Source organism: Notamacropus eugenii, chromosome 2, assembly GCF_028372415.1.
Source record: "Notamacropus eugenii isolate mMacEug1 chromosome 2, mMacEug1.pri_v2, whole genome shotgun sequence".
Lineage (NCBI taxonomy): Eukaryota > Metazoa > Chordata > Mammalia > Diprotodontia > Macropodidae > Notamacropus > Notamacropus eugenii.
The window spans coordinates 244,241,102-245,318,010 of NC_092873.1; the positions used below are offsets into that span (position 1 = coordinate 244,241,102).

General features: G+C 36.2%; 4 protein-coding genes, 1 long non-coding RNA gene and 6 pseudogenes across 13 annotated transcripts; 5 read left to right on the forward strand and 6 right to left on the reverse strand.

The window, feature by feature from the left end:
* Positions 1 to 23,587: 23,587 nt before the first annotated feature.
* SYNE1 (spectrin repeat containing nuclear envelope protein 1) lies at positions 23,588 to 560,700 on the reverse strand. 8 transcript variants are annotated; one of them, XM_072643728.1, is made up of 145 exons: positions 560,296 to 560,700; positions 549,514 to 549,785; positions 457,083 to 457,144; positions 438,103 to 438,198; positions 430,758 to 430,841; positions 423,356 to 423,448; positions 422,143 to 422,321; positions 417,111 to 417,307; positions 414,419 to 414,528; positions 406,041 to 406,148; positions 403,635 to 403,772; positions 398,544 to 398,708; positions 386,690 to 386,802; positions 385,957 to 386,125; positions 377,613 to 377,709; positions 371,674 to 371,876; positions 366,553 to 366,717; positions 365,166 to 365,318; positions 361,711 to 361,854; positions 358,892 to 359,065; positions 355,413 to 355,571; positions 354,908 to 355,072; positions 352,824 to 352,958; positions 351,813 to 351,971; positions 351,397 to 351,605; positions 350,045 to 350,153; positions 348,773 to 348,937; positions 347,781 to 347,948; positions 343,770 to 343,940; positions 343,100 to 343,240; positions 333,258 to 333,418; positions 330,272 to 330,422; positions 326,647 to 326,874; positions 326,064 to 326,162; positions 325,192 to 325,379; positions 323,958 to 324,081; positions 320,436 to 320,602; positions 319,493 to 319,646; positions 314,357 to 314,985; positions 312,992 to 313,171; positions 310,951 to 311,101; positions 310,345 to 310,503; positions 309,474 to 309,656; positions 307,972 to 308,073; positions 305,658 to 305,861; positions 303,155 to 303,362; positions 302,103 to 302,215; positions 301,306 to 301,511; positions 299,911 to 300,066; positions 297,161 to 297,452; positions 296,138 to 296,310; positions 294,575 to 294,884; positions 289,449 to 289,613; positions 284,670 to 285,026; positions 278,722 to 278,858; positions 277,826 to 278,003; positions 276,566 to 276,748; positions 273,459 to 273,602; positions 272,949 to 273,104; positions 270,333 to 270,497; positions 267,471 to 267,643; positions 266,104 to 266,257; positions 264,461 to 264,604; positions 261,833 to 261,997; positions 254,878 to 255,195; positions 253,978 to 254,133; positions 253,679 to 253,849; positions 252,042 to 252,368; positions 250,253 to 250,405; positions 249,509 to 249,676; positions 247,575 to 247,751; positions 243,369 to 243,515; positions 239,064 to 239,189; positions 237,311 to 237,487; positions 233,921 to 234,186; positions 229,064 to 231,224; positions 225,102 to 225,439; positions 224,722 to 224,866; positions 223,814 to 224,032; positions 222,757 to 223,019; positions 220,336 to 220,501; positions 218,440 to 218,595; positions 215,105 to 215,257; positions 213,821 to 214,003; positions 210,992 to 211,129; positions 209,740 to 209,925; positions 209,450 to 209,572; positions 208,262 to 208,444; positions 205,560 to 205,703; positions 192,964 to 193,158; positions 191,720 to 191,860; positions 183,044 to 183,211; positions 182,698 to 182,859; positions 175,868 to 176,062; positions 174,765 to 174,938; positions 172,001 to 172,192; positions 167,533 to 167,667; positions 166,220 to 166,326; positions 157,816 to 157,972; positions 155,605 to 155,736; positions 155,083 to 155,238; positions 154,330 to 154,539; positions 146,820 to 146,921; positions 144,779 to 144,898; positions 142,871 to 143,071; positions 140,207 to 140,380; positions 135,298 to 135,429; positions 134,369 to 134,565; positions 132,434 to 132,566; positions 131,841 to 132,023; positions 130,972 to 131,121; positions 129,981 to 130,157; positions 129,375 to 129,530; positions 125,041 to 125,193; positions 124,057 to 124,227; positions 121,116 to 121,249; positions 120,422 to 120,626; positions 119,139 to 119,321; positions 117,675 to 117,821; positions 114,228 to 114,382; positions 113,635 to 113,782; positions 111,803 to 111,897; positions 105,893 to 106,127; positions 104,859 to 105,053; positions 101,126 to 101,251; positions 96,438 to 96,593; positions 85,092 to 85,250; positions 84,060 to 84,226; positions 69,857 to 70,019; positions 59,930 to 60,117; positions 58,893 to 59,043; positions 57,206 to 57,388; positions 56,619 to 56,756; positions 55,000 to 55,191; positions 54,134 to 54,467; positions 53,573 to 53,641; positions 51,581 to 51,723; positions 48,857 to 48,983; positions 47,478 to 47,689; positions 41,982 to 42,182; positions 38,231 to 38,359; positions 36,909 to 37,121; positions 35,860 to 35,952; positions 34,156 to 34,214; positions 23,588 to 24,694 (listed from the first exon to the last, which is right to left on the reverse strand). In XM_072643728.1, the coding sequence occupies exons 2-145, from the start codon at positions 549,581 to 549,583 to the stop codon at positions 24,454 to 24,456; spliced, it is 26,418 nt and encodes an 8,805-aa protein (XP_072499829.1). In that variant the 5' UTR covers positions 549,584 to 549,785; positions 560,296 to 560,700; the 3' UTR covers positions 23,588 to 24,453. The 8 variants fall into 8 exon arrangements, with proteins under 8 accessions (XP_072499829.1, XP_072499822.1, XP_072499825.1 ...); XM_072643721.1 differs by lacking the exons at positions 320,436 to 320,602; positions 323,958 to 324,081; positions 325,192 to 325,379; ... (32 more) ...; positions 549,514 to 549,785; positions 560,296 to 560,700 and having other exon boundaries at positions 183,044 to 183,175; positions 319,493 to 319,618; XM_072643724.1 differs by lacking the exons at positions 272,949 to 273,104; positions 320,436 to 320,602; positions 323,958 to 324,081; ... (33 more) ...; positions 549,514 to 549,785; positions 560,296 to 560,700 and having other exon boundaries at positions 319,493 to 319,618.
* On the reverse strand, positions 135,455 to 140,200 carry LOC140527066 (ubiquitin-conjugating enzyme E2 D3 pseudogene; annotated as a pseudogene).
* Positions 231,170 to 237,316, forward strand: LOC140527067 (uncharacterized). Its single transcript, XR_011974661.1, has 3 exons — positions 231,170 to 231,254; positions 232,551 to 232,725; positions 235,069 to 237,316. It is a non-coding gene; the product is annotated as an uncharacterized lncRNA (long non-coding RNA).
* Positions 560,701 to 612,548: 51,848 nt separating the features above from the next.
* MYCT1 (MYC target 1) lies at positions 612,549 to 696,052 on the forward strand. The gene is made up of 2 exons (XM_072643731.1): positions 612,549 to 612,742; positions 693,570 to 696,052. The coding sequence occupies exons 1-2, from the start codon at positions 612,682 to 612,684 to the stop codon at positions 694,079 to 694,081; spliced, it is 573 nt and encodes a 190-aa protein (XP_072499832.1). The 5' UTR covers positions 612,549 to 612,681; the 3' UTR covers positions 694,082 to 696,052.
* Positions 640,182 to 641,545, forward strand: LOC140530425 (F-actin-capping protein subunit alpha-1-like; annotated as a pseudogene).
* On the reverse strand, positions 651,233 to 657,064 carry LOC140527070 (VIP peptides-like). Its single transcript, XM_072643732.1, has 5 exons — positions 656,954 to 657,064; positions 653,009 to 653,101; positions 652,688 to 652,813; positions 652,310 to 652,377; positions 651,233 to 651,388 (listed from the first exon to the last, which is right to left on the reverse strand). Exons 1-4 carry the CDS (start codon positions 657,055 to 657,057, stop codon positions 652,347 to 652,349), a joined length of 354 nt encoding a protein of 117 aa, XP_072499833.1. The 5' UTR covers positions 657,058 to 657,064; the 3' UTR covers positions 651,233 to 651,388; positions 652,310 to 652,346.
* LOC140527069 (F-actin-capping protein subunit alpha-1-like) lies at positions 665,283 to 665,909 on the forward strand (annotated as a pseudogene).
* A 47,747-nt stretch (positions 696,053 to 743,799) lies between the features above and the next one.
* VIP (vasoactive intestinal peptide) lies at positions 743,800 to 752,086 on the forward strand. Of its 2 annotated transcripts, none has more exons than XM_072638477.1 (6): positions 743,800 to 744,048; positions 745,196 to 745,309; positions 748,509 to 748,652; positions 750,364 to 750,483; positions 750,784 to 750,857; positions 751,779 to 752,050. In XM_072638477.1, exons 1-5 carry the CDS (start codon positions 744,041 to 744,043, stop codon positions 750,812 to 750,814), a joined length of 417 nt encoding a protein of 138 aa, XP_072494578.1. In that variant the 5' UTR covers positions 743,800 to 744,040; the 3' UTR covers positions 750,815 to 750,857; positions 751,779 to 752,050. The 2 variants fall into 2 exon arrangements, with proteins under 2 accessions (XP_072494578.1, XP_072494579.1); XM_072638478.1 differs by having other exon boundaries at positions 743,848 to 744,048; positions 748,512 to 748,652; positions 751,779 to 752,086.
* A 24,996-nt stretch (positions 752,087 to 777,082) lies between these two features.
* LOC140523853 (NADPH oxidase activator 1-like) lies at positions 777,083 to 778,431 on the reverse strand (annotated as a pseudogene).
* A 154,420-nt stretch (positions 778,432 to 932,851) lies between these two features.
* On the reverse strand, positions 932,852 to 934,655 carry LOC140527071 (holocytochrome c-type synthase pseudogene; annotated as a pseudogene).
* A 67,718-nt stretch (positions 934,656 to 1,002,373) lies between these two features.
* On the reverse strand, positions 1,002,374 to 1,003,629 carry LOC140522950 (galactokinase-like; annotated as a pseudogene).
* Positions 1,003,630 to 1,076,909: the final 73,280 nt, after the last annotated feature.

Below are 1,076,909 nucleotides of genomic sequence, written 5' to 3' on the forward strand. Positions count from 1 at the left end.
TAGACTTAGTAAGCTTCAGGTTGCCTTTTTGTGACTTCTCTTCAGAACTCCCTGTCATAGTCATAGTCATTTCATTGACTTAATTTAAATTTGTTGTTTTAATTCTTATATTCTCTCAGATAATATTATTATTATTGTTAAAAATAGCTAACTTCACATAACACTTTAACGTTTGCAAAATGCTTTATGCATATTGTTTTATTTGAGCCTCCTATCAACCATATAGAGTAAGTGCTATTATATCCCCATTTTACAGATGAGGAAACTGAGACTGAGAGAAGTGAATTGACTTGCCCAGGGTTACATAGTTGATAACTATCTGAGGCTAGATTCAGCCTCAAGTCTTCTATTGTGCCTCCCCTGCACCCAACAACCCAGTCTCTCAGAGATAATCCTGGGTTGTCTGTCACTCTCCAGGGACAGACTTACACCCATCCACATGGAACTGGCTTTGCTGCTGCATAGAGCTTTGAATCTCTTTCAGTTTTGATGAGAATCTTCCAAAAAAGTAGCTTTTCAGTTTAACCAGGATGTGTAGCATGAACATCATCACTGTTGTTGTGTATTTGCTTCTGGTTCTCAGGAAATCATATATACCACTTTCTGATGAAAGCTCAGAAATCTGACATATCTGACAATGAGTATTTAATTGAGAACTGATGGAATTTCCAAATTTGTAGCCCCTTTTCACCATTATGGCTCGTGTGGAGTAACCTTACAAAGTTAACATCTCATTGTTTTAACATAGACAAAGTAGTATGCACATCTTAGGTAATTTGAACTCAGAACTATTACTATTTGCATTTTGCTTGTCCCTCTGGTAGATAGGACAGCAATCCAATGAATGCCTTATGTACTTGGGGGAACTATGTGAAGATCAGGGCTAAAACTAAAAACTCAAACCTTTTTAGTATTGTAGCAATGGGGAAGGGGGAAAGAGAGATGCTAACAGAGATCCAGGACCTATGTAATGTTACTTTCCCTATATAGGATCCAGTTTCCTAAGGTATAACATGAGAAGGTTGAATTTCTCCAAGATCCTCTTTAGCACTAGACCAGTCAGTGTTATATGGGGCTGTATTAAGTCATAGTTTCTAGGAATATAGATGATAAGCATGACTTTTACCACTCATCTCTTTCTTTAACTCTTCCAGGAATTCCTGTTGGTCTTGTGTCAAATTAGCATTTTTTCTTTGAGGCTCTGCTTGTAGCAAAATAATGTTTCCACATTATTGTCTTCTTTTAAGTTTATGTCTTCGTCTTCCAAGCCACTATAGTAACTTTTTATGGTCAAGCCCTTTCTGTTGTTGTTTCTGTCCTGGCCAGACCACATATAGAGTGTTGGGGGCAATGCAGGGCACCACATGTTAGCAAAAACACTAATACATTGCTTAAAATTAAAAAATGATAAATAATGACACCCAAGATGGTGAAGGCCCTTGAGTTCATGTCATATGAGGATTGATTTTTAAAACTGCAGATGTTCTTCTGAAGAAAAGGAGACTGGGAGGTGGGTGAGATGGGAGAATGATAGTTGTCTTCAGGTGATGAGAGGGCTGGATCTAGAATCAGAGTTGGGCTTCAAACCTGACTCTGACACGATGTGTGAATTTGAGTAAGTTGCTTCTTCTATCTCAGAATCAGTTTCCTTGTCTGTAAAATGAAGGACCTTACAAGACCAGAGGTATTAAACACATGCTCTGTGGGCTACCACATGTGACCAGTAATGTTCCCCAGTGTGATCCAAACCAGATTAAAATGTAATTGTAAAATATTTGCAAAAATAAAAAAATAAAAATACAATAAAGCATAGATATGTGGTTTTCGAAGTCCATATGGTGCATACAGGGATACTTATGTATGGATTACTGACTCCTATTTCTATTTGAATTTGATACTCCACTAGTTGATCATTAAAGTCCCTTTTCACCTCTAATCCTTTGATCTTAAAATAATCCTAAATAATTTAAGAGTTGTGAAGCATAAGAAGGATATGTGGCTACTCTTAAAAGCTAAGCTACACTTGTTAGGAAATAGTGCCAGTAACAGAAGGGAGTTAAGAAAGGGACATAAGCTTGTAGGTCAGAGTTGATGGTACTATGTTAAATTTCAAATATAACAACAGAAAAAAAGCAACACAAAACAAAATAAAAACCCAGGCCACAAGTAATGGAAATTCAGAGTTTCATGTGCAAGCTGTTCCTTGTATGAGGAAATGTTCATGTTTGTTTATGCTTGTCAAATTCATAATAATAAAAAGAAATTTATTTTTAAAAAGGAAAATAGTGCCAGTAACACCAAGCTAGGGTAGACTACTTAGACTTTCTTTATTGTATGGGCAATACTTCAGTACTTCAAGTATCAGAGAATATAGGCTACACATATCAGAGGATATTTATAGCTATCTATCTGTCTATATCTATCTATCTATCTATCTATCTATCTATCTATCTATCTATCTATCTATCATCTATCTATCTATCTATCATCTATCTATCTATCATCTATCTATATCTATCTATCTATCTATCTATCTATCATCTATCTCTATCTATCTATCTATCTATCTATCTATCTATCTATCTATCTATCTATCTATCTATCTATCTATCTATCTATTTATCTATCTATCCATCTATCCTTCTGTAGAAAGACAGAGACAGAAAATTGGTATGGACTTTGGAAGCCATGAGGGCCAAACTCACATTTTACACCTAATTCTTCATTCTCCTCCTGCCTTCTTCCTGACTTTTCCAAGCCTTCAAACCATGCCCCCTATCGTTGGCTCATCCTTCATTGTCTGAGACTCCCTCATCTTAGAACAGCCTACCACCTCTATAACCCATTCATCATGGAATATCCCTCAGCAAGGCATCCCTTGCCTTCTGCCATTGGTGAGTATCTTCTGAAGCCTCTGTTTTGTGATGGGACAGAAGTTGCTCTGTCTTAATTCCCCTTCTTGTCCTATGCCAGGGGCCATGACTTCGTCTTTACATCAAAACAATGTCATCCCTTCTCCTTACCCTCTACTCCCTACCAGATACCTTCATTTCTGACCTCCTGCTTCTCAACTGCCTTTTGCATATTTTCTTCCCCATTAGAATACAAACTCCTTAAATTTAGGGACACTCTCTTAGCATAGTATCTGGTACATAATGCTTATTTTCTTCTTTTTTTTACCTAATAAGGAAACTGAGACCCAGGGATAAAAAGTATATGCTAAAGGTCCAATAGGCATTATGGAACAGAACTACTGCTTGAACAACTTGGAACCCAGCATTCCTTCCACATCACCACACTACCTCCTCCATGGTTTCAGGATTCTGGGTACTTTTTCCAACAACCTCTCTGCAATGGTCTTTCAGGGTTATTATGGCCTTCCCAGTTGGGGAGCAAGCAGGCCTACCTGATGATAAGCCTCTTTGGATAGGACTAGGTTCATACTCAGATGGTAAACACATAGACTATCACAAGGCCCTTATCTGAAGACTTTACTTCTTGTTAGGACCTGCTAAAGAGTTTGCTGCTTCACAGGCATAATCTTTAAAAAGTCAGGGCTACTTCCAAGTCACAATGAGACCTGAGAAGACAACTTTAGTAGAGAAACTGGAACGGCATTCTGACAAATGCTCCCTGTTTGTCATGAGGTTGTCAAGAATGCATTTAGGGGTCAGTCAAACCCCTCACTGCTGGAAAAAAAAAAAAGTCAAAGTACTAACCAAATGACAGTACTGTCAATGTGCAGGTTGGTAATATTTTAATCAAGTGTCTAGTACAGCACAAAGAATTAACTTGACTGTCCAAATGAGTATTATATTCTTCCAGCTGCCATGGAAAGCTTCACTACTGCCCCTTGATCCAAATATTTTGGGAACCCTGCTCCAGAATCAGTCTTTGGAACCTGCAGCATATTTTTCTGAATAATCTCAATGATGGCAAACTTCTTTTCTTTTGAGGGTGGATTTGACTTTTAGAAACACTCCATGGTCATTTAGAAGGAAATACAGTGGGTGATCAATATAGGTAATATCATATGGGATAGAAATGAGATGTAATGACAAAGTCATGGAGTTCAATTTTTATATCATTTGAAAATTGCCTCTGGAAGGTGGTTCTTAAAAAGTTCCAGTTCCAAACTTGTTGGAAGCAAAGGCAGCCCTGTTTGAATACGCACTTGACCTGCCATGATGATTACGCTGAAAGACAGCATGTATTTGGATTTGCAAATTCAGGTAAATTTGTTTCTCCTTCCCCAAATCAATTTTATTGCCTTTTAGTCCCACTGCATTTACACAATTGGCGCTTTTCAATCAGTCTGTGCTACAGGAAATGGCCTGCTCCCACCAATTAATTAGCTTTTGAAACAAAGATGGATCTAGAAGATGTGATCTAGTCTAACCCACTGCTTTGCCAGTTATCCCAGATAGAAGAAAAAGTTCTCCACTCTCAACCTCATTGCCCTGTTTGCTCTTGAGTGAATCAACAGATTTGGGGCAGAGATGTGGAGAGCAAAGTGATGAAAAGAAAGAAGAGTCAATTAATGAGTATTTATTAAGCCCAGATCAGTGCAGGACCAGACAAGTTCTGAGAGAGAAGGAGAAAAAGGAATCCATGGAAAGAGGTCAACAGGAGCACGTCATAACATTGCTAAACTGAATGGTACAAAAATTTTTGCATCTGTATTCTAGATGTTCCTAGTTTAGAAAAAAATTATACTTAGGGTTGAGGGCCACAGCAACTCTTGATTTCCTAAGTTACATCTTAGGACTTTCTCTAGTTCTCAGTCTTCTTCCCTTCCCTGTCAAGTCCCTGTCAATATTATGGAGATGAACTGAGGGAAGATTTCTGTATGTGCGTTGGCAGAGAAAGTGGCTCTATTTCTAGGCACTGATGTTCAGGGTTTTGAACTCATTAACAACTGTGCTGGGACCAGAGTTTGTTGACACATTAGGCATGCGTCCTTCCCTCAGCTCATCTCTATCTAATCCTCTCCCAGCCCTACCATGTACCTAACAACATAAAGCAAAGCCTTTGAGAAAAAACAGAACTACAGTCATGGTGTTCATTATCTGGAATCCATAGGAGTGAGATCATAAGATTTAAAGCTGGCAAAGACCCTAGAGATCATCTAATCCAGAGTGCACAAATATCTCCTTTTCCCCTCCACCCAAGAGTCTTTGGACATACTCTAGGGGATCTGTGAACTTGGATGGGGTGGAAAATTACATTTTATTTCAATATAATTGGTTTAGTAGGACCATGACAGAAAAAAATATTACCAACTTCCTCGTCTAATCTAATACATTCATTTTACAGAAGAGGAATGTGAGGCCCACATTACTTTAGTGACTTTTTCTGAGGTAGTAGGATTGATACTCAAACTCCAAGGCTCTATCTCTCTGCTCCTGTTTTGAAAACCACTGTAGATCAAAATGACCAGTTAGGATATAAAGGGAACCAGTCTTGGAGCTTATGAGCACTTATGTTCTTTTTCAGTATTTCAAAGATCCAGGATTCCATTATCATGCGTTCTCTCCACTGAAGGTAGCCCACACTATCTCTACAACCTGAAAGACAGGCTTTAAGTTTGGTAGCCAAAAAATTCTAAAGTTTCTCCTCCTGCCAATCTTGAGATAAGCAGCCTCAAACTTAGCTAGGATTAGAACCCAAATTAACTACAAAAGACATATCAAAGAAGATGCTCTCTATATCCATATTGCCGTGGATTGGTTGGCATAGGGTCCAGAGGGAGGAGTTCCTGTTTCTGTCTCCAACAGCAGCACTTTCAAGATCTCCTAGCCTACTATAGCGAATAAATGCATACCTAGTGCTAAAGCCTGTGTGTTTGGGACCAACAGAAGTATGTATAGAATGATATTACACACACACACACACACACACACACACACACACACACACACACACCATTTGTGTTTAATGATATCCATCTCTAGGGTGGGGAGGAGGAGAGAGAAGGAAGGAAAGAAAAGTAAAAAATTTGCATAATAACTTTATTATATATGTAAAAGAAACAGTAAGTTGTACATAATGGATTTGTAGTTTCATGTACAATCATCTTTTTTGTTATACTAAATTGCTTGCTTTATTCCATAAATTTAAAAGAAAATAAATTAATAAATTTTTAAAATAAAAAAACAAATTTAGCTCATAATATAATGGGGCACTCACTGGAACTTTCTTCATAGATTTGGAACCGGAAGGGACTTTAGAGATTATTGAGTTTGATCCCCTCATTTTACAATGCAGTTTTGCTGCTAAATATTTAACAACCTGCTCTCTGAGATGAGCAGGGAGTATGCTGGTAAATAATTAACAACTGGCTCTCAGAAAGAAAAATGTGTGCAAGACATATTTTAAAGTTCTGTTTTCACTATTAATATTTTCTCCATTACTTTCTTAAGTCTAGATAATCAACAAAACAATGCTGATTTCTAGCAGCTGCCTTTCTGAGTTATAGAAGATCTCATTGAATATTTAACAGTTATGAACTAACTGGTTTCAGCATACTCTCACAATTGAAGCCTGATGAGGCAATTTCCCAGTCACACAGCCAGTAAGTATTTGAAGTGAGATTTGAACCCAGATTTTTCTAATATGAGGTGTATTGCTCTATCTTCTACACTAGAGGTGTCAAACATATGCAGGCCAACAGTCACAAGTGCTGCTGGAACCAGATGAAAATGTAATTGGGAAATATTGAACATAGTCAATAAAAATACAATAGGAGATAGATAATGTTAATATGTAGCTTTATAAGTCAATATGCTGCCTGCAGGCATCTTTATGTATAATTGAGAGGCTCCCATTTCTGTCTGAGTTTTATACCATGGCACTACACCATGCTACTATGTTTTTAAATATACACTTGAAAACACATATGCCTATACATGTATGTACATATACATATATGAAAATTTAAATTCATATGACATATAGTCTCTCTCTCTATATGTATATGTTGTTTTTGGTCAGTTGTTTCCATTATGTCCAACTCTTTATGACTCCATTTAGGGTTTCTCTTGGCAGCTATATTTGAGTGGTTTGCATTTCCTTCACTAGCTCATTTTACAGATGAGGAAACTGAGGCAAATAGGGTTAAGTGGCTTGCCCAGGGTCAGATGGCTAGTAAGTGTCTGAGATCAGATTTGAACTCAGTCTTCCTGAGTCCAGGCCTGGTACTTTATATACAGAGGGAGAGAGAGAGAGAGAGAGAGAGAGAGAGAGAGAGAGAGAGAGAGAGAGAGAGAGAGAGAGAGAGAGAGAGAGATGATAAGGCTAGACAACCTTGGATAAATAACCTGGCCAGATTGTTAGGGGTAATTTCCAAGGGGAATCAGTTCCCTTCAAGGAAGGATTTCTGCTTACAGCCCTCACCCTTATCTATGGAACAGATGGCTGCAAAGACTCTTGAGTTGGTCAGGGCTGGTTGTATACTTTCCTGATACTCACTTAGGGGATGGAGCTCACTGTCATCAGATGCCTTTTCATTAGGAAATCAGTCATTGTGGGAAAGGCTTATAAACCAGTAAACATGTTCATGACTGCCTGAAGCCATGGCCTTCATTCCTGGATTGATAGAATCCTAGTTGAAAGCTTTAAAAATCTAAAGAAATACATCCCAGAAACACCACCAAATGCAGTATAGAGATAAATGGGAGAAAGGAAAAGGAATAAGCTTTAAAAAATGGAGGGAAAAATGTACATTGTCCATGATTTTGCTTCAGTCACTCTGCCTGAAATGGGAATCCCTCCCCAAGCTGTGTGCTGCGGCTCCGGCCCACACTTGAGGATCTGAGTCCTGGTGAAATTAATTCTCGCCATCCCTCTTCACCACATGGGCCCCAGTACTTGGATGGCCTGGTTCATCCACAGCAGCCTCTGGGGCTCATGCAGTAAAAGTGAGGCCTTTTCTCTCAAATGAAGTAAGAGGGCCGCCTTCAGTCTTCTCTGAGAGCAGGCTTTGCCCCTTGAACATAAATTGTACTCCTATTGACACTGTTTTCAAGCTTATAATTTAAAACAGGTAGCTTCTCTTCTTGCAAACAGACAAATCAATCATAAGAAAATGTAGGGCTTGGAGAACTTGCCCTGGTCTGGTTGTCATAGGGTGGGTGTAGGGGAAGGAGTTCCTGTTTCTGTATCCTTCTGTAGCAACACTTTCAAGGTCTCCTAGGCCACTACACTAAATAACTGCATACCTAAATGCTCAAGCCTGTGTGTTTGGGAGGTAAAGGGGTATTAAGGTGTGGAGAAGATGCTGCTCTGCATTGGTAGAGAGATTCTGATGTTCCTCATAGCAGCGAAATCACAGAGTAGGTCCCTATCCCTAATTTCATTGTCATGCTTTCCTCCTTTCTTAGCTTCTCTAATACTAAACTGCCTTAGTGGTACAATGGGACACATTTCTTAGGAGCCACTGGCACCATGGAATACAAAGGATTGGGGAGAGGGCTATACCAGAGCAGAGGCAATTTTCAGCTTAGTCACCTGTAACACCAGGATGTCTATTCTGGGAAGTGAGGAAGGCTCTTTGCTAAGAGAGGATCCAACTATTTCAAATCTAGTCATACTGACAGTCAATACTGATGAACAATGGGAGTTATAATCCTGAAAATAAGCAGCCTTTAGTCTTTGGGGTTTTATATATATGTATATATATATTTCTCATTCATTTTTCTTTCAGAGCTTCCCCCCCCCCTCAACCCAACCACAAATCGATTTAGAAATATCATAGAAATGCCTAAAGCAGGGGTGGGGGAGCCTGAGGATGCAGCAGAAGCATAGCAGAGCATGTTAAAGAGCTGACTAAAATGAATTTTAACAAAAGACAAACTGGGAAGAATGCTAGTAAGTCTGAACATTTGTTCTCAAGTATTTCCTGAGGCCTCCACATCCCCCTTCCCTTCCCCTCTCCTTTTTTCCTATTCTCCTAGGGCCCTGAGTCATCTCCCCATAGGACAATGGTAACTATAATTAAAAAGCAACATTGGCCTTACAGCCCTATTGCCCTCTAAGGCAGTGAGTGGGAGGGAGAAGAGAGAGACCAAGACACAGAGACAGACATAAGTAGAGATAAAAATGGACAGAGTAAAAGATAGAGATAGAGACAGATAGAGGTATAGGTTAGAGACAGAAAAATACAAGAGGCAAGAGGACAAAGAAAGAGATAAGACAGAGAGAAAAAAGGAGAGTATGAGACAAGAACAGGAGAGAAGAGAGAAAAAGAGGGGAAGAGAAGGGATGGGGAGAGGACGGAAGACAAGAGGCACCTTAGCTCTCCTAAGCACCTAAACTCTTAATGTAGTTCTCTCCCCTTTTCCCTTCCCTGCCAAGTCCATGGGGGGAAAAGAAGGAATGACTAATAAAAGATAGTGAGATCTGCTGTTAGCTATAACTCAATTCTGCTAAGCATGAGGAATCTTATCTGAGAAGAGGAAGAAGCTGGTTAGGACTTGAAATCTTTTTTTTTCTCCCTTAACTGTGAAGGTCAGAGTGAAAACGGATCAGCTTTCCTAGCATTGTAACCTGTTATCCAATACAGAGGCAAGAAGACTGCAGAATTTGAGGGCCATAAATTCATGTCAGATGAAGGAAATGCTTTCATAGGCCGTGCCATGAAATCTTCAATTTACTGCCACAGGTAGTCACTCATAACGAGGTCACAGCAAGGCTGCTGAACATTAATATCAGCACTTAAAGATACTGTGGATGCCCAGGTCCTGCTGGACACATTCTTGAAGCTGTTCCGACTCTGACAAAGGGAAGCAGCCAATCCCACTGCCAAGATCAATTAGAGGTGCCAGATGCCCCGAAACACACAGCTACAATTACTGTTAGGGACAAAATTTATAACCTAGCCTCCCCACCTCTCTTGGATGCCCTTCCCTGGGAGGGACTGCTAACAGAAAAGAACTGACATTTCCTTTCTTACCCATAGACTTTTCAACAATAAATATTGCTCTCTGGGAGAGAGGGGTAAGCAGACAGACCTTAAGCTGTGGTGGGATTTCTGAGGATTATCATAGATCATCATAGAATTCTCTATTTAGATTTGGAATGGACATTAGAGGTCATCTGTTCCTGCCTCTCTTTTACAAATAAGGAAACTGAGGACTCAGGTCTCACAGTTCAAGCTGGATTACAAAACCTAAAAATGATCATTACCTTCACACAGGTAGACTTTGCAATACTTGTGTTTCTCCGTCTCAGGAAAACTCAACTATTCATCTAGGTTAGGATAGAAATGAGCATAAGTAATGATAAGACTCCAGGAGGGACCAGGAAAGGAGCCCTCAATTTGGAGTCAAAGGGCCTGGGTACGAATACTGGCTCCAGTGAGACCTTCCATAGGTTATTTAACCAGTCTGGGTCTCAGTTTCCTAACTTGTATAATGTGGGGAAGGTTGGGAGGGAAAGAAATTTGATGTGGTTTCTAAGGTTTCTTCAAGTTGTATATCTATGATCTTATGAGATCCTATGACTGTGACATCATCTTAATTTAGCTTCTCCCAGTTTATTTTTTTATTTTTTTGCTGCCCCCAAGAGGATGGAGAATTCTGCTGAAGAAGAAAGGGAAGCATTTATAAATGAGTTCGAGTCCTATGTTATGGGGCAAAAACATAGGACAAATTATCATAATATAAGTGAAGTCCTATGAAGGTATTCCATTCTAGACTGACATCCCTGGCTTTATTTCAGTTAACAAAGCCATCAAAAGTGAACATGGTCTCTCCAAAGTCATCTTGAGTTAGGCAGGCTCGAAGCCCTAGGGCTTATTCTCCAATCTAAGAAAGCAATTTATCCAGTTTTGGAGAGGCGTGGCAAGCTGAATCCCACCCGTCTGAACTGTGTCCTGGTCCACTCCTCCACGTCACAGATTTCTTCCCCTAAAAAGATTCTATTTGGCTCCGGCTCTTCTGGGAACTTTGTGAGACACAGAAGCAAGGACACTGTACCATTTGTTCCTGAGGAATCTTTGATGTGTCAGAAATGGAAGTGTTAAGAATCTCTTGGGGGAAGGTTGTGTGTGTGTGTGTGTGTGTGTGTGTGTGTGTGTGTATGTGTGTATGTGTGTGTGTTTGTATGTAAATATTGTCTTCTATGAGAGAAAGAAGCTCAGGGTCAGAGTACAAGCAGGAGAGAGGCCGTGCCAACAGGCAGTTAGAATACCATGCAACCTTATGTATGTGTCAGGAAAATCAGCCCTTCAGATGAGAAGTCTTATTTCTAAAGGGTCACCAGAGAGCCAGTTACATTAAATGTACATTCTCCTATTATAAAAGGAAGGGATGTTTTGCTCCTCCTGGAGTACAGAAGTATGAGGAGATAAAGGAGAGAGAAAAATGGGGCACAGCAGAATATACTCTTTCTTCCTAGTAAAATCCCAAATATCTGCCTGGGAATTTTCTGGCAACTTTTGTGGTGGAAAGAAACCTGAATTTGGAATTGAAGACCTGGCTTTGAGCTCTGGCTCTACCATTTACTAGTTGTGTCACCTTGAGAAAATCACTTAACTTGTGAGTTTCATCTGTTAAATTGATAATAATATTTGAACCATCTGTTTCTCAGGGTGGTTCTGGGGATCAAATGAGATGGTACATATGGTTAAAAACCTAGTAGACTTTAAAGCATAAATGTGAGCTATTGGCATCATCTTTTGTAACCTGTGAAACTGACTTTGGAATCTCATTGTCATAAGCCCACCCCATTCCTTGCAGCCATGGGGTGATATGGTTCTCCGAAAACACAGGCAGTTGTCCAGATTTATTCCTTTTGGGAGAATGACTGCCCTGAGAAGGTAGTTTAGTCATTCACAGAATATATGGGCCAGATGTATCTAGCCCATTTGAGGGAGGAAGAGAATCATACTTCCTAAACATTTGTAAATAGGTAAAATCAAATTTAAGATTACTGTCAAAAGCAGAGAAAGAAGTAGATGAAGAGGTTCAGTAGACAAGATTCATCTGAGGAAACTGATGTTTGAGGGATTTGAAGTGACTTTGCCAAAATAATCAGGGGCAGATCTAGCATGGAAATAATTTTCAGCTTTTTTTTAAGTGACAGCTGGTGGAACTAATTTTTCTTTCTTTTTTCTTTTTTCTTTCCCCACACCCAGTGCTTTCCTGAGGCACTTTCCAGCATCTCCCCAAATTCAAAACCTGAAACATTGGCCCTCACTCTGTATCTGAGCAAATTAACAAACTATCTGCGGCCTGGGGTAAAAGTACTGTGGCAATGTGTGAACAGAGTGAATAACTCAACCATGCTTTGCGCCACTGTAAACAGTTGTTCAGTTGTTTCGAAGACTTCATGACCCCATTTGGAGTTGTCTTGGCAAAGATACTCTAGTGGTTTGTCATTTTCTTCTCTAGTAGATCCAGTGGATCCATTTTGTCAGGCAATCAGTGACTTGCCCAGGATCACACAGAAATTTTCTGAGGCTGGATTTGAACTCAGGTCTTCCTAACTCCAGGCCAAGTGCTCTATCCACCAATCCACCCACTGTCTGTCTCTATACTACATAATATAGATAGTGAAGGCCCACCTTTGAGGTTTCTTGCTGCTTGGTCACTTGGCTCAGCTTGTTACTGTGGCCACCCAGTTACTTGAACTAGACTAGGACCAGAGCCTCCACAGAGATTCCCTATAGCCTTTCCCTTTTATAGTTCCTCCCTTTCAAGGGGAACAAAATGAAATCAGGAGGATAGCTAAGTTCTATGTCAGAGCAACCATTGCTTATTGGAAAGTATTTCCATCTATTATTGTCCTATCAGTAACAAATTCTCTCCTCTTCTACAAACCTTGTGATTTAGAATCAGAGGTATCTAGGCAAAATTGCTGTGTCTATCTAGTCTCTGCCTCTCTGATCCCTCATGCCAGTTCCCTTCAGACCTACCTCTCCTGAGTCCCAGTTCTACTTGGCTTGACTTCTCCATCACACCCTCTGGGGCCCACTCTATTGTTAACGCATTGGACTTAGATTTTATCTCTTCCTTACACACTCTTAACATCTCCTTACACTCATAGAAACTTGGGTCTCACTAGAAGGCACCCTCTCTAATAATGGGTGCACCTTTTCCAGCGCCCCCTCCACATTGGGCCAGGAAGAGTAGTCTTACCTCTTGCTCCTCATTGTCATTTCTCGACCTTTCCTCCTTTGAAACCCCTCGGCACTCTATCCTTTGAAGTTATGTATCACCCTAAAATAAGGCTTCTTAAAATTTTTGTATGACATGGACCCTTTAGCAGTCTGGTGAAATCAATGGAGTTCTTAGAATGTTTTTAAATGCATAAAATAATAGGATTGCCAAGGAAACCAATTGTATTAAAATATAGTTATCAAAACATTTAAAAACAAGATTATAGACTCCAGGTTATGCCTTGCCCTACCTGGATTCCGGTGACATCTATCTATATGTTCTTAAAGAATTTTCCTCTCCTCTCTCAAGGAATTTAACAGCAGAATCATATATTTCTCCATTCTGATGTCTGTTCTCAGAATTAGAGACTTTAATATGGAAAAGTCATATAGGACAGATAATAGATTTACAACTGGAAAGGACCTAAGAAGTCATCTATTCTATATTTCCCACATTTATATCATTAATTCAGGTCATTGTTATCTCCTAATTGAGCACCCTCTTATTATTTGTACCTTTACCTCATCTGTACCAAGCGATGTTCCTACTCTTGATTGTGCCATCACCCATAACTTTTAGACCTTCATAACCCAAAACTCTGAAAATTGTCTCAAACCATAATCTTTGTAACCTGCCTTTCCTCCCCCTGCTTCACTTCTCACAAATCTATTTCATATCTTCATCATGATTTCTGGGTAATCCACCCCTCCCTACTTTCCCAATTCTTCAACCCTGCTGTTGCCTTGAATTTTTCCCTTCACAGTCTTGATCCTATAGCGAACTTCAACTGCGCACACTCCTTTGCCCTTAAATCCCTTGAGGCCTTGTCCTATGGACACTTATCCTTTCCCCTGATTGATCAGTATATTTTCCATGATGTCTGTTCTCTCTCTCTCCACTGTCTTAGCAAAGAATTTTGATTTTTATTTTTCCAAGAAAATAGAAGGAATTTACTCTGAATTCTTGCTTCTCTCCAAGTTTATACTTCAAATCCCCTCAACATTATCCCCCATTTTCTCCATCTTTGTGCCACTGTATAAGGAAAAAATGACCCTTCTTTTTGGGAAAGCCAGTCTAAGCATTGTAGACTTCAGGATTTTGTCCCTTCAATAATTCTTCCTTAATGCTAATCTTCAGTCTCTGTATCACTGCTTCCTTCTCTGCACCCCACAAATATGCTGAAATCTTCTCTATCCTTAAAATATATTTTCCCTTGACATTTTTATCACCTCAAGCTATCCTCCTATCTCCTATTCTTCTTTCTTTCTTTTACCAGAATTCCTAGAAAAGTCATCTTTACTCCTTGTCTCTGAGTCTTTATCTGCCACTCATTCCTCAAGTCCTTGTGATTTGTTTTCTGATCCCACAACTTGACTAAACTTCTCTTTACAAGGACAAAAATTGATCATTTAATTGTGAAATAAAATAGTCTTTCCTCACACCTCATCCTTCTTACAGTGTTTGACACTATTGACTACTCATACCCACCTCCCAAGTGCTTTCTCCTTCCTGGGCTGTCAAAGAGCAACCAATCTTCCCTGAAGTCTCCCCCATCTGTCTGACATCCTTAATCCGCTTTCCAGTGTTGTCATCTATGTCTCCTCTCCTTTGCACAGGCATTTCTTTTTAGCCCTCTTCTTTTTTTATACTGCTTCACCTCACTTTGCTCGGTGATCTCACTAGTTTCCATTAATTCAGCTATCATCTCTGTGTAGATGCCTCCTGAATCTACATATTCCACCTTTATCTCTCTCCTGAACCTTGTTCTCCATCATTAACTGCCTGCTGAATATCTCTGCCTAAATGACTCAGAGGTATCTCCAACTGAATATGCTAAAAACAGAACTCATTGTCTTTCCTCCATCCATCACTTTTTTCATCTTCCCAATTTCAGGCAAAGGTAAGGACATCTTTCCAGGCACCCAGGTTCACAAACTCAGGGTTATCCCTCTACCCTTTGCTCCTCCTTAACCCCTCATCTCAAGTCAACTGTTAAATTCTGTCAATTCTACATACACAACATATCTGACATTGATTTCCTTCTTTCCACTTTATTGGTCACCACCTTGGTTCAATCCTTCATCATATCTTGATTATTTCAATGGCTGCTCTATTTCAACAACATGTTAGTTGGTTTATTTCCCTCCAGTCTCTCCCCTCCTCTAATATATTCTCCACATATCACTCCCTTGCCCCCAATTAGTTTCATATAAGTGAATTGTGCTAGCTAATTTCCACCCAAATTGATCAACTTGAGAACAGAAATCATCTCATTCTTTATATTTCTGTTGCCCATACCCAGTGCTATGTTGGGTGATTGAGCTATTGATTGATTGATCTGTGTCTACATCATATCTACACAAAAGAATGTGAGCACTTTGAGGGTATGACTTAATTTTTGTCTTTGTATCCCCACCAGCTAGACCATGCCTCAAAAAATAGTAGTAGTAGTAGTAAATGTCTAACATTTATGTAATACATAGTAAGCACTTTACATATCTTATTCGATCCTCACAACCCTGCAAGGTGCGTGCTACTATTATACTCATTTTACAGATGAGGAAACTGAGCAAACAGAAGTGAAGTGTCTTGCCCAGAATCATATAGCTAGTAAGTGCCTGGGGTCAGGTTTTAATTTTCATCTTCCTGACTCCAGGTCAAGTGCTTTATCCAATGCACTACTTAGCTGCCTAGCAGGCACATAATAAAAGCTTAGCGAGTATAACGAAATGATGGTATGGGAGAGTTTGGCATTCACACAGCAGAGAGCAGTTTCCTCATTTTGTGCTGACAAAGAAAATGGTCATATGTTTTCCCAGAGGGATATGGGAATGGGAAGAGAGGGAATGGATAGAGTTTGGCCAGTAGGGAAGTGTATTTCTCTCCTACAGATTCTCTTCATGTCATTGAGCACATTTAACTTTTTGGTACTCTGTGGGTTTTCAATAAAGTTCTCAGTGACCAAGTCCAAGACTTAAGAAATGGGCAGGGGGCGATAAAAACTTTGGGCAGAATCTTGATGCTCCTTCACCTGGAATGAGCTCTTAATGGTCTACAATTCAATCCCCAGCTTTTACCAACCCATCCAAAACAGATAAAATCAATACATCCTGCTTCTAGAATTTTTCTTCACTCACATTCCACTTAATGCTAAACAAGTTTTAGCAATGGTTTGCTGCAGAGCTGCCCTGAGTTACCTACTGCCGTTTAATCTCTTTAAGTTTCTAGTTTCAGAAGCCTGTGTACTTTTAGGCCTCTGCATCCTCCCTTTGCCCAGGCCAGTTTTCAGTGCTGACAGTGAAAAATTACTCCTCAAAAACATCTTATTATAACAACAAAACAGTTAAGAAAATTTGAATATGTTGATACATTTAATTTATTGGTGTACTTCATTGTATCCCTTCTTCATTTCCCCAAGTAGGCATTCTCCTCTTCTTTTTTTTCAGTCTGTATATGCTCCCCTAGGTTCAGTTCACCTTCTGGTGGCCTAAGAGCCTCCAATTATATTATCAGATGTCAAATCCTAGAACGCTCAAGCTGGCAAAAGTTCCTAAGTACAACCCTCTCAATTTTATACATAAGGAAGCCATGAGAGGTGAAATGTTTTGTTCCAAGGCACACAGATAATTAGTTAATGAGTCAGAGAAGAGTGTAGGTCCTGACTCTTATTCGTATTTGCATTTCATCACATTTTATGGGATGGTTTTCCTTATACTATTCTCTCTAATTCCTGGAGACTATCAGTGGGGACCAAAATACAACAAATATAACTCATTCCTAGGTGCCCTCAGGGCTCAGGTGCCCAGACTTTTTGTTTTTATTTTACTTTTGCCAGTGGCTTTAGAGCTATTCAAAGAAGACACCATGAGCGCTCAGGAAAAGACAAACTAATAAACCTTTGTCCAATCTTACTTATTAACCTATTTAACGTAAACTCTGAGAACTTTTCCATTTCTCCCCAGCTTTAACACTGAACCTTCCATTATAGATAAAGTTGCAGACAGAGAATGAAGAAGAGGTGGTCAGGTGGCAGCAGAGTCAAATTTTCTAAATTGTCCTCAACCCCTCCAGTCTGATTATTCAGAGGCTCTAGTCCTTGGTTCCTGAAGTCCCATTTTTGCACGGTAACTATCAGTAAGCCAAGTAACTCTACCTTGCTCTTATATATGCCAGTTTAAGTTTATTGTGGCTATTGTTTTCCAAGTTATCTAGTTAGCCTATTACTTAACGTTCATTTTCAGGTGGCAGACTATGAATCCATCTACCTGAAATTCTCCCTTCTCTACTCAGTAGCAGTTTTGTTTTCTGTGGTGACAAAGAGGTGGAAGGACTGGATGGTACCCACAAATTGGAGAATGACTGAACAAATTGTGGTATATGAATCTGATGGAATATTATTGTGCCCTAAGAGATGATGAAAGGGGTGATTTCAGAGAAACCCAGGAAGACTTGCATGAACTAGTGCTGGCTTTTCCATCTCAGCCTTTCTTCAAACGCTCTCTTTGCCACTTTTATCCTTCTTTTGTTTTTCACAGAAAGAAGGTAGACTGGAGGTTACTATTACCTCGATTTTTGAGAAATATGCCATAACAATGTCTTGCCTCCAGAGAGAAACTTTTTGCGCTAAAACATAAGCCTTTCCTGCAGACCTTTGGATCCTACCCATATATTTCTGATTATACAACCATTTTCCACTTTCTAATACCTTTTTTCTGGATTTGAAAATATTTTAGTACCACAAATCCCACATGGATTCTTTCTTCTGCATTGTTGGAAATTGCTGTTCCATTTCTAGCCATTTCATGAACCTTGTTTTATCTCCCCAAACTCCTGATTAGCAATGTCCTATTCAATGGATCTCACCTGTTTGATCCCTTGTTTTTTACCTTCATTCACTTGGGTTTCCACCTCTCATTCTCTGCAACAGTAATATATCCTTTCTTCATATTGACTATACTAGAAACGAGCTCATAATTAGTAGCCACCAGTGTTCCTTCATCAACTAAATGCTTTTTCAGTTCCCAGAAGCACTTTGATGAAAATGAAGTTATTCCTTTCTTTCCACACTGCTAGAATAACTAGAATAACTGCTGTTCACATGTGAGTGTTTAACTTACTTGAACTGCCTTCCCCTCAGTATATCCAAAGAGGTGAGCAGGTCTCTGAGTGTTTCCTTCCCATCTATGAGATCTTATCATACAAATCATAATCTTGCAGAAAATAGTCACTTTCAAGTTCCATTTCCTCATAACCACTATGTTTATGTTCCAGTGTTCTGTCACTCAATTTGATTTTAATTAGTGAAAAAGTAAATGAGACTTTGGACTAGGATGTTTTATATGACTCCACTGAGGCTATCCTCTCCAATATTTCTTAATCAATAACATATTTCTCTAACTCATGACTCATCAATGATGCAAGATGCCCCCACAAAGTAGCAGGCCAGTTCCTAGAAAAGAGACTGAGGAACACCCACTAGCTTATCACTGGCTTTAATTTTCCCATTATTTATGTTTTAATGTTGATTTTTTTTATTGTGACAATGGCAGTGTTCCAGCTTCAGAAAAGATTTGCACATCAGAGTCTTAGTACTGAGCTGCCAGGAAGTATGGTCAACTATTGTCCAGATGCATGGAACCTCCCTAATGACATTTTTGTGGGAGTTTCCCAGGGTTGGTTCCATGACAGCCTGGATAGAATTTCATCTACTATTAGTTCTGCAAGCCTGGGAGTCAAAAACTGAGTAGTCAGACTGAAAGAAAAAGTAATTTGTTAGTAATGCTAAGGAAGACTGTTCAGGCTGGCAGTTTCATAGGGTATATATTGGGTTTTAATAGCTTTTTAGGCTTGACTCAGGTACACGGCCAATTAGTGGCATTCTGAGGTATAAATGGAAAAGTGTGCGAATCTTAGGGTTGCAGAATTTGCTAAGATCAAACTTGTCACTGAGGGAAATGTCCTACTCTGTGGTCAGTCTTATCAGAATTCTCTATATTGATAGGAAATCACTAAGATTAAAATAGACTCATCCCTGTTCATTCTATTGTCACCAATAAGAAGGGTAGTAAAGGGCAAACCCTACAATACTGTTTCCTTGGTATCTTAGGTCATTTTTTCTGGAGATAACATGTTTATCCCAAACTCATAGTACTCAGGTTCATCTACTTCCTCCACACTACTATTCACACTCCCAACATCAACACCATCAGAATACTATTATCTCTCTTCCCCAGGAAGAAAAGGAAAGCACAGGGAACATGGGTACACCTTCTCTTTGACAAGAACAGCCCTGATTATCATTTCAATTTCTCAGGAAAGTTACATTTTTATTAACAGCTTAGATTTAGAGCCTAAAGGATTGAGTTTTAGGGGTTATCTGGTCCAATTCCTTATTTTTATAAATCAGGAAACTGAGGCCAGAGAGGCTATGTTTTGTGCAAGGACTCACAGGAAGTAAGTAGCAGAGTTGGGATTAAAAAGCAGGTTCTCATACTCCACATTCAATATTCTCCAGTACACAATACTGCCTCCCTGAAATGCTGTCATATGAATTCATAGTGACAGAGGGAATGAAGTTTCCTGATAAGTCATTCCTGAAATTCCTGGATAGGGTGACTAGGAAAGCTTTAAGGAGGAGGTGAAATTTAAGTTGGTCCTTGATGACCAGCTTAACTTCCTTACAACTATATTATTTGGCTTTTTAATTACCCCTCCTGGAAGATCTCATTCAGCTCTTCTCTCATTGCCTAACTGTTGGTGCTCCTCAAAGCTCCATCCTTGAACTGGTCTTTTTCTCTTCCCCACCCCTAAGAGAACTCATCTATTCTCACTAGAGAGGCGATGAGAAAGAACAGGGTAGAGGAACAGCATGAGAAACAGTGTGAAGGGAAAAAAGACCCAACATGCTTTGTGGAAAGTGCTATTAGTTTAGGATCCCATTTGGGGTAACCCAACCTTGACCACAGCACAGAATTTCTCCAAACTGCCTCCATTTCCTAGCCACCTGCTCTCTACTCACCCAGACACCTATTGAAATTGCTCTCTATAAGGTCACCAATGATTTCCCTCCCAAATTCAGAAGACTTTTCTCCTTTATTATTTGGTAACATTTGACATTATTCCTTATAAGCTTTATTTTGTTTTTCACTCAATCTCTCCTCCCTTTGCTTTATTACAACTATCTTGTTTTTTTTTTTAATTATCCCTTTTGAAGATCTTATTCATCTCTCTCTTTCCCCCATGCATTTCCCAACTCCTGGTATTCTTCGAAGATTTGAACATTTGAACCTCTTCTGATCTTTTTTTATGCCCTACTCCTAAGAGAACTTATCCATCCTCATTGCTTCATTATTAGCATCTTCATCTGCATAACTGTAAAACCTGTAGCTCCAGTCCAGGGTCTCATGTAAACTGTAATTGAATGTCTTAACTATCTCGTAGACATTTTTACTTGATTGTCTCAATTCAAAGTCTTAAATTCAAAGTCTTCCAGAACAGATCACTCAATAACCTTTCCCAACTGAGTTTCCTATTCTGACTTCCCTATTTCTGCCAACAGTTCTGTTTTTTCTCTACTCAGCCAGTCTCAATCTTGGAGTCTCTATCTCCCCAATCCAATAAATCACCAAGTTCGGTATCTCTTACTGGTCCCCCCCCCCCTTTTTTAAATCATATTGTCAACTCCCTAGTTCAGGCTATCACTTTGTGCCTGAATTACTGCAGTAATCTAAAAGAATTGATCTCCTTGTTTCTTAAACAGTTATTGACTATGTATCATGATCCATTTTTGGAAGACTGGTGAAGCCTATAGACCTCCACTTGATGTTTCTAAATGTGCAAAATTATGCAGGATTGTGAAGGAAAACAATTCTATTGAAATAATTATAAAAGTATTTGTTTTAAAAGTTCACAGACTCAGACTAAAGGTCCAATCTGCATGTCCTTCTTCTAACTTGTTAAATATTACTCAATTAGATTATTTTTCCTAAAAGTGTTTTCTTCCCCTGATGCTTCTAGAGTCTTCAATGGCTCTCCTTTACCTGTAAATTAAAATACAAATTCTTCAGCTTGGTATTCAGGGCCCTCCACAATCTGGTCTCAGTTTACCTTAACAGAAGAGTTTATTAGATCCTAGAGGTAATAGTGAGCCACTGGAGTTTACTGAATGATAGACAGGAAGCATGTAGGGATTTAGTTAGACCAATTCTTTGGGAAAAATCACTTTAACAGCTGAGTGAAGGATGGATGAGAATATGGAGAGATTCGAGGCAGGGAAATCATTTAGAAGATAATTATTAATAGTCTGTCCAGGCAAGTGGTGACAAGGCCTTGATCTAGATGGTTGCTGTGTGAGTGAAGAAATGTATGGAAGATGTTGTAGTTGTAAACCAGAATAATGAGTCTTATACTCTTTTTACTTTCCCCTACTCTTAATGTAATGAATGAACAACTGTTGACTATTTTCATCTTTTAAGAGTTGAAGCAGCCTAACTTATTCCCAAGGAATTATAGTGCAAAGAACCCTGAATTTGGAGAAAGCTGACCTGAATTTAGATCTGCTGCCATTTACTATCTATGTGAGTTTAGGCAAGTGACTTCACCTCACTGGGACTCAGTTTACTCATTTGTACTATGAAGGAATTGGATTAGATGATCTTTTTGGGAATCCTAAGCTCCTTTTCAGATTTTTACAAGTATTTTATTTTATAAAAAGTCTTTTCTGATTCACTCAGTTGTTAATCCCATAACATTAAAAACTACTTTGCATTTGTTTTATATTTTTTTCATATTTATTTATCTGTCCATGTTATCCCCTCTACAGAATGTAAGCTTCTTATAGGTAGGGACTATATCATTTTTGTCTTTTTGATCCCCAGTATTTTCAGTGTCTGACATATAGAAGGCATGTAATACATATTTGTTAAATTGACTTGACTCAGTTTTCCCAGCTAATATCTCCGTGACATAGTTAAATATTCAGCCAGTATCCAATTCTGAGTGAATAGGAAGCATCTCTTCTGGGAGGCATCTGGTCAAATCAAACCTCTTAGGTATTTTTATATTGGTTAGACAGTCAGCATCTCACTGAGATCAACAACAAAGATCAGAGGTATAGAAATCCCAAATGCAGGCAGGGAAGAGAGAGAGGGATAATTTTAAAGTATAAGACACTTTGGGAAAAGCTGGGGGATTTTGGAAAGACAGCGTAGAAGCTTGGGTATCTTAGGTTAGCAGAAAAGGATTCTGAAGGGAGATGGGAAGTCTTCAAAGGCAAATTATATTTTCTCTGCAGCAACTAACAATGCATATATCATATATTTAGTAGAGCTGTCTTTCACACTTGTAGCTGTGAGGTGACTAAAATTGCAAGGTGTCAGTACCAAGTTAGAATGTGGAAACACTTGGTCTAATCTCCTCAGGTCAGGTTAATCCAAGTTTTCCATTTGAGTCATGTTCCCTTACCCAAAATCCAACTCATCCCTTCTAGGGGAAATGAGAGGAGGGGGAGAGAAGGGAAGAGAAAATCAATATCTTTAAGGAGAAACAGTAAATACTTACATGCACCAGATGTCTGGAAAGAGTAGGTCAGCCTCCTATTCTCCTATGACAATCTTCCACTTGGCTCTTCCTGGTCCTTTCAGTTGCTAGTGGCTTCCCATCCAGTGTGCGTGCCTCCTATATATGTCTTATGTATGTGTATATGTGTACGTATGTCAAACACAAGCTTCTTGTAAGCAGAAGCTGTTTCATTGTTGTCTTTTCATGGAGCTTGGCCCATCACAGATATACGTTTCTATTAATACTATCAGTCAATGCTTATTGATGGATTCCATTCTTTTCCTTTCCCTCTTCTCAGTGCAGTATTTATAGATTTCCCTGTTTAAAGAGACTTCTAGGAAATATCTCCCTTGAATGCCAAAAGTCTCCTGTAGAACCTCATTCTGGAAAATATCAGAATCTAAATAAAGTCACATATTTTAACAACTGAAGCAGCTTGGAAACTATTGCTCCCCTTTGTATAAAGCAAATAATATGGCAAATATTCCCTTATCAGCCCCATTTGTGTTGTTGCACCCTATAAGAATCCCTGATGACAGGGACTTCTCCTTCTCCTCCTCCTCTTCTTCCTCAACCTTTTTCTTTTCTTCTTTCTCTCTTTTTTTTGTATTTGCATCCTCAAAACTTATCACAGTTCTCAGCATATAAGCCCTTAATAAATGATTTTTTTCTTCATTCATCCCATGCAACTAAAGCTAATTTCTAACCCATTATAATAAAGTGACAAATCATTTTTCTTTTAGAAAAGTAAGGTTACTTTTATGATGGCTACAATCTATATCCATATTTTTTAAAGCTTTTGCTGTTATATTTATCTTTGACTGTCATCATAATGTGATTTTTTGTGAGGAAAATAAATGAAACATCTGTAGATACGTATGGTTATATTTTAATTTCCCCTGCTTAATCTTGAAACTTAGATTTTTCAATATTATCATTAAAAAAGAACAGACAAATATTTTAGGGTATCTATAATAAATGCAAATAAATCAATACAAACAAAACGGCTTTAGCAAACTGTACATACATAAATATCTTCCTTTTTTTACTTAACATTCAATAATTTTTTCTCATAAAACCTTCCACGATCTTATTTATTACATCCAGTTTTCTTTAAATCTTTTTTCTAAAAAAGTGCTTTTCAGATTTACAGCCTGTGCATCCAAAGCAAAGGTTAGAACATCATGCCTGAAAAAGTAACCAAGGTAAAAAGTAAGCAGCTATTGAAGCTCTTTAAAATTGTATTGTACAAGATACTAAAATCTCTTAAGCACTGGTTGATTTATAGATCCCATGATACTGATAGGGTACTTTGGGATGACTGGCTAATAGAACTGGGCAGCGGCACATAGGAAAGTTACTCCAACAGTATAATAAAATCCTTGGCTATCCACAGAACCAGGCAAAGGCCAGAATTCAGGTGGTAAATGTCCCAGGCCACTGGCAGCTATTACTTAAGAGTCTTTTTAGTGCTAGGGTTCTGAGTTTGAAAATTGAGGTTTCTTCCAAAATACTGGCTCTGTTCAGATTCTCCCTCCTTATGACTTACCACCAATGTCATGATTTGCACACAAGATCTAGGAGATATAAGAAGCTGCCACCCTATGTGCTTTTCATTTGGCAAAATTCCTTTTTTCAGATGGGTTTCAATTTTTTTTTCAACTGTATATTTGCGCTTTTTTTGCCAGATTCTCCTGCTAACAGTACATGTATGGATGAGTACTAGTCTTCTAATTCATAGGGGAGGTGGGCCATTGGTATATCTGAGCATGGGGTGGAATGATCGGGCAAAATTATTGGAGAGGGCACAGCTGTAGTCCTCCTCAGACATTGGTACAAGGCAGGCAAGGCCAATTAAGAGCAAAAGGAGAAGCTGAAGAGGTAAAGCAGCTCTGAGAACTCTGAGGAGGAAGGCTTGGCAGGACTGAGCTGGCTGGGTCTCAGAAGGGGAGGAATCGGAGCCACCTCTTATGGACCTGAGGAAAGAATCAACACAGAGAATGAACAAAACACTTGTAAGGGACATTGCTTCTTGGTGTGGTTACTCTTCCTGGAATCTACCGGAATATGCCAAATATAATTCAGCTGAGCAATTACCCGTCACCGCTTTGCAAAGAGCCCATGCTATTCCCCCAATACAAACAAAAGAGTTGTTTGTAAACTGTACTGATGCAAAATAAACATTTAATCAATCAACTGAAGAATAACTAATTAGAGACTCAGATTCCACTAATTTTTTCTCTTAATTCAGCAAAACATTTTCCATTAACAAAGATAATTGCTTTATACAAATTTACCCGAAGAAATTAACTAGCTCTAGAATAATTAAAGCATGAATGCATGAGGCAATACATATTGAGTCTGAGAACACAAGGGATATCTTAGACAAGGTTACTCATATTTAGATACCATAGATAATCTCTGGTACACGAAAACCCATGAAACAAAAGCAAAAGTATATTCCCAGTAATTTGGAAAGACCTATGAAAGCCCAATTAGGCCTAGACAGTATACATCGTAATTTGATTTTGCACGGAATCAGCACCTTGCCCTGGCAAGCTTTCACTGTAGGAATATAGAATAATTGTTTTGTTCTTGCTTTTGACTATAATGATTAAGGATACTAAATGTAATGACTATAATTACTTGGAGTTTAGTTGGTAGGAAAGAAAAAGCTCACAGGTTTCAGGATCTCTTGGGACAGTTCTTTTATTGGCTATTGAATCTTGCAAAATGGGATTCTGGTTTGGATGCCCTAAGACACTGAGACTGAAAATTCCACCGCTCTGTTTTGTTGTCATTGATAATGATTTGGTTTTTTGGTGGGGCAGATAGAAAATTAGCGGTAACTACAAGTTCATTGAAGTACAACTCATGGAAAGGACAAAGGAAATTATGTGTCCTATGAAAGGTGCGTTGGATAAGTGAAAGATATTCCATTGGGATACCACATTACTGTTGTGTCATCCCTTCTCTCCCACAGAATGTTCATCTTGGGTGTAGATATTATTTCTAAAATATTTAAGGTAACATGTTGAAAAGGTAGAAACCCATGTGTGGAGAGCTATATTCATAATATATAACATGTAACTCATCCATTCTTTTGGTTTAAATGAAGTCGCTGTGGCTCAACTGTGTTCTGGCAAGTAGGTTATTGTGTGTTTATAAAGTGGCATAAAGGGGAGGACGGAGGGAGAAAGGTGGGGGGGAGAGAAAGAGAGAGAGACAGAAAGAGAGGGGAGAGAGAGAGAGAGAGAGAGAGAGAGAGAGAGAGAGAGAGAGAGAGAGAGAGAGAGAGAGAAATGGAATAACAGAACATTGGTATGGAGCATGTTTAAAAGCAGGCCAGACTTGTAGGCTAGTTGGTGGAGTGGAAAGTAGGTCTTGCCCAAAGTTCTAACACTGGTCTAACCAAAACAGCTGGGAAGATGCACAGCACTAGTATGGAAGCTCAGAGTGTCTACAAAGTGGGAATGGAGACCTGGGGAGTACGAGCTCTGTTTTATCTGCTAGATACCATTAAGCAAGTTATCTAGCCCTTGGATTCTTAATAAAGTAAGGAATTTTACAAGATTAAAAAATTCAACAGACATTTATGTTTCCTATGTAAAGGCACTGGGTAAACAAAGATTAAAAAAAAAAAAAAAAAGGTCTGTTCCCTAAAATGTCTAAGGTCCCTTCTAGCTCTAAGACTTTTACAATTCAATGAAACTACTCTTTTCTCATTGATTGGGCAAATTAAAGACACTTCATTTGAGTATCCCCCTCTAAATCCTATGTTGATATGAAGGAAACAAAAAGAATGTTTGCCATCTACCGGTCAAACCAAGAACTGCTCTGACATTAAATGTAGGTGAAGTAAATTCATGCATGCGCTGTGCAAAATGATATACTTCAAAACTTTAGAGAACTGTGATTCCATAAATATGGGTATTCTATCTATCGACATTGATTGAAACTTCTTCAAAAAGTAGCAACTGGGCTCTTCAAGTCACTAGCATCCAAAAAGGATCACCTTGTAGCCAATTTTTTGAGCCTCAGTATCTAGCTAGGCTGGTACACAAACTGCAGACATACTAAATACAGACCTAATAAAATGATTCATTCTGCGGAAATGTCACAGAAAGAGTATGATGACACATTAATGGACAGCAGGCAAGACTTCCTCTTTTAATTTCAGGTAATGAGTCATAGACTCAAAGAGTCTCCTAACTAGAGATCTCTTGGGCCAAATCCTTCATTTAACAGATTTAAAAAAAAAAAAAAAGATGAGCACAGAGGAAACAGGATCTGAGAGAAAAGCCTTTTTGTGAGGTTTCACAGGTAGTTGCTGGCAGATGCAGATTCAGGGCTCCTGACTCAGAGTCCAGTGTGGTTTCCAGTGCCCTCAGTTTATTTATACTTATTGGTTTGTGAAAGAACAGATATGAGCTTCTGGTTCATATTTGTGACAAGGTTATGGGATGAATTTAAGGAGTGTACCCATACCTGAAAACACTTGGAACCAACTGATTTCCCACTGATCACAGACCACTCCTATGTTTTGTTTCTCTCACTAGAAAGTAAGTTCCTTGAGGACAGGGCTTGTCTTTGCTTTTGTCTCCAGTACTTGGCACAAGTAACTAGAACATAGGAATCCCTCCCTCCCTCCCTCCCTCCCTCCCTTCCTTCCTTCCTTCCTTCCTTCCTTCCTTCCTTCCTTCCTTCCTTCCTTCCTTCCTTCCTTCCTTCCTTCCTTCCTTCCTTCCTTTCTTCCTTCCTTCCTTCCTTCCTTCCTTCCTTCCTTCGAAATGCTGTAATGGCCTGCTTCAGAGTATCCTTAAGTAGGTGGGCTCAAGTGACCATGGATATTGAAGGGACTTTCTTCAGTCTAGATCAATTTGACAACTTTTATCAGTCTTCACCTACATGATACTCCTTACTTAGAACCTGCTGATTATGGCCAAGTTAAGGGTCATTAATAATAATGCAATTATTAATGTTCAACTAGAATGAAAGATAATTTGTCATGATTCATTTATTGCAGAGGATTCTTAAGCCTTTCAGAGATGGATTAACTTATGAACATAACTGGTGGTAAATTTTCCTGGAAGATTTGAATTAAGGAGTAGAAGAAAGATGTACTTTCTTGGATGTTTAGGCCAAAGTTCAAAATCAAAACAAAGGTTGCACATTAAAGAACAGTATGCTCTTGAGCCAGAAGAAAAAGTTGCTTATTCGTGTGTTATGTAAAGTCATATATTGTAAAGAGCCCCCTGAAAGGACATGGCACATTTAACAGCATCAGAGCATTCCTTATTAAAACTCAATTAGACCAGGCTTTCTACTGTCTAAGAATGCCAACACACCAAGAGTTAATGGGCTAAGGTAGGGACAAAGGGAACACACAGTGCTTAATTACCTTCTGAGAAGTTGGCTTCCCTTGAAAACTGCAATCTACCTCCTTACAGAACTCCCTTCTTTTTGGGGGGTGGGGAGGAGGAGGGGAGGAACCACTAAGGTTCAGAAGTGACCAAAGTCACCTCTTGTTTATGGCAAATCCAGTTTTTGCCTTCAAAGTTCCAACAGGGTTAATGATCCTGGGGTGAAAAGTACTCTTTTAATATTTATCCTTGGCCTTAAATACACCTGGGTTTCAATAGAGGTTCGGGAGGATTTCCAAGAGAAAGAACAAAGGCAGCCTTTTGACTGGCCTCTGGCCTCTTTCTTCTTCCCTTGGCACTGCTACCTTAATGGACATGGTTACTGCTCTGGGTTTAGAATGTGTCTACACTGACAAAATGAAATGGAAGCTGGACCAAGAAATCTGATTGATGAAGACAAGCAAGATAGTTATACTAAAAAAAAAAATTCCTCTTGCTCTCAATAGTAGGGTTTTTTACCCCATTTATAATACTTGGAAATTGCTTCAATGTTCTATCTTACTTTGTCAGTGTAAGTATGGGTCCAATGAGAAAAACAAAACAGCATATAAAGGTGGGATAGAGGCAAAAACTGAAAAGGACTTGTTTTGAAAAAAAAGTTGCAATCAAGGAAATGAGAATACAATCTGTTCCAATATCATTCAAATCAAAAAGAGTTGTTATAAAATTTTTGAGTAATTTCATAACCTGTTAGTAAATATGGGAGATGGAGTAAATAAATAATTCATCATGAGAAAACAATGTGACAACTCTGTCTGGAGAAATACATGTGTGATTCTGTTATCTAGACAGGATTTTTAGGAAAAGGGGCATTATCCTTTACCTGTAATCGTTCCTGGGAATTAGGTTGATTCTAGGGGCAACCTCAAAGCTTGGATACATTCCAGTTCCAGACCCAATATTTTATCTTGGACTAGGGCCATCACAGGCCCACCATACACCAAGCTTCTCAATTGGTCCCATGCCACCTTGACCACTAAAATTCTTTATTACCAGGGATGACCAAGATCTTGATCTGGGGTGCCCAAGAAAAGAGGTGTCAAACATGCCCACAATACTCCCAAATATGGACTGAACCAGATTAAAATGTTAATAAAGAAAATATGTAAATATGGGTAGTTTTCAAAGTCAACACAAAACCTGTGGAGATCCTTGGATTTGACACTGGTGCTGTGGATAATACGGGTAAGGGACAGAGACTGGATTATAATTTCATTGGGATAAGGAACTTCCCTGTTGAATTCCTTCTATTAGAGAGGTTGGCACCTTCTCTGAAATTTAAAGTCTTAGACAATTGAGAAATTAAGGTTAGACTTCCCCAGGATCACACATCAAGTAGGTCTCAGAGACAGGACTTGAATTCAGGTCTTCCTAGCTCTGAAGCCAGGTTGCTAATCATTATACTATCCTTCCTCTTGAATTGTAGACAGCAACGATGATAGCTAGCACTTATAAAGCACTTTAAAGTCCACAAAGGGCTTTATACATATTATCCTATTTTATTTTTACACTAAACCTGAGAGATAGTTGCTATTCTTATGCCCATTTTACAGATGAGGAAAATGAGATTGAGAAAGGCTAAGTGAATCATCCAGGGTTACACAGCTAGCAAGTATCTTATGGTAAGATTTGAACTCAGGTCTTCCATACTCCATGCCCAGCACTCTATTCATTATACCACCCACCTTTGTAAAAAAGACAGTTATCATGGGAATTAACAGACTAGCCTCATAGCAAATAAGAGACTACTGAATTGTAGGAGCATTCCATGGAACTTTTGTCACCTGGGAGTGACTTTAACCACATAATGAACCTTGTAAAGGATTTAACATTTTAAAGGAGTAGTGTATTAATCTGCTATGGAGCACTGAAGAGCGCCAGTGAGATGGATTTGAGAGTCAGGGCTTTCTTTGGTTTGAATCTTGCCTTTTCTATTTAATAGCTATGTGAACCTGAACAAGTCATCTGACTTCTGTGGGCCTCAGTTTCCTAATCTATAAAATGGGGGCATTAGACTAGCTGACATGTGAAGTTAGTCTACATCTATGTTCCTATGATATTTTGGGAATTAAGTGAAGTGTTATTGCAAATAATAAATCTAGGGAAATGATCACGTGTTTAAATCATCAGTATTTAGGGTTAGAACTATGTAAAACGTGGTTCATGGTTCCAGCCCAATGGAAATATGCAGTGGAAATTTGATTAATGAAACCATATCTGGGAGAACTCATCATTTGTATTAATGAGGACCTTGTTATAGGGTAAAAAAGCGAATGAGAAATGGTTTGGAGCCTTAATATTTAACACTGTCATTAGGACTTGATACACAGAACTGCATTATGTAGAGGAAACTGATTTTTGAGTTTGACATCACTCCTGTAGACAACAGGGAAGGAATAAGGATTGGAGCAATCATTTTAACGTTGAATAAACTTCTTTGGAATTTTAATAAACAGGGCTTCCTGCATGGATCTGAGATGGAGATCAGCTTTTACTCAATGCCACTCTCCAACAAACAATTTTTATGGTGAGATTTCAATATGAGTCTCTGTCTATCTAAACACAGTGTTGCAGAATTCATATATAAACCATGTACAATCCACAGTCATCCTAACATAGCTTTTGGTTATACTATCTTTGTAGAATAGTGATATAGTCAGAGGATATAGGTCCCAAACCATGTTCTCTCACTTATTCCATCTGTACAAACTTGGGCAAACCACTTAATTTTTCTGGTTCCCAGTTTCCTAATAAATAAAACAAGGGGACTAAACTAGCTAACTTCTAAGGCCACAGGCCTTATATGATAACTAACCAGGCCTTCAGTCCTAGAATTTTGACAGATTGGATGAAAGATACTGATCCGCACATCATAATTTGAGTCTAATTTGTTAAACACAATGTTTTTTGTTTGTTTTTAGTTTTCGGAGGCTACTTCTCCCTAAATCACTTAGGCTAGGAGTGCAGTGTCCAGTGATATAGGCCCAATCCCCCTACTGAACATCACAGAAGTTTTGACTTGCTATTTATGACTCCTTTTTAAGTAACTAGGTGGCCCCACCTTATCAGGGGCTATGCATCTAATTGGCTTGAACGCTATTAAAGCTCAGAACTCCTGAGCTCAAGCAAGCCTTCATCTCTCTACTAGGAGGGATAGCAGGCATGTGCCATCAAGACAGATAACATTATGTGCTTTAAAACAACTATTCTTGGATACAATTTGTGACTATAGATATGAATGTACACAGTTTCTCAATGGTCTTGGAATCTGAAGTGAAAAGGGAAGGGGTGTGTGTATGTGTGTGTGTGTGTGTGTGTGTGTGTGTGTATGTGTGTGTGTGCGTGTGTGTGTGCATGTATATTTGTGTGTAGGGGACTCTCATAAATTAATTCAGCATAAAATTCACTATGAATCCTGGATTCGTTAAATTTTCTAGCTGTGCAGTAGACTCAACTGAATACCATGCTCATGGAGCAGACACAAAATGGCAAAACTAAACTGCATTACACAGAAGACAGAAATTGACAAAACAAGGAAATGATACTTCACTTCAAACAAAAAATTCTACCCCGATCTCTGCCCTGGCCCATACCACTCAAATGAAAGAAAAAAGTAAAAAAAAAAAAAAGAAAAGAAAAGAAAACCAAACAAACCTGGTTTAAAAATTTCCAGTCTAAACTTCTGGGGTCAACATTCCTAAATGTAGGGGGTTTTCTGTCTGCCCTAACTACTGCAACCTTTCAAGTTTGCTGATCCAGGGCAAGATCAAATACGAGGTACTCTGATGTGAAAATATTCCAGAACAATGCCACAGCGTGTACTGTAAGTTAATCCTTTCCCAGCAGGAGTTGCATTCACTGCCCACAGTGGGTGTACCCCAAACAGCGGCGCCAATGAGTTAAAAAACCCAATCCACTTCAACCGCAACCTGTCTGCCTAGTGTGTTTGATTAAATTTACCATTCAGGTGAAACTCATTTGTATTCCATGCCTGTCTGAGTAACAAATTGAGCATTGTGTTGTACTGCTAAGGAGATGTGTTAATAAACAGGGCTGGACAGAGCTGATCTGAAAGGTGCCGCGTGGATGCCCCTGCTAGAAGGGGGGCTGTTCCCCAAGCTGCAAAGCACTGGTAAGAGGCATGTTGAAGCACCTGCTCAGCCTTGCACATAGAGACACCTGAAATCCTGAGAAGAAATGTGGGGAGAGGGTCTAGGGGGAGGGGGAGGGGAACAGAATCAATTTATACCTATGCTCCAAGGCCAATAGACACGGCTGCCAGAATTTAGCTTCCAATTATCATCAGGGGGAAGATGGTTTTGTGCTGTGACCTTGAAACTTTTCACTTTTGTCTAAGCCACACTTGCTTTTCTGTCTCCCAAAGGGTAGCAGTGTTCTCCAAGCTAAAATCTTTGGGAGGACAGAGGGAGGGGTGTGTGTGTGTGTGTGTGTGTGTGTGTGTGTGTGTGTGTGTGTGTGTGTGTGTGTGTGTGTGTGTGTGTGTGTATGGGGAGAGGGGATGCTGTAAGGGGGAGCACAAGGAACCTACAAGACAATTGTCTGCCAATACAGTAACACTACTTCTATTGCAGAGGCTGAGGAATGCATCATGGGAATTGTGAACATAGCCTATGAAGAAAAATAGCTTGATTCTGAAGGTGCAGAGCTGCATTTTGCCAGTTGCATTTATTAATTGCCATTTTGCTAGGAAAATGTTTTCAAACCAAATACAGATAAGTATATATGTGTATATGTAAGTATGTATACACACACATACATGTTTCTCTTTGTCTACCTATGTATTGTCTAATAAAGAGGGACACATCAAAATATCTATTGTGTAATTGCAATACCTTGGTAGGAATAGGTGAGTGAGAACCCTTGTATACAATTGTTGCAACCGGCAAACTGAAAATATCAAATAATGATTATTTGCAGCTTTAAAATCCTTCTGTCTCTCCACTTAGGAATTCAGAGTTCTGCTATAGTCCAGACAAACTCCCAGGCTGCTGAACTGTTCTAACAGTGAAGTACCTAAGACTGGGATTTGGAATTGGCCGGGAGGACGTTGTTTTTCCTTTTCCTTTTCCTTTTCCTTCCTTCCTTCCCTCTTTTTAAAATTGTCTGGAGTTGGGAGAGGGGGAGACATGAACTGATCAGTGAAAGAGTGAAGGAACACAGACACATCACACCAAGGAAGAATGCGAAAGCACTGTTAGCTGCAGAAATGAAAGACTACTGGAGACAAAGTGGAAAGCAAAAAGCGGCAGCTGTAAGTCTGCTCTCTAGTGGTCACAGAGTAGTGGACATAGGTCTTGTTCCCCAAGTGAAGCAGATGCAAGCATTCTGCTGAGTGTCAAGGATAGTTAGTGACTTAATGTGTTGACTGCAGAGGAGCTGAAGGCAGTGCCAAAGAGATAAGGTGCTAAGAATTTTTTAGATTTCACCCAAATTCTGACTTTTCAATGTTTTAGAATCTTAAGAACCCAAAACCCACAAACTGAATAAAATGTTAAAAAAAAATCAAAAGCTGGGAGTGGGGAAGGGGGGGGGAGTGTTAGTATGCTTTATTCAGATTTGTGGGTTCTGAAAATGGTAAAAAATTGCATTGTTCGATCACCTGTCTTAAAATCTAGAACTAAGAGGATGATAAAAATTCTTTGCCACAAACCCCATGGTGTTAGGTCCTAGTCAGCTACATGGTCTCTATGCTACACATATAAAGGATCACCATCTGGCAAAGTCTATCAGAATGGTGCCTGGGTTAGGGAATGATTTTCTTTTGTGTGTGTCAGGACCAAGAGCTTTGTGTTGTAAAATTCAAAAGTGTTTCAGTATTCATAAAGGAACCCAAACTTTTGCCAACCTGCTTACTGAGGGCAAGGGTGTTTCTAAAATAAATAATTCCTTTACTCCTCTGAGGGCAGATTATAGGCAGGCTGGCCCCAATTAGGGCATTTTCCATCATCCTCTTGCAGTTCTAGAACAGTGTGGAAACCAGGAGAATAAGGTACCTGCTATGTGGACTGTTGACAGAGGGTCCAGGCTGTGAGAGACTACATTTGCCCCGTGGCTGTTTGCAATGAATAGGGGGTAAAGAAAGAAGAATGTTCAGTCCAGGCAAATAAAGACAAGCTACTGATGAAAATTAAACTAAAAGTGCAGCAAAGGAAAACACAAATCAAATGAAGTGATCAATACCCATGAACCAAGGAAACTGGCTTTTCTTCAACTGAACAAATGAAATGAATGTCCAATTGTTTAGCATTTATTAAAAGATCCATGAAATCTATTACTCTAACCACTTCCATAGTAATGGCACACTTTTATTTTATTTTAGTTTTTAATCATATATTTTGGTATAGGCTACAGATTATTCATTATTTAAGAATTAATTCACATTATTCAAGAAGTTCTGAGTATTCATCTATACTGTTTTTCAAGGTGAACAAAGAACCTTTAGAGTCTGGCCTGGAAAATGTGGATGTGGACATAAATGAACAGGGTTGTAAAGCACATAAACCAAATAGCCAGATGATAAAGATGAATATTATAGATTTCTGATTGCCATGTTTTTAACTAACTGCTTGTCCACTTAAATTTTATATAAATTCACTTTATCATCTCATTCAGTTATACTTTTCATTTAGGATGTTGAGATGTCCATTTTCCCTTTCTTGGCAGATTGCTAAAACAACAATATGAGTTTGCCTTGTAAAAAGCTGTTTAAAACACAAACAAGTTAAATACTCATTCTAGAGGCTGAAATGGAAATTACTGAAAAGCCAGTGTTCCTTCACATTCTGAAACTAGGATCTACAGGAAACTAGTGAATGTTGCAAAAATCAGTTTAAAAAAGATCATAACGTTCACCAGGACAGAACTTAGATGCTTATAAAAGTGCAAATGAAATCAATATTATTCTAAGAACTAAGGAGAATGGGATAATAATAAAAAACAAAGGAACTGTAAAGCAGAACCAAAAAAAAATCTCTTGTTACATACAAAGATCAAGGTGTAAAGGGTAGCAGGGACAGAATTGGCTTTTTGTTTGTTTTGATTTGATTCTCATTTGTTTCAGTGGTACCCATGAGTAAATCAGGGTCACACACTGATGCAGGTGGCCAGAGAACCACTGCTCAAGTCATCACAAGTCTTCCAGGACAGAAGCCAGGAGCAGTTTTGGCGAACGAACAGCTTACCTGGTCACTTAAGAATTGTACAAACTTATAAGGCAGATTGGTAAATGGTTTAATAACATCATTAAACTCACCAAATTAAGAGCCTTATTAAGACTTAAAAAAAAAGTTTTGATGAGTCTTTTTTAGGTGGCAGCCTGATCTTTTAGCTGAAAAAATGGTAAAGGGGTAAAGAGGAGACAGGCTGCCAGAAAAGGACAACTGAAGACCCTGTTAGAACTGGTCATTTGAGCAACAAAAATATCCTGCACACCAGCCACACTTTGAGCCCTGATTTTTTGTTTTAATTTAAAAATAAAGATACTGTCTTCCATTACTAATCTCATGCAGGGTAGAAATGCAGCAGGATTGAGGAGGCAATATTAAACTTTTGTAGGAAAACCTCTTGTGGGGGAATGGGGAGACACCGTTTGCTTTTCCCTCATGAAAATGCTGTGAACCCTGTTGTTGGCTGCAAATACTGTTACTTCCTAATGTTTCCTCCTTAGGGCTGAGAGAAGATAGCCAGTATCAATTTACCGTTTTCTGTCTGTTTGGGGTGCTTCTTCCTGACACAGGACTCACAGATCCTGAGGTGTCCAGTTCATCAGCAGAAGACCAAGAGGATAAATCCTATGTGTAAGATTGAATTTGATTAGATAAATCTCAGAACTCTCTGAAAATCACCAGCCAAAGGTTAAGAGTGTGGGAATCTCAGATTTTCAGTATATTTTAATAAACTACAGATTCTAATAGTGAGATCCTTAGGACTAGAATTTGGAATGGGCTCTGAAGAGTCTTTCTCTTGAATATTTTATAGATCAATTTATGATCTTAAATTTTTTTTCAACCCTCCTGGGGATTCGCTTAATGATCTTATGATTTCATGTTGTGAAACAATAAATGTGGTTTGTGAAAGATGACAAACTTACAGGCAGTGTCTGAGACACTGAGGGAATCTTGCTCATCTGGGCTTTGTGACAAAATCACCTAGTAGTCCATTTGTGGTGTCAAGGGTATTATGTTATTTCTGCCATGGCTATTACTTGGGATAGATTTATATGCCTCTAAATTATTTGGGATAGATTTATATGCTTATAATATATGCTTGTAAAAGAATAAGAGATCTTATACACTTATGACTGGAATTCACAAATGAATCTTTTGACACCACACCTTCCCTTCCTCCCTCCCTTCTTTTCCTTTGTCTCTGTCTTTTTCCACAAGAGATTAAGTTCTCAGTTCTAGAGAAGGGCAGGTACTTTGCATGCTACAGTTAATCAGTTCTTTCATAAAGAGAAAGAGAACTGGTTCAAAGACGAACTCTCTGCATTCCTGACAGAAATTATACTGTTAAAGTGATTGCTACTCATACGTTAAAAAATACAGTTGGGTTCTGTTATCTGTGAATGAAAAAAATATTTCTTTTGTACATAAAAAAATCACTAAGTCTGTTCCATTCTGATATTTTTTATATAGCTGGATTTGAAGGCACTCAGTTTAAATGGAGATTTTGTCTTCTAGATATAAACTGTACAGCAACTGAAGGAGAACTAAGATGTTTGCATATTAATGAATCAGAGACTTACCAGTTGACTGCTTGATATATCTAAGATCTTCTCGAGGTCCTTGATATGCCGACTAACCTCTTTCAAGAGAAGTTTAAGTCGATTTCCGATGACATGGACTTTTTCTTTGGCTTCCAAGCAGTCTTTTCCTTCAGCATTTACTAAGAGTTGGCAGGACATGTCTTGCAGTGATGCCACCTTTAGTTGAGACTCCAGCAACTCACGTCTGATTTGCTATTACATAGTAAAATATCATTTTTCCCCTATGAATTTTCAACCGATACAGAGTTTCCTAAAACTTGGAAAAATAGCCCTTTAATCTAGGACAGTTTTGTGCCCATACAATGGTATATCATATATCCAAATAGATGGGTCAGTATGATGGCATAGTAGTAAAAGCACTGCTTGCGATGGGAGCAAAGAGTATTAAGTGATAGTTTTACCCATCATAACTTGCTGTATTGTCTTGGGAGAATCACTACATTTATCTTGCTTTCTGGTTTTCTGAATGCAAGATGGGGATAATGATCCTACCTACCTCACAAGGCTGTTGTGAGGATCATATGTGTCAATGAATGTGAAAAGATTTAAAAATTATAAAGCATTATAAAGATGCATAGTATTTTTGCTATAAATTTATTTTTTAAAAAAAATTCAAGCTGTGAATATAAGAATTATTCAGGCCAAGTCTTTATTCCTGATGGATAGTCAAACATTCTTAAGAGGGTGTAGAATATTCATCATTTACCACTTAATGACTAATGTTGACTGAAGGAGTGAGGGTGTTCCCAGTGAAGTCTGGTAGGCATGTGTTCCATGCCTGGATCTGTCTAAATTCCAGAGGTGATCATTATCATCAATAAAGCAGGGGAAAATTCAGTGGTAAAACTATGTAGTTTCCAAGAATTGTATTAGCATTCAATTGATAGTTACTAAGTCCTCAGGTTAAATTAACAGGTTGTAAATGAGATATAACCTTTTCAGGTATGCAGAAAGTTGCTAGCACAAAAACATTTTCTCCTAATGGAACACAAGAATGCATTGCCATCAAAATTCGCTACTCTCACCACCCCCAACACTCCCTCCCCCAAATAAATAAGCAAGTAAGAGAAAGGGCAGTCATAGACATTTTACAAATTGAACCAAGAACTCTGAACCTCAATTCCAGTTGGTGGCATGCCCTATGGGTATACTTAGATGTAAAAAATAACTTGGCACTAAAAGGGTTTGAACTTAGAGACTAAAGCACAAAGGGTAGACTTCTTGGATTCTGTATTATCTTTCTTTCCAGTGAAATGAAGAAACCTTTCTAAATCTCCAGAAGCTAAAGTCAAACATCCTACCATAAGCATCTTGTGTTGGTCCTGAAGTACTTCTGAGTCGAGGTTTGGATTAATAGGAACTATTTCATTTTTTCTCCTGTCAATGTTCTCCAACCACAGAAGCAATCCATGGCTCATTTCATGGAAATCCTATAAAAAGAATGAGAGAATCTATAACATCTTGAACAATACTATTAGGACTCCTCTCAACCTACCCGCCTGCCCGCATACTCACATCTACACGCACAGATTTGGGTTACTTCTTTTTTCTTTCATTGATGCACCCAGCTAATACTTAATGGACTACCTTCTCCTAGCATTTTCATTTTAATGGCAGACATATAATGCTTTCCAGATAACAAGGTTATTATTATTGTTCCAACACACCAAGTGATTAGACAGTGTTCCTGTCTCCTAGTGTATGTAATTTATTTTGTGGTTCAGTCATTCAGTCATGTCCAACTCTTCATGACTCTATGGACCATAACTGTCCATGGGGTATTCTTGGCAAAGATACCTGAGTGGTTTGCCATTTCCTTCCCCAGCGGATTCTTTTGTTGGGAAATCAAAGGTTAAGTAATTTACTTGTGTAAAGTCACACAGCTAGGAGGTATCTGAGACTGGATTTGAATTCAGTTATTCCTGACTCCAGGCCCAGTACTCTATTCGTTGAGTCACTAGTTGCCTCCTGTAACTTACTACTTGTTTGTCATTTAGACACAGGGTGTAATGTTAATAGAATAGGAAGATCTTCCCTGCCCATTAATAGGCCTAACACATGGAGCCTGTGATCACTGGGAGGAGCTTGCCCAAGGGGAGAGAGAGAGAGACAGAGAGGGAGAGAGAGAAAGAAGAGAGAAGGAGAAAGAGAGAGAGAGAGAGAGACAGAGACAGAGACAGAGACAGAGACAGAGACAGAGAGAGAGCAGACAGAGCAGGGAGAGAGAAGGAAGCGGGCTCTGAGTGGGCAGTGGGAGGAATTTGCCTAGGGGAACTTGCTTTTGTGCGAAGGCCTGACAGAAAGAAAATTTAAGATGTCGGCACTCCCTGGATTAGTGATAGGTATCCCATTAAATCTCACCTCCTGGTATTCTAATGATGTCCCAAATAAATATTTTGGTTTTGCCTCTGAGGAAGAGAATTTATTATATTTTGCGAATTTACCCTGGAAATACACATGTATATTCATAGCAACTGGTATGGGTTTGCATTGGTGTTACACAGGGAAAATGGAATCAACATGTTTAATGGCTATAAGAAGAGTACAATACTCACATACCAAGAAAAGAAGAGATTCTTCTTGTCATTTATTCAAAGTTTATCTCACCTTTAAAACACCAATATCCTTTAGGCACACAAGTTCTGGTCTACCAGAGTAGTCCTGGACTCTTCCTTCACCCTTACTATACCCACATCTAATCATTATCAAGTTCAATTAATTCCACTCCACTATATCTCTTGCATCTGCTCCCTTTCTTGCCACACATATACACACATATGTGTGCTCATGGACACCCAAACATGGCCATCACCATAGTTCAGCTTAATTACTTATCATGAGAGGCAGACTGGCATAATTGACAAAGTGCTGGACACAGGAAGACCTGGCTTCGAATAATGTTCTCTAACACCCACTGGTCACATAATATAGAAAAGGGATAATAATAATTTAATAATAAATTATTAAATAATAATAATTTAAAGATTATTGTGAAGCTGGAGAGAATCTCAACAAAAAAACAAATAAAAAATCAATCGTGCAGAGAGGCAGAGGAATCTCTCCTCAAAATAATGTTGGAAGGCACTTTGTAGACTTAGAGCACCACATAAATTCCCTCTGTTGTCGCTGTCATTTTTTTAGTAGTCTCAGCCTAATAAGGCAGCTCCATCAACTATCATGCTTCAGCGTATTTCTGTAGCCTTAGAATGACTTCTTTATGTCATCTTTACCTGTCAAAATTTTTTTCTTCCTTCAGGACTTGACTTAGAAATCACCTCCTTTATGACACTTCCCCCTCCATCATTCTTTGATTTTTGAATATCCCTACCATGCTTTGTTTAGCTTTCTTCTTTTCCCCTTTAAAATTCTATTCTGTACTTAGACATAAATATATAGTATTGATTCTGTAAGGAACATGAGTATAGGGATAGTGTTGTTTTTCATTTTTGTTACCTACAGAGTCTAACCCAGTGCCTTGTCCACAGCATTGCTTAATAATAGCTTACTGAACTGAAATGTCATTCCACACTCCTTTCTCAAGGGCAGCTAGGTGGGTAGACTGGAGTATTGGGCCTGGAGTCAGGAAGACTTGAGTAGAAAACAAAGGCTTACTAGCATGGTGACCTGGGCTAGTCACTTAATCTCTTTTTGTCTCAGTTTCCTCAACTGTAAAATGGGGATATTAATAACACCTTCCTCTCAGAATTGTTAAAAGGATCAAACAAGATAATATTGATAAAATGCTTAGCATGGCATATAGTAGGTGCTATGTAAATTTTAACTATTATTATGACTTACAGTTGTGACACCTATTCATGTGCTATTGTTTTGCTGTATAAATAATTCATGTGTGTAGCTCTGTTGTACAAATTAATCTAGGCTTAGGGGATAAGGACATGGCTTGTCCTTCCCTTGAGTCCCCCACAGCACTCAGCACATAACCATGCATCCAAGGAATGCTTTACTAGTATTTGTTGAATTGAGGAAATTCATTTCTTTAGAATATTTGGAATAATGAAACCATTTTTAATCTTTCAACTATATTGGAAACAAGGAGCCAGAAGTAAAAATTTTGTGTCATGGAGGAGATAGTGCTTTCTTGAAGGCTGTACCAACTCGAACTAAGCTGGGTTGCTGGGTGGCACACTGGATAGAGTCCTGTACTTGGGTTGGGGAAGAACTCAGTTCAAATTCTGCCTCAGATAGTTACTATTATTAACCTCTTCCAGCCTCAGTTTTGTCATCTATAAAATAGAGATTATAATACCTGCTTCATAGGATTGTAAGGATGAATTGAGATGATATGTAAAGCACTGTGTGTAAAACTTAAAGTGCTTTGTAAATGTTACATACCACAGATACAAGTAATGATGATAAGCTGAAATGAGTCTTACTAAGCTTGAAAGGTTTGAAATACAGACCCATTCATAGCTTTTCACATGAGGAGTAGTTTAGCTAATGTGGAGATATATCACCCAGAGTTTGGCCATGTGATGATGAAACTTAAGGCAAAATTATCTACTAAGGCATGAAGAGACTGTGAAATATAACATGAAAAGAGTACCAATAGCGATGACTCCACAAATCTTTCTAAGCATTGAAACATCTAAGTGTTCCTTCTGTGCAGTTAAGGCTCTCAAATCTTATGGGATTTCATAAGCTCTCAAACCTGGTACTTCTGTGTGGTTTTGAAGAAAAGGGTTTGGTAATGGACCTTTGACTAAAAGACCAAAATGGGCTAAGATCTGGATGTTTGCAATCTCTGACTAGATTTATACCTTAAAATATTACACTAAAGGGAAGAATTATGTCACTGAAACAATCATATTCACATTAACGTTTTAGGGAGAAGTTGTCATCGTGTTAACTTAAAATCTGACACATGTATATCCAAATTAGTTGCAAAGTATTTTGTACAGATGGGGCCCACAAAATTATGAAGTTCATACAAAACTCTGCCTTTTAAGTAATGAGGGGGGAGGGAAGGAACTTTCTGCTAGATGCCCCCCCTCCCTGTTAACTTTGGAGGCTAGAATAAAGCTTGATACAAACCTGACATTGCATTAAGGCATCCTGAAGTAAGCTACGCCAGTCTTCTAGCAAACTGCACACTCGATCCCAGCGCATATTCATTTGGGCCAATCGCTCTTGGAGTTCTTTGCTCTCCTCACTATCAGACTGTGTGAATTCTGAGCTGCACAAATTTATGGAAAGGATGATAGCTTTGCGGTGATCAACTGCTTTCTGTAGCTCCTATAAAGATGAACCAAGATAAAAATCAAAGTGAACAGACTGAATAATGAAAGGTACACCCCAAGATTACTAGAACCTCTTCTTTTTTTAAAGTTATATCAGCTCCCATGGGTTCAGCTGTCACTCCTACAGAGATGATTTCCACATCTACATATCTAGTCCTTTTTTTCTTTCTCAACATCAAGTTCGACTTTACCAGCTACCTGGATGCCTCAAAGATATCTCAAAGTTAATGAGATATTAAACAGAAGTCGTTACCTTTCCCCCAAATCTACTGATTCCTCCTGTCCTCCCTATTTCTCTTGAGAACAATACCATTCTTCCAGTCACTCAGGTTTGGAACCTAGGACTAATCCTGGATTTCTTATTCTCTGCTCAGAGCAGTTACTAAGGTTTGTCATATCTACCTCCAAACCATCTATCTCATCCTTTTCTTTTTCATCACAAATTTGAACTCAAGTCTTCTTCACTCCTAGGCTCAGTGTTCTATCTGATGTGTCCTCTAGGTTTGTGAATTGGGGATAATATTTCTTATTTCCTACATCACAGCAAGGTTATGAGTCCAGTGCCACTCTAAAAAAGTATGTACATGGGACTTTCTCATCATCATTGCCATTATCATCGTCATCCTCAGGTTCTCCAAGATTCAATTTTGTCAGCACCTTTCATTTCTGGCTTCCTTATCAACAGGCTAAGAATGATGTCTATGTAATACTAAAGCAATTAGCCAGATTAGTAATTTTATCTGTCAATCAGTTTGATTTGTTGGAAAACAAAAAACAAACAACATGGAACAGATTATTTCTTTGGCTCTTTGAAAATAAGAAATGTAGTGTCTAAATTTTTCAGTTTTCTATTGTTGCGAGCATCATTCTACTTATAGAAAGACCACAGAGTTGACCCATAAAGAGATTATCAGGGGGAAAAATGGAAAAGGAATAGTACAGAGAGGCAAAGTACTCACACATCAAGCTTACCATTAGCTCTGACCTGATTTCTTTGAGGTCTAAGTCAACCTATTTATTTTCATGTCATTTCTATAGGATCTGGTTGCAATAGTAAGATTGGTTCCTATATGTTATAGATATGACAAAATAATTTACTTAGAAAAAAAGGTCATAGTAATTCAGACTTTTTAAAAAAAATTCATCTTTAGGAGATCACTAAGCTATAGGTAGGAAGTGCTTTAAGATCCTTGGTATGTTATTTCAACATCTAATGGAAACACCTTAGTCTTGAAGTTTGTTGGGGTAAGAAGAATCATTTGGCTATAGGAATCTATGCCCATCTATACGCTTATTAACTCACTATAAAACTCACAGAAGTTTCCAGATACATTTGCTCTTGTAGTCACCTACACCAAGGCGGTTAAACTCCTGACTGCCTCATGTAACCTGATCCTGATTAAATGTAATTGGGAAATATTTAACAAAATAAGTAAAAATGCAATTAAACAAATGATTTTAACATGTGATTTTCTGTTTGTAGGGATACTTACGTATGCTTTAGAGGCCCCTGTTTCTATATGGTTTTGACACTATTGAGCTGCACCTATCTTTTCTTCTCCTTGGTAGAAGGCCTTTTTCTCCTTAGCATTAGCCTTTGAAGACAGGTCGACACTTCTCCTAGGCAAGGCTGGTCCCTCAGACTTATGCCCTTGAGACAGTTCCCTTTGGAGCTTATCCCATAGATTTTCCCCTTTCTAAATATAATTTTCAGTTTTTCCTTATACGGTGTGCTCCTTCCCTGCTGCTTACAAATATGCCACTCTCCCCATTAACTCCCCTTAAAAAACCCTTCACTTGACCTTACCATCTTTTCAAACTATTGCTGTCATTCAGTCGTTTTCAATCATGGCTGATTGTTCATGATCTTATGTGGGGCTTTCTTGGCAAAGATATTAGAGTGGTTTGTCAACTCCTTTTCCAACTCATTTTGCAGATGAGGAAACTGAGGCAAACAAAGTTAAGTGATTTGTCCAGGGTCACACAGCTAGTAAGTGTCTTAGCCTAGATTTGAACTCAGGAAGAGAAATCTTTCTGACTCTAGCCCCAACTCTCTATTCACTGTGCCACCTAGTTACCCCCTTAAAACTATTATATCTGTTTGGCATCTCAGTAAAACTCCTACTAAAAATTATCTACATTTGTTGATTCTATATCTATATCTATACCTGTCACTCCCATCTTAACTCTTTTCCTTTCAGGTTCCAATACCATTTTTGACTTAATCTGTTCTTTCCAAGGGTACTAACCATTTCTTAAAACTAACTTTAATGACTTTTTCTCAATTTTCACCCTTCTTGACTTCTTGGCAGTTTATGACACTGTCAATCATTCCTTTCTTCTCTATGATCTTTCCTCCTTTGGTTTTCTTGGTATAGTCTCTGGATTCTTTTCCATCCTGTATTCCTTCTCAGTCATGTTTGCAGGATAATCATTCATTTCCTATCCAACAAATATGGATGTCTCCCAAGGTTCTGACCTAACCATTACCTATTATCCCTCTCTATGTATGCTCTCTTAGAGCAACCAGGTGGCTGTGGATAGGACGCTAGTCCTGGAGTTAGGACCTGAGTTCATATCTGGCCTCAGACACTTACTAGTTGTGTGACCCTGGGCAAGTCACAGAACCTTGTTTGCTTCAGTTTCCTCATCTGTAAAATGAGCTAGAGAAGAAATGGCAAACCACTCCAGCACCTTTGCCAAGAAAACCCCAAATGGGGACAGGAAGAGTCAGACAGGACTACAAAAGTACTGAACAGCAATGTATGCTCTCCAATGATCTCAACAAAGATGATCTTAACTATCATCACCTAAAAGATGAACCCCAAGCTCTACAGACACGGTGCTAATCACCTGCTAGACATCTCCACTGGGTATCTCAGTTATTCTCAGCCCAATTTGTCCAAAACAGAACTTACTATTTTTTCTTCCTCCCAGCATCCTTCTTTTAATGCAGGGTACTCCCAATTTTTAACTTTCACAGGTTTGCAAGCTCAGAATTATCCTCAACACTTCTCTTTTGCTTCCTGTCCCTCCCACCCCCAATCCATGCTCCAACTTCAAGAATTGTCCATTCTACCTTCACAGAGAATCCTTGTCATTTTCATATTTTCTTTTCTACTTAAAGGGGCCATCCCCTGACTTTTTAAAGAGGCCTATTCACTAAATGGGCATTACCTCACTTTAAGTGAGTACCTGAAAAGGCCTTAGCCTAAAAGGCCAAAGTCTCCCAGTGCATCCTAGGCCATCTCCAGTCATCCAGATGAATATCTGGTTACTGGATCCAGATGGCTCAGGAGGAGAAGTGAGGCTGGTGACCTGCACAGCCCTCCCTCACTCAAATCAAAGTCAACTTCAAATCATGTCATCATTTCTCTGATGTCATGGTCCTCTTCGAAAATGAAGGACGAACAGAACAACAAGTGGTATAGTTGAAAGAGTGTGGAGCTTGGAGTCAGGACTCCTTGGTCTGGATCCTTTCTCCACCATTTATGACCAGTGTGGTCTTAGGCAGATCATTTAACTGTTCTTGGCCTTCATTTCCTCTATAAAATTAGGCACTTATTTCCTCTCATTTAGACTACTGCAAAAGCTCCCTAATTGTTCTCTCTGCCTCTAGTCTTTTCCTCTCTTCAATCCATCATCTACATACACCTATATTATGAAATCACAGGTCGGAGCATGCCTTTCCCCTACTCAATAAACCACTTCAGTGGTTCCTTATTACCTCCAGGATGAAACATAAACTCAGCTATTTGCCATTTAAAGTCCTCCAAGGGCTGGCTCCTACCTGTTTTTACAGGCTGATTTCACACTCTTCTTCACATTACTGTTTCTGACCATTGTTGTTTTCAGCAGATATTGAAAAAACTATTATCAAGATGGTTGCTATTACATGGTCAGGACAAAGTCACCACATCAATCACCAAGTCTCAGTTTCTTGATTTTATTTGCAATTTTATTTCTTCCTGAGCAAATCATTAAGTCTATTTTGTTAAGTGATGATCTCAAGGCATGATGCATCTTATTAATTTCTGATAGCCAAGGAGATCACTAAATACAACCTCCTCATTTCATACAAGAGAAAATTGAGGTCAATAACTTACCTAATGTCACAAGATAAGAATATTATTATTATTATATAGAATTGTATGTTATAAAACTAATAAATAACAACACAGTGCTATAGGCTATACAATACTATGTAATGATAGATAATGATAATATTGCCCAAGGTCACAAAATAATAAGTGCATTATTATTACTCTTCTAACAAATATGTATATAGTGCTTACTATGTACCAAGCATTTTGCTAAGAGTTTTACAATTATTATCTCACAAGAACCCTGAGAAATAGGTTATTCCCATTTTACAGATGAGGAAATTGAGGCAAACAAGTTAAATGACTCATCCAGGATCACACAGCTACTAATTGTCTGAGGCCAAATTTGATCTCAGCTCTTCGTGACTAGGTTTAGCATATTATTCACTATGATTCCTAGCTGCCTTGGTAGTGAGTTTAAGAGACAGGATTCAAACTCAAAAGTTTTGAGGCTATAACTAGCATTCTTTCTACTATGACACAGTATAAGGAACAATGGACTTCATAGTTAGAAATCCTTAGTTTGAGGATCTGATCCTTTACCTACTGTGTGACCTGGGATTGAGTTCAATCATTACCATTTAGTAATTCTATGATGTCACTTTTCTGGGCCTTGGCTTCCTCACCTGCAAAACAATACAGCTGGACAAAATGTTCTTAAAGATTATTTCTGGCTTTAGTAGACATTTTTTTTCACCCTCACAGCCTGCGTTGTAACTATGATGATGAACAGTTCCTTGTAAATGGAAATTTTGTATTGCATAGATATCTAGTTGGCTGACTACAGACCATTTGAAAAAAGCTACCTTTAGACTTGTAGGAACTGATTCAAAATGAGGAAAGCAGGGCCAGGAAAGTCATCTTCCCAACACCTACAATAACACAAAGGCTAACAGCACTAAAAACAATTGTACTATGATGAATGATAATGAATATTCTCAGTCCTGGCCAGCTGCTAAGGGAACAGTCTTGCTTCCTTTCAAGTGGAGCAATGGACCATGTGTCAGGCACGTGTCCTTGCACACAGAGTCAGGAGTGGCTACTGTGTCTTCTGACTTCCCTCTAACACAATTTGTAGGCAGTGTCCCAAGGGAGTGTCCAATGGTGCAGTGATTAAAGGGAAAGATTAGGAATATGCATGGAAAAGGCAAGGCTGAAGGTTTTTGTATTTTTTTTTTTGAAGTTACCTTTAGTTTTTTGATTCGGAGCTCAATGGTCTGAATGTCGGTGCTGAGATCCAGACGCTGAAGTTGTTCTAGCTCCTCTTCAGTCTCCCCTAGCCAAGCCCAGATGTTGTTCAGGTCAGAGTTGAACTGTTGCCATTGCTGGAGGTGCTGCTTCATTCGAAGTTCCTTGCTCAGGGCTTGGGCCTGGATCAGCTCCCATCGATCAATCACACCTAAAGCAAGGCATTTTGGGGGCATGAGATTCATTAGCACACAGGTGTTTGGGGCAAACACACTAAGACCTGCTACATGCACCACTTGAAACTAAAAGAACAGCAAAATCAGTCATAGCACCATGATAAAGTGGTGGACCTGGGGTCAGGAAGACCTGGGTTTGAATTCCTCTTCAGATACATTAGTTGTGTGGTCCAGAGCAATTCATTTCACTTTTATGCTTCAGTTTCCTCATCAATGAAATAAGTGGGTTAGATTCTGTGACCTCCAAGTCACCTAGGTGGTACAGTAGATACAACACTAGATTTGGAGCCAAGGAGAATTGAGCTCAAATCAGGCCTCAAACTCTTACTAGCTGTGTGACCCTGGTCAAGTCACTTAAACTCTGCTGGCCTTAGTTTTCTCAATTATAAAATGGGAATAATAATAACTGGTTGTCGGGAGAATCAACTGAGATAATATCTGTAAAGTGCCTGCCATAGTACCTGGCATATAATAGGTACTTATTAAATCTTCCTCCCTCCCTCCCTCCCTCCCTCCCTCCCTCCTTCCTTCCTTCCTTCCTTCCTTCCTTCCTTCCTTCCTTCCTTCCTTCCTTCCTTCCTTCCTTCCTTCCTTCCTTCCTTCCTTCCTATCATTTCTATTTGAGTATGAAACTACTACATCTTGGATTTGCTGCTCTGCCTAGTTTAAGTTTTACAGAACAATATTCCCTCACCCCAGGTACCCCTTGATGTTTTCTCTCCTTTACTTTTCTACCTCTTTTTGTGTACTGTCTCCATTAGATTGTAAGCTCCTTGACAGTCTTTCTTTTTATTAACTGTATTTCATGTGCTTACTACTGTGTCTAGTACTTAGTAGGCATTTAATACGTCTATTGGCTTGGATCAGATTGGTTGGGACATAAACAATATATGAAAGTATAAGTTGAGAGATAACACATTTGGATGCCTAGAGCACGGGATGGATGGACACAGTGGTCTTTACCTCTCCCTCTCCTCCAGGCAATCATCACAGTGAGCACAGAAGCTCTGGGCACTGACTAGTGCAAAGTCAATCCAAGGGACAGGCTGGAACCCATGCTTGGAAAATGTTCATCCTCTCAGAGTTTGAAGGGCTATAGAGTATCCCATTTCCCTCTCACTTCTCAGGGTGGGGTTGCTTACCAGATGTTTGCGTTTCTGTGCTATTCAGGTTAATGAACCCAGATAATTTCTCCTCTTCTTCTTTCAGCTTGTGTCCCAATCTCCTCACTGAATCAATACTCCCACTGCACTCACCCAGAAGTTTCATCTATTTAAAAAAAGTACAGTCACAAAACACAGAAAACTTCATAGGTCTCATTCACAGAGAGTATTCTAGAAATAAGAGTAGAAGAAAAGATTGATAAAATAATGGTCACTAGGGAGTAGCTTTGTGCCAAAGTCCATGCATTCTTCTTTTACCTCCCTCAATGCTATGCACATAGTAAGTATTTCAATAAATAGTGACTGAATAAATAGGAATAGAGGATAGGGGCTGGACTCTACCAATGCAGGTTGGCACTTCTCTTCAAATAATAATTTAGGAAAGTTGCCTAAAGCAGAGATGTCAAATATACAGTCCTCAGTCTGCAACACTCTTGATGATGGTCCAAATGTAACTGGGAAATAGTTAACAAAATAAATAAAAATTCAATAAAATACAGCTAATATTAAATTTTAAAACTAGGTCAGCAGGCATTTCTTGAGGTTGAAACGACTTTCCCAGAATACCTGGAAGTTAAGTAACTTGCCCAAAGGTGCAACTGATATGTGGCAAGAGACAAGCCAAGCCAGGTCTTCCTGGCTTCAGAACTGCTTCTCTATCCACTGTGAGACATAGCCTCTATGAAGAAATATTTTCAAAAATAGGTTTTGACATTATTAGGCTGTCATTTGAATGACACACAGATGGCAAAATGTAGATGTATGTATGACCAAAAAACATATTTTCAAACATATTTCGGTCACCTCAAGTGGCATGATATGTCCTCAAAATTCCCTTTAAAATTATGGACTGAATATGTAGTCTAGTGAACTAAAACCTGAACTGAGATGTCCAAACTCAGCCTGGAACCTGGAACATATCATGTCATCTTAGCAGGTGACCTAATCTTCCAATTTCTTTAATTCTGAAGTGGGCAAGACAAAGCTCCCCCCAAATCTCCCAGGAGCATTTTATGTACTGACTGATTAAAGTGTTTGGACAGCATAAAAGTCACAGTGACATCAGGATTACATGCTATTTTCTGAGAACATTAAAACAACATACAATATATTTGAAGGTTTGTGTTTTACTCTCACAGAACACTTTTAATTCCATTTTTAATGATGCCAACATTACAGAAAGAAGCAAGTGGACAATTTCAGGGCTGAATTGACTACAAAGCATTATTTTTCAGTCTAAAAGAATGTTACAAAACTAACTTCTCCTCTTCAATGGACTTCATAAATATCCTTATTGATTATTTAGTAGGGTCTGGATATGACTTCATGGGTGTGAGAAGAGTTCCTAGGGTTTAAATTTTTCTGCTAGGGCAGGTCAGCAACTCATGTGTGTAACTCATAACTTCAGATTGTTGCTGGGGGATATCAGAGATTATGTGACCTGCCCAGGATCACACATTTAGGATCTATGAAAAGCAGAATTTGAATCCAAATCTTTGAGACTCAAAGGCATATTCTCTCTCATGCCTCTTCCAGCTTCTCAGTCCAAGGACAACCACAATAGATTATATTCTATTTGTAAAAGGATAGAGCAGCAACTTTATCCGCTAAAGTGGAACAAAATGAAACTCGTATACTACAATGACTTTTCTACTATTTTTCTATTAAGAAAGCTGTGAACTCCAATACACAGTAGCTGGACTCATTCCCATCCTTTTCTTTAACCAATCAGCTGAGAAGCATATGTTAAATGTCTATTATATGCGGGGTTTAAGAAGGAGAACCAATGTACACTGGAGTAACTGGAGTACAGCTGTGAACACTGGTAATTTGTTTCCTGCTCTATCTTTCTGAGGGGTCTTTTGGACGAATGCAGCAAAAAGTTCAGAGGCAGAGAAGACAGAGGTGCTTTTGTTCCCTAGTTAGTGACAGACAGGGAATAGCAAATTCTCTGAAAAAAAAAGTCTTCATTGCCACCTGGACACAGGGCTAAAGGATATTACTATAGAGTTACCCACAGTAGCAGAAACAATAAGTAATAGCAGAAATAGCAACTTATACTATTCTTTGCTAACTCATTTCATTGGTCCATCATGTTGCAATGTTAGACATATTAAAGATATTAAAACAAGCAGAATAAACATTTTATTAAGGGTAATTACATGAATTAGTATAGCCAGAATAGGAAACAGAAATTTCATGATTCATTGATAAACTTGGCTTAATAAATTGTCATTTGAATTGAGAAATGAACCAAGTAACAACTTGGTCCTGAAGCATCTTGTAACTTTCATTAAAATAAATCTCAAGAGATATTAAACAAGTTGGGATAGGATAATGATGGTGATGTATTTAGTAGGATTAAAAGTAAATGGCAGTTTGGTGATGAAATAGAGCACTGGCCCTAGAGTCAGGAGGACCCAAGTTCAAATCTGTCCTCAGATACTTGACACTTACTAGCTGTATGTCTGTGGGTAAGTCACTTAACACCAACTGCCTCACCCCCCAAAAAAGCAAAAGTAAAATAGAGGTATATAAAAGTTAAGCATATAAGGTTGCTTTTTTTGGTGACACTATGTTTCTGTGAGCAAGGGAGGCATGGCATTCAGAAAACTGTCAAAATTCTTAGACTTTAAACATGCTGTATTTCGTCACAGCAATTTTTTCAAGGGGTTATGTGCAGTGATAAGTCATGATACTCACATATCCTTTATAAGTAGCATCCAATTCAGGTCCTGTGGGTGTTTTGCTGCGGATTATATTTTCTGTTTGTTGCATCTGAAAACGGCTGGCATCTAGGGCTTTATCAAGTTGTCGGATATGTGATTCTAAGGCTCCTGGCTCACCTGGAGTGTGACCATAAGAAAAATGATCTTCAGCATCATTTTTTCCCAGTGCAAGTTTTACATCTATAGAAAAGTTTAAAGATTTATTCTCAGATAAAGAAGCATGGAAGTGGGATGTGAGGGAATTATAAAGCAAATTTAGTAGTGACATGCTCATGTGTTAGAATTTTTATTTTTTTTAAGAAAAATGGTTAATCTAGTGATTTTTTTCCCCCTAATAGCACTGAAGACCTTGATAGTTTTGCAATCTGTTCTGAAAACACTTGTGACTCTTCACCCTTTTCTGGTCTGATCCTCTGAGAAGCTGGATTCTCAATGTGTTTAGTAGAAGGCCTTATTAAACATACATGAAATACTGCAATGGAGTCCACATTTCCCCTTCCAAGCAAGGGAAAATTGTCTTAGAGAACAAAGGGAATTCATATCTTACATTATTTTGTTCTTACATATCATTCTGGGGAAACAGTGGAACTGCATTATTTCTTTGAGGAGAAAAAAAAACATTAAAGTTCTGATTAGGCTACCATAAAGTAGCCAAAAGTGGCTAGTGTTGAAAATCTGAAAGAAGACCAGGGGGGAGCAATGCTTTTACCAAGCATACAGGCATGCTATTACATGCTCTTGAGAATGCTGAATTGTTTGCCTCTACTATTTAAGTTACAACACTTTTTGCAAAGGAAAAGAAATGGAATAACTCTTTGCTACAGCCTGTGATCTAAACAGCAACCCTGCTCACCAATATACAAGTACTATAGAATCAACTGGAATTTTTTAACTGGAAAATGATTTTTTTTTAAATGTAGGGGACAAATCATTTAACATGGAATTAGTTATATGGAATTCTAGATTTAGATCTAGACAAGACTTTATAGATCATCTAAATCCCTTCATTTTACAGATGAGAAAATTAAGATCCAAATAACAGGTACAATAATTTGATCAAAGCCACACAAATCTTAAGATTAAGGGTCAGAGCTGACATCTAAAGCCCGTTCCTCTGACTCCAGATTCAACATTATTTTCACTATACCACTGTCTCCCCAAAATCAAGCTTTTTAAAAAAATTCAGTTATGTTACATAATTTGATCCTTGTATCTCTCATTATTAGTAAATTATGAAAACTGAAATTTAAACCCAAACCTGCACCCTCCTGAAAGTTACTGACTCTGAGTCAATTTCTAGTGGAAAGAAATTTCTCTCTCTCTCTCTCTCTCTCTCTCTCTCTCTCTCTCTCTCCCTCTCTCTCCCTCTCTCTCCCTCTCCTCACCATGAAAATTTAAGAAATACGTTTCTCTTTAAAAGAAAATCTAGGGCTCTAGATGTTTTAAAACAGATTATGAACCAGAATACTTTCACCTAATATAATTAATGAATTAAAATTTTTAAGCACCAAAAATAGGATCTTAGGAACCAACAAGGCTAACATTTCTGATTTTACAAATGAGAAAACTGAGATGTTGAGGTACTGTCTTACCCAAACTTACATCAGGAGTTAACCACATCTAGAAAGAGAACTCATGACTCCGCTAGGCCATTGCTTATCCCACTACACTCTGCAAGCTGCTGCCATTATAGCTGCAAAGGGCTAAAGACCATCTTTGTTTGTCCTTAGTAATAGTCGTTAGTATCTATCGAAGGTGCCATGTCTCATCTTGAAAACCTATTCTCTTGATAATGAGTAACTAGACAAGTACCTTCTAGCAGAGAGATAAGAGAGAAAAGTTCTGCATTAACATGCTTGTGCCATAAGCTGAGCAAGTTTGGGCAGATGTGCTAAGAGAAGGAGATTGTTACAGGTATGGGTGAGGAACTTGGTTCTCGCTATGCTTAGGCTGTTTTCATGCCTACCAGAGGTATTTCTGATTGCATTTTCTGTGAGTTTTACATAGGCCTCAGGGGTTTCTGGGATCACTATATCTGTAAAAAAAGCACAGTCTGAATTGATTTCTAAGCACTGGAAAGTTCATTCTCCTTATAGAGGAAATTGTTTTCCTGGGAGGGAGGGAAAATAAGCAAGTTACCAGTTCTAATTTACAGTACGTGTCCTTTGGAATACAAAGAAAGAATTTCAATTCCTGAATGCCCCCCTGTAGCGAAGAGCTGTAAATCAGAGCAACAGAGTTTCTTTTCAGAACAGTCAGACATGTGGGACTTCAATCATTAGCTATCAAAGGGAAAGAAGTGAGTCGTAGTAATCTCCCCTAAGAATGAATCTAACATCTGTAAAGGTTAACATATGACCATTCCCCTTTAGTAACTGCTAATCAAGGATTAATTGTGCCCTCATGTACAAACCCCACTGATTTTAGAGGAAAGAAAATGGCGCTAGGCCTCTAAATCCAAGATCATTTCTACATCTTTGCTGGGATTTAGTTTTCTTTCCACTTTCTTTAAAATAAGTGCTCTTACCTGCTAGACCCATAGCTCCCCGGAGGTAGAAATTTTTGTCCTCTTGACCTTCTTCATCCTCAGAAGTCAGGGTTCTTGAAACTGCTGATTCTAGGTCACGACTGAGGTCATAATCATGATCCCATTCTAGAGGGATGGAGTCCACACTTGCAGGAGTATCTCGTCCTGACCTCTCACTTCGGAGAGGCTGGGGGAGTGAAAGTGAGAGGTTGGAGAATGGATGTGGGGAAAGCATGCTGTCTGCAGACTTATCATGCCAGTGGATGTCAGAGAGATCTGCCGATTCATCGGGGTCCAGCTCTCTGTCAGATAAGTCATGCTCATCATCTGTCAGCTAAAAGTAAAAGCAACACCAGTCATGTTAATTTTGTTTTTAGACTATCCCTCTTTCCTATTTCTCTTCTGCTTAGCTTCCAATTTTCCCCTTTCCCCCCTCCCCATGTCATGTTCGTAGCTTAATCAGGAAATGAGAGTTGAGAATGAGCAATGAGAATGTTCAGCAGCAGTTGTTAGCTTAATATCTGAATTCATGTAGAACACAGGGATGTGACAAATGAACAGGCATAATAGCAAAATCCAAGCTCATCTCTAGGACTTACAGACACACACATACAACCCACCTTCCCCCTTACCACATACATATAGTTTCAGTAGCTTCTAGACCTTCACACATGGAAAGGTCAGTTTCAGAGAGAAAAAGATCCACCTAAATTTTGGTAACATGACTCTTCCATTGAGTTACATTTTTTCTAGTCAATCACTCTGCTTGGATCCTTTGGTAGGTTTCCATACCTCCCTCTGACAAGAGTTGAATCCTCTTAACAAAATTCAGAGCGGTATTAATAAGAGTTTAGAATGCTACATACAGGAAGGCGAATCAATTTCTTATGGTATCGCTCCACACGACCAAAGACCTCCTGACAGTAACGCCGGAGTTCGTCCAGTTCTTCTTCTATGACAGCTGCATCCAGTGGCTCACTCTTTTCAATCAGTTGTTCTCCTTGGGCAATTATCTGCTCAATTTTATGATGGTTCAGTGAAATTTCCTGCTGGAATGCCTAAATAGCATAAAAACTGCATGTAAACATCATTGCACAAATTCATGTGAAATCATTATGAACTATTTATGTATTTTAGTTCATTATGGAGAATTTGGCCATGGGTCTATTGTATTCACTCTGCACTGGCATAATTGGAGACTGCCAGAGACTTCCTAGAAGAGATAGTGAAAGCATAAATCCAGATTCAGGTGCTAGGAGTTGAAAGGACCAGCTTTCATTAAGAAGAACTCTCCTTTAAGTGAACGAGAAAAGACAAACAAATAATAACAAAATCCCTCTTAATTATGGTTACTCAATACATTTTTGTATAGTATGGGCATAGATTCAGAGACAGAAAGGAAGTTATTAGTCATCTACTCCAAGACCCTGATCTTGTAGTGAGGAAACTCAGGCCTAGAGATGTTATGTCACTTGCCCAAGTCACATGGGTGGCAAATGACAGAACTGCATCAGGTAAGCCAGCATCTTCTGATCCTGGCTAGACTGAGTGTTCTTTCCCTTGAACCATGCTGTCTATCAACATCTATCTGCTTTCTTACAGAATCAGAGAAAAATGGTCTTGGAAGCCAAGTAAGAATAATTTTCATCAACTCCTATGATGTAAAAAAATTGAGAGCAATGTAACTGAATTAAAGCATTTTAGAGAATTAATAAAACATAGTTAAAAAATAAAACTTTCCTACAAAATACCAAGAACAAGTAGGGGATAAATCAGTTGGATAATAACCAATGCCAGAAAACAAATCAGCAAACAAACTAAACCTTTTCAGAAGTTTTATGTTAATACAAAATGTTAGTGTGTAGTATGATAGTTATCCATGATTATAGGAGAATAGTATCATTGAGATAATACATAATCCATCATCTTTGTCATTACGTAGATTTCACTTATGCTCTCCTTGACCATTTGGCACTGAGGCACCTAAAAATCCTTGAGAAGTCTCCAGAACCCTTCTTGGTAAATCATGTAAGTATATATCAACTCTTCCTATCAAAAATTCTTCTCTTACTTTACTGAGACCTTCCTCTTCCAAATTTGGCTAATTTCTTCTTATTCTACCATAAGTGACACTGAAGAATTACAAGGTTTAGCTTTGAATAGAAGGATTATTTTACATTACAAATATTTGAAATGACCAGAAAAAAAATTAATTAGCACAAAAAAATTGTGACCTGAAATTCCAATGAAACAGTATGGAGAGGTTAAAAGAATTGTTCCATAAGTTGTACAGTGATTCAGTAGATTCCATTTAAAAAATATTAACTAGAAGATTGCTGTCAGTCCTGAAACCAAGTAAACAGTTACAAGCGTATTTTCTGCCTTCTTCATTCTGACCTACAAAAAAGGTACCAGAACTAAGCTTCCATGAATTCTCTTTTTATCCCTCTCCCATGGAAGATATGAGCTACACACAATTTCTTACCCTGAGTTGCTTTATTTTGGCTTGAACATCACATTCTGAAAAATGTTCAATGTTTGTGAGCTGCAGATCCATTTCTGTTAGCCAGACCAGAATGCTATCACGAGCTGTTTCAAACTCTTCACGTTGACCAATAAAATGCTGAGAGGAAAAAGAAAATAATGTTGATGTGTGGTAAATATCTATCTTCCTAATAGAAGTCTGCAGATCTGGGTTTCTTAACTGTTTTTTTTGTTTGTTTGTTTCATGGAATGTTTTGGCAGTCTGGTGAAACCTATGTACCCCATTTCAGGAATACTGTTTTAAAATTCATAAAACATGTAAGATTACAAAGGAAACTTAATTTATTGAAGTATAATTTATTGAAATATAATGATCAAAATATTAAAAAAAACTTCAAAGATTCAAGGTAAGAATCTTTACTCTAGACCAAAAAGTAGAAATTCCCCTTCCTTTTTCTTTCTTGTCCCTTAATCCATCTCAATTCCCTCTAATATGGTAAAATTAGAGATATATAACATAAACTCCTTTCTGATGGTTCAGTACTTGCCCACAGCATCTCTAAGTTAAGAACAAAGCATGAGAAACACCTTGAGTCTGCGCAAGATGGAGGTGACACGCTTTTGTAAATTGTCCCATCTTTGGTTGCCTTCATGGACCATCTGTTTCAAGCTACAAGCAGAGTCAGTACGATTCTCACGAGCCAAGCGCCTATACTGTTTGTTGATGAGTTCCAGTTGGGTAAGACTTTCATGGACTTGTCGCTGGAAAGCCTAACACCACAAAACAAGATAGGAATAGTATCAAAATGCTATCATGTGAAAAGTTCTCTGTAAAAGTCTGGAGGTTTTCTTCTTATTGTCACAAGTATGGAAGCAGGTTAAGTTTTACTATTTATCTAATAACAAAGTGCTGCAATGTACCTCTGTATAACTGGATCTCATAATAATTTCCGGGTTCACAGGAGATAGTACAAAACCTCTTAAAGAACTTGATATTATTTTCAATGTGATTGATTCTAAGAGGAATTAGGATTTGTAGGACAGCAAATTTTCTGTGATTTAGTGCAGGGCTTCTTAAACTTTTTCCACCAGCGATTCCTATCGGTGCTTCTTAAACTGTGGGTCATGACCATCATAATATTGCATTCACTCAAGGATTCCCTTAGGACTTATGCATCACATTCCTAATAAGTGTTTACATGTCTCCTTTTCATACATTCTCAAGACTTTCTATATATATCTGTTATGTCTTCTCTATTATATTCTATGCTCCTCAAAGGAAGTAATTGTATTCTTTATGCCTCTTTATAGTAACTCAATAAATGTACAGAGAAATGAAAGCAACAGGGCTTAGGTTTATTTTTTAGTATCTTGATCAGTCAGAGGCAAAAAAACATTAATTGCAACTTATTTGAGTAAGATAAACACTTTAAACTATTAGTTCAAGATCCAGGCTTTTTAATTTTATTAAATTAGCAATTATTCCTTTATATCTTTCCATTAATATCAAATGAAGGGAGGGGAGTCACATCAAATTGAAATAATGTTCAGCTGTGAAAATGGGAGACAGCTGAAGGGTTGGAAAATGAATGTTTCATTAGATAACAACTGAAGGAGTGGACAGAGGTTTGGGGACTGGCAGCAGACCTGGAACAAATTATTGAATGACTCAGTTCTTAATGAATTAAAATTATGCATTGCTTTTTCATCTTCACTTTTCACCCCAACTTTAATCAAACAAATGCCAAGCACAACTTCACTTTTATTATAATAAGTGGATGCTTGGCTCAAAATAAGGGGGGGGAAATCCTTGTTTTAGCCTCAAAAACCTTAAAAAAGTTTAAAGATATCAGCTACAATTAAACAAATACATGATTTTATTTGTGATACCTTTCTTTATGGCATTGAAAAGTTTCTTAGAAAAGAAAAATGACAAAGGGGTATTTTCAAATAGAACAGGGTGCCAGGCTTGTTTCTGTGTATTTATTCAGGCTTGCTGTTGCTTTTAAAATCTCTCTCTTAACCAAATATAAGAGGTACATCACAGTCCTGATGTTTGATGACTAGATCAACCAACATATTTACTGACTTTTATGATTTTTAATAAAAAAAAATGTGTTTGTCACACACATGAGACTGTAAAGTAGCATAGACAATAGCTGCTGAGTTGGATGACCTGCATTTAGTAAACAGTTTCTGCCCTGGAACAGACAGGCAACCAGTTGGCCGCTGTAACCGGATAAGTAGATATTGAATTTCAAGCTTTATAAGTCACCTCGAATTTCTTGAGCTCTTCCTTAGCAACTGTATACAGCACCCCAGAAGAGCTGGGGAAGGCAGCAGTCTTCTCAGAAAGCTTTAGCCAGTCTTCAAAGCGAGAATAGTCATCCAAAAACTTCTGCCACAATCGCCAGGTCTCTTCAATTCTGTGACCAAAAAAAAAGTACCCTAGTTTAACGGTTCAAGACTGTTTACACAAGATTGCTGCTTGGGAACAAGACAACAGCCACAGGATCTAGAGGGACCAAACAAGCAACTGCTATGCCAAACAATAACTGTGCCTTACCCCAAATTTGACCAGGGTGAAAATAGACAACTGCTCGAGCTAAAATAAAACAGCTGTGTTTTTCCCCCCATATCCTGAAGCCCTGGATTTGGATTTGTAGAACAGAATACTGTAAGCAAGAAACATGAGCTCCACTGAACCTGTATAAAGAAGTTTATAAATGCAACATCATGTTTACAGTCTATACTTATGCCAATATTCTAATGAAATAAAAATAAGGCTTGAGAATTGCAATCCAACACAAGATCAGACTCACCCTCATAAAATGGATGTTTTTACAACCAGGCAAATAATCAGTTTTCATCGGCAGAGCTAACTAGAGAGCATGTAAACTGGGGTTTAAAGTCATTCCACTCTTTACCCAATACCCTGATGTTTTTCAGTACTTTTAACTTCCAAGAGATGGGAGACAAATCATCTTCAACTTGTTGCATTTTTGTTGTTAATAACTGAAGTTTCCTTTTTTAACAAAGACCTTTTGGCACAGTCACATTTTTCCAAATGTAAATGATCTAGTTATGAAAGTCATAACTTGGCTTGTTAAGGTTATGTTTCCTCACGTATGCTCATATTACTACCAGCCCAGCTCTAGGCTATGGTAAAATTGAGGTATCAAGCATATTTTCTAGCTTTGTAAGCGTTAGGGAATAGTGACAGATTTTTACACCAAATAATGTAGGCAGGTAGATGGGTGGGTTGAGTAGCGGGTGTTCTCTTTTTTTAAACAGTTTAAACAGCCTGCTTACTTGAGTCTTCTTTCCATAGACATCGCACAGATATTTCTCCATCGTCGGTCTAGGTTCCGTGTTGCCTGCTGAATGGAGTCACATTCTGATTCAGTAGCACATGCATCACAGTCATGGAGAAGTACCTCACACAAATTCAGGACTGATGCAACACCAGTGCTGTGTTTCTCTATGTCTCTTTGAAGTTCCTAGAGGTGAATACATCATATTTCAGTCAAAAAATCAAAGGACATGGGTGCAAAAGTTGACAAAACTTGGTGCTTTTTTACATAATGAACATTCAGCAACTCTCTATAGATTTATTTGATGATTGATAGAGCACAAGTGTTTTCCTTTGGAAATTTTATGTGTCCTAGGACTAAGAACTAGAGGTTGAAATCAGACATTTTGAAAGCTATAGAGAAGCAAAAAACACTGAATTTGTAATACTTACTGGATTATTGAAGAAAAATACTTTTTACACTCGGAATGTGGTTGGTGATATTACAGACCCTAAAACATTTTTTCAGAATTCAATTAATAGCTCCGGGTAAGTTACAAGGTGAGGATAAATCAGGGACAGCCTTCTCTAAACTAATTAAACCTTTAAGGATAATATATACGTGTGCGTGTGTGTGTGTGTGTGTGTGTGTGTGTATTTTAGAGACCTGCATACAGTTGAGAGAAGAATTTCTGAGTATAGTCATTTCTATTATATATGTAAATACATACACATATGTATTTACAAAGGTAAGTGTGTATATCTGTATTCACATATGGGGCAGCTAAGTGGCACAATGGATATGTTGCTGGGCCTGGAGTCAGGGAGACTCATCGTTTTGAGTTCAAATCTGGCTTCAGACACTTACATTTTATTAAAAGTAACTTTAATAAGGCAAGTCACTTAACCCTGGGCAAGTCACTTAACCTTATTTGCCTCAGTTTTCTCATCTGTAAAATGAGATGGAGAGGGAAGCAAACTGCCCTAGTATTTCTGCCAAGAAAACCCCAAATAGGGTCATGGAGAGTTGGACTTGACTGAAATGACTCAACAACAGAAAGATTCAGATATATCACTTTTAAAGGCTTAAATAATTTTTTAGAGGTTGATAGAATAGATAGCCATCTACCCTGAAGCCAAATCCACCTATATGTATTATCTCCTGTAATTAGAGTATGACATGCTCTTTAAAGACAAGGATTTTGCTTTCTTATTTGTAGGCCCAGCACAGTGCTTAACAAATAGTCTATGCTTAATAAATGCTTTTTCATTCATTCACTGAAAGATAGCTAGATGATACACAAACAGTACTGCACAGAAAACATATATGTACTGATAAAAACACAATACAGTATGATAGACAGATAGACAGACAGATAGATAGATAGCAGTGGGTCTTAACCATTTTCAGTTGGGTAGAACCTATGGGCCTCTTCTCAGATTAGTGTTTTAAATGAATAAAATTAAACATATAGGGTTAGAAATAAAACCAGCTACAGTAGAATACAGCTATCAAAATATTTTAATAAAATGTTTGCTTGGTTAAGAGCTACAGTGCTAAATGTATAGTTGTGACTATATTAGACAAACTAACATGATTAAAAAGCAAATAATTACAATTTATAGTAAATTCAGTCAGAGCAAATATAATCTAAGTACTGTGGACCTCTGGACTAGTGATAAAAGAGTCAGAAGCTTGTATCTGTATTAAGCAATCAGATGTGCCCCCAAATCTGGCAATAACCAGACGCCAAATTTCCACATAAGAACTAGAAGAGGTCCCTCCCTCAGCCTGGTCACTCACCCAAATGCTGCCCTAAGAAAGAGAGAGAGAAAATGAAGAAAGAGAGGAAAGATGCTTCACTGTCCTGGCTGGCTTGTTGACAACATGTTGATTCCTTATTACAATGGCTCACCTATAGATGTTTTTCATAATTACTCTATTATGATCACATTTACAGTACATTTTATTTAGGGAAACCAGGATATTTTAAACATTCATATCTAGTTTCAACTCTGCTGTTCCGAACACCCCCATGGAGCCCAAGAAGAGGCAGCACGGATTAAGAACTAATGGATTAAAGACTAGGTTCTAAGTTAGAAAGATATAGATTCATATCTCTTTTCTGACACATACTGGCTGTGTGACCCTGATCAAGTCAATTAACCCCTTGAGAAACCTTCTAAAATTATAAGTTACAAAACTTCTATGAGCATATGTGGGTAGACAAAGTCTCTCCAGGAATTTTCTATTCTAATAAAAATTGAAATTTTGGTTTAAAAAATGTAGTATACAATCTAGATAGACTCACTACAGTTAGAAATCTTCATGTACACATGAAGGCACAATTTCTGAATCATCCCAGATTTTCTAAAATCACCTGCCTATGTCACAATAATGATCTTCACCAGGAAATAGTCTTGCAACCCCCTACTAGGACTAATGAAGATGTGTAAAGGAAACTGTATTTTTTAGTCAGTAATTTAAGTTTTAAAAATTTATATTATATATATATATGTACATATAGCATCAGACTGAATGCTGTCTTGTTTTGTTTTGTTTTTGCACATAATTTCCCTAGAATGTTCTTTCATGTGCTGAAACTTATTTGGATGAAATGAAAATACCATGAAATATCAAATGCCAGAAAAATACCATGATATACTAAATACTAAGACATATCTTTCAGGCATTTGTTTATATAATGATCTTCACAGAATCACCTAATCTGAGAGTTAGAAAGGACCTCAGTGGTTCTTTAGTCTAATCCTATATTGTGACACACCCAGCTGGTGGTATCCATCCTGTGCTTAAAGCCCTCTCAGGGGAGGGAATCTACGGCATCTTGAAATAATCTGTTCCCATTTTGGGCAGCCCTGATTATTTGGAGATTTTTTCCTGGCATTTAGCCTAAATTAGCTTCTTTGCATCTTCCCATCGCTTTTGGTTCTGCCTTTTGGAGCCAAACAAACAAAATCTAATCCCTACTTTACAAGTCAGCCTTAAGACAGTGATTATGTCCCTTGCCCTGAATCTTCCCCAAGCTAAACATGCCCTCTTCCTTCAACTAATTTCCATTTGGCCTGAACTTGTCATCTCTTTGGCCTTCTGGTGATACTTTGTAGTTTATCATTAAGCTTTACTAATCATAGAATTTGGAACCGAACCCAATACTACAGATGAGGACAATATTCTACTGAGGACAGAGGAGAGTGGGACTCTCATTTCCCTCCTCCTGGAAACTCAGGACCACATTAGTGTTTTTTTTATTTGCCATAGATCATCATTGACTCACACTGAGTTTGCAGCTAACTAAAATATCCAAATTATTTTCAGAACGGCTGCCTAACCATGACTCATCAATCTCATACTTGTGAAGTTGATTTTTTTTACTCAGTTAAACAACTTTACATCCATCTCTACTGAATTTAATCCTATTAGATTTCTTTTGGATTCTGAGTCTTTGATCTACTGTATTATCTATTCCACCTAATTTTGTGTCATTGACAAATTTGATGAGCATGATGTCTATGATTTATCCAAGGTCTTGATAAAAGTGTTCAATAGCATAGTGCCAAAAATGGATCTCTGCAGTACTCTACTAGAAACATCCTAACATGATGCATTGCATAATTAACAACTATTCTTTGGGTCTATCTATTCAAACAGTTTGGAGTCAATCTGATCGTATTATCTATATCTATTCATATTCTCTCCAAGAATAATATGAAATACTTTATCAAAAGCTTTGCCAGAGTCTAGGTTAACTATATCTACAGAATTCTCTTCATCTATGAATTTAGTAATCTTGTGGAAAAAGGAAATGAGGCTAATGAGGTTAATTCTACCTATTTTGATGAATCCCTGCTGGTTTTTTTAAATCACTGCTTCCCTTTTTTAGATGTCTGTTAACGATTTCTTAAGTGATCTATGGTAAAAATTTCCCCAAGAACAGAAGTCAAACCCATTTTTTTCATGATTTTTTCAAATATACCCTGCAGTGGCTCAGCAATCATATCTGCTAGTTCTTTCAGGACCTAAGGATATAGTTTTCTGGGTCAGGAGAAGTTAATTCATCAAGTGCAGTTAGGGAATCTTACTATCTGATTATATTCTGTAGACATCAACTCCCTGTTAGTCATTTTTGTTCTGTCACTTCTAATGTAACAACCATTTTCTTTAGCAGAGAAAATGAATAAAGACAAATGAGTACATTTCTAGTCATTGGTCTGTCTGCATAGGGTACGAAATCTAATCTTGACTCCCAGACCAAGAAAATTGTTAATGTATTCACTTGGCTAGAACATGAAGCTTTTTTCTTCACTTTTTTGGGGAGGAAGATGATTGTACTAGTTTGTTTTGCACTAAAATTAGGACTCAGAGAATCTGAGACAACATGAAAAATGGTTTGGATCCCTAAATTTTAGGCAGCTGATTCCAAACCAAAACATTTCCCTTCTTATTCATTCACATCATTATTATTGATTTTTCAACTATGTTCTCCCTATATACACTTTTTAACATGTTAATACATGATCATTATATGACAATAAATATGTCATTTTTAATATAGTTAAATCACACATTGAATATCTTAATCTTAATCACATATTGAAAGGAATTTAACAAAATCAAAAGGTTCAATGAGCATCTATTAATGAGACATGGAAGGTGTTAGGTGAGTCATGAATTTAGATAAGACATAATCCATGATTTTGAGGAACCTATGATTCATTGAATGATACGGCACAAACTATAAGATACAATTTTAAGTGATAGAAACACGCAAATAATAGTGACTCATTCATATAATGGTTTAAGCATTTTTCCAACACAACTCCATGATGTATGTATAGCAGAAAGATGACTAAACTTGGCATCCATCATAGGGGTCAGAAGATAATGGGTTTAAGTTAGACCTCTGATATTTATGATATTTGTATTTCCACAGATATATCATTTAATATTCCAGGTCTCAGCCTTCCCAACTGCAAAATGAAGATAGAAATACTTGTAATTACCTACTGCATAGTACTGTTTTTAAGAAAATGCTTTGGAAACCTTTAAGAGTGAAATAAGTAAGGGTTATTAATATTACAAATATTGACATATGAGGAAACTAACTGAGACTCAGCAAAGGCATTCATATCAATTCTCCTAAATATATTCTTTCCATCAATCAACGTTTTACTTAAGTTTCAATAATATGTATATAGAAAAAAATTGTGTATCATTTGTATGATAAATTTTCCCCATTATTGCTTAATGGGATAGTTGGAACATCAATGGTTTGGGTGAGGAAGGAAGTATGATTAACATAATTCTTCATCTATCACATGTAATTCTTCCTATAATTCTCCCATAGTTAACATGTTGATGAAAGTGACAGCTGTGGTTCTATCTGCAAAAATTTGAACTTGTTAAGTGATTTGATTACCTTCCAATATTTTAATATTCCAGGTAGAACCGTTGTGAACATGAAACTGATCTGATCACATAGCTATCCTACTGTAACATTCCGGTTCTATTTTAGTCTCCATCTTATGAATTCCTATTGCCTTTTCCAAAGGTTGAGAGGGAAACTAGTGAGCCTTGACTGGTCTTCATCAGCATCTAATGTTGAACTCAACCCAAATAATAATACTCCGAGTTTAAAAAAATCTAATATGTGACCATACTGAGCAGCCCCAGTTGATGGTCAGTTCACTTAACCTCAGGCCTCAGTTTCCTCACTAACATAGTCCTTTCTAGTTCTAAATCCTATGAAGCAGCTGGCATAGTATATACAGTAGCATAGTAAATATATTGTTGAACATGGAGTTAGGAAGATGAATCAGAATCCTGCCATGGATACTTACTAGTGGTATGATATGGGCAAGTCATTTAACCACTCTCAGTTTCAGTTTTTCTGTCTATAAAATGGGAATAATAATGACACCAATCTCAGAATTGCGAGGATTAAGTGAGAGAAGTGTAATGCTTGGCAGATGTTAAAACACTATATAACAATTAGCCATTGTTGTATATAGGAATAGTGTGTCTTAAGTTCCTGGAAAAACAAGGAAATTAAATTATTCTTTAGAATATTTGTATCTATAGATACAATAATAATGGAATCGGTCCTTCTATTGTCCTTTGGTGAGTTCCAGTCTCAGCCTCTTCAGACCAAGGTGAAGGTCACAACTTTGGTGAAGTCTTTTTGTTCTTTGACACTCTAAATATGCTAAAAATATTATAATATCTATAATATATAATATCAATAATCCTAAGGCTAATATAATGTGTCAGGAAACTTTTCTTTTATTGACACTAATAAGAGTAATTGATCACTATACAGTGCCATTGTAATTATATCAAACAAAGCAACAAAGTGATAAACAATTATTTCTAAAGCATAGACAGGGAAATTGTAACAGATGGTCTTCCAGACAGACATACTCTTCTTCATTAGTAAATATTTCTAAATGATTATTTTACTTTTGAAATACATTTAAAAGAATTCAGACACGTAAAAGAATATATCTTTACATTGGAAAACAGTCTTTGGGCAATGAATTTTCTAACATTCATCTTTTAGATAATTCTTTTTCTTTTGTGTTGATTGAGGAAAAAAGATCTAGACTTTGGATAAGCCCAATAAAATTTCCAAATATCACCAAAATTCCATATCAAATTAGGAAGAAAAAATTAGTATCAAATCAACAAATATCAAGTGCCTGTGATGGCACATGGCACAAAACTTTACATTCATAACCTATTTAAATTTGCTTAATTGGAAAAAAGTATCTTCAATAATAGTGGAATCAGAATAACTATGTAAGCACACTAATGCTATAATTAAAGAAATAAGAAAAATCTAATTAAAATTCTGAGCATGCTATACATTAACTAGTTTGCTGTAACATGGAGTTGTTTATTAAATTATTTCAAATATTTATGATCTGTCTTCAAGAAAGAATGACTAACTTTAGCATTTCTTTGACAAATAAATTAGCACTGTTGAAATAGTTTTAAAATATTCTTATAAAATGAATAATATTCATGGTTGCAACAGAGAAATTTTAGCATACACATATATATGTGCAATTAAGAATAAATTGTACCATCTCATTTACTAACAGGAAGTTTTGCTTTTTTTATATTACATGCTAAAGGATATCATTATTAAAGATGTTTTGTGACAACCTATTATTATTTAAAATTTCCTTTTATAGCCTTTTCAAAAAGCACTGACACTGAGGCAGCTATGGAATAGTGGAGGGAAAATAAGACTTGAAGCCAGGAAGACCTGAGTTTAAATCTAGTCTCTGACAATAAACCAATAACACCCAAAGGAGTCTCAGGCACTTTTGGACAGCTCTAATATGGAATTGGTTGGTTTTTTTAAAATTTACATTAAAAAAATACCCATAGCTCATGATGGTTCTTTTGGGATCTGGGGGAATGAGATGAAGTGTGTGTATGTACTGGGTATCAAATGGAAGAAGTCTAATGCCTCATTAATATGATAATCTTTCAAATACTTGAAAATAGCTGTTATGTCCCCCATTCTTCTTTACTTCTCTAGATTAAACATTCCCAGGTTGTCTGGAATTAGGAAGAATACACAGGATAGGGGCTCATGAAGGATATCACTAGAAAGATACCACCAACCCCTCAGAATTAGTCCTTTAGTTGTAAGATGAGGTATAACAAGATAAACTCTGGGGATTTGACCTGTTGATGGGTTAGGAGACTGAACCCAGAGCCTATGAGCCACACACACAGCCTTGTTTACAAACTGTTGGGAGAGAGACATTTCATCTCTTTGTGGCTTTGTATGTACCTTCAATTTGGCTCAGCAGTCAAATAAATGGCTTTTTTGTTATCATCTGGGAAGCCAACAGGAAACAGAATAATTGCATATACTCTAAAGTAATTTGGTAAAGCCACTCTCCATCACCTTTTGTGGAAGCAGAATGGCCAGGGCTTCATGTCATTGGGCAACCAGCAGATTATATTGTGTAAGCTCTAAGGACTAGGCTTTCACTGGCAAGTCTCACACTGCTCCCTTCCATTATATGACCCCATAACAAGGGTGCCTCAAATCCTGAATTTTCTGGTTAATTTCAAACAGTCAGACATTACAAAGAAAATTATAATAATTGTGATAAGGTATGAACCCTGTTTCAAAGTTATTAAATTTACTACACTGTGGTGGTATTTCAAGTCCTACGATAGCTGTACATCATTGCAAGATATATCCACAAGAATTTACCAAGGCAAGTCTGACTGAAGAGAGCATCACTAAGGGTTTGAAGACTCACATAGGATCTATAGGCAGCCAGTGCCCTTTTAAATAAAAAAGTGTGAAACCTTTTGATTCTGCGTGTCTCTGTGTGTGTACTTTTGCCAAAAAAAACTTCAAGGGAGGAAGGAAAGAAGAAAGGAAGAAAAAAGGAAGGGAGGGAGAAAGGAGGGAGGGAAAAAGGAAGGAAGGATGGAGTGTATTAGTTGACTTCCCTGCTTCTGAGTCTCTTTCTTCTCCAGTAAAGATTCCACTTGGTTGTGGAATTGATCATTTAAAAATACAACTCTGATCACATCATTGGGCTACTCAACAATCTTCAGTGGTTTCCTATTGCCACTAGAATGAAATATAAATATTTTTGACCGCAATATAAAGCCTTCCACAATCTGGTTCCTTCTTACCTTTCACGTCTCACTTCAAATATCTATTTTGTAACTATTTAAATCAAAATTCAATAAATAGAATTGAATAGTGTCTTCAGGCATTCTCTAATGCATGCAAACTGGTCAGCCAGTTGATTTCTAAATGTGATACTCTCTGGCTTTGATTAACTAATCCAGTGAGATGAATTCAGTGGAAATAGTACACTTGTTGTGAGTAGTCCTCCATTACAATATGAGCCCCTTGAGAGAGAAGCCTGCCATTTGTCTGACTGTGTCCCCAGCACTTAGCATAGACTCTTAGCAAATGTAATCTGACTGATTGACTTGAATGGTTCTATGGTAGATATGATATTTCTGGTAAAATTATGGAGCTTATCATCTGAAACCTATGTGTAAATATTAGCTATAAAGACAAGAAACAGAACGTCAAGATTTATTTCATATACATATATTTCATAAAATATGAAAGAAATTTCTACAAAATAATACTGAAAATCAGCTTTATCTTCTCTTAATCTTTGCATGATTCAACCTTATATTTCACTGCTAAATGCCCAATTTGCTATTAGTATATTAGTAGCATGTTATAAGATCATAGGGTCAGAGCTAGAGCTGGAAGAAATCTTGAAACCCATTGAATTAAACCCTCTTATTTTATGTGGAAAAACAAAACAACCTGTATTAAGTGATTTGCCCAAATTCATGTAGCTGGTAAGTATCTAAGGCAGAGTGTGAAGTAGGTCTTCCTTACTCCAAGTCCAGTGCTCTTTCCATTATACAACACTGCTTTCAAGAAGGGTACACTTTAAATATAATTCATGTAAAAATTCTTGCAATAATCAAATTCACTCAGGAACTATAAGTATGAAAACTTCAGAACATGATTGTTCTTAAAGTTTTCTCCAAACCTTGCAAAGAATAAAAGGCTTTTTTTAAGTTTTTAGAAGTGAGGAAGGGATGCAAACAAATAAAGAAAATACCCTTTTGCATAATTCATGGCAGATATGCCTCATCTTCCATTGGAGAAGAAATCCGTGGGCTGCCCTTTGTATCTCCCATGACAAAGGCAATGGAAACTAACCAAAGATGCTCTAAGTGCCTTCTGTCTTAGATTACCTTCTTTGCTCTGTAATGGCAGGAAGGCTGTTTGCCTCAGCATTCACTTTGCTGCCTTTTCTCTCTTAGCCTACCCCACTGCCAGGAGAGCATTTCAGAATAAAAAAAACAAAACAGAGTTCTTCTTTAGACTCTTAATTTTTTTTTAAAGTTTTACCTGCTGCTCATTAAGCTTCTTTTGTATCTCCTCAGAATCACAGGAGTTATAGACGATGGGCTTAGCTAGCTCCGACTCAATGTGTGCAAGCCAGGATCTGAGGGTGCTCATGTTCTTATCCAACTGCTGCACAGCCACCAGGGTCTCCTTGAGCTTTTTTACCCTAGTAGAAGAGAAACCACAGGATTGGACTTCATTAAAGAGCTCCATTTAGACATCACTTTCACATAACAAGAAGCAAAGTTGTTACTTTATATTAACTAAGGAATATCTGATCATTTGAAGTGTCTCTTGCATCAGCATTTGGCCCTCTCACCCACTCTATCTTCTCTCCAACATCCAAATTTCAAAGCAAAATCATGCCTAAATCCAAAGAGAACGTAATAACTGCATTATACCTTTGATACATGGCAGACCACATTTTGATACTCATACTTGAGTGTCACAAAACAGGATTACATATTCATATACTACTTCACATATTATAGTACAACTAATCTTAAACCAGAAATTTTAATTTAGTGGGATAGGTTTCGGCAAGCCAGCATTAAGATTGAAAAGCTCATTTTAGAGAACAAAATAAATATAATGTAATGCACCACTGTCAACCAATGCACCATTCTGTTTGAACATCTGTCAAGTATTTGACTAATGTACTTTTAAAATTCAAATATCACATAATATGTCATTCCATCTACTGCCATTAAATCACTTCGTACTGTTCTTAAAGATGAATCTGGGGTCAGAAGGTGTGTGTGTGTGTGTATGTGTGTGTGCACGCATGTGTGTGCATGTGCATGCATGTGTGTCTGCATGTGTGTGTACATGTGCATGTGCATGTGTATGTGTGGTATGTATGTAAAGCTTCTCAATACGAATAATATGGTTTCATTTATATAACATTATTTGATTTACAATATGCTAAAAAGTAACTAAGCCAAAACTTCAGCTCAGGTCTTCTGACTTATCATAGCTAACTCATTTGATATAATATCCCTAGGTAAGCTCTATAACTTTTCTTTAAATTTGCAAAAGTTGACTCCAAATCTGTTTATCTTGATCAAATCCAACATACACAGGCATTAAACACTTATGTGAAAATGAGAACGAGGGTCTTTGTTTTCACTCATTCCCTGAATATGATAAGAGACATATTATAAAAAAAATAAGCACAGCATCCATGTGGTGAATACTGTACCATATCATCAATGGAATAGTTTTTTAGAGGCTGATAACTGGAATTTTTATTACCAGGAGTCCACAGCCAGTCTTTCGTAAAGTCTAACTGGAAGTCAGAGTCTCGTTACCCTACCAATATTTCAAGGGTTACAGGTTTCTTCTTGATGTGTAGTACATCTCAGTTCTTACTTGAAATGGTAGCATGGTAGAGGAAGAATAGCATGGTGACAACTTCCAGCGATATTACATTCCAGACTTTTTGCTGCCAGATACATTGTAAGCAAAGCATGGGAAAGAGGTCATAGCAATACTGCATTTGTGAACCTGATTGCCAGAGAAAGTATCTTATTGTGCTTGGTCTGTAAACAGCCTCCATCTACCAGGTGAACCATAGGGCTTCAGAGTAAACACACACACACACACACACACACACACACACACACACACACACACACACACACACCTCATTGCCACCAAAAATTGGGAGCTCTGTTACAGTGCTGATTTGCCAAAAAAGAAAAGTAATCTTTTTAGACTTTCTCATTTTGTGGTAGTTCTCAATTTAACATATATTTTATATTTAAATTTATAATTTTAATAAAGATATTAAATTAAGGCAATATGTGTGGCATAGTGGAGTAAGAGCTGTGCTAAGGGATAGGATGACCTGAATTCTAGTTCAGTCTCTTGAAATATAATGATTATGTGACCCTAAACAAGTCACTTAAGCTCTTGGATTCTAAGTTACAGAACAGCTGCAGATCTGTATTGTTGGAGTTTTCCCACAAGGAGTTATCTCTAACAATGAAATCACAGATCCAGAAAAAAAGAATAATTAGAAAAAAGACATGTTGAAAAAGCTCAGATTATGGGCTAGTATTCTTTTTCCTGGAAAACATTACAGTGATTCTGTAAAAATCTGGATGTTTTGACATTTTAGATTTACTACAATTGCTCAACAAACATAGTATTAAAATTTTTATTATAATCCAAAATGATTCGAGGACTACATGAAAATATACTAATTTCATGATTTAATGCTTTCCTTTCAAGGCTCAGTTTTTGAGAACCTGTTTTACTGCTGTACTTTGTCAAAAAAAAAACCCCAGCTGATGACACTGATCCTGCTTCATGAGGCCATGTGTTTTGAATTGCTTTCCCACTAGAAGCTGGTAGTAGTCCATTCATACTTTTGCCTGGTCCTCCTGATAGCCTCAGACACACATTTTCAGGAGTGTTGGCCAAGGCTTAGGATATAGTATGTGACCAGGTTATTCTCATAGTGTAGGGTTCTCATGGAGCTTGTGGCACTTGCAGAATGCTATAATCAAGTTAACCAGATAGCAACAATCTTATCCTTAAGATATAATTTGAAATAACTAAGATGGAAAGTTTGTAAGCGCCAATGTAAACCGTTTCAGTGGGGTAATAATAAATACTACAGCTGCCAAACACATAACTGCTGGACAATTTTGATAATGAAGACATAGATTTTTTTCCCAATTCAAATACATTTCACAGAAACAACTTATTTAGTTATTATTCAAAATTTATCTAGATTGAAAAATATCATTGAAGCATAACTTAATTTTAATATGTATAGGAAGTGAAGAAAAAGTTTCCATTCAGATTTGTTTATATTCCTTTTCTTCATTCATTCAATACATATTTGCTGAACATTTACTTCAAATAAAGCAAAGGACACACAAAAAATGAATGTTTGTTATGCTTTTGGCTATCTGTAAGGATTGAGATTGACTTTGAAATTAAAAAATGCAATTTTAATTTTTCAAAGCACAATCAGTATCCACTGCATATTATATTTCCAGGAAGTGGAACTCATAGCTTTGCAGCATGAGGTGTCATGATTCATTCATGAAAGACTTCCCTAAACAGCTTTAAAAGCATAGGCTGTGCCCTGCCCCCAAGTGCTTGTCTTTTCATTACATTTTGAAAATCTTCCTATGTATTTGCTTCTCACAGTTTTATTTCACTCGGGTGTCAATCATTGATGAAATTCAGTTTCAGTGCCTGGTGGGCACAAAACTGCAAAACACAATGGTTGTAATTAAAAGAAAAAATAATTGGGTGCCATTCTGCATGGTAAAGAACACCAACTTCCAAATAAGAAGATATAATTTCAAATTTCAGCTCTACCACATATATGACTCCTTCCTACCTGTGTGATCTAAGGTAAGTCTCTCTCTTTGGGTATCAGTTTTTTCATTTGTAAAATGAGGGGGAAAAGGGGTGGCCCTAATGACCTCTAAATCTCTAATATTACAACCTCTGTTACCTGTATGGTTTTACAAAAACTCCAATTTGCCCTTATAATACAGTAAATATGCAAAAATCAAAAGTATAAAATCCTTAACCTGGTCTTTAAAGTCCTCCATCAACTGGTTCTCATTTACCTTTCCAGTACTTACTTAATATAAGTTCTGTTCACATATTTTCCATTTCAGTTAAAACTGGTCTGGGAAGTTAGGTGACAGGACTAGAATCAGGAAGAGTCATGTTCCTGAGTTCAAATCTGGTCTCATACATTTATTAGTTCTGTGACCCCTGCCATCTTGCTTAACCCTGTTTTCCTCAGCTATAAAAATGGGCTGGAGAAGGAAATGCAAAACCACTCTAGTATCTTTGACAAGAAAAGCCTAAGTGGGGTCATGAACAGTAGGACAAGACTGAAAAACAACTGAACAGCAACAAAACTAGTCTGGTGTGGGTTCCCCATATACGACATGCCATCTCTAGCTTCCATGCTGTTGTACAGATGCTCCTTTTCTGTCAAAGATACTCTGTCTTTACTCCTATGTCAGAAAATATCTAGCTTCCTTTAAAGTACAGTTCAGAAATCACTTTTTACATGAGTTCTTTCTTTAGCTTCCCCAACTACTGAAGAAATTATAAATTATATACAGTTGTAAAAATAATCTGTTTCTCTGAGGAACTGTATGGCTCAAATAGAATGTAATATCTTGAGGACAAGGAGTATACTATTGACTGTTGACTGCTCATCTCTGCGTGAAAGCTGTTGTCAGTGTAGTCACCATGCAAGCTGTCAGAGGCATCATGGTACTGAAATGCTTATTCACAGGGTCTTTTAGGGACAAACTCCTTTTTAAAACAAACATGAGTCTAGAGATTACAAGACTGGTGTACATACACATATATGCACATACATGTAGCATGTATATGCATACATGTTAAAAGGGTTCTTTCTTTTACACCCAATTTAAGCTTATGTTACTGTAGATGGCACAATACATTCAGCTTTAGGAGGAAATGTCTCATCAAATTTCCTCCAAGTTTACACTTCTTTAATTCCAGAACAGGTGTTATTTTCAATATAAAGATAGACCTCACATTTACTCTTCTACACTTTTATAAAGCAAATTCTTAAAAAATTCAAGTGTTTTCACCTGCAGATCAGGCTTAGAAGTTTGGAGGACATTCCTTGTGGTGGCATTCGGGATTACAATCAAAAGATACTTAGAGATGTCTTATAGCTCAGTAAATTTAGCAAGTCTGATAAATCCATAAGCCCCTTGTAGCTTGCTTATAGCTATCCTCTCATAGCCCCAAGTATAGCTTGGGGGCTTGACCTTCCTTAGGAAGGAACATACTATTATTAAGTCAATTCTCTGGTTTGTTAACATGTCCACATTTTAAAATGTGTACTTTAGCTATTAATGTTCATTGTTTTTTTAAATGCAAAATTTTGAACTTAAAATTTTATGATTTTGAAAGGGAAAATTATATATTTGTATATATGTATTTTTCCTTAGTGCATAAAGATAGAAAATTTAAATGCCATTATATTATATTTAATAATACAATTTAGAAATTTCTAATTTGAGATGGCATGTCAAAATAGAAAGTTTTTTTTTACAGAAACTCAAAACAAAAAGCTTGAAAAAATCATAAACATTTGTACAATGTTACATGATTATTTAATTTTTATATTACTTATTCATTCCAGATTAATCAAAAACATTTTAAAAACAACAGTTCATAGAGTTGGATATTAATGAGTTATAACTTGAACTTAAAAATATAAGATGCAACACAAACACCCATCTTCTCCACCCCCCCCAAGAAACAATTATTTTTCCTAACCCCTTCTCATAACCAGGAAGCATGACTAGATCTTCATTTTATAGTGGGAAAAATTTTCTTATCCTTGGGTAAAGCTGGATTTCACTTTCATCAAGACCTCATGCTTTAAATAGTTGTTAGGGTATTTTAATGAATCTTTGCTTCAAGTTCAAGCCTCTCTATAATAGCCATACCCCTTGTATGACACATACTGAGACAACTGAAATAACCAGTCATAATAACAACCATTAACATTTTCACTTAGTCTCATTTCTATTAGGGATAAACTTAAAAAATTTTTTTCCAGAATTACATCTATGTGGCAATATCCTCATACCAATTATTTTCTATTAAACCTTGGCACAAAACAATTATGGATCAATGCTAGTGTCTAGCTAGTGTCCTATAAACTACACACAGACCATGAAAACTATGCACAATGAAAGAAACTCAAGTAGATTCCTGCCTTGTGACATCGCAGTTACAATCTGGGAGATCTGAATCCACACTGCCGTCCTCTGCCATCCTCACGGTACACAAATCCTCAAACACCACCATGAAAACTTCCACTGTCAAAAGTAACACCATGCAGACCAAAAGCCTATAGAGAGTGCACGTGTATGACTTTTTTTTTCCTTTGCAAATGTACAGAAGAATCAAAATGTTCAGTGTAGACAAATGTTGGTAGCTTCTGTCTAATGACATGAGACTGAGCAGTGACAAGTGGTCATGTTTCTAAATAAAACTTACATTCATCAACATGTGCCAGGCTTGATCTCCTGGAATGTAGGCCATGAGTGTAAGAAAAAAAAAAAAAGGCTCAGTGTAATCTGCAAGCAGTGGGAGCCTTACAACCCAAAGGAAAGATAGATTTAAAAGGTAATGCTTACAGACCAGCATAGCATCTTGATTATAGAGAGAATTCACTTTTTGTATGTTTTTTTATAAATTAGGAAAAGCTCTTTGAAAAGGAAACCACTCAAATACACAGAGGGTAAGAAAAGAAAGAGTAGATACCAAGTAGTGTCTGCTTATTTTGTCTCTTGTTTACAACATCTCTGAAAAGAAATGGGGCTAGAAGCCAGCTCCAACAAGCTCTCCAGAGCTGAGGTGATCGTTAAATTTTCAGTGTGAGCATTTACACCTGGAAAATTGGCAAACCCTAAAAACTAGAGCTTAATTTACTGTTTAGTTGATTGTCTAGACTTAAAGAAATGGTGAGGAAAATGTTAATAATTCAGATTAAATTTTTAAAATTGTCTTGCATTTTTTTTCCCTGGAGTGCTAAACATTTACTAGCAAATCACTGGAGAAGCATGGGGGCCAAGTTACAAGAGGAATAAGCAGGAAGATAGTGGAGCAAAGAGAAAACAATGGAAAACACAAGGTATCTGCCTTAAGAAGAATGTAGGAATAGAAATAAAGACAGTTTTATTTTTGTGTGTGCCTTTAAAATGGCTGCTTAAACTGAGACAGATCAGTTGAAAGAATAAAATTTGGAAATGATTGGACTTGGAAGGGATTAAACAATTTAAAGCGTCAGGATTATAACTCCAGAGCTGGAAGAAATTTTGGAGGCCATCAGTGTCAACCCTGTTATTTTATTAATGAGGAAACTGAAGCCTAGAGAGGTTAGGTTATTCACACAGGTGGTCAGCATCCCCTCAAGAGTCACTCAATAAACATTTACAAAGTACCACTGTGTTGAATGATGGGAATACAGATACAAAAAAACCCAAAAAACAAAAAAATAAAAAGGATAGTCATTACCTTTAGGGAACTTATAAAGTAAGGAGGAGGAAAGGACAACAAAAGGAAGCTGAAAAACAGAGGAGGTGGGAAGGAAGGGATGTACCTTAGTAATGATCATGCAGCCTTGACTTGAGACTTCTAAAGCGAGACTAACAACCTCTCCTGATGTAAATGTGTTTAATCAATCAATCGGTCGATCAAACTATTTACTCAGTGACACTGTGTCTCCTACCACTGTGAGAAATCCTGAAACATAGGGTCATTGAGAAAAGTGAGAGCTAAATGAAAATGACATATATAAATTTTAGATTTCTTTGAAATAGAGTTTTTAGGAGGAAATGTGCTTAGTAAATATACAGAATTACTAAGATATCTCTCTTTATGCAATGAATACTTTTCTAAAAAGTTATGTGCAAACCAAACAATTTTTTCAACTCACTAGGAGAAATTATATAAAGCAATTCTATTGTGAATTATTTTTCATAGTATGGAAGAAGATTTCTAATTTCTTTACAGAAAACTAGAATTTCATATACTGGTTTTGTTTAAAGTGGATATCCAAGACAGATTGTTTTTAAAATTTGTTTTAATATATTTTACTACTTTCCTTTGCACTTTCCAATTTAAAAAATCCATTCATTCTTCTATTTATTTTATTGCCATTTTTCTGGATTAAAAATTTTCTGTTTTAAACTAATACTTGCTTCAAGTGAATTTTAAAATATAATCATTTCAAAAATCACAGGATCTTAGCATTAAAAGGGATTTCTAGAAGTCACTAACTCTAACATGCTTTTTTTCTTGAATTTTTGACAAATAGTCATGATTTGTTGTTTTTGTTCAGTTGTTTCAGTCATGTCAGACTCTTTGTGACCCCATTTGGGATTTTCTTGGCAAAGATGCTGGAGTGATTTACCATGTTCTTCCCCAGCTCATTTGATAGATGAGGAAACTGAGGCAAACAGGGTTAAGTGACTTGGCCAGGGTCACACATCTAGTAAGTGTCTGAGACTGGATTTGAATTCAGGAAGGCTTATCTTCTGACTCCAGACCAGTACTTTATCCACTGTACCACCTAACTGCTCATAAATAGTCATGATGCCTCCCCTTGAAGATTCACAAGAGATGCCACCTTGCTTGGCAGCCCACTCCACTTTGTCCTTTAGTCTTCTTTTTTCCTTTTGAGTTGAAATATAATTTTCTATAACATTTAACTACTCACTTTCTCTGTAAGGTAATTTCTTTAAAAGTTCTTCTCAACTAAAAATGGCCACTTATTTTAAAACTGAAGGGTTTTGTTTTATTTTTGTCATTATTGCTTTTCCTTATCTTCATCATTGGCAAAATGATGGTATTGGTATTTCTTCTCAATAGGTAAGGCATGGTAGAAAAAATAATGGTTTTAGCAACAGGGTACCTGAGTTGCAGTCCTGCTTTGGGATCACAGTGCAAAAGCTGGAAAGGACCCTTGAGGTCAATGAGTAGAACCCTCTTAATTTAGAGATGAGAAAATTGTAGAAGAAATGAGGTCTCTGACTCCAAATGTAATGGGTTTCCCTCCATATCACACTGCCATTTTGCTAACCATGTGACCATGGACAAACCATTTAATTTTTCTATGCCTCAGTATATATAAAAAGCACAGTACCAGTGCTACCTGCTTTAAACATTGCTGTAAGTTAAGTGCTCTGTAAATCTTACAGGCTACATAAATATGAAATTTTATTTTTTTACATATTTTAATTGTATTCTTATGAACTAAAATTGTAAGATTTTTAATCTATTCTATATCACTTGGTTTTAGAAATCTTGGTCTTACTTCTTACTTTCACATAGTCTTTTTTTGAATTTCAAGAATTAGAACTATATGTACAAAGCAGTCTAGGTATAGATGCTGAAAATAAAATAGTATGCTGACATTGTTAAAAGGATGAGATGAAGAGTCAGAGGATAATAGGTTCAGAACTGGAAGACATCTTAAAGGACATCTAATCCAACCAACTCATTTTCCAGATGAGGAAACTGAGACTCAAATACGATATTAGCTAGGACTTCAAAGGAAGCCAGGGAAGTCAGTAAGTGGACTTTAGGAGGGAGAAAATGCCTAAGAAAATGACCAGAATTGAGAGATTGGATTTTCTTGTTTGAGGAACCATAAAATGCCAGTGTTACTGGACTGAAGAGTACATGGCTGTGATTAAGGTACTGAGACTGAAAGGGGGAGGAGGGTAGGCTACGAAGGACTGAATGTTGAATAGAGCATTTTGTATTTGATCCTGGAGACAACAGGAAGCCATGGAGTTTCTCAAGTAGGTGTGTGTGTGTGTGTGTGTGTGTGTGTGTGTGTGTGTGTGTGTGTGTGTGTGTGTGTGTGTGTGTGTGTGTGTGTGTGACATGGCTGGATTTGCATATAAGGAAAATCCCTAGTTTCTGGATGGAAGATTTTTTGGAGAGGGGAAACATTTGGGAAGACATCATAATGATCAAGGAGTAAGATGATAGGGCCTGAACCAGAGTGGTGGCAGTGTCAGAGAATAGAAGGGGATTTGAGAGATGTTACCAAGATGAAATCGACAGACTTTGGCAACAGATCAGATGGGGAAGGAGTGGTGAGAAGTAGTGAGGAGTACGGTATGACTTCTAGGTTACAAGCTTGAGGAACTGGAAGGATGTGTTGTCCTCTATGATAACAGGGAGGGTAGAAGGGAAAGAGAGCGTTGGGGGCAAGATAATGACTTCAGTTTGGAACATATTGGGTTTAAGATGTCAAATATCATTCAGTTCGAGACATCTGAAAAGCATTTGGAGATTGGATAGTAGGAGAGAAGTTGGGACAGGATAGGTAGATGTGAGAATTGTTGATGAATAAATAACTGGGCAAGTCACTTAACCTCTTCCTCAGCTCACTCAACAATAAACTGAAGATAGTAAGAGCACCTACCTCCCAAGCTTATTGTGAGGATCAGATTAGATAATATTTTTGGAGCACTTAGCATAATTGTTGACATATAGTAGGCACTTTATAAATACTTGTTTCCCCTCCCCTCCAAGAGCAGCTCTTGTTCAAGGACTTAGCTCCACCTTGAATACTCAAGTCAGTAATAGCACAACACACAATGTTGCTATTCTAGACTCTTCTTTTGAAACTACTGAAATTCTGTTGATACTGCAGCTAGCTTGTTTGGTTAGCTACTTTTCCTTTTCTTCAATTAAAGATTTTTCACCTCAGGGTGCATTCAATATTGCTTATACTTCATGTTCATTGATTGATTCTGAAACCTAGTCAAAGCTTTGGGCCCTTCTTAGTTGATGAAGGTCTCTGGTTCTAGGCTTTATGGTTAACTGAGGTGGAAGCAGGTGGAATTTCACCTATTATAAAAACTATAAATTACTAGGGGGAAGGGACTTCCCCTCCACCCCCACCCCCACCCCAGTTTGTATCTGTATCCCCACGGGTTACTTAGCACAGTGCTTGACGTAGTAAATGATCTGTATTCATTCATTACAACTCATGTCTCCTGACTCAATCCAATGTTCTTTCTACTATCCATGCTAGGTCATAATTCTGGTTGCTAGGAGAAATCTTTCAAGTGAGTGGATAACAACAAATGTCCCTGAGTCATTAATGCTGGAACTATAGTCATCTGACGTGAACAGCGCTTTCAAAGCATTCATAACAGAAATTAGGCAAAAGATTACAATCTTATTTTACAAATTTAGTCCTTGGTCTGACAAGTTGTAGGAGAAAGGAGGAGTGGCAGCTAAAATCAACAAGGTCCAACAAGTTGGAAGAAATGGGTCATGCACAAGCCTTCATTATAAACAAGCAGACTGTATACAGCTGAAGATGCTACAGATACTGTGCAGCTGAAAACTATTACTGGATATTGCTACTCAGCCAATACACTGTCTAATGATGGACTGATAGACAAGGAAATGGAAAAACAAATTTACAAGGTCAACATGTCCTTTGGGAAGTTGTTTAGAAAAAAAAATGAATCCAATGAGGCATTAAAGCCTAAAACCAACTAACCATCTACAGACTGCTATTCAATTTGGCATCTGATAATTAAGAAAAGGGCAATGTTTTTGAATAAAAGTAATAGAAAAAAATATGAGCTTCTTAGCAGAGAAAATAACTCCCCAAAGCAAAAAACCCCTCTAAGTAAAAAAATAATCCTAAAACAAAATAATCTCTTAGCCTCCAAGTCCATAAAAAGTCCACATTAAAAAAAACACACATTACAGATTCTAAACCACTTTTTATATAACACACACACGCATGTAGATAGGTAGAAGTAGGTATTACATATACTATTAATTCTGTGTGGGTGGAGTAAGTTGACTGATTTCATTGGCATAGATAACTTCCTATGAAGCAAACACCTTTATCAATGCTGATCAGAAACTTCTGATAAAATCTTACAGAGCTGCTAGGGGCACTGGGAGATTAAATGAGTTACCCAGAGTTCAATGGCCATTAAGAATCACAGAGCGGACTGAAACTCAGGTTTTCCTGATTCCAAGGTGGGTTCTCTATTTAGCCATTCTCCCCTCCTCACCTCCATTTTACAGATGACTTGCAGAGAGGTAAAATGATTGGGTAAGATCACATAGCAAGGAAATGTTACAAACATGACTCAAATCCAAGTTTTCTGATTCCAGGGCTCATTCTACTAAAATGAGTGGTGGGTTTTATTTTTTTTTTTAAGTAGGGAACATATAAAAAAATCATAGCAAGTTTTAGAGTATATGGTGGATACTTTATAAACCTATTCGTATTTGGCAATTTATCTTTTATTTTAAAAGACTAGAGAAATATTTGAAATTTCTAAACCAAATACTCAAGAAAGTCTATATTACATATAAAAATTATTTTGAAGTGAATTCAGTAAACCTAATTTGGCTTGATATCAATACCTACAAGATATTTTAAGTTGATTGTCTAAATTGTTTAAGCTTTTCCACAGTGCATCTTCTTTCTCAAAATGTTTCAGCTAATGGTATTAAAGAATTTTAATGGTTCCAGTGGGTTATCATAAAAATCCTATCCAATCTTTCTTATCTAGATCTAGAAGAAACCCAACATTTCATAGCAAATGTGCACATATCTCAGCTCTTTCAACAGGAGAGAGTATTCTGGAGAATGTTTTCTGAATTTATCTTTCTGAAAGGCTCCTTTTCATTTGAATGCAAAAGAAATAAAGCTACAATAGCAGTAAATTTTAAATTCTTAATTGGGGTTACATATACCTAAAGTAAGCCGAGTAACAGAAATAACATTCACCATAATGAAACCAAATTGTGGCTACTTTTTGTCAAGGAGCTTTTAAGACGATCTTGAATTATAAAGGTGTTAAAACAAACAAACAAAAACCCTCACATGATGACATGCATTAACTGCATTTGCCTTCCTATTCAGTGAAACCAAGAAAACTCTAATCATCTCCTCACCTACCTCCAAAGTTGATCATCCTTTTATAAATGTACAACTCCTCTGTTAATAAGTCATTTTGAAGGTCATTGAACTCAATGACCTTATAAAAAGCTATGAAATGCTTTCCATGCTCTGTGATCAGGTCTTCACTTGAATATAGATTGTAGCATAACATTAATGAATAATGGAGCTCAGATCAGAAACAGCATTATGAGACAGTTTGGACAATGCTGGGAATTAGAAAAAGGAATTATTCCCATTCAAATTCCCTCCTCCCTTGTGAGTTTAATAATATTCAACTCATATCAATATCTGCCTAACACTTGCAATCCCTTATCACTAGCATTATTGCAATTACTATCATGATTCCTTGTTTATCTCCTTAAAATCATATATACCACATGCCTGCAGAAGGAGCTTTCTTGAAAGCTCCTTGAAAGCTCTTGAAAGAAAAAGCTTTCTTATTTTGGGGAGAGGAGAGAGAGGGGAGTGAAGGGTGGGCTTATCACTTTTAAGAACAAGAACACTGGGGATTAGACTCAGCAGGGGTGGTAAACCTGCAGCCCCTAGGCCACATGCATCAGAGTCTTAGCTCAGACACTTCTGGAGCAAGTCATTATAATGCCCTGAAGCTTCATTCTCACTCTGTATTGATGGTGTATATATTTGTGTGTTCATCCTTCGTTGCTGAAGAAGACCATGACATCAGAAAAATGATGACATGACTTGCACTTGACTTCATTTTGAGTGAGAGAAGGCTGGGCAGGTCACCAGCCTCACTTCTCCAGAGCTATCTGAATCCAGTGACCAGATATTCATCAGGATGAGTGGAGACGGCCCAGGATGAGGCAATTGGGGTTAAGTGACTTGCCCAAGGTCACACAGCTAGTGAGTGTCAAATGCCTGAGGTGAGATTTGAATTCAGGTCCTCCTGACACCTGCACTGGTGCTCTATCCACTGCACCACCTAGCTGCCCCAGGGTATATGTTTCCACATGTGCTTGTTATCTCCCCTCTTAGAACATTAACTTTTCATGAATAGGGACTGCTTCATTCCTTGGACTTGAATTCCCGGAACCTTATACATTTCCTGGCATATCGCAGATGTTTAACAAATACTTGCCAATGGATTTATCTGTAAAATGGGTATTAATATGCTTGTATTACCTACTTCACAGGGCAATGCTCTGTCAACGTTAAAGTGCCAGGTAAATGTGAAATATTGAAATTAATATTATCTCAATAATTACATTTATCTTTCTCCAAAATTAGGCAGAAGTATATAATTAACAGGGGCAACTGTTAATGAGACAACACTGTTCCAGGTTAACAGTAATAATGATAAGCTTGTACACATTGCAGTGGCATTTTATGACTTTGATCAACTTTCTTTGCAATGCAGAGAGTAGATAAAAAAAATTCTCTCTTGTCCATAGTTTCCTTATGTTCTAAAAGAGATTTTTAGATAAGTCTTCTGACCCAGAAGTAAACAAACAAATCACTCTTAGACACGTATTCTGAGAAGTCTGATCAACAACTTCCTCATTTAATGTAATCATCACCAGGCTTATTGAGATAAGCTAATTAAATTAATTTTTGAGAGAAAAATTTAGACTAAAAGCACTGAATAAGGAAGTAAAGAGAGGAATCTAAGTGTTGTATTCAGAGGAAACTTTTTCTTTCTGATTTGATGCACACAAACTTTAATGACGGCAATAAGAACATCCTTTTTACCTGGCTGCAATCAGGTCCAAGAGATGTTGCCACCTGTCATTGACCTTCCCCAGTTTGTACTCTATCTCGGATGCTTTGCTTTCATGGCTCGCTTTTGCAAGTCGTTCTCCCATTTGCTGTAGTTGGATTTTGTTCTCCTCAGCAACTGCAATTTCCTCCTGATAATCCTGAGTAAAAAATAACAGTCATGAAGGTCAGGAGGCTTATTTTTAATGCATTCCCCTATGCACTACTAGAAAAAAATGAGTTTTATAATGTTTACTTGGGAATAATTTTATTTACCAGTACTTCCACATGAATATCAATTAAAAAGTTCCTTTATTTATAAATACAATTATATACCTCTATGGGGCAGGGGGTTATAAAATGTTTAAAAAGCTGTTTTGTGTTGTGTTTTTATTCATTTGAATATGTTTAATATGTCATTTAATATAATGAACTAATTTGTGATAATTACTATAAAAAGATTCCCAATATAGGATAGAAAACACAAAGTCCTATTGTGCTTTATGACACTAGACACTGGTCCACTGCTGTACATTAGGGGAATCATTGTGCAAAAGTTTAAATGATGGTTATAACAGGCATTTGCCAAGTGTTTCATCCTTTGTTTCATTTACTACATAACTATTTATTAAATGGAAATGAGGGATAACACATGGACAGCCCATGTGTTTGCACTGGTATCCTAAAATAGAGGAAAGTTTCCAGTGTATTCAATAAAGACTCCATGGAAGATATGTAGAAATAAATGGGCAATAATCAAACAAGGTGAGGGGGGTATTTGGATGGCAATCTCTGTATAGTTGTTGGGGAAGTGCAAACAACATGGCTATAATGGGAAATTGAACCCTGGGGAAAAGAAATCCCAACAAGGATGTAGAATGACTCTAATATTTGAGAACCAACCTTCATGTTAGACAGTTCTTTTGCTAGAAAATTGTATGTAGATTAAGAATCCATGTAATTCCTTAGAAAGATATGTATAAATAAAATGAAACCTTAAAATGTCAAAAGCTAAAAACTCCATACCTTCTTAAGCTTCTCTATCATTTCTTCAATGAGGATATCTCCATTTTGAGAAACTTTGCTCTCCATTTGAGTTAACCATTCACAAAGCTCTTTGTTCTTCTCACTGAAGATAGCCCATTCATTCAATCTCTCATTTACCTGTTGCTGACGTAAAGATACCTGCCAGTGTTGGAGCAGGGAGAACAATGAAGAGGAAAATGAAGGGGGGAGAGACAGGGAACGAGAGAGGAGAGGAGACGGGAAGAGAGTAAGAGAGGGAGAAGAAAGTGGGAAGAGAGAAAAAGGAGAAAAGAGACAGAGAATTGTTTAGTAAAAATTGAAATTATGATAGATTCATAGCATACAGAATCTACTTGTGGTTTTGAACATGGGATAAAGTATGCTGTAAGGACTTTGAAGGAGTTCTATACTGAATTAAGGTCTAGGTTCTAGTATTGGCCAGAGCAACTAGGTGGTGCAGTGGATAGGGTACTGGGTCTGGAGTCAAATCTGGCCTCAAATACTTACTAGCTGTATAACCCTAGCCAAGTCACTTAAACTTGTTTGCCTAAGTTTTATCATCTGTAAAATGATCTGAAGAAGGAAATAGCAAAACATTGTAGTATTTCTGCCAAGAAAATCCCAAATTGGGTTGCAAAGAGTTAGACATGACTAAAAAAACCCCCAAACCAAAACAATCTGGTATTGGCTGCACCACCAACATCTTGCGTAATCTTGGTCAAATCATTTTACCTTTCTAGGTTTCAGTTTTCTCAACAATAAAATGAGGGGACAGGATTAGATGATCTTTAAGGTTTTTTCCAACTCAAAAAGTCAGGGACTATATGGTCCCCTTCTTTCCACAATACCAGTACAATAAATTTAAAGTTGTAATGGTTCTTAGAGGTTGACTAATATAGTCCCCTTATTTTAAATATGAGGTTAAGGAAGTTGCTCAAGATGACACAGAGGGGAAAGGAATGGTCTGAAATTTGAACCAAAATTTTCTGATTCCAAATACTGTTTTTCCATTTTTATCATGAGTGTCCTAAGGATATCAAAGGATAAGAATATCCAAGAGGCTCCAGTTAGGAGAAGGAAACAGGTACTGTACTTTGTTATGCAAAACTTGCTTAAATGAAGGCATGAGTAGAACAGATGGTTTCCTTCATGGCAATTTAAATGTTCACTAGATGACCCTGATTAAAAAATAAAAATTTCCTGACTTTTTCTGAGCCAATGACATAATTTCCACTTTTAAGACTCCGATACTTCTCCTATAGATTATTCTAATAATTTCTTAACTGGTGCTCTTGCTTTTAGACTATTAATGTTCCATTCATCCTTTATTTCACTGTCATTTTCTCAATGCACCACAATGACCAAGTCATTGTTCTACTAAAAAAATCTTTAGTGTTTCCCTGTTGTTAAGCTAATAAAGTTAAATACCTGATCCTGACAGACAAGGTCCCCCAAAACCTATTTCCAATATACCTTTGCAACCTTATCTCCTACTCATGTACTCTCTGTTCATGCCAAACTCTATTAGGCAACTAAGTGGTACAGTAGTAGATAGAGCACTATATATGTAATCAGGAAAACAGTTCAAATTCAGATTAAGACACTAACTTCTTGTGTGATCCTGGGCAAATTCACTTAACTTTCTGTTTGCCTCAGTTTCCACATCTGTAAAATAGGGATAATAATGGCAACTAATGATTGTTACCATTATGGTTGTTATGAGGATCAAATGAGATATTTGGAAGGGACTTTGTAAGCCTTAAAACACTGCATAAATTCTAGATATTATTATTACTACTTGCTGTCATTCTCACTCTTACTAGTCTCTTTCTATTCTCTCCTCTATGATTGTGCTCATTCCATCTTCTGAATATACTTCAAATATACTGTTTTCCCACACCCCTGATATTCCCCTAGTTTCTTCAAGAAACTACACTATGAAGTCTTTTCATCTTCATGCATATTCTCTCTTTCCACTCAAAGGCAAACATGATTTTTTCAGTACTCAATTCACTCATAACACATGACAACATTTTCTCCTTTTTACTTATCTCATGTTTCCTTCTATCATAGCTATATATGCCTTTCTGTTTCTCTCTTCCCATTCTCTAAGAATACAGTAAATTCCTTAAGAGCAAGATCTTTTGCTCTATATATCCTTTTAAATCCACCCCATAGCATATTCCTCAAATATAAACTTTCATTTATATATTCCTTTGTATTAAAAACTTCTCTTTTTCAAAGTCCTCTTTTAAAATGTAAATACTCTTCAAAGACATAAAAGATTAAGTCATTAATAGTGGATATATTATATCAGATGTCCATCATAAAGTATACAAAGAAGAGATCCTTGGGTGGTAAAATGACATAAAGTGGAGGTGGGAACAGTAAGACAAACTTTATTTACATTGAGACTTTACCTAGGAAAATTTCCATTGAAACCCAGAGCTGTTTGATGTTACCAGGGATGTAGAACCTCAATATTACAAATATTTCGAATATTCCATGATATGTTTACTTAGAAACAGAAAATATGGCTTCCTATTTAGCTGGGAAGGTCCTCTAGGTCAAGATATCTCCACTATCACTTGTCAGTGGTGCCAGAAATTCCCTCATCAAAGATTTATTCTCTTGGCTTAAGGGTGCTCTCTTCTTTTAGTGTCCTTTTAAAATGTAAATGCTTCTGGGAAGGGTGGATCATCGTCACTACTTAAGTGTGAATTATGTTTCTTAAATTTGTTTCATCTATGAAAGGGTAAAGCACAGGGAGGCATGAAAGAACTTGGTATCATGGTCAAAAGAGCACTAAAAAAAGGCAAAGGCACAGAAAAGGGACATAGAAGGGTGCTGAAGATGAACTCTGCCTATTTCATACTTTTCTCCCAGCCTATTTCATTAATAGCATTTCATTTCTTCCCAATTACATGTCAAGATAATTTTTAGCACTCATTTTTACAAGATTCTGAGCTCCAAATTATTCTCTCTCCTTCCCTCCCCTCCCTTCTTCCTAAAATCATCAGCTATTTAACATAGGTTATACGTATGTAGGCTATTTAACATAGGTTATAATGTGCTATCATGTAAAACATATTTCCATATTAGCCACAGCTGTCAAGAAAAAAACAGATCAAAAGAAAAAAATATGAAAAAGAATAAAATAAGTGAAAAAAGCCTGCTTTGATCTGCATTTAGTTTATCAATTCTTTATCTGAATTTGGATAGCATTTTCCTTTGAGTCCTTTATACTTGTCTTGGATCATTGTGCTGCTAAGAGGAGCAGAGTCATTCATAGATGATCATCACACAATGTTACTGATACTATGTACAATGTTTTCCTGGTTCTGCTCATTTCACTTTGTATAAGTTCATACAAGTTTTTCCAGGTTTTTCTGAAATATCTGTTCATCATTTCTTATTGCACAATAGTATTCCTTACATTCATATGCCACAGCTTGTTCAGTCATTCCCCAATTGATGGGCATTCCTTCAGTTTCCACTATTTTGCCACCACATAAAGGGCTGCTATAAATACTTTTGCATATGTAGGTCCATTTCCATTTTATGATCTCTTTGGGACACAGACCTAGTTGGGGTATGGCTAATATTCTTATAGATTAGACTTAGTTCTCTCTATATTTGAGAAATGAGGCTCTTATCATGGACATTTGTTGTAAAGATTGTTTTCCATCTGTCTGCTTTCATTCTAATCTTGGTTGCATTGGTTTTGTTCGTGCAAAAGCCTTTTAATTTGATAAAATCAAAATGATCTATTTTAAATTTTGTAATACTCTCTTTTGGTGACTCACTTACTGCTCCTTAAAGAATCTGGATGCTACACCAGTTAGTGAACATATGCTTAGTATTGATATTACTTCATTGTCTATGGTACCTTTTAGCAATGTGTAGTTTCCTTCCTTATCTCTTTTACTTAGGTCTGTTTTTGCTTTTGCTTTGAGATCAGAATATTGGCCCCTGCTTTTTTTTTTTAATTTAACTTCAGCTGAAGTTTCTAGATTCTGCTCCATCCCCTTATCTTTACTCTATGTGTGTCTCTCTGCTTCAAGTATGTTTCTTGTAAACCACACATGATAGGTTTCTGGTTTTTGATCCACTCTGCTATCTATTTCCATTTTATGGGAGAATTTATCTCGGTCACATTCCCAATTAAGATTAACTGTATTTCCCTCCATCCTATTATTCCTCCTATTTGTCCTCTTCTCCTTTCACCCTTTCCTTCTGTCAGTGTTTTGCTTCTGTCAACAGCTTCCCCTGGTCTGCCATCTCTTCTGCTAACTCCTCCCCTCCTTACTTAATCTCCTTTCCTTTTACTTTCCAGGCATGTAAGATAGATTTCTATATTCAACTGATTGTTTATATTATTCCCTTTTTAGCCAGTACTGATGTAAGGTTGAAGCAATGCCCATCTCTCACCCTGCCATTTTTCTCATCACTGTAATAGATTTTTCATGCCTCTTCATGTGAAATAATTTACCCCATCCTATCTCTCCCTTCCTTCTGCACCCAGTGTACATCTCCTTTTCATCCCTTAATTACTTATGTCATTCTCTCAAATTCAGCTTGTACTTGTGCATCCTATTCATGTATATGCCTCCTAGTTATGCTATTAGTGTTACAATTTTCAAGAATTACAAGTGTCATCCTCCGATATAGGAATGTGAACAGTTCAACTCCATTGAATTCCTTATGTTTTCTTTTCCCTTTTTATCTTTTTAAGCTTCTCTTCAGTCTTAATATTGCAGATCAATTTTTTTTTGTTCAATTCTAGTCTTCTTATGAAAGCTTGAACTCCTTCTATTTCATTGAATGACCATTTTTTCCCTTGAAACACCATGCTTAATTTCACCAGGTAGTTGATTCTTCGTTGTAGTTCTAGCTCCTTTGTCTTCCAGAATATCATGTTCCATGACGTCTAATCCTTTAATATTGCAACTGCTAAATCCTATGTAATCCTGATAGGGGCTCCTCAATATTTGAATTGTTTCTTTCTGGCCTCTTGAAATATTTTTGCCTTGACCTGACAGTTCTGTAATTTGGCTATAATGTTCCTTGGAGTTTTTATTTTGAGATCTCTTTCCTGAGGTGATTGGTGGATTCTTTCAATGCTCATTTTGTCCTCTGGATCCAGGATATCAGGGTAGTTTTCCTTGATAATTTCTTGAAAGATACTTTATAGGTCCTCCTTTTGATTATGGCTTTCAGATAGTCCAGTAATTCTGAGATTGTTTCTCCTAGATCTATTTTCCAAGTCAGATGTTTTTCCCATGAGGTATTTTACATTTTCTTCTGTTTTTTCATTCTTTTGAATTTGATGTACTCTTGATGTGTCATAGAGTCATTAGCTTCCACTTGCCCAATTCTAACTTTTATGGAGTTATTTTCTTCAGTTAGCTTCTGTACTTCCTTTTCCATTTAGACAATTGTTCTTTTTAAGGTGTTGTTTTCTTCAGTGGATTTTTGTATCTCCTTTGTCCATTTGGCCAGTTCTACTTGTTAGGCAGTTGTTTTCTTTTCCAAAGCTGTGGATGCTTTTTTCATAATTCTCACACATCACTCATTTCTTTCCCCAATTTTTCTTTCTATCTCTCTTCTATGATTTTTAAGCTTTTTTTTTTTTTTTTTTTTTAGCTCTTCCATGAGTTCATTCTGGGTCTGAGAACACTCTCTATTTTACTTTGGGATTTTGCTCCTGGGGGTTTTGACACCATCGTCCTCTTCTGAGTTTGTGTCTTGATCTTCCCTGTCAACAAACTTTCTATGGCCAGATTCTTTTTTTGTTCTTTTTCATTCTTTTTTTTTTTTTTTTTTTGCTTCTGCTCTGGGGTGGAAGGGACACTGTCTCCATCTCCTTTAGCCAAGGGCTACAGGCTTAGCTGTTGACCTGGTCCTGCACTGATGTTACCCTGATGCCCACAGGGGATCCTCGTGTCTGGTCCTGTCCTGAAGGGTTGGGGGTGGAGGGGTGGCTGGTACTTTTGGAGGCTGAAGGGGTTTCCCAGGTTACCTGGCCAAGTCATAGTCTTAGTGCTCGTGTCTGATGTATGCTGAGGTCAATGAGGTATTTATGTATTTACCTAGGGCTACACTGAAGCATGTGGTGGTCTGGCCTCTGGTGGCTGCCTCTTTCTACAGGGCTATGCTGAAGCTTCTGGAGGGACCCTGGAGCTGGCAGCTGCTTGTTAGCTTAGACTCTGGAGCTATGCTGAAGCACATGGCTCTTGGAGCTGGAGTCTGCCCATTCACTTGGCTATGCTGAGGCCCATGGGCTTATCCTGGCATTGGCCTTTGCCTGTTATACTGCACTGGGACTCAGAAGCTCCTGCTGATTTGTTGAGGTGGAACTTGCTTCTGGCTTGCTGAGATATCCTAGACTGTGTTCCCCCTTTACTTGAGTGTGACAGACCTTTCTTGCCAATCTTCCAAGTTTCCTGTGCTCAAAGATTGTTTCACTCTGTCTTTTTGCTGGTTCCACTCTTCCAGATTTTGATGCTATTTTATCATTGTTTGGAGGTGAATATGGAAGAGTTATTGCAAGTCACTGCTTACTCTGCCATCTTCCTATTTCACACTTTTGCTTGGAGTTATGCCAACTGGCTCTACAGCAGAGATTTTTAACCCTTTTGTGTGCCATGGACCCATTTGGCAGTCTGACGAATCCTATGGACTCCTCAGATACAGTTTTAAATGCTTAAAATAAAATACATAGTCACAAAAGAAACAAATTTATTTGGAAATACAGTCATCAAAAATATATATATATATACACACATATATATGTATATGTAACGTTATTGTTGTGTTCGTCCGTCGCTGCTGAAGAAGACCACGCCATTAGAGAAATGATGACATGACTTGCACTTGACTTTGTTTTGAGTGAGGGAGGGCTGTGCAGGTCATTAGCCTCACTTCTCCTCAAGAGCCATCTGAATCCAGAGACCTGATATTCCTCAGGATGACTTGAGATGACTGAGGATGCACTGAAAGACCTTGGCCCCTTTAGGCCAAGGTTTATGCAGGTACTCAAATACATGTGTGTATATATATGTGTGTGTGTGTGTGTGTGTGTGTGTGTGTGTGTGTGTGTGTGTGTGTGTGTGTGTGTGTATGAAAATGTTCACAGACCCCAGGTTAAAAACTCATCTCCTAACTTAACTCAGACATTTGACCATTAACAAGAGTATAGAGAAGGTTTTAGGGAACTCCAGCCTACTTCCACAGGATTGATAGCCTCATTCACTCATTCACTTTACAGTCTTTATTGTTCAAAGGCCACAACAGACAATTCAAAAGAAAAAAAAGAAACAATTCACATTACCTAAATTTCCTAAAAGATTGACTGTATAATTTTTCTTCTTAGTCCTGTTTGCAAGATTATTACATATTTTCCGCTGTTTCTCAAGGTTCTGTCCTGGGCCTATTATTCAGTGATCTCTGTCTCCATTTGTCATCTTATCACTTCTCATGTGTTCATTTATCAACCTTATGCTAATGACTGCCAAATCTTCTCTTGAGTTCTGGTCCCCGGTTACCAATTGCCCTGCTAGACAGCTTCTACAAGACATTCTACAGACATCTTAAACTTAACAAGTCCAAAAGAAAGTACATCTCCTTTCAAAGCCACTTGTCCTATCATCCCTATTTCTGCCAAGAACATTACCATCCCTCTAGTCATTTAGGATGGTAACTTCAAGGTTGTCCATAACTCTTTCCTCTATTTTCACACCCACAGCCAATCCTTTTCTGACTTGTCCATTTTTTTCCTTATGTAGTCTTGTGCATCTCTCTTTTCTCCACTTATACAGCTTTGATTTTATTCATATGTTTTTCACTTCTCACTCTGACTTTTGCCAAAAGTTCCTAATTAGTTTCCCTGGTTCCAGTCTCTATTTCTCATCTATTCTCTACACAATTATTAAATTATGGAAGACACAATTCTGACCATATCACACCCTCTACTCTAAAAATTTCAGCCACTCTCTTACCTTTTGGATAAAATAGTTCTCAACTGGTACTTAAAATTCTCTGATTTGGTTCTCATTTTCAAGATTTATTTCAAATTGTTATTATTCATATTATCAATTTTCCAGCCACACTGGATGAATAAATGTTCTCTAAAGTAGGCATTTGATTGATTGCTTCTGTCTTCACTTAGCCAGGGGCAGGGAACCTGCAGCCTCAAGACCACATGTGGCCCTCAAGGTACTTAAGTGTGGCCTTTTGATTAAATCCTAACTTCACAGAACAAATCCCCTCAGTAAAATCATTTGTTCTGTACATACAGACTCTTTTAATATCCATTACTTAGAATCTGCTTTTTAGGTTCAGCTCAAGTAGCACCTTCTTTGTAAAGTCTTTTCCAATCTTTTCAATTTTAGTGTGATTTCCTCCTTAAATTATCTTTACCTTTTCTTATCTGCAGGTTACATTCCCTAGAATGGATCCATACTGGATTATTTTTGTCTTGGCAGTTCCAATGCCTACTAATTATTGATTTAGAGCTTGAAGGGACTGTAGAGGTCATTTATTACAATAGCTTCATTTTACACAGGAAGAAAATGAAGGATAGACAAGTTAAAAGTCTTGTCCAAATTTCCAGAGATAGGAATTGGCAGACCTACTTTTTGAACCCAGGTCATTCCACTCAAAATTAAATAAGCTCTTAACAAATGCTCATTCAATTTGAATTGAATTCAACAACTTGAATGCCCAAAGAATACACAGAACTGTTTTTGTGGAAAACATGGAGAGATATGGGCTAGATAGTAATCTAATTATACAGATTCAACAGACTATCAAAAGATAGTCATTTATGATTCAAGGCCAACTTGACAAAAAATCTTCTGCAGAGTACTCCAAGGTTCTGGGCTTGGCCCAGTGCTGCTTAACATTTTTATCAATGACTTTATCAGTAAAGGCACAATTGACATGCTCATCAAATTTGCAAATGACATAAATCTAGGAGGGACAGATAGAATCAGGATACAAAAAAGACTGTGACCAGGTCAGGACTTTAGGCTGACTCAGAGAAGATCAAGTATAGAGTGAGAGCTGGTAGGGACCACAGAGGTCATCTAGTCCAATTGCCTTTTTACAGATGAGGTCACTGAGACCTAGAGTGGTGAAATGGCTTGTTCAAGATCATATAGCTAGCAAGTGTCAGAGCTGGCACTTGAACCCAGTTTCCCTGACTCTAGTGCCACTGACCTTCCCACTGTTTCATAAAGCTTCTAAGGCAGGGGATTTTTAACCTGGAGTCAATGAACTTGGTTTAAGTTTTTCTTTATGACTAATGTGGAGTATAATAGGTTTCATTCAAATATATTAAATTGATAAGCTTCACCAGACTGAAAAAGAGATCCAGAATACAAAAAAGAGATTCAGAACCACTGCTCTACATGCTGCAAGACTCATGCGGGGAGAGAGCAATCACACTGATGAAATTGTAGGTGCTTTAAACTAATGTCAGTGATATACTCTTTGTCAATTCATAGTCTATTTAAAGAAGTGCAACAATTGAACATCATTATATCATTCTTTGGAGGACACCTAGAGTTCAAAAGAATTGCATTTCAGTTGAATGCATGAGGACTTTGACACTTGCCTTTACATTTAATTTAGGATTTAAAAAGGCTATAGTACCAATACTTGATAAGAATAAGTTGCAGCCTACTGTTTGAACAGCACTGACACAGGAAACATCTCTTCCTCTGTTTAAAATATGAGTTATATAACAAACATTTCAGAAAAAAAATTCTCAAGCCAATACCGTAATGATCCTTCCATTCTTCCCTGTGACCTGCACAAAAAAACCTTCAAACTATATAAATGAATACAAAATAACAAGTCACAGGTGTATACAGCATGGACAAACTGCTTTTTCAGACTAAAAATAGATAACCTTATACATTTACATGGGAACAATATCTACTTACAGCAGCTTACTTCCTCATTATCATCTGTGGTTCCAATTACTTCTGAATTTCCATCAATAAGTTAGGTGGGCTATAAAAACGGCAACTGTTTTTGAACAGAGGTGTAATGCCATTTTCTAACTGTTTACATTTGATTTTTAAAGTGAAACACAGATACGAGCTCATTTCCTTTTGTGGTTTTAAACTTGATGGTTGTTCACCGGAAATGTCTAACTCAAGAACTTGTTAGAAAAACACTCTTGCTCAGTTAAAAGTTCAAAAAGTAGTTATGAAAAGAACTATATAAAAGAACCATTTTGTCTACCTTAGAGCTGGTGAAAAGATAAGAAGACAAAGGTTGATTTTTCATTTTACTCCATGGTTTGTAAAGATTTTATATATTTATACACGGTGAAAAATAAAATCATTTCTTGCCTAATAAATCCTAGTTTGTTCCCAGCAGGCAATAATGCTAGTAGGTAATTGACCAGATTCTTTTCTAGGGCATATCATGTGGTCACCCATCCCAACTCTAGAATTCTAAATCTGTTTCCATACAGATTGGTGTCTAGGTATCTATGTATGAAAAGTAGCTTTAACATATACTCTCTGTCTTATCTAATAATTAACAGTAACACTCCTACATCTATTTTACATAACTCCTTTTTAGGAGATATATTTATAAGAATGGCTCTATTAACCCTAGAATTGATCAGTAATATTGTGCTTTTTCAGAAGGAAGGATCAGAAGTATACAGAAGTTTAATAATTGCCTTTAGGTCAGAGTTTCTTATCATTAACATCATCATCATCATCAAGAACTACAACAATAGCAAACATTTGCTAAGCATTTGTTGAGTGACAATAACATTTGGGGTTATTTCACTAGACTCTAAAGAAATAAAGTGGAAAAAGAAGATTGTGACATTGTGGGGATCAAATGGGATAAACTCTGCAAACTTTAAGTACCATAAATAAACATTAATATTATGTTACTAGGTAGTAAGAAATGATGAAACTGAGGAATTAATAGAAACATGGGAAAAATTTTCATCAACTAATGTAGAGTAAAATAAGTAGAACCAAGATAACTATCCTCAAATTGACTAAAGCTAAGCAAGCCAAGTAAATAATCGCTAAAATGAAGTTGAACTCTGTTATTACTGAAAAGCCAATGGAAGTTCTATAGACTAAATACTGAAACATACACTTTCCCTCAAGGAAAAGAGGTGAGGAACAAGTAGGTGTGTACTAGAGTAGTAATCACTACATTGGATACAAACAAGGTAATCAATGGTTTAGCTTAACTGCTTTTCTTTTTTACAAAGGTTCAACCTGGCCAGGGGTGGGAAATGGAAGGAGAGATAAATAACTAGCATGTAAAAAGAGAAGACTTCAATAAAAAAATGTGCCTTACCTGGTGACAGAGTTCTTCCCACTGCCTTTGTAACAACTCTATGCGTTCATTGAGGATTGAGATGTCATCAGCATTGATGTATGCTGAGAGAGTATCCTTCAGGAGTGCCAGGTGTGCCAAGTCATCTGTCCAGCCTCCAACAGCATTTTCTAACTCCTGCATGAAAAGAAATCAGTTTGAATGTTTATGTTTTCCCATCAACATGAAAGTTTTCATAAAACTCTGAGTCACATAAATGGTCTTTTAACTTTGATCAAATTATTATATTTCCATGTAGTGAGAGTATATTTTTGATATATAGCTATTTAAACATGGGTTTCATTCCTCTATGTTGGGTACCTCACTACTCAAACTTGCTCTATTTCCACAATATTTTAAACCACAACACCTAAATTTTTGTCAACCTCATTATTAAACCTGGTTATCTGGGAGGTCAACAAATTCTACTGGGAAAATCCAAAGTTTCTACTTTGAATTCTTGTGATGACAACTCCTTCCATGTATCCCTCTTCTCTGTGTGATCTCATTTACTTCTAGCCTTTCTTTTCTACTTTGGAATAATCCTGATGCCTTTAAAAAGACCAACTCCTAGCTTCATCTTTCTATTTTTAATCTCTTTCATTTGAAATATTTATCTTATGAAACAGTCTCTTTTTTGTACTATGAAGATATAAAACATATACTTATAGGCATCTATAAGATGTAATGAATAGGCTTGGGATCAGGAAGTCATGAGTTAAATTCTGCCTCAGCCACTTACTGTGTTTCCCTGAGCAAGTCACTTAATCTCTGTCTGCCTCAACTTCCTCATCTGTAAAATGGTGTAATAAGAGCACTTGCCTTATTGGGTTACTGTGAAGATCAAATAAGATAATGTAAGCAAAGTACTTCACAAACCTTAAAATGCTCTATTAGTGCTAGTGGTTATTGTTATTATATGTGTAAATATACAAATAATTATATTTTGCAATTAAATTATATTCATGATTGATAACCTAATATTGTTGCATATCTATTTAAGTTACTGACAAAACTAATGTCATCGGTATTCTAAAGTAGATATTGACACTGTCCCAATAATGATGTTCCATTGCTCCATTTAAGGTTAATGATGGGTGAAGAGTTAAGATCTTCCCCACCCATTAATAAGTTTTTTGTTAATTTCTAATGAGGCACTGGGTCTAATATCTAGACTCCAAGGTGAAGTTTTGCTGGGCTTTTCTCTTGGAAGAAGGTTCCTGTACCAGATGAGACTTTGGGTAGTTGCTAAGGAGCCCTCTTGGCTTTGAAAACCTAGATGTTGGTGCTTCTCTCTCTAGCAATGATGTATGTATTGTCTATGGTCAGACAGTTGGAAGCCCTGTCTGTTGGTCTTTCTATTTGTAATTTCCTCTGAAGTTCAGGGTGCTGACTTTTTCTCCTGAACTAAGTGAATGATATACATGCTTGATTAAAGTGATTGTAACCCCTCAAAAGTTGCTTTCCTTTTAGAAAAGCAGATCTAAGAACCTGTACAGCAGGACCTCCTGTGTATGCCTGGATCTTGCTGTTACAATGCTTTGACAGGTTATCCCTTTTGCAGTTCACATAGTGTTTGCTCTCCAACAGTCTTCTGATGTTAGGATTCTAATTAATTGATCACATAAGCAATGTATTTTATATAGGTTTTTACATAGCTTTTTGGCTCTTTACAAAGAGGCCAGTACACTTAACAGAAAGCATAAAATCCAGGCAATGACATATTGGGCTAAAATTATAGATAATGTGGATATATTATATTATAACCAATATCAGTCCCTCACTTTGTTGTTAAGGCAGAGTATTGGAGGCGGCTGCCAAAGGAAGACAAGAGAAACAAGGACAGGAAAAAAGTTTCTTTCAACTGGATCTAAATAAGAAGATTATTATTTTTGTTTCTAAACTGTCATTAGTTCTCTGATGGAGAATCATGTTCCAGGGCAACAATAGGTGGATGAGGCACCAAATCCTCTAAGTTACCATATTACCATTAATAACTTTAGAGAGAACTAATTACGTTTTGAAAATGGAACTATTAAAAGACACCTCTCCTTTCTCTGTACTTCAAAGCCTAGAGACTTATAGAATCACCAAAGTGAAATATATTACATTATCTTGATTTTTTTCCCCCATCACTCTTGAGGAATTTCTTTTTTTTTAAATCAGCAGAATTCCATAGATGGTTATTGGTTATGCATTTAAATGAAATTATATAACTTCTTTAAGTAGCCTTGAACTGTCTTATACTAAGGATTAATATCTAATATGAAAAGGTTTTCAATTTTTTAAATGGTAAAGATGAACTTTATACTTTCTGAAGGAAGCAAAGGACTAGATTTTAGGTATATCAACTTGGCAGAAAGTTAGTTAAGATGATAAAGTATATTAACCATTATCTCTTTTGATATTGCTAAGAAATATTTTTGTCACCTCTGGAGCATTACTTTCATATCCAAAGCAACATCACAGATTGAATGTGAATTCTTCCTAGATAGAATAGTTTTATTGATTTTTCTAAATAATCAATGGGAGGAACTCAGGATAAATATATAGCCTACAGATTATCATGAACTTCAGTTTTCCTAAAAAGTTTACAAAAGTTTATTGTTCCATACTGTAGAAGTATGTTTGAATTCCAATTCCCTCTTCATATTTTTAATTATAATATCTTATCAGTATTTATATAAGATCTTAGAAATGTTTCTATATGTATTAAGAGAATAAATTTATATTTATGAAACAGTTTACATCATATGTTTTCATTAAAATATTTAAGTTCAAATATATGTGTGTGTGTGTGTGTGTGCGTGTGCATGTGTGTGTGTGTATTTCTTGAAAACCAGATATCTGTCCAAACTACTAGGTATCTTATACTTCAAATTTCAGTCTCTGCCCTGGAACAACAATGATATTTATAAAGATATTTAAGGTTTGCAATTATCTTTATAGGTTATCTCATTTGATCCTTAAAACATCTCAAGGGATAGGTGCCATTATTATCTCTATTTTGAAGATGAACAAACTGAAGATAAGAGGTTAGTGAACTGCCCGGAGTCACACAGCTGGGAAGCATCTGAAGCTACATTTGAACTTGAGTCTTCCTGATGACAGGGCCAATACTCTTTTTGCTGGGCCACCTGATTACCTGAATAATAATGACTGCAACTTTAAAAGACTATGGAACCCATTCATGTATATCTTGTGTCTATCTCTTGCTGTCTGGAACTAAGAAGTATGAGGCTGGGAAACTGGATTCCATTTGATTTCACAAAATTTACTGAACACCTGCTATATACAAGGCAGTAGGTTAGGGCTTGTTAGAACTGATTCATATAAACAACTTTCATAATCATAGCATTTTTTCCTAAAAAAAGTTTTCAAATTCTGTAGTTGTGTGACTTCCCTGCCTTGGTTGTCAGTTTACTCAACTGCCAAATAATAGAGTTAGATTAGGAGGTACTCCTGCATATACAATACGCAATACTCTGCATAGAGGCTAGCCATCTAACATCTGTATGCCTCAGTTTCCTCAACTATGAGATCAGGATAATAATAGGACCTACCTCACAGGATTGCTTTAAGGCTCAAGTGAGATGATACATGCAAAGCTCCTGGAACACAGTAGGCACTTAATAAATGAGTGTTTTCTTCCTTCCTACTAAAATGTATATCTGTTAATATAGTAATGGCTTCTTAATGATGTTAATTTCAGGAGCACTTTATTTAGGGAGTAGTCTGTATTAGTTTCTGATTTGTTTCCAAATACAATTTAAAGTGCTGATTCTAATCTGTTAATGGTTTTAGCCTTAGGAACTTAAAAATGCAATCTCCCTTCAAAAGCTCTTAATATATGTAATATACATGAGATCATCTATTAAGTTTCCACAAGTCAGCAAATAGGAATTAGGAGACAGGGTGTTTCTCAGACAGCAACTGTCTGCAGAATTTCTTAGTTTGGCAATCCCCTCATGTGTTAATGATTAAGCAGACTAGTAGATACATTTATGCTCATGTGCTAAGTTTAAGTTTACACCTGTATGAATGTTTAATATTTATTTTTTGTATTCTACAAGTGCAGGAGGGGCATAGTTTCATTAATAGTTATAAATCAGATACATATGATTCTCCCTAAAATAATCTACCTTTATGTAATGTAACTGTAACTTGTTTATGCCTGCAAATAGATGTAGGGATTTATTTTTATTATTAGAAGCAAGGTGCTCACTTTGACAACACCAATATTACCACTGGAATGATGTAAGAAAATTAGGAAGGCCTCTATGTAAGACTGATAGGCAATTTTGAGAAGAGTTCTGTATTTTTTCTCAATGTGGGGCAAAAGAGGGGGGTGTGTGGCAGAGAAGGCACAACTTTGGAAAAAATTACAAAGAAGAAGACAGTAATGAAAAGAACCCTTGAATGGGAATCAAGAAAAGTGGGCTGGAATTCAGGCTCTGGTACTTACTAGTTGTGGGACCCTAGGTAAGTTATTTAACTTCTCTGGGTCTCAGTTTTCTTATCTGTAAATAAACAAAGTAATGCTTGTACCACCTATCTTATGGTCTTGGGAAGGAAACACTTTATAAACTCTAAAGTAATCCATAAATATGAGATATTGATTATGCTTTTAATTTTATTATTACACTAGAGGTGGAAGTTCAAAAGGGTACCTTGCAACGCATTTGCTCAGCATGCAGCTCATCATGGTGATCTGGCAATGGCTGGGCAAGCTTCTTTTTGAAGGCTCTCAGTTTCTCCAGGGAATCAGCTATTCCTTTTTCACATTTTTCCCAATCCTAAACAGAAGGAAGAAGAAACTGCATGAGTCTTCCAGAGGGAACTTGGAGTTAAGAAGAATTAAAACAAAATTATCTAATAAATCTTTCAAACATTGGTTTGGAAAAAGTTTCTCTCTAAAGTTTGCCCTATATCTTAAAATGCAATATTAAGACTGCAAACAAGAGCACCGTGAAAGATATCTGTCAGCAGAACACAGGTGCAGTGGAGAACAGACACAGTTCTGTTCAGTTATCAGCTGAACCTGATAACACCATTTTCTTTACCAGTAGCATTGTCCACTTCCCATGTATGGGCTCTCTGGGGGCCTTCTTAAGAACTCTGCACTACATCTGAAATTTTCTTTCACTACTTCAAAATCCTGTACTTACCTCCCACACTCAATACATACTTGTTTCTTCCTACATTACAGAAAATCCCTCTTGTCTAAGTATCTTGAAGCCTGATTCCAAGTAATAAATGATAAATCAATGTAACATGCTCAGAGTTGGTAGGAAATGATAAGAATAATAATCCCTTTTCTGATAATGAATTCAGATGTATATATATATATATATATATATATATATATATATATATATATATACACACATATATGTTACATATTTTTTACAGAATTCTCAAATAAATTAACCTACTTTATGTAAGCTCAAATCTGCAAACAGTAAATAAGTTTTGCCTAGTATTAAAGCAGCGTATTAGCTTCTTATTCCAGTTAATCAGAACAGAGATTTAGAAAGGTGAACAAGTGGTTCAGTTTTTAAATCTACAGTGAACTGAATTATAATGAGTCCATTTTATGCACTGCGTATTCCCTGCACTAATTTTATTCACATTTACTTGGAGACAGTAACAATCAACAAGCTAAAAATGTTAGGTTTTTTTTTTTTACATCTGTGGTATAGAAGACAAAATTAAAATCTGGCTTCACAAATATCATCTTAGCCTAATAATAATAACAATAATCATAAATATAGACTGATACAAAATCAAATACATTATCAGAAGAGTTGAATAGGGATTCCATTTTCCAAAGATCCCTTATAGTATGAATTTGCAACCAAAATCTTTCCACCATACAATTCATAAATACATTCTTGCCATGGGCTGAAATCCTCCAGCTAATTGGATATGTCATATAAATCAACTAATGGTGGAGTGGTACAAAGAGAACAACTGGGATGAGTCCTGTCATCAAAATATTTAGGCTTGTTAATACCTCTTTGTAACCATCTGACCACAAACTAACTAGTATACCAAAGTAAAAACTGCTCTAGAAATTTCATAATAATGAAAGAAATGTGTGAAAGAAGAAAAATCCCATTTAAACACTGGATAATTAAGAACTATAACATATATAAGCACATGTATATGTATGTCTTACATATACAGATATTGACATACAGACACTCAACATTTTTCCTGATCTAAAATTGTATTTTTCTAAATATTAATAGAATAAATACATCCACATAATTTTAATTAAAATAATGTAAAATATCATCAAATAATGTAACTATATAAAGTATCCTATAAAATCAAGTAAAATATAAAATTGGAGTGCCCTCTTTCCAGTTTCTATCTGATTTATTCCAGAAGCACAAGATGCAATAAAATAAAATCATATTGATAAGCTGATGAGAATTTGAATGATGATAAATTCATGTCATTTTCATCTACAACTTTCTTTCTTTATTGCTGTATTCTAGGAAAGTAGATTTCACTAATGCATAATGTAGGTGATCTGTTAGCCAGTCAACAAATATTTATTAAACACTTCCTATGTACCAGGCACTGTGCTCAATGCTTGAGATTACAAAGGAAGGTAAAAACAATTACCTTCATGAAATCTGTACTTAATGTCCCATTCTTTCCTCTGCCCCTGCTACCACCCCTGTGTAGGTCTCATCACTCAAGTGGGCTGGTTAATCTCTTTGCCTTAAATCTCTCCTTACTTCAGTCCATCCTCCACTCATATGTCAAACTGATCTTCTGAAAGCACAAGCCTGACCATGTCACCCCACCATCCGATGAACTCCCTATTAATTATAGGATTAAATATAAATTCTTCTATGTGGCTTTCCAAACCCTACATAACCTGACTCATGTATGTTTTTCAGTTTTTTTATACCTTACTTCTGCCCATTTAACACTGGCCTCCTTGCTGTTTCTTGCCAGAGACCCTCCATTGGCCAAAGTCAGGAATTTCTTACCGGCTAGTCTTCCTGCCTAGAATGCCCTCACTCCTAACACCTCCTGACTTCCCTCATTTTCTTCAAATCTCACATAAAATTCTACTTCCTCTGGGAAACCTTTCCCAATCCTTTTTAACTCTAGGGCCTTCCACTGGAGATTACATCAAACTTATCATATGTGTGTATATGTGTATATATATATATTATATATTTGTGTTTATGTATTTACATATTAGATATATATGTATATCTTGTTTGCATATAGTTAATTTTCATGTTGTCTTCTCTATTATGAAGAAAGTTTCTCTTCTTTCAAGAAGAAACTTTTTTTTTTTTTGGTCTTCTTTTGTACTCCCAGTACTTAGCACAGTGCGTACCACAGAATTAGTGCTTAATAAATGTCTGCTGCCTTGACTTCACACTCACCTGGTCTTCAGTAAGCTCACATTCTAAAGAAGAGATAATATGCAAATACTTTATCTATCTATCTATCTATGTATCTATCTATCTATCTATGTATCGATCTATCTATGTATTGATCTATCTATCTATCTATCTACATATAAGATACACACACACACACACACACACACACACACACATATACAAACACACACAATAAGTGGAAGGTGATCTCAAAGGAGACTGAAACAAGGAGTCAATCTGGGAAGCCCTGCTACAGAAGGTAGAATTTGAGCAGAGCTCTAGAGAAAGCCAGGGAAGACAGTAGGTAGAGGTAAAGAAGGAGAGTATTTCAGATATGGGGAGTAAACAGTGTCAAAGACCTAAATCAATCTGTCAACAAGCATTCATTAAGTGTTTACCATGTGCTAAATAAGGTTACACAAAAAAGGGCAAAAATAATGCCTGCCTTCAAAGAGTGTACGTTCTACTGGGGAAGACAATATCTGTTTGTAATCTGTAACTATATGCATATGAATTAATCTGTAAACATTCACTAAGGGCCTACTATGTGCCAGGCACTGTGCTATGTGCATATAACATACCTACAGAGTAGATGGGAACTAGATGCTAGAAATACTATGTAATTGGCTTCAGATTTTTTTCCAAAGATTACTCATTTGACTCGTGACTTTATCAGCAAAGAGAATTCCCAGTGAGGAAACTCCTTCTATTGTTCATCAGTACCTCTAAAATGAATCTTAGAGAGCTGCCTGAGCTCAGAATATAAATGGCTTGCCCAGGGTCTCACACAGCCAGTATGGGCAGAGGCAAAATTTGAAACCTGTTCTTCATGTTTCCAAGACAAGGTCTCTGTCCACTAACACTATGCTTCTTTTCCAGTTGTCTTATTCAGATAGTAATGGGGAAAATGACACATTTACAAAGGCTCTCTAAAAATGAAGAGGTCAAGCTCTTTCCTCTTCTCTAGATGAGCAACTCAACTTACTTTCAAGAGGAAGCCAAGTTTTTTCTTCTGTTCTTCAAGAGAGATGCTGGCCGATTTCCATCTCTCCTGGATTTCCATGAGTTCAGCCTGTAGGGCTGCCTCGGCTCCACTGTCAGCAGAGAGCAACAACTGCTTCCCAGCCTCCACAGTCAGAATGTAACTCCCTTGCTGCCTAAGGAGAACTTTTTCTTTGACCTGAAAAGAAAAGACTTTCAATGTCTCACTTTTTTTCTTCTTTAAAGGGGCTCTAAATTCACAATAAGAAAGAAGATTCTTATTTCTTGTGTGTAGGACTTTGGATTTTAGTGGAATGGAAATCTGACCAACATGTATAAAATTACTTATATAAGATCCTTGAGGATAGGTACCATACCATACTTATCTTTCACAGGATCTTGTATAGGACATTGTGTGTAACAGGTATTCAATATATTTTTGTTGTTAATGGTAAATGGAAATGCCTTCCTAGTCATGTGAAAGCAAGAGAGTCAGTTTAGGAAGAAAGGAGAGATATGAAAAGCTATGACCACTTTTACCTCTTCTGTAATATTTAAATGAAAAATTTCATCTTTAAATGGAAAAAGTAGTCACCATGAGTTTTCCTGGTGATGTCATTCTGAATTGAGCAGAATCCTTTGGCACAAGAAAGTAGTCTATGAGAAAGGCTGCTATCTTATCTGATCATTATCATTGTTAGTCTAAGTTCTGTACAATCAAGGGACGATTTCAATTCAATTCAGTCATTATTTGGAAAGCAGATAATTTTCCTCACCCAAGTTTCATGCTTTGAGGACACATTAGACATATGCAAATGATGATACTGTGGAGGGAATAAGGGGACGCCTAAAGAATTGGACAACTTGAGTACTTGCAGAAATTTAAGAAATGTTCTATATTCTCATTACAAATATTGGACCATGAAGAACTAAAACTTTCCTATTTCCAAAGCAACTCTAGAATAAAAATTGGAAAAGTAAGGTGAAGGGAGAGGGAGAATAAGGAGAGTAAAAGAGGAAAAAACATTTTGTAATTACCTGTACTTCATCAAATAGTGTCCTAGCTTGCTGTAATGACATAGGGACACTTCCCAATCCACTCACTGGCTGATAGGACACTTCGACCAACCATTTACGAAGCTTCTCTGCCATCTCCCGGTAGCGTTGCCACTGTCGAATCTGACTATCAATGATCCCTCTTCTCTGCTGAGCTCTGCGAATGACTCCCTGCCATTGGTTACTAAGCAGTGTTAGCTTCAGGTTGAATTCATCCCTGTTGATAGAATAACCACACTGAAAAACCATGGCAAATACATATGTACATCTCTTGATCTCAGGCAGGTTAATTCTTAAGCCATTTCAAATGAATGAAATTATTATTTAAAAAAGCAGAGAATGGTACTCTGTAATATTATTTAATCATCTGTCTCAACACATCACAACTCAAATTCTCAGCCAACCCTACTATACCTAACTGAAATCTTCAGATCCATTTCATATTATCTCAGTGAAAATGAAAAAAAAAATCTTTGCATAAGAACCCCTAGTACTCTCAAAGACACTGTGGTTTTCCTTCAGTTTTCTCTTCTTTGGAGAGTAGAACCTTAATTCTTACGACCTTTCCTGACATGAATCACCCCATGACACTAAGTTTTCTAGAACACTCAATTTGTGGGGCCACGGTCTTACATTATAGTGAGTAAAAACAGTTTCTTTAAATGTCTAACTCTAATTATATACCCATACTTTTATTTCCTTCTGCTCCGATGTTGTTTTTTTTAAACTTTGCTGTGGCATTACTGTTATCTACCTTGAATATTTGGACATTGTTATTTTATAATTATATAAATTTAAATTGTATGTCATTTTGGAATTATTTTATAATTATCTTTTCCAAAAAACTATCCTGAAATTTCTGTCAGTGACCTTGATTTCTTTTGGATTCAGGGTATTTTCCCCATTTACCAAATTCTTTCTGATTTCTTCTTCTAAAGAAAGTATTTTCACAACCAGTTAGATTAATAAGACAACTTGAACAAGTGTGCTTTATTCTATGGTAGTAAGTTCTTGATAATAGTGTCTTTGGGGAGGGAGAGAAAGAAGTGAGAGGGAGAGAAAAAGAAGAGAGACACACACACATACTGACACATGGAGAGACATAGAGAGAGTGCACAAAATGCTAGATATAGAATGAAGTCAAGGAAAATAACCTTCTTATGTCCTCTTTTATTGACAATGATCAGCTGATCATTGTGAAAGGCATTTATACTTGATAACCTCTGGTGTATTTCCTAAATTAATATTTAATAATAATTATTCAATTAGCTAGGGACATTTTTTAAAGAAATGGAATAATACTGCCTATATACCAAATATGTGATGAAAAAAACTGCAGAATAACTTTCTCAAGTTAGGATTTTCTTGTAAGGCTTGAAGCAACAGTCAGATACTACTTCTTCTTAGATGTGTGACCTTGGGTAAGTCACTTAATGTCTCAGATTCAGTTGCCTCATTTGTAAAATGAGGACAATAATAAATGACATCTACTTCACAGGTATATTGTGAAGATCAAATGAAATAATATATTTAAGATCTTTGCAAGTTTTAACTATATAAATGTCCTAACTTCAATCAGGAGTAGCATTAATATGTGTCAAGGTCTTCAATTTTCCTCTTTATTCTAAAGTTCATAATCAGCTAATTACATTTCTATCAATTTTTTTATATCTGAACACATATTTTATGAACTTAATTTCCTTCCTATTTCTCCTCCAAAGTTTGTCCAAAATTACCCTCCATTTTTCTCTCTCCTTTTCATTTTAATTTTAAACATTAAAATGGCTTAATCACAACTAGTTAATGTGCAAGTAGACCTGGTAACATAACCTTACCAAAACTCATTTTCAGAATCTTCAAAAAAAAAAAAAATCCATCTAACTTCCCATTCTTCTTTACTTAAACCTAATTACTCCCTCAGGGAAGTTAGATGGCATAATTGATAGACTGGACCTGGAGTAAGGAAGACCTGAATTCAAATCTGTTCTCTGACACTACCCATGTGACCCTGGCAAAATCATTTAATCCTGTTTGCCCCAGTTTTCTCAGCTGTAAAAAATGAGCTAGAGAAAGAAATGGCAAACCACTCTAGTATCTTTGCCAAGAAAATAAATGAACAATAACAAATTTCTTCCTCAACTAACAACTTTCAAGATATCTTTAAAAAAACTCATTAAATGTTCTGTTTTGGTTAATTACTATTATCTCAACTCTGTTGTGTTAAATTGCTTTCCCCAAATATGAAAACACTGCATGAAAACTTGTGATTTTTTTGGCAAAATATTTCATTTAAAATGTTTAGTTATTTTCTACAGTTATACTAATTCCCACAATAGGAAATTATACATATGTATGTAAAAAACATCCATACATCTATACCACAACAGAAAGCAACTAACTATTGTCTCTAAAGTCCCTAAGGTGAATTTCATCTCTGTTTCATGATCTTATAAACTTATGTGTAATTATAATGACATTATAATAAATAATACTATTTGAAAAATAGAAGCAAGATTAAAACTGGACCAATTCATCTTTTTTTTATTTGGACAGATACAAGTTTACCTTTATGTTTTCTATTGAGAAATATAAATATAAACTTATTTATATTTGTAAATTTATAAATAAATAAATATAAACAAATTTACATAAATCAATAAAACAAGCATGATTTCAGGTCAATGTTCATACTAAGCAGAATAAAGTAAAGTATTTCAGAAACATCCTTTAAATAACATTGATAATGCCATTCACAAATCATTCTATCTGTTCATTAAATAAAGTTGCTTAATGATCAGTAATAATTTGCTAACCTACTTTTAAATGCGCAGCTAGGTAGTATAATGGATCGCATGCCAGTCCTGGAGTCAGGAAGACCTGAATTCAAATCCAGCCTCAGATATAGACATTATTCTTCTAAAAAGTATGAACGTTAACCTCTGAAATCACATTTGCTTTACTCATTTGTGTAATGTCTTCTTTGTTGCTGTGGACCCTTGGGCAAGTCACTTAAACCTGTTTGCTTCAGTTCCCTCATCTATAAAATGAGCTAGAGAAGGAAACAGCAAACTACTCCAGTATCTTTGCCAAGAAAACCTCAAATAGAGTCACAAAGTATTGGACAAAACTGAAAACGACTAAACAACAACAATAACAAATTTTTAAACATTCTGTACACATGACATAACAAAATTCCTTGTTTTATAATTTGGGCATTTCAATATTAATAAATGCCTTCCAAGTAGTTTGAATAAATAAGGCTTTACTGCAGTTTAATCCATTATTCAGCTTGTTAATTTGTTGTTGAATTGTTTTTCTAGTTGTATCTGACTCTTTGTGACCCCAATTGAGGTTTTTTTGGCAAAGGTACTGGAATGGCTTAACATTTCCTTCTCCAGCTCATCTGACAGATGAGAAAATTGAGGCAAGCAGAGTTAAGTGACTTACCTAGAGTCACACAGTTAGTAAGTGTCTGAGGTCAGATTTGAACTCAGGAAGATGAATCTTCCTGACTTCAGGTCCAATACCCTATCTATGCACCACTAGCTGTTCATAATTTATTAATTTCATATCCATTTACTAAATACCTATTACATTCAATGGATTGTATTAGTTGTTAGGAAGATGCCAAATTTAACCAAAATAATTATTGACTTCAAGAAGCCTACAGGCAAATAAGACACAAATACAGACTAAAATGAATAATTCAATTTAAGAAACACATCCATATTGTGTACAAAGCATTGTGCTGAATGCTGGAGGATACAAAACAAAAGCCAGTTCTTATTCTCAAAGAGCTTATATTCTACTGGATGGTTACATTCAGTCAATAGTTAAATAAAGAAAGGGCTTTTTTTTTTTTTTTTTGAGAAAGCATTATAAACTGCATGGGAGCAGTAGAAGTTTCTGAAGAGTGTGTAGTACATGAGCAAAAAGAAGCAAAAGACTCCAAGAGGAAGAAGATTCCAAGAAACAGACCATTAAAGGTCTGAGGAACAGCCTGTGCCAAGGTATAGAAGAGGGGAATAGAATGTTGTGTTTAGGAGACAGTGAGTACATCAGTGTGACTACGGCATAAAGTTTACATAGAAAAGCAACCTAAGAAGGTAGGTTTGAATCATATGGTGAAATGTTGTAAATGCCAGGCTAAGTTTTCATCCTAGAGACAAAAGGGAGTCATGGAAGGGTTTTTTGTTTCTTTTAGTGACACAGTGAGATTTTCTTTTGGAATATTATCTTGGAAGTTGTGTAAGGGATAGACTAGAAAAGGGAACAGACCAAAGACAGGGAGACTATTTAGGAGGCTATTGTGATAACAGTCCATGAAAGAAGCAATGAGCTTCCAATCCAGGAGAATGGTTATATGGGTAGAGAAAACGGTATAAATATATGCAAGAAAAGGAGGTATAACTGAAAAGACCTGACAATGATGAACTATAGGGAGGAAAGCAGGGAAGAATAAAGAATAATTTTGAGGTTAAGAATTTGTGAAAGGAAAGAAGGAATGAAGAAAGTGAAAGGAGAAAAGAAGGGAGAAAAAAGAAGGAAGAAAGGAAATAAGGTAAAGGATGGAGGAAAAAAGAAACAGAGGGAAGGGAGAGAAGAAAGTGAGGGAAAGTGAAAATATTTATTAAATGCCTACTATGTGTCAAGGATTGTGTTAAGTATTACAAATATTCTCTCAGTTGAACTTCACAACAACCCTAAGAGGTAAATGTTACTACTATGCTCATTTTGTAGCTGAGGAAACTGAGGCAGGCAGAGGTTAAGTGACTTGCCCAGGGTCACACAGCTAGTAAATGTCTAAGGCCAGATCTAAACTTAAGTCTTTGTGACTCCAGTCCCAGTGCTGTATCTGCTGTGAGGAAACTGGTGCCAACCACAGTAAACACATGAGTTGGAAGATAAAAAGCTATGTGTTAAAGATGAGTTCCTTGATAGTGAGACTGATTCTCTTTTGTCTTTTAATGACCAGTATCTAGGAAACCTTCTGGCACACAAGCACTTAATAAATGCTTTATGGACTGATGTGTGAAGCCATGGCTGAGAAGGTCATTAGATATCAGAGATATCAGGAAAGATTTTATGAAGGAGGTAGCATTTAAATTCAACTTTAAGTGACACATTACAAGAACATATAATTTTTTTTTTGTTTATTTACTAGGTCTACCCAGACTAGCAGTACAGCAAGCACTGGATGGATCCCAATGCTAATGGGTATAGAAGGTCTTGAAGAGAAGATTGTAGATTTGAAGCTGGAAGACAAGTGAGCTATGAAATTCTCATTGTATAGATTAGGAAATTGAGGTACAAAGAGTTTGAACAACCTCACCAATATCATATAGATAAATGACAGAAGCAGAACCAAATCGTTTTGAACCCTGGTCCTTCACTGTGCAGGACTACCTCTCTAGAAAGAAAATCGGTGGGTTAAGTGCAGGGAGAATAAGGTTAGGAATGGGATGGGAGATGGATCAGAAGTCAGGTTCAGGCACAGAGAGCAGCTAAGGCATGACATTAGGGAGATAAATGATGTATTCTGTGAGTAGATCTGGTGTGGGTAGATGATGGTAATATAAGATTAGGCTGGAATTGTAAAATAGCATGAGATTATAAAGGTGTTGAATTCATTCTGGATGAAGTAGGGAGCCACTGAATAATTCTGAGTAGGTGAATGACATTTTCTATGTATAAGAAAAATTATTCTGTTGAATGACATTTTCTATGTATAAGAAAAATTATTCTGTCAGTAGCATAAACTTCAGATTGATGAGGAAGAGAGGGAAGGCAGGAAGACTTAGCAAAAAGGTTTATCATCTTATGTATATTGGCTACTCACTACTGAAGAGTTAATTCATTGGCAACTTTCCTCACAAGTACTCAAAATCCTACCTGTCATCCACTTGACCTTGTTCTAGAAGGTGCTGCCCATCAATAATGATTGAATGCAAAATCTGTTGACGACTGAACATCTCTGCTTGAAACAACTGTCACAAAAATAAATATATGAAAATGAGAATAATGCAATAATATGCTTTAGAATCCTTCAACTTGATAATTAGTATCAGAAAAGCTCAATCTCACACTAATTTTCCAGACACTCCTTCCTTTTATTGCTATCTTCTAAGACAAGAACATTTTTTTCTTTCATTCGTATAGTAATTGATAAAATATACTGGAACATAAATGATAATATATAAATTTGGAAGTGCCAAATTTTTAGATGAAGAAAGTCATAAAAATTATTTCTGACTGAAAAAATTACAATCCTGAGGTTGGGTAAAAATGAAATCTATTTAAAATAAAATAACTACAGATACACATAATTGAAAAATGGAAGCTTTTGTTTGAACTAATGATTAATTATTATGTCTGAAAACAAAGCTCTTTCTTATAATATCAAGCAAAATTATAACATTTTCTCTAGTTTTTGTATCTAAGATCCATATAAAAGAATAGATTAGATTTTCAAATTATTCTACCAAAGAATAAGAGTTAATATGATTATAATAATAACTTATATGTATATGTATACATATATATCTTTAATAATAGTTTCTCTCTTGCTTTCATTCTGTAACAGTCTAGAACTAAGACAATTTTTTAGCCTCTTTTGTGCCTTAGTTTTTTCAACTGTAAAATAAAAGGGCTAACAATTATCTCTAATGCTACTTCTAGCTCTAATATTGTATTTTTTATTAGCTTTATTAAAGTATAGAAAGAAACACAATTCACAGATTGGTTATGGATAAGGGAAAGGGAAGAGAATAAGTATCATATGGCACCTTGTATATGCTAGGTCCTGTGCTAAGTGCTTTTTTACATTTGATCCTCATTTGATCCTCACAGCTCCCTGCAAAGGGAGATGCTATTATTGTCCTCATTTTATAGTTGAGGAAACCGAGGCAAACAGAGCTTAAGTGACTAGCCCAGGGTCACACAGCTAGTAAGTATCTGAGTTGGGATTTGAACTCATACACTCCATCTGCAGGTCTAGAGTTCTATTCACTATGCCACCAGCTACCTCAGGCATAGGAATTCTTACATATATGTGTGTGTACATACATATGTACACATGTATATGTGTGGGTATGTGTGTATGTATGTGTTATTATTAATTATCCTCCACTAAAGTTTTACCCCAAAGACTCATCTTAGTCTTTAGAAGGCTATACCCTTGTTGGGTCTAAGCTCTGGCATTTCTGCCCAAGAAGGATAAGTCCAAGTACAGATCTGGTGGCATGTTGTCTTCTGAAAGTTAGACTAGTTAAGTTTGGAGAGATTTATTGCCAGAAGGTTGGTGACTTGATAATAATAGACACTGATGTTGTTATTGTTGGTACGAGTAGGAGTAGGAGAAGGAGTGGTAGTAGCCGTAAGAGCAAATCATACTCTTACATAGGACTATAATTTATACCAGGCAGAATACACACATCACTGAAAGCATAAGGCTGGCTCTGAAATACTGCAATATAATATTATATAGTATATCATATGTGTACAGCCAGCTGAGGATGCAGTATCTAGTAGATATTTTATTAACTAAAATATAAAAATATAAAGCTTAAGGAAAGGGAATAGGATGCTAATGCAAGCATGAATATTAGATTTTTAAATACTGTTCTTCCTCAAATGAAACACTACTTCTATTATAATAGATTTATATAATCCATTTTAAACAGCGCAGAATTCATATTTTCCAAAACTTGAATACCATTACCTACCTCATGTGCCCTCTGTTGCTCTAAAAGACGTTGATAATTGCCTGAAATCTCTACAGCCAACTTCTGTTCTGTCTGAACCAGGAATTCCATCCATGTCTCACATTTTTCCAAGAACGTTTGATGTTGCAGAAGGAAAGACTGCAACTTACTGAAAGAATAAGAGGTAAGAAATTAAAAGAATTAAAAAGGTAATATCAGAAAATACCTCCAAATTTTTGAAATAGTCTATAAATTTTCCCCAGCATTACCAATACCATTACCAATGACTATCATCATATTTGCACTGCCACACAGATACATTTTATACAATAGTATCTGTAGTATAAATCATCAATTTGTCTACATTTAGGAAATAGATGAAAATGCACTAAAAGTTTCAATACACCATTTTAAAATAATTTTAATTTTTAAAGGAAAGCAATATTTAATACTTAATGCATGTAAAAATGAATGTGTTTTACTCAATTCCAATTTCCTGATTTTTTCCAAATTATGACAATGTTATGTAAAAGAAACAAATTTTATAAATCAACACAACTTCAAAAAGCCATAAAAGTAACTTTACTTGATTTCAAATTTCTGAGCTTTTGTACCTGAATCTTTCTGTGGTCTGAGAGGAGATCAAAGACCAATGTCTATTCAGATTCTGCATCCTTTTGATTTCCTTATCATTTAGTGGTAATCTATATCCCAATTCATTTAGACGATCCAAATCTGGAGCCATGCTGCTGAATTTTAACATCTGTCCCTGAAATAAAACAGCAAAGAATCTACTTCACACCATGGACAGTGAAGGTGAAGTACTACTAACAGCCTAAGTGTCCTGTTAGGTCTTTATTACCTAGATTTACGGATTCCCCTTATTCTTTATCTCTACAATTCTTTCATCAAATTTTAGACCACATAATAACAGCATTTCAGGAAAACAGAGGAAAAGACAAGACACTAAATATACTGACAGTGGTTTGCAAAAAAAATGACTTTCATAAGTATTAGTTAAGAATGAAAATGATACTAATGATTAAAAATGTTTTTGTATGTTCAGACAATTTATACATGGAAATCTTAACTTCATTATTCCACTGTATTATTGCTATGAAATGACACATATAAATGACACATCTTAATAACTGAAGCATTATTACTCCTTTCTTTCCCCAACAGCTAGAGGAAAGATGAAGCTTTTTTTCTTGGAATTTTGCTCTTTCTCAACATTGACCTTGACTGGGCTGATTGATGGTCAGAGATTTGTATGATGGAGAAATCTGATGTTAGAATTTTGTACTATCCCAACCTTATTTCTTCAATCACCTTTTCCACTAACCTTTTCCACATTTTTGTGTTGTCTTTCCCTGTATCCTTCAAAAGGAATTCCAAATATTAGAAAAGAAAGAACACTGCTGACTTCCCTTCCCTCTAAAATTAGAAAAGCTTAATTAACTGTATTATTTAATGCACATTAAAGAGACAGTTTGTTCTAGCACATAGGAGGGCCAGCCTTGGAGGAAGGGGAACCTGAATTCAAGTGTTGCCTATGACAGAAGGCTGTAAGACCATGGGAAGTAATTTAACCTCTCTGTGACTCAAAAATCTCTAACATTCTAAAAAAAGGAAAGAAGAAAGAAAGAAAAGAAGAAAAAGAAGGAACAAGGTAAAGAAACAAGAAAGAATGAAAGAATTTATAGACATAGATTTCTATCTTCTTTTTTCCTTTCCATCCTTCACAATGGAAAAATAGAACAAAGTATGTTATGTGCATCTTCCTACCCAAGTGCAGGCAGTTTGTATCCATCCTTCCATCATTAGGACATTTTAATCCATCAACCACCCAAATTATGCAGAGTAGAGGGGAAAAATTAAAATTTTTGATTTTTTTCTTTTTTATATCAATTTGTTTTTACAGTAATTTCTGGATCTACTTCCTCAACCACTGACCTTCCTAAGATCTACACAGTGAAGTTCCTCTTGAAACAAAATTTAGTTAAGACAAAGCAGCTAGCACAGTGAAGTCTGATAGTATATGCAATATTTTCCACTCACAGGCCCCCAGATCTTCAAGTGAAGGAAGGAGGTTCATAAAAAAAGCTCTTAAAAAACCAATTTTATTAGGAAATTTACATCTTACTCTATTATTTTACTGAATTTTTAAAATATTAAAATGATTCAAAATATTTATGTTTTTGTATTTATATTACATTCATTTATGAAATCATTTCTTCCTCCCACCCCAGTAAATCTTCTTTTGTCATACAGAATAAAAAGGAAATAGAGACAGTCTATTCAGCAAAACCAACCAACACACTGATTTCATCTGATAGTTTATGCAATATTCCATATTAATAATTTCCTATCTTTACAATGAAGAGAAGAAGGTATATCACTGTGAGTGAGCTTAGTCCTTGAAATTCCACAGAATAAAGAAGCTAACCCTTTCTTAGAGAGGCTGATTTTAGACTACTGTCTGCTCCATCAAGGTTGATACAAAGTAACGGAGGAAGCTTCTAGGAAGCTTTCTCTCCTTTCAGCACAACTTTCTCCTTGGTATTATCTTTTTTCATCTAGTGAAATGCCTCAGAGGGCAGCTAGGTGGTAGAGTGGATAGCGTGTTGGGCCCAGAGTCTGGAAGATTCATTTTCCTGAGTTCAAATCTGGACTCAGACACTTACTACCTAGGCAACCATGGGCAAGCCTTAAAATTAACCCTGTTTTCCTCAGTTTCCACATCTGTAAAATGACCTGGAGAAGGAAATGGAAAACCACTCCAGTATCTCTGCCAAGAAAACTCCAAATGGGGTCATGAAAAGTGGGATATGACTGAAAAAAAATGACTGAAGAATAACACAGGGCTGAATATCTCACATATAACCTTATTTCCCTCCTGGTTGTATTCAATTTGAACTTCTTTTGTTTCTCTAACAGCACTCATTTTTGTATTTTTTTGGCTTCTTCATCATGCGCTTGGGCCAGGTCCTCTCCTCTCGTTTTTAACTTTCTTTTTTATGTTGTCTTATCTCATTAGATTTTTAAGTCCCTTGTGGGAAGGGATTGTCTTTCTTTTTCTAGCACACTGTTTGAAATACAGTAGGTGCTTAATAAATGTTTATTGACTATTACTGACTTCAGATCCATGCTCTCCCCTCAACCCTACTGGTGGATTCAGCTAGCTGATACTGATGGGCTGGCTACGTTGTTCGAATGCAAAATGTAGGCTTGCCAAAAAGACTATTTTATGGAGAACTTGCATGTGGCCAGAAGAAGCAATACGAGGATACTTTCAAGGTCTCTCTTAAGAACTTTGGATTTGACTGTGCAACATGGGAGACACTGGCACAGGACCACTCAACATGCTGTGCCCACATCAGAAAAGGTGCTGTGTTCTTTGAACAAAGCAGAATTGAGACAGTACAAAATAAATGCAGGATGTGCAAATCTGGGATATCCACCGCAAATATTCACATGGACTATCTGTGTCCAACCTGTGGTAGAGCATTCTGAGCTCGTATTAGTCTGATCAGCCACAGTCTGACACACTGAAATTTCGCTTTATCATGGTGATGGCATTTTGGTCCTCTTCAAAGATGAAGGACAACAACCAACCAACCAACCACCTGAAGGATCAGAGAGTTACCAACTATAACCCATATGGTAAGATGTTGTTTGTGTAAGATTCACTATTTGTCCTACCACTGTATCCTAAGTCCTTTGGGTCTTATTATTTGCCCTATTTCTTCATTCTCCACTCACTCATTCACTGACATTTGACTTTTTTATATAATGTAAGGATCCCTAGGTCTTTCCATTCACCTCACTGAGGCACTCAATCCTCCTGTATCTGTCCAGCAGCTGAAATCTCGTTTTGTTCTCTCTTGTAATTAGAGTACCAGTTTCTTAAGAGCAGGGACTATCTTCTTTCCTATTTATATCCTAATGTTTAGCATATGCTAAGTACTGAATAAATGCTTTCTCATCCATGTATTCCTAATAATGCAATTTGCTGTCTTATGATATAAAAGAACAGGGATGACTTTTCTAATACTTACTTTCAGTTCTCCCATCCTGTCCTGAATTGTGGAGAGGTCAGAGGAATGATTGGGGTCCTGTCCTTTTAGTACTTCTTCAGCTTCTAAAATCCAGCCCTCCAAACCTTCTAAACTCTTGGAAAATGTTTCATAATCAAGAACTCCAGCCTTTTGCAAAAAAAAAAAAAAGATTTAGAATTTTAGCAAAAAGTATATTTAGATGTAGTTTATTAATTTGCTTAGGCAACTGCTTTATATTTGCTTTCACTTTCCTGTTTTACAAAAGCTTTTTCTAAAATTCCCAATACAGTGATTTTTCAAGTTGAGTATGCCTTCTCTTCCTGTTCTAAAATATATAATTACTTTTATATAGCATTAGCTTTATACAGTTTTCAAATGTCCATGTTTTTGTTTAGGATATTACCATCTTTCCAGTCACCCAGGTTCACAGCTTCCATGTCATCCTCAACATTTCACTCTCACTCTTCTCCCATATCCAATCAATTGTCAAATCTTGTCATTTCTATCTCTACATCTCTCACCTATCTCCTCTCCATTCACACTTGGAGTGTTTCCTTAGCCTCCTAATTGGTCTCCCTGATGCAGATCTCCCCTCTCATCAATCCTTCCCCCCAACTCTTATAGGCACCAAAGTGATTTTTCTAAAGTGAAAGTCAGACTCTGTCATCTCTCATCTCTACTAAACCAACACCAGTGGCTCTATATTATTAATAACCTCAAACATAAGCACCTGTGTTTAGCCTTTAAAGCTTTTCCCAGACTGGCCCCATGTTGCTTTCAGCCTTTTTACACATTATTTGCTTCCATACATGGTGCAGTCATAACGAATTATTTACAGTATTCCATCTTCTATTTTTGTCCCTTTGCACCAGCTCTTTCCTCAACATGGAATGAATGCTCTCCATCTGCACAGTCACCTCTTAAAATTTCTGACTTTCTTCAAGATTAAGTTCATGTGCCACTCCCTACATGATGAAACTTCTCCCTCTCTAACTCTTCCCTCACCCACCCAAACACTAGTGCCTTCTTCTCTAAGCCTACCTTACATTGACCTTCTATGAGCTTTGTTTATATCTATGTGTGTCTGCTGTTTGTCACCTGTTAGAATCTATGCTCCTTGAAGGCAGGGGCTATTTCATTATTGTCCTATATCTCCAGTGCCATATAGTATAAGTGCTTAATAAATGTCTGTTTTCTTGATTGACTGATATAGTAGGAAGGAATGTAAACTACAATTAACAAAGCAAGATTTCTATATATTTTAAAAACTGCTATTTTAAAAATTTGATCATCAATTATTATTTATTTGGGGGAGGGCTGAGGAGGATTTAGCATTGTCTAGATGATGAATCAGTTTGGTATTTGTAAAGATTTCCATATTTAAGCTCACAGACAAATAAAGGATTAGGTTCTGACATCCACGGAAAAGAAACCTGTCTGTCTGTCTCTCTGTCTGTCTTTTACCTGTAGTAGTTTCTGCTGTCTGCTAAGAGCCTGTTCCAGGGCAGACAAGTGTTGACTCAGAGACAGCTGGTCAGACTGAATGGCTGCTGCTGCAGAAGTGTCCACCTGTTGCTTCAGCTGCTCTCCCAGCTCTTGGAGCACAAACAATGAATCCTGAACAGTCTTCTGGCTTTGGAGAAGGTCCTAAAAGAGTGAGGAAAATGAAATCCTCTACCACAAAACAACTCTTTATGTGAATCTCTTCACCTTTCTATTATGATCATACAGACAGTGAGTTTACTTCTCTGTTGCAGGATAGGTTTGTATTTACTTGAACTTATTCAGCAAATCTAAATCTCACTAATATCCAGGTGTGCTACAATACAGTAGTGAATATTGTATATGTGAATATTACTCAGGAAATAGAATGTTTTCTCTTAATTTTCTTGGTTCTTAACCTGGAGCCTATGAATTTTAAAATGTGTGTGTGTATACATACATACACATACATATATACATATATATATAATATAATTGTAATTCATTGTAATTGATTTCCTTTGTAATACTGTATATTTTATTTTATGCATATAAAAATATATTTTATACATTTAAAAATGTAATGATTTGTATTTTATTTTATACATTTTTCTGCAAAGGGGTCCATTGCTTTCACCAGACAGACAACTGAGTGTACAACATAAAAAAAGGTTAAGAATGCTTGGATTAGGTTGCAGTCTGAGCTCCCCTCTACCTGTGGATTAAGGCCTCCACCATTAAATTTAACCTATCTATATCTATGTATTCAATGGGGAAAGGGGAAAACCAGACTTATTTACCTCATCAGTAGAGGGTTACATGTGGGATTAAAGGAAATAGCTTACATGAGCATTATAGAAATGAACTGAAACGATGCTCAGTTTTAAACATTAAACATCTTTCTTGAACTTTAAAAAGGCTTATAATGTCCTTTCTTAGCAAGGATAAACCACAAAGGAAGGAAAAATTGAAAGAATCTTTTTGGTCTTTTAATGAAAATCAGCCTAGGTTTTAAGGCAGTTAAGCACATGAAGGTATAAGCAATATGACACACTACTAAGGCAGTCATGTCTCATTCATACACTGTCATGCCTCAGGAAGGTGATACTTCTTTGGTACCTTTTCCTGACAAAGAAATAACTGTATTTTGTATTCTGAGGCATATTCAGACCTCATGGGTAATATTAGGTAAAACTTTGGAAGTTAAGCAAGCTTGGATTCTGATGAAAGAAAAAGTGGAGAAACACAACATTGGTGAAACATACATTGCAATCTTGAATCCAGGCTGCAACTTCATCATCAACAATATCCTTATTATTTGCTGACTTCAACAGCTCATTTGTTCGATCCTCCTGCTGTTGAATTGTTGAAGCACACTGTTTAGAATAATCTTTATATCTTTGCCACAGCTGAAATAAGGCCTTACTGGAGTGTAGCTGCTCAGCAACCTCTTCTAGCAAATTATTCCACCTGGAAATGATAGTAAACACACACAGAGGTGGGTTATTAACATGTAGGTTCCTTAATGGCAGGATCTGTTATATTCTTGTCTTTGTAGCCCTGGTGCCCAGCACATAATAGGCACTTAACGCCTGTTGAATGGCTCATTAATTATGATGCAAAATATGATTTTACACTATGCAAAGACAAATAGTATACAGCCATCTTTTATTTATTTAAAAAAATATAGTGTTTCAACAGTGACCTATGATTTTATTTTGAAGGAAGAGGATGAGGGCTGAAAATATTTTGAGTAGGTAACAGTTCCATTTATATAGAATGCATTTTCCTCTTACAAAATACATTATTTTTAACTTCAAAACAAAGAATGAATGACTATAAGGGGACAAAACCTTACTAAACTCAAGAACAAAAATCTAAAGGCTTTCAATTACATAGTTGGTAGCATTGAGAATGAAATATTTAAGAAGGCAACGCTAGAATTAGTCTATGCCATACCTCATATTTACTTCTTTCAAGGTATTGTTAAGTGTTTCAGTCACTGGTGGATGACACTCTTTTAACAGCTGGTTCGTTATAGAGCCAAATTTCTGCAAGCTGCTCTCCTGCTTTTCTAGCTCATCCTGTAGACTCTATTCACAAAAAGAGAACAAATGGCGTGATAGTATCTAAATTGTTAGTACAAAAGTTTACACTTTATTATGTATCTCAATGGAATAACAAGTTGTACATAACAGATTTGCAATTTCATGTGCAATCATCTTTTTTAAAAAAAATTCTACTATGTTATGGAAATGCTTGTTTTCTTTCATAAATTAAAAATAAAACAAAATAAATATTTTAAGTTAAAATAGTTGTTTGTTAGGTATTTTAGAAAGTACATAAACAGGAGAAATGCTCAAGTAAATTTTTGTTGGTTTTCTTTACTAAGTTTTCTTACCACTCCAAGATACGTGCACTAATGATTACAAGAAGGGGTTAGTAGGTAAATTAAAACAAAAACAAAAACAAAAACACAGCAAGCTAGTTAATCTGATTTGATAATGTAATGAAAGTTTTGGGTGGATATCTTCCCCCTTTCAGTTCTCATCTCTACTTTGGAGCTGTCTCCCTAGAATTAGTAGTGCACATTTATTTATTTAACACCTACTATTTACCAGGCAGTGTCCTAAAAGTTTGTAATACCAAGAAAGGCGGAAGGTATTCCTGGTTTTCAAGAAGCTTAGAGTCTAATAGGGGAGACAACATGCAAACAACTATGAAGAAAAAACATATATACAGGATAAATTGGAAATAATCAAGATAGGGCAAGCACGGGAGTAAGAAAAGACATCCTGTACAACAAGGAATTTTAGTAGAGGCAAAGGAAGCCAGGAAGTAGAGATGGAGATAGAGAAAATCAAATCTTTTTGTATGTTTGCAAGAGTGTGGGACTAGACATCAAGAGACCTATATACTATTTCTATTTGTCACTAATTAGCTGAGTGACTCTGAGCCTATTTCACTTGTAAAACAAATGGAATTGAAGTAGATGATTTCTAAGGTCCCTTCCTGATGTAAAATGATAAAATTCTATGGTTAAACCTATGGAGGAATACTCCAAATGCTATTCTGGGCAAGATTGCAAAGTAGAGCCCCTCAGAATAGCAATTCTGCTGTACTCTGTAGTAGTTACAGGAATCCAGAACATAATTCAGAGAACTGGAAAGTAAGAAGCCACATTTTTTCTGGGATCCTTTTTGACTAGGAAACAGTCTTCATCTATATTTTCCTATAAGACCCACCTATTGGGTGGGTCACAGTCTGTAGGACAAAAGGGAATGTGATGACAGAGCCAAGAACTCAGGGACTGTAAAATAATGTCTCCTGAGGCCTTAGGAGAATGGGGAAATGGGTGTGAGTTAGAGCGTGGATGATGGAATGGTATCCAAAAAAGCTACAGAATAGAGACTTTGGGCAATATCTAAGTGTTCATAAGTGAATCAATAGAGTTCAATATTGTTTTAAAACTATTGTTGACTTTATTATTATATTAATAATATATTTTAATAAATAAATAATAATAATATATTACATATATACATTACAACTCACAAAGAAGGCATTGAATCATGCAAAGAATAAGGAAATGACAATAAAACTGCCATTGATACATATGAGGATCAAGAGAATATTTTAATGCTTTGGATTATGAAATTATTTTAAGTCTCCCAAAGCTGTCATTGCTAATCACATCATCATGATATTCAGTTCATACTAACAAAGACTCACCTGGCATATTCCACTATGCGACATATTTGGGGAACTAAATGCTAGTCAGGAAAAGCAAATTCCTTTCAGAAGAATTAGACATTGGATCAGCAGTACTTGAACTTGTGCCAGGTTGCCAGAGTAGGTTAGAAGAGGGGAAGGGTACATTCTGTACACCTTTGCCCTTAAGCTCCCTTTCCCAACCCCTAATACACACAGTACCTATTCTTGCAAGGACAGATAGCAGCAGATGGAAGGGAATGTCCAAATTAGAATGCTGACAATCTTGGGGACCCTGAGGCAGCAATTGAGTGGAGGTAGTAAGCTTGGCAGGCTACCTTCGTCTATGGTAGGAATGTCATTTTAGATGCTATTACTGATAATGGATACAACAAAGAATGGAGCAAGAAGAAAAAGGGCACACATGGAAGAGGGCACTTAGCTGTACGTGGAAAGCAAAGAAAAATATTCTTTAAGAGCTAGTTAATGGCTTTTCTATTCATTTCTATTTGCTTTATTTTTTTTAATTCTTTAACTTATGGAGACTGGAGAGAAGAGAAGAAAAAGAGAAAAACTTGAGAGGAAGATGTCAACATGGAAAGTAGAACAGAGGAGCACAGCTTTAGAGCTAGAAGAGACTTTGGAGGTAAAAAAATAAAATGAAGGGATTCTGGGATCAGAAGGATTATAGATTTTGGCAGAGATATTAGAGGCCAACAAATCCTATTCCCTCATCTTATAGGTGAAGAAATTGAGGTTCAGAAAAGTTAAGGGCTTGCCCAGGGTCACACAGCTTGTAACCATCTGAGGCAGGATTTGAATTCAGCTTTTGAGGAATTAAAATCCAGCACCCTACGCACTGAGCCACCTGGTTGCAGGCATAAAAGAGACTTTTTGAAATACTACTGAGTCACAAACCTGTAAATATTTAGTAATTGATAATTACTTTAGAAAACTTAGAAAATAAAATATTTCAAATGCAGTGTCCCCTAGTTATGGAATACCTGATGAAAAAATGAAATCCACTGGAGGTTTGCTTCAGAAACAAAGCATATAAAAATGGTTTTAAAAATTTAAAAATGCTTAATGTAAAGAATGGGGATAATAAAGTGCCACACAAACTTCTCCATTCTCCTTTTTCCATAAGTTTAAAGTCATTGCAGTGAAATATTTAAGATTTGCCCCTTACCTGAAGGTTCTCTACTTGCACTTTCACGGCTTCCAGGGAAGCAGTCAGCAACCGGAAACGGGAAAGAGAGTACCTGGCTTCCATTAGGTAACTGTTCATTTCCTCATAAGCCACTTTGTACACATTCCATTGATCAAACACTGACTGTAGTAATATCTTTAGCTGTCCAACCTTTAGAAAGTGTGTGTGTGTGGAGAGAATAGTACATTGATAATTCCACAAAATAAATACAAAATAACCCTAATTGTATGCATCGACTCACATATCTAGAGCTATAAAAGACTATCTAATGAGAATCAGACAGCCTTCATAATAAAAATCAGGAAGAGGCAAAGCATAGAATTTAAGATGCTCTTTTGTAATCTCTTGGGAGGTTTAACTTTCATAAGCCACTGAGCTGATAAGAGAACTGTGAATATATTTACTATATGAAGATAGTGTCTTTTATAGCCCATTATACTGGTCAGCATTTGGAGTTGATTGGCAAGAGAACAAAAAGAATTATATAGATAAATGTGACTTATGCCAGTACAACCTTAACAGAGAAAGCAATTTCTGCAGCCCTATGAAATTTTTATAGCTGGTAAAATCAGGTGTACCCAAGGAACTTAGGGGAAGGTTTAAAAAAATGTTACCCTCCAAAATTAAGAGCTTATAAGTCAGGAATTCTGCAGAATTAACTCAACCTAAAATATGTTTTATTCAAGAAATTAATTTCTTGAATCTCTTCAAGGGACTAGAGTATTTTTTTTCAAATCTACTCAAGGGGACTAAAAGTAAAAATAGTCTGTGATCTAATAATTTTAATTTGCCCCTAGATCATGACAGAAGAGCAGTAGTATAAAGTTTCTAGGAAATGAGAATCTATCAGTGTCTTTCCACTGCTGTCAGGATAGCCACAATCCCAAGATCATCAGGTATCTAGAGAAGAAATATGTTCTAAAAGCTTGGTGTGACCTTTATCATTTTTTTATGCATTATTACCATATGGTCTAAGTTTGCCCAGTAATGGTTGAGTTCTTGCAGGTTGCTCATGATGACACCAGACACATCCTTCTTGTTCTTAATCAAAGAAAGTCCACTCTGTTCAATTTTTTCTATTTCTTTTTCTTTTGCTTTAATTAAATCTTCCAGTTCCTAAAAATATATTAAAAGACAATGAATTATTAAAATTTTAAATTAGGCATAATAAAATCTTAGGGAAGAGAGGAGTAAAAATGATTAATTATTGAGCCCTTTAAAAGGTTTTTACTAATCCCCAAAACTACTAGTTCCTCCTTCTTCAATTATTCAGCACTTATCCTGTATAGATTTTGGATCTAGCTGTATGTGTACATGTTGTATCCCCTACAGAGTGTAAGTTCCTTGAGGATAGAGACTGTTTTATTTCTGTCTTTGTATCCTCATGTCTGGATAGTTTCTAGTAAGTGGCTAGAAATTAATGAATAACTACTGAATGAAGTATGAATGAGTATAAGATAGTTTAAAGATTATATGGGTAGAGCTTGTTTGACTTGATTAAAGGAAAATTGTTACAGTCAAAATAAAGTAAACAGCAGCACAAAGTTCCAAGCATGATCAATTTATTAGTACAGTATGAATTTCCTAGTAAATAGGATCTGAGGTTCCTCAGCAAAGCTAAGACCCCAGATGAAGGGGCCAGCTCTTTTGTGTAGTTTTGGGGAGTACAGAACAAAGAACAGTACTTCGTTGGTGAGAAACAAGCTATGATTGATTACAAGTGCTCAACATCATGAATGGTGAAACAAATATGACTTATTACAGAGCTGTGGTGTGGAGGACAATGCTTGGAAATTGGGAATGAGGGGCTTGCACCAACTCCATCCTTCTTAACTGCGATTAAGAAATGTTCATTGTTTAGTCTACTTGCAAGGTTAGAGATGGTGGACCAGACTTCTTTGGAAAACAAAACAGACATCCTTGAAGGATAGTTTGGTATTGTAAAGATACTAGTTCGCTACATACTCCCTTGTATGTACTGGCATCCCTTAGGGATAACAGATTTCCTTGAGGCAAAAATAGAACAGTGATTAAGAGAATTGAATTTCTAACAACTCATTATAGGCCAACTGAATTTCTGAACTAAGTTCAGAGACAAAGAACCATGACTTAGACAGTTACAGGACAAAATCAACTAATTGTAAATAGTTCAATTAAAAGATGATACAGAATCAATCAGATCATTTCAAAACATAATGATAAATTAGATGTTGTTACAGGGGGAAAGTAGGAACCAAGTCTAGCAATGGGATAAGGCACAGATGGTGTACTTACTTGATATCTATCAGATCCCTATATCTTGTTAAACCTTAAAATGTTGCTGACCTTATCTTTAATATATAATGATATAGTAGTAATCCCATAGAGAATTTTCTTTTTTCTTTTTTTGGCCATAATTTGTATTCAATATAAAATTCCAACTGAAATAGGAATAACATGATAAATTTGTTGAATAATAGTACAATGGACTTTCATAGTTCTAAGAGAGTACTTGGTTATAATATATTGGGAGCCTTTATGTGGGATAAGCCTGGGGTTTGAACTCAGGTGTTGTTGTTCAGTCATTCAGTTGTGTTCAGCTCTTCTTGACCTGTGGACCATAGCACACCAATAATGTCCATGGAGTTTTCTTGGTAAAGACTCTGGAGTGGTTTGCCATTTCCTCTTCCAACAGATTAAGCAAAGAGAGGTTAAGTGACTTGCCCAAGGTAACATAGTTAGCAAGTGTCTGAGGTTGGATTTGAACTCAGGTCTTTCGGACTTGTAGGCTCTATCGATTCAGCCATCTCTTCCAAGTCCATTCATTATGCTGCTTAAAAACTAGACAGACATAAATATAACTGAAATGGGGCAAAAAAGACATTACAAAGGAATATTCTTTCAAAGTAAATTTTTTCAACTTTTTTAACGTACTAATTTTGAAGCTGTGATACCTGGGTTCAAATTCTGCCTCAGACACTTATTGCTGTGTGACTCTTGGACAAATCAAATTTTCTTGGCCTAAATTTCCTCATTTGTAAGACAGGAATAATTAGAATAGCATCTATCCTAAAGGGTTGTTGTGAAGATAAAATGAGATGACGTATACAATGTATTATACAAACCTTAAAGTGCTATTTGAAATTTATATGTTATTGTGAATCAAAGGAAAATACAGATGTATATTGTTTCAAAAAGTTCATGAAATAAAGAATGAACCAAAAATCATTCCAGTTTATATTCTTGTATAATCACTATAATTTTTTATCTGAAAATATACAAAATATTTCCCTCCCACACTTCTACTAACTATAAGACAACTGGAAATAATTATTCCATCACATCACTAACATTGGCATGAAATTCAGTTACTGAAAATTTAATAATATGCATCTAATGCTGTTAATGTTACTAAGTAAATATAACATATGATTTATGCTCACAAGTCACAGCTTAGAATCATATTGCTAAAATGCCCTGGACACAGTATAAATCATTAAAACTCATATAGTTAAATATGTTTGATTAATATAGCTAATTAATACAGCCACAAGTAGCTGACAGCTTAAATGAAATATACCATATTTTCATCTTCAACCAATTGATTAAAAAATGAATTCTGATTCTGAAAAATGAGAAAAGAGACATCTATGTGAATAGAGCTAGTATGTGAATAGTGAATGTGAATAACTCCACTCCAGTTTCTATGTTAGTTTAAATTAATGAAGTCTCTTCACCTTGCAGATGGGAAAAGTTGAAGAAATGATGCTACCAAAACCAGAGCTTGAAATTAAGACAACTATTTTCAGTTTATTTTACTAGATTATAATATTTGGGAAAATATATGTCTCAGAGGAAATAACAAATGTTACCAAGGCTTAGGATATTGTCAAATCAAACTTTCCAGTTATACCATGACGTGATGAGTGATATCTTAAATTAATTACGCAGACTACTTTCTGTCAGTTGTTCCAAAGAAACATGTCTGCTTTGAAATAACCCCATTTAAAATGTTCTACTGTTGATGCAGCCATTCAGTTTTGATGGAAATTTAGAAACATTATTACAAAACTATTATTTGGCAAGGCTTCTGTTATGTTTTACAGGACAGAAATAAAAGAGGAGATAAAAGAGAAAAACAAAAATAAGAACAATAAAGGTAAATGAAAGACTAAAAGAGAAGCAAAAATCAAAAAGAAGAAAAATTATAGAAGATACATAGTAATATATATTTTGAATTTTCTGATATTGATGGTTACGGCAATAATACAAGAAAAAAGTGTCATCTTATTGGGTCTGCAATACAAAAAATATACTTTTAAAACACGGATATTAACTGTGAATGTCACAAAGGACTTTGACTCTCCACATTCGAAATAGAATTTTGGGACATCAATTTACTTGTAAAGTTCTGATTCACAGTTCTATTTAAGAGACTCAGGTTATTGATCAGTGAGAAATGGGGGGGGGGGGGATGATCTCAGACTATTTCCTTTTGTTTCATTTATGTAGCCATGACTAATGCGTTCCCTAATTTTTCTCCATCTCCATTTTCAGACAATGACAATGTATTTTTAATTTTAAGTAAGCACCTTCATGAAATATATGAATATTGGCTTGTCTTTTTTTTTCTTTGTGGTTTTATGTGCTTCATTTTTAGTTTTGTGGAACCCTTACTTTTGCAACCACTGATTTCAGCAAAAAGTGCAAAACCATTCGCACAGATTTTAAATGTAGAAAGCAATGCACAGGTTCTTCCTAATTTTTGTCTTAGTTCATAACTAGAGTCAATTTAAGATATTTATTTAAATTGATAAATTTCAGCTTACTCCATTGTTTGTTTTTCTCTTGCTTAATCTATACGCTATTAAGAATAATGGAAGGGAAGTTCTTCATACATTCTGGAACACTGACCCTACATATTATCCTGAGAGAGTTGTTGTTTTTGAATTCTTACAGCTCAGTCTAATTTTATTGATTTTTCAAAGTATTATGAAAGTTTTCTCTTCTGAGATGCAATTATGCTTACTATTGTTTATTTGCATTGTACTTTATTGCTATAAAAGACCTAACTAGTATGAAGCTTTTTAAAATTGAGAATAGGATGGGAAGGAGATTGTATTTTTAATTCATTAAAGGGAAAGTATATAATGGTTAAAAAAAATGTTTATAATTGGGAAATCTGATGATAAAAAATAATATGATTAATTTTCAAGCTCTGAATAGAAGAGCATTCTCAACTATTCTTGTTATTGGTTTTCTCAAACAGATTTCATGAATTCGTAACGGAGAATAAGTGAATTAACTGCCTAGATTACCTGGCAGTCTTTCATTGCATTCTGAACTGAAGCTTGGTCTCCAATTTTATGCTGTTGTTTAAGTTTCTTTTCTTGGGTTTCAAACCAGAGTTTTAGACATTGCACATTATTTTCAAATTCTGTCCAAGATTCCAATAAACCTTCCAGCATCTGGATCTGCATCAAAGTAAAAAAAAGGATATGAACACATTTACTATAAGAAATTAGCAAATTTGTTTCAGAATTAAATTTTTTAAGGGTAATTAGTTATTTTATCAAAACCATGTCCCAATAATTTAACATATTCCCCGAGACAAGACTAATTATGTAAAGAGTGAAATAATGCTTACATTTTTGTAGCTATTGGCTACGTGAAATTCACCTATGTTGTAAGCCAAAATTCATTACGGTATATCAGTTGTTGTTTTTTAATTTAAAAAGTGAATGGTCCAATGGAAAAGAATAAATAGGTCTCAAGAGGACATGTAGAAGTTATATTTTTGCCATATATCCAGGGCTTATTGGAATAAATAGCCCACTCATTTAATGACCATCATTGGAAAAGGTTTGCACATTCGAGTGCTGTTTTCGAGGGAAGAAAAATAAGCAATGAGTCACTCTGCTTACCTTTTCAGTTACTAGACTTTGCAAGATTTGCCAGTGTCTATTCATTGCTCCAAGCTGCTCAGCAAAATCTGTCTTATCACTACGTTTACTTTCTACATCCTGACTGGTGATTTGTAGCACTGACTGATTCACAAAATCCACTGTCAACTGTTTACAATTTATGTCAATCTTAAAACCCTAAAAGAAGAAAACAGAACACATGATATGTAAGACACATCTAAATATATCTTCTCATTTTAATGAAAGTTGTTATATTCTAAACACTGCAAAGTGGTATTGTCACTACTATATTCTGGTGTAAAAATGGGGGAACATTTATATGACTCATGATTTTCGGGCAGATATTTGGTTGGTTTTTTTTTAATTTTTAAGTATAAGATAAGGGGTTAGAAAAAAACATACTTTGTTTTACCTCACAGATAGTGGCATTTCGATGTTTAGATAAAATATACTTTAGCATTGTTTTATTTTAAAATAATTATTAAAAAGCCATTCTTAAGAATTCATAGTGAATAATCTCTGTATAACTACCACAAGGGATGCTTCTTTTTTTTTGGCTGGGAAGTTATTTTCTGACTGTATTACTGTGGTATTGAAAGTTTGTTCATTGCTCAGAATATCTGAATATTAAATCAAAATGTAAACACATGTGCACACACATGTACATATACACAATATACATTCATGTTCACAAGCATAGTCCATACACATATAAGAGTACACTTACACATATGTGCATAGACAGAAGGATAATTATGTGTGCACAAGTTTACATTTGCATACACACATATATAAGTGCAACAAATTTACATATGCATGTGTATATGTCTCTCTCTGTGTATAATCATTAACCTGACAAGTCTGTAGCTCATTAATATGTGTACTTTGGTAATATTATTATGCATTGAGAACTTCTGCCAAAAAAAAATGTGACAATCTTAAAAATAAACCTGCCTTTATTTGATACTTGCTACTTGATTCTTTTAATTACCTTATATTTCTGTAGGTATTCATTTATTGCTTTGTGTCCTACAGCATTTTTAATCTTCTCCTCGTCCTCCTGGATAACACTTTCCATAAGAGAAATCCAGCTCATCACTTCAGTAATAGCATGGCGTGATGGTAATTTATCCATTTGTAGCTGTTCAAGTATGATTTAGAGCAAGATACAAGTTTTAAAATTCAACTCAATTCCTATTCACTTGTAACTCCACGCTACTTTTAATTTATATACTGAATGGCTCTCCAAAAAGTTCCTACATCTTAAGTCCAATAACAGCTTTCACTTCAAACATCCTTAAAATACTGAGCAATAAAATCTATATGCTCAATTGGCATCTAAAATTTAATTTCTTCACAAACATTCAGTTAATTCTAACACCAGCATGAAGTAAATAATTTTTCAATTTTCAATTTTTTTTTGGAAAAGCGAGGTATAAAAATACTACAGAAAATTCACTTGATGATAGATCTAACTAATTATCCCATTAAATTGTTTGATATTCTCTCTTAAGACAGTGCAAACAAAAGCAAAATACTCAGAAACAACAATGAAAAACCAAAAGGTGCAAGTCCCTTGAATTTTGCCATTTTGAAAGTAGTTCTTTGGAATTCAATCAGAGCCTAAAATGCCATTTCTATGACAAATTGTACTTAAGATACTACTAATTCATGGAGTCATTTTTTTTTCCCAAGCAAGAATAGGGATTAGTGGAAAAAGATAAGGTTTATTTGAAGGTAAGATTGAAAAGAAAGAATGATGTATTCATCTATGTTTTTAATCAATATTTTTTCCCCCATGAAGAAATATTTATTCAACTGTAGAAGACCAAAGCAACTCAAGAGTTTTTCATTACATACCTGATGCAGCTTTTCCTGTACTACCGGAATGTGTGCCAGCAGTTCTGTCCACTGGCTGTCAATCTGTGACAGCCCAGAACGAAGCGCTGCTGTGTCCACTTTCTTCAGTCGAAGGAGTTGATTGCCCGTGCTAAGAACTGAGGATTTCTGGGAGGACTTTGCTTCAACTTCTTTAGAAAATTCCTAAATGAAGAATTAAGTGAGAGAATACGTAAGTGGACTATAAGTGTGTTAGTTCCACAAGGGGAAGAGTTATGTTTAAGAAGGGCCTGCCATTAGATTTAATAATGGGTTTGTAGGTCTCCATATTACTTCAGTGTTGTACTAGGAATTACAGAGGCAATAAAAAAACATCACCATCCTTGTCTTACTGTAGAGGCTACATATTTTATGAGGATATTATTGTAGACCAAAATTAAAAAGGAAAAATTTGAAAATAGAAAGTTAAGTCTATTTATGCTGACTAATGATTACATGCATACTACAAGGTAAGTAACCATTGCTTGCTTTACTTGGTTTTACATGGTTGATAGAATCACACAGATGGAAGGACCACATATGACTAAATGGCTCAGCCTCTTAAAATGTCTTACCAGGAAAGAATTCAGGTGATCTCGAACCATTTCTAATTCTTGTGGAACTGTCACTGATTGCTGATTCCAAAATTCTAGCCTGTCCTTTGCTGACTGCAACCAATGAATGAGTTCAGCAGATTCATTCTGATATCTGTAAGAAAGTTAATGGCAGCAAAACATATAAATGTCCATTGAAGGGCAGCTAAGGAAAGGGTTTGGTGCAGAGTCAGAAGGACTATTTTTGAATTTAACTCCTCTATTCACTAGGTGGGTAATCAACAAGAAGTCATTTAAATTCTCTGAGGCTCTTTCCCTATCTATAAAATCGGGATAATACTGGCACTGACTCATAAGGATGCTATGAGGAAAGTACTTAGTAAATGTAAAATTATTATTACAAAATAATTATTAATAAACATACCAGTTAATAATTATATATAGCAATATTATAAAGAATAATTTTATATTTACTAAGTAAAAATAATCAAAAGCAACAATTATTTTCATTATTAATAAAACTGATTTTTGCTTTTATTTTGTACTATTTTTTTATTTATTATCTATGACCCTTAGTACTAAGTTTTTCTTTATAACCTATGTTAGCAGTTTTACTAGCAAATAATTAATGTGGACAGTTAATGAAAAAGCACAGGGATGAGAATAACAATATCTGTTATCTAGTCTTGGATCTGACTTCTGGTTTTGCTACTTGTGGTCAGCACAATCTTGGACAAGTTATTCTAACTTAGTTTCCATATATAAAGAATTAGAGGGTTACAATCCAATGACTTTGGACAAGTCACAAAACACGAAGGCTTGTTATATTTGAATTTCCTCACCTGTTTAAATGAAAAATAATACTATTTGTTTCTTGCTCCTTAACACAGAGATGCTATTTTACTGGCATAAAATGAGAAAATGCAGTTTGGAATACAACATGAGATTTTTTTACTTGTTGAGGGAGGGGAATGGATATGTGGTTTTACTGGTATAAGAAATTCTGAGTATGGAAACTTCCTTCACTAAGGTAAATCAGAAAGTAGAAGCAATATTTCGAAGATGCAAAGGCAAATTTAGACTTCATGGTATAAATTTTTTTCAAAATAATAATCTAAAATATAAGATAGTAAGCTTCCCCTTTAGTGGAAGACTTCAATCAATTGGGGTAGTGAGCTTCCTCTTCAGTGGAAGACTGAGAAACCAACCACTTGTTGGTTATGTTGCAGAGACTTGCTTATTGGGGGGGGAGGGGGGGTATCAATTGAACTGGTTGGCCTCTAACATGCTTTCAGTTCTGAAATTCTATGATTCACCTGTAGCTTAAGGCTAAAGTGAGTTGCCTGGGATACTGAAAGCTTAAGTGACTTTTCATGGTCACACAGCCAGTCTGTGTTAGACAAGACATAAAGTCAGGCTTTTCTAATTCTAATAGCATTCATCTATCTACCATGGGATTATAGATGCAAAATTAGAAAGGACCTCAGATGTCATCCAGTCCAATCCTCTCATTTTATATAGATCAGGAACTGAGGAGCATGAAGGCTAAGGGACTTACACAGAGTGATTTTATCTCAGCTCTTTTGAGTCAGCGTTATTTCCATTGCACCATGCTGCTTCTCACATGCTAAGCTGCCACTCACAACGTGGAATACAAAGAGAAAATGTTAATTTACACAGAACTGTTCTGTCTATCCCCTCATTTATTCCCTCTTCAAAGCTGTTCTCTTGGCCAAATCAACTACCATTTTTCAATCCATAAGATTTCCTGTGATTCTTTTTTTCAGTCTTTTGGAAAATACTCCTTTATTAAAGGAAATGGGCAGAAGGATTTTCTAACTAACACGTTTATCACTTATATAAAATGTGTAATAATGAGTGCCTTTGATTTTAGTTAATAGGAAAGTCATTAAGGTCAAAGACCTCTGATCTTATGGAACTTATGCATATTATTACCTTGTCCAGTGTTTCAATATTGTCTCCAATCTGTGCAGTTCTTTAGTAACCTTGTTGGTATTATTTAGCCAATGTTCTCCAAGGTGATTTAGCTGGCTTTCTAAATCTGAACAGCTAATGGAAATTAGCAGTCTTTTCCCATCATCCAGTACCTGGTATAACTTTGGTTGGTATTCAGATAAGCTTGTTTTCAGTCGCTAAAATGATAGAAAACATTGGGTCAGGAAATTTACAGTTTATTTTTTCTCTTCTTGAATCTTATGCCTTCTCCAGTGCCCCAAAGTACCCTTCATTGATATGAAATCTAGTTATATTCTGTGCTTTCCACCACATTGAAAACTTCAACTTTCCATTAATAGCTAAGATCTAATCTTCTTAGTTTTTAACAAACATTTATGTAATAAATACAGGCATTTTTCAAATTCAACCAATTGAAACTTATTTAGCTAATGATCAGGTTCCAGGATAAACTGGAGAAAATGTTTGTTGAAGAAAAAATTCAGGAAATAGATAGATATAATATGAAAAAAGAAAACTAAAGACCCTCTCCATTTTATTACATATATCTTGTGTGTGTGTGTGTGTGTGTGTGTTTGTGTGTAATAATGAATGCCTTTGATTTTAGTTAATAGTTAAGTCCTTAAGGTTGAGAACCATGCATATGTGTGTATATATGTATACATATACATGTATATATCTCTGTATGTGTGTATGCATAAATATATATGATTCATACATATATTCTCTAGAAGGTCAATATGATACTAATATGAAGTTTCAGTGCTTTTAGGAAAGTATATAATTCAATACAAATAAAAGTACATTATTAAAACTTATTTTAATTTTTTTTTATTCTATGACTATTAGAAATGTCCAGTGGATCTTTGGCTCACTATAAAATAAAAATCTTTTTCTCAATAATAACTAACCTGGTATAGCATTATCCGGTCATTTAATCTTTCTTCACTCTCTTCCACCAAGCCAACACTTGGGATACTACTTTCAACTGCTTCCAACTGTCTGGTGAGTTCTTGATAATCATCCTCCAGATGGGACCAGGTCTGCATAGATATTTAATATACAGGTATTTGTGAGATAGCAAGGTAAGTGCTGATGAGGACTTGTTTGTAAAAGATATTTCCTTTATATTTCGGATTTACATAATTTTCATGTAATTTTCATGTTAATTTTCATTCTATTAACTTCAGAAATTATCTTTATAACTAGCTGAAAAACAATTTTTGATTCATTTGTCACATTTTAGGTTGCTGTGGAGAAAGACAAAGCACTCAGAAGAAAGTGAGAGAATAAATTTTGGGTAAGATGATTTTTAGGCTTTATTGTACTGCTAAATAGCTGATAGTCCATTTTACAGACGTAACATATGAAATACTGAACAAAAGATCCTGAGTGAACATTAACCTCTTCACTGAGCCTACTGCATGCTTTCAAGTCTGGAAGCAGGCAAAGACAAACTAAGAACGAAGTCAGAAATTCAGGCCATAAATAAACATTTTGGCATCTTTGTTCTTTTTTTTTTTTTTGGTTTATGTAACTTCGTTGAAGAAAAATAAATCAATTACTACAGAGCTATTAGTGGATCACTCACCCAACAACTTCCATCATTTATTCAATGCTATATTTAACAGTGCATTGGAAGACAGATTAATTAATAGCTCCAAGCCTCCTAACAAAATTTAAATGAAAATTACAAAAAGTTCAAGACCTTATTTTGGAACACCAAGGATATTTGACTTCCAATTTCCATTCTCTGTAGAACAAGAACAGGTCATTCTTTTATTGACATGCATAAAATAATCACGTTTCTGTTCTGCTGATGTTATAAATTCAGTACCAATTCTCCAATCACATCAGTTATGACCATAAAGTATATCATGAAAATCTCAAATCTCTCACAATGGAAGGCTTAAACAAGATGGATGCTGCTACAGTAATGTTGCTTCCTTTGATATGCCAATTTTGCATCCATCTCCTTCCCCCTCAGATGGTATCTTCAGGAATGATTTTAGTCTCATAATCAAGTTAGAGTGAAGACATTGGTCACATAATACACATGCTTCATTTTTTAAAAAATCTTAGGCAACTGTTCTCTTGTAACTACTTTACAGTTTCTAAAAGCAGTTACTGTCCAAAAGCTGGAAAAACTTAAGTCTTCTCAGATGAGCATGTGCATGAATGGAGGAAGGTAAACAAAAAATAAAATTAAAAAAGATGAGGTCTGACAGGGGAGCATCTGGATAAGAAAATCAAAAAAGGAACAGTAATTTAGAGTTTATGCCAGCTATAATGCCAATTATTCTGACTTTAAGGTAGCATCACATGGCATACTTCTGAGTCCATTCTCGAGATATTCTGTTGTACTTGTCTCTGCCTGTTTTATAGATCCGTGCAATCTGTGCCATAAGGGATCATCTGGGTTTGGATCACATAGCAGTGAACAAATGGATAGAAGAACTTTGATCTTAGAATGTCGAGACAAATGCTGCCATTACTGCTAATGCTTGGATGATACATTCTTGTTGTAAATGCAACCTTTGGTGGTTTAAAGGGGTAGTCTGTAGGGAAATGAATTGTCAAAAAGAATACACCACCTTGATATGGGCTGTCATTAGGTACCATAACTGTGGCTTGCCAATGAAACAAATATCCCCAACTGGACCTGCAGAACACTGTGCTGGAGGGTCACAGGCCAAATCTCTAAGTTTTTTATTAATTCATTTCAGCGCCATGGTGCGTGCTTCTTTCACGTGACTCAGCACTCTCTGGGTGGGTATAAGGGTCCAGTCAAAATCTCTGCTTATCCTGGGTGGCAGGGAAGGGTGGGGGAAGGAATCTCTCTTCTCACCGGCTCTACCTGACACAGGCACCAGCACCAGTCTCTCCTTCCCCTAGTCATCCACACCCACTCCTACAGAGGGGCCGGGGCCTCCCTCAAGCTGCGGCCTTGGCCTCCTCCCTGCAATCGAACCTGGTGCCTCGCTGGCCTTCCATCTTTCTTCTTATTATAACTCATGAACACCTGGGATAGGAGAGTCTCTCAGAAGCCTAGCCACAGACACAAAGATCAAGTTCCTATTTCTATAAGAAAACACCCTAAATCAATCATCAGATAATACTATACACGGGCTCAAGTAGGCTGTAAAGATGATTCTTTAATGAATATATAATTTGGACACATAAGCCTGGTATGTGGGCTTTTTTTTTCTTTTTCTCTCTATATTATGAATGATTATTTGCCAAACATTTGGAGTGGCCTTTGCTGCCATGTGTAGGAATTAAAATGGAGAGAAAGTGAGGTTAAAATGATCAAGGGATCTCATTTTAAAATTTCTAGAATTCATACAAAGAGCTCCCATTCAGACTGTTGTAGTGAGTGGCCCCTAGTTAGACTTCTACAATTCCTAACACTGCTTCCCCTTAGTTCTGGTCCTATCTGTATGGCTGCTTTTCCTCAGTTTCATTAGATGGATCATTATTCATGTCTCATTCTCTAATTATTGGTTACAGTTTGTCCTAGACTTTCTTATCTTCTCTCTCTATGTCCTTTCCCCAATATCCATGGGTTTCAGTTGTGTCTGACTTGCCATGACCCCATTTGGGGTTTTCTTGGCAAAGAACTGGAGTCATTTCCTTCTCTAATTCATTTTAAAGATGAGGAAATTGAGGCAAACAGGGTTAAATGACTTACCCAAGGTCATTTAGCTAATAAATGTCTGAGACTGGATTTGGACTCAGGTCTTCCTGAGTCCAGACCCAGCACTCTACTCACTGTGCCACCTAGCTGCCCCTATCAGCTGTTATCATTATGTATAAATCCCTTTAGCTTCATGTCTATGATTTGAGAATTTAATCCAATGTCTCTTAGACACTTTGAGCTGGATATCATATAAACTTGTCCAAAACTCCACTCATTACCTTCCCCCCAAATCCACTGTTCTTTCTAACTTCTCTAATACTGTGAATTGTACAATTATTATTCTAGCCACAAAGAAAAACTTTGCAACTTTGGAGTTATCCTCAATCCCTCCTTCTCTCTCACTCTTTCTTCCCATATCCAATCACTTACAAAGTCTTTCCAATTCAGTCTTTCCAACATTTTTGACATATCTCTCTTTTTCTCATTCCCACAGTCTCCTCTCTCTCCTGATCTCCCCCACTTTGTCTCTTCATTACTCCTTTCCTGGATTAATAGCCTCTAATTGGTCTTCCTGCTTCAATTCTTTTCATTACTTCATCTATCCTCCACAATGATTTCAAAGTAATCTTCCCAAAGTACTAGTCTGACCATGTCAAATAAACAAAAACTTCCGGGGGCTCCCTATTGCCTCTATGATAAAATAAAACCTTGTTTGGCATTTAAAGCTCCTGATAATCTGGATCCAGCTGAATACTTTAGACTTATTTCACAGTAGTTCCCTTCATATGCTCTCAGAGGTCTAGTCAAATTGGCCCATTTGCTGTTCCTCATAGAAGCATTTCACCTTTCATCTTTTCCTTTCACACCTCTACTTAGAATTTCTAGCTTCCTTTAAACCTCAGCATGAGGGCCATGCCCTACATGAAGCCTTTTCTGATCCCCTCATAAGTTACTCAAAAGTTGCCTTCAACTTCCCTAAAATCACTTTGTGCAAATTTTTATTTAGTTCAGTATGTAAATGTTGTTACATGTGATTGAATGTAAGCTTCTTGAGGGCAGGAACTTTACATTTTTCATCTTTGTCTCTGTAACCACAACACTTAGCATGGTGCTTGGCACATGGGAGGGATTTCATAGATAGATGTTAGTTAATTATCTACAGTCATGCACATCTACTCTACTTCATACAGTATATGAATTGGTGTATTGTATTTGAAGAAATAAATTCTTAGAAGAGATGTCACTATTCAAGCTGAAAAGAAGTTTTAAGAAGAGTTCATGCTATTAACCTTACATTCTCATACAAACCCTTTTACTTTATACTCAAATGTGACTTCATTTTTATTGTGAAAGATCATCAATGTTTATCTACAAGGTGATTTGTAATAAAGCTCAACAACTTCTCAGTGTCAAGTCTTCATTTGTTTACTTAATTTAAGCTTCCTAGTGTCAACATTAAATCCCATTTCACCACAAATCATTGTAGATGGGAAACTTCCTCTTTGGAAGCACAAAAAAAATTGTGTATTGCAGTGTATATGTGTCAGTGTTTGTCTAGAGAAGACAGTGAGATGTAGCATAGCTTAAACATGCTATCTATACCATTCAAATGTACTAATGATGGTGTGGAAGAGTGTTGAAAACACCTCACACTTCTGGGATTCCAAAGAAAAAAGGATTTTTTTTTTTTTAAAGTAGGGGAACTACTTTGTGGAGCTGACCAAAGTCAAACATCCAGCAAAGACTGAGACCAGGATGCCAGTCACTGGTAGCAATGTTAGTGCTTCTGTCTCCCACCTCCATTTCTGGATTTGGTAGGCATTGTGCTAACAGTTCAGTTTGTATTCCATGTCAAGTTCTCAACAGGGTAATAGCATTCAAAAATCACATTCTGTACTTGTACAGTCCTGTGCTCAACAGGCTGCTGCTACCTTATTAATAAGATTAGGGCACTATGTAACACTTTCTTAAAACTCACATTTCTGAAGATTATGTAAATATGGAATTTGTGTAAAAATCCATTTGTGCTAGACCCCCAGGAATAATATAAACAACAAAGATTGATGAAACCATGGTGTTCCTCCTTATAGTATGAAATAGGCTTCATGGATGCCCAAATCTTGCCTTAATGAATACCCTTGCATTTGTTTACAACAGAAAAGTTAAAACCAAATTCTCACCTCAAGAATGTATTCCAGCTCTACTCCTCTCTTGTGAGCCTGCTTTAGTACAGTTGAAGCCTGAGCCATCAATTCCATGTGGACCTGGTTTTCCTTCGGGATGGCCAAACTGATTATCTTCCTGGAGAGTGTTTCAGTTAAGATCATATGGGATTCAAGGCCCTGAAAATACTCCTAGAATTTTTCAGGAAAAGAAAAAGAACTCACAAATCTATTCACATCTTACTTTTCCAATAAAATTGGCTTCCAAAGAGAGTGTTGACAGAATTGGGTTAACATAAAAGAATATTCAGTTGGAGCACTGTAACAATATTCCAAACTCACTGTCACCACCACAGTTCAAACCCCAAATCTGGATTACCTCCACAATCTTCTTATGCCCTCAAAAATCCTTCCACAATGCTGCCAGAATGATATTTTAGAACTGAGGTACTTTTTATGGAGTACTTCCTACAAGGAAACCTTCAATGGTTCACAGTCTTCCACAATATAAATCCAAATTCTTTAGCCTCATGGTAAAGTCCCTTCATCATCTAGGCTACCTTCTTCATCCATTCTGTTCCATTCCATTATTCCCTAATACAAATTGCTTGTTCCAAACAAACTAATTTATGCACTGTTTCCTGGATACCTGCACCAAGTACATGCTCATTCTATGTCTCTACTAATGGACTTCTTTCTTGGAATATTTCATCTCCACACGTTCTAAGTTATTTCCGTTTTGAAAGCTCTAACTTTCCCTTAAATACTAAGATATTTAATTGTTGTCTTTGCTGCCCTAGCATAGTATTAACTCATATTAAGTTTGCAGGCCACTAAAACATTTAGACAATCTATTGTTGGAATTCCTTCTGCAACATCCCTACAAAACCAAGTATCAAGGCTCTAGCTGAACACTTCTAGTTACAGGGAACTTATTGTTCTATGAGGCAGCCCACTTAACTGATGGATGGTCCTAAATGTGAGAAAGACTTTGAGTTAAAATGTCTCTTTGTACATTTTTATCCTTTTTAATTGGCACTTATCTTTCATTATAATGTCAAAGACTTGAGGAAAAAAAGTAGCTCTGTGAAAAGATGCTTTCATGGCAAAATGATAAGACTTCAGTAAATCATAATGATTTAGATGCAAGTATCCAAAAAAATGAGATCTGAAAAATTATACCTCCCTGACCCCACTCCCATCTGAATGCAGCAGATTATATAATACCATAAGCAATGGGAATACAGTTTGGCTAAATACGTTTCCCTTTTTTAAAAAAGTGACCCCCTATGTAGGGCATACTACCAACTTGGTTTTAGTCATATTTATTTTACTTTTAGGCTGTCATCCATTATAAACAACTTCTGAACACAATATCCCAAAGCTAAAGTAGCAATTTTGCAGACAAAGAAAAGTTCATTAAATACCCCATTGGTATTATCAATTCAGTAACTGCTAACTCTTCACTTGGCACACACAAAATCACATTAATTAGTCAAATTTTAGTCAAATGGACCAAATATAATTAGCACGAAACCAGCAGAGATCGTATCTGATTACATGCAGGTCAAGAACATTTCTCATGAAGTATCTGGAAATGAATGAAGAGGTTGTTCTATAGTTTGTTTAGTGACATAGTAATAGCTATGATCTTGGTTTCTCACCTCGACCCCAAGGAATGCTTTTCTAGAGAAGTCACATGGAATATTGGCTAGAGAAGCTGGAAAGGCTTAGATCCAACTGCTTCCTCATATACTTACTTATTATCTGCATGAACCTAGGTACTACTGTAAACTCCAGTTTCTTCCTCCATAACATGGCAATAGTAAGAATATTTTTATTGCCTCCCTCATACACAGTACATTTTTATATTAAATAGAAACAAAGAGAGATTTTTAAGGCACTAAGACAATATTTTGTTAACTGGGTCAAGTAAGTTCATGAGCAAAATCCATTGTAAACTTAAAATGCCTTATTATCTTGTCATCTTCTCACTTTTTTTGGCTGCTCTTACTCTTTGACTCTACATGATCATGTGGAATGGACACTTAGAGAAATAGGGATTTTATTTTCCCAGGAAGATGTCTGTAAGTTCAATGCAAGAAGAGGAAGAAACATCTTTATCTGTTAACAACACATCTGCAGCTGTAATGAAAGTGAGATTCAGATATCTCTGAGTCTAGGAAGGAGTTTACTCCTAGGACAAATAGGAAAGCTGTTGTCCTTGGGCTGGAGAAACCAAGAAGGAATATGTTTCTATAGCTAACTTGTGAGAAAAAAAGGATTAATTTGTGTTAGCAGACAGAGTAGACTCTGGAAGAAGAATATGAGACAAGAATAGATTCTCTCTAAAGAATTCTGTTCATTGATTATCCTCCATTATGAGAATAGAGATTGCCAGTAAGGTCTTCCTTTTTGATAAATTACTAAAAAGTTTTGCATTTCAACTTAGAACTTTCTCAAAATCCCATTTCAATTAATCTGCAACAAATCTTTGTTCTTTACTCTTTCAACGGGATTAATCTACCCTTAATGGTTGCTTTGAATAGTAAAATATAAGTAAAAAGAAAAATAAAGGAAGTAAGAACTCAAAAGATTGAGAGTACTATATTTTAATATACAATTGGCAGTGTGTAATAATGGATAGTTAGAAACACATTTCTGTGTTTATTTATTTTGTACCTTGTGCTTGTCAAGTAGCTGTTGAACTTCTTCTTTGGAAGATACAATCATTTTTTGATCTCCTGCCATTTTTTCTTGACCAGTTTCAAGCAGGTCAGCTAGGTCTTGCAGAGCTCGTTCATACTGACTCTTGAGGGCTAGATTCTGATTTAACCCACTGCGTCGGGAGGCAATGACCATCATTAGTTCATCATACATGTCCTAAGAGAATAAAAAAAGCAACAGATTTTACTTTGATATACAGGCAAAGAACAGGCTAAGATCTAAACAATATGGCCATATCATGCTTACTTATCCCCACGTATCCTATATTTCTAGAAGAGGCATTGTGTGGAGCAATTATTTGCCTTTAATGCATCAAAAAATACTTGGAAATCATGTCCAAAAAAGGAAAAATTTAATATTTCAACACTTCAATAAATCTGAGTATGGCCTGTGAAGAGGTCTGATAACAGCTCTACCAACAATGCCAAGTGACAGGTGATAGGGGAATGTAGATGTTGTTTGCATTATATGAATTTGGGAAAGCTATGGAAAGGAGCAAAAAGGTAGAAATTTGGCCTGTGAAGAATTATAGCAACAGGGAGGAAAGACAATTATTACTATTCTTCTGAGAAAGTATGTGTAGTTTCCTTAATATCTTACAGGTTCAATTATAACATCATTTTGTAGGGCTTCAAAGAAACTAATTTTTAATTAGTTAAATGAAAACAGAGATTTTTAAGGCACTAAGACAACATTTTGCTAACTGAGTGGAGTAAGTATCTCACTGAGATCTCATTTTAGTAGAGGATGATATACCAACCACAGAATTTCTGAAAGGATGTTTATGGAAGACCAAAAATGTCCACTATGATAAAATTTAATGCTCATGCTCAGTTACAAGTATGTCAGTTTGCTTTATTTCCTCAAGTTTAAAGACTCCAGAATAATGATCAAGGAAACTGTAGATTGGAGTTCACATAAGGAATTTTGAAATGTTAGGTGTAGAAATGAAGTCAATTAAATGGCCTTTCTTTTTGTTTAATAAGGATGTATTTATTTCCCTAAAAGGACTTGCAAATCTTAATTGAGTTTATATATCCTTTTAACACTGTTGTAGTAAGATATACAAAGATAACTCAGGGTTTTATTGGCAACCATTTGCAGACTTTTGTAATACAGAAACTGCTATGCCAGCTTTGTGTTTAATAAAGTATGGCATTTCATTAGCAATTTATGGCAGCCTCAAATTTTCACATCTGTGTCATGTTTTGGGTAACCCACCAAGAATACATGTCTAGAAAAGGGAGACTAGAATTTTCAGACCTCTTGGTATGATCCAGGGAACTCAGGTAAAAATTTTATAACTTCCATTCTGAATGCTGTATTGGTTTTGTGACTAATGCAAGGTTTTAGATACATTATAAGGATTTTGAAACTTATAAAGATGGCTATATCTGCAGCTGTCAAAACTATTAAGTGCATGGAATGAGTTTTCCTTTTTCTCTAAAACAATTTTTGGGGGTAGGAATTACAGATAGAGAGTTAGTTACATAAGTTTACCCTTAGTATTAGATTGGGTTCATAAGTGATACATTTTCCAGGGAACTGTATCATGTGATTTATATAACTATTTTCAAATAAAAGCATAGCTCTGAAAAATCATGGAGGAAAGAGAAATACTAAAGAGATGTTATTGAAAGAGGTTACAGAAAATTTGGTTGACCACTTAGTACCTAAGTAACAAAAATTTCATTACAAAAAAAATCAGGGGGGTAATAGAGAAACTGATTTCTATTCATATGAAATAGTAATAATTGCAGTGCTTTGTTAATTTGACAGACGTTAAGTATACGTTAGAGTGCTACGTGAAGAATGGGACAAAACAGAAAATGTGGATAAAATGCTCATTGACTGAACATTTACCTGGAGTTTAGAGAGTTCTTGCACAGAGGGCTGGTCAACCTGCAATTTGTCACCACGTTTCTTTAAATCAGTGATACTTGCATCTAATTCCTTCAGACCATCTTCAGCCTGCTGCATTGCCTGAATCAAATAAATGACATTTCTTTGTAACATTCATGTAATCTCCATGGACATTTAATTGTTCTTTCCACTCTAACCTTCACTCCTATTTTTAAATGGTGTTGTTTTAAAAAAAAAAAAACATGAAAACTATACACTATTATAAGAGAAGAAAACAGCATCCAATGTGTAGGTATTGGCCACCTCCACAGTGATGCAGAGGATTTAGAAGCTAGGGAATAGTATGCAAATAGGACAAATAATGTGATTAAGCTCTTGAAAATAGAGTATGGATGATAACAGATGAAGAGAAAGCTTGCCTATATTTCTTTTGAGAATACTTATTGCGTATGGTAAAAACTTTCTATATGATCAGAAAATACTTATGGAACAATTAGTTCTTTGGATTGGCAGTACACAAATGCCTTTGCCTTCAAGTAGGGTATATTTTCTAATACAAATTTAACTAGAATTTTCTCACCTGCATGAGTAGGGAAGACATTCTCTGCAATCAAATGCAGGAAAGTAAGTATTTATTAAATAACTAAAATATTTATTAACTATAGAAAGGTCACCAGACCTGGAGTCAGAAGACCTGAATTTGAACAATGACTTGGTTATTTATTACCTGCAATATCTACTTTTAATTATTTAAATTCGGGATTTTCAGTATAATCTATATGATCTATCAATTTGAGGGGTTTTTTTTTAGCTCTCTCACAGCCCTTCTACTTCTAAAATAATGTGATTCTGTTTTCTACTGTGAGTAGTTATGGAAACAATATAAAATGTGATCCCATGGCTTCATGGTACTGAAAATCTGTTTAAAGAAAATACACATGAAACACCTCAAAAGCACAAGGTCAACTAGGAAAAGTTTTGGTCAAGAGTCAGGAGATCTGAGTTTGAGTCAGCTTTACCACTAGCTCCTGTGTCATGAGACCAATCATATAATCTCTCTAGGTCTCATATCCTTAATCTATAAAATGAAAAGGCTAGGCTGTCAGGAATCTTTGGTCTCTACTGGCTCTACAAATCCTGATTCTAATTAGACAAATTACAAAAAGGCACATAATTAAGTGCTAACTAATTATAGGACATATGGGTTACAGGAGGTTAGCAAAGAAAATAATCAGTCATAGAGAAGGCTTTATGGCAAGGGTGGTACTCAAATCATGCTTTGAAAACTTTATAGGATTTAGATCAACAGGAAGAGGACATTCTAGGCAAGGGATTGAACATGAGCAAAAGCACAGAGGTTAGAATGAACATTTATTGTGCCTGAGATAATCATAAAATGGTTGGATTAAAGTAGAGTCTCTTTATCACTAATGATAATCAGGCACTACAGAGTGAAGATAGAATCTGTTCTTTTGCTTAAATAGATATTCCAGGGGTAGAAACAGCTATTCCTCTTAGATACTTTGGTACTAAAAAATATGCTCTAATCAGAATTTTTTTTATTTCTTATATTCCCCACATTTGATGGTGCCAACATAGATTTTACTGTCTTTTTTATACTTATGATTTATTTACTATTCATGAGGCAAAAAGGTTTAAACAATCTGACAAAGGATTGCACACAGGGTTACAGGCCTTTAAAAGAAGATGGTTTTGCCTGAATACAACCATTTTCTTCAATTCTAGGAAAAGAAGATAGCAGTGCCCATAATAGTCTTCAAAATATTATAAAACTCTAGTGTATTCCAATAACCTCATGGAAAATGGAAACTAATTCTTTGCCCTGGCTTAAATAAGGATTATTCATTCTTGGAAGTGAACATGCTGCATCTAGATTTAAAGCTAAAAAAAAGATCCATTTCCTCTCTTCTACAGACCATATGTTGATCTTCTGATGATTATTTGAGCTGACATGCTCCAGAAACTCTACTTTATTTTTTACATTTGCCCTCTATTTTCAGAAACAGGCAACTATAAATACCTCTATTTGTTCTGCTGCAGGCTTCTCCACCACACTGGCCAGTTGTTGCAGAATGATGTATTTGTTATCTGCTAGTGATGTCAAAAGCAGTTTGAGATCATTCTGAGGGGAAAAAAGTAAGAGTGAAAGGCAGGTCATCTTGGAAACCCATATAACCAACTACTCACAGATTAATGGTAGCAGCCATTCGACCTCTGGAGTAAAATGAGGCACATATACGTCTCAGGATCTCTGTACTATTATTTTTGGTTATATGGAATTTGACAAGCACTTGAAACTTTAATGCACACAAGCCCAAATAATGTATAACTTAAAGGTAAAACAGTTAGTTAAAGCTTTTCATTATGTCTGAATAAATATCATTTATTAGATTGTAAGAAAAATCCATTAGTTCGGTCCATTAAAAAATTTTTACTGAAGAATGGATTATAATACTGCTCCTCAAAAACACATGAAACTGGATTCCTAGAATAGTAGCACACTACTTAATAATTACATTTTATTTGTTGGTTTTACTAATATAGATAGGTATATACACAATATTTTTCATAAATTTAGGGGAAAGAAGTATTTAAGGTGACTGTAGGGATTTATGAAGGGACAATGACTTGGTTGAGTCTTGTATTTATTCCCCCAACCTAATTTTATTGCCCAAAACAGTGAATTTCATCCATGATGGTCTTGGTGTTCCCATAGAGAAATTGACCATTAGGACATTCATCCTAAAGTATCTTTTCAAAGGAAGAATTATGAATTAAAAAACTAAATCAGTTTTAACATCCTAAATTTTATTTGAAACACAAATATGTATATATATATATATATATTTATTTCTTAGTGAATAAAATAATACCATAATAGTAGTATTAGTAGAAATTAGTAGAATTAGTAGAAATCCATGTCATGTCTATCATAATCTCTCTCTGGTGAATGCAGAGAATATGGATAAATGTCACCCAATGCTATAGTCAAGTGAAGGTGAGCTTTAAACACAGGGAACAACAAATCAAACTTCCAAGGATCCACTATATTGGCCACTCTTACAAGTGAGAAAAAAGAACAGCTCATGGAGATGAAAGGAAGAGTAAAAACAAGAGTGCTGAATGTGAGGGGAAAACGAAGAGAGAGCATGATAAATTGCCCAGGGTACAGATAGGAATAACTATTTTAACTAGGCAAAAGATAGATTGTATCTACAAAGAGAATGACAGATACCTCCTAAATATATGAAAATTGTCAAGAATGAGTAAATCCATAGATTACAACAACGTTATTAGCCGAATCTTTGAATATGAACTATTTCATCTTTCCACATATTCATTTGAATATCTAAATAGATCCAAAATAAAATCAATCCTCTACTTTACAGAGGAAAGCATTAGTAGAAGATGATAAACAGTCATTATATTTGCTTGGGGAATGAAGTATGTAGGTATTTAGTAGTAGCAAATTTGCCTTCATAATTTTATTCAGTTTAGGCTAATTGGATTGCCTTGCCTGAATCTCCATGATGTCTAGAAGAATTATCCAACAAGTATACTGGATATCAGAGAAATCAGTTTTGTATTAAAGAGACTGGATCTGTGATTTTTTTTCTTTTTCTTTTTTTTGTAATATGGATTTCCTAGATGAAGAAACTCTTCCTACCGATGAGAAGTTAAGTGACTTGCTCAGAGTCACAGAGTCAGTTTGTGTCATAGATGGGACTTGAGCTCAGATTTTCCTAGTTCTGAAGTTAACTATTATTCTACTACTCTGTGGCTGCCTCTTCATTTTTTTTCCTATTAAATATATTTTCACCTTAATCATGTTGCATAGAAGAATTAAAATGAATGGGAGAAACCATAAAACAAAACAAAACATAATACAAAAGAAAATTGTCTGCTTCATTCTGCGATCCAATTCCACAATTCTTTCTCTGGATGTGGAAGGTGTTTTGCCTTGAGTCCACTGGTAATTTTTTAAGTCCTTGCATTGCTATGGAGGACTAAGTCTACCAGAAAAATTCCTTGCACGCTGTGGTTGTTGCTATGCACAAAATTCTCCTGGTTCTGCTCCTTTCCATCAGCATCAGTTCATATATGTCTTTCCAGGCCTCTCTGAAGTCTTCCCATTCATCATTTCTTATAGCACAATAGTATTCCATACACCACAATTTATTCAGCTATTCCCCAATTGATGGGTATCCCCTTGATTTCCAGTTTTTGGCCACCACAAAGAGGGCTCTACAAATATTTTTGTACATATGGGACCCTTTCCCATTTTTTATGATCTCTTTGGGATACATTCCTAGAAGCAATATTGCAGGGTCAAAGGGTATGCACATTTTTGTAGCCCTTTGGGCATAGTTCCAAATTGATCTCCAGAATGGTTGGATCAGCTCACAGCTCCATCAACAATGAACTGATGTTCCAACTCTGCCACAGTTCTCTATACATTTTAGAAATGAGGCCTTTATCACAGACACTGGTTACAAAAATTCTTTTCCAGTTTTCTGCTTCTCTCCTAATCTTGATTGTATTGCGTTTTTTGTGTAAAAACTTTTCTATTTAATGTAATCAAAATTATCCATTTTGCACTTCATAATGTTCTCTGTCTCTTGTTTGGTCAAAAATTTCTCCAATCTCCATAACTCTGACAAATATACTATTCCTTGCTCCTCTAATTTGTTTATAGTATCAATCATTATACTTAGATCATGTATCCATTTGGACTTTATTCTTGTGTATTGGGTCAGGCGTTCATTTATGCCCAGTTTCCTCCACACTGTAGTCCAGTTTTCCCAGCAATTTTTGTCAGATAGTGAGTTCTTATCCCAGAAGCTGGGGCCCTTCAGCTTATCAAACAGTAGACTGCTATATTCATTGACTACTGTGTCTTGAGTACCTAACCTATTCCACTGGTCTACCCCTCTGTTTCTAAGCCAGTATCAAGTGGTTTTGATGATTACTGCTTTATAATACAATTTGAGATCTGGTAGAACTAGTTGTGGCTGTCTCTTTAACATAAAAAAAAAATACATGAAGGAACTAATTCATATGATGATTAGGCCTTGATTGTTTTATCTCTTTAAGGTACTCCAAAAAAACATTTCAGTTGTATATGTCTTATTTTATTTCTTACGACATTTGTATAAGTTCCCACCTCCCCACCACCAGTCAATGGATATTTATGTAGTGGAGAGTGGGAAAGAAAGGATAAATAGCATATGAAAAAGATCATGAATATAATTTTATGCTGCATTGGGAAACAAATTTGAAGATAGTTTCAACTTTTAAAATTAATGTGCTAACTCATCTATTAATAAGCACTTGTAATTTTTGTTTTCATTTTCAAATAATTGAAACTATTGAATAGCATTACCAGGAAATTTACTTTGGGTGAATTAAAGGAGCAGATAATGTTAAAATATCAATTGATTATAATTAAGTATAACTCACAGGTAACTGTTTGAACATAGATAATGCATGTCTATATATTCAGTCCATCCATCATCTCTATTGCCTATCTGCATTTTCCAAGAATTAATTGTATTCATTATTGGTCTAGAAAAAGTAAGACTTATTGTGGCTATAAATACTTAGTGGGGAAATGAAAAATGAAGACATATCATTCCCATAGACATTGAGTTCTGCCAGCATAGCAGGTATTTGGTACTTAAAGAGAATAAAAATGCTTGTGGCTTGACCTTTAAATCATATTCATATTGTAACTATTTTCTCCAATTAAATGAGAATAAAGTATTTTGAAATGCCATAGTTTTTGTGCGTGAGTTGGCCACTGTGTAACTGATTACCTAAAATATGTTTCTAAATAGGAAATAATTTGGCAAAAAACCCCTCAAAAATAAAAAAAATACCAGCAACATTGAAAGCAAAAATCTCTTTTTAAAAATCAAAATGCATGTTATCCCTTTAGTCTCATAAAATATAATGAATAATAATTATTAGGGTTCTTTTATTACGAGATATATCAATTACCTAAAAAGAAAAAGGTACCACAGTGTAATGCTAATGAGATTTAAAGACCTTCCTCATTCATTAATGGCCCTGCTCATTAAAGGGAGTTTGATTAGGGGAGATTTGTAGGAAGGCCCACACCTTCTGTTAATGAGGCACTGGTTCTCAAGGGTTGTGATGCCTTCTGACTCTGAAAAATGTATATATATATACTCTGAGGTGAGGTTTTGTTTGGGGGCTTACTCACTGGAAGTGTTTGTTTCACCAGACAAGACTCTGGACAGACACTAAGGAGCTCCCCCTCTTCCCCCCAGCTTTGAAAACCCAGATGTTGGAGCTTCTCTCTCTCTCTGGTAACTACGTATGTATGTAATGGTCAGACAATTGGATCTGTCTATTGATATGTGATGTATGCATTGCTTACAGTCAGGGAGCTGGAACTCCTATCTGTTTAATATTTCTTTGTATTTTCTCTGAAGTTCAGGGTGCTGACTTTTTCCTCTGAACTAAGTGAATGACATAAGTGCTTAATTAAAGTGATTGTTGACCTCTCAAAGGTTGCCTTTCCTTTTAGAAAAGCAGATCAAAGAACCTCGGATAGCAGGCCCTCCTGTGTATGTCAGGATGCTTGCTTTCACACAGAAAAATATATGGTGTAGGAGTCCCAAAACGAGATTGACCTTTAGCATTTAACAAATACAGTGTTATTCAACCTCCTCCTTGACTAGCACACTAGACTCCAGTTACAGTCTATTGCACATAAGATGTTGTTATGAGACGTTAATCAATGTAACAATGATCAACTACATTTGGAGGCGATGAAACAAGTGACCCACCTCCAGAGAGAGAGGTGATAGGCTCAAGATGCAGAATAAAATATATATTTTTGGACATGGCCGATGTAGGAATTTATTTTATAATTGTTATACAGGTTATTTTTCTTTTTTTAATTTGGCAGAGTGGAGATGGGAAGAAGAAGGGCACTAGGTCTAGACTTGCAAAAAAAGAAGGGGGTCTTGAAGCATTTCAAAATAAATCATGAAAGAGAATAGAGAGAATCATCTGCAAGCAGGATATCCTTGTAAGTTATATATTGACTTTATTATATATGCGTTAAATGAAAAGTAAGATGTACATAATAGAGATCCACAAATTATAAATTGAGGGGATGCTCCTCCACCGGGTATATGACTGAACAAGTTGTGGTATATGAGTGTTATGAGAAAGAGATAGTGGCATGGTTTCGGAAAAACCTGTGAGCCTTTCATGAATTGATGCAAAGTGAAGTAAGCAGAACCAAGGGAACATTGTACACAGAAACAGCAATATTATATAATTATCTACTGTGAACGACTTAGCTATTCTGAGAAATAAAATGATTCAAGACAATTCCGAGGAACTTATGATGAAAAATGCTATCCACTTCCAGAGAAAGAAGTGATGGAGTATGAATGTAGATTAAAACATATGTTTTTTAAAAACTTTCTGTCTTTTTTTCCCGAGGGGTCCTATGTTTTATTTTGCAACGTGGCTAATATGGGAATATGTTTTGCATGACTTCACATGTTTTTATCTCTATCAAACTGCTTCCCTTCTCAAGGATGAGAGAAAGGAGTGGAAGAAGAGAGAGAATTTGGAACTCAAAATTTCAAAAATCTTTTAAAACTTTTTACATATAATTAAGAAAAAAACTTAAAAAATAGAGATTTGCCATTTCAATTACAAAATACTCCTTTCTGGTTCCATTACGTACAGAGTGTCCCAAAAGTCTTACTGTAGTTTTAACCTTATGGAATTTGTTAGGTTCCTAATTTTAAAAAATTAAATGAAGTAGACAGATTTCTGTGTCATATTGATCAAGCTTATTATTTTATATTCTTAATTTTATCCTCATATCCTATTTTAATTTATATATGTATATACATGATACAATTGCCAAACGATACTTTACACAGCTAAAACTTTATGAGAGCCGGAAAATCTACTTTCAAAATAATTATTTGCTTTCTATTCCTCAGAGCCTGTATTCTTAGCCACTCCTGACCTTAGGTCCCCACTACTGAGTTAACGACATCCCTTTGTTATACAGATTGGACACCTTTCTCTAATCCTCACCATCACCAGTCATTTATCACAGGGCTATCACTTAGCCTCCATCCTTGGTATTATATCATGAAAACTACATGTTTCAGAAATAACGGAGTCAACGAAAACATGCTCATATAGTACATTTTCTATATAGTCTAAGAGCCTTTTCTCTAGACATCTCATAACTGGACAGGGTCATTCTGTTGTACTAATTGAATTTATGGCAAGTTCATTCATCTTTAATCTTAGAATGCCCCAAGTACACTTCCCTTTTCAGAAAAAGATTCCTATACAGAGGTGCTCTGGGAGGCCTTATCACACATGCAAAAGTACAAAAGTACATTGTCATAATGCTACACAACAATTATGGAGGTTACATAAAGTACATTTTACTTTCACTAAAGATGAGGTTGTTAAGTATTTCCCAATATTTTCACAATCTTCACATTTTCAGCAGTATCTTAAATTTCATTAATTCTTTAAAATGCTCTAACTATATGAAGAATCAGACTATACATTTGCAAATAATTTCACTATTCGCTTTTCATATGTTCCAACCAAATTTCTCAGGGTAATATAACAATATAAAATATTGGTTTTTCTTAGACTTTAGGAAGCAAGGTACTTAAGTTTAAGTGAAGCCAATAACTATTTACTTATCTCTCTTTTTTATTATCCAGAAAATAACATGTTCCAAGTGTGTACTGACATTGATCACAATTATAATTCAAACTCTATCAAGCCTACTTCCAATAATACTATCTAAATTATATCTATTATAAAGTACTTCCATCTATATGAAAACATCCTCCTATGAAACACTTAAATATTGTAAGAAGGTGAATTTTATTTGTAAAAAGGTGGCTTAATTTTCACTGAAAACTAAAGCTCAAATTTTATCATCAGCCATTATAAAAGCCTCAATCCCTCCATTTACCCAGTTATGGAAAGTGTCCAAGAAAGTTTATTTGGTATACATTGGAAATCTCAACTCAAAGTAAAAAAAAAAATAACAAGCCTTAATTTCTGTACTTTTAAAAAATGCAATAAATTTTCAAATAGAGGTAAAGGGATTATGTGACTAGCTCCTTTAAAGGATATTTAGGTCTCTAAATTAAAATATTTTTCTGCATAATATAGTAATGCATTTTAAGTCTATGATAGTCAGCACTTATATGAGAAAATGACCTGAGTTCCAATACAATTTATTTAATGTTCTAAGTTCTCAAGCAATTCTAGCTATCGTGATTTTCCTGTATCAAGGACCATGGCATTTCAAATTTTCTAATTCTACAAGTTAATCACTTGGTTATATTTCTAAATTACTAATTATCAGTAATGATTTTGGCTTTGTATTACACATTAAGTAATATCTTTCAATTAAATAGCTTGTTTAGTGATGATGAAATAGGACCATGGAACGACAAATAACTTTGTAGAATAAAATTTAAGACTGACCCTACCTGGAAATTTAGTATTTGCTGCAGCCTTTCTTTCATCTGATGACATCGCTGATTTACGACAGAATCTAACAAGGATAGCCTCCCCAAAAGACAGCCCAAAGTATCTTCAATAACATCTCGGTTATCACCGTTTTCAGGAAATGCTTGGGAAAACAAGTTCTTGTTCTTATCCATTTCCTCAGACATCTCTTTAATATCTTTGGCAAGAGTCTGGATTCATAAAAAAGGAAATCATATTTAAGAAACTAGATATGTTAACATGTTCATTATCAACTTTTATCATCTCATTGAAAAGGCAACGAACTACTGTTGTTACTCAAACAACTAATTCAAGTTACTTTTATTTTTTTTCACTTGACTTCAACGACCTTAAGACATATTGGAGTTCACTAATTTTCTCAGTAAATTTTACCTACTGGCAATGCCTTCTGTTAAGTATTGAAAAATATAAAATACCATTTAGAAATTCAGTAATTTATTTTTGATTTTTATTCCTCATGTGGGTTTGTGATATACATTTCCATAGTCCTTCAATATTCTTTTCTCTTCTGCTAGAACAAGAATTCAATTCAGCATATAAAGGTTTCTACGAAGTTTATGTTCTTAATTAATTTTCTTCATCATCTACTTTTGAACAAATCCTTAATTTTCTGCTTTCTTTTTTAAAGCATCTTCTGCTTATATCTAAGATAAATTAAGTAGAATCTAATTTTTTAATGGCATGCAATTACGGAGGCATGTTATCAAACTTACTTCCTGGTTATAGAGACATGTTTCTGTTTCTTCTGGTAAAAGAGCAGTGGCAACAAATAAATGCTCTTCCACATCATCTAGCCAAGTGGAGGTAGCTGAAACTCCGTCGTATAATTTCTGTTCCAACTGAAAATGTTGCTTCCCTGTCCTTCCACTCTGGGAAAAGAAATTCAAAAGAAGAAAAGGTCAGTCTTCCAATACATTTAAGTGATACTGGACCTGAAAAAAAGAAAGGAATGTATTTTTGGTAAATAGTCCAATTAGATACAATTTTTTGCAAGAACTACAAAGTATTAAATACTATTTTTCTGAATTTTGTTTCTTGTATGTGAAGGGGTTGGGGGTTGTGATATTCACAAGAAGAGTCCAGAATGTAACTATACTGACCTGTTAATGTTCACTTTAGTGATCTTTATTGGCTGGCTGCTAAGCATTAGAGACAGTGGGTGAAATCCACATTTAAAAAAATAATATACATCTTTTTTTTAAATAGAATTTTCAAGTAAACCAAGACTACAATACCTGAGATGAAACTTCTTCAAAAGCCTGGTTCAAACCATCCAACAAAGATGTAACTGAGGATTTTGTTTGAGTCTGCCCTTCCCCTTTGTACAGTGGCACGCCAGTCAGCAATCTATTTGGCCTGCTATAAAGCTACATAGGAATAAGGACAGTTGTTTAGAAAAATTCTACAGCACTGTGTAAGAAACACATGGGACAAATATTAAGAAAAGGATCCTTATGTAATTTTTCAGGCAAAAATTAATTTCTAGAACACAGAATTTACAAACTTTAATATTTCATATTTATGGACGACAATGCTTTCATTGATTAAAAAAACTCAAACAGTAGCTTCCTAAATATAGGAAGTTCTTTATTGTTCTACCTTCAGTCTCTCCTCCCTCATATTCAACCTAACTCAAGTTTCACATCCACCATGAAACTCTTCCTTCACCACACTCACCAAAAATGGTCTCTCAAATTTCTCTCATTTGAATTCCCCTAGTATTTATTTAACATTAATCAAGTACTTAGTTTTATATTTCTTTTATATAAAAATACAAGAAAACAATAAATTTCCTTGATGTCACTTTCCACCTTCTCAATGCGTATGTCTTATGTCCTCATCTTGACTCTAAGTTCCTAAATGGTGGGATCATAGATTATGCTTCTATGAAATACCCCTCCACCCTACCAAAGGCTGGGTACTACATGTAAAGACACTCAATGATTGTTGAATAAAAAGATGAATAAATGAATATATACTGGTGTTGGGGTTGGAAGCTCAATTCCGTGTGGACAGTCTCGGGCGGGTAAAGGTGGGAACTTCTAAATCTTAGAGCTCTCACGAGACCCCCCCAGGAAATGGCTGGGAATCGAGGTGAACCGAGCTATCTCGTGTATTTCCGCCTCTTCCCGTGAGAAACGTGATGGGAGAGAGATCTCCCCACCCTCGAGATTGTCCTGGATCTGGGCACACTATTGTTATCTAACAGCACGGTATTTAGATGCAAACTATGCGACTGGAGAGTTAAGTAGGATCAGGGAAGCCTGAAAGCTCTCTTAGCACGTGAGGAGCCAAAGAGGACACAAGGCTCCGCTTTTCTTCTTCTCCTTCTCTCCCCTCCCCCTATCTCCCCGCTTGTACTTCTACTTCCAATCTCTTATTGTAAGATCTTTGCCTCCTTGGGAGATTCTTCTATCCCTCCTAAGGAAGAATCCCCTGCACTTGTAACCGAGACCCTGAAATAAAGCTCAACCCTTGTTCGACTCTGGAACGTCCTTTCTCTCATATGCGCACCCGGCGTGGCCAGCGGAAGACCTCGGGAGGTGAGGTAAGAAAGACTCGGGTAGCCCACAGGCCTCTAGGCCTGGCATACTGGGAAGGCAAGTTTTTTAAAAATTTATACAATTTATGTTACAAAACTGTGCTTTCTGTTATATCTAACAGTCATCAGCATAGCTGGCTAATTGCCCAATTGTACTTCTAGCATTCCCAAAGTATGTCTTCAAAAAGGAGTGGACAAAATTTTGGGGGACATTTTGATATGGCGGGCAAGTTGAGGAGGAAAGAGAAAAGAAAAAGAATTAGTTGAAGATGACTTTTCCAGAGGCCTTTACAGACCAGGCTTCCTTTGGTAATGAGTTCACAACCATTTTCAAAACATAATGTTGTTTCAAAATTTTATCACTCAAAAAGCAATAAAAATATATATTTAATTTGTGGATCCTCATCTGATAATCATTTTGCTAACTACATTTAATGACTAAGATGATGCAGAATTTGTGCTGTTTTTCATATTTATGCTCTGTACTCAACCAGAAGTAAAACAAACAATAAATAATTTGAAAAGCCAACAGTCAGAGGAATTTTCTTTTTTTAAAAATGGGATTCTTTGGGGAAATTATCATATAATAATATTCTTTAGTTTATGGATTAAAAACATTTTCACAATAGAGTATAATAAAAAAGACGATTATATATGAAACTGCAAATCTACTATGTATAATTTGCTATTCCTTTCAATTATACAACAATATTATGTCAATTTTTTTCTTCTCTCCCCAACAATATTTTTACAGTTAATAATAAATAACATAATATTCTTATAAAAACTCTGAGAGATATATGGTATGTTTCATTGTTTCTCTTGGACGGCTACAATGAAATTATAAATAGCTACATTATTGCATATTTCCAACAATCAATAACCAAAAAGCAAACAAAGATACCATCTGCTCTTGCTCCTGCTCCAGAGCATTCTGCAACAGTTTCTGCTTGGTACTAAATTCTTGATGAAGACTTTCCCATTTCATACGCATGTGACCTTCTGCCAAGTTTTTCTCCCCTTCAAATGCCAACTCTTGTGATATTTCGTCAGGCTTCTCACTATTAGAAGAGTAGATAATCTCATCTTACAATTTATGAAACAAAAGCAATGATCAAGGGTAAAGGTTACAAAGCACAAAAATTAAACTCTAAATTTATTATTGGGTTTTGGGCATTTCTGGTTGTTAATTTATATGCAATCAATCAATCAATAAACATTTATTAAGTGTCTAGTTAAGTAGCCAGGCCAGGCAACTTCCAAAAGAATACGTAAATACAAACATTTATAAAAGAATAGACATTCAGCAATATTTTAATTTGCATTACTATCACACAATTGGCAAATTACTTTTTTTATGTAAAACATTTCCATATTAGTCATTTTGTCCAAGACTCGAATAAAAAAAAAAAGAATGAGAGTGAAAAATAGAATCCTTTAGTCTATCTTCAGTCAATACAATTTCTGTGGAAGTAGATAACATGCGTCATCGTTAATTCTTTAGGATTGTCTCAGATCACTGAAGTAGCTCAGTCATTCACAGTTCTCATTGTGCAATATTGCTGTGACTGTGTACAATGTTCTCCTGGTTCTGTTCACTTCAATTTGCATCAGTTCATATAAGTTTTTCCAGGTTTTTCTGAAATCATCCTGCTTGTCATTTTTCAAAAATTTTATTTTAGACTCAAACACCAGAACACAAATACAAAATAGAGAAAAGAACAAAAAACTTATCATAGAACTTAAATATTGGAACTTAAATACAAATTTAAAAGAAGCATGTCAAGTACACAGCAGAACATGAGAGGATTCAAATTATGTAACAATAAATTTTGATTCCAAGAAAGCCTGTATGATAATTAATATTAGTTGTGCTGAAAATTGTCCATCTTTTCTTAGCTTTCTTGTGAGTTCTTTGTTCTCTGCTGTGCACTTTTTTACTTTGTTTTTACCCTCCTCCAACCCCCGGAAGGTTGCAATAAAGTCTGATATGCTTCTCTATAGCGATAAATATATACATACACATATACATATGTAGACATACATATATATATAGACATATACTTCCTCAAACATATTTTACTCCTGATCTTTGTTTTTTTATATTTGTGTATATCCCTTGTTTCCTATCCTTCCTGCTTCCTCTACTTTACTTCTACCTACTACCTTGCCCTATCACTTGCCTACCTCTCTCCAAGGATCCTTTCCTTATCCTCTCATTCCTATAAATCTAAACACTCTTCCATACCCTCTTTTACCTATTCCTTCATCCTCCCTTCTAAAGATCACAACCTTATCCTCTCCCCTCTCCTTATGCCCCTACCATTTTATTTCTTCTGAATTTAAAAGACTTTTATATTCTTCTAAATATTGTTCCCTCTTAAACCCATTCCTGATGAAAGTAGTTTATCAGAACCACCAGCCCTACTCCCCCATCTAATTTCATTGTATCAATTTTTCTTCATGCACCACATTTGTATAAAATAATTATTCCTTTTAGCTGTTCCTAAATGGTTTTACTTTAAAAATTGATATCCTACTCAGGTTTTCCCCAATACTCAGGTTTTCCCCAATATTACTTGTGAACTGCCCAACTATTAATAAGAATCTTAGAGATACATTTTACGTTGTGTGTGTGTACATATATATATATATATATATATATATATATATATATATATATATATATATATATATATATATATATATATATATCAAACAGTCTGTCATTATGAATCCCTTATAATCAAAAGAATTAAAATGAATGGAAGAAATCATAAAACAAACCAAAATGTAATACAAAAGAAAATGATCTGCTACATTCTGTGATTGAATTCCATAGTTCTTTCTCTGGATGTGGAAGGCATTTTGCCTTAAAAGACCACTGGGAATTTTTTAAGTCCTTACATTGCAATGAAGTTCTAAGTCTACCAGAAAAAATCCTCGCACACTATGGTTGTTGCTATGTACAAAGTTCTCCTGGTTCTGCTCCTTTCACTCAGCATCAGTTCATATAAGTCTTTCCAGACCTCTCTGAAGTCTTCCTGTTCACCAGTTCTTATAGCACAATAGTATTCCATTACATTCATATACCACAATTTATTCAGCCATTCCCCAATTGATGGGCATCCCCTTGATTTCCAGTTTTTGGCCACCAGAAAAAGTACTGCTATAAATATTTTTGTACATATAGGATCCTTTCCCATTTTTATGATCTCTTGGGGATATAGTCCTAGAAGTAATAGTGCTGGGTCAAAGGGTATGTATATTTTTGTAGCCCTTTGGGCATAGTTCCAAATTGCTCTCCAGAATGATTGGATCAACACAAGCTCCACCAACAATGAATTAGTGTTCCAACTGTCCCACATCATATTAAACTGTCTCCAACATCATATTAAATTTTTTTAAACTTGATGCTTTTAATACTTTATCCTTGAGCTGGGGGTTTCTGAATTTGACTATGATATTCCTGTGAGTTTTCCTCATAGGATCTCTTTTAAGTGAGGATCAATGGATTTTTTTTCTATTTCAACTTTGCCCCTTGTTCTAATGCTTCAGGATAATTTTCTTTAATTATTTCTTTTATTATTGTATCAAGATTCTTTTTTTGATCACAATATTCAGTTAATCGATTATTGTTATATTTTCTCTTCTTGATCTATTCTCCAAATCTGTTGTTTCTCTTATAAGACGTTTCACTTTTTCTTCTATTGTTTCATTATTCATATTTTGGTTAATTATTTCTTGATCTCTTATAATTTTGCTGGCTTCACTTTGTCCAATTCTAATTTTCAAGGTGCCATTTTCTTCCTTAAGTTTCTGGATTTCCTTTTCTAATTGGTTGACTTTCCTTTCATAACCTTATTGGTTTTCTTGGATTATTTTTTTTTTTTTGGTTTTCCTCCATCTCTGTCATTTGGTTTTTAAACTCTTTTAAAAGATCTTCTATAAACTCTTTTTGGGCAAGTGAGCATCTGACATTAATTTTGGGGGGTTTCTTTACTTCACTGTCCTCCTCTGAAGATGAACTGCAGTCAGCTCTATTCCCATAATAACTTTCTATGGTTGGATTCTTTCTCCTTTGCCTGTGCATTTTTGGTGTTAATAGCTTAATTTTTGTAATCACCTCTAGCCCTGGGGTATGGGAAATGGCGCCTCTAGCCCCAGATCTTCAGTTCTCCCCTAACAAAAGCCAAATCTCCAGTCTCCTGTAAGTGCCCACAGCCAGGGGCTTTCTTCCTCTTTGCTTCTGCACTCACCGGGTGTATGCAGGATCCTTCTTGCCCTCATCGCTCTTTGCACCACAGCTGGGTCTGGTGTTCCTAGTCCGCAGAGGTTCCCTTAATCTTCCTAGGCTAAAATGCCCAACTGCCCTCACTATCCCAGGGGTAAAAGTTCCTGGGCCTGGGGCAGCCTTTCAAACCAACTAACACCAGGGCTTACTGCTTGTGGTTAAAATGGAACCTAGCCTAGAGGTATTTAATCTTCACAGGGACCAAACCTAGTCCTCTCTCAGGATTTTTCTTCAGATCTTCTCAATCTGGCCCAGGAAGACCCAGGTTGTGCCCCTATTCTTATTTATCTCCACCCACACTTTGTTCACCCTAAAGTTCTATTTTATCTCTTTTGTGAGGAAAAATCTTGAGAACTTGGAATTTCCTGTATTATAAAATGGTGAATTTAGAAGTTGAATAAAAATGTTTGTCAACAAAACTCTTTCTTTTTTTCCCCTTTTTATGAATTATTTACTCTCTGGCTACTGGATATAATTAATAACTGTGCCATTTGTGAGTAAGGGAGGGCATGGGTGTGCCTATAAATGTGTCCAGAGGCTTATAGGTAGTGGGTGTATAATCAGGTACGTAAAAATTTAAAAATAAGGTATAAGCATAATAAATAAAAAAATGTCCTTGCAAGCTTCCCCTTAAGGTGAGTAGTGTCTGACTACTGAATTCTTTAAAGAAGCAATATTTTTAATATTTGAGAATGTAATTTAGAGTTGCTTGCCTTTCCTTTGGGCAATTTCCAAATCAAGAGGATATAAGAAAGGGAAAATAAAAAAAGTCTGTGGAAAATACAGTAAGAGGTGGCTAGAGGTATATACTTTTTTGCATGTATTTAAATGAAAGGGAGAGGGGGGAGAAAAAAGGAGAGGGAATTTTAACAATGACTTTCAGTGAGGTATAAATTGAAAGAATTACCAAGAAGACATTATCTGAAATGTATAAAATAAACCTTACTAGTAGTGATTAGGGAAGATACTTCGCACCATATTTCTTTTGCCTGTTAGCTACATTTGCAAATACTTAAGGGTTGCACCCATATCATAAACCAAGAAAAATGATAACCTAATAAATTATCCTTAATCATTTTTCACTATTTCTTTTAGCAGTGGGAAGGCTTTGATATATTTTTTTCTTCTATCTGTGGGCATTACAGCAATAATTTCTTCACTATATTTCCATCTCTATCCTATACTAGCTAAAACTCTTCCTTTTTTCATTTTTCTAGTGAACATTCTAGTTTATTTCTCTGATTACCTTCTATTGTGGGATTTACAGAGTTGTTTAATGTTTTAGTTTAATATCTAGGCAGATGAAGACAATGATAATGATAGTTAATATTATGTAGTGCTTTAAAGTTTATAAAGTAATTTCTTTACTACAGTGAAGTCATTTGAGACAGCTCTTTGGTAACATGTAAGAGAACCAGCTATAGAGAACAACTCAGTTCTTAAGAGGCTGCCACTTTCTGCCCTTTCCTCTTGGGCCTCTATCATTGAACAAGAGAGGACGGAATTGTTATTTCCTCCCTTCACCCTCCTATCCATTGACTACATGAGTATATCTTTTGGACGGAGGTCCTCAACCAGTTGGAGATTTCATACCCAGCAGGAAGCAAAAAAAGGGAGGCAAAAGATCATCTTGATGGAAAAACAAGGAAGAGAACCAGCTAGCTATTCAAGAGAGATTTAGACTTGACAGTTGGAAATTGAACTGCAGAGAGAAATGACAAGGGAGCTCAGCTTAGCAACTTGTCCAGGAAGGACACTCCATCTGGGGATGAGGTGGATGGAACAGTGTGTTGACACCATAAGAAGAGAAAGAACATAAAGGCCCTGAAGTGCTTGAGACATCCATTTTCTCAGTTCCCTATGTATGTTTTTCTATCAGATACTGTATGTATGTGCTCGCTATTCCCATTGAAGCTATGTGCATTTGTGAGAGTTCTACAGGTTTATGGTGGAATGCTTTGCAGCCACTGTTCTTACTATATCAATAAGCGTCTCTATTTGAGCTAATTATGTCTATTGACTGTTAAATATAGACACACTAGTGGCGGCTTGTGATCTATAGCTATAGGAATTCAGAATATGTTGAACTGGAGTTAGTAGTCACTTCCCCATATCCAATTTGCAAACTGTGCTTGCTAAAGATGAGAGTAGCCCTAGAGAGAGATATTCACTTTATAGCAAGCATAGATTTGACTTTTTGCAATTTTCACTCACTGGTCCTCATCCCATCCTCTGGGACTAAACGGATGAAGCCTAATCTCTGTTTCACATGATAGCCAATCAAGTACTTGACCAGAGCAATCATGTCTCCTCTTATTCTTTATACTAAACATTCCCAGTTCCTTCAACCAATCTTCATCTTACATGGACTTGAAAGTCTTTTACAATTCTTTTTGTTTTCTTCTGTTTGTTCTTAAATTCTGAACCTAATATCGCAGATGTGGGCTGACACAGACAGAGTACAGAGGGACCAGCACTTCCTTACTCTTGAAAGCTATACCTTTCTTAATGCCATCCTGAAGTCTACTTTTGTTTAACTTCCACTTCAGTAAGGAAGGCTAGACCTAGGACTGGGCAGTAGAATGTGTTAAAATTGCATTTTTATTTGCATGTTTTTCTTAGCATTTATTTTTCTACTGTTCTAGCTTTAGGTTCTATATGAATGATTTACGGTAAAACATAAATTAAGATGAAACAGGCATGAAATGTCTACCATCTGCACTAAAGGCAGCATATTGATAAAAGCAGAGATCTTTTAAAGTCTCAAAAGTACCCCACTATTCTGGTAACTTAATGAGACACATTCAACGCTGTCCGTGATCTTGATATTATCTCAAGGTCTGGTCTATTTTAATGAATACACTGAAATATACCTTGGTTTGATAATGGTTTAATACCTTGTGTTTACAATAAAACAATAATAAAGCTATCTGTGAAGAATTCTAAAAGTGAAAATTGGTCCTGTCATTGATAAGCACATCCTGAAATCAGAATTATGCTGACATCTTATTTGGTACAATATACAGACAGATGATGACTTAATCAGCAACTTACAATTGTAAATGTGGCCTTATTTTTTTCCCTAAATAATGTTTTTTGCCCACTTGCCTTCTTTCTAGCTATTTTTCTTCTCACTTCTTCTTTCTCACTCTTCTATCTTAGTGCGTAAGTGCCTCTATGTGACTTACACATTGTAGGTGTATAATAAATCTTTATGTGATGGAAATTTTCTCCTCTTTTATCATATCTCCTTCCATCTTCCTTCCATTTCTTTCTCTTATGCTTTCCTATTTCATCATCTCACTTATTTTCCAATTCAGCGACAGCTTAGGCAGCAGTGAGATATATTCCTGTTACTGATATGGCAGAGTTGAAATTGTTGTGCAGGTTAGGTATGCAAAGGTCTGTCTTATGAAAATGTTGAATAGGTAGCTGCCTCTTTGCTGTCACCAAAGCGGTGCCAAAACACCCCCAATTTGCCATTGTATATGGAAAATGTTTGACATAGAGATATTCAATGGAGAAACACATTGTTAATATACTGCTTGTCATTAACACCTTATTGCAAACTAGTTGTTTGAAGACTAGTTTCAGTCGTACAATAAGACATGGAAGAAGAAGTAAACTTTGATTTGAATAGTATACAGAGAGTGGAAAATAGATAAAAAAGGAAAAATTCAAAGAAGGAAGAATTATTAGAGAGGGTAGCCCCTTCTCTGACAGGAAAAAAAAATGTAGCAAGAACCATGGGAGGCACAAGAGAGAAAATTGTAAAAAGTTGGTCTCTGAAAAGGGAATAGAAAAGGCCAGAATTAACCTTTGCCTACTCCATAATTCTCAATCCCCACCCCCCCAAAATTTTTTAAATGCTTATTATGTATAAGGTATTTTGACTTACAGCCATCCCAGAGGCAATCAAGAATCGTAACAAATCCAAAGGTTGAAATAATCCAAAATATCAATCTCTCTAATCTGCTTATTTTTGCAGATGAAGACCAAGAGGCATAAAATGATTTCTCCAAAGTCATAAAGCCAGTTAGCAGCAGAGCCAGAACAAAAGCTTGTCTCCTTACCCTAAATCCGGTCTTTTTTTATTATACTATACCACAAAGGACAAATTATTTTATACTTCTGTTTTTTATATAGCTCAAATGAGATAATATATGTAAAGTTTCATAAAACTTAAAGCAGTATATAAATTTAATTTTATTAGTACTGATAAAAATTATTATTACTATTTGCTACCTATGTGACCCCAAGCAAGTTACCCTCTTTAAGCTTCAGTTTGCTCATACATGAAACAAGGGAATTGGACAAGACTGATGGAAATCTCTAAGGTCCATTCTATTTCTAAAATTAAAGCCCTTTAGGCATGATGTTTTAATGTTTATCCACAAAGTGTTTCTTGATATTACAAACAGAATATGTGTCTGGAAGGGTCAAAGGTGTAACTTAGAACTGGATTACTCATTTTGTCAAAAAAGAATTATTCCCTTCCTTCCCAGCTGCCTCACTTTTTGGGAGGATATAGTTATAATAGCCATTATAAATATGAGATAGGTTTAGGCTAACCCAAAAAGCTACCTATGCACTATGAATACATTTAATATTCCAAAGTGAAACTAAACAAAAATTAAATAACATTTAGAATATGATGGGAGAAAATAAAATTTTCTCCAAATAGTTGAAAAGAGGAAGAGGAAAGGAAGATAAATTGTCTTAAAACATATTGGGCAGCATGGTGTAGTGGATAAAAATCTGGTCTCAAAATTAGAAAGAGGAGTTTAAGTTCTAACATTGACAAATACTAAATGTATGACCCAAGACACGTCTCTTAACGTCTCAGTGCCCTAGGAAACTCCCTAAGACTTTAAATTGTAGAGGAGATGCTGACGTGCATTGATAGAGGGAGACTGCTCACTGGAACTTCCCTACACCTGTGAAATCAAAACTGTCCCTCCCTCTTTCCTCACCAAAAACAAAACAAAACACAAAACAAAAAACCCAAACATACCTAATGCCAGCACTTTCTCCAGCTGAATGTTGGGTTAGAATTTCTTCTCCACGACTTGCTACCGATCGAAGAAGGCTTTTCTGTTCTGCTAACTCTTGTTCTAGTTCCTAGTTAAGTAAGTAAAGGAAAAAAAAGTCAAAATAGTTGTAAGCTTAATAAAATCATCTACCATGTCCTATAGCACCCATAATCCTGTTTTTGCTTCTCAACTGTATACAGTATAAAGTAAGAAAACATACAGGGCAAACACTAAGTCCCTATGGTAATATTACTTAATATTAATATCATTCTTTGGCTTTGATAAAAGATGACTATGAAAACCTAATACAATTCTTTTAATACTATATAAAAAGTGCAGGGCTGGAGTGCCCCCAAGTGGCTTAAAAACTGACTTTATAAATCAATGTGAAAACATCCTGACATATGAATGGATTTTCTCACAGAATAAGATGTTCTGCCCTTTGAATTCTAATAACACAAAACTGCTTTAATTCTGGCCTTATTACTCTGGAATATAAAATTGTCTGAACTCTTGTTAAATTTTACTTTTATGCTGTTTTAGGAATTTACACATGGAGATATGTTTATATAACTTAGAGGATTTTTTTGAGAACTATTTACAAACAAAAATGTTGACTATTAGAAGTAATCACTATTTATTTATTAAAGTATGCTCTCCAAGGGCTTCTATCAAGCAATTTTTAAATCTAATTTAAGCTACAAGCATATACTTGAAAGCAATATTTATTGCATTTGTTTATAGAAGCAGCAAATAGAATGATAGCCTTGGAGTCAGGAAGACCTGGGTTCACATTCAGTTTCTGACACTTACCAACCCTGAACATGTCATTGAACACCTCCGTACAGCTTAGGCAACTCCCTAGGATTTATCTACCAAGTCATGGAAAGGGAAATTCCTCATGGCTCAGAAAATTATAGACCTAAATAACAGATTATTCCATAATCCCAAATTTTCACTAATTCACAGTGCCCTTCCTCCTGATTACTGTAGCTGTGGTCACTTAGTTTTATTGATATATTTTACTGAATATATTTTTTACTAAATATCCTTTTTGATCTGGAAAAGATAATTTATCAACCCACACAGACAATACCATTCATTCATTTGTACAAGAGAAGAAATAGACGTCAGTGTGGGGAAAGGTGACAATGGAGCCCGGGGGTTCTGGGGGAACAAAACTTTCTCTGAAAGTATCTGTACACTAAGAAACAATCTGGAAGAAAGACATTACACAAACATACTGTCTCTGAGGCCAGTGATTGCAAGCTAAAGTGATATTTCAATAGTTTACTTTTTGTTGTTGGAGGCTGCTCTGTTGCTGCTGGGTTCTTGTAGTTCGGGCTTGTGCCAGCCATTCCTGGACACTGGGGCTCTGGGCAGTTGTTAGGTCAGCTTCACATTCCTCCTTCTCTTGTGATGTAGCCTGCTTTTTATCAAGAGAAAACCAATGATCATAAATGAGACTCAAAACATTTCTGTGTAATTTCCATAAATGACCCCAGAGTGACTCCCTTTGCTTATACAAACACATTGAAAATAAGATACATGGGCAGCAGGGACAAGAGACAAGTGAATGGGTGGATGCGCTTGTAAATGCCTAGAACAACTTTCTTCTATTTAAGGTTTTCATCCTATTAACAAACCGGTATCTGTTCCTGTAGTGTGGACTGCTTTTTTCCACAATGAAAAAAGTGGACCTTGAACATAACAGAAGTTGAATTAAGAATCAGGTGACCTGGGTTCTCAGTTCCAGCTTTGCCACTAATTATATGGCTTCAAGCAAACAACTTCATGTCTTTGGCCTCAGTTTTTTCCAATGCAAAATGAAGAAGTTGGAGTAAATCAGAGGTATTTAGCCTTTTCTAGGTTATGGATTCCTTTGGTAGTCTGATAAAACCTATGGACCTTTTCTTAGAATGATATTTTTAAGTGATGCAAATGCTAAATTTTAGCTAGTGGTTAGGAAAAATTAAAATGTACTTTTTTCCCATACAAATTTGTGAAATCTATTCACAGATCCATTGGGTATCCATCAACCCATAGTAAGAACTTCCTGACTAAAAGGTCCCTAACGCACTTCTGGATTTAATCTTCTATAACTGTTATTTTTTCATTCACCTACTCTGCTCTTCAAATTGTATGCCTTAAGACCAAGTTTATATGATCTTATAGATCGTGAGCAACTCAATTCCTATAGCCACCAACCTCCCAGAAGAACTGCTCAATATGTGAAGCTGACCTAATTTCAGGGAGGGATATTTCATGTAAGTGAGGGGCATAGGAATTGAAGAACAGGGAATCTTCTTGAACCTCAAAACTGTCATCAAATATTCTCTCAAAAAGGAGCCATTCAGATTGATCCTACCTCCATCCAAAATTTTCAGTTATTCGGAGAATTCTCTAAACATTGATGAATCTCCCTTAATTATGTATATGCTGGCATAATGATTCTGACACGTCAACCTGACCCTACTTATGTCCAAATCTAAGCCTTACAATATGCCCTTTGGAATTCTTATTCCATAGAGAACAAACTCCTCTTCATCCAAGAACTCTTTCTCTCATAATTTTTCCATCTAATACCCTGACTCCCCTCTGATGACACTGTACCCCTCATTATCCCCTCCAGTACTAGCACTATCCTTCCTCTCACACTGATCCTGAAAGGGGAGTTAGAATATTCACTCTTTTTTGTACTCATTTTCACTCCCAGATTCTTCTTTTGTGTCTGTCATACAATTAATTTTAATTAATCTTTCCTCTTTTGAAGTCCATACAATTAAATTTTTCCATCTAATCAAAAGAATAATAGTTGTAGTGTATACTGATTCTGAGGTCATTCTTCCTCCTTCCTCAATGACTTCTGTATCTTCTCCTGAACTTTTACACTAATATTATGGGACATTAATATTCTTAGAGATGCTTTCTCAAATTCCATAACCTCTCATTTCCCCAATCTCTTTAAAACCTACGACCTATCCCTTCACTCTACCTCAGTCACACATAGGTACAGTTAAAACACTAAATATTATCATTATCCACAAGTGTTCTACTTCCCTAAATCAGAAACCCTGTAATTCCCCTCTCTGGCCATAATCTTCCTATCATTTACTTCTCCCTACGCCTCCTAATAAGTTCAGGACTATTTGCACCATGTTAATTAGTATGTGAAAGAACTCTTAAAAAGACTATATAAAATACAGATGAATGCTATTATTATTATTATTAATATTATGGTGCTTATAAGATATTTAGACTCTGAACTTTTTTCTTTGATGAATCAGAAAGGTAAAAGAACTAATACTCATTAAGGCAGGAGTTTATTTGACCTAATTATTAACCTTAAATGGGGTATATGTCAATGAGGTAGATTTCAAATTATATATGTACATATTTCATGTATATTTCATATATATTTCTAAGTGTTAATATTATCTCCACTTCCCATTGGATTATAAGATTCTCAAAGGCTTCCTTTGTAGTTCCTTATGAAATAACTCCCTGTGAACAGTAATAGCTTGGTATAGCAACTCATCTTGAATGTCCCATTTATGTGTCACATACTCATTTCATGCTTTTAAAAGTACAATTAAAATCCTTTCTCTTAGGTAATGAAGAAGGGTATATCCCAAATACATTCAGACCACTTTAACATGTACTGAGCCATCCTCCCGGATCAGTAACCAAAGAACTAAATCCTGAAGCACTAACATCAGGTACAAAGTCCTTAAAGAGTAACAAAAACAGTATGCTATCATCTATGTAAATGATTCTTTTTCAAGTTGTTGAATTTCTCCCTAGTTTTGATAACTATAGGACTAAGTGATTATTGGGATTACAAGGATCAGAAAGTTATGAATAATCTAGATTAAAAAAAAACCCAAAAAACTAAATCCCTCTGTTTTTGGATTGAGAGGACCTTGCATGAATCTCACAATCTCACATTTATGGTCACTTTGCATAAACTCTGATAAAGGTTCTAACTGTACTCTCCTGGATTTGTTTCCTTATCAATAAAATGGAGGACTTGGACTCAGTGCCCTGTAGATTTTCCCACAGCCATGTATTTCATAATGTTTGTTGAACTTCAGGGAAAGGGCTCTTAGTTGTCAGTTCCTTACAGATAGTTCTAATTTTATTTATCTTTAGAAAATGTTTTAACCAATTCAGGCTGATGTACTCTGGTCATTTTGTGGGCTACCTCTAAGTCATTAAGGAAACATCAACTGACAATTCATTTTAATACTAGCTCAAGTAAAATATACTTAGGAAGGTAAAGTATGTACCATATAAAACCCCTACAACACTTCTGTACATATATATAGACATATAGACATAGATGTGTGTGTATGTATGTATATAGAATATATATATTGATCTTATGAGATACTGGTGATTCCATTAAATATTGCTAGTGACTATAAGTTTAACATCATCCAAAGGTAACCTGGGATTATGGTATATAACAGAGATACAAACATGTACATGTGTTACAAAAGTATTTACACAAGTGTCATTTAAGTAGCTATATCTATTAGTATATATTTTATTAGAATTTAATATATATGCATATGTGTACATAGATACATACAATGTATTTGAAAATAAATGTAAATTTAGATTTTGCACTTTTAGATTTTTCTTTGCTATTTTTCTCCTCAAGTAGTTAGAGAGATCTCATTTAATCTAAATTGAGTTGTTCTTTGATATTATCAACCCATCATGTCTTATTAAAAATGCTTAAATTATATATTCTGTCATTGATCCCTTGATCAAGAATGGCTATCTGTGATATTACTGTAGATTCCTATTTTTAATTTGCAAACCAGTATTTTCCCCTTCTCTTATATGATCACAGTAGCTGGAATTAGATTGTGTGTTTAATTACTTATAGATTTGTTATAGATTAACTTTTATAGTCATTTCTACATTGTAGAATAAAATATATGCTCTAACATAATGTGATTTAAAAATTTTTAAATGCATTTTTTTTAAAATGGAAAAAAATTAAAGTATATTTATAAAATATTCACATTTCAGAAAAAATCCACATAACAAATTAGGCTTCCTATTTTTATGTAAGAATACATTCTTCCTTCCCTTGCTATTTTTGCAGTAAGCCGGACTAACGCATATACAAAAGCTGGTGGCAAAATATGACTCTTTTGGATATGGACTAGATTATAGTAAGTGGAAAAAGAGGCTGGGTAAAAACAGAATGTTATTGGTAAAGTGTATTTTGCCAACCCACAGCCAGTTTTTAACCAAAATAATTGAGGTATTTGCCATTTTTAGTAAATTATCTTTTGAATACTTTAGGTTGCTGGAGGGTTTAGGACCAAATATAGTCCTTAATATAGCTGGAGGGACATATTATACCATGATCAACATACAAAGTATAATAATTTGCCTTGTTTTGTAGTAATCAATTTTAAATTTATCATAGTAATTGCACAAGCTTGAAAAGATATTAGAGATTCATCTTGTCCAGTTTTTTCATTTTAGATTTGAGGAACCAAAACCCAAAGTGAGGAGAATTGCTCATGGGCATATAGCTATGAAATAGCAAAGGTGAGATTTGAACCTAAATTGACTGATTACAAATGCAGTGATTTTTCTGTGATAGAAACTGGTAAACATGATAGAAACCTACATTTTCAGACTCCTTCCTTTGCTTGTCCCTCTTTATATCAAAGAAGCAAAAGATACTCAAAAAGCATAGAAAATTCTTTTAAAGAAAAGTCCACAAAAACTCTTACTTGAATGTTGATCTGCTTATCATGTAGTACTCTCTGCAGTTCCAGGAGACTTCCTTTTAGGGTTCTTAGCTTGATTGCCAGCTGTTCTGCCTCATCCTTGGTGTGAGCCTTTCCTTCCATAAGCAAGTTTTCATTGTGAATGGAGAGCTCTGATAAGGCCACTACCTTTTGTTCTATTTCCACCAACATGTTCTGTAGTAGCAAGAATAATGAGGCAAATTCATACATGTTTTCAGCATCTAGGTAGTCTCCCAGCATGGAGACCCAATGCCTCTCTCAACTTCCATTTCTCTATTTACTTTCTTTCCAAAAGCTTAGGAAGAATGAAGTTCTCATTTAACTGCTCGGCATTTCTTAATTTTTCCTCTGTGGCTAACAAGTTTAGATATCACCTTATTGAAACCTCAAAAAAAGCCTGAACACACACACACACACACACACACACACACACACACACACACAGCATGGAAAGGATAATCTACATGAGTGGGGGTGTTGCTAGTAGTGCAGTACATTAGTTATTTGCTATCCTTTCTCAAAGTCTGAGTGTGACACCTGTGGCTAATGACAGTTGCCTACAACAGACGTAATTATAACTATTCTTTTCCTTTCCAGTCTATTCAAAGAGACAAAGAGATTCATATTGCAATAATTTTTATTAATAACCTTTTTTCTTATTGGTATCTAAATAGCACTAAGAAGCTCCAAATAATCCTCTCTAATCCGGAGACAAGTTCCTAGGATAAATCCTTTGCCTTGTTCATGTGACCAAGTTATCTTTCAATGAACAGATAGATCCCTGCTTCTTGAATAAGACACTGTGAAAATTATAGACTTTTACCTTGAATTGTTCAAAGATCTACTTTTAAAAGAAATGAGTTTAATTTCCCATGGAAATTTTACTGCTAAAACTTAGCTTTTTTGCCAAGAAAGTATGATAAAAAAAAAACTGAACTAACTCTTCCCCCCCAAATTCATACCACCAAAAACACACAAGGATAGAACTAAAGAATATTCATCTAAAGAAAAAACTGCATTTTTATAACGCATCAATTATAAGAAATATATTACTTTAAGGAGTTTGTTTCTTTTATCACAAAAATAGGAAAACAGACATTTTCCTACAGACTTTAAATAAAATTTATAATTAACCATTCAAAGTTGTACTCATTAAACTATTGAACTAAAACTAAAACAGGATTTTTTTTAGCAAATAATGTGTGGTCCCTGTGAAATGCAGTTTTTCTACTATCCTGGGTGAGATATGATTTTTAAAACATGCTTTTTAAATTGAATTAAGTATATTTTTGCTTCTTTGATTTTCATGCTGTAGAGTTGTGATCAGTCTTAAAATGACTCTTAATTATTATGTCTATTTTCAGAAATATTTCAATGAAATGTAGTTCCATATCTGAATGAGATTTTTTTTGTGTGTGCATTGATGGCACGATACATAAAACCAAAGGGGAAGTGAAGGACCAATGATGCAAAATGGTTTTGAAATGCTAGAAAGTTTAGGGAAATTAGATTAATTTTGTTATTTCAAGTGCTAGAAGAGAGTCCTAAAAATAGATGTCTCCTCAAAGAAGATGTGGAAAAGATAATACAGAGAATACAAAACACCCCCATGTAACCTTCTGTAATTATTCTGAAACATCATTGCCAAGATTAATAATAGCTTTAAGTTACAAAGTTAACTCTCTGGAAACATTTTTTAAAGCATGCAATATTAAAAATCATCTAATTTATTTAGGTTATCAGAAAGTATATAATAACCTCCTGGGTAAACTCACAATATCAAATATAATAAGATTGACAAAATGAATTAATAAATCTACTCTTTAAGAAAAAATACAAATTTCACCCAGTTCCTTAACTTATTTTCTCACCTATTTGTCAAGCATCAAATAGCAGAAATATTAGTTCATAAACCCTGCCTACAAACGCTCAGATTATACTAAAGTCAACTGGTCCTGCAAGTCACATGAAATATGATCCCTTTCAAAGACATCAAGTTGCTCAATGTACAGGAACTAATAAACATTTCCAAAATGCTTTATAAAGACCACTTCAAAACCCAGAGAAATATATTAGGGCATATATCATAGTAATAATATTTAGTGTAAACATGAGTAAACTTTAATTTTGACTTATAAAAATTTCAGGTACTTGTGTAAATGGTAATAAGTAAGCCCTCTGTCATAGAATATATTTGTACTTCCTCAGCCCAGTCCATCTGCCAGCCTGTGAATTTTCCAAATTCATATAGTATACACACACACACACACACACACACACACACACACATTTATGTAAGTAGCACATACATATATATGAGTATATATGTGTGTGCGTATGTGCGTATAAACACACATACATATGTACAAGTGGAAGAAAATTATAATTTTCTTAGACCTGTGAAAATTTTTTGTTCTTACTGTTCAGTTAGCCTGTTTAACTATCACTGTTTATTTCTTTCATTGTGCTTATATTTGTTTTCGGTCAAAAAATGATGAATGCTGTATCAAGAATAAATTACAATATGTCAAAAATCTGAGAAAAAAATATCTTTTCCCTCAGTCTCAAATTTAATTAACAGGAAATTTTTTTGAAAGATTGTTCAAAATATGACTGACTTTAAGTTTCTGGAATGTATTTTTTTTCTACCAGTTAATTTTAAGGTATATTTCTTAGATGCGGTACACACATGCATACATATATTTGTTAATTTTGAAGTCATATATATGTATTATTATTTTTTTACCTGACAGTCAACCAGCTGATCTTCCATATCCATTGGTTCTGTGGGTGAAACCAACGTACTGTCTAGAGTAGCTTTCGTACTCAATAACCAGTGGTCAAGTTCATCAGCCTCACAACAATATCTCTTCAGAGCTTGTTCTTGCCTTTGTTCTTCAAGCTGCTCATTTAACTTTTCCTAATGAATTAAGTGAAATGGTTTTTGGTGTTTTCAATACAACATTACATAGAGGATAAAGCTTTATGTCAGCCAAAATTGTCACTGAGAAATCTAACTTTATAATTAAAAGTAATTCTCTTTGCAGCAGAAACCATTTCAGGGATGCTTTAGCACATTGGTCTAGTATAATAAAATAAATACTGCAATATACAATGTATCTCACTATTTTATTCCATATTTCCTACTGTCCACATCTCTCTTGTATGAGAACTAGTCAAACCATAGCATATAGACTTGTAGAATAAAAATGCCATTCAATTTTGAAAGTCCAAGGGGTTGCCAGCGCAAAAAGGAGACAATCAATGAATCAACAATCATAACCAATAAAAGTCAAACAACATAAGGCTTATTTGATTAGAGACTTTGGTTAACCAAGATTAATTAGTAATCAAGTAGGGTATAAAAGAGCAAATGATAAAAAATTAAATATTAATATTTTTATGAATGAATGTATGAAATGGCTAAAAGTGATGTCCTCAGTCATATTTCTTTGATGACTCCTCATTCAGTTACTCTAATAGTTCCAGCGATCAAAACACAAATAGAACAGCCGTCATTTGTATTCATTCAATGTTTCTATTCTGAATATTTCTAACCACTATAAAACTTTATGCAATTAATTTCTACGTTAAGCAGGTATTAACAACTAAAACTCATATTGCATAAACTCAAAACAAGATGCTAAGAGGGGCAAAATGATTCAGTTAAGGAGAAACACTGATTCGTTGCTCAGAGTACAAGATTATGCTTGGAACTGATAACTGACATTTGATAATTGAGATGAAAGAAAAACTGTTGCTGGAATAAAAAAGAAATCCATATACATATAAATCAACAAATTTTGATATTCCATTCATAGAGTTGATGGCAATGCAGCATTTTGTTACCTCTAATAGCTGTCGTTTTCCTGAAGCTTTCATCTTGATTGTAGACATTCTCTCAGCTAAGACAATGAGGGTGGATTGCAAGGCCAGCTGTTCAGCGGCATCTGCTTCCAAAGACTCTGACACCAGCTCTTCTGCTAGAGATGTCTGCAGTTCACTGATTTCATCTTGAAGCATGAGGATCTCATCCATCAAGGCCTATGGTAAAAGTGTAAAATGGTCATCACTAATTCATCTTTACCAAGAAGTAATATCCCAAATGCTAACTCCACATCTCTGTCTTGAAAACAGATTCTTGACTATTCTTTATTACCACAGATTCAATATACCCTGAATTAAACTCATAATCTTCTGTCATGGATGCCTTCTCACGTGCCTGGTACAAAGTTAAGTTTATTGTGTTGACTTGACTAAACTCACTCACCACCCCCATTTTGATACATGGTACCCTTCATTCTCCTAGACACCCAAGCAATTAAAATAATTTTTAAATTTGGGCTTCTCGATCTGCATAACCAAATGGTCATCAATTAGTTCTTTGAAATGATCTTGCGTGTCCCTCCTTCCTTCTTTCTTATTTTCCTAATACTAGATTGCTACATTTGCCTTGTGACAGGTTATAATGACTTTGAAGTCTCTCCCTATTCTTTGTTGTTGCTGTTTAGTAGTTTCAATCATGTCTGACTCTTTGTGACCTCATTTAGGGTTTTCTTGGCAAATATCCTGGAGTGGTTTACCATTTTCTTCCTCAGCTCATTTTACAGATGAGGGAACTAAAGCAAGGAGGGGTTAACTCTTACCTTTTGTAATATCTAATTTCCTTCAAGTCAGAGAATATATCTCCTTTTTGGGGGGATGGGTAATTGAGCTTAAGTGATTTGCCCAGGGTCACACAGCTAGTAAGTGTCTGAGGCCAGATTTGAACTCAGAAAAATGAGATTTCCTGACTCCAGGCTCAGCACACCATCCACTGTGCCACCTAGCTGCCCTTCTCCCTGTTCTAATCTAACTAAATACTTGATACCAGAATACCTTTCTATTTTCCACCTGGCTGCACTTAAGTAAGAACCTTACCTATCCAATGGAAGTACACACTCCTTGAGAACAAGACCATATTTTCTAATGAAGGCTCCACAGTGCTAGAGTATAATACTGACCTTATATTAGGTTCTTTAATAGTTATTGACTCAAACTGAATTGTAAATGGTATAAGATCATAAATCTAGATTATTCAGCACTTGAATTACAGGACAAGCATTTACTTACTATGCTCTAGGCACTCTGATGAGCACAGTGGGGATAGGTTATGACAGGAGAGTACTAGGAGTGGGCATGATGTCCAATAAGCAAAGAGGAGAAGGGAGATTTCTGAATTAGACAATAAATTACTTCACTTGACTGATTCTCTAGCCATTTCCTCTATAATAGCCTCATCTGCCTCCTTATGTATCCTTTCCTCCTTCCTCTCTCTCTCCTGGAAACATGATGAAGTTAACTCTTTCATTGTTTCTTGATGGGATATGTCAATCTCCTTCTCTATGGTCCACCACTCAACATTTCTGTAACTTGCCAGTTCAAAATGTCCCTGCCTGGCCCCTATTCCCTTTTGTATGTTGCCTCCTCTGTTAGAATGTAAGTGTCTTTTGAGGGAAGAATCTGCCTTTTGTTTTTGTATTTGTAACCACAGCTCTGTGCTTGGGCCATTGTAAGGGCTTAATATTTCATTCATTCATTCATTCACTCACTCGCCCATTCATTCATTTAAATGCAAAAATGAAACTCTCTCTCTATATATATAATGGTAGTTTGAGGAGAGAAGGCACTAGCAGTTGGAGGAATCAATAAAGTTCTATGTAAAATGAGACATTCAGGGCACAGTGGAGAGAGTGCTGGCCTTATGGACAGGAGGACCCAAATTCAAATCTGGTCTCAGACACTTGACACTTTCTTCTAGGTGTGTGGCCATGGGCAAGTCACTTAAACCCAATTATCCACCCCCCCAAAATGAGGTATATTCTCTGACTTGAAGGAAATCAGATATTACAAAAGGTAAGAGTCAAGTCAATAAGCATTTATTAAGTGCCTACTATGTGCCAGGCATTACACTGTGCTGAGGATACAAAGAAAGGCAAAAAAACAATGAATTTAAGGAGCTCACAGTCTAATGGGGGAGACAAGATGGCAACCACTTTCACAAACAAGATAGATGCAGGATATATTAGACATAATCACAAGAAGAAAGGTAAGAGGGATCTGAGAAGGCTCCTTCTAGAAGGTGGGGTTTTAGCTGGAATTTGAATAATCCAAGGAATTCAGAAGGTGGAGATTGGTAGTGAGATTACTCTAGGTCTCAGGGAGGTGATTAGGTGTGCATGGCTGACAGTATGGGGACGACTAGTACAAGGCTGGGAGATGGGAGTGTCCTGAATGGCAAACAGCAAGTATGGCTAGACAATAGAATGCATGGGGGCGAGTGAAGTATAATGAGGCTGGAAAGGTAGGCATGCGACAGTTTATGAAGAGGGCAGTGAGATGAAGCAGTGGATAGTCTGGAAGACTTCTCTTCCTGAGTTCAAGTCTGGCCTCAAACTAGCTGTATGACCCAGGGCAAGTTACTTAACTCTGTTTATCTCAGTTTCCTCATCTGTCAAATGAGCTGGGGAAGAAAATGGCAAACTACTCCAATATCTTTGTCAAGAAAAACCAAATGGGGTCACAAAGAATGGACACAACTGAAAATGAACAACAAATAGTGATTAAATGCTAAAGAGAAGAGTTTATATTTGATTTTACAGATAGAATTGACTGTAGTTTACTGAGGAGGAGGGTGACATGGCTAGGTCCACACTTTAAGAAAACAGCTTCAGAGACTGTGCATAGGATGTACTGGAGAAAGGAGAGACCTGAGGCAGGGAAGAATAAATAATTAGGAGACTATTGTAATAGTACAGAAAAGAGGCGATAAAGACCTAAAACACAATGATGGATGTGTGAATGAAGAGAAGGTGCTGCATGTGAGAGTTGCTTTCAAGGCAGGAATGACAAGATTTGTTAACTAGATGGACATGTGGGATGAATGAGACTAAGGAGTTGAGACTGTGAGCATAAGTGCCCAGAAAGATAGTGGTGACCTTGTCAACAACAGGGAAATTTAATAACTGAGGTGGGTTTTGGGAAAAAGATAATGAATTCTGGTTGAGGCATGTTAGGATCAAGATGCCTCCTCTGTGATGACACCCAAAGGGAAGCAAGTGTCTAACCTTACATGTTTTGACCGGTTATGATTTTATCCTTTATTAACTGATCTAATGTGCAAATGACCATTATTCTAGTATTATTCCTGTTTGTGAAGCCAAAAGTGTTGTTGAAAAGAAGTGAAGGTTAATGACACCTGTGTTCATTCAACATTGATAGAATAAAGCTTTTAGGCCCTGTTCATAAACGTGATATAGCAAGTATAGATGAGTGAAATACTGACTCTATTTAATTTTTGCAAATGTGGAGGCCTTATCACCCTTATGCTAGTGTGGCCAGTCTTAACCTTAAAAGCTGAGGGTCAGCGAACACAGGTGGAAACAGTGCAATTTCATAGTTGTCAAGGTCATCATCCTTATGTGACAATGAATGATGCTGATGCTATTACAATATTTACAAAAGCCCTGAAGCCTAAAGGTTTGCAAAGTGCTTTATGAACATTATCCAATAACAATCCTGTGCTAGTATTATCGCCATTATATGGACCGGGAAACTGATGCTGAGAAAAATTAAGGATCACACAGATAGTAAGTATTTTAGAATTAGAACTCAGGCCTTCCTGACTGAAGTCCAACACCTTAAATACTGCACCATGTAAGCTGCCACTCACATTGCTACTATGTTCTGCCACTCAGTCAGCAGCAGGTGAGTGTGTAACATTGGAATTGACAGTTTTTTAAATTGATAATAAGATCATGAATCTGGAGGTAGAAGGAAACTCTGAGGCCACGGGGTCAATTCTCTCATTTTGCAGAGAGGGATAATGAATCATAGGGTCAAAGATAAAGCTGAAAAGTAATCTAGAGACCGTTGCAGCCAATCCCCTCGTTGTATAAGGCATTTTTTTCATTGCATGTTCATATCTCTTTTACTACTTGGCCTATTTTGCTTTTTAAGGTGTTTTTCTTTCTTCAGTATTTTTTGTGCCTCCTTTATCTAGCATTTTTCATGAATTTCTTGCATTGCTGTCATTTTTTTCTAGCGGAAAAATTGGAAAACATGGCAAACTTAATTGATAAATGTGCGTTCTGACTGCTCCACCAGCCCACTTTCCCCTGCCTCTCTCCTCCTTAGGCCTCCCTATTCCCTAAGACACAACACTATTTAAATTAGGACAGTTAATAACTTACAATGGACTCTAAGTGTTCGAGTGAAAGGAAGATTCAATCAACGTGGCCAACTTCATTGTTAATTTTTAAGAAACTTCCACAGCCACCCCTTCACGTACAAATCACTTGTGGGTTTGGACTAAGTCAAAGGGCCGTACTTAAGGATCTAAAGGGCCATATGCAACCTTGAGGACACAGGTTCCCCACTCCTGGACGAATGATCTTGGGTTCCTAAAGGCCAGGAAAGGTGAATAAAAATTCAGGCAGGCCCTTCTAAGGTGAAAAGCTTTCAAGTACAGGGAGATGTGACTGTGTGGATGCTATCTGAAGACCAATCTTGCAAAGGTCAGAGAAACTGGCTGGGCACCAGAGTGATGAAATTCTCTGGCTACAGAACTTTGCCTCTTACCTTAAGGACCAATATGAGTATGATAAAATTGAAGCCAGTATTTTCCAGTGCTCACTATGACCTGGTTTTATGCTAAACTGAAATGATTCTGTAATAGATCATAGATGATAGTCTTAGAGCTAGAAGGGACCTTGGAGGCTATCCAGTAGAACCTGCTCATATTATGGATGAGGAAACTGAGGCTGAGAGAAGTTAAATGACTTGTGCAGGGTCACAAAGCTAGTAAGTGACAGAGGCAAGATTTTAAATCAGGTCTTCTGAATTCCAAGTCCAATAAAATATTTATATGTATAACTATATGCGTTATTATCTGCATTACATAAACTACTTTGCTGCCTATGAATGACCAGAAAATAATATTTTCTTATATTTATAGCAGGTAATCAAGATGTGACATATTAATATGGATTTGTAAATGCTCAAATGAAAGACAAATTTAGAATTTTATTTCTAAATCTAAGATATATTCCCTGATCTCAATTATGTTATTGCATTATTCCTAATCTTTTCTATAATTTAACTTATTCTGGGAGATATCTCTTTACCTTATGCCTCCTGCTTAATTTGTTAGACAACTGTCTCTGGTTACAATGAATTTTTGAGAGCAGCACTCTCGCTACCACTATAAACATTCATGGGAAAACAATCTTCAGCTCTAGTTTCATGTTGCACTATATATGCTAATTCAATGATTCAATATGTATTTCTTAAACAGTGTCAGGCTTATACATGTACACGTATAAACACAAAGTAATTATAAGGTGATTCTGGCAGGAAGTCACTGGCAGCTGGGCCAGGTAAAGCCTCATATTGGAGGCAAAGCTTGAACTAAGATTTGAAGGAAGTTATGAATTCTAAAAGGTAGAGATGAGAAGGAAGTGCATGAAAAGCATGAGGGAGAGATAGCCTGGTAAAGGAACAGAGACAAAAGACAGAATTTTATGTATTTATGAGTGTAATGAGGGACTGACCAATTGGACCCAGATGCTCATTCTTCCCATCTAGGCCTCCATGTGGACATGAATGCAAGGCAGTTCTATTCCATCTCATGTAATTATTCTTCCCAGATCTCATGCAGATGAGTATCAAAGGCATAAGAACTTCATGAATTTCAAAAGCTCAGAAGAACCATTGGAGGTAAAGAAGCTGGAGTGCATGGCAGAGTGGGCCAATAACTGCCATGGCCAAGCTGAATGAGAAGTCAGCAAAGATCCAATAAGCAACCTGCTAGATCCAACCCAGCAGCAGACTGACTCTGGAACTGAGAAATCAATTCTTGAAAGCAAGAGAGTGATTTGCCCATTGGTTATGCCTTACTCAAAGTGTACTTTGTGGGAGGAAGTTATCTGTAGCAACCACTTTGTTTAAAACCAATTCTTCCCAGGGACTGAACTTTAAAGAGGAGAGTATATGACAATTCAAAGGGATGCATTTGTACTTCTGTCCTTGCTATATTTTCTCAGTAAACATCTGTTTTTAAAAGCTAATTGATATTAATTGGTTATTAATGATGTTAAGAAATTATCAAATGGTCAAATAACATTGTGGTTCTATTATTCAGGATACTAGAGGGAAAAATACCAGATCTGGGCTCAAAAGAACCAGCATTAGAAGACAATCCCATCCCCTCGGTGATATCCCTAGAACACTGAGGAGAGATATCGCTATCCTCACTCTGAAGACACAACCTACCAGTTCAAACAATGGTTGGTAAAGCCCAGGATTAATATTGCAACATGTTAAAATCTAAAAGAAATACCTGAGTAACAATTAGGGAAAAGCATACTCTGGTGATTAAATGAAAGATAAAAGTAAGGCTTTAAAAAAAGAGACCTAAATACCTACAATTATCATTTTTACTGGAGATCACACTTGTCCTTCCTCCCTATCCTTGTTCTTACTTCATAGCTTAAGAGGTTAGAAATATGCTATGGAATACTTTCTAAACGGCATGCTAAAAAACAAAACAAAACAGTCTGATCTCCTGAACCTGTTAGACAAACAATAACTATGCACCTACTCAATCATTTAGAAAACAAAAATTGTAGCTTTTTTTTTACCTGATGTTCAGCCATCTGGCTTTCTGGGCTCTTGCCAGGTTCTAGACTTTCATTCAGTTTCACCTCAATAGCTTCCATCTTTGTAGAAATAGACTGAAGAGAGTCTTGGTATTTCTGCTGGCGTTCCAGAGCTTCATAGAGAGTACGTTGCTTTTCACTGATCTAAGCAAGAAAAGGGATATTACCAAATATTTCCACAAACTCTTATCATCCTGATTACAACATTTATTTCTTCACTTTTTTTACCCTTTGCAATCCAATATTGTGTATCTGGTGTAGAAAGTATATACATTTGTTTCACAATATAATTGCCAAGTTGATACGTATCTATAATTCAATGACTTACCACATTCTTTAGGGTTTCCCACGAACGCTGTAAATCATCCAGTTTAGCACAGGTAGATGACTCTAGCCCTGGTTCATAGAACTCCTGGGTTGATGATGTGCTGGCTTGAATTCTGGCAGCATCATTCTGCAACTGTTCAGCAGATAAGGCTTGGTAATAAGCAATGTCCTACAATTGTGAAGCACAACATTGCATTCAAAAGAAAGATGGAGCACTTTGTCAACATGCCTTATATCCTAGCATGGGAGGGAATGGATTCTGAACATTTAAAATGACAGAATAAGTAATGAGTTACCATTCTTTCGTGGCACCATATATAATTATGCAATAACACCAGGTCTATATAACTCTGTAAAGACCATCTCCAAAGTATTGGTTTTTTAAAATAACATCCTATCTTGTAGCAGAAATCTTCATTTAGTATTTGGTAAAATAAAATCATGGAGAGTCCAAATGATTTCCTTGCTTTTATAGTGATTAATGGATTGTATGAAAAGTTAAAGAGTTGAACTAGATGCTATCTAAGGTCTCTTTCAGCTCTAAAGCATAAAATCCTTGAAGGTCATCATCTTTCTATCTGACTCATTCTCTATCTAACATGCCACCCTGTGTTATAGCATCTAGCACAATCCTTTGCTTATTATAGGTGATCAATAAATATTTGCTGAGTTGAATTAGAGCAACAGAGGACTGAACTAAAATTTTCTGTTTATTGTTTTGTTTTATTTTATTTACTAGATTATGACTAAAATCACTTCACAATTTGCTTCATTTAAGAAAATAGGTAGAGGGAACTCCTAGGTGAGAGAACTACCTCTCTTAATGCAGGTTGGTATCTTTTCTTCAACTTAGAGTTTTAAAGTTGCCAAAAACATTGGGGAGCTAAATGACTTTCTCAGGGTCCCAGGGCTTGCAGAGGCCAGGCATGAACTTGGGTCTTCCTAGCTTGAAAGAAGTACACTATCAATTCTACCATGATTCCTCTATTAAAGAAATATATTTGTGAAAAGGATTTCTCCCTTTTTTCACAGACTATAAAATCCAGGCAATTTTTTCTTTCAGATTTGGTCAATGATGGATCATTTCTATCCTAATTATCCTTGACTAAATTTGTATTTCCTAAGATAACTTTCAGGCAGCTAAGTGGTGCAGTGGACAGAGTGCTGGGTCTGGAGTCAGTTAGACCTGAGTTCAAATCCAGCCTCAGACACGTACTAGCTGTGTGACTCTGGGCAAGTCACTTAACCTCTGCTTCCCTCAGTTTCCTCAACTATAAAACGAGGACTCTGGAAAAGAAAATAGCAAACCACTCCAGTATCTTTACCAAGAAAATCCCATAAAAATGGGGTCACAAGGAGTTAGACATGAATGAATGGCTTAATAACAAAAAAGATAATTTCCCTCTGATATGTAAGTACACAGAATAAGCAACAGATTAGGTCACCAAGTTCACTGCTTACTCTGTGTACTTAGAAGTGGCAAAATTAATTGAAATGTTTTAACGTTTGATAAAAAAAAACCAAAATATGCTATGGCATGCAGGACCACATATGTGGCCTTTTGACTGCATCCAGTTTCCCAGAACAAATTATTTTATTAAGGGGATTTGAAGGAAGCTAGGAATTCTAAGAAGTAGAATGTGAAGTTTGGGTTCAGTCAAAGGACTACGCTTGAGGACCAGAGGACCACATGTGCTCACATGAGGCTGCAGGTTCCCCACCCCTGAAAAAAGCATGTTGTGCACACTCTCTTCTTTCAGTCTAGCCTTTGAAGTACCCATGGAAGCATCAAGCTTGATGAGATATAGGAAATAGGCTGGGGGGACTGGACTAGGAAAAATTGGAAGTAATCATGTAGATATGCTAAATCTTGTCAATTTTGTACTCGTTGTAGCTAGTCTTTTCACTGATTGATTCAACATATTGACTTGAATCCATCATCTTTTTTTAGATGACAAAAATCAAAACAAATCTAATTGCCCTGGTGTTCGTAGATTATTCCCTTATTTACTCAATAATGAAAATAATTAGCCAAAAAATATCTAGAAACAATATGACAGTATTACTTTTCTAAAATATCTATTTACTCTAGGGTTTTTCCTGGGTTTGTTCTAGGAAATAGTCTAGGATCTGATACAGCAAAAAAAAAAAAAAAAAATTATGTTGGATTTAGAGGCAGAGAGCCAGAGGTCAAATATCAACTTTGTTTCTGACTACCTTTGTGACCCCAATTGGGATTTAATTGTTCCAAAAGTAAAATGAAAAAGTTGGACGAGGTGGCTCCTAAAGTCTCTTCCAGCTCCAAATCTGAGCTTTATAAATTCTAATCTCTCAGTTAACACTGGTGACTCTTAAGAGTGACTTCTTCCCCCGATGTCCTTTCCAATCTTTGATTAGCACTCCTAACACACACTCATCCTGAAAAATGAATTCAGGGTGAAGGTTTCTTATCTGGAAGAGCTATATAATACATTAGCTCAGCTGGTTCAATTAGCAATGGGACCTCCCAGGTCAAGTAAGCTCTATATCTCTCACCTTTTCAAAGGAAGAGTTAATACCAGACAAAAAGAAAGTAGAAGAAAGCCCTTTAGTAAATCTAGTAGCATAATAATACATGATAAAGCTAAATGCACAGGAACTTTTTGAATGACTGGTGCCATTGGCCTCCTTCATTGATGCTAAAAATGAAAGTTAACTGGAAGTGGACAGATAACATAGGAATGTGATGACTGTTCATATTGACACAAAAATGTGTCATATAAAATGGAATTTGGGCAAATGCCACTACAAAAAATATGTGTTGGGAAACTCATTAAGGGTTACTTTATGTCTTTGCTCTATTGTAGAGGATAACCATTTGTTGTTCTGAAAGCTTGTATCTTTACTGAGAAAGACAATTCTATTAAAAATTATGTGAATCTTCCTTTGCTAGGAAATGCAGCTCATGTACAATTTACACAAGGAGTATTTACTCCAGAATGTTATCTCTGCCTTATAAATGATATGAATAAACTGATCTCAGTTTAATAAAGCATGTTTGTCACTGATAGTAGAATCAATACATGAACACAATTAGTGAATTTGCCAATAGTTACTTATGAATAAATTCTGCGCAACATGAATATAATGTCAGCAGCTCAAAGGAAATCTCAAAATAGAGAAAAATTTAAGTCTTTCTTTTGCCATATGTTGGAAATTCATAAATGTTCAAGCTGTTATATATGATACATTTTTTAAGTCTATGCTTATACTTTAGCCTGGGGTAGAAATATGTAGGATTAATTTTATTACATTTAAATATTGTTAACTAAGGCAATGCAGTCAATTACTTTAGATAAAATATTACATATAAAAAGACTCATAGATATCCTTACCAAAAACACATTAAGTAAACTGCTTTTTCTGACATTGTTTATGCTGGAGCTCTGATGTGTGATGGAGCACTTCTATGTGATGTATGAGGGAAGAACAAACTTAGTTTTCAATATATGTAGTGTTGTAGTTAGCAGTATCCTTATAACATCCATTTTCTCAAATATTTTTTCCCAAAGTCTTTGGTCTTGGGACTGAATGCAGCATTTTGCCATCAAAGTTCTATGCTAGAGATGTATACAACTTCAAATTTGTCAAAATTATTTTCTGATCCTACTTTAAAAAAAGAAGAAATTATTTGGCTGTACTTGGGGACAGAGTTCACAGACGGAGGTCAAAGAGTGCAAAGAGATCCTAAGTAGTTTCAATATGCTAGGTACTGAAGGTCCTTAAGATCTATTGCTAAGAAATATGCCATGACATCTGCATATTCTTGAATTAGGAGAACGGATAACTACAAAACCTGCTGAATTGTGAAGGGGAGAAAAGTTTCAGAAGTTCCAACCCTAGATACCCTTTTCTTAATCCTCTATTTTACTTTTTGGTTAAGATAGAACTCGAGTGTGTTTCAAAAGAAAGCCAGGTATTTGCTGCAATTTCTGCCTTTGTCAGGTCACTTCTGTCTGAGAATAAACCTAGTTGGCTAAATAGCGACAGTTACTTTGACTTGTGAGTGGGGATGGATTAGCTATTTAATTTAGGCTTACTTAGAGTAAATACAGCAATCCCCTTTCCTCTATAACAGCTGCAACTGTTAAGAAATTGCCATTTTTGACTTAGAATAATGAACTTCAGTTCTGAGTGATTTTTAAAGTATTTTCAGCCTGAATATTATGAGTAAAATGAATTCCTATGAAAATACTCTCTGCAGCCTCAACCTGAAATTCAACTGCGATCATGCAATTGATATTATGTAATATTTGTATACCCTTTTCCCATTAATTCATACTTCTCTACAAGGATACAGTTTGCTCACAGACATGGAAGATTTTGATTTGTTTGTTTTTAACATATGATTCCATAAACTGTAGTGACTATGTAACTTAATTTCTAAACTTTTTTTTCTGTATTTAGATGAAAATAATGCTTAAGTAAAATTATCTGTGGGTTGTTTATGTATATAGAATATTTCCTAGTTTTCAGAACAGAATTGCTTCTACAACATTTTTCCAAAGTCAACATTTGAGGAATACTAATTTTAGGATAAGAAAGTTCATTTTAGTTAATAAAAAGGTTTGAAAATAATTCCAAATGCATGAATACAGTATTTAGAAGAATGATTACTGGGTTTATATCTTGCCACTGAAATCTACTAGTTTTATAGGCACTGGCAAGTCACTTAGTCTATAAATCTCAGTCCCTGTAAAATAAGAATAATAACTATGACACCTATCTTACAAGGCTGTTATGAAGATTAAAGGGGATAATATGATGAAATAATTTGTCAAGTGCTTTATGTTATAGACACATCAGTTTAAGAGCTGAAATTTTCAAGTGCTTTGTATTGTAGGCATGTCAACTTAAGAGCTGAAATTTTTATGTCTCATTCCTAGCTTTGAAACAAAATCACAATCTCACTCATAATGTTGGTGATGTTACTGTCATGGTACAGAGGGACTTGGCTTGTGATTTTACTGCTGTAGGGAATTCCGAGAATGACTGCTTTCCTCTACCAAAGCAAGATATCATCTTCTCAACAGCTTACAATTTTAGAGCATTATCCATAGCACAAAAAAGCTAAGTGAAAAGTTAATCCTAGGGCTGGGGTGGGGAATCTGGAAGCTCAAGGTCACATGTGGCCCTCTAGGCTTTCAAGTGTGGCCCTTTGACTAAATCCAAACTTCACAGGACAAATCCCCTTAATAAAAGGATGTGTTCAGTAAAATTGGACTTAGTTAAAATGCTGCACCCAAGGATCTAGAAGGCTGCACGGGGTCTCAAGGCCTCAGGTTCTCCACCCCTGCCCTGGAGTTATATAGCCAGCAAATTTGAGCAATGACTTTGACTCAAGTCTTCCTGGCTCTGAGGCTGGCACTCTGTCTACCACTTTAGAGTGCCTTTCTTATAAACAAAGGCACATGTTTTTCTGTTTTTAAAAACACACACACAATCCATTACCATGTGCTGAGGAATGTGAGAAATACTCAAAAACTCTGCTACTCAAGGGCAAGAAGGGTAGAAACAGGAAGAGAGAAGTTAGTAGATCTCTTCTAATCGATAGTGCATGGTTTGCTTTGAACAGAATTTTATTTAAAATTTATATCATACTCAGTGAATAATATATTATACTATGCAATAGAAGGTTAATTCATTGATGAATAAATGAATTAGTGAATGAATGAACCTTTCTATCCCTTCTTCCTCCTGAAGGGTTTAAATTCAGGAGGTAGTCCAGGATACGATGTTTTACAACCTACCTAAAAAAATACTGAGGTCATTCTAGGTGTTGGGTTGTCTCTTAATGGAATGTGTGTGTGTCTGTGTGCCACACACACACACACACACACACACACACACACACACACACAGGTATGCTTTAGATGATGGGCTTACCAAGTATGCAAATAAGTGCTACGGGCAAACCCCTTCCTGCCCCAATATATCAACAAACATATCATTCTCCACTGGGGTTACAATATAGGTATCATCTTGGATGCTTCAATCTCACTCCACATATTTTATCACCTGTTATGTCCTGATATTTCTGCCTTTGTAATATCTCTCATATATGTCCCCTTATCTCCACTGATTTACCTAAAGAAGTTTTCACTCAAGGAGAGGTCTGATCATGTTACTCCTCTATTCAAAAACCCCAGTGGCTCTCTGTTTTATCCTGAACCAAATTTTTAAAATTTCTGTTTGGTTTTTAAAACTGGTCATACCCTGGTCCTTTCCTACCTTTCCAGGCTTTTTCTTCTTTACTCTCCTCCACATACTCTATGTTCCAGTGTCACTGGACTGGCAGTCATAGTGTCCCTTATACTGGAAAATCTAAATTCCAATTCTGGGAGTCTGGCTGTCCACCAATGCCTAGGTTTTTCTGTCTACTGGCTTCCCTGTCTTCCTTCAAGACTCAGCTCAAGTCCCACAATTTGCAAAAGGCCTTTCCCCTTTCATACCCCCACCTTTCACTGTGAATGAATGGCTTCCCTCTGAAATGACCTCCAATTTACTCTGTATATATCTATAGGTCTTGTCTATATGTAGATGTTTACATGTTGTCTTTGCCATTAGAAAGTGAACTCCCTGAGGGTAGGAACCATGGTTTGTCTTTTTCATATTCCTAATAATTAGCATAATTTTCACATATAGCAATAATTAGTTTTCAACTTACTGACAACTACCATCACTTACATATGTGTGTGTATGTGTGTGTATAGGCTGATGTTTAAAACAAAGCTTAAACCCATTTAATGTGGATATTTAATCCTTATTAAAATGAAAATAAAATGTAAATGTGCGAATAATACTTCATTATTATTAGTCATTTATACTCTAGAATGAAAAGTATGAAAATAGATTTTGAAAAATTAAAGAGAAAAAATGGCAGAGGAAGACTGGTGGGAAATTCTCTAGATAAGAGTGGGTAATGGGGGTAGGAGGTGGAGTAGAATGTTGATTGAGATCAAGAGAATTTTTTTCCTGTTTCACCTTTTTGTCCAGGGCTGCTTCATTCATCATCTCTAAAACAGTTTTCAATTTCAAACACATATTCTCAGTGATAAGGCACTGTTTATTACACTTTGTAGGTATTTGAATCTGTCCAAATATTCCGATGCATAGGAAAACATCTAGTTACTAGAGTACCTTTATTTTTGTATTTAATCTGGATACTTGATATTGTGCAGATTTAACTGAGAAGTCCCATTTTTTCCACCAGTACAATCCAAACTTTGACTGTACTAATTTTTAATTTACATACTTAAAACTGCATCAAAATAATACAGATGATCATCATTTTGGACTCTAGATAAATCCAATCTACTTCACTCCATATAACTCAAGAAGTATTTGAGAACAAAAATACTCTTTATTTCAAACAACACAGAGGATCTTCAAGCTGGAAGAAAGTTTGGAGATCATTTAGTTCTATCATGTTATTTTACAACTGGGAAGCCCTAGGTCCATGAAATCTTATGACAACTAGAACAGTGATAAAAATAAAAGAAAAACGAATACTAAGAGATTTAAATTGAAGCAGGCTGTGTGTCAAATACAATATTTTTAGAAAAAAGTATAAATTCTCCATCTTTCACTAAGGTCTTTCTACCAATATCTTATGATCATAGAGGTGGCCTTGGATTCTAAAAGGCTAAGTCAATGGAGTGTAAGCTCCTGTCAATTCTACCAGGGCACTGTAGTATACTAGATAAGAGAATTGGTACTGGAATTAGGAAGCCCTGGGTTCAAGTCCTATCTCTTGAACATACTAGTTTGGGAATATGTCCAAGTCACTTGATGTCTCAGCAACAATCTAAGACTAGAAGTTGCAGATCTATGGATGATCTGAGTTAATTTTCATTCCAGAAGAGGACCCTGCACCCATAAAAAAAATTCTAAATTGTTGTCAAGGTTCCAAATCCTGATCACATAGCATTAACAAGTGTTACAAAAAAAAGTCTTGTAGTAGAAAGAAAATTGGCCTGAGTAAGGAGATGATGATTTGATCAAGATCTCTAATGTGGACAAGCGAATCTTTTTTAGCCCAAACTTCCTCAACATATAAAGAAGACTTGACCTCTCTACCCCACAGGGATGTTGTGAGCAGAGTGATTTGTAAACCTTAAAAGCATTAGAGAATTATGGGTTATTATTCTTACTTTGGTTATACCGAGAATGTGTAAAATATCAAATTAATATAATTATAATTAATTATAATTTAAATTTATTATACTGTTTAAAATGCTTATGAGGAAAACAATGTCAGTCACGGTGGTAGTTAAATCAGAAACAAATAATAAGTGTATCGCACCACCTCATTTTCTGTTAGGATACAATATCCATTACAGATAGATCAATAGAAAATGAGGCCTTCATGTAGGATTTCATAGCTTTTCACAGTGCTTTCATATCCAGGATTGGGGTTTTTCTCCATTTCACTTTCAAAAAGAGAGTTAAGGTGATTTGTCAAGTTATGTAATGAGTTTCACAAGGCAGTCATGCTTTGCGTTAATAAATAATAGTGTGCCCATCAACAAAAAACATAATGATATTCAAATCAATCAATTCACAAGCATAAACAGCTTGCAAAATACCCAGGATGGGGTCCTGCCTCTGTCCAGAGTGAGTGCCAAGTAGGAGGTACCTGGTTAACAGAAGCATCTGTATTAGCCACAGGTGAAGGAGAGCGACAGGCAGGTGGAGAGGAAATCTCACTGTTGGTTCCCTCCTCCCCAGACTCCTCAGTGACAGGTGAAAGCAGCGTGTGACAGCGACCCGCAGTCATCTGTCACAGGAAATGCAAGCCCAAAGGACAGGAACATGTCAACAAAAAAGGCTAATTAGGTGCAAATCAAAACATGTAAAATTACAGTTAATGTTAGAATTCCTGAGATACAATTTTGGGGATCCATTTTGTATTAAGAATTTGGAAGATTCAGTTCTATGATTGATATGAGCACACAGCTTCTAGGTGAACCAACAAAGATGGTGTATATTACACTATTAAATTTTAGAGCTAATTAAATACTTTCTAATTTTTTAAACTATTGTTGTTTATCAAGGCTAAAGTTACTTTGTTCCATACAACTATAGAGGGTCTGTGAAACAGATTTCAGTTTTTCTGGATCATCTCATAATTCTAACAATAATATAGGAAACTGAAGGGTATCCAAAAACAATATATCACACAAAAATGTTAAAGCCAAATGTTAAATGATAACTATTGTATTTGTAAAAAAATGTCAAAAGTCACAATAGCTAATTAAATTACTCTCAGTAATTTTGTACTGGGGTGAGTGTGAGATATTGAATGTTGCAGAACAGAACTTAATGGAGTTTATTTCTTTTCATCTTCTATGTAGTAATTCTTCTTATGATAATAATTTCTTCTAATTCTTAACAAAATTCCTTATCACAACTAAAAAGCATATAGAAACTATCATTATGTATTACATCAGAGAGAATACAAGATAAACATGTTACCAGATTTCCTCCCCCAAATAAACCAGCCAACATGCAAAACATTGTTTTAAAATTTACATAAAAGTCAACATGCATATTAAGAGACAGACACTGAACATCCTAAGTGTTGCTTTTCAATATCATTAATTGAACAGACTCAAAAAAATCACACCGATCCCTTTCTCCACCATATAGCTTCATTGCAAGCCCACTAGTTGCTGTGTAAAAGCTCAGTCATAACACAAGTGTAGCCACAGAAAGTTAATGAAGAACTCTCAGTCCATTCTAATCTGCAACATCCAAGGTAGAGCGGTGAAGCCAGGCACAGAGAGGGGAAATGTAGGCATTGGCTCTACCCAAGCAAAGCAACAGAGAGATTGTAATATTGCTAACAGGAAAGGGCAATGACACCAGCTTGGTTCTTACCATTACCACTGAGGGATGTGTGGAATGTGTTGGGAGGAGCTCAGTGTCCAGGTCCTCCATTCCTTCTGAAAGAGCTTCTACTTCTGTCACAGTCAACAGCATGGTGGCATGCTTAGCTTTCATTGTTAACATCTTGCACTTAGAATTCAAAGAGGCAATCTGTTCCTGGTATCCCTTGATTTTCTGAGCCAGCTCCTGAGAAAACATTTTTTTTTTCCGTGGGTCAGAGCAGCATCAAAAGGAAACAGAAGTAATAGCATTCATCTTCCTTTAGGCAGGCAGGCTATCCTTCTCCAGAGCCAGCCAATAAAATCACAGCTCTGAGTCTCAGAAGCCAGACATCATCATCAGCAGTAGCTGAAAGGCAGGATGTGGACTGTGGAAGAGAACGATTCAGGCTGTATCTCACAGCACAGCTAAACCACAAAGCAAAGAGTGATGCAGTGAACCCGGAAAAACTGCTGTGAAAGCGACATTCGGTGGCAAAAAGGAATAGGATGACTGGTCACTGATCGCTCGCTGGGAGAGCTGCACAGAACCGACAGAAGCTTGAACTTGGGCTGTCCTTGAGAAACAGCAACTGTTTGTAAAAGCCCAAAGACGCTGAAATTTCTCAGATGGTTCGTGCCACGGAAAATAGGTCATGTGATGACTAAAACTATAAAAAAGCAACTCTCAGCTCTCACCATATTGAATACAACAGAGAAAAGAGCCATTCACTGTAGCAAGGTAAATTGTGTGACAAATATTGCCTGAAGGCAGACCTATTTTTACTTTTCTCACGTAAACTGAACCAATCATTTGGATTTCGTACAAACTCTCAAGTTACCAAAACAATGTATTTTTTTTTTAAATCCCATATATATTTCAGACAGCAGTCAGAACTCATCTTTTTTTACCACTCTTAACAGCTAGTCTTTGCAAATTCAGTTAGTTTCAAACTTTTGGGCATTTAAATTAATTTATTTTCAGTAGCTGCTCCCATTTTATTTTAAAGGGAGAATGGATTTAATATTAAAAGCACACTTAAAATGCCTTGTGGAAATCATACAGCATTTAGAAAACATATCTGAGTCAATTTCAAGACTATAATAAGCCCCAAATAAATGTATGACATTCTATTAGAAGATATATGTATATAAATGAAGTGAAAAACTATAACTACCAAGTAGATGCAATCAACAGTTGGAAAGGACCTTAGAAATTATCTAGTGTGTTCCCAGTTTTTTTTTTTTTGTTTGTTTGTTTTTTTTGCCACTTTATAGGTAGGACAACTGACCCAGAGAGAATGATATAGCATGCCTAAGATCACACAGATAGAAGACGCCAGGATACAAACCCAGATTTTAGAGTCCAGGACCATTTGTATTTTTCTACTACACCACACTGCCTCCTCCAAATTCTGGGGGAAAATATTTGGAAAACTAAGCAATACCAAATCAAATGGACCAATTCCACTCACCCTATACATTGAGTGGAAGGCCTGAACAGCCAAGTGGAGTACAGAATATGAACTGTCACCCTTTACCTTGGTTCCTTCGACTTAAGAACAAACAGAGCTTCCTGTTTTGTGAACTCAAAACTGAGACTGGCCAATCACATTAACATAAGAACGAATACAGCTTATGTTTTCATTTCTAGCCATGATGCTGATTGGAGTAGAGATACAGTCAGTCAAGCAGGCAGAGGAAGTTAGTTTACAACTGTACAGTTTTTCAAGAGACCGAGTCTATGGAGCAAAGACGGTTAGATATTTGGATTTCAGCGGCAGACTTTGGCTGAAGGAGTATTTTGGGGAGGGGAGTATTTTATAGCAATGTGGATGATCATAAATGTGAATGTAAGGTTAATTTCTTGTCTTATGTAGGATCATTCATTATATTAGTTTACTCTTGGGAGCCTCAGAGTTGGTATGAGGCAAAATTCTGATTCTGCCTCATATCCGACTTCATTCCAACTTTAATCCTTCTAGGAAGTAATTGCCTCTCTTCTTTTGATGACTTCTGCCTAGTGTTTGGCTGCTATCCCACCATGTATGCATAGACAAGACTTCTGTGACAGTTTACTATGATCCAAACCACTCCCTTTCATGAAAACATTACTCTCCTGTGCTCCATTCCTCAATATACAGAACCTGTCATTCAGTATGTCAACAGGCATTTATTAAACTACTATAACTATTGGTAAGGAATAAAGACCCATAGAAATACAACAACAGCAACACAAAATCCCAAATCCATTGCTGTTTCAGGAAGCTCAGAGACTAATGGAGGAAATACTATTAAAAAAAATCCAAACCTATGTACAGATAAGATATAATAAAGATAATCAACAGAGGGAAGGCACTAGCATTAATGGTGATCAGGAAAGGCTTCCTGTAGAAATTGGGATTTTATCAGGGACATGATAGATGCCAGGAGACAAAAACAGGGAGAGAGAGAATTCTTGGCATAGGGCACAGCCAGGAAAAAGAGCAGATTCCAGAAATTGTCTTGTGGGAGCAAAAGAAAGGAGGTTAGCGTCACTGGACTACAGAATATGGAAGGGTGAGTAAAGTATAAGCAGACAAAAAAGGTAGGAGAGACTTTGAATACCAAGGGATTTTCTATTTGATTCTGCAGATGTTAAGAAGCCACTGGTATTTACTGAACAGGAGGTGGATGACATGAGCAGACTAGCTTTAGGAATATAACTTTGACAGATGAGTGGAGGATGAACTGGAGGGGGAAGAAATTTGAGGCAGGGAGACCAATGAGCAGGCTATTACGAAAGTCCCCACATCAGGTGAGGAGGATCTGCATCAAAATGGGGGCAGTGTCAACTTAAAGAAGGGAACTTATACAAGAGATGTTACACAGGTAAAATTGACAGTCCTTGATAAATAATGAATTCAGTTTAGGACACACTGGAGTTATCCAGTTTGAGATATCCAAGGGTCAGCTGGAGATGGGAGTCTGGAAGTTCAAAGAGAGTTTAGGACTAGATAAATAGATTCAAGAATCATTAGCATACAAATGAAAATTAATGAAATAAGCTAATCCATGAAAATGGGTGCTAATGGGTTAACTAAGCGGTATACTTCCCAGGCAATACAGTTCTATTTCAGGTAGACTTTGGTGGAAATGATGGCTTAATCCAACAGAATAGAAATGATAGGGGTTTTTAGACATACTATCAGACTGGTTGGTTAACAAAAGAGTTTTGTGAATGGAAAAATAAAAATTTCCCTCTTATATCTTGCCACACAGGCATCAAGCAGTACACTTACAGGATTATTATGTTATATGTAGAAAAGGAAGGATGGAAAGGGGGAAAGCAGCTTAATGTTTGTTGAATGGTCAGAGAACATGGTTTATAGTCAAGACTCTGCTGCCCCCTATCTGTGTGATTAAGTCAAATTTTTCTAACAATTCTCAATGTAGTGTGTATATATGTGTGTATGTATGCATGCATGTATGTATAATATATACACATACATAAGATGATACATAAAATATAATGTAGATCTCTTTATATGTATTATAAATGTATGTGTATACACATATACACATGTATATGCAAAAACACAGAGAGACATACATATATACACACATATATGTGTGTATATATGTCACTTAATCACTTAATGTCTTCATCTATAAAATGAGGTGGTTTGACTTCATGGCTTCCAAAATTCCTTTGTAACTCTAAATCTATGATCCTATAATCCATGAGATAGTTTCTGAAGTCTCTTCTAATTGAAGTTCCATAATTGTAGAAGGGACCTGGAGTCACTGATCTCCAACAAGATTTCCTCCAACAATAACTTCTACTGTTATTCTCTGAGTGGGTCTAAGAGAAGAGGCCAGACTACATATGTGAAACTGCAGGTATCTCTCAATGAATCCAAAGTTTTCCCTGAAAACTAAACATATTTTATGAACAAACATGATTGTTGAGCAAAGCAAATTCCTACAGTGGCCATTTCCAAATATGTATGTCTTAGCCTGCGTTTTTGAGTCTAGGCTAGGCCTCTAAGTGTTTGACTTTAGCCAAATTTTTTAATCTCTTTCAGTTGGAGAGAAATCTGAAAACGAACAGATTATAGGACTATGCCATACTATCTTTAAGGCCTCTTCATGCTTTAAAATTCCATAATTTGAGATTCTAAAGAAAGCTTATTTAATATTTCCTACATAAGGTTGAAAATCTAACCACATCTAAATTCTGAGGCTTTTGAAATGAAGACAAGATGGCTTCTTTTCTAAAAATTTCAAAAAGAATAAGACAAAGGAAAAAGACATTGAGTAGCAGTTCCAGGTCATTTAAAGGCTAAAGGCAATTAGAGATTAGCCAGATAAGAAATCAAAAAGTGAGAAGATTCAGCGTTTGCAGACATTAAATTTGGTTTGCTTCAGGCACTATTCCGTTAACCTTGACACACAAACTCTACATGATTTTCTTGATTATCTTTTTTGTCTCCCTTGACTTGGAGTTCTACTCCATAACTCTCTCTTTAGCTATTTTTCCCTTCTGATATTCTCCATGTAACTTTTTCTATATGGGAATGTTTTAAATTTCTTTTAAAATGATAATAATAGTATTAAAAACAAACCATGCAGACTATCAACAACCATAGGAGTTGTTCATACTCTCTAATGAACAGAAAAAGGCAGATATCATCTCATTTCTCTGCCAGGTTCAACTAATACCATTAATTACCTTAATTAAAGCCAAGTACTGGGAAGACCTGCCCCCATCAAGAATACTATTTCTCCATTTCTATCATCCTTCTCCCATGTTCCAGTAGGGTCACCCAAAATCCATCCTGGATTCTTTAATGTTCACATGACTTGGTTATAAGGAGACTCATCAACTCTAAAAATGGAGGACTATCATCAGCCCTGAGATGTTCTCTTAAAGTCCTTTTGGATTTAGATTTACCCGAGAACATACACTGCAGACCCTTAGGAATTAAAGGTCTTTCCCTCTTTCCTGCACCAGAACTTTCTCTTATATAGTATGTCCTCCAAATAGGGTGTAAAATCACCGAAAACAGGGACTTTCTAGTTTTTCCTATTTTATTCCTCTCAGCACACTTTTTGGAGCATAGAAAGTGATTAACAAATACTTCCCCCCACCCCATGATTCATTCGTAATAAAAACACCTAGCAGAACCTACAGATAAAAGTATGAATTATTTAACCATTCATCTAAACAATTTTTATATGTCCCAATTTCAATTCAACAAATATATATGTTAAGTATCTAGAATATGCAAGATTTTGTGCTAAGTGGTGCAGGGGATACAGAAATGAAAATGAAATAACCTTTGACCTTAATGGGCTTTCATTCTATTGAGAAGATAAACGTATATAAGTAAATAGAACGTAATTTAAGGAGAAAGAAAGCACAAATAACTAGAAAATCAGGAAAGGCTTCCAGGAGGTAAGCCTTGAAAGAAGAAAAGAATTCTTAGAGATTCCTAAGAAGGGAATATGGATCAAGCACTACAGAGAGATGGAAAAATGAAATACAGAGTTCAAGGATTTGCTAGTTGGTCATATTATGTGACTAGGAGCAGAGGGATTTACATACCTTGGCCCCATGATTTTTTAAGGGAAGCAAAGTGTATAGTGGATAGAGTGCCAGGTCCAGAGTCAGGAAGACCTGAGTTCAAATTCTGCCTCAGATATCTACTAACTGTGTAACACTGGGCAAGTCACTTAACCCTGTATGCTTCAATTTCTTTATCTGTAAAATGAGCTATAAAAGGAAATGGTAAACCACTCCAGTATCTTTGCTGAAAAAACTCCAACTGGGGTCAAAAAGAGTTGGAAACAACTGAAACAAGTGAACGAAATAAAAGTTATTGATATAAATAGTAGAAATGGTGAAAGGAATAGCATTAATCTAACAGGGAATTTTTTATTTTATTCCTGTTCAAGTATTTGCAAACCATAAAGAGGCTAAGAAATTAGAAGGATCAGAAAATTCCAAAAATGCATTCTCATGAGCTCCTCTCCATTTTCCAATAAAATGCAAAGTAATTGCTTTCCTTAAAAAGCAACCAAATGCCATCTGCTATCCCATTTACAACCCTGGCACTAATTAGATCTCTTGCATACTCAGATAAGCAGGAATGATATTTATCTTTTCACAAATGTGGTTTGCTAACAACTTAGATACATATTTTTGGCAATACTTTTACAGTTTTATTAACTTGATGAGAGAACACACAGACTTGTCATTGGCTTTTCTAGCTAATTCTGCTGCCACTATTTCAAAAGACATAAATGACCTTCAAACTCTTCTACATGTATAAAAACAACACATCATGCAGTCACTTCTTCTGGATTTATCACAGACATGACCCACCTCAAATCATATCCAGAGTTATGGTGACCTGGGTAGAAGTTGACAGGTCATGAAGACAAATTAATTGCTATGAGTCAATAAGTACAAACAGCTAGAGATTTTAGTGACTTAAGAATGCTATGCTATGTCAGTCCAGATGAGAATGTTTAATAATGCCAGAGTGAAAGGAGGGAGGCTGGTAAGGAGAAGGGGAAAAAGTAATAAAAACTAATTGAACCTGGATTTCTGGTGACATGAATGATGGAGTTCCAAGAGATTACCAAAAAGATTCTGAAACAGTGATCCATTATATGATGAAATAAAAGGGATTAGTGAGGTACGAAGAATTAACAATAAAACATTTCCGTGTTCTTTTTAAGATCTGCAAGGAAACGGCAAAGTTTGGGGTAGTTACGATTCTTTCTCATAGATTTTAATACAATGATTAATCTTTGCATTCTCTCATTTAGCCCACTGATTCTTTGGAAAAGGAGCTGTGGCAGTATTACATAGCAGTATATAATATATATGTATATACATATACACACATAATTACATTCTCTCTCTCTCTCTCTCTCTCTCTCTCTCTCTCTCTCTCTCTCCCCCCTTCCCTCCCTCCCTCCCTCCCTCCCTCCTTGATTCTCTATACTCTTACTTCCAGCCTGGTCATTCAGCTGAAACTGCTCCCTTAAAGTACCAAATAATCTCTTAATTGCCTAATTTAATGGCCTCTGGGGCCATTTTATGAGGCAGCTAAATGGCATGGGAGATGGAGTGTTGGGTCTGGAGTCAGGAAGACTTGAGTTCAAATCCGACTTAAGACATTTTGTTGTGTGACATGGACAAGTCACTTAACCTTTACCTTCCATTTTATCAATTATAAAATGCAGAAAATAACAGCACTCACCCCACAGCATTATGAGGATCAAATGAGTTAATATTTGCAAATCACTTAGCACAATACCTGGGCACAGAGTAGGTGCTTAACTGATATTTTGGTTTCTCCTTCCCTTTTGCTCAATCCTCACCCTTCCTCTGATACAGTAGAACCCCCTCTTCTTGACCCTCTCTTACCTAGTTTTTCATGATACTGCTATCTCCTAATTTTCTTCCTACCTGTCTTCCTGCTCCTTATCAGGATACTTTGTTGAATCTTCATCCAGATCAGACCTGTTAATGGTAGATGTTCACAAAAAGTCTGACCTTGGTCTTCTTTTCTTCTTTATTATTTTGTTTGGTTATCACATCAACTTTCATGTTCTCACTTATCTTCTCTGTGCAAATGGTTTGGAGGACTATTCATCTAGTCCTAATCACTAATCAGGTCCAGTCTTGAACCTCCAATTGCTTCTTGAAGTTCTGTAGACATCTTAAACTCAACATGTTCAAAACTGAACTCATTCTATTTTCCCCCAACCTCCCCCTTTTCCTAACTTCTCTATTACTGTTGAGGGCACTACCATTCTCCCAGTCATGAAGTCATGTCACTCTTTCTCACCCTCATATCTAATCTTATGCCAAGTCCTGTTGACTCAACCATTACAACATTTCTCCCACTGGGAATATTGTAATAGTCTGTGGTTAGTCTTCCTGCTTCAAGTCTCTCTCCACTAAATCCACTCATTACTCAATGATCTTCCTAAAGCATAGATTTGATCATGTCACTCTCCCTTCTCTTCCATTCAATCAACTCCAGTCCTCTCCTATTACCTCCTGCATCAAATGTAAAATCCTCTGTCTTTTAAAGTCCTTCACAACCTGACCCACTCCTCCCTTTCCAGTCTTCTCACATCTTACTCCCCTCCACATACTCTATGATTCAGTGATACAGGCTGCTTTGCTATTTCCCACACAAGACACACAATCTCCTGACTCTACGCATTTTTATTGGCTATCCTCCATGCTTAGAATTCTCTCTCTTTTCATCTCTGCCTCCTCACTTCCCTGGCTTCCTTCTGGGCTCAAGTAAAATCTTGTCTTCTGCAGCAAGCCTTCCTTGGTTCCCTATAAGTATAGTGCCTTCCTTGTGAAATTACCTCCAATTTATCCTGTATATTTCTTGCTGTTGACCTGTTAACTCCACATTAGATTGTAACTCTTTGAGGGCAATGGCTATTTTTATGTTTTTCTTTGTTTTGTTTTTGCACCCCAGTAATTAGCACAATGTGTATGTATGTATGCATACACATACATACGATAGATGTATGTATATATATATATATATACGTATATATACACACACATCCATACATACATATCTATATATATGTCTTCAGTGCTTAATAACTGCTTGTTGACCATTGAGCAAGAGTTTTCTTCTTATCTTATTCTGCACACTTCAAAGCATATATCTCTCTCTTCCTTGAAGCTACTGATAGCTAACAGTATTTTAGCTTCAGCATGAACTCATTTTATAGGCTAGTAACAACATCCAGATGGCCCAGTGAATGAAGAGCCAGGTGTGGAGTCAGGAAGCCCTGAGTTCAAATTTGACCTCAGATACTTACAAGCTGTGTGATGCTGGGCAAATCACTTAACCCTGTCTGCCTTAGTTTCCTCATCTGTAAAATGAACTGGAGAAGGACATGGCAAACCATTTCAGTATCTTTGCCAAGAAATCCCCAAACTGGGCCATAAAGATTCAGACTTGACTGAAATGACTTAACAACAACAATAACAACACTAACATCTAAGAAATAAAAATATATTCATTATAATTCTCCCATTCACTCCTCTGAGTTCCCTCCTCCTCCATAACCGTTGACAACTCTTTAGTAGCCCATATGAGAGACCATGGCCTTGAGGAACTTCTGTTCTAGTGGTCTGCTGCTCTGTTTGATTTGGAACAATTAACATGATCAAATTAGCTCTGTCATTGTTATGCTAAGGGTCATGTCAATCTACTTCCCAAACTGTTTCCACTCACCATCTTATGACCTCTAGGACCAGAGTGCCCCACCTTGCTCCCTTTTATTTGTTTTTCCCTATTAGAATAGAAGTACTTTAAAATTTTGCTTTATCATTTGTATTCCCTAATACTTGGCACATAGTTCAATATTGGGGCAACTAGGTTGTGCAGAAGATAAAGCAGTAGGCTTGGAATCAGGAAGACTTGAGTTCAAATCCAGCCTCAGACATTTGCTAGCTGGGTGACCCTTGAGAAGATACTCAATACCTATTTGCCTCAATTCCTCATCTATAAAATGAGGACACACTGGAGAAGGATGTGGCAAACCAATCCAGTATCTTTACCAAGAAAGCCCTATAAACAAAATCCATGGGGTCAGGTAGAGTCAGATAAATGCTGAACAACAACAAAAATGCTCAATTAATGCTTCTCCTCCCATTTATTTACAGCTAAGGTAATTTAGCATGCTGATGACTGCTGTAATGATGATCACATAATGATTCTGACACAGGTATTATTATCAATAAAACTCACTGATAATGTTCTTGACTAAGAAATGTCAACTAGGAGTTACATGTAGGATACAATTTTATAAGGTGGTAGAGACTAATTATTTCTATATAATTATTAGTTAAAAGGATCAATTTAAAATATGATTTATTAAATTCACAATTTAAACCTCTTTAGTAATGATCACATTATTTGAATAATACTTTTATTTCTCATAACTTCGCTGAGCTGTACTTCTTTTATTATGTGCACTCCAACACTTCTGTAACTTAGAAGATACCTTGCAGCAAATCTTGTGACGAGTCTTTGGAATTTAGCTAATTGGTACTGAAAAATAATAGCCATCGTTTACATAGTGCAGAATATAATGGCAATTAGCATTATCAATATTTAGGTTCTTACTAGTTAATTTTATTAAAATCACTTTTTATTATAATGATTCAGATTTCTAAAAACTTTTTCTCTTTTTTTGTTCAATAGCAAAGAGAAAGCTACAGGGTCATAGTTCCATAGTTTTTTTTTTTTTTACTAGTTTCTACAAATTTAGTTCATTTCTTATATTTGAATAAAAATTCCCTTGATATAGAAAAATTGTAACTAAACTTCTTTGCCAACAGGGGTTTTATGTGTATTTTTAATACTCTAACAATCTGTGAACTAATTAGTGTGAAGATTCCCTTCACCATTATAAATCACTTCCACTACATTAATCAGCTCACTTTCATCTTTCTTGACATATATATGTCTTTGACATGTATTTTATATATCTCTTCTTTTGCAAAATTACTCATTAGTTAGGTGGAAGAGTCTTCCTCTCTCTAAATATCTTTCCATTATCTTTTTAGTTACCTATGATTTTTATTTTTCTGTGATCATATTCACTGTGTGTTTGTAGTATATATGTGTGTATGTATGTATGTATACGTATCTACATCTTTTGCCTAGGTTCTGCTAATTTCACTCTGCCTCAGTTCCAGTCTTCCATTCTTCTCTGAATTCTTTGTATGCATCGTGCCTTATAGTGAAGTAATATTCCATTACATTTATGCACCACAATTGCTTTAGTCATTCTCCAGTTGATGGGAGTCAATTTTGACTTCTAAAATTTTTTTATTTTGAATTATATTTCACACACATGCACACACACTTACATAGGAAATACATATATTTTTGCCAACTTCCTTGATACACACTTTCACATTAAAATTACCAAGTATCAAGTTCTATATTGATTTAGTTTGTAGTATCTTGTCAAGTTGTATAAAGACTTTTCCTACTTCATTCTCTGTAATAGATGGCATAAACTACAATTATTGTAACAGTATTGTGCTTGCTTACATACTTAAAATAAGTTATTTAAAGAGAGGTGACCAAATGTCCCCTGAAATGATGCTACCTCCTAGTTTTGGAGATACAATGAGACCAATGAAGTTACATCAATGACTTTTTTCAAGGACTCTTCTTTCCATCTAGCTTCAAATGTTTTATGTTTTCTGGTTTTATTTCAAACAAGGATTCACAATACACAAGTACCAACTTATTGATTGTTGGACAAAGATCATATATTAAGAATGCAATAAGTTTAATTAATGTTTGTGGATAGTCTCATAATGAAGTGTTTAGTGTCCTAAGTTCCCTTTCCTACCACAAACATTGCAAAAATGAAAAATCTGTTTAATACTGAAATTGTTTTTAGTTTTCATCTGTTTTATTAGTAGAGATGACCAAAAAAGTTATCACATAGTGGCCAGCACTCTTGGAATGAGCCTCATCATGCTAAGTTAGGTAGGTTGATCCTGGGTTTTAGACAGGCTTGAACTTGAAATCTCCCAAGCTTCATACCTTCTATCAGAGCTCAGGTTCCACTGGCATAAATTCAAGAATTTAGAGTCACCTCTCAATGCTACAATGAGACACTGGAATTTTATATAAAATAGGAAAGACTTTAAATCTAACACATACATATATGTAATGAATATGAAAGTATGGCTATATGTAACACACGTTCATTCTCTTAACTTTGAAGGTCTTTTTAATAAAATTGTTTGAAGACCTCTAGAAAAAAAAAACCATCTTAAAAGTGGATTAAATAGTATTAATAGCTCAAACAATATGATTCAGTCAAAACCATGATTCTACCAATCAAGACTATATTACAGATCAAGAGTCACAGAATCTGACCTTAGACACTTAGTAACTGGGTGACTCTACATAAGCACCTTAACCTCTGTTCATCTTGGTTTCCTCACTTGTAAAATGGGAATAATAATAGCCATCTATTTTCCAAGGTACGTGTGAGGATCAAATGAGATAATAATTTTAAAGCATTTAGCATAGTGCTTGGCATATAGTAAGCATTATATGTAGTTAGAAATAATAATAGAAAGTACCTCAGAAGGCTAGTTTAATTCATACATGAAAGAAATCCCCAATACAATATATCCGACAGGAGGTCACCTAGTCTCTGTTGAACACCTTAGGGAGGGAGAACCTATTACTTATCTACATACCCCATTTTACATTTAGACACCTGCAATTGTTAGGAAGCTTTTCCTTACATAAAACTTAAAACTGACAACTTTACAACTTCCAAAGCATTATATTTTTTGCATGCAAATATCACTATTCTGAAATACCACATAGGAGCTGAGTGGTGGTTTTTAAAATATTTTAAAATATATTTACTTATTCTAACTAGTTTCAAATCTCAGACATTGTAATCCATGTGTATCCTTCCTTCTACTATCAAATAACTCAGAAGAACAGTTAAACAATTTTAAGATAAAAGCTATATAGAAATAGATATAGATATATGGTATTTGAACTGCATTGCTGTTTTTACCTCATGACGAGAAATCTGGGCTTGCAGCTCCTGGATATTACTGGTGGCCACTGGCTTATCCTGGATCTCTCTATGAGCTCCTTCTATTAGTTGCTGTAGATGCTTCATTTCTTGTTCATACTGCTCATACTGTACTACTGCTTCCTGTAGAAAAAAAAGGCAGTCTCATTTTTCTTCCCCAATTACCATGTAAAATGAAGCAATGTACGATGAAACTGCATTAAATGCTAGAAAACAGGCACAAAGACAACATTGCTGCTCTAACATCACACAGAGGGTCAATTTAGATTTAATTTTCTTTCAAAAAATCATTAAAAACTACTGTGTGCAAAGTATTAAGGATACAATTACAAACAAAATTAAACAATCCTTACCCTCCAAAGAGTTCATATTTCACTAGAGGGAAAGACCATGTACACAAAGAAGTAAACGTAATATGTTTTGAAGAGTGAAAGAATATTAACCACTAGATTAACAACATTAATAATAACAACTTGAAAGAATATTAACAACTAAGTGTGAAGAAGGAGATTCAAGTGAAGTTTCATGGAGTTGGTAACTCTTGAGCTGAAGAAACAAAATAAAACAAAACAAAACTTTGTGTGTGTGTGTTTGTGTGGGTGAATGTGTATGACATGACCTACATTCAATGTTCCTTATTTAAGATTTTAGCTTGTTTGCAACATATTTTGTAAATGTGATGGGTAAAATTAAGGGAGCTCCCTGGCTCTGCTGGACTTCCCCAGTGACAGTGCTTTGGATCAGCACGGGATTTGTGCTGTGGGATGATACACTGCGGACTTGCATTGTAGGATGAAGAATTAATCTGTTTTAGTTCCCATTATGACAGCTGGGGGTGGGGGAGAGGGCTGCTTCAAAGAGGAATAGTAATTGAACAGGAAGAACTGCCAACTAAGGGGATTTTAAAGAGAGAGAAAACTTTGGCGACTGTGCTCTCTCATCTCATTCCTCGAGCATGCTGGGACTTTTATAGCTTTCTTGTAGACTTCCAAAGCAGGACAGGGGAGAGATGTCTCCATCCCCCAAGCATCTATGGAAGCTATTCTCTCACAGCAGACAGAGCTCATGCTTTCTAGGTGAACTTAAGGCAGGACCACAATTCTCTAGCAGCCTCTTCTAATTTTATGTTTCTTTTTCCCTGAGGACAGGTGATTAAATAATGCCAAATAATAAGATGGATATTTTCTACCATTGGTGGTAACTTTATGAATGAGTTTAGCTATTTAGGACCTCCTGAGTCCCAGGACCTGTGGCCCAGGAGGAGCTAACCTCTGAAACACTTCACATAAGAGAATACACACACTGACAAGATAATGAGCCCAAGCCATACCCTGACTTGACAGAAGACATGGACCCTATGGACCTTTAATAATCTGCTTGAACAATATAGATCGGAGGTGAAATTGAAATGCCTGTGCACCAGTTTCACAAAGCATCGCATGTTTTAATTTTTTTAAAATCAATATATAAGAATATAATAAAAGTGATAAGTTATTGTGTCTGATTTAAATATTTGTCAGTCTTTTAGGTCCTAAGCATTTCTTTTGTGGTAGAGGAAACAAATTACTGCTCCCTGCTTAATGTACTTTGTTTACTGAATATGTTTCTAAGAAGGATCATGAGTCAAAATCAAGCTTTGTTTTAGAAATTTTCTCTATAGTTGAACTCTGAGCTGCGGTCAAGCCTATAGTTATTTGTTCAAAATCATAAATTTTTTTTCTGAGAAGTACAAAGCAACATTTAATATATCTTTTCTTTATATTTCATTTTATTATTTATTTTGTCTTAATATTTTATTTTTTTCAATTACATGTAAAAACATTTTTGCATTAATTTTTTAAAAATTTTAAGTTCCAAAGCATAGGAGTGGGCATATGTGGACACATGCACACACACATATGAGTGTGTGTGCATGTGTGTATACAAACACATATATAATCTCTATCACATATATGTTTCCATATACACATACATACACACCTATTTAAGTACCATGTTCCCTCTCTCATTAGAATGTAAGTTTCTTGAAGACATGGACCATTTTTTCTTTTTCTTCAATCAATACCTAGCACACAATATGTGCTTAAGAAATGCTTGTAAATTGATTGCTTGACTGATTATGAAAACAATAATTAGAAAAAGAAAGAGGGTAGAAAAAGAGAGTAGAATGGAAAATATAACACAGTAAGCTTCTGTTTTTGATGTAACTTAACAGGACGTTATGTCTATTTTGCATAGATTTACATCTATTTTGCATAGAAACTAATATTAAGGCTTTTATAAGAAAGCTTACTAATATTTTTAAAAGTTAAAGAAGAAAATAGTATGTTGCACAGGAGTATATCTGTTTTAGTGTTACTTTAAGATATTTTGACCTCTCAAAAGACAATGCCATGCAAAATTAACTATTTAATGACCCTGTTTATCACAACTTTTCCATTTTTATGCTATTTACTCCAATACTTTCTCTAGTTTATTTTAATTGGTCCAAATGATGGAGGACTAACTCAAAACTTAATCTTTCTATTTTACATGACACAGTCTACCAAAGAGAATACTGTGGGTGAATTTTGGTTGCTGAGAATTCATGGATCTAAGAAACATATGTGAATCATTCTTTTATGCTCTGTATCATGCAATAGAATTTAATACAGAAGGCCCTGCATGCTTCTGACACTTGCCTGCATTATGTTGCACTGCTGGATGGCTGTGTGTTGTAAACGGCTGGCTTCCTCCTGGAGTCTGAGAGCCATGTGGCATATAGGCAGGTTAGTAACCACCTCTTCAGGGATTCTTAGAGCACTCTGACAAGTTTGCACAGCTTCCACCTTTGGCTTCAGTGATTCCATCTCAGACAGAAGATGCTGGAAATCAAAATCACATTTTATTGAGTTGTAAATAAGATTGAAAACATAAACAAGCTTAATTATGGTAAGAGGCAATTAACTAGTCAGACACAAAATGAAGGAAATCACACTATGGTCTCATTACTTGTTGCCCAGATAGATCATATTTTTAAAAAAAAGTAAATGGAATTTCACAGATACAGGAAAAAAATTAGCTTTCTGAGATGTTTAATCCATACCCATTTTCTATTTAACTTTAACCCCAGATAATTCAGTTATCCAGTTTGATTACTCTAATTTTTAACTTTAATCTAAACTGTTCAGTAATATCCAGGATGATCATCAAATAGCATTAATATGGATCACTAATCACATAAATCAATAAATCCCAAAGGGCAAAATGAATTCTTTCTATGGATTCTGTAAGGAACCACTATGATTTTTTTTCTACCACTGTTGATGTCTTATTTCTAGTTGTTTGTTTCTTTTACATATAAAAAATTGCCAGTCAGGCTAGTATATCTGGCTGTGGCAAGAAATTACTTGAAAGTCCTATTTTAGGGCTCCCAGATTCTAGGCATTTCCTTTAGATGAATTTTGACTTCAAAGATTTAATCTCCCGTTAGTGACTAAGACCTTTCCAGATTATCAACTCAAGTCCCAGGCCCTATATACAACAATCTATAGATCTAAAAACAAACCAACGATATAAAACAAAACAAAACTTCTTATATGTGTATCATGCTCCTGTCAGCAATTCAAATAGAAAAAGAAAACATTTAAAAAATCATTATAAAGTGAAAAATTCCTGAAGAAAATTCTATCTCACTTCCTAAAACAAACAAACAAACAAAAAAACTTCATGGAATCCTAAGATTTTATTATCAAGATAAAAAGTTTTTGAAATAATTTACATACAACTAGGACTATTATTCAAGTCAATCACCATTCTTTGAAAAGGTGATATTCCTGAAACAGTATCTATGTGTTCAGTCACATCTTTATTCTTTTTAATTTTTTTACCTGTCGATGAGAAAGTTGTTCTTTCAGACTTAGACGTCCTAACTCTGGAGAAGTAAGAGTTTTTTGAGCTTGTTCCAGAGCAACTTGTAGGATTTTTAGCTCAGCTTCAAATTTTTTCATGTCCTAGAAAACCAAAAGTGGAGCAACCATAGTATTAATACAAATTATGAGTGTTTCTAGGAATAAAGTTTCATAAAGGTTAGACAACCAAAAAAGAGACATCATGTCAGAGCTGAATAATGGATTGACTGTGGCATCGCTGCTACTGGAATGATGGCTCCTTAATTTACCTTAGCAGCATCTTGGAGTGTCTGCAAACGTGATCGGATAAGTTGCCGTAACCCCTCCGTCTCCCGTCCCAATTCTGACACTTGCTGAGACATGCCTTCTGTACAATAAATGCTGCTCAGATATTCTATCTTTTCTTTCATGGCCTCCAAATCAGTGTGGATTTCTCCAGACTCCTCTAACATGGTCTGAAATGAAAAAATATTGTCTGTGATATTAAATTCAAACTAACTGTGTCAGCTGAAAAAAAAATAGACACAGAAGTTACAGATGCATTAAACAGGGAGTCAAGTCCTTAAATTATTTTTTAATTAAGTGACTGAACTATGAACATTAAAATGGAAGCATGACCACTAGGAGCTAGAACTTTTCATTAAAATTAAATCATACTTAGTAGTTTTCTCCTCCCCCTCAATACCCTAATAATTACTGAATAAGACACAGGAATAAGGATAAAGAATGGACCTGTGATTTCAGAGGAAATTCCAGTTGAGCTACCAATGCATCTTGGAACTTGGAGTCTTAGGAATTTGCCTCAAGCACCAAGAGATTAAATGATTTGTCAAGCATAACAAAATCAATATATGTCAGGGGTAGAATCTGAACCCAAGTCTCAATGGTTTAGCATCTAGCTCTCTCTCTCCACTACACCTCAAAGCCTCTTCTATGCACAATGCCTCTTCTAAAAAACACAATATATGATGTATTGGATTTTCATCTACATAGTTAACAAACTCTTTCATGAGATCTCTATGGACAAAATGGGGAGCAATAAGCTAAATGATAACACAGTTGGGTGGATTTAAAATTGATTAAAATACAAGAACCAATAAATATTGATTAATGGTTCAATCCTTCTCAGGGAAAAGTTTTTAGCTGTATGTTATACAAGTCTGTCTTTGAACATATTCTTTTGAATATTCTTATCACTGACTTGAATAAAGAGAGATAGATTATGCTTGTCAAATTTGTAGATAACAGGAATATGGAGGGGATAGATTTTCTATTGGTTATCAAAATCATGATTCTCAAATAACTCCCAAACCATGACTGAAAATGGGACAAAATCAAATGAGCTAGAATTCATAGAGGAAAAATAAGTAAAAATAACCTTCTAGGTCCTCCCTACTCTCCTCTTTACTAATCAACTGAAAATAGTTTCCCAGCAAGTTTGTACAGTATTTTATACAATAAGGCAACTTTATGTCAATTTACATCCCCAGGTACTGTTTGAAAACTAATGCTTAGAGTTACCTGGTATGAAATGAATTGTTCTCTAAGCTGGCTAGCAGAAGTCCAAGCAATATTTCCATGTACCAGGACCTTAGCTTTCTCTACCCACTTCATGATGAATTCCAACATCTCATTATATTCTTCTAAATGTGCAGCTGCCTGAAAACAAAATCAACATGAAATAAGACTTTTTGGTTAAATTGTAAGAATTAAGCAAGCAAAGCTTTCTATACTGTCATTGTAAAGTTATTATAATTTCATATTTTAAAATGATCTCATAGACTATAATCTCTCTGAGTACATAGGTATGCCTTACATAAATTCAGTATCTACCTCAGTAATTAACTTTCCATAAAACAAATGCTTAATAAATGTTGTTAAATAAATTACTTTATGATTAAATGAAATAGAGTAGGAAATAATTAAGTTGATTTAAAAAATGAATTCTAGCAGAAAGAAAAATATACATGACTTTATTGATCTTTTGAATAATTTATTTTTGTTACATTAAAATTCCTCTGTGGTTAGGGCTACTATTTCCCTTCTTTACCATGCAATCTGATGTAACCCCCTTTGTTATTAAGGACTGTTAGGGTTTATAAACAAATCTAGACCAATTAACATATATTGAATTGATTTTCCTGATTGTTTACTTGTTGAAGAACTCAGAAACAAATGTACAAAGTCTCGTTTACTAAAAAGTTCTAATCACTAAGGGTGTAAATATGCCATGTTAATTTATTCAGTAAACATGAAATACCTGTTATATGTAAATCATTGTTCCATTAGAGAGAGAGAGAGATACATAATAAGTATACGACGTATCAAAATCTGTTTTTAGCCTATCATGGTTTTATATGCAAATTTTCTAATAACTTAAGCAGGATAATTTTAAATCATGATAATTAAAACTGGAACAACTAATCCTAATCTATATGAATCAAGATCCGATACCATTGTATGGGCATATCAGAGTTATTAAACAAGAGAAAAACATTCAGAAACAAAATAACTTCTCAAAACAGTCTCTGCCCTGGACCTCCTTCTCTTCTCTCTATTTATTATTTCACTTGGTGATATATATATCATCAGCTCCCAAGGGTTCAATTATCATCTCTATGCTGATGATTTCAGACTTAATTGCTCTGCTGATGTCCAGTCTAACATCTCCAGTTCCCTCTTAGATATCTCAGACTATGTCCTATAGACATCTTAAACTCAACATATTTAAAACATAATTCATTCTTTCCCTTTAAATCCTCTCCCTTTTCAAATTTGAACTTCCTTATTACTATCTCAGGCTCCAGTATCCTCCTAGTGCCCCAGGCTCACAATATAGGTGTTAAGGTTGAGTCCTCAGTCTTTCTCATGCCCCTTATCTCTTAGATTCTATCTAATCTGCCCCCTTCTCTCTTCTGATACTGCTACCCACCACCCGGGTACAGGCCTTATCTCTTTACACTCAGAATACCGGAAGAGCCAGCTGGTTATCTGCTAGGCATAAGTCTTTCCCCATTCCAGTCCCTCCTCCACTCAGCTGCCAAAATTATTCTTCTAAATCATAAGTCGGACCATGTCACCTTTATATTCAGTAAGCTCCAGTGCTTTCCTATCACTTCCAAGATCAGATATAAAATCCTTTGTTTGACATACAAAGTCCATGACAACCTAGCCTGCTGTCCCCACTGTTCCAGTCTTCTTACACCTTTCTCCCCACCACGTACTCTTCAATCCAATTATATTATTTTCCTTGCAGTTCCTCAAACAAAAACCAAACAAACACACAAAAAGATATCCATCGCCTGACTCCAGGTATTTTTCCTGGCTGATCTTCATTTATGGAATGGAATCCTTCCTCATCTGTCTCCTGACTCCCCCGGCTTAAAATCTTACCTCTTACAGGAAGCCTTTCTCAGCCCCTCTAATTCTAATACTTTCCCTCTAAAATGATAAATGTGAAGACACATACCTTTTAAATCATTTCTGTACATAGTCACAATCATATTGGTCATCTACGAGAATGAAGAATGAACAACCACCTTCTTTCTATTGATCATTTTCTATTGATTTTATCTATACCTTGTTTATGCATATCTTCTTGCGTGTTGTTCTCCTTCATTAGCTTCATTAGCGTCCCTTGAGGACAGGGACTGTCTTTTACCTTTCTTTGTACCCTTAGCACTTAGCACAGTGCCTGGCATATAACAGGCACTTAATCAATACTTATTGACTAATTGACATTTCATTGGTATAGAAGGATATTAAGAAGATAGTCCCGGCAAAACTTTCTGAAAAAAAAATAGTTTATGATCTAACAATAGGCTCCTTAGTGCATGAACTAATATTGACAGGGTCTTGGAAAATGAATGTGTAGGTCATTCTGTAGTATTACCTATGCTGCCCTTTCCATTAGCGTTGGTGTTCACCAAAGTGCAATGTCCCTTAGTAGCTGTGTGACGCTGAATAAGTCTTGTAAGCACTGTGCTGAGTCTCAGTTTCCTCATCTTTAAAATAAAGTGACTGGACTATTTGTAAAGTGCTTTGCAAACTTGAACGTGATATATAAATTCGACCTGTTACAATGTCTATGATCAGAAAACAAGAGATCTCCAGCATTCTCCAGCACAATAGAATTCATCAAATAGTTACTTTTATATTACCTGCCTCTCAGTGCATATGAAATGTAATTTGACCTAAAGTAATTTGATTCATATACAATTTTTCAAGAACTTTTCTGCAGCAAGTCTTATGTGAAATAATCACAATTTATACTATAATCTTTAAAAAGAAGAGAAAAACAGAAACCTTGAAGTTCCTAAGGGATATTGATTGGTAAATTTGAAAACCTACCTGATTGAGTTTAGAGAGCCTGTATTCAGCCTGCCTAATGGTCTGCTGGTGAAGCTCTGTTAGTTTCCCAATCCTCTTGGCCAGCTGCTTAGCAAGTTGGCTGTTCTGCTCAGTGAAATCTTGTACAGCTGCATCTAGTTCCATTAGCTTTATATTACAACCATCTAATTCCTCTCCAAGGGCCTAGAGTGAATGTCAAAGTCAGAAAACATTATACTTCTCCAAATCCACCCCTCCAAATTGTCCAGATTCAAAAAGACTGTGGCTTTAAAATTGCATTTTAATTATTTATATATTTTAGTATTAGTGCTGCTCTAATTTCTACTTCTCTGGCTGGAAAGGCAGAATGGATATGGGATCATCTAGATGTTTATTTCCTCTGAGCCTGAGTGAAGTAGCTAACATTTTCCTTTCCTTCTTTCTTTTTGCTCCACCCCAGATGAATCAGTGAGGAACTTAACTCCCCAAATCCTGACCTGCATTCTGTTCATCTTTAAAACCAAGAAGTTGAAATTTACTATTTGCTCATATTAGAAGTAAAATATGATGCCAATTTCATTAAGTGATGAAGCGACTGATTGTTAAGCATGCTGTTGTCATCCAAATCCATGCCACTAGAAGTAGGAAAGACCATAGCATTATAGATAGGACTTCACATGAGTAAGGAACCAAAGTCAAAATGGCTGCTGCCCAAAGCTAAGTTCCTACTCATTTACATCCTCAAAGGAATCTAGTGAGCTATAGAGAAATATTTTAGTACCATATATATTTATGGAATACAAGAAGAAGTATACATTATATTTTTTTCAAAAAACTAATTTCCTATGTGATTTTTAATTTTACATTATTTAATCTATCTATCAACTTTCAGAATTTCTACATCTTTACTCATTTGATTCTTCACAATAGTCACCTTGAATACTTATATTCATTTCCAAGACAAAGAAATAGAGGTGTGAAATTAAGCTACCTTATATGATACAGTCCACGCTGGAATTCATTGAAATTCTTAACTTGTACTAAGTATCCTGAGCTTTTATATAAAATAAGTTAATTTCACCTAAAGTTTTCTAAGTATAACTATTATAATCACAAATTATATTGGGCCAAAGGATAACACTTCCCAATAATTGAATGATTTCTATTTCTTTCCTATAGTATGCTAATGAGAGGGTGAGGCATTATGTTATCAATTCAAAAATGACCTTCCACTAATTTTGTTTTCACTCTTCCAGTCTCTGTTTTTAAAAGTACCAACTCTGGGAAATATCCTTCTTTACTTACCTTCTGGTCAATTTTAGCTTGAGCTAAATCATTTGTTTTTGCTTTCAGTTTGGTCAAAATAGTTGTGAGTTCTTTTGCTATCAACTGAATTTTTTGGCTGAACTCTTGATTCATGGCTTTGTTCCTCTCGGCTTCTTTTTCTTTTGCTTGGATCTAAAAAAGCAATGACAATAAAATCAATCACAATAATTATTACCACCAGCTAATAATTATTGAATACCTACAAGGATGGTATTCCCTAATTATAGCAGTTATTGAAACTCAGGACGAGTATGCTCAAGTCAAATCAATAACAGCCAGTCAAATCTGTTGTTTACAGCAACAGATTTAAAACTCCACTCATTTAATGACGGTTAATCAAGCCTAACACCTTGCTTTTCTTCTTATTTGTGGATATTTCTTTTATCATCTGAATAGAAAAAGAGAACATAAGTATAGTCATTATGTTATTAATACGCCATTGCCTAGCATAGTGCTTGGCACATAAGTGCTTAATAAATGCTTGACTGATTGTTCTCTAAATTTCTTAGCAATTTTCTAGTAAGAGATGTTTTTACTCTCATGTTAATGTTCAGTTAATGATTAAAAAAAAGAACTTTCTAATGAAGTAGAAAGCCTCCCACTAGCACAAACAAAAGTTCAACAGGCTCATAGCTATAAAGAATGAGAAAGAATGACAACAGTATTTATTTCTTACTGGTAGCAAAGCTTTGTTTTTACAGTGAATGACTAAACTTAAAGCTTAATTGTACTTTCAAGGACAGAGGAGTGTGAAATGGAAAAAGGTTTGATGATTACACCTATGCAGATGGTTCCCAATACTATCTCGCCATTCTAGTTCTCTCCCCTGAACTACAATCCTTATTTCCAGTGACCTGTAGTACATATTGACTCAAATGTTCTGGCAATGTCTCAAAGTCAGTGTGTCCAAAGCTGAATTATTCATCTCTGAATTCTTCATCTCTTTTTAATTCATCTCTCCTCCAAACCTCTTGGCATTTATAGGATTGCTCCAAAGCTTAGCATTATCTAAATTCTCCCTCTTGTCTTCTTTACCAGTTTCATAGAAAATTGATGGACAACCCTTCTGAGTTTTCCTCCACAAAAACAAACGACATCCCTGTGTCTTCCTAATTCAGGGCCTCATCAGCCTCGCATCTGGACTATTGTATAGATTCTTGGCTAGATTCCCTGCTCTGGTCTCTTCCTTTCCAATACACCACTGACATAATTGTCACATTATTTTGCCTAAGTCACAGGTCTGATTATGATCTTCTCTCATTCAAAAAATCCTTGAGTATCTCAACTGCCCTTAGTTGAATATATAAACTGAATAGCTGGGCATTTAAGTCCCTTCAAAAGTGCTTCCAAATTTCCATTCCTACCTAAATCCCCTTTCACACACTCCATATTGTTCCCCACTTTCTACCTGCAATTCTGCTTGGTTTGAATTCCATGGAATAAGATGCCCATTTGTCAGGTACTCCTTGGTGTCCTCTCCCCCACCCATTCCATCTATTTTCTATGTTGTCTTCCTTCCCTTACTTTGTAATGTCCTCGAGGTCAGAGACTTTTCTTATTTTTATCCCCAGTGATTAGCACAGTACCTGGCACATAGTAGGCACTTAATAAATTTTTATTGACCTGAACTGAAAATTTCAGGCTGTTAAGTTATTTTCTGAATTTGACACACGTTTGAAAACATTGCACTTGAAAGGGGAAATACCATTCTCTGTAACTCACTGCCAGGTGAAGTTCCTCCCTCTGCTTCAATCACTCAGCAATTTCTTTGAGTATCAGACCCAGTGGACAGGCCAGCCTGAGTCAGAAAACCCCAAGTTCAAAACCAGACTCAGACATTTACTAGCTGCGTGATCCTAGACAAATCACTTGATTCTGTTTGCCTCAGTTTCCTCCTCTATAAAATGAGCTGGAGAAGGAAGTGGAAAACTACTCTAATAGCTTTACCAAGAAAATCCCAAATTGGATGATGAAGAGTTGGAAATGACTGAAATGACAAAATAGCTATCCGAACATACTATTCAATCTAGATCCTTTTGAAAATTATCAACCCACAGCCAGTTCATTTTTGCTAACATCTCAAAGAGATCAACATCCTTCATACCATTTTCCTCTGTAGTACAACCTCTGCCATTATATTAGAGGACTTTGAGACACAAGGTTGATGACCTCTCAGACATTATGACTTCCCATTTCTTCAATGTCTTTATCTCCCATGATTCATTCCTTCACTCCCCCTCAGCCACATACAGCAACGGTCAGCTGTGCTGACTTTGTCCACCATAAATGTTATCTAATACCTGTAGGCCTTCACTGAACAAAGCAGTCCTTTTACTACTCTTTAGTTCAATCTATCAAATCTTCCAAGTCATCTCTTCTGTCATTAATCCTCTCACACCATTCCCTCCTCCTACCCTCACAGCAGAGGACCTATAATTTGCTTTGAAAAAGAGGGCATTAATTTGAGTGATTTTCCTTTTCCATCCTATTCTACACGTAAAAAACCCCTGATATCATCCCCCACTCTCTTTCTTTAATCTTTGATGAATAAGTGGGTCTTCTCCTAGGTAAGGATAACCACATTACTTATATCCTTATCCAATCTATTTTAGTCTCCTCCATGTATGTTTGTAATGATCAGACAATTAGATCTGTCTGTTGATCTGTGATGTATGTATTGCTTATGGTCAGACAGTTAGAAGCCCTGTCTATTGGTCTTTATTTCTCTGCTTGTATTTTCTCTGTTAGTATATGTAATTAAAGAAGACTAACCCCCACAAAAGTTGCTTTCCTCTTAGAAAAGCAGATCAAAGAACCTATGCCAGCAGGTCATCCTGGGCATGCTAGTTACAACTAGGAATAAATCTGATGATTAGTTGTTACCATTTTGATTCCTATAAGTTGTTCAATGCATCTGTGAAGGGAATACCTAATAATGGAGTTCTGCTCTATTAATATATAGTGTAACATATATGCATTAGGTCTCTTTCCATACTCAAAATATACAGTACCTGTCTGTACATTTTATAAAATTTGAATCAAAACTTGATAATTTTAAATTATCATAGAAGTTTATAGATTTTTTGTTTTTTGCTTTAATAGTAAACATCATAAATATGTGTTACTGGATATTATATTCTTGGTCAGGGACACATTTATCAAATAACACTAGCATCATGGAAAAAATACATTATCCTTTATAATAATCTGTCCTATGATAAAGTTTCTAGGAGCGTTTTTCAGAAAATAAGGAAACTTCCTATGTTACTAATTTTTAAAATATTTTTTTAAAAGAAGAGGTAGAGTGCCTTTACCTGATCACGTATGGTTCCTATGTCCATTGCTATCTCAGCTAACTGAAGAGAGAGCTCAGAAGGCAATATGGTATAGAGACCCACATACTTATTTTTCTGCTCCTCAGTAATTTTCTCAATGGCCTGGTGGCGAGTCGTGGCTTCAGTCAGAAGAGCCTACAAATGAAACCAAAATCAAATCATTTCTGACTCCTTAATGGCATAAAGAGGAAACTTTATAATGAATAAATAGAGAAGACTTGCATATTATACTTTAATTTGAAGATGAATACAAAAAATAGGGTAGAACTATGTAAAAACTCTAGCTTGTGCCCACATTTGTGGTAATACTGACAACAAGGGTATCTCAGTTCCTCCTGTATCTGGTAATGTGGTAGGTTTCATCAACCTACCAAGAGAGGACTACTAACTTTCCTTAGTAATGTTCTCATCACTAAAACCTATATACTTAGGAATTATGTCCTAAGTTCCTCCTATTATTGATAATGTACCACTGGACAGTTGATGCCTTCTGTGTTTTAACAGTGAGAAGATGGTAAAATAATCCTTCTTTCCCCACCTGGCTTGTACCACTATAGGAATAATCTTTAGAGTGTCATAGAGAGGTGAACATCCTATAGGGAATATTATATTGGCATAAGGAAAGTGATCCTTCATAAAGGATCCCTTGACAAGTGTCACAATCCCTTCCTTCCAAACTGGCTTCTTCCTACTGACTCTTCCATTAAGGATAAACACTGTCTCATTCTCATGGATAGAGATGAGAAGCCAGTGGAAGGCTGTGAAGAAAACTGACCAGAAATAGGAGACAGGGTTTCTATTTTAGCCCTTGACTACGTTTCCTGGTCTTCTCTCCTACCTGCCATTGAGGGGCAAGAGCCTGAAGGCTCTGCTCCTACTTCTTTCTCCTCTGCGCGCTCCAGAGGAATCATAGTTTAATCTCTCTTTCTTTTTTGGCTATGGATGAGATTAGAACTCTTTGAGCTCTACTCAAGACCTTTTCCCTTCCTATGCATGAAGAAATAGAGAGGCCTAACCTACAGATTGTGTTGTACACCACTTAGGATGGGTGTCAATTATAATCTATTTTACTTTATGTAGTTTATATGTTTAAGGTTATTGTTAAAAATTCTATTTTTATTATACAGAAATTATTATTGAATTTGTATGCTGTTATGTAGTGATGCCCTTTATGGTCCATGTTCAGTAGTTTAAATTTATACTAGATTGGCATATACATTTCTAAGATAAGAATTTCCCCATGTAACAGTCAATAGTCTGATAATATGTATTAATAGTTTCTTTTTATAAAAGAATACTGTAGTTATTTTCCAGGGTCATTTTGCAGATATGCTAAGATTGAGGCAAAAACATTGTAGGAATCCTGGCTCTCTGTGTCATAGAGGCCTCAATAGCTGATGGAAACTAGGAGTCTTCCCTTAATTACTTTCCCAGTTCTCATTGTCTGGGAAGCTAGGTGGTGCAGTGGATAGACAGCCAGGCATGGAGTCAGGAAGAGGCATCTTCATGAGTTCAAATCTGACCTCAGACACTAGCTTTGTGACCCTTGGCAGGTGACTTAACCTTGTTTGCCTCCGTTTCCCCATCTGTAACATGAGCTGAGAAGGAAATGGCCAACCACTCCAGTATCTTTGGCAAGAAAACTCCAAATGGGGTCACAGAGAGTCGAATACAATGAAAAATGACTGATCAAAATCTCAGTCTCTTTAACACTCTCTTTACTTTTAACATTCAACTCACTTAACCAAAACCACTACTAAACTCCCTGAGCCTTACAATTTCGTGAAAAGGTTCAACTCATCATTTCCACAAATGTATTGCATAGCAAAAGTTATGCCTGAATATTCATAAAGGGTATAAAACAATCTTTTGTACCTTCAATTCCTCAAGTTGAGCATCTGTTTCCATTGTAGGATTCACCAAATATTCTTTTGTTTCCTGAATCCAAGACTTTACTGAATGAATCTTGGTCTCTACTACTTCACGATCCTTCAGTTCTTGCTTTACCAACTTCCCATTGTTTTTCACTTTCTCTTGCATGCTACAGAAATATCGAAAGGAGAATCTTTAAGCGAATTTGAGGGAATATAAACAATTGGTATATTAAAACAGAGTCCAAAGAAGAAATCAAACCTCTGAAATATAGGATTCCCATACCCAGCAAATAAATATCTCCAAAAATAAACTAAAAGAGAAACAGTAGCAACAAATATTCAATTTTACAAATAAAGAGATGACATGGAATGAATTTTATTAAATAAGCATGAATTGTGTTTACCTGATAGTTTCCTGGTGCAGTTTAGTTTAGGGAATGTAAAAAAAAAAAAAAGGAAGGTATATGAGAGTCCAGGTTGGACTATGAAAAATTAAGAAGTGACCAAATCTCTGTGCCACTTATTTATAATCAATATTTTTAACTAAATTATTCTGTGGGATCCACTTCATTTTGCTTTTTAAGACATAAGCCATTAACATATGTCATTTTAATGAAGCATGTTTGCTTAGCTTTATAATAATTAAAATAGCTTCATAATAAGTAATAATTACATGGCATTGAAGATTTTCAAAAATCTTTACATATATTTTCTCAGTTGATCTTCACAACAAAGCAATTATTATCTCTATTTCATAGATGAGAAAACTAAGGCACAGAAGATAAAGTGATTTGCATAGGACTTTACCGCTAGTACATATCTGAGGCAGGATGCGAACTCAGATCTTTCTGACTCCAGGTTCAGCATTCTCTACGCTGCATCACCTAGCTTCTTATATTAGACATAATTACATATACTCCTAGTATCTATGACCAGTGGATAGCTCTATTTCAAATAATTACATTCAGCATTTTTAAAACAAAACATAAAATAAGATGGTGCTATACTTAGCTTCTTAGTTTTTAGTGAAATCAATATTTTTAAGCTATAGCTAATCCTATGACTTCAGCTGCCAAGTCTCTGTGAATGATTCCAGAAGAAAGTACATAAATCCTGGCTGCTCACACAAGTGCAAGGAAGAAATTGTATATCTAACTCTCCACTGGCCATATCCACCTGGAAGTCCTGACACCCCCTCAAACTCAACATGTACACAACATAATTCTTCATCTTCTTCCCTCTACCTATTCTGCTTCCTGGAGGCTTCCTATTTCTGGTAATGGTGCGACAGTTCCAAGTCACTCAGGCTTGAAATCTCAGCTATCTTTTATTCCTTTCTCTCCTTCTCTTTCTGACAAAATACGGTCAACTCTACTTCTGTAATTAATCTCATGTACATCCTTTCTTCTCCCTTCATGTTGATATTATTCTAATTTAATCCATCATTACTTTTCTTTATGGATTTTACGATAGTGTCTTCATATCTCTAGACTCTCCATTCCTAGGTTCTCTTTTATATTCCATCTTATTCAAAGCTTTCAAAGTCACTCTCTTAAAGTTCTTATAATTCCTTTCAACAAAAGAGCTTATTAAGCTCCTGCAATAGGCAGGGAAGTCAGGTTAGCTGAAGTAGCAAGACATCCCAAGGGGGAGTCAGAGGGTGACTTGCCTTAAGTGGGGCAAACCACTATTACCACCACATACCTCTCAGGATCTTCTGTCCCAAAGCTTCAGAATAGCAGTATCGCTCAAGACAAGCAAACCTACTTCCAGTTTGACCCCATAGACACCCTCAAGAAGAGCAAATCTTTTGTAGAAAGGGCTCGGACCAACCATTGGCTAACTGCCACCGAAAGACAAGTTAGCTTTATTGTCCTGGAAACAGCAATACCCCTGCACATATGATTCCTACCCAGCCCCCGAAGCCATTGTCTAGCAGGGCAATCCTTGTAAAGAAGCAACCTGACAGCTCCATCCCTCATCTTCTCAGCAGCAGTAAATGACAGAAAACCCTTGATATCATCAAGTGCTTCAACATCAGGATTAGATCTGCCTTTTTTTTTTTTGATCTGATATTCTTAATGGAAGTCACAATAAAGAAGGTGCACTAACCATCTGTTTTGCTACTGCATACTAAGAGTCATAAGGCCCTTGCATCTGCCTTGAAGCTGATTGATCCCACAATCCCTATTAGAAAGTTAGCTCCTTGAGATCAGAGGCTATCTTGCTTTTCTGTTTATACCTCTAGGGCTTTGCACATAGTAAGTTCTTCAAAAATGCCTTTTCATTCATTCAGTCATTCATGCAATGTGCAAGGTACTATGTTAGATGCCAGTGATACACAGATTTTAAAAACGCAATCCTATTTTATTTTCACAAGTTCTCATGTCATTCTTACATAACAGAACAACTGAGTGCTTACTTAAGACATCTGTCTTGCATGGCTGTGATTTCTTGAATGATAGGTAGCTCTTCTTCAGTAGATGCCTCCACCTCCCCCTCATGCAGCATGTTCAGAGCCTGCTGCTTCAGTACACCTAGAGCTGCTTGCTGCTGTTCCACCTCTAGAACGAATGTGTCATGATATTCAAGGAGTGCCAAGAGTTCTGTTTTTGAGGCTTTCTCTGCCGAACTTCCAGGTAAATTATCTTGTAACTGATCTATCATTTCAGTTGCTTTTTGAACCTGAAGATGCACATAAAAGTTTATAAATCACAAAAGAATCTACTGAAAATCAAAGATGAACAAACATTCAAATAAAGGCAATTCTACCCCATAGGCCTTGCCATTGGCAATGCCAATTGGCATTGACATTTTAGGGCCAACCTAAGAATGAGTATGTAACCTCTCAAAGGCTGGAGGATATAAACATCACACCATAACTGGAATGAGGGAAAAGCAACTCCTTGTCATCTCAGGTTCTATGCGCCAATCTCAGAATAGCCTGGAACCAGCAAAATTATTCTTGGAAATACTGTTAGCAGAAGGTGAACAGAGAGATTTAAAATTTTTAATCTAGAAGCATTGATTTATTTTAGGGATGGAGGAAATTTGACAAATGATTCAACTATTCAGACTGCAGTGGGCTATGTTTCGTGTTTCTTAGTTGATCTGTATATTTTAGGCTTTTTCTAGAAAGTGTTGGAGAAGACAGATGAACAAGAGCCTGCTGTTAACCCTAAACATTCTATATGAAAGCCTTGCAAAGACTTTGCTTAGTATTCTCTCAACTTGGCTAAAATAATGTATTTTAGCATCATATATTTGTTATTTTTGGCCAAGAAGTTAAAATAGTAAAAAATGATCCAATCAGCAAAAACTCTTTCCATTTACTAAGAGCCTTGGAGTCAGAAGACCAGGTTTAGAAATTTTACTTGCTATTTACTCTGAGGTAAACTATTTAGTCTTATTGAGTCCAAGGGTTTGGTCTAGATGATCTAAGTAAGCCTCACGATTCCTAATGTACTAAGCAAAATTACCTTGCTATTGAAGCTTTTCCACTCATCCACTGCATCTTCCAGAATCTTCTCCTGGTCCTGAGCTACAGCACGAATGCGTGTCCAGCGTTGCCAGACCGTAGTCATTGACCTGCTGATGGTTGCCTTGCTGGCGTCATTTCCATTTTTTTCTAACTGAGAAGCTTTTTCTTCTAGGGCTATGATCCTCTCATGGAAGGAGCTTACTAGAGATACTAGTGACTGAAATAATAAAGGAAACATGGGGAGTTTTTTTTTAAAATACATCAATGAATGTTACTAAATTTTAATTCTTAATGTTTTGAGTAGGATGGGTGCCAAAGAGTCTATAAGATGTTCCCTAGGTTTAGAAAAGATCTTGAGGTTACAGAGTCCCTCTTGATATTTTTAAAATGTATCTTAGCATAAGATAACATTTTTAAGTGAAGGAGAACAGGGTTACCTATGAAAAGTGACTTTTTTCCCCAACATTTGGGATATCTTACTGTGTCTATATTTTAACTAGTTGTATAAACATAAGTGAGCAGGACTGGGTATAGAGGTTTATTCAAATTTACACTTTATTGGAATTGTTGGAAAAGAGCTTAGCATTGTAGTTTTTGATTAATTGGATTGATTAGAATCATTTTATAATATCAGCAATCTTTGCTTAGCATCCACTGACTGCTAAGCTTTTCAAAGGCATGCTATGCCAACATGCCAAATCATAGAAGTGCCTCTATTTGTAAATCATGGAAAGGCATAATGATTGATGATGGTTATTTATCATTAATTGGAAAATGATTCAATGTATATTATTCACATTTATGTGGCTTGTATGAAAAATGAAACAAGGTTCAAAACGGACTTTTCCTTCAGCCTGTCTTAGAAAAGCCCACTGAAATGACATAACACAACACAGGAAACCTTACCTTGTGGTCCAGTAATTTTTCTTCTGCTCCACAGCTGGAAGAAGCTTTGGATACAGAAAACTCAGATAATTTCTTTTCAGCCTCATTCATCAGCTCAATAACCTCCTCCCTTGATTTCTGGTAATCCTGCCATTGAGTTGCACATCTTAGGGGGGGGAAATATATGACATTACTAAAGCATAGACAGAGAACAAATAACGTGGAATCACATATTACTATGTAGAGTTCTGGTTCTAATAATATCTGAAGATGACAAAAGAACCTAGAGTAAATGTAGGTACTAATGTATATAATTAGTGTATTCCTATTTCCACTCTGAAAAGCCCCTTCATTCAACTCTGAAAGATAAAAAAAACAAACAAAAAATCTCAAAGAGATACCTTTGCAATAAGTCTAATTGGACTTGGGATTCTTGTATGACTTTCTTGCCTTTTTCTTCCAAGGAAGTCACTTTCTGCAGCAATTCTTCCTTTCCAGTGGTTTTGATAAATGGTTCCAGTTTAGAAACCAAAACTTGAAGTTCTTCCAGATGACTATGGAACTCATTTTCAGTGCTGAAAAATTCCATGTGGCTTCTTAGGTTCTCCTCTGAGCCTTCCACGTCCAATCCACTGCCTGCCAGCTGTAATAATTCTTGAGCATCTTCAAGCCAGTCTTTGGCTGTCTGAAATACTTGATAATACTTCTGACACAATTTATATACCTCAGTCAATGTGGTCTATAAAAATAATAATTGTAGGATAAAGGCATAATTAGAATGGATAAGATTCTTATTATAGCATCACTGATATAATTAGGTGATTTAATAATGTGCAGTAAACTGTTTCTTCAGAATAATCAATACAATAATCAAAATATCAAAATAACCAAAACAAGAATCATCCAACAATTCAGAAGTCAGTCTTCCAACAACCCCAAGCAACCAAAACTACCTTGAACCTGAAAAGGATGGTTTTTTTTAAAGCTCTGATAGCACAGAAACAGTCCCTAAGAAAGTAGCAATGCCAAAAACAGCAGAGAAGAGCTGATGAGCTGAAGAAGGGAAAAATATACTCAACAATTTGAAGGCATTAGCTAGTTAGCTGACTTGAAGAAAAGTAGAGCTCTTAATACTTGGTAGTGCTACAAACATCAAGTTTCTATGCAAATGCTAAAAAGAGTGAGAGAATTTGCCAAAGAAATGTTTTAAAGACAGAAGATTTAAGAAATGAAACAAGAAAATGGAGATAAATTGAGGTTAGGAGGTGGGCTTGACTGATGCAACAGGAATTAAAAGCTGAATAATCATAGGATTTAGAGATTATTTAATCAAATTCCACCATTTCCTTGCTAGCCATTAGTCTGAAAGAGCATGGAGAAATTGTCCTGCAGTGACAAGTCAGTAAAGAGGAGAGTCCTGTACTAACGTAGCAGTATATACAAAGCAGTAATATACAGCTAAGTAAGTGTATGACAAAAGTAATTCTAGGAATACATAGATTCCAGTCTTTGTATAGTATACCTTGATCTCTTGTTCAGTAAGCCAATGCTCATCTAGGATGAAAATAAGGTTTACAATTTATTTTTAAAATGAAAAACAGGTTGAATTGAACTATTGGTACATTTCTGATTAAAAGGCTGTGTGATTCCAAGTAGGACCCAACATGAGGAGACTCGAGATTCTTAGTGACAAACCGTCAGTGAACAAGAAAACTGCAGAAAACTTTGAAGGCTTGCCAAAACTGATTGTAGCCAGTGCCTTGGAATTAAGTGCCCTGAATTTTAGGAAAAACCTTATTTATTTAAGCAGAAAAAGGACAAGTCAACTGTGCTTATATGTGCTAACGTAATGGGTGGCTCAATGGATAGACTGGATTCAAGACTGGAAGTCTTAAATTCAAATCCCTACTCAGAAGGACAGGATAAAAAAGAGGAAAAAGGATAAAGAGAAAAAAGTAATATAAAGGGAAATGCATAGTTAGTAATCATGAATATGAATGGGATAAATTCACCCATAAAATGGAAATAGATAGCCGAATGGATTAGAAATCAGCATCCAACAATATGGTGTTGACAAGAAACAGTCTTGAAACAGAAAGACACACAGAGAATTAAAATAAGGGGTTGGAGCAGAATCTATTATCCTTCTTCTGAAGTAAAAATGGCAGGGGCAACAATCAAGATCTCACACAAAGTAAAAGCAAAAATAGACCTAATTAAAAGAAGCAAGCAGGGAAACTACATTTTGCTTCATAGACAATGAAGTAATATCAATACCAAATATATATGCATTAAATATCATAGCATCCAAATTCTTAAAGGAAAATTTAAATGATTTACAGAAGGAAATAGTAAAATTATATTACTGGCATCCTCAACTCTCCCCTCTCAGAGACAAACAAATCTAACTATAAAAGATAAGGAAGAAATTAAGAAGATGAATAGAAATTGAGAAAAGTTAGATAATTCTGGAGACAACTGAATGGCAATGGAAAGGAGTACATCTTTTTTTAAGCTGTACACATCACCTTCGCAAAAATTGGCCATATTTTAGGGCATAAAACCTCACAAACAGAAAAGCAACAGTATTTAATACTTCAGACCATGTACGATGCAATAAAAATTGCATTTAATGAAGGACTATACGTGCATAGATTAAAAATTAGTTGGAAACTAAAAAAATCTAATCCTAAAGAAGAGTGGGTCAAAGAACAAATAATTTCATTAAGAAGAATGACAATGATGAGACAACATACCAAAACTGGTGGGCTGCAGACAAAAGAGTATTTAAGGGAAAATTTTGTATCTCTAAATGCTTACATAAACAAATGAGGGAAAGAACAGTCAATTTATTGGGCATTCAACTAAAAAATGTATAAAAACAGATTAAAGAATACTCAACTAAACACCCAAACAAAAATCCTGAAAATCAAAGGAGAGATGAATAAAATTGAAAGTAAAAAAAAAAATCACTGAACTAATAACTACAACAAGAAGCTGACTTTATGAAAAACTCAATAAATAAACCATTGGTTAACTTGATTTTTAAAAATTCCTCCTGAGACATTTACTGTGGAATTCTGGGCAAGTCAATTAACTTTTTTGCCTCAGTTTCCTCAACTGTAAAATAGGGATAATAATAGCACTTACTTCTCAGAGTTGTGAGTATCAAATAAGATCATGTTTGTAAAGCACTCAGCATAGTGCTTGGCATATGGTAAGCACCACATAAATGTTAGCTGCTATTTATTATTGTTTATTATTATTATTAATTATACAAGTTCTAGAAACTGGGTGACTTAATTTTCCTGAATTTTTAAAGTTGGTGCATATTTGCAGATTGGTTACAGAGTGCAAACGAATATATGGATGGGCAAAGAATTTTTGGTTTTGTTTTCTGAGCAGGTGTATCACCTGTTTGTATCTTCACTGATTGATCATTTCAGAACCTCAGGCTAATCTAAGAGTAACGATACACAAGTACAGCACCTACTCTGAGGAATCAGAATGTCAGGGATCATTTAACCTGGTCCTTGCCTGCCACTGTTGCTTCCCCAATTTAATCTATAAACCACGGTATTAGCCATAATAAGAAAAGCTCTTTTGGGAAGGAAATTTATGACTTACTAAATTTATAAGCATTGCACAGTACTTTTCATCTCATTATTGGTTTTAAAATATAACAATAATAAAAACAATCACTAGTACTTTATAGCACTTTAAGGTTTGCAAAATGCTTTACAATAACATCTCATTTTATTCTTACAACAACCCATTCAGGTATATGCTACTAGTATCCCCATTTTGTAGATGATGAAACTGAGGCTAAGTGACTGGCTCAAAATTCCATAACTAGGAAATGGCCAAGGCCACATTTGAACTGACTGAATTTGACTTCCTGACAACAGGCTGAGTGCTCTATCTACTGTACCATCTAGCAACTTAAGATTTTGGAGAAAGCCAGTTGTTTATCATTTGGTGATCTATATCATCATCTGATTGCCAATACTATCTACTTATGTAAGGATATAAGAAGTAAGGCCTCTCCTAAATATTCAATACAAATAGTTGAAATGATGAAGGAAATTCCTTCATACTCCCATCAATAAGATAAGCATCTTGTTAATATCTGAAGTCATATTTTGCCATAGAAGATTTAGATCTTATTAGGAAAGATTTGTTTTCACTATATAAAGTCATGACCATGGGGAAAAACAAATAAAACCATTTTATCTGGGTATTTTTTATGATCCATACAAAGTTTCTGAAAAGAAATATCTAACGAAAGTCTAATACATAAACAAACCTCTCAAGCTCTTACCTGCATTCAACAAATACAGTGTGTATAATGCAGTATACTGACCTGTCTGGTTCGTATAGCTTCCTGAACTTCATCATCTAGTTCAGAAAGTTCAGCAAGAGTGTTTTCTAAGTCAGCAGAAATCAGTTCCTTTGCTTTCAAGAACTTTTCCTTTTCTTTACCACTCAATGCATTCATTATTCTCAGGCTCGACTGAACCTCTTCTTGGTGAATCTGAACCTTTCGGATTTCCTCTTGGATATTCTGAAGTTTCGTATCTAAGCATATCGTTCCATTAAGTTCTGCTTTGACACGTCTTAGCCAGTCAAGTGAGCGGCAGATTTCAGTCTGGAAGTCTATGCTTTGAACCAGTCGACTTTCACACTCCATCACTGTCTCACTAATACCTGAAGTCAGTAATGTAAGCTCCTCTTGCCATGCCGTAACCTTCTGATTTGCTTTCTCATAAGCCATGGGGTCAAGATTTGGAGAAAGATCTTCAAGATGCTCAGTCACTCTCTTAAGAAGGGTTCCAGAATCTTGAAGGCTTCCAGCCAGTGAATGATATGTTTTTAGTTTTTCTTCTGCAGGAAGGGTTTCCTCATTTATTTTGGATTGCTCTTTTTTCACAGTTTCTAGCTGTTTCTCTAGCTGATGGCACATTTCTTCATGTTCCTGGTAAGCATTTGTCATGTCTTCTAATAAGTTAACCCTTTGTTCCATTTGTCTTTTCAGCTTGTGATAAAGAGTAACAAGTCTGAGCATCTCATCTGGCTGCCATGGCTGACCTGTACTACGAAAACCTTCTTTCTTTTGATTCAGCTCATCTACTGCATCCCCAAGACTTAAAATTTCTTCAAGAAGAACTCTGCAGGCTTCTTGAAGAGACAAGGCTTCTTGGGCTGACAAATTAGTGGGGACTTTGTTCATGTTTACAAACTGGTCTTCCAGTTCGCTTAGAGATTGGGCAGTCAATTCAATCAAGGAGGAATATTCTTTCCTAGCAAGAATAGCTTCTTGTACCTTGTAAAATTTATCTTTAGCCAGTGCCACAACAACATTAAATTGTTGGGGCAAAGAATTTAGCTTTTCATCGAGGTAGGAATGGTCCATCTCATTAAGTGATGGCAAGATTGCTTGTCCAGTTCTTTGGAGGGTCAGCAGAAGGTTTTCAAATTCGGGAGATTGCTCAAGAAGGCACTGGTATTTTGCCAGCTGGGCATAAAGCTCAGTGCTACCATTCATTAAGTTTATTTCAGGAAATGTAATGATATCTGCTTGCTTCAGCCAATGACACGTTTTATCAAAATCCTCCTTAAAGTGCTTCCTAGAAACCAAATTCTTCTCTAGTTCTTGTAACCTTTGGCTACACTTCTGTAAAACAGTGTCATAGATACCCTGAAGTTCTTGAAGCTTACTTAATACTTCATTCTTTTCTTGGTCTGTTGCTTCCTTCATTAAATCACGCCCTTGAGCCCACAGGCCAGTGACTTCATGCTGATAGGTTCTTAAGCTGGCTTGGGCACTCTTACAAGTCTTGACCTGCTTACTAACATCATCTGGCAATAGGCAAATGTGTTCATGGAACATAATCTTTCTCTCATGCTGCTGAATTTGGCTGCTAGCCTGAAACACTGCCATGAGAAACTGGGTCTTCTCAGATAATGCCTTATTTAAGTGTTTTCTTCTCTGACCCACTAAATCACTGAGGCAACTTACATGGCTTTGTGCATCAGAGAGTACCTTCTGGATTAGCTGTCTTTCATTGAGGCCTAAATCAACCATCACTCTGTCAGCATCCTTGATGAGTGATTTTAAGATCATCTGTTTGGACTCCAGTTCACTGCAAATGGCAAGATGATCCATGAGCAAATTTTGAGCTAGATCTGGGGGAGGGCTCTGCTTGAGTGCTTCAACTATGCCAGGCTGCTGCTCTTCAGCCCACTCTGTTAACTCCTGAAATCTGGACTGTACCAAATTTAGCTCCTCTAGAGTTGTGACTGACAATTGAATTTTCCTCTTAACAAGGTCTTCAAGCTGAAACCAGCGTTGTTCAAAGTGGCTTGTCTGTTCCTTGACTAATTCTTTGTCATCTAGATTCAAGTGATCTATCATTTTCTGTTTCTGGTCTTTCAGGTCTTCAATAATGTGTTTTTTTTCTTGCAATGCCAATGCTAACTTTTTCAAAGACTCAAGGTGCACAGTTGTACTCTCGGCATCTGATCTGTAAATAAATTGGTACATGTACAATCAGGTAAGTATATACATCTAATATCTAAGAACTTCTATATCCAATTCAAATAATTTTATATTATTATTTCTTCTGACTATATGTCTTTAATCCTTGAAAAGGTAATAGTATAACAATAACTTTCAACTAAACCATTGGATAGCCTTTTGACAACTGTACCAAAGTTTTCCATGATCTAGGTCAAATATACTTCTCTAGTCTTATTTCATATTTTTGACCTCTGTGCATTCTATGGTCAATTAAATTCAATTCAATAAATATGTGTTAAATATTTAATGTGTATAGAGCACTGTGGTAAGTACTGAGAATGTGTAAAAATTAGATATAAAACTCACAAACTAGGAAGGAGATAGGACAAAAGGACCGATAAAAAAATAGAAATTTCTGAAACCAAATGGATTTTAAGGTCTGAAGAAGAAAAAGTTACCAACCAAAGCAATTAGTGAAGATAAGTTAGAATTTGGACTGACCTTTTAAAAAGGATGGTGTAGAATTCAACAAATTAAGGGGTAAGGAAGAATGACCTTCCAAATATTAGGTATAACATAAGTAAAAGTACAGATATAAGAAAGTAAAGAGCAGGGTATGTTCAGGAAACTGTGAATAGTCCAAGAGTCATGAAGGGTGGTACTAAAATACGTTTGGAAAGGCAGAATGGTGCCCAAACTGGAAAGATGTTCAAAGTCAAGCAGAAGAGTTTGAACTTTGCCCAGTAGGCTATAGGATGCCATTACAATGTTTTGGGCAGAGAAGTGGCATTACTAGATTTCTGTATAAGGAACACTGGGCTGTATCAGATGAAAGGATGGAATGGAGAGATGATAGTGAAAGAGGGAAGAGAGAGCCTATTAGGAGGCTATCACAGTAGATGAGTGATAATTAAGGACTACACTGAAGTCATGTCAGTAGGAATAAAGAGTAGGTGGGCATATACAAGAAAAAGTGAAGAGATAGAATTCACTTGCTAAGCAATTAGAGATGAGAGGTAAAAGAAATGGAAGTCTCTCTCTACCATATATAGTCCAAATATGAATATATATTAATATTTTGTATATACATGTATACATGTGCATATTGTGTATGTGTGTGTATGTATATGTATGTATATACACACACACACAACCATAATGATAATATCAAGGTTGCAATTAAAGCATTTTGGGCAAATAGTAGGCTACTAACAGAAATAGTAAAAACACAAAAAGAAGCAGTCTTTTTGGAGAAACACATTAAGTTACTATCTGTGCAAGTTTGAGTAGGAGGTGTGGTTGGAACATTCAAGTGGAGATGTTCTTTCAGCAGCTGGAGATTCTGGTCTTGGAGGTTAGAAGAAAAGTTAAAACCTTGGAATCACCTGCATGGAAGTGACACCTGATGCTGTGAGAGAAAATGAGAGAATGAAGACAGGGCAGACACTGACAATGAAGAATTCCTTCCACCTCATGACAGAAAAGGGAGAGACTACAAGTAAAGAGTGAGTCACACGTTTTCAGACAGCCAAAGTGTTCTGTTGCTTTTTTTTTTTTTCACATGACTACATTTATTTGTTTTAAGGGAGGGCTTCTATTAGAGAAGAAAAGATAGGGAGTGAGTAGACAGTGATATACATGTAAAACATTTAAAGAATTTAGAGGCCATCTGGTACAACCCTTTAATTTTGCAGCTGAGGAAAATGAAACCTAAGGAAGCTAAATGATCAAAAAGTACTGACCAGAGGCAAGGTTTGAACCAGCATTCTCTAACTCCAGGGTCAGAGCTCCTTCCACTATAATATTGTCTCCCTTTCATGTGAAAACTTATGTACAAGTAAACAGGAAAACTGCAAGCCAGGCATTCTATTCTTCTAGAAAGAAAGGGGAACCTAGTGGTGATAAAATCACAGCAAAAAGCATCTTGTCCAGGTGATGCAACCAGAGGGAAACCCTAAGTTTCATGAAGGCAAAAACTATGTTTTATCTTCCTTTTTTTTTTTAACCATTGCTGCTGTAGCTGCTGTTTTTCCTTCATTCTCAAAGAGGACCATGACATTAGGGAAGTCTTGCCATTATATGCAAGTGAATTGGATTTAAGTGAGGGAGGTTTGTCTATACCATGTGGTCTTTTGCAAATAGTAGTAACAAAAAACAGGTGGAATGCAGGAATATTGTTATATTAGAATAGTCCATTTCTTAATTTAAATTTTAAAAATCATGCTGTATTCTGGTGGATGAAAACTGTAATTCTAGCTACCAGGGAAGTTGAGGCTGGCTTTTATTTTTAAACAGCAAAATTGTTTACTTTATAGTCAAAACAATACTAATTACATTGAAACTTGGAAATTAAATTATTTCAAGGAGTCATTCACTTATACAGTAGACTGAAGTAAGAAAGAGAAAGGAAAAGGAGGGGGAAAAAAGCTTGACCTGAGGAGTTCTGAATTACACTGGGTTATAATAATTGGGCTAATATGATGAATACCCAGGTTGCTTGAGGAAGGGGAGACAGACTAGATCAGAAACAGAGCACATCAAAACAGTAGGATTGGTCTATAATTAGCCCCTGCATTTCCCATTGTATAAAAACCCAATCATATAAAAAAGGAAGAGAATAAAAAGTTCTTAGCTAATATAAAAATTTGATTCTATTTTGTAACACATTTCAATCTTGTCCTGGAGAAGAGCCTCCTTTACCTGGCCAACTTGTCCCATTCTTTAGTAAACTTTTCTAAGAATACTTCAACCACATTCATACGGTCATGGTAATTTCTTGTCCTTTGCAGATCTTCTTCTCTTTGCAAAAGCAGATTGTTGGTCTGTAGGCAGAGATCTATCCACTGATTACTTAAATGATTTATTTCCTTGTGTTCAGGCGACTCTTGCCCTTGTGTTAACTTGTTCACCGTCTCAGTAACAGCTGTGATGGCTGCCTGTTTGGATTGCAACTTCTTAACAAATTCCTGAAGAATAAAGAAGCAAAATTAAATTCAAACACTTGCCCATTAAATAAATGAGTTACAGGTCCAGAAGGACTTAAAACATTACATTTATGTAAAGAATTGAATCAAAAATAATAATAGGAAATATAACATATAAAAGTCACCATTTATTAGACAAGACACTTTTGATATTTTTAAGAAAATTAATCAGATAGATCTTGTGGGGAGGACATTGTTTGACTTCAGCAATTAAGAGAGATGAGTAAAGTCTCCCTAGAAAAGGTAGGAATTTAGCTAGTACTTAAAGGAAGGCTGGGAAGTCAGTAGATAGCAATAAAGAGGGAAACCACTCCAGGTACGGTGGGACAGCCAGTGAAAATGCCCTAAGTAGGAAGAATGTCTTAGCAGAACAACAGTGTTTCTACAGCACAGCTTCCTTGGGTGTGGGGGATGAGGAGGGATTCTAAGGTGTCATAAGACTGGGAAGATGAGAGAAGGTAGCTTATGAAGGACTTTGAACTCCAAAGTGAGGCTTTTTGTATTTGACTCTGAAGTTGATGAGGGAACTAAAGTTTACTGAATAGGGGTGTGACATGGTAAGACTTGACATTTAGGAAAAGCATTTTCCTTGCTAAGTGGAGGATGGATTGGAGTCAGGAGAGACATAGAGCACCCAGACTCATAAACAGACTCTCAAAATAGTCCAGGTGTCAGGCAATGAGGGCCTGTACCAGAGTAGTGTAGTGTCAGAGGGGAGAAGGTGACTAGCCAAGATATTTTGTGAGGGTAAAATCGACAAACAACAGATTGGATTTGAGGAGTGAGAGACAGCAAGGACTAGAATATCTGGTCAAGCATTCAGTTCATTTCATCAGGTCTAACTGAATCCCTACCACTTTCTAGGCACACCATACCAGATGCTGATGATACAAAGACCAAGGGAGTGGTGGGGGAGGAGCTAAAGAGGAAGACCTGGTATAGCAGAACGTGGAGACAAAAAATCAACAAGTCAACTGAGTATTCTGTGGCAGCAAAGAAACAGTGAAGTCACTGTAAGGAAAGTGAGTATGAAAAGCAGGACTAATTATTGTAAACTTTAGATTTTGTAGCCCATTCAAGAACCTCAACTTGGATTTTTCTGGTATTGTCATTTGACACATTGTACCTAGGACCTCTGGAATACAGATATCTCTGATTAAACCCATGAAAGCCAAACAGATAGCATCACTAACTGATAAAAATCACAAGACATAAGATACTGTTTATCAAATATCACTACATCCCCATTTGTTTCAGGAAATGTGATTTCTGAGATGTATGTGATTGATTAATGCAAGGAATACAAATGATGGTTTTCCTTTTCATGGTATGTTGGTTTTTTTCCCATTAGATCACAATCTTTCTAATGTATAATGAAACTGAAATAGATGGCTAGATATAAATTAGAAACAAGAATTTTGTTGTAATTTAGTCATTTTTCAGTTGTGTTGGACTCTTTATGAACCTATTTGGGGTTATCTTGGCAAAGATTTTGGGTAGATAGAGATAGGGACCCATTATTTAATTGCTATAGAAGACTCACAAAGAAACCCCTTTCAACCAGCACAGGTTGGTACCTTTCTGCAATTCTTTGAATTTGGAGAATTTCTTAGAGCCCTGATAGGTTAAGTGACATGCCTAGGGCAGGGGTAAAGAACCTGTAGCCTCAAGGCTATATGTGGCCCTCTGGGTCCTCAAGTGCTGCCCTTTGACTGAATCCAAACTTTACAGCACAAATTTCCTTAATAAAAGGATTTGTTTTGTAAAACTGAAACTCAGTCAAAAGGCTGCATCCAGGGACCCAGAAATTCCTCACTTCAGGCTAAGGTAACAAAACCAAGATGTGGCAGGGGGGTCTTCCTGGCTAATAGGTTGGTTGTCTATCCCTTATACTATGCTACCTCTCTAGGACAATATCATAATGAATGTGGTGGGTGCACAGCAGGGCTAAATTCTGCAGAAATTTCAGAATATGAAGAAAAAACTTGATGTTACTACGTTTACTTATGAGCTGATCTCTGAGCAACACTCAAGTTACCATTCCTCTGCATTCTCAAGTCAACAGCCTTCTTTCTTAAATGCATGAATTTTAGTAGTAATAAGTGGCAGACAAGGAAAACAGTGAAGTCCTGTGTAGACTTGGCAGAAGGAGGACAGTATGTGTGAAAAACAGAACTATTTGGCCCTGCAAGCTACAGATTTTGCCCACCCTGTTCTCCAAGATCTCCAAGGCAGACTTGTTTTTACAAAGTACCGTTTGACAAACTGTTACTAGAAACTACACTACATCAGCCCACAAATTCCTCTACTTGAATTTTTCCCCTACGAAGCATTAGTGGAAGAAAACATCATAGATTGTTTATTAGTAACAATCACAAAAAGAATGTTTTATTGCTGTCCTTTATAGAAATTTTAGTGTATGCTTTTGACAAAATATTTTTTGATTCTCCATTATATCTTGGCAGTTCTAAATAATGGTCAGGGTTAATGTAAAGACACTTATTAGTTATAAAATCTTTGGGAAAATAACAGTTTGGGAAGGATATTTAGATCAATCACCTTCCAATTCATGTAAATTGCTTAGAATAATTTTATCTTACAGTTTAATCACAAAGCAGATTATTAAGATAAAAATAAAACTATATCAACTCTACATTTGAAAAAAGTAAGTAAAGAAATAGACTAAGGATGATAGTTGGGTAGTTCCCTGGCTATTCATTACAGGGCAAGAATTACATGTCAGTTTCTCATTTGTTGAACTTCAAAATGCAATAAATAATGTGTTCCCATTCGATTATACTTTCTTAATTAACCTAAGGATTGATTACCAACACTTTCAGAGAGATTCTGGGGTATAGGAGAATGGGACTTGGATCTGATGTCATAAGACTTGAGTTTGCATAATGGCTCCACTGGTCACTTAAACTCTCTGGGTCTCAGTTTCCTCATCTGTAAAACGAAGGCACTGGACTATGTAATCTCTACAGTCTCTTCCAGTCTAAATCCTATGATGAGTACTGGGAGTATGAACATGTTAAATGGATATTCTGCTTACTATGTTAGCAACTTTGATAATATCTTACAGAAAGGAAAAAAGATTTTTTACCTTGACTTGGGAAACCATGTTTTGTGCAATATTTAGCTCCAATTCAGCCTGCCTCCTCTTCATGTTCTGCAGCTGTTGATCTGCATCCTGGAAATAGATCCAAAGCTCTGTCTTCATCTGTTTAATCTCTTCCCAGCCCTGAGTTAAACTCTGTGAATTTGCTATCTTCTGTTCAATCTATAAGAAAAAAAGAACAATTACATAAAGATCTTCACATGTTGTGAAGTACCCTGTGAGATAGCCCCCCCACCCCGTCACACCACCCCGCCCCCCCGGATAAGAAGATCTGTGTAGATCTGAAGCTATACAAAGAACTTCATTAAAATTCTCTCCTTGGAAATATTCAATAAAAGCTGAATTTATATGGTGAAGATGTGGACAATTCCCTTAAACTTTGTAAAGTGACCACTGGAATTTGCTCAGATTGTCATATACATAGCACATTGATAGAAGGTATTGGATACTAGGAAGAAGATATCTTTTTCATCTTACTGCAATACTTTATCATGTCTTCTATATATCATCTTCTGTTATATATAGTCAATACAAGGGAAAGTAGGGGTGGGGGGCTGGAGTAATGTTTTCCAGATGCAAATAGGTCATCATTTTTTTGACCTGATTTAGAAGAAATTACAATTGTTTGTCAAGTAAAGCAGCAGGATGCCATTAAGAGTTGGGTCTCCAGAAGGCTTTCTTTAAGTGGCTCATTGTATTTTGTCAGTCCATTTTTTTTTTTTTAATATGCTCCTGAGAATCAGATGAGCTTTCACCATTGTGGATTGGATCAGAAGACATCTTGTAGATTATATAGATTTGCATATTTCTAATTCTGGTAATCTTCTCAGTATGTCTACTGAATTTATGGGACTCTGGAGTGAATTAGAGAGGTCTTTAAAATACTCTTTAGTTTGAGTGTTCTAGTCACAAAAATATTAATTTGAGGGTTAATAGTGAAATTTATGTGGTTGATGCTTTACATATATGTTTTATGGAAATGTAGCTGCTTTTCAAAACAACAACGTTTCATTTATTACATTCTTCCTGCCAAACATGGGTATGGTGTGAAATCTTTCAAAGATATTTGAAATAAGCATTCCTGGTGATAAAGACACAAGAGAAACAATGAGACAACAGAAAACTTAAAGCAGAGTTTTGTAAAAACTCTGCTTTTGATTCTATATGACACTTGAAAACAACGAAAGAAACATTACCTAAAACAATGGAACTAGTCAGCTAGCCAATTCTGTTAAAGTTTTTTTTAATGTGTATACACATATGTATATGTGTATATGTGTATATGTATACATATATACGTATATATAAAATGTATGTTATATATATGTTTATATATATACATATATATACGTATATATATATATGCACACACATAGGCAATATAAATCAAGTATTAGTAGCCATTTTATCCCTGAACACTAGCCAAAATGACTAAGTAGGAAAGGCAGAAATAGAAAATTGAAGGATGGTCAAATTAAAAAAAAAAACAGAACTAAAGATGATACAAATTCTGGGAAGTGGCTGATTGCTACTATTTTCCAGGTGTCCCTCACTGGAAGCAATGTGATGGGTTACCCATACCTGCCTAAACTTCTTACTCTAAAATCAAATATATCTTCATCATTAGGATAACTTTAAGTCAAAATAAGACACATGTAGAAAGGTAGTTTCTTTAAAATCCATGACTTGTATATTATTTTAAAAACTACTGTAAAAGCTGTTGTCAGTCATTCTGTACCATTTGCTTTGTCTGCTGGATGTCCTTCGCAGTTGTCTTCACTGAGGAGTTGGACAAATCACACATTGAACACAGAAGGTCTAAGTATGTTCTGGCTTGCTCCTGCAGAGCTCTGAAATGTTTCACCTGAAAAAAGCAAGCATCAGAGTGAAAGAAAGATTTGTCTATTTATTCCATCCCTGCCCATCCACCTCCTTCTCTTTCCTGCCTTCTCTGGTGCCCTCACCCTCCCTCTTTCCCCTCATAGTCTCTATTCCAAATGTAACTTATCTCCAGTTTGAATGATTTTAAATGCCAGTGGGAGTTCCTTGTATTTGATCCTGCAGGTAACAGAGAGCCTCTAAGTTGGAGAGCCTATGGCTTTGAGACCCCTTGTGTCCCTCTGGGTCCTCAAATGAAGCCCTTTGACAGAATGCAAACTTCACAGAGTTTATTCAAAGGGCCAGACTTGAGGACCTAAAGGGCCACATAGGGTCTTGAGGCTGAAGGTTCCCCACTCCTCCTCTATGGCTTACTGAGCAGTGATGTAATGTGGTCAAACTTGCTCTTTTGGAAAATCACTTGTGCAGTTTCACTTTTTTTCCTGGAATTTTCACCTGCTCTTACATCTCCTTTAGCTGTTGTCTTTCCTCCTTCTCATGGCTAAATTTCTTTAAAGCCTACTCCAATTGGTATCTCCATTTTTTTCTCCTCTCACTTGATTGTATCACCTCTGCAATCTGGCTTCTGACTTCATCATCCAACTGAAACTACTCTGTCAAAAGTCAGCAACGAGCTTTTAATCACCAAATCTAATGGTCTAGTCTTGATCCTCTTTATTCCCACTGTCCATCACTTTATTCTCCTCATCATTCTCTCCTCTTTAGGTTCTCATGACACTGTTTTCTCCTGGTTCTCCTTATCAGTCTCCTTTAATGGATCCTTTTCCAGCTCATTAAGGCTCTAACTGGTCCCTTTTCTCTTCTCCCTTTATACTAGCTCACTTGTTAATCTCATTATCTCTATGAAGATAATTTTCAGACCTATATATCTAGCTCTGACCTCTCTTCTCCCATCACCAACTATCAATTGGATGTATCAAACTATGTCCAAAGACAATCTCAACTCATACTATCCAAAAAATGACACTATATTTCCTCTCAAAATTTCCCCAATTCCAAAGAATCCTCTTACTGGTCAAGAGCACCATTATCCAACCAATCATCCAGGCTTGCAACCTCAGTGCCATCAATGACTTCTTACTCTTACTCAATCCACATGTCGAATCTGTTCCCAAGTCCTACAATTCTGATGCAAGCCTTTATCTTATCACAAGTGGGACAACAGTCTTCTAGTTGACCAGAAGTCTCAACTCCCATTCTGCCCTCTCCTTATCCATCCTCCCACCTAATGCTATTATGTACTCAGCTGACAAAGCAATCTTCCTAAAGCAGAGGTCTGTCCATAACATTTCCCTAACTCAATAATCTTCAGTGGTTCCCTATTACGCCTAGGATCAAATATTTAATTCTTTATTTGGCTTTTAAAACCCTTCACAACCAATGTCCTTCCTACCTTTTCAGACTGCGTAAACTTTGTCTCCATGTTTTTACAATCCAGTCTTTTTTGTTATTCTTCATACTTAACACTCCATTTTTTTTTTTGGATGCTGTGCCTTTTCATTGGCTATCTATATCTCCTTCCTTACCTTGGCCTCCAGGTTTCCTTCAAAACTTAGTTCTTTCCCCTCCCAGTCCATTCCTCTCCAACAATGCTAGTGCCTTTCCTCTAAAAGTACCTCCTGTTTAAGATGTATACTTTTGCATGTAGTTAATTGCATATTGTCTCCCATTAGAAGGTGAATTCCTTGAGGGTTGAGACCATGTTTTTGCTTTTCTCAGTACTTAGAACAGTGTCAGGAATATATAGTAAGTTCTTAATAAATGTTTCTTGACCTATTGAAGATAGATTGGAGTGGGAAAGACTTGAGGCAGGGACATCAATTAGGAGAATCTTTAAATAATCCAGTTAAGAGGTGATAAGGGCCTGAACTAGTGCTGTGATTGGATAAATAAAAGGGGATAGGTATACTTGGGTACACACACACACACACACACACACACACACACACACACACACAGAGAGAGAGAGAGAGAGAGAGAGAGAGAGAGAGAGAGAGAGAGAGAGAGAGAGAGAGGATATTATAGATAAAACAACAGCAAGATTTGTTAAATGATTAGAGATACAGAGTGAAGGAGTGAGTTATAATGAGAAGCTAAAGTTGACACTGAGGTTACAAACCTGGACGTTTAGAAGGATGGGGCTGCTATTAATAGCAATAGTGAAATTCAGAAGAGGAATGAGTTTAGGAGAAATACAATTAGTTCTGTTTTTTACATTTTGAATTTGAGATGCTTATGGAATATCTGATTCAAAATGTACAACGGGCAGTTCACGATGTAGGAGTGGAGATCAGGAGAGTGACAAAGACTGGACTCATAGATCTAGGATTCTTCTTCATAGCAAAGATAGTTGAATCCATGGGAGATAATGTGATTGCTCCTTTCGAGAACATACATAGAAAATAAGAAGACAATACTGGGTACAGCATTGTGGCTTGCTCATAGTTCAGTGGGCATGACACAGATGAGGGTCCAGTAAAGGAAATGAAGGAGAATATCATGAAGATATTTTCTTTCCTTTCATAATTACCTAGTCTGAATAATTATTATTTAGTGTCATCATTTCATGAATTTATAATAACTACATAATTCTCATCCATATCTAGGATATCATTTTATAATCAAATCTTCTAAAATGTGAAGTTTTGATTGGGTGAATTACAGGGAAAAACAATTTCTTTTAAAATCTGCTCACATACACAAAAGAAAATAAAGCAAAAAAAAAAATCTGCCTAAGTCATGAAGTGACAACTGTTTGAGTCTGGTGGTAAGGCCAAGGAATTCTTCTCAAATAGTTTTTCACCATATAAACTGCACAGGCAGAAGTTATCAGCTTCAATTATTGCCATTATTATTTTAAGGATATTTTTAAAATCCTGGGGGAGGATATGAGGGTAGAATTTGTTAAATTATTTTTACAGGGAAAAAACTTCAGCTGCATGCAAGAAGAATGAATGTCATTATGTCGTGAGTCAATTAGTATTTAATAAACACCTGCTGTAGGCCAGACTCTGCACTGAGGAGGCAAAGAAGCAAAAGACAAGCCCTGCTCTCAAGGAGATTACAGTCTAATAAGAGACACAGGCTAAAAACTGTTTTTAACTATGTTATAAACATATTGAAAAACTGTATGCAAACAAGATACGATTGGAGATAATTAACAGAAAGAAGGCACTAGCATTAAGAAAGCACCTCTTGCAGAAGGTGGGAAGAACCCAATTAAAAAAAAAAGCTAGAAATTGGAAAACAGATTGTTGTGCAAGGAAAAGTGAGGACGCCAGCGTCACTGAATATCAGAATATGTTAGGGAGGTGATGTAAGGTATAAAAAGACAGGAATGGCAAGAAGGGGCTAGATTACAGAGGGTTTTATAATCCAAACAGGATTTTATATTTGATTTTAGGGGTAATAGGGAGCCCCTGGAGTTGACTGAAGATGAGCATAACATGGTAAGACCTGTGCTTTAGGATGATTCAGTTCACAGCTAATTGTTGGACAGATTAGAGCAAGGAGAGATTTAAGGAAAGGAGATCAATTATGAGGCTACTGCAATAATCCATGCATGAGGTGATGAGGTCCTGCACCTGACTAGTAGTGTCGGAGGAGAGAAGCAAGAACTTATAAGAGAAATGGTGTGAAAGTAGAATCAGTAGAATTTGAAAAGTAATTGGATATAAAAAATGAGAGAGTGAGGAGTTAAGGATGATGTATAGGTTGCAAGACTGGATGACTGGGAGGATGGGGGCCCTTTCACCAGTAACAGGGAAGTTAGGGGTTTGAGGCAGGGGAAGGGCAAGGTAATGAATTTGGTTTTAGATTTTGAAAGTTTAAGATGTCTACAGGACTTCCAGTTTAATTTATCACATGGGAAGTTGGAGATACAAGACTGCGTCAGGACATAGTTAGACCTAGACAAATAAATATGAGAATCATCTGCAGAGACATGATAGTTGAATCCACAGGAGCTGTTGAGATTCCAGGGGAAATAATATAGAGAGAGAAAAGAAAAGGGCTCAGGATAGAGCCTTGTGGACATCCACAGTACATGGGTATCATCTTGATGAAGATGCAGCAAAAGAGATTGAGAAGAAGCCATCAGACAGGGGATTTCTCTTTTCAGATCACTTAAATAAGTATTGCTTACCTGCTTAACTGCCTCTGCTCTGCTCAAAGGTGGATGAGGGCTTGGCTTTAAATCTGGTTGAACTGTAGCAAGCCATGCCTGGCATTGCTGCAAGGTGTCTTGTCGGCTGACATATTTTTGAAGTTCGTGTTCCAAGCTCTGATAAACCTAAGATGAAATAAGAAAGAAAAAAAAATAAAGTGTAAGCAACTTGAGGGTACACACTGTCTTGATTTTATAAATATATCCTCCTGTGACAGGCATATTAGCAGGTGCTAATTATAGATTTACTGAGGTTTTGAGAGCTAAGATAATTAAAAAGTTTGTCAAAATTAAGCAGAACGGTTAAAATCGAATTGTCTTCACTTCTAACCTTATTAGGGTCTTTTCAAATTACACAAATTTATAAGTACATCTTTTGTTTTTCACAGTAGATCTTGCCTCTGTTAGTACAAAACTGTTTGCTGAAGAATCAATGAGAAGAAAGTATAGTCTACCTGCTTATGCAACTTTGTAGCACTTCATGCTATGGCAAGAAACAAATTACCCTAGAAAAAAACAAACTACACTAATTTCTTTCCACCTTTCTACTCCTACGTAGCAGCATGATACAGAAGTATAAGGGTAAACAAGCAAAATTAGAAATACAGAATTTGAGTTGGGAGGGACCTGAGTAGCTAGTTAGCATACCCTTTCAGATACTCATTCCTTCTCCAGCATTCCTGAGAGGTAGCTGCCAGTGTTTTGCTTTCTTGATGGGAAGGAGCTTACTATTTTACAACACAGCCCATTTCATTTCTCTACAGGTGATGATTACACAGGTCTTCCCCATACTGACATGAAATTAGCCTCCCTATAACATCCACTGATTGATCTCCATTCTATACTCCAAAACAACACTGCTTAGAGCTTCATTTTCCTCTTTCTTAACAATTCTTCAATTATTGGAGGACAGTAATGAAGATTCTTCTTTTTTCTCAAGCACCTTCCTTTTGTGACATGGTTTCCAGATCCCCTGCCATCATGGTTATACAGCACAGATATAGATCTCTCTGTTAATGTTCTTCCCAAAATATGATGCTGATGTTTACAAATGAACAGAATATTCCAGATATGATATGACGAGTACATGGTAGAATGAATTGGTTACCTCATTTGTTCTGGACAGTATACTTCCAATAAGGTAGCCTAAGACCATATCAGTCTTTTAACAACCATAGCACACTGTTGGCTCTAGTAGAACTGGTACACAACTAAAAATCTCAGGCCTTTTTTGCATGTAATGAGGTCAAATCATGTCTCCCTAGATCCTGTGTTTGATTATCTTAACCTGAAAAAAGGAATTTACAATTATCTCTACTAAATTTAATCTTGCTGGTTTCCACCTATCATTCTAACTGGTCAAAGATAATTTTAAATTTTGACCTTGTCATCAAATGTATTAGCTTTACCTCCTAGTTTTATAACATCCACCAATTTGATTACGTTTTCTGTGATTTTATCCAAGTTGCTGATAATCATATCCAAAAGAACAAGGCCATAGGACATTGTTATATGTCACTGAAGTCTTTTTCATAGGTTAATATCAATGCATTAATTTAAACTTTCAGAGGATAATTTCTCAGTTGGTTATACAGGAATTTATTTGATTGTACTATCATTCAGTCTACATGAGAGACTTGTTCAAATTCTTTGTTAAGGGTCCTTCAACAACTGATATAAACTTATTCTCAGGAAGATACAAGATGGATAGAAAGAGAAAGCAACTAGAGAATCCTTCTATTGCCCTATAATTACCAATCTGTTCTGTTGTCACTTCCCCACACCCTTATCTCACTCTCATAAAAAGCTTGCTCATTTTGCAGCTAGGAGACAGCCTTGATCAAGTGAAAATGACATTAATTTAGAGTCAGAAGACCTAAAGGCAAAATCTGACTTGCTACTTACTGCCTTTTGCCAGTTACTTAAACTGTCTTGGCCTCAGTTTCCTCATCTATAAAATAAAAGAATTAGACTAGATGACCTCTAGGGTGCCTTCCAGTCCTATTATCTATGCTCCTAAGGACAGTAGCAGAAAAATCCCACGATAAATACCAAATACTCTACTAAATGCCAAAAACTCCCTGATGTTTAAATATTGTCTGCATAATCCTAAATTAATTCCTTCCACCTAGAATTTCCATTGTCTTGCTCTTTTTCTTGTACTACCACTTTTCTGAAATCAAGATTCTACTCTCTTAACAACCTAGTGATTTGTTTTTAAAAGGAATTATGGCAAGTATTTTAGTGAACTTTTCCTGGAGCATAGTAAGCATCACATCCTTTTCCAGATTCTCAGATACCATACATTTGATTATCCATTTTAGAATTTTCTTGGTGGTTTACATGGTGCAGTTGATTGAGTGTTGAACCTAGAATCAGGAAGACTCCTCTTCCTGAGTTCGAGTCTGACCTAAGTTGTGTGACCCTGGGCAAGTCATTTCACCCTTTCTGACTCAGTTCTCTCATCTGTCAAATGAGCTGAAAAAAAATGGCACTCTTGTATCTTTGCCAGGAAAACCCCAAATGGGGTCACAGAGTCAGACAGGACTGAGAATGACTGAACAACAACCACTTTTAAGAATGTTAGTTTACAGAATTTATACTTTTGTCCTATATGAAAATCAGGGAAGCACTTATACACTTCAAGTCTTCTTATATTCTATATCTTAGGGATGAAATCACTTCTGCAAACCTTTTCAAGAACTTAAGATCTAAATTAGGGACCAATGACTTGAATTCATTTTAAAATGACTACATCCTTTAACTATCTCCTCACATCTTTAAAGTCTGAATTCCCTTTTTGTTATCCATATTCTGTCCTTTCCAGTTTGAAAAACATGCTTTGGATTGTAGAAGTCAAAATACACCAATAAATTAGTGAGTAATTACATTCTCTTTCTACTAATTCTACAATTTAAATTCTACAATCACCAGACCTATCTTTTCTTCACTCTCTTATTTTGAATAGGTAAAGTCCTTTTTGTCATCTAACACAGGGGACCTTCATATTATTCTTAAAAATATATACCACTCTTTTAACAAAGCTTCCTATGCTTTTGCCTTCAAAAGTTATCTTTTTTATTGTAATTATTCAGGCTTGTATACTGAGGATTTCATTAATCCTATAACTGACTATTAAAAAGGTAATGTGGCCTTAGATTTCACTGAAAGAATAATAATGCTGTTTCTCTCTCTTTTTTCAGAATTATTTTATCCTTCTTTAACTGTATACATTTTAGAGCATTTCACAAAAGTATCATGCTTCTTCCAATTTCCTACTGCTACTTTCTTCCAAAGTTCTTCTCATCACTTTTGAAAACCCACCATTCTTCCTTGATGGTCTTCCCCTAAAAAAGTGATATTAGGTGAAGGGGCCCTCCTTTTGAAGTTTTTCTTTCTTTCTTTCTTTCTTTTTTTTTTTAATGATTTCATTGCCTTAAGGAACTTGTAATGTGGGATTTCCTCTAGCTATACAGTTTGGTTCCCACCTTCACAATCTTATTATGTTTAAAGTTTTAAATGAATTTAGGTGAGTGAATCTGTTATATTTTTTTTAGGATGTTCAGACTTAAAATGCACTTATTTTCATTTTTATGTAAGTAAAAGTAATAAACTTACTTTTAAAATTTTGATTTAAAAGTCTAATCTATCTGACATTTTTTTGATATTTTCAAAGCATTCATTGAGTCAGTTTTAAAAGAAATAATATTAAGTATATCATCAATGTTAAATACAAACTTATACCTGATGTGTCTTAATTTTATGTAGTATGTAGTAAATATATATTATGTAGTATAATTTCTGCTATATATTTGAATTTCAAAAATGAATTATTTTTAAATGATGGAATGAGCTATTATTTCAATGCTGTAAGAAAAAAGAGCAACTAGGAGGCACAATGTGTGTGTGTGTGTGTGTGTGTGTGTGTGCTGCAAAACCAATCAACAGGAAAAGTAAGAGCAGTTAAACTACAAGTCAGAATTTCATTATCAAGGCAATTTAGTCATTAAGTCAATTTGTTAGCCCTGTCAACACCATCCTGTGTAGTCTGACTTCTTGCCTTCAGGCTGGATTCATACCAAAAGTGTCCCAAGGAGATACAAGTCTCTCCTATTTTAATGTCACTAGATTCCAGCCCTCTCTCAGTAATTCATAATATTTCTATAAAGTTACTCTGACAGTTACCCTTTGTGCAGTACTGCAGATAGCAGAGTAACTGTCCTTTGTGCCCTGTAAATGGGCCTGCACATTTTGTTTAAGCTTGGCTTGAAGCTGGTCTGCACAGTGACTGATCAGATGATCCCCTTTAGTTTTCAGATCATTCAAACGGTCTTCAAATGCTGCAATCTCTTCCATCATAGCCTAGGAAGAAAAGAAGATAAATAAGTGATTCTCTAAGAATTTCCAGATGCGTTTCTTCTCACTGATAAACGGCATCACATTTATACCCCACCCCACCCCCAACAATCTAGATTATTAAGTTTGACTTTAAAGTAGGTGTTTAACAAAGCAAATTCACTTTTTCGGACACTAATAGTTCGCTATAGGAAATAATGAGCTTCCCTTTGGGCTTAACTGACTTCCAGAGAGTCAAAAGATCTTATAAAACTCTGTCTAATGCATTCAATTACTGGTTCCTAATAAGGAAAATAAGAGATGTACATTTCCATATTATTGTCAACCAAAGCATTAATGCACTTGCAAGTTAATTTTGTTCTACTGAAAAGTTTTGGATCTCATAGTCAATATAATATTGAGTTTTTTGTCAATCTCGAATTCAGCAAACATTTTATTAAGGACTTAATATATACAATCCACTGGGAATACAAACATGATACAAAATTCATCCCTTTGGGCTCAAGAAGCTTACAGTCTAGTAGGGGGGATAAGTCAAATATATAGATAAGAATGACAGGAAGTAGAACAGGATAAAAGTCAAGGGCTAAAAGAAATTTTGGAGGGCAAAATTCAGCCAAAAGAATTAGAGACAAACTACAAGAGATGATATCTGAGTGGGGAATGACATGAAGAAGAAATGTCAACAGGTCAAAAGAGAAGGGAATTCCAGACACAAGGGAGAATCTTTGTAAAGGCACAGAGGTGAGAGGGGGCATGATGACCTAAAGGGAAAATTAATAGTTCCGTTTGTTAAAATAGTCTATGAAACAAATGGCAATATAATGAGGTTGGACAAAAAGTTAGGCTGGAATCAGATTTTTGCAGTCTCAATCATAATTGAGTTTTAAAAGTTTTATTTTAGCAGCATTTGAAATAAAAGTTGGAGAAGAAAGAGACTGAAGGCAGAGACACCAGTTAAGATACTAATAAAATAATTTAGTTAAGAAGTAAAGTGAGATCAACTAGTGAGTTTTACATGAGTGGAAAGGAAACTCAGGTAATGAAGGTAAAATGGACAGATTAGAATGGTGAAGGAAATGAGGGTGAGGGAAGAGTTAAAGATAACTGTAAGGTTTTGATCCTATGCAAATGAAAAACTGCTCATGATGACAGGTGAATTGGGCAATGGTGCCTTAGATATAAAGAGACCCATTTAGAATTAGATGCATTATGGAAAATCTTTTTTTTCTAGACCTGAAATTTCTTTGGAATGACATTTGGCAAGTTCTGATTTTATTTTAGCATAAGTGAATCTCTCTGGAGCTAACAGCAATGTAGAAGCCTGATGGGCATAAAGAGAATGATCAGAAGCTTGGCTTGGTTTCAAAATTCACGTGTTTGCCATGTGATTTTAAGTTAAACAGTAAGTGAAGGAAGGAAGGAAGGAAGGAAGGAAGGAAGGAAGGAAGGAAGGAAGGAAGGAAGAAAGAAAGAAAGAAAGAAAGAAAGAAAGAAAGAAAGAAAGAAAGAAAGAAGGAAAAAAGAGAGAGACAGAGAGAAGGAAAGAAAAAGAAAGAAAGAAGGAAAGAAAATAACAAAAACAAAACTCCAATGACCTCAGTTTTCTCATTTGTAAAATGAACAAATCAGAGCATCCGCTCTCTAAAGTGACCTGAACCTACAGACCTGTGTGTATTTTATTAAAAAGAAATCACAACAGAGATGTCTCTATAAAATCACTGAAGAAATGCTGATCCTCTCTGCCCACATGCCAGGCATACCTTGTGGCTGGCCAGCTGCTGAGTGATGGTTTCCAAGCTGCTGGTCTCCATGAGGTCTGGTGTGACCAGCCTGCCAGACATCTGGAGCAGCCACTTTTCCACTTCCTGCAGTTCATTGTTATACTCTTCATGTTCTTTCACTTTTACCTCCAGGCTCATTACATGCTCCTGTTGATTTGAAATGTCAAAACATTAGAGGGAAGTGTTAAGAGGGAAGTAATTGACATTATATCAAATTTGTAAATATGCCTTTCTTCTTGGATTGCATGACATATGCATGCATATATATGCATATATGTACCTAAAATGATATAAAATGGGCAGCTAGGTGGCACACTGGCATGGAATCAGGAAGACGAGTTCAAATCCAACCTCAGAAACTTTCTAGTTGGGTGACCTTTGACAAATCATTAACTCTTGTTTGCCACCGAAGAAGGAAACAGCAAATCCCTCCAGTATCTTTGCCAAAAAAACCCCTAATGAACAGAGGTCCACGGGGTCATGGAGAGTCAGACACAACTGAAACAACTAAACAACAACTATAAAATGATAGCCAAATCACTTGGTCATAGGAAAGTTGTATGTTTAATGCATTGCACTTTAGTTACCTGCATCCAAGGACATCAGGGAAGAAATAAAACTAGGTCTTCACAATTCTCAAAAATGTCCCCTGAAGAAAAGTAGGAGTTACTTTTCCTAGTAAATAGTATGGTTATGTCTGATAGTTTTCCTGTTCTCTCTTACCTTTCCAACATTGCAAAGGTCCTGGTAATCAGCTTGAAGTTTCTGAATTTTATCCTTTAAAGTAACATCTGGTACCAGTTCCAGAAGGGCTTCTCCTTTTTCATTTATAGATTTTACTGATGGCTCATGGGATAGCACCATCTGTTGGATTGACTTAATGTGCATAAAGAACAGAGAAGGCAAAGTGAATACACATCCACAGAAGCATGTGTACACACACATATATTTGGCATAGAGGGTACTTACATAATTTTCAAGAAAAGTCTTATTCTCTTGAAGGATGATGCTCTACAGGTCTATGAACTTTATATCTATATCTATCAACCTACTGCTATATTTCAAAGAAATTGGTTTTCTTTGTAATCCTATGGATTTTATTTTATGCCTTTTAAAACATTATTCAGACAAGGGGTCCATAGGTTTAATCAGACTCCTCCAAATGGTCCATGACACAAAATATTTAATAAACTCCTATTCCAACTGACGAATACTATTAATGCAATTAAAGAAAGAAAAAAGATTGCACTAAACTAGATAGTAAGCCTCACAAAGGAAAGGGTCTTATATTTCCTTCAGGGAATATCAGAGTGGTTGGCACAAGGTAGGTATTTAATACATATTTGTTAAACTAAAAACAGAACAGATACTATCATCACAGATTCTTGCTTCATTCTCTTCAGTTCTATGAAAGTTCCCTAACTCCTCCATTCGTGGGAGATAGTATCACATCCTATTTCAATGAAATTGAGGTTTTCCAGTAAGAGTTTTCTCATCTCTTCCTCACCATTCCTGAGACCTTGGCTGTATTGCCTATCCTTTCTTCTATTGGTCCCACCTAATCCTGCCATCTCTGGGACTTTCCTCCAGTCACTCCATCTCTGTACTAGCTCTTAGATATCTGTCTATATATATATATATATATATATATATATATATACACAATATAAAATTATGAAGCACCTGCCCTGTGCAGAGCCATCCACAAAGTCCCACTCTAATCCCTCATCATGGCACAGAGGGGGTCATGAGCTTTCAAGGGCTATGCCAGTACAAATTCAATAATATTGGAAAGGTTTTACATATGATCGAGACAACAAATTCTGTCTATTTTCTGAGAGGCAGCCTAACTATTGAGATGAGTTCATCTTCAAGAGACTATCCTCTAAGGCAGGAGTTCTTAATTTTCTATGTGTCATGGCCCCTGTTGGCAGTCTGATGATGCCTATGGACCCTTTCCTAGAATAATGTTTTTTAAATGTACAAAATTAAAATAATCAATTATATAGAAATGTGGTTATAAGAAAAAGAAACTCACAGACCCCAGGTTAATAGCCCTTGCCCAAAGGAATCTTAGAGATCATCTAAGCAATCTACTTCATTTTATAGAGGAGGAAACTAAAGCCTAGATGACTAAAGTGACATACCAGATTACACAGGAAATAACTGGCAGAACTGGAATTCAATCCCAGGTCCTTCGACTTGAAATACATCATTGTTTCCATTATACCATCCAATCTCATTCCATTATACTAAATCTCTTCTGAGGCTTCATCCTTCACTTCTTTCCAGTACTTCACACAGTTGACCACTCCATTTAGTTGTTTTTTCCTCTGGGGTTTCTGAATCATTACATACTATTACCATAACTATCTCATACTCATTTTCTAACCTTCCTATTCCTTCTCCCTCTCCATCCACACCTCCCAAAATACACATTGATCAAGAAACTCAAATGCAGATAGGCAGAATATATTTACTAAGGGTAAAGAAATAATACTGCATTCATTACCTTGAATTTAGACAATTGGGCTTTTTTCTCATATAATTCCATTTTGGGGTCTTCAGGACTGTGAAGTACTGCCTGGTATTCAGCTATCCACTGAGTCTGTACTTTATATTTATCCGTAAATTCTTTGGCTAAATGCAAACATTTCTCCAGGGTCCTGTGCTCCTTTCTGACAGTGCTGGTCAGCTCTTCCAATCGCTCCACGTGATCGTTGATCTCTTTCCTTAGCATTTCGGCTTCATTACCCTTCAGATACTGAACTGCTTTCTCGCCTTTCTCCCTGGCTGATTTCAGCAAGCTGTGACCTTTCTCCACATCATTCAACAAAGACTGCAAAAGATAGCAAGTGGAAGGACAAGTTGAGCCCTAAGAGAACAAATATTATTTCAATGAAAGTCTGTATAAAGCAGAGTCTTTCAAGCTTCAAGACTTATGCTTGGCCCACTGGTGCTGACCAGTGCCAGGCAAACACCATTTCACTTATTGTACCTAGATTTGACCTCTAATAATCTCTAAGAGCAAACCGCATACTGCTTCTTTTTCTGGACTTTAAGAGTAGAAGATCATGGAATAACAGCCTTAGAGCTGGAGGAATTTTAGTGGTCCTCTAGTCCAACTCTATCATATTATAGATGAGGAAACTGAAGCCCAAAGAGGTATGACTGCATCATGTTTTTCTTTTAAAAGCTCAGTATAATAAATAAACTAAAAACTTTTTTAAAAACCAGCCAGAAACTCAATATTTCTCCTACCTCTAACAATATCCCCAAAACATCATGCTAAGAACCTAGGCAGAAAACCTCAATCCATCCTGAAATTCACACAATGGAGAGCTCCACCTTTGAAGCCTCTTCCTCGGATTGTATGACTTCTCCCAAAACTTCCTTAACCCTCTGGACTTCCTCAATCTTGTGTGCCCCCTTTTACCTTTGATCTCCCACCTTTTTTTATATGTTTGCTTCCTTTATTTGCATGAGGGCAAGGATCTTCTTTCTTTCTGTTTGTGTATCCCCAGAGTTTAGCACAGTGCCTGGGTACATCATAAGCACTTGATAAATGCTAACTAACTGACTGACTGACATTATGCTATACATTCAAAGTACAAAGTTCTTGCCAATAAAACTTTGAATGTTTACCCAGTCCCTAGTCAAGAATTTCATGGAAACGGAAGATTGAACAAGTGTTATATAATCAGGCCCAGATTGGATGTTCCATTGCAAGAGCTAGAAAAGTGACAGACCAGTTTGCTAACTATTCCGCGGATTAGCATCATGGACCATGAGGATACAATATGAAAATACAGTAGAAAAAATCTGGAATTTTTTTTCTAAGGGTACAAAATAGGGATACAAATGAAATGCTCCAAATGACAAAATGAAAATAGAATGCAGTGAGCACCTACAATCCACAGAGCCTATTGGGGAAATATAAGAAAATAAAGTTGTGGTTCTTTCATTTCATATAGGTTTGTAATACAATGAGAGGAAAGGTAAGATAGACACAGGAAATGAATAAGACATGAAAAATTAGTGCTAATGGGGAAGAATTATTCATAAATCCTGAAGGACCTCAAACAAAACAAGAAATGGGGGTAGCTCAGTTAAGGAAGTTTTCTTGGTACAACAACATTTTTAGCCTACCTCTAAGGTCTTCATTTTCTTCTGCATCATGATTTTATCCACTTTGTTGGTTTCAGTAGCTATATTCTTAAAGTTCTTATGAATGGACCCATACCAGTCAGTGTAGGCACTGAAAGATAAATCTGATTCATCTAGACTCTGAATCTCTTCCTCCAGAAACTTGATTTGCTCCTTAAAAAAAAATAGTAAACAAGATGTGACTTTTGTTGGAAAGCAAATATCCTCAGCTAGAATTTTATGACAATTACCAAAAAAAAAAAAAAAAAAAAAAAAGATCACAGAGATGTTCTGTTACTCACGAGAACATGAAGAAGAAGGGCCTGGTATCGAGAGGTTAACTGTGTTGCTTGGTGTCCCATTCTGCTGCTAACTTGAGTCTCTTCTAGTATCTCCTGTGCTCGGGATCCAACTTCCTCAACCTCATCTTTGTACGTTGCAGTCTCTTCCTGCCATTTCTGAATATGTTTGAACAGGGAGAGAAAGATTGGGGTAATGTTAAGAACTCGAGAATGAAATGAATATGTCTTCTAAATAGGAAATACATTAAATGTTTGTTTTGTCAATCAATAAACATTTATTAAGCACCTGTTAGGTGCCAGCTACCGTGAATACAAAAAGAGAACTGTCCTTAAGGAATTTACAGTAAAATAAAAGATAATATGCAAACAAAGCAAGTCATATATAGAATAAATAGGAAATGACCAAGGAAATCACTAGAAATAAGAGGGCTTGGAAAAGATTTCATGTGAAAATTGAGATTTTAGTTGTGACTTAGGAAACTGTTATTCTAAGACATGATTCTGAAAATGAATTAAAATTCTCCTAAGACAATTTTATCAAAACAATGGAACACTGGCAAGGTGCTCTGCATTTACCTGTATTTTTATATTTCATGTTAGAAATAGGAATAATCCGTACCACATACACAATAACATTAATTCCCAAATATCACTAATGCTCCTATGTATTGATTCTTTGAAAATTTTCTCAATGGGATAGTGAGAGGGATAGATTAATAAAAATGCTTATTACTTGAACAAGAAAAAATAATTTTAAAATGCTTAGATATAAAGAAATAGGTTTTGCAAAATGTATGGCATTTTAAAAAGATTATTAAATATTTTATTGAAGCTAGACTAACATCATTCTGCCAGGTAGAGACAATTGACAGGAATTGATCTCAAATGACTTTTTACTACCTTCATTTGATGTAGCTGCATCTCCTTCGTTGCTCGGTTAGATTGGCGTCCAGTCCTGACATTAACTTTCTCTTCCAAAGTCTTCAGCCAGTTATCAACTTGCTGAAACTTTTGCTCCATCAGCCGCAGTTTGTTCACTATGGTATTAATTTGGCTTCGAGTCTCTGACAGCTTCTGTTGATATGTCTGCCAGTCTTGCCTTAAGGACTCTAAAACACGATCTTCAACCTGTGGTATGCCCCAGGGTATCACTTCCTCTCTGGTATGCAGTGCTGCATTCAGTAATGCCTGTCCCTCTGCACATTGTATCTGTAATTCCTGTAAGGGAATGTGAATGACTGATACAACTCATTCATTTTTTACATGAGCACAGGTAATCATGTCTCACACATGATAACTGCTTCAGGCTGATCTTCTCATTAGACATTCATTCAATTCACCATGGCAATGTAAAAGGATAGCTGATGAGATTAGTGCTGCCTCTTCATTCAGAAGAAAACTTCTTAAGCAAATAAATAATAAATGTAGATTTTTTTCCTTTTCAAGTACAATGTGATATTACTTTATTTGAAAGAAAATTCATAATGCAGAAAAATATATAAGATTATTTCATAGTAAATAAAATACATAGAGAAAAATGCAACATAACTTTATATTAAAGAAAAAAATACATACAGAATATAGTACTTTCTTTTCAAAAATGAAAATTCTATTCCATTTCTAAAATCAAAAATTCTAGGAAGCAGGCTTACACACAAACTATAAGTGAAGAAGGGTCTTCATTAAATTTCTTATTCTGTGTAAGGATCGTAAAGTTCATATTAGAGTCTTTTCTGCCTTCCTTCTCTCCCTCCTCCCTCTTCTCTTCCTCTGTTGATATGGGGAATCATACCTTTCCCTGTGAGTGCTCTGCCCAAAGGAAAACATTTTGATCACTGAAACCTCTCAGGGTATCTTGGGGTTTATGTGGTACATTTTTCCCCTTTCTTCCCTACTTCTTTATGCCATAATTTAAAAAACTGAGACAATTTACTCTTTTGTCCCATGTAATTTCATTTATGATTTCTTGAAATACAGCACTGGAAAACCAGGCTTTAAAGCCCACTGGAATTCAAATGGAGCTACTTGACCATACCTTAAATTCAAATCACTCTGGCTCTCACTGATTGGCCAATAATAGGTCCCAGCCCGAGCCTCACTTTGTCATTGTTTGTGTTTTAATGATTCAGAGTAAATGTAAATAGCAATTGTTTCTGTTCTGGACAGAAACCCAGAGGGTCTTGCCCCTTGCTTTAAATCATTGAACGGGTGTTGCCTCAGACAAACTGAGACCTAGGAAAGCCCTTAGCTTAAGATGGCCAAAGTCGTATATATATATATATATATATATATATATATATGTTCTATAAAGCTCCAGATCTATGATCCTATAAGCTTGCTGACAATGATTGACTTCAAAGTTTGTAAAGCATTTTACATACATTATTTGATTACACAGAAGACTCATACTGAAATATCATGAGTACATCTCTTGAGGAAAAAAAATTGAGAAGGTACTTGACAGTGAACACAAAATAACATCTCAAAATAATGAAATTGGTGATATTGTAATAGACAGGAAATGACTTTGTTGTTCAGTTGTTTTCAGTTGTGTCTGACTCTTTTATGAGGCCATTTGTGGTTTTCTTGGCAAAGATACTAGAGTGGTTTGCCATTTCCTTCTCCACTTTACAGATAAGGAAACTGAAGCAAACAGGGTTAAGTGACTTGCCCAGGATCACACAGCTAAAAAGTATCTCAGGTCAGATTTGAACACATGAAGATGAGACCTCTTGACTGCCCCAAATGACTCCTTACTGACGCTCACTCCTGCATCACTTACCTATGAATACATGTATGACCAATTTGCTACTGCAAAGATCAAATTACTACAAAGCAATAATAAAAATAAGAAAAAGATATATCATATAATTAATATAACCATATTTAAGTAAATTATTCATTAGACAAAATGGGAAATTGGAAGGACATTAGACATTAAATATAACAATTCTTTACAGAAGTTTAACCAATGAGATTAACCAATATAAATTAATTGCCATAATATGGAGATCAAAAGAGCCTAAAAACCACCTTTGTTAAGTAACACTTGATCTCCCTTCTAAAAAGAAAAGTATAGCAGATCAGAGCAGCAACAATTTATAATATAAACTTATTTATAAAATCGCATGGAGCAAGATTGTGGGGGATTACATAAGCTTCATAAAACATAAAGTGGAAATAGGGAGTGGAGAATACAGTTTAAAATTTGCCTTAAAGAACTGAGGATATTTTACCTGGAGGAAAGAAGACCAAAGGAAAGGGGCATTACTGCTGTGATCAAATATTTGAACGACTGTCATATATTTTAGACTTGTTTTGTTTGGGCCAACAGTACATAATGAGTAAGCAAAAAAAACAAATTTAAGTTTGATGTCAAGTAAAAAAAAAACTTTTCAACAATGAGAGCTACCCAAAAAAGTGGGCTACTTCAGGAGGTGGTGTATCCTGCCTTCATTGAAGGTTTTCAAGTAGAGACTGGATGGCCTCTTATCAGATATGTTATAATAAGGTATCCTTTTGGGAATATGCTCTAAAATTATATGATATAATTAAGCAAAATCATTCCAAGTTCAAAGATGAAACAGGACAATAGATGGAAACACTCTGGAAGAGTTATTATAAGAAACATTTTTCACTAACAGGGGAATGGATGTATTCAAGAGGAAATAGGAAATAAGCCCTGGAGAAAAGAAACATATTGAAGGCAGCTAGATTAGGCCAACTATTCAGAAGGAAGCATTAATGCTAGAAGCTACACAATTTTGAGAGTGTTAAGGTATTCTCAAGGGATCTTTAGGAGAAAAAGATACCAAAGGTATGAAAAAAGATTTTGTATCTTACATTCTAGCAAAAAGGTAAATGAAATAATATCCACAACTATAGACTGATATGCCAACTTTCCTCTTCATGTGACATGTAACAAGAGTATCAGAAGTACTGCAGCTTTTACACCTTGATTCATGTTAACCACTACACAACTAAGTGAAGTTTTTAATAGACTACAAGATTTCCCTGTTTTTCATTTGCTGACCATATTAAAGGAATGACTCAGTAGACAAGAATGCTGACATAAAGGTTCTTCTCCATCCATATATCTCCAATGCAATATATATTAAAATGTTAGAAGATTCTATAATAACATAACAGCAAAGATAAACTGTTTTGGCAAACTCTTCCTCATTAATATTAAGGAGCATAAAACATGGCAGCTAGGGTAGTGGATAAAGTACCAGGTCTGGAGTAAAGAATCTTCATGAGTTCAAATCTAGCCTTAGACACTTATTGGCTTTGTGACCCTGGGCAAGCCACTTAACTCTATTTCAAGTTTCTTCATCCATAAAATGATCTGGAGAAGGAAATGACAAACCACTCCAGGACAAATTCCAAATGGAATCATGAAGAGTTTGACATGATTGAAATGACTGAACGATAACAATCATAAAACCTTGAGATATGTGCTTGGACAAGGCATTCACCACTGTCAAAGAGGACCACCCAACCAAATTATAAGCTTTCTCCTCCCCCTCTCCCTCCCAAGCATAAATGATGAGTTATATAGATAGTAAGCACCTATAGTTTGTAGATAACATGCTAGATCCATAAAGTCCTGGCACACTGCAGAGCCTCCTAAATCAAATCTACCATCTCTTTAAGGTGTTTGGTTTAAATCCACATAGAAAATACAAAGTGGATGAAGAATGTTTAATATCCAAACTATGAAATATGGTTGGATGACAGTCTATAGATTTTGTGCATTGGTAGGATCACAGGATCAGAGACTTAGACCAGGAGTGATCTTAGAGGTCACTGAATCCAAACCTCTAATTTTACAAAGGAGGAAACTGAAGCAATGAAGTACCATCCTTCACAAATTACCTTGAATTTAATTACTTTGCATATATTTGTATTCTGTGAATATATATTTATGTTATATATTGCAGTGTTAATGGGATTTAAGATCTTCCCTGCCCATTAATAAGCCTCACTTGGAGCCCATTAAGGGAAGTTTGCCTAGGGGAGGCTGGCTTGTAGGAAGGGTAGCTTGTAGGAAGGGTGGCTTGTAGGAAGGGTGGCTTGTAGGAAGGCTTTCACACCTTTTGCTAATTTTTAATTAGGCATTGAGTCACAAGGGTTGTAAATGCCTTCTGGTTCTGAGAAGTATATATATATATACATATATATATATATACTCTGAGTTGGTATTCTGCTTTGGGGGCTCACTTATGAGAAGAACCTTGTGATTCCCTGGTTGAGACTGAGTAGCCATATGTTCAGACCTCCTCCCCACCCCGCACTGCTTAGATGTAAAGGCTCTCTCCCTGATGTTCAGGGTGTTGACTTTGTCCCTGAACTAGTGAATGTAATTAAAAAAAGACTGTTGACCCCTTAAAAGTCGTTTTCTTTAAGAAAAGCAGATCCAGGTGCTAGCAGGTCATCCTGAGTGTGCTAGGGTGTTTGCTGTTACATATATGTACTTATTTCTCACATTGGAATGTAAGCTTATTTTTGAATAGGGATTATTTCATTCTTATTACTGTATCCTGGGAATCTATCACAGTGCCTGAAACATAGTAGGTACTTACTTAAAAAATGATTGATTGCAAAATGACTTGCCCAAAGTTATACAATTAGTATCTGAGGCTGGATTTGAATCTTGGGTTTTCCAACATAGAGTTGAGTGTCCTCTTACCTACACCGTTATTTAGATATAAATGTAAAATCAGTTGAGCCCAGAAGTGGACAGAAAGAAGAGAAGGGGTCAGATGGGCCTCAGTAAATTGCAGAGTTATTTAATGACCCCAATATTCTCCATGAAACAAAGGTCTATCTTTTAAATATCAATGGTCTTTTGGAGATGTTAAAAGGCTAGGGGTCACTGACCATGACAATCTTTGGAGAACTGGTGTTAAGAATTCCTCTAAGAGTAATAGGCTGTAGCATCTAATAATATGGAGTTACACAGAAGAAGCATGTAAAGGATGTTAAAAAAAAAAATTATCAGAAGACGAGCTGGCCAGTCCATATTTTCCATTGGTAGGCTCACTGTCAAGAGAATGTTGACTGGACTCTTTGTGGTACAGTGATGCGAGACCACGGACAAGAGTCACATAGAGAGGGGAGTTATGGATAGGCTGCCATTTTTAGTAGTTAAGAGAATACTCACATCAATGGGTTATCTATGGACATTTTGAAGTAACAGAAATAAATAAATTTGTGTTGTTTTAAACATGTTGCACATTGTTCTCATTCTAAAATAACTCAGTATAACCTGGAAAGACCAGGTTGTGAACTTCAGCATTCATTATATATTCATTGTTGTCTCCATTTTGCATCTGTCTCATCATAATGCTGTCTAACTCAGCCTTGGATACTCAATACTTTCCCAAGTCCCTCAGCCTCCTCTCCCCTCTGATTGGAGGGCTAGTGAATGGAATACCTTTCAAAGCTTTCCTTTACAGAAGGCAGGATATGGACATCCCAGCTTACTCTTTTCCATTTTCCAGCTGTAGCTCACTTGGTTTGAACTCCATGGAACAAGATGCTCCCCTGCACCAGGTACTCCATGGTGTTCATACACATATATTCTATATCTGTAGCATACTTAACTTATCTTCTTTTACCATCACAACCACAGGATAAAAGACCATTGTCATTAATTGTTGGATAAATAAAATCAATTGAAATTTAAACCTAAATTCTTTGGTGATGTGAACTATATTATGAACATATTCAAATCTGATACTTAGGTTCCTACCGAATCTTTTCAAGTAATTTGGCCTGGAAACAAGAAACACCTGGAAACCAAAAGTTAATTATTGGATGAATTTCTAAGAACAGAAGCCTGGAACTCTCTCCTTTTCCTTGCCAAAAATGTCTAGAATTAAGACTAAAATGGGTTATTAAGAAAAGGAAAAGTCAGTTCTGTTAGAAAGGAATTCCTAAGTCTTAGGTAGGCATAGCATTAATACTTTAAAACTTTTTTTATCTTAGATCATTACACCATTTAATAAGACTGAAAATTTTAACTTTTATTTCACAACAATTTGGTATTTATTTGTATTTATTTACATGGAATTGTTCATGCTATATAAGTTCAGCATATGGACTGGTGGAGAGGGCTAATCTTGAACATACAATGATCTGAGTTCAAAGCCTGCCCCTGACATACACTGACTTCGTGGTCCTGGGCAGGTTACTTATACAATATGCAACGCTTCTAGGTACGTGGTAAAGACTGTAAGTTTCTGAGAAGATATCAATTGGTATGTAGGTTCCTCATCAGGAGCTTCCTTTGCAGAAAAATCACAAGTCAAACAAAAATTATGAGCAACTCTTGTTTGACAGATGAAGAAACTGAGATATAGAGAAGGTGAGTCACATGCTTAAGTTTCTAAAACATATTAACGATGAGCCTAAGAATAGATTCTAACCTTATGCTCTTTCTAGTAATTTATAATGCTTTCTTAGGCAACATTAAATAGTGGACAGTGTGCGGAGACTCGAAATCAGGGAAACCTGAGTCTATATCTTAAGTCTGACACTCTATTTTGTGACCATGAATGAGATGCTTAATCTTTTTTGCCTCAGTTTCCTCATATATAAAATTTGGATAATACTCCTTCATGGGGATTTTATGAGGTTTACATGAAATTATACATATATACATATATATTGTGCTTTGTAAGCTTTGCTGCACTACATAAATACAATTATTTTAATATTGTGAAATACAGATTTGTATTGCAATTATTATGTTTAGCGTTAAAAAGTAGATATATCACATGCCCACTACTTCTAATAATCACAAAACATCTTTGAAATGTCAATTGTCTTAAAATTAAATCGACTTTACCTGTAGGTCATGTAGTGTTGTCTCATGAGTCTTAGCATCACCTTCAAGAAGAGAAAAGTGATCTAATTTTTCTTGTTCTTGTTGCAACCAAACTTCAAAAGCCTTGAGATCTCTTTGATACTCTTGGTGAAGACGAACGAGCCTCTCACACTTGGCTACAGCTTCCTATTAGTAATAATAAACATCAGCTTTATGGTACATGTTTCAAAATGCAGCCTTAATTCCTGACTAAAAATGCATTGTCCTATTAACTGACCATCCATTTTAACACATGTGGAGCTGACTCTTCTTCACACTGCACCCCTAATCTCCTCTCCTGCTTACTGCTCGTTGCCCAGTTTGGAGATCAACTGTTTTCTGACCTCTACCTCTTAGAATTTCTGATTTCATTGAAGACTTAATTCAAGTATCATCCTATCCATGACACCCCAGCTGCTCCTAGTGCCTTTCTCCCTAAAGTTACATTTTATGTGTTATAAATATGAGGTGGCCTAGAAGTCTTAAAGCAAACTGCACTGAGACTTTTGGGCTACATTCTACCTTTTAAAATTAAAACTGCGCAAAGAATTTTTGGACACTAAGGATGTGTATATTTTCTCTACCAGTAGAGCAAGCTCATATCACATGGTAAGCTACAGAGCAAGGATCCTCTTTCTATCATATTATACAATCATATCAGAAAGTCCACAAATCATATAGATGCTTCTTTCAGTGCCTAGTTACCTTAAACAAAAAGTCTGCTGGCAAGGTAATAAGGCAAGATGGGATTAGTCTACATTTAATCATGGACAACATTGGCTCTTTATTTTTGGTCATGTCCAATTTTGAAGGTCATTTAGTGGGCTGAATTTATTTCATAAATTAATTTTTTTCTAATGAGTTAAATTGTAATTCAAATTCAGATTTATCTGAATTATCTGATCTCATAATGATACTCTAAATGAAAACTCTATTAATATTTCAGACCAAAGGTATGTTTCTTAATACAGAAAAAATTATGACTTGAAAGGATTCAAAGAAGTAAGAAATCTTAAACATTAGTTTCTATGGGCCACTGAAAGATCTGTTGCTCACAACAGCCCAGAGTCAATTCTTAATTATTCAAGATATAGATATCCTATATCAAAATTATCTTTTGCTCTTCCTTCTTCAATGGTCAAAGGCATCTAAATAATATACACACTACTAGACTTGGAGTCATGAAGATCTGAGTTCATAATCTGGTCTCACACACTTAGAGTTGTATGACCCTGGTCAAGTCATTTAACCCCTGTTATCCTTAGTTTCCTTGATTGTAAAATGGGAATAATAATACATCTATTTCTCAGGATTGTTGTGAGGATCAACCTAGGATATGAAGCATTTTGCAAACTTTAAAGGGATATGTCAATGAATGATAGGGATGATGATGTTAATAAATAATATGGGCCAGAAAGAACTGAGTCAATCCTGCTGTTAGTAGCTGGAGTTATTTTTTAAGTGGATTTTTTTGTTCAAGTTTAACTGACATTTCAGACTCAGTGGTCAATTTACTTTTTTTTCAGAGTAACACTGAAGCTTATTGCCACCTTGATCAAAATGCACAAACCCACTTAAGTAATTTACCCTAGCCAAAACAGGACTTTCACTAGTAAAATGCTTGTGTTGTTTGAAAGTCATCTTTAGAGAACGATAAATGTCCAAGGCTTCTAATATTTACTTTATTATTACTTTATTATTTATTTTATTGTAGAAAGCTCAATTTACAATAAAATGCAGGGTAGAATTCTTCAGAAAGGCTATTCCCTTCACTGACACAATTCACAATTCCTTGATGAACTTAAAAAAATGGCCTTTCCAAATTTCCTTGTCCTAAAAGTTCATCACCTTCCAGTCAACTTGGCAATGAACCTTTCTGAACTTGTGTGGTGACCCCCCCAGACAGTTGACCAATCCATCACTAAGACCTTATTCAAAGCCACTCCATTGCTGGGGAGGGACTGACAGGGCTTGCTCTCTGGTGGCTTTGTCTTACAGAATGTAGGGTCAATAAATGACCATGAGGAGGTATTCAATAGAGCAAGACTTTGGGGGAAGCACTAGAATAAATAATTCTACAATAATTACAACTTTGATAAAGCTTTATCATGAAGTTAAGACTTTCCTCCATGTCATGAATTCACCTGACTAGGTGTTTACAGCCATTTTTATTTACTGTATTAAAGTATTATCACAGTGTGGTTCAGTGAAAAGAGTGTTGGACTTGGAGTCTGAGGACCTAGGTTTGATTCTTAGCTCTATCACTTACTAATGTGTGTCTTTAGATAAGCCATTTAATCATTCTAGGCCTCAGTTTCCTCATCTAAAAAACATATTTTGTGTTGAACTAAATGACCTCCATGGACCTACCAAGCTCCAAATCATAATCCTAAAATTTAGGTATTTTTCCTTAATGTAATTGATAGAGTATTCAGATTATTTATCTATTTGTAATGAAAACATTTAATGTATTCACTGTGTACATAAAATTGGCTTCTCATAAATTTTCAAACTCTAGTAAAACAAAAAAATAAAAGACCTATTTGTAAAGGCGGTATTCTAACTTATTCTTCTTTCTACATGATTGCTGCGGATCCCTATGGACAGTACCTTGGTCCTGTTTTTGATTGATTTGTAGCGTTCTTGGAGATCCTGAAGTTCTAACTGTGTCACATAGTGCTCAGTCATTCCAGCACCCTTTACCTCAATTGTCTCTAACAAGCTGCTGTGACTCAGTACTTCTTCATTCAATAACTGGAAAACACATGCAAAACAAACAAACAAACAAACCACAAACCAATATGTAAGGAGGAATCCCATGCACTGACTCACATTAAAATTTCAATTAAAGTGTCTATTTCAAAAACATATTTAATGAGTCAGTTAACAAATATCTGTTAAACAGAGTAAGAAATATCAAAATACCTAGCAAAATACAAAAGATAACTCATTTGACATTTTCACGATGGATAGTCCCTATAAAACCATGGGAAAAAAATTCAGTATTTGGAAGAACAGTAAGAAATGTGGGCAAAGTATTGGATTTGAAATTTGTGGTGGTTACTACACGTAAGCCAGAAGTAGTGACAGATTCCTTCAGAAACAATTCTGGGCTTCTCAAGCACTTAAGTATATTTCATGGCAGTAAGAAACAATGGATATAAGGGATATGAGCAATGATATTCTGGTAAACACTTAACAACTGGATCTTTGGTGGGGCGGAGTATGCATAGCACACTTTAAAATTTAATTTGCATTTTCTTCATCACCTTTTAAAAGTCTAGACAATATAACAATGACTCAAGACTTGTTTTTTATAGTATTTGCTGATTTCCAAGGTATAAATGCTAACGCTAAAAATTTTTTTAAATTGGCTATTTTGGGTCTGTAGATGCTGGCTCTGATATACCATCAGATATGATACAGGGCAAATGATTTACTTTAAAATATGCATGTATATGTGTGTGCATGCATATCTACACACATACACATGTATACATGTGTGTATGCAAGAAAACCAAATGGTGCCTTTAAAAGAAAAGAATAATCTTTTAGCAGTATAGTCTTCTTTTTAGCTCCACTGCTAAATATACCAGATTTTTCATAGTGATTCAGAACTTTAAATCAAATCTAAAAGATCACTATAATCCTCAAAAATATAGTATCATTTCTAATGGCATTGTTTCATCATCAGAAAAAATTAATTCCCTGAGAATATTAAATCTGAATATCACAGTGGAAAAAATTGATGTGAAAATAATTTTACAATATTAATAAAGGATAACTATTATGAAGAAGGATAATACTACAAAAGAAAAGAGGGTAGAAGTTTTTCTTTAAAAAATCATAAAGAAGTAATAGAGAAATTCAAGAAAGAATAAAATCAAAATTTTAAAAGTAAATATAAAATGAATATTTCTTGGTAACCTATTTAGCTATTATGTGAAAGAGAAATTCTGCCCCTACAGGAGTATGAAAAGAAAACAACATGAGTTCTTATGGAGAATCATCAAAATTAAATGATTAGAGAAAAAAAGCATTTTTATTTTCTAAGTCTTCACTTGGTGGTTTTCACACATGGATTGTAAAAGAATGTAATTCTTATTAATAAAAACACAACAACCTAAAATCAAGTTTTCAAAACTCTAATGACATCCCCAGATGTCAACTTCCCCAAAATTTTGATATTTCTAACAGGAATTATAATGACTTTTCATAATGCTTTTAAGTATTAAATAAAATTAGGCACAAACCTTTGATTTTCCAAGGGCAGTTGTTTTATCTCGAAGTTCTGCCCACTGCCTCTCACATTCATTTATACTAGCTTCTACATTGTCCATCCAACTGGAAAATTGTCGAACATCATCTTGATAACTTGTCCATTTAGACAGAGCTCCTTCTAATTGGCTAAAATAAAATTTTAAATTATTTACATAAAAATATTAATAAATCCAAAGCAATATTGGAGTATGAGAAATAGAAGTAGGAAGGAAGGAAGGAAGGATGGAAGGAAGGAAGGAAGGAAGGAAGGAAGGAAGGAAGGAAGGAAGGAAGGAAGGAAAGAGGGAAGGAAGGAAAGAGGGAAGGAGGGAAGGAAGGAAGGAGGGAAGGAAGGAAGGAGGGAAGGAAGGAAGGAAGGAAGGAAGGAAGGAAGGAAGGAAGGAAGGAAGGAAGGAGGGAAGGAAGGAAGGAAGGAAGGAAGGAAGGAAAAAGGAAGGAAGGAAGGAAGGAAGGAAGGAAGGAAGGAAGGAAGGAAAGAGGGAAGGAAGGAAAGAAGAAAGGAGGGAAGGAAGGAAGGAGGGAAGGAAGGAAGGAAGGAAAAAAGGAAGGAAGGAAGGAAGGAAGGAAGGAGGGAAGGAGGGAAGGAAGGAAGGAGGGAAGGAAGGAAGGAAGGAAAAAAGGAAGGAAGGAAGGAAGGAGGGAAGGAGGGAAGGAAGGAAGGAGGGAAGGAAGGAAGGAGGGAAAAAGGAAGGAAGGAAGGAATGAAGGAAGGAAGGAGGGAAGGAAGGAAGGAAGGAAGGAAGGAAGGAAGGAAGGAAGGAAGGAAAAAGGAAGGAAGGAAGGAAGGAAGGAAGGAAAGAGGGAAGGAAGGAAAGAAGAAAGGAGGGAAGGAAGGAAAGAAGAAAGGAGGGAAGGAAGGAAGGAGGGAAGGAAGGAAGGAAGGAAGGAAGGAAAGAGGGAAGGAAGGAAAAAAGGAAGGAAGGAAGGAAGGAAGGAAGGAAGGAAAGAGGGAAGGAAGGAAAGAAGGAAGGAGGGAAGGAAGGAAGGAGGGAAGGAAGGAAGGAGGGAAGGAAGGAAGGAAGGAAGGAAGGAAGGAAGGAAAGAGGGAAGGAAGGAAGGAAGGAAGGAAGGAAGGAAGGAAGGAAAGAGGGAAGGAAGGAAGGAAAAAAGGAAGGAAGGAAGGAAGGAAGGAAGGAAGGAAGGAAAGAAGGAAGGAGGGAAGGAAGGAAAAAGGAAGGAAGGAAAAAAGGAAGGAAGGGAAGGAAGAAGGGGAGAGAAAAAGAGAAGGATAAAGAAGTAGGGAGGAAGGATGCACTGGTATAAAATATAGGTCATAAGATTATAATCCTAATGATTTTAGAACATAATTCTGATTTTTTTTAACCCTATCTCCTCTTACCTTTTACAACGGATGGCAGTAGACAAAAGAGAAGCCCACATGTCTTTAACAGTCTGTAACTGCTGCTGAATAGCAGGAACACCTTCCGGGGAGGTATTTTGTAGAACAGACTCTCCTCTGGTCAGTATCATTTTCATTTGGATCTCTTTTTCCTGCTTCACAGAAAGTAACGCCTAAAAAACAAAGGAACAATACTGTAGGGGAGAGGGAATAACCATTTATATAACACCTACTATGTGTCAAGCACTATACTAAGTCCTTTAAAATCGTATCTCATTTGATCCTCACAACCAGGAAACTGGGCCAGATAAAATATAAGTGCCTTGCCTAAAATTCCTCAGCTGATAAGTGACTGAGGCCCACTCTGAACTCGTCTTCCTGTTACCAGGCCCACCTGTCTATCCACTGCACTTGCCACTGTACCAACTAGTTCCCAGGAATATGTTACATGACCTATACTAATGATAATTGATAACTGATAACTTTCATCCCTCCATTCCCATCCTTCTCCCCAAAATAAAACCTCCAAAGAAATTCTAATTAGGTAACACACACAAACTAACTTACATAACTGATAAAAGGCTCAAAAGATTTCTAGTTTGGTCCATTAAAATTTCTATTGAAATAAATCATTTCTACCCTAAGAATAATTTTGTCTTCAGGGTTTAATTTAATTTGGAAAAGCAACTCATGGGAACCAAGATAGTGGAGTAGAGGTAGCAACCCAGTCAAGACTCTCCTAATACTCTCTCCATACAGTTTAAAAGTAATATGTCAAATAGAATTCTGGACTGGTACAACTAGCAAATGGTCTGTCAGGATCACAAAAGATTCAGCAACTTCCAGGCTAAAGGAGTGGAGGGCTTGGATTATATTATTTTAGAAGGCAAAGAAGCTAGGATTATAGCCAAAAAATAACCAACCAGCAAAACTGGATATAATCCTTTGAGAGAAAGAATAGACATTTAATGAAATAGTGAATTTTCAAGCATTCTTTATGAAAAGACCCACAGCTGAATAGAAAAATTTGACATTTAAGCATAAGACCAAGAAAGACACAAAAAGTTAAACATGATAGAGAAATCATAAGGAACTTAATAACGTTAGACATTTACGTTAGACGTTTCCATTCCTATAGAGGAAGATGATACATGTATCTCCTCATCATTATTGGAGCAATTAGAAGGAATCTACGTAGACAAAGGACACAGATTTAAGGTAATTATAGTGGGATGTTCTAAAAAAATGAAGGAGTGAGAAAGAGGGATGCACTGGGCAAAGGGGTAAGGGAGAAGAGAATGGAGAAAACTATCTCACAGAAAAGAAGCATGCAAGGAAAAGCTTTTATAGTGGGGGGGAGTACAGGGCAATGCCTGAACCTTACTCTTCTCAGAACTGGTTCAAAGGTAGAATACACATATATACACACACACACACACACACACATACACACATACACACAATAGACATACACACATGCGCACACACATACATACACATACATACATACATACATATACACACACACACACACACACACACACACACACACACACTTAGTAGGTGTCAGAATGAATAGAGTGCCAGGCCTGGAGTCAGGAAGGCATATTCCTCAGTTCAAATTCGGCCTCAGATACTTACTAGATGTGTGACCTTAGGCAAGTCACTTAACCCTGTTTGCCTCAGTTTCCTCATCTATTAAATGAACTAGAGAAGGAAATGGCAAACCACTCTATTATCATTGCTATGGGGTCACATAGGGTCAAACATGACCCAAAATGGGGGGTATAGAGCACTAATAATTATACAAATTTTAGACCATTCATGAATATTAACTGTTGATACTCGAAACATTATATTCTTGCTACAAATGAAATTTGAATAGAAAAGGAACTTGATTCTTCTTTATACCATATTTTATTTATTTCATTGAATATTTTTTAGTTACATCAAAAAATTAACATTCATCTTAAATTTCAAATTCCCAATACTTTTTGCACAATACCACTCGTAATTTAGAATTTATACCAAGACAGGGAAGAAATCTACAAGTCAGAAGAAAAAATATGCCAATAAAGCTTGTGAAAGAAACAATTAATGCAACACATACATACACACACATTAGTGGCAAACATGATAAATGTTTACCCTATAAAATGCTTTGTCAAAACATCTGTTTCAAAGGCATGTTTCTGTTTGTGAATGCTAGACCTTGAGCATCTGGCTGTCACTGCAAATGTTGGCAGTGGATGAAAAAATGCTTTGGGTCAAATATATGTAAATGTTTGTAAATTCCTATCCTGGGCCATAGACCCGGGGATCTCTGCAGATTCCCTACTTCAGATCTCGTTGTTTAAAGTCATTGGATAACATGACTTAGACCTAGAAGTAACTTTAGAGATAATATAGTCACAGATTCATGGACCCTCCTTATGTAGTCATAGGATCATGGACCAACTCAATCCCCTTATTTTATGCTTGAGGAAACTAAGGTCCAAGAAGGTCAAATGGTTTGCCTAAAGTCATACAAACAGTAAATTGTGGGGATTCAATGACATAATAATTGTGAAGTGTAAACAGGATTTAAACACAGGTCTTCTAATTCAGAAGCCACTGCTCTTTCCCCTTCAATATATTCCTTTTACAGATCAGAAGACCAAAGCCCCGAAAGGTTAAATAACTTGCCACAGTCACCTACTACGTGGTGATAAATAATAGAACTGGAATTTTAGTTTAATTTCAATTGAATCTAACCCTTGATTTCAAATAAGATCACATGTAAGCTATCTCAGAAAAAGAGACAAATATTTCTAGGGAAATAGATTCCTCAGACTCTGAAAGCAACAGAGAAAGAATGCCTACCTCCAGCTTTAACATTCTGCTATCCAGGACACTTTTGTCAGAAGTTGGTTGACAGTAGGATTCCAGCATATGAACTGCATCTGCCATCCAATCTTGTAGTTCTTTAATTCCAAGGGAGAACTGGTTGTGTTCAGCTACGATCCTGTCCAATCGTGAAACTTTCTCCTGAAATTCACGAAAGACTTTCAGCTTCCACTGAATTTAATTTAAATATTCAAAGTGCACAAAATAACAAACTGTCCGAAAATATTGAAAAGAAATGGTTTTGTGGGCTATACAACAGAAAGGTGATAATATTTACAGGCAGAAATTTATGGCCTTTGAGATGTTTTGGTTATCGTATGGCAATGTTATACATGAAGTTAAATATGAAGAACAATTTGGAAAATATGCAAATAAATTATTCTAGTACAATCTTGAGAATGATAACAACAAAACCCCTGCCTATTTTTAACACCCACCCCCCATTTTAGTCACTAGTCTTGGACAATGTAAAATTTGTTCATAATTAATAGGTGCTACTCTGTTACTATCTATTTTTGCATTTCTATTTCATTTTGGTCTTTTCCTCAAAGCCTAACAGATGTATCTTCATTTGCATATTATCATATTCATGCAAGTCAAAGTCCTCTAGCAATTCACTTATATGCAATGTAGTTATATTCACATATTAAGTAAATTAAGCATATATATGAAATTATACTTTATTGACCAGGGGAGAGATTTAGGTCTTTCATTTACTTGGTGCGGGGAACTTCTAAAGATAAAACCTCCTCTAATCAATGCAGATCTACTACAATTCTCCAACTTAGAGCCTTAGGGAATCATCTGGAACATTAAAGGTTAAAGGACTTCTATAAGGTGAAATTGAGACCATGTATCAAAGGTAGGAATTGAGTATTACATTTTTCAGTCAAGACTCTTCATCAAGACTGTCCTCTCTGCCTTGCTGCTTTTCACTTCATGTTATAAAAGTAATTAATAATTTCTTTGCTTAACATAATATAGCGTTTAATATGCATTTTCTAAATATCTTTATGCTGAAGTGAACTGTTTCAGTTTTACTTGGCATCATGATTTATAGACACATTATTAAAAAAAAAAAAGGAGGATCTTCTTTTGCAATGTTCTTGTTTCATTATAATTTGAGAAGGTTGGAAAACAACCTCCTTCCAGACGAATTCTACAGTTATTACCCTGAGGACTCTCATCTGCTTCCTACAGAGAAGACCGAGAAACAGATGAGGTCACATTAAATATGAATGTCTGACCTAAATGTGACCACACTGAACTGCTAAAGTTGTTCAATGACAATGTCGGTGAAGCTTAGGTAGGAGAGAAGGTTCATTCTCTTGTATTATACTACGGTTCCAGGTTACAATGGTTTAAATTATATTGGGCTTACAATTTATGAGCTAGGACTGTCTTACAAAGTCAATTCAGACTTGAGATTCTCAACCAAAGCGGTCAAAGTATTAAATTCAGTACTGATTAATTAGTTGGGCCTTTGTTCTGATGCTGAACTACAGTTATCAAATGGGTCATGTCAGTATAACTGTAAAGCAGTACATGAATTATTATTACTGTTGTTCTTGACCACTTAGCAACCCCCCTAAACCTCAATGTCATAGCGCAATGCTTAAAAAAAATATATAGCTTAAAAAAAGCATTTTAGTTTACGCAGGCAAAATTGGATTAGATTTTGGATTAGGAAATTGAGAAGTTTTTGAAGTGACCTAAATGCCTTACGGTAACTAAATCAATGTGCTACCAATATCATTGTAATTTTAAAGTATTATTTAAACGTGAGTTATTACTAGCTACTACATAGATTCAATTATTGTAAGGCATTTAAGATAAAAACCATTTTTAAAAAGTCTAATCTAATTTTATCTGCTTAAAACTAAAATGCTTTAAAGTATGTCTTCCTAAAGTGATCCATTTTTTAGACACACTGGGGCAGTGGAAGAGGAAATGAAATTTTCCCCGTATATTCATGAGTTGTGCTTTTAAAACCAAAGTTTTCTTTCACAGAATTTCTTTCACAGATATTCAGCTAGAATACTTTTTACAACCAAGTAGCAGAGGTGGCACAGTAAATAGCTTGCTTGACTTAGAATCAGAAAGACCTGAATTCAAATCTGGCCTCAAACACTTACTAGCTCTCTGGTTTTGGTTAAGTCACTTAACCTCTGCCTCTATTTCCTCATTGGTAAAATTGGGATAATAACTCCTCCCAGGATTGTTGTGAGGATCACATGAGATTATAATTATAAAGCGCATAGCACAGCGCCTGACACAGAGTAGGTATTACATACATGCTAGCTATAATTACTTCATGAAATCTCCCTTGTCCTTGGAGATGAGCCATGGGAAGGCATTGTAGCTGAAACAGCTGGCACACAAGGCGGGAAAATCACACTTAATGAGCCCTTTTCTCCACTCCCTGGGCAGCGTTGGGACACACAGTAGAGAGACACATGGTACAACACAGCAGCAGGACAGGAGACCACGTTCTGACCCTGATATACACATATACGTCTCTTTAGCTCATTAGACTTCTCATTTCAGTAACTGACATACCCCGCGAGAAGGTGCACACCCCGCATCCATTACCTTTGTTAAACTGCTCAGTGCTAGGTACTGAGAAGACAGCTGAGACACTCTGTGCGTAAAGTTTTTGCCGGCAGCTTGTTCTCCCCACAGCTGCTGAGCTTTCTCTTTGAGCCTGGTGAGCTGAGGCTCATGGCAGTTTATTTCCTCAAGGACAGACTGTAAAGCACAAGCAAGTTTACTATTAAGGGGTTGGGGGGGAAAGCATGCCACAGACAGAGCTTTGGCTGAAACAGCAGAAATCAACACTAGCAAGCAACAGGTGAGTCCTAGAGGCCGTATGATGTTTTTTCCCAAGTTTACCTTGAGTACAGTAGGAAAGGAAGAAAATAAATTTAAGAAATTCTCAGGGTCAAGTCAGAAGACATAAAACTTTTTTTTTTTCAGAACTGAAAAGAATAAATTAATCCTAAGAATGGCTAAACTGAAGCAATAGCTCTCCACTGGATCCAACATGCACTACGTATACCTTGTGGTACCCTAGAGACAGAATGGATCAGAGGGTCTTGTCACCTGAAGCTTCTGCTGTTCTCTCCTCTTTGCGGGCAGATCATGTAGTCGACTGCTGCTTTCCCGTACCATCTTCTCAGTTTTGTTCAGCCAGTTCTGGACTGGCTCTGCACTCACTTCAAAGTCCTTCATTTGGATCTTTAGGTTCTACAAAAGAGAGTAGATCATTAAAAAGACAGTCCTTCAGAACATTCGATGTTTACCTGAAGCTTCATGGACAAAGTCAAAATTCCTTCAGCTATTTTTCAAGGATTTTCAAAATCCAGCCCCAAGCCATCTTCCCACCTAGCCATCCTACTATCATACACCAGGAACGTTATGCCCAACATATGGTCCCTGAAGATACCCTGAGTTTGTTTACCCATAAGGATTCCCTCCAGATATTATATTCTTATATTATATTATTTTATATATTATATTCTTCCCTCTTACCATCTCCAGAATAACTTTCCAGGCCTACTACTAATCCTATCTTCTTGATGACCCTGTCTCTGACCATGTAAGCTTATAATTCTGGGTTCTTGAACTACACAATAATAGTAAGCTTTTTCTTACTACTTTACTCATAAAATTACAGAAAGTCAGTGGGATCATACAGTCCAACTCCCCCAGTATCCTGAAAAAAAATGAGGGTCAGAAAACTGAATTAATTTTCCCAGAGTCACATAGGAGGCTTCTGTTGGATCTGGGATTAGAAACCACATTGCTGCCTCCCTAGGCCTGTGGTCTTTCTGTTATAGAACACTGCCTCCCTTATCAAATACTATCTCGTGTTATTAGTTTTCTTTCTCTGTTAGCATTAGCTTTCTAAGGAAACTATAAAATCAAGGAGAGCTAGCCTCTGTTATATATAGTTAGTGCTTAGCGTTTCTTAAATCCCTCTTTACCCCCATGATATTTTACATATTGCAATATTTTACATATAGTAGTTGCTCAATAATCTTCATTGGGAATTGATTTCTAGAACAAATTGATACTCAATTTTAATAAGTATTTTATAATACTTAATTTTTATCTCACAAGAATATGGAGTAACAAATGAGATTAAAGGTACAAAAGTGTCTTTCAAAGGTAAAGGTTCTACCCATAGACAAGATATTATTGTTATTACTTCTTTAGGAGTGGAAGAAATCAGACAGCTCAGTCAGTCATTAAGCATCTATCTTCCGGTAATACACCAACCTAGATAGTAACAGGAAAGGGCAGACCACCATTGCAGGCAGGGGTGTGGCTCAGCTAGAGGGGAGAGCAGTGAATAGTAGCATTGTACCTCAGAAGTAAAACTGAGTTCTTAAGACTAAGACTACTCTAGTGCCAACACAATATCCATAGCACCTACAGTAGCCATGAATATGCTGGAACAATTCTGAATCGAGAAATACAAGAGACTCTCCTACATGAAAGACAAAACCAAAACATTTATTCAGACACCAGAAAGCCAAGTCTCAACATCAGAAAGTCAAATCTATCATACTAACAAAGAAAAATATACACAATCACAATGCAGAAGGCAACACCATCCCCAAGTCTTCCCTCTGTTAGGGTTCCCACAAACCAGCTCCCTTAAACAAATGACAAACAAACTCTCTCACTGACACTAGTCAGCTGCCTTTCCCAGCTCTGACTGAAGTAATAATTATAACAATTGCTTTAAACCATCACTGTTATCAATGAGTAAGCACATCCTCCACTGACACAGATTGTAACCTCTGTACAAAATATTAAATGATATTCATGAGTTGATGTGACCCCTCCCTCCCCCCCCAAAAAAAGTCATCATTAGGTGGCCAATGTCCGGGTCATGAGTTTCTATAATCAATCTTAGCTAGGCTGGTCCTTAAAGAATGGATATATGGTAGTATGACTATTACTATTAAAACAATAGCTCATAATTACAGTATATTTCACAAACTGTTTTCCTTACAACTACCCTGTGAGACAAATAGTCCAAGTATTACTACTCTCATTTTTCAGCTAAGGAAATTGAAATTCAGAGAACTCTAAGTGTCTTGCTCATGTTGATATATCTAGTAAGTGGGTGAGTATGAGCTTAGACTTAGGTCCTAACTTGGGAGTAGTGTTCTATCCCCAAAACACAATGCAGTTTCTCAGAGGAACAGAAGTGAGATAGGGCAGAATAGGTAATTCCTGGACTTACCCCAGAAAATGAGTACTAGGGCATAACATTTTTAGGCCAGAAGTAAATGTGACCTTTGTTCCAGGCTTTGTACTGACACTTAAATACCACAGTCTAGTAAATGCAGTACAGCTTTGGTGGAAGGACAGTTTCTATAAGAAAAGTTACACAATTAAAGCAATGGCCTTTTCTCTTTTTTTCCTATTCTTTTCTATTCTTTTTAATCTATAAAAATTTTTAGCATCATTTATCAATTTTGATATTGATCCAATTACATGAATCCAATAGGCATGAACTAAAACCACAACCTACTTTCCCCCTTCAAAGTTTCTCATAAAACGTACACAACGGAAGAATTTGGAGGAAAAAGTTATCTTACTTATATGTGATCCATTCTACTAAAACACTGGGCAACATGTTGCCTCAAGAATTTAAATCTCTCTCTGTCTGTGTCTGTCTCTGTCTCTGTCTCTGTCTCTCTCTCACACACACACACACACACACACACACGTCCCTCTCTGTCTCTGTATGTATACACACACACACACAAACACATTCATGTCTACTTTCCTCAGAACTACTGGTAGACAAATTTTCATATCTATTAATGAAAATCTAAATCTGACCCTCAGTGTTTTCTTGTTTTATCCTGGGCATTTCAAGATTCCTGAATCAAAGATCAATATTTCATAAGAAGTGTGTTTCAAATGGAGGAGTATACAGTGTAGTTTAAATTCTAATCTTATTGTTTCTATTGAGGTGGGATAAATCTCTAACATAAGCTATTCATGCAGCTATAACTCACTTTCTTGATAAGGCTTATACTTTCAGTCCTGGGATTTGTATGAGTTATTGGGTAGTTTTCAGTGACGGATAATGACTGAAAATTATGGACAGAACAATTTAGATCATTAGGCATTTGGTTTTACCAAACAAAAAAATCAAGAAAGTTTCCATCACATTGGTCCCATACCTCTAGGGCAGACTCCTTTTGACAGAGGTTGGAGTAAAAGCCTTTCCAGTCATCTTTTGCAGTGACAACTTTGTCGTGGACAGATTTAGCCTTGTCTTTTGCGATAAGAGTACTCAGAAGTTCTCCTTTGGATGTAACCATGTTTAGCTTGTGTTGTCCATTTTCACTTTCTGATAAAAATTCCTAGAAAGAAAATGGGTTAATCATTATGAAATGACATTTATAACAAAAATGTGGTTTTACTGTTTACCTTCCAGTCAAATCCAACCTAATTTGATAAACTATTATTAGTTCAAAAGTCTTATTTACATAAAGCACCTCCTTCACAGGATTGTTGTGAAGATCAAATGGGATAAAAGTTTGTAATAATGCTTAGCACAGTACCTAGTACATAGTAGGTGCTTAAAAAACCTAGGTAGTACAGTGGATAGAGTGCTGGGCTTGGAGTCAGGAAGACCTGAGTTCAAATCCAGCCTCAGACAATTACCAGATATGTGACTCTGGGCAAGTCATTTGACTTTTTTGCCTCAGCTTTCCAGTAAAATGGGATAATAATAACTCCTACCTCCTAAGGGTTTCTGAGGATCGAATGAAATAATCATTATAAAGAGCTTAGCACAGTGCCTGGCACAGAGTAGACGCTACAATGTTGATGATGATAATGATAGCGATGATGCACTTATTTCCTTTCCCTCCCTTATGTGGCAATACTCTGAGATTTGGTGTCCCTAAAAGAAGTTAGCATTTATAGAGCACTCTAAGGCTTGCGAAGTATTGCACATGAGGTGCTGTTATTATCTCCAATTTACAGATAAGGAAACGAAGATGCAGAGTAGGTAAGTGACTTGTCCAGGGTCACATAGCTTAGTGTCCAAGGCAGGATGTGAATCAGGTTTTCCCTACTCCAAGTCCAGGACTCTGTGCACTACATGTTGTCTTAGTAGGATCCCTACAAAGTGTTTGTTTAAAGTGAAAGATTCTACCTAAGTAAAGGGTTTGTGAAGCTACTACTTTAATGAAAGTCTGCACACAATGTTCTCTTTCTTCCCAACTCAGACAAAAACGTGTACATTTATACATGTAGACTAACTTCTCTTTAAATTCACTATTAGGCCTTTCAATCAGGACTTGTCTCTTTTCTATTTTAAAAAAACCTGGACTTATTTCTAAGATTCATGTCTTCCAGAAGCAGATAATATGTAATTTATAACAAATACTAGATATGGATTTATGTATTCAGCTGAGCTGATAGTAAGTTACCTGAATTTTCTGCAAACTTGTTGATACTTCAGTAATATTTTGAGGCACATCAAAACATTTGGCTGTGGTGATTTTTGCATTGACTAGCCACTGCTGGAAATCTCTGAAGGCTTTTTGGAATCGTTGCTGTAAAATCTGCTCTTTATTCTGACAATCCTTAGATACTTGCAAACAAAGACTAAACAAATGATTCCAGAGAGCAAAATGAAAAGTGAAAATTTTAAAAAAGGTTAAAATTATGGCCAGGAAATACACACTTTGAAAATTTATGACCACCCCAACCTCAAATTATTTGCCTTAAATTGAATCATCAAGAGACTATGTTAAAGTTAGAAAGAACCTTAAGAAAAAAAATCACAGAACCATGGAGATGGATCCATCAAAGATGGAAGAAAAGTTACAGATGATAGTTTCATTTTACCAATGAAGAGATTGAAACCCAGAGAAGTATGGTAACTTGTCCAAGATCATATATCTAGTCAATGGCAAAGTTGAATTAGACAAAACTGGCTCTCCTGAATTCCAGTCCAGAGTTCTTTGTACTACATAATCCTGCCTCCCTAAATAGTTTATATCCAGTTTATACTAAATTTATGGAAACAAAATGAACATTGAAATATATCTCTATTGATGATTTAGTGTAAAACATCATAAAAAACATAAAAATCAACCTTCCCTGCCTGTTCCTACTTTCTTTTTTGTTAGGACCTGTAGAAAATAAAGAAGTATAAAACCATTATCACTAGAAAATAAGAACAGAATAAAACCAGTAGACAATAATTAAAAGGAATTTCTGCACTATATTGACTATAATTGAAAGGGTAGTTCAGAGAAGGAGATATGGATATGAATAGTTGATCTGGCTTAGTCAAAAACATGCTTATAAATATGCTTACCTGTTGTACTCTTTAATTAAACCAGAAACTTTTCCACTGTAAGGACTAAGGTCTCTAGAAAATCTACAAAGATCATTTAACTGAGATTTGAGCTCATCAGTTAAGGGTTCTGCTTTCCCCAGTGCATCCAATATTTCCTATTAGGGAATAAAATAGTAACGGTCATTTTAATAGCATTATTTCTATCTTTAAAAAAATACCTAGCCCATTTTCAGTTCTCTCTGTGTATTAATGAAGGAGAAGGAGGAAGAAAACAATGGGAATATGGAAAATTAATGCTTAATCAAAATCAATAATCTAGCACTCTCTTTGGCTATTACCCATGCTGGTAAGCAGAAATAACAACATATTCTTTCTCTTATATGCTCTGGCTGTACTCTACTATGATTGCTATGAATATTAAAATAAGATTCGTTATAAAGAAGGACAAAAAGAGCCCAATACTCTAGGTGTGCTATGATCACAGAATAAAATTACATTACACTAGAAGGCTTGTTACACTAAAAAATAAGGGAACTATTTAAATTGAAAGAAAGAATAACTTTATTCTCTAGAATAAAAAAGAAAAAGGCAAACAACAAAAAATAACAAATGTAACAAAAAAATTTTAAAAAGCAATGACTTTACAACACATATAGTATACTTTTATATTCATGGTTAAGAATTTCCTATATGTAAGTTGAACTAAGATGATCTTAGATGATAGTTTTTTTAGTCTTTATACCAAAATGGCAGGACACATCTGTGATTTCACTAACATAGAGAATTTCTGGATGTGGAAACTCCGTCTCAATACGTCAGCATTTTCCATATAACTTATTGTCTTAGAGAAGGTGATGCAATTGCATTAAGAAGTTAAGTGACTTATCTAGGGTCATATTATCAGTCTGTATATATTAGAAGTTAAGACTTAGATGCAGAAGTCCTTGGCTCCAGGCCAGTTCTCTAGCTATTGCAAAATGTTTCCCTTAAGTATACCAATAAAAACATAAACCTCTGTTTCGAGAGCAATGAAACATAGTTTTAAAATTGTCATCTTATTTTTCTCCTATTCTCATTAGTAGATCAACTTAATGCAGTTATAACAGTATATATCCCTTACACATCATGACTTTCCCCATTGCAGTTTTGGTATATTGTGGGTTGGCATAAAAAATTAAATGGGGATTTTTGAGGGAGTTTTGCGGAAGTCTCCGACACCACACAAAGGACAGTGGACAACACAGATCCTATGACCAAATATTTAACCCAAATTTTAAAATAAGGTACTATAAACACCCCATAAAAGAAAAATAAAAAATTCAGCCTTTTCTGGTCCTAAGGCAGGGCCAAGGATTTTCCAGATTGTGGTGGGCACCACATTTCAAACCCCTGCAATGTGGAAGGGATAACTGTACAACATTTTGAAAATTTTATAAAGCAAAAGAGATCTTTTGATTATTATTAATTTGGCTAGGTATAAGTATTGTGTTATCATTTCTCTTGTAAACATGTCTATGGTTAGAGCCTAAGAACTCAGGAGAGGCAATTTTTAACAGGAAACTGATATTTGAGAAAGTTTATTTACTGAATAAATAGCTGTTTAGGTAAGCAGAAAATATCTAAGAAGCTTCTCACAAATACACAATTTATGAACCTTTTCCTTCATTCATGGTAGGTAGACTTACTGCTAGAATACATATTGTGTGTACAGAATATACATTTATTATGTACAGCCCCATCATTTTGATAATGAGGAAACTTAGGACTAGAGAAGTCATAGAATTTGGCTGAGGTCACACAGGTTGTAAGTAGCAGAACTGGGCTCAAACCTGGGTCCTGACTCCAAAACCAAAACTCTACTGCATTATGTGGAAAAAATGCAGCTTTTTGCTGGGGAATAAGACATCACTAATTTGGAAGAATTAAGAATAGGGAGAAACTAACAATATATTCTCAAGTACATGATAGAATACTTTAAAATGTGGTTTAATTATATTATTACTAAATGCTTGTTGATGGATTGATTGAAATATGTTTTACAGGGAAAAGAAGTAAATTAATTACATAATTTGAAAGTCATACATTATATGACATTGCTTTTTAAGCTTAAAGTCCTTTTATCTATAAGAATTATGGATGAAAGTAGATATTAAAGATATATGGAATATTTATTTCTTTATACTTAATCTTCCAAGGTCTAGTTTAATTTCAGAAAATAACTAATTTTAAACCTCATTCCTCTTATATAACTTGAGTAAAACCCTGACAATATGCATTGGAAGAAATACTCTAATTTTTTCAGGAAAAAAAATCAAAACATTTATTTCACATTCTCAAAACAGGACATGAGGAAATCACTCATGTCTGGAGAACAATTCAGAGCAGTAAATATCACAGGAATTTTATTTAAAGGGGAGATCATAAGCAAAATATTGATGTAAATTACAACTAAGATTATACAAACATCTGGGGTGCACTGTTACTTGTTGCCTGGTGATATCAATTGCAGGCAACATCATGGTTTCGTGATAAGAACACAGGACCTAGAGTAAGGTTATTTGGACTGAAATACTGACCCTGACTCTTCCTAACTGATACTTTGGGGCAATCGTTTAACTTCTCTCACCTAAAATTCACTTCCACTTCTTAGAATGCCTCAGTTTCTTCAAGAGGCAGATTAAATACTGCCTTATACATGAAGCTTTTCTAGATTTCCCTGCTCAACAGGTGTTATTTGCCCTCCCTTCCAAACTACTTTGCATTTATTCTACATATACAGATGTGTGTGTTCTGCTCCCACCTCAGCCTGCTACAGTGTTTGCCACAAAAGAGATACTTAAGATGTATTTGTTCATTATTGAGACTCAGTTTTCCTAATTTATAAAACAGGTGTAATAATATATGAACTATCTACTTTACACACCTGTGGAAAAGAGCTCTGTAAAACTTAAGGCTCCATATTAAGCTATTGACCAACTATAAAGCATTTTAATAAAGTTTTTCATTTTACAGACACTGGGCCAGATTAGTCCTAAAATGCGTCTTCATAGTAATGATTTACTTATGGCATTACCAAATTATATTCACTTTGTTAAAATACTAACAAGCATTCAGAAGTTTTGCAATGCAAATATTATCAATTGTTCTAATGTTTTTTAAAATGTAATGGCTGAGTTTTAGGAGAGTGTTATATATACACAAATACATACACATATGAAGATATTATACATACATATGTACACACATATAATCATATATGTGTGTGTGCATGTGTGTGTATGTATGTATGTATGTATGTATGTGTGTATGAAGATAGTTTTACTTTACCAACCATTGTATAAGAAGGGGGACAGGAGTATTAGCCTCTTTCTCCTAAAGAAAGGAAAAGCTAGCAAAATTCTGGGATTAGTATTATGGCTAGTCAAAATTCTTAGGTCATCTCTAAAGAAGTACATAAGAAATCCAGTCTTTCCAAGATTCATTAAAAAGTCACAGTAACTCAAAATTGGTATCTATTCTCCAATAAAAATCTTTCATCAATAACCCTGGGAGTAACACTGGGAGACACTATACAGTATTTTAAGTATTTGTGTTTATTTATAAATGGACATCAGCAGTTATTTAAATGTGCGTGTAAATTAAATAAAACTCAAAGAATATAAACATATTGTATCTATGCCAAGACTATAACACCAGTGAAAACATGGACACATTGATTCATCAAAGGAAAAAAAATGTTCACTTGGTAGCAGAGTTAAAGGCTGATAATCCATGCCAACATTCAAATGTTGACTCACTGAGAAGGAAATTTGGGATGACAAAAACGTAAATTATTTTCCTAAGCAGAAATGTAGTATATTGAGCTAAAGTGGAAACATGATAATTGTGTCTTTCAACTAATGAAGGACAGATGGCATATAAAATGAATGTAGGAATAAAACTTATACAAATGGAAAGTCATTTAGAAATTTTATTTGAACTATTATATTCATATTCACAATTATGTTTTAGTCTAGGACTTGAAAGTATCAATAAAAACTATTTTATTAAACCTTTAGCTCATTAAATACATACTACATATGGAATCAAAAACTATACCAATATAATTTGAACATATACCACAGGGAGAAAATGCTTGCTTATTTAATTTTTAAGTATGACTTTTCAACATAAGGATACTTAATGGTTCTTTGAAAATGTAATTAAAATGAACATTTATAACTTAGAACTTTATTTTCCCAAATTGTCTTTCTGTCTACCAACTTTCTTTAAAAAATAATTCAGACTCAGTTCTTTCAGTTTGAAATGTCTTTACATGAAAGCACAGAACAGATTAAAGACCAGTTCTCTCTGTATTCTTTTGTACTCTTAAAGGTCAGTCTTTGTTATTGTACTGTCCATGAAACACATCTACTCTATGTTACTTTTAGCAATAGTATCTGTATAAAAGCAATTGATTCTGGAAGAGTAATGGCAATTTAAGTATGAGTATGAATCCTTTTAAAATTTTTATTCCAAGGTTAGATAGAATTTTCTTATCTTCACAAGGAATGCTGATAGTAAATTGACTTAATAAACCTGATCAAATGTAACAGAAAGTAGATATTAAACAAAGTGATTTTTTCCATGTTAAGTGTATATTAACACTGACTATTTATGGTATTACAATTTCCTTAGTCCTTTTTCTTTGAACTGATTGATAACCCTTAAGGCCCTTAAAATCTAAAAAAGGGTCTGAAAGAAAGAAGAAATCTAAGAGCCACTTTAAAAAAAGGAAACCAGAAGGAGTTACTTAGGAAGTCTCATTTGGTAACCAGACACTAAAATGTTCTAGATGCATTAATCCTCAACCAGAGAAGGAAGAAGAGAAAGAGGAGATGTACTCTTAACAACACCAATAATCTCTATTTATAAAATTCTTTATGACTAACTAAATCTTTTCCACCAAAAATAAAACTAGAAATATGCCTTTCCTCTCTGATAATATCTGAAGTAGATCTAACAGAAATGGAAACACAGAAGTTTCCTTAGGCTTCCTTATAAGGATAGCTATGATTCATAAGTACACTAAACTGCACATTTCAATTTCACAGAGTCTACTTAGTAGTAAAACAAGATGGAGAAAGGAAAGGATGGGAAAAGTTGTTTTTTAAAAAAAATTCACTATCCTTTTTACTGCTTTCTGGCTTTCAACCCAAACAAAAGGTCAGTAAAGCAAAACAGGAGACAGACAGACAGACAGACAGACACACACACACACACACACACACACATGCTTATACATATACTCCCACAAACAGGCAGAGAAGAATGACAATGGAATAGTAGTTCTAATAACAGAATAATTCAGTTACAGCTATCAAAAACCACATATAGGGCACTTAACAGGGCAACCACTGTACGTTATCTCTAAAAGGATCCAATTGTCCATTCTGTGTTGTAAGTCAGTACTCTATTACTCTAAATTAAGTAGCCAGTAAAATGTGAGCACACACACACACACACACACACACACACACACACACACACACACACACCAAGAACTTATGACCATTAGTCTATTTATGCTTCTTCTAAGAGGCCATTTTTTTCATGTCTCTAAATGATCAAACATATTACAACCTCCTACAACAGGGGAAAAAGTAATTTGCTTTCATTGTCAATAAACTTTCCACATGACATCTGATGCCTCTAAGAATAAATTCTTTTAAAACAAAGTTTGTTTGATGAGAATATAAGAATGTCCCGAAAAGTCTTAGTGCCCTTTTGAGTTTCAACAGTTTAAAACTCAGAGTCTAAAATTTCAACACTGTAAATTGCACCAAGACTTTTGGGACACCCTCCATAAACCAATTTGGCTTGGTATCCAAACATTTTGTTCCCAAAAAGTCTGACATTTTAATTTCTCGGCTAGCAAATATTATTTGTACCCATTTGTAACATAACAACCAAATGGAGAAACCTACTTTTTCTTGGTGCCAGGAATCCACTATTTCTTGGTCTGTAGTCTTCCCTTCCAAGACAGCTATTTGCTTAGACCAGGTTTCCAGAAGGCTAGTGAAGTGCTCCAGGGCCTGCTCCAGCTGGGCCACTTGGGCTGTGAACTCTTGCTCCGAGAGGGCCATTTGGCTAACGAGATTCTCCAAGCAGTCCTGTGTTTGGAAGACACTGTCTTCCCACTGCTTCCACTCAGAGCGAAGGGCCTGCATCTCTGTGTCCATAAGTTCACACCCACTGGCAGCTGTGCTCTGTTTCACTGCAGGAGCCAGCAACTCCACTCTGTTTAGGCGGCTTGCACCAATCTGTCTGGAATCTATCAACTCCTGTAATGGAATATTGCCATGGTAACCAAGAAGGCTCTGAATCACTTTGGCTGAACGTTTCTAAATCGGTGCATGGAAGGACCCCCATCCGGCTAGGAACTTCTAGCAAGTGTATCATAGGGAACGGGAAGCATTTTATCCACCCACCCCTCACACACCCCCCCCCCTTAAATTATAGTAGGCGGAGACTGTCAACATTTGAGGGGAACTTTAACCTCAGGAAGCTTTGATATCCTGAAATAGACTAAGCAGGGACCCTGAAAACAGAGCACTGTTAAAGTATCCAAACATGTTTTGATTGTGATTAAAATACTTTCCTTGTGGCATTCTGTCTCTGTAAATAAAGCTTCACTTTTTTTCTAAGTTGAAGAACACATAAACAGCAGTGGCAGAACCAGTGTTACGCACATGGTCTGAGCTGCAGTCTCATCTCACTTCACAAGAGAGCAACTCATATCGTATTTCACGATATTACAGGAAAGCAAAGTCATACAGTGTCGCAGCAAACCATAAGCAAAAATTAGTCTATAGAGTGCAGGCAATAAAAGAAATAAGCACATTTTTAAAGCAAACTTTCCCATTCAAAATACCTCCTTTCTAAGTGAACTATTTTTTTTGAGAACCTCAAAGATAAAAAATCAATAGAAATATTTAACTACAAGTTTAATGTCATTCATTGGTTTGGGTTTATTACTGCTTTTTTATTTTATAAAACTATTGGCCATATAGAACTGCAGAATGTCATAGCTGAAGAATGTCATAGGGTTGAACTAGTCAATCCCTACCCCATTTAAAAAAAAAAAGAAAAGTGTGGCATAGAGAGGACTAGGTGATGATTGTGATCATGGACCTCATGGTCTTCTAAACTCTCAGCTTAGTAGCCCTCTATATTATGTTGACTTCCTATCATAGACTTACTTTAAATACTGCATCCTGCATCCTCTCATTTTTATTTGTGATTTCCTAATTCATACACCAGACAACACCACAGAGATGAAAAGGGACAGAATAACATATTTAAAAGGGGGTTGATCTATATATTCACATACTACTCTCAATTCCCACCAAGAAAACTAGAGGTTCAAATGTTATTTGAGGGGGTTATTAGATGGATGAAACAAACAAAAAAATTTGATCAAGAAGAAATAGATCATGTTTTTTTAAAAGTCTTGGTTAGTATTACTATAGGCTAAACTCTTTGAATTTTTGTTCTGAAAATGATTCTCAAGTAGACAATGGAGTAGAATCAATAGATTATTTGACTCAGAATCAGGAAGCCTTAGGTTCAAATCTTGCCTTAAATGTTTAGTAGTGGTATGACCCTGGTGTGTTCATCCTTCGTTGCCAAAGAAGACCATGTCATCAGAGAAATGATGACATGACTTGCATTTGACTTTGTTTTGAGTGAGGGAGGGCTGTGCAGGTCACCAGCCTCATTTCTCCTCTGGAGCGATCTGGATTCAGTGACTAAATATTCATTAGGATGATTGGAGATGACCCAGGATCAGGCAATTGGGGTTAGGTGACAGTGAGTGTCAAGTGTCTGAGGTGAGATTTGAACTCAGGTCCTTCTGACTCCTGCCCTGGTACTCTATCCACTGCACCACCTAGCTGCTCCAAAATGAGGATAATAACATAGCAGTAAATAGCAATAGGACTGTTGCAAGGATTAAATAAGATACTGTATCAAAAACATTTTGCACTCTTGCTCCTGACTTGGAGTTCTGGGTTCCTATAAACCAGGGCTGGGGAATGTGGAGTCTCAAGGCCACATGTGGCTTTGAGGCCATAGGTTCACTATCCCTTCACCCAGTTCAGATGAAAGTTCTCCATATGAATCAGACCCAAAATATTATCTTACTTGTCATCTCTTTCCTCCAAGTCTGAGAATGACAATCAAATCAATACTATAATTCCTAGAAAGCATATGTCTATCAATTTAACTATGAATTCACTCAACATCTCTTCAACTTCCCAGACCAAAACAAACTTCCTCGGTTACTACTCTCCTATATGTGTTATTCTCCCCATACCCCCTCCCCCCGCCTCATTAGACTGTAAGTTCTTTGAGGGATAGGACTGTTAGGCTTTTTAAAAAGTGTACAACCCAGTGCTTAGCACTGTGTCTGGCACATAGTGATGCTTAAGAAATTGGGGGGTTTTGCGGCGGTTTTTTTTGTCATTCATTCAAACCACTTCTGTATCCAAATGGAAAGAAAATTATTAATAAAATCAGGATTAAAGTGAAAGTTATAAACTAACTGAAAAAACAATTGCATGTCACCAAAACCAGGGATCTAAAGGTGGTACACATGGTAGAAATAAATTATATGCCACATACATCACCTCTACATAAAACTGACCAAGTCAAATGAACTGAATTAACTATGCCTTTTTATAATAATACACAATAAGAACCTATTATGCCATGGGTAACAGGACCCTAGATTTAGAGTTAGATGGAACCCTAGAGATCACTGAATCAAATTCTTTCATTTTACAGATGAGAGAAATGAGGCTTATAGCTTGTGAATTTCTGAGTCAGTACTTGAAACCTACGTTTTTTGACTCCAGAGTAAATGCTCCACCCATTATACCATACATACTAGGTTCTATCAGTACAAAAAGTCATGAACACACAGATTTCCCAGCCGGTTTCTAACATATATCAAGGCTTGACCTTTCCCTACAACACTTCTATTGAGAAGTAACCCTGTCCCTCCTTTCATTCAGCATGTAAGAAAAGAATTTTGCAAATAGACATGGAATGTTTATATAAATAAGTAGCATCACATTTTTTTGTTTCAGTTTTTTATGGTCAATTTTCATTCATAAGTAATTCTCACAGTTGGAGACCATAGGTTGTCAGCTTTCAAAATCTGCTTCCAACCAAATTTTCTGCAATGCTAGTTATGTTCTACATCAAAGCACTGCAATCCAGTTTTTGTATCTCCACCACAATTGCCTTTTCCTCTACTTCTAATCAAGTTGCACTTGAAAACTTGACTGGGATCATAAGAAATATAAACACTGAAAGCGATACTGCTCTCTCATTTCACTATAATTTATAGTTTTAAAATGATATATAGTTTACTAGCCTCCTAGTAAACTCCTCCTCTGAAATTGATTAATATTTCACCTTATAGTTTTCCCTACTTTACTGAAGAACTGTGAATCCTGTGCTTGGGTTAGATGATGGATTGGGGCTGAGGAGATGAAGGATTCTTGTCTTTTTTCCTTGAAGTCTTATCCCAACAAAGAACATCAGGTATGATTTGAACTACTTGGTTTAAATAATGTGTATTCATTTCTTTGCTTTACTCTTTTCCCAACTTGCAGCCCCAAATCTTTCTACGTGTTTTGTTGTTTTAAGTTGGTAGTTAAGATATTTAGGAATAATTTCAGGCAATCTTTTTCAAAAATAGTGAAAATTATATTTAACAGGTAAGATGTGAGCAGATTGTCTAAGTAATTTGTTAAAAGAGACAGTTTAAAGGAATGCATCCTTGGTTGCAACAGTTACAGTTTACCATTCAGGGAACTTTCAATGCTTCTATGTTCTCAGTTGCAAGGCATAGTCATTTACATCCCAAACCTGACCTTGCCTGATTTTCAATGAAACCACTTTACTGCCTTGCTTCCTTCATATCCTCACAATAAATCATGTGACAAAATAACTGATAAGTCCATCTTGGTCTAGCCTTTCTTATAAAAACCCACTACTTCAATTTTTAAGCGAAAAAGGAAAAGAATGATCTTTATCTACACCATATCTGTACCATTTTTTCAATAGGTTGAAAGATTTTGGAGTATCTCCAAGTCCTTCACAATGTGAGACCTATGGCAAATTCTGTCAAATGGTGTGTGTGTGTGTGTGTGTGTGTGTGTGTGTGTGTGTGTGTGTGTGTGTGTGTGTGTGTATGTGTGTGTGTGTATGCCAAAGGCAGAAGAAAACATTGATGCCCCTGTGAAGGATTATCATTTGTATGATATGTCACTGTTGGCTACTGTAGCAAAACCAGACATCTACAGTGACATTACCAGTTTACTGTTCACCTGCACTTATTAGATTACCTAACAAAGAGTTTCCTTTCACTGTGCTAGGAAACATTATCTGGATTTCTCAGCCAGCCCAAGAGGATTTCTTTTCCCAGCCTTTCACACCATAGTTTTCCAACAAGTACTGTTGCATACTGGAGCATAGGAACACTGTTGTATTTTGTTCACACCTGTAAGATCTTTTTAATGCCCCTTTTCTCTTGTATACTCATCAGTAATCTGACACTGGGGAAAGTATGCTTTAAATTGGATAAGTGCAATGTGATTTTGAAAAAAAAAAAAAAAGGAAATGTATCTTGTAAAACTTGCTTTAAAAAAAATATACCCTTCATCTCAAGTATGTGTTATTCAAAGAATACGGACCTTAATTCTGGATAATTTTTTCTGGGTGGCAGATGAATCTCCTGACACATCTGACCAGCGGTGAAGTTCTTCCTTTGCTGAATGGAGCCAATCTGTAAATTCATGAACTGCATCCATGTACATCAGATGGTCCTTTACAGTCTCTTCTACTTTCCTCATTTTCTCCTGGCAATGAAAAAGAAAGCAGCTCAGAATAATAGGTTATTGCTGGGATTGAAGAATTAGACAAATAGATTAGGCTTCATCTATATTTTCCAACATATCCCATTAAACTATCACTTTGATTTTCCAGGAAAATTTTTTGCAAGTATCTCAAATATCTCAAGATAAAGGATGCAAATGGAAAGATCTGAGGAAGAGACCATATCTTTATTTCTCTGTGTTCAGCTCCTACATACCAAGTACTGGATAACATTTTCTAACAAGCAATAACAAGACTGACAAAAAGATAAACTTAATAGAAGTTGGCTGATATATCATGAAGAGAAAAACCTATAGTTGAAAATATAGTGAAAATACCAATGCCCTTGGAATCAGGAAGCCATAAGTAAAAGTCTTAGCTCTAATACACACATACACACACACACATACAACCTATGTGAGTATGGGCAAGTCACTTAACTTGTCATGGCCTCAGGAACTCAATAAGAGTATAAGTTGCTGAGAAGCTGCCCATCTACATGAGGGGAAGGAGTTTCTATATCAGTTTTTTATACCAATTAAATCACAGGTATAGCTAGAATGTGGAGTGCACTTAGGTTGAAGTCAAACAGTAGATGACCTTAAATGCCAGGCTGAGGAATTTATATTTTATCACAAAGGCAAGAAGTACCTTGAAGATTTAGGGGGCACAAAAAGTGACACAGTCAGACCTTTTCTTACAAAGGTTATTTTGGCAACTCTACATAGGCCTACTTGGAAAGGATTATGATTAGAATCTGGGAAACCAATGTGGAGTATATTACAATAGGCCAGCTAAGACGAGACTGGGATCTGAAGTAGGGTAGTGGCTATGTACAATCCTTATTTTCCTTTGATTAAAAAACACTCTGCCAACTTCCTTTAATTTGTCTGACCAAGAGAAATGATGAGCCATCTTTCTATATATTTATTATTACATTTTCTGGTTTTGTTTATAACAAGCATGTACTTTTTTATATTATTCCATTTCCCAAAGGTATGCAAACTCATAGGTCATTGGAAGGGAAGGAGAGGAGGGAATAAGCTTTTCTATAGCATTTACTACATGCCAGGCACTGTGTTAAGCACATTGGATAAGGAGTTTATATTTAGAGTACCAATAGTTTATAAATGTTCTAAAAACTGCATGACTCCTAACTCCCTCTGCCTTCTTTTACACCAAACCACCACTGTCACAGCACAGGTCAGCACAGGTATAATCATTCCAGGCCTCTGTTCAAGAAACTTCAGGGGCCCCATATTGCTACTAGGATAAAATACAAGCTCTTCTTTTTTGTCATTTAAACTCTTAACAATCCAGTTCTAAACTATCCTTCTAGACTGATTTCAAATAATTCTCCCCATATATTTATGTCCCAGTCAAAATGGCTTACTCTCTCTCCCACAGATGACTTTCCAACTTCCACCTGTGTATCTTTGCATAGGTGTCTACCTAGTCATGCCTGAGATGCTCTCTTTTGTCAGATCTCTAAGGATCCTTCACTCACTTCCAGGATCATCAGTTTTAATACAAATTTCCTCATGAAGCCTGAACCCCCCCAGTTGCTACTATCCCTATAAAGTATGATGTTGCCTTTTCTTTGTGTGTATATGTCACCTACAGAGAAGCAGAGTGACACAGTGGATAAGGTGCCAGGCCTGTGCCAGGATTTCTCATCTTCATCAGTTCAAATCTGGCCTCAGACACCTACTAGCTGTGTGACTGAGAAAGTCACAACCCTGTTTGCCTTGGTTTCCTCATCTGTGAAATAAGCTGGAGAAGAAACTGGCAAATCACTCTAGTATCTTTGCCAAGGAAACCCTAAATGGGGTATTAAGAGTCAGACACGACTGAAATGACTGAAGAACAACAAAGGATGTACACATTTACATTGGAAGCACTTTCCAGTCTTCTTATATTTGTTACCGATATCATAGATGCAAGACACCCAAATGTATAGAGTGCTAATTAAATGCCCTAAGTAAACTTGTTTATTGAACCTATACAGCATTCTTTAAATGTTAGAGACTGGCTTGTGAGAGTTAACAGTTGAGTCATAAATGCACGGACAAATTTTATATCTCTGTTGTTGTAATTTGCTAAACTTGTATACCTCAGGCACTAGGTCTGTCATCCAAACTCACATGGAGCTACAGCTGCATAGATAGTCAATCAAAAATCATTTAATGACTATTCAGAAGGTGTGTCTCTCTGCTCTTAGAATCTACACACCAGAGTCACCTAAATCTCAGGGCCATGGGATGATCCCTTTCCTTTTATTCTATTTTTTACCCTCTTAACCAGTGATAATACCTTAAGACTGAGAGTATAGATCTGGAAATGCAGGGAACAGATCAAACCTTATGGCCACATGAATTAAAGAATTGGAAAACCTTATGGAAGGTAGAGAAGTGGGAAAACTGATGAGATCTCACAGCACACACTAGAGATGAGACTTTTACTCTACTTAAGGGAAGAGCTGTGACATTGCTCTGCAGTCATCCTACAAACTGGCCCTACACTTTATGCTGTGCCAGAGTCATGAATTGATTTAAGGCTTGGAGAACCCTATAAGACAGGTAAAAATATTTCTAGTCATAGGAAAGCACTGAGTAAACCAACCTCATGTTTTATGACCCAGTTGTTTGTGAATCCAAGTGGCCTTTAATAAATTTGGCACCTGATACGTCAGTTTTGACTATGGATTATTTTTGTTCTTTTGTTTCTCTCTTGCTTTGGTAAGATTCACATATATCTACCCATTTAGAATGCATTTGATACTACATGATGAGGAAGAGACAGAAGAAGACTATTACCTCTCCAAGCTCTGAAACCAAACTTCTGGGCTTAGAATAATTTCTTTCTTTTAAAAAAAAAAATAATTTGTCTTTGTCTAGGTATTTTCCTGCAGTAGAATACAAGTTTTTTGAGGACAGAGTCTTTATTCGTTTTATAGAAACTTGCTGAATTTACTTTTAATTGCTGTGGAACAAAAATTCAATTTCTTATTCCATCCTGAACCATTGGAGGTGAAGAAACGAAAAGAATAAACATTTATACAGCATCTACTCTGCACTGGAAACTTTTAGAGGATCACTAATTGTTTATAAATTTCTAAAAAACTTTGTGATTCCTAACACTTGCCTCCTTTTATACTAAACTGCCACTGTCACTGTTCAGGTGCTTATAGGCCAGTCTCCTCAACAAAAAGTTTTGGGGGCTCAGGGACATTTTATATTTTTCTCCATTTCTTGGGCTTCTACAAGCTTCTTGAGGGCAAGGACCGCTTTTGGCTTTCTTTGTTCTCTGGAACAGTTCTTGCTACATAGGATACATTTAATAAATCTTGTTGACTAACTGAATGTCCTGCAAAAAAAAAAAAAAAAGAAAGTAACAAAGAAGGAAAGAAAGGAAGGGGGGAAGGAAGAAAGGAAGGAAAAAAATTATTATTACTGGCGAAGAATCTCTGTACTTTCCTACACTAAAACAGTCTGTTGTTGGAACCATTCTTAATACTTTTTTAGAATTTTAGAACCTGGCAGAGCATGCCGTGTCTTGGAATAGATTTTGACAACTCAGGGTCACCTCCCCATCATAGTGTGGCATTGGAGTAAGACTTTTGTGGTGAATCCACTGATCAGTTATTAATATTCGTAAGAGCACTAATGAAAATATGTCATCCTAGAAAGATTCAAGAGACTTGGGTGGTATTATTATGTATTGTTATTAATATTAAAAAATGATGGTGATGATAACGATAATAAATTTATATAGCCTTTACAGTTTGCAAAGCACTTTACAAATATCTCATTTCATAGATGAAGCAGCCCTAGAAGGTAGATGCAATTATTATCCCCATTTTACAGATAAGAAACTGAGGCAGGCAGAAGTTTAATGATTTGCCTAGGGTCAGAGAACTGGTAAATATTTGAAGTTGGATTTAAACTCTGGTCTTCCTGACTTCAAGGCCAGCATTCCAATCATTGCGCCACCTAGCGCTTCTCGTAGTAACACAACTCAATTCCAGAAAATCACAGCTGGAAGGGACTACAGAAATTACCAAGGACAGCCTCCCTGCAAATGCCAGCTCCTACCTGAAGCTTTCCCCAATTTCCTCAGGTTAAAGTAGTCCCTCCTTGCTCAATTATGCCAAGATAAACTGACAAAGTACTTTTAAGCACTTGTTGACTTGTGCCAGGCACTGTGTCAAGAATATTTTATCTGTATCTCTCTTTCATCCCTATAATGCTTTTCCATGACTTATCTGTACATGTTGCATAACCTCAACTGGACTGTGAATTCTTGGGGGGTAAGAATGACATTACTTTTCATCTTTCTGTTCCTCATGTTGAGTATAGCGTCCTTCTTGTGGGTGTTTAGCAAATGTTTGTAGAGTTGATAGAATTAATATAGTATTTGCGGTTGTGCAGTTATTCCAGGCACATTTAACTTTTTGTGAATCTATCTGAGGTTTCCTTGGTAAAGGAAGAGGAGTGGCATTTCATTCTCCAACTCATTTTATAGGTGAGGAAACTGAGACAAACAGGGTTAAGTGACATGTTAAGGATCATACAGCTGGTAAGTATCTGACGATGGATTTGAACTCATGAAGATGAGTCTTCCTGACTTTACGTCCAATGCTTTTTCCACCTGGCTTCCCCCAACACAGTACAGAGTTGACTTAAAGAAATGGAGGAAGAGAAAAAAAGCAAGCAAAAACCATAGTCATTCCAAAATTTAGAAGTACAATACAATGAAGTACATAGATAAGAAATTAGTATCGGACAACCTTTTGCTCAAGGGAGGTACTAGTGGTTTTAAAACAGTTAATTTTTCCCAGCATTCAACCATGCAGGATTTTAGTTACAAAAGAGAAGGTGGCCAAAGCTGACAGTTATCTGGATGCCTTTAGTTAGTTTCTTTTTAAAAATAATATGTCATTTACCTTTGCAACAGTGCTGAGGTCATTAAACTGTGTTCTCAGTTCCTCCTGAGCAGCTTCATTAAGTGAATCATCCTCAGTTTTCTCATAAAGCTCTATGGATTTTTCAATTACATTGTGGAGGGCCCCAACATGATCATCTGCCTCTGAAACAATGGACTGAAAGTGATCCAGGAGGGAAAATTTCTCCTTCAGTCCCATCTGGGGCTGCAAGGGATGTTCCACTTTGTGATCCACTGATTCCATCCATTGCTCCAACTGGACCTTCCTCTCTATATAGTCATTCCACAGAGTAATCACAGACTCCAAAGAGCTAAAATGAAAAAGTCATGTAGAGTACGGGTTGGTTTTCTTGTTAGTTTAAAATAAAGAAATCAATCAAGCAATTTTCATTTTTGTTAAGTGCTACGCTACGTGCCAGGCACTGTGCTAATTATGGGTAATACAAAGAAAGTCATATATTGCAAAACTATTATTATTATTATCAAATAATGAATAGCAAAATGAGTAGAACCACTGTATATAGTAAAAGCAATATTGTTTAAGAATAACTTGAGTGAATAAGTCATTTTGACTCTTACAAGTACCCAAATGAACTACAAAGGACATATGAAGGAAGATGCTATCTGAATCCAGAGAAAGAACTGACAAATAGAAGTTTGTATAGAATGATTTTACATATATGTACATATTTGTCTCTAATGGTAGCCATCTCTGGGGCGGGGGAAGGGAAGGAAAAAAGACATGATAACTTTATTATATATTTAAAAGGACTAACAAGTTGTACATAATAGATTTGCTGTTTCATGTGCAATTTTTTATTATATATGTTATGGAAATGCTTGTTTTATACCATAAATTAAAAATAAAATAAATAAAAATTTTAAAAGGTTAAATTCTGCATATGTGCAATGAAAATATTGCTTCTCTGTAGAGTGATCTAACATCCCTCTCACATGGCAATGAATAAAAAAAAGCATTCTTTTTCACTGAAATTTTTACCAAGTTTTCACCTGGTAAATTAAATCCTAGGTAATCATCCTTAGTTGACAGCTAGCTCCAGTATATGCAATTACTTCCTTGTGTTAACTAGATGAATAGAAATATTATCCAAATGGTCCCTGTTTTGTGGGGGACCTGGAGATTAGATTATTTGGTAACTTTGGTTTTGCTGGCTTTGGGATCCAGATTTGGATGTTAAACCACTGGGCTGGCATGTTTATGTTGGGAATATATGCCTTAATGGAATGCAGTGTCTGAGACATACAAATAACACATCTGAGATTTAACCAAATATTATAATATGCTATCTCCCTGTGGTTTTCTTTACTTTTAAAATCCATTTTAGTGGCCCCCTTGGCTCTGTAATTTTATTTTCAACAGACAACTTTGTACTGTAATATTATGCAATGTGCAGAGAGAGACACACACTGAAAACAGCAGTCAGCTGCTTACAAGAAAATCTTCCAAAAACATGTTGATCCTAACTCATGTCATACTCAGTTAATTCCATCTTATTGAACCAAGGAATGCTGCTTTAGCAAAGGCAAGAAAAAACAACAGTACCTATGTGCGTGGATGGAAGTGATCATGACATTATCCCACACATCTTTAAGTGTCTGGAGCTGAGTCTGAATCACCCTCTGGCCTTCTTTGTTGCTACTTTTCAAGGCCTGTTCTCCTTTACCAATGGCCATATTCAGCTTCACTTCACCCTCGCCTTTCATCAAAAGTATCTCCTGTAAAAAGAGAATGAAGATTTAAATAAACACAATAATTTTCAAGTACATTGTTTCCATAGCTACATTCAAGTTTTTTATTTTGTCATTCCCTTGCCTCAATGTCCATGCTTGTTTAGCAGAGAAAGGACACTATACTGCACATCTAGTAAGAGAACAGTTCACTGGCTTCACATTTTAAAACAGCAATGCAGAACTCCTAAAATTTCTCACAATAGAATGATCTGTTAAGTGGATATGTGTGACTAAAGCTACTACAATAAACTATCAAACAATTATTTGATAATTGTTTTCAAAAATAAAAGGCAAGTATAGAATGAAATCACTTGGGGTGGGAAACAGGAAGCTCTATTTCAAGTGGAAAATTTGGTTTCAAAGAGTGTCCAGGAACCTAAAGTATACCCCATTTTAACAGGGGGACAACAAGCAACTAATTACATCTCTCTCCTTGAATTCTCCTCAACGGTGGTTTCTTCTCTCTGATACTACTTACAGTCTACCTGACATATCTTATTTGTGCATCATTGTTTGCATGCTGTACAGACCCTTATAAATGTGAGCTCTTTGAGGGAAAGTACCATTTTTTTGCCTTTCTTTGTAACTACAGCATTTGGCATAATGCTGGGCACAGAGTAAATGTTTAATAAATGCTTGCTGATCTGTTGACTTCTCCTTTAGAATAATCACAGAAAGACTAAGATCCAAGACAGCTGACCAATTGTCTGTTTGGGAGTGTGTGTGTGTGTGTGTGTGTGTGTGTGTGTGTGTGTGTGTGTGTGTGTGTGTGTGTGTGTGTATGTGTGTGTGTGTGTGTGCACAGTCTTCTCTATTTGTCAGGAGGCACACATACCTGGATTTGTAAGAGTCGTTTCTCTAAGGTGGCTTTGCTGCCAACAGTGCTCTCTGCAGAAGCCAATTTGTCTTGCACATCTTTCACCCAGGACCACATGCCTTGAAGGGCTTCTTCCAGGGCCTGGTGTTCCTGCAGAGCTACCTGGCAAGTCCTTAATTTCTCCTTTGTAATTCTGAGCAAGTTCTGATAACCAGAGAGGAGCTGGGCAGCCAGACGTACTTCTTTTCCAGCCCCGTGGCCTTCTTCACTTAAACTCTGCCCTCTCTCAGAAAGCTTATCCAGGGACTCTCTAAAAATATGGAGGAAAAAAGAGGAAATTTACATTCAGGAATACAGGAAATTGTTGCTGTTGAAACGTAGACAATGAGGAAGAAAAGAAGAAAACAAGCATTTATTAAGGGCCTACTATGTACCAGGGATGTCACAACCCTATGATGTGGGTGCCATGGTTATCCCCACTTTACAGGAGAGGAAGCTGAACCAAACAGACGTTTAAATTACTTTCCAAGGATCGTATAGCATCTGAGGTCAGATTTGAACTTGAGTGGCTTTGATTCCAAGCCCAGTCACTCTATCTATGTACTTCTGATCTAAAAATAACAAGAAGCGTTTCTCAAGTGTTCACCGTGTGTCAGGCACTATGTTAAGGTCTGAGGATTCAAAAAAAAAAAAAAGGGAAAAACATGGTCTCTGCCTTTGAGAAGTTCCTATTCTAACAGGGGAGACATGACAATTATTGTGTGCATTCAATAATGGTAATGACTAATTATGACCAGAATAATAATAGCAACCTATAAACTTAAAGGTTTAAACTCAAACACTTTACATCCGTTGTCTCATTTGATCCTTACAACAACCCTGGAGGCAGGTGCTATTAATATCTCCATTTTACAGATGAGGAAACCGAGTCTAAGAGAAGTGAAGTAGCTCACCCAAGGTCACCCAGATAGTATGTGCCTAAGGCAGGATATGAATTCTAGTCTTTCTGATTCAAAACCATATATATGTACCATACATATGAGACAGATATAGTATAGATGGTCATTAGTCTCAGAAGGGGCATGCTCAGAAGGGACCTGCAGCTACAGGACTGGGAAAGGCCTCCTGAAAGGGGGCATAGGGTGGAATCTGAGCTGAATCTCAAAGAAGAGCAGGAAAACAGAGAGGTAGAAAGGGGATGAAAGAGAGTATTCTAATTGACAGTATACAGTTGATGATTCTTTAAATGATATGGCTAGGTATATGGCTAAACATAAATTGACAATAAAGGATAAAACTCCAGATGTGCCACAAGGAATATATAATTGTGAGATTGTGGCATATACAAGTACTCTCTGTTCAGAGAAAGGGGAGATCACTGTGGGCCAGAATGGTCAAACAAAGGCTTTAACGAATAGGCAGCAGTTGACCAAATGGAGAAACAGGCCGGAGTCAGGAGAACCAGGGAACAATATATATATAAAGGTCCTGGAGCAGCAGTGCTCAAGACACTTGTGTGCAGTTCAGAGTAAAAACCTATTTTACTAATGTGGAGAGTTTCATATTGAAAAATAATAAGGGATTTTCGAAATAGTGAGGAAATTTATGTTGGAACAGATTATAAAGAAATTTGAATGCAAGCAAATGAAGTTTTAAAAGATTACTCATCTTTCAAAAACAATTTCAAGTGTCATATGTGTTATAATGGGAATTTCTACTACTTCTTGGCCTCAGTTTCCTCATTTCTAAGATGGGGATAATAATAATAATAGCATTTATCTCCCAGAGTTGTGAGCATTGAATGAGATCACACATATTTTCAAGTGCTGAAGCACTCCATAAATATAATTATTGTTTTTGTAATTCACAATGATCAACATTAAGAAATAAATGCAATACATTTATGGGTTGTACTATGTGACTCAAGCTCCCTTCAACTTTTGAATTCTGGGATTCTGGATCTCCTTTTCATCAAAGTTTTCCCCATTTAGATGTAATTTCTTTCTCCTATGAATTATTGTAAATACCTCATATATCTCTCCTAAGGTATTCGTTATACCATGCCTGGTTTTACTTGCATGTACTCTTTATCATCCCTACTCGTTTTAGGCTCTTTGATTATTATAGTGTGAAAAGCATTTTATCAACTGTAAAGGATCAGGGGCATAGGAATACGGAGTGAATCTATAAATTTATTTGTAGAGGGAATTCATGGGTGAGCACATCTCACCACCAAGGCCAATCATCACCTTCTCTGCATCTTAGTCTTAGAGACTTCCATAGATCACTGAGACATGAAGTGACTTTCCCAGAGCCACACCACCAATAGATGTCTCAGGTAGGGCTTGAAACCAGATCTTCTGCCTCACATCCAGCTTTCCATCTATTATGCAATGTTAACTTTCATAATTCAAAATATAAACCATTATGACTGCAACTTGATATTTTTAGAGCATGTTATACTTTTCAAAGCACTTTCCCTTTGATATCTCATTAAATCCTCATAAAAGACTCAAGATAAGTAGGATAGGTGTTATTACGCCCATTTTTCAGACAGGGAAACCAAAACCCTGAGAGATCAGATTACACGTCCAAAGTCAACAAGAATATCACAGGCAGGAAAAGAACATACATTTCCTGATGTAACCCAATCTGATGATCTTTCAACTACGTGTAAAATTCACCTGCACATTAGACATGCTACCAGATAAATAAGAAAGAAAAAAAAAACCCACGGTGAACGTAACAAACATATTTTCCCATTATACCTTGCAGCTAGCAGTTCCCCCAGAAACATTTCGACTTTATGAACTTCATTTTTCTTCTCAGGAATATGCTGTTTATACTCTCCAAAATTTTCTGTGCTTAATCTTTCCTCCATTTCATGAATCCACAGACTGAGTTTCTTGTGATGATCTTCAAAACTATAAGATCAAAAAGAACAAAATTTTGGAAAAATAAATTATTTGATTTTTTACCATTATTCTGTAAGATTCACTATTATACTCTGCAATGAGTTTTTATGATAGTTCTAAATTATAAAGAGTAGGAAATTAAGAGTTTATACCACTCCAAATTAGGGAATCACAGAATTTTAGAATTGTAAGGGATAGCAAAAACTATCTAGTTTAACCCACACCTATAAAGGCATTCCTACTGTAAAACAGCCAACAAGTGTGACCACTGGTTGAAGACCTCCCATGAAAGGAAACTCACTATCTCCCCAGACAGCCTTCTATGTATGCTTTTAGAGAACTCCATGAAAACTAAAGAAAGAAACTTTTAAGAACAATTCTGTCCAAATCACAGGATCGTAGTATCTATGCTAGTTACGCAGTCAAATACACTTATTTTACATGTGAAGAAAGTGAGGTCCCAAGATGTGAATCAACTTGCCCATGGCTACAAAGCTAATAAATAAATACTGTGGGAGAGCTGGGATTTGCATGCAGGGCCTCTGACTTTAAATTCGTTGTTTTTTCCATTATAAAATACCATCTCCCTTTAATTATTTGGATAAAAATATGTTAAAATTTAAAAGAAAAAGAAATTCCCATGGAGAAATGATCAGAAAAGAACCATCTATCATGAACATAGCAAGATCAGAAGGTGGTTCATCAAGTCAAAAGTCTGAATGCAGAAATAAAGATTTATTACCAATTAGGCTGAATTCTCTAGTCAATGTGTTATTTGCTAGAATCCCAGCATCAGGAAAGATAAACATCACTGAATGTGAACAAGGGTATGAATGAAGAGGCAGAAATTGGGGGAGGGAAGGAGATGTAAGGAACTGAACTTTATGCCACTCACATTTGCCGATGAAATTAACTCCTTGCAATACAGAGCCAAATAATGATTTTAGAATCACAGAATCAGTTATTATCCTAGTATAGACCAAGTCTTAAATTCAATTCTAATTAAGGCATAGTAAACATGGATAGAATGTAAGTTCTTGGAGTAAGTTCTTTCTTTTTCTCTGTTTTTGTACCCTCAGCACCTAGCAGAGTTCTTAGCTCACTGTAATAAATGCATATTGACTAGTTGAAAGAAGCAAACATCTCTTATTTAAAATCATAATTTTGAATTTTCTTTGCTCATCCCCAATGATCCCCTTCCCTAAGACAAATGAAAATAATTTCTATGCATTGTTCAATATAACTTACCTTCCCAATTCTGTAGCACAGTCTTGAAGAGTCTGCTTATTTTTAAGGCAATCTTTCAGGAATGCTTGAAATTCTTCATTAGCTTTTGTAATCTGCTCCTGAATATTACTCACAATTTGTCTAGATAAATAAGCATATAAATTCTGTCCTTCCTGAGTCACTGCATCAAGTTTGTTCTGGCCATCACTGATAGAGTCCAAAATGCTCTGTTTAAAAAAAAACAACAGCAAAAACAACAACAATGTACAAGATCTTTCTTGGTTTCATCAAGGGAATAAATATGCTCATAATATATGTTTAGCAAATATGCTGTTTTTATGTTTTAGAAAAATGGCCCAATATGGGCCACAGATTGAAAAAAAATTTGGAAAGGATGATGGCAGAACAGGAAAAACAATGACAAAATGAAGAATCAGAAATAGTATGTCCCTACATATATATTTGAAATGGTTTTTATTTTTCTTGTCTTCTCAATGGCCTGAGGGAGAGAAAGGGGAGGGAATGTGGAACTAAAAAACCCCACAAAATTTAATTTAAAAAAAAGAAATAGTGTATCTCAAAGGGATTCTTTCATTTCTCCTTTATGTGATCCCCATCAATTCTCAAATTAGATAAAGTAACCCATGGTAGAAGGGGAGAAAAAAAATAAGAGAGGGAGATGAGAGAAGACAGTCATGCAATCCACAATTAAAAGCTGGCTCAGATTCTATACTTCCGTGGTTCGGTTCTGACCTGGAAGAACCCTGTCTCACTAGCCTGTCAGGAAGAACACCTAAGTTTGTCCAAGGGAAACCTACCTGTAGATTCTGTAGCTTTGCCTCTATGACTTTGCTGTCCCCAGATCTATCTGACGATTCTTTCACGGCTGTCTTCACACCAGAAAACCATGTTTGGAACTCCTGCATAGACTCTTTTGAAAGAGAATGAAGAGCAAAAATAAATGTTAATACATGAAACAAACTTCCAAAAATTACTATAGTGAATTTAAATGTGACCATCCAGTGATCTTATCCTAGTGAAATATAACATTTGGTATTATAAGAACATTCTGTGATGAAAACAATAGATAACGGTTTCTATCATCAAAATCAAGTATTATAATGATAGGAAATGACCATAGATGAATGAATGGTAAGTTATATTTGTAGAATGAAATGCATTATTTCCTGTTGTGGCTCCTTTCTATTGACAGAAAGATTACAACATTTTCAATGAAATTTTTTAAATGTGCCTTGGAATATAACGTAGTTATTTTTGTATCTTACAGGGAAATCTCAGTTTCTCCAAAACTGGTTAAGGATTGTTCTGCACAGTAAAGACAGAGAACATTTCCTCTTTCTGTCATGTTTGAGTACATTGCCATTATGTTCAACTTTTAGAACACAACCAGAACTGTATAGTCTAGAGGCAGAACTCATACTGCCTCTGTACCATCAATGGTGATTTTCTAGCTCATCCAGTGCTATAGCTCCCCTATAAATTTCCTCTACTGATTTTAATATAGCAAATGAGCCTTGCAGCATATCCCCTTGGAAATGGAGGCTGCTGGCTTTAGGGAAGGAATTTCTTACTTGAATGAGTGATGGTGAGGAGTGGAAATAAAGTAATTTCACCTCCTCCATCAGAAGGGCATATTTTTTCTACCTTCTGATGGTGAGTGGAATAATTGAGGTCATAATGAGTTATACATGATTCATAACACTTTTATTAAAATTGAAAGAAATATAAAATTTCAAAAGATGCTGCTGTAACCCTTTTGCAAGCTTCCATTGGCAGTTTCTGGGGCAGCATTTGGATCTGTATCTTTCCTGTGAGCTAACTGTTCCTTATAACGCCCAGAATGGCTCACCAGTGAAGTGTTTTTCCAGAGAATCCTGCAGGCTGGCCTGTATTCTGGAGCCAAGATGACTGACAGCTTCGTGTTTCTTTATTAGGAGAGTGATTGTGCTCCCCAAACTCTCCAGCTCAGCAGAATGGTACTTGCGACATAGGCTGTTAAGATTTTCTTGTGTTGAATTAATGCTGCTCTGCTGACCTTGAAGCTCTTTTTGCATTTCCTAATGAAGAAAAAGTAAGCTAGGAAGTCTATACATACCACACAGGAATGAAAATGCTGTGAGACAGCCTCTTTTTCCCTTGGTCCCACATAGGATCTAATGTACACATATCAGCAGGTGGGAGGGCTGGCTAGGCTTAGGTTGCCGTCTGTGATGATTAAAAAATGGCATAACTAGCCTATATGGATTCAGACTAAACAATCTTGGTCTTAAGAACTAGTGACTTTGGCTGGTGAGAGAATTCAGTTGTTGGATGCCACCATTCCACATCACTGAACCATGGCCAGGGAACTATGACCCTGCATTTCATAGCCACAGACTGTACTGGTAATCCCAGTCAGGTAGTTTAGAGATGCCTGTCAGAAGGCACACACACACACACACACACACACACACACACACACACAGGTTTTTGTGCATATATGTATATGTATATGTGTACATACGCACTTACATACATATACATGCAAATGTGTGTATATGTGTGTGTATATGTATATTTTTATATATATATATAAAATTTGTGTATAGCCATTGAGAGAATGTTTTGCTTGACTGTATATATTTGTCAGAAGAAATTTATTTTTCTTTGCTTTTTTTTCAATGAGGTAGAGGGTGAGAAGGAGAAAAAATAGATTTCTTTTTTTAATAGAAGAGTGGGGACTCCTACAGATATGGGATATTACTTTCCGATGAAGCCGCTGCATTATTAGTTTTGCTTAATTGTTTTATGAGAGATCTCTCAGGAAGTCGTAATAATCTGTAAATGTACACAATGTAAAGACAAGTACATCTATTAAAAACGTTTTAAAAAAGAAAGTGACACATACTTATTAAACCCCTATTGTGTACCAGGTACGGTTCTAGGCACTGACCTCAAGAAGCTTATGTGTTATCAAGGAAGAGACCACATACAAAATAAATACAAATGAGTTATGGGATGGAAAAGGCTTCAGCAGCCATGGGAGAGGACTCTCTTCCCACTCCTTCTGAGGCCAGCATTAGTCAGCATAGTTAAGCAAGGAGAGGATAGGCTTCTGACGGTGATAAATAGGAACTTGTCTTTCATAATATTCACTTACAAAGAGGGAAGGAGAAGGTGAGGCCTTGGCACAGTGGAGTAGCATCATTCTGGGGATCAGGTAATTCAGGATCTATCTATACACTTGTAGCTATCAATGTCTTTTCTGTATTCTGTGAATGTTTCTATTTGGGGGCTAGAGTATGGTTTATGATGAGTCCTGGCTCAGCAAAGGCTGCTGTTTCTGGTTTCTGGCCTATAAGATCACTTCTGATCTGTCAGTAAGGAATACTTGAGAGAGATCACAGGCTTTAGATCTGGAAGGGGTCATCGTTAGAGTCAAACACTCTTATGGCACAGATGAAAGTACCTAATGTACCTAAACCTGAGGCCCAGTGCAATTCAGACTTGCCCAAGTTCCTACAAATAATAAAAGGCAGTCAGGATTTGAACCAAGGTCTTTAAACTATAAATCCAATATTCTTTCTATGATCTCAGAAACTTAATAAGTTATCCCTTCCATATTGCAACTTTCCTTTATTGCACCTTTGATATATCACTGATTGTTAGAAGAAATTAAATGGGAATTTTGGGGGACTTCTGCAGAAACCACAGATGGCTCATAAAGGCCAGCAGAAAACAACGAAAAAGTTTAGAGACTCAGAAATGAATAAAATATATGTACAGTATTATATAATACCAATATCTTTTTATCTTTTGATACTGTAAACACTCCATAAAAGAAAAAAGGAAAAATTCAGACCTCTTCTCTGTTACAACGAGAGGGTCAAAACTTTTTATGTGGATTTTCCAGTTGGTGGGGCCACTGCCTTCCTAACCCCTACAACATGGAAGGGATAACTGTAATAAGGTGGTGTGATTTAGAGATCTCCCAATAGATTTTGAAAAGTTTAGAATTTTACAGACAAAGAATTAGTGACCCTTAGCAGACTCTAATGCAAATAAAGTGTTGCATGTTCTCAACATTTGCTAGTGATTTATCCAATTTGTATATTAACCTAGAGAAACCTTGAAGCTCTTACCAGAAGAATTTATTTATTTTTTTAAGTGTCCCCTGTTCTTCATGGGGATCTATGATTGAGTAATCTGTTCTTCTGATACCCAATATTCACATAATTCTTCAAGAGTTGGTTTATCATACTGGTTGAAATTACATGATGCAAAAACTTTCAAATAGGATTAATAGCAATAATTAAGTTATTATTAAATATGATTATCAAACAAGAGAGTTTAAAGATAGATTTATCACTCACCTTTACTTTTTTTAAGCTTTCACAGTTCTGAGTTTGTGCACAGTTCAATAAACATTCTTCAGTTTTTGTAAGACAAGTTTCAACTTCATGAATAAATTTTTCTAAATGCATTTTTTGGGCAGTAAAATCTTTCAGGGTTCCCTTTGCTATTTCCGTTACTTCTTTGGCATGCTCCAGTTTTTGCCTTAAATCTGTTTCTATGAACTAAAAGTAAAAAAATAAACAGATTGATATCAGGGTCATTTGAATTTCCTCCTGGAGTTCTCATTCTGTTATATGGCAGAATGTTCACACTTTTTTCAATGAATACAGGAAGGATAGCTTTTAATGGATTCTTTTCATGCATAAAAAAATATGGCAAACACAATACATAACAAAGACAACCACAAGAATTTTATTTGTCCTTAATTTATTTCTACAAAAGTAGGAAAATTAATAGGAACAAAATGGAATGTTGTATAACTGCTGAAATGGGAGAAGCATAAATGGAAAAGATCATAGAAAACTCTTGTATCTAGGTCAGCCAGCCACTGGTGTCTGCTAAAGTTTATCCTGAACACAGGGAGTTGGTCCAACTAAAGTGGTTAAATAAGTCAGAATATGGTCAGCAGCTATGGAAGCTATATAGCTGAGCAATAATAAAGCAAAGAGTATCTAGAAAATATACCAATTCACCAAATATGTATTAAGTGCCTACTTGGCACATAGTTGGTGAATTGAATATTATTACAGTAAATTGAATTGACAGAGTTCGTAGTCTGAGATGTCTACATAGTCTGGGATGTCTACAAGCAAGCATCAAGGACTGAGGTTAATGAATGGTTTATGAATAGTTAATTAATGGTTAATGAAAGCAGAATTTCTTAAACTAGGGTTTGTGAACTTGTTTGTTTGTTTTTAAAATATTTTGATAAATGTATTTCAATATAATTGATTTCCTTTGCAATCCTACGTATTTTATTTAGTATATTTAAAAATATTATCCTGAGAAGGGATCCAGAGGCTTTACCAGTCCACCAAAAGGTGTCATGATACAAAAAAAAAACAAAAAAACCAAAACAACCCATTAAAAACTCCTTTCTAGAGCCTGTGGCCTATGGTATTGCTAACAATTGAGGTCCAACACAGGTGCATGGTCATGATAGTCTTAAAAAGCTGGTAAGTCCCACTAATCCTTAAGGAAGATGATTATAGATTCTTACTACGGTTCTTCAACTCTGTTGTGCTTCCTAGATAATCAGACAAATCTATTAATACTTCTGTTCCCCCTACCATGCCAAAGACAGAATCTTAACAAAAATGCTAGCTTGGACATGGTGTCACCCAAACACTGTTCTTTCCTTGGTATTTCTTCCTTCTTTTAAACATCCTAGTACACTTGCAAGTAGAATTCCTGACTTGATTTAAGATATACCATTTATTCTTAATCTATAGCAATAACGGCGTACACCATGAAAAGTGGTAGCTATAATGGCAACACTAAGATTTCTGTTACCTTTGAAGTGTAAGAAGTTCAGACCTCTCTCCTCATTTTTGCTCAGCATGGCCAGACATTCTGGATTTAACAGGAACTCCTGAGTCTCTGACCAAGCTAGCTCATTGTCAGTATCTCCAGTAATCAGAGGAGAGTCTGGTTCCCAATAAGATCAGGATCCACATATTTGTATTTTGAGATTGAACTAACTCTCTTAGATCTTGGTCAGCCGCTGCCCAAACATTCAAGGAATTCAGTCTAAGATGGGGAAGCCCATTGTGTTCTACTCAAACTTGGGTGGAGACACATCCTTTTGTCTAGAATAGCAAAACTGGGAGTGGTCTAGTACAGAGATATTTTCTCTGTCTAAGGGTGACATCAGCCCCTAATAGGAAGGGCATATAAACTGTAAGCCCACATATGTGACCATCTTTGAGCTAAGAGAGATGGTCAAATGACCATCCTTTTATTAATAACCTGCTGATTAATAAAATGATTAAATTACCCAGAAACTATGCCTCTCAAACCTTTTTAAACCATTACAAAGTCCTACCCCAATGTCCCACAGTGATGTTAAGATAACCTTGAATTTTCAAAGGCTATTTTGGCAGATTCTTAGTGTAATCTTTGATCTTAGATACTGACAATATGGCACCAATCAAATCCAAGGACTTCAGGATTTTAAACCTGATGAAAGACCCGTCTTATTTGCTCAGGGTTTTGTTTTTTTCTACAGATACTACTTAGTACAGTGACTTGCATATGATAAGGACTCAATAAATACTTGACATCATAATCATAATCACAATTATTATCCATCAATCTTAAAAGTCATCTCACCTGAAGATCTGGTGGTGTTTCCTGATTTTTGGTCAGTTCTTTAAGATTTAAAATTTTTGAATGAAGTTCTTTCAGTTTAAGTCCTTTGTTTTTAACTTCACACTGCCCCCAAATAGAAACAAAATACAACAAAATATAAATGTGTTGATATTCATATATATGTAAACATATATACACAAGTTACCTCTCACATTCTTATTTTCATCTTTGTGGGGACATAAATTACTTGTACTGAATCTTGAGACTCCTCTAAAGGCATACATGATATCATGTCATGCTTTCAAAAAAGCACTTTTCAAAGTCAGTTTCTGAATAACAAAGAAAAGTCATTGTTTATGAGTCTGGAATAACTGTTGTTGTTAGCTTCCACTTCATGGAATGCAAGGCAGTCCATAGACTTTTTTGTTTTTTATTATAGAAATCTCTTGGAAAAAATAAATTCAGACCCAATTTCTTTATTCAATGGAGACTTTAAATAGTATAGTTTGTAACAAATCATATGAGTCACATATGATTAGGAAATTGTTATACCTAGGAAATATCATCATGTTGTACATTTAAATGCAACTATATTTTCAAAATACAGGATGAACAAAGACTAAGGGTTAAAAGAGTAAATTAGATACTCAAATAAAAAGTAATTATTTTGGGTAAAGAAGGACCCATTCTTGGAACCTGAATAGCATGTTGTTATTCTATATAAATGTTGTAATTTCCAAATAGCTTGACTTCCAGGAAATAGTTCGTTTATCTCAGATAAAAAAAATACTGAGTATAAGTTGCAGATGAGCTCAATGTAAGAAAAGGCTTACTAATAATTCAACCTGCCTGGAAATAGAATAGTTTGCAGAGAGAATAAAGGCCTTGCTTTCCTATAAGTATTCAGGTAAAGCCCAGATGATCACTTTGCCAGGATGTTAGAGAGGAGGTAGGTGATTATTTAGTTAAGAGTTGGTTCTGTGATGGAGTTAGCTGAACATCGGACCCAATTAGAGTCAAGTTATTCTCTTGGAGAAGCATCGGTTTTTCAGGAAATACATAATATCTTTTAGATCATTTCAAGTGACTTCAAATACAATTGTTCAATATCTTAGTGCCATGGAGTGTTGAGAAGAGTTAGGCTCATGATTAAGATTTTACAGTTTCCCTCAAAGTTCCATATTTAAGAGAAGCACATGACCATTATAAGACTCTTGTGCTCTTGGTCAACGCATGATTTATCATGGGATCAAACATAGCTAGCAACCTTCCCTATCTCTCATTTCCCTTTTATTCATGTTTTCTACCTTAAGAAGAAATGCATGCAGAAAGATGCAATAAAAAGAAAAAAAAGATGGATAACTGCTTTTGTCACACATATAGTCAATGCAGTGACATTGAGTTTAGAAAAGTCCTGGAATGGCCATCACGCCCTTGGATAAGTGGTAGACTACAAAGAGAAAAAAAAAGACCACTTTTCATATTCCTTTCATAGTCCACATGAACAAGTTAGGCTCACTGACCTCAAATTCCTTAAGGAATGCTTCTGTTTTGAGGCTGTTACTGAGGTTGCTAATATTTTCTGTTAGCTGTGGTATGGAGCTATTTGACCAGCCATCAATTTCATCTCTAGATGCAAGTATATCTTCCCAAAGAGACAGGCTTATGGTAAGTCTATCCATGTTGTCTTCAATTTTCTCTGAAATCTGAAACAGGAAAATATATTATCCTTAAAAATTTGCTGACACTACCCAGAATTCCTCCTAAATAAGTCCCCAAATACATGGCTCTCTATTCCTCAACTAAATCCTTATTTATAGATAAACATATTTAAAACTTTCCCGGCAAATTGATAAATAAAAATCACTGAAATCAATCCTAGCTCTCACAGGAATGGGTCACATGCTTAAATTTCATATGCTATGTATGAACAAATCTTTAAATAAGGTATTACTATGCTAATAATGAAAGACAGAGTGGCAATGTGTATAGAAAATTGGCCTCTAAGTCAGAATGACAATTACAAGCTATGCCTCTGATTGGGCTTTATTATTTAAATGTGTGTGTGTATGCATGTATGCACACACATATATGCATGTACATATCTATATATATATGTGCATACATATTATTTAAGAGAAAGATAACTTTTAAAAGTTACTTAATCTCTGTGTTCTAGATGCCAGTCTGCATTGGTGGATAGTTTTCTCACTTGGGAGTTCCTTATACCAATGAAATTACAGATCCAGTCCCTATCATTATACTAAGAATAATCTACTTCTTTGGGAATATTTTGGACTCTTGCCACAATAATACCCACTGTAAGGTAGATTTAGCTATAAGGAAAATTAATGTTTAGCAGTATTAACACAAAGAAAAAGTGACTGTCCTTACATCTAGCCATCTATCCACAGTGTTATCCATGTCTGTTTTCACCAGAACGAAATCACTACTTTGAGTTCTTTTCAGTTCAGATATCAAGTGTTTTCCTTTACTTGTAAAGTCATCCAGTTCCTTTTGTTTTCCATTCATCTCATTCTTGACAGTTTCATGCTGTGGAAATAAACATTTCTTTTATTTAATGAAATAATCAGTAATTAAAAATACACTATCTCTCTCGTATACATATGCATTCTTATGTATGCATGTATGCATGTGCTCACACGTGTATATGGGTATGGGTGTGTGTATTGCTCACTAACAACTGTTTCTAATAGGTCAAGCTTGGCTTGGCTCTATAGAGAGGCTAATGATCCCAGTGAGATGAGTCAAGAGTCTAACAACCCACTTATGCCCATATAGTAGGATGATGGGCATTACCTCTTGCAGAGCTCTCCAGAATTCTTCAATGCAATCTTTTGAAGAACAAAGTAGCCATAGAGTTCTCTAGAGTCCAGCCTCTCTAACATACTAGATGTCCCAATCAAAGAAACCCTTTATTACCAAAAACATAAACCTATGGAAATTTCAATAAAAATCAAGTATTGGTCAAGTTATCACCTTGGATAAGGCCCATCTAATGTCCTCCTGATCCTTTACAGTAGATCTGGTCATAGTTACATTGTTGGCATTCTCTAGGACTTTAAATACCACTGATTTCAAATTCTGATATTCTCTCATCAAATCAATAACTCCACAGCACTGACCTTGACTGAAAGGATAATAGAGAAAAAACAAATTAGAAGAGAATCACTTTTCAAGGAAGATGGCACAAGGGAGCTACCTCTTAAGGTTTAATCTAATGCAAACTCTCAAATTTATCAAAGGGAATAGTTTGGAGAATGAATGAAAACCACCACTTTGTCTTTGCCTTCAGCTTCTACAGTCACAGTGATGCTCTTCATTCACATTTAATACCTTCAGCTTAAAATATTTGCCTTATATGAAGATTGCATACTTTACTAAAACTCTTTTTGCTTCTCTGCTATAATGGTGGGGCTAAGGGGATCTGAACAGTATATATACTATCCAAACTTTTAAATTTGCTCATTGGCTTTGCTGGCCTCTATTCCCCTTCCATTTTTATTTTTTATTATTTTCTCTAGAAAGGGAAAGTGGAGGCATATATTGGGAAATGTAGGTGATACAAAAACAAACAATTGTAAACAGAGCTTAGACCCTAGGGGGAATATGTAAATATGGATATGGATATAAACACATACATACATATATATATATATACATATATTTAGTATAGTATATAGTATATAGTATAGTATAGTATGCTATACTATATATATGTATAGTATAAATACTTAATATTCCCCATGGAAATTACTCTAAATTTTATATTTTATAAATTTCACTTTTAATTCTTTATTAAGCCCCACAAAAGACAGAGAGAGGCTAAGAGGAGAGAAGAGAAAGAAGAGAGGGATTATATGTATGTATGTATGTATATATATATAGTTTTGACATGGAACTTCTGAAATATAGAATAGAAAAAGGATGTTAAAAAATAAAGCAATCTTTTAAGTGTTTGGATCGAGAAGGACGTAACTAATTTTATTATATTATTGTCTCTCATATTACATGTTCTCATACTATATTTTTAACTTTAAGTAACAGTCTGGCTCTAAAATACGGCTTGGCAACTTCTAATATATGATCAGAGGCGTCATGCAGGAAGTTTCAGATAAAACATATGCTGGTTCCTGCCATCCTGCTTCCCTCCTCACCACTATTGTTCATTAGAACTATTTCTCCCACATTGTACACTGTAACAGCAATATTATATTATGATCAACCACGAATAACTTGGCTATTTTCAGCAATACAATGATCCAAGATAATCCCAAAAGACTTATGATATAAAATACTATCCTTCTCCAGAGAAAGAACTGATGGAATCTGAATGCAGACTGAAACTGTCTTTCTCTCTCTCTCTTTTTTTCTTTCTTTCTTCCTTCCTTCCTTGCTTCCTTCCTTCCTTTCTTTCTTTTTCTTTCTTTCTTTTTTCCTTCCTGCTTTTCTTCCTTCTTTCCCTTCTTTTTCTTTCATGAGTTTTCTTCCACAGAATGACTAATGTGGAAATAAGTTTTACATGATTACACATATATAACACATACACATATATCAGACTGCTTACTGTCTCAGGGAGGGAGGGGAGGAAGGGATGTATTTTGGAACTCAAAACTTTCTTTAAATGTTGAAAATTGTTTTGCATGTAATTTAGGGAAAATTTTTTTAAAAAATTGTTTTTCCCTTTCTTTCTCACTGCTTCTTCTTTCACATGAACTAGAATGATACTGCTTCCCTTCCCCTGGGCCTCCTGAGAGTTGCCTTCCCTATCCTCACAGCTTCCATGACATTTAATGAACAGTAATGAGATTCAGGTGCACTTTCTTTAAAGTTCCCAACTCCTTTCTCGAAACATTAACTTTCATATAAATGTAATATCTCAAAAATAAGCCAAAAAATTGTGAAGAAATATCCGGAAGAACACGGATTGGCCAAAAATTGAAAATACATTAAATTTCAACATCTGTTTTACTCACAGCAACATGCAATGATCCAACTATTCTGAGAATATTTGACTTACTTTTCATGAATTAGCTTCTTTGTGTCATCCCAGGTAGCTTCCAAACGATTTATCTCTTCATCAAATGCTGGTGCAAAAGCCACATCTTTTTGAGCTATTTGTTTAGCTTTGTCCTTCAGCCACCACAATTCAGGCTCATGAGAATTCAACTCATCTTCTAACTGATTAAAAATTCGTAATCTACAAATGAAAATGTTAAATTGCCTTCCTTTTAAAATGTATTTATCTGAAGATTTTGTTTATATTTAAATGATTCATAATTTTATTGCTTTGAGCATTTCTATTTCCCAGTATAATTCACAATCCCTCTAGGACTTAGTAGATGGTGTTTGAGAGTTATTGTGATTAAAAAAAATCCCCTCTAACCAAGCTGATATATTTAGCTAGCTAAAAGACTTCTTGAATTTCAAATTACTTATATCATTAATTTTCCCTATTATGTTAAGAAATATCTATTCAACAAATTTCAGTTTAGCAAGGTTTATTCATTACTTATTATGTGAAAGTTGAATCTACATAATATAGAAAAAAACATAAATTTTGTTGACAAGAGGAGAACAGAAAAAAAGAAGCAGGACAAAAATCCCCATTCCCTTTGAGTCTGTTCTACTTATCATGGAATCGTGGAAGTAGAAAACGCTTGAAAAAATATTCTATTTTAAGACAGACAAGAATTTAGACCACAATTGGGAAGCCACAGGAGAAAAGGAGTTCAAAAAAAACATTTAAGATGACTATGGGAATTAGTTCTTAGGCAGGTATTATGTCTGAGATCTATGATAGTCACCCAAAGACATCTAATCAAGACTCAGGAAGTTTATACTTGAGATCTTGCAAGACTTTTCCCTTGGGAAAGAACTGGAGATAAATAACACAAAGTAGAGGCAACCAACCAAAAAAATCAGAAAAGTACATGAGAATGAGGGATAATGCCATCACTAGAGCACACAGGTGGCTGTGCAGTATCTATCAGATGGTCACATATCTTCCTTAGCATATTCACATTCATATGTGTCCTCTTTATGTGTCTCCTTTTCTACTGGTGGCTTGGGAACCTTTGGGAAAATATAACTTTGTGTGGAGGGGAGGAAATAGGTGGGGGTGAGCACTTTCTCTTAATTAATTTAACATGCAGTTGGAATAAATGTCTTTTGTTTTGCAAGAATGTCCCCTCTGGCTAGCCTAATAAAAGTAAACGCAGTTTTGAGTAGATTCTGACACATATGGTTGAAGCTAGAGTGATTTTCTAGAGACCTACATGTGAAGAGGGCCTTAGGTGCCACAAAAAGTGAGAAGAAAATCTCTAGGTGAAGCAGCAATTTCTTTTTTACAAAAGAAGAAAAGGTGAGCACAAGTTTCTTGTACCTTTGTTGAACAGCTTGCTGGGTGAGCTCCTTCAACCGCTCTTTGTCAGTCCTTTCTTCAATATCTTCAAGACTCTTCAGGAGGGCTTCCTTGTGATCTGCAAATGCCTTTCTCAGGGCTTCAAAGGCCTCTGCCTCACTCTGCTTGGTCCCCAGAAGATTCTGGATGCTCTCTAATTCTAAACTAAGTTGATCTGCCATTCTCCTACAGGAAGCTCTCTGCTCAGAACTGCCACTTTTCAGGTGATATTGGGCTTTTGTGAGAATTCCATCTAGACTAACCGCAGTACAGTCTAAAGTTTTAGCATCTCTAATTGCATCATTTAAGTCCTTTTCCAATAATTCAGACTGTGTCTTATCCATGTTACTAGTAGCTTCTACAGTTTGCCTTAGCCTATGGAGGACGCTTGATAAAGAAGCATGGGCCTGGAGGAAGTTGGTCAACTCAGTCAATGCAAGTTGCCTTCTCTCTGTCATCTGACTGGCCTCTTGGAACAGCTGGAAGCAATCCTCTGCTCTGCCCTGGAGAGTGTGGTGGTCCTCTTCTCTGCTGAAAGAACACAACTTTCCTAAGTGAGCCCTTAAATGAAGCATTTCTTCCTTTTTGCTCTCTACTTCTGCTGAATGGTCCTAAAAAATGAAAAAAAAAATAATTAAAAACAATCTAGCCATACAGATATGCCTCCTTTTATACAGTGGGTCTATTTTAAAATTTAAATTCATTTCAAATACATTCAACCATTTCTCTGTCCAAGGCACTGGACTAAGTTCTGGGGATATTAGAATAAAATAAAACAAAAATAATCAACAAGTCTGAGTGTTGGAGATTCAAAGATGAAAACAGAGCTCACAGTCTAATAAAGGGAGATATGCAAATATACAATAAAATAGATTTAAGGTCATTTCAGAGCAAATCAGGAAAAGGATTCTGAAAGAAGGTGACATGAGTTGAGCCTTGAAGGCAACTAGGGATTCTAAGTGGTGAAGGTATGGAAAGAGTGTATTTCTGATGGGGGACAGCCAGGGCACAAGCTCCAAGATGGGAGACAGGATATTGCGGATCAGGAAAATTTAAAATGCCAGTTGGGGTGATCATGGTGTATGTGATGGGAAATATGTATTACAAGGCTGGAAAGAAGAAGGCTAGGAGAAACAATCTCTGCCGTAAAGCAACTAACTTTGGATAGGGGGATTCAATGCATACTTGAATGAATGAACGAATTGATGAATGAATGACTGAATAGGTGAATGCATAAGTGAATGGACAAAATTATTTTTAAGAAGACAACTTTTGAAGACACAGAGAAATAGTTTAGGGGATGGGGAGAGACAACCTCATAAATCAGGGATAATAAAATAAAACAACACTTTAAATGCAATTGGGATGTTCTTGAAGAATGCCAATCTGAATTTTTTTTTTAAAGAAAAGAATACTTTGCAAAGAACGCAGCCATTTTAAATGTCTTCTAAATCCAGAATTTCACATAATTCTACTTATAAAATGAATTAGGATTAAGGTAATCACATAAAATGAAATTTTATATAAAAACTAAACTATTCTATTCTAATAAAATGCTTGGATAACTAGGAAGAAACATAGCAATTCTTACACATTATTGTGGCCTCAAGCATGCTTAATCTAGTAAATATGAAAGAGAATAGCCCAAAGAGGGAAAGCTGACTGGGTCCTCTAGAGGCCTATCACATTATAGAATAATATACATTTTATATTAAATCATTAAACAAGAATATGAAAATTCAATGAAAATAATGCATACAAATCATGTTAACTGGTGAAAAATTTTTGAGACAAAATGATTTTAATCTGCTAATTGTAGAGGGCCGAGCTCTGGACTGTGGGCCCCTGGTGAGCCCGGAGACGCCCGGGGGTGAGAACCCGCCTTCGGGTGCTGGGAACGCCCCTTACGGAGCTGGCTCTGCCTCCAGGGCGGAACATGGGAGGAGCTACGGCAGGGTATATAGGGGGGAACACGGGAAGGTCGGGAGGACTGGGGTAAGCAATAAAGTACAGTAAGCAGCTCCTCGGGTGTACTGTTTGGTCATTCCCCTCCCCCACAGGAGGGGCCGGAGACGTCCACGGGAAATCGGTAAGCTTCCAGGCAACTGCTTGGGGACAGCCCCGAGCAGCTAATCACTATAAATACTTTTATTTAATAAAGTTGGGATTTTTAGTAAAATAGAATTTCATAAAAATTGGAAATCTACTTCATTCAATGCACTGCATAATTCATCCATATTGGTGCTATTATAATCACTGATAATGTCTATATATTTATCTCCAAACTTTTTCATTCAAGAAATATGTACGTAGGCATATAAAATGTCTACCCTTTCAATGCTCTCTACTGGGTGCTGGAAGACCAAAAAGAAAAATTAGTTCCCAAAAGTACCTCCCTTCCCTCAAGGGGCTTGTGGTTTGTCCTTCATGCTAGAAAAGGACCAAAACATTAGAAAGGTGATTCTATGACTTGCAAATGAATTAGATTTAAATGAGGGAAGGCTATGCAAAGTCACCAGCCTCACTTTCTCCTCTGCAGCCATTTGGGTCCAGGGACTAGTTATAGATCAAGATGACTGGAGAGTCCCCTCCCCTCAAGGGGCTTACATTTTACATAAATACAAATAAGTATAATATTGGTGAGGGAGTGAGGAGGGGGAAGAAAAGATCAGATAAAGATCCCAAGGAAGAGTTAAATGGGAAAAAAAAAAAAATAATAATTGGGATTGATTGGAAGGAATAAGGCACCAGAGCTAAACCTTCAAGAAATATAAGGATTCTGAAAGTTTGAGCTGAGGATCAAGTGTATTCCATTACATGGAATGACGAATGGAAAGGCTGTGGTCAGTTGGAATGATGGCAATGAGGTTCCGAACTAGGTGATAAATATGATCATTAGTGGAAAGATTCGTGAATGATGGTGGCAGATAAAGTGCACAGAAGCAGCAAGGGAAATAAAGTATCGTGCTAATTCCTCCTCCTGAACCACTGCAAAGGAAAAAAGCAACTTTGTGGCAAATGGTTCATGTTTCTGTGCAGTATGCTACGACAGGAAAGCCATCAGCAGTGGAATGTTTATAAAGGCAAAAAAATTTACTACACCTAGGGGAAACCCCTTTCAAGCTTACAGTTTAGAATGTGAAATGGTAAAGAGAAGACAAGTCATCAGTCTGGGTTTTCTAATTAGGTGAGAACTAGAGAAACAATATAATAATAAGTGCTAATATTTCACCTTAAAAATCTATTTCATCCAGCACTGGGGCTGGAGCTGAAGGAGGGGAAACAAGTCATAGGATTGCCTTCTGTTAGTTAACAAAATAGTAGGAGGACTATATCTATTTAACTAACTTTGTATAGCACAGGGAACAAAGACTAGATGGAATTATATATACTTAAAATCATAGGATTATAGAACTAGACCTCAGGGACCAACAATTCCAACTACTCATTTTACCCTGGGGATAATGAGGTCTAATTGGCTAAGCGATTTGACCAGGTCATACAGGCATGAGAGAGTTAGAGGAAGCATTACAACCCAGATCTTATGACAACCAGAGCCATTGTTCTTTACTACAATGAAGTCAAAAGACATTTAACAAATAATATGACAATGCACAGTGTCTTGCATGTCATAGGAGCATAAAATTTATTATTAGTCAATAACTAGTAATAATGATAATGATGATTTCAAGGGCTACTGCATAAATGTTTACCTTTCTTAGCATCATTATTCTATACTAAGTAAATGCTTTCATCCTCACCTTCTATAAGAAAACTTCCCCAAACTCCTTTAATGCTGGTATCTTCCCAAAAATGATCTCCAGTTTACCTGGTCCATATCTTGTATATACATAGCTGTTTCCATGTTGCCCCTTCATTAAAATGTAGGCTCCTTGAGGGCAGGAATTGTTTTTAACCTTTCTTTGTATGCCCATGTAATGGCAAGCAAAGTAGGATCTTTTGCTGTTTTTGTTTTAGTATAATCAAGAGCCTCTGATTGAATCTTGCCTTTGATTGAATTAATCAAGAGTCTTTAACTATAAACTGTATATGTATTTGTATTGTTAATTATTTTAATGTGATTAAAGATCTTCCCCACCCATTAATGGGCCTGCCCATTAAGGGGAGTGTGATTTGTTGTGTTTGTTCTTCCTTCTGGTAGAGGACCATGACATCAACATGATGACATGACTTGCAGTTGACTTTAATTTTAGTGAGGGAGGGCTGTGTAAGGTCACCAGCCTCACTTTCCCCTCCAGAGCCATCTAGGTCCAGTGGACTGATATTCATCAGGATGACTGGAGATGGCCCAGGATGCAATGTGGGACCTTGGCCATTTAGGCTAAGGTCTTATCAGACTCTCACTTTGAGTGAGATACACCCATTCAATGAATAGGCCTTTTTAGGCAGTTATTCAAGGGAAGGACCCTTTTAAGAAAAGAAAAAAAATCAAACTAGGAGGGGAAGACCCTCATGGGTTCCTAGGTAAAAGAGAAACAACAAGTTACTATTTAGTAATTACAATTGATTTGGGAAGATTGGTAGGAAGGCCCACACCTTTTGTTAATTTTCTAATGAGGCACTGGTTCTCAAGGGTTGTGAGGCCTTTTGGCTTGGAAAAGGTAAGTGTTTGTTTGGCCAGAGGAGACTCAGGGAAGATGCTAAGCAGCTCACTGCTCCCTCCTCCGCCCCCCTTTGAAAACCAGGTGTTGGTGTTGGTGCCTCTCTCTCTGGTAATTCTGTATGCATGGTCAGAGAGTTATTTGTCTGTTGATCTGTGATGTATATGTTACTGATATCAGGCAGTTGGAAGCACTATTGATCCTTATTTCTCTGTATTTTCTCTGAAGTTCAGGGTGCTGACTTTTCCCCCTGAACTAAGTGAATGATATGTACGTGCTTGATTAAAGTGATTGTTGATCCTTCAAAATTTGCCTTTCCTTTGAGAAAATTTGCCTGTGATAGCAGGCCCTGCTGTGTATGTTGGGGTGCTTGCTTTCACAGCCCAATGCTCATCATAGTTCTTGGTATATAGTAGAGGACTAATGAGTGTTTGTTGATTGGACTTTCATTTATGTGTATGTGCTTTCTTCAGTCTTCAAAACAATTGTGCTTTACCTTATGTTGAACGAGAGCAGCTTGATGGTCCATTATGCTGATCTCAGAAGTACTTTGTAAATCACTGAGAAACTGTTTTATCCAGACAGAAAAGGAAAGGAGCAGTTCATCGAATTGCTGGTGTTCAGCAACTACAGACTGAAGAAAACTAATTCTGTACAGAAAAAGAGAGGGGGAAAGAGTGTTTAATGTTCAAAAGTTAGTCTGAGGTAATTTCTATTTATATGGAGCTTAAAATTTCACAATTTACTTTCCTCATAAGATGGCTAGGTGGTGAAGTATATAGAGCACTAGACAGTCAGGGAGACAGCTCAAATTTGACTTCTAGCTGTGTATCTCTGAGAAACTCACTTAATCTCCATCTCCCTCAGTTTTCTCATGTGTAAAATGGGGACAAATAACACCTACTTCTCAGAGATATTTTGAGGATAAAATGAGGTAATATTTTTAAGGTACTTTGCAAAAGTTAAAGTGTCATGCAAATGCTAGCTACTATTCTTATGATTCTGTTCATTAGAGCAAGTAGTATTATTCTTATTTAATAGATAAGGAACTGAGGCTGAGAGATATAATATTATTCATCAAGACCTATAAAACTAGTGTTTTTCAGAGTTCATAGTCAAATCAAAGTTAAATCCATTTTTTTCCTCACACCATTGCGCCTACAAGGGTTAAAACTATGAAAATACCAATTTATGTCTATGAACATGGAGTGCTGCTAAACAATACCAAAATGTCTCGTCATCCTCATCAACACGCTGGGGAATTAAGATCCAGAGGAAGGAAATGAATTGCCCAAAATCATGAAGTAGAAGAATAACCATAAAACATCTTGCCTTTTGATTCCCAGAAAAATGTTCAATTGATAACTGGCTTTCTTAATTTAGGAGGTTCATCATCTACACGAGTTAAAGTGAGTAGTTTTCAGGAAAAACAAACAAACCTTTTGCTAATTATTTGAGGCAAAACTCTCCATCTCTCATCCAGCTGCTCCAGCTGTAGCTGGATCACTTTCACATCATCTTTAGAAGCCACTGAGAAGAGAGATTCTTTCAGTTGTAAGAGATTGCTGTACAGAGAGGCATGGGATACAACCTCATTCTGCAGTGCCTGAGGAGGAAAAAGAAGATGTCCATGTTGTTATGAGAAGACAAATTGCTAGTTGGAAATTCAAGGATCTAAGCTAGAAAGGACTCTAAAACCATCAGGGGTGGGGAACCTGTGGTCTCAAGGTCACATGTGGTCTTCTAGGTCATCAGTTATGGCCTTTTGACTGAGTTCAAGTTTTTCAGAAATAATCCTTTTATTAAGGGGATTTGTTCTATGAAATTTGGATTTAGTCAGGGTTGAACCTGAGGATCTAGAGGGCCACATGTGATCTTGAGAGCACAGGCTCCTAATCCCTATTCCAGTTCATTTGAAATCTCTCAATCGCGTTGCCTATGCTCCAGCTATCGTTCTCATCTCATTCCAACTTTCTCTTAGACTCTGCTCCTAACTCTTCCTCTGATAGGAGAGTGAGAAATCAAGAATGACTTCTAGGTTGTGAGCCCGGGTGACTTAAATGTGGTTGTGCCCTCAACAGAAATAAAGAAGGCAGGGAGAGAGAGGTGGTTTGGGGGAGAGGAATAAAATGGGTATTGTTTTGGACACACTGAATTTGAGATGTCTAAGGAAGCCTGAAACCAAAATGTCTGAAAGACTGGGATGAATATGTAAATCTGGAAGGCATAGGCACAGAAATGTTTTTGAACCCATGGAAGGAAACTCTTGGCATATTGAGTTGAAGAGACCATCCAATTTTTTATTAAAGATCACATGAAGTTGAGGGAGGGATATACATATAATATGATGGTATATTTTTAAAAATTTTCTTCCTTGTGATCTCTTTTCCCTCACTTCTTCTTTTGTTTCTAAGAATGAAGCACTATTACCCACTGTCTCCATCCTTCCCGCCGTAGAACTAGAAGTTTCTTCTTCTTTGTGGCCTGGATCCAATTTCGTGTCATGTCCTCCAGAGAATTTCCCCAGCACTAGTTCCTCTAATTTTCTCAATATCATGCCACTCTACCTTTAAAGCTCTTCCCCTATTAAGCATTCTAAACTAGATAAACTAGAATAATCTCTTACCCCTTAATTTGACTTGTACTTTTCAGTGTCTCAGCCAGTATTACTCTTTGTGTTTAGAATAGCATACCTTTTTCTTTGACTACTAAATTCTCATCTATCTTTTAAATCTCTAATTGAATGCCATGAAGACCTCCTTGACTCTGCAAGTCAGTAAGGGCCTTCTGCTTGCACCTCAGTACTGTGTGGTAGGTGCTAAGTGTGGGGGGATGGGCAGGATGGTGGTGGGGGAGACAAGAAATTAGGTTTAAATGATACGCTGCCCCTGTTCACGTGGAGCATGCCATATGAAATTCATTTCAGAGTATAATTGTACATTTTGGTGGGTACAGAGTATATTGAGAGCTATATGGTACTTTTTTGGGACCAGATGTGTGATTTCATTAGTGTAAAGAGCTAACGGTAAGGAGTGTCTTCTGCCAATGAGGAAGAATATATTTACCATGTAATATAGTTTATTAATTTATCTATGCTTGTGTCTTACTTCTTTTCAGAGGGTAAGCATAGTTTCTCTACGGATGGGGACAGTGTTTTTCCTAATTGTTTTTTTTTTTTTTTTTTACCATCCCCAGTACCTATCAATGCATTTTTACACTGTAGGTAGTTAAATAAGTGTTGAATAATGAATTAATAGCTTCATCTACTCATTCATTTATGTCAGGATGACAATTTAAAGCTCATTAACTTCCAGAAATCACTACTATTGTTTGTAGCATCCTTTCACAAATAGTTTGATCTCAGATAGCTGCAAAACTTGGATATACAAATTCACCACATGCCTCTCTCCATAGGCAGTAATTGCACCCATACTTCCAGACAACTTGGGGATGTACCCTGATGCTTCTCTCTCATAGAAGGAAAAATTCTCAGCCTACCACAAAAACACAGACACACACCACTGGAGACTGTTAACCAAGCTGCTTCTTAACTAGTCTTGTCTCCCTTGCTCTTCATACCATATTTCACTGCATAATCATTGTCACCACATAATTTTCCCACCCTGTTTCTCAGTCCAAAAATTGTTTTATAACCTTTCCTCATCACATGGCATAATTCTGTTCATCACACTGCTTAAAAGATAAATAGAACAGAAATGTATTCATCAGTGGCATATGGATATGCATTGATTTCTTGCTCATTGAGAGCCAGGAGCCTAGACTTCTCAGTGCATGAGCGTTGTCAATACATTTCTGAAAGCCAACTGTTGTGGTTTATGTAGAGCACTGCAGCACTAACAGTATTGTCACTCAGCCCAAAGAGCTATAGGCATAATGGGAGTGGGTGGGAAGGCAAAGCTGCCATGAGTAAGTCATGTGTTACAGTAAGACTTGCATCTTTCCAATTTTACTGTATATGCATGAGTATTCCATGTATCCTAATCCTGCACCAGACAATCTAGTAATAAATTATTTTTAAGCAATAGCAGCACAATTTTAAAAAAAGCTTCAAATAATAGTTGCACCTTGTTTTTTGCAAAAAAGATTTGGCATAAAATCTGCAATGATTATGCACTGAAATAAGGTAATTGTATATCAGCAGTAATAAAGAATTATATTTTGTCCCTTTGTGTGTGTTCATCCTTCATTGCCCAAGAAGACCATGCCATCAGAGAAATGATGACATGACTTGCACTTGACTTTGTTTTGAGTGAGGGCTGTACAGGTCACCAGCCTCACTTCTCCTCCAGAGCCATCTGAGTCAGGTGACCAGATATTCATCAGGATGACTGGAGATGACCCAGGATGAGGCAATTGGGGTTAAGTGACTTGCCCAAGGTCACACAGCTAGGGAGTGTCAAGTGTCTGAGGTGAGATTTGAGCTCAGGTCCTCCTGACTCCTGCATTGATGCTCTATCCACTGCACCATCTAGCTGCCCCTTTGTCCCTTTATAACATCAGCAATAAGAAAATAAAAAGTTCACATATCCCATTATACTTTCCTGAGTCAACAGGCCCCTTACCATCTTCTTACTCAGCTGCACTGTTACCTCTCCGTTTATACAGATACAGCTATCTAGAACATTCATGTTTAATAAATATCCACCTAAAACTATCAACAATGAAGAAACTTTAAACACACTTATTTACACCCTCTATTTCATTCTTCTTATCATGTAGGCTACCATCTCTCAATATTTCTTATAAATGATAATTATGTAGAAATATCATTACTCTATAGCATAAGTCACCTTTCTAGTAACATTCTTTCACTTCTTTCCAAGGCAATTTGAAAACCCCAAGTATCATGGCAAGCTAAACATTGGGCAATGCCTTCCAACGACTTCACTATGTTCAAAGAAATAGAATTTCTCCTACTCATATTGTCTGGTGAAACTTGCCTGTACTAATTGAAGTTCAGTCTCCAGTTTCACTCTGTCGGCAGAAACGCCACTCTCTGGGGAACTGGCTCCAGCTTCGCACCGCTCCAACCAGGTCAGAAAGGTAGATAGCTCTTTTTCTAACCTAAAGAAAATAAAGTTATAGAAAATTATTTTAAACTCATCTGATTACAAGAACTATCTTTTTTGAAGTTTGTAGAGTTGTGACTGAGAATTTTTTTTAACCCACAAGTAAAATCATGGCAGGTTATTTTTAATTTTACAACTGAAGGATTCTGTCCTTTCAAATTTTCCCAGTCAGAATCATTTCAAAACACCAGAGAGGTCTTGTTTAATACTAAAAAAAACCCCTAATATTAAACACAAATATTTGCTTAGTAACTACTTACGTTTACATTAAATATATAAATAATTACTCCAAAGTCCTCTAGAATATATTATCCATTGATTTTCATCTGCTTTGGTGAATTTGCGTGTGAATTGGATTTAAGTAAAGCAGAGCTGTGATCACCCACCCCTGATGTCATCGATCCTTTTCAAGAACAAATACCAACAATATGGTTGGTGGATAGCTAATTTTTCTGATTTTTTTCTTTGCATCCTTTTATAATGATCTTTTCAGATGTTTTTTGTATTCCTCATTCTTAGTGTTATTTGCAATATACTCCATTATATTAGTATACAACAGTTTCTTTAACATTCTCCCATTTTTAGATATTTAGACTATTTCCAGAGTTTTATGATTACACGTCATGCTACTGGGAAAAATCTTGAACAGAGAAGTCTTTTTTCATTGTTTTTTGGGGGCATATTCCCAATAGTGCAATAATTGAGTCAAAGCATTTGATTTTTGATATTTTTTGTGATGTTTGTAACTTTTACTACATATAGTCAGAATGTTTTTCAAAAAGGTTCTAGAAGTTTGCAATTAAATAATCAGAAATGAATAATTTCCCCCGTTCCTCCACAGCCCTGCCAGCACTGTTTTATTTTTTAAGATATTTTGTACATTCGATGGGCATGAATTAAAGTTATTTTAATTTTCATTTAAAGGCTGAGATTTTTTCAACCTTTCTTGTTCAACCTAATTTGTGTTTCTTCTTTTGGAAATCGTTTATTCATAGCCAGGAATGTCTTTTTCATATTAACTTAGGGTTCCATAAAAAAATTTCAGTCTATGCCTTCAATTTTTCACCAGATGCCATACCATCTAATGTTAGAGCAACGGACTCACCTCTGCCAGTGAGCCAATAGATTCTCTAGCATCACTTGTTGTTCCTTAGTGGTACCAATCATCTTCTCGTATCTTTGCTGGAGAGCCATGGCTTCTTGAACAGATGAATCTTTGTTAATAACCTTGTGGGCGTTCACTGACAAAGAGGTAACTGTGTTGCTCATTGTTTCCAAAGTCTGGCAGAAATCCTGACAATCACGGGAAAGCAATATAAAGAGCGAATATTGTTTTGAAAGGTGCTAACAAACATCCCAAATAATTTTTTTAATAAAAGAAAGCATTTCCAGAACTATAATCTCAACTATTCAAATGCAGCCTACAATGGTGGAAAAAAAAGTTTCTCTACCTGTAATTATGATTTAGATGTTGTTGACATAACAGTTAATGGAAAATTATGGTGCCCTCCTCCCCCTAAAAAAGGCAGGGAGATCATCTTTGAACTTGATGGGACATTAAATCTTGTTTAGTTTGAGCAGTCTTACTTAGAGGTAAGGAAACTGAAGCCCAGAAGTGCTAAGTGATTTTTCCCAGTTATTAAACTAAAGATTCACAACTTCAACCTCTGTGTCATCCTAACTTCTCACTTTCACTCACCCCATATCTCTGATCAGAAATTGTTTCATCAACATAATAATCTTATTATGAAATAATATTTGTTCATTTATATTTCCAGAATGTAATATTGTTCCAATTTTTAAACCATAATATTTTTAAAAATTGTAATGAAATTTCAGCTCTAAACTAATAGATAATCTTGCCTCTTTTCTTTCAAGAAATAATTAAAGAAAAATTTCTAAGTGCAAATAAAAAGTATAACCATGTAGTATTTCATGTTTCTCAGCTGATAAACAAAATATAAAACATTTTCTTACCATATGCTCTTGAAGAGCTTTGTATGTCTCTGCAGCTGAAGAACATACTTTAACTGGTTCATTCAATTTCTTTTCAAATTCAGACACAGATTGTTGGACCTAAAACATTAATGAAGATGCAAGTAGAACGGATTAAAATAACTGTATTAAGGCCAAAAAACCCCCACCCAATCTAGTCCAGCTATTACTGAATTATTATTATGAAAGACATGCCCATTTGTTGTTTTATAAATATTTTATAATTTGATGACAGATTTTAAAAACTGAAAAATCTAAAATAAACTCAACAGCTTCTTCACTGCTACATGATATGAAAGATATTTCATTCAAACTCAGAGCTAAATTAAACAGAGTATAATATAACATTTATATGTTGTCCAAAAAGTAATCTTTTAAATTACTTTAAACTTGCAAAATAATGTAATTTATAGAGATATACAAATTAGGTTGATTCAGTATTTGTTTCAGGCAGTCCAAGAACTGGAATGTTGTAGGAAGGTAGAAATATATTTGGAATAAAAATTTTCATCATCTAGAAAGTATATAAGGTAAATAAGATGAGTCAGTTCTAATAATCTTATACCTTTTGGAGGCTTTCTTCAAATTTTTTTTGCTGAGATTCATTTTCTAGGAGTGTGGCTTCCAGACACTGAGCATGCTCCCTGAGCTCTTCCCAACGCCTCCTTAGTTGTGTCAATTTGGCTTTAATTCGAGCAGATTCTCCAGTGGTGACAAACTGAGCAAAAGATTGTGTTTCCTCTTCTAGTCTTGGAATGTCACTTTGATTATTTTCTATTCTCTCGAGAACAACCTAAGTTTTGAAATAAAGTGACAATGTAGACCCAATTGGCTTTGTTTTTCCTATAAGTGAAATTTTGCATCATACTGAGAAAAATGTTAAAATTTTCTTTAACAGTAGTTGTAACATATTTGGGAATAATTTTGGAAATGCCATAATTATAACCCATTTGTTTCCTTTTCCCTCTTTCTTTTTCTTCCTCCCTCCCTTCCTGCCTTCCTTCCTTTCTTTTCTTCTTTCCTTTCGTCCTTTCTACCTTCTCTCTCTCTCTTCCTCCTCCTCCTCCTCCTCCTCCTCCTCCTCCTTCTCCCTCCCTCCCTCCCACAAAATCTGCAAAAATAATGAACAGATGGTAGAATGTATGATGGTTGGGACTGCCTGCCTCTGCATGTACTGAAGCAATGAGGGACTTGGTAGAATAAAAAGAGCCAGTATGCAGATTCCACAACATATCTCAAGTCAAATAAAATTTGAAAACTAAAACACATTTATTCAGGGCCTACTATCTATCAAAATCAGGGATACAGCTCAGATCATGAATAGGATCTGCGGCTCACTTTATTTAATCAAGATATTTAATTTATGGACTTGAGGAAAGGGAAAGCTCCCAACCCTTCTATCTACAGGAATGCTAGTCATGGCAACTGTTCAGTTTCTTCAAAGGAGAAGTGTAAAGTGGTCATGAAATCAAACATGTGTGTTCCTAAACTTATCCTACTACACAATACAAAGATGTCTCTGAATTTCAGTGCTTTAGCCAATACAGACTGTATTGTGGTATGTGGTATGAGTGCTATGAGTACATGAGAATTACAATGTGATATTTATGACAAAAAGTACACAGTAGTGCAGTGGATAAAGGGTTGTTATTAGAGTTAGGACACTAGAATACTTGGAATTAGAATGCTATCTCTGAATACAGCAGGTCAATTAACCTCACATTGCCCCAGGCAACTTTTCAAGTCTCAAGGTTACAAATGAGAAGACAATCTGCAACAGTGGACAGAGTTTCTATACTACATGGATGGAATTACAGATCTAGAACCCTTCTTCCCAAGCTCAGAATAAAACAAAGTAATGAAATTCACTAGGCTGCTACATGGTGCCTCACTTGAAAATACAGAAATCTATTTACTCTCAAATGATTAATTCCCACTCCTCTGAAGACACAGGCCAAAGAAAAGCTAAGATTTTAGACAAAAATCTCATTTCCAAATAATTAAGATGATGTTGAAATTTCTTCTCCCTCTAAAAAGAAGTATCTAAATTTCAAGATGTCTTGTTAATTCTGAAATGATATAGAGCACGTAACTCTTCTTAAGCTGAATATACATGTCCACAATAGAATCTTTAAGAAAATAAAAGTTTTTAGTACTTCTGAAAGCTTTTTTTAGATGAGTTAGTTTGATAGTTCTGTGTAGAACACTACACTGTTTCTTAATCAAAACTTCACAATCATGTTATGAAAACTCTGTGAATATACATTATAGCTTATATTTTAGAAACTGGATATTTAATGAAAACTTTATGACAAGGGCTGAGCTTAAAATATATATGCCTGTATAAATATTGGAACCATTTTGCTGATCTGTCGTATAGGTGAAAATTCTCATATCCTAATTTGATTTACACTGAATTTTATGGTATCATGGATATTGTTATAGAAAATGTATCATTCATTTATACACCTTTGGGGGAAATTATCTTGCTTTCTATATTAAAATATAGATCATCACCCATCCATTCATTCAATAATCTTTTATTAAGCTTCTACTATGGGCCAGGTACTAGATGCTATGCATACAAAACACAAAAGAGAATCTACCCTTTTCCACAAATATCTCGCATTCCTTTGGAGGAAAAAAAAAAACTATGTAGAGAGCTAAGTAAATACTAAATATATTCAAAATAAATACAAAGTAATTTTTTTAGGGAAAAGGATAAGAGGAGGACCCTAACAAATAGGGAAAATCCTCATGAAATTCCACAAAGTTTTACAAAATGCTATACGAGGACCAAATCCATTGCTAATCTATTTGGATATTACTAAAGTATAGTGAGCAATTAAAATCTATTTCTTTAAATTAAAAAGTATTTATTTTCCTACAATGTGATATGATACACAATTCTGGAGTGTTTATGCAATGATTACTGATCTCAAAGTAAATTTATGAAAAAAATGTGTTCAGTTAAAAGTTATACATAAATTCAGAAATGGGGTGAAGGAAAGAAGGGATCACCACGTTGAGATAGAAAATGTAGTAGTTTTATGTTTTCTAAGCTTCAACCATATACTTTGAACTTCATTTAGTGAAACAAAAGGGAGCTTTCTTTATACTTTTCACAACTTTGAGGATTAAGAATCTTTTATGAGTCTGTCCAAGGGATGTAGAATCTCAGTTTACCTTAGGAAACTGTAACAGACATACAGGTTGTACGTAAAAAAGGTGTATATACTTGTTTGCACATCATGTGTGATTATCAATGATGCATGAACTTTCATTTTGGTGAAGGGGTCACTTTCTCCCTCCTCTATGAACATACTTATTTCTTATTCTAAGATATAATAAAGCATGGTATTTCTCTACCAGTACCCACGTCTACCCTGATAAAAGGACAGAGGACTCTTGCATTATAAAGGAACCAGGCAAATCTGTGAAAAATGAGCAACTGAATTTTGGAAATGAATGAATGATGAGATAAAAGGGGATACTTTCAACAGTACTATTTGTATGACAATATTTCTTCTTTCAGGATCAAGGATGCTACATGTCATATAAACTAATATATTCCCACTTTAACCTTTCAGCTGCAATCCTATATGATGAAATAACAGGGTGCTATTTTAAACAGGAAAGGATCTAGAGAGCCAGGTAACTGAACTATAAGCTCTAAGTCTAGCATTTAAGGAAGAAAGTGGAATGAGACTCTGTTTCACACTGAGAACAGAATTCCTTGAGCTCCTCCTTGCGGTTATTTAAGGTAACTACTGTTATGTTAGAAATGATTCTTTAACATAATATTTTTTAAAAGATGAATGTTTTCCCTACGTGTTGCCTAAATGAATAGACAAGAGAACCCCAAAGGGTTTTATTCAAAGTCAAAGAAAAGAATTATGCAACCATAATTTTTTTAATATCATCACATACAGTGTAAATTTTGTATGTATAAACCAAACACTATGAGAAGAAAACTTAATTTATAAAGTTTTGCACAGTCTCCATCAAAACCCTCCAGCTGGGTATGCTTTTTTTTTTCTTTTTACAAATGTAACACACAAATTAAATACAACTGCACACCAAAAAGATCAGCCCTCAGTAGCAAGAACGGAAATGAAAAAAAGAGGGGGGGAGGGTTTCTTCAAAGCTACATATGTATGAATTATAAATGTAACATGTGAACAGATCACCTTAATTTGGCTGATTTGCATGTCCCAGGGAGATGATGAAGTTTCCAAGGCATCCAATTCTTTTTCTCTTTCAGTAATCCAGACGGAGAGGGCCTCAAAATTATTGCCAAAATGCTCCCACTTGTTTTTCACCATTTCCATGGTTTTAATACTAAAATTAACCACATCAAGTGAACAAAATGCAATATTTTAATAAAGATAATCATTAATATTTTCTTTATGAAGTGAAAATTTGTGAACACATTTGTAGTCACATTGACTTTTTGGCCACTTAAAGGAGATCCGCTTTCTTTTTCCCACATGAACAGGAGAGACAGGACTTCATCTTCCCCATTAAGTGATTTTGCATGATAGGTGCATGCAAAACAAAGAGAAGCAGGATATTAAGACTTAACCAGTCGTAATATACTATGTAACAATGGCATCATCCCATCACACACACATACACACACAAAATAATGATGCCATAACTAAAAGAATTTGAATCTATGTAGAAAGGAGAAGGAAGAGAGACTTCTAGGGGCTTCAGAGGATTGGATAGTGCTCCAGCCTGGGAGTCAGGAAGGTCTGAGTTCAAATCCTTCCTCAGACACTCACTAACTTTGTGGCCCTAGCTAAGTCACTTAATTCTTTTGTGCCTCTATTTAGTTATCCATCAAATAAGGGGTTGTATTCAGTGGTGTCTAAGATCCCTTCCAGAACTAACTCTGTGATCCTCTGATCTTAATAGTGGAAAGAAAAGCTACTACACTGCAATGCATTTTAAAATGACTTGTACTCACATCATAACATCCCACAGTTATAAGGGAAATTAAAAATGCTCACTCTAAAGACATCTTTATGCTTTGGTTCATAAAATATGCTTTTAGGTATCATGAGAAAATTTAAAATCGAAGTGAGGACATGCTGTCACATAGAAAATGTTCTTTCTTCTTGCAGTAAACCCTAAAACTCCTGAAATGCAATGACATCAACTACTTTATACTTTTGTGGGATTCTGACTACAACCCCCCACCTTTTTTTTTCACAGATATTATTATTGATGAATCACTATTTGCGGACAGTTTAGGATTCACTTTTTTATGAACATATGAAGTGAAGGTTGACATTTGAATCCTCAGTTTGCATTAACACTAATCAGGTAACCTGGTAAATGTGTTTGTATATTTATGTCTTACTAGCTATAAAAAAGATTAAGCAACCAATTGGATCTTATTAAGAATGTGTCAAGTTAAACAAAGATAAGAGGATTTCCTGCTTCACAGAAGGCACTTGAGGATAACTAGAAAACAAAAGGTGGCATTACACATAGGCAACTGAAATGACCATGCAACTTCTAGTCACCCAGTCACTAACGCACTGGTGCACATCCATCCCCCCGGAGCTTATGGGAGTTCTCTTAAATGCAAGAGTAGAATGTGAGAGAAGGATTATAGTGATTGTTATGGAAAATATATTTTATAGCCTTTGTCTCTTATGAAAACAAATAGTAACTATCTGATCAGTTGTTACAATATGTAAATGCCCTGATGTGGTTTCATTATTTAAATCAGGACAGGCCTAACTAAAATAAAATAGTCTATTATATTTGATAGAAAATTTATGGTATCTATGAAAAGTTTATATTTATTATTTCTTTAAAAATCACTTGAACCTCAAACTATTAGCAAGTTAAAATTTCAGAGAAATTCAAAAATTGGAGAATGTTAAGATACAGCTTCATTAATGCAAAAAATGAACCCCATGAAGCAGCTGGAGATATTAAATATATTCTACTTGAAATTATAATCATATAGACTATTTTCCAGACCAAAATAATTGGTTCCAGCTCAACTGAAATATGCAGTGTAAATACAAATAATGTCACCAGTTCATGGGATTTGCTATTTTCACTAATCAGGACTTCACTTCAACTAAATTTTAAGATGGGAATAGATAGTCCATGAAGCAACTGCCTTCACCAATGCAAGTCAGCACCTTCTCTGCAAATTAAGACTGTCTTAAAGAGTCTCCTCAAGCATACTGAGGTTAAGTTACCTGGCTTAGGGTCATATAGTCATGTCTTCTTGGTTTCAAAGTCAGCTCTATACACTAAAACCATGCTATGTCATTTCATATATCTAAAATCCATCTTGGGAATAGCATGTAATCTATAAACTAGTAAGGAATATATTACAGAAGGTATTTAGGTGGTTCTTTGCTATAACATGGAAAACTGGTCAGCTTTATCTGTGTGACAAACTTTGTAACCTTCTCCTGATATTTTTGTCTCAGAATTTTTTTTAATGTATTTCATGAGGAAGTCATGATAATGATTTACTATGCAAAGTCATGAATACCAGGTCTTCATAGTGGAGACTATTTGCAGAAGACATAGACATGGCCCTAAATCCTGTGGATGAACAAATCATAGAACAGCCCATGTGTACTTTCTTGCCTCAAATAAAATAGCAAAAGCCTGAAAAAAAATGTAATGGCTTCTTATCGATGGCTTCACAAAACAGCAGATGAACCAATGACAATTTGGTATCACTGCAAATGGTGGTGTGTCACTGCAAACATTTTCTTTTGGTTAGCATGTTGTGCTAACAGTCTTGGAATGTTAAATTAGAACTGCAAATCAATTGCATTTTCACAATCTGCTAACTGTTAGCTAACCCAATGAAAATCCTGTTCAATGATTGGCACCATCTTGAGATCCAGGCACAAATGTCCGAGTACGAAAGGCCACAGAATTGAATAGGTATGGCTTTTTCTTGCGAATAGGATCATTTTAGGTTACAAAGACTGCAGCCCTTTTTTTGATGTTGCTGCTTTCAAAATTTTAGTTTCTAAATTTAGTGATACTTCCTGTTAATGAGTCACTAGCCGAGAACATGCTGTAATACACAGACACTTTGAAACAATAGTTTAAATACAATATACAGGAAAGATTATATTAAGTTTGATCTCAGAGAAGAAAGTTTAGGACTTGTCAAGCACATACTCTTCTTCAAGTGTGTCTTCCAATTTTTTGACTTGTTCCTTGACCGACTTGGCCTGTTGCTGAAGAATCTGCTTGGTCTTGGATCCCAGCTGTATCTCTGATGCTTCCTTCACAAGATTCTCAGCCTGAACTGCAATAGCTTCTGTACGTTTAGAAAATGTCTGAAAAAAAGTATTGGAATTACTAAGAGAGAATCTTTCTTGAAAATTTCTCACTCATACAGTTAGTATTTGTCAATGCGATCTTCGTTTTAGTTTTGTATCCACTGATGAAATTTTTCAGTAAATCTATAGTATTCTCCTTAAAAATACTGAGATTTAATTTACTAAGCCAACAAATCTTATTTTGACTGACTATCATCTGCATATATAATATATATGTATATACATATCATATCATGCATATAATATGATGTGTATATATATTATATATACATATATATGCATACATATATACACATATAATATGTACACATTATATATGTAGATACACATATTATATATTATATATGCATGTGTGCATATATGTCTATGTATGTATATATTCTATATCTCTACACATACGTGTATATATACACATATTATGTATATGTATGTATATAGGATTCAATTACTATTCCTTTTGATGAATGGAAGACCACCAGCTCTGTCACTGCCTCCTAAGGTCCAGACCTTATCATCTAACCTGCTTCTGTGCCTTATAGGTCTCTGGTAATGTTATCTGATCTAAAGACCGCTAGATCTTGCCATCCTCACTACTTCACCACCAGAACTTGAACACTTTCCATTTGCATTGAAAATGAGCTATTTTTTTAACCTGTTGTCTCTCTCAATTAGAATATAAGCTCCTTGAAAGCAGTAATAGCTTCCCCTTTTCTATTTGTCACCCTGAGTCAATTCAACAAGCATTTATTAAGTGCCTGCTATATGCCAGGCATGGTGCTAAGAGATGAAGATATAAAGCAAGGGGAAAAAAAAGATCCCTGCTCTCAAAGAGCTCATGGACTGAGGGAAACAACATGCATATAACTATGTACAGACAAGATATATACAGAATATATTGGGAGGTAATCAAAAGGGAAGGAACTTAGTACATTTCTTGACATACAGTATGTGCTCAATAAATGCTTTTTCTGTTCATTCACATGAGCTTGTGAATATAAGTTTCATGAAGGCAGGAGCCGTGGACTATCTAAATTTTTTATCTTACCCAGCAGAAGCAAACTGAATGGCTGTTAAATTGACTTGAATTTCAATGGGAAGATTAGATCTGAAAATATAGCAGCTTCTTGCATTTTATGCAAGTTTATGTCATTTCACATATGTTCCGGAGAATAAACATTTATGACAGTAAATGTTAGGTGCAATGTTTATTTAAGAAATACCAGAATGTAGAGTATGGTTTTTCAAATGATGTTAGGCCATCAAGTCTCAATTCATAATTTCCTGAAGACTCATGATATAATAAAAATAGGTTACATCTGTATAGTACTTACTATCCCATACATGCCAACACATACAAATAATTCACCTTGGCACAGATGTAAGCTGACAAGTACTTACTATGTGCCAGGTACTGTGCTAAGAACTTTTACAATGCTCTTTATAATTTACAATGAGATTTACAATCTCATTTGATCCTCACAACAACTCTGGAAGGGGAGGTGCAATTATCATCTCCACTTTACAGATGAGGAAACTGAGGCAAATGGAGGTTAAATGACTTGCCAGGTAAGTAAGCATCTTACTCCAGGCCCAGTGCTCTATCTACTGCACCAACTAACTGCTTGGAGGTAGCCTAACAAATAGGTTTAATAAAGAACTAAAAGAATTCTCAGATTATTTTGCTTTGTTCCTGCAGTAAAACCGCCAACAAGATAATCAACTTTGTGCCATAATTCTTCACCTGTAGCTGCTGCTAACAAGAATTACATTTGGGCCAAGTAAAAAATCAGTCATATTCTTAATTAGACTTATGATTTTGTGCCCTCCTTAAAACAATGCCATTTAACTACTTTGCTTTAACAGTCAGTGTTGTACGTGTGTGTATAAACTAAGTCAAGGAAGAACATGTCATGAATAATCATAAATTTTATTTTTTCAGGATTCAAAATAAACAAAATGCAATAAAGCTAGAGAATTTTAAGTAAGCAGATAATTAACTAAAAGAAAAAAAATCATTCACATAGAACAAACTCTTAGGGTTGAATCTTATTTCAGGGAAAGAACCAGAGTTATCATAAGCACTCAAATGTTGTCAGGGGGCATTAAAGATCTATTCAAATGACAAACAAATCAAAATTAGAAGAAAAGGACCAATTATAGAACAGTTGTTATATAGATCAGAACTTGTAAATCAGCAATGAGGTAGCTAGAGGGAATATGGTTGGAAAGAAATTAGTTTGCCTAAATGATGTCAGGTTATTAACAAAGAATTTTAATAACAAAATTGCAAAGATGAAATGTGTTCTACCTACAGTCACATCATAATTTGTCGTTAAAATTCATGTATGGGAGGCTTTGTAGCTCTCTAGGGATAAGAATATTGTGTATAATTTACCACTCCACTATATGTGGAGCCTTTGACATGATATATCCCATACATGCCAACACATACAAATAATTCACATTATATTGGCATAGATGTAAGCTGACAAGTACACGTGTTGGTATGTCGTTAAACATTTATAGAACAATACCGAACATTTTAGAGCAATAGAAAGTTTTATTTTGTCAGAATATTTTATTAATTGATATTTGACTGTCCTCTTATGAGAATGGGAAAGGAGAAATAGGAAACTTCAACGCTATGTGTAAGTGGTTCATAATAAGTTTAGAGAATGTTAAAAATACTGAATTTATACGTTTTTAAACTGACATATAAACTGATTTTTGGACTGAGGGAAAAATGGATATGGTGAAAACAGAAGCATAATTAAGTGCAGAGCACATAACCAAAGAAAAAGAGGAAATTATAGATAATGAAGAACTAATCAGAATGTGATCACATATGGTGATAAAAAGAGAAGATCAGATTTGAATCTCCAGCTCTATTGATAACTAGGTATGTGATATTGGCTTGGGTTTTTTTTAAATCTTATATTTGTTTGCGTGTTATCTCACTCTCTAAAGAAGATCCTTGAGTGAATGGACTATCATTTGCCTCTTTTTGTATTCTCAGCACTTAGCACAGTGGCTGACATATAGTGCATGTTAAACAAATGCTTATTTATTATTGATCTTAAAATGTGGACAATAATGCTAACCTGATCTACTTCCCAAGGTGGTTGTGCTATGCTGTATTTTGAGATAATATATGGAAAGCATTTTGTAACTAAATTAATAGATTTTATAATGTGCAAGATTCTGTGCTAAGTGCTTTACAAATATTATCTCTTCAATTTTCACAACAATCTGAGAAGGTAGGTGCTATTATTATCCCCAGGGTCAACAGGTACTAAATATCTGAGGCCATATTTAAACTCAGATTTTCATGATTCTTGGTCCACTGTTCTATTCTAGGGGCCCTACATAAATGTGAATTTTGTCAAGTGGGGATGGTAGTAGTAGCTTGACCTAATTCCCCAGGTTGGTGCGTTGTGCTTTGAAATGAGGGATGTAAAATGCTTTGTGACTGTAAAGGAGTAGATCCATGGGAATTGTTGTTTTAACTTTGTACTTATAGTCATGCTTTCTTCTATGTTGGCATTGCTTCCACTGTTATAAATTACACCCATTCTCTGCCTGCATATCTCATTCAATTAGTTTATGTTTTTGTATACATCTTCCATAAAGGGCCAACCCAAAACACACTAGAGTTTTCTCTCTTCTTTCAATACCAGGAGTGGGAGGAGGAGGGAGGAGTACAAATGTACCAGTCTAACTAATCATCTGTTGTTTCTGGGGGAGTTCTTTTCCTGGTCACCCATTGTTTTTGATAACAACTTTTAGCCAGTTTTTCATATACAGGCCATTATTAATGTTCTGCAGACCTGTTTCTACCAACCAAACATCTTTTCATTGAGCTTTATGTTATTTCTAATTATGATTCCTTCAGAATTCTTTTTTTGTTTCATGATTCAAAGCAATAGGTCACCATTGGAAGAATAGTAGTATTAAAAAAAAAATGAGTTTCTATAGAAGTGAAAAAGTATGAAGAATCATTGAAATTGCAATTTTTCCCACATGCAGTAGTCTACTTTTCTCTTTATTTCATTGCCTCGTTCACTGTCCTGGAGTTCTTGTCATATATCTGTATATACATATATGTGTGTATATGTATACATGTATACACACATATACACACATGCGATTGAGTAGGCAGTAAGCGTTTTTCACACATTTTGTTTTTCAAGTGCACATGGTGGTTAGATTAAGGTCACCTTACAGAATTAATGAGAAAGCTTTGTAGTGTTTCAGACCTGAAACAATTAGCATCAAGCCAAGTACTGTGCAAAAATGAAGTGATTTGTAGACCATCCATTTTAATAGGGAATCATTTTATTTAGTCTCAGTACATGACATCTTCTAGGAATGCTTTTCATTTTGTGTTTGTATCCTCAGCACCAAGCACTCTGCCTTGCACATTAAGGAGGTGCTTAATAAATGCTTGCTGAATTTAATTAAATCAACACTGGTAAATACCTGGATTGAACGAGTTTTCTGATTTGTACCTTGTTCGCTTCACTTTACAGAAACATTCAAAAGACCTTTGAATAAAGTCACTCCTATAGTTGCATCTCTCATTGAATGGTCTATAATTCTATTCTAGAGATTCAAATGCTATTTTTAAATTAGTGGGCAATAGACAGAGTTTTCTATTAGCCAGATGAGAGTTTGAATAAGAGACCCACTCCTCAAAAAAACAAGAGGAGAAGCAGCAAAGAAAAATAGCTAAACACACACATACACACACACACATATACACACACACACAAGAAAATAAAAAATCACCTGGAAATAGGAAATTATCAAAGTGAACAAGATAGAATAAAAATATACTGTGGGGTCACTTTAAAACAAAGTACCACAAATTAAAAGTGGAAGAAAATTGATGATGCAAATATACTGAAAGATGTAGACAAATGCACTTTCAAATAAACTTTAAAAGAACTAATTTTAGTAAAGAAATCACAATATCAGGGGGGAAAACTTAGAAAAAGGTCACAGGAGTCACTGGCAGAGAATTCAAAGATGCTTTTAAAAAAAGAACAGGAGGATTTTTTTTTATGAGACCAATATGGAGAACACAACAGAAACTCTCAAAAATTAAAGGGAACTAGTCAATAACATCAGACTAAATACAGCAGAAAATAACATTGCAAACAAGTCAGATCCATTGGAGGTGGGTGGAGTGGGAAGCTGATTAAATGACACAATTAACAGGAAAAAAAAAGGAAATCATGCAAATTTAAATGACAAACCCACAGAGTAATGAAGGATGCAGAAATCTCAAAGTATCTGCATTCCAGAATTAGAAAAGCAAAAGAATCAGAACTATTTCAACAACATATTTAGGAAACTTTTTGGAATTAGCAAAAACAAATGAAAACAAAAAAAAACAGGAAAACTCCAATGGGGGAGTTGTGGTGCAGGGAGAGGGAATCTTACTATCTAAAAAGAAAGAATAAAAGTAGCATGCCAAGGAATAAAGCTCACAGTGGACTTCTCAAGGGAGATAAAGATGATCAAATAAATTGGACTGTGCCATAAACAAACTTAAGAACCAGTGATCATGAACAAAGAATTTATCTACCCAGCAAAAATTAATGGGCTGTGTAAAGTCAAGAGATATACATTCATGAAGAACTTAGTCTTTGAAAAGTTAGAGACATACAAAGTCTTAGAACAACAGTTAAGTTAAACAACTTTTAGTAAATCAATATAAATCAGTTTCTAATAAAATGTGATCCACAAATATATTGATTCACTCATTTTATCTCATATAAAGGTATAATAAAAGGATATTTTAACATTCTGCTAATTAGAATATAACAAATCCAACAAAAATATAAGAAAGAAATTACAGATATTGATCAAGTGTTAGTAAACCAGATCTAGTAAACATATTGAAGTGCCTCAATGAGAAAAGTAAGGAATACATATAATCATTTGAGTACATGCACAGATTACAGAAAAAAATGTATTTGATAGGACATGAAGAAGATATAGATCAATAAACAAAACCAGAAATTTTATATATTCTGCTTACATATCATAATGCAATAAAATTAGTAAAAGGACATTAACAGTAAATTTTGATACAGTAAGTGAAAGCGTTCGATACAAGTGGACATAAAATTATTTATTAAGTAAACCTCCAATTGAAAGAAGAAATATCAATATAAAGATGAATTCAAAGAGAGTAACTATGTATATACCACATATCAAAATCCATGATATCAATTCAAGGCAATACTGAGGAAAATTTAGAACACTGAATGACTACATTAATTTGAAAAAGAAAGAACTCAATTGAGTTTGCATTTTAAAGTCAAAGAAAAGCTGTAATGTAACTATAAAAAAACAAAAAGATCTATAATTGAAATCAGAACAGATAGTAATACAACTGAAAATCTTTTAAAAATGAATGAAATAATTCTATCAAGAACTAATTTTTGTAAATACCCAAAACTTGTAAACAATTAAAAAATCTAATACTAAAAAACAAAGGAAGCAAATATACATAAATTTAAAAATTAGAAAAAGAGAGATCATGAGGGGCAAAGAAATAAAAAAAATTATAAAAGATCACTATGCATAGCTCTTTCCTACCAAATTTGAGAATCTAAAACAATGCTTAATAATGAAAACATTTTCCAAAAATCATGGCATATTAATATAATGGAATATCATGGTACCATATGATGATAAATATAAGTTTAAAGAATTAAGGTGTCTATGACAAGTGATGAAAACATAAAGTTCAGCAAAACCAAACTCTCTTTCTTTTGTGTGTATATATATATATATATATATACATATATGTAATAAAACTTTTTAAAAAATGAAAATCAAAGGAAAAAGAATTTCAGAATGATCTCAGGAGAGGACATAGAACAAAACACAGTTTGGGATTTTGTTAATATGCCTGCTTCTATTTTTTTGGTTAAAAATACAGTACAGTAGGCTTAGGTTTTTTACATGTTAATTCATTTCTTCTTATATATTGATTATTCTCTTTATAATTATTAAGTTTATATTTTAAAAAAAGATACAAGTGGGACCATGTATTCTCAATATTTCTCATTTCATGGTTACCATGAAATGGCCTAAAGTAGAAAATATCTGAGAAAGCCTGCAAGTATTCTCTTTACATTTTTTTTTAGTAAGAATGATCTTGATACATAAAATAGACCATACTTATTTATAGTTGAGCAAAGTAACTATATGGTTCAGAAGTTGGTAGTTTTCTCTATCATTTTTATTCTCTAAAAAAATTATCTAGGCTCTTTCCTATTCTATTATAAGCTTCCTCTCTCTAGAATATCTCGAAATTAATTTCCATATGCTTTGAAATTGTTATCACCTTTAACACAGATTCCTACCATATGTATTTGATCTGATCTAACCACTCTTCCTGATTTATGAGTCTCAAGTGCTACTGGCATTTTCAAACATAGTTCATATAAAATGGAAGTGATAGAAGAAAAATACCATAGTCTTATGATTGCCCGAAACATATATGACAATAAAATGAAAGAAGATCTGTTTCATTTTATGTCTGTTTATCTTTCTTCCATTTTATTGACATATATTCTTAGGAACATCGAGTTTAAGTAGATCTTACCCTAATCTTTATTCAGGATCTTTTCCCTCTGCTTCTGTCTGCTGTGATCCTCCTCATAATGTTTCTCAAATTAATTTGTAGCAGAAAGTGACTTGTACTTGTCTCTCAAGTCTCTTTCAAAAGAAGATTAAGTATTGACTGGGTGAAGTGAGTTTTCTGGACTCCTTTAACCTACTAAAATAGTAATGACTTTTTAGCATTAGTTAAGTTTCTCAAATAAATGTTGATAGATATAACGTCTGTAATTTTTTTCCATTTTCCATTTTACTAATGTTATCACAATTAACATTTATGTCAAACTTTAATGTTTGGGAAATGTTTTACAATCAATGTCTCATTTGAACTTCTTAAAAACTGAGTTGGTTTTTTTTGCTGTTGTTTTAAAGTCAATTTTGTTTATTTTTTTTTAAAGGAGGTCAAGGTTGCAGTTGCTGTAGTCTCAAGCAATGCCTCCCAATTCTTGGCCACCACAATTTTTTTTTCTAATATATTGTTTAATCAGGTCAACCAGTTAGAGATCTGATTACAAAGAGTTAATTCTGAAATAACTGATAATATCTGTAATTGGTAATTTCAGATCCATTAAGAGATAGTTTCATTTTTTACACTGTGATTCAGTTACATTCGGCATCTTTTGACTCTCTACTAAAGAAAGTGCTTGTATGCAGAGCCTTGACTTCTGAATAAACTACCAGCCTTTGGTCTTTTTCCACCATAGAGTAATTTTGTTAATTAACAAAAGAAGAATTAAGAATTCATAATATAGAAAGGACAAATGATTTCTTAAATAATGTCAGCACAAATACAGATATTCAGAGAGAGGTATGTTAAGGTGATATGATATGATATAACATGGTATGGCATGATATGATATGGCATGGTATGTTCTGGCATGGTATAGTATTGTATGGTACAGTATCGTACAATATGACATGATATAAAGACATCTTATGCCATGTTAAGGGAGAAAAGAACTGTAACTGAAAAAAATCTCCAAGAGTTTTATATAAAGTGTTCATATAAACTTTATAATGATAAAAAGAAAGACAGAAACTTCCTAATAGTAATCAAATGAGCAAAAAAAAATATTCAGAGAGAAAGGAACATTTGTTTTTATTCTTACAAAGTCACAAACCTCTTTGGTAGGTTGTTAGACTATTGTATTATATTGTATAATCCTACTGTACTCTGCCCAGGTAAGGTGACACCTGTATCACTATGTCCCATTTTGGGTGTCAAAGCATTTATTAAGCACCTATTGATTGTCAGGAATTGTACTATGCACTTTGCAAATATTATCTCATTTGACTTTAGGAAAGACACGGATAATATGGAGAGCATCTAATTGGTGAGTAGGATAAAGAAGGTCCTCGAATTCATGTCATTTATGGATTAATTACATCAGCTAAGTATGTTTAGCCTAGCAAAGATATTTGAAGGATGTCCTGTAGAAGAGTCTCGTTCTGCTTGACTCTGAATGGCAGAATGGGGTACAAGTTCCCAAGAGGTAGAATTAGGCTTGATGTAAGGAAAACCGAACATCTAATGGTATCCCAAACTATAATAGGATGCCTCAGAAGGCAGAGCATTCTCCCTCCATGGAGGTCTTGTAGAAGAGGCTGGATAATTACTTGTCAGTTATATAGCAGAAGGAGATTCTCAGCCATGGGCTGGGCTGGGATAGATGGCTTCTGAGTTCTCTTAAAAATCTTGGATTATGCAGTTCTGTGCATCATTTAAACATGAGTGGAATGAATTGAACTGAAATTAGCACCTTCCTTTTAAACCCCAAAAATATAAACCAAGGGTCTCTATGTAGCTGCTTTTAGTACCTAGTAACACCATCTTAGTGCCTAGTACTTTATTTTCCTTAGTAAATCATCACCCTAGCCAGAGTGGTAACCAGCCTCTTAATACCCATATATAACAATAACAACTATTCATTGTTCTGTCTTGGAAAGTGTGCTCTAATTTTTTTTTCCGAAAAAAAGGGGAAAACAAGGAACTATTTCAGGCTAAACATTTAATAAAGGACTCGATCATATCACTTATACCTTTGTCTGATCCAGTTCTGAGGACAGGCTCTCTAAGCTGCTAAAACTCAAGAAACGTTCATGGCTGGAACCTGTTTGAAAAAGGTATCTGACCACTGTTTCTTTGTTTGTTTCAAAGCGCTCCCATTTTCTTATTGTCATCTAAAGAGAAAAAAAAGTTAAATAATACAATAAGTTATAAATTAGTGAAGAATATCAAGGAATCATTTTTTACATGGACCCTAACTTGGAGAGCTGCAACCCTTCACATTCACATTTTTTCAGTGGCCAATTTAATACATTGAGATTCTAAGAAAGTTCACTGTTCAGTCTCTAGTAGAGACTAATTTCCCTGGACCTCATCTATAGGGGGAGAAAAAGAAGTTGTACTTGATGGTCTGTAAGGCATTTTCTGCATAGGGAATGTTAATCTACTACTAGAACTGAGGGGCAAACAGCAATGAAAGTCAAAAGAAAAATAAGGGAAAATAGGAAAGGGGGAAATAAGCAACTTGATTACAAAAATTAACATATATGCATCAACGGAAACATCAGGACTAAAAAATATCCATGCATTTTCTGGACCCTGCCAAAGTGAAAAGAGCTAGCTAGAGTTAGACAAAATTGGTAGGTCAACAACTTTTTTACTGGGGAGAACTTTTGAAAAGGCCATTGCTTTCTGAAGTCTCACCTGCAGGCGGCGCTCCTGCTTTTCCCTATTCTGCTCCATGTTCTCTAAAGTATTCTCCAGCTTCTTCAGGTCCTCTTGGGCTCTGCTAGATAACCCACCGTCACCCTGCTTAGCCCTGGCAATCTGCTCTTGTACATCCTTCTTCTTTCCCTGGATCCTTTTGGTCTTTTGCTGAAAGGATTTGTTAAACAGATGGATATACATATTAATTTCTCCTACAGCTAAGAAGGGAAGTACATGCCTGCACTTGAACAGAGGACAGAAAAGTGCATACAAAAGCATGCATGGTGGGCAAGGACTGTACTTTTAAGTGAAGGAATGACTGCTAATAACAATGAAGAGTCTATATTAGCTAGAGATGGACACTATTTATAAATATTTTAGTTTAGAAAAACAACAACACGTGTTCCGTCACTTAAAAATTGAGTCAAAAGATCTATTTTGTGCTTTACACATGGAACGTATTTGGTAAAATAATACATTTGCTGAAAAAGAAAAAAGTGTATGTGTGTGTGTATGTGTGTGTGTGTGTATGTGTGTGTGTGTGTGAGAGAGAGAGAGAGAGAGAGAGAGAGGGAGGGAGGGAGGGAGGGAGGGAGGAGAGAGAGAGAGAGAGGCAGAGAGATGGAGAGAAAAAGATAAATTCTTTTACTGCTTAAAAAAATACCAGCCCAAATCCAAAGGTTAAAGTAGTTCTTTTGCTAATGGAAGAAAAAGGTGAATACATTAGGGATCGTGATTAATCTGTAGAAACTGTCAAAAATCTACAGGGATTTTTCAGAAAGGTAAAGATAGAAGTAAAAGTATCCATGGTGCTGTTTCCTAAATTAAACCAACACAAAATTAAAATCTATTCATCAACATACAAACAACATGAAATAAATGGAAGCAATATGCAAACAAAATTTAATTTCATGCACATTAACTTTTTAAAAACACCTACTGACCTATTATTTTTTGAAGGTAACAGTGAAAACTATAAAAATAATAACTTATTTGTGCATCTTTTAAAAAGTGTATGCCATGGCAAGACAGGAACTGATGCAAAGTGAAGCAGAGACAAGAAAACCATATACAAAATGATTTTTTGGTTGTTTTTCAGTGCTTTTAGATTCTGTGACTCCATTTGACATTTTCTTGGCAAAGATATCGCAGTGGTTTGCCATTTCCTCCTCCAGGTAATTTTATGAGGAAACTGAGACAAACCAGGTAAAGTGAGTTGTCCAGGGTCACACGGCTATTAAGTGTCTGAGGTCACATTTGAACTCAGGGCTTTCTATACCCAGGGCCAATACTCTGCCCACTAAACCACCTCACTACTCACAAAATGATTGGAATAATATAAATGAACAGAATAAGAACAAAAAATATTAGCAACTGAATGCTAAGAAAGTATACTCACTAACCTTAGTCCCCCAAAAAAGAGAAATGAGAAGATACCTACCCATTTTCTTCGCAAAAGGGGAGCACTATGTGTATGGAACACAACATATAACATCAGATTTCTTTTTGCATATGTTGTTTAATTTGCTATACTGTTTTCTTTTGTATTCTTTGTTATAAGGGATAATTCTCTGGCAGAGAAGGTAGAGACAGGTGTTAGGAAATTAATATGATACTAAAATATATCAGTAAAAGTTTTTTTTAACACCTGCTTTAAAACTTACTTTTGTAAAAATAGCTTAGGCTTTTTCTAGCCTATTTTTTCTCAAATCCAAAGTCAAAACATATAGGCACTTAACTGGTTAGTATATTAGTACAAATAAATTATGTCATATTTACTTTGTTTTCATTTCTGGGATGACATTTGGATGACTAAGAATAAGAGCGTGTCCTCTGAAATTCCTACCATTTTCTGTAAAACAGGACAGTTATTTAATGTTGTGTGGTTGATTTTCAGTTGTGTCCAACTCTTTGTGGCCTCATTTGAAGTTTTCTCAGAGAAGATACTGGAGTGATTTGCCAATTCCTTCTCCAGCTCATTTTACACAGGAGGAAACTAAGGCAAACAGAATTAATTGACTTCCCCAAAGTCACACAGCTAATAAGTGTCTGAGGCTGGTTTTTAAACTCAGGAAGAAGAGTCTTCCTGATTCCAAATCTGGCACTCTTTACACACTGAGCCACTTAGCTGCCCATTTTATTTATTCTGTAAACATTTAAGTGTCTAATATAGGTAGGTGTCATGCTACGTCAGAGGTTCCTAACCTTATTTGGCTTACTGCCTCCTTTAAAAAAAATTCACTCTGCCCCCCCCCCCCCTTGAAATCTTCTTTCTTTAACCTTTTAATAGATTTTTGGATATTTGCACCATTTCAAAAAAATCTAAAATATGTATTATTAAAATTGTTGTACTTTTATCTTAAATTTAATAATTTATTATAAATTTGTGGTTTTGCCTGCATTGAAATTTTGATCATGCAATACTGTGTCATGTAACCATATTATATCATATTATAAACAAGTCATTAATGCCCATAATCCTGCCAATGCATGCTGGACTTACTGACAATGCACAATATACTTGCCTGCCAACACTTGCTTGTTAAGACCTGTTGGCAGACTTGACTACTGATCGGTTATAACTTGCATTTTGTATGTTTAGCTGGAAAATAATGTAATCACTATGACTTTAATTCTGTTACACAATGGATGAAACATGTATGAATGGATTTTCAAAATTTTCTTCTCTTCTTTCTTTATGCTTCCACTATCCCATTATTTTTATTCAATGCCCCCCAAATGCACCCAAAGCTACTACTGCCCTCCCCCACTGGATTATTCCAGTGCCACCCAGGACTGGTATCACTCACTTTGTGAACCTCTGGATGAATATGGGAATCTATGAAAGAAATGTAAACGATATAATGTCTTTTTTTCAAGAGCTCATGCTCTAGGAAAAAAGAAGAAAAATAAAAGAAACAAAATATAAAGTAAAGAGGAATTAATTAGTACCTAAGAAGGAAAACAAATGCTATCATCATTCTGTGCTTGGGAAGTCAGAGATTTCATGGAAAAAGGGAAAATCAAAGGCACAATTGAAGAAGAATACACTGGCATAGCAAATGGTATGACAATGGGTAATGTATGTGTTCAAGGAAGAAGAATTAGAGAAAAAGAGAGTAGAAATGCAGTGAGGGAAGAAAGGAAACATTTTTTTACATAATTAAAAGTTTTTCACATAATTAAATTAGCATAATTAGTTTGCAGTAAAGTATCCTTACATTCCTCTTTTTCATTAAAGGCTGCACTTTCAAGGGAGGTTTTCAAAGTTAATGTCTTATTTGGTCCTCATTTTTTTATTCTGCTTTTTGTCATCACCAGATCCCTTAATGTGAAGACATGAATGTATTGACTTAGATAATTCAACTAAGAGCAGAATGTTACCAAATTCTTTGACCGCACAGACCAGATTTTCTGAATATGTGAGTGTTTTACATAATTGGTATCAAACTCAAATAGAAACAGGGGCCACAAAACCTTAGATAAGAATTCCTGAGGACCATATATTGGCAGTTTTAAAATATAACATTAGCTTTATTTTATTGTAGCTTTATTATTTTAAAAATTATTTCCCAGTTGCACTTTACTCTGATTTAGCCCCTCTGAGGAGTGCTGTGGGTTACATGTGATCAATGGACTAAGTGTTTGACGGCTCTGTTCTATGCATCTCTCTGGTTTTAATTCACTAATAACAATAAACATAATCAATAATTAATAACATAAGATGTACTACTACTATTAATGATAACACATATGTATAGCACTTAATACGTTCTAGCTATTGTGCTAAGCCCTTAACAATTATTATCAAATTTGACCCTCACAACAGTCCTGCAGGTTTTTTTAAACAGAAGGGGAAACTGAGGCAAAGTGGTGGCTTGCCCAGAGTTACACAGTTGGAAAAATGTCGAGGATAATTTTGAATTCAGAGTTTCTTGATTTCAGTCTCAAAGATGTGAGCCCTATAGCTGCCCCTAGGAGATGCAATGAAATTAAAGACACACCCACCTGATGATGTAAAAGTAACTGCTGGGCTTCAATTAAGTTTTCAGTGTCCAAGATCTTTTCTGCTTGCTCCTGAACTTCTTTGGAGGTGCTAATTAACTGTTCAAGGGAGCTTTTTGCAATTTCCTTGTATTGGACCCGATCCCCAAGAACACTTAGCATCTTTTCAACCTAAATTAAAAAAAAAAAAACATATACACACAGAGAGAAATAAATCCATGACCCTTTTATGACTGGATAGAACCAATTTATGTTGAAATGTTTCAAGAATATTAATAATTTTAAAATAAAAGTAAAATGGATGTTATTTTATTTTATTCTTGTAGTACATAGCATGTCCATAAATCTTTAACTATTCTTTCAAGAAAAAAATACTGTACTTATTTAATATATAGCACTCAGAAAAATGACCTCATCTGACACATTCTACTGGATCAAAATCATTCTTTTTAAGGATCAGTGTGAAATGTTGTAAACATTTTACCATTTCCTTTTAAATAAATCAACAAAATAACTGTATTTCATAGTTTGCCAGACTTAGGAATTTTTAAAAAAAGAGGAAGACACCTGACATTTAAGCATAATACATATCTTAGAGAAAGGCCATATTAATGACTGTAAAAATATTTTGGGGTTTGTTGTCATTATTGAAGTGGAAAACTAAATCAGTACACTAATTTTAATCTAGAAACTTAGCTAAAACTTCAGAATTCCCTATCCTAATTGTTACAAAGGATTCAATTTTTATTTTATTTTTCCTGAAGGGGACACGTGGGCAGAAGAGAAAAGAATACTTGTTAAGTTTTAAAATTAAATCATCAATGTTGTAATGAGGCACAATTTTTTTTTTAATCTTACAGATTAGCTTTGGCAACCTCTGTATTATTAACAAATATTTCATGGTATTATTTTCAATTCTGATTAAAACTTCCCATTTAAGGAAATCAGCATAGTCTTCAAAAAGAGTTGCACATTACTTAAATATATAACTTTACCTCTGAAAGCAAAGCGATGAGGCTCTTGAAGTCACTCGAGAGTTTTGAGAGTTTATCATCCTGTTTTTGGATTTCTTCCTCTGCAGAAACTTCAGTAAGAGTTTTCAGCCTAGCCTTCAGCCAGCCAAGATTCTCTCCTTGTTTGCTCACCTCATCTCTGATTTCCTTAATATAAAATTCATCAAAACATATCTGTGAACTGTGGTTAAGTGTGACAAAGTCTAAGGGGCAGTTGACACAATGGTCATGCCTCTTGAAGTGATTCTCTGCCTTCCACCAGTTACTTATATTGACTCTTATTCTTCTGCCTCTTAAACGTAAGGTTCTTTTCTTGGTCCTTTCCTCTCCATTGGTGATCTAATCTAATCCCATGGCTTCGATTATTGACCCTATGCACATAATTGCCAAATATACAGTATATTCCAAAAGTTTTAGTACAGTTTTAAGTGATTAAACCTTAAAACTCTACTGAGATTTTTGGGATACCTTATATACTTATATCCTTAATCTCTCCCCAGAGATTCTTCTCTATATTGCCAATGTCATTCTGGAGGGCTACACTTAAGCTGTCCTGTTGTTACCCCAGATTCAGTTTAACTTCTTTGAGTCTCAGTTTCCTCATCTATCCAAAGAAGAGGTTTAACTGGATGCCATTTAAAGTCATTTTGGCTTTAAATCTATACCCCAAACTGAATTCATCATCTCTCCCCACCACCCCATAACAATTTGCCCCCCTCCATAACATGACTACTTCTGCTGCTAGCACGTCAATGTTTCAGTTACCAACAGTCATAATTTCAGTTACTTTTTTTAATCATTGTTGTCTAACTCTTCATGACTCTTTTTGGGGTTTTCTTGGCAATGATACTGGAGTGGTTTGCCATTTCCATCTCCAGCTCATTTTATATATGAGGAAACTCAAGCAAACAGGGTTAAGTGACTTGCCAGGGTCACACAGCTAGTAATTGTCTCAGAGCTGATTGTCAAGGGGATTCCCTTTCAAGGATTATTTAAAGCTTTCAGGCTCTCCATATCTTTTGTCTTTGGTTGAAGATAGAAACCACTAACCATTAATTTAGTGATTATTAGCTAGCTTAATTAATATGCCAATTATTAGTTACCTAGAAACTGTGACTCTTAGATTTTTCATTCATCACACAATGTCAGTATTTGCATATTAAAAGTAAAAAGATGACTGTTATACAATCTAGTCAAGTAAAAAGAAATGAAAAAGGCAATCTTTACATAAAAAATAACATGCCAGGAACTAACCTCTGCAGCAAGTTTGGACTTTCCATATGTGGTAGTATCTTTGGCTTCCTGCTTCATCAGTTGCAGCTCTCTCTCTTTTGCAGATATCCAGAATGACAATTCAGAAAATCTAAAACAATGCAATCATCATCTTATGATAAGAAAAAAAAGAATGTCCTAGTGGTATATAAGTACTTAATTATTCAAATATTACTTTGAAAAAGCCTCCCAATTCAGAAACACTTCAATAAATATTTCCTCTGCAGAAAAAAAGTCTTTTTTTAAGCAAAGTTGGAGGGCAAGAAGGATGGTCTGGTGGTTAATAGTGGTTAAATAAGCTGTGTCCATGCTGGTGTCTTGCTCAGGTACAGGTTTGCCCTTGGACCTGGGTCTATCTGAGGTGAAAGACTTAGTCCTGGAATTCTCATATCTCAGTTACCTGGAACTGGGTCAGACAAGTTGACTTTGTGCAATCTTAACAAGACTGGGTGGAGGATTATTCCAAAAGAGAAGTACCTCTTCAACTGGCCCTAGAAGGCTGAGGAGCCTGCCCTCAGATCTTGTAGGGGTGAGAAAATCCCTGGATAATGAATGGCAGGTACAGAATCCACATACGGGAAGCATCCTGAGGCCTCATACTGTGCTTTCATTATTTACTACCTCTGGTGGTCAAGTTCCTGACCCCAAGGGATGGTCAATGCCATGACTTATATAGAGGTATTTTTTCTGTACTTTGAGAACCTGAAATTTTCATCAAGGTGGGTTCTCTTTCTACTGAAGTAGGTCACAAATTTTCTGCGCCTTCCAAAATGATTTTTCTAGATGTGGAGTGGCTAAAGCTGTCAATACTCTGCAGCCAGAATGGTGATGATTCCCTTCAAAATTAACTAGTATGATCCTTAAACAGCAGACATGTGGTCTGTCACTAGGCCCATTCCAAATTTGGAAAAACTCTTTGAAATTTCTATACTCTTCTGATGTATCCTTGAAGAACCTGGGGTCACCTCCACATTATAAGTAGTTCTACAAGGGACTTTAATGGTGTTACCAGAGCTTTTATGTCTATTAAAAGCAATATTTATGTACAAAAGAAAGATAAAATCATGCCACCTGTTTTCACCTATTTATTAAATAAAATAAAATTCATGTCATACTATAGTTATTTTTTGTATGTCTTAAATCATAGAGGAGAAACCTTGTGTATTATCTATTTTTGTACTTCCCCACAGCTCCAGACACAATGCCTTAGACATCATAGGCAATGGAGAAATGTTACTTTACAAACAAACTGGTCAATGTAGAGCAAAATTATTATAGCCAATATGCTAGAATTGTTCTATTAAAATGTCTGTTCAACTCTCAGAAATACTTACCTAGTCTTATAATCTTTCCATTTATCTGGGTTTTCCATCAATTTCTTGTAAGTGTTATCAATCATAACCTTAAGATCTCTGAGAGTGGCTTGACACTTCTCTGGCATATTCCTCACAGGGTCACGGACTGGAAGTTTCATACTGAGTTCTTCAATCACTTGTAACCTTTTCTCACAAAGATGATGGGGTCCTTTGTCACTGAAGAAAATCTAGAGGGAAACAGCTGAAGCTATTAGTAATGTACACAGGAAGTCGCAAAAAAGTGTCTCCATTTGCACAGGAAACAAAAATATTCTCCTTTGGGAAACTCAGCCATTTTGTGATTTTGGTCTCAGACCAGACTATCACAGATCTTTATCTTTGTACAAACTTGACAAAATTCCACTAACGTCCACTTGGTGGGGCATGAGACATACCTTATGCTCTTGAATGATCTTTTCACTGCCCTCCTGTGGCACCAACTTGTTCTCTCGACCAAGCTCTGATTTGCACTCTTCTATTGAAGATAAAAATCTGTTTTTCTCCACTTCTATCTTCAGGTGAAGTAAATGATAGGGAGCTTCTCCTTGGAGATCCTACATTACATAAAAAGACCAAGAAGGTACAAAAATGCAATGAGGGAGATTTGAATTGAAATAGCAAACTAAGTAAGTTTTTATTTCCCAGCTAGAAAGGGTCCTGTGTATCATGAGATACAATGGATTTGGAAGCAGCATGTAACATGAGATATGTTGGTTATTCTGAATAAACTTTTTTCTTGCCTTTTTTCTTTTTTATTATAAAGCATGGTTCTCAGAAAGAGAGGGACAGTGGGAAATGTAAATGATGCAAAAAGAAAAGTTCAGCAAAAAACCAAAATGTTTCTATTTACTTTATAGCATAAATTTGACCTTTTTTCAGTCTTTGATTTTTTGAGATATAGGACCAGTCTTTGGGTCAGTGGAAATAGACAGTTTTGTCGTATCTCTTGCAAAATTCCAGTGTGAGATCTAGGATTGCTGTGTGACTTCACAACTCCAGCAACACTGTACCACTGTGTGTCTTCTTCCACAGTCCTTCTAACATTAAATATAAACATTTTTTAATAATCTTTCCTAATTTGAATGGTGTGATGTGAAATCTTCCAGAGGTGTTTAAAACTGCACTTTTCCCATTATTAGTAATTTGGAACATGTTTTCATGTGTTCATTTATGGTTGGCAATTCTTTTAGAAACTGTTGATCATATATCCCTTATTTACCTCTTGGGGAGTGCCTCTGGGTCTCATATTTGTGTCATTTTTCTGAATATTTTAGATATCATACTTTTGTCAATGAAATTTGGTGTGAATGTTTCCCTTCTCTGCCACCAAGGGATCCAGTTTTAATACATTCAGCCTGTCACTCTTCAATCATGGCAAATGGAATTTCTTTCACACAATTACTCACTTTCCATTGTTTATGGAGTTTTCTAACAGCTTCCTGTAGACCCTGCTGTTCTTGCTCAGGGAGGATGTCAGTTAGTTCATCACAAGCTTTCAGGAAGGCATTTAGTACCCTCTGGTCCAGCTGACTAAAAAACTCCTGATTGGAGGATTGTGGGGAGGAAAAAAACAATTAAGAGCTCCATCTAGTTACCACTGTTAACACAGAAACCAGTTGGTAGGAAAATAACCATAAAATGTTATTCAAGGAAGTAATAAAGTTTCTTACCATGAGCTAGCTTAAGCTCATCACTAATTCACATAAAATATCCATTTAGCCACAATTAAAAATCAGTAGCTACCATGTTTGGAATTCAACTGGTACTTTCTATTCTTTTTTATGGGGGGGGAATAGGGAGATTAATTACAATTCCCAGATTAGAATGTATCCACACCAGTGCAGCAGTCATAGCTAAGAAGATAAGGAGAGAGTATTAACCCACAAGCTTAAGATGACAGTGATTCATATTGTTTAATCTCTTTTTTCAAAGGCCAGTCACAAAAGCTAAAGGAAAATCAGAACTAGAATTCATAATCCCTTATTCTTGACATTAAATTACATTTAAGGCCCTTGTACTTCGTTAAAAATGAGCATTCTACCAAAGGATTTCTGCCCTATTCTCAAAAGAAAAGATAAAAATATAACTTACTTATACATTCACAACCATTTCATCAAATTTACTTTAGAAGAAAGGCAGTAACAATGCTGATATATACTAATTAAAGGAGGTACTTATATAAAAATCTACTTGTGAGCCAAGTAGAAACTATAATTGTTGAGTCTGAGACTGGTAGATCTCTTGAGTTTAGGAATTCTGATCTATAGTGCACTACGCTGACCAGGTGTTCAAATTAATACCAATACAAATATGGTGAACTTTGAGAGCAAGGGACTGCCAGGCAGCCTAAGAAAGGGTAATCTGGTCAAAGTGGGAAATGACACAGCAGATCAAAAGTCCATACCAATCAGTGGTGAGCTTGGGCCATAAGTGGCTGCTTCACTTCCAGCCTGGGAGACCCAGTCTCCAAACCACCACCCCCCCCCCAAAAAAAAAACTGAATGCTTTTCAGTTTTTGTTTAATGTTTTGTTCTGCCTCTCAGTTAAAAATTGCCATTGCACAAATTTAAACCATAATCATAATCATAGACAAAAAGATTGATAATCCACTAAAACACTGATATATAACCCCAGTTAAACAGTACCCAGGACATGACTTCAAATTGAATAGAGTCTGCCATATTTGTTAAGGAGAGTCTACTTCAACAATGGGAGAAGGTAGTTTAATATCTAATAAATGTCATGATATCATGCCTTCTTAAGTGCTCACCAATCTGCTTCACTTTGCTAGAGTTTAAGCAATCTAAAGATCTTTCCATAAATCTGAAGTTCTCCATTTAGAAAGAATTCTTTAATGTTTTTTAATTGCTTAGATAAGTAAGGGACAAGTCAGTAGGTCAGAGTTATCTTTGTTAATCTCTACAGTTTTTACATTCTCCACTACATTTTGTTTTCTACAAACTTCTCATTAAAGATTCTAATCTGATACACCTTTCCAAAGTATGATAACAAGCCAATGAGAAATCAACTGAATAATTTCCTTTTTAAAGTCTTCTCATTTGCCATTTATTTTGTCTCTAGAATCTATAGGACCTTCTCTAATTCTGCTTTGGACTCCTCACATTTTCCCTTGGGATTAGATAAAAATAATCTCTGGTTCCATCTTTTATTTTACACTATCTACACTGAGAAGAAACAAGGTATGGTGGATACAAAGTTGGCCACAGAGTAAGGCAAATGTAGTTGGTTCAAGCCTTACTACTTGTACAGAATGGCTGTGTGATTGTAAGACACTGAATCTCTCAGTGAGTCAGACTATTTTCTAAGATTGTAAATTACTGAGCTGGTGTCATTCTGAATTCGTAAAGGGATTTTCCTTACTGGAATTTTCCTAAAACAAAGAAATCACAGGTCCAGTTAAAACTAAAAAACAAAAAGCCTGCCCATATGGCTCATGCTGAATGTGCATGGAAGACTATTATTTACTCACCGTATGTTTCTTCAGAAGTACTTCAGGATCCCCTTTTTCCTTTATGCTGACCTGGGCAATCTGTAGGACTTTCTCCAATTCTGCTCTGGACTCCTCAAATTTTTTCATCAAACGGCTATTTGTTTCTACGTGCTTTCTCCACTCACTAGTTTTCTTCACCATATTCTTGGTATCAAGTCAAAAGAAAATTATTTTCTTATTAATGAAAACAATATGTTGTATCTATGAAGGCATCACCAATTAAGTATTTATGTTTTTAATAAAATATTTAACAGGAAGCCTTAATACAATCACTGGCCCTGAAGTAAACAGAAATAATGATACAGATGACTTCTTTTGGAGACTTATGAATATGTAGTGGATTGTATTGATTTTCCATGCAGTAGCAAAAAAAGAAAAAAGAAAAGGAAGAAAGCCAAAGGCATGATGAATAATAGATTCTTTTCTACCTTTCTCTGACCAGCATTTTCCCATATGACAATTTAAACCAGAAAAAATAAATTACCTGAAAAGCAACATGAACCTCAGCAACCTTCTTTTGCAGCATGCTCTGATCAAAGTGTTTTAACACCTTACTCAAGGCCACAAATTTCTGAACATTTTGACTGTCTTTCTCAATTAGTGTCAAAGTCTTCTTACAGCTTTCTTGATGAGATAACAGCTCCTACAAGGAAAAAAAAAATTAATATTACACTTCAGAGGGAAAAACAAGAAACTGTGCAGTTTTAGGTTACTAAGGGGATACAGATTAATCAATGTTAAGAGATTTCATTACAATGACTAAGGAACAATCTTTTAATCAAAGAATTCAGCAATCACTAAAGTTGCTGCACTTTAGATCAGATATCAAAAGTGGGTTTTTTGACATCTTACCCTTTCCTCATATGTTATCGTTAATATTTGGTCTAACTCTACAGAGGAAATAATATAATAAAAGAAGGAAACATAGAATCAAAATTATAACAACCGCCTAATTTCTGACTTTGTCCAGCCAATAAGACTTATGGTACAATAATGACACTATTGAAATGAACCCACATCTCAGATTTAAAAATGCTGAAAGGTCCTTTACCTTAATAAGTTGCACTTGACTGAAATAAACAGAAGCAGAAAATATATTTGACACTCCACATGCCCACAGTGCTATAAAAACTGAAGAATCTCTGATTGTTGCTAACTAGACCTAGGCTGCAAAATAAAGGCAGCTTATCTGCAGGGGATAAGAGGCCCATGGAATCAATCATATCTCTCTGGGTTTCAAAAGGAGAGAAGCAGCAGGAGTCTGCAGTTCCTTAAAGTCCTCTCTAGTGGCTCTGTAACACAATCAATCCCCTAATGGGGAAAGGCAAGGTAGTTCTGATGGTGTGTCTGACTAGTTATTGATTCTAGGCTAGTCACTTCACCTGTCTCAGGTTCAGTTTCTTTGTCTGTAAAATGGTGAGAACCCTACTACACAGGATGTTTGTGAGGATCAAGTTAGCAAAAACTTGATATGCTTTGCAAACCTTTTTCGTAAATGGATGTTTGATTTTTTTGTTAAATGTATACAAATCTGACTGTTACAATTCCTCTGTTATTGAGTTTTGCCTTTACAAACTAAAAAAAATACTTATTTTATCCCTCTGAAGATTTGGAAAATGAGATATGAATTTTTAAAAATATACTATTATATGTCAATTGGGTTGTGGCATACATAACAAAGATTTCATAACTATTTTACTAATATATGAAAGAAATGTTATTAATGAAAAGGATGCATTTGAGTGGAATTTAGACACATAAGTAGACTTTTCTGCCAAGGAATTAATTTAAATCAGGGATTTTTAACCTAGACCCATATACTCTTTTTTTTTTTAATATTTAGATAACTCTATTTGAATACAATTGATTTTCTTTTATAATCTTACGTATTTTGTACTTTTAAAAACATTATTCTAAGAAGGTATCTGAAGGTTTTATCAGATTGCTTAAAGGGCTCCATGACACACAAAAAGTTAAGATCCCCAACTTAAATTAAGTATTACTAAGCCCTAGAAATACTTTTTTTCTGTCCATTGACAGATGGTTTCTTTCAATAAATACCAATTAAATAAAGTAATTAACTATGATCAGTGTAAGGGTAACATGCTTAGGAAAGAGCAGTCTATCTATCTATAATTTGACAATAAAAAATACTACTTGTCATCTTAAGTACATCCTTAAATATTTTATGATGACTGACACCATAACAATTTGTATTTTTTAATTCAGAGCCTAACTCACAACTTCCATGAACAGTATCTGTTCAAGAAATGTGAACTGATATATCAACTCTATAACTATGCAGTGGATTTTCATACCTATCTATCCAGCCCCAACCTTTCTACTGGGCAACTAGGTGGTTCAGTGGATAGAGTACTGGGCCTAGACTTAGGAAGACCCCTCTTCCTGAGTTCAAATTTGGCCTCAGACATTTACTAGCTGTGTGACCCTGGGCAAGTCACTTAATGCTGTTTTCCTCAGTTTCCTCATCTGTAAAATGATCTGGAGAAGGAAATGGCAAAACATTCTAGTATCTTTGCCAAGAAAACCCCAAAATGGGACCACAAAAAGGCAGATACAACTGATATGGTTGAACAAAACCTTTCTTCTAACTTCTGCTCTTGCAACTCTAGCTGCCTACTGAACTTCTCAACCTGGATGTCTTGTAGACATTATATTCTCAACATGTTCAAAATTGAGCCCATTATCTTTTCTCCAAACTCTTTATTCTTCCTCGCCTCCCTATTATGGTTGAGGGCACCACCATCCTCCCACTCACCCAGGCTCACAACCTGTCTCATGCTCAACTTCTTACTCTCATTCCCTACATCCATTCTGTTGCCAAGGCCTATTGATTTTACCTTGACAACATCTCTCATACATAAACCCCTCTTCTTCTCTGACACTACTGGAATATCTCACACCTCCACTATTGTAATAACCTCCTAGTTGGTCCTCCATTCCTGGATCTCTCTCCAATCTACTCCATCCTCCACTTAGCTATCAAAGTCATCTTCCTAAAGTACAGGTCTGACCTATCTGTCCTTTCTCCATTCAATAAACTCCAGTGGCTTCTTGTTACCTCCGCAATCAAATAAAAATCTTCTTGGGGGCTTTTAAAGCCCTTCATAAGCAATATTGTCTTCTTAATTATGTTCCACTTATGATTATTAAAAATTAGTCAGAATTGTGCTCTAACTACCCACAAACACACTGTATAACAAAATGGTACACATGTCTCTACCCATTCTTTTTCAAAATCTTTACTATGCAAAAATTAACTGCAAAAAAGTAAGGCCTTTTTCTGGAGTGGTGTTCCAACTGCACTCTACTTATTATACTCAGACTAGGATGAGTATGCATTACAAAAATGTTGTCCTTCCTGGCTAATGTAGAGGAAGAGTGAATAGGGTATCTGATTTGGAATCAGGAAGACCTTGGTTCAAATCCTGCCTCAGATACTTACAAACAGTTTGGCTCTAAGAAAGCCACTTTTCATAGTCTGTGCCTCAGTTTTCTCAACTGTCAAATGAAAGAGCTAGATTCAGTGGTCTCGAAGGTACCATACAGTTCTGAATCTATGGTCCTATGAACTTAATTGCTTTACACAAGGCACTAATAAGGTCACAACCCTGAGTTTGTTCTTTGGATTCCAGGATGAAAAGACTATCTTCTCCATGGACCCACTTCAGATAAATGAGGATGAGGAGAGAATACATATGAATGGTTCAGTGAAAATGCACCCTTGCTAGTAGGGAAGAGACTCACTCTCCTGCCAATGGTTCAAAAGGTCTATATTTGTTAAGGAAGAAAAACACAATTTGGGAGTATTTAAACTATCCCCTGACAGAATAGTTGTTAATTTTACTTTAGAATGTTGAGGTTTGGGCTCCTTAGAAATCCTATGAGTTATTCTTTAAACAAATAAACTTCTCTAAAGAAGTAAAAGGCAGCTTTCCTTACCTGATGTTTTTGTTTAAAAAGGGTGGTAGATTGTGCTTCTCGTTCAAGGAGTGACATAGTTTCGCTGATTCTCTCAAGTGCTTCATAAAAGAATGTGATTTGCTTTTCTAATTCTTCCAGTGGAATTAGTAGCTGTTGAGTCTCATAAAGTAATGCCGGGTAACATTCTTTGACCTTCAAAAACACAAAGACAACAACTGCATTCAATGGTAAAGTGCCAGAGCAGAGGAAACTGCATGGTCACTTTGAGATAACATTTTCTTTACTAACTATCTTAAATTGATTTTCCAAGTTGGCACTTACAAATCCATAACGTCTTACCTTCATGTGATGCTCAATAGATCTGTATAGTTCTCTGAATTAAAATACAAGGATTATACTGTTAAATCCAGGGGAAGAAATTAAAATGAATGGTTAGTTATATGCTGATAAATGTGAATTAGACCACAGAGTGAGCTATAAATCTCCAGCATCAATGAACCTTTCTGGTTATCAGTTAGCAAATCACTAATTATTTTCAGATCCAAAGTAAAAGGAAAGCAAAAGTGCTTCAGTTTGGGATTGTATTTTTTTTTTGGTAGAAGTATATAGTATATTTGCTACAGAGTACACAGGTATAAATGCGAGATTGTTTTTTAAACTCAGTACTCAGAAGTGGCAGCTTTTTGGTTGCAATCGTTTACAAGTAGTTTTCTTTTTCATCGTGTGTTAAGTTTCAAGGTCAATATGAACTAAAATATGAATCAGATGTCTACTGTAGCACAGTGTGAACTATTAAGAATAGATATCCCCAAAGAAATGGAAAACGTTCCTTAAGGGTATATAAAAGTAGTAGCAGTGGTAGTGGTAGTGGTAATAACAAAATAGCAATCACAGTTAATGTTTACAAAACATTGTAAAGTTTGCAAAACTAGTCACATACCTTATCTCTTATGAACCTCAAATCAGGTATCATTATCCTCATTTTACAGAAGAGAGCAGATTAAATAAATTACTCAGTATTACAAAATTAGGATATAGTAAAGCTAGAGTTTGCCTCCAGCTCTTTTGTTTCCAAATCCGGGGGGCTTTCTACTTTTCTATTTTCGAAGTATCTGTTTTAATACCATATGACTCTCTCTATAACTAGTTTCCTCATCTATAGAATGGGGATAATAATAGAAGTGCCTCACAAAGCCCTTGTAAAGACCAAATGAGATAACATATGGAAAGCACTTCGCGAACCTTGAAGTCCAACATGAATGCTAGCTCTTATTATTATTATTATTATTACTAACTGTCAATATCATTAAAATCTAAGATACCCTTCCTGCAATGCAGGAAAACTATTCTGATTTTAAAGCTTTTTTCCCAAAATATAATGGGGAAGGAAGGAAAGCATTTGTGCCGTTTTGTTTTATCATAGAAAAGACATAACATATTATGTCTAAGACAAAGATTGAGTTCAATGACACAAAAAGAACAAAATGAGAACCAGCTACATTAAAGATGACCAATATGCCTTATAAAGCATTCTAAGGGGTAGTTGGCACTTTAGTCTCATCCAGAAATAGACTAAACTTGGGCATCCTCTACATTCCAGGGACGGGGGACCTACAGTTCATACTTATATTCATTCTCTGCCCTCTGTTCTTCCAAGAGTCTTTCTAATACAAAATTTTAGAAAGTTAATAATTGCTTGTTACTTCAATAAGTCAATTCACTAACTTTTAATAGATACCTACTAAGGGTAATGTGATAAAGGTTATTTAACTGAATTGAATTGAATTTATAAGATACCTACTAAAGGTAATGTTTTCAGCTAGGTGGTGCAGTGGATAGAGTGCAGGACCTTGACTGAGCAAGATTCATCTTCTTGAATTCAAATCTGGCCTTAGACACATACTAGCTTGGGCAAGTCACTTAACTCTATTTGCCTCAGTTTCCTCATCTGTAAAATGAGCTGGAGAAGAAAATAGCGAAATGTTCCAGTGTCTGTGCCAAAAAACTCCAGATCGGATAATGAAAAGTCAGACATGACTGAAACAACTCAACAGCAAAGGCAATGTCCTGTGTTAGGCCTTGGGGATCCAAAGAGAAACATGGAAGAGCCCCAGCTCTGAGGAGTTATATTTGTGAGGTGTACTGTGGTAGTAAAGAGAGACGTGGAATTAAATATAAGATGACCTGGGCTCAGGTCCTGCTTAGCACTGAATAGTTGTGTGACCCTGGTTGAAACTTACTTCTGTAAGTAACTTCTGTTACTTCTTCTGTAGAATGCAGATAAGAGCAACACCTGCTTCACAGGGTTTTTGTAAGGATAATATATCATGTGTAAAGAATGTTGTATATTTTAAAACTATATAAATGTGCCTTATAATTGTGCTTTCATTTTTGAGAGTTCTTAGCTATGTAATTGCTACAAAGAAATGGATATGTGTGTGTATTTACACAAATAACATTTGTTCTATAAACCTCACAAGGATATTATAGGAAAAATGCTTTTTATACTTCAAAGTGCCACAAGAATGTAATACATAAATATATGCATGTAATATATATATAAAGTATATATATATACATATATGCACATATATGTGTGTATGTGTGTGTGTGTGTGTGTATGTGGGGGGACAGAGAGAGAGAGAGACAGAGAGAGAGAGAGCGACAAAGAGACAGAGACGGAGAGAGACAGAGAAACAAAGAAAAAAACTTGATCCTTATTTAATGTTGAATACACTGGCACTGGGTATCAGTGTCATAAAACAGATGGAAAGCAATTGTGGTTGACTTATTTTGTTCACTGTGAATATCATCAAAAAAAAAAAATCATGGATAACCTTGTTTAGTTGATCTTTGAGTCCAGACATGGTTGCAAGAATTTCGCGGGCTTCCTCTTGGGGACTTTCCTTTGTAATAAGCTGTGCTGTCCTTGTGATAATTTTGTACTGAGCTTCCATCCCAGGCATCTTCTGCTTAATATCCTGTCAGGAATCATTACTAGGAATTATTAGTAGGAAATAACTGTTTATATTAATATAAGGAATTGAAGAAATACTTCAGCTTCTCCTAAGCATAACACAGAACTAAAGAAATTTATTTAATCAAGATTTCTGAATTTAAGAAATTTTTGTAGGTTCTCAATGAACAATCATTCATTGCTGAGATTCATGTCAATCAAGAAATCATGTCAATCATGCCAAACAAAGATATTGTATCTTAAGAGAAGTATGAATGATATGATTTAAATGGTATGAATTATTATTCATACCATCAAAATATTCAGATTAGTTGCAGTAGGATTTATATTTCTAAAATATATATGTGGATCAGCTATTTTTGTAAATGCCAATAACAATCTTTAAAATGAGCGCTTTAGAAGACAACCTTCCTCCCTGTTTTAAAGACTGTCATTTGCTCCATTCATGTAGAGGCAATATATAAAAATTCTGCTTTTTCTTCAAGTGAACCATTTAAAATGTGAAATTCCTTGTCTCTGCCATTACTATTTTTTGGCTCATTCTTTGTAATACTAAGACTTGACACAGTGCCTGGCATGTAGTAGGAATTTAATAAATATTTTTGATTGCTTATTGAGGGGTTCATATTTAATAACCATTTCTATTCATTTGAATTCAACAAATATTTATTAAGTAATTATTTTGTGCAAAGCAGCTAGGTGGCCCAATGGAGAGAGAATAGGGGGACTGGAATCAGGAAGACTCATCTTCTTGAGTTGAAATCTGGCCTCAGACACTTACTGGCTGTGTGACTCTGAGCAAGTCACTTAACCCTGTTTGTCTCAGTTTTTTTCTTCTATAAAATGAGCTGGAGAAGGGAATGGCAAACCACTGCAGCATCTTTGCAAAAAAAAAATGCCAAATTTTTAAAAAATACTTATTCCATTTTTATTTAGATTATATGTAGAAGCCAGCATTTGAATTTCTTTAAAAATGTACACCATTAAATCTAGCAGTACCAAGTGCAGAAAATAGTCTTAGGTCTTCAAACACCCACCTCCTTTACCTCTTGAGTGGTCTATTCTCCCAACAGTAGCAATGCTATTACAGTCATCTTCTAAGTCTTTCAGTCTACCACTCCTTCAAATCAGATTTTTTACTTAGGATAGTTTAGTATAGGGAGTTTGTGGTTGCTTTAGATTTGAAGGTATTTATATTTTCCATCTCTTACTAGTATCACTGGGGAAAATGACCAAATTGATCAATAGCTGCCACTAGGCTCTTTCTGGAGTTATGCAAAAGGTCAAGGCATTGTGCCTCTGGTCATATTTAAAAGGTCTCACTTAATCTAGTATTTTTTTTTTCCCCTTTGAAAAATAATCAACCCATAAGGATTAAGTACCTATAAAGAAATCTTTTTTATATCACTTGCCATATTATTTTAAAAACCAATATGCTGTTAAACGTGTGGGTATATATGTATATATACATATATGTATGTATGCACATATATACATACATACACATACACACACATAAAATCATAAACACAGAATAAATTTTTAAAACCCCACTGTATATTTACTATATGCAAAACATTGAACTAACCTTGATTCTTGGTACTATCTGTCTTCTATATGCAATAAATCATTAAGTCCTGTTGATTCAGTCCACAAAATATCTTGAACTTATCCTTTCCTCTCTATGCCCACAGAGACCAATCTAGAATCAACATTCATTACCATCTGTCTAGACTATTTCAATAGACTCTTAAAGCTTTTACCATTTGTACTCTTTCCCCTGTCCAATTTATCGTTCAAGCTTCTGTCAAACTAATCCTCACTTAAATCCATAAATCCAATCATGACATTTCTCTACTCAAAATGTTCAGTGCCTCTTTATTTGGCAATCAATTATAGTCCAAAGTCTTTTACATGGCATTCAGGGTACTTGACAGTTTAATATCATCTTACCTTTCTAGCCTTACTTAATACTACTTCGTATCACATACTCTACATTCCAACCAATGAACTATTCATTGTCCTCTAGACCAACACACACTCTTTTTCTCCTCTATGTATGTCTTCACATTGTTCCCTAAACCTAAAATGTCTTTTCTCTCCCTCTTTTCCTACTGAACTTCTGCTTTAAACTTCAACATTAATAACATTTCCACAAAGCCCTCCTTATATGTTGTTGGTATTGGTAGTGATTTTTGTTTAGTTTTGTCTGACTCTTTGTGACCATATTTGGGGTTTTCTTAGCAAAGATATTGGACTGGTTTGCCTTTTCCTTTTCCATCTCATTTTATAGATGAGGAAACTGAAGCCACCAAGGTTAAATGACATACCGAGGGTTATATAACTAAACCCTTGGTTTTGTACTACTTGGATTACTTTAGCCTGTCTTATGGCTAAATTGGTGTAACATCTTCAAATAAAGAGTGAGGGCCAAAACTCTTATCTAAATTATGTATCTTCTCCAGCACTCCTCACGTAGCAGGTGCTTAAGAAGGAGTTTATTTAATTGAATCTAGCAGTGTTGGGCACTCAAGGGAAATGATGTCATCATGATAATGACTAGATTTTAATATAATCTGTTTTCTTTATCATTCTATGTATTTTATTTTATACATTTGAAAACATTTTTCTGAGAATGGGTTCATAGATTTCACCAAACTGTCAAAGGGATAACTGATTCAACAAGACATTAAGAACATCTGCTTAGAGATACAGATTTGGGAATCAACTGCATGGAGGTGATAAGTGAATTTGTAAGGATGGATGGGATCACCAAGAGAGAATACGTTGAAAGAAGTCTGAGGAAAGAACCCTATAGCAAGGGGAAAGCGTAGCTAGATGAAGACAGACAGACAGAGACAGACAGATTCAGGGAAGTACAGGATCATGAAAGCCCTAGAAAGGAATAAAGGTAAGCAGGAGGTGATGCTCTACAGTGTCAAATGCTGAATCTACATTTAAAAAGATGAGTATGGAAGAAAGATCATTAATGTTGGTATTTCAAAGGTCATTTAGTGACCTCTGGATGGAATCCTTTTCTTGGAGAGGTAAGGATGGATTATTGGACCATTTTGGAACAGTTTCATTACCTTTCTATCCAGAAACATTTAGGAGATGAGGAATGAAAGAATACATTACAGGCAAGTGGAGTTTCCCCAGGGTTGATAATTGTCAAAACAGTTATGGAAAGCAGAAATCTAGAAGGTAGGCTAAAGAGATATTTTATGATAAACATGGGCAGAAGGAAGGAAGAACTGGAGATTGGTATAAAACTAGACTGAGTCTGAAATTTCATGTCACAAAAAAGTATTTTACCTCTAAATCTTGAAATAACATCTTGACATTAAGAAAAGAAACATGACAAGGCTCGGAAAGTTTTCCATTGGCATCAGCAGTAAAGACTGACAAAGTGGCAACACAATCTAGATATTCTTTTTTCATTCGGTCAAGCTCATCTGCTCGAGCATACTGTGAAAAAAAAAGGAAAAATACAATATTATAAAAGCATTGTTGTACAGAGATCCAAGAAATCATTAATTTCTTATAAGTTCTATGTTAAAAAAATTAAAGGTTCAAATTCTGATATTTGTCCTAATGAAGTCTAAGTTTGGGGACAGGCAATAATTTACTACTATCCATAGGTGAGGAAGAAAAGTAAACACATAAAACTAAGAGCTTACCAGAGAGATGAATCAAAGCAATTATGAAGATAAGGAGTATTTAGGATGAGGAAAATACATTAATCCCTTTCTAAAATTTAAACGAAGCACAACTATATTTCTAGTGTCCTTGAAACAAAGCAATTGAGAGGAAAAAAATGGTAACCAAATACAAATTAAGATTTCTTCGTTATTTCAAAATATGTGGTTTCATTCATGTTATCTCATCCCACAGCTGCAAAGCAATAGCTCAGATAAGATGGGGCATGGCTTTTATGCTTCCATGGACTGTTCACATGAGAAATGTTAGTGCCATCCCTCTACTAAAGCTTGTTTCTGATTTTAAAACACGGCTTTCTTCGAGTTCTGGGTCTTTTGGTTTCAGACTCATTTTCTCAATTCCATGATTAGTCTTCTACATGAGTTGCCTTTCTCAACTTCTGGCTTTGACATCTGTCTAGTATTCTATGTGCAAGCTTGGATCTTGGTACTGATGTCATTGTCCACCAGGCTTACTCTTTTTCCAGTCAGGCCTGTCAGTTTTTGCTAAGCGTGAGATGCTCCACTGTACAGATATTCCCTCATCCTCTCCATATGAAGCAGGTCCCTAATGACTCTGGGTATCCCCCTCACTTACTCAGACTGCAACCTCTATATAACTTAACAGACAGTTTGATGACTTGTTGTGGCCAAAATATTTTATTATTAATGGTGGTCAAACTTCTGGTGATGAATACTGAATTTAGATAGGTTGGTCATTAGAAGATCCTCTGTTTTGGGGTCAGTACTCAAAGCCTTTCCAGCTTGTGAGGATCTTCCATACTGAATGCTCCATTGGAATAGTCTTATGGAAGCCTTTTAAAGTTATTTCCACATCATAATAAATAATTCAAAAAGGACTAGATTAGAAAAGAAATCTATGACAATTTAAGCAAATACTTTAGCAATTGATAGGCTCTTTAGAAAAATGACAAAACATTTCTTAAACCATAACACAATATGATAAACATACTAAGAATTTTAAATAGTTGAAAAAGACTTACTTGTTTCACTTCCATAAACAATTCCCTCCATCGTCCATTTAACAAAAGTAATTGCTGTTTAAGGTCTCGGGAAACAGTCTCATCACATGTTTCAATAAGAAAATTGCCAGCATCATTCATGGTTGTGTGTTGTTGGATCCAATGAGGTAAATTTCGGAAAAAATCCTGATGAAAAATTCACAGTATTATAAAATATAAAAGAAAAACCTGTAGGTATTCAAAAATATTAGCTGATGATGGTAATGATATATATATATATATATGTGTGATATTATATATATAGTGATATATATCTATTATTATATATTATTTTATTGTGTATATAATATTATAAATATCACCTAATACAGGTGATATTTTATAAGACTATTGAATTTGGGGAAACATTTGTAACCATGTTCTCCCTCTGCTGCTTGCTTTCTCTGGCTTCCTTCAAAACTCAACTCAAATCCTCCCTTTTGCAAGAGGTCTTTCCTGGTTCCTTCTATCCTCATTTTCCCTCACTAGTGCCCTCCTTGTGAAATTAACTCTGCTTCACACTGTTTATATCCTATATATGCATCATTATTTGCAATAGAATGTGAGTTTCTTGAAGGCAGGGATTATGTTTTTGCCTTTGTTGCTTGATATGTCCAAGGTTTCGCACAGTCCAAGGAACATATTAAGCTCCATCGACTATCAAGATTGCTTTCTATGACAGGGTGGTGGGATAAGGACAAGACTTGTAATTTCACTGCCATAGGGAATTCTCATCTGAGGAAACTCTTTCTATTAAAACAGTAGAGCACTGATGGGATAATTGACTTATTCAGAATCACAGAGCCAGTATATGTCAGAGAAATATCAATCACTCCAAAATGAGCTCTGTCTACTAGGTTATAGCTCCATTAGCATTTATATAACACAAAACTTTGCAAAGTACTTTACAAATATTATCTCATTTTATTACCTCAACAACCCTGTGAGGGAGGTACTATTAAAATCCTCATTTTATAGTTGAGGAAACTGAGGCAGAAAGAGGTTAGGCTACTTGACCAGGGTCACACAAGCTACTAAGTGTTTTAGGGGCAGATTTTAACTCAGGCCTTCCTCATCTATGTGTTATTCCCTGTACCAGCTCTTTAAAAACTGTTTCAAGAAATCTTTTGATCCACCTGTCATTTTAAAATTTTAAACTGAATATTATTTAAGTGGATTAGTTTCTATCACAACTACAATCAAATGACAATTAAAAAGTGCTGAGTCAAGCATGCTTAAGGTACATCTTAAGATTGTTCCTCTGTCTTTGAGAGACCAGAATAACATGCTTACCATAAAAGCAATAATTCCCCTCTCAATTTACTTGTGTTTACCCCCATCCTTCCTTTTTGTGAACTAAAAATCTCCCAAAGGGAAAAAAGATGCCAAATATAACTCACTAGAGTTTAAGTCATTTAAAATCTATTTTAATAATAACCTATGTGTAGGATGTTCCCTTACATAAATAGAAGAGAACATTTCTGCTTCTGGTGGATTCACTTCACAAAAGCATTAACACATATGACATTGACTGGCATACTGCCACCTTATCAGAACAGCCCAAATTGGAATAGCAATGAAAACTCTATCATCCTTAGCTGGGTTAAAAACATGCCATGTATATGAAAGCTGATTCACTTCAGAGGATGTGTAAATTTGCTCTGCTTTTATCATACATAAGCTTAGAGAACAAATTTAGAGTGATATTTTGCATGCCAACTCATCTGCTATGGCAAACCAAAATAGTCATTCAAACTCAACAAACATATAAAAGCCTACTATGTACAGGGCATAGAGCTGGTACTGAACGTTCAAAAATAGATGTGATTCAGGCACCTCTCAAGAAGTTCAAAATTTGAATGAGGGAGAAAAAGATGTTCACCCAAGTAACCCCAATCCCAGTGAAAGTATTGTAAGTACAAAAGAGAGATACTGCAGTACAGAAGGAAGAATCAATCCACTAACATTTGTCAAGTGACTAAGGCACTGTGCTAAGAGCTGGGGATAGGAAGAGAGGCAAAAGAAAGCCCCTTCTCACAAGGAGTTTATAATCTAACAGGAAAGACAATATGTAAATAGATGCATACAAAGCAAGCTATATATCACATAAATGGGAAATAATAGAGGGAAAACACTATAATTAAGAAGAGTTGGGAAAGGCTTCCAGTAAAAGATGAGATTTTAGGATTTAAAGTAAGCCAGGAAGGTGAAGAGTCAAAATGGAGAAGGGAGAGCTTTCCAGGAATGTTTAAGAGAAATAACTTTAAATATAAGATGGGTGAATATGTAGGTAAAGGTTAGATAGAAGATTAGGGATTCACGGATATGGTGGCACCTGAAGGGTCTTCAACCAAGAGAGTAAAAGTTTAACTGCCACTTGAAGGTAGACAGGACATAGAATCGTTTAGTCCAAGGACCTCATTTTATGATCAAGGATGCTGAGGTCCAAAAGTTAAGTGAATTGCTACAATTCAAGTTTTTAATTCCCATTTCTTGCTGGAGTGTGCGTGTGTGTGTGTGTGTGTGTTTACCAAATTTTACTTCCAGAAAAAAAGGTAATGGTAAAGTATTTCAGGACTTAGAAGACACAATCACTCCATGAGTACAGTTCATTTTTAGCAGAATTAACTGTAAATGCTCTTTGAAATGCAAAAATGAAGGATGGGATATAAATAATAAGTAAGCTGATAGGGGGATTATTGCTTTGATTCATTTTCCCATCATGAGCCTAAAGTAATTAAATTAAATTAAAGCAGAATACTACAGGTTGAAGGAGCACTGGATTTGGAATCCAAAGTGTTCAGATCTGCCCTTTGCTATCTACTGGGTCTGACCCTGAGCTTTTTAGCTATTTCAGCTTTCTGGGCCCATTTCCTCATGGGTAAAAACTAAAAACCAGGGACTGTTAAGTGATTTGACCAAGGTCACATGTATTATGAGACATAGAACTCGAATCTAGAAAGGTCTCTGGTTGGCTGGTTGTTTTCCTTCATCTTCGAAAAGGACCAAAATGACACCATCACGATAAAGTGAAATTTCAGTGTGTCTGACTATGGTTGATCAGATCAATACAAGCTCAGAATGCTCTACCATAGGTTGGGCACAGATAGTCTGTGTGAATATTTGGGATGGATATCCCAAATTTGCACATCCTACATTTACTTGTGCAGTCTCACTTATGCTTTGTTCATAGAGCACAGTGCCCTTTCTGATGTGGGCATGCCATGCTGAGCAGTCCTGTGCCAGTGTCTCCCATGTTGCACAGTCAAATTCAAAGTTTTTAAGAGAGACCTTGAGAGTGTCCTTATATCGCTTCTTCTGACCATCACGTGAGTTCTCCATAAAATAGTCATTTTGGCAAGCATTTTGCTTTGAAACAACATGGCCAGCCCCTCAGAGTTGTGCTCTCTAAAGCATAGTTTGAATACTTGGCTGTTCAGCTTGAGCAAGGACTTCAATGTCTGGTACCTTATCCTGCCAGGTGATCCTCAGAATCTTCCTAAGACAGTTCAAATGGAAGCAATTCAGTTTCTTGGCATGGTGCTGGTAGACTGTCCATGTTTCATAAGCATATAACAATGAGATCAGCACAATGGTTCTGCAGACCTTCAGTTTGGTAGTCAGTCTTTTCTCCCAAACTTTTCTTCGGAGTCTCCCAATGTACATTTTTTTTTTGCATGAAGTCATCAGCCTCAGTTTTTCCTCCAGTGGCAGGACAGAGTCAAGATGGCTGGCAATGGCTCAGAATTCTGTGGATGACTTTGACATCTTTGATGTCTAACTAAGCTCTAAATACTCCATATCGCTTGTTTCATCTGCCTTCATGGCCATTGAAACAATGTGTTCTCATACACCCATTCCACCAGAGTAAGTCTTCACAAGTTTGGGGTAGACACCCCACTAACTTGTCAATGGGTTTGAGACCCCTGGTTACACTCAACCTGGTTTGGCCTGTCTGTTGAAATGGTTTACCAGGTGTAGCCACTGCACATACTGCAGCTTCTTGAAGCCACAGGTGAGAGTTAGGTGGAACAGGTGGACACCAAAGGTGGAAAGAGCCCCGGAAAGAGCTCAGCAGCCAGCACACCAAAGGTACTGGTCCTATATGTGTATATACATGTGTATATACATACATACATATACATATACATATACATATACATATACATATATATATATATATATATATATATATATATATATATATATATATGTACATTCTGAGGATCTGAGGGTCACCTGACAGGATAAGGTACCAGACATTGAATATATATATATATGTATGTATATATGCCAATTAGGTAGTACTAGTACATGTATAATATAACTGAGTAAATGTTTACTCTCGTAAAAAGAAGTCTGATATACTCTATCACTTCAGAATCAAATATAAAATCTTCTTTTGGGTTCAAAGTCCCTCATGATCTTATTCCCCTTACTTTTTGATCTTCTTATTATACCTTAGTCCCCATCAATCCAGTGACACTGGCCTCCTTTCTCTTCTTCAAACAAGACCTTCAATCTACCACCTGAGCATTTTCACTAACTTTCCCCCATGTCACAAATGCCCTCCCTCTTCATCTCAACGTCCTGGGTTCCCTGGCTTCCTCCAAATCCCAACTTCTGTAGGAAATCTTTCCAATCTCCCCTGAATCCTAGTGCCTATCCTCTGTTGATTATTTCCAATTTACTTGGGATATATCTTGTTTGTATGTAGTTGTTTACATGTTTTTTTCCCAATGGATTGGTAACTCCTTGCACAGTGCCCGGCACATAGTAGGTACCTAATAAAATTCTGACTTCCTGAAGTCAATTGCTGATACAAGCTGGTTCTGTGAAAACCTCTCAGGGATCTAAAGGTTACTCTCTAATAAGACTCTCAATTGCATGAGAGATGCCTAAATGCCTTGATAAGAGAGAAGTTCCTCCCCTGGGAATTTCCTTTACCATTAAATGATGCACCTTGTCCCTATCTCTAAAATCTACTTCAGAGGGTTGTGAGGAAAGTGCTTTGTAAACTTCAAAGCAGGGTATACTATAAATGATTACCCGATACTATTCTTCTTTGCCAAATTCATATTTACTTCCATGAAGTCAGCTTACCTTTTTGGCATGCTCTGATTGATTTAACATTTTTTCAGCATCCTCCAGCCAGGCCTGCAGACTGGCTACAGTATTGCTGTACCTGTCCCAGTTAGAAATGACTTCTTCCAGCATGCTTCTGACACTTCTCACTTCCACAGACAAGTTCCTCCATTGAGCAGTTGTTTCATTCATGAATTTCATCACATTCTCTGCCTCTTCCACTGAAACAGATGAAGCAAGATGGAATATTTAGGCACTGATCTTCTGGAAGCGGCTGTACCTGGCAAAGATCAGAAGTCTATTTCATCAGAATTCACAGACCATAAATAATAAAGGATTCCAGAAAGTGATTTTTGCTTTAAACATCAGTTCTAAAGAGAGGCAACATGGTAGTGGTAAAAAAAGTAATGGCTTTGGGATCCAAGGACCCAGGTTCAAATTCTACCTCTGTAAAAATCATTTTATGAGACAGTGGGAAATTCATTTAACCCCTCTTGGCCTCAGTGTCCTCATCTGAAAAATGAGGGGATTGGAGTAACTGGTGAGTTCCCTCCAGTTCCAAATCTATCATTCTCTAATTATAGTAATTCTACACATTAGCAGACCTTGGTAATTTAACAGGACTTAGTGTTTAACACTGATATGATAAAAGCCTCCTAAAACATAGAAATTAATAGTTCAATAGATAGTTACTATTCATCATGAAGCACAATTCTATCAGATTTACCTCGCAGTGATTTCTAAGAATGACTGTGAAGATTATTGAGGCACAATCTCAAATGATGCGACTTACTCACGAAATTTCTAGGGAAAATAGTAGCACAGACTAGTTGTATAAGGAGAGATCACAAGTATTATGACTTATTTGGTACAAAGGCATTGGGCATCCATTCAGAGGAAAATGGCTTTAGTTCTTCAAGGAGCTGGGATTTCACTAGAATGGTTATTTCCCTTGTGCATGTGCACTGATTATAGCCTCTACATACCTCAGTATGTGGTTTTCATCAATTGATGTAGCTGAAAAATTCACCTCTCTGAAATCAACTTTCCAAGGATAAGCCTCTGGATTTAGCAAAGTTGGTCCAAATGTAACACATGTATAATCTTCCCCTGGACCCACATTTAAAGCTTTCCTTTCTAGTTTTATAAGATCTGTTTAAGCTTGCATTCTGCTGGCCTAGAGTTCAAGAAGCAAGGATCCACATGATACCACAAGGAGGTCTCTGCGTAAGACTTTAGAAAAGATAATAAGCACTTAAATGAGCAGTAAACACTTCAATATTGGTTACCATGTATTATAACCAATATGGTTTCCATTGTAATCAACTGAGGCTTTGTCATGTATACAGTAGAAGCATGATGCCACGTTATTACCCAAGACATTTCATTGTTTAATTCACTTCTGACAAAAGTATCATAATCCTAACATTTACATGGCTCTCATTTAATATCTGAGATGCTGCTAATAATGTCATTGCTGATGAGATCTTGGAGTAAGGTTAAAAAAAAGAGCAGTCCTTTTTCAAAATGTCAAAATTTGAAGAATCTCCTTTTAACCCCAGGAGGACAGAATAACCATCTGTATTATACCATAATAAACCATGATAGTCAACTTTTATGACATGCGATATATAACCTTTTTATTTCAGATTCTAGTAAATGAGTATTTTTAAGAATCCAGATAAGGATGCACTAAAGCAGTAGCTTCAAATAAAATATTTTCTAAGCAGATTAAGGATGTGAATGAAATTACACAAGAACAACAGAAAATTTTGGGGGCCGCAAGGTGGTATTGGATAGAGCATTGTAGGCAGGAAGAACTAAGATCAAAATCAGTTTCAGACATTTATTAGCTATATGTCCCCGGGCAAGTAATTTAAATGTCTCCTTCAGTTTTCTTAACTGTAAAATGGGTATAAAAATAGCACCTACCTTACAGGGTTGTTGTATTTGTAAAGTACTTGGCATGTACCTGGCACCTAGTAGGTGCTATATAAGTGCTTGTTCCTTTCTCCCTGTCCTTTTCAAAGCAATTTTTAATGACTTAAATGATTGACAATGATTTATGTCATCACTGATAATTCTTCTTTTTTCATAAAAGCAACTATTGTGTGTTCGTCCTTCGTTGCCGAAGACCATATCATCAGAGAAATGATGACATGACTTGAACTTGACTTTGTTTTTACTGAGTGAGTGAGGGCTGTGCAGGTCACCAGCCTCACTTCTCCTCCAGAGCCATCTGCATCCAGTGACCAGATATTCATCAGGATGACTGGAGACAACCCAGGATAATGTAATTGGGGTCAAGTGACTTGCCCAAGGTCACAGAGCTAGTGAGTGTCAAATGTCTGAGGTGAGATTTGAACTCAGGTCCTCCTGACTCCTGAACTGATGCTGTACCCACTGCACCACCTAGCTGTCCCCAAAGCGACTATTATAAGAAACAAATAATTAGCCAATAATTTCGCTAGTTTTAATATGTGTACTTTATAGTATCAAAATGGCATTTCTTTACAATATTTAATATTTGTGATATTTAATATTCTTTAAAATATTTTGTCATTCAGACTTCACTAATTTGCACTGGTCTTCACAAATGTGGGTCCAAGCTGTTGAAATCTTATTATAGTTATTTGGGGGGAAAAAGATGTGCATTGTGATATATGTAAAGTAAATAATAATGAGTTGTTATAAATATGTGTGTACATATAGGTAGATAACAACCAGTATTGTCTAATAAGTTGTTTAACTTGGTCTGTTTTCATTTAATTTTTCTTTTAGAGTTTGACTTTAATCAATAGGCAGTCTTTTAGGTCACATCTGAAGACAGAATACAAGCTTTATTGAAATTAACCCAAAGGATGTAGCTAATATCAATAAGAAAGAGGACAATGAGCTAACATTGCAAGATTTTGCATGGTTTCTTTGGCTATTTCAGAAAACAAAATACAACATTCTTTTATGCTATATCTTGATATTAGCTGGCATTTTTTCCTTTAGCTGTAACATATATATGTACTTTATTACATTATTTCAAACTTAGTCCCATGATTTCAAAGATGTAGATATTTCCTCTATAAATTAAGATTGCTGTCCTTCTAGGCTCGTAGATGATATTCCAGAATTGAAGGGGTAAAAAAAATTCTATGCTTGATGGTAAACATTCTAGTAGTAAGCCTATCAGGACTTGACTCCAGTATATTTGTCCTTAGATGACAAGCATGTAGTCTATCAATAATAAATCTATATTTAAAACCTTGCCGGAGTTCATACTCCACTGATACAACTTTCAAGAATTCTAAAATGAAGTGGAGACACCATGTCAACAATATTCTTTTATTAGATATACACAGAAAACATTAAACCATTTAACTTAGCTTCCACTAGAAATGACACACTCCATGGTAATCTTAAAAACATTAGAATGAGATGAAGTATATTAAGTGCTTTGTCTCCCTGAAACACTATAGAAATGGCAATTGTCACTACTATTATTGCTAATTCCATGACACTGACTAAGGCTTCCTCCCAGACATGAGTGGTTTGGTGATCTTAAGGTTTTGCAGACTGTCATTTGGTAATGTATTTTTGAGTTCTGTGTCCTAATAAAAACACTCACAAATATTTTCTAAAGCCTAAAAAAATAAAGGACTATTGAAAGGTCATTTTGGGAATATATATGTATGTATATGTGTACATATACACATGCACACATACAATAACACACACATACTGTCAACCAATATAAATAATCACAAAATCATACACTTTCAGCATGTGAAAGAACCTCAGAACTCATTTTGTTTAATCCCTATTCAAAGAATGAAACTTATTTACACTGTCTCCAGTAAGTAGCTATCCAGAATGCTCCTAAAAATTTTAAGTGACAGGGCATTCAGTACTTTACTCTCAAAACACCTTTTTTCATATTTGGATAGTTCCAATTATTAGGAAAAAATTATTTATATGTCAAAACCTATCTGTGTAACTTTTAATCATGTTCTGCCCACCAGGAGCAAGAAAAGCAAGTCACATCCCTCTTCAACGAGAAAACCCTTAAAAACCTGAAGCCAAAATTCTGATCAATACAATGACCAACCATAATTACAGAGGGCTCATGAAATACTCTTTTGTCAGAAAGATGGACCCAGAAAGAGAGAAAGAGGTATATATGTACTTATATGCAAACATACATATAGATAGATATTGATACAGATGGTTAAAGTAGGAATTTGTGGGGGTTTTTTGACTGCATATGTTTGTGATGTGAGTTTTGTTTTTCTTACCTTCTCATCTGGGGAAGGGGACTATCATCTGATTAATATAATTTTAGATAGTAATATTTGGTGTGTAACATATGTATGTGTATATGTAATATACATGTGTGTATGTAAAATACATGTGTGTGTACACACATATATACATACACACCGAATTTATTCATCTTTTCTCATACAGTGTGTGTGCTTTCTTGTTCCTATCAGTTCATCCAAGAGTCTGCAGTGCCCTGTACTTTCATCTCGAAATATCATTTCTGCCATTCAGGGATCATCTCACATACTACTTCTCCTTTAATGCCTTTCCTGATCATCTATCTTCCATGCAATCCACCTTTCTTAGAATTCCTTTACTCCATGTTTGAATCATTCTTGTGGTAGTTATCACATATTATATTACTGATACTTGTATACTTGAAGGCAAGTATCATGTCTAATTCATTTTTATATTTCCACCAGTCTCTGACACTGTGCCTTTAAATAAAAGATGCACAAGAGATGTCTGTTATATGAAATCAGTGCAAATAATATTATATTAAGAAAGTATTTTAAAAATTCCAAAGAACTTTAACTACTGGTCCAAGGTGTTTTGATCTCAGCCCTTTTCCTAACTCTGTAATGTTGGGTGGCTAATAGATAAAGTGAGTCATGACTGATGAACACACAGACTGGAGTCACCAGGACCAAACAGACTGTATCAGTCTCAATGTACCTACTACTTGATTTGAATATAATTTGATGAATCCATAGAAGTGTGGAGGGTTGAGGAAAGACTTATAATATACTTTGGCTATGCAAAAACATCCTTTGGCTCACCTCTCTGTAAAGACATCACCATTTGGTCTTAACTGTTTCAGCCATCTGGGAAGGGATAATGGTCTAGATAGAGTCTACCTTCTGCGAATCATTTGCTGCTTGGGGATGTGCTCTCATTTCCTTGAGCGGACAATGAGATAGACCAAAATGCATGACTTGTATTCTTTTTCTATTAGTATGTCCATGTGTGGTTTTTATAAATTGCCCAATAAACTCTGTAATTAGATCAGTTTAAGATGGGTCATATTATTTCGCTTGTTCAATGATTAGCATGTGATGACTATGCCTCTAACTTATAACCTGATTCAATTTTCCATATAGGGAAGCAGGAGAGTTGTGGTGAAATGCTTTGCCCAAAGTTATACATAGAAAATAATGAGAAAAGCATATTTCAATCCCATCATGAAGGTTATGTTGTTAATATTGAGTTATATCATGATTAATTGATGTCTTTTCACTAATAAGGACTCATCTTTAAATGATCATAATATTTATCATTCCAACTATTTTGTTATTATCAAAAGGCAACAAGAGCAAGCTAAGAGAACTTTGTAAACACAAAAGGGAAAAAAGTACAATTTTGAAAATTATCACTCTTTTCCTGATCAAAAAAAGAAGAGTACAGTACGATATACATACTCTTTGGTCAGAGAAGATACTTACATGTACACAGAATTCTATGCAGATCTTGTATAGCTTTATTGTAAGTGAGTCAATGAGCTCAGCTCAGCAGGTCAAAGCCACCCCAGTGTGGAGTCAGCTACTAAATGCATACTTAGTATATTAATAAGAAGGTAGATGAAAGACAATACATGTAAAAACCATGTTTCTATTTATTGTAGGATATAGTGCAAGATATTTTACCTGAGCCATCTGCTTTGACATACATTTCAGCAGTCTCCTTCAAGATATGGTATGTCACTTCATATTGTTCAAAGAATTTACTATTTTCTATAAAAGACTAGAAAAGAAGCAATCAGAAGACAAAAAGGGAATTAGTACAAGAAAAAAGATATGTTTATAAGGAAAATTAAATATAGATTTTAATCTGTCACCTTTTTCTGCAAAGCAGGTAGGTGGCTTATTTTCCCTCTAACTTTGGAATCCTTCACCAATGCACATCAAATGGTTCCATTACTATAATTAAACTAAAAAGATTCTTTTGTGTTTATTAGCTATTTCCACCTTGTTTTTTTCCCTAACAGCTGACTCCAGTGTTCTAAGAAAAGAAATCCTTTCTTTCATGACCCTTGGGCTTGCTCCTGGAAAAGATGAAGGATCCCTAGAGAGAACAGCCCTCGCATTTTCAAAACACTAGATCAAGAGGTACATTTTTAAGCCTTTTCCTGGGCTGCAGCAGTGGAATTCCTTTGCATTCTGAATATTTTTTATTCCTAAGTCACTGCTGTGTGGGTACTTTAATTTATAAACAAAATGGTGCTCAAACATTTCCCTTATAGAAAAAATGCCTATTTTTATATATAGAAAATGCATCAAAATAACATTTCATTCTTTGCACAGTGACATATTTCAATGATCTAGCACAAAGCCCTTAGACACAAAGTAATTCATAGGATAAGACTTTTTCTTTTGAAAATTAAAACCAAGAAAAAAGATGTTTTTTCTACATATATAGAAAAACACATTATAAACATCAATAAATCAAAAGAATAAACTTGAAAACAAAACACCAACACATAATGCTAATGAATTGCCTAAATGTAATTGACATTGTATTCTTAGAAACATAAAATGAGTCTTCACCCGTAGGCCAATAAAATAAGAAAAATGACAAGTATGTAGATATTCAAGCCAAAACTAATTTTGCCAATGGAAGAAGAGGTTTTTTGGCATATGTTCTGGCACAGAAGGGAAGAAGGGATATTGGTCGTGTATGTAAGAAGTACAGAAAACTTCAATTGTCAATGTGCTGACAATTTCCATCACTTCAAAAAAATTATTTAAAAATACCTGAAATATATGCTATAAAATTAGTCCTGAAGACCAGGCTGAGTGCTTAGTACATTATTACTAGATATAAAACTGCTTTATAGCAATTCCATAGGAAGAAACACTCAGACCATTGTTGATGAATGCTTAGTATATTTCAAAATGAACGTAGGATTCATGCCCAATATGCCATTTGTGGAAGAACAAGTAAATAATTTGCCCTTAAACAAGACTTTGTTCATTTTCATAGATTAGAGTACATAGTGACCACTTTCCTTAGCAACTGCAATCACTCTATTGTTGATGTTGAAGTAAATAAATGATACTCTCATTAGTTTTTAACACCATTGATGTTTCTGGAAAAGTTTATAAAAAGCATTTTCTTTAAAAAAAAATAGCCTATAATTGAAATGTGTTTTATTAATTTAAATGTAGATAAAACCAAATAAGACTTAATCAAGTAAACAAGTTTTGTATCTAAAACTCAAGTACCCAATTGCCAAAAACTGGAAAGATCTACAGCAGGATTAAGAAAAATAATTTCCATTTTCCTTGAAGCAGTTTTTACTCTAAAACTTACTTAATCAGCAGAATTCAGTTGATGAGCTCCATATCTTGTTTGTGTTGAATTTAATTTGATTTTGAGTCTAAACTATAAAGAAGATATTAGTCCTATGATTTTTACATCAAATAGTAATAACAATGCCTGGCACTTAGCTAGACTAAACAACCAAGTCAAACAAATTGAGGTCCTATAAGGAAAAAAATTAATTAATGTGCTTGAGCATTTTAAAGATTGAATAAAGGTGAGGAAAAAGGATTTTTCATTACTAGTATGCTGAGGCATTCAAAAAAACTATATTTTAGTGTAATATGATGAACAGTTAGGAGACTTAGGGACATGGTATGGATGGGGAGGTTTTCATCTAAGTCTTCAACTTACTAACTTTATGACTGTAGCCAGGCTATCTCTAAGCCTCAGTTTCTATATCTGTAAGATGTGGAAATTAATACCTTTTTATCTATCTCACAGGGTTATTGTGGGTTCCATAAACCCTAAAACACTATAAAAATGTTAATTATTACATAATTAACATATGAAAATATAGAAGAAGAAACATAGAATAACTGACAGAGAATTAGAGTTGGAGTCAGAAAGACCAGTCAAGCACAGCCTCCGATACCTGTACCTTGTTTGACTATGAGGAAGTCACTTCAACTCTCAGTGTGTCTCATACAACCCTTTAAGAAAATGAATTACAGAAGAGATCCTGATGTATCAGTTTAGGACTTTTCCACACCAGGAGTTCCTCTTACAGAAGAAATTACAGATTTTGACCAAAAACATGACACTATTATATACCACTACAGTAGTAGTAATATTTATTAACGTATTATGGACATAAGAATTATCTATGTGATGAATAAACCTGAGTCCAAATCCATGATCTGCCACTTACCACCTACATAACCTTGGACAAGCCATTTCAAGACTCCGAAAGTGAGGCTAATCACTTCACTTACAGGAAGAACCTCATATACTTTTTTTTTTTTCCTGAAGGAAGAACTTTGTAGACCTAAAAGCACTTACTAAATTTGAGATGTCATGATTCTCATTGTTGCAACGATAAAAAGTCTTAATTTTGAATTTTCCTTTTAGCCAAGTAATGAATTGAATTAGGTAGATAGTATGTGTGTGTGTGTGTGTGTGTGTGTGTGTGTGTGTGTGTGTGTGTGTGTGTGTTATTTTGCATTCTCTTTAGATTCTTTTGTCTTACATATGCAACTTCAAGGTGAATCATTTGGGAACCTGAAGCATATTACCAGCCAAGATTACTTTAATTGGATAACTGCCTTGATCATTCTTCCAGCAAAGATTTGGGACCATGAATTATGCTATCAGTAAAGATTTTGGCAAAAGGAGCTCTAGAGAGATGGCACTTCAAAAAAACATTCTAACTCTAATATCACACAATTCTCTATTTTAGTTAATGTTACTAGATCTTTCCTGCCATCAGGTAAAAAAGAAAAATATACAAAGTTATCCAGGATACAAATTACAATAATTATAAGGTATTTGTTTCACAATTATATCATAATTTGCTTAACTATGTAGACAGCAAACAAACAACTTTGAAGAATAAATTATCTTGACTAGCTTTGCATGTGAATAAAATTAAGTAACTGTGCAATTGTCACAAGTCTATTCTTGAAAGAAGCTAAGAGGGGTAGGTAAGGAGAGAATGCTTTTAGACACAGGCAAAGGCACTGAGTCTAGAGATGAAATATCTTATGGATAGCAACAATTAGGCTATGTGGAGGATAGATTGAAGATTTGATATTGGGAAACTAATTAGGAAGTTGTGAAATGATATAGAGAAATGTGATGAAAACCTGAACTAGGATAGTTCTGTGAGTGAAGAGAAGTGAATTTGTTGTTGGTCCAAAAAGAACCAATGACATCATAAGGTGATATCTTGACTTGTACATAAATTAGATTAAAGTGAGGTGGACGTGCACAATCATCAGCCTTACTCTTTCTCCGGGAGTCTTTGAAGTCCAGTGAACAGAGATGTTGTGAATATAGAATTGATGACTTTTGGGCTATTGGAGGTGAGAGAAAATGAAGGGTAGAGAAAGACCTAAAGGTTGCAAATTTCACTGATTAGACGAATGATAATGCCTAGACAGAAATAGCTGGAAAGGGGTGAATTTGTTGTTCCAATTTGATAGATGTGAAACTAGAATACCTATAAGCAATACTGCTGAGAGGAATGAAAACCATAGCTTCTGAAGTTCATTAAAATAAATATTATTGGCAGCAGAACCCAACTCCTTAAATATCGAAGAAGCACCTACCAATCACTTATCAAGTATTGGTACTGTCTCTGTCCTAGGGAAATAGACTACATAGCCTTTGACTGCTAAATAGCTTACAGTATAGTTTTGAGATTATATGTGCTTAATAAAGTCCAAGTAAGGGAAACCTTACCATGAGGTCTTTATTTCTTTACAATTGCATTAATTATTGCATTTTACATCAGGAGAGGGCTCAATATAAACAAATATTTAGTAACTAATTAATACCTGTAGTTACAAATATTTGCAATAAAGATGCAAATCAAAGATGACCCTACTCATAATATTGTAAGAAAAAAATACATATATACATATATATTGGTATTTTAAGTCAATGCATCATTGCAAATGACTGTGCCTTGAATATAATGAAATATTATTGAGCTGTTAAAAATGACATAAGGTTAAACAGATTCAGAAAAACCTGGGAAGAACTGTATGACTTAATGAAGAATGAAATGAGAACCAGGAAAACATTTTTACAATAATAACAATACTAAAAAGACACAAATAATTTTTAAAGATTTAAAAACACTGATCAATATAATGAATAATGGTTCTAAAGGACCCATGAGGAACTATGCTCTTCATCTACTAAGATCTTAGAAGGTAAGGATTATATCTTCAACTCCTTGCAGTGACTAGGACATATAACTGTATTAGTAAGTACCACAGCTAGGACCCAATTAGCATAAAGAATGAATACTCTGAACTGGTCACAGCATTCACATTTTGGGTGTATGTTTTTACATGCCACCACTTCAGGGGTTTCATTGTTTGTACTAGTCAAGACCTCACTATATGTAAGAGATGATGGATCCAAGAGACTGAATGAGACATATTTTTGAACATGGACAATATAGGAATTTGTTTTACTTGGCTATGAGTATTTGTTATAAGGGTGTCTTTTTTCTCTTATTTTAAAGTGAAAGGAGGATTCAAAAAGGAGGAGAGGAGAGAGAGAAATAAATCCATATGAACCGAATAATAAAATGAAATTTAAAAAAAGAATGACTGCATCTTTAATGGACGATATGCCAGTAAAGCAATGGAGAAGCTATGAAGAATGTGGCTTGTAATATATAAGCTAACATTTTGCTTCTCTGCAGGAATGGCCAGATATGTGAAACGACTGAATGGATTTGGTATTGAGGTGAGACAGTTTACATGGATACAGTAAGGCATATTCAATGTTTTTGGATTTTCAATGAAATCTCCTTCTAGATCATTGAAACAATCTAATGAGTCTAGAGAACAAAGACGTGTGCAGCCAAGATTTTATAGTTCTTTATCGACTCCCACTGTGAGGAGAAAAATAAGAAAAAAAATGGCTGAGTTCCCTGAGCCACTGTGTATTTATGAAGTTCTGCATTTAAAATAATCATTTTGAGCATCAGAAGCATTTGAAAATTAGCAAACCTCACATGAACTTCAAGGTGTAGGCAGTAAGCATTATCTTTTAAAGTAATTAAAAATTCACCATTTATATAACCTGTATGCCAAGGGGTTCAAAGAACATTATTATATTGTTACATTAATAATAGCTAGCATTTACATTATTGTGGCAGAAGATTCATATTATATTATTTAAGTCTATCCCTAAATAACTGCAATAAAGCAGAAAGTTGCAAAATTACCTACTGCATATATATATATATGTGTGTGTGTGTGCAGACACACACATCATGAATATACATATATACATGTATATGTATGTATACCTACATATATATGTTTATATACTTACATACATTTGAGTGTGTGTGTACGTATGTATGTAATTCAGTGTAATTGTTTTAGTGGCACAACAGATAAAGTGCTGCACAAGGAGTCAGGAAGACCTGAGTTCAAATTCTGACTTGGGTACTTACTACTAGTATGACCCTAAGCCAGTCACTTAACTTCTCTGTGCTTCAGTTTCCACAACTGTAAAATGAAGGTAATAATAGCACCTACCTTACAGGGTTGTTGTAAAGATCAAATAAATGAACACATGTAAAATCCCTTTGCAAATTTTAAAGCACTATAAAAGGGACAGTTATTATTATTGTCATTTTGAATGATTCAGAACAAAGTTAGGAGAAAATTTATATTTTAAGGTTAATGCTCCCTAGTCAATTTGTAGCAACTATATATGCATATTTAAATATAACCATTTACATTTGACCAAGATTTAAAGTAGATGTTGTTCATTTATAACTTAGGAGGTTAAGATGAATATATGATAAAATAGTGAGCTATAGTAAAATAAAGATGTGGCAGAAATGATAAAACTTTTCTATGATAAAGCAGTTAAGAGTATTCATTTTTATTTGTATCCCAGGAAGACAGTACCAGAGTAAAGTGACTTCACATGCCTGTAAGAATGCTTATAGGAAAACAAAATAAGCACGCATTTATTTAAATTCCACTCATTTCTAATTGGTGTGATTTAACATGAAATATCCTGACCAGGATTAAAATGCATTATCAAGAAAAACTTTGCTTAGAAAAAAACTGCTAAATATATTAATAATATCAATAAATTGACAAGGATAGGGCAGGTTTAACAGAAGAAAAGATTATCTTCAGAAGATAATACAAATACTCAATTCAAAATTAGTCTAAAGTATTCATTAAAATAAATCTGACAGGATCTACATTGTGAACTCTTTATTAGCAGTTAGCTCTAGTTATTTTACATACTTGGGTTGGGAGGGAATCTGTACTTGTAATTTCATTCATGTAGGAAACTCTTATGGGGCAACTATGTAGTGGTGGATAGAACACAGGCCTGGAGTCAGGGCCTTGCTGCTCGGTTGTTTCAGTCATATCAGATTCTTTGTGACTTCATTTGGGGTTTTCTTAGCAGAGATAATGGGGTGTTTTGCCATTTCGTTCTCCAGCTCATTTCACAGGTGATTAAACTGAGCCCAGTGTCACACAGCTAGTAAGTGTCTGAGGCGGAATTTGAACTCAGGTCTTCCTGACTCCAGGCCCAGCATTCTATCCACTGTGCACCTAGCTGCTGGGAGTCAGGATGACCTGTGGTCAAATCTGGCCTCCAAACCTTATGAGAGAGGTCTTGTGTTTAAATACATTGAGTATCAAAAGTGAGTATCAATCATTCATGCTCATAAGTAAGAAACACCCTGATGTAGTTTATATAAAGCTGGATTCAGAATCAATAAGCTTGAGGTTTAAGTTTCGTCTCTGAAACCTACTGTCCATTGTGACTCTAGGCAAATAACCTCTCAGAGTCCCAGGAAACTCACTATGACTTTTACTTGCAGAGCAGGTCATGGCTTCAGTTGGTAAAGGGAGTTTCCTTATTGGGAATTCTCTACGTCAATGAAATCACAGGTCCTATCTTAAACAAAACAATTCAGATAATACAAAATTGCAGTTGATAAAAAATTATATTTAACTTTCTAACTTATGAAACCATTAAAATAAATTAAAATTTATTATACAGTCCAAATTTTACATCAATTTTTCAATTGAGGGAGGGGGGGAAAACAAGCATTTAAATGCCTACTATGTGCTAAGAACTTGACAAATACTTCCTCATTTGATCCTCACAACAAGCCTGGGAGGTACTATTCTCATTTTACAGTAGAGGAGACTGAGCCAGACAAAAGTTGAATGACTGGTTCAGGGTCATATAGATAGTAAATGTCTAAAACCAAATTTGAACTCAGGTCTTCCTTACTACAGGTCCAATATTCTATTCACTACACCACTTAGCTTCCTAATGACAAGGAAACTAAATTCATATGATTTTCCCCCAAAAGTAATTACCCTCCTAATCATCTTTTACTTAAGCTAATATTAAAATTTGTTTGGCCTTTCTTGATGGATGCTGACTCCCATTTGGGTGACAACAGCCTAACATTAAATGTTATCTACAGTTTACCCACAAAGTGAATCATCTCCCTGAAGACATGGGAAGATTGGATTTGTACAACACTTAACTGTGTCCAGGGAGATGTGGTTATGACCTGTAAGTATAAACTATATAGAGATCTATAAATGTAAGATATATACATATATAGATCTTTATAGATCTATATAATCTATATATAGATCTATATAATCTATGATGAGCTGGAAAAGCAGGATAGAGGCACTGTAGATATCCTGTGCAACATCCAGGCAGGTCAGTCCCAGGGACAAACTTGCCAAAAAAAATCATGCATCCTTAAGCCATTTCACCTGAGTCAAAGGATTAACAAATAATCATCCCACTTTAAAATAATTTGAAAGCTCACAGAGTAGCACTAATCTAATTAATGTTTCCTGTTGTTTTTCTTTTTCAATTTTATTTTATTTTATTTTAATTTTATTTAAAATTTTATTTTAATTTCAAAAATGAAATTCATAAGTTTTCAGCATTTCATTTGAAAGAAACATGACTTACAATGTAATTCTGTAGAAGTAGCTCCACTGTCTCCCTTCTTCCATATTTGATGATCCATGACTTTAACTTCGACTCTGCTAAGACTAACAGTGACAACAGCCGGTACTTTAACTCCAGAAATTCCATTTTCATTAGATGGAGTTCCGAGGCAGATGAAACAAAATTAAACCTAGAAATGAAATGTGTTCCACTTAGAGCATGTTACCAATAGTAACAGAGTGATGCTTGTTAACCTGTTAGGTGTGAGCTCTGTTTAATATGAAACATAATGCAATGATTAAGGTTCCTTTTAAATCTGGCTGCTTCACCAGCCTGAGGACTGGTTTAGAAAAAAAAAAACATTCCTTTTCTAGTTCTGTGCATTTAAAGGCATAAATCATCAATTCAAATCTTTGGCTTAGTTATTTCCCCTGCCAACTCATCCTTCATCTGTTTCCTTTTGCAACATTACATAATGTTCCTTACAGTTCTGAAACAACACTGTTGCCTATGAAAAAATAAAATCCTTCCCTTATTTTTCAAAGACATTTAGTTTTCTTTTCCATTATTGATAAATCAGACCTAGCTGTCTTGGCACAAGGATCAGGAAACTGTGGGATGCTACTGGCTCCCATGTTTATTCACCAAAAGCAAGTCATGGTTTGGAAAACATGTGCTGAAAATATCAAGCAACAAGCAGTCACTATGCATTCTAAAGGAGAGAGTTCAATGTAAAGTCAGAGATTTTCCTTACCTTTCAGCCATATCCTCTAACTGTTCAGGTGGAACAGGGACACCATTAACAGATCTGGTCCGGTGGATCTCATGGAATGCTTTTCTGTGGCCATCTATGTTTTTAAGTAGATCCTGGCATGATTTTTAAAAGAGAGGAGAGAAATACTGCTCACAGGAGGCTAACTAAGAAGGCTGCAACGATGAGTCAATGTATTCAACAATTTGGTCCTGCTGCCACATTTGTAGGCAGCTTAATTCAGATCACAGGCTCCGGCTTTTACAGAGGCTCAAGCACTTACATGTAAGACATTATGCTGGAGCGGAATCTAATCATTATGGCATCTTTTAAACACACATGACACTTGCACAACAATAACATTCTGAGATTTTAAAGAAACATGAGCAAGGTTTTGATTACTCAAAAAGAAAATCTAATTGATTTCATAAGTAATATGCTAATTTTCCCATGGTTTTCCTGGGATATCCATTTTTGAAAAACTGAAACATAAAACCAAATGCAACTAAGTTAACCCTTTAATGGCAATATGATTGGCCACTACCTAGTAGCAATAATCAATTCTCCCAGAAGACATTTTGTAAAACTTGAAAGCAAATTCAGCCTCTGACTCTTGGCTCTGCAATGGCCATTATGTGATGATTTTTCATAGTCATCAGCCTCATATCTATCTGGTTTGTAACATTTGCCTGAACTTTGCTGTCCTCCCTTTGATGCTTACCACTGTGGTTCATCCAGGAATGAGGAAAGGACTAGGTGATGGGGAGGGAGGGAAATGAATACATCTTATTTTTTCTTTTTGAAGATGCTGCCCTAAGTCCCCTGCTAGGTCTATAGCTATTTGCTAACAAATGAGAGATACTACTATGAACTATTAAAAAAATAAGCAATGTGAATGTAATGAGTGGCTGGCCAATAAGAGAGTAGTCCTAGGAGCACAGAGATGGATGTTTAATCAGTCTATCTTTGGGCATGGATAATGGAGGATCTGACCACTTCAGAGCATGCCAAGACATTTCTGTAATTATTTCCCATCTTTTAGACTAATTGATAAGCCAGAATTGATTGTGTATGCAAAGGATCCCCATGAGGAGGGAACTTGGTCTCCTTCTTCTCCAGCTATATTACAGTATAGAGGTGAGGGCTACTATAAATCTTTGAGTTGGAGGACAGGTCAAGGGGAGCAAGAGAGGAAGAAGCAGCAGAAGTTTGCTGTTACCAATTGCCTAACATTCAACCTGGGCCTTCACTGGTGATCACATGACCTTGCTATTGCTTCTCTGTTATGTCTTTTATGTTCTTGAGTAAAGGAGCACTGAAAACCCTCATGACCTAGGGAGCTTCAAAAGATGGGAAGTCTGTACTAGAGTTTGGTGAAAGCCTAAGGGAGCTATCACCAAGACAAGCTCGTAGAGGTCCAGGGATGAGAATGCATGCTAGAATTTGCCACCAGCCAAGCCCAGTGAGTAGCAACCTACTTGACCCAGAATAGCAGTGGAGCAATGGCGACCAAGAGGGAGTCTCTCATCCATTGGCTATATCATATTCGTAAGTGAACTTGATAGGGATATACTATGTTAAGTTTTAGCTTGATCTCTCAAGGACTAAGATAGTATAGAAGAGAAAATGCCTCCAGTTCAGGGAGCTATGTCTGCAGTATTCATGCTTTATATTTTCAGTAATATCTCTTTGCCAAAGATGCACTAGAAGAAATCCCAACAATCCTTGTTGCCTATCTCCAATAATCCCGGCTCACCTGCAAATGCTATGCTTGTGGCTAAGGAACTGAAAGAGAAATCTCCTAAAATGTTAAAAGATGGTTAAATAATAGGTGCCAATCACTTGGTCAAACAATATTAGAAGGGAAATAGTCATTGTAATTAGTAATCAATATTGAGAAGAACATACCAGAATAGGAACTAGTACCTATGACATTAGAACCCCTTTCCCTAAAACCCTAAAAGGAAGACAGAATCTGGTTCTGGGAACCTGACTTGTTAGTAAGAGTGGGATTTGGAATAAGGACCTCCATAGCATACAGCTAGCTGTCAGTGAGAGTGGGCGTCTGTACAAGTACAAGTACAGAGTTTATAAGGACTATAGGCATAAATTTGCCATTAAACAGAATTTTCATGCTGTGGGAAAAAATTAAAGCCTAGGAAAGAACGAAGCTTAATGTTCAAGTAAAATGGTTTCCTAAAAGAAAGATCTCATATGATATATTCTTATTTTAGGACATCATTTCTTGCCCCTCTTGCCCAAACCAATATGGTAAAACAGAAATATCATAGGATGTTGGGTCATCACCTTATGATTTTGTCCAAGTTTTGCCACTAACTTGCTGTATGATCTTGGGCAAGTCACCTAATCTTTTTGGGATTCAGTTTTCCCAATTATAAAATGACAGTGTTGGAGCCGGAAACCTCTACGATCCCTTCCAATTCTAAGAATCAACAGTTATCTGATGGTATATTATGCCATTTTTTCTTATATAATATATTCTCATATGAAATCATATCTCTCTATGTATATATCCTATTGATATATTTGTGAAGTTCCCTTTCAGTGTTGTAATTGATTTGGAAAAATCTCCCCTTACCTGAAATGCCTTCCCTCCTCACTTCTACCTCTTGGATCCCTAACTCCACTCCATGTCAGCTCAGGTGCCATCTCTCACAAGAAATCTTTCATAATTCCATTATAGTTCTTCTACCTAAAATTTCTGGGTATTTTTAAAAATGTTATATATTTACTTGACTAGGTACATGGTCTCCATCTCCCCTGTCTCTTGATTGGTTTGGATTGTTTCATTCTCATTTTTCTATTTTTTTCTATGTTTTATTCTATAAATATTCTATATTTTGTGGCTTAGCCACAAATCTATATTTTCTATTCCCAGCATCTAGCATAAGGCCATGCAATTATTGAGTGCTTAATAACTGCATGCTGAATTAGATGGATGTTCACAGGATCAACCTTATGAATTACCTTGAGTTGAACAAAGAGTTATTAAAGGCAATGTCTTAGACCTACAACACAGTGCCTGATACATAGTAGGTGCTTAATAAATGCTTCTTCCCTTGCTACAGTGTTAACAAGAACTATCCCTACCCAGTACATGATGCACTAGAAAAAATCCCAACAATCCTTGTCACCCATCTCCAATAATCCTAGCTCATCTGAAAATACTACACTTGGGGCTAAGTTGCTGAAAGAGAAACCTTCAAAAATGTTAAAAGGCTAAGTTTAAAATTGCTGCCAATTATAACTGTACTGTCCTTTATCTGAATCGAGACTTGGAGTCAGTACAATTGTGAGTGAATATGTATGAGGAAATATATGCTTACAGGAATGTCACTGACAGTTAAATAACCAAACTAAAGGCTGGAATGGCCCTATTCTCCTTTTTCTTCTCGTAAGTTTTCCTGTTGTCAAATTTTTACACGGTCCTTAAGAAGAATCCACTTTTGTAGCATCAAAGTATCACTTTAAAAGGTATATTAAAGACTCTAATGCATTTATATAATGTTTCTTATATATTACACTCCAAAGATTACAAAGATATTTTATTTACTTTAATCTAAAAAAACAAACTGATATAATTTTTGAAAAGGTAGAGTCTTTCGAAGGGTGAGCAAAATTTAAAAGATAAACCTACCCTAGAGGTTCTGAATGAATTTCCAGTTTCCTAACAAAATGTCTTGGCGCACAGCATTATGTTTTTCTGAAGGAATAACTTTGTTAACACTTCTAAATTTTGATCCAGAGTGAACATGTTATAGCTTCCTACAAAAACTTCATGTTAGAAATTGGGGTGGTGAAAACTTTATATATAAAGCATGTAATTATAAAAGAAAAAAATTCACACAATAAAACAAATATAAATCAATTATATTTTAAGCAAAGCATTTTTTTCGTAAAAAGAATCAAGCTAAAATTAGTCAGCTATGATGAGAGCTCATCAATCAAAAACATGTATTAAGCACCTACTACATGCTAGGCATTGTAGTCATTATGGTAGGCACAAAGAAAAAATGGAACAGTTTCTGCTTTCAAGGAGCTCGTATTTTACTCTTTGTTTACAAATCCTCATTGGTAACATGCTGTGGTCTACATTCCAAATATGTTTCCTTTTCTAAAAAAATTATTTTTAACATTCCTTTTTTTAAAAAAAATTGAGTTCTGAATTCTCTTTCTCCTTTCCATTCCTCCCCCACTCATTGTGAAGGCAAGAAATATATCAAGTACACATGTGCAATCATTAAAAAAAATTTCTATGATAACCATCTTGCAAAAATAAATAAATAAAAGAAAGTGAAAAAATTATGCTTCATTTTGCATTCAGATTCCATCACTACTTTCTCTGGAGGTAGATAGCATTTTCCTTAAAAGTCCTGTGGAATTGTCTTGGGTCATTTTATTGCTGAGAATAGCTACATTACTCCCAGTTGATCATCATAAAATATTGCTATTACTGTATACAATGTTCCCTTGGTTCTGCTCACTTCACTTTGTATCAGTTTATATAAGTCTTTCTAGATGTTTCTGAAACCATCCTGCTCATCCTTTCTTATAGCACAATAGTATTCCATCACAATCACATATCACAACTTGTTTAGCCATTCCTCAATTGATGGGCATCTCTTTAATTATCAATTCTTTTCTACTACAAAAAGAGTTGCTATAGTTTTGTATTTATAGGTCCTTTTCCTTTTTCTTTGATCAACACTTGGTGTGTATTTTCTCTCCAGTTTCCTGCTTCTCTTTTAATCTTGGCTGCATTGGATTTGTTTGTGTAAAACCTTTTCAATTTAGTGTAATAAAAACTAAGGGACAGTGGATAGAGTGCTGAGTCTGAAGTCAGGAAGACTCATCTTCCTGAATTCAAATCTGAACTCAGACACTTGTTGGCTTTGTGAGTCTGTCTCTGAGCAAGTCATTCAGCCCTGTCTGCCTCACTTTTCTGATCTGTAAAATGAGCTGGAGAAAGAAATAGCGAACCACTCCAGAATCTTTGCCAAGAAAACCTCAATGGAGTCATGAGGAGTCAGACACAACTGAAAAATGAATGAACAATCAAAATTATCCATTTTATATCTCATGATTCTCTCCATTGTTTGGTCATAAATTCTTCTACTTACCTGTCTGACAGGTAAAACTTTCCATGCTCCCCTAATTTGTTTATTACATCATTCTTTGTATCTAAATCATGTACCCATTTTGACCTTATATTGGTATATGGTATGAAATGTTGGTCTATATCTCGTTTCAGCCATACCACTTTCCAGTTTTCCCCAGTTTTTATCAAATAATGAGTTCTTGTCCCAAAAGCATGGATCTTGTGTTGATCAGATACTAGATTACTATGGTCATTTGCTATTGTACATCATGTACCTAATCGATTCCACTGAACTATCATTCTATTTCTTAGACAGTACCAGATTGTTTTTATGATTATTACTTTGTAATATAGTCTGAAATCTGGTACATTAGGCCACCTTCCTTTGCTTCCCCTCCCAGTGATTGATTCCCTTGGTATTTTTTACCTTTTATACTTCTCGATGAATTTTATTATTTTTTCTAGCTCCAAAAAATAATTTCGGCAGAATTGTCATTTTTATTATGTTGGCTTGGGCCACTCATGAGCAGTTAATATTTCCCCAGTTGTTTAGATGTGACTTCATTTGTGTGAAAAATGTTTTGTAATTTTTTTCATATAGTTCCTGGGCTATTTTGGCAGGTAGACTCACAAGTACTTTATATTGTCTACAGTTAATTTAAGTGGAATTTCTGTTTCTATCTCTTCTTGCTGGACTTTGTTGGTAATGTATAGAAATGCTCATGGTTTATAAGGGTTTATTTTATATCCAGCAACTTTACTGAGTTTGTTAATTATTTCAAGTAGTATTTTTTAGTTTATTCTCTAGGTATACCATCATACTGTCAGCAAAGTGATAATTTTTCCCTCATTACCTATTCAAATTACTGCAATTTATTTTTCCTCACTTATTACTATAGCTAGCATTTCTAGTACAATGTTGAATAATAGTGATAATGGTCATCTTGCCTCACCCTTTGTTGTACTGGGAAGGCCTCTGGTTAATTTCTATTATAAATAATGCTTGCTACCACTTTAGATACTACTTATTTTAAGGAAAGCTCCATTTATTTTTATGCTTCTTAGTGTTTTTTAAAATATGAATCAATACTATATTTTATCAAAACCTTTTTTCTGTGTTTATTGAGATAATCACAGGATTTTTGCTGCTTTTGTTATTGATATGGTCAAATACGCTTATAGCTTTCCTAATATTAAACCAATCATGCATTCTTGGTATAAATCCCACGTGATCGTATGTAATACTTTGTAATATATTGCTATAATCTCCTTGATGTTATTTTGTTTAAATTATTTGCATCAATATTCATTAGGGAAATGGTTTCAGAAAAAAATCTGGGAAGACTTGTATGAAGTGATGCAAAGTGAAGCTAGTAGAACCAAGAGAACATCATATACAGTAACGGCAATTTGGACAATGATCAGTTGTAAATGACTTAGCTCTTCTGATCAATCCAATGATCCAAAACAATTCTGAAAGACTTATGATGAAAAATACTAACAGTCTCCAGGGAAAGAACTGATGGAGTCTGAATGCATAATCAAATATCTTTTTTCTCTTTCTTTTTTTTTGGGGGGGGGGCAACATGGCTAACATTAAAATATGTTTTACATGATTTCACATGTATAATTAATATCACATTTCTTGCTTTCACAGTAAGTGGGGGAGGGATAGGAGAGAGGAAGAGAATTCAAAACAATTAAAAATGAGTGTTAAAAATAATACAATTTTTTATATACTTTATAATAATAAAAGAAAACAAACAATTTTTTAAAAAAAGGATGAGAAACCTTCTTCTGGGGAAAAAAACATTATGACCTATAATGGAAGTAGACTGAAGAGATTTGGCGCATGTGTAGATATTCTGCAACTAGTTCTTATCTGCTAGCCATATGATGAAGAAAAATAGGATTGACTGTATATGGAACTGGGATACATTCAAAACTCATTAGTTCTGTTAGCATGAGCTTTTTACAGAGTTGCTAGCATTGCCATCAAACCCTTGTGAACTCCAAAAATTTATAATGGTGAGCCTTCCAGAGGTCCAGGAATAAAGTCCATGGTGGGTTTAGCATAAAGGAATGAAGGAACAACATGCAGGTTGCCTAATGAAAACTGGGTTGCAAGACTCATCCAGTTGTGATAACATATGACATATATGGAAAGAATAATCAGAAACTGATTTACCTGTGAGCTTGTCCTTCTACAGACTGAGAGGGCTTATAGGAAAGTATGTTCTTCAAAGAAAATATCCTTTTGTAAAAACTAATTAATGTCAATTGGTTAAATAGAACTAGAAAGTGAATTACTGACAGAGAGTAGTGGAAGGATGACACTGTCCTTGGAGGCCCAAGACAATAGCATTAAAGAAAGACACCTCCGGTTCTTGAGAGAACTTTGAACCCCTAGAACCATGAGAAAGAGATATAACCAGCCTCGCTCTGGAAGAGTTAGGCTGGAGCATTCATAACACAAGTCAAATGCCTTTTTTAAAAAAGAATAACAAATACAGCAATGGTTTTTGTTCTATAAACATCTTAGACTATGAAGATATTGTCAGATAAAAAGGTAATAGCTCATCAAAAATTTCTAGTTCTATTTTCATTAAAGATATCCTTGATCCATTTATAGATAATTGTCATAAAAATTTTGTAGTTGTGAAAAAGCAGAGTATACATTTATAATTATTGCTATCTTCTTAATCACCTTGGGGAGGGGAGGGATAGCAACAGCACATATGGGTTTTTCTCTCCGATTGTTGGTATATTTCTCTGCTTTAGATATCTTAGAAATTCAATACTTTGAAAAAGCACAGATTTTTTTTCTTCAGTGAGTACCTGCACCCATCAGTTCCTCTACCTGCCTCTGCCTTCTTTAGTGATATTTTCACTTTCTTAAATGGTACATAAGAGACATAAAATTCTAAATGTGGAAGTTCCACTATAAGCAATTATGAAAATAGCCCATTATGAAAATTTGACATAATCTATTCTGCTTTTCATCTTACTTTTTAACATATTCATGGGTTGATATGATTTAGTTGAGTCTTAGAATAAGCTTTCTGAATACTCTGTTTACTTGCCAACATTCTTCATTGTTTTGAGGGGATATTGCTTGTATTCTTTTAATATCCAGTTATTTGGATAATAATTTAACATTAGAGAAATCAATTTTTATTCTAAACCAATTTAGGTTACTATTTGTCTCCACTATATTATGAGCTTCTTGAGGGGAGGGACTTTCTTTTGCCTCTTTTGGTATCACCAGAACTTGACATAGTGCAAGACTTTTCTAGTTTAATAGAATTTCATGGTATAGTCTTCAAGAATGTCAGGCCACATCCACATTACACTGAATGAGACTGGGACTTCTACGTAGGCAAAGGAAATGACATCAATATAAGGCATAAATACAAGATAAAATGCCATCAGTTTCACATAATCAGGGAATTTTAGAGCATATTATATGGAACCTTAGAAGTCATATTGTCCAGTTGCTTTCTTTTTTGGATGAGGAAACTAATCCCCAGAAAAGTTAAGTTGCTTGTCTATGGACACAGAAAAAAAAAATGGATAAAATCCAAAACTCAGTATCTAAAGGAAAGGGACTACATATTGAGTAGGTTGTACTGTTAGCATCATCTTCCTCACACCTTTACTTCATTGAGTATATCACACATGGTAGAGCACTACACTAGTGTCAAAAAAAAAGGTCATGGATTTAACATTATCTGTTTACTATAAGCACTCTTAAATGAAGCAGGAGTATGCTAAAAAATTTCAAGTCATCACACAAAATAATCTAGCCATTAGAGAAATAGAAAATTACCATTCAGCCAAGATCACAAAGAAATCACTTACATGGGAAGACCTTGCCTAAAATAATAAGAACTGCAACCAAGAATATTCCTGCAGTCATTTGAGATCAAATCCGGAATGATTTATCAAATAAATTTAGAATGAATTTAAATGACAATTGGAATTAAGGTAAGAAAAAAAGACTAATTTAAAATCTTTAAAACTGCAAGCATCTGTGCCTTTGTAAGTAATGGAAATCTCTTCATCATTAGAGATAAAAATTTCGTAGTATTAAGTATAGAAACACAGACTGTAAGGGTTGAAAGAAAGACAGCATAAATCTAGGGTCACCTCTCTGTGAAAAGAATATTCTTTCCAGTATCCTCAAAAGGTAATTATCCATTTCTTATTTTGAAAATCTTTGGTAGGAGGAATCATCTATTTTTAGAGGCAGCCCATTCTTTTCTTCACTTATAATTGTTATATATAAGCACACTCAAATACATATATATGTATATATGTATATATATATATATAGATATATGTTTGTACATATATTCATTCATTTTGTTGTTGTCAGGCATATTTGACTCTTTGTGATCCCTTTTGGGGTTTTCTTGACAAAAATACTAGAGTACTTGTCATTTCCTTCTCCAGCTCATTTTACGGATGAGGAAACTGAGGCAAACAAGGTTAAGTGACCTGTCTAGGTTCACAAAGCTAATAAGTGTCTGAGGCATGATTGGAACTCAGGAAGAGGAGTCTTTCTGACTCCAGGCACAGCATTCTATCTACTATGTCCTCTTGCTGCCCCTCACTGAAGACAATGTTGACTCTATTGTTATCATCATTTCAGTCATGTCCAACTCTTTGTGATCCCATTTGGGATTTTCTTGGCAGAGATACTGGAGTAGTTTGCCACTTCCTTCTCTAGTTCATTTTACTGATGAGAAAAACCAAGGAAAACAGGGTTAAGTGACTTGCAGGGCCACAAAGCTACTAAGAATCTGAGGCTGAATTTGAACTTAGGTCTTTCTGACTCCAAGCCCAGCACTTGATCTACTGTGCCATTTAGCTGCCTTTATTCATAAATAAGTTAGATAAATTGTGTATATACCACAGTAGACACATGAATGACATCAAGCTAATTGTTGCCTCTCCATAACATCTACTCTCCACTTCTAGTTCAGCTTTCTAGGGCTAAGCAGAAAAAGTCTAATTTCTCTTCCAGAGAATAGTCCTCCAAAGACTTGAAGACAGTTATCATATCCTCCCTAAGCCTTATTTTCTCCAGGTCTTCTAACCAATGCACTTGTATCAAGATCCTCAGGTCTAACCAACCCACTTCTAGTATGGGCCCTTCATCCTCCTTCTGGGAAATACCTGGTTATCAGTCCCTCCTAAAACGTGGTTCCCAGAAGTTAGTACTATATCTGTCTCTAGATCTGTCTTTCTGTATTATATAATTCTGTGATTGATTAATTTACTTAGGGATTGCCACAATTCTTTTCTTTTTGTAGAACATTCATTAGGAAATGGATAGAACATTCATTATAAAACACTTATTATCTAGTGAATATTCTCCCCTTTACTTCTTTACAGATCCATCTCTTATAACAAATAATAAAAAAGAAAGAGGAAAGAAAAACAGTTCAACAAAACTAGTCAATATATGAATTGAGTTTGAGAGTGTATACAATGTTTCACAACTTTTGCCCATTCCCTGTCCTCTTACCTCTGCAAAGATGAGAGGAAGAAACGTTTTCTCAGATTTTCTTTGGGCCAACCCTAGTATTTATAATATCAATGCATTCAATTTTCATTTATTGCTCCATCATCATTTTAGTCGTTAAGTATGGTGTTCTTCTGACTTGGCTTAATTAACTTTGCATATGTTTACTGATTTCTTCCCATCTTTCATGATAATTATAATGTCTTTAGCACAATGATATTCCACCATGTAACCCATTTTGGTTAGCCATTCTCCAAATCAATGATCATCTCATTTCTCAAACAATTTTCTACTGATATATTCAGATTTGGGGAGTATTGTTTTTAATATGATTACAATATTCTTATAAATGAAATCATCCTTATATGATTGGTATAAATATATTTTGATCATGTTTCAAATATTTTGATTTAATCCTTATGCCATGATTTTATTTAAAATTCAGCATGAATAGTAATTAATGAAAGTAAGATATCTTTATCTTTTCTGATATTTGTCTCATAAAAGAAGTTGGGAGAATGTTTTCTTTCTCAGTTTTTCAGGAAAATTTGTATAGTATACTCAAGTATAAGAATTACATGTATAAGTACTAAATTTCATTTCATTAGATTCAATGTGGCATTCTCATCTTTCTAGTTTCTGAATCTGACACACAGTGCATCAGGTATATCACTCTAAGTTTTATATCATCTGTAAATTTTCTCAGAATGTCATCTATGTTTTCTTTCTATGTCATTGATAAAAATGTTAAATATTGCAAGGCCAGGAAATCCAAGAGGCATTCCTTTAGATATCTTCAGGCCATGAATAACTACTCTTTGGGTTTTATTGTTCAACCAGCTCTGACTTCATCTAACTCTAACAACATCTAACAAACATTTCTCTAGCTTTTCCCCACAATGCTAACTTGAGAAAACATTCTCAGATAATTTGGTATTGTAATCTAGGTAAACCATATTTACATATCTTCAAGAGTTTCCATTGCCAAATTTTTTTCTTAACCTGAAAAAAGCTCCTTCAAAAAAGGGAATGCAAGCAAATGAGCCTAGAACTATACTCAATAATAAATCCATGGTTAGAAAAATGGTGAAAGAGCTTTAAATTAATATAAGAAACATTGCTAAATGATGTGTAAATAACATTAGGAGGAAGGCTGTATCTCTCCAAGCATCTTATGGCTTATAGATGTCTTATCTTAGGCTTTTTACCTTATGTTGTTCCAGCTTCCGATGTATTGTGTTTGCAGTTTCTTCATGGACCTGCTGAATTGCTATTTCCTCCTGTAAGGCAACTTCTGCCCTATAAAGCCAGGCACCTATTGTGCCTAGTGGTGCAGGAAGGGACTTATCAAGCTGTATGTGCCAATCAAAGAGCTGAAATGAAAAAAAAAAAAACCGGAATAAACAAAATTCCTTTCAAGGGAAGTCGACAAAGTGACAGCAGCATCAGAAAATTTTTAGTTCAGAAGAATTCAAGTGGATCTGAGGTCTCATCATTTGGGATGCTCCCTCCAATGATGCAGATTATAACCTGACCATCCCTATCCATTCCAGATGTCCACATCCTCCCACGTTTGCCACAGCGGGGGGCGACACAAGGTCTTTGGTCTGTCCTGATTTTCTCCACATAGCAGCAAATGGTTATCAAGGGAGAACACAAGTCTTCCACTTGTTTTCCTTTGCTCTTACTGTGTGACTGGTCATCTCTCCTTTGCCACAAGTAGAAAATCACTGGAGGGTACAAAGACTTTTCATTTTTCACTAACTTGAAATGGGTTAGACCTTCTGGCAAACTTAAGGACTCTGCATATGATTGGGGGGGAAGGAAGGAAGGAAAGAAAGAAGACAAGCATTTATTATGCACCTACTGTATGCCAGCCACTTTGCTAAATGACTTTGCAAATATTATCTCATAATATCTGAATGAAGCACATATAAACCCTTTTGAAGTACATCCTAGTACCCTACCCTGAAGTCTGGACCAAGTTTTGGACTTCTATAGGTCCAGGGTGCTCATTCCTCATCATAAGTGCCCCAGAACATTTTGGCAGTTCCAAAGATAGAAAAGAGCTTTAAGAGTCTGTTCTACTCTTATCATTTTATATTTTTAAAAAAAGTCTCCTACAATCTTCCTCCTCTGTAAATGAATGCTCTTCTCTCTCCCACACTTCTCAGCAAAATTCATATCATAGCATCAGAAGTCTAATAGGATAGAGGTGAGAACTTTCAGCTAAATTTGTTTTAATACAACAAACACTTATTAAGCAATGTGCAAGATCATGTGCTAGGCCTGGAGATAATAAAAAAATGATGTAGTTCCTGACCATCAGAAGCTTTTAATCAGATATGTAGACACACAAATAATAACAAAATGATGTAGTATAGCCCTGGGGTGATAAGATCTGAAAAATTTCAGGATTTTTCTGGAATTGCAGAGACTTTGGAGGATTTTTGTGGCATAACAGAGAATTTTGGGCTAGATTTCTGGAAGGAAGAGAGCCCAATTTGTTGCGGGCACCATCTGGGTAAGTAGAGAGGAAGTGTGAGATAAGAGCAGATGAATATCTGGATGGTGGGGGGGAGGACAGGAGATAAAGCAAATACATAGCACGAGTTTTGGTGAATTTAGATCAGGCTGAATCACCAGTTGTTGCAATTGCTGAGAGTGAAATCCAATCTATACCTTTATTTTTTCTTTCCCATTTTTCCAGAGCCCTATTTTTTGGGAATTTCTCTCCATAAATTAAATTTCAATTCATTTCTTCATTAAACCTACCTTCGTCCAGCAGGGAAGAGTATGAAGGAAGGAAGGAGGAGATGACTCTGGCTGTGAGTCAAACCAAGTCAAGTCAACAAACACTTATTAAGCATTTACTATGTGCCAGGCTCTGTGCTACATGCTAAGAATACAAGAAGAAAATACATCAGAGGGAGCTGAAAAGGTTAGGGGTGGAGTGGGGTGAGGTACTCATTCATGGTCATAATAGTAAAATCTGAATCAGAAGCAGAACCAGGAGAGGAACAAAAGATCGCTAGCTTGGCCCATTCCTCAAAACAGAAATTCTGGGAGCAACTTACCCACAGGAGAAGAGATACCCCCTTCCCCTCCCAGGGCAGAAGGATCCTTTAGGGTGAGAAGGTCATAGAGATGGAGGGCACTTCCACAGTGAGAAGGCAGTTGAGTTATGATGGTGATGTCCCAAGAGTCAGAAAAGAAACCAGGAATAACAGCTTTGTTTGAATGTTTATATGACTGTTAATCAAAACTTCTCATAAATTCTATGCTAATAAATAGTGATTTTATCAAAGTTTATAAGTTCAAGTTTCAAGATTAAAACATGGGAGGGTAGTTAATGGGAAAAAAAAGATTTTCCTGGTTTTATTCAGAGGTGAGGGCAAGTCAATTAGCAATTCTGGTACTTTCTAAAATTATTTCAGAGTACAGTCACTAGACTATCTTTGAACCTGAAAAGAGATCATTAATAAAGAGAGAAATCAGTAGAGAAGAGCAGGTGAACAAAAGTGAACCTAAGAATCATATAATAAGATTATGATCTACTCAAAAGGAGGTATTGTTTGTATATCCATTGTGGGGCCCAGTCCCTGGCATTAGGAGGCACTTAATAAATGCTTTTCTGACTTGATTGCATCATATAACCAATCCCAACATTACTATGATAGAATATGATAAGCCAAGGAAGAGATCTAAAAAGAGACTAGATGAAAATGTGGGGAGGGATAGATCACTTTCAGTTATGGAAAGTTATGAGGGAAGGCTTTATGAAGGAGGTGGTGCCTAAGGTGGTCCTTGAAAGAAAAAAGGGGTTTGAATAGCTGGAGACGTGGCAGAAGTCCACCCTAGGCATAAAGATTCTGTGCTACTGCTTGGACGAAGGGCAGTGTGAGACAAGATCATGAATGAGAGAGTTGTTCATTTGGTTGGAATGTAGAGTATGTGAAAGGAAAGAGTGTGAAACAAAATCTGGCCAGACAGGATGGTAAGATGGTAGAGAATATCTGATCCTAATAGGTATAAGGAGTCTGTAATGCTAATGTACTTTTGCTTGAAGATCTTTCTACCCATTAATAGGCTCATGTAACCTGCTTAAATCACAAGGAAACCTAAGTAAGTCACATGTGGTGGGAGGACCTTGCTGAACAGGTGGAGTGGGAAGGGTGAAACAGGAAGAGGTGCAGCTGGAGCAGAGCTTAGAGGAAAGTTGATTAGACCAGTCAGGGCTGGGAAGGACACAGGCAAGCAGGCAACTGGCTGTGAGAGAAGGGCATTTTGCTTAGGGGAGCCTATTTGTGGGACGGCCTGATAATGTGTATAGGCTTCTTGGTTGCTATGATGGATTTCTTTGTTGCTATGATGGATTTGGCTTTCTGGTATCTGAATAAATGTTTTGGTTCTGTCTTTCATTTTGTGACTCAGAATTGCACCAGCATATGCAGAGTTGCCATAGGTGCTGTGAATACTGCATTGGTGCTACAGAGTCCCAAAAGGTTTATGAGTAGAGTAGTGAAATGCTCAGCCATGTGCATTAGGAAGATCCCTTTGGCAGCTGTGTGAAGAATGAAATGGAGAAGGTAGAGTCTGGAGCTGTAATTAGGAAGCTTTTAAACTCATTCAAGTGAGATGACATAAAGGGTTGAACTAATATCCTGCAGCTGTAATTGGAGAAAATACAGATGTGAAAGCTACTGTGAAGACAGAATCAATAAGAATTGGAAACTGACTGGCTTTGGGGAGTTGTAGGGGAGAAATAGTATGGGTGACTGCAAGACTTTGAGCCTGAGACATTGGGATGATGCTGGTATCATCAGGAAATAAAAGGAAGCTGAAGGAAGCAAAGGCAGAATTGAGAGTTGGGCAAGAAATAATGAACTGAATTTAGAATATGTTGAGTCAAGGTGCAAGAGGAATACACAGGTGAAGATATTCAGAAGGCAACTGGAAATGTTCAAATGGATGTCAGTAAAAAGATTGGATTCATAGATTACTAGTCATCTACAGAGAAGTGATAAATGAAGCCATGGGAGAGGATCAAAGAAGAGCTTAAAAAACTAGAAGACTGACTATGGAAATTAACTTGTTCTCTAGACCTCTAAAAAGTTCTAGAGAAGAATAACAAATGTTAAAGGAAAGAAAATAGGAAAATTTAAGGCCACTGATAGCAAGCTATGAGAAGAAAAAGCTTGAGTTTATTTTAATTGTCTTCAAGCTCACAAAGAGGTTTCAAATGAAGATACATCTTCATATGAAGAATTTCAGATAAAAATTTCATATGAAGAATACAGAAGTTGGATCTTCTATATCCATGTAAAATTGATTCATTAAAGTGAAAAAAACTTCCTAAGATTTAGTTGTTTAATCATTTTTCAGTTGTACCCAACTCTTTGTGACCCCATTTGGGGTTTTGTTGGCAAAGATACTGGAATGGTTTGCCATTTCCTTCTTCAGCTCATTTTATGGATGAGGAAACTGAGGCAAAAAGGGCTAAGTGATTTGCTCAGGGTCACATAACTAGTAAGAAACTGAGGTCAGATTTGAACTCATGAGGATGGGTCTTCCTGATTCCAAGTCCAGAGCTGTATCCACTGTGTCACCTAACTGCCCAAGATTTTATTTAATTTAACTTAATTTCTAAGAATTAGAGCTATCTGAAAATGGAATGCCTCACAAAATAATTAGCTTTCCATCTTCTGAAACTCTTCAAGCTGAGGTTGTATGCCCACTTGCTAGTGATGATGCAGAAGGGATTTTCACAGAGATTGGACACTCAAAGTGCCTTCAAACTCTAGAATTCCTAAAGGAACTTACTCAAATTACATTAGAAGAGACTATATTTGGCTATAGGGATAGTTCATTTGCAGTATGAGTGATTTCAACAGCAGGAACATTAGAATAGACTAGAAAAAGTTATGGAGTTATTGAGATTTGAATGAAGATAAAATTTTTCCATCTATAATATCTTCCATTCATTGAATTATATGATTAGAAAAGAAAGAAAAAAGAGAAGAAAAAAAGAAAAAAAAGGAGCAAGGAATATAAGACAACTAAAGGAATAGAATAAATATTCCAAATGACAGGAAGAAAAAGTTGACAAGATATAATATACATAGCTCTGAAAGCTGTTAAACCTCCTTCAAACTGAAAAGTTCCACACCAAAAAGGGAAAGAACTCCTCTCTCCAACTTTTAAAGGAAACTGCAAAAGTGAATGAAAACCACTGAATAATATGAAAAATATACCACAAAAAAATGAATGTGCTGTTACAGTAATTTGGGGAAACTTACCCTAGAGGATACTCTGTCCCATGCCTGCTTTACCAGAGCTTGATCAAGTGACAATTTGCCATCTCTACGTTGTGGCTGAATCAAAAGTTCAATCTGTTTCCTCTTCATTTCATACTGAACTCTGAAGTGCTTAAATGACTACGAAAAACCAGGAACAACAGGACAATAAGTCAAATGAGGCAAACTGTACCATTTCACTCATTTGCATTGATAGGAGAATCAGTCCTTCCTTAATAACATTTTGATGTTTTTAATGATCTATGGATTACTCTCTCAGCAACTCTTGTCTGTAGTTTTCCATGAATTTTATACAGAGAATCAAATTAGTATCGATATAGCCATTTGTGATCCTCAGATTGCCTCTTCAGGGTGGTATTGATTGAGCCTAGCCCATTCTAGTCCATTCAGTGTCATACAAAGCATGATGATATGAATCCTTTTGGAGGACATTGCTAGCATGATGTGTAATATAGTGTATTCATTAACACAGGGATAGAATTCTTCAGCTTAGTATTAGACATAGCTGAGATTATTAATAACTTGTTTTATTTCATTATTTGGTTGAAAATTGGGCATTTGAGAAATGAAATAATCTTATATTTTCTAAATTGCATAGAGTAAGTGATCTTTATGTAAGAGATGGTATATTGAAGCCATATTCTTTGACGCTATATAACAATTTAAGCTATGAGTTTACTTATACATTTATATCATCTGAGTGAACGTCCACATTTACCCTCATGTGGAATATGGAGCAGCTGATATTATTCTTGTATTACAAATAAGGATGTGAGGGTCAGAAAAAATCAAGCCCAAGGTCACATGGTCAATCAGTGGTAGAGCCTGGATTTGAACCTAGGACTTTACCATATGACACTGCCTTATAAAACTGTTGTAATAAAAAACTCAGTGGACTAGGACTCAAAAGATCTGCGTTTGAGTACTGTATCTGACATTTAGTAAGTCAGTCTGACATCGCCCTCTGATGTCATTGGTCCTCTTTGAAAGTACAGGACCACTACCACCAATAACAGCAGTCAATAAATATATATAAAGAGTCTGTTATATGCCAGGTAGTATGCTAATGTTTGTTAGTATGAGATATTAGGAAAATCATTTCAACTTTCTAAACCCCATTTCCCTCCTCTGGCAAATGACAGGGGTATTATAAGAAAAGCTAAATTTAAAGTGTTCTATAATTATGTGATGATGGTAAGGATAATGAAACTAATATCATTAACAGTATGACTTATCTTTATTCAAAATAGCAATTTGCAATCTGGGAATTTTTCAAAATTTTCAAATTGATCAGCATGAGGGTAAAATGACTGGATTGAATTTAAAAATAAATAGCTAATATTCAAATTGTAAAAACTGAAAATCTGAACAATCAGATAAACTATATCTAAGTTCACAGCTTATATGCTATATAACTTGACAGAATTTGACTTTAACATGCTATCTCTTACATAAAACTTTGAAACAAAGAATATGAGATAGCAATATGGATACTGAATGCAAAATTTCAATCAAACTATGAAATAAAATAAATTTATTAGAAGTTACTTCAATTATGAGTAAAACACTAAGCTGAAAAACATTGCACAAAAGGTAAAGAATTTAATATATCACACAGCAAGCTAACAATGTCTCTAAATAAGATTCACAGTATGATTACTATGATAATGAGTGGGCTAAAAATAGGTTATAATCTGTCAATATTAACCAGAGATAGAGAAATTAGTGACCTTTATGTTAAAGTAAGGGGGAAACACTAGATAAACTCTGTCTTCTGCAAAACTGAAATTTCAAGCAACTTAGTATGAATCAGGCAGGTAGTAATTTCATATGATGAACACTGGGTGGTGATAGTTCATTGCACATTTTACTTTCCATTCCCTCCAAATTAATGTTACCTTTCAAAATACCCTAAAAGTTATACAAAAATAAATCCTTAGGGGGTTCAATTAACTTTTCTTTCAAAGAGTTTTAGGCACTGGAGAATGAAAAGGATGTGTAAAGTATTTGGTACAACTTGAGTTACGTTGTATATATGAATTTGAATTCATTTTTGTAATAATTTTTGAAGTCATTTTCACATATTTGAGAATATGTGTATATGTGTGGTTGTATGCCTGTATGGGTAATACATATCTCCCTCATTCACCCTAAAGAATGAAAGACTCTTTAAGAATAAAGATTAAACCTACAATTCTCAATTTAATGGGGACTTGGTAAATGTTTAAACAGAGCAAGAAATATTACGAAGCCCTAAACTCATACAGAATCTTTCCTTAATTATTTCCCTGGCATAATTTAGAAAACTAAACACAGATTCAATGTTTATACGGACCTTAGTTACAAAAGGCACTTTGTGAAGTCCAAAATCCCTTTTCTATGTTTTACCTGATACTTGTCCTGTAAATTTGCTTCAGTCATTTGTGCCCTTGTCATATCTCTTTCAAACTGTTCTATCCAAACTTTTGTTTCTCTTGGTACCGGCTTGTCTTCTCTCTGGGAAGAGGAAAATATTTATTTATTGTTATATAGTTCCGACATCACAGAAAAAAGGGCTTGCTTTAGCTTATCTTTTTAAACAAAATGACAATGTTCATTCTTTCAAAAATCTTAGATCATTGCTACAAACAAAAATTGATCCCAGTTTCTTTTCACCTATTTCTAACTTATTATCAAGCATCATAGTAACTGACATTTATATTGCTGGCCTAATCATGGTATCACTGGGTCAAAGGGCATGCCCAGTTTAGTTATTTTTCAGTAATAGTTCCAAATTGCTTTCCAGATTGGCTGCACCAATTGTGAATTCCACTTTAGAGAAAACTAGTGTATCAAATGTTGAAGACTCTAGTGAGCATAGAAAGGAGAATAATTTATACAAAAAGAAAAACATTATAAATAGGAATGAATTTTGAAAGACAAGAACAAGAACAATCATGCTTTCAGGGAATCAGTACTGAAACATGCTACCCACTTCATGATAGAAAGGTCGTGGATTCAAGACACAGGGGGAAAGGGGAAGGAAATAAATACTTATATAGTGCCTACCACATGCCACTGTGCTAAATACTGTATAAATATAATCTCCTTTGAGGTTTGTAGATAGATGCAGTTATTCTCATTTTACAGATAAGAAAACTAAGGCAGAGGGTGAGTGACTTGCCAAGGGTCACATCACTAGTAAAATGTGTGAATTCAGCCCTTCCTAGCACAGTGCTCTATCCACTGTACTGGAATTGACATACATATTTGGACATGAACAATGCAGGAATTTGCTTTGCTTGAGGATGTATATTTTTACAAGGGTTTTGTTTTTCTTCTTTTTTTCTAGCTGGGGGCAGGGGATGGGAAAAATGCTTATTTTTAAATAGTGCAGTAAAATAAAAAAAAAGTACTTCTCCTAAAAATGTATTATAGGTGTATTTGTTCAACAGTCTTTTTATTCTCAATCAAGGTAAAAAAAAAACCCCAAAACACAACATTCCTTTGTGCTATTTATCTCTATCATAAAGTTTATCTTAGGTATAGGTCAAATGGAGGAAGCATTCTCTATACATGGGGAAATTTTTCAGATGCTCCAATTTGTGGTGCTCCTGATAGACCTGAGATCCCCCAGATTGTATAAATTTCTTAATAAAATCCAACATACACGGTAAAAATAATTGAAATAAGAATGTCTGTTGTTTAGATTATAATAGGCAGTTGGCTGGATAGTACGTAGAGTTGACTGATCAGTACACACATGGTGGTTCACAATGAACCTGGCCCAGAATTGAAGAAGGAGAAGAATTGACTAGTCTCTTATCTTGGAAATAGCACCATGCTTCTGAAGACTCTAAACTTCTACCTGAAACAATGGCCCTTATTTTAATGTCAATATTCTTATGGTAATACCATATGAAGTTTGTTATTTAGTTGTTTTTTTTCAGTCATGTCTGACTCTTCATGACCTCATTTTGGGTTTTCTTGGCAAAGATACTAGAGTGGTTTGCCATTTCCTTCTCCAGATCATTTTAAAGATGAAGAAACTGAGGTAAATAGAGTTAAGTGACTTGCCCAGTAACACACAGCTGGTAAATATCTGAGGTCAGATTTGAACTCATGAAGGTGAATATTTCTGCCTTCAGGACGGGCATGCCATCCTCTGTGCCACATAGCAGCCATATGAATTTAAAACACGAAATAACAAATGTCTAAGGATTTAAAGTTGTTAGTCATTCAAAGGGCAATGAAAAGACACGTGAGCATAACTAATGAAGAATGGTATAGTGGAAACTGTAGAAAAGATATGATCAGTCCTGCTGGAAAAGGGAGTAGCTCTTTATGTAGAGTGAGCAGAAAAGAAATGATAGATTTTCTGGATGTTCCATTAATGTTCAAACAATGCAGCAAGACCCAAAGAAAGGAAAGTCCCTAGCCCACAGGATAGATGGACACCCTGGGGATAATTTATGACAGAGCACACATAAGAATCACACAGGATGAGAAGCTGGTGAGGTGGGAGCTATACCATTAGAGAGATCCATGAAAATATTGAAAAATACTAAAATATGTGGATATAATAATTTTGCTTCAGCTGAGCCCTTTCTTATCTAACTAAAATTTTCATCAAAAGTTATCTGCACATTACAAAAAAATAAAGAGGAATCTCCCAAGATTATGTGTTTGTCATATAAGAAAAGAAAAGACAAAGCTAAAGTATATGGTGTTACAAATCTTACACTCACAGGTGTTACTACTAACACACTTAAAAGCAATGTTTTAGAAGTTAAACTGAAAACTGCAAATAGGATTGTGCTGAAAGTACAGTGAGGTCCTGATACTCTGCAGGTAACTAAAATTCTTGGTTTTGATTCTTGAAACATGTTCTACGTTGGATATATTTATGATTCTTTCACTAACTCATCAGGAAGAAAAATGCTTAAGACAGAATGCAAAAACATATTTTTCATTTTAATTGGAATACTCAACAGTATTCTCTGCTATTAAATTCTCACGCAATTATGTCATGTTTAGTTCTTCATAGTTCAAAACAGCACAACGCTAGAAAGTCTTAATGGCATTGTTTTGATAAGAGTTCTTAGCCTGGAGTGTGTGGATAAATTTCAAATAAACAAACAAATACACATACATATGGAAACAGAATTATTTTTATATACAAATACACTCACATATCTTTATTTTCTCTAACTTCTGACTGAAATTTAGTTTTTTCAATTTTCAGCTTTAAAATATGGTCTGAGAAAAGGTCAGTACACTTAACCAGACTTCCAAAAAAATCTTTAAGAAATCCAGATTTAAAGTACATTCATAACATTATTTTCTCTTAGATATTCTCTTATGTTTTTTCTCAATTTTGTTCATTTTTAGTTGTGTCCAACTCTCCATGACCCCATGTGGGGTTTTCTTGGCAGAGATACTGAAACAGAGAGTTTGCTATATTCCTCTCTAACTCATTTTATAGATGAGGAAAGGAGGCAAACAGCATTAAGTGACTTGCCCAGGGTCAGCCAGTAAATATCTGAGGTCAGATTTGAACTCAGAAAGATGGGTCTTTTTGACTCCAGTCTTGACACTGTATCCACCATGGTATCTAGCTGCCTAACTCTCAATTTACACTTTAAATCTCTATCTCTATTTTTCTGTCTTTCTGTCTGTCTATCTATAACTGAATATAAATTTATTATATATATATACGTTTATGTCTCTGCTATCTTTAGAATATTTAATTATTTATCAGAAAGCCTTTAACCCTAGCTAGTGTTGTATGATAAGGCACAATGGACCAACATAATATCCTTTATATGCCAAACTAATAAAAATGAATCAACTTATATAACTGTTTATGTATATGTGCACATATATATCACTAAATATATAAAATATTATTTAAGTAGATATATAATTAAATCCTTTTAAGACTGTTGTTCTTAATAAAAGCTTTTACCACACACCTAAATCATTAGTCATTCATGAGCAACAAATGAGTTATATTACATTATTAAATTCTCTAAGTGTTACATCCTTGAAATTAGCACAAGGAGGATTTTCAGTTACCTCAAATTAACATTTGTGCTCAGAATTATGTTTATAAGGAAATGAGACAATAAGTCACACCTAATGAGACAGGTGTGAAAAAGATAGGGGACAAGTAAAAAAGCTTACTTAGAAAAGTCCTACATAAAAGCTCAAAGAACTATTGACTTTTTCTCTAACGACAGCAGCTTTGAATAGGTAGTATGATCTAGATAATTTGTCTATAGAGGACCTGTCTCTGTTTTTCAGTTTTCACTATACTAGTAGCTTCCAACTGCTTTTAACTACATACCCTCAAATGTGCTTTTCTTTTTTTTAAATCTAAATTGAAACGCTAGGCTTCAATTTTTAATTTCTCTTTGAAACCATGTTATCATTGATCTCATGTACAGAAGAAATTAAGTGAAAAACTAAATTGAGTTAAAAATCATAATAAATATCTCTCAGTACCAATTTTTGAAATATCCCAAAAGAAATGAAATATATTTTCCTTTTTCTTAAACTTACAAATAAAAGGGTCAATCACTAAACTACTCTTGGCAAGTAATTTGGTATTATTTGGGAGGTAAAGTGGGTGCTTGTCCTCGGATCTGGTGTGGGGGGGTGGACTACAGCCATTTAAAAAGCCTCTAAGGCAATATGTTTTGCATTTCTGCTCTTATGCATTAACTGAAGCATCACCTGATTTTTTTCCCATGTGCTGAGGGATTAATTTACTGACCTAGAAAAACTATTAATGTTAGAGATAACAAAACCAGAGAGATTCAGAAAGGGAATAAGAAAGAAAATCAATTTGATAAAAGTAGGCCTATAAGGAACAGAATTACTACATAAAGAATCTGATTTTATCTATGATGTGAAGATGGGGGATACACACATCAAGTTCCTGGATAGACAAGTCCGTGTTCTGTGTGTCCAGATTTAGTGAGTATGTAAACCACAAACCTAGAATCCAACCATAAGCATTCCCCCATTATAGCAAAAGAGCCAAACACCAGCCACTATGAAGAGACCTGACATGGAATGATCAATTCTTCTCAGCAGCTGTGCCCATAAAACTCTCTGTAGCTCCAGTAAGTAAAATCTGCTTTCCCTATCTATTTATGCCTTAGGTCCAGTGGGAAAAGTCTTCCTTGAAAGGTGGATGGTAAGAAATAGAATTAGTTCCCTGCAGCAACAGAGCTACATGAACTGAACATGACATGCCGGCTTCACTTAAACAGTTTTAGAAATGCCTGTCAGACATGCTGTATTAGCTTGATTTTCAGTGATATGAATGTGTATGACACACATCTTTTGTGAGTAATAAATAAATAAAGATTCCTGAAAATAACAAATAGATCCAAGTCCAGAGACAGAACTTGAGAACATTTGAGTTTATGGAACAAAATTCATATCTTGGCTCCTAAATGTGGGTGTATGTACCTTTTCTTCTCTTTGGGGGTGACCTCATCAGCTAAGTGCCAGAGTGGAACTGGTGCTGACCCTGGAGTCAGGAAAACCCACCTGAATTCAAATCCAGCCTTAGACACTTACTCGTTCTGTGTCTTGGGCAAGGTGCTTGCTCTTTCAGCCTCATTTTCCTCATCTGTAAAATGGATGTAATAATAGCACCTACCTCCCAGGGCTATTGTGAAGATAAAATGAAGTAATATTTGGAAAGCACTCTTCAAGCCCTAAAATGTGATTACTATCTATGCCCATTGCTCAGATCTGTTCACCTAGCCCTAGCTTCACCGAGCTCCATTCGTATTTCAATGACTGCCTATCAGACCTTTGGACACAGATGTTCTGTAAGCATTCCAATGTATCATGTCCAAAACTTACCTCACTGTCTTTCCTTCCAAACCTAGACCTCTTATAAACCTCCTTTTTTTCTGGGAAGGATGTCTTGTCACTGTCTAGTCACCCAGGTTCACCACGTTAGAATCATCCTTGAATTTTTCATTCTCCTTCACCTTACATATGAAATCAATTGCCAAATTCCATCAATCCTTTTGTCTTCAAACATCCCTTATATCTGTCCTTTCCCTCTACTCCTATAGCCACTATGCTAGTTCAAGACCTCATTGACTCATTGCATCAGCCTCCTAACTGATTTTGGAGGTTTCCTGACCTTGAATCTCTCTCACCTGCAATATATCCTCCACACACCTCTGCAAGTGATTTTTCTAAAACAGATCTGACCATGTCATTGCCTTGCTCAAAAACTTCAGGCACATTCAAAGCCTTTCACAAACTTGGTTTTAACTTAACTTTCCAAGAACACACTCCTTACTTCTAATTGTCTCTTAGAATCCTAGATTTCTAAAAATTCAGTTCAAACATGACCTTCCACATGAGATCTTTCTGATCCCCTAAAGTATCTAAGGTCTATTTTGTAGGTATTTTTATTTACTTATATTCTCTATGCTTAGAGATGTATATATTGTCTCTGCTGATAGAATGCAAATTCCTTGAGAACAAGTATTAGTTTTTGCCTAGCACCTAGCATACAATAGTCAATAAATACTGGTTGATTAACACCATAACTTTCACATTGGAAAATTAGAAGCTTTTTTCCTAATGCTTCATTAGAATTGTTTTTTTCTATATTGAAGTCATTGTATCATATTTGTCCACCCAGTGTTATGTAGCTATTAAATCACTGCAGTGTTGCATATTGGGAAATATTTGTCATGCTTCCTTGAGGTTTTCTTTCCTCAGGTTGGATCAGTCCACTTCCTTTGGCTCTGGTCTGAAGACATATCTTAGCAACCTAGGATCACTCTCGTTATCCTCTTCTGCAAACTCAAAAAATGATTGACATACTATGAATTTATTAAATGACTGATATATTTCTTTGAATTAGATGTTTAAACAGAGATGAGTATTTTTTGTTTGGGCTTGACCAATGATGAGCAAGAAGCAGATCACTTCACAGCTCTTTATTTTACATGAAACTGATTCACTGTTTGTTTGCAGTCTATTCTGAGTCCTAATACTCTTTCTCCACTATCAGACTTGACCATAGTGTAAAATGTAAATATTAATTAGAATTTTAAAAGCTTGGAATCATAGGGGAAGTTAGAATATTCCACCCAAATAATTATATTATTTTTTGAATTATATGAATTGGGAATTCAAATGATTTAAAAAAAAAAAAACCTAATACAACATGTATAACACATCAGGTGGCTTGGGGAGAGCAGAGGGAAGGAAGAAAAATTTGGAACTCAAAATTTTATAAAAATGAATGTTGAAAACTATCTTTCTACATAATTAGAAAAAATGCTATCAAGAAAAAACACTACTACAAGCTTTTAAAACATAAGATAATCTACCAACCTGAAAAACACAAATAGAAACAGTATTTCCTATAATTGGCAAGGTCCTCTAAATGTCTCCTGCTTGTAGATGATATTCTACCAATTATATCAAGCCCTAGAACCTTCCAAGCTAACTCAATGGATCCATAATTGCTCAAAAAAGATAAAAGAGATAATCCACATAGAAAAAAAAACCAAATGTATAAAAAATGCCTATTGTCCAATGCCTTTTGGGCTAGTACATCAATATCTTTACTTGGGAAAGGTACTATAGATGATTATGAGCTGGGTCCAGAATCCAATATGATTAAGAGGGCAGGAGCAAGGGCTGTGGGGAGGCTGCACAGTAATTTTTTTTTAAAAACTTTTATCCCAAGCTGTTCTCTGTACAAAAAATCCATCTGATCAGTAGAAAGAGTACAATCAATAAAAAAATAAAAGTTACAGTTGACCCAAGGGCAATCAAATGCTTATTAGATGTAAGTAAGCTACAGTATGTTTCCAATTAAGCCTTATCACCAACAAGTGGAAAAATGAACTTATTTTAGCAAATATATAATCTGAAAAGCAGATGAGCCAGTGATGTGGTGAAGTTAAGATAAAAAGAAATAGCCTGAGTGCTTGATACAGGGACTGATCACAGTTGTTCGCTATGAGTACTGTCTTCACTAATAGTCAAAATTTTAAAATCAATCACTTGCATAAAATTTAAAGAACAGCATTCATTTTATATACAATATTTTTAGGGCTGGAATCAAGATCTTGGTGGGCAATGATGTATGTTACATCATTTATATCACCAAATCATCAAAATTCTAATACTGTTATTTTTTCCCTAGAAATATGATTTCCTTTTATGATTCTCTCTTTTGCTCCCTATTCAGAAGAAACATTTTTTCTTTGAAGACAAATTGTCTCACTCTCCTCTCTTTGTTTCCCTGTATTCTTTATTGAGTTATTATTTAATTACATTCAACTGCTATTTATCTAAATGTTTTTTAAAAATAAAAATAAATGCTACAAAAATTTGTTTTAAAATGTACATACATATATTGGGAGACTTGGTGGTGTACTAGACCAGGAGCAAACAGGAAGATGTGAGTTCGGATATGGCCTCAGATACTTAATAACTGTGTGACCCTGGGCAAGTTACTTAACCCTATGTGCTTCAGTTTCCTCATCTATAAAATAAGCTGGAATAGAAAATAGCTAAACACTCCAGTATATTTGCCAAGAAACCCCAAAAGGGGGAGAGGAGGTCACAAAGAGATGGCCATGACTGAAAAATGACTGAACAACACATACGTACATATAAAATACATGTTTAAAAATAATACACATATGGGTATGATATATATATACACATATGTATGAAATGCACACACATATATATATTATACATTTTTTAAACAGAATACCTACATCATTTTCTTGTTCATCAGCTCCTGTGTTATGAACGTCAGGATAATATTTCAGAAACTGGGCTACGTAAGTCATAATAGACTTCTCATCAGGTTTGTCCACATCCACATCTGGAAGAACATAAAGCAAATATACACAGTTAATCAGCAGTAACAATTTCAAGGGAATTATGGGTTTAGGTGGTTTCATATAATATATAATAAAAATGATATGTTGTAAAAACAAGCTTATTTTACTAAAATTATTTACCTATACACATATTATAACAAAAACAATAAGTTTAAATACAAAAAAAATACTATTGCTTATCTAGTTTGTTTCTGAATCCTTTATGTATATCTAAAACAATTTAGAAAGACCATGACTTGGAAAATAGCTGAATATTTAAGGGGTAAAATGCACAAAGGAACATTTGGGCAAGTGATGAATGTCTCATTTAAATACTTCTCAGTTTATGGGCATTAGGAATCTAATATTTTTCTATGCTTGAACTATTGCATAATTACTAAAATATGAATTGTTCACAAGCCTTAGATCTAGATTTGAAAAATACTGTATTTAAAACAATTTTAGCTACAAGACTGAAAAAAAAATTGTTGCAACATCTATATAGTCTTAATCTTTTATTTTCAGACAAAAGCTTGTGATAACCTATAGTAGTCCCCATTCATGATTTCACCTAATTCCATTTTCAGGAAGTTAACCACAATGAGATCTGAGTTCTGCACACCCTCTGAAGCTGGGAAAAGATCTAGTTATGAACTGAGTCAACTTATTGAAATCTGGAAAGAAACTCCCTGGTTGTCTAGAGGTATAGTGGAAATTTCGCAAGTGGCAAGTAATACATCCTTTGCCCTGAAGCCAGAGAGAAGTCACGGAGGACTCAGACTTTGAAGGAGGAAGCTACAGCTGCTATCAGGAGAGTCCCGAAGATATCTCTTCAGTTCTACATTTAAGATCTAATTTCTCCCTCTCTTTTATTGACTATTAATAGATCAATAATTCACAAATCTCTTGAATAAAATGCCATTTTAAATAAAATTAGTGCTTTATTTGGAGAATCATCCCAAGGACCGTTTAATTCAATCTATAAGCACCTAGTTACATAATTAGATTTTAAAAGGCAGTTATCTGGATTAGGGAAAGAATGGACATAGAGATTAGAAAAGAATATACTATCGTTCTTTAAGACTGTAATCTTTTTTAAAAATCATTTTTCACATAACACATGGTGCTCTTGTTAATTTAAAAAAACAGCCATTAATCAGTGATATTGATAAAGATGTCTTTTATTAATATCTGTAAATTTCTTTTTATATCCTGAGTATGACATAATGGAAGGTCTGTTTCTCACTGTATCATTCCTCTTACAGTTCTATGGTTGTCACTGAGATCTCCAGTCCCTCCACACTTCCAGTCTATTACTCCTGTTCTTTATTTCATTTTCTTCCCTTCACAGTCTTGACTTAAATACCCAAATTTTCTTCTTAATTCCAGTTCTACATCAAAACTGCCTTTTGGTCATTTGTATTCAGAAGTCCTGTCCATATATCACACTTAACTTTTCTAAAATATAATTTGCTATCTGTCTCCTTTTCCTAAACTATTTCACATTACCCATTTTCCTGCATTCTACCTGTCAAATGAACTGGTTTAACTCTTCTCAACTTGGCATTCCATTTTCCATTCATTTGCCTTTGCACATACTGTCTGCTAAGCCAGGAGTTAACTGCCTCCATCTCTTAAAATCTCTAGTTTCTTCCTTCCTTCCTTCCTTTCTTCCTTAATAGTATTTTATTTTTTTCCAATTACATGTAAAGATAGCTTTCAACATTCATTTTTGTAATTTTTCTCCCTCTCTCCATTCCCTCACCCTTCCCCAAGACAGCAATGTACAATTATATTAGACATATTTCCACGTTAGTCATGTTGTGAAAGAATCAGGACAAAAGGGGAAACTATGAGAAAGAAAAAAAAACAAAAAAAGTGGAAATAGTAAGCTTTGATCTACATTTAGACACCATAGTTCTTTGTCTGGATGTTGATAGCATTTTCCATCATGAGTCTTTTGGGATTGTCTTGGATCATTGTAGTGCTAGGAAGAACTAAGTCCATCATAACTGATCATGTCACAATGATGCTATTGTCTAGCTTTTTTCAAAGATCAGTTCAGGTGCTATCTCATATGGAAAGTCTTCCCTGATTCCCTCTCCCCTAGTTGGTGCATGCTGCCTCTTTGAATTATCTTGCATTCAGGTATCTGTGAGACTGCAACACCCCTTCCCACTCTGTCCAATGTCCAATAAGATAAGGACTACATTTTTTTTTCTCTTTATATCCTCAGTGCTTATCACATTGTCTTATATATCACAGAGATTTCATAAATGATTGTTGAATTTTAAATGTACAAGTTATTACAGGAGCGTTCTGATGATTTAATTTATTTACAAAGGATCATAACTTAAAAGCAGTCACCTAGAGTACTAGAAACATCAGGCTTAATATGTTTTTATTTTCATAACTAGCATAGCTTTTTAAAATGTGCAAAGTACTTATAGGTGATCTTGTTTTATTTAATCATTCTTTTTCAGTAAGAAAAGGATGAAGTATTTGTACTGGTGAAGTGTTTATCAGAGACTATCTTCATGATTCCAATCAATTTACAGTGGTAGGACAGAAAATCTCAGCATACCTTCAGGATCTAGGAGTCTTGGGATTCCTAATTCTGTTTCAGCAATAGAGAAAGCCTCTTCCAAGTTTTCTCTGTTAGGTCTTCCTTTCACTTTCTCTAAGTCCACTAGTTCTGGCCGAATGGCATGAATAACTGAATGAAATGCCACGCCGCTTCTCCAACTGCGTCCAAAATCTTTTACTTCGATCCCAGCCTGCCTTAATATTTTTAAATAAAAAGGACAAAGAAGAAGAAGAAGGAGAAGAAGAAGGTGGAGGAGAAGGTGGAGGAGGAGAAGGAGGAAGAGGAGAAAAATAGCATAAAAGAATGAGAAGGGAAAGGAAAAGAAGAGGGAAGGGGAAGAGAAAGGAAAGGAGAAAGAAAAAAGGAAAAAGGAACGGGAAGGAATGAAGAAATTTGTTGGTCCATTTATATGGAAATAACACTAACATTTCGAACAACAGACAATAATGAATACTGTTTCATGCAAGTACATTTGTCTTCAATATAAATAATGTACATATAAAAAGATCATTCTAGTTTCATAAATATTAAAATGTAGATTTTAGTTGAAATAATTATTTTTCCAAGACAATAACAATCAAATTCCTGCCTTTAGGCTATATTCTCCTTAACTTTCCAACAGTTTAATTATAAGCTTAGACTTCTATTTTCATAATATCTATTTTTATTTGCTTATTTATTGTTGTTTTAAAGAAAAAAAAAAACCTCAGTAAAGAAAAAGAAAGTTGGTGAGAGAAGCTAAGGAAATATGAATAGAGAGGAATGGAAGCAAAAATACTCTAAATTAGGGTAAAACCCCATGATACAATCTTCTAAGGAAGCAGTGCCGGCCCACTATTTCCTGAAGAAGACAAACTTCCTAAGAGAAGCGAAATCTGATTATGAAATAGGGTCACCAATATTTTAATAAGCATGCTTTCTGCCTCCCCTTTCAATATCGTACTCATAGAAAAGTATGCATGTTTTTCGCTGCAAATTCATGAAACCTTTTTGCACCTCCTCCTTCAGCACTGTCTTCAAAGACTGTCACAGATTCTTGAATCTCTTTAACGATTGAAAATCCTTTTCCTTTGAGAGTGAGTTTGGCTTTTGGAAATAGTAAAAAAAATTGCTTAGAGTCCAAATCTAAGTAAATCAAATCAGGTCCAAATCAAAGTAAAATAAAAGGCTTTTTTTGGTTGTTGTTGTTAAAAAAAAAATTAAATAGCATGATTGCTTCAGTTTCTTGGTGGTTCATAAACTTTCTCTGAGGGAAATTCCCAACAAAAGTGTTGAAAAATGTTTTGAGCAAGAGCTGGAATAAGCACGAAGCTAATATTCTGAAGCTGACTTTAAAGGATCACACTACTTAGGGCAAATTCATCTTGGCATGTTTGTCTATCTAAAAATTGTTCTAGTCATTATGTAATCACACCTGATTTGCATGGGGTATGACATTACTTCTTTCTGAATTAGATCCTGCAATTTCTTTCCATGGCAAGTCAAAATATGTAATGACTACAATCATTATACAAATAGCTTGCTTAATAAAAAATGTTTCTTGATACTTAGCAAAATTGAAGCTGAAATATAATGTGAATATCCCACCTTAAACAGTGTTTCGTCAATGCATGCAAAAGACATTAAAAATATTGGTGCTGAAAATATTTCTCTCTTCAATGAATTTATTTATTAACTCTACACATCAATAAAAGCAGCTTTCAGTAAACTGGGAGCATATCAGCATTATCCACTACTACAAGGTTTTGGTCCAAACTTTAAGGTTTATTGGTTTTTTCCTTCACGTAGGAAATTTTACAATTTATTATAGTTAATTAATAATATATCAACTTTTATTATTACAATTTTTATATAATAAGGCATAGCTTATTACTATATATTTCTTATAGAAGAGGAGAATCTCAGTGTCATTTGTCTGTTCACTTTATTTAAACATTCATTTATGAGTTCCCCATATGTTTTTTGATTTTTCTGAAGTGCGTCAAATGAAAATTCTCAAATCCACCACTTTTCTTTATCACCCTACGCTAACTCACTGAGCTTTTCTGAGCTTCGTCAGCCTAGACAACAAAGAGAAATGGACTCTTAAGACTGTCTCCATTGGGAAGGCCTTCTTGAGTGCAGACTATGTTGGCATAGGCTTTAAGCCCTCAATTTAAATCACTAAATAGTCTATAATGAAACCTCGGAGAAGAACTTCAGCAAAGTCTGTTCAATATAAATCTTAACAGTTCCTCTATGTTACATTCCAAATGGCTAAGAATGTTTTCTTCTTGGGGGCATTTTCTTTTCTTTTTCTTTTTTAAAAAGGTATTCTAAAACTTCTTTTTATATGATTTAGTTTGTTTAAAAACTTTCATGAAAAGATTTCTCTACATTTATGATTATTTCATTCTAAGATTTAGTTTCTAGAATTGATATGAGTGAATCTGCAATTACAAGTTCTAATTTATATTTAGTTTGGTTAAATTATGCAATATATGTAATATTCATAATATATAAAATGTATTTTCTTCTTTTTAGTGTTTCAACAAAGATATTGTGCCTTTTCTGTTATAGCAGGAGTGCTTAACTCTTTTTGTATGCCATGGACCCAATTGGTCATTTGGTGAAACCTACGGACTCCTTTTAAGACTAACATTTTTAAATACATAAAATGGAATACACAATATTACAAAGGAAAGTATATGTTGAAATAATTATAAAAATATATTTTAAAAATGCATACCCCTCACGCTCAGAATCTCTACACTATAATAAGGCATCACAACATTGAGAGACGAGGTACAAATGTCTCACACCATTTCCCCTTTCTTTTGTATTTCCATATATAAGTTATTTATGTATATTCTACTACCATCACCCCAAAACTTGTAAGCTCTTTCAGGGCAGGAATTGTATTTTAATTTTGAATTTTCACCACCTAACAGATAGTAGGCACTTAACAAATACTGTTAAATTTCAGTTTTTGGAAAGGCTGGGAATTACAACATATTTCTACCACTATATTGTTATTCTTACTATTTTCAGATATTTATAGGAACCATAATTTATCTCTACTAATTTATTTACTAATTATTAAAGCAATCTTCCTTCCTCACAGATATTCCATTCCATTTGTAAATTTGATGTGACACATTTACAAAGCAACCACTTACTACAGTGATTCATAGTGATTAATATGCTCTGCATAACAGGCACTTCAAAAATGGGACATATCCCTTTGTTAGAATGATACAATGAAAAAATGCTCAGTCTCCAACAGGAAAGATGCACAGATCAGGTAGAAAAATGCTAACTTGACATCACAAAAATATGAGTGTTGCAGGAGTGACTTAGAACTAATCACATATCATAACTCAGCACATTACTGAAGTCTAACAAAATATGGGAGACAACAGAAAATGAAGAACTTCTCTAACAGCATTAAATTGAAGGTTGGTTTATCTCAAACTGTTGAAATTCTAAAAGCTGTTCCATTTACTTGGTATTCACATAATTTAATGCTGTATGAAGTAATGTACAAAGGCAACACTATTGATTACATATACCATATTAAGACAGATTGGAAAACCATCACAAGACTGTGCAGGCATGGCAGATATATTCCAGTGTCCACTTACCAGGCCCTTCTGCTCCTCCTGCACAGTTAAGATTTAATATGTACATATTAGTAACAGCTAGATTATTATAGATTGGATGAAGCATAAGGTTTTTTAAAATTAGAAACCACCTTAGAGTGTTCATTTCAGAAATAGTTTTTTATGTTAATATGTGCTACAAAAATGTTAGTAACCACAAAATCCAGAAAATTTAACTTCCAATGACAACACATATTTTAAACTTAGATATATTCACATTCCTTTTCATATAATTCATTTGAAATGACGCTTCCAAAACATTCTAAGAATGAAACTCCTTAATGTTCAAAATATTATAACATTATTAATCTAAAACTAGAAAGAACCTTAGTTTCTATTTCATCTAATTCCCTCAGTTTTTAAATGAAGAAACTATAACCCAGAGAGGTTAAGTAGCTTGCCTAAAACACCTAAGTTTTAGGTAACAGAGGCAGGACCCTGATTAAAGAACCAGTGATCTTTCCACTGAATATGTTGCTCAAGTCCCAAATAGAGTGGGTATTTTATTTAAGAAATAATACTGTTCTTAACCTTTAATTGACAGATATAGAAAAGAGGAATTTCAACTACCACAAAATATGATAGAGAACAAGGCATTTTTCTTTTGATAATCTAAATTAAAAAACATCCATTCCACTTGAACCTGAAATAGTTAGACAATTGAACCAAAAATATTTTTTGGTATCTGTTCCTCTTGGGTTATTAGGATGATCAACCAAACTCCTCATTTGATTTTGTTTGTGATGATAACCATTTTAAAATAGTTATTTTTTTTCTAGAGTTCCAGGAGAACTTCAGTCTTTTCTTTTTTTCAAGCATGCAGTCCCGCTATGCCTCCAAAAACACTGATAATAATCAGTGAATCTTCAGCCCCAAAAGCATAAAAATGGGCTTTACAAAGAAATCTACAATCAAAGTAAAAAGAAAACAAAATCATGGGAAGAAAATCCTAGCCAGTGAAAAAGATGATTGAAACAGCAAAGAATTCAGTTTTTTAACAAGCTGAACTTCAGATCATTTGCCTAAAAGGAAGTGAAAATCCTGAAGAGGAGTTAGACAGTTTTGAAGCTATGAATTAATTCTGAAAAGATTCATTGTAAAGACAAAAATATTAGCCACCATGACTTAAAATAGAAGTCATAATCCTTTCTATCAATTAGGAAAATTATAAATTTTAATCCCCTTAATGGTTCTTGTACAAAAAGAAGCATGAAGAAACAGACTTAACTTCTTGTTAAACATCCCCCTTTTCAATAACAAAGCAAAGTGAGCAACAGGAAAGCTCCTCAAACATTTCTTGGATCTTTTGCCTAAATAGGAAAAAACAAAACCCGAGTCATTCTGCTTCCTCTAGGATCAGATTCCAAATGGACTCAGGAGGCACTTACTTTGCTGCTGTGTACTGCACCCACTTTAATAGGGCCTTCTTCGCATTCCCTTGAGCCTTGGTCACCACCTTCCTTTTGTTTGGTGGGCTGGCAGTTTCAGAGCTGAGGACGCTGTCCATAGAAGAGGTACTACTGGACAGCGACTGGAGTTGTGGAAGGTTGCTTGTCAACTCTTCAATCTGTTCATGAATGAACAAAACCAGTTACAGTATAATACTGATACTGTCTTTCCCTGTTGGACATTTTGCATTTGAGTGCTAAATGTGCTGCCAATGAATTCTAAAAGAAATAGAATGAAACAGGATTTTCATTCAATGAACTATAACACAAAACACACTCATAACAGTCTAATAATAACACATTATCTGAAATGGTGAACTATTATAAAATATAGAATTCCAGAGCAGGAAGGCATCCCATGCACCAAATAATCCAACATGACTAATTAAAATGGATGATGCAATGGAGGCCCACAGAAGAAGTAAAGGGATGTGTGCATCATCATTCAGTTTAGCTGGTGACAGACCTAGATGCCACAGTTCATCTCATAACTTTTGCTGTTTCTCATATTATTTTGTACAATTCTAGTTAAAATATGTAATTTATTATACTTGATGAATATCACTGGTATCATTCTTTTTTTTTTTTTTACCTCCAGGTTATCTTGTTTCAGATGTGCATACACATAAAACATATAAGATGTGAGCAAAGTCATTAAGCTTCATATGTGCATTCTTCTGTACTAAATGTTGTTTGGTACAGTGTTTGGGGGGAAGAGGATGAATTATTTCCTCTCTTCCACATCTATAAGAACCCTACTAACTAGTTAAATGATAATCTTCTACTTTGAAGAGAGTTATTTTTTAAAAAGACATTCTCTACTTGTTGCCTTACCTGGCCTCCACTCCCAACCTCCCACCTCCTCTCTCTGTAGAAATTCAACCTTGAACCGGAACAATACTCATCTCAGTTTGCTCCCTTTCCCCTTTCTAATCATTAGTTTGGGGATCATATGTCAGCACACAGTTGGATCTGGGCAGGGGAATAAGTCTTAGGAGGTAGGCATCATTGTCCCAGCCAGAGCAATTTTATTCTGCCATTTTAGGTTATGTTTCTACTAGTTTAGTTCTCAGTTCATAGTATGGAAAAGGCAAAACTATTGCCTCAGTATTTAATAACATAGCAAAATAGTAATGATGTTCTATCTTCATACCTGAAAATATAGAATAATGGTCCAAACCAAACCAAGGACAATAGAAGGTCGGCCATCAGCAATGTCAGTGGAATTTATGTTCACTAGTTTAATCTGTTAAAAAAAATAAAAAGCAGATCATTATCACAAGTCATGGAAAATCATATTTTAATTATTGCCATTACCTTGTAGAGCTTATTAGATAATAATGAAATTTAAGCATGCCTGTGTAATAGTACATAAGTGTGCATTGAACTCATAAAAACATTCAAGTAGACAATCTTGGCTAAATTTTCAGTGACATTCATTGAGTGCATTACAAAAAGATATTTTTATTTTTTAGCATCAAGTATTTGTGAATACTTGCTTAATCAATAGTGAAAAAAATGCAAGATCATGCAAAGAATTACCAACAAAATTTCAGACAGAGAAGATGTAACTCTTTCCCTTCGAATGCTGGCTGGAACCCAAGAACACGGCAAGTGGTTTAAAATGATGCACTTACTTTGGAGTTTGGAATATTATGTAACTTAGGTTCTTTTTTACCTATAAGAAATCAGGAATTAAAGTGCTACAAAGTCTTGTACTAACCGGTGATCCTCTGTACATGGACTGACATGGAAAACAAAGGAAAAAAATGACATACATATTATAAAAAAGCATCATTAATTAGTCAAAGGGAAAATTAGCTAAGTACTATAGAGAGGACTAATCTGAAATGTAGAATTTTTATTTAGTTGGTTTAAAACGTTAATTTTAGAATGGAGAAAAGTAAAAAAAAAGAGGGAGAAATTGTTTTAATCCATATGACATTTGAGACAGACCTCATGTTCATGTAGCCCAGCCCTGTGACTTTAAACCACAATTGTTTTTGTTTTAAAGGAATTGGTGGTTTTAGTGGACTGCAGGCTTAATGAATGAGCAATTAGATGTGGCAGCTAAAAATGGTATGACCATCTAAGGCTCTATTAAGAGGGACAGACATAAATTCCAGGAATGGGAAGGCAATAATTCCACTGCACTATGCTCCTATAGGAATTCATGTGGAGTATTATCTTCATATCTGAGCATCATGATGTGAGAAGGCCATTGATAATCTAGATAGCATCCAAAGGGAGCCAACCAAGATACTAGAAGACCTCAAATTCAAAACACACAGGAACTAGTTGAAAGAATTTGGCAAGTTTAGCTTAGAAAAATAAAAGACAACTGGGCAAGCTAGCTCTCTTCAAATATATGGAAAATTGCCAGTTGGAAGAAGGATTAGATTTGTTTTGTGTGGACCCAGAGGACGGAACCAGGAGCAGGGAGGAAGTAGCAGAGAGGCCAACTTGGGTTTGGTGTCAGGAAAATTTTGCTCTAAAATGTACTGCCCAAAAGTGGAAAGAGCTGCCTCCAAAGGAGGTGAGTTCTCCTTCCTTGAAGGTCTTCAAGCTTAAGCTGGATGACCACTTGTGAAGTATGTTACGGTAAGGATTCCTTTCATGGGTGGGCTGGACTAAAATGGCTCCTAAGGTCCCTTCCAGCTCTCAAATTATGTGATTGTATGATGTCTAAGTCATCCCAACACACAGCTATCCATTTGATTCATGAAGCTCTCTAAAGCACAAAATTTCTCAATCTCCCTTGGTCACTCATTTGCATGTTTTATTATCTTAGTGAATAAAAAGTGTAGCCTTCTATCTACCTAAAATTCCATCAGTTTAATTTAAGCCCTTTTCTTTCTCTGGCACTGGTTTCACACAATCAAAAAATATTTATTGAAATACATGAATATTGAAAATATTGAAAAAATATTGAATAGCTCAGTAAATATAAACTTTCTCATAAGTAGATATATGTACATATATTGAAATATTAGAAACAATCAGATGAAGTCTTCAAAAGTTTAGAAACATAAATTGTCATCCTTTCATCTTTTATACATAAGTTTTTGAGATTCTCAAGGGTGATCTTATTTCTTGGGCACTTACTGGAGTACAGGAAATACAACAAACACCCAATACTTTGAATGAATGCTAAATCAATAATCCTGATGGCTTTAGCCATTCCTCACAGATTCAATCTTGGATCATCTTAATGAATTATTTGTCTTCTGATCATTCTCCAGCTTCACTTTTCATATTCTTTTTTTAATAGGCACTGAAAACACTTCAATTTGATCATTGTAGAAAACAAAGGAATGTGTAATGTCTGTTCTTTTGTACTGTCTTCCTTATTAATAATTTTCAGTATCAAGTTAGTTTTGTCCAATGCCAACCTCCTCCCCTAATCTGAATTACATTAATAACTGATAATCAGTCTACAGTCACTTTATAGATGATATTTTTCCAGTATATTTGTGCATAGTAAGCAAGGATATAGTATTAAAGTAGACTCTTACTGTTAAGGGAAATTATTTGCTAATATTTAGTCCATGACAAGTTTCCCACCCTGAACTCCCTCCCTATTTTAATACTTAAAATGTACAAAGCAATTCTTTTCCCTATGCCAAGGGAGTGTGTGAGGGCATGAGCCAAGACTAATTAACCCATATACCAAGAAGTGACTAGAGTTTGTAGATGAGTCAGGAAAAGGTACATAAGGCTTACTGACTTAATAGTATATCTGTTATATCTATTCCGCCACAGAACTGGGTATCAGAGTCTCAGAAATAGGATTTCAGCGATCTAAGAAGGGCTGGTTTGAATATGACAAAGGGGGAACATTCAGTAGAAACACAAGTGACTTGTTAGAGATATCTATTTCTGTATTTTCAATGCTATATGCTTAATATCCTTAGTCCAATTTGTCCCATCTATCTAATCAATTGTTCAGTGTTGTCTTCCCTACTACAACTTGTCTTGATTCATCCTGTTCTCTCTTCTCTTTTACTTACAGCCTTAGTTCAAGTTCTCACAATGTTTCACCTGGACTGTTAGAATAGCCTTCTGATGGTCTCCCTACCTCGTGTCTCCCCATTTCAAATCATCTTCTCTATTCACATACTAAAGTAATTTTCCTAAAACATAGCTCTGACCATGTCATTCACTCTACTCAATAAACTCTAATGGATTCCTATTGACTCTTGAATCATATACAAATTCCTGTTTGTCTTTTAAAACCCTTAACAACCTGGCCCCAACCTAGCTTTCCAATATTACCATCCTTCTTGCACTATTTAGTCATCTCAAATTGGATGGATTATAGCCATCTTAAACTCAACATGTCCAAATCAGAATTCATTATCTTTCCTCATACGCCTACCCTTTCCCCTCCAAGTGTTCCTATTGGTGCAGAGACCAATGCCATTCTCCTAGTATCCCAGTCTCACAACCTAAGTGTCATCCTCAGCTCTTCACTGTCTCTCATCCTCCCATATCTGATCTGTTGTCAAGATTTTTCTCTTCAGCATTTATAATATATCTCATATCTATCACCTTCTTTCCTTTGATACTGACACCAACCTTGCAGGTCCTTCATGCTTAGCCTCTTTCAACAGCCTGCTGGTGAGCTTGCCTACCTCAGATCACTCCCCAGTCCTCTCTGTCCTCCATTCAGCTACCAGTGATTATCCTAAAAAGCATTTCTAGCCATATTACTTCCCCTACCCCATAAAATCCAGTGACTCCCTATCATCTTTGGGATTGAAGATATAATCCTCTATTTGGTATTCAAAGACCTTCATAATCTAGCTCCCTCCTACTTCTTCAGTCTTCTTATACCTTACTCCCCAACACATATAAAAAGCCTCTTTGCTGTTCCTGAGCAAGACTTTCCATCTCTCCACTCCAGGTATTTTCTCTTGTTGTCCCTCATGATTTGAATGTTCTTCATCCTCATCTCTGCTTTCTGGTTCCCTTAGCTGTTTTTTAATTCCCAACTAAAATCCTATCTTCTACAGGTGTGTGTGTGTTCGTCCTTCATTGCCGAAGAAGACCATGCCATCAGAGAAATGATGACATGACTTGTACTTGACTTTGTTTTGAGTGAGGGAGGGCTGCACAGGTCACCAGCCTCACTTCTCCTCCAGAGCCATCTGAATTCAGTGACCAGATATTCATCAGGATGACTGGAGATGACCCAGGATGAGGCAGTTAAGGGACTTGCCCAAGGTCACACAGCTAGTGAATGTCAAGGGTCTGAGGTGGGATTTGAACTCAGGTCCTCCTGACTCCTGCACTGGTGCTCTGTCCACTGCACCATCTAGTTGCCCATCTTCTACAGGAAGCTTTTCCCAAACCCTCTTAATTCTAGTCCCTTCTTCCTATTAATTATTTTGTATTTGTCCTGTATATAGGTTGTTTGTCCATATTCATTTGCTTGCTGTCTCTCCTAGTAGATTGTGAGCTCCCTGAAAGCAGGGTCTACTTCTTGGTTGTTTTTGTATACCTAAAACTTAGCATAGTGCCTGGAACAATGAAAACAATAAATAAATGCTTATTTACTGACTGGCTGACATTTATTCAACCAATGAATTTTGTTGGAATTTCCAAGTTTTAGAAGAAACCCTACTGGAAATTTTGGTCCAATTAAATCTATTTAAAAGGAACACAATTTCACTAAAAATTATTCTACTCTTATGAAGTATCAAGCATTTCCAATAATATGCCAATCTTCATCTCCCTGCTCCAAGATGTCCTTTAAAAAGAGGCACTTAATTAAAAACATTTTATTTTGATTCTTCATGTGACCCACCCATTGATAGAAATAGAGAAGGCGATGAAGGTGGAGTATTTAATCTATTAATAAGATAGACATACAAACCCATTGCATTAGAAGGGATCTATGAAGAGTCTGAATGAAAAAGAGGGCATTGTCTTTACTTTAAGATTTTATCTTTTGCTCAAAGACTGGAATAAAATGGTTATTTGAGGAAGCTAGGGGAAATAGGGGAAAGGGCATTAGACCTGGAGATATTTTTGTGGTTGAGTCATTTCAATCATATCCAACTCTTTGTGATCCCTTTAGGAATTTTCTTGGCAAAAATGCTGGAGTGATTTGCCACTTTCGTCTCCATCTCTTTTACAGATGAGGAAACTGAGGCAAACAGGGTCAAGGCACTTGTCCAGGGTAACAGCTACTAAGTACTTGTCTGAGGCTCTATTTGAACTTATGAAGATGACTCTTCTTGATTCCACGCCCTGTGCTCAAATGGCTGTGCCAAATGACCTGAATTCAAATCCTGCCTAAGGTACTTCCTACTCTGTGACTTCCAGCTGTGTGACCCTGGACAATTCACTTCTTATCCTTGAGCCTAGGTTATTATATCTGCAAAATGAAAATAAGAATAGCACAGTATCTCAAACGAGATAGCATATATAAAGCACACTGTAAACTTTAAGGGGTTATATAAATGCAAGTTATTTTTACATTTGAAATAAATCTTTGAGCACATAAAAAGGAACTGACATTATAGATATACAGATATATAGCTCATTTTGAGCATGCAAGTAAACAATGGAATGGGGAATGTCATGGAATGAAAAACAGTCATAGAGATTGAACTCATTGAGGGCTCCAGAACGTAATGCTCTCACAGTTTCTCAGAATATGTATAATACAAATGGAATAATTAAATGAACTTTAGAATCAAATATTAAATCTTAAAATATGCTTCCAAATACAGAATTAGGTGGAAAAATTCATTGAAAATATAGTAAAGGGAGAACAGGACTTTCAAGAAGATATAAGGAAGAAAACTAAGCAATGTTTTAGGAGAAATGGATGAAAAAAGCCCACAGAAATTGTTTTCCTCCTTACAGTCAAATATTCAGTAAAACTGTAAGAACAAGAAATGAAAGGAATCAAATATGAGGAGGACAAAATGTAAATCAAATAGATATTTTCCTTTGAATTTAGAACAGCTAAGGCACTTTGGGAGATCAGAAGCTGGAAGAAAGTAGTGTGAAACTGTTGCCAGCCGAGGCCCCAGATGCAATACTTCATATCCAGTGGTAAAATGCAAAAACAAAGCAACAACAACAAAAAATCCATATTCCTCTAGAATTAATGAACTTGACCTACTTTCAGTAAAAGAAAAAAATGTTTTCTTTTATTCCTAAGGATTGCTCTTTGAAAATGTACCTTGAGAATACTGATTTTTCTGGCAGCAAAGTGAATATTTCTCAGAGGTACAGGCAATAGCTCTCCTAAGTCAGTGGTATTAAAAATATCCACATCACCAAAAATCTCATAGAGTAACTAATGATAAAATCTTTAATATTAAATCTTCCCACATAATCATTATTAGTATTATGGAATTTGGAGCTCGAAAGGATTTTAAAATGACAGCTTCATCAACTCTCAGTATGTAAATAAGGAAACTGAGGCCCAGATATGCCCATTAATCAACTAAACCAAAGTGACACTGGTGGTTAAACAGCAGAGCTAATATTCAGCTATTGTGACTCTGAATCCAGTGGTCTTTCTGCTGTACAATGTCTCAGAAGACTTATGTTATAGCAGCATATGGTTCATTAGACTTCAAGAAAGAGTAGGAAAACCACCATGTTTTAAATATCCAGATCAACATTGCCCCTTTCTCAGTCAAAAGATTCTGGAGGGGGGGATGAATTGGTGAGGTGGTTTCAAAATGTATGGAGATGGGAGACCACTGACCAATATGACACATGGAGAATTATTTTCTTCCTGTGTAATCTGTATGTTACAGAGAGACACTTGAATTTTAAAAAATCACAAAATTACCGCAGCAGCTATCTAGACCAACCCATACGTGAAAAGAATCCCCACTATAATATATCCAATAAGTGATCATTCTGCCTCTGCTCGAAAACCTTCAAGGAGAGACACTCCATCATCTCTAACGACATCTTTTTCCTGATATTAAGCCCATATTGACCCCTACATATTCCACCCACTGTTTTGGCTAAGATTTCTCACACTGAACAGAAAAAAGTCTCATTACTTCTTGACATGACCGTCTTTCAAATATTTGGAGGCAGCTATCACATTCCCCTTCTTATAGATCCCAACCCTTCTTATAGAAAGGCTAAGCATGAAACAATCCTCCTACAAAATATCTTATTAATGGAGACCCAATCACTATCATTGCAATAAGTCTCAGTAGCTTTTGAAGTAACCATCTGTACAACTACTTTTTTATATATTTGCCTAGCAGCACATCTTAGCAAGTAAAAGAGATCATTGATTATTTTAGTTGGCTCCCAAATTGGGAAAACCAAAAAGATTAACTGATGCTTCAATATTAAGCTCAGTATTTGCCACCATCATTATTTATCATCATCATTTTGTTATTTGACTTATATAACAGTTTCTTGTAGTGTTTTCATTTCTAATAATGTTCAGTGTCAATTTTGATAAATTGGGTTTTTTGGTTCCAAATATTCTAATATTCAAAAAAAGCAATTGTAAACAAAAACAAAAAAAAACCCAGTGATTTCTTTCCCCATTACCTACTTACCCTCCTTCCTTCAAGAAACTTAAGGGCAGTACCAATGTTAGCCACTGAGTGAATTCTTTTCATGTGGCGTCCTTGCTCACATGGCTGAAAAAGAATACAAATCAAAAGATCACAATCTATTATTATTTGCTGCCTGGTTCCATTTTCTGTTTATAGAACTCCCTTTAACATATAAACAAGATGCACAAATACCTATTATCCAGAAAACTGAAATTAGCAATACATAATACACTATAGAAAGCATATCTTTTGTAGTTGTTGTTCAACCGTTTAAGTTGTGCTTGACTTTGTCACCCCATTTAAGATTTTCTTGGCAGAGATAATGGAGTGGTTTGCATTTTCTTCTACAGCTCATTTTATAGATGAGGAATGGGGTCAAACAGGGTTAAGTGATTTATCCAGGTTCATATACCTAGTAAGTGTCTGAGGCCAGATATGAACTCAGGAAGATGACTTCTTCCTGACTTCAGGCTCGGCACTACATCCAATGGGACACCTAGCTGCCACAGAAAGCATACCTACAATCATTTTTTTTCACCCAAGCCAACATCTAAGTATCATGACAATATAAGGATCAAAAATATACCTGGAAGTCAGATATATAGACAGTGCTAAAGTTGAGTCCAAAAAAGAACTGGGTTCAAATCTTGCCTCTAACTCCAGTTTTATGACCCTAAGCAAGACACTCAGCCACTCCCATACTCAGTTTCTTCATTCATACAATAAGAGAGTTGACCTAGATGGCCTTTAAAGTCCCTTCTAGCTCTATATCTGAGATTCTATGACCCTAAAATGTGCTGCACATAGAGCCAGGAGGCCTGAGCTCAAGTCCAGGTTCTGACCTTAGCAAGTCACTTGACTTCTCCCTTAGTTTCATTTTCCCAATCCAGCATGGGGATAATACTTGTATCATGTGCCTCCTGGGGCTGTTATGTGGAAAACATTATTTAAGCCTTATTGTTATTACTATAGAATATGACATTAATCAGCCAAGGATTAGAAGGTCACAGATTTGGCGCTGGAAGGGTTCTTAGAGGGCATCTAGCCACCTAATCAAACCTCCTCATTTTATTAATGAGGAAACTGATTGTGAGATAGGTTAAGAGACTAGCCCAGGATCACATAATAGGGAAGTATGTGAGGCAGGATTTAAACTCAGATCATGCAGACTAGAAGTTCAGTACTCTCTCTACTGTGCTCTGCTAATTTCCTTTTGGCCTCCTGGCATAAACATCATTAGTACACTTGGTTAATAAGGTTCCAGCTCAGTGTCATTCATTTTAATTGTGAAATAGAAAGGTATTTTTGCAATATTGTCTATTATTAGAAACTTTTTAAAAATTATGTTAGAAACAAAGACTAGCTATGTGACCCTGGGCTAGTGGGCTAGTCATTTTCCCTCTCTCAGACTCAGTTTCTGGAAAATGATCAGGTTAGTTTGATTCAGTGGTCTTTAAGATGCCTTCTATCTCTAAACTGATGATTCTGTAATAAGATCTGAATTCTATTGCATTTTCAGGCAACAATGTGACCATATCCCACAGGATGTTAACAAGCAATTTTTTTCCCTTTACAAGCTAACTTTTCCCAGAAGCAAAAGAAAATGGTCAGATAATATATTTTATTACTGCGTTTCAAGATGACCCCATCCTGTCTTTTAAATAAATAAAGAAGCATTTATTGAGCCCAAACACTATGTGGAATGTTGGAGATGTAAATGCAACAGACATTATTTGCCCCGAGGAAACTTTCTCTACAATGAGGAGATAACACATTTAGTAGGGAGGCAAGGCCAAAGACAGAGGTTTTGGTCTGGGAAATCATAGAGATGGTGAGTAAAACATTAGGGCAATCATTTACATGTCTTGCTCCAGTGCGGATTTGATTATAGTTCTCACAGTAAGAGGAAGTAACAAAGAGGTAGAAATATGGTGTTTTGGGGTGAAGATGAGTCATTCAAGTAAGTCAAGGGGTCAGTGGCTTAGCTTTTCCAAGTCATGGTCTCTTGGATCTAGCTCAGAGGATGGAGCAGCAGCAGTTGGAGTTGCAAGTTGGAAAATGGGCAGGACAAAAATGAGAATATATGGGCTTAGGAATGTGTTCCTATTCATAGAAAGCATTTATTTACATAGAGTTTGAGGGTTTGCCAAGCACTTTACATTTACTATTTCATTTTATCATCACAACTCTGTGAGGCAGATGCTACTATTATCATCATTTTGCAGATGAAGAAATTGATGATATGAGGCTGTCAATTACCCAGGGTCATAGTGCTTGAGTATATCTGAGTCAGGATTCAAACTAATGACTTCCAGACTTCAAGTCAAGCACTCTATCCACAATACCACTTAGTCAGTTAAACAGTTAGTTAATGAATCTTCAAAATTTAGGAGCCCAAAGGAATTAGTGAAGAGGGAAAATGGCCAATTGTATCAGATAGTAGTGAGAGACAAGGAAGAGATAAGGAGTTGAAGGAGGAAGGTTGGGTCCTCTATTCAAACAGGACTTCTTACTCTTCATACACTCTCTTTCTCTATGCCTTGTCTTAATTACACTGCTTCCTATATTAGAATATCTTATTTTAGAATATTAGAATTTGGTCTATTAGAATATCTTATTTCCCTCAAGAATCAGCTCAAACACTAACTTCCACATGAAGTTTTCCTGATTCTTTTTGAACTACCACCCCAAGAAAACTCTTAGTACCTCCACTATTAAAATTATCTTGTATTTATTTTTTATTTATTCCATAAACATGTATATGCATATACAAATTATCTCTTTTGATAAAATGTAATCCTCTTGAGGACAGGGACAGTATCATTTTGGGTTCTGCATCCCCAGGGGCTAGGGAAAGAAAGAAATTTAGCACTTAAGACTTCTTTTGGGTCACTGTAAATGCATTGCTCTTTTCACTAAAAGGGTTACTAACCCATTTCCAACCTATAATAATTGGGTTTCTTGGATGACAGTATGAACAACTAAACTTAATATTTAGTTACCAGGAATAGATGTAGGATATCATTTCTATGTGGGGAACTAGTAGTTTGTAAATTTCCTCCACTAACTTAGATGACACCTAAATCAAAAGTAGTCTATATCATAGTGGTCCTTCTCTTCCCTTCAGGAGTTGGGATTCTATCAAATTCACAGGATAGACTCTTACCCTTAACTTAGAGGGACTGTTTAAAAGGCAGCTCTTAGACCAATATAGCAAATTGTTATTTTAACCAGATGCATTTCTTGTTCTAGGCCAATATAGCAAATTGTTATTTTAACCAGATGCATTTCTTGTTCTAGGCCAATATAGCAAATTGTTATTTTAACCAGATACATTTCTTGTTCTAGAACCTACAAATCATGTAAAATGTGCCATTTTCCTTATGCTCAGATCTTCTCTAACATAACCACCTCATCATTAGAAAGGAAAAGCCAATAAGAACACAGACTACGCATTAAACAATCCTTCAACCATTTTTGTCAATGTAGAGTCATTTTTAATAACCATCCCAAGCAGAAAATTCAATTTTTCCTTTGAATATCTTCTCAGTCACAGAAAATACATTCTAAATTCTGTGAGAAGTAGGCTCAGCAAAACCAACTCAGATACTCTGAAGCTTTCTACATTTGAGCCTTCTTTCTCCTCTGAAGTTTTAAATCACTTCAGACACCCTATGTCATCTGAGGGCAACGGCTTTGGTTTTCAGCTTTCACCTGTACCTTCCTTGTGGTACCCCCCATGAATGTATCAGGTACTAAAGATAGCCATACCATGTATGGTTTATTTCCCTTATTGGAAGATACGTTCTTTAAAGGTAAGGAATATGGCTCTGCCATCTTTGCAACGCCTTCAGAGCAGTACATTATAGACATTAAATAATTTGTACGAGTGACCAATAGCCACAGTTACAGAGGCTGCCCTTGACTCTAATATTTCGCTGATTTTCTGAAAGATGTTCAATAAAAAGAAATGAACAAAAATAAAAAACAATATCCTTAATACTCATGGAGATGCCTTAGAGGTACATACTTTCTATTCTTTGACCAATGGGAAGAGGGCAAAGAGCATCTAGGCAGATATGATTCCCTCCTCTCTGAAAAATCATCAGTTTCCTCTGATAGAGATAAAATATAAAAGCCCTGGAGTCAGGAAGGCCCTGGTTCACACTGTGCCTGTGACACTTAACTGGCAATATAACCTTATGTCAGTGCCTCAAGCAACTCTCTTCTAAGTCTGAGGTTCTGAGTTGTAATGCAAGTGCTGTTTTAAACTAATAAATGGAATTTTCTTACTAGGAGATCCCCAGGTCAGTGAATTCGTAGGTCCAATCCAAACAAATTAATGGAAAATGTATAACATTCTTTAGCAATCCAGTTCTTATACTAGCAAACAGAAAACCCAATTCGATTTCCTTATGTGCTGAGAATATCTAATATTAAAACAACAATAAAAATGGAAAATGCTTTCAGAAGTTGCAGACAAATTTACAGATGATCAATTTATAATGTGTTATTAAGAGGAACTACGATACTGGCAGGTATATTCTATTGTATCACAACTGAGGTCAAGGACATCCACGTCTTTCCATACTATATCCCCTGGTGCTGTGTCAGGTAAAGAGCAATGGAGTGGATGGACAGTGGAGCTGACCCAGTACAGTGATTCTTAGGTTCTTATGTTCCTAAAATAGCTCTACCCACCAGATAATTATGTAACAATTAAAAATATATAATTTTGAATTAACGATGAAATTTTAATGTTTCTAAGTGAAATGTCCTCCCTCATGAGTAGCCTTTGGGAATAAAAAGGGGGAGGCACTTGGAAAGGATATCTCAGATAGTGTATTTTTATTCAGAGGTCAGCCGAAAAAAGAGCCGGATGCAAAAACTCCTATCAGCTCCTTTATCTCTTCCAATTGTACTATCTCCCTTTTGGCTTTAAACCTTACTGCTCTTCCTCAGTAATTATAAAAATTCACACAAAAGGATGAACTCATAAAATGTAGACAAACAAGAAAAGTTAAAGCTGCACTATGAAGTTTTATTTTAGATAATTTAATAATTTCAGTTTGGATAAACCAGACTCTTGAAATATGCAAAGAAAATAATTCCATACTTTGTAATGTTGTATCCACAGTTTTTGGATCCAGCATGAGAAGACTTAGGTTCTGTATTAGAATAAGACACTAATTGTAAGTGTGACCTTTGTCAGGTCACTTGAACACCTCATCTATAAAATGAGGAAGTTCGAGGAAGGTGGTTTGTAAAGTCCCCTCCAGCTCTAAAAGCCTCTTATTTTAACAGAATGCCTTAAATAGGAAAGGGATTGATTCTACTGGAAGGCAAGATCCTAATTCAAGCAATGTTTATTTTTCAGATTGGATTGCTTAAGCAAAACAAGATCACATTACATGTCTGACAACTTTTGTACCCAAATCATGCTATTGGCCTCATACTGGAACTGACAACAAAATCTAACAAATGGAGAATATGAAGCAGAAATGGTTTGGTATTCAAGTAGAGCTTGAAAACATTAAAAAAATTACAATAAAGTTTCAATTTTTCAATTGATTTCTATACTTACTATCAACATCTTGGGATCAAAGTATTACAGATTTAAAGAAGGAAACAACCGATGTGTTTATAGAATATAAAGTGCTGCATAAACTATTATTACTGTTACCTTGGAAAATCATTTCGATGAGACTGTTTACAAATAGGAGAAGATGATTTGGAGAAGTGGTCCTTAACTGATGAATTTGAGCAGTCAGTTGTAGAGTCAGAAGAGAATTATATTGGGAGTCAGAGACTTCAGTTTGAGTTTTGATCTGTCACTTACTATCTGTGTCACTTTGGAAAAGTTACTACCCCTCTCTGGGACTCACTTTCTTCATCTAAGGTTGCTTCTTTCCTTAAATCTGTAGTCCTCTGATCCCAAGATTTTGATAACGACAATAGCTAGCATTTATATAACATTTTAAAGTTCAAAAAGTTATATGTGCATGCATGTGTGTGTATGTGTCACATACATGTTATTTCATTTGAGCCTTACAAAAACCCTGAGAGATAGGTGCTATTATTACCGCATTCTACAGCTGAGGAAATTGAGGCTAATTAGAAAGCTTAGTAGCTTGCCCAAGGTAAGAAAACTAGTGCATATCTGAGGTAGGATTTTAACTCAGATTTTCCTGCTTACTTCCCAATGTCCCACCTAGCTGTGTGTGTGTGTGTGTGTGTGTGTGTGTGTGTGTGTGTGTGTGAAATCTCATTTAACCACCAAAGTAAAAGTACCTATATTGTTCAAGCAAAAAAAATACTTTTATAAATAAATTATGTGGATAATTATGGTCATGTAATTGTGGCTAGATAAACAAGAATAAAAATCAGAAAAAGAATTCCCAACCTGGGATTTAGTTTCTCCATTCTGTATAATAGGTTAAGGATTATCTCCTCAATCTTTTTGTCCAAGTAATAAGAATATTATTTACATAGAGTTTGTAAACATAAATTATCCACTTCTCTATAGCATTGAAATCAATAAACCTAAGGAAAGCAAAGAAATCTATTTTTTCAAATATACTCCAAAAGGGGAGTTTTTTATGTCCTTATTGTCAATACTCTGATGTTGATTGACTCAGTGGCTCCCATAAGACAAACTACTTTTGAACAAACTGTCCTTTTCATTGGTAGTGATCGATGCTGCTGCTGTGTAAATACAAATATGAAAAATGCCATATTCATCATGAATACTAGCATTACACTCAGTGAAGTTTTTCAGCTTGTGTAAAAATACAAGGGTAATATATTCTGGAATCTCAAAGAAAACATACATTCATGCACATATATATGCATACATATATATAATGAATGTGTATTTGCATGCATACACACATCTATCCATCAATCTCAGTATCAAAATCTCAAAGATACTATATGCATATATATATGTATGCATCTATCTACTTATCTATCAATCTATCATCTAGCTAGCTACATTGCCTATTCAACTATCTTCCTATCATCCACCTGTCTATCTCTCTATGTATTCCTAATCTCATATCACAGATAAGTTTATTTCAAGCTCTTCCCATGCTTGTGAGTTCTGTGACTTCATGAAGTTGTAGAAACTGAAGGTGTCATAAGGTAGAACTTGGTGCTGAACTGCTTATGTTACACAAGTTTTACCTCATGCAATCTCAAAGCACTTAAAACTAGACAAACTTTAAGACAGAAGAAGCTCAAGCTAGGCTTAAAGAATCATCTAACACATCTGATCAAAAGTGTTTTTTTTTTTTAATGTTGTTGTTATTTGCTAGAGTCAAAGAGGAAAAAACCAACCACTTACCAGTTTTTGCCCTGATAGAACCTCCAGGAGGGCCAGTAGCTTAACCCCATCTTTCATGTCTTCAAAAAGATCATCCACCACCATTGGGGGGTTCCGCTGGGGGAAAATTTTTTTAAAAAATTATTAACATTTTGAAGAGTCAATATTTCCCAACCAATTTCACTGAAAGCTATAAAAGACATAGGTAGTATAACTTTGTATTATATTTTTAGTAGACAATTAAAAACATATGAACAGCTCCAGAGATAAGATAGTAACTCCTAAGATACTAAAATAATAAGAGAAAGAACTAGGATTCATTCAATAAAACTTGTATGGAAGGTGGTTTGTGAAAAAATATGAACAAAGACTACATCACGCTAGGATCATAGCTTTAATGCTAGGAGGTACTTTGGAGATCATCTAGGCCATCCCCCTCAACCTAGAAATGAAAAAACAAACAAACATCCAAGGCCTAGAGAAGTTAAATGACTTGTTCTAAGGTCACAACTTTACCCAGGTAACAAATAGATATAGGCATTGCCTTGGCATTTTATTCTGCCATTCAATGAAGGGTCAAATCATAAATCCAGAAAAAAACTGAAAATTAGGTCAATTATATTCTGGCTACTGGACTAATTCCTATCAAGAGGAATTTCCCATGAAACACCTTTTGAGGCACATTGGATTAAATAATTTGATCTATCCTATAGTTAACACAAACTATGAGTTGCCATATAGATCAAATGAAACATATGCAATATCCTTTGCAAACCTTAAGGCACTATATAAATGCTAAGTATGATTATTATAATTAGATGTTGAGTAAGCCATTAAGATAAATTTATAAATTTTTGGTCAGGTGTAGTTTTGTCCAGAGACAAGTCACTTAAACTCTGAGTAGCATGCAAACCTCTAAGACCAGTGCCTATCTTTATTGGCAGAGAACAACTGAACCCCAGGAGTTGCCTATACTTCAAAAAAGCACAAATCTGAACGAGAATTTTAAAAAAAAGTTTCCTATGCCAATCACTCTGTTCTTGAGCTCACCTTACCATTGTTTTCTCTAACTGAACTGTCATATCAGATTACAGACTGTGAAGCTGAGATGGGAAAGAAAGCATGGTGGTAACCATGTCAAGAATTTTATAGTGTTCAAAGCAGAAATGTTGTTAAGACTTAATCAGTATCAATGCAATATTTGAGGCTACCCCTGACTACAAAAATCCCCCCTCACCTCTTCACTGCTATGTGAAATTACTTCAACATGGAACAAAACATTTTACTTCACAGTTGTAGATGATTCTTATGGTTTCTTCCTACCTATAACATTCTGTGAGATCACAAATCAGTCTGATTCTCCTTCTCAATTATTATAATATTAAGGATTTTGTCAACTGTGAAGCCTTTAATCACATTCTCAGTCTGTATTATCCCACCTCAGAAAGAAACAATAAGGATCAAACTGTTCCTAGTGGAGAACAGTAAATGGCAAGTAGTCACCAGGTATGGTGGATGAGCCTTTGGTCCTACCAAAGTAGTTTACAGACAAAAAAATTCAAGAAATAATACTCCATACCATTCTTCCAGTAAAAACAAATATGGTAGAAAGTCATCCTGTTGGGAATACACATATTAGCAAAGTTATTATTTTCCTTTACTCATTCCAAAAAGTAACAGATTGATTAGGCAATTTACAAAATGTGCATTTTTGTCTACTATACACACAACACCATAAATGATAGAAAGAGATAAAGGACATGCTTCCCAGTTTTATTATCTATCTATCTATCTATCTATCTATCTATCATCCATCATCTATTATCTATTGATGGATCTATCAATCTATCTGCTGATATGGATATATAAACACAAGTGTAGGTGTATATACATATTTACAAGCTATAGCAAGGGATCATGTCCTTGTCCCTATATGTATGTGTGTCTTTTTGTTTTTATATCACTTTATTTCCAAATATAGCACATTTCGCATTTCCCTGCCCTGGGATATCACTCCTTGTTACAAAGAATAAAGAGAAAAAAGAGGAGTTCAGAAAAATTAGCCAATATTATCAACTGTGTCTGATGATATGATCCACAATCATAGGCCCCCATCTTTATAAATTACATTCTTAAGTTTTTACAGTCTAGTCAGAGAATTATAGTATATGTGCATGCAATAATTAGAAAAAAATTCAAGACAGCATGTAAGCAAGTATAAGGTAGTTTTTATAGGTTAGTTCAATAGTTAATAAATAGTATAGCAATGGATATCCCAAAATGAATAGTTTGAATTTGAGCCAATAAACCAAAGGGAGGCATTGTGAGTTTTTTAATCAAGCAATGTTTAAAAACAATTAATCTGGTAAGGTTGTGCAGGAGCTGTTGATGAGATAGCAGGAGTAGCTATAGGGCTGTTGCAAGAATTCAAATACACTTTGATTCTGGCTAAAAAGCAATTGGAAGGAGTGGAAAAATGAGTACAGATGAGAAATGCAGGTGAGTCAGACAAAAAGTGGGAAGAGAGTAGTTGTACCAGTTATGCTGAGCAGAAAGGTACTTTCTCAATATATCATAATCAATACCATCCCAATATAATGTGCCAGAAGTTTTGACTGTGAAAAGTATTCCAGGCTAAACAGAAATTGGGACAGAATATTACCTGTACTTCAAATGACAACATTTAGTTACTCTAGCTTAGATGTCTGGTTCTGACAAATGGTTAATTACACTGAAATCTATCATGTGGCACAATGCAGCTAGGATCAGTGCATCTAATGATACAATGTGACAATTTGAGGATATAGCTGGTTAAGCCCCTAGACAGACATTACTACTACAAATATCAGACAAAATAAATGCTAAAAAATGGTATTTTTGTACTTTTCTACACAGGAGACAATTATTAGATATCATACCATACAGGATGAAGAAAATGTTATACTTGTATTTCTAAAAAAGCATTTCTTCCATAAATTGGACAAAAAAAATCAATAACACAGAATATTTGCCTTGTATATAATATGATATATACTAAAAGATTGCATTTGATATTGGAACAGTGTCAGCACTGGAAGCAGGAAGATCTGGGTTCAAATTCTACCTTTGATGTATACTGAGGAAACTCTTCTTACCTATACAGATGAACACCTATCCTAAACTTATACATCTTAGAGAATTGCATGGGAATTGAGAGGTTAAGTCATAGTATCACTATTGTGAGCTCCCTGAAATAATTAAATTACAAAATCAGTCCAAAAATATATATATATTATGGATTTAAAATTAAAAAGTCTGAGTTGAGATGTTTAGACCCTAGGTCTTCTACTATGTGACCTTGGGCAAGTCACTTAAAACTATGCAAGCTTATTTTCTTCATCTGTAAAACAAAGGGAATGGATTCATTGATATCTAATGTACTTTCATACCATAAATTTTATTATCTTATGAAACATGAGCAGAGACAAAATTACTATGTGGTCAAAGGTAGTCATTTTCATTTCTGTGATCACAGCATCCTTACTTCATTTTTGGACCACTATAATCTATATGTTTTATCAGAAGAGACGGATTAAAATTCTCCCTTGCCATCTAGATAAAAGTGAACCCTTTGGGGGAATTCAGGTTACAATGCTAAAAAGAAAAGAAAAGAATTAGAAAAAAAGACCAAACTACTGTAGTAAAGAGAAAAAATGAACTTCTGGGAAACACAATACCATAAAGCTAATTCTTACCAGTGCACAGCAGACAATTCTAGACAATGTCAATTATGCCTTTCAGATGATAAATGTTTCCTTTTCTGATGGAAAACCGTGATCTGAATTCATTATCTCTCTCTGTCTCTCTCTGTCTCTCTCTGTGTCTCTCTGTGTCTCTCTGTCTCTGTCTCTGTCTCTGTCTCTCTCTCTCCAAGAATTAAAATCTTATGTTGTTTCATCCTTTTTATTGGAGGAACTTGCTATGAAGGTGAAATCAGTTTGTACAGGACAGAAGTCAAACATTCATCTATGTACTCTGATAGAAAAGGCACCCTCCTAAGATTAGAGTAGAGATTATTACTTCCCTAACAGTAGGTATAATTTCTTATACCTGCTTCAGAGAAAGACTCATTTTCCCCTGCTGATAGCAATCTCTGTTGGTGCTGATGAGGTAACTTCCTTATGCCAACTAATGGAGCAGTCAGAGAAATTAGGATGAGTTTATGCACAGTGGGAAGTGATAAATTAGCAGTTCTTAATTTTTGGTAGTAATAATAATTATTATGATTATGATAACTATAATGGTTAATATTTACATAGCACTTTAACATTTGCAAAATACTTCCTAAAGATTATTTCATTTGATCTTCACAGTCCTGGGAAATTGTTGCTATCAATATCCCTATTTTACAGATGAGTAAACTAGGGCAGGCAGGGGTTAAATAACTTGCCCACTATCAAATTATTAGTAAGGTTTGAACTCAGCTTGTATTGACTTTAAGAGCAGCACTCCATTCACTATCTCACCTATTATTCTTTGCCATTAGGAATTATGGCACAATGAAAAGGAACTGGAAAACTCATGAATGCATATGCAATTATATGTGTAAGTTCCATGCGATTTGCAGCACACCGTGGCAAAACTAAGGTACACACAGTTTTTGAGAAATGTTGTGGTACACAATTAGGATGACTCAGTGACAGCCTTTTTGGGGAAACAAGTTCATGGGTGAGAGTAGTCATAACACAGGTCAATTCCCTGATCCTTTTCCTCTCCTCTACCCAAAAATCCATGCCCATCATTTTAACTCATTCAAGTTTGAAGTTCCCCAGAATGGGGATGAGAAGTGAGGACTTTATTGTTTGTCAAGGTACTGCAAAGTGAGGTATGTTTCTACATAGGCATGTTGAAAATTCCTGAACAAAATTATTAGTATTTCTACAAAAATTTGAGTGGTTTGCCATTTTCCTCTTCAGTGGATCCATATTGTCAGAAAATCAGAGGTTAGGTGACTTGCCCAGGAAGTGTCTATGACTGGATTGGAACTCAGGTCCTCGACTCCAGGTCCAGTGCTTTATTCACTGAGCCAACTGGTTCTAAGTCTGACAGGTAGAATTTGAACTTAGGTCCAGATTCTAGAATAGTTGTTTCTACTTTAGCATACTGCCTCTATTTCTTTGGGTAACACCTAAATTCAAAATATACTCTTTCACCTCAGAATAACATATTAAGTCCAGGATTATTATATATATGTTCATATAGAGAACTTCTAGTGAAGAAACACTCTCTATCAATGCAGATTAGCATCTGGTCAGCAATCTAGGACTTTATAGCCCTGAGAAGTATGAGACTGTCCAGAGTCACACAGTCTATAAGTATCAGAAAATAGTCTTGAACCCATCTCTTTCTAAGTCCAAACTTTTCTTTTTATGCTTTCTGCCACTGTCAATGCATAAGGTAAATACCATAAAACATTGTCACTAATGAATCTTCCAATGTCTCCAATTTAAAGATTTTCAAAGCTTAAATATCAAAAAATTCTAATTAAGTAGATTTCTTTTTCTAAGGGCATAAAAGTTAGGCCTAATTTAGTCTACTCTGCAAAACATGCTAATTAACATTGAATAGCTCCATACGTATTTACACCATTATATTTCTCTGAACAGTACCTAAATAAAAAAGGATTTTCCAAATATCATGTTTCATTTCTGTTAAAGAAAGCACCATATCAGCATTCATTAATTATTACTTATGTGACAAGTTTGGTGCTAGGTGCTGTGGATACAGAGAAAGAGCAAAAAGATAAGAAGGAAGGATTTATTAAAAACCCTATTCTGTGCCAGACACTGTGAAAAATAATTTACAAATATTATCTCATGTGATGAGAAGTTGAGTCTATAGAAATCTTTTTTTCAGGATTCAATGTTTTTCCAAGTATGCCCCAAAGTATGTCCTTAACAAATATTGTCTGAAGAGATATGAGTGATAATCACAACCTTATAATTTAGTTCATTTCAGTGGTGAAAACAAGAGTGAGCATTCACTGGCTATGACTCAGATTCACAATCTGAGACAGTCACAAAACTTCTTTTCTCACATACTGCAATTTGTTTCTCACCCACTCCCTCATTAGCTGTAGGTAGACAATGCCCAATTCAGGCACTAGTGAGAATCTCCACCCAGTTCAGGTCAACCCTCCCCCCACAAAAACCAACAGTCAACTTTGGAAGCTTTGTTTTTAGGTGGACTCCATTCCATAGACTGATAGAATTCAGGGGAAAACCCTGGGCCAAAGCTAGTTTATAAAGTGTCACCAAACAGCAGCAATAGCTGTATGCTGAAAAAATAAGCATAAATACAGGGCATAATGAGTAGGGAGAAAAGTCTATGGGTAAAGACTGTCATTCTACACCTTTAGCAAATTGTCAAACTGATTTCCAGCCTTATATTTAAGAGATTCATAAATTCTGGGTGATGACAACAAACAGTAGCTGAGTAAAATGAATTCTATGTCCAAATGGTTTGGACATTTTAATGTTAACACAATTAAATATTGTAAGTAGCTTTGTGTTCAAGATGAAGGTTTATTTGAATTCTGATTCTGATTACCTAAAGCTGTTGTTACCTCATTTCTTGTAAAAAAAAAAAAAACACAACACTTCAGTGTGAATATTTTCCATTTCCACTTGGCAAAGCTAAAACATTATTCCTTTTCCTTTCCTCTTTTTTTTTTTCAGAGAATCATGATTTCCTCTTCCTTAATGGCTTAGGCCATTATCTGTCAATTCAGAGGAAACATCCAAAATGTAACTACAGGAATAACTTAGTCCTACTTGAAATCAGCAGTGAAAATACTGCAGTTAAGAATGGTAGCACTTATTTTCTATGTAATAAACATTTTTTCAACATGTTATAGCAGAAAGAGAACACATTCTCAAAGTTGATTATCTGGGAGTTAGAAATGTTAGAATAAAATATATTTTAAGAAATATTGTTGGAAAGAAAGCAGTTACACTAAAAGATTTTTAAAATGATAATTTTAATATAATCATTAGTGGTTATAAAATATATTTCCTAGATCCATATCCAAATGCCATAAATTTTGACATTGAGATGACCCAACAATTTACAAAGTTAAAAAACCAAACAATAACTATGAGAAAATGTGCTCAAATTCCACAATAATCTTTGCAATTAAAGTCAAGACAAAGTTACATATTCTAGTACAGCAGAAATATGAGGCTGGGGGATGATGAAATATAAAGCTAGAAAGGTAATTGGCAAACAGGAACTCTAATATATTCAGGATGTGACTTTCAAATGGTAAAAATTTTTAAAGAGAATAATGTTATAATATACAGTAAGTCACAAAACTAACCATATCTTTTGATTCAGGAGTTCCATTTATCTTTAATGATAATAAATTAAAAATAAAAAAATCTCTATTATATAAAAATATTCATTGTTACTCATTTGGCAATAGAAAATAATTTTAAAAGATTCTCTATGCCAAATAATTAGAGAATAGGTAAACAAATTATGGCAGAATGTTTTAATAAAATAAGGCTATAAAATTAAAACACAGGAAGCACATAATGAAATATTTTGACAAAAATGAAGTAATAGAGGCAATCAGCAAAACCAAAACTGTATACATACTTATAAAAAAAAGAAAGAAGAAAACTCAGATCAAATGGAATAGAACTTTGGAAAGACCTGAAAACTGACTTAGAACAAAAGCATTTTTTGCTTGTTTATTAGTTCACTTGGTTTCATCTATTTAAAAGCTTGAAGATTGGGGTAAGATTTGACTCTGTTCTGTTGTCCTCTTTTTTTATGGTTATTAAATTTATAGACATAAGGACAGTGACTTTTTGGGTACAAATATTTCCTTTGTCTACTAATGCAAGTTAGTGCCTTTTCTGCAATTTATAATCTGAGAGAATTGACAACAGCATGTAGCAGTTAAATGACTCCCCAAGGGCTACTAAGCTAGTATGTCAAAGGCAGGATTTGAAACCAGGTTTTCCTAGTTTGCAGACCAGTATACCATTGATGATAATAATAATAATACTAATAACAATGATAGTAAAATATGTTGATTTACATGATGATTTCATTTAGCAAAGACTATTAAGCAATCATAAGAATTAGATTTTTTTTCCCAAAAATGAGACAACTATTTCACTGCTTCTTCAAGACTAAGATTTTGTTGCCAACTAGAATCTTATTTTATTTAGAGTTAAGGTTTGTGAGGACTAATGCAAATTATTTTAAATATCAACTTCATAGTTGATTGATCCCTCCATCTCCCACCATTGATAATTCTAAGAGTCTCATGCCTAAGACCCACAAAGTTTGGCTAGGGCAGCATATGTTCACAGAGCAAAGACTCGTGTACCTAGAGTAGTCACAGTGGAAGCCTACATGTTTTTGTATCAGCAATCATTTGGAGATATACATTCTGGAAATGCTACCTCTATTTGTTAAAGGGAAGCTTGAGGACTATGTTCCCTTCTGGCATTCATTTCTGAAGGACCAAACAAACAAAAACAAACACCCATCGGCAATTAGCTTATTGATTTGTGTGGTCAACCACCAAGCGAATCAGAACAGACAAGGGAAAAGATTAAGCTTAAATTCGATCTAGAAATATCTTTCAGAGTTTATTATTAACCAACTGAAAATCAATCAGTAACCTTAAAGTTAACAATACTATCTCATTATCAATCTAGAGCTAATTAAAAGCACCATATCTTCTTTCATTACATTAAGAGTTTTTTTTTGTTGTTGTTTTTTTAAGACTGGGTCTCCCTAATTCATCTAGGCTATGAATAGCATGGGCTATTCACAAATTTGGTCCCGCAATTCTAATCAGTCTAATCAATACAGGAATTTTTACCTGCACCATTTCCAGTGTGGGCAAGTTTGCTCTGACTTAAGGCATCTTAGTAATTGCCCTTCCCCCCCAATTTGCCATGTTAATGTTAAATAGCACAGACACTATCACATTAGCCTACAGCAGTTCAGAATTCCAAAGTTCAGGAGATCCACTAACCCCAGCCACCCCTAGTACTTTGGATTACAGGTGTATGTGCCACCACACTGGGAATCTTTAAGATTTGAGAATTAAGTTTAATATGCTTAAATTTCTTTAATATTCAGAAAATTATAGGTTTTATACTAGGGATAACCCTCTCAATTTCTAGAAAGAATTATCAGGTGCATTAAATAGTATTCATTTTTATGGATAAATATATTAGAGTATATATTTTAATTTGTAATGTTTTGCATATTTTGGAAATATGAATGCTTTGATTTGAAAGCAAAGCAAAACTAAAAAACAGATAATTATACCAATTTTGGAAAATTCACATCTGGAAAAACTTTTAAAAAATGCGGGCTTGATTATATCTTTCTGTTTTTGTAAGCATTTCTACTTTAATAAGAGCTTTCTTTGGGAACAGATTGTACTCTCCTTTTCCACTCTGTCTCATCTTACTGTTGTCACAATATTTATAATACAGTAATATTACAATGTAATATAATGTCATCAGTAAAAGTTGGAGTTTATTTTGTGGTTTAGCAGCAAATAATTTTTTAAAACAACTTTGCAACTGAAGAGAACTACTAAAAAGTAATTTACTACAAGTTTTCTAATTTAAATATTAAATAGCACTTCCTAAGGTTTCTTTCATTTCAATTTCCCCCCCAATTTTCCAATTTCCCATTTAAATTTTTATTTTTTCTTTCATTTCAATTCTTTTCATAAAATTAAATATTTACTCAGCAGTAGCAGCACTCTATTTTTCACTTCTAAATCCAATGATCTAACTTTTAAACCTTCTAAGCTCCTACTAACTCTCCTAAGAATTACCAGTATCTAGGAAAAAGTCTGATCAAAAAAACTGAAGCACAATAAAGAGATGTAAATTACCTTCCCTCGCAGGAAAGTAAAATTACACTTAATAAAGAAAGTTTGTCTTCTTTTTTTCTTCTAAGAGCCTAGGTCATAATTTTAAGCCTTGTATTACTGGTTATGCATGTAGGAGCTGTCTAAGGTTCTGAACCTGCCTATTTAGCAGGACCACTGACTACGTAGTATTATATGTGCCCTGGGTCACAAACAAGACATGGATAAACAAATCCAGCTCAGTTCTCCATAGTTTTAGCTCTATTCACATTAACATGTTCACAGGTCTAGTACTAAACACCTGGAAGTAGCAAGGCTCTCTTACAACTAGATATAATCTCAATCAAATGAGATAATGTGTGTAAAATGCTTTGTAAACCTTAAAGTGTCATATAAGTTTCAGATATATATATATATGTATATATAATATTAATTTTTTTCTTAATCTAATTGAAAAGATTACTTCAGAACAAAGACACTAGGTATACATAGTGCAAAATTTTTTTTGAAGAATTTGCTTTCCAATGGAATCATCTCTCTACTTGGTCTACTGGCAAGATCGAGCCATCCAAATACCATATTTGTGTTCTGTTCTTGACTTCATCCAGAAGATATGCCTTTTCTGCTGTGTTCATATGACTACTTCTTTCCTTATGCAATCTTGTTGGCCTAAATTTATATGCATAAGCCTGGTCAAGATGCCAAGATCAGTGACCAAGGGCATAAAATAGTCTTAAATTAGTACAACAGAGTCAAGGTTCTGAGATGCTGCCTATATCCACCAATACAGGGAATGTTCTGGGGGAAAGAAAGGAAACTGTCATTATAGGCATAAACTGCAGAAAATTTGGAAACATTCAAAATGGCATCATACCGTAGAAAAGAACTAAATAATGTTCACATTTTGTTTAATTTTCATGTTTTTGTATAGAGACAGCTGTTGGTACAATTAGAGAGTGCTAGAACTGGAATCATAAAGACCTGAGTTTAAAATCAACCACAAACACCTGCTAGATGTGTGACCCTGGGAAAGTCCCTTAACCTCTGTCTCCTTCAATTTCCCTATCTCTTAAATGGGGATAACAATGGGGGGGGGGGTTGTGAAGATAAAATACCTTGCAAACTTTAAAGGGTTATATAAAAGTTAACTGTTATTATTAGCCATGATTCCTTTGGTTGGTTCAAACTACACAACAGAGTCCTCACACAGAACGTTGATTATGAAAAATATTTTAAATGAACATTGTCAAATTATAATGAGATGCACAATGAAAGGTTTAAGCTTAAAATGGGCTCTTTTTCTTTTCTTCCTCTCAAAATAGAAATGACTTAATATGATACTCTATACAAATTATGCAGATCAAAAATAATCTCAACTATGCAACAGTATAATCTTCATTTCAAAAACATGTTTCTATAACTTTTCTTTTTGGGGGAGGGCAACCCCATCCCTAGCTCCCCTCTCCCTCTCTAATCTACCCTCAAATTCAGCAAACACAAAACAGAACCTCTGCAAGAAATATTCACATTTAAGAAGTACAAATGGGTTTATCCAAAAAATCTATATCTCATTCTATAATTTGAGTCTATCTCTGTCAGGAGGCATAAGGCAAGTTTTATATTTGACCCTCTGGAATGGTATCTGGCAATTGATTTAATCAGAGTAATTGAATCTTTTAAATAATTGTATTTACAATACTGTTGTTATTGTTTAAATTTTTTCCCTTTTTTTCATTTCCCTTTTCATCAGTTTATATAAATCTTCCCAGGTTTCTCTGAAATCATCCCTTTTATCATTTCTTACAATACAATAGTATTCCATTATAGTCACATTACTATGATTTCTTCAGCCATTTCCCAATTCCCAATGGATATCTTCTTATCTCCTAGTTCCTTGCTATAACAAAGAGAACTGATATAAATATTTTTGCACATATACACAAATCCCATTTTATTTGTATAAGAAAAAGTAGAAACTTAAATATGTGTGTCATGACTTTTATCATGACTGTTATTATCTGCTGCAAGTACCTCCTCTGCAATAGGACAATTGGAAATATTCAGCAAGCTAGAATTATAGGGGACCTACAGTGTAAGGATTCAGAATGCAGGTGTTTAAAAGACAGAAATTTCCGAATATTGATACACTTCATGTTATTTGCCCTTGTAGCATTCCAGAAATTTATGAACCACATTTTTCAAAACCTGCTGAGCTGAGGATTGGTAAGGTACTTTAGTGACATCTTGATTTACTCTAAAAATCTTTCTCAGCATGACCAAATGGTCTGCATAGTCCTCAAGCAGTTATATCAGCGTATGCCATTTGTCAAACTCAAAAAGTGCCAGCTTTAAAAAATATGCAAAGTAGTCCTTGGGATGTTGTTTATGCTGTTAAGGGATAAAGATGGAACTGCACAAAGTAGAAACCACCTTTCAATTGAGTAGCCCCAATATTACGAAGGATTAGTCATGCTTCCTAGGGCTCTGGGGATGGTGATGCTATGTTGTCTAATGATTCCATACAATAATGACAATCCTGGCAGATCAACTCAAACATCCAAAGGCTTTTCATTGAGCTCTAGAGGAAGAAGCTTCCTTGAATCTCAAGAAGTACTTTCCATCAGTTCAAGCTTTAACTAGAATTCCCAGAATCTGTGATACTGCCACTTGCACAACCAACATTTTTGCTATAGATTGATGTACAGATTTCCATAATCAAGGTCATCTTCTCTCAAGCTGGTTGTTTTTACCAAACCACTGCATCTCTAAGCCTATGTTTTCATATAAGTCAAAACCAACAAAGCAAAATAATGCCATAGAAGAGAAAGAGCTCCTTGTAACAAAGGTATTCTTTTCTTTGAGGCCTATACGCCCTATTTAGAAAGAATATGGAATCTCATCAGCTATCAATGGAACACAAGAACTTACAACTCCTACTAACTTCTTCAAAGCCTAAATAGTGACAAATCTATTGTTTTTAAGACCCATTTTTGAGTTTTCTTGATTGTGTTCTGTTTCTGCGTCTCAGAATACAAGATGTCCCCATGGCCAAAGTGTGTATGTGTGTGTGTGTGTGTGTGTGTGTGTGTGTGTGTGTGTGTGTGTGTGTTTATGATCAGCCACCACCACAGCAATTCGTATACCCATCAAAGTTTATGGTTACACAACTCACAACTTTACCTGAGCATCCTAGATTTTGATTCAGAGGGATATGATGGAGAGAGAGAAAACAAGGGAGGGAGAAAGGAGATGGATAAATTTGCATATATGGTGATAGCTGGAGCTAAAAACTGATGGGTTGCCCCTATCTGGTCAGGACTTTTGAACCATAAAACATAAGCTCTGAAGAGTCAGAATGAGATTCAGCATGAAATAAATGTTCATGCTGAACATGATATACTACTTCTTATTCCTGGTAATCACCAAGATTTTAGGGAACTCATTTTGCTAGTATCTATATCACTCTACTATATATACATAGTATTGTCATTTCCAGTAGAACATTCTAGTCTCCAACATTAAAATAATGTTTTCCCAGTTCTCCTCAATAAGTATTAGGGCTTTTGAGATATTTTAATAACATATGCTGAGACTTAAATTATGTAACTGTGTAATCAACATTTTTTAAGGGACACACATCTTGACCTGGTATCTATACTATGGTACCCAAGAACTTTCACCTCTGTGATTCTGAATAGTAACATGGATCTGGGGTTCATTTAGTGATCTCTACTTCCGGTGGAGGCCGTACAGTTATTCATGGGAAAACAGGAAGGAAAGAGTAACAGAATTGCCTTAACTTTGGAGGATTAAATACAGTTACAATATAGGGTAGATACTTTGTTCTGTTAATCCCTGGCTTTCCATAGTTTCAATATTTTTATTATAATGTACCTCTAGGGAGAATAAACTTGTGTAGAAGACTACAAGCCAGACTTTGATACAGGTCAAATCCACTATGATGCTATCCAGCCTTTTTCAATGCTGTAGCAGTCTTCCAGTATTTCATGAATGACATTTTCCCTTATTCCCAAGACTAAGAGATGGTTCTCTTATCTAGACAGCACACTCATGTATTCCCAAGATCCTGACCAGAATTCTCAGAGCTGTCAACCCATTTCTGGGACCAACATTCTTTTCAGACTAGAAAGGCATAAATTTGGCTGGGAAGAGATGTAGTTCCTGAAGCATATTACAGGCTATGAAGGGGGAAAGAGAAACTAATGTCAAGCTCAAATGAAAGTCACCCATGAAGCTGAATTCTGCAATGATTTCTTAACTTACAGGTTAACACTGACCATAAGTCTTTGTCTTTGTTATTCAATTTTCTGTTTTATTATGACCTTAACAAATATAAACATATAAATTTTAAAACACAAAGATGAACAGAAAAAGAAGATTGTATTTGTTACTATGAACTTGATACTTACTTGAAGTGTATATTAAATTTAACATGATAGTAGCAAAAGTTCTCTGCTTGGCTGCATCCTCTCCTGAACTACTTTGTTCTGCTATAATTTTTTTAATGTTTCATTTAATCCTTCATTTCTTTGTTCTTTGTTTTTTTTTTGCAGTGCAATTACTACTCATTAATTCCTCCCTAATATACATTTTCCCCATAGATTTTCCTTCTGTCGTGACTTTTAAAACTGAGCATGACTTTGTTGAACTCAAACAATGATTGACTTTTGTTCTGGATCTGAAAAACTTGGATCCACACTCATCATTTCTAGGTGAGGCAAAATACATCTAACGTAGTGATATGGAGTCATATTGTCTTCCATTTGTACCCCTCCTCCACTCTTTCAAACCAATAATTCTTTATTTAGTATCAACTATGTAAAAAGTACCATGAAAAGTTCATATGATACAAAACAAAATCACACACACACACACACACATACACTCTCTCTCCCTGTCATAACACACAAATACATGCATCTGTCCTCAAGAATCTTACATATTCTTGTATTGATAAGAATATTCAGATAAAGAAGTGTAACACTTAGTAATAGTATCCCATTAAGCCAAAAATTTGGACTCTAGTAAGGAATATTACTAATAAGGAATGTTAGAGATGTCTGCTTCCCAGGGTTCAATGGAGAAGCTGCTTTAGGTATAACAAAAACATCAGCTTCTCCCTCATGATTAAAAGAAAACCATTGACAGACACTGCTTCTAAATAATACCTTAACTCCACCATGACCAATCAAGTTTCTGGTTTCTTCCTGGTTTTTTACTTTGAGCTTTTCTGTTCCACTTTTCCCACTGTCTATCCCCTCTTGTGTCTACTTTTCAACATGTCATCTTAATTCACACCTGGATTGTGTTACTCTTCTGCACCTGCCTTTTTCTGCTTTCTTCTCTGACCACTGGTTTTCCAATTGGTAACGTAGCTTACATTAAACTCTCACAGCAGTCCTCACATATACCACATTGCCCATCACAAACAGCAGCTTAATCACTCTAGGCCCATTGTGAGGTTGTGGGGTTTGATGTAAATATGTCACCATGAAGTTTAAAATCCCACATAGTCCCATTCACATTTCAGCATTTCAATATTTCATACTGAAACACATGGATATTTAAAGACAGAAATTTCTATATTTTCTATTTTTGATCCACATACTTATTCAAAGTTTATTTTATGCTTCTCATCTTACAATGATGAAAACATGTTCCCTCAATCAATATCTTCCTTAAGCTATACATAAATTACCTTAAAATTCTAATATAAATAAATGAATATGATAGCAACTTAAACTTGTCCTGCAGAAGACCATAAAATCATGTTCTTTATGCTTCCCTAAAGGTTTAAGAAAAAATCTGAGTAAAGTACATGTCAGAGACAGTTTATGAGAAGCTTATCTTGGAGGCAAGGAATTAGATGACTTCTGTGATTCTATGACTAGATCACTACTTTGCTAGCCAGATAAAATTAGCAATAATGATACCTTGATTGGCTAGTTGTGATAGGTGTTAGATAAATAATCTGACACTAGTTTGAATCTAAGGTTAATTTGGGAATCAGATTAGTGACTCATGCCTAAAATGACAATAACTTATATAGACTGTATACCTTACCTGCACCAATCTTTTTTTTTTTTTGTCTAAAAATAAGAGCAAGATAGTATTCAATTGATGAGCATTTTTTTTAATTTAAAAAGTTTGTTGAGCAACCTATCTAAGAAACTGTACTAGGTGCTATAAAGACTATCTTGAGATCAGAGACAGAGTTTTTTGCCTTACTTACTACCCCCAGGACTTAGCACAGTGCCCGGCATGTAATAGTGACTTAATAGATGTTTGTTTGCTGAGTGATCAAGTCCAAGGAGTTTGTGATCTAGTTGAAGACACCAGACTAATACACATGAAACTACAAATAAAACTACAAGACAAGAAAGGACCAGATAATCATCCATGTGGCAGAGAACCACATTCTTTGGAAGTTCTTAGTATTCTCCACAAGTATCCAGTATAGGCAAAATCATGACTCAAAAAATTATTCTTGATGGAGTGACTGGTTTAAAGGATGGGGAAATAAATAAATGTGCTAGATTCATAGATCTGGAACAGATCTCATTCTAACTTGGTCTAACTTCCTCATTTTGTAACTGAGCAAACTAAAATCTAGATAAGATAAATGAATGGCTCTAGGTAGTAATTCAAGAGGCAGCATTTGAACTCAGGTCTTCCAACTAAATGGTCAGTTTTCTTTTGGTTATGAAAGAGTTCATGGCAGATATACAACTTGTACTAGCTTTAAAAGATGAGGAAGATTTTATTCTGAAATAGAGAACACATTCCAGTTAAGGGATGGAGAACAATGTGACCAAGGAATAAAAGTAGAAATGAATATGTAATGTTTTCAGGACAGTGAGAGTAACAGCAGTTATCAGAGAGAAATAGCAGCAACAGTAGCACTAGTTGTTGTAATGGACATTCCTTAGCTCCTTAAGGTTTGCAAAGAACTTTAATGCATTATTTTATTTAATTCTGGAAACCATCTGAGGTGAATACTACAATTACTACTATTAACTTCATTGTGTAGGTAAAGAAAATTGAGGCTGAAAGAAATTAAGCAATTTTCCAATGGTCACTCAGCAACAGTATCAGAGATGGAATTTGAACTTAGCTTTCTCTTGCTTCTAAGTCCAATACAATTTCCAAACAGTATTTTCTTTGATCAAAAGAAGCAATCAACACACAATGGATTAAAATTAAATGAAATACAATTAAATTATTATGGTATATTGCAAATCAAAGTAAATCTACTCAATAAAAATAAACAGAAAATATTTAGCACCGTTTCAATATTTTAGGAATAGAAGAATATAAGCCCCTAAAATAAACAACCATCATAAACTAAACTGCAGTCTTAAATGAAATTTTTAAAAATCCCCTTTCTATTAATGAGTTACCATTTCAAGGGTGTTGAAAGTCATTTCACGCCTGACATAACTTGCTGAATCATAACCAGCAGCTATACTCTACTGCAGTACAATCAAGAAGACAGATTATATTTCATCTGGAGTTCATGAAATATTTACCTGCTAATAAAACTAAGAGGAAGTATTGATAAATCTGCCCTCCATGTCCTACAAGCAGGGAACTCTGCCATTTTAAAACTGTGTTTTCACTGTCATTTTGAAAAGTATGAAAGGGCATTCCAAGTTATAACAACAACACTTGGAATGTCTTTATTTTTTCTTTTTTAATGATTTTTTTTCTAAGTCAGTAAAACTCTTCTTTTTTCCCCTCCTAATGCCTCCAATTGATTGGAAATATAATAAAAACCTTTCACATTTTCAAATGAAAATCCATCCCATATTAAATGCATAAGCATTTGCATACATGCATTCTAAGAATTAGGTAGTGAAATATATTGGACTTATCAACACCTCATACAAATGATCCCTAACCTTGAACTCTGCCAAGATAGGCCCAAGGGAGTTCTGCACCAAGCCCTGCCTCCCTCCTCCCTGTCCCAATTAAGAAGTATTTCCAAAGCTGCAGAATTTGTCTGTTCAAGCAACTACCATGGCTCCATTCAGGGGAGGGGTCCTTATTTTATACTATTTTTCCCCTTTTTTTCTTTTGCTTGTCTAAAAAAATACGGGAGAAAAAGACAATGAGAAGAAAAAGAATGGATTTTGAGGCACTATGAGCAGTTTCTCCTCCCCACCCCCACTATCATCAATTCAGAAACTACATTTAGTGTTACCTCAAGCTACAGCTGCTGTCAGTCTAGGGATGATAGTCTCAACCCAAAGATTATGACAAAATGAATTCAGGGGTTCTCTTGAAGTCTGAATTTGTTTTTCCAAATAAAATGCAAAAATTTCTAAAGTTATTTTCATTTTAGGTCCCAAATAGTGAGAAAAATGACCAACAGTACACACACACACACACACACACACACACACACACACACAGCCCAAATCCTCCCCATTAACACTCTACAAAGAATTGTGTAAAATATGATCGTTGGTTCAAGCCCAATAGATATATGCAATGTGAATCTGAATAATGCTAGGGGGATTTGTTATTTGCACTGATCAGGACCTGTCTATCACCTGAATAGATTGTGATTAACCATGTATTACAAAATAGATGAAAAACAGATTACAATGCATATGTGGAGTTACTAAAAACTTGATGAGGTTATAATACCTTAAGCTCCATTGTGAGAATGATTTGTGCCAAGGGATCATAGTGCTAAGGTGTAGTCCTTCTGTAACACTTTTATGATATTTTTGCAACCATCCAGATGAATCAAAAGACTATGCATATCACTTTGGAGTTTCAGTGACAGAAAAATTCTAATTAGTAAATCTATATCTAATGACCACACAATTTAGAAAAGATCCTATGTTGAAATATGTTACAAGGACTAACATGTTGACCACAAAGAAATTCTACTTGATAGACACATGTACAAAATTATTATTTATTATTCTTTGTTGACCAATTAGTTGCTAACCAATAGGCTGCATTGTTTTATAGACCTGGACTAAATTATCATGGATTCCCAAGTCATTAAGTAAGGAGCAATAGTACTTTCTTCATATCATGCACCAAGTATAATTAAAACAATAGTATTTAGTACCTTAGCTAGATGAGAGTTGATCCATTTTGTGAAAGTCCTTTTTTGCACTATCTCTTGCTCATCTAAAAAAGAAGGATAATGATACTGATTAGATATTATCGTCGTAATAAATATCTACAGGAAACAATTTATTCTCCTCATTCATTTTTACTTGCAATTTCCTTGAAAGTAAAGGAAGTTTAATCTCAAAGGGTTTTTATCAATTATATATATATATAATGAATATTCATTAATTCATCAATTATATTATGTGATAAATATACACTAAAACTTTGAGAGTTCCTGTAATGTGTCATGCCTATAACAAATTATTTCATGTATTATGGTATTACTATACCATTTTAAGACACTCTATAAAAGCTAGAAATCACAATAAATGAAGACTGCTTAATTTAATTCAATACTTTTATTACGTACTTAATACATATGTGGAAATCACAATGTCAGGGACAGGAAACACAGAGACAAATGCTAAATTCTCTTTGATCTTAAAGGGCTTACTTTCTCCTGGGAGAATGCAGCATATTTACAAGTAAGTAAATAAAAAAATGACATAAGATATTTTTGAATTCAATAATGTTAATAACTCAGGGTATCAAAAACATGGTCCCATGGTGTAGATTTTACTTAAGGTATATTTTAAAGGAAGCTAGGAATTTGAAGAAGATGAATGATAGATGAAGGTCCAGAGTTAGGAGGTGGAATAGCTTATAGAAAAAATAGCTAGCAGCTAACTTTTTCTGAAACAGAATGTGTATCAAGGAGAATAATGTGAAATAGAAAAGGGCAAGTAGGTGCTAAAATGTGGAAAGCTCCAAACAACAGTCTGAGGACTTTGTGTTCTATCCTAGAGACAACAGGGTGTCAAATGATATTTTAGAATACGGTAGTGATATGGTCAGATCTATGTTTTTGGAATATTAAATTGACAACTGTGCTGAGGATGTATTGGAGGGGAGAGACTGGACACAGAACAAGGTTGTCAATAGTCATTTATTAAGTATTACTATTTGCCAGGTCTTGTACTAAGGGATAGGATGCAAAGAGGCAACTATATTATCTCTGCCCTCAAGGAATTCACACTCTAATGGAAGTTAGCACATTTTAAGAAAACCATATAATCACAAATTTAGAGTTGACAGGGACCTCAGAAATCATCTAATTCAACCCCTTTATTTCATAGCTGGAGAAACTGAGTCTCAGAAAAAATGTCATGAATTAGACAAGCTCATACTGGTAGTATAAAACTGAGATCAAGCCCTAGTTTTGTGACTCCAAACTCATGGTTCTTCCTGTGACAGTGTGTTGTATCTCTAAGCAGGAAGCTAAATTGCTATGGCCTCTATCCCAGAGTAACTATCTCCAGGTATGAAGCAGGTATTCTATCCCTCAATCATTAATTATAGAATTAAGGCCAATTCATGAATTCTAGAAAAATTGCATCTACATACAAGATTAGGAAGAACTTCTCTCAGCAGATCATTCTAGAATCTAGAAGCACTAGACCATGTATCAGTCTAAAAGGGACTAGTAGATGAATGATGTTTTGGTTCTAACTAGTGTTTCAATCCCTTTCTCTATAGAATACAAGGATTGGTCTTGATATCTAAGATTCCTTTCAACACTAAAATTCTATGATATTAACTCATATTTGAAATTCTTATTTGCATATCACACAAATCTCTTCTACTACTTCTTTTATCCCCTTTCTCTTCACCTTCTCTATATGACCCAACCTTATAGTTGTACATTTGGGGCAGAGGTAGGTATATTCATCTAAGGGTAGGAGTAATAAGAAAAGTAGTAAGAAAAAAAGTAGTAAGAAAAGTCAGGTGTGTTGTAGAAGACATAATGTTGCTGCCTTGAATTGGGAAATGGGTCCAAATCACCACTTTGGCACTTACATGTCATGGCATTTCTGAGTTTCTATTTCATCATCTCTAAAATAAGATTAGGAAGACATATCAATCTAAAAGTTGTTTAAGGAAGGCATCCCTAGGCTTAAGGATGAGATACAATATGCTGAAGTTGGATAGTCCTACAGTTTTAGAAGGAGTAGCCAGAGAGAGAAACCTTAGACATCAATAACATGATTTTGAGGCCCTGATGCCTTGAAATTGTTTTATCCTTTTGTTAATATAATACTATTTTCTTCTAAAATTAAGGAAAAAAAACATTTTAAATGGTTTCTTATGAGAACCAAATATTGCCACTGTGCAGTAGGTAAGTGGTTAGGTTAATGGGCTAAACCAGCAAGGGGTGAGGGTCGGGGGGGGGGGGTGGGGGGGGCGCAGTTAAATGTTCTGTGAATTCAGGAAAATCAACCATATCCTGCTACACCCAGCAACTTGAGTAAGACAGGTATGTCCCTGGAGAATCTCCCATATACTGTACAGGACGCACCACCTGCTCCTCTTCCGACTGGAAGCCCTAACATGCTTCATTGTCCTACCAATGTTGGCACTACAGGACCTCTACCCATGGAAATTCTAAAACCTAACAATCTAAACTAAAAAGGACTTAACCTTAAATCTGAGGGGCAGGTAGAGAAATGCTCACATAAAAATTTCGAAACCAGATACCCTAAAGAGAAAGAATTATGGTATGTATGAGTGTGTGGGGAAGGTGGCACAGAGGAGGGGAGGAATTCACAAGAGAAAATAACAGAATAGTCAGGAGCAATGTATGTGGTTTCAGGTGTCTCTGCGCGCACAGTATGGGTGAGAAACAAAATGTACCATGGAACTTTGACACACATAGTGTGTCTATAGGCATGGCAACATGGGATGGGATGGGATTCATGGCAGGAAGATGATGATGATGACAGGGAGGATCCTGTTCAAAAGAAATCAATCTGAGAGAAAAGGTAGAGGTGGTAAGAAAGTTCAAAAGAAGAGACTTCTGTTGGGGTTGGAAGCTCAATTCCGTGTGGACAGTCTCGGGCGGGTAAAGGTGGGAACTTCTAAATCTTAGAGCTCTCACGAGACCCCCCCCCAGGAAACGGCTGGGCATCGAGGTGAACCGAGCTATCTCGTGTATTTCCGCCTCTTCCCGTGAGAAACGTGATGGGAGAGAGATCTCCCCACCCTCGAGATTGTCCCGGATCTGGGCACACTATTGTTATCTAACAGCACGGTATTTAGATGCAAACTATGCGACTGGAGAGTTAAGTAGGATCAGGGAAGCCTGAAAACTCTCTTAGCACGTGAGGAGCCAAAGAGGACACAAGGCTCCGCTTTTCCTCTTCTCCTTCTCTCCCCTCCCCCTCTCTCCCCGCTTGTACTTCTACTTCCAATCTCTTATTGTAAGATCTTTGCCTCCTTGGGAGATTCTCTTTCCCTCCTAAGGAAGAATCCCCTGCACTTGTAACCGAGACCCTGAAATAAAGCTCAACCCTTGTTCGACTCTGGAACGTCCTTTCTCTCATACGAGCATCCGGTTTGGCCAACCAAAGACCTCGGGAGGTGAGGTAAGAAGACTCGGGTAGCCCACAGGCCTCTAGGCCTGGCAGACTTCTTTTTAGAAATTCACACACTGAAGATGTAGGCATGGTGAAGGACATCTGGGTGAAGAGGCTATAAAAAGCAAAACAACTCAAGAGGCATCTGAGTCTCTCAAAAAAGAAAATCTGGCAGAGGAGGGTGGGAAAATGCCAAAGTCGCCACCTTCATGAGCCACCACCGCTATTGTTGCTGCTCTATTTGATAGTGAAAGTCTGTGTTTATATTTAGACTTTAGCTCAAAGACCTTTTTTTGGAAGGCTCAGATTATATCTTCTTGCAGCATTACATGTTTTTAAATACCAACACTTCTTTTCCATTCAATATGCAAATTGTGAAAACATATTTTAATGGGATCTCCAAATATATTTTTAGTTCATATACTCAGACAAAACCAGCTATATACTAAGTAAAAAAACAGAGGAAAAAACAAAACAAAACAAAACAAAACAAAAGAATCCTCTAGTTTTGATGCCATCATTTTTTCCTACTGTCTTTTCCCTACAGAAATATTTAATTTCTTAAGTTTCATGACTTCAGCATGTCTTCACCTGTCAAAAATTAAAATTTTTCTCGGGTTTTTACAATTTGTTGTAATGCAAAGACACTGAAAATTACACACGCACACATAAATACAGTTTAAAAAACTGTATTTGTAAACAAAGTTTGCAAAAGTAATGCACTGGAGAAAATATCTTGCAAACAAATGTCTAATGTGCCCAATATACAACTATATACTCACAGATTCTTCATAATATCTTGGTTTTGAGTAAACAGAAGTATAGATTGTTTTCACTGTACATGGAATCATATTTAAGTAGATATTATCTGAACATGTACAAAAAATAAGCAATCTTATCATGGGATTTTTCTGTATTTAAAAAATACAGATTTCTATTTGTGATTTCTAAGGTATCAGGGGAGGGCACAGGTTCCTCACCCCAGTTATTGTTGTTTTTGTGTTTGTCCTTCTTTCTGGAAGAGGACCATGACATCAAGATGATGACATGACTTGGAGTTGACTTTGATTTGGTTATTCATAAAAGAGGCAATGCAAATTCTCTGGATATTATAGTCTTATAGAGTTATAAAGCACTGAGAGATTAACTGATTTGCCCAAGGTCATATGACCAGTATGTCAGAGGTAGGATTTAAACTGAGGTCTTCCATACTCAGAGCCAATTCCCTACCCACAAGGTGCTCTCCCTCTCTCTCTCTCTCTCTCTCTCTCTTTCTCTCTCTCTCTTCTCTCTCACTCTCTTCTCTTGCTCTCGCTCTCTCTCAAAAAAAAAAGGAAGTCTGCAAGTTTTTAGTGCATTTTCCCATCATTTCCATTCATGTCATTTATTCTATATTTAAAAGGAGAATATGGAGCTAGAATTGTGTATACTTCTATTCATTTGCTTAGAATAATTTTAAGATTTCAATGAAATACTTGGTAAGTTTTCTCTTTCAAGAAACTTAGCACCTATGACTAAGAATATCAGTTTTCTCCCTAAAATTTGTATTTAGAGAGGGTTGGCATATTAGGCAGATAATGATCAAAATGATGTATTACAATTAAACACCTGATTTATTGTCCGCAAATAATATATGTATAAAGAATTCCTTTGATCAATAAGACAGATGAAACTATCTATTTGGAGGATCCAGCAGGGAAGTGCAAATTTTTGCTGACCTCCAATCTACTAAACAGTGCTCTCATAATAATTATGGATAGAATTCATAGTATTATATTTGCCCCTACTAACTTACAAGCTCCATGAAAATAGCCATATGCTATGTCTTATCTAAACCTTGTGTCTCCCCCATCACCTAGCACTGTGTGCTTTGCTCAGAATAGCTCTTTTAAAAATGGGAACTAAATTAAACTGTAAAGTTGAATTGATATGAAAGCCAGAATAAAGACCCCAGAGATCTGACTTTTGAAAACAGTCCTAAAGATTGAAAACAGAGGGAAGACAATGAATGCCTATTTAGTAATAATCTACTTAATATGATGAATGTTCAAAGCCAAACCAGATCATGCAGTCCAAGAGATCCCATTTGGTATATGAATTAATCAAAATAGCTGTTTACATGGAAAAAAACTATCAGATGCCTCCTTTACATAGCAATAGTTTAGATACTTTTTAATGAGCTGAAGGGTGTGAAACACAGTAGGACAATGAAATGAAATTAAGGTTCTGTGGCTACTAAATTTTTATACTATTTAAATAATTCAAGTCACCACTGAATCATCATCTCCAAAGAATATTCCATTTATTTCTATTATTTGACATTTTCTCCCTAATATCTTCAAAACAAAATGGTATGGTAGGAGTAGAATTATACAAAAATCTCACGGCTCACTGAAATTAAAGATGTTAAATAAATAAGGCTTAGGCCTTTCATGGAAACATAAAATTAGAGTTATAAAGAATTTCAGAACTCATCTTGTCCAAAATAATCTGGCCAAAGTATACTCTGGGGCTTGAAATATCTTGAAAAAATCCATAAATTCCCATCCTGTGAGTAGGTAAGGGATAGGAGTGGGAAGTGTCAAAAAACTGTACAAAATAGAGAAACTTAAGCCTATTTTCACCCTTAAAAACTCTGCATTTATAATTAATTCTGCATCTTATATCGCAAAGCTCACGGAGGAGAATATCCTCAGCACTGAAACTCTCACATCATTTCTCTTCCTATTGCACAGAACATCCTGCTCAGCAGACCACAAGGCTTGAGAAATATTGCTCTCTAGTCTAAGCCTTTCCTTTTAGAAAAGAAAACTGAGGCAATTCATTGAAACACTTTACTGTGTCCTTGTGTCGACATTAGAATATATTTTGTTTAAGCACAGAGAACCATCATTGTGGCCAAGTTACAGCAAAAATGATCTTGTTCCTTAATATTGTACATAATCAATAAGGTAACAAGTCTAAACATTACTTGTATGTTGTGCTGGCCTACTGCCATAACTGTGTATCTAGTTAGGCATAAAGCCTTCTGTTCTGTAATATACCTATTTGGAATGTGCCAGTGTACCCTTGACTCCTGCTTGGAAATTATACATTTCTTCCAATTAAAATAAAATTGCTCTTTGAATGAAATGCATAATGTCAACACTAAAAGACTATGTGATCTCACAATCTGGCCAAGGGTTGGACTTGGTGGTCACAGAGGTGGTTTATGTTTGTGTGTGTGTGTGTGTGTGTGTGTGTGTGTGTGTGTGTGTGTGTGTGTGTGTGTGTGTGTGTGTGTGTGTGTGTGTGTGTGTATGTTAGAGAAAGATTAAGAGAGACACATACACATACAAATACAGAGACAGAGAGAAAGATTTCTGGTGGGAAACTAAAGAGTGAGAGTAAATACTCTGATGTTTTGCTTGGGCTATTACTCCATTAAAATCTAATAGTTCATCTATTTGGCTATAAATGACTAGAGTTAGTTAAAAAAATTCAGAATGACCCATTCAGTGCTCCATTTTTACATTATCAATGCCAAAGCTTCCAGAGCCATTCAACTAGTGAATAGTGACACGTGCAATTTAGGGAATTTTAAAGTTCAAATTTTATTAAGTTTGTAGAGGAAAAAAATTAAGTTGCATGTAATATAGGTTTTCAAAGGACAAACTGGCAATGCAAATTAGAAAATGCAACTAACCATCCTGCAGAAGAGAAGGGTGTTACAGGAAATACAAGAGTAAGGCCTCCAACATTCTTCTGTGGCCAGAAACATCTCACATGTAAGCAAAAACAAACAAACAAAAACCCACCAATAACAAGTTTATCACATATTGTTTCCAGTGCCATAAAACCAAATGTCAACATATTTCCCTCCAAAAAAAATGCAGCCAGGGATGGTGGTACTTGCCTATAAATCTTCCTATACAGGCTGGTGAGTAGCTTAAGTTTGGAAGCTCTGGGGCCAATAGTAGGGCTGAAGCCTATTGACTGTCTGTACACAGTTCAACACCAATACTGTGAGTCCTCTGGTGGGGAGAGGGCAGGGGATCCGTCTAAGGGAGGAGTAAATCCTGGACAGGTCAGAAATTGAGCAGGTTAAAGATTCTGTGTTGATCATCAGTGGGATCAGGCCTGTGAGTGGCCCCTTCACCTACAGCCTTAGGAAGCGAGGGAGACCCAGTCTCTTAAAATGAAAAGAAAAAAAGAAACAGATGCAAATGTTGCAGATTATTTTAAATTTTTCCATTTCTAAAAATATACTACCATGTTTATGGGATGTTATTTGTTACCTTAAAATTATTCAGGGAGGCAGTGAATTTGAATAGTCTGGACAGAGTTTTGTCTTTCAAAACCCATTCTGCTACTGTTTCAAAAAGACATCCATATATTGATTAAATATGTTAACAGTGATATCATGTATAGTCAGGGACCAGAATCATATACAATAAAAAACAGGGAGGAGTTGAGAGCTGTCCTAATGGAGGGAGTATGTAGCCCCACCAGTGAGATCTCAGATCCACTGAATTATTGAAGAATTTACACAGACCTCTTGCAACTTTTGACCTGTGATCTTAATGATCAAACTGAAAATGCTTCCAAGTACATAATTTCATTTGATCCTTACAACTTTGTCAGGTTGGATACTGTCAGGCAGGGCAGATATAATTCCCCCCATTTTAAAGCCAATGGAACTGAGGGCTAACTCTGCAACTTATTAGCTGTGTAAGCTTGAACAAGGTAATAGATCCCCCTTTTTTTCTACCAGCCTCCCTGGCCCCCCCACCATGTGTTCATCTGCTTCCAGTGGTTCAATGATTTATGTACAAATGATTCCCAGATGTATATGCCTACCCCATCCCTGCAGCACCAACTAACTGCAGGATATCTGTATGTCTGAAGAGAAACTGAAATTCAACAAAATTCATTTCTCTCCAAAACTCAGCCCTCCTCTACCATTCTTCCTGTCCACAAGGTTTAAAACCTTGGAGTCATCCATGCATTTTCCTTCTCTAAGTTCCATATCCATTCAGTTGCCAAGACTTCTCCACTCTTGTCTCTGTATCTCTCAGACTTGTCCCCTCCTCTCTACTAACATGCCCACTCCTCTAATTTATGTCCCCCTTCAATTTTAATTTGGTCTAATGCAATATAGTCCTAATTCTCTCTTTAGAGAGAATGCAATAAATACCTTGAGGGGAAAGACTGTGACATTTTACCTAGGTATTCAAAGTGTTTAGCATAGGACCTGGCACAAAGTAAATACTTAATAAATGGCTCTTGATTGATCAGTTAGTTACTTCCATTCTCCTCTCTCCATGCCCTTGAGTCGGTACTCCATATAGTTACAAATGTAAGATGTCTACGACACGGGTCTAACGATGTTATTTCCCTGATTAAAAATCTTCAGTGATTTCCTGTCATCCCTAGAATAAAATACCCTGGCTTATCATTACAATCTGGCTCCTATCTGCCTTTCTGGATTTATATCATCCTACTCTCCTTTACCTTCTACATACACGTCCTACATTTCAGTTGTACTAGCCTACTTGTGATTCCCTGACTCATCACTCTATCTCTAGAGGCCTCTATGCCTTTTCAGAGGTTCTTTCCCATAAGTGGAATGCCCTTCTTCCACTCACTCCCCTCCTCCCTCTTTAAATTTATTGATTCCTTCAAAGTGGTTCAATTGAGCTGTCACCTCTAACTAGAAGTCTTTCTTGATTACTGTAGTGCCCTCTCCTTGAAATCACCTTTTATTTATTTATATTTTACATAGTGAACTTCCACTTGTAGATGACAGGAAAATTAACTTTAATATTAATATCAAATGTAATATTCTCTTCTCCACCAAATGACCATCCTGACAATAAGCAAAGTTCTTCCCTCTAAACAATCCTAGGAAAATCATGCATTCCTGCTTTGGAGGTACTTTACTCTTAACTTGCTTGGACTGAGCTCCACCCTACGGATCTTTAACTTCATTTATCTTATAAACCAAATGTTCATATTGTCTATTTGTGCCCCATTTCACTCATAGATTGGACAACAATAGGTCCTAGCCCAAGCACCATTTAATGGCTTTATTTTGAGCCCTCCCGATTCAGAGTGAATGTAAATAGTAACTGTTTCACTTTTGGCCAACAACCCTGAGGGTCTTCCTCTCCCAGTTTATTTTTTTTTTTACATTAAAGAGGTCATCCCTTGACTCACTTCTTAAAAGGCTTATTCACTGAATGGATGTTATCTCACTCAAAATGAGAAACTGAAAAAAGCTTAGCCTAAAAGGGCAGGGGTCTCTCACTGCATCCTGGGCAATCTCCAGTTGTCCTGTTGAGTATCTGGCCACTGGACTCAGATGGCTCTGGAGGAGAAAGTGAGGCTGGTGACCTTGCACAGTCAACCCTCCCTTCAATTAAAGTCAACTGCAAGTCGTGTCATCATCTCCCTGATGTCATGGTCCTCATCAAAAATGAAGGACAAACACAACAACCTGTGGAAGAGCATTCTGAGCTTATATTGGTCTGATCAGCCACAGTCAGACATATTGTAACTTGACTCTAACATAGCGATGTTGGGCAACAGCCACCTACAGACAGAGGCTGGCAAGAACAAACAACAGCTATCATAAGTGACTCCAAAATGTCCATGCCTCTTTCATCAAGATTTATGGTGAGTTAGATCATGAAAGGTAAAACAATCAGAATGAAATGAGTTTTCTTCCTCAGATTGTCAATAACAGTTGGGGCCTTATGACCAGGCCTTGCTCCTCATATAATCCCCATCTCCTTTATCCTCCTGAAAGTATATAAACCTTTCTATAAGTTTTCTTGGCTTACATTCATATATTCAGATATATGGGTGACCTGAGCTCATGAACCTCTTTATCTTGGTTAAAAATGCCTTTTCCTTCCACTTATGACTGATTTATTTCAGTAGTAGCACCAAGTAGAAGGTAAACTCTTTGAGCCCATGGACTATTATTTTGGTTTCTGTCTTTGCATTCACAGAACCCAGCACATTCATAACATTACCCAAAGAAGGGCTTTAGTAATTATTACTTGAAACAAGAAGACTTCTCTAGCCCTTAGCGTCCTTATTTTCAAAATGGCCTGAATGGTCTTTAAGATCCTTTTCATCTCTAACATTCCACCATTCATGACCTTGTGACTCCTAGCCCAAGTTATGCAAAAACACAAAGGTTAGAAGATGTATTGGAGTAGATTTCAAATATGGATGGAATAATAACAGTTATTGACATGAAAAATGACAGTTACGACATGAAAAAAATGTGAATGTGGAAAGAAGACCATTTATACATGCTGCATGTTAGAACAGATCCATGGAAAAAAATTCTACTTTTAATTCTATTTCCATTAATGGATCACAAATAAAATATACTTATTAAAAATTATGACATTGCATTTTAAACTAGAGACTGCAGAACATAGCCTAGTCTGAATGGAAACATGAACTCCATACTGGCCCAACTTGCTACTTGCTACATGCAGTTCTAACTTATCAAAGGATGCTTTTGGTGTCTACTTTTGTAAGAAAGTTACCACAAGTGTGCAATCGTTTCCTGTTGGAACTGCTTATCAGCATCAGCACAACGGGAGGGAAGGCAGTATTGAAAAACTTCCTGACATATGCCTTTTACTCAAGTGTTTTATTTGAATGGAAATTCATTTCAATTTTAATGATTTAAAGCTTTACTCTCAGATTAACAGAAGAAAAAGAAGCAAAGCCTTTATATTTTCTCTACTTCATTTGCTCTATATCTTTAGGGTTTTTAATGTTGTTCAAAGGGAAAGGACTTTATGTACACATTCCTTTAAATTAAAAAAAAATCTTCATTATTTGCCTATGGCCAGTTATTGCAATATAAGACAAAGTCATCTTGAAGTGACTTTTAATGTTATATTTTGTCTCACTTTTTTTGTTTCACACATGGATCTTCATTTCTTACCAAAATCTTTTATATATATGTATATATATATGTATACATATATATACATATATACACATATATACATACCTATGCATATATATACATATATACACATATACACACACATATATGTATATATGTGTGTATGTATGTACATATGCCAAGTTTGCTTACAAATACCCATTTTTCCAGGTTTAGGAAGCTATTTTCCAACTATTATGTACTTATTTTATTTTCGTTATATTTCCTTTTTAAAAATAATACCTTATTTTTCCCAATTACATGTAAAAACAATGTTTAACATTTTTTTTTTAAAAAAAAATGAGTTCCAAATTCTTTCCCTACTTTCCTTTCTTCTCATCCCTGAGATGGCAAGCAATTTCATATCAGTTACACATGTGCAATCATGTAAAACATATTTACATATTAGTCATGCTGTAAAAGAAAACCCATACAGCGTCTCCTCAAAAGACGTATCAGGAAAAATATAAAGTGAAAATTGTATGCTTCAATCTGCATTCAGACTCCCTCAGTTCTTTCTCTACCAGTTATACTTTCTTTGAAGTTACCACTCACCTTCTTGAATTTGAATAAAAAAAAATGAATGACAGATTGGAAAGTAGAATCCAAAAAAGTAAATAATTGGAACTCAAGCTCTCCCTCCTCATATTTGTCTCCTAGTTTCCTCAACAAAAACAGACAAATAAAAAAATAAACAAAAAACCCCTCCTTTATACCTTTCTGGGGATTAGGGAGAAGAATACTGCAAAAAGAAATACAAAGGGAGGGTCACTTTTGAAGAGTGATAGAGGAAGATGTTTAGGTCTAGACACCTATGGAAGCTGCTTCACAGCTCTGTCCTCTGGTTCTCATAGCCCACTTTGTACAGACCACGTTATAAAGCCCAGGCAAAAGATGATCAGTTCAATCTTTGGAAGATGAAGGAAGCACAAAGCACAAATGGGATAAAACTAAAACTCCATGATGTGTACTGTGCAATCAGGGGTCACATATCCACCTTCCACAAACTGCACCATGTCTTATCTCATATTACTCCCTTCCTCCCATTCCGAGCCTGAGTAAAAAAGCAATAACACTCCCTCCATCCATTTCCACTTCCTTGCCTTTACTACTCCTGCTCTATATGCCAGGAACGCCCTCCATCCCCTTCTTCACTCGCTGGATGCTTATGAATCATTTTTACAAAAAACTAAACCTGTGATTTCATGATTGTAGGAAACTCCCAATACAAATCAATACTTTCTTTTTGATTTGTAAGACTGTATACAATCTTACGTTCAGTGATATTCCCAAACAGTCAGTACATGGCAGAGATGGAGCTTGAATTCGGGTTTATCTGATCATAAGGCTAGCTCCCTATCCATTACACGACACAGACTCTCACCAGTTCTCGAGGGCAATTCAAATGGAACTTCTTCCATAAATCTTTCTCAGACCATTCCTGTCCATGATGACCTCATTTGACCCACACAGCACTTTGCTTATGACTTCTCTAAGGAACCAATCAATTATTATATTTTATAATTATCTGTGTTCAGATCATTCCATATTGTGAACTCTATGCAAGCAGTGACCAGGTTTTATGTAAATCATATATTTCCCTTATGTCTAGCAAAGACTTCTAAACACAAGCATTTGAGAAATACTTATTGACTGAATTGAAATTCAAGAAAGCAGTCTTCTCCCTCTGCTGGCAAAGCAGGTAGTAACCCTTGTTCATATAAAACTAAAGTAGAAAGCTGACCTGAATGCAGAATTCTAAATACAAGCAGTAATATCTGTGGGCTACTTACTGAGAAGTGGGTTGAGTGCAGCACGATGGGAAGCAGAAACAATGGGCCAGGAAGCACCCAAACTAAAAAGAATCTATAAAGCATTTTTTATGGATCCTTTTAATTATCCCAGAAATAATTAATGGAATTATATATATGGATATAAGTGTTTGTATATATGTATATGTATATATATACACACAGATACACACACATTCACAGACACACACACATACACCCACACAAGATCTGTGATTCTGAACTCTCCTCATTAACATACTGTCTGTGATTTAGTATAGCATTCTTCAAAGTGTAGTCCACTCTTGAGACCTTTTCAGGGGGCCTGAGGTCAAAACTATTTTCACACTAACACTAAGACATAATTTGCCTGTTGAAATACCCCTGCTTTTTTCCATTTTATATTGTTGTGTGACGCAAGATTTTCTTCAGATATTACAACCAAAAAAAAAAATGTATCACAGCAGACTGAATTCAGAAGCACATAAAAGCATTCAGCTGTATTTTTTAAATAGACATTTGCTAAGATGTATAAAACAATGGCACTCCTCATTAAACTTTGTTTTGAAAATATTATTATAATAAGATGTGACAGATTTATTATTATTTTAAAGGAATTGATATTTTAAAATTTTATCAGTTTTAATTTCTAATAGGGTAAATATTGATAAATATAACCCACATAAACAAAAGTTCTCTGGAGTCCTCAATGATGACTAAAAGTATAAAGGGGTTCTGAAACCAAAAAGATAGAAAATGTCTGATGTAGGAGATGTCTTTTTGCATTTTTAAATTTTATTTTACACACATTTATTTTGGTTCTTATATGTTGAATCTTCTATTAAGTTCAAGATTTTTATTAACGATGTCTTGAAAGTCTGAGAGGTTATCAAATGTCCATTTTTTTTTATTCAGGATAATACTTAACTTTGCAGGGTATGATATTTTTGGCCAGAGCCCCAGTTCTTTTGCTCTTTGATATATTGTGTTCCAAATTTGCAGTTCTTTTAATGTCTCTGCTGCTAGGTCTTGTGTAATTCTAATTGTGGCTCCATCATATTTAAATTTTTTTTTAATCTTGATGCTTTTAATATTTTATCCTTGATCTGGGGGTTTCGAAGTTTGATTATGATATTCCTGTGAATTTTCCTCAAAGGATCTCTTTTAAGTGGGTATCAATGGATTTTTTTTTCTATTTCTACCTCTCTCCCCTACTCCTTGTTCTAATTCCTCAGGACAATTTTCTTTAATTGTTTTTTGTATTATTGTAGCAAGATTCTTTTTTTGATCACAACTTTCAGTTAGTCCAATAATTTGCATATTTTCTCTTCTTGATCTATTCTCCAAATCTGCTATTCTTCTTATAAGATGTTTCGCTTTCTCTTCTATTTTTTCATTATTCATATTTTGTTTAATTATTTCTTGATCTCTTATAATTTCACTGGCTTCACTTTGCCCAATTCTAATTTTCAAAGTGTCATTTTCTTCCTTAAGATTCTTGATCTCCTTTTCTAATTGGTTGACTTCCTTTCATAACCATCTTTTTTTCTTGGATTACTTTTATTTTTATTTTTTTTTTGTTTTTCCTTCATCTCTGTTGTTTGATTTTTAAAATCTTTTAAAAGATCTATAAATTCTTTTTGGGCAGGTGACCACTTGACATTACTCTTTGGGGGGTTCTTTACTTCAATATCCTCCTCTGAAGATGAACCCTGGTCATTTCTATTCCCATAATAGCTTCCTATGGTTGGATTTTTTCTCCTTTGCCAGTGCATTTTTTGTGCTCACAGCTTAATTTTTGCAATCATCTCTAGTCCTGGGGTATAGGAACCAGGACTGGAGTCAGAAAGACTCATCTTCACACATTCAAATCTGGCCTCAGACGCTTATTAGCCATGTAACTTCAGACATGCCACTTAATCCTATTTGCCTCAGTTTTCTCATCTATAAAATGAACTGGAGAAAGAAATGGCAGACCATTCAAGGATCTTTACCAAGAAAGCCTCAAATGGAGTCAGACACAATGCAAATGACTGAACAACAAAATAGAGTCAATCAGAAATGGTTTAAACTTTCTCAGGAGAGGTATCTGCCAAATACTTTTACAACACTCTACTTTTCCAAAGACTATTTATCCATAAATGAAAAGAGAAGGGTAAAGAAAAAGAATTTCCCTAACTCTAGGGAAACTTAGGCACTGAAAAGTATCTGGGACTGTTAATTTCACAGTTCAAATATAGGTGTAACATAGTAACTGATCATTTTGAGCTCTCTACTTCAGTTTAATGACAGGAAAAATGGTAAACTGTAGAAATTCCAATAAGAGTCTAAACATCAACCAAAATGTCTGTTATTAATTTCATATGCAAAATAATTTTATGAATTCTTATGTATATAACCACATAATATGTATATATTATATGTTTATATAACATCTGTAAATATACATATTTTACACATGGTAAATGTAAAATAATTCCCAAGTGCCAATATTAGAAACAAAATTGGTAATACCTATACAGGGATAAACATACCTCACTCCATTTCCCAAGGAATTCTTAAAGATGATTCACATCTTTATCTGAAGCACACACTTCTTTATGAAAATTTTACAACTTAAAAATAAACATAGAAATATCTAAACATCATCCAGATTTATATTCATAAAAGATTTTATCCTGGTTTCAAAGAAAAAATTATATTTTCCACAATGGGGGTTTTTGTTCATAGTGATTTCTGGTATTCAAATCCTGTAAGAATAAAATGTGTCAGTTTACTACTAATAACTAAAATCTCACTTGACAGGAGTGAACATCTATAGAACCAAAGAAAGCTCATTTTTAAAGCCTGGTATACATCATAACACTTGGCTTTTCACATTACTTAACTAAACTTATGACTGGAATTCAGAATGAAAGAAAACTATACACATAGAGAAAAAAATACCTTTTATCTTGCTGTGAGTCTTAAATTCTGTTTTCAACATATTCCACCTGTTCTACTGAGTTTTGGAAGCAGCCCTAATTCAATCAGGATCCAAACCAAACACAGGTTTTCACCAAGGAAACCTCCAACCAGCCTAGCAACATTATCCTCTTGGCATTGCTATAGCAACACCTTGGTTAAATGTGCTGCCATTATTTCTGTCATTCTTTGGTCCTACCCCCTGCTTGCTGACCAACTGCACTGCTTCCTAAGTGAGAGCCATTTCAACAAAGGCAGTCTTCACACAACTCAAAAAAAAAAAGGTGCCATGTACCCAATTCCAATGAAAAATAAGAGTACTCAAGACATTGGTGTCAGTATGTTAAAATTATGATGCTTAAAGTATATGATATGATATGAATATCATATATATGAAAATATGCCGATAGTCTTATAAGAATGCCTCCTGAATTAATGCTCCCCCAAATTATTACTTGCTACATTAGGTCCATCAACAGGTAGTGGGGTGAAGTGACTAGCAGTAGTGTACTTTACTCAGAGTAAATAAGAGCAGTCCCAACTCAGTCGTATACTGACAGTGTGACCCTGGGTAAGTCATTTAATCTTTCATTGCCACAGGCAAAGCTATAAAACTATGAATTTCTTCGAAGTTGCAGTTTATAGGGCAATAGGGCAAGGGTTCTCAAACTGTTTGGTCTGTGGACCCCATTACATTCCTAAAAAACTGAGGACTGCTCCCAAAGAGCGTTTGTTTATGTGGATTATAACTACTAATAGTGGATGAGAAATAAAAGCATCTTAGTATTATTGTGAAAATTATTTTGACCTTGTGAACCCCCAGAAAGGATCCTGGGGACCCCGAAGGATACCTAGACCACACTCTGAGAATTGCTGTTCTAATAAGTTCCCTATGCAAATGAAATCACAAGTTCAACACCCAAATAACATTAAATTCTTCATATTTGATAGTAAACACAAATGTTTCTTTTAGAATTAAGGAGGGAGTCACTGGAAAACAAAACAAAGACCTTTTCAGGCAAGATTTCTGCGGAACAAGATGTGTAGAGAGGGCAATCTTTCAGGCTTCAGTTTCCTCAAGAGGGTTAAGTGATGGTGAAGTTTCTTTTCAAACTCTATCAGTCTACCATTCTAAATGCTTTTAAAATGAATCTTCACATTTTTTGTAGAGTTTGTAAAAAGTGCTTCCACATACTTTCCCTCGCTTGATTCATAACACAATTAGTAGAGGAAGTAGGGGATAGAGCACTGGCTTTGGAGTCAGAAGAACTTGGTTTAAATCCTCCCTCAGATACTTACTAGCTGTGTGGCCCTGGCTGAGTTACTTAATTTCTCTGTGCCTGAATTTCCTCATCTATAAAATATGGGGATTCAATACTATGAGTAGACAGCGATTAATATTCCCCTCCCTTGTTTTGTGGACAGAAAAAAATTGAAGGTAAGAGACTTACTAGACATGCCCAAGTCCTCCATACTCTACATATGGCAAATCTGGAAGGAAAGCTCAATGCCCAGCCTAGCTACCCTCTCAAGCAACCTCTCCTGTCTAGCCTACAGTTGAAAGAGAATTTAATTTATGATTGTATTTCTACAAGTTACAGTTGTGTTTGCTTTATTTGTTCTTTGAACTTCCTGGAGGTTTTCCAAACATCTGATGTTAAGAAAAACATTAAGGAATTACAGTGATCCTAATTAAAAACATGTTCCTGTGGGAGTCACAGAGATTCTTTTATAAGCAGGGGAGGTGGGTGAAATTTTAATTTATAGAAGAATAAAAAATAATGGCTAATTAAGAAACTGTACAATGAAAGCTGATCAGATAATATGCATAATACATGCCTAAAAAAATAATTTGAGTGCCTCTGGAAAGAGGGAACATCATATGATGGGAAGCATTGGAGGGAACATCATATGATGGGAAGGGCCTGAAAACCATTGGGTCTTGTCCTGGCTTTACCACAGTAATAATTAGTTGTGTCACCTTTAAAAAGTTACTTAACCTCTCCAGGTCTATGACCTATGACCTAAAACAAAAAGCCCAAGGTTTCTGCCACATTTCATTATTGCAATAGGTAAGAATGTCAATCTAGAATGGAATTTTATGCCAAAATCCAAATCATTTTTAGGCGATCTATAAATCAGATCACCTTATCGTTATGGTTAGGTATCAGAGCAAGATTTCAGTGCAGGTGGCCTAAATGTAGGAACACAAAAATTTTAAAATTGGTAATTACCTTGCTTTAAGATACATCTAAATAGCAGCATGTCAAATAAGTAAAGCAGAGAATTTGTGTTTTCTTTATTCACATATGATTTAGGTGAGGAGACTCCTAACCAGAGGCACTACTGGGATGTTATTTTTTTTTAAAATAAGGTTCTATTTCATCAATAGGATCTAATATTTGAGACTAAACCCCAGAGTTATGCAAGCTTGTTTCCAAGCCCACAACATTAAAAAGTCTGAAGACCAAAGCTTTGTGTCACAGACCCATTTGGCAGCCCTGTTCTCAGAATAATGCTTTTAAAAACATAAAATAAAATAAATAGGATTATAAAGGAAACCAATTATATTGAAATGTACTCATTTCTTTTTTTTTTAAAGAGTATGCGGGCCCCACATAATACAGGGTGTTCCAAAAGTCTTATTGCAGTTTTAAGATATTAATGCTTAAAGCTCCTGGTTAATTAATTAATTAGAGATGGCACTGCTTCTTTCACCATCATTCTGGTTCTAAGTGAATTCCTAAGTGGATTCATCCTTAACACAAGGCACATGGAATGGAGGGAAGAACATGCAGGGATTGGTAAGGAGCATCTAGACCAGAGATTTCTTCTTTCCTCATTCAGTAGAAGGAGGACAGTTACTCCTTTAATTTAATTCTTTATCTATATTAGAAAAGGAGAAAAGTGCATTTTACTCTAAGACCCCTCCCCTGACAAGAGTTTAACAAATTCAACAAACTTTTAATGGAGTTTTGGTTCAAGGTCAAAAGGAGAAAAAAATAGTAGTGGTGAGAAAGAGGAAGGAGTAAGGATGGGAAAATATATTTCTTAATCTCTAAATGTTCATTGGGGGTTGAAAATTAAGGTGGGGGAAGGGAAGGATATCACACAGTCAAAAAAATTTTCAAAGATAGGAAGCTCAAAAAAATAGCCTTTTGCATCAAATAAGACAAGTGAAGAGCAGCCAGAGAGTTAAAATAGCAATTTCTGGCAGAAAATCTTGAACAACATAGAACTCCAGGATGACATTTTGTAGGCTTCTATCAAGGGTGTGGTTGCCAAATGGGCATGAGGCAGGAAGAAAAACCACAGGCTCCTGCTTCAGCAAGGTGTCTGTAAGGGATTAGTCAACACAGTACTTAGCCTGACTCAAAATATTAATTTCACAGGAACTATAGTTGTCAGAGTGACTCTTGCTATATAAAAGTGTTCATCTTCATAGTAACAGAAAAAAAAAAAAACAAGCCACCAATTTTTGGTTAATTCTGTGATGATGCAAATTGACTGATTTGTTATCCAACAACATGTTGTTTCTTAATCATAAAAATCTGAATCTTTAACCAAATACAATCTACCAATCAATCAACAAACATTCATTAAATACATACTATATTGTAGTTAATGTACTAGGCATTAGGATAAAGACAAAAATGAAAGAATGCCTTTCCTCAAGGAATTTAGATTCTACAAGTAGACAATACGTACATCTATGAGTATGTAGAAAATATAGATGAAACCAAGGTTAGTTTTTGAAGGGTAATGGCATTAGTAGGTGGAAGATATCAGGCATAGTCTCATGTAGATGGTAGCTTCTAAGTTTAGCTTTGAAAGAAACTAGGGATTTCTAAGAGGCAAGGTAAGAAAGTTTTATATTTTAGGAAGGGGCAATTTAGGTACAAAAACAACTGATGGAATACTGTACGTGAGGGATAGCAAAAACATCCATTTGATTGGAAAACTTATTTAGGGGTAAGAGACCAATTACAAGGTTATTATAATACTCCATGCAAGATATAATTAGAATTTGATCTAGGATATTGGCTGGGAGAATGGATAAAGGATCAGACGCAAAAGACATTATGAAGACCAAATTGCAACTGATTGGATAAATGTGGTAAGGAAGAGTGAGGTGTCCAGGTTAACTTCCAAACTGTGAAGTTGGATGACTGGAAGTATGATGTTGCTTGTGACAAGAAGAGGGAGGCTGAGAAAAGGTGTGAGTTTGGGAGGGGAAATGAGTTCATTGTTGTCATGAGGAGTTTGAGATGCACATGAAAACATCCAGTTCAAAATGTCCAATAGCAGTTGGTGATTAAGAGGTTTGGAACTCAGGACATAAATTAGGATTGTATACATAGACAGATCTAAGAATCAGCTGTGTTGAGATAATAACTGAACCCATAGGAACTAAACCAAGAGAGAAAGCACAGATAGAGAACAGAAGAGAGTCCAGGACTGTTCCTTGATGTGCAATCACAATTAGGAAGTAGGCTGTGGAAGATCATTTAGGAAAGGAGACTGAGTAATAACAATCAGTTCAGGAGAAAGCAAGGAGAATGCTGCATCAGGAAAACCCAGACAAGACAGAGTATTCAGGAGAAAAGAGTGGGCAACAATTTCAAATGATACAAGCATATTTTCTCCACTTAAACAATAATATAGGGAAGGGGAGAGTTGCACCCCCCCGCCCCCCCATTTTAGCCTTGACACTATAACTCTTAATCAATCACTCATAGATGTTAGAGCAGGGGCCAAAAGGTGTTTGGACTTGGAATGTGAATAATATTTCACAAGAATTGCCACGTTTAAATTGGAACTAAGGAAAAATGGATGCAGATTCCCTAGACTTAAGTAGAAATTCTTGAACACAATCTGAATGACAAAGTAATTCCAGCAACCAAGAACTATGAACTACCCTAGTGCCACATCTGCTTTCTAAGCTTCAGTTCAACAATGTCCCCTGGATTCTATATGTACTTCTGCAGAAGTATGTCACGCACTTTGTTGGGGGCAGGGGTGTGGGGAAGAGGTATTTTTAGCAACTGTTTTTACTATACCACTTTAGTTAATACCCATTTTTAAAAGCTACTTAAGACTGGAAAACTAAATGATTCTCAATTAATCTTGGGAGGAAAGCACACTGGTGAGAACACAAGCAGATGGCATTAGAGAATTAGCCCCAACCCTTCAGGAGTTTCCCTAGAACCCCAAGGAGTGGGGGGTGGTGGTGAAAATTAACTTTTTTTTTAATTGCTATTTCTCTTTTTATGAAGTTCAAGATGATTTCATGCCTTAGTAGTATATCTAAAAATCAGAATTTCAGTGCATCTATAATATTATTTTGTGCGTACTTTTCCCAGTGTTTAGATTATTATTCACATTTTCTCATCTTGTTTGAATTTTGCTCATTTGCACCTGACAGAATATCTACCCAATCTGAAGACGGTCTTAACATTTAAGAACTGCCACTGCAGGAAGCAAGCTACCTCTAGCTCTTGAAATAAGACTAGCCCACCTCCTTTCCCAATTATGCATTTCCTGGATGATATACTGGGTGTCCCAAAAGTCACTGTGTGGTCTCAGTCTATTAAAGATTAAATACTATCCTCCCAGGCACACAGGCTTTTAGTCTCACATCACATATTCAATCAGTTGTCAAGTCCTGCTAATTCTTTGGGGCTTTTTCTTCTAGGCTTTCTCTGCTGTGTCTGTGCCATCCTTTCCATTTCCACTGCAATTACCCTGCTGTCAGAGCCTCAATTCTGTACAAATGCTTCATTTGTAACAGACTTCTACTTGGTCTTTTCAATTCTAGGTGATTCTATTCCCTCATCTCCAAATCATACTTCACATATTTGCCCAAGTAATTTCCCTAAAGCCCTGACGACATCACTTCTTTATTCAGTAGCTCCTTACTGCCTACTGAATGAAGATTAGACTACAGTGGAACTGTAATCTCCCTACTCCTGAATGAGGTCTTTCTTAAAGCACTGCAAGATCAAATTAGCTGTTTTGCCTAGTACATTGCATATTCACTCACACTACTGAGCTTTCATTCTTCAAAATTCTTCCTTAAAACCACCTTTGATGGACAAGCTTTACCTACTATTAAACAGCAAAGTCCTGGAGAATAAGGGCTGTATCATAGATATCTCTGGATACCTTCTTATTATTAAAGTGCCTTGTCTACATGCTGGATATTGAATAATCATTTGCTGAACTGTATTGAATCTAAGCCAATTCTTTCAATTTATAAATGAGGAAAGAATTATAATCCCTTAAACAAACAGATGCTTCTCATACCTTTCTAGTTATGTAAACCTGGGTTTATCCAACTTATAGAACTTGCAGCTTACAGAAAACAGCTGCAGACACAGGAAATTAATACAGCTACGTTATTTTGGTATGTCATTATAGTATTTCCTAAAAGTTCATAGAACTTAGAAGAACTGGTGGCACATTCCTGAGCAATGAGCCATCTCCATTTTGAAGGTGGACATCTTTATAGTAAAGTTCTTGAACACAAAGTCTCTGGGAGGGCAATCTCCATCATCCTGATCAATATCTACCATTGGACCCAGATGGCTCTGGAGGAAAAAGTGAGGCTGGTAACTTTGCATAGCCCTGCCTCACTTAAATCCAATTTACTTTCATGTCATGGCATCACCTCCCTGATGTCAGGGTCCTCTTCAAGAACAAAGCACAAAGAACAACAACAAAGCCTCTTGACTACATGGGTGTGAGAAAGTGATTCTTTTCCAAAGATAGGTTTATACCCGTTTTTCAGGGGAGGCAGTTACAGAGGCTGAAATTGACGCTAGCATGCTTTTAAAAAAGTTTAATTAATTCATTATTAAGAGCTATCTGAACTTTATCTCAATAAAGAGATTCTGTCAGCCATTACCTTATACTCCAAATGTAAATTCCAACGACCTATCTTCATAGGCTTAAACAGTTTACAAATATCTTACAACTTGTTAAATTTTGAGATAATTCAAGGTACTGGAATTACAACATTCTCTCCTTTGCATTTTAATCTGAGGTTATTTGTCTACAAAATGAGCAAAAAGTACCCATAACTAAAGGTATTCTTCAACGTTAAAGCCTTGGTCTGCACTGACCTCTTATTGAACAAGGATCTTTCAGTTTCACTTTACATTAAGTTACAGGACAAACAACAAACAAAATGCTTAACCAGAAAATAACAAGAAGTTCCTTAATGAAAGAAGAATATGCAAATGCTTATAAATCCTCTATTACATAACCACAATGTAAAGTAAGCATTACCAAACATCCACAAGAAGAGAAGGGCAGGATTATGAATGTGTTTTGTAATTAAAAAAAAAAAAACTAAAAAATTAAATATAACAGTCTTCCTATATAGACATCTTTTACAATGGCTGGGATTCAAGTTGTTGATCAAATCTTATTACAACATGTAAATGAAGACAAAAAGGCACTGAGAAGAAAATTAAGTCCCAAGGATGGGAAGGAAATAAGCATTTGGTTATATCCTAGGCCTTGTGCTAAGCATGCTACAAGTATTTCTCATTTGTTCCTCACAACAACCCTGAGAGGTATGCACTATGATTATCATCCCCACTTTACACTGAAGAAACTGAAGAAGACAGAGGCTAAATGACTTGTCCAGGATCGATCACACAACTAGTAAATGTCTAAGGTTAGAGTTGAACTTAGGTCTTCTTGACTCCAGACTCAATGGAGACCGTGGAGCTGCCTAGCTATCTCTGAATTTTCAACAAACATAAAATCATAGAATTGTGGCTTTGAAGGGAAGTCGCTAAACAACTAACTCAATCTCCTAATGTGCAACATCCAGCTTCAACTTAAATATCTCCAGTAATTTGGGTAATTCATCCTTCCTACTTCCCAGAAGGATATTCCATTCAATTTTTTGGCCCATTCCTTTTTTCTTTTCTTTTTTTTTTTTTTTTTTTGAGGCAGAGTTAAGTGACTTGCCCAGGTTCACACAGTTAGTAAGTATTTGAGGCTGGATTTGAACTCAGCTTCTTCTGACCGTAAGGCTAGTACTCTTCTATCTACTGTGTCACATAGTTGCTCCAGTCCGTTCCATTTTTAAAAGCCTTTCTATTTCTTATGACAAGCTGAAATACACCTCCTTGAAATATAACCTTTTGAATAACTAACTCATTGTTTTTGACATTTTGCAGCCAGGCACAAAGAAAATCTGATAAAAATGACAAGAGAAATAGAACAGTAAGTGAAGAAGATGTCCAACTGTACAGAAATCTAGAAAACTAAAAGTGTAAAGCATTGGGGTGAAAAGAAAATCAGGGAGAAACAGGAATAACAGTGTGGCAGGATTATGCTAAAGACACTCAGGCAGAAAGAAAGAATGAAAAGTGAGTTTCACATCAAGATCACAAAAGTGGGCGAGAATATAATTGTAATAGAATACTAGAACTAATTGAATTAATGCTAAAAAGTATCTCTCCCCTAAATGACATGTCAACTGACATGCTCTGCACACACTAGGCAGTTAATAAATGTTTGCTTAACTGAATTCTGTTACTGATAATTTCTTTCAGAAAATAAAAGGGAAAGTAAACTGCTAATTTGCACTTGCTTCTAACTGGTGGTGAAAATGAGTTGGGGTGCAAGAAGTCACATATTCTCAGTCCTCTATAGCCTAGAAAGAGAATATTCTGCAAAGAATATAGAATATTGTTTATGATAAATTATTTTTTCATTTTGAATATAAATATAGTATATGGATAATTAAAAGCTTTCTGGTTATAATTGCAATACATATGCACATATATGCACACATAGATATTATCTATATATGTGTATCTACATATATATGTATACCCATATATCCATATATCTACTTCTTTATCTTGTCAATAGGCAAAATGACAAAACTATTTCCCCTAATTTCCTGGGTGAAAGGAGTGGCCTTCATAATCATAGACTTAACTCTGTTTATAGAGTTTGAAAGGAAGGTGAAAAACTGACATCTATATAAATATATTATATGTTACAATTGCACTGTAGGAAGACCACATTCTATACTTTTTTCAATATTGGGTAAAATCTATTACAACCTAAATAAATTAAACAATTTTAAAAAAATTCTATCTATATTTATGTTAAATCTACAAAACAAATCTCCAGCAAAAATGAAATGAGCAAATTAGAAATAATCACTGTTCTAGGAAGGGGACATTAGCACCTATAATCAAAGATGGAGGATGACCCAATTAGCTACTAGGGAGTTCTGGCTCTCCTCTTCTTTGGTGACCTGACAATGGCCTGTTTGCTCCCCTCCAAACTTATTATTAACTTTATTAGCAAAAATCAAAATGGAATCAAGGAGACACTCCTCCACATTCTTACATTTGTCTTTCATGGTTTCAAGTACTTGTTGTGCCAACCTATGCCCTTTCCCCTTGATTTGAACTGCTTTTTTGAGTTACGGAAAAGGAGAGTTGGAAAATGCATGACTGATTGCTACTAACCAATGTTGACTTCCTATCTGTGTGTAAGAGATGGAGAACTAGAAGAGTGAGACCTTTCTTTTATTTTATGGCACAGCATTCTTATTAGAGGAAACAGCAGTTGAATAAACAGAAAAATGCCAACTCTGAACTTTGCAAACTATGGAGCACTAGATTACATGTGGATTCCTGGGGAAATGAACTGTTTGCAAATGTCTAGGAAGATGAGTACTGACAAGGAGCCAGCACAGCTTCATGAGAGTAATGATACTTGGTATTTAGAGAGTTCTTTAAGTACATATACTATATCATTTTATCCTCACAATGACAAACGTGAGGTAGGTACTATAGGTATCTGTATCCACTATTAAAATGAGGAAAGGGAGGTTCAGAAATATTAAGTGACAATCTCTATGAACTCAAAAGTGTTAAGTGATAATCTCTATAGGAGTCAGTATGTTCCCATTGGCTAAAGGTCTTCAAACAAAAGCTGGATTTCCTCTAGGAAAGGATCTGGGATTGTTAAATTTAAGAAAGAGAAGTCTTAGAGAAGTCACGATGGCTATTGCTCTCTTCCATGAACCCTTCTCTCAGTCTGGTGCCCCTCATGGATTGTACCTTCTTCAAAAACCTACGGCTCTTAGAGTCTGTGTCTTGTAGTTTAGCCGCTAAATGTTTACTATTTATTTCCATGTCTCCCCAACTAGATCATGAGGAAGTTGTGATGGAATGGTGGAGCAGACCTAGATTGGGCTTATTAGAGCTGGGTTAGGCGTATGACTGTGTCCTTGACTTGTTGAGGTGATGCTGAGTAAGTCACTTCATTCTTCTAAGCCTTAGTATTCTCATCTCTAAAAGAGACATACTTTATTACTCTAAAGGGGGCAGCTAGATGGTGCAGCACATAGAGTGCCAGGTCTGGAGTCAAGAGGACCTGAGTTCAAATACAGACTCAGACACTAGCTATGTCACCCTACGTAATTCACTTAATCCTCTTTACCTCAGTTACCTCATCTCTAAAATGAGCTGGAGAAGGAAATGGCACATCAATCTAGTATCTTTGCCAAGAAAAGTTCAAATGGGGTCATGAAGAGCTGAATATGATGGAATACCATATTACTCTAAAGAGGTTGTTAGAAAGCACTATGTAAACTCTAAAGGGCAACATAAATGTCAATTATTAATGTGGAAAGCTCCTTGAGAGTAGGAGCCATATCTTTTTACTTATTTTGAAACTCCCACATCACCATATAGTTGTAAGCATATATGGAGAAAATATGGATATACTCATTATATAAAATTAAATTAAATAAACATTAGCTTATAGGCAGATAAATGTATCACAAAGAAATTCTCTTTTTTTCTCAAACATCATCTCAGTTTAAGTAATAACTCATTTTATATAACATTTTAAGGCTTTTGATATACATTATGCACTATCTCATTTCATGCTCCCAACAATTCTATGAGGTACAGTATTATTATTATTACGACTATCATGGCAGTACAGGTAGTAGTAGTAGTAGTAGTAGTAGTAGTAATAGTAAGTAGTAGTAGTAGTGCTAGTAGTAGTAATAGCAGTAGTAGTATCCCCATTTTACAGATTAGGACTCTATTGTAGTCAAGAGGTACACCTAAATAATTTTCTATTACTAAGGGCTTAAATTATAAATCTTTTTGGACACTGTAATAAATTGCCTAAATTTTAAGAGGGCTCTTCTTACTTCAAAGTTTGGTGGATAATTCACTCCAGTATTATTCTAATAGAGGAGAAATGTATGCTAAACTCTCCCCCTTCTCTTGCTCAGTTTCTTTAGTGAGTAACAACTTGCCTTAAGAGTGCTGACTGAGCCCCTTGTTGCCATGGATAGGAATAAGGAAGGAACTTAAAATTTCATGGGCACAAGGGACATTCTGACAAGAAAACTCCATCCCAAAGCCATGACACAATATTTCTCCTATGAAAAGAAATAAGAACTGTTTGAGGATACAATCATTGACCTTGAAATCATGAGCAGCATTTGGTAACCTAAAAACCCAATCAACCTAAACTAATGCTAGTTCATCCAATATGAGGTATTAACTGTAGGTTTTCTCTTCTGCTCTTTAAACATCACTTTACCCTTTTTGTAAATGAGAGGGTTGGAATCAGAAATATTTTAGGGTTCCTTCCATTTCCAATAGTCTAATGTTTGACCCATTTATGTTTCTTTGGAACTGATATCATGGCATTGCTACTGAGTAGATGCATGACTCTTGGTGAGTCACTTGATCTCTCTGGTCCTCAGTTTCATCATTTGTATCATAAGGGATTGGATTAGATCTTTTGCTCCTCTAACATTTTATGCTTTTTTGGCCTTTATATTCTTTCAGTTGCTGAGAAAAGGCTGTATCAGAGGCATCTTTAATCAGACTATGCATAGTCAGGAAAAATGAATTTATTAACATTTTCAGAATATGAAGAAGGCGATTTTGAAAATTAATTCAGCAAACATTAAGTACTTACCTTCTTCATGGCATTATACTGTGAGCTAGTGGAACAAAGACAAAAACAAGACATTTTCCTGTCTCTCAAAAAGCTCATATTCTATTTCCATAAGTTGCCTCGTGGTATAAATAAAACATTAGTGCTGTGATCTTAACTTGGGCCACTAGGGTAGGATGCTAGTTTTGATCATTTATAATACTCTTGTGTATTGAAAACGATAATGCACATCACAAAGTAAGGATGTGAGCTCTGGGATAATCTGGCTCATTCTGTCACTACATTAGTGAATGCAAGATAATATAACAAGGGCTATCTTTTAATGTAAAGCTGAAATATTATTTTTAAATCAAGCCTCTTATTAATGGACTTTCATGAATTAAATATATCTTTTTTTAAAAAAATAGCAAATTCAAAAGAGAAAGTATAGCTGCCATTTCAAATTCTGATTATTCTTCATTTTATGAGGACAGGAAGATTACTTTAAATTGCTAGTAAGTTTCAGTGATACTGTCTTTCATTACGACCACATAGATCAATAATCATACGGAATTTCTTATCAGTTTTCAAGTACGGAATTTCTTAACAGCTTTATCACTTTCAAGTTCTTGACGAAAACTAACCAATTAAAGCTGTCCTCTTATTTCAGGGTGCTTAGCAATGCTGTGGGACCTGCCTGTTGTTTAACTTGTCAGAGAACAAACTAAGCTTTCACCAGTCAACCAACAAGCCTAAACTTGTCTTTCTAAAAAGAAGTGCCCCTGGTTCTCCGCAAATGAATCCAACTATTAAGTTGTTTTTGTTTCACTTTATGGATGCATATTATGAGCCATCTTTCTTTAGTAGTGATACATCTAATTAATAGTCAGGAATTTGCTATGCACACTTGCTTCTCTTTGAATTTACATACTAAGAGACCCAGTCACAATAAAAACTGTCAGGTGCAAAAGTAATTAGCAGCAGTATTCTTTGTGGTCAGTCTTGAAGGAGACCAAGGGAAAATACAAAGGCTTTTTTTTGTTTTGATAATATTGAATATAAAATTTTGGAATAATCTCTTGGTTCTCTCTGAAGCAAACTCAGAGAGTGCCTCTTCCTATGTCAACAAAAGCCAGATAGGGCTGACTTGGCATTCCTTAAGAGACCTTTAACCTAAGATACTTTTTCTGAAAAATGGGACGTTTTCCACATCTTACTATTTTGTGGACATATACTATGTTATGGCATGTCAATGGAAAAGAAAACACAGACATCTTGGGTTGTAATTTCTATTTGAAACTTTGCCAAACTCTGTTATCTTATTGTATTTGCAACCTATGCAATTAAGAAATTCCTTACTAATGGTCTAGCTAATCACTTATGGAGACCATAAATCTGAAGGACACAGAACACCTCTTTGTCCTAAAACAGATTTAAGGCTGGCTGTTTTTGGTATCTGGTAACTAGATTTAATATTTAGCTCTGTGGACTCCACATACTGTTACTTTGAAGAGAATAACTTAATCTATAATAAATAATGAAAATGTATGCATTTAGCCTGTTGCCTCTACTTTAACCAAACTTTCAGGTTAACAATTTAAATTAAAATTTTTACTGGTACGCTACATTTGATCTAACCTAAGTGCTCCTTGAATCTCAACCTCTCCCTTTCCCAAGTATCCCTTATAATAAAGAATCTTAGAAAATAAAAAGAGAAAAAGTGAAGAAAAATCAGCAAAATGATAAATACATGAAAACAATTTGACATTATATGTAATGTTCTACAACAGTTGATCCCCCCCCCCCCCCACTGCAAAGGAGGAGGTGTCTTTTCACGTCTCATCAAGCATTTATTTCCTACTGTTTGGAAGTTGTTTTTCTTTCCATTTACAGTGTGGTAGTCATTGTTCAATTCTTTTTTTTGGCTTTCCTTACTTCACTTTGCATCCGTTCATGTAAATCTTTTTCATGTGTTTCTATATTCAGAATATTTGTCATTTCTGACACTACAGCAATATTCCACTGTATTTGTGTATAATTTGTGTAGCCACAAATGTAGCACATTTGTGTACAAATTGTGTAGACATCAAGGCAGGTAGGTGGTATGGCAGATACAGAGTACTGGACCTAGAGTCAGAAGACCTGGGTTCAAATCCAGTTTCAGACATTTATTAGCATATGAATCTGGACACATCACTTAACCTCTGTTGGCCCAAGTTTCCTCAACTGAAAAAAAAATGTTGATCATAATACCTGTCTCACTATCTGAAAAGCTTTGGTAGCTTTGGACTGTCCCTAGCACAAAATATAAACTCCTTGGCTTACCATTTAAAATCCTCCATAACAAGGCTCTGTAATTCCTCTCAGTCAAGTAGCACGTATTACCTATTATGTGGCAAACATTGTGCTAGCTTCTAGGGATATAAGATAAGGATGACATTGGTCTGCTTCTTGTTCACCTATGCAAAGGAGGTATCTTCTCACATCTTTTTGTTTGAGATGAACAATCTCCATGGAGAAGGGGCCAACTCTTCTCACTACCACCATCACCAACTGCTAGCCAACTCAAGAGGTGTAGTGGGAGTGGCAGCAGTCCCCAGACCATCAGTCCTGCTTCTATCCTTCTCCCTACAATGATCATCCTGGGAACTAATCCACGTAGAGATATAGCATCTGTTTCTACAGATGCAGTTCTGGTTCCCGAAGACCTGGAAAAAATAGTTCTTGACCCCTAAGTCCTTGGTACTGTCAAATGATTCAATCTCAGAAACTGATATGCTTTTAACCATGGAAATGACATTGAAGGAAGTGCATTTCCATATGCCATGCTTCAGTACCCTAGGAACCAAAGGACCTTTGCATCTTATTTATAGCTGAAACCAATCTTCTCTGTGTATTGTCACTGCCCTAGGAACGTGAGCTTCTTGAGAACAAAGGACTGTCTTTTCTTTTTGTGGCACTCACACTTAGCATACAAAATATGCAGGATAAATGCTTTTTTTTCTTTTTATTCATTCCTTCACTCATTCATTTATTCCCCAAGCTCAGCACTTCACCTATGGCCTCAGTGTTTTTGCTCATATTGTCTCCCATGATTAGATCATAATCCCTTCCCAGCAGCACAGTTTAGCATCCCTAGCTTTCTTTAAGGTTCAACTCATGGAGCATCTCCTTTTCATGATATCCATACCCATTCAGCATCAAGGTTGGAGGACAGTGGAAAGCTGAACTGGTCAACCATCCAGTCAAGACCACACGCAGAGAAAAGTAAGACCAGAACAGGTGGCACACTGGGAAGACTAAGAGAATTGGAAGGTCTGGAGGACATGGTGAATGTTAAAAATAGGTTTAGGAGGAATAAAGAGGAAGTGCTCTTATATCCCTCAAATTATCAGGCATGCACAAGACATACTGCCCAAGGAGAAAGCAAAGTAATGAAGTCACTGAGCCTTTTGACTATTTTGTCCCCACCCTTATCACTTAAAATATAACATCCAGGAGGTCAAGAAGTGTTTAGTAGTTGTGCTTGTCTTGCATTTGTATCCACAGGGTCTTCCTTGATCATCATAGGCTCTTAAAAAATGCCTGCTGAATTGCACTGGATTAAATTCAGTTTGAGCAGGTAGGTAGTGCAATGGATAGAGCACCTGGCCTGGAGTCATCTTCCTGAGTTCAAATCTGAGTTCAGACACTTACTGTGTGACCCTGGGCAAGTTACTTAACCCTGTCTACCTTAGTTTCCTTATATGTAAAATGAGGTAAAAGGTAATGACAAATCACTCCAGTATCTTTGCCAAGAAAAACGCAAATTGGGGTTTCCTCAGTTTCCTCATTTGAAATGAGGGTTTTGGAGTAAATGTCCCTAAGATTCCTTCAGTTTTCAAATTGAGTCAATGTGGCATAGAGTGGAAACTCAAGAGATTCAGAGAAGGGAACCTGCGTTTACAAAGAGCTCTGCTACTTGATACCTGCATGACCAAAGTCACTTAACTTGTTTGGGCCTCAGTTTTCTCATTTCTAAAATAAGTGAGTTGGAATGAACTCCAAAGGTTTTGTTTTCCCCAGCTCTGAAGCTGTTCAGTAGTTCCCCAGTTCTGAAGCTCAGAATTCTTGTTCAGTACTTTGTTGTGAAGAAATGGAAATTCTCTGGGGAGATTAGCAAGAAAGGGAAACTGACACAGGAACCTAGAGTTAATAAGAAACAAGATTTTTTTTCCTTTTAGCTTGTATTTAGTATTTTATTTTTCTTCAGTTACACGTTAAAACAATTATAACATTGGTTTTTTAAAATTCCAAGTTCCAAATTCACTCCCTTGCTCCTTCGCCATCCCCCTCACTCAGAAGGCAAGCAATTGAATATGTCATACATGTATAGTCATGCAAAACCCATTTCCATGCAAGCCATTCTGTGAAAGAAAACGTAAGACAAGAAAAAAAAAGCCTCAGGAACATATAAAAAGTTAAAAAAATGATGTTTCAATCTGTATTCAGACAGTTCTTTCTCTGGGGATGAATCATAAGTCCTTCAGAGTTGTCTTGGATCATTGTATTCCTGATAATAGATAAGTCATTCGCAGCTGATAAATACATTCTTGCTGTTACATTGTATACAACACAATTCACTTTGTATCAGCCCATGCCTTTCCAAGTTTTCTGAAAGCATCGTGCTCATCATTTCTTATACTACAATAATATTCCATCATAATTACATATTATAACTTGTCCAGCCATTCCCCAACTGATGAGCATCCCCTCAGCTTCTAATTCTTTAGCCTCAGAAAAGACCTGTCATAAATATTTTCATACACATAGGTCCTTTTCCTTTTTGTTTTTTATCTCATTTGCCATATAGACCTAGTAGTGGCATTGCTAAATCAAAGGCTATACATGGTTTTATAAGATTTCTATAATCTCATTGAAAGGTATTTAAATTAGATCATAAACTTCTTGAGAGCAGGGACTACTGTGTGTGCATACATTTTTATATCTCTATTTTTATGCATTCCTATAATTAGGAACTTAGTGATTATTGAATTTAGATGAATAGAGAAAAATTTTCATTCCATTTTTAATGATGGAGTCACTGAATCTGAGGGTTTCAGGAGATCTCTGGGGCCATTTAGTTCAATTAGTTCCTGAATAAGAATTCCTCTAATGAGAAAAATAGCTAGCATTTACATTGTGCTTTAAGGTTTGTAAGGCGTGTTACATATGTTATTCTCATTTGCTTCTCACAAAAATCCAACACATGGTTGTTGTGCTTCGTTCTCAGAGCACCAAAATGACATCACCATGATAAAGTAAAGTTTCAGTGTGTCCAACTGTGGCTGATCAGACTGATATAAGCTCAGAATGCTCTATTATAGATTGGGCACAGATAGTCCTTGTGCGTATTTGGGGTGGTTACTCCAAATTTGTGCATCCTATGTTTCTTTTTTGCTGTCTCAATTCTGCTTTGCTCATAGAACACAGCATCTTTTCTGATGTGGGCACACCATGCTGAGCAGTCCCGTGCCAGTGTCTCCCATGTTGCACAATCAAATCCAAAGTTCTTGAGAGAGACCTTGAGAGTGTCCTTGTCCTTCTTCTGACAACTTTGTGGTCACCAGCCCCATATGAGTTCTCCATAAAATAATCTTTTTGGCAAAGCATACATTTTGCATTGGAACAACATGGCCAGTCCATTGGAGTTGTACTCTCTGAAGCATAGTTTGAATGCTTGGCAGTTCAGCTCCAGCAGGGACTTCGTGTCTGGTACCTTATCCTGCCAGGTGATCCTCAGAATCTTCCTAAGACAGTTCAAATGGAAGTGATTCAGTTTCCTGGCAGGGCGTTGGTAGACTGTCCATGTTTCACAGGCATACAACAATGAGGTCAGCACAATGGCTCTGTAGACCTTCAGTATGGTAGTCAGGCTAATACCTCTTCTCTCCCAAACTTTTCTTTGGAGCCTCCCAAACACTGACCTAGCTCTGGCAATGCACGTGTCATCCTCATTGGCAATGTATACTTCCCAGGAAAGTACACTGCCAAGGTAAATGAACTTATTCACAGCATTCAAAACTTCTCCATTTGTTGTAACTGATGGTTCCACATATAGATGGTGTGGTGATGGCTGATGGAGCATCTGTGTTTTCTTGGTGTTAATTATCAGGCCAAAATTAGTACAGGCAGCAGAGAATTGATCCATATTTTGTTGCATCTCAATTTCAGAGGCTGCATTGAGTGCACAATCATCTGCAAACAAAATCATGTACCAACACTGCTTCCACTTTGGTGTTGGCTTTTAGCCCTTTCAAATTGAAGAACTTACCATCAGTACAGTAGTTGACCTTGATGCCGTATTCATCATCATTGAAACCATTTAACAACATGTCTGAAAACATCATACTAAAAAGCATGGGAGAAGCATACAGTACTGTTTCATTCCATTGGTGACTGGAAATGCATGAGAGCATTGCCCACTATCCAGAATCTGGGCAAACATGCCATCATGAAACTGACACACAATGCTGATGAACTTCTCTGGGCAACCACATTTTGACATAATTTTCCATAAGCCTTCACAACTAACAGTCAAAGGCCTTGGTCAGATCTACAAACGCTGTGTACAGACCTCTGTTCTGCTCCTGTCATTTCTCCTGGAGTTGTTGGACAGAAAACACCATATTGGCTGTTCCTCAGCCCTTTCTGAAGCCATACTGGCTCTCAGGTATATGACTATTTTCCACGTGAAGGATCAGCCTATTAAGGAAGACTCCAGCAAAAATTTTGCCAGCAATGACTAAGAGAGAACCCACTGTGATTGTTGCAGGACAGTCTATTCTCACAAAAATCCAGTGATGTAGGTAATATTATTAACTCCTTATTACAGGTCAGGAAATTGAGGACAAGAGAACTTAAGTGACTTGCCCAAGGCAATATGATTAGTGTTTGAGGCAGGATTCAAATCCAGGTCTCCCAGACTACAAGTCCAGCTCTTTATTCACTGTAGTCCTCTACAACATGCCAAAGGATCATCAGACTTCTGCATGAAGACTTCCAGTGAGTAAAAACCCACTTCTTTCTGAGCCACCTCATTCCACACTTGCACAGCTCTAGTTGTTAGGAAATCTTCCTTCTATCAAGTCTAAATATTCCTGTCTGCATTGTACCTAGTTTTGCCCTCTATGTCCAAGAAGAATAAATTGAATTCCTCTTTCAAATACTTCAAATAATCCCTCAAATAGGCAGCTATCAATGCCATTCTGTCTTTGACCTCTTCTCTTCTCCAGGCTAAGCACATAAACATCTTTCAACTGATACTCATATGACATGGGGTCAATATTTTATATCATTCTCATCATTCTCCACTCAACGGTGTCAATGTTCCCCTTAAAATGTGACATACATAATTGAACCCAATATTTGAGATATGGTCTTCCCATAAAGTATAACAAGACTACCATCTGCTTATTTTTGGATTATAGTCCCCAATGAGGTGCCCTATTCTCTATCTTCACCAATCCTGAATAGATATTCTGCTACCTTCCCTTATTGTTACTTAGTTAAGCCATAGAAGTTCCTAGGATTACTAAAAAGCATATTGGCAGCTTCCTTAGACTTGCCCAAAATGTTAAAAGTATATGTGGTTTATTTTCCTCCCTACACACTGTTCACTCCATTACAATCTGTAATGAGTGCTATAAGCAAAATTCATCAAAATGAATATGAATATTCAGAATCTTAATCTTTTAAAAAAAATCACAGAATCAAGAATATGTTAATGTATTGCATTATATAAATGAGCATACTTTTTATGCCATCATGGGAGGAGAGTGATCAACAGGACCCATAGTCAACTGAGCTTCTAATCCACTTGATGAAGTTACAGAGTGGAGATCTTTGTCAGAAAGAGATACCTCAAATGTAGTTGGACATATACACTCTTCTCCCTGACGAAGAACATGCACTTTCCTGAGACGACAAAGTCCTAATGATGGAGTCCTAATGACTGATAGCAATCTTGCAGATAATTGGTAATTGAATGTCTGCCAGAGTTCTAAGGAAATGGCAAACCATCCCAGTATCTTTGCTAAGAAAAAAGCAAAAATGAGAATAGGAAAAGTCACATACAGCTGAAATGATTGAACCACCACCACCACCAGCACAACAACAGTTGTGAAAAATAACTGCTACACCTCTTCCTTTTAAGTGATTCCCTTTGTGACACTTCCAGGTTTTATCTCTCTTGGATTTTCAGGATGAGGATGAGAGTGAGAAAGGGGAAATTTTCTCTCCTCTCTCCTCCTCCCTAACCCTCCAAGTAATTATGGGTACAAGACCATGGTTACAGGAATATCGGCTTGCTTGGGCAAGCCTAGGACTCCTGCTATTTGATCCTTCTTTTTTTGTTTTCCTACCCTGAGCATAGGTCATTTGCCAGGGACTCTGAGAAATGGAATGTTCTAGCTTTAGCAGCTATCTGATGAATTTAAGAGTTCAATGAGTCAGTGACTGGCTGCCCAGCAAAAAAACGATCTCTACAACAGAACAGTTTTTTGGTAGAATGCTAATAGCTGAAGGATAAAAGAGATGCAAGTTCTGGCTGGCTCTGGAGATATGAGCCTTGTAAGTTGCATAATCAGTGAAGATTCAAATAGAATTTTAAAAAAGTAATATATGTCTTCAGTAATTCCACAAAGATGGGAAATATTTGTTCATCTATGCTTATGAATTTTTGCATCTTAAGCATTTTATATGGTGGAAGAAAAATTCCTATAACTAAAACAGATAATACAAATTGAGTAGCTCCTCTGGAAGTGACCCATGTTTGGGGAGATCTAAGACATAAACTGCACCTAACCTTTTTTTTTTTAAAAAAAGATATTTATCTGGAGTTTTACTCTGAGATAAAGACAGTGAGCTACCTATAGTATAACCACATTTTTTGGGTCAGGTGCTCCAAGGATGAATCTGGATCCAAGTGATCCCAGAATGGAGCATTTTCCCTGGGTCATGGGGTAACATTCAGGTCATTGATGAAAATATTATATAATATTTGACCTGGCACTAAATTTGTTAAAACATTATTATTTGCTTTTTTTTTGTTCTGGGTTGGGACATTATGAGTAGTCAAAGAAGCAGAAGGGACAAATTCCTTTCAGGCATTGGGAACAGTCTGAACAAAGGCATGGAGGTGGGACAGGGAATGACAAAGTTGGAGACAGCAAATAGGACAGCAAATAAGTCTAGATTATGGAGTACAAGATGATATGTAATGCATCTGTTGGCGGGGGAAAGGTCCCTAACTGAGTACAATGCCAGGATGAGGAATTTATGTGCCCTAGAAGGTATAAGAAGCTACCGAAGATTTCAAAGCAAAGGAGCAACATGATCAGACCTGTGCTTTAGGGAAAAAAAGAGGAATTTAACAAGAGTGTGTAGAGATGAATTGGATAGGGAAGATGGCTAAAAATAGGGAGGTCAATCAGGAGGTTATTGCAATAATATGGAGAGAAATTATGAGGGCCTGCACTACGGCAGTAGCAGTAGGGGTGGAAAGAAGAGACTGTATGAAAAAGGTATTAGAAAAGTAGCACTAAGACCTGGAAACTGATAGAATATGGGGAATATGTGAAAGAAAAGAAGCAAGAGCAGATTTGAAGTCAAGGATAGTGCTAAGGGATTGAGAAGATGATTGTGCCCTCAAAAGAGAATTTTGGAAGAATGGAAGTTTTAGTGGGAAACGTTCCATTTTGTGAATTGTCATATTTTATTATTCTATTGATATGGAAATCATCTGGAAAATAACTCTTGATAAAATAGAAAAACATATATAATCTATCAATCACTTTATAAATCCACCCTTACAAAAATCTCTTTGAGAATTTCTCCTCTCCTTTAAGTAAGGGTAACGTATGTTTTCATTTACATGATTTCTCATGAGTATCTATAACTGCTGATTGGATACATGATGTTCTGTAGATCATCCATGAAATAGGAATGAATCTAACACTAGAAGCAAAATACATAATGCTAACATTACACTAGCATCAGAGACATATTAGAGATGGCTGTGATCTCCCTCTCTTGGCAATTAAATTAATGGAGTGTCATTTAAGCTCAGTGATGTTCAATATGGACATTTTAATTTTTGGAGTACTTGGTTCTCTCACTCAAATTTCAAATTTATTTGTCCTAGGGTGCTTAATTTTGGAGCATATTTGCTAATAAGGCAAAGAAGCATTCATAACATTAGCACGCTATCTTAGAACAGCATGAAAGTACAGATGGGGCATAACTGGCTCTGGGAAATTATGACAGAAATGAATACATGTTTATTACTTTATGTTTTGGACATTTTATGTTTGCATTCACATGTGCGTAATATAAATGTACCATAATTGGCCCAAATCTCCAAGACTGATATTGTTCTCCATAACCATCCTGTGTTGTTATTTCAACATGCTCATTATCTTATATTTGGTCAATATGTGCTAGAATTGAGCCCTACTAACAATTCTGTAAATAATGAGTCACATACAAATTCTAATATTATTCTTTTCCATCTACCATGCGTGTCAATTGACATTCCAAAAGACAAACACATCTCCACAGGATGCAAAGACAAACTGACCCAACAGTCAACAGCCGGACAAACCATTCTGGGACACAGCAGGTACAGAAACACAAAGCCAGATCCTTGACCTTGGTGACTTATAAAAGAATGCCACTATAAGAAATTAAGAATCATTTTACAATTTTATTTTTTTGGAAACTGACTTCATGAACAAGTGGGACAATTCATCTTTTTCTTTGTACCTAACAATACAATCTAAGAAGAAGAATAAAAAGGTATCTGTCAGACAGGAAAAAAAATGAGTGCAAGACAGAACCTGCTTAACACTAATGAAAAGAATCATGGGAAAAAATAGTTATTGAACTAATCTAAATTTTGAACTAAACTTTTATACAATAAGGTTAAAAATACAGCTTTTGATATAATGATTAAAGACTTAAAATATCACCTTCCAATTGTCAATCAAAATAATTCATAGTAAGGAAAGATGTTAACTTTTGATAAAAAAGAACATTTAGAAAAGAGAACTGACTGGCAATAACTGAGAATGGGAAATAATCTCTGTTCCTTCACCAAAAATAAAACCTTTTGTAATAGATTCACTCATATAAAGTACCTTCAAAGGAGCTGTAATTAGTGTGTGAGCTTGGACAAATCACACAGTTACTCTATTTCCTCCTTATTACATCCTTTCAACCTGAAAAATAGCTTCAACTACCACAAATCCGGCAGGGTGTTGACCATACTGGTGTTGAAAAAACTCAGATCAATTGGATATATGAGAACAATCAATTTCTTAAAAACATTTGAGCTATAACATATTTGGAAAGGTATTGTGTAATAATAAAAATGTTATGCCACCCAATACTGCCATTTTGCAAGATGAGATTTGTGATGAAGCCAAAACTCATTTTAGTATCTTCAAGGTCTTACTACTGTTTCATTGTTCTATTAGAAATATGCAAATAAGTACAAAAACCAGTAGACTTTTCTTTAAACCTAGATATCAGAAACAAAAGTGTTTCTAAAAACTGCTACCCTGCTTTATCCTGCCTCTAACACTCTAGCCCCTCCTTCCAACTTCTTCCTTCCATCTATGCTTTTAAGATAATACTGTTGTTTTGCAATAAAACTTGACATAATGACCTGGAATTTGTGGGTGTCTGTGCGTGCACGTTTGTTCATATATGTGCACATGTGTCTGCTTTTGTACTTGAGGGAAAGGCTATAAAAGAAAAAAGATACCTTATCTCTCATGATGCCGACTTTCAAAGGGCTTGCAAAACTTACTTTGCCCTGTTTCAGGTACAAAAAGTTATAACACAATACCCAGGTAGGGCTGTAACCAGTGGGGCATTTCAAGGTATCATCCTCTATGGCCTGTTTCCAGTTTAAGGGTTAACATCCAACACACTCCCTCCCTCCAAACCATAATTACTTATGGAGTGGTGATTACAAGTACTGTGTAAATGAATTTTCCCTTCGTGAAAAGTAAGCTCCTAGAAGGCAGAACCTTTTTCTTTTTTTCCATCTTCATATCTCCAGTGCTCTGTACAGAATTTTGCACCATAGGCCATAAAAAATATATGTTGAATGAAACTATCGAATTGTGAGAGAAAGATGTGAAGTAGCTATTGTTTAATATTAGGGTTTTTAACATTGTTTGTGTGTCATGGGTCTCTTTGGCAGTCTGGTGACGCCTATGGCTGTCTTCTCAGAATAATGCTTTTGAATTCATAAGAGATCCAGGATTACCAAGGAAATCAATTAGATTGAAATATGGTTATGAAAATATATATTTTAAAAGTTCACAGACTCGAGGTTACAATGCTTAATACTTCTAGAATTAAAGTAGCCACTGTACACCTTCAAATTGAACGACTTTGTTCATATGAGGAAATGAGGAAGAGAGAGCAAGAAGGAATTAAGCAGCCTTCTGGGTTTTAGTATTGTCCCTGGCTGGTCCAACAATCAAGTCAACAATGGACAATTTAATAATCAATTAAGCAGGTACTACTTGACCTAATGACTATTAGCTCAGCTAGTCCATGACACTTTTATGTCCCAAGAAAATTTCTCGAGCTCAATAGCACAAAATTTCTACAGATAGCCCTGAATTTTGGTTACATCATAAAACATAAAATAATTTCCTTATTTCATTAACAAATTAATTCTTTGCATTTATTTCAATCCTCCAATACGCCATGTCTCCTTGTTGTACCCCAGCCTCTAGCCTTGTTTTTTAAATATGAGTATTTGGAAGGAAAATATCCTTAAATGGTTGAGAAAAAAAAATATATTCATGTTAAATGTTAGAATTTCTTCTTCCATACCCCTTTCCCCATTCTACCTGAAGGGCTGGGAGTTTAAATCTGGACAGACCATTCAAGAAAGCTGCAGTTCAAGGCTAACTAAGACAAGCAGTCAATTCCTAATTAAATGACATGCCAGTCTATCAGTCAACCAACATTTATTAAGCACCTACTATGTGACAGGCATTGTGTTAAGAGCTGAGGATGTAAAGAATGGACAAAAAACAGTCTTCCTTTCTCTAAAGAAGCTCATCCTTGAGAGAGGAGACATTATATCTCACAAGATTATACAAGATATTTATGAGTAATCTCAGAAGGAAGGCATAAAGATTAACAATGACTGGGAAGGGCTTCTTGCAGGATATGGCACTATATTTGCAACTTTAAGGAAGGCAGAAAATAGAGACGCAGAAGAGAACATGCTCCAGGTATGGAGGCCAGCTGGTGAAATTGATCCCAGTCAGGAAATAGAATATCTCATACAAGGAATAATAAATAGTCTAATGTCACTGAATCACAAAATACATGGTGGAAAGTGAGGTGTAAGAAGGCTGGAAAGATAGGAAGGGGTCAGGTTATGAACAGCTTTGGAAAACAAAAAGATAATTTTATATTTGACGCTGGCAGTGATAAGAAGCTAATGGACTTTATTGACTAGCAGTTGACATCATATGACCTTTGTTTTAGGAAGGTCAATTTGACACCTGAATGGAGACTGGCTCAGAGTGAGGAAAACCTGGAAGAAGAGTCACCAACCAGCAGGCTATTGCAGTAATTAAGGTGTGAGCTTATGAGGGCTTGCTTTGTGTTGAGAAGGGTGCTGTCTAGGAATAAAAAGATCAAAATGAAAGTCCCTGGTCTCCAGGAACTTACATCCCAAAGTGATAGACAATATATACATTTACTAGCATATGCCAAATATACACAAAATGAGGTGCAATTCTGGGAAGATGGTGAAGTAGGTCAGAAATTTCCAGGTTGTCCAAATTTCCTCCACAAACAGAACATCATCACAAAATGAATGTAAAGCAGCAAAAATGAAGGGGATATGTGTATGTGTACTTATATTCACACAATATAGTTTTGGGAGGAAGGGTATTAGCATCTGGGAGGATTGAGGAAGGTGTTGGGTGCTTGAGCTGACTTTAAATTTAGTTTAGACTTATATACTAAAACTTAAATACACAACAAGGAAAGAAAGAAAAACACATCATTATAAACTTAAATACAAAAGAAAAAAAGAAAAAAAAACATTGCCATGTGCACAGCAGAATATGTGAGGATTCAAAATATACAGCAATAAATTTCCATTCTAAGAAAGTCCATATATTAAATACTTTGCTTTGCTTCCTTGTAAGTTTCTGAGCTGAGTTTTGATTAAAATCAAGCGGGAAAGATGAAATTGAGTAGACCAGGCAAAGGCAAGGAAATGGAATTTGGAAGTACTATGTGTAAGGAAAGACAAGTCAGATTTGCTGTACTGTCCAAGGCTTTAGGGATGTCAGATGTAGAACTGGACTTTTAAGTCAACAAGGATTTATTAGTTACCTATATGAGTCAGGCACTATGTTAAATGCTAACAATAAAAAGAAAGGCATAAGACAGTTCATACTCTCAGGGAGCTCATGAAAAAAATGGAGATGATGATTCAAAAGCTCTGTACAAACAAGATATATGTAGGATAAATTGGAGATAATCGGAAGAGGGAAGGCACTGGCATTAAGGAAGATCAAGTAAGGCTTCTTGCACAAGATATGATTTTAGCTAGGACCTGAAGGAAGTCAGGGAAGTCAGTTATCATGTATGATAAATCTTCTAATGAGTAGCTAAATAAAAAATGCACTTCTTTTCCTGCTAAGCAAAGTAGAGTTCTATTTCACAAATTTTCAACAATAAAAGCATTTTCCCTTTCACAGGAATACCTTGGGAAAGCTGTCTCCACAAATAGATGACTTTAATTATCCAGATTATTAATTAGGCTTTTGATTTCTAAATCATCAAAACGAATATCTCCAACAGAGCTAATGACCCTGTATTTTTCATGTCTCATCTAATTCTGCATTAATTTGTTTCACTGTATATAAGTTAAATAAATATTTTGGTTGTTTTCCTTAATATGTTCAAGTATTAAGAGAAGCTTCAGCTAAAAATAAGCTAGGCTATTTGACAAAAGTGTCGATTGTTCACATATTCCATAATTGTTGCTTTCTCAGAGGTTTTTCTACTTGTTCCAAACTAAACTGGTTACAACTTTACTAAATCTACTGTGTGGAGTTAGTCAGATTTTAAGAATTCAAGGAGTTTTCTCAGCAACCCACAAGAACCACTTGTATTTGGAATTCTATGCAAAGAACAGTTTCACAGAGGATTTTCTCCAAGTCCTAATTGGCAGCTAATTTAACCCTTTATGGGCCTCCTGGCCAAATGGAATCTCACCAACATGTTAGGCACATGGAAAGGTCTAATGTCCACTGGAGTTCAAGTAGTACCATGCTGAGCTCCCAGATTGTGGGGAGGGGAGGGTAGCAGTGGGAAATGAAAACTGTCCCCTGGAAACAAGCCCTATATCACTCCAACCAATGACCACACTCCAGTTTCAAACAGGATGACCTCATGCTCTTCTCACCGATAAGCCGTATTTATACCATGGCTCCCTAGTCTGAGAACTAACTGTATGCTGACTACACTCAGACTACCTTCCTACTTCACAATCCTGTTGAACTGATTTAGGAATAAAGACAGTGAATCAGGAAAGGTATTGGTACCTAACAGTGAGAAAAGATGCAGGGGTGGTACAAATATAGGAATATATATGTTTAGGGGTCCATGGTGGAGATAGTATGTAGGGATGAGTGTGTTTCAATGTGCATATGGTGTTTAGAGGCATGTAATGAAGATATGCAATTTAGGACATATCAGATCCTAAAAACAAACAAAAACCCTTGCCCCTGGTGTCTTATCAAGCTATTACCTTCTATCTGTCTTCCTAATTGCCCAACTCAGGAGAGGGGTCTAAATGTGTTGCCTCAAACATCTTTTCCACCCATTTACTATTTGCCTTGTTTCCATCTATCTTCCATCCTACTGACCATCCTACAGAAACCATTCACCCTCGCTTCCCATCTTCCCTGACCTTTTTTGAAACATTTGTCCATTGCTTCTCCTTCTTGCTACTCTTTCCTTCTCAACTTCCTCAACTTCTATGAAATTGCTCTTTTGGGGTTCCCTTCATATCCATACAATCACTCTTTCTCTCTCAGTCTTGTCTGTCTTTCTCTTTCTGTTTACTATCTAATAGGCATTGTCAATGCTATTTCCTAAAGCTTTTTTTCTTCCCTTTACACTCTCTGCTTTAAGTATTTCATCTACTTGAGGGACAGGAAATGGGAAAAATTTTGGAACTGAGAATAAAATTGATTTTTTTTTAAAAAAAGAATCTCATTTGTTCTTGTGAACAATACAATTAATAGGGAGGTATAAATGATTCCAAACAGTTTTATATCCATCCCATTTCTTCCATGAGCTCTACTCCTGCGTTTTCAAATCTCTACTATTTACGTCAACCTTGATGTCCCTCTGGCACATATATCTCAACATATCCTTTTGAGATACTGAAGGGTCAGCATGACAGAATGTAGAGGCTGCTGGACTTGGAAAAAGGAATATAATTCTAACTCAGATACCTACTACTTGTTTGACTCTGGACAACTCATTTAGCCTCCGTGTGTTTCATTTGTAAAATGAAAGCATTGGACTCAATGGCCTCTAAGGGCTTGATTCAGTCCTAAATCTATGATCATCTGTTCATAGTACTTAATATCTTCCCCACCTCAAACACATTCCTCTTCTCAACTTCCCAATTTCTATTTATGGTACTGCTATCAATCTGTTCATCCAATCTCATAATATTAAAAACCATCTTTGAGTCTTCCCTCCTATACAACTCTCAAATTCACTTTGCTGCCAAGATATGTTAATTGAATCAAAAAATCTTTCTTGCATCTTTTCTTGCATCACTTCCCATTATTCCATGCAAACTGACCTTAACATAATATCCAAGACCTTATCAACTCTGACTTTGCCTATTAAAATAATCTCTTAATTGGTCTCTCTGCCTCAGATTCCTCCTTTCCTTTTTTCAATTCACTCTTTGCAAAGTTTCCTGAAGTTTAAGTTCTACCAAGTCCTTCCTCTGTTCAAAAATCTCACCACCTCTCACTCAGACCATTGAAACAAGTCTTTTACATGATCTTCTGAGGTCTCTCCCCCTCTGTCACTCATTCTAGATACTGATCTAAGATAAAACTTTTTAAACAATAGTTTTGGTTATGCCACTTCTCTACAATATTTCTACAATAGCTACAAAACAGGAGAGAAAGTGAGAGAGATACAAAGGAAAGATCTAGACAAAGTGCTATGAGAAATCTGAATCCAGTTTCATCTATTTATCAGATATGATATAAAAGTGATTTATAATTCACTTAATGGCTGAAGCAGGTAAATTTTGGGGATTTTGTGAATCTGTGATTCTATGCAAGATAGAAACAATGGCCAATGGAGGAAGAGGAAATGTACCAAGAATCTAGAACACAACAGAGCCATTGCTGGCTCTCTCAGGCATATCACCAGGCATAGGTGAGGATAATATCTTATTCAGGGACACAGGTTCAAATATGTGTAGGATGTGGGAGAATAAATGTGGTGCTCTAGGTAACCTAGTAGCCTTAAGAGCTTCTCATCACCTATGAGATAAAGTGTATACTTCATAGCCTGACATTCTATTTAAGTCCTTTACTGATCTGGCCCCAACTTATGTTTACATGTTTATCTCCCATTGTTTTCTATATAATACCCACTGTTGCCAAGTTGATTTTTGTTGTTTTCTGACCCATGATAAAGGCATACCTGATGAAAGAGTATGCGTCTCAGAAGATTCCGTCAAGGACACAATTTTGCTGATCTTGTGACAAGTATTAATTACAGCTGGTTCCCTTTGGGTATTCTTAGTACATAAATCCTTGAGCTGTTTGACTGGTAGGACAACAAAGGGTACACAAGGTAATACTAGAAGTAACAAGGGATATGCAAATGAAACCAAAGGAAAAGCAACTTGGGAACTCCTTGAATCCCAATATCTTGCCATGGAGAGACCAGCTTGAATTTCACTCCCCAAACTGCTTCACTCTGCTACAATGGCAGAATTATGGGACTTGCCTCAACCTCAAAGGATCCAACATCAGTATTCATGATTGCTTTTAACAATTCCCTACCCTGTTGTGTTCCTTATCACTTCACATCTGGACTATTCTAACAACCTGTTAGTTGGTCTTTCTGTCTCATTTCTCCCCAGTCCAGTTCATTCTCCATAGTACCATCAAGTTGATTTTTCTCAATAATAGTCCTAACCATGTCAACTCCCCCCCCCACTTTAATAAACATCAGTCACTTCCCATCACCTCCAGATTTAAATATAAAATCTTGTCTTTTGTTCAAAGCCCTTACTAAGTTGACCCTCTCCTACCTTTCCAGTCTTATACTTGACTCCTCTACCCATACTCTCAAATCCAATGACACTGGGTTCCTTAATGTTATTTGCACATGACACTCCATCTCCCAGTTCCATGTATTTTCACGAGTCATCCTCTATGACTAGAACTCTCTCCCCATCTCTTTCTCCCCACTTCCCTGGCTTCCTTCAGGTCTCAGCCAAAATCCCACCTGCTACAAGAAGTTTTTATTGATCTTGCTTAATGCCAATTCTTTCCCTCTAAGATTATTTCCAATTTATCCTGGCTGTATCTTGTTTGTGTATAGTTGTTTCCTCATCACCTCCTCTAATTTGCTTTGAACTCCTTGGGAGCAAAGACTACTTTTCCCTTTCTTTGTATCCCCAGTGCTTAGCACAGCACCTGGCAAAAGTATGCACTTAATAAATGTTTGTTGCCAGGACTTAACAGTAAACTTCCTGGCATATGCACCCCTTATCTTTTATGCCTTCCCATTTCCAGTGCATTCTTTTGATGCTTTTGTTGCACTAAAACTGAAACTGCTCTAAATTTCCTAGACATATGTCTTGATTTTTACCTCTGTGACTTACTGATTCATACTGTTCCTTCCCATCTTTGTCTGTTGAAAGTCTAAGATTCAGAATAAATGCTACCTCATCTTGAAAGACTTTTCTGGACACCGTCATTCAATGAGAGCTCTCTCTGAACCTCTATGTTGTCTTTCTTTATTTGTGCTACTAGTCTTTTCCTGAGAACAAGACACATGTCTCATAAAACTTATCCCCACACTCCTCAACATCCCTATGCATGTAATGCATGTCTAAATGGCTATTGACTTAAACTTTAAAAATCAGTGATGATACTTAATGAGTTGATGCATACAAGATCTCATTGTTTTATGTGGGTACTCTCTCCATGATTAAGAATACAAACCAGTCATGCCCTTTTATCTACTGTTATTCCTGTCCATGTCATTCTGTTAACCCTCCATAAATGGCTCATCTAATACCCCAGATATCTCCCTTTGGCTCTTTAAATGTTTCACAGCTAACACAGAAGTCCTCAGGCTGTCTATCACCACAGTCAACCACATTTTAAAATCATAAATTAATTATAAATATTAATCAATTTAAATTATTACTTATGAATACCTATTGTGCAATTATAAATATCCATGATTATAGATATCTAAATGTCTCATCTAACATTACAATTGCACACAAGTTATTATTGACAATTTACTACAGAGTGCTCACAGCTATCATGAGTTTTTCCATTGCCTTTTAGGTCACTCCTGACATCTAGTTTCACAGTGTAATTCAGCCTCCTTTTCCTATTCAATTCTGGACCTAGCACATTGTCCATCCATAGAATCTGTCCAAATACATATATTGATGGAATAACTCAAAAGGGCTACTATCAGCAATATGTCATAATTTGTGCAATATATGTTCTTTATCTACTTGCTTTTTCTCATTCATATAACTAAACTGGTATCTTCAGAGTGCTATGGATATTACTGCAAAAGTCTTGTCATTTTCCAGGGTTCCAAGTAACTGACATAGCATCACCTATAAACACAAGCACTTATAGATTCTTTTCTGTAATAGGTAGACATTAATTGATTTTCAGCATTTTAAAAGAAGTTTAGCTTTTGAGCAAAAAACCCAAAACAGTCATCACCATAAAAAGGCAAAAGAACCCAGAAAATATCCCAGGAACCATGTCAACCAGAGAGACATGGCAATCCATGGCATCATAGGCTTGGAACATAAGCTCATTTTTAAACCTTTGTAGATGATCTAAAATATAAACAAACATATGTAAAGTCACCTCATGGTTCAATTCTATGGAAATCTATTTCCATCTATTATGGTACAACTATTTCAGTTGGACTTTTATATCTCAGTCAACACTTGATGCACTTGACAATGGATTTAAGAATATGAAGTTGGAGGAGCAGCTGAGCATAATCAAATACATTTAGAAATCACTTGTTCTGGAGATGATGGAATTTAAAGGCACTTGGAGTTTGGTTTTCAAGCAGTCTTAGGAAGAGATAGAGATCATAAAAATGAAAAAGATCATTGGGTAGATCAAGAAAGGTGACTGAGAAAATGTCATCAATTACTGGCCCCATTTACCTTTCTCATCTCTATAAAAGTTTTATGGAAATGTCAATTCCTGGTGAAAATATGAGAAGGGAACTTTTCCACAACAGACTCTATCAGTTATCACACAACTAATTCTAAGGCATAGAGCAATCCTTTATATATATTTCTAAATTACAAGATAATAAACCAATATAAAAGAAATGAAAAAGAAAAATAAAAAAGAAAATACCATAAAGTCACTCTCTTAACATAGTTCCTACATATGTCTTCTGTATATGTTACTAGATGGATGCTTTAATATAAGGACAGCTATAAGGAAGGGCATGACTTACACAGAGGCAAAAGGAATTTACTTTGTGGCAGGATAAATTTTTTTCCTGTGGTTCACTATTTCCAAAGGACTTTTCAAATGAAAATGGCAACTTTCATTCACAAATAATAGAGTGTAAAATATAATTCCAAAGAAATATTTTATTACTCACTCCTATAAAGTATTTACTTTGGACAACATAAAAGATAATTCCATATTTGTAAGGTTATTAATAGCATAGAATTCAGAGATTATGTTTTTGTAAGTATAAGTTCAAATACTCCCTTTACCAGCATTGTGGAATTAGCTACCAGTATCTCCAAAGCAGCTTGCCATATATATTTTGGTAATGTCCACATTGGCTGATGTGTAGAAGTTAGAATGCCATTTTTAAGTCTAAAAAAATATTCATTACATCAGCAATTGTTTTGTTCTTAACTAAAAGCAATATGGTAATTGAACAGTTTACTTAATGGATTAAAAAAATTTCAAGAGGAAAAACAGGTTGACTTGCCATAACGCTTATTTTAGAAAACATCTGGTTATAAAACAGGCAAAATCTGTGTGAGTTGTTCAAAGAAAATCCTTGTATTTAACAGATTTTATGTGTCTTTTTATGTTATATGCTGTGACACATTTAAGGAAATAATCATGGCATAAACTTTAATAACAAATGAATGATTGTCCAAGTATAAATTTACAGTAAATTCATTAAATTTGTGGCCATGTTGACATACTTGGAGGCTATGAGAAAGTTTGCTCTATTATCTGCCCTCCAGGCCACTTAAACAGTTGGAATCCAAAGGCAGAAAGAAAGTTACAACAGTAAGAACCACATGAGCTACCACTTTCCAGTGACTACAAATCCCTAATTAGAAATTTATTTCTCTGGTGTGAAATTTGACATCTTGCAAATAACTCCTGGAAAGAATAACATATAACACCTCTATAGTCATTTACACATCAGAGTTAAGGAATGGACCTTTCCTGACAGGCTGTGGAAGAGAATGTGGGACACTGGTAGATGGTGATACAGTGTGAAGAGAACAGGTTTGGAGTCAAAGGACACGAGTTCAAATACTGGGCCACTTATTACCTGTGGGACCTTGGTCTAGTTACTTAACCTCTCCTTAGCCTCAGCACAGCTATAAAATGAGGGGGTTGGGCTAGATAGCCTCTAAGGTTTCTTCAGTCTTGAAGTCTTTAATTCCATGGGTGGAACACCAAAGGAAGGTCAGAGAGTCTGCATGCTGAAGACAAATTTCAGCCACTTCAAAAATGTCTATGTATGGCACTGGTGATCATATACACAGGAAAAAAAAAACCTATGCAACACATATTCATGTTTTCCTTTGATGTGTTTTTGTTCTTATTTTTGAATATTAATGGGTCTGATGTTATGGGAATTCAGAACACTTCAAACCAAATGAGAAACATTGTTTATGAAGACTCAATTCACTAGAAACAAAAAGTTGTCTGTCCTCTTGTTCATTTCTCCTGAGACATCACCCCATTCTGTAGAAGGGAGATACCTCAACCTAAGCTAAGTTACTCATCACTTTCTCTTTCTCTGTAACTGTCTCTGTCTCTGTCTCCTTTCCTCCCTTTCTCTGTCTCCCTGTTAGTCTCCCTCATTTCTGCTCTCTTTCCTTCTTTCCCTATTATCTTTCTTTTTCTCTTCTGTTTCTGGGAATTGTAAATATAATTGTTTCAGAATCTTTATTTACTTTTGGTTTCTACTACTTTTTAACTGAAATGGTAATGACCAACAAGTTGTGTGACTTTGGATAGAGGACTTCATTCACCTATTATTTTCTTCATCTATAAACCAAGAGAATTGAACTATACTTCAGTTCTGAATCTATGATTCTTCTTAAGCAGAGGTAAAATATAATTCATCAAAGAAACTGAGATGATAATTAATTGAATAGCAAATAACCTGTTCAAGAAATAAGAATAACTGATAGGATCAATCAATACATGATTCTGATCATGTTTCTGATATTGACTGAAAAATAGTTAGTCCTCCTTTAGGAAATAAATTTCTCTGAAATAAAGGCAATGCTATCATGATGAGAACATGAAATGTGACTATCTAAGAGTTAACCTCCTAGGCTATGAAGTGCTCTGATCTCTCTTTTAACAATTGCCAAATGAGCATAAGTACTATATATGGAAGAGAAAATTCATATTACAAATGGGAGGAGGGACCCTTACCTATCACGTGGCATATAACTTACTGGTATTACAAAAATCAAAAAGTGAAGCATAGTAGGAAAATGATTACAGCGTAAATGATCTGAAACTAAGAATGAACCTTATCCCCTCCAATCTCTAAAAATTCTTCCCCTTCCTACAAACTTCCTTTTAAGTCTGTACAGACTTCCCAGATACATTTGGTTGCATTGAAGGATGATAGAATGATTGAAGAATAACAAGATTTGAAAACAATGGCATTCAGCTACCTCAGCAGCCTCCTATAAAATACAACACTATTAGTAATTTTTAAGAACACTAAATTAGGAAATTCAATGTCTCATTTGATGTTATCAATCAATGGGAGACAGTAAGATGGCCTCAAATTTCTGCCTATAACCACAGGGCTATGAAATAATGCTAAGGGATAAATCTCCAGTGATGTAACATTGGGTTTGAAAGGTGAAACCATGATTGTCGAAAATCAATTATGCTGAGCAGAAAGAAAAAATGACGGCAAGATAACAGAACTGACAATGAGCTGAGACAGAAGATAATAGTACTTGGCAAGGGTAGGCTAAGGTGGTTCAAGGTTATAATGAATTACAGCTTGAAACAAATTCACATATCCAGAGGCAGACAATAAAGAATGGCAGCTGATAAGATATACAGCCTTACTCCACAAGGAAGGGTTGCTCAAGTTTATTTTCTCAAAGGAGAAAATTAAATCATCTTAGCTTGCATATCATTGTGATCAACATGTACCTTATGGACAAGCAACTTCACAGCTTTATTTTGGCATGGAGATAGCCCTGGTCCTCAAAGCCAATACCAACCAAAGTCACCTCTCGGAAGGTCCTACACTAAGTTTGAAAAGCTTCCATTACAGACAAGGTGATGAATTGAATTATTGTCCCCTGAGGACCAGCCAAGTTAAGTTACAAGAAACTTATCCTATGTTTGGTCACAGGATGATTTTTTTTTTCTGACATCAACTCATCAACAGTAGACTCATGAATATCAAGGCATGGGGTTACCATCCAACCTGAAATATATTTGTATTAAACAACTATTATGTCCAAGGCACTATGACAGTTCCAGATGCTGTTTGTTGGTGAGTTATTTCAGTTGGATTCAACTTTTCAGGACCCCCTTTTAGAGTTCTCTGGGTGAAGATACAAAAATGGTTTGTCATTTCCTTCTCTACTCATTTTACAATAAGAAACTGAGACAAATAGGGTTTTAAGTGACTTTCCCAAGGTCACACAACTAATAAGTGTTTGAAGGCTGATTTGAACTCATGAAGATGAGTCTTTCTGATTCCAAACCTGGTGCTCTATTCATTATGCCACCTGAGGATATAAAGACCAATAAAAAAATGTCCTTAGTTTCACATACATTATATTTTATTGGAGGGATGCAATAAGTCAAATGTATACATAATTATTTCAAGAGGGATGGCACTAACATTTAGGGAGATGGCATAAGAGATGAGCTTTGAAGGAAACCCAGGATTCTGAGAGGTGGAAGGGAAGACAGAGTGAATTCTAAGTATGGGAAATAGCCTATATAACAGCGCAGAGGTAGAAGAAGGGTTGAAATCTTGAATATAAGAAAGAGGATGCATGATCTTACTGGTATCAGCAACTCTCAGATGATGAAATTCGATCTATGCAGGTTGGTGTCTTCATTGTACCTCATCATCTTAGAGGGTCACCTAGATCGTTGAGAGGCTAAATTGCTCAGGGTAACATGATCAATATGAGGCAGATTCTGTACTTGAAGCTAGCCAATTTTCCTAACCCAGAGGTTTATTCTGTCTATTACATCATCAAACTTCTCATTGTGGCATATGAAAGAAATAAGCCTGAAAAATTAGGCTAGAATTAAATTATTAGGGATTTCTGAGTAATAATATGAGGAGTTTTTATTTTATCTTAGAAACAATAGGGACTCAATGAAAATTCTTGAGCAGGGTGGTGTCAGAAAGGGACTTGTATTTTAGGAACATTAATGTGGTAGCTATGTGGGAGATGGATTGGGGAGGTAAGAGCCAAGAAGCCAGAAGTTCTATTAGTAGGTTATTGAAATACTTCAAGTGAACCATAACAAAGGCCTGAATGAGGGTGGTGGCTATGTCATAAATAGGAATTTGAGTGGAAAGAAGGGGAGGGACTGGAGATATATTGTACATGCAGAATCAAGAAGACAACCACTAATCGGCTATAGGGAGCAAAGAAGAAAGAACAGTGGAAGATAATTCCAGGCTTGTGAGGTTGGGTAGTAAGAAAGAGAGTAGTGTGCTCAACAGAAGAAGAGAAAGGAACTTAAAGTGAGAAGATAATGAGTTCTGGACATGATGAGTCTGAGATGTCAGGTCATCCAGGTGGATTTGTCTCACAAGTAATTCTAGTATTGTATAAGCTTGGTCAAGGAAAACAAATCCTCACAAATCCGAAAATGTTTTTCTTATTCTGTATATTAATCCATCATTTCTCTGTCATTAGGCGAACAACATTCTTCTTTATCATGGCTAATCATTCAAGTCATTTCAACAAGTATTTACTGTTTGCTCTAGGTTGATACTAAGAGCTAAGCCAGGGGTGGTGAACTTGCAGCCTTGAGGTCATATGTGGCCCTCTAGGTGCTCATATTTGACCAAACCCAAACTTCATAGAACAAATACCCCTAATAAAAGGAGGTGTTCTGTAAAACTTGGACTTCTCATCTAAGCACCCTCCCCTAAGCTAAGCATATAAATATAAGCAAAACAAAAAATGAACAAAAAACCAGTCCCTGCCCTCAAGGACCTTACTTTCTTAATGGGGAAAGACTACATATGTTAAGCAGCTTGAAAAAGGAATATGGGGGGAAAAGAGAATTATGTCAATCATCACAGACACAAAAGGGGAGAATCCAAAAAGACCATTTCTGACTCAAAGGAAACATTTTACCAGCATCATTTTATGATGCTGATTTTTATTCCCATCCTTTGTACTTACTATCCCACAAGGAGTCAAGAGTATACTTACTATACCCATCAGGGGTAAGGTAAGGGAGGTACCTAAGGACTTAAGGAAGGAAGAAGGGAAGTGCTTAAGTCTTTCATATTTGTTCATCTTTACAATTCATTGTTATCATATAAATTTTTATTTCAATTCCATTCACTTTACTCTATATCAGTTCATACAAATTTTCCCAAGTACCTTTAGAATTATTTTTCTTCATTTCTTACAACACGATAGTATTTATTATACATAACACACATGTGTATGCAACATATGTGTAACATACATATTACCTAGAACATATAAATTCCATATGACATAATTTCTTCAGCCATTCTCTAAATGATTGTCTGAATGAAAGACTACTCCAAAGACTATTTTTATAGTTTATTTATAGAACATTATAGTAATAATGTTCTAATAAACATTAATAAATTAATTGAGATAAATTATCTAATAAATAATTGAGATAATGAATTACTGTAATAATAAAAATATTAATAAGATTTATATAACATTTTAATGTTTGAAAAGTGCCTTAGATAATTATCATATTTGATGCTCACAAAAACCTATAAAGTAGTTATTATCAGTATTACCGTTTTATGTACAAGGAAACTGAAGTTGAATAAGGTATAGGCATCTTGCCCAAAGTTACTCAGCCATATTAAGTGTCTAAGGTAGAATTCAAGCACAGTTCAGCATGACTTTAAGTCCAGGATTCTATCCCTGTGCCATAATAATAGCATAATAAAAATGGCAACAGAAATTATAATCAAGGATTATCATTTTAATTCAAATAAATTTAAATTATTTCGATAGAAAAGAGGAGATTCTCTTCCCCCACCCAATTATTTATTTTCTACAAAGTTTGGAAAGCTATTGGAAAAGAGATGATAAAGACATTGGATTAGGATTCAAAGAAACCTGTTTGGACAGGTTGCAAGTAATGATGGGAAATAGAAAAAAGCTGAAGTTGTCTTCCAAATGCTCAAAAGAGGCCAATCACCAATATTTGCAACAGGTCTGTTGCTCACGCAGATAGGCGTATAAACAGAACTTAATCTCTTTAGCAAGTTCCTCTTATTTAATAGCTTCTTCCCTTTTTCCTTTCCCACATCCGCTCTCATGCAGGACACCTTGAGGTACTTTTATCCTGAGTGATTAAAGCTTCTTTCTCAAGAGAATATTTCACATCTCTAAGGATTAGTGAGTAGAGATAAGTCACCGTTTTAATCTGTCCCTAGTCTTCACTTTTAATTCTTACTGACACAAAAAAGAAGAATTCAACAGGACTATTTCTAACCTAAAAGGAAACATTTTGCCTACATCGTTTTACGGTGCTGATTTTTTTATTCCCATCCTTTGTTCTTAATGTCCTACAAGGAGTCATGAAATGTCCATGAAGGATATATTGCTTTGTGATCAGACTGGAAAAGGAAAGGAAAATGATGGATTCCTTCCTTTTGCCATCTGTACAATCTGGAATTATTTTTCCTAACCATGTTTCTTGCCTCTTTCCTCTCCCGCCAGGAGATTCTTGGATCTTTCTAAAAACCATAGCTTTTCTGTATCTCCAAGCTCAAGAACTTACAGATCAAGAGTAAGTCCATTAAAAATTTAAGGTCTTTCAACTGACTTCCCAGTGTTTATCTCATTTAACCTCATCCCTTAGTCTTCCCTAAAAGAGCCCCCTCTTCCCATTCTATCCACATCTCTTCTTTAACCATTCCCTAGAAGAAGTTCATTACCATTTCTACGTTTTTAACACTTACTATCTTCTCTGCTCAGACTATGTATTTATTGCTTCTCAGTAGACTCATTCATGTTCATTATTTTCTTAAGAATCTATTTCAACTCAGCAAGAAGACTTCCTTGGTTAACCCTTCCGTACTCAACACATTGCAAATAGAAATCACTATATTTATGATGCAATCACCAAACAGAGTGAAAGCACCTTGTTCACTATTTGTTTTCCTGTTTCTTGAACTAGATTTTAAGATCTTTCAGGAGAAGGACCCTATTTACTTCTTTTGAATTTCCCATGGTACATAATAGAGTTACACAAAATAGAGTACGTATAATAGAGTATACTATAGGTGATTAATAAGAATGGATGATTGGCTTTAAGATATAGTCAATTTTAAAATCCACAACAAGTCATCTGGGGACTTACACTCATATTTTGACTTTTTTCAAAAATGACAAATTCCTTTACTCCTTAAGAAAGTCTTGATCCCTTCTTCCTATAACATAAAAAGATACCAGGCTAGGGGATGGGGGGGAGGGGGGGAGTGACATAAGAAAAACTAATATGGATCAAATGCCATCAGAAACCAAACCATTTTGCCATTGAAGCAATACTGCTTTAAAGTATGTACCTTGGTTGAGAAACAAGTTGGGAAACAAATTTGGGGAAAAATTACCCAAAATTTCACAGTGTTCTATTTCAGTATAGGAAGTTCATTTGTTTCTAACTTGTTTTGTTTTGTTATGGCTTAGTTCTTTCAAATATAATATAGACAGGCTCCAAATTATTCCTTAAAATTATCAAATGTTTTAGAGGACCTTTAAGAGGTATTATTTTTTTGGAGGTGAAGGTTGGCAGAGAACACAGATATAAAACATTGTCACTCAGCAATGATGCTTCTCATACATTGGAACCAGCAGAGAAATAAACAAGATCTATATCTAGAACTCCCAGACAGAAGACCCTCTTAAAATTTTACTTGCCTTGTGATTCTAAAAGACTAACCACATTTGATTTTTTGAAATGGTTAATTTCCTTGGAAAAATATATATTTTTAAGATTGTTGAGTCAATTCTTTAATATCTAATTGTTCTTATTTCCTATCAAAATAACACTAAGGAATTTTCAGCACCCCCAAAAATCTTTCAAGAGCAAACCAGGAATTTAAGGATAATATCTGAGTAAGACTGTTACATTATTACAGGCTCATAGAGCTGGGAAAGTATTTTTCAGACTTCTAATCCATAATTCTTATTTTATAAACAAGGTAATTGGGACTCAAAGAGTTAAGATGATGTGCTGTATGTCACATGGATAGTAAATGTCTGAGAAAGGATTTGAAGTCAAGTCCTTTTATTCAAAATCCCCTTACTCTTTCCAACAAACCCCTAAAACATGAATTAATATGGGAAGGAAGGTAGTATGGAAAGAACTTTGGACTAGTGTTCAGGAAGATCAGTATCCCAGTATTACATGCAATGTAATACCATACTTATAATGACATAGTTAATGTATTGTTATATTACCTATCATACTGGAACAACATCACCTGGATTCTTTCTTCTTTAATCCATCATACATACAGCTGCTTAAATGATTTTCCCAAAATTCAGGTCTAACAATAACACTTCTCTACTTAATAAACTCCAATGATTCCCTATTATCTCTAGGATCAAATGTAAATAGTGCACTGATCAGAGTTAAGTCCTTCAAATTATTCTCCTTTTCCAAAGACTTTGGTACCTGACTCCTATTCTTCCCCCACCAACCTCAACCCTGTCCTCAAATTTGGTGATGTCATTAGACATGCTGATATCTCCACAAAAATTCTGTATTCCAGTTTATCAGCCTCCTCAACCTCCATGACTGTCATCTTCACTCTACCTTGGCAATCAATTCTGGGTGATCATAGCGTAGAGCTAAGCATTGTCATCATGTACCATTCCATGATCCTGATCAAAATTTCCTTTCCAATCTCTCCTTCTGCCACACTCTTACATATATTCTTTGTCCAAGATTTCTAATCCCACTACTCTTACTTGTTTTCTTAGTCCATATTCTCTGCTCTGGCCTCACTTTTCTACTTTCACAATTTGATCCTATTCATGTTTGGGAGATAGTTGTCTGTTATTACAAGGTAGTATGTAACTCAAGTAGCCATTGTATCAACTTTGTCCTGTACCATCACAATTCTTAAGGAGTACTGTGGCAGAAAGTTGTGTCAGTAGGAATGGAGGATCATGGAAAAGAAGAGTAATCTTTAGACTTGCATGCACTATCCCCATTTTACAGATGAGGAAACAGTTGCCTCCATACTCAATAAATTCCAGGAATTCCCTATCACCTCCAGAATCAAATACAAAATCTTCTCTTTGAATATGGGTGACTGAAATCTTGAAAGAAGAGAATTTGCATATTACCAATACCAAGTTACATACACGTACATAGAAGATAAGTGTAAAAGGAGATCAAGTTTTGGTAACCTAACATTTTCTATATTATACATATTTAGGATGAATTCAATTACTGAAACAATTTCTTTCCACCATTATAGAAAGACAAGCCTAATATTTCCAATTTTCAATGATAATAAAATAATTGTTCATATTTTTGTCTAAACAAAAGAAAATCATGCATTTTTTTTTCTTTTTCTTCTCTAATTCCTCCAAGGTAGCTGAGATTTTATGTTATAAAAGTACCCAAATGTTAATGCTCCCAGTCTCATTCTGCATTTTTTCTTAAGCCATAGACATCAGTCAGTAATTTGATTGAAATATCAAAGAGTTGTATAATGTTAAAATGTGCTAGGCTGAGTTTTGATAAGTGGGGGAAGGCAACCAGACACTATAAATAATTTCCTGTCAGCAATTCTGCATTATCTTTTAATATATTGTTCTATTTAATGGTGAACATGAATCAAAAACCATTAAGGATGAAGATTCTTCACTTTATCTTAGATTCCTAGGAATCACATTAATTACTGAAAATTCATCTAAAATGTACTGCTATTTTGTAGAAATCAAAGATGGAAAAGAACAGAAATAGAACAGGGCCTACAATTGTGTCTGTTTATGAACACTTGGGTAAAGGGATCTGTGACATCTTCAGGTCAACATTTTAAATTTTAATTACATGTTGCACAGAGAAATCTGATAGCTTTTGGTTCAGGCAATTCTCCCACTTATTACTCATGAATTCTGAGGCACATACAAAGAGAGAGTAAAACATTCAGGCTAATAATCCATTTCAACTGTCTTGATTAGGCACTTCATTTATAGCAGGAAAACCCACTGTGACTGATTAAATAGAACAACATATTGGACCAATCCAGTCTTGTGGGGTATTCTACCTTCTTGCATTCTTTGACTACGTGGCACTTGAATGAAAAGATTTCTTTCTGAAGGTTTCTCTGAAAATCAAATTTCCATATCAGATTTTTATTTTAGCAATGATTTTCTCTATAAAATGTATTCTTCATTTTAAAAAGGTACCTCTAAGATGTAATAAAATCATAAGCTTTTTAAAATCACCTATAATAAGGAAAATTTTAAAAACAAATCTGAAAAAGTTCACTTTACAAACATTATTTCACTTGATTCTTTCAGCAACTCTATGACATGGGTGCTTTTATTATTCTATTTTAGAGATGAAACCAAGGCTAAATGAGGTTCAATGACTTGGCTAGGGTCACATAGTTATTAAGTATCTGAGGCAAGATTCAAGTTCGGGTTTTCTTGATTCAGTCCAACATTCTATCCACTATAACATCTAGATTAACTGAACTAAACAGAATATATTGCTGACCATAAAGTCATTGATATTAGGATCATAGTTTGAGTCAGCCAGAAGGGACCTTAGAAGTCATCTAGACCAACCTGCACACCGAGGAAACTGTAGGTCAAAGAGGTTAAGTGCACATCAAGGTCCCACAGATGGAAAATGACAGGAACGGGATTGAAAAATAGGTCTTTAATTCCAGAATCAGAGCTTTCCCCATTATATAACTTTCTCATTTGCTCAAACTCTAATTTCTAGAAATTTATGGAAGGTGACAGCTTTAAAGATGAACAAATGAATTTGAACTAAAGGGAGAAATCAAAGATGCCCATCAGAGACTTTCAAAACAGGGCACCAAATGGGAAAGTGGAGAAGAGAATTTACTACTTACTCCGCATTTGTGACAGAAGCATAAAGGCTCTGAAAATTACCAACAATAAGCCTTCAGAAAACATGTCAGACTACCTCCTTGGTTAAATTACATATAGTAGTATGTTCTTTGTTCTTCAGACACTTAAGACTACATATAGCACTTACACACAGGAGTAATTTCTTTCTAATAAGGCAAGAAATTCTTTTGAATAACAAGGGAGAGATCTCCATTCACCTAGATTGAATGTTACAGTCAAATAGCTGTTGGTACACACAAACATACTTTTAATGTACATGAAAACATTCTCTTAAATTGTTTAAGAATCCTTCCTCTGAAGCCTGGTGAGTGTCATTCATTTGTCTATGCTTGTGTCATAGACAGGACAAAGGCATCGTGATGTCTAGACAAATTAATTGACTTTGTTAAGTTATTAAATGACTTAGATAAATTCAAACATGGGTCTCTAACTCCAAATATAGGACTTGTTCCACTATATCCTACTGCTTCTCAACAGTACAACTGACTGAGAATGAATGGAATCTAACTTAACAAAATTTGATTGTACCTTTACAATCAAATGAGGAGGAATGAGAGCTCAATTGAACTACTATTTATTGTTATTATTTTTAATTCTCTAATGTCAGGATGAGCTTTTTGGAACAGTATCTGAAATGTTACAAAAAAAACTAATTTACCAATATAAAGGAGGGCAAGATTTTAAATAAAAGTGATAATCAAGGAAATGTTGTTTGTCCTTTTCTCTTGAAGAGGACCATGACATTGGGAAGGTGATGTCATGACTTGCAAATGAATTAGATTTAAGTGAGACAAGCTTATGCAAAGTCACTAGCCTCACTCTCTCCTCTGGAGCCATATGGGTACAGTGGCAAGATATAGATCAGGATGACTAGAGATGGCCCCCCTCCCCATCAAGGAAATATATAACTGAGAAAAGAAGTAGGTTATGTAGCAAACACCCAGAATAATAGCCCAAGCACTGGACCATAGCCACAAAAATTTAAAGGACTCCAGCATTGGGTAGATGTTCTATGGTGAATTTCTAGGAAGAAACAGGATTAGCACAGGATGAAAACTACGGAATGACTGGGATTTGCCCCAGTGTAAGGAATATTTTAATCAGTCTATTCTATTTAATTGATCTACACCAATTAAATAAAGTACCAACATCTCTGGATCACAGATTTAAAGCTAGGAGAGATCTTAAAGGTCATTGAATCCAACTCCCTCATTTTATAAATGAGGAAACAGAGGACCAGATATGAAATGGTTTATTCAGTACTTGAGAATTAGTAAATGTCTAAGGTGAGATTCAAACTTAGGTCTTCCTAACTTGATCTGAATTCAGTACTCTATCCACCTACTTTGCACTTAAATTTCTTTGTGGCAGTCTGACTATTTATAGATATTCTGTAGCCATTCCAAGAAGGATTGTACCTTTTAGAAGAGATACTAGCTTTGTGACTATGGTCAAATTCCTGAACTTTCTGAGTTTTAGTGCAAAATCAATCATGCAATCAAAGATGTCAACTAGATATGAACAAGTTGGAGAGGTGTGAATCTGGTTGGGAGGGGAATGAAATGCTTAAATGAAATCATCTGAAATTGCTAAAAAGAAAACATATTGGGATTGAAAGAACTGGACCTATGCCTGGACTTCTGTATAACAGAAAGGGGATTTCAGCATGAAAGAAGTCAAGGTGAGGTGCATGTGGAGGAGACAGACCTCTTTTGTCTGTACTAGAGAGAAGCAAAGGGAAGGAGGAATGAACTCAGAGAGAATGGTACACCTCCTGAGCCTCACTGATATTGACCAGTAACAAACAATGCATCCCAAAGGGATATGGGAGATGTCAAATTAGAAAAGGGTACAAATTCTCAGTCAGTAGACAGCTATTACTAAGAGCTATACTTGCACCTTAGAGCTACACATTCATGAAGACTATGTGAAGGGAAAGAAGGACTGCAGATAACCAGGAGCCAAGAATTACCCTTTGGCCACACATGCTTTCTAAATCTGAGCCTACTCTCCAAAGGGCTAACTAACATGTGTACGACAATGTGTCTCTGATTGGGTGGGAATGCTTTATGCCACCTCTTCTTCCTATGCCAGTTTAGCAAATATTCATTTCTAAAAACTAATTTTCTCTGGTTATCCAACTCATAATCAATGGAGAAAGAGGAGAGAGGGAAAAGCACACATCGATTAGGGGCTTGTGAGTACTCCAAACTCTCAGAATTACCCATAAACCCACCAAAAAAAGCAGTTTTTGGGTGGCCTGGTAGCAGCCAAGTAGCAGGGTACATAGAGTGATGGACCTGGAGTCAGGAAGACATGAGTTCGAATCCTGCCTCAGACACCAGCTGTGTGATCCTGGGCAAGTCACTTAAATTTTCTGTGTCTCAATTTTCTTATCTATGAAATAAGGGTAATAATAACATCTACCTCACATAGTTGTTTCATTTGCTCCCAGGTAAAATGGGATAACATATGTAAAGTGCTTTGGAGAACTTAAACATAAATAAATATTATTATTATTATATTATAATAATAATTATTATTATAGATTATATTATATATTATTATATTATCATTATTATAATGAGAAATTGTATATTATGAAGTAATTATTATCCTAACAATGTGAGTGGGAGTTAGGGCATTATGCCTGGAGAAAATTTCGCACTAAGTATTATCATTTCCATTTTTAAAGAGGTAGAATGAATACAGAGTTGTTTTCAGAGTCAAGAAGACCTAGGTTCAGGTCTTGCCCTTGAAATAAATTGGTCACATGACCCTGGCCAAGTTAGTTAACCTTGAATGCTCTAGGCAGCTCTCTAAGACTATAAATTTCAAAGAAGGAATAATAAATCTGCATTGTTAGAGGGCAGTTTCCTCATTTGGAAGCTCCATATATCAGTGAAATCAAAGGTTCAATTCAGTTTTGTTCAATCAGTTCTATCCAATTCATTCCTATCCTTTTAAAAAGAAGACCAGGTTTGTAAGAATTTGTCCAAGGACTCGTGTTCCCAGAATTAGTTCACTTCCATGTAAAAAATGCTGCCTCCCAATAATACACTCAGTCAGTATATACATTAAATGGTGATAAAAATCTCTGACGTTCTTCTTTCCGGGTTCTATGTCCTAGAATAAAAGAGAGTGTTCCATAAAACACTTTCAAAATATTTTATTACATGCTAAAGGACGTCTTTTGATTTTTTTTATTCTACTTACCACAATTCCTCAAACAGCTATTCTATAAATACATAACAGAAAGAAAAGATAAGAAACAGTAAAGCCTTAAAATAAGCCTCGGTCACTAATGCCAATGACGTTACTTTCCAACCCTTAGGAATATAGTTTTTTTCCACAAAGTAAGGATTATCTGCATTCCATGCTAATCACTGTGGCACAAATATTTCCCTGGGTCTACTGAAATGTGAAAATGCCCCCTTCATGATGCTATCTTACATAATGAAAAGATTTACAGAGAATAACTGTGAAATAGAGAATCAAATTAACATGGAATTTTGTAGGAGACCTTGAGAAGTGCTAATGAATTTTCAGATAACATAAACCTTGCAGAAAATTAATATTTCTTTTCCTTTTCAAATTTGTTGACATATTTTATTCTGACATAAAAGATACTGACTGTCCAATAGACAACCAAACAAATCTTACGAAGAGTCAGGAAGGCCACAATTTCAATACTGTCTTAACTATTTAACAGCAATGTCACTGTAAGCAAGCTATTTAACCTCAATCTGTTTCCTCAAATATAAAATGAAGATTAATAATACAGTACCTCCAAACTGTATATCAAAAGAAGCCTTTTCATGAAAAGGCATTACCTCCCTCTAAGTGAGTACCTGAAAAGGTCCAGTCTAAAAAGGTCAAGGTCTCCCATTTTATCCTGGGCTATCTCCAGTCATTCTGATGAATATCTGGTCACTGGACCCAGATGGCTCAGTAGGAGAAAGTGAGGCTGGTGACCTTGCACAGCCCTCCCTCACTCAAATCGAAGTCAAGTGCAAGTCATGTCATCATTTCTCTAATACTATGGTCTTCTTCAAAATGAAGGATGAATACACAGACACACATACATGCATATATACATACACACATATGTATACATACATAAGTATATTGTATATATATGTATGCATAAATATATGTATATATTACATATACATACACACATATACACCATGTATATGCTTCTACATAGCAAGGCTGTTGTGAGCATTAAAGAAATAATAATAGATAAAGCACTATATAAAACCTAGATACTGATTATTTTTGTGATTGTTAGTGCAACCAAATGGAGGAATATCCTTTTCCTTTAACGCCATGGTACTAATATTGATCAGCCACAGCTGGACTCACCATAACTTGACTCTAGCATAATGATGTTGTCCTGGTCCTTTTTGAGGACAAAGGACAACAACCAAATAACATTGACCATCCACTGTATTTTAGAGACATTTATTGCCTCTCTATATTGATTTTATTGACTTTAAGTATGAATATAATGGAATATCTCCTTATTAAAAAACCCTACAAATATGAATACAGAAAAAAATTGAAAGATTTATATGAACTCATTCAGAATGAAGTAGTCAAGAAAATAATATGCACAGTAATTACAACAATATAAATGGAAAAAAACAACTTTCACAAAACAACTAAAATATGCAGCTGGATGCTGCAAAATTACAAAAAGCAAGCTTGGTCCCAAGGAAGCAATGTGCAAAACCTCCTTTGCAGAGTTATAAGAATCTACCAGTTTGAAATAGTGTGTACATGTATTCATCTATTTTGCTGATATTTGTTCTTTTTATTTTTCTTTAATTTGTTGTTGCTGCCTTAGTGGGTTGCTTTCTGGCAGCAGGTGTGGGAAGGATAAAAATTTAGGTGATAGCAAAACAAAATGTTTAACAATTTTATTAAAAATGTTATTGTAATAGTCCAAGTGAAAGATGATTAAAGTCAGACATATTACATATGAGCAGAGATACAGGGACAGATGCAGGAGTTATTTATGCAGGCAGATTCTCTAAGACTTGGCATCTGTTTAGATATTAGAAGTGGGACAGTGAGGAAGAGAAAAGCTGAAGATGATTCTTAGGTTGGAAATCTGAGCATCTGGAAGAATGGTAGTATTCTTGACAGATACAGGGAACTTAGGAAAGGTGGGGTTTGGGAAAATGATTATGAGTCATGTTTTAGACAGATCTTATAATACATGTGGGACATCTAGCAGGTAGTTGGTAATATAGGATTAATGCTTAGGAGAGAGATGAGGGCCAGATATATAAATGTATAAATAAAAATGTCATTTGCATAGACATGATATGTCAATTCAATGGAAGTGATGAGGTCATCAAAAGAGATAGAATGAGAAAAGATAGAGCCTTGACCATACACTGCAACATTTAAAAAGTCTGAGAGCCATAGTTTCTAGGTAATTAGTCATTTTATTAATAAAAGAGGTTAGTGGCCTCCTCAAATGCCAAAGATCCCCTCATGGCAGTGGGCTGAGAGTTTATATGCCCTTGGAAGAATGTGGGTGTTCCTGAGGGTGACAATCAATTCTGATTGATTAACAATAACAAATATTACAATGCAGGGCTAGACCTACTCTAAGGAACTTTCATTATGCCATTTACTTCTGAATTGCCCACTCTTGGGCAATCTATTCAAAGAATTTATCCCCACCCATACCAGTGTAGAACACAATGGGTTTCCCTACCTTAGATTAAATTCCTTATAAAATTGGGTGGGGTCTGAACCAGATTAAGGAGAAAGTTCCTTCAGCCTTCAGAGACTAAGTTTTGAAATGAAGACTTTAGAAAAAATGGGGGAACTCTGGATCTCCCCAAATTTTTGGTTATTAATGATCATTTCTCTCAACACCCACAAAAAGTGGAGCAAAACAGGTATAATGATCCTCCAAAGGTGACTGAGAGGACTGGAACGACTGGTGAGAACCACCACGGAAAAATGTCATGAAAGCTGAGGGAGGAGAGAACATACAGAAAAAAAGAGGTGTTTACCAGTGGCAGAAGTTGAAGAAAGGTCAACAAGGATAAGGACTAAGAAAAGGTCACAGGACCTAATCACTGAATTCAATATTTTTAAAAAAGATTCATTGCTTAGTACAATAAATATTTCCTTTTGAAATGATTTTTCTTTGCTGCTTGCTTGGCCACACTTCTGAGATTCATTGCATCAAAGACTCCTGACAGGTCTTTCTCCTCTTGCAGGCCTATTCTCCAACTATAATGAAAAGCACTGATGTTCCCCAATTTTAAAGCACCCTGATCCCTAACCCCTACCTCCTTGTCAGAACCACTGTGCTGCTGAGTCATGACAAGGTACTAGGGCATGACTATTCTGTTTGCACTGTTCACAGCATGAGAGAAAGCAAATGTGTCTTCTTGGTCTTAGAAGGAAAAGGTTCAGGTCTGTATCCTAGAAACCTAGCATAAACACTAAAAATCAGTCCTGCTTAATTTACTTAATTATTCAAGACACAGTAGGCAGCTTGCCAGATACCCAGTGTCTCTTACTAATACCTCCAATAATAATTGAGATTTAAGTTTCAGGAACTCAAAACGACATTGTGCAGATGTGATCCATAGAGTTTGCAGTTATTTGACAAAAGGGGTGCCCCACCTTCATGTCCCTAGCAGAAGATCGAGTGAAGATGGGGACATTACTGAGTTAACATGATCAACGCGGACAGCTAACTTTAGTCTCCAAGCATATTGCACAAGCCTGTTTCCTACTAGAGCTGTCTTCCAGCACTTCACTCTGAGTACACTCCACCCCACAGTGATCTCAAAGGTTTTGGAAAAGGCTGGAGACTAATGATGTCAAGATTTTCAAATTTAAAACAAGGATTATGCAATACCGTTAAGTGGTCAGACTTCCAGAAAGGAATTTGGCAGTTTGAGATACATAAAAAATAATAATAATTAACTCTGAACCTAATATCACCCCTCTACACTCTCCCACCAAAGGAGCATTTCCATATACAAATTAGAATAGAAAAAAAGATTTTTATAGAAAACTGTGATTATCCCTTACTGTTTGCTTTGAAAAATAATAAAGTACATAATAAATTCAACTCATTACTTTCAATAATGCCTTGCTTGTCTATGATTCCTTTTGAATTATCTGCTGTACTCCTTTGCACAGTTCAAAATTCTTTCAGTAAACTATTTTTCTCGTCACAACCCACCACATTCGTTACGTAGGAAATCTAGAAAATTGAGTGACAACAATATATTATGCACAATGAATAGGACATAAAATTAGATATTGTACAAGTTATTCAAATAAAACCAGATGACAAACTGATTGAACAGAATTGCTCCAAAAGTTAATCTATTCTGTTACTTTCCAATTTGTAATTCACTCCTGATAAGTCCTTTGCAGCTTCAAATCCTATGATTTTATGAACCTATTCTTTGGCATTATTGTTCTTTTTTGTCGCTGATAAAAGCAGGACCATTAATAACTTGCAATGATGTCATTCCCTAGCTTAAGAGATCAGAGACCCTTTCTGAGTCTTCCAAAGCAATTAGAAAGAGAATAACAGGCACAAACACACATGTAGTATTTCTACTCATCTGAAGCAAATTTATTAAAGAACCTGATCAGTGCAAACTGACTAGCTGGTTAAATTAAGGACCCAATAATGAAAGTGTAACTGACAAGAAAAAACACTTTTCTGAATTTGTTAAAAGATACATCAAGGCCCTAGGAAGGTTACTAGGCAGTCATAAATTGAAAAAAGGAAGGGTTCATTGCTTAATACTAATTCTGTTAACTTGCCTCAGAGGCCTTTGTTTTGTAAATGTTTATATAACAAAGACCAGTAGAGCCTGATCTGTGGCAAGAGGATTATTGGAAGTAATGAGTTAAACTTATTATATATTTTACTTTTTAAAAGCAAACAGGATGGATTAATCAGTTTCTTACAAAAATCTTCTTTTTCTATTCTAATTTATATATGGAAATGTTCCTTTGGGGGATGGATAAAGAGATGATGTTAAGTTCAAAATCTTAAAAAAATTACCTATTTGCCACTATCTGGATGTCCTAGGGCAAGTCATTTAGATAGCCTTCCTAAGTCTCTGTTTCCTCATTCACAATAAAATTAGATGCTTTCTAAAGTCCCTTCCAGAGGTATGACATTTTAGTAGTGCCTGTCCACTGTAATCACGCAACTGGGGCTTTCAAGGGCTCCCCCCATTTCCCTTTCCATGACAACATCAAGTGCTCCTACACAAGGACATTGTTTGAAGTAGGCATATCACTCCTATCAGAACATCAGACCTGTCTCTAGTCCCCTAAGGAATTATGACAAAAATAGCAATAATTCATGGTGTTCTGGCTTGCTTTTCTAAACTGTCTACCACAACATTCCCAACACACAGCCCAGTATTAATAGTTTCTGTTTTCAGGTAAACTAAACATTGTGTGACTTGCCCAAGTATCTCTGGAAAGAACACAATAATTCTTGTTATCACTCAGAGTTTTTGTATCGCAGAAGCCTTGTTCCTTGAGTCTGCCTGTATGAAAATTCCCAGCCCAACCCCACTTGAATCAAGAGGAAAAGTTGATATTGTATTATTTGCCCAAAGAAGTTTCTTGTTTGTTTATCTATCCTTGGCCTAAAAAAACAACTTCCTAAATGAAAGAATTGTGTTTGTCTTACTGCTTGAAAGGTTCAAATTAGCAGCAGGGGGGCCTACTGGAAAGAACACACCAGACTAGAAGTCAGAAGATCTGAGTTCTATTTTCCCAACCCACCCTCCAATTCACTGAGTGACCTTGAACAAGATCTGATCTAGAAGATCACTTCTACTGTCCTTTTTTTTAGCTATAAAAGTCTAGGTCTTTTAATAGCAGTGCTCTGCATCAAAAGATTTGACAGATAAATTCAAGACATCTCTGGAATTATTGAGTAGGAAATAAAGGAAGGAAATAGTATAGAGGCAAGAAGCCAGAGAACAACAAATCATCACTGGTAATGAACTTCAAAACAAGCATAACTCTCTAGAGACATTGGGCTAAATTCCTACTTACACTTTCTGTTTCACTCATTTTTCTAAAGCACCCCTACAACACACACACACACACACACACACACACACACAGACACACACACACAGACACACACACACACACACACACACACACACACACACACACACACACACACACACCACATACACTTTTCTTTTCAAAGTTATCTTTTCCCTAGTTACCTGAAAAGAAATTAAACTAGCAAACTAGCCAGCAGGGCTGGACTTGCCCTGAAGGAAAGTCTGGTAATTCTTTGTGGTAGGATTACTTATAGGCAAATATAAACCTATAAAATCAAAGTGGTTCAAAAGTGACAAAACAAGTTCTTCACCCTAAGTCACCTTCCCCCCTAGTTTTCCTTATCCATATCAACATACAGAAATAGCTCAATTTCCTTCTGTATAGGCAGGCAACACAGAAAGTCCAAGTAGGCTACCACTTCCTGGAAGTGGAAAGAGATGAATGTTAGCTCTCCTCTAGACAGTGCCAATTTTCTTTTTCAGTCCTGCCTCTTACTTTCACATTACTTATTTCAATATCTCCAGGATCTGGGATCTTGGTGATGTGATGTCTTCTTCTGTCCATGCAGAATGGGCTACTCCACATTAGTATACTGTCTTCATGATTTACTGTGACCCAAAAATTCATCCCTCTTTGGCCAACCTTCCTTTCCATTTTTGGGGGGTTGGCATAGCAGGTGATTAAGACTATCCTTAAAGCTTTCTAGCTCTCCAGGGCAATAATATTGCATGTAGTTTTTAAAAGACTTTTTATGCAACCTTATCAATTAATCATGGCAGTGGATAAAGTACCAGGTCTGGAGCTAGGAAGGCCTGAGTTCAAACCCAGCCTCAGATACTTACTAGTTATGTGACCCTGGGCAAGTCACTTACCCCTTTTTTGTCTCAGTTTCCACATCTATAAAATGAGCTGGAAAAAAAAAATGGTAAACTACTCCAATATCTTTGCCAAGAAAACCCCAAATGAAGACATGAAGAATAGTATATGATTGATACAACTGAACAACAATAACAAAAATCGTTAAACCAACAATCATTTAGTAGACATAAAAAATTTTATTAAATACCTACCATGTGCCAGGCACTGTGCTGAGAGCCATGGGGTCACAAAAACAAGAAACAAATAGATTCCCTATTCTAAAGGTCCTTGGTTTCTAACATGGAAGATATCACTTAAAGAAGAAGTCAGAAGAGGGGCAGCCCTGGCCAGGACAAGGCAGCCAATATGGATCACACCAGAGAGTGAGCTGGGAGAGAAATAAGCAGCATGGTTGGGACTTTGGATGCTATGTACTTTACTTTAGTAAGAGACTCGACAATCATTCAGATGATTGCATTAGGAGGGAGTCATTCTCACGGGGCATGGCTATCAGTGTGTAGAGACATCATACTGGAGAAGGTGAACCCTGAGGTAAGTTTTATTATACAAAAGGGAGGATAGAGAACTAAAATGTTTTTTTGATTAATTCATGAGTGTTTGTTTATAGGAACCTAAGGTCAGTTGGAAGAGATCTTAGAGTTCATCTAGTATAAGCTCCTCAATTTACAGATGAGGAAACTGGAACACAAAGACATTCAACGAGTTGCCCAAGGTCACACAGGTAACAAGTGATGGAGGATAGATTTGAAGCTCCAACTCCAAATTTACATATATGTATGTACATATGTGTGTATATTTTGTATATGTACCCCATATATACACACATATATATACATACACATATATACACATCCATACACACATCTAAGTATATAAATATAAGTATTTAAGTATATAAATATAATACATGATACACATGTGGATATGTAATTATAATTTATATGTACAGAGAATACATATGCATAGAATATTTGTGTGTGTATAAAAGATACATTGTAGGTTGATTTTTAAAGAAAAAATCAAACATTCAATTTGCCAGATGGAGAAATCTCAACCAAGCCTACTCTTTCATTGTTCACGTTTCAGAGAACTGAAGGACTAAATGTGACAGCAGTCAGTGCATGAGGTTTAGGCAGTTCTCAAGTTTTAAATTTCAAAGATACAATGCGATATTGTATGGCACAATGATAAGGTCTTGAGCATATTGGTCTTGGGGCAGTCACACAACATGAGGTGAGCTGGTCACTGAGAAGTAAATTCTCTGTTCAGGTTTTGTTACTCTGGGCACCCCAAAATAACTGTTGCTATGTACTAATCTTAGCTAAGGACTGTATGGAGGCATGTACTTTGTACTCAACTTCTAACACCACATGAACAGTATCCTGCTCATACATTCTATAGCTGTCTAGCCCTGTATAAGTTGTATGTGTAAAGGCAATGGCAATGTCATTTTTGCACTATTACAACTTTTCAACTCCTTATTAATATTGGTTTTTATATAGTTTGCTCACTATTTTCTATATCGAGAACCTAAATAAGAATTAATGAACTGAGACACTATAGTCACATAGCTAATTAATGTGGTTAGATAAAAAAGGATCAACTATTTCTAGGTTATTTTCCCTGACTTCGACTTCCTTCCCAGATATCAAAAAGAATGTGCTTTTCCAAGAACAGTGTCACAATTTCTTGAGAATTGTTTTTGAATCATCATTTTTCATTTTTCCATATTAATAGGAAATAATAACTGACTTGAATAATTATATGTATGATTTTTGATCTGTCTCTTGGAGCCTGCTCACAGTAATGGAAAATGCAATTTTTTTCTTAAAAGTCACGAAATGCATTTCAATTATATCATATGAAGAAACCGTAATTACATTAAAAAGTTGGCAAACAAATCTATTTTTTTGTTTGTCTCTCAGTGGTTTACATAAATGAACTGCTGTGATAGGTCTTGTATGGTTTTTTTTTTAATTTAATTCTGTTCAACAAATATTTACCAATTACCTATTAGTATTAGGCATTATTTCAGGCACTGGGGATACAAAAATATGAGATTGATAGTATTCCTAAAGAGCTTACAACTAAATAGGGGAAGGGGAGGAAAACACATACAAAAATAAGTATGGCACAAGGGGAAAGAGGAGGATAGATATGGAAATCAACACAATGTACTATGAGAAATCTGAGGAAGAAGAGGGCTTTTTCAGTTCGAAGGGACAGAGAAGACTTCAGGAAGAGAGTTTAATACAAAGATTTGTTGTGTGTTGGGAGGGCCATTTGAGGTAGGAGTGTAGACTAGGGAGAGTAGGAAAAGAAGTCCATGAAATGAATAGAAAGTATGGAGCCAGACTATGGAAATCCTGAAATGCCAGGACCAATTTATAATTTGTTCTATGGGCAATAAGGACATTTTTGCTGTTTTTTATGCTTAAATATAAAAATGATGTGAATGGGATTTTGCTTTGGAAAGATGATTTGGTAAACAAGAAGAAAGGCTTGAAGAGGGAGCAAACTGGCAGCTACAATAATAATATGATCATATGATGGCAGGTGGTTATTAGAATGTTCTATACCAGAAGAAATGAAGGACAGAACTAGGGTGATTGAAATGTGAATAGAAGTAAGGGGGCAGATGGCAGAAATATTGCAGAGGTATAATCAACAAGTCTTGGCAATGATTGTCAGTTCTGAGGGAAGATGGAAATGGAAAAGTCAAAGATGACTTGAAGGTTATAAAAACAGGTGCCTGGGATGATGTTAAATCCATCATCAGAAACAGAGAAGAAAAAGGGAAATGCTTGGGACATGGTAAGCTTCAAGTCCAGAGATCATACAAGTAGATATAGCCAATATGAAGTTAGAAGTAAATGACCAGAATTCTGGAGAGAGTTGGGAAATGGATATAGAGATTTGGGAGACATTCACATGCAGGTGATCACTAAAAGCATGGGACTGGAAGAAATCAATAAGGAAAAGACTGTAGGGATAAAGAGAAGACAGCCAATGATGGAACCTTAGATAATAAGAGGAGATAGCAATGATAACACTACACTCATATATATATATATATATATATATATATATATATATATATATATATAATAGTGCCATGTTAACTGATTTAAGATGAGTATGCTATTTTCGTTTTTGTTCCATTTAGTTTCTAATACTTCAAAGAACTACAAATTCCTGGCAAGGGGAGCTTCTCCACCGATGGAGAATACAATGCCTAGTTGTCTTAGTTGATGTATTTATGAGTTGTTTTGACAAAAAAAACTGTCATCATACTGTGGCCAACTGGTGATGAGCACTCTGAATACAAGTAGGCTGATCCTAGGAACTGTCACGTGATCAGTTCTCAAAGACTTGATATCTAACAACATAGTAGATCACATGCTAAACATACAGTCTTCAAGATCACCTCCATGCCATGGTGAGGTATCTGAACAGGACTTTAGTGAATGGACTACTTAGACTTACTTTTTTTTTTCTGTTTTAGAACTTTGTTGTTTATAAAAAGACAGGATGTGGTTCATACACACACAAGTATGTACATGTAGGTTCATATGCATATACACAGATATGCGGACTCATGCATAAAGGCCTAAGCACATACAGTTAATATGAGCTCCAGCTGTGGGTGGCTACTCCCCTAATACTCCTATAGGTACTTCCCCAGGACAGGGTAGGAGACGGACCTGGATAAATCTTATAAAATACAATTTACTGAGTATTTTTATGAATGTCAAATCAATTTGTTTTATTTTTAATTACTGTTACTTACCAGCAATGTAGGAACAAATAGAATTACCTTTTTGTCATTTGAACAGGTTTTTGGGAAAATCACATAATCTATCTGAGCATCAGTTTCCCCGTAAAATGGGGATAATAATAACTGCCCTGAGGTAACATGGTCTTATGAAATATAAAAAGTGATGACACAGGAGCAGAATGACCTGGGTTCAGATCTGATCTCTGACAGACAATGTCTCTGTGATCCTAAATAAGTTACTTCACCTCTCATATCCTCAGACAGCTCTTTAAGACTACTAGCTACTGATTTGAATTGGAGGAAAGAGTTTCCTTATGATGGTACACTCTACGCAAATACACATGAAACACTTCTCAGGAATGTTGAGACTATCCAGTCAAATAATAGTTACAAAGCTCAATGGAAACCTTAATGTGCTAAGTCAATATAAGCTATTAATATAATTATTGCTTATTATAACTATATTCCACAAAATCCGAAACAAAATCCAACTGGTACCTAACTCCTACCAAAAATGTTTATAACTGAAATGCAAAGCTAGATTATAATATTCCCATCAATAATATGATGTTCATTAGAAGCTCTTTGAATGTATAAAAATCAACACTGATGTCAACACAGGAACAATCTTTTCAAGAAGAAATGAATTGTAGCAGTTCAAGATTGCACTTAAAGGATGAGTCAATATTTCCATAACAAGCCTCATTTCTGAGGTATTAATAACTGAGTCAATGAGGGTAAAACTTAATATATAGCTTTCCAGAAATACTTTTTTTAAAAAATGGAAATAATTTTAGTTTTATATTGAAAGTAGGACTTCATTTTTAATGAAAGATGCTTTGACTGACAATCAGATGTTCTAAAGCTCTCCCAAACTACTATTTAAAAGAAGAGGAAGAGGAAGAAATAAACATGTATAGAGTACTTATTTACCTTGCTAAGTGCCTTTTACAAAGATTATCTCATATGAATTTACAAGGTAATTGGAGGAGGCCCTAACTGGGGAGATTAGTTAAGATATGACACTGACTGATTCTAAAAGGTGGAGGTAAGGAGGGAGTGCATTCCAGGCATGGAATGTCTTGGGGACATTCCCCAAGATGGGGATGTCTTGGTTGAAGCACAGCATATAGGTCCGCTTATTCAATGTTCCACACTGAGGGAAGGAGAGTAATATGTAATAATTCTAGAAAGAGCAGAAAAAGGTTTTGTACTCCCAAAATGTTTGTATTTAAACTTAGAGACCACAAGGAACCCTTAGAACTTCCTGAGTATGGGAGAAATAATATCAGACTTGGACTTTAGAAATATCATTTCTGTAGCTGGGTGGATCCTGGATTGGAGAGGGGAAGACTTGGAGGCAATGAGCTAATTGGCAAGTTATTACAACAGTCTACACAAGAGATGATGAGAATTAGGGTAGAGGCAATGTGAAGAGAGATAGAATGAACAATGCTTGGCAACTGATTGAATATGGAGGAAAAGAAGGAGTCAAGAGTCAAGAAAGACTCCAAATCTGCAAACCTGGATAACTGGAAGGATAGGAGTGACCTCTAATATAGGGGAAAAACATAAAGAATTTGGTCTTCCCTTTTGTATTATGTAATTCTTCTCAAAATAATGTTATTTAATGCATAAAATAAAATGCATTGGAGTAAAAAGGAAACCAATTATATTGAAATACAGCTGGCAATAAAAATGTTTAATGAGTTTTCAAACCCTTTGTTAAGAAGCCCTCTCTAAAGTTAGAGGGAAAGTCAGAAGAGGGTGGGTTTGGGGAAAAAGATATTGAATGTTTTTGTACATATTGAATTTGAGACTCTTGTGGAATAACCGTATCTTACCTCTCTACCTACTAATCACAGAATAAGTATATAATTTATTCCATGCACCCAAACAAAATGAAGACATGAAGCAATTATCCAAGTAATTAAGGCAAAAGGGTGAGGGGGGGGCTTTACTATTGAAGATCCATGTATTTTTAGTCTGAATAATTCAGTTTATGTAACATCATAACTTCTAAAGAATTAGAATCGCAGGAGAGCTAGGAGGTAATGTAGCAACATGTAGTGAATTTTAAGGTGGATACAGCCTATTAGTAATTACATGCAAGAAGAGATTAAGAAAAATCACCAAGGAAATATGGGCTGAGAAAATGAGTGAGAGAAGTTAAGTACCAAGAGCAAATTACAGGCCATGAACAGCATTGATATCTACAAAATGTTAAAGGGAAAAAATAGCAAAGCAAAATATATAGTATACAGTTAAAAATCTTCCACGAAAATTTTTATGAAAGGACACAAATAAGAATCACACAGAATAAGAAGGCATGGATGTGTTGTGATCTATGTCATTGGAAGGCATTAATGAGATCTCACTTCATAAAATTAAGTTCTATTATATTCTCAAAATTTGTCATATAATTTTGTTATTATCCCATTATTTTGCCTATTTAGATACTGCTTAATTATCAGTAGTGAATAAAATATGTTCCTTAGTAAATCTACCAAGAAATATGGATTTAACAAATACAAGGTGAAAATTATGTTTAGTTGATATGTAATTGGAGTTTTACTCTATAAAAAGTAATTTTCTCAGACAATCCTGTGAGGGAGCTAGTAAAAGTCCAAGTGAATGAAATGAGGCTGGTTGAGGTTAAGTGACTTGCCCAAGATGATATATTTGTAGTTTTATAGATCTCTAATATGATTGAGCCTTTTGTATCAGACTCATTGGCACAGCTATGGATTTTTATATTTGAGATTATTCTCCAAAAAGTTTTTCATAATAATCTTAAGAAGCTTCAACTAACCTCAACCTCTAAGCTCTAGAAACATGACTTTTCAGAATAAAATAAACAAGCTATTACTATAAACCAAGAAATAAAGAAAAATGACAAAATTGCTACAGACATTGAGCCATATGTTAAGAAACATGAGAACAAATGAGTAAGGAACAACATTCTTCCTTCATTTTCAAAAAAATAATATTTTGGGATATTTCAATATTTTTAACTCTTAATATTTCCTTAATTCTTAATTAGTTAACAGCAGTTATAAAGTGCTGATTATGTGCTGGGTACTGTGCTAAACACTGGTTACACAAATGTGACGGCAAGCTAAATAGAATCTTTTGCTATTTTTATTTTAGTATAATCAAATGCCTTTGATGGAATCTTGCCTTTATCAATCAAGAGTCTTTACAAGGAGTAATGTACAGAAACAAGAGTTTCTTTAACTAGAAACAGTATTTATATTTATACTGTCAATTATTTTAATGTAATTAAAGATCTTCCCCACCCATTAATGGGCCTGCTCATTAAGGGGAGTTTGATTAGGAAAGATTTGTAGGAAGGAGCACAACTTTTGTTAATTAGGCACTGGTTCTCAAGGGTGGTGATGCCCTCTGGTTCTATAAAAGGTATAAATACTCTGAGTTGAGGTTTCACTTTGGGGCTTACTGACTGGAAGTATTTGTTTGGCCAGACCAGGACTCTGGAAAGCCACTTAAAGAGCCCCCTGGCTTTGAAAACCCACATGTGCTTCCCTCTCTGGGAACTATGTTCAGACAGTAGGACCTGTCTGTTGAATTCAGGCAGAGGAAGTCATGTCTGTTGATCTTTGAGTTCTCTGTATTTTCTTTGAAGTTCAGGGTGCTGACTCCCTTGAACTAGGTGAATGATATATGTACTTGATTAAAGGAACGATACATGTGTTTGATTGGATGGTTGTGTTAATCCCTCAAAAGTTGCCTTTCCTTTTATGAATGCAGATCTAAGAATCTGTGATAGCAGATACCCCTGTGTATGTTGAGGTGCTTACTGTTACAACAAAGAGAGGTAAAAACAATCCCTGCTTTCAAGGAGTGCATATTCTAATGAAGAAGACAATATGCAAATAACTAAGCAGCACAGTATCAGGCCGGAAGACAGAAAGAGTTGGATTCAATTCCATTCTCAATTGTGGCTTGGATGACCTTGGTCAAGTCATTTAACCTCTGTTTGCCTCAGTTTCCTTATCTATAAAATGGTGATGATCATAGCACCTACCTCCCAGGGTTGTTCTGAAGGTTAATTGAGATAATATTTGTAGTGCTTAGTACAATTCCTGGTACATATCAGACCCCATAAAAATTTTAGCTATTATTAGTAATAATTATTATTATTAATGACATATATACAAGGTATATATAAATTAGAGATATATTCAAAGGGATGGTACTAGAATTAAGGAGGAGTAGAAAAGCCTTCTTAGAAAAGGTAAGAACGATAGATGAGACTTGAAAGAAGCTGAGGAAATTGGGAGGTAGAGGTAAGGAGGGAAAGCATTCAAGGCATGATGAACAACTAGTGGACATACATGGAGTTAGGAGATATTAATTACCTTTGTTTATGTGTGAAAAATTTTGGTTGTCCTCTTAATCCCCTTTGCAATTTGCATGCAAAAAGAATACCTTAAAACCCACACATAGCCACAAACACTCCTCCAGTTTCCAGGGGAGTTTAAAAATATAAACCTCTGACAACAGTCTATTTACAGGATAGAGTACGACAGTACATATTGGAAAATAGGGAAATAGAATTTCTTATCTCCTAAAACATTTTAGTCAGCACAGTCTTATTATTTTGTTTAAAATGTATCCTTAGTACATTTGACACATATACACATATTCAAATAGATGGACAAAGATACAATCCAAAGCCACATGTAAATGCTGATAATTTATCAATTTATCAATTTATCAATTTATCAATTATCTGTCATTCTGGATTGAACATGCCTCTGTTTGTTAAAGCATGTGGTAACATAGCATAATTGATTCTGAAATCAGAAGACATTGGTTTGAACCTCAGCTTGGCTACTTACTACCTATTTGACACAATTTCTCAAGGACTCACTTTCCTTGTCTATAAAGGAAATTGGGTAATGTTATCTCAAAGGCCCCTTCAAGTTGTGTGAATTTTATACAGTGATAGTAAAGTACACAATTTACAACAGACTGAAAAACATCTAAAGCATCTAAAAAGCATCTAAACTGGCTTTTCATAATTAATTGCCTTGAATGAAGTATTGATGGTATCATGATGACAATGATGTTGATGATATTTTACATTTATACAGGGATTTATAATTGTCAAAGTGTTTCATCCATGTTACCTCATTTAAGTTGTACAATAAGCATCATTCGGTAGACAAGGCATATATCATGTATCCCTTTCTTATAGATGAAGAGCCTGATGCTCCAGGAGCTTAAGTGGTTTAATTAAGATCACAAAATTAGTGTGAAAACATCAGAGCTATAGAACTTGAAACCCCTTCTTTTGACTAAAGTTCAAAGCACCTATTCTGCCATTCATAAGGACAAAGTAATTCATTTAACTTCCCTATGCCTCAGTTTTTTCACCTACAAAGGTGTAATAATAAGGTCATACCTATCTATCCATCTATTTATCTGTCTGTCTATCTTACTTGAGTTATCCTAAGGACAGAAAGAGAGAATAGGGAATTCTTTTTTAAACTGATATAAAAATGTAATGCTGACCTGCATTGATAAAGGAAGTTCCTCAAAATGAGCTCCCTCCACTATTGAAATCACAGGTTCAGTCAAAAACAAAATCAAATTAAAGGTAAGGCATTTGTAGATATTATGATTGTTATTACTGTTGATGCTGTTTTCCTACCTAATTCCAAGCAGAAATTGATGCATATTATTAAAATAAGCAGCTTCATCACAAAATATAAGCTAAGACAATTAGCTGTAACAGATTTACAAATGCACATCATAGAAGATAAATGCGATTGTGTAGTTTGATAAAACTCTCAGCAACTGTAGGCTGTGTAAAAAAGGCCATTTGATTTTTCTAAATATATCCTATAGATATATTGTGATTAAAGCTCATTAGTGTTACTTAAGTATCTAATTTGCAATAAATATGTACCTAAAGAAGAATCATAAAAACAAGTATATAAAATGATAGTATGATATCATCAAATTTTTCTTTCATACCTATAAAACCTTCATGTTTGGTAATATCTGCTCATATGGTCTCTCCATGCTGTATTAATTAGGAAAAGCAAGAACGATATATTTGATGGACTTTTGGGTATGTTAATTACTAATAATAAATGTCAGATGTGTAAAACTTCACTTCAGAATTTTATGTGCCATGCAACTCATCTGCTACAAACAGATTGCAGTATGACTAATTACATGACACAGGAAAAACAAATCAACAAAACAAGAAATATGAAGGTTCAGAGCGATTTTAGCCTTCAACTTAATTTAATGAGACTTGAATTTTTCGGTTAAATTCTGGTATACATACACACACATGCACATATACACATGTACTTAATTAAATTGTGTGTGTATATGTTTAATTTCCCTTTCATAAAACATTATATATAGGCAGCCTCCAATTTAAGCAGTGACTGTGTTCCAAAAATGATTTTGTAAGCTAATTATTTGGAATGTGAAAAACATTTTTCTTATAGTCAAGATGATATAAACAGTACAGTTCTGAAACCAGACCTCAAATAGAGTTTAAGCATGAAATAGTACCAATAATAAGAGTCATATTAATTTTTGTGGGGGTTCACATCTCGCTTCTACTATTTCCTGATTATATTACCTCAGGCAAATCATTATACCTCTCTGGACTATGTGACATTAATTGATGTGAGAATTTGGTTCCATATTGTCACATCAATTAATGCAACATAGTCAGTAAAGATCATGCTGAAATTTTAAAAGTGTAAACAAACATTAATATGGTTTAATGGTTTTTGTGTAAATATATTTTATTGGGTCAAAACCAGAAACAAAGAGCTAACTGGCTAACCAAAATATTAATCATGCTTCTGGGGGATTTAAATAGCTAGAATAATTTTAGCCAATCCAAAGAGGTAAAGCCTAGGACTGGAGCACCCCAGGCTCAGGAGTGCATTGAGGAGACAGAATCTTATGCCTATACCAAAGGATAGCAAGGAGAAAGAAAGAGGAGTAATCTAGGTGGGACTGATGCCCACTACCCAATCACCCTCACTCACACCTCCACTGCCACACTGACCATGTCACGGACCAGTAAGAGACAACATATCCAACAGGGAATAGAAAGAGGCAAACACTGAAGACAAACACAAATATGGACATAGACAAATGGTTTCACCAGAGGAAGCTACTTAAAGGAATATAACCCCTTATCTCCCCGCCAAAACAATGTCACCTACAGACTCAAGCAAAGACTTTTAGTAACTGTGATTTACCATTTGTTCACAAATATAGATAGTTAGAACATACTTTCCCACGGACCCTTATATATTGGGGTAGGGTGCATCTAGATTCTTGGAGGCATATTTGACTAACTATTCCTACTATGTAGGTTTTACAAATATACCTTTTATAAAAGCTAATTGAAATCTAGTTGACGAAGATTAATGGAAATTATGCTAACAGGAGCTCATGACAAAGTAAGAGAAACCATCACTCTCTCAGCGTTAACCTGAGATAAGAGAACCTTGAAAGGAGAAATAATCAGTCAACCTCTGCTCACCAAAGCCAGTGGAAGTTAAGGAATTACATCAGAAGGGATGCTACAAGAGCATCATAGATTTAGAACTAGAAGAGACCCTAAAAGTCATCCAGGCCAATCCCTCATTTTACAGATGAGCAAAATGAGACCCCAGGAGCATGAGTGACTTGCTCCAGGTCAGATATAGTAAGTGTTAGAGTTAAAATCTAAACACATGTCTTCTGATTTCCTCCATGCCACACTGTCCAAACTCTGGTTCAAAGCATGCATTCACCTCTTCAAGATACCTACCAAGCAATCAGACATCCCTAAACTCACTCTGTCTCTTGGAATCCCCAGTTTTTCTTCCAAACCTTAGTTTTAATGTCATATCTTCCTACTCCCTATGACTTTGGTGCTCCAACATCATTTCCTAGAGGCTTCCCATCAAAATCAACTTGTATCTTTTTTCCCCTACTGAAGTCATGATTTAATCACTGTAGGGAGATCCCAGAAAGGAACTTTCTTTATTGACAGAGATTGTATTTGATCTCGATCTCTAAATTCTCTCACCCAGGGTTCAGCAATGGCAGTAGAAGGAAAAGGAGGGGAGAGAATGATAAGGAAAGGATAAAGGATAAGGAAAGGAAAAAGAAAGGAATGAGAGCAGAAAGGTTAAAAAAGTAAAAAAAAAGAAAGTTTCTATACCCTTTCCCAGGGATGTGCTTCTATTCCCTAATGACCTCACACCACCCTGGTCCTGTCAAAAAAAAAAAAAAAAAAAGGCAAACTACCTGGTATGAACTACATATCAAAGTATTCCAAATGACCTACTTCTTTCCTCTATAATTAAAACCTCTCATTCCCTCAACACTGAAAATCTCAACACCTAGGAAATCATTCAGTTAGATGATGAATGGCCCTTGAATTATTCCTGAAGTATTTATTAAAAAAACCAACAACACAAAAACTACTGTGAGTCAATTAGGGAATAGCCCAATAAATTTTGAGGTATGATATAGAACAAAAGTGTGTGTGTTCGCCCTTTGTTGCCAAAGAAGACCATGTCATCAGAGAAATAGTGACCTGACTTGCACTTGACTTTGTTTTGAGTGAGGGAGGGCTGTGCAGGTCACCAGCCTCACTTCTCCTCCAGAGCCATCTGAATCCAGTGACCAGATATTCATCAGGATGACTAAAGATGACCCAGGATGAGGCAGTTGGGGTTAGTGACTTGCCCAAGATCACACAGCTAGTGAGTGTCAAGTGTCTGAGGTGGGATTTGAACTCAGGTCCTCCTGACTCCAGCACTAGTGCTCTAGCCACTGCACCATCTAGTTGCCCAGAGGAAAAGTACCATGCAGTAAGAAACATATGATGAATGCTGAGATGTATGGAAAGGCATATTAACATTGTTTCTATCATTCTGCAGTTGCTCTTTTCCATTTCCATTGGTGGGTTCCCTTTACTGCACTTTGCATCAGTTCTTTGCCTCAGTAGGTAGTCTGTTTCGGAGTTACTGGAAGTCTTCAATTAGGGAGTGGCTGACTTCTCAGGCATCTTGCAGAGGGCATTCATCTTTCAGCTGAGGTTTGAACAAGATCATCTCTAAGGTTATCTCTTCCAATTCTAAGCTTCTATGAACTCAAATGGTACTCAGATTCTTGGAATTTCAGCCAGAATGATACAGCAAAGTGAAAACTTGACAGGAATATGTATGTATGTGTATGTATATATATATATATATACACATACATGTATAAGTACATATACATGTATGTGTATATATATTCAGATAAAGAGCTCACTCTGCAGGCAAACCTGCCAACCTCCTCATCCAGCAAACACTGATCACAGCTATGAAAATATATTACAACTAATTATATAAACAAATAGAAAAAATAATAGTAATAGAGGGGAAAAGGAGGAAGAAGGGGAGGAATAGAAGAGGAAAATGCACAAGAAAGGAGGAGAAGAGAAGAAGGAAGAAGAAATGAAATAAGGAAGAAAAAGAAAAGGAGGATGAAGAAGAAGAAAAAAGCTCATACGCAGGCTCTAGAATGCTTCTAGAAATTAAAAGACCAGTCAATCATATAATCAAATATTAAATGATATAAATGTTCAAAGAAATGTATGGATAACAAAAAAATCTCCAATAATAAGAGCAAAAAAAAAACCAGGCTGCCTCTGGACATGGTGAGTTCCTCTTCACAGAATTATTTCAAGAAGCTGGATGACTAATTGCCAGGAATATTGTAAAGGGGATACCACCTGTGAGCTGGTTGGAGGAACGAGCAAATAAATCAAAGACAATCATGAGTCAAAAAATCTGGTATTAAATTCTGGCTCTTAAACTTACTAGTTGTATGACCTTGAATAAATCCTATACATCCCTGAGCCTCAGTTTACTCATCTGTAAAATCAAGGGTTTAGATGACAGAGTGAGATCCACAATAATCTCAACAGGTTACAATAATGGATCAAGTCAAAGAAGATAGAATTTAATGAATATAAAAGCAAAATCCTAGGCAAAGTTTGTGCAAAAAATGATCTGAGGATTTTGGTGGACTGCAATAAATATGAGTCATCCTTGTGACATAGTCAAAAGAGCTAATGGGATTTTATGCCACATTAAAAGAGGCATCATATTTAGCCTGGAGAATAGAAGATTTAGAAGGGTTATGATAGTTGTCTTTAAAGATTTGAAGTGTTGCCACATGGGTGAAACACATCTTGTTCTTTAAGGTCCAAAAGGTAAAGCTTTCAGAGAACCAGGTTTTAGCTTCCTATAAGGAAAACAAACAAGCAAAAACATTTCTAATAACTAGAGCTTTCAAAAGAATAATAAGCTTCTTCTGGACATGGCAAGTTCCCCATCATGTAATTAAGATGCTGGATGACCATTTGCCAGGAATATTGTTGAGAGGATTCTGGTTCAGATATGAGTTGGACTAAAGAGCCACTAAGGGGTCACTTTTTCACTAGATAACCCTTTAAGGTCCCTCTCAGCTCTGAATCTGAGTACATCTGTATATTTTTCAAAGGAGAAAAAAGTGAGGTACAGCAGTATTTACCAAACTTGGAAGATCAGTATCAGTAAAGGAAGGATTTGTTTGTTTCTAAATTCTAAAAAAGTATTCTGAGCAATGAATTTTTTAAAGTTCTCTGCTAAAATTATTGTATGAACCATTCTAAAAATACTCATCAGACCACAGCATTCAGTGCAAAACTTTCTCCAATATAGACCTTTACTGATCCAATGAAGCATATCAGGTTATATCTTCTTCTATGCTTTTTTCATAATTATCTTAATAGAAACAAAACTCAAATTCATTATTCACCTATGCCACTATATTATGGAAAAACTGACATTTATTCATAAGCTAGTTCTGAAAGCTATATATGGATACTTTCAGTTTTGTTCTAAGTAATTTATTGATTAAATGAATTTTTATGTCTAATTAACAGTTAGTTAAATGCTCCCTTTTGTAATGGAAATCCATCATCTTACCTGAATACTAAGTTTTACTTCATTTTAAAATAAACTGATACAAAGGAACAACTGTACCCACCTCTTCTGTGTCCTCCAGGCTAAATAAGTGAGTGATGAGCTATAGAGGAACTAGAGAAATAAGAGACTGTGATTTATCGAGGGGAAAATTTGGGGAAATGGGACAAAAGCTACAGGTATTCTTATTCTTATGGAAGGAAGGAAGGAAGGAAGGAAGGAAGGAAGGAAGGAAGGAAGGAAGGAAGGAAGGAAGGGAGGGAGGAAGGAAGGAAGGAAACCAGAAAACACTAAGTATTTACTATGTGCCTAGAACTATGCCAAGAATCAAGAACACAAATAAAAGCAAAAAAGAAAGACAGTCCCCCACCCTCAAAGGGCTTATATTCTTATTAGGGAAAACACAGGAAAGGGGGCTAAAAGCAGGAGAAGGGAGAAGTCATGGAATTGAAATCCAAAGGAAATAAAAAGCAGGACTAAGAGGAGAATGAAGGCAGGACAGATTCAGCTCCTCCACAAAATGGAGGCTTCAGTGGGAGAAAGAGGATGGGCCTTTGGGAAGGATATTCCAAGGTGAGTGGGACATGGAGTTGGTAGGCTACTCTAGGGCAAGGAGGCTCCAGACACTGAAGATAGTTTCAGGATGAGCTAAGGGGACCAATGTGACTAGACCATAGAGTAGTATATATGAATGATGGAAAAGTAAGAAGCAGTCAGATTGTGAAGAGTTTTAAATGTAAAAGGGAGGCACTTATATCTGAAGAAATAGGAAGCCTTTGCATCTTACCACATAGACACTGAGGGGCATGACATGGTGAGACGTGAGCTTTAGGAAAACAACTTTGGCAGCTGTATGGAGTGGTCATGGCTTTAAAAAATGTTGACTGAATCCAGGCAACGTGGAGGAGATAATTATCTAAATTTTACTTCTCTGCTTCCACAGCACACAGCCAATCAACTTTGTTGAGTTGTGGACAGAAGAAACGACACTTTATGATTCTCTCAGTTCTCCACTAATCCCCGATTTACTCCCCATTTAAGTGGACAACTTAAGCAATAAATTTGTAGCTACCAGACACACTCATTAAGTTTTCCTGAATTATTTTGATAGAATTTCAGTCTGTCCAAACTGGTATGGAAAGCTTACATCTGTGTGCATTTCTGGTATTATGCCTATTCAAGGTCTCAAATCAGTCCATGTAACTCAAGTTGTCTAAGAGTACAGAGCTGAGGCATAGTGACACTATAATCCTGTTCATCTATCAATATGCATGAATATGCATTTGAATGCTTAATAAATAAATGAGTGAAATGGTTTTTACTCAGGCAATATGAAATGAATAGCTCAATAACCAGAGGAACTATACTAAACTATAGGGATAACTAAGGATCCCTATTTCCCCACTCCACTCCAACTTCCCCTCCAAAAAAAAGGGGAAAAAAATCTTGCTTTTCCTAAAATGATGTATAAAGTTTGTGTTTGTGTGTGTGTAATTCAACAGACAATTTATACCATCATATACTAAATTTGGTGGTGGTTGTTTTTCCTCTTAGTCAGCAAATTCTCAGGATCAGAGAAGATGGGGCAATGAGTAAATTGTAAACAAATCAAATAGATGTATTTTTAGTATGTGATGACTCATGTAACCCACAGTGGAGATAAAAAGAAACTTCAGAGAGCGTGGCACATAGGAAATCAAATTCTATCCAGAGAAATGTTATATCAAGATCAAAAAGGAGTAACACACTCAGATCACTACTTTTCAGCCCTTGCAACTCCACCCACATGCAGCTTGCGGAGTAATCTTTTCATTATGTCTTTGTTGCCTATGTTGACACCCAAAAGAGCTGAAGCAATTTTTAAAAGTTATATCCCTAGAGTGCTTTCCCAAAGCAATCCATCTGCAAATTTTACACACATTTCACAAAAATGTCCTCTGCAAAATAAAAATGAGGGGCTACTGAGAATCATTTAGTTTAATTCCATAGCTGGGAGTAATTTTTAAGCTCTCTGCATTTAAATATCTCAAAATGTTAAGTTCTGAATAAAAATACTACTTTCTGTAGAAACAGAATAGATAAATCAACATGCAATGCATGATTTATATATTAATGAAGTAAGTAATAAAATATTATCCCATAGCTTGTTTGTATAAGGTACAGAGTCAGGCACTCTCAGGAATATGGAAATGAGTAGGATATAGTTATTGAACTCAAAAAGTTTAAAGTTTAGTAGGAATAATATGTGTATATAAGTCAAAACAAAACACCACACAAAACTGCTCTAGGTGCAATATAAACAAAATTCTGCAAGGATTTAGGAAAGGGTAGAGCTTTGATAAACAGGTCAAAGAAGGAATTTCAGGTAGAAAGAATCATTTGAATAAAGGTGTGGAGACAAGAATATTAAAAAAAAAACATTTAAGGAAATATTCAGCTTAATTAAAGCAAAGAACACACACAGGGAAGGATGCTTGGATTAGGCTACAAAAAGCCTTGAATGTCAAAGTAAAGAGTTTGGATTTTATCCAGGAACCATCAGACTTTGAGAACAGAAGTACCAAAAACTGAAGCAATACTTTAAATGAATCTACTTGACAAGAGCAGGCCAGCTTATAGAATGGATAAGAGGGTACAAAGATGGGGCATAGATATAATAGCAGTCTATTAAGAAAATAAAATAGTGTAGGAGTTGGGGTAAGGGAAATACATGCATAAAGGGTTAAGGCAACAACCATAAAACGTACACTTCAGCAGAGGGGGATGGGTAAGAGGTAGACTCTGCAACTACCTGAAATGCATTGGTTTAGAAATACACCCAAATGCAAGAATAAAGAGGTGAGGTTAAAGAAGAGTAAGAGATATAAACCAGCCATAATGATTCACCTTCTCCTAAACTGGTTATCTTCTTTTCCCTCTCTTTTTTTTGGCCAGCCTAATTTTATTTCACTTTCCCTAATTTAGGAACTATGACTAAGAGAGTTCTACATACAGTTAGTTCCAAGCAATAGTAATGGTTTTACATCAAGTTCTTCATCTCATTTCAACAGAGGAATTACCAGAGAACAGATTCTCAGCCAACAGAACAAGAGCTAGCAAAGAAAATAGAAATTTCACTGTAGATACAATACATGGATTATGTAATATCATTTTGCAGTCCATTAAGAGGTAGCCAGAAAGTTGGAGAGATATATAGTCAAATTCTTGATCTCTTATGTGGCTGTAAGGATGCATTTCTCATAATATGGTAGGCTGTCCTTTCTTATGATGTGTCTAGAAGAAAATAAAACCTAAACAATCATCAAAAGTTCTAAAATATTTATTTTATTTTGCTTTCAATCTTGACTAGCCAATCTGTGATTCACTTTAGTAGAGTAATTAATTCCTAAAAATTCCTGAAAAATTGTCTTATAACCAATAGCACTTTAAGATGGCCTATTCAAAAATTTTCAAAAGGCCATTCACGTATTATCAAGGATAAAAAAAAAACCCTCTGATCTTGTGGAAAAAAAAAAGACAAACTGCTTTTTCTTTTAGTTTTCTTATGGGTCATCCTCTGCGAGGAAATGGTACACGATCAATGTTGCACTTACCAACATGAACGTCATAGTATTTTAGTTAACAACTCTTCTCTATTAAACTCAACCCTAATGTGAATTACAACTTCTAATTGTGAATTGTTTCTTATATTTTACCATGTATTTCCAGATATTTAGTTGTATTAATCTTAAATTAACCAGTAATGATTCATTAATTTACAAAGTCCCAAGGAATTTAGAGAATTGACTTCAAGTAAAGAAATTAACTTAAATTCCTAAAATTATTTCAACTATTATTCATTGAGTGCCTGATAGGTGAAATAAGAGAGACTCAAAGACATACTAGACATGAGCCCTACCGTCAATAAGCTTAAAACATAACAGGGAAGAAAAGATACTAACAGGGGCTATCCATAAAATTGATCGTACAAGTCTCACCTGAAGAACCTATCCTATTACTTCATAGTCAGAGTTTATATCCTAGTTAGCTGCAGCTGAAGTCTAGGTATTATTATATAGGCCTGTTTTCCATCTCTGTGCTTTTATAGAGAGATTATAATAGACTTGGGTGACTGAGACAATCATTCTTCCTAAGGACTAATGAGAATCTGCACTGCAGACTGAATGCTCATCCATAATTCAGGATCTCAGTCTCAAAGACTACGTTCAAACTACAACAAATCTTGGCAAAGGTGAAATACTGAGCTACTGCTACTGCAGACACTAAATCATGATGCCCAATGGAAGTAATTTTTTCACTTCTTAGCACTAGAAGCAGAGTTTAAACAGAGATATCCAAACTCAATAGCAATGAATATTACCAAGTGAGTGACAGAAAGGCTAAATTACATTAGACAAAGCTGTTTTCTACTTTAGTAACTCAAAAATGCTGTTGTATAAAGTGATCATTGAGATTTAAAAGTAAAACAAACCAAAGCAAAAAAAGCCTTCTCTTTGAGACCTATGTACAAGCAAAGAACTGATGGGTTTGGGTGTTATAAACTACCACTCTAGATTACTCAGGAGAGAAGAATATGATTCATCCTCAATAATTTTATTTGACTTATCTGAATAATTATAGCAATTATGCATTTCACTCTGCTGCCCTTTTCACAGGCTTGTGCCTAGCAAAATGGTCCCTACAAAAGATATTTGTGCCTATCACTAATCTATGTAGGAGGTAGGTCATCAAGATTGGGATTTAATGCTATGGGACTAGCACCAAGAATTATTTGTTTTCCTTTAACACTATGGATTCTTTTTAGAATTTAATACTGAACTTTTTTTTTTTTTTTGCATGTTATAAATGATTCTTATGCTAGAAAAGGGAGGAAATTCTCAAATGAAATCTTTGTGTTCTCCAGCAGCAAAATACTGTGGATTCATATAGCACAATATTATAAATGACATGTGAAAGCAAAGTAAATTTACTGCCTTCATATGTACTTGAATAAATATCATAATTTAACCTTAGGTCCAGCGGCAATGATAATATTTAACAGGTAAGGGGGGGCACATGGTTTGAATCCTCACTGCTCCCCAAGATTTTCAGTCTCCATACCCCTCATCCGTTTTGAATTACCATCACCTAGTCACTGAGGGAAAATAATAATAACGCTCATAGATAAAAGAGCAATGAATGTACTTTGGATATATTAGTAAATAACCATTAGTGAATATACCCAACCTTCACTTGACCAGACTTGCATTGATACTATCAACATTTACCAGCATTGTTCCTCTCTCACTTTTAATTATACCTCCATATTCATTTCTAGCATTGCTTCGCACCAAACTATTTTCATTTGTTTGTTTATTTATTTCAAGCTATTTTCATTTGTAAAATGAGCTAATTTAACTAGATGGCCTCTTTCAGCTCTAAAAATTCTCTGTAATCTTAGGAATTAATTAATCAATTAAATCTTAGGAATAAGATTAATCATTAGCAAGAATAATTAATAATATAACAATAATTCATTGATAAGAATAAAGCAAAACAAGTAAATAATTATTTTATCTTAGGAATTCTAATGGCAGGAATCATATATGTGCAGTTTCCCTTCAATAAAAGCAACCATTTTGGTTGAGTTCTCTATGGGTTCAAGATCTGAGATAATTTGAGATTCCTGCATACGTATAAATAGGCAATAACATGTCATCCAAAATTCTGTGGCACTTTGAATAAAATTTGCCAGCATATTAATATGCAACAACATAATCTCTGAGAATTACTACAATAGAGTATTCAGACAATACTCCCACTTCCTAATAACTCACACTTATATAGTTTTGAGTTTACAAAATAATTCCTTCAAAACAACCCTATGAGAGTTGGAAAATATCATTATCTCCATTTTACAAGCATAGAAGCTGAGATGTGGAGAGGATGAGGGAGTTGGTTCCTAAATATTGGAAATGGGAATCAAACCTAGGCTTTCTTCCTTCCAATCTAGTATTCTCTCCACTACATAACACTACCTCCTCACCTCATACAGACTTCTCTCCATGAGCTTAGGTGTGAATTTCAGTCTTTTGAAAGTTAAGGTTGTCCAGATAACTGGAAGTGAGCTATGCCTGCCACTGGAGACAATTATCAATTGACTGTCAAACGATGATTGACAGCAATAACAATAATAATAATAAATGTTCAGTTGTTTCAGTTTCTTTGTGCCCCCATTTGAGGTTTTCCTGACAAAGACACTAGAGTGGTTTGTCATTTCCTTCTCTGGCTCATTTTACCAATAAAGAAGCTAAGGCAAACAGGGTTAAGTGATCTGCCCAGGGGCACACAGCTAGTAAGCATCTGAGGCTGGATTTGAACTCAGGTCTTCCAGACTCCAGACCCAGCTCTCTATCCGCTGGCCTACCTAACTACCCAATATTAACAAAGTTAGCATTTATAGAGCACGTCTGTGCTAAATGCTTTATAATTGCAATCTCCTTTGAGTCTCATAAACTCTGAGAGGTAGGTACTATTACTCTCCCCATTTTCTAAATGAGGAAGCTGAGGCAAACAGTGGTGAAGTGACTCGCCTAGGGGCACACAGTTAATAAATGTACAAGGCTGTATTTGAATTCAGGTCTTCCCAAACCCTGCCTAGACATTCCATCCATTGTACAACCTAGCTGCCCCCAATGAATCCTGTAATTTAATGAAATCCAGTAATCCAGTAGTTTATAATACAAGGACTCAAAAAGCCAATTTATCAGAAAATCTGAAGCTCCTTTCAAAAAGAAAACAATATCTTTTTTTACTTCACCTGGACATAACAGTCTTAGTATCTGGGCCAGGTAGAACACGACCTTCCTTAAATTGACCCTGAATAGCAATGGTTTCCGGATTTAGAAACCAGTGACAATGGAGACATCAAACTTTCACATCCCCACAGGTGGACAAATACATACATGATACATTAATAAGCCAGCATGGCTGCTGTTGTTTGTTTGTTTTTCCCCTGAAGTAATATATAAGCAAAAGCTAAGATGAGCAATCCCCATATCCTCTAGGATAGTATTATGCTAAGCTGACTCACTCCCAGACTCATTATTTCTATGACACAGCCCCTAGTGAACTAACTGCCATTCACATTGCTTCTTACTGGCCTATTCTTCCAGTTCTGCTTCTCAGTCTCTGAAGGACAGAGTTGTCATTTATACAGCAATAACCCAGGGTTCTCGCCTGAAGAATGTGAATTCACATGAAAATCTCTCTAATAAAAGACATACATTTCTGGCAAAAAAAAACAAAACAAAACACAAACAGCGTCTATCTCATTTTGCTCCTAGGGTAGGCAGGATATTTGCTAAATAAAAGGAAGAGAGCTGAGGAAATGGCCTGTATTGATTTTAAGTCATCACGAACACGTCTGATATCTTTATTACTAGAGATTTCTAGGACTCTTCTATCACTTGCTGTTCCAGTTTCACAAAAGAGAAAATAAATACATGCACATTTTAAATACATACACATTTTAAAATAAGACTAATAGGAGAAATTAATATGTTTCTAAATGTCAGTAAATCAAAACAGACTTGGCCTCTGGCACTTACCTTGGAGTCTTTGCATTACATTGGCAATGTCTCTAGGAGATCTTGATAGCATTCTTGAGGAAGTAGCCATGATGCATCTGTGGTAGGCACCTTCCAACAAGAGAATCCTCCGATGAAATCATGAATCTTGACAACTGAAGATTCTATGCTACTCTCATCTACACATTCTTTTCTTTTCAGGCCATAAATGGGTCCATCCCTGGGCAGCAGCTGATTAGAAGACTGCCCTATGGAAGGTTTAATACTTCTTTTCAGAAGTCCTTTGAATTAGCCTATCAGGGGAGAAAAGATAGGTGTTAGAAGTGATTTCTATAGGCCTCTGTATGTTAAAAAAAAGATATAAAATTAGCAATTCTAAATGTTCTGTATTCAAGAAAGCATATTATATTTGAATGCAATGGATACAGAAACTCTACTGAATGGTGATTATTTGAACTATATATAACTCTATATAGAACTGTATAAAAATGAGCTGCTGTAAATCTAGCTCACAAACACTACTATTACCTTCTTCTTCATGTTCTTACTCATGCAAACATAATGTCATGGGAAGTATTGTTGGTTGTCATGCTAATTTGGAATTTTTTAACCCACTGTAGATATTTGAAAGTTACTAGAGAAAATAACTGTTTTACTCCAAGTTTTATATTTAACTTTCATAACAGTTGGCATGAAAAAAAATGTGTTTTTTATTGAGTAAACATTCTTATAACTCTTAATATCTCTCCAATTTTTTATACTCTTAAATATTTCAGTCACCACATAAGAATAGATGACCAGAAATCAAGAAACCTGGACTTAGATCCTAGCTTTGACTCCCTAGTGGTGAAGCAATCAGTAAGTATCATACCTCTGTGTCTCAGTTTTATTATCTTTAAAAATGGAAGCAACTGGCATTACCTACCTTACAAATTTGCAATAAGGATGTGTATATATGTGTGTGCATGTATATGTGTATACATACATATATAATGTATATATACACACATATATAATGTGTGCATACACACACAAACTTCATGATTATATTGTCAGAGCACAATCTTAATCTCTTTTCTCAGCCATTTAACTTCTATCCATCCCCTAAAACTTAATCAATATACAACCTTCTCCATGCAGCATCCTTAACCCCTTTGTTGGTTACAGGTTTCCCTACAGACATCACAAGCATTTTGTTTTGTATCTTGCTAATGAACTAATGTAATAATTTTCCTGTTGAATCAGGAAAGGCCTGAGTTTGAATAGCACACCTTCAATTCAGAAATATGTCTAAGGCCAGACAAGGATAGAGCCAGGAGTAGAATCCAGGTTTCTTGCTGTTTAATTCATGATTTCTGAAAAAAAATGCTGAACCTGGACTCAGGAGAGAATTGGGTTCAAATCTCATTTTTTTTCTTAAAATTTTACTTATTTAATTTTTAATTTATGGAATAAAACAAACATTCTCATAACATAGTGTAATTTGGAAAGATGATTGCACATGAAACTGTAAATCTATTATGTACAGCTCGTTATTCCTTTTACTAAATATATAATAAAGTTATAATATATTCATAATAAATATGTAATGAAGGTATCAGTCACATAATAAAAGTTCTTTTTTTCATTTTTTCTCTCCCCTCCACCTTAGAGATGACTACCATTAGATGCAAATTTTACGTGTGTGTGTATGTTTTAAAAAATCTTACTTCTAACAATAGTGTGTGTGTGTGTGTGTGTGTGTGTGTGTGTGTTCATCCTTCACTGCTAAAGAAGACCATGACATCAGAGAAATAATGACATGGCTTGCACTTGACTTTGTTTTGAGTGAGGGAGGGTTGTGCAGGTCACCAGCCTCACTTCTCCTCCAGAGCCACCTGAATCCAGTGACCAGATATTCATCAGGATGACTGGAGATGGCCCAGGATGAGGCAAGTGGGATTAAGTGACTTGCCCAAGGTCACATAGCTAGTGAGTGTCAAGTATCTGAGGTAATTGGTAGCAATGCAATTTCACAACAATTTAACAGGGATAACACAAAATAAATACATTAAAAAAATCTAACAATAGTAGTGTGATCATGGTTATATCCCTTAGGTTCTAAGCTTCAACCTCTTCTTCTATACAAAATTACTACCATATATATACATACATATATATATACATTTACCACAATATACATATACACATATAAATCTATAATATATATTAGATTATAAATATATATTGTACATAAATATATGATACATAAATATGTAAAATATAAAAATATGAAGCTACTATAATACCTATAGAACCTACCTACCATAGCTGTTGTGATGATTAAAGAAGATAGTGTATCTAAGTTCTTTGGAAACCATTATTTTTGTTGTCTATGTTTATGTCTTATCATCCCCTAGATGATTTGCTCCATGAAATGAAGGATCTTTTGATATAGCCTTTGTATCTGTCCCAGAGTTTGGCATAATCCTTTGCACATAGCAGACATTAAATGAATGTTTGTTAGTTGGATGAATGAATGGGGTCACAAAAGGTAATTTACTGTATGTGTGTGTATTTATATGTATATATGTGAAAATGTAATAATGTTATCAAACTGCAAAAAATTCCTAAAAGTTTCTGCATATTGAAAGATTCTTAGTCTATGACGGACTCTGTTTTTGCATCACCAAAAATCCTAGTAACACAAAGAGTGAAGAAAAATAAAAACAAAAAAGCTTCTCCCAATTCTCTGCCATATCATTTCCTAATAGTTTTCTTTGGAACTCATATTACATACAGAGTTCATAGGATTTCTATGAGAAAATTCTGATATTTCCTTCCCAAAATATTAAATAAGAAATTATTTATGTATCAAATATACTTTTATGGGAACTTAGTGGTATGAAAACAGTCTTAATTTCCTCATTCTCCCAAGTTATATTTTTCATTTCTTCTTTTATTATGTCATAATAACCATTTAAAATTTTAAGTCTGGAACTGGGTGTTTATTATTTGTACTAGTTCCTTAAGGGTAACAAAGATGGCTAAACACAGTCTTTTCTCAGTGCAGTACAAGTCACTAATAATATAAATTATGTAAAAGCTACTAAACAAAAATTTAAGAATGAATCCTGAAAATGAGTGTATCTGGCACATCTAGACATCTCTCTAATAAAAAGCCAGCTTAAGCCAGCAAAAGAAAATGTTGTGTTAGCTTCTCCTAGAGTAAGGTATCTCCTTCTTTTAAACCCAAGATGGAGGAGAACATGGTTTAAGAATTGTAGTCTAAAGTATTCTTAGGAAGGCTTTATAGCAATAACAAGATTTTCCATCCAGGATCACCACAGTGTCTGATCCAATACAGAAGAGGCATACAAACACTCTATAACCCACCCCCTCAGAATCCCCTGACAAGCATATATAGGTTCGTTCATTATAATTCAAGCCCCACATGTTCTGTGACCAAATCAACTCGGAAAATATTGTCTTAATATATTCTCTACTAAGCTGGTGGGAGAATCATTCTTTAGTTACTAATGAAGGGGGTAGGACATAGATGATGCTGATTCAGACACTGAGAAGTATAGTACTGAAGCTATAAGTTTTGTTGGACTTTTTTCTTTGCAATGACCTATGATTTCATTGATTATTTTTGATCTGATACAAGCCATACAGTTCATACGGAAAATTATTTTTACAGTTCTCATCCCAGAACCTTAGTTGTTTTGTTTTTACTCCTTCCCTCCTACTAATCCATCAGTGTGTTCTGCCAATTCTTTTGCCATTAAATCTAGCAGATGAATGACACACAATTGTGGCTGACTGACTAAAGATGGGGCCAGAACTTTTATATTTTCAAAGCAGAAAAACATTATCCATTAGGCCATTTACTTAGATATCCATTTTTCTGCACATGAAGGACATCTTTTACAATCCATTTTTTCCTCACTGAAAGATCAATAGAGAATTATAGAGCTAAAAAAGGTCTTGCTACCTGGTCAAGTGAGAGAGTGGAAAAAGCATCAACTCTGAAAACAAAAAATCTCAGTAAAATCCTACCTCTGATAACCCATACTACCCACATGGTATTTGCAAGGTCACTTAACTTCCCTGGATTTCAGTTTCTTCATTTGTCCCATACAGCTATCGAGCCATGATCCTTAGGATATAATATGCCTTTAGCATTTGAACATAATGTGAGATGTCTATGACCTAAGAAACCTGTGTGCATGAATACCAGAATGAGTCTATGAGCATATTTCATGTGTAGAACATAGTAAAATCATCATGTAAGTCTTAGCTATAAAGACACAGGATCTAAAGCCATAATCCTCGATAGTGTGGCCCAGCACCAACTCAGCCAATCCAGGGGTTGAAGTTTGGGACTGAAACAAAATGACCATCTATCATAGACAGTTAACAAAAGGAAATTTACTTTGCCATGGTATGGAAAAGGATACACAGCTTGTCCAGATGGACACAACCTCCCACCTTATCTCCGTATGGAAATACATCTGGTCAGAAAGCATGTTGACGCACACAGCAGTGGAACATCTGTCAGGTCTGAAGGGCACTGATTCCCCATAGATTGGTCTTTTAATATCCTTGGTAACCAGGAAGCCATATCAACAGCTCAAGCCTAAATCTTCTGGACCAATCAAGTCTTGGGAACAGCTTCCCTCCATTTTCAGGAAAAACTAGCCAGCCAAACAAGACAGGTCCTTTAGGGCACTGCAAAGCTATAAAATGCTACATAAATACCCCCTAAAATTTATTGGGTAAACTACATGATGTTCTTGACAATCTCAAGTTTCTCCTTGTCACAAAAGCTCATCTTTTCTATGGTAATATTTCTCAGTGATGTAACATGACAGTGAATAGTGGAATACCACAATATCAGAAGAATTAAAATTGGAGATGACCAAAAAGTCAAAGGAAAGAGATATGAAAGGTGTCAGTAGATTACAGCTCATTATCAACAATGATTTGGATGTCAGATGTAGGGCAAAAGATATAATGAAAGTTATGTAGACATAGAAAAAGAGGTGAGCCAGTCACTGCATGAAAATGAAGTAACAGATGAATAACCTCTGTGCTCATTGTCTTCATGTAATACCCTAAAAGACCTCCAGAGAAAGGGCCCTAGTGTGTTGGGTAGTTGCTCTAGGAAGGATTTATGACATGGACAAAACCTGCATAAGAATGAAAAGGTGGAATGGATGGCATAGGTCAGAGTGTGCCCATATCACAGCATTAATAGAGCAAGTAAAACATGCAAGAATTGTACCCTCACAGCACCTGTACAATGCTGATCACATGATGTATCATGGAAATAATAATGAATGTAACTGAACTAAACTGAACTAGACTCTCATTTTTATATGGAGGGAATAGATGGAACTTGTGAAAGAAATCAGTTAAAGAACTAGAATGAAAATTAGAAGATGACATAAGAAAACTAATATAATGAAAAAGAAATGTCCACAATATTCTTCAGCAATTTGCAAGCATATCACAGAATCAGAGTTGGAAGGGACTTCAAAAGCCAGCTATTCCAACTCATACATGAAGAAGAATTTCTTCTACCACATAGCTCAAATCTTTGCTTAAAGATCTCTAGGGATGCATTTTACCTTTGGAGTTAGCCTATTTCACTTGGATAGATCTCTAATTTGGAGGCAGCTGGATGACTCAATGGATAGAGTTCTGGGCAGAGTCAGGAAGACTCAAATTCAAATCCAACCTCAGACACTTACCAGCTGTGTGACCTTAGGGAAGTCACTTAAACTCAGTTTGCCTTTCAAGCAGCTAGGTGGCTCAGTGGATAGAGCACTGAGCTTACAGTTAGAAAGACAGTTCAAATCCAGTCTCAGACACTTATTAGCTGTGTAACCCTGGGGAAGTCACTAAACCTCTGTTGACTTTAATCTACTGGAGAAGGAAATGGCAAGCTACCCCAGTTTCTTTGCCAAGAAAACCCCAAAACGAGTCATGAAGGGATTGAAATACTGAACAATAAAATCTTCATTTTACAGCTGTGCCACAAAATGAAGAGGGGGGTGTGGAATGACAAGGACCTAAGCAGGAATCAGACTCTATTCTGAAGATACACAAATAAATTTTCAATTATCTACATGAGAGGGGAACCTTTGGGTCTCCAGACCTCATGTAGCCCTCTAGGTCCTTAGGTGTGGCTCTTTGACTGAATTCAAACTTCACAGAACAAATCCCCTTAATAAAAGGATTGTTCTGTAAAAGAAAAGAAAACCAGTCTGTTGCTAACACTTAGGGATGGTAGTTATCTTACAACACCTCCGCTTTGCCCCTGCCCCACTGAGATGAAAGGTCATTATGGACTTGCCAAATATACATCAAGAATCAAAATATTTATATCACCAAATTAACTTTTGAAACATGGAACAAAAACTTTTATCCTACTTTGAGATAAATTTTATTCATCTTTAGAGCTAAAGCTTGTTCAACATATGTCCAGTTTATGCAGAATCACAGCATGTTAGAGTTGCTCCAAATCCTATGATCCAGAGATCATACAGTACAACCTCCTCATTTTATTAAGAAGAAAACCAAGGCCCTGAGAACTGCCCTATTGAGCTTGAAGACAGCTACCATCTTTTTAGTCACAGAGGTTCGCAACCACAGTACCATCTTCAACTTCTCACTCTCCCTCACTCTACACATCCAATCTGTTGTCTTGTCTTACAAGTTCTATCTCTTCAATATTGCTCCAATAGGTCCCCTCTTCACTCACACAGGCAGCACCTCAGTTTAGGCCCTTATAGCCTCACTCTTGAACTATTGCAATCGCTTCCTAATTAGTCCCCCTACCTCAAGCCCCTACACTACAATTCTTATTCCTAAAGTGATGGTCTGACTGCATCATCCTCCCCTCCCAGATACACTCAATAAATCCTCATGACTTCTCGTGACCTGAAGCATCGAATATAAATTCTACTGTTTGGCATGTAAGTTTCTTCATACTCTGATCCCATCCCACTGTTCCAAGCTCATTAAACACTCTTTCCCTCTAAGCACTGTACAATCCAGTCATACTAGCCTTTTTGCTGTTCCTTGCCTATACAATTCCATTCCCTACCTACAAACCATTGCCACTGCAATGGTTATCCAACCAGCCTAGAGTGCTCTCTCCACTTCATCTCCATCTCTTAGAACCCCTAGTTTCTCTCAAGACTCAACTGAAAGATCATTTTCTATAATAGACTTTTCCTGGTGGCCTCCATTGGCTGGTGCCATCTTCCTTAAGGTGACCTCATATCTACTTAATATGTGTTTTGTATATGTGTGTATATGTGCATCCAACATTAGAATGCAAGTTTCTTGAGTAACTATTTAACATTTCTCTTCATAGTCCTCATGCCTAGCACAGTGACTGGCACATAGTAGGAGTTTAATAAATGCTTATTGATGAAAGTGATTTGTGTAAGATCACACTGATGGTGAATTGGAGAGCCAGAAGTTCTAAACTCAGTCCTCTTCCCTATGCCATGCGTGAACTGATTACCAAATGATGGTTCTCAGTCGTGGTAATAAGGATGAAGACCTAACAAGTAGGAGAGAGAGGTTTTAAGACAATTGTTCCCACCAATTTTTTTTCCAGAACCTCAAGTCCAGAGGACCCTCAAACTCCGTCTTCTGCTTTAACACGACAATCAGCTTTCCCTTCTTTGCTTCTTAGCTAATCTCCTAGCTGCCAAATTACTAAGACACTTTGAAATATAGCTTCAATCCATTAAAAAAATACCTGAGGTATTAAGACCCAGAAAGCAACATCTGAGTACTTTAGACTATACAGCAGAGGGAGATGGACTGACTCACTTCTGGCCAAAGACCAGTAAACAAACATGCAGTTACTAGGAAAAAGATTCAGATCAGAAAATATCAATAACCTTTAAAGATCAATATAATTCTACATGAACGATACAAGTGAGCATTCTTTAATAGAATAGGTAATGAAAACCACTCATTTTTAATCTAAAATTTTAAATAACTTCAATTTTTTAATTCATTAAGATCCATTGGGATTCATAAATATAAAAAATCTGTTTGATTTGAATTTTACTTCATTTTTTCCCCCTACACACCCACTGGAAAAGGATGGAATTAGCAATCTGTACCATAGCCAAAAGGCATGCAGAAGGGAGAAGAGGAGCAAAGTATTTGGATATTCAGCTCCTGCATCATCATTTATCCCTCCCCAAAATGTGCTGGGTACTCAGGGGGTGGGTGGCAGTGTTCTGAATTCTGTCCCTACTCAGCTAGGGCAGGAAGATGAATGCATAATGAACATCTGATGTACATGTCCTCTAAAGACAGAGTACTCAGTTGATGAGTGTAAAAAGAAATTTAGGTCATGATTCAGTTTGAGCAAGAGGATTAGCAGTTCTCTGATAAAAAAGGTTATCAGTTACCTTTCTCTCATATATTTATCAGAAGTGCATTTAAAAAAAAAATAAACACTCCTAAAAACAAATAAAAATCCCAAATAAACCTCAAGTTTCAGATCTTCTTAGACTACACCAAATGGAAGGCCACAGTTAAAAAAAAAGGAAAGGAAAGGAAAGGAAAGGAAAGGAAAGGAAAGGAAAGGAAAGGAAAGGAAAGGAAAGGAAAGGAAAGGAAAGGAAAGGAAAGGAAAGGAAAGGAAAAAGAAAAAGAAGGTAGTCAGGATTTCCTGAGATCCCCTATCTATGTGCTTACCATATACAATGGGTCTGTAAGGTGGGATCAACCACAGCTAAAGCTGGAATGGAAGGAAAATGGAATGCCTTTGCCCACTTATGTATTTCTTACACATCCTCTTCTAGTTATAGCCTATTTCCATTCCAAGGAGCTGTCTGGCAAATGATCATCAGACTGAAGACTACAGTGAAACATACTTTGCCACTATTGTGGCAAACATTTTTCAAAGCTTTCTAATCTGAAGACAACTCTGTATCTTTTTTTCTGTTCCTGCAGAAAAGTAACATCGAGAACCAAGTATAGAAGAATATATGAGGGAGAGACAATGGTGAGCAGGGATAACCCATTTTGTGAAAATTATTATTTGGGAAGGATGAAAGTGAGGTGAATGTCATAGCCCAGGGGGTACAAGTTTTAAAGAATAGTTGTAGTACTATCTAGAACAGCCTGAAAATGGCTCCTGCCCTTTAACTTCAACATATTTTAAGTTTACACAGTTTAAGTTAGCATTAGTTCTAAATCTGTCTCAAAGAAGTGAACAGGTGGTAAAGAACAGGGGAAGAAAGAGCTTGCTGTTCATGGGCCGTCAAGACGTCCTAAAGTCATACATCCCATGCATTTCTCTTATAAGCTCCATCCAAAAGGCCCCATTGCCTATCAGTACACTATACCTTGGGGTGACTTGACTTTCCTGTGAAAATGCCACGAAAATATGGCAACAAAATTAGATGAGCATCGACATTATTAAAGGGGGGGGGGCATTTCTCCCTCAACTTTTGGCTGCTTTAAGACAGTCTCAGAAAAAGAAAAAGCAACCAGTCCAAACTGACAGAAAATCCTATTTTTAAAATGACAGCATGGTATGACTGGCCTATAGCTGCTACTCCTGGAAAGCCTGCCCAAGTTACCTACAAAAGACGGCCTGAATCTATATATCCTATGAAAACCCTATGACACCAACCTAGTCCATAAGCCAGCTTTTCCCCAAGTTCTGTGCCTTCCCTGTCTGCTGTGTTCTGCTGCCTTTGCGTTCTTTGACTGTCCTTTGCAGTCAGTGAGTGCACCAAGCCACTCTGAATCGCCATTCTGACCCATGCCCTGGGCAGTGATGTAAAATCTGAATAGGAAAACGAGTCTTCCAGCAGGCTGGCTGAAAGTTATTTTGCCCTCTAGTGCAGCCAGCGCTAGTGCACTGATTCGGTGACAGGGTGGCGAATGTGATGGGTCCAGCCCCGCACACAATTCTTGCTTTACTACCTATTTCCCCTTCCCCAAACCTTCCTAAAATAGCACGGGAGGCGGAGGAAGGGAGGCTCCAGCAATCTGTCTGACGCCCTGTAGCTTGGATCTGATAGTAACAGCCACCCGCACCATGACAGGGGGTGTTGGGGTTGGGGGAGGGGGGGGGGTTGCTTCTTTCTGCATCATCCGAACATGGGCTGGAGGATGTGCCCTGGAAGGAAATGACAATACAGAAAGAGGGAGAAATTCGCAGAAATCTCCTGGTACCTGATCGCTGGGAGAAAACCTCCCTCCTTCTCCGCCGCCCCTAACCTCAGCTGGGCAGGACCCTGGAGTACAAGGCGCAAACTTGCGAGGGACGTGTCCTCGTTTTTGCTCGTTTTTACCTTATTCCTAGAGCAGCTGCCTTGTCTTGCTCCACCGTTGCCAAGAGCAGCGGTTGAAAAATCTCCTTGGCTCGCTTCTCCAGGGCTCTGCGGGAAATGCCCAAGAACTCGCTCTGTGCCTGGCGCTCGCGCTCTCCTCTCAATCCTGCTCTTCTCCACCACCACCCTCCCCCCACGTCCCCCCCCCCCCCCCCCCACGCCTTCTTTCCTCTCCCTCTCTCTTTACGAGGGTGCTGGTGCTGACGGGAAGCCTCGGCCGCCCTGGTTACCGGGTACAACAATCCCACCCTAGCTCCATCCGTGCAGACAGATACACATAAGCGCGTACACACAACACACAGGCACGCACACTCACTATTGCACCTAGCAGCGCCGGAGTGTGGTTCCCTCCCTCCCTCTGGCAATCAGATCCGTGACCGGCCCTGCCGGCCAGTGTCCTCTCCCCCCAGCATCCAACCTGAGCTTGCTTTCTCACCTCCCTCTCTCGCTCTTGGTCCCGAAGAGTCAAGGGAAAACTCCTATGTCCCTGGCCAGGGTCGCTCTCCAACCTCTCTCCTTCCCACCCTTCCTCCGCTGGCTCAGCTTGGGCGCCCTAGCTAGCCTCTGCTATCGAAAGGATGCACCGGCCCCCTGGATGAGCTGGGGGCGGGGACAAGGGAGGGCAGCTACGCAAAGGGCTTTCCCTTAGCAGAAATACAAACAACCGCGCCTGCACCCTGGCGGCGTCTCTCAGAAGCTGCCTAAACGGTGTGGGTCCTCCGCCCTCCCATCCCCTCCGGACCTGCCTGCTGGGGTGGAGGGTGGGGCGGAAATGTCAGTGGGAGATGCTGCCTCTGTTCCACCGCAGCTGTGGGCGCTCTCAGATCTCCTGGTTTGGCCTGGTGTGCTGGTTGCTCAGCCCCTCCGATCTAAGCCTCCTGCAGGGATTCGGGAGGCAACGGGGCGGCCCCTCAGTGCACCACTCCCCCAACCCCTTCGCAATTTAAGTTGGCTTCATGATAAGGGTGCACGTGGATTGTTCTCATGGAAGTTAGCAGTCACTAATTTAACCATCTGTTTTGTGACCCAGGTCAAACTGTAAACACTAAAACTGAAGGTGAAAAGCTGCAAGTCAGTAATTAAACTGACACATTCCAAAGCCCATTGTCTCATTAGTCATCCTTTGGTTAATTTTTCAATATGTTGCTGTCTTCATGTATACTACAGAATGACCCACTTTGCTGTTATGCTTGAGATGAAAGTATGATGTTTTAAAGGAATAGAAAAATACATCTTATGGAGTAGTGCTAAAAAGTACTGGCTTAAGAATCAGGAAGAAACTGATTCCAAACCTGTCTCGGGCATAAAATTAGCAGTGTGACCTTGGGTAAGTCTTTTAACTCTTCAGTGTCCTAGACTACTCTCTAAAATTAAAGCCACAGAATAGTTCCTGATCTGAGTTTTTCGGAAAGCTTATTTACATAGAGTGCATATGTTTTGGAAATCATAGGCCTGCCTACCCTCCCAAAGGAGAAAGAACTCTGAACTTGGGGTCACAAAATCTGGATTTGGATCCCAGGACTGGCACTGAGGATGAGGCTATGGGACTTAGATAATCACTTGTCTTCTTTGGGTCTCAGTTTCCTTATTTGTAAAATGAGGGATTTAGATTAGATGATTACTAAGGTTCTTTCCTAAAGCTCTGAATTTCTATGACTTTAATTTGATGATATGAAAATGATTCAGTGGTGAGAGATGGCAGAAGTAAATCTCTAAATCATAGTTTACAAACCAAACCTGGCACCAATAGTCCTGCCAACTATGGTGATAAACTTAAAGATCAATCCTCCCTACTGAAAGGTTTACAAATGGGTTACAAGTAGTTTGCCTTTTACCAACCACACCAAAAGTTTATTTCCTATTTGTAAACTGAAATGTTTAGCATTAAGGAAAGTTTTGAGGTAGGTAAAATGTAAAATTTGAATTTGCTGCCCAACCTATACCTTTCTATAACCTTTACCATGATACTCAATGGCACTTCCACATGCTTTTTCAGGTATCCATTGTCCTCATTCCCTTCTCTCAAAATTTGCTCTTAGAAAAGAATTTGATTAACTCATTCACACTATACATCAACAAAACAAAATCCACACTAAATGGGTCTGTGATCTCACTGATTTGGAAATTCCTGACAATGATGCCAATTGTAACTCATCCATACAAACTTATGGGGTATTGTCCTTTCTTTCACCTAAATTCCTTATGGAGGACAATCCAGTGTGTTAGAGGCCTTTCTCAATTTTTTCTAATCTTACAGAGGCATCCATGAAGAATTTTGGATGTCCACTTGTCATCATCCCTTACCCTTGCTACATGACCAACCAATTTTCTCTTCTAATTATACATTTCTTTGATGGGATCTTTTATTTTGTTCTTCAGAATTCCACATTGGTTATATGTTGCAGCCATCTCACATTAATGCAATATCTGATGACCAAATTTACCATAAAATAATGTTTCTTGTTGTCTTTGGTTGTACAATAAAGCCTACTCTGTCCACCCCTTTCTTCTCATCTCCAAGGAATACCCATGAGACACCCTTCTGATTGACAGCCTCTTCCTTGGTCTTGCTTCATTTACAGCAAAAATGTCTAGAATGATGTGATTTAGCTCCTCCATCAATATGTCAATCCACTGACCAAGGGATGAAGAGCTCGCGTTAAGAATGTTGTTTTTCAATTATTCAGTTGATTCTTCATATCCCCATGGACATGTCCATGGGATTTTTTTGGCAGAGATATTGGAGTGGTTTGCCATTTTCTTCTCCAGTGTGTCCCCATTTTACAGATGGAGAACTGAAGCAAATAGGGGTTGAGTGATTTGCCCAGGGTCAAACAGCTAGTGTTTGAGGTGGGACTTGAATTCAAATCTTCCTACCTCCACAGTCTATGCTCTATCCACTACACTTCCTTGTTGCCCCACGAACATTTAGAGTACCCACAGTTAATAAAGGTTTATGTATCATCCAACAAAATGTGATTCTTGATACCCTCTATCCCATTTTCTGTCCTTCTGCTACAACCGTTGTTGCCAAAACTGTAGTTTTAAAAGGGGAATACACAGGATTGAGGGTCATTATAAATATATGTGTGTGTATTAGATTAGTCCTCAGAAAACAGACTCAACATGTGTCCAGTGGCATAGTGTAATAAAATCCGAACAGAGTTTTTTCTCCACTGACAAAACATTTGAGAACCTAGACTTTAATGCCATGCTATGTACTTTCCACTCATTTCTCTCTGTTAGAGCTTTAATAATAATCCAGAGTGAATTGGGCTTCAAACTTGGTCTTTGAGAAAGAAATCTAGCCAGCAAACCCCAAAGTAATCAGACAGCTTTTGGACATCAAAATTTGCCTTCCTTTGGGCAGAATATCATCAGGTAAAGTGAAGAGACGGGGGAGGAAGAGAGGAGAAAGACCCTTAGGGTTGCTGGTGAAAAGAGAAACAATTACTATTTCAGGGTCTTCCCCTCCCAGTTTGATTTTTTAATTTTTTTTTTTTTTTGTATAAGGGGCCATCCCTTGACTCACTCCTTAAAGAGGCCTGTTGTTCACTGAGTGGATTTTGCCTCACTCTAAGTGAGAACTTGAAAAGACCTTCCCTTGAAAGGGCCAAGGTTTCCCACTGCATCTCCAGTCATCTCAGTCGAGATCTGGCCACTAGATCCAGATGGTGCAGGAGGAGAAAGTGAGGTTAGGGATTTTGCACAACCCTTAAAATCCAGTGCACTCTGAAGTCTATAGATTGCACACCAACAGGTCCCTGCCCAAACTCCTCCCCTCTTCAAAGTGCTTATTAATAGTAATTGTTGCTCTTTCCCTCCCAGCTTGATTTATTTATTTATTTTGCTCATTAAAGGGCCCATTCCCTAATTACTTCTTAGAGAAGTTTTTTTCACTGAATGGCCTTACCTCACTCTAAGTTAGTACCTGAATAGGCCAAGGTCTCCCATTGCATCCTGGGCCTTCTCCAATCATCCAGATAAATATTTTGTCACTGGATCCATATGGCTCAGGAGGGGAAAGTGAGGTTGGTGACCTTGCACAGTCCTCCCTCCCTTAAAACAAAGTCAAGTGCAAGCCATGTCATCATCTCTCTGATGTTATGGTCATCTTGGAGAACAAGAACAAATCACAACCACAACCATATACAACTTAATAATCAGATAAATTAATGTATAGTATTGTGTTAATGGTTAACAGTGTATCTCACAGGTAATGCTACATTTTAGCTATGGTCTTCTGCTTTGAAATGCTTTAATCAAATAGAAGAAACCCTTGTGAGTGAATTTCAGTTCTAAAACAAGTAGAATGAAATACAGTATATTCACACTGGAGTGCAAGCAGTGCTTGCCTCTAGTCAGGGCTGCCCAGGAAGAGCAAGAAGCAGGAGGGTTTGGCTATGCAGGTGGGATTCAGAATATACAAGTTTCTATATAAGTTCAGGGTTAAATCCAGTGAAATCAGTTACAACAGATAGGCTAGACAGACAGGTAGGTTTCAGAACCAAAGAAGCCACAAAAGCAACAGTATTGAACAAAGAATAATTTTTCAACTTAAATTAGAAAAAATATTTGTCCTGTGCTCTGTTTTACATACAGTCTGTTACCTATGGGTGACTGTGACTAGGCAGAGGTTGACAGCTTTCAATAGATGGTTGGATTAGAGCTCAGCTAATTTGTTAATATGTCACACCTGGGCACAGAGGAATGTGTGGTGGAATTGTTTTTGGATGCTGAAATCCTCTGTCTGCCACCTGTGTGATCTTGGATCAAGTCACTTCAACCTGTGGGCTTCAGTAGAGAGGCAGAGGGAGAGAGAGAAAGTAGATGACCTCTAAGGTCCCTTCTCGCTCTAACTTTCTGCTACTATAATTTTGCATTTGTAGACTGCTTTATTTTATAGTTAATTTTCATGTATATTCTCATTTTAAATAGATAAGAATCTTTTAGGAAGGAAGGATAGATAATTTTCTCTAAAGCATCCCTTAATATTCTATTTTTGTGACTTCATTTATGCTGATCTCTCAGAATCTTACTCTTCTCCATCTCTACCTATCAAAATCTTAACTTCTTTATGTTATTATTCATTTTACCCTCATCTTTTGCTGTAGAGTACTGATAGAAATGATCCTGGGATAAGTCAATGGCCTGCTATCATCACTTTATATTTAATGTTCTGAGGCTGTTGTACAATTGGATAAAATGGTTGCCTTATGTAATTGAAGAAGAGCATTGGGATATAAGTTTATCTTTGTCAGACATACTGAAAGTATCTCCTGAACAACTCAAGTGGCAGACAGGATAGCAAGATGACATGAACCTTGTCCTGTTTGCATATGCTTTTAATTTATTCTGCTAGGCCTCCACATTTTGGAAACTTTTCATCCCATATAGCTTGGAGATTATGAGTCCTTGTCATGGTAACATTTATTTATTATTGTTATTTAAAAATTGCATATCAATGATATGTTTGAGTGGTTTTGAGAAATAGTTTTGTCTATAAGGATGCTTCATTTCTAGGATAGTTTATTTGTTGCATTCTTAATTCTATATTGGGGTCTATAGCTGTAATATGGAGACTTGTCATCTGTTAAAGAAAGTGAGCTTCTGGTATAAAATTCCAGTCACCTGATTCTGCAGTTCTAGTTATCCAGCAGATACCAAATTTTTTCTCTATAGTGATACATAGTACAGTTTTCTTTTTACTCCAAAATCAACATCAATCAATGAGTCTGGGGCTATCATAAACATTTCTGTTTTGATGAACGTATTCAGACATTTCTTCATTCCTTTCTTTTTCTTTCTTTTACTTTTTTCCTTTCTTTCTTTTCTTCTTCCTTCCTTCTTCACTTCCTTCATTCCTTCCTTATTTTATTTTTTTGAAACTAGGTCTCCCTAGACCCAGGCTAGAAGGGCAGTGTCCATTCTAAGATACAATCACAGTAATAATTAGCATGGGAACTTTGACCCATTCCATTTCATAGTTTGCCTCTCCTTAGGCATCCTGGTAGCCCCCTATTTCCAGAAGCTTGCAATATATGTGCTAAGTTTAGTTTGGACACCCTACTGGATTGTCACTCCCGCTAAAGTCAAGCCATTCATCAGCTTCCTCTTTCCCCAGTTGCTGGGATTAGAGAAATGCACTACCACACCAGGCTGTCTTAGCCTTTTGTTAAGTACTCTTTTGCTGATATAGCACTAGTTGCATCATGCACATGTTGATCAATAACATGCTTTTTATTCCACTCTTGGGTCTTAGCTGCTTCATAAGCTCTAGCCAAAAAGAAACCATTGTCAGTGACATTTGATAGATCCAGTGGTGAATACTTGTTAGTAGGCTTTATAATTGCTTTGTGTTATGAAGTCCATTTATTCTAAAAATATTTTTGTAAATAATTTAACCTATTAATCATGTTGTCTGAAAATATCTATTAATATGCTTTTTCCTTTGACCACATTTATCTTCTCACCCTTTAGAAATTTTACATTTATCAAATTCAAATTACATTTTGATATTGTTGAAGAGAATTTCCATAAAATCACGTAACTTTTTAATGTGCTTTTCAGTAGAGCAAAAAAACTAGGTGTCATCCTTGTATATCAAGTGGTTGATACAATATTTTGGTATCACTGTCCTTGGAAGATGTCACGATTTATGCAAATTGTTTTTAATGTTACTGTGTCAGTAATATATTTTAAATAGAAAACAGTTTTCCATGTGGCCATCAAATATTCTAACATTCTCACTAAACTTGAATCTATTTTGCAAGTCATTAGTATAGAACAACTGAGTCAAAGCCTTTGTAAAAATAAAGGTTCACAGAGGAAGAGTCGAGATGGAAGAGTATCAGGAAGAAATATAGCCTGGCTCCTCCCAGCCCACACCAACACATAACTGTTCCATAAAGATCTTCTAAAAAGATGGATTTTTGAATGGGAAATTCAAGAAAAAAATGACAGTGAATTATTTTTTCCTACCCTGCTTAGCTTAGGGACATACATAGGGTGATCTGAAGACATTGAGGACAGGGTCTGGTCCTGAGTATTGTCAGAGCATTTCATCACTCAAGGAGAGCTGAAAGAAGGCTGAGGCTAGATAATAGAACAGGAAGCAGTAGAGCAGGAGGAAGCCTCTGGAGATCCCTAAACTAACACAGGGTACAGGAATGGTGCCATCTGGCAACTCTGTTGTTCATTACCCAGTTCTAGCTCACAGATTCAGGAAAGGCTAAGGAGGGGATTGGTATGTAGGGGTGCCAAAGAGGGGCAGTCATGGTCATGTGGCTTATCTGGGTACAGAGGGGTAAAGAAATAGTAACTATGTATCTCTGATCCCAGGAGCAGAGTCAAGACAGTCTTCTAGCCTCCAACTCTGGTTGTAGCCTGAAGTAGAATAATTAGGATGGGAAAAGCAGGCCAAAGGAGAGCTTGCAGTTGCTTTAATCAAAACCTGTAGAGTTGCCCATTGGGCTAATAGTGCTTGAGTCCAGCAGCACTCTATTCAAACTTCCAGGCAAGCACATGATAAACCTGGGTTGGGAACTTGCCAGGATGGCAATGAACAGACTATTGTAGATCACATCGATTTGGAAGCAGTGAAATCTTGCAGGTCCCAGTCTTAGATGTATTCACTCAATATTCCAAGAAAGCAACAGAAGGATTGAAGAAGACAGAAACCCAGTCCATATATTTGCTACCCTCCTTATAGAAGTAGAATCTAACACTTAACATAAAATCTAAAGTCAAGAAGTAGAATAGATAGATAAGCAAACAAATGACACCTTAAAGTGCTAATATGGTAACACGGAAGCTGACACAGAAACTTAAAGGAAGAAAATGACTCCAAAGCATCGATAAGCAAAGCATCAAAGGAAAATGCAGTCTGAACACAAGTCCAACCACAATTCATAGGAGAAAAAAAGCATGAGGTGAAAAAGAACTAAAAAGTTCGCTTAAAAACCAAATGAGAAGAGTAGGGAAAAAGTGTAAACTGAAATGAGAGCTGTGTAAAAAAAGCAAAGAAAGAAAATTAACTGCTTAAAACAAAGGGTATAAAATCTTACCCCCCCAAAAATCCTTAGAAATTAGAATTGACCAAATAGAAACTTTATAAGACAAAAAACTCCCCAATGAAGTCAAAAGATTAAAAGAAAAAAAAGAAAAGAAAATATAAGGTAATTCATTAGAAAAACAAGTGACCTAAAAAAATACAAAACACAACAGATTTAGAAGAGATAATTTAAGAATCACTGGACAAATGAAAGCTATGACCAAAAAAGATCCTAGGCATTATGTTTCAAAAAATAGGGAAATTTCCCAGATCTGTTAGAACTAGGGTTAAAGCAGAAATCAAAAGAATCCACCAGTCACTTCCTGGGGAATAAAATAAATAAAACCACCCAGAAATATTATGGCTAAAATCCAATATCCCCAGGTCAAAGATACTATACAATATTATAAGTAAGCAGAAATAAAGAATCCAAGTATCAAGAAAACAGACAAGATCACACAAGATTTAGCTGCCACCGCTAGAAATCAACTGAGAGCTTGAAAAATAGTATTCCAGAAGGCAAAAGAGCAAAGCTGACAACCAAGAATTACTCCAAAAAACTGACTATCTCACACGAGAAAAAAAAATGGAACTTTAGTAAAATAGGGGAATTCCAAGTATTCTTGATGAAAAACTGAACTTAGTAGAAAAAAAGACAAAAAAGAAAGCCAATAACCAGTATCAAAAATGAAAAAAAGTGAATTCACAATAAAAGAGGAAACAAAATAAGTTAATAGGAATGACTTTGCCCAATTAAATGCCAGTACTCACAAACTAAATGAAATGTGTATAGATATATACAAAAATGTTAATTGCCCAGATTAAAGGAACAGGAAATAAAGCACTTACATAGGTTTCTTAGACAAAAAAATTTAACAAGCCATACATAAACTTCAAAAGAAAACAATCTCAGGACCAGATGGATTTACAAGCAAATTCTTTCAAACATTTAAACAATAATTTATTCTAATAGTTTGAGAAAAGATTAGGAAAAGGAGTCCTACTAAATTATTTCTAAGATTCAATCATAGTCTTGTTATCTAAACCAGGGAGAGTTAAAAAAAAGAAAAGAAAAGGGACACTAATATAGATGCAACTAAAATATTAACAAGGAGAGTTCAGCAAAGTATTACAAAGATTACATACTACAGTCAAGCTGGATTTATACCAGAAATGCAGTGCTGATTTATTATTAGGAAAACTATAAAAATAATTGATCATATTAATTGCAAAAACAAAAATTCATGGAGTTAACCAGTGATCATTATTATTATTTATTAAATACCTTATATGTGCCAGGCATGTTACTAATTATTGTGGATGCAAAAAGAGGCAAGGAACTTTCAATCCAATGGGAAAGACAACATGAAAATAAATATACACTAACTAAATTACATAAAGAATAAATAGGGAATAATTAACAAAGGGAAGGTACCAGAATTAAGATGGGCCAGGGAAGGCTTCCTGCAGAAGGTGAAATTTTAGTTGGGACTTAAAAGAAGGTAGGGAATTCAGTAGGTAGAGTTGTGGAAAGAGACATGGGAGACAGCCACAGAGAAAGCCCGATGAGACGAGTGTCTTGTGAGTATCTGGTTTATGAAAGACTTAGGCTGAAGAAAAAGATATGTCAGAGAAAAGATACAGAAAGTCTTTTGTTAAGATTCAATACCCATTCTTGTTAAAGACACCCAACAGCATAGGAGTAAGTGGATCTTCCCTTAATATACCTGGTGTCTATAATGAAAGAAGGGGAAGGTGTAGCATTATTTGTAATGGAGATAAGCAAGTCTTTTTTTTTTTTTTTTTTTTTTATTATTAAATTTATTTATTTAACTTTTAACATTCATTTTCACAAAATTGTGGGTTACAAATTTTCTCCCCTTTTATCCCCTCCCCCCCCAAACACCAAGCATTCTAATTGCCCCTATGACCAATCTGCTCTCTCTTCAATCATCCCTCTCTGCCCTTGTCTCCATCTTCTCTTTTGTCCTGTAGGGGCAGATAGCTTTCTATACCCCTTTACCTGTTTTTCTTATTTCCTAGTGGCAAGAACATTACTCAACAGTTGATCCTAACACTTTGAGTTCCAACTTCTCTTCCTCCCTCCCTCCCCACCCCTTCCCTTTGGAAGGCAAGCAATTCAATATAGGCCATATCTGTGTAGTTTTGCAAATGACTTCCATAATAGTTGTGTTGTATAGGACTAACTATATTTCCCTCCATCCTATCCTGTCCCCCATTACTTCTCTTCTCTTTTGATCCTATCCCTCCCCATGAGTGTCGACCTCGAATTGCACTCTCCTCCTCATGCCCTGCCTTCTATCATCCCCCCCACCCTGCTTGTCCCCTTATCCCCCACTTTCCTGTATTGTGAGATAGGTTTTCCTACCAAAATGAGTGTGCACTTTATTCTTTTCTTTAGTGGAATGTGATGAGAGTAGACTTCATGTTTTTCTCTCACCTCCCCTCTTTATCCCTCCACTAATGAGTCTTTTGATTGCCTCTTTTATGAGAGATAATTTGCCCCATTCAATTTCTCCCTTTCTCTTCCCAATATATTTCTCTCTCACTGCTTGATTTCATTTTGTTTTAAAGATATGATCCCAACCTATTCAATTCACTCTGTGCACTCTGTCTCTATGTATGTGAGCGTGTGTGCATGTGTAATCCCACCCAGTACCCAGATACTGAAATGTTTCAAGAGTTACAAATATTGTCTTTCCATGTAGGAATGTAAACAGTTCAGCTTTAGTAAGTCCCTTATGACTTCACTTTGCTGTTCACCTTTTCATGGTTCTCTTCATTCTTGTGTTTGAAAGTCAAATTTTCTTTTCAGCTCTGGTCTTTTCATCAAGAATACTTGAAAATCCTCTATTTCATTGAAAGACCATTTTTTCCCCTGAAGTATTATAGTCAGTTTTGCTGGGTAGGTGATTCTTGGTTTTAGTCCTAGTTCCTTTGACTTCTGGAATATACTGTTCCATGCCCTTCGATCCCTTAATGTAGAGGCTGCTAGATCTTGTGTTATCCTGATTGTATTTCCACAATACTTGAATTGTTTCTTTCTAGCTGCCTGCAGTATTTTCTCCTTGACCTGGGAACTCTGGAATTTGGCCACAATGTTCCTAGGAGTTTCTCTTTTTGGATCTCTTTCATGCGGTGTTCTGTGGATTCCTTGAATATTTATTTTGCCCTCTGGTTCTAGAATCTCAGGGCAGTTTTCCTTGATAATTTCATGAAGGATGATGTCTAGGCTCTTCTTTTGATCATGGCTTTCAGATAGTCCCATAATTTTTAAATTGTCTCTCCTGGATCTATTTTCCAGGTCTGTTGTTTTTCCAATGAGATATTTCACATTATCTTCCATTTTTCCATTCTTCTCTCTTTGTTCTGTGATTTCTTGGTTTTGCATAAAGTCATTAGCCTCCATCTGTGCCATTCTAATTTTGAAAGAACTATTTTCTTCAGTGAGCTTTTGAGTCTCCTTTTCCATTTGGCTAATTCTGCTTTTGAAAGCATTCTTCTCCTCATTGGCTTTTTGAACCTCTTTTGCCAATTGAGTTAGGCTAGTTTTTAAGGTGTTAATTTCTTCAACATTTTTTTGGGTCTCCCTTAGCAGGGAGCTGATCTGCTGTTCATGCTTTGACTTCATGTCTCTCATTTCTCTTCCCAGCTTTTCCTCCACCTCTCTAACTTGATTTTCAAAATTCTTTTTGAGCTCTTCCATGGCCTGAGCCCATTGGGTGGGCTGGGACACAGAAGCCTTGATTTCTGTGTCTTTGCCTGATGGTAAGCATTGTTCTTCCTCATCAGAAAGGAAGGGAGGAAATGCCTGTTCGCCAAGAAAGTAACCTTCTATAGTCTTATTTCTTTTCCCTTTTCTGGGCATTTTCCCAGCCAGTGACTTGACCTCTGAATATTTTCCTCACACCCACCTCACCTCCTGATCCTCCCAGCCCGTGTTTGTGGTCTGAGATTCAAATGCTGCTTCCAGCCTCAGGGCTTTGGGCGGGGGCAGGGCTGCTATTCAGTATGAGATTATGATCTGGTGCTGAGATCGGGGCAGGGCCACCTCTCAGGCTCAGTTCCCTCCGGGGGTTTATGCGCAGACCTTCCGCAATGGATTCAGGCTCCCGCCCCCTTGGGGAGCCCCTGTCTGCAGCTGCCTCTCAGCTTCTACCTCCCGGGGGGGGCCTGAATTATGGGGGCACCCCACTCCCCTCTCGACCCGCCAAAGAGACTCTCTCACCCACCCCTGTCACCTGTGGGTGGAGGGACTTGTGCGGCCGCTGGAGATCCCGTCCCTGAAGCCTGCTCGGATCTGTTTCTCTCGGTGCCGCAGCCGTGGCCGCAGCAGGTCTGGGCTGGGCTTTGCGTCTGTAGCGCGACGGACCTTTTGCGAGAGGTTTGCAGATCCCTCTGTGGGTGGAGGGACCCGCGTGGCCGCTGGAGATCCTGTCTGTGAAGCCTGCTCGGATCTTTTCCTCTCGGTGCCGCGGCCGCGGCAGGGCTGCACTCAGCTCCCAGTCCCGGCGCCCAGTCCGCAGCGCGAAGGACCCCCCAGCGAGAGGTTTGCAGGTCTCTCTGGAACAGAAATCTCCCTCGCTCCAATGTTCCGTGGCCTCTGGGTGCGGAATTCGCCGTGAGTTACTTCCCTGTAGCCATTCTATGGGTTGTGGGTTCAGAGCTATGTGTATGTGCGTCTTTCTACTCCGCCATCTTGGCTCCGCCCCCCGAGATAAGCAAGTCTTTCCAATTAGATTAGGGATAAAGTAAACATGTCCAGTATTAAATTAATATTAAATATAGTGCTAGAAATGTTAGTTCTAGCAAAAAAGACATAAAAGTAATTGGTATAAGGCAATAATAAGCACAGGAAATAAGGAAACATAATTATCACTTTTTTTCATATGATATGATAATTTGCTTAGAGAACTCAACTAAACAACTAATTGAAGCAATTAACAACTTCAGCAAAGTTACAAGATATAAAATAAACCCATGTAAAATATCACCTTTTGGGCATATTACCACTAATGTCCAACAGAAAGAGAAAGAAAGAAAAATTCCATTTAAAATAGCTATAGAATCAACTATGAATGACTCGACTCTTCTCATCATCACAATGATCCAAGAGAAGCACGAAAACTCATGAAGGAAAATATTATCCATATACAGATAAAGAACTGATGGACTCTGAATTCAGATATAATGATATTTTTTTCACTTACTCTATTCTTTCTCATATTGTTTTCCTTTTGATCTGTTTCTTCTTTTACTACTATGACTAATAGGGAAATATTTTACACATGTGTTGTGTGTGTGTGTGTTCATTCTTCATTGCCAAAGGAGACCATGTCATCAGAGAAATAGTGACATGACTTGCACTTGACTTTGTTTTGAGTGAGGGAGGGCTGTGCAGGTCACCAGCTTCACCTCTCCTCCAAAGCCATCTGAATCCAGTGACCAGATATTCATCAGGATGACTGGAGATGACCCAGGATGAGGCAATGGGGTTAAGTGAATTGCCCAAGGTCACACAGCTAGTGAGTGTCAAGTGTCTGAGGGTGAGATTTGAACTCAGGTTCTCCTCACTCCTGCACTGGTGCTCTATCCACTGCATATATGTATGTATAGAGAGAGAGAGAGTGAGAAGAAGGGAGAGGTGGAAGGAGATAAATTTGGAATTCAAAATCTTGCAAAAATGAATGCTAATAATTTTCTTGACATGTAACTGGAGAAAAAAATAAAACTATTTTTTAAAAAAATATTGACTGCTCAGAGTCTGTTGCTAAATATTATGTCCTTCAATAATTTTATTAATTTTAAAAAATATTTAGTTTTATTTTTAAAAAACATTCCCATTACATGTAAAAATGATTTTTGACATTCTTTTCAAAACTTGAAGTTCCAAATTCTCTCCTCATGCCCCTTGCCAATTGAGAAGACAATTGATATAGATGATACTTTTGTATTCCTGAAGGCTTTTTCTTGCCTTTTTTATGTGAGATGGGGTAGCCCATTCTACCTTTCTGTTTTTCTTTCTCCCAGGACATTCTCCTCCCACCTCTTAATTTTATTTTTAGATATCATTCTTTGATATCCATCTCACACTTATTCCCTCTGTCTGTATATACTCCTATCTACCCTAATAATGAGAAAGTTCTTATGAGTTACAAGTATCATCTTCTCATGTAAGAATATAAACAGTTTAACTTTATTAAGTCCCTTATGATTTCCCATTCCTTTCTACCTTTTTATTCTTCTCTTCAGTCTTATATTTTAAAGTCAAATTTTCTAGTCAGGTCTGATCTTTTCATCAAGAATGCTTGAATGTCCTCTATCTCACTGAATATACATTCTTTTCCCTTGAAGGATTATGTTGTTTTGTTGGGTAAGGAATTCTTGGTTGTATTCCAAGCTCCTTTGCCCTTGAGAATTTCATATTCCAAATCCTCCGATCCTTTACTGTAGAAGCTGCTAAATCTTGTGTAATCCTGACTGTGATTCCAGTGTGCTTGAATTGTTTCTTTCTGGCTGCTTCAGATATTTTCTCCTTGACCTGAGAACTCTGGAATTTGGCTATAATATTCCTGGCAGTTTTCATTTGGGGATCTCTTAAAGGAGGTGATCAGTGGATTCTTTCAATTTCTATTTTACCCTCTAATTGTAGAATATCAGGGCAGTTGTCCTTGATAATTCCTTGAAAAAATGAAGTCAAACCTCTTCTTTTTGATCATGGCTTTCTGGTAGACCAATAATTTAAAAACTATCACTCCTGGATCTATTTGGTAGGTCAGTTGTTTTTTTCCAATGAGATAGCTTACATTATTTTCTATGTTTTCATTCTTTTGGTTTGATTTACTGGATCTTGATTGCTCATAAAGTTATTAGCTTTCACTTGCTCCATTTTACTTTTAAGGAATTATTTTCTTCAGTGAGACTTTGGACCTACTTTTTTATTTAGCCAGTTCTACTTTTTAGGACATTCTTCTCCTCAATGACTTTTTGCACCTCTTTTACCATTTCACATAATCTGCTTTTTAAGATGTTATTTTCTTCAATATTTTTGATGTCTTCTTTACCAAACTGTTGACTCATTTTTCATGATTTTCTTGCATCACTCTTATTTCTCCTCCCAATTTTTCCTCTACCTTTCTCACTTGATTTTCAAAATCCTGTTTGAGCTCTTCCAAAACCTGAGACTAATTCAGATTTTTCTTGGAGGCTTTGGATTTAGGAGTTTTGACTTTATTTTCTTCTTCTGAGTGTGTGCTTTGATCTTCATTGTCACTGTAATAACTTTCTATGGTCAGAGTTTTTTTTCCCTGATGTTTGCTCATTTCCCCAGCCTATTACTTGACTTTTAACTCTTTGTTAAAGTATGGCTCTGCTTTCAGGTTGGAGGCACATTGTTTAAAGCTTCTGGGGGGTTTATGCAGCTGTTTTCAGAGATAGTTCTAAGGATCTATAAGTTTTCAGTTCTTCCAAGGAGGTATGATATTTTTTTTTATTTTTATTGATTTTTTTATTTTATTTTTTTATTTAAGTTTTCAATAATCATTCTCACAAAATTTTCAGTTCCAAATTTTCTTCCCATCTCTCCCCTCCCCCCACCCCAAAATGTCAAATATTCTAATTACCTCTATCACCCATCTGCCCTCCATTCTAATATCCCTCCCTTCCCTTATCCCCATCTTCTCTTTTGTCCTGTAGGGCAAGAGAAATTTCTATACCTCATTATCTGTATTTCTCATTTCCTAGTTGTATGTAAAAACAATACTCAACAGTCGTTCCTAAAATTTTGAGTTCCAACTTCTCTTCCTCCCTCCCTCCCCACTCATCCCCACTGGGAAGGCAAGCAATTCAATATAGGCCATATCTGTGTAGTTTTGCAAATGACTTCCATAATAGTTGCGTTGTGCAAGACTAACTATATTTCCCTCCATCCTATCCTGCCCCCCATTTCTTCTACTCTCTCTTTTGACACTGTCCCTCCCCAAGAATGTTGACTTCTAATTGCTCCCTCCTCCTATTGCCCTCCCTTCCAACATCCCCCCACCCTGCTTATCCCCTTCTCCCCCACTTTCCTGTATTGTAATATAGGTTTTCATACCAAAATGAGTGTGCATTTTATTCCTTCCTTTAGTTGAATGTGATGAGAGTAAGCTGCATGTTTTTTCTCTCACCTCCCCATTTTTCCCTCCACTAAAAAGTCTTTTACTTGCATCTTTTATAAGAGATAATTTGCCCCATTTCATTTCTCCCTTTCTCTTCCCAATATGTTTCTCTCTCACTCCTAAATTTCATTTTTTTAAAGATATGATCCCACCCTATTCAACTCATCCTGTGCTTTCTGTCTGTGTCTGTGTCTGTATCTCTGTCTCTGTCTCTCTCTCTCCTTCTGTGTGTGTGTGTGTGTGTGTGTGTGTGTGTGTGTGTGTGAGTGTGTAATCCCACCAACTACCCAGATAATGAAAAAAGTTTCAGGAGTTACAAATATTGTCTTTCCATGTAGGAATGTAAACAGTTCAACTTTGGTAGTCCCTTATGATTTTTCTTTCCTGTTTACTTTTTCATACTTCTCCTGATTCTTGTGTTTGAAAGTCAAATTTTCTTTTCAGTTCTGGTCTTTTCATAAAGAATGTTTGAAAGTCCTTGATTTCATCGAAAGACCATTTTTTCCCCTGAAGTATTATACTCAGTTTGGCTGAGTAGGTGATTCTTGGTTTTGGTCCTAGTTCCTTTGACTTCTGGAATATCATATTCCATGCCCTTTGATCCCTTAATGTAGAAGCTGCTAGATCTTGTGTTATCCTGATTGTATTTCCACAATACTTGAATTGTTTCTTTCTAGCTGCTTGCAATATTTTCTCCTTGACCTGGGAACTCTGGAATTTCGCCACAATGCTCCTAGGAGTTTCTTTTTTTGGATCTCTTTCAGGAGGTGATCGTTGGATTCTCTCAATATTTATTTTGCCTCCTGGTTTGAGAATATCAAGGCAGTTTTCCTTGATAATTTCATGAAAGATGATGTCTAGGCTCTTATTTTGGTCATGGCTTTCAGGTACTCCCATAATTTTTAAATTGTCTCTCCTGGATCTGTTTTCCAGGTCAGTTGTTTTTCCAATGAGATATTTCACATTGTCTTCCATTTTTTCATTCTCTTGGTTTTGTTTTGTGATTTCTTAGTTTCTCATAAAGTCATTAGCCTCCATCTGCTGCATTCTAGTTTTTAAAGAACTATTTTCTTCAGTGAGCTTTTGGACCTCCTTTTCCATTTGGCTAATTCTGCTTTTTAAAGCATTCTTCTCCTCATTGGCTTTTTAAACCTCTTTTGCCAATTGAGTTAGCCTATTTTTAAAGGTGTTATTTTCTTTAGTATTTTTGGGGGTCTCCTTTAGCAAGGTGTTGAACTACTTTTCATGCTTTTCTTGCATCTCTCTCATTTCTCTTCCCAGTTTTTCCTCCACCTCTCTAACTTGATTTTCAAAATCCTTTTTGAGCTCTTCCAAGGCCTGAGACCATTAAATATTTATTTTGGTTGTTTGGGATATAGAAGCCTTGACTTTTATGTCTTTCCCTGATGGTAAGCATTGTGCTTTCTCATCTGAAAGGATGGGAGAAGATATCTGTTCACCAAGAAAGTAATCTTCTATAGTCTTTTTTTTCCCCCTTTTTTGGGCATTTTCCCAACCAGTTACTTGACTTTTTGGTCCTTTGTCAAGAGCAGGGTATTCTCTGGGGACCTGTAAGTTCTCAGTTCCTCCAAGGTGGCACAATCAGGTGTGTACACTGGTCTGGGAGGAGGCAGAGATTTTTATGCCCAGAATCTTAGCAGAGTTTCCTCTTCACAACCTCCTGACCTCCAGTTCTGCCAGCACTGGGGGCTGAGATTCAGCTGCAGGGGCAGGGTCACCATTCAGTGTGAGATAAAGATCAACTACTGCAGTGCCTCTACACAGGGCTGAAGTAAGAATCAGCTGCTCAGTGCCCCCAGGGGTTTTACGATCCAACAATGGATTTGGCCTGCTGTAGGGGCTGCTGTGGCTTCTGCTGCCGCTGCCTGAGGCCTGAGCTGTGGGAAGGCCCTTTGCCCTTCTCCCTTCTTGGCCAGCTGAAAAAACCCTCTCACTGACCTTTGGCACCTGTAGGTTGAGGGATCTGCAAACCACTGCTACTGCAACTAGAGATTCCACCCCTGAGCCCTGGTCATATCCTCCTCCCAGAGCTGAGCCATGCATGGCCAAGGCTGGGATGGGTTCTGCTCCACATCCAGTGCAACAGACTTTTCTTGTCAGCCTTTCAGGCCACTCTGGGCTGGAAATCTCCTCCATTCTGTTGTTCTGTGGCTTCTGCTGCTCTAGAATTTTTTGAGAGTCTTTCTTTACAGGTATTTTGTGGGCTGGTGGGGGAGAGCTAGCATATGTGTGTCTTTCTACTCCACCATCTTGGCTCCTCCCCCAAAGGTGGTATGATCTAAGGAAAAGTGTTTACTACCCTCTGGCCTGTGCTCTGCGAATTGCCATAAGTGCTCTTTTCTGCCCTGAAAATATGAGAGGGATGCACCCTCCACTGTGGATGCAAGCTCTGTTGTGCTTGTATTCCTCTTTGCTCTGGGACTGCCAATCAGGACTGCAACCCAGATCTGAGTATCCAGATCTGAGTATGGGCAAACCAAGAGTCCTGCCTCAGTGCTAGGAAAAATGACCCCTGTAATCTTCTTCTGACCAGTTGTTCAACCCTCTTACTGTCTGTGGGTGAGAGCTCTATAAGCAGTTACTGCCACTGCTGCTGCACTGCTTCCAAAGTCTACTTGTGATTTCCTGGGACTGGAGCTACGATGGTGCAGTTTGAGCTGGACTGCATTCCCCTCTCTCCCAGGTGTGACAACCTCTTCCTGCTGACTTATAAGTTGTCTTTGCATCTGTCAGCTGAAGGGTCTAGAAACTGCCACTGCTACCAGCTATTCAGAGGCCTGCTCTGAGTTTGCTGAGGCCCAGTCTGTGCTGAACTGCACTCCTCTTTCACCCTTGTGCAACAGACCTTTTCTGCAGATGTTCTAAGTTGTCTTGGGCTGGAAATTTGTTTTACTCTTTATTTTTGTGAATTCTGCTGCTCTAGAATTTGTTTAGAGTCATTTTTAAAGGTATTTGGAGGGTTTTGAGGGACACCTTATGTGAGTCCCTGCCTTTATCCTGCCATCTTTGCTCAGCTTCAATATAATATTATTTGAAAAATAAAATAAAATAGCTATAGATAGTGTAAAGTACTTGAGAGTCCAACTGTCAAAACACACAAGAACTATATGAACCCAATTAGAAAATACTTTTCACATAGATAAAGTCATATCTAAATAACTGAAAAATCTTAATTGTTCAAGCATAGGTTGAATCAGTATAATAAAAATGACCATGTTACCTTAAATTAATTTATTTCATATCATGCTAATCAAACTACCGAAGAATTACGTTATAGAATTAGAAAAAAAATGATGACAAAATTCATCTGGAGGAACAAAAGATAAAAAATATCAAAGGAATTGATGAAAAATAGTTGAAAGGCAGGTTAGTTAACAAACACACACACACACACATACACACATATATATATGAGGTATATATAGATACATATATGTTACTGAATTAAATTTATAAGAATTAGAATCATTCTTCAATTGTGGTCAAATGATATGAACAGACAATTTTCAGTGGAAGAAATCCAAGCTATCAGTGCCTATATGAAAAATATTCTAAATTAGGAACAATTGAAGAAATATAAATTAAAATAATTCTGAGGTATCATCTCATACCCTAATGGTTGACAAAGTTGACCAAAAACAAAAGAAAAGGAAAATGACATATGTTGAAAGGTCTATGGGAAAAGAGGTACATTAATGCAGTATTTGTGGAGCTGTGAATGGGCAGTCAGTCTTGAAAGCCATTTGGAATGGTGCCCCCAAATCTATTAAACTCTGCATATCCTTTAACCCAGTGATACTTCTACTATATCTGTACCCCCCAAAGAGATCAAAAAAAGAGGAAAAGAATCCACATGTATAAAAATATTAATAGTACCTCTTTTCATTGTAGCCACACACAAAAAGGAAACTGAAACTCAATTCAGGAATGGCTGAATAATTTATGATATATCAATTTGATAGAACATTATTTTACTATAATTAAAGATGAAGGGGATATCCTAGAGAAATCTGGGAAGACTTCCATAAACTGATGAAAAGTGAAGTGTGCAGAACAAGGAGAAATATTTATACAATAACAACCATAACTTTAAAAGACTTGGAAACTTGGATCAACACAATGATTAATCACAGTTCCAGGAAGGCTCATGATGAATCATACCATCCCCATCCCTATAGAGAACTAAAGCAGAAGAGTAAAGACTTGGCCATTTGTTGGTGGGGGGGATGGAGAGAATGTTGCTGATGAGTGAAGGAATTGGTCTTGCTTCACTATGTTTCTTTCCTTCTAGAAAGCAGTAGAAGGGAGGGGTAGAGGAAAGAAAATTCAGAACCGAAAACAAAATAAAACTGAATTATTCCTCAAAAGAGGCAGAAACTTTGGGAATATTTCTCACTTTCTCCTGACATTGAGAGGATTTCAGTGGAGCACACAGATATCGATTAGTTATTCTTCACTCTATGTGACTAACTCATCTCTTTTGACCATGCAAATTCTATGATGGCACCCTTTACCTAAAGATCTTCTTTAAAATTTCTTATTTATTATGTGTTACAACTTGCCATGTACTGCTTCATTGCATTCTGAATAATAATCATTTTTAATTTTTTGGAAACTGTAGTGATCCTTGGCTAATAGCCATATAGCAATGCTGATAGAATACTATTATTCAAAAGATAAGCTTTTATTTCAGGGAGAAGTTTGGGTTTACTACAGGAGCATTGCAGTTTTCCAAAGGCAATCCATAATGTTCTCCATTTCCTTTTTCATTTTGGGTTAAACTCGTTACCAGTTTGTAGTGTCTGTCTAGTAGGGTGGAGAACCTGCGGCCTTGAGACAACACATGGCCCTCTGGGTCCTCAAGTGTGATCTTTTGACTGAAACCAAACTTCACAGAACAAATCCCCTTAATAAAAGGATTTATTCTGTAAGACTTGGACTCAGTCAAGAGGTTGTATCCAATAACCTAGAAAGCCACATGTGGCCTCGAGGCCCAGGTTCCCCACCCCTGGAAGGATGTATACTGTCATGTCAAAAAGCATTTTAAAATGCCTTCTAGGTTCCTGGGACTGTTGTAACTGCTGGGGATATAAAGAAAAGCAACAATAAATAGTCCCTTCCCTCAAGAAACTCACATTCTAATGGGACAGACAATTGTAAACAACTATGAACAAACTATATACATATATATATATATACATATATATACATACATACACACACACACACTTATAGTCTAAATCTGAGATAATCAACAAAGGAAGGTGCTGACAGCAAGGGGGACTGAGAAAGTCTTATTTGCAGAAGGTAGAATTCCAGTTGGACTTAAACAAATTCAGGTAATCCAGGAGTTAGAAATGAGGATGAAGAAAATTCCAGATATGGGTGACAGCCTATGAAAATGCCCAGAGTCGGGAGCCAGAGTATTGTGTTTGAAGAACAGCAAAGATAGTATCACTGAATCATAGAGAAGGTGGAGGGAAGTCAGCTATGAGAGAATGGAAATGTGGAAAGGGGTCAAATGATGAAGGACTTTGAAAGTCAGAGGATTTATTTGATCCTGGAGGTAATAGGAAGCCACTGGAGTTTATTGAATAGATGGATGACATGGTCAAACTTGCACTTTAGGAAGGTCAATTTGACATCTGAGTGGAGGATGGAAAAGTTTTTGAGTGGTTATGGATCTTATCCAGCAGGGTTGCTAGGTCTTGATACAGCAAACATAAATGAGAAAGATAGAGACAGAGAAGGAGTGGGGGCAGGGAGGTGAATAAGATCAGTGTGGATGGATTATCCTCTTTTTAGATGATTGCCATCAAATCCTGCTTTCAAGATCTATTTATCTAATAAAACAGAGTAAATAATGTTGTTAGATGGCATGTCTTTATTCTCTCTTTTTTTGCTTTTTGTCCTAAAAGCAGTCAGTAGGAAGCATTTTAAAACAAAACACTTAATTGCCTTGAAGGTATGAACTGAATAGACTGACTCAATTTAGACTGGTTCCAGGACTTAAAGTTGAGAAATGATGAATTTTCTTTGGAGATAACTAAAGCACAAGGAGTTGATTGTGGAAATCAGCATAACTTTCTGTTTTGTTTTTTTAAATCCAGGCAATGGTCCCATGGTTGAAGTGTTACAAATTTCTGAAACATTCAATGAACAGCATAGTGTGATGCAAAAAAGAAGAGGACATAAATTCAAATCACCCTACTCTTTGCAATCTGTGATCTTCTGGACAAATCACTTCACCTCTCTCTGTTTCAGTCTTCTCATCTATAAATTAAGAGGGAATGGAGGAGATCAAAGGATTGTGGATTGAGAGCAGGAAGGAACCTAGGCATCCAGGTCAGAGCTCTCATACCACAGATAAGAAAAATAGAAACTAATTGACTCACCCAAGACTGCACAGCTATTAAGTAGCAAAGCCCCAAATGGAATACAGGTTGTCTTACTCCAAATTCAGCATTTTTTACTACACTGCATCATCTCCTTGATCTCTAAGATTTCCTCTTGCTCTAAATTTTAAGATTCTTTGATTTGAATGTGATAAAAGTTTTTTTGTTTATCTAGTCTTAAAAAATTATCCCTTTCTCCATTGTGTGATTGTGTGTGTGTGTGTGTCCATACAAATGCACCTGATTGGGAAACATAGACATACACACACAGGGAAATAGGATATAATGCTACAATTGTAAATGTGTAAAGAATAGCAGCCCTCATTTACATAGTGCTTTAGAGTTACAATATGCTTTACATAAATTTTATAATTTCATCTACATTAGTGCTGGACTTTGTGCCAGGAACTCCTGAGTTCAAGTCCAGCATCAGACACTTACTAGCTATGTCTAGGCAAGTCTCAACCTCTATTTGCCTCAGTGTCATCATTTGTAAAATGAGGATAGCAGCAGCACTTACCTTGCAAGGTTCTTGTGAGACTCAAATGGAATAAAATTTGTAAAAAGTACATAGCACAGTGCCAGGCACAGAGTAGACATTATGTGATAATAATAATATAATCAATAATAACTAATATTTATGCAATGCTTACTATGTACTAGGCACTATGTTAAAAGATTTGTAATTATTTCAATTGATCCTCACAATAATCCTGGAAGATAGGTGTTATTGTTATTCCCATTTACAGATGAGGAAACTGAGGGAAAGTTTGAGTAGGGCCACACAGCTATATAAATATTAGCTATTTTTATTAAGTTCTAGATAAGGACTTTGGTTTTTAAACAGACTAAGCCTTATAATAAGGAAAATCCTACTTTGCTCTTTTAGATGATTGTTTATGTCTGTCATTCAGATGAGTTAGGGAGAGACTAAGGATAGAGAATGGAAAACAATTTTATTCTGAAATTTTCAGGTAGGAAACTCCCTCCGCAATTCAGATCAGCTTGCCAAGTTGCCAAGACCTTTAAAATGTTAAGTGACTTGCCCAGGATCTTGAAGCCAGTATTGTCTAAGCTGGCAATTGAACACAGGTCATCCTAGCTTGGAAGCCTGTCAAGCTGCCTCTTCCATTAAGTGGAGTTAATATTAATCAATTTGAATCACTCTTTTCTAAAAGATAATATTTGGAATGTAGATGTGGACCAAACATTCCCAACTATCCCATGTTCAAAACAAATTTCCCTTATTTCAATAGCTAAGTTTACAGATAGATCTGAAAGCCTGCTTATCGATGCTTAGTTTTATCTCCAGTAACTGTGATGAGCAGACTAAGGGATGTTGGCCAATTAATGGATCAACATGCTTAGCTCTTAGAAAAGAAGCAAATTGGTACTATCAATCAACCAACCAATCGATAAACATTTATTAAGTGCCTACTATGTACCAAGCTGTGGATATACAAAAGGAGGCAAAAGACAGTCCTGTTCCTTTTGAGAGAGTACAAAAACTTAGAGGCGGCTGATGAGCCATATCTGAATCTCATTGTTTTCACTCCCTGCATGAACTAGAAAGAATGTAATCTTTTTTAGCTTCCGTTCCCTCAGATGTAAAATGAGATGGTTTGTCTATTTTATCTCCAAGGTTCTTTCCAGTTCCTGATCCTATGAAAAAATGTGAAAAACAAAAGAATGGGGAGTATTTGTTCTCTCTCTTCGTTAAAGATGAATGGGTTTAAGCATTAACAGGAAAGATTTAGATTAAATAGGAGGATGAACTTCCTGTCAGTGGAGAATGTTTCAAAAATGTTATTTATCTTTTCCTCTAGTATCTTTATGTGCAGTTCATGTAACCATTGATTTGGTATGGTTTAGGTAAAATCTGACAATAAACTAGGGGACAGATGAAAGCTGAAACTTGAAAGATGAAAGATCATGAAAGATGAAACTTAGCTGTTGTCTCCAATAGCTGTTATATTGCTGCACGGGAGAGGTCAACCTGTTTCCATCCTGATTTTCCAGGCTTATTGTACATTACTCATTGCTCTCCTTCTAATACTCTTTGATTCAGCTAAACTGGCCTTCCTACTGTTTTTTTCACATGTACAATCCTCTGTTTCCTGTATTTGAGTCTATCTTTCACTACTGGTATGTACTTCCTCCTCACATCCACATATTTTGAATTTAGTCAGTCAATCAATAAACATTTATTAAGCACCTACTATGTGCCAGGTCCTTTGCTAGTGCTGGGTAACAAAAAAAGAGGCAAAAGGTAATTTCTGCACTAAAGGAGCTCACAGTCTAATGGGAAAGACAATGAGCAAACAAGCTATATACTGTATAAATAGGAAATAAAATATAATAAATATAGAATTGAGAAAAGTTTTCAGCAGAAAAGTGATATTTTAGTTAGGACTTAAAGGGAGCCAAGGATGGAAGTAAGCAGAGATGAGGAGGGATAGCATTTCAGGAATGGCAGACAGTAAGAGAAAATACCCAGGGCAAAAATATGAAGCATCTACAAGGAGGTCTGTGTCAATGGACTAAATAGTACATGTCAGGGAATAAGGTATAAGAAAACTGGAAAGGCTTTTGGGAGCTAGGTTATGAAGGTTTTTGAATCCCAAACAGAGCATTTTGGTTTTGATTGTAGAAATGATAGGGAATTTCTTGTTTTCTTCTGTATCCAGCTCAGATGACACTTTCTACATGAGACCTTTCCTGATTTCCTCAACTACTAATTCATCCTGTATCAAAAATAACTTGTACTTATTTCGTAAGTGTTGCTTACTCTGTTAGCATGTATGGTCCATGAGATCAGGACTGTTTCTTTTCTTTGTGTCTGTCCCTAGTGCTCACTGCCATGTCTGGCACATAATAGGCACTTAATAAAATGTATATTAATTGATCAAGTGATGATTAAAATCAAGGACCTAGTCAGAGGGAGAAAGGATTCAAGAATGAAGTATCTAGGATACCTAACAAGTCTAAGTTGAAAGGGTGCAATAAAGAGAGTCACAAGGTAAATGCAGCACAGGACAAGTATCTCATCACCGTTTCACAAATTAGAATTCTAATTATTGGGGAAATGGGTGGTCAAGGTCTGCAGTAATGCTGAGTCATTGAGCTAGTGATCTAGAGCTTTCACATCCTGCCTATGCACAGGCCAGGTCCTGGAGTCCTCTAATAGAAGATGAAAGGAAGCTACACATCTCCTACTTAAGGAGTTTAGGAGAGTTCAGAGTCATCAGCCAATGAGGTGATGAGATTGTCTGAGGCAACTCTTTCTTGGGCCTTGCCCTCCATCCATGGAAAGGTTTTCTGGACAGGAAGTCTTGTTTTTAAGAAGAGAAAGAGGCAGAAAGGATGCATTTTAGAGCTTCCAGAAACTTCTGTCATCTCTACTGTTTTTTACTTGGATACAAAAAATTTTTTCGCTATCTAGAGTCAGTTCCCTGGAGGTGTTGCCAACAGAGACCTCAATCACACTTAAAGATGAGCATAGAGAGAGAGGTTACTCAAGTTACACAAGAAACTCAAGAGTTAGCATGTACTAGGGCGTACCCTGCAGTCTCACTGATGCAATCTGAAAAGCACTGGGGATGAGTGGCAACCACATGCAGGAAATCATAGGGTTGCTCTCTTCTTTTATTCTTGAGAAGCACAGTTTTGAGAAAGTGTTGTGGTGGAGCTTCAGACAAGGGCTACTTCAGAACTACAGAGAGGTGGGGAAATCTACTTTTCAAATTTACCCCACAGGATTACTTTGGTGTCCTTAAAAAGTCTGTCTAGGCTAAGATAGGAAAGAGTCAAATATTTAAAAAAAATATTTTTTTTCTAATTTTTACTCTGGCAGAAGTAGGAAGATGGAGGAGCAAAACTCAGGATCACAGCCTTTCATTACATCCTTTTCAGTCATTTTTTTCTTTCCTTCAACTTCTAGCATTAAGGAAGACCCCATAGTTGGACCTCATCCTATCTGGTTTCAGCCCTAGACAATCTGCTTCTGGTGAGAGGCACCTCCCTTTTATAAAACTCCTTGGCTTGTAAAAGTATCCTGGAAATTATGGCTCACATGGCTTTGGTTTCCCCCAAAAGAGGAGAAATAACAAAGGTTTTCAGTGCTCCATCCCCTGAGTGTGTACTGTATATTCTATTTGCTGCCATTCCATATTGACAAAGTTGGAGATCCCACTTCCAGAAAACATATTGTTGTTCAGTCACGTCCAACTCTTCATGACCCATATGGTGTTTTCTTGTCAAAGATACTGGAGTGGTTTTCCATTACCTTCTCTAGATCATTTTACGGATGAGGAAAGTGAGGCAAACAGGGTTAAGTAACTTACCTAGAGTTATACTGGTAATAAATAACTGAAGTCAAATTTGAACTCAGGTCTTCCTGATTCTATACCTGGTGCTCCATTCATTGTGCTACCTAGGTGCCCTCCAGGGGGAGAGAGAGAGAGAGAGAGAGAGAGAGAGAGAGAGAGAGAGAGAGAGAGAGAGAGAGAGAGAGAGAGAGACAGAGACAGAGAGACAGACAGAGAGAGAGACAGACAGAGAGACAGACAGAGAGAGAGACAGACAGAGAGACAGAGAGACAGAGAGAGACAGAGACAGAGACAGAGACAGAGAGACAGAGAGAGACAGAGATATGCTCTAAGTATAAGCCTCTTGATGAAGAGAGTCCTTCAACTTTCCTCACCTGGGGCTGACATGAAACTATTGAATATAGGCCTCTGTTTTCTGCCTCTTTGTTCTTTCCAGGTTCATGTGAAGTAGCACTGGAATTGGTCATGACCTTGTTAGAGTGGTCAGCTACCAGGAGTCTGGGAGCCAGAGTTCCTTTCAGGATTTGCTAGAGAAGCTGAGGTCATATGACCTGCAAGACCAGGAATGTGCTAGAGGTAACCACTAATCAGATTGTTAAATTTTCAATTTGAACCTCAGATTTCAGCAAGCTGCAAATCAGGTGTAAGTTTATTATTTTGTTGATTGTCTAGATTTAAGAAATTAATGGAAAGATATTGATGATGCAGATTAAATTCAGATTTAAAAGTGTGTTGTGCATACATTTTCTTCTGCCCACCCCACCCCCCCAAACTGTTACCAACAAACTGCTCTTTAGAACCCTATTTTCTAGAGCAGTTTTCCATCAGCTATACCACTGTGGGACAGCTACAAGCCTATGAGCTTCAAAAGGTCAGAGGAGTGAGAGCCAGAAGTCCAGTACCTAGAGTCTATGATGGAATTTATTGGAAGCTGAGAAGCAGAAGAGCAAATTCTGAGCTCCCCATTTGACCCAGCATCCACTGAAGGTAGAAAGCTGTGTCAAATTAGGAAGTGAACTTGGTAAGACAAATGTTCATGACAAGTGCATTGGAACCTACCTCCATTTCCCCAGTCCCGAATATGAGAGAGCATGTCCCTGGGCATTGGAGGGCCATATGTTTATAGTTTCTATTTTCCCTATCCTTCTCAGTAAATATACCTTTGTGAAAACTGATTGATATTAATTAGTTACATCAAACTAGTGACTAATCACTTGTGATTAGCATTGGACAGATAGCATTTCTAATCCTTTTGGGGTATCTGATAATCCTGAGGGGGACATTTAGATAGGCTAACTCATTATTGGGAGTGTGAATCATGGCAGTAGGCTCACAATTTATATACCTTCAAAGAATAGGTGTTCCCCAGGGTGAGAATCAACCCTGATTGGTTAACAATTGATGAGAGAATGAATATTATAATGAGGGGCTGAGAGTGACATCATGTCACCCTTACAGAGGCTTCCTCTACACCTAGACCACTCCCAGCTGTTTTCAACCAACCTTGAGTGAATGAAATTCACCTTAGACTAGAGATTCATTGTAAGGTTGGTTGAGGAAGAAGAAAAGGTTGACTCAACCTTCAGAGACTGAGGTCTCAAACATAGAAAAAGGGGGAACTTTGAATCCCCCCAAATCATTAGTTAATAATCATTTCTCTCAAGCTATATAATACATGTATGTATGCATGTATATATACCTATATAAAAATAATATGGGGGATGTAGGTATACATACATATATCAACACATGTGAATATTGGTGTATGTCCATATATGTATAACATGTATGTGTGTATATGTGGGCCCCAATGAATGGTCTCCCCCTGAAATGATCTGCCTCCTGGCTTCCTCCCAGGTTCAAATCCCACCTTCTGCAAAGGCCTTTCCTAGCATCTTCCTCTTGCTGTCTCTTGTGCCTTCCTTCTAAGGTTATCTTTCATTTACACAGTATATATCTTGTACATACATTTTTTTTGAATGTTGTCTCTCCTTTCAGAATATGAATGCCTTGCAGACAGGCAGCATGTAAAAGCTTAATAAATATTTTCAGTTGACTGACTTACCCATTATTCCCATTAGCCTACATGAGGCTAGACAGATATGGTACAATATTTAGAGAAGTGGCAAAGAAGTGAGTATGATGAGAAGAGGGTGGCTGCCTTAAGAATCACAGGAAGAGATGGGCCCATTGAGATTTTGGCCTAAAGGTTTCATATGTGTCTATATCTCAGGATAGATTAGTTCCAGGGTGTCTTCAAGTCAAGTTTTTCTGAAATTGAATTCCTCTGTCTGTTCAGATATGGTTTAGCTTTAAGCAGAGTTTGAATAATAGCAGCCTATGGGAGGTGGTTAATAGAAAACACTTCTTTACTCTCTGATGTATTGATGGCTTATAAGCTATCAGTGGTAAATCCAATAATATTAATAGAGCAAAGATAGAATTGATTTCATTGTACATGGTCCACAGTTTTTTCCTCTGATCCTGCTAATTTGTAGCTAGAAAGTGCTGATGGTGATTATTTTCAGCATTTCTTATGGAATTTGTATCTTTCTTGAGCTCACTTTTTAGATTCTGGTGGTTCAGTGTTTTGTTATTTTTATCACAGATCACATTCAAAAACTCATATTACCCAAGTTAATTCTTCTCTTCTTCAAATATGGCTCCTACAAAACCATTAACATCTCTGTTTCCTACCTTTTCCTATACGATACTTTCATAAACTTCCTAGAAATTTCAGGCTCTTCACTTATTAAATCTGATTATTAATATCTACATACTGGCCTACCTCTTTGCTGATCCCTTTCCTGATTTTCTATAGCCAGTCCCTATCCAGATCCTTACTCATTTAGCAGTCTCAAGAACTATAAGGGCTACCAAGCATTTTTTTTTTTGTTTTATGGTTTGGAAAGCACTTTACATAAGTTAACTCATTTAATCCCTACAACCCTGTGAGGGATTATTATCCTCAATTTACAGATAAAGAAACTGTGTCATAGAATGTATAAATCATTTGCCTGGGGTCACATGACTAGTGCTTTGCGAGCAGGGTTTGAACTCAGGTATTCTTGACTCTAAATCTCAGGCTTTTTTCATTCCACCACCTAGTTCCCTCCAACAGCTAAGAACTACCATGTGGGTTCCTCACTGCAGTGCAAGAATTAGGACCAGTCAACCAATCAACAAGCCAAAAAAGCCCTTGCTGATTTGCATTTAAAAGGATTTTTAAAAGATATTTATCTTAAATAGGTAAATTTAAAATGAATCAGAAGTCCCATTTTATAAAGCAAGAAATCAACTTGTGAAACCCTACCCAAAATGGTAGTACAGCTTGAAAATAAAAATACATTTAGATACATTCATAGATAATGTGACTTCATAATTGGTTATCACAATGATAAAAAGATTTAGATTAATTTGTAAATGATATACCATAATATCCCCACTGTCACAATATTTTTTTTATGTAGTTCTAGGCTAGTTACAAATATGTGTGAATACTTTAACAGTTTTCATTTTTAAGTTTAATTTGCATTACTTAATAATCTATCACTTTCTTAAGTCTAGACGACCAACAAAAGAGTAACTCAAATTCTGATTTGTAGTGTTTGCTGTTTTCTGAGGTATAAATAAATGCTCACACCAAAAAATTAACAATTTGCTCTCACAAGGTGGTTCAAGCTGGCTCTAGCCCTGTTCAGATGAATAATGGTTTGATATGTATAACCTTCTTACCAGAGGGTCAGCTCCAGAAATTCTCAGTCATCCCACCTAGAAATCAATTTAATATTGACTATGACTTGAAATCAAGTTGGCTTTTAGGACAAACAAATGCTTTTTTCCATCTTCCTTGAGAGACTCAATTTTGTTACTAGGTAACTGACAAAAGTTGAGAATCCCTTATTCCATTTTCAACATTAATAGTGTGCTTATATTCAGTCATTCTTCTAATTTTCCTGTTTCTCACTGGCTTTCCCTTTTAAAAATAAAACCCAAGACCTCAAGGCTCCTGTGTCTCAGGTTTGAATCAGAACACCAACACGTTTTGGCCTCATCAGTAAGTATGAAAACGGTTGCCTTGTTATTGTTTTTGAAGAAAATGAAGCGTTCTTGAAATTCTTCTGTACAGTAGTCACACAAGTACATCTTTAATGGAAATGAATCAACAAGTGCTGACTATTATTTAGCATGAAATTCCACATTATACCTTTAAACACTGCTCTCATATTCTATGGCACAGCGGGAGATATTCTGGGTTTGACATCTGAGAATTTGGGCTGGAATTCTGATTCCGTATCACATGTGTGACTTTGGGCAAGTCCCTTTCCTTTACTTGCAACCCTTCACTTCCTTCTTCTATAAAAGAAAGTAGATGAGTCCTTTTTAACTCTAAATTCTACCATCTTTTTTCTCTAAGGCAAGGGTAAATATATAAAAGAAGTTTTAGTACCCCCAATACAGAATCTTCTTTTACAGATGTGCACATAATTTCCTGGGAACCTATACCTTTGGAACTTGTATATAAGCTGTTGGCAAAATGATTTCCTAAGTCTCTTTCCACCCTTAAATATGCAGGTAATTCATTCTATTTTTAAAGTGTCTGAAGATTATGAAGTTTTGATCCTGATAACAGATACCACTTAGTACAGAAAGGAAAGAAAGAAGGAAAGGAGGGAGGGAAGAAGGAAAGGAAGGAAGGAGGAAAAGAATCAGGTTAAAGATAAGACAGCAGATTGCTATGGTAATGATCATATCAGTTAAGGCTAAATAATAGCAATTCTGTACGCATTCAATTTACACAGCTCCAAGGAGCAGTCTATTCATAGTTATTTGGTGCCACCTCCTGGTAAGTTATAGAATTTTACATAATGTGATCAACTTCCCTATCCCTCGTCAGTATTTTCAAATGAAGAAACTTAGCTAAAGGGACACGAAGTAGCTTGTCCAAGGCCATACATGTTAGTGTCAGATTGAATTAGAAATAAGTCTAATGAGTGTATTTTTCTTCCATTAACATCAAAAAGTAGTTATTAATACTTGTGGAGATCCACAGCCTTTAAAGAGATGCCACAATCAAAGCAAGTCAAATAGGAGAAGATTGAAGGGAGGATCATTTGAAATGGAAAATTCAGTGGAGTACAAAGAATTCCACCATGTAATGGAGAAAAATTCTGAATTTCAACATAATAAATGCCATGCCATTGTGAAGTATGTTAGAAGGGCTTTGCTCAACATTTAAGAGGGTCATAATAATACTGACCCTAATTAACTCACAGGGATAAGTTGAGGATCAAGGTAGATAATGCAGGTGAAAGTACTTTTGAAAATTTTAAAATTTTATATTGCAAAGGGAATTTATAAATTTTAAAGGCTTTATTTAAAGATCATAGAATTTTAGAGCTGAAAGGAACTTTAGAGCCTAGTTTTTAATAATCATAATTAGGTACTCAATTTTATACAGAAGGAAGAAAAGCTAGTTGAGTAAAGTGACTAGAATCATTCCTTCTGTATCACCAGAGTTAAAGCATGCCCCCCTCCACGATCTGGAGAATTTCTTGTAAAATTTTTTGGCCCTCCCTTCATACCAGAGAGAAACTCTGCTTTTTCTTTTATGCCGTATTGACAGTACCTTATTGTAAAATTTGAGTTGATAATATACAATATTATACACATATTTTAGGTTTTTCTGAGTTTTTAAACTTTTCCTGTACCATCTACTGGCTTTTGCTTGTCATCTGTGGCTTCTACAAAACTTCCAAAAAAATCCTCATTTAATTTCTTATGCCAGTGTGTGATGATGAGGAAAGTTGTGATGTGGAAGGGATAACCGTATTCTTCTATTTTACCTTCTTCTATGATGTTAATATGGTCCTTTAAACTCAGGGACAGTTTCATTTTTGTCTTATATAATGTGTTTCTTTATGATTTAATTTCAATTGGAAATTACTTTTAAAATTTAAAATTGCTTGAATTTAAAATTAAATCACATTTAAAAAATTAAGCTAAATTTTATTTTCACCTGAACATCTTTCCTCCTTTCTTCCACACTGAAAAAATAAGAAAAACAAAGCCCATCAAGCAAAACAAATACCTGCATTGGTAATGCACAAAAAGACATGTCTCAGTCTGTACTCTGAGTCCATCATCTCTGTCAGGAGGTGAGCAAAATGCTTTATTATGAGCATTCTGGAATTGTGGTTGGTCATTTTGTTGATCAGTTACCAAGTCTTCCGTTTTTTGTGTGTGAAATCATTATTATTGTATAAATTGTTTTCTTAGTTTTACTTACTCACTTAGTGTGCTCTTACAATGGATATAAATACATACTGAAAGACACTTGAAATTATATGTCCTGTTAGAACTGAATATGCCTAGTAGTCATGGTCAATTTTTATGGATAGATATGTAGAAAACTGGGTGATATCTCTCTGGTAATGTTTTCATTTTTTTACGTTACACTTATGAAAGTATGATTTAGGGGGATTATTCTCTGTATGGCCAGGCAATTAGCTTCTACTCTTAAGAAAGCTCTGATTGTGTAGATACAGATAAATATTTCTACTTGCAGGTGCAAAGTCTCAAAAAAAACATAAATTGATCTCAAACCCAAAAAGAACTCCTTAAAGTGCTCAAAAAATTTTTAAGAATAAAAAAAGACAGGTAAAAGGAAAAAATGGAAAAAAAGAAATGAAAATAATGTAAGAGAATCATGAAAAAAGATTTAACAGCTTGGTAAAGGAAACACAAAAAAAAAATGGGAAAAGATGTACAAAAATTTACTGAAGAGAATAATTCCTTAAAAAATAGAATTCACCAAAAGCTCAATGAAGAAAATAATTCCTTAAAAATTAGAGTTACATAAGTGGGAGCTAATGACTCCATGAGACATTAAGACACAATAAAACAAAACTAAAAAAGTGAAAAAATATAGGAAAATGTGAAATATCTTACTGGAAAAAAATCAACCTGGAAAATAGATCCAGGAGAGATAATTTAAGAACTTAAGAACTACCATGATAAAAAAGAGCTTAGACAATATATGTCAAGAAATTATCAATAAAAACTGTCCTGATCTCCTAGAACCAGAAGATAAAATAGAAATGAAGAGAATCCACTAGTTACCTACTGAATGAGATCCCAAAATAAAAACTTCCAGGGATATTATAACCAAATTCCAGAGCTCCCTGGTCAAGGAAAAAATGTTGTAAGCAGCCAGAAAGAAATAACTTAAATATCACAAGGTCACAATCAGGATTACATAGAATTCAGCAGCTTCTATATTAAAGGATTGGAGAGCTTACAATATGATAGAATATGATATTCTGGAAGGCAAATGAGGTAGGTTTACAACCAAGAATCACCTGCCCAGAAAAACTGAGTACATTTCTTCAGAGGAAAAAGTGGATATGAACCTACATGGCAAATTTGATTTTAAAAAGAATGGTGAAAACAAAATTACCAGTATCAAAAATGAAAAGGGTGAATTCAAATCCAATAAAGAGGAAATTAAAGCAATTATTAGGAGATATTTTGCCCAAATGTGAGCTAATGTCTAAGAATCTAAGAAAAATAGATGAATATTTACAGAAATATAAACTGCCCAGATTAATAGAATATGACATAATGATATATTTCTGATGGGGTGCTCAGATACATGTGCTTGGGCCCCAGCTCTAAAATCACATTTCTCTTTAAAAATCACATTTCTCCTTAGCCTCCAAACACTATCCCAGGCAGTTTCTCCCCAGGCAGTTTCTCCCCAGCCCAAGGACACAACCTGCCCTAGCAGCAACTGTTATCTCCCTTTCAGCTATAGTAGTCAGCTGTACCTATAGAACTCATTAGTTTGAACCAGCTATGTACTAGCTTAATGAGCTGTGTACTGGGTCATAATGACATTTACTACTCACTGACCAATCATACGTGTGCTAGACTTAGACATACCTGTACTCCCTTACATTTATCTTGTCTAACAAGATATTGATGAGGACAACCTGGTATTTCTGTGCCAGCCCTGACCACTAGTTGACTTAGTGACATTTCAGGTCTAAACCCACAACTCCAGGTAGGGCCCTGCGCCCCCTTGGGCTATTTCTTAATGAATTCTGAGTAAAATACTTGTGCAGTAGATACCAAAGTGCATGTTCTTTTAAGAACTGACTACTCCTTAACCACTCCCTAATCCCACCCCAAAACTCCTAGTTAGCATACTTGGTACAAGTGATAGCATAGCATATTCTATACAAACTTTCCCTGTACCTCTCTAAGGTACAGCACAGTGAAAAGCATAGTAAATCTTTACCTTGACCTCAACAATGCTTGAGTCCACTAATTCTTCTGCAGATGACCTGCCCCTGGTACCCTGGTCTTAGTGGGGGTCTCACACCCCCCTTTCAGCCCTCATCAGTATCACAAAAACTAGGTGTAGATCAACATCTTACGTGAGTCATAATAGGCACATGATGTAGACATAAAGGTTGATACTATAAAGAAGTTAGGAGAGCAAGGAATAGTTTATGTGTCAGATCTACACAGAGGGGAAGAATTTATGACCAGACAAGAGGTAGAGACTATTTCAAGATATAAAATAAATAATTTTGATTATATTAAGTTTAAAAATGTTTTCTACAAGCAGAACCAATACAACCAAGGTTAGAAGGAAAGCAGGAAGCTGGGGAAAAAATTTATAGCAAATGTCTCTGATAAAGACCTATATATTTTTCAAATATATAGAGAACTGAATAAAATTTATAAGAATGCAAATCATCCTCCAATTGACAAATGGTCAAAGGATATGAACAGGCAGTTTTCAGATGAAGAAATCAAAGCTGTCTATAGTTATATGAAAAAAATGTTCTAAATCACTACTGATTAGATAAATGCAAATTAAAACAATTCTAAGATACCACCTTATGTTGTAACAGTAAGCACCCCAAAATACACAGGGGGGCCTGCTCCTACAGGTTCTTTGATCTGCTTCTCTAAAAGGAAAGTCAACTTTTGAGGGGTTAACAATTACTTTAATCAAGCACATATATCATTCATCTAGTTCAAGGGAGTCAGCACCCTGAACTTGAAAGAAAATAAAGAGAAATCAAAGATCAACAGACATGGCTTCCTCTGTCTAACCATAATCAATGCATATCTCATAAATCAACAGAGGTCCAACTCTCTGACAAGAGTTACCAGACAGGAAAGCACCAACATCTGGGTTTTCCAAAGTGGGAAGAAGCTGCTTAGAGTCTCTCATCTGGCACACAAACCTTCTTCCAAAAATTAAGTCCCAAAGTAAGACCTCACCCTCAGAGTATTTATACATTTTTCAGAGTCAAAGGGCATGACCCTCTGACCCAGTGCTTCAATAGATAAAACAAAAGGTTCTTGGGACCCTCCTACCAAACAGCTCCCCTAATCAAGTTTCCCTCAATAGGCAAGCCCATCAATGTGTGGGGAAGATCTTCTTTAATCACATTATTCAATCAGAGGCACTTTTAGTAAAACAAAAACAACACAAGAATCTACTTTAGGTGGCCATATACATGTCTATCAGATTGCTTAATCTGACAGAAAAAGAAAATGATAAATGTTGGAGGGGATGTGGGAAAATTGGGGCACTAGTGCAACTTTGGTGGAATTGCGAACCGATCCAACCATTTTGGAGAGCAATTTGGAACTATGCGTGAAGAGCTATAAAACTGTGCATACCTTTTGACCCAGCAATATCACTATTAGGTCTGCATCTGAAAAGAGGGGAACAGGGGAAGTGAGGAAGGACCTATTTGCACAAAAATATAGCAGCTCTTTAGGTTGGCAAATAATTGGAAATTGACGGAATGTTCATCAATTGGGAAATGACTGAACAAGTTCTGGTATACAGTTGTGATGGAATACTATTGTGCTATAAGAAATGACAAGCAAGATACTTTCAGAAAAAACCTGGAAAGATTTACACAAACTGTGAAAAGAGCACAACTATGAGAACAGTGTACACAGTAACAGTTATACTGTACAAAGATCCATGACAATTCTGAAGGCCTTATGATGAAAAATGCTAGCCACCTCCAGAGAAAGAACTGATGGTTGAATGAATGCTGATCTAAACATACTATTTTTCATTTTATTTTTTATGAGTCTTTTTGGTCTGTTTTCTTCCACAATATGACTAATATGGAAATATATTTAGTGTAATTGCTCTTATATAACCCACATAAAATTTCTTACCATCTCAGGAAACAGAAGGGGAGAAAAAGAGGGAAAAATTTGGGACTCAAAATTTTAAAAAATGAATGTTAAAATGATTTTTTCATGTAATTGGGAAAAATTTTATTTAAAATTGATTTAAACTAAAACCACCAAATTAAACTAAAAAGGATGGGAGAAGATTTCATATATATTTCTCCCAGTTGGGTAATATGAAGCAGGGATTTTAAGCCTGGAGTCATTGGACATGGATAGATACCAGGGGGTCAGTGAACTTACATGGGGAAGAATTATGTCTTCATTTTCATTACCTCTAATTGAAATTCAGGATTTATTTTAATTATTTTTTTTAAAACCACTGTTCTATGTTGTGGTCCATTGGTTTCAGAACCATATTTCCAAAGAAGTCTAGTTGGTCAATAAGCATTTAACACCCCCTATCTTCTAGGCATTGTGCTAAGCACTGGAGATACACAGAAAAGGAAAAGGACAGCCCCTGTTCTCAAGGAGTTCACCATCTAATTTGGGAGACAACATAAAAAACCCCACAACTGTAGTCAAATAAGATATATACAAGATAAATTGCAGATAATTCATAAAGGGAAGGCACTAGGATTAAGAGGAACTGGGAAAAATTTCTTGTATAAGATGGACTTTTAGTTGGAACTTGAAAGAAGCCAAGGAAGCCAGGGAGTGGAGATGGGGAAGATCATAACAGGCATGGGGGATCATGGGAGATAGCCAGTGAAAATGTCAAGAGTTAGAAAGATAATGTTTCTTGTTCAAGGAAAAGAAAGGAGGCCAGTCAGTGGATCATAGAGCACATGGGCAGGGGGAACGGGAATAAGGTATAAGAAGAATGGAAAGATAGGAAGGAGACAGGTTGTGAAGGGATTTGAACACCAAATAGAAGATTTAGAGAAATCTTAGAAATGCTAGGAAACACAAGAATTCATCGAAGAGGAGGTTGACATAGATCTGTACCTTAGGGAGATTAATTTTATAACTGAATGGAGGACAGGTTGGAATAGATAGAGACTTGAGGAAGGGAGGCCAATTAGCAGACTTTTCCAATAAGTCTAGGAGGGAGGTGATGAGAGGAGGTATGAGAGATATTACAAAGTTAAAATCAGTAGGCCTTGGCAACAGATTGGATTTGGTGATGGGGGAGTGGACTGAGAGAAAATGAGCAGTCAAAGAATGACATGTGTGGCGTGAACCTGGGTTATTGGAAAGATGATGGCATCCTTCCCAGAACAGGGGAGTTTGGAGTTGAGGAAAACTTTGGAGAAAGATAATAAAATCAGTTTTGGACATGCTGAGTTTAAGATGTGGACATCCAACACAAGATGTCTGAGAGGCAGTTGGAGGTAAGAGATTGGAAGTCAGCAAAGAGGTTAGAGCTTCATAACTAGATCTGAGAATCACCATAGCATAGAAATGATAACTGGATATATGGGAATGAATGAGATCATTAAACTTTTATATGTTTTAGTGGAGATTTCTTTCACATAGAGTTTGACTGCTGAGGTTCCTCCAACTCTCAGATTCAATCACAATGGGGAATCAAAGAGCATTTCTATTGCTCCATGACTGAAGGGGTATGAGTAAAAGGGTAAACAGTGTGTTGAAGGATTTCCATGTATATAGTATCTTAACATGAAGCCAGGTTTTGATGAATGCCAATAGATAAAAGGAACAAGAACAGAAAAGGTTTAGGGTGGAACAGGCATCCCAAAAAGTGCAATGAAAGTGGTGGGAAGATCTAGAGTACAGAACAGGGTATGTAGGTGGATGGGAATAGATAAAGATTTGGAGAAGAGGAGGAATTACAAGCAGGTGGTGAAAAAAGACTTTAAATGTCAGAATATATTTCCCTTCCCCTTCTATCCTGTCAACCTTAGCAACCTCTCATTTTTTGAAGTTTACCCAATCTAAATTTATCATCCAATCCAAATTCTTGCAGCTATTATCTACTGACTCGCAGTTCTTAATTCAGGGCCTGACTTAACAATCTGACTTCAATCTACTATATCCTAAGGTAACTATTCACTTTTAGAAAAATGAAAGTGGAACTAGCCACAAGGAAACATAGAATCTAAGGATTTACTTTCACACTTTCCAAATATGTTAGGGATACTAAGACTAGAAAGCAAAATTTCATCAACCTGTGACATTTCTTAAACAAGCAAAAACTCTACCAGGCATGATGACACAGACTTCAGAACATAACTGTTGAGGTTTGGGTAAGAGCCAGGACTACTGATTGACCTACCATTGTTTTTCAAGGCACTGGAAAATTTTTGACCCCAAGGAAGACTATCACAGGTCTTGTGCACACACCAGGGAACCATGCTTCAAGAGATGAAGGAGGTCACAGGTGGAGGCAATTGATCTCAACTCCTGAACTTACATCTCCTACCTTTTGGATTTATGATGGAAGTAGGAAGTTAGAAGGGTTTTGGGGGCCAGAGAGGTGGAAACAGAGGAGTTGCCTCCATAAAGAAAGGATAGGAGGCTCCTAGTGGCTGAGATTCACTGATAGCAGGATGATGTGGATGAATTTGTCCTTATTCTTACATCCAGAAACAGGGCCTACCTTCTGCTAGAATGACTTTGTTTGGGTGATCTTGATCCCCCTTTCTATTTTTCTGTGCATCCTAAGGTACTTTCCTGGATGTATGGAGATGCTTACCCTTGTATTATTAAAAGTTTAATTTCTTTATTAAGCTAGAAATACTGGCCAAACTGTATAAACTATTTCTTGAACATATCATGTAGGAGAGGGCAATGACTGGAAACAATATAGTTGGAAAAAGAAAATAAAAACTGTGCTATCTATCTACCAGAACTAAATTTCTGGCTGAGCACCTAGAGTCAAAGGAGAGAGTTAGTGATTTATTTTAATAATATTCCAGTGTAGAGAGATGCATTCACTGTAGATTCTCTGGGAGTTAAAAAAAATTGAAGAAACTTAACTGGATGGAATTGAAACAGGTTTTTTCCATTGCCCATGACCTAATTTGAAAGAAAACCAGTCTCCAGAAGGAAGGGGTCAAGGGTGTGATTGAAGAGAAAGACTTATTCCAAAGGTGGACTGGTCTAGACCACAAAAAGATGGGGCAGAGTAAAATGACTGATAGATCTCTTTGCCATTACAGTGGAAGAAAAAAAGAGGATGACTGAAGGATTGAGTTCCCATGGAAGGCATTAGGAAGTAGGCTCAAAAAGTGTGCTTTGACAAGAAGGAGGACCATCTTCTCTACTGAAACAGAAGGAGAAAGTACATGGGCAACACCCCTCCATGGCATCCCAAAGCTAAATGTGATCTTTGATCACACAGGCCTTTGATGGTGGACAGACAGGGAGTTGACAATTGCTTTTCCAAATCCAATTATTATGTATCTTTCTATCTCTAGTGGAATGAATTGCTCTCTTCTGTTTTCCCCCCTGATACAGCATGACTTCCTCTACACTTGATCCTTTCTGACTTTTCCTCACATTTATATCAGTGAGGCAAGGGTAGGGAGATGAAATTTCATAAATTGTTGATGACAACTATTATGACAATTATTGTTGGAAAAATTTTTCCCCTCAGATGCTGCTTCATAATCACATTATGCATTATAACAAATCTTTCCTACTTTAACTTACTTTTGACTACATTTAAAAATTCTCATGCTAAAATGTTACCACTTTTTGTTTTAATTGCCTTAATTAGCTTTCATGTGAAATAGAAAGGGCTTTTCCTTCAACACCTTCTAATTAGCACTTGATTTTATTTATTACTTTACATCAGCCCTTACTCTTTGCATGCATCAGTATTTATATGTTTAGCTCTTAAAAGTGTAATAAACTCGACACTATTCTTTCCACACCTTCAGGTATCACCTCCACACTAACATCGCCTGACTATCAGTGGTTAGTGAACTAAAGCAATGAAAGAAAAACTTTGAGAATCAGTGTCCTCTGTATTCCTAGAAATCTTTTCAAAATTACAAAAATAATAAAAGTAATATGCCAAGTTAAAAGTCTGTTTCACACTTGTCTGCTCTAAAGATATTTACTGAATTATGATTTCCTGTTTTAAGATACTGAGTTTTAATACTTATTAAAGAAAAATTCAATTAGGATAATAATGAAAACTGCAAAAGATGTCTTCACTTTACAAAAGGATTTGGTATGAAGAAATAGAGACCTTCCCCTGGATGATGAAAACGAGATCCTATTTAACTAAACTTGGATATGCATATAGCTTTCTGGAATATGTCTATCGTTTATAGTAAGGACTTAATAAATACTTGTTGATTGATTGGCAATCATCTTAGCAAGAGCTGCCTCAGATTAAGTTGAAGCAGATGGTAGACTACATATACAGAGTTGGGTGAGAGAAGATCAACTGAAGAGTGGAAAGCTTGTGACCCTGAGGATTTTAGATTTACAGGTAGCCATTATCCACTGTGACTGTCTATGGGTGAGAAGGATGGGAGTTTATGAATAAATCAGTGGATGAATCTGTGCCAATTGGTGCAGTGCATTTATGTGAACTAAAGATAGTAGGATGAAAATTTTTGTTTCAAAGTGTAATTTTAATATCTACTTGTTATTGCTTGTATTTAAAGTCTATCTCTGAGATAGAATTATAACCATATGAAGTTACATAAAATTGTAAACCATATAATTATAACCATATAAACTTTCTGCTTCATAACTACAATTCATTGGAAGGAAATTCAATGAAGGGGAGATGGCATCTTACAATAGAAAAGATTAGTATGAAGGCAAAGGGCTTGACTTTGAATCCCCATCTCTACCACTTGTTTCCCTACATGACCATGGCCAAGTTACCATAAATTATAACCATAATTTTATAAATAGTTTATCACTTAAATAAATAAAATTTATATAAAATATTTTAAATATTAAATATATATGTTTAAAAAGTAATTTTTAAATATATATGTTTAAAAAGTAAGAGTAATTTTTAAAGATACAATGAATAATTTAAAGATATAATGGAAGATAAATTTAAAAATACAATGATATAATTTAAAGACACAATGAATACAGATCTGCTCATTATTCACTTTTAAGAACGTTCCTATTTTTTGCTAGGTCCTCCCCAGGAATTCTTCTCCTAGGGTGTGCACCCAGAAAGAGGAAATGAGTTGGGGGAAAAAAATTAATGGATCTTAAAAACAGCTGCTTAAACAATAAATTGTTTTTCATCTTTAAATCTGAATATTTCCATGAAAATAGGGAAAAGAAGAATGATGACTAGAAAGTCAGAAGAAAACCAGGTTGTTTAAAGAAATATATTGCCAATACATTATAGTATTTTATTCTAAAGCTTCAAAAGAGGTTTCATTTGGCTATAGAAAAGGAAAAGAATTAAAAATGATAATAAAAGGCAAGATAACATATGAATGGGTAACACTTTCTTCACTACTACTCTGGGAGTTAGGTAGTAGAAATATTCTTTCCATTTTGCCAGTCAAAGAAATCCTTCACAGTTTGGAGGGAATTGTGTCTCAGTACCAATTAAGATTCTAGTCCTAAAGATAAAAGATCATCTAATTCAGTGTACTTATTTGGCAAATGAGGAAACAGAAGCCCAGAGAAGTTAAGTAACCTGACCGTGGTCAAATAGGCAAAAAACTGGTAGAGATGAGGATTTAAAGCCAAATGCTCTGCCTTCACATCAGTCTTTTTTACTGTAAGATGCTATCTCCCCTTAGTTGAATTTCCATCCAATGAATGGCAGTCATGAAGCAGAATAATTTCCATGGGAAAATACAGATGCTTTTGGTTAGGATTCAGATTGATTCTTTGGAGGTACAACAGCAACAACAACAACAACAAAACCTTATTTTCAATCTTGAAGAAATAGCCCATTGTGCGAAATGAAATGTGATTGTGTTGAGCACAAAAATGTTCTGCTTAAGGTTCACTGAAAGCTATTTCCTACAATTGTGTTTCTGACTCCCTCTTCTCTGTTCTTACTCTTTCATTATCAAGTGCTTTTGTTTGTCAATTTGTATGAAAATAACATCTTCAGATATATGATTCATTTATTGCTTATCTTTTACAGAAGGGCATTATTATTAAGCTATTTTAGAGTTAACTTGCCCAGATGAATAGCCAACTAATTTAAAAGTCCTTATTTTTTCCAAATCATTTTGAATATAAAACCATCCTCATCAATAGCATCACCAAAAAGGAGAAAGAACATATTTCAAGCATGCATTATACAGAGTGGAAGAGGAAGTTCTGAAATGGTGAATGTAGCATTCTTTTGCAGCTTGGAACATTGATCCAGCAGGTCTTCAGGTATTAATGACTAAAGAACCATCAATTAATGTTTTCTATCTGTATGTAGCTCTCTTTCATCATTATGTCAAAACTCAAGAAAAGTGGGATGCAGTGCCACTGGCCTTCTGGGATGGCAGAAAGCTGAAAATTATTGTCCTACATTAGATCTGTAACAATTAAGAATATGAAAAATATCAGCAAGGAATTTTAGAAAAAAATAGTATTTCCATGGCATAGAAACTGGTCTATATTCGGTAAATTACGTTCTCTGTGTTTCTTCTGTGAAGTCTTCATGAACTATTCCAAAACTCGCTCTAAAAGGTCACTGTTAAAGTCTATATATTGCAAGAGAGGAGGGGGCACTTAACATTAACCATTTGAGCTGCCTAACTTACTCCAACCTGCTCTCACATTGGCACATCTAGGTTCTGAGAGATAGATTACCAACATAGGAAAATATCCAAATGCTCTCAGAGTCTTTGAGGTAATCCTAATAAAGGAAATATACTCTTCCTATTCATCAGTTTAGCTCTTGAACTCCCATCAATGCATTTCTATTTCTACAAACTGACTACTCCCACCAATACATTCAGTATTTGTGGGAGAAAGTGGGCACACTGACATAAGTCTAGCAGGGGAGAGCAAAATCAAGGAGAAATTCATATATAGGGCTTCATTAAACTCTGGTCTCTTGGCTTTGTTGTCACTGATCCATTTAGGAAGATCTTTGCCACACAAAACCAATTCTCTGCTGTTAATCAGTTGGTTCTCACTGCTTCCCAGCTAAACAAATCTCCCCTTCTATACTCAAGCCAATGTAGCATATACAAGCTTTTTTTCTATTTGAAACAACCTATCAAATGATTAGAAAATGATTTCTTACACTGAATGGTACCTAATTAAGTCAGAGAGCTACAAACTTGTCAAGTTGACTATCTCTTGGTACCACAGATCAGCCCAACCAGTGTTTCATCAACTAGGATCATGCTGTCCTATTAAAAAAATGATCTCACAATGAAAACCTTGAGTTGATTCTCTAGGCAAAGCAAATCAGTCTAGCCAACTTTAGTTTATACAGTAAAGTCACTGCAATACCTGCCTTCTCCCTTTCTTCTTTTCCCTTTCAATTCAGAAGTGAGCAGCAGAAAGCACACCCACTCTTGAGAAATTTCAATTCTTTTAAGCTCTAGGGGGCTGAGGAACAGTATTTGGAACTGAAAGTCTTATTAATGAGGATTCCCTCTAGCCAGTCAGGAATCATATAGTTGAAGCTTTCTGTCTGCGCCTGATGCTGGTCTCTTTCCTTTTTCTTTAGGTTCTTAAATTTTTTCACAATAGCAGTCTCTATTTCTGTTTCCTGTATGTATGAATGACTTAAAACAGAAGCTCCTGGCCCTCAGTGATGAGCCTTTCCTTTAAAAGGTCATTTGACAAATTATTGCTATGAAATTAACCACTTTTAGTGGCACAGGGAATAGCGCACTAACCTGGAGTCAGGAGGACCTGAGTTCAAATTCAGCCTCAGACTACTTACCATCTGTGTGACCTTGGGCAAGTCACTTACTCCTGATTGCCTCACCTCACCCATCCAAAAAAAGAAATTAATCATTTTTTAAAAATTGTACCTGTCTCTAAATATTCAGATGATTAATCTTTTTTTTTTTTTTTTTTTTTTAGTTTTACCCTCCTTAGGGGTGGGTGATGCTGGAGGACCATGATCCTTGCAGTGCTAAATTTTAAACACAGTTCTCATCTCATTTCTTGTTCTTGAAACTATTTCTTTCTATTCATATTCCCATTTTTTTAAACAGATGGATGTTCTTTATCTGCTCCCTCAAAATGTAAAACTGTTTACATGCAAGCAAGGACTCATTTTATCTTTCACAGGTGATTTATGTCTTTATATTTTCTCTGCAGTACATCTCCCCCCCCCCCAAAAAAAACCAAACTGTTCAAATCTCTTTGGAAAACTCTTTCTTCATACATTCATTTTAACAATTTTTATTAAACCATAGTTCTTTTCCTACTCCTTTTAGGCATCAAAATACATATCTAAGAGAATAGCAATATCTTATACTCTTTACTAATTGATTTTTTCCTTTACATGTTTTTTTTTCTTGTTTTCCTTTTCAGTACTAAACTACTCTATATGAAAGTAGTTTTAAAGGGATAGTACCTAGTACATTTTGAATTTGAAGATGACATAGAATTGGAAGGGCTAGTGTGGCAGAGACAGGATCCAAACAGATCTTGATAGTGTAGAGAGGGGTTGTCAGACTATGGCCCAACAGCCAAATCTGGTATGCCACCTCTTTTGGTATATTCCCATCCTCCAACGTCCCATTTTTGGCAGTCATACAAAAGGAGTTAGTGGCCTGATTTGTCCCTCAAGTTGTAGGTTGTGGACCCCTAAATTAGAGCATTGGGTTAAATCTAAGAAGATGAAATTCATTGTAGTGGTCAAGGTAAAGTCTTACATGAATTCAAAAATCAGCTCTGCAAATAAAATATGGGAGAAGCCTGATTTTTAGTCATTTTTTTCAGTCATGTTTGACTCTTCAGGACCCCTTGTGTATTATTGTTTTTGACAAAGATACTGGAGTGGTTTGCTATTTTCTTCTCTAGCTCATTTTACAGATGAGGAAACTGAGGTAAACAAGGTTAAGTGCCTTGCCCAGAATCACACAGTTAGTAAGTATCTGAGACTGGATTTGAACCCAAGTCTTTGTGACTCAAGGTCCAACACTCTATCCACTGAGGCAGCCCTTGAAGTATGATTTGATAGCAATTATTATGAGATTGAAGTGTTAGTGGACTGCAGCCTCAAGATGAGTCAACAATGTTATTTTTCAGAGGTGTTAGTGGACTGCAGTCTCAAGGTGAGTCAATAATGTTATTTTTCAGAAGATAAACCTAATGTAATCTTGTACTACTTTAAGAGAGGTATAGCTTCTGGGAATGAAGTAATACTTCCACTGACCACATCTGAACATTGCATTAAAGTACTGGCCACTAAAGTTTATGAAGGACACTGAAAATCCAGAGAGCACCAGAAGTTGCGCCCAGTATGGTAAGTGGCATTTGTGTCTGAGTCACAATTAGATTGGTTGATATGGTGGGGAATGTTTAGACTAGAAGAGAGAACAGTTGGGAGGGATATGGTAGTTGGTTTCAAGTACTAGAAGGCCTTCTTTGTGCAAGGAGGATAAGACATTCATTTTGGTTCCAGACAGAAGTGCAATATTTTCAGGCTGCAATCTGCAAATTTAGCCTTCATGTAAGGAGAAACTTCCTAATGATTCATACAGTCTATGAGAGGAATAGGCTATCTCCAGAGATAGTGGATTTATTTTTATTGGAAGTCTTCCAGTAGAGGCTGGATTACCACTTGTCAGATTTATTATAATGAAGGGACATGTTTTAGTAATGACTGAACTAGCTGGCTAGTAATGTTCCTTACATCTTTAAAATCCTTTGCTCTGTGATTCTGATTATGTACGAATCATTTTCAAGTAAAAAGTTGAAATTCTGAGAGTGGACAAATTCTGACAAAGTATGGAACTGTATCCCATCTCATCCATTGGTATTTCTTAGATTTCCTAACTATTGCAGCTATTCAGAGTAAAGTGGGGAGAGAGATTTTATTCACTAAAGATCAGGACCTTTTTTTGTGCTTTTTCTCACTCCTTTTTTTTTGTACCTAATATCTCCTTTTATGACCTGTCCTCTGCACTCCTGTCTGTGTAGTTGAATCAGGGTCATACCTGGACTTTACTAGAATCAAGTGAGATTTCATTTTACCAACTACATACAGTTAAAGTATATTACTAGTGCAGATTAATGTCATTCATACAGTTTGTTTTGGGGGTTTAAAGTGCTAATCACTTTCAGGTCCTTTTGTAATTTTTAGCAACAAATTAGAGAACAGGTTTTGGAGTTAAGGGGCCTAGGTTCAAGGAATTACAGAATCCTAAAACTGGAAGAGGTCCTATATCGAAAAGAATCCCTGATACAACATAACCAAATGTGGTCACTCAACTCCTGCTTAAAGACACCCACTGAGGGGAAACCCTTTGTCTCCCAAGGGAGTTTATTTCACCTCTGGATAGACAAGAAGTTAGTGTTATTGTTTTGTTTTTAACATCAGCCTAAATTTGTTTCTTTGAAGTTTCCACCCATTGCTCTTCTTTCTGACTTCTGGAGCCAAATAGACACTATTTATTCTCTTAGCAACTGGACAAACCTTCAGATTGGTGAAGACAACTCTCTTGTCTCCTGTCTCTTCAACTGATACTCACGCAGCATAAATTTGAGGTCATTCCCCTTCCTGGTTATCCTCATCTGAATGTTTATTGATCTTTATCAATTTCCTTATTAAAATGTGACACTCAAAAGGAAGACAGTCTTCTAGACATGATCTTGCCAGGTAGAATACAATGGGTCCGTCACCTCCCTAATCCTGGACAGTATATATACGTTCAAACTATAGATCTGCTCCTCACTATCTGTTTCACCAAGAGAACGTCAGTTAAATTCTCTAGGCTTCACTTTCTTCATCTGTAAAATGAAGAGGCTAAACTAGATTGTCTATATAGCTTTTTCCAATTCTGAATCTCTGATTCAAAGTTCCCACTTTTCCTAAGTTCTCTTTTGAGGAGATACCAGTTTTTCTAGTTAATCTGCCCACCAGACCTAAGCAAGTTATAGCTTTTATTCCTTCTTTCCCTAAACTCTTATCATTGCAGGGAATTAGTTTCCTTTCTTTTTGGGGCCTGAAGGGTAGCCCAAATAATAAATTGCAATGTCAATTCTCTGAGAGCAGTAGCATGAGTGCTATCAGTTAAATTGCATAGATCAAACTTACCCCTTTGCTAAATGTTTTGTGTGTCATTAGAATGTATTTTAAAAAATGTGTCTAACAGTAGCCATCTCTAGGGTGCAAGGGGAGGGGAGGAAAAAATAAATTTGCATGATATTTTATTACATATTTAAAAGAATCAGCAAATTGTACATAATAGATTTGCAGTTTCGTAAGTAGTCATCTTTTTTAAAAATTATGTTATGTTATGGAAATGCTTGTTTTATTTCATAAGTTAAAAATAAAATGAATGAAAATGAAATGGTGAATAATAACAAAAGAAGGAAATTTCAATATTTAAATACTAAAAGTACTGTTATTGAAATGCAATAATGTGTAGTTTCTTTTGTTTTCTAATACTGTGACCTATAACGTAAAGGAAAAGAAATATACAATCTTGAGGTCTCAATCTGGTTAATACTAAAAGTAAAAAGTGAAGTAGATAGCTTGTTGGATTTGGGGGCAGGAAGATCTGGGTTCAAATTCTCCCTGGAACAATTATTACTTCTGTAAACCTAGACAAGTCACTTAAATTTTTGGGGTCTGTTTCCTTTTCTATAGGATTTAATTACTTCTAAAGTCCCTTCCAACTCTAAATCTATGAGCCGATAACCTGGATTCTAGTCCAGTATCTGTCCGCAAGCCAATTATTTCACCTACCTGGGTCTCAATTTTCTCATATGTAAAATGAGAGCAGAGAACACAATGCTTTCTATGGTGCCTTCCAGCTCTGACTTGCTATGAATCCACTCTTTGGACTTCTTCTGCTCTATCCATTCTCTGAGTCTCTGGTCTCAGAGCTTCCCTTTTCCTAGTGCTGGAAACATTCTGTGGGAGTGAGTAAACTTAAGGAACATTCTATTTTGCTAGTGGTAGGGAATACCAGACCTACATGTTCTACTCCACAGTAACAAATAGAGGAAAACCCAACTGTACATTTTGGCAATGTTAATACTTATCTTCCTGTATAGGTTTATAAGTCACAAGATTCCCATAAATTCATACTTTCCTTAGTGCACATATACACAGACATAAGGATGGATCTCTGCCAATGATAATTATTCATTGTTAACATCTGGGATATTTCCATTATGGAAACAGGGCACCCCCTTGTCCTCCATTCTCTGACCCCCAAAGTCATTGAAAATTTTACCTTAGTGGTACATAGAGTGATTCTACTTCCAATTCCTGCTGTAAAGTTTGATATTTCAGGATTTTGATTAGGCTTTGGCCAACCTGTAAAATTCTAAACTAACAGGGAAAATATGAAGTAACTAAATCATGAAACAATGAAAGGAAATCCCAGCCTAAAACACAGCCTTAGCTGGAAAGATTGGTGTTTTGTACAAAAGACAATTTATTAAAAGCCAAAATTCAATTGACTTTGCTCCTCTTTGGAATAGTTTGAGGGAAATTGCAATCTATGTATCAGTATCAATATTGATAACTATATCTATCTGAGTCTATAGTAATATCTATAGCTAAATTTTTTTCTTGTAGTTCATCAGAAGTTATACCATTAATAATTAATTATAATTAATAACTGAGTAGATTTTTTTGAAATTATAGAATTACAGAGCTAGGAAGAAACTTAGAGATCATGTGGAGCCCAACCACTTCATTTCACAGATAAACGAATGGAATGGCAAAAACAAAAGTGACTTACCCAAAGCCATGCAGCTAAGAAGAAATAGGCACAGGATTCAAGGTGTTTTGAATTCAAGTTCAATCTTCTTCAATCTTCTTTCTACGTGTATTATTTATTTTGATAAGGTCCTGTAATAACAATATTTTTAATTTTTCAAGTATCCAAAATGAATTTGGAAGAAATTGGAGGGGTTTCGAGATTGTTTCAGTAAGAAATATAAACATATAAAACTATAAACATAAACAAGTAAATAAACAATATGTTATGTATTTTTATGCTGCTTACTAAAAAAGAGGCTGAGAGATGTGAAATGACTTGCCCAGCATCACACAGCTCGCCGTCATTCAAACTCACGTCATCCTGACTCCAAATCCAATGCTCTATTAACTATGTCACCTAGCAGTTAGTAGAACATTTTAATTTATCAATCGTATGTAGTTGTTTTCATGTAACAAACACTCCAAACATCCATTTAAGATAGTTTTCCACTGCTAAATTCAGAGAGTTTAAATAGACAAACACAAAAAGAAAAAGAACTACAAAGAATTATTTTGGGGTGAAGCTCATGTTCATTTTCCAGTGCATAAACTGCTTAGGATAGTGTGAGTATATTGAAAATATAGTTACTCTTTCAGTACACTCATTGTACATCCTGGTCCATCTCTAGTCATCCTGATAAATGTCTGACCCCTGGACCCAGATGGCTCTGGAGAAGAAAGTGAGGTTGGCCACCTTGCACAGTCCTTCCTCATGCAAATCCAAGAAAAGTGCAAGTCATATCATCATTTCCTGACGTCGTGGTCCTCTTTGAGAGCAAAGGACAAGCACAACCACCTTTACTCCAGTAACCAGGAGTAATGGTAGCAATTGATAGTAATTACTAATAGTAACATTAGGAGTGATGTAGTTTCTTGTAACTCTTGACTTATCACCTTGGATTATCCTCTGCACAGAGAGAACTTGAATCACTAAATCCAAATACTTTTGATATTCCTTATTATTATCACATAGGCACCATAACAATTAAACAATTTTTGTAAGAAAAAAGGTGAATATTAGCATCCAGTGAGTACTCCATATGATACACTGACAGTATTTTAAAAATTGTCTTTAATCTATCAAAATTATAATGAATAATTTACAAAAAAAGGAGGAAGAGATCACATGTAGGTGGAATAAATATAACTGATTTTTAGAGAAGAGAGTTATGAAGTAAAGTAAAATATTTAATATTGTTTGTATTTGTATGAGGCAGAATGGTATAATACTAGGTAATGAACTGACCTAAGAATGAGGAAGAGCTGAGTTCAAACTCTGCCTCTGACATGTTGGCTGTGTAACTCTGGGCACGGTGGGTAACCTCTCAAGGCAAATCTCAAAGACTGCAAGTTTCAGAGGAAGTGGTGACCTGCATGGTGGAGAGAATTTCTCACCAGGAATTGAAATGTTTGTTCTGTACCTCAATAAAGTAGCATACATAAGGGCTAAGTTATTTTTATTTTTACCCCCTCAATTGAGTAAAGATAATTTATAAGCATTGTAATAGAACTTAAATCTATTAAGTGCAAATATGTATAAAACAGTCATTTATAACACATTAAAATCTTCCTTTTCTCTTTTTTCTCAAATGATTCATTACTATTCTAAGAGACAGCTAGGTGATGTAGGAGGTAAAACAATGGACCTGGAGTTAGGAAGACCTGAGTTCAAATCCTTCTTGAAATATTTACTCACTGTACAAGAAATTAAGTGACTTTTGTCCACCTCATTTGTAAAATGAAGATAATAGCACCTTTGTTTCATCTTTTCAGTCATATCAGTCTCTTAGTGACCCCTTTTGAGTTTTTTTAGCTGAGGTACTGGAATGGTTTGCTATTTTCCTTCTTCAGATCGTTTTATAGATGAAGAAACTGAGGCAAGCAGGGTTAAGTGACTTGCCCAGGGTCACGCAGCTAACAAGTATCTGAGGGTGGATTTGAATTTAGGAAGCTGTGTCTTTCTGACTCCAGGCCCCACATTCTGTCTGCTGTACCACCTAGCTGCTCTAATAATAGCACCTACCTCCCAGCATTAAGACAGAGATAGTAATAGCAACCACCTCCTTGGGTTATTGTGAGGATACAATGAGATTCATGTTTGTAAAGTGGTGCTGATGATGAGCGGCACAGTGGATTGAGCCCTGGGCTTGGAATCAGGAAGACCCATTTTCATGAGTTCAAATGTGGTCTTGAACAGTAGCTGTGTGACTCTAGGCAAGTCACTTAACCCTGTTTGCCTGCATTCCTCATCTGTGAAATGAGCTGGAGAAGGAAATGCTGACAAAAGTCGCCGGTATCTTTGCCAAGAAAACCCCAAATGTGGTCACAAAGAGTCGGACAAGACTGAGTAATAACAATGACATAATATCTTTCTTCATAAACACATTTTTACCTGAAGTTCACTAACTATGTAGAATCTTTCTATACAGAATCGATGAAGGAAAGAAATGAAAACAAACGACCCCTTTCCTCAATACTAGGTTTGAAAATATCCCAGAGGAGGGTATTTAGTAATTTAACCCCAAGTCCAAGTACTCCAGGGCTGAGGAAATGACGAGAAGGAAATTGTTTTTGTCTCAGGAACCATGTGGCATTCCAAGATAAGACAAACAGTTGCTAATTTGAGTATAAAAGCAGGAAACATCATACTCTATTTCCTTTTATGCAAACAAAAGTATCTGAGTGGCAGTGGCAAGGTATTTGTTCCTGGGCTGAACCACAAAGCATAGAATCAAAGGTCTCCTTTTGGATCTCTCAGTTTTCCTTTCCCCCCTCCCTCTCTGTTTCTTATGGATATTATGGCTGATAACACAACTATTTTAGGGAGCCCATGGCCTGAAAATTTTTGGGGTAAGTTCTTTGTTTTTAATTTAAATTAGTATTGGAAAAAAAGATTCTATCTAATTTGCTACATCATTCATAATCTCTCAAATGTTTAGGTTTCTAGAATCTGAGCAAAGTTAGCATGGTTTGGATATATAGAAATAACAGAATATTTCATTTTTTAAATACCCATTTGTAAAAGAATCCAGGAAACAGGAACAAAGTGATTTTTCTGGGGACCTAAATAGAATTAGAATTCAAGAAAGAAGTAAAAATTAATATTGAGAAGAGAGAGAAAGGGAGTGCTCATCGTGGTGACTCAGGAATGTAAAAATATTATAATTTTTTGGAAATGAAGTTTGTTTTATTAGATGCTGTAGCACATACTGTAATGTGTGTCCTTGTTTCATAGGATTAATAGTTCTTCAGCGAGTTCTCTTGTTTTCTTTGTTCCTGCTATTTGCTTGTAGATTCAACACGAAAGAAAAAGCAAACAATTGATTTTAAGTAAATTTTTTTATACATGGCTTATATATGCATGAATTATGAATACTGGTGAAATATGTGTCTTAAAGGGATATGAAGTCAAATGTCAAATGTAGCTCAACAATATAAGGTGTAGAGATATATCATTATATGTTAAAAATTAAAGAAATAATATCAAAGGAAAAAGAACATGTGAAAAATAAGAGAAAAATATTTTCAACAGAGATCTGAAAAGATGCAAATTGATGAGTATGGAACAGAGAGCAAGTTTGTTAATGATGACAATTATTGCAGGGAATGTGTGCACTTACCTCCAAAGAGGCAGGGTAGTGGGAAGGAGGACATACTAAAGGAACAGAGGGAGAAAAAAATAAGGGAAGCTGCAATTTCTATGAAATACTTGAGATCATAAATTGTTTTAGAAATAAAGAAGCATTCCTGAGCTTCATCCTGAAGTCATGGGATATTCTGTAACTGTGTATCAAGGAAACAAACTATGGAGTTGGACTAGAATCATGTTGTTGTTGTTTTTTTTTTAACTAGCATCCAGAAATCTTGTTTAAAAATATTTTTGATAGCTATTTCAATACAATTTGTTTCATCTGTAATACTGTATATTTTATTTTATGCAGTTAAAAATATTCTGGGAAGTGATTTATAGGCTTCATCAGAACATACAAGAAAATTAAGCCCCTGGCATTAGACTATTTTGAGGGTTCCTTCCAGTTCTAATTCCTATTAAAATTTTCTGAGACAGTTTACCAATTGGCAGAAGGTGGGCAGTGAGCAGTAAAGACCTGATTCCTGCACTTGCCCCATACTGGTATAGTATCACAGACATTTTTCCCAATCATTTTTGGGGAAGAATGTGCAGATTTTGTTTTGCTCAATTATGCATATTTTCTATGTTTTATTTTTATTTCAGTGGGGTAGGGGGGAGTTGGGAGCAAGCAATAGGGTTATCAAAATGAAAAAAATTAAGAAAAAGGGACATTTTAAAAATGCACAGAACAGAACAGTAAGATCAGTAGGAAAACCAATCAAGGCAGCTTTGAAAAGAATTTGTTGAATTTGTTGTGGACTTGGAGAGAGAAATTGTGCACTGAGAGGATTTGAGGCTACACGTGTAATCCTCTTTATATGATTTGCTTTGTACATGGCAGTGCTCATCTTATTTGGTGTTTAATTAAAAAAATAGAATTAAAAAAATAGCATTTGAATATATAAAAGTAAAAAAAAAAATCACAGTTTTTAAAAGGTGATTGGTTAAAACAAGAGATATTAAGAATGTATTATGTTCATAATATATACATGGCATCGTAGATAGAAAACTAACCTCGGTGTCAGGAAGACCTTGGTCCTGCCTCTGACCTCTACTTGGCTGTATTTTGGTACAGAAATCACTTAACCTCTCTGGACTCTAGGGAACTCTCAAAGACTCTAAATTGCAGAGTAGGTGCTGAATTGCATTGGAAGAGAAGTTTTCTTACCTAGTAGTTTCTTATACTGATGAATCTCTGGTCCAAGGGGAAAATAAAACTGATTTGAACAAAGTTAATTACGTTTTGTAAAAAGAGTCGAGCTATGCATATGCTCGCCAATTCCAATAAGTGCACTAATGAACAATCACCTGCCTTGAAGTGTGAAGTCTCTTCCATGAAAGTAATTCTTTCTTAAGGAAGTTATCTCTGATACAGTGTGGCTTGCTATTTTCACTTATGAAGAGAGTGAATATACTAAATACATATTCAAATTTCTGGAGTATATTTAAAACAAGTTAATTTTTTAAAGTATTTCAGTAAATTATTCAAACATGAAACAATTCTAAATGAAGAAATATAGGCAAACATTTTTTTTTAAATGACAGTAAATGGTGTCTTATGGACAACAAATGAGAGCCACCCTGGAGAAGGGCAGTCTTACAGCCACGAAGTTCTGACTTCAGTCTGCTTCTAATACATACTAATTAAGCAGTGACTCTGAGCGTGTTTGATCTATTAGAGCACCCCAAGATTCCCTAAGACCATCACTTGCAGAGAATTTGCTGATCTAAATTTTGGGAGGAAAAGGGTACATACCTGGAATCCTCTGTATCAATGAAATCATGAGTCCAAACAAAAAAAAATGAAAGAATTATCACAAAATTATGTGTTATTATAATTCAGAGTAAGGAGATAGTGCTTCCTGCTGGGGTGATCTCAGAAAGCTTCTTAGAGTAGGTAACCCTGTACTTAACGGATCAAAAGAGATAACACAGAAAGTGCTTTGGAAACTTTCAAGTGCCATATAAATGCTATTCTTAGACAGCCTAGTCCAAAACCTACTACTATCGTTGAGGAGGGATATGGATATGATGACACTAAGTCCGTCACATCAGTTGAAGTCAGTCATGAGTCAATAAGCATTTAATATGTGTCAGGACTGTGATAAGGACTAAAGATAAAGGTAAAAACATGGTTCATGAACTCACCCATCTAAGGGGTGGGGTAATATAATATGCAATGTACTAAAAGGGAAAAGGAAATAGACATTTATTAAGTGCCTCCCAAGTGCCAGGCATTGTGCTAAATGCTTTACAAATATCTCCTCATAACAACCCTGGAAGGTAAATTCTATTTTTATCCTCATTTTATAATTGAGGAAACTGAGACAGATAGGTAAAGTAATTTGAATCACATAGCTATAAGTGTCTGAGGGTGAGCTTGAGTTCTGGTCTCCCATCAAGCTGTTTATAAAAAATACAAAACATAATTAGGAGGTAATCTTAGCGGTAAAGCACTGGCATAGAATAGTGGGTGCCATGGAGGGGGTGTGGCGTGACTTGGAAAGGTCGCTGGCAGAAGGTAGGATTTGAGCCAAATTTTGAGGGAGGCTGGGGATCTGCCAGGCAGGTGAAAGGGAAGAGGGAGAGCCTTCCAAGCAAGGTGGTGCTTGTGAAACAACAGAAAAAAAAACAAAACATTTTTTTAAAAGGGAAGGACACATTATATTTCAGGATATACACATGAGCCAGATTCCAGTGAAATAAATCTGGGTTTCTATAGCTTAGGAACATTGAGATTTCCTTTTCTGGAGTCAAAGGGAAGAGAACTTTTCATAAATTCAGCATCATCAGAAAGAGGTCCATGTTGGATCAATCAGGAGATGTTTCTTGAACCTAAGAGATACCCAGCAACAGAGAAAAGTTTAGGCAACATGGATAGGGCATTTGAAAGTCAATGTGAGAGTTCTCATAGGAGATCTTCAAAAAACCCAGAAAAAGCACACATTTCCTCATGCCTAATGATATTGGTTTAGTTGATGTTCTAAGCTTTGTTAAAGGAATGACCAAAGAGGAGGAGTAAGTGATAGCTAAGGACTTTTCCTCTAACCCTCAGTCCTCTAACCTCTTAAGAGAAGTTGGTTAGGCTCTCAGTTCTTTTTTTAAAATATATAATTTGTTTATTTTTCAGTTCTTAACATTCACTTTCACAAGAATTTGAATTCAAAATTTTCTCCCCATCTCTCCCCACCCTCCACCTCAGGACACCACGCTTAATTTCCAGTTGCATGTTAAAGCAATTTTTAACATTCATTCTTAAAGCTTTGGGTTCCATATTCACTCCTTCCCCACCTACTCTCATTGAGAAAACAAACAATTCAATATAGGTCATACATATGTAACAATGCAAAGCACTTACCTAATATTTATGTTGTAAAAGACTAACCACACTTCCTTCTCTCCTATCATGCCCTTCATTTATTCCATTCTTTCACTTGACCTGTCCTCCCTCAATAGCGTTTGCTTCTGTTTATCCCTTTCCCCAATTTGCTGTCCCTTCTATTATCTTCCCTCTCCTGTCCCCTTCCCTGTTGCCTTCCTGCAGGGTAAAATAGGTTTCCATATCCAATTGAGTGTGTGTTATTCCCTCCTTAAGCTAAATCCCATGAGAATAAGGCTCAATTATTTCCTTTCATCTCCGCCCTCTTTCCTTCCATTGTAGAAGCTCTTTCTTCCATCTTGTATGTGAGATGATTTGTTACATTCTATCTCTCTCTTTCTCTTACTCCTAGTACATTCCATTCAACAGTAAATTTTATTTTTTTTAGGCATTCTCCCTTCATATTCAGCTCACTCTGTATCCTCTATGTATGTATATATATACATGTATACATGTGCATACATGTACATATATACATACCTACACACATATAATACACACATACATTCATACCCATACACACTTACATATGTACATATATATTATACATATATATATATATATATTGCCTAAATAAAACTGAAAAAAATTGAAAAAAGTCTCATGAGTTACAAATAACATCTTATCGTGGGAATGTAAACGGTTCAACTTTAATGAGTTCCTTAAGGCTTGTCTTTTCTGTTTGCTTATTTTCATGTTTCTCTTGATTCTTGTATTTGAAAGTCAAATTTTCTATTCAGCTTTGGTCTCTTCAACAAGAATGCTTGGAAGTCCTCTATTTCATTGAAATTCCATTTTTGCCCCTGAAGTATTATACTCAGTTTTTCTGGGTAGGTGATTCTTGGTTTTAATCCTATCTCCTTTGACGCTTGGAATATCACATTCCAAGTGCTTCAATTCCTTAGCGTAGAAGCTGCTAAATCCTGTGTTATCCTGATTGTATATTCACAATACTTGACTTGTTTCTTTCTGGCTGCTTGTAATATTTTCTCCTTGACCTGAAAACTCTGGAATTTGGCTACCATTGCACATATTTTTTTGTAGTTCTGGATGTGGAAGCTTTGACTTTGATGTCTTCCTCTCATGGTATGCTTTGCTCTTCCTAATCTGAAAGGATGGAAGAAAATACCTTTTCACCAAGAAAGTAACCTTCTACAGTCTTATTTTTTCCCTTTCTGGGGCATTTTTCCACCCAGTTACTTGACTTTTGAGTCCTGAAGTAGAGGGTACACTCTAGGGACCTGTAAGTTTTCAGTTCCTCCAAGGTGGCACAATGAAGGGAGAAGAGTTTACTTCTCTCCTGGGCTGTGCTCTGATCAGCTAGCAACCACAAGCACTCTTTTCTGCCCAGGATCTGTGAGTAGGATTCCCTCTCCAGATCCTCCACTGGCTCCACCATGCCAGTGCTTCTCCTCACCCCAGGGCTGCCACTCAGGACTAAGACTCAGATTGGTTGCGTGATTTCCCCAGGGTCTTTAGGCTGAGGGCTCCAAAAGTGAATGCTACTGCCACAGTGTCTGCTGCCCTGGGGCTGGGGGTGGGGCCCAGCTGAGCTCCCCTCTCACCCAGGTGAAAGAACTTTCTCACTAACCTTTGAAGTTGTCTTTGGCACTTGTGGGTTGAGAAATCTGGAAACAGCAGCTGCTACTCATGATTCTTCACCCTAAATCCTGCTCCAGTTCTGTCCATGCTGTGCCCTGCAGCCAAGGCTGGGCTGTGCTCCACTCTGAACCTGGTGTGATATTCCTGTTGGCCTTCCAGGCTGTCTTGAACTGGAAGTCTTTCACTCTGTTGTTTTGTGGCTTTTGCTGCTCTAGAATTTGTTTAGAGTCATTTTTTACAGGTATTTTATGGGCTATGGAGGGAGAGCTAGAACAGGTCCATCTTTCTACTCCACCATCTTGGCTCTGTCCCAACTCCCCAAGCCCCCTTCCAAGCTTGATGTCAGGATTTGTTGCTGCAACCATATCCCTAAGATGAGATAGTGAAAGTTGCAGTTAAAGGATTTGGCCATATTGGTGCCTGGTGACCAGGGTTGTGTTTACTTCAGGCTACATTGTAGCCATCAGGGATCCTTTCATTGGCCCAATTATATGGCTTATGTGTTCCAGTATGATTCCACCCATGGCAAATTCAGGTGCATTGTCAAGACTGAGTAATGGAAAGCTGGTGATCAATGGAAAAACCTTGCTATCTTCTAGAGGCATGATCCCCACCAATACTAAATGGAGAGATGCTGAAATCTAGTATGTCACAGACTTCCTTGGTATCTTTCCCACCATAGGAAGAGATGGGGCTCACTTGAAGTGTGAAACTAAGGATGTCATTATTTCTTCCTTTTTTGCTGATACCCCTACCTTTGTGACAGAAGTGAATCATGAGAAGTATAATTCCCTTAAGATTGTCAGTAATACCTCCTGTACTTTCCAATTCTTGGTCCCCCTGCTCAAGGTAATTCATAACAACTTTGACATTGTGGAAGGAATCACGACCATAGTCTATGTACTTATTGCCATTTATTGCCAGAAGACAGTAGGTGGCACCTCTGATAAACTGTGGCATGATGGGCATGGTGCTGTATAAAATATCATCCTTGTTTCCACCGGCACTGCTAAGGCTATGGGCAAGGTAATACCCAAGCTAAATGGGAAGCATGTAGGCATGGCCTTTCATGTTCTTGCTCCCAGTGTATCTATTGTGGTTCTGACCTGTCACCTGTAGAAATCTGCCAAATAAGACAATAACAAGAAAGTGGTGAAACAACATCAGAGGGAACCTTGAAGGGCATCTTGCAATACATGGAGGATGAAGTTCTATACTGTGATTTTAACAGTGACACCCACTCTTCTACCTTTCTTGCTGGCACTGATATTACCCTCATTGACCATGTCGTCAAACTCATTTCCTGGTAGGATAATGAGTATAGTTCCAGCAACCAAATAGTAGACTACATTGTCTACATGACCTCCAAGGAAAAAAAGTGGAAAGTCATGGATCTCCATCCCCCAGTCAAAAGGGGAGTTCTACCATTAGAGAGCCCACAAGGATCCCATGTCCCATCACTTTTCTTGCCCCAAAACACCCCTCTAGTAGCGGAATGAAGCAGAGTCCTATGGTGTGTACCATCAAGAAAGTCAATATATTCAGTGGAAAAAAAATCAGTCAACAAGTGTTTATTAAGGACTTCCAGAATTGTAGTCACTGTGTCTAACACTGGGAATACAAAAAAAAAAAAAAAAAAAAAAAAAAAAGGCAAGAGAAGCACAAAGCTCTGGCAACTGGGCCTACAGAGCAGGGTTGTTTACCTGATTAGAGTCTGAGGAAAGAGCTCCACATAGCCAGGGCTATGCAGAAGGGAATAGAACTAGGATTCCAGCTAAAGAGGACAGAGTTTTAACCTGAGTTAAAGTTAACCTGACTCTAGGCCTGATAGAGGTATTAAGAACTGAGGCAAAAGTGTTCATATGTTTTACTGGTGCTGGGAGAGGGCAGTAGAATCTTACTCAGATGAGTAGCTGATAGCCTTTTAGCTTATGTCCCCCATGCCTAGAATGGTCTCTCTACAGCTCTGCCTTCTCAGAGACTTCCCAGGATTCCTCCAAGACTCAGCTCAGCAGGAAACCTTTTATAGGTAACCTCCCCTCCCCCTTTCCCACTGCTAGAACCATCCTTTCTTCTATTTGCACTACACATAACTGGTATGCACCATTATTTTCATGTGTTTTCCTCATTTAACTCTAAGAACCTAGAGGGCAGGACTGTTTTTGCTTTATCTCCATTGTTTAGCATAATATCTGGCACATAATGTTTAATAAATGTTTATTGACTGACGGACTATAGTGGAAGCAATGAGAGAGATTGAGTGTAGTGGGGAGGAGTCTACTCACTTAGTAACACCAGTGAACATCTAAGAGAAAGAGGTATAAAAGATTCAAGGTCAAGTACTAGTGGTACAAGGTCAGAAGGTAGTAGGACTGAAGTACAGGTCAAAGGTTAAGGCAGTTAGGATGTTAACATGATAAAATAAAGAGGCAATTAAGCTGCAAGGGTGGCACTGGGAGAGCATGTGCCTTATCAAGCACAAGATATAAGGATGTACTAGCATATTTATGTTGCCAGAAGCAATAGAACAATTGCTGATGTATTGAGACCTGCCCTTCTCAATTCTATAGAAGCAGAGTGGCTGAGGGCTTAGAGAGAGGGGATAGCCAGATCAGCCTGGCTCTCCCTTTGGAGGATGGAATGAATAAGTATTTATTAAATACCTCCTGTGTGCCAGGCACTGTGTTTTACAAATATTATCATTTTATGCTTACAATAGTCGGGTGCTATAATGATCCCTACTTTACAGCTGAGGAAACTAAAACAGACAAAGATTAACTGACATGCCCACGGTCACCCAGCTAGTAAGAATCTAAGGCTAAATTTGAACTCAGGTCTTCCTGACTCCAGGCCCAGAACTCAGTCTATTACACCACCTAGCTATGTCTGGAGGAAAAAGCTGAAACCCCTAAAAAGTTTTCTGACAAAACCCAGCAGGCTTTTAGCTCTTGACAAAAGGTAGGATTATATCAGTGAAAGAGAAAACTTTTTAAGGAGAAAACTTTTTACAAATCTAGTTTGAGTAGTAATAAATTTTAAACCAGTGGAGTCCAGATAATAATGACAGGGTGCCGTGGCTATTCAGATAAATCAATTTCAGAGAAAACTAGAAGGCAATACTGTTCTCATGTTTGAGGTGAAAACATTCACCACGTCCATAAGAAGCTGAGAAGTGTAAACTATATCTCTTTTTATGGAATTAAAACTTTATCTGGTTTGCTGATATTGAACACTTTGGCCTGAGACACCCAAAGTGTATATTAAATTGTGAAGCTGACTTGTACTTCTGATCAGATTATATCCTCCCATTTCTGGTTCACTGACTTGGAAACTATGATATCCCTGGTAATTAATTCAATATTGTCTATGACTGATAATGCTTCTATACTTTCCTTAAATAGGACTGTCTAGACAGAATTTATTTCTATTTCCTAGCATGGGAAGTTCTATTTGGTGCTATAGGGATCTCCTAATCATGTGGTTTCCATATTTGGCCCCATCTAGGAGTAATCATCGTCAGAGGAATCATCATCATCATCAATATCTATCTCTCTGTATGTATGTATATATGTATGCATGTATGTGTATATATGTATATATTTTAGATATGTAGATATGCACATATGTATGTGTATATGTGTACATATACACATACATATTTGTATATGTATGTATACACATATATATATATATTTAACCAATTTTCTATTTATATTACACAAAACAAATCTAATAGGACTTCTTAGGGGCAAAAGAAAGAGAAAAGACAGAATGTGAAGGTGATTAGGACACACATTGTAATGAAGCAGGTATGGCTCCAGTGGTTTAGGTTCTTTGGATATTTTTATCCAATATGTGTTTATATGTTTTATTGGTTTGTGAGGGAGGCATCTAGGTAGAAATGAAATGTATATTATTTTCCTAATTGTATCTTGATCAACACTGGCCATAACATCAAACTGACCTAAGGTCTGAAAATAGTGAATATTATTTGAGAGTTGGTCTATGATAATTTTCTAACATATTTATTTCATCTGAATTTGTTATTATTGATGTAGGAAGTAACACCAAAGGAAACTCACTACCAGTGCCAATCTGCAACTTCTCTTTAATTTATACCCTCCAGGAGCTGACCAGGGCACTGAGAGTTTAAGTATCTTGTTCATGATCACACAGTCAGTATGTGTCAGAGACAGGACCAAAAACTTTACTTGACTGCCTAGACATACTTTTAGAAGGTCATAGGATAATAACCCTTCAAAAAACTAGAGGAGGACCGTACTTCCAGATTCCTATCAGATCATCGAAAGATGTTCACCACTTGATTCCTATAGTGATATCTGTTTTTTTCCCACCTGGTTGCTCTTTGAATACTTTTTGTCATGTCCCTCATCCCTACCTGCCTTACCTGGAGGAGAAGAAGGTAGCCACAGAAGGCAGGCAGCTTCTGGTAAGCATAGAACCATTACAGACTGAGAGGCAGTATGGTATAATGAAAAGAGAGATACCCTCCAAGTCAGATACAGTGGCACCAATGTAGTGGTGCTCTGAACTTCCAGGTCAGAGAACTGAGGAACAGAGGGAATGGAACAAGAAACCATGAGTACAGGAAATGAGGAAGGCTGCATGACATACTACTAAGCCTGAAGGAAAGAGTCCAGCGTTCACTTGGGGCCAGTACTGTTCTCTCCTCCAAAGTCATTTGGGGTAGAGACCTAGGCTGATGAACTATGAATTTCCCAGGATGTGTAGGAAGAGACTAACAACCTTTGAGATCCATCCCTAAGGGAAACCACCATTAAAGGGGAGGGAATCAGAGAGTGAGTAATACATCCATGAATTTTCACACTCCCCTTTATGCTTCATAATAATTCATGCCTTTAAAGTGCTTAAAGTTATAGAGAACCATGGTCTTGCAATAAAACTTTGAGATAGGTAATATAAACATTATTTTGTTAGTTTTATACATAAAGAAACTGAAGGTTAGAAAATTTAATTGGCTTGACTGTGATGATATCGTCAATGTCTCAGAGCTGAGACTTGAACTCATACCTTCTGTTGAATTCTAAAAATGGCATTCCTTCCATTTTAACTATGCCATATCTCTACTTGTCTTTGTCAGTTAAAATTGATCCTTTCTTTGCTCTAGAACAGATGTCCTGTTTCTGTTAGCTTTTCTCTGATCCACCCTTCCAACTATAAGTGATATATTCCAACATTCAATATTGATGAATGAGTTGGATTATTATACTATAAATGAAATAATATAGTAAATATAATAACATAGGAAATATAATCATAATATAGTAAAATGAAAATAGTTCACAAATTAATGTATGTATTTATAAATATTATATATTATTATATACACACATAATGTATATGTTTAGTGCAACACTGATCAAAATACCAAGGGATGTCTTTATGAACCAGGCAAAACACTAATGAAATTTTTATTAATAAAACAAATCAGTAAGACTATCAAGACACATGCTAAGAAAAAAAATTACTGATGAAAGGTCTTGTCTTTATGAACATAATACAGAGATATAATTATCAAAATATCTGATATTTGATTAAAAAACAAGGAAATAGATTGTTGGGATTGGAAGCTCAATTCCGTGTGGACAGTCTCGGGCGGGTAAAGGTGGGAGCTTCTAAATCTTAGAGCTCTCACAAGACCCCCCCAGGAAACGGCAGGGGATCGAGGTGAACCGAGCTATCTTGAGTAATTCCGCCTCTTCCCGTGAGAAACGTGATGGGAGAGAGATCTCCCCGCCCTCGAGATTGTCCTGGATCTGGGCACACCTAGTTACCTAACAGCACGGTATTCAGATGCAAACTATGCGGCTGAAGGTTAAGTAGGATTGAGGAAGCCTGAAAGCTCTCTTAGCACGTGAGGAGCCAAGAGGACAGTAGGCTCCGCTTCTCTTCTCTCTCCCCTCCTCCTCTCTCCCCGCTTGTACTTCTACTTCCAATCCCTTAAGATCTTAGCCTCCTTAGGAAATCTCCCCCTCTTCCTCCTAAGGAAGACTCCCCTGCACTTGTAACCGAGACCCTGAAATAAAGCTCAACCCTTGTTCGACTCTGGAACGTCCTTTCTCTCATATGAGCATCCGGTTTTGGCCAACCGAAGACCTCGGAGGTGAGGTAAGAAGACTCGGGTAGCCCACACAGGCCTCTAGGCCTGGCAGTTGGCGCCTCAACAGGGACTGGGAGCGCAGATAATCCTGGGTGCTTTGGGAACACCCGGAAGGGGCTGTGAAAGAAGCGAGTCCCGAATCCTAGATTCGGAAGGAGAGAAAGAGTGAGAGAAGCTCCCACCTTTACCCGCCCGAGACTGTCCACACGGAATTGAGCTTCCAATCCCAACATCAGATCAATAGAATAGATGACATATATCAGAAATTTAAAGAAATATATGCAAAATAGTAGTGTTGGAGAAGTGACTGAGACTGGACCGATGATTTCATTAAGGGAACACTCCTTTAAAAAATGCAGGTTTCCACTTCTTTGATATATCTGTATCTATCTATCTATATATCTATCTATATGTATTATACATACACATATATATACCCACAACTATGTAAAATTAGATATATAAATTATATATATGTGTATAAATATGTAACCATATAACTATATGTAACTATATAACTATAAATAATTATATCTAAAATCATATTGTATATATATATATATATATAACCATATACCATAACCATATAACTTATATATGTATATGTCTGTATGTGTGTGTGTGCTTATGCAGAGACAGAGAGAGAGAGGGAGAGAGAGAGAGAGAGAGAGAGAGAGAGAGAGAGAGAGAGAATTCAAAACAGAGTTTGTTCTAAGAAAGAGACAAATGAAACTAGGGTGTGTGTATGTCCACATTTTTATTTTTTTCACAAGGTGACTTGACGTACATTGTATGAGAGTTACAGTCCAGAAGTAAGTTTCCCTAAGGGTACCAGTCCAGAATGGGCTCTCTTTGGGATCTGGGGGTACAGAGGCTGATATCATCCTGCCTCCTGACAGAGGAAATACCTGTTCTATCAGATCAACCGACCATTATAGTAGACTACTTCCAGCTATGGGCTATCTAAGCAGAAGAATATAATTTTACCCAGGCCTGAGTAGGATAAAATCAATTCAGACTTGGATCCCATTTGACCAGGATGAGAAGATTCAATGTAAACTCATTATCAGTAATGTCCCTCTGAAGAACTTTGGAGCCAAAGGCACTCTCTTGGATGGGTGGGTAGGGAGAAGTTTTGAGAATCCTTTTTCACAATATATAGTTACATAAACATCTTACACAATGAAAAGAATTTTGAAGATTTTTATTTTTCCCCTTAAAAACTAGCTCCATGATAGACTCTAGTTTAACATAACACCTCTTCCTAAAATGTATAAGGCATGAAGAATGTCATTGAGTACAAGCTCTGAGTTTTGCCCCTTTCTGCTAAGTAGACCCTGTGCTCATCCATACCAAGCCTTAGTTAGTCCTGAATCTTTTCATGTTACTAGGAGGAAAAAGGACTTGTCAAAGATCACACAAGTAGTAAATGTCTTAGCTGCTATTTGAACAGAGAACTTTTTATTACAAATCCACCAACACATTATCCTTCCTCTGCTACTTATTCTTTTTATAATTTGGGGCAAATTATTTCACCACTCTGAGATTCATATTAATCTATAAAATAAAGGAATTTGGATTAGAAAATTTCTGAAGTCATTTTCATCCCCAAAACCTCAATTTTATAGCAATTTCATAACCATAATTAGAGATCTGGGTTACCCTTAACTCTGTAACTAAGGGGAAATTACTAATTTCTCTGAACCTCTGTTTCTAAAATGGGGTGACAAATACCTGTAGTCTGTACTGGAGATGTTTTTCTGAGTCTCAAAAGACTCAGAAAATATATAAAATATATTATATTATATATTATCATATAAAATATATACAACATTCTATGCAAACCTCAAGTACTTTATAAATATGAGCTTTAATTAAGTACATAATATTCATTGGACAGACTATACTATGATTTACATCTCCAGAGCAGATCAGACAAGAGGCAGAAGGCTTCAATTTTTGTTACTGTATAGTTGTGTTTGACTCTTCATGAGCCCATGGAACATAGCTGTCTGTTGACTTTTCTTGGCAAAGATACTGGACTGATTTGCCATTTTATTCTCTAGTACATTCAGTAGATCCTTTTGTCAGTCAAACAGAAGTTAAGTGACTTGCCCAAGATCATCCCAGTAAAACATGTCTCAGGCTGAATCTTCTTGATTGCTTCCAGCCCACTGCTCTATTCACTGAGTCATTAGCAGCCTGTGTGGCTTCAATTTTAGGGAAAACTTAAACATGAAAATTGAATTAAATGGCTCATTGAACATAGAATTAATTTGGAGACATTTTTAGAAATCACTACATTTTTTTTTTTTCCGGTGAGATGATTGTCTTTGGCATGGTACCTTTAAGGAGAGTCTTTTAATAAGATCACTGACTGTCTTTGTCCTGTACCATGGCCAGATTTCTCCTAGTCCAACAATGGGACAGATCTTTGGCTTCTCTTGCATAAACCGTGGCATTTTCCCAATCATGTAGTACTGGGTATTAGAAAGAGAGAAAGAAAAAAAAAGAAAAGAGGAAGTAGAAATATTTCCCACTTCTTAAGAATCTATTTACAGTTATGTTTCGATGACCCCCAATCTCCAATCAGTTACCAAGTCCTACTCTTTCTTCTTATACCTCTGAAATCTATCATTCTTATTTTCCATTCTTTTGTCACCACAGTAATCCAGGTGCACGCACTCTTACATTTATAGTGTTGCAATAGCATCCTTACTAGTCTTGATGATTGAAGTCATTTCCCCTCTCTGATTAGTTTCTTCAGATGACTCCTAGATTATGTTACTAAAATACCAGTTTCATTGCTCAAAAGATATCAAATGACTCCTTCACATCCTGTCTGAAAACTAAAATCCTAACTCTTTATTTAGGTATTTAAGTCCTCTACAATCATGTCTCAACCTCCCTACTTTTCTAAATTCATCTCATACTAATATTCTAGATGGACTCATTCTGTTTCTATCAAATTGGTCCAGCTCATCCAATGAATGTACCTGAAATATCCCCTGTGATTCCTGCCATTCGTTATTTAGTTTCCTGACCTCCTCATCCTCTCTAGTTACGAAACTATTATATCTATAACATCAACATCCGATTCAAATCTTAATATCTTCTGCAAAGTCTCCCTTGACCACTTAGCCCTTAGTGACATGCCCCTCTTCACCTGTATGTAGCCTCGGCTACATTGTTGTTGCTTAATGGCCTCCTTATCCTTTTATGTACATATTTCTTAGGTCTACAACTAGGATGTTACTTGAAGCCATATGTGGCATTTCACCCTTATTTTTATATCCCTAACATGATACCTTGAACATAATTGGTACTCATTTGGTCAGATATTCATGGGCTGGTCACAGTTACATCCAATGAAAGCAAACGATATCGTGAGTTCAATTCACCATTTTTGGTGAAACTACCCATTTAATGGAAGAATCTGGTATGTGTGATTTATCCTCTACTTTTGAAGCTGTTTATAATAATTATAGTGGCTACACTTGAATTAATCCAAAATGTAGACTTTTATTTCAATCTGCTTGGTGAATGCCAATCTATGAGTCATTACTTTTTAGTCAATTTTCTAAGTATTTACATTTTTCTGAATGTACTTTCCATAGATGGCTATGAATCACTAAATTGATTCATTGAATCAAACACATAAAAATGTTGGCAGTGAAAATCAAATGTCTTTATTGTCTACATTTCATTAGTTATATTCATTTTGAAAAAAGAAATAGTTGTGTCTCTGGATCTATCTTCCCTGTGATTCTGCTAAAAGAACTGGAAATTTATAATGAGTGCCAATGGAGATAAGCTTTGCTCCTGTAAAGCAACACACCTATCTATTCCAATGTCATTGCATACCTTCCCAAACCCAGAATCCAGTGAGGGTTACACTGATCAGGGCTACATCCATAGAGGCAAGCTCCTAAATCAAAAGTGAATCAATTCCAATGCATATGCATGCTTTGGAAACTGAAAAGCCTAATGTGAGTAGTTTCTAATGATGTTTTAATGAAGACTGTCTTTTTGAGCTAGAAAAAAAAATAAAAATAAACCTCAAAACAAACAAAAAACCCCAAGGTTCTGCAAACATAAGGGAATATGTAACTGTCCTTTATGGATGGAATAATCTTATTTATGTTCACAAATCATAGATAGTGTACAAATGGGTCCTCACAGAACAATTTTTTATCTATTTTCTTTTACATGTTTCTAAGAAGTCAGGGACCAAGGAATATTAAAAGCCAGTATGTACTTCTTTTCTCAATGCATTTATTAAAAGAAAGGGTATATAACATATGAAGCCATAGGGTTTTCCTGATTAGAATAAAAAATTTAGGCAAAGATCTCTAAAATAATATTTACAGTGTAAATACCATTTTTATTACATGAAAAACAAATTAATCACAACTTTCACTACAGCATATGTTTGTTTTATTTTGATATTGACTGTTTTTTGATTGATTGATGTCGAACTCAAAAAATATTCAATTTGTTCATCATAGATTTCTTTCAAGAATTCTGAAAAATAAAAAAAAATAATTTTAAGAACAAATCTCTTTAAAAAATTTAGTATCATTTTTATGATAAAGGTCTTAAGATTAATCAACATACTCCAGGTATTCATGTTAGCTCATAGAGGGGTCTATTTCTCAAAGAATGTGAGGAGAAGGAAATGAAGTACTAGAGGCCTAGCAGGTGTAGCATTAAATATTGGCCACTTCTACACAACGAAACATTACTATTCTGTCTCAGAGAAAATTCATATAGATTAAGAAGATATCTAATCAGAGAGAAAGGGTAAGAATGGACCTTGGATTAAGAAAAAAATAATGTCTTGGTTCTCAATAGGAAATTCAATTTCTGTTCCACATCTCAGCACAAGAAAAATGGAAGGGAGGAGTGAGAAGGTGAAAAACAAAATCAGGACAGCATTGAGAATATCAGACTGCTCACTTTTAACCCAATTCAAGTGAAAAGAAATCACAAGTTACTCTAAGGTGATTATTGTATTGGGTTCTACATCAATAGAAACCAAAATTGTATAGCCTGAAGTAGTTCACTAATATGAAGTGCCCCACTCTTATGAGGAGATATTTCCCCTAAGGAAGAAGCACATTCATGTAAAATGACTCTAGGATACAAAAGGGGAAGAAAGGAATAAGAATTCATATAACGCCTGCTATGTCAGGCACTGTGCTAAATACTTTACCAATATTGTTTATTTGATTCTCACAACAGCACTGGAAGGTCAGTAATGTTATCCCCATTTTAGTTGAGGAAAATAAGTAAAAAACAAGTTAACTGACTTGCTGAGGGTCACACAGCTAGTAAGTGTCTGAGGCTAGATTTTAACTCAAGTTTTCCTGCCTCCAGGCCTTGCACTCTGTTCTCTGTGTAGCCTTGCTGTAGACTTAGAGGGTGAGGCAGTTGTCCCCAGAGCAGAATGATTACTGTTTTGTTAGACTTACCATTAGGAAGCCATGCATCAGCTCTGCTTCTAGAGCATCACTCTGAGGTACTTTTTTCACTGTGATAGATCAGGGAAAATGCATTTAGAGATTCTTAGACAATCACAACTATTTGTACTGAAGATTATTGCCCCTTGTACCAACATTTGGGGAAATCTAAATGTGAACAATACCCTGAAGAAAGTTAGAGTGACCCCTTAGAGGTGAGAGCAATAAGTCATCATGAGATAATGGTGCTCTTGGGGTTAGGTCCCTACATGGGAACCAGTAGACATAGTACTAAGTCTTGGCATGTGCACTTTGTCCATTTACACCTGTGTGTATATATGTGCACACATATACATGTATTTCACTTACCTCAAAATTTTATGTAAAAAGTTAGTCAATCCTTTGATTATCAGTTTTCTCATGGTATCGGAGACTCCACGAGAGTAACGCCTTCGCAGTGAAGGGGGCTCGGAACATTCCTCACTATGAAGGAAAAGGAAACACATTAGATTTAAAAGTTTTAGCAAATGTGCTAACAAAGCAATAATTTATGAGTGAGTAGGCTAAAAATCCTTAAAATCATATCCATTTATTACACAAAAATCAAATATCATTGTTAGTGAAATATAAATTCATGACTAGTAGATTAAAATGCAGTTAGTAAAAATATATGGCTCACCAAGATAGAGATTCAGCAAGATCGTTAAAGAATTCAATAGCAGCCTCTCCATCCAAAAGCTTTTCAATGTCCAATGACTCCTCATCATTTCTTCTTTTTCTAAAAAGGGAGAAAATTCATTTAAAGGTTAAGATATTCATATTTGCTTCAGAGATAATAGAAAATAAGTATTGCCTTTCAATATTATGAAGAAAATAATTTGGAATAACTTTTAACAACTTATTTTATTGCTTTAAGTGACAATTATTATTCCAGTTTCATCATCTTAAATATAAAATGATCTTTATTCAAATTTTGTGACAATGACTTCCACTTGCTAAAGTTCCAATATATCCTATTATAGCTTTGAAATACCTTGGAAAATAACAGGGACCTAGTTATTGTTAAAATTATATCTTTGTTTTCTGCTTCTTTGAAGGGATTCATACAACCAAGCAGATTCTCATGCCTAACTGCATTTATTGTCTTTACTTCTTATTGACTGATAGTTTGATTAATTAGTTAATTGTGTTAAGATGAATAGAACAAGACACGTTGGCCATCATAGAATGGTAGAATGAAAATGGACATTGAAGTCTAGTCCAATCCGAGGAAAAAATGGGCAACTTTCCCATTCTCAACCAATCATCCTCCAAATACACATATTTCTAATGAGCGGGAACTCACAACTTTTTAAGACAGCAACTTCAATTTTTAGTTTGCCTATAGATTTTAAACGTTCTTTGGATAGAGCTAAGATCTCTTGGTTACATGGAGAGCAACTTCAATGTAGCCCTTGAACATTTAATGCTCTTAGTGGAAGACACAGACTTAAGGAGTGATAAGTATTATGGAACAGAGTGCTATTGAAAGTTTGATCAATCTGATAAATTATAATATATTTAGCAAACTCATCATTGTAGGGGATATAGAAATAATAATATATGAGTGAGCTGCAGTAAGATAGACTGATCAATGTTACAGTATACACAGTACTACTATGTGGTATAGGAATGGCCCTCAGTAGTGCACTACACAGTATCTTGATGCAGTTATAACGTTGGGGATGATAATAGCGACAATAGTTAGCATTTACATAACATTTTATGATTTGCAAAGCAGTTTACAAATATGGTGTCCTATTATCCTGACAACCAGTATGGGAGTTAGGTGGTGCAGGGGATAAAGCCGAGCCTGGAGTCAGCAGAACCTGAGTTCTATTTCAGCATCAGACACTTTTTAGCTGTGTTAACCTGGCCAAGTCACTTAACTGGTTTGCTTTAATTCCCTCAATGTAAAATGGGAACCTGGAGAAGGAAAGGGCAAACTACTCTATTATTTCTACCAAGAAGATACCATGAAAATGAGTTCATGAAGAGTCAGACATGACTAAAAAAAATTAGCAAGAACAACATTATATGTTTACGGAGAGGACACTGTGGAAGGGGTTGTGATTCGCTTAGGTTTACAAAGCTAGTGAGGAGCTGAGCTCAAGTCTGACCTTTGGACTTCCTGACTCCAGGTCCAGAACTCTATCTAAAATTCTCAGATGACAAAACAATGAGTATAAATGAACTCACTTGTTTAAGGATGTAAGAGCACCCCCAAAAGAAAAATCATTTGCAGGTAATAAAGTTTCCAGATATTCATTTTCCACCTTGAATAAATCTAGATTTTGATCAGGTTCATTGGGGCCATCAAACAGCATGCCATTGCCCAACCTGCTGGAAGGGAAAACACCATGTGGTTACTATAGACTACCACATGTCAAAGCATCTCCAAAAATATTCAGCAGCATTCAAAGCAAGGCATTTACAAATGAATCCTAAAAATAATTCTCTATTAATAGTGAACAGATAATAAATACAGATAATTCTTTGCTTTCTCATGATGTGCATGCATTTGAATTTGCATGAGTGTGCATGTTTGTGCAATATAGATTGTAAAAATTGAAAAAAATAATCAGCAAAACGTGAAGGATCTATTCCTATCATGTGGTATAATGAAAAACAAAGCAAAACAAAAAGGGAGTTGAAAATGAGTATCATTAAGCAAAGAGAAGAATAGGGAAGATGAGAAAAAATAATGAAATGCAAAAGATGAGAATGGCTTGTTTTAGGCAGATTTGAGGCACGAGGGTATTAAGTTTTGAGGAAGACAGAAAAGGTAATCAGACACAGAAACAAAAAAGAGAAGATGGAAAGATATGAAAAGAAGGAAAACGTAGGAAGAATAAGGGTGGAGAAGTCATTTATGTTCATTAATTTCGATGAGGAGGAAGTCTTGTAATAGCTTTCACAAAGGTTCACAAAGTGCAGCAGGTGGCTCAGTGGACAGAGTATTGGCCCTGGAGTCAGGAAGACTTGAGTTCCAATCCAGCTCCAGATGAGTATAAGCTGTGTGTATCTGGGCAAGAAACTTGATCTCCATTTGCCTCATTTTTCTCAACTATGAAATGATAAAAATAGCACTTACCTCAAACAGAGTTGTGAAGATCAAATGAGAGAATATTTGTAAAGTGCTGAGGACAAGGACCGGAAAGTAGTAAATGCTATATAAGTGTTTATTCCCTTCCCCTATTCACTTTTTCTTCATAACAAACCAATGGTGTGTGTAGTGTCAGTATTATTGTCTTTATTTTACCAAATAGAAAAAGAGGCAGGCAGAAGTTAAGTGACTTGCTCCTGATCGTATAGCTAGAAAGCCATGTCAAAACTCAGATGTAAATCCAGGTCTCCTGACTTTAAGTCCACCAGTCTTTCTACTTCACCCTGCTCCATCTCATCCTGCCTATACACACCTCATTTATGTGTGTGTATATGCATATGTGTGTACACACATATGCATGTATAGAATAACATATGTAATACTTCTGTATTTATATGCATGATAATAAATTATACATTGGGTGTATTTGTAGCATGAATGTTATAAAAATAAGAGGAACAATAAGTTGGATATCAATTTTATTTACACCTTTTTCTCCTTAAGAAAAACTTTCATTACTTGTGATAAGTCTAACACAGATTGACTAGATTTCCCCTTACAAGACAAGAATACACTTGTTGCAATCTACATTCATAATTGGATCGATCCTATTGTACTTTTTAATACTAGCACTCCTCAAGGTGATTTCATCTGGAATATCTAAGGCAGAAGAGGAAGTGAATGGAAATGGTAACTTTGCCCTCCGTGTAATAGTAAGAGGTGAGAATTTGGGGTGTGCCTAACTAAAGTTTTCTGTCAGAAACCAGGAGCTTCTTCTGCCAATTACTTCGGTTTAAACCAGGATGTAAGTGAGAACTAGAAAAAGTTCTCCTTATAGTTAGTTTCCTAAGCTTTCCTGGGAAATGTAGACTCAGCATTTGTCATTCTAGATATCCATGATGGGCTATTTATTCATATTCTTAAATGAACCAGTAGCATGAAATAAGACATCATCTCTTAGCATCCATGTGAAGATTGATAACCTCCAGTATTGTTTCTTGGAATCACTGCTTTTGGTAGGTAGCTGTGATATACATAGGAATAATGAACATTTCATATTCCAATTTTTAAGAAAACTGTGTTCCTAAGAATGAAATTTGGGAATTTAATTAGAAAAATTGGATTATATAGCTTACAACAAGCCTATTTAATTACATGAGCCTATTCAAAGTGAAGTGCTCAAGGAAAGTGTCAATCTTCCCAGAGTTCTTATAAATGTGCAATGATATAGCATCCTACACAGGACTGTACCCCTCATCAAGTAGCATTGTTCAGGATTGCTACCTGGGCCAAGGAGGCAGATGGCTCTAATAACTCTGTATCTTATGTTAGACTCCAGAATACTCTGGTGGTGCTGTCACCGTTTGGTCTCAGATCTGACTGCTTTCTGGGCAGCTTTCAGAGACATACAGGAACCTGCTTTAATTGATTACCTTACAGATTGAGTACTCCTGGCAAAAGAGCAATTATTACTCGGCTGGATAAAAGTCTGATGAGTAGGGAATAAGGAACTGTTATAGAGGCTGGTAAAGGATTTTATTCTATGAAACTAGAAGGAGAGATCCAGATGGGGAAATTTTTTCTTTTCCTTTTTGAGATTTAGTATAAAGTTACTTAATCCAAAGCCCTGAAAGATGTACTTTTTGCTTGACCTCCACTCATTTAGTATAAGAACTTTTTGTGGAATAGCTAAATTTTTAGGGATAAAAATCAAATTGTGTTATAAATGTTTCATACTATATATGATTTGCTTTTTAAAAGGCATCCTATTGAATTAATTCTTTCAAAATCTAAGGTTTAGAGCTTTGAGTCAATTTATTTGTAGTTTCAAAATGATCTTATCTTTTTTTTTTTTTTACCAAAATACACAATATCAGAACATAGCCAAAGCACCAAAAGAGAAAATTTTGGAGAAAAAACTATCATTATTGATATTTGTAATATTTCCTGAAATGCATTCCAGAAGAAAGTAACTGAAATGAAAATACCACACAGATAATCGATGTTACATAAGAGGTATACCAAGTTAATAATAGTTTAAAAATATATTATACTAATGAGACCCTAATAATGATAGAAAAGAAGAAGGGCCCCCATTTGAAATATTTAGAGATATAGTCCTACCTGCACAGTGTACATTCTACTGCTTTAGCTGATGCTAGAGAAGTGAATTCCAGGACACTTTTATAATCATTTATATTATAGTCTGGAATTGATTAAAGAGTGAAATTAGTAACACATCATTAAAGATCAGCAAATAAAAAGACTCATTTTCAAATAGATTTAACTTTAAATAGTCAGCAGGATATGGCCCCACATCCTTCTTCATAGAAGAGCTGAGAGAGACATGGTAACTTCTCAAGTTAAAAGACAATTTACCTCATGGTAGAAGAGGTTTTAGAAGGTAATTCCAGCGTTTGTGAGCAGAAGACACTGAGAAGGGTCAGTGACAGCAGGAGTTGGGAGTTACCTCTGGCTTCCATCTTTTGTGTATCTGAAATAAATGAAAAAAAAAAAACATCTAGATCACCTTCAGGGTCCATAAATTTCATCTACATAATAGCCCAGGACATTACACTGAAATATACCAAGTTTTTGTCTAATTGAAATCAAGGGGTTACCATTCCATCAAAAGAGATAAAACTCTGCCATGGTTACAGATTCAAGCTACAAAATTTCTGCCATTTTCCTCCCTTAATTCGAATATAAATTGGCCACCAGCTATTTTAACCCTACATATGAATTTCATACAATCATATACTATATTCTGGTTTTTCAGAAACTCATGAATCCAAGGGACACTAACCCCTGTTTTGAACAGAGGCATGACAAGCACTCAAATTGAAATTGTATTTTAACTAAAGAAATAAATTTCAAAAAGGGGACCAATGAATAATTGAGCTCTCATCCAGTTCTTACCTTAATTATCTAATAAAGACGAGAAAGTTATGGAGAGACACAGGCAGAGATGTTGAAACAGAAAGATTATTCAGAAATCCCTTCCCTTGCCTCCTCAGTCAGATTTAATATTTTAATATTAAAAATAAAACCAAGTTCTCATTGAAAAGTATATTATCATTCAAGTGTTTACTCTTTTAGAGGATGTATAGAGGAAGTAAGGGGTATTTACATCCATTCTCTTAACATCTCTCCGCAAGTTTCTGTAAAGAAACAGGGTTTTATATTCTCTTTCTATAAGAGCATTAACTAAATAAAAATTTTAAAACAGCAAAAGGCAAGGATATAATTACTGTCACAATGAAACAAATTATTATAAATGAAAACTTCAATGTTTGAACAAGACACAAGTTAAATCTTGTCACGATCATTGATTACAGAGTGTAAACCTGTAAGACAGAAAAAAGTCAGTCTTGAAGAAGAGAAATCTAAACTGAAACTGAATGAAGAAAGCTGAATAAAATCTTTACAAACTGCTAGAGTGATTAAGAGCAACCCATATAAGATAAGCTCTCCCACTTCAGAATATTACCTGAGAAACCTGGTTTTGTTATTGATGTAAAGAAAAAAACACACATGGAAAACTTCTTCTTAGAGAGAGAAAATTCTGTACAATCTGCGGGAAGTTCCAGGGGAAAGATAAAGAAAAGTAGAGTTTCCACTCACTCTGATACACAATGTCCTCTCTTTAACGAGGTGTGCTCCTCTCAAAGATGATGGTGAATGTTCAGAATCTTCCCGTGATGTTTTTCCTAACTCCTAAGCTGACTCCTTATTTCCTCCTCACTATGCTCTGACCAGCGTTTCAAACACCCTCCTTTTTATAGGGCTTATACATGGGGCCAAACAGTCATATAGCTCTCTATGATAGATGTCACAACTGCTATTCTCCCCGGAGATGAATGGATGATTTCCCTGCTTTATGAAGCAGAAAATCCTATGTAATCCATAAAGCAGTGCAATGTTCTTATCAGTGCTTTATATTAAGTTATGGTGAATAAGTTCAAGATATAAGGTACAGGGGAAAAACTTAACTTATTCAAATAACCACTAGGCCCATTCTTAGTAGGAAATATTTTCTTTAAATGAATGTGAGTATAATCAGATAATGATTATTTAAGTCTGGTTTTCCTGGTCATAATGCAGTGTTTTAAAAGAGGTTTTTCCTGAAAAAAATTCAAAAGGATTTGAAAATAAGATTATCCTGTGAATCAAGGTAATAGAATTTTGGGAGCTGTGTGTGTCCATATCTGTGTAATCTCATGTGCAAAAACATGAATCATATTTATGAAATATTAACCATCAATGATTGCTTATTCGTATTCTAAGAGAAAAACAATGCTGTTCATACTTAAATTATTTGTATTTCATTCCTATTATTAAAATTTCTCTGTTTAGTGAGATTTATGAAATATGATGAGACTTTCTGAACAACTTCAGAATCATTTGGACTTTCAGGAGTTACTGATTATTCCCTACAGAATACTGATTTAGGACAGAACTTTCATTTCTTTAAAATAATTTATTCTCACATTTTCTGAGGTCTTACATATAATATAGAAATATCTTATTTTATCTATTAAGTTTTCATGTCTTTTTGGAATTTAACCATATTGATGCTTTATAAATTATATAACACTTGGTACTTTATTACAAATATTACTCTAGGTACAAATGGAGGTTGTAATGTTTTACTATTGTACTTTGAGAGAGAGATAACATGAAACTCAAGAAATGCTACTCTAGAGGTTCTCTTTGTAAATAGGATGTAACATGAATTCCTGCAAGAATGTGGGATTTCAAGTCACGGGCCTTGGGTTTGAATCCTCCTTCTTCCACCAACTCTCTGTGACCTCACTTAAACTCTCTGTGAACTAAATGATTTCCAAGCTCCCTTCTACCCCTGGAATGATTACTTTACCCCCCTACTTTTTTCTGAAAGGAATATTCCCCTAATGACCTGCATCAGAACAGCTGTCCTAGTGAAGGCTGCATATTTTTTTAACCCTTCAAACAGTTCAAAATCAATCATTGTGACTCAGAAAGTTACAAAGAAAAAAACTGAAAGGATATTTTATAATCATCTCATTTCTGTTTATGAAATATTCACATTATGATAGCAACAAGTAAGGGAGCCAGGGATTTAGGTTTTCAGTGAGAGGTAAATCATGGGAAGGACCAAGAAAAAAATAGACAAAGTTTCACTATAACTAAAATGATTACAAAAAATCTAAGAAAGGAGAGCATGCTTAACTTTCTTTCAGTTAAAAGAAACCTTATTCCATTAGTTCATTAAAAAAAGAAATGAAAATTCTGGAACCTTTAAAAATTATTATTACTGATGCATAATTTAAAATTTTAGAACTAAATTAGAGGTCCTCAACATTGAAATATAGTGAAAGGATATTATGGTTTCCTAAAAACTGAATCTAAAAAAGTTCAACCTGTAGTTCTAAATGGTATCAGAGCACCATGTGCTTGATGAGACTCATTTCATATATTAGTACAAGGGTGGTGATCAAGCCCTTAAATTTTCTAGGATATTTGATGGATGATAATTGTATGGTCTTCAAAAAACAAAAACAAAAAAATTATATGTAGAAATGTGGAGAGAAATTTTGATTTAATCTTAATGTTTTATTATTTATGAAAAAATTATAAATTAAGGAAAAGCAAAAATTTTACTTTACTGAGAACAGCCATGTCTCTACATTTTTAGATCATAATTTCTCTGATCCCATAGTACTTTAATAATTTAGAAGTCAAATGCCAAAGTCTATGATTTGAACATCTTTTTACATCTAATTTTCTAGCTGGACGTTCCTTGATGTGGCAGTGCTTATAATGCATAGATCCATCACCAAATTTTAGGGCTCAATCCCTTTTGAAAGATTATCTTGCCCAATCCCTTTCATTTTATATGAGGAACTGAATTTTCAAGAGATTTAGGTACCTACTCAAGGTCATACAGCTAGTTACTGGCATGCTGAATGAGAGCAAAAGTCTTTGACTCTTGGTCCAATGCTCTTTCCACTACACCAAAATGTTTTCGAATAATTTCTATAAATATGAAAAAAATTCAAAAAGGATACTATCCCATTTTTTAAATGGAAAAAAGCAGACAGATACAAATGCCTAATTCCTAGTGAAAAGATACCAGAGGTAAGAAGAGAACTAGTACTGTAGGGGAATAGAAGGATTTTTAAAATAAATTTTTATTTGTAACTTCTGCTGAAATTTTTTTTGAATCATCATAGTTATCTCCTTTGTCCTTCTTCCTACCCATTCCAGAGAATCATCGCATTTAACAAATAGTATTTTTAATGATAGGAAAAGAAGAGAAATACCCCAACTAATTAATACATTGAAGAAATTTGAAAATATGTGCAGTGGGTAACTATTGTGAACTTCCCACCTCCATGAAGAGATAGGTTTGCAGTGTTCCCTTTTTTCTATTCATTAGAGAGCCATACTTTATCTTGATAACTGTTACATTCCATTTTGAGCTTTGTGTATAAGTGTGATTATTCTATCCATTTATGTGCTAGAATAATTGTGCATATCATTTTCTTGACTTTGCTTCCTTAAATATACATCAATTCATGTAGATCTTCCCATGTATCTCTATATTCATAGCATTATTTCTTATAGCACAGTAATCATTTATTACATTAAGTACCATGTTTTGTTTACCATTCCAGCAATCAGTGGGCATCTGCTTTGTTTCCAGTTGTTTACTATCACAAAAAGTGTGCCATAAACATTTTAGTGTATATGGAGACTTTTTTTATCAGTAGCTTCTTGAGTTATAAGCTCCAGTAGTAGAATCCCTGGTTTAACAAATATGGACATTTTCATCACTATATTTGCATACCAATTCTTAGCTCCACCAACAGTGTATCTGTGTATCTATCTTCCTACATGATCCCCAATATTGTCATTTTGGGGTCATCTTTCAAAAGTGTAGGATATGAGGTAAAACCTTAAGGCTGTTTTGATTTTTATTTTTCTTATTATTAATTTGGAGTGTTCTTTTATGTCCTCATGAATACTTATCAATTCTTCATTGGAAAACTCTGTTCATATCCTTTGAGAACACATACACACAAGTTATGTATACGCATATACATTATACATATTTTAGCCATACATTATTTACATCTTGGATATGAAAGACCCATTAGAGAAATTTGGTACTGAGCTTTTTGCCCTTCCTCTCTCAGTTGCTTTAATTTTGGATGTGAAGTTGCTTTTTAGTTTCATATAAGCAAAGTTATTCTAATTTATATTTTGCAATTGACGCTATGTCTTGTTTGGTCAAAATACAACTCTCACTGATAGTGGAGAAGCATATGATCTGTTTTGCTTGCAATTATTTTTAATAGGCAAGCTAGGTAGATAGAGTACTTCTTGTACCTTTTTTTAGAGTACGATTTGTGTCTTTGTCTTTTGGTGGTGGTTCCTGAACCCATTTCCCCAACATCATGAGAAACTGCTTTATTTTCCTGCTTTTATCTAGTCATTTCATTCTCTTTTTTCCCCTGTCAGTTAAGCATATTCCCTGTTCCTCTCTTCCCCTTCACCTAGTCCTTTGAAAATCTCTTTCACAGAGCAACCTGGGGGGGCAACTTCAAGGATGGGGTGTAGGAAGAGGAGAAGGCATGGATAGCTGCCAAGCTCATCCCTCATGATCTGCCAGGATAATTTAATGAAGTGTTTAATGATGTCCAGTTACTATTTAACAATGAAAATCTTCTCCGGAAAGGGGCAGCTCATGCATTCACCCAATATAATATGGATCAGTTCACTTCAGTTAAAATGGAAGGATATGGTGATCAGGTCTTAATTACACAGCATGGTGACCTAGGCAGTGGCAGATTTTTAGATCCAAGAAATAAAGTTTCCTTTAAGTTTTATCATTTATTGAAAGAAGCAAGTGACCTCTAATTTGAGGAAATAGATGGAGCTCTGAAGTCAAAGAGGGAATCTTGTGACAATGTATTAAGGACCTGTGTGAAAGATTATTATTCCAATGGCTTCTATATTATTTATGATAAAATTATAGATGTGTAGAAGATGTTACTGCCCATATTGAGAGCCACCGATTTCACTATAAAAACTGAAATTTCCCTGGAGATCAGAGTGGAAGTGTGTCATCACACCACTTGCAGCAGAGGGGATTGGAGTGCTAAAGATTCAGGTCCATTACTATGAAGATGGCAATGTTCAGTTTAGTTAGTCACAGAGACATACACAGAGAAGGAAAGAGAAGGGAAGGAGATGTGCAACTCAACTTGAGCTGGGCAGTGGAGTCCCCATAGGGGCAGCTGACTAATCACAGGTTGTTGCTTGTCCTTCATTGTCTAAGAGAACCATGATATCATGAATTGATGCCATGGCTTGCAAGTGAATTGGATTTAAGTGAGGGAGGGCTGTGCAAAATCACCAGCCTCACTTTCTCCTCTAGAGTCATCAGGGCCCAGTGCTGAGATATAGATCAGGAAGACTAGAGATGACCTCAGATACAGTAGGAGGCTTTGCCCTTTCTAAGCTAAGATCTTTTTCAGGCTTCAGTTTGTTTGAAGCAACACCCACTGTGTGATTAAACTAGTTATTTAGCAAATGAGACAAAAAACAACCTCTTTTAAAGAAGGAGAAGAAGGAGGAGGAGGAGGAGTAGAAAAAGAAGAAGAAAGAGAAGGGGAAGAAGGAGAAAGAGGAGAAGGAGAAGAAAGGGAAATCTGGGAGGGGAAGACTCTCAGAGCTTTTGGCCAAAACTGAAACAATTGCTATTTACACTCATTTGGAGCCATCAAGGCATTAACTTTTAGGAAGTTCCTTTCTAAGTTAGGCCCCAATGCTTCTGGCCACCAATAAAATTATTCAGAACAAGATTTAGATTTTGTGTTCTTATCTTTGCTGTGAGCAGGAAACACAGAGGTATTCTGAGGGAAAGAGATTACTTGGGACTTCAAGTGTTGCTTTCAATGTTGTGCTTAGTCAAGACATCCCTCTAGACTGACTAAACTCAAATCCCTATCTTATGCAATGGAAAGAATTTTTAAGGTTTTTATTTTTTCCCAAAAAATTAGCTCCATAATATACTCTAGTTTAGCATAATATGTACTTCCAAACTTTATAAAGCATGAAGAATGTCATTGATTATGAGTTCTGAGTTCTGCCCTTTCCACCATGCAACCCCTGTGCTCATCCAAGCCTTAGATAGGACCTGAACCTTGTCATATTACTAAAAGGATAAGGGAGTTGTCCAAGATCGTACAACAGTAAATGTCTTAGCTGACATTTGAACAGAGAACTTCTTATCACAAATGAACCAATTCATTTTCCTTCCCTTGCTACTTGCTCTCTATGTAACTTGGGGCAAATTATTTCACCATTCTCATCTCCATATTCATCTAAAAAATAAAGGAATTTGGGCAAGAAAATTTCTGAAGTCCTTTTCATCTCTAAAAGTCGATTTCATAGCAATTTCATAACTTTAATTACAGAGGTAGCATAACACAGATGATAGTGACCAAGGAGACCTGGGTTACACTTAACTGTGTAATGAAGGGGAAATTACTTAATTTCTTTGAACCTTTTTTTTTAAATGGGGTGACAAATACCTGTAGTTTGTAGAAGAGATGTTTTTCTGAGTCTCAAAAGACATCATATATGCAACATTCTATGCAAACCTTAAGGTATTTTATAAATATGAGCTTTAATTAGGTACATAATACTCATTGAACAGAATATACTAAGATTCACATTTCCAGAACAGATAAGACAAAAGGGAGTAGGCTTCATTTTTTGTTGTTGCACAGTTGTGTCTGACTCTTCATGAGCCCATGGAACTAAGCTGTCCATTCAGTTTTCTTGGCAAAGATACTGGAGTGATCTGGTATTTTCTTCTCATTGGTTTCAGTGCATCCTTTCATCAGTCAAATAGAGGTTAAGTGACTTAACCAGGATGACCGAGCTAAAATATGTCTGAGGCTGAATTTGAACTCAGGTTTTCCTGATTGACTCCAGGCCCTATTCATTGAGCCATCAGCAGCCTGTGTGGCTTCAGTTTAGGGAAAACTGAACATGAAAATTGAATTAAATGGTTCATTGACTATAGAACTCATTTGGAAACAACATTTTTAGAAATCATTACATTTTTTTTTCAGTGTGGTGATTGTTTTTGGCATTGTACCTTTCAGGGAGAGACTTTTTTGTAAGGTCACTGACTGTGTCTGTTCTCTACAATGGTCAACTTTCTCCTGGTCCCACAGTGGTGAAGTTCATTGGTTTCTCTTGTATAAAGCATGGCATTTTCCTAATCACGTTTTACTGGGCATTAGAAAGAGTGTAAGAAGAAAAGAAAAAAGGGAGTAGGAATATTTCCTACTTCATAAGAATCTATTTACAGTTGCGTTTCCATGAGCCCCAATATCAAATGAGTTACCAAGTCCTACTCTTTCTTGTACATCTTAAATCTTTTGCTCTTTCTTTCCATTCTGTTGTCACCACAAAAATCCAGGTGCAAGCTTTTACATATATAGCAGTGCAGTAGCATCCTTATTAGTCTTGATAATTTACCCTTTCTGAATAATTTCTTTCACATTGTTCCTAGATTATGTTACTGAAGCACCAGTTTATTTGCTCAGAAGACCTCAAATGGATCCCTCATATTCTATCTACATACTAAAGTCCTAACTGCTTATTCAGGCACATTTATGACCTCTACAATCATGTCCCAACCTCCCAACCTTTCCAAATTCATCTACACTAATACTTTAGATCAACACATCCTGGTTCTGTCAAATTGATCTGACTCATTCAACAAATACAGTTCAAGTGTTCCCTGTGATTCCTGCCATTTGTTATTCAGTTTCCCCACCTCCTCAGCCTGTCTACCTATGAAACTATTCTACCTCTAATTTCAAGGTCCAATTCAAATCTTTAGATGGATATATATATGTATATATATGCTTATATATAATTTATTTTTAGTTTTCAACACTGACTTCCATAAGATTTTAAGTTTTAAATTTTCTCCCTCTCCTTCTCCTACCCCCTCCCCAAGATGGTGTTCAATCTGATATGGGCTGTATTTATACATTGATATTAAACATATTTTCACATTAGTCATTATGTATAAAAGAATTAAAACTAATGGGAGGAACCACAAGAAAGAAGAAACAAAATAAAACAACAACAAAAAAGGAGAGCTTAGATCTGCATTCAGACTCCAAAATTATTTCTCTGGATTTGGACAGCATTTTCCATTGTGAGTCTTTTTGGAGTTGTCTTAGATCCTTGTATTACTGAGAAGAGCTAAGTCTGTCAAAGTCAGTCTATCACACAATGTGACTGTTACTGTGTACAATATTCTCCTGGTTCTGCCCCTTTCACTCAGCATCAGTTCATGTTAGTCTTTCCTAATTTTTCTGAAGTCTGTCTGCTCGTCATTTCATGTAGTACAATAATATTCCATTACATTCATATCCCGCAATTTGTTCAGCCATTCCTCAATTTATCAACAACTCTTCAGTTTCCAATTCTTGGCTACCACAAAAGTAGCTACTATTAATGTTTTTGTATATGTGGATCCTTTTCCAGTTTTTGTGATTGCTTTAGGATACAGACCTAGAAGTGGTATTGCTGGGCCAATGCAGTTTTATAGTCCTTTGGGTACAATTCCAAATTCCTCTCCAGAATAGTTGGATCAGTTCACAACTCCACCAATAATACATTAGTGTTCCAATTTTCCCACACCTTCTCCAACATTTGCCATTTTCTGGTTTTGTCACGTTAGCCAATCTGATAGTTGTGATGTGGTACCTCAGAGTTGTTTTGATTTGCATTTATCTAATCATTAGTAATTTAGAGCATTTTTTCATATGCCTATAGATAGCTTTAATTTGTTCCTCTGAAAACTGCCAGTTCATATCCTTTGACCATTTATTAATAGGGGAATGGCTTGGATGATTATAAATTTGAAGCAGTATTCTGTATATTTTAGAAATGAGGCCTTTATCAGAGACAGGCTTTAAAAATTATTTCCTAGCTTTCTGTGTCCCTTACAATCTTAGTTGTAATGGCTTTGTTTGTGCCAAAATTTTTCAATTTAAAGTAATCAAAATCATCCATTTTGCATTTCATAATGTTCTCTAACTCTTGTTTGGTCATGAATTCTTCCTGTCTCCACAGATCTGATAGGCAAACCACTCCTGGCTCTCCTAGTTTGCTTATGATGTCACCCTTCATGTCTAAATCATTTACCCATTTTAACCTTATCTTGGTAAAGGATATAAGATATTGGTTTATGCCCAGATTCTGCTCCACTGTTTTCCAGTTTTCCCAGCACTTTTTGTTAAATAATGAGTTCTTAACTTTAGAAGCTGGTGTCTTTGGATTTATGAAATCATAGATTACTATAGTCATTGACTGTTGTGTCATGTATACCTAACCTATTCCATTGATCCACCTCTTTATTTCTTAGACAATACCAAGTAGGTTTGTTGATCGCTGCTTTATAATACAATTTTAGATCTGGTACAGCTAGACCACCTTCCCTTCCACTTTTTTAACTCTCTTGATGTTCTGGACATTTTGTTCTTCCAGATGAATGTTATTATTTTTTCTAGCTCTGTAAGATACTTTTTGGTAGTTTTATTGGTATGGCTCTGAATAAGTAATTTAATTTATGTAGAATTATCATTTTTATTATATTAACTTGGTCTACAGAATGAGCAACTGGTATTTTTACAGTTGTTTACATCTGACTTAATTAGTGTGAAAAATGTATTGTAATGGTGTTCACATAGCTCCTGGATTTGTTTTGGCAAGAGGATGCCCAAATATTGAAAATTATTTACAGTAAGCTTAAATTGAATTTCTCTTTCCATCTCTTGCTGTTGGGCTTTCTTAGTAATATATAGAAATGTCAGTGACCTATGTGGGCTTATTTTATATCCTGCCACTTTGCCAAAGTTGTTCACTATTTCAAGTAATTTTTACTTGATTCTCTATATATATCATCATATGACCTGCAAAGAGTAATAGCTTTGTTTCTTTTTTGCCTATTCTAATTCCTTTAATCTCTTTGTCTTCTCTTATTGCTAAAGCTAAAATTTCTAGTACAATATTGTGTAACTGGTGATAATGGAAATTCTTGTTTCACCACTGATCTTATTGGAAATACTTTTAACTTATCCCCTTCATGCTTCCTGATGGTTTTAGATAGATGCTACCTATCATTTTAAGGAAGACTCCATTTATTCCTATGCTCTCTAGTGTCTTTAATAGAAATGGGTCTTGTATTTTGTCAAATGCTTTTTCTGCATCTATTGAAATAATCTTATTTCTCTTAGTTTAGTTATTGATATGGTCAATTATGCTACTGGTTTTCCTAATATTAAACCAGCCCTACATTCCTGATATGAATCCTACCTGATCATAAAGTATTATCCTAGAGAGAAGTTACTGTAATCTCTTTGCTAATGTTTTATTTTAAATTTTTGCACCTATATTCATAAAGGAAATTGGTCTATAATTTCTTCCTCTGATTTGACTCTCCCAGGTTTAGATGTCAGCATGATATTTGTATCATAAAAAGAATTTGGTAGGGCTGCTTCTTTGTCTATTTTTCCAAATAGTTTATACATTATTAGAAGTAGTTGTTCAGTAAATGTTTGATAGAATTTGCTTGTAAATCCATTTGGCCCTGGAGGTTCTTTCTTAGGTAGTTCTTTGATGTCTTATTCAATTTCTTTTTCTGAAATGGGGTTATTTAAGTATCTTATTTCCTCTTCTGTTATTCTGGGCAATTTATATATTTTTAAATATTCATTCATTTCACTAAGATTATCCAATTTATTTGCATACAGTTGGACCAAATACGTCCTAATTATTGTTTTGATGTCCTCTTCATTGGCGGTGAATTCACCCTTTTCATTTTTTATACAAGTGTCATTTTCCCTTGTAGGGATGAAAATATTTTGCCTTTATTAATAACATGTTTTTTCTCTTTCTCTTTCCTATTTACCTTTTTATGCCTTCCTTGAGTCTTGTATTTTAAGATCCAATTTTCTAATGAGCTCTGGTCTTTTCTTCAGGAAGGTCTGGAACTTCCCTATATTGTTGAATGTCCATATCCTCTGTTTCACTGGGTAGTTGGTCCTTGGTTGTAATCCAAGTTCCTTTGCCATGTGGAATATCATATTAATGACCTTCCATTTTTTAATGTAGAAGCTATAAGGCCCTGTGTATTTCTAACTGTGGTTTCATGACATTATCTGGGGGCTTTCAGTATTTTTTCTTTGACCTGGCAATTTTGGAGTTGACTACAATATTCCATGGTGGTTTTAATTTGGGATCTCTTTCAGGAAGTGATTGGTGAATTCTTTCAATGGCTATTTTGCCTTTTGGTTCTAGGATCTCAGGGCAGTTTTCCTTGATAACTTCCTGAACGATGCTGTCTAGGTTCTTTTTTCATCATAGTTTTCAGGTAGACTAATAATTTTAAAATTGTCTCTCCTGGATCAGTTTCCAGGTCAGTTGTTTTACCACTGAGATAGTTTACATTTTCTTTTATTTTTTCATCCTTGCGTTTCTGTTTAACTGATTCCTGATATTTCAGAGTCATTAGCTTCCACTTGCCCAATTCTAATTTTTAATGCATTGTTTTATTCTGTTAGATTTTGTGCCTCCTTTTCTATTTGGCCCATTTTACATTTTAAGGAGTTGTTTTCATCAGTGTACTATTTTTTCCATTTGGCTAATTGTATTCTGTAAGGACAATTATTCTACAATCAATTTTAAAACTTCCTGTTCCAAACTATTGACTCTCTCTTGCATACCTCTCACGTTTTCCCCCAATTTTTCTTCCACTTACCTCATTTGACTTTTAAAGTCCTTCTTGAGATCTTCCAAAAAGACTTTTTGGGGTTAAGACCCATTCACATTCCCCTTTAAGGATTCAGATGTGGATTCAGATATTAACAATGTTGTCCTCTTCTTTATTTTTCAGATTTATTAATTTATGTATTTTAAATTTTCAACAATCACTTCCATAAGTTTAAGTTTTCTCCTCCTCATTCCCCACTCCCTCCCCAAGATAGCATGCAGCCTTTTATGGACTCTACACATACTTTCTTATTAGCCACATTTTCAAATTAGTTATGTTGCATAAAAGAATTAAAATGAATGGGAGAAATCATGAGAAAAAAAAACAAAACAGAACCAATCATAACAAAATAGAAGACAGTCTGCTTCATTCTGCATTCCAACTCCATAGTTCTTTCTCTGGATGTGGATGGCATTTTACATCATGAATCCTTTAGAAATGTATTAGGTTCTTACATTGCTGTGAAGGGCTAAGTTTATCATAAACAGTCCTGGCACGCTGTGGCTGTTACTGTGTATAATGTTCTCCTGGTTCTACTCACTTCACTCAGCATCAGTTCATATAAGCATATTAGTCTTCCCAGGTTTTTCTGATGTCCACCTGTTTGTGATTTCATATAGCACAACAGTATACAATTACATCCATATACCACTACTTGTTCAGCCATTCCTCAATTGATGGACATTCTCTTGGTTTCCAGTTCTTGGTTATCACAAAGAGAGCTGTTATAAATATTTTTGTACATGTGGGTCCTTTCCCCATTTTTATGATCTCTTTGGGGTACAGTCCTGCAAGTGGTATTGCTGAGTCAAAGGGTATGAACATTTTTATAGCCCTTTGTGCATAATTCCAAATTGCTCTCAAGAATGGTTGCATCAGTTCACAGCTCTACCAATGTTGTCCTCTTCTGAATTTGTGCCTTGATCTTTCCTGTCTCCACAATAAGAATCTATGGTCATTGTCTGTTTCTGCTATTTGCTCATGGCATTTGCCTATTTCCTGGCTTTAACTGTTGAGCTCTCTAGCTGGAGCAAAGGGGACACTAGCCTAAGCTTCTTATTCTGGAAGCCCAGGATCTGGCCACTGACTTTGTGTACTGGGACTTCAGGTGCTGGCACCTGGAGGCTGTAGGGGTCAGGTAGCTTACCTTGTGGTGAATTGGTATCTGCAACACTGGAGGTCTTGAGATGAGGGTGGGGAGTCTGACCCATTGGGGATGGCTTCTGTCCAAGCTTTGCATTTGAATGTTTGACTACTGGAAGATCACTTGACTTACTAGCTGTGTGACCTTGGGCAAAGTCACTTAACCCCAATTGCTTCATCCTGGGTCATCTCCAGTCATCTTGATGAATATCTGGTCACTGGGTTCAGATGGCTCTGGAGGAGAAGTGAAGCTGGTGACCTGGACAGCCCTCCCTCACTCAAAACAAAGTCAAGTGCAAGTCATGTCATCATTTCTTTGAAGGCATGGTCTTCTTCGGCAACGAAGAATGAACACACTGGAAGATGTTTGTCAGTCTAGAGCTGTGCCTCTTGGAATTGCACATCCTGGAGTTGTTGTGAAGCACCAGGAGATTTTGCTTTGGAATACTATTGGATGTCCTGCCTGTGCTGAGGCACTCTGTTGTCCTGGTGTTGGACCTTGCCTGTTCTACCACCCTGGGGCTTAGGATCTCCCCCTTGTTTGCTGAGGTGATGTTTGCTGCTGGCTTACTGGGATGCTCCCTATCCTCTACTGCTCTCCCTCCTCCAGAATGAAAGGGGCCTTTCCTGTTAATCCCCCAGCTTCCTAGGCTACAGGATTGTTGTATTCCATCTTTCTGTTGGCTCAACTGTTCCAGGATTTTTCTAGGCTGAGATTTCCTGGGTTTACAGAGATCACTAAGTGAGGGTGGGAGTGACTTATGTCTTACTCTGACTTACATCTTAGTCCACTATCTTGACTCTCAGAATGGGTGGGAAATTTATTATTTTTTTGCAAAGGTTCTGGTAGATTTATGGCCCCCTTATCATTTTAAGGACATATTTCTTAGATCCACACCTAGGAGGCTACTTGAAGATATGAATGGCACTTCCCCCTTCTTTTTGTATCCCTAACATGATGCCTTGCACACAATTGGTGCTCAATAGAAAATATTCACAGGTTAACTATAGTCAGATACAATTCAAGAAAAGGATATAATGTGTCCAGTTCACCATTGCTGGTGAAACTACTCACTCAGTGATGGAATCTGGTATTTGTGATTTAACCTCTACCTTTCAATCCATGTATATTAGTTATGGTGGCTACATTTGTATTAATCGAAAATGCAGACATGTTTCAATCTGACATTTTCATGTAAATGCCAATTTATGAGTCATTAATTTTTAGTCAGTTCTCTAAGTATCTACATTCTTCTGAATATACTCTTTATAGATGGCTATGAATCACTAAATTGATTCATTGAATCAAACACATAAACATGTTGGCAGTGAAAATCAAAACCCTTTTTGTATGTCTCTGGATCCACCTTCTTATGTGATTGCTAATGGCATTGGGGATTTATAATGAATGCCCATGGATACAAGCTTTGTCCTGTAAAACAACATATCTATCTATCCCAATGTCATTGCACACTTATCTAAACTGAGAATCCAGTGAGAGTTGCACACACCAAGGCTACATTCATAGAGTCAAGACCCTAAATCAAGGGTGACTCTATTGCAATGCATGTACTTGCTTTAGAAACTGTAAAGGTAAATGTGGATAGTTTCTAGTGATGCTCTAATAAAGGGTGTCTTTTAGAGGTAGAATTAAAAAAAATCCAAAGAACAAAAAACCCCGCAAAGTTCTGTGAACATGACAGAATATATTGTTTTTCTTTTTGGATAGAATAATCTTACTTATGTTCACAAATTATGGATAGTCTATAAATTGACCCAGATAACACATATTTTTATAAAGGTGTTTTCTCTGTTGTCATGCTTCTAAATTGACAGGAACCAAGGAATGCTGAAAGCCAGTATTCATTTCTTTTTTCAATGCATTTATTAAATGAACAGATAGAAAGTATTTGAATATTATATAATGCATATTGCTGATTTGAATAATAGATTTAAATAAAGATCTGTAAAATGATATTTATAGTATAAACATGATTTTTATTACATGAGAAGCAAATAAATCACAACTTTCAGTACAACATATATGGGTTTGATTTGATATTGATTGTTTTTTTGATAGATTGGCGTAGCACTTAAAAAATAGTCAATTTGTTTATCATAGATTTCTTTCAAGAATTCTGAAAAATAGAAAATATAATTTCAAAAACAAATATTTTAATGAAAAATTTTAGTTTCTTTATAATAAATATCTTAAGATTAATCACACTTTACATGTTCTTACTAGTTCATAGATGGGTTACTTTTCAAAGAATATGACTCAAAGACAAGGAAATGAATTATTAGAGGCCAAGCAGGTGTAGTATTAAATATTGACTATTTCTATACAATGAAGCGTTAGTATTCTACCTCAGAGAAAATTTGTATATATTAAGAAGATATCTAATCTAATCTTGGAGAAGAAAAAAAATCATGACTTGGTTCTCAAAAGGAAATACAATTTCTGTTCCACATCTCAGCACAAGAACAAAGGAGGGGATAAATAAAAACAGGACACCCTTCAGAACATGAAATTGCTCACTCTTAACTCTTAATATAAGTGATAAGAAATCACAATTATTTGTTCAAAGTTGATTAATGAGTTAGATTCTATATTTGTAGAAACCAGAATTGTATAACCTAAAGTGGTTTGCTAATATGAAGTACCCCACTCTTATGAGGAGATGTTTCCCCTAAGAAAGAAGCACATTCATGCAAAGTTACTTTTGGATATAGAAGGGGAAAAAAGGAATAGGGATTCATGTAATACCTGCTACATGCCAGGTGCTGTGCTAAATGCCTTACAAAAACTATTTATTTGATCTTCAAAACAACTCTGAGAGGTCAATAATATTATCCTCATTTTAGCTGAGGAAAATAAGGAAAACAAACATTAAGTGACTTTCTGAGAGTCACACAGCTAGTAAGAGTCTGAGGCTAGATTTTAGCTCAAGTTTTCCTGCCTCCAGGTCCTGCACTCTGTCCACTGTAACCTTACTGCAGACTTACAGGGTGAGGCAGTTGTCCCTAGAGCAGAGTGATTACTGCTTACTTAGACTTACCATTAGGAAGCCATGCATCAGTTCTGCTTGTAGAGCATCACTTTGAGTCTTTTTCCTTTTCTTTTGGCCTGTGATAGACCAGGGAAAAATGCATTTTGAGATTCTTAGACAATCACAACTACTTGTACTGAAGATTGGGGTTCCCTTTATTAGCATTTGGGGAAACCTTGATGTGAGCAATACCTTGAGAATAAAGTGACCCCCTAGAGGTGAGAACAGTGAGCCATCATGAGAAGATAGTGCTCTTGGAGTTAGCTCCCTACATTGGAACCAGTAAACATAGTACTAAGTCTTGACATTTATACTTTATCCATTTATAGCCCACCAAACCACCCCCTCCCCCCACACCTGCCTCATCCGCACACACATTTCCTTTACCTTGGACCCAAAACTTTTCTTAAATATTCCCTGACTGCCTTCTTCAACTGGTGTTTTTTGTAACTGTCAGTAAAGACTCCATCAATGTGCCTCCTTTCTGGAGCATGGTTTTTTTTACAGTAATCGCTATGGAGGGAAAGGAAACATTAGATTAAAAGTTTTAGCAACTATGACAGCAAAGCAACAAATTAACAAAGTGAATAGGTCAAAATACTTTTAAAGTAATATCCATTTTTACACAAAAACCAAATATCATTGTTAGTGAAAAATAAATTCATGACTAGTGTATTGAAATGCAGTTAGTAACAATAAATGGCTCACCAAACTATTCCAGTGATAGCTTCAATGAATTCATCAGCAGCTTCTCCCCCCAAATACTGGGACAAATCGAAGCTTGGGTCTTGTCTTCTGTTTCTAAAGTGGGGGAAAGGTCATTTAAAGGTTAAAATATTCATATTTGTTTAAAAAGATAATAGAATATAAGTGTTGTTTTTCAACATTATGAAGAAAATTATTTGGAATAATTAATAACAAATTATATTAGTGCTTGAAATGACAATTATTATTCCAGTCTTATCACCTTAAACGCAAAATGATCTTAATCCAAATTTTATGACAATGATGTCTACTGGCTAAAGTTCCATTATATTCAATTACAGCTTTAAAATAATTTGGAAAATAACCGGAACATAGATATTGTTTAAACTAAAGATTTGTTTTCTACTCTTTTGAAGGGATTCATGCCCAGTTAAGTAGATTCTCATGCGTCATTGCATTCATTGCCTTTATTTCTTACTGACTGACAGTTTAATTAATTAATTGTGTTAAGGTGAATGGAACAGAACACATTGGCAATCACAGAACGGAAGAATAAAGACAGATTTTAAAATAGACTAGTCTAATCTGAGTAAATAATCTCCCATTCTCAACAAATGGTCATCTAAATACAAATATTTGGATGTATTTGCCTTTTAAAGACAGCAAGCTTAATTTTTAGTCTACCTATAGTTTTTGATGTTTCTTTGGATAGAACTAAGAATTCTGACTACATGGAGAGCAGCTCCAATGTAGCCCTTGAACACTGAATGCTCTTGGTGAATGGCAGAGACTAAGACATTATGCGAATTGTGGAATAGAGTGCTAGTGAAAGATCTGATCAACTTGACTCTTTATAATGTACCTAGAAAACCCATAATCGTAGGGGATATGGAAATAATGATATATGAATGAATCATGGTAAGCTAGACTGATCAATTTTATGGTACACACAGTACTGTCATGTGGTATAGGAATGGCCTGGACTAGTGCAGTTAATTAATGCAACAATAATGATGACGATGATGATAGCTACCATTTATATAACATTTATGATTTCTGAAGCAATTTACAAATATGATCTCCTCTTATCCTCACAACCAGCATGGGAATTAGATGGTGCAGTGGATAGAGTATTGAGCCTGGGGTCAGGAGAACCTGAGTTCCATTTCAACATTAGACCCTTACTAGTTGTGTGACCCTGGCTAAGTCACTTAATGTGTTTCCTCAATGTAAAATGGGAACCCTCAAGAAGGAAATGGCAAACCACTGTATTATATCTGCCAAGAAAACACCATGAAAATGCATTCAAGAAGAGTCAGACATGACTAAACAAATTAACAACATTATATTTATGGAAAGGAAACTGAGGCACAGGATATGATCTACTTAGGTTTACAAAGCTAGTGAGTATCTGAGCTCAGGTTTGAACTTTGGTCTTCCTGAATCCAGGTCCAGAACTCTGTCAAAAATTCTCAGATAACATAATATAAATGAGCTCACTTGTTTAATGATGTGGAATCACCCTCAAAAACCAACTCATTTTCAGGTAATGAACTTCTTTCAGGTTCATTAGGGCCATCAAACAGCATGCCACTGCCTAGCCTGCTGAAAGGGAAAACACCATGAATTTGCTATAGACTACCACATGACAAAGCATCTCTAGAAACATTAAAAACCATTCAAAGCAAGACACTTAGAATTTTTCCTAAAAAATAATTTTCTATTAATGGTGAACAGATAATAAAAACAGATAAGTCTTTCCTTTCCCATGATGTACATGCCTTTGCATGTGTATGTATCCACATATGTGTGTATATGTTCAACATAGATTATACAAATTGAAAACTACCAAGCAAAGCCTGAAAGATCTACCCCTCTCATGGGGTAAAATTAAAAACATAAAGCCAAAACAACAAGGAGGTTGAAATTTACTATCATTTAAAGAAATAGAAGGCTGAGGAAGAGTGTGGAAAAATAATGAAATGCAGAAGATGAGAATGCCTTGTCCTAGGCAGATTTGCAGCACAAGGGCATTAAGTTCTAAGGAAGGCAGAAAAAGTACTCAAACACAGGAAGAAAAAAGTGAAGATGTAAAGATATGGAAGGAAGGAAAAGGTAGGAATAATAAGAGTATGGGAATCATTTATGTTCATTAATTTAATGAGGAGGAATTCTTGTTATAGCTTTGTAAGGTTCACAAAGTGCAACAGGTGGCACAGTGGATAGAGTGCTGGCCCTGGAGTCAGGAAGACTTGAGTTCCAATCCAGCCTCAGATGCTTATTAGCTGTGTGACCCTGGGCAAGACCCTTGATCTTTATTTGCCTCATTTTCCTCAACTATAAAATGATAATAATAGCACTTACCTCACACAGGGTTGTTGTGAAGATCAAATGACAGAATATTTGTAAGTGCTTAGAACAGGGACTGGAATGTAGTAACCATTATATAAATGCTTATTCCCTTCCCATATATCTCTTTTCCCCACAACCACCCAGTGATGTGTGCTGTTAGTTACATTATCTTTACTTTAAGAAAAAAGAGGCATACAGAAGTTAAATGACTTCTTCATAACCATATAGCTAGCTGTGTTTCTAAGAGTGAAATTCAGGAAGCTGGGTGGAAAAATCAGACCACAAAAATAACAAGCCTATTTCATTACCTTAGCCCCTTCAACTAAAACAGCTCAAGGAAAGTGTCAATCTTCAGAGTTCTTAAAATGTGCAACAATGTAGCATCCTACAGGAGAATGTACCCCTCCGAAAGTGACATTGTGCAGGATTGCTACCTGGGCCAAGAAGGGGAATGATCACTGATACCTCTGTATCTTACATTACACTCGAGAATACTCTGGTAGTGCTACCCCTGTTCGGTCTCAGAACTAACTGCTTTCTGGGCAGTTTTCAGAGACATACAGGAGCCTGTTTTGATTGATTCCCTTAGAGAATGAATACTCCTGACAAAAGAGCAATTTTTACTCAGCTGGATAAAAGTCTGATAAGTAGGGAAGAAGGAAGGGTTATAGAGACTGGAAAAGCATTTTAATCAATGAAACTAGAAGGAGAGATTCAGACTGGGAACTTCTTTTTCTTTTCGAGTTTTAGCATAAATTTACTTTAAACAAAACCCTGAAAGATATACCTTTTGCTCTACCTCCAATTAATTAGCATAAGAAATTTTTAAAGCTATGAAATATGGAATCCATCATGAAGGATGGAATAGCTAAATATTTAGTGATAGAAATCAAATCATGTTACATTTGTACAATTCACATATACCATATATGAACTGCATTTTTAAAAAGACCTCATGTTCCTCATATTGAATTAATTCTGTCAATATCTATGGTTTAGAACTTTGAGTTGGTTTATTTATATGCCCCAAAAGACCTTATCTTTTTGACTGTAATACACAATATTAGAACATGGTGAAAATGCTACAAGTAAAAATTTTGAATAAAAAACCCAATATTGATATTTGTACTATTTCCCGAAATCCTTATCTAATGCATTGCAGAAGAGAACACCTGCAATTAAAATACCATGCAGACAAGTGGTGTTGCATGAGAAGAAGCACCAAGCTAATTGATGCTTTAAAAAATATTTTGTACTAATGACCCTAAAAATGAAAGTAAAGAAGAAAAGCCTCTTTTGGGATTATTTGGAGATGTGCCCTGACCTACCCATAGCCTACATCCTATTGCTTTAGCTGAAACCAGAGAAGTGAATTCCAGGGTACAATTATAATCATTTCTATGATAGTCTGAAATTGATGGGGGGGGGGGGGGGTAAAATGAGTAAGAACACCAAATCCCTAAAGGTCAGCAAATAAAAAAGATTCATTTTCAAATAGCTTAAACTTTAAGTGGTCAGCAGGCTATGGCCCCTCATACTACTTCATAGCAGAGCTGAGAGAGACATGGCAACTTCTCAAGTTAAACAACATTTTACCTCATGGCAGAATAGATTTCAGAATGTAATGCCAGTGTTTGTGAGCAGAAGGCACTGAGAAGAGTCAGTGACAGCAGGAGCTGGCAGTTACCTCTGGATTCCATTTTTGTGTATCTGAAATAAGTAAAAAGGAAATGTTCAGATTCCCTTCAGGACCCACAGATTTCATCTACATAATAGCCCAGGACATCACATTGAAGTATACCAAGTATTTGCCAAGTTCAAAACAAGGGATTATTATTCCTTCGAAAGAGTTAAAATCGCCATATTTACAGATTCAAGCTACAGAATTTCTGCCATTGTCCTTCATCACTTAGAATGTGTTACTCTCCAGCTGTATATAACCCTACATAATGAATTTTATATAGTTATATATTATAAGATTATATTTGAAGAAAACACATGAATTCAAGGGACACTAACCCATTTTGAACAGAGGCATAAATAGTCAACTTGAAATCCTTTTCTAACTAAAGGAATGAGTTTCAAATAAGAGATCAATGAATGATTGAGCTCTCATCCAGTTCTTATCTTTATTATCTAGGAAAAATGAGAAACGCGTGGAGGGACACAGACAGAGATGTTGAAACAAAGATTACTCAGAATTCCCTTGCCTTCCTTCCTCAGTCAGACACCTGTTAAAGCTAAAAATAAAGCCAAGTTCTCCTTGAAGAGTATATTATCATTCAAATATTTATTCCTTGGGAAGAAAGAAAGCATATAGAAGAAGCAAAGGGTATTTATATCCATTCTCTTAGCATGTTTCTGCAAGTTTCTAAAAGAAATAGAAAAGTTTTAAATTCTCCTTCTGTAAGAGGATGAACAAAATGAAAAGTTTAAATATGCAAAAAGTGAAGGCTTAATTGCTGTCACAATGAAGCAAATGATTATAAATGAAATCAAAATTGCACTTCAACTTTTTTGTAAGACACAAGTTCAACTCTTGTCACAACCACTGATGGAGTCTTCTTCACTTGTAAGACTGAAAGAAGTCAGCCTTGAAGCAAGAGAAATCATGCAACAGTAACAAAAACTGAATGAAGAAAGCAGGATAAAATCTTTACCAACCACTGTGGTGAATAAAAGCAACTCATATAAGTTTTTCCACTTCAGAGCATTACCTGAGAAATTTGGTTTTTTATTGATGTAAACCAAAAAACCACATGAAAATCTTGTTAGACAAAATCTGTATAACCTGTGGGAAGTTCCAGGGGTAAGAAAAAGTAATACAGTTTCTACGCACCCTGATATGTAATGTCCTCTCTGTGATGAGGTGTGCTTCTCTCTCAAAGATGCTGGTGAATGTGCAGAATCTTCCTGTACAGTGAATTACTGTGAAGCCACAAAGGACTTCACCTCTTCACTGAAGGGAATGCTGTTCTCCCTAACTCTTGAGTTGACTCCTCGTTTCCTCTTCACTAGCATGTCAAACACCCTCCTTTTTATAGGGTTTACGCAAGGGCCCACACAGTCACATAGCTCTCTATGATAGATGTCACAATTGTTATTTGCCCTGGAGATTAATGGATGATTTCCTTGCTTTACGAGGTAGATAACCCTATGTAATCCATAAAGAACACACAATGTTCTTATTATAAATGATTTATGGTAACTTATGGTGAATAAGGTCAAGATGTAAGGTACAGGGAAAAAACTCAACTTATTTAAATAACCACTAGGCAGGCCCATTCTTAATAGGAAATAGTTTTTTTTTCTTTAAATAAATGTGAATATAAGATAATGATTATTTAAATGGGTTTCCTCATTTTGAAGCAATGTGTCACAAGAGAGGTTTTTCCTCAAAAAAAAAAAATTTGAACATAATTGCAAATAAGATCATCCTGTGAATCAAAGTAATGGAATCTTTGGGATCGATGTGTGTCTATATCTATGTAATCTCATGTGAAAAAACATGAATTGTATTTATAAAATATTAAATCCATATTATTGCTTATTCTTAGCCTAAGAGAAAAACAAAGTTGTTAGTGATTAAATTATTTGTATTTCATTCCTATTATTAAAATTCTCTGTCTAGTGAGATTTGTGAACTATGATGAGATTTTCAGGGCATCTTCAGTATTCTTTGGACATTCAGGGATTCCTGATTATTTTCTACAGAATATTGTTTTAGGACATTAAGCCTCAGAATATTCATTTCTTTAAAATAAGTTATTCTCACATTTTCACATTTTCTCAGTTCTCACATGTACTACAGGAATATTTTATTCTGTCTGTTAAATTTTCATTTCTTATTGAAATACAACCTTATTGATACTTTCTAAATAATATAACTCAGTACATTATTACATGTCTTACTTTAGGTACAAGTATAGGTTTCAATGTTTTACCACTGAACTTTGAGAGAGGAAAAAAGTCATGAAATGCTACTATGGTAGAGAGGATCTCTTTGCAAATGGGATGTAACATTGATTCCTGGGAAGGATGTAGAATTTGGAGTCAGAGGCCTTGTATTTGAATCCTTCTTCTTCCACTAACCAGCTTTGAGTTCTTAGGTCAATCACTCAACCTCTCTGTGGACTAAATGATTTCCAAGTTCTCTTTTACCCCTAGAAATATTACTTTACCACCTACTTTTTCATGAAAGGTATATTCCCCAAACGCCCTCCATCAGAACAGCTATTCTAGTAAAAGAGGCAGAATTTTTTATCCTTCAAGCAGTTCAAAATCAGTAATTGTGGTTTAGAAAGTTACAAAGAAAAAATGGAAATGGTATTTCATAACAATCTCATTTCTATTTATGAAATATGCATATTATGATAGCAGGAAGTAAGGGAGTCAGAGATTTAAGTTTTCAGTGATAGGTAAATCATGGGAAGGACTAAGAGAAAAAATAGATAAAGTTTTACTATAACTAAAATGATAACAAAAAATCTAAGAAAAGGAGAGCATACTTAACCTTTGAAGATTTTTTACATTTTTTTTTTATTTAGCTTTTAACATTCATTTTCACAAAATTTTGGGTTACAAATTTTCTCCCCTTTTCTCCCCTCCCCCCTCCAAACACCTAGCATTCTAATTGCCCCTATGACCAATCTGCTCTCTCTTCTATCATCCCTCTCTGCCCTTGTCTCCATCTTCTCTTTTGTCCTGTAGGGCCAGATAGCTTTCTATACCCCTTTACCTGTATTTCTTATTTCCTAGTGGCAAGAACATTGCTCAACAGTTGATCCTAACACTTTGAGTTCCAACTTTTTTACCTCCCTCCCTCGCCACCCCTTCCCTTTGGAAGGCAAGCAATTCAATATAGGCCAAATCTGTGTAGTTTTGCAAATGACTTCCATAATAGTTGTGTTGTATAGGACTAACTATATTTCCCTCCATCCTATCCTGTCCCCCATTACTTCTATTCTCTTTTGATCCTATCCCTCCCCATGAGTGTTGACCTCAAATTGCACTCTCCTCCCCATGCCCTCCCTTCTATCATCCCCCCCCACTCTGCTTATCCCCTTATCCTCCACTTTCCTGTATTGTAAGATAGGTTTTCATACCAAAATGAGTAGGCATTTTATTCTTTCCTTTAGTGGAATGTGATGAGAGTAGACTTCATGTTTTTCTCTCACCTCCCCTCTTTATCCCTCCACTAATGAGTCTTTTGCTTGCCTCTTTTATGAGAGATAATTTGCCCCATTCAATTCTCCCTTTCTCCTCCCAATATCTTTCTCTCTCACTGCTTGATTTCATTTTTTTTAAGATATGATCCCATCCTCTTCAATTCACTCTGTGCACTCTGTCTCTATGTGTGTGTGTGTGTGTGCATGTGTGTGTGTGTAATCCCACCCAGTACCCAGATACTGAAATGTTTCAGGAGTTACAAATATTGTCTTTCCATGTAGGAATGTAAACAGTTCAACTTTAGTAAGTCCCTTATGACTTCTCTTTGCTGTTCACCTTTTCATGGTTCTCTTCATTCTTGTGTTTGGAAGTCAAATTTTCTTTTCAGCTCTGGTCTTTTCATCAAGAATGCTTGAAAATCCTCTATTTCATTGAAAGACCAATTTTTCCCCTGAAGTATTATACTCAGTTTTGCTGGGTAGGTGATTCTTGGTTTTAGTCCTAGTTCCTTTGACTTCTGGAATATCCTATTCCATGCCCTTCGATCCCTTAATGTAGAAGCTGCTAGATCTTGTGTTATCCTGATTGTATTTCCACAATACTTGAATTGTTTCTTTCTAGCTGCTTGCAATATTTTCTCTTTCACCTGGGAACTCTGGAATTTGGCCACAATGTTCCTAGGAGTTTCTCTTTTTGGATCTCTTTCATGCGGTGTTCTGTGGATTCCTTGAATATTTATTTTGCCCTCTGGTTCTAGAATCTCAGGGCAGTTTTCATTGATAATTTCATGAAAGATGATGTCTAGCCTCTTCTTTTGATCATGGCTTTCAGGTAGTCCCATAATTTTTAAATTGTCTCTCCTGGATCTATTTTCAAGGTCAGTTGTTTTTCCAATGAGATATTTCACATTATCTTCCATTTTTCCATTCCTCTGGCTTTGTTCTGTGATTTCTTGCTTTCTCATAAAGTCCTTAGCCTCCATCTGTGCCATTCTAATTTTGAAAGAACTATTTTCTTCAGTGAGCTTTTGAATCTCCTTTTCCATTTGGCTAATTCTGCTTTTGAAAGCATTCTTCTCCTCATTGGCTTTTTGAACCTCTTTTGCCAATTGAGTTAGGCTAGTTTTCAAGGTGTTATTTTCTTCAACATTTTTTTGGGTCTCCTTTAGCAGGGAGCTGATTTGCTGTTCATGCTTTGACTTCATGTCTCTCATTTCTCTTCCCAGCTTTTCCTCCACCTCTCTAACTTGATTTTCAAAATTCTTTTTGAGCTCTTCCATGGCCTGAGCCCATTGAGTGGGCTGAGACACAGAAGCCTTGATTTCTGTGTCTTTGCCTGATGGTAAGCATTGTTCTTCCTCATCAGAAAGGAAGGGAGGAAATGCCTGTTCACCAAGAAAGTAACCTTCTATAGTCTTATTTCTTTTCCCTTTTCTGGGCATTTTCCCAGCCAGTGACTTGACCTCTGAATATTTTCCTCACACCCACCTCACCTCCTGATCCTCCCAGCCAGTGTTTGGGGTCTGAGATTCAAATGCTGCTTCCAGCCTCAGGGCTTTGGGCGGGGGCAGGGCTGCTATTCAGTGTGAGATTAAATTCAGATGCTCAGGTGAGGGCAGGGCTGCCTCTCAGGCTCAGTTCCCTCAGGGAGTTTAAGCACAGACCTTCAACAATGGATCCAGGCTCCTGCCTGCTTGGGGAGCCCCGGTCCGCCGCTGCCCCTCAGCCTCTGTCTCCCGAGGGGGCCCGAGCCACGGGGGCACTCCACTCCCCCCTCGACCCGCCAAAGGGACTCTCTCACCGACCCCCGTCACCTGTGGGTGGAGGTACTTGTGTGGCCGCTGGAGATCCCGTCCCTGAAGCCCGCTCGGATCTGTTCCTCTCGGTGCCGCGGCCGTGGCAGGGCTGTACTCAGCTCCCAGTCCCGGCGCCCAGTCCGCAGCACGAAGGACCTTTTACGAGAGGTTTGCAGGTCTCTCCGGAACAGAAATCTCCCTCGCTCCAATGTTCTGTGGCCTCTGGGTGCAGAATTCGCCGTGAGTTACTTCTTTGTAGTTGTTCTATGGGTTGTGGGTTCGGAGCTATGTGTATGTGCGTCTTTCTACTATGCCATCTTGGCTCCCTCCTGAAGATTTTTTAGATTAAAAAGTCTTTTTCCTCTAGTTCATTAAAAAAAGAAATGAAAATTATGGAACCTTTAAAAATCATTATTGGAGATTCATGAACTGAAATTTTTAAATTAAATTAGAGGTCTACAACACTGAAGTAAAGTAAAATGACATTGTGGTTTCCCAAAAACCGAATCTAAAAGAAGTTCAACTTATAGTCCTAAGTGGTAGCAGAGCACCACCTGCAGTTTGAGACTCATTTCATATATTAATAAAATGATGATGACCAAGCCCTCAACTTTGCTAGGATATTTGAGGGATGGTATTTGTTTCATCTTAAAAAGCAAAAGCAAAAACTATAAATAGAGATGGGGGGGAATTTTGATATAATCTTAATGACTCATTATTTATGAAAAAATATAAATTAGGAAAATGCAAAAAAATTGACTTCACTGGGCATAGCCATGTCTCTCCAGTTTTAGATCACAACTGCTCTGATCCCACAGTATTTTAAGAATTTAGAAGTCTAATGCCAATGTCTGTTGAATATGTTTTTACATCACATTTTCCAGCTGGTGGTTTCATGATGCTATGATACTTAGGGCTCAATTTACTCTTAAAGTTTATCTCATCCAACCTCTTTTATTTTACAAATGAAGAAATTGAATTCTCAAGGGATTTTTGTAGTTGCCCAAGGTCACACAGATAGCTACTGGTAATACTGGAATGAGAATAAAATTCTTTTGACTCTTGGTTCAATGTTCTCTCCACACCAAAATGCTTTTGAGTAATATGAATAAACATGAAAAAAAATTCAAAAGAGACACTATCCCATTTTTAAATGGGAAAGAGCAGACAGGTGGAAACTCAGAGTTTTCACTGAAAGATACAAGAGGTACTATAAGGGATAGAAGGATTTTTTTAAAATAAATTTTTATTTCTGGCTTCTGCTGTTTGTTTTTTTGTTGTTGTTGTTGTTATCTCCACGATCCATCTATCCTTATCCCAGAGAGCCATCTCATATAACAAACAATATTTTTAATGACAGAAAAATAAAATAAAAAATTAATCCAACTATTTAAAATTTTGAAAAAATATGAAAATATGTGTAACACTTAACAACTATGGACTTCCCACCTCTATGAAGGGATAGGTTTGCAGTTAGAAAGTCATGTTTTATCTCAATCATTGTGCTACATTCAATTTTGAATTTTGTGTATGTGTGTGATTGTTCTTTCCCTTTATGTGTTGCAGTAATTGTGCATATCATTTTCTTGGCTTTGCCTCCTTTAATATTCATCAGGTCATGTAGATTTTTCCATGAGTCTCTATATTCATGGCATTATTTCTTAGACCACAATAATCATTATTACTTTTAGTACCATAATTTATTTACATTCCAATGATCAGTGGGCATCTACATGGCTTTTTGACTATCACAAAAAATGTGCCATAAACATTTTGGTGTCTATGGAGACTTTTTTTTATCAGTAGTTTCCTTGAGCTATAAGCTCCAAGTGGTAGAATATTTGGTTTAACAAGTATGGACATTTTCATCACTATATTTGCATACCAATTCTTGGCTCCACCAACAATGTATTCGTGTAACTATCTTCACATAAGATCCCCAACATTACCATTTTTTGGTCATCTTTGCCAATGTGTAGGATGTGTGTTAAACCTTAGGGTTGTTATAATTTTCATTTTACTTGTTATTAATTTGGATCATTTTTCATGTCTGCATGAATACTTCACAATTCTTCATTTGAGAACTGTTTGTTTATATCCTTTAGCCTATACAGACATATACACATATATACACATGTAGTTTATATATACACACATACATATATACATATTTTACTTATACATTATTTATATCTTGGATACCGATGACTTATTAGAGATTTTGGTACTGAGCTTTTTTCCTTTCTTATCTTAGTTGCTTTAGTTTTGGATTACAGAAGTTTTTTAGTTTCATATAATCAGTTATTCTAATTCATATTTTGTAATTGGCTTTACATCTATCTTGTTTGGTAAAAATACATCTCTTACTCATAGCTCAGAAACATATGATCTGCTTCTCTTCTCATTTTTAAATAGAGCATTTAGGTAGATGGAGTGCTGGGCCATTTGGGACTTTGTCTTTTGTCTGTGATTCCTGAACCCATTTCTCCAACATCATGATGTCATTGATTCTCTAAAAATGAAGGACAAACAACAGAAAGGGTTTTACTTTTCCTGCTTTTATCCAGTCATTTCTTTCTTCACTTTTTTCCTCTCAGGAACATTCACTGTTTCTCTCTTCCCCTTCACGTAGTTCTGTGAAAATTTCTTTCACAGAGCAATCCAAGATGGCCATCTTCAAGGATCAGGTGTAGGATGTGGAGAAGGTGTGGATAGCTGCCAAGCTCATCCCTCATCCTCTGCCAGATAATTTAATGAAGTGTTTAATGATGTCCAGTTACTACTTACTGATGAAAATCTTCTCAGGAAAGGGCAGCCCATGCATTCACCCAATATAAGATGGGTCAGTGAAAATGTAAGGATATGATTATCAGGTCTTAATTACAGAACATGGTGATTTGGGTAGTGGCAGTTTTTTTAGATCCAAGAAACAAAGTTTCCTTTAAGTTTGATCATTTATGGAAAGAAGCAAATGATCTCTAATTCAAGGACAAACATAGAGCTCTGAAGTCATGGAGGGAGTCCTATGACAGTGCATTAAAGGCCTATATGAAACATGATTATTTGCAATGGCTTCTGTACTGTTTATGCTAAAATTATAGATAGGTAGAAGAATGTTATTGTCTGTATTGAGAGGCACCAATTTTGACATAAAAACTTCTGGAGTGCTCATTGGAGATCAGTGTGGAAGTTGTCCATTACACTACCTATAGCTCAGGGGGTTAGAATGCTTAAGATTCAGGTCCATTGTTATGAAGATGGTGATGTTCCTTCCATTGGTTAGTCACAGTGATGTACAGGGTTTAATAATTGTTAGTGACGATATATAAGCTGTCAAGGAATTTATTAAAATAATAGCACATGCTAAAAATAAGTATCAGACCATTATTAGTAAGAACTATCAGACAATATCAAACACCACATTCAAGGTTTTGAGCTAGCAGCTTCCAGTCACCCACACCAAAGTCTACTAGAACAAGATATTCAGGTATGATATTCGGAAAGAAATGCAAAATGCTTAAGGCTAGATGTGAAATTCTCCAACTTTAACATGGAGAAGGAGAACAACAAAAACAAGAAGAACAAGAAGGGAAGGAAGGAAGGAAGGAAGGAAGGAAGGGAGGGAGGGAGGGAGGGAGGAAAGAAAGAAAAAATGATTCAAAGTATGGTCTTATAAGTAGATGGTTTATAAACAAATGTGATATTTTGCTAGGGCTTTCAAAGTTAAAAATTGTCTAGATTCTTAGAGTGCTATTGAACCAACAGCATTATCTTGGTGTGTGTGTGTGTGTGTGTGTGTGTGTGTGTGGTCCTTGACATATAACTTCCTTTGATGACTGGATCTACTTGTAGGATTTTTTAAATTCAGTTGATTTTTTTTTAACACTGAAAAAGAAAGAGATATGTCCTGGACTAGCCATGAAAACCCTCTCACAATGTGTTCAATACACTCTCACCCTTACCTTTCATAGCACTTCTGGTAAGCTAATGGTTATTACAAGTGAATCAATAGCTAAAGATGCTATGCTGCAAGATGTATCAGCAGACATCTTTTGTCTCCTTACTACTGATTGCCACTTAATGGCATCCTGGTAGTTTGAGATTTTCAAATATTTGGAATGTGATTGTTTAGATGTCTTTGGTGGAAAAGGGTATTTTCTGGAAATTTCATAATGACCAGCTTCTCTGGGGAAAATTTTTTTTGGGTTTTTTTTGTGTTATTTATTTTTAATCCAAAGATTTGACCCACATTCCCTCTGAATGAATTTATTTGCTTTTATCCTCTTTTTGAAAATTCTCTTCCCCCTAGAAACATGTTTGTCATAGGCATCTGAAATTTTAGAACATAGTTACTCCATTTATGTATGTATGTATATATATGTGTGTGTTTGTGTGTGTGTACATATACATATATACATAAATATAATATTCAAGAACTGCTGACATAGTCTGGATATAAAAGAATAAATATTAAAACCTGAATAATACAGATGCCTAAGAAATAATAACCATATTGTGCTCTAATGCTTTGTGGCAGACTATTAGAGTTTGTACTGTAAGTGTATGAAACCGAAAGTGCATAAATCAGAAAAAAAAAAAAAACAACGATTTGCACCAAAGTGAGAATAACTTCTAAAGTATCTTTTGATTGCTACTTGTTTCTTAATGTACTTGAAGGGAACTCTGTCAATTCACTCTAAATGGTTTGTAAAACTTATTTGATCTTCTTCAGTCCTCTCTGTCAAGAACTCAACTTAGACTATGATTCAGCAGCCTTTCCGGGAGAGGGGTGAGGGTATATGTTTCGTAGCTCTCAAAACATAGAGACACGTTGGATTTGCTTTAGCCAATGTTAGCACTATGAATGGTGAATTCATTCTACGTTGTTTACACTTAGGTGACCATGCCTTAACATGAAGCCTTTTTTTAAAACCAAGTACCGTCTTCCTAAAGCCAAATACACATTGAAGAGGAAGGTATTTGTGCTTAAGGGGCATTGTTTTTGTTCAGTAACATGGTTAAGCAAGAGTGTTTCCAAAGTGTCACATTACCTATCTAAACATTTTTTTCAAAATAAAGCATATTTGTATTATTTTCCATTCATAAAATCCATCCATATTACAAAATCCTCTATATATACTTGTAGAAATATAATGGTTTTGTTCTTAGGAAAAAATTATTTCATTCATTCTCTTCATTATCTGTCTTCTCTTTTTGTTTACTCTTGATCCTCTTTCTTTGGCTGAAGACCCCTGTAATTATCTAGTTTCTCCTTATTTTCTGTATTTGTAATAGAGTTAAAAATTCTCAAGTATCCATTCTGGAGTCTTCTCTCTAAACAGTTTTTGCCACTACCTTGTAGAATTTACCCCTCAGATTTTCCCTTTCTATTCTCACTCCCTGAAAAAAATAGATATTCTTAGAAGACAGAAGATACTGCACAATGCAACCATTTCCCTCATCTTGTCTCTGATTATGAAGTCCACCTTCTTATACTCTCCTTTTGATCACCTTCCTTCCTATTTGCCTCAAAATCTCCTCATGGGGTTTTTGCCTTCCCAGTCCCCTATGATCAGTTACTCTGAAAAGTTCTAATTCCCTCCCTCCTTCCAAGGCAAGTCTTTCAAAATACCAAATTGTCACAGACAATGTGTGTGTTCATCCTTCGTTGCCGAAGAAGACCATGCCATCAGAGAAATGATAACATAACTTGCACTTCACTTTGTTTTGAGTGAGGGAGGGCTGTGCAGGTCACCAGCCTCACTTCTCCTCCAGATCCATCTGAATCCAGTGACCAGATATCCATCAGGATGACTGGAGATGACCCAGGATGAGGTAATTGGGGGTTAAGTGACTTGCCCAAGGACACACAGCTAGTGAGTGTCAAATGTCTGCAGTGAGATACCCAACACATGAACCCTATCTTCCCTTATAGAATATCTCATTACCCATGGGAATATTCATCAGTACAACCCATTCCCAGTAACAAAGTAAGGCCTATCTCTCCTTCCCTCCACTTTTCAATCCTATCCCCTTCCTCCTCACATATTTCCTTATAGGTTTTTCTATTCATGAAAGACCAAAGAGATTCAAGTTCAGATATGTATCCTTCCCTGTTTCCTCTGTTCTTCTACTCTCAGAGATCTTTTGTAGAACAGAGTGCTGCCATGGAGTTTTCCATGAAGGCCCCAGAAATCTTCCAGAGACTAAATTATGTTTCTACAGAGGACTAGAAAGAGGGAGAGATCAGGGTCCAAGGTTGGGTTTTGATGTAAGTGTATGGATCAAGTTGATTCATGAAGCCTTGATGCTATTAGTGTGGGAGAATTCTAAATGAACTCAAGGTAGATATTATCTCATGGGTTTTGTCAACCTTCCTTTTGGTTCCTGGTATCCAAGACCACAGTGACAGTTAAAATTGCTTTATGTTTGGTGCACATTTCTCATTTTGGAGAGATTTGAGAAGTTGTCAGGTCAGATAAAATGTCAAGTCACATGACCTAGAAGTCAGGAATTTTTATTCACTCTTACCTCATCCCTTATTTTCTGGGAGGGTTTTTGCTAGATTCTTTAGGGTACAGTGGATCTTCCCTGGGTAACTCCTTTGCTCTCATGTATTATGACTGAAAGTTAATACCTTCCTTCTTCACATACCTGGGAGCCTGATTGTTGACCCACATGGTCATAGACTTCTAGCTCTTTTCCCCAGCTACTGTTTTAGACCTCCCAAGGGTCCTGAGGGATACTTTTATCTTCTAGTCAATATGGGTTTTATTAAGATATTGAAACTAAGTCATTGCAGAATATGAGGTTGATTGTCCTTTACCTAGCTCTGTAATATTACTATTCCATTTGACAAGACTTTTGTGTCATGAAAAGTATTATGTTACCATGGACAGAGAACTGGACTTGGAACCACAAAGACCTGGGTTCATGTCCTACTTCTTACACATACTAGCTGTTTAACTCTGGACCAGTGATTTCCTTCTTATTGCTCTAATATACATACATACATACATATATATACACATACACACACACATACACACACATATATATGTATTTATGTATGTGTATATATATAATGCATATATATATATATATATATATATACACATATATATACCTACAGTGCTCTTAGATAACTAATACTTAATTTAAATGAACTTACCTCTTCTTTGCTTGGGATTCCTCAACATGGGACTGCTGATCTTCAAGTTATGAACTTTGCTGTAGATAATTTTCCATTTTTAATAAAGCTTAAGCTTCACTAAGTTCATTTTGGACATCATACTTCCTTCTTTTGCTCATCATACTGGAAGGGAAATACATCACAAAATTACTATATGCTATATGACAAAATCTTTCCATAGACTTTAAAAGTCATTTGAACTATGAGATTTACACATGTGTTCTAAAAATTCTATTCACAATGTATGAATAATGAAGACAGTTGTTTCATTATATCCTGACATATGTACATTGGTGTATTTGGGTGTGTATATGTTGTATGTGGGTACATAATGGAGGTACAAATTATAATGATACCACAGAAGGACTAAAATACTAAATGTTACTATGAAATAAAATAAAAATATGGAAGAGAAATAATATCGGGAAAAAAAATAGAGAGAAAAAAGGAGGTAAAGGTCAAAATATAGTGTAATGCAGCTGATCAGAATTTAATATTTTAGGAAAATTTGATGAACAAGAATATGAAGTTCCAACTAAGATGAAAAATTAGGTTAGAAGTCAAAGAAAGACGAGACAACCCACAAGACCATAAGAATTTTAGAATTGTGATCATGTCAAAGTCCTTGATTTATGGCTTTAAGGTATAGTCAGAGTTGCCTCAGAAAATAGGAGTTCTAAAATATTTGGATAGTTCATGTAACCATTATACATATCATATTGATTATTATGAGATTAATAAATCCCTTTATGACACTATATATGTTTTTGAAGTTCTTGATGTTAAATCAATTATTTCACAATTTATGATTTAGAGAACTGTGTCAATTTACTTATATAAGCATAATGATATGAATTGGTTTTATTATACAATATCAGAAAGTGGAGAGTAGCCACTGTGTCAAAAGAGAAAATCTTGATAAAATCAGTATTGATCTTTGTAACATTTCCTGAAAATTTCTTTCTATTTCTTTAAGTAAGCAAACTAACCCATCTTTTGACTGATTTCTTATCTAGCCTTATTCACTGAATACAGATGTAGCCTTAGTCAAACTGAGATCTGGGAAAGACCTTAGCTTAAAAAAGGCCAAAGTCTCCTACTACATTCAGGGCCATCTGTAGTCATCCTGATATCTATTTTGCCACTGAACCCTGATAGCTCTGGAGGAGAAAATTAAGCTAGTGATTTTGCACAATGCTCCCTTACTTAAATCCAATATATTTGTAAGTCATGGTATTCATTCCTGGTATCAGACAGATAAACTGATAAAACATTATACACACATATATGTATACACACACGTATGTGTGTGTATAAATTAGAGAAAATATTCACCATTTAACTAATATAGTTTGGAGAACTGACTGCTAATTTGGCAGAAAATGTAATTAGACCCACGGCTTATACTAAATATACCATTGAATCCTAGCTGGATTGTAACATTGTTTTTTAAATGGAAAAAAGTAGAATAGTTACTTTGATTATGGAGGAAAAATTTTTGGTTTTTGTCTCTTCAACAGATAGAAAACAATATTTAGGGATAAGATAGATGTACATAACTACCCTAAAACTGACTGAATCCCTACCTCCCCAAATCTGCCTTTTTTTAAAAATTCCTGGTACTAACTACACAGATTTGGCCTATATTGAATTGCTTGTCCTCCAAAGGGAAGGGGTGGAGAGGGAGGGAGCTAAAGAAGTTGAAACTCAAAGTGTTAGGATCAACTGTAATGTTCTTACCACTAGGAAATAAGAAATACAGGTTAAGGGGTAAAGAAAGCTATCTGGCCCTACAGGACAAAAGAGAAGACGGAGACAAGGGCAGAGAGGGAGGATAGAAGAGAGAGCAGATTGGTCACAGGGGCAATTACAATGCTTGGGTTTGGGGGGGGAAGGGGATAAAAGGGGAGAAAATTTGTAACCCAAAATTTTGTGAAAATAAATGTTAAAAGTTAAATAAAAAAAAATAAAATAAAATTCCTTGTACTTTCCACATTCTAAGTGACTTTTTAGTTTTCTCTATATGTGTTTTATTTCCCTAATTAGATTATATATTTTTCAAGGTAAAGTATGTGGTATATTTCACTTTTGTATCCCCAATGCCCAGACAGCTAGAGAGCTTGTATAAATTTACTTAATAATTGTCTGTTATAACAAACAACTAGCTAACTAAAGTACTGTCTCAAGAATTTCTTTCAGTGTACTAGATCAGATTCTACTGGCCTCAAAGTAGTAGAGTAGTATCTAGAAGGGCACAACTTACTTTCGGAAACATGTTCATATGATTACTGAGGGAATCTGGCTTGAGATTTGTTAAGGTGTGAAAAGAAGTATGGAAACACCATGTCATCATTGTAGTCTCTAATTCTAAAGAAAGAGTGGTTCAAACAACAAGTGATAGAAACAATCAATAATTTCATTCAAGAGAATGATAATAATGAGACAACCTACCAAAACTTATGGGATACAATGAAAGCATTTCCTAGGGGAAGTTTTATATCTCTGAATGCTTAGATGAATAAAATAGAGAAGGAGGTAGTCAATGAATTGGGCATGCAACTGAAAAAGCTAGAAAAAGAACAAATTGAAAATTCCCAGTTAAATGCAAAATGAGAACTATTGAAAAGCAAAGGAGAGATGAATAAAATTGAAATTGAGAAAACTACTGAGGTAATAAACAAAACTAAAACCTGGTTTTATGAAAAAAAACAATAACCTCCAATTTAGAGGATATTAAAACAATAATTAGAAATTATTTTGCCTAATTGTATGCCCATAAATTTCACTATCATAGAGGAATGGATGAATATTTACAAAAATATAAATTGCTCAGGTTAATAGAAGAGGAATAAAAATACTAAATAACCCCTTCTTGGAAAAAGAAATTGAACAATGCATATGCCTGTTTTATTGTTTCCCCCCCATTTTCAGAATATTTATAGGATTTCTTGCAATTTGAATTTCTTACATATAAATTATTTTAGATCAATTTCAAGTTCTATTTACTTCTGAAATCTGTTAAAATTTAAAGCCCTTGGTTTATATGACTTTGGTGGCATTTTTTGTAAAATGTTTTAAGTTATTTATATTTTGTTGTCTTGACTTATCCAGAGTATTTCAGTCTTAAAATAAAAATTTATGATGAAAATTTCACTGAGGAATTTTATTCCATAAATATTACTAGATATCCATAGCTCTTTTTTCACATTTAGTAAATATTTAGTAATAAAAAAATGTTTAGTGATCTAAAAGTAAAAGCTGTTTAGATTTTTTAAACTTTTATCTTCATGTTCCCATTCTGGAAGGAATTTGAAATAGAGAAATAGGTCATTCTTATTAACAATAGCTAGCACTCATGTAATGCTTTAAGGTGTACAAGGTACTTTACCTATGTCATCTCATTTATAGAGAAGTAAACTAGATATTAAGTATGCATGTGTGTATATGTGTGAAATCCTAACACTTCATTTTCAAGTATTTCTTTCAATTAGGAATAAATTGGAATAAAATAAATGGCTTCTGATTAATAAAACAAACTGAATCTACTCTAATCTTAAAGACTGACATCTTAAACTTTCAGTCAATACAACTGTGGTACAAAGGAGAACTATAAATGCAAATAGAGGTTGGAAAACACCAATAAATAACTAGAGAGTATTTAGATGCTAGTATGAAGTTCAGTGTTTTGTATATTTTATATAATCTAGCAGGCTTTTCCCAATTGTACCTCCCACTTTCACTGTCTTTTAAAAACAACAAAAGAAAAAAATGTGATTACACAGGGTTATAATAAGGAAAGTTTCTCCATTATTTCTAAAGGAAAGTGGTAATCACTGTATTTGCTCTTCATTAACTATGTTCTGGTGGGATGATATTATTCTCTTTGACGTTGAGGATTCTATTCAGAATATTAGAGTTGGAAAACATCTCAAAAGATATTTAGCCCAACCCATACCTGACCAAGGATCCCCTCCACAGTATTCCCAACACATTCCAGTCTTTGCCTGAAGACCTCTTGGGACAATTCATTACATACTTTAGGGGTAATTCATTAGGAAGTTTTTAATTACGTTGGGACTAACTCTATCTTCCTAAAACTTTCTGGCCATTGGAGAAAAGCAGAACACCACTAATCTCTTTTCCACATGCAGACCCTTCAAATATTTAGAGAGCTGTAATGTTCCCTTTAATAGTTCCCTATTCTAGCTTAAATACCTCCCCACTCTCCCACCCCTACCCCCAGTATGTGCTGTTGATCCTTTCTAAGGAGATTGTGTGAGAGGATCTACCCTAGAAGGAACATAAGCATTCAAAAGACATTTCTTACAACTATGTAAATCTGCTGCTTCTTGGACATACAGTCTCACGGGGAGTACAGATGGTGGTACAGGTATACAGTAGGGTGCATACCCACATTGAGAGCCCAGTCACTTCTGTTGGCTAGGGTGTAGCTACTCTAGCAGTAGGTCAATCCTTACATCATTATGTGGCATGGTCTTAAGTGTCTTCAATATTCTGGCATATCAGGCCTCTAGTTTGCCAATGCTCTTTTAAAAAAGTGGTGCCCAGAAGTGAATGCAATTAAGTTAAAAACACATTTATTAAATACTTATTACATGTAAGGAATTGCACAAAGCCTTGGTGATATATATATATATATATATGAAAACAAAACAGCTTCACTGAGCTGAGATTCTGCTGGGCAAGGGATATAATCTTAAATTTAAAAGTAAAAAAAAAAAAAAAGATAATAACATGATAACTTCAAAGACCTTAAATCCTTTTGGAAGTGGAAATGGTTACTTAGATAACTTCTGCAATGTCAGGAACTGATAGGACCAAAAGTGAGATAGATAAAGTACTCTTTAAAGAGAGAGAACGCATTGTTTTGTATCCACTTCTGTAAGTGTTTCCATCATACTATACTTCTCATCTTTTCTTATAGCACAGAAATAATCCATTACATTCCTGTACCACAATTTGTTTAGACATTCCCCAAAGTAAAGCACCTTACAAACTGTAGAGTACTATCTAAATACAATTATTATTATCCTCATTTTACAGTTGAGGATACTAAGACTCAAAGAGACCAAGAAGCCCTCTGACAGGTAAAAGGTAACAGAGCAAGGATCAGAACTTAGGTTTTTGAACTCAGTTCAAGGCCCTTTTAACCACAACATGTTGCTTTTCTGAAAGAAACAAACTTGCTAGCAGTATGGGCAGAGTAGTGAATGAAATTTACTAAAATGTTAAAAACTTGCTTTTGTAACTATAAATATGTATTATAGAAGCAAAGCATTTATCAGCAAAAGTCTAAGTCATCAGTATAGAGGATATTAAAGCATCATTTTATGCAGTTAATGGAGGAAATTTTTTTTTCCAATTTCCTATCACAGTGAATTCATACATGAAAATGTAACAAAGAACATTAATGTTGGAAGTAACGTTAGAGATCATCTAGTCCAACCTCTTCCTTTAATAGATAAGAAAATTGAGGAGCCTGAATAAATGTGTATGCACACACATAACTGAGGTAATACAATTCTAATGGAATTGAGGGGCCAATATCTAAGGAAGAGATACCATATGTGGTATGCCTAAAAGCCTTAGTGCAGTCTCAAGCGTTACGATAGCTGATTGCTAACATTTACCAGGATATCTGTGTGTGTGTATATATACATATGTGTGTGTATACATGAGTGTATGTATATATTTGTATGTATACATACATGCAGGGGTATACTGTTAAATGTTTAACAGCCAGCTATCCAAAAAAGTACATGTGACATAATTTAAGTTTAATCTGCATTATTATCATTTTATCCATTGCTTTCTTAAGTCTAGACAATAAATAAGACAATAAATCAGGGCCTTCTTTGTAGTTTTTGCTTATTTCTGAGGTGAAATTGTTCATATGGAAAGCTTAACAATTGGCCAGATTGCAATTGGTTAACTTAATTGCTATCAAGTTCAAGCTAGCTGTAGTACACCTTTGCATATATGTATATATTTGTATATCTACACACATACATGCACATATGGTCTAATCTAGCTTTTTTGAACCAGCTTTTGTTATCTTGAAAGCCATTTCTACCTCATCTATAAACCCTTCAGAGACTATAGGACCAAGTGTGATGGCTCCACCACCCTTGATGGTGAAAATTGTCTGATAAGCTGGTTTTACAAGTACTTTCCATTTTGCTTCTGTTTGTAATGCTCCTATCATTTTTATCCTTGAATATCCTTGGTATAATTTTGTTTAATAGCTAACCTTTTTTAAAATTTTTAAAACTGGATTTACTTTTCACAGTTTCCTTAAGTTATGTAACACTCATCGTAATCACTAATGATTCTTCTTTATAAGATTTTTACAAATGACCTCCGAGTCTTACTCAGTGTTACATTGTCAGTCATATTGCCTTTGGGCAATAGGTTAGTTGTTTGCTCAGTAAAGTACTTTGTGGGTCCCTTCGATCTCTTCATCGTGGGAATTAATTTATATTAGTTAAATTTCTGGATGAAATTATTGTAGTTGGTGTCAATGTCATTTCTTTTATCCATTTCACAGTTTTGATTTTAAGTCCCTTATTTATTAGGAAGTTGGATTTCTTTAGTTACATTTCAAAAAAAAAGATTTTATTGAATTTTTTCTACATTGCTAGATTTCCCCTGTATTCAGGGGTGTGCTGGAATCAGTTCATATTAGCTCATAAGAGCCGGTTGTTAAATTTTTGGTATTATTTACACCTCAGAAATGTCATGTGTTGCAAATCAGGGTTTAGTTTATTTTTTTGGATTGTTTAGACTTAAGAAAACAATTAAGGGAAAATGTTTATGCAGATAAAACTTAGAAGTATGTCATGTATACATCCCCACCAGAAAGCAAGTTGTTAAAGCAATACCTGCATACCCACACCTATATCTCTCCTCTTCTTCTTTTCCAAAGACTAACTTATTACAAAAAAATTAAGATAGGAAAAGAGAAATAAGAGGAAAAAAATAAAACAGATCAATATTGAAAAATCTGTAGACTACAAACTCTGTACAGACTAGAGAAAAGCTACAAATGTTTTATACCTATGAACCTCAACCTCTATAATGGAATAGGGAGAAGTGTCATCTCATATCTTCTTTGGGGCCAAGCTTTTCCTTTACAATTTCATAATTTCTATTGTTTAATAGTTATTGTTTTATCCACTTATATTGTTGGAGGCATTGTGTATATTATTTTCCTGGCTCTGCTTACTTCCTTTTTGTCCGTTTATGTAAGCTCAAGCTTCTCACATTACAACAGGATCTCACTACATTCAAATATAACAATTTTTTTAAAGCTCTTTACCAGTTCATGGGCATCTACTTTTTATTATCACAAAAAGTACTGCTATAAATATTTGGTGATGTGGACCCTTCCTTTTTGTTAATAACTTTGGGGTATATGCCTAGCAGTGCATTCTTCCTGAATAATTAGCTGTTTAAATGATTTAGGTTTGTCATTTCACTTGTGTGTCATATCTTTTTCTCATTTTTTTCTGCTTTTTTTAAGTTTAAACTAATTTAGCTATTAACTCTGATGAGTCAATGGTCTGACTGAATACAAATATCTGACTCAGATTTAACTCCCACATCCATAATAAGGTTTTTTTCCCCTCTGTCTGCTAAAATATAATTTATTACATCCTTTATCATATTATTTGGTGCTCATCATGTCTAATGTCTGTCAATTCTTTTTTTTTTTGAAGATAGTTTTCAAGATGTAAAGGTATGAGATTTTTGGGTAATCTTTAGGTTGTTGGTCTGTCTCATTCTTTCTTCATGTGCCATACTTTCTCATATATTTCTCTTTATTTTCAGTGAAGACACAAAATATTTTGAACTTGAGGTAATTATCAAATTCCTTATAATTTTTTTCTACCAGTTCATCCTCAACAAGTGATATTGAGGTATAAGTTGCAATTATTTTAGAATGGTGTCTTGGCAAATTTGTATATTTGGTACTATAATAGACAATCACCAATAGCTAAAATCTAGTCTTCAACACTTACTAGCTGTGTCACCCTTGGTAAGTCACAACCTCCATTTATGTCAGTTTCCTCATCTATAAAATAGGAATAATAATAGCACCTACTTCCCAGGATTGTTTTGAGAATCAAATGAGATAACTGCCAAGTGCTTAGCATAGAATCTGGCACATAGCAAGCACTAAGTAAATGTTTGCTATTTTTATTCTTATTATGCTTTGAAGCAATATTTTTGTTACCTCTAGGCATATAGTAAGACTCTCTTTGCCATTTCTATTCTATCTCTGTACCTCTGATCCATCTTTTACCTTGGCTACTCTTTTTTGATGGTTTCTTTTGTAGAAAGATTGTCAAGTTTGATTTGATTTAGTTTTTTCAGCAATAAATCAACTCATTCAACTCATTGGACATTGAACCAGACACTTCCATTCAGAGTACCAACAGTCAAACTGAAGTTTACATTTTCAATACCTTCTATCCCCTCTTCTTCATCTTTGTTATTCACCTTAGAAAAGAGGAAAACACAGAACCAGAATATTTAAAATTTTTTCTTTGTATCATGAATTCTCAGTCAAATCATCAAGTGGTGAGCGTCTACTAAATTATCTTGGTCGGTCCTTGAGAAAAAGACTTTGTCTATTATTGGTTCCATGCTCAAAGACTTTTCAGCATAGAAGAACTTACCAAAGATTATAATTCATTGGTATAGCCTTCAGAAACCCAGAGCCCCCTCCATAACACAATGAGGGATCAGAATACAACTTTTAGAAGATAAATTAGATGAACTTAAAAGAAGCTGAAAGTTAGTAGGAATAAATGTACAAGTCTTGTAATTGCTTTAAAAAAATAGCAACTATGTAAATATAGGGAGGAGAGATGACTAGAGAAGGGGCTGAAAGGGGGCTGAAAATTTTAATGATTTACAAGATCAATGAGTCAAGTGACATGACAATAAAAAATAACTCAGTTTTGGCATATATGTAACTGAAGCACAGTGACAAAAATGAGGTATATGACCACTTCTGTAGTATTGTGTTAAGTTTTAGGCACCACATTTTATGAATGCTGACAAACTAGACCCTATCAAAGAAGAAAGAACAGAAGAAGAAGAAAATGGAGAATCATGCCATAGAAAAAAGGAGGAAAAAATATAAATAACTTCAAACATTTGAAGGGCTGTCATATGGAAGAGGTAGTGGAGTTGTTACAAAGTGGTAAATTTTGACTTTATATGTGGAAATGAACTTTCTCACAATAAAAACTATTAAAAAATGTAGTTATCTGCCTTGGAAAGTTTCTCAACATCAAGACCTTCACGTAAAGGCTAGATAGGTACTTTTTAGGGTTATAGAAAGGATTCCTATTTAGGTTTAGGTTGAATTAAAAGGTATTGGAAGTTCCTTCTAACTCTGGCTTTCTGTAACAATAAGCACTCAGTCTTTAGACACATGATAATTAGACAGTGACTATAAGATACTGAGATATGTTTAACAAAAATGGGATAATATGTACATGCAAATGTGTGTGTTATTTTTCAAAGTATAGTCACCTCTGAAGGTTTAAGGGAATAATATAAATATAACCACAGGGGGAAGCTAGGGGGTGCAGGGAATAGAACACCAGTCAGAGAGTTCAAATCTAACCTCAGACACTTACTAGCTGTGCAAATACTTAACTAGGTGGGCAAATCGCTTAACCTGATTGTCTCCAAAAGCTTAAAAACAAAAGAAATAAAACCACAGGCAGAGGCATCAGAACTTCTGAACTTATATTTTGCTTCTGCTTTTCTATTAAGGGGAATGATTTCAAACTGGAAAATACTAGATAAAATTGTTGGGTTGTTGTTGTTGTTTTTTTTTTTTTGTAACTGAAGCCTCAAACATAAGATATTAATATCAGAATAAGAAAACATCTAACCCTAAATATATCTTTCATCAGACCTGAGTGATTTTCCCAACAATTTTCCCCTAGTGCAAGCCATTTCTGAAGCTCTTTCTATAAACCCAGAAATTCCATCTTACTATTTTTAGTCATATTTCATTTTTGAATGATCCTTTTTTGATCTTTATGGACACAACTGTACCATTCAACCATATAGTAGCCATCTACCCCATATTTATTTCATCTTCATATTGGTCATTCCAAGTAATGATTTCATGTCATTGATATAAATGCTGAATGATACAGGACTAATGTCAGAACCTTGTAGTCCTTCACCCGAGATTTTATTCAATGGTTAACATCTATCAAGCAATCAATACTCTTTGAATTTGATTGTTAATCAGTTTCTGAGCTCTCCTGATGATAACTATCATTTTGTCCTGATGTCTCCTTCTTGCTCAAAAACAAATCCTAAGAAACTTTACTGATATTCAGCTGGAATCCAGAAATACCATGTTTCTCTGAACTACTAGTCTGGTAATCCTATCAAAAACAGGAAGTGAAGTTACCATGACATGACTTTTTTTCCTGATGAGCTCATATTAGCTCACTGCAATCACCATTTCCTTTTCCAAGTGTTCACAAATCATTCATTGTTAAGAATGCATTCTAAAGTTTCTTTCCAGGTGCAGCTAAGTGGCACAATAGATAAGAGTGTCTGGCCTAGAGTCAGGAAGATTCATCTTCCTGAGTTCAAATCTGACCTCAAACACTTAACAGCTGTCTGACCCTGGGCAAATCACTTAACCCTATTTGCCTTAGTTTCCTCATCTGTAGAATGAGTTGGAGAAGGAAATAGCAAACCACTTCAGCATCTTTGCAAAGAAAACCCAACTGGTATAATGAATAGTCAGACATTACTGAATGACAAAAGGTTTTCCAGTTCATTAGAATATAGCTTGAAGAACCTAAACAATTCCCCCATTTACCTGTCTGTACACTTTGATTCTCCAGGTTTTTTTCCCCCCAAAGATCACTGACAGTGCTCTATCCATTCTGTCACTAGTGATATAAATTCTGATATGTTTATTTAAAAATCAGGCATTTTATTGTCTTACCATGTGTGCATTATACTGTTACAATATTTTGCTGTTCATGCCATTATATTATTTTAAGTGTTGTTAACAAGCATTTATTAAGCATCTGTTGTATGCCTGGCACTGTACTAGTTCTAAGGATAAAAAAGTTAAAACAAAGTCCTTGCTCTTGCAGAACTTATAGGCATGAAGAAGAGTATAAATTGGAAATAATCTTAAAAATATATAGACATAGCTATTTTCAATCTACCTACTGGAAACAGATTATCTCCAAGTTATTCTCTCTCAAATATGGATACGCAGCTATATATGTATGCATAGATAGATAGATAGACAGATAGATAGACAGGTAGATAGATAGATATATAGATAGATATAGATAGATAGATGTGTGTGTGGTGAATTCCATCCAATAAATATTTTAAGCACCTACTATGTGCAAGAAGGCCCTGGAAGAAGATGAAAAAGAAATCCCATGATCTTATTGTCAAATATTTTATCAAACACCTCTAAGGCTAGTTTACTTGAGAAAAAATACTAGCTCAAATCCATCATAATGTTGGGATAATTGCATTGTCTTATTCAGAGACTCCAAGGTTTCCTGAGACAAGGCACATTTCTTCAACAGTATAATCTATTTCTTTGCTAAAGCTCATTTCTTTTTATCTCTATCTTGATTTCTTTATATTTCTCTATCATGGACAGTTAGCTAATCATGTCCTAAGAGGATATGAGCCAGGATTCCTTCCATAGTGCAGTAATAAGCAGGGACATCACATGCTCAGCATACCAGAATACTGTTTCCATTGTCTCCCATTGGAAGCCGAATGATTTGTCAGATATGATCAGTTCATTTGAAATGCTTGCATTTACTCCCGACATTTCTATACTTTTGCTCTGAGGATGTTGTCTTCCTATGTGACTAAAAATACCTGGAGCTTTTCCACAACTAAAGTTGTTGAGTCACACTTGTTCTTTTTTAAGGTCTAATACACTGTCGATGAATCAACAATTTACAGAAACAAATGCTTCCATCAACTTAAATCCCAATGCCAGTTGGAATGATGTCAGAACTTAATGCACAGTCCTTTTCCTGTGAGGAACAAAGAGCCATAATAACACAAGGTTCTAAAATCAAATGATGGAAATTTATATTTTATACTGCATTCACTCCTTTTAGATTATACTGTTCACCACATAGAGTACTATTCTTTTTAATGTAAGTATGGAGATGAGGTGGCAGGGATGTAGTTGAGAGCCTTGGTTAGTAGACAGAGCCAAGAAGGCTTGGGTTCAACTTTTATCATTGAATGCAAACTACCTGGGTGACCCTGGGCAAGTAACTTAGCCTTTCAGAGACCAAGACAGTTCTTTAAGATTATAAATTGCAGAATAGATGTATCAAAGGCAAAACCTCCCTATACAAATGAAATCAAAGATTCAGTAAAAAATAAAATAATATGTATTAAGAAAAACACAATATAATTAGATTTAACAAATATTTATTGGGCATCCACTATTTTTCTTTAAATATTAAATTGTTTTGGATTTCTTTTATTGTTATGTTATCTATACTTTCCAATGTATTCCTTCTCTTTCTCCTAAGGAGAGTCCTCATTTAAAAAAATTAAAAAGGAAAAAAGAACAATTCAGTAAAATGTATTAACATGAAAAAAGCAATTATATGAAATGTTTCACACCCATAGTCTCCTACTTATGTAAAAAAAAAATGAGCAAGGTACCTTCTCATATCTTCTTTGGGGAAAAGCTTAGTCATTCAATTTTATCATATTTAATTTTGATTAGTTTTTACTATTATTTCTATTCTCATTGTTATAATTATGTAAGTCCTCTTATGATTCTTTGAACTCATCACATTCATCATTTTTTTCACCACTCAGATATGTCATTACATTAATATATCACAACTCTTTTAGCCATTTATCAATTAATATGCATCTCCTATGTTTCAGGTTCTTTGATACTGCACTGTTTAAAAGTATTTTGGTTCATTTGAACTTTTTTTTGTCGATTTCTTTTTTGTCATTGACATCTTTGGAGGGGTCACCTTGTCATCTATTGTTTTCAAGGAACTGTGTACAAAGTACCATGAAGAATACAAAAGAGAATAAGGCAGATTTACTGCCCTTAGCTTACTATCATACAAAGGCATAAAATAAGTACAAATACCTATAACATAAGACAGAATATAAAGGCATAAATGAAATACAAAGTATTATAGGGATTCAGAGGAGAAAGAGACAACCATCACATCCAGTTACAGAAGGATGTGAATGTTTCATGGAGGAGGTGGTAGCTGAACCATGGAGAAAGTTGTCTTGAGGGATTGAAGAGGTTTCATCAGATGGAGGTTTAATTAGAGAATATTCCACGTGGAAGGAACAGGAGTAGACATGAGAAGATCAAGGAAAAGATATGGAAATGAAGAACTGTAAGTAACAGATAGATAAGTTTGTTCATAGTTCCAAACATACGTACAGTGGTTGATAAGGCTGAAATGGGTATTCCAATTTTTGTGGAATATTGTATCAGAGTCTGAAGAGACCTCTTAAATTATCTTCTTTAACCAATACCTTAATAAAAAAATCTCTTTTACAAAATACTCAATAAGTGTCCATTTGGCCTTTTATTGAAATTCTCTAACAAAGGGGAAGCCAGCAGTTCCTGACACAGTCCATCTCACTTTCAGATAGATTTCATTATTGGGATTCCCCATGCCCAGTACTCCATGTCTAAATCTGATTGGGGTCATAGTGTGGGAGATCTTGAAGGTCAGATTAAAGAGTTTGGACCTTACTCTATAGTTAATGTCATTAATATAAAGCCATTGCAAAATTTTTGATAGGGAACATGATATGTTGGAACATGAAACAATGGATGTTTTTCTTGCATTTGACAATGAATCATTTTCCTTCTCAGAATTACTCTTGAGTAAATGATGTAAGTAATATATGGATATACTGCTTTGAGTGATTCTTACTCACTATTAAGTTCTCCACACATTTTGAAGGTTATTTCACATAATGGGTCCAATGTTGACAGTATTGAGTCTGTATTATAGATACACAAAGTTCAAAATGTTTCAAAACCATGTGATGAAAATAGTGAGAAGAAATAAAGCTTTTAACCCACATTTTATTTTTTATGAAAAAAATCTAGTTTCCCTTCTTTTAACCTCCTCTTCCCATACTCAAAAAGAAAGAAAAACAGAACTCTTGAAGAACTAAAATCAAACAAAATCAATTCCTTCTAACTCTATGTACCAAAAAAATATGTCTCCATCTGCACTGAGTCTATCTATATCTTCTCTTTTATAAAATGAAAAATTTAAGTCTTTACAATTTATTATTAACCCAGAACTTTGAATAGAATTGGGTTTTTTGGGTTTTGTTCCAAAACAATAAGTGCGATAATTTTTTTAGTGCAATAGTTTTATTGCCAATTAATAAGTCAGATTCTTTGCCCTACCTTCCTCTCCCTGTCATCACTGTTTAACCCTTACCTATATAGGCCCCTGTATGTAATGGTTCTAAAACTGCTGATTGCAAAGGTCCTGCAAATTGTCTGACATGCACCTTATAAATAGGAAAGAACTCAATACCTCATCAGAAGTACAGTTGTCCTTTGACCTTGGGACAGACTTATGGGAAGGGTCCCTTGGTATATACTTCTGTTCTTAAGACCTCAAGTACTTGTAATATAACTTGATATGCAAGACTTTTGAAAGGACACACACAGCCCAGGGAAACACAGATAAACACAGATATGGGGAAACCTACACAGACAGCTCTAGATTTCTCAGAATTATACTGTTTGGTAGGAATCTCTGTCCTTTATTCTACTACCTACAGGCAACCTCAAAGTGAGAAAAAAAGCTGATGACTTCAGTAGCTATAAGGATTACCCAGAGGCAAATTGTAGTACATCATCTGAACATACACTATGACAATTTTCTAAGTCAAGACTCTGAATGCATTATATTCTTCTTCAGTTTGAAAGCTATATACTCTGAGAAAAAGGAATTGAAGGATTTAGATTCTAGTCTAAGGTCTCAGACCCACCCACTGTTTGTCTTTAGACACATAAAATTCTTTAATTCCTGCAGGGATTGACATTCTTTGTGAAATCAATGTGCTCCTTAACTTACTTTTTGTGTAATGATAAAATAAGAAAAAAGATGTTAAAGGGTTTTGGAATTTTAAAATGAAATAAATGTAACTTCAGAGGATTTCCTGGTATTTGAAATCAAGGGTTGTAGATCACATTTTGAAAAATAAGACTCCAGTAAAATATATTGTTATTTTTGTTCAGTTGTTTAGTCATAGCATGCCAGGCCCTTCTATCCTCCATTATCTCTCAAGGTCTGTTCACGTTCATGTTTATTGTTTCTTTGATACTTCTTATCCTCTTCTATCTCCTTTTCTTTTTGCTTTCATTTCCCCCCCCCAACATCAGGGTCTTTTTCCAATGAGTTACATCTTCTCATTATGTGGCCAAAAGATTTAAGCTTTAGCTTTAGTATTTGACCTTCCAAAAAATAGTCTGAGTTCATTTGAGTATTGACTGATTTGATGTCCTTGCTGTTCAAGGAACTCTCAAAAGTCTTCTCCAGCAAAACAAATCAAAATTGTTGATTCTGTAGCACTCAGCTTTCTTTATAGTCCCATTCTCACAGTCATATATTGCTGTTGGGATTGGAAGCTCAATTCCGTGTGGACAGTCTCGGGCGGGTAAAGGTGGGAGCTTCTAAATCTTAGAGCTCTCACGAGACCCTCCCAGGAAACGGCAGGGAATAGAGGTGAACCGAGCTATCTCGATTAATTCCGCCTCTTCCCATGAGAAACGTGATGGGAGAGAGATCTCCCCGCCCTCGAGATGGTCCCGGATCTGGGCACACTATTGTTATCTAACAGCACGGTATTGAGATGCAAACTGTGTGGCTGAAGGTTAAGTAGGATTGAGGAAGCCTGAAAGCTCTCTTAGCACGTGAGGAGCCAAGAGGACAGTAGGCTCCGCTTCTCTCTTTCCTCTCTCCCCTCCCCCTCTCTCCCCGCTTGTACTTCTACTTCCAATCCCTTAAGATCTTAGCCTCCTTAGGAAATCTCCCCCTCTTCCTCCTAAGGAAGACTTCCCTGCACTTGTAACCGAGACCCTGAAATAAAGCTCAACCCTTGTTCGACTCTGGAACGTCCTTTCTCTCATATGAGCATCCGGTTTTGGCCAACCGAAGACCTCGGAGGTGAGGTAAGAAGACTCGGGTAGCCCACACAGGCCTCTAGGCCTGGCATATTGCTACTACAAAACCATAGCTTTGACTATACAGACCTTTGTCAGGAAGGTGATGTCTCTGTTTTTTAATATACTGTTCAGATTTACCATAATTTTCCTTTTAAGTAGCAGGCATCTTTCAATTTCATGTTTGCAGTCATGATCTACAGTGATCTTTGAGCCCAAGAATATAAAATCAGTCACTGCTTCCATTTTTTCTCTGTTTGCCAGGAAGCAATGAGACCAGTTGCCAAGATCTTACTTCTTTGATATTAAGGTTCAAGCCAACTTTCACACTCTCCTCTTTCACCCTCATTAAGAGGCTTCTTAATTCCTCTTCTATTTCTGCCATCAGAGTGGTATCATCTGCATATCTGAGATTGTTGACTTTTTTTTATTTTGGCAATCTTAATTCCAGATTTTGATTCATCCACCTGGGTATTTCACAGGATGTATGCTGCATATAAGTTAAATAAATAAGATGACAACATATAACCTTGTCATACTCCCTTTCCAATCTTAAACCTATCAGTTGTTCCATGTTTGGTTCTAAATTTTGTTTCTTGGCCCACATACAGGTTCCTCAGCAGGCATGTAAGATGATCTGGTACTCCCATTTTTGAGGACTTGTCACATTTTGTTGTGATCCGCACAAAGGCTTTAGTGTAGTCAATAAAGCAGAAGTAGACACTATTTTCTGCAACTCCCTTGCTTTCTTCATAATCTAGTGAATGCTGGCAGTTGCTTCTCTAGTTATTCCATCTTGAAGATCAGCCTGCTCTTCTGTTAATTCTCAGCTCACGTATTGCAGAATCTTAAGCATAACCTTGCTGGTGTGTGAAACGAGTACAATAGTTTGGTAAATGAAACATTCCTTGGCATTGCCCTTCTTTAAGACTGTGACACAAAATGATCTTTTCCAGTCCAGTGACCACTGTTGACTTTTTTAAATTTGCTGAAATACTATGTGTAGCATCTTAGCAACAGCATCTTTTGGAATTTTAATAGCTCAGCTGGAATTTCATTACCTCTACTACTCTGATTGTTAATGTTTCCCGAAGCCCACTTGACTTCATTCTCCAGGATGTCTGGCTAGATCAGTAACCACACAATTGTGTGGTTATTGATGATGTTAAGATCTTTCTTGAATAGTTCTTTTTCTTGTCACCTTTCTTAATCTTTCCTGTGTTTCTTATGCCTCTACGATTTTGGTCTTTTATCATGCCCATTTTTGCATGAAAAATATTCTTTATATCTGTAAATTTCTTGTCTTTCCCATTCTTTTGATTTTCTCTATTTCTTTGAATTGTTCATTTAAGAAAACCTTCTTGTCTCCTCTTACTATTCTCTGGAATTCTGCATTTAGTTGGACATATCTTTTTCTTTCTACTTTCCCTTTCCTTCTTTCCTCAACTTTTTTGTAAAACCTCATCACATAGCCATTTTTGCTTACTTGTTCTTCTTTTTCTTTGGAATGTTTTTTGTTACTGCCTCCTGTATATTATTATAAACCTTTTTCCATAGTTCTTCAGACACTCTACCTATCAGATCTAATACCTTCAATCTATTGGTGACTTCTACTTCATATTCATAAGGGATATTATTTAGGTTATATCTGTATAGTCTGATGGTTTTCTCTACTTTCTTCAGTTGAAGTCTGAATTTTGCAATAAGAAGCTCATGATATGGTGGGAGTGGGATTTTGGCTAAGTAAAAATAAAAAGGGGGCTGGCTGAAAACTGGAACTTGTGCTGAGATTGCTCTGTCTTCTTCCCTGGAGCTGAGATGTCCCTGCCTTCTACCCTTAGACTGGAGCTCTCTCTGCCTTCTTTCCTCAGATCTTGGATCACGTTGTCTTCTCTTGGACCTGAAATCTCTGCCTTCTGGAGGCCATTTCTGTAGGTGCAGGTGCCAGGTTGGTCTGAGCCAGCCCCTCACATAGACCTGCTAGCTGTTCTTCCCATTGAGTCTCATCCTCCCCCTCTGACCCTGTGGGACCCAGGAATCCTGTCTTGAGTGAAACACAGGTGAAAGGCTTGAGTGAACCTGGAAATACCCATGTGAAGGCCTGGATCTGCCTCCAAGGAACTGGGCCCCTCAAGCCTTTTTTCATTTAGAGACAAAGCTGATTGTGATGCCAATAGAGGAGGCTCAGTCTGCAGAAGACCAAAGCCTGGCCCAATCTGTGAGAGTGTGTGGAGCCAGAAGAAATGGCTCTTGGCAGCTGCAGACTCCCACCCCAGCTTCAGAGGCTGCATTGAGGACATAGTCTTCTGCAAACAGAAAATCATGCACCAGCTCTCCCTATACTTTGGTCTTGGCTTGTAACCTTTTCAAGTTGAAGAACTTATCTTCAGTATAGCAGTTGACCTTGATGCTGTGTTCATCTTCACTGAAACCATTTGTCAACATGGCTGAAAACATCATGCTAAAGAGCATGGGAGCAAGCACACAGCCTTCTTTCACTCCATTGGTGACTGGGAAGGCACAAGAGCTTTGTCCATTTTCCAGAACCTGGGCAAACATGCCATCATGAAATTGACATACAATATTGATGAACTTCTCTGGGCAACCAAATTTTGATATAATTTTCCATAAGCCCTCATGACTAACAGTGTTGAAGACCTTGGTCAGATCTACAAATGTTGTGTACAGACCTGTGTTCTGCTCCTGGCATTTCTCCTGGAGTTGTGGGATAGCAAACACCATATAGCCTGTTCTCGGCCCTTTCCGAAGCCACACTGGCTGTCAGGTATACGCCCATCTTCCAGGTGAAGAATGAGCCTATTAAGGAGGACTCTAGCAAGAATTTTGTCAGCAATGACTAAGAGAGAGAGATTCCCCTGTGATTGTCACTAGACAATTTGTTCTCTTTACCCTTATAGAGATGGACAGTGGAGTCATCCTTGAACTCCTGGGGGATAACCTCTTGCCATATAACCTGGAAACATTCAGTCAGCTTTTGTATGGGCAATGGTCCCCCTGCCTTGTAAATCTCAGCTGGAATAGACTCAGCACCAGGTGTTTTGCCACATGAAAGGAGTCTAATGGCCCTCTAAACCTCTTCTTCCATTGGAAGTTCAACTAAGGAGGGATTGACTTCGCCCTGATTTAAACCATCAGTGACCTTTGCATTGGATTGATGATGGTCTGTTGAGAACACCATGGAAATGTACAGCCTATCTCTCTAGGATCATGTCCTCATCACTAATCAATGTAATTCAATCAGCACTGAGTAGCTGTGATGTATCATAGGTTTTTGGTCCATAAATAGCTTTCAGGGAATGATAAAAGCTCTTTGGATTGTTACTATCAGCATAAAACTGAATTTCATCTTCTTACTGAGCCAAGAATCTTGAATCTCTCCACATTTTGTACTTGCTTTTGATAGAATTAAATTTTGCCTTCTTAGAGGTAGCTGAACTATCCTGCTGGTAAATCCTGTGGAGTTCTCTTTTTTTTCATTTACCAGCTTCTGAATTTCCCTATCATTTTCGTCAAACCAGTCTTGGTGTTTGCAAGTGTTCTGACCCAGAGGAGTAAATGCAGTGCTATACACCAAATCTCTTAGAGCTGCCCACTCCTTCTCTGCTCCACTGTTGCCAACTGTGTGTTGGCTCAAATTTCCCTCCAAGTCAGCAGCTAAGTGTTCACGCAATTCTAGGACATGCATAATCTAAATCATCAACCCATCTCCCTTCCTTGATCTCTAAGGCTCAGTCTTTGACCCCTTCTTGGAGAATTGTTGAGCAGATTCATTGAATTTGACAGCCACTCTCAGCTTGGTGAAGTGGGTAGTAGAAATTTCCATGGGTTCCATAGTAAGAGATTTTTCAGGAGCCCAAAAAAGAAGTCTCTGCAATCTTCACCATGTACCTGGTCAGGTCCCATCAAGGTTAGAACCAGAAAAAGTTCACTGAAATAAGAAATAAGGTGCAAAAAGTAGAGAAATAGAGACTGAGGCCAGAACCTGCATTTTCCAAATAAGACAGAGACCAGAATATAGGGATTGATTAGAAACTGGGGCCTGCTGTTAGTCATGGGCCCTGGCAGTCAGTCAATAAGCATGGTTTAAGCATCTCCAGTTTTCTGGGCACCTCACCAAGTTTTAGGAAGGGTAAAGGCAATCCCTGCTGTTAAGGAGCTGCCAATCTGTCACAGAAACATGGAAATGTTCCACAATGGATAAATGGTCAAAGGATATGAATAAGCAATTTTCAGAGGAAGAAATTAAAGATATCTATAATCATATGAAAAAATGCTCTAAATTACTTTTGATTAGAGAGATGCAAATCAAAAAACTCTAAGATACCATATCACACCTATAAGATTGGCAAACATGACAGAACAGGAAAATGCTAAATGTTGGAGAGGATGTGGGAGAGTTGGAACACTAATTCATTGTTGGTGGAGCTGTGAGCTCATCCAACCATTCTGGAGAGCAATTTGGAACTATGCCCAAAGGGCTACAAAAACGTGCATACCCTTTGACCCAGCAATACCGCTTCTAGGACTGTATCCCCAAGAGATCATAACAATGGGAAAGGGTCCCACATGTACAAAAATATTTATAGCAGCTCTTTGTGGTGGCCAAGAACTGGAAATCAAGGGGATGCCCATCAATTGGGGAATGGCTGAATAAGTTGTGGTATATGAATGTAATGGAAAACTATTGCGCCATAAGAAATGATGAAGAAGAAGACTTCAGAGAGGCCTGGAAGGACTTACATGATCTGACGCTGAGCAAAAGGAGCAGAACCAAGAGAACTTTGTGCACAGCAACGACCACGGTGTGCAAGAGCTTTTTCTGGTAGACCTGGAACTTCATAATAACGCAAGAACTTTAAAAATAATAATAATAATTCCCAATGGTTTTCTAAGACAAAATGCCTTCCACACTCAGAGAAAGAAATATGGAATTCATCTGCAGAATGTAGCAGATCATATTTGTATATGTGTGTGTGCATTATGTCTTGATTTGTTATATGATTTCTTTCATTTATTTTAGTTCGTCTACACAGCATGACTATAGTGAAAACGTATTCAATAGGAAAGTATATATAGATCCTATATAGAATTGTATGGCATCTAGGGGAGGGAGGGGTGTGATGAGGGGTGGGTGGGGTGGTAAAAATCTAAGTTTTTTGGTAGTGATTGCAGAACATTAAAAAATTAATTAATTAATTAATTGAAAAAATAAAGAAACATGGAAATGGTTGAGAAGAAACAACAGATCAGGAATCTTGTAGCTGATCTAGGGAAAGGAGAGTGTTTGGAAGTGGACAGCTATCTAGTTCAGTGGGATACACTGGAATAAAGGGGAAATCAAGGAGTGAAATTAATAATAGTTTAAGGAGAATAGAATTAGGGAAGATTCAAAATCAAGACAAGAATGAAAAAAAAAATCCAGGTACACCTCAGCCATACTGCAGAATCCATTCCTGAGCTCTGCAGTAAATATTGCAATCAAGTGAGTCACCCGAATTTTTGTTTTTTCAGTGCATATGAAAGTTATGTCTCTTATATACTGTTGTCTATTACATGCACAATACTATTTTGTTTTTTGAAACTATATATTTTAATTTCAAAATATTTAACTGGTAATAAAAGCTACCTATGTCTGAAAAAGATAAAAAAATAAAAAGAATTAATATTTTTAAAATTCTCAGGATTGCAATTTTCAGATACGGGAGGCATGAGTCTTTTGGCCACCGGAGGGAGATTTCTCCTAATTTTTATTCCTGTAACCATGTCATACAATTCTTTGCAAGCCATCTGAAGTAAAATGCTTCCAGGCATGTTTATGCTTTAAATTTTCTTGTCTTTAAAACAACAACAACAACAACAACACAATTAAAGCATTTTATATTGCTTACTCAGTTCTATATTCTTTAATAATTTTATTGGGAGGTATTATGAAGGGATAATATTCATGAATATTAAGATATTAGTTTCTAACTGTTAATAATGTTCCCATTAAAACTCAGTGATAATATTTTTTTCCTATTTGACACTAATTCTGTATCATATAAAAGTTATTTTCTATTAAATTATATATTAGATTATTCTTTTTAAATTGCATTTTATATTTTTCAACAAACCATAATGAAATTTTAGGTTATTTCTTGTTGTAGCTATTGTATATTGCCAACTTCATCTTTTAATCCTAAAATATTCCTTATTGCTTTACTTTTTTTCTTTTGAGAAGGAACAGATTCTCAATCTTTGACTGCAAGATCAAAGGTCAACCTTTTTTTCTGTGAGTGATAGAGGGAAAGGCAGGTTATTATTCCTTAATTTTACTGATAATTTAAAAAGTTTTTTCTGGCTATAATTTTTTAAAATTGTAAATAAGGTTTTTTTTATATTTTCTACTTCTTCTATCATCATAGTTATTATCAACATCACTACAATTCTTCCTCCCAAAGCCACCTCACATGGGAAATTGTACTCATAAAGACCGGAAAAAAGAGTATTAATTCACTGAAAAATTCCAAAAACACAAGCAATTTGCAACCCAAATTGTCTCCCCCCCTTCCTCCTTCTCAAGATGGTAAGCAATTTGACACACCAACCTCATTTTAAAATTAGGAAACCTTGATATGTAATTTGATGAATCATCTATTTATAATATGGTTAATACAAAACTAACTACCCCATAACACTGTTTCACCTAAAATCATCTTCTAATGGAAACAGTGAAATGACTTGCCCAAGGTCACCAGCCAGTATATGGTAGAGCCAATATTTGAACCCAGGTTTTCTGAATTCCAGTCCAATGCTCTTGTGCCTAGATGCTTAGGATTATTAAGAAGAAGAGATGATAGCAGGCTATAAATATGCTTTTTAAAAATTTGTGTTCTGAATCATGCGACATTGGAATTTATAATCTGGTTGAGAAGATAATAAACACCAGATATAAATATCAAATGAATGGTATAAGCAGTAAGTTTTGTGAAGGTTAAGATTAAAAGATTATTTCTAGCTAAGGTAGTAAGTTCCTAGTAGAAAGGAATCAGTGACAGACCCTGTGACTTTTCTCCAAGAACCAGACAAGCTAACTGGCTAAGTGAGGCTAGTCCTCAGAGAAAAGTCATAAGGTCTGTCATCCAGAAGGCTGGTCACCAGATGATGTTTTCCTGGCCATAAGTCATGAAATAGAGAGCGCTTGCAGCGTGGGTTAGTGGAAGGAGTACGAACGGGAACATAATATCTTACAAAGCATCAAAAAAAAAAAAGTGTCATGCTGGATTGGAGTATTTTAAACAAGTAAAACCCTTAAATTTGTTACTGTGGAACTGCCATCTTCAACTAGAAGTTGTGTACTTCTGGGAACTAGTGCAGCAAAGAACAGCTGAATGAATCATTTCTCTACCCCCTACCACTCTCCTCCAATTTGGTCTAGGGATTATCTTCCCAAGAAAGAAGTTCTGGAAATCCTTGGACTCTTGCGACTAAGTCCTTTGGAAAAAGTGTTTGAAACATATTATGCTCCTATGAGAAATGTTTAAGTTCTTTCAGGTAATCAAAATAACTCAAACAATAATACATTCAGGGTTATTAAAACTACATTATGCATTATATTGTTTTAATAATTGGTACTACTTTGATCATTACTCATTATTTACTTAAGTGATTCTCCTAGTTCTCTAATTTAATATTAATAATGAATTCTCAAATTCATTTGAATAATATACATCCTTGTACTTTGCCACTTTCTTTAGCTGAATGTTTAAGTAATTACTTTGACACTTTGCTTTCTTTCTTTTAGATGATCTTATAATGTCCTTCACAGTATCCATGGCCATTGGGCTTGTCATTGGAGGTATCATCTGGGCATTGCTTGTCTGTCTTTCTAGACGAAGAGCCAGCGCCCCCATCTCCCGATGGAGTTCAGGACGTCGTTCCAGACCTTATTCCCACAATCTCAACAGGACTGGATTTTACCGGCACAGTGGTTGTGAACGTCGCAGCAACCTAAGCTTGGCCAGCCTCACCTTCCAGCGACAAGCTTCCCTGGAACAAGCCAACTCCTTTCCTAGAAAATCAAGTTTCCGGGCCTCTACTTTCCACCCTTTCTTACAGTGTCCTCCATTACCTGTGGAAACTGACAGTCAACTAATGACTCTTCCTTCCACCAACACCTCCCCCATTATCAATACCACACACAATTTGAGCCGCCCGGACTTTCATTGGTCTAATAACAGCCTTCGTGTTGGCCTTTCAACACAAACTCCTCCACCAGCTTATGAGTCTATTATAAAGGCATTCCCAGATTCTTGAATAGACTATTATCTGTGCTTTCTCTGAGGTAATCACAAATAAATTTAATAAATTTGAGGAGGGGGTGTAGTCAAGATGACTAGAGAGTCCCCAGGACTGTATTATGCTAGTAATGTTCAAAATCAATGCACTATGTTTGTTCTGTGCAAAAAAAAAAAAAAAAAGTGCCTATGTACCACAAAAGCTTCATATTCTATTATATAAGTTTTGTAATTTTGTATTCTTGTATTACAAGGCTTTTAGAATAGAGGAATGGGTCTGCTGAAATATTATATACCTCCTTTACTGTTCTTAAATAACTGATGAATTTATATAATTTCTCTTATGTTTATTATGGGGGGAATTATTTAAATATCCATCCCGATGCTTCATGATGAAAACTAGGGGATTTTTTTTGAGAAAATTCCCTTCATTTTGACATTAAATCAGATTTCGAAACCCTTTTAAACCATCTGGTAGAATTAAAACTGTAACAAAAAGAGACTCATTTGAACTGACCTGTGAAAGATATCATAGGAAAACAATCATCAGAAGGCATATCGGACTTTTTTCATTTCCAGAGAGACTCTATGTTAGTTTTTTCTCATTTGTGATTATTCATGTCAACAAAGTTACTATGGAGATCCTCTTACACAGAGGGAAGGGAAAAAAGATAAATATATATGTGTATGTATATATATATATACATACACATATATATTGCTATTATGTGCCAGAAACTTTGGTAAGCATATTTTACAAATATCTCATTTGATCCTCACAATAACCTCAGGAGGTAGGTGCTATTATTATTTTCATTTTACAATTAAGGAAACTGAGGTTAAATGAATTGCCCGGGATCACACAGCTAGTAAATATGTGAGACCAAAAATATACTAAAATATTTCTGACTCCAGGCCCAGTGCTCTATCTGCTTCTCCACCAGCTGGGTGTTAAAACTTTCATTGGTATCACTTTCATTTTTTCTTAGCGATTGTCATCACTGAAAAAAAAATCCAACTATATTTTATACCAAGAAAGGAATGAATTTTACAATAAAACTATATGACATTAAAGGACAAGATTTTCTTTCTGACTCTAAGACTTATATCTGATTTATATCTCAGAAAAACAAAATATGTATTTCTATCATCATCTTTTTCCTTGCACTTAAGATATTTGGTGAGAGAAGAATCCTATCCTTTATAAAAATAAAGGTTAACTTCTGTTTCAAAGAAACCATTCCTAATTTACCAATATGAACTGCTAGTTGCAATATCTCCTATGACTTTTTGGTTAATGATAAAGTATATTGAACTGTAAGGGGTACATACATAGGGCACACAGATCTGCACAGTTTTAAGGGGACTATTTTTATGGGCTGTCATCCTCTTAAAGAACACCTCTCCAGCTGCTGGAAATGTAATTGGTCAAATTTCATGCTGATGCTCTGGCCTTTGTCAGGCAATGGGTTCAATTAATCTAAATGAGATCCATAGTTGGATTCAGTTATAGTGAAAATGCAGTTTATTTTTTGGGTAAAAATTTTACATTTTGTAGGGGACTGATTTTTCATTTTCAATTCTAAAAGTCAGGAATGGCACCATTAATAGTAACTAAATATTGGCCTAAAATTTAATTTTTAAAAATTAATTCTGACATTCTACTTAGGATCTTCTTGATAATTTCAGACTTCTTTTATGTCTTTTTATGCCACAAGTAAAATTGTTTATTCTGAATGTTGCCTTTAGGATATATACTCTTTAATGCTATATTCTCTTTCAGAAAACCCTGTGATAACTGAATTGATACAAGTTGCTCTTGTATGAAGGTTTTCTTCTAAGTTGGAGTTTTTGTTATCAATATAAGGCAGATTTTAAAGAAAGCTTTACATTTGTAAAAAGTCTATTTTTTTATTTGTATGAGAAATACATATCTTTTTTCTTTCTTTTAATCTGAAATTTACACTGGAAATAAAAAGCTTACTACTGAGGAGTTTTCATTTTTATTAATTTCAATTTATTTTAATTTTAATTTTATTTTTATTATTTTTGTTTTATTTTATTCATTATTGTAAGAAACTAAAATCTTCCAGTATATTTAACAACTTGGCAAGTGGGATGCTTAAAAAATGATCATAACATTCACCGAATAAGTATTTTATAAAGGTAGTAGAGACCATAGAATGTGTGTGTGTGTGTGTGTGTGTGTGTGTGTGTGTGTTGGGGAGAGGGTGAAGAGGCCAAAATAAAATATTTTGTTTTTCTTTAAACGTTTTTCTTGGGTAAATATTTGACTAAACTAATTTCAGCTTTAGTTTATAATGCACTTGTACACTACATAGAACAATTTAGGAATTATTTGGTAACAGCTACAATGAAATTTACAATTCAAAAAGTCAGAAGGTAGCTAAAATTGACATAATTGCTGATATAATTCAGAAAAAAAAATCTTCATACTGAGGAAAGTTAGAGCTCCCTCCCCAATTATGCATATGAGTTAACTGTCAGATAACTGTTGACAAATTGTTCTTTTCCATTTTATTTTGTCAGTGCATATCCAATTACAGTAAACGTTGGTGAAAACCAGTTGATATACCTCAACAGTCACCACTTATCACATCTCAGTGAATAACTTTTATCACTGTCTTAGACTATCTATAGAAAACATCACATACATCAAACTTATTTAAATGATATGCAAAGTCATTTAGTCAATCAATCATTCAACATGAAGTTACTAAGTGCTTATCCTGTGTTGGGAACTGTATTAGACACTGGAATGGAAGGACCAAAATAAATCAATCCCTGCCCTCAAGTAGCTTACGTTCTATCAGAGGAAATCCATATGAATATCATAATATAATAAGCTCATATGAACTCAAAATTGCCGAGATAAGTAGGAAGTGTGTCCAAGGCATGGGCAATTGCTTGTAAAAAGACAAGATCTGAAGTGGAATGTAGTTAATGAAGAATAATAAATAGGCCAGCTTAGCCAATAGAAACTAAGCATGGAAAATAGCAATAAGCTCAGAAAGCTAATAGTAATACGCATAGAGCCATCCATATTGCATAAGGCTTTGAATACCTAACACAGGACTTTGTATTTTATCCTGGAGTCAAATCACTTCACTACCCTGATCAAGAAGTTCCAATGGCCTCCCTGTTTCCTTTCAAAGCTTGGCTTAGAGGTTTTCTAGTCCCTACCCCAGTTGCTAGTGCCCACCTGATGGCTTTGTATGTATTGCGCATGTGGTATATCTTGGATTGTTCATATGGAGGTTATTATATTACAATATTCATATGGATATCCTCTGATAGAACATAAGATCCTTGGGGGCAGGGATGGATTTATTTTGGTCCTTATAATAGAGTTCCCAATACATGATAAGCACTTAGTTTAACTTCTATATTGGTGAAAACACCTGAACAGTCAAGACATCATATGTCAATATGATATCACTGTCTTAGAGTATCTCTAAAAGATCCCATATACATTGGACTTATTTAAATGACATACAAAGTCATTCAGTCAATCAATTATTCAACAAAAAGTTACTAAGGGCTTCCTTGCTGAATCTTGGGAACCTAAACTTGGAGAGCTGCAACAACAGTTGTTTTATGAGCTTTTTGTCACTCAGAGCTCAATTAGAGTTTAACATTAAAATGAAAATAAATGTTAACGCTGAAACAATTATGCTTGAGCTGTGTAAACAATATTAGGGAATATAACTAGTAAGTCAAGGCACAAAATAATTTAAAAGCCCTGAAAAAGTGTTATGATTAGGAAAGGCTTCTGTAGCCCATGCTAGTGAGTTACCCTGGAAGAGGGTAAATCTTTTAACAGGTTGGTGATATCTTCAAAGGCAGTGGAAAGTGGTGGGAAGGGAAAAAAAAAATATTAAATTCATTTCATTTAACATGAAACTTATTTAAAAGAAGTAGGTGAGAGCCACAGTGTGGAAGGTTTTAAATGCCACAGAAAGAAACCTGTCCTGTATTACTTCCTGGGAGCAAAGAAGCATAAGTTGTTGTGTGTCCAAAGAAGGTCAAACAGGATAATGACAAGAGACAATGCTGCAGGAGAATCAGGAACCTAACTTAGCATAAGGTCAAATGCATAGTATATGCTCAATAAATCTTTTTTTTTTAATTTTTTGACATTTTGGAAAAGAAAAAAGCAGAGAGGAAACATGATAGTTACCTTTTAGTATTTAAAGGGATGTGTTATGATTGGGAAATTGAATAGTGCTTTTAATGTCCCCAGTCTTCTCTCTAAAATAAAACCCATCTTCAGTGATGTCAGTCAGTGGGAGTAGGACTTCCATCTCCTTCTGTGTAATTTGGAGGGTAATCTCCAGTCTTCAGAGGGAAGAAAAATTGTGAAATGGGACATCTTTTTTAATCATCTGCTTTTTATTCCACGTTCCACTTTTCTGTAGTCCAATCTGTAGACATTTTGGAAGAGTGATGCCTTTTACTCAATGATGATTGTTCCCATGCCTGATCATACCCTACATATCCCAGAGATTCTGAATTCCTGTAGGTTATCATTAAAATACATTCCCCATCCCCACTACCCAATTTCTTATTTCCATTCCCTTCAACCCTCCTACCCCCAAAGTCAAACCAAATACCACCCAGTCTTTTACTGTGCCCTCTGGAATGTCTGCTCTATAGGCAACAAAGTTCCCTTCATCCTAAATCTTTTCCTCTCCCATTACTTGCATCTTTTAGCTGTTACTGAAATTTGTCTTCCCACTGATGACACAGATTCCATAATCACCCATTAGAAAGGGTGCAACTTTCTAAAGTATTGGCTGAATCTTCATTCACTCCCCTTAATTTACTGGTTGAGAGTTGGAATACCTTTTCCTCCCCATTACCATTTCAACGTTCTTTCTCTGTCTCCACCAGTCAGTAATATCTCCTCCCTTTGAAGTTCATGTAATTCATATTTGCCACCCAATTAAAATCCTGCTAACTAATCTATAGACTTCCATATCACTTCTCTTCCTTCCCCATTCCTTCCTTATATCATTGAGTATGGTAACTGGCTCACAATTTTCCTCTCCTCCTCAACTTTTACCTTCATTCTTGTGGATGTCAATATGTATATATATTCACTCTCCCTCAAGTACCATCACCACTCAATTTCTCAACTTACTTCCTATGACCGACTCCTCCCATGATCCCTCTTTGATCTTGCCATAAACCATAAATATATCATCTACATATTCAAGAATTCGGAAATTTCTTATTTAACCATAATCTATTAGCTTCCACTGGCAGGCCCCAGGTCTGGAAAGATCTCTTTCCTTATCTCTGCGCACTGGCTTCCAGGACTTCTTTCAAGTTGCAGCTAAAATCTCACTCTTCACAGGCAACCATTCCCAACTCCTCTTAACACTAGTGCCTTCCCTCTCTTAATTATTTCTTATTTATCCTGTTCATGGCTTGTGGGTGTGTGTATAAATATATACATACATATGTGTATGCGTGTATGTATGTATGTATATATGTATGTGTTTGCTTGTCTCCCCCTATTAAATTGTGAGCTCCTTGAGGGCAGAGACTAGTCTTTTTCTTCTTTTATATCATCAGTGCTTAGCCTTGCACATAGTAGGCACTTAATGTTTACTTACTGACTGACTCTTAAAGACCAATATTTTTCCTGAATGAATCACAAAATATTATATAGACTTCAAAGAATTAAAGAGGGTAGGTGACCCAAAACATAATAGAGAATGGATATAAGTAGTTGAAACATCTTACCAATGATCACTTTCATAGATGTGTCACAAAAGATATTCGAGAAAAAAAAAGAGCTGGCCTTTCTTGGAGCAAGAGTAAAGGCATCAAATGGACAAACTACATGCTTGACAAGCATTTAGAGAATGCCAAAAAATCTAGAACTTCCCTAGTAAGTTGACTGGACTATCTGTGGAAGACTTAAATGAAAACATAGATAAGAATTGCACAGAATTAGAAGGTTTGGATGGGTTGTGATCTGCATAGAGTACCCACATCAATAAGATGACAGATTTGATGCTTCATGGAGATTTTCTTTCAGCAAACAGGCTTTTAGCATAATAAGGCATAGTAAGGAGAAAGGTCAAATGCAGGTCTAATCCTTCAGTTATGAAGTATACGTCCTACATGTTGTAATCTACATGAAGGACTGGTGAGTCTTAGTGAGAAGATATATGATGGAAGGGTCCTTTCCCTGCTTCAAATCATGGAGGGTCATTCTCTATTTCCCATCAATTTACTATGTGGTAATGAAAGACCTTTTAATTTGCTACTAAGCTAAAATGAAGTACGTATCAAAAGGATTAAAGGAAAGTTTTCTTTCCCCTCTGACAGCAATCAATGAAAGGATTGCTTAGAGTCTATGGAATGGAGAAGGCCCTGGGGCCCACTTGCCCCACCCCCAGTCACCATGTGGCCATGAATGCATGGCACTGACATTGTTCAACATTCATTGCATTTATTCTTTCCCGATATTAAGTGAATGAATATCTTAGAGAGACAGACCATATTATGACTTTGTTAGCTTCAGAAGATCATTAGAACTACCAAATGTCCAGCAAATGGAGCCCACAGGAGAATATTCCAGTCTTACAATGATACCCCTATCTGTTGGGGGTGGAAGCTCAATTCTATGTGGACAGTCTCGGGCGGGTAAAGGTGGGAACTTCTAAATCTTAGAGTTCTCATGAGGCCCCCCATAAAACACCAGGGAATCGAGGAGTGAGACCGAGGTATCTCGTGTATTTCCGCCTCTTCCCATGAGAAACGTGATGGGAGGAGCATCCCTGCCCTCGAGACTGACCCGGATCTGGGCACACCTATTGTTATCTAACAGGCACCGTATTCAGGTGCAAACTACACGGCCAGAGAGCTTAATTAGGGTCAGGAAAGCCTGAAGGCGCTCTTAGCGAGGGAGGGGCCCTTACAGGACAGAAGGTGCCTCTTCCCTTTTCCTCTCTTCACTCTCCCTTCCCCCTCTCTCCCCACTTCCACTTCTGCTTCCAATCTCTTACTGTAAGATCTTTGCCTCCTTGGGAGACTTCTCTCTCCCTCCTAAGAAAGAGTTCCCCCTGCACATGTAAGTGGGACCCTGAATAAAGCCTAACCCTTGTTCGACTACGGAAAGTCTCTTCTCTCATACGTTTACCCGGTTTGGCCAACCGAAGACCTGGGACAGGTAAGGTAAGACTCGGGTAGCCCTCAGGTCTCTAGGCCTGGCACCTATCCCCTCAATTTTATTCCTAGAATCCACATCAAAGTTGGACCAATCAGTGGAATAGGGATTGGCAGAGTGACCCCAGAGCCTATATATTAAATGGAGTATCCATGTCAAAGAGATCATAGATTCAATATTGTGCATAGGTTTCCTTCAAGCAAACAAGTTCTCACAAGTCAATGTTACCTACCAGCAAGTTCCTTGGTTCAAATTGCAGAGTCTGTGAGAGGACACCCAATCAATTTGATTGATACAATTTGATTCTGGATCAAGATAAGTTGCAGAGTCAAAAAACTGCATTAGCTATGGTCAAACAGGGATTTTGAGCATAGGAAATCTGTAACAACAATGTGGTAAAGTAACATTAAGGATCAATGGGGAAATCAATGGTTTAACTGCTCTTAGGTTGTTTCTGATGTTGCCACAGGGCTTTTCACATATGCCCATATCACTGAAGAAAGGAGAGGCCAGAAGATTCCTTCAGGGGGAAAATATTATGTGTTCCCCTAACGCAGAAATGGGAACAACATCTTTCTTTGGCTATATAGTTGAAATTGGCTGCCTTCCAGTATACCTGCTGGAGGCACAGTTGTATTCTCTTGCTGTTAGGTCTGTAGACAAAGGTCTCATTAACCAGCCACTTGGGTGCCATATACTAAGTTGGGTGGGGCTTCTTAGGCCCTATAGTCCTAAGAAATGGAGTTTGGATTTTTGCCTGCTTCATTTGTCCTTTTCAATTCTAGATGTGGATACCAGGGGGAAGTCCCTAGACATGAGCTATGTGGACCTTAGAGCCAAGATTCCCAGAAAATCTGGACAATTAAGGATTCCAGGACATAAGCCCAGGAATGCTTTGCACTTGGAATTTGGTGGTAATGTGATGAGTTAAACTGAGGCCCTAATCCCCTTTCCCTCCCCAAAGACTGAGGTAGTATTGAAAGGATTTATGGCTTCCAGGTATTGGGAAGGGGGATGTCTATATATTTGTTCTTATCATAATTTTGAAATAAATATTCCTTTGAAAAAGCTGATCTGATTGTTAAGTGGGTAAATGGAATTGAGATACCAGGGAACTAACTACAATTTAGGGAACATAATTGGTGGGAGTGTGAGTCAATGATGTGAACTAGACACTCCCCAGCACACTTAAGAGTACCAGAGAACACTAGGGGAGGGTAGAAATGTAGCATACTTGATCTTTAGGCAGTGGTTGCAAGGATAGACAGTGTTATAATATAATGAAAAGTATGATAGTCGTGGCCAAGTTATGACTATTAGGAAATGGAATGTAAAAAGAAAAAAAACATTAGCTATAATGATGAAATGGTTGATTTTTCCCTAGATTGACTGGAATGAAATTGATTGAAGGTGAAGTTCTAAAGTCTAAAAGGCTATGGCAGAAAATGGCCCTGGAACTATCCATGCAACTCAGATATAAATGATGGATATAGTAGGAGAGATATGGTCTGAGTTAGTCTGGTAACCCTTTCTCATTTTGTACAAGTAACCTTTGAAATACCTTTCAGGGGTTACCCACAGAACTTTGTGGAAAGAGGTGAAAAGACCAGTCTATTGCCTTGTTGTAGCAGTGGAGATCTGAGATAACTGGTGTGTGTGCATGCATGCGTGTGTGTGAGTGTGTGTGTGTGAAGTATTTTTTCCCCACAGTTCCCACCCTCTTGAGGGAATCCTAAGAAATAAGAGGAATTTTTTGGAGAATTCTCTCTATGTAATGTACTAAGCAATAAATCTTGGGGTGTAACAAATGATTAGTAATAGTAAGAAATGCTAAGAGAACATATAGATAAGAAAGAAATAATCATGATGAACTTACATGATTTTTCAAGAACAGGTCATATCATCCTACCCTGCCCATTTTCTGACAGAGACGTAAAGCACAAATTAAGCCCCTTTTTGATGTGACCACTGGGTTTTCTTAAACCACATGTTTGTAGCATGAGTTTGTTTCTCACTTTCTGAACTTGCGGTGTGTATGGGGTGGGGGAGGGAGGAAAGAATGCAAATCTGAAAATAAATTAATATTCATTTTTAAAAAAGAACAGATCATATCACATCATTTTTATTTCCTCTTATTGCAAAGTTATTGAACTGGTAAATCAAGCAAATGCTATTCAAAACAGTACCTACCTTCAAGGAGCTCACATTTTAATGGGGAATCCATAAGCAAGCAACTATGAAGTAATTATATACAGGATAAATAAGAAATAATCAAGAGGGAAGGCATGAGAATTAAGAAGGACTGGGAAAGGCTTCCTGTAGAAGGTGATAATTTTAGTTGAGACTTGAAAGTCAAAGAAGTCAGCAGGTAGAGGACAGGAGGGAAAGAATTTTTTCCAGACATTCTCTCCATGGAATAGTCAGTGAAAATGGCCAGAGTATGGAATCTCTTGTTTGAGGAACATCAAGTAAACCAATGTCTCTGGATTAAAGAGTACTTTCTCTCTCTCTCTCTCTCTCTCTCTCTCTCTCTCTCTCTCTCTCTCTCTCTCTCTCTCTCTCTCTCTCTCTCCCCATGCACTCACTATAAGGTGTAAGAAGATTGGAAAAGTTGGGAAGGAGTAAGTTTTGAATGCCCAAAAAGGGGTTTTTGTATTTAATCTTGAAGGTAAGGTGATAGGGAGCCACTCAAGTTTGCTTAGGTGGTGTGGTAGGGTGAAATTGTCAGACCTATGCTTTAAGAAAATCTCTGGTGGGTGAACAGAGGATGCTGGAGTAGGGAGAGATCTGTGGTAGACTGACTAATCAGAAGGCTATTACAATAGTCTGGGCAAGATGAGGGCCAACACCAGAGTGATGGCAGTATGAGAGGAGAGAAGGAAAAGTGTTAGAGAGATGTTGCAAAGATGAAATCAACAGATCTTAGCAACATATTGGATATGGGGATGAGGGAGAGTGAGGAGTTAAGGGTGACACCTAGATTGATAGCGTAGAAAACTTCCCTTGAGAGTAAGGGGGAAGTTTGCAGGACAGTGGATTTAGGAGGGAAGATTTGGATAGTTTGAGTTTACAATAGCTACAAGACATCCAGTTCAATATGTCTACTGCACATTTGGAGATGCAAGACTGGAAGTCTACTGAGAGATAGCCTAAGTAGATTTGAGAATCTGTCTAAGTAGATTTGAGAATCATGAGAATACAGATAATTATTGAACCCATAAAAGCTTATACATTAATAAGTGAAATAGTATAGAGGGAGAAGAGAAAAGAGATCAGGACAGAGCCTTGTTAGACACCTATGGTTAATGGGTGACTTGCATGAAGATTCCATAAAAGGAATAGTTAGATAGGTAGTTGGAAAACCAGGTGAGAATAGCATTCCAAAAACCTAGAGAGAAGATTGTTATCATACAGAAGAGACTGATCAACCACATAAAAGGCTGCAGAGGATCAAGGAGAACCAGGATTGAAAAAAAAAGTCATTGAATCAGACAATTTGTAACTTTGGAGAAAAAAGTTTCATTTGAATAAAAGCATCTTCTGCTGAATTTATTATGCACTTATGTAGTATGTGCTTCATAAATGTCTGTTGACAAACTGTGCCATCCTTCAAGCCCTTAAATGTTACTTTGGAAGCTTAGATAATTTTTTAGTTAGGGCTTATTATGACATTTGAGTTGTGAAGGGTGTTTCAGGATAATTGTTGGCTGATGAAAGGCGATAGAGCTGCCAGAGAAGAACATTTGTCATTGGTATATAGGAGACAATTTCTACACTACGTGAAAAGTTTGGACTAGCATGACTTCTGTGATTTGATGTTAACAGCTCAGTTCAGCCCAATGCAGGTCTTCTCCTCTGCCTTTCATTTCACAGAGTTCACAACTTCTGTTCGAGAAAATTACTGTCTATGGATAGAAACCCAAGAAGCATCTGTTGATACTGAATTCAAAACTGTAAATAATTATCTTTTATTGGGCAATTCAATTGTTTTTTGTAATTGAATGTTCTCCAGTGTTAATGATACTGACTCAATACATCCATGTTGTAGAAGATGTAAAAGTTCGTATAGATTGGTAGAGTGAAGAGACACTATTGTATATGTAAGCTTGTGGTGATTTACATGTTTATAACACATTAATCAGATATAATCCCACCCAGGGAAATTTACAAACGCTTCAAACTACATGAGTCAAGACAGAAGAAATTTTTTGGATTTTCTATTTAAAAAATAATCATGGAATGAGTTAGAAATGCAGTTTTTATAAATTAATATCATAGAGATTATAGGGATTCCAGAAATCATCAAGTCCAAGCTATATTTTAAGAGGAACCCTTTTATTACCTCATCAGCAAGTGCTCATCACCTAGTCTTTTCTTGGAGATCTTCAGTAGCAGTGAGCTCACTATTTTAAGAGACAGTCAATTCATTTTTGGATGGACTTTAATTGCTATATTGACCTGAAATCTATCTTAGATGCAATAACTCTACTTATGACTGCTGGGGAAAAGTTTAATAAATCTAAACATTAACCACTGTCATAACCTATGAAATATTTGAGTTAGGAAATAAATTTTATAATAGCACCTTAATTTTCTAATGTGTACAATATGCACATTTTCCTCTTGGATCTTTTTTCTTTCTGACTTCATTAGTGAAAATTCATTGGAGTACAAATTAAATTTTAGGAAAAAGAAATTTTGACAGGTGGGTTAATGACACTTGTAAGATTAAATGAATTCTAATTTCATCACTTAGTTCCTTGACTTTTATCATTTCTCAGTTCAATACTCTGTATATCTATAAATTATAGTCTTATAAAATTGGACTTACACTGATGAATTTTTTAGATGGCATGATCCTAGAAATTAGGGACCATTCAATTTAACCACTTGGTAGCACTGAACTATTACCTTACCTGTGAGCACTTCATAAACCCTACTTTCATGAATAGAAATAATCATTTAAAATGGTATTATGACACCATTAGCTGCTAAACCAATATTGCTAGATCACAGATCTGACTTTGTCATACCTCTTCTCTAGAAACTCTGATTGTTCTTTCTTGCCTCTAGGATAAAATAAAAACAATTCAATTTGGCATGTAAAGCTCATTATATTTTAGCTCAAGCATATCTTTTCTGACTTATTATGCACATCCTTCACACATTGAATATTGCAACCAATAAAATTCCTCCTTCTGCTTTCATGCTTTTTGACTAATAGTCTCTTAGACTTGAAATGTATGTGCTCCTTTGTCATCTACAATTTGTAGGATCCTTAGCTTCCCTCAGAATTCAAGCGTTCCCTCCGATCAGAAGCCTATTTTGCTTCCCCATCCACCTCGATTGCTAGTGCTCTTCCTTCAGAAGTTATATTTTTAATTATTTTGCATATATTTTGATTTATTTCTCTGTGTATATATTGTTTCCCTTCAACAATCCCCTTAATAATCAATGAACATTTATTGAGAGAATATCTACATAAATTTTGATTGCATAGAACTTTCAAACATCAATAAATAGCACATAGTGGGAGAGTGTGCTTCAATTACTATGTTTATAAAAAGTATCTTGATTGAATGACTCTAATTTTATGTAAATCACATGCAGAAATTTTATAGAACATTTCCCCCAATACTTGACAGGCACTATGGTGTAGAAGAAAGGGTGTTTGGATTTAAATTTTATAAAATTGAATCAAAATTCTTCACCTATCACTTGTAGTTGTGTGACCTTGAACAAATCACTTAATCTTACTAGATCTCACTTTTTTTCACATGGAAAATTGGGTTAGATTTGAGGAATGGTAGGGGTCCCTTCTAGGTGCAAATCTATATCGTTTTGTTCTTTGAGTATGGGAATGATTTAGCTTTGATTTTAGAAAAACAAGGTTTTTCATAGATCACTCCTTACAGAGATACTTTTTAGAGGAGACCAACTAGTAGTATTTCTCACATGACTTAACCTGAATTCTTTTTTCACATCAGAAAAAATCCTCTACTAGGTTTGCTGCAACCTAAGATATTAACGTAAGTGGCTCTCACTCTATCCCTTGACATTTTCTTACTAAATGATTTCTGATTGCTTACTCAGGCATATTGTGCCTTTACAATTGCTTTGAATATGTCCTATCTTTGCTAAATCAAATCTGTAAAGTTCACTTGCAATTTAACATGATTTCTGAGTCATCTTGGCATTTTGACTTCATAAGTGTAAACTGAAGACTGCATTTACTGGAAATATCTTCTAAAAAAAAATGAAATATGCCAGATCCCTGATCTACAGACACTTTATAAAATTAGTTGGTGCTCATGAGGTAATGTTACTGCTGAAAAAGGATCCAGGAATGAAATTTATTTGTACCATTACTGAGGCACATTAAAAAAAGAGAGAGAATTGTATTTGCCTGAATTCAATAGTAGACAGGAGGAAGATGAGGAGGGTGGAGGAGAAGGAGGAGGAGAAGGAAGAAGAAAGCTATAAATTGTGAATGAGTTTAGATTATTTTCACTAAAAGCAAAAATGTAGAAAGTAGAAACAAATGTCAGAAGGGGAGGAAATGCTTATTGTAATTAAATATACACACAGATATATATATATATATGTCTGTGTGTATGTTCACCATTGATTGATTGATTCACTCATTCATTCAACAAACCTTTATTAAGGGCAAATAAGTAGCAAGGACTGTGTTAAACACTACAGATACAGAATTTTTAAAAAAGGATATATTTCTAAACTGCTAGAATTGTGTTTTGATAGGCTATTGGCTGTGGCTGATTTGTGTCAATAAAGTTAGTGTATATATACATATACATATACACATATATATACACACACATATATATATATATATACATATATATATATATATATATATTACAATTAGTGTTAGTTGAACTGTTTCAGTAGTTAAGGGACTAACCTAGTTAAGAGTTGAGACTGGATGGGCCTGAAAGTGATGAGAGTACAGGCAGAAGCAAGGTCAGGGTCTCATCATATAAAGATGGGATTTTCAGTGGTATCAGTAGTAGTCTTTTTAGATTTATTTTAATAATTGTTGTCAGCATACTATCTCAAGGGTCCAAGGCATATGGGACGAAGAAGAGGAAGAGGAAAACTTCTGTGCTTCAGGATGAAAAATATTGAGTATACACTAAAAGGGAAGAGGTTACCACAAGAAGATCAAAGGCATGAAAAATCAACTGAAATGAGATCAAGTTAGTCAGAGAGCAAGCCAAGTGCAGCAGAACAAGGATGATAGAGGAATTGTCCAGTTGAAATCTGTACTAAACATGTACCACCCAATACTCTTACCTTCCAATGATACTATAATGAGAGTAAACAATGCTGGAAATAGATATACAGGAGGGAATGATAACTGCCTTTATCAGGAGAGGTCTCTAATCAAAGAATTATAGGATAATAGATTCAGAACTAGAAGCATCTTTAGAAATTAGCACCATCCCATTAATTCATGGATAAAGAGCCAAGGCCAAGGGAGTTAAATGTCTGAATTCAGAGAATTTGGGTTCAAGTTCTGCCTTGTCTTCTGCTTCTTACTAGTTATGTTACCTTCGGGAAATGATTGAATCTCTCTGGGGACTCAGTTTCCTCATCTGTAACATGAAACTTAAAAGTAGCATGTAGCAAAAGAAGAATTTAAAAGCAAGTCACCTGGCTACAAATACAGTGTTCTTTCCAACACATAAATTTTTCAAAGTGTGGTTTATATATAAATCTAACTATAAACCAGTGCTATATGAGTTTACTAAAGTTTTAAGAGAAACTCAGGTTTACTCAAATTTATCATAAGGCCACCCTTCACACTTTATCATTTGAAATATACTCACACTCACCGTGAACCTATTGTTTTCTATGTAATAATCATTTTCAATTCTTTAGAAACTATTGTACTTCATATATTACATACATCTTACAAAAAGGTACAATATTGATACTTTAAAAAATGGGATTTTTTATTCTGGAAAAATTTAGGGTTCATTAAAGAAACTTTGACATTTAGTCTACTCTCTTCCTCCAATCTAATTTTGGGTACAACTCATTGTTCATTTATTATGCCTTTCTCTGGGAGAGATATCAGTCTTGTACATCCACTGTCTGAGAGACATTTACAATGAACAATAATTTCCAGAGCATTTTAAAAGATTTGATACAGGATATAGGACATAGATGTGTGTATATGTATGTATACAGGATGTAGATGCAGGTACATACTGAAAGGATCTTTTCATTTCTAACTCCTAAACTTAATATAGATATTAGACATTCTTCATTCACTTGTCTTTTCTTACAAGGCTGGTTAGAGGAGACTCTTTTGACTACTTATTTCTCCAGGAGGCTGCAAAGTTATAGCACTTGTCTATAAGCAGGAAAATATAGAGGACCTCAATATCCATAGGGACCCTTTCAATTTATAGTCTGCTTTAGTTTTCCTCCATTCAGTTGAGGGATTCTCTTATACTAACAAAGAAATTACCTAGTTATAAATTATTGTTGTGAAAGCAGAGGATATGTCAAGAATACATCCTAGACTACAACAAAACTTCCTGGATACTCCTTTATCCTATACTGGAACATACCAAGTGATAGGTGAGGTCCATTCAGGAGCTAATCAAATATTCTCAGACTACCTACTGAAATAAGTATTTTCTGAGAACTAGAGTCATTTGTAAACGCACAATTCTTGGATAGGTAGATGCCAGTCACTTTTGAATCATGAGTAATCTCTAGATAGGAATTGACACAGGGGCTAGCAAAATATCCTCATGGATACATTTATGCCTCCAGTGGTATTCTGATTCTATTTATCCCACCTCTTCCATTTGAGGGTTAGGGACGGGGTCCAATGAAACAGTTAGAGTGGAAGGAGAACCCCAAATTCAAAGGAATAGAGAAGGGAACTCAATGTCACTTATTTGAGAACTGATGCAAAATAATTCTTGCAAAGGAAGAATGAATTATTGTAACAATTTGTAATCCTCATATTTATAATCTTGGCAAAGGTTTTTGAAGTCTAGTATATTCATTTGTTCTAAAACAAGAAAATCTAAATAGGATTTAAAGACTCTGTCCCATGCGAGAAGTTGAGAGGTTTTTAGCTCCTGGAATTAAATAAAACTTGACTTTTGTCATAAGCATCATGTTCACTTTAATTCAAAGTTCAAGAATGGGTTAGTTTACCTTTCCTTTCTTGGAGGATTTTTAAGGACATGGTTCTGCCATGTCTTAAAAATTACTATTTTTAGGGATAATCTGAAATTTTAAGAGAACTTCCAATCTTTTAACTATTACTATCAAATCAACTAAAAGGTATAGCTTATTAGGACTGGTATGCTGTTGGTGGTGGTGGTGGTAGTGGTCTTTGACAAACAACTAAAGCAACAGCAGTCATCTATGAAGATTTAGTAAATAACAGATATTTATTGCACAGTATTATTGGAGAACACCTCAAAGGTTATCATTTTGATTCTATGGTTTTCTTTTTCAGTAACAAAACTTTAAGGATTTTGGAGTCATCCAAGTGTTAATCCTATCTACAAAGTTTTAAGAGGCAGTCATTTAATAAAGGTTAGAAATGGTTTTCCAGATACTATTCAGTCCTAAAGCCATTTATCATCTGAATTATAGTACTCTGGGTTCCTGTTGTGACTTTCTGTACTGTGCTTTGAAGAAAAGGTCAAAGGACCACACATCCTGGCTTAATAGACTCTTCCTATCCCAGCTACTTGTATATCCTAAAAGAAGCCAAGGATTTAGGTTTTGGCTCTGACAAGAAGCCATAAAACTTTTGGAAAGGAAATTCTCTAATTGATGTGAAACAGTAAAACGTATTCTAGACTCGGATTTGGAGAACATTCATTCAAATCCTGACCTTGCTGTTTACTGTTTGTGTGCCCTTGAGAAATTCATCTCATTCCTTGAGTCTCAGTTTCTTAATTTGAACAAGGGGATACTTATTGATTAATTAACCAAATATTAGATTCCTTCTAGCAATAAAGTTCTATTATTCTTAAGATCTCTGAGATAATTCCTTAACTATAATAAGAAATTTTAGGGTGGATTTGGTCTACAAATATATGTCAAACAAAAAATGCAAAAAAACCCCCTCAGAACTGACATTCCGTTTTTTTAATTTTTAATTTTTAAAATTTTACTTATTTAATTTTAGTTTTCATCATTCATTTCCACAAGATTTTGAGTTCCAAATTTTCTCCCTCTCTCTTCACTCCCCCCACCCCAGACTGCATGCATTCTGATTACCCCTTCCCCCAAGCCCTCCCTTCTATCAAACCCCTCCCTTCCCTTATCCCAATCTTCCATCTTTTCTAGTAGGGCAAGATCAATTTCTATACCCCATTACCTGTATTTCTTATTTTTCAGTTGCATGCAAAATCAATTTTAAACATTTGTTCCCAAAACTTTGAGTTCCAAATTCTCTTCCTTCCTCCCTCCCCACCTATCCCCACTGCGAAGCCAGGCAATTCAATATAGGTTATACGCGTGTAGTTATGCAAAAGACTTCCATAATAGTCAGGTTGTAAAAGACTAAATATATTTCCCTCCATCCTATCCTGCCCCCCATTTATTCTCTTCTCCCTTTTGACCTTGACTCCCCATAAAAGTGTTTACTTCTAATTTCTCCCTCCTCCCATATGCTCTCTCTTCTATTATAACCCTTCATACCCCACATATCCCCTTCTCCCCTACTTTCCTGTTGTGTAAGATAGATTTTCATACCAAAGTGAGTGTGCATGTTATTCCCTCCTTAAGCCAAATGTGATGAGAGTAAGTTTCACTTTTTTCCTCTCACTTTCCCCCTTCCCCTCCATTGAAAAAGCTTTTCCTTGCCTCTTTTATGAGAGATAATTTGCCCCATTCCATTTCTCCCTTTCTCTTCCCAATATATTCCTCTCTCACCCCTTAATTTTATTTTTAGATATCATCCCTTCCTATTAAACTCACCCTGTGACCTCTGTCTATATGTATATAATCCCTCCAACTATCCAAATACTGAGAAAAGTCTTAAGAGTTACAAATATTATCTTTCCATGTAGGAATGTAAACAGTTCAACTTTAGTAAGTCCCTTATGATTTCTCTTTCTTATTTACCTTTTCATACTTCTCTGGATTCTTATGTTTGAAAGTCAAATTTTCTATTCAGCTCTGATCTTTTCATCAAGAATGCTTGAAAGTCATCTATTTCATTGAATGACCATTTTTCCCCTGAAGTATTATACTCAGTTTTACAGGGTTTTAATCCTAGTTCCTTTGACTTCTGAAATATGATATCCCTTTGATCCCTTAATATAGAAGCTGCTAGATCTTGTGTTATCCTGATTGTATTTCCACAATATTCTAATTGTTTCTTTCTGGCTGCTTCTCTCCTTGACTTGGGAACTCTGGAATTTGGCTACAATGTTCTTTGGAGTTTTTCTTTTCTAATCTATTTTAGGAGGTGAGAGATGGATTCTTTCAATACTTATTTTATCCTCTGGTTCTAGAATATCAGGGAAGTTTTCCCTGATAATTTCATGAAAGATGATGTCTAGGCTCTTTTTTTGATCATATCTTTCAAGTAGTCCCATAACTTTTAAATTGTCTCTCCTGGATCTATTTTCCAGGTCATTTGTTTTTCAATGAGATATTTCACATTGTCTTCTATTTTTTCAATCTTTTGGTTTTGTTTTGTAATTTCTTGGTTTCTCATAAAGTCATTGGTTTCCATCTGCTCCATTCTAATTTTTAAAGAACCATTTTCTTCAGTGAGCTTTTGAACCTCCTTTTTCATTTGCCTTATTCTGTTTTTTAAAGCATTTTTCTCCTCATTGGCTTTTGGACTTCTTTTGCCATTTGGGTTAGTCTATTTTTAAAGGTGTTATTTTCTTTAGCATTTTTTGGGTCTCCTTTAGCAAGCTGTTGACTCACTTTTTCATGATTTTCTTGCATTGCTCTCATTTCTCTTCCTAATTTTTCCTCCATCTCTCTTATTTGAACTCTTCCATGGCCTGAATATTGAATTGAATATATTTTTTGGAGGTTTTGGATGTAGAAGTCTTGACTTTATACCTTCCTCTGATGGTATGCTTTGTTCTTCCTCATCCGAAAGTAATGTAAGAAAATACCTTTTCACCAAGAAAGTAACCTTACACACACACACACACACACACACACACACACACACACACACACACACACATGCACACATTTACAGGTACAACATAAGTGATAATAATAATATAGTGCCTACTATGTGTGAGGCACTATGTTAACTAAGTACTTTGCAATTATTATCTTATTTGATCCTCATAATAACCTTAGGAGGTAGGTTCTACTATTATGATTTATAGAGATGAGAAAAATGAGGCAAACAGGTTAAGTGACTTTCCCAGGGTCACATAACTAGTAAATATTTCAGGCTGTATTTGAATTCAGGTCTTCCTGATTTTAGGGACAGCAGGCTATCCACTGAACCACCTAGCTGCCTCATCTAAAGGGGAAAAAAAAGGAAGCATTTCAGTGCCTGTTATTTGTCAGACACCATGTTAAGAACTTCACATTTGGTCCTCACAACAAGCCTGGGAGTTATTATTTCCCCCATTTTACCACTGAGGAAACTGAGGCAGACAGAGGTTAAGTGACTTGGTTCACAGAGATAGTAAGCGTGTGAGGTCAGATCTGAACTCAAATCATCTTGACTGCAGAGCCAGATCTATTCACTAGTCAATGAAAAGTAATAGCAGAAAGAGAGCCCCTACTGCAGAAGGCAAAATTATAATTTAGCCTTGAAGAAAGTCTGGGAAGCCAGGATACAAAAATGAGGAGGGAGAGCATTTCAGGCATAGAAGACAGTCAGAGAAATGGAGGAGTAAGGAGATGGAATGCTGTGTGAGGGACAGTAAATAGGTCAGTGTAGTTGGATTTCAGAGTGTGTGGAGGAGAATAAATTATTATAAAAAACTAACAAACCTGGAAAGATAAGAAAGAGTCAAGTTTTGAAAGACTTTAAATATCAAACAGATTTTTTCATATATGATCCTGGAGGTTGGTTGGTTGGTTGTTGTCCTTCGTCTTCCAAGAGGATCAAAATGACATCACCATGATAAAGTGAAATTTCAGTGTGTCTGTCTGTGGCAGATCAGACCAACATGAGCTCAGAATGCTCTGTCACAAGTTGGGCACAGATAATTCATGTGAATATTTGGGGTGGATATCCCAAATTTGTGCATCCTGCATTTACTTTGTGCTGTCTCAATTCTGCTTTGCTCATAGAGCACAGCACCCTTTCTGATGTGGGCACACCATGCTGAGCAGTTCTGTGCCAGTGTCTCCCATGTTGCACAGTTAAATCCAAAGTTCTTGAGAGAGACCTAGAGAGTGTCCTTGTATTGTTTCTTCTGGCCACTATGTGATTGCCTGCAGCATGCTAGTTCTCCATAAAATAGTCTTTTTGGCAAGCATACATGACCAGCCCATTGGAGTCACACTCTCTGAAGCATAGTTTGAATACTTGGCAGTTCAACTTGAGCAAGCACTTGCCAGTTGATCCTCTGAATCTTCTTAAGACAGTTCAAATTTGATTTGATTTGAACTGATCCTGGAGGTAAAAGAGAGCCAGAACAGTTTATTGAGTAGGCAGATAACATGGACATCCTCCTTATTTCTTGTTCTTTTTGACAATAACCCCAGAAAGGTTAATTGACTTGTCAATAACTGTATAGCTACCAAGTAAGTGGAATTCAATATATCTCCTAATTACAAATCCAGTGGTATCATGTATCCAAACAAGTTTCTTTACATAATCATTCAATCCATCAACTAGACATTTCAAAAGCACATAAATGGGAGATATAGAATTGTGCCTGAGGAACATCAGACAGACCAATCTGGATAGCCCAAAGAGTAAATGAAGGGGAGGGATGTTTAACAAGTCTATAAAGGATGCCAGAATATACATAATGAAGATGTCTCCATTTCCTTCACTAATACAATTATTTGTTTGTTTCTTCACAATTTCTATCTTGATAACTTCTCAAAAGTATTGACTTGATTTACCCTGAATTTTTGATCATGGCATTTTATCTATGTCATGATCTTCCTTTCACTCAGTTCTTCTTTCACTCAGTCTTTTCTTCTTTGTTTCTTTTCCTCCCTCCTTCCTTCCTTCCTTCTTTCCTTCTTTCCTTCCTTTTTCTCTTTCTCTCTCTCCTCTTCTTCCATCTTTCCTCTTATCTATCACATATGAGTATGAATATATATATGTTATGTGGATATATAATGACATATACATGCTTGGGTTGTGTTTTTATATGTATGTGTATGTGTACATATGTGTATGTGTATATATGTACACACATTATATTAATAAACATTTATTAAGTACTACTATGTGCCAGGCACTGTCCTAGGTGCTGTGAATACATAAAGAGGCAAATGACAAGCCTTGATCCCAAATATACATTCCTGAGCCATAGTATTGAATCTTAAATTGGTGGGCTACATTACTATCTCCAGTAGGCAAGAAGAAGACATCACTATCATTTCTCACTTGGCAAGGTGGTACCAGATAGGCTGACAAAGAATCTGGGAATAGGATTTCAGGAAAGGATTGTTATCAATGTAGAAATCTAGTCGTAGGTCCAGAACTGTATTGAAAGCCAGAAGTTCACAGGTCATAGCAATGGTAGAAGGACATGAAGTCCCTCCAGGAAAGTTAGCTTTAGCTCAACCAGAGATAGAACTTGTGTAGCCTGCAAGGCTGTGTCCAGTGTCAGCAAGAACCAACCACTCTCTTGAGAAAGCCCATTGAGGGTATCTCCTGAGAAAGTCCCCAGCGGGGACTTTGGAAATCACAAAAAAGCAGCAACAGGCAGTGAAGAATGTCACGTAGTGTCAAACGCTGTGGCACCCTAGGACCCAGAACAGAACAGGTTAGGCTCAGGCTCCACAGTCCCTAACACTATGTCCTGAGGTGACAGATAAGGCCCTGAAGATCTAGCATTTTGAGTCACAATGATGGGGGTGGAGGTGTGAGCAGGGGTCTAACTCCAGGAGGTAGATGTCAGCACAAGAACACAGGGATGAGACCGATTAGGGGTAGCCACCACATACAAAACCATCCAAAAGCATAATGCAGGGTTGGGGGTGGGGGGAAGTCAGAGGTTGGTCCTGGCACAAAACCCAAGTTCAGAAACAAAAGCTGGAGAGGTGAGCAAATTAATGAAAACGACTAATATGTGTATATAGACAGACAAAAAGGTATATTATATATGTATATATGTATATATTTATATACACACACATATACATATATATTTGTTGCTATATATATTATACACATAATTATATATGTATATATATATATATATACACACACTCTCTATATACACATATACATCTGCATACATACATTCCGTTCAGAGTCTTAAGTGTGTGGATAGAGGTAAAGATATTCAAGAAGCAGAAGCAAAGGACAAAGGACAAAAACTAACTTTCTATAATCCAGAAAGAAAGAAAAAAAAATGAAATTAAAGTGTTGGATGAAAGAACTGAAAGGAGAATTTAGTTTGGAAGACATACTTTGGAAGAACATAGTTTAGAAGATATAGTGAAAATTCTTGTCCAAGCAATTGAGTCCTTGAAAACTAATGTAGAGAAAACATACATGAATAAATCTTTTTATGAAACAGAACTGTTGAAATAAATTCAAAAGGCAGAAAAATAGAAGAAAATAAAAGCCATCTGCTATTTTTAAATGCCAGAAAAAAACAGGTTGAGAGAAAATTTAAGAATCTTTGGAAATCATAAATAAAAACTGCTCAGATATATTAAAACAAAAATGAAATGTGGAGGTAGATAGATCCACTGATCAGCTCCTGAAAGGGACTCCCAAAGAAACAAAATCCAGAACTTCCACATCAACGAAAAACAAATACAGAACAAATCTAGAAAGAAACAGTCTAAGAATCAGGGAAAACCAAAATCATACAGAATCATACTGGAAGCTTGCATTATAAATGAGAAGAGAATGAGAAATGCAATATTCTAAAAGGCAAAAGAGATAGGATTACCACCAAAAAAAATTTATCACGAAAAACAATAAAGTCCTATAGGGGGAGGGATGAAATGTAGCATTAATGAAATAGAAGACTCAAATATTTCTGATGATAAGACAAGAGATGAATAGGAACTTTGAAAGATAAACATGAGTCCCAAAATATCTAGAAATGTAAATTAACTTGAACCATAAAAAAGAACTGTATATGATAATGTACTGCTCACATTTTAATGAGGGAGAAGAAACAAGCATCCTTTCAGAATCTTAATATTTTCAAAGTCTATTGTGGGAATTAAATAAGAAAAAGAAAGATCAGTTAAAAATAAATAAATCTATCTATCTATCTATCTATCTATCTATCTATCTATCTATCTATCTATCCATCTATCTATACTAATATAGGAAGAAGGCAGAAGACAGGATAGACTTGCTATTTCTCATAGCTAGCAATAGAAGTTCTTTCTCTGTCCATTTAAACAATCAATATATTCCTCAATAGTGAGGCATTCTACATTTTTCACTTGAAATTTTATTTTTATGGCACTATTCATTTTCTGTGCTTGAAACCCATTAGAAAACTGTGTTTCTTCATGCACATGTTGTAGGGGCCCTTTGTTAAATTAAAGATCTTTTACTTTAAACACCAAAATGTGCATTGATAGTAAAAGCAATAATTTAAATCTTTTCATAATTGATTTCTCTCTTCTTTTATGTAAATAACGACAACCATTACCATCAAAAACCTTTTCTGTCCCTCTTAGCACTAAATGAACAGGGCAGTGCCTTAAAGGGTCTGTATAATACATAATAATGTAGATGCTTTCTCCCCTGATGCATGTCAGAAACCTTCCATGTCACAGCAAATGATCTTTATGAATTGCTTTGCTTAAAATGAGTTACCAGTGTCCTAGTTATGAGCTTTTTCCAATCAAAAACATTTATCCTTATATGGCAGTCCAACTATGATTCTGTACTGGAAACCTTTTCAGCGTGCCAGAGCTTGTTAAAAATTATACCATAGCATAGCTTTCAAGGTCTAAAAGTCATCTCCTTGGCATGATGAGGAAATCAGAACTCTCTTTTAATGAAGAATGTATTATTACTCTGATGGGGCGTTCTCTTTGTAAACTAAAACTACCCAATATAGTCTTATACTCATTTGACCTTCAGAAGATCTTCAATGTTGGCCAAACAATATATCTTTCACAAAGGTAGTTCATAACCTTTTTGCAACTTCATTGATGGATTTCTTAAGTTTCTGCCCCCCCCCCAAAATAATTATCTTTTGCCAAACTTCTCAAGATGAAAAGTTGAGTTAGTCCTTGGGATTATCCTAAAACCCTTAAGGAAACCTTTCTGACTTGCTCATAGACTGCTAGCATAGCTCTCGATTACCCAGCTTCATCTCTGTACCTTTTAGTGTGTGTATGCATAATTTCAACATAGTTGATGATCTATTATATAACATATTTATACATCACTTTAAGATTTTTGAAGAATTTTGCTCCCAACAATTCTGTGAAAAAGGTACTGTCTTCATCAAGGTAGGTCAGCAATTGCTTTGCACCTTGCTGTTATGTCAGGAAGCATTGAGACATTATCCAACTTGTCCTGGGTCATAGTCTGGATGTGACAAACAAAGGACTTCATCTCAGGTCTTACTAACTTCAAGACTAGTTTTGTATCCACTCCACAATGCTACCTTTTATGGAAGCATGGGTAATCACATTAACTACTTTAAAAATTTCTCAACATCATTAACAATGAAAAAATGAGAAAATGAAATATAGGAGCAGTCTTTTGAGTCAGGGTCTTTAGGTTTAATTCCCTCTTTAGTGAATGCCCAACTAAATTTATTTATTGATATATAAGCACTTCATTAATTTTTCTGGCTTCCGTACCTTTTGATTTAAAGTGGAAAAGTAATAGAGTTTAAGCTTCATGAATTCAGAAAGTGTTTTTTATTAAAAGTTTACATCTCCTCCATTAACTAATATAGTCTTCTAAATAGCAGAGGTGCATAAGAAAGCTATACAAATAGAATTAGAATCAAATATTACAACTCTCAAAAACAATTAAAATATCCCACCCACTTATGACTTTCTTGTAACAGAAGACAAATGAAAATCTACTTCCCTAATGAGTTATTTACCCAGAAGTCATATGTATTCCTTTACTCACTTAAATAATTCTACTTACCAGGGTATGATGAAGGGGGCAAGGTTATAGTCATGGTCGGCAGTGATCTTTGAGCCCAAGAATATAAAATCTGATACTGCTTCCATTTCTTCTTTCTCTATTTGCCAGGAAGTGATGGGACCAGTTGCAAAGACCTTAGGTTTTTTGTCTTAATTTTATGTTAATTATCAAGTTAACTTCTGTACTCTTCCTTTTCACGCTTATCAAGAGGCTTCTTAATTCTTCTGCACTTTCTGCCATCAAAGTGATATCATCTATATATCTGAGACTGTTAATCCTTAGTTCCAGCTTTTGACCCATCCAGTCTGGCATTTCACATGACATACTCTGCATATGTTAACTAAATAAGGTGACAACATACATCCTGGTCTCATTCCCTTTCCAATCTTAAACCCATCATTTTTTCCATGTTTGGTTCTAACAGTTGCTTCTTCATCCACGTACAAGTTGCTCAAGAGGCAAGTAAGACGACTTGGTACTGTTATCTCTTTGAGGACTTGCCACATTTTGTTGTGATCCACAGAATCAAAGGCTTTAGTGTAGTCAAAGAGGCAGTAGATGTTTTTCTGGAACTCAAACTTGTTTTTGCAATAATCCAGGGAATGCTGCACTTGCTTCTCTAGTTCTTCTATCCCTTTGAAAATCATTCTGCTGTTCTGTTAATTCTCAGTTCACATATTGCTGAAGTCTAGCTTGCAGAATCTTAAGCATAACCTTGCTGGAGTGTGGAATGAGCACACTTGTTCGGTAATTAGAACATTCCTTGGCATTGCTCTTCTTCAGGACTAGGACACAAACTGATCTTTTCTAATTCAATGGCCACTATTGACTTCTGAATTTGCTGAAATATTAAGTACAGCACTTTAACAGCATCATCTTTTAGAATTTTAAATAGCTCTGTTGGAATTCCATTACCTCCACTAGCATTGTTGCTAATAATGTTTCCTAAAGTCCATTTGACTTCATTCTCCAGCATTTCTGCCTCTAGATCAGTAACCACATCATTACGGTTATCAGTGATATTAAGATCTTTCTTGTGTGGTTCTTTTGTGTATCCTTCTTAACATTTTCTGCTTTGGTTAAATTTCTATCATTTTAGTTTTATTATTTGTTGTTCAATCATTTCATTCATATCTGACTTTTTGCCACACCATTTGGAGTTTCATTGGCAATGATATTGGAGTTGCCGTTTCCTTTCCTGGCTCGTTTAGAGATGAAAAAACTAAAGTAAATTGAGTTAAGTGACTTACCCAGGGTCACACAGCTAGTAAATGTCTGAGACTGAATGGGAACTCAGGTCTTCCTGACTCCAGGACCAGTCCTCTAGCTACTGTGCCATCAAGCTGCCCTCCATCTATCCATCTATCCATCCATCTATCTATCTATCTATTTATCTATCTATCTATCTATCTATCTATCTATCTATCTATCTTTCTACCTATCTACCTATTTGTCTGTTTAGAAAATGCTATATGTATATATATAATGTATGTATATTACATGTTTTATAATTAAATATCAAAATTTTTAACATGTAAAAAGATAGAACAAGACAATACATAATACAAGTATATTTGTGTGTGTTGTGAGGGTGAGTATGTGTTGCTTTGTTTCACTCAGAGGCATAGTATTGGTTGTAAAATGTGTAGGCTACATCATTATCTCCAGTAAGAAGCCCAAAATTTTATTTCCTCCATTTTAGCAATGTGATACCAGATAGACTGACAAATAATCTGGGAGTAGGATTCCAAGAAAGCAATGTTATCAATATAGAATGCTAGTGGAGTTCCCAAAATTACAAAGCAATAAAGCCAGAACCTCAAAAGTAATAGGAATGGTGAGAGGAAATGAAACCCCTCCAGTAAAGTTAGATTTGGCTCAACTAGAAAGAGATCAGGTGAAGCCTGAAAGGCTTTATCTAGAGTCAGCAAGAACAGAAGGATCTCCTGAGAAAGTTCCTGGGTGGGGGGACATTGGAAATTACAGGAAACAGTAGGCAACAGAGAGAAGTGACCAGTAGTGTCAAACACTGGTGCCATAGGATTCAGAACAATACTGCCTAGACCCAGGGTTCCCTGACACAATGTCCTGAAATGGCAGATAAGGCTCTTAATATCCAGCACTCTGAGCCTTGAAGTGGCGGTGGTGGGGAGAAGCAGCTAACTCCAGGAGGTGGAAGTCAGTACAATAACCTAGGAGATCTAGAATGAGACCAGGCAGGTTCTCTACAATACACAAAGTCATCTAAAAACATGGTAGGGAAGGTAGAGTCTGACTCTGGCACAAAGCCTCAAGTATGTGAATGTCCTTACACACATAATACATCTGACTGGAAAATAGATCAAGGAGAGTTTGAAAATCACTGAATTTCCAAAAGCTTACTGAAGAAAATAGATCTCTCAAATCTGGAATGGTACAGATGGAAGCTTTGGACTTTTTGAGAAAGACAGATATCTCAGAACATACCGCGCAGATTCGAAAAATGGAAGATAATGTGAAATATCTCATTGGAAAAGCAACTGACCTGGAAAATAGAATCAGGAGAGACAATGTAAAAATTCTGGGTCTACCTGAAAACCATGATCAAAAGAAGAGCCTAGACATCATCCTCCACGAAATTATCAAGGAAAACTGCCCTGAGATTCTAGAACCAGAAGGCAAAATAAATATTCAAGGAATCCGCAGAACACCGCATGAAAGAGATCCAAAAAGAGAAACTCCTAGGAACATTGTGGCCAAATTCCAGAGTTCCCAGGTGAAGGAGAAGATATTGCAAGCAGCTAGAAAGAAACAATTCAAGTATTGTGGAAATACAATCAGGATAGTACAGGATCTGGCACCTTCTACATTGAGGGATAGAAGGGAATGGAACAAGATATTCTGGAGGTCAAAGGAACTAGGACTGAAGCCAAGAATCACCTACCCAGCAAAACTGAGTATAATACTTCAGGAGAAAAAATGGTCCTTCAATGAAATAGAAGACTTTCAAATTTTCCTGATGAAAAGACCAGAGCTGGAAAGAAAATTTGACTTTCTAACACAAGAATGAAGAGAACCATAAGAAGGCGAACAGCGGAGAGAAATCATAAGGGACTTACTAAAGTTGAACTGTTTACATTCCTACATGGAAAGACAATATTTATAACTCTTGAAACATTTCAGTATCTGAGCACTGGGTGGGAGTACACACACACACACACATGCACACACGTACACATACATAGAGACAGAGTGCACAGAGTGAATTGAAGAGGATGGGATCATATACTAAAAAAAAAAAAATGAAATCAAGCAGTGAGAGAGAAATATTGGGAGGAGAAAGGGAGAAGTTATATGGGGCAAATTATCTCTCATAAAAGAGGCAAGCAAAAGACTTATTAGTGGTGGGATAAAGAGGGAAGGCAAGAGAAAAACATGAGATCTACTCTCATCACATTCCACTAAAGGAAAGAATATAATGCACACTCATTCTGATAGGAAAACCTATCTCATAATACAGGAGAGTGGGGGACAGGGGCACAAGCAGGAAGTGGGGGAGGATGGGGGGGGGCATGGGGAGGAGAATGCAATACGAGGTCGACACTCATGGGGAGGGAAAGGACCATAAAAAAATAGAAGTAATGGGGGACAGGACAGGATGGAGGGAAATATAGTTAGTCTTATACAACACAACTAGTATGGAAATCATTTGCAAAACTAAACAGATATGGCCTATATTGGACTGCCTGTCTTCCAAGGGGAAGGGGTAGAGAGCGAGGGAGCTAAAGAAGTTGGAACTCAAAGTGTTAGGACCAAATGTAATGTTCTTACCACTGGGTAACAAGAAACACAGGTTAAGGGGTCAAGAAAGCTATCCGGCCCTGCAGGACAAAAGAGAAGACTGAGACAAGGGCAGGGAGGGAGGATAGAGGAGAGAGCAGATAGGTCACAGGGGCAATTAGAAAACTTGGGTCTGGGGGGGGGGGGAAGGGGAAAAAAAAGGGGAGAAAATTTGTAACCCAAAATTAAAAATTTAATAAAAAAATAAAATAAAATAAAAATAAAAAAAAAAAGAAAAAAGAAAATCACTGAATTTCTTAAACACCACAATTTAAAAAAAAAAAAAAAGCCTGGGTACCATGTTTCAAGAAATAATGAAAATTTCTTACATATGCTAGAACAATAGGAAAAAGTTAAGGTAGAAAATCCACCAATCACCTCTTAAAAGGAACTGCAAAAGATTTTTCCAAAAGGAAAAATCTCAGGAATAAACAAATTCATTGCTCCCATATTAAGAAGAAAAATAAAAAAGAATCCAGAAAGAAGCATTTGAATTACCAGGGAAAGATAAGATCACACAAGACCTGGCAGCTTGTACTATGTGTGATGGGAGATAATGTAATGAAATATTCCAAAAGGCAAAAGAAATGGACTTATGACCAAAAATAGCTTACCCTGAAAAACAATGAAATTCTATGTAGAAAACATAGCTTTAATGGAATAGAAGATAAATATTTCTGATGAAAAGATCAGAGATGAGTATTAATTTAGAAGTACAAATACAAAAGTTAAGAGATACCTAGAAAAATAAATTTGTTTGAACCATTAAAAGGGGCTATATGATGATGTTGTGCTTATACTCCAATGGGGTATAAGAAATATATCCCTTCTGAATCTTAATGTCTTCAAAGGCTGAAGGAATTAACAAAAAGAAAGATTCAATGAGGTAAAAGAAAGGAAGAAAAGGGGAGGTAGTCTTGTAATTTCTCATAGTTGGTATATGTAATGAGAGTATTCAGATATGGAGGAAGAAGTGGAAGACATGGATATCAGCTGAACCTCATAAAAGAATGATTTTTATAGGGTGGGCAACATTATAAAGAAAATCTTAAGCATTTAGATTGATGCAATGAATGACGATGCCTCCACAAGAATTACGATGAAGCATGTCAACTACTTCCTGATAGAGATGTAATAGGCATAAAGTGCAAAAAGAGATTTAATATTTGAATATAACCACTGTTTCATGTCATTTTACTTGATGTCACATATTTGTCACAGCTTTATTTTTCCTTTGTGGTTTTTATGAAAAAGTTGGTTAACGATCAGGGTAGGTTAGCAATAGAGATGCCAAAAATAAAAACGAGGTCCATTGCAACACTTATAAAATTGCACAGAATGTCAGAAAGAAGAATAGATTAACAGGACTTTTTAAAAAAAGTAACATGAATAATTTATTATTTCCTTTTTAAAAAAAAATGTAGTAACTTTTGAGGAACTGTTTAGGGAATGCTATGATAAGATCTGTGTTTCCCACCATTACTGCCATTTTCATTACCTCTTCCTTGAACTTTCTCATATAGTCTCTAAGAGAATACCAGGTTCTTCTCTACTAGGTCACATAGAGTCAGTGGGATACTAACTACTGCATCCTTCAGCAACTAAAGTTAACAGATTAGTTCCATTTTTGCCTCCTTGAATATGGTAATCCTTAATAGCTCTTGGTACAAAAGGATTCTGACTTATTAGTCATAGTTATTACTATGAATTTCCAATAGTGAAATCTGCTCCTCCTGCTTATAAGCATCTGATTCCAACTCTATTAATTGGGAAAATAGGGCCCCCTCTTTTGGAGGTGCTGGATAAGATTTCACAGTTAAATAACTTAGAGGAATGGGGAAAAGATAAATTTCCTCGAAAGAGAAAAGTAAATAGTCAGAATAGACTAACAAGGAGAGAAATATTTACTGCTTTATTAAGAGCAGGGATATATTTTGGAAACATATATGGTATTCTAACAAACTGCATATGATGTACTGAGAAGAGGTACTTAATATTAGATAGAATAGGGAAGTAAGAAATGCCCCTACAGATCCCCCTGAGTAATTTTATCTAACAGGATAAATAGGAATTTCCAATAGGAAATTGGCCAAGCTTCAGCTTGGATGAAAACAATACACAGATGAGATTACAGACTTCATATCAATTTAACCATATGCTGGGAAAATGGATGACCTACTGTAACTAAGGCATTAATAGATACTGGGGAGGTGATCTCCCTTATATATGGAAACCCTGCCAAATTTACACATGGAACTCCTACTACCATCACAAGACTGTGATGGTCCGAAATATCAGCCAGACAAGTTAAACTAACGATGAAAATTGGACAATAAACCTAAGAAAGAATATACTGCAGTAATTGTACCCATTCCTGAATACATCATTGGAATTCATGTATTGAGAGGTGTGACTTTAAATTTACCTGAGGGGAGATACAAATTGGCAGTAAGGAAGATAGGAATTAATACAGTTTTAGTGAGTAAAATAAAAATGGACCCAATCACTTTACCAGAAACTTCTGAATTACTTTAAAGCAGTATTGTGTGCCAGGTGGGCAAGATGAAATTACCAATACTATAAAGGAATATGTTGAGACAGGAGTGTTAGTCCCTATAACCACTCAATGGAATAATGCTATCTGGCCAGTATGAAAGTCAGATGGGATATTGTAGTGCCAATATGATATTCACAGCACATATGGTAGACATGAATATGCTGGTGTAATTCTAAACTGTGAAATACAACAGACTCTCCACATGGAAGATAGAACCAAAACATTTATTCAGACACCAGAAAGCCAAATCCCAACACTAGAAAGCCAAATTCCAACACTAGAAAGCCAAGCCATCATAGCAACAAAGAAATCCATCATAGTAACCAAGAAGTCTATACATTTTATCAGGCCTTCCCACAAGCACTCACAGTCCTGGCTTCCTACTTTCTCCGTCCTTCCCAGCTCAGACTAGTCTGACCAACTCCCTCTCAGCTCTGCTCTAGCTCTGCCTCTTCCTGTTCCACCTGTTCAAACTCCTCCCACCACAGGCTTCATGTGACTCAGGCTTCCATTTAAATTGCCATTACATTCTGTAAATTACCATTACAAACATGGAGGAAGAGAGTAGATTATAGACAGTTGAACAAAGTAACCCTGCCCCCCTGACTCTTGTATACTACTGTTCCAGATACATTATCTTAATAGAAAAGATCCAGAAACATGATGGGACTTGGTGCACACTTATTGATTTAGCCAATGCTTTTTTTTACTGTCCCAAAAGATTCTAAACAAAAAAAAAATTAAAAAATGATTCTAAACAATGAGACCAGTTTGCTTTCACTTGGCAGGGCAGACTATATACTTTTACCCACTGGCCACAAATATATCTGCATAGTCCTATTATTTGTCATAGGACTGTGGCTTTACATTTGGATGAATTAGAGCTATCTGGTATACAATTTATCCACTACATAGATGATGTTATGATATGGGAGGAAAAATGTGAAAGAAGTGGATATTTTGATGCTTTTAATTGAGCATATGAAAAATGAAGTATGGGAAGTTAACCTTACAAAGGTTCAAAGATCAGCTTAAATACTCATACAATAGAATAAAGGGCTGTAAGAGATTCTCCCGCAAGCCTAACAAAAGATTTAGGATTTTCCTATCCCTACTAATAAGAAAGGGGCTCCAAAGTTTAGAGGATTATTTGGATATTGGAGACATCACATTCCATATTTGGAACAGATTTTGAAAATCTTATATAAAGTTTCTAGGAAGAAATATGAATTTGATTGGGGAGTTGAACAGAGTGAAGCTTCTGAAGAAGCCAATGCTGCCATACAGTTGGCCCTAGATTTATGGCCTATACAAAGTGACCCAGTGGAATTACAAGTGACTGGACAGGATGAATATGCAAACTGAAGTTCATGACAAAAACAACAAAGCCAAAAATATACCCTTAGAATTTTGGTCTAAGAAACTCCCTTCATCTGGAATTCAATATACTCCTTTTTAAAAGCAACTTAGTTGCATATTGGGCTTTGGTAGAGACTGAGGAACTGACTCCTTGCCATCAGGTAATATTAAGACCTGGAGTCCAGATTATGACCTGAGTAATGAGTACCTCAGTTTTCCACAGAATTGGACATGTGCAAGAGGCTAGCATAATTAAATGGAAATAGTACACTCAAAACAGATCAATAAAAGGCAAAAGTAGAGTTTCTGCTTTACATGAATCAATAGCACACATAGATACTGAGGGTAATGATACAACCTCTGAACCAAAGCAACAATCTGTACAGTCCGTGGTAAAATGGGATGAGGGATAGGTGGGGTTAACTGAGAAACAAAAGAAAAAGTCATGGTTTACTGATGGGACAGCAAAATATTTGGGCCATAAAAGACACTGGAAAGTGGTAGCCTATAACTCATGTACTAGGTTAACTTTGGAAAGTACAGAGACAAGTGGAAATACTCAGTATCCTGAATTTATGGCAGTACATCAAGCAATTAAAACACAAGGAGGACCGTGTCATATTTTACTGATTCATGGGCAGTAGCTAATGGGTTAGTTACATGGATGCCTATGAAGAAAACTCAAAATTGGGAAATTCATTGCAAACAAGTCCGGGGTAAAGAATTATGTGAAGATACATGGGACTTGTCTTTGGTTACTAATTTGTCAGTTTTTCATGTAGATACCAGATCGTGAGTACAATGCACATGCTAAGTGACTCGTAAAGATTGCTACTCAACATATTGTCCCTACTCTGAAACCAACTGATGTTCCAGTACTAGCAAAATGGATTCATCAATTGGCTGGCCATTTAGAAGTCTAAGTCACATACCAGTGAGCACAAGATCACGGTATTAGTATCTCTCATTCATTGTTAAAAACAAGTAGCAGAATGTCATATATGTCAACTGGGAAAGGAACAAACTATTCCTCGGGTAGCAACTGAAGCAACAGCAGCCTAAATTGGACAAATAGACTAAAGTGGACCCCTACTCCAAGATAAAGGATGCAAATTTATATGTACTTGTGTTGACACCTATTCAGGTATACTTGTGGCTTGTCCCTATAAGAATGCAACCCAGAAAAACACCTGTAAAACTCGAGATATCATAAGTCTATATTATGGAATCCCTAATGCAGACTCAAAGTGACAATGGGTCACATTTCATAGATAATGAAATGAAGAGATAATATATATTAAACAATATAGAATGGATATATCATATTCCATATTATCCACAAGCATCTAGGTTAATTGAAAAAATGAATGGATTGTTGAAAGAATAGTTAAGCAAGCAAAGTTCTAATAATTGCTATTAACATTAACATTTGTTGCCTGCTTTACGTAATTTGAATAATAGACCACTGGGAGAAAGTACACCTGTCACCAGAATGATGACCCCAAATTTGCAATTTAGAAACAGCAAACACATAAGATCCTAAACATGCAACATTGGACTGTGAGGCAAGATGTCCCAGTATCATACCCAGGAACACCTGGCTTAGCAGGGTATGAGTTACCTTGTTTAGAGGACTTTTGGTTGGATAGAAAAGAAATAAGAAAAATCTCTACTGGGCTATGTATGAGCATCCCTAAAAATAATTTTGGATGGATATTACCTAAATCAGGATTAGCAGCTCAAAGAATACATGTATTGGCTGGAGTAATAGATTGTAACTATCAAGGAGAAGTTATTGTGGTATTTCAAAATTTAGGTGAAGAACCTATACAGTTTTGTAAAAATGACAGAATAGTTCAAGAGATTATTATTCCTTGTGAAACAATATCCCTTGTGAAAACTGATCCTCCTTCCAAAATAACTATCAGAGGAACTGAAGGATTTGGTTCTGCTGATATAATAAAATTGGGAGCTAAAGTAAAGTTAAAACAGAAGACAGACAATGCTCCAAAGATGGTGGATATTATAGCACACGGGAAAGATAATACCATAACTGTTATTTATTCGGGAGAAGATGATTATCATTAATTATACCTTACCTTAATTCATATGTTTTACTGTGAATAAGGCTATGATAGTGGATTCATGGGCTCCAGAAATGTGGCTGATGCTATACTTACCCTGCTTCTGGTCATTGTCTCCTTATTCTTCTCAGCTTTTGTCTTTTCAACTTGTTTGATAGATTTGTGTCCCACAGGCTTTGTGTCCTCCAGTTATGGATGACTGACTACTTAAGCTGGCTATCACTCTCTGTCCAAGGTTACAATACATCACCCCTGGACCTGGCATTGATCAAGCTCTGAATAATGGCTAAAGAACTGACCCCTTGCAGCACCAATGTGATATTCACAGCACCTATAGTGGCCATGAATATCCCCACACAATACTGAATTGCAAACTACAACAGACTCTCCACATGGAAGACAGAACCAAAACATTTATTCAGACACCAGAAAGCCAAATCCATCATGGTAATAAAAATCCATCATAGCAAAGAAAAAAAAGTACACAATAACAATTCAAAGAACAACACCAGCCCTAAGTCTTCACCCTGCTAGGCTTCCCACAAACCAGCTCCATTAAACAAATCACAAACAGGCTTCCTTTAAACAAAATGCCCTTCTCACACTCATAGCCAGCTGTGGATTTGCCGGCATCCTTCAGTTCTGACTGCTCTCTCACTAGTTTCCTCTCAGCTCTGCTCTAGCTTCACCTCTTCCTGTTCCACCCTTCCTGTTTCACCCATTCAGCAAGCTCCTCCCACCACATGCTTCATGTGACTCAGACTTCCACATGTAATGGTAATTTAAATGGAAAGATATTTCCATTTAAATTACCATTACACCCCTCGAATGGGACCTCACAAGGCAGGAACAGCTCTACATTTTCAGTAGGAAGTAGTTATAGAAGAAGAGACTTTCACCCCTTCCCCAAAGGATTTTGGATCCCATTCATTTGAGGGGGAAATTACAGGGTGTTTGTGCTCAAGCCTCCCACCCTAAGATATTGTTTTATGTGTTTATTTTATGTAATCCCTGTTATATTGTTATGAAGTTATGTTGGTACCAGTTACCCCTAAACTCCCATTATTGGACATGAAAGATCTTGGGGCTGAATGTAATGTTAAGATAATTTGAAGATCTTCCCTGCCCCTTAATAGGCCCATGTGACTGCTTTGAATTTTGGCCAAGTCCACAGCTTGAGTCCCACAAAACCTATAGTGGAAGGAGCTTGCTGAATGAGTGGAGCAGGAAGGGTGCAACAGGAAGGGAGAGTGAGGTGGAGCTGACAGAGGAAGCAGACAGAGCAGAGCAGCTAGCCTAGGTGAGAGAAGGACATTTTGCCTAAAGAAGCTTGTTTATGAGAAGGTCTGATGGAGGGAAGACTTGGGGATAGTGATTCTCCTTCTTTTGGTAATGTGTACAAACTTCCTTGTTACGGTGGTAGAATTGGCTTTCTGGTATCTGAATAAATATTTTGGTTTCTTCTTTAAGGAAGAGAGTTTATATTTTGCATATTTACCCTGTAAATATGCTTACATATCCATAGTGGCTACTATGGTTATCACATTGGCCCTACAGTCAGTAACACTCATTTTTTAGTGGCAATGGATAGATATGTTATGGATGGATTTTATGGTTAAGAAGTGAGGTATAGTGGATGGAAAGTTGTCTGTGGAGTCAAGATGACCTGAGTTCAAGTTCTGCCTTTGAAACTTATTGACAGTATGTTCTTGAACAAACTACTGAATCTATCACAGCTCTGGGTAACTCTATGATTATAAATCTCAAAGATGGTGATGACTTGCATGAACAGGAGTTTCCTCCTCTCAGAGTTCCAATACACTAATTATTCAATAGACTCATCCCCTACTTCTATTTATGTTTAGGTACTCTGACATGCACATCTGAATTATCTATGTCCCCTATACATTAATGATAACCTAAGATGCAACCAAGAGGTTACAAGAATTTTCCTTCTTTCTCCAGCCCTACGTTGCATGACTAGACTCAAAATGTAGTCATTAATGGATCAGACTCAACTTCAAGAAAGGTCTTTACTGGCATCCCGGAGGTGTTTTCCTTGGCCTGCTGTTTAGCATATTTATCAAACGTTAGCTAAAATTATTGAGAACATATTTGTCAAACATGAGTACAACATTGTAGATTGTACAAGGAAATCACAATAGGATAGAGATATTTCAACAGGATGCACTGAATCAATAAATAAAAAGAATTTTATAGAGATGAGTGTAAAGTTCTATGTTTGGGTTCAAAAATTAACTTCACGTATCCTAGATATAATAGGTGTGTACAAACAATAGCTGATGTTAAAACTTTTGGGGGGATTTGAGTAGGCTTAATATAAGTCATGAGGGTAATAAGATAATGAAGAATGCTACTGCATTTATTAATGTTAAGGCTCTACTGAGATGTACTAAAATATGAGGTAATAATCTTGCTATGCTCTGTCCTGATTGAGACTAATTGTTTATGGGGGTGGAAACCACATGCTTTTCTAGGATAGTTGTTCTGAGGCAGAGCAATGGAAAACATTGCTTTCAGAACAAAGTAGGTGATGAGGTCATTAATGCAGTGATAGAAAGTAACTTAAAGGTCATTTAGTCCAAGTTTTTCATTTGACAAAGAAGGAAATAGCAACTTAGAGGTATTAACTGACATCCAAAAACTCACAGCAAATGAGTTGAAGGATTCAAACCCTAGGCTTCTAACTTCAAATCTCACATCCTTCCCAGCAAACCAGCCTTCATACCATTTGAAAAGAAAATCTCTTTACTAGAGTGGTATTTAATTTTTTTAAAAGAGAAGTTTAGCAGCCAAAAATTAGAACCTAGAGTTATATGTGTACAAACTTCCTTGTAATATATGTAATAATGCACTTAGCATTACATTATTCAGAAAGTAGGTCTAAGAGATGAATAGGAGATAAAAGCAACAGATAACAGAAAATATCCTTATAATATAAGTGAGACCTGAAAAAAGGTAAAAATAACTTATTTTAAGGAACTGAAAAGTCTTAGGCTTAACATACTAGAATAGCATTCTGCAGGAAATAATTGGAATGTCCATATGATGCTAAAACTGTCCTGAAAGTCTCATCCCATGTAACAAATCTTGCAAACAAGAGAGAAATATTTAAAGCAAGAACAACACTGTTTTCCTATAGTTTTAAATAAAAATAGTAATAATTTGAAGTTAAGATCTTTTAAGTGTAATATATGTCTCTACCCATGATCTTACACACACATGCACACACACACACAGAGCTCCTAAATGATTTTATTATTTGATTCACAGGATGAACCCATTTCCAATTTATTTGAAATAATTGTAGGAAAAACATCCCTTGCGAAACATTGCTGAATGATCAATAAAAACCACTTAAGAACCATTGTTTCATAAAAATTCATTTAAAAAAGCTTTCTTATTGAGCAAAGGGACAAGTGGCAGTTTGTCCCCTGTAACTCATCTCTTGAATTACTCACCAAAATCATTTATAATAACAACATAGGAATTTCTACCCATAAGAAAGTGAAATCTTCCACTCACTTGTGGAGGACTAACAATTGTGGCATTTACTGCAGAGAGCTGTGTGATTGCCTGGTCCCATGTGTAAGCCATATAAAATGGAGGATGTTTGAAATGCTGGTCAGAGTATAGTGAAGAGGAAACAAGGAGTCATATTGAGGAGTTAGGAGGAACTGCTGTCCCTAGAGTCAAGCTCAAGATTTAGTTCAGGGAACAAGTGAAGTCCTTTATCACTTCACAGGAATTCACTACACAGGAAGATACTGAACATTCACTGACATCTTATCTTTGCAAGAGATAATTAAGACATCTTATTATTGAGAGGACATTCCATGTCAGGGCAAGTAGAAACTATTTATTTTTGTCTTTTCTCTGGAACTTCTCACAGGCTATCTTTCTAGCAAGAAATTTTCAATGCATTTTTTAATAACATTAATAATTATGAATAAAGTTTCTAATGCAATTTTACTAATATAGAAATATTTATCTTTTGTGAGTTGCTTTTTAATCATTCCCTGACTTTTAATTACTTTTTCCTGCTGTCTTCTTCATTCAGTTTTAGTTATGTTTTATGGCTTCTCTTGCTTCCAGACTGACCTCTGTCCTACAGATGAACACTCCTTATTCAGTGGTTTTAACAAAGTTTTAATATGTGTCTTTTTCAAACATTGAGGCTTTTATTTTACAAGGCAGTCATTAGTTTTTTTTCCCTTCACTCACAGTTTTAAATATTTCATTCACTAATCCTCTTTAAAAAGAGGATTTGTTTCTTCTTAGTAACTTTCAAAGACTCATTATGAGAATGCATAAAAACATTCCTTCACACATTTTTTTTTTCTAAAGAAACACCTACTTGAATGATAATATACTCAAAAAATTGTTAGGTTTATCATTTTCAAGCATTTAAGGTGTTCAACTTTAAGCTGACAGCTCTAAGCAATCTTTCTATGTTTCAACAACTTTATGTCTTTCCGTCTGTCTGTTTCCATAACTTTCTCAACTTTATGAGATAATTTAGTCAAGAAATAGATGAAACCTCAATTATCCATTAGCCCCTTTGTTGGAATGCTTTCCTTTAGTTATAAAAGCAATTCAATTTGATTGCTTACAGACAACTTTGCTCAAAATGGGGGTGGGGGAGTTTCTCTTGGGTTCATATTCTTTGAATGTCAACATATAGTACACGATTGTATGAAATTCATATGTGACGTTTTACATATTTTTGGCAGATAATTTCTTTTCTGTAGTTTGATCCTGTAATTATAATGCACTTTTAACTTTTTCTCTATGATAATAGTCACTTGTTTTGAACTTGACACAAAACTGCAAAATTCTGTGGCCCCTGAGGGTGATCTAAACTGGCTTCTTTCTCATTTGTTTCAGATACATAGAGAGGGATGTCAGAAGTAGCTCCTGGCTACTGGTATTGCTGATGCTTCTTAGGGTCCTCTGCTCATAAACACTTGAAACATATTCTTCAACAAAGTAAGTCTGTTGTACTTGTTGTTTGTTTGAACTTGAGAAGTTGCCATCGTTCTCTTACCTCTTCTGCGTAGATGAGGAGCTGCAACCTGTCAACTACGTCAAGTCAGAGTTATTTGAAATGAACCATCTTTATCTGATGATCTTCAATGATGTGATGTGTTTTCTCATGTTGTTTCCCAATTAAATCCATAGTGCAAATGATTATAAAGGTGTCCTTGAATTAATTTCCTGGGCATTGTCCAAAGCAATAGGATATAAGCTATGGGTAAGTTGGATAACAGCTCCAAAGACATTCTAAGGGAAGCTTTGCCTCTTTCATTACTGCGTCTCATAACTAACACACCTTTGGTTTTCAGTCATCATTTTGGTAGTGCATCTAAATGACATTTATATTCTAGTTACTTTCTTCTGGAATGTAGTGGATAGAAATTTTCAGGAAATGTTACAGAGATCACTATTGGTTTTATCAAGATTTTCTCCTTTGGTACTTTCGCTAGTCTCCATGTTCAGATATCATGTAAAAAAAACACCAATTCACATAATATCATTGTGTATATGTAAATAAATATATAAATAAATTTACTCAAATCTCTAAATCATAAATTGTGAAATAATTCATTTAATTTGAAGGACTTTAGAAAACATCACAAATAGTAGAAGTCATTTGAAATATGATTTGATTTTACTATAAATTTTACTGTAAATACTTATTTCATCCTTAATGATGAATTCCATACTTCACAGTTTAAAAAATATTGAGTCTGGAGATCAAGCAAAAGGCATATGTTTTAGTTTTTTTATGAAGCAACTTCGTGCTAAACCTCAAAGGGGAAAAAAACCTCCCAGTTTAAATCTCTCTTAATAAGTTCATAAATGAAATCCTTTGCCAGCCTCTGGAACCCTTCCTTATTCTCTACTTAAGTCAAACTTTTACTTTGTTTAGAAAAATTCCCTCTATAGTCAGAACTACCCACTCTCTAAGGGTCTCCCATCTTGACATTAGAAAGAACGTGACTCAAGTCTACTATCAGGTACTCATTAGATGTATGACTCTGGGAAAGTCTTTTAATCCCTATAAAGCTTCAGTTTCCTCATCTGTAAAATAAGGATAATAATATTGATGCTACCAACCTCACAGGACTATTGTGAAGAAAGTACCTCCTATACCTTTAAAAAGCTGTACAAATGTGAGTTAGAAGAGTAGCTGCCCTCAGCTAAGTTTTAGAACGCAAGCTTCCTGTGACTCTATTATTATTTCTATTCTTTCTTCCAATATCTCTTTAAAGAAATATTTTCTTATCTTGCCCTGCTTTTTCCTGAGGTTGACAGAATTTCTTATCTTCCCTATCCCTTAATGTTTTTCCCCTCAGATTTGCCTAAAACAGGGTATTCAAATTGTTGGCACCCTCTTCTCCTCCCTTCAGTCTTCCAATGCTATTAAATCTCTTCCACTCCCTTTTTTTTTTTACTTTGTCACATCATAGGACTTGACCCATTTTTTTCATTTTGTATTCTCTACATTACACACAGAAATATTCATACATAACATGGGATTACAAAGAATTATCTGAATTTATCATTCATTCACTGTGAGCAGAGAATTTTTTTCAGGATATATTTGTAAATGTTTTGGTTTGATTGACTTTTGAAGTCAAAAAAAATTTTGTCATGTAGTAGTTTAGAGTGACCAGATGTCTTTTTATCTTCCAGTAGGGTGAGGAGAAAAGGGCTGAGGTCACCTGGCACTAGAGTACAGTCACTGAACATACTACAGTTTCTTGGATCCACAGCTTGAGTGGCAGGTAGACACCAAAGGTGGATGAACAACCCTGAAAAGAGCTCAGCAACCCTCAAACTAAAGGTGCTAGTCCTTCCTGAACAAGTTACATACCCAGAAAGTAAAGGACATCAATAAGCAAAATTCCAAAAGGAAATGGATAATAAAGGGGAGGAAGAGATTAGAGAGAAGGGGAAGACAGCCAGTGAGAACAGGGGCCAATTAAAAAAAAAAGATTAAAGTAATTGAAGAGACAATACACTCCATTTACAAAGGAAAGGAGGAAATCTTTGCTTAAAAGAGACAAATGAAGGAATGTAAATGTAAGTTCATAAGCTTAAAAGGGAGTGGATTAAACAGGTCAATAAAACAGAAAAAGAGAAGGGTAAAAGATTGGATAAGAAAAATCCTATAATCTGCTCCTTATAAGAAACAGATTTTAAAAACAAAGAAATAAGCAAAATAAAACTGAAAGGATGGGGAAAAAATATGCATCAAGTGAATTCAAAAAAGCAAGAGTTGCAGTCCTTTTAGCAGACAAAGAAAAAACATCCAAAAATTAAAAAGAATAAAAAAGAAAAAAAAAGAAACTATATTATGCTGAAAAGAACCATAGACAACCAACAAATATCAGTAATAAAACTTATGTGCTCCAAGTACCTTAGCATCCAAACTGAGCTACAAGAACACATAGAGAGTACCAGAATAGTTAAAGAAAAGTTAAAGGAAACTTTATTTCTGGATCTAAAGATTTCAATTTTGGATAAAACTAAAAAAAGGTAAATAAAAGAGAATATATAAAACTAAAAAATGCTGGAGAAACTAACACTAAAAAACTTATGATGTCTTCTAAATGGGAATAAAAAAGAATATATACATTTCTCATCACCAAATGGAACATTTTTTAAAGAAAAATTGAACATATATTAGGGCACAAAGACATTGCAAACAAATGTACAAAGATAGAAATAGTTAATCCTTTATAGACTATAGTGTAATAAAAAAAACCATTATATTCAGGAACCACAAACAAAATACAGACACTCAAATGACTCAGCACTCTAGCCATCTAGCTGCCCCATTAAAAAAAAAAAAAGAAAAGAAAAGAAACTGATCACATTTCTCTCAGGTATGAGTCAGATATATTTTTGACCAAACAAGATATAGAAGCAATTACTCAATATAAATTAGAATAACTTTGATTATATGAATCTAAAAAAGCTTCTGCACATCCAAAATTAAGGCAACTAAGAAAAGAAGGGAAGCAGTGTAATGGGAAAAAAGTTCTGTACCAAATTTCTCTAGTAAGTCTTTGGGAACCAAGATATAAATAATGTGTGTAACGTATGTCACATGTATAAACCTATCTATATCTAGTAGCTAAGCCCTTATATATGAATGCTTAAAGGACATGAACAAACAGTTCTCCAACAAAAAATTGAAAGTATTCATAACCACATGAAAGAATGCTCCAAATTAATAATAAGAGAAATGAAAATTAAAACAACCCTAAGGTTTTACTTCACATTCTATGAATTGTCAAAAATGACAAAAAATGACAATGTTTGGGATCTTTTGGGCATATTAGATACACGAATACATTGTTGGTGAATCTAAGAACTGGTATGCAAACATAGTGATGAGAATATCCATACTTGTTAAACCAGAGAGTCCACTCCTAGAGCTTACACCCCAAGGAAACCACTGATAAGAAGACTGCCTCCATGTATACCAAAAATGTTTAAGGCAACACTCTTTGTGATGGCAAAGAATTGGAAACAAAATAGATATCCAGTGACTGTTCGAATGGCTAACAAATTGTGGTACTTAATATAATGGATGATTACTGTGTTAAAAGAAATAATGTCATTAAAATACAGACACATGGAAAGATCTACATAAACTGATGGATATTTTTGTTGTTGTTGTTGGCACAAGTAACTTTTTAATGAAAAATAACTATAGTTTTTAAAAATTAATGAAAAAGTGGCATTGTCTTACATATTCTTTAATTTATTTATTTAACTTTTAACATTCATTTTCACAAAATTTTGGGTTCCAAATTTTCTCCTCATTTCTCCCCTCCTCCCACCCCAGAACACCAAGCATTCTAATTGCCCCTATCACTAATCTGCCCTCTCTTCTAACATCCCTCCCTTCCCTTCTCCCCATTTTCTCTTTTGTCCTGTAGGGCAAGATAAGCTTCTATACCCCATTACCTGTATTTCTTATTTCCTAGTAGCAAGAACAGTACTCGACAGTTGTTCCTAAAACTTTGAGTTCTAACTTCTCTTCATCCCTCCCTTCCTACCCATTCCCTTTGGGAAGGCAAAAAATTCAATATAGGCCATATCTGTGTAATTTTGCAAATGACTTCCATGATAATCATGTTGTATAAGACTAACTATATTTCCCTCCATCCTATCCTTCCCCCCGTTGCTTCTATTCTCTCTTTTGATCCTGTCCCTCCAAGAGTGTTGACTTCAAATTACTACCTCCTCCCATTGCCCTCCCTTCCATCATCCCCCCGACCCTGCTTATCCCCTTCTCCCCCACTTTCCTGTATTGTAAGATAGGTTTTCATACCAAAATGAGTGTGCATTTTATTCCTTCCTTTAGTCGAATGTGATGAGAGTAAACTTCATGTTTTTCTCTCCCCTCCCCTCTTTTTCCCTTGACTAAAAAGTATTTTGCTTGCCTCTTTTATGAGAGATAATTTGCCCCATTCCATTTCTCCCTTTCTCCTCCCAATATATTTGTCTCTCACTCCTTAATTTCATTTTTTTAAGATATGATCCCATCCTATTCAATTCACTCTGTGCTCTGTGTGTGTGTGTGTGTGTGTGTGTGTGTGTGTGTGTAATCCCACCAACTACCCAGATACTGCAAAGTTTCTAAAGTTACAAATATTGTCTTTCCATCTAGGAATGTAAACAGTTCAACTTTAGTAAAGTCCCTTATGACTTCTCTTTGCTGCGTACCTTTCCAAGCTTCTCTTCATTCTTGTGTTTGAAGGTCAAATTTTCTTTTCATCTCTGGTCTTTTCATCAAGAATGCTTGAAAGTCCTCAATTTCATTGAAAGACCATTTTTTCCCCTGAAGTATTATACTCAGTTTTGCTGGGTAGGTGATTCTTGGTTTTAGTCCTAGTTCCTTTGACTTCTGGAATATCATATTCCATGTCCTTCTATCCCTTAATGTAGAAGCTGCTAGATCTTGTGTTATCCTGATTGTATTTCCACAATACTTGAATGTTTCTTTCTAGCTGCTTGCAATATTTTCTCCTTGACCAGGGAACTCTGGAATTTGGCCACAATGTTCCTAGGAGTTTCTCTTTTTGGATCTCTTTCAGGCAGTGATCAGTGGATTCCTTGAATACTTATTTTGCCCTCTGGTTCTAGAATATCAGGGCAGTTTTCCTTGATAATTTCATGAAAGATGATGTCTAGGCTCTTTTTTTGATCAAGACTTTCAGGTAGTCCCATAATTTTTAAATTGTCTCTCCTGGATCTATTTTCCAGGTCAGTTGTTTTTCCAATGAGATATTTCACATTATCCTCTATTTTTTCATTCTTTTGGTTTTGTTTTGTGATTTCTTGGTTTCTCATAAAGTCATTAGCCTCCATCTGTTCTATTCTAATTTTGAAAGAACCGAATTCTTCAGTGAGCTTTTGAACCTCCTTTTCCATTTGGCTAATTCTGCTTTTGAAATCATTCTTCTCCTCATTGGTTTTTTGAACCTCTTTTGTCAATTGAGTTAGCCTATTTTTCAAGGTGTTATTTTCTTCAGCATTTTTTTGGGTCTCCTTTAGCAAGGTGTTGACCTGCTTTTCATGCTTTTCTTGCATCTCTCTCATTTCTCTTCCCAGTTTTTCCTCCACCTCTCTAACTTGATTTTCAAAATCCACAGTGCCACGTGGCCAAGGCAGGGCTGGGCTCTGCTCCGGGTCCAGTGTGTGATGGACCTTTTGGGTCAGTTTTTCAGGTCTCTGTGGAACAGAAATCTCCTCCACTCCATTGTTCTGTGGCTTCTGCTGCTCTGGAATTTGTTGGGAGTTCTTTTTTTTTACAGGTATTTTTATGGGCTGTGGGTTTGGAGCTAGCATATGTGTATCTTTCTACTCTGCCATCTTGGCTCCTCTCCCCTGTCAAACTGATGGATATTAAAGCAAAGTCAAGGAAATAATATACACAATTACTATAACAGTTAAGTGGGGGAAAAAAACCCACATGAATACACAAAAGGAAAAATTGAATACAACACAATTATAAAGACTAAGCATGGTGCTAATTAAGCAAGATAAGATTATACTACAAGTCTATCCCTTCATGGAGGTGGGAAGTCCACAGTTGTTATGTGCTTAAATTTTCTGACTTTTTCAATATATTAATTAGTTGAGCTATTTTTTTCTTCTAAAATTAGTTGGGCTAATTTTTTTCTTCTTCTGTCATTAAATATATATTTATTATATGAGATGACTCTGGGATGGGTAGGAGGAAGGATAGTGGAGATAATTATGATGATTTAAGAAAAACAGAAGGCATAAATAAAAATTTATTTTAAAAAATTCCTTCTATGCCTCACACTACTAATCCTCTCCTTAACTCCAGGGAATTTTCAATAAGAATTCTTAGTTTATATCTGTCTACTTTCTCCCATTTAAAAATGGGATAGTGTCCCTTTATTTTTTTCATGTTTACCCAAAGCATTTTGGTGTAGTGGAGAAATCCTTGAACCAAGAGTCAAAAGACTTGTTTTCATTCCAGAACTACCAGTAACTCTTGATATAACATTGAGCAAGTCTTAAAATTTCTTGAGAATTCAGTTGCCTCATTTGTAAAATGAAGGGAGTTGGACTAGATAATCTTTCAGAATGAATTGAGCTCTAAAATTTAATGATGGGTCTACACATTGTAAGCACTGCCACATCAATAAATTTTAGCTAAAAAAAAAATGAGGTGTAAAAAGATGTGCAAATCATAGACATTGGCATTAAACTTCTAAATTCTTAAAGTATTCTGGGATCAGAACAGATATATGATCTAAAATTGCAAAGACATGGTTGTGCACAGTAAAGTAAAATTTTTGCATTCTTTTCATTTTCATGAATAATGACATTAAGACAATCAAATATTCTCCACACAACTCTGTTTACAAGGTTTTTTTTTTTTTAAACACTAAGTAATATCATCCCTCAAATATCCTAGAAAAGTTAAGGATATGAAATGAGAGTCTTAGCCTGCAGATGGTGCTCTGATACCATTTAGAACTATAGGTTGATCTTTTTAAGAATCAGTTTTTTAGGAAACTATAATATCTTTTTACTTTATTTCAACATTGAGGACCTCTGATTTAGTTTTAAAAATTGAGTTTACTCATCTCTAACAATATTTTTAAAAGGACTATAATTTTCTTTTCTTTTTTTTTTTCATGAACTGGTGGAATAGACTTTTTTCAACTGAAAGATTTTTACTTTGAAAGCTGTGTGTTCCCTTTTCCTTATTTTTTTTTTTGTTATAGTGAAATTTTGTCTATTTTTTCTCTTAGTCCTTCCCATGATTTACTTATCACTGAAAACTCTCTGATGATGACAACAGCATAAAAATAATGATATTTATTTAGTGCTTCAAGGTTTCTGAACCACTTTATAGATATTGTCTCATTTGATCCTCAAAAACCTTTGAAGGCAAGTGCTACCTCATTTTATAGATGAGAAAAATAAGATAGACTGATTTTAAGTGACATGTTTGTAGTCAAACACCTAGTAAGAGTTTGAGATTAGTTTGGAACCAAAGTTTTCTTGATCTCAAATCCAGTGCTTAATCCATTGCCTCACCTATCTGCTTCAATTAATGAAATGCAGTCCAATACTTCTTATAAAAAATAAAATTACTTCACTGGATGCTAGAGGATGAAGAAATAATGCCACCTCCTCCCCTCCAAATAAGAATTATTTTAATCTCCAGTTTATAATAATAAGGTAAAAAAAAATATTTCCTGGAATTAAGCCACCACAGGAACTCTGGTTTAAGTCAGATCTGTCAGCTGGGAAACAAATTTCCAGACATTAGGAAATTTAATTCATTTAATTTTTCATGTAAATGGATTAGAAGATGTGATTAGGAATAGCAGAATATTTGCTAGTCCAGCTATCTTAGAATGAATCAAACAGATACACTAAAATCTTAAAACAAGAATAAGGAGGGAGATTTAGTCATTCTCCCATTAGGGACCCTCAAACAAGTCCACAAAGAACATGCACAGGAAACCAAAAGTAGGAGCTGATTGATCACAGATTGCTTATATGTCCATAGAGTTGTTTGACTGAACCTAAATCTCTGACTCCCTTACACACTGCTTTCATAATGTGGATATTTCATAAAAGAAATGGGATTATTATAAAATACCCCTTCCATTTTTTTCTTTGTAACTTTCTAAGCCACAATGATTGATTTTGAAATGTTTTAAATGTTTATCCTTTCCTAGGATAGTTTTTCTGATGCAAGACATTTGGGGAATATTCCATTCAGAAAAAAGTAGGTGATTAAGTGATTGTCCTAGGAATAGGAGGGAGTTTGGAGATAATTCAGTCCGCAAAGAAATTGTTATTAGCCTCTAGGAACTCACAGCTAGATAGTAGAAGAGGGAGGATTCAGACCCAAGGCTGCTGACTCCAAATCCCACATCCTTCCCAGGAATCAATGTTACATGCCACTTGCAAAGAGAACCTCTCTTACTAGAGTGACTTCTCATGAGTTTCTTTTTATTTTCTCTCTTAAAGTTCAGTGGTAAAACATTAGAACCTAGAGAGGTACCTAGAGTAATATATTCAATATCATACCAAGAGTAATGTTATTCAGAAAGTATCAATAAGGTCATGTTCCAATAAGAAAAATTTAAAATAAAAATCCCTAAAATACATATGAGACCTGAGGAAATAAGAAAATAACTTATTTTAAAGAAATGAAACTTCTGAGGCTTAATGTCCTAAAATAGTACTCTGCAGGGAATAATGAGTAACCCCTGAATGATCATATGATTCTAAAGCTGTCCTGAAAGTCTCATCCTAGTTCATAAATCTCACTAAGAAAGAGAGAGAAATTGTAATAATAGGAATGGAATATAATAATTAAAGTATGAAAAACATTGCTTTCCTATTAGAATAAAAATAAAGAATAATATGCAATGTTTCATAAATGTGATGCATGTCTTTGCACATGAAATTACACAGACATGGATACACACAGCTCCCAAATGATTCTATTACTTTGATTCACAGGATGATCTTATTGCCAATTCCTTTGAAATTTTTTCAGGAAAAATCTCTTTTGTAAAACATTGCTTCATTACCAGAAAAATTCACTTAAATAACCATTATCTTATTATATTTTCATTCATTTAAAGAAAAAAACTATTTGCTACTGAGAATGGGCCTAGTGGTTATTTAAATAAGTTGAATTTTTCCCCTGTATCTTACATCTTGAACTTATTCATCATAAGTTAATAAAAATCATGCATAACAAGAACATTGCGTCTTCTTCATGGATTACATAGGATTTTCTACCTCAGAAAGCAGGCAACTCATCCATTCATCTCCGGGGGAGTAACAACTGTGACGTCTATCACAGACAGCTATGTGATTGTTTGGCCCCATGTGTAAGCCCTATAAAAAGGAGGGTGTTTGAAATGCTGGTCAGAGTATAGTGAAGAGACGAGGAGTCAGCTCAGGAATTAGGAAGAACAACAGTCCCTGTAGTCAAGCTTAAGATCTCCTTCAGTGAACAGGTGAAGTCCTTTGTGGCTTCACAGGAATTCACTGCACAGGAAGACTCTGCACACTCGCCAGCATCTTTGAGAGAGGAGCACACCTCATCACAGAGAGGACATTACATGTCAGGGTGAGTAGGAACTCGACTTATCTTTATCTTTCCACTGGAGCTTCCCACAGGTTATACAAAATTTTCTCCCTCTAGCAAGAAGTTTTCCATGGATTTTTTTTCTTTACATAAATAACAAAACCAAGTTTCTCAGGTAATACTCTGAAGTGGGAAAGCTTATCTTACATGAGTTGCTTTTATTTACTCTATTAGTTTGCAAAGATTTTATCCTGCTTTCTTCTTCATTCAGTTTTACTTACTATTGCATGATTTCTCTTGCTTCAAGACTGACTTCTTTCTGTCTTACAGGTGAATACCCCTTAATCAGTGATTGTGACAAGATTTTAACTTGTATCTTGTTCAAGCACTGAAGCTTTTATCATATATTCAATTGCTTCATTACGGCAGTAATTGTCTTGGCTTTTTTGTAATTTTAAATATTTCATTTTGTTAATCCTTTTATAGAAGCAGAAGTTAAAACAATCTGTTTCTTTTTAGATACAAAGAGAGATGTTAAGAGAATGGATATAAATACCCCTTACTTTCTCTATCCACTCTCTAAAGGAATAAGTACTTGAAAGATCATATAGTCTTCAATGACTACCTGGCTTTCTATTTTTTACCATTAATAGTGTTTAAGGTGTCTGACTGCAGGGGCAAGGGAAAAGAGTTCTGAGTAATCTATGTTTCAACAACTCTGTCTATGTATCTCTCCATTAATTTCTCATCTTTACTGGATAATTAAGATAAGAATTGGATGAGAGCTCAATTATGCATTGGTCACCTTTTAAAAAACTCATTCCTTTAGTTAGAAAAGGATTTCAAGTTGACTGCTAACTTATGCCTCTGTTCAAAAATGGGTTAGTGTCCCTTGGATTCATATGTGTTTCTTTGAAAAAACCAGCATATAATATATAACTGTGTGAAATCCATATGTAGTATTATACATAGCTGGAGGCTAATTTATATTCAAAGTGATGGAGGAAAATGGCAGAAATTCTGTAGCTTAAATCTGTAACCATGGTGCAGTTTTGTCTCTTTCGATGGAATGGCAGTCCCCTGTTTTGAATTTGGCAAAACTTGGTATATTTCTGTGTAATGTTCTAAGTTATTTTGTAGGTGAGGTCTGGGACCCCTGAAGGTGAAGTTTCTTTTTCACATATTTCAGATACACAAAGATGGGAACCAGAAGTAACTCCCAGCTCCTGGTATCACTGATACTTCTTAGTGTCCTCTCCTCACAGGCACTGGCATTACCACTTGAAACCTATTCTACCATGAGGTATGTTTCTTTTAACTTGAGAATTTGTCTTCTCTCCTAATTGTGCTGTGAAGTAGGGTAATGGGCCATATCCTGCTGACCACTTAAAGTTAGAACTATTTGAAAATATCTTTTGTATTTGATGATCTTTAATGATGTGATATTCCTACTCATTTTACTCCCTAATCAATTCCAGACTATAATATAGATAATTATAAAGTGTCCTGGAATTCATTCTCTGGCATCAGCTAAATTAGTAGGATGTAGGCTGTGGGTAGGTTGAAGCACGTTTCCAAATAATCTAAAAGGAGGCTTTTCTTCTTTTCTTTCATTATTAGGGTCTCATTAGTACAAAATATTTTTTAAACCATCATTACCTTGGTGTGCCTTCTCATGTAACATCAATTATCTTCATGGTATTTTCATTTCAGTTACATTCTTCTGCAATGTATTAGATGAAATTTTCAGGAAATATTACAGATATCAGTATTGGGTTTTTTCCCAAAAGTTTCCACTTGTAGCACTTTTACTATGTTGTGATATTGTATATTACAGCCAACTCAAGATAAGATCTTTTTGGATATATAAATAAACTGACTCAAAACTCTAAACCATAGATATTGACAGAATTATTTCAATACAATGTCTGTTTAAAAGCAAATCATATATAGTTTAATCCTTTATGATATGATTTTATTTTTATTCCTAAACGTTTAACTATTCCATGGATGCCACATTTCATAGCTTTAAAAAAAATCCTATACTAATGAATGGGGGGGGCAGTAAAAAAGTAACTTTATGCTAAATCTCAAAAGGGAAAAGAAAAAAATATTCCCAGTCTGAATCTCTCCTTCTAATTTCATAGATGAAATTCTTAGTCAGCCTCTGCAGCCCTTCCTTTTTTCCCTTCTCATTAGACTTTTATCTAGCTGAGTAAAAATTGCTCTTTTGTCAGGAGTACTCAATCTCTAAGGTAATCAATCAAAGCAGGCTCCTGTATATGTCTAAAGCTGCCCAGAAAGCAGTAAGTTCTGAGGCAGAACGGTGGAAGCACTAATAAAAGTATTCTGGAGAGAATGTAAGCTGCAAAATTATCAGTGGCGGTCCACCTTCTTGGCCCAGGTAGCAATCCTGAACAGTATCATTTGCTGAGGGGTGCATCCCCATCACTGCACATCTTAAGAACTCTAGGAAGACTGACACTTTCTTTGGGCACTTTACTTTGAAGAGGCTAAAGTAATTCAATGGATTAGGATCACTTTGTGGTCTGATTTCAAACCAACTTCCTAATTTCATTCTTAGAAACAGGTTTTTTTAAAATTTGGAATATGAAATGTTCGTTTTTCATATGCACAACTTCCCCATCTGCCAGTTGTCTACCTGTAGTAAAAAGGCTCCAATTCAGAAATATAGAGGACTGCTACCTGCCAAATGCAGTGATTCCAAGAAACAACCCTGGAGTCTATCAATTTTCACATGGATGCTAAGAGATGATGTTTCATTTCAAGCTTTTGGCTCATTTATGAATGTGCATAAGTAGTCAGTCACAGATATCTAGGGTAATAAATGCTGAGCCTGCATTTCCCAGGAAAGCTTGGGAAACTAGCTGTGAGGAGAGCTCCTCTTCAGCTCTTCTAATTTTTAATCCTGATTTAAATCCAAGTAAATGGAAGAAGAAGCTCATGGCTTCTAGCAGAAAACTTTTGTTAGACACAAACCTAATTACACAGAGGGCAAAGTTACCATATCCATACAGTTCCTCTTCTGCATTAGACAAGTCCCAGATGAAATCACTTTAGGAGTGCTAGTGCTGGATAGTATAGTAGCAGAATCTGATTGTGCATCGATCCATTTGTAAGTGTAGAGTGCAACAAGCATATTGCTGTCTTGTAATGGGAAATCTAATGATCATTTTATTGACTTGGTACATGTAATGAATGTCTTTCTTAGGGAGAAAAAAGTGTAAGTAAAATTTATATATATTATTTACTCCTTATATTTTATATCGTTTATAATGTGAATATATCCAATCTATATATTTGCTATTATGCATATAAATACATCAGTATTACATGTGTTTTTCTATGTATGTATATATCTACACACAAACACATCTAAATGTGGTATGTATACACAGAATGAGATGCAGCAGGGTGAAGTAGAAAGACTGGTGGACTTGAAGTCGGGGGAACTGGCTTTACATCTCAGCTTTGACATAGACTTGTAGCTATAGGATCAGGAGCAAATAACTTAACTTCTGCCTGCCTCTTTTTCTTATTGGTAAAATAAAGATAATACTGACACCACACATATCACTGAGTTGTTATGAGGAAAAGGGGACTGGGGGAAGGGAATAAGTATTTCTACAGTGCTGACAACATCGCAGTCCCTGTAAGGTCCCACCACTTTACAAATGTTATCTCATTTGATCTGCTCAACAACCTTCTGTGAGGTAAGTGTTATTATTATCCCCATTTTAAAGTTGAGGAAAATGAGGCAAATAGAGATTAAATGACTAGCCCAGGAGCACACAGATAATAAGTGTCTGAGGCTGGATTGGAACTCAAGTCTTCCTGACTCCAGGACCAGTACTCTATCCACTGTGTACCTACTGCACTTTTTGAACCTTCAAAATCTGTAATAAGGATTCCTCCTCATCTATATTTACAAACATAAATTCCTCCCACAATCTTATTCCTCTTCCTCCCTTTTCTTTCATTCCATATCTCCTATCCTAGATTGCTTTCCATCTTCTCTTTCTTCTTCTTGGGTTTGACTACCTTTCCTGTCTTGGAACTTCAGATTCCAGTCCCTCACATATGCCTGAAGCAAAGCCATTTCATCTTTTGCATTTCATTATTTTTTCACACTCTTCCCCACCATTTTCTCTCTTTTTTTAGTGATACTAATTCTTTATTCCCCTTTCATTTTTTTTTCATTTTACCCCATTACAGAAATAGATCCTTCAGGACTTGCTTGGTATTTTTTCAATTTGTACAATCATGTTGCACATACACACACACATATGCATATGTGCATATGCAAATGTATACACATAATGAAATAGCAAAGAATTCTCTGTATTTATTATCTGTTCCCTGTTAATAGAAAATTATTATTATCAGGATACATTCATAAATGTCTTGCTTTGGATGGTTTTTAATGTATCTAGAGACGCTTTTGTGTTGTTTATATCAAGTTCATGTGTTTTCCATTCCAGCAGGCTGGGCAATGGCATGCTGTTTGATGGCCCTAATGAACCTGACCAAAATCTAGGTTTATCAAATATGGAAAATGATTATCTGGAAAGTTCATTACCTGAAAACTTCTTGTCTTTTTTGGATGTTCCCAGAGCCTTGAACAAGTGAGTTCATTTATACTCATTGATTTGTTATCTGAGAATTTTAGATAAAGTTCTGGACCTGGAGTCAGGAAGACCAAAGATCAAACCTGGGTTCAGATACTCACTACCTTTGTAAACCTAAGGAAATCACAACCTCTGCCTCAGTTTCCTCTCTGTAAACATATAATGTTGTTCTTGTTAAGTTGTCTAGTCATGACTGACTCTTCATGACTCCATTTTTATTGGATTTTCTTGACAAAGATACTGGAGTAGTTTTCCATTTCCTTCTCTAGGGTTCTCATTTTACATTGAGGGAATTAAGGTGAACAGTTTAAATGACTTGGCTGGAGTCCCATAGCCGGCAAATATCTGATGCTGGAATGGAACTCAGGTCCTCCTAACTCCTATCCCCTGCACCACCTAACTCCCAGGCTAGTTATGACTCCTCATAGGAGATCATATTTGTAAACTACTTTGCAAATCATAAAATATTATGTAAATGGTAGCTATTGTTACTATCATCACCATCATTATTACGTTACACTGCAGAAGGTCATTCCTATACCACATGGTAGTACTGTGTGTACCATAAAATTGGTCAATCTAGTTCACTGCAACTATATATTATTATTCCTATATACACTACAATTATGGGTTTGTTAGATACATAATAATGAGACAGGTTAATCGAATCTTTCAATAGCACCCAGTTCTACAATGCTCATAATGTCTTCCTCTGTGCCATTCACGAGCAGTTGTAAATGTTCAAAGGCTACATTAGAGTTGCTCTCTAATGAGACTTTAGCTCTACCCAAAGAACCTTCAAAAAGTATAGGTAGAACTTGCCATCTTGAAAATTAGTGAATTCCCTGTCATTAGACGTATTTATATTTGGATGGCCAATTATTGAAAATGGTATAGCAGCAGTGTTTTACTCAGATTGGCCTAGAATTTAATGGCTATTTTCATCCCACCATTATATGATTGCAAATATGTTTTGTTCCATTCTCTTTAACACAATTAACTAATTAATTAAACTGTCAGTCAATAAGAAAAAAGAACATGAATGCAGTTAGGTGTGAGAATATGCTTAATAGGGTATGAATCCCTTTAACAAAGCAGAAAACAAAGCTATAAATTTAGCTATACCTATGCTCCTGTTATTCTCGAAATTATTTTAAAGCTGTAATTGGACATATTGGAACTTTAAGAAGTAGAAGTCATTGTCATAAAATTTAGATAAATATCATTTTGCATTGAAGGTCATAAGAGTGAAATAAAAATTGTCATTTAAAGCTTTAAGATAATTTGTTAATTTTTTTCCAAATAATTTTCTTCATAGTGTTGAAAGGCAACATTTATTTTCTATTGTCTTTCAAGCAAATATGAATATTTTAACCTTTAAATGATCTTTCCCCCCATTTTAGAAATAGCAGACATGTTAAGGGGTTGTACACCAGTGATGTTAGCAAATACTTGGAGGAACTTGCTGCTAGATAATTCATTAAATATCTTATTCAAAAAAGAGATAGGTGAGCTATTTATTTTTACTAACTGCCTACTGGTCATCTACTAGTCATTAATTCATTTTTCACTATGATATTTGATTTTGTGTGAAAATTGATATTATTTTAATGATTTCTGTCCTATTCACACTCATAAATTATTGCTTTGTTGGCATTTTGCTAAAACTTTTAAATCTGATGTGTTTCCTTTCCTTTACCATCCATAGCAAGATCCATTTGCCAGAGAAGCGTCACTCGGATTCACTCTTCACAGACAGTTTCAGCAAATTCCTGAGGAGGGAGGCTTTGAGGAAATATTTAGCAAAAGTTTTGAATGAAAAGATAAGGTAAGGGGAAGTGTGTGTGTGTGTGTGTGTGTGTGTGTGTGTGTGTGTGTGTGTGTGTGTGTGTGGAAATGGACTAAGTACAAATGCCAAGACTTAGTGCTATGTTCACTGATTCCAATACAGAGAACTAACCCCAAGGGCACCATCTTCTCATGATGGCCCATTGCTCTCACCTCTAGGGGTCACTCTAACTATACTCTGGGTACACATCTAGGTTTCCCCAAATGTCGGTAAAGGGAGACTCAATTTTCTGTATAAGTAACTAAGTCTCAAAATGCATTTTCCCCTTATCCATCACAGAAGAGAAGACAATCCCAACCTAGAACCCTGAAAGTGATGCTCTAGAAGTAGAGTTGATGCATGGCTTCCTAATGGTAAGTTTAGCTAAACATTAATCATTCTGCTCTAAGGACAACTGCCTTACCCTCTAAGTCTACAGCAAGGTTGCACAGTGGACATAGTGCAGGGTCTGGAAGCAGGAGAATCTGAGTTAAAATCTAGCCTCAGATACTCCCTAGTTGTGTGACCTCAACAGGTCACTTAACTTCCATTTGCCTTAGCTTCCTTGACTAAAATGGGGATAATATTATTGACGTGGCAGGGTTGCTGTTAGGATCAAACAAATAATTTTTGTGAAGTACTTAGCCTAGTGCCTGGCATTCCTTTCTTCCCCTTCTATACCTATGAGTCATTTTGCATGAACATGCTCCTTTTTTAGGGGAAATATGTCCTCATAAGGTGGGACACTTCATATTAGTGGACTCCTTCAAGCTATACAATTCTGGTTTCTATTGATGTAGAACCCAGTCCAATAATCAGCTTAGAATAACTCATTGTGATTTCTTATCATCACTTGTATCAAGATGTAAGAGTGAGCAGCCTAATATTCTAAATGGTACCCTGATTTAATTTTTCCCTTCCCCAATTTTTCTTGTGATGACTTGTAGAACAGAAACTGAATTTCCTTTTGAGAACTGTCATGAATTTTTCTTAATCCAAAGTTCATCCTTAACCTTTCTCTCTGATTAAATATCTTCTAAAAATCTATGAATTTTCTCTGAGGCAGAATACTAATGCTTCATTGTGCAAAAGTGGCCAGTATTTAATGCTATATCTGCTAGACCTCTATCGCTTTATTTACTTGTCTTAAAGCCACACTCTTTGAAAAGTAGACTCTGAGCTAGCAAGTTTACCTACAGTATGTTGATTAACGTTAAGATCTTTATGATATATACGAAACTAAAATTTTTAAACAAAATGAGATTTGTTCTTAAAATTATTTTTTTATTTTTCAGAATTCTTGAAAGAAATCTATGATGAGCAAATTGATTATTTTTTGAGTTCTACATAAATCTATCAAAGAAAAGTCTTCAATATCAAAACCAAAACAAATATCTCTGTTGTAGTGAAAGTTGTGATTTATTTGCTTGTCATGTAATGAAAGTGGTATTTACACTGTAAATATCATTTTAGAGATCTTTGCCTAAATCGTGTATTCAAATCAGTAAAACCCTATGGCTTCATAGGTTATGTATCCTCTCTTTTAATAAATGCATTGAAAAAAGAAGTGCACACTGACTTTCAATCTTCCATGGTCCCTACATAAGTAAGATTATTCAATCCAAAAAGAAAATTAACGTATTCCTTGATGTTCACAGAACCTCATAGTTTGTTTTTGGGGTTTTTTTTTACTCCAACTCTAAAAGACAGTCTTCATTAGAGTATCATTAGAAACTACCCACATTTGGCTTTCCAGTTTACAAAACATGTATATGCATTGGAATAATCACTTTTGATTTAGAGGCTTGATTCTATGGATGTAGCTCTAGTATATGTAACTTTCACTGGATTCTGGGTTTGTGGAGGTTGCAGTGACATTGGGATAGATAGGTATGTTGCTTTACAGGGGCAAAGCTTTTCTCTAAGGAGAAAATTATAAATCTCCAATGACATTATCAGTTGCATAGAGATGGTAGATCCAGAGACATAATCATTTCTTTCCCCAAAATGAATGTTCTAATGAAATGTAGACAATAAAGACATATGATTTTCATTGCAAACATTTTTATTTGTTTGACTCCATGAATCCATTTGGCTATGAGTCTCTAGGATCTAAGATATCAGTGCCACTGCTATATATGAAAAGCATATTCAGAAAAATGTAGATACTTAGAGAACTGACTAAAAAGTAATAACTCATAGACTGGCATTTACGTGAAAAAAAAGCAGATTCAAACATAAGTCTGCATTTTAGGTTAATTCAATTGTAGTCCCCATTACCAATATACAGGGATTCAAAAGTAGAGATTAAATCACAAATACAAGATTCTTTCACTGAATAGGGAATTTCACCAGCAATGGTGAATTGGACTCACTGTATCCTTTGCTTTCATTGGCTCTAACAGTAGCCAACCCATGAATATTTACTATTGAGCACCAATTATGTACAAGACATCATGTTAGGGATACAAAAAGAAGTATGGGATGCTATTCACACCTTCAAGTAATATCCTAGTTGTGGATATAAGAAATATCTACATAAAATGGTAATAACATAAACTACAAGAACCTAGTAGAGGCTGCAGGTGAGGAGGGAGACATCAGTATGGACTAGGTCATCAAGGGAGGCTTTGCAGGGCAAAAAAGGAAGATTTGAACTGGATCTTGCAATTATACGTGCAATAGTTTTGTAGGTAAATAGGAGGTAGAAGTGGGGAAACTGAATAACAAATGGTGGGAATCACATGGGATGCTTGAGCTATGTTTGTGGGATGAGCCAGATCAATTTAGTAGAAACAGAATGTGTCCATCTAGAATATTAGTGTAAGATGAATTTGGAAATGTAGGGAGGTGGGGACATGATTGAAGAGGATCCAAATACCTGAATAAGGAGTTTGGACTTTGGTCATTAGACAGGATATGGAGAAGCCATTTGAGGTCTTTTGAGAAAGGAAACTGGTGCTTTAGGAACATAATCTAGAAGCAATGTAATCAGAAAGGGGAAATGACTTGAATCGTTAAGACTAATAAGGAGGCTATTCCAACAGTGTAAATGGAAGACCATGTGCACCTGGATTTCTGTGGTGACAATAGAATGGAAAGGAAGAGTAATAGATCTGAGAGGTACTTGAAGAAAGAGGAGGACTTGGTAAATGATTGGATACTGGGGGTCATGGAAACACAACTATAGATTCTTAAGAAGTAGGAAATATTTCTACTACTCCCTCTTTTCTTCTTTCACTCTTTCTAATATCCAGTATTATATGATTGGGTAAATTCCATGCTTACTGCAAGAGAAGCCAAGGATTTGGCTCACTGTAGGACTTGGAGAAAGTTGTCTATGGCACAAAACAGACATAGTCAGTGATCTTATAAAAAGACTTTCCCTGAAAGGTACAATGCCAAAAACAATAATCAGACTGAAAAAAAAAGGAGTGATTTCTAAAAATGTTGTCTCCAAAAGAGTTCTATGTTCAATGAACCATTTAATTCAATGTTCATGTTTAAACTTTCCCTAAAATTGAAGCTTAAACAGGATGCTAATGGTTCAATGGATAGGGCACTGGACCTGGAATCAATCAGGAAGACCTGAGTTCAAATTCAGCCTCAAACATGTTTTAGCTGGGTGATCTTGGGGAAGTCATATAACCTCTATTTGACTGACAAAAGGATCCACTGAACCCACGAGAGAAGAAAATGGCAAATCACTCCAGTATCTTTGTCAAGAAAACTCAATAGATGGCTATGTTCCATGGGGTCATGAAGGGTCAGATACAACTTTACAACAACAACAACTGAAGTCCACTGCCTCTTGTCTGATCTGCTCTGGAGATACAAATCATAGTATATTCTGTTCAATGAATATTATGTACTTAACTAAAGTTCACATTTATAAAACTCTTTAAGGTCTGCATAGACTGCTGCTGTATATATCTATATGTTCTTTTGAGAATCAGAAAAACATCTCAGGTATAAACTACAGGTAGCTGTCTCCCCATTTTACAGATGGGGAATCAGAGGTAGATAAATTAAGTGATTTGCCCTTCATCACACAGTTCAGTATAACCCAGGTCTTCTTGACCAATGTGCTGTCACCTAAGTTATGCTACCTCTCTAATTATAGTTATTAAATTGCTATGAAATTGACTTTTGGAGATGAAAAGAACTTCTGAAATTTTCTAAACCAAATTCCTTTGCATTATATATAGATTAATATGGAGCTCATAGTGGTAAAACAATTTGCCCAAAGTTACACAGAGAGTAAGAGGCAGAGGAAAGATAATGTATTGGTGGATTTGTAATAAGATGTTCTCTATTCAAATATCAGCTAAGATGTTCACTACTTCTATGATTTTGGACAAGTCCCTTTTCTGGTTAGTAACATGAAAACATTCAATGCTATAACTATGGTGGATGTGGGATGAGCCCAGGGCTACTTGACAGAAAGGGCAAAACTCAGAACTTGTATTGAATGACATTCTTCGTGCCTTATAAAAGTTTAGAAAGAAATGTTAGACTAAATTAGAGTCTATCATGGAGTTAATTTTTAAGACAAAATATCAAATAGAAATTCTAAAACCTCCTTCCATTGAATATGATGTGGATGTGTGTATAGTCAAGTCTACAGTGGTCAATATACAGGAATGCCTTGGCTGAACATGACATTGAAAGAAGCACTATCAACCTCAAATACTCTCTTTCCCTCAGAGTACCTTTGTACTTCTTACTCATAGCAAAGATAAGAAGAACACAGTATTAAAGTTTGTTCTGAATATATTTATAGTTGCCCAGAAACACTAAGGCCAAACTTCGAAAGGAATTTCCTAAATACAAATAAAATTACTTGAAGAAGTGGATTTGGGGGAAGTCTTGGAGGGCAAAGAACTTAGAGTTCCCAACAATACTCTCCTTTATTGTCTTCCCTCCTCCTAGGGATTAAACTCTGAAACCCAAATCACTCTGGCTGTCATTGATTGGCCAACCATACATCTCACTCTAAACCTCTCTTGATTACTGATGGCTTAGAGTGATTGTAAATAGCAATTGCTTCTGTTTTGACCAGAAACCCTGAAGGTCTTCCCCTCCTCCTCCTCCTGAGTCTTTTTTTTTTTTTTTTGACTAGGTAAAAGAGGCCATTCTTTGCCTCATTTCTTACCTATCCTTAAAGCACCCGTGCAGGAGTCAGGAGGACCTGAGTTCAAACCTCACTCAGATACTTGACACTCCCTAGCTGTGTGACCTTGGGCAAGTCACTTAACCCCAACTGTCTCATGCTGGGTCATCTCCAGTCATCCTGATCATCTGGTCACTGGATTCAGATAGCTCTGGAGGAGAAGTGAGGTTGGTGACATGCACAGCCCTCCCTCCCTCAAAACAAAACCAAGTGCAAGTTATGTCTTTATTTCTCTAATGGCATGGTCTTCTTCAGCATCCTTAATCACTGAATGGGTGTTACTTCTGTCAAACTGAGACCTGGGAAAGACCTTAGCTTAAAAAGGCGACTGTATCCACAGGTATCTCCAGGTATCCTGATCTATATCTTGCTACTGAACCCAGATGGCTGCAGAAAAAAGAGTGAGTTTGGTGACTTTACACAGCCCTCCTTCACTTAAATCCAATTCACTTGCAAATCATGGCCTCACCTTCTTGATGTCATGGTCCTTCTTAAGAAGGAAGGACAAACAGCAACAAGAGCTGTGCACAGATCAACATACGGCAAGGCAGTTTCCATAACATACTTCACCACTGTCTTTCCTTCCTCCTCAGTTCCTAACAATAAGAATAACAACAAAAATCCCAAAATCATATTTCATTCTTTTTCCCTAAGAGAATATGAAGCTGCTGGAGTGAAAGGGGCCATCCAGGTCCTGAAGGGAAGGCTTAGGCCCTCCCAAAAGGAGATCATCTGAACCGCAGGCTGGAGGTGGGCAGGAAGCCTTTTTTTTTTAGTCATCTAGCTAGTGGTGTTGGACACTTTTGAAGTTATCACAGTGTGAGACAAGACTGATGGCACTGTATTTGAAGGTGACGACTTTTCTGGTATACATTGCAAAAAAACAATGAAGACACCTGGGATATGACTTAATAGTGCTGATATCTTCATACTAGTGCCCCAATTTGCTGCCAGCTAGCAGGCACAGTGGATAAAGCACAATGTCTGGAATCAGAACGACTTGAGTTTACATATAGCCTTGAACTCTTATTGTCTGTGTGACCCTGAGCAATTCACTTAACCTCTATTTTCCTGTCTATAAAATGGGAGAAATAACCTTGTTGTGATCAAATGAGATAATTGTTTTAGAGCACATTTAAGTACTTTATAAATATTAATATAAATATAGCACATATTAAGTGCCATATGCTTGTGAGCTTTTGTTGTTATTATTGACATAAATATAGCTGAAAACTACTCTAAGATATTGTTCAAAAGTGATAAGAGAGAAGGGTGGTTGCATTTTTTTACAGCTACCTATTTGTGTTAAAATGGCAAAGTCTAGGTTTTTTTAAACTTCCATCATTTCCTTACATTAAAAACATAGTCCATTCCATTCACATGTCATAATTTGTTCAGCTGTTCTCTAAATTGATAGGTACTCCTGAAGTTTCCAGTTCTTTGCTATAATGAACAGGACTGTTATATACGTTTGTACGTGTGGATCTTTTTACTGTTTCTTTGATGTCTTTGAAATCTAGACTTAGTATGAATATTGTCAGGCCAAAAAAAAAAAAAAAAAGCATTAAGGGTTTAGTGTTTACCAAAGACCCTAATTTCTGGGATAAGAACCCACTATTTGACAAAAACTCCTGGGGAAACTAGAAAACAATATGGCAGAAACTAAATATGGAACAGCATCTTACACTGTATACCAAGATAAGGCCAAAATGATTATGTGATTTAGAAGCAAATACCATAAGCAAATTAAGAGAGCAAGGAATAGATCACATAAGATGTATGGAGAAGGGAAGAATCTGTGACCAAGCAAGAGACAGAGAATATTACAAAATGTAAAATGGATAATTTTTTTATATTATGTTTAAAAAAACTTTTGCAGAAACAAAACCAAGGCAACAAAGATTAGAAAGAAAGCAGAAAGTAGTCTTCACAGTGTCTCTGATAAAGGCCTCATTTCTCAATAGGGAACTGAACCAAATTTACAAGAATACAAGTTATTTTTCAACTGGTAAATGGTCAAAGGATTTGAACAGGAAGTTTTCAGATGAAGAAATCAAAGCTACCTATAGTCATATGGAGAAATACTCTAAATCACTATTGGTCAGAGAAACGCAAATTAAAACTCAAGATATCACCTCACACCTATCAGACTGGCTAACATGACAGAAAAGGAATGTGAAAATTTTGGAGAGAACATGGGAAAATTGGGACACTATTGCAATGTTGGTAGAGTTATGAAGTGATCCAACCATTCTGGAGAGCAATTTGGAACTATGGCCAAAGGTCAATCAAACAAATTGATTGATCAATGCCACTGCTAGGTCTGTATTCCAAAGAGGTCACAAAACAGCAAAAAGGACTTTCATGTATGATATATTTATACCTGCTCTTTCTGTGGTGGCAAAGATTTATGTTTGTCCTTCGTTGCCGAAGAAGACCATGCGATCAGAGAAATGATGACGTGACTTGCACTTGACGTTGTTGAGTGAGGGAGGGCTGTGCAGGTCACCAGCCTCACTTCTCCTCCAGAGTCATCTGAATCCAGTGACCAGATATTCATCAGGATGACTGGAGATGACCCAGGATGCACTGGGAGACCTTGGGCCCTTTAAGTCAAGGTCTTTGCAGGTACTCACTTAGGGTGAGGCAATGCAAAGATTTAGGAGTAGAGGGGATACCCATCAACTGGGAATAGCTGAACAAGTTGTGATATATGAATGCAATGGAATACTATAGTGCTATAAGAAACGACAAGCAGGTAAATTTCAGAAAAACCTGGAAAGGCTTACATGAACTGATACAAAGTGAAGTTAGCAGAACCAGGACATTTAAGTAACATTGTATGATGAAAGACTATGAATGACTTAGCTCTTCTCAGCAATACAATGATCCAAGACAATTTCAAAGGATTCATGATGGAAAATGCTATCCACCTCCATTCTAGACTATGAGTACAGATGGAAACATACTATTTTCATTTTAATTTTTTCACGTTTCTTTTCTTTTGCCTGTTTCTTCTTTTACAACATGACGAGTATGGAGATATGTTTTACATGATTGCACTTATGTATAATCTATATCATATTGTTTACCATCTTAGGACAGGATCGTGGGGGAGCAAAGGAGGGGAAAAATTTGGATCTTAAAATTGCCTTAAAAATGAATGTTAAAAATTGTCTTACATGTAACCAAAGAAAATATTATTAATTTTCCTTGAAAAGAGTTTAGTGTTTTGTGGAGCATAGTTTCCAACTAGTTTTCACAATGACTGAAATGATTGATATATCTACAAATAGTGAGATAGTATGTCTATTTTCTCACATCCCCTTCAACAATTGTTATTTTCTTTTTATTGCTGTTGTTGTTAATGTGATAGGTCTGATGTGGAATCTCAGAGTTGTTTTGATGTAGATTTCTCTAAATATTAGTGATTTTTGGAGTATTTTAAAAATATAGATGGTGGTAACTTTCATTTATTCCTCTGACAACTGGCTCTTCAAATCTTTTTGACCATTTATCTATTGGGAAGTGGCTCTTGCTTTTATACCTTTGAACTGAGGAAGTGAAATGGTGTAGTACAAAGTGTACTAGATCTGGAGTAAAGAAGATCTGGCCTCAGTGACTTACTATATGGCCCTGAGAAGTCACTTAACCTCTGTCTGCCTCAGTTCCTTCATCTGTAAAATAGAAATAACAATTGCATTTCCCTAACAGGATTGTTGTGAGGATAACATAAAATGAAATAATATTTGTAAAGTACTCTATAGACAATTAAGTCTAGATGGCAGCTGGATGGCACAGTGGAGGCACCAGATCTGGAGTCAGGAAGACCTGAGTTCAAATCTTGCCTCATACTTCCTAATTATGTGACATTGAGTAAGTCCCTTAACCTCTTTCTGGCTCAGTTTCCTCAAATGTAAAATGGAGATACTAATAAGACCTATCTCCCTGAGTTGTGAGGACTAAATGAGAAAATAATTTTAAACTTTATAGCACAGTGCCTGGTACATAGTAAGAGCTATATAAATGTTAGCTCTTATTGTTATTGTTAGACAAATGCTAGCTATTCTTATCATTGAATCAATTCCCCATTTGCCTTGAGTGTGAGACTTAGATGAATTTTCTATAAAAGTTTTTCACACTTAATAGTTTTTTTTTCAAATTACAACTGAACTAGATTTCTTTATGCAACTCCTTTTTAATTTATGCAATCAAAATCTTCAATTTTATCTTTTGAATTTGTTTAACCCTTGTTTGGTCATGAACTACGAACATTCTCAAACATACAAGGTTCAAAATAGAATTGTTTCATTTTCCTCCCAAGCATACTTTTGAATAAACTTAGCAGCAGCAGCACCACCATTCATATAGTCACTGATATTCAAAACCTTGGTAGTATAATTGATAATTCCCTCCCTCATCTATATTTAACCCATATGATAACTTCTCATTTTGACTTCACAATGTCTCTTACACCTGTCCTATCTTCTCTATTCTACCTTTCACCTCTCTACTACTTGAGCTAAAATAGTAGTGTTCCCTGTTCTACTCTCATCTCAATCTAATCAGAGGTTCTATATGTTTTTTATGTCACGAACACTTTTGGTAATCTAGTGAAACCTCCAGATCCTCTCACAGAAAAAAAAAAGTTTTAAGTGAATAAAATATAACGGATTATAACTGAATATATATATATATATATAATTATAACTGAACAAATAAATAAAATATAATGGAAACTACATTGAAATACAGTTATCAAAATATTTTCTAAAAAAATACAAATTTATTGATGATAGGTTAAGAATTCCCTAATGCCCCATTCTATTTTACCCTTTCTCCTCCCAATAAATTCCTCTCTCACACTTCAATTTTATTTTTTATATATCATCTCTTCCTATTCAACTCACCATGTGCCCTCTGTGTGTGTGTGTGTGTGTGTGTGTGTGTGTGTGTGTGTGTGTGTGTGTGTGTAAGTAGGGGAGAAGGGGAGAAGTGGGGTTGGGGGACAATAGAAGGGAGGGCAGATGGGAGGAAGGAGTAATAAGAAGTAATCTCTTTAGGGGAGACAGAAGGTCTAAAGATAGAATAGAATAAATAAGAGGCAGGATAGGATGGAGAGAAATATAATTAATCTTTCACAACATGACTATGATGGAAATCTTTAGCAAAACTACACATGTATAGTCTACATTGAATTGCTTGCCTTCTCAGTGGGGATGGATGGGGAGGGAGGAAGGGAGAGAAGTTAGAACTCAAAGTTTAAGGAATGAATGTTGAGAATTGTTTTTGCATGTAACTGCAAAATAAGAATACAGGTAATGAGGTGTAGAAATCTATCTTGCCCTACAAGAAAAGAGAGAAGATAGGGTAAAGGGAAGGGAGGAGTGATAGAAGGGAGAGCAGATTGGGGGAAGGGGTAATCAGAATGCACAGTATTTTGGGGGTGGGGAAGGGGAGAGATGGGGAGAAAATTTGGAACTCAAAATCTTGTGGAAATGAATGTGGAAAACTAAAAAAAATAAATAAATTTTTAAGAAAGATAATATATTCAACATGCAAAAAAAAAAATGGCATCTTCCTCACAGGGCTGTTGGGAGGAACAACTAAAATAACATATTTAAAGTGTTTTGCAAACCTTAAAGTGTTATATGCTTGATACAAATAATGTTGAAGGCAGTGATGAAGAAACATGTTTGTCCATCATTATGGAGAGCTACATTACTAGAACTTAGAAGAATCTAATAAAGTCAGAGAAGAAATGGGTTTTGCAAGAAGAGGTAATTCCAGCCCTGATTCTAATTGTTTAAATCAGCAATAGTTGGTCTGTTCTATGGGAACCATACAGATTTTGGATCACATAAACTTACCTATACAACCCACTTTTCCCCCGCACAGCACTTGCACTGAGTGGAAAAGAGAGGGACATCAAAATCACTCAGATGAGTATGGGACTTCCTAGAGTTGGATCTTTTTATTACTGAAGAGGCTCAGGCCATCTGGTGAATAAAGTCTTTTATTCACTAATCTTCAGTGATTCTCTAATACCTATTGAGTAATATTCAGATTCCTTTGCCTTCATTTCAAAGCATTAAACAATATGGTCATATTTAAACTTTTCCCCTTATCTCACACATATCTTTCATTCTAGCCAGACTTAGGAGCTTGAGAAAAGGCTGTTCTCCCTGCTTTTGTGCCTTTGTTCATGCTGCTCCTTTTACTTGGAATGTCCTCCCTTCCCTTTTTGCTTTAGGGATTCCTTCCAATCCTTTAAAATTCAACTCAAATGTTACTACCTTTATTATCCATTGGTATTCACATCATTATTCATTTACTTTAGTCTGCAATGAATGATTTTTATCCCTTGTATTTCACAGAGCAGGTTGTTTCATGCATCACTAATAAATATATACCAATGTTTTTTAATTATCATTATCTGTACGTGTCATTATTATAGATTGTAAACTACATGAAAGTAGAGACCATATCTCAATCTAAATGTTGTACATCTTCCATAGAGCCTAGCACAGTGTTCTGCACAAAGTATGCACTTAATACATATTTGCTGAATTGAATTTAAAATATATAAATGTTAGTAATTTCTTCCTGAATTAAATCTATTTTCCTGTATTTTCACAGTACCACCAAGTGATATTTTGTGTCAAAGCAGGGCATTTTCCTGCTAAGTGGTATCCTTAAAGAATAGGAGTGTACCTTCAATGCCTCTACCTTCATTTTAATTGCCAACTCTCAATCTATCATCTATTAAAGTTAACTAAGCCCTTGAACAGATTTAAAAAAAAAAATCATCCAATAAAATTTCTTGGATATCAAGTCCATGTTCAATGGTGTAATAACATGTGAGGCATGCAAGTTAACTAATCCATGATGACTGAAGTTTGTTTTATTTTTTCTCTCTTTTGGTTTCTTCTGCTTTTGGAGAGTAATCACTATTTTTCTCCTTTCTGAGATTTGGGGACTTTTCCCATTATTCAAGAATTCTCGGTGATCATGGATACTAGTTCGATAATAACCTCCTCCAATTCCTAAGAATGCTAAGAAATACAGATTTCTATACAGTATTTTTTTTTACTTTGATGACTTCTTTGCCTATTGTACTTTGGCTTTAGAGTTCATTCTAGACAACTGATCCCCAGATACACTTTTTGTGAAGAGAGAACACACACACACACACACACACACACACACACACAGCATCTGCTTTTTCAGTCCTCTGTTAACAACTTTCCCTTCTTGACTGTTAGAAAGACATTTTCTTTGGTCCTTCTCTTTCTCCTTAAGTAATTGAAGAATGGTTTTCTTTAACCATTCTTTGCTCTTACAAGCTGCATCCATCTCCTTTCCTAGTCTAACTTTTCTCATTTCACCCCCTATATAACTGTGCTCTTTCTTTATACTTTCCCTTCATGACCTGCCCTGGTTTGAACATTTCATGGTTTAATTTTTCATTTGCTGTTCTACTCTTTATAGTCATGGGTTTAGCCAGTTTGACCTGTTGCTATGTATTTCCTGCCCTTCTTACATTACATGCTGGTTTGCTTTTTGTGCTTGAAAAGAAATTCCACTCTTAAAAGGTGAATTTGTCTTTATTCAGGTCCTTCCTCTGAAATTTAACGATACATTTTCTTAATTATGATTTCTCACATCTTTATGACTTGGAATAATGAAATTTTAGAGGATTTTAAAGCTGAAAGGGCCCTCAAAGAATACATGAGTCCTTCATTTTTCAGATGGGGAAACTTCTTTCTTTTCTCTAAAAAGTACAGTTTCTAATTCTCACTCTCAAAGCATTTACCTGATTTTTTCCCCAACAAATGTGAAATCAGAATAGAATGGCAGAATGACATAGTAGATAGAGAAATGGCCTTGGAGCTAGGAAGAACTGAGTTTCATTCCCACCTCTGACACATAGTAGCTGTTGCACCAACCATGAACAGGTCATAGCCTCCTCATGCTCTAGATCAAGAGTTTGCTACCTGTCTGTTTTTTAATGGGCCCACCAGGTAAGAAAGGTTTGTATGTTTTTAAATATAACAAGCAAAAAGCCTGGTTTGCAAGAGTGCTTGTGGGCACTCACAGAACAGAACACAGGCCAGCAGAAGACTAAACACCACTTAGATCACACCGCTTTGGAAGAACTGAAGACTTACAGGAGCCTAGAAGTATCATTGAAAAAAGCATCACAAAACCCCAGAAGCCTGGACAGTGGGTGTTCACTCTGGAATAAGAGCCCTACTTCAAAAAAGAGTTAAAAGTCAACTAATCAGCTAGGAAAATGGGCAAACAACAGGAAAAAAAACTCTGGACTATAGAAAGTTATAATGGTCGCAAGGAAGATCAAAACACACTCTCAGAAGAAGACTATGAAGTCAAAGTTTCTACATCCAAAGTCTCCAAGAAAAAAATATGAATTAATCTCAGGCCACAGAAGAGTTCAAAAAGGATTTTAAAAATCAAGTAAGAAAGGTAAAGGGAAAATTGGGAAGAGAAATGAGAATGATGTAAAACACATATAGTCACACATTTCCTGGTTTTTCCATTTAGATAGAGGTCATCTTATGATCTTAAAGAAGGGGAGAGGACCAGGAGGGAAATGCATATATCAAAGAGACTAATTACTGCTCCATCATGCTGTGGCCCTGAGACTTTAATTTGTACTCACTTGTCTTTTTTTTTTTGTTCTTGAGAGTCCCTTCAATTCCCATCATCATTTGTGAAAAGCCTCTGCCCCTCATCCAGAGGGATGTTCTCAATAATTTTTCTCTTCCCAAAGGATGAAGAAATATAAATCCCCAGGGTATTTTGTGGATAGATAATGCATTGCCCAGTGTTGTAGGATTTATCTACATACATACATACACACACATATACACATACATACATACATACATACATACATATACAAATTGGTAGGAATGGGTCTGTGATTTTATTAGTATAAGGAACTCATAGGTAAGGAAAATTTCCTCTACTAATATGGGTTGGCACCTTCTCTGTAACTTAAAATCTTAGAGAGTTGTTTAGGGAAATGAAAGGTTAAGTGATTTGGTCAGGATCACACAACCAAGATAGGTTCAAAGTGGAATTTGAATCTAGTCTTCTTAGTTCTCAGGCCACTTCTCTATTCCTATAACATATTTATATACACAGTATTGTGTGAATTACAAGGGACAAGAGATAGTTTGACATCTTTATTTTGTGCAGCAGTGGTCATGCTTTGTATGCTTCTACTAAATTTGGGCTGAGACAGAACAACTAATCTTCATTAGGTGAAACTGATTTGGAGTGGTATAAAGGTTAACCAGAGGAAAAGTGTTAGTGAGAAGACATTAACAGACAAGCAAATGACATTAAATTCTGAAATAGGAAGGAAGTAAATATGAGACATAGGTGGAACAGAATTAGAGTTGAGACAAAACCAAACTTTGAGGTCAGGTTGATCTATTGAGTGGGAAGATTTCAGATAGAAGATGAGGATTGAGTGTCATTCAATGGAGTACTCTCATAAGTATATCTCAAATCCATGAGTATAATATTTCACTATTATGAAGAAACTGACAAATGTGAGCATTTTGTATTCCAATTTAAATATCTGAGTAATTTTGACAATAATTGGGAAATCAGCATTTGGAATTTTATCATTTATGTCCTTCCACTAAAGTCTTATTCTCAATATTCCACTATGGTCCATGGGTTTTTTAAAGGCTATACAAGTAAATCAGTAAAATTGACAGGTTTTAACTGGAAAAGATTTTAGTTGTCATCCTAGTGATGGATCATGATCTGAGGACTGAACTAAGTTAATTACCAGAAAGATGGTCAATGGGTGCCAGAATCTTTTCTATCACAGCAAGTCATAAAAATTATCTACTGTGGTATGGTGTGGTTGTAATCTGCTTTTTAGAGGATGTATACACCCAAACAAAACCATGGATACTTTAAATGTTGAAGTAATTTGCTGTTGTTAATGTATTACATAAAATTACTTATGTATTCATGTTGATTACCTTTAGAGTTTTACAGATAAAAAAATAACATCTCCCTTACCTTTTAGGACTACCTCTTACAACTCTAGAGAGAAATAAATGTTGATCTACCAAGAGTGAACTGGAGTAAAAAGAGAACTAACTATATATATTCAGTTCTAATCTATTAGTACAATCCTGAATAACAAAGCTTTATGGGGAGAAGCTAGCTTGCATTAGCCAATTGTGACAAGAGTTTCAACAAATTTCATACACTGATATGAGTAAACTAAAGCATGACTGATCAAACTAAAGCAATTGAAGTCACCTGTAGGCAGAAGAAATCTTTCAAATTCTAAGAGTTATGTAATTCTACAGAAGTCAGTGAAACCTAAGGAAAAAAATATTCCATTTTTTTCTACAGAATCAGAACAGAATCACATTCCTATGAATTGTTAACATAGGTTTTTTAGAACACAAGACAGAGGCTTCAGGACCCCAACTCTTTCACAGTGTCTGAAGGTACCACATATATTCTCTATCATTCCTTGATGAATCAATACACTTGGTAAATTAGAAAAATGAATCATCAGCCTACAAAAAACTCAGAGATAGGATCTGAATATAAATAATAAGCAGTAAGCTGGTTGTGAAAGTCACAGGTTTATTTATTGACTATCACATTGAATAGGACTTCTGAACATAAGATCCATGAAGCTGATTTTTAAAATATATTCTGACAATTGTATTTCATCATAATTGGTTTTCTCTATATCTTGTTTCATGCTTTTTCAAAATGTGATTTTTGACAAGGAGTCTATAGGCTTCACCAGACTACCAAAAGGGTCCATGAAATAAATAAAAAAACCTCAGGAACTCCTGCCATGGTATCCCTTTCCTTGTGCATAATGTGAATAAGTTAATGCAATGTCTGATGTGATTTTTACTATTTGTCCATTTTTAAATTGTCTTCTTTTCCCACTCAGCTGCACTTCTTTTACTTCTCTATCATGCCCTCATGAACCCCATCATTGGGAAATGTCATCATCATGGAGATTACTTCAGCTTTGGTGCTTGTAACTCATCAGTACCCTTAGTTGCCTCTGATCATTTGTTCAGCAACTGGGTGGCACAGTGAATAGAGGTGCAGGGCCTGAAATCAAGAAGACTCACTTTTGTGAATTCAAATCTGGCCTCAAATATTTACTATCTCTGTGACCCTGGGTAAGTCATTTAATCCTATTTGCCTCAATTTCCTCATCTCTAAAATGAATTGGAGAAGGAAATGGCAAACCGTTCCAGTATCTTTGCCAAGAAAATGCCAAATGGGATCATGAAGAGTGAGGAAGAACCAAAATGAATGAACAACAAGCATAGCAAAATTGTAATGCCCTACTTTTTCCTCCTCCCTGCAGTGGTAATTTAAATGGGAAGATCTTTCCCATTCATTAATAAGCCCATGCAACCTGCCTGGGTCACCTGGAAGTCTGAGTCATATGGGGTCTGTGGAAGGAGGAGTTTGCTGAAGGGGTGGAGCAGGAGGGGTAGAACAGGAAGTGGCAGAGCTAGAGCAGAGCTGAGGGGATATTAGTGAGAGAGCAGTGAGAAATGAAGGACACAGGCAAGCCCACAGCTGGCTGGGAGTGAGAGTAGGGCATTTTAAGAGAGTCTGTTTATGATTTGTTTAAGGGATCTGGTTTGTAGGAAACCTAGCAGGGGAAAATCTTGGGGCTGGTGTTGTCCTCTGTATTGTTATTGTGTATAGATTTTTGTTACTATGATGGATTAGACTTTCTGGTGTCTGAATAAATGTTTTGGTTCTGTCTTCCATGTGGAGAGTCTGTTGTATTTCATGATTCAGAATTGTGCTGGGATATTCATGGTTGCTATAGGCACTATGAATATCACATTGGCACCATAAATGTCAACAAGGATGGGATCATGAAATATCAAATCTCTATTTGGAGGTAGGAATGCTTTGGAGGAAGAAATGGATGTCCCAGGGTGGGAGAATTTGCTAGAGTCCTTCCTACCCAGAGAATGGGCTAAAGGCACAGGGTTCTGTGAGAAGTGGGAACCAAGGCTATAGAAGGGAGAACCCAAAAACTTAGAAAGATGTTTGCAGGGAATACCAATAGAACCAGGGAAAGAAATGGCAGGGGTATGTAGAAAAGGATGGACATTGTTAAAAAGCTATTGAATTATATGTAAAAGCAGAGACAAGCTGCTGGAAGATAAAGCTCAGATGGAAAGGGAGCTGGCTAGTTTGCATGAGAAGTTTTTTATGCTGCAGCATTCAAACTTTCCTTTAGAAGAGCAAGCTAGAAAATCTCAGGTGGCAGAAGAAAAAGCTGCCGTTAAGTTTAACTCAGAAAAAGAAGCAAAAAAGTAACAAGAGAAATGATGCATGAGTGGCTTATCAGGTAGAAGGACAACAGGAAAATCAAGTGGGGCACACAGTGTTTGGGGAGAAAATTGAAGATTTTATTCAGCAGGAGGTCACAAATATTTTGAGTCAGTTCACCCAGAGAATGGGAGAGTCATTGGTATTTTGGACTGTGAGAATCAGTGAACAAGATAAATTTCCTCAAGAGAGAAGAATAAATAGCCAGTGGATTCAAAGTCAGAATAGATGGACAAGAAAAGAATCACTTACTGCTGTGTTGAAAGCATGGATAGATTTGGGAAGAATAGATGGAATTCCAACTAATGAACTATGTAGAACATATTGAGGAAGGAGGCTTGATATTAGACTGAGCAGGGAGGTGAGAACTGCCCCTGCAGATCTTCCTGAAACATTGTGTTCAGGTTTGTCACACCTGTGGGGAGAATGGGAAATTGGCCAGGTCCCAGCTCAGATTAAAGAAACTATGCTTCTAATCAGAATGATGACCCCAGAACTGCAAATTAGAAAACAGTGAGAGTGAATGAGGTTATGATAGTAGGTTCATATACTCCAGAAGCATGATTGACCCTAAATCTACCCTGCTTCTGGTTATTGTTTCCTTATTTCTTTTTGGTTTTTTGTCTGTTCAATTTGTTTGTCAGATTTGTTTTCTGAAGGCTTACTACCTTTTACTTGCAAATACCTGATTGCTTAAGTTGGATGTCACTCCGTGTCCAAAACTATGATGTGTCTTACCTGAACCTGGCATCAACCAAGCTCTGGATGCCAGCTAAAGAACTGACCCCTCAAATGGGACCTCTTGGGGCAGGACAGCTCTACGTCTAATCTCAGCAGGAAGTTGTTATGGAAGAAGAGAACTTACACCAAGATTTTGGGCTCCATTCATTCGAGGGGGTAATGATGCAGTGCTTGTGCTCAAACCCACCCTGAGATATTGTTCTATATGCTTATTTTCTGTTATCCCTGTTAAAGTTCTGTTGATACCAGTTGCCCCACCCATCTGACCTATATAATGAATATGAAAGATCTTGGGACTGCATGTAATAGTGATTTAAATGGAAAGATATTTCCCATTCATTAATGGACCCTTGTGGCCTGCATGAGTCACATGAGTTATGTGGAAGTCTAACTCACATGAGTTTGAATCATATGAAGCCTGTGGTGGGAAGAGTTTGCTGAAGAGGTGGAGCAGGGAGGGTGGAACAGGAAGAGGAGGAGCTAGATCAGAGCAGAGAGAAAATTTAGTCAGAGAGTAGTTGCAGCTGGGAGGGATGGAGGCAAGTAGGCAGTTGGCTAGTGTGAGAGAAAGAGCTTGTTTGTGATTTTTTTTAAGGGAGATGGCTTGAGGGAAGTCAAGCAGGGGGAAGTTTGGGGATGATGCTGTTCTCTGCATTGTTGTTGTGTGTAGATTATGATGGATTTGGCTTTCTGATGTCTGAATGGATGTTTTGGTTCTGTCTTCCATGTGGAAAGTCTGTTATATTTTGTGATTCAGAATTGTGCTAGGATATCCCATTGGCACTACATTCCCTTTCCCCAGAATAAACTCTGGTGATACCTCCCTATATCAGTATCCTTTTGTATTGTCATGCGCATGCTTCTGTAAACTCTCTGAAGGCTGGAACTGTTTTTCTTATTTGTATTCCCATCATTTAACATAATGTCCAGAACATAGTAGGTGCTTAATAAATATTTATCATATTATATTGTAAAGCCATGAGCTCTTAAACCTCTATTTAACAAGGGGGCCAAGGGTAGTTAATTCTTCATTTCCATCCCCCTGACTGTACTCTTTTGGACTTCCTCCATCATTTCCTGCCAGGGTACCTTCTCTGTTTCTCCAAACCCACCCCCCCACCCCCGCTTTTCTTGTGTGTGTGTGTGTGTGTGTGTGTGTGTGTGTGTGTGTGTGTGTGTGTGCTGTAGGCAAGATTCTTAAGGGCAGGGACTAGCATCCTTCAGCACTGAGCACAGCTACTTAACAAATGTTCACTGGTTGATTGGATTGTGGGCTACAGCAGGCCTGAAAAAGTCAGATTTTCACATGACATCAGGTCTTATCTCTGTTGGGATTCTGAAGTCAGACAGTCTGGGAGACCCAAGGAAATGACTCCATCTCCAAGACAGTAAGGTAACCATTAAGAAAAGACCTTACCAAATGTCTATGACAATAAGTAACCTGGGACAAGGGAATTACCTTTTCTGTGAACCAAACACTATGAAGATAAGGATCTTATTTGCTCTAGGCCCTTTTTGCTCTCAGAGGCATTCTGTAAGTCTTTGGCAAAAGAGCCTAAATTGGATCTCATATGTGGGCTGTAGCTATTGTACTAGCCACAACCTTTCTACTGTAAGCCAAGGTGCCTATTGAAGCAATTTGGATGGTTTCCAAAGCTTGCTCTTGTCTCAATTGGATCAGCCCTGCAATGGCAGTTAGGTGACAAAGTGGATAGTGTTGGCAAGACCTGAGTTTAAATTCTGCCTCAGACATTTACCTGATATGTGACTTTGGACAAGCCATTTAGACAGGAATAATAATAGTACCTAAATTCCAAGGCTATTGTGAGGATCAAATAATATAGAACAGGCAAACTCTTGACAAACATTAAAGTGCTGTCTTTTAGCTATTAATAATAACAACAATAATTCATTTCCAACTATTAAAAATTATTAAATAAAAATTTGATAAATGGAACTCTGGGGCTAGAACAAGTTTTCTTTCTGCTTCTTCTATTTATCTATAATGCCAGAACTTTATACACATGGCATCAATTGCTCCTGAGATTCAGTAGTCTCCAATATTGCCATGCCCCATTGGAGCACATTTCTCTAGTTTGTGTTTTTCTTTCTTCCTTATTATGGCATACAAGATATACTGACAGAATCTAGGAACAAACGGGTCCTGGATAAGGAACATTATCAAGAAAAATCATGTTAAAAGAATGGATTGTAAATATTCCATTCCAATTTGAAGCCATGGTTCATACCATAGGGGAAAGAAAGGGAATAAACATTTACCAAGCGCCTACTTAAGGCACTGTGGTATTCACAATACCTGGAGGTAGGTATAGCTGTTATCACCACTTTACATTTGAGGAAAATGAGGCAGACAAAGGTTAAGTGACTTGCCTCTGGTCATATAAATAGTAAGTATTTTAATATTTGAACTTAATATACTGAAAATGTTTGAATATAATATTTGAAATGAGGTCTTCTTGACTGTAGGAGCTCTTTGCACCATACTACCTAGCTATTTCAATCATATAAGTAATATTATAATAGAGGATAGACTCATTGTACAGATGCTTTTTTTCATTGATAGAATATTAATGTAGATAAATTTATTGGACAAGGTTCCCACAATTTGGGGCAGGGGAGGGGGTAGGGTCTGAATCTATAATTTTATCAGTTTAAGGAATTCTGGGTGTGGTACCTCCCATCACTGATTCAGATCATCAACATTTCTATTGTTCTGAATCTTTGAATGTCACCTTGGGACACTGAGAGGTTAAGTGATTTACTCACCATCACGGGTGATCTTATCAAAGATAGGATTTGAACCAAGGTCTTCCAGACTTGAAGGCCAGACCTCTATCCACTATGCCATGTTGTCTCTTACTAATTAAATTAATTCTTATAGACTTTTTTTAAAAATGTGATTCTTACTTCACTCTGCCTTTTTCTGTCATACTGCCACTGAAAAAGATGAGGGCTATTTATGACTGAAAACTACTTTTTTTGTTTGTTTAATGAGTTGCCATACTCAAAGAATTCATTACTTAGATATCAGATTATAAATGATGAAGCTGTCCATACTTATTTGGACTGGTTTTTAGATAACAGGTATAATTGAGGCCAAGACTATGCTCACTGCCTTTCTATCTCCATAGAATCTTCCAGAACTTTTATTCTGCTGATATCATCAATCTGGGGTCACCTTCATGCCATAAGAAGGCATCAGAGTAGGACTTTAGTAGAAGTAAGAGAGAATGAAGAGGCAAAGAAATCACGTGAAGAACTTGACAAAATTCTTCAAACCAGGTTGATAGATAAATTGATAAATGTGCATAGGGAAGTACAATAAAGATATATTATAAAATATGGATTGAGATTAAGAATTAAATAAATCAGAGAGTTGTAGAATATACGGAATCATCATAGATCACAAATACTCTCTTCAAAAAGAAAACTGAAGGTAGTAATCATAGCTAATATATACCTCAAACACACACATACACACATGCATGCACACACACATAAAAAATTACATTGAATTTACCTTGAAAGATGGAAAATGACCCTGATGTGGGAGAGTCATTTTAGAATCAGCCTTACACAGTCAGATCATTGCACAGATAGTGGCAGAACAAAGATTAAAGTCAGCACCAAATTAAGAGGAAGCAGAGAGAAAGGAGACACCGAAAAGCTAAAATAGCTCTAACCTAACTCAAGCAAATGAGCTTTTCATACACAAAATAAGAAATGGGCAAAGGAAAGGACATTGGGCATTGACGTAGATCATCCCAATTCTCTAAAAGTTTAACTAATTCAAAAGCAGGTCTCAAAGAGGCCAGAAACAGCATCAGCCAGCAAACAAAATGGTTGATCTCCTTGCCAGGCAGAGAGATATGGCAGCCAAGGGCAACACCAGTCTAGAATATAAATTCATTTGCAAAACATTACAGAGGAGGGTAGTGGAAGATTACAAGCAGTACTGCCACACAAAAGAGTGAAGAGCAGTGAAGGGGGGGAACAAACAAAAGAAGCTAGCAAAATGCTTGGCATGAGACACAACTATATCGTCATTCCAAGAGCATTTATAGATAAAATGGGAAGGATAAAACAATCTCCACACACAAAATGAAAAAAAAATGGAATAGATTTGTGAGAGCTGTTATAACAAACAGTTTTCGCTACCAATGACAGAGGAACTACTACATTTGGATCCCAGGGGGGTTATTTGAAGCATGATACGATGGCTTTAGATTCAGAGGGCCTGGATTCCATTCCTAGATCCTGATTACAATTATCCATTACCTTGAACAAATCATTTGAATCACTCTGTGCCTCAGTTTCCTCTTCAGCAAATGACTGAAGGGAGTTCATTCTATAACTTCTAAGGCCATTTAGCTTAAAGTCACTAAGTTCTGTTATAGTTCTAATCATTGATTCTATAAAGTGCAAATAGTAAATTACTAATGAATGCTTTCATATAAAGTGTCCTAAAATGTCCCTTAGGAAATATGTAATGAGAACAAGATGTAGGCTGGTTCATTGTGAGTTATGGAGAGCAGGGAACTCCCACCTTAGGGCTGAAGAGGCAGGCCTCTGTTACCTTGAGTAGAACTTTTGCAAGAGATTTACAAGATCTTGGCAAGAATACCATAGGAAGAAGTCATAGATGGGTTGTAATCTACACCATGCCAGAGATCAATGTCATCATTCTTTGAAGTAAAAAGTGGAGGGTGAGTTGAATTGGCTCTTAAAAAGGTATAAATACTCTGAGGGGGAGGTTCTACTTTGGGTCCTAATTTCTGTAAGAAGATTTAAGTGCCAGACAAGGGCTCTGGGAAGCCACTTTAAGGAGCCCCCCAGCTTTGAAAACCTAGATGTCAGTGCTTCCCTCTCTTGTAACTATGGTCAGACAGTTGTACCTGTCTGTTGAATTATGGTCAGGCAGAGGAAGCCATGTCTATTGATCTTTTGATTTCTTTGTATTTTCTTTGAAGTTCACGGTGTTGACTCCCCTGAACTAACTTATTATTAGTACTTATTATTAGTACATATATGGTTAAAAGAATGATGCATGTGCATGGTTACAGTGACTGTTAACCCCTCAAAAGTTGCCTTTCTTTTGATGAATGCAGATCTAAGAATCTGTGACAGCAGGCCCCCCTGTCTATGTTGGGGTGCTTACTGATACATCGGGTTGTCTTTCATTAATTCTACTTCTTAGTAATACAGAAAGACAAGTAAATAAAACTGAAAGACAAGCAGATTGTATCTGAGAATATGCAATGCTATGTTCACAAACCCTCTTACCTATATATTTTTATTATTAGTAGTATTTGATCAGCTGGTTTCTAGGGAGCAACACTGGTCAACACTGCTATTAATCTGAATTTGGCCACATTTTAGTGCTATATTCATTTATATTATTATAGTAACTGCATATTCTTCTGCTTGCTTTGCATCAATTCATACAAGTCTTCTCATATTTTCCTGAATTTCTTATATTCTTCATTCCTAAAAAATATGATATTAATGTAACACAATTATTCAGTCATTTTTCAGTTGACAATTACCCACTTTTTTCCTGATTTTTGTTACTATTAAAAGTATTTCTAGGATCGTGTTAGTTTAAACTTTTTTACTGATGACTTTTTAAGATATTAACTTTATTTCTGATTATATTTCTCTCCTTATCTGTGATCAGGGAAAGAAATACAAAATAGAAGAGATAGCCAAGGACTGAAGGTCCTATCTCAGGAAGCTATCCCTTTGTATCAAAGGATAAAAAGAGAAAAACATGTTTGCTTAGCAGGACTAATATCAGCTGAAAAGGGGAAGGGAAAGGAATAAACCTACTGTATAGTGCCTACTAAGTGCCAGGCACTGCATTGTTCCATACTCATATTTTGCCACATTTGCAAAAAAGGGAAATACATTTTCTCATACCTTCACTAGGGTTAAACTTAATTAAGTCATAATTATAGAACTGTTTCTTTTTTCATTCTTTCTACTTACATTATTGTGGTCATTGTGTGTGTTGTTTTTCCTGGTCCTTATGACATCACTCTGTATTTATTCATATAATTCTCCCCATGATTTTCTAATCGGCATTGGAGCCAAAAATAGGCCCTAGTTCTAGGCATTCACATTTTCTCTTGCTTGTTATATGCCCACCCTGGAGTTCTAAGGAAAATTTCTTCAACAAAGGTTAGATAAAACTCATGTCTCGGGTTGACCCTAAAAGGAATTAGTATTGTTCCTTCTAGTAAAAGTATTCAATGTAAAAAGCAGATATCAGATATAGGATGCTATTTTTTTGTCCTATTACAAAAGAAATATTTAAAACACAAAAGATTCATAAGTATACGTTAACAAATACCTAAAAATTAAACAATATAATAACCTGTGTATGTGTACATATGCACACACATGCACATATATGTATGTTTACACACACATGTATACACGTGCATGTATGCATGCACACATACACACACATACATACATATAGTGTCATAATTTCCCCAAAGGTAAAGGTACTTTGTGGGATTGCTGAACAAACATTTCACTTTTACTTCACACCTACACTGTTTAATCTACAATCCATCTGGGAAACGCTCTGGCTTTAGTTCTTTGGCTGCTGAATTCTGGTGGTAGTACCTTTCCCTCACAGAAGGATGATAACCTCCTAGACAACCAGAACTAACTGAAGGATTCCTAATCTGTCAAACTCAAGTAGCACACTCCAAGGAGAGGAAATGCTCCTGTCTTAGAATGTCCATTTGGGTATCTGTGCTCGGGGAAAGAAATGTAAAACAGAAGAGACAGTTAAGGCCTTCAGGTTCAGTCTGTGGTTCACCTAAGCAAGCATGTGTTCTTGTGTGATGTACCTGTAGCTATTGGTAAGGGTTGGGGGAAGAGATAGAAATTACTTTCCTGCTCCCCTCTCCCAACTGGCAGAAGGCCAAGGGACTTTTGTGTTGTAAATCAGGGAGGGCCTAAAGATGCTGGAAGTCCTTTTTTTGTGCTCACCTACAGAGAGAGAGAGAGAGAGAGAGAGAGAGAGAGAGAGAGAGAGAGAGAGAGAGAGAGAGAGAGAGAGAGAGAGAGAGAGAAAGAGAGAGAAAGAGAGAGAGAGAGCTGTTCCTGTGTCACCCCAAAGTCTAAATCCTTGGTTCCTGAGTCACAACACAGGTGAATCCTCTTAGAGCCAGAGAAGGTACATATATTCATCCCCCTTCTTATATTTTTCTGAATTTTTCATATTCCTAATTTCATACAGCATAGGAATATTCCACTAAATTTATTTACCACAATTTGTTTAGCTAAGCCCTGAATTAATGGATATCTGCTTTGCTTCCTCTCTTTCATTTTTTTAAAACTGATACTACAAAATTGTTGCTATTTCATTCAAGCAATGGGCTAGGTGTCTGGAATCTTGGGTTCTAAAGCTTATAGGCTTGGTCTGGCTGCCCTCCAGCTTCCTGTTACCTCAATGGTTATTGGGCACAGTGGAAAAAGCACTGGGATTAGAGGAAGAGGACCCAGGTTCAGCTCTCTGTTTTACTATTTCTTAGCCTTGTGACCATGAGCAAGTCACTTCTCTGAGTCTCCTTTTCTCCCTCTATAAAATGAGGAAGTTGGATTCAGTGACCTCTCAGTTCCCTTTTTCCAATTCCACATCCTATGATCCTAATAGTCAGGAAGCAGATGTCCTAGGAAGTGATTCCCTTCCAGAAACTAGATGTCTGCATCTTCTAAAGTAAGTGGGATAAACTGGTTGTGTGACCCTGGTCAAGTCTTTCAAACTCTCAGAGCTTTAGGCAACTTTCTAAGACCACAAATTATAATCATGCACATGGATAGAGGGAGTTTTCTCCCCCGAGAAAACTCTTATCCCAATGAAATCACAGGTCCAATCAATCCCCTTCCTTCCCATAGGATTTTAGAGTAAAAATTTGGCAGATAGCTTGTAAACAAAAAGATTTCAAAATCTCTAGGTGATCTCTGCCAATCTTTCCACTGTGCCATTGTACATTCTTTTCCCTGTGACATATACTGGGTTGTTAATGTTATTGTAGTTGTGTGTGCAGAGTGCACCAAGCATCTTAGTGCAGTTTTCAGTTATTAAAACTTAAAGTGAGCTTTTAAAAAAAACTGTCTGGGGGGGCTTTTGGGGGGAGAATCTTCATGTAGATGGCATTCCTGGGGAACACTCTGGTTGTGGGAATAGGAATTTTACTGATGGCAAGGAGTCTGGTCCTTATGGACTCCCTGGTCCTGGTTTTCCTCTTGAGTGTTTTAGAAGCTGTAAGTCATGAGTGGTTCAAATGGAGTTTCTTGCTTGGCCACACTAGCCAGTTGAGCAAAACACTTAGGGAAAATTCCAATGTGACCCCAGCAATGGCCCTCCAGCTCCTTGTCAATTACTTCAGAGAGAATGTCCAGGGTAACCCCTGTCTAGAACTCTAGGGCTACAGGTCCCTGCACTGAACAACCATTCAGTAGAGCACATACTGGCCTTCACAGCATTCTGCTCCCTGACACTGGACTCTCACTCAGTCTTTTGTCGGCTGCTGCCACATCTTTTTATATGCCCCTTCCCCAGAAATTGTAATGAACTTCCTACTGTCCTGGTGGCTATAACTGAGCCGTGCAGGAGTTAATTGCTGCAGGACCTTTGTATCTCAGGGTTCTGAGGACAGGCATAGATGTTCCCCTTTCCACCTCCAGGGTCATAGTGAAGCTACAATGCACACTGAGGCTGACAGATGTGACTGAGCTGCTGAGCACCTCTCCCTGAACTGATGGGACCAATATTTCAGAGTATACTGTGGAGCCCAGGCTGACCACTTCAGGAGAAGGGAGTCCTTGAAGTGGAGATATTGGCTCCCCAACTTGGTTTAAATAAGACTTTTTAGGATGTCCTTTTGTGAGTGAATGTGGGATTCCATTGTGATTTTCTGGTTTAACTCCTTTCACTTGGTTGATGGACTCCACCAGCAAGAGTGGCCAGTCAATTCTCCATGGCCTGAAAGGTTCAAAACCCATGTACTTTTCATTAGGATTGACAGATGCAATGACCTTGGACTTCCCTAGGAAAACCAAGGAATTCACCTGTTCTATATCTTTCTTCTAGGGGCAAAAAATTTCATCCTTGGGAATTTGCAGAAGGTCCAGAAAGATACATTTCTGCACCCAGTCCAGGGCAACCTCTGGGTTGACTGGACTCCCTTCTGGTCTCTTGGAGATGGCTTTTTCTAATCTTCAAGTGGCACTGCACAGCTCCCAATACCTCCCAAGCTTACAGCCTGTACTGTAAACTGTACTGTAAACCTAGTCATTGAAGGTATTGTTTTTCAGGCTAACCTAGACCAGAACATGGTCAGAAAGAGCTTCTGGGAACCTTTCTAGTTGAAAGTGAACCATTCCTTTCAGGAAGAATCCAGCAGCCTGACAGGAGTCCTTAGTCACTGTTTGATCTAATGCCTATAGGGCTGCCGCTGGATTCCTAGTTAGTAGGTCCATACAGCCCATGTTGAAGCGGATCTGGGAAGATGATTCTTTAATTCTGAAGAATAGTTCCAGGACTAAACCCTAGTTGCCTGGACAGCCTCATGCTAGCCCTTCACCAAAATTCTGTATGACATTAAGGATAACCCCAAAGTAGAGTATTCTGTGGGAAATAGAGTTCTTTGAAAAGATAGAGAGTGAGCACCCTATAGTTGCAACGTTGTCTATATCATTCATTTTTACACCTAATCACATATGTCTTCTTTCCTAAAACTGTTTTTGCCTTTGTTATTTATAATCTATTTCTTATGCTTTTTAATATAATCTACAGCACATATAAATGCAAGCAAAAAAGCTAGTGTTCTGCTCATATGTGTTGAATTAAATTGAATTTCAAAGATTCCTCTGGATCAGGAGTTCTTAAATCATTTTCATTTTAGGCAATCTGGGGAAGCTTATCGATCTTTCTCAAAAAAGATGTTTTTTTAAATACATAAAATAAATAGAATTACAAAGGAAACCAATTATATTCGATCACAATTATTCAAAGTGAAAACAAACAACACAAACACAGAACCTGAGTTAAAAACCCTTGCTTAAATCAAATTATCAAATGCTCTGAAAAGACTGTATCTCCTCAACAGCTGAAAACCAAAAGAAACATCAAATCATTATTTTCCCTGAGGAGAGGTAAACAGGGCCATGCATGTTTAACATACAGGTGAAAAGATGTGTTCATCATTCGTTGCTGAAGAAGACCACGCCATCAGAGAAATAACGACATGACTTGAACTTGACTTTGTTTTGAGTGAGGGAGGGCTGTGCAGGTCACCAACCTCCCTTCTCCTCCAGAGTCACCTGAATCCAGTGACCAGATATTCATCAAGATGACTGGCGGTGACTCAAGGTGAGGCAACTGGGGTCAAGTGACTTGCCCAAGGTCACACAGCTAGTGAGTGTCAAGTGTCTGACAAATGAAAAGGATTAAGAATCTGGACACATAGTGGCGGGGAAGCATTCTATAAAAACAGTTGATTGATTATTTTATTAGATTTTGGTCATGGGAATAATTTCTTTTTAAGATAAATTTGAGTCAGAATTAGAATTTTTTAAAGTAAGGCCTTCATGAGGCACTCTTTTCTGAAGAAAGCATTGATGAATCAAGATCAGGAGTAGCCCTTCCTTTTGGGATACTAGGGTTTCAAGACAGTGCATACATCAATCTTGCTCTTTTTATCCAAGAGATGTTCTGAAGGCCTATTCTCTGAGACTTAGAGAGGAAAAAAGGGATACAAAGAAAGGGGAACACATGTAGCAGGGTTGTAAGTAGCAATTTTTGTTCTTTGTGGAGCCCTGTACAAAATTTATACAAGGCAAAAAGAAGAAAAATGTGCTCTTAAATCAGTTTTTAAAAGATACATTCTGTGGCTCTTGGGGGTGAGGGGCTGGGGTAGACAACAGGACACGGCCTTTTAGTAGGGAGACAGAAACCCTTGGCCATCCTCTGAGCACATAGACCCTGTAACAATGAGAGGTTCATCAAAGGAAATGGTATGGGGAAGAAATGAGTCAGTACCAGGCACAAAAGATCTCCCCTAGGATGCAGCCACCAGGAAGAGGAATATGTCATTAAGTAACTTCGTATTTTAACAAGTTAATCTTGCTCACAAGGATTCAACTTAGATGTTTCTTTGATTTTGAAATGCCACAAGTATTGTCAGTTCTATTGAAATTTATATGACTTAAGGTAAATCTTAAGTCATTCACCCTGGTTACAGGCATGACATCCAATATTCACCAGTCTAGCAACAAAGAACATCCTACTAGAGTATATTCTCAGCTAAGCAACTGTCATCCAATCAGGAGCCATGATCCCAGTCTGACTTGTCTTACCTGACTTTGCGATTGGTCCTGTTTCTCTTTCTTTGTCTTGGCTTTTATCCCTATGTATTTAACTTGTCCCAAATTCTCAACTTCTGCTTTTCTTGTTACCATTGGCTTGTCAATTTTCTCTCTGTCTACCTCAGAACTTGGCTTTCTACTTTGATCACTTCTCTTCTCTGCTCCTGGTTCCAGTAGCCACCACCCTAAGGGATAAACAATTGTTCCTACTACTAGTGATTGGACTGTTAAGTTCTGTTGGGCCAACAGAGGTTTGCTTTGGGGAAGACAAAAGGGCTGAGAAAAAAAGAGGCATCTTCTCCCTTTCCTGCATAATGACTGTAGGATACTACTAAAAGCAAGATGCAATTTAAGTTAGTGGAGAGGACAGAGATTAGAGCCACTATTGTGGAAGGATTCTTTAAATATTTATCTTTTATCTGAAAATAATAATATTTTATTTTTAAAGGACATATATTGTGTTTTCCTTGTTGAGGTCTAAGTGATTTCCAATTAGTAGAATAGAAGTTTCTTCAGGACACAGAGTGTTCCCTTTTGTTTTTATATACTTAGCTGTTGGGGGTGTAAGCTCAGTTCCATGTGGACAGTCTCGGGCGGGTAAAGGTGAGGACTTCTAAACCTTAGAGTTCTCATGAGGCCCCCCAGGGAACATCAGGGAATTGAGGTGTGAGACCAGGCTATCTCGTGCATTTCCGCCTCTTCCCGTGGGAAACGTGCTGGGAGAGAGCATCCCTGCCCTTGAGATTGGCCCCGGGTCTGAGCACACCTATTGTTGTCTAACAGGCATGCATTCAGGTGCAAACTATGTGGCCGGAGAGCTTAAGTAGGGTCAGGAAAGCCTGAAGGCGCTCTTAGCGCTGAGGGGCCCTTGGAGGACAGAAGGCCCCTCTTCCCTCTCTCCTCTCTTCTCTCTTCCCTCTCCCCTCTCTCCTTCTTCCTCTTCCATGTCCACTTCCATTCTCTTACTGTAAGATCTTTGCCTCCTTGGGAGATTTCTCTCTCCTAAGGAAGAGTTCCCCCTGCACATGTAACCAAGACCCTGAATAAAGCCTAACCCTTGTTCGACTCTGGAAAGTCTCTTCTCTCATACGTTTATCCAGTTTGGCCAGCTGAAGACCTGTGATAGGTAAGGTAAGACTCGGGTAGCCCTTAGGCCTCTAGGCCTGACACTTAGCCTCTAGGACAGCTCCTAGAGCTTAGGAGACATTTAATAAATACTTATTGAATAGAATTAAATCCACTTTGTCCTTTTGGGAAAGGAAGTAAAAAGGCTTGATATAAAGTTAAGCTATACCTATACTTCTGACCTCTATATCACAGATACATTAGAGATCAAATGAGATCAGCCAAGGGAGGAGTATTTTCAAAACAAAGCTTAAGTGACACAGAAGAGGTAGAAGGAAGACCAATGGAAAAATAAAAGTTCCCTTTGGGAACCAGTAATATCTGCATTTGCTAGGTTATAGGCCCTCTGGGGTTAGCTATCCAGTGCCATTTTAGAGACTCACATGCTCAGTCTGTTCAAAAATGAATGACCACTTGTTATGCTTGATGATATAGTTGGGATTCCTTTTAGCGTATGGATTGGACTAGATGGTCAGTGAAATCCTTTCCAATTCTCAAATTCTGTGATTCCCTGAACTCTCTAGGTCCATGAAGAACCACCCCCATTTTTCATATATAGTACATCAAATCTGTATGCCAACCAGAATGCCTGTAGCTGCCACAGAAGTGACAACAGCCCCTTTATAATGAGAAAGCTATAGACCAGGGGATCTTGGTCTGTAAGAGAAACTGTAGTAGTACCACTGAAGAGGTAGCAGTATTGGTTAGGAAGGGAGAAAGACCAGAAAATCAGACCTATTAACAAACAGAGGTCATCAAAATTCCTAAATTGGTTAGCCATTTCAATGAGAAGCACCTAAAGAGGGCATATTTACCCATCAGGGAAAGGGAAGAGGAACCCTAACAGGGTGGGGAAGAAGAACACCCACAAAAACAGATATCAAGAAGAATTTTGATGCCAGTGGTGGAGAGGTGGAGGAATACAGGTGTGGACTCCTAGCACTAATGTTATGCTGTGGCAGTAATAATTAACAGTAGGCTATTCAAGAATTTCAGGGTAATTATTTCTTGGTAGCACCTAGACTAGCTAATACCATTTTACAGTAATGGGATGAAATCCAGTCCAATTGTACAAGAAAAAAGTGTAAGGGAGTTCATCTTCTTTGGGGCCTTCAGTGCCTTCTGTATGTCCTCTGTAACTCACTATGCCTCCACCAGACTAGAGAAAAGAACAGGGAGTACATTTTATGGGTGTCTTCCTTGTAGAACAGCCATAGAAGCATGTGTTTCATTTGTCTAGTGCCATGAAGATGCCCTCAAAGCAGAAACTGAAAGAATTAACCAATGATGAAATAAATGCCCCCAAAACTTAGCCAACTACTAATTGGAGAATTTCATCATGACCTTCTCTTTCCTCTGTGGACATACTAAGCCCACAGTTCTTGGGGTTCTTGTACAGTAGACAGTGATGCTCTTTGCTCATTGTCTCTGATAAAGAGGAAATAAGCCACAAGGCTCCTGCTTCGCCTCATAAGCTTTTACAATCATCAAGCATTGATTAAACAGCTACTATATGCCAGGCACTGTGAGGTACTTAGGATACAAAGATAAAAGTGAAAGAGTCCTTGTCTTCAAGGAGTTTGTATGCTATACAGAAGACAAATATACACACACAGACACATAGAGGTAATGCATGTGTGTATATGTACATGTTTACACATATATATGTGTACATATATGCACACATATATGTACACATATATATGTATATATAAATTGTTAGCAGTTATACATGAATATATGGAGAGATGAAAGGAGAGAGATATAATAGCCCCTCTGGACCACTTCTACAGCCAACACTTGTCCTCAGTTTGGGGTCTCTAGAGAGGTGACTGCCTACTACTTCTCACTTATAGTTCTAGAAGTAAACCTAAGGGGCCATGTTTCTATGAATAAAGACCTTGAATTCCAACTGCTCTCCTCCCCATGAACAGTTTTAGCCTTTCAGATTTAATTAGCTTATGGAAAAATATTTCATAAAAGAATATAGTAGGAACCATTAGTACAACCCCCACCCCCCCCAAAAAAAACCTGCTGTATATTCCTCCACAAAAATATGCCACACCTATGAGGAGTATGAGCTCAAACTTAAAGATAAAGATTATGAGGAGTTTAACATGATAACTGGCACAGATTAGGCTCTCTCTCTCTCTCTTTTTTTTTTTTTGTCGTTCAGTTTCAGTTATGTCTGACTCTTTATGAACCTATTTGGGGTTTTCTTGGTGGAGATACTGGAGTGATTTGCCATTTCATCTTCCAGTTCATTTCATAGATGAGGAAACTGAGGCAAACAGGGTTAAATGACACAGCTAGTTAAGTGTCTAAGGTCAGATTTGAACTCAGGAAGTCTTCCTCACTTCAGGTCCTTCACTCTATACATTGTACTACCTAGCTGCACTAAAGCTCTACATATATACAAGCTATTATCATTAAAATACAATAGTATTATGGGATATATATATATATATATATATATATATATATATATATATGAAGAACATGTGTGAAAGTGGAATACCTCAAAAAATCCTGGCCCTAGAAGCCCTTTTCCCCCTTTCTAGAGTCTTTTTGAAATTTCTTTAAGCTATCTGCTGGCCAGATCATTCAGTCAGGTTCCCAGGATCAGTACCTTTCCTAAGGCAATAACTGGTACTTCTCTCTGCCATGAGAGGACATACTACCTGAAGCTGGCACTACTTTCCTATTGCTCCTTATCTATTTGTCCTCACTGTATCTTCACACTCCTAATGAAGATCTTTCTACAGCTATTAACCTCCGCCACTTCAGTGCATACTATTGGCTATTGAAGTCATTCAGCTTTAACCACTAATGGGACTTTGATGGAAATTTTGAATCTCTTGAATTCCAGAAAGAGTAGGAAGAGGGAGAGAATCCGAGGGATTACCCAAGTGTGAGGGTGATTAAATATTCTTATCTTAGAGAGCAAGGAATAGGATAACCTTGGAAGAATACTGGGCTTTGGTCTTATCTGCTACCTATGTCTACACATCATGTGAGCCACTGAAATTGCACTAATTAATAAGATTTGAGGCCTGACTCATCATCCAAGAGAGTCACCATTTCTGACAAAGGATATCCCCAGAACAAATTTGAAACAAATGGAGAGGGAAATGTAATGACTATTGATTGAGCTTGAAGTTGTTTATGTGAGATTGATAATACAACCCACCTCCTAGTGGCTTCAAAGACAATCATGGTAAGTAGGAGTGGGCAAAATTTCTTTTTATTAAGCACTAGGTCAATTCATTGGGCTGATTTCCTTGTGCATCATTAGTTTGCTGCTGTGTAAGAATAAAAAACTCCAAATGAGAAAGCTATTCAGGTTAGAGCTCACCGATTTATAAATACTGAATCATTTTCTCTAACAGAGGTGACCACATATGTGTTTAATCTTATATATATTAGAGGGAGAAAAATGTAAACATTCTGAAGATATTGTTTAATTGGCTGGAAATTCAATGGCATTTACCACAAATCTGAATATTACTTTCTTCAAGAATAGGTTCAATTTCTTATTGACGTTCTGTTAAAGAGTTTTGCAACCATCCTTGGCAGAATGAAAACACATTCCTAGAGCACAGCCTCTGTAGGCAAACATCAGATTAGCCTTTGCTGATACGTTTAGTGCACCTTTATCTCATTCACTAGCTCTAAGAGCTTGGTTTTACCAAGTGCTAGAGATAGATCAGTGGATGAAAAACTGTTCTTGCTAATGGTTTCTCATCTGACAATATGTTCTCTCTTCTTGTTTTCTTCATCTTTTATCCTGTTGTTAGAGAAAATCACACTAGCGAATTATTTACATGTTTTGGCATATACAAAAGTATATCGTAAAACCTTTTACTCAAGTAATGCAACTTAAGTCTCTTTAAGTGAGAAAATTAATAACATCAACCAAGCAAAAATCTGGTAAAAATGCAAAATAAGGAGAAAAATCTTAATACAACTCTTTAACCTGAAACAAGGTAGAACCAAAACAGATATTCAAACAACACAGAAGCAAAGAAAAAACTTTTGTTCTGGAGAAATAGGAATCATTTTTTTTTGTATAATCCAAGATATTCAGATAAGGAAATATTCATTTGCCTTTTCTTTCTAGACATTACAAAAAAAGGAATCATAGGACATGTCACTTTAGTCAAATCCATACATAATTATGGAAATCACATACAAAACAAAAATGAATTCTAGAAAATTTCTAAAACAATAGAAGCTATGGGTTAGATTAATTTTGGAAAACCAAGTTGGGTGTCTGTCTGAACTGGAAACTATATCTGAATAGCTTCAGTCCAAAAATTCCTAATAAAAACAAGGTTCCACTTTCTCCATTTCTGTTCCATTTTTTTTAAGGATTCATGCAATACAATGTAGTAGAAAGAGTCCTAGAAGACAGGTTATAGTTCTGACTCTTTCCTCTATTGGCAAAATTCAAAAATCAAATTCAACAAAAACTTACATGAATAGTATACACTACGTATTGTGCTAGATACTGAAAATAGAAAGACAAAAATGAAATAGTCCATGCCTTCAAGGGATGCAGTATTCCATCTAGCCACCTACCTCAAGGATCTTGGCATATGCTTTACTGAGGAAGCTTCTTCATCCCTGAAGGCTCTCTTTCTAATTAAATGGCTCTTCTCAAAATTTTCATTTAAGGACTTCTTCTACCATGTTTCAGCTCTTTATCCTAAAGCCTCACTCTAGTCACGGAATTCACATACTAGATACTTTGCCTGTTCCATCCTGCAGCAATTCTTTATAGATTTCTTACATATGTTGTCTTCCCCCATCAGAAAGCAAGCTCCTTGAGGGCAGGGAATGTCTTTTTTTCCTGCTTATATTTTTATACCCACCACTTAGTTCAATGCCTGGCACGTAGTGCTTAATAAATACTTATTGTTGACTTATCAACTCTTCTCCCCATATATGATAGAACCCTGGCCATCTGTTATCTTATGTTCTTGCTACATGACTGGTCAATTTCTGTTTTTGATCATATATATCCCATGTTGTGTGTGTCATTTCTTCCATGTGACAGTGAAGCATTTCCCCTTTTGTCTATGGAAAATTTAGTTGCTGAAAGGGTCTGAAAAGAATATTTGTATAGAGAAAAAATGACAAAAAATCAACTTGTAAAGAAATATAGTCTCTCAAGTAAAATGTAAAAGAAAGATAGACTTTTTTGAGGACCAGATAGAAAAGTGCTCCTCATATTAATTTACTGAGAAGACCTGTTTAAAATCAGAGCAATAAGTGAGGTAAGGATTGTTGTAGGGCTCTATGTTCCATCAGTTCATTTGACTGCATTTAGAATTTTTAGGGTAATAATAACAAAATATAAGCCAAATAATTATTTGTGGATTATGGGGAAATAATATAAAAAGACTACTGGGGGTCACTACTTATAGAGAGGCAAATTTAAAAAAAATAAGTTTTTATCAATATCTTATATTTCTTAAATCATCATAGGTATCCCAAATATCTTTCCCACTGCCTCTTCCAGAGAACAGTCCCATATAACAACTGGAAAGTCCAAAATTACATTCACTGTGTAATACCTGTGGTCCTCCCACTACATAGGAGTGGATTAAGGATGTCTTTTCAAATCTCTTCATTCTAGTACTGCTTGATCTTTATAATTTTGTTAGATTCACTTTTGATGGATTTTTTTTTTGGTGGATAGTTGCTCTTTCCATTTACATTGTTGAAGCTATTCTGTAAATTGTTTTATTGACTATTCTCACTTCACTCTGCATAAATTCCTACAGATCTTTCCATGTTTCTCTGCATTCATCACACACATCATTACTTACAGCACAGTAATATTCGACTACATTCATGCACCACAATTAGTTTATCCATTCCCCAATTGATGGTATCTACTGTGTATATAATGCTTTGCTATAAAAAAAATCTGCTATAAATATTTTGGTATGTATGAGGACTTCTTTATTTATAGTTTTATTTATTTATTTTTAGATTTCGACATTCATTTCCACAAAATTTTGAGTTCCAATTTTTCTCCCCATCTCTCCCCCACACCCCATAACATCTTGCATTCTGATTACCCCTTCCCTCAATGTGCCCTCCCTTCTATCACACCCCACCCTTCCCTTATCCCCATCTTCTCTCTTTTCTTGAAGGGCAATGTAGATTTCTATACTCCATTACCTGTATTTCTTATTTCCCAGTTATATGCAATAACAATTCTCAACATTCATTTCTAAAACTTTGAATTCCAACTTCCCTCCCTTCCTCCCCACCCACCCATCCCCACTGAGAAAGCAAGAAATTCAATACAGACTATATATAATAACCGTGTTGTGTAAGACTAACTATATTTCCCTCCATCCTACCCTCTCCCCCATTTATTCTATTCTCTCATTTGACCTTGTCCCTTCCCAAAAGTGTTTACTTCTAGTTGCTCCCTTCTTCCATTTGCCCTCCCTTCTATCATCCCCCTCACCTCCCTTGTCCCCTTCCCCTCTACTTTCCTGTAGTGTAAGCTAGATTTTCATACAAAATTGAGTGAGCATATTATTCCCTCCTTAAGCCATATGTGATGAGAGTAAGTTTCTCTTTACCCCTCTCACCTCCTCGCTTTTCTCCTCCATTGAAAAAGATTTTTCTTATCTCTTTTATGAGTGATAGTTTGCCCATTCCATTTTTCCATTTTTCCTCCCAGTATATTCCTCTCTCACCCCTTAATTTTATTTTTTATAGATATCATTCCTTCTGATTCAACTCAGCCTGTGCTCTCTGTCTATATGTGTGTATGTGTGTGTGTGTATGTGTGTGTATAATCCCTCTACCTACCCAAATATTGAGAAAAGTCTCAAGAGTTACACATATTATCTTTCCATGTAGGAATATAAACTGTTCAGCTTTAGAAAGTCCTTTATGATTTCTCTTTCCTGTTTACCTTCTCATGATTCTTTTGATTCTTGTGTTTGAAAGTCAAATTTTCTATTCAGTTCTGGTCTTCTTATCAAGAATGCGTCAAAGTCCTCTATATCATTGAATGAATGACCATTTTTTCCCCTGATGTATTATACTCAGTTTTGCTGGGTAGGTGATTCTTGGTTTTAATCCCAGTTCCTTTGACTTTGGGAATATCCTATTGCAAGCCCTTCGATTCCTTCATGTAGAAGCTGCTAGGTCTTGTGTTATCCTGATTGTATTTCCACAATACTTGAGTTGTTTTTTTCTGGCTGCTTGTGATATTTTCTCCTTGACCTGGGAACTCTGAAATTTGGTCACAATATTTCTAGGAGTTTCTCTTTTTGGGTCTCTTTCAGGAGGTGATTGGTAGATTCTTTCAACATTTATTTTGCCTTCAGATTCTAGAATATCAGGGATAATTTCATGAAAGATAATGTCCAGGCTCTTTTTTTGATCATGGCTTTCAGGTAGTCCCATATTTTTTTAATTGTCTCTCCTGGATCTATTTTCCAGGTCAGTAGTTTATCCAATGAGATATTTCACATTATCTTCAATTTTTTCATTTCTTTGGTTTTGTTTTGCAACGTCCTGGTTTATCCCTGAACTCCACTCTCATTTTTAAAGAGCTATTTTGTTCAGTGAGCTTTTGAACCTCCTTTTCTATTAAGCTAATTCTGCTTTCTAAAGCCTTCTTCTCCTCATTGGCTTTTTGGACCTCTTTTTCCAATTGAGTTAGCCTATTTTTAAAGGTGTTGTTTTCCTCATCATTTTTTCAGTATTCTTTAGCAAGCTGCTCACTCACTTTTCAAGCTTTTGCATGGCCTGGGCCCATTGTATATTCATTTTGGAGGTACTGGATGCAGAAGCCTTGACTTTCTCTGACAGTATGCTTTGTTCTTCCATCCAAAAGGATGGAAGGAAATACCCGTTCACCAAGAAAGTAACTATGGTCTTATTTTTTTTCCTTTTTTGGGGCATTTTCCCAGCCAGTTACTTGATTTTGTCAAGAGGAGGGTCCTAGTGCTCCTACTCACCCCAGGACCATGCTCAGGGCTGAGATTCAGATCAGCTGCTCAATTCCCTCAAAGACTTTATGCTCAGTGTTTCAACAATGGAACAATGGACTCCAGCTGCTCCCTGCCTGCCACAGCCTCCAGAAGCCTCCACTGCCCAGTCTTTGCTGCCAGGTGGGGACTCTGCTCCCTTCTCGCTCAGGTTGAAAATGCCCTCTCACTAACTTTTGGTGCCTGTGGGTTGAGGGATCTGTGAACTGCTGTTGCTTCTGGTGATTTTGTCCCCAGTGCCTGCTCCCATCCTGCTCCTCCCAGAGTCACACGGCTGAGGCTGGGCTGGGCTCCGCTCTGTGTCCAGTGTGACAGACCTGTCCTGTCAGCCTGCCAGGTCACACTGGGCTGGAAATCTCCTCCAGTCTGTCTTTCTGTGGCTTCTCTAGACTTTGTTGAGAGTCTTTCTGTACAGGTATTTTATGTACTGTGGGGGAAGAGCTAAAGTATGTCATGTTTCTACTCCACCATCTTGGCTCTGTCCCCAGGACTTCTTATTAATGGCTTCCTTGCACTGCAGTTCTGGTAATGAGATCTCTGATCCAAAGGGTATGGATATATTAGTCACTTTATTTCCATAAGTAGAAATTCCTTTACAAAATGGTTGCATCATTTCATAGCTCTACCAACAATGTAGTAATGTGTCTATAATTCTACAATCCCTCCAACATGCACCACTGCCACTTTTTGTCATTTTGGTCAATTGGCAAGGTGTGAAGTAAAATCTCATTGTTGCTTTGATTTGCCCTCCTCTTATTATTAGTGACTTGAAGCATTTTTTCATATGACCCTGAATACTTTGAAATTTCTTCTTTTGAGAACTGTTTGTTCATATCCTTTGATCACTTATCTATTAGAGAATGACTATTTGATAAATATATTGGTTACATATCTTGCATTCCAAACACATCAGAGAAATTTGATAGAAAGACTTTTTTCTTAATTAACTGTTTCTTTTTGTTTCTTACTCTAATTATGTCCTCAAGAGAAACTTTTCAATTTCATGTAATCAAATTATGTATTTTATCTTTTGTAATTGCCTCTATCTCTTGTTTGATTTAAAAAGTATCTCCTATCTGTGGTTGTGAGAGGCAAATAATCTGTTTATCTTTTTTTTTAAATATAATATGGTCTTTAACATTAAAGTTGCATAGCCAGAAAGGAATCAAATATTGTGGAGCCAGTCAGGATCATGCAAGATCTAGTAGCTTCCACATTACAGGAAAGGTGCACTTGGAATATGATTTTCTGGAAGGCAAAGGAGCTAGACTTACAATCAAGAATAACTTACCCAGAAAAACTGAATATAGTCTTTTAGGAGACAATGGATATTTAATGAAATAAGCATTCCTAATGAAAAGACCAGAGCTGAGAAGAAAATTTGACATTCAAACACCATACTCAAGAGAGCATAAAAAAAAAATCAACATGAAAAATAAATCATATGAGACTCAATAATGTTAAACTCTTTACATTCCTAAATGGGAAGATGACACATGTAACTCCTAAGAACAATGTTACTGGTAGAACAGTTAAAAAGAGTCTACATAAACAGAGGGCATGGATGCAAGTTGACTATGTTAGGATTATGTCAAAAAAATAAAGGAGTGAGAAAGATGGATGCACTGGGATCAGGGGGAAGAGAGAGGAAGAACAGGAAAATTATTTTACATAAAAGAGGCATAGAAAGAAGTTTTTCCAGTGGAGGGGAAAATAGGGGGAAGGGTCACTCTCATCTAACTGAGTTAAAAAGTGAAGAATACACACACACACACACAATTGAGTATAGAAATCTAATGTACTCAAGGGGAAAGTAGGAGGGGAAGGAGATAAGGAAAATAGAAAGAGGTGATAATATGGAGGGGTAGATTTAGGGAGGGTGTGAAAAGAAACAAAATGGACTTTTGAGAAGGGACAGGGTAAGAGAAGAAGACAATGAGAAGGAAGGAGAGACACAGTTAGCAATCATAACTGTGAATGTAAATGGGATGTACTCAACCATAAAACAGAAACAGAGAGCAGAATGGATTAGAAACCATAATCCAATAACATGTTTGTACAAGGGACATACTTGAAAGGAAAGACACACAAAGAATAAAAATAAAGGGTTGGAACAGAATCTATTATCTTCAGCATCTGAAATTTAAAAGGGAGGGAGGATTAGCAACCATGACCTCAGATGAAGCAAAGGCAAAAAAACAGACATAGTTAAAAAAGATAAAATTTTTGCTGAAAGATGTCATAAACAATGAAGTAATATAGAAAAATTTTAGAGCAAGTTTCTTTGATAAAAGCATCGTATCTCCAATATAGAGAGGACTGAGTCAAATTTGTAAAGATAAGAACCATTCCCCAACTGGTAAATGGTATAAAGGATATAAACATGCATCTTTCAGAAGAAGAAATAAATGCTATCTATAGTCATATGAAAAAAGTGCTCTAAAACACTATTATTAGAGAAATGCAAATTAAATACCTCCCAAACACCACCTCACACCTATCAGAAATGACAGGTGCTAGAGGGGATGGGGGAAAATAGGTACACTAATGAGCTATCAGTGAAGTTGTGAATTAGTCCAACCATTATGAAGAACAATTTGGAAGTATGCCCAAAGGCTATAAAAGTGTGTGTGTGTGTGTGTGTGTGTATATATATATATATACACACACATATATATATGTATATATATATACATACATACATATACATATATATATATATCTTTTGACAGTTTTTTAACTAGTTTTATTTTCCCCAAAAAAAGATCAAAGAAAAAGAGAAAGGACCTATATATACAAAAATATTTATAACATCTCTTTTATTTTTGGTGGTAGAGAATTAGAAATTGAGAGAATGCTCACCATTTAGGGAATGGCTTAACAAGCTGCGTCATATGACGTTAATTAATTACTATTGTGCTATGTGAAATGATATGCAGGATGCTTTCAGAAAAATCTGGGAAGACTTATTAGAACTGATGCAAAGTTAAGTGAACAGAACCAGGATATCATTGTACCCAGTAACAACAACATTGTAAGATGATCAACTGTGAAAGATTTAGCTACTCTGATCAATACAATGATCAAAGTCAATTCCAAAGGATCCTTAATGAAAATTTCTATACAACTCCTGAGAGAGAACTGATGTACTTTGAGCTATAGTATAATTTTTTCATATATAATTGAGATCATATGCTTACCCTCTCATTGGGTGAGAGAGGGGCTAAAGGGAAGGAGAAAATTTGAAGAAATGTTAATATAAACAAATAGCAATTAAAAATATTAATTTGCATAGCCATTTTGAACGCATTATGAAATATGGTGTAAGGTGTTAGTTTAAGTATAATTTATGTCAGATTGGCTTACAATTTTCCTAAAAGTTTTTTTTCAAGTCAGGAATTTTTCCTAGATAATTTATAGTTTCCACTTTATAAAACCCCAGGTTATTCAGTTCTATTATTTCTGTTTCTCTCTTGTCTAATCTGTTCCATTGACCAATCTTCTATTACTTAACTAATATCAGATGGTTTTCATGACTGATACTTTATAATAATTTGAGGTCTAGAAGACATATCCCTTTTGGTCTCTTCTTCTTTGTGTCATTTCCCTTTATATTTTATATTTTTGTCTTTACAAATGAATTTTATTATTATTTTAACAAATTTTAACAAAGTAAACCATTGATAATTTGATTATTGTAGCACTGAAAATGTCCGCTGATTTTGGTAGCACTGTCATTTTTATTATGTTAGCATGACCTAGCCGTGAGCACTGAATATTCCTCCAACACCTTAAGTTATTCTTTGTTTCTTTAGGGACTGCTTTGCATTTAATCTATACAAGTCTTTTATATTCTGTGATAAGTTAATCCTCAGATATTTTGTGCATTTTGTAGTTATTTGGAATGTGATTTCCCTATTATTGCTTCTCTAATTTTGTTATTATATAGAAATGTCACTGATTTTTAGGATTTATATTGTAGCCGGTAACTTTGTTGAAGCCTCAGTTGGTATCTCTAGAATTTTTCCAAGTATACCACCAGCAGATAGGGAAATTTTATCTCCTCTTGGCCTATCTTTATGAATGAACCCCAAGAATAGTAGTCCCTCAGATCACTACACTGCTTCTAATCCAGTCCACATAACCATCATCCAACCATCAGCCCTTATGGAGAGTGGACCTAGCAACTACTTCTGTAGGTAGTTGCAAAAGTAGTCCTTAAGTCCTTGATAGCCAGCCTGAAGGCGTGGAAAAGGAAGTTGTCACTACCAAAGTCCTTCGACACCATCAGCATCAAAATGAATACTCTTTTATGAGTAAAAATAACACAAGAACAGATGGATTAATATCTTCTTTGCCATGAACTATTTTCATCTGACTTGAAGCCAAAACCTATATGTGTGATCTCCCACTTTCAGAATGAGTTCCTTGAGATCAGAGACTGTCTTACTATTCTATTTCTGTCCATAAAACTTAGCACAGTGCTTTGCACATAGTAAACACTTGAATTTTTTTATTTGTTTATTCATAAAATTCCTTAATAAATGTTGATTGAGTGAATCCATTGTCACCTTTTGCACATCTAGATTAAACTCCTTGAATATTTATCTCACAGGACTTTGATGTATGTGTGTGTGCCCATATGGGCATACTTTGTAAATAAATTATCATTGTTGTTTTTAGAAGCAACTGGTGGTGCAGTGGATGGAGCAACGCCTGGAATCAGGAAGACCCAAGTTCAAATCGGGTCTCTGATACTGCCTAACTTTGTGATCCTGGGTATGAAATTTAACTTTTGTTTGCTTCAATTTCCTCAACTGTAAAGGTTGTTGTGAGGATCAAATGAGATCATATTTGTAAAAGCACTTGCACATTGCTGGGTACATAGTAGACGCTACATAAATGGTTATTCCTTTCCCTTCGGCTTCTTAGAATAGAACTTTTTGCTTAGCAATTAAGGACAATTCTATTTTTATTTGTTTTTCAATTGACTCTTCCTTCTCATGGCTCTTATAGAGTTGGATACCATGCAGAGAGCTTACTTAAACTATTTATTTAGTCAGAGGACAATTCAATCATTTAATCAATGAGACCCCTTTCTAACCTAAAGCCTCTTAGAGAAATATACTTTCAAGTACTCTCCTTATTTTGAATTATTTAAGTCATGTGAGATTGGATCCAGAATAGATTTTTCATGACTGAAATAGCTTGAAATACTAAAGCAACAGAATATCAGCTCATCTCTTTCCCATTATGATGTAGATACCTGGGCATGATTCTATGTTACGTGAATATAAAAAGATGAGATTTGCCACCTGATTTGTGTAACTGGTAGCACTCTTTTAAGAGAACTCTTCATGCTCCTTCATTATGTACTGGATTCTGCAGCATGCTGGTGAATGCTTAACAACTGACTCTCAAAAATGTAAACATAATATACTTTTAAATTGAATCTGCATCATTAACATTCTCTCCATCACTTTTTCAAATCTGGGCAAATAATGAAGCAATAAATCAAACTCTGATTTGTAGCATTTGCTAGATTCTCAGGTGTAAATACACTCATTGAAAGTTTAACCATCAGCCCTAGTCAGCCAGTTTGAGCTTATTCCAACACACCCTCAGCTGGGCTCCTATAATACTATTCCCCATATTGGTGAATCAAATGTGTACCATAAAGCAGAATGTTTTTTTTATATAAGTAATAAATAGAGTAACATACATTTGGTCCTTTTAGAAGAAGGTAATATAATGATACAACTCAATGTAACTCAGTGTACACTTATTATGTACTCTCTGATAAGCACTGTACTAAATGACTACTATACAGAGACTAAAAAAAAAAAAAAAGTGAGAAGGAAATAGTTACTTCCTTCAAGGAGCTTACCTTCTTCTGGGAGAACACATGTACACTGATTACTAAATACAAAATAAATTGAAGGTCACTAACACTTGGTGGGAGGATCAGAAAAGGAAAGATCACAAATAGGAGGTGGCACTTGAGCTGAGCCCAAGTTTTCAATCCCCCTTGCCTTCTCTTTTACATTATTCACTGTGGAAAATATGATGTTTCCTGAAGAGTTCACAAACAATTCAAACAACAAGTAGGGAATTAATCTATCCATGATTCTACAATATATTTGTTTTCATATATGAATACACATTTTACCTCTGAATGAAGTAGACACAAGGAGTTAATTTAAAATATTTTGACTTGCCTTTAATGATAACAAATTCCGAAGATTGAGATGTAGATTTATTTTTCATTTATATAATAATCTACACATTATTTCTCATTGTATGTGTCATATTCAGCTACTAGTTTACAAAATTTATGTGGAAAAGAACTATATTCTTCCTAAACTCTATACATGACCCAGAACCTAGCAGGTCAAAATTGAAATCATTTAGTGCATTACATTCACCCCAGGACCTCAGTGGGATAATGAAAATATACTTATCAAAGTATCTAAATTCCTCCCAAGTAATGATTTAGGCAATAAGCAACTGATTTGGAGTGAATATGTTATTCAGGATGTCTGACTAAACTTTTATTTTGAATGATATTCATTAGATGATCAATTAATAAAAAACTTCCTCTAGGCTTTTAGAATCTACAGATAATTGTACTATTGGTTTTTAATAGACTGATCAATCAACAACTATCTATCAAGCATTTGTCATGTGCTAGGCATTGTGTGGAGCACTGGTGATGCAAAGAAAAAGCAAAAATAGTCCTTGCTCTCAAAAAGCTTATATTCTAATGGAGATGTGATTATACATACACACACATGCACACACACATGAATATATATATATCCACAAATACATATATACACATGTGTATACGTACATGTATGTGTGTGTATGTATATATATATATATATATATATATATATATATATATATATATATATATATATATATATAATGTATATATGTACAAACTCCTAAAAAGGAGAGAAAATGTAGCCTTAGGCTTCAGAGGAAGAAATCCAGGTCATCATAAAGAATGATCTAAATCATGAATAATTAGAGAAATGTAAATTAACTCTGAGTTACCCCTCACATTTATTAGACTGGAAAATTTGGGAGAAAAAGGAAAATGAAAGAGGTTGGAGGGGCTGTGGGGAAACAGGTACATTAATGCAATATTGGTGGTGTTTTAAACTAGTCTAGCCATTTTGAAAAGGAATTCAGAAGTATGATCCCAGACTTCTTAAACTGTGTATGCATGTTGACCCAGAAATACTACTACTAAGTCTGTATCTTGAAGAAATAAAAAAAAGAAAGGACCCATATGTATAAAATAATTATAGCAACTCTTTACATGGTAACAACAAATTGGAAACCGAGGAGGTGTCCCTTATAGTATATAAAAGCAATTTAATGTTAGTGTTCTATAAGACACAATGAAGGAGATGGTTTCAGAGAAACCTTGGAAAACTTTTATGAACTGAGCAGAATGAAGTAAGGAGAGCCAGGACAATAATTCATATAATGATACTGTAAAGCAAACAACTTTGAAGGTCTTAGACAATCCAATCAATGCAATGATCAGCCACAATTCAAAGGACTCATGATGAAATAGGCTATTTACTTCCTGACACAAAGATGATGGACTCAGGGTACAGACTGATATGTCACACATATTTTGGTTATGACTCACACAGGAATTTGTTTTGCTTGACTAAAGACACACACACATTATAGATGTATGTACATACAAGTTTTACGAGTCTTGCTTTCTCAGTGAAGGAAAGAAAGAGGTGGGAGAAAGAGAATTGGAGCTGAAAATAAAATCAAATTGTATTTAAATAAAAGAAGGAAAGTAGTCTTAGAGGGGAAGGCACTACCCAGAGAGATCTCCTACAGAGGTGGTGCTTACTCTGAGTCTTAAAGGAAATCAGGGATTCCAAGAATTTGAGGTTAGGACATAGTGAATTACATGCAAAGGGACAGACGGTGCAAAAGAACTAAATGAATGGATGAATGAATAAAAAATATTTATTAAGTCAGTTACCTAGCATTTATTAAGCATCTATTATGTGTCTGGTACTGTGCTCAGTGTGGCGGATACCAAAAAAAAAAAAAAAAAAGTAGCAAAAAACAGTCCCTGCTCTCAAGGAACTCATAGTCTAAAGGGGGAGACAACATGCAAACAACTTACATTCACCCAAGATCCAGACAGGAAAAGTTAGAGGTGGTCTCAGAGAGAAGACACTAAGATTAGAGAAGACTAGGAAAGGTTTTCATAGCTGAGACTTTCACTGAGGCTTGAAGGAAGCCAAGGAAGGTAGAAGGTGAAGATGATGAGAACATTCTAGATATGGGAGACAGCCTGGGAAAATGCTTAGAGCTGGAGATGGTGTATTGTGCATAAGAAACAGCAACGAGATCAGTGTTACTGTATTTCAGAGAATGTGGAGGGAAATGAAATGTAAGACAAATGAAAAGGAAAAGACTAGGAAGGGGTCAGGTTATGGAAGGTTTTATAACTCAAACAGAAATTTTATATTTGATCCTAGAAGTGAATGGGAGTCACTGGAGTTTACTAAATGGGGGAGAGACTATAATTTTTTACTCTTCTGTTCTCCTGACCCTCATTGCTCCCTCAACATCTTGAGTCACCTAGTTGCCCCAGTGGACAGAGCTCTAGGCTCCCCTCACTGACAAATAATGAACAATTCTTTAATCTATCACTACTAGGCCCTGGAGTTAGGAAGCCCTGAGTTCAGATCTAGATTCATACACTTATTATCTGTGTGATCCTAAGGGGGTTACTTAACCTCTCTTTGCCTTAATCCATTAGACAGGGAAATGGCAAAACACTCTGGTATCTTTGCCAAGAAAATTTCACATGCAGTGTGGTTCATAGGGTCATGAAGAGTCAGACATGCCTGAATTACTGAGCAACAACAACATCCAGAACCAAGTTTAAGTCTGGCACATAGTAGGAGTTTAATAAATGTTATTAATAAAAACCTATATTATTGGTCTCTAGAGTATGTAGAGGGAAGTAAGGTGAAAGAAGTCTGGGAAGGAAGGAAAGGTCAGGTTGTGAAGAACTTTAAATGCCTAATAGGAGTTTATATTTGATTCTGGAAATCAAATGAAAACATTGGAATTGGGTTTTTTTGGGGGGGGGGAGGGGATAGGGTGGTGGGAGAAGAGGGAGGACTCAACCAAATCTAATTTAGGAAAATCACTTTTGTAGCTGTGCAGTTTAAAATAGAAACTTGAGGAAAGTGAATAGAAGCTCACATTCAAGCATACAAACAGTAAAAGATAAATTCTCTTTCCCCTTCCAGTGAACCTATACCTCCCAGGAACGTACACAGTTATTTAGATTTAAAGGAGTTCCTAGGATTGAGTCACCCTTTCATCATCTTCCCCAGGTCCTGAAAGGGAAGCACTTTGGGTTGTTAGAGAGTAAAGCAATATTTCTACCTCCCAGCCTCCACTACAGTCTTCCCAATTTATAGTCACTCCCAGCTTGCTTCCCCTACTCTTATACTGACACCATAAAAATGAATTAGATGCTAAACTATACTGTGGAAATTCAGAAAATTGAAGCAAAACAGACTTCACTATAAAGCCTTAAATCTTAAACTACTTCTAAGTTTACCCAAAATATTTTTATTTAAAGATGAGATTATTACCATCCCCTCCCAACTCCCCTGTTACAGTACATTGTACAAGATTCACATAGACACATTAATTTTAAAAAAAAGTATAAATACTTTCTATACAAGGTAAAGAAATTTCTCCAAAATTTCTGAGAAAGAGATCTTTTAATTTAGACATTTGAAATCTGCTTTCAAATTTCAGGTGAACTTTGAATGCTTTTACAGGGTTATTACAGCCTTACTTCCAGTCAGGTCTCCTGTGAAAGCATTGCAAACAACCCGAGTCACCAAGGATTGGAGATAATTTGAAGAGATCAAAGGGTGTGTATGAATGACATTGGGAGCATCTCAGGAAGCCCTATTATTGAAACCATGATGGCTCAGTATCATGAGTTATTTGAGGCTGAGTAGTCTAGGCTCTCTGAATTCACAAAGCAGAAACAAAATTACCCACCTACAATTTCTAAGAGATCCACTGGAAAGTGAGCTGTCTCCTGAGAAAAGTCCTATTACCTTTAATTCAATTATGCCCTATGAACTCTGAGGTTCACTGAAAGCAAGGCAGCCTTTAAATCATCCATTTCTTTTGATGATGCTCTGACACTGGCCTCCTTAGCACAGGACTACTTCTAACTCAGCTCTGCCCCTTTTCAATCATGGTTTTCTCTTAGGATTTCTTGATGTAGCACCCTTCTGATCTCCAACCTGCTTCCTCACAGGACACTTGTGATTCAGGAGTTAATGTACCCTCTCTAAAACTCTGTTCTTCATCTTCATACAACTTCACAACTTTGAACCTTGCATCCCTCTTTTCACTGTTTTTCTCTGCTCATGTTACTACAATTTTGCTTACCCATGACACTCCGGATTCATTCTTATATCTTTTCTATGGTCCCATCATTGACAAATAATGAGCAATTCTTTAATCTATCACTGCTAGATTCCTTTTCCATGAATGTATTTCAATTGTCTAACAGGGATGGGGAACCTGCAGCCTCAAGGCCATATGTAGCCCTCTAGGTCCTCAAGTGTGGCTCTTTGACTGAATCCAAACTTAGCAAAACAAATCCCCTTAATAAAAGGATTTGTTCTGTACAACTTGACTCGGTCAAAAGGTGGCACCCAACGACCTAGAAGGCTATGTGTGGCTTCGAGGCTACAGATTGCCTACCCCTGGACTGTAAAATATCTGTCTTCTCTAGCTTTTATTCTCCCCTACTCTGAACTGATAAGGGTAGAACCTATTTAGTGTCAAAGCTAAATCTTTAAGTACAATCTTCAATCCTTGACAAAAGCCAAGAATAAATGATCTTTGGATTATCAATTAGTTTAGCCACCCCACTAATATTCAATTCATTCAGTTATGTACAACTCTTCATGACTCCATTTGGAATTTTCTTGGCAAAGATATGAGTGGTTTGCCATTTCCTTCTCCAGCTCATTTTACAGATGAAAAAACTGAGGCAAAAAAAGTTATGTGACTTGCTCAGGGTTACAGAAGTGCTGAAGGTATCGATGAGGGAGATGAGGCATTGAGTACTAAAGCTGATGGAATATAGGAGGAAGTGGTTATTCTTGGGATTCCTAGGTGCATGATGGGGAAGTTCAAAGGAGTGAAGCAGATGAGAAATTAAAACATCTTGTCTCCCTACACTAGCCTCATACATATACAGAGTACTTATGTTCATAAAAATTTATAGGAACATGGAATTTCAGAGCTAGAAGGGATCTCAGTGATGGTCTTTCAAATGTAAAGAATCCCTTCCAGCAAATTATCATCTAGTCTTTGCTTACACAAAGATGCTGAGACACTGTTCTCTTTGGAAGCAGCACATTCCATTTTTGGATAGGTCTAATAGCAAGTTTTTGTTTTGTTTTTCCTTACAGAATGCCTAATTTTGCCTCTTCATAACTTTGACCCATTGCTCACAGTTCTGCTCTTTAGAATCAAATGGAATAAGCCTAATGATTTTTATGCATGATAGCCTTTCGTGTACTTGAAAGTATCACTTCTCTAGAGCCTCCTTTTCTCCAAATTAAGTAAATCCATTACCTTTAGCTGATCCTTATACATCAGGGAGTTTAGACCCTTCATCATTCTGGATGTCCCTTCTAAATGCTCTCCAGCTTATCAATATCCTTCCTAAAATGTGGTTCTCAGAATTAAGGATCATACTTCAGATGTGATCAGACCAAAGCAGAATATGGTGAAACTTATTCTTCTCTTAATGTTAGCCTAAGATTATGTTCACTTTCTTAGCTTTCATATTCTACTGTTAACTTTTATTAAACTTGCAGTCCTTTGAAATCTCAAATCTTTAGTGCCACCTCATACTGTCTCTCCCATCTTGGAATTGTGAAGTTGATTTTTTTGGATCTCAAGTGTAAGACTCTACATTTTTTTTCCATTTAAATTTCATCTGACGGAATTCAACTCAATTCGCTTGCCTGGGAAGGTTTCTTGACTGCTAGCTCTATCATACAGTGTGCTAGGTCTCCCTCTAACCTTTGTCATCTGCATATTTGTTAAGCATGCTGTGAATGATACAGCAAAATGATATAGAGTCAATATAGTGACTTCACTGATAAAAATGTTAAAGAACACAGGACTGGACAAAAGTCCTTGAAGCACTCTCTGGAGAACCACTACCAAGTTGTTATCAAATCAATAATGACATTATTTGTCCTTAGTCTTTCACTCAAATACTAAATGTAGTCTAGTCCATATTTCTATATATTTTCCCCTAGAATCACGTGAGAATAAAATGCTTTTCAAAAGTCGAGGTTAACTATATATCTATAGAGATGTAACTATCCATAGATACACCAATGGAAATATATATATACACACACATACACATATTACAAATATATGTATATATTAATATATATACAAATATATATGTATATATTAATATATGTTATATATTAATGTATTATATATGTGTGTGTAGAACACATATAAACATAAGTGTATCTATATGGCATATCTAGCTAGCTAGAGCTATGTATCTATAGATATATCAAGGGAAATAATATATATATGTGTGTATATCTAGACATACACACACACATATATACACATAAACATATGTATACAGCGTATCTAGAGATCTGGAGATTTTTATGTATGTATAGATAGCGATCTATTGCTAGATGTTTCTGTGTGCATCTCTCTCTCTCTCTCTCTCTCTCTCTCTCTCACTCTCACTCTTCCTGATTCCTCTCCCTCTGCTCTTTCCACTATTTCACACTCTTGTTGTCCTACGTTGCTGCTGCTGCTGCTATCTTGGATGCTGATGCAGGACTCTACGATCTCTTGAGATCCTTTCCATTTCTAAGATTCTGAGATTCTATTCCATAATTCAATCTTAGCTTCTCTATCACTCAACTTCATTTCTGTTCTCTCCCGCCTTAAAGTATGAACTGTTGAAGAAAAATCTGACTTTTTTATGCATTATCCTCTGCTAGCATAAGGTCTTACATGAAGCAGATGTTCAGAAGTGATGAGGAGACAAGCTTAAATTATTATTATAGGAAAACAAGCTATCAAAGAAATAGACAAGTAATTTCCCAATATTGAATAAAAAGCATAAATATGGAAATAATACAAAATTATTTCAGACCCAGGCATATCATATATTCAGAGAAAGATACAGTGAGTGGGACATAAGAGGCTTTTTTTAAAGCATAAAATTCATGCATTTCAAGATACCTACAGATGGCAACTGAAGTCATGAAATTAAAAGAAGCTTGCTTCTTGGAAGGAAAGCTATAACAAATCTGGACAGCATACTAAAAACAGAGACATCATTTTGCCAACAAAGGTCTATGTACTCAAACCTGTGATTTTCCAGCATCAATGTATGACTGTGAGAATTGAACTCTAAGGAAAACTGAGAGCTTCAGAATAGATGTTTTTAAATTGTAGATCAAGAGAAGACTTTTGAGAGTTCCTTGGACACCAAAGAGATCAAATCAGTCAATACTGAAAAAAAATAATTCAGACTATTCACTAGAAGGTCAAATACTGAAGCTAAAGTTTAAGTACTTTGGCCACATAATGAGAAGATGGGATTCATTGGAAAAGGCCTTGATGTTGGGAAACATTGAAAGCAAAAGAAAAATATGGATAACAGAGAATGAGATGGATTGAGAGTATCATGGAAACACTGAGCATGAGCTTAGACATACTTTGTGAGATGGTGGAGAACAGAAGAACCTAGTGTGTTATAGTCCATGGAAGAAAGAGCTGGACAGGACTGAGTGACTGAAGAGCAAACATATGTCATATATCTGGCTTCCTCTGTAGAAGGTTCTTAAGATAACAGTTTGGCCATGATTGTCATTCACAGCCCATCAAATGGAGGCTCCAGGACTGTTACATGCATCACTTAACAATTTATCTACAAAGTGATCCAGAATCATTTATTCCTCCATGGTTTTGACCCCTGGCTTCTCAGATCTGTCTTTCCCTGTCACTCTGTCCAGTGTGGCTTCATTTGCTTCTGTTAATTTCAGTCATGTTTGGTTTTTGACACTGGATTGGAAATTTCTGGCTTCTACCTTACCTCCCCTTTTAATCACCATAATCTCTTACTGATTTGGTTTTCCCACAGTCCTGTTCTCCTCTGGAGATGATTACTGTTGAACCCTCACCTGTTGTTATGCCCTGGTTGGACTTTAACAAAATGGAGTAGTCAAATACTTCTTAATAATTGCATTCTATCATGTAGGGTAGACTTCATAACTCTATCACTCACTAAAACATTATCTTTCTCTCATTCCTTTTGGGGATATCTATCTTTCCTTAGCTTCCATCTATACAGAATTCAGTCATACCTGTTTCAGATTGAAGTGATTAACTCCCTTATAACAGGAAGGACAAGCAGGCTGGCAGGCAGCATCTAGAAGATACAAATATTATTTGCTACATCTGGTCTGGAAAATTTAAAATGTGAACAAATTATTTTGGAAGCCACCTGCAAAAGAGCAATAAAACAAACCACTTGACAATAGTCAAGAAAATTGCTGTTAGAAACTTAAAAATATTTCCAGGGCCACTACCTAGGAGTTTTTGAAATGATTTTGCAGATAAAATTAACTGTTATCCTTTAAAATTGCCCTGTCTCATTAGAATTTTCCTCTCCTTGGGAGTGAACTCCCAAGTGCTTCCTTCTCTCCTCTGACACTGCCACCATCTTGGTACCCTTATCACTTCACACCTAGACCATTGAATTAGCTTTCTGATTGCTCTCCATGCATTAAATCTCTTTCCACTCCAGCTATCCTCCAATCTGATGCCAGATGATCTTCCTAAAGTACAAGTCTGATCATATTACCCTTCCTTTTGATAAACTCCAGTGATTCCCTATTACTTCCAGAACCAAATATAAAATCCTGTATTTGGCTTTTAAAGCTCTTTAGAACTCAACCCCTTCCTATATTTCTAGTCTTCTTACATTTTACTTCTCTTCAAGTACTCTGTGATCCAGTGACACTGGTCTTCTCATTATTTTTCACACAAAATATTCTATCTTGCTCAGAGCATTTTCACTGTCTGTCCTCCCTCCTCTCCCAAGTCTGGAACTCTTTCTCTTAATCTCTACTTCCTGATTCCCTTGATTTCATTCAAGTTTCAGCTAAAAACTGAACTTCTATAGGAAGTTGTTTCCACTCCTCTTTAATGCTAGTACATTTTCTCAGTTGATTATCTCTAATCCATCACGTATTCATCTTATTTATACATAGTTGTTTGCATACTGTCTCTTCCTATTAGACCATAAGCTCCTTGAGATCAGGAATTGCTTTTGCCTTTCTTTGTATCACAGCATTTAGCACAATGCCTGGCATATAATAGGAAGTGGATTAAATATTAGTTGATTGACTATCCAACCAAAGATCAAAGGGGAAGAAAATTTAAAGAATGAATTGTGTCTGGAATTCAGAGAGCCATTATATGACATTATAGGGAGGATAGGGAAAAGAAAGAAGGAAGGAGGGAGGGAGGAAGAGAAAGGTGGGGAGAGAGAGAGAGGAAAGAGGAAGAAAAAGAAAGGAAGGAAGGAAGGAAGGGAGGAAGGAAGGAAGGAAGGAAGGAAGAGAAACTCTCCCTCTTTGCATGTTTTTTTTCTCATGATGTTGTGAATGCTTAACAGTCTTTGCTCTCACCAACTTAATTTTATTTTTAATAGAGGCTCTTTCCTTTAGTTTTTAGCTATGATCTTTTCCAAGTTCCCTTAAGCAACAGAGTTCTCCAAGATAATTACTCCATATAATAATCTCAGTTGCATCTCATTGTGATTTGGTATCTTTAAAAAGTCCTCTTTACTGTTTTGTATTCCTCATAAGAAAATAAATCTTATTCTTGGGTTGACCTAGGGTATTCCTGGGTAGAACCAAATCCTGGGGTTTAAGTCTACATTTTAAAAACCTAAGCAATCAATGTGATAAGCTCTCTAACAATTTGTCACAACAAAGCATTTGGAGAAAAGACTAAGTATTTTATTAGACTGCTAATTAAATAGCTAAACCAGGGGAACATCACATTTTTGTTAACTTGATTTTCACCTCACTCATTTTCTTCATATTTGCACTGTTTAAATTTTTTTATCCAAATCTTTTCAGTTTTGTCCCTGTCATTTAATTATCTTCTGATTAATCAATAGACATTTGTTGGGAGATAACAAGCTATATAGATATGGACCATTTATCATAGATTACTAGAGATTAGGTATGGGTAAATAATCTCTGACATAAACAGTTCATCAGTTCAACAAATTAATAATTCCCTAACTGATAAACAGTCAAAGGATATAAGTAGGCAGTTTTCCAATAAAGAAATAAAAACAATTTATAGTTATATAAAAATGTCTAAATCATTATTGATTAGAGGCATGGAGATAAAAACAACCTTTAGATATCATTTCATACCTACCAGATTGGCTAAAATGATAGAAGGGTAAAGTGACAAAAGTTGGACAGGTTATGGAAAAACTGGGACACTAATTCATTGTTGTGGAATTATAAAATGACTCAACCATTTTGGAAAGCAATCCAGAATTATACCCAGAGTTATTAAAATACCTATACTCGTTGGGAGTAATAAGAGAACATTGTATGCAGTAACAGCAATATTCTTTCAAGAATGACTTTGAATGAATAAGTTATTTTGTCTATTATAAATACCCAAATTAACTATAAAAGATACATGAAGAAAAACACTGTCTGCATTCAGAGAAAGAGTTAATAAATAGAAAAATTTTAGATATATATGTATGTATGTATGTATACACATACCTATTTGTGTCTAACGGTAGCCATCTTTTGGGGGGGAAGAAATTTACATGATAATTTTGTTATAAATTGGAAAGGAATAGCAAGTTGTGCATGGCAGATTTGCAGTTTCATGTACAATTATCTTTATGGAAATACTGTTTTATTCCATAAAGTAAAAATAAAATTTTTAAAAAAGAATAAGAAAAAATAAGCACTTCACAGATATACAAAGGGACTTACATTTAGTTCAACCTGTACTCAAACCAGAACCCCCTCCAGGACATGTTTAAGAAATGGACATCCAACATGTGTTTGAATACCCTCTGGGGCCATTTCCAGTTGTCCTGTTCTATATCTTGCCACTAGACCCAGATGGCTCAGGAGGAGAAAGTGAGGCTGGTGACTTTGCAAGCCTTCTGTATTGATAATGCATTTTTTGTTTTAGTATAATCAAGTACCTCTGACTGAATAATGGAATAATGTGATTAACGAATATCTTCCCCACCCATTAATGGGCCAGGGAAGATTTGTAGGAAGGCCTATACCTTTTGTTAATGAGGCATTGGTTCTCAAGTATTGTGATGCCCTCTGACTTTAAAAAGTGTATAAAGTCTCTGAGGTGAGGTTTTACTTTGGGGTTTATTCTTTAGAAGTTTTTGTTTGGCCAGATGAAACTCTAGGCAGCCACTAAGAAGTCCCCCAGCTTTGAAAACCCAGATGTTGGTGCTTCCCTCTCTGGTAACTGTGTATGTATGCAATCGTCAGACAGTTGGACCTGTCAGTTGATCTATGATGTATGTATTGCCTATGTCAGACAGTTGGAAACCATGTCTATTGATTTTGATTTCTCTGTATTTTCTCCGAAGTTCAGGGTACCGACTTTTCCCCCTGAACTAATAGATATGCTTGATTGAAGTGATTGTTGACCACTCAAAAGTTGCTTTCCTTTTAGAAAAGCAGATCAAAGATGTAATAGCAGCCCCACAGTGTATGTCAAGATGCTTGCTTTTCTACCCTCCCTCACTTAAATCCAATTCACTTACAAGTCATGGCATCACCTTCTTGAAGTCATATTCCTCTTTGAGAATGAAGAACAAACAACAACAATGAATACTCTCCAGTGAAGGGAAATTCTCCAACTTCCAAAGTTAATCCATTCCACCCTTGAATACATCTGATTGTCAGGAAATTTTTTCTTATTTGTTGTTGCTCAGTCCTGTCAGTTGTGTCCAACTCTTCATTGCCCCATTTGAGGTTTTCTTGGCAAAGACACTGGAAAGGTCTGCCACTTCCTTTCCCAGTTCATTTTACAGATGGGGAAACTGAGACAAGTAGTGGTTTGCCCAGGGTCACACAGCTAAAAATGTCTGAGGCCGGATTTGAACGCAGGAAAATGAGGCCTCCTAACTCCAAGCCTGGCACTCTATCCACTGAACCACCTTATCTACCAGTTTTTTCTTCTACAAACACTCAATTTGACTCTGTGACTTTCATTCATGACTCGTTTTCACCCCCAGGACCCAGCAAAAAAAATTAATTCATATTTCATGTGAGAAACCTTCAAACAATCGCAGCGATGGTATGCCCCTTCTAAAACTTCTCTTCTCCAGTTTCAGTTGCCCCACTTATTTCAACTGATCATACTATGCCACAGTTTAGGGACCTTTTCCCACCTTGGCCTATTTCCTCTGGTACTCTATAGCTTCTCAGTATCTTTTCTAAAATAAGGTACCCAGAACTAAAAATAATACAAAACTAAAAACAAGACAGAACACAACAAGACTATCACCTCCCTAGTTCTGAACATTATTTTTCAATGTGGCATAAAATTGTAGTATTTTGGGGCAAGGGGTTGGGGGGGGCTATAATACCACATTATTAATCCATATTGAGCTATAATACACTAAAACTCCCAAACCTTTTTAAGAAAACCTTGTAATTACCAGTGCCTTTTCTATCTTATTTTTGATGCTTTCTTCATCTTACTAAGCTTATTCGTTGAACTCAAGTGCCAGATTTTACAATTATCCCTATTCAATTTCATCTAATTAGATTTGACTCATTGTTCTAAACTAAGAACTATTTGATAACCAATTCTACAATAAAATACATTAGCTGTTCTTAATTTTATGACATTTGCATATTTGATAAACAAGACATATATATGCCTTTATATATGCCATATTATAGAAGTATATATATATATATATATATATATATATATATATATATATATATATATATATATATATGCCTGTAGTCAAATCACTGATAAAAATATTCAATAGCACAGAACAAAAGGACAGATGTTTGGGGCGCTCCATTAGAGATCTTTTTTGAATTCCTATTATGTATTGAATAGAAAGTCAGTTCTTTAAGGGCAAGTATAGTTTTTGTTTTGTATATGTATACTTTTCACCTGGCATAGAGCCTTGCTCTTATAAAATAATAATAATATGATAATATCTAATGTTTATATAGCACTTACTATGTGCTAAGTACTGAGCTAAGTGCTTTACAAACATTAGCTCATTTGATCCACACAACAACCACATGAGATGGGTGCTATTATTATAATCCCCATTTTAGAGATGAGGAAAATGAGACAGAATTTAAATGACTTGCTTCAGGTTGTACACTAGCAAATATCTGAGGACATATTCAAACCCACATCTTACTAACAGATCTACTATTTTCAGCTCCTCTTCACTATGCCCTGATGCCTAGAAGTTGGTTCTTGTAGAATGTTAGGTGGAGAGAGAGGAAATCTCTTTTCATGTAAGGGAATAACTTTTATGCTTCATTCAAGAATTGCCTCTGTTTTTCACTTTACACTATTGTTTCATTTTTTTTGTTGTTTTTGTCTTTATATTTCAATTTCTTGCCCAAGGTGGCGCCATAGTGCATAGACTACTGGGCCTAGAGTCAGGAAGACTCATCTTCCTCATTCAAATCTGGCCAGACACTTATTAGTTGTGTGGCCTTGGGGAAGTGTAATGGTAATTTAAAATGGGAATATGTTTCTCATTCATTAATAGGAAGGCTGAGTCACATGAATCTGAGTCACATGGACCCTTTGGTGGGAGGAGTTTGCTGAATGGGTGGAACAGGAAGAGGCAGAACTAGAGCAGAGCTGAGAGGAAAGTGGTCAGAGAGCAGTCAGACCTAGGAAGGATGCAGGGGGCTGGCTAGCATGAGTGAGAGAGCTTGTTTGTGATTTTCTTTAAGGGAGTCTGCTTGATGGGAAGTCTAGTAGGAGAAAGACTTGGGGATGGTGTTATTCTCTGCATCGTCACTCTGTACAGATTTTTGTTACTATGAAGGATTTGGCTTTCTGATATCTGAATAAATATTTTGGTTCTGCCTTCCATGTGGAGAGTCTGTGGTATTTCACAATTCAGAATTGTGCTGGGATATTCATGACTGCAATAGGCACTGTGAATATTGCATTGGCACCATAGCAAGTCACTTAACCCTGGTTGCCTCAGTTTTCTCATTCTTAAAATGAGCTGGAGAAGAAAATGGCAAACCCCTGCAATATCTTTGTCAAGAAAACTCCAAATGGGGTCCCAAAGAGACAATGTTTCATAGTGTCTGGACCCATGGGGGTAGGACCTAACCTGTGATTTCACCAATAGAGTGATGCCTCAGAGAAGTAATCCTCTTAAAGCAGCTCAGTGCTTTCTTTGGATTTGTAGCCTTAAAGAGTTATGCTTGGAGGGCACTAAGAGGTTAAATGTCAACTCCAGAGCCATGCAACCAGAGTGAGTCAAAGACTGGACTCAACACCAGGTTTTCTTAACTTCAAAACTAGCACTCTTTCTGTCATACTATGTTCAATCAATCAAAAAGTACTTATTAAGCACTTATTATGTGCCAGGCACTATGCTAAGCTAGGTTGTACCTAAGAGGTCTTCAAAGACTAGAAGGATCAGAACTTAGGAATACCTGAAAGGACCAAGCTATGCCAATTGACACAGGGTATTTAGAAAAAAATCTGTAAGACAAAGAAAATCAAGATATTGAGAAGAAAAATTTTATTTCAAAGTAAAATTAATATATCTGCTTGTAATTATTTGTTTTTTACAGTATATTTGGCCAGTAGGAGAAATAATAATAAGTTCACATGTGTATATATATTTATATTTAAATTTTAAAAGTTTTTTGTCTATTTTATTCTGAACTTAAGAAATAAAATAAGCATTTTCATAACATAGTAGAACAGAAAAGAGCGACGATTGTACATGAAACTGCAAATCTATTGTGTATAACTTGCTATTCCTTCGAAATATATAATAAAGTTATCATGTAAACTTTTTTCTTTTTTTCTTCCCCATCCCTGTCCTAGAGATGGCTACCATTAGACAAAAATAAATTTAAAATTATAATAAATACACATATAGGTAAATAACACATCTGGTTCTTCTAATGTTAATAAATATTTATTGATTACTTTAACTACAAATGAATCAGAAATGACTCTCTTGCATTTAGTATGTAAAGCCAATAATTGAGCTGGTGCCTACTGCTTAATGGATTACGTGCTTAATAAGAAAAGCTTACTTATCTGAGATCAAATAATGCATTAAAAATTTCCTCCCATTTGCTTATAAGAACTACAAAGAGATGACTTTCAGCAAATATCATCTAAGTGAGGTTTTTTCCTACATCAGTTAGCTACCCTTTGAATACACCCACAAGAAGCTGCTTCATTTGTAGCACAACTGTCCCTATACTGGGGTCTGTCTGTACAGCAGCAAGCAGAGATCAGGCAGCACAATCTCACTACCAGAGGGTTCTATTGAATTTTCATCTGATCTCTGGGTTCAGGTACCAGTTAATAAAGGATGCCCTGCTAGACTGGGTAGTATTTTTCAATGAAGCCTAAAATTGTATTATCATTTTTTGGCTATCATACCACACTATTAACTCATACTGAGTTATAATTCAATGTGACTCCCAGACTTTGTCTCTCTGGTTAAAATGAAAAGCTTAGGCATCTATAACTTAAATTGTATACTTTAAAACATCTAGGGAAATGGGAAGTCTCCTGATTTCTAGATTTGGAAAATATTAAAGAAATAATGCTCTTTCTTTTAAATTTTGAGATGCCACATAAAGATAAGTGATTTTGTAATTAGCATTCTATCTCCTCCCCACCTCTCATCCTCTTCCTGCCATTTCTCCTGCAGGACAGGACATTGCTGGTTCTATAGAATCACAGAATTTGAGAGTTGAAATATATCTTTATTAAGTCCCTACTTTGCGTCAGGCACTGTGCTAAAGACTGAGAATACAAAAAGAGGCAAAAGACAGTCCCTGTTCTCAAGGAGCTTACAGTCTAATGACAGCAATCAAACAAATATCTACATAAAAGCTACATACACATAAGTAGGAAATAAATAAGAGAGGAAAAGTCCTAGAATTAAGAAGAGTTGGGAAAGTCTTGCTGTAGAAGATGAGATTTTATAAGTAGCAGATAAAGATTAGGAGAGAGAACATTCCAGGATTGGTGGACAACCAGAGAAAATACTCAGAGCAAAGTGTCTTTTTCTTGGAGTAGCCAGGAGGTCAGTGTCACTGGATCAAAGAGAACACAAAAAGAAGTAACGTATAAGAAGACTGGAACTATTGGGGTTTGGGGGTAAAGATTGGATCAATACACTCAAAGAGCCCCATTACAACATACCTACTAAGTGGTCATTCAACATCCCCTTGAATGGCTTCCCAGAGAAGGAACTGACAACCACTGGAGACAGCCTGTTCCACTTTGGGAGGCTTTCAATTGTTAGAAAGCTTATTCTGATTGCAAACCTAAATCTGCCTCTGCAGTTTCCACTCAGGCTCCTGGTTCTGCCCTCTGGCATCCAACAGAACAAGCCTTATCCCTGGACCACATCACAATCCTTCAAATAGTTGAAGACAGTTATCACATTTTCCCTGAGTCTGATTGTTAGTCACTGATATGGTCGCAAAAAGAAACAAAAATGCAGAAGGAAGCCAGGAATTAGTAGGTGAAGAAACTCCAGTTTCAAGCTTGCTTGTGAAAGTGTAGTTGTGTCACGTGTTCCCTCTTTGTTTTGCCATTGCTTTGTGAGGAGAGGGAGGAAGTATTGATGAAGCTTTCTTTCCCCACCACCATGTTACACTTTGGTATAGAAATCCAGGGAAGAGAAGGTTTGAGAAAAGGGTTCCTAAGGCAAAAAAAGGTTAAGCTTTACGTTTGTGGACTACATAAAAGGAAATTTCTAAATAAAGGTCTCTCCTTTTGCACCTCAGCCACCAATTCAAACTGAGTTACAGGGAACCAATCAGAGAAGTCTCTCTACTGAGGGAGTAGGGAGGCTGTTTATTTCCAAGGGAGTTACTCCTTAGCAAAGATCCACACTTTGAAATCTCATCTATTTTTTTTTCCAGGGAATCATTTATTGTTTAATTGGTTGACTAGATTAAAAAGGAATGAAGAAAATGTTATTAATGGAGATTAAACTTAAAGTGTAAAAAATGTGTACTTTTTTTTCACAATGCTGGTTATTTGACATTCAGCAGCACAATTCTAAATATATACAAAACACATTTGCTATAACACTAAAGTAGTATAAGCATTATGATCTCTGCTATAAAGCAACAGAGCTCATAAATGTGATGTTACTTAGCTAAGGTCACATAATTAATAAGGATCAAGGTCAGTACTTAAACACAGCTTTTCTGCCTATATTCTATCAGACTGCCACATAAATAAGAAAATTAGAAGAAAAGAAAATTGCCATATCTCTCTAATGGCTAAATGGCACAGTGGATAGATTGCTAGCCCTGGCGGGGACTCTTATAATTGACCAGGGGTTTTCCTGATCACCCCTCTATATTCACTTTGTTATTATTGCACGTATTTGAAGGAGGAAAAATATGCAGTAACAGTTGACATATTTCCATATTGTTCATTACATAAAATCTCTTTGCCATGCACTTGAATTATATAGTAGAACAGTAGACTTGGAGTCATGGAAGACCAGAGTTTGAATTTTGTCTCAGGCATCTACTGACTGTGTGACCCTGGGCAAATCACTTAACCTTACCTCTCTTAGTTTCTTCATCTGTAAGATAGGGATAATAATATCACCTGCCTCCAAGGGTTGTTGTGGGAATCAAATGAAATAATGTATATCAAGGACTTAGCAAACCTTCAAGCATTATATGAATACAACTACTGCTTATTATTATTACCAACATAGTGAACTCAAAACTTCACCAGTTATAGCTTTGCCATCTACTCAAATCTCAGTCCCTGTCATTTCTCTCAATCAGCTTCTTCCCTTAATTCCTTAAATCTCTTTCAACTTACTCCCTAGTTAGTCTCATACCAACTCCTTAAGCGCTCCTGCAAAGATTTACGATCATAATAAAATAGAAAAAGCACAAGTGGGTGCTTAAGGAATGATTTTTTGATAATGATAAAACAGGTAACTAAAATATACCTTTTCCTCTTCATCTTGATAAAATACCTTCCTTTATTTTTTGTCTGTATTTATGTATTTTGCACTATAATTTGAGAGGCTGAAGCACAACATTGGAAATAACTGTGGACAACTTAAAAATGGGAGGAGCAGATAGAAGAGCCTGGTATAGAGCAAAGAGAGCTGGGTTTGAGTGGATGATTCTAAAAGGCAAAGTGAGATAGACCTTTCCAGAAACTGTTTTAATGGCAAGTAAGGTAACAATCTTAATGTGAGATAGAAAGATAGAAGAAAAAAAACTAACAGCATGCATAAATACATAATGTATTTTTTCCCATAATGTCATATTCAACCAAGAAAAACAACAAAGTATATTCCGGGAAGTATCTAGAAATGCTTAAGATTATGACAAAAGCACTACCCCAATCCAGATGGTTTAAGTAAGAACCAAAATATATAAAGAAATTATGTTTTACGAATCAGAGCTTGGTAAGCTTTACATGAATTAAGTCTCTAATATCAACACTAGCTAGATAAAGATGAAATTGCTGATTCCCTGAAAAGACATTGGACATTAACCAAAAGGCACAGCTGATGTTAACATTCTGTTGGCTTAGACTTAAGCCGTAACATATATACTATTTATGGATTGTAAACTCTAGTAGGCAAAATCTTTATAAAATTTACCCTGGCAAAGCGCCCAGAACAATGCCATGTGCACATGAATGCTTGCTTAATAAATACTATTTGGTGATAATGATGATGGTGATAATGATGATGATTCCTGGCTCCCTCATGCTAAAGCTGTCACAGCCTGGGGCTACTTAGCAGCTTAGTGCTTAGTAGTCCACAAGTGATAGTCAAGGACCAAGGTCAAAGAAGGCAGAGATAATTCTCAAAGGTGTATATTGGTTAAGTCTGAAAGTAAACAATAAAAGGAGTGAGCCAACATCAGAAACCTGTCAGAGTCACCACTGGAAAGGTACAAGTGGGATATGCTGTGAGAACCAACTCAGAGTGTGGTCCTACAAGGAATTTATGAAGATATGATGAGCCCATATGGTAGGCCTGGCACAATAAGCTTACTTAATTGGTTCAACACTTTGCTTAACTTTTTTCTGTGCTTATGAAAGATGGGAAATTCTGACACCTAAGCTGCTGCTAAATGGTACAGTTGATAGAGAAATTAGATTGGAATCAGGAAGACTTGAGTCAAATCTGATCTCAGACACACTTTCTTTGACTCCTATACCATGGCTCCATGTAGGCTCCCCTCTTTTGCCCCCTCCTGTCACCCCTACACCACCCCCCTCTCATACTCATCTACTTTATAGCTTTTCTCCCATTGGATTGTAATAGCCTTTGGAATGTAAATTCCTTGAGGGCAGGGATTGTCTTTTCTGTATTTTTATCCCCAGCACTTAACTCAGTACTGGACACTAAATAAGATGCTTAATGAATTATTTACTGCTAGTCTACTGGACTTGTGTTTGTCCTTCGTTTTTGAAGATGACCATGACAACAGGGAAATGATGACATGACTTACAGTTGACTGATTTAAGTGAGGGAGGGCTGTGCAAGGTTGCCAGCCTCACTTTCTCCTCCTGAGCCATCTGGATCCAGTGACCGGATATTCATCAAGATGACTAGAAGTGGCCCAGGATGTGAAAACCTGACCCTTTTAGGCTAAGGCTTTTTCAGGTGTTCACTTAAAGTGAAGTGATGCCCATTCAGGGAATAGGTTTCACCTCTTTAAGAAGTGAGTTAAGGGTTGACCCCTTTAATTAAAAGCAAAACAAAACAAAAAAATCAAACTGGGAGGGGAAGATATTCAGGGTTGCTGTTCCAAAGAGAAACAGTTACTATTGACATACACTCTAAATTCACTCAAAGCTAGGAGATCCCAAAATATAGCCATTAAGTGGAGCTTTGCCAGGGATCTATTGTGAATAGTCTACTGAACTAGTAATCCTGGACAAGTTACTTTGTCTGCCTTGGCTTCCCCAATTAGAAAATGATTGCTGTGAAGTTCAAATGAGATAATTGAGAAGTGCTTAGTACAGTGACTGGTACATGCTCATTTCCTTCATTCTTTCCTCCCTCCTGTCAAAGCAAGGACTTGAGCTTAGCTCTTCCTGCTTCTAAGGCTGGCTCTTTAAACACTATGCCATGCTGAAGTAAACTGAACTCTTCATAAGTACTACAGAAAAGCTAAGGTTTTCTGGGCAGAATGACTTATCTTTTGACAAAAGTCTTAAATATCAAATATCAACTTCTCTTTCTACAATATTGAAGATTTATAAATCTACACTGGAATACAGAAGAAAGTTGACCTTTATTTTCTCTTTTGCTACCTGGGAACCATGGCTGACTAATTTCGTGTAGGAAAAGTCTTTCTTTGCAATTCTTTCTGTCAGAGGCCTTATATTTCTTTGACATAATTGCTTATAGACCCACTGCTAATATCTTTCTATACTAGCTTAACCAGAGTTAGAAATAGGAATCCAAACAAATTAAGTTTTATAGGACACATTGAAAAGAGAACTAGACCAGTCTTTGAGTACTTCCCATGCTTACTGGCTTTGTGACTCTGGGTAATCCTTTTGATGTCTTTGAATCTTTAATTTCCTCACTTGCAAAATGAGGATAGTAAGAAATGTTTTACCTTTACCACAGCTGTTTTGAAGAAGGACAGGGATCAGACCTGAGTTTGAATTAATATGAGGAGTAAGTTGGAAAAGGGTTAGAGAATTAAAAGAAGAAACTGATCAAGAGGAATGACAGAGGCTAGGATGTGAGCAGATAGAGAAGCTATAACTAATGAACTTGGTGAAAAAATTTCCTTTTACAATACATCTGCACTTTTTTTCCCCTTGCTACATAAAGTCTCATGGAATTGCTTAGAGCAAAGGTATCAAACAAGCAGCCTTCAGGGGCATTGCAACACCCAGCACACTGGGAGTGGGTTGCAACCAAATTAAAATGTAATTAAGAAATATATAACAAAATAAATAAATAATGCAATAGAACATAGATAATCTTAACATGTGGCTTTCTCAGCTGATACCAGCCTGCAGGATTTAATGGCTCCATTCCTATTTGAGTTTGACATCAAAGGTCTAGCAAACTGAAAAGTTAATGCATGTGTCAAGGGCCAAAAGTTATTATAAGTCAGAAGTGGGACATCATCACCATCATCATCACCACCAACATCACCACTACCACAACAACACCAACTCCCATTTATATGGTACTTTAAGGTTTGTAAAGTGCTTTACAGATGTTATTTTATTATCTTCCAAGAACCCTGTGAAGTAAATGCTATTATCCCCATTTTATAGAAGATGAGAAAATTGAGACAGATGTCCAAGTGACTTGCTCAGGGTCACACAGGTAGTAAATGTCTGAGGCTGGATTTGAACTCTGGTTATCTTCTTAACTCCAGATTAAGTGCAAAGAGCTCTGAACCACACCTAGCTGCTCTGAATCAAGAAAGGTTTTCTTGGCCTTGAGACTGCTTCTCTTTTTACTGCCTCTTTTCTATGAGGAGAGTGCTTTGTAAACCACCAAGTGCTATAAAAAATTGATTTGTTATCATCATCATCATTGCCATCGCTTGTGTTTTTATTTCTATAGTAATATGGAATTCCCTGTATTCCAAACCCTGTTGTTTTGCTTTGAGTAAGTGGATCTCCCATATCCCTTATCAATACTTGAGATTAAAAATTCTCTTTTGAAGGCTTTATGATGTAGTTGATGAAGTATTTCTTTCAGTGAGATAACCCAACCATACTGTATCTTCATGACCACTGTGGTCCAATAAATGCTCCACAAGAGTTTCTCCAAATGTTACTGGAGTGGAGACCTTGGTTTAGGAAGTATCCTAAATGGATTCCACCTTCCCTCTTTCCATCTTCATGGTTATTTATTATACTTCTCAATTTCATACAGACATCGAAAGACTGGATCTCACATATATATAGTGAAAAGCTTGGGTCTAAAAGTATACGTTTGGTTGTACTATAGAAAATAGTAAAAAAGCTTTACAAAGTTTTCTAATACAAACTCTAAAACCTTGCCCTGAATCATAGACTCACAGAGTTGAGAATGTAATTAATATCTGAAGTATAATTTCCAATAAAATCCTTACTCTAAGCTTCAGACATTATATAACATCAACAAATTGTTAGAAATGTTATCTTGTATTTAACTTTTAAAGATATTTTCTATCATTTTAGTAGTCCCAGACAGATTACCTCATTCAAGTGTGGACAAACAAAATGTATTCAGGCTGGATGTTTACTACCTTCAGCGTTCCTGGCTTAGTTATAAACTTGAAAGAAATAAGAGTAACAATTATTATTGCCTCAGGGTGAGAATTCATCTCATTCTCAGTTTTCAGAATGGCTTAAAATATTGCCAGGATCATTCAAGGGTATAGTTGGCAATATGTTTACATATGGTTTATCTATATGACAAAAATAATTAAAACAAATTGTGTTATGTACGACTAAGCTGTTTTCCCCTTGACTATAATTTTGAGGGTATCTTTAGGTAGAAAATGGAATTTTCATTTCCTCTCATCATTCAGGGTCCTCCTGGGATTGAAGGTTGGTTTTTTTGTTTGTTTTTGTTTTGTTTTCCATTTTACTCTTTTGCATGAATTATCATAGAATGATCTTTCTAGAAGGGGCCTTACAGATCACCCAGATGGGGTGCGAACTAGACTGGGGCTCGCAGGTCACATGTGGCCTTTGAGGTGCTTGAGTGTGGTCTTTTGACTGAATCCAAGTTTTACAGAACAAATCTTTTTATTAAGAGGATTTGTTCTGTGAAGTTTAGATTCAGTCAAGGGCCAAACAGACCTAGGACCAAGTCCTAGCCCAACCTTTTCCTTTCATAGAAAACAAATTAAGCTCCAAAGAAGTCAAGTGCATCATTCAAGGTGACAGAGCAGATCCTTGATTAAAATATCCATTTCCTGAATCTGAATCCAGTGTTTGTTTCTGTCAGTCAGTGAATTAGTTTTTATTAAGCTCTTATTATGTGCTGGTCTATGTGCTAAATTCTAGGAATGCAAAGAAAGGCATAAGTATGTTCCCTACCCTGAAAGAGCTGACATTCAAATAGGGAAGATAACATGTAATAAAAATTATGTACATACAAGATATCTACAGAGGACAGTGAAGGCAATCTTAGAGAATACATTTGGACACTTGTACTTGTTGTGATTGTGAGTGTCAACCTAGTCATTACCACCCTCTTTTCCCAACCTTCTTTGTTTCTGAGGATTTAATAAGCCATAACTTGTTGCCATAATTAGCTTTTGTTTTTAGCCAAAGTACAATCTGATAGCCACTCAGGTCCATGTGGTCCCCTCCTCTGTTGCTTTATGGAGTCTATATTAAATTAAAAATTAGAAGTACAATCAATAATTGATAAGATCTCCCAGTTCTGAAATTTCCCAACATTTAGGCAGAGATTTTGTTACTCTCTGTGCCCTAGTTTGTATTTATACTTATCTACAGGAAACTTTAGGATAGAAAAATAAAACACATTGCAGAATGTATTAATAAGAACTATAAGAAGAAGCTGGGAAGAGAGGTCCTTTTCTTGGAATTCCCCTGAATCTCTAAAGGAGCAAGTAGTGAAGGTAGGTTTAGCCAAGTTTTCTGCTCCAAGATGCCTGTAGGGATGAGGGTCCTCTTCAGTCACTTTGTTTGGCTGTACATGAAAAAAAATGATGATATTACTTTCTATCAATGTATAATGGTTATGTACAATCCTTTAGCCTAAGCACAAAGTATATGATACATGTATGTGTGTGTATGAGAAAGAGAGAGAAAGAGAGAAAGAGAGAGAGAGAGAGAGAGAGAAGTTGACACAGTCATGAAGGTCTGAGTTCAAATTCAGTCTCATGCACTTACTAACTGTGTGACCCTGAATAAGTCACAACCTATTTGCCTTAGTTTCCCTAACTGTAAAAATAAGGATCAAACAAGACAGTAGTTGTAAAGTACTTAGCATAGTATCTGACATATATTAAGTGCTTAATAAATGATTGCTTACTTTCTTCCCTCTCTCAGACTTAGGTTAAAAAAAAGTAAAATAAATCAAACCAGATAATTCATATGTAGTATAAAACAAAACATGAATCAGAGCATTTCATGCTTCCCATTGAACATGTCTGTGCATTTGTTGGTCCTAGAAAATGCAATGCACTAAATGATAAGTATCCATTTTAAATTGCATTGATTCTTTCATATAGATATTAAGCAAGTACTTATTAAAATATCCTAATAATTCATGTTTAGAATTTCTTAAGAAAGACTATTTATGAAAAAGCTTTAACTTTGTAGAAGAGAGGGGTTACAGAAATAAAGGTTTTTTGTGAAGAGAACTATGTTCCTGAATCAAAAAATTAATTGATGCTTTTAAAAGAAATTTGGTTTCAAAATGATGAAACAATACACACATATGTATATACACATATACACACATATATATATGCATATATGTACCCATGCATATATTATTTACACATATATACATAAACACATATATACACTCATGTATTCACGTATACACATATAAACATACATGTGTGCCCACATGTATGCGCACATGCACTTATGTGCGCATACATGCATGTATATGTATGCATGCAGAATCTGGGTATGATTCCACAAAATTGAGTCATGAAAAATTGATTCATTTCATGTAGATGTACCCAATAATGCATCTCAGGCAGATGCCCTAATGCAGCCTAAGAATTTCCAGGCCTTTGCATCTGCTCTGGTGTTGAACCCTTAGGACCACCGCACTCTTCCACGTACACTATGTGTAGATCTATTGTGTTCCCCCACTAGAGTGTGAACTCTGAAGGCAGGGACAATCTTCTTTTTCTATTTGTATCTCTACTGTAGCACGGTGCTTGATACACAGTAAATGGTTAATAAATGCCTTTTCATTTATTTATCTATTCATTCATCGGTATGTTCACCTAGCAAATGAAGAGGACAGTTTGTCATTTAATTACTGTTTTTATCACAAATTAAAATCATCAGACATCATAGTCATATTGAACCTGAGAGATCATCCAGTCCAAATCCTTAATCTCACAACTGAGGCCAAGTGAGAAGTTACTTGCTCAGACTCATACAGTTCCAAGGGGCATATTTAATTTACCTTGATCATATAATAATTATATATAAACAGCCATACCCTGTTACAAAAATTAGCTATTTTTTGAGGGAGCAACAAGAGGTAATATAATAGGTAGTCAGGTCCATGTGATTCCCCTCCTCTGCTGCTTTGTGGAGTTTATATTAAACAAAAAGTTAGAAACATGATCATAATAGACAAATCTCCAAGTCAGGGAATTTTCCAACATTTAGGCAGAGGTTTTCTTTGTCTTCGTGCAGGGATCATGTGAAATTTAAATGAGATATTGAATATAAAGTATTTTTGTAAAACCAAAGGGCTACAAAACACAGATAATAATATCATCATTATTGTTGTCATACTATTGTCGTAATGACAAAATTATTGTTATGACTATCAATATTGTTAGCCTATAATCACCAGGCCTTAGTCTGGTGACAATCAGACTTAGAGTCTCTTTCTTAACTCCTACTGAGTTAATGAGGCAATTTTTATAGAATTATACAGGGGTATACTATTAAATGTTTACCAAACTAGAACTCTGGTGGAGAGTAGGCCAGGAGATGGGGTAGAAATATGCCCATATACTTTTAATTTTAGCATTTTTTAAAGAGAGTGAATTATACTTTTTTAAGTCTAGATAATGAAAAAAAACTCTGAAATATAGCAATTGCTGATTTTTGCAGTGTAAATACTCATGTTGAAAATTTCGCATTCTGCTAAAGCTGGGTAGAACTGGCTTCAGCATATACCTCAATTGATGGCTTTTCAGATTATATTACTTTTTTCAGAGGGTCAGAAGGCCAAGAAATATAATTATTTATTCAAAGGACTAACAGTTCTTTGCAGAAATTTTGGCAAATGGCAAAATGAAATCTATTTCTACTGATATTACAGTAGTTACAATTTTAGTTATATATGTTCTCAACATTTTTTTCTATCTAGGTTATATTTGTTCTGAGATAAAACCAAATTATTCTGATATACCATGAATATATATCATTTTTTTAGTTTTTATAATCTTTAAAATGAGCAATTTCCTTTTTTACACAAAGACAATGCTTTAATTATTCTTCATAAAGTGTTTTTTTCAAGATGTAAAAGTTTTACCTCCTGGGTATATCCTCCAAAACCTCCTGAAAGCTCTTGATATTACTTATGGAACAATAGAGTAATAAGAGCTTCTCAAAAAACAGGACTTTTATAGAAATTGAGAGTTGGAATGGACCTCAGTGGCCATCTAATCTAACTTGATGACAAAACAAAGGAAATTTACAATGATTACAAGTAGCTGTCTGGCCACTCTAATTCAAAATTCATAATTTTTCACATTAATCATAATACCTTATGTTTGTAGATAGCACTTTATAACTTACAAGACATCAAAATGTACATTATCACAATAACCCTGTGAGGTAGGTGCAGGGCAGATTATACTTAACCCTATTTATCAGAGGAAGACTGATGCTCAAGTGCTTAAGTGACTTGGTCAAGCTTTTAAGGCAGCTAGGACCAGAAGCCAGAATGTCAAACCAAGGAATTATTCTGCCACATCTCACTGCTGTAAATAAATGAAAGCGCAATGAAGTAAAGTGTGATGCTAAAGATTCTACTGGCTCCATGTATATATTACATAATTAAAACAGGAAGTTATAGTGCCAGTTCGACATTCACAGTGCCTGTAGTGGCCATGAATATCCTGGTGCAATTTTGAATGGCGAAATACAACAGACTCTCCACATGAAAGACAGAACCAAAACATTCATTCAGACACCTGAAAGCCAAATCCATCATAGTAACAAAGAAATCTATGCAAAGTAACAATGTAGAGGGCAATGCCATCCCTAAGCCTTCCCCTTGCTGTGCTTCCCACAAACCAGCTCCATTAAACAAAATCCCAAACAAGCTCTTTCATCTACACTAGCCAGCAGTCTACATCCTTTCTAGCTCTGACTAGACTGACCAATTTCCTCTCAGCTCTGCTCTAGCTCCACCTCTTCCTGTTTCACTCATTCAGTGCTCCTCTCACCACAGGCCCCATGTGACTCAGGCTTCCATGTGACCCAGGCAGGTCACATGGGCCTATTAATGAATGGGAAAGATCTTTCCATTTAAATTACCATTACAGAAGTAGATTCTTAAATCTTTGTGTATGCTTCAAAACTACATTTGGCTTTATTCACACATTCTCTGACTTTCATAGACTAAATGAAGACAGTGAAAAAATGGTCACGCACTGTTGGTGGAGCTGTGAACTAGTCCAATCCTTCTGGAAACCATTTGGAACCACTGGTCCAACCATCTCTATCTTTTGATATGTTATGCCAGTATAGGAAGTGGTAGAATCTGGGCCACTATATTTAACGAAAGAGGTCACAAAAGGTCAAGTGAAAAGAAGTAGAAAAAGCATTAAAAAAAGATCTAAAATAATGACAAAGAAAAAAAAGACGTGTTGGCAAATTGTTGCCTGACCACAGTTTTTTTATGCCAATCACTCCTTGCATTGTCTATCAAAACAAAAAGATATGAAAGATAAGAGAAGATGAGATCCAGAGTCTGCTTAATCATTTAAGAAGTTGTTTTCTGTGAAACTATCAGTCAGAATTCCTTTTACTGACAAGTCTTTCTCAATAAGATGTGAAGTAAAAAAGGATAAAAACAAGAGCAGAAGCCGTTTCTAGTTAAACCAATGCCTTGGTTACCATATATACAGGATTATTCCCTTAAAAAAATTCTCCACTTATTGTCATGGAGATGAGAACTAAAATTATAGCACCCTGAAAACTCTTGTAAATAGGAGACATTCAATAAATATTATTGACTGGTCAGGTAACCATGTAAAATGTGATTTGGGGAAATATTCTAATATTCCCTTTGTTTGGCCAGAATATTGACTAGTGGATTTTAATAAGATACCTAATGTAGTCTTCTAAAGAAATTATGGAAGAGAAACCAAGAAATAAGGAAGATTAAATTCTACTATATACTTGACAGGAACTCTCAGATGACTGCCTCATTGAGATGGGACCACCAACTAGTACTTAAGTGGAGCTTTGCACTGCTCCATTCGGCCCTCCTTAGGCAGTCTGGAGGCCCCCATGTGCATCCAGGGGCTCACCATATTGGTGCCAAACTTAGTGTGAATACCAATCAATTTAGCCCTACAGTAACTCAGAACTCCTAAGCTCAGATCTACCAGCCTCAGTATACCCAAAAGCAAGAATTGATGGTATGTACTATCATACCATCCTTCCCTCATTATTTAGAAATTGTTATCTCTTGTTGACTACCTGAAGTATCATTTAACCATTATCATCAAGTATTATTTATCAATCTTACGCTGTGAAGAACATTAACAAATAAGTTTAGACAAATACAACTGCTATTTTCTGGAAGTTCAAAGTCTTTCATTATTGTTGTTGCCATTTTAGTCATACCTGACTCTTTGGACCCCACTTGAGGTTTTCTTAGCAAAGATTCTGGAGTAGTTTGAATTTCTTTCTCCAGATCATTTTACAGGTGAGGAAACTGAGGTAAACCGGGTTAAGTGACTTGCTCAGAGTCACATAACTAGTGTGTGACAACAGATTTGAACTTAGAAAGATGAGTTTTCCTGATTCCAGACCTGGCATTCTATCTACTAAGCCACCTAGCTGATTGACAAAATCTTTTAGAAATCCAAATTAAGCCTCTTAGGAATAAGTTTACTCTGGGATGAAAGGGTTGAAAAGAAATAACAAAATAACAAACAGAGACTTTCACAAATCCATAATGATTATCTCAGGAAATGCTAGGAAGGCTTTTGGCTTTGGGTAGGTACTATTCTCTTCTGTGCTGCCTTGTCTTCCACTGTCCCATGCCACCACTTCCCAAACCCCGTGCACAAGAGTAGACCCTTTCCTTTGAAGGTAAGCACTATGAAGGGCAGAAATTGTGTCTTCCATTTCTTGATTTTGGCTGCCATGAAATAATTGGTCAAGTGCTCACATAAGCAGATCCCATTCCCGCACTCCCCTCTCCCTTTTGCTTACAAAATTACAGTTAGCTGGCAGTGGAGAAGGAGACTGAGAATATATCTGCTCTATGATCCTATTTTATGGGACTTTTACCTTATATGTTGATTCTGCCTTATCTTGTGCATTCTGCTTTAGTTATTATAGATTTAGTACATTTCCTTTCCATGTTTTTAACTTGGGGAATTATGAAGAAAGCAGCTAATCTACTATCTTACCAATTATGTTATCTCAGATTAGTCTTAAAAGGTCATCATGTAACAAGGAGCCCCAACTAACTTCCTTCATTTATCTCTCTTTCCTTCTCTGCCACACCAAGGGTTTTCTAACCAATTCCCTGCCAACTCTTTAGTTATAGTCTTGAAATTGTTTATGATTTAAAAAAAATAGCCCCATAGCTATCTAATTGTCACAGTTTCAAAAAGAGTCATTTGACTCTCTGGGAAGGGAGAGGGGAGGCTCCTGGGGAAAACTGTGAAGATGTAAAAAAAAAAAAAAAAATCAACAAAAACTGATTATAAAAATTTAAAGAACTCTTTTGGGAAGTGACTTAATTTATATGTTTGGAAGAACAATATACTCTGCAGCAGAAGGTATATTTCTTAAAGTGGGGAAGAGAATAATTGTTTGTTAAGTACCTGATATGTGCTATGCACTTTGCCAATATTAGCTCATTTGATCCTCACAACAACTCTGAGATAGGTACTGTCATGATCCTTATTTTGCATTTGAGGAAGCTGAGGCAGACAAAGGTGAAGTGACTTGCCCAGAGTCTCACAGAAAAAAGATATCTGACCTTCCTGACTCTAAACCCAGTCCTCCATCCCCTGCCATGCCTTGCTAGCAAGGTGAGAGCAGAGATATGTCATAGGCAAAAGAGTTAGCTTTGGAATCAGAGGATGTAGGTTCAGAACCCTATTCTGCGACTTGTTAGCTGCATGATTGAGGCAAAGGACTTAATCCTGTAGGTCAGTGTTTCCTTGTGTGTAAAATGAGACCAAACTAGATCACCTCTAAAATCTCTTCCAGCTCTAAATCTGTAGTCTCTAAGTCGCTTCAAGCTGCAAGATCCTATGATTCAGTGAAAAACCCTTCATCTTGGGAAAACTGAGTTTTGTAACACTCATAAATAGGTTGCTTTTTAAATGCTCAAATTGTCTGTACGGAGAATTTAGTAGTGCATTATTTAATGTGTATGTGCAGAGACTTTATAAGGCACAAATTCAACTAGGTCCTTTTTTTTGCCTATGGGTTATTTTTTTTTCCCAAAGTACATCTCTTCTGACTCTAAAATTTTAATTTCAGGAAACAAATGATTTTGTATAAGGTGGTAGAGGTGGGGGGAAGTTGACAGAAGAGGCAAGGTTGTTTTAGGCAAATGAAAACAGCTTAATTCTAGCTTGTAATATATAAGGATATCAAGGGAGAGGATTTGAACTTAGAGCTCTTTGAAGAGAGTTTAACTAACATCCCTTATTTCTTTCTTTGAATTAGCTGTCATGGTGTCCAGCACATCCTGCCACACCAATGCAAAGCATAGCTGCCCATATGCTCAGCTCCAGTTTGCAGTTTCAGGATGAAGTAGAGCACTGGCACACATGGCCTCTGAGAAGCAGGGCTCCTGGTCACAGCTCCAGGACAGAGCAAAGAGTTTGTGATCACTCTTAAAGGAGTAGGGACCTTGGTCTCAGCATATAATTTTCCTATCTGTGGTTGAAAAAATTTTTATCACCTGAAGTTCCATATAGCAACAACTTTCTTTTGAATCCTTTATGACAACTCTTCATGATCAGAAAACCTTGACACATAACACTTCTCATAAAAAAATATTTCTAAGGATTCATAACAGGATATTTGACAAATATGATGAATGCTGACTAGTCGATCAGTTAACAAGCAACTATTAAAAGTGCTTAAGGGAGTGTGAAATCAAAATGGTGGAGTAGAGCTGAGACCTCAGCTAAACTTTCCTAAATTGCTCTTCAAATTATTTTAAAATAAGACTTCAAGATGAATTATCCAATGCAGCGACAACAAAAGAGCAAGGTAAAACAATTTTCTAGCCTAAGACAATTTTTAACAGGGGTGGGGAACCTGCAGCCTTCAGGTCATGTGTGGCCTTCTAGGTTTTCTGATGTGGCCTTTTGACTGAGTGCAAGTTTTACATAACAGATTCTTTTATTAAGGGAATTTATTCTGTGAAATCTGGATTCAGTCAAAGGGCTTCACTTGAGGACTTAGAGGGCCACATGTAGCCTCAAGGCCTCAGATTCATCACCCCTGGGTCTTAGGGGGTCATCAAGAAAAATCTGTCAAACCAAGGTGGTGTTGGGATCCAGAGGATAACCAGGCTATCTACCTCAATGCCAGTATCTGTTCTTGAAGAAGCAGCAGCAACTTCATGAGACCTTAGTCCACGGACAGTAAAGAAGTCAGAAAACTAGTCAGAAAAAGATTACAGGGGTCTCCTTGCTGGTGCTCAGTCCAAGACTCTATTACACTGCCCATACTCTCAGTTCCAATTTGTAGTTCCAGGGGGAAGAGCACTAGCACATGTGGCCACAGGGAAGCAATTCCCCTGGTCACAGTTCTGGGGTGGAAAAGAGAGCTTGTGGTTTCATGAGGGAGTAGGGATTCTGATCTCAGTTCCAAGGCAGGAAGGAGAACTGACACTTATGACTACAAGACAGTAGAGGAGCTTGTCAGAATTCCAGGGCCAAGAGGACTGCTAGTAGTCCCTTGTAGCTACAGGGAAACAAGGTCCCTTCCTCCATAAAGACCAGAACACAGGCTAGGAGAGCAGTGACCATACCTCTGCTTAGATCATACCACTTAGAAGTACCAAAAACTTACAGACCCCACATTACTAGCAGGCTGCTGAGTCAAGCAATGCTAGGCCTTCTTAGTTTTTTAGTTGTTTTTCAGTCATGCCCAGTTCTTCATGACCTCATTTGGAGTTTTCTTGGCAAAGATACTAGAGTGGTTTGCCATTACCTTCTCTAGCCCATTTTACATATGAAGAAACTGAAGCAAACAGGGATAAGGGGCTTGCTTAGGGTCACATAGCTAGTAAGTGTCTTTGGCTGGATCTGAACTCAGGTCTTCCTGACTCCAGGCATGGCACTCTATTCACTGAGCCAGCTATCCACCAGTCTAGCTGTCCTAGGACTTATCTTTCCCTTAAATCTATACCTACTCCTAGATTCCCTTTTCCTAATGAAAAATTCTGTCCTTTCTCAGAACTGAGTCATGGGTAGTTTGCTAGACCTGGAGTTCCTGGGGTTCAAATCTTACCTCTGACACTGAGTAGCTATGTGATCCTGGGCTAGTCACAGTTTCCTCATCTGCAAAATAAGAAGTTGGCTTCTAAGGGCCCTTCCAGATCTAAATCATTGTAGAACTCATAGTATATTGTTTAAATGATACTTGTCAAATTGATATAAGTGGCTATAGAAATATAGATAAGTGAATTTTACAAAATGGTTTTAAAAGAATTGTTAATAATAGAGCAAGTCTTTCCTAAGCTTCAGTCATTCATTTGTTCATTAAAATTTATCACGGTTCTATGGAGTGCTCAGGGAGCACTAGCACCACTGGTATGAAGACTTGCCAAGCCCTTTTCAGGGCTGTTCACTGACCTTTGGTGTCAACTTGTCCCCCAACTCTCACTAGTGGTTCCAAGAAGCTGTAGCATGCACAAGGACAACACTTGGGTAAAACTATTCTAACAAACGGCTAAACCAGTTTGAGGGTAATCAATATACCTCAAACTCATTGGTGAGTTAGGGGGATGTCTACCCCAAGCACGTGAAGACCTCCCTTGGTGAAATGGGCAGATGACAACAGTTTGTTTCAACAGCCATGAAGGTGGCTGAAGCAGGCATGTGGAACACTTAGAGTTTTGTCAAACATCAAAGACTCCACGGTCATCCACTGCATCCTGGGCCATCATCAGTCATCTTGACTTTTGTCTTGCCACTGGATTTCAATGACTGGAAGAGGAAGGAGGTTGATGACTTTGTGTCTCACTTAAATCCTATTCATGGGAAGCCAAGACATCACCCTATGATGTCATTGGTCCTCTTCCAAAAAGGACAAACAATCACAAAGTTTATTAAATGCCTTCTATCTGTATTAGTAAGACTCTGTCCTAGGTGTATATACTGTCTGCAGGTCAATCCATTTCATATCTGGCAAAAGGCCTCCTTTATCTTTTTTAAGCACTTCTGTCTGATTCCCCTTAACTAAGAAGTGGAAGAGACAACCTGCAGAGAGAACTGTGTACTTCTGATGTTATGCTGACCTTCTGCAGTCAACCTAGACAACAATCGAGGCAGGTTTATTAGGCAATATTCTGAGACCTGCTCTTTAGGGTCAAAGGGTAAGATCCTCAAAGCAACTGCCAAAAATATAGAGGTTTATCTAAATCAAGCCAGAAATACAAAGCAAATGTTTTCCTTTCATCAGCTGTCAGAAAATGGAACAAGTAAGATGCTTTTCCTTAAATGAGGGCCAGGGAGGTAAAGATGTGCTTGCATAGCAAAGAAATTATACAGATGCTCAGTGTTAAAGTAATCAATATGGAATCAAAAGCATCAATGTAATGGGCAGCAAACTTGCAAATTACACAGAGTTTATACTGTCACCTTCCATTTAACTTTCCTGTGTCTTTACTTCATTTTTAATCACTCTCTTCTCCCTCCTCCAGGACTGTTCCTTCTTTCTTCATTCCACCCCATCTTTACTTGTAAAAAGAAAAATATTCAGATAAAAATGATTTACACTAACTAGTTAGTGAATGAATATACACTATGGTACTAGTCATTGTACTTGTGACCTCCGGGAGTATTTTAAAAACTTATTTTAAGAGAACACTGAAGATGGAAATGTAAATTTAAAACAAAGGAACTCATGCTAAATTGTTGACCAGCAAGAGATTAGTGTGGGGTGTGAAAACAAGAGGGTCCCTCAAACTGGGTCATACAAAGACAGACTAAAAAGATTGATAAACAGAGCAGGGATTTCCATCCAGAGTTAGACCATACCAGAGAGGTTGCCTGCAGAGTAAGTCATACTCTGTCACCTTCCTAGGTCTGGAAAAGAGGAGTAGGGATGTGCTGATTGTGAAAATTGTCAAATAGCTAGGCCAGTCTTTTTAGAGATCACCCACACTTGTTTTTCATTCACATGTGCTGTCTCAGAAATGCCTAATCAAAATGTTTTCTTTGCAGAGCTCTGACATCGGTTCCCTTTTGACATATGACTATTTGCCTAGACTTGCCTTATCTCCATCCATGGAAAGTCAAGACAGTCTCCTAAAATCAATCTCTAGTCTGCTATCAGAAGACAGAGCATCAGTGAGTACACGCACACACACACACACACACACACACACACACACACACTCACTCACTCACTCACAAGATAGCTTCATCTCTGGTGAGAGGAGCAGGATGTGTGAGTCAGGAGTGCCGACCTTTGGTGACGACAGGGAGGTCCATATTAAAAGAATTGTCAAGATTAGAGGTCTTGCTTGGTTTCCAGTTTACATGATTTAAGAATGACAGCAAGTCTTAGATCAGTATTACTTCAAAGCTCCAGGGTTGCCAAAAGGAGAAAAACACAGATTTGTCATTCATGGTAGGCTTATGGGATCTTAGAGAGCTTTCTTCCCTACATAACATCTCCCAAACTACGTCTCCCAAGCATCTTCCCAGAAATCAAATAGCCTTCAGTGTCAGAAACAAAACGTCAGAGGAAGGAACATTGATGTCTGTGCCCATTTTAAACTGACTGGGAATTTCATATTGGGAAATAGTGTTTCTTTCTTGAAGAAAACTTCTAAGTAACTAAAATATTAACACACTGTACCTCCCTCTACCTACTTCTCACCTACCTTCCAGAAATAAACAAACAAAAAACTGAAGACAAAATAAAAATGAGGTAAAGTACTTAGGAAAAACAAATGATCATCTTTATAGATCATGATATTAATAAATTAAAATGAGTACCTTCACAGGAATAACTACAGTGGACCATCTAGACCCTCCTTTAAATGAGTCAGAGTTTGTATCTTTGATCTTATTCCATCTTACCTCCTTTGGCAATTTACTTTTGGTAATCTCCCCTCTCTCCCTAATTTTCAAGTTCTCTTTACTGGCTTTCCTTTCTTTTGAAGAAAACATACTTAGATCTTCCCCAACCTTAAAAAAGAATCTTCACCATCCCCTCAAGCTATCTTCCTCCCTATCTCTCCCCTCTATCTTAGTGAAATACCTAGAAAAAGCATACACTTGCCTTCATGTTCTTACCTCCCATTTATTTCTCAGCACATTTCAGTCTGGCTTCTAACACCATCACTGAACTAAGCTGGCTTTCTCCAAGATCACTACAGACCTCCTTATCACCAAATCAGATGGACTTTTCTTAGTTCTTACCCTTTTTGTCCTTTAAGACTGAAACTGTTGGCCACTCCACCTTCTTTGGAACAGATTCCTCCCTGGATTTTTGTGACACATCTTTTAGTTCTTCTACCTGTATGATTAACTCTCTTGTTGATTATACCTCTGAAATATTGTTTGAATACTTCTCTTTCTGTTGACTAACACCAAAATCTTTCAAATTCAGATTTCATCACATCTTTCCTATGTTATTCCTAAAGCACAAGTCTAACTCTGCTTGTCTCCTGCTCAAGAAGCTTTAGTGGCTCCCTAATGCCTCTATGATAAAATAGATTTGATATGTATTAGATTTTAGATAAAAGATAGAGTCCAGGCTAACATACACTCTTTCTCCTCATGCAATCATTGTTCCAAACAAAATGACGAATCATATTTTCTGTATATAACATTCCATTTCCCTTTTAGATCTGAAATTTTGAATCCTCTCCCTTTTCACCACCTCTTGGGAATCTCTTCAAGACTCAGCTTGTGTCACTTTTTACAGCAGGCCCCTTCCACTGACCTTCCATTTCCTGTTATAGATTTCTTTTGAGAGAAGAGGAAGAGAAAAATTGGTGGATAGTAGGACTTCCATGTCCTACTACTCAGTCTCCTGCCTAATCTCCACCCCTTCTTCCCATCTGATCATGTGCCTTCCAACTAATGTCTAATCTAGAGCATCTTCTAGGAGGAAGAGTGGTGTCTTCCACTCAATGAAGATTACTCTCACTGGATCAAACCCTGCACATCCTAATGATTCTAAACCCCCAGAAGTCATCATCCAACCTTATTCCCCACCCCCTTTTCCTGATTTCTTGTTCTCATCTCCCCTCAATGCTCCCGCTCTAAAGTCCTATCTAAATGCTACCTACCTCTTCCTACCATGCCCTCTTGAATGCCTGTTCCATAGGCAACAAACTTCCCTTCATCCAAATTTTTTCTTCTACTCTTTCCATCTTCTTACATTCATTTAGTCTTTGCATTCCACTGATGACACAGCCTCCCTGGCCACCCTTTCCAGTACTGCCTGTATTTTCATTCATTCCTCTTGGCTCACTGATAGAGGTCAGGGAGTTAGAGTACTCCTTACTCCCCACTGCCACTTCCAGGTTCTCTCCTTACCTTCATCACTCAGTAACCTCTCCTTCTGTTATTCGTATAATCCACATTTACTACCCAGTCAAAATCCTGGTAGCTGTTATTTACAGCCCTTCGAGTCATTCCTCTTTCTTTCTCAATGAATTCAATACATGGCTTACAATTTTTTCTCCTTCCCAACTCTGGCCCTCATACTATGGGACTTCAACATGAATACCAACTCTCTCTCTCTCTCTCTCTCTCTCTCTCTCTCTCTCTCTCTCTCTCTCTCCCTAATCACTCAGCTACACCCGAAGATAATCACAAACTACCTGCAAATGCAAAGTCTTCATATTGAAGAATTCCAAAATCTCCTTATCTGACCATAATCTATTGGCTTTCTACCTCTCCCTCTGCCTTCCCTTACCAAACTCTACCCTTCATTCATGCTATAGCTCCTAATCTCTCTAGAGTAAGGGGGGATAGGGACAAGGCATTGAGGAATTCTAGGTAAGGGATACATACACCTTCAGCCTCTTAAAGATATTGGGGACAAGATCATCAGGCATCATCATCCAGACAATGAGATTCCGCAATGGTCTTGTAAGAGGCTGCCTTTAAGATTTGGCTCATCTAGCTTCTATGAAGCTCTTATCACTTTGCCTTGTCAACATGTGGAATGTCTGAGACCTTTGTCACCACACTAGAGCAATTTTTGGATGGCCAAAAAGGTCATGATTTTTTAGGGAAGGGATGAGTTCTCACTTAGGGATATCTAATTGGATTATAATATCTGAAGTTACTGTTAGGAAGCTGCTACTAATTGGTCATTGAAGTCTGAGCCTTGTGAGCAAAGGAGGTATGGAAGTTGCTAGCCTAGGTTATATAAACCTTAAGAAAAGGTCAAGGGAAATAGGAGGAGGGGGTTAGCATAGAACACAGGCCAACTGAAGCAAATGATCTTAGGTTCTCCAAACTGGAAACCTCTCATTCTCTCAAGTCTTCTCCTATCTTTGCTAAATGATACTTTTATCAAGTTGATCATCATTTTGTGGATATTGTACAGCATTTGCGCTTTTCCATCTTGAGGTACCTCTCATATTCCATGATCTTTCAGATATCATACATACTGATATATCATATCACAGATACACTGACTCAGCAATCACATCTGTCAGTTCTTTCAGTACCTGAGAATGTAGTTCATCTGGGCCAGATGAGTTGAATTCATAAAGGACAACTATCATCTCAGTTACCTTAGACAGTCAACTCTCTGTTAGTCATTTTTGTTCTGTGATTTCCAGGGCAAAGTTTCATCCTCCTTAGCAGATAAAACAGAAACAGAATGAGAATTGAATAACTCTACATTCTCCCTCTGTTGTCCATTATTATTGTCCAATCCTCCTCAACCACCTCCCTGCTCTGGTACTCCTTTTTCCCTCAATATAACTTGAAAAAATTCTTGTTGGTTTTAGCTTTCCTTCATAGGGTCAGATCATTATAAGCTTTGGTACTGATGATGTGATTTTTGCAGAATCATATGCAGTCCTATATTCATCATAAGTTGCATTTCCTTGTTTCATCTTTTATCCATATCTTTCTTAAAATGTCAGTAGGCTGGTGAATTTCCTGGGCATCCACATCAGTTATTCTTTTTTCTTTTTCTTCACACAACTTTCATTTTTTCTTCCTCCTCAGAATTCTTTCTCTGTGTGCCTCAGAATTTTATTCTTGAGAGTTTCTCATTGCTGCATCAGGCTTTTGATCTGTTTCCCAAACTTCTCACGAATTTCCTGTAAGGGGTCTCTAGTATACTTCAATGACAAAATCACTTCTGTTCCCTTCTCCATTGATCTTCACACAGATTCTTGCCTACCTCAAAGTTGTGACAATGAAAAGAGGGAGGAGAAGATGAGTGTGAGAGATCTTGTGAACACAGAATGAATAGAATTTGGGGTCTGTTTACTGATAAGAAGTTAGGAAGGAGAACAGAAGAACTGACTCTTTCATTCATTACCTGTGTGAAATTGATTAGGGAAATCATTTGATCTCCTTGGATTATAGGTTCTTTATCTGTAAAGTGGGGGTATCAGATTAGACCTTTCCAGCTCTAAAGTTATGATTTCAGGATCTTATGATAAGCCCACAGTTTTAAATGTAAAAAGTTGAATCAACAGTGATTTCGTGGAGAAAAATAGTAAAGTCAAAAGGAGGAGATTTATGTAGAAAGATAGCAAGAAAGATAACCCACAAACAGGCATGTCAAAAGTGGTAGAAGAAAGTGAGTGAAAATACTTTAGAACATATTCTTGTTCTCTGCTTTTTCTTAAGCCATTGGTGTTTCCCTTTCCTCTGGCTGACATTATTTATTCTTCCCTGGTCTTAACGTGGCCTTTCTGCTCCTAGTTCTTTATCGGTTTGGAGCGTGAGGTCAAAAGAACATTGTTTATTTATTTGTGTGTTTTTGCACTGATCTTCGTTCCATTTGGAGTTGAACAGTAGAGCCTCACAGGCCTTGATCTCTTCCCTTCTTGACTATTATGCTGACTTGGAGTGGACTGTGAACACCCACAACAACTGTATTTATGGAGCTGGAGGTCTGCCGCCCCTCAGAGTTCTTGTCCCCTCAACTCCCTACCTAGGAACTTATTTTCCAGGAAGAGTTATGTTTGAAAATGGGAAATGGCAGCTTCACAAACAAAAAATTTGTTGAAAGGAGCTTAGAAAACTTTCTCTCTAGAGGACATGGTCCCTCTCAGCACACCCTACAATGTCAGGTTGGTGGCCCACCTGTGGGATGAGAGCAACCTTCTTGATATGCTGCCCAATGTTGAAATGCACAAAATTTCATCTAGCTCCTTGCCACATGTCTTCCTTGCTCCCTTCTCCTTCCTAGCACTCACTCCCTGAGTTCCAGCTCTGTAATCTGGCACTGCTTGCCTAGAAAAATCCAAATGTAGCATGTTATCTAGGTCTGCTCTCCCTGCAAAAGCTGCAGAGTACCCTCTCTCTTTCATATTATTACAATATATTCATTCTGGGTCCAGTTTTTCTTTCATTCTCATTCACTTATTCAATTTGACATAGCATACTATGTGTAAGGTCCTGTGTGATATGAATAAGTTATAGTCCCTGTCCTCGATGAACTGACAGTCTAATAGGGAAGATACAATGCTCAATGAACTTAATACTCAAATAAATAGATACAAAGCAAGGCATAATTCATGCATAAGAGAGGTTCAAGATACTATGATAAATGAGGAAAATGATTATACTTTCAGGTGGGAGGAAAGGATTTGGGAAATGAGTAACTGAGTGGGGCATTTAGGAAGAATTAGATTTCAAAAGGGGAAGATGGAAGTAGCTGGGGTTGAGGAGGGGTAGGAATGTAACATTCCAGGCATGAAGAACAAAGGTATGTATTGGACTGGAATTCACTTTAGATTAAAGACTGCAAAGTTCTCTAGTAGGGTGGAGTAACAATTCCAAGATTTCATCTCATCATCTACCCTGCCCTTCAGAAAACTAGAGTGTGTGTTCCCCCTTTGTTGCCGAAGAAGACCATGCCATCAGAGAAATGATGACATGACTTGCACTTGTGAGGGAGAGCTGTGCAGGTCACCAGCCTCACTTCTCCTCCAGAGCATCTGAATCCAGTGACCAGATATTCATCAGGATGATTGGAGATGACCCAGGATGAGGCAATTGGGGTTAAGTGGCTTGCCCAAGGTCACACAGCTAGTGAGTGTCAAGTGTCTGAGGTGAGATTTGAACTCAGGTCCTCCTGACTCCTGCACTGGTGCTCTATCCACTGCACCACCTAGTTGCTCCTTCCTGCTTTAACCTAATCTCCAAATGAGGAAAGGGAAAAATCCTGGGTCTTTCAGTATTTGTTTTTTAGTAATCATTTATCTCACACTGGACTTGGATGACTCTGGAAGAGAGTGAGGCTGATGATGTTATACAACTCTGCCTCACTTAAATCCAATTGACTGGGATCCAGTAACCTTCATGATGTTATTGGTTCTCTTTGAAAACAGATGGAACAATGACGATCGCCCATTCAAGTCAACAAGCACCTACCTATTAAGTACCCACTATGTGTCAGTCACTGTGTTAAGCACTGGGGATATAAAGAAAGACCATAATCCCTGCCCTCAATGAGTGCACATTCTAATGGGAAAGATAATATATATAATCAGGTGTATATAGGATACATACTGAGTACATAGAAGGTAATATCAGAACAGGATACCAAGAAAGGCTATCTGCAAAAGGTAAGATTTGAGCTGAGGCCTGAAAGAAGCCAGAAAAACCAAAAGTTAGAGGTGAGGAGAGAGAGGTTCTAGGCACAGGGGACAACTAGGGCCAAGGTATGGAGGTAGAAGATAGAGTTCCCTGTTCAAGAAACAGTAAGAAGATGAGAAAACAAAAGAGAATTTTAAATGCCTATCCAAGGATTTGATATTTGATTCTAGAGGAATCATAACTTTATTGAATGTTATGGTGCCATGGTCAGACCTATGATATAGAAAAATTACTTTGATAGCTAGGTGAAAGATGGATTAGAAGAGGGAAAAGGAAAAGAAGCCTGAGCCACAGAGACCAATTAAAGGCTATTGCAATAGTTCAGGCCAATTTTTCTAAAGGACTGAATGAGAGGCATGGCTGCATGACTGGAGAAGAGGAGGCACATACAAGAAATTTTGGGAAGGTAGAAAAGGCAAACTTTGCAATGGATTACATATGTGGGGTGAGTGACAGTGATAAGGGGATGATGATAGAGGTTGTAAGCCTGGGTGACTGGGAGGATGGTAGTGTCCTGGATCACACTGATAAAGTCATCACTACTTTTTTTATTTTTGCCTGTCAATTATCTTACTAGAGATGATATTGCTGAGAACATTGCAGTATTTTTAAAATTAAATTAGCTTTTTTTAGATTTCTCTAATCTTTATTTGGTTCTGTTAAATACATTACCAGTGACTATTGAGCTACAATTTAAAAAGATTTCATAAAGCCTATATTCTGAAATTGCTAGTAAAATTTGATTAGATATCTTTTTTGGAAGGTAAGTTTAGAAACTATATACAAGAATGTGATTATAACTATCTTTAGCCTCTAAAGTTGTCTAAAAGGCATTCATTGAATAATTTTCTTAATCTAAGCTAGTAGAGGCATTTGATACTCATAAAGTTATGTTTCAGAGGAATGGGTTTAGTTAATCTTGAACTTCATCTGTGAATCAGAGGAAGAATCAGAATGTTAATTCTGCCCTGTGGTGAAGCTTTTAGTGGCTCTCTGAGTAATATGTGGGAGCAGGGTGTAATAGGAATTAAATATCTTCCCTACTCATTAATAGATCCTAGGTGGGGCTATTAAGGGAAGCTTGATTAGAGGAGGCTTGCTTTATATGAAGGCCTACACCTTTTGTTAATTGCTAATTAATTGAGTCAGGCGGGTCCTGCCCTCTGGCTCTGAAATGTGTGTATATATACTCTGAGGTCAGGTTTTGCTTTGGGGCTCAAATCATTGGAAGTGTGTGTGACTGGGCCAGATGAGACTCTGGGTAGGCATTAAGAAGCCACCCAGGTTTGAAAACCCAATTGTTGGTGCTTCTCTCTCTGGTAACAATGTATGTATTGTCTATGGTCAGACAGTTGGGAGCCCTGTCTGTTGGTCTTTCTGTTTGTAATTTCTGCTTTTAATTTCTGTTTGTATTTTCTCTGAAGTTCAGGGTGCTCACTTTCATCCCTGAACTAAATGAATGATATATGTCCTTGATTAAAGTAAGATTGTTTGCCCCTTTTAAGGTTGCTTTCCTCAGAAAAGCAGATCTAAGAACCTCTACAGCAGGCCCTCCTGTGTATATTAGAGTGCTTGCTATTTACACAGGGTCACAAGGGTATGGTTATGGGAACTTTGAGTACTATCCCCATAGCTAATAAAATTGGATGAATGTCCTATCTCTATAGGCCACATAGATCTTATAAGTTATAACTAATATACTTCTAACTATAAGTGAGGTACTTACAGTTTACCACTGATTCTATCTTAATTACATTCTTTAAAAATCTAAGCATTAAATAATCCTCATGCCCAAATTTTTGCCCATTCCCATTTCCATCATTATGGAACTGTGATACACTAAAGAAAGAATTGAATTCAGAGTCACTACTTCTTACCTGTAAGAACTTAGGCAAGAAATTTTGCATCTCTGGACTTCAGTTCTTTTAAGTAAAATGAAATATTTGATTAGGTCTTCTCTAATGTCCTTTTCAGTTCTAAATGCTACTCCTTTCCACCTTCCCATTTATCTCTTAAATTCCTTTTTCTTCTACCTATCTTTTCATGCTGCCAAATCTTCCTTTTTCTTCTCTGTCGTCAGTCCTCTCTCATATTCCACTAGGTCAAAGTTCAAATGGTATTTAAAACTGAAGCAATGAATTGGAATCATATATAGCAAGTATAATGATCATGTCTATAAGAGAACTGTGAAATCTTGGAAGTCGAGTCAACATAAAAATTAGCTTGGTCTTTGAAAGGGACACTACTTGAAAGGTAGGATCTTTTTATTAGAGAAAAAACATTGCACATGAATTTTTGCACTGATTTAAAATTTTGTTGCAGCCTAGAGAAAATTGACTTCTGTGTCCCTTTAGAGCTATTTAAGGCAACTTAGTTATATAAAAAGTGATGATAAGGTTAAATAGCTTATTCTTTAGTTGTTAAATATGTGTAACCTTAGTAAAATGTTTGAAAAAAGAATGATAGCAAAGAACACTAAATCAAAACACAGTATTTAATAGATTTTTCCCTAATTCCTTCCATCATTACTGAGCTTGATTCTTCTCCTCTTTAGGAGGGGAGAAGAGCCACCATTTTTTGTGTTCACCCTCTTTCATTCATCCATTCAGCAAGACTTATACATGTTTAGACGAGAGATTTGTCCTTATACCACTTGTAGACAAAATCTGGTAGTGTAGATTTTTGGAAGAAGGGTGCATAGTCAAGCTGGCTAATATACCTGTAGCATTATCATTTTCAGGCAACTTCCTAGATCATTGTCACTTTGCCTTGAAGAAGAGAGTCCAAAGCAATGTATAACAATAACTAACATTTACATAGTACTTACTACATGCCAGGCACTGTGCTAAGTGTTTTACAACTGTCTCATATGATCCTCCCAACAATACTGGCACGTAGATGCTGTTATTATCCACATTTTATAGATGAGGAAACTAAGGCAAAAAGAGATTAAGTGAATTACTCATGAACACAAAGCCTGATTTGAACTCAAGTCTTCTTAATTCCAGATGAGTACTCTATTATGCCACCCATTCATGAGCCTAGAGGTGTCATGAAACAACCATGCAAAAAAGTAGAAGACCTTTATCTGAGAATCTGTCTATAAATTTTCCCGTAATTTTCTGCTTTCCTTCTGATCTTGAGTACATTTTTTAATTTGTACAAAACTTTTTAAATTTAATGCAATCAAAATTATCCATTTCACATCTAACTTTGCTCTTTCTCTTGTCTATTCATAAATTGTTCACCTATCCACAAGTCTGATAGGAAATATATTCCATGTTCTTCAAATTTTCTTGCAATATTTCTTTATATCTAGGTCATATATCCACTTTGACATTATCTTGGTAAATGGTATAAGATATTAGTCTATGCCCAATTTGTGCCAGACTGCTTTCCAGTTGTCCCAACAATTTTTACAAAATAATAAATTCTTATCCCCAAAATTTAAGTTTTTATAGTTGTCGAATACAAGGTTACTATATTTATTTGCTGCTATAAATTGTATGTCTACTCTGCTCTACTGATCTACTTTTCTACTTCTTAACCAGTACCAGATAGTTTTGATAATTACAGCCTTATAATATAGTTTGTGATCTGGTACTGTTAAAACTCCTTCCTTTACATTTTTGTATTAGTCCCTTTGATATTTTTGACTTTTTATTCTTCCAAATGAATATCATTATTATTTTTTTTCTAATAGCCTAATACAAGGAAGAAAATTATTTGACTGAGCCATGGTAGGTAGATATGGCTGAGATACAGGAAGATTAAGCACATGACTGGAATAGGGCCCTAGGAGGGTATGTCATGCCTACTAAAATTCATTTACAGCTTTAATCATGATAAGGATTGGCATATGCACAGAATACCTTTGGGGACATCTGCTTATGTGGAGAAAACTGGAGAGCCTGATTCCAGTAAATTATGATGAAACGTAGCAAAAGCACCTTGCAGAGACATTAGAGCATGGCTAGACATTCTGGGACTGGTCTGCTAAAAACATGATTGGGAGAGGACGCTTTGCTTGCCTATGCGTGCCTTCAAAAAGGCCTTCATTAGCCTTGGCCATTTTCTTAGGATGCTTTCTTTTTGATTCTTTTACTGATGTCTGCTGAGAGATAATGCAAGGTCCTGGACTCTCCTCACAGAAGCTAACATTTGGCCCTATGAAACTGGCCTCGGTTCTTTGTTTCTGTGTTTATTCTTTTATGTTTTATAACAGCTAAAAGAGTTCATGCTTTTGGAACTAAATTGAGAGAAACATATCTTCCAGTAATGAGGCTAAGTTATTTATCTTTTTGCTTACCCAGAGTATTATTTAACTTCTGTCTGCCTCAGTTTCTTCAATTATAAAATGGGAATAAAAATAGCACCACCTCTCAGGGTTGATGTGAGGATCAAATGAAATAATAATTGTAAAGCACTTAGTACAGTACCTGGTACATAGTAGGTACTTGATAAATTAAAATCTTGTTTTCTTCCATCTTTCCATTCATCCTTCCATCATATCTTCTATTCTTTCTAATAGGGCTATTTAAAAAGAAAACAGTGAGGGGGCCTTTAAATAATCTTCAGTGGAGACTGCAGCAAGGGAATATAATGGAAAAGCACCAGAATGGAGGGCTGGGAAACCAAGGTTCTAGCTTGTTGTCATTCAATTATTTTTTCCTTTTTATTTTACATTTTTAAAAATTTATTTATTTTAAGTTTTCAATATTCATTTCCACAAAATTTTGAGTTTCAGATTTTCTCCTCATCTCTCCCCTCTCCCCATCCCAAGGTGCGAGCATTCTAATTACCTCTACCACCAATTTGTCCTCCCTTCTAACATCCCTCCCTTCCCTTGCCCCATCTTCTCTTTTGCCTGTAGGGCAAGATAAATTTCTATACCCCATTACCTGTATTTCTTGTTTCTCAGTTGTATGCAAGAACAATACTCAACAGTTGTTCCTAAAACTTTGAGTTCCAATTTCTACTCCTTCCTCCCTCCCCACTCATCCTCATTGGGAAGGCAAGAAATTCAATATAGGCTATATATGTGTAGTTTTGCAAATGATTTCCATAATAGTCATGTTGTGAAAGACTAACTGTATTTCCTTCTATCCTATCCTGCCCCCCATTTCTTCTATTCTCTCTTTTGACCTTGCCCCTGACCAAGAGTGTCTACTTCTAACTGCTCCCTCCTCCCATTGCCCTCCCTTCCATCATCCCCCCTACCCTGCTTATTCCCTTCTCCTCCACTTTCTTGTATTGTATAGGTTTTCATACCAAAATGAGTGTGCATTTTATTTCTTCCTTGAGTCAAATGTGATGAGAGTAATCTTCACATTTTCCCTCTTACCTCCTCCCTTTTTCCCTCCATTGAAAAGTCTTTTTCTTGCCTCTTTCAGAAGAGATAATTTGCCCCATTCCATTTTTCCCTTTCTCCTCCCAATATATTCTTCTCTCACCCCTGTGACAGGGCCACCACTCAGTGTGCAATAAAGATCAGCTGCTCAATTCCTCCCAGAGCATTAGATGGGGGCAGGGCTGCCACACAGGGCTCAGGTAAAGATCAGCTGCTCAGTTCCCCCAGGGGTTTTACAATCCAACAATGGATGCAGGCTGCTGTAGGAGCCCCTGCTGCCCAATGCGGCCTCTGCCACAACCACCTAAGGCTAAAGCTGTGGGAAGACCTTGCTCTCTTCTTGGCCAGCTGAAAAAACCCTCTTACTGACCTTTGATGCCTATGGGTTGAGGGATCTGCAAGCCCCTGCCACTGCTGCTGGGGATTCCTCCCCAGAGGCCTGCTTGCATCCCCCTCCTAGCACTGTGCTGTGTGGTCAAGGCTGGGCTGGGCTCTGCTCCACGTCCAGTCCAGTGTGACAGACCTTTCCAATCTGCCTTTCAGGTCACTCTGGGCTGGAAATCTCCTCTGCTCCATTGTCCTGTGGCTTCTACTGCTCTAGAATTTGTTGAGAGTCTTTCTTTACAGGTATTTCACAGGCTGTGGGGGAAGAGCTAGTGTATGTGCGTCTTTCTACTCGTCATCTTGGCTGCGCTCCCCTCTCCATCATTCAATTTCTTTAATGACTTTGGAAAAGTCAGTGAATACCCCTAGGTTTTAGATTCTTTACCTGGAAAATGAGAATATTGGATTAGACTCACATAATCATAGACACCATAGAGGTAACTTTCTCCAATTCTTTCATTCCATAGATGAGGCAAATGAGTTCCATACAAGTCAAGTGATTTGACTAAGGTCACATAGATGATAAAACCAGAATTGGGATTTGAGCACAGGCTTTATGTTTTCAAATCCAGAACTTCTACTAAACCTCACTGCTCTAAGGCTCCTTCTAAATTCCTAAAATTTGTTAGTGATGCTAATTGATGCTCATTCCCAGGATCTTTGTGATCAGAGCTCTCCTGAATTTAATCTGGAATACTTAGGGGAATCCTGGAATGGACCAAAATCGACCTAAATACAAGTGATTTGTCCAGACTGGCCTGGTCTTGCTCCTAGAGGCATCCAAACAGCCATCCTAACTCTTTTTATTTAGTTTGCTTGGATGTTTCCTCTCTGTTCATTCAATCTGAACTCTAAAAGTGAAATAGTATGCCTTGATTTGGGTAGACTCTGTTACAGCTTTTATGAGAGGAGGTAAATATGGATGCAGCTGTTACAACTAGTCTATTTAGCCCATCTATCCAAATCTGTAAATTAGCTCTGCTTATACATACATAAAAGCAGCCCTGATCTCCAAATAAAACAAAAGAATTTCTTTGAAAACATAGCCAAAAGAAGCATGCTATTGCCATCTTTAAACAGTAATAATGTGGATATTTATTTCATATATATAATATATATACACAATAATGTATTGATGTGCATATAGCTTGGACTAATGGATAGAGAACCAGCCTGGGCTCATCCTATCTCTGATACATACTGACTCTAGAACCCTGGGCAATAAGGAACTAGGATTATGACTAGTAGGGAAGGTGCCATTCTATAATGGTAGAGGGACTTCTTTGCCTGAAATTCTTTGTATCAATGAAATCATAGGTGAAGACTCAAACTAACCAGAACAAAAATGTATACCCTCAGAGCACTGGATTACAAAATACTCCTATCATCAGAAAATGGACTAAGAAATGTTTACCCCTACGTATAATCCAAAAATTATCTTTACTTGAAAATGAATAATTCTATTAATGACACAATGCTCTAATAATTTCAATTCTATTTAACAGTAATTTCTTAAATGGTGACTAGGTACAGGACCTTAAAAAGAGACAAAAAAACTAATAAGACACAGCCTCTAAGTTCTGGAGTGTATAATTTAGTAAGGGAAGGGGAGAAGGAAACAAGTGTTTATTAAGCACCTACTGTGTGCCAGGCACTGTTCTAAGTTATTTGTTAATGTCACTTCACTTAATTCTCACAACAATCCTGGGAATATACGTTTTTAATTATCCCCATTTTACAGTTGAGGAAACTGAGGCAGACAGAGGTTAACTGATTTGTCCAGGGTCACACAGCTAGTAAGTGTCTGAGGCTGGACATGGACTAAAGTCTTCCTGCTTTGTTTTAGGAGGCTGATTATACAATAGAAAATATATTCAATGACTGTAAGACTATGTTTTTGGATACTATATGTTGACTATATGACTATATGTTGATTGATTATATGTTGAGTGCTATAGAAGGATTAAAAGAGAAGAGAGCTTACTACTATTGTGTCAGACTGTTTTATATTTGGGGTACTAGGCTTACTCAGATATGCATGTAAATCAAAAGGGCAAAATCATTAAATGCATTACAGGCCTATGAATGAGGACAGCTTCTCAAGGAATCCAATTTCATTGTCTCTCTCTTCAGATTTCTGCAGTGCTTCTACGAGAAGGACCTTCTGAGTGAGCTCAGAGAAAAAAATGCAGCCAGTAATTTGCAAGGTCTGTCTGTGAGCCAGAAACAGACGCTAAACAGGCTACTGGGCAGTGACATAAGTGATGTGCTTGTCATTTCATGCCATGATCTCCTCTGGTTCAACTGAGTCATTTCTAGTTTGATCATCTCTTCTCTTCCCTGGGTAATTGCAGGGTAATTTAATCTTTTTCAGTGTGTCACCTTACTCTGAAGTTCTACTCCAGTGTCTCATCTTGGCATGGAAGTAATGACCCTGGGTTCTCAAAGGCTATGTCAGCAATACACAAACCCAGGCAGGTTTTAGTACACTGGAAAGGTTCCAATGCTGAGCTCATTCAAAATGTTCACTTACTAACTGTATGACCTTGGGAAAGTCACTTAACTTCCATGGGCCACCGTGTCTTCAACTTTAAAAGGAGTTGGACTGAATTGGCTCTAGGGCCCTTTTTAAGTCTGAAACTATGATCTTATGATCCACCAGAAAGTTGGTCAAAAGGCGATTTAAATTTTTCAAAAATTTTTTTGCTTAGAAAAACTTGAGTAGAACCAGCTACAAAATGGGGAAGGATTGCTTATGTTAACAGTCAATCAGTAAGTCAATTGAGTCGTCCATTAAGTTCCTACTATGTGCCATCACCATGCTAAGTATTAGGGATACAAAGAAAAACCAAAATAAGTCTAGTCTCAAGAAATTCAAAGTCTAATGGGGAAGACAACCTGTATACAACTATGTATAAACAAGCTATCAACAGGAAAAATTTGGGATAGTCTCAAGGGAAGGTACTAAGATCAAGAAGGATTGGGAAGGGTTTTACAGAATATTGAGCTTCAGCTAAGACTTGAAGGAAGAGGAGCTAGGAGGCAGAGATGAAGAGGAAGTGTTCTAAGCTTGAGAGACAGCCAGGGAAAATGCATTGAGTCCAGAGATAAAGTGACTTATTCAAGGGAAAGCAAGGAGACCAGTGTCACTGGATTGCAGAATATGTTAATGGAAGGGAGAAATAAGGTGTAATATGATTAGAAATGCAGGAACTGGCCAGTTTAGAAAGGGCTGTAAAAGTCAAATAGAGAATTTTATATTTGATCTTAAAAATGAAAGAACCTCTGAGGGTTTACTGTATATAGAGAGAGCTGGGATAGTATGATCAGATCTTTGCTTTTGGAAGATCAGTTTAAAATCTAAGTGGAGGATGAACTAGAGAAGGGAGAGGATTGAGGCAGGGAGACCAACCAGAAGGTTATGGCAATAATCCATGTATGAGGTGATGAGGGTGGTGGCTGTGTCAGAGTACCAAGGGGGTAATATGAGTGAGATGTTAGAGTTAGAAATGCGAGGACTTGGCAATGCATTGGACATAGAAGGGATGTACATTTTACAAAAATTATCTTGAGGGGGTAGAACCAAGATGGTAGATTATAGACAGCAATCTAACTGAACTCTCTCAATATTACCCTCCAAACAATTTTAAAATAATACCTCAAATGAAATTCTGGAGTGGGAAAGCCAACAAAAGATTGGAGCGAGACATTTTTCCAGCCTAAGAAAACTTAAGAAGTCTGTAGGAATGGTCTGTGACAGGGGAGATAGCCTTTCCAAAGCATACACATGCAGCAGCCTGTGACCACAGCAGCAGCAACTTCAGGAGCTCTTAGCCCAAACATGATAAGAGGGTCAGACAACTAGTCAAAAAGAGATTACAGGAGACCTGTGGCTGGCACTAGGTACAGCTGGTGCTGATGGACAACTTTATTGTCCATATACAGCTCTTGGTTACAGTTCTAGAATTGAGAAGAGTGCTTGTTGTTCATAAGTGAACAGGGGCCTTTGTCATAGTTCCAGGGACAAGAAGACTGTTAGTGCTTGTGGGTAGCTAAGACCTTTCCTAGGTAAAGACCAGAGTGCTGATGTACACTTTGCTAAGACCAAACAGAAGCAGTGACCACACCTGTCCCAGGATAACATCACCTTGGAAGCACCAAAAGTTTGCAGACTCCCAGAACTAGCTCTGAAAACAGCAGCACAGAAAGGTCAGCAGCTTGGGATGGTGCCTTCCCATTACAGCGAGCAGAGTCTCAACTTTAACATAAAGTTCAAACCCAAGATAGTACAGAAAAATGAGCAAACAACAACAACAATATAACATGATCATAAAAAGCTACTATGGTAGCAGGGAGGACCAACACACAAATTCAGAAGACAACAATGTGAAAATAGCTATAACCAAAGCCTCAAAAAAAAATGTTAATTGGACATAAACCCAACAAGACTTCCTAGAAGAATTAAAGAAAATGATAAGCGAGGTAGAGGAAAATTAGGAAAAGAAATGAGCATAAAGCAAGAAAATTATAAAAAGACAATTAAGAGCTTGGTGAAAGAAACACAAAAAATACTGAAGAAAATATCACCTTAAAAAACAGAATTGGTCAAATGGTAGAAGAGGACAAAAATTCATTGAAGAAAAGAGCTCCTTAAAAAACAGAATTCACCAAATGAAAAAATAATTGTGAAAACTCATTGAAGAAAACAATATTTTAAAAATTAGAATTGGGAAACTGGAAGCTAATTATTCCATGAAACATAAAGATAAAATTTTTAAAAAGTCAAAAGAATGGAAAAAATAGAAGAAAATGTGAAATACCTCATTACAAAAAAAAAAAAATTGACTTGAAAAATATACCTAAAAGAGCAAGCACTCCAACATACATGCTATCACAAGTTCTTTTTTGCTTCTCTAAAAGGAAAGACAACTTTTGAGGGATTAATAATCACTTTAATCAAGGACAGGGGGAAAAGTCAGCACCCTAAACTTCAAAGAAAATATAGAGAAATCTAAATCAGCAGACAGCATTCCAAACTAACAGTAAGCAATACATACATCACAATTCAAGACAGGTCCAACTCTCTGACTATAGGTACCAGAGATGGAAGCACCAACATCTGGATTTTAAAAACTGGGAGGGTGGCTGCTTAGAAGCTTCCCAGAGTCTCATCTGGCACACAAACCTTCTTCCAAAAACTAAACTCCAAGGTAAAACCACACCTCAGAGTATTTATATACTTTTTAGAGCCAGAGGGCATCACATCCCTTGAGAACCAGTGCCTCATCAACAAAAGGTGTGGGCCTTCCTACAAATCTCCCCATGCTCAACGATGGGTGGGAAAGATCCTTAATCAACTTATTCAGAGGCACTATACTTCTTGGTATAAATAAAAACACCTGAAGATCCTACTTTGCTTGCCCTCCAACCAAACACCAAACAACCAACACCAAAAAGAGATAATTTAAGAATTATTGAACCACAAGAAAGCCACTATTTAAAATGTGCCTAGACATCATATTTCAAGAAACTATCAAGGCTAACTGTTCTGATATGACTTAGTTCCAGAGGGTAAAATAGGGGGGAAAAAAATCACCAATCACCTCCTGAGAGAGATTACAAAATGAAAACTCCCAGGAGTATTGCAGTCAAATTCCAGAGCTCCCAGGTCAAGGAGACAATATTGTAACAGCCAGAAAGAAACAATTCAAATATTGTAAGTACACTGTCAGGATAACACAAAATTTATAGATTTCCATGTCAAAAGAGTGGGGGGGGGGGTGGAATATGAAAATGTAGAAGGCAAAGGAACTAGGATTATTGCCAAAAATAATACTATGTGGCAAAATTAAGTATAATCCTTTGAGTAAAAATGGATATTTAATGAAATAGAGGATTTTTAAGCATTCCTAATGAAAAAAAAGAAACCTAAACTGAATAGAAAAACTGACATTTAAACACAAGACTCAAGAGAACCATAAAAAGTTAAACATGAAAGAGAATTCATGAGGGATTCAATAAAGTTAAATTGTTTACATTCTTATATGGAATGATGATTCATGTAATTCTTAATAACTTTATCATTATTAGAGCTGTGAAAAGGAGTATATATAGACAGAAGGCATGGGTGTGAGTCAATTATGTTGGAATGATTCCCCAAAACAATGAAAGGGTGAGAAAGAGGGATGCACTGGCAGAAGAAGGGAGAGGTAGAATGGGGAAAATTTTCTCACATAGAGGAAGTTTTAAAGGAAGAGCTTTTTCAGTAGAGGGAGAATGGGGGGTTAGTGTAATGGTAATTTAAATAGGAAGATCTTTCCCATCCATTAATAGGTCTATGTGACCTACCTAGGTCCTATGGAAGTCTGAGTCACATGGAGACTATGGTGGGAGGAGTTTAATGAATGAGTGGAGCAAAAAGTGAGTCAGCAGTCAGATCTGGGAAATAGAGAGCAGCTAGCAACTAGTGTGAGTGAGAGAGCTTGTTTGTGATTTTCCTTAAGGGAGGCTGTTTGTGATTTGTTTAAGGGAGCTGGTTTGTGGGAAGCCTAATAGAAGGAGGACTTGCAGATAGTAGTGCCCCTTGCATTGTTATTGTGTACAGATTTCTTTGTTGCTATGATAGATTTGGTTTTGCAGTGTTGGCATTTGACTTTCTAATGTTTGAATAAATGCTTTGATTTTGTCTTCCATGTGGAGAGTCTGTTATATTTTGTGATTCAGAACTGTTCTGGCATATTCATGACTACCATAGGTGCTGTGGATATCACATTGGTGCTACATTTGGCAACAGGGATGGGATCGCAAAATATCAGACCTCTATTTGGAGGCAGAAAGGCTTTAGAGAGAGAAATGGATATTCCATGATGGGAGGATTTACCTTATCCCTCCTTAGCAAGAGAACAGGCTAAAAGCACAGAGCTCTGTGAAAACTGGGAATAGAGGAGATAGAAGCAAGAGCCTAGAGATTTGGAAAGGTGTTTGCAAGAAATACCAGTAGAACCAGGGAAAGAACTGGCAGGGGTATGTAGGAGAGCATGGGCCTTATTGAAAAGCTATCACCTTATGTGTAGGAGCAGAGACAGGCTGCTGGAAGAGAAAATTCAGATGGAAAATGAATTAGCTCATTTCCATGAGAAGCTTTCTAAGCTACAGTATTCAAAATTTCCTTTGGAGGAGCAAGCTAGAGGGTTTCAGGTGATAGAAGAAAAAGCCATTTGTTTAGTTGAGGAAAATAAACAAAAGGGAAACAAGAGGAACACATGCAGCCTTTGCACAGATTGGGCTTGATTGGGACCTAAACACCTACCAGGAGGATGCATGGGAGGACAATGAAACAAAGTTAGATGAGGAAGCTGAGATTCACCCGATACTAAGAAAAAAGCAGGAGAATTGGGAGGGCCACCCAATATTTGGGGAGATAAGGGAGAATTTTAGTCAGCAGGAGGTCACAGATATTTTGAGTCAATTAACCCAAAGGATGGGAGAATTCTTGGTATCTTGGATGGTGAGAATCAGTGAAAAACACAAATTTCCTTAAAGGAGAAGAGCAAATAGTCAGTGAATTCAAACTCAGAAGAAATTGACAAGAAAAAATTGTTTAATGCTCTATTGAGAGCAGAGGCAGATTTTGGAAGAATAGATGGCATTGGGGCGGAGCCAAGATGGCGGAGTGAAAGCAACGACTCACCTAAGCTCCTGGACAAACTCCTCTGGATATCTCTGAAAGGAGAATCTGACCAAACTTTGGAGGTGTGGAATCCAGTGGGTGACAGACTTTGACAGATTCGGAGCCCAGGTTAGACTGGAAGGTCCACGGGAAGGATCTGTTCCGCGGGGGTAAGCCCCCAGCACACAGAGCAGCGTGGTCAGCGCAGCAAGGCGGAAGGGACCTGAGAAGCCCGAGAGTGGCGGGCGAAACCAGTGGAGCAGGAGACAAGCCAAACCGAGCCGGTGAGAGCCGCTGAGCGCCAGATATCAGCGCAGCAGCCCTTGAAACCTTCAGCCTGAAGACTAAACTTCGGTAAGTCACCTACTTGAACTTCTGGGAGCCAGGATGGCAGAGTGATCAGTAAATGCTCTCTCCTCCCCCCTGATGACCGTGAAAGAACCATAAAATATTTCCCCAGATAAATCCTGGATCAGTGGGAATAGCAGAAGGGGGCAAATAGTCTCATAACACCAGAGGCTAGAAAAATAGCAAAGGGGGATTCTTCCTACTGTGGCGGAGGCGATCTGGAAGGACAGATGACCCAGGGCAGAGAAAATTCGCACTGAGACCCAGGCAAGCCTCAGCGCCAGGAGATAAGCCCCAGGTGGGGCGGGAACACGTATTAGCATCTAGGCGTGCCCCAGCCCTTCAGGGGAAAAGGGAAGACAATAGGGAAGCTGGGATCACCATCCCCTGACCTTGCCTTTGCCTCAGGTCAGCTGAGGAGATCTCCTGAGACCAGACCACCCCTCCCACACACCTAACAAGCTAACCCCAGGGTTGATCGGGGAAACAAAAAACAAAAACCTGCTTTTAGCCTCAACACACATCAGCTCAACACAAAGATCTGTACCTTCTGACTGAAAGAACCAGAAGCTACAACACTCAGCCAACACCACGAATTGGAAAAAGCAGATGAAAAGTGAAAAAACCACAGAATCTTTCTATGGGGATAAGGACCAAAACACAAACACAAAAGAGGTCAGAGCTGAGACTGTACTTCCATCTGAAACCTCAGAAGGGACTATGAATTTCTCGCAAGCTCAACTAGATTACCTGGAACAGCTGAAGAAGAAAATAAAAGAAAAACTGGTCAATGATTTTAAAATTATAAAAAAAGAATTCACTGATGAGAACATCACTCTGAAAAGGAAAATTGAACAAATGGAAAAGGAAGTTCAAAAATTAACTGGAGAGAATAATTCCCTAAAAGGAAGAGTTAATCAAACAGAAAAGGAAACCCAAAACCTAATTGGGAAAATTGATCAAATGGAAAAGGAAACACAAAACCTAACTGGGAAAATTGGTCGAATGGAAAAAGAAGTACAAAAATTAAATGGAGAAAATAGCTCCTTAAAGGGAAAAATTGGTCAGATGGAAAAGGAGATGCAAAAGTTAACTGAAGAAAACAATACGATGAAGATTAGAATTGGGCAAGTAGAAACTAATGACTCAATGAGGCAACAAGAATCAGTCAAACAAAATCTAAAGAATGAAAAGATAGAAGAAAATGTAAAATATTTAATTGGAAAAACAACTGACCTGGAAAATAGATCCAGGAGAGAAAATCTAAGAATTATTGGCCTGCCAGAAACCCATGATGAAGAAAAGAGTCTGGACAATATCTTCCAGGAAATCATCAAGGAAAACTGCCCAGAAGTACTAGACCCAGAGGGCAAAATAGTCATCGAAAGAATCCACCGTTCCCCTCCCGAAAGGGATCCCAAACTCAAAACCCCAAGAAATATCGTTGCCAAATTCCAGAGCTATCAAGTGAAGGAGAAAATACTACAAGCAGCCAGAAAGAAACAATTCAAATATCAAGGACATACAGTCAGGATCACACAGGACCTTGCAGCTTCTACATTAAAAGATCGAAAGAACTGGAACCCAATATTCCGTAAGGCAAAGGAGTTGGGACTTCAACCAAGGATCAACTACCCAGCAAAGTTCAGCATAACATTTCAGGCAAGGAGAAAGTCATTCAACGAATTAAGGGATTTCCAGAGCTTCCTGACCAAAACACCAGGACTCAATAGACAATTTGATCTTCAAATGCAGGTCTCCAGAGAATCATAAAAAGGTAAACAGGGGGGAAAAAACAAAAACAAAAACTTGCTACTCAATTAGGGCAAACTGTTTACCTCCCTATAAGGGAAGATGATACCTGTTAATCTTGAGAACTGTGCAGCTATTATGATAAAAGGGATATATGTAGAGGGAACGGGTATAAAGTAAATGATGTCATTTCAAAAATATGATTTAAGTATGAGAAGAGATTGTAATAGGAGGTGTGAAAAGGGGGAAGCAGAAAATGGCAAATTATATCACAGGAAGAAGTACAAAACTATAGTAGAGGGAAGGAGGGGAGGGAGATGAGCATTGTTTGAGAGGTACTCTCATCTGATTTGTTTAAAGGAGGGAACAATAATCTTAAGTAGATAATCCTAACTAGCTCTATAGGTAGTAGGAGGGGAAGGGGGAAGAAAGGGGAGGGTGGCTAAAAGGGAGGAAAGAAGCAATAAGAGTAAAGGGGAGTAAAAGGGAGGGAGGCTAAAAGAAGGAGGGGAAGGCTGCAGGAGGAGGGGGGGGAAAGTGAATACTATTGAGGAGGGGTAGGGAGACGGGAGAGCTAAAAGCACAAATGGTGGGAAAGAGGTTGGAGGGAAATACACAGATTGTAATCATAACTGTGAATGTGAATGGAATGAACTCTCCCATAAAACGGAGACGGATAGCAGAATGGATTAAAAGCCATAATCCAACAATATGCTGCTTACAAGAAACACATTTGAAACGGGGGGATACACATAGGATAAAGGTCAAAGGATGGAGCAGAATATATTGTGCTTCAGCTCATGTAAGTAAGGCAGGAGTAGCAATCCTAATCTCAGACAAAGCAAAAGCAGAAATAGATCTAATCAAAAGGGATAAGGATGGAAACTATATCCTGCTAAAAGGCACCATAGACAATGAAGCAATATCATTACTAAACATGTATGCTCCAAGTGGTATAGCATCCAAATTCTTAGAGGAGAGGTTGGGGGAGTTGAAGGAAGAAATTGACAGCAAAACTATACTAGTGGGGGACCTCAACCTCCCCCTCTCTGAACTCAATAAATCTAACCTCAAAATAAACAAGAAAGAGGTTAAGGAGGTAAATAAAACTCTGGATAAGGTAGATATGATAGATCTTTGGAGAAAATTAAATGGGAATAGAAAGGAATATACCTTTTTCTCAGTGGTACATGGAACATTTACAAAAATTGACCATGTACTAGGCCATAAAAATCTCACAATCCAGTGCAGAAAGGTAGAGATAATCAATGCATCCTTTTCAGATCATAATGCATTAAAAATTACATGTAATAAAAGGCCATGGAAAGAGAAACCAAAAATCAATTGGAAACTAAATAATCTAATTCTAAAGAAGGGTTGGGTTAAAGAAGAAATCATAGAAACAATCAACAATTTCATTCAAGAGAATGACAATAGTGAGACAACATACCAAAACTTATGGGATACTGCAAAAGCAGTTATTAGGGGAAGTTTTATATCTTTGAATGCTTACATAAATAAAATAGAGAAAGAGGAGATCAATGACTTAGGCTTGCAGTTGAAAAGCTAGAAAAAGAACAAATTGAAAATCCCCAAGTAAATACCAAATTAGAAATACTGAAAACCAAAGGAGAGATTAATAAAATTGAAATTAAGAAAACTATTGAATTAATAAATAAAACCAATAGTTGGTTTTATGAAAAAACTAAAAAAACTGATAAACCTTTGGTCAATCTGATTTAAAAAAAGAAAGAAGAAAATCAAATTACTAATATTAAAAATGAAAGGGGTGAACTCACCTCCAATGAGAAAGAAATTAAAACAATAATTAGAAACTACTTTGCCCAACTTTATGCCCACAAATTCGATAATCTAAATGAGATGGATGAATATTTTAAAAAATACAAATTGCCCAGATTAACAGAAGAGGAAGTTGAACGCTTAAACAACCCCATCTCAGAAAAAGAAATTGAACAAGCCATCAATGAACTCCCTAGGAAAAAATCTCCAGGGCCAGATGGATTCACAAGTGAATTCTATCAAACATTTAAAGAACAGTTAATTCCAATACTACATACACTATTCTTGAAAATTGGGGAAGAAGGAGTCCTCCCAAATTCTTTCTATGATACAAATATGGTTTTGATACCCAAATCAGGAAGAGACAAAACAGAGAAAGAAAATTGTAGACCAATTTCCCTAATGAATATAGATGCAAAAATTTTAAATAAGATTCTAGCAAAACAAATACAGCATCTTATCACGAGATTAATACATTATGATCAGGTAGGATTCATACCAGGATTACAGAGCTGGTTCAATATTAGGAAAACTATTAGCATTATCGATCACATCAACAACAAAGCTAACAAAAACCACATGATTATCTCAATAGATGCAGAAAAAGCTTTTGACAAAATACAACACCCATTCCTACTAAAAACACTGGAGAACGTAGGAATAAAGGGAACTTTCCATAAAATAATAAGCAGTATCTATCTAAAACCTTCAGCAAGCATTATATGCAATGGGGATAAGCTAGATGCATTCCCAATAAGATCAGGGGTGAAACAAGGTTGTCCATTATCACCACTATTATTCAATATGGTACTAGAAATGTTAGCTGTACCAATTAGACAAGATAAAGATATTCAAGGAATAAGAATAGCCAAAGAAGAAACTAAGTTATCACTCTTTGCAGATGATATGATGATTTACCTAGAGAATCCCAGAGATTCAAGTAAAAAATTTCTTCAATTAATAAACAACTTTGGCAAAGTTGCAGGTTACAAAATAAACTCACACAAATCTTCTGCGTTCCTATATGTTAGCAACAAAGTCCAACAGCAAGAGATAGAAAGAGAAATCCCATTTAAAGTTAGGGTAGACAGTATAAAATACTTAGGAGTCTACCTGCCAGAACAAACCCAGGGATTATATGAACACAATTACAAGACACTTTTTGCACAAATAAAGTCAGATTTAAGTAAGTGGAAAAACATTAGTTGCTCATGGATAGGCCGTGCTAATATAATAAAAATGACAATTCTACCCAAATTAATATACTTATTTAGTGCCATACCAATTAAACTATCAGACAATTACTTTCTAGAGCTGGACAAAATAATATCAAAATTCATTTGGAAAAACAAAAGGTCCAGAATATCAAAGGGACTAATGAAAAGAAATGCTTGGGAAGGTGGCCTAGCGCTACCAGACCTCAAACTGTACTATAAAGCAGCAATTATCAAAACCACTTGGTATTGGCTAAGAAACAGAGAGGTAGACAAGTGGAATAGACTTGGCACTCAAGATGCAGTAGGCAAGGAATATAGCAACCTTCTGTTTGATAAACCCAAGGACCCCAGCTTCTGGGATAAGAACTCATTGTTTGACAAAAATTGCTGGGAAAACTGGATAACAGTGTGGCGGAAATTAGGCATAGACCCATACCTGACACCGTACACAAGAGTGAAGTCCAAATGGGTACATGATTTAGGTATAAAGATTGATACCATGAATAAACTGGAGAAGCAAGGAATAGTGTATTTGTCAGATCTATGGAGAAGGGAAGAATTCTTTACTAAAGGAGAGATAGAATGCATTATGAAATGCAAAATGGATAACTTTGATTACATTAAACTGAGAAGTTTTTGCACAACCAAACCCAATGCAATCAAAATCCGGAGGGATGTAGTAAATTGGGAAAGAATTTTTACAGCTAAGCTCGGGGATAAAGGCCTCATTTCTAGAATATATAGAGAACTGATCCAAATGTATAATCATACAAGTCATTCCCCAATTGATAAATGGTCAAAGGATATGAACAGGCAATTTTCAGAGGAAGAGGTTAAGGCTATCTATAATCATATGAAAAAATGCTCTAAATCACTATTGGTTAGAGAGATGCAAATCAAAACAACTCTGAGGTACCACATCACACCTATAAGATTGGCAAACATGACAGAACAAGAAAATGATAAATGCTGGAGAGGATGTGGGAAAGTTGGAACACTAATTCATTGTTGGTGGAGCTGCGAGCGCATCCAACCATTCTGGAGAGCAATTTGGAACTATGCCCAAAGGGCTACAAAAATGTGCATACCCTTTGACCCAGCAATATCGCTACTAGGACTATATCCCCAAGAGATCATAAAAATGGGAAAGGGTCCCACATGTACAAAAATATTTATAGCAGCACTCTATGTAGTTGCCAAAAACTGGAAGTCAAGGGGATGTCCATCAATTGGGGAATGGCTGAATAAATTATGGTATATGAATGTAATGGAGTACTATTGTGCCATAAGAAATGATGAACAAGAAGACTTCAGAGAGGCCTGGAAGGACTTATATGACCTGATGCTGAGTGAAAGGAGCAGAACCAGGAGAACTTTGTGCACAGCAACGACCACAGTGTGTGAGAGTTTTTTCTGGTAGACTTGGAATTTTGTAATAACGCAAAAACTTCTTATAAAAAAAAAAATCCCAAAGCTGGTTCTCAAGGCAAAATGCCTTCCACACTCAGAGAAAGAAATATGGAAGTCATTCACAAAATGTAGCAGATCATGTTTGTGTATGTGTATGTGTTTGTGTATCATGTCTTGATTTGTTATATGATTTCTTTCATTTATTTTAGTCTGACTACATAGCATGACTATAGTGAAAATATACTCAATAGGAAAGTATATGTAGAACCTATACAGAATTGTATGCAGTCGTGGGGAGGGAGGGGGGTAGTGGGGGGTAGGTGTGGGGGGGATAAAATCTCAATTGTATGGCAGTGATTGTTAAACATTAAAAAATAAAAAAAAAAAGAATAGATGTCATTCCAACTACAAAATGTATCAAGAAAAGGAGCTTAATATTAGACTGAGCAGAGAAAAAAGAACAGATCCTCCTGAAACAGTGTCCAGTTTTGTCACACCTGTGAGGAGAATGGGAAATTGGCCAGGTCCCAGCTCAGATTTAAAAAAATGTATGCCTCTAGTCAGAATGATGACTCCAAAACTGCAAATCAGAAAACAGTCAACAATAGTGAATGAGGCTATAATAGTGGGCTCATGGACTCCAGAAGCATGGCTGACCCTATATCTCGCCTGCTTCTGGTTATTGCCTCCTTGTTTCTTTTTGACTTTTTGTCCGTTCACCTTGTTTGTCATATTTGTTTCCTGCAGGGTTAATACTCTCCACCTGTAGATGCCTGATCTCTTAAGCCAATGTCATCCCTGGAACTGGTATCAACTAAGCTCCAGATGCCAGCTGAAGAACTGACCCCCTCAAATGGGATTTCTTGAGGTAGGGGCAGCTCTACATCCAATTTCACCAGGAAGTAGCTATGGAAGAAGAGACCTTCGCTTCTTACCCCAAGGGATTTTGGGCTCCATTCATTCAAGGGGAGAGTGATAGGGTGCTTGTCCTCAAGCCCCACCCTGAGATATTGTTTTATATGCTTATTTTCTGTGGTCTCTATTAAAGTTCTGTTGATACCAGTTGCCCCACTGACCTGACCTATGTAATGAATATATGAAAAATCTAGGGGCCAAATGGAATGGTACTTTAAATGAGAAGATCTTTCCTAAGCATTAACAGGCCTATGTGACCTGCCTGGGTCACATGGAAGTCTGAGTCACATGAGATTGTGGTGGGAAGAGTTTGCTGAACAGATGGAACAGGAAGGGGTGGAACAGGAAGTAAGTCTGAGCAGTCAGAGCTGGAAAAGAGAAAGCAGGCAGCAATTATTATGAGTGGGAGAGCTTGTTTATGATTTTGTTTAAGGGAACTGATTTGTGGGAAGCCTAACAGAGGGAAGGCTTGGGAATGGTAATGCCCCCCGCATTCTTATCATGTATAGATTTCTTTGTTGCTATCAACTTTCTGGTGTTTGAATAAATGTTTTGGTTCCGTCCTCCTTATGGAGAGTCTGTTATAATTTGTCATGAAGAACTGTGCTGGCATATTCATAGCCACCTTAAGTGCTGTGAATATCCCATTGGCACATTGGGTGATGCTTGAACCTCAGAACTGGTTCAAAGAGAAAATGCTATATACACACATACACACATATACATCCATACACACATATACATAAGCAAACTCAGTTGTGCATAAAAATCTATCTTACCCAATAGGAAAACGGGAGGGGAAAGGGATAAGAAAAAGGTGTGAGTGGTACTAGAAGGGACAGAAAATTAAGAGAGGCAGTGGTTAGAAGTAAAATAGACTTTTGAGGAGGGACAGGATAGAGAGATAGACGAAGAAACTGAAAATAACGGGTGAAGGGAAATACATAGTAATCTTAACTGCAAATATGAATGGTATGAGCTCACACATAAAATGGAAGTGGTTAGCAGAATGGATTAGAAACCAGAGTTCAACAATATATTGTTTGCAAGAGACACACTTGAAACAGAAAGACCCACAATTAAAATAAAGGGCTGAAGCAGAATCTAATATGCTTCAGCTGAAGTAAAAAAGTCAGGAATAGCAATCATGATATCTAATAAATCAAAATCAAAATAGATCCAACTAAAAGAGATAATCAAAGAAACCACATTTTACTAAAAGGTACAATAAATAAGGAAGTGATATAAGTTACAGCAAGTTTCTCTGACAAAGGCCTTTTTTCTCAAATTTATAGAGAACTGAGTTGAATTTATAAAAAATAAGAGCCATTTCTCAATTGATAAATGGTCAAAGGATATGAACAGGCAGTATCTAGGAATAATCAAAGTTATCTTTTTCCATGTAAAACTATTTCTTAGAGAAATGCAAATTAAAATAATAACTCTGAGGTACTTTATCAAAAATGAAGAAAGCTGGAGGGGATGAGGGAAAATAGGTATATTAACATTGTTGATGGAGCAGTAAACTAGTCTAGCCGTTCTGGAGAACAATTTGGACATAGACCCAAAGGGCTATAAAACTGTGCATGTCCTTTGATCCAGTAATACCACTAGAAATCTAAAGAGATCAAAGGAAAAGAAAAAGGACTTGCATATACAAAAAACAAAACAAAACAAAACGTTATAGCAACTCTATTTATGGTGGCAAAGAATTGGAAATTGATAGGATGCCAGGGGAATGACTGAACAAATTGTGGCATATGACTGTGATGGAGTACCATGGTGCTGTAAGAAATGACAAGGAGGGTGTTTTCAGAAAAATCTATATGGCATATGGTCTATGGCAAGATCTATATAAATTTTTTTAAAAAGTGAAGTGAAGAACTGAGAGCATTGTACACAGTAACAGCAATGTTGTAACGATGATCAACTGTGAAAGACTTGACTACTCTGATCAATACAATGATCCAAGACAATTCCAAAGGACTCATGATGAAAGAAGACTATCCACTTCCAGAGAGAAAACTGATGAATTCTGAATGAAAATTAAAGTTTAATAATTTCTCACATATAATTGATATGTTGCTTGTTTTCTCAGTGGGTGAGGTAGAGAGTGTGAGGAAGGGAAATAATCTGGAACTCAAAATTTAAAACAGAATGTTAAAAACATATAATATATTTAAAAAATAAAGGACACATTTTAAAAAATATTCTCTCATTTGATTCTCACAACAACCCCTGGAAGTAGGTTTAATTATAATCTGGATTTTATGGATAAGAAAACTGAGGCAGGTAAAGCTTAAGTGATTTGCCCAGGGTCATACAGCTAGTAAATGTCTGAGACTGGATTTGAACTCAGGTCTCAGGGTTTGATGTTTTACCTAATTGCATCACTGACTTGCCTCTATTTTAACACATTTTCTTATGATCTTACAGACTTGACAATATGTTTTTGAGTTAAAGTTGATGAAGATGTTTGATTTGACACCTTTTTGCCATGGAATATCCATCTACCATGCCAGCTCTCTTCTTGTTTTGCTGAGTTTCTTCCAGTTTTGAAGACAGAATTCTCAATCAAGGTTCATTCTGCTCCCTGCTATGCTTCTGATTCTCTGGATTTTCCTCCTATTCTCTAGCATGGTTACCTTCTAACCCTCTCCACCTTTCAGTTCCTTTTTATTGGTTCTCTTCCTCTATTTGAATATAAGCTCCTTGAAGGCAGACACTGTCTTTCTTTTTGCTTTTTTTTAATATACTCAGTGCTTAGCCCAGAGTCTGACAGGTAGTAAGTGCTTAATAAATGTTTAGTGCCTTCTTTCTTGGTGAAGGGAAGACATGGAGGTACTTCTTCAAGTATTTGAAAGGTTTTTCCATATAAGATGGATTACATATATTCTGCTTGGCCAGAATGATTTCTAAAATTACCGTTAGTCAAAAGTAGATTGAGTAGCCTCCAGAAGTAGTGGATTCCCACTCCCCAGAGATCTTCAAGCAATAGCTATTGGATACGTTATAGAAGGAATCTTTTTTCAAAGATCAGTTGGATTGCATGGTCTCTGAATGCCCTCTCAAATCTAAAATTGATGACTTGGTTATTCAGTAAGGGTAAGAAAGAACTTGGCAATCTTTAATACCAATATCCTATGAGGATCAGTTAGGAGAATTGAGGATGGTATACCTAGAGAAGAGAAAATCCACTGGTACAAAATAGCTATCTTTAAATATTCAGAAAAACAGATTTAAGGTTATGAGTGACTTCAAAGGTCATCTGCTACAACACTGTTATTTTACAGATTAGGAAACTGAAGCCAAGAAGCTGTGACTTCTTAAAAGTCACAGGTAGGAAATGCCAGAACCAGGATTTGAACACAATTCCTCTGACTCCGAATCTGTTAATCTTTTTTTTACACTCACAGGCCCATTTTATTGGAAAGCTTATTGGTCAGTCAACAAGTATTTATTAAGTTCCTAGGATATGTCTTATCCTGTGCAGTAGAAAAGGGGGTAGATTTGTTTTTGTTTTTTTGTTTTTTTTCTGGAAGCCCATACAGCAGTCCTAGAAGCATTAGGTGGAAATTGAAGAGATAAATTTAAACTTGATCTAAAGAAATGCTTCCTAATAATTATAGTTGTTTAGATGTGGAAATGGGTTGTGCCAGGTAGATGGTGCTAAAATTTACACAATGCTTATTGTATGCCTGACACTTTTACAAATATTATCTCATTTAATCCTCACAACTACCCTGTAAGGTAGATAATGTTATTATTTCCAGTTTACAATTGAGGAAACTGAGGCAAACAGATTAAATGGCTTACCCAAGATCATTCAGCTAGTAATTGAGGCTGGATTTCAACTTAGTTCTTCCTGACTCCAGGTCTGGTCCTCTATCCACTGCTCCAGTTATTTAGGAGATTACTACTGTGATTGTACCAGAGGCTATTCTTGTTCAGATACAGTTTGGAGTAGATGAACCTATCTGAATTCTCCTTACTCTGTGATTAAAAGTTCAAAACACTGTGGAGAGGGTACAGAGATGTACGTATGATTCCTCCTCTTTTGGAAATTAGATTCTGTCTAATGAGCCAGAGAAAAAAAAGTAAACAAATAAATGATACAACAGAGAGTAAAGTAGGCAGGTAATAAACATTTATTGAATGTTTACTATATGCCAGGGTAAAGGCAAAAGTTTCTCTCTCTCTCTCATTTTTATAATGACCAAAGCACAAAAATATTTAATATTTTTTCTGTGGTCACATAGTCAATAAACTATACTGCTTTCATACCTATTTTGAGTCTGTACTGCACTAGATGTAATATGAGACAACAGAAAAATATAAAACACAGTTTCTGCATTCAGGGAGCTTACAATTTGGATAAAATTTATTCCAGTGCAAAGTTACAACCAGGAACCGGCCAACAGATTCCCAACTGAATGATCTGTCTGCTTGATTTTTTTTTTTACAACAATATAACTATTTTATCATCCAGAGTTCAAAAACCAAAGAAGCATCTAATACTGTTATTCAGGAATGACATTAACCCTGATTCTCTGTGAATATAGCGGGTGATATTTTATTATTACAATTAATATGAGAATATATAATTTTTATACTTCAATTAGAGGTGGTACACTAACACAATATGGCCTCCTGTAACTGACTTGGGGCCAAAAAGTCTGTAAGATTTAGAACCGATAGGGACCTTAGATTATCTAATCTAATGCCTTCTTTTGATACTGAGCATGTTTACAATAAGAATCTGTTTCAGTGCCTAAATTAAGAACAAAGCCAATTCCTCAGCTGGCTAAATTTCATCCATTTACAAAATTATTGATGGAATTTGGTTCCTTTTGCTGAATTCAATCTAATTATTGTAGCAAGGTGAATTACTTCTACCATCTTGAAGTGATAGAATTATTTTATACAGCATTCAGTCTGGCAAGTCTGAAATGATAAGGCTCTGTTAAAAAATTTAAAAAAAAAGCTGATTCATAGAAATCCAAATGTTTAAAATATATGGTTCATCTTTTCTAACAAACAGGTAAGAATGGGCTCCATAATCTATAAGTACTCATTTTTTTCATCTATTTGTATGCAACATTTCAATAAAATGGGCAGGTAGGTGGTGAAGTGGGTAGAGTACCAGAGCTGAAGCCAGGAAGACTCATCTTCCTTGAGTGCAAATCTGGCCTCAGACATTTACTAACTGTATGACACTTGGCAAATCATTTAACCTTGTTTGCCTTGGCTTCCTCATCTGTAAAATGAGCAGGAGAAGGAAATGACAAACGAGTATCTTTGCCAAGAAAACCCCAAATCGAGTCATGAAGAGTCAGACATGACTGAAACAAAAAAAATTCAATAAAATAAAAAATTGCCATCCACTTTTCTTTGTACTTTCAATCAATGGCTTAGGTAGGACTTTACAAAACTATTTATAGTTTGTTCTTTTGATCCTCTTATTTGATTCTTTGAGTCATCTGTTGGTTCTATTAAATGCAATCTACAATTCATCGTCTACTCTTAAACTGATCTTTTCTGGCACAAGAAATAAAACTGCTATACGTTTCTTTTCTCTAAAAAAAAATAATATAGAGATGTCAAAATCAATCATGGATGAAACGGAGCTCTTGAATACACTACAGTACAATATTAAGACATCTAGAAATTCTATAAATCCTATATACACAGACATTTCTTATAGTTAATGCAAAATTGATTCTACAACCACAGATGTTTTGGCCAGTAGAAGGAAGATTATAATCTTGTGAGCACTAAATAAGGGATTTAGTGATTTCAACAACTAGTTCAATTCAGTATAATTCAGTTCAAACCAACCCAACAAATACTTAACCACCTACCATGTGCAGGGCACTGGAGATATAAAAATAAGTATCCTACTCTTCAGAAGTTTATAGTATACTGAGGAAAGGGAAGACACATATATAAATAACTATGATTTAAGAGAGAGTATGGTAAGTACCAAGGAAAGATCCATTCAAAATATTTTGTTATTTTTTTTAATTGAAGGAAAATGAAAAATGGTTTCTTTCATATCCATGAAGAGGGGAAGAATTCTCAATGAAATAAGGGACAGAAGAAATGACAAAAGATAAAACATAGATTTTAATTACATGAAATTAGAAAGTCTTTGGGCAAACAAAATCAATGCAACTGAAGAAGCTAAAGATAAGGAATAATTTTTGCATCAAATACCTCTGAGGTTCTGATATCCAAGATACATTGGGGATGTATCTTGGTTTGTTTTTCACTATATAAGTGATTAAAGAATATGAGCAAATAATTCTAATAATAATAATATGAAAGATTACTCTAAATCATTAATAATAAGGGAAATACAAATTAAAATATTTTGATGTTTTTTCTTATATCAAAAAATTGGCAAAAATAGTGAAAGGTGGAAGTAATTCAATGTTGGAAAAGCTTTAGGAAGACACACACACACACACACACATTGATTGTTAGTAGAGTCATGAATTGGTCCAATTATTCTGGGGAACAAGTTTTTATTATGATGTTGGGGGGATGAGGGTGGAGGACTAACAGATTAAAATTGTAGTGACAAAAAAGTCACCAGATAAGTGATCTGGAGATTCCTCTGCTGGAAATATATCGAAAGAAGGTTAAAGAAAGAAATATACATGGGCCAAAATGTTTGTAGCAGCACTATATGTGGTACCAAAGAATCTGAAACAAAGTGGGTGTCCACTATTTAAGGGATATCTAAATAAATGGTGATACACAAATGTAATATAATATTATTGTGCCATAAGAAATCATGAATGAGAGAAACTTGAGAAGATTTAAATGAATTGATGAAAAGTGAAGTAAACAGAATGAGGAAAAATATATACAATAACTTCAAGAGTTGACTGGTCTATTATTCCTCTTTAAATTGAGGCAGAAGGTACTGAAGAAATGTGAAAACCAAAGCTGATGCAGTGATGGTGAAAGGATTGTCTGGGACCATGACAGTAGAGTCAAAAACCAAGAGTACAGTTGATAGGAAATGAAGAGTCAGATGTTCTGTGGTTCCTCTTTAAGTGGAGGATATGGGAGGAGATTTTTGCTCTGCCCAGCCCTCCAATCAGAGAAACAAAGTGTTTTGAGGGCAGACATACACACACGTACACACACACGCACGCATGCACGCACACACACACGCACACGCACATACACCAAGCAAAAACAAAGGAAACAATTCAGATAGAATCATTATTTTTCACAGGATTATCACACATCACAAATGAATGTGGCTTTGAGATGAGGAGATTACTAATTTGGGTGCTGGATATTTATATATTCATTGCCCTTTAGTAAAATCATGCTGCTAAGATTGTGTCAGTTTGGGTTACTCACACCTCATTAATACCTATTTATCTGCCAGTTACCGAGGATACAAAAAAGAAAAAGAAACATAATATCTGACCTCAGGGAACTTACAATTTAAAGTGGGAAGATGGTAGACAAGGGGAAACCAAAAAAGGGTAGAGTGCAAGAGGGAAGGAAATGATGAAGATGATGCTGGAGCTGAAACCAAGCAGAGCAGTGGGAGGCAAATGGAAGGATGGCTGGAGTTTTGAGTCCTCCAGAAAGGGAGGCTGTGGGAGGAGGTTTTCACTCCATCCTCTGGCCCTTCAATCAGAGAAGCAGAAGCAACTAAAGGTATTGATTAGATGTGAGCAGCAAAACTAAGGCAATCATGATGACAATGATGATGATGATGATGATGATGATGATGATGATGATGATGACGACGATGATGACGATGATGATGATGATGATAATGATGATGATGATGATGTTGTTGTTTTCTGGTGATGAGACTATCTGGTAGGAAGTTTATCCTAGGTGGAGCATATTGAAGATGATTATAAGGGAAAGCTCATTGGGCTGGGAAACGAAAAAGGGGCTTATTCAGAAATTATTTATTTCAAAATAAAACACATTAATCAAAATTACTTTTTAAGAGTCATGATATTTCAAAAGTAGAGGTCTTTTTCACTTTAAGAGATCAGAGGAAGCTTCAAGAAAGATTATAGCACTTGAGTTGGGCCTTGAAGAAAAGGAGAGAATTCAGGAGGAAAAAGATGGAAGGGACCTTAAGAGATAATAGTAATTGACACTTCCAGGACATGATAATTTTACTTAAGGAGATCAAAAAGAAAAGTTTCCGTAACAACCTTTATCTTTGTCAAAAACAAGTGCAAAATTATTAAACTACTATAAGATCGTCTCTTCACACAAATAGGATAATATTTACTAAGTCTCCAAGAAGCGTGTACCAGGCAAGAGATATTTTGGTACCATAATAAACAAGTTTCGTAAGGATGGAAGCGTACTGGTTAAACATTTACTGTGCTCACAAATTGTTGAAGTGATCCAGTAAAAAAATCAAAAGGTCTGGGTGTGACATTTACAGACACTAAGAACTGATACTTAAATATAAGCAAGAATTCCCCTTTGGGGACAGAGGGCTTGACGCTAAGATGAGGACATTGCTTTTAGAATTTACTTCAGACTTCGCTGGGTAAAGTACTGTGATAGGTTTACATTCATCAAAATCAGTTATTCATCTGAACTATAAAAGAGTCAGGTGTGGCAAGTCCTTCTTCACTATAATTATGGAGATTCATAAACAGACTTAATTCTTGGGTGTCACTAGATGTTAGCAATCATTTTTCAGTATTATAGCTGTTTCATTTCAACCACAACCATTCTAAGCCCAGAGGAGGAGTCTAGCTCTATAATCGTTATTGCTTTGGTCTAAACAAGCCCTTTAACCTAATCAGATTGGTCTACTCTTTACACTGACCTTGTTATCTTTACTCTAAGCTTTATGCCTTTGCTTCCTGGCTAGTCTTGGACGCCAACACTTTCCCCTCCAGCTCTTCCAATCATATGTAACTTTTTAAGGCCTAATTCTGATCCTTTTTGGATTCTTCCTAGACTCTACCAGTTATTAATGACCTCTTCTGACATCTTATAGAATTTTTTCTCTTTTTAGATGCACTCTTTAGCTATAATTTAGGATTGTTGTTACTTGTGAGTGTGTCATATTTGACAGTGCTCCTTCTGCCCTCCAAGTTTCTACTTATTTGTCTGTGTCACTTATTTGGTACATTATTTTCAACCTTATACTACTTATACTTTCTTTGACATAGATGATAATTGCAAAAGCTAGCATTTATAAGCACTTTAAGGTTTACAAAGCAATTTACATATTATTTCAACTCTGTGAGGTAGATGCTCTTATTATGCCCATTAAGAGATGAGGAAAAATGAGCCTGAGGTCAATTAAATGACTTGCCCAGTATCAACCAGTAGGCATGTGAGGCAGGATATGAACTCGCATATTTCCAGACTCTGAGTCTGACTCTCTATCCACTGCACCACATAGCTGCCAGATGAATAGATAACTAGAGGATTTTTTGAAGTATTTACTTTATTTCAGGCCCTGTATTAAGACTTGGGATACAAATAAAGGTAAATAAGATGATTCCTGCCCCCAAGAAGCTCACTATATTCTAATAAGGAAACAAACACTTAAAAGGAAGGAGAAGGTATATATGGGTAGTAGTATGGCATGGAGATGTGATATGGAGACGTGGGTCTGAATAAGATAAGGCAAAAGGTCACCTATCAGAGCCTGGCATCCCCAAAGCAGAATCTAGGTGACAGTAGGAGCAGAGCAAGGATGAAGATCAGGCAACATAGTATAGAGATATCTCTTCTCCCCAGCTAGCCTGTGAATCATTTCAAGGTACAAATTATGTCTCATGATTTTTTGTATCCCTCACAGGAGGGCAAAACACATAATAGGTATTCAACAAATGTTTATTTTATCATATTTGTCAGTATGCTTTCTTCTTTCAGTCACAAAAGGCATGGGAATCTTTTGAATGACATGTGGAGGGTCTCCTCTCCCTCCCCCATCCAATAGATGCTAAATCCAAAGAGCATCCTTTGACTCAGTAGAACATTAAAAAAGAAAAAAGAAAAGTCATTGCCAATATTCCTTTTTTTCTCTGAAGTATAAATTGAATACAAATCAGAGACTCCAACTGGGAGCTGGAGAACTATCTTAGGGCCTTTACTTGCCAAAGCATGATTTTGTTGAGTTACTCTTAAAAAAATAACTAAAAGGATAGTATGTGGTTTTCAACCTTCATTTTAAAGAAATGAACCTTCTGGTTATTGTGTGTATGTCCAGATGGCTTTTATTTTCACTTGAATTTGTTCTTTCTGATTTCTATGGTTTTTATCAAAAGCATTGTGCCAGGTAGCTGTGTGTACCCTGGGGAAAAGAAAAGAATGCTGTGTTTGTGCAATTGTGTTCCTGTGTTTGTGGTCACACCCACATGAATGTCAGGGTCAGGGCACTGAAAGGAAGCTCTGAATTTACTGATTTTTTATTTCAAAACTCACTTCTAGTCATTAGGGCAGTCAGAGTTTTCTTCCTAGTCATTTCAGGGACAATTATGGATTCTCTGTTATTGTTTACTTGCTTTCTAAAATACAAGAACTTGAATTCTTTCCCCTTCTTCTTGGGAGGAGATCAATCTCTTTCTAATCAAAATCTGCCTCCACATTCTGTGAGGGAAATGGTCAGGATTCTTCCTGGGAGTTCTGAGTTGTCATTTTGTCTGTGCAAGATGCGGGATACTGGTAATCTAAACTTCCAGGAGCCAGGAAATGCAATTAAAATAATTCTGACAAGGCTAGTCACAAAGGTCTGGGATGTGTGACATTTGCTTATCATATGTTATTATCCAGGCCAAAAAAAAATAATAGAATAAGTTGGAGACTTTAATCAGACAAAGATAAAATTACCAGATTAATCAAGGTTGGTCTCCTTACTGTCCAAGCTTCCTGTCTTCCTGACCCCCTGTACATCTTGCTCAATACTGCCTCTATCTTGGCTTTTATTGTTCTCCTCTCTCCATACTACCTGACTGAACAAAAAGAGAATGCCTTCTACTTCCCATTTCTCCAAATCCAACCTATTTTTCAAGGTCTGACTTGGGTCAAGTCTAGCCATTCCAGGCTCCATTTACCTCTCTCTGCCTTCTGTAAGTCCTGTGTACACCATATCTCACAATTTGGTGCTCAAATATCTATTGCATTATATTGTTACTAATTATTTCAGGTACATATATGTCTTCTTTCCATAGCTAAGGGTTCTTGAGGACAGAGACATTCTCATATTTTATTAAAATCCTCCATTCATTTGATTTGGTTTAATCCAATACAAAAGGTATTATTAAGCATCTACTACGTTCAGGGCACTGGACTGGGTAATAAGGAACTAAAGGATTTTTTTCTTCTTTTTCTTCTTCTTGTCAATATTCCTTTTCCTCAAGGATATAGGTGCAGTATTTCACTCTGGGATTCCAAGAGATAACAGATTTGGAACTGGAAGGAACCTTAAAAGTCATCTTATCCAGTCTCATTTTATAGGTGAGAAAGCTAACACCCAGAGTGTTTCAATAATGTGCCTAAGGACCAGTTAGGTAGCAAAATGCCTATTCAGGATTTGATCTCCAAATGCATCCCCCTCTCCATAATACCATGCTGCCTATCTTTGAAAGGATTTGAGAAGGTAGAAAAGTGTAGAGGGCTGTGTGGTGTGAATGCATTGGGCAGGGGAGGGTAGAAAGTTTAGTAAATAGCTTAGTAGGCTACTTAAGTTCTCATTCTGTGATGTGGGGACTTTGGGGGTCCCCAAAAACCTTTAAGGGGTTGTACAGGGTCAAAACTTTTTTTCTACCACACTAAGATGTTTTAATTTCTAATATGGTAAATATAAATAAATATAATCTACACAAACAAAAATTCTTTGTTGGGTCCTGATTAATTTTTGAACATAAAGTAGTCGTAAGACCAAAGTGCTTGAGAACTGGTGTGCTAGAACTTGGGGTATATGGAGGGAGATAGAATGAAATAAAAGTAGACAAGTCAGAGATTGTACAGTATCTCAGATACCAGGCTAAATAGTGTGTTATTTTATGAGAGTGACTGAAGGTATTTTAGCAGCGAAGTTATAAAGTAAGACCTATACTTTCAGATTATTTTGGCAGATATGTGTAAAATGGATTGTAGAAGGAAGACAAGAGGCAGGGAGACCAGTTAGTATCCTAATATTGGGCCAGGCAAGTGGTGAGGAGGTCCTGAGCTCCAACTCATACATACAGGGAGTGGCAATATGAATAGAAAGGAGTAAACTCATTTGAAAGATACTACAAGAGGGGCAGCTAGGTAGGGCAGTGGAGAGATGACCAGGCCCTAGAGTCAGGAGACCCTGAGTCCAAATCCAGCCTCAGACACTTGACATTTTCTAGCTATATGACACTGGGCAAGTCACTTAACCCTTATTGCCTCACCAAAAAAAAAGTAAAGAAAAGAAAAAAGAAAGAAAGATATAAACAAAGAAAAAAGAAAAAAATGTATTGTGGAGGTGATATGTGTGTTCATCCTTTGTTGCCAAAGAAGACCATGCCATCTGAGAAATGATGACATGACTTGCACTTGACTTTGTTTTGAGTAAAGGAGGGCTGTGCAGGTCACCAGCCTCACTTCTCCTCCAGAGCCCTCTGAATCCAGTGACCAGATATTCATCAGGATGATTGGAGATGACCCAGGATGAGGCAATTGGGGTTAAGTGACTTGCCCAAGGTCACACAGCTAGTGAGTATCAAGTGTCTGAGGTGAGATTTAAACTCAGGTCCTCCTGACTCCTGCACTGGTGCTCTATCCCCTGCACTACCTAGCTGCCCCAATTGTGGAAGTAGAATTGTCAAGACTGAGTAAGTGGTTGAATGAGCAGATAAAAGAGAGAGAAGAATCAAAAGTGGACTCTCTGTAAGTAGAGAAGCCTAAATGTGTAGGAGGATAGTGATGGCATTATAAAGGCAAATTAGGAGTAATGACAGATTTAGAAAGAAAAATATAGTTCAGTTTTAGACATGTCAAGTGTGAAATTCTGATGAGATATATAACTAAAGATCCACTAGATCCATTTGGAAAGAAAATAGTGTAGCTCAGGAGACAGATTGGGACTCGATATTTAGATTTGAGAGGCATCTATGTAGAAGTGAGTATTGAAGCCATGAGAATGAATGGCAAGGGGTGGGGAGTGGAAGATGAACAAGTGAAGGAGGCCAAAAAAAGGCAGAAAAAATAAAAGGGAATCATGAATGAGTTGTGTCATGGAAATCAAGGAAAAAGAATTTTAAGGATAAAACACGCAATACTATCAAATACTTTAGAGAGGTGAAGGAAGATGAGGATTGTAGGTCATTGGATTTGTTAATGAATGGGTTATTAGTGACCTTAGATAAAAGGAAATAAGATTTTTTTATATATCTTGAGAAGGGAAGTGACATGGCTAAGTCTGTGCTAAAAGAATATCAACTTGGAAGCCATACAAATGATAGATTGAAGAGAAGATTCTAAAATGAGGAAAACCAATTAGAGTACTATTTAATTGTCCTGATGAGAGGTGATGAACCCCTAATTTGAAGAGCTAGCCACAAAAGCAGAAAAAATGGAAAATCAACAAGATGTGGGTATAGAATTGACAAGACTTAGTAAATGACTGAATATGGGGATTGAGGGAAAGGAATCAAGGATGACTAATGTTTGTGAATGTGAATGGATGAAAGGATAGTAGGGGCCTTTAGAAGAAATGGAAAAATTAGGAAGAGGGGTATGTTTTAGGTAACAGATAATGAGTTCATTTTTCACAGAGATAAATTTTTGGGTATGCACAATACCACTGTGACAGAGCTGGATCTACTGCCAGACATCCCATCCAGAGTGGCAACAGGAGTGGCATCCAGATTACAAGGGAGACAAATCAAAAGACCATCTAAGAATCCAAGGAGCAAAGAGGTGGAGTTTAGCTATCAATCCAGGAATTAAGACTGGAAGAGAGTCAGTTAAAGGAGAACTCTGAATACAAAGGAGAAATATTATGAGCTAAGAAAACCCCAAGAGGTAAATTCAGAAGTAGAGAGTAACTCCATAGTGAATACAATTATAGTCTCAGAAGAAAAAACTAAAGATAACTTGACTAGAAAAAATGAAGTAAGAGATAACAAATAAAATTAGAGTTCTTCAGGAAGCTATTGGGATAAGATTAGCTTAAAATGGAAGGTGGAAAACTTTACCAAAGTAGTAGATTCATTCAAAAATAGATTGAAACAATAAGAACTCAATGATTTTATGAGGCAATAATAAATATTAAAAGAAAATCAATTATTAAAAATTTTGAAAAACATGTAAGGTATCTATAAACAACAACTGACTTGGGAAACTAGGAGAAGGAGAGATAATTTAATAATTATTAGTTTCCTGGAAAATGAGGAAACAAACAAAAATAACTTAAGTAGTATATTTCAAGAAATCATGAAGTAATACTGTTCAGGCCTATTAGAACCAGAGGGCAAAATAAAAATCATGTGAATACGGTGATCACCTCAAGAAAGAGATTCCAAATTGGAAGAATGTGAAAGCCAAAATTCAGAACTTCTACATCAAAGAAAAAATATTTAGTGCAGTCATAAGGAAAGAGTTCAGATACCAAGGAACCACAGTCAGGATCATACCATACAACAACTACCACAAATGAGAGAAAATATTGGAATAAAATATTCCAAAGTAAAAGAAAAATTCTTAGAATCTATAAGTTGCTTTTCAAAACTGAGTATGATCCTATAAAAATGAAATTTTAATAAAATAGAGGGTTTACAAGTATTCATGATGAAAAGAAAGGAATTATATAGAGCATGGGTGGGGAACCTATGGCCTCAAGGTCATATATGGTGCTCCAGGTCCTCAAGTGTGGTCTTTTGGCTGAATCCAAGTTTCACACAACAAATCTCCTTAATAAAAAGATTTGTTCTGTAAAACTTGGACTCACTCAAAAGGCTGCACCCAAGGATCTAGAAAGCCACATGTGGCCTTAAGGATTCAGGTAGCTGCCCCTATAAGTCTTTGAAATAAAAACACAGGAGAAACAAGAAACCTAGAAATGTTTGCTTGGAAATAAGCAAGAAAATCACATATCACTCTAAAGAGCCCAAAATAATGAAATAATAGCAATAATAGCAATTCACACACACTCTCTCCCCCTTCTCCTCTTCCCCCCCTTCTTCTCTTCCCCAAATGGATTTGCATCTAAGTAGTTAAAGGAAAAGCTAAATAAATTATAGAGATCAATAGAGCATAAAACAATAATTGTTAGGGACCCCAAAATGCTATTTTCAGACACAGAAAAATCTAATAAAAAGATAAACTATAAAGAACTTCAAGAATGTAATAGAATTTTAGAAAAATATAGATATGATAGATCTCTGGTGATTACTAAATAGGAATGGAGAGTAATATACATATTCAGTTGCACATGGCACATTTAATTAATATAAGATAATATAATAACTAGCATTTACATTTTAAGGTTTGCAAAGTGTTTTATAAATATTATTTTATTTTATCCTCACAACCCTACAAGGTTTTACTACAGTTAGCTCCATTTTTACAAAAAACAAAAAAAGAAATCAAAGGAGTTAGAGGTCAAGTAATTTGCCCAGGGTCACACAGCTGTTAAGTATCTCAGGTTGGACTGGAACTCAGGTGTTCCATTTCTGGGTCTAGTACTCTCCAGTGTGCTACATAAAAACTCATAAATTAACATAAAACCCAGAAGTATTTGAACAACATTTATTAATCATAACACAATAAAAATTATAATCAATAAGGACAATTGAGAAAGAATTCAAAGCTTAGAGAATACATAATCCTAAAGAACCTGTGACTCAAAGAACAATTCAAAGAAACAAACAACAAAGATAATTTCATCAAAAAAAATAATGAAACAACATAAACAAAACCTTTAGAATTCAAAATAGTCATAAACTGAAAATTTTTATCTCTAAACACTTTCACCAACAGAAAAGAGAAGGAATAAAGCAATGAATTAGGCCTATAGATTTTTTTAAAAATGGAAAAGTAACAAATAAAAAAACTAAAAACAAAATAAAGATTTCTGAAAACCAAAGAACTGATATAAGAAATGTAAAATAATAATAACTACCAAAAAGAAACAACAATACTAGGAAAGCAATAACATAACAGATTATTATTATTATAATAAAAAAGGACCACAAAATTAGATCCATAGATGTAATCTATTATATATAATCTAATTATATGATATAACTTTTAAGAAAATAAAACAGCTATTCGTGTCAAGAACATTAAAAAACATAGAAATAAATGAATTATTCCTTAATATGCTAAATAATATCTACCAAGAGCTAGAATTAATCATAATGAATTGTCATTATTAAAGGCCTGTACAATAAAATTAGAGGTGAAACAAGGATATCCAGTGTCAATACTAATATTTTATACTTTTCCAGACATGCTATCTGTAGCAATAAGAAAAGAAAAATACACTGAGGAAAGAAACCTAAGCAAAGAAGAAATGAAATCACTATTTTTGGGGGGAGGAAGAGGATAAAATAGTTTAGAGAACCCTAGAGTTTCAACTATAAAAATTAATTGAAATAATTGCTTCAGAAAAGTAGCAGGACATAAAATAAACTCACAACGTAATTGCTCTTTTGTATGTTATGAACAAAATTCAGAGAAAAGACAGTAAAATTAATTAATTTAAAAAATATAAAATGTACATACTACCTGGAAGATCATATACATATATATATATATATATATATATGAATTATATAACTGTAATTACTAAACATTCTTTATGGAAATAAAAAGAAATGTAAATATTTCAAAATAATTGCTTATTGCTTAATTTGACTAATACTAAAAATGATAATAATATATAAATTTCTTTACAGATTCACTGTTGCACTAATAAAACTACCAAAAAGTTATTTTACAGAACTATTAAAAATTATAAAATTAATTTGGAAAAGCAAAACCTAAAGAATCTCAAAGAAAATAATGAAAAAAGTTGAAAGGAAAGCATCTTAGCAGTATCAAATCTCAATGTATACTGCAGTTCAGTAATAATCAAAATTATTTAGTACTGATTAGAAAATAGGAGAGTTGATCAATATAACAGTTAGGTAAGGAGATACACAAGATTTAAAAGCAATTGACTATATTAGTACCGTGTTCAATAAACCCTTAACCTTATTGGGATCCAACAAAAATTACTTGGCAAATTATAGTTTTGGAGAAATTAAGTTTAGACTAATATCTGATACCATGTGCTATAATAAACTCCAGGTGGATGTATGATCTACATATTTAAAATCATATCATAAACAAATTAGAGAAAGGAAGTAGATACTTTTGAAAGCAGTAGATAGGAGGAGAATTTTTGACCAACAAAAATTAGAAATTATTGTAAGAATTAAAATGGATAATTTTGATTACATGGAATTTTAAAACTTTTGCAAAAGATGAATGCAATTAGCATTATGTAATTAACGTGACAAAAAGTTTGCAACAAATGTCTATAACAAAGATTTTATTAGAGACAACAGGTAGAAATAATCAATCAAGAGCCTTTCTGCAGTAGAGAAATGATCAAAGGATGGTAGTAAGAAGTTATTAAAAGAAGAAATGCAAGCTAGCAAAAATCAGGGGGAAATGTTCTTTTGCTTTTAAGATGTGCTTTTAACAGACAGTAAATTTCAAAACAATTCTACTCATCAGATTGTTAAATATGACAAAAGAGTTGGAGGCAATATGGGACTACAGAGGGCAGATAGGTGGTACAGTGGATAGAGCACCAGTGCAAGAATCAGGAGGACCTGAGTTCAAATCTCACCTCAGACACTTGACACTCACTACCTGTGTGATCTTGGGCAAGTCACTTAATCCCAATTGTCTCATCCTGGCTCATCTCCAGTCATCCTGATGAATATCTGGTCACTGGATTCAGATGGCTCTGGAGGAGAAGTGAGGCTGGTTACCTGCGCAGCCCTTGCTCACTCAAAACAAAGTTAAGTGCAAGTCATGTCATCATTTCCTTGATGGCATGGTCTTCTTCAGAAATGAAGGATGAACACACACATAGGACTACAGACATCCTAATTCACTGTTGGTGGAGTTGTGAAATACTCCAATCATTCTGAAAAGCAATTTGTAACTATACTCAAAAAGTCACTAAACTGTGTGTGTCCCTTGACCTTGCAATACCTCTATTTGGCAGGTACCTAAAAGAGACTAAGGACAAAGTGAAAATATCCATATGTTCAAAAGTATTTATAATAACACTTTTATGGTAGCAAAGAGCTGGAAATAAAATGAGTGCCCATCAATTGGAAAATAATTGGGGAAAACAATTGTGTAGCTTGAACATACCAGAAAAGTATTGCTCCATAAGATATAGCAAAAGAGATAGATTCAGAGAAAAATACAAAGATGTGTGTCAACTGACAAAGAGTTAAGTGAATAGTAGCCAGAAGAGTAATTTGAATCAATATGATAGAAAACAACTTAGAAAGACTTAAAAGACTCTAATCAGCACAATCATCTACTACAACTTCAAAAGACTAATTAGACAGCATGCTTCTCACCTCTTGATAGAGAGATGATAAAATAGGAGCATTTTTCACATGACAAATATGTGAATTTGTTTGCTTCACTATATTAATTTGTTACAAGATAGGGAATTAATTTTATTTTTGATGGGGAAATTGGGAGAGAAATATGGGAGGAGTAATAATGATGCAAAAAAATAAAGGAAAGAGCATCAATGAAGCATTTAAAATACTCAAAAGAGAGCAGAAGAAAGTGCAGAGGAGACAGAGAGAAACATGTAAGTGTTGGTATTATCATACTAAATTTAGCAAAGTGGACACAATGGAGATTTACAATTTCCTATATAGTCATGTTTTTCTGCTCTGTTTTGCATATAGTAATGTTCTTGTTGATTGAGTTCATTTTACTAAGAAAATAAAAAAATATATAAATATATTAAGTAATTAGACTTGAGGGAGAAAGTTATTCATGTAAAAAAGACCTAGGATTTGTCCTTAAACTGCATATGAGTTAACAGTATAATGTAGCATCCAAAGTTGCTAATATGATGTTCTTCAGTGTTTCAGCATTCAGGAATGTGTATTTTCATCTACATGCATAATTTATTTAATCTCACAGAAGTTCAGTTTTCCTAATCTGTAAAATTAGGATAATAATACTTGCACTACCACAGGGCTACTGCATTTTGCAAAACTTGAAACATCATATTATGGTGCTCTAGATCTTTAGATCCTTCCTTCAGATTAATAATGTTGGGGTAGATGGGCTATAGTTTGGATTTGATGAATTCAATCAATCAACCTCAATTGGGATCATCATCGTTGCTAGCATTTATATAATTCCTACTATGGTTCAAGCCTTGAGCATTATACAAATATTATATCTCATTTGATCCTTACAACCACCCTGGGAGATAGGCACTATTATTAACCCCATTTTACAGTCAAGAAAACAATGGAGCAGGCTTGGTTAAGCACTAAGGATACAAAGATAAAAATTTGTACATGCAACATACTAAAGACAAGGAAATGCCAACAGGGAAGATACTAGGAGCTGGGTGGTCTTGATCAGGAATGATAACATTGAGAAAGTAGAATTTAAGTCATGACAGAAGTCAGAGTCTAATATATATAGGTAAAAGAGGAGTGCATCCCAGACATGGAGGACATCCTTTGCAAGGGCACGGAGATGGGGAGATGGGAAATAGATGAGTGTGTGAAAGAAGTCCAATTTGGGTGAACCTGAGAATGCATGGTGAGTAATGTATTAAAATAAGCCTGGAAGGGTACACTGAATTCATTGACCATTTTATTTTAATAGGAAAAATCTAAAATCTTCCACAAGTGTGAAATAATTCTCTTAAAATACATAGTTTTTAAATTGTTCAAGCATCTCTCAATCTGTAATGATATTCCAGCATTTTTCTTGGGCCTGGAAAACAGTCAAAATATAACTACTGTTCTATTTCAAACACAGCAGTAATTTGCAACAATTACAGAACATTCTGGGCATTGTCAAGTGTGTTGTTATCTCCTGCAGCTCAATTCAATTAGCAAGCCTTAGTTTGATTACTGGCTAGTGCATGTTACCTTAACTGCTCTGTTTCAGTTTGAAGATTAAATTTGATTTTACTATAGTCATGTTAATATGTTTTAGATAATACCTCAAATATTCTCATGTGTTCTCTATCAGTTTACATTACAAATCCCTACCTGAATGGTATTAGTAACTTGGGTGTCAGTGAATATTTCTTAGTTAAAGGATTCAATTTTGATATATAGCCATAGGAATAATAAATGTCTCATCCTCCTATATAGGAATATAAACATTTTAACCTTATTGAACTCCTTATGACTTCTCTTTCATGTTTACTTTTTCTATACTTCTCTTGAGTCTTCATATTTCAAAGTCACATTTTTTTCATTTAGCTCTAGTCTTTTCACTGGGAATGTTTGAAAGTTCTTTATTTCATTAAATATCCTTTTTTTTCCCCCTGAAGAATTATATTCACTTTTGCAGGGTAGGTTTTTCTTGGTTGCAGTCCTACCTAGCTCCTTGACCTTCTGGAATTCCATATTCCAAGGCCTCAGGTCCATTAATGTGGAAGCTCATAAATCTTAAGTGATCCTGCCTGTGGCTCTATGTTATTTAAACTGTTTCTTTCTGCCTGCTTGCAATATTTTCTCCTTGAACTGGAAACTGGAATTTTCAGTTGAGAATCTCTTTAGGAGGTGATTGATGGATTCTTTCAATTTCTACTTTACCCTATAGTTCTGGGATATAAGGGAAGTTTTCCCTGATAATTTCTTGAACTATAAGGTCTAGGTTCTTTTTTTTTTTTTTTTTTTATGTCTTTCTGGCAGTTCCGTAATTCTTAAATTATCTCTCCTTGATTGGTTTTCTAGGTCAGTTGTTTTTCCAGAGATATTTCACATTGTCTTCTATTTTTTTCATTCTTTTGACTGTATTTAGTTGTTTCGTGATGTTTCATGGAGTCATTAGTTTTCACTTGCCCAATTCTAATATTTAACGAATTATTTTCTTCAGTGATCTTTCGTATCTTTTTTTCCATTTAGACAATTCTGCTTTTTAAGGCGTTCTTCTCTTTAGAGGATCTTTGTGTCTCTTTATCTTTTGGTTGATTCTGTTTTTCATTCTGTTTTCTTCAGTTTTTTTATGTAGCTTTATACAATTGTTAATTGTCTTTTCACATTTTTTTGTATCACTTTCAATTATTTGCAATTTTTCCTCTATCTCTCTTATCTGATTTTTAAAATCTTTTTTTGAGTCCTTCTAGAAATTTCTTTTAGGCTTGTGTCCAATTCAGTTTTCTTCGAGGATTTGTTTCTTGCTGTTCTCACATCATTGTCCTCTTCTGATTTTGTGTCTTGGGCTTCCCTATTATCATAGTAACCTTTTTTTATAGTCAGGTTCCTTTTTTGTGGTTTGCTCATTTCCCACTAGTGCTTGAGACTGCAGAAGAGAAGGTCACCTGGTCATAGTTTCAGGACTAAGAAGAGTGTTAGCACTCGTGGCTACAAAAGACCAGGAGAGCAGTGACTACATCATTCCCTAGATCATACCACCATGGAAACATGGAAAACTTACAGACACCCAGAACTAGTTATTAAAACAACAGGGAATATCCTAGAGCTGTTGAAAAGGTGAAATGGACAGATCTTGGCAACAGATTAACTACAGTAGGTGAGAAACACTGAGGAGTCCAGGATGATAGCTAGGTTGTGAACCTGAGGGACTGGTAGGATAGTTTTGCCCTCCATAGTAATAGTAAGTTAGGAGTGGTGAAGGGTTTAGAGGGAAAGATAATAATTTCTGTTTTAGACATATTGAGTTTAAGAAGACATGTAGTTTGAGATGTCTGAAAGGCAGTTGCAAATGTGAGATTGAAAGTCAGGAAAGAGCTTGGAGCAGAAAGGGTACATTTGAGAATTGTAAGCCTAGAGACAGTAATGAAAACCTGAGAGCTGATGAAATCACAAGTGAAGAAATTTATAGAAAGAAGAGAAGACCCATGAGACTGATCATCAGGTAAAGATTCAGCAGCTCTGGTTCTAGCACTCAGTTGTTCCCGCTCAGAAACTGGTATGAAGTGGCATTCTAGGCAGCTAGTGCTTCTCTTTTCAATGTACTGCCAGTTCTTGGTAGGGACTTCTGATGGCTCCTCAACATAGTTATATCATCATATATATAATATATGGAACAAAACTATTAACAAAGGGAAAACCAAATATAGGGAAAAATTCCTTCTGCTCCACTCACCACCCTGCTTTCCCTTGTCACTCCTGTTTGCATACTTCCTTTCCTGTGCTCTACCTGATAGGCGAAGCCCAGGTATTCCACATCCCCCATTGTAGGGGGTCTAAAAAACAAGAAGAGTGTTACATTTATATGGATTATTAATAGATTTCATTTTGCTGTTTAACATGTATCATTATTTTATATGCCTTCTCTTCCCAATTATATTGTAGGTAATATGATGTCTTTTATTTCTTTATCCCTCCAGCAACACCTAGCATAGTGCTATGAATAAATAATCATTCAGGAAATATTTGATTAACTGAATTCTTTAATATCTTTAATATATTATATGTTACATATGTAATATGTAACATATAATAAACCCCAGAAAAACTCTGAAAAAGGAATAGTCAAATTCACAATATATCAAAACATCACATTTGATGTTTGATCATTGAACAGACAGAGTTTATATATAGTTTTTCTTCCTAGAACACAACACTATAGATTATCTGTACTTTCTGATGGTTATTTGCAGAGCCTGGTCAGAGCCAGAGGTAAAGAAGTAATCTTACAGAATTCCCAGAATTCAAAAAAAATCCCTAGAAACAATCATGAGAAAAGGTTTACTCGTCAGTCTTGACCTTCATATCTTCACAAACATTTTCCTTGGAGTGAACATATTCCCTTCCTGTTCTTTCTTTTCTATTTATCTAAATTTAGACTGCTGGCTCAATGGACCAAGAAGAATGGAAAGGGAGGAAATATATTTAACTTGAACCATGAAAAATTGGGCTAGACATAAAGAACTCTATATTTATAAGACATGAGAAACTGTATGAATTTCTAGGTAAATGTAGAAACTTTGTTTAAAAAAATCTTTAGAGTTGTGTCTCATAGTCAAAATGAAGGGAGTTGTAGAGACAATTGTTAAGATATCTGAAGATCAATAACACCATTTCTGAGGAAAGAGAAAATTTGGATGAATTCACAGAATTGGTCAATATATTCACTCATATGATGGCATTTGATTTATAGTTAAGAGAAGAACAGACAAGGACTTATGTTATGGATCTTTATAACTTAGACGTTGAGGTTGGGCTTTTGGGGGACAATACAAGTCAATTCCTCTGCTGCTGAAAGTGGAATAATTTATTTATCTCTCATTCAGAGCACTTCTTGATCAATCAAGTAGATTGCAACCCATTACACAATAAGACAATGGCTTCCAGGTTGTAACTATCATATAACTACTCTTCTTTCTCCTTCAATATAATGGAATTGTGGTATCATATTTAAATGGAAGTTCTGCTTCTACTTCAATTAAAGAGTACATTATTTTCTCCATTTTACAGATAAGGACAGTGAATCAGAGAAATTAAGATTTCTTTAATGTCATACTACTGGTATCAGAGCTTGAACTCCAGCCTAGATGTTCTGATCCAAGTTTAGCATCTTTCCACTATTCTTCAGGTTTTATAAAATGAAGTTACTTCCTAATTTATCGAATTTGCCAATGTGAAATGCCAAATGTGATGCGTAAAAAAATGTGAGAGAATCACATGTCAGGGCATCTTTCAGTGCAATTTGCAGTGAATTCAAATAACCACTCAGGTTTCATTCTCATTTAAAAAACTAAGGAAACTTTTGAAAAGTTGAAATCATATCAGAGGAGGCATGCTCTATACAACCTGGAAGCCATTGTCTTATTGTGTAATATGTTGCAACCTACCTGATTGTGCATCAAATGAAAGCAGACCTTCGTCACTGCTTTGTCCTGTTCACCAGATCCCTTGACTAAAGCAAATGATATCACAAGAGCAGGGCACTGACCATCTTTACATTTTACTTAATGTTTCAAGAATCCAATTCAGTCTCTCCTATGCTTCCTGTTTCTTTCCCACCCTCATTTTTTTTTTTTAATGATGAGAAAATGACTTTTAATAGTAATGTTTATTTTTGCACTCAGAACTTTCTCAAAAAAATTTCTAAAAGAATAGGACATCAATGAAAAAGTACAAAATAAAATAGACTAGTAAGCAAAAGTAGTGAAGTATATGCTTTTGAAGCCTAGAAATGCTAAAACTGAATTATAGAAAGAATATTGACAGTTTTACAGATAATCTAAGGAATGTGATGTCATTTACTCCTCAGAGCTTGGGTCTGGATCTCCCAAATCACTGGGTATTTACTTCATGTATGGAAACGCTCTTGGAGTATAACCAGTTTGGGTCCTCTACCACAGGAGTGGACTAGCCTTCTCTGATGGTTTGTGGAATGCAATCGCCTCCTCTAATTGGCTACCTGAGTCTGGAAGGCAGCCAGAAAAATGGTGAAAAGAGAGAGCCATGGCTCAGGCTCACCAGTTTTAAAGGCACTGGCAGTAGATCAAAGGACACTACCCCCACCCATGTGGTAGAGAACACAGTGGGTTATCTGTTAGGCAAACAGAGCATGCTCAAAACCAGGTATTTAACATGTCAGCACATTGCCCCCCATAAGTAAAATATAAGTTCCTTGAAGACAGGGACTATTTCCCTTTTGTATTAGTATCCCCAGAAATGAGCACAGTATCTGATAGACAGAAGGCTCTTAATACGTTGCTTGTTGATTAGGCATTGAACAAAGATAAAGATATAATCCCTGCTTTTGTGAGACATGAAAGTTATGCCACGTATGAAAATGACAAACACAGGGTAGATTATGATGGGTGCAAAAGTTAGACACCAAGAGCTCAAGAAAAATTTAGGCAAGGGAGAAACTTAAGGTCAGGAGGTCAGGGTAGAAGGAGCACCCACAGATAGGCTACCCAAATGCACCAAGGCTGGAGATAACAAATATAGTTTGAGGAAGACCTCTTAGTCCTGTTAAGCTGGAAAATAGTTGTATAAAACTAAGCAAAAAGGCACTGCTGGTGGGGTCCCAAGTTTCCCTTCACTCCAATCCATCCTCCATTCAGCTACTAAAGTGATTTTCCCAAAGCAGGTCATCCCCCCACCCTCCACTCAATAACTTCCAGTGGCTCCCTATCATCTCCAGGATAAATACTGTCAACCAGAAAACACAACTTCGAGACCTATGTGAAAACGAATCTAACAATCCAAAGCCATCTGTTTGGTGTTGGTAGCCCATTCTAATGTAGCCCCTTCCTACTTTTCCAGTCTTTTTACACTTTATTCTCCCACAAGTACTCTTAGATTCAGTGATGCTGTCCTCCTGGATGTTCCAGGAACAAGACACGTTTTTCCTGGGCTCGTAGCATTTTCTCTGACTGTCCTCCATGTCTGGAACATTATCCTCCTCCACTCTGAAAAGCTAACTTTTGAGATTTCCTTCAAGTTCCAACTAAAATCCCATCTTCTATAAAAAGCCTTCCCCAATCCCTCTTAATCCCAGTACTCACCTGCTTAATCTCTTACTCACCTGCTTAATCTCTTACTCACCTGCTATTTATCCAGTAAATAGCTTGTTTTTTTACATTATTTGCACTTTGTCTTCCCTATTTGATTGTAAATTCCTTGACAGGAGAGACTGCCTTTCTGACTCTTTTGTACCCTGTGCATACTACAGTGCCTGGCATGCAGTAGGCACGTATTCAATGTTTGATTGATTGAAAATCATTGGTATGGCTTCTCTGGGGGAGTTATTTGATGTCATTATTTAATGATTTATTATTTATTTGAAATAAATGAAATAATGACATCAAATAACTCCCCCAAAGAAGCCATGCTAAAAAAAAAAGTAGCAAAAAATTGAGGTAATATGACCTAGTAAATAGAGAAGATTCAATCAATTGCATAGAAGATTCAGGCCTGTTCTAGTAGAGGGAATTTTCTCACTTTAGAGCTTCCTCTACAGATGAACTCACAGGTTCAATACTTAGCCTAAAAATGATTCCTCTGATATAAAACTAACTTTCACTGCCTTTTGGTTGATTATTGACCATTCTCTTGTATATCTTTCAGTAAAGTAGCTTTGAAACTTGGCTAACTACATCAAGTTAACTTAATGTCTATGTGTGTGTAATTATTTGTATTTAAAATACATTTGCACAGATAAGAGAAAGAAAATATTTATCATCAAATATATTCCTTGTGGGCAGCTAGGTGAAAGTGCTGGGCCTGGAGTCAGGATGATCTGAATTCAAATCCAGCCTCAGACAGTTACTAGCTGTATGTCCTTGGGCAAGACACTTAATCCTCTTTGCCTCCGTTTCCTCATTTGGAAAATGAGCTAAAGAAGGAAATCAAAAACTACTCTAGTATCTTTGCCAAGAAAACCTTAAATCGGGCCATGAAGAGTTGGACATGACTGAAATGATTCAGGATTTCCTTGTAATTATTTAGTAATCACGGTTTGCATACTTTTTGTTGTGTATTTACCACAAATAGTTTGTTTCTGCAAATGAAGCACACATCTGTGATCTTGTTCCAGCACCTGGTAGTGTCCCAAGCCTGGCATCTTGACATATTTCTTCAACTATGGTTGCTCTAACTTCCAGTTTGTCACTTGGTCAGTCCTTAGTCAGCTCCTCATTCACCTTTTGGACATGCTCTTAGTGGCTAATATTGGTAGTCAATCAATATTTATTAAGTGCCTACAATGTGTCAGGATCTATACTAAGTTTTTGGGGTTCCAAAAAGAAATACAGTCCCTACCTTCAAGGAGCTTATGGTCAACTGGGGGAAGATAATACACAAAAGGAAGCTGAAAAGGGAGGGAGGGAAAACTATGGAGGAATGGTAAAGCTAGCAAATTCCTAAGGAGTACAGACATGTGGGAATGAGAAGATGCCTGTCCCGAGTCCCCTCCTTAAATGAAGTTTTTGGAGCTCATGCTTCTGTCCTTCAATCAGAGAACCAAAGGGTAGTGTTATTGATGACTATATCTAGAACATAGTAGAAACATCTACATGCCATCATCTCCTTTCTGATTTCACTGAGTAATCACCTTGTCATCTGGTCAAGAACAGTTTTTATACTATTAATACACTTCTGTGAACTTAGCCTCCACAACCACAACAGCCCCTCCTAGCATTCCATCGGGGTGGGCAATGTCCAGAAATACTCTTGGAAGGTTTCACATCCTACTCCTACATAATCATAATTTCACATCCAAATGCAAATTCTCTTTCCTTTATTACACTTTGGGTTGAGGAAAGAAATAGGCATTACCTCTTCCCCTCAGCTATCTTCAGATACGTCCCATTGTATACACTCTCTCCCTAAAATAAAATAGTTCAGTTTAAAATAAAAAAACAAACAGAAAGGGTTCTACAGCTGCCACCACCTTAGGGGCTGCTCTCTTCCTCCTCCTCCATCTCTCAATAATTGTTTTAAGACTACAATGAGCAGCGTCCTCCAAAGTGATAGCACCCACCCCCCAACCCCGGGAGATAAAGGCCTAACTCTAAGGGCAGTACTGTCCAAGTTCAACCTAATCTTCAAACCCTATGTCAAGTTCCATCTTCCAAAAGCAACAAACCATACTATCACTTTTCTGCTTAAATAATATCCCATATCACATGTTACCTGTTTTTCACATTTTAACACTTTATTTTCTTTGGGGCATTGTTTTCATTAATAACTTCATACTTCTTTTTTCGATTACACTTTTTTAAAAAATTATTTTTAATTTGTGACATAAAAACAAGCTTTTCCATAACATGCTATAATAGAAAAAGGATAGTTGCACATGAAACTGTAAATCTGTTATGGACAACTTACTATTCTTTTTAAATATATAATAACATTAATTTCTTCTCCTCTCTCTGCCCTAGAGATGGCAACTATTAGACACAAATATGTGTATGTGTATATGCATAAATACATACGTGTATGCAAACATATATGTGTAAAATTATTCCATACATGCTTTATCAGTTCTTTCTCTGGATGCAGATAGCATCTTCCTGCATATGTTCTGTGTAGTTAATTTAGGCATTTATAATAGTCATATCCCATTTTTCCTTGAGCTGGAGTAGAGAAGTGAGCCAGGGGAAGGCAAGGTGAGGTAATATAATAGCTTATCTCCATTTTCCATGAGGATTCTTTTCATAGTCTACTATCTTCAGCTCTCATCTCATTTTAGCATCTCCCTTTAGCCTTTGATGTTGTTGTTTAGTTGTTTTTGAGTCACATCTGACTCTTTGTGACCTTTTTTGGGTTCTGTTGTTGTTGTTGTAGTAAAGATACTGAAGTGATCTGTCATTTCCTTCTCCAGCTCATTTTACACCTGAGGAAAACGAGGCAAACAGAGGTAAGTGATTTGCCCCAGGTTATATAGCTAGTAAATGTCCCAGGCCAGATTTGAACTCAGAAAGATGAGTCTTCCTGACTCCAGGCCTGGTACTCTATGCACTGTAGCACCTAGCTGCTCATAATCCTTCATATAACTGAGATAAATGGGAACCAACAGGGTGACACCTATTGGAGATTCACTTTATTTCCAAATTGCTGAATTAAATTCAATATTCTCTTTTTCTCTTTTTTTCTTCCATTATTGAAATTTTCACTGCCATGTTAGTACTGATAGTTCATTCAAATGATTAAAAGTTTGCAAAATACTTTCCTTACTATAACCATAAGTTAGTGCAGATGGGAAAAGTAGAGTTCAGAGCAATGAATGAGTTAACCACTGGACACAGAGGTGTTAAGACTTTTAAATTTAAACCCAAGAATATCTTTAACATTCAATACTTATAAACTTAGGGCAAGTCACTTAATATTCCTCTACCTTGGTACCATCATCTATAAATAGAACTAGAGAATTAGACTAGATGGCCTCTGAAGTCCTTTTTAGCTCTAAATTTATGGTCCTATGTTATCATTTTCATGTTATAGCTTTCTTATATGAAAAGTTATATCTGGTCAAGTTCATAATTAGATGGACTGCTCTTGAATTCATTGAATACAACCTTTGTTAAACAGCAGTTTCCTGTGTACAAATGACTTGGAAATTAGAAATTATTCAGGAAATTGCTAAAAAATGACAGAGTGGCTGAGTTTTTTAATGTTAAATAGCTAAAATAATTGTGCTGGAGACACACAGAACTCAGAGGTCAGTTCTCAGTCTCACAATTGAGTTGTACACCGTGGGATCTAAATGCTGTTTTCCTATTAGGAGACTAGAAGGAGCATTAGGAAATTTCATAGAGAAAAGATAAAGGGAAGTTTAGAGAGAAAAAATAAAAGCACACCCAAAGCACTTGTAGAGAAATTCTTAAGTCTATAAGAGAAAGTAAACATCTTATTAGATCTCAAGTCTTTAAGGTTCTATCTTCAGGGCAAATTTTGAAGGGGTAAAGGGCTAACTAAGTCCTTGGTGAAAACCAGGGTCTATGGACAGACCAGTGAGAGATCAAAGTTACTTTTCCATAAATAAGCACAAAAACACTCAAGTAAGTTCAGGAGAGCCATAGCTAATGAAGCTAAGGAAGGATTTTTTTTTTTTGCTTCTTTGTGTTTCTCTTCCTTTAAACTAATCAAACACATATTGCACTGTATAAACAGGGAGACTTGGGCAGGGCCCAGGTGGCCATTTGAATTGAGGGAAAACTATCTGTAAAGGAAGAAGGTCCCATAGAATTAAAGGATTATAGATTTAGAGCTAGAAGAGAATTTAGAGGCCATCTAGTCCAAATTCCTTCATTTTCTCATTTTTGAAATTAGGAAACTGAAGCATACACATGGAAAATAGCATATGCACTTAAAATAATAGGAGCATTGGGCAGAGCGGGAAGGAGGACTTAACAGTCCTAGCTGGGGACTGAAGTTTTAATTTTGGCTGTGTTGATGTTGGATAAGAAAAAAAAATAAGAAACATTCTCTTTATTCCTTGACAATTGAACATTTGAAGAGAGAACAGAAAGAGATCTGACTATGAACTGTTGCTAGGGAAAAAATGAGATAAAAATCATGGACCTTTTCAATCTTCTCCAGCCAGTCCATCCCTTGCTCTCTGATTAAACAAAGTAGTGAGAAGGGAGAGATTAAAAACAGCTTCCTTAGCACAGTTTTACTCAGTTTCTTTTCTGTGAGGGGCCGAGAACGGACCCCCTAAGTGGGTAGGAGACACCCTGGTGTTGGGACCCGCCCGAACCCGGAACTGCCACGTCGCGAAGGCTACGTGGCCGCCGAGAACGAGTGCTGGGGAGGCACCATAAAAGGAGATGGCTTCACCCTTGGGGAGGATCCGGGACGGACCCTGAAAGAGAAAGGTATATAAGACAACGCCCTAGGGAGCTCGGGGGGACTGGACTGAGACGCGCCAAATAAACGTTTGCTCTACCCTACTCTGGTCTCTGCTCGATTACTGCTCCTTTCCCTTGTTCCCCGGGAGGGAGCCCAGAGACGTCCGAAGCCGTGGTGTGCGGAGTGGAGAGAAGACCTCGCTCTCAGGGATCGCGAAGGTGGTCGGTGGTCATCACCCGCCCGCAACACTTTTCCACTTAGAAAGTAGAGCTTTGGGGATATTTTCTTCATCCACTTGAAAAAGACCTGAGCCCTGAAATGGGCTTCTCATCAATCATAATCAATCAGTCATCTAGAAGCATTCATTAATAGAAGGACTGGAATTTAGGAATACCTCAAAGGTTCCAATTGCATCAATTAATGCAGTGCAGATGAGGAGGAGGAGGAGGAGGAGGAGGAGGAGGAGGAAGAGGAGGATTAACATTTAGATAATGTTTACTATGTGCCAGGAACCCTGTGAAGCATTTGACAAATATCTCATTTGATCCTCACAGTCACCCCTAGGAGGTACAGTGTCTAGCCCAAGGTCACAAAGCCAATGGAGGCCAAATTTGAACTCATTCCTCTAGGCTAGTGGTTTATCCACTAAGTCATCACAGTAAGTTAGATGCAAATTTTTATTTCTAAGTCAAATTATAATAATTTTTGTCACTATTTGATGTGCTGATTCTTTTATTATTTAAGCAGCTACTAAGTTCCAAGGCTAGACTCTGAGGATACTAAAATAAACATAAAACAGTCTCTGCCTTCCCAGAGCTTACCATCTATCAGGAAAAATAATAAAAACATGTTTTGATATAAGATTTAGAAGAGATAGAAAAGAAAATATTTCAGAGAATGAATTAATGGATGGAATGAATGAAAAACTATACAATATGGAAAATACTGTGCTAAATCCTGCAGATACCAAGAGAAAATTAAGACTCATGGAACTTTATATGTTCTAATGGTGGATACCACATATAAAAGAGGTTTATCAGCAAGTCAGATAGAAAGGTTCTGAAGTCTTTAGCACACAGCATCAAAGCAGATGGTAATGTGTCTTATTTAATATCATTGCCATAGATCGATGATGTTGAACCATTTAGCAATGCCAAAGGGAAGAGGTCAAAGAGAAGTTGTGATCTTAGCCCGGATATCGCTTACCTGAAGTATAGCTAGAGAGGAAAGTTTCATCGCCTTTGCATGAGTAAGGTGACTGAAGAAACCTACAGTCCTCCTTCATGATGGAAAGGTTCACTAACTACAAAAATCCTTGTGGAATGACAAACAGGGCATGAGGTGTCACTGAAAATAGCTGAATATCTACAACCAGTTGGAACACATACACAATACCAAGGGACAAGCAGTGAGAAGGCCTTTCAGAGAGCAACACGATACCAAGCAGTGCTGATTGGTTAGACTGACTCTACTTAGCCTAATCATACTCATGAGTTAGAGAACAAATCCCTTATTCTCCTTGAGTCTGTACTTCCTCTTCTATAAAAAATGAGGAAGTCAGATTTTATGACCTCTGAAGTTCCTTCCAATTTTAGATCTATGATTCTATGACATGAATTTTTACCTGGGCCATTTTCCAACTTGCCACTACTGCTGCTACCACTTCTCATCAAATGACCAGAGACCATACATAGGAGGAGGATTGAAACTCCTGTCCTGGTTGTTATGGGAAAAATAAACACTTCCAGGAATTGTGATTTTATCTGCTGCTTCCAGGGATGGAATTTGGAACTTCTTTATGATAGCAATCTTTGAATGTTTATGGAATAAAAAGAATTCATTACTCTGACAATAACTTGGTTATAAACTTCTCCCTATTGACTGGGCAGGTTCTCAAATGATAGGCATATGGTCCATCCCTGCAACATTCCAGTTTTTTAGGGCTCTCTGGATCTTATCTTCCACTGACACAGTCTTCAAATACCCAGTGTCACCTCAATATCATGATGAGGTACCAGAATAAGACTTCTGTGTATTCTTATAGATTAAGAGGATTTATCTGAAATTAAGTGGTATTGCATTTATAACACATCTTTTATGCAGACTCCTACTCACACCATAAAGTGAATAAGGCTTAATGACAAATGTTTTTGAGTCAGAAGAATAGCTAATACTGGTTTGCAAAAGGTTCATTGATAGAGTTGTGAGGTAATATAACCATTTTGGAAAGCAATTTGGAATTTTGCAAATAAAGTGATAAAAGTTCATAATCTTTGAACCAGAGACTCCATTACTGAGATTACACCCCAAGGAAGCTATTGATACAAAGAAGGTTTCCATATACATCAAAATTTTTATAGTAGCACTTATCATGATAGCAAAGAGTTGTAAACAAAATAGAAGTCCATTGATTGGGAAATAGCTAAATAAATTGTAGTACACAAATGTAATGACATATTATTGTGCTATAAGCAATGATGTATGTGATGAATATAGAGAAGCATAGAAAGAGCTGGATGAACTGATGCAGAGTGCAGTAGAGTCAAGAAAATAATATACACAATAGAAAGAAGCACACACCAAAAAATCAAAAGTGAATGTAACAAAGCTACAAAGATCATGAACCACTCAAATCAAGGAATTTGACAAGATATCCCCAACTCACTCCTTTATGAAGGTGAGAGGTGCACAGATGTTACAAATTACATATGTCTTAGAACTTTTTCAATCTATGCATATATTACACTGATTTTTTTTACTCTCTTAAAAAATACTACTTGTTATAAGGAATAGCTTTTTGGGAGTGAAAAGGGGAAAAATACTGGGCATAACTATGTCTGTTTAGGATAGAGGTGTCTAACATGTGGTCTGTGGGTGAGAATTGCCATGAGAGAATTCAGTTTTTCTATTCTACCTGTTATTTTTGCTGTGCAGATTATAAATTCTGCTCTTGTGATTCTCATCTCTTCTGAAGGACTCAGGTACAGTGTATGGTGACTCCATGTTCTCTTTACTTTCCACAAGATCCTCTGTCTCAAGTGTTGGATCATTTTCTTTACTTTGCAGAGTTTATTCATAGATAACCTGAATTAATTTACTAGACCTAGAGGTCATTTTTCTTTCTCTTCTTGTTGTTTTTCTTATTGACTTTTCTAATTTTGTTCAAAGTCTTTGAGTTTTTCCTTCCTTAAATGTTTGATAATTTCAGGTTTTTTTCCCTCTCATTTTATCCTTTTGTTCCTTTCTGACCCCCCTCCCCTCTGATGGTGGTTTCCTTGGGTCTGAGATCAAATCATCAAAATGTCTTGGTCTCCACTCACTCGAGACAATTAACTGTTTACCTGTCTAGGTCTTTGTCCCCAAAAGACATTTGGAGGGGTAGAACTGGCCCCAGCTGGATGCTGAGCTCTTTCTATCAGGTTTAGTGGAGTGGCATATCACCCTCTTCCTCTCTCCATAAACAAACAAAGAGCAACCAGTGACTTGTTCCATTCTCCCAACTCTTTGGCCTGATGCTAACAGTTCAGAGAACTGTAGTACTGGTGCTACAGAGTTGATTTCTACAGTTTAGACCTCTGAGGTTCTAAGAAGAGTGTAAGATAAGATATTGAGTTCTATTTCAAGCCCAGATAGGAATCCTACCCTTTTCCTCTATCCCTAGCTCTCCTGAAAAGATTTTTTGCAATACTAACTGTAGTCCACCTAGCTTTAGGCAGCCAGTAGGTACAGTGGATAGAGAACTGTAAGCTTGGAGTCAGGAAGTTGATTCAATTCCAGCCTCAGCATTTACTAGTTGTGTGACCTTGGACAAGTCATTTAACCTCTGTTTGCTTCAGTTTCCTCATTTGTAAAATGAGGACAAAAAAATTGTACCCCTCTGCCAGGGTTTTAAGAGATTAAGATGAAATAATATTTCTAAAACATTTTTCAGACCTTAAAGAACTATATAAATGGTAGTTCTTGTTATTAAAATAGTATTTAAAAATTTGGTAAGGAGGAATATGACATAAAATTTTGAAAGTAAAACTACATAACCATGGAAAATATCTGACCTTTTATTTTAATTTTGCCTCAAAATTTGTGGGGGAAAGAGCACACATAGCTAGCCAGCTGTCTTGAAGATAATTTTTATAGATAGTTTTGTCACTTCAGTGTTAGCCAGGGGTGGCAGCAGCCAAAACAACAATAACAAAACTAATGCTTAGTAAAGGAAACAGTAAGAGGCATCGAAAAAAGAAGGGAGATTATTATAAGCAATGTCTTTGCTTAAAAATACAGCAGTTATTTTGCTCTTCTACTTAACTTACAAATGGGGGAAAGAAAGAAATAAGCGAATTTCCTAGCAGAGACAAGACCTTCCAGCAGAAACCTTTCCTCCCCTCATCTGTCATGCTTCCCTGAGAACAATTATTGTCTTGTTTTGCCTGGGGATCCTTTCCCTTTACTTAGTTTCAGCCAACCTTTTGTGCTAACCCAGGAAATTTCTCCCTGTAACTATTTCATGAAGTCTTTGCTCTCAGTTCCTCTGTTACTGGGCTTTTCTATCTTTAAATATCTGGGCCAAAATGTTATAAACAGTATGAAAAATACCTTAACACATTGATGAGGATACTCCTTCTTGGGGCTTCTTTGGAAATTTCTTAGTTTCAGAATAAAAAAAGTTCTAACCTTTTTCTTTATGTAATCAACTCCCATGGAAAAGATAGTGCTTTTATCTATTTTTTTTTCTGATTAAAAAAAAAATTCAACTAAATCTTCTTGGATATTGCTTACCAACTTGTAACTATATCTTTTAAAACACAGTACTTGCTAACACAGCAAATATGTTATTGGCAACAAAAATTTGTGTATATGAAAAGTAGAATTTTACTAATAAATTTCTAATTTTCATTTATAAATATTTGGAAACTTTTTCCATTTTAATGTATGCTATTTCCCCCACAAAAGACTTGTCTTCATGAGCCTATAAGAAATTAATTAAATTAAAACTCAACTCATTGAGTTTCTAAATCTTCCAAGGTGGAACTGGATCCAACTCTGAAAAATCTTTATTCCAACCAAGTAGGTTCCTAATACAGTCAGACTGGTTAGAAGTAGTTTGGCATTATTTTGCTCCATTATAAATATTTGTCATTAATAATGGAAACTTCCAAGTGATACTTTACAAAGAGAAACAAAATAAAATAATTCTTAAATAGAGAAAGTTGGTGACAGTTGTCACTGGAAAGGTAAAGCTATAGTGAAACAATTAGAGAGAAAAGATATATTTTGTCCCTTCTAGTTAGATACCTACCCAATCTGTTTTGATACCTAAGGACTGTATCCTCATAATAAAGATAAGAAATAAGTAAATGCCCACTTTTGTTTACAGAAATACCGTACTCAGTACAGGACTCAGAATGAAATGTTTTTTTTTCTCTTTTTGTGCAAAGTGGACGATCAAATAGAGATTTTTTTAAATGAACAAACTACTCCTTTTCCTTAACTATTTTTAAAATCTGATCAAATATTTTGTTAATGAATAGATTTCTCACTTACTTTATAGATACATGTGAAATACTGAATCACCAGAGGATACAAATCATATTTTCCATTGGCTTAAGTTTGCTTTATTTTACAAAGATCAATTTTCCCTAATTCCATGAAAAAAACCTACTAATCTCAGTTTTAATTACAAATGCAGTTATGTGTTATGCTTTTAAATAAATTGTCAGTGTATCAAGAGCAGTGATTTTGTTACTGACAGAATTTCAGAACAAAAAAATGTTATTAGTTCTACCCTGCTTGCTTGCAAACCCTCAAATTATCTGAGTGAAAAATCCAATAGCGATTTGAATAAATCCAGTTAACAACAAGAATTATGTACATTTAAACAAAATTTTTAACCCTCAATTGAAAAATGGATTGGATTCAAAAGGGGCAACTGAGGTAGAAAATCTTCAAAAAACAATTACTATGATCTTCCTTGTCTGACTGACTGTACTAGGGAACTGAATCAAAAAAGGCTGAAATAAATCAAGGGCTAAGAAGGTTGAAGATCTGAGAGATCACTCCTCTGTGGGGAAAAGGCTATGAAGCAGCTGAAATTCAGCAAAGAAGCAATAGATGTTAGCCACAGAGACCCAAAGCATCAAGCATTTATTATTTAAAAGGCACTGTACTAGAAACACAAAAACAAAATGAAAAGCAGACCCTGACATGAAGGACTTTATATTTTACTGGGAGAATATAAAATGTAAACTGCTGAGTTCCTACACAAGATTATTTGAGATGGAGAAAAGCACTTGCTTTTCAGAATGTTCAGAAAAGGCTTGCTATAGGATGGTGGCCATGTGGGTTAAAAGAAGTACATGATAAGAAATGTGTTATGCATGAAGAATTTCCAAAACTGATTGGATCTGAGAGGGTAAATGATGTATAAAGGATGATTCAGGAGTTGAAAATTTGTGTGACTGGAAGGGTGATAGTATATCCTACAGAAAAGGAAATTTTGGAGAAGAGGTAGGTTTTGAAGATAAAATACTAAATTCCTGTTTAGACAGACCAAACTGAAGAGTAGGCTATGGAATAAGAGGAAACTCATAAAGTATGGTATCTATATTTTGAGTCAAGAAGAAGGTGAGATCTTCTGCTGAGAGGAAGTGAGAAAGGTGATAATTAAGGAAGGAGATTTGAAGACAGAAGAAAAGATTTAGATCATCTCTTGTGGGAAGTGCAAGGGAGAATCAATAAGGGGAAGAGAAAAGGATAGCCATGCAGGAGCACAGATCTAATTGAAATTATATATTATGAACATGTAGTGAACCCATTTGTTGATCATGTAACCAACAAGATGGAAGATTAGATATTTTTCTCTGATTCTCACAACCTCTCAAACTTCTCCAAAACCTAATAGGTTTTGGTTTTTGTTGTTTTTTTATCATTTGATGGTCTTTATTTACAAATTTGTTGGCAAAAAAAGGCAGAGGGAATATTTAAAACAGTTTACAGAGGGCATTCCAAATAATACTGTCAGTTTAAAGAACCTGCATCTTTAATGTCCATCTGATTAATTATCCAAAGAAACCCAACATTGAATCTGCATAAGTAGTCTATTTATGATAGGGATCAAATATAGTATATTTTTTTAAGAACTAAAATTTCTCTCTGGCATCCCTGAAATTATATCATATAAGAAGAGAGATCCTCTGCCTACCACTAAGACCAGCCCATTGTTATCACACTTTCCTTTTTATATAGACAGAGAATTTATGAAATGATTACTATATGGCAAGTACTCAACTAAATGTTAAAATACAAAACAGACAAGTAGTATAGTCCTTGTTGTGAGGTGATAATACATAATGGGGAGCTAATAATCTACGAGGATGAGGCCAACACATGCCTGTTGGGGAGAAGGTACCCTACTTCTCCAATTATATGATGGCCAGAGTGGAGGCAGCATGCTTTGTGTAGGAAAGGAAAAGGGGAAGGGAACAAGTATGTATTAAGCACCTACTGTATGCTAGACACTGTGCTATTACTGTTACAAATATTATCTTATTCAACCCTCATAACAACCATGGGAAGTAAGTGCTATTATTATCCTGATTTTAGAGGAAGAGGTTAAGTGACTTGCCTAGGATCACACAACTAGTAAGTGTCTGAGGTCAGATTTAAAGTCTAGTCTTCTTGACCTGATAGACTAGTGCTCTAGACTAGCACCTCAGTGCTCTAGCCACTGGGCAACCTAGCTGGAAAGTGAGATGGAGTCTTAGTTTTGGGAAAGATAGTGTGACAGCCCACCTATCAGAGCCCACAATGCTTTTTCTGTGATTCTTTTCTTTTTGGATCATGAGAAAGGTCATCCATCTTCTGTCATTTATGATCACATTTCAGCAGAGATTTCATTTCCAATATCTATAATGTCGCAACTACGTGAATATATGCCGCATCTCTAAGTCAATTTCCATTTTTTAAACTCTCAGAGGAAAGACAGTTTCCTCTGGGCATAGCTTTGTCCAGGTTTCCCCTTTCTTGTTCTCACCATCATTCATTTAGTTATTCAACTGGGAGATGTTTCAGGGATCAAATGCTGCCACAGAAAAAACATGGCCAGCTTTTCATCATGCGTGTGGGCTGTCAATGAGAATCAGGCAACAAGGAGGAAAATTGAGTGGGAAAACATATAGTACTTTGTGAGATGAATTCCAAAGCAGTACAAGATAGAATTATCAGCTAGTAATGAAAACAAATAGGAGAAATACGTATCTATAGCTGCTGTTCAGAGACTCGGAAATCTAATCATCACACTCTAAGTGAACTAAATACACCTTGATGGGGTGTTTCAATTCCTCTGGAGATCCAAGTACATAAATATTTAAAGGGAAATGCCTTCAGGTTTTTCTACATTTGCTTTGGTCCTTCACCTAAATTAAAATATAATGAAGTACTACAATATGTATTCATAACCTATCAATACAATACCCGTTGGTCTGGCACCTGGTCAATGTCTGTTGAGAACTCTATTAGTGTGTTGATGGCATCTGTTATATTACAAGCCTTTAGAGGATGGAGTCTGTTCCTTGTACACAGTCTAGAATGTAGATACTGATGATGGCAATGCTAGATAATGGATTGCCTGTTGGATTTGCAGTCACAAAGATCTCAGTTCAAATCCTACTTCCAGTACTTTACTGGCTCTGTGACCCTGGATGAATCACTTAACCTTTCTTAAACCCAGTCTTCTTACCTATGAAATGGAGGTAGTAAGTAGTACCCACCTCACAAGGTTGTTGTAAGGATGAAATAGGATAATATGTGTAAGGAGCTTTGCAAACCTTAAAGCACTATAAAAATGGATAAGAACAATTGAATCAGTGAGTTCTTTGAAATTTGATTTCATACCTCTTTCCCCTCAACATAACTAACACAGGTAGTTATGTTGGATCTAGACTGAATAAAATGTTGGATCTAGACTGAAGAAGACCTCAGTTCAAATCTGATCTCAGAAATTTATTAGCTGTGTGATCTTGTGCAAGTGACTTATCTTCTGCCTGACTCAGTTTCCTCAACTATAAAATAGTACTTATCTCCTAAGGTTGTTCTCAGGATAAAATGAGATAATATTTCCAAAGTCTTTTATATATTGCCCAGAACATGGTAGACATTTAATAAATGCTTATTTAGCACATCATCTGGAACATACTAGGCACCATATAAATGTAAACTGTTATTATTGCAAGCTAGCTATTTTTCAGAAATATATTCTTGTTCTTATTATCTATTATATGCCTAGGAAAATTTATTTTCTAAATGGAAATAAAAATAAACTTATTTAATATCTGTAACTGGCAGGTCTTAGCTGTAGTTGTTTTGAAAAATTGATCCAGATTTCTGAGACCCAGAAATCTTTTTGAAAACACACTATCAAACAAAAATAAAGTTTTTAATTCTGCCTTTTATTATGTGATGGTGAAATATGTAGAAAAAACTTTTTTTAGTAATTAGAACTTCTCAGAACTTAAATGGGTTGTTCACAAGGGTGTCCTTAGATGTGTGCAGACACATTGGATGAGTATTTGTTAGGAAGGTTGGAGGAAACTCCAGTAGGAAATAGATGTAATGACCTCTCACAATCTTAGGTCTCTAGCTTGGACTTTCCCTGCTAGTCATTGCTCTGAAGGACATAGAACATGACTAAAAATATGCATTATGTGGTTTGTATTGCTTAGTAGGCAGCTCACACTTTTGATTGAATTTAACACAAGGTTTTCATTGTAATTATACAAACCTGGTGTATATTGTAAGAAAGCTGTACATATAATTCAGCTTGGCATACTAGATAGATAGCTGGTCTCAGAACCAAGAAAACCTGGGTTCAGATCCTATCTCTGACCCCTGGGCAAATCATTTAACTTCTCAGTGATCTAGAGGTGAAATAGATCAGTGATCTCAAAGACTCTAAGTTGCAGAAAATGCCTGCACTGGTAGACATTTCATCACCCAGGAGTTCTCTATGTTGGACTAGTCCAGGGGCTCTTCTTTTTTGTGTTAGGAACTCCTTTGGTAGTCTAGTCAAACCTAGGCACTCTTATCAGAATGGTGTTTTAAAATGCATAAAATAAAATATATAAGATTACAAAGCAAATCAACAAATTCACTGACTCCAGAAAAATAATTTTTATTCTACTCCCTAGCCTTATTCATATTTGTATATAAATACACAGAATTTATATAAATACACAGTAAGTACATATTTATCTCTATATGCTAAAAAGATACTTTCCATGACTCTCCCAATAGGATGCAAGCTCTTTGAGAATAAGAATATTTGTGCCCTAGGGCCCAGTACAGTGCCTGGCACTTAACTGGTGATTAATAAATGCTTGTTGATTGAGTGTTTGAATATGTTAAGGGTATGTGGAAAAATAGGGAACATGTCCATTTCTGAGCATGATTATTTTTAGTGATTTTTTCCTCGTGTGACTATTGTGACATTTAAATAGTTGGAAACATAATTTCTGAGTAATTAGGCATTTTATTACTAAAGCTAGCATTTTAATAAAAGAGGTCTCTGACACTGTCCAATGCCAAAGATAGTCATGGAGACAAGTTCAAGGCTTATATGGCCTTGGGAAATCTGGTATTCCAGAGGGTGGTGATCAACTCTGATTGGAAAACTAATGAGAGAGAAGGAATATTACAATGAGGAGCTGGATTTATTCTCATGAACTTTGATTATGTTATTTGCTTCTAAATTGCTACAAGTTTTGGGAAATCTAATCAATGAATTTATTCCCACTCAAACCTGACTAGAACACAATGGGGTTAAATTCCTTTTACTATTAGGTGGAATAGGAGATTGAGGGGAGTTCATTTAATCTCATTATCAGTAATGTCCTTCAAGACTTTGAAATGAGGACTATAGGAAAAGGGAAAGCTCTGGATGTCCATAAATCATTTGTTATTAATAGTAATTTCTCACTGTTTGAAAAGGAACAAGTGATAATATAAATTAATAATTATATATAATTAATTACAATATAATCTAAATATTATGTTAATAATCACATCTTTATAAATAAGACCATTTCATGTTTGAAAAAAGAATATTTCCAGAAATTCCATAATAACTCTTAGTGAACTTACATTAAGTTTATGTCTGAATGAAACTTAGGAAAATGTGCTTAATTTTGCAATTCTGTCCTTTTTAGCAATGAAACTTCACATAAGGCTACTAGCACAAATTAGTAGTGGACTCTGTTAAATAGAGACTCATTAATTCTTGGTAATCCAAGAGTGGGAATTCAACTCAGCAAACCTTTACTAAACATCGACCATGTGAATGGCAGAGAAGCAGTGTGCTGTAGAGGATGGAAGGGTAGCGTTGGACTCAGGAAGATGCAGTTCGAATCTGCATGACTGTGAGTGAATTGACTTCTCTGTGCCCCCAGACAATTCTCTCAGACTATAAGTTACAGATGACATTCCTGTGTACATTGGTAGAGGAAGTTTCCACACTAGAAGTTGCCTATGCCCCCAATAAGCATGGACGCTTTCTCCTTCCCCTAAACAGCAACAACAACAAAAAAGCACACAGGTCCATATTAGGAAGACTCCACTTTGAGGCTGACTTAATCATTGATGAATTTATTGCTAGAATTGTTATATCATGAGAAAGTTCTAGCTGCTCTGGCTCACTTTTCTGCCCATCCCACCTCCACACTGGATGCCTGGCCCACAAGGAAGTAGCTTCCATCCCTACATTCTTCCTTCCTCCCTAGCTTTCCATGTTCTTTTCGTGTTTTGTCTTCCTCTGTTAGAATCAAGTTGTCTGAGAGAAGGAACCATCTTTTCTTGTTTTTATACTCTTAGTGTCTGATATATAATAAGCACTTAATAAATGCTCTGTCATGTTAACATGACATATTCCCTGCCCTCAAGTAGCTTATCTTCTACTATAGGAAAGAATCATGGAATCAGAATTGAAAGGGACTTGTTGTTCAGTAGTGCCTGATTTTCTGTGACCTCATTTGAGGTTTTCTTAGAAAAGATACTGGAATGGTTTTCCATTTCCTTCTCTAGCTCATTTTACAGATGAGGAAACTGCAGCAAGCAGGGTTAGTTGACTTGCCCAGGGTCACACAGCTAGTAAGTGTCTGAGGCCAGATTTGGACTCAGGAAAATGAGTCTGACTTCAGTCTTAGTGCTCTGTGCACCATGGTGCCACCTAGCTGCCCCCAAAAGGGACCTTGGAGGCCATTTATTCCAATTGAGGCTTAAATAATAATCCCCTCTACATGATACCTAACAAATCTAGCCTCTGGTTATAGACCTCTAGGGAGACGGAATTCTTCCTCCCATTCTTCTTTTGGGGAGTTCTAATTGTTATGATTATATCCATTCAAAAGTCATCTCTGCATATATGAATGCTGGTGGATAATTAACATACTTATTCTGTAATGAGAAACTAAGAGATACCATGAAACAGTGATTGTCAGTTCTAATCAAATTGGACATAGTGATCTATTGTCATTTCATTTCCATATTTTCCTTTCTAGCAAGATTAAAAAAAACAAACAAACATAAGGGGGAGTTTGTAGTAACACCATGGTTAGACCTGGATCTAGGGTCAGGAAGTTCTGAATTCAAATGTGACCACAGACATGAGACCCTGGGCAAATCACTTAACCTCTCCCTTGGCTTCCTCAAATATAAAACAGGGATAACAACAGCATCCGCCTGTTTTTGGAGAATAAAGTCAGATATTTGTAAAGTGCTTATCAAGGAGCCTAACACATAGTAGGCTTTTAATAAATGTTTGCTTGTACCCTTCCTTCAAATGTGGGGTCACACAGGGATAATTCAATTTAATACAATTCAAACAAGCATATAACCAATATTTCTTATCACATTCTAAAATCTAACAATCATGTTCTAAAGGGTGATAGTCTAGGATAAGAATTAAGAAGTTTCTAGCAATTGTTGACCCTGAAAACAGCGTCATCACAGATACTTCCAAATAGTGCTACTTGTGCAACCTTCCAGGGCAACATCTCCAAAGGCAGGAATTAATCTATGAAGGTCAGTGAACCAGAAATCACTAATACATATAAAGAAGAGTGGATATACTTCTTGGATTCTCACCACGTGAATCCTTCCTGCTGCCCTCTGGTCTGCACTCTTGTCCTATTCTTTGAGATATATGGGGAGCTCAGGGGGGCTAGCACCTCTGATATGAGGGCTTGTAGAGACAGTTTCAGGGCTTCTCATCCTCTTTTGTTGTCTACCTGGCACTAAACTCTTACCTGTGACTCCAAGAAGCTGTAGTCTACACTGCAGCTAAACCCCAGCAAAACCATCCTGGCAAAAGGACTAAATCAGGTTGAGGGTAACCAATGGGCCTCAAACCTGTAGGTGAGTTAGAGGGATGTCTATCCCAAGCATGTGATGACTTTCCCCAGTGGAAGGGGCAGATAAGAACAATTTGTTCCAAAAGCCATGAAGGCAGCTGGAGCAGACACTGTGGAGTGCTTACAGCTTGGTCAGACATTGAAGAAGTCACGGTCATACACTTTGGCTTGCCACTGGATTTAGATGACTCTGGAAGAGAGAGTGAGACTGACAACTCTGTGCAATTCTGCCTCACTTAAATCTAGTTTACTGCAAGTCAAGACATCATCCTGTGATGTCACTGGTCCTCTTCAAAAACGTCAACAGCAATAACATTAGCAGCAACAATAAGAGTTCTGTTCTCCAGAGTGGTGGGATTCTCCAAATACCAGCAGGAGAAGCCCAGGCTTTGAATAAACACACTTGATTGCAGTTGGAGCTGGACTTTAGAAAGGAGGCTGGTGAGTTCTCCAGGGCTGTTGACTTCTGCTGATCCTCCTCGCCAATATGGTTCAGCCACACTGTCTTTCTTGTTACGCTAACATTACTGGGTATCCTGTGCTGGAACTAGCACTTAGTACAACTGCTTGGGTTCAGGATGGTGAGATTTGGCGCTGAATCTAATAGCACCTGTCAGTGAAGAAGAAGGTCAAAATCAGAACCAAGCAGAGGTGTAGGTCTTGTCCTTTGTATTGATAAGAATTGAGAGCTGGAAGAGAACTCACCGGCCAATTTTACAGGATATTGAGGTTGTTCCTACCTTAAGAGTGACTGAAATTAAACTGAAAGACATGAGCAAGGATACTGGGTTCTCAAAGTTCTCACATGTTGAATCTCCGATTCTTCAAAATTTTTAATATGTGATGACAAAAGGCTTATCTTGTAAATCACATGGTATTCATGTAGCTTTTAGGATGCATAGTTATCTTAGGGAAATTAGTGCCTACCTAGGATAATACTAAAAGATAGATGGAATGCAGATATAGGAATATAGTTTCACATGACTAAAAGGACTCACATCCAATGAGTACTTCATGAAAAGTAGGTGAAGGATGAGAGCTTTCTACAATGTGGAGTTACTGGAAAAGAAGGCAGAGCAAAGGAAGCCTTCAGTTTTGGTGTGTATGTGTATATATGTAGAGGTGCCTACTTTCGAACTTGGCTACATTTGACATTTCTGATTGTGTGTGAATATGATTGAGCATAGACATATATCAACATGACACATAAATGAAGACCATCTGTTAGTTTTGCATGAAGCCTTTGTTCATAGAGGCTTTTGGTTGTTTGTGATTGGACGTTCCTAAGACCATGGATCCAAAGGAAACATTTTCTCCAGTGATTTCACAAGTTCACCAGTTTACTTTTTTTTAAAGTAGTTGTTACAAAATGGTGGGAGTGGGTTAGAAAATGGAATTCCCTCCTCTGTAAAGCTGCCAAAGTGATTTTTCTTAAGCATGGGTCTATGTCTCATCCCTACTCAATAAACTCTAATGACTCATTATTGCCTCTAGGAACCTCTGTTTAGCATTCTGACCCCTTTATAATCTGCTCCACAGACCTTTCTAGTTTTATTGTATTACTCCCCTTCACTCACTCTATATAGTCCAAACTCTTCCTCTTCTGTTCCTTACCCATGACTTCCTTGCCTTTACATAGGTTGTTTCCCATACCTAGACTTCATTCTCACTTTTGCCTCCCTAGAATGTTAACTGTCCTTCAAAACTAAGCTCAGATGCCACCTTCTACATTGGTCCTCCCCTGCCCCCAAGTGATAATACATCCTCCCCCCTCCCACCATCAACTTATATTTATTTTGCATATGCTTATATATGTATATACTGAATTCCTTGAGAAAATGTAAGCCCCTTGAGGGCAGGGACTACATCATTTTTGTCTCTATATCCCTAATCTATCACTGTCTCACACATAATGGGTGCTTAATAAGTATCTGTTGATTTAAATATTGAACTGGAGAGTAAAGCCATCTCACTGTGCAAGCAACGAGATGAAGTGAAGAGAAGTTGTAAATTACAAGGTCACACAAGTAGGAAGAACCAGGGCCAGGATTCAGATTCGGGTCCTTTGACTCTTCAGCATGTTTTATTTATAAAACATGCTTTCAAGAGTGGTAAAATTTAGTATCAAGTAATTTTTCAAGGGAATCAACAAAACCCCAAAATAAAATAACTTAGAGTCCTGGGAAGAATCCTACAGGCCAACAAATGCATGTGATCCATTTATCTGGGGTGGGGGAGAGGAATGAAGAAATTATTAAAAATATTTTCCCCCTTTGGGCAGAGAAGATTAGGAAACATAAAGAATTTTCCATCATACTGAGGCCTTGTTGTATGTGTGTGTGTACTTTTTGTGGCTAAATTGTCAGGATTTCAGTGTGTATTAAAGAGAAGGGAATGCACAGTACAGATCATTGTAATAATTAATTTGCCGTCTCTGCTCTATACCAAGAATACAAGTGCAGAAAGAGAAGCTGAGATGTAATTGCTGACAAATATGCTATGTGTATTGAGAAACGGAAAATTTGCAGCTGCCACCCAGACTCTCCTATTGTGCAGAGTTACAATGAACCACATAAAGGACATGAGGTAAATGCAGGGTATACGCCACAAACCATTTTGATGAAATATCTGGAGGACAATTTAATATGAAATATCAGCTGGTAAGAGAGACCAGCTGCCTATTAAGAAGGATGACTCAAGCAAAAAAAAAAACAAAAAAAACCAAACTTTAGCTCTTGCTTTCAACTAGGGTATGTTGAAATAAACGGTTTTTTGAGGAAATGTTGAATTCAGATATCTAATGGAAATGCATATGAGCCTCCAAAGGTCTAAGGACTTTATCATACCTGAAAGAAAGTCTAAAGAATTCAGTCTATTCAATCAAAAGCAGAAAAATAGGGAGCCTGTGGAAGTTCATAAAAAAGCCAGATTCCTGGGCAAGAAGACCTGGGTCAGAATCCTGACTTGGATACCGAGCAGCTGCGTTCTCCTTGGCTAGTCACTTAACCTATCCAAACCTCAGTTTCCTCATCAGTAAAATGGAAATAATATCTGTAATACCTACAGAACCTATTTCACTGGCTTATTATGAAGGTCAAATGATGTAACATATGCAAAATGACTTGCAAACTTTAAAAGGACAGACCAGAAGTTCTTCACCTTATTTTGTGTTACGGATCCCTTGGTAACCTGATAGAAACTATGAATCCTTCTCAGGATGTTTTGCCTCTTGCATTCATAACTGAAGGAAATGCTAAATTACAGTTAGAGGAGAGTGAAAAACATTTTTTTCCATCTAGTTTCATGAGAAATTTATCAATGGACTCTTGTAACTGGTACCTCATTAGTACCATCCAATCGTCTTATTAGAGAGTAAAGGAAAGAATCCATCCCAAAGCCTGCATTTAAAGACGGCTTCCAGGCTAGCCATTTCTTCACTGCTCACCTAGTTATATTCCTTTGGACTAGATTCCATCATGTGCCAGGTAACATTTCCTCCCCACCTTTCAGCTTCCTTTTGTGCAAAATCTTTCCCCATTAGAGTTTGAGCTCCTTGAGGGAAGTGATTGTCTTTCTTTTTGTATTCAAAGAAGTATCTCAGCATTTTCATAGCATTTACTGTGTTCCAGGAAACACACTAAGTGATTTTACAAATATCTCATTTACTCCTCACAACCATCCTGGGAAGTTATTACTATTCCCATTTTACAATTTAGGAAACTGAGGCAAACAGAGATTTGACAAGAGTCATACAGCTAGTATCTAAAGTCAAATTTGAACTCAGGTCTTCCTCACTCTAGGCCCTGTGCTCTGTTCATGGAACCATCACAGTTGCTTTGTGTCTATTTTATCCTCAGTGCTTAGTAGGTATTTAATTAATGATTACTGACAGATTGATTCTAAGAGGGACATTAACATTAACAATTTCTAGGTTACATAAATGCCACTTATTTTCATATTTATTTTGTATATTTATTATTATGTGTTCTGGTATATTTGTTTTAAAATGACTCAGTGTATTCATTCATTGTATTTCAGCCTTAAATTTATCTTTAGATGAATCATCTCACCAAAACCAGCAAATGAGTAGTTATACTAAGTCTCTGATCCCCTCCCAGCTGGAAAATGATGAATTCTTATTAAGGTACCAGACTTTTTGCCTCTCTATCCCTTGTTTGCCACTGAATATCATTCTGAAAACCAAAGTCTGTGTAGCACCTATGATAAGAGATATAATTGGATGAATTTTTATCATTTCATAAAATCAATTCAATACAATTACATTATGAAGTACCTACTATGTGCAAAGCACAAAGGAATACGAATACAATAAGAAACAAGCCATGCTTTCAACAAATTTGCGTTCTATCGGAGGTACAGGGAAGGATAAAACATTTAAGTAAATAAATAAATATAATATAATTAAGGAGGACATTAATAGGAAGACTAGGAAAGGACCCACAGGTGGTGAAACACCTGGGCCTGCTTTAGACAAAGTTGCGACAGGAACAAAGCTAACTTTTAATTCACCCACCTCCCCTTTTTGCATTCTTTCCCTCTTCCTCTCTTCCTTCCCCTCTTCCTCTGTCGTGTTCTCCCATCACTTCCTGACTGTCCTAGATTCTACCTTCAATGCTCCTCTTCATCCTCCAAATTTTTCTTCATTTTCATCTCAACAAAATGTACATATGCTTGGTGCTGTTCTTTCCCAGCTCTCAGCTATTCTGATTCTAGAAAAGAATTAATTAACTAATTCACACTTAGAATTCCAATAGCTAATAATCTTCTCAGTATATTATTCTGTCCAAGTGTATTTGCATGATAACCTCTTGTATCTCTTCATCATCACTCAGAACTATTCAATTGGCCTAGAAGATCTCATATCCCAAAATTTCTTTTCAGACCATGAATATCCTCCCACCCCTCCTAATAATTCACTCCCAAAGTACCTGCTTTTTCTGCCTGTCATAGTCCTTTGACCATATTCTCCAAGTCCATCAGCAGATGACCTTCTGCTTCATTTGCTTTCACTACTATCCTGAATTCCATGATTATTAAGGCTCTTGCTAGTACTCTAGAATCCTTCAGTCCTTTGTCCATACCCACCTTTATTCCCAAGGACACCATCCTCTATCTTTTTTTTTTTTAATTTTTTTATTTAACTTTTAACATTTATTTTCACAAAATTTGGGGTTACAAATTTTCTCCCCTTTTATCCCCTCCCCCCCCCATACCCAAGCATTCTAGTTGCCCCTGTGACCGATCTGCTCTCTCCTCTATCCTCCCTCCCTGCCCTTGTCTCCATCTTCTCTTTTGTCCTGTAGGGCCAGATAGCTTTCTTTACCCCTTAACCTGTATTTCTTATTTCCCAGTGGTAAGAACATTACATTTGATCCTAACACTTTGAGTTCCAACTTCTTTAGCTCCCTCCCTCTCCACCCCTTCCCCTTGGAAGACAAGCAATTCAATATAGGCCAAATCTGTGTAGTTTTGCAAATGATTTCCATACTAGTTGTGTTGTATGGGACTAACTATATTTCCCTCCATCCTATCCTGTCCCCCATTACTTCTATTCTCTTAAGATCCTTTCCCTCCCCATGAGTGTCGGCCTTGGATTGCATTCTCCTCCCCATGCCCTCCCCTCCATCCTCCCCCCCACCCTGCTTGTGCCCCTGTCCCCCACTCTCCTGTATTATGAGATAGGTTTTCCTATCAAAATGAGTGTGCATTTTATTCTTTCCTTTAGTGCAATGTGATGAGAGTAGACCTCATGTTTTTCTCTTGCCTCCCCTCTTTATCCCTCCACTAATAAGTCTTTTGCTTGCCTCTTTTATGAGAGATAATTTGCCCCATTCAACTTCTCCCTTTCTCCTCCCAATATTTCTCTCTCACTGCTTGATTTCATTTTTTTTTAAGATATGATCCCATCCTCTTCAAATCACTCTGTGCACTCTGTCTCTATGTATGTGTGCATGTGTGTGCATGTGTGTGTATGTACTCCCACCCAGTACCCAGATACTGAAATGTTTCAAGAGTTACAAATATTGTCTTTCCATGTAGGAATGTAAACAGTTCAACTTTAGTAAGTCCCTTATGACTTCTCTTTGCTGTTCACCTTTTCATGGTTCTCTTCATTCTTGTGTTAGAAAGTCAAATTTTCTTTCCAGCTCTGGTCTTTTCATTAAGAAAATTTGAAAATCCTCTATTTCATTGAAAGACCATTTTTTCTCCTGAAGTATTATACTCAGTTTTGCTGGGTATGTGATTCTTGGTTTTAGTCCTAGTTCCTTTGACTTCTGGAATATCCTATTCCATGCCCTTCGATCCCTTAATGTAGAGGCTGCTAGATCTTGTGTTATCCTGATTGTATTTCCACAATACTTGAATTGTTTCTTTCTAGCTGCTTGCAATATTTTCTCCTTGACCAGGGAACTCTGGAATTTGGCCACAATGTTCCTAGGAGTTTCTCTTTTTGGATCTCTTTCAGGCAGTGATCTGTGGATTCCTTGAATACTTATTTTGCTCTCTGGTTCTAGAATCTCAGGGAAGTTTTCCTTGATAATTTCATGGAAGATGATGTCTAGGCTCTTCTTTTGATCATGGTTTTCAGGTAGTCCCAGAATTTTTACATTGTCTCTCCTGATTCTATTTTCCAGGTCAGTTGTTTTTCCAATGAGATATTTCACATTATCTTCCATTTTTCGAATCTTCTCGCTATGCTCTGTGATATCTGTCTTTCTCATAAAGTCCTTAGCGTCCATCTGTACCATTCCAGTTTTGAAAGATCTATTTTCTTCAGTGAGCTTTTGAATCTCCTTTTCCATTTGGCTAATTCTGCTTTTGAAAGCATTCTTCTCCTCATTGGCTTTTTGAACCTCTTTTGCCAATTGAGTTAGGCTAGTTTTCAAGGTGTTAATTTCTTCACCATCTTTTTGGTTCTCCTTTAGCAGGGAGCTGATCTGCTTTTCATGCTTCTCTTTCATCCCTCTCATTTCTCTTCCCAGTTTTTCCTCCACCTCTCTAACTTGATTTTCAAAATTCTTTTTGAGGTCTTCCATGGCCTGAGCCCATTGGGTGGGCTGGGGCACAGAATCCTTGATTTCTGTGTCTTTGCCTGATGGTAAGCATTGTTCTTCCTCAGCAGAAAGGAAGGGAGGAAGTGTCTTTTCTCCGAGAAAATACCCTTCAATAGTTTTATTTCTTTTCCCTTTTCTGGGCATTCTCCCCAGCCAGTGGCTTGACCTCTGAATATTCTCCTCACACCCACCTCACCTCCTGATCCTCCCAGCCAGCGTTTGGGGACTGGGATTCAAATGCTGCTTCCCGCCTTAGGGCTTTTGGCGGGGGCAGGGCTGCTATTCAGTGTGAGAATTAAGTTCAGATGGTCAGGTCGGGGCAGGGCCGCCTCTCAGGCACCGTTCCCTCGGCGGGGTTTATGCACAGACCTTCCACAATGGATCCAGGCTCCCGTCCGCTTGGGGAGCCCCTGTCTGCAGCCGCCTCTCAGCTGCTATCTCCTGGGGGGGCCCGAGCCATGGGGACACCCCACTCCCCTCTCAACCCACCAAAGAGACTCTCTCACCGACCCTCGTCACCTGTGGGGGGGGGGGGGGGGGCTTGTGCCGCCGCTGGATATCCCGTCCCTGAAGCCTGCTTGGATCTGTACCTCTCGGAGCCCCGGCTGCCACAGGTCTGGACTGGGCTCCGCGTCTGCAGCGCAACGGACTTTTTGCGAGAGGTTTGGAGGTCCCTCTGTGGGTGGAGGGAACCGCGTGGCCGTTGGAGATCCCATCTCCGTAGCCCGCTCGGATCTTTTCCTCATGGTGTTGCGGCCGCTGCAGGGCTGCCCTCTGCTCCCAGTCCCGGCGCCCAGTCCACAGCGCGAAGGACCCCCTGCGAGAGGTTTGCAGGTCTCTCCGGAACAGAAATCTCCCTCGCTCCAATATTCCGTGGCCTCTGGGTGCAGAATTCACCGTGAGTTACTCCCCTCTAGCCGTTCTGTGGGTTGTGGGTTCGGAGCTATGTGTATGTACGTCTTTCTACTCTGCCATCTTGGCTCTGCCTTCAGCATTCCCCCACATCCTCTATCTTTCTTATTACTTGATTACAAAGAATTTCTAGAGCGTTGGAGAAGGTATGAGGATCATGAAATTGTGTTGATTAGGTCCACAGCAGATTCACTCTAAGTAACTTCAGCTGAGCCTTCACCAATGTGTAGCATTCCTTCTAAAGATTGTTATTTAATAATATCTGACTCTTTGTGACCCCATTTTGGTTTTGTTGATAAAGAGATTATGGTGGTTTGCTCTTTCTTTCTCCAACTCATTTTGCAGATGAGAAAACTGAGGCAAACAAGGTGAAGTGATTTGGCCAGAGTCACACAGCTGGTAAGTGTCTGAGACCAGATTAAACTTGGGAAGATGAGTCTTCCTTACTTCAGACTTGTCACTCTATCCATTTTCTGCCCTCTTTTATAGATTCCTTTCATCCTATTATATTCCCCATGGCAGTTCCCATCTTCTCTCTTGCTCATTAGTAATGAAGTCTCTCCTCCTAAGCAAAGCACTTTAACTCCTACTTTATTGAAAAGATTAAGGCTCTCCAACCAGAAAGCCCTCAACTCTGCTTCGGCAAACCTCCAAACCCCTCTGTACTTTTACTCATCCTCTTCTTTGCTTCATTTTGTCTCAGGTTGAAAATTGATCTACCTCCAAGCCATGATTAACCCTTCCTAAAGTATCTTTGAACACACTCTTTCAGCTTTATGCATTATTTGCTTTCAGGAACTCTATACAATCCAGCAAAAAAGTGGCCTATTTCCTATTCCTCACATATAATTCTCCATCTGCTGTCTCTAAACCTTTGCCCAGCCTGCTCCACCACCCCCCATGCCTGAAATTCATTCCCTCTTCACCTCTGCCTCTTAGAATCCCCAGATTATTTAAGACTACATTTATATGCCACCTTCAACATGAGGTCCTCCTTGGCCCCCCTAGTTACTAGTGCTTACGCTTATATTTTCTTGTATTTATGATATTTGCATGAGCACGCACACACACACACACACACACACACACACACACACACACACAGTCTTCTCTGATAGAATATAAACTCCTTGAGGACAGGCAATGTTTCATTTTTCCTCCTTGTATCACCAGAACCTGGCACAATTGCTAGCAAAGAGTAGATATTTGACAAAGGCTTGACTGATTAATTCATTGATCTCCTTCTACCTCCTCCTGTCAACTAGATCCACTACGTGCCAGGCACTGTGCCAGGCATGAGGAATGCAATGCTATATGTGAAACAGTCTCTTAAAGTTTACATTTTAAAAGACTTTGTTCTGGCAATCGTCCCCTCTCCTTTGCATTTTTATCTATCAATTTCTACTAGCTTGTTAATTTTTCTCTATACTATATTTTATATTCTTTTCTCCCCTTCTTTTTCCATCCCATTTTACTAAAAACTAACACACAAATCATTTGGGACAAAACAACAAAAGAAGAAATAGCATTTTGTTATTCATCTGCAACACTAGGTATCACTATGGATCTCTAGCAGCAGCAGCAGCACGACCACCATCCCCTTTAATGGATCAAGCCCCTGAATTATACAGCAAAACCAAAGGTTAGACTTAAAGTCTGACTGGGAAGACTGAAAGACCTAGGTCTTTATTCATTCTGCCCTTGTAAGCTTAGTTACAATAGGGCCTGTGAATATATCCTAAGGGAGAAGAATAAGAAGGAGAAAGTGGCTTTATCAACGAGCTCTGGTGAGGATCCCTACCTAGAATTAGGAAACATCTTTATCTCTTCTGTGTTATTCCCAGGACTGTCCCTATACTTTCATGCCTGAAACTAATGGATACAAGGAAATAGACTTACCTGGGTTGACTGTAGGAGTTTTTGAAGAGATGATACAATTATGGGAGAAACGTGGCTAGAAATAGTCAGATATATGTGAAAGTGTCTATTAAGCATCTACTATGCGCTAGTCACTGTGCTAAGTGCTAGGGTTACAAAAAGAGGCAAAAGACTATTGCCCTCACGGAGCTCATAATCTAATGATACAAAGTGTTGTGTGTGAGAGGTATTACCATTTTAAAGACACCAGTAAGTACTATCAACAATGAAAGGAATGTTTTCAGCTGAAGTTCCTTTCAAGTCTCTTATGTCTTGCCCAGCTGGAGGCTGCCTGCCTAGCTCTTATGTAAGGTTATCTTGAGTTTGATTAAGCTTGTTATCTTAATGATTACATAGCAATTGTCTGTATTCATTTTGCTCTATATTATTTGGTACTTGTTGATAGGTTGTTTTGCAATTCTTAGTTATTTAATATATTTTACAGTTTATTTTCAAACCATCACCGATAATATTATAGGGCAATAAATTTCCTATCCTTTTTGTCCATAACTGTGATTTTTATCAGTGTAGAAAACTCCTTCCACTAATGAAGACTAGAACTCATTTATAACTTATAACAACTGGCTGATAGGGATTAAATCTGGCAGCAGTCTACTTTTGCACAGACCCAAACCCAGGTCAGAAATTTGCAGAGTTCAGAGCAAGGCAGCAGCAATCAGATTTTGCCCTGAATCGACCACTTTGGAAGCACCCAGAACTTGTAGGTCCCTAGGTTGTCAGATCCTGAAATAATACAACATTTAAATATGAACCCAAAACAGTAAAAGGACCAGCCTCGACCTTTCCTCCTGGAGTGTGGCAGTCAAGCCCTAAAAACACAAAAAGATATGAAACTTTTCCCAAGCAACAAGTTCTCTGAAAATCAGAATGGACCAAGTAGAAGCTAATGATTTTTATGAGGCAACAAAAAAATTTTTTAAACAAACTGAAATGGCTGAAATAAATAAAAGAATAGGTAAGATATCTCATGGCAAAAAACAACTGACCTAAAAAATAGACCAAGGTAAAAAAAATAAGAATAATTGGGCACCCAAAAAATAACCCATATTTCAAAAAATCCTAAAATAAAACTGCCCAGTTTCCAAAACTGGAAATAAAAATAATCCATTGGTCACCTCTTGAAAGAAAATGAAAAATGAAAACTCCTAAGAGATCCATAATTTCCAAGCCAAAGAAAAAATGCTACAATCAGCCAAAAAGGAAGAATTAAAGTACCAAGAAGTCATAGTTCAGATCACTCACAATTTATCAGCCACCATTATAAAAGTCCAGAGAATTTGGAATAGGATATCCCAGAAGGCAAAGACTCTTGGTGTATAGAAAAGAATACTTACCCAGTAAAACTCAGTATAATTCTACAGGAGAGAAAATGGATCTCTAATTAAATAGAGGCCTTCCAACCCTTCCTAATACAAAGATCAGAGCTGGAGATAAACTTTGAAGTTCAAATATAGGAATGAAGAGAAGAATAACAAGTTAAACGTAAATGAACAATGAGAGAGGACTAAACAAGAATAAACAGCTTGCATTCAAATGTGAGGAGAAAACATGACCCTCTGAACTCTATCATCATCAGGGTTCATAGAAGCAATACAATTAGACACAGCCTGGGAGTTGTTCCTTAATGCAATGATAATCTTAAGAACTGAAAGAGAGGGGAAAGAAAGGAAGGAGAAGGAGTGAAAAGGAATATGCATTTATATAGCACAAACTATGTGCAAAGCACAGTGCTAAACTTTTTTTTTTTACAAATATCTCATTTGGGGGTGAAGTCAAGATGGCAGAACAGAAAGATGCACATACTCTAGCTCTTCTCCAACAGACCATAAAATACCTGTAAAGAAAGACTCTCAACAAATTCTAGAGCAGCAGAAGCCACAGAACAACAGAGTGGAGGAGATTTCCAGCCCAGGGTGACCTGAAAGGCTGATGGGAAAGGTCTATCACACCTGACACAGAGCCCAACCCAGCCTCGGCCAAGCAGCACAGGTGCAGGGAGAAGGACCCAAGCAAGCCCTAGGGGTGGAATTCTCAGCAGCAGTACCAATGGTTTGCAGATCCCTCAACCCATAGGCACCAAAGGTCAGTGAAAGGGTTTTTTCAGCTGGCCTAGAAGGGAGCAGGGTCTTCCCATATCTCCAGCCTCAGGCAGTGGTGACAGAGGCCCCATGGGGTGGGCAGCAGCAGCTCCCACAGCAACCTGCATCCATTGTTGGATGGTAAAACCCCTGGGGGAACTGAGCATCTGATCCTTACCTTAGCCCTGTGTGGCAGCCCTGCCCCAACCTCATGCTCCTGGAAGAATTGAGCAGCTGATCTTTATCTCACAGTGAATGGTGGCCCTGCTCCTGCCTAAAGCCCCTGGGGCAATTGAGCAGCTTATCTGAATCTCAGCCCCCAGTGCTGGCTTAGTGGAACTGGAGGCCAGGTGGTTGTGGAGAGGAAACTAATACTCACAGATTCTGGGCACAAAAGTTTCTGGTTGCTCCTAGACCAGTGTACACACTTTATTGTGCCACCTTAGAGAAACTGAGATCTAACAGATCCCCAGAGTATACCCTACTCATGAAAAAGGACCCAAAAGTCAAGTAACTGGTTGGGAAAATGCCAAAAAAAAAGGGAAAAAAAAGAAGACTATAGAAGGTTACTTTCTTTGTGAACAGATATCTTCTTCCATCCTTTCAGGTGAAGAAGAACAATGCTTACCATCAAGGAAAGACATAAAAGTTGGCTTCTGCATCCCAAACATCTAAAATAAATATTTAATGGTGTCAGGCCATGGAAGAGCTCAAAAAGGATTTTGAAAATCAAATAAGAGAGGTGGAGGAAAAATTGGGAAGAGAAATTGGATGCAAGAAAATCATGAAAAGCGAGTCAATAATTTGCTAAAGGAGACCCCAAAAAATGCTGAAGAAAATAACACCTTGAAAAATAGGCTAACTCAATTGGCAAAGAGGTTCAAGAAACCAATGAGGAAAAGAATGCTTTAAAAAGCAGAATTAGTCAAATGGAAGAGGAGGTTCATAAGCTCACTGAAGAAAATAGTTCTTTAAAAATTAGAATGGAAGAGATAGAGGCTAATGACTTTATGAGAAAGCAAGGAATCACAAAACAAAACCAAAAGAATGAAAAAAATGGAAGATGATGTGAAATATCTCGTTGGAAAATCAACTGACCTGGAAAATAGACTCAGGAGAGACAATTTAAAAATTTTAGGACTACCTGAAAGCCATGATCAAAAAAAGAGCCTAGACATCATCTTGCATGAAATTATCAAGGAAAACTGCCCTGAGATTCTAGAACCAGAGGGCAAAATAAATATTGAAAGAATCCACTGATCCCCTCCTGAAAGAGATCCAAAAAGAGAAACTCCTAGGAACATTGTATCCAAACTCCGGAGTTACCAGGTCAAGGAGAAAATATTGCAAGCAGCTAGAAAGAAACAGTATTGAGTATTGAGTATTGTGGAAATACAATCAGGATGACACAAGATCTAGCAGCTTCTACATTAAGGGATCGAAGGGCATGGAATATGATATTCTAGAAGTCAGAGGAACTAGGACTAAAACCAAGAATCACGTACCCAGCAAAACTGAGTATAATACTTCAGGGGGAAAAAATGGTCTTTCAATGAAATAGAGGACTTTCAAGCATTCCTAATGAAAAGACCAGAGCTGAAAAGAAAATTTGACTTTCAAGCACAAGAATCAAGAGAAGCTTGAAAAGGTAAACAAGAAAGAGAAATCATAAAGGACTTATTATAGTTGAACTGTTTACATTCCTACATAGAAAGACAATATTTGTAACTCTTGAAATGTTTTTCAGTATCTGGGTAGTTGGTGGGATTTTGTGCACACACACACACACATGCACACACACACACACACACAGACAGAGAGCACAGGGTGAGCTGAATAGGAAGGGATCGTATCTAAAACAATGTAATTAAGGGGTTAGAGAGGAATATATTGGGAGAAGAAAGGGAGAAATAGAATGGGGCAAATTATCTCTCATAAAAGAGGAAAGAAAAAGACTTTTCAAAGGAGGGAAAAAGGGGGGAGGTGAGAGGGAAAATGTGAAGCTTACTCTCATCACATTTGACTCAAGGAAGGAATAAAATGCACACTCATTTTGGTATGAAAACCTATGTTACAATACAGGAAAGTGGGGGAGAAGGGGATAAGCAGGGTGGGGGGGATGATGGAAGGGAGGACAATGGGAGGAAGGAGCAATTAGAAGTAGACACTCTTGGGCAGGGACAAGGTCAAGAGAGAGAATAGAAGAAATGGGGGGGCAGGATAGAATAGAGGGAAATACAGTTAGTCTCATACAACATGACTACTATGGAAGTCACTTGCAAAACTACACATATATAGCCTATATTGAATTGCTTGCCTTCCCAGTGGGGATGGGTGGGGAGGAAAGAAGGAAGAGAAGTTGGAACTCAAAGTTTTAGGAACAACTGTTGAGTACTGTTCTTGCATACAACTGGGAAATAAGAAATACAGGTAATGGGGTATAGAAATTTATCTTGTCCTTCAGGACAAAAGAGAAGATGGGGCAAGGGAAGGGAGGGATGTTAGAAGGGAGGGCAGATTGGTGGTAGAGGTAATTAGAATGCTCGGCATTTTGGAGTGGGGGGAGGGGAGAGATGGGGAGAAAATTTGGAACTCAAAATTTTGTGGAAATGAATGTTGAAAACTTAAAGTAAATAAATAAATTTAATTTAAAAAAAAAACCAAATATCTCATTTGATCTTCACAACTGGGAGTTAAGTGCAAGAATTACCTCCATTTTACATTTGAGGAAACTGAGGCCAACAAAGGTTAAATGATTGACCCAGGATCATATAGCTAGTAAGTATCTGAAGCCAAATTTGAACTCGGGTCTTACTCCTTACTCCAAATCTAGCACTCTATCCACTATGCCATCTAATTCATAAGAGTAGGAGGGAAGAAGGAAAAAGAAAATTATTGAAATTTATTTCACATAATAAGAGTGCATAAGGAGGATGAGTAAAAGGCAGTTTCTAACACTCAAACCTCACTCTCAGGTGAATTGGTCAAAGGAAGGAAGTTGGGTACAGAAATAGACAGAGATATACAAGTTAGGTATAGAAATACATTTCACTCAGCAGAGAAATCGGGAAATGGGAAAAGGTGCGGGGGAATAAGAGGGAGGGTAGATCAAGGAAAAGATTAATAGTGAGCAAAATAAATTCTAAGGATGTACAAAATATTTATGACTTTTTTTGAGGTGGTAAAGGATGGAATCTGAAGGAGGACCAATAAATTGGGCATTAGATGAATTAGTTATGGTATATAAATATATGGTATAAGTGGTATTTAAAAACAATTTTGGATATGGCCAATGTGAAAATGTATATTGATTGTATGTATCTGTAATGGGTTTCATTTTGCTTTTGTTCTCCATTTTTCTCCATGTTTTGAAGTTGATAATCATTCAGATCTCTTCTAACTGTGTGTATGTGTGTTTGTCCTTTATTGCCGAAGAAGACCAGGCCATAAGAGAAATAATGATATGACTTGCACTACATTTTGTTTTGAGTGAGGGAGGGCTGTGCAGGTCACCAGCCTCACTTCTCCCCCAGAGCCATCTGAATCCAGTGACCAGATATTCATCAGGATGACTGGAGATGACCCAGGATGAGGCAATTGGGGTTAAGTGACTTGCCCAAGGTCACACAGCTAGTGAGTGTCAAGTGTCTGAGGTGAGATTTGAACTCAAATCTGACTGCTGCACTAGTGCTCTATCCATTGTACCACCTAGCTGCCCCTTCTTCTAACTGTAAAATTCTCTTGGATAGATACACAGATAGGTACATTTATTAGCATTTACTATGTGCAAGGCACTGTGCAAAGTGTTGGGGATATAAATACAAGGAAGATAGTACCTGCCCTCTAAGAGATTATTTTCTAATGGGAAAACTCAGTGTATAAAGGAAGGGGAACAAGAAAGGGGTATTCAGAGCAACATGGTGTGGATTGGATAGGAAAGTGGTCTGGAGGCCTCAACCCCCAAAAATTATACACTGCCAAATTCCAGTTATATGTCCTCTCCTGCTAAGTCTTAGTGATACCTCTGTGATATTGAAATTATCTCTGGAAGAAACACCTCTGGATCACATAATTTATAATTCATGCTCTTTACTTGTGTATAGAGACCTAAGACCACAAGATTTCTCCTATTGATATAAGAATTACAAATTAATGTTCTTCATTGATATTCCTCTCAAGCTGTGCCTGCTCTACACTGCATCATCTGGCTTGGAGGATGTTTGTGGTAGTGTCCTTCTTTAGTTTCCATTTTCAGCTCAAAGTCCTCATTCAGATTTGCAGGTCTACAGTCCTGGCCCATGTTTGATGAATGAGATCTTTACCTCAGAGATCATCATTCCCATATCTTCAACCACAGTGCGGAAATTTATTAAATCACTTATCAAATAATCTTCTCTCTTCTGAAACCTCTTCAGTCAGCAGCAATAAAGAAAATGTCCCTATTTGTTTCTTAGTTTATTGGCCAGGACATCATAATTTCAAGTAGTGCTTTCTAGCTTTCCTCTGGCAATAGAATTTGTCTCCATTTGAATGGTGGTCAGCAGTTTTGACAAGTCTCAAGAGGCATCATGTCCCAGCTAACGCTCTAGGAAGTCAGAATACCTATTATTCATGTCTACTGGACACTTGAATGCCCCAGTAACCCTCTAGGGGGAATCATAAGCCACCAAGGCTCATGTCTTTCTCTTACCAATACTGAATGGTCAATCTCCTATTCTTATGTATAGATACTCATCTATATCCCAATCCATCCCCAAGCATTTGGAAAGTCTTAAACCTAAGGTCCAAATGTTCAGCAGTTCTCTCCTTCTTTCTCTGACATATTTTTTGAATCTTTCAGTCTGATGAAGTAGATTGAAATTCTTATCTGCTTCTTTAGATTCCTTTTCCTTTTTGTTTCTCCACTGAAATTTTTGTTTTCATTCTGCCAAGAAATTCTCTCTAATAGTACAGGACAGTATTGATATACTTCTTCAACCATTACATTTTTTTTCCACTAGTGAATGAACCACTCGCATTTTGGAACATATATTTAGTTGTTCCTTGATACTGGCAGAAACACAATCATAGTGCAATGTCTATAGGCTGTTTATTACTACATATCCTCTAGTAACCCTAGTTAAATTATTCTCTGAGACACTGGATCAGGAGCAGAAAATGCATCTTGCTGGGAATCACAGAAATTGAACTACTAGGAGACAACATATCCAGTCAGAAGCAGAAACACAACAAAGACAGACAGATGTGAAAAAAAAGTCACCCAGAGAGGAAGGCAACTTTAAGGAACATATCTTCTTGCATCAGACAAGAAGGTTGATTTTGGACTAAAAGAATTGCAGTCCACTAAGTACAAAGAGTTGTAAGCTGTACTTTAGTATACCATATAGATGGGCATCCTGAAGATTCTCTATTGGAAATTACATGGTCATCACCAGGCCCTAACAAACTCTTATTTGAGAGTGTGGGCTTAACTTTGAAAACCACCTTCACCTGAGCAAGTCAGTTTGGCCTGTAGGAACCTTTACCTCTTTCAGCACCTGTGATGTCAGATCTTTGTTCAGTCGTTTCAGTTGCGTCTGACTCTTCATAACCCCCCTTGACATTTTCTTGGCAAAGATACTAGAATGATTTGCCATTTTCTTCTCCGGTCCCATTTTCTAGATGAGGAAACTGAAGCAAACAGGGTTAAGTGACTTACCCAGGGTCACGTGACTAGTAAGGGTCTGAGGCCAGATTTTAACTCAGGCTTTCTTACTGTAAGCCAAGCACTCTATCCACTGCATCACCTAGCTGTCTCCAGGTGAAATATATTTATATCATGCGGGAGCCTTGTGTAACAGTAAGCACCCCAATATACAGAAGGGGGGCCTGCAATCACAGGTTCTTAGATCTGCATTTATGAAAGGAAAGACAACTTTTGAGGAGTTAACAATCACTTTAATCAAGCACATGTATCATTCACTTAGTTCAGGGGAAAAAGTCAGCACCCTAAACTTCAGAGAAAATACAGAGAAATCTAATTCAAGAGACAGTAAACTGCCTGACAGTAAGGAAAACATACATCACAAATCAACAGACAACTGCAACTGCCTGACCATACAGACATAGTTACCAGAGAGAGAAGCACCAACATCCAGGTTTTCAAAGCTGGGGGGCTGAGTGACTTCCCAGAGTCTCCTCTGGCCAAACAAACATTTACACTCAGTAAGCCCCAAGTAAAATCTCACCCTCAGAGCCTTTATACATTTTTTAAAGTCAGAGGGCATCACAACTCTTGGGAACCAGTGCCTCATTAACAAAAGGAGGGGGGGCGGGTCTTCCTACAAAATTTCCCAGGCCCATAATGGGTGGGGAAAGATCTATAATCACATTATTCAATCAGAGGCACTTTATATTAAAATGAAAACAGCAAAAGAGCCTACTTTGCTTGCCTTTACACCTTGTCCCCCCATGTTTATTTCAGGTAGGCAACCACCCCATGTGTTAATCCACTCCTATATGCCCAAACAGATTTGTGGGACCTCTCCAGGAGGTCCAACTAAACTTACATAACAATCCTGAGAGGTAAAGTCGTACCTACAGAGGACACTGTAGAGTCCTAACCTGTAAGTGCTAATGACAATTAGGTAAATGAGACCTAGAGGGGGAGTTACAACTCATATGGATCTTACAACAAACTCCTAATTTAGGCAAGACATATTTTACTATTGTATTTTTAAAGATAAAGAAGGGGGAGAAGCCAAGATGGCGGAGTAGAAAGATACACATATCCTAGCTCCAAACCCACAACCCATAAAATAAATACCTGTGAAGAACTCCCAACAAGTTCTGGAGCAGCAGAAGCCACAGAACAACAGAGCAGAGGAGATTTCTGTTCCAGAGAGCCCTGAAAAACTGACCTGAAAAGTCCGTCACGCACCCATGGGGAGCAGAGCCCAGCCCTGCCTCGGCCTCGCATCACTGAGAGGACCAGATCCCAGCAGGCTTCAGGGACAGAATCTCCAGCAGCCTCGAAGGTCCCTCCACCCACAGGTGCTAAAGGTCAGTGAGAGAGTCTTTTTGGCTTGCTGAGAGAGGAGTGGGGTGTCCCCATAACTCAGGCCCCCTCGGGAGGCAGCAGCAGAGGCAGCAGCAGACAAGGGCTCCCAAAGCAGGCAGGAGCTCAGATCCATTGTTGAAGGTCTCCAAGTAAACCCCCTGAGGGAACTGAGCCCTGTATGGTGGCCCTGCACCCACCTAAGCAGCTGATCTTAATCTCACACTCAATAGCAGCCCTGCCCCCATCTAAATCCCCTGAGGCTTGGGAGCAACTCATCTGAATCTCAGCCCCCAAGTGCTGGCTTGGCAGAACTGGAGGCCAGGTGGTTGTGGAGAGGAAACTCAGAAGTCAAGTAACAGGCTGGGAAAATGCCAAAAAAAGGGAAGAAAAATAAGACCATAGAAGGTTACTTTCTTGGGGAACAGGTGTCTCCTCCCATCCTTTCAGATGAGGAAGAACAAGGCATACTGTCAGAAGAAGTCAAGGCCTCTGCCTCCAGGGCCTCCAAAGGAAACTTAAACTAGATTCAGGCAATAGAAGACCTTAAAAAACAAGTTAGCAGCTTACTAAAGAGAACCAAAAAAAAAAAAAAAATGCTGAGGAAAATAACAGCTTTAAAAAGAGGCTAACTCAATTGGAAAAAGAGGTCCAAAAAGCCAACAAGGAGAAGGAGATTTTAAAAAACAGAATTAGCCAGTGGAGGAGAAGGTTCAAAAGCTCACTGAACAAAATAATTAGTTGAAAGAGAGAATTGAGTTCAGGGAACGAATGACTTTGAGTTAAACCAAGCAGTTAGTAAACAAAACCAAAAATTTGAAAAAATACAAGATAATGTGAAACATCTCATTGGAAAAACAACTGACCTTGAAAATAGATCCAGGAGAAATAATTTAAAAATTATTGGACTACTTGAAAGCCATGATCAAAAAAAAAGAGCCTATACATTATCTTCCATGGAATTATCAAGGAAAACTGCCCTGATGTTATAGAATCAGAGGGCAAAATAAATATTGAAAGAATTCACCGATCACCTCCTGAAACAGACCCAAACAGAGAAACTTTTAGGAATATTGTGGCCAAATTTCAGAGTTCCCAGATCAAGGAGAAAATACTGCAAGCAGCTAGAAAGAAACAATTTGAGTACTATGGAAATACAATCAAGATAACACAGGATCTGGCAGCTTCAACATTAAGGGATCAAAGGACTTGGAATGGGATATTTCAGAGGTCAAAGGAACTGGGATTGAAACCAAGAATCACCTACCCAGCAAATCTGAGTATAATACTTCAAGGGAATAAATGGTCATTCAATGATGTAGACAACTTTCAATTATTCATGTTGAGGAAAAGACCAGATCTGTATATAAAAATTTGACTTCCCAAGACAAGAATCAAGAGAAATATGAAAAGATAAACAGGAAAGAAAAATGATAAAAGACTCTCTAAAGCTGAACTGTTTACATTACTACATGGAAAGAAAATATTTTTAACTCTTGAATCTTTTCTCAGTATTTGGGTAGTTGGAGAGACTGTACATACACACACACTCACATACACACACATACTCATAGATAGATAGAGAGTACAGGGTGTGTTATATCAGAAGAGTTGATATCCACAAACACAAAAAATAAAATAAAATAAAATAAAAATTAAGGGGTGGAGGAAAATTCTGGGAAGAGAAAGGGAGTAATGGAAGGGGGCAGGTTATAAATCATAAAAGAGATAAGTAAAATCTTATTCAATAGAAGAGATAAGGGAGAAGGGGAGAGGGGAAAAATAAAGCTACTCTCTCCACATGTGGCTGAAGGAGGGAATAACATGCTCACTAAATGTGATATGAAAATTTATATCACACCACAGGAAAGTAGGAAAGGAGATGATAAGTGGGGTGAGGGGAATGTTAGAAGGGAGGGCAAATGGGAGAAAGGGGTCACTAGAAATAAACACTTTCGAGAAGAGACAAGGTCAATTGTAAGGGAAAAAATAAAGGGGGATAGAGTAGAATAGAGGGCAATATAATTAGTATTACACAACATGATTACTATGGAAGTCTTTTGCAAAAGAACACATATTTAGTCCATATTGAATTGCTTCCCTTCTCAGTGGGGCTGGGGAGGGAGAGGGGGAGGGAGAGAAGTTGGAATTCAAAGTATTAGAAATGAATGTTGAGAATTTTTATTGCATATAATCGGGAAATAAGCTACAGTATAGAAATTTATCTTGCCCTACAAGAAAAGAGAGAGGATGGGGGTAAGGGAAGGGTGGGGTGTGATAGAAGGGAGGGTACATTGAGGGAAGGAATAATTAAAATGCAAGGTATTAGGAAGCAGGGGGAGGGGAGTGATGGGGAGAAAAATTGGACATGTTACAAAGTGAGGTAAAAGCAATTAGTATTAAAACAATTGACTGAATTAATTACTGAGAATAAATCAATGACATTTTTAGTTTGGGGAAAAGAATTTCAGTCTAAATTCCCTAGAGGAAGGTAACCTCGGGCAAAATTTGGCATGGATGGAAAAGTTAAGGTTTTAATGGTAAATTTGATTTTATGATCGCTACTTAATCAGGAACTAGAACATGTATAGAAACACACATAAACCACTTAAGACTTGCCTTAAAAGATGTTCCTTAGCCAAAGTGAAATTATAATCATATTTGAAACCTGGTTATTGGAACTTGCCATTTTTAAATGCTATGGGACTATTAAGTGACTGCTCTTCTGAGTCTATGTTCAAGTATGGGTAGCAAGAAAGGTGATCTGAGCCTCCAATCCATGATGCCACTAAACTGGTGAGATACTAGTGTGAACTGCTTAAGGTGATCTCATGGGAAGGGTGGGAGAGCAGCTGTTCAGCCTGGGCTGAGGTAGGATTTCTCCTGACTCAATTTCCCCACTGACACCTGGCAGACTTTAAGCCTGACTGAATGCAAGTGGATAATCTAATCCTGCCTGGAATTGACATGAATTGGGGAGATACTGTATCCCTGCAATGTCCTTACTATTGGTGGCAATTTCCTATAGTCAAAAGGTTTGTAAGCTTAATACCAGATCTATTCAATCATAGATTATTGGTAAGGGAACATCCGAGGTTAAGTCTAAAATTAAGCTATTAGGCACAGGACTTTAGATAAACAACAATAAGTTAGGGTCCTTTAATTCTTAGTAATACTGTGGAGACAAGTAGGTCAAGAGCTTGTGAAGTTAGCAACATAAATGTTATTTGTGTCTCAGTTGGTTAATGTTTAAAAAAAAAATTCTTTTGTGGTCCATATTGTAAATGCTTTCAAATAAGTATTACCTGACCAAAAGTTTGAATTGCTTTATCTGTCATACACTGTGTTAAAAATAAAAAATTAAAATTAAAAAAAAAAGAAATTATTCATTAAAATTTGAATTCTTCATTGTCCAACCAGTATAGGAGAAGGAAGCTAAGAGAAGTGAGACTAGTTGCTTAGGTACCAAGCAGATTGCTTGGCAACAGAACCCCAACATATAATAACTATCATTATCTGTAAATGAAATAGTATTCCTACTGTATTTCTTTAGACATTGCACAAGTAGATATCAAAGGAAAAGTAGAGAAGAAAACTTATCTTAAACACAGCAGCTCTTTAAACAGGAAAAAAAAATCCTAAAATAAAATAGATTATTCCTAAAGATGCCTTAGCCTGGAAAACTAGATTTTATTTTAATGGGTAGCTTAATCTCTAGTTCTAGTCACTAGAGTACTAGATAGAATATCTGCCAGAGAGGTCATCAGACCTTCCCATCTCATCAACCCCCAAGGCTGAACCTGATGCCCCGTGATATACACTGTGCCTTTGGGAAGTTTGTTATAAACTTTCTGGTAGACATCTATCTTTTTTTAATATAATCTTACATGCTGTAAAGGGATTCTTTCCTCCTACACTCTGACACAATAACTCTTTGGGCTTCTTTGCCTCCCTTCCTAGTCTAAATCTTCTTATTTTATTTTCTCAGTTTACTTTATCAAAATAAATAATGCAAAGAGAATTCTACAATGGACCAGCTCCTCTGGATTGTATACACATACCATGATTCCTGGGAATTCTCCCAGAAATGAAAATGTCATGGTGCTACGTGGCCTGCATTATTGCCTCGCTGAAAAGTAATTACAGTAACTAGGCATATGCAGGAGTTGGTGGCAATAAAAAGGATGTACCGTACTTGGAAAGTTTCCATCTTGAGAGTTCTGATTTATTAATGAAAAGGAAATCGCTTATGTCTTTGAGGATTAGTGCAGGGAAGAATCATGGGAAACTTGGTGATTTGGGTTTCATCCTGTGGAGCTCAGAGCTCTTCTGGGTTTTAGGATTCTATTTTTTCTTTTAACCCTCCTATGATCTTAGATTTCTTGGGTCTATTTATATATTCCATTCCAGAGGTCTATCTGTTCTATATACATATAGGATAGATAGATAGATAGATAGATAGATAGATAGATAGATAGATAGATAGATAGATAGATAGATAGATAGATAGATATAGATAGATAGATAAAGCGATCCCTCTCAACCCTCCTCACCCCCAACTCTTTGCACTGCCTTTTAACTTTATAAATTTCCTCATAGATGACTTTCCCCATGAATTATTCTCCCCATGCTACAAAATTGTTCTTTCTTCTCTCTCTATCATGACTTCAAAACTCCATTTTCTGAATCTGTTCATTAGTGAGTGAGATGACTCAACTAATTTATACTAAGATATAAAGATTAACATCATAATCTCTGACCTTATGGAACTTACAGTTGAATCAATCAATACAAACTGAATTCAAATTTATTGAACCATAAACCAAATCAGATTCTATTTTTGTGGAAAGTGCCACCATCCTTTCATTTTCGCAGCCTGCCACCTCAGAATCATCTCAATTCCTCATTCTCACTCATCCCACCAAGCCTGATTAATTCTATTTCCACAAAACTGTGAGCTGATCCAACCATTCTGGAGAACAATTTGGAAATATGCCCAAAGGGCTATAAAAATGTGCATATCCATTGACTCAGCAATATCACTTCTAGGACTGTATTCCAAAGAGATGGGAACACAAATGGGAAAAAGCCCCACATGTACAAAAATATTTATAACAGTTCTTTTTTGTGGTGGCCAAGAACTGGAAACTGAGAGGATACCCATCAACTAGGGAATGACTGAACAAGTTGTGCTATATGAATGTAATGGAATACTACTGTGCTATAAGAAATGATGAGCAGGTGGACTTCAGAAAATCCTGGAAAGGCTTTTATGAACTGATGCTGAATGAAGCGAGCAGAACCAGGAGATCATTATTCATACAAGCAGCCACAGGGTGCAGTGACTTATTTTGATAGACTTAACCCTTCTCAGAAATGCAAGGACCTAAAACAATTCCAAAGGACTCATGATGGTAAATGCCATCCACATCCAGAGGAAGAACTATAGAGTCGGAATGGAGAGTAAAGCAGTCTATTTTCTTTTCTCATTTTGCTTCTTTTTTCTTTCTCATGTTCTCTCCCATTCGCTATAATTTTTCTGTGCAACATGACTAATATGAAAATATGTTTTATAGGAGTGCATGTGTAGAGCCATATCATATTGCATATCATCTTGGGGAAGGAGGAAGGGAGGGGGGAGAGAGGGGGAGAAAATTTAAAAATTATGGATGTGAATGTAGAAAACTAAAAATAAATAAATTTTTGAAAATAGAAGATTAATTCTATTTCCACAACATCCCTCATAATGAATACCTAAATTTAGGGCTTTATCACCTCTCTTAAATTATGGCAATAGTTTCCTAATTGTTCTCACTACCTCAAGTCCTCCTCTCACACAACCTAAAGCATAAATCTGACTATGGATACTTCCCTGTACAATAAATCCTGTAGCTCCATATTAGTTATATGATTCAAATAGAAAATTCCATCTTTAGCATTTAAATCCATACACGACCTAGCTTTAACCTACCCTTCTAGCCTTATCATACATTAATCTCCTTTACACTTTACAGCGTCTAGCCAAACTGACCTGGAATGTACTCCCCCTCCTCAGTCTGACTTCCAGAATCCCTACTTTGCTTTAAAACATAGCTCAAACACCATCTTTTTCCTCTCCATTAACCCTTCTCAGATTCCAGCTTCTGGTGCTTCTTCCTTCACATTAATTTTATACACAGACGTGTATATGTTTGTATATATACCTAAACATACATATACATGCCTTACAGGTACATATGTACATGCATGCATATATGTCTCCTTCACTGGAATCTAAGCTCCTTGTCCTTGTGACTGAGGACATTCAGTTTTACCTTTGTACTCCCAGTGACTTGCATCAAGCCTTGGATGCAGCAATTGTTCAATACATGTTTGATTGATTAAATATCATTATAAAACATTTGATGAACAAAATAAACAAATTGAATGGGAACAAAAACTATATGCTTTCTAGATCCTAAACTTGGTTTTAAAAAATCAATTGAATGAGTACAGAATAGGAGTCGTGGCTTGACAGCAGTTCATGTGATAAGACCTGGGCGTGTTAATGAACAGCCAAGTTAACACAGTCTAAAAGTATGCCATGGAAACCAGCAGCAGCAAAAATGTAATTCAATCTTAGGTGAAATTTAGAAAAGTATAGTATCCAGAACAAAATAAGTGATGATGCCTCTGTACTCTGCCCTGGTCAGACCATGTTATGTTTAGCCACAAGTGCCAAATTGAGAGAAGGCAGAGTGCCTCCCAAAGACAAAGGTAAATTGGTCAACTAGCATTTATTCAACACCTGCTATGTGTGAGGCTCTGTGCCAAGTGCTGGGATACAAAAAAAGGCAAAAACAATGATTCCTACCCCCAAAGAGTTTACAGTCTAATGTGGAAGACATGTTAACAACAATGTATAAAGGCAAGCCATGTAAGAATCATGTAAAGAAACTGAAGATAAATAGCTGGAAAAAAGGATGACTCAGGAAGGATGTGGTAGCCATTTAAAAAAAAACTTAAAGGGTTAGGCGATACATGTTGTAGTAGATGGATTGTATACATATTCTTGACCCCAGAGGGCAGAAGAAGAAGACACCAAAAAAAGCAGGTGTGTGTGTGTGTGTATACAATATTGCACTCCCTTTATGCCAAAAAAAATAATTGAATACATCTTGATGTAGTACTACCTACTGCTAGAGGTATCCAAGCAAAAGCAGAATGAGCACTAGTTTAGAATAGTTAAGAAATCTCTACTTCTGTCTCAAAAGGACTGCACTAAATTCCTTTGAGGTTCTTTCCAACTCCAAAATTCTACAGTACAATGAGACATCTTGTGTGAGAACCTTTCACCACAACAAAATCCAACTCACAGGACTTCCACCTACATGTAGATTAGCATACTCCACTGAATAATTTTTTAAAATGTCTAAATATTCATTAACACCACATGAAAAGGAAATTAGATATGCACAAAATCTTTCTCTTTTATGTCAAATTCCTATGCTGCCCAGGTCAGGGTCACCCGAAAAAAATAAAAACCTGCTAATAACAGTTTTGTTGTTTCTAGGAGCCAGCTTAGACTTCAGATACTGACTCTGCTAGGAACTACAAATCCTTCTGATTTTAAGAATGTCTTTGCCATTTAAAGTCTCTTTTCCTCTGTCTATGTACTGTTGAGTATAGGACTTACTGCTGTCTCTGCACCTCTGTACCTCTCATGACTTTCACATTATAAAACACAGTCCGGTTTGAATAATATTTATACAAAGTGCCCACAAAGCTATTAAAAGGTTAAAATTTTTCATTAAGCTATTAAAACATAAAACTTCACTAAGACTTTAGGAACACCCTGTATTCATACTTATTTTAGCACTCCTATTAAACTGTAACCACTTTGAGGGCAGAGACAAAGCTTTATTCATCTCTGTTCCACCTTTAGGGCCTTGCACATAGTCAATGCTCAGTCATAGCTGATGACTTTGCACAGCCCTCTCTCACTTAAATCCCGTTTACTTGCACATCATGGCATCACCTCCTTGATGTCATGATCCTCTTCAAGAATGAAGAACAAACAGTGTTTGTAGATTTGTAATGAACTGGACTCACTTTTCATTCACCATTTGCTACTCATGGTTTCACGTTGCTAGTGGTGTCTTATTCCACTGTTTAGTAATTGCATGGTATTATTATGAGGGAAAGGGAAAAATAGGATAAGAAGGAAATATACTACCATTCTTTTGGATCAGCGAAGTTACTGCTGCTCAACATGTCCTTCTGGGCCTGAAACAACCAAAGCATTAACAATATTTTTTCCCAATATTCAGTCGTAATGACGGTCTTCTGATTTGTGACTGCTACTATTGACCTCATATTCTGCTACTGTCATAAGCTGGTAATTTACAGTCAACCTTCATGGTTTTCAGTAGAAGTCATATTGACCTTAGAAAATAGAAATTCCTCATTCTGACATTTAAAGCGCTTCCACAATCTAGTTTCCATCTACCTTACAAGTTTCATTTTATATAATCCCCTTTCACTCATTCACTATTCTAGTCAAACAAACCTAAATGACATTCTATCTCTTGCCTTCATCCCTTTCTCTACTCACTTCCTCTTCTAAAATAGACTCCATCAAGATCTTCTCAAGTGCTATCTCTACTGCGAGTTAAGAGGTATACATGTTGTAATTGCCCGGTATATCTAGGACTACAGGTCAGGTCTTCAGAATAAAACTAGCTACTTTTTCCCTTTAGGGGTATCCCAGAAGATTAGAAAGTAGTGGGCTTTTTTAAAAAATATACTATACATTCCATGATCTCCTACTAGCATACTTCTTCCTATGATTATCAATTTATCAGATTCTTTTTGAAATATCAGATTATTATTGATTTTATTTCAGTTTTGTTCTCCTGATACCCCTCATCCCAAACAATAAATTCCATCATCCCACCCCTTTCATTTCCAGTCTCCCTCTACATCTTCTCATGATGATTTTTTTAATGTAGTATAGATATTGTTTCTCTCCTCCACTCCTTCTGCCCCTATTTCTTTCTCCTCCCCCTCAGGCCTTGCAGTTCGTATTTGCTAAAGACAAATTTGCTCATTAAAATTCTTTGTGTTTTACTTTATGGTGCATTCCAGTGTTGACTTGGATCTTTTAACATGTCCACAATGCACACTCTCCCTCCTCAACTTTTCTGAGTTTAGCTCTTTCCTCAGAATCTTTGATGTTCATGGATGATTCTCCCCTAATCATGAAAACAGGCAACTGAAGGAGAGTGACTAAGTGGAGTGAAAAAGGAAGGTCGTTCCTACTTTTCTTCTCTTCCCTCAAGCTGTAGTCCTAGATATCATAGTTTTCCAACAGTGGACCATTTTGTCAAATACATCTGTGTTTGGGCTAAATAAATTTATTTATGTAATTAATCACTCAATTTCCATTAAAAATTATTTTAGCCAACTCTTCCATTGAGGAATTCAGATTTAATTACTTTTTAGAACACTATATTTACTAAGGTACCTCAATAAAAAAAAAAAGTTGGTACAAACAACTCCTCTCTCCCAATTCTATGATAGACTCTTTCACGAATACATACAGAGTCCATGGGAAAGTAGTTAGTAGTTTAGTTTAGATGTATCACAGGGAGTAACTTACAGTTCTTGGAATTCTATATTGGAGTCCTCAAGATATTCAAGGTTGATGTCACTTCTTCTGGGATCCTTATACAGCCTTAGACATATTAACATACGTCTAATTTGTCTGTGGCTCCAATGCAGGCATTGCCCTCAGTTACTGCTATTTTATGAATGCTTCTAGGACTTATGACACCAATGAAAAGTTCCAAATCCTCTGACCCTCCAAAGTTCAAAAGTTTCTCCTCTGGTCAAAGTGAAAGGGAGACCAAAACTCTACCCCTGCACCCCAAGAAACTTCTTCACAGAGGTTTGGCTAGAAGGTTTCTTCCTAAGCTGCCAGATGCTCAAAATACTCCATTTAAAACTAGCTTTCTGGTTTTATACAAACCCCACAGGATGTGACCAAGTCTCTTCAACCAATCTGAATATACTTTTAAAATAACACTACCCCCATTTCATCCAGTAGCTTTCAAGGACTGCTAAATTGAACAAGGACTTTTCATGTTTAGTCTAAAGCCGTTTATTGGTTGAATCAATAGAAGTGTTCTCACCTGGTTAAGGTATCAGAGCATAGCATCTTGTTAGTTACTCAAGACAGGTGGAGTGATTGTGTAATTGAATGACACACTCTTACATTTATATTCTTAGAACCAATTACTCTTCAAAGCCTTGCACATAGGACATTACATATTTGCTGAGCCGAAATGAACTGAAAAGAGCCACTTCATTCTGTCTGGCACCGTTATGAATAATAGCTCACATTTCATAGTGGAATAATCCTTGTCTTTAACAATTACAAAACATGTTATACACAATATTGAATGTAGCCTCATAATAACTCACGCAAAGACCTTTATTCCTCATTGTGTTTGAAAGTGATTCTGGGTCTTTTTGCTAGTAGAGTACAAGCTCTGGAACATTCCACTATGTGTGAAAGATTTAAAAGGCAGGAGAATGTTAGAGAAATTCTATGAAGAACTTGATGGAAATCAAATTAAATAAACATATGCTTTGGGAATTCAGTGAAAAGTAGGTCTAAGGAAGGAAAGGGAAAATATATTAAAATACATGGTTCAGAAATAAGGGTTGAGAGAGGCCAAAGGCCAGTGGTTGACTACACAGTTCTACCTTATGAATACTTTCTTTGGGAAAAGGAAGCACCAAACAGCATGGCAAAAAAAAATTGTTCTTAATTAAAAAGAAATGACATAGTGGGAGTGATTTCTGACTAAACTTTGTACAACCAAAGTACTGACTTCTTAGAGAAAAACACCTATTACAAAAAAGGAATATGAATTAGAAAAATATACGGCCTACAATGAAAATAATTATAATCTGATCTATTTAAATGAATTATTGACAATACTTTTTTTTCTGAGGGCAGTAATGTAGTACATATTGTAATAACTCCCCTACTTAGCTCAGAAGCCAACCCTGCCTATTATTTGAATTTAATTCACTGTAATTCAATATAATTTTTATTGAGTGCTCTTGGGGTGCATATTGCTGCACTAGGCAGTTGTATGGCTACTCAGTAATGTTCTATATCTAGTGAAGAAGTGTATTGTTAATGTATTTTTTTTTGTATAATGAGAAGATCTTTCCTATCCATTAATAGGCCCAAATGACCTGCTTGAGTTACGTGGAAGCCTGAGTCACATGAGTGTGTGGTGAGAGGAGCTTGTTCAATGGGTAGAGCAGGAAGGGTGGAGCAAAACTGAGAAGCTGGATACAGCAGTTAAAGTTGAGGGAGAGAGAGGAAGCAGGCAGCAAGCTGTGAGTGTTCATTTGAGGGAAGGCCCTAGCAGGAGAAGGTTTGGGAAAGGTAGTACCACCTGCACTGTTATTGTATATACATTTCTTTGTTGCTATGATGGATTTGGTTTTCTGGTGTTGGGATTTGGCTTTCTGGTGCTTGAATAAATGTTTTGGCTCTGTCTTCCATGTGGAGAGTCTGTTATATTTGCTATTCAGAATTATGCTGGCATATTCATAGCCAACATAAGTGCTGTGAATATCATGTTGGTGCCACAAGAAAAGGTTCTGTTTGGAGGGAGGAAAAGAGAGAGAAAAAGGAAGGAAGGAAGGAAGGAAGGAAGGAAGGAAGGAAGGAAGGAAGGAAGGAAGGAAGGAAGGAAGGAAGGAAGGAAGAACCAGGAGACATGAGCAAAATCTCTAAATATCAAATGAGATAATATTTTTAAGGTGGTTAGCATAGTGCTTAGCACATAGTGGACATTTAACAAATGCTTGTTTCCTTCTTTATTATGCCATGATATGGTCTATTATTTCATTTGTTCCTTCCCCCACCTCATTAGACAGTAATTTTTTTATTACTTTTTATGTACAGTTTCTTAAGATTATTATTAGCTAAGGTCTTGACATTTTTAAAAACTGCTTTCCCTGCATAAAAGTTCTGAACAGGAAAAAAATCTATTTCCCAGAATTTATAGCCATTTCAAAGTGAGTCAAGTTTTATATTCACAACTAGTGCATTTGCAACTTGAAGAGGGAAATACTTATCTCTTAAGTAAAAAAAAAAAAAAAAAACCACATCCTTTAGGTCTTAAGAAAACTTGCTTGAAATGGCTCAAAAAAGCATCTTGGATATTAAATATCATCTTGCAGAATACTGTCCTCAAGTTGTAAATATGGGTAACTCAAAATGTCTCTTATTTCTCTTCCCAGCTTTTCCTCCACCTCTCTAACTTGATTTTCAAAATTCTTTTTTTTTTTTTTGAAAGTTCACTATTGATTTTATTTTTCTTTATGAAACAAATTCTCTTAAGGACTATCATGAAAAGAATAAAAATCCTCACAAAACCAATGTGAACATGATAGAAGAATTGAACATTTTGTGTATCTAATCCATGGTAAATATAAAACATGCCTATTGAACTTGCCATAAAGGGGAGGAACTCTTTATGTATTATTGTCATGCTTTTAACAGTCTGAAAAAGTCACTGCCAGTCTTAAAACATTATCGGTCAAATTTCAAAGTTAGTAGAACATATTATACTAAAAAATGTTTTGTCAGGGTCCATAAGATTTCTATCACTGAACCATCATATAATTTAAATCACTTAATAACAAAGTTAAATCTAAATGAAAATGTGGAGGTCCCAAACTGATATAACTATACTAAATATATTTCCAGTGTAGTCTTAATATTTAGCAACCATTAGACTATATTTTATCTTCAAAAAATTACCTGTCACTCAAAAACTTATGAACTTATATCTATTTCCTAGGCAATTAATATAGTGGTTAAGAGGCAAACATCAAGTTTAGTTTTCACACATCTACTTTCAAGTACTTAAAAATAAAACAGTACTAAAAAAAATACGTTTTTTAAAAAAATAAGAGTCAAATGTTTCATATAATCTCATCATTTTTACCATGCCAATACCTTTGAGATATTGAAGTCCCAATGGAAACAAGATGAGGGAAATCTAAGCTGGGCAGCAGAAACCTTCATATAATTTTTGTCACTGCAAGGCAGTATGTAAGTTTACAAAAGAACTGCCTAACTATTAACCAACATGAACATTATTATGGATTTAAATTGCACTAGTCTACATCATCAATTCAACAACAAATTGACAAAATATTTTAATGTCTCCCTTTAAAAGAAAAGACAATTTTCTTTTCTAAAGTAAAATAAAACAATGGTTATGAAGTCCAACGCCACCAAGCTACCTTCATTCTGTCCCAAACAGCTGTAAGAGAATCAAAAGCAGGACGGACATCCAAGATTGTAAACTGATAGTCCTTATTTACTTCTCCACCATCATAATAATCAATAACATATCTAACTTCTGTTCCACAACGATTAACAATCCAGTCATGTCTGTCAAAAGGCAATTCATATCCCATCCATGAGCTAATTCTAGCTCTTGGTGAATAGTCCTTAGCTTTACCTCCAAATCGGATCAGTGTTGGCCCACATGGGCACTCAGTAGCATGAAGAGCTTCCCACTTTAAAATCTCCTTCCAAGCCTGTTCATTATTCTGATTATGAATCTTAATAATATTATACATATCTTTCTGACTGATGTCATCCTCTTTCCATTTCCATCCTTTTCTTAACATGGCATTCCAAAACATCTGTTCTGAAGGGTAAACCCACTTTTTTTCCGAATCTGCCCTGGGAATTGATGACTCTTCCCTAACAGTTGATAGTGCAAATGGCTGACCAGGGGATGGTGTCTGATTAGGTGGTGGCATCATGTTAGAAGGATCAATATTATCTTTATTTTGATAGGCAGCTGAAGTTACAGGACATTCCACATATTCATATGCTCGATCCTGATGTGAAGGTACTGAGTAAGATTGACTTTCACAAGTTTTGTCATTTTTCAATGGACAACCTTTTTCTTTTCTTTTGTACATTGGGCATTCTGAAGGTGGAGAGTCTGCCTGATTCTCTGAAGCAGTTGAGACTTGTACTGCAACAGCAGGAGTGGACGTGGACATACCCATGGTCTGAATCACCTTTAGGAAAATGGTTCTAAATATACATCTGCACCTGTCCCGGGTGGGCCAGCGGCGGCAGCTGGAGCCCAGCGTCCCTCTTGACCCTGAGCCCGCTCCGCTCCTCTCCTTTCCCTTCTCCTTTTTCGATTTTCAAAATTCTTTTTGAGCTCTTCCATGGCCTGAGCCCATTGGGTGGGCTGGGACACAGAAGCCTTGACTTCTGTGTCTTTGCCTGATGGTAAGCATTGTTCTTCCTCATCAGAAAGGAAGGGAGGAAATGCCTGTTCACCAAGAAAGTAACCTTCTATAGTCTTATTTCTTTTCCCTTTTCTGGGCAGTTTCCCAGCCAGTGACTTGACCTCCGAATATTCTCCTCACACCCACCTCGCCTCCTGATCCTCCCAGCCAGGGCTTGGGGTCTGAGATTCAAATGCTGCTCCCCAGCCTCGGGGCTTCGGCAGGGGCAGGGCTGCTATTCAGTGTGAGATTAAGTTCAGTGCTCAGGTCAGGGCAGGGCCGCCTCTCAGGCTCAGTTCCCTCAGGGGGTTTATGCAGAGACCTTCAACAATGGATCCAGGCTCCTGCCTGCTTGGGGAGCCCTGGTCTGCCGCTGCCTCAGCTTCTGCCTCCTGAGGGGGCCTGAGTTATGGGGGCACCCCACTCCCCTCTCGACCCGCCAAAGAGACCCTCTCGCCGACCCCTGTCACCTGTGGGTGGAGGGACCTGCGCGGCCACTGGAGATCCCATCCCTGAAGCCTGCTCGGATCTGTTCCTCTCGGTGCTGCAGCCGCATCAGGGCTGGGCTGGGCTCCGCGTCTGCAGCGCAATGGACCTTTTGCGAGAGGTTTGCAGGTCCCTCTGGAATAGAAATCTCCTTCGCTCCACTGTTCTGTGGCCTCACTGCTCCAGAATTCGCCGTGAGTTACTTTATACAGATGTTCTATGGGTTGTGGGTTCAGAGCTATGTATATGTGCATCTTTCTACTCTGCCATCTTGGCTCCACCCCCTCTGGGTAACTCAAAATGGTGCAAAGAATATCAGCCTTTAGAGTACAACTGTTGCTAACAACTAAATGTGAAATGGCTGGTCAAATGAATGTCAGGTTTAGTCAACATATCTGGAAAAATTATAACAATACTTCTTTGTAACAATACTTGGTGATGTTAACAATTGCCTATAATAATATATAACAAGAATCTACACAGAGAGAGACACACATACTTAAAGCTGGAGAATATGACATGAAAAACAATGTGGAGGTGCAGGGAGCTATAGATCCAGTGAGACAATTTTGAAGTTATTACAAGTGAGAGACAGAAATTGGAGAGGGAAAAGAATTGGAGAGAGAGAGAGAGAGAGAATGAATAAAAATGCATTTGTCAAGCACTTACTATGTGTAGAGTTGGGTTCTCCTACATGGTCAATTACCCAGTGGGACAATTTGATTCTATCAGATAGATTGATATCCAGGTAGCTTGACTCAATTCTGTGACAATTCTAAACCCTAACTAAGGAAACATCTTGATTAAAAATAGTATTTCTTTAGACTCATCATTCCTTAGCTCTACAAAGTAGCTGATAAACCTTTGCACATGCTTCTAGTCATTGAATGGCATGGCCTCAGACAAACTGAGACTTGGGAAAGACCTTTATTTAGAAAGGCTAAGGTCACCCACTGCATCCTGGGTCATTCTCAGTCATCTTGACCAGTAGTCTTGCCACTGGACTTTGATGACTATGGAGGAGAGAGTGAGGTTGATAGTTTTGTGCAATAGTGCCTCACTTAAATGTAATTTATATGCAAGTCAAGACATCACCTTTGTCATGTCATTGATCCTCTTGAGAAGTAAAGGTGAACAACAAGACCATGGTGATGAGTAGATGTGTATTTTTCCCCCTCTCTAGAATAATAATGTAGTAAAATTGTAATAACTTCCCTACTTAGCTCAGAAGCCAACTCTGCCTGTTATATTAATGTAATTCACAGTAATTCAATGTAATATTTGTTGAGTGTTGTTGGGGTGCATATTGCTTCACTTGGCAGTGATGCTTCAGTTGTAGTGAAGAACAGAAAAGATTCTGTTTGAAGGGAGGAAAAAAGACAAAGAAAAAAACAAATGAACAAAAACTGGCAGACATGAGCAAGATCTCTAATTGGGGAGTGGCTAAAAAAAATTTAGTACATGGATGTACTGGAATATTACTGGGATGAATGTAAAGAAATAATAAATGTGATGAATACAGGGAAGCATGGAAAGACCTACGTGATTGATGCAGCACGAAATAAGAAGATCCAGGGGAAAATATACAAAGTAGCTGCAACAATATAAGTGGGGAAAAGAAACAATCACACACACAAAGCTTTTTTTAAAAAGTGAATGTAGTAAAATTACAAAGAGATCAATTATGACTCAAAGAAATATGTGAGGACACCCCCAACACAATCATTTGTGAAGGTTAGAAATCAAAAGGATTTGCATACTGCACACATTTTGGATATTTTTCAAAATATTGATGAGTTCTGTTCATATTTCTTCCTTTAAAATAATAACTACTTTTTATTGCAAGGAGTGGCTTTCTGGGAGGATGAGGGTGGATATTAAGGAAAATAGGATTAAAAAAAAAATAAAAGACAACAATAAAAATTTATGTAACAAATTGAAAAAGTCTCCTTTCAGCTCATATTTGAACATTCTGTAATCGTTAAGAATTGTTCTCATCCAGTTTTGTGTTAAGATTTTTTTAAATGTTACTCCAAGAAGTAACAAGAATCTGATCTCAGATCAGCCTAATCTTTTACTATTAAAACTTGTTAACAGCTTGGGAACACCTGGTTGTGCAACAGCTCCCTCTGGTGACTCTGTGGGACTGCCTTGGGCAAGTCACTTAATCTCTTATTGTTTTAGACAGCCTAAGAATATACAAATTGCAGAACAGTTGCTCATATGCATCAGTACATCAGTAGAGAATTCTTTGTGTGTGTGTGTGTGTGTGTGTGTGTGTGTGTGTCTGCCTGTCTGTCTCTGTCTCTGTCGCTCTCTCTCTGTCTCTCTCTCTGTCTGTCTCTCTCTTTCCTCCTCCTCCTTTCCTTCTTCTTCCTCCTCCTCCCCCCCACCTCTCTTTGACCCCAGCTCTGAGAAATGAATCTGGTGGTACTCATTCCTCAGTTTTGGATGACAGAGATGATTCTCATGGAACGTGAAAATTTGAGGTTTGTAGGAAAGGTGGTACATCAAACTGCTAAAGCATTGAAGGACTGGAGCCCAACAGGGGTTTGGTACTTGGAACTGGGACTGTACTCTATAGGACCAGAGCTAAGCTATGGACTTCCCAGAGACTGAGATGATGCAGGGAGAGAAGACAATTATGCCTCCTACATTTGGGGGGAAGTAAGTTCTCATATTTGTAATTTTGCCATTTGGAAGTTAATTTTTCTTTGCAAAAGTTAGTGTTATATATGTACACACATATACACATACATATATGTGTATGTATAAGTAACATATACATACACTCAGAGTACATAGTGTCTCCCTAATAGAATCTAAGTAAGCTTCATGAGGATTGAGATTGTTTCATTCCAACGTCATCATTTCCCTGAACTGAACTTTCCAAAGAGCTTGCTCTCCCCAAAGTTACTGATGATCTCTGACAAATCCACTGGCTTCTCCTCAATCCTCTTTGATCTCTCTGAAGTCTTTGACATCTGATATACTTGCTTCTCTTCTCCCTGACACTCTCTTTTCTCCAGGTTTTGGGATATGACTCTCTCTAGGTTCTCTTTCTATGTATATGACTGCTCCTCCTCAGTCTCTTTTACTAGATCCTCAACCAGATCATAACCTATAATTGTAGGTGTCCCACAGGCTTCTGTTCTGGGTCTTCTTTTCTTGTGCCTCTACACTGCTTCATTTGATGATCTCATCAGCTCCCACAGTTTTAATTATTATCTCTATGCTGATGATTCTCAAATCTACCTATCCTGCCCTATCTCTGTTGACTTCCAATCTTGCATCTCCAAAAGTCTCTTGGATATCTTGAACTAAATGTCCAGTAAACATATTAACTCAACATGTCTAAAACCAAACTCATTATTTCCCCCCTACACTCTACTCATCCTCTATCTTCCCTCTTACAATAGGGTTCAACACCATCCTCTCAATACCTCAGACTCACAATCTAGAGGTCATCTTTAACTCCTAACTATCTCTTACCTCCCTATCCAATCTATCACCATGTTCTGTAGATTTCACTTTTGTAACATCTCTCGAATACCGCCCCCCTTTTGTCTTCTGACACTGCCACCACTCTGGTACAGGGTCTCATTAGCTCATGTCTGGACTTTTACAATGCCCTATTGGTAGGTCTGCCTGCCATACATCTCTTCCTGTTCTAATCCATCCTCCATTCAATCACTAAAGTGATTTTCTTAAAGTGCAGGTCCAATCATGTTACTTCCTTAGTCAATAAACTCTAGTGGCACCTCAAGGATCAAATACAAAATCCTCTGGCATTCAAACCCTTCATAACCTAGGCCCCTTCTACCTGCCCAGTATAATTACACCTTACATACTCTTCAATCTAGTAAGCCTGGCCTCCCTGCCATTCCATGAACAAGACATTCCATCTCTCAACTCTGGGCATTTTCTCTGTATTGGTCTGTCCTCCATCCCTGGAATTCTCTTCTTCCTCATTTCTGACTACTGCCTTCCATGACTTTCTTTAAATCCCAACAAAAATCACATTTTCCACAGGAAGACTTTCCCAACCTCTCCTTATTCTGTCTTCCTTCAGAAACTTATTTCCTAGCTATCATGTTCATACCTTGTTTGTACAAATTTGTTTTCTTATTGTCTCTGACATTAGATTGTAAGTTCTTAGAGGGCAGGAATTTTCTTTTGATTCTTTTTTGTATCCCCAGTGCTTAGCACAGAGATTGACATATAATATGCACTTTATAAACGTTTGTTGAATAAGTGATTCATTTTTGTCTTTGTGTCCTCAGAACCTTATATAGTACTCAGTATATAGCAGGTGCTTAATATGTACTACTCATCCCCCCCGGTTGCTAGGGCCTTCATCCATGAAGCTATCTTCTTTTGATTCTATACCTGTCTTGCATGTGCTGATTTTTTTTTCTTAGACATTAGAATATAAGCTCCTTAAAAGCAGAAGTTATTTTTTTCTTTTCATCCCCAGCCCTTAAAATTGTATGTGGTATATAATAAACACTTAATCAATGCTTGTTGGTTGACCATTTTTTTCTTTCTTTGGTACTCTTTCAAGTATTCAACCTCTCAATCTCAACATCAGTAATTTCAGTGAGCCCAAACACTCTGCTCAGTACAAACCACACAACATAAGAGCATGTTTCTGAAATGATGGCAGACAACACATTTTTGCTCCAAATCCACAAAGGCTATCTTGGGATTCAGATGCAAAGTCTATGAGAAAACATGAAAATAAGTCAAAATAAAGGAAAAACAGAGTCAAGAAAGTCTGGAACAAAACAATTCATGAATTCATTCAATAAACACTTATTAAACACCTCGTCAATTTGTGTTATTAGCAGTTTGTTGTGGCATATTGATCTGGACTTTGACGTGGCAGACCATGACAGACTCAAGGCCTAATTCTTTAGTCTGTTACCTAGGTACCAAGGCTAGGTACCTTAATTAAGTCACTTAACCTTTTGGAGTGTCAATTTCCTCATGGGAATAATAATAATACTTGTGCCAAGTAACTTCCTCACAGGAATATCAGGAGAAAAGCACTTTGTAAAGTTCTTTATGAATGCTAACCAAGATGATGATTAGGACTACTAATATTAAGTAATTTTTGTTTTCTGAAAGAAAAATTAAGGACAAGTAGTATTTGCTCTCTGGAAGGGAACTGATAATTGGACATAGCAGGGGCTCATTGAATATTTACTGAATGGATAGATAAATAAAATGCTTCTGGTACAAGATGTGTAGCAATGTGGTTCATCCAATAAACTACAATGAGGTCCAGATATTTGAGAAGCATCCAGGAAACCTTGGATGAATAGAAAACAGTCTAACATCGATGTAACAGTTAAACTTTAATGAAACATCTGGGAATCGCTTAATGGCCACCAGATCTAATTATTCTCTCACGTAAAGAATTGTTGAGATCTGTCTAGCAACAGCAACACTCCATGGGTAGCATATAAAGTGCTCAACCAAAATGTCTTATGACACCAAACTTACACTATTTTAGTCTATTGAAACAAAGGAATAAGGTACTGACCTTTTGAAATTGCTCATTATTTTTATTTGTTGAACACCGATAGTGTAAAGAACATAATCAGAATATCTATAAAACGCAGTCTCTGTCCTCCAGGAGTTCTGCTGTAGGTTGTAGTAGGTCTTTCAATATATTAGTAATACCTAATTGGCTTTTCTTGATGTCTAGAATTCCCTTTCATTAATGTAGCTGCCCCATGCTATTTCTAAGTTTCTAGCACTTTTCATTTCTTAGCCCAGGCAGTTCTAACTCCTGTTTAACAAAAACCAAGCACTAACAGTATCAATGAAAATCAAACTTCCTATATCAGGATTAAAGAATTAATAAGTTTGAACTTTTCCAGGCAAGGTACTATGTATGTAAGTGTAAAGTGTGTGTGTATATGCATGTATGTGTGTGTATTCACTCATACATACATATACATATAAAAATATATGTAACTATATGTACACACATGTATGCATGTATGTATGTAAAGTATATATCACCCTGAGAAAGTTTCCTTGATATTTACCTCACTAGGGCAGAGGGGTAGAGGGGTATTCAAAGAGAAATAGTACCTCTGGTGTGAGGGCTTGCTGAGAAATTTTCAGGGTTGCTCACCTACCTTTGGTGTACACCTGGCACTCAGCTCTCACCACTCTCTCTGCACAGCATCTACACCCCAGGAACCATCTCAGTGGGCCACAGACTCATTGATGAGTTAGAGGTGTGTCTATAGCATGTGAAGACTTCCTCCTGTGGAATGGGCAGATGAGAACAATTTGTTCCAGCAGCCATGAGGGCAGCTGAAGCAAGTGTGGTGGAGCACTTAGAGCTGGGTCAAACATCTGCCAAGGTCACGCTGCATCCCAGGCTATGGTCAGTTGTCTCAAATTTGTCTTAACCCTGGACTTAGGTGACTCAGGAAGGGAGAATGAGGCTGATGATTTTGTGAAACACTGCCTCACTTAAATCTAATTCATGCAGGAGTCGAGATGTCACCCTGTGATGTCACTGATGTCTTCAAGAATGAAGGACAAATAACAACAATTGGAGCAGAACAGAAATTCTACTGGAAAACGAAAATGAATAGATAGAGTAAGATTCGATTATTAGGATTAGCACATACAGCAATAGTGTTTTATGTGCACTCTACCAACTGGATCTCTGAAGGGTCTGTGTGTACTAGCTTATATTTTAATGGATACAGGACTAGCCACAGGACCTCTTGTATGGCCATCATTCATTCATTTAGACAGTGCACCAATAAAAACTCTCCATAATACATGAAGTACTGAGCTAGTCATTGAGAGTGATATAAAAATAAGTAAGTTCCTGACCATAAAGCTTACAACTCTTTAGCGTCATACTAGCTTATAAGTGTAAGTATCCTTACACTTATCTACATAATGTAATAAGATTCTGGATAACTTTAGGTTCTAAATCTGTACATGAGAAATCTATCTTAGTTCACAATCATTAACAGGTACCTGCAGGATTTGGCCAATCCAGAAATGCAGAGGATTCCAACAGGGAAGTAGGGAGTATGAATTCTGAACCACTCCAAAGAAGATCACTTCCCATCATCTTTCTTTCCCAACAAGGTTCCAAAGAATTCGGTTTCTCTAATAGGCCCCATGATGCTTATAAGAGTATATATTCTTGTCAAAGGTAGCCTCTTGTATGATGATAGCTGTGTTTCAAATAACTAAGTTAATTTGAAGATTCAACCATCAGAATAATCATTTTTCTAAGTATCAGTATGAAAACGGACTATTCAGAAAATTTTAATTTACTCTTAAGATACAAAAGCAAGTGAGTACTAAATTGACACAATAATTTAAATGACTGGCTTGAACTGGTCACTTAAAGACAGCAGAGTAAAAAGTAATGAGACAAGCCTATACTTACAGTGATTGACTGAGAACTATTTTCTTTCTGTGCATTTATATTTAAAGAGAGAGCCATTTCTTTTAAACAATGGTAGTGGTACTTAAGAAGTAAGAGATACCTTCATTATTGAGGTGTGTAAAAAGATGAGAGTTTGAATATGCTTTTAAGTGCCTAGTCCTTACTCCTAAAATGAAGTGGGTCGCTCAACCATTATACCAGAGATTCTTCTGACTACCTTGTTTTCCCCCATTGTGTAAAGAATTCTAGACAAAGGTAATGTTGATAAATGAATGTATTCTTTTTACTGTTCTTGCCTGTACAATGAATTTTTCTTATTATTATTTTCACATAAAACACCATCTCTTCCATTCTGAGTCAATCCATAATAACCAGATTTTTTTACTCCATTCCATTAGGTTATTCTCCCAATCATTCATTCACTCAAAAAAATATTTATTAGGCACCTGCAATATTTAGTGTATCTGGTACTGTGCTCAAGGCTGGGAGAGACACACAAAAGTCTAATTAGTATTCACCTTTCCTCTTTAAGGAGTTCATATACTAGTTGGGGAGATAAAATAGACATACATCGAGTTAAATAAAAATATATTCATAAATTGTTTGGGTGTATGTGTTTTTGAATCCCTTGCATGGCTAAAACTATGTTAGTAGCCAGGAGAGGGAGAATAATGATGAGACTTTGAATTTAGGGAGATAATGAGACCTTCAAGGAATACCCAGCATGCAAATGGATTTTCAGAATTAGAGTTTGACAAAGAAGTTGGGTCTAGAAATAAAAACTGAAGTTATTCAAAGCTGAATAAATATTCTGGTTAAAGTTATGAGACTAAATTGATTATCAAAGGGAGGGAAGATAAAACAAAAATAGAGAGATAAATACTGAGTCTTAGAAATACTCATGGTGAAGGACCAAGAGAAGGAGAGATATAGTAAAGGAGACACAGAGGAAGTTGGCAGAAGGCAAGGAGAGAAATGGTAGGGAACTTTCATGGAGAATAAGGTAGGAAGGGTTTCAAGAAGTAGAAGGTGGTCAGTAGGATCAAAAGGCCATTCAGATAGGTAATACAGAAGAAAGATGCTTATCGCCTTTGAGTATCACTTTGCATTTTTGCTATCAGTCATTATTTTTTCCTATCTTTCTTTATTGGCCTAGCCTCCTAAATATAATTTTTATATGCTTTCAACTACCTGTGACATTATTTTTGTTTTAATATCAAACTAATTTATAAGATAAAAAAATTTTAGATTTACAGATGAAATAAATCTTAGATGTCATCTAGTCCAACATCTTTTTTCATAGCTAAGAAAACTGAGGCACAGAAAGATTGGCAACTTTCCTAAGGCCGCAAAAGCAGAAAGTGACACAACAGAAACTTGAACCCAAGTCCACTATCTCTAACTCAAGAATTTTTTCTACCTTATCACTCATTTAATTTGCCTTATTAAGCAATTATTAATTCTATTATATTATTTATTATGATATAACTATATTATGAAATATTAATTCTTATACCTCCAACCTTGATCTTTTGACTAAAATGTAATTTTCTCTATTTTATGCTATATCTATGGAAACTATTCTCTAAGGTATTACTGTCAAAAAAAATTTCCTCAGAGATATATAGATTAATTCATGAGGTCTTGATTCTGTCCCAATGTAAGGGCAAGCAAAATAGGATCTTTTGCTGTTTTTGTCTTAGTATAATCAAGTGCTGATTGAATCTTGCCTTTATCAATCAAGAGTCTTTCCTAGGAGTAAAGTACAGAAACAAGAGATTCTTTAATTAAAAACAATATATGTATTTGTATTATTAATTATTTCAGTGAGATTAAAGATTTTCCCCACTCATTAATGGGCTTGCCCATTAAGGGGAGTTTGATTAAGGAAAAATTGTGGGAAGGCCCAAGCCTTTTGTTAATAAGGCACTGGTTCTCAAGGGTTATAATGCCCTCTGGCTCTAAAAAAAGGTATAAATACTCTGAGTTGAGGTTTTACTTTGTGTCTTATTGACTGGAAGTATTTGTTTGGCCAGATGAAGACTCTGGAAAGCCACTAAAGGAGCCCCCTGGCTTTGAAAACCCAGATGTCAGTGCTTCCCTCTCTGGTAACTATGGTCAGAGAGTTGGGGTGCAACTGTATGTTGAATTCAGGCAGAGGAAGACGTTTCTGTTGATCGTTTGATTTCTCTGTATTTTCTTTGAAGTTCAAGGTGCTGACTCCCTGAACTAACTGAATGATATACGCACTTGGTTAAAGGAATGATACCTGTGTTTGATTAAAGTGATTGTTAACCCCTTAAAAATTGCTTTGCTTTTATGAATTCAGATCTGAGAACCTGTGATAGCAGACCCCTTATGTATGTTGGGGTGCTTACTGTTACACCCAAATATAAGAAGAACAATTGCCACATTTAAAAAAATTATACATGATATCTCTAGTATAATATTTTTAATGATTCATTTCTAAGAAATATTTTCCATATCTGTTTAAAAACAACAATAATTCATATTTATAAAATGTTTTATAACTACACTCAAAAACTCTTAATATGTTGTTTCAAAGTTGTTGGAGATGAACCAGGCTTGCAAAAATAAATAAAAGCTTAAATAAAAAATTTGGAAGGTTCTACTGAGATGGAAAGGCTTTTAGTATGGTCTCATCATGAGACTGTGTCTAACACACAAAAGCAAGCACCACTAAGTATAACAAAGTTCATCATAACAGGTTGGAAACTGGTTAATGAATTCTTTGACCATGGCAACTCATAAAATAGAAAGAAGTACAAAATGGTTCTGATCAGTGGATGGTTTAAGCAAGGTTAAAATTAAAAGGAAAACAGAAGAAATGATTACAATCTAACACAACTTATCTGAAATGTATTTGGCTTTGAAGAATGAAAAATGAATAAAAACAAAGACATTGACTCTAATCATTGCCATTTTGTTGAGTAGCTTAACCAATGTGAAATATTTCACAAATAGGTCAAAAGAATCCAAAGATCATTTCATTCAGAAAACATTTGACTTTTTTTGCCAAGGAGGGAATGAGGTAACAGGCAGTTACAATATTTCAAAATACAAAATATCATCTCACAAAATAGCAAAAGGCAGTGGAATGAAAATCAAGTCTTAAGAAACTGTGATATGAAACAAATTATTATAAAAGCACATATAGGTGAAACTCAGAGGATTAAAACAAATAGAAGACAAACAGAACTTTTAAAAATATTTATATGGTGCTCTATTCCCGTCATCATTGATGTTGGAAACCCTGCATTTGGATTATAAAAACTCAGTATCTAATGTTTTGTATGAAGATGTAGAAATGGGACTTAAGTTGTCATGGGGGGAAGGGGTAATCTTAATTAGACCAAATAAATACAGAGGAAATCCGTGCAAGATGTTTCATAATTTTAAAGGTACCCCACAATCAATTCTCAAAAGACCTAAATGAGGAAAAGATTCTAAAACAATAGAAGAAAAAGTCACATGTGACACTAAAATAAATGAACTAACCAACCAAAAAAAGTGACTGAGAGAGCAAAGGAAATTACCAATTCACATATCCACTTTCTCATCCCTTCAAAATCTACTTAAAAAAACAATCTATACATATATAAAGAACATACTTGATAAAAATGTGAGAAACAGGATTTAATGAATGATACTTATATTAAACTACATCTTTTCAGACACAAAATAAAGTATAGAAAATGTAAAATTCTATTATTCATTGATGACAAAAACTATGTGCTTGGGTAGACTAATATTGTCTTAAAGGTTTTCATCTAACAAAGAAGGTAAAGACCATATAAGATCTCTTGATAGATACAAAAAACATAATTAAACTTAATGATTCTTTAAATACTTGCATATAGCATATGCATAAAATAGGAAGACATATTCATTAAAGGTGTCTACAATTATGATTAAGGACATCCTCCAAAAAGTTGAAATCAAATATAGATTCCCTATGAATAGTGAGTGAGTTTTTCCAGATGTTCAGTTTGCAGCTGAAATTATTTAGATTGCCTCAGTTTCTGCAGAGCCTCCTCACTGGGGTCTATGATCATTTTTTAAAAAAAGATAGGCTAGTAAGCCATGAAGGAAAACTAAATAAATAAATAAACAATGCAGTATATGGCCAGTTTCTGTCATATACACAATAGACTCTCCATTGAATAGACTCTCCATTGATATTCTCTCACTGCTTCTGCTGTGGATAGGAACTGCAGACAGACAATGAAATGGTCCCCAAATCAAATGAAGGGAGAGAAGTGAACTAGATATTATTTCATAAATGCCACAGCACTTATAATGATCTGAAGTTGTTTTTTTTTAACAGTAGGTGACCTTTTTAATACTTTTGTTCTTCCAGTTTATTATATGACTACAAATCACAGAACACAAAAGTTTTCTAATGAGTCAAATTGTGGGTGACCCAAAAAGCTTGGTGGATATAAGTAGAATGTAGTCAGAGGCAGAGATAAATAACAGTTAGGCTACCCATTTACACCAGTGTCTACAAAGTAGTAGCATATCCAGAAGGACTCCATAGTATTGGATGATTTCTCTTGGGAGTGTTTTCAGAAAGACTGGATTAAAAATTGAACAGCATGAAAAGGCTTGCATGAGTTGCACTTCATAACTGGTGTGAGGAAAAACTGCCTGGCAACTGTTACCATCCTAAAGTGTATTGGCAGTAGTATATGTTCTCTCATTGGAAATCTTTAAGCAATGACTCTGCCAAGTAGTGTAGATTGCAGAGAGCATTCATGGTGGGTATGAGTCAGATTAAATGACCTCTGAATTTCTTAAAAATTCTGAGACGATGATCCTGTACTAGGGAAGGTGAGATCATAGATCTTTTCAAATACTGAGCGTTACAAAGTCATTGGCATCTTTAAAGTCAGGAAAGTTATTATCAACAGCATTGGTAGAAACAGAGACAGATAGACAGACGCAGACAGACGGACGGACGGACGGACGGATGGATGGATGGATGGATGGATGGATGGATGGATGGATGGATGGACAGATAGATGGATAGACTGCAAGCTCCTTGAGAACAGAGATTGCCTTTTAATTTTCTTTGTATCCCTAGTGCATAGTACAATGCTTACTACATAGTAAGCACTTAAATGTTTGTTGACTAACTAAATAATTTAAGCAGTGGGGATTCAAAAAGAAGCAAACAAGATAGTCCCTACTATTAAGGATCTTACCTTTTAACCTTTGTCTAGAAGACTAAACAGCAGCAGGAGGGAAAAGGATCCTTTGCCTGGAGCAGGGTGTTCCCAGTAGGGATAGAGCAAAGCAGCTGATGTAGAGATTGGACCAACCAGGGAATTAAGCAGAAATGCAGTGAGCAGGGTGGCTGGGATTCTTTAAGATATGGTGATTCCAGGCCAGGATTCACCAGTCACTGAGCAGGTCTCAGGGAGGTTCTGTACCTTACTCAAAATCTAATTAATGGCAGAGTCAATCTGACTGCAAGTCCAGGGCTCTTTGCCTTCCATACTTTAAACTTGGAGGGTTGAAATAGCAATCACATTTCGTTGTTACCAGCTGAGTTTTACAGGTTCTAATGACTATCTCTATGTACCTTTATGTAGATAATACACCAGTTTTTATTTGTAGACCTAACTTCTCTACAAATTTCCAATTCAGAATATCCAGCTACTCATTGGACATTATACTTGGAAGTCCCACCATTTCTTCTTCAAAACCAATTCACTTTTTTCCCTCTCCAATTTTCCACTAATATTTTAGAAACTCAATTCATTTTTCCAATTAAAATGAACCACTAACCACAAATGCTTATTTTACTTCACATCATGGAAGAGGTTTGAATCATGTTTGAATTAATTAATTAGTTAATCATGTTTGAATTGAATTAATCCTGTATCAGTTTACCCAAACAGCTTCTTCATACTGATAATATAATATTTATGGTATAAATATAGCAGTCAGAAATGAAGCAGCAGGGAAATTGAACTTCTATTACTATAAACTCAGACCTAAAGATGATGATATTTCTTCATGAATGGATAATTAATTTTAAAAGAACAATATAGGAAGAGAAAGTAATGAATTATTTGGATGAAGGCATAGAACAGAATTCACTTTTTTTAAACTCTCAAAAGAACCTAGCTTTCAACAAAGCAGCAATTTAAATAGAGCAAAAGATAAAAATGAAACAACAAAACATTTGTTTGTATAGGAAGAAATTGTTGTATCAGTACCTGGATGCTTTATAGTAGAATTTTCCAGCGTGCATAAATTTTAAAGATTCATTCAAACACCTAAGTACATCATTAATAATAGGTGAGTTGCCTAATAGTAGAACACATCTGGTGGCTATGAGAAACAATATAATGAGATAATTTAATAAACTTCAACTAATTATCTGGTCAAGTGAATCAATCAGCTGTTCGATAGAAATCACTTTTATTCCACTGCAGCATTTGCTCATGGAGTACATACACTCTGCACAGACTCTTCAAGTGCCACTTTAGAGATGTGGGAAGAATTTTAGATGAATTTGTTAAAGACCCTGCCATAATATTTGAGGCCAGCGGTTGGAGACCACAGAGCAAGCAAAAATCCCAGAGTTTTTAAGATCAAAGATACTCAATCTGAAATATCTTTCATCACAAATGTATCCTCAAAGGGTTCCCACAGAGAAAGTATATGTGTTATGGTGTGAGCTCAAAACAAAAGAACTAATCTGAAACAATGGCAGAAAAAATTCAGGCTTTTATGATGCAAGTGAGTCTTTGAAAGATCTATGGAATCTTTAAATATTCTAAAGACTTCATATTTTAATATTAACACTTAGAGACCTCAGTCTTGAGTGTGTTTTTTTTGGGGGGGGGAGGAAGAAAAAAGATATCAACCTTCAGTTAGTGATCATTTTTTTAAAGAAGTATATTTTTCCACAAAGGCCAATAAATTCTCCTAGAAGAATTCAAATATTTGGATTTATCAATAGTGGGTTTGGAAATTGATTTTTATGAAGTCCTTTTTGCTTTCAAAGTTTAATTTTGATATTATAGATTTGATATACTCTTTATTACATACGCATAGAAAAAAATGCTAGAAATAAAAGTAAGACTGTTGAGAGAAGGGATGTTTTGCTTTTGTATCACTAGCATCCATTATGGTGCCTAGTACAAATAAGCCTCTTAATAAACACTGAATTGAAAAAGTTTATTTGAAATAAAAACCCTGAATTCATACTAGATTTTTATTTTTTTATTCATTTTTAAAGCATGATTTTTTAATTCATTTTTTAGTTCCAAGTTCTCTCCCTCTCCCACTCAATTAAGAAGAAATATGTAAAAGCATGCAAAACAAATTGCTTCTTTAGCTGTGTTCCAAAAAGAGGAAACAGGAAAAAAAAATGCTTCAATCTGTATTTTGAGTCTGAATTGTCAATTAATTTATGGAATTATTGTTAGCACAAGAACTTTTTAATTTTATGTAATCAGATTTATTCATTTTACCTCCCACGAACCTTGCTGTTTCTAGTTTGGTCATCAACTCTTCCCATATCCATAGATCTGACAGGTAATTTCTTTCCTGCTCCACTAATTTGCTTCTGATGTCACCTGCTATGTCTGAATCTTGGACCCATTTTGTGCTCATCTCGTTGTGTAGTGTGAGATGTTGGTCTACGTCTAGTTTCTGCTATACTACTTTCTGGTTTTCCCACAGATTTCATCAAATAATGAGGTCTTGTCACAATTGCTGGGTTCTCCAGGTTTATCAAGCACTTCAATACTACTCATTTGTTTCTGTATATTGTGTACCTGACTGATTCCATCGAGAAACCATTCTGTTTCTTCTCCAATAGCAAATTGCTTTAAAGATTAACTTTTTCTATAGTTTGACTTCTGGCACTACTAGGCCTGTTCCTTCCTTCCCCCTTTTTTTTCATTGATTCCCTCAATAATCTTGAACTTTTGTCCCTTCAGATGAATTTTGTTATTACTTTTCCACTTCTATAAAGTAATTTTTAAAAATTTGATTGGTATGGCAATGAATAAGTAACTTAAGTTAGCTAATATTGTCATTTTATTATATTGTTTTGGCCTACTCATGAGAAATTAATATTTCTCCAATTATTTAGATCTGTCTTTCTTGTTATGAAAAGTGTTTTGTAATTGTATTCATATACTTCCTGTGTCTTAGCAGGTAGACTCCCAAGTATTTTATACCTTCTGTAGCTATTTTAAATGTTTTTTTATCTCTTCCTGCTGGATTTTGTTGGTAATATACAGAAATGGTGATGATTTATAAGTTTATTTTATATCCTGCAACTTAATTGAAGCTGCTAATTGTGTTGATTAATTTTTAGTTGACTCTTTAGGGTTGTCTAGGTAAAACTTCATGTCATCTGCAAACATTGATGGTTTTGATTTCTCTTTACCTATGCTTATTCCTTTCATTTCTTTTTATTGTCTTATTGATAAAACTAGAATTTCTTATACAGTATTAAATAATAATTGTGGTTGTAAATATCCTTGTGTCACTCCTAGAAAGGTTTCTAGCTTATCTCTATTACAGATAATGCTTGCTCTTGGTTTTAGAAAAATACTATTTATCAATTTAAGAAAAGCTCTTTTTATAGCTGTGTTTTGTTGTTCTAACTCAGGAATGGACATTTGTAATATTTAAACAGGAAGGTCTTTCCCATCCATCAATAGGCCCATTTGACCTACCTAGATCACATGGAAGTCTGAGTCACATGAAGCTTGTGGTGAGACGAGTTTGCTGAACAGGTAGAGCAGAAAGGGGTGGAGCAGGAAGTAAGGCAGAGCAGTCAGAGGTGGGAAAGAGAGAATAGGCAGCAAGTAGCATAAGTGGGAAGGTTTGTTTGTGATTTTGCTTACGGGAGCCTGTTTGTGATTTGCTTAAGCAAGCTGGTTTATGGGAAGCCTAGCAGAGAGAAGACTTGGGGATGGTGGTGCCCTCTGCATTGTAATTGTGTATAGATTCCTTTGTTGCTATGATGTATTTGGCTTTTTGGTGTTTGAATAAATGTTTTGGTTCTGTCTTCCATATGGAAAGTCTGTTGTATTTTGAGATTCAGAACTGTGCTAACATATTCATAGACACTGTAGACACTGTGAATATTGCCTTGGTGATACAGCATTGTATTTTGTCAAAAGCTTTTTCTGAATCTATTGATCTAATCATATGATTTTTATTGTTTTTGTATTGATATGATCAGCCATACTTATGGTATTTTTTAACATTCACAGATTTTTTATGAGGATCAAATGATACAATATTTATAAAGTAAACTTAAAATATCCTCACTTACCTCATTCTTACCTGCTCTATCCTACATTTATTAATTAAATATTTTATGTTAATGTTTTAGGATTTTTATTTTTATGTTTATTTGGGAATTTTTACTTTGAGGTTTTAATTTTTTTAATCACCTACCCAGTCTACTGACCTGCTCTTTCTCTCTTTTGTTGATGAAATTGTTTAAATAAATTTTCCCTTAAGTGCTGCTAGGAATAAATCTCAAAATTTTAGTAAGTTGTCTCATTGTTGTCATTATCGTTAATGAAATGATTGAGTGTTTCTCTAATTATGATTCACCCATTTTTTAAGATTAAGTTACTTAGTTTCAAGTTAATTTTTAATCTCTGTTTCACAGACTTTGGTACTGAATATAATTTATTACATTATGGTCAGCAAAACATGCATTTAACGTTTCTGCATTTGTTTGTTTTATGTCCTGATATCTGCTCAACTTTGGTGAAAGTGTCACATATAACTAACAAATATGTATTACTTTCTATTCTAATTAATTATCCTCCAGAGGTCTCTCATGTCTAACTTTTCCTATAATTATATTTAGATCTTTCATTTTTTTAATAGGTTTGGTCTGAGAGAGGCAAATTGAGGCTTCCTACCATTATTACTTTACCATCTATTTCTGCCTACATTCTTCTTTACTTTTCCTTTAAGAAATTAGAAGCTATGCCATTTGGTGCCTCTATGTGTTGATATTAATTCATTATTAATGGTACCTTTTTTAAAAAAAGTTGTTTCCCTATTTATCTCTTTTAAATAGGTCTGTTTTGTTATTTCTATGTCTGAGAAAATAATTGCTACCACTGCCTTATTTTTACTTCAACTGAAGCATAATGGATTTTTGCTATAGTCATTTATTTTAACTCTTATGTGTATCTTTCTTTGTTAAGTGTGTTGCTCATAAATGACATATTGTTGAATTCTGGTTTCTCATCCATTCTGTCCTCCCTTTCTATTTTATTAGTGAATTCATTCCATTCACATTCACACTTGTGACTGCTAATTTAGTATTTCCCTCTAATTTTCCAGGGGTGAGACCCAGCAAACAAGCTCAGTCCTGAGTGTGGCATAACAACAATCCGTTGCACTCACCTTCTGGATGAACTCTGCTACACAGAACTTACTCCAAACCAGCTACAGGTGGTCCCTGAGCTTGGAAAATCACCTATAGGAACCACACCTTGAGTTACTAGACAAACTTGCCACAGTGCTACTGTTGCACCTCCCTGCTTGATTCTTTATTTTACCACATGTATATGTATTAACATTTAGTCTCATTTTCTCGGATCTCCTCTGTCATCAACTCAGCACATGTGTGTAGTTTTCTCTCCTCCAATGGAATAAAGAAGACCTTTTTTTGTCTATAATCCCTATGAGTTCTTTAGCACTTTATTTTTTCAGGGTTGACATATTTTACTTTCTCTTTGTTTCATGCCACCTTTAAAAGTTTGTTTTGCTTATGACTTACCCCTTCCTTAAATTATTCTCCTTCCTATTTTGCTTTCCTTTAATTCCTTTCCTTCCTATTTTCCTCCTGGGTGAAAATCTTTGTTTAATCAACTCTGTGTATGTGTGTTCTTTTCACCTTTGACCAGTTCAGATGAGAGTGGGGTTCAAGTGTGGCCTTTTCCCCTCATCTTCCACTTATCCTATTACAATTCCCCATTCCTTTATGTAACTGCTAAAACATGTGATTCTGACTGTGGTTCCTCAGTACTTGAGTTCTTTCTTCTTAGAAATTTGCAGTATTTTCTTTTTTAATCTAACCTGGGAACTCTGGATTTTGTCTGAGAGTTTTCATTTTGGAGTTTCTATCCAGAGGACACTGATGGATTCTTCCTATTTCTATTTTGCCTCCTGATTTTACTAGGCTTGGATAGTTTTCTTTTTCTTTTTTGAAATTTGGTGTTTAAACTCTCTTTTGGTCGTGACTTTCAGATAGTTCAATTATTCTTATAGTATGTCTCTTCAACTTGTTTTCTAGTTCAATTTTTGGTTTTGGTTGTGCTATGAGGTACTCTATATTTTCTTCTGTCTTTCAGTCTTTTTACTTTATTTTATTATGTCTTGATAGATCATGGAACCATTATTTTCTATTTGGCCAAGTCTAATTTTAAGGGAGTTTTGTCCTTGGTTTAGGTTTTGTACCTCTTTTTCCAAGCTATTACTTATCTTTCTTTCACGGTTCTCATTTTTTCCCCTTTTTATTCACCTAGCACTCTCATTTGACATTGAAAATCATTTTTAGCTCTTTATAAAAACTCTTGTTTTATCTCTTCCTCAAATTCTTAGACTTGTTCCCAAACTTTGTTTTTCTTTAAGGTTTTACTCATAAATGTTTGGGAGCATCCTCTTCTTCTGGGCTTGTGTTTTGAGCTTCTCAGTTGACATAACTTTTAATGGTGAGATTCTTTTGTTTGTCTGCCTCTTTGCTCCTTCTTCCAGTCTACTTCCTGACTTCAGATTTTATTTAAGGTTGGAGCTATGCACACTTCTGTAGGAAAGATCTGGATTGAATTTGGATCCATCTGCTGCTTTCTCGAAGTGTTGAATGTTGTGTTACTCCAGGATCCCCAGCTAGGAATGTACTAGCTTTCAGTGACGCCAAAGTGACATGACCTAGCGCAAAATCTGCTCACTCCTGTTCTAGTCTAAACGTTACAGTTTTGTGGATGAGCAAAACTTCTCCTGACTTGTCCCTGGGTAAAAGTTTTAGTAGAGTGTTGCTGTACCCAGCTACTATTAGCTCACTGAGAGGTTCTGAATGTTCAAAGTGATCAGACTGCAGGTTCCCTTTGATCTGGGATTCCTTTTTTTATTATTCTACTACAGACTTTAGTCTGGGCTGGATGCTAGAACTAAGTCCGGTCTCTGTGCCAGAGATCAAAGCCACTCAGCTTCTATTTGCTTCTGAACTTGCTCCTCACTCACTACATAGCTAAGGTTCGTGAATTTTGTAGGGCCTTTGACTAGGACTGACAGTCTCTGTCACCTATAGCCCCAGACTCCAATTTCAGTCTGCCTTAGACTTGTGACCCAGAACTGGGTAGTGAGCAACAGAGTTGCCTGATGACACCCATTGTGGTACCTTGTCCTAATTCAGGGACCCCCAGGAATTTTTTCCTTTCTCAGTGCTTCATTTTTCAGTGCATATTATAGATCATGTGTGCTAGACACTCTGTGCAACATTCTTCTGACCAGACCCCTTCCCAATGCCTGCAGACCTATCTATCTCCTGTGCTCACCTGGGGAGAAAAAATGACTCACTATAACTTTTTTCTTGTGTTTCCTGATCAGAATCTGGTCTATTTTGTTTTCTAAACCTTCATGGAGGAGGCATGGTAGGGGAACCGAGCTGGACTTCCTGCTATTCCACCATGTTGATCCCCTTTTTTTTTCAACACTTCTCATGATATCATATCTACATTTCATGAAATATCACGATCTCTAGAGAACAAAACTTTTGGTGACACAAGTGGCATTGGAGAGCTCTGGCTACTGTTAGTAGTCTAGAGAATCATACTAATGATGACTTTTGCACAGGAAGTGATGTAAAATATGTCATCCTCAGGGAAATGTATGATAAGAAAAGGAGATGGATTGGTCACATAAAGGGTCAAGGATAACATTTGAACAACCTAATGTTCCATTGGTATCTAAGGAACATTAAATGACCTCCAGTGGACCTCTAAGATCTTTGAAAAATCCCCTGTGGAAGATTTATGGAAAGACATGGACATGAATCATTCAAACAGAGAATCAATTGGAGAAGCAAAGCTGATAATGACATAATTTAATAATCCTTTGAAGATTGGAAGAATTGCCTTGATCACTTCTTTAGCTCTTTCCATTTCAACTGATTCAAAGCCAATATGTTTCTTAAGAGAAAGAAAGACTTTATCTTATTAAGCACTAAAACAATTGTTAAATAACTGAATAGTTTTAAAACAAAATCACATGCTGACTCTATGTAACTATAGACTTGATCAGTTGAGTGAAACAGCCTCCTAATTTCCTAAGTCCTCTCTACATATTCCTTATTGTCTTTAATATCTGCTCCCATGCCAAGAGAGACAACTGTGGTGACTTTTTGTTAGTGAAGACATGACATGGAGAACAAAGAACTATGGAATATTTGGGGGCAGGAAGGTACTGAATGATTTAGAATGGTACTTGTTTTAAAAAGTCTGAGCACCACAGATTTTGATTGTCTCCTATGAGAGGCACAAGAGAAAATAGAAGCTTTATATTTTTTCTATTTTTTTTTTTACTCTTTTGACCTTAATATTTCTTGATGACTCATTTTCCAAGCTAAGCAGGAAAATTTCAAAGAATTTAGGAATATTGCCATAAGGAAATGTGTTAAGAATGAGAAGTAACACTTGGCTTCATACCCAAACTTTCACAGTCAGTTTCCTTTCCATTCTTCTAGCACTGCTCCAGCTACTTTAACACAGCATTAAATGTCCAGCAACTTGACTTCTAGTTTTGAATGCATCACTACTTTAATGGTATACACACAATTTACTCAAGATAACTCCTTTTCCCAATTCTAGCCTGTACTTTGTTATTTGTTTCATCAAATATTATGTTTGACTAATTTCTGCTATCGAACAACATGTATCCTTCCTCTTAAAATGTTTGGTCCTCTGACAATTCCAATTTCAAAGCATCTCATTTCTGCTGTTGCCTTTGTACAGATGTTAATGACAATGGAAAAATTTTTAGCATAGATTATACTCATAATTTAAAATTTGAAGCTGGTCAAGTCCTTTTCAAGTACTTTATTTAATTCTTGTGTTTGGTGCTGTACAAATAATAACTAGAGAGAAACTCTAAATTAGGAATCAGTATGGTGTAGTAGGAAAGCAGTATGGAGTCAGAAGAACTGCATTTTGGTCCTGATGCTCCCTTTATGTGATATATGAGAAGTCACTTAATCTTCTTGTCCTCAGTGTCCCTAGTTGTTAAATGAGGGAGTTTGACAAGTTAAATGTTAATGGTCCCTTTCAAATCAAGTAGGCTTTTGAATCTATATTCGAAATATAAGTGACTGGGTTTTTTTAAAAAGAAGATAATATATATGTGAATTGACATTTAAAACTTACCTCTTCATAATTTGACTAAAATAAACCATTGTCAATCAACAAACATTTATTGAATAACAGTTATATTCAAAGCACTGTTCTCACTTACCCTAAACCTCCTGCCCTGCTCCTATCCCTCACAAGGGGATTAAATATCTAGTTTTGATTAAATGATGAGGATAGCATCATACATGCAACTAACAATGAATTATTACACAATTAGCATAAAGGAATACAGAAGTTGATTGAAGAGTGATCTATATGATGAGAAGCTAATTATAAGGGGACAGCAAAGCTGTAGATATTTGAAGGTTTCTCAACCAGACAGAGTACAGAATATTTATGTAACATCTTTGTGAAGTTCCATAGTTCTGGGAGAAAAAGCTACAATTATCATCATCAGTTATCACATCCTGAGTTAAGAAGTTTCCTCTGTGTTATTTTATTTTACAACTAAACACTGTTTTCTGTTGAAACCAACCAAGACATTAATATGGATATTACCACCTGTGTGTACAAACCAGAGTTGCCAAGATTGAGCAACAGTTCTTTTCAACCTGAAAGTACGTGGTGCCTATTTTTCTGTTAACCACTGCTCTTGGAAATATGTGAAAATGGCATGCTACCTGTAAGGAAGAGGCAGAGTCCTAAACTGAGACCTCCTCTCTTTTCTGATAATCAAGGTTTTGAACTATTCTTCAATGTGAATTTCTCAAGAGTATAAATGGCAAAAGCCTCTCAAAAGGTACATACAAAGGCACAATAAGAGGGTGTCATTAAGTAAAAGCTTGATATTAACTGTGTTAGGATGTTACTTCAAGATGGCCTTGGACATAAGGGAACTTATAACACTCCAAGCACTCAAAAATAGTGATCCTCTAAGGAGTAAAGGAAATATCATCTTTGTGGAGAAAAAACAGTGGAATCACAAGGCCTTGTGTACTGAAATTCAGTAGAATTGTATTAGAGTTCAATTCTATGGTGTGGTTACCCTCTTGAAAATAAGCCAAGGCCACCTGATCCCTTCATCCATAACCCAGCTGCAATGGATCTGATTCAGAAAGCCACCCCTTAAAAGAACCCTAGACCATCTGTGCATTCTAATAATAGACTGCCCTCCTAGTTCCAAACCTTCATCTCATAACCCCAACTCTCTACTGAGCCTTTGATTGAGACTAGGAAACACAACTATTGCATAGAACAATCTGAATCCCTTGGTTGGGCATCTGAGAAATCTCTGAAAAAGATTTCTTTAAAATTACCTTTGCTCCATACTTGAGTTTGGACCACAAAAAGAACTCCTTCTTGGAGAATTTTAGTCCTCCATTTGTGGCTGCTATTTCATTTTGCCTGAGCAAACCTTTGGCTACAATTTTCAGCAGCATTTGAGAGATGTTGATGTGGACAGCACACGAAAAGGAAAAAAAATTAAAGGATATTTGTGTTTAAAAGGAGAGAGTGATGATAATAGACAATCGAAGCCAACAACTTAAGAAGCACTGATCACAAGATTTCTTTCAGAAATCATATGGCAGAGACTGGCAAAGCTAGCAGAGGGAATGATAAACAAAATATGCAAATGTGAACGTACTACATTGAGAAGAAATATACCTGACTGGCAAATTTAAAGGAAGTTATAGAAATAAACCAAAGGAGGAAGGTAGGAACTCTATTTGTCAGATCATAGGATTTAGAACGGGAAGGATCCTTAGCAGAATTGAACTAGAGTCTAGAACTGACCAAGTGCAGGACTTATTAACCTTTTTCCATGTCATAGACCCCTCTTGTTTTAAAATGCATAAAATAAAAGCCATAGAATTACAAAGAAAGCCAGTGATATTGAAATAAAGATATATATATATATATATATATATATATATATATATATATATATATATATATATATATATATATATACACATACATGAAAAGGAATCATGACAATAACACATCTAACTGTCTTTGCTTGGAGACCACAAATGAGGGGAAACCTACTCTCTTATAAGGTAGCTTTTTTCCACTTTGGGATAGTTCTAACTATTGGGAATTTTTCCCCGACATCAAGCCTAAATTTGTCTCTTCCCCACTTCCATCCATTGTACTTGCCCTCTGAGGCCAAAAAAACAAAGTCTAATTCACCTCTCACATGACAATCTTTTAAATATTTCAACACAGCTACCATGACCCACAAGTCTTCTTTCTAAGCTAAATATCACATTTCCTTCATCAATCCTTATGTAATATGGAGTCAAGACATATATATATATATATATATATATATATATATACATATATATATGATATAAGATATATATTCACCATACTGGTTATCTTCTTCTATACACCCTCCAGTTTACCAGGTTGTCTTCCCTAAATGGTGGTACACAGACCTGAAAATAATTCTCAAGGCACAGTCTGACCAGGAGGGAATCTAAACGATTTTCATTTCCTCAATCTCTCTAGCCAGAATTTTTTTTTACTTCCATATCACATTACTAACTAATATTGGATTTGCAGTCCACTGAAGCCAGCAGATTGTTCCCAGGCAAACTACTAACAATACTGCCTCCTCTTATACTTTTGAAGTTGATTCTTTCAACCCAAATGTAAAATTTAACAGTGATCCCTATGGAATTAAATTTAGTATTTTTAAAATTCCTGTTATCTATCATTAGATATCCTTTCTCACCTTGTATCATCTGTAAGTTTGATGAACATGCCATCTATCCTGCTATCTAAGTAATTGATCAAAATGTTAAACAATGATGAGCAAGACTCATTGAACACCTCCTAAAAGATTGACATTGAGCCATTAACAATTACTCTTTAATTGTGCATTCTGCCAGTTCTGGATCCTTTAAATTATATTATCATTGAGTCTACATGACGCAGAAGCTGGGGGAAATTTTTTTATAGCAAGTTTCTCTGATAAAGGCCTTATTCCCCAAATAAATAGACAGCTGAGTCAAATGTATAAGAATACATATCATCCCCCAGTTGATAATCAAAGAATATAAACTGGCAGTTTTCAGATGAAGAAATCAAAAAAATGCCCTAAGTCACCATTGATTAAAGAAATACAAATTAAAACAACTCTGAGGTACCACTTTATACCTACTGGATTGGCTAACATGACAGAAAAGGAAAATGCTGGAGGGGGATGTGTGAAAATTGGAACACCAATGCACTGTTGGCAGAGCTGTAAACCAATCTAATAATTCTGAAAAATGACTTGGAACTATCCCCAAAGGGCCATAAAACTGGGAATACCCTTTGATCCAGCAATGCCTCTATTAGGTCTGTCTCCCAAAGAGAATTTTTAAAAAGGAAAAGGACTTATATGTACAAAAATATTTATAGCAGCTCTTTTTGTGATAGCAAAGAATTGGAAATTAAGGAGATATTCATCAATTGGGGAATGGCTGAACAAGTTGTGGTATATGATTATGTTGGAATACTATTGTGCTGCAAGAAATGAAGAACAGGATGCTTTTAGGAAAACCTGGCATGAACTGATACAAACTGCAGTAAGCAGATCCAGGAGGACATTGCACATTGTAACACTAACATTCTACCATGATCAATTGCAAATGACTTAGCTATTCTCAGTAAGACATAGATTGAAGACTATTCTGAAGGACTTAAAATGAGAAATGCTATCCACATCTAGAGAAAGAAGTGATAGAGTCTGAATGCAGATCAAAACATACTTTTTTTTTTGCTTTATTTTTGAGGGGTTTTTTTGGGGGGGATCTATGTTTTCTCCTACAGCATGACTAATATAAAAATGTTTGTATGACTGCACAATGTATAACCTACATCAAATTACTTGCCTTCTCAATGAGGGCAGAGAGGAAGGAGGGAAAAAATTTGGAACTCAAAATTTTTAAAAAATTGAACATTAAATCAAAGGGTACTTGTTTTAAAGTTCTTTGGAGGGGAATGTGTGGCAGTTCAGGTGAGTCCCTACCTTTATTCCATCATTTTGATTCCACCCTCTGCATTTTGTTTATTGACTGCCACTATAGGGGGAAAAATGATTTGGTAGAACAAAATGCCATTTTAAAGACTCCACTCCATAGAAAATATCTTCTATGCCTGGTTAGAATTTTATAAGAATTCCTGGAAAGATGTAACTACATTGAAAAGCTTATTCAGTGACTCTGTGATCTCTTATATTTAAGAAGACATAAAATAGAAAGACATGCTCACCAAAATTATTCATCATTGTCATGAAGGAAATTCCACAGATTCCAATACAAAGAAGGATTCCTTATAAAAGATGTGATTCTCCAGATGGTCCTGTCTATTGATGATACTGTGAAGCTTCCATACAACTCCAAAACATTGCAGAGCCTCCCTAAATGAGAACCATAATCATTTAAGAGTTTGTTCGAATCATCCCTGTGGAAAAAAACCCAAGAAGACGAAGAATGTCAATCATCCAAACTATCAAATGCTGTGGACAGGGTAGTCATGTGGGTTGTGCAGAGGCACTGGACAATTTCTTTATTGGGTACCTGCCTATATAAATAATTCAATTACAAATATATTACAGAATTCATGATCCTATCTGAGGCATTCTTATTTATTAATGAAAATTTGGAATATTTTGTTTACAATATTCACCATTTTGCAGGAAGTATTATAGTTTAAAACACCAAACTATATAGAGCTTAAATGACTGTCTAAATTTGGATTTATATTGTAGCCCACATAATCACTCTCCTTACAAATCTGTGCAGCATGTAAAACCCACTCCTGCTTCAAGAGTGAATTCCATAATCTATCTCCCTTGTTATTTGAAACAGTATTCTCAAATATTTCAGAAAAATAGTTTATGCTGTGATGGTTCACCTCACTCCCATACTGCCTGCAATCCCTCCACATACGTAAATATGCACAGCTTCATTTTCAGAAAGTGTTTTCAGGACCATTTAATACCTGATACTTGGAAGTTAGAATATCTCAAATAGCTATTACTCTACAATAATGCACATCCAAGAAAAAGTTAAAATGTTGCCTTTTTGTAACAGTGTGTATCCAAAAAATAAGATACCATGGGGGAAAAAAGTTTAATAGATAAGAATTCTGCTTTGGTATTTTCACATAATAAAAGACCCTTCATAGAAGAACCTGATAATTGTGTTGATTTTCGGAGAATAAAAAGTTTTAAAGATAATTTTTGTCTTACATGAAAATTTAAATTGTTATTTTTAAATATTATTTGTTATATTAGCAATACAAAAAAGTCAGAGAATAGAATACTGATGCTAACTTTATATTTCATATAATTTTTTGAAACTTCAGATACAATAATGGAATTTTCACAAAATTAAAGCAATCATTTCATATTAACTACATAAAATACATCAAAATTATAATTCTAGAAAATGAAATCAAGTGACTTACATTTCAGCTGTTAATATAAACTTATTTTTAAATTGCTTATTATATTTATAGTCATAACATTAATGACTGTGTTATATTTTAAGCAAATATAAAGAAATAATGGTCTATTTTGTGAATTATTAAGAATTTAGGTAAAGCAACCAGATTTAAAGCAACCAAAACAGGACATGTTAGAAATTATAATAAGCAAATATGGGACATCAAAAACTCAGAAAAGAGGGAGCATGTTACTTATATCAATATCTAAAGATTAATATTCTTAAGCCCTAATGTAATTAATATATTTTCATGTCATCAACCTGAAATGTATGAAATGTCAAAAGAAGATCCCTAAATTCAACAACATTTTGGTACTAACTTCAGGTCACAAATTGGAATGTTACTGTCAATGTTGTCCAGATTACAAGTTTTCAACTGCAGCTGACTGCTACCTTAGCATCATTAATCACAATTCATTTCTCTAGTTACATGCATAACGTTCTTCTGCATGTTGTTGCTGAATGTGTTAATAAGCATTTATGTTATCATTAAACTTGTCATCCACAGCAATGCATTCAGTCAACAATATATATTGTACTTTCAAGTGACTCATGACAGCTAACAACGAGTAAGAAATCTACAAGTTCTCAAGTGATTTAATGAAAACAGAGGGCAAATACAACACATTGGGTGAATGTAGAAAATGTTCTCCCAGAACTTTGCTATACACAGATGTGGGATTATGTAAATCTGGAACTATCCAGTATAGTCCAGAACAATTTAGGCTTATTCTAGGTGTATTCCAATGTTCCTATATCCCATACAATATATCCCATACAAAAATATCCCATATTCACTCATTTATGAAGTATTGGTAATTATTTTGTTTTATGGCTTATTTCATTTTTATCTTAAATAACTTTTGTGCCTATGATAAGCAATGTCTTTCAAGTTGATGTGGGGTCCAGGACGGGGCCCACAATCCAAATGAGCTGTTGAATGGAACTTCGTATATATCTTAGATAAACACTGCAAACAAGGAGGAAGAGAGTTAAGACTGCCTTTGAGAAATTGAACTGTTATTTCTAAAACTCCAAGCTTCCATCTGAAACCAAGTCCTATCTTTTTGATATTTTCAGTGATGTTTTATGGATATGAATCAGGTAAAATGTCAGTCCCCGATATAAGGAGAAGGTGACCCAAAAGAGCACAAAGAAGCACACAACAGGCATGGGCAAGCTGGAGAACATTACAAAGGATTGCACAGAAGAAGCAATGTAAAGGATGTAATGAAAAGAAACATAGGCTCAAAATGATGAACTGGTCACATTGTGAAAGTGACGTATAACCAGCTGATAGCCCAAGCACTCCACTGGTATCTTCATCATGTCAATAGAGTACAAGAAGGCTCCCAGAACATTGGACGGAATCCCTCTGGTAAACTTACAGAAGAATACGGTCAAGACACACAGTATAGGTGTGGCATGGAGGAATTGTGATTGGAGGATGAGTTCAAATCAATGCTATTACACATCCATTAAGATACTGGAGTGATGAAATAATTCTATGAAAAGGAATATAAGGTTCAGATCAGGATGACTAGAGATTAACAGGAGATTGAAAAGCAAGATATTCAAGATCATAAGAGAATATTGATATACTCTCAATGAATTCAAGTTGCCTGTCTAGATGAATTAATTATTGGTGACCTGAAAGAAATGGCAATTACAGTTACTGAATTGTTGCCAATGATCTTTTAATAACCATGCAGCATGACAGAGGTGGTACAAGACTAGAGCAGCCAAATACTATGGAGTCACTAAACCATAGGAGGATGAGCTCATACTTGATTGCTTGCAAAATTCAATAATACATTATTAAAGAATGATTTCATGTTTTTTTCTTCTCTTTCTTGTTGGTTTGAAGAAGAAATAGGAAGAAAAGTGGTTGAACAGATAGTCCTCTCACTGTGCTCCAAAGAAGCAGAATGTGGAGAAATGTGCTGGGTGTCAGACCTTGCTCTCACCCTCCACTGAAGCATCTGGTTCCTAGTTATCTCTCTGTCCCTTAGCTCCTTCTTTCTGCTGCATCCTGAGTTCAACAATGACAATACAGTATCCATTCCAGTCTCTTTATTAGGCTTGGTAAGAGAAACATGAAACTGAATGGGTCACGTATCCTCCTCTTATTCTGTCTTCCCATAGCTTCTTTGTCTGACTTCTTCCAGAAGGAAGTCCATTCAAGGCCCAAGGTCTCAGAAACTTAATATGAGTAGTGCTTAAAGTTGCTTCTGTTCCACTAAGTTGCCATAATAATATCTCTTTCAGAGAGTAAATCTGAGCCAGGAATGGGTTTGTAGTAATTTAAAAGAAAAAACAAAACAAAACTATGGGCACCTAATGAGATAATAGATGTGAAAGCAATTTAAAAACCTAGAAAGCACTATATAAATGCACCATAAATAGCTCGACTTTACAACCAGATGCTCCACTTATAAATCTCAGAGAGCTTATTATCAAAGGACAGTTTTACGAATGTATAGAAACTATAGCCATAAAAGCTTTCTGCTGCTATAAAGCTTTTTCAGTCTAACACACCTTCTACAGGCATGTTTATTCCTCATCTTTCCATTCTGTTGCAAACTCTAATTTTCCTCCACACACCTCTTCCTCAAAAGGGAAAAGAAAAATTCCTAGGCTACATTTAAAATCAATTTAATCTTTGAGCAATTCAGTTGTTGCTTTCTTTACTAAGATTACTTGTGCACTTATTTTCCTCGCTACTCTGTCCTTGTGATAGGTCATTTTATAATACATATGATGCATTATAAAATTTTATGAAATATTTCAGTATACTCCCTATGTTTTCTACTTGGCTCAAGTTTCTTGAATCCAGAAACAGTATTTTATTTGCCCTCGTATCTCCCTCAGTCCCTAGCCTAGCAAAGTGTCTTGCTCATAGCAAGTTATTTGATAAATTTTGTATGGGTGGCATGGATATTTTCCCTGTAAAATGGTGAAAGCATGAAAAAAGCTATATAGAATCTTCCCCTTTTTTCCAGCCCCTACTGAACCAACACACATACTGGGACTATTTTTGAACGTTGGAATGACAGAACAAAAGACACATTTACCACTGCCCCTCTCGATTCCTGATGATCATTTGGAAAGGACCCCTACACACACACACACGCATACACACACACATATATACATACATACACACACACATGCACATGCACACGCCTACACACTCACACACACACTGCCATATTGGGAAGATAATTGCATTGCCAGTTAGATTTGAATGCTGTTCAAAAACAAATAGACCCCTTTCCTGCTAAATATCTAGTTCTTAGGCAGTAACCTAAACTAATTTCTTTCCCTGCTCCTAAAATCTCAATATATTAAAAGAACTCATTGGTGTTAGAGTAATCTCACTCTGAGTCATTTTCTTTGAGCTAGTCACAATCCCCTGGATCAATATAAGAGCAAATTTCTCCATGCCATATTTGTATTTAAATGAGTCAGCTTGCTCTTACTCACTCACCTAAACTGAACAGTGTCATATAAATAAAAAATGAAGAATGCTCTAGTAGAAAGATGGTATAATAAGGAACTGGGCTCAAATCTCACCTTTGAGACTTACTAACTCTGTGACCTTGGATGTCACAATGCCTCCCTGAACCTCAGTTTCCTCATCTATCCATTATATAGAGGATTTGATTCTGATGTCTTCTGAGTCTACAGCTATAATCCTATTTTATAGACTATCAGGAATTTGAAATGATAAGTAGATGAGATTTCTCTCAGCAATTTGGGTAACTGATGAGAGATTCTGACCCAGAACTCAGTTTTTACATTATATTAGTTAGCCAAAAACTCCCAGGTTTCCTTTAGTAAGTCTGTGATGCACCTATGTGCTTCTCTCTCTTTGGGCATCCATCATCCTGGGTCACCCAGGGTTTTGTAGGACAAGAAATCAGAATTGTAGCATGGTAGCAATACAACTAGATTGAATTCAAGAGATTCAGGTTGAAGTCTTTGCTCTGCCACATATTAGGAATGTGGCCTTGATTGTCACCTTATCTCTCTGGGCTTATTTTATCATCTTTAAAGTGATGAATCCTATCATCTTTAATATCTATTGAACTTTAACACCGTAATTAACTGAAAATACTAAGTACTGAGATAAATAGGGAACTCATCTTTTATCTGAGCAGTTTGGGTGAGAAATCCTCTGAAGGTTAACCCTTTGCAGACAAAATCGCAACCCTAGCAAATAATCCTTCAATTTCTAAAATGACTGTTGAGCGAATGAATAAGAATTTCAATGGTTGGTATCTTCCTGTTCTTTGCAAACAAACCATTTGGTAATGATAACAGAAACTTGGCCAAAGTTGGCTTCTGGACCTAGACATTACTGAATTTGAGTGAACTTTGGAGTTTTGTAGAAAACAGTAGAAAAGCCAGACTAGACTTGTGCAATCTACTTTGCTTGGTGCTAAAACCATCCTGATTCATATAAAAGCAGTGAGAGATGTGGACCCACATGATTTATCAAGTCAGGTGTAGCTTTCCTGTGATATAATGATGTAATTTCATTTAGAATTCTAAAAAAGGGCAAAAGGATGATTAATTGGAAATTGACTGGGAAAGAAATTGTAGCCACCAAATACATTTAGACTTTTGCCACTCAAGCTTGAGAGCCAAATGACACATCTTGTTCCCACTTCTTAAAGTCATCTTCTCTTAATTACCATTTTAGCCTTCATCACTAATCCATCTTGCCCTTTCTGATATTCCCACTGCCCATTAACTTGCATAGATATGGCTTGCCTGACCTAGCAAAAGAAAAACTTGATGAGCATACTGAAAAGTTTATGTATGCTTACTACCCTGGGATAAAATTATGAAGAATAAATGATTCTATATAATTTTCTGCATTTGTTTTCTTTCTTTTAATCCCCATGTCTAAAAACTATATAAAATTGCCTAGGCATTTTTTCAGGATCATCCAGAAAATCATAAGAGCATGGATTTAGAGCTGGAAGGGACCTTAAAGGGAGTTCAACCCAATCCATTCCCTTTTTAGATTTAGGTTTAATGAAGGTAAGTGACTTGCTCTTGGTCATAAATCTAGAGTCAGCAGTCAGACTTTGACTCAAGTATTCCTTATGCTCCGTCCATCACTTTATCCATTCTACCGTGCAACTCACTCAGATTATGGACAACTACAAATTCAAGGCATTCTAAACCTTTATTCTAAGCACCTATCTATACAATGGGCACATCAGAAAGGGCATGATGGATTAGTAATGAAGACCAAAGTGGTAACTGAGAGAAGATAGCCTTAAAGAATTGGGAACAAAATGGCTCTCTAGCTTGAAGCACAAAAGACTATTCATATTTGGTGACTTCAATTTCTTTCCCAAACAATTATCAATTAATCATCCTCTTACCCTTTTATAGACTTAATTAATCTAAAGTTAATTTAGATTAAATTATTTTTGAATTAAGTTACTTACTCAGTAAATCAATGGGATTCCTTACATCTAAGGAGGAAAGTGTTAATGTATTGAACGTGAATAATAATACAGCTAGCATTTATATCGTGCTTACTATGTGCCAGGCACTGTCTTAATCTCTTCACAAATACTATTTCATTTGATCCTCATAACAACTCTGGGAGGTAGGTGCTATTATTAACCCCACTTTACAGATGAGAAAGTTGACGTAAACAAAAGTTAAGTGACTTTCCCAAGGTCTCATACCTGGTAAATGTCTGAGGTCAGATTTGCACTGAGGTCTTTCTGATTCTAGGCCAGGCATTCCAATGCACTGTGAAGTGGCACCTATGAAGCTACTTTACTATTAAAATGCAAATCAATGTAGAAATAGTAAACCAAATTTCTTAGACTCAGAGAAAATATAGGATAAACCATCATTTGAATAAACATTGCTATAACATGGAAAGTCCTCTTTGAAATTTAAGGGCAAATGGAAAAGTAGCAGATGCCCCTAGGTGACACTAAGTTGCACATTGTGAGCCTTCTCCTAAGTTTTGGGTCTCAGCTCTGCATCCCAGAGCAGTCCTTTCCAAGAAGCAGGCTGCTGAAATATGATTTTATTCTCTCTCTGGGGCCCCATTGAATCTTTACACTAGATGCTGAATTTGTCCCATAAGGCTGAATTTTTTGCCTAAGAACATTGCCTTAAAGGTATTGAGAAAAACAGTGAGAAAGATGACAAACCCATTCCAAACCACAGAAAGTTTCATTTCTACAAATATATATTTAAAACATATATATTACATATATATACATATAGTACATATATTAGTTTTGAAGACTATTATAGGCAAGGAAGAAAAAATCATAGATATACATTGAAGATTAACATGGTAAAAAACAAATTATATTACTGTACATTTTCTCTGATCTAAACCTTCCTAATGATGCAAGTTATACATTCTAGGTGATGGTATTCATGAGTATGTCAACAGAAATTGTTTGTACTAAGGGCAGCAAAGCCAAGAAACATAATTTTCTTATCTTTTTCTCATGTTAAATGGCCACTGCAGAGAAAGTAAATCCTACCAGCCAATACAGATCTAAACTATTTGGACTTAATGGTTTTTCCCCCCTCATTCCTTGTTTCTCAGGAATATTCTGCTTTTGAAAGTGGAGGAAATGAACATTATCAATTTCACTTATTTTTTTCATTCTCTCCTAAGTTCAAGTAATCTAGAAAGTTATTTTCTTACCTTATTGTGAAATTTCCCTCAGGACCTACTCTTTCTACAAAGCCTTCCAAAACCCATCACATTATACCCTCAATAAACAAAACACAGTAAATATATACAAACTCAAGAAAATTAGCAAGTCTGTGATGTAGCTAAATTTCTCTTATTGTCCTAAAACTCAATCAAATTCTTTATTTCCCTTTGCTTACATACTACTGGTCTAGCCCATATACTATAAATCCATTTAAAATGAAATTTGAAATTTTACAGAGACAGAGGATTCATACCTTAAAGATCAATCAGAATGTTAGCAAGAATAACTCACATTTATAACTGGTCATTCTCTGTCCCGTCTTTCAAATTAAATGAATATATTTATCTGTTTGAATGCTCTATTTAAGCTACTAGTAGACTGTAAGCTTCTTGAAGACAGGGAATATGTTTTCTTTTTTGTTTATATGTAATCAGCATCTCAAACATAGTTTTGTACATATAGTCACTGACTGGTTTGAGTTGAATTTCTACACATTTACAAAACTTTTTCCTTGAAAGATCATCTTGTAAAGAAGGTACAAAATTATTAATATGTCCATTCTAGCTATGGGAAAATTGAGTCTAGAAGAAACTGTGGCTTGCCCATGGTTACCTAAGTACCGACTGGCAGAGTACAATGGAAAGATATGGACCTTAGGAGAATCTATATACTATGGAGGCAGCTTACTGTGTATTGAGAGGGGTAAGAATACTAGAGAGAGAAAAGAAAGAATACTAGAGAGAGAGAAAAAAAAAGTATTAAGCATGATTCTTCTCTACTTTCCAGGAAAAGATTAAGAAACAAACAAACGAAAAAGATCAATAAAGGGAAACAGTCAGAGAAGGAGGGATTTCTACTCCTAGTTAAATTTGCATAGCCATAATAGAACGTTGTTGCTCAGTCATTTCAGTCATGTCCACCTATTTGTGACCTCATTTAGGGTTTTCTTGGCAAAGATACTAGAGTGTTTTGTCATTTCCTTTGCCAACGTATTTTACAGGTGAGGAACTGAGGCAAACAGTGTTAAATAACTTGCCCAGGGTCACACAGTTAGTAAGTGTCCGAGGCTAGATTTGAACTCACGAAGATGGATCCTCCTGACTTCAGACCAGACACTCCATACACTGCGCCACGTAGCTGTCCAAGAGATAATTGATTATAGCAAACCAAAAAGGGCTTTCCTTAGTGAATAACTGATGATCTACATGAGGATGGATATTATTGTTTCTATCTATTCTTTTCTCTAGTGAAAAGTAAGATTATTTAGGTAAGAGAATAACAAAAACAAAATAAAATATTTATTAAACATGTAAAAATAAATGACTGTGGAGTGAAACTTGACCATCAATATCTTACTCTGTCACTAATTGTCCATTTCTGGAACTTAATAGGGAATGCATCAAGGTACAGAAATCAATCTAGGCCAACAGAAGTTCTGTGATCCACAACACTAAACTGAAGAGGAAAATCAGTCATCCAAGGGGTTTCTGACCAAATGAAAGCAGACTAGGAAGGCAATATAGAACTTCACATAATGGTTATTTTTGAGCCACTGAGAACTGACCATAGAGGTAGAGAGTTTGCATTGTCATGCTTGCTTCCATCTCACAAATTCTAAAGGTTTCTAGGTCATCACACACCCTCTTTCATCAATGGAACTTTCACATGTCATGGAGCTATGCAATTTACTTTCCAGTAGAAGTTAATCAGGAGGTCTTTGAACACTAAGTTGACCCTGACCCGATTGTATTCATTTTCTGTAACCTGTTGAAGGGAAGAAACTATTTCAGTCTAGGCTGCATTAAAAACCACAGAGGGCACATTTACCCAAGACATTATACACTTGGTGGGGGCAAAAATAGCCATTTTGAAGTGGCTTTTCTTTCCTGCATTTTATTTCTCTCATTATTTGTTGATGTTAGGCTTTAAAGCTGAGCAATATTTAGAAATACAAACAAAAAAAGGAAAAAAAAAGTCATGTCTCCATCATCTATAGCCTCAATGAGAATGGAAAACACTATAAAACATGAGCTAAAATCAATGCCTCTAGTTTGGGTGTATCTACTATGGTAGATACATATATCAAAGCACATACATATATGTGTGTGTATCTGTATATACGTGTGTGTATGTATGTATGTATATGTATATACATATATGAAATAGACTGGTTTTATGAATCATTCTCTTTGCAGAATAAAGAAGACTTTCCTACTTTATCAGTTTTCATGAAAGAAACTTTCCAATTAGCAGTATACTCTGATATCTAAGGAAGCCATTGACTCATGCAATCTGGCAAAGATTAATGACCTAAAAAGTAAATCCACTTACTTTACCATCATTTATGCTTTATTAATCATACTATATTAAACTACATAGTGTAAGATTGATAATATTTAGATTGAACTCATTTATGCAAACTGCAATGTGTTCTTTTGTCATTATTCATACACTCATTTATCTTGGTTTGTGGTTAACTTCCTAAAATAAAAAAATAATTAATCCCACCTGGGCATGCTCAGACACAATTGTTCAATCACTTATGACCCAATTTTACCTTGATTTTGTTTGTTTCTTTTTCAAATTGAGGAAAAAAAGAAACATTCTCAGGGAAAAATCAATGACTTGAAATTATCTGCTTCAAAATTTGGTTTGAATAGTTTACAGCAAGAAAAAAATTAGGTGCAAAAAAAAGTTTAATAATCTGTTATTCATTTCTAATTTAAAACTGACTAGACAGAAGAATTAAAACAATTCAGAAGAAACTAAGACAAACTGCAGGTTGAGATGGAAAATATAAATTTGTAAGACAGCTCTTCACAAAATCACATGCAAGGAAAATCAGGGTTTTATAAGAGAAGTGACTACACAATATGAAAGGCATTTACATGAACTGATGCAAAGTGAAATGGGCAGAACCAAACAGCAAGGGCAATAGCATAGTATGACCAATTGTGAATGGCTTAGCTATTCTCAGTAATACAATGATCCAAGACACTTCTGAAGGACTCATGAAAAAAGCTAATCCACCTCCAGAGAAGTAAATGGAGTCTGAATGTGGAGTCCATGCAAATTGAAGCGTACTTTTTTTTAAAAAAACCTTATCATTCTTGGGTTTTTTCAGCCTGCATTTTCTTTTACAACCTGACTAATATGGAAATGTTTTGCATGATTGCACACATATAATTTATATCAACTTGCTTGCCTTCTCAAGGAGAAGGAAAGGGAGGAAGGGAAAGAATTTAGAACTCAAAATTTAAAACAACAAATTTTAAAAATTTTTTACATGTAATTGAAAAAAAAGAATAAGGGGTAACAGATGGATAGCCAGAATGATTCCCTAACACCCACAAATTACAAAAAGACCTAGAAGAAGGCTGTTAGCATTCAGGGAGGATCCTCTGTGGAAGACTTTTGAAAGAATGTAAACAAGAATCACCCAAGATGAGAAGGCATCGACAGAGTACTTAAGTGAAGGGAATACCTGCATGAATTAGGTCACAGACCCACTGAAACACTGAAGAATCCTCTCTCCTTTTAGCTAATACAATAAAGAGCTAATAGCTTTATAAATTTTACAAGATGATCAGTTTTTCAGCGAATAGCAACCAAAAACATTAGTCAGATAAAGAACATGGCATGGAGCAAACTGTTTAGCAAAATGTTCTACTTCTGGCTGATCCTTGTTATCCTTTATTAGTCATTTTTCAATTATGCCTGACTCTTTGTAACCCCATTTGGGTTTTTCTTGGCAAGGAAATTGGAGTGGTTTGTCATTTTCTTCTCCAGCTCATTTTATTGATGAGGAAGTGGAGGCAATCAGGGTTAAGTGACTTGCCAAGGCTCACACAGTTAATAATCTGAGACCAGTTTTGAACTCAAGATGAGTCTTCCTAACTCCAGTTCCAGCACTCTATCTACTATACCACCTAGCAGCCCACTAGACTGCACACAGTTGATCCTCACTAAATATTAATTCAGACACTCTGTCAAGTACTATTCATGGGGAACATTGAGGAAGATTATTAGCTACAGCTCAAGTAGAACAATAAGAAAGAATTCTATAGAAAGGTAGATGTGGGAGGATGCTTAGTCTTTGAATATGCCTCTGTCCTCACTATCTCCAAGGGCATTCTAGAGCATAACAAAACTTCTGTGACTTGGCATTTCTCTGTTCTTTGATATCTTTGCATCTCCCAGGCCCATCTTCTACTATAAAACCAGTTGTTTTTTATTTTACACCAAGTTTTCATATCAGGATTTCTGACCAGCTTTTGAAAGTGGTCATATCTTAACACTCATCTCCTGGTCAAAATTGCAGGAAAAAACAAGAGAATCTGAGAGCATTGATTCCTCCCATCCCTTCTACCAGGTGCATACCAGCTGGTCTTGGGCCAAAATCAGGGACTGTTGGCTTTCTGGCTTTCCTTTTCTCAATTCTGTGGTGGTGTGGTACAGTGTTTTGTTTTTTTAACAAAATTTTATTTTTTAAAAAAATATTCTTTAGAAGAAAGTTCTTCAATTATACTCCTGCATTAAAGCCATTATTACATTGTAGAGCTCTCTGTCATTTGCGTAATGGCACTGACAATGTGACTGTAATGGTGTAATGGTAACTTAAATGGGAAGATCTTTCCCATTCATTAATGGGCCTGTGTGACCTACTTAAATCACATAGAAGCCTGAGTCACATGTAGTGGGAGGAGCTTGCTGAATGGATGGAACAGGAAGGGTGGAGCAGAACTGAGAGGAAATTGATGAGAGCAGTTAGGGTGGAGGACAGAGGACACAAGCAGGCACAGCTAGTTTTATGAGTGTTTATGGGATGGGAGGGGGAAGGAAGGCTTGGGAATGGTATTGTCCCCTGCAGTGCTAAAGTGTATTGACATCTTGGTATCTATGATGGATTTGGCTTTCTGGTGCTGGGATTTGGTTTTCTGGTATCTGAATCAATGTTTTTCTTCTGCCTTCTATATGGAGAGTCTATTATGCATTGTGATTCAGAACTACATTGGCATATTCATAGTCACTATCAGTCCTGTGAATACTGCTTTGGTGATCCATATGGGGAATGGATGAACATGGCTTTTTTTACCTGGAATTTGCTCCTTTTTGATCCCAGGTGTGGCCTTTTTTTTTAATATGCCTTCACTTGAGATTCTTGCCTTAATCTCTGTAATCTTCCTGTCTGGGGAGGTAAACAAAATGCAACACAGCATTTTTTATGTATAAAACAGTATTTTTATTTATAATAAAGTCTGAATATTTTAATCCCTCAGTAATGTGATAATTGATTCTAGCTCAGTAGAACTATGTAATGTGAATTAAAATAATTCAACTCCTTTGTGGGATTCATTATTCACACAAATCTGATGTATCGCCAAGGCAATATTCACAGCACTGGTAGTAACTATGAATATGCCAGTGTAGTTCTCAATCACCAAGTATAAAAGACTCTCCATATAGAAGGTAGAAGAAAAATATTTATTTAAACACCAGAAAGTCAAATCCCAGAACCAGAAAGCAAAATCTGTCATGGTGACCAAGAAGTTAATAACCATGATCACAGCAGGGGGCAAAGCCATTCTCAAATCTCCCCTCCCTCAGCCAGGGCCTTCTCACTATCAACTGTCACACTGTGTCAGTTGGTCTGTGTCAGTTGGCCTAAATTCTTTCCCCTCTGACCTGACCACTCACTTCCTGCCGGTTCCACTCCACCCTTCCTGTTCTACCCCTTCAGCAAGTCCCTCCCACCACATGTGACCCAGGTTTCCAGGTGATCCAAGCAGATCATACGGGCCTATTAATTAATGAGAAAGATCTTTCCATTTAACTTACTATTACATCTGGGTCTTGGTTAGATCTATTCAGCCCTCATGGCTCTATTCCTTTGATTTGATTCCACTAAAGCATTCCAAAGATACACAAATGACACGTCAATTAATCTCTGCTAAAATTTTGATTCAATTGAAATAAAATTGCAACTATAAAGTGGCAAATAATTAATAATCAGTTAGTACAGGTCTAAACCTAATCTTATGTGTTAATTCAGTCATTCACCTTTATTTGTCCATTTTCCTTGTATTTCATTGCTTGCTATGTTACAACCAATGTCAACAGTTCCTTCTTGCTGTCTTCCATTAATCATGCTAAATATTAATATTTCACCTTGTTTAATTCTATTAATGATATATCATTATAAATTCCATGGGGACATGGACTATTACTTCTTTATAACCCCTGGAGTATAGAGCCCAGTGTTTATACACAAGAGTTACTCAACAAGTTATTTGGCTGTTTGATCACTATTTTATAAATTGGGAAGCTGAAGACCAAAGAGGTCATGCAACTTGCCCCAAGTCCAACATTGAAGGGATCAATGGCAGAAACCAGGACTATAACGCAGGTCCTCCTAGGCCTCCCTGATCTTTCCATGAATACTTCCTGCTATCTCAATCAATTCTGGATTAACAGAGTCAGGAAAGAATTCACTTGGAGTAGAATGGCCAAGAGAATACAGGTACAATAGCTGCTACCACTGCTCATGAGAAATTATGTCATCTACTCTACTAGGAGGCAAAAAGAAAAATTCCTACTACTCCTTCATTGCTAGAAGAATAACTTCTTGGGGAAGTAGTAAAAAAGATTCTTGGTCAAGTGTGGGATGTATTTCTTGATTCTTTGCACATCCAAAAAAGCAAGTGTTTAGAGAACATATTGTTCATAAAAAAGCAAGGTGGGCTTATTTTGAAACTTTGCTTTGAGGACCCAACACTAGTAGCAGTGACTCCTGTCAAGAAGTATCATTGGTGGCTTGTAGAATGTTCTACCTGAGAAATAGCTCACTTAGGGATCTGCCTATTAAAAAAGCGGAAAAAAGGACAAGGAGAAGATATATGGCACCAAGCCAGCTGGATGGGTTAGCAAGGAACTAGCCTGAGAGTACACTGGCTTTTAGATTTATTCAGATGATTGTAAACTCATACAAGTTGCCATGCATTTTCACGACTCCTCCATATTTCTAATTAAATTTCTCATATGTAAAAGGGATTGATGAAATTATATCTGAGGACCCTTCCAGTACCCACATTTCATTGCTTATGACCTAAAACTTACAAGTGTTTAGTAATATATAAAGGCACCTCTATCCTTTCAGTTTCTATATGAGAGTAAGGGGCAGAGTGTTATGTACATTGTTAGACTCATTCCATTTGCTTACTGGCAAAACTTTTTTCCCCCAAAGGAGGGTTTAGATTGAGGAGAAGGGCAGATATATCCAGAAATGCTGTGATATCAATATAAAATTTTAAATAGTAAAATAAAGCATTACATTTTAAGATTAGTCCATGACCAGCATTCTGAGCTTACACAAACCAGGTCCATTTTGGGGTACTACTCAAATAACTTTTTCTTTGGTTCATTATGCCCTCACTCAGAGTTCCCTCAGAGAAACCTCCAAATGTAGGATTTAATATAGCTCATGTCTAGGTCCCTCCAGATATAAGTAAAAGGAACTTAATATAAATAAATATCTATGTATTTGTGTGTGTATCTGTGTGTGTGTGTGTGTGTGTGTGTGTGTGTGTGTGTATGTGTGTAATCTGTTGGGGACAGAACTTATTCCATTGCAAAGAAAATATAAAAAGTTATATGGTAGCTTATAAACAATAAATATAGTCAACACCCTTTTCTATAGAATCCTGAAGTTTTTCAGACTCATAGTGCCACCCCGTGGTTTGAATTTCTCCTGAAATGGAAATAAATTCCAATGAGTTTCCTTTTGTGTTGAAGACTCTTAGAAGCATCAAGCCTAGTTTTATTACTCTAAGGGTTTGAAATTCCATAGAAGGGGTGGGTGGAGTCAAGATGGTGGAGAGAAGCCAGGAAGTTGTCTGAGCTCTCCCCAGTTTCCCTCAAAAACAATGTTAAATCAAACCTCTAAATGGATTCTGGAGTGACAGAACCCACAAAAAGACAGAGTGAAACAATTTTCCAAATTAAAATGACTTAGAAGGACTTCAGAAAGGTCTGTCTCATTTGGATAAAAGGGGAGTACAGCCCAGCACAGATGGTGTCTGGGCAAGGTGGCAGAAGGCTGTTAGCCACAGCCCAGATCAGCAACCAAGTTCTGAGACCAGTTCTGAGGCCTGTAACCCAAGTATACAAAGCAAATTGACTGCATTGGAAAGCAGGCAACAACAGACTAGGCTGGACCCAGTACAGTGGGCAAGATGTAAGTACCCAAGGCCCTAGTGGGAAAAACCAGTGACCAGGCCCCTGGCCCCCAGCATGAAAAGCTTGGGACAGTGCCCCTTGTGCCCCAGGACAGAGCTCAACTTAAAAAAAAAAAATGAATAAACAAAAACACACCAAAAAGCACCTTGACCATAGAAAGCTACTATGGCACCAGGGAAGATTAAAACATAAACTCAGAAGAGAGAAACAATGTCAAATGCTTACATGTGAAGCCTCAAAGGGGAATATGCATTGTTTTAAAGTCCAAAAATAATATTGTAAAAGCTCAAAAAAGGATTTTAAAAATCAAGTAAGAGAGGTAGAAGAAAAATTAGTAAAATAAATGAAGGTTACACAGGAGAATTATGAAAAAAAGAGCCAACAGCTTGGAAAAGGAAGCACAAAAATTGACTTAAGAAAACAACTCCTTTAAAAGTAGGATTAGCCAAATGGAAAAGGAGAAACAGAATTTAACTGGAGAAAAGAATTCCTTAAAAATTAGGATTAGTAAATGGAAACTAATGACTCCATGAAACATTAAGAATCAGTCCAACAGAATCAAAAGAATGAAAAAAGAAGAAAATGTAAAATACTATATTGGAAAAACAACTGACCTGAAAAATAGATCTTGGAGAGATGACTTAGGAATCACTGAACGACCTGAAAACCATGGCCAAAGAAAGAACCTGGACCGAAGCTTGGACAGGAAAACTGCCCTGATATCCTACAACCAGAAGGTAAAATAGTCATTGAAAGAATCCATTGATCACCTTCTGAAAGAGATCCCAAAATGAAATCTCAAAGGAATATTGTAGCCAAATTTCAGAATTATCAAGTCAAGGAGAAAATACCACAAGCAGCCAGAAAGAAACAATTCAAATATTAAGGAACCACAATCAGGATTACACAGGATTTAGCAGCTTCTATGTTAAAGGATCAAAGGGCTTGGAATATGATATTTCAGAAAGTAAAGGAGTTTGGATTACAACCAAGAATCAACTATCCAGCAAAACTGAACATAATCTTTCAGGGGGAAATAGGAGACTTTCAAACTTTCCTGATGAAAAGACCAGGACTGAACAGAAAATTCAATCTTCAAATACAAGATTCAAGAGAAGTATAAAAAGGTAAACAGGGGGGAAAAGCATTATTCAATAAGATTAAATTGTTTACATCCTATAAAGGAAGATGGTACTTGTAACTCTCGAGAACTATGTCTCTATTGGGACCATTAGAAGGAGTATACATAGAGTGTGTAAGTATAAGTTGACTTTGATGTGATGATAGAAAAAAATAAAGGGTGAAACAAAGAATTGTACTGATAGAAGAGGAAAGGGAGAGGCAGAATAGGGTAAATTATATCACATGAAGAGGTATAAAAAATCTGTTATCATAGAGAGAAAGAAGGGATGCGGTGTGCATTGCTTGAACCTTACTGTCATCAGATTTGGCTCAAATTGGGAATATCATATACACTCAGGTGTACATAGGAATTTATCTTACCCCATAAGGAAGGAGGAGGGGAAAAGGGAAAGAAAAAGGAAGGGAGGCACTGACAGAAAAGAGGGCAGATTGAGGGAGGTGGTGGTCAGAAGCAAAACACTAATGAGGAGGGACAAGGTGAAAGGAGAGAGAAAAATATAAATGCAGAAAAATAGGATAGAGGGAAATACACAGTTAATAATCATAACTGTGAATGTGAATGGGATGAAGTCTCCCATAAAACAGAAGCAGATAGCAGAGTGGATTAAAAAACAGAATCCTATAATATGTTGTTTACAAGAAACACATTTGAAGCAGAAATACACAGAGAATACAGGTAAAAGACTGGAGCAGAATATATTGTGCTTCAACTGAAATTTTTTTAAAAAGCAGGAGTAGCAATCCTGATCTCAGAAAAGCAAAAGCAAAGATAGATCTAACTAAAAGAGATAAGGAAGGAAACTACTTCTTGCTAAAAGGTACCATAGACTATGAAGTAATATGAATACTAAACATATATGTACCAAGTGGTATAGCATCCAGATTCTTAGAGAAGTAAGTTACAAGAAGAAATAGATATCAAAACTGTACTAATGGGGGACTTCAACCTTCCCCCTCTCAGAACTAGATAAGTTTAACCACAAAATAAACAAGAAAGAAGAATTTTTCCAAAAAAAAAAAAATAGGAGAAACCTCTGGAGAAAATTGAATGCAGAAGGGAATGTACCTTTTGCTCAATGGTATATGGCATCTACACCAAAACTGACCATGTTTCAGGGCATAAAAACCTCACAATCAAATGCAGAAAGGCAGAAATATTAAACGCATCCTTTTCAGATCATGATGTAATAAAAATTACATGTAATAAAAGGCCATAGAAAGAGAGTTTAAAAACTAATCAGAATCTAAATGATCTAATCCTAAAGAATGAGAAGGTTAAATAAGAAATCATAGTAATAATCAATAAGTTCATCAAAGAGCAACACAATAATGAGACAACATATCAAAACTTGTGGGATACAGTGAAAGCAGTTACTAGGGGAAATTTTATATCTTTAAATGCTCACAGGAATAAAATAGAGAAAGAGGAGACCCATGAATTGGGCATGCCACTAAAAAAGCAAGAAAAAGAATAAATTAAAAATTCCCAATTAAATACTAAATCAGAAATTCTGAAAATCAAACAAAAGATTAATAAAAGTGAAAGTAAGAAAAATATTGCACTAATAAAAGTATGAGCTGATTTTTATGGGGAGGGGGGAACTAAAATAGACAAACCATTAGTCAATTTGATTTTTTAAAAGAAAGAAGAAAATCAAATTACCAGCATCAAAAATAAAAAGGGTGGAATGCCCCACCAATGAAGGGCAATTATTAGGACCTATTTTGCCCAATTATATGCCAATAAATCTAACAAACTAAGAGACATGGATGAATATTTGCAGAAATATAAATTGTACAGATTAACCAAAGAAATAGACTATTTAAATAACCCTACCATCAAAAAAGAAATTGAACAAGCCATAAATGAGTGTTATTACTAGAATTCATCTCTGTCAAGTCCATTCCATTCTTACTCCTGGCCCCTATGCTTCTCTCTGATTATTTCCTCTGCATTTACTGTTCCATTATCAGCCAGTGAGGTGTGTAGGACGTTCAAGGAGGATTAGGACTCTGGTGTGAGGACTTGCTCAGCCCTTTTCAGGGCTGCTCATCTACCTTCAAAGTCCACTTTCAACCAATTCTCACCTGTGGCTCCAGGAAGCTGCAGCATTCACAGCAGACATACGCCAATAAAACAATCTAAACCAGATTGAAGGTAACTTATATGTCTCCCTGTAGGTGAGTTAGTGGGATGCTTATCCCAAGCATGAGCAGACTTTTCCTGGAAAAATGGGTGGATGAGAACAATTTGTTACAATGTCCATGAAGGTAGCAGAAGCAGGTGCTTTGGAGTCCTTAGAGCTTGGTCAGACATAGAAAATGCCAAAGTCATACACCGCATCCTGGGATATCGTCAGTTGTCCTGACTTTCATCTTGTCATTGGACTTCAATTACTGGAAGTGAGTAACTTGGTACAACTGCCTCACTTAAATCCAATTCATGTGAAAGTCAGGACATCACTCTGTCTAGTCATTGGTCTTCTTTGAAACAAAAGACAAACCTCAGTGTGTTAATGACAAGATCTGGAATCAGAGAAGAGTTTCTGGAAGTTGCTGGCTAAATGATTTGCTCACAAAGTTACACACGTTCTTTTAAAAGGATTTACAATATTAGTCAACTTCATAGAAGCTGAGGGAAAAAAAGACATACAAGTAAAATAATTATTTTCACATTACATAGACACAGAAGGGACATCAGAAGCCAGCTACCCTACTCTTCCCATGTTAGAGATAAGAAAACTGAAGCCTAGAGAGATTTGCCCCAGTCAAACATAGTAAGTGGCATGGCTGGGAGATGAACCAGGTCCTCTGCCTCCAAATCCAGCAACTTTTTCACCACATTCATGCTATTTTAGCCTATTAAAGAGAATTAGATCCTAATCTGTTGGTCTGTTTAACCAGACTATTATAAAAATCAGTCTCTAAACTTGAACAGCATAGCAGTGTAAACCCCAGTGACTACATTAACCATTTTAGAGTGCAGTCTTCTTAGTTCTATGAGGAAATTAGCAGTGAGTACTCCATTAGCAGGAGTAAGACAATCTCTCAACTAGTGAGAAATAAACATCAACCCAGATTCAGTCCCATGATTTGTTGTTACACTCTTTGACAGTATTCACTCCTTTAGAAACATGAAATTTCTAGGTTTCTAAAGTAAGTGATTAAAATGCTATTGATTGCAATAATTACCCCTCAAGTGATACAGAAGTATTCTAAATACACTTATTCAGTAGAAATTGTCCAAAAAAGGTGTGTGGGTAAAGGGAAGATATACAGCTCTAAATAAAAGTTGGGCACCAAAAAAACCTAAATATAGACTCATACTCCATCAGACATTTCTCCTGAGCCAACTCTCTCATTTCATACAGGAGAAGACTGAGGCTTATCAAGGCAAAGTAATATACCCAAGGTCATACTGCAGTATCAGTGGAGTTGGGACCCAGACTCTTGGTTTTTGATTCCCAGTGTCTTTGCCAAGACATCACATTGTCATCAAATGTAGAATTCAACTACTGATATTTAGAAGGTCCATCTTTTCTCTTTCCATGGCCTTTTATTACAAGTAATGAATGCTATGAGAGAAGATAGCAAGAGTGTATTTTGCATATAACCAAGCTAGATTTTTGAGAGAAAAAAGTTTTTAATAACATCTTTTAAAACAGTAAATTTAATTGAAATTTAATTCAATTTAATTTTAAAATATTTCTTAACTCTATGGCTTAATTTCAAGTTTCAGGAAAAAATAAACTAAAATGAATGAGATGAGATGTGCTATAAATCTCACCCAAAAGAGCTGTATGGCTTTAGGAAAGTCACTACCTGTCTCTGGGCCTCAGTTTCCTTATCTGTAAAATGGCCAGTTGAAAATGAACTAGGTGATCTCCAAGGTTTCATAGAGCTCTAACATTTTATGACTCTCATTCTAAATAAAATTATCCTATGCATAAAGGTAAATGAATTGCAAATTTTGCCATGATCCTAAATAAAATAATCTTCAGTACACCATTCTCTGACTTCCATAGTAGTTGAGGCTACATCTGGTCTTTAAATGTGTGATGATGGACTTCAGGACAGCCTTCACACTTAGAATAATGGAACTAGAGAATATCAGAAATTATAGAATGCTAACATGGGATAGTGGAAAGAGTGGGTTTCTAGTTGGATGAGATAAATTCAAAACTGTGATCTTGAGTAAGCAACTCTCTGGGATTCAATTTCCTCACCTGCAAAATAAGGCATGGGGAGACTAGCTCAATCAATCAACAAGTCTTTATTAAGTACCTAGTCTGTGCCAGGAGTCTCAACTCTAAATCTGTAGTCCTGTAATCTATTGTCCTTAGTGCTCTATTTTATAGATGAAGAGTCTCCGACTCCAGGAAGGCAAGTGACTTATGCAAGATCACAATCAATTGTGGAAAAGTCAGTAATAGAACTCAAGTCTCTTGACAATCAGTATCATCAGTGATCATTGCATTCAATCATACTACCAACAAAATACTTAATCAAGTGGAAAAGGTGAGGAAAGTTACAGTGATGTAGTAGATAAAGCACTGGCTTGGAGTCAGTAAGTCCTGTTGAAATTCTGTCCTTGAGCACTTTTTAACTGTGTAACCCTAGGCAAATCACTTAACTTCTATCTGCATCACTTTCCTCTTGTTTAAAATGAGGTGATTGGATGTAATGGCCTCTAAAGAAGTTCTTTCTGATTCAACATCTATGATTTCATATCATCAACACAATTTGGAAAGTAGTGCTTTGTAAAAATAAATGTGTGTAAACTGACTAAATGAAAATATAATTTTACTTCATTTTATTACTTCAAGTCCCTTAATCATTTAAAGCCCTCCAACATCTGTCTTCAATCTATCTAAAGTATAAAAAAGTATTATTAAAAGGATGGAGAATGAACATCTAGAAAGGGAAGCAGCTGTCACAAAGATCCAGCATGAGTTCATAAAAATATATCATGTCAGACTAATATAATTTCCTATTTTGGCAGAGTTACTAGACTGGTAGATCAAACAACTACTGCAGATATCATTTACCTAGATTTTCACAAAGTATTTGAGAAAAGTCCCTTTTAAATTTTTGTGGAAAAGATAGAGATGTGTCCAGACAATAATCTATTTAGATGGATTCAGAGCTTGGTGAGTAACCAGACCCAAAGAGTAATCATAGAAAGGTCTGATGTTTTCTTGGAAGGATTTCTACAGTGGAATATTCTAGGGTTTTATGCTTTGCATTGCCTTGGTTAACATTTTTATTAATATTTTGGAGAAAGTTGGAGATGGCATGTTATCAGATCTGCAGATGACACAAGGCTGGTATGGATAGTTAGCCCACTAAATCAACATTCAAAAAAATGTCGTCATGTTAAAAAAAAAATTAGGCTAACAAGGGGTGAACTGAATCCAGCTCCTACAGGGAATTCATTATTAACTTTTCAGGACGAATAGTTACCCCTCAGAATTTTTCAAACACTACAAAACAGTGATTAATTGTTTCACTAATTGTTTACACTTAAGTGAGGAAGAAACTGTTAATTATGCAGATTAAATTTAAGAGTGTTCCGCATACTTTTTTTCCCCAGAGAGTTAGGCTTATTTATAAACATTTATAAACACACTACTGGCTAACTAATAACGTGAAAACAAATATATAAAGTTTTACAGTGGGGATCTAAAATTGACTTCACAAGTATAAGATAGGAGAGACATATCTAGATTACATTTTGCCTGAAAAAGATTTGAGGTTTTCATTGTATTGCAAACTTAGTATGAGTTAATAATATGTTATGATGGCCAAGAAAACCAATGAGATCTTAAGCTTCATAGAAGAAGTATAATGCCCAGGAGTAGGAATGCAAGAGTCCCACAATACTGTTGTGTCCAGTTCTTGGGAGGACATCTTAAGGATAATATAGATGAACTGGAGAGTATTCAAAGGGTAGATTAGCCAGGATGGTGGAAGTCCTACCCAGAATGCATGTCACATGAGGGCTAGCTGAGGAAACTAAAGAAGAAAAGACGTAAGGTATCAGTATAGCTGTGTTTGAGTATTTAAAGGGTGAAAAAAATGATTATTTTTCTCATATTAATAACCAATTAATGAATTAGGACTAAGGATTTTTTTTTCCTTTTTCTATTTCCTCATTTAGAAATTATCCCATGTAGGTTATTCAGGCAGCCTTTGAAATGCAGGGCTGGTAATGAGAGGGAAAATTTAGATTTGATCAAAAGGTAAAGAAATTCTAGTTTAGGTGAATTGATGGATTCTGGTCCATTGTATTTTAGTCAGACAGTTCTGGGTGGAAGTGGTTTTCCCCTTTTGTCTAGATGAGCCTGTATGGAGGGATATGGATATAGATATCTCTTTGACCAAGACTGAGTGATGAGAGTCTTGTCTCCCAAATCCTCATTATAATAAGCCCATTTCTTATTATAATATTCATTCTCATTAATTATTAACCAATCAGAGGTGATTGCCACCTGTCAAGGACATCTGCTTTTCCAAGGGCATATAAGTGTTGAGAGGCTTCCAGGAGGAGTCTTTGGTTCACAAGAAGTGGTCAAATGACCAATCCTTTCATTAATTATGTACTAGCATAATTAATAAAATAATTATCACAAGCGTTATGATGCAGAAAAGGGAGTAGGCCCTTTCTATTTGACCTCAGAAGGCAAAAGTAGGAATAATAGGTAAAAGTTGCATGAAAGAAAATGGGCTTGGTGTGTAATGACAATCAAATTAGGATCTTTTACTGTTTTTGTTTTACTAAAAGTGCCTCTGATTGAATGTGATTAAGGTGGATCTTTCCCACTCATTGATGGACCTGCCCATTATGGGAAGCTTGATTAGGGGGGTTGTTTGTAGGAGGGTCCCAAGTACCTTTTGCTTTTTCTGTTGAGACACTGGGTCAGATGGTTATGCCCTCTGGCTCTAAAAAGTATATAGTTACTCTGAGGGGGAGGTTTTATTTTGGGCTTACTGACTGGAAGTGTTCTTTGGCCAGAGAGACTCTGGGAAGCCATCAAGAACCGTGCCCCCTCCCCCAAGACCCAGAAGTTGATGCTTCCCTTTCTGGGAACTGTGTATGTATGCAATGGTCAGACATTTTGGAAGTATGTTTGTTGACTTTTGATTTCTATATATTTTCTCTGAAATTTTGATTTTCTCTGATACCTGTGCTTGATTAAAGTGATTGCTAACCCCTCAAAAGTTGCTTTTCTTTTTATGAACGCAGATCTAAGAACCTGTGATATCAGGTCCGCCTGTGTATGTTGGGTGCTTACTGATACATGGTGTCAGGAAAAACTCACTAACAATGAGAGGAAAGTGGAATGGATGGCCTTGGAAACTAGTAGACTTCCCCTTTTGGGGACTTTTCAAGGAGAAACAGGATGAACATTTGTCACCTATACATTTCACATTACTGGTTTTTACTTCATCTTTTTTCCCATTCAAATTGCCTTTCCAGTTCTTCCCTAAACTTGACATTCCTTTTCCATTTCCGAGCCCATGTGGAGGATTTTTCTCATGCCACAAAGGTGCTATCTCCTCCTAGCTACCTCTTAGAATTCCCAGCAGTTCCTTTCAAGGTTCAGCTAAAGTACCAGAATCTAGTCATAATCTTTCTCATCCTCCAAGTTCCTGATGCTCTCTCCTTCCTCAAAATGTCTGGTTTGACTCACTTGTCTACAACCTATAACTGGGGTCAGTCTAATCATTGAGTATTAATAAACATTTATTAAGCACCTACCATGTGCCAGCATTGTGCCAAGCATTGGGAACATAAAAGACAAAAGACAGTCCTTGAATTCAAGGAGCTCATAATCTGAGGAGGGAAACAACATGTAAACAGCTATGTACAAACAAGATAAAGATATACAGTATAAATTGGAAATAATCAACAGAGGGCAGGCACTAAAATTAAGGAATTTCATCTTCAAAATGTAGGTAACAATCCCTGTAATGCCTACTATATCACAGTATCAACATATGTTCAGTATGGTACAATGAAAAGAATGTTGGATTCAGAGTCGGAGAACCTGGGTTTGACGAGGTTGAGGGATGATAGTGGACCCCAAAATACCGACAGTCCAGGTCGTGCTAGAACGAATTTGACTCAAGCCTTCTTAAAGCCAAAGAAAACAAAGTTTATTAAAGATTCGCCAAATTGGGTTGCCTCTTAAGGAGCCTAAGCATTTGTGATGCTTGTATTTACAAGCAGGCCAGATAGAATTCCAGCTAGACAGAGTCTGAGCTGGATTGAATCTGAACGCCTTCATGGAGGCAAGATAGAACTTAAATAGAGAAAAGAGTATAGGAGGGATCTGGAGGGGTGGTCTGGTAGTCCAGGGTGATGGGAGGAGGGGTTTAGGGAGGGTCTTGAGGAGAAGTCCAAGGGGGGGGTCAAGGCTGGAAACAGCTGGAGGCTATCAGGAGATATCAGACAATGGAGGGTTTGGGTGGGAAGCAGGTGGGGCAATCCAGAGATCTTGATAGGGGCAATATGGGAATGAATACAGATCTTGATGAGCTTCCAGAGACTGCCTGAACAAATGGGAAGATTAGATTTGAGTAAGAAAGGCCAGATTAAGTGGGAAGATTCAAGGGGAGCTCAAGGAGGCTCCCAGAGTCTGAACCCCATCAGGTTCAAATTGTAGCTTAACTATCTACTATGTGTTTCTTGGTCCTTTCAAGTTCTAAATCTATAGTCATAACTTTGCAAAATTAAAACTCTCTGTATGTCCTATATTTACTATTGTCTATAGAATGTCAGCCCCTTTGCCTGGCATATAGTGGATGTTTAATAAATGTTTGTTGGACTGAATTTTTTGTTTTAATTCCAACATTTCAATTAACTTGCTTTTCTATAGCACCATGAGATTTATAAAGTCCTTTCCTCATAAGAACTTGTGAAATAGGTAGTGGATATATTCCAATTTTATAGATTACAGATTAGAAAACTGAGGTTCTGGGAGGTGCCAACCATGAATAATTATAGACTTGATAATACTGAAATAGAGAAGCAGCTTGTTACAGATTGTTGGCCATGATCCCATGGCTCAAAGATAAGAGTTGGGACTTTAACCTATGTATCCTAATTCCAAGTCTGAAGCTAAGTCTCTCTGTATGCCCCATATGTTCAAGACACAAACCTATCTTTTAGAGGTCATAGAAAAAAGGTTCCTTTCTATACCCATTCCAAAATTGATGTCTCTGCCTTCAACTTTTATAAAGAAATGTCCATGACAGCAGAAGTATATTTTTCTTCTAAAGTAAAAATATGGCACTTAAAGACTTAATAAATTCTCTCCTTACATTAGCATTGAGACATGTAGATGGTAAAGAGAGTATGACTATCTATATTTCACAAATTACGGAACTGAGGCCCAGAAAGTTGCCATGATTTGCCCATAATCCAATTCAAGTCCAGGTCTCCTTAATTCAGGTTCAGATACCAGACTTCTTAAAGGCATAGTTCATAGGATTATAGATTTGAAGCCAAAAGGGACACCAAGGGACATCTAATCTAACCCATTCATTTAATAAATGAGTAAACTGAAGCCCAAACATGTCCACTCCAGCAGAGTCAGTGTTCTCATCACTGTTCCATTCTACTTCCTGATCTATGTATGTCTTCTCAGTATATATGACTCTTACCCCAGTACTTTACAGATAAAGATTTAACATTAGTGCCTGTCTATTATTTTCCTTTCCTTTTTTCTTGTGAAGTCTAAATGACAAAAGGGAGAAGGAAATAAGGGGGAAAGTGAAGGATAGTGGTGGAGAGAAAGAGTCATTTTTATCAGCAATTTGAAGAAGGAAAGAAAAAACCCCATCAGAAAGCCCTGAAGGTCTGTGTTTTGTTCTGCATTGCAGCAGGGAAGCAAAAGACCCATTGAACAAAACAAAGGGGGTGCCTGGGGAACTGGCCCAAACTGAGGAGTATGTCTAGATTCTCAGAGTAGTCGCCTTAATGAATTTCAAGGCATACTCTTTGGGATTTGGTTTATACAGAGAATCAAAGTTACTAACAGTTTGTGGATTAAAAATAAATGATCTCTTGAACCTTGATGACTAAAAACCCTGAAGTCATTTTTCTGGTGGGATGATGATAATTTCAGAAAATGGTTTCATGTTGAAGTAACATTTACGCTTGACTACAGGCACTGGTGAAGTCTCAAAACTGGCTTCTTGATCAGGAACCGTACAGATACTTTTTGACAAAACAAGAAAACAGTGTGAAATCTGAGCCTGACATTTACTCAGCAAGCTGAGAAGCAGTGGGGCCTCGAGGGCCTCGGGCAACAAGAGGAAATGCCACTCTTGTATAATGATGAGACACTGATGGAGTCAATGGATGCCCAAAACACTCTTCCGGTTTTCTCTCATTTTATCCACCAACTCTAGATCTCTGACTCATTGCACTAATAGAATTTTTGCACTTTTCCCCCTTGTTAACAATACCTGAGGACTCAGCAATGATTTCCTACTTATATCTGTCATGGACCTTTTAGCCCACTAGTCTAATCTTTTCATATAATCAGATGGGAAGAGATGGCAGAAATGACACAGAAGATTCCGATTCCCACATAACCCTGACCTTTGACATTATTTACCAGGTGAGAGTATGAAAATCACTTTATCTTCCTAATCCTCATTTGTCTCATCTGTAAGATATGGGACATAATATCAATTCACTAGTGTCTTATTAGTAAAGCCCTTTATAAACTACAAAAGTCTTCAATTTAATAGTTATTGAGTGTCTACTATGTGAGAGATTTAGAAAATGCTACATATACATTATCTCATTTGATTCTCAGCCATCTGAAATATTATCTGAATTTGACAAATAAAGAAATTAATACTCATATAAGAGAAGAGATGGGAAGACACAGGAGGAATAATGTAGTCATCTTCAATATTTGGAAAATAGACATATAGATGTGGTGGAGTGGACAGAATGCTAGATTTGGAGTCAGTAAGAGCTGTGTTCAAATCCAACTACTGATACTTGCTATCAAAGTGACCATGAATATATCACTTCTCTGAGTTCAGTTTCCATACCTGTAAAATGAAGATAATAATATCTTTAATGGGGGTTGCAATGGGGTTGTTGTAAAATTCAAATAAGACGACATTTATAAAGTATTTTGCAAACTTTAAGGCATTATATAAAAGTAAGAAATTCTAATCAAAAGTTGACTATTTGAAAATGCTGTATTAAATTTAAGAGCCCACCAGCATTTTGTCTATCCTTGTACAAAATTATTAGTACAAAAAAAACTGCACAAATGCCTAATAGAGTGAGGGAAAGCCAAGATGGCAGAGCAAAGGTAGGGACTCACCTGAGCTCTCCTGAAACCGTTCCAAATACCTTTAAAAATGGCTCTGAACATATTCTAGAGCAGCAGAACCTACAACTAGAAAAAGTGAGACAAATTTCTAGCCCAGGACAACTTGAAAGGTCAGCAGAAAAGATCTGTTGTACCAAGGTGAGAGAGGAGCACAAACCAGTACAGGCCTCACCAGCATTGCAAACCAGGAGCAGGCCTTGGGAGACACTAAATCAGTAGTGTCAGTGGCTGCTTCTGCAGCTCTCGGCCCACAGACAGCAAGGGACTCAAACAACTGGTCAGAAGGAAATTATAGGAGTCTCTTTGCTAGCACTGAGGAAGGACTCTGTTGCTTTGCCCATACTAAGATCTGGGTCATAGCCTAGGCAAGGAGAAGCTTGTGGCCACAGGAGCAACAATCCTCACAGTTCCAGGGCAGAAAAGAGTGCTTGTGTTCACTTACTCACCAAAGCACAGGCCAGGAGAGGAGTAAACATTTATCTTTAGAGCACACCACTTTGGAAGAACTGAAAACTTGTAGGTCCCTAGAAGTACCTCTTAAAACAGCTGAATAAAACCCCTGAAGCTTGGGACAGTGTGCCTCCACCCTGGAAGCAGATCCCTACTTCGACAAAGAGTTATGTCAAATAATAGGCTGGAAAAATGAACAAACAATGGAAAAAAACTCTGACTGTAGAAAGAAAGGAAGATCAAAACACACATTCAGAAGCCAACAAAGTCAAAGTTCCTACATCCAAAGCCTCCAAGAAAAATATGAATTGGTTTCTGGCCATGGAGGAGCTCAAAATGGATTTTGAAAATTAAGTAAGAGAGGTAAAGGAAAAATTGGGAAAAGAAATGAGAGTAATGCAATAAAATCATGAAAAACAAGTCAATAACTTGGTAAAGAAGACACAAAAGATGCTGGAGAAAATAACATTTTAAAAAACAGACTTGACAAAATTGTCCAAAAAGCCAATAAGGAGCAGAATGCCTTAAAAAGAAGAATGTGTCAAAGAGAAAAAGAGATCCAAAAGTTCATTGAAGAAAATAATTCCTTAAAAATTAGAATGGAGCAAATAGAAGCTAATGACTTCATGAGAAATCTCAAGAAAAAATCAAACAAAATAAAAAGAATGAAAAAATGGAAGGTAATGTGAAATATCTCATTGGAAAAAACCAACTAACATGGAAAATAGATACAGGAGAGATCATTTAAAAATTATTAGACTACCTGAGAGCCATAATTTAAAAAAAGAGCCTAGACATCATCTTTTAAGAAATTGTCATAGATAACTACCCTGATATTCTAGAATCAGAGGGTAAAATAGAAACTGAAAGAATCCACCAATCACCTCCTGAAAGAGATCCCAAAATGAAAACTGCTCAGAATATTATAACCAAATTTCAGACCTTCCAGATCAAGGAGAGAATACTGTAAGCAGCTAGAAAGAAACAATTCAACAATGGTGGAACCAAGAGTCAGGATAACACAAGATTTAACACTTTCTACATTAAAGGATTGGAGGCTTGGAATATGATATTCTGGAGGGCAAAGGAGCTTGGACTACAATTAAGAATCACTTACCCAGCAAAACTGTGTTTAATCCTTCATGGGAAAACAGTGAACATTCAATGAGATAGAGGACTTTCAAGCATTCTTGATGAAAAGACCAGAGCTAAATAAAAAATTTGACTTTCAAATACAAGACTCAAGAGAAACATAAAAAGGTAGACAGGAAAGGGAAGTCATAAGGGACTTAATAAGGTTACACTGTTTACATTCCTTACATGGGAAGATGATATTTGTAACTCATAAAACCTTTCTCATTATCAGGATAGTTAGAAGGAGGGCAACAGGTGTGAGCTGAATATGAAGGGATGATATCTAAAAACTAAGATTAAGGGGTGAAAGAGAAATACTGGTAGAAGAGAAAGGGGAGAGATAGAATGAGGTAAATTTATTTCACATAAAAGAGACAACAAAAGCTTTTATTGTGGAGGGGAAGAAAGGAGAGGTGAAGTGGAGCGAGTGAACCTTAATCTCATTATAATTTGCTCAAAGAAGGAAAACCAAACACATTCAGTTGGTGCAGGGCCAACACAATATTCACAGTGCCTACAGCAGCCATGAATATGCTGACGCAATTTTAAATCACGAAATACAGTAATCTCTCTACATGGAAGACAGAACCAAAACATTTATTCAGATACCAGAAAGCCAAATCCATCATAGTAACAAAGAAATCTATACACAATAGCAATGCAGAAGACAACACCAGCCCCAAGCCTTTCCTTTGTTAAGCTTCCCACAAAGCAGCTCCCTTAAACAAATCACAAACTCTCACTCACACTAGCCACTCACTCACACACACTCACTCACACTACTTTCTCTCTCCCTCCTTCAGTTCTGACTTCTCTGACCAATTTTCTCTCACCTCTGCTCTAACTCTGTCTCTTCCTGTTACACTATTCCTGCTCCACCCCTTCAGCAAGCTCCTCCCACCACATGTGACTTAGACTTCCATGTGATTTAAGCAGGTCATATGGGTCTATTAATGGATGGGAAAGATTTTCAAATTTAAATTACCATTAATAAGGTATAGAAATCTATCTTACCCTACAATCTACCCTACCCTACAAGAAAGAAGGAGGAGAAAAGGGTAAGAGAAGGGGGCAATGATAGAAGAGAGGGCAGATTGGAGAAGGAATTAGTCAGAAGCAAAACACTTCTGAGGAAAAACAGAGTAGAAGGAGAGAGAGAGAATAGAATAAATGGGGGGAATAGGATGGAGGGAAATACAGTGAGCAATAGTAACTATGGAAAAAAATTGGAAGCAATTTTCTCTGATAAAGGCCTTGTTTCTCAAACATGTAGAGAACTGAGTCAAATTTATAAAAATAAGAGCCATTCTTCAGTTAATAAGTGATCACAAGATAGGTTTTCAAAAGAAGTAATCAAAGCTATCTAAAGTTATAGGAAAAAAACTCAAACTCTCTATTGATTAGAGAAATGAAAACTCCAACAATTCTGAGGTACTACCTCATCCCTCTTAGATTGGTTAACAGGATAGAAAAGGAAAATGTCAAATGTTGGAGGTGATGTAGGAAAAATAAAACATTAATGCTCTGTTCATGGAATTGTGAACTGATCTAACCATTCTGTAGAGAAATTTGGAATTATGGCCAATAAGACCATGCAGACCCTTTTAACCTAGCAAGATTGCTACTAGGTTGCTATCCCAAAAGAGATTTTTCAAAAAGGAAAAGGACTTATGTGTACAAAAATTATTATAGCAGCTCTTTTCTGGGGGCAAAAAAGTAGACATTAAGTGATGCCCATCAATTGGAGAATGGCTGAAGAAGTTGTAGTATGTGATTATGGTGGAATTCTACTGTACTATAAGAAATGATAAACAAGATACTCTCAGAAAAATCTGGAAAGATTTGTATGGGCTGATGCAAAGTGAACTGGACTGTGTATAAAATTACAGTAATATTGTAAGATGATAAGCTAAATGACTCACCTATTCTCAGCAACACAACAATCCAAGACAACTCTAAAGAATTTACTAGGAAAAATGCTATCCATTCTCAGAGAAAGAACTGGTGGTATCTGAATATAGATTTGAAGCATACTTGTTTTTACTTTATTTTTCTTGAGTTTTTTGCCTCTTTTCTTTTGGGACATAACTATTATGAATATGTTTTGCATGACTACACATGTATAACCTATATCAAATTGATTGCCTTCTTAATGTGGGAGGTGGGGAAGGAGGAAGGGAAAGAATTTGGAACTCAATGTTTTAAAAATGAATGTTAAAAAATTGTTTTTACATGTAACTGGAGAAAAATAAAATACTAAATTTTAAAAGTGCCTGACAGAAGTCATGTCTCTCTTCCCAGCAGGGATAAAATGGGTTGCAATTAGAACAAAATGGCTTGGTATGATCACATAACCTATATGGAAATGATAAAGGCCAGATGCATGACTCCAAATGTCATCTTGGGGGAAAAAAATAAGTGTCTTCAGGATTGTGACGGAAATCAGGAAGATGAAGGCCAACCCTGTTAATGACTATTAATGACCCTCTTCAGCACCTGCTATGAAGAACTCCATTTTTGCTGCCAAAAGGGACTAAGTACTAGATGCAAAAGAAATTAGTTTCTGCCTGGTCTTCTCAGCTGACAGGACAAGGGAAAATATCATGGAAAAATCAGCAGAGTGACATTTCAGAAACAGTTGAGAAGGGGGGTTAAATATCTTGAATTATTATCTCTAAAATGTAAGGGGTTTTTTTAGTCAAATATAACAAAATAATATTTCAGATGATCAATTATAATATCACATAAAATGGACCTTAGATAAAGATAGATCCCTCACACTTACACAATGTCCCAGTTATAAGTATTTAATAAATGCTTATTGATGAAAAAGGAAAGAAAGAGGAGGAGGAGGAAGAGGAAGTGAAAGACACAATGAGATGGTTTGGCTGTAAATAACAAATATAAATTATTGTGCTGGGCTCATAAGTCCTTCAATATTTGCTGATGGATATAATTTACTTTAGCATGATTTAGACTTACAAGATATAGTCATCAAGAGATTGGGAAAATGGCATATTCACTTACCAACTTTTCCTATTAAGAGTGTGGTGCAGTGAACAAATATGCAAGATTTGGAGTCAGAGGTGGTTGTTTAGTCATTTTCAGTCATTGCAAAACTTTTTGTGATCCCATTTGGGGTTTTCTTGGCAAAGGTTCTGGAGTGGTTTGCCATTTCCTTCTCATTTTACAGATGAGGAAACTGAGGCAAACAGGGTTGAGTGACTGGATCCAGGTCACACAGCTAGTGTCTGAGGCCAGATTTGACCTTAGGAAGATGAGTCTTCCTGACTCCAGACCCAGGCTCTATCCACTGGTTTCAAATCCTAACTCTATAACTTGTTACTTATATAATCCAGGGAAAGTCAATTAACCTTTCGGGGCCTCAGTTTCTCCCCCTTTAATATGAGGGGAGATGTCCTCTGAGGTCTCTTCTAGTTCTAAATCTATGATCCTAGGTTTCCTTTTCCTTTTCATATATTTCATCATTCCATCAAGAGGGGAGCAAGAACTGCCTACTTCAAAAATCTATGATTTCACTGGTTCATTTATTTCCTTCCCTGGTAAAAATCCCAACCCTCACCTACGTTTAGTAGACTGTTTTAGTGAGTTGCTATGGCCAAAGAAACTCATTTTGAGCCTTTTGGTGAAAAACCTCTCTAAAATTTGCCAGACAGGAATGCTTAATCTTTTCTGTGTCATAGACTTCTTTCAGTATGGTGAAACCTGTGGATCCCTTCTCAGAGTAATGTTTCTAAATACATAATGCATAAGAAACTAATCATATTGATATATCATTATCAAAATTTAGTTCTAAAAACTTTACAGGTTAAAAAACCTACCAGATAATTGAATCATATTTAGACTATTGGAATATCCTGCTGGTTGTTCTACCTTTCTCTAGTATATCCCCACTCCATTCAGCTATTAAACTGATCTTCCTAAAGTGTAGGTCTGACCATGTCACCCCCCTATTCAAGAAGCTCTAGAGACAGTCAGTAACCTTTATTAAGTACCTACTATGTGCAAAGCACTGAGCTAAGTGCTGTTTGTGGATACAAAACAGGTAAAAGGCAGTACCTGCTTTTAAGTTCACAATCTAGTAGAGGAAACAACAGGCAAACAATTATGTATAAACAAGATATAGACAGGATAAATTGGAACTAATTAACAAGGAGATGGCACTAGAATTAAGAAGGATCTAGAAGAGTTCGCTTTAGAAGGTAAGATTTTGTCTGGGACTTGAAGCAAGCCAGGAGAGCTAAGGAGTGGAAATGGGGAAGGAGAACATTCTAGGTATGGGGGCAGTCAATGAAAATACCCTGAGTTGGAAGATGGAGTGTGTGATGAATGAAAAGTATAAGAGACATAATTCTGGGTTGAACCCAATCTCATCATCAGTCCTATCCTTCAAAGTCTCCCTTGATCCAGTAACTGAATGAGGAAATAGGAAGAGAAAAAAAACCTGGATCCCCCAATATTAATTGGTTATTAATAATCATTTCTTTCAAGTGTCTTGTTTGAAGGACAAAAAGGAAAACAATATCACTGAATTTTATAGTTACATGAGTTGTAATAAAGCATTAGAAGACTGGAAAGGTAAGGTACAGATGGGGGTAAAGTTATGAATAGTTTTGAATGCCAAAGATTTTATATTTGATGATGGAGGTGACAGGAAGCCATTGGGGTTTATTGAATAAGGGGATGAAATAGTCAGACTTTTACGAAGATTAATTTGAAAGCTGAGTAGAGGACGGAATGGAACAGGGACAGACTTGAGGCAGCGAGACCAACCATGAGGTTATGACAGTAGTCTAGGTATAAGGTGATCAAAGTTTGCACGATGGTGGTGGCAGTGTCCAAGGAGAGAAGGAGGCATATGAGAGAGATATTACAAAGTAAATTTGGCAGAGCTTGCCAATGGATTAGATATAGGGGTAAAGAAAGAGATAAGAAAGGGAAGAATTAAGGATAACCTCTAAGTTGTGAGCCTGGGAGACTGAGAAGATGGTGACATCCTTGACAATAATAGAGAAGCTTGGAAGGGGTAAAAGTTTTGGGGAAAAGATAATGAGTTCAGTTTTTGACATTTTGACCATAAGATGTCTATAAGACAGACATCCGTTTAAGTTGTCTATTATGAAGTTAGAAATATAAACTAGAGGTCAGCAGAGAAGTTCAGGCTGGATAAGTTGATTTAAAAATCATCTATATAAGTCACTTATTGAATCCATGAAAGCTGATGAGATCATCAAGTAAAATAGAATATAAATAAAAGGAAAATAGGGCCCAGGACAGAATCCTCTAGGACTCATATGATTATCAGGCATGACCTGGATGAATATCTAGCAAAGGAGACTGAAAAGGAATAATCAAACAGGTAGCTCAAATAAAGACAAAATATGAGTAGAGAGTAGAGAACTTTCAAAAGAGAGTAATGTTGGAATGAGAATGCTGGGGGAAAGCAATGGAGTCGTGCTTTATGTGTGTTGTGGGAATTGGGCAGGGTGGGGGGATATAGGGAATTGGGGGCAGGGGAATGATAGGTAAGAAATGAAAGCAAGACAAGTTAAAACTCTATCTACAGAATCTCTCATTCCTGAAATGGCACGCTGACCATTGCCACCAGCTCCAAGCATTAAGCCATGGCTAAGTTAGAAAGGTTTCTGAAAAATCAAACCAAGTCTGGGACTTCTGTTGCTTCCTGCTGCCCCCAAATCAATACTTCCTTTGAATATGAAGGATTTTCTGCAGGACAGGTCTCCTCTGCCAGATCTTATACCTGTGTTCCCCATCCTTGAGTTTAGTTTTCCTTCTTCAGTTTCTCTCTTTCATTTACATATGAATATGGCCCCTTTAACATTCTCCACGAGATTGAACAGTCTAAAAACCCAGAAAAAAAGAGGCAGAGCAATTCACACAAGAAGTCCTATGCAAATAAAATCCACCACATATATTCAAACCATAAAACAGGCAAAGAGAATACAGCAGCTAGACAAATTGCGTGCACTTGCTTCTGAGTAGAATTTATTCTTGATAATAAATCAGGACTTTTTAAAAATCATGAAAACTGAGAGGCTATTCCCATTTCTAGCCACAAAAATCTCCTAGTCTACATTCTAGAATCACCTGTGTTTATTTAGTTGGGTAGCAGCTATTACAATCCTCACTAACATTTTCATTGTCTTGAATGCAGCTAAAACTGCCAAACCTATTAGTATTTCTGGGTAAATTTTATTGGAATGTTGTTGTTCAGTTGAGTCTGACTCTGTGACCCCTATTTGGAGTTTTCTTAGCAAAGATATTGGAGCGATTTGCTGTTTCCTTCTCTAGCTCATTTTACAGATGAGGAACTAAGGAAAACAGGGTTAAGTGACTTGCCCAGGGTCAGATAGTGTGTATGTGACACACAGTAAGGGTCTGAGACCAGATTTAAATTCAAGAAGATACGTCTTCCTGGTTCCGAGACTAATGCTCTATCCACTACACCATTTAGTCCTGTAAATTTTCCTCACTCTTAAAGTCAGTTTTGTGGGCACGAAACAAAATGGTTTTTCACATGCTTTTTATTAATAGAATGTGGGTGAAAGGACAGAAAGAAAAGAAATTACACGCCATTTCTCCTTCTGCTTATATTAATTGCATCTAAAACCGCGTCATTCTCTCCTACTTTTTTGACATCAGCAGCTCTTTTTGGTTTCTGTCCTCTCTACATAATTCTCATCTGAGAAGCATTCACTCACTTGAATCAGAGAAAGACTAACCTCAGGGAAAAGGAGGAAGCTGGTCACAATACCTCAGTAAGAAAACATTCCCCCACCATCTGTGTGTCCCATTTGTATCTTGCTGGCATCATTATTGATCTCCAAATTAATTAAGGTTATTGGTGGAATGTTGGTATTCCCATCACTGCCTGGATTCAGCACTCTCCCTTTGGTTATCTAACCAAGGTCACCTGGAAGGGAGAAAGGAAGTAAGGAGAGAAGAGGGCAAGAATGCCATTTAGTCTCCACCTCACAGTAAAATGAAGGCTTGAAATGCAGCAATAAGTAAATGTGTTCAGCTAAGGAACAAGTGGTTGAACGATCACATCATGCTTAATAGCAAGTATGACATGACATAAAAAGCTAGAATTTCCTCCAAAATTAGATTCTTTGTAGTCATTATTATAGTTACTTTTTAGTTTTTTTCCCATCTTCCTTTAAAATAAAAAATTCCTGCTTAGGTTGTCAAAAGCAAGAATTGGACAAGAATTATATGGATATTCAGTTGTCCTTGGACTTCACCAAAATATCTCAAAGAACCATATTTTGATTTTATTCCTTATTGAAATCGACTACCTTATCTTCCTCAACATACTTTTCCTTATATATATATATCTCTATTTCTCTCTCACTTTTATTTAGAATAAGAGATTCCTGGCTATTCTGGCTCATTAAGGAGATAGAGATGGAGAGTTAATTCTCTCACCACCCTTTAATAAATAACTTTATTTCTGGATTAGTATCAAAAGACAGTGGGCAATATTACTCAAGAGACATTTGGAGCATCTGTATTTTGAATTCATGGCAATGCTAGGGTAATAACCACCTTCATCAGACATCCAAGTGGCCTATAATTCTTTCTGAATTCTCAAGGCTGCTGATTATCAATCACTTGTTAACTCTGCTCCCTACAGGGTACGTACTCAGGTTTTAATGTCCATCTAGATGTGTCCATTAATCACTTGATGGGGTGACCTCCAATCAAATCTCTCAACCCCAGCCTCACCTTACTTAGTGAAAACTCCCCTTATTTCCCTAAAGCTATATGTCATGTAATTACCCTGTGTTTTAGAATGCATTTGAGCAAACTGATATTTTTAAAAGTATAAGCACCATAATAGCAAAGTAATCATGCATATATCCCTAACTACAACCCTCAATCAGTCTCCTCTCTCACCCCACCCCACCTCATCCCAGAAATAATCAGCAGTAGACAACTTGGAAATTTAGTTCTTACTGACTACCAGTCAAGAGCTAAACAAGGGCAATTCACACACAAATAGAGAACCTCACACCACATTAATAAATGAAGAAACTACCAGCAGCCTGACTGTATTGGTCATCTCCTTTGCTTAAGATCATGCACATACATTGAGCTAACTCATCTGACCGAATAGTGCCAGGACAAAGTCTATTAAGTTTCCTCACAGGGAGATAGAATTATCTGGTCCCCACATCTCTGCAAAGGCAATCAGCAGATGAGAGATAAACCAGGTGACTCCCATCCATCCACCATTGCACTCGTCCTCACTCTCAGCATTCTGTTTCAATCATCTCAGATTGCTCATCAACCTCATCAGAATGTTCTGTGGCTAGGCCTTCATGTCATTGTTTGGAGGGTAAAAAAAATCTACATGTTCTTCTAGGATAACTATTCTTATGCAGGGCATTTGGGGAATATTCCTTTCAGAAAAAAAGTAGATGATGAAGTAATCATTCTTAGGGTAGAAGGGAACTTGGAGATCATTTTGTCCACAGAGAGATTAAGCAATTGACCTAGGAACTCATAGATAGTTAGTGGAAAGGGGAACTCAAGGCCTCTGATTCCAAATCCCACATGCTTCCCAGGAATCCATATTATATCCCATTTGCAAAGACAAGCTCTCTACTAAAGTGACATTTCATGAGTTTCTTTTTTTTCTTTCACTAAGTGGTAAAACATTAGAACCTAGAATTGTACCTAGAGTCATTATATATATATATGCATATATATATGTATATACACACATATATAATAATGTACCATTACATTATATTACATTACATTATTCAGAAAGTATCAATAATGTTGTATTCCTATAAGAAATGAAAGCCTAACACATAAAATAAAATATCCATACAATACATGTGAGACCTGAGGAAAGGTGAAAATAACTTATTTTAAAGAAATGAAACTTCTGAGGCTTAATGTCCTAAAAAACAGTACTCTGTAGGGAATAAACAGAAACCCCTGAATGTCCAAATAATCCTGAAGTTGTTCTGAAATTCCCATCATAGTTCATAAAACTCACTAAACAAGAGGGAGAAATTGTAATAATAGGAATGAAATACAAATAATTAAAGTACCAACAACATTCTTTTCCTGTTACAATAAGAATAAGCAATAATATGTAGTTAATATTTCCTAAGTGTGATGCATGTCTTTGCACATGAGATTATACAGACACAGACACACACAGCTCCCAAATGATTCCATTACTTTGATTCACAAGATGATCTTATTTCCAATTACTTTGAAACTTTTTCAGGAAAAACCTCTTTTGTGAAAACATTGCTTCATGACAATAAAACTCACTTCAGTATTATGTTACCACTTTCACATTCATTTAAAGAAAAAAAGACTATATGGGTCTTTATTTAAATAAATTTTTTTCCCCTGTACCATACCTCTTAAATTTACCATAAATGAATACATATCATTCATAATAAGAACATTGTGTGTTCTTCATGTATCCTCATGACATAGGGAAATTGTCCATTCATCTCCAGAGGAGTAATTATTGCGACATTTGTTACAGATAGCTTTGTGACAAGTGTGTAAGCCCTATAAAAAGAAGTGTGTTTGAAATACTGGTTAGCATAAAGTAAAGAGATTAGGAGTCAGCTCAGGAGTTAGGAAGAACAGTCCCTGTAGACAAACTTAAGATGTGCTTCAGTGAACAGGTGAAGTCCTTTGTGGCTTCACAGGAATTCACTGCACAGGAAGACTCTGCACACTCGCCAGCATCTTTGAGAGAGGAGCACACCTCATGACAGAGAGGACCTTACATGTCAGGGTGAGTAGAAACTCGACTTGTCTTTCTTTTCCCTGGAACTTCCTAAAGGTTATACAAAATTTCCTCTCTCTAGCAAGAAATTTTCCATGTGTTTTTTTTCTTTATATCAATAACAAAGCCAAGTTTCTCAGGTGATATTATAAAACAGGAATATATAGGTTACTTTTCTTCACTCTATTTGTTTGTAAATATTATATCCTGCTTTCTTCTTCATTCAGTTTTAGTTATTACATTATTTCTCTTGCTTCAGCACAGACTTGTTTCTCTTTTACAGGTGAACACTCCTTAATCAGTAATTGTGACAAGATTTTAACTTGTATCTTTTTCAAGCAGTGAAGTTATCATTTTATAATTAATCGCTTCATTATGGCAATAATTCAATCTTCACTTTTTGCAGTTTTAAATATTTCATAAATCCCCTTATAGAAGGACTTAACATTCTCTGTTTCTTTTTCAAAACTTGCAGAAATATGTTAAGAAAACAGATATAAATACCCCTTACTTCTTCTATACACTTTTCTCTCTTCTAAAGGAATAAATACTTGAACGATAATATACTCTTCAATGAGAACTTGCCATTAATTTTTTTTTTTTTTTTTTTGCTGTTAATAGTGCTTAAGGTATCTGACTACAGGAGCAAGGAAAGAGAGTTCTGAGTAATGTTTTATGTTTCAAGAACTCTGTGTATCTCTCCAGAACTTTCTCATCTTTACTAGATGATTAAGATAGAGCTAGATGAGAGCCCAATTATTCATGGGTCCCGTTTTTGAAACTCATTTGTTAGAACAGGATTTCAAGTTGACTGCTTACTTAGGCCTCTTTTTTTTTCTTTAGAAATCTCTTTTGATTTAATCACTCATAAAGAGATGGCTTCCCCCATCATGGTCCATCGCCTACCCAGGGAAGGTCCTCCCAGGTATGAGGTGTCCAGCTTGTTCTTCTCTCCACAATGATCCTTCGCAAAGGCTGCACCTTGGCCCCATCAACTGCTTTCAAGAGGTAGAAGGTGGCGGTCCCTCTGTATTGTTCCTGTGTATGCTGCATGGTTCTGGTCGCTGCATCTGCCTCCAGGAGGGTGACCATACAGCCACCAAAGCCCCCTCCAGTCATGCAACTGCCATATATTCCAGATACAGAGAGGACCAGTGTCACCAGCTAATCTAACTCAGGGCAGCTCACCTCATAGTCATCCCTGAAGGAGTTGTGGCTTTCCATCATAAGTTGGCCAAAAGCTTTATAGTTATTTGTGTTCAGAGCAGCTGCAGCCTCAGATGTGCACTGAATCTCCCCCACAATGTGCTGTGTCCACTGGAATTCCTCCTTGGTCAGTAGCTCCTTCCCGGCCTCTAGATCTTCCATGTCTACTTCTCGCAAACTCTTCTTGCCCAGTGCCTTGGGAGGTGATTCACACTGATGCCAGCATATAGGGTACTCACTGGAACCAAGTGAGTGACTGACATTGAAGCTGGTAATGAGCACAGCTACCCCTAAGTCTCACAAGGGCACCAGGCGTGTCTCTAGGGACTTGCAATTAATGAGTAGGGGGTGGCTCGTCAGCCTGAACAATGAGATGAGCTGGTCCTTGATGCCACAGGGCACCCCTGCAAAGCTGTGCTCTGCCTGCTGACACACCTGAGCACGCATGGCGGCTGCCACAGAGTCTGGGCAAAGCTGCTGCAAGAAGGTATAAATTGCCACTTCCAGGGATGCAGAACTGGACAGTCCATCACTCAGAGCACTGAGTTGATCACCACTGCATTGAAGCCAGGGAGGGGACCAGCTGAATAATACTGTATCATCCCCTTTACGTAGTTGGCCCAAAGAGGCATCCCAGGTTTCAGAGGCTGTTCTGCAGCAGGTACTGGGAACTCTACCTGCCTTGGCTCATCAGCATACTACAAGGTTGTTACAAGAGAGATGAGACCATCCAACCATGGAATTCCTACCAGCACTGTCACCAGCTCCAAAGCCATGGGCAACACCAGGCCATTACTGTAAGCTGTGTGCCCTCCAATCAGGTTGACACGGCAGGGGACAGACACTGCCAGGGTGAGTTCTGATCCAAAGTCCTTGCGGAAGACCCTCAGGGCCTCTTCCAGGAGCTCCCCAAGCTCAGGCTCCAAGGAAGCAGACATTATGCCTTTTTTCAAAAAGGGGTCAGAGTCCCATGGATTCATATGTGTTTCTTTGAAAAATCGGCATATAGTATATAATTGTGTGAAATCCATATGTAGTGTTACATATAGCTGGAGGCTAATTTGTGTGCATTTGTCCTTCATTGCCAAAGAAGACCATGCCATCAGAGAAGTAATGACATGACTTGCACTTGACTTTGTTTTGAGTGAGGGAGGGCTGTGCAGGTCACCAGCCTCACTTCTCCTCCAGAGCCATCTGAATCCAGTGACCAGATATTCATCAGGATCACTGGAGATGACCCAGGATGAGGCACTTAGGGTTAAGTGACTTGCCCAAGGTCACACAGCTAGTGAGTGTCAAGTGTCTGAGGTGACATTTGAACTCAGGTCCTCCTGACACCTGCACTGGTGCTCTATCCATTGCACCACCTAGCTCCCCCAGAGGCTAATTTATATTCAAAATGATGGAGGATGATACAGATATTCTGTAACCCGAATCTGTAACCATGGTGCAGTTAATCTCTTTTGACAGAATGACAGTCCCTTGTTTTGAGCCTGGCAAAAACTTGGTGTATTTTTATGTGATGTTCTTGGCTATTTTGTAGATGACATCTGTGGCCCCTAAAGGTGATATAAACATTTTTTTGTTTATTTCAGACACACAAAGATAGAAGTCAGAAGTATCTCCCAGCTCCTGCTCTCACTGACAACTTCTCAGTGTCCTCTGCTCACAAACATTGTCATTGCCTCTTGAAACCTATTCTATCATGAGGTAAGTTGTCTTTTAACTTGAAAAGTTGCCATGTCTCTCCCAGCTCTACTGTGAAGTAGGATTAGTGGGCAGTCCTGCTGACCACTTAAAGTTTGAGCTATTTGAAAATGAGCCCTTTCAATTCCCAATCAATTCCAGACTACAACCTAAATGATTACAAAAGTCCCCTGGAATTCACCTCTCTAGCATCAGCTAAAGCAGTAGGATGTAGGCTGTGCAGATTGAAGCACATCTCCAAATAATCCAAAAGGAGGTTTTTCTTCTTTTTTTTCTTTATTAGGGTTTCATTAGTATAAAATATTTTTTTAAATCATCATTAATTTGGTGCACCTTCTCATGCAACATCAATTATCTATGTGATGTTTTCATTTCAGTTATTTTCTTTGGGAATACGTTAGATAAAAATTTCAAGAAATATTACAGATATCATTAATGGTGTTTTTTCCCCAAAATTTTCTCTTTTAATGCTTTGGCCATGTTCTGATACTGTCTATTACAACCAAAAATAGATAAGATCATTTTGGCTATATAAATAAACTGACTCAAATCTCTAAGCCATATATATTGACAGAATTAATTCAATATGAGGTGTTTTTAAAAGTAAATCATATATGATATAACCCATTTTACTTTTTATCTCTAAATATTTACTTATTCCATCCTCTATGATGGATGCTATGCTTCATACCTTTAAAAAAATTTTCTGTACTAATTACGTGGAAGTCAAGCAACAATATATATCTTCAGGTTTTTGTATAAAATAAATTTATGCTTAATCTCAAAAAAGAAAAAGAAAAATCCCAAACTGAATCTCTCCTTCTAGTTTCATAAGTAAAATCCTTAGTCAGCCTCTACAGCCTTTCCTTATTCCCTACTCGTTAGACTTTTTATCCAGCTGAGTAAAAATTGCTCTTTTGCCAGGAGTACTCAATCTCTAAGGTAATCAATTAAAGCAGGTTCCTGTATGTCTCTGAAAGCTGCCCAGAAAGCAGTCAGTTCTAAGGCAGAACAGTGGCAGCTCCAACAGAGAATTCTGGAGTGTTATGTAAGACACAGAGTTGTCAGCGGCCATCCACCTTCCTGAACAATGTTACATGCTGAGGGGTACATTCCCATGCAGGATGCTATGTCATTGCACCTTTTAAGAACTCTGGGAAGATCGACACTTTCTTTGAGCACTTTGCTTTGGTATATGTAATTCAATAGGCTCATGTCACTTTTTGGTCTGGTTTTTCAAACCAACTTCCTAAATTTAATTCTTAGAAATACAATTTTGTTTATTAATTTGGATTGTACAATATTCTTTTTTCATATACACAACTTCCCCATCTGTCAGTGGTATAATGGTGCCCACTCTATAGTAAAAGTGCTCCCATTCAGAAATATAGAGGACAGCTAACTGCCAAATGTAATGATTCCAAGAAGCAACACTGCAGGTTATCAATCTTCACATGGATGCTAAGAGATGATGTCTCATTTCATGTTATTGGCTCATTTAAGAATGTGCATAAATAGCCAGTCACATATCTAGAATAACAAATTCTGAGCCTACATTTCCCAGGAAAACTTAGGAAACTAGCTATAAGGAGGGCTTCTCTCTAGCTCTTCTCATTTTTATCCTGGTTTAAATCCAAGTAAATGGAAGAAGAAGCTCATGGTCTCTAGCAGTAAACTTTTGTTAGACACGGACCAAATTCTCACCAACTACTATTACACAGAGGGCAAAGTTACCATATCCATACAGTTCCTCTTCTGCATTAGACAAGTCCCAGATGAAATTGCTTTGGGGAGTGCTAGTTTTGGAAAGTACAATAGCAGAATCTGGTTGTGCATTGATCCATTTATAAGTTTAGATCGCAACAAGTGTATTGCTGTCTTCTAATGGGAACTCTAATGATCACTTTATTGACTTAGTACTTGCAATGAAATCTTTTATAAAGAGAAAAAGTATACGTACAATTTATATATCCAACTTACTCTTCCTCTTATTTTTATAACATCCATAATATAAATATACCCAATCTATACATATGGTATTATGCATGTAAATACATTAGTATTACATACATTTTCTATATATCTATATGTGTGTACAGACTTACACACATACACAAACATACACAAGCACAGACACACACATAAATGGGGTGTGTATAAAGCAGAATGAGATGCAGCAGGATGAAGTAGAAAGAGTGGTGGGCTTGAAATCAGGAGACCTGGGTTTATATCTCAGTTTTGACATGAATGTCTAGCTATGTGATCAGGAGCCTGCCTCTTTTTCTTATTGATAAAATAAAAATGCCACTGAACCACATTACACATATCGGATTGACAAATATGACAAAACAGGAAAATGATAAATATTGGAAAAGATGTGGGAAAATTGGAACACCAGTGCAATTGTTGAAGTTGTGAATTGATTCAACCATTCTGGAGAGCAATTTGGAACTATGTCCAAAGGGCTGTAAAATTTCGAAGGCTGTATCCTGAAGAGATCATAAAGATGGGGAGAGGACCCATATGTACAAAAATATTTATAGCAGCTCTTTTTGTGGTGGCCAAGAACTAGAAAGTGAGGGGATGCCCATCAATTGGGGAATGGCTAAACAAGTTGTGGTATGTGAAAGTAATGGAATATTATTGTTCCACAAGAAATGATGAGCAGGTGGACTTCAGAAAAACCTGAAAAGGTTTACATAAACTGATGCTGAGTGAAGTGAGCAGAACCAGGAGAACATTGTACACAGTAACAGCAATGTTGTACATTGACTAACTTTGATAGATTTTCCTCTTTTCAGCAATGCAAGGATCTAAGATAACTTACTCATGGAAAATGCTAGCCACATCCAGAAAAAGAACTATGGAGTCTGAATGCATAATCAGAGCACACTATCTGCTCTTTTTGTTTGTTTCTTTCTTCTTTCTCATGGTTCCTCCCATTAGTTCTAATTCTTCTTTACAGCATGACTAATGGGACAATAGGTTTAATATGAATATATATGTATAGCCTCTATCAGATTGCATGTTATCTTGGGGGAGGAGAGGGAGGGAGTGAAAATTTGGAACTCAAAATCTTATGGAAGTGAATGTTGAAAACTAAAAATAAATAAATAAGCATTTTTTTTTTCCAGAAAAGATGCTAATATAGATAGTATGCATATCACTGGGTTGTTATGGGGAAAGGGAAAATGGGGGAAGGGAATGAATAAACGTTCATATAGTACTTACTATTTTCCTATGCTCAGCACTTTACAAATGTTATCTCATTTGATCTGCACAACCCTGTGTGAATTAAGTACTATTATTATCAGTATTTTATAGTTGAGGAAAGTGAGACAAAAACAGATCAAGTGTCTTGCCCAAAGATCAAGTGTCACAAAGCTACTAAGTATCTGAGGCTGGATTTGAACTCAAGTCTTCCTGACTCCAGGGCCAGCCACCTGCTTCACTTTGTGAACCTTAAAAAACTATAACGAGTTCCTCCTCATCTAAGTTGACAAACATAGATTCCTCCCACACCCTTATTTTTCCTACTTTTTCATTCCTTCGATATCTTTCCATCTTCTCTTTTTTCTTCCTGTATTTGACTATCATTCTCAGAACTTCATATCCTTGTCCCTCAAATCCACCTAAAAGAAGGTATTCTCATCATTTGCATTTCATTATTTTTTCACACTCTTCCCTACCCATCTCTCTCTTTTTTAGTGATAATTCTCAACTCCCTCTTTCTTTTTTTTTCATTTTAACCCATAATAGGAGTAGATCCTTTAGGCATTGCTTGGTATTTTTTCACTTTGTACAATCTATATTGCACACACACATACACACACACACGCACGCACGCATGCACACACATAAATGCCCATGCAAATGCATTCACATCATGGAAAAGCAAAGAATTATCTATATTTATTATCTGTTCAACATTAATAGAGAATTATTTTTTAGGAAACATTTCTAAGTGTCTTGGTTTGAATGGTTTTTAATGTTTCTAGAGATGCTTTATCACGTAGTAGTCTGTAGTAAACTCATGGTGTTTTCCCTTCCAGCAGGCTGGGTAGTGGTATGCTGTTTGATGGCCCTAACGAATCTGACCAAAATCTAAGTTTATTAAAGGTGGAAAATGATTATATGAAAAGTTCATTACCTGAAAATGACATGCCTTTTTTGTATGCTTCCAGAGCAACACCTAACTCCCGGGTTGGTTGTGGTAATAATAGGAGATCTTATTTGTAAACTGCTTTGCAAACCATAGAATGTTATGTAAATGCTAGCTATTGTTACCATCATTATTACTACCTAAAATGCTGGCTACTGTGCTACTGAAGACCATTTCTATACCACATGGCAGTACTGGGCATACCATAAAGTTGGTCAATCTAGATCACTTCATCTCATTCACATGTTTTTATTTCTATGTCCCCTGTAGTTATGGGTTTGCTAGATATCTTAAATGAGTCAGAGTGATCAGGTCTTTCAATAGCACTCTATTCCACAATACTCATAATGTCTTTATCTGTGCCATCCACTAGGAATATTAAATGTTAAAGGATACGTTGGAGTTGCTCTCCATGTAGCCTAGAGATCTTAACTCCATCCAAAGAATTTTCAAAAACTAAAGGAAGAGTAAAATCTGAACTTGCTGTCTTGAAAAGTAGTTAGTTTCCCATTTTTAGAAAGTTTGTGTTTGGATGTGCGTTTGTTGAAAATGGGAGAGCTGCAGACTAGACTTTTATGTCTATTTTCACTTGATTATTCTGTAATTTAAAATGTGTTTTGTTCCATTCACCTTAACACAATAATGTAATTAATTAAACTGTCAGTCAATAAGAAATAAAGACATTGAATGCAGTTATGTTAGAGAATCTGGTTCATCAGGTAGGAATTCCTTCAAAAAAGCAGAACACAAAACTCTAACTGAATATATTAGAATTTTTACAAGTAGAAGTCATTGTCATGAAATTTGGATACAGATCATTTTAAATTTGAGGTGATAAGACTAGAATGAAAATGGTCATTTAAAGCACTAAAATAATTTGCTAAAAATGTGTTCCGAATAGTTTTCTTTAAAATATTGAAAGGCAATGCTTCTTTTCTATTATGTTTCCAGCAAATATGAATGTTTTAACCTTTAAATAATCTTTCCTTCCATTTTAGAAATAGCAGTCATGTTGATGGGGTGTTCACAAGTGAATTAAGGTAAGTCTTGCTGAACAAGGCTCTTAGAAAATTAAAGATCTTATTGATAAAATAGAAAGGTAAGTCATCTATTTTTACTAACTGCATTTTAACCTACTAGTCATGAATTTATTTTTCACTAACAGTGATATTTGATTTTTGTGTAACAAATGGATATTTTTAATGATATTTTTTGACCTATTCACACTCATGAATTATTGCTTTGTTGGCGTATTTGCAAAAAACTTTTAAATCTGATGTGTTTCCTTTTCCTCCGTAACAAGAAAGTTAGGATGACCTGTGTGCTAGAAAAGCAGTAGTCTGATTCAATCTTCAGTGACAATGACAGAACATACCTGATGAAGGATGCATTGAAGAAATGTTTAGAAAAAAATTTGAATACAAAGAAAAAGGAAATGAAATACATACACACATATACACATGTATATATGTACATATACATAATATAGGTAAAATTGACAAAGTACCAATTCCTTGACTTTGTACTATGTCTACTGGACCAATGTAGGAAGTTAACCCCAAGGACATTATCTTCTTAGGATGGCTCATTGCTCTCACCTCTAGGGGTCACTCTAGTCTTCCCAAAATGTTGGTAAAGGAGGCCCCAATCTTCAGAACAAGTAGTTGTGATTGTCTAAAAATCTCAAAATGCATTTTTCCCTTATCTATCGCAATGAAGAAAATGAACCCCATGAACCTTGAAAATGATGTTCTAGAAACAGAGCTGATGCATTACTTCCTAATGGCAAGTCTAACTAAACGTAAGTCTGCCCCAAGGTTGCACAGTAGACAGAGTACAGGGCCTGCAGGCAGGAGAACCTGAGTTAAAGTCTATCCTCAGACATTTACTAGTTGTGTGATCCACAGCAAGTCACTTAATTTTTGTTTGTAGTTTCCTTGGCTAAGACAAGGATAACATTATTGACCTTCCAGGGTTATTGTGAGGATCAAATGAATTATATATATATATATATATATATATATATATATATATATATATATATATATATATATATATATATATATATATATATATATATATATATATGGTACTTAGCATAGTACCTAGAGTGTAGCAGGCACTAGATGAATTCCTATTATCTTCTTTCCCTGGTATATCCAAGAGTTATTTTGTGTCAGTGTGCTCCTTCTTTAGGGGAAATATCTCCTCATAAGAATGCAGCATTTTATATTAGTAGACCATTTCAGGTTACACAGTTCTGGTTTTTATTGATGTAGAACTCAATAATCATCTTAGAACAACTCATTGTGATTTCTTATCCTCATTTGTATCAAGAGTTAGGAGTGAACAGTTTGACATTCTGATGGGTGCCCTGTTTTTATCTATCCCCTCACCTCCTTTTTGAACTTGTGCTGAGATGTAGAACAGAAATTGAACTACTTTTGAGAACCAAGTCATGATTTTTTTTCTAAATCCAGGGTCCATCCTTTCCTTTCCTCTCTGATTAGATATCTTCTTAATACATATGAATGTTCTCTGAGGCAGAATATTAATGTTTCATTGTATAGAAATGCTAATATTTAATTTTATATCTTCTATTATTTAGGAACATAATCTAGGCCTCTAATACTTCATTTTCTTGTATAAGGGTCACACACTTTGAAAAGTAGACCTCTCTCTGAGCTAGCGTGACTGCCTACAGTGTGTTTATTAACCTTAAGATGTTTATTATAAAAATGAAACTAAAGTTTTAAATAAAATGAGACTTGTTAAAATATTTTTTAATTTTTCAGAATTCTTGAATGAAATCTATGATGAACAAAGTAACTATTTTTTAATTCTATATAAATTTATGAAACACCTTCAATATCACAACCAAATCAAACATATATTGTGAAAGTTGTAATTTATGTACTTCTCAGGTAATAAAAGTAATAGCATTTTAGAGATCTTTACCTAAATCTTGTCTTAAATCAGGAACACCTAATGGCTTCATATGTTGTGTATCTTCTATTTTAATAAATGCATTGAAAAAAGAAGCGTACCCTGATATTCAATGCTCTATGATACCTGACTTTTTAGAAACATAGCAAGAGAAATAAAATATTATTTTAAAAAAACTGTGCTGTGTGTCCACTTATAGACTGTCCATAATTCAAGAGTATAAGTAAGATTATTCCATCCAAAAAGAATACTAATGTATTCTCTCATGTTCATGGAACCTCATGTTTTTGGTTTTTGATGTTTTTTTTCATTCCATCTTGAAAAGGTAATCTTCATTAGAGTGTCATTAGAAACTACCCGTATTTGGTTTGACCATTTCTAAAGCATGTATATGCATGGGAATAGATTCCTTTTTGATTTAGGGGTTTGACTTTATGAATGTAGCTCTGGGGTATATAACTCTCACTGGATTCTAGGTTTTAGGAGGTGTGCAATGGTGTTGGGATAACTGTGTTGCTTTGCAGGAGCAACATGTTCTCTGGGGCACTCATCTTACATCTCCAGTGACATTAGTAGTCTCATAGAGAAGGGAGATCCAGAGACACAATTATTTTTTTTCAAAATTAATGTAACTAATGAAATGTGGATAACAAAGATATTTGACTTTCACTGCAAATAATTTTTATGTGTTTAATTCAGTGAATTGATTTAGCTATGAGTCTCCAGGATCTAAGGTATCAGTGCCACTGCTATCTATGAAAAGCACGTTCAGAAAAATATAGATACTTAGAGAATTGACTAAAAGATAATGACTCTCAGATTGGCATTTACAAGAAAAAAGCAAATTCAAACTTAATTCTATATTTTGGGTTAATTCAAGTGTAGCCACTGTAACCAATATATATGGATTAAAAAGTGGAGGTTAAATCACAAATACCAGACTTTACCACTAAATAGGTAGTTTCAGCAACAATGGTGAATTGGACTCACTATAACCTTTGCTTGCATTGAATCTATGGCCAACCCATGAATATTTACTATTGAGTACCAGTTATGTGCAAGACATGCTAGGGATATAAAAAGAAGGATGAAATGTCATTCATGTCTTCAAGTAACTTCCTAGTTGTAGATCTAAGAAATACATAAATAAAATGATAATGAGGCCATAACAGAGACTACAGGTGAGAAGGGAGACATCACTATGGGCGAGGTGGTCAAGGGAGATTTTGCAAAAGAAATTAAGGTTTTAGTTGGACCTTGAAATTATAGGAATAGTTTCACATGTAGAGTGGAGATGGAGGTAGGGGAACTCTGAATAACAAATGAAAGGAATCAGAGGGGATACTTGAAGTATATTTGTTTAATGAGTCAGGCCAATTTGATAGAAATAGAATGTTTCCATCTAGAATATTTAGTGTAAGATGAATTTGGAAAGGTAGAGAGGTGGGGACATGATTGTAGAGGACCTAAATAACTGAATAAACAATTAGGACATTAGTCTATAGGCAAGATATGAAGAAACCATTTGAGGTCTTTCAAAAAATGAAACTGGTGTTTCATATTGCTCCTATATTATATTAATCTAGGAGCAATATGAAGAAATGAACTAGAAAGAGGAAATGACTTGAATCACTGAGACTAATAAGGATGCGATTCCAATAGTATAAATGTAAGAGCATGTACACCTGGGTTTCTGTGGTGAAAATTGAATGGAAAAGAAGAGCAATAGATTTGAGAGGTACAAGAGGAAAGAGTAGGTAGGACTTGGTAATTGATTAGATATTGGGGATCATGGAAACCCAAGTGTAAATGAATTCTTAAGAAGTAGGAAATATTTCTACTCCATCTTTTCTTCTTTCACTCTTTCTAATACCAAATACTACATGATCAGGAAAATGCCATGCTTTATGCAAAGGAAGCCAAGGCTCCAGCACACTGTGGGACAAGGATAAAGTTGGCCATGGCACAGAACAAAGACACTTTTATAAGCAATCTTATAAAAGACTCTCCCTGAAAGGTACAATGCAAAGGAAACAAAGCCAAGAAAAGAGAAAAGACAGGGACTCACCTGAACTCTCCTCCATCCTCACCAAAATACCTTTTAAAAAATGACTCTGAACAAATTCTAGAGGAACAGAACCCACAAAAAGATGGAGTGAAACAATTTTCTAGTCCAAGAAAACTTTAAAGGTTGACAGGAAAGGTCTATGACAACTAGTTGAAAGTAAAACGCAATCCAGAACAGGCCCCACCAGCACAGCACTATTTAGAGCAAACCAGAAGCTGGCTTTGGAAGTGACTGAATGACCAGGGGTAGTGGTGGTAGTGGCAAGACCAGCAACTGCTTCTGATACTCTCAGCCCACAGACAATAAGGGAGGTCAAACAACTGATCAGAAGGAGATTATAGGGGTATTTTTGCTAGCACTGAGGCAGAACTCTGTTGCTCTGCCCATACTCAGATCTGGGTCATAGTCCTTGGAGGCAATTACAAAGCAAGGAATAGCACTACCACAGCAGAGCTTATGGACACAGTGGAGGGGGGTGGGGCAATCCTCACAGTTTCAAGGCAGAGAAGAGTACTTGTGGTCACTCAGAGACCAGAGCATAGACCAGGTGAGGATTAAACACCTCTCCTTAGATCATACCACCTTAGAAGAACTAAAAACTTGCAGGTCCCTAGACCTATCTCTGAAAAGAGATGCACAAAACTCCTGAAGCTTGGGATAGTGCGGTTGCACCATGGAAACAGAGCCCTACTTTGTCAAAGAGTTAAAACTTGAGTTATAAACTGGGAAAATTAACAAACAATAGAAAAAAAACTAACTATACAAAGTTGTTATAGTGATAAAGAAGATCAAAATACACACTCAGAACACAATAAAGTCAAAACTCCTACATCCAAAGCTTCCCCCAAAAAAGTACAAATTGGTCTCAGGCCACAGAAGAGTTCAAAAGGGATTCTGAAAATCAAGTAAATGAGGTAGAGGAAAAATTGGGAAGAAAAATGAGAGTGATGCAAGAAAATCATGAAAAACAAGTTAACAGCTTGGTAAAGAAGAAACAGAAAAATACTGAATAAAATAACACCTTAAAAAATAGACTAGATCAAAAGGTAAAAGACATCCAAAAAACCAATGAGAAGAATGACTTAAAATGAAGAATTGGCCAAACAGAGGAGATCCAGAAGCTTGCTGAGCAAAATAATTACTTAAAAATTAGAATGGAATTCTGGGAGCTAAGATGGTGGGGTAAGCAGTAAGTCACTCTCACCCTCCCTTGTTGACCTTGAAAAACTCAGATAATATTGCCCCAGGAAAAATCCTGGAATACTGGTGCCAACAGAAAGACAAGGTACAGCAGTCAGCAGTCTTTTAACTTGGGAGGCTAGGGGGATTAATGGGAAAGGTCCCTCTTGCTCTTACTGAAGGGGAACAGTACAGGATGAGAAACATCCCAGCAAACAAGCAGCAAGCCCCACATCAGTGGACCAGCAGGTGATCCTGAGCCCCAGGGTTAGCTGTTAAGCACCAACACCAGGACAGCCAGGGAAATTGGCAGACTCCAGCACCAATGGGTGTCCACCACTGGTTGAGCCTACTCATATTCTTGTGCAGCCGTAGGAGAGGAGGAGACCTCCAGTGGCAAGGCCATCCCTCCACTACACCTCATGCCATGAACTTTGGTGTAATCCTGTGGAAACACAGAAAGACCTCACGTGGACTTGAGACACACACCAGCCAGCTCCAGCTCAACACCAGGTAAGCTACCATATTATATAGCTTCTAGCTGCCAGAACCAGAGGCCATAGCACACAAAGCCAATAACCATGCTTCTAGCACCCAGCACAAGAAGCATGGGACAGAGCCCCCTATACCCCAGAAGTAAAGAGCCACATTAAAAGCCAGGAAAAAGGTAATCACAATGAGCAAAAAGCAACTTAGAAAATCAAGGACCATAGATTCTTACTATGGGGACAGGGAAGATCAAAATACAAATTCAGAAGAGGACAGTATTGACACTATACCCACATCTGAAACCTCAAAAGGGAATATAAACTGGTCTCAATCCCCAAAAGCATCATTGGAAGAGCTCAAGAAAGATTTTAAAATTTAAATCACAGTGGTAGAAGAAAAATTGATCAATTCCTTTAAAAATACAATTGACAAAATGGGGGAGGAAAATTCACTGAAGAAAACAACTCCTTAAAAAGTAAAATTGGCCAAATGGGAAAGGAGGTAAGGAAAAGGTAACTGAAGAAAACAATTTGTTAAAAAATAGAATTGGACAAGTAGAAGCTAATGACTCTATGAGACATCAAAAATTAGTCAAACAAAATCAAAAGAATGAAAAAATATAAGAAAATATAAAATGTCTCATGGGAAAAAACAACTGACCTGGAAAGTAGATCCAGGAGAGATCATTTAAGAGTTATTGGTCTACTGGAAAGCCATGATTTAAAAAAAAAAAAAAAAAAGAGCCTGTACAGTATTGTCCAAGAAATCATCAAGGAAAACTGCCTTGAGGTCATAGAACCAGAGGGCAAAATAGTCATCAAAAGAATACAGCAATCACCTCCTGAAAGAGATCCCAAATTGAAAACACCAAGGAATATTGTATCCAAATTTCAGAATTATCAGATCAAGGAGAAAATATTATAAGCAACCAGAAAGAAATAATGCAAATATCATGGAACCACAGTAAGGCTCACATAGAACCTTGAAGCTTCTACATTAAAAGATCAGAGGACTTAGAATATTATATTCCATAAGGCAAAAAAAAAAAAACAAGGATCAACTACCCAGCAAAACTGAGCATAATCTTTTAGGTAAGGATATGGATATTCAATGAAATAAGGGACTTCAAAACCTTCCTGATAAAAAAAGACCAGAATTCAATGGAAAAATTGATCTTCAAATACAAGATGCAAGAGAGCCATAAAAAGGTAAACAGGAAAAAAAAGAAGCAAAAAGTCATTCAATAAGGGCAAATTGTTTACATCCCTACATGGGAAGATGATACTTGTAAATCTTGAGAATTGTACCTTTATTATGGCATCCAAAAGGGATGTACATAGACAGAGAGTGTGGGTATAAATTAACTGATATGATGATATAAAACATAATTAAGGGGTACAAAGAGAAATTCCATTTAAAGTTACTGTAGATATTACAAAATTTTTGGGAATCTAACTACCAAAACAAATCTAGAAACTATATGAACACAATTACAAAACACTTTTCACACAAATAAAGTCAGATCTAAGCAATTGGGAAAACAGCAGTTACTCATGGGTAGACTGAGCTAATATAATAACAATGACAATTCTACCTAAATTAATTTAGTTATTCAGTGCCATACTAATCAAAATCCAAAAAAAAAAAACACCCATTTTATAGAACTAGAAGAAAATAATATCAAAATTCATCTGAAAAACAGAAGGTTCAGAATATCAAGGGAATTCATGAAAAGAAATGCTAAGGAAGGAGGCCTAGCCATACCAGATCTTTAATTGTATTATAAAGCAGCAATCATCAAAACTACTTGGTACTGGCTAAGAAACAGAGGTGTAGATCAGTGGAATAGGTTAGGTACACAAGACACAGAAGTCAATGATTATAGCAATCGGCTGTTTGATAAACCCAAAGACCGTAGTTTCTGGGATAAGAACTTACTATTTGACAAAAACTGCTGGGAAAACTGGAAAATAGTATGGCAGAAACTAAGCAGAGACCAATGTCTCACATAGCATACCAAAATAAAGTCCAAATGGGTACATGATTTAGATATAAAGGCTGATACCTTACACCAATTAGGGAAGCAAGGAATAGTTTATCTATCTGATGTATGGAGAATGAAGGAATTTATGACCAAACAAGAGACAGGAAACACTATGAAATACAAAATGGATAGTTTTGATTATATTAAATTGAAAAGTTTTTGCACAAACAAACCCAATGCAACCAAGATTAGGAGGAAGGCAGAAAACTGGGAAAGAATTTTTACAACTAGTGTCTCTGATAAAGGTCTCATTTCTAAAATATATAGACAACTGAGTCAAATTTATAAGAATACAAATTATTCTTCAATTGATAAAAGTTCAAAGGATATAAACAGGTAGTTTTCAGAGGAAGAAATTAAAGTTGTCTATAGTCATATGAAAAAATGCTCTAAATCACTATTGACTAGAGAGATGCAAACAAAACAACCCTGAGGTACCAATCACACCTATCAGATCAACCAACATGACAAAACAGAAAAATGATAAATGTCAGAGAAAATGTGGGAAAATTGAAACACTAATTCATTGTTGGTGGACTTGTGAGCTGATCCATCAATTCTGGAGAGCAATTTGGAAATATGCCCAAAGGGCTATAAAAATGTACATATCCTTTGATCCAGCAATATTATGTCTAGGGTTGTATCCCAAAACTATTATAAAAATGGGAAAAGGGTGCATGTACAAAAATATTTATAGCAGCTCTTTTTGTGGTGACCAAGAACTAGAAATAGAGAGGATGCCCATCAATTGAGGAATGGGTAAACAAGTAGCAGTATATGAATGTAATGGATACTATTGTGCTATAAGAAATGATGAACAGGTGGACTTCAGAAAAACCTGGAAAGACTTATGTGAACTGATTCTGAGTGAAGTGAAAAGAATCAGGAGAACATTGTCCATAAAAACAGCTACAGTGTGTGATGACTAATTTTGATAGACTTAACCCTTCTGAGCAATGGAAGGACCCAAAACAATTCCAAAGGACTAATGATGGAAAATGCCATTAACATCCAGAGAAAGAACTGTGGAGTCTGAATGCAGAGTGAAGTAGACTATTTTTTCTTTTTTTGTTTTTTTTTTCTTTCTCATAATTCCTACCATTCATTCTAATTCTTCTATATGACAAGACTAATGTGAAAATATGTTTAATAGGAAAGTATATGTAGAGCATATATCAGATTGCATGCCATCTTGGGGATGGGGAGGGGACAGGGAATGGGAGAAAATTTAAAACTTATGGAGATGAATGTTGAAAATTAAAAAAATTAACTTAAAAAACTAGAATGACTTTATGGGAAATCAAGAAACAATCAAGCAAAACCTAAAGAATGGAAGATGATGTGAAATATCTCATTGGAAAAAACAGTTGACCTGAAAAATAGATCCAGGTGAGATACCTTTAAAATTATTGAACTATCTGAAAGTCATAATCAAAATAAAGAGCCTGGACATCAACTTTCAAGAAATTATCAAGAAAAACTTCTTTGATATTCTAGAACCAGAGGGTAAAATAGAAATTGAAAGAAACTGCCAATCACCTTCTGAAAGAGATCCCAAAATGTAAACTGCCAGAAATATTACAACCAAATTCCAGAGTTCCCAGGTGAAAAAGAAAATACTTCAAGCAGGCAAAAAGAAACAACTCAAGTATGGTGGAGCCACAGTCAGGATAACACAAAATTTAACAGCTTCTACATTAGAGGATTAGAAGCTTGGAATATGATCTTCTGGAGGGCAAAAGAGCTAGAACTACAATTAAGAATCACCTACCTACCCAACAAAATTGTGTATAATCCTTTAGGGGGGAAAATAAACATTCAGTGAGACAGAGGATTTTCAAGCATTCTTGATGAAAAGATGAGAGGTGAATAGAATTTAACTTTCAAATACCAGACTCACGAGAAGCATAAAAAGGTAAATAGGAGAGGGAAATCATAAGAGACTTAATAAGGTTAAATTGTTTATATTCCTACATGGGAAGATGATATTTGCAACTCATAAGACCTTTCTCATTTTTGGAGTAGTTAAAAGGAGTGTATATAGACAGAAGGTACAGGTGAATATGAAGGGATGATATCTAAAAAATAAAATTAAGGGGTGAGAGAGAAATGTACTGGGAAAAAGAGAAAGGGAGAGGTAAAATGTGGTAATTATCTCACATAAAAGAGGCAACAGAAAGCTTTTGCATTAGAGTGGAAGATGGGGGAGATAAAGGAGAATGAGTGAACTTTATTATCATCAAAATTTGCTCAGAGGTAATAGTATGGACACTCAGTTGGGTATATAAATCTATCTTATCCTACAGGACAGTAGGAGGGGAAGGAGATAAGAGAAGGGGGGAAGGATAATAAAAAGGAGAGAAGATTGGGCAATGGAGTAGTCAGAAGCAAAACGCTTTTGCAGAGGGATAGGGTAAAAGGAGAGAGAGAATAGAATAAATGGGGAGATAAGATGGAAGGAAATACAGTTAGTAATAATGATTATAAAAGAAATTTTGAAAAAAGTTTCTCTGATAAGGGTCTCATTTCTCAAACATATAGAGAACTGAGTCAAATTCACAAAAATAAGAGCCAGTCCCCTAATGATAAACAGATACAATTTTCAGATGAAGTAAACAAAGCTACCTAAAGGCATATGAAGAAATATTCTAACTCATGATTGGAGAAACACAAATTAAAACAATTCTGAGGTATTACTTCATTCCTATTAGATTGGCTGATAGGACAGAAAAGAACAATGACAAATGCTGGAGGTAACGTGGTAAAAATTAGACATTAATACACTGTTGGTGGAGCTGTGAACTGATTCAACCACTCTGTAAAACCATTGAGATTATGCTAAAAGGAGGAGGAGGAGGAAAAAGAAAGAAAAAAAAGAAGGAAGAGGAGGAAGAAAAAGAAGAAAAACAAGAAGATTATGAAAAGAAAGTCAACCAATTAGAAAAGAAGATCCAGAATCTTGAAGAAGAAGAAAATGACTCCTTGAAAATCAAAATTGGGCAAGGGGAAGCCAGTGAAATTCTAAGAGATCAAGAAATAATAAAAAAATATATATATATAAAGAATGAAAAAATAGAAGAGAATGTGAAACATCTCATAAGAAAAACAACTGATATGGAGAACAGATCAAGAAGAGAAAACATTTAAAAACTAGAACAATAATAAAAAAAATCTTGATACATTACAAGAAATAATTAAATAAGACTGTCTTGAAGCATTAGAACAAGAGAGGAAAGGATAAATAAGAAAAATCCACAGATCACCACCTTAAAAAGATCTTATGAGGAAAACCCACAGGAATATTATAGTCAAATTCTGAAACTCCCACCTCAAGGATAAAATATTTTGAGTAATAAGAAAAAAAAAACAATTTAAATATGGCAGTGCCACAATTAGAATCACACAAGACCTAGCAGTGGTGACTCTAAAAGATCGCAGGTCTTGGAACACTATGTATTGAAGAACAAAAGTATTGGGCTTCTGCCCAAAAGTATCATACTTAGTAAAGCTAAGCATAAATCTGAAGGAAAAAAATGAATAGTTAATGAATTGTCAGACTTACAGGATTTTGTTTAAAAGAACTGAACTTAATAGAAGATTTGACATTCAAGAGTCAAGAGAAACATAAGGTACATACCAAAGACCAGTTACAAGGACTCAATAAGAACAGACTGTCTACCTTTTATGGCATAAAAAACAAAGATCAGGAGTGGAATATATTTGGGAAAGTATATGTCTATATATGTAAAATGTATATGTCTATGTATCTATCTATAGCTATAGAGAAACATATCTAAACTATATTGTAGCCTTCTGAAAGCAAGGGAAAGCAAGAACAAAGTAAGAGAGTGCACAGCAGAGAACAAAAGAGCTCACAAGGGAGCAACGAAAAGATGGACTATTTTCAACACAACAAGTATTTATCACATAGGCTTTCTTGAAATGAAATTTTATTGTTATATATTTGAATCCTCTCATATTCTGCTATTCACATGATGTTTTTTTTTTCTTTTTAACTTGGTATTTAAGTTCCAATATTTAAGTTTATGATATGTTTTTGGTTCTTTATTCTGTATTTGTGTTCTGGTGTGAGTCTAAAATAAATTGTAAAAAATAAAAAATACTTTCTAATTTATTGTAATAAAAAATGTTCATTTTGCATTTCTGTCTTTTGTTTGATAATAATGCCTTCCATTCTCCATAAATCTGACAGATAAACTATTCCTGGTTCTCTCAGTTTGCTTATACTATCAGCCTTTATATCTAAATCACGTACCTGTTTTGACTTTATTTTGGTATAAGGTGTAAGATACTGTTCTATGACTAGTTTCTGCCAGACTATTTTCCAGTTTTTCCAGCAGAACTCAAATAATGAGTTCTTATCCTAGAAGCTGGAGTCTTTGGGTTTATCAAACAGTAGATTACTATAGTCATTGTGCTAACTTCATAGACGTATGCCTGTGAAACATGGACAGTCTACCAGCACAATGCCAGGAAACTGAATCACTTCCATTTGAACAGTCTTAGGAAGATTCTGAGGATCATCTGGCAGGATAAGGTACCAGACACTGAAGTCCTTGCTCAAGCTAAGCTGTCAAGCATTCAAACTATGCTTCAGAGAGCACAACTCTGATGGACTGGCCACATTATTCAAATGCAAAATATACACTTGCCAGAAAGACTATTTTATGGAGAACTCACATGGGGCAGGTGATCACGTAGTGGTCAGAAAAAGTGATACAAGGACTCTCTCAATGTCTCTCTCAAGAACTTTGGATTTGACTGTGCGACATGGGAGACACTGGCACAGGACTGCTCAGCATCGCATGCCTACATCAGAAAGGGTGTTGTGCTCTATGAGCAAAGCAGAATTGAGACAGCACAAAATAAATGTAGCATATGCACAAATTTGGAGAATCCATCCCAAATATTCACATGGACTATCTGTGCCCAATCTGTGGTAGAGCATTTCAAGCTCATATTGCTCTGATCAGCCACAGTTGGACACACTGAAATTTCACTTTATCATGGTGATGTCATTTTGGTCCTCTTCAAGAACAAAGGACAACCATCAACCAACCAACCATGTAAAATGTAAAGCATATTAATTGGGTAATTCAAAATATTGGGGTAGACCTGAGCATGATATGACTTCAAAAAGTAAAACCATTCAGGAACAGCTAAAAAGAGTAATTATCTTATACAAATGAGGTGCAAGAGGAATATAACCAATACAGAAGAATTCGATGGGAAAGGAGGACTGTCAGTTCTGGAAACCTACTTTCATCAGGAATGGGTTCAGAGAGAACAAAACATATACATCTAGAAGAGTATAAAAGTCTTCTAAATTTAGAAGGAAACAAAACACTAAGAGACTAGGGAGGGAGGAAAGGATAAGGGAGGGATCTTTAGAGGAGAGGGTGAAGAAATAGATTAAAGGGGAGTATGGAAGGGTATTTAGATTAATGAAAATGGAAGGACAAGACAGGGATCCTTGGGAAGATAGGAGAGCAATTTTGGGGAGTAGGTCAGGAGGGCATATAAAAGAGTATTTAGATTTGTGGGAATGGGAGCAACAGGAGGATCGTTGAAGAATGGTAGGTTAAGTAATAGCAGGGCAAGGTAGCAGGTAGAAGTAAAGTAGAGGAGTCAGGAGAGATAGGAAATAAGAGATACATGCAAACATAAAAACAAAGATTAAGAGTAGAATCTGTTAGGGAAAGTATATGTTTATATATGTATGCATATATCTATGTATGCAAGTGTATATATACATATATGTGTATATCTATCTATCTATATGTATATAGATATATACAGCCATGCTTAATTGTAGCCTGGAGAAAGAAGGGGGAAAGAAGGGGGGAAAAAGAACAAAGTGAAAAGTCTATAGCAGAGAACAAAAGAAAACCTACAAGGAAGCAAGAAAAGGATGGACAGTTCTCAATACAATGAGTAATTAATCTATAGGCTTTCTTGAAATGAAAATTTATTGCTATATATTTTGAATCCTCTTTTACATTCTGCTGTGCACATGACTCTTTTCTTTCCTCATTTTATATTTGTTTGTAATATGTTTCTTTTTCTTTTCTTATTATGTATTTAAGTTTTAGTATTTAAGTCTAAAATAAAGATTTTTTTTAAAATGATGAGCATAACACTATCAGAAAAATCTTGCATGGGCTGATGCAAAGTGAAATGTACTATGTACAAAATAACAACCATATTATTGTAAGATGAGCAGCTGTAAATGTAAATTAGCTATTCTCAGTAATACAATGATCCAAGACAACTCTGAAGGATGTATGATGAAAAATGCTATCTGCCCACAGAAGAACTGGTGGTGTCTGAATACAGACTGAAGAAACTACTTTTACTTTATTTTTATTAAGTTTTTTTTTTACTTTTTCTTTCATAACATAATTAATATGGATATGTTTTGCACGATTACACATATATAACCTACATTGAATTGCTTGCCTTCTCAATGTGTGTGTGTGTGGGGAAGGGAATTCAGAACACAAAGTTTAAAAAAAGAATGTTAAAAATTCTTTTGACATGTAGCTAGGGAAAAATAAAATATTAAATTTTTTAAAAAGTACAATGCCATAAACAATCCATCAGATTGAAAAAAAAAATGTAGTCTCTAAAACAATTGTCTCCAAATGAGTTCTATGTTTAATGAACCATTTAATTTAATTTTCATATTTAATATTCCCTAAAATTGAAGTCATACAGGCCACTAATGGCTCAATGGATAGAGCACTGGACCTGGAGGCAATCAAGAAGATCTGAGTTCAAATTCAGCTTCAGATACTTTTTAGTTGTGTGACCCTGGGCCAGTCACTTAACCTCTGTTTGACTGATAAAAGGATCCACTTAATGCACTGAAGAAGGAAATCCCTCCAGTATCTTTTCCAAGAAAACTCAGTGGACAGATATCCATGGAGTCACGAAAAGTCAGACATAGCTGTGCAACAATAAAAATTGAAGCCTACTGCCTCTTGTCTGATCTGCTTAGGAGATATGAATCAAAGCATATTCTGTCCAAAGAATATTATACTTAATTAAAGCTCATATTTATATAATACATTAAAGTTTGCATGGGATGTTGCATATATGATCTCTTCTGAGACTCAGAAAAAAACCTCAGGTATACACTACAGGTTATTTCTTTCCCCATTTTATAGATAGGGCATCAGAGGTTCAGAGAAATTAAACAATTTGTCCTTTATTACACAGTTAAGTGTAATAGATAAAAGAGTAACCCAGGTCTCCTTGGTTACTATCATCTATGTTATACTACCTTTCTAATTATAGTTATTAAATTGCTATGAACTTTACTTTTGAGATGAAAAGGACTTCAGAAATTTTCTGATCTAAATTCCTTTACTTTATAGATGAATATAGAGCTCAGAGTAGTAAAATAATTTGCCCAAAGTCACATAGGAGTAAGTAGCAGAGGAAAGATGATGTTTTGCTGGATTGTAAAGAGAAGTTCTCTGTTTAAATATCAACTAAGACATTCATTGCTTGTGTGATCTTGGTCAAGTCTCTTATCCTCTCAGTAGCATGAGAAGATTCAGGACCTCATTAAGCATGAATATGGGTGACAGGGCTATTTGACAGAAAGAACAGAACTCAGAACTCATATTCAATGACATTTTTCATGCCTTATAAAAGTTTAGAAATAAGTGTTAGACTAAATTAGAGTCTATCAGGGAGCTAATTTTTAAGGCAAAAAAATCAAATAAAAATTCTTCCCGTTGCATAAGATATGGATTTGAGTTTAGTAAGTCTAGAAGGATGTCTTGCCTGACACAACATTGAAAGCAGCACTATCAGCCTCAAATAATCTCTTTTCCTCAGAATAATTCTGTATTTCCTCCTCACAGCAAAGGTAAGAAGAGCTTACTATTAAAATTTGTTCTAAATATTCTAGTTGCCTAAAAATACTAAGGCCAGATTTAGAAAGGAACTTCCTGAAATACAAATGAAATTAATTGAAGAAGTAGATGTGAGGGAAGTCTTACAGGGCACAAAATTTATAGGTCCCAACGATATTCTTTATTTTCTCCCCTCCTCCTCCCAAAGACTAGATCCTTAAAACTCAAGTCACTCTGGCTCTCATTGATTGACCAAGAGGTCCTAGCCAAAGCCCTAACTGGTCATTATTTATGCCCGCATGACTCACAGTGAATAATTGCTTCTGTTTTGGCCAGAGACTCTGAGTGTCTTTCCCCTATCTGACTGAATATTTTTTTTTTGACTAGGTAAAAGAGGTCATTCTTTGTCTCATTTCTTACCTATCCTTAATTACTAAATGGATGTTGTCTCAGTCAAACTGAGACCTCAGAAAAACCTTAGCTTAAAAAGGCCAAGGTCTGGGTGCACAGAATAGGCTTCAGGGCACCAGAGGCAGCAGTTCCCAGATTGCTCAACCCACAAACACCACAGACAATTTCAAAGGTCAGTAGGAGGGCCTCTTCACTGAAGAAAGGGGAGCCCAATCTGGACCTCTGGCAGCACGCACTGCAGCAGCAGCTGCCATTTTTGTAGCTCTCTGCCTAGAGCCCCTGGGGGAATTGAACAGCTGATCTGTTCTCAGCCCTGAGCTCCACCAAGGGGTGAAGAGGAACACTGGTGTGGTTGTGGTGAGGGAATTCCAATTGCAGATTCTGGGCAGGAAAGTTTTTGGTTGCTCCCATACCAGTGTACAAGCCAGGAGAGGAGTAAACTCCTCTCCCTTGATTGTGACACCGTGGAGGAACTGAGAACTTACAAGTCCTCAGAGTATACCCTCATCTTGACAAAGGACCCAAAAGTCAATAACTGTCTGAGAAAATGTCAAAAAAGGGAGAAAAAATAAGACTATAGAAGGTTACTTTCTTGGTGAACAGGTATTTTCTCCCATCCTTTCGAATAAGGAAGAACAAAGCATAAAATCAGAGGAAGTCAAGACTTCTGCATCCAAAACCTCCAAAGTAAATATGTAATGGTCTCAGGACATGGAAGCGCTCAGAAAAGGATTTTGAAAATCAAGTAAGAGAGGTGGAGGAAAAATTGGGAAGAGAAATGAGAGCGATACAAGAAAATCATGAAAAACGAGTCAACAGCTTGCTAAAGGAGACCCAAAAAAATGCTGAAGAAAATAACACCTTGAAAAATAGACTAAATCAAATGGCAAAAGAGGTCCAAAAAGCCAATGAGGAGAAGAATGCTTTAAAAAGCAGATTTAGCCAAATGGAAAAGGAGGTTCAAAAGCTCACTGGAGAAAACAGTTCTTTAAAAATTAGAATGGAGCAGATGGAAGCTAATGACTTTATGGGAAACCAAGAAATTATAAAACAAAACCAAAAGAATGACAAAATAGAAAATAATGTGAAATATCTTACTGGAAAAACAACTGACCTGGAAAATACATCCAGGAGAGACAATTTAAAAATTATGGGGCTACCTGAAAGCCATGATCAAAAAAAAAGAGCCTAGACATCATCTTTCATGAAATTATCAAGGAAAACTGCCTTGATATTCTAGAACCAGAGGGCAAAATAAATATTGAAAGAATGCACTGATCACCTCCTGAAAGAGATCAAAAAAGAGAAACTCCTAGGAATATTGTAGCCAAATTTCAGAGTTCCCAGGTCAAGGAGAAAATATTGCAAAGCAGCTAGAAAGAAACAATTTGAGTATTGTGGAAATACAATCAGGATAACACAGGATCTGGCAACTTCCATATTAAGGGATCAAAGGGTTTGGGATATGATATTCCAGAAGTTAAAGGAGTTAGGATTAAAACCAAGAATCACTTTCCCAGCAAAACTGAGTATAATACTTCAGGGGAAAAAAATGGTCATTCAATGAAATAAAGGACTTTCAAGCATTCTTGATGACAAAACCAGAACTGAATACAAAATTTGACTTTCAAATACAAGAATCAAGAGAAGCATGAAAAGGTAAATAGCAAAGAGAAATCATAAAGCTGAACTGTTTACATTCCTACATGGAAGGATAATATTTGTAAGTCTTGAGACTTTTCTCAGTATTTGGGTAAGTGGAGGGATTATATACACACACACACACACACACACACACACGCACACACACACAGAGCACATGGTGAGTTGAATAAGAAGTGATGATACCTAAAAAAATAAAATTGAGGGGTGAGAGAGGAATATATTGGGAGGAGAAAGGGAGAAATGGAATGGGGCAAATTATCACTCATTAAGGAGGCAAGAAAAAGCTTTTTCTATGGAGAAGAAAAGGGAGGAGGTGAGAGAGAAAAAGGGAAGCTTGCTCTATTCACATTCAGCTTATGGAGGGAATGACATACTCCCTCAGTTTGGTATCAATGTATATCTTGCACTACAAAAGGGCAGGGGAGAAGGCAACAAGTGGGGTGAGGGGAAAGATAGGAGGGAGGGCAAATGGGAGAAGGGAGTAATCAGAAGTAAACACTTTTGAGGAGGGACAAGGTCAAAAGAGAGAATAGAATTAAAGGGGGCAGGATAGGATGGAGGGAAATATAGTTAGTCTTACACAACATGACTATTATGGAAGTCTTTTGCAAGACTACACATATACAGCCTATATTGATTGTTTGCCTTCTCAATGGGGATGGGTAGGGAGGGAAGGAGGGAGAGAAGTGAGGGAATTCAAAGTATTAGGAATGAATGTTGAGAAATGTTTTTGCATGCTACTGCGAAATAAAAAATATAGGTAATGGGGTATAGAAATCTATCTTGCCCTACAAGAAAAGAGAGAAGAAGGGCATAAGGGAAGGGAGGAGTGTGATAGAAGGGAGGGCATATTGAGAGAAAGGGTAACCAGAATGCAAAGTGTTATGGGATGGGAGGGGAGATATGGGGAGAAAATTTGGAACTCAAAATTTTGTGGAAATGAATGTTGAAAACTAAAAATGAATAGAAGAAAATAATAATAAAATTTAAAAAAATAGTTCTGCCCCCCTTCCAAAAAAAGCCAAGGTCTCCCACTGCATCCGGGACCATTTCCAGTCATCCTTATCTATATCTTGCCACTGGGTTCAGATGGCTCCAGAGGAGAAAGTGAGGCTAGTGACTTTGCACAGCCCTCAGTCATTTAAGTCCAGTTCACTTGCAAGTCATGGCATCACCTTCCTGATGTCACGGTCCTTTTCAAGAATGAAGGACAAACACCAACACCAACAACTATATAGCAACATGGCCTTACTACATGATCATGAATTGGAAACAATTTTAATGTGTTTACCTGAGAGAAAACAAGAAAATAGTATAAATGGTATGTCAGATAATGGTCTGTGGCTACTAGTTTTAAATATAAACTAGAATAAAAAACTCATGTAGGACCCTGTTATCTCATTTAATAAAATGAGACTATAGATAAGACGACCTGAAGTCTTTCCCCATGTTTTTTGATCCTATAAAGTCCAGGATAAGATTTCTTTCAGTACTACTAAATTCCTGTAGACTCCCTTTGATATTATATTGGGGTTTTTTTTAATTGTTTGGAGGCTTTAAAAAAAAATAAAATCCAATGCTGAAATAACAGAAAAGCAGCATAGAAAAGTAGAAAATATATTGGAGTTCCTAAGAATTCTCCTAAAATGTGTCCAGAGAAAGAAGAAGAGGAAGATGAGTGACTCAAAACTCATGTCATACAAAGATAGTCTGAGGGAACTGGGGATATTTAATTTGGAGAAGAGAACTCTTAGATATATCTGATCATTGTTTTCAAGTATTTGAGGACTTGTTACCTAGAAGACTTGTCATAAGGAAATCAATCCATTCTATTTTGCTCAAAAATCAGAACTAGATCAGGGGTACTTATAAGAAGGCAGATTATGGCTCAGTATAAGAATGATGACAATTGGAACTGTCCAGAGATGGAGCCGCTTGAAATACACAGTGAGTTGACCAGTCACTGGAGGTATTCAAACAGAAATATGTTGTAAAAAGAATTTATGCTTCAAGCAAAGGTTGGATTTGATGACCTTTCAAATACAAGATGCTATGAATCGATGATTTTTGAGGCTGTCAGATCAGTTAGGTAAAGACAAATACAGAGATATGGTGTGACAGTCCAATCACAGATTCAAAGTAGAGAGATATAGAAAACTTACCTAATCACAGTTTACTGATAGCAAAAAACAACCCAGAGTACATTCCTTTATGCTCTAAAGTATGTATGCCACTTGGACATAGTTACAAATACACCAACCATAGTAAAGCAATCCTACACACGCAAAAATAAAACAATCAGAAATAATCCAGATGCATACCTTTGGTGCTTCAGGTTTATATCTTATGATTTGCCAGTTAGAGTTTAGAGTTTGACTTTCCACAAATATACATATACATAAAAACATACTCTATCCCAAGGTAAGGGTTGAAACCTGACCAGCCTGCATCATTTGGCCTATGAACATTTTTACTATTAATGTAATCAAATGAGTAGAATCACTCCAAATCTCTAGATAAACTGAATTTCACAACAAAGTTTTTATCTAATGACTATTACGTACATTCCATACATTCCATAGAATAACATATGCTTTCAAAATACATGTGTTTGTGAATTGCAGGAAACAAAAGATATTGCAAGAGGAACACTACACCTCCCAAGCCTTTTAAGACAAATTCTGTGACTCACTGCTGTAGTAATATAATTAGAATAAGTAGAGTGAGGATGCAGATAATAAGGCCAGAGAGTAGTAATTGTAGATCAAAGACTTCTTTATCTCAGCAAGTTAAAGTGGATTTCTCTGAAGTCCCTATTTTATTCACATAAAAGTTATTACTGCTGAAGGAACCAAGAAAATATATTTAATAAGCAATAGGCAGTTAGCACATTTTTGCACTATATTTGAAGTGTAATAGCCATAAAAATAATATTCATAAGGCTTCTATACAAAGGCTGAATATTTTAGATACTGAGAAACTTAGATCAACTCCTGACTTCTGGGTAGAGAGATATATTTTGAATCATTTAGTTTATAACATTGCTGAAGTCAAATTGGAAGCTAGGACTGTGCAAAGGCTCCCAGTACAATAAAGATACATCAGATAGTATAAGAGTAAGCCATTCACACAGACACAACCTCTCTCCTTCACTTTCTCCCACCTCTCAGCCTTGTTCCCTTCCAACAGGAATCCAGTTAAAATAGATTTCTGGTCAATGCTTGAAGTATGTATGAATAATACATTTCTAAGAATGCAGATGGAATTCCCAAAACAGGACTGTGGGCTAAATAATACCCTCAGCTCTTCCTTTGACATCATAGTGCAGATTCAAAGAGGACTAACTTTTTGATCAAATTAATTAAAAGTTATACCCATTCAGAATTCCAATGAGGGTCTGAACTACTGTAGTGGTAGTGGGGGCAGCTAGGTGGTGCCATTGTGCATAAATTCTGGGCCTGAAGTTGGGAAGGCCTCAGATACTTAATGACTGGGTGACCCTGGGCATGTCATTTAGCACTGTTTGCCTCAACTTCTTCATCTCTAAAATGAGCTGGAGAAGGAAATGGCAAATGGCTTCAGTATTTTCACCAAGAAAACCTTAAATGGGGTTACAGAGAGTTGGATATGACTGAACAATAAAAATGAAGGATCAACTGAGAGGAGGTAGATACAAGAGAAGTTGTGTAGTTAGAGCTGACAAGACAACAACAGAGTAGATATGATGTATGGGGGTGAGAACGGGAGAGGAGTCAAGAAGGATTCTAAGTTTGTGAACCTGAGTATGTGTAAGGAGCTCCTATGTGATACTTTTGAGGAAATTTGATATTTGTTGAGCTTAGAAAGGAACTTAGTCCTATAATTCTTATTCTCTCCTTTTTCATAGAAAGAAATTGAAAAGAGACAGAACATAAGGTCAAAGAGACCAGCATCTATAGTGATAGAGTCAAGTCTTATGTCCAAGTTCAGCATTTTATAACACACTATCTTTATTTTTTTAATTAATAAAGTCTTTCCATACACACACACACACACACACACACACACACACACACACACACACACACACAAACACACACACACACACCACACACTATTTCCCATGGAATTCAAGAATTTATCCCAGCAGGCTGGGTCCCCATGCCGACAGCTTAGACTGCTCACAGGTTGTATTTGTCCTTCATTTTCTAAGAGGACCACATCAGGGAAATGATGATATGACTTGCAGTAGCCTTTGATTTGAATGAAAGAGGACTGTGCAGGGTCACCAACCTCACTTTCTCTTCCACAGTCATCTGGGTCTAGTGGACAGACATTCACCAGGACAACTAGAGATGGCTCAGGATACAATGAGAGACTTGCCCTCTCTGTCTCCTCTTCAAAGGAAGGTAAATTTTAATGGCAAGAAGCTGTCCAGTTAACAGGGTTAACTAGCAAGCTTCCTTCCTTCTTTCCTTCTTTCCTTCCTTCCTTCCTTCCCTCCTCTTCCCTCCCTCTTCCTTTCTTTCTTTTCCTTTCTTCCTTCCTTTCTTTCTCTCTTTCTTTCCTTCTCTTTCTTTCTTTCTTTCTTTTCTTTCTTTCTTCCTTCCTTTCTTTCTTTCTTTCTTCCTTTCTTCCTTTCTTCCTTTCTTCCTTTCTTCCTTTCTTTCTTTTCTTTCTTTCTTTCTTTCTTTCTTTCTTTCTTTCTTTCTTTCTTTCTTTCTTTCTTTCTTTCTTTCTTTCTTTCTTTCTTTCTTTCTCCCTTCTCAAAGACCAAAACTTTAACTTATTTCACTCAGGATCTCCTAGATTGGACCACAATAGGTTCCTGTCCAAACTCCACCTGATGGCTTTATTTTGGTCCCTCATGGCTCAGAGTGAATGTCAATTGTAACTGTCTCTCTTTTGACCAGCAACCCTGAGGGTCTTCCCTCCCAGTTTGATTTTTTTAAAATTAAAGTGGTCATCCATTGACTCACTTCTGAAAGTGGCCTCCTATTCACTGAATGGGCATTACCTTATGCAAAGTGAGAACCTGAAAAGACCTTAGCTTAAAAGGGCTCCCATTGCATCCTGAGCCATGTCCAGTCATCCTGATGAATATCTGGACAGTGGACCCAGATGTCTCTGGAGGAGAAAGTGAAGTTAGTGACTTTACATGGTCCTCCCTCACTCAAATCAAAGTCAACTGCAAGTCATGTCATCATTTCCTTGATGTCATGGTCCTATTGGAAAATGAAGGACAAACACAAGAACTGATCTCAGACTCCCAGCTGATTTACAATGATAAAAGATAGAATGCTTGTAAGGAACAATAGGGAAATCAAATCCTAAAATAAAGTGTAAGAAGATGGCAAAGGTAAGAAAGGGGCAGGTTATGAAACACTCTGAAGGCCAGAGGATTTTATATTGGATCTTAAAGATAATAGGGAGCCACTGGAGTTTATCGATTAGGGTGTGACATGGTTGGTTCTTGATTTTAGAACACTTTGACAGCAGATTGGAGGATGGATCAAAGGGAGAAGAGCCTTGATGCAGGAAAACCAATCAGAAGGTTATAATGACTTGGCCTTGGAATCAAGAAGAACTTGGTTCAAGTACTATCTTTGACACATACTGAGTGATCCATAACAAGTCATTGAAAGTCTCAGTCTCTCCCAGGAAATTCTATTAGAATATAAATCACAGAGTAGGTAGCAATTTGAATTGGCAGTAGGAGTTTCCTGACCAAGAGTTCCTTATATCATTGAAATTACAGTTCAGGTCCTCCCAAAAATTAAGTCAAGTAGACTTTCTTCTAATTTTAGGAACTTATACTTAGCCATTAGATAATGTAGTAAATAGAGTACCCAGCCTGGCATCAGGAAGTCCTGAGTTAAAATATAGCCTAACACTTTCTAGTTGTATGACTTTGGACAAGTAATTTAACCTGTTTGCCTGAGTATCCTCATCTGCAAAGTAGGACTAATAACACCAACCTCCCAGGATTCTAGTGAGGATTAAAATTGATAATAATTTCTAAGAGCTTACCACAGTGCTGGCACATAGTAAGTATTATATAAAAGGTATCAGTATATGTTATATACACAAGTATACATTATTTATTACTACTACTACTACTACTATCAATAGAAATCCAGGAGATTTCTGGAAAACAGAGGCTACTTAGTCTCAGTCACCTAGAGCTATCTCTTCCCCTTCCATTAAGATTTGTTTCTATAGAAATTTTGTTCTTGCTTCTTCAATATATTTGACTTGATTGCTTCCTGAAACATTACTGCATGCCACTGATTGCAGCATTATGAATCCATGCGTCCAGCTTCTTGATGAGCAACATGGAACCAAAAAAAAAAAGTGGTAGGACTTAATTAAGTCCTGTATCCTCCTTGGAATATTGTGAAATAAAATGCCCTGCTTTCAAGTCTTGTTAGTTTCATTTAGATACTTAAAACACTTACATTTTTTCTTTTTAATTGATCAGTTTCACATTAGCTTAGATTTTTACAAATAGTATTCTCAAAAATTAAAGATAAAGGGGATCAGAGCCAAGATGGCAGAGTAGAAGGACAGACCTGCTCTAGCTCTACCCCTGTACCCCATAAAATACCTGTAAAAAATGACTCCAAACAAATTATAGAGCAGCAGAAGCCACAAAATGACAGAGTGAAAGATATTTCCAGCCCAAGACAAGCTGGAAAGTGGACAGGAAAGGTCTATCACACCAGGCTCAGACTAGAATGCAGCCCAGCCTTGAATGAGAGGCATGGACAGGACTGGAGCAGGTTTCAGGGTGCGGAATCATGAGTAGCAGTTGTGGTTCCCAGATTTCTCAACCCACAAACACCTAAGACAGCTTCAAAGATCAGTAAAAAAAACTATTTAATTTAGGTGAGAAGGGAGCAGGGTCTGGCACTAGCCCCAGCCCCAGGGTGGCAGCAGCTACTGTGGCAGCAGCATCCATTTTTGGAGCCCTCTACCTAAAGACCCTGGGGGAATTGAATTGCCTATCTGGGTCTCAGTTCTGAATGACAGTCCTGGGGTGAGGAGGAGCACTGGCATCTTGGAGATGCCTGTGGAGACTCTGGACAGGGAATCTTACTCGCAGATCCTGGGCAGAAAAGTTTGTGATTGCTACCAGACCAGAGTACAGGCCAGGAGAGGAGTGAACTCCTCTCCCTTGATTGTGTAACTTTAGAGGAAGTGAGAACTTACAGGTCCCTAGAGTACACCCTCCACTCTACAAAGGACTCAAAAGTCAAGTAACTGGCGAGAAAATGCCCAAAAAAGGGGAAAAAAATAAGACTATAAAAGGTTACATTCTTGGCAAAAAGGTATTTTCTTCCAACTTTTCAGATGAGGAAGAACAAAATATAACATCAGAGGAAGACATAAAAGTCAAGGCTTGTACATCCAGAACCTCCAAATAAAATATGCAATGGTCTCAGGCCATGGAAGAGCTCAAAAAGGACATTGAAAATCAAGTAAGAGAGGCGGAGGAAAAGTTGGGAAGAGAAATGAGAGCGATACAAGAAAATCATGAAAAACGAGTCAACAGCTTGCTAAAGGAGACCCAAAAAAATGCTGAAGAAAATAACACCTTGAAAAATAGACTAACTCCAGTGGCAAAAGAGGTCCAAAAAGCCAATGAGGAGAAGGATGCTTTAAAAAGCAAATTTAGCCAAATGGAAAAGGAGGTTCAAAAGCTCACTGAACAAAATAGTTCTTTAAAAAGTAGAATAGACCAGACAGAAGCTAATGACTTTATGAGAAACCAAGCAATTACAAAACAAAACCAAAAGAATGACAAAATAGAAAATAATGTGAAATATCTCATTGGAAAAACAACTGACCTGGAAAATACATCTGGGAGAGACCATTTAAAAATTATGGGGCTACCTGAAAACCATGATCTAAAAAAGAGCTTAGACATCATCTTTCATGAAATTATCAAGGAAAACTGCCCTGATATTCTAGAACCAGAGGGTCAAATAAATATTGAAAGAATCCACCAATCACCTCCTGAAAGAGATTTGAAAAGAAAAACTGCTAGGAATATTGTAGCCAAATTCCAGAATTACCAGGTCAAGGAGAATATATTGCAAAGCAGCTAGAAAGGAACAATTTGAGTATTGTGGAAATATAATCAGGATAACACAAGGCCTAGCAGCTTCTACTGCTAGGAACTAGGAGTAAAACCAAGAATCACCTACCCAGCAAAACTAAATATAATCCTTCAGGGGAAAAAATGTTCATTCAGTTAAATAGAAGACTTTCAAGCATTCTTGATGAAAAGACCAGAGCTGAATAGAAAATTTGACTTTCAGACACAAGAATCAAGAGAAGCATGAAAAGGTAAAATAGCAAAGAGAAATCGTAAAGGACTTTATAAAGTGGAACTGTTTACATTCCTACATGGAAGGATAATATTTGTAAGTCTTGAGACTTTTCTCAGTATTTGGGTAAGTGGAGGGGTTGTATACATATAGACAGAGGGCACAGGGTGAGTTGAATGGAAAGGGATGATATCTAAACAAATAAAATTAAGGAGTGAGAGAGGAATATATTGGGAGGAGAAAGGGAGAAATGGAATTGGGCAAATTTTCTCATAAAAGAGGCAAGAAAAAGCTTTTCCAATGGGAAAAACAGGTGAGGTGAGAAGGAAAAAGTCAAGCTTATTCTCTTACATTTGGCTTAAGGAGGGAATAACATACACACTCAATTTGGTATGAAAATCTATCTTATACTATAAGAAAGCAGAGGAGAAGGGGATAAGTGGGGTGTAGGGAGATGATAGAAGGGAGGGCAAATGGGAGGAGGGAGTAATCAGAAGTAAGCACTTTTGGAGAGGGACAAGGTCAAAAGAGAGAACAGAATAAATGAGGGACAGGATAGGATAGAAGGAAATATAGTTAGTCTTTCACAACATGACTTGACTATTATGACATTATTGACAATGACTATTATGGGAGTCTTTTGCATAACTACGCATGTATAGCTTATATTGAATTGCTTACATTCTCAGTGGGAATGGGTAGGGAAGGAGGAAGGGAGAGAAGCTGGAACTCAAAATTTTAGGAGTGAATATTGAGAATTGTTTTCCCATGCAACTAGGAAAGAAATACAGGTAATGGGGTATAGAAATCTGTCTTGCCCTAGAAGAAAAGAAAGAAGATGAGGATAAGGGAAGAGGGGTGTGTGATAGAAGGGCAGATTGGGGGAAGGGGTAATCAGAGTACACAGTGTCTTGGGGTGGGGTAAGATAAGAGATAGGGAGAAAATTTGGAACTCAAATGAATGTTGAAAACTACAAATAAATAAACAAATTTTAAAAAATTAAAGATGAATTTAGCTACTCTTAAATGGACTGTTCTGTTCTCTTAATCCTTGTCACTGATCAGCTTCATTCAGACACTAAAAGGTGGGATGATTCTCATTGTAATAGTACCCTCTTCTTGTGCAGCCTCAGGCTGCTGCATCAAGCAATGCTAGGTTCTCTTAGTTTTTAGTCATTTTTCAGTCATGTCGGACTCTTTGTGACCCCATCTGGGATTTTCTTAGCAAAGATACTGGAGTGGTTTTCCATTTCCTTCTCCAGATCATTTTACTGAGGCAAATAGTTAAGTGACTTACCCAGGCACAGCTAGTAAATGTCTGAGGCTGGATTTGAACTCAGAGAGATCAGTTTTCCTGACTCCAGTCCCAGCACTCTGCCTACTGGGCCACCTAGTTTCCCAATGCCCTCCTAGATATCAGCCCAAATTCCTTAAAATTGCATAAAATTTCTCATAGCTGAGTAATGGTAATGGTCCTTTCACAGAAATTCCATGTACTAGAAGGCCTATGGGAAGAGGCACACACAAAGGCATTCTGTGACTTGGTCTAACCATTCCAAAAAGCAATTTGAAATTTGGGTTGAGAAATCACTAAGCTACACATATCTTAGAGGCAATACAGTGTAGTAGAAAGAGCACCAAAAGGGGTCAGAGGACTCAGCTCTAAATTCTTCACTTAATAGAACCTGGGTAATTTTGGAGTGGGCAGCCAGGAGGCCCAGTAGATAGAGTGCTGGGCCTGGAGTGAGGAAGAGTTCAAATCCAGCTTCAGACACTTACTAGCTGTGACCCTCGGCAAGTCACTTAACCGTGTTAGCCTTAGTTTCCTCATTGGTAAAATGAGCAGGAGAAGGAAATGCAAAATATTCCAGTATCTTTGCCCAAAAACACACAAAAAGGGTTATGAGTTAGAAATGACTTAAAACAACTGAACAGTAATAACAAATACTCAGCACTTAGCATAATGCTTGACACATAGTAGGCTCTTAATAAATGCTAATTGAATGACTATCCCATCTCCTTCCATGACTGACTTTTTTCTTGATTCTAAATTTCTACAACATTTCTCTATAGCCTTCAACTATCCTTTCTATTGCCTTGAATTCTGTTCTAGCTATTTCATTTGTGTATATATTGTCTCTTTAGTTGGATTAAATGGTATCTTTTTCAAAAAACCTTTCTGCTCTCCCCAATTGATAGTGCCTTCCCCTCTAAAGCTACCACCCATCTACTCTGAATGCATCCTGTATATATCTACTTATGTATGACGCCCCCCCCCCCATTAGAATGTAAATTCCTTGAGGACTGGAATAGTTCTGCTTTCTGTTTGTATCTCTAGTACTTAGCACAATACCTGAGTACACAGTAAAAGTGTGTCTCCTATCAACAGTTTGCATCTTCCCTACCACAATGATTGCATTTACAAAGCATTTAGTAAATACTAAAATGTTTATTTGAAAATCCCAAAATTTCTATGTATGGCACCACAGAGGGCATTCTAATTATCAGATGTTCCATTTAAGATTACATTTCAGTAATGAAAAGAAAACAAAAATAAAATGTCAGCTAATCTTGGTTTTATCCCACAGAGGGTCCTTTAGCACATTGAGGTCCCTTGTGTCATTTTACCCTCTGATTTTGAGAGTGGTAAATTAATTGGGTTTTTCCCCTCTACTTCTCAAACCATCAAGACCAAATTATCAATTATTATTAAAATATAAGTGGTAAAAAAATAAAAAGTCATGAGTGAATAAATCAATAAGAACCCAAATTGATTCATGAGTTTCTGAATCAGAGCTAGAATTTCAGGATTTAAGAGCTACAAGGAACTTTGGAGGTCATCTAGTCCAATAACTTTGTTTTACAAATGAGGAAGCTAAAGTCAAGAGGAAGTGATTCATCCAAAATGATACAATTATGAAGATGACAAAGAAACTCTGTGTTCTTTCTGCTACATTATCCTTGAAATTTTATCTTCCTGGTTTGGGGATTTTTTTTTCCATGTTAATGTTTCCTCCATTTTTTGACCAGGTATAGATTAGAAATAATCTCAGCCAATAATTCCATGCAATGCACTGTATTTTCTTTTTCTTTTTTTCCATTTTTACACTTTTAACTTTCTTGATATCTTGTTTGTATCATTTTCAAAATTTTTACACCATTGTATGTTCTATTCCTGTAAAAAAGGTCTATAATGATGGTATCTCTGCTTTCCAGTGGTCCACCAATCCAACCAAAACCTGGGAGACAATTAAGTGTTCCCTACAGGTTACACTACTTCATGATATAATATAATGCTGGAGTGGGAATCAGTAAAGTACAGAAGTGAAATTCTGTTTCTGATCTTTGCTAGCTATAAGACTATAGACAAGTAATTCAGCTTGTCTGAATCTCCATTTCCTCACCTACAAAATAATGATATTATTTACTTCCTCAGAGCTGAAGATGTAACGAAATAATGGATTCCAATATTTTATAAAACTTGAGGTCCATGTAAGCATCAGCTGTTCCTGCTATTATTATTACCTCATGCCCTGCTCACAATTATCCTATACATTTTCTTTCCCTAATTATCCCTTCCATATTGTGGTTATTAAGGACATAATACCCCTGTGATCTGGAAAATCCACATAAAATATTTGGCGTTCCATTTGTACCACAGGTACCTTATTGTAAAATTGTAAAATACCATACTACACACATATTTTGTGCATTTTTGAGTTTCTGGCCTTCACATGCCATCTGCAGTTTCCACAAAACTCCCCCAAAATTCCCATTTAATTTCTTAGGCTGACCCCTGTTACATCGAAACCATAACTGGGAAGGTCACAACGTGGAAGGGGTTACTGTATTTTCAATATGATGCCAGGTTGATTTGAACATTCTCATATTGCATATTTTTATTCAATACATCTTCGTGTTTAAATTTATCCTTCTTAAGGTACTAGATAAAAATTAAAAGGATTCTACTTTAATTTATTCTTCACAAGAGAAAATATAAGATGCTTTACTTAAAAATAAAATATACTTCATTGTCAGCTTCTTCAGAATCTTTGGGTCTCGGTTATATCAACATGACTGTCCTGCCAAATGGTAGTAATGAGGAAATAGCAAGAGCTTAAAGGAAATTATTTCTCTGGGTCCTGCCTGCTTTTAGGGACTTTCCAAATTGTAAAGTATCCTTGGGACAGCATAGTTATATGAAAGGGTATGTGTCATCCTGGCATTTGAGCATAGACAAAAAATATGAGTAATGGGGATTCAGGTGCTCTGAAGCATTAAGTTATACACAAGTGTTATCCAATCTCATTGTCCCCCTGTGGCAGTGAAATTGAATAATATTCAGAAGATATGATGCAAATAGAAATATGACATACTGAGTAAGAGCTGAGTTTAATTAGCCTGAAGAAGAGATGTCCTCTGAGTTAGTCTCCACATCAATGGAGTTATATAGAATTTAGTTATTATACATATGCATACATACATGTTTATCTGGAAGATAGAAGATATATATATTTTTAGGAACAATTTATGTTAGAAAGAACAAAAGTTTGTAGACATAATAGGTTATATAGTACTGGCATAAGGGTTCAGATATCAAAGGGTAGTCATCCAAAGGTCTTGAAATATTCCACAGTCATCTGTCTGGGATGTTAAGGGCCTGGAAATGAAGAGATTGAATAGATAACCGTGCAAGCATCTTGTCAGCTCTTCCATCTCTTTTAAGGAGGGATTGGGTTTACATAATGTCTGTCCATTTATGAATAGCAATTTGACACAGACTGAAAAACACCAAAGAATAAAGTGAATTGCATCTTTAGATGTCCCAAATTTCCTGATAATTTAGGTCAACGGTGTCAAATTAAATAGAAATATGTGCCACTGAAATAAGGATCCCTGTGGACTATCTATTGACTTAGAAAACTGCATATCAACCTTATCTATGTTCTATTGTTTTATTTATTTTGCTAAATATTTCCCAATTCCATTTTAATCTGATTCAGCAGGATTCAAGATTGAAGCCAATAGCCCCATGTTTGACACCTCTGCCTTGAGTACCAAATATTTTTATTTGTGTAGAAAATTCAGTATATTCTCAGTTGGACATCAGTTTGCCCATGGAGGCCATCCCATATTTACAAATATGTGACTGTCAAAAAAATTAGTGCACATTGAGCCATCCTGCTCTCCTGATAATGGAGCCCTTCCCAAGCTCAACATTCTTCAATAGCTGCCAATTTCCTCAGGGATAAATAAAAAGTTCTCATCTTGAACCTGAAACCCTTCCTAATCTGGCTCCAGTCTATCTTTACAAATATTCATATCAATCTTTTTCAAACATTCCAGTCATAGTGGCCTACTTGTTATTAACTGTCTAAGCCTGGCAGTCCATTGCCTGCTCTCTTTTTATGAATGCACTTTTCTTCATGCTTAGAAAGTCCATTCTCTTCACCTCAGACTCTTAAAATCCCTTTCAAGGTTCAGCTTTTGCCCCATCTAATAGAAGCCTTTTTCTTCCCTCAGTTATTTTTGTGCTGTCTCTCTCTCTGTCTCTCTCATCCATTTACTGATTTGTTTACATGTTACATCACCCAGTTCACTATAACTTCCCTGAGTTCAGAGATGTTTTTTTTTTTTATGTCATTGCATCCCCAGCATCTAGCTTAGTTCCTTACACATGTTATGCATTTAATTAATAATTGTTGTACTTTGTTAGGTTCAGTTGAACTGGCAATTGTCAGAACTGGAATTCAGAGAGCCTAGCTTCTAGTTCTGACTAAAGAATAACATGAGCCACAATCTTCTGCCAAGTTACCCACTTTTCCCAGTTTGTTTCACAAGAAACTTCCTTTCCTTTGTCAGATCTACAAACTTCATCCTCTATGCTAGCACTTGTATTCTCTTCTTTCTTGAAGAGAGAAATGGAAAACATCTGGTCATATCCTTTATCCTCTCATCTGAAGACAAATATAAAGTCTCTTGCCTTTTTCTTCAGCCTAAATAATTCCAATTACCTTAATGATACCCTCCCCTTTTTTTTGAGGGGGGAGAGTTTACAAACCAATCTTTGGGAAGTAGTAATAGGTAATAACAATTCGATTCAATCAGTTAGTTACTAAACCTATTAAGTGCTATGTGGTAGGCATTTTGCTAAGTGCTTGAGATATTACTATCTCAAGACAGTAGACAGACAGGGAAAATCAGAGACATGATCTGTGTGCACAAATAATTCACACTCTAATGGAGGAATACAGCTTGCAAAATAATTGTATACACAGGCTACATATAATTGAAAGGGAGGATACTCTGAGAGAGAAGGCGTTAAATATAAGTGGTGAGAGAATTAGGAAAACCCTCCTGAGGAAGGTTGGATTTGAACTTGGTCTTGAAGGAAGCTAGGATTCTTTCCTAATTAAAAAAATGTTATCTATAGCATACATGTTATCTATAACATACCCTACTGTAATGGATCTGTGATCTCTTTGGTTTGAGGATTCTCTCCAATAATGCTAATAGAAACACATCCATACTTGCCCATCCTATGTGACTCTCATCCATGCCCCTCTATAAACCTTCATGTTCTCTTAATATTGTTTGATATCAATTAAGTTTGAAAGTTATCCATTTATCATCCCTCATCCTCAATACATGAACCCTCCAAAATTTTTCTTTCAGTCATACATCGAACGCATGGAACAATATCAAATTTACATGTAATAATAGCGTAATAGCTAATATTTATACAGCACTTCAAGGGTTGTAAAGCTCTTTATAAACGTTCTCAGTTATATTCTTTGTCTTCCATCAATTTCCATTTTTATAATTTTTTGGAAAAAAATCAAGACATCATGTTTTCAGATCTTAGAAATTAAAGCTCAATTATATTTTCTTCAACTGAGTAATCATAAGCAAATGTTTTCTTCAGATACTAATTGGCAATTAATCCCTTTTGTGCTTCCTACATTGTCATCAGTCTCAACAACATTACATTCCAATTTGTTGAATGGCACAGGACATCTGGTCAGCACAAATCCAATCAAAGGCATTTTGACATTGTGAAGCCCTTCCCTTCTTCCCAGATCCACATACTCATTGAGGTTCAGTTCTTTACAAAACAGGCTCCTTTGTGAGTGACATTTAGAAAGTTCTTTATTCAGTACACATGGACAGTTCATTTTAAAGACACTTAAGTATAGACCAACAGCAGGGGGGCACCTGATAGTATTCATATTTGTTCGTTTGTTCAAATGGATCATTTGAAGAGAAGTACAAGATTTCCAAGAATGGTAGCCCATTCACACTGGCATCTTGCCAAAAATGAAGTCTCCTTTTTACTTTTTTTCTTTTTTGTTAGAATCCTTTTTTCCAGCTCTATCCCCTAGCAAGCATTTCTTCACCAACAATTCAAAGATTTATGCATAGGAAATTTGCAAAACAGCTACAAAGAAAGCATTGGGCCATGTGTACACTATGGGCAAAATGAGACATAGACATATGAAAGCAGTAGACAGGAAAATCATGCTAGGGACACAGTTTTTTAAAATGGTACATTTTACTTCTGCTTTCTAATCATATTTTGCCCTAAAGTCTCCCCCCTCTATAAAATATAAACTCCCCAGGCTGAGTTCTAAGGTCATAGATATGTGGGGGTCTTTTATATATAGGATGTTATGTATATATATCTTTATATATATATATATGTATAAATACATTCGTACAGAGAATGTATGTATATATGTATGTGTACGTATACATATGTGTGTATGTATATTTATCTTTATGTCCCTGACAACACTGAAACCAAAATGCCTTACATGTAATAGATGCCTAATAAATGGCAAACAAATGCATAAATTTATATTTATCTAGATGTGAGTAGCTCTCTGTCTTCAAGCTTTCTTCCTTCTCATCTAACATGCATATTGCTGCCAAACCAGCTTTCCTTACACATCTCTTTAATTATATTATTCTCATGCTCAAAAGTTATCAGTAGTTCCTTCTGACTAGCATAGGAATACAGACTGGACCAGCAATTTCTCCGATATAAAGAACTTCCACTGAGAAATCTCCATCTACCGATACATATCAGCACTTTCTTTGCAATAGACTTTCCCTGAGCATGAAGAAGTCAAGGGGTTTGCCTAGGGGGACACAGTCAGATAGTCTACTCTAATTCATCCTCCACTCAACTACTAACTTGATTTTACTCATCAGGCCTGCTCATATCCTCTACACTTAGCCCCCACTCCATAAACTCCAGTATCTCCCTGTGGTTTTGAGGATCAAGTACAAACCCTACTTGGCATTTAAAGCCTTTCATAACCTGGCTCCAATCTATCTCTCTAGTTTCATATAGGCAGGGTGTGTTATGTATATAGACAGACAAAGCCCACAAGTAAAGCAAAAAGAGATATCTCAGAAAATTGTTGATCTCTATCCAAAAGAGGTTGATTCTTGCCTGCAGAGCAGTAAGAGCCACAGGGCCTGTTGCTTTGTTCTTTTATGAGAAAAAAAGAAGTATTAAATTAGAATTATATCCATTTGTCTCCCTCAATATTGTTGGTTTGGGGTATAATTATTTTTAGGTTCAAACCTCTAGTCTCCCTTGTCCTGTCCTTTAAAATCTTAAAGCTTAAACTCAAAGGCTGACCCCTCCTACCAAATGAAGGTTACTTGAAAATCATGACACACAGCAAAGAAGAAACAAACCCATTTATATAAGCCTACTACAAATAGAAATCAGTGTAATTATACAAGTTAAACTATGCCAGCAAATACCCAGGCATGACCTAGACCAAGATCTAGCAAAGTAGACTGATAAGGACCTGTCAGACAGGTAGTAGGAAAACCAGGAGAAAGTAGTGTCATGAAAACCTAGGGAGAAGAAAGTATCAAGGAGAAGATCACCTACTATGTCAAAGGCTGCAGAGAAATCAAGAAGGATTAGGATTGAAAAAAGGCCATTACATTTAGTAACCAAGATCTAATTGGTAACCTTGGAGAAAGCAATTTCTATTGAATGAGGTCAGAAGTCAAACTTGAGAGAGTTAAGAAGAAAGAAAAAAAAGTAGAGGCACTTATTGTATATGGCCTTTGTAAGGCGTGTAGCCCACAAAAGAGAAGCCTAGTAGGGGATAATACTAGAAGGGATAGTTCCATCAAGTGAGAATTTTTTGAGGATGGATTGTTTTCTTTGATTTTCATTTGCGTCCAATTTTTTGTGACCCCATGGACCATAGCATGCCAGACTCTTCTGTCTATCATCTAATATCTCTCAGTCTGTCCAGTATCATGTTCATTACTTCCATGACTCTCTCCAGCTCATCCTCTGCTGCCCCCTTCTCCTTTTGCCTTCAATCTTTCCTAACATCAGGGTCTTTTCCAATGAGTCCTGATTTCTCATGTGGGTAAAGTATTTAAGCTTCAGGTTCAGTATTTGACCTTCCAATGAATAGTCTGTTATTTTCTTCAAGTATTGACTTATTTGATCTCCTTACTGTCCAAGAGACTTTCAAAAGTCTTCTCCAGCACCACAATTTGAAAGTGTTAATTCTGCACTGGTTAAAGACAGTCAGGTATACGTAAAATGAATAGCTTACTGGAATGACAGGGTCCCTTCAGAGCTCAGGCCAGGTACCACTTCCCACAAGAATCTTTTCTTTATTCCATCAGTTGGTAGTGCTCTTCCCACATCCCACTGGTCCCTCTAAATTTCATTGTACTTACTTCGTACACACATACTGTATTGACTATATTTAAAGGACCTTCCCTCCCAGTAGAATGTAAGCTCCTTGGGGCAAGGGCATTTTTGGTTTTATCTTTGAATTCTCAGTGCCTTTATGTTTGTGTTTTGACCTGAGATTTCATCTAAGTAGGCGCTTAAAAATGGTTGTTGAATTTTGAAAAAAAAAAAAAGTGTTGTTGAGCTAACATTTAAGGAAGAAGAAAAAAACAAAAACAAATCTCCCAACAACCAATTATTCTGAGTTGGAATTAAAGGAAAGAGGCAATGATGACAATAGGTATAATTAACTATGTTTAAAACAAAAAACATAGAAAACCACATGGTTATCTCAACAGACATAGAAAAAGCTTTTGACAAAGTACAACAATCCCCTACCCTTACCCAACAACAAAAAGATAAACTATGTGCATGAAGGGATTTTTTAAAAATTATCATAAATTATCTCTCTAAAATCAAAAGCATCATATGAAATGGGAACATACTAGAAGCTTTCCCAAAAAGTTAGGCAGAAATCAAAGATGCCTCCTTCCCTGTCATTATTTGTCATGATTCTGGAAATAGCCAAAAAAAAAAAAAAAAGAAGGAAAAAGGAAAGAATTTCAAGTCAAAGACAGGCAAAGAGGAGGCAAAACTACCTCTGTTTGCTAGTAGCTGTTTACTGAGAAAATGATAGGGAATTAGGTAAAAAACCAATGATGATAATTAATAGATTCAACAAGTTGCTAGCTACAAAATAAACCCACAAAACAATAGCATATAATAAGAAAAAACTTTGAAAAATCTTTTCAATGGTGATATACTAACCTATTTGTCTCATTAGAAACATTTTTTTTTGCCTGAATTCATTCTACAAGCTACCCCTTTTGAATACTCATTTATTAAACTTAGGAAAATACAAACCTCATGATTTTTTTATAACTATTTTGGAAACATTGAAACAAAAATAAAACTTGCTTGAAGACTGATTCATAGATTCAATATTACATTAAAACTGATTCATAGACCTTGGGAGTTGCAAGGGCCCCAGAGCTCACAGATGAATCAGCACTAATATATTTAGGCATCCTTTAATTCCCTCAATTTAAAAAAAAAAACTTTTAGAAAAAGATGTTTGCACAACTCAGAAACTTCTGAAACACAGGTCAAGTTAAAAGTTCTATAGATCAGTCATTAAAAGTTACTACTTGAAAGAAAAAAAGGATTAAACTCTTTTAAAAATATATACTCAGCTTGAAGCTAAGCCTAAACATACATTTTCAACCAAAAAGAGAACTAGAAGGCGATGGCCAGTGCATATGAGCGTGCTTTTGAAGGCCTCCACTTCAGAGGGGTATAGTTTCCTCCTAGGCACTCACTGTATCTAAAATTTTGATAGCTGCTACTGAGTGAACTTTGACTGTAGCCCCATGGGCCAACCATTTGATAAAAATATCATCCTTTATTAAAATAACAAACATAACTTTTTAGAAAGTGGAAGTATGATATACTAGAAAAAAACACTAGAATTGGATCCAAGAGAGTCTAATCCTAGGTTTGGTAAGTACCAACTGTGTGAACATAGGAAGACTTCTTAATGTCTCTCACCCTGTTTCTTCACCTGTAAAGTTTGGAAAACAGTATGTTTAATAGCTATTACACAGACTTGTTGCAAGAAATGTGTTTCATAAACCTTAAAGCCCTATCACAAATCAAAAATGTCTCAACTGAGAGTTAGTTGATTTTCATGTAGGAATGACTTGGGTAAGACCAGGACTAGAACTGTAGACAAAACCACACTGTCACATGAAAGCCAAGAACTCATTAAAGAAATCCAGAAATAAAAGACTGTCTGTTATTCACATGGTGATATGAGATTAGAAGGCAGATTAGTTCAAGATGAAAGGTGATATATTAATAGTGTTTTTAAGATGTAAGGAGAATCTAAGAACCAGGGTGTTGTTTCAAGGAAGGGGAACAAAGATAACTTGTCTCATAATAGGCAATAAACAACGAACAGTGTTCCAAACAAAGAGGAAAGGGATGAAGGAAAGGGAGAAGGTAGGAGGAATGGGACAGGAAGTTGGCAACTATAAGCAGACTGGAGAGTTGGGGTTTAATCAATCAGTAAACATTTATTAAGTGTTTACTAGGCTCCAGGTTTAGAAACAGAAAAGCCAGTTACTGGGATGGAGCTGTTCAGTTATTTTTTCAGTCGTGTCTAACTCTTTATCATTCCACTTGGAGTTTTCTTGGCAAAGATACTAGAGTGGTTTGCCATTTTCTTCTCCAGTTCGTTTACAGAGGAAGAAACTGAAGCAAACAGGGTTAAATGACTTGCCCAGGATCACGCAGCCAGTAAGTGTCTGAGGCCAGATTTGAACTCAGGAAGAATGCTTCCTGATTCCAAATCCAGCTCTATTCACTATGGCACTTAGTTGCCCTATGGGGAGAGAGGCTGAGATCCAAAGGAAGTACCTAATTTTGGGTGAAACTGAACTACTAAGAAATCAGTCACTAAAGGCAGGCAGGCCTTGGTCAGAGAAGGAGTCACAGTAAGACAAAAATCAGTGCTAAGTTAGTGAGCTTCTAACATCAAGTTCCCTATATTCCCCTAAGGCCAACACTAAGTCCTAAGTTTGAGAAGAGGTTCAATCAACAGAAGTTATATAAATAACTAAGCTTCAAGGATTGTAGGGTCAGGGAGCCAGGAGGGTGATTATTATAATGTATCACTTATGTGGTGCTTTCAGTTTATAAAGTATTTTCTTGACAACAATCCTGTGAAATAAGGTATTAAAATTCATAGGATAATATATTTAGGGATGGAAAGAACTTCAGCCAGCTAGACCAAGTCCCTCATTTTACAAATGAAAAAAAACTAACCCCTCAGCAGGATGGGGGAGAATAAAACTTCAGTGACTTGGTGGCATCTGACTCTCCAGCCAAAAACCCTTTCTTTTGTGCCCCACTGGAAATTGAAGCTAATAAGTAAATTGAGCCTAAGATGTTATGTGACTTGCCTGTGGTTACACAATAGTAGATTGTAGAGTTCATTGCTTTACATCATGCTTCTTTTCCACAAACAAAGTAACATTCAGTTTAGATAGCCTGTAAAGAAACATAAAAAATAAACAAGGACAAAGAGTTATGTGCTCAAAATTTCCAACTGTTAGAAATCATTCACTGACTAATTTGATTCATACACCAACAGAGGAAGAGACCTTAGAGACCACCTTATTCAAGCCGTATTTAAAAGAGAATCATCTACCCCAGAAATAGTGATCTAGCTTTGAAAATTTCCAGGCCAACTCTTCCACTTTAGATTGTCTATTAGGAAGTTTTTCCTTACATCTTCCACATGAGTTGTGACTATATATGTTCTCTCCATAGGTCCGTCCATGCATGTGGTGGCCATACGTTCCTTATATATATATATATATATATATATATATATATATATATATATATACCTCCAGTCATGATCCCTATGTGTGTATACCCTTCTCACTGATAGTATGGATATTAGTGGGAGAATATGCCCCAGGTTTATGAGGTCAATGGTCACTTGTTACTTTTATTATTATGTCATCACTGTGTTTGTTTTCACCCCAGAAAGACCATTAAAAAATCTTGCCCAGATGTATTCTTGGAAAAGTTTAGAGGTAGGAGATGTAACAAAAGCGAAAGAGAAGAGATTGATAAGTCAAGTATTAGTTCAGGCCTGAATTGCATTGGAAGAAAACTACATGGTGGATTTATGTGAGGAAAAAGAGTCACTTAGATTGAGGAAACATAGATGGGTGGTGACCTGCCTCTTTAGAAGGAATGTCCACATCAATCAGATTAGAGATTCATTGAAGTATATGGCATACATATTGTAGAATATACCAAAATGTGGATCCTATATATCTATAGATATAATTTTTCAATGCCATTTAAGCTCAAACACAAATACATCTAGATAAAAAGAATATATGAGAAACATTTAATATTTTAATTTTTTTTTAAATTAGCTTCACAGGCCTGGAGTCAGGAAGACTCATCTTCCTGAGCTCAAATCTGGCCTCAGACACTCATTAGCTGTGTGACCCTGTCACGTCACTCAACCCTCTTTGTCTCATTTTCCTCCTCTATAAAAATGAGTTGGAGAAGGAAATGGCAGACCGCTCCAGAATCTTTGGCAAGAAAACCCCACCTGTGGCCATAAAGAGTCAGACACAACTGGAATCGACTGAACAGCTGCAAGCGTGTAAAACAGTACTCAGACTTGCAACAAAGTTGCATTCATTAACCTGTTACTATGTTGTGCTAGCCTTGATGTGAATTCAGGGCTGACGTTTTTTACTGATGTTCATGTTGTACTCTGCACGAATCTTAATGCTCTCCTGCTTTTCTCTGTCTGCCTGAATAAACCTGTCACTTTTAATAACAAATTCAGTATTGCAATTAGTTCCAGCAACTTGTGTCTTGCCCTGAAAAGTATATTAAATCAACACCATTGTTCTACAAAGGATCATATTAAACACAATTTAAATTAGCTGTATAGTAAATGACATGATTGTTTAACCTAACCTATAAAACTCTTCAGATTAATCATTTTAAAAACAGAAACAAAAAACAAATGCAGTCATTTCTCCCTCAAAATGTAGGTAAAACTACAATCCATCAGACGTGTTGAGTTCCTATGGCACTGGGACTTTCTGGAATGCTAAGGATATAAATCCCTTCCCTGGAGGAGCTTACCTCCAACAGGGGAAGATTTCCGCATATACTAAATAAAGGTAAGGGGCAGCGGGGCGGAGAGGGGAGACCCTAACAGCTGCAGGAATCAGAAAGGTCCTCAAGTGAATTTGTTGGCGTTCAAACTGAGCTTTAAAGGAAACTGGTGTTTCTAAGGTAATTTCCTCCCTCCTCCATTCCCTCACTTTTCAGTTGCCTTTTATGTATTGTTTTCCCCCATTAGAATGTAAGCTCACTGAGGGAAGGAACTTTGTTTTTACTTGTAAAATGCTTGTTGACTTGTCTTCTAAGACGCGGAGGTGAGACAGTAGAGTATTCCAAGCTTGGGAGGCTACAGGAGGAAGTAGGAGGAAGGGAAGCCTGTGCATAGATATAGGGCCAGGAGATAGCACATCTTAAGGTCACTTTAGATGGGTACTTGAAGGCAAAAATATAAACCTGAAAAGACAGGTTAGAGCCAGGTTGTGAAGGGTGGAGTTTATATTTCATTCTAAAGGCAAAAGAGAGCCATTGAAGATTATGAGCCTGGAGGGGAGTAGGGAGTGACAAACTAAAGGCTGTACTTTAGGAAAACCCCTTTTACAACTTCGGGAAGAATAGACTGGAGATCAGAAAAGCATGAGGCAAGGAAACCAGCTAGAAAACTAGCAGAAATAGCCCAGGCCAGAGACATGAGCCTGAAGTAGGCCTCATGTCTAAACTAGAATGGTTGTGGGTGTGAGCAAGGCTCAGCCATTAATTGATTTTTTTTTTTTTTTGAGTGAGAGAATCTGAAAAGTTGAGGGAACATGACACTGAGGCTGCCAACTTCTGGTTAGAAGGATAATGGTACTTTCTACAAAAACAGGCAAGTTTATGAAAGGTAGGTCTGGGTAAAATATGAGTTCTAATTTAGGCATGTTGAGTTTCAATAAAGCTAGGAATGGCTGTCTTTTTATAAGCAACACTATAAGAGAACCACCAACTGAGATACCATTTATTATAGAGTAAAAATCATTTTAGATTTTTTTCCCTGACAGACTCAATCGAGTTTCACAATTGTCCTGCTTTAAATCTAGTTATAAAAGGCATTTTATGTAAAGGACTCTGAGGATTGTGGTTTTGAATTGGAAAGTAAGATTAATAACATTGCTGATGCCTTGTATTCCACGCAGTACTTCTTTGAAGGATTTTAGAGTACCCTAAAGATGTTTTCATATTATTAAACCTAAGATTTCATGTATTTCTATTTTACTGGCATCCCTCTCCCATAGGGCTCTGACTTTTCACATCTGGGCTAGCAATAGAATCTCCAGTAAGAGAGGGCAAAGGAACCAAGTTTTTACTTTGCCCTGAGCAGGAAGAGTTGACTTTCCTAGTACATGAGGTAAGAAGTGCCCTATATATGATGCTATTATAAGGCCCAAAGAAGAACTTCCCCAAAACCTCTTCCCCATCTACTTTCTGACACCTAAAATTCCTTTCACAGCAGATATATCTTTTTATTCCGTAATTGGAGACAAAATCTAAAAGGCTCCTGGGTGAGACTATATTTGTTGAAATTCAAAGTAAGGCATAAATGACTAATCAGATATAAAAACAAATACCAAAGGCTTTCCAGAGAGTAGGCATTTAGTAATGAACAAGGATGAAAAATCAGAGTGAGCTCTCCAAACCTGGGGATGAGGGAGAGAAAACAGACAAGGAAAAGGACATAAGAGGAGACCAGGGGCCCTAAACACATCAAGTTCACCTATTTGGCAAACATGAATTTTTCCTCTCTTCTGTCTTATGGCCCTTCTCTCTTCCTGTATTCCCTCTAATCTCTTTATGAGGCTAGATTCTGATGAGAGCATAATATCCCATATGCAGTATTCCTTGTGTGTACATAAGTTCCGAACACTCTAGAACCAGCTAGCAGAAAACTGTTTTCCTGCTAAAACATTTACCATCAGGTGGAATCTTTTCTTTGACACTACTCTTCAACAGCAAAGGTATCTTAATGATTTTGTTTTTACTATTTGCAAAAATCATTTTGTATTCATACATTTAGAACTGGGAGGGACTTTAGAAGTTACCTACTCTGGCCTTCTCATATTTTGGATGAAGAAACAGAAGACCAGAGAGAGTAACTGATTTGCCTAAGGTCATAAAGACAGTAACAGAGCCTAGAACTAGACCCAGAACATTTGACTCCAGACCAGACTCAGAACTCTTTCTGTAGTCAGAATAGTCAAGGAGAAAGAGAGTCCTCTGGATATTCAAACACAAGTATTCTCCTCCACTTAAATGCAGCCTATAGTGAAGAAAAGTGTGTCACCCATAGCTTGATGAATTATTAACTAACAACATCCTTTTCCATATTTTTACCAAGCAATCTTCTGATCTTAAATTCATTTTTAAAATAGACCATAGGAGCTTAGATTTGACTTTCAGACCAGGAAGAGAATGCACTGACCTAGGATCATATCAGTGAGTATTCTGGCCTGCTTGACAGTTATATTGCCCAATGTAAATAAATATAATTTCATTTTGCTTTAGTCTTTTGTGAATTTAGTTGGTGTGACTCAATCCGCAGGAGCATCATCACTCCTAGGTGAACTAATAAAATGGAACACGAAAACCTGAAGGCTTCTGACCTCATAATAGCAACAGTATTTGAATGAATGAATATTACCACCCTTTTTCTCTGCTCAAAGACAAAAAAAAAAGACTTCATAAAGCACACATACAAAGTCCACAACTGAGCAACACAAAAAGAACTACTTCTATTTGCCTTCTCTCCCCTTGCTTGAAGATTCAATTGGAAGTATCTAAAGTTTGAGGTTTGCTTAGGGTTTTTTCCACCCCACACATTCTTTTCTGCAAAATTGGTGGGTGCTACTCAGGTTCCCAGTGCTCTTTTCTGTTCTTTTCAACTCCTCTCCTATCAAAATAGGGAAGGATCTGGTTTATGCATGTTGATTAATTAACTAATTAAGTAATGACTGGTCTTTCTACCCTGAAGTCCCTTAGTCCCTAAAACTGAGGTCACTTAGCCTTGTCCTAGACCCTGGGATTAGTATGGTTCTTAGAAAGGAAACATAAAACGCACTAGGAAGCACTATGTGTTAGTCCACACAGCTGGGGTTTTAATAACCACACTCATGCTTTGGCTTTTCCTTGTGATCCATCTCTCCCTCATGTTCCAAAAACTCCTTTTCTCTTGATAACTACACACACACACACACACACACACACACACACACACACATACACACACACACACACACACACACACACACACACACACAAATGTACACTTCTCATCTTCAGTTTCTTAACCTGCAAAATGAGGGGATTGAACTAACCAGGTTCCTCCCAGCTCTAAATCCTATGAACAAGATCCAATGTACTTTAGGTCCAAGTTAGTGGTCTGTGGCACTGTTTGGGAGTTGCTGCTTTGGTTTCCTATTGTGATCAACCTAATGTGTCTCTGGAATTAGGACAATGGTTTAGGCTCCCCAGCTCTGAAAAGTGAAATCCTACCCCAGGACCCCCATTCTTGGGTCTTGGTTGTAAATACTACTCACCAGATCTCTCTGATCACTGATCAGAGCCAAACTAGCCCAAACTGCACTTGGGGCAAATTTGATTGAGTGAGAAATGATGACAATGGACAGTGTCACTCTTGAGGCAGGCAAACTGCCAGTCCTTGCCACACACACCCCTCCATCTCCCACATCCTCCCTGCAATTACCTTGAAATGAATTGGGGAATTGAGAGCAAGCCTATAGAGAGGATGGCATGGCAGCAGAACTGTGAGGGTGGATACACCCTCAGCATTGTGGGATATGATTCATTAAGACCCCTACTCTAGTCCAATCAGCATAAATCAGTTTGATATGATTCCATAAAGACTGTGATTATAGGTTGTGTATATTAGCCCTCAGAGCTGTGAATTGCAGATTATAAATTTACTTGTTGAATCATAGGAAGCTAACTAGAGGCCCTCCATCTTTGTTTCTGCTTGTTATGGTGACCAAGCCCAAAATGGCAGATGTGAATCAATTACATAGAAAGTCCCCCAAATTATTTTTGTACCTCTGGACCATTTTTTCTTGTCCAGCATGAGGAGATGACCATCTTATGATCCCTTAATCAGTAGAGATATACCCCAACCTGTGACCCTCCTGCTGGCATACCTTTCCAGCTGAAATCCCCATAGCAGGATAGACTTGTTCCCCACCTCCCAATATGGGCACCCTGAGGCCAAGCCTACGTTTAGCCTAGGTTACTTAGAGATTTGTCACTAATTAAGCTACCTACCTACACAAACCTCTGACTATAGTTTGTTCACTTACCTGTATCATGAATAAGGACAAAGCCTGGAGGTGATCTCCTTCAATTGTCCATGATGAGTCAAGGGATTACAAAGCAAGGTACCTGATCTACTTCCCAAAGACTTTTCTTGATTGGTTCAAAAGATCAAACATTTTGACTATTCTTCCTACCTCTCTCCCAAATAGGTACATAGTCATTTCTGTCCACCCACTTCAGTTCTGAATCTTGTTCACCTGAGTAAATACCTTGCTGGTCCCAACAATTACAGAAGTTTGGCTCCCCTCTGACTATCTTGAGTAAACCAAAAGAAAACTGACAACTCTCAGGAATGATATGATGTTGGCTTATAAAAGAGAGTCTTCTGAAGCCAAAGGACCTGATATTCAAACTTATATCTCATCACTGATCTTGGCATTCCTTCTGTCCTTAATCCAAGGCCATTCTTCACATCTATGCCTTGTTTAAATATCAAATCAGTCTACATTTGATGTTTTCTTTTGAAATGCTTGAAATTATGGCAATCTGGAAGTTAAACCATGTTCACTTTTGAGAGCCAGGATACGTACCATGAAACAAGGGCCACTGTCTGTATTTCTCTCTGTGGGATGTTCTCATAGCTGGATCTAACCAAATTCCAAACTAATCCAGCTTTCATTTAGGGAGCAAACAGAGTTTTCTGTCACATTGTGTATGAAGGTAGGGTTGGGAAGGGCAGGGAATGAAGTGTAAAAGAGGATTAGGGTAGGGGGTCAGACTCCTAAAACTGAAACAAATGATGTACAGTCTCCTTTTGTTATTTTCTATGAAGAAATAATATGATTTTTGCTTTTTTCCTATAGCATACCTCCTGTCCCATTAATAAAAATCCCCTACCAAACTATTTCAGTTAACTATTGCAACTATTCAGATGAACAGAATAGGTGAATCACTATTCTGGGTGAATAGAAAAAGTAAATGATTTCCTCTCGTAAAAGTAATTTGTTAACTTCCATGGTTAATTTGTCAAAGGACAATAAAAGACTGAGTCCTGAATTAGCTCATTAATTAACTGCAATTATATGAAAATGAAACACTTCTTTGCTTCCACTTTCCCCAAGCCTCAACTTTGTATTCTGTTCTCAAGGCCCCCATCCTAGTTGCTTCTTTTACCCTACCCTTATATTTTCTTCTGGGTCTTTTCAAAAGAACCTTGAACCATTTCCCTCCATTATCCTTTGCCAGCACTCTCCCTAGCACTCAAGTCTTCTGCTACTATCATCTTAGCCCTCTTCAATGTTAGAGTTTCATGAATATACTGGCCAGATGTCTCTTGTATTATTACAGGGTTTACTTTCTAATGCATTTTTTGAAAATGAATGCCAGATCTTTGAGGGAAGGGGCTCTCTTGCTTTTCTCATCCCATCCCCAGTGCTTATAGCTGGGACATAGTAGGCATTTAATAAATGATTAATGATTGATTCGTTAGTATGCTATTATTTTTCAAATAGAATATTATCTCCTTACAGGCAAGTTCTATTTTTTTTCTTGAGCTTGTATCCTGGGTACCTTGCTAGTGCAGTGGCTTAAACATTAATAAATGCTAGTTGAATTTAATTGCATTGGATTTGTATACTATCTTTCCTTCTTACCACTCTTCTTCTATCTCTACAGTAATCTATCTTTTCCCAAATCCTGCCTGTTATAACTTACCTTTCAATTTCACTTGGAGAGTCTGGAAACAAACTAGATTCAATGAACAGTGTTCGTGTATGTCTCAGGAACCTGCATTTGTATAAATTCTGCAATCAATAATAAGACCATGTCATCCCGGACAATTGCATCAAGATAATAAGCTGCCCTAAACACTAAAGAATTCATAGTTGTGAGTGGAAAAAATCATTGCTAAAGTAAAGGCTTATGTTTAGAGATTGAGACTCCCTAGCTCCAGGGTTCAATATGATGGTTGAGATATATTTAGATACAGTACTCCCTTTAAATTCCTCCTAAACTGTAAAATAGAAACTAACAGGAGAAACACAGTAAACATTTACAATACAATAACATATGCTTTAAAATTGTTTTAATTACAGACATTAAGAGATGACAAATACAAAGAGTTTCTTGAACTTTTAAAACTTGAATTTATAGTCACATTCTTGTTTAAATTTTCATACCTTTTTTCCCCTGCCTAAACCACTACCATTTTTTTTCAAAGAATTCGACTGGTAATTATGATATTTGATTAACTGAAATAAGGCTGAATTGGTTAGGCAAAACCTCCCACATTATGATTATATCTCCAGAGGCTTAATACCTGTAATTCATGATAATTGACAGTACTAGCTTTCTTTCTATGTCAAAATTCAGTCTTCATATCTCCCTATAGGTAGTGACAAGGGTCCTAATCAATCCACAGTATAATCTGGATCGATCTTTTGGGAACTGAGTAACATGAACTCACAATTTTTGGCTGAAAATAGTTCTCAAAGGTTGCTTTGAATGTCCAAGAGACCCAAAAAAGTGAGCTAAAAAGGGATCGACCCAGATGTGATAAGAGGCAGCCACCCAGAAGGCAAAGGATCTAGGATTACAACCAAAAATAATCTACTCTGCAAAATTGAGTATAATCCTTTGGGGGATGGATATTTAATGAAATAAAGGATTTCCAAACATTCCTGATGAAAAAACTAGAACTGAACAGAAAATTTGATCTGTACCCCAAGGACATCAAAGAAAAAGGTAAAGTATATACATGTACAAAAATAGCAACTTTTTTGTGGTGGTAAAGAATTGGAAATTGAAGGGATGCCAGTCAATTGGAGAATGGCTAAACCTATTGTATATGATTGTGATGGAGTACTATTGTGCTATAAGAAGTGATAAGGATGATTTTAGAAAAAACACAAGAAGACATATGCATGAGGCAAAGTGAACTGAGCAGAACGGGGAGATCATTGTACACAGTAACAACAATATTGTAATGATGATCAACTAAGAAAGACTTAGCTGCTCTGATTAATACAATAATCCAAGAAAGTTCCAAAGGAGTCTGATGAAAAATGCTATCTACCTCCAGAAAAAGAACTGATGAACTCTGAATGCAAATTTAAATCTAGTTTTATTTCTTTGTTTGTTTTTCATGCTTTTCTTATGTATGATGTGGCTAATATGAAAATATGTTTTGCATGATTTCATATGTATAATTGATATCATATAGCTTACCATTTCAGTGGGGGGAGGGGAAAGAAGGGAGAAAGAGAATTTGAACTCAAAAAAAATGTCTAAAAATAGTAAATATTTTTAAAAACTAAAACAAAAAAGGAAGTGAGATAGGGGGAAAGAAAAACACAAGTCATGGCTACAGTTATGAAAGGTGGCATGAAATGTCAATAATGGAACCAGAAGTCCTGAGTTCACATCCTGCCTATGACACTTATTGGTTATACAATAATCTGTCTGACACCCAGTTTCTTTAGGTTTCTTCAAATGTAGCATCTGGAGCTCCAGGTTCAAGATATTTTATGGGTGTCATCTCAAAACCGTAACTCGTGATCCTCTACCATCATGCTTCTGTTCCTAGACCAATCAGAAGATAAATTAGTTATAAACAAAAGATTTATTCAATCAGCAGAGCAAAACAAATGGTAGAAAAGATATAAAAAGGTACATTTTTCCACAGTCTGCCAAGCCAAAAGTTCAGGGAGGGAGAAATATAAGCATCATGTATGTCCAGGAATCACATAGGAAAGGACAAAGATTAGAAATACTCCTGCCTAGGGAGCTAGGATACTTTCATGGAATGTATATTACCAGGAATATATGTGAAGGGATTCATAAATAGAGAACCTTTTTGACCAAGTTCTATGCATGGTAGGGACAACTCTCAGTTGTAATATTGTGATATCCTCCAGTCCTGTCATCAAATTAATTGCTTTCTCTATCAAACTTTGATCCAGTGCTGTCCTGTTCTGTTCTGTGCCTTCTGCTGGATTTCTTTTCTGATATTTTATGCTCCCACCTTCTGGGTTAGGACTGCTGTGTAACTACCAGGTTAGCAGCAAAAACTTTCCCTTTCAGACTGTCTTTTGAACTCTTTTTCTCCCCCAGGACACTAAAAGTCCCTAAGCCCAAACTATTATCTGAGTAATGGTCCAAAATCCCTTTTGACTACTATACATCCCTGGATTGATAATCTGGGTACCCTTCAAATCATCCTAGGGACTCCATTTAGCAAAATAGCAATGGATCTGGGTGGAACATGGGTGAAGAGATTCTATTCAGCTCCTGACCCCATGATATCAGGCAAATCAGTTCAGAAACTGGACTCGAGGGACATGTAGAACTGGTGTAACTGTCTACCTTTGCCCTGCTTTCAATATCATTAACCAAAACTGCTATTCTCTCCATAGTAAATTGAATGCAATAATATATACACAATCTATGTCAGATGGTAGTTGGGAGGAAAGCCTTTGTAAACTGTAAAGCTTGATGGAAAAGTACTATCATTGAAGGAAGGGAAAGTCCATTGTGAAGCTTGACAACAAAGATAAAAATGTAGATGGAATGATAGGTATAGATGGCATCAACTTCAAAGAAGGAGGAATTATAGAATGACAGTAGATTGTGGCCTGGAAATAGCAGTGAGGATCAAGGAGTAAATGTACCACTCTTTGAGCATTTCAATGAATCAGGGGAAGCAGGAAAAATCCCCCAAAACATTCATCTAGTAGAGAGGGTTGATAATGAAGCAGTGCTATCTTGGAAAAACTAGGTTTCTGTGAGGAAGTAGAATGAGTGCTTGAGAAAAATGTCAAGGATATAGGGAAGTTTGCCCACAACAGAGTTCCATGGAGGATAGTTGAAGGAACCAGTCAGAAAGGGAGGAGTGACGTTGCAAAGAGACTCAGCTGAACTAAATAAAAGTTGAATAGGGTTGGGGATGAGGACAGAGGTTGGTGAGAGAAACTGAGGAGTGAGAGATTTTAGCCAAGGATAATTTGTGTAGCAAATGCCCATCAGGAAGAGCAGCTTGGAAATAGGGTTAGGACTATATGTTAATACTAGGGGGAAAAGGGTGGTTAGGATGTGATCTTGTTCATTGGTTTTATTTAATAAATATTTTAGTCCCCACTGTAGGAGTGGCTAAGTAGAAACACTGGATTTAGAGTCCAGAAGACTGTCTCAGATACTATATGTGTGACCCTGGGCAAGTCATTTAATCTTTCTCAGCCATCTATAAAATGGGAGATGATAATTATAACATGTGCTTCCTAGGATTGTTGTGAGGATAAATAAGGTAACATGGGTAAAGTGCTTTATTAAATATAAAGTGTTATATGAATCAGCACCGTCATTATTATTGTTAGTGTGCCTACTGTTGGGAGTGCTTAGAATTTCAATCTGTTTGCTGTTCTGATTAGAATTTTGGTGTGCCACTGCCAGCTGGAGACGTCAGGTGAGGTTGGCCTCTTTGTAGAATTTCCTCTTGCTGAGAAGGAAGAAATGGGCAGGAAGGCAGGGAACACATGCCTGCCAAATTTAAAACTAAGTGTAAGGGTACTGAGGAAATGACTAAATTGGGGTGGGCTTAATGAGGAAAGGTTGACCTCAGGTGTTTTGAGGTTGGTTTCAATGGGAACATATGTAAGGAGAAGGGAGGACCTAGCAGATTAGGAAAAATGGAAAGGGCAAAAGTAGTAAAGTTATTTGGGATGGGGGGTGGGGGTGTTAGGCCACTGCCCTATACCATTTAACATGGATAATCAAAGGATATACAATTCAGTCTATTTCTGCATGCTTTTGAATTCTTTTGCTAGATCTCTATATTTTCAAACATTTTTGTTCCAGGTGTCTTGAAGATTATAAGGATTTTAGCATTTTCTTAAAATATTGTTCTTAAAATTCATGGATCAATATTAAGCCCAGGTTATTGTAAACTATTGGTTGGATTCTCTAGGTCTATACCTCCTACCAGATCATTTGGGGAGTGGCTGTTATTTTTACAAGTTTGACTCAGTTCTCATATTTGAGAAATGAGGCCTTTATCAGAAAAACTTACTTCAAAATTTTTCCCCAGTTACGATTGCTAACTGTATTTCCCTCCACCCTATTTCCCCCTCACTCCTCATTTATTCTATTTTCTCTTTCTTTTCACCCCATCCCTCCTCAAAAGTATTTTGCTTCTGACTACCTCCTACTCCTTCTCTTATCCCCTTCCTCTCCTACTTTCCTGTAGCATAAGATAGATTTGAAAAGTTATTTTCTTAAAGTCAGAAGGAAAAAAAAGAAAGAAATATCTCTATTGAAGATCTGGTACTTTCATTCTATTTCTTAAGAACTTAAAGAAGCAGATATAGTATATTAACAGCATTAAATTAGGAACCAGAAGACTTAGGTTCAGGTCCTTACCACTTACTAGTTATATTGCATTGGGCAAGTCACTTCACTAAACTGCGGTTTCCTGTTCTATAAAATAGGATAGGTCTCCGCTCTCCCAATGTTGTTGTAAAGGTCATGTGAATAATATGAACAAAAGTGCTTTATAAACTATAAAATGATATTCAAATCTGTGTGAGGAGTGGGCAGAGTTGATGAGCTTTAGGAAGAAAAAAGGTCTTACTTCATCTAACTTCCATCATCAAGAGACGGAACCTCTTTCTAACCTCTCTTTAGGTTGCTGAAGGTAAAGAAAGACTCCAAGATTCTGGGAAGAAGCTGACATGTAGAGGAGATGGTAGGCTCTACAGTGTTGTGCCCTATCTCCAGCTTGCTACACTAGAGACTTTGGGGAGTTTTCCATTGGGTGAGATCTGAAATTCCCTTTCTCTTGGTTGAAGAACTCCTAAAGGGAGGGAAAACTCATTCCTTCTCTGTATTAACCAAAAATGTGTGTGTGTGTGTGTGTGTGTGTGTGTGTGTGAATGTGTGTGTATATGTATTCCCTTATGGATTTATTTGCTATTTACTGTGTGTTCATTGTAGAACTGGAATTTGATGGGAAAAGAGTCATCTTGTATATAAAGTTTGAGGGTGTCCTTTCCCATTAAGGGATGGCTATTTGGAGTACAGTAAACCTAAAAAGTATTTCCCCTAGACTAACAATATTTAAGAGAACAGATAGACAGAATTTCTAACCCAATACCTCCCTCTCTCTGAGGAGAGCAGAGTGGTCAACCTCTGGGCCCAGCCTCCTACTTTTGCTCTTGGCAGAAATCAAAATCTTCCTTGGAGAAGGGTGGGAGGAGGAGATGCTAGAAGTATCTTTCTTGTAACCCTGCAAGCCACATCTAGACAGAAACATGAGAGTACACAAAAGAGCACACGTGCACACTCCTTGCAGTGTTATAGATATAACAACAAACATAAACTAGGGAACTCTGAATTAGTGTTATATTTCAGTCATAGTGGCTACATCTAGCATGTCGTATATAAAGTATTTTCTTTTTTTTTTTTTTTATTAAATTTATTTATTTAACTTTTAACATTCATTTTCACAAAATTTTGGGTTACAAATTTTCTCCCCTTTTGTCCCCTCCCCCCCCAAACACCAAGCATTCTAATTGCCCTTATGACCAATCTGCTCTCTCTTCTATCATCCCTCTCTGCCCTTGTCTCCATCTTCTCTTTTGTCCTGTAGGGCCAGATAGCTTTCTATACCCCTTTACCTGTTTTTCTTATTTCCTAGTGGCAAGAACATTACTCGACAGTTGATCCTAACACTTTGAGTTCCGACTTCTCTTCCTCCCTCCCTCCCCACCCCTTCCCTTTGGAAGGCAAGCAATTCAATATAGGCCATATCTGTGTAGTTTTGCAAATGACTTCCATAATAGTTGTGTTGTATAGGACTAACTATATTTCCCTCCATCCTATCCTGTCCCCCATTACTTCTATTCTCTTTTGATCCTATCCCTCCCCATGAGTGTCGACCTCGAATTGCACTCTCCTCCTCATGCCCTCCCTTCTATCATCCCCCCCACCCTGCTTGTCCCCTTAACCCCCACTTTCCTGTATTGTGAGATAGGTTTTCCTACCAAAATGAGTGTGGACTTTATTCTTTTCTTTAGTGGAATGTGATGAGAGTAGACTTCATGTTTTTCTCTCACCTCCCCTCTTTATCCCTCCACTAATGAGTCTTTTGATTGACTCTTTTATGAGAGATAATTTGCCCCATTCAATTTCTCCCTTTCTCTTCCCAATATATTTCTCTCTCACTGCTTGATTTCATTTTGTTTTAAAGATATGATCCCATCCTATTCAATTCACTCTGTGCACTCTGTCTCTATGTATGTGAGCGTGTGTGCATGTGTAATCCCACCCAGTACCCAGATACTGAAATGTTTCAAGAGTTACAAATATTGTCTTTCCATGTAGGAATGTAAACAGTTCAGCTTTAGTAAGTCCCTTATGACTTCACTTTGCTGTTCACCTTTTCATGGTTCTCTTCATTCTTGTGTTTGAAAGTCAAATTTTCTTTTCAGCTCTGGTCTTTTCATCAAGAATACTTGAAAATCCTCTATTTCATTGAAAGACCATTTTTTCCCCTGAAGTATTATAGTCAGTTTTGCTGGGTAGGTGATTCTTGGTTTTAGTCCTAGTTCCTTTGACTTCTGGAATATACTGTTCCATGCCCTTCGATCCCTTAATGTAGAGGCTGCTAGATCTTGTGTTATCCTGATTGTATTTCCACAATACTTGAATTGTTTCTTTCTAGCTGCCTGCAGTATTTTCTCCTTGACCTGGGAACTCTGGAATTTGGCCACAATGTTCCTAGGAGTTTCTCTTTTTGGATCTCTTTCAGGCTGTGTTCTGTGGATTCCTTGAATATTTATTTTGCCCTCTGGTTCTAGAATCTCAGGGCAGTTTTCCTTGATAATTTCATGAAAGATGATGTCTAGGCTCTTCTTTTGATCATGGCTTTCAGGTAGTCCCATAATTTTTAAATTGTCTCTCCTGAATCTATTTTCCAGGTCTGTTGTTTTTCCAATGAGATATTTCACATTATCTTCCATTTTTCCATTCTTCTCTCTTTGTTCTGTGATTTCTTGGTTTTGCGTAAAGTCATTAGCCTCTATCTGTGCCATTCTAATTTCGAAAGAACTATTTTCTTCAGTGAGCTTTTGAATCTCCTTTTCCATCTGGCTAATTCTGCTTTTGAAAGCATTCTTCTCCTCATTGGCTTTTTGAACCTCTTTTGCCAATTGAGTTAGGCTAGTTTTCAAGGTGTTAATTTCTTCAACATTTTTTTGGGTCTCCCTTAGCAGGGAGCTGATCTGCTGTTCATGCTTTGACTTCATGTCTCTCATTTCTCTTCCCAGCTTTTCCTCCACCTCTCTAACTTGATTTTCAAAATTCTTTTTGAGCTCTTCCATGGCCTGAGCCCATTGGGTGGGCTGGGACACAGAAGCCTTGACTTCTGTGTCTTTGCCTGATGGTAAGCATTGTTCTTCCTCATCAGAAAGGAAGGGAGGAAATGCCTGTTCGCCAAGAAAGTAACCTTCTATAGTCTTATTTCTTTTCCCTTTTCTGGGCATTTTCCCAGCCAGTGACTTGACCTCTGAATATTTTCCTCACACCCACCTCACCTCCTGATCCTCCCAGCCCGTGTTTGTGGTCTGAGATTCAAATGCTGCTTCCAGCCTCAGGGCTTTTGGCGGGGGCAGGGCTGCTATTCAGTATGAGATTATGTTCTGGTGCTGAGGTCGGGGCAGGGCCACCTCTCAGGCTCAGTTCCCTCAGGGGGTTTATGCACAGACCTTCCGCAATGGATTCAGGCTCCCGCCCGCTTGGGGAGCCCCTGTCTGCAGCCGCCTCTCAGCTTCTACCTCCCGGGGGGGGGGCCTGAATTATGGGGGCACCCCACTCCCCTCTCGACCCGCCAAAGAGACTCTCTCACCCACCCCTGTCACCTGTGGGTGGAGGGACTTGTGCGGCCGCTGGAGATCCCGTCCCTGAAGCCTGCTCGGATCTGTTTCTCTAGGTGCCGCAGCTGTGGCTGCAGCAGGTCTGGGCTGGGTTTTGTGTCTGCAGCGCGACGGACCTTTTGCGAGAGGTTTGCAGATCCCTCTGTGGGTGGAGGGACCCGCGTGGCCGCTGGAGATCCTGTCTGTGAAGCCTGCTCGGATCTTTTCCTCTCGGTGCCGCGGCCGCGGCAGGGCTGCACTCAGCTCCCAGTCCTGGCGCCCAGTCCGCAGCGCGAAGGACCCCCCCGCGAGAGGTTTGCAGGTCTCTCTGGAACAGAAATCTCCCACGCTCCAATGTTCCGTGGCCTCTGGGTGCGGAATTCACCGTGAGTTACTTCCTTGTAGCCATTCTATGGGTTGTGGGTTCAGAGCTATGTGTATGTGCGTCTTTCTACCTATAAAGTATTTTCTTAAGAAATATTTGCTGAACAAAATAATGCTCATAAGATCATAGATTTAGAACTAGAAGGGAACTTAGAAGTCGTTTTTTTTAGATTTTTATAGATGAGAAATTTATTAGATTAGAATTTTATAGATGAGAAAACTGAGATCAATGGAGGGGAACTGACTTGAATAAGGGCATATAGGTAAATACATGGCAGAGCTGGACTTTAAACCCAAATCCTCTAATTTCAAGGTTAGTGTTCTTTCCAAGAACGTTCAAACCAAGATGGCCCACCTTGCTTCTCTGAACCAAAGAGAGAAAATGGGATCTCCAACTCATCCTTGCCTACCTCTGACTTGATGTTGTTTCCTAAATCCCAATTTTTATCAGGGAGTCCCATCTCTTGGTCTCAGACAAGGGCCTCCTCGTTGCATCCTGGTCACATAGCAGACACTACCAATGCCACAAGGAGACTGAAAACTCCTTGACAGAAAACTCATCAGGGTCCTTTAATTGTTTCCTAACCTTCAGTGGTTCAATGAACAAACATCTATTAAATACCACTTTTAATACAAGGCAAGATAAATAAGAGTCAGCACCTTCTTTTAAGGAGGAGATAAGAACCATAAACACAAATCAGAAATAACAATGATACAAAATATTAGAATAAATGCATAAGTGTACAAACAAGGAGATATCAGAAGAGCTACAGGATTGAAAAGGTATGGATTAGATCAAGGAAACCTTCATAGTGGAGATGGCCTTTGGCCTTGATCCTGAAGGGTAAGTGGTGAGTCAACAGAGTGGTTGAGAACAGGAGAGAACTTCTTGGGCATGGGGAATTGCATGAGCAAAGTCAACGGCAGATATTAGAAAGATCTGAGACAGTAAGCTATGCAGCTTGACTGGATCATACCATGTAGAAAAGGAAGGAGTATGAGATAATGTTGGATGTGTAGGTGCTAAACAGGCCCTGTGTTTTCCAGCCACTGCCATTAGTGGACACTTGAGGCTAGTGCCCAGATCCATAGCACTGGGCAGCTAAGCTAGTCCAAAACTACTCAAGGGACAAAATAAAACAAAACCCCAAAACAAACAAATAGGAGAAGAACCAAGGTGAAGATTAAGCGGGCAAAAGGATAGAAGTGGGAGAGAAAGAAAAATGGTCATCTTACTAGGGGTAACCTATGCTTGGTGCCCCGTCCTGCTAGAATTTTCTAATTATTAATATTCTCAACCTGCTGCTATGCTAAAGTTGGGACTCCAGTGCCATCACAAGCTGATAACCCTTCTATGTTGGGAAAATTCCAGTCCTGAGCCACTGGAGAGAGCCTATGTTTCCCAGGACTAAGTCAATCAATCAATTTAGTAAGTGTCCACTATGTGCCAGACGTTGTGTGGCTCTGGGAATACAGGGTAAAGCATAGTCCTTGGGATCTCACAGCTCTAGACCTATAATTCTTTGATACAATTTCCAGGAGATAAAGTAAATTGACCCTCCCAGGAAAAGTCCCAAGATGTTTTAAATCATTTTTCTCTTCTTTGTAATGATAGGAGGTAAAGGTGTGACAACATGGCAGAATTGTAAGAATAGTGTACTTAGAGTCTATAGACCTACTTAATAGCTGTGCAGCTTTGGGGCATAGGACAATAGTTTTAGAAACTTTCCATTGCGCTAGGTGCTTATTGTATTGGTTCTAATTATAGTTATTTGTATAGGTGCCATGTGCCCCTATCGAACTGTAAGCTTTATGAGGGAAGAGATGGTGACTTTTCTGAAATTTTTATCTCCCGCACTGCCTATGAGGATAATACTTTATAAAATCGGTGTTTGATAAATTTTTTTTATTTGAATTTTTCTTGGATGACAAGATAAGGGCATTACCAATAGCACATATAATTTACTGTCAGAGACAAAAAAAAGCAATTATGAAATCAAGAGAGCATAAGGAGAGAATAACATGGATCCCCTGTCTAATAAATACAATTTAAGGCAATAATGAATTAACTTTTTCTTTTAAAGAGGGTCCTTCAATTCAAGTAAACTTTGAAATGCTTAGTTATCTTTAAAAAGACTTCCAACTCAGCATCCTCTAGAATTATCTCTTTTATAACAAAATAGATGCATAGTAACTTCTCTTTACAACCAAGTGCATAACTGTTTTTTTGGCTAACTAAGGTTTCTTTTTGCTTGAATAAGAGAAAAAATACAAAAAAGAAATTAACGCTTAAGTCTTTTAGTAAAGGAAATACAGAAAAAAGCAACAGAGATTTTTTAGGGGGACACTTGCTTTACTTTTTCTGTTACAGAGCTCTCTCTAGTGTCTTGAAAGCTCTACTACATCCTTTACTCATGAACCTAAGAGTGCTAGGTATGAGATACTTTCAGGGTATCAGACAATAAATAAATCTGAAGAATTCATGAAGTTTGGAAGGAAAAAAAAAGAATTACTTGTGTTTGTGTTTTAAAGACGTGGAAAGGGTCTTAATTAAACTACAGAATGCTAAACTTAGAGTCACAGGTTGTTTTTCAGTCATGTCCGATTCTTCCTGACCCCATTTGGGACTTTCTTGGCAAAGATACTGTAGTGGTTTGCCTTTTTCTTCTCCAGCTCACTATATGAGGAAACTGAAGTAAACGGGGTTACATGACTTGCCCAGAGTCACACAGTAAGTGAGTGTCTGAGGCCAGATTTGAACTCAGAAAGATGAGTCTTCTACTGTGCCACCTACCTGTCTGAAGTCATGGGACCAGAATTCAAATTCTGGTTCTGCCATTTACTTCTTGTGTGACCCGGGGCAAGTTATCCAACTGCTGTGCCCCTTTCTTCATTTGTGAAATGAGGGGGTAGACAAGATGATCACATATGATATATTTATGAAGTTTAAAGAGCACTGAAAAATTATATACACAGAATTGTATCTTGACTTATTTTGTAACATGTATACTCTATACACAGTACACTGAGGCAAGTAGTTCCTCCAAAGATGCAGATTTCAGCCCATCCTTGGTTTCTCTTCCTCCATTGTAGCTTAGGCTGTGCTTCTTGAGTTCAGATTTGTTTAGCAATAGCCCCAAGCCATTTCAGTAATAGAAGGTCCACCGGATGATTTAAGGTGCCAAGACATGGGGTGTAGTAGAAGCAGAATGTCTTTTACACAAGCCAAGCCTTTAACAGGGCAAAGAAGCCACTGTCAGAATTTGGTTGGTCTGGAGGACTAAGGCTTAAATCGTGTGTTTCCCTTGTTACTTGAGATGTAAAGAGCCCAATTTATGGGGAATTGGGGTCCCGAGGTTTGCTATAATTCTCAGGATCCTGAAGCATGTTTTTTTCTGACCCAGGATTACTGCTCTGTTGAGTTAGGAATCAAAGGAATGCAGTATTTATTTTAACAAATTATTTTCTTTAAATTGTATTGTGAGAAAATCTATTTTTATTGAATTTTATGTTCCAAAAGTGTTTCATTGCATTTCATCCTGGGCCTGAATCACTATACTGGCCTAAGTTATGCCTCACTTATAACAATGGTCAAAGACAAAAAGATAGATCTCCTATACAGCAAATATTCATAGCTGAACATTTTGTGGTAGCAAAATACATGTTCATCTTTTGAATAGTGCTTAAATGAACTGTAAATGTACATTATTGTTCCATAAGAGATGGTGAATATGAAAAATTCAGAGAGAAATAGAAAGAGTTATGAACTGATGCATATATGTAGAAACAGGAAAATTATATATACAGAGAGTACAATCATGTAAATGGAAAGAACAAAAACAAACTGACTCCTATAAATTTATAAAGACCATGCTTTTAGGGTTGGTGGATTGGGGGAGCAGCTATGGGTGTGGATGTACTGTCATAGACATGTGCAATGTGGGTTAATTTTATTGAATAGCTTTTCTTTCGTCTTCTTTTTTCATTCTTTTCTCTTCTCTTTCCCTTCTCTCTTCTTTGTTACCAGGGATAGTTTATCAGGTAAAAGATGAGGGAGAAATATATTTAGAAATGAATGAGATATAAAAACAAAGATTTCAATAAATTTAAAAAAAATACAAGCACAAACAAACAAAAAAAAAGAAAATGCATGTGAAAAGAGGTTACTCACTGGGCTATTACAGTCCTTTGAATTATTCACCCAAAAACTTGATAGCTTTTCTTAGATGCTCAAAAAAAAAAAAAAAAAAAAAAGGCGGCAACTCTCTCAAACAGTAAGTTTCCAGAGCAAGTAATGAATTGCACTGGTAGTAGGAATTTACTTTCCTCTTTGGGAGAGTTCTTTATATCAATAAACTCAGAAGTCTGGTTCCTTCATCCCCACGCCAAAATAAATAAATAAACAAATAGAGGATCTACACCAATACAAGCTATTTTAGTGTGAAAAATCTAAACATATAATATTATTAATAATAATATGATATGCAAATTCTATCAAGACAGGCCAATACTATTACTTACTATATTGAAAAAAGATGATATACATTAACCTCATTCATGATTATAGAACTATTATGTTATAATGGAAACAACTATCCTAGGAACAAAACTTTTAACAAATGGAAATATATGTAGAAATAATACTAAATAGCATTTATATAGCACTTTCAAGTTTTCAAAACACTTTAAAAATGTTAACTCATATATAAGCACTTGAAGTGAGTATTTTTATCTGTGTGGTTGACTGAAGTGTTTTCATTTCCCCAGACAGTTCTTTGCCCTTTGGTACATGGGAAAGGCTTATAACCCCAAATGGGAAATTTGTCACAGAGGATCATGAGAGTTTCATAAATTTAGATTTGGGCAGATTTTTTCTCACTCTTGGATCAAAGAATCATTTTGATGATTCACAAGGGGAGCATGAGACCAATACTGACAATAAAACACTTTCTATCTACGTAAGACCATAAATATTGCAAAATTATTTTCTCCATACAGGTAACCATCACACAAATTATCCATTAAATAGGGATATGTTAGGTAAAGCTGTCTTACTAAATCTGGTCGTAAAGGATAAAAGTCATTGAAAATAAAAGGCACATCCCCTAAATCCCTTCATCTAGAAGTTTTTGAAGTACTTTACAAATAGTGAAAGAAGCTGTTTGGATATTTAGAATCTTGAAGATGACCAGTGCTTCTAACTTATCTGAGTTGTTCTACATAATTACCAAATGGTAAAAAAAAAAAATCAGTTGATTTTAAATTACAAGACTCAGAAGCAGCTCTCTAACCCCACCAAAGTGTCAAAAAATGATATGTAATGGGAGGGGAAGAAGGTTCCTGATTATGAAGGTCATTTAAGATGTTATCATCCATGTAGAAGTAAAGTAAATTGTCAAGTCATATGGATGCTTAGAACCAGAGCAAGAATCAGACTCCAGGCTACTCACAAGTCTTTTGTCCTTACCACTCACTTGATCAAAGCCCTTTCTATTTCCTATATGGCATGATTTTTTAAAAAAGCTTAGACACTGTATCTATGTAGCCCAGGCTTATCAGAGCATGCCTAATTTTAGGCTCCCTGAGGGCCCTTTGAAGTATGTCCAGATTGTCTTTGGGAAGTAAATATTTCTGTGCAAATTAATGCAACTTTCAGTGGCTAAATGGAATTGGGGTACAGGGGAATCTCTTTCCCCCAAAACTGAGTGAACATCACTAGGGACTGGAATCGTTGGCAAAGAACCTAGATTACTCTTCAATGACCTTAAGGGTACTGGAGATCCCTGAGAGAGAGAGTTAAATGATAAAATCGAATACACTTAGCCTTTAAACAGTAGAGGCCAGAGTTGTCTGTGTTACAGTTCAAAAAAATCATAAACCAAAACTGTCCAAATCTCTTAGAACCAGAAGGCAAAGTAAAGAAAGAAAGAGTCCATTCTTCACCTCTCGAAATCCCAAAAAGAAAATTCCAGAAATGTCACAGTCAAAATCCAAAATTCCCATATCAAGGGAAAAATACTACCAACATCCAGAAAAAAAGTGGTTCAAGTATAAAGTAGCCAGTCAGGATCACAGAAAATCTAGAAGCTTCTGCCATAAACTAGAGAATATCTTGGAATATAATATTCCAAAGGCAAAAATGGATAGACTTACCCTATAGAGATTTGCCTTGCCAGTCTCTCATACATTATTATGTATTCTGCGTATGTTTCTTATGATAAAGAACAATGCATTAAAGTTTAACTTCTTATCCCATTCTCTGGTAGTGATCAGTAGGTATTTAATAAATGTTTCTTGAATGAACCCTTGACTTGCTGCTTTAGTAAGATTTATCTCCAGGTTTATTCGAAGCTTGTAATTATAAAGAAAACTGAGACTACCCCCAACAAAAATCCCCCCATGACCTTAATTATTCAGCTATCTCAAGTAGAAGTTTTAGAAGAGGTGAGGAAGGGATATTGATCTCTACTATTTGGAAAATTGAGGTGTAGATATCTCTTTGCCTCATGAAATTTTCCACTGAACCTGTAGTTGTGGGAACTGAGTTCAAGTTCCAAGTCTACCACTATTACCCATGGGGCCTGGGCAAGCCAAATCTTTGAGTCTCTGTTGGTTCACCATAAAAGGAGGTGGTAGGATGAGATGACTTCTCAAGGCCTTTTCAGTACCAGATCTGTGATCTCATGATCCTCCTATACCAAGATAATTTGCATATGTAAATAGACCACTAAGAAGATATTAGCAAGATAATACTTTACTATGAACACACCATCATCAGCGTTGTGATATTTGGCAAATCATTCTACCTCTCAGAGTCTCAGTTTGTTTAATTACAAGGAGGGTATAATACCATTTTTGTGACCTTCCAGGATTACTGAGATGCTCAAATGAGATAACTAGAGCAAAACAAACTGCTATATAAGTGGAAGGATAGATAAGCAATGTCAAAATATTTTGGAGCTACCCTATTTCCCAGTAAACAGGCTGGGCATAAGCCTGAGCTTGGCATAACAGTAATCATTTGTACTTTGGATGATATCACCTTTTAGCTCCCCCTTTTTTCCAGGGTCATCCATCACATGTTCACAACCCCTTTTCCTTGTAACTGCCATGTAATTCATTCCTGTTCCTGTCATAGAACTCCGGTTCCATACCTCACAGAGTAATTATGACCCCCAAGACACAAGGCAATGACTAATCCCATGGGACCCAAGAATGTTTGTATTGTCCCAAGAAATGCCAACTATGAGAGTGGTCTCAAGGCCTAAGAATGATTTTGTTGTGGTCCAGTACCTTTCATGTATACAAGTGGCCCCAGGATCAGCATTGTTAAGTACTCCTTCTTAGGATGGGGGCTTCCATTTGCAAAAGTCATTTTCCTCACTCAAAAATTAAACTTCTGTTTGCATCCTGACTCTCCTATCTCTAGTCTTCTTTGTATGGCTCTGGCCACCCACAGGTTAGAGCTTACTTCTGGTTCAGTTGCCAGAAACAAACACAAGAAACTGAATTCCTTCCTCCTAAATATTTCTTCCTGTCAATTCTGTAGTTGCGATTTCATCCAATACAGCACAATACGATACAATTTGATGCAAATAAGGATAAACACATACTAAGATAGCCCTAATATTAGTGACTGGGTTATATGAAGGAATCAATCAATCAATCAATTAATAGGTAGCATTTATATAGCAGTTTAAGGTTTGCAAAGTATTTTGCAAATATTAGGTCATTTTATCTTCGCAACAACCCTGCGAATTAGGTGCATAATTTCACAGATGAGAAAAACTGAGCAGGCAGCAGCTAAGTGACTTAACCAGAGTCACTAGAAAACATCTGAGGTGAAATTTGAATTCAGATTTTCCTGACTCCAAGTCCAGTGCTCTATCTAATATGCCACCTAACTGACTTAAGTAAAAGAGTGAAAAAATGACTGTGCTAGGAGTTGGGGATATAAATTTAAAAAGCAAAGATAATGCCTGCCTTCAAGAAGCTTATATTCTGATAGGGGAGATAATATAAGGAAACAGCTATTTAAATGTAACGCTTATCATGCCATACTTTTAAATATTCTTAAAGAAAGCCGGGGAGTGATACTTTGGTCTGAAAAGTTACTGAAATAGGGAGAGGACCAGTGTGGTAGCAGGTTTACACAACCCTTCTAGGAACAGTGGCTGAGTTGATTTGATTATGGTTTTACAAGTGGAGAGATGGAGGGTGGGAGGCAAAGGAAGAAGATAAGAATGATAGTGAAGTCTTCAAGATGGCCGGAAGTAGAGAGCGGTGCATTTCAACAGAACTCTTCAGAAGTCTACTTCTGGCACTATAGATTTGCTTTATCTTCCTCTTCAATATATACACACAAAAGAACCTTTAAAATCAAGTAACTATTTTTCATCTTTGGTTATTTGGCTATAAATGTGGGAAATTAATTGCAAATTTCGCTAATGAAAATGTGAGAGTGATAATTATAATTCATATTGGAATCTATCAGTGAGCATATAATAATTGCCTTCTATGTACAAGGCATGGGGATTGTATTTATAATATTGTCTTTCTAAAGGCAATTTTAAAATGAAAGTTTCTATTCTCAAAGAGTTTACATTCTGTCATTTATATACAATTTTTAAGTTTACAAAATTTACAAATGCTTTCCTCACATTAACACTATGAGATAGATTGCAATGCAAGTATTACTGTAACTATTTTATATTTACATTTGCATCCAAAGAGCTTTTATGATTCCCTAAAAGCTGTCTATGGACCAAAAACCTATGGTGCATCACAATTACTCAGTGCTGATGGAGCCACATTGATTTGCGATAAGGACCTGATTCTAGAGAGATGGGCTGAACACTTCTATAGTGTTCTCAACAAACCATCATCAATCAATGCTGAGACTGACTGTTTACCTCAGGTTGAAGTCAATCCCTCCTTAGCACCTGGTGCTGATTCTATTCCAGCTGAGATTTACAAGGTAGGAGGACCATCGCTCATACAAAAGCTGACTGATGGTTGGTTGCCACAGCTCACGTGACAAACAGAAGAGAGTGCGCATCCACCAAGTTATGTGATGGGCACAATAGTGACTAGCGGACGGTGGGTTAAGTGGGGCAGGGACAAAGCACTCATTACATCTTTACTTTCTTTACATCCTCTACATTTTTCAAATCCTTTGGTAGGCAACAAGCAGCCTACCTAAGTTGTACAGGCCTGTACTAAGTAGTACTTCACAAATGCTTGGTAAATGAATGAGTGATTTGGTCATGCTCAAGTGCTTCTCATAGCTGAAAACTTTCAGAAGTGAGCATCTGAGCTGAGCATCAACTATGAAATCTGTCTATCTCCCTAGTCATCAAATAGCCCTGCATTTATTAAGAAAACACTGTTCCTTCCCTTTTAGTGTTTCCAATTCTGGTACTAGACTCCAGAGAATTGATCAATTTCCCTAAACTTGCAATTAATTCCAAGACACAGACTTTAAGGGACTGAACAAACCCCATCAGGATGTTGCTAATGTAACCACTTTATTTGAGAACAGGGCATTATTATTATGAAAGAAACCTTTAGTTCTTTTTTGAAACGTTTTCTAACCTCACATTTTTTTAAATGACTAGAGTTACTGTGCCCTCTAGTGGAAATAGGGAAAAGAAAACAGAAATTGTACTTGTCAGGAGACAAAATTATTCATTGATCTAATGAAGCCAGAAAAGTTCAACGACAAAAAGATGGGTTAAAAACAAAGCCACTTATCTGAAGAGGGAACTGGGTTAAATACAAAACACTTGAGCCATATTTGCACACAGAGTAGTATAATGGGATGAATCCTGGAAGGGGCAAGACAGAAAATAAATAAATGAATGAATAAATAAATAAATGATGATCCGTCAATAAACAAGCACAATTATGTCAGGTACTGTTCTAGGCATTAGGAAAAGACAATAAAATTCAAGGGTATCTGTTTTCAGATTTAAAAAGGGAGACAAAATACACATGTATAACTACATACAGAATTAATAAAAAATATTCAAGGTATTTAAATACATTATGGGGGGAGGGGTTCAATTTGTATTCTCTGATCATTTTATTTTTCTCCAGCCCACTTGATGAAATGATGGAAGGTAGGGGATATGAAAAGACAACAAAGTGTTACTGTGTGATGTGCAAAGTAGTGTCTACACTTTATTACCCTTGTAGGAGGGGGCAGCTAGGTGGTGCAGTGGATAGAGCACCAGTGCAGGAGTCAGGAGGACCTGAGTTCAAATCTCACCTCAGATACTTGACACTCACTAGCTGTGTGATCTTGGGCAAGTCACTTAACCCCAATTGCCTCATCCTGGGTCATCTCCAGTCATTCTGATGAATATCTGGTCACTGGATTTAGATGCTCTGGAGGAGAAGTGAGGCTGGTGACCTGTACAGCCCTCCCTCACTCAAAACTAAGTCAAGTGCAAGTCATGTCATTACTTCTGTGATGGCATGGTCTTCTTTGGCAACGAAGGACGAACACACACCCTTGTAGGAGATATTAAGTTTTTCAATCAGAATTTTTTTGGTTTCTTACTCTGTAAATTTATAGACAGTGTTTTGTCTCTTCAGTTATTTTTACTTGCTCTATTTGCAGTCAACCTTACTCTCACAGGCCTTCTTCCCCTCATACTTAACTTTCCTGCCCATGTATCACCCATTTTCCTAGTTTTGCTTAACGTTAATTTCTTTTTTTTAACCTAACTCTTCCCCTATTACTTTTTAGTTACATAGTCAATTTAAAATGGATATCCCTATTACCTTTCAACTTCTTTTTAAAGTTATTTTAAAATTCTCTGCATTTTTTCTTATTTTTTTCCCCTCATTTTCTTCATTTCCCTTTCCATTATGTTGATTCCAGTTTCATACTTGGATTAATGGTCTTTATTTTTATTACTTCTTTTGTATCCAAGATATACAAACTAAGATATATTAATTTTTATTCAGTTCATGATAAAAAATTTAAAGATAGACAAAAATTATATTAAAAAAAATGGTAGAGTGCTCAGAGTCAGCTTTTGAGTTGAAAGGAACCTGAATGGAGTACTAGCCCATTTCATAAATAAACAGATTCCCCACTAAAACATAGCCAACAAAGACATCTAAATTTTGACTAAAGACTTCAAGGGAAGAGAAATCTATTACTTCTCAAGGCAGTCCATTTCATTTTTGGATATTGCTCATTGTTTGTTAAAAAGCTTTTCCTTACATAAAACATTTTTTTGAATCCTTTATCTATAGCACCTGGCTTTGCCCTTTGTATCCAAACAGAATGTCTTATTTCTCTCTCAAGCAATAGCCCTCCAAAGATGTAAATACAATCTCACCTTCCCCTTTAAGTTTTCTTATGCTGCATGAATCTGAGGCCTTTTTTCAATGAGGTCACTCAAGAGATTAGCCAAGCAACCCATGGTAAAAAAAGCAAATGGAAAAAGAATGTATATTGGCCAGTGTGGTGGTACACATGTATAGTCCTTCCAATTCAGGAGACTGAGACTGGTGGATCACTTGAACTTCAAAGTTCTTAGCCCAAGATACTTAAGTGTTCTAGTCCAGACAGCAGGAGACAACTAGGCTGCCTAAGGAGGGGCAAACCCACCCCGGTTGAAAACAGAGGTCAAAAATCCCATGCTGTTGATCATCACTGGAACTGAGGCCATGAGTTGTCATTTCTGGGTGACATAGGGACAACCAGAAAAGGAAGGAAGGAAGGAAAGAGAAAAGGAAGGGAAAACATTACTTGAGTTAGGAAATTTAATTGGATATACCATCCATTGATAGAATACTTTCAGTACATATATTTTGGATACTATGAGGGACTCAATAGAAGGCAGAAGACTGGATTATATCAGGAATGTTATGCAATGCTTTCACCAATCCCAAATCAGAACCACTACTATCTCTAAAGAATCAAAATAATTAGTTATCTAAAGAGCCATAGAGAAATCCATCCTGGATTCAAGTAGGCTTGTGGTATATTACCATCAACAACCTGCATGAAGTTACATAAATCATGAAGGAAATGATTGGGAAAGGATATAGACAGTTCATGTTTCCAGAGCAAGGGAGGGGAAATAGAAAGGCCAGAGCTATCCTGATTACCCAAGAAATGAAATGAGACCAAGAACGCCTCAAGTCTGGTAAGGAGGATCCTTTATGAACATTTTATGGAAGGACAGAGAAGGCATAAATGCTCTGTGATCTCTAGTGGTTGAGATAGTAACTCAAACGGATGAAATTATGCAGCCAGTAAGGAAGAAAGATGGGAATATTAACACTTGCCCTACCCTACCT

Excerpts from the sequence above, each read along its gene's own strand:
- SYNE1 (XM_072643728.1), bottom strand. The coding sequence starts at position 549,583 with ATGGCTACTTCCTCAAGAATGCTATCAAGATCTCCTAGAGACATTGCC. Across the intron at positions 300,067-301,305 it reads TGTGCTACAGAATTGGGAAG|TTTTGAAGATCATCACAAGA; the intron begins GTAAGTTATATT and ends TTGATCTTATAG. Across the intron at positions 296,311-297,160 it reads AACGACTCTTACAAATCCAG|GAGATACTTTTGATGAAAGG; the intron begins GTATGTGTGCCT and ends CTCTTTTTACAG.
- MYCT1 (XM_072643731.1), top strand. The coding sequence starts at position 612,682 with ATGGATATTATGGCTGATAACACAACTATTTTAGGGAGCCCATGGCCT. Across the intron at positions 612,743-693,569 it reads ATGGCCTGAAAATTTTTGGG|ATGATCTTATAATGTCCTTC; the intron begins GTAAGTTCTTTG and ends TCTTTCTTTTAG.
- LOC140527070 (XM_072643732.1), bottom strand. The coding sequence starts at position 657,057 with ATGGAATCCAGAGGTAACTGCCAGCTCCTGCTGTCACTGACTCTTCTC. Across the intron at positions 653,102-656,953 it reads GAAATCTATTCTGCCATGAG|AAACAGAAGACAAGACCCAA; the intron begins GTAAAATGTTGT and ends CCCCCACTTTAG. Across the intron at positions 652,378-652,687 it reads AGAAAAGTTTTGGGTCCAAG|GCCAAAAGAAAAGGAAAAAG; the intron begins GTAAAGGAAATG and ends GGTCTATCACAG.
- VIP (XM_072638477.1), top strand. Across the intron at positions 745,310-748,508 it reads GAAACCTATTCTACCATGAG|CAGGCTGGGCAATGGCATGC; the intron begins GTATGTTTCTTT and ends TTTCCATTCCAG. Across the intron at positions 748,653-750,363 it reads GTTCCCAGAGCCTTGAACAA|CAAGATCCATTTGCCAGAGA; the intron begins GTGAGTTCATTT and ends TACCATCCATAG.